The 1,153,433-nt window shown below is 47.4% G+C and overlaps 2 protein-coding genes and 2 pseudogenes across 2 annotated transcripts in view; 3 read left to right on the top strand and 1 right to left on the bottom strand.

Moving 5' to 3' along the window:
- The first annotated feature begins 60,741 nt into the window (after positions 1 to 60,741).
- On the top strand, positions 60,742 to 683,713 carry CEP95 (centrosomal protein 95). Its single transcript, XM_086930924.1, has 21 exons — positions 60,742 to 60,955; positions 138,206 to 138,334; positions 138,930 to 139,037; positions 194,163 to 194,276; positions 248,394 to 248,502; positions 250,316 to 250,434; positions 328,818 to 329,002; positions 334,219 to 334,327; positions 376,904 to 376,998; positions 385,228 to 385,451; positions 418,324 to 418,465; positions 465,725 to 465,836; positions 505,221 to 505,414; positions 524,789 to 524,881; positions 541,647 to 541,797; positions 543,404 to 543,573; positions 562,054 to 562,128; positions 588,541 to 588,693; positions 646,633 to 646,779; positions 682,565 to 682,636; positions 682,723 to 683,713. The coding sequence occupies exons 1-21, from the start codon at positions 60,925 to 60,927 to the stop codon at positions 682,897 to 682,899; spliced, it is 2,709 nt and encodes a 902-aa protein (XP_086787050.1). The 5' UTR covers positions 60,742 to 60,924; the 3' UTR covers positions 682,900 to 683,713.
- Positions 683,714 to 877,718: 194,005 nt separating this feature from the next.
- Positions 877,719 to 879,070, top strand: LOC147702270 (polymerase delta-interacting protein 3 pseudogene; annotated as a pseudogene).
- Positions 879,071 to 980,469: 101,399 nt separating this feature from the next.
- Positions 980,470 to 981,820, top strand: LOC147702271 (polymerase delta-interacting protein 3 pseudogene; annotated as a pseudogene).
- A 91,889-nt stretch (positions 981,821 to 1,073,709) lies between these two features.
- Positions 1,073,710 to 1,153,433, bottom strand: part of SMURF2 (SMAD specific E3 ubiquitin protein ligase 2) — a 1,116,208-nt gene continuing 1,036,484 nt past the window's right edge. Inside the window, exons 17-19 of the mRNA XM_086930925.1 lie at positions 1,137,488 to 1,137,689; positions 1,109,090 to 1,109,165; positions 1,073,710 to 1,076,534 (exon numbers count right to left, since the gene is read on the bottom strand). Coding sequence (XP_086787051.1) covers positions 1,076,435 to 1,076,534; positions 1,109,090 to 1,109,165; positions 1,137,488 to 1,137,689 — 378 coding nt within the window. The 3' untranslated portion in view covers positions 1,073,710 to 1,076,434. The remainder of the gene's footprint in view (positions 1,076,535 to 1,109,089; positions 1,109,166 to 1,137,487; positions 1,137,690 to 1,153,433) is intronic.

Consider the following 1,153,433-nt stretch of genomic DNA (forward strand, 5'->3'; position numbering starts at 1 on the left):
GGTCCAAAAACTCTCATCCTCATTAACCCTTTGTTTCTTTTGAATACCCTTTTCAATGGTATTCTCTATTTTCTTATCAATGGATGCTGTCATTTCTCCAAACATTTTGTCCATATAGGACTTCATTCTCTCTTCAAAATTACCCTCAGCACCCTCCATTTCAATTCCTTTCTCACTCATATAATACTCCAATATAATACAAACAATCAAAAACTAATAAAACCAACTATCTAGTCAAAAATTTATAATTTCCCTCTCTACACAACCAAAAGCGACCTCTCTCTGAACCTCCGACTTGTTTCTGACAGAAAAAAATGCAACTGTCCGAATTACGTCGTTATTTGACAGCCCAAAACAGCCCAAAACATGGCAGCCAACTCTTCCTCAATCCTTCACTAACATTTCCCAACTTCCCAAAATGGCCGCCGCACGTTGCGTGAGTATGGCGGCCCTTGAGGAACACAAATGCATGCGCAAAACAACGACACACAAAGGACTTCTGGAAGGCAAGACGCGCGCTAGCAACACGCGCGCCTCCTCGCACAGAGGACTTCTGGAAGGCAAGACGCGCGTTAGTAACACGCGCGCCTCCTTCCTCGCGCTACAAATCAAAACACCAACTGCCACCAGAGATAAAATCTTATTCCTCATATTTTAAAAGACCCACAATACGATTCGAAAAACAACCCCAGCCTAACAGCAACAATCAATATACGATCGATAATCGTCCCCCGCCTGACTAAAATATTCTTTACTCTCGTTTCAAAATCAATAATAAAAAAACATTCGATCCTACTCTTGATTAAAATAACACATTTTTCTTTTTTTAAATATTTAAGAACTTTACAAATCCATATCTAAAATCGCTTTAAACACAAAACATTTCTATTTCTAATTAAACATCTCTATAAGTAAACTATTTCACACATTAAAAACTACAGTTTTAAAAGTGACTTATCTCAAGCCTGAGCAGCAACAAAAGAGGAAGATGGCTGCAGGTTCTGAGAAGATATGCATGTTCTGTATTCTAGAAGGTTTTGTGTGTTCTGATTCTTTTTTGTTGCTACTGCCTGAGTAGTAATAAAGGGAAGTGCATAATATTAGCCTCCATGCCTTTATTAAAATCATGATTTTCTACTCATTTCTAAATGTTGAAAATCTGCATTTTACCATACGGTGTACTCCCCTTTTCTGATACACTAAAAGCTACAATACACAGTTACAGCTCGTAATAGCATGTGCCGTTTAACCATTATGCTTATGCAACTCAAGCCAGCAGCCTAAAGCATTACATAAAACTGCTCTGCCTGTTCATCCGACCCCTCCCTTCCCTGCACCACAGCTCTTTGCCATTGGCATTGAAAGCGAGACATTCGGACTATTTTCCGACGCGCAGGGGCACTAGTAAAAAAAAAAAAGGAGTGAAGCGTCTTTTTCCATGACGACGAGTCTGATAATTGACTGCAAAATTGTTTAAAATCATAGCACTGTAATTAATATTCTTTATTTAGATTAAACACGTTGTTCTTATCCCCAAAAAGTTTTAAATTGAATAATCCATAAAAACAAAATGTATAATAAAAAACTGCAATTACACGGGGGAGGGGGAGGGGGGACCTATAGATCCGCTGAATAAGGACGCCATCTTGTAGAAACCGCAGACCCTTTATTACCTATAAAGTATATCCGCAAATACCACTTTTCTTTTTCTCTCACCTTGAGAAACGTATTTAAATGTGTTTATTTTATACATTTATCAGATTAATAGACATCATGATTTTTTCTCAAGAGTTAATAGTTTGTGCTCGGGGAAATTACTTTTAACAGAGGCCTTAGCTTGATAACGGTTCCCGTGAAGTACTAAGGATGCGCCTACGTGAAGAAAAATATACAGTTCCGTCACAATATATAATACCGTTCAGTCACAAGGATTTCTGAGAGTTAAATTATAAACTCAAAATCGGCATAAAGTAAATGTATCCCAAAATATATAGCGACTCGTCGGTTAGCTCTCAATTAATAAGAATACAAAATGTTTTTCTTTACGCGTTAACACCTAATTTGAGATAACCGAACATGAAAGTACTCACAATTTTTCACAAATCCTTGACTAATTAAGTACTACATAAATATTACTATACGGTACATTTTGTACGAGCGGAGATGGTCAAAATGGCACCGTGAAACTTTTAAAGATGGTCGCGACATTTCTCTCTTAAAATAGCACCTCCCTACGCTTGCACCTAGGATGATGTCACGACGTTAAAATCCGGAAGCAAAGTTTCTTTCAGTTGGTAACCAATGAAACTAGGCTTGTGTTTAAATGCCAGGACTGACTAGTTTGGGTATATTGGGTAGATCCTTGCACATTTTTTTTCCCTGGTGGTAAGTGATAGAGTAATCGGTGAATGGTCAGAAATGCCTCTGGGCAGGATGTCTATTTTATCTACAGTCCCCAGTTCTAACCCCAGGGATAGACATTAATCTATACGAGATAAGCTATTATGGACGGCTGAGTAAAAAGTGTACTGAGTATCCTCGGGGTGCAGATGTCGCCAGATGTCTATAATACCCAGGGCTTCTAAAAAATCTGGGAGCGATGTAGTTCCTCTTGATCGGGCTCTAGAGGGAAAGGTGTCCACTATTGGATCTATGATTGCATTTAGGTCCCCCCCTACAATCGTATCCCCTTCAGGGAGGTCAAGGAGGAATTTGCCTAGTGCAGGCAGGGCCACGGAGTGTAGTGCCGGGGGGATATATACAGATACTATATTGAGAGGTCTGCCCTCCCACTGGCCATGCACTGCAGCGAAGCGACCTTGGTCATCCGCCACGCGGTGTGTTATGAGAAAGGGAGATGATTTTTTCATTAGTATCCCTGTCCCCCTGGAGCCGGAAGTGAATTCCGCATGTATTGCCATTGCATAGCCGCGCCTATCAAGTGCTTTGCAGGTTGTCCCCTTAAGGTGGGTTTCTTGTAGTAGGACCAGATCCGGGCTTTGCCGCTTTATGGCCTGCAGGACCAAGCCTCTTTTTATTTTGTCCCCCAGGCCTCTGACATTCCAGGTTAGGATGCGCAGTGGGGGCACTCCCATAGTCACAGGGGAGCCCTCAGCGGGCGTGGTATGAAGTGGCCTGGCCATTGATTCGGTGTGAGAGTGTCGCACATAGTGTGTCCATAGGGTCAGTGCATGTATTGCGTTGTGCTATACTGTGTAGGAGTATGCCGATATTCGGGGTGGCAGTATATTGTGAGGGCTGAATGATGACTATTAACAAAAACACGAACAAGAAAACTTTATCCCCGTCCCCCCTCCCTGCTACCCTGCTCCACGGACAAACCCCCGCCCGTTTCCCCAACTTTGCAGAGTGCTTTAGTCCTTCCCCAACTATCTTACTTGCTCGTGGGGTTGGCGAGTCCCTTACGGGCACTGACTGTGCCCACCTTACTCAGCTATGCCAGGTCCAAGGCCCCTCGTGCCACACTCAGTCCTGTACAGATACAGTCTGCCTTCAGACCGGAACCGGTTGTCCAGAGTCAAGCGGGTCCCTTTCAAGGTCAGATTCCGTTTCTTCCGCGCCTCCTTGACGGGGTGAGTGGGAGGTCTGACTGTTCATTGGCTTATCGTTATGATGAGTAGGTCGATCCCGATGTGAGCGATGTCGCTGTCCCACCTGCCTCCAGCCATCCAGCCAGTCTTGTGCCATTTCCGGCGTGTCGAAGAACCATGTCTTCCCATCGGCCACAATTCGCAATTTAGCAGGAAACAGCATGGAGTACGGCAATTCTCTGTCCCGTAGTGCTTTTTTCACCTCCGTGAAAGATTTGCGGCGTCTGGCCACCTCTGCCGTGTAGTCCGGGAAGAAAGCCAAGGTTGTATTTTGGATCCTAACAGGTGGTGAGATTCTTGCTGCTTGTAGGATCGCATCCCTGTCCCTAAAATTGAAAAGCCTGGCCAGCACAGGCCTTGGTGCTGCTCCTGTCTTGGGCGGCCCACCCGGAACCCTGTGCGCCCTTTCCACTGAAAAGAAGTGGGACAGTCCTTTGGGCTGCAGTTTGTTCTTAATGAGATCCTCTATGTAGAGGTCCATGGCCCCCTTCCCCTCCGTCTCCGGAAGTCCAAGGATGCGCATGTTATTTCGTCGCAAGCGCCCTTCTTGGTCGTCCAGCTTGTCTTGCAGGAGCTTGGTGACTTTCTGCATGCGTTCCATGGCCACCTGTAGGTCTGATGTATCTTCTACAAGAGATTTCGTGACCACCTCCACCTGGGATACTCTTTCAGCCATTTTGTGGAAGTCCGCTCGCAGCAGCGTGACTTCAGAGGAGATGGCGCCCACTGTAGTTTTCACCTCTGAGAGGGTTTTCATAATGTCCTCCAGCGTTACTTTTTTGGTCCCTTCCGCGTCTTGGGTATTACCCGTGGAGTTGCGCCCTGTATTGTGCGACTGACCTTGCTGGCCGTAGGCAAATTTATCTAACTTGGCCTGCGTGGATCCACTCCTAGTGCCTTTGCCCGCCATGGTCCCGGGGCTCGTGGAAGCCGGAGTCGTCCCCTGCTGTGTCGTGATCAGCGCTTCGTCGTTTTCCGCGGCTCGTGGCTACTATTCAGGGAGCAGTAGGCCGGCGCGTGACCGGCTGAGCTCTATCTCTCGCCTTCTGTACAGGCCGTACAGGCCTTTTTCTTGGCGCGTGGTATCGCCGCTGATTGCGGCGTTTGCTGCGGTTCGTCTCGCTGCAGACCGCGCCTCGTGTTCTGCGTTCTCGCCTTTCAGTGATTCCTCCCTGAGCAGGGACGGTTCTGGCGGCCTCTATTTTGGGTCATCTGGGCCGGTCCACGTCATTCGTGTACATCGGATGGCGGAGGGTCTTTTCTAGGCGTCTGCAACACCACCTATGGGCCAGGCAGGCTGGTAAGAGCTCCCGCTTCGTGTATACGTCCTGCGTCCCCACTGTGCCAGGGTTGCTGACGCTTCTGAGTTAGTACGTGAGCCCCGAGCCCCTTCTGTGAGTCTCGGCGTGGAGCCACTGTCCCCCGGGGGTACCTGTGCTCCTCACCTCTGGTCGGGGCTTGTATCTGCGCCCACTCCGTCTTCGCGGGCAATTGAGGTGTGAAGATCACCGCGGCTGTCCCGTGCAGTTCGTTAGGCCCCCGGAGGGGGGGGGGGGTATTACCGCTGCGCAGTGCGCTCTCGGCCGCAACGGTTCTCACTCGTGTCTGTTCTCTACGCCAGTCCTCCGCGAGCGGTGTGCAGACGCCTGTATGTGTCCCATGGAGTGACGCCACTATGCGGAGTCCCAGGTGGCTATTTTTCTCTGCAGGGCGGGTGCCGGGACGTGTCCGCTCATCTAGGCCGGTCCGGTCTCACTTCCGCCGGGGTCGGCGAGTTACGCAAGTCCGGTGCTTTCTTCCTGCGTGTGGCCCAGATGCGTTTGTGTGGAATCAGGCGGGTCTTCAGTTTTAGCCGAAAGTTGGTCCGGTGACACCGCTCCGTGCCCGGACCCGATCGCCGCCGCTTCAGGTGAGCAGTGTATCGGATTTGTGTGTCGGATTGATGATAAGGCCGCAGTGCCCTCAGGAGCTCTCACGCTATGCTGCCGCCATGCTTGGCTGCTAGCCACGCCCCTTTATTGGTATCTTTACCAGAATTGGATTTCCAAAGGAGGTGTTGTCAGACAGAGGTACAAATGTGTCTGGTTACCTAAAACACATGTGGGCAGAATGTGTTGTAACCTATAAGTTCACTACCCCATATCACCCATAAACAAATTGTCTTGTTGAGAGATCAACAAGACCATAAAAGGTAGGACTGGTGGACTCCCTGAAAAACTCAGAAGGAAATGGGATGTCCGACTACCATGTCTGATTTTTGCCTACATGGAAGTACCACAGAAGGAAGTAGAGTTTTCCCCCTTTGATCTTCTGTTTGGTTATCTTGTAAGGATACCATTGTGTCTTTTGAAAGAAGGGTGGGAACGACCTCTCAAAGAACCTAAGCACAACATAGTAGACTATGTGCTTGGCCTTCATTTCAGAATGGCAGAGTACATGGAAAAAGTATCCAAAAACCTTGAGGCCAGCCAAAAGTTCCAGAAGCTCAGGTATGACCAAAATACTGCACTGGTGGAGTTTCAACCAGGGTAGAAAGTGTGGGTTTTGGAGTATAAGGCTCCTAGGGCCCTACAGGACAAATTGAGGGGACCCTAGCCTATCATGGAAAGAAAAGGGGAAGTCACCTTTCTGGTGGACCTTGGCAGTTGCAGGAACCCCAAAAGGGTCACCCATGTAAACCGCCTTAACCCCTTCGGTGCGGATGACGGCCCCCAGCCATCATGCGTCACGGTGGGTGTGTGCAGAGGACGGCCGGGGGACGTCCGAATCCCGCCCACTATTTAAATACCTCGGGCAAAAATGTGCGCAGCGCGGAAGGGGTTAAACCCTGTCATGACAGGGCTGAGATTACCATGATGATGGTCACAGATGAGGATCAGGAAGAAGAGAGTACCTGCTCTCTGGCCTCCTCTTTAACAACCATAAAGATTGGTCAGTGGAAGGAGTTGTCTATTCAGACACCCTCTCTGCCCAACAGCAGACTAACTACAGGCAAGTCCGGCATCAGTATTCTGAGTTAATTTCTTTGACCCCTGGTCAGACAAACTGGTGTACACATGATCTGGATGCTGGTGACAGCCTACCTGTCAGAAATAAAATCTACAGGCAGTGTGATAATGTCAAAGAGAGCATCAAAGCTGAAGTAAGCAAGATGTTGCCATTGGGAGTCATTGAACCCTCTGAGAGGCCCGGTCCCAGTTGTCCCAGTCCCCAAACCTCACACCCAGGATGGTAAAAAGGAGCTGAGGTTTTTTTGTGTGGCTATAGGGGCCTCAGTGCTGTAACCAAAACTGATGCACATCCAATTCCTGGAGCTGACAAAGTAATTAACAGGTACGGGGCAGCCATATATCTCAGTACTCTTGATTTGGCATCAGGGTACTGGCAGATAGGTTTGAACCCTGGAGCAAAAGATAAATCAGCATTCTCGACCCCAGATGAGCATTATCAATTTACTGTTATGCCCAGTGGACTAAAGAATGGCCCTGCCACCGTACAAAGGTTGGTGAACAAAGTCCTTTCTGGGCTGGAGTCATTTAGTGTAGCTTATCTGGATATTGCGGTCTATAATTCTAGCTGGCAGGATCACTTGGCAAGGCCATTGAGGCTCTGAGAAGTGCATGCCTCACTATCAAGGCAAGCAAGTGCCCGATAGGGCAGGGCTCAATTTTCACCCTGAGTGGGCTGGGTATGCTCAGACGTGAGTCTCAGGCTCTCCACATCACTGGAGTCAAGCTATCCAGGCTGAAGAAGGCTGATAGCCAGAAACCGGTCCTTGGATGCTTGATTCCGGTCTAGGAAAGACATGGCTTGGTAGTTCGGGCTGGACTGTTCCCATGAGGCACAGGGTCAAGGCTGATTTGCATATAGTAATTGTCTGACCTAGGGTGGCGTGGAGTGCAAAAAAACAATGGATTTAGGCCCAGATCTTTGTACTTGGGGTGAATGTAAGACATTGTTCTGCATTCTGTCCATCAACTGTGTTTTTTGCAGGGCTCAGTTGAAATACATCAGCCACCTTGTGACCTTGTAGGTGGAGACCAAGGTAAACCCCAAGAGACTAAGATCCAGACAATTCTGGACTGGGTAGCTCCAACCACCCAAACTGATTTCAGGGCATAAGTTGACTTGATTGGGTACTAAAGCAGGTGTTTGAGGGGATGTAGGTCCACTGTGCCCCCCTCACAGAATTGACATCTAAAGTGAACTGGACAGTGAGCTGGCAAAAGGCTGTTGACACTGAAGGAAACAATCTGCTCAGCAGCCATTCGAAAAGCTCCAGATTATACAAAGCAGTTCAGGGTGCAAACAGATGCCTCTGAACATAGGATAGGAGCAGTCCTATCCATAATCAATGACGATGGGCATGTCTTCTTACCTGTTGCTTTAATTAGCAGGAGGTTACTCCCCAGAGAGAGGCATTGGAGTGCCATTGAGAGGGAAGCCTTTGCTGTGGTTTGGTCCCTGAAGAAGTGAGGCCATAATTGCGGCTCTTACTTCCTTGTCAAACCGACCACAGACCTTTCAGATGGCTAATGCAAATGAAAGGTGAAAACCCCAAACTGTTGAGATGGTTCATTTCCCTAGAGGGTATGGACTTTACAGTGGAACAAAGACCTGGGACTGCCAATGCAGGTGACCTTTCCATGTGTTTTCACTTAGAAGATGAAGACTCTCTTGGAAAAGGTTAGTTTCATCCTCTTTCATTTGGGAATGGGGTTATGTGGGAAAGTAGCCCTATTTGACATAGTCATTCCCACTTGTTTCCCTCAATTGGCAAAACCTTTAGCAACATCTGTAAGTCCCTAGTAAATGGTACCTATGGAACCTAGGGCCTGAGGTACTAAGAAGGTCCCTAAGGGCAGTGGCATGAAGTGTGCCACCCTAAGGGACCCCTCACCAGGCATGTGCAAGGATGCAATTGCAAGCTGCATGTTATGGTGCAGACAAGAGTGAAAACACGACATGTCACACATCCCTGTGTGCCAAGTCCACTAACACTGCATATAATATTTGTAAGTCACACCTACAGCGGGTCTGACAGCCCTAAGGCAGTGAGCTGAATATTACATGTTAGGACATACCTGCATGAGCAGATATGCCCCTGTGCTTGTCAGTCCTATTACTGCCAGTACAAGTGAACAGGGAAGCCATTTTAAAACATGTGCTGGACACTGGTGAAAATGAGTTTCTCACCTACATAATGGCTTCACTGAAGACAAGGATGTTTGGTATCAAACATCTGGTATTAGTAAACCCACACCGATTCAAGTGATGGATTTAACAATGCATGCACCCAGAGAAAACCTTAGAGGTGCCCTCTGAAAATCCACCAGCCTCTGGTGTGCTCCTTGACTGGTTTCTGCCAGCCTGCCACCAGAGACACTGGTCTGACCTCTTAGGGTGACAGCCTTTTGCTCTCAGGAGACCCTGAAAAAAGTCTCTCCGGGAAGAGCATGTACACCCTATAACACAGTATAACATGATGATTAGCCTTTCTAGGCCGGCAAGATTCAAAGAACCTTAGCGACCTCAGCGAAGCACTTTCACCCCTTCAATGCCCATATCTAGTCCAACCTCACTCAGCCCACGTCCAGTGGCCAGGGATTACTACCCCACCTTCTCTGCTACTAGGCCCATTCCAGAGCTCTCTTCTCCAACAGTGCCTGAGAATCATTCCTTGACTGGCCGAACCATAGCTCCGCTCGCCCCTACTAGGGCAAGCATTCCCCCACCAGACACCTTCCCTTTCATGAGCTTTCTCTTTCTTCCCCCACGCCCTCCAGCAAGGCACCCCCAGGTACTCCCCTCTATACCTGGACGCCCCATTTATCCAAACCTATATCACCTAACCTATCTAACCGGAGGTCCCCCAGGTCCCCTGCCCCATCCCTCAGCACCCATTAATACTCAGCCAGGCCTTCAATAAAACCGCCCTGACTCACAAGTACCCCAGGCTCCCATCAATAGCCTCCCCCATCAACTGGGCCTCTAATATGGTCTCGCCCCTCACCTGGATCCCTTTTATGGACCCCCCCTCACTTGGATCACACATTTCAACCTATAAATACCTGTAAATATGCCTACTGGGAGAAGCACTTTAATCAGATCTCTCATTTCTTGCTCCATCTCAAGGAAGCTCTACACAGACTCACATCCATCACTTCAGGCAATGGCTCACCGATAGACCCAATAGTGCCTTCATGACTTGGACCAACCCCCAAACAGATACGCTACTATTCTATGTCCCCCACACTCCAATCTTGATTCAACAAGCATTGGAAATGCAATAGGTCTCGCATTAGTAAAGTTTGAGCTATTGGTCTTATAAATGACATTTTTTTCTTTTATGAGTTGTTTTTTAAAATAGCTAAATGAATAGCTTTGTCATTTACAATGCCAATAGTTTTCACTTTCGCAAATGTGACACCTATAGCATTTGTAATGCAACATGTTTTGTGTTTTCCTGACTTAGATGTATTGATATTTTAAATAACAATGGATTTAACCTTTTTAAATAATTAATACTTAAAAGTGATTGTAATTTATAATGGCAATAGCTTAAATTTTTGTAAATAACTTTAGTGAAGATTATGTTCAGTGTATTTTATTGTGACGAAAATCCAAGAACAGAAGTGAAATATTAAGATCTTTTTTAACATTTGTAATAAAGCTTGAAACATTGAGAGAACATATTTGAAACAGTGACGCTGTGGTGATGCTGAGTGATGCTGTAGTTGCACTGAGTGATGCTGTGGTTGCGCTGAGTGATGCTGTATTTGCGCTGAGTGATGCTGTGGTTACGCCGAGTGATGCTGTTGTTGCGCTGAGTGATGCTGTGGTTGCGCTGAGTGATGCTGTGGTTGCGCTGAGTGATGCTGTTGTTGCGCTGAGTGATGCTGTAGTGGTGCTTAGTGGTGCTGTGGTGCTGCTGTTTGATGCTGTGGTGGTGCTGAGTGATGCTGTGGTGGTGCTGAGTGATGCTCTGGTGGTGCTGAGTGATGCTGTGGTGGTGCAGAGTGATGCTGTGGTGGTGCTGAGTGATGCTGTGCCATTGAGTGATGCAGTGGCATTGAGTGATGCTGTTGTGTGGAGTAATGCTGTGGCGTTGAGTGATGCTGTGGCTTTGGTTGGTTCTGTGTCGTTGAGTGATGCTGTGGCATTGTTTTTTTGGGGGGTTGATGGATGCTGTGCACTGAGTGGTGCTGGGTTGATGAGTGGTGCAGTGGCGTTGTGGGGTGCTGTGGCATTTTGTGGTGCTGAGTGATTTTGTGGCGCTGAGTGATGCTGTGGCATTGAGTGGTTCTGTTGCATTGAGTGTTGCTGTGGTGTTGAGTGGTGCTGTGGTGTTGAATGATGCTGTGGCATTGAGTGATGCTGTGGCCTTGAGTGATGCTGTGGCCTTGAGTGATGCTGTGGCATTGAGTGATGCTGTGGCATTGAGTGATGCTGTGGCATTGAGTGATGCTGTGGCATTGAGTGATGCTGTGGCCTTCAGTGATGCTGTGGCCTTCAGTGATGTTGTGGCCTTCAGTGATGCTGTGTCTTTGAGTGTTATTGTGGCATTGAGTGGTGTTGTGGCGGTGAGGGGTGTTGATTGATTCTTTGACGTTGACTGATGCTGTGGCACTGACTGATGCTGTGGGGCTGAGTGATGCTGTGGCGCTGAGTGATGCTGTGGCGCTGAGTGATGCTGTGGCGCTGATTGATGCTGTGACGCTGAGTAATGCTGTGACGCAGAGTGATGCAGGGGCATTGTGTGTTGCTGTGTTATTGAGTGGTGTTGTGGTATTGAATTATGTTGTGGCGTTGACTGTTGCTGTGGTGTTGAGTGTTGCTGAGTGATGCTGTGGCGTTGACTGTTTGTGTGGCATTGAGTGATGCTGTGCTATTGAGTGTTGCTGTGGCATTGAGTGATGCTGTTGCATTTAGTGATGCTGTGGCATTGAGTGATATTGTAGCATTGAGTAATGCTGTTGCATTGAGTGGTGCAATGGCATTTAGTGCAGCTGTGGCATTTAGAGGTACTGTGGCATTGAGTGGTGATGTGGCGTTGAGGTGTTGTGTTGGAGGGTGGAGTTGGAGGGTGGAGTTGGAGGGATGATGTGGAGGGTGGATTTTGATTTTGAGGGTGGAATTGGAGGATGTATTTGGAGGGTGGAGTTGGTGGGTGGCGTTGGATGGTGGAGGGTGGATTTGGTGGGGGGATTTTGAGGGTGGATTCTGATGGTGAATTTGGAGGGTGGATTTGGATGTAGTTTTTGATTTGGATGTTGTAGTTTGATGGTGTAGTTGGATGGTGTAAATGTAAATGTAAATGTAAATGTATTGGCATTTATATAGCGCACTACTTACCCGTAGGGTCCCAAGGCGCTTCGACCGCTGCGAAACCCTTCCTGGCTTCCCTGAGAGATGATCCCTTAATGGGTATCTCCAAGGTGAGACCAGGCATCCCCGGCGGTCTGGTGGGGCCGTTAGTGAAGATGAGGCAAGCTAATGCCCAGAGTTGCCGAGTGTGATCGCTGATCAGAGTGGGCACCGAGGCGAGAGAATTATCGAGTCTGCTGACCCTGGTCCAGAAACCTGCCACGCCGGGAATCGAACCCTGGTCCCGGGCCGTCCTCTGCTCTCGGGTCTGCCGCCTCTAACCAGTGAGCCACACTACTTCACTCATGGTGTATTTGGAGGGTGGAGTTGGAGGATAGGGTGATTGGGTGTCAGGGTGTGAGGGTAAGGGGATGTGAGGGTGTGTGATGATGTGTGAGGGTGAGTGAGGGTGAGGGTGTTAGGGTGAGTGAGGGTTTGAGTGTTGTGAGGGCGAGGGGTGTGCGGGTGTGAAGGTGAGTGAGGTTGTGTGCGGATGAGGGTGTGAGGGTGAGGGTCTGATGGTGAGTGATGGTGTGGGAGGGTGAGTGGGTGGGTGTTAGTGAGGGTGTGTGTGTGTGAGGGTGTGTGAGGGTGTTAGGGAGGGAGAGGGTGTGAGGGTGATTGTGTATGTGTGAGCGTTATTGGGTGTGACTGGGTGTGAGTGTTTGTGATGGTGATTGAGGGTGAGGGTGTTAGGGTGAGTGAGGGTGTGAGTGTTGTGAGGGGGAGGGGGATGAGGGTGTGAGTGTGAGTGATGGTGTGTGAGGATGAGGGGTTGAGGGAGTAAGGGTGTAAGGGTGTGAAGGTGTGAGGGTGTGAATGTAAGTGAGGGTGTGTGAGGGTGTTTGAGGGTGTGAGGGTAGGTGAGGGTGAGGGTCTGAGTGAGGATTTGAGGATGTTAGGGTTTGTGTTGTTGAGGATGTGTGAGGGTGAGTGTGCTAGAGGGTGTTTAGCGTGTGAGGGTAAGTGAGGGTGTGTGAGGGTGAGTGATAATGGGTGAGGGTGTAAGGCTGAGTGGTTGTGAGGGTGAGAGGGTGAGGGGGTGTGAGTGATTGATGGTGTGTGAGGGTGAGTGGTGTGTGAGGGTGATGGGGTGTGAGGGTGATGGGGTGATGGTGAGTGATGGTGTGTGAGGGTAAGTGAGTGTGTGTGAGGGTTATTGTGTGAGGGTATGAGGCTAAGTGAGTGTGTGTGTAAGTCTGTTGTAAGTGTGTGTGTTGTTGTGTTGTTGTGAGCTTGTGTGTGTGTGGCTGTGTGAGTTTGTATGTGTGTGCGTTTTGAGTACGGATTTTGGCATAGTCTTTTGAATTAGTCCCTTTACCCTTTTTTTTTGTGCGTAAAAATGGTGGACGCTACCCTGTGCCTTAACGCTACCTATGTTTTTTAGGTTAGCGTTCTAGTTTATTTTCCTGATTTACCTTGCATTTTGATTGACGTCTATTCTGTCCAATCATATTGCAACATTTTCCTACGTAGCATTGCAATTGCGTCACGTTAATTGGGAAACTTCCAGATCTTCACGAACCGGCGTATGTGCTTCCCGCGTTGTAGCTGCGTCGTTTGACAGGTAAGTTGTCAATGTTATTTTTTTTGTGTGTTGTTTACCTAGTGTTTCTCTACTATATATATATTTAATAAGTTTGGGAATGTTTAGTAATGTTTTTTAAAGAATTTTGTTTCCGATCGTACTTGGCTTGTGTATGTACCTATTGCACTTTTATGGAATGTTTCTAATTTTCCTTATTTAATGTTTTGCTTACTTTTATGTAATGTATGTCATAAAGAAAAAGTTTTGGATGTACTCTTTACACATGTTTCTATATTTGTTTAGTTGACAATGTGTTATTTAGACGGTACTTTCTTTTATTCTTCCTTGTGTTTTTGTGTTGCTTAAATCGTATTTATGTTTTTATTTTTTTTGTTATCCGTATACTTTGTGATTTTTGACCAGCTTTAAATATTAGTACTTATTGTAATGGTACGTAGAAGCTATATTTGCTGTATAGTTTTAAACCTACATGTTTTGATGCGTATGAGCAGCAATTCCTTATCTATTTTTTTTAAGTACTACCACATTTTAAAGCAATACTTATGGAGTGTAAGCTTATACTTTTCAAAACATGTATTTTTTTATCAAAAAGAAATGTTATGTTTTCAATACCATTTGAATGACTATAAAGTAGTATGTATGTTAATTAATGGCAAAGTATTTGTATGAAGCCACCTTTATTAATTGTTTTGATTTTTTTGGTTAGTTTGAGCGGAATACTTTATTGTAGTTGTGGAAGAATTGCAATTAGGCTGTGAAGTCTTGTGCTCTTGTGATTACGCACTTCCTTTGTTTTGTGGATTATTCCCACCATTGTTTAATGGTTTATTTATTTTTCCTTACTTTAGTAACTGCTTTATGTTGTGAATTTGTGTCCTTTAGATGGCTTTGTCCCCTTTTAAATAGTTCTATTACTCGCTGTGTATTCAGATGTTTCCCTATTTTGTTTGCATTTATTGTTTTTTTTAAAAAAAGTTTTATTTTACAATCCCTTTCTGCATTTTGATGTATTAATTGCTGCACTGTCCTCGCGATGCATTAAGTTTTCATTTTTGAATACCTACAAGTATGTAATCTGATGTTTAGTTATTGAAATAAATGTTGCCTAACGCTATTTACGTGTCGAGTTGGAGGGTGGATTAGTAGTTGGAGGGTGGAGTTGTAGTTGGAGGGTGGAGTTGTAGGGTGGTATTGTAGTTGTAGAGTGGAGTTGGAGGGTGGACTTGGACGGTGTGAGTGTGAGTGGATGAGTGGATGTGAGGGTCAGGGGTGTGAGGGTGTGGGATGGTGTGTGAGGGTGTGTGATGGTGTGTGAGGGTGAGTGAGGGTGACGGTGTGAGTATGAGTGAGGGTGTGAGGGTTGTGAAGCTGAGAGGGTGAGGGTGTGTGAGGATGAGGGGATGAGGGTAAGGGGGTGTGAGAGTGTGTGATGATAGGTGTGGGTGAGTGAGGGTGAGAGTTTGAGGGTGAGTGTTGTGAGGGTGTGAGGGTGTGAAGGTGAGTGAGGGTGTGCGAGTTTTAAGGTGTGTGACTGTGGGTGAGGGTGTGTGAGGGTGAGGGTGTGTGAAGGGGTGTGAGGGTGAGGGGGTGATGTAAATGTAGATAGAGGTTGTGGCGAAATGGTATGAGCTGAGTGTGCATCCGAAGTTACCCAAAGCAGTAGGGTGGTCCCTTATGGCCTTGTGACGTTGCCTGTCATCACTTCTAGCACTGATTGACTCCAATGCCCTCTAATGTAGACCTTATTGCTATGAAGATCTCTGGATCCAGTCATATGACTGGGGATTGTTCTACAAGTGAGGAATCTGCAGCATGGTGTGGTGGGTGCATTGGTGGAGCTGTGTGGTGGGTGCATCGGTGGAGCTGTGTGTTGGGTGCATATGTGGAGCTGTGTGGTAGGTGCATATGTGGAGCTGTGTGTTGCGTGCATCTGTGGAGCTGTGTGGTGGGTGTCTCGGTGGAGCTGTGTGGTGTATGCCTCGGTGGAGCTGTGTGGTGATAGAGCCTAGAGTCAGAATGTATCAAATGTATGCTGCTGAATGGGAGAGAGGCTGGGTGATTTGTGTTTAAATTATTTTGCACGTCTTATTTTCTTTGTTTAGGCTGTATGTTTAAAAGGCATGTTGTGAATATAATTTGTGACCGAAATGTAGATAGAGGTGTGGCGAAATGGTATGAGCTGATGTATGCTGATGAATGGTAGAGAGGCTGGTTGATTTGTGTTTAAATTCGTTAGCACGTCTTATTTCCTTTGTTTAGGCTGTATGTTTAAAAGGCATGTTGTGAATATAATTTGTGACCGAAATGTAGATAGAGGTGTGGCGAAATGGTATGAGCTGATGTATGTGAGAGAGCTGAATGGGAGAGAGGCTGGGTGAATTGTGTTTAAAGTCTGAAATGTAGATAGAGGTGTGGCGAAATGGTATGAGCTGATGTATGCTGCTGAATGGGAGAGAGGATGGGTGATTTGTGTTTAAAGTCCGAGAGAGTCTGGGTGATTTGTATTTAAATTCCGACATATAGATAGAGGTGTGGCGAAATGGTATGAGCTGATGTATGCTGCTGAATGGGAGAGAGGCTGGGTGATTTGTGTTTAAATTCGTTTGCACGTCTTATTTTCTTTGTTTAGGCTGTATGTTTGAAAGGCATGTTGTGAATATAACTTGTGACCGAAATGTAGATGGAGGTGTGGCGAAATGGTATGAGCTGAGTGTGCGTCCGAAGTTATCCAAAGCCTGTGGTGAGTGTGTTTATGTGAAATGAATTGGAGAGTGAGGCGCGCATGCTGGAGAGTTTTTGCGTTTAGTATGCAGCTGAATGTTAGATTTGTGTGTGTTAATCGTGTTTTAAGTGTAAGTTGAGGCTGTGGCCACAGTGGATCCTTAGCATGCTGTAGAGGGAGGGGGTCCGTAGCACGCTGTAGAGAGAGGGGGTGAAAGAGTAGGCATGATGAATGGGAGTGAGTCTGTGTGTTTAATTTTATTTGTACAAATTTTTTTTTAAATTAAAGGTAGCCATCCCTCCTGTGACTCGAAGTTGTTACCTTATGATGCAAGCATCTTGCCTATAGTCTGAATGTATCAAATGTATGCTGCTGAATGGGAGAGAGGCTGGGTGATTTGTGTTTAAAGTTGTTTGCACGTGTTTTTGTCAGGCTGTATGAGTGTGCTGGAGAGAAAGGGGAGAGGCGGCCAGGATGGGAGAGACGGCCTGTCGCCAGCCGTGGGCATTCAATAAATTAGGGGAGGAGAAATGCCTGAGGCACAGCGCACGCTGGGGATAGCCGTGGGAGGGAGCCTTGTCGCTTTCATGTGCACACGCTTTTAATGTCAATGGGCTTGCGCATTGAGCTTAAATTTCACGGGCACTGCAAGGAATCGCCATGGAATCGCAAGTTGGTTAAAGTCTATTTAAGCCCCTATAGTCTCGCAAGCTCAATGCGCATGCGCATTGACAGGCGAGACCTAAAAATAATACCCATTTCCCAACGCCTCTTCCCGACCTAAGAGATTTAATAACGATCTATCTGACAATTATATCCACGACCTCCTACTCACTTACCCCCCCCCCCCGCCCCCCAAGAAAAATACCAATAAGACTGACCTGGATCAAATCCAAACCATCCAGGAGCACCCTTTCAAAGAACCTAGCTACAAACAGAGATCTGTAAACAAGGATAACGTCAAGCACATTAACATATCTATGGAAGCCTCCCTGCACACCAATAGCCAACTGAAATGTATGCTCCTCAATTGCGGATCGGCAAATACACATATGGCCGATATTTATGACCTCATCCTCACACACAAATTGTATATTACTATCCTCACAGAAACTTGGTTAAACAGCTCATCTCACCCTATTATAGATCTACTAGTCCCCCCTTGTCATAGGCTCATTCGACTAGAGAGACCCAAGAAATCGAGTGGGGGAATAGCCAGCATATACTGCAACACCCTCTCTATGTCTCAGGCAGAAACAATTACCTTTCTTGAATGTGAATATCTGTGCATCAACATCACTAGCAATAATAAACTCAGTTGTAAGCTACACACCTTCTACCACCCTACTGGTGGTAAATTACCATTTATCGAACAAATTATGAATGTCATCACAACCAATGATAACTCAAGTATCCCAGACGTTCCTTGTAGACTTTAACCTCCACTGGAATGACCCGAATGACCAGGCAGTGAACAGCCTGAAGTACTTTATATCAGACCATGAGTTGAACCAAATCTGTGACAGTCCGACTCAACACAATGGTAAGACTTTGGATCTTATCATCTCAAAGATGGACAACATCACTTTGGAGTCTATGAGCCCCTGTGATTGGACTGACCATTACTGCATCACCTTCCTCATCAATTTAAGGAATATCCCGAAGAGAGAGCAACTGAAGAAAACACAACAATGGAAAAGGAATCTTCGAGATATAAACTTCAATCATTTCTCCAACCACTGTAACAACACCTTGACCCCTCAAACGAACATGGATGATATCAATGACCTCACAGACTTCTACAATACTTCCATAATGGAAGTCCTTGACTTGTTGGCCCCCACCTTCAACAAAAGAATATATCCACTAAATTCTCTAAACTTTGGTTCAATGACAACTTGAACTCCGAAAGACGCATTCTAAGTTCAGCTGAAAGAGCTTGGAGATGTTCGCCCTCATTGGAACTCCTAAAATGCTTAAGATCAGTGAGGAACACATACAACAAAAAAATAAGAAATGCAAAAGCTAACTTTTTTAGAACTCACCTTGACCAAGCCAGAAATTGACCCAACAAACTATTCAAAATCATCAAGCAACAATCACGCAATGTATGAAAACCGCTTGACACGAGATCCATCACTCTCCCAAACTGTGAATACTTAGCTTCCTTCCTCCTGAAAAAACTACAAATATCGAGAACAAACTTCCATTAGCAAAGGAACTACTGCCAGATGACTCATTCATCTTTCCACACTCCCCCTAGCCTGGTTAATGGGGCGATCCACCCAGGCAGGTCCCCAAAAACAACACCTTCTGGCACACTTTCACATGTATCAGTGATAGTGATATCTACAACATCCTTTCATCCTTAAATCCATCTAATCACGTCATTGACCCTCTACATCTGACTATCTTCAAAGAGATCAAAGTCATTATTCTCCCCTTATGGTCTAGAATTGTAAATGCCTCGCTACACCAAGGCACCATCCCTGACCATCTAAAAGTAGGACAGATAACCCCATAATAAAAAAAACTAACGCAGATTGCTCAGATCCTAACAACTACCGACTTATCTCAACATCCCCACTCTGGCAAAACTCCTGGAAAAATGTGTCCAGCTCCAACTCTGTAACCACATGGACAATTTCCAACTCCTCGACCAATACCAGTCAGGTTTCCGTCATGGTCACAGCACTGAAGCAGCACTCACTCATATGGTGGATGACATATTAAAAATGTTGAATTCAAATGAATCATGCCTTCTGATACAACTTGACTTATCTTCTGCCTTTGACACTGTTAAACGAGACAGTCTGTTGATCCTACTTGAACGAAAAATGGGCTTTTCAGGGGTCTGATTGCAGTGGCTTACTTCATTCCTCAGAGCATATCCCAAAGAATCAAGATTAATCAATCCCTGTTGAAGCCTTCCGCAGTCACTCTGGGTGTTCTACAGGGATCAGCCCTCTCTTCAATCAATTTTTGGAACCGCTAGCAGATTCCTTAAAATCTGATAACATTCATTATCACATGTATGCAGATGACATGCAATTGTTTCTCAAAATCTCTTCCCCAGATGACATCATATCCCTCAACTCTATTCTACAAAACACTCATCCTTGGTTCACTGACATCTCAAGCTCAACACCACCAAAATGGAATCCAGCTCTTGTGTTGCCAAGATTGGACTACAGTAGTGCCACACTATATGGCCTAACTAGATACAAACTGGCCCCTCTAAGGCCTCCTTTAACACGGCTGCCAGACTTGACTCCAGAACAAAAAGAAACAAACACATCTCACCTCCTCTAAAATCCCTGAAGTGGCTCCCTTATGAGGTAATAATTCAACTAAAGAAGCATGCACGACACATAAAGCCCTACATTTCAATACCCCCAGATATTTGGCTAAAAATCTAGAAAGATCTTGGGGTTGCAGACCGTCGCGAAGTGTGAGCTGCCTACTACTGAAACCACAATGTTCCATAAAAAGAAAACGGGACACAGAGCTTTCTCGGGTGTCGCAACTAACATATGGAACTCTCTGCCACTGGATGTTCGCATAATTTTATCTACTGCTTCCTTCAACAAATGAGCAAAATCATTTCTGATGAAAATGTTTTTATCCTAAGTTTTGTGTTTATTGGTAGTCACCATACCTGTGGCTCCTTTTATGATGCCTGACCTTTTCTTTGCTGACTACCTTTGAGAACAAGCGTAGTAATTTGTGTATTCTCAAGGCTCTTTACTTCATTCATACATATGATTGTGTTAGTTAGTTCAATTATACCCTACCGTCTCTTCATGTGAAGCTCTCTGATACCCTCTAGGGTCATGTTTGCGCTATACAAAACTTTATAAATAAATACATTAAAAAAATAAGAAAAAGAGCTGCTGCCTTTGAAATATAAATCTGGCTCCCCTCACAGAAGAGGAAGCCGACCTTCTTTATCCAGTGCCCCCTCGGCACCCGGACAGGTGTGAAAATTAGCTAGTCAGGTAGTCGTGCCACCCCCAGGCTAGTACCACCCCTGAGGTGGGCTAAAGTGAGGTGGACACCACTTTTCAGAAGTAGCCATTTTGTGATGGCATACTTAAGAATTTTGGGATGGAGTTATGCCCACTTCCAACAAGAAGTGGTCATATGGGGGTGTAGTGACCCCAAGGGTCAGTAGCTCATTGGCTACTACCTTACGCTCTCCTAAAACCCCATAAATTGAGTGTAGGAGAGTAGGGTCTGCAATCCTATGATCACCCAGATTTTTTGCTTTTGTTTCACTGGTTTACGACTTTCTCTGGCTGTGGGCCTGCTAATCAGACCCACAGCCTGGCTGTTCTCTTTCTAAATTACGACATGTACCCTAGGTGCATTTACCAATTGGTACTGGGCCACCTTATCAGACCCTGTAACTCAGGGCATAGGTGTACCCAGGGCCGCCAGGGGCTGCAGCATGTATTATGCCACCCCTGGCTGGCCTCCTAAATTTGACACAACTGGCTGCATGACAGCTGGGGCGAAGTCGTGTAATCACACTTTGCTTTAGATATAGTAGCCCTATATCTAACCATACAATGGACACCCGAGTTCCTATCAGTCACTCCTATGGCAGGCCTTGACAATCCTGAAGGCAGAGTGCGTGGGCTCGTGTGAACTAGGTTCTGGCCCGAGCCGAGCCCGGTTGCAGCTTGCGGAATCAAGACCCAATGGCTGTTCCATGATAACGCGTACCACGTCGGTAACTTCGGTGTCGCGTTATCAAGACATGTCGAGTAAGGTGTCATACGAATCGGGATGCTGCCCCCTCCCCAGTTCTGGCGACGAGGTTAGCATTCCGCCCTTCTAGAGGGACACGACATGTACGTAACTGTGAACCCCGGTTAAAGTTAACTAAGGCCTCAGCTCCACAAAATGGATGCTGCCACCACAGACACGAGTCTGACCTCCTGCTGCTGGGAGTCCTTCCAGCGAGGAGAGCTTGGACAAAGGGTTTCCTGTCGAGGGCGGTGTTCGCACCGTCCCAGACAGGGTTTGTGTATTCTGGGTAGGTAGGGCTTTTGCGAGAAGGTGACTGCGGAGTGGCACCCCGGTGCTCACTACGCATCTGCCGGTTAGAACCAGTTCCAGGGGCACCAGCCCTGGCCTGGGGAAAGTCCGGCAGGGGAGAGGGGTGTAACTACCCCCCTTCCTGGTCCCACCCTTAGGGCAGGACCTAGTCATGTACCCGCCCCTTTCTTTAGGATAAAGACCGGAGCGGGGACCCTTCCAAACTAGATCATCTTTGAATCAAGAATACTTTCTACGAAAGGACTTCGAGACTCTTCTCAAGATTTCTCCCTTGTGGCTAAGTAGTCACCCTGCATCAGCGGGCACCATCTAAGAACTCTGCGGTTTGCTGTAAGTCCTTCCTCAAGGAATCCGACGGCCCAGCACGACGAGAACCGGCTTCCCTGGCACCTCTGACCTCTACCCACGTCATCAGCTCAGCTGTGATCTGTGGGTGCGACGAGACCTCGAGGGACCGGCCATCATCAAAACCTGCACGCTTTCTTAACCAGCACGACCATCGAAGTAATTCTCTGGTGAGTGCTCTGGGGTCCGAGAAGCCCCGACCCTGAGCCGCTCCAGCACCGAAGTGCAGTCCCCCAGCATCTCCACGATCTGCGTGGGGCCCTTCTGCTCGCTGCTCAGCACGTTGTCAGGTCACTAGCCGCTGGCTTGTGCCCTTCTGTGACGACATCCGACAATCAACTCTGCTGGTCTGGTTGCTCCAGACTGGCCCTTGCTTCCCTCTTTGCGAGAAGCACCCCGGGCCCTCCTGGTCCACTCAAGACGCCATCTTAGGCCCACCACGTGGCCCTGAGATCTGCCAAGGCTTGTTGCCCCATCCTGGGCCCAGCGACGCCGACAGCATCATCCTTCGTGGGACAGCTCGCACCTCCACCGTGGTCGCCGACAACGCCTCCTGGTCCGTGAGACTGCAGAGCCTAGCGTCGCCCACTCACCTGGTCGAGGTGACGGCCAACCGGTGCCTTCCTGGTACCCTCTGACTACTGGCTAGTAGTACGAACTTGGTCCCCTCTGCTTTCAGGTATCATCAAACTCTGATCCAGGCTTGGATCTCTACGAACTATTCAGCACTGGTCGCCGGCCAGCAACTCCTTTCTTCCGGCTCCTGGCTCGTCAGCGAAGACCCCGCCGCCTGTAAGACTTGTGCAGCCGCAGCCCTCGTGGCTAGGTAACTCGGCATTTCGGTGCCTGCATAGCCTCTTTACTCTAGGGTCCCGAGTCCCTCGCTTCCGACTTGCCTTATCGGGTCCGCCCGAGACCTTAAACTTCCCGTGTCCTCGGACACTTGTTTTAATTGTGCACTTGAAGTATTTGCCTAAGAGATTTGGTTTGTGCTTAGTACCCTGTCCTCATAAAGAGTCCAGGGCTGTTGTGAATCTTAATAAATATCCTGTTTATTTTCATAACACTTGTGTGGTGTCCTTTCACTGGGTGTTCAAGGGGTACATGTGTGGTAAACAGCTGGCTTAACGCGCCCTCTCGAGTCTTTAGCCTTAGACTGCTCGTATCCACGCTACTAGGATAGCTGGTCTATAGGTTGACTTACAACCAAACACCATAAGGGTCGTTGGAACGATACATAGCGGTCGCTAGAATAGCGAACGTTGCATATCGGGCCAACTTCTCACATTGAGTACTTAGGGAAATCCCCGGGCACCAGAGAAGCAGATCCTGGGGACCTGAAGGAAGAAGATGGATGAGAAGAGTCGCGCAGCAAGAACGGAAGACCCAGCAATTGACTTGGCACCAACCCTGCTGGCCTACCTGCTGACTCCTCCTATTGCACCAGAAGCCTACTTGTCCTGCAGCTGCTGAGTCCCCAAAACCTGGAAGGCCTGCCAACCTTCCCCCAGGAACCAGGATCTCCTGAGGGACAGCCAAAACCTGACGCCGCGAAGCCCCACTGTAGCCGATTTGGGTTTGGCACTATCCGTGCACTGCACATCAGACACCCGAATGCTCGTAGGCATATTGTGGCATTTGAAAGTAGGAGTTTGTCCCAAATAGAACGTGCTTATTCACAAACTGGAAAAGAAAGTTTAGTCATGGTATGGGCTCGTGAACATTTCCATGTATTCCTGTATGGAAAGCCTTTTACACTGATAACTGTTGATCAACCTTTATTAACTATATTTGGCAATTCGAAGGCCAAGATGCCTCCTCGCATTGAAGGATGGGACTAAGTTTACAAGAGTACAATTATAACATTATGCTTCGTCTAGGGAAGGATCAGAACTCTGCTGACTACTTTTACAGAGTGCCTGTGAGGAAGTGGTCCCCGACCCCAACCCCCCCATACTTACTATATATTTAACCGATGGCTCCTGCAGTTGGCTCCCAATTCCATTGCTGACCTGTAAAAACAAAGAAAGGATCATTAGAGTAAACAAAACCCGAACACTAACAAAGGACTATTGCTGCTTTGGGCAGAGGGGAAGAGTACCTGTGGGCAGCAACCAATCTCTGGATCCTGGAGACTGAGGCAGGAAGGCAGACAAGTACAGAAATGATGGAAGTCGTGACGAAAAGAGGTAACGATCCGGATAGCAGGACGCCAGTCGAGTTCGCCGAGGAGAGGAAGATGCCCATTCTGATGAGGGTCCTGACTCATGGAGTGAAGAGTGGTGGGCCCCCACAGAGGGAGTAGATGAGCGGCCACAACTCAGGAGAGTTGCGGTGTAGCGGGTACGTTGAAGGGGAAGGGTAGGGATTGTATTGAGGGAGGTAACGGGAACACGGTGAAGGGGAGCACAACATTGTTTATTTTCTATGCATTGTATCACAGGAGAAAATACCCCTGGCAATTATAAATATTTTGGAAGCTCTGATACTTTGTGTGATAAGAACAATAAAACGTCATCATTAAGAATTGCACACAGCCTCCTTGTCTATTTATCCGACCAGCCCTTCCACAGAGGGTGTCAGAAGTGGAAGCCACGGAAATGGAGGCTGTCCAAAATTGCAGAGAGCCAAGAGAAATTGGAAAAGGGGATGCAGAAGTTTCTAGCCGCTGCAGTAGAAGACCGGGAGAAGCTCCATAAATCCTTAACCGGCCAAAACCACCAGGAGACAGCCATAGGAAAAGTAGCAGAAGCATTCGAACAGCAAAAGGGCCATACTGTCCTGCCTTCGTTAGTTATGCAAAAATATGTTCACCGGGACTACTCAGGCTGTTTTTTTTGCAACTTTGAACGGATGGCCATGGCTGCAGCCAATATCTAAGACTTCTGTTATCAGGTGACCTACAAGCCACTCATCAGGGTGCAAATCTTCATGGGACCACCCCATATGGTGCTATTAAGAGGAGCATCTTAGAGCTCCTGGGAATTGATGATGAGATGTATAGAATAGGGCTCCAACAGGTCACAGAGGGACATTAACAAGAAAATATATCTGGAACAATATCTAGCTTCCCTTCATCTATCTATAACAAACATGGGTCTGTCAATACACCTAGCTAATTTTGGAAAAAGCTGTAGAAATAGCAAGCGCTTTCAGTCGGGCCCAGTGGCTACAGAGGGTGCGAGAAGAGACCAGTTGGTAACATTCCTTCAGACGGGAGTAGAAAAGAACACCCTGCATGGTCTTGCCCACTTATTCTGAGGATGCTGTATGGGGACAGACAGAAATTTCCAAGCAGCACAATAGGAAGATCCAACTCCCTGTGAAGCCTGGAATAAGGCCATAGAACTAGACGATCCTGACGAAGTAGGTCCTTAATTTCACCTAAAAAATGGATTACTATACCAAAAGGGTGGGAAAACCCAGCCCTCTCAGCTCATAATTCCCAAACCCTTTAGTGAAAATGTCCTGTTTTTAGCCCACATGTATTTGCTGCGGGGGTCATTTTAGTGTAGATAAAACAGAAAAGGCCATTCTAGAAAATTTCTATTGGCCAGGGATATATCAGCAGGTAAAACTGTACTGCAGGGAATGACCTCTCTGTCATAAGAACAGCCGTACTCACCAAAGTAAATTAACTATAATAGAGGAGCCCTTATCCAGAGTAGGTATGGCTATATTAGGCCCTCTTCTATGCTCTAGGAGTTGTTGTCATTATGTGTTGGTCCTGGTTGACTATGCCACCCATTCTCCAGAAGCTTTGGCTCTTAGACACCCTAACACCACACAGGTATCAAAGGCAATGATCAATGTCTTTTCGAGGGTAGGATTCCCACGAGAAATTCTAACTGATCAGGGGACCCCTTTTGTCTCTAATATTGTGAGAAAGGTTTGTCAACAACTAGGGATCAAACAAATACGGACTGCTGCCTATCATACCCAAACAGACGGTCTAGTTGTGCTTTTTAATGATACCCTAAGAATACTCGGGAAAAAAACCTGTCAGAATTGGGGACCAGGAAATTGGAGGATATGCTACCCCTTGCCTTATTTGCCATCAGAAGCAAAGAGCAAAAGATTACAGGCTTTTCCCCGTTAGAGCTTCTCTATGACCGACATCCATGAACCATGTTAGATATGGTGGAAGAGGAGTGGGAGAAAGAGAAGGATGGATCTAAACCGTTGTTGGAATATGTGACCAACCTTAAAAAAACATTTAAGCCAGATACGGAGCATCATAAAATGTAACCCAGAACAAGCACAAGAAGCACAGAAAGGACAATATGATAAAAAAGCTAAAGAGAAGTCTTTTAATGTAGGTGACCCCGTCCTCTTAGTGATGGCATCTTCTGAATGTAAATTATTGGGTCAGTGGCAAGGCCCATACTTGGTTATTGAAAAAGTAACTCCTGTGACCTATTCAATTGAATTATACCCTGTGAAAAACATCCAAAATATATCACATGAATATATTAAAGAAATGGAAAGGGGCTATGCCTGTATTTATGGGAGTCCCTAAAAAGGGCCCCCCTATATAGGAGCACAAAATAGATCCCAAACTACCACCCAATGTCAAACAGTAGTTGGTCCAATGTTTAAACCCTCTTTAGGATGTCTTTTCCTTATCACCAACAAAGACTACCTTGTTTGAACATGCCATATACACTATTCCAGGAATAAAGAACAGGTTGTGATGCTATCACATACCTGAAGCTAGAAGGGGCGTCATTGAACAAGATGTTCAGCAGAGGCTCCAAATGGATGTTACTGAACCTTTTAATAGCAAATCGAATTTCCCTATAGTGCTGGTTCCAAAACCTGATGGGTCAGTCAGGTTCTGTATTGTCTTCAGAGAAGTAAACAAAATCTCCTAATTTGACCCCTACCCTCTCCCGAGGTTTATTGGAATGGTGGAGCGATTAGGGGAAGCCAAATACATCAGTACCTTTGACCTATGTAAAGGCTATTGGCAAGTGCCCCAGAGAAAATAAGATAAAGACAAAACAACCTTTTCTACCCCTGGGGGTTTAATCATTTTACTGTTTTGCCTTTTGGCCAGTAGTGAGCTCCATCCACTTTCCAATGAATGATGAACAATATACTCAAACTCTGTGAACAGTATGCAGCAGCATGCAGAGACGACATAATCATTTAGCTGCTCCTAGGTACAACATTTGGAGGAATGTATGACAAAGCCATTAGGCTGAAAACTCTTGTCACGAATGCGTTAGTGCAAATTTGTTTTTAGTACGCCTATTTTTTTTACGATCTACTTCGTTACGACACACGTAATGGGCAACCTACCGAGCAAAAACAACAAATGCCCCGATCTCACTGGTGTGTTTTTTTTTTTTTTGGGCAGGTCTTGTTGTGGGGCGGACTCCAGGACAGTGCGTTGTCCACGCCTCACCCGTCGCCCGAGTCAGGAAAGCTGCGTGTTTTCTGTTTATCCCTCATGATTGCCACTGCGTCTCAGGAGCCGATTTTTTTCAATTAAACTTCTTTAAACCCCTTTTTATTCTTTCCCATAAAACCCTCCACTCCCTTAGCCCTAAAAACCGCACCTTATATCCTTATCCTTATAAACGCCATTTGCCTTAGCCCTAAACACACCCCTCCCCTTAATCTAATACCGCCCCTTCTCTTTACTTAAAAACGCCCCTTACTTTAACCTACACCCGCCCCTTCCCTTAACCTAAAACCACCCCTCCCCTTAACTTTAAACTGCCTCTTGTCTTAACCTAAACCTGCCCCTTCCCTTCACCTAAACCCACCCATTCCCACCTAAGGGGGCACGCAGATTAGTTGACATGGGCTTGCTGCTTGCCAAGCGCAGGGTAGCGATATGTTGGTCACGAGGACAAACCCCAACGATCGCTCAGTGGTCGAATGACATGCTGTACTGCAGCACCCCTACGGAGTATTTCCGTGACCTCCTCCCACCACGTAGTAGACCTAAGAACTTTTGGGGACTGTACAAAACAGTAAAACACAAACAATTGAAGAAGGGTCTGAGGGAAATTTAAAGACCTGCCCAGTTCGTATCCCCCTAACTGTAATCCTAACAACAAAAGAACCGGGGGTCTATAACGGAGCTTCAAGTACTCCGAGCTGCTGCAAAACTCCTACATAAGTGAGTTAGGCGCTAATAGAGCTATATAAGTCTCTATATCAGAATGTGTGCCAGGACAAACCTGTCGAAGGACCTACTGATATTGTTGGTAAGACCCGTACAGAGATGTGTTGGATTCCCATCAAATAGGTATGTAGATCAAGTGTTCTCATTTGGTCATCCAAAAATGGGGTGGTATGTCTCTTGATCAATGAGACCCATCTATTGCCCTTACTCAATTGGGTCGCACCATCAATCGCTAAGGTACCCATGAACAAATGATAAAGATGGGATCGAGTGCAGTGCAAAAATCAAAAGATGTGTGAGTTAAAAACAAGGGATAAAAGGATCAATAGGCGAAAAACTCTAATGTAATTTGTCCTTTCCCTCAAACAAACAAGAACAATGCAGAGGAAGCAGTCTAAACATATAACTGCATTTACAAGGCCAACATGTTTCAGCCGGTAGGGACAAGATCCCATGGCTTTCTTCAGGGCCAGAGTTCTAAGCATTAGCTACTGCATACATAAAGTGAACGTAACGACAATCTGTAAAGGATATACATAAATAGTCCAAAATCGTGTTCCTCTGTACCTCCCACAAAGCTCGGGTCCTGCAATGAGACAACGCCGGACAGAGCGGCGCCTCCTTTTTCCTGAGCTGGGTTCCAGGAGAGGTGAGGTACACTCCCTGTACTATTCAGATGTAAGAGACACCGTTTGGTACAGAGGAACACGATTTTGGACTATTTATGTATATCCTTTACAGATTGTCGTTACGTTCACTTTATGTATGCAGTAGCTAATGCTTAGAACTCTGGCCCTGAAGAAAGCCATGGGATCTTGTCCCTACCGGCTGAAACATGTTGGCCTTGTAAATGCAGTTATATGTTTAGACTGCTTCCTCTGCATTGTTCTTGTTTGTTTGAGGGAAAGGACAAATTACATTAGAGTTTTTCGCCTATTGATCCTTTTATCCCTTGTTTTTAACTCACACATCTTTTGATTTTTGCACTGCACTCGATCCCATCTTTATCATTTGTTCATGGGTACCTTAGCGATTGATGGTGCGACCCAATTGAGTAAGGGCGATAGATGGGTCTCATTGATCAAGAGACATACCACCCCATTTTTGGATGACCAAATGAGAACACTTGATCTACATACCTATTTGATGGGAATCCAACACATCTCTGTACGGGTCTTACCAACAATATCAGTAGGTCCTTCGACAGGTTTGTCCTGGCACACATTCTGATATAGAGACTTATATAGCTCTATTAGCGCCTAACTCACTTATGTAGAAGACTGTACAAAACATACATGGCAACCAAGGAAAGGGGCATCACACCACCTGAAGTTCTACACCAAGAGCTGAGAGGGAATAATCTTGATGAAGAAGCTGCCCAGCGTCGGGCCCAGTCGTTTTAAACCAACATGGGTGCTGTGGACTGAGGTTTTGAGGGGTGCACTGGTATGGTATCTCTACGATTTCATTGCAAGGGAGGTCACGCCTGGGGTAGGGGGCTGGGGGCGTGACTGGATATTGTGATGCCAATGGGTATTATCTGTCTGATGCCATTTGAAAGTCTGCTGTATGCTATTTGATCACCATGTGTTGTTTTATTTGTCATATGGATGGCATTGGGTCTCATGATCGTTTGGAACAAAAACAAATAAAAACTTTACAAAAAAAAACCCCAAAAAACACCCATCCCCTTAACCTTAAACTGCCCCTTCCCTTAATCTAAAGCCCACCCTTCCCCTTCCCCTTAAACCACCCCTTCCCTTAGGCTTAGCCCTAAACCTGGCCCTTCCCTCACCCGAAATCCATGTATGTTTCAGCATATAGACGTGCGTTCTAATGACGCTGTTGTGATTCTGCTTTCGGTCTAAAGGCTTTCGTAATAAAGCCTTCATTAAAAAGCTTGTTTCCCCATTTGAAGCACTTGAAAAAATGCCATCCAAACCTTAGATGCCAACGGATTGAAAGTCAACCCTTTCAAAAGCCACTTGACAGCTAGATCTGTCAAATATTTGGGGTTCCCTTTGGGGGAAGGATTTATCTGACCCCAAGAAGAGAAAGTCACTGCCTTCACCAAGGTATCTTTACCCTGGGCAAAAGAGAACTTCGAGCCTTCCTAGAGATCTTAGAATATTACAGACACTTCATTCCAGGGTTTTCACAGGTTGCAGCCCCACCGACAGATCTCTTAAATAAAACTGTTAAGGCAGAGATAGTTACAACATCCCTCTCCAGACGTCATTCAGGCCTTTCAGCCATTGAAACAAATACTCACATCAGAACCAGTCCTGATCAGCCCTGACTAGTCCAACCCTTTTATCCTTCAAACTGATGCCTCTGACTTGGAGCTGTCCTCTCCCAACAAGAAGACAAGAAGTAAAAGTGCCCATTGTTTTTCATTAGCAGCAAATTATTTCAGAGAGAAAGAAATTATCGGTAGTGGAAAAAGGGGCCATTGATTCGTTACGATATTATCTTGAAGGTCATGAGTTCACATTGTTTATGGACCATGATCCTTTAGAGTAGGTGGCTCACAATAAAGGAAAAAATAATGAATGGACCTTGAGATGGGTTCTCCTCTTACAGCTGTTTTGTTTTCAGACATATCACAGGAAAGGAACGGCTCAGGCCAATGCTGATTATCTGTCCAGATACCCACAGGACTTGTTTCTTACTAGTGAGAAAGTTAGGGAAGAGGGATGTGAGGACGGCTCCCAGAGGCTGCTCCCGATTCTGTCGCAGGACCTGTGAAAACAAAGAAAGCACCATTAGTATAAAGTAAACTCCAACACCAACGAAGGAAGACACCGATTTTGACGAGGGCCCGACTCGTGGAGTGAAGAGGAGTGGACCCCAAGGAGGGAGCAGATGAGCGGCAGCAACTCGGGAGAGTTGCCGCGTAGCAGGTACGTTGAAGCGGGAAGGGTTGGAATTGTATTAAGGGAGGCAGGGGAGGTAACGGGACACGTCGAAGGGGAGCACAACATTGTTTATTTTCTATACGTCGTTTCACAGGGGAAAATACCCCGGGCACTTTGTGATTCTAAATATTTCGGAAGCTCTGATACTGGGTGAAAGTGCTGTTGTGAGTAAAACACTATCCTTTCCTTTAAGTAGCTACCGCAAAGCAGAATGGAACTAACGCATTGGGGAAAGATTATACCAAAGTCCTCCCAAACTCTGAAAGGAAGAGTTGGGAATAAAAGTTGCCTAAAAAACGTAATAGAATGCATGTTTAATTCCCTCAGGCACCCTACTTCCTTAGTTAGTGCTGGCACATCCCCCTTTCCTTTTTCTCCCTCTCCCTCACCAAACTATAGGGCGTGATAACAGTTCTGGAAGAAGGTTTTTGCAGAACTCTTACTTACCGCTGCTCTTTCTTTCCCTTGAGCCTCTAGGTGGCACCCTCTTGACGGACAGAGAATCTAAAGGAAGAAAAGGAAGCCCTTCCAAGAGAGGAGCACCCTGGACCCTCCTGGTCCACTCCAGATGCCATCTTGTCTCCACCGCGTGGGCTTGGCTTTGCCAAAGTTTGTTGCCCCAATCCTGGGTCCAGCATCGCCGACAGCAGACACCTTCGTGGGACAGCTCGCACCTCCAGCCTGGTCGCCGACAACGCCTCCTGGTCCGAGGGACAGCAGAGTCCAGCGTCGCCCACTCACCTGGTCGAGGTGACTTCATCCGGTGCCATCCTGGTGCCCACCTAATCACTGGCTAGTGATTAAGAACTGAATCCCCTCTGGTTTCAGGTCGTCTCCATCTTCGATCCAGGCTTGGATCACTCCGGACATCATCTTTGGTCGCCTGCCAGCAACTTCTTCTTTCAGGCTCCATAGACTGTAACTAGGATTCCCGACGTCTTTTGAACCCTATGCAGCCGCAGCCCCTGGGCTAGATAACTTGAGCATTTCGGTGCTCCAACGTAGGTTCACTATCTAAGTGTCCAGATCCTTTTTCGTTTTCAGCCTATCTAGTCGGATTCGTCCGATAACACTAACTTTACGAATACTAGTATCCATAGACTTTGTCCCGCATCCCGCGTGAGAGTGCACACTCTGCACCCGATCTCCCTAGGCCTCCTGCTCCCAACCTGAAGGTTCAGTAGTGCAGTCCTAGTGATCCTAAAGCCTCTGGATCTTGTTACTTACCTGCTAGTATTTCGCATTCCACTTTTAGAGTATATGGTTTTTCGTGCCCCTCGGGCATTTGTGTAAATTGTGCAACTTAAAGTATTTTCTTAAGAGTTTTGTTGTGTGCTTAGCTCCCTGACTCATAAAGAGATCAGGGTAGACTTGTTATAAATAAATATCCTTTTATTTTCATACCAACTTGTGTGGTGTCCTTTCACTTGGTGTTCAAGGGGTTTATGTGATGGTATAACAGATGGCTTAACACGCCCTCTAGAGTTTAGCCTAAAGACTGCTCTTGTCCATGCTACTATGATGGCTGGTCTATAAGGTTGACTTACAACCAATCATCAATAAGGGTCGTTTGGAATGATACAAAGTGATCACTAGATTAGTGAGCACTATATATCAGGCCAACTTCTCATAAGCGGGTTGAAAAAGAATTAAAGGCCTGTCATCTATGCAATCACATTTCTACGAAAGTTACTCAACACACTTTAAAAATGTCAGAACTCCAGAAGCATGCATGGGAGAGAGTAGCCATTGACTTTTTGGTCCAGTTGACAATGGACATTACCTGGTGGTGATTGTGGACAAATACGAATTCCATTAATTGAGGATCTCTCATCTACCACTAAAGACCAAGTCGTTGAGGTGCCAGATGGCATATTTGCAGCATGGGGTGTTCCAGTCATAATGAAATCTGACAATGGCCTGCCTTTTTGCAGTCAAGAGTTTAAAGATTTTAGAGCATCTAAATATAATGCATCAGGAGAGCACAGAACTGTGGCTGCAGGTTCAGACTTGTTGAGCGTTTTATGAGTACACTAAAGAAAGCAGTGCAGCATGCTACTCTTGAGAAGCTTGTTTTAAAAACTGTGTTGGGGGAGGAGCCTAACCAGCAACCGAGATGGCGGCTTAGAGAGTCGGCTCCGCCGAACTCCCTCGCCTCATCAATCTCCTGCGGCGCATCCTGATCCCCAGCCCCTCTCCCGTGTGTGGGAGAAGAGGCGACCCAAGCGGAGAATCGTCCGAGCCGCCTCCGAGGTCTGGCGGTGAAGATACGTCACCGGGCAGTCTGGGGCCTGGTTCGGCAGCCCGACCTGGGCCTCAGGTGATTTGCTGGCCGACCGGGAGTGCAATAACATCGGGCGCGGAGAGCCGGGTAGTCCCGGTTCGCCCCGATAATCCCCGAAAGTTGGCTGGAATACAATGAACCGGCATTGAGGTATACTGCAGGGGCATTGAGGCAGGCGGGTCATAGCCAATGAAACACACCCTACCAGGCTGCACGAAGGTTTATGGGCCGATGAAAGCAAGCATAAGCCCCACAGCGTCGCCACAAGCCAGTTCGACCCCCTGGCACAATCCTGACGGGAGAGCGGAGTGGAGTGCCTCAGTACCGGCGGCAGGGTCACTCGGTGGGGGTCCAGCCCCGGGGGTCAGCTCGAGACACAGGAGCCTGGGGTGCCGCTTCGCCCACCCTGATACCCGTGAGAGAGGAGCATCCGGAGTGGGTGTCGGTGAGTGCCTCTCCTTGTGGAAGTTTCCTGGACCTGTGAGCTGCGTTGGTGAACCACACGAGGGGGGTGAATAACTGGCCACTGTTGAGGGGGCCCGGTTACCTGGCGAATGGAGACAGTGCTGCGGCTTGTGGTTGGAGGTATCTGACCGGTGCCCACCACACATGGGAACCAGGTGAGAGACAGGCAGTTACTGGGGATGAGGACACAAAACAGCGGAGAGGTGGCGATCGGGAGCTGGAGAGGGGGCGCCGGGCGGTCTCCTCTCGCGGTAACCCCGTAGCTGTTGCCATTGTTCCCCATGGCTGTTTCAGATGGTGTAGCTGACCGAGAGGTGAGGTGAGGCCCCGTGGGGATCTGTGGGGCGAGTGTGGAGAAGACCGCCATTGAGAGGTATAGTGGTGTGACAAGGGAGTGTGCGCCACGATGGCGACGAAAACTGATCAAGACAAGGGCCAACCTCGCACCTCCAGAGGAGCCAGAAATGTACAATCCAACACATTGGAGCGCTACACCGTGCAAACAGGGTCACCGGCGGATTCGAAACGGGTGCAAGTGAGGGTGGAGTCAGATACTCCTTCCTCGGTGGAGCCAACATTATCAGACCTCATGGTGGCCATTACAGGTGTCCAAACATCACTGGGACAAAAGATGGAAGCCCTGGACAATAAGATAGACACAGTTGCCATTGAAGTGGGGCTGATACGAGCGGATCTCACTAAGGCGAGTGAGAAGGTGAAATCACTGAAGGTCAAGACAGCTAGCCTCATAGATGACGTGAATCTGTTGCAGCAGAAGGTGCAGGACCTTAAGGCCTCAAGGGCCCACACAGATCTGAAGTTGGATGAATTTGAAGGTAGAGCGCAACGCAAAAATGTTCGCATTTTAGGTGTGCCCGAGAGGTCGGAGGGTCAAACACCGGACTTGTGGTCGAAAATATTGTGCTTAACCACCTCCAACCTAAAGATCTTAGCAACTTTTTTACAATTTACACTTTTTTACAGTTGAGCGTGCCCATAGCGTTTCGGGGGGGCAGGCCCAGGGGTGCCTCCCCGCCCCATGATCGCAAGGGCCCTTAATTTTCGCGACAGGGGTGTGATATTGCAGGCGGTCCGATCAGGGCCCCCGTTAAAATTTGAAAATGTGACACTTTCATTTTTTCCGGACTTCACTCAAACGGTGCAAAAACTGCAACAGGGGTTCTTGTCGGTGAAGAGGAGCCTGCTTGACAAAGGTATGAAATATGCCATGATGTTTTCAGCCCGGCTTCGAGTGGAGCATAATGGAAAGGCCTTGTTTTTTGACAATCCTGAAGTAGCGGCGGACTGGTTGGACGGCACACATGCAGCGGGAACTGAGAGCCAAAATAGAGATGCGGCGGAGGAGCAATAGATAACTGAACATGGGAATGAGCGTGCCTGAACAGTGGAGTGCATTGAGCAGGGGGTGGGGTGGGGGTGTAAAACTCCACAGACCCCGCTAAGTTGGCAGAGATGCTTCAGGGGATTGATCTTCACAGAGGCGGTTAGTTAGTTGTAGAGTAGGTTGGGGTGACAGGCACACTGCTAGTTGGGGATGAGCTTAAGCTACAGGCAGGGGTGCAGGGTGAGGGGGTTTGAGAATCCGAAGTTTTGTTAAATCGACTGTGATGACAATTTCCGTAACATGGTTTGAAGTTTGTTTTTTTTTTTTTTTTTTTTTTTTTATTTTTAAAACCATTATTAACAAATGCACAATACACAGCGTCTGCCTACAACCCCGCAGGGCCGGCCGCTATGACAAAAACTGGCTGAGCAAAAAGTGCAATACGAGGCAGTACGTTGCTGAAGCAATCTTTCACATCAACATTATCGGCAAGAGCGTAATATCATACAAATAGGATAAGAAAGGTTTAATTTTATGTTTTTGTCGAAATGAACACAAACAAACAAACACATGGTATCATAGTGGCAAGGGTTGCTGGAGGTGGGAGGGGGGGAATGGATGTAGGAGAAAAAACGAGGGTGAGGGGGGGGTGGCGCGCATAAGAGAGCAAAGCATGTGGTAAGTAGAGGAGAGGAACGTAAATCACAGAGAGGAGGGGAGAGGGACTTCGTAGTCAAGTGGAGGAGAACAGATGTCTCCACGGTAAGTATTCCAGGGAGCCCAAACTCTGGACCACTTCCCTGGGCGCCCCCGGGCTTCATATACCGTCTTCTCTCGAAACATGGACCAGTCCATGTTCTCTTTCCAGGCACTGAGCACTGGCGGTCTCGGGGAGCCCCAGAGCTGTGCGATATCCCTCTTCGCAATCATATTGCCTAGGGTGACCCAAAGTGTCTGGGCAGCAGTGCAGTCAGTCGGTTCCCACACATTCAACAGACAACGACGCGCCTCAGGAAGCAATGGGACCCCCGTGACACGACTCATAACATCATGCACCCTCGACCAATACGCTACAATCACTGGACATTCCCACAAAACATGAAGAAAAGTACCATCCATCCCACACCCACGCTTACAGCGTCCGTCAGCAACCAGACCCATTCGCACCAGACGCGTTCCAGTAAGATACACGCGATGAAGGATTTTCAATTGGACAAAGCGAAGTCGTGCCGGAATAGCCACCTCCTTAGGGGAGGACACAGCGGACTGCCAGTCCTCGTCGTCCAATTCAAGTCCGTCAGCAGTCCAGGCAGCCCGGAGCTTCTCGAGCTGGTCAGCTCTGTTATGAATGAGCTTCTTATAAATTAAGGAGATGGTACTGTCTGGGACATGGCCATCTAGAACTCGATCCTCCAGAGGGGAGGACTGCGGAACGTCCGTACCGGAGGGGAAGACCGAAGACAAGGCATGTCTCACCTGCATATACCGGAAGTGCTCCCTATCATCGAGCCGGTATTCCAGCTTTAGTGATTCAAAGGACTTAACCGCGCCACGTGTCCAAAGGTCTCCCACAGTACTAATCCCGATCATGTCCCATTTCTCAAACCCTTTCGTCTTCCACAGGTTGCCCAGTCGCTCCGAGTCATACAGTGGCGTCATACGTGTCAGTCTACCACCCCAGCCCGTGGCCACCGTAGCATCTCGCCATGCCCGCACTGCACATTTCGTTGGGCCCGTAAGGAGTCGAAAGGGTGCCTTAGAGTATAGCGCCCTATTAAAGTTGCCGCCGGGCAACAACAGTTTATCTAAAGCAAAGGCAGGGGCTGGCTCCGGAGAATATGTCGCATGGTTGATGGCGCTCAGGTGTGAGGCCCAGTAGTACCGTCTAATATCCGGCAGCGCAATACCTCCGTCGTACCAGGAGAGCGTGAGCTTAGATAAGGCAATGCGGGCACGGCCATCCCAGATAAGTTGCCGCTGTAAACTTTCGACTTCATGGAAATAGCGGGCAGGAACGGGGTCAAAGAAATTTTGCAGGGCATAGAGGAAGCGGGGAAGCGACATCATCTTAAAGAGCGCCGCCCGGCCCAATGGAGATAAGGGCAGATCGCGCCATCGCCGAACATCCTGCTTCAGTCTGCGGAGCGGAGCATACAAGTTCCGCTCATAGCGGACCGAGGAGATCATGGATACATGGACCCCCAGATACTTAAAACCGTCAGTCGCTACCAGAATGGGAAACCTACGGGGGAGAGGCGGTAGAGTACCAGCTATGGCGTAGACACAGGACTTGGTCCAGTTAATGACCAGTCCCGAGTTCTTACCGAAGGACGTGAGGACGTCGAAGAGGACATTGAGTGACTTCTGAGGGGAAGTAAGATAAAGGAGGATGTCATCCGCATACAAGGAGACACGATCCTCGAGGTCAGGGGACCATCGGATCCCTTTGATCGAGGGTTCCCACCGGAGCCACGCGGCAAGAGGTTCGAGTGCCAAAGCGAACAAAAGCGGAGAAAGGGGACATCCTTGTCGTGTGCCGCGGCCCAAAGGAAAGGGGTCTGAGCACCTCCCATTCACAGCAACCTGAGCTAGCGGCTGTTCATAAAGAAGCTTGACCCATGCGATGAAGTTGGGGCCAAAGCCAAATTTGGCGAGGGCTGCCCATAGGTAGGGCCATTCAATGGTGTCAAATGCCATCGTGGCGTCAAGGGAGGCGATCACTGCTGGCTCGGCGAGAATAGAAGCTCTCGCGAGGACACTGTGGAGCCTACGCAAATTAAGAGCAGTGTTCCTGTGAGGGATGAAACCGGATTGATCCGGATGGATCAAATCACAAATGACCGCAAGCATCCGATTGGCCAGCACCTTAGCAAGGATTTTGGGTTCCGCATTAAGGAGGGAGATGGGGCGGTACGAGGCACAACGGTCACGAGGTTTGCCATCCTTATAAATGACCACTATGGTAGCAAGGCGCTGCTCAAGGGGGAGGCATCCTGCCTCAACCGCCTCGAGAAACATGTGACGCAGGTGGGCGGCCATCTTGTCGGGACAAAGTTTGTAGAGTTCAATGGGGAGTCCGTTAGGGCCCATTGCCTTACCCGAGCGAAGGGAACGGATTGCGAGGGCAATCTCGTCGACAGTAAAGGGGGCTTCCAGAGCGAGGCAGTCCGCCTCAGACACAGTAGGCAGAGCAATGTCACGCAGGAGGAACCTGGAGTCGGCCTCATCTCGATCACTAACAGGCGTATAAACCATACGAAAGTGGTCAACAAAGCACTCAACAACCTCACCCGGATCCGAGACAGTCACACCAGAATCACGAACAATGGAGGGAACAACACGACTCGCACGCTCAGTCTTGTCCAGCCACGCAAGAAGCTTGCTAGCCTTGTCACCCACATCATACAGTCGACCAAGTTGATTTGACCGCATCAATTTAGCAGCATCCGTGACACAGGCCTTATAATCTGCTTGTTTCAATTCCAATTCATGCAACAGTGCAGGCGTGTCATTCCCACCCAACTCACTTTCAAGCGCAGTGATTTCAGTTTCAAGAGCCACAACAGCCTCCCTCTTGACCCTACGCTCAGTGGCAATGAGTGACAGGGCGGAACCCCGAATAACCGTCTTGAAGGCCTCCCAGAGAACAGTGGGGGAAGTGACAGAGCCCAGATTCTCAGAAAAATAGTAATCTATTGCCTTAATCAGGTCTGAACGGAGCCGGGGGTTTTTAAGATGCCAGGGAGGGAGCGGGGGAACTCTGTTACCATGCAAAACACCCACAGAAATCGTGATCAGCAGGGGGGAGTGGTCCGAGATACCCCGGGGGAGATGTCGAATCTCACGAACAGTGGACAAAGTGGAGGCTAACATAAGAAAGTAATCAATACGGGAGAGGCTGCCGTGCGCGCCAGAGTGAAAAGTGTATTGTTGGAGCGCGGGATGTAGTGAGCGCCAGACATCTACTAAGCCAAAGGTGTCAGCCATTTCACTGAGCCACATCTGGGACTGTGGCAATACTCTAGGGGGTAGTCGGTCGCAGTCGCCGGACATGACAGAATTGAAGTCCCCGCCCAAGACCAACAAGCCGTCTGGCAGCCCAAGAAGAGTCCTGCCTAAATCAGCATAAGTGGTAGCCTGCAGTCCCGGGGGGATATAGACAACAACAAACACGACCTGTTTACCCTCCCACCTCCCCGAAACAGCAGCATACCGCCCACGCCCATCAAGGATAACATCATCAATAGCAAGAGCAAGGGAAGACTTTACCATAATACCCACACCCCGGGAACCCGAGGTGAAACCCGCATGTGCAACCAGTCGATAACCCCGGCGGTCTAGGGCCTTGCAAGCATTACCAATCAAGTGGGTCTCCTGAAGGAACACAACATCAGGGGCGTGGCGCCTCAAAAATTGCAGTACAATGCCCCGCTTAATCCTGTCACCCAAACCATTTACGTTCCAAGAAAGAATCCGCATTTCACCCCCCCCATTACGGCAAAAACATTCCACACCCACCCCCCAGCAGAACCCACTATAAACAATCATTGCAAGATATGAAATACCATGAAACAACGAACAGAACAAATTGAACGAGACACAAACCAGTCCCCAAACACCGACCCCAGAACCCAAACCCGTTACAACACCCCCCTCCCTGCACCCCTGCTGACTAAAAAGCCACCCCCAACTGCAGTGTGCCTGTCGCCCCATACTTCTACACAAAGAACCCCCCGAGGAGGAAGGGAGAAATCACCCGTTACCACACCGCCACGGGCAGAGTCATTAGGGAATAAGTCAATATGTACAGTACGTTGCATAGTCTCAATCGGAACCTCCAGGGCATCTGTTACTCCTGGGTCGCTGCACCACCTTCCGCACCACCAGGGCCTCCGCTCCCAAAGTCATCTGCCGGCAACGAGTCCAACCAGTCGGCTGCACGTTCAGGTTGATCAAAGAAATAGGCACGTTCCCGATATTCAATCCGGAGCCGGGCCGGAAACAGCATGGCATATTTCAGTCCCCGGTCCCTTAGGCGACGCTTCACTCCGAGGAAACCTGATCTTTGCCGCTGCACTTGAGGAGTGAAGTCGGGATATATGGAGACAGAGTTATTGTCATACTTCAGGGGACCATGTTTACGGGCGGCCTGGAGGATAGCATCCCTGTCCCGGTAATGAAAAAGCTTGGCGATGATAGGCCTCGGCGGGTTCCCCGGCTTCACTTGACCTCCGGGGAAACGATAGGCGCGCTCCACGGCAAAGAACTTACTAAGTCCTGCCGGAGCCAGTTGGGCGACTATTAGTTCCTCGACCAGAAGATCGGTCGCTACCGAACCATCGCCTTCCGGAACTCCGACAAGGCGTATGTTGTTCCGCCTGGCCCTGTTATCATAGTCCTCCATCCGCTTGAGCAGTAAGTCGTGCGATGCGCGCAGATTGCCAATTTCAGATTGCGCCTCAGCCATGTCGTTCACCAGGCTCGACGTTTTAAGATCCAGTGCCTTCACCCGCTCATTTGTTTTGGCCAGGTCGGCTCGAATTAGAGTTACATCCACCGCCACCGTGTCTATTTTGGTCACTACGGCCTCAAATTGTTGGCCCATGTCGGCCTTGAGTCCAGTGATGGCAGCCATTAGGTCTTGGAGCGACACTTCCGACGTAGACGATGTGTCCGTTTGAAGTCCTTCAGCACCCATGCATACGGCCCCGGGGGAGCCTCTCGGCTGGGTATAGCGTTCGATCATGTTCGTCTGGATCGATCCCCCCCGGGTCGCAGCCTTCCGGCGTCTTTCGGCCTCCACTTTCGTCGCCATCTCGCATTCAGAGTTGACCGGTTAGCCAGAGAAGGTGATGAGCAGGTAGAAAAGTCTCGAAACTCCGATGCGCCAGTGAGACAGAGGTGTAGCGGCCTCCTTGCCAGTCCAACGGAGGATCATGCAGATCAAGAGGGCAGCAGGCGAGGCAGAGTAGGAGGAGACAGGAACAAAGGGAAAGAAACCGAAAGTGAAAGCAATACACCTCCGGCGGGCCAGATGCCAGGCAGCCGTTGTTGTTCAATTACAGGTCGGCCACAGTGGGCAGCCAAGTCCCCGGTCGCGCCCGCGGGCAGGCCAGAAAGTTCCAAGTTGCAGAGAAATGGTCCCCAAGGTCCGAATTCGACCGGAAAAGGATCAGCAGCATCAGCGATGATAGCGCTGCAAAAGCCCGTCAAAATGACCAGGATAGGTAAAGGATAGATAAAGGAGGACGGCGCGGGTCTCGGGAGCTCTCTGCTCACGCGACCATCTTGGATGCCCGCGTAGCTCCTCCTTGAAGTTTGTTTTTAATGTTTTTTTCACGCATCAGGTGACTTAGATATGATGTACCATCTTAATGTCTTCTGGTAGACAGGGGTTGGGGATAGCCACGCTCAGCTGGAATGTGAATGGGCTGGGAGATAAGATAAAACAAGGAATGGTTAATCAGCTGATCAGGAGACATGCCCCGGATGTAGTGTTGTTGCAGGAGACGCATCTAATGGGAAATCGTTGTATGGCACTGCACAGGGTGGGTATAGACTGGTGGCACATGCCGGATTTACCTCGGGCTCCAGGGGGGTGGGGATCCTATTTAGAAATTCCTTCCCGCTGACAATTCAAGCCACATGGGCGGACAATCGAGGCAGATACATTGGGATTTCTGGGTTGTGGGAGGGGAGGACGGTTACCTTTTTATCTGTGTATGTTCCACCGGCCCTGCAGGCTGATACCTTTCATGATTGGTGTAGAATTTTCCTAACTTTGCCCATTGGAATGTTGATTGTGGGGGTTTGATTTCAATGCTGTAATGAATGGTGAAATAGATAGGCTCCCACCCCAAACTCTGCCACCGTCTCACTGATGGCTGTCAGACTTTGTAGAAACCACCGGGCTGGTGGACGGATGGAGGCTGAGGAATCCGGTAGAAACATATTATACACACTCCTCCGCCGCCCACCATTCCCTCTCAAGGATAGACTATGTCTTGGTGCCGACGTCACAGGTGGTGGGGGTTCGAGAGGTGCAACATCTGGACAGGACCAGTGGGCTTTAGATATTTGGGGATTTTTATTACCATGGACCCGAAGCTACGGTATGATAATAATCTGGAGCCCCCGTTGGATCGGTTTCGGCGAGATGTCGCGAGGTGGAAGGAATTGCCACTCTCCCTGGGTTGCGCGGTCTTGTTTAAAATGATGGGGTACACAAAAGTGAGCAACCCAATATACCCTTGAGGGTTTGGGAAATAGATATGTTATGGTAATTGAACCTTCAAGGGTTTTAATTGTCTTAATGTTTCGAATATTATTTTAAATATCTTCAATTGTACGACCTGATATATTTGATGTTGTTAATGCACAACAACTGTGACAAATGTCTTTTTAAGTTAATTTCTGTTTGTCACTGAACAGTGATCTTTTTGAGACAGAAGAGAGCAAGAGAAAGGGTGTGTATGAAAGAGTATTCGGATTTAATATTTGTTACAAGGGTACATGATAGATATACAACGTTGTAAGAGAACATACAAATAAATTGATCTATAAAAATCCTCTATACAACAATTGCAAAAGCTTTTCTACCTATTTACAATCTAATTTATTATCCGGTAGAAAAAGCAATCGTCGACGTTTCGGTCTCTATTCTTGCGTTTCCGAGACCATCCTCAGGACATAAAAAATCATATCTTGGGAGACCCTAAAAATAACAAAGATGCCATTAAAAAAACATCTAAGTATCCTATACTTAGGAAATAAGCAGTTATCAAAATATAACACCCTAAGCTCTCAATATTTTATAAAACAAAATACATTGTATATCTATTTACATATCATTCTAGAATTTGATTCAGAATTATCCAAGTTATACATCCCAAATGGTTGCTTCCATCAAATGCAATAATTGTATAGATATCTATTTCACAATTGAATTGTTTTCTGATTCAACACAAAATGATATAGTGCCTTAAATGATTTAAAAATGACCTTTTGAAACAAAGTGGTTTGCAGGATTGTCAAAGCAGAGGGATAAAGAGTCACTCATGCTTAAACTGTGGTTACATTTATAAGAAAACATTGATTTGTAATAATACCTCAATTTCAGTTATTAAATAATGTCTATATCTTTTGGAACAATGTAATCCATTATTTATTGCATTTACTTGAAACTTGAGCTTCAAAAATTATGTCTTAGCCTTAAAGAGTGTCATGTATATATATAAAATCATTACCTCAATCACGAAAATTCGGAATATAGTGGTAATGTGCGACACAGCATAAATCAAAATGATTGTATCTCTCTTAGAAGAATAACCTGCATCACAACCAAAAGAAATGTCTGTTTGAGAACACTGGCCTTAGAGACAATATTTTGACTGACATCGACATCCGCAAGTTAAATATGTCTTCCATGAAATCGGTCTATGAAACTGCTCTGTGTCCTTTGCTAGTTTTTCAGATAACTTAAAAACAACCGGGACTGAACATTAGTCTCTAAAGGATTGAAGGCATAGCACTCAGTGTAATTACTAAATGCTGGTTTATACTAATTTTTCTAACAAACCGGAGACAATGGGGGGGGGGACACCTCTATTTCTTTATATCGAGCAACTAAATTTAAGAATAGAAATGTATTTATAAGAAATATCACTACATGGATCGCATTATCGTACAAGCGACAAAGAACAAACTGTCTCAGCATGGTCAATAAATACCTGTTTGAAGTCCTTATTCGCCTGACTTCATAGATGTTTAGAAAAGGAATTGGGCAGATAAGATATCTGTGGACAGGTGGAGAGAAGCGATTAATTCCTATGCTTGTGTTACGCTTAAACAAATATAGTCTATCTCACTATCATCTTATTTTGTACCTCAATCAGGCCAATCCAATATTAACCGTTAGGATTTAGTTAATCAAAACACATAAGTTAATGTTATGGAAGGGGGCCTACAAAACGGTGAAATTTAAATTACTAGTGTGGGACCTCCGATACTATGAGGTTTTCAATAGCTTAATTCAGAGAGTAACATACCTAAAAAAATTGGTGAAAATCTCCTATCGTATTATTCTGGCGTTTGTAGTTACAACGTTGAGTCTATCACAGTCAGCTCTCAACAACTAAAAAACACCAAAAATGTGTATTAGTTAAGGGTTCAGTATGGAATTTTAGCCAAGCAAGTAGGGGGGAATTATCTAAATTGCCTACTCTATCAAATACCTGAAATTAATTTGCTGCAGCCCGTCACTTCCAAGTCAGTTCAGGAGCAAGAATGAATGCATGTAACCCGAAGCTTTTTGAAGGGCTTCGTTTGGAGATCAAAAGAGGACTTTCATTTAGAGATCAAAAGAGGACTATCGTTTGTCAATGGGCCCCATGTGTCTGATAGCAAACTGGCGGCCATCTTGGAAGGTGATATTTTACATATAATTCATATAATTCACATGCAATTCGAGCTTGCTAATCAAAGTATAGCTTCATCTTATAACATAAAGAACACAGTATAGCAAAATTACTGTTCATCAAAGCAAAATGTTAGATTTTTGTAATTTTTCGTTGCATAATTACACAGGCTCTAATTAAAAATAAAGTTCACCAAAGGTTGCCAAACATTCGCAAACCTTACTAATAACTGCAAAGAAAACTTTATCTGGCATCAGTGCATAAATCGTTAGGATGTCCTTAAACCGGCAAATAGTATCCGTAGAGGTTTTCTGGCTACAAAGACTGCTAACTGCTAGCAGTCTTTGTAGCCAGAAAACCTCTACGGATACTATTTGCCGGTTTTAGGACATCCTAACGATTTATGCACTGATGCCAGATAAAGTTTTCTTTGCAGTTATTAGTAAGGTTTGCGAATGTTTGGCAACCTTTGGTGAACTTTATTTTTGCTGTTAGCAGTCTTTGTAGCCAGAAAACCTCTACGGATACTATTTGCCGGTTTAAGGACATCCTAACGATTTATGCACTGATGCCAGATAAAGTTTTCTTTGCAGTTATTAGTAAGGTTTGCGAATGTTTGGCAACCTTTGGTGAACTTTATTTTTAATTAGAGCCTGTGTAATTATGCAACGAAAAATTACAAAAATCTAACATTTTGCTTTGATGAACAGTAATTTTGCTATACTGTGTTCTTTATGTTATAAGATGAAGCTATACTTTGATTAGCAAGCTCGAATTGCATGTGAATTATATGAATTATATGTAAAATATCACCTTCCAAGATGGCCGCCAGTTTGCTATCAGACACATGGGGCCCATTGACAAACGATAGTCCTCTTTTGATCTCTAAATGAAAGTCCTCTTTTGATCTCCAAACGAAGCCCTTCAAAAAGTTTCGGGTTACATGCATTCATTCTTGCTCCTGAACTGACTTGGAAGTGACGGGCTGCAGCAAATTAATTTCAGGTATTTGACAGAGTAGGCAATTTAGATAATTCCCCCCTACTTGCTTGGCTAAAATTCTATACTGAACCCTTAACTAATACACATTTTTGGTGTTTTTTAGTTGTTGAGAGCTGACTGCGATAGACTCAACGTTGTAACTACAAACGCCAGAATAATACGATAGGAGATTTTCACCAATTTTTTTAGGTATGTTACTCTCTGAATTAAGCTATTGAAAACCTCATAGTATCGGAGGTCCCACACTAGTAATTTAAATTTCACAGTTTTGTAGGCCCCCTACCATAACATTAACTTATGTGTTTTGATTAACTAAATCCTAACGGTTAATATTGGATTGGCCTGATTGAGGTACAAAATAAGATGAAAGTGAGATAGACTATATTTGTTAAGCGTAACACAAGCATAGGAATTAATCGCTTCTCTCCACCTGTCCACAGATATCTTATCTGCCCAATTCCTTTTCTATACATCTATGAAGTCAGGCGAATAAGGACTTCAAACAGGTATTTATTGACCATGCTGAGACAGTTTGTTCTTTGTCGCTTGTACGATAATGCGATCCATGTAGTGATATTTCTTATAAATACATTTCTATTCTTAAATTTAGTTGCTCGATATAAAGAAATAGAGGTTCCCTCCCGCCCCCATTGTCTCCGGTTTTTTAGAAAAATTAGTATAAACCAGCATTTAGTAATTACAGTGAGTGCTATGCCTTCAATCCTTTAGAGACTAATGTTCAGTCCCGGTTGTTTTTAAGTTATCTGAAAAACTAGCAAAGGACATAGAGCAGTTTCATAGACAGATTTCATGGAAGACATATTTAACTTGCGGATGTCGATGTCAGTCAAAATATTGTCTCTAAGGCCAGTGTTCTCAAATAGACATTTCTTTTGGTTGTGATGCAGGTTATTCTACTAAGAGAGATACAATCATTTTGATTTATGCTGTGTCGCACATTACCACTATATTCAGAATTTTCGTGATTGAGGTAATGATTTTATATATATACATGACACTCTTTAAGGCTAAGACATCATTTTTGAAGCTCTAGTTTCAAGTAAATGCAATAAATAATGGATTACATTGTTCCAAAAGATATAGGGCCAGATGTAGGTCGGTCGGTAACGGCCGAAAATCAGTATTTTCGGCCGTTACCGACCGGTTTACGCGATTTGGCATGTAGGGGGCAATATTTTACCGAATCGGTAAAATTACCGATTCGGTAATTTTACCGATTCTGTAAAATAAAACATCGGTAAATTTACCGATTTGAAGCCACCCATATGTAGGTGGGACTCTTCAGAGTCCCAGGAGCCTTAACGAATCGGTATTTTACCATCAAAACCAATTTGATGGTAAAATACCGATTCCGGTGTGCATGCACATGTGTGCATGCACACTTATGTCATGTGACAGGCAGACCTGCCCTTAGGGCAGGAATGCCTGCCACATGGCACCTGTGCCTGTTTTGGGGGTGCCAGAGGGTGTCAAAGTGACACCCCCAGCACCCTTGTGAATTCTTTAATTACCGATTCGGTAAATACCGAATCGGTAATGCCTAATCATTCCTATGGGCTTCAAAGCCCATAGGAATGAATGGGCATTACCGATTCGGTATTTACTGAATCGGTAATTAAAGAATTGTTAAGGATTCGGTAACGAATCCAGATGTTGGGACCTACATACCATTTACCGATTTTGAAATACCGAATCGGTACAATTCGGTATTTTAAAATCGGTAAATGTTTTTTACCTACATCTGGCCCCAAGACATTATTTAATAACTGAAATTGAGGTATTATTACAAATCAATGTTTTCTTGTAAATGTAACCACAGTTTAAGCATGAGTGACTCTTTATCCTTCTGCTTTGACAATCATGCAAACCACTTTGTTTCAAAAGGTCATTTTTAAATCATTTAAGGCACTATATCATTTTGTGTTGAATCAGAAAACAATTCAATTGTGAAATAGACATCTATACAATGATTGCATTTGATGGAAGCAACCATTTGGGATGTATAACTTGGATAATTCTGAATCAAATTCTAGAATGATATGTAAATAGATATACAATGTATTTTGTTTTATAAAATATTGAGAGCTTAGGGTGTTATATTTTGATAACTGCTTATTTCCTAAGTATAGGATACTTAGATGTTTTTTTAATGGCATCTTTGTTATTTTTAGGGTCTCCCAAGATATGATTTTTTATGTCCTGAGGATGGTCTCGGAAACGCAAGAATAGAGACCGAAACGTCGACGATTGCTTTTTCTACTGGATAATAAATTAGATTGTAAATAGGTAGAAAAGCTTTTGCAATTGTTGTATAGAGAATTTTTATAGATCAATTTATTTGTATGTTCTCTTACAACGTTGTATATCTATCATGTACCCTTGTAACAAATATTACATCCGAATACTCTTTCATACACACCCTTTCTCTTGCTCTCTTCTGTCTCAAAAAGATCACTGTTCAGTGACAAACAGAAATTAACTTAAAAAGACATTTGTCACAGTTGTTGTGCATTAAGGGCATCAAATATATCAGGTCGTACAATTGCAGATATTTAAAATAATATTCGAAACATTAAGACAATTAAAACCCTTGAAGGTTCAATTACCATAACTTGTTTAAAATGATGGCACTGCCCCGGTTCTTATATGCGCTTTAGAATACCATGGATCCGGTACCTCCCTCCTATTTCAAGGAAATAGAGTCTCTTCAGCTGCAGCTCCTCTGGAAGGGCAGACCGCGCATTGCATTCTCCAAACTTACGTTGCCCTGGTATGACTGAGGTATCGGTTTGCCCGACCTCCGTAAGTACTATTGGGCCTCCCAATTGGCGGCGATTAATCATGCAATCTATGATCGCCCCTGGACCCCGGGTATGCGATGGATCGAGGCCAGATGCCAGGGCGTGACTACATGAGAGCCCTCTATGCTAGACTAGGCAAGGTCTCCCTTATTGGTCGGACAACACATGCCGTTCGTGTGTGGCATGTGGCTAAACGGCATCTCAAGTGGGATGGGAGGATTACCTTGGCTACTCCGCTATGGAGTTCGGAGGTGTTGGGTAGTTTGTGGAAAACTAAGGGATTTGACCGATGGGACCTCATTGGGATCTCACGGATTAAAGATGTGTGGGGGAAGGATGGGATCTTAACGTTTGAAGCTCTGATGGAAAGCCACCAGCTACATGAGAGCGAGAGATATAGGTACCTCCAGATGAGGCATGCCCTGCTGGCAAATATTCCCCGGGGCACTGTGCCCTTAGAGGCTTCCCCATTAGAGGATCGGGTGCTGGACGGGCATCTCCCCACTAAAAATATTTCAGTGATCTACAGAAAACTGATTAACCACATCGAGGATCCGTTGGTAGCACTCAAAGAGCAGTGGAGTGAAGACGGCCTAGTCCTAGATGATGAAGATTGGAGAGAGTCGGTGTCTTCCCCTAAAACGGTAGCTATCCAAATGAAACTGCGGCTGGTGCAATGGAAAATACTACACTGATCTTACATAACAGGACCTCGATTGGTGCGGATGGGCCTGGTGGAGGACGGGATGTGTCGGAGAGGATGTGGTGAGACCGGAACGTTCATGCATGTTTTATGGCACTGTATTGAAATACAACGCTATTGGGTTAAGATCCATGAAAAGTTTAGAGAGGTGCTGGGAGTGGAGGTACTGATGGAGACTCAACGCTGTATCTTGAATGTTTGGAAGCCTTCTGACCTTACAGCACATGGAAAGAAATGGGTGACCCTGGTATGTATGATTGCTAAGCGTAACATCGCACAGTTGTGGGGTGCCAGTCAAGTGCCTCAAATTGGGAAATGGATGGAAGATCTAGACTGGTGTATGTTTAGACAGAGGTCAGTATATGTGGCTAGGGGTCGACCCGGGAAGTGGGGAAACATTTGGGGCGCTTGGAATAGCTACAGAGGAGATATCTGTACTCCTCCGACCATACACGAAGAAGCTGTAGCGTTGGAGTCTCCATGATCCCTAAGAAAATCTTAATTGTATATTGTGATGTTTCGTAACGTATACATGTGATTATTGCAATAATATTGGTGGTCATCTGATGCTTTTATTTTGGTTTGTTAATAAAAAGATTTTTTAAAAAACAAAACTGTGTTGAATTCTACCATAAGAGCTTATCATTCAACACCTCACTCCACCACAAGTGAAAGTCCTTGGACATTGGTGTTCAGGAGAGAAGTGACAACCATGATACCTCAGTGGAGCAATCAGAGAGAGAAAGATGAGAACGTAACTTGTGAGAAGGACTTGGTTCATAAAATAAAAAATCTCTCCTCCAGGTCTCGGACCCGACCTGCTGCATCTTCTATATCCTGTCTGCGTGTCCTACGGAATGCCGCACACCAGGCAATATCCACTCCGCGGAGTGTGGGTTTTAGAGCCTCCCAGAGGGTCATGTCATCAGTCTCCGACCTATCATTGTCCTCCAAATAGTGGGCTATAGCCTCCCTCACGCGCGTCTGGTAACTGTCTTGTGGTAGGTGCCATGTGGAGAGCTGCCACCTAAATGGCTGCCGCCTCCTATCTAGATGTAAATCCACTGTAGTCGGGGAATGATCCGACAGGTCGCGCGGCAATATGGACGTGGAGTCTACCCTCCCAATCCAGGCGTGGGGAACAAACAAGTAATCTATCCTGGAAAAGGACTTATGTACTGCAGAGACGTAGGTATATTCTGGGCTGTCGGTATGTTGATAATGCCATGTATCTATCCAGCCCATCCCTCTCACCATATCATTTAATTTAGTGGGTGTGTCCACTAGCTGACAACCCCCCGGCCTATGACGGTCCATCCGCCCATTCATCACATCATTCCAGTCACCGCCCACTGCAGCCATCACGTCTGGGATCTCAGCCCATATACCAAACAGCTTTTCTATAAGGGATCCCTGTAATGGGGGCGGGGCATACACACTACCAAAGACTACTGGTTCATCACCGATCTTCCCTTTGACAAAAACAAATCTGCCCTGCGCATCAACCCAATGCGTCTCGTGGACATAGTACAGCCTGCAATGTATCAAGACTGCTACCCCCGGGACCCCCTCACAAATCCAGCATGAAATACCTGCTGGTATCCATAACGTTGCAAGCTAAGGGTTTTGGTGCCCAGGAGATGCGTCTCCTGCAAAAGTAGGATATCCGCCTTTTCTTTCTTCCCTAGCTGCAAAACTGCGCCCCGCTTTATTTTATCAAGCACCCCACTAACATTCCAGCTCACAATGCATAACGACGCCTTCGGGAGGCCTGTCCTGGGGGTGTTAACCGCCATCTATGGGCAGAAAGGTCAATGGCCTAGGTGTCAGGGACCGTACACACATACAGAGTGATAATAGGACTTGTATGGACACTGTGCTGTTGAAAGCTACCCCCACTCCTCCAATCCCCCCCAACTCCCAACCCCCCACCAAGCTTCTCCTCAACCAGCCCCCAACCCCTCTGCCCCCAATTACCCCTGCAACTCCCCTGCCACCCCCCCCATACCTCAGCAACTTTGAAGTACCTGTCGCAGCATAGATTATCTCCAACCCCCAACGGGAGGGCAGAGACCCACTATCCCAATGGATCCCCATGAACTACCCATCCAGTCCCAACTTACCCCCCTACGACATGAACTCCGCTAAACTCGGGGGATATGTCCGCCCTCCCTTTAGCATCCCCCAACCCTATCACACATCCTATCACTATAGATCCACTGTCAGTCAATATTCCTGATGGTGAATCCCAAAAGTTTTCTTTACCCGCAGTGTGAACACAGCCCCCTAGCCACCCATTTGAGCTTTACACCAGGGACCAGTAGGACATCACAGGTTCTCATGCCTCCGGATTCTGAGTGTCAGTGACATTGGTCGCCTCCGTCGTCTCATCACTGAGGGGAGGGCGCTTCTTAGGTCGCGATCTCCAGTTGCTTCTGCTCCGCGATTGCCGGGGAGTCATCGGGGGTCCCGCCGTGGAGGATGAGTCAGAGTCACGGCCCGGAGGGGTATGCACCCTAACCCTGACTGTCTCATCAGTCCAAGTGAAGACCTCTTCTGGAGTGTTAAAGAATAAGGTCCGGGACTGAAAGACCACTCGCAGGCGGGCCGGGTAGCGCAAGGCGTATTGGATATTAAGGTTTCTCAAGCGTGCCTTAGCCGCGGTAAAGGACTGCCGTTGTTGCTGCACCAGCTTAATGTAGTCCGGGAATATCAGGATTTTGTGATTCTCGCACAGCAGGGGCTCCTTTGCTCGCGCTTGCCGCAGGATGGTGTCCAGATCGTGGTAATTGAGCAGTTTGGCTATCACTGGTCGAGGGCAAGCGCCCACCGGCGGCTTTTGAACAAGTGCTCGATGCGCCCGCTAAATTACAAAGTCGCGAGAGGGATTCCGGCGGGAGCCATCCCTCCAACCACTGGGTCAGGAAGGCCTCCATGTTGCCCTTCTCGCAGCCCTCCGGAAGTCCCACAAACCTCAAGTTGTTTCGCAGAGCCCGCCCTTCCGCATCCTCAGCACGGAGCGCAAGACCCTTTTGAATCCCTTCCATGTTGGCCACTTTCTTCTTTAGGGTCGCCACGTCATCCTCCACACTCGAGATTCTGGTCTTAGTCTCAGTAATGCGGGCAACTGCATTCCGCAAGTCCTGGCGCAGCAAAGTGACATCCGCCGCCACTGCCCCAATTTTAGCATCTAGCATGTCTCTGGATTGTGTTATTGCCGCCATTAGGGCCACGTTGTCCGGTCCCGGCGCCTGATGACTCCCCAAAGCACCTGCTCCTCCATTTGGTCCCGTAAACTTGTCAATAGGTCCTTGTTTCGTGGCTCCTCCACTGTTCCCACCCCTCGTCATGATGGTTTGCGGCTATGGGTTCAAGGCCTGATCCTGCAGCGAGGGGTGCTGGATGGTCGTACTCGCTGCACCAGATTGGGGCCGCTGTCAAGGCCTCTCCCGCTTTCCCGGGCCCAAGGGGGGTTCTTTCACTGCTCCTCAAGAGGTGTGTTCGTCCACATGTATTGCATCGCCACCCCACTATGATATGTGGTTGCCTCCTATCCACTGCTGCCGTGTCCGTCAGCTCTTCTCTTGGCGCAGGTTGTAGGCCCTGCCTCAGTCTGAGGACCACCCTCGGGAGGCGTGTTTTCCTCTTTTCAAATGTTCCTTCCTTCGATCTTTATACAGCCCCGTTTGCTGGATCAACCCCAGGTCTAGTGAGAGACAGTCTGCCTCCGTCTCGGCCTTCTACGACGTTGTTGCTAGGCTGCTGCAGCTTGGGGCTCAGGCGTCGACCCTCTACCACTCCCGTAGGCCTACCCCGCGGTCCGATCTAACTGCCGATTGAGGGGTGTCTTGTGGCTTACTGCACCATGTGCGTAGGGCAGCACGGAATCCACTGGGGCTCTGCAGCGAGCCGTCAGCCTCAGCAATAATGTGCGCTGCCCAGGCACTCAGTCGCCCAACGGAGGGGGGGGGGGGGCCGAAGGGGAAGATAGAGACCCCCGGCACGCGTGACCCACCGCACCGCCGCGGTCCGATACAACTGCCGAGTGGGATTAGCACGTCTTGCAGTGGCACTGCTCCTGAGGGATCACCCCCCCTCCCTCTCAGGGCCGCTCACCTCTTGTTGCGAACTCGCCCTGCGTCAGCCGGAGCCCCCGGCTCCACAGCGATGATCAGGCCTCGCTGCTGTCTCAGCCATGCACTGTCGGCCCGCTGAAGCCCGTAGTTGTGGCTCCCTTCCAGCTGGGAATGAATTTGGGCCCATCGCACCTCGCCGGCTACTGCGTGGCTGCACTGTCGCCTGGGCCCACCAAACTTGAGGTCCCGGCTTCTGTGCGCGGCATAGGCCTCACTGTCTCGGGGCCCGGGCCGCCGTTGTCCGAGCACCGATTTCGCCCAAATTGCTGTTGGGGCTCGCCTGTCACCTCTGGTAGCGGTTCACCCAGTCAGGACGACTCCGGGTCGGGGTAATGCAGGATAGTTAGACGGATATCTTGCCGGCGGGACGGAGCTCTCTCAGACTACGTCCGCCATGCTCGCCGTCTTGGCCACGCCCCCCCCCGCCCCCAAAAAATTATTTTTTATTTCACAGAGGGGAAGATGTAGTGTCTTGCGAGTTAGCAATGACAAAACCCTTTTGTCTCCTGATGGACTCAATAGACATAAGTGTTACAGCAGAATGCAATGAAGGCTGGTTTGGAATTTTGAGTTTGCAGTTACACGCAGATGAATAAAGACGTATAATACGAAGCTCTGTATGTGGCGTAGGCATTGGTGGGTACTCAGACTGGGTACTACACTATAGCTGGGCCCCATAATTCTCTAGTGCTCTGTCTGTGCTGCCTCCTACATGGAAAAACTGCACAGTGGAGGCAGAGGTAAACAGCTCTTAGCTTTTCCTGGGCCTCCTGACCTGCAAGTGCCACTGACTGCCACTTTTTTTTATGACTGAGCCATAAACATACAAATAAAAGGTGACTTTTATATTGTTTCACTTTAGGACCTTAGTTTATTTCACTACACTAAGTTGCCTTTGCTGTGAAAATGTTATTGGTCTTGAGTCACTTGTCTTGTATCCCCTTTGTAAACCTTTATTTTTGTAGCTGGAGCAACGTTTAACCAGACACAATCGAGATTGTTGTACAGTATGCATCATGAACTGAATTATTTCAAGGTGTCAAATACGATGATCACGGAGAAGGAGGCAGAGGGGAAAAAAGTAACTGGCCAGGGTAACCAAGTCTGGTCAAGCTGGGAAGCTGTGATTGAAAACAGTCTCTCCGGATCAGAGTTCCGCCACTATTTTCTCTTTTAGATCCAACACAAACTTCTGACTGGGCTAGGTATGTTATGCAACATTATTCAAAATATCCTCTGTTTTTATAAGATGGATCAAAAGCAGTGAAAACACCCCTCTTCATGCAACAGCTACACATAGGGCTGAAATATTGCAAGCTTCCCAAGGACAGTTATAGCTAGGGTACCATTAACACAAGCTTTTTACATCATAAGGCAGGTACAATTGGTGCAGCAGAAGATCAAGCTTTACTTTCTCACAGAACAGGAGCAAAATGACAATAGCAGAGCAAGCTTCCTTATCTCCCAGGAGGCAACACGTGCAATCTTCCTTTTCTCACAGAACAAGTCCAACAGGGCTAACTAGTAGAAGCTTTTGTCTATCCCATAACTTGCACATTTAAGGCATGAGTGATATGTAGGTTGTAGACCAAACTCTGGAGCCAGTGCTTCACTCGATGAGACACATTTATTGGCAGATGAATAAGTGGTCTGGCGCCATTCTCACTTAAGTGATATTCTAGTTAGCATCCTAAAAGTCCTGCTGATGGCATTCGGAGATGTATGATTTGTATTGTCCTTTAGTTTTCCACATACTAAGATGTAGCCATTACCTACTAGCCTAGGTCCAAACACAAACTATGTAGCTATGCTCAAGACAGGCACACAGGTGCCAAACTCTTTGAAAAGGTTTTGAATGTCCAAGCACCATGTGCTGTAGAATCCCAACCTCGTTGCTACACCTGTTCAAAATTTTAAGGGCCATCATTGGTCTACACTTAAGAACTCCTGTCCCCAGACACGTTACCCTATGAGCACCAATTTAAAAGTCAGCCTTTGCCTTTTATAGTTTGGAAGGCAGATATTATATTTCACTTAGACTTGCAGCCCCTTTAATCTCTTGGTGGCATATGTAGGTAATTTCCATTTTGCGATTCTCAAATAGCGATTTTTAAGAAATCGCTATTTGATTATTGCAAAATGGAATGTAGGTAATAATTCGCAAATTTTTCGCGAATCTCTAAAATTCCTTAATTGCGATTAGCAAATTGCGAATCGCAATTAAGGAATGAGTGTCCCATTCATTCCTATGGGCCAAGAGGCCCATAGGAATGAATGGGGATACATTCTCAAATTCTATGAGAAAATTGCAATTTGAGAATTGCAATTCCAAAAGGTGCCAGGGTGTCCAAAGGACACCTGTTGCACCCCTGGAATGTGCCTGTAATTACACGTGGCGCACATGCATGCCCTAAAGGATGTCTGTGCGCCACATGGCACTTTGACTTTAAAAAAAAAGCATTTTGACAGGAAATCGCAAAATACCATCTTCTTGGAGTAGGTAGTATTTTGCGATTCCTTAAGCCAAAATCGCAATTTAAAAAGCACCCCTACATAGCATTTAAGGAATCGCAAAATTGCGATTCCTTAAATGCTTGAGCAAAATAAGGAATCACAATTTTTGCGATTCCTAATTTTGCTATGTGGCACCTACATACCAAAACGCTGTTTGCGATTCGCAAACGCCGGAATTCTGTGAATTCCGGCGTTTGCGAATCGCAAACTGCTTCCTACATATGCCCCTTGATCACATGCATGCAAAGGATCCACTGCATTAGACACCCTAACAGGATTGTCTACTGTCCAGAGGAAAGTGGCTCTAAAGCAAGGCACAGCACTGTTAGTAACTGTTTATTAACTCTACCATTATATAAATAATACATGCCACGTTTCCCAGGTTCTTAGGCGATGTGCTGCTCCAATTGGGGTTCTTTCGAGTTCTGTGACTTGTGCTCCTGTTTCAATTCAATTCAAATAAGCTTTATTCGGTTTTTGAATTTAAAACCATAAAAGCAACAGAAAGAAATACATACATGCAAAAATAACTCAACAATTCATTACAAGATTAAAAGAAAACCGACTATTTAAAACAAACTAAAACAGTTTAGCAAATCGACTATTCAAAATAATAACCCAAGATACACAGAGTCCCCTTTTTCACCAGGTATTATGATTCGGTGTTCGGGGGCCAGGGTAAAAGTCATACAGGTCCCAGATACAGATGGGACCATCTCCAACTTTGGGCTGGGTAGATCGTAAATAAGGGGCAATGTTCCTGTGTTTAAATTTAATTAATATCAAGTCCCCCGGAATATCTTTGGGCAGCAAACCTAGCCACCCCACCCTCCTGACGCTCAGGATCCCGCCATCTAGAGCAGGTGGTAACGGTCTATTGTTTTTGAGCCAAAAGATGGCTTTATTCAGCAGGTCCTGGTGTAATTCACGTTTGCCCGGACTGAGTGCAGGGACCCCAGAGAGAACGGTGACGTATGGGGCGGCTTCGGGGGGTAGATCAATTCGATGCCTTCTTTCTTGAGAAATCCTAGGAACTCTGTGAGGGGCATGTGCGGGATTAAAAGTAGCATTGCGGCCACTTGGAATGGGTGTTGTAAGAGGGGAGTCAAAAGTTTGAACTTTCCTGGGAGCAATGGTCATAGGCTTTTCATGGTTGTTAGTGAAAGTAGAGCATATGGGTATAGCAGTATTTTCAGTTAGTGGATAGGTCCTTGTTACAGTTTTTTCAATCCTGGTCAACCTGTCCCCCAAATCATTGATTTTTGCAACCAGCGGTGATAAAGCAGAGTTTAACAATCGCTCGATTTGAGCCAGTAGGGTCGATTGGAGGGGGGATACAGAGTCATTTGTTCGAGTCCCAGCCTTATCCGACGTTAATAAGGTTGGGTTGGGGGGGATAATGAGGGGCTACAGCACATTTGATCGGTATTTGATAGATTCTGATTGGTATTGTCTATTTCCTCGTCATGATTACTTTTACCGGTTAAGCCCCGGGGCAGTATATTGATTTGAGAGAGGATTGTTTGTGCCACACAGGGCATTCAGCTCTTCCCAGATGGACATAGTAATTGGGAAACAGAACCCCGGAAGCAACAGTAAGCAGTTCAAAACGGTAAAGATTAGAAGGATTAAACGTCTCTGTACCTCCTCCTTTGATGGAGCCAAGTGGGGTGGCCCGTCCCGTCCTCCTCGGGTCCTCTGAGGGCCACAGAGGGCCCGCCCTTTGCCCGGGCTTCGCCCGGCGTCCCGCGAAGCGGAGCAGAGCGCAGCTTTGAAGCGCCTCCTGGCGCACTGGTGACGTGTCAATGCAGCGCCGCCGCTGAGGCGTAGTCCCGGGGCGGCGGCGCTGTAGTCAGCAAGAAATGACTCCTGGCGGTGGTGGCTGCAGTGGGGGCCTCCTCGCCTCCCCCCTTCCTCAGGTAAGTGTGTCCCCCTGTTTTATAATGAAATAGGTAAGACTACAAGTCTCAATATTAAAAGAAACATCCGGGGGTAGAACAGCACATCACGCAAGGAGCCGGTACACTTGGCAGAGCTGAAATAAAACATCTGAAATGCTGATACAATTTAAATATATTTTACTTATATCTGTCACTAGTTCAGCGTAGCACTAAGGTCTCGCGTTCGTATAGAATATAATTATATATCACACGTAAAGCAGGGAAAGGGCCTTTCATGTGTGTGTATTGACATACCGGGACATGTCCTTCACAAAGTCATCCCCAAATAACAAACCCTCTGAACGCTCTCCTGGTTCTTTGCCAGCCAGATCCACTAACTTAGGATCAATCTTGAACAAGATAGATTTCCTTCTCTCAATACACAAAGCTGTATTTGCATTTCCAAGAAGGCAAATTGACCTCTGCACCCACTGGCGCATATCTGCCACATCTATTCCAACATTGTTAGAATGTGCTTCCTCGCACATATCAAAGATCTTGGTTAGAGGACCCAGAATATCTAAGAGCCTGTCCTGACACCCTTTAAGACCTTTCTCCAGGCCCCTCCTTTGATCCTTCCCAGTTTTATTTATAAAAGTTAACATCCTTAGATCTAACTCTGGAGTATATGCTACTTTGCTATCAAGGCTGGGCCTCAGGCACTCCCTCCTCATTCTTGTTCTAACTTCCTTGGGTATCTCTCTCCTTATCCAAAAACGAACATACTTTGCAACGTGCTCCACCGAAGCCCACTGTGGTGACAGAGGGTGCTGTATTAAAAGAAGATCAAACATTTCCTCACCTTGAGGGTCATAAATTTCGTTCTCCTCTAATTTAACTTCCTTCTCCATTAATTTTGACTTTTTAAAAGGAATCTCCTCCAAGTCTGAATCTTCGAGACTTGAACTACATGTAATTTCCACATCACCACTAGAACTCGAATCACATGCCACAGTGGTATGTTTGCTCTTACGCGCCTTTTTTGCGCCTCCTTTCGCCTTTATAGCGACCTCTTTGAGATCCTTACGTTCCCTCTCTTTCCTCTTTGCATCCAAATGCTTCCTTTTAAGACTTTTCTTCGCACCACGGCTGGTGGAACCAGCAAGATTATCCACCTCTTCAGTGGTCCAAAAACTCTCATCCTCATTAACCCTTTGTTTCTTTTGAATACCCTTTTCAATGGTATTCTCTATTTTCTTATCAATGGATGCTGTCATTTCTCCAAACATTTTGTCCATATAGGACTTCATTCTCTCTTCAAAATTACCCTCAGCACCCTCCATTTCAATTCCTTTCTCACTCATATAATACTCCAATATAATACAAACAATCAAAAACTAATAAAACCAACTATCTAGTCAAAAATTTATAATTTCCCTCTCTACACAACCAAAAGCGACCTCTCTCTGAACCTCCGACTTGTTTCTGACAGAAAAAAATGCAACTGTCCGAATTACGTCGTTATTTGACAGCCCAAAACAGCCCAAAACATGGCAGCCAACTCTTCCTCAATCCTTCACTAACATTTCCCAACTTCCCAAAATGGCCGCCGCACGTTGCGTGAGTATGGCGGCCCTTGAGGAACACAAATGCATGCGCAAAACAACGACACACAAAGGACTTCTGGAAGGCAAGACGCGCGCTAGCAACACGCGCGCCTCCTCGCACAGAGGACTTCTGGAAGGCAAGACGCGCGTTAGTAACACGCGCGCCTCCTTCCTCGCGCTACAAATCAAAACACCAACTGCCACCAGAGATAAAATCTTATTCCTCATATTTTAAAAGACCCACAATACGATTCGAAAAACAACCCCAGCCTAACAGCAACAATCAATATACGATCGATAATCGTCCCCCGCCTGACTAAAATATTCTTTACTCTCGTTTCAAAATCAATAATAAAAAAACATTCGATCCTACTCTTGATTAAAATAACACATTTTTCTTTTTTTAAATATTTAAGAACTTTACAAATCCATATCTAAAATCGCTTTAAACACAAAACATTTCTATTTCTAATTAAACATCTCTATAAGTAAACTATTTCACACATTAAAAACTACAGTTTTAAAAGTGACTTATCTCAAGCCTGAGCAGCAACAAAAGAGGAAGATGGCTGCAGGTTCTGAGAAGATATGCATGTTCTGTATTCTAGAAGGTTTTGTGTGTTCTGATTCTTTTTTGTTGCTACTGCCTGAGTAGTAATAAAGGGAAGTGCATAATATTAGCCTCCATGCCTTTATTAAAATCATGATTTTCTACTCATTTCTAAATGTTGAAAATCTGCATTTTACCATACGGTGTACTCCCCTTTTCTGATACACTAAAAGCTACAATACACAGTTACAGCTCGTAATAGCATGTGCCGTTTAACCATTATGCTTATGCAACTCAAGCCAGCAGCCTAAAGCATTACATAAAACTGCTCTGCCTGTTCATCCGACCCCTCCCTTCCCTGCACCACAGCTCTTTGCCATTGGCATTGAAAGCGAGACATTCGGACTATTTTCCGACGCGCAGGGGCACTAGTAAAAAAAAAAAAAGGAGTGAAGCGTCTTTTTCCATGACGACGAGTCTGATAATTGACTGCAAAATTGTTTAAAATCATAGCACTGTAATTAATATTCTTTATTTAGATTAAACACGTTGTTCTTATCCCCAAAAAGTTTTAAATTGAATAATCCATAAAAACAAAATGTATAATAAAAAACTGCAATTACACGGGGGAGGGGGGACCTATAGATCCGCTGAATAAGGACGCCATCTTGTAGAAACCGCAGACCCTTTATTACCTATAAAGTATATCCGCAAATACCACTTTTCTTTTTCTCTCACCTTGAGAAACGTATTTAAATGTGTTTATTTTATACATTTATCAGATTAATAGACATCATGATTTTTTCTCAAGAGTTAATAGTTTGTGCTCGGGGAAATTACTTTTAACAGAGGCCTTAGCTTGATAACGGTTCCCGTGAAGTACTAAGGATGCGCCTACGTGAAGAAAAATATACAGTTCCGTCACAATATATAATACCGTTCAGTCACAAGGATTTCTGAGAGTTAAATTATAAACTCAAAATCGGCATAAAGTAAATGTATCCCAAAATATATAGCGACTCGTCGGTTAGCTCTCAATTAATAAGAATACAAAATGTTTTTCTTTACGCGTTAACACCTAATTTGAGATAACCGAACATGAAAGTACTCACAATTTTTCACAAATCCTTGACTAATTAAGTACTACATAAATATTACTATACGGTACATTTTGTACGAGCGGAGATGGTCAAAATGGCACCGTGAAACTTTTAAAGATGGTCGCGACATTTCTCTCTTAAAATAGCACCTCCCTACGCTTGCACCTAGGATGATGTCACGACGTTAAAATCCGGAAGCAAAGTTTCTTTCAGTTGGTAACCAATGAAACTAGGCTTGTGTTTAAATGCCAGGACTGACTTCTTGGAAGGGCGGAAGCTTCCCTGTATTCTGTCTGATTCATTGCACAATTGCAGAATGTTCTCTGTATTCTCCTGAAATATTTGTATTTTAGTTGTCTGTCTTCTGAGCGTAGCAGCTGTATTTATGAAGTCCGACATGGGAACGGAAGAGAAAGGTGGGTAGTGCCAAGCATTTTTTTTCATTCATGTTAACCCATCTTTCTGATGGTGTACTAAATAAAATTGTCTAACATAACGCAGTTCTGTGCTTACTCGCATGTGTCTTCTTTATATGTTGCAGTGTCGTATGTTGAGATGAGCCTTGGACACATTTAGAAAGTCGAGTAGTTTTGCATAGCAAGCTTTCTTGGTATTTGTAATACACCAGTCGATCAACAAAGTGCAAATGTAGAACTGAAGGAAGGCATGATCAAATGTGGTAACGCATTAGTTTTAAAGTGTAATAACATTGTCATATGTTAAGTATTTCGCTCTAGGAGTTTATCGCTCGGTCCGATCACAAGTAAACTTTCAGAAAACGAATTAACGATGAGTTAGCGTTGTTAGTCCGGCAGTATTCGTGTTCTTAATTGCGATTTTTTTTTATGTTTGGGGACTGATAACAGTGTTGTATAAAGTGTATTTTTATTATAAAATTAACATGACTCATACGAGGGAAGTCGATGGAAGGTTCAAGAGGAACTGCGCTATTCGTTGAAGTGACAGTTGCCCGCTTTTAGTCTGCCTTGGCTGTGTGAGTCACTGCTTATGTCGTGCTAATGATGAGACTGGGAGATTACAAAAGTGGAAGTTCCTCGCGGGTGAGTCACCTCTCTGTGATGTTTGAAGGTGCTGTCAGTATATTGTGCGTGTTGCGGATTGTCAGTAGAATCAGAAAGTTTTATTAGCATAATTAATTAAAATGATTACAAAATTTACATGACAAAATTACAATACAAAGTTTAAAAACTGCATTTATGTCTCTCTGCCTCTATCTTGTTAGGGCCTGTGTGCATTGTCAGGTCTTTGGATTAAAAGGGTCCCTGATGGCCCGCCAATTGGCTGATCCTCCTGTTCAATTGATTCTAAGGCTTTTTTTGCTTTTGCCAGAAATTTGACCCCCCCGCAAGCCAGGATTATAGAGGATCCTCCAATCCTCCGAGTAACTGCATGTGTACAGGAGCGAATTTTTAGGTCGTTGAAGTTAGGTTTCAATAAAAGTTGTTTCTGACTTATCAGGGCCGGGCATGTGCAAAAAAGATGTACAAGTTATTCCTTTTTATACCCACAGAGGCGACATTTTTCCGTCTGGTCGGACGGTAGCAGGTCCTTTGCCAAGTGCATCCCCATCCGATAGGCTAGAAAGTCTTTATTTAGGTGGCTGCTGAAGTGTGTTACTAAATATGCAAGTGGTTTTAAGGTTTTGAAAGAGTTCATGATGGTCCAGCTGTGCCGACGTTTTGCCAATAAATCTTTATCCTCCAAAAAGGATTTCCTTTTTGCTGCCGCATAAGCTTGTTTGCTTAGGCTAGTTTGGTCTGTCCCAGATTTCCAGGCAGGTTCCAGCTCCAACTTTTCCACACAGAATTTCAGGTACTTTCCCCAGGTTTTCGGATTGTCGGTAGGTCTAATTAGCGCCTTCGGAGTCGTTACAGGCGGGAGTATTTACCTACACCTGTATGTAGAATTGGTGACACCTGCACAGGTATTAAGTCTTATGACCACTTGTACTTGCCTCCTTTTCCCAGTGTTTCACTGTTAACTTTCCCTCTGTATCTAATTCTTGCATTCTAGAGAAATGTACTTGGTTAATAACTTGCTATTAGGTGTAGACATTACTAGTATGATCCCACTAGGTTTTAAAGCTTTCAAACGCGACAAACTAATAATCAGCTATCTTTTTTTTTTTATAGAACTTTCTGCTGCTCTCAGAACTGTGAATAACCAACAGATGTTTCCTTGCCTCAGCACAATGTTTTTTTTTATAGATTTTTATCAAAACTGAGTTAATTTGAATGGGTGATCTGCTGCTTTTGTTCTTATTTTTGTATTAAATGTTGTACCACTTTAGTTCTGATCTTTCCTTTTTGTATCCAAACAATAAAATAGGCTTTTATGGTTTCAGACTCCTCTTTTGCTTTAGGCGAAGTTGTTTAACTTTAGAGCTGTTCGTTGATTACTTGGATGTGGTCTTTTGCTCCTCAATATTCATAAATTTATTTAGCAGTAGTCCTCATTTCGCATGTCTACGCTGAAAGCAAAAGGCTGATGGGGATACTGAATATTTAAGGGTTATTGTGCAGTTTTACTGTTAAACTTCCCAGTAATTTCTGCAAAGATAATGGTGCAGAGTAGAAAAGATGCCCATCATTTTGGTGTGAATATACCCAAAAGAGTAGCCAGAAAATCTAAATACCTCCACTTTGAACCAAAGCTCTGATGGCATTAGGCAAGTGAGCCTGACCCTTCATAGAAGAGCTCCCTTGTCTCTTCCTTCCAAGCATCTATCCATTCACCCTACAGTCAACCTGCTGTCTGCCCATTCACCTTTACATTCTGTCATCCATTCGTTCTTTCATCCATCATTCAATCTTTTATCATTCGATCTGTCCATTAACGCATCCATCAATAATGCATGCCTCCATCCATCCATTTATCCTTTGACTTACTCAGCCATCAATAAAGCTTTTTATCCATCAATTGATCCTTTTTGCCATCTATTCACTCAGTTTCCATTTACTCTGGCAATCTTTCACCTGTTAATCCATTACCCTCCCAAATTTCCGTTTACTCTGGCACCAACCATCCACTTATATATTCACCCAAGCATCCATCCTATCACATTTTTTACATTTCTTTAACCCTTTCTTACTTTCACCTTTCCTCCCTCTGAATCTTCCATCCTTCTTTCCCTTTTCTCTCAACTCCTGTTTATTTCTTTCTTCCTTAATTTTTAGCTTTCGTTTGCTGAGTTGCAGAAAGAAGCTCATTAAACCCCCCACTCGCTGTGGTTGCTAAACAGGGGGTTCGCGATGCTCCTGCATGTACCCATACTGACTCGTTTAAAAAATAGCCCACACAATTTTCAGCTAATTTTCAAGTTTTGAGAATTAAACCATTGTGACCTTTCTTTTTAAAGTCCTGTTGGTCTGTTTACTCTCATGTAGGCACCAAATGGAACTTGATTCTCTTCTGCACTGGGGATACCCTACTTTTCAGGCCTTACTTTTATTGCTTGGTCTGGGCATATATCAAATCATCTTTGCTGGCATGACCACATTTGCTTCTCTTGGCAATTTTCACTAAGTTTTTTGAGTAGTGGCTCTCAACTTTCTGTGTGTTTTCTGGAATTGTTCCCAAGTTCACTGACTGTAAGGTGCTTTAGTTTGAGTGGTTGGGTCCTGCAGTTCGATGGTAATACTTTGTAATGTTATTTATTATAAGTCTAATTCATGATATCTTAGTCCATGTGTTCTTCCTGTGTGTTGTGTCTTCAGCCATTATGGTATTTCTGACACAGTACAAACAGGACATCTGGGTGAGCGGTCTAGTGGTTATGTCCCTGGGTCAAGGACAACACCAGAAACGTTGCACTTAAAAGCTAGGTAGGCAGCAGCCAAGCTTCTTCCCACTCACAGCACAAGTATAGCATAGTAGCCGCAGGACAAGTTTCCCCTATGGACAATGGGTGCACAACTTGGGCTGCAGTCTCTCTCGCATTTAATCAGATTGTGGGTCCTGTAGAGGGTGTAGCGCAAGGTTTTCTATTAACAAGCAGAGCCTCTATCTTAGGAAGGAAAGATGAGTTGGATAATAATGCTGTTTAGTTTTTCTAAGACTGAAAATGTATAAATTACCTCATTCATGATACCTGATTTTTTTAATAAAATGCTTGAATGTGCTAATTTCACTGTCTTGAAGCATACTTTGTATGCTGTGCTTTTATGCCCTTGAGATAGTAAATGGCAAACTGATTCGTTTTTTTTTTCTATTAAATTACCATATAATTATCCAAATCAGTTTCTGGCCTCTGACTAATGTTCTTAGGAGTAAACCAATTTGCTTGTTGTGTTGCAAGATCTGTGGACGATATGGGATAGGATATGTAAACCCCCAGTGATTTTTGGAAACTAACACTAAATAAGGAAAAGTTGATGAACATTTCTTTTGGCTAATCCTTACGAAAAAAATTAGATACATTGTAGATTAGAAAACTTAACATTTTATATTCCTTCCTGAGGAGGCTGTTGTTATTGAAGTATGTGAGAAAACTGGGGGTATAGGAAGCTGGCTCTGTATATACTATACCAAAGTAATGTATAATTTGCACGGAGTCCAGTGGATCCCCAGAGGTATAGCAGAGGCTAAAGTAGCTAATACCTTACTCTCTTTTGTGGTAGTGTGGCTGAGCAGTTTGGCTTATCAGAGGGTAGTCTTAAGCATTTGTTGTACACACTCAGGAAAGAAATGATGTCACACACTCAAAGACTGAATCCAGAGCAATTGTTTTTACACAAAGTTGTTAGTTTATTTTCATCACTAGAACCAAGAATCACTTAGTGCAGGCAAGTTATAGAGTTTGCAAGACTGGCAATACTTCTCAAGAATGCAATGTGGTTTTGTAAATGCAGTAAATACTTTACAGTATTAAGAAAGCTTTCTGTAAATGTCAGTCAGTTACAATTTTTAGAATTTTGCAATGTTAAAGATAGGCAATGTAATGTTTCAGTTCAATGTATTTCTGTGGAGTAAAACAAGGTGAGTGACTTACTGGTGAGTACTCGGTTTTGTAGTTAAGTCTGGGGCTGGTAGCACTTACATAGGGCAGGGGGCAGGTTGGTGAAGAGTGCACCCTCAGGGGCACAGGGCAGGCCGGGTACAGAGCTCGAAGGAGAAGTTTGGCTCAATGAAGTGCTATGGAGACGAGGGATACTTGGAAGAGCACCGGTCACAGGTGGGTCTTTGGTTTCTAGGTAAGGGCCTGGGATCAAAGGTAAGTACAAAGGGGCCACAAGTAGGCACTAAAGTCGGACCTCCAGTGGCACTCTGGCAGCAGGGTGCAAAGTTGGCGTGGGGCTCCCAGTATAAACCAATGGAGGAGGTCTGTCGGGAAGAAATGCTGCAGGCTTGGACCAGGAGGCTGGGCGAGGACTCCCATCAGCTGGACAGGTAAGTTGGATAGCTTGGGGACACCAGGGCACCGGCAGCTGGGCTCCCCAAAGTTTGGGGACGGAGGATGCAGAGGTGTCTTTTGGGGTCTGGTTTCCTTAGCTGGGTCTAGTTGCTATGGGGGGACAGAACCACTCGAACAGAGGCTTCAGGTGTTGAGGAGGAGTCTGGGATAGGTCAGCCAATGGTGTAGATGAGGTTAGGATTGCCAGAGAGACGTTTCAGAGTGCATGTTTTTTTCAAATTGGGGCCGTGGGTATTGGGTGGAGAGTGGTGCAGTGTTGTGGATGTGCCTGGATCTGGAGGCTGGAGTTGGTTTCTTTGCTGGACAAATCTGGTGTCCACAGCAGAATGGAGTCCTTGTCGAAGACAACACATGTCCTCTGGGTTTCTAGAGGTTGCTGGCTGTGGGCCCTGCAAATTTGTGGAAGCAGGGTCCCTAGAGGAGGAGACGGGCCGCTAGGGCCAAGTCAGTCGTTTTCTTACTCTCCACTCCTGCACGGCTCTTTGGTCCTTCTTCTTCCTAAGTCGTCTAACCTATATTCTGGTATGAGGGCTGTCCCCTAAATACTGTATTTAGAGTGTGTTCCAGGGGTCTCGAGGCAGTAGCCAATAGGCTACTGACCTTAGGTTGACAACACCCTTGGTGTGCTCACCCCAGGTGGTGTAGTAAACACTTCCCTAACCCTGATTTGGGCATGCCACCTATCAGCAAGATATGTGTATAACATAACAAGGGTACCCCAATCTTTGAACCTGGGGATTACAATTGTTTTGAGAGAGACAACTGTTCATACAAGGCCAATAGGTACAAGGCTAATAAGTACTAGAGAAAGCTTTTTATCATAAGTGGTTGTCTATCATATAAGGCCTAGCAGAAAAAAAGGCTCTATTGAATAACTGTCAGAAGGGACACTGATTTTTTTTATTTTTGAAAATAATTCTTTTTTTATATCAAACATTTTTTTTTTAATTCAAATCATTTTTATTGAGAAAAGAAAAATAAAGAAGAAAAGAAAGCAAAAAGCAAAGCATACAGGTACATTGATTCATAAAATGAGTGACATACATAATATCAGCAAAATCATAACAAATAAAGGCAGGGTAATACATAATTACATAATCTACATAGTGACGCAAATCAAAAGTCCGAATGTGACAGCCAAATCAACAAATGTTACACAGACATGTACTGTTGCATATACTATGACCCTGTCCAGAGCCCTGGGTCTACATTTATTTACTTATTTATGCTCTTGTATAGCGCTGGAAGTCAACCCTCGGAAGGGTATCTCCGCGCTTTCGTATAACCAAAAGAACCAGAAACTAAGAATTATACAGTAAGGTAAGGGAGAACTAGTAATTGTACAGTGAGATAAGGGGGAACAGACCTAACAGGTGACAAATAAAAAAGTTTTCAGGGACTTCTTGAAAGATTGAAAGTTGGTTGTATTTTTGAGAACAGAGGGCAATGAGTTCCAAAGGATGGGGCCTTTATGAATGGGCTTACCCTCCCTGCCTGGCTTTTCTTATCCTAGGAACCTGGAGTTGATGCTGGATCGCAGAGTTCGACTGGGTATGTAGGGTTTGAATATTTCTTTTAGATATTTGGGTCCATTGCCATACAGACATCTGTGAATTGTGCAGCAGATTTTAAATTTTACACGCTGTCTGATTGGCAACCAATGGAGTTTTGTCAGCAGGGGGAGTGAGGCAGATCTTGGGTGGGCATTGAGGACAAATCTAGCGGCAATGTTCTGGACCACCTGTAGTCTCTGTAGTTGTTCCTCATTTGCCGAGACCAACAGGCCATTGCAGTAGTCCATCCTACTTTACTTACATTCTCTATATGTGTCCCACAGTTCGAGTGTCAGTTGAGAGTTGCATTGTTAACGGTGATGATTTTGCCCTCGTACCCCAACAGAATCTATGGTAAGTTAACACGAAGTATACAATGACGAGTGGACTATACCTCACAATCAAGTGTTTACATTTACCTACAATGCCTCACGGAGGATCAAATGAGAATGATGAAGCATCAAGAGATTTCCAAAGCTTCTTATGGGAAGCGCGCCATGGGGAGGAATGCAGAGCGGGATTATCTGCTCCTCTTAGAAAGGATAGCCGTTCTTGCCACATCTTGAAGGATACCTCGGAAGCGTTCTTCCACTTACATAACACTACTTTACAGGCCAGGTGAGCAGTAGATCAAGCAGTTGGCGGTCATTATCATTGACTAGATTCGGGTCTAGTACTCCCAGTAGGACATAGACAAATTCTTGCAGGCTTGATGTTGAAAATATGTTCTATGCGAAAATATGTTCTATGCAATAAAAAATTCTCCCCCAGTATTTTCCCAAGGATGGGCAGTTAAAAAGCATGTGGGCCAGATCCCCTACATCTGAGTCACAATTCCAACACTTAGGGCTATCTCTTAGGTGAAGTATAAAAAGCCTATCTGGCGTCCAGTATGTCCTGTTAAGTTACATATATTTGGTTTGTGATAATATTGGAGAGACTTTGTTCAAGAAAGCAGTAGTATGAATCCTGTCCCAATCGAATGTTAGTCCCGTAGAATTGGGTTCCGCCTCCCATCGTATCTCATTACGCCTGTGAGTTTTCCCGGGTAGAGTGAGGAGAAGTTGATATATTCTCTAGACAAAATGTCCCCCTGCCCTGATTCGTGTTATATGGGTCCTAAGCCATGGCTCGGAGGGTTTCATAGAGCGAGTGGACCGGAGTGCTTTTAGCTTCAGAAAGTCATGAAAGTCTATCGGTGCGAGATGGTGTATGGCCTGAAACGAGAACGGTAGAGGGTATATCCCATCATAGAGGCCACTCACCAAATTAACACCTTTTTTAGACCAATATTCCCAATGGAGGGATTCCCCATCGATTTCAAGCGCAGGGTTAAGCCACAAGGCTACTGAGGTGGTGTTTTTAAATCCGTTTTGTGGGATTGATCAAGTCTTAAAAGGGCACGTCTTGTGTTCAATAAGATGTATTTCGAATGGGGAAGGTGTGTGAGGTCTACGGTGAGTAGAGCAGGGAGGGGAACATTGTCAGTGAGATCTCTCAACATCTAACCACAGCGGGGTGTATACCGAATCTTCAATCAGCCATTGTGCACCTTGCTTACATAGGAACGCAGTTTGGTAATTTCTGAAGTTGGGGAGATCCAGGCCGCCTTTTTCTTTAGCTATTTGTAGCTTCTTCATTGATATCCTGGGCTTCTTCCCCTGCCACAAGAATGTACCAAAGAGCTTATCGACCTTGTGTAAGAAGTCATCAGAAAAGGTCATCTGTAGCCTACTTGCCAGATAGTTTACCAGTGGAGTCTCCATCATTTTCAGGTTTTCAGCCCTACGCCACCAAGATAGGTACTTAGGAGACCAGCCATCGAGTAATTTTGACATTTTCTTTAGGAGTATGTTTTCGTTAATTCGTAATGTAGAAATTCGGTCCTTGTCAAAGTCCAACCCCAGGTATTTGAAGCAACCCTGTTGCCAAGTTAGACCAGAATCCCCCAGCACCTCCTTATTCCCTTGATTATTCAACAGTTTAACCTCCGTTTTGTCCTTATTTAATTTATAACCGAACACCTTCGAGAACTCCTCAATAGTAGTCATGAGGGCCGGTATAGCCTCCTCCGCTTTTTCCGAAACGAACAAAACGTCGTCCGCATAGGCCGTTAGTTTTATCGTAAAATCTTTAAAGGGGATTCCCAAGATGTCCTTATTGCTCCGTATGTGGTGAATGAATGGTTCGATAGCTAATAAGAATAATGAAGGGGAGAGGGGACACCCCTGCCTGGTTCCCTGCTGTAGTCGGAATGATGAGGAGAACGACCCTCCCGCTCTGACTCTAGCTGAAGGGCAGAAATAAAGGGACATTCCTAGATTAAATTAATTTAGTACAGCCTCCAAGTATGTCCAATCCACTTTGTCAAACGCCTTTTCGGCATCGAGTGTGATTGCAGCAGCAGGGGTGGTAATAAGCTTCGCTTTCTCAAGTACGTGTGCTAATGTCCTAGTATTGTCACTGGACAGCCTGTATTTCAAAAAGCCTGCCTGGGAGGGGTGGATAAGTTTGGGCAGAACTTTCTGGAGACGGTTGACTAAAATCGAGGCTAAGAGCTTACAATCCAGATTAATAAGCAAGATAGGTCTATAGTTTTTGGGGAGTGTTGGGTCTTTCCCATCCTTGGGCAGGACAGCGATGATGGCCTCCGATAGTGTGCCCCTCGTCTCCCCTGTTTCATTGATTTCCTGGAACAGGTGGAGGAGTGGATGTGATAGCAGAGAGGAGAAGCATTTATAGAACCTAGCACTATACCCGTCGGGTCCGGGGGCCTTCCCACATTTTAGTGATTTTATGGCCTTCTCAACCTCTAGGATCATGATTGGGCTATTAAGATCACTTGTTGATCGAGGGATAGAGACGGTAGAACACATTCCCCTAAGTAGTCCTTAATCTTGGCTCCTTCCACTTCCGCGTTTTTGGCATAGAGACGCTCATAAAAGTCTTTAAATATGTCTGCGAACTTGATAGGGTCTGAATAAGCCACTCCAGACTGATCTTTAATGGAGTTTATCGTGTTTTTCTGTACTTTAAATTTGAGAGAGCATACCCCTGCTCTCTCACTTACTAGTTTGTTATACTCATACTTTTTATTGGCCAGCCTATTCAGTGTTTCTTCTTTTCTGTCAAGCAGGTGCCTAGTCTCCAGAGTAGATATTTCCCATTCTAGGTTTTCTAGGGCCTCTTTGTGGTCCTGGTTCATGGCAGATTTAAGTTTAATAATAACCCCCCTCGCAGCCCTTGGGTCACCTAAAGAAATAGGCATCTCGGCACGCATGCGGCTGGTGCAATTTAAGATCCTGCACAGGGTTTACTATACAAGGACAATGCTGCATCGCATACATAGAGCGTCCCATCCCTATTGTCTGCGCGGGTGTGGGGAGGAAGGCACGTTCTTCCACACTATATGGGACTGCCCCAAGATCCAGGAATACTGGAAACAAATACTCCGCACGCTTTCACAGGCACTGGATCACTCCATATTACCTGACCCAAGGAGGTGCTTGCTAAACATTTGGGAGCCTACTGACTTGTCCCGGTATGAGCAACTCTGGGTCACGGCGGGGCTAATGGTAGCGAAACGCGACATAGCACAGCGCTGGGGGGCAGCGGAACTCCCAACCAAGTCCCAATGGTGCTTAAACATGGATCGAGTAATGTTAACCGAGCGAGCAGTGTATGTCAACCGAGCCTGCCCCGGGAAATGGAATAAGATATGGCTGAAGTGGAATGAGTACAGAGGGGACATCTGTGAACCCTTGCGTGAGGATGAGTGGGATGATTCCGACGATGAGGGCGAGGAGGGCTGAAACTGGGCGGGAGGGAGAAGTGTGGGGGGGGCGTGGGCTGCTGCAGAGGGTCGCCTCTTAGCACATGACCGAATGAGTCCGAGGGGGTAGGGGCGGGTGGGGGAAGTAGTGATATGTACGCAATGGGTGGGCTGTCAGGATCCCGAACTCCCGAGGTGACACTAGAGACTTGAAACGCACTGATTTGTGTCAGACCTCACTACCTTTCCTAACTGTTGTTGTTCTCTGTTTATTGTTTTTCGAAAAAAGAAAAAACTCCGTCAAAACCTCAAACTATTGCTTTGAATATTTGCTCAACTGGCACTTTTATTGTTTCAGCTCTCTACACCAAGACTTTTATTAACACTGTGATATGACTACCCTTTTTTTAGCTGAATATCTCTGTTTAAAATGCTCCTCAGATAGCGGCCGGCCCTCGGGGTTGTAGGCATTCCGCTGTGTACTATGCAAAGTGCAATAAAGGTTTTGGAAAAAAAAAAAAAAAAAAAAAAAAAAAAATAATAACCCCCCTGATAGTACTTTTCAATGCTTACCAGCGTGTCAGATCAGTGTTGGCCCCCCTATTGTGTTCCAAATATTCTATAATAGCAGTTTCAATGGTGGACCGATTGCGCTCCTTTTCAAGTACCTCCTCATTGAGGCGCCAAAGTGATTGGTGGGTAGATGGTTTCACATTGGAGACGGACAGTGATATACAAGAGTGGTCTGATATAACCCTCGGCTCTATTGTCGTCTCTTCTAGGGATGGCATTTTTTGTGATAAATAGGTAGTCAATTCGGGAGAACGAGTTGTGTGGGGAAGAGTAAAATGTGTATTCCGTCCCATCAGGGTTTTGCAACCGCCATGAATCTACTAGGTGAAACCGATTACAGAGGTTAGAGAGGGCTTTGTGTGACCTGTTACTACGGAAGGTGCATCGGGAGTCTCTGTCAAGAGTCGGATCAAAGGGCAGGGTAAAATCCCCTGCGAGGATATGTACAGCTGAGTCGGGGATAGTGTCAATTTGCTTCGTGAGGTCTGACCAAAATTTTAAATCACATGTGTGACGTTGCCTTCCTCACGGAGACCTGGATGAACGCCTCTTCAGCTCCCAACATCGCCATCGCTATCCCAGAGGGCTACAAGATCGTCCGGAGGGACCGCAACGCCAACCAGATGGGAGGAGGCATCGCCATCATCCACAGGAACACCATCCGTCTCACGACCAGCACCGACAACACCCTGACCACCGCCGAACACCTGCATTTCCAGATCCACACCAGCCCGAACACCACCCTCAGAGGCACCCTGATCTACCGACCCCCTGGACCACGCACACAATTCAGCGAGGACATCGCCGACTTTGTCAGCCCGCATGCCCTCCCCTCCGCTGACTACATCCTCCTGGGGGACCTCAACTTCCATCTGGAGAACAACAACGACCGCAACACCAGCACCCTGCTCGACAACCTCGCCAATCTTGGACTCAAGCAACTGGTGTCCACCCCCACCCACCTCGCCGGACACACACTGGACGCAGTCTTCTCCTCCAGCCCAGACATCAACTTCAGCCACGCCACAGAGCTTCAATGGACGGACCACAGCTGCGTCCACTTCACCTTCAAGAGAACAACGACCCACCACCACCAGCAACAGGCCGCCCGCAGAAGCTGGAACAAGATCACAGCAGACCAGCTCGCCACCTCCCTGAGCCAGCAACCTCCTGCCAGCTCAGCGAACCCCAGCCAGGCCGCCGACAACCTCACGAAGTGGATCAGCAACTGCGCGGACGAGCTCGCCCCGCTGAGGTCCCCGCCCAGCAGACTCGGCAGCAAGAAAGCCCCGTGGTTCACCGACGAACTCAAGAGCTCCAAGAAGAACTGCCGAGCCCTCGAAAGTCTGGAGAAGGGAACCTACACCGGACAACAGGACCTCCCTCAAGCTTGCCACCCGGAAGCACCACCAGCTGATCCGCGCCGCCAAGAAAACCGCATTCAAGGTCCGGTTGGACAACAACGCACACAACTGCAAGGAGCTCTTCAACATCGTGAAAGAGCTCTCCAACCCCAGCGCAGAAAACAACGACATCACCCCATCGCAAGACCTCTGCAACTCCCTCGCTTCATACTTCCACAACAAGATCGCGGACATACACAACAGCTTCAACAACCAACCAACGCACACCATGACCGAACAACCACCCCCCACCACCACCCTCCACGCCTGGACCCCGATCAGCACCGAAGACACCATCCGCACAATGAACTCCATCCACTCCGGATCACCGACCGACCCCTGCCCTCACCACGTCTTCAACCAGGCCGACGCTGTCATCGCACCCCACCTGCGGGACATCATCAACACCTCCTTCGACACCGCCACCTTCCCTGAGAGCTGGAAACACGCCGAACTCCGCGCTCTCCTCAAGAAACCAACAGCGGACCCCACCGAACTCAAGAACTACCGCCCCATCTCGCTCCTCCCGTTTCCAGCCAAAGTCATCGAGAAGACCGTCAACAAGCAGATGGCCGCCTTCCTCGAGACGAACGGATCCCTCGACCCCTCACAGTCCGTCTTCCGAGCCAATCACAGCACCGAGACCGCCCTCATCGCCGCCACCGATGACATCCGAGCCCTGATGGACAATGGAGAAACAGCGGCCCTCATCCTCCTAGACCTCTCCGCGGCATTCGACACTGTCTGCCACCGCACCCTAGTACAGCGCCTCAGCAACGTCGGAATCCAGGAAAAGGCGCTGGAATGGATCATCTCCTTCCTCGACGGAAGAACACAGAGAGTCCGCCTACCACCGTACAAGTCAGAGGCCTCCGAAGTCATCTGTGGCGTCCCTCAAGGGTCATCTCTGAGCCCCACCCTCTTCAACGTCTACATGAGCCCCCTCGCGGCCATCGTACGCAAACACAACCTCAGCATAATCTCCTACGCCGACGACACCCAGCTGATCCTCTCCCTGACCAACGACCCCGCCTCCGCCAGAGCCAACCTGCACGAAGGGATGAAAGAGGTAGCCGAGTGGATGACGACCAGCCGCCTGAAACTGAACTCTGACAAGACGGAGGTCCTCATCCTGGGCTCTTCACCCTCCGCCTGGAACGACTCCTGGTGGCCTCCCGCCCTGGGCACCGCACCCAAACCGACAGACCATGCACGCAACCTGGGCTTCATCCTGGACTCCTCCCTCTCCATGACCAGGCAAGTCAACAACGTCTCCTCGGCGTGCTTCAACATCCTACGCATGCTACGGAAGATCTTCTGGTGGATCCCCACCGAGACCAGGAAGACCGTCACCCAGGCCCTCGTCACCAGCCGACTGGACTACGGCAACGCCCTCTACGCCGGCACCACCGCCAAGCTCCAGAAGAGACTCCAGCGGATCCAGAACGCCTCAGCCAGACTCATCCTCGACATCCCACGAACCAGCCACATCACCGGACATCTGAGAGACCTTCACTGGCTCCCCGTCAACAAAAGAATCACCTTCCGCCTCCTCACCCACGCACACAAAGCCCTACACGACCAGGGCCCGAGCTACCTCAACAGCCGAATCAACTTCTACGCTCCCAAACGCCACCTCCGATCAGCCAACCACGCCCTCGCCGCCGTCCCCCGCATCCGAAGAGCGACTACGGGAGGAAGGTCCTTCTCCTACCTGGCCGCCAAGACCTGGAACTCCCTCCCGACCGACCTGCGCCTGACCCAAGACCACCTCTCCTTCAGGAAGAAGCTGAAGACCTGGCTGTTCGAGCAGTAGCGGCACCCCCCCCCCCAGCGCCTTGAGACCCTACGGGTAGGTAGCGTGCTATATAAGTGTCACTGATTGATTGATGTGTTTGTGTTCGGAGCATAAACGTTTGTAACATAGAATTCTGTGTCTTTGAGCAACTTAGTTGTGACCCACCTCCCCTTAGTGTCAGCCGTGGAGGAAAGTAAGTCAATATTGGACTTTTTGGCTATCAATGTTAAAACGCCATTTTTCTTTCCAACTGCTTCCGATCCTGTCACTTCAGTGTAGAATTAGTTCCTAAGTGTATTAAATTGTTTAGCGTCTAGTTTGGATTCCTGCAATAGAACAATATCTCCTTTTTTGCCTGCGTAAATAGTCTTAAGATTTTCTGACGTTTGACAGGCTGATTAAGTCCTTTAACATTAAGGGAGAGTATTTTCAGGTTACCTACTCTTGTGACCCCAAGGGGTGTATCAATTGGGGATGTTGGCATGTGCATTTAGTGAGATATCAAATCCAATCAGGTAAACCGAGTACCCGTAGAGTCTGCAGCCCTTCCAGACTAAATTGCGACAGTGTTTACATAGTGTAAGTGTGGAAAGCAACACCTGTACCAGCAAGATTGGAATATCAATCGGGATGAGGACAGCACTTATTGCAGAGCATTGACAGTGTGAACAACCTGGCATTGATATGCAGCAAATAATAAATACGTAGACAAAAAACAAAAGAAATTCCAAACTCTTACCTCCCTCCCTTCCCAACCCACCCAACCCTCCCCAAGTGTAGGTGATAGGCATGGTGACTAGGAAAAATAACAACGTTATCCCTCCCATGGCCTTGCACACAAACCATATTGAGAATTGGAAACAATCAACAATTGAACATCTTAGAACAGTAGCAATTAGATGCACTACATTTCGAAACCATTATGCTTCATAGTTCTATGTGACATAGGTATTACAAAACATGACTCTCCTGGGTAATCTGTTAGCTTACTACAAACCTCTCTGCTTCAAAACTCTACTTTATGCCCCCTTTTACAATCCTGAATAGTCCAACTTCCAAGAGTAGCACCATATATACAGGGTGCGGCGTGGACCCCATTATCTATGGAGGTTGTGTCTTACTTTGTAGAACAATTTTATAACAAGCGCAATGTATTAACATCAGTCTGAAACCGGCTGAGTCACTAAGACCGAGCTGCTTTTTTGTCTTCAACAACGACAATGGTAATGGACCATCTGTGCCATAGAACAGCATGGCATCAATATGACAGCATGGCGTCAATATGAATGGAATGGCAACAGAACAACATGGCGTCAAAGCTGCTTACCTAACAATTGTGCGGGAAGCAATGCAAACATTAACATTTGGAGCATAGAGCGCTTACTAAAGATACATGAAAACAGACTCTACACAGGTAAAGGATACTCATTTATAGCCAGAAGCAGAAGCAGCTGCAGAGTCCATCGTTGTATCCATATTTAGCTCCTCTGGGCCATCTAGAAGCCTTTTGAGTCTTTGCAGGTCCGTGAAAATCTGAGGAGATCCTTGAATAGGCACCCGAAACTTTGCTGGGCCTATGAATCCGAATTGGTGTCCCAGTGATCGTAGCTCGCGGGCGAAGAGCAAGAAAGGCCTTCCTCACATCAACAGTCTCCTTACTATAATCCTGCGAGATGAAGACTTTGCTCGATTTCCATAGTATGTGGTTATTTTTCCGCACAAAGGATAATATTTGCTCCACATGTTAGTATCTCAGGGGTTTGCAGATGATGGGTCTGGGGCCTTTTTGTTTTTTTGTGATCCTGCTGGAACTCTGTGTGCCCTGTCGAACTCAAGCAGTTGATGGAAGGTGAGGTTGGTTGCTTGCGAGAATCATGACTCCAAAAAGGAAACGCATGAACTGTGAGCTTATTCTGAGCCTTCCGGTATGCCCAATATGCGGAAATTTCCCCTTCGATTCCTATCTTCCAACTTGGACAGTCTCCTTGTCATCTGATCTGAGGTTATAGTAAGGCGTTTAAGAGCTCCACAGGTCTTGATCTCTGTGTCTTCTAGTCGACTGAGCCTAGATTCCGTTTCAGTGAGTCTAGAGTTGGTGTCTCGTATATCCTGCCTGATGGCCACGAACTCTTCCTTTGTGGACTTCGCTAGTTCACGTACTTCCTCAAGTTTGTTTAATATAATATCCATAGTGTCGCTAACATCTTTCTCGCCCTTGATGGGCGATACTGGGTTCAGTGGCTCAGCCTTGAGTCTCTTAAGATTTTTTGTTGTTTCTTTGTCCCCCATGGTGACACTCGTCGAGGATGTGTGACAGACGAAGACTTGGTTTTGGGAAGTGATTGCGTCACTAGATGCCGGCCGATTGCGCCGTTCACTTGCACCAGTAGGTGCCATCCGGAACTTTGAAGAAGTAGATGCAAGAATCGCCGCAACAGTATTACCAAGTTCTTATTTAGTGATAAGCGTCGCCATGTATCAGGAATCGGGTGTCGCTAGTGGCGTTAATCCAGCGATCCTGCTGCCCCAGGATGAGGTACGTTACAGGAAGTTCGTTGCACCACGATGAGCTGCGCTGTGGATTATTTTAACCTGATTGTATTGCTCACTCCGCTTTATCTTGCCGTGCTGTGCTTGTGTCGGTTAACGTGTTCCTTTTTGTAGGATTGTATATTTTGTATCGTGCTCACTGTTGTGCCCAGTCGCTATTTAGTTGGTACCCGTACATACATGCCGTCTGCGCTTGATCTGTTTGCCTTCCTGTGGTACTAGCCGTGCTGGCACACGGACCTATTCGTTCCTTTGCAGACTCATTCTGTTCGTTATTCCCTTCTTGGCTCAGTAACTACGCTTCTTGTTTGCCTTCTTGTTTGCCTGCTAGCCTGCTGCCCAATAATCTACTGCTTACCCTGCAGTACACTGCCTTATACTGTGTTACGCTGCCTTAAGCTCAAGTTGCCCTTCTGCAGCCATTTCAGTGTTGTCCTACTCCTATCGACTCAGGCGCCCAATGTCGCCTCCTCACATTCTCATGTATGCATTGATTTGAAGTCTGTTCATTTGGTGCACATGCTTCAGTAAGCGCCACTTTATCGAACCGGGAAGTCGCCAGAGATTCGTCAGAAGATGGCTGGTCTCTTGCTGCGTCCCTTTCGCACGCTTAATACAGGTAGGAGTTGATGACAGTGGGACTTGGAGACCCTGTTGTATCTTAGCACACCCACTTATGCAGACACATTAGGCTGGTGAATCGTTTTTATTCTGGTGTTCTAGCCGTTCCTTCTGCAATGATAGGGTCTTTAATACTTAAAGACGAGTTAGGATGTGAAACAGAGCGATAATGCGCCCGCCATTTTGAGGAAGAAACTTCCTCACATTTGACGATAATGAGGCACCAGGGGTATTGAAATTACTTCGCATTAGTGCAGCGGCAGCGCTAGATCTGATCGCTTCAGCAAAGTCATTACCCGCTTGGAGACAATGTGGGGGGGACCAGTGTTTAGTACTCGTCACACATTGTTCGATTCTCGTTTAAGTTTGGTCGCGCCCGCCATTTTGTAGGCGCTGTATGCTTGTCCAGGACTCCAGAAGTCGACACTAAAAAGGCGGTGGGCAGCGCGTACCACTGTGTACTTACTCAGGTGCCTCGGAAGCCCAGTTGTATGGTAAAGCTTCGGGTGTGATATGCCGACAGCCGCCTCGGTTTCAGCCACTGCGGGAGCCACTGGAGCTCCGCGCTTCCTCTATTATCGGCTGCGGTCGGAGATCGGAGCTCTCACATAATATCCCGCGTTGAAACCTCGCATCTGTCCAGGAGTCAGCCACGAGTAGGACCCCCACTTCCGATCCTCAAATCTGTCCTCAGGGCCGTTTCGAAGCGGTGTAAGGGTTTCCAAAAGCGTATATAACTGGTCGCCACAGGAGGAGAGAAGCTCTATGCTGCCATTTCTCCCGGCGTCCAAACCACGCCCCCCCCCCCCCCCCCCCATATCAAACAATGTAATTTATTGAACAATGTAGGTTTGTTTGGATTTCTAGATCTTGTGCACACACAGAAGTGGAAAAGGGCGTGATCTGGTGGGAAAAAAAACATACATTGCATTGGCAACATAAGTTAAAACTCCTTGTTACAAATCATTAGGAATAAAAGGAGTTTTTTAGGTCTCGCCTAGACGAAAGCAAAAGCGAAGCTTTTGCTGTCTATGCGAGACAACTTATGTTGCCGCTTTTCTGGGAATATTGTGGACATCAGACTGTGACGAGCCTGTCCTCCTGGAGATTGCAGCTCGTGAGCGCGCACGTCGCGTCGCCCTGCCTGCTATTCGCATTCACACAAAGGCTCCCGCACGCATGCGCACATACACACACTGCATACACACACACGCACCCCCTTTAACAGACACACGCGCACACCCCACCCCCACTCACCCCTCCTCCTCCGCAACACACTCACCTGTTCGGGCGGACCGGGACTCGATCAGGAGCCCGAGGGCTCCTCGGACAGTGGCTTCTCTCTCGTCTCGCGCCGCGATGGGGGCGGGACTCCCGGTTGGGGCCGCGCTGCGATTGGCCGGCTGCCCAACCGCTTCCGGGTCGCCGCAGGCAGCGCGGCGGCCCGGCGGGAACTTGATGAAACTCCCTGGGCTGCAGTGGTGAATAGAAATTCAGCTGCGTGGCAGTGTCTATGGTGGTTTTGCGACTCCGCAAAGAATAGACTGCTGTAGAGCGATCTGGAGGACCTGGGCGTCAGAGAGCCCACAGACTCTCCTTTTGGTACCAGGAAGGAACCGAGACTCTGCAACAGTGCAAATGCCGAAGTCTGGTCGGGCTGTAATTGCAGGTACGGGGCTACAACTGCTTTAGCAGTGATCACTCGGTGCAGGACTGCAGCTACGAAAGTTGTGGCTGCTTGCAGGCTGATCACAACTGCCTAAGTTGCGACCGGCCTCTGTAGTAATACAACTGCTGAAGATGTGACGGGCACGTGTAGGGGTGCATCAGCGGAATTTCTGGTTAGGCACGAGGGGTTGCACCAGCCAAGTATCTCCAGGTCCTGTTGACGGCTTAGTCGTGAGCCTATTGTCAGACCAGCGCTTTGGGACAATACTGTTAACTAGCTGGGACAGCGTTGAATCAAGAAGCGCCACAAATGAGCAGCACCGGCTCACTCAGCTGCAAAGTCCTGTTCTTCAGTGGGGCACACAAACCCACAGCGCCTTTCGCCGCTTTCTGCGTGGTATATTACGTTCAAATGTTACCCTTACATTGGGAACGCAAAGCTCGTAAAATTTCCAAGTCCAAGCGTAAGTAGCATAATTAGTCCAGTTTTCTACACTTGCATTCTGGACCTGAAGTTCGGAGTTTATCATGTGATTAATGACTACATATCAAGGAATGCAGAGAGAAACCTGGACTGACTGAGCTTCTCAAGCACGAACATAGGAAACATGGGAATAGGCGGGCACTCTCACTAGAATGAGCTTTCTATCTTTACTGTTCTATGCTGGGAATAGGAGGGCACTCTCACTAGAATGAGCTTTCTATCTTTACCGTTCTATGCTGGGACAGGCAATGCCCTCTTCAGACCTCTCAAGTTGACCCATGTTCACCTGCTCCAGTTTATTTTTTTGTTGTCTGGGGATTGTAGTCATGCATTTGTTCAAATTGAGATTTTATACTGCAAGCATTAGAAATATAATGGCAAGGGAAGAATGGAAGATTACATAATAGGTTATGATGGGTTACGGTAGTAGCAAACTTGGTATAACAAGCATTTGCAACGCAATAGGTCTCGCATTTGCGAGAGTTTGAGCTGTGTTAGCATTGTAAATGACAGTGCCTTTTATTTAGGTTTTAAAAAACAAAACTTAAATAAAAGGCATTGTCATTTACAATGCTAATAGCTCAAACTTGTATAAATGCGAGACCTATTGCATTGCAAATGCTTGTTGTTGTAAGGAGGTCAACAGCGTTTCGATCTCAAGAAATTGAGATCTTCATCAGGACATAAGATGTGAGATTTTGGTATCTATAAAGTGAAAAAATTCAGATAAGGGGTTTAATTGTATACAAAGGTCCTTTAGTAATACACTTATTACATAAGTCAGGTAAATCATGGAGCTAGAGTCAAGGATTAGAGGTATATTAGACTTAGACATGCAAGAAGGACAGTATAGCTGATAGTTGCGTAAAAGAGCAATTTATGTTCCTGGGGAGTGAAGCACTGGATCACTAGGGAAGCGCAAGAGAAATCTACAGCGTGCTATGCCTTCTAGAGAGGGGTATAGCAACAACGTGAGCACCTAAGGGTAGGCGTGGGTGAATTGTGCCTGGGCTGACGGTGTGCTTGAAGATGAAACCGGCCCAGCGAGGGTGCAAAATTTACTGGTGGTGTGCCCACCGAGGGTTGAGTCAATCCATGCGGTCAAGGCATGCATGGAAAAAAGGGCCACATGCGTGAGTCAAGGCTTTCCAAATGAACCACATGAGCGTCAGGGTACTTACGGAGGAAGCGAGAAGCCACCTAGCAATTGGGGGCACTAAGTCGTAAAGGGGAATTAACCTGATGGATCTACAAGGCCAACGAAGTATTGACAATCTAGAGAAAGTGGAAGGGTCAATAGGGTTTTTTTCTGCCGGGCCTTATATGATTGACAATCACTTATGATAACCAGCATTGGCATAGCCAATATGTCTCACCTTTGGGACCTTATAAGTGTTTAGCTATGAAACAGTTGTTGTTGCACCAAAGATATTGTGCTGCATGACTAAATACTTATAAGGTCTCAAAAGCTAGACCTATTGGCTATGCCAATGCTTGTTTATTTCAGTACTTTATCCATTTACAAAAAGTACTGCAAGCAGGAAATAAAATAGTGGCAGAAAATGCACGGGGCAGGAAACGGATAGAAAAAAGCACTTTCAATGCAATAGGTCTTGCATTTTCAGAACTTTGACCTATTGGAATTGTAAAGGACCATGCCTTTTAATATTGCACATAAATTAAAGGCATTGTCATTTACAATGCCAATAGCTCATCATTTCGCAAATTCCAGACCTATTGCATTGCAAATGCTTGATTTTTTAGTAGTAACTTAGACTTGTAAGTTAGGCTCCACACCTTTTTCATGCAGAGTAGACATGCAAGTCTACACTTTTGAGTACATTTTGTGAATAACTCAAAGTTGTAAAGTTACTAAAAAGTGTTAAAATAAATGTACATATGTAAATTACTCACAAGTGTAACATATCTTTGTAAATAACCCCATTGAAAGATACAATTGAGAGACAGGAGAGTGTGAATAAAAAACCAGTATTGTTTAAACATTGTTAAATATGTTTAAAATGCACTTTAAAAAAGAATATATATTAACCTTAAAATATCCTAAACAAAATGGGTCGTCCAGGCTTGGGGAGAAGACCTGTCTTAAGAAAGGCTAGAGCTGCCGACTTGGAACTAGGGAACCAAGTTCGAATCCCGGGCACGGCTGATCTGACTGTGATTCTGGGCAAATCACTTAATCGCACGTGACAATTTTATTTTACCTATAAAATAATGTCTTTTTTTTTTTAATTCATTTTTATTGCAGATACACAAGGAGCCATTGCACGGTCTTTCCGTGGACCACTGTATACATCAGCTGTTAATGCGTTACATCCATAAGATACACAGCCGTTTAGCTCACACCCCATGAGATCGGGCGGCGATCGTTTCTGGTGTAATATGTTCATCCACTATTACCAATTACAATTAGACTCTGGCCATCCCAGTTTCTGCTGTATTGTTTTGTTATTTAACATACCTCCCTCCTCCCCCTCCCTCCCCCTAGGTGTTCGAACATGAAAAGAAACTCTAGTTAGGATTCTATGGTACACAAGTGTATTGCAAGACAACATCTATGACACATTCCCGCCCCTCCTCCTCCACCCCATCATCATCACGGTATACACATTCGTTCAAATCCTGCTTTGCCCAGTGGCTCTCCGATCCACCAGCATCCGATAGTCCGTCCGTACAGACCCTCCCGTACCCCCTCTAAGCGCTGTGGCACCTCCACTCCTCTTTCTCACATCCCCCTATAGCCCCCCATACAAACTATGATAGTGCCTCCATTTAGACCAGACTTTCCTGAATTTTTTGGGACAACCTCTAGCTTTATACGTGACCCTTTCCGCTGCCATATACAGGTCTAAGCCCCTTCTCCACTCCTCCAAGTCCAGGGGTGTGTGTGCTCTCCAGTGATTTGCAATATCTCGTTTGGCCACTACCAATGCTAGGACTAAGAAGGTGAGTAGAGGGTGGGTTAGGTCTACCTCTGTCGTCATCCCAAGTAGTGCCAATTTGGGATCTAGGGGGATGGGGGCCCCGAGAATCTCCTCCAGTTCCCGGAATATCTGCGTCCAGTACCTCTGTATAACAGTACAGGTCCATACCGTGTGGAAGAAATCGCCCTCTGCCTGTAGGCACCTAAGGCACCCTGGTTCCTCTATTTTCCCCATTTTGCATAAGCGAGCCCTGTCAAAATACGTTCTGTGGAGAAAGTTAAATTGGATCAGCTGTAGTCTGGACTTGATGGCCACTTCCCGGGGGTGCATCAAGACTATCTCCCAGTCCAAGTCCTCCATCTCCCCCACCTCCGTCTCCCATGTGTGTCTAAGTTTTGTTAAGTCACCCAGCATATGGTTTGTCAGTGTTTTATAGGTAAGGGACACCTCCTGCCCCACCATGTGTTCCTGGAGCAGCCTACCCTCCAGTGGTGCATATTCGGGAATATCGAGGAGCGTGATACTCTGGGCCCTCCAGGCATGGCGTAACTGGACATATTTGAAATGTTGCGTTTTGTGCAACCCGAACTCCGTTTGAAGAGCCCCGAACGATTTCAGCTCCCCCTTGGCTATGACATCCCCTATAGTGGAGATACCGATGGCGTCCCATCTCTTGAATTCGCGCAATTTGTGTAGCTCGCCGAGCCACTGGCTATGCCACAGTGGTGTCTGCAGCGTAGGTTTCCGCTCCCAGCCCTTTCGTTTTGTAGCTTTCGTCCAGGCCTTTAACGTAATGCACGTAGCAGGGAGAAGGTGGGCTCCTCTGACCTTCCCATATAGGTACCGTAGTACTGTCCTGGGCGCCAGCTTAGCTCTTTCTAATGCATTCGTCGGGTGGTCTGCCGCCGCATGAAGCCAATCATTGATGGGGGTCAGGTGTTCCGCCCAGTAGTAGGCTTCCAAATTGGGGAGCGAGATACCCCCGCTGTATTGGTGCCTTTGTAGGGTGGTCAGGGCCACCCTCGCCTGTTTACCGAGCCAAAGGAAAGATCTCAGATCACCATGGATCCTATTGAAGACCGCCGTATGTAGTGGATAGTATTCATTTTGGAGGGCGTATAAAAATGTCGGTAGAATGATCATTTTATACATGGCCGCCCTTCCCAGGAGTGTTAATCGGAGCTGTCTCCAGCAGTCCATATCCGCCACCGCGTTCACAATGATTCGCTCCAGGTTCTTTTGGAACGAAAGAGTGGCGTTTGTCGTGATATATACCCCTAGGTATTGGAACCCTTCCACCGTAGTCTTCAGGTCCCCGGGCAGTCTCCCCCATTGATTGCACCCCCTCGGATCGTAAAGTACTGATTTGTGCCAGTTTATTTTGTAACCCGCTAGTTCACCATAGTGTTCCAATTCTCCGAAGAGGCCCGGTACTGTCGTCTCGGGCTTCGTTATATATAGCAGGACGTCGTCTGCGTAGAGCGAGATGTTTTCCTGGGACAGTGCCGTCTCTCCTGCGGTAAAGCCGTGGATATTCGCGTTGTGCCGGATTCTGGCCGCAAGGACCTCAATCACGAGCGTAAAGAGAAGTGGTGACAGGGGGCAGCCCTGTCTGGTACCTCTCTGGATGGGAAACTCACGCGATAGCGTACCATTAACCCTCACCCTCGCCCTTGGGCCCATGTAAAGCAGCTTGATCCATGCCGTGAACTTCGGCCCGAATCCAAACCTCTGCAGCACAGCAAACAGAAAGGGCCAGTGCACTGCATCGAACGCTTTTTCAGCGTTTAGGGAGAGGAACCAGTGTGGGTCCTCTCTCACCTTTACCTCTTGGAGCCAATTATGGGTTCTTCTAAGATTCAGCTTCGTTGCCCTATCAGGTAGAAAACCCGACTGGTCCATATGTACCAGTCCCGTTATTACCACCCTCAAGCGCACCGCCAAGATGGTCGCCAGCACTTTCACCTCCGTGTTAAGCAACGATATCGGCCGATAAGAGGCGCAGTCACTCCGCGGCTTGCCCTCCTTATACAGTGGTAATATGGTGGCCATAGTGAGATCTGGTGGGAGTATTCCTTTCTCAAGAGCACTAACGAGTAGGCCCCGGATATGGTGGGTCAAGAGGTCTGACGTGCGTTTATAGAGTTCTGCAGAGAACCCCTTGCGGGCCTGGAGATTTACCTGGTCGTAGCCCAGCTATAGCATTTGTGACGTCATCTAGTGTTATGTCTGTTTCTAGCGTCTCCATGTCTTCCCTGTAGAAGAACCGGTAGGGTGGTACCTTCCAGATAGTGGAGGGCCTCCTCGTACGTTGCCAGGTCTCGGGCGGCATAAAGGGTTTTGTAGTGGGTAGCGAAGGCTTCTGCTATTTCTGCGTCCGTGTGGACCGTGGTTCCTCTTGTAGTGTCAATGCTGTCTATCCATCTTTCAGCCCTCTCTTTCCTACTGAGCCACGCCTGCAGTTTCCCTGACTTGTCCCCCACATCGTATAGTCTGTGTAGGGTAGCTAATGACTGGGTCTTGGCTTCGTTTGTCACTAGTTCCCGATACTGTTTCTGGACGTCGAGTAAACGCCGCAAAGTGCTTTCGGACTTATGGGTTAAGTATCTACCCTCCCAGTCTAGTATAGATTGTTCCAGGGCTGCCTCCTCCGTCTGTCGTCTCCGTCTGTCCTCCCCTAATCGAAGTCTAATCCTGTCTCGTAGGACTGGTTTCAGGGCCTCTCACAGAGTGATTTTCGATGCAACCGAGCCCTCATTGTCTGCAAAATATAACTTTATGTCTGTCCTCGCGTCTCTTAGTAGTTTCGGATTTTGGAGATCCCAGGCCGCGAGGCGCCAGGATCCAGCGTCCCTAGCCCTTTCTCGTCCTATCCTTACATACATAGGTGAATGGTCAGATATACCCCTGGCCCTGTAATCTGCGATGTCTCCTGTTGTCAGACATTGTCTAGGTAGAAAAACATAACCAAGGCGCGAGAACGTTTGATGCGCCCCCGAGTAGTAGGAGTATGCGCGCTGTGTTGGGTGTAACCACCTCCATACATCTGTCAGCCCCATGTTGGACATCAGGTCAAATAATGCAGTCCTGCGTCCGTCGTCTAGTGTTTTGCCAGATCTGTCAAGGTCGACACTCATCACGTCATTAAAGTCCCCCCCTACCACCTGCATGCAGCGTGTCTGCCGTGTCAAGGAGGATGTTCGCGATCGAGGCGTTCGTGCGTGATTGCAGTTTGGGTGGTGCATATGCAGATATCAGTGTGTAAGTGTGTCTATTCCAGGTGCCCTGCACTCCCGCATATGTGCCCTGCGGGTCGATCCACGTACGGGTGATGGAGAAGGGCTGGGATTTCCTAACTATTACCGCCACTCCCCTGGAGTCTGATGTATAACCCGCATGAACCAATACCCTGTACCTGCCCCTAGCAATGAAGGCACATTGAGTACCTCTCAGGTGGGTCTCTTGCAGGAAAATGTCGGGTTTCGCTTGTTTAATGTACGTATTCACAAGTCCTCTCTTTATCTTAGATCCCAACCCATTAACATTCCATGTCAGGGTGCTTAGCCCTTTGCCCGTTTCTTGCGACGCGCCTACGGTACCTGCCATTGGAGAGTGCTGTAACTATAATTGGCCCAACTCTGGCAGTTGGAGGTGTTTGGAAGGCATAACGTGTGTGAGTGCTTCTCTACCTGAATCCTTTGTGTCCCCCACCTAGTCCCTCCCAACGCCCCATCCCAACAAACTTGAAAACCCTCCTCCCCCACCCCACCTCCCTCCCCTTCCAGTTGTGTCCGTATACCAGACATAGCTTTCCGAAGGAGTAGGCCTGTCGCCCACCCACCAAACCCTCCCTAATGAAAACCAGACAACCCTATAAACGAGTCAAACAAACACAATGAAGGGGGTGTGTCAACTTGCGTGCTTCTCTGCAGCGGGCTGCCATTTCAGTCCTGCAGGTCCATTCAGTTATCAAGTCGCCAACTGTTTCTCCATGGCACTGTAGGCTCAGTGTACTGCACGTTTTGGCCTTGCAACTTTTAGGATTTGGAGTCTTGAGATTCCGACTCGGGTGCACTGTGCTGCCCCGACAGGTCTTGTTCCAGGCCCCTGATCTCTTTAACCAACGGATGGTCTGATTGTCCTTCTTCCCCGGCCGATGTGTGGCTATCCAGTATCTCCTCCTCATCTGCTTCCGATCGTGCTGTGTTTTGCAGTACTGCAAATCTCGACCCTTGCGCGGTTGCACCTCTCGGAGAGGCGGAGCGCCCCTTCCGCGTCCTCCCCGTATCGCGACCTCTATACGGCGTTGCTGGAGTTTGCCTCTTAGATCTTCTGGATTTCAGTCTTTGGGGTTTCGGAAGTTCCCATTGTGTCGCATTCCTCAGAGACCTATCTAGCGCATCACGCCTCGCCGTCTCCCTACTATTCAGGATCGGGCGCTCCTCCAACCACTGCCACGCGTCCTCTGGGTGTGTGAAGAAAAGGGTCTTTTCATTGAAGATCACTTTAAGTTTCGCCGGGAACAGCAGCATGTATGATATTTTTAGGTCTCTCAGTTTAGCCTTCACGGAGTCGAAGGACCGCCTCTGCTTTTGCACCTCCTGGCTGTAATCTGGGAAGATCATGACGAGCGCGTTTTCTAGCCGAATCTCACCCTTCTTCCTTGCCTCTTTTAGTATCAAGTCTCTGTCCGCAAAGTTCAAAAAACGTGCGATCACCGGTCGCAGTCGTGCCCCTTCTGGAGGTTTCGCAAGGAGAGCCCTGTGCGCCCTTGCTATTATGAAACACGGCGAGAATTGTGCTTGCGGAAATGTGTCCCGTAGCCACGTGTGCAGGAAGGATACCATATCATTCTGTTCAATTCCTTCTCGAAATCCAACAAAGCACAGGTTATTACGCCTCGCCCCTATAAAATAATGTCTGAGGTCTAGCTCTCATGTAAAGTGCTCGACTGCAACTGGGCCCAGTTCGCACTATATAAAACTACAAAAATAAATGGCATGTTATACTTGCGTATCGTTATTCCCTGTGCATTTCCAAGCTGCCGAAATACACAGCAGGTAAAAAAGGATGTGGCACAATTCATAACTGGGCCCAGTTCGCACTATATAAAACTACAAAAATAAATGGCATGTTATACTGGCGTATCGTTATTCCCTGTGCATTTCCAAGCTGCCGAAATACACAGCAGGTAAAAAAGGATGTGGCACAATTCATAACTGGCCAAGCGTTGACTGATTATTTCTGGGCAAAGCACAAACAGAAAATATAAGTGGCGTCACTGCACATCTATGTATCTGCCCAGACCCGATAGCTGTTTATTCGTACTCCTGTCAACAGCATTTTCTCCTCTCACACAAAGAAGCTCCTTCAAGGGAAAAAAATGGAAACATAAACAGCGGTAACTAAGGAAACTGGCACGGAGAGCTCGCGGTTCACTTTCAATAGTTTTGGTAGGCGCACTTCAGTTAGCCTGTTTTGCCGTATCCACTGATAATTTTGCATATTTAACTAATAAGGAGCTGGAAGTGCCTCGTTAATTGTGTTTAAGTCGTATCTTGCTTCTGCAAAGCTATCCGGAATCCAACAATGGCGGATGCTGGTTCTGATGTGAGGGGAAAAAGCCTGGTTCTGCCTTTGTTCAGTGCAGCCTGCATGAAGTTCTTTAATGCACGCGAACACTGCTGCCATTGTCCCGCGAGCCTGAACAAATGTCAAGAGATAAAGAGATAAGAAAGGCAGAAGGCGGCTGCGCGCGTGAGGCCAGGAAAAGCTTGTGGGTAGCATTTTAAAAATCCCCTTACTAAAAGTCGAGCAAGCAGCGCATGCGCTGCTCTAGGCTCGACCTAAAAAGCTTTCTCTAGTTCCCTATCAGCAAAATGGCGGGCACTGAGAAGTGGACTTCACCTCTCCTCCCTCACCTTAGCGGTGGATTTGGCAGAAGTGGGCACACATCCTGGGCTTGCTAAAGTTTCCCGACTGTCTTCTGCTGAAAAGGGGATTAGACCGGAAGGGGGACTGCTCCTAATTAGCAAGAGAGGCTGTGGGGCGCTTGCAAAGACTGCAAGGCTTTTGAAGCTCTCCGGCCACAGATCGCTCTTCTTGACTTGGGGGAAGTAGAAACGCCTGCCCAGGAAAGGCTTTGATTTTAGTCCCTGGGAGAGAAGTCTCCCACCCCAGGGTCCAGAAACGGGTCTTGTGGTGGCAGGCTGGTGTTCACCAGTCAGGAACCCACCAGTGGTTGGTTTGGTTCATGGGATTCCTCTAGTAGAAGGGACTCCTGAGTACAAGGAATAATATATCTGATGCTGAGATTGGTGCAGGTTTATTATTCCGAGATTTTTATATACCAAACATCCCATGATTCAGAAAAGCGATTTTGGTGCAAGGAAACTCGTAATGACTAATTTCTAAACCATATACTAGGGATGGCTTTATAGGGCACTTATAATATCTAAGAATGCCCTTAGATGTTATAGGGACCTGTCTGCTCATGCAGATAGGTCTTCACATGAGGTATATGGCACCCTGCATCAGGGCCGGACTGGGAACCAAAACCGGCCCTGGAAAAGTGCTCGGCCAACCCCCTCCCCACCCCCCTGGGGGGGTTGTGGGTGCCGCCGAGCTCTTTGCCAGAGCCGGTTTTCGTCCGATTTTGTTACAGGGCCGATTTTGCAGCTATGCTGCAAAAACGGCCCCTAGGGCCCCAAACTGGTCCCACCCATGCGGCGCACCGGGGGATTGCCCTGTGCCCGCTACGGCCAGTCCTGCCCTGCCCTGCCCTGCATAAGGGTGACTTACCTAAGCCTTGTGCAGTGCTGGGCAGACATGGCACACAGGGATGTGTGCCATGTTGACCCTTCACTTTTAGCTGCACCACAGCACGCAGGCTCCGATGGCAGTGGTGCATGTTTGTGGTGAGAGGTAGCTGAGGGTTGCATAAAATATGCTGCAGCCCTCAGAGGCCTTTTCCTGGCTACCATACCCTTGGTACCATAGGTATCTCTTACAAGGGACTTACAGGTAGGCCAGAGTTGTGCCAATTGTGAAAACATTTCAGAAAAGGGGGTGGTGATGGACAGAGTATCTGAATTAAACAGAACACTCGTACCCAGTCAAGAGATCAGGGCTTGATCCATCACCGTTTTTTAGCTCACTGCACCATCCCAGCTCAAACCTGGCTAACCTCCAATTGTGAAAACATTGGTACAAGTTTAGGGAAAGAATACAGGCCATGGGTACCTGATTGGCAAGGGCCAGGACATACTCCGTCAAAGTGCATCAGAAATCTGGCAAAAAAGTGTTTGGGTTACTGCAACAGAAACCTACTTTCATACAGCGGATCAATATAAACCTAGTGTTTTCAACAGAGTTTTAATTGTGTTAACAGATGTCTAAATTGATTGGCTTGCATGTTTCACTACACCCCACCAATCTCTTTTGGGTTTGGTTTTTTGAAGTGATGTGTTTTTCGAGCTATATGTGCACTATTATTGTTTTATTTATGTAAACATAATCTGTCTAAATTGCGTATAAAAACAGCAACTGCCATCTGCAAACCTCAAATCCCTTGATTTATTATTTCATTAAGAAGTACTTTATTGTGCATGGTGCAGGTATATAATCAGCTGGGTGTTCATTTACTTGGATGCATTTTGTCCCCCTCCTAACCTTCGCCGTCCCTTATGGAGGTGCATCTACACCTAGTTTTAAGTAGGTAATACAATTGCCCTTTTATCCAACTCTGTCAGACTTTGAGGCTATATTGGCAGCTTGAAAAACATCCTAGAAGAACACTGAGCTTAACTCCTAGGGTCTCCAAACCGGTCCCGGAGGGCCGGATCCATGCCAGATTTTTGGGATATCCCCATTGAGATACATGTAGATATTTTAAAAATCTGGCATGGATCCGACCCTCCAGGACCGGTTTCGAGACCCTAGGAGTTAAGCTCAGTGTTCTTCTATGATGTTTTTCAAGCTGCGGCAGGCATGTTCAGTGGTGGTCGGTCTGTGGTATTGTTGGAAGGGTATGCCGAAACTGACAAGGGCGTGGCCTGTCCAGGTGATCTGTGATTGCTTGTTGACTTATGTTGAGGGAGGTGAAGATTGGGTCCAGGAGATGTCTGGTGTCCGTTTATTTCTTTTTTTCTTCTTCTCCCATTTATTAATTTTTCATGGCTTCTATATGTGAATAAAAGCTTAGCGGTTAGGTGAATCCCAGTAGACCTTGATTATTTGTTCCTTTGGTTACTGTTAAATGTAATAGGTGGTGTGGTAGTGAGAAATTGAATTCACATATTTTTAGGATAGGTGATAAACTCTCATATTTGGGCATTTTATTCTAATCTCCTCTTCCTCACAAATATAGTTTTTATGGGTAATGTCTGCAGATATAGAGTTTGCCTCTAGCAGCAATGACTACCATAATTAAAAGAATATTGTTGTGTAGAGAGGGAAATTTTAATATTATTCGATACAGAAATATACAGTTTTGAGTCCACGTCTTTCAATAGTTGACAGTAGGAAGAGTAATATCTAAGAATAAGAAAAGTGCGTGTCTGTCTCCCAGACAAACAATCCTCCAGTCACATGGCATCTCCCCTAATAAAGGCACCTGACTCAAGTGCTTACTCTCCCATGTCATGAGGGAGACAGAAGCAATTTGAGTGCTGGATATAAGGATTTTATCCATAAAAATAAAATTACATATTTCATCTACATTACATTTGGTAGTAGGTTAGATCTGAAAGGTTTCTGTGCTCTTGCTAGATTCATTATAGTACCCTCTTTATTTTTTCATGAGATTGTTGCCAGCTCTGTGAACTCCAGTAAGGGTTACAGAATGTGTTGTGTTGCAGTCCCTGGAACCACAGAGGGACAGATATAGAGAGGACAAAGACCTTTCGGAAACCTGAGAGCCTTTTCCTTTGCCATCTCTGTTTTACCCCGAACTTTGGGCCGAGGAAACCACTGTATAATTGCTTTGTCTAAAACATAGGCCCACATTACTTGTCTTGTTGGCATTAAAGGACAGTCTACTATAGTCATTTCAGATTTTTCTCCTGAAACAAATTGGATTAGTTGGGTGATGTTCATGCATTAGCCACATAGGTGGGGACAGATACATTTGTCAAGAATTATTGGCTGTTCAGCAAGCCGGGAGATGCTTATCAGTTTGGAAGAGGGATTCTGTATGCTGGTGTTTGTTGATACCTTTTTTAGGAACGGTCCCGGGTGTGGTGCTTCATGGTTATGATCTTGACCGAGGGCTTAAGGTTTAATTTCCGATTGGCTGCGAGAACTAGGGTTATGATTGGTTGTAAGGGCCTGGTGGTCTATTGGTCTTAGGGCTTAGGGTTAGTGGTGTGATTGGTTAGGGCAGGGTTCTAATTGGCCGAAGGGGTCACTTGACCACTATGTCTATTTAAGGTCAAGGTTCAGGGTGTCTCAGCCCGAGCATCAAGGCATTAGGGCCAGAAATGTTGCTGATTTTTCCATTCACCAGCACCCAACTTAACCCAACAACAACCTGAGTAACACACTCACAGAAAATATTCTCTACTCATGTTCTACAAACTCCACACGCATTTCAGTGTTTTAGCATCCATTGCTAAACACTACAAACCACACCTTTCCACCCTTCTACCACAACAACCACATTAGCACCTTCACTTATACACCAAAAACCATTATATCCTATACCACTAACCAATCCACATACCACGAATGCAACCCAAATCCACACCATACCTAACAATACCCCATCCAGACACACACTTCCTGCTCTGATTACTCCTAACAGACCCCGTTTTGTCACAATCAAACCTATACTCATCCTTCCATCTTCTCATCCACACAAATAATACACACCATGAACAAACACCAATGCCACACTTTCTCACTTGCCCACACATAAAAAAATATACAGCATTTCTCTTTTAACCGCTGTAGGAAAGTAGTATCCGCTTCTTATGGTTACCCCCACTTTTTTACTGATGTCACACTGTATTTGGACTAGACTGACTCTGATCCTGCTACCCAGTCTATCTGCTTTCTCCCTTAAATTGATATGCATGTACTTTAGGTACACTCCAGATTGAATTCTGGGGTACCCTTATCAGTTCCTAGTATATGGTACACCATATACCCAGGGCAAAGGTACCCCAGAGGCCTCCCATGGGCTGCGGCATGTATTCTGCCACCCCTGAGCGGCCGTCCAAATTGAAGTGACCAGCCTGCTACAGCAGACTGTGTAAGCTGGTGCTTGCACCACTTACTTAAGATATAGGTTCACTATATCTATTTAAATCACTACACTTAAATACCTATCAGTCAGCCCTATGGCAAGCCTTAACAATCCTGAAGGCATGGTGCTGGGTTTTACGTGAGAGGGTGCCCTTGCATGAGCAGCGCCCCTCTGCAGTCTTTGGAGACCATTCTCCGGGGTTTGTCTGTGATGCAGCCAGTCATATACGTTTAAGTGCATTATAATTTTGCGGTAAATGCTAACTTTAAAATGGCTGCTTAGAAGCATGTCGTGTTTGGTGCCAAATACCTTCTAATCATACCTCCGGAGGTATGATTCCAGCCTTCCCAAGGGACATGTGTGTGTCAACGGTCTACCTGGTATCAGCTTTCTCGAGCTGGGCAGCACAAAATGGATGCTGCCAGCCACAGACACGATTCTGCTCTCCTGCGCGAGCTTGGCTCAGCAGCAGAGGAAGGCATGACAATAGGCATCCTGTTACAGGGAGGTGTGACCACCTCCCAGACAGGATTTAGTGTATTGGGGATGGGTGGGTGCACTCTGAGAGTGCCAGAAAGTCTGCACTGGGGCACATTTGGTGTCCCTGTGCGTAGTCCTTCTCAAACCAGTTCTTAGACCCATTGGCTCCTGCTCTGGCTCAAAACAGGACAAAGAACATGGGTGTAGTCACCCCTTTGTCCTGCCCATCCCATAGGAGGGTCCACAGAATCTTTCCAACACCTTCCCATGGGTATAAAGTGGGTTACCTGACTACAGGACTTTAGATTTTTCCTGGACAAGATTCTGCTAAGAAGAAACCAAGTTCTTCGACTGCCCGCACGACGCTGGATGACTGAAGAATTTCCCTTGGAGTAAAGGAGTTACTCCCCTGCAAAAGCAGGCACCTAAACGCATCTGACCGGTTTTCTTCTCACGAGCTCCTGACGACTCTGAAGATTTCAGCCACACAGGAGGTGGGTTCCCGAAGGTCCCAGAGGTCGATCTGCCCTCTCAGCGATTCCGAGACCAGTATCCCATGTGGGGACCATGCAACCCGAACCCCTGTGCACCGTGTACAATTACAGTTGTATATGCTTGGTGACGATTCCAGAGCCTGTGAATTGCACCACATGTAGTCCCGAGCAGTATTTGCACTGAAGATTTCCGGCCTCCACTCCTAGAGTGTCCTGTGGGCTGGTGCTTTACAAACTTGCTTGAGGTCTCCTTGCGATCCCTGGTCCGTCTGCCTGTGGGTCCTTGCAAGGGACAGCTTGTTAATTCTTGGGCTTACCTGGTTGCTCCAGACGTGCCCTGACTCTCCATTGCTTGGCGAGTTCCCTCAACCTTGCTGGTCCACACCGTAACCTGTTTCCTCTGACGCGTCGGTTGCACTTACCAAGGCTTGTTGGTGCTCCAGCCGGACATCGACCCCTCAGCACTCTGTATCCTTCGTGGGACAGCTCCCTTCCTGAGCCTGGTCGTCCCCGACGTCTCCTGGTCCCTGTGGCTGCAGAGTCAAGCAGCCCTTCTCCACACCTGAAGCACCCGACATCGGTGGGCATTCGACTACCAAGCCCCTTGTCACCTGATGTGACCCAGACTCTGTCCCCCTCTGCTTTCAGGTTCTTCTCACCTCGAATTCAAGCTTGGATTCCACTGGACATTCTTCGCCCCTTGGCAGCAGGACTTCTTTGCAGCTCTCCATTGAAAACAACAAAAGTTTCCGACACCACTTGACCCCTATGTACCCGGCTCCTCTGGGATAGTTAACACGTGTACTTCGGTACTAACCGGTGGGTTGGCCTTGGAACCTCCTAAGATCCAACGGGTTTGCTCGAAGTCCTCTTAGATGTATCCTTAACTTGTAAATTTGCTACGGCGACTTTCCCATAGAGTTGTAAGGAGCACTGGTCTGTGTTTCCTCACTGCACCCGTCCTGCGTGGACTCCCAGTGTCACTTCTCTGGGTGGTTCTTTGGGGTCCCACCGATTCAACGTGCTCTAGGCACTGTGTCTAGTGAAGTCATTGTTCTACCATTTTTAGGTCTCGACTATTCTATCCCGTTAGGTATTGAATAGACAAGATTATAGTAAGCAGTCCGAAAAGTCGACCTAGCCTGCGGATTGCGTACAGTTCATGTGAGGCAGACGTATGCACATCAAACACAATCGTCCTCGGCATCAGACTTCAAAGGAATCCGCTCCCCCGCCCCCCCATCAGACTTCAAAGGAATGCGCTCTCACCCCCACACACCCTCTCACCCCCACACACCCTCTCACCCCCACACACCCTCTCACCCCCACACACCCTCTCACCCCCACACACCCTCTCACCCCCACACACCCTCTCACCCCCACACACCCTCTCACCCTCACACCCCCTCACCCTCACACCCCCTCACCCTCACACCCCCTCACCCTCACACCCCCTCACCCTCACACCCCCTAACCCTCACACCCCCTAACCCTCACACCCCCTAACCCTCACACCCCCTAACCCTCACACCCCCACCCCCTCACCCACCCTCTCACCCTCACCCACCCTCTCACCCTCACCCACCCTCTCACCCTCACCCACCCTCTCACCCTCACCCACCCTCTCACCCTCACCCACCCTCTCACCCTCACCCACCCTCTCACCCTCACACACCCTCTCACCCTCACACACCCTCTCCCCCTCACACACCCTCTCCCCCTCACACCCCCTCACCCCCCTTGCCCTCATACCCCCTCTCTCTCACACACCCCCTGTCACCCCCTGTCACCCCCTGTCACCCCCTGTCACCCCCTGTCACCCCCTGTCACCCTCTGTCACCCTCTGTCACCCTCTGTCACTCACTCACTCACTCCAGCATAACAAAACAGCATAAAATAACAAAACACAACAACACAGCTTAACAAAACATAGCAAAAGACAACAAAACAGCATAACATAACAAAACATAGAGTAACAAAACAAAGCATGGCATAATAAAATACAACAGAGCATAGCATAGCATAGCATAACAAAACATAGCATAGCATAACAAAGTGTAGGATACCAAAACATAGCATAGTAAAACAAAACATAGGATAGCAAAACATAGCATAGCATACAGCATCACTCTGCACCACCACAGTATCACTCATGGGCACCACAACATCACTATGCGCTACCACAGCATCACTGAATGCCACAGCATCACTCGTTTGCCATCACAACATCACTCCGCGCCACCACAGCATCAATCTGTGCAACCATTCAACAACACCTGGTTCAAATATGTTCTCTCAATGTTTCAGCTTTATTACAAATGTAACAAAAAGATGTTAATATTTCACTTCTGTTCTTGGATTTTCGTCACAATAAAATACACTGAACATAATCTTCACAAAAGTTATTTACAAAACTTTAAGCTATTGCCATTATTAATTACAATAACTTTTAAGTATTAATTATTGGAAAAAAATTAAAAGCCATTATTATTTCTAATATCAAAACATGTAAGTCACATAAATACAACACATATTGCATTACAAATGCTATAGGTGTGACATTTGCAAAAGTTATAACTATTGGCATTGTGAATGACAAAGCTATTAATTTCACTATTTTCAAAAACAAAACAGAAGTACAAAATTTGTCATTTACAATACCAATAGCTCAAACTTTCCTAATGCGAGACCTATTGCATTGCAAAAGCTAATTTAGTATATGGTTCGGTCTCCCCCTGGAGCCCGCTGTGTATTTTGCTATTTATGAATGTTCTATTGATTCAGTATTGTGTGATTTGTGCCCTTGTCTCGTATAGGGATGTATGACAGTACAACGCGAACATTTTGATCGCAGTACTTTACATTGTGGTTTTTACAATGCAAGTTGTTACGACGACTTGCGTTGGAGGGCGCTGGATTGAGGATTAATATGATTTTCTATTCCAACTCCTGCCCACGTAACAGTAGGGAAGGTGTTGGAATAGAAAATCACACTATTCCTTAACCTAGAGTGCCATCTAGCGCAAGTCATTGTAATGACTTGCGTTGTAGTGGCTGCATGGTAAAGGTCGTGCGGTGTAAACACCGCGTTGTAAACTATGTTTCCCCTCGTATAAAGATTAGTAGAGAGTGTTCTATTAATAAATACATATTTTTATATCAACCCTGTGTGGTTCTCCTTTTATTTAGGAGGTGATATTCTGGTAAAACAAGCTGCTTTACATGCCTTCAAGATTAAGCCTAAAGGCTGCTCTCCATAGCTACCACTAAGATAGCATTCAATAAGGTTATCTTTGACCTCCTACATCATAAGGGTCCTGTGGACTGGTACAGGGTGCCAACTTTAATTAGTGTACAGCATATACCAGGCCATCTTCTCACAACCGCTTCTCATCCATTGGACAATTTAGAACCATACAACATGACCCACATGATGCACCACCACCCCTAACTCAAACAGCTTCCACCATAAACAGACTCAACAAAATAAACAACATGCCACTCTTCACAACTTTGCATCTCCAGGTCTACTGCACAACAAGGCTACTTTACAAAAACAACACAGCTCATCAAATCACCCTCAACCACCCTCACCATCTCCACCACCTGCACATGCAGACCCATCAAAATGCCTCCTTAGCCTGCTGTACGAGGAATATGATCCTGAACTGCTACACTGTTGCTATCCTCATACAGTTAATACCAGCACTAAGGACATACCTGCTACAATATCACACAACATCTGATAGGCAAAAGAGAAGGTGGCCTAGCGGTGGTGTTTAAGCAAACATTAAATATTACCAAAGCTGACGACATCTTCGTACAAGGTTGTGAGACGCTCTTCACCAGATGCAACCCTACACCATCTTCCTCCTATAACTTCCTACTGCTTTACAGACCTCCAGCTAGCATTGCAACATTCCCAGACACACTGGGAATGTTGCAATGAGGCGGAAGCCGGGAGATCGTAGCTCGTGACTTTTAAAATAAAATGGCTGTTTTAATCTTTTCTTTTGCATTCCTACCTGCACGCAATGCCCTGAATCGAACCCGGCCGACTTCCCAGCCGAGTTAGGTGCTGGGGGGGGGATCGGAGGGACACGCACGCACCACTGTTACACGCAGGCAGCCAGCTTTGGGGGACAGCGCGGTTAGCGGTCTAGTCTTCGCCCAAAAGAAGGGATATAAGGGTCCTGATTGGTGGGCGCTGTAAGAAGGTTCGTTTTTGCCAGCTCCTGAGGCGGAAGCCGGGAGATCGTAGCTCGTGACTTTTAAAATAAAATTGCTGTTGTTTTAATCTTTTCTTTTGCACCCCTACCTGCACGCATTGCCGTGGATCAAACCTGGCCTACTCCCCGGCCGAGTTAGGTGCTGAGGGGGATTGGAGGGACACGCACGCTCCACTGTTACACGCAGGCGGCCAGCTTTGGGGGTTAGCGCTCTAGTCTTCGCCCAAAAGATGGGATATAAGATGAAACCATTTAGGACGTGCAGTAGGTGCGCCGACGATGCGCCGAAGGCAAGCCCCCGGCTCCTGTATGGCGCAGAAGATCTACGAAGTCTGGCCCATAACTCCATGCCTCTCAATGCTTCTACTATTGATATTCTCAGATCACACAAGTTATTTGAAGCCCAAGGGGGAACTACTGCATTCAGGCCTAATATCCCCCCTACTAAGTCACCCCGAAGCCCTGCATTATGGGGAATTAAGGTAGCTTCTCTCAACACCCGCTCCTTACAAAAACACAATCTCGAGGTTTTCTCCCTCCTGCAGGATAACACCTTGGACCTCTTTGGCATTACGGAAACCTGGCTTGAGGAGTCCTCTACTCCTGATATTGTTGCTTCCCTGCCTCCCAATTATGCGGCCGTCAACCACAACAGACCGGGCAGCACAAGGGGGGGGGGGCGGAGTAGCAATTTTATATGAAAAGGAGTTGAAGGCCGAAATAATCTGTGCAGAAAGCATTGAGGGGGCGGATGTGCTGGGGGCGAAATTTTGTTCTCCAACTTCCTGCCTAGCCATCGTGATAACATATTGACCCCCACATACATCCCTCAAGTTCGTGGAGTCTTTTATTGAACTGGTCTGTGATATTCGTACATGCTACCAATGCCTATTAATACTGGGAGACTTTACCTTCCATTGGGATCAGATTCCCATGGATAATCAGGCCGTCCAACTCAACGAAGCACTGACCTCTTTGGAACTTAAGCAGGTGGTAAATGTCCCCACACATGAAAAGGGTCACACCTTGGACCTGGTTTGGACATCACACCCATTTGTTCATCCAATAGACGTCAGTCCTTGTGCTTGGTCAGACCACTATTTAATTAGTGGCCAGCTACCGTCTACTAAGCGCGCATCTAACACTGCCCCGAGTGGAAAGAACTACGAAACTGGAAGAAAATCCAAACAGTCGACTTGGTCAACACCTTAAATAATTCAGCTCCCTCAAAGTTTATTGGGGTAATCCGGATGCTGCTAGTACTGCCCTGTCAACTAGGCTGAAGCAGGCCCTAGACTTAGTTGCCCTATGCAGAGAGTCATAATTAGAGACAAAGGTAAAGGGGCTTCATGGTTCAACGACCACCTAAGAGCCCTGAAGCAACGTCTCCGTCAACAGGAGAGAGCTTGGCAGAAATACTATTTTTTTTTAAAATATGTTTTTATTGCAGATTCATAAACAAAGCATCGAAGTAGGTCAACCTTCTCACGTTGACATCTTAAAGCACATTCTTGTCATGAAATTGCACACAGCCAATCAGCCCACATCCCGGAGGCTGGGCGGCGCACCAGTACGTTCCATCAAAGATGTCATGGAGGCCACCTCATAGAGATGTCCGGTCAATAACACAATTTAGTACCTGCATTTTATACCACCCAAACTCCCCCCACAAATTCACCGCCAAGTATAGCCAACCACCCATTGTGAGTGACGCCAATATTATCAGAGCCCACACTTTCAGCCGTATTCTTGAGCCCTCCCGTGGTGGTATTCTCCGGGATTTATTGTGAGCCTATCTATGTGTGTACAAACTGTCATGGCCCGAATGTTCTTTCCTTCATTTATAACCACGAGTCCCCTCTGGGGGCATCCCTCCAGTTGCTAGAGTGGTTCCTTAGCAATCCCCCCTCCCCCCTCCGCCCCTCCCTCCCCCAACTGCTGCTGATGTGGGTTGTAACTGTAGGTTTTGACTCGAGAGTTCGCCACCTGATGATTCTATGCATTCACTCTTACATGCCCCATGGAACCCCCACTCTGGATGCCCTCTAATCCTCATCCTCTGTCAGATAGTCCTTCAAGGACAGTACTATTGTTTCCCAAGCCCTCGCCATCTCTAAGCCCTTAACGTTTGCAGTCCTAGCAGCCTGCCGCAATCTAACCACACCTTCACATCTGGACCATTTCAGCAGCTCATTCATCCATCTCCTAACTGATGGGCCTTCCTTGGATTTCCAGTGCCAGGTGATCTCTCTCTGGGCTAATATAAGTCCTAGGTCAATGAATTTAATTGTGATTTTCGTCCTGGCCGTGTGAGGGAACCAAAGCAGTAGACATGTCGCCATGTCAAACTCCACTTCGCGATCAGTGACTGTGTTCAGAAGCTCACCCACCTCTGGCCAATACGTCCCCAGCTTCGGGCAGCCCCATAATAAATGGTCAAACTCTACCTCAGGCGCTAAGCATCTCGGGCACACTGCGTCTTGTACCCGGAAGTACCTTCTGATCTTCCCCGGGGTCAGATAAGCCCTATGTAGTACAAAAAAATGCACTTGCTGGAAGCGGGCATTTCTGCATCCCTTCCATGTCCTCTTCAGAATATGTCCCCAGACCGTGTCTGGTATGGGTTTGCCTATACTCTCCTCCCATTTCTCTTTCTGTGCCGTAAGCGGCTCTAGTCCCTCATGCAGCATTCTAGAGTGGAGGCAGGTAACCGCTTTGATCGTTCCCGCAGCCATCACTACATATTGACAGCCCATGGTCGTGTCAGGTTCCGCCAACCCCCCTTTCCAGTGTTTCTGCATCGCCGCGACCACCGCCGCATGCAGGAGGTAACTCCCATCCCAGCTGGTCCTGTAGCACCCTGAAGGGGACCAGCATCCCATCAACATATAAGTCTCCCACCATCTGTAGGCCCAGATCTTCCCATTCCAATAGATGAGACCAATCACGCCATGCGGCAGCACCGTCCACATCCCCAGAGGAATCTCCGGCGCGCATGGTTGTGCCGTCTTCGCTCTTTTCAAGCTCCTATACCAGCACAACCGTAGGGTTTTCTCTTCCATGGACAGGCCTCTTGATTCAAATTTCTGTTGCATGATTATATACGATAGGATGTGTCTCTGGATACCTGTCCCCCGTTCCTGGTCTGGGCCTCTAAATTCTTTAGCAATGCTTTGGGTTAATATCTGTAATTGTGCCGCTAGGTAGTACAATTCAAAATCGGGAACTGCCATCCCTCCTTCGAGTTTGGGTCGTATCAGTGTATTCAATGCTACCCTGCGTCCCCCATGTCCCCAAAGAAAGTCAATAACCATCGTTCTCAATTCTTTGAAGATCCGCTGAGGGACCCATACCGGTAAGGTGCGGAAATAATAAAGCATCCTGGGCAAAGCCACCATCTTTAGCAGTGCCACCCGGCCCTGCACTGACAAAGGCAGGTAGGCCCAAAAGGTCATGCACCCCATCAGAGCCCTTATACAGCGCCCTATGTTCCCTTCCAGCAGATTCATAGCATCGTGGTATATGCGGACCCCTAGATAGGTAAAACAAGTTCCTTCCCAGACCACATCTACTGTAAGAGGGGGATACAACGTATCCGCCGCAATGGAAAACACAGGTTTTATTCCAATTCACCTTGAGGCCCTACAGCCTTCTAAAACTTGACAGCATCTCTACCGCCCCCTCTAGTGCCCTCTCTGTGTCCTCTAGGTACAGCAACAGATCGTCTGCGTACAGTGATATGTGATGAAACTCCCCACCATTTCCAATACCATTATACAACGCCCCTGTCCGTGCCTGTGCTGCCAGTGGCTCCATCGCTAACGCAAATAACAGGGGAGACAGCGAGCATCCCTGCCTCGTTCCTCTACACACCGGATAGTCGGAGGATATAATGGACCCCAGTCGTACCCTGGCTGTCGCCGAAGAGTAGAGAACTCTTGTCCAGTGTCCAAATCCACCCCCTAGGCCGAACTTCTCCAGTACCTTATCAAGGTACCCCCATTCTAGGCTATCGAACGCATTCTCGATATCACCCGACAATACTGCTGGTTTTTGATCCGCCTCCAAGGTACTGTCCAGTAGTCGGATTAAACGGCGGATGTTTATTGAGGTGTTCCTAGTAGGAATAAACCCGGCTTGGTCCCTGTGGATTAGCATGGTCATGTGCGGCAGCAATCTAGTGGCCAAAATGCGACTCAGAATCTTGTAATCCACCGTCGGCATAGACAGGGGCCTATACGATGTCACGTTGGTGGCCTCGTTACCAGGTTTCAGCAGCGGGACCACCAGTGCTTCCCTCATCGATTGGGGTAGATGCCCCAGTTCCATGGCCTCAGAGTATACCGCTAGAAGCCTGGGTGCCAGAACATCAATATATTTCACATAACATTCAATCGGTAGGCCATCCACCCCTGGTGTCTTGTTCCTAGCCATCTGCTTGATGGCCACTCTAATCTCCGACACCGTTATAGCACCGCCCAAGTCCTTCGTAGTAGCTTCGTCCAGTACCGGGAGTTAAACATTCTCTAGGTAGTTTTCAATGTCAGGGGTGTCAACCTCCAGCCGACTTTCATACAAAGTCGTATAATATGTCAAGAAGCGCATCAAAACTGCAGCTTGCGAATAGACTACCTCTCCCGTCTCTGTCTTTATGCTCATGACTGAGCAACCTCTAGGTTCCGGATTAGCAAGTTTAGCTAGTAAAGTACCCACCTTATCTCTTTCCGCATGCACCTTTGTGATATACAACTTATAGTCATAACACCGCAGTCGCTCCGTTTCCATCGCGACCAGTTCCTTTCCTTCCTGCAGCCGGTGCTGTAAGTCTGGTCGCTCAGGCCTACGCTGTTCTAGATCTCTCAGCACACATTCCGCTTTCCCCAAATCAGCCAAAACCGTCGTCCTCTCATTCGAAAACCTACCCATGCAGATGCCCCTCACTACCACCTTCATGGCATCCCATTCTACCGACCTTGTGGCGGCTGAGCCCTCGTTCTTGTCAAAATAGCGCTCAATACCCTGGTGGACCGTATCACTGAACACCAGGTCCTCCAAAGTATCAGGCCGCAACCTCCATGTGGGAACCGCCGATCTCGTTCGCTGCCACTGAACAGTCATCAGTAAGGGATTATGGTCTGAAATGGTTCTAGCCAGGTATTCTGTGTTTGCTATCATGGCGGCCAGGGGGCCACTACACAAGATGGAGTCTATCCTAACATGTAACGCATGCAGTGCTGAGAAGAAGGAATAGTCTCTAAAATCAGGATGTTGCTCCCTCCATGCATCAACAAGGCCCCACCTCTCTTGCCAGTCTTTCCTGTGTGTAGCTAACCTGCGTACTGGGGAGTCGGCCAGTGGTGGGTGTGATCTATCCAGCAATACATCGGTGATCGAATTGAAGTCTCCTCCCAATATTATGGGACCCGCTAGAAAGTGTGCCAGCGAACCTGTTAGTTTATCAGAAAAACGGGCCTGATCTGTATTGGGGGTGTATACACTGCATAAAACCACGTCACGGCCATACACCCTTCCTTCCACCGCTACAAATCGACCTTCAGGGTACACTAGATGGTTCGTGGCCTGGAAAGGGACCCCCGCTCTCACCCATATCAACACCCGCCAGACGTGCCAAACACCTGGCCATGCCACCTCCTCCGCAGTGCAGTGCATTCCTGCTTGGTTAAGTGAGTGTCTTGCAGCAGCGCTATTTGAATACCACGCCTCACCAGATAGGCGTGCACCTTGTATCGCCTTGACATGGTTCGAAGTCCACGGACATTCCATGTAAGACATTTCAACTTGGGTAACGTCCCCATTGCAGCCATCCCCCAACCACCTCAACAGTATCAATCGACCATCCACATCATTGCAGCAAAACCCCCCGCTCAAAACACCCCTGAAAACTCCCCCAACCCCTCTCCCCAGAACAGGACCTAATAACACAACATCAGCCCCCATCCAAACCTGTAACACAACATACATTCAACTACTCTGTAGTCGCCACTACAGAAGGCCTTAAGGGCAACGAGAGGGTGATTCAGAGCCAACCGGGGGCAGGTAGGGCCCTCACCCCGAGCCCAAGATCCCATGTGGTGTTCCAACACAGTACCTGCTACTCTGCAGATCACCAGGTTAAGCAGCCCCAGCAGAACTAGCAATCATGGTCCTTACTCAAAGTGTCACTCATTAAAGAGTCCATCTGCCGTTTAAGGGGTGATCGTCGGCCCCCTAGAGCTGTCAACGTCTGAGATGTCTCCTCCAGACTTTCCTCCTTCCTCTTCAGATTCTGAACCTACCGACTGTCCCTCCGGTTGCGAGCCCGTTATGACCGCCGTTGCCGTCAAAGCTCCTTACTTGTCCGCTGCCATTTGGTCGTCCCGCATCGCTCTCTTTAGTCTGTTTCGCTTGCGGATGCGTTGTGACTTTCGCACCTGGAGAGGTTTTTTTTTTCCCCAATTTTTGGAAAACCTTTATTTATAAAAAGGTGCACATAGCCAGTCAGCCAAACATCCCGGAGGCATGGCAGCAGAATCGAGAACCAGACAGGTACGGCACACACAGGAGAGCAGTACAGGATAAGAGAGGTTAATTTTTAAAATAAAACAGGATATACACGGTAAAGACGTGACACAGTTCAGTACGTGAACAAGAAGAGTAGACCGAAAAGGAAACGGGAGGGGACCAGCTACGGGATCTGAAGTAGATTCAATCATCGGGCAGGCAGAGAAGCAAGTCCAAAGTCAACAATTGTAAGCGATCATTATAAGCAGGCAGACCAACCCTGGAGACTCCCGCCCCCGATGAATCCAATGACAGGAGAGACTAAGCGGCAACAGTCCCAGCCCCGTCCAAAGAGTCCTAACAATAACCCGACACACTGGTCCCAGACCCAGAAAGAGAAAAAGAAAAGATAACCCAGTTCAACTAAAAGAATAGAAAAAAAGGCCATAGAAACAGAAAACGGACTGGACATTGTGCAAACATATGTACAATATTGGCACTACTTGAATTACATCTTGGACATGTTATGCCCGTAGTGCCCTCCCATTCCAAGAAATTCAAATTAAGTCTAATATCCCAGGATGTAATTTCTTTAAATATTTACAACTCAGGAGTTACTTTTATAAGAAACAGGGCGGGACAGTAGGGATGTCTTACTGTAGGATAATGGACTACTTGGAGCGTAGTACACGGGCAACGATTAGACAACCGTATGCTGAATTTTATGCATTAAAAACAGACGATAGAGAGAAATTCTCCAAGAAATGGGTGGAACAAGTAGGGGCGCACCCTGATGGTCTACAAAACTCATTAGATCTGGGACGGTCGGTTTTGTGCTCGGCTACGCTACAGACCCAGCACTATAAGACGATTTATGCTCTCTATCACAGGTCTTTGGGGGGTAGGATCTGGTTACCCATAGAGAAATGGAAGAATAGGAGCAAGTAGAGGCTTAAAATATAAGAAGACTGATTTTGATTGTACTTGAATTTTGTATTTGTATTTGAATCTTGTGAAATATCTCTATAATTTTTCTCTTTTTTTTTTGATCTGTACTGCTAAAATGTATATTGGTATTATTGGAAAAATGAGGGGGGGAAAAATTCAATAAAAATATATAAAAAAAAAAAAAAAAAAAGAAACAGAAAACGGAAAAACAAACAAAAATACCCCACCCCCACCCTGCACCCCTGCAGATGGCTACGGCCTACCCCCCTAGCAGCGTGCCTATCGCCCAGCGACCAAAAACCCGAAATATAGGAAAAAAGATCTATAAAAAGGGGGAGAAAGTAGAAAGTAAGAAAGGAAAAGTTAAGGGAGGAGGAGAATCTCACTTTCCCCCGGCCACACCACCCCCTCCTGCGACGTAAAACCCTAGTCATTGACCAATCCGCAACAAAGCAAGTCATATGCGGCAGTAACCAGGGAAGACGGCTGACCCCGCCCCACCCCCCAATGCAAAAAAATGGCGGATCCCGGGTCCTTCACAAACCCCTAGCATCCGAGACGATCACCAGTCTCACCCTTGACCTCTACGAATGTTAACTCCGAGTTCCTCACACCGCACCAGCACAGTCACAGGACAACTCAAAGGTCCAGCCAGTCCACGAATCTGTGCGGCGAGTCCAACAGAGAACCTCAGTCCACCACAATCCACAGCCGCCATGACACTCGCCCCGGCACGACCAGATCCCGACCACCTCAGGCTCCACCACGCCACACAGCTCACTCGGTCGAGAAATGTTTGTAGCCTCCGTCGGTTCACAATTTCAACAAAATCAATAAGGGACGGGCACGTGAACACATTCACAGGCGAACTCGTCAACGTTAGCGGGCGACACGCCACGGCGGCGTGTTCAGCCGCACACTGCGATCCAGACATTGTTATCCAGGCTCCGACACTTGATGGACCTCGGTCCGTAAATTCCCGGGTCAAAGCGGGGGAAACGGCCAGCTTAGGGGGCCCAAACAAAACTGAGTCCTTGCGCGATCGGGCAGTTTCGGTGTCATCCGCGATCGTCTCGTGGGACAGAGCAACCATGTAGGAGCGCAGACCCTTAATGGCGGCCATCACGGTTCGCAATGATAGCTCTTCATACCGCACCTCCGCAGACTGGTCGACTGCAGACATCGGTGCGCCCTTCAGGTCACCCGATTCTCCCAGGGACCGAAGCGCAAATAGGGCAGGCGGGGGCTGGAGGCACACTGACCGGCAACACTGGGGCCTTCCGGACGGGGGCCTCACCCCGGCGGGCGGGCTGCACCGAGAAGGGGACCCCCGACCCCTCAGCCACTCACAGGACCATTATGCCTCCATGATGCAGTTAGAACCGCTGGCACTTCACCAATCCAGGAGCAGGTCGCTCTGCACGTCAATCGACCGGACCGTGTCGGGGTCCCCCAGCTGCTGTTGTTGTACTGTAACCCGGCTAGGTCAGTACTCGAGGTCCCGGCTCTCGGACAGCGTGAGGCCAAGAACTTCCACTCGATGTAACTCCGTCAATGCGGGCTGCAAATTTCCCGGGATCACACCGCCAGTATCGGCAACGGGTCACACACACGGGGGTGAGGCGAAAAAGCAGGATTTATAGCAGGATATTTAAGCCGCAGGAGAAAGGTCGACGGAGCCGAGAGCTTATGCGGCCATCTTCGTTCGTCGCTAGACTCCTCCCTGGACAGGTTTTTGTCTCTTTCTCTCCTCTACCCCTTCGGTCCGTTCCAGCCCGATATAACTCGAGCCATGACCACACCTCGTCGGGGGTCTGAAAGAAATGGGTCGACCCGTCCAGGATCACTCGCAACTTAGCAGGGAAGAGCAAGGAATATTGTATGCCCTCTTCTCTCAGTTCTTTTTTTCCCTGCCAGATATGAGGCCCTGCGTTTTTGGACCTCCTGCGAGTAGTACAGACAGAATTCAAAATGCTAAATGTGCAAATAAAGAATTCTGTAGAATTCTTACTGTATTTCTTAAACCAAATTGCCTAGAAGAAGCTTAGCCCATTAATCAAGATTTCACAGACAAACTGGCAAATCATTCCTATTTAAAACAAAGAAAAACCACCAACACCGACCCTCTTCCAAAACAAAATCCATGAGTATGTTAACCCAGCCTCTCCATTCCATCCAACAAATTTCACACAATGAATCTATGGACTTGTTCAAAGCAAGCAGGCCTGCCGGTAGCCCTTCTGACCCGTGTCTACCACAAACCGTCAAGAAAATTCTTCTAAGTACCTATGTTGCCACACCAGTAAGATTCATTAACAATTCCTTAACTTCTAGACTAATTCCAGAAGAACTAAAAAGGTCATACATATGCCCATTACTAAAGAAACCTAACCTTGGCCCTCCTAATCCAACATCTACAGACCGATTACCTTTCCTGGGCAAACTGATGGAGAGAGCAACATTCGCCCAGATGTCACCGTTCATTGAAGATAATTCCATACTTTCAGAGTTCCAAACAGGATTTTGTCCAAGAAGAGGCACAGAATCTGCCCTCATTGCCATCTGGGATGACCTTAAAAAAACAGACCAGAACAGGTTTGCTGCTCTACTTCTCTTGGACCTCTCAGCTGCCTTTTATACAGTTGACCATGGCACTAATACAAAGACTCTACGAAGCCGGCATATAGGGGACTGCTCTGGACTGGACTGGACTCCTCTTACCTTCACAATAGAACTAATGTCATCCACACCCCCTTTCTCTTCCAAACCATACTTCACAAAAGCAGGGGTCCCTCAAGGCTCTGTCAACTCACCTATGCTTTTCAACAATTACAGGAAGTACTTACTGGCACGAGGCGCTAGGGGGCGCACAGCGGAATGGCTGTATGATGTGACTGCTCCGCCGGGCAGCCACCAGCAATACGGGATATTAGGTGTCAAATGGACTAACTTTAATGTGCCACACACAAAAAGCGAAATGGGAAGATGTCGGGAGTAGGGCGAAATAGCTCGGATCATTGACGGACCGCAATCCCCGGAGAAAACAGAGGCTGCAGCCGGCGGCGCCCGGAGGGTAAGATGTTGGTCTCCAGCAATGAAATGACCCGAAATGTACACTGCATGTGGTTGATGACGTAGACTCAGTGATATAGAGAGCACAGCACCTGCTGCATCCAACCAATAACGCAGAAGGTGACCCAGAGGGACTTATCTGTAGAGGTGGACGCCATTTTCCCTGAGATCTGCCTCAGAGATCCCGACTACTGAATGCATGACGAAGAGAAACGGCAGTAGGTGGGGGATACTTGACGCCGTTGGATGAGCAAGCCAGACTACAACTATCACAACCTGATACATTTAGTCCCATTTACTACGAAGGCGACACATATCGGGTCATTGCAACGTGATAACCCACCTTCCCAAATGTGCGCAGGGTGCTGTAAGAGACTGTAAGTGGATGCAACATTGGCTTAAAATAGCGAACATAAAACACCGTAACTGAACATCCAGATAGATAAAGCCACATAACATTCCAAGATGGTGCGTCCGGACAGGCAACAACCCAAGATCACTTTTGAAGCTAAAAAGGCGCCAAAGGGATCTGCAGAACAGGCGGAGGGCGAACCACCCTCAGATATGCCGGCAGAAAGCAGTATGGAATCCATCCTAAAAGCTATACAATCAAATCTGCATGACATCAACGGAAAACTAGATCGAATGGACAGCATGGCGGCAAAAATGGACAAACAAGGGGAGTGGCTGGAGACGGCTCTAACACTCATTTCGGCGGTTGAAGACGAGGCACAAGCAACGACGAGCAAATGTAATGGCATGGAGAAAGTGCTCGACGTGATTAAGGCTAAGGCCGAGGAGTTGGAGGCTCGTTCCCGACGTAACAACATAAGAATAGCAGGACTGCCGAAATCGACAAATACAGGCCGCATGGAAGCATACATCGAGCAGCTATGTACAGACCTCTTTGGAGCGGATGCATGATCATCGATCTTTATCATCGAAAGGGCGCACCGATCACTTGCACCGAAACCGCCACCGGGTGCTGCACCGCGGCCAATTGTGGCTCGTGTGTTGAACTATAGGGATCGGGATAATATTCTACGATTTGCACGTGAGCAAGGACGATAAATCACCAAGGCAACAAGTTAGAGTTCTATCCAGACCACACTATCGCAGTTCAACAAGCGCGAAGAGAGTTCACAGCGGCAAAAGCAAAATTGCGAACAATGCAGATAAACTACGCCATGATCTATCCTGCTCGGCTGAAGGTAACATGGGAGGGAAAATCGACAATTCTCTCCAATCCTAATGCAGCTCGTGACTTTATAAAGAAAGTGTCGAAGCGGAGCAAAACCCCGGAAAGAAGGGAGCAGCAGCAAGACTCTGACTAACGGGATGGTGCTAAACTGGAGACTGGAAGTAGGGACGGCCGTAACGACAGAATTAGCGGTGGGAGACTCTGATATACTTAACCTGGGTAAGACTATGCAGATGACAATGGCGAAGACATTGGTGAGTGTATGACCGAAACCAATGCTTAAGTAATATACTAGACTGAGCAACCTGATCTGCGAGTATGCCTGTGACACTGTGTAGAGAGCTCAGATGTACAGACTAATCGATGAATGAGCAACGCAGCGATAGCGTAATGGAACGGAGCAGCATCCTTTCCAAGGTTTGTTGATTACGCCTGGCATGGGCTAAGAGTGGCACACATAATGGCTCATGATGAAGGACCGGTTAGCTGTAGTACAGATGAAGGGACACGCACTGACGTCGATCTAATAATAATGCTAGATGTTATGTGATGATGCTGGACATATTTCTGATCTACTTTCAAGCGCTCATGTTTATGATAATGAAGTCAATGATGTTTCTTCCTAACTGTTGCATAGAGAAATAGAGAAGTGGGGAGCGCAAGATGGCGGCCGTGACTCACGGCTGAGTTGCAGCGTCAAGCAGTGAAGGCTCTACCGGGATCATCTTAGGAAACACCCCGTGAAATTAAGGTGCTCAAGTCCGCTCAAGTCCGCAATGCGGTGTTGACCGAGCGGAGGCTCTCTTCAGGACTACGAGCGTGAGCTGACATCTAAAAAGGCGTACGGAGTCAAGGAGGGGGAAAGTGAAGTGAGCGAGATTCCACACCGCTTCCTACTGCTCCACGCCGCTACACAAAGAGCCAACACAGCGGGGCAACTAGATGCCCCTGATCTTAACTTACCGCAAGGCGCTGTCTCCCGGAACTTTGAGGGCTGCCGCTGCACTGCTTCTGAGGATTGGGCTGGCTGGTAGAGACGCCCGCAGAGCCCGCAGAGCTCACGGACTCAGGGGGCGTGCCAATACCGATCAGGTGAGCAGCGCTGGTCGTGGCAGTAGCAGCAGTGTGGAAAGCAACACGGAAACCGCGCGGGATGGAGACAGCCAACAGAGCCATCAGCTGGAACGAGCGGAGCAGCAGTTTCTAATGTGTATGGCTGCAAAGACTAATACGGGAGGTAAGCCGGCGTCTAAGAGGAAAAACGCTAATGTTAGGATAACCACAAGCATCACAGAGATTACAAGTGCCACAACAGCTGCTGCTTCAGAAGGAACTATAGATATTGATAAAAACGCAGCGGAGTTATCTTCGAGGGTCCCGGAAAAACAACTGGCATCAGTGGTGAGCACTCCCAAGGGGATGAGGCCCCCAGCAGTCAGAACGAGACAAGCTGCTGCTACAGCCGCCGCTACGGCCACAGTGAGCGTAGTTGAGCTCATGAATCGTAAAGAGAAAGTCAAAAAATTGAAAAATAAAAATATGGAGATGGCTTCCGCAGCAGGGTCAACACCTCTACCTATCGATGAGAGCTTGGAAGTTGAGCAAGAATCTCGTCAGGATCTTGCTGTCTTGGCTGCAGTGGATGTTGATAGTAGGGCTCAAGGGGGAGAGAGTCCCTCGATTTGTGCTGCTGTAGGAAAGGTGATTAATACGTCTATGGCAGTTACCGAGGCAGCAGAAATGGCTTCAGCAGGGGCAATGGAGCAGTTATTTGAGCTTGAGCCTGAAGTCCCTTCTCAAGCTGCAGATATCAGCATGAGTGTGCATCAAGCGGGCTCAGATGAGCACCCCCCTCTGGCCACAGGTGATGCATTGGCGGAGAATGCAGCGGCTAATCCCCCGGAGGGTCAAATCTCCGGTCAAGGTCAAGTTCAGAGAGGGGAAATCAATATGCAGAATGGCCTAACTGAGGGGGATAAGGAGAAGGAGAAAGAGAAAACCCCCAGTGAGTGTTTTTTCTCAGTGACTGAGGAGGCAGATTGGTCAGCTGATGATATGGAGGATGAGATCCATAGTTCTGATATTGATGGCAGTAACGTTGAATCAGAAAGTGACCCAGAAGGGGAACCACCCCTAACTGTTAAAACAGTGCATTCTCAAAAAGGTCAAAAGAGTCAAGATGATTTAACATGGGATCACTCTCCTACTATCTCGCTACAGGGTAATCTAAACCAGACGGCACACCTCGCGCAGGATCAGGCTATCCTACCAGTAACACAGGATACTACACAATTCTCAATGATCTCAATGATGTCAATGATGGAGTCAATTCATCAAGGCATTACAGCACATCGTGAGGAAACCAGATCTGATAGCCTTAAGGCCCAGGCTACTATGAGGAAAATGAAAGGGGTGGTCAGGAAGCTCTCAAAAGCCTGTGCGAACGTGGGAGATAGGGTTCTAAATCTGGAAGAGAGGATTGTCACTACCGAAGCTGAGGTGGCAACTGCAGCAAGGAAAGTGGAATCCCTAGACACACAAGCACAGGATGTCCAGTGGAAACTGGAGGACTTGGAAAACCGACTAAGAAGGAATAATCTTAGAGTCCTAGGGATTCCGGAAGGATGTGAGGGGCAAGATGTCAAGGCCTTTATTGTGAAAATCTTCGAGAAGGCCTTTCCAGATGTTGCAGGGTGGAATTGGACTACCGAAATCCAGAGAGCACATAGAACACCAGTCAGGCTGAGGCAGAACGCTAGAGCAGATGATAAGCCCAGAGCAATCTTGATATACATAGGGAACTTCCTGCTGCGTCAATCCATTGCAGAAAAAGCAAGACCAGATTCTAAGAGGGCTTTCGAGGGAGGATTTTTCTTCGTAAGGCCAGATTTCTGCCACACCACTGTGGAACGGCGATGGAGATTAAGACCGTTAATTAAGCCTTTCCAGGACAAAAAGATACAGGTGTATCTTATCAATCCTGCTCAACTCAAAGTTATTCATCAGGGAAAGACTATATATTTCTCCTCAGAAATTAAAGCTCGGGATTATCTAAATTCAGTATAGTTTGGTTAATGCTTAAGGAGTATTCTTTAATTAGATTAGTCCTGGGGAGGTAGCATAGCGTTGGTAGGGGTCGCTAAGGGCAATGTGTGATTCTCAAAGGTTTGAGTTTTTGTTTGTTTTCACGGGCTAAATAATGCAATCAATTGGCTTCTATTTTTTCGTTTGTTTTTTGGAAAATTTCAGGGGAAAGGGGTTTCCAAATTAACATCTATGTTTGGATAAGAGCCCACTGCTACGCTGCATCCATCACATGCACAGACTCAGTCTGCGCGCTCCTTCAGGGTGGGGGTCAGGGGTGGGTTCAGGGGGGGTCGTGTCACGGGGTGGGAGGGTGGGACATGGGGGGGGTGAAAGCAAAAAAAAAGAAGAAAGTTCACGTAGCTAAGGTGTATATTGAGGAAGATGAAAGAATGTTAATGTTACTCCATTTATGTGAAGTTTTTAGGAGAATAATTGATTGGATAGACCAATGGTTACGTCTCTTGCAGGGCTATGTCTAAGTTAAATGTTGTAAGTCTTAATATAGGTGGTCCGAATAATTGGAAAAAAAGAGGCAGGTTGGAGGAGTACATTAAAATAATAGGGGCCGATATTATCTGCCTACAAGAAACTCATCTACCGTGGAAAAAAAAACACTGGTTGAATCTAAGGGGGTACGAAATTTTTTCCTGCTCTTCACAAACATCTATGATAAAAGGGGTAGCAATTATCGGAAGGACAGGGCTGGGGGGGGTTAAAAGATGTAAAGCTGATACTTCTGGTAGGTGGGCAATATGTGAAATGAACATAGGTATCACTATATGTTCAATATACGGGTCTAACCTCGATGATCCGGCAGTGATGGACTACTTAGAGCAGGAATTAACTAACTGGTCGGCACCAATAATAATCTGTGGAGATCTAAATATCTCAGCAGATTTTACAAACGGGAATGTATACACAGGTCGGAAGCCACGGGTATATAAAGCGATATCCTCTGTTATACAATCCCACGGTTTAATAGATGTCTGGGGAAGTTTAAAGAGGGACAATCCAGGGTTTACGTATTTTTCACATCCTTTTAATAAATATACTAAACTGGACTATTTCATGATAACAGCTAATTATCTTTCTAATGTGGAAATAGCAAGGTTACCTAAGATAATATCGGATCATAATCCCCTTGTTCTAACAATTGCTATCAGTAAACAAGGGAAAAAAGTTAGACCCTGGACTTTCGACAGGAAGCTCTTAGTGGATAATAACTACATTTCACATTTGAAAGCATGGTGTCAGTCATTTTTTGATGCAAATAGATATAGTGCTCCCCGCAACGTTGTCTGGGATAGTTTTAAAGCGGGTCTGAGAGGTGAGACAATTAGTTACACTGGTCGTATGTGGAAGAGTACTAAGATAGAGAGGGAACGTCTATTGGGTAAATTGGCTGATGCAGAGGAACAGCATAGAAAAGATGTATGTCAGGGGATTCAGGGTAACTTAAGCTTAGAACGGCTGAATAGTATCAAGGCCGAACTTCAGATGCAATTGGCAAAAAAAGCTGCAGCTGTATATCAAACCCACAGGGCTTTAATGTATGAAACAGGGGAAAGTGCTGGTAAAGTTTTAGCTCTGCGGATAAGGCAGGCTGCATCAAGGAATATCATAACTGAAATAAAGGAAGAAGATCAAATTTATAAGAAGTCAGATGAAATTCTTGATGTCTTTAGAAGATTTTACCAAGATTTATATAAGGAAGAGTCGGAAAGTGATGATCCGGGTTTAAATTGGCCGGAAATGGGAACTAAACTTACCTCTAATGAGAGAGAAATATTGGAACGTAGTATAACTACAGATGAACTATCCGAGCGTTACAGGATCTAGCAACTGGTAAGGCAGGCCCGATGCCATACCCTTGGAGGTATATAAATGTCTAAGGGAAGTAATAATACCCCTACTATTAGACTTATTCAACGGGGTTATGAACACCGGGGTTATCCCGGAATCTTGGACCGAAACAAATATTGTGGTCTTCCATAAGAAGGGGAACCCGAAAGAGAGCCCCGGTTCATACAGACCAATATCGCTAATAAATAGCGATAATAAATTGTATGCGAAAATCATGGCGACACTCCTGGGTAGGATCATCGGGACCCTGGTCTCCCCCTGGCAGCACGGTTTTGTTCCAGGTAGAGGTACGACCGACCACATAAGGAGAGCCATCACACTATTCGATATACATGCTGCCGATGGGGGGAGGGCCGCGATGACCCTCCTTGACGTGGAAAAAGCTTTCGACCGCGTCAGGTGGAGTTTTCTGTGGAGGGTGATGGGAGACAGAGGTTTTGGCCCTAGATTCCTACAGGCAATTCAGGCTATGTACCTGAACCCAACAGCTAGTATTCATCTTATGGGGGAGCACTCGGGGAAGATCCATATATCAAGGGGCACGCGACAAGGGTGCCCGTGCTCACCCATTCTTTTTGCATTGTATATAGATCCCTTAATAACTTTTAATGAACAGTAAAATTAAGCCAGTTGTTACCAATGGATTCCATACTAAGGTTCTCGCCTATGCGGATGATGTTGCTATTTTAACTACGGATCCTGATGGTGCATTGAATGAAATAGTTAGAATCACTTCAGAATTTGGGAGATTATCTGGATATCGTCTTAATGTAGCCAAAACGCAGGTATTGTGTACCAGCAATATAATTAAAACCGATACTAGATATACGGACTCAGTAGTCTACCTAGGTATCGTAATCAATGCCCAGCCAAGGGACATTATTAAAGATAATTTCGAGCCACTTCTGGTCCAGATTAAACAGGATCTAAGGAGAATAGACAAACTTCATTTATCAGTTATAGGAAGGGTTAATGTCATAAAAATGTCTATCTTCCCTAAGATTTTATATAAATTTAGGTCCATCCCTTTCAGAATAGAAGAGGTAATGATAAAGGAAATGAAGTCTATCTTCATGAACTTTGTATGGCAGTATGGTAAGGTCAGGCGTTCTAATAAGCTTATGTCCCTTCCCCAAGAAAAGGGGGGGTTGGGAATACCCAATCTCAGGTTTTATAACTGGGCTTGCCTCCTTACAGAGATGTCCGTGCTCTTCTTCCCAGAGGATGCTAGATACAGTCAGGGAGACATTCCCACTATTTATCATCTGGCACTGGGGGGGGGGGAGGGGGGAAGTACACGGGATACTGTTGAGGAAACATGACAAGCGCTTCTTTAAAGCATTTGGTTACAAGATACTCGAAGATATTTGGGGGATATGGTCTTCTATATGTAAAAATCAGAATATTCCAAGATATAATCAGCATACCCTATTATGGAACTCAGATCTATTCCCGCATTTAAGTGATGATGGTCCATGGAAATATTGGGAAAGACAAGGGATTACTACATTAGGCCAAGTAATGACAAAATATGTTTGCAGGCCTCTTGAATTGTTGAGGACAAGGTGTTCAAGAATTTAAGTATATGCAGCTGGTTAACGTTATTAAATCAAAAAGACCGTGTCTGAATATATCTAAAGGATGTGCTCTATTAGATTATTTGAAAGGGGGAGGTCACAGAATCAAGGAATTGTACAGGATATTTTTGGAGAGTCTCCCCGATGACTTGATCAAGACGGAGGAGAGCTGGGCCTCTAAATTGCAGGATCCAGACATTGATCTTGACAGAGCGTTGGTAATGGACAAAAGGTTTTTGAGATCATCAAATTTAAGAGCACAGCATTTTAAGACCCTTTTTAACTTATACTATACACCAGCTAAATTGTTTAAATGGGGCAAGAGATTAGACCATAATTGTCCTAGGTGTGGTAATGGGCCAGCAGATGTATTGCATATGTTTTGTAGCTGTATAAACTTGGGACCTATTAAAAAAGAAATTGAAAAGTTTTTAGAGGGGCTGCTAGCTGTCAGAATAGACCTATCCCCTACTCTTTTAATATTTGGTTGTGATGCAAAGCTGTGTCTGAGCATAGAGATAGAGGCGCTGGTTTTTATATCGACAGCTGTTCTCAGGATATTAATTGCTGCTGCATGGAAGGATGTGGAGCCTCCAACTTTTCAAATGTGGATGTGTAGGGTGTTAGGGATCCAGAATATTGAATCAGAACTGTATGCCCTCAAAGGAATTAAATCTAGAGAAATGGGGCTACGGGTATGGGCACCAGTGGCTAGGTGGAGGAAGTCAAGGTGTGGGATCCTATAGATCATATCGTGGGATGTCGTGGTTCATGTTCCGAATGGTTGGTTTTATCTCGCTTTAATTTTTGTCTTTCCTGTCAAATATTGCTTCTGGTCAATGTTGTATCTATTGTATCTATAGTATCGTATCTACTGTATTATCAAGGGTATTTATATATGTCTATATATATATCTGGATCTATTTATATATACTGTTGATTTTAATGTACACCTTGCTGCTATGAACTTTCAATAAAAAAAAAAAAAGAGAAATAGAGAAGTGGTATTGCAAGATATTCCTATATTGATCAGACACGGGTACTATTGTTGCAATGTAACGCACTGAACTAATTCCCAAAGAATAGTTTGTATAGTACAGTGAAGATCTGCCCCCATCCATTAAGTTGGGTGGTGTAGTGTACCCTCGGTGGACCTCCACATGGGTGATCCCCATACAAGTTATGTTATGAAGGGATGTTCAATGGGGGCTGTGGCTTCGGCAGGATTGGGTCGCTGAAGTGGGTGGGGAAGGGGTTTTGTTCTAGTTCAGAGACCAAAGCATTTAAGATGCATTGCTGAAATTCATGTTGTATGGCAGATGCATGTACAGGGTACTATGCTACCGTGGCGTTATGAAAGAAATGTGAATAGACACTCTTGCACTATCATTGTTATGGTAATGGTACAAAACCTTGAATGGCACAAAGTAAAAACTGCTGGTAACACGAGTTTGGACCTCATCACATGGAACGTGCGGGGCTTCACGAACCCGAAGAAAATTAGACCGATATTTACCTGTTTAAATCGGTGGGGAGTAGATATAGCATTCCTACAGTAGACCCATATTGCTCCTAACACGCATAAAACAATTGGTGTGAAATGGGAGGAATCAACTCGTGCATCTAACTATTCATCCTATTCAAGAGGGGTAATAACACTGGTAAGGAAGGGAACGAATTTCAAAATAAGTGGGGTGATACTGGATCCAAATGGGAGTTACGTCATAATCACAGGGATGTTAAGGGGACAGGATCACACTGGCTAACATATATGGGCCCAACGTGGACAAACCAGAATTCTTCCAAGAACTATGGAATCACATGCACACACTCCGTGATACGCAAATATTGTGGTGAGGGGACTTTAATATAGCGCTGGTAGATCAAATAGATTGTTCTGCAAATTCTACAGAACCACACAAGAAGGCTAGAGCGAAAGTATTAGATATTATGACGGATATACCTCTGAGAGATATATGGAGGCAGAGATACCCAGATGCATCAGGAGCAACACATATTAATGTGGTTCATAACAGCTGGCCCTGAATAGATTATTGGCTAGGGTCAGATAACACCTTACTATGGACAAGGGAATTACGTACTCTACCTAAAGTCCTCTGGAGGACCTGGGTATTTTATGGGTGGCGTTTAAAGCAACTATACGTGGAGTATGTATAGGTACATCGGTGGGGATATTACAGGACAAAAGATTAACCGGTGTGAAACCCTCATGAAAGAGCTAGAGACATGCTATGAAAGCACACACGATCCAGCACTACTGGGGGACTTGCGACGAATACACACTGAACCCCAAACTTATCTCGAGGATGAGCTCAAATATATTACTAAAAGACACACAGCTAAGAACTTTGGTGAAGGGGGCAGACCAGGCAGAATACTGGCAGCTAAGATCTGTGAAGGAACAGGCCCTCGGGCAATACTACAGGTAAAAGCGGAGGATGGCACATTAACGACGCACACGGAGGGCATATTACAATGCTTTGTGAATAATTATAGCGCATTGTGCAAGTCAAAATCCACGGGGCCCCCCTCAGAAGTCCTGAACTATCTGGAAGATGTGGCCATTGCATGGCTGTCGGATAATCAAAGTGAATATCTGTCGCTGCCAATAACTGTAGAGGAAGTGACAGAGGTGATAGTCATTACCGAATGAGCCCCCGACCCGGATGGGTTTACCTGCGAATTTTACAAAAAATATGTGGATATACTGGCCCCCCACCTGGTGGCTATGTATGGCAATGCCTTTGATCAATCAGAACTACCCCCAGCACTTAGAGAAGCGGTAATAATAACCCTCCTGAAACCAACTAAGGACCCGGAGGTATGCGAATCATATAGGCCTTTATCGTTGATAAATGTAGACTCTAAGATATTGGCGAAGATCCTTGCGGTCCGGTTACAGCCATTGATGACGAATCTAGTTCCTCCGGATCAAGCAGGTTTTATACCCACTAGAGCCACTTCCCATAACACTAGAACACTATTCGCCCTTTCCTCACTATTTAATACCCTCTACCAAAGCAGTGGCGGTTATGTTGGATGCCGCCAAGGCCTTTGATTCAATAGAATGGCGATATATATTGACAATACTGCAGAGAATGGGTTTCCCCCCCGATGTTCATACAATGGGTGACATTATTATACACGAAACCGGTGGCCAGGGTAACGATCAATGGGTATATATCAGACACGTTTATCATTGAGAGAGGGACACAGCAAGAGTGCCCTCTTTCGCCTTAATTATTCGCGTTGGCTTTAGAGCCGCTGGCCTGCCTGGTCCGACAGAAACACAAACTTTCAGCATTGCAATTCCCTTTCAGACCTCTGCACATATCATTATACGCAGATGATATGCTCTTGTACGTCCGTGATCCCGCACAAAATTTGGCACCTCTGTTGAGGGAATACAGGACCAAGTCATCAATTATCCCCCTAACTAACACAACTACACCACATGACACTGAATTTCCCTTGGACTGGCAGACAGATTCTATCAGGTATCTAGGTATCAGGTATCCGGTATCTAGGGGTATGGTACCATAGAAATCCCGAAGTGGTCATCCGCACAAATTATGGAAGAGTTATCTCTACTTTAGAGGACAAAATTAAACGTTGGATACAACTACCGCTCTCACTCGTAGACTGTATTGCGATTGTGAAAATGAATATCCTACCTAAATTCCTCTATCTTTTCAATAACATCCACATCCCTCCACTGAGTGCAGTTTTTAAGAGCATAACCTCATTGGTGCTAAAACTGAGTTGGGCGGGCAAGCAGGCACGCATAGAGCTTAGACCATTTACAGTACCTTTGAGGGAGGAGGATTCTGTGTGCCAGACTTCTTAATTTATTACTTGTGCGCCCAAGCGCAATATGCTGCTTACTGGTACCATAAAATACCGTATCTCACACATGCTGCGGTGGAGGAGGGGGATGCAATGCCGGTGCCACTGACAGCCATAATAACGCATAACGTCCACACTTGCATGCAGAAGACATAAACACTATTGATACTACGGCGAAGGCATGGCAAAGGCTAGAACAACTAGCACATAAAGTACCGTTATATGCACCGGCCTTGCCTCTACACTTTCATCCGGAGATCTCGGTAACTGGGGAGACTGTGGGTATGGATCACCTGCGGCAGGTAGGATTTGACACGATGGGGGACCTATTTCATGAGGGACAATTTCAGCTGGCACGGGATTTGACATGCATTCAAAACCAAACCTTAATGTTCCGATTCACTTACTATAGGCTGCAAAGAGCAATACAAAAGTTATATCCAGATTACCCAGCTGAACCAGCCACCTTAAATACACTCCAACTCATCTTGTCATCCAACACCGCACACCTGGTATCAAGGCTCTACTCAGTCGCGCAGGAAGAAATCCCGTATACTACTGATAAAGCCAGGTCGAGATGGGATAAATGGCTTGATGACCCACTAATCGAGAAGGAATGGCAAACGGCATGTGCGCTAGTAAAACTGCTCACGCCTAATGGCAACGTGCGCATCATACACTTCAAATATATCCACCAAACATATTACACGCCGGTTAAACTAGAAAGATATGGGTTACAAGAAGAGGCAACATGCAAAAGGTGTGGGGTAGGTGGGGCTGATTTTATTCATCTGGCATGAAACTGTGTAAAGGTGCAGGCGTTTTGGGAGGGGGTGACCACTAAAATCACTAACATGGTAGGAAGTGAAATCGCTTGCACGGTAAAAATCTGTTTGCTGGGTCTACTGATGAATGTAAAAGCAGAAAAGCATAAGTTCTGTGCCATATCATTATTGTTAGCAAAACGCCAAATTGCTCAGTGTTGGGGTAGCACAAAAGCCCCGACGGTGATCCAATGGTTCAGAGATATGTCTTATTGTAGAGATCGTTTATTGACATATGAAGAAGAACTGCCAGCCCAATCTAGACCGAAAGATTACTAGCGTTTCTTTACAGACTATGTACGTACCATTGACCTGGATGAGATACTGTAAGTCAAAGACTATCGATCACTTAATGCATGGGAGTGGGTAAGCACAAGCTACCCTCCAGATATTGTCTAAGGATACTGTTCATGTAATGTTTACACATGGATAATGAATGCAGAAATGTAATGGTCCGAGTTATTGTTTACAATATGACTTTATTTTGTACTCTTTAATGAAAACCCAAAAACAAATTAAAAAAGAAAAAAAAGTACTTACTGGCACTGATTAATCAATTTCACCTCACATGCAACTGATGCACAAATACTCCTTCAACTGAAAAGCTTTAAAGACATTGCAAACTCACCAATTTTAAGTTGCCTCAAAGCTGTGGATCAATGGGTGACATGGAACCATCTCAAATTGAATGCTTTCAAAACGGAAATACTTACATGTATGACCCACTTGTCTCCTGATGATCTAGGAACACCACCTAAAGTCTCAAAGGAAGTAAGACACCTCTGAATTACCAGGGACTCAAAGCTATCAATGAATGCCCAGGTGGACAAACCAGCAATATCCAGTTTTGTTACTATAAAAACTCTGACTCCTCTTCTCCCTCCTGAGTTTTCCACACAAGGTCCAGGCTACTATCTATCTATCTTGTTCTGTCTAAACTCAATTATGCCAATAGCCTCTATCACGGATCACCTTTTACAACTATGGAAAGACTACAACAAATTCAGAACTCAGCTGCCAGACTACTCTGGCATATAAAGCCACAAGAAAACACACAAGATGATGGACGGAAAGTTGCACAATGGCAAAACATTCACCCACTTCTTGTGTGTTTTGATATAAAGCCACTAGGCCACATTTCTCCTGCTTTGAAAGCCCTACTTTGGTTACTGTTTATCAGAAGATCCACATTCAAGCTGCTCTGTATCACCCCCAAAGTGATACATGGAACAGGACCCGCTCTTCATCATGAATACAATCACCAAATACATTCAACAAAGAAACCTTTCCTCTAGATTGGCACCTTGCCCCAAAATCCCACCATACAAGAGCAAACATTTGCAATGCACAATAGATCTTGCATTTGTGAGAGTTAGAGCCATTGGCATTGTAAATGATAATGTGTTTTGTTTGGAGTGGATGTATGTGGTCTGGAGTGGAATTTTGTGTGTTTGATTGGAATCTTTTAGTTGTGGAAGTTTGTGGAGTAGAATTGTGTTGTGTATTTGTGTAGTGGAATTATGTGGCATGGTGATTAGATAGAGGTGAGAGCTGCACAGAACAGTTAGTAAGGAAGATAGCGAGGGATAGGTAGTTTGTACATGAAGAGGCGAATGAACCCATGATAGACAGAAATAGTGTGTTAGAAAGAAGGGGAGAGCAGACCACAGACTCATAAAGAGGGGGTGCCTCTGTACACACCAGACACCCCAATAAGAGGATGAGATGGTGGGTTTTAGGGATGGAAACCTTGAAAAGGCACAGGAAAGAAACCGTGCTCGAAGACATGAAGTGTAAAAATGAGAGAGACAGGAAGAGTGTGTGAGAGATCGAGAGAGAGGGACAAGTGGGAAGGGCACCCAGGGGGGAGGGGAGAGATGGACCAGTGCATACAGACAGGAGGTACAAGAAGGTAACACTTCTCCTTAGTGCATCCACTGTTGCTGCTTTCAACAGATCAGGCTAGGCTGTAGGCAGTAAATAAAGTGGGGTTCAAAAGGAGTGTTTAGCCCCTACACAACCCATTGGTGAATGTGCTGTGAAAGTATCCCACACATAAAATAACGTGCACATCAGCCATTTTGTTGCTGATCATCCCCAAGTCTGAGTCAGAAGCCTCTACAATCTTCTTCTTTTTAAGAATTTTTGTATTTTTCACATAAGTGCTTCACGGGAGGGTGTACCTTAGAGCGTGCATACCCCCGGAGTGCCATTTAGTGTGGTCCTGACGAATGCTGCGCGATCCCACTTTTTTGTCAGCAGAAACATGTTGACCAGTTGTTGTAATTAAGGACACAGGTCACCTAATACAGTACCATTGGTTGTCCGATATTCACGTTTTTAACCCTAATACGGGTTGGCCTGCATTAAATATTTTGTTTGGGCTTCAACCCTGTATTTTTTAATTTTGCACTCACTCTTTGCACACACATTTGAGTTGAATCACTAGTACACTCACCACCAAACCCGCTCCGCTGTAACTCAGGCGTTATAGCACGCTGGGGCGACATTCGGTCACCCCAGCGGGGACCTGATGATGAAGCATGTCACCAACTAGTAGTGAGTGAGGGTCCTTCTAAACAAAAGGCTGTTTGACTTACCCTGTTGGACATAGTCATCCCTGGCCTCAGGGTGGACGCCTCCTGACTATTAGGATCACACACGCTAAATAAACAGAATTACCTGAGCAAGGTTGGGGTCCAGGAATAAACTGTCACTGACACTGTCACTTTTTCATTTTGTTTTTGGGTTTATGGTTTTCCTTATAAATGAACCATGGTTTCCCCTTTTGGTATGTTATATAGGTTGGTTCAGTTGACACTGTGGATCTGTAAATGATGTCCATTTACACAAAATAAATGGATTGGTAAAGTAAAAAAAAAAAAATCACAAATGAATTTAAGAGCACAATTTGGGTGCTCCAATGGTGACGTTCTTCACACCGGAGGCTAATCAGTCCTTTGTCTAGTTTAAAAAGATTTCCATTTTCCCTCCGTCATCGAATTATTCTCCTGGAATTTTCCACGGGATTCTTGTGGGAAATGAATCCTCAGTGTAAAAACATTCTGTACCACTCCGCAATAGGAAGACAAAAAGACCATCTCTCGCTGGTTCATTCTTTGCATTAAGATCTGCTATGCCCTGCCTAAGAAGCAGCCCCCTGAGGAATTAAGGGCCTATTCCACCAGGGAAAAGATTGCGACTACGGCCTTGGCTCTAGGTGTCCCAGTCCTTGACATCTGCCAGGCAACAATGTGGGCATCCTTGCACACGTTTACCAAGCACTACTGCCTAGACAGTCTGGTCCACAGGAAGGGGCATTTTGTCCTTTCGGTCCTGCAGGACTTTCTAGTATAGGATATTGGCCCGCAACCCCCGCCAGGATAGTATCGCTTGGGTATCTAATTCAGAGGTAAGGAATCTGCAGCTAGAAGTCTATCAGATGAACTAATGACTTACCATCTGTAACACATTTTCTGGTAGAGACTAGATCTAGCTGCAGATTCCTTACAGCCCCATCCATGCCTCCCTACTTTGCAGACTTATGTTGTAGAGCTATTGTTTCTACCCCTTTTCAGTGCCCTAGTTTTGCACATGACTATGTCATTTATTTTGTGGCTCCGTGCTTTTGGCATGGCAAGAACAAAAAGTACTGACGTCCTTGTACCTGAGTGATGCCTATATAGGTACCTCAGCGTTATAACCGACGCTGCCTCCGACATCACGCGGAGCCGAATGGAGCCACCTGAAGGAGCGCGCAAGAGGCATTTCTCAGCAAAAGTTTCCTGATCTATCCTGACGCCTTGGAAATTCAAAGGTAAGGAATCTGCAGCTGAATAGTCTCTACCAGATAATGTGTTAACGAAGGGAAGTAACTTGTTCTTTCAGGCCACAGCTGAAAGTGATACAATAATTTTTGGGGTCAAGTTGAAGCACGTCCGGGTTATTTAGCACATAGTGTACTCTGTATCACAAATGTGCACCTTTAATTAGATCTTTCAGGAAGTTGAGCGCACAAACACCAATGTCTGTTTCGGCAACGAGAATTTACTCGTTTCGGCAACGAGAATTTGCCAAACAAAAGCAGGCATTTAATAAAGGCACTAACAGAGCCAATAGAGAAGAGTGGCGTTTCTTCCATCCCATATATCGGATACAGCATGCCTTGCAGTGCAGCACACGTGTGCTGCGTTGCGCTAGGCTTGATCCCAAAAAAAAATCATACGTGGCACATGCTTCCTGTTAAGCCAGCAAAACTATGGAACTCTTTACTCACCCCCAATCATAAGATCCATGGAAAACTACCTATCTTCAGACGACTACTCAAGAGTTGGCTCTTCCTCAAATAACCACCATACTCAGACATAAGCATTTACTTGGACTATAGATGTGTCTCTATATGTGTATTGCTTTGTATAAACGTGTATAATAATTGTTTATTTAAATATATAGATATTTGTTATGCTTAACAAATGTACATATTATAGTTATATTATTCCATGCTTAACATGTACATGGGTGACTGCATAAATAAGGAAATATTTTATCAAAGCTATTTATCTACATTTGCTTCACTATTGAATTACCATAAAAAATAGCTTTACAGCAACACTTGAAAGTGAATTTGTTGAATACTGCTTGAATCTACATATATAGCCACCCTAGTGCATGTATACCTTCCATGTACTTATGTATCTTTGTATTTGTTCTTTGCGTCGTGTTCAGCGTCTTCAATGTGCTACCCTATATCTCACCATATACTTCTTGCAGTGTGTCGTCTACCTTTACTCTGGCTCATCTCAAACGTCATTCTACTACTCTTTCCAATGCACTACCCTATTCCTCTCTCAATATATCCTCCACCTCCACTCTTTCATCCAGAACACCGTTCCACTACTATGATCACCAAAATAACTCTTTCTAAACTCTTTCCTCCTTTACATTTTGTTGCTTCATCTCATACCTCTTTTACTATTCAGGTCTCCCAAACATGCCTCACCTAACCCTTCCATCTAACTCTTCCCTCTCCCCTTTACTTACCCCAAACCACCTCCTACTGCTGTAAACTCCCCCCCCCCCCCAAAAAAAGTTTCTAGACCCATTCCTCCTTCTATCCTTCCACTAATTTTTTTCAATCCAAATAACAGACTAACCTGTCCACTGCTGAAATTAATTTCATATTTCCCTATACTAATTCACCACTAATCCTTTTTGGGTTGTGGAGTGGCGTTCTACTTGCCGTAAAGCGTTTCAACCCTTCAAAGCGCTATATAAATGCAACCCCTTCCCTCATTTATATATTCACTTTCCTTTTCACTCTAAATAAGAGACTAACATGTCCACCACTCAAATTAATTTAATATTTTGCTATACTAATTCGCCATTAATCCTTTTGGGGTTTTGGAGTTGCGGGCTACTCGCTGAAAAAGCACTTTTGACGCCTTGTAAGGGGTAGTAAGTGCAATATAAATGCAATTACAATAATAAGGACTGGGATGACGAAGAAGAGCATGGGGAAGTGATTTGATTACTTACACCTAACATGCTCATCGCTGTCACAAGTCTGTCATAATTTATGCTCCTGTTTGGAGCCAGCCAGTTTAAGGTTTGAGTATTGTTTGCTTTCAGAAAGTTGATGAGGGCGTGGAACACTGCTCCACCTTAGGGAAAGTGTGCAGGACTTAGAAGTAACAAAGATTCTGGCTAAGTAACTAAAACATCTGCAAACACCATGGCTTATGTGCTTCTGCCGCACAGTATGTGGAACAAAGGAATAGGAGCACTGGGCTGTTTGAGCTTTCACTCCAGGGTTGGTACAAAACCAGGCTTGTGTTGGAAAGCTCAAGGGCTAAGGCAAAGTAACATATGAGGTATTCTAATATACAGTACTCATTTATAATCTCAAAGCAATCGTGTTAAAATGCTTTTACTCCTACTTCGAAACATAGTTTTGTTAACTTCTTGATTCCTGTGGAGGTTTTTTGGTCGAGCCTGGGCAGCACATGCGCTCTCTGTCCATTTTCCACCCTTCTTTTCAATTTGCTCCTGTTTCTGTCCTTTCAAAATGGTTGCTTTTGATTCATTAATAGACTTAGTAGTCCCTCCTTAGTACTGCCTTTTCTGCATTTGTAACCTCCCATGACGACTGGACTTTTTACTTTTGTTACATGGTTTGTTTTATCTACACTCTGAGCACACTCAGCCAGATTCATCAAGCAAAATGCGCTCAAAAGGGCCAGATTCTGAGAATCTGGCCCTTTGCGAGTGCAATTTTTGCATTTGGAATTCATCATCCCAAATGCAAAAATCGCTAATAAAGAATTCGCAAATTTGCGAGGATTAGCATTTAAGGAATCTCTATTAGAGATTCCTTAAATGCTATTCATGAAACATTTTAAAATTGCGAATTCACAATTTAGGAGCACTATTTACCACGAAGTCAAACCTCGTGGTAAATAGCGAAAACTTAGAAAAATGCATTTAAATGCATTTTTCTAAGTTGCATGTTACACACACACATGTCCTTTGGACATGTGTGTGCACAACATCAGTGTAAATTCACATTTCAGGGGTGCTACAGGGTGTCCTTTGGACACCCCTGGCACCCTTGAAATCGCATCCTTATTTGCGATTAGCAAATTGCTAATCACAAATAAGGAATAACTCTCCATTCATTCCTATGGGCCTTTGGAGAGTTATTCCTTATTTGCGATTAGCAATTTGCTAATCGCAAATAAGGAGGATGTAGGAATCTCAATTTATTTTGCGACTTATACATGAATCCTGATTTGCAAGTCCTTAATAGCGATTTCTTAATAATCCCTATTAAGGACTCGCAAATCGGGACTTTGATGAATCTAGCTGTATTTTCTTTAATGATTTTCCCCATTGCAGGCACACCGTGCTTTCCTGCAAGGGTGCCCGCTTGATCACATGATGAATTTAGTTTAATATACACTTGCTTGTTCACTGCGCCTGCTTAATTTAATATGCACGGGCGACGCACATGATGTTGTAGCACAGCGCCCATTTGATCATTATTAGTTTTTTTTTTAAGTAAATCGTCAAACACGGCCCTGTCAGTGCCCTGTCTGAGGGCGGGTCCACCGCCAATGTTTTAATAAATAAAAACGAAGGTCTTTTTTTTGGTCGAACCTAAAGCAGCTTGCATGTGCTGCTCTAGGGGGAGGGCTCTTGGAATCACTCCAGACTTCCCCAAAACTTTTCCATGAGGGTTTTCAACTTCCACACATTTTATTGGCCTTTGCGTGTGGCTTTCAAAAATGAAAGCACCCAATTGACCAAAGGCGGGTGCATGTCCCACCTTTTCTCTAAATGTTCACTCCCACAGCCTCCAGCTGTCTGGAGCGAGCAGTGGCACGCACGCTGCCAGCTGCATTTCTCCCTTATTGTGGATCATGTTACAAATTAAACATAGCGCGGTCGCTTTCACTTTCGCATCTGCATGTGCTTGTCTTCCACTTTTGTCTGTGGTTCTTTTTCATGGTCAACCCTTTATTTGTTCCTCGCACTTTTTAATTTGTCGTGCTATCTCCCATTGGTTTATTTTATTGCAAGAACATTATGTAATTAAGTCGTCTAAAAAGGCAGGACATGCCTGCAAGGCAGGCATAGCCATGTCTGCTTAGCAGACCGCCGCACTTCAGGAGCATTTCCATGGTGTGTATACCATGGACACTATGCTTCCACTTCCTGAGCATTACCAGCACGTATACCATGGCACACTAGGCTTTTACTGCCAGTTCATCACCCATGTGTATACCATGGACACAACGCTTCCACTTCCGGAGCATTGCCGGTGTGTATACCTTGGCACACTATGCTTCCACTTCCGGAGCATTACCAGTGGGTAGATCATGGCACACTACGCTTCTACTTTTGGAGCATTACTGGTGTGTTTACCATGAAACGCTATGCTTCCACTTCAGGAGCATTACCCGTGTGTATACCATGGCATACTAGGTTTCCACTTCCGGAGCATTACTCATGTGTATACCATGGGACACTACACTTCCACTTCCGGAGCATTACCGGTGTGTATACCATGGCACACTAGGCATTTTTCTTCCGAAGCATTACCCATGTGTATACCATGGCTCATTATGCTTCCACGTCCAGAGCATTACCGGTGTGTATACCATGGCATACTACGCTTCCACTTCTAGAGCATTACCGGTGTGTATACCATGGACACTACGCTTCCACTTTCGGAACAATACCGATGTGTTTACTATGGGACACTACATTTCCATTTTTAGAGCATTACCCTTGTGTTTATCATGGCACATTACGTTTCCACATCTGAAGCATTACCAGTGTGTTTACAATGGCACACTATGCTTATGAAGCATTACAGGTGTGCATACCATACGCTTCCACATCCGATTACTGGAAATGCTCCACTTCCAGAGCATTACCGGTATGTATACCTCTGCTCACTACGCTTCCAATTCCGGAGCCTTACCGGTGTACACCATGGTGCACTAGGCTTTTAATTCCGGAGTATTACCAGTGTGTATAAAATGGCACACAATGCTTCCACTTTTGGAGCATTACTGGTGTGTATACCATGGACACTGTGCTTCCAATTCTGGATCATTAGTGGTGTGAATACCATGACACGCTACGCCTCCACTTCCGGAGCATTACCGGTGCATATACCGTGGCACATTAGGCTTTTACTGCCGGAGCATTACTCGTGTGTATACCATGGACACGCCGCTTCTACTTCCGGAGCATTACCGGTGTGTATACCATGGCACACTAGACTTCCACTTCCGGAGCATTACCGATGTGTATATCATGGCACTCTTTGCTTCTACTTTTGGAGCATTACCAGTGTGTATACCATGGCCATTACACTTCCACTTCTGGAACATTACCGGTGTGTTTACCATGGCACATACATTTCCATTTCTGGAGCATTACTGGTGTGTTTACCATGCACACTATGCTTCTGAAGCATTACCGGTGTGCATATCATAGCACACTACGCTTCCACTTCCGATGACTGGAAATGCTCCTCTTCCAGAGCATTACCGGTGTGTTTACTATGGCACACTATGCTTTTACTTCCGGACCATTACCGTGTGTGTATACCATGGCACACTAGGCTTTTACTTCCGGAGCATTACCGGTGTGTATACCATGGACACTATTCTTTCAATTCCGGAGCATTACTGGTGTGTATACCATGGCACACTACTCTTCCACTTCCGGATCATTATCGGTGTGTATACCGTGAACACTATGCTTCACTCAAAAAACTGAACTCCTTCTAATCGCCCCACCCAACCAGGCACTGATCATTGAAGAATAGCTGAAACAGCTAACAGCCCTTAACTGCACCCCACACATCATTGACTTCGCTAAGTCACTTGGTGTTAAGTCTTGACAAGAATCTCAACATTCAGAAACACATAAGTGCCTCCACAAAAGCAGCAAATCACCCAAAAAGTATTTTAAGGAAACTAAAACCTCCCACCAACGATTTCAAACATGCTGTATAAGCTTTAGTGATCCCCAGATTGGATTGTGGAAGCACAACCCTATCTGGATTGCCCAGATCCAAACTTGCTCACTGGGTCAAAAAGATATTACTGCATCACCCCGGATCGCAAATCCCTCAACTAGCTGCCCTGTGAAGCAAGAATTCAACAAAAAATTGCCTGCATGACAAACAAAGCCCTCCACCTCAATACCCATAACTATCTCGCCCAGAGAGACAAACTCTCAAGCAGCTCTAGAGCATCCAATAGCTCCACCACCTTTCTTCTGAAACCTCAGAGATTCCACAAGAAGAAAACTTATAACTGTGCCATCTCTGGTATTGCCCCAAGAATCTGGAACTCATTAACTACTAAATTCAGATCCAGAGGTCATTTCATTTAAGAAAGAAGACCAAGAATTCGTTATGAGCAAATGTATTCCCTAGATCACATGTCTCCTATCTCCCCGGTCACTCACGTGATTGATTATTCTGGCTACCTGAGGCGCTCTACGGGGCAGTACCGACTTCACCACTCAGCAGTGCATCATTGCGTGGTACTCTTACTAGCATGAACTATGACAATATGTTGTTATTAAGACTCCATTTTATTAGTCTGTTAGTGAATTTGCATTGAATGTGATATTACTGTTCTACTGCTCCTGATGTTGTTGTTCTGTAAAGTGCTCTGATACCCGCAAGGGTCATGTTTGCGCTATAAAAAACTATTAAAATAAATAAACGCCAACAGCTCTACCTTTAACAAATGCGAGACCTATTGCATTGCAAATGCTTGTTTGAGTTCTGCTTCTAAGGAGGAAAATGCATGTGTTTTCTGGCTGTTGTTCGCACATGCACTCTGGAATGAGTTCAAAGGTAATTAATGCCCAGTTCCCTGACGAGAAGGAATTGTTTTCTTGATGATGTGATGCAATTATCCTACGAAGATTTCACGTGTCAGAAATCCATGCAGACATACCTTTACAGTAATGTTTGTTACTATTCGAGTTAATGACTTGGAAGAGAAGGAACGCACTACTCTCATATTATGGAAATTTAAGCTTAGTATAATGGGACTGTCTTTCCTTTGGCAACGTTGTCATATAATTGAACATGCTTTCCGACAATAAAAAAAATATAAAAACCTTTCATTTGCTGAGGTGACGGAGAAGTGACGTCTTAGGAGTGCGATCCCAAAAACAACAAGCATTTACAATGCAACGGTCTCGCCTTTGTAAAAGTTAGAGCTAATGGCATTGTAAATGACAAACTTTTTATTGATGGGTTGGTTTTGAAAACAGCTAAATAAATGGCATTGTCATTTACAATGCAAATAGCTTTAGCTCTCGCAAATGCAAGACCTATTGCATTTACACACACACACACACACACACACACACACACACACACACACACACACACACACACACACACACACACACACACACACACACACACACACACACACACACACACACACACACACACACACACACACACACACACACACACACACACACACACACACACACACACACACACACACACACACACACACACACACACACACACACACACACACACACACACACACACACACACACACACACACACACACACACACACACACACACACACACACACACACACACACACACACACACACACACACACACACACACACACACACACACACACACACACACACACACACGTCCCTGCTTGCCAGCATCCTTCACCGCACCTTAATATTCAAAGAGGAGCTAAGCGGGGCTGCTCTCTTGGATTAACCTGAGTATTACGTCTGGCAGATATTAAGAGCGATTTGCTTCCAAAACAGAGCTGTCAAGACAACAGCTAAATAAATGGCATTGTCATTTACAATGCAAATAGCTTTAGCTCTCGCAAATGCAAGACCTATTGCATTTACACACACACACACACACACACACACACACACACACACACGTCCCTGCTTGCCAGCATCCTTCACCGCACCTTAATATTCAAAGAGGAGCTAAGCGGGGCTGCTCTCTTGGATTAACCTGAGTATTACGTCTGGCAGATATTAAGAGCGATTTGCTTCCAAAACAGAGCTGTCAAGACAACAGCTAAATAAATGGCATTGTCATTTACAATGCAAATAGCTTTAGCTCTCGCAAATGCAAGACCTATTGCATTTACACACACACGTCCCTGCTTGCCAGCATCCTTCACCGCACCTTAATATTCAAAGAGGAGCTAAGCGGGGCTGCTCTCTTGGATTAACCTGAGTATTACGTCTGGCAGATATTAAGAGCGATTTGCTTCCAAAACAGAGCTGTCAAGACACTAAATGAGCACGAAGCACTGGTGCGGGTGAAGGGGGGATAGACTGGGTGGGGGTGAGACAAAGGTCTGAACACTGCGGCACACAGAGAAGCATCCTAAATCTCTCTGCGCCACTTACCTTCCACAAAACTCCCTGTATAAAACCCAGACTCGCTTCTGACATTTCTCAACATATTTAAAATTCTGCTCTCAAATACAGTCAAATCTTGGTGTAAATTCCAATTCACCTGTTACAAAAGGTCTCTAGATGACCCAGTGGAATGGCAGCATGTGTGTCTTGGGGACGTTGTGCTCTAGATGTACCAATGGAAAAAAGCCAGTAAGAATTCATTCTACTGATAGAAAATTTCAAACACATTTGGTGAAACGTATTTGCAGCATTACACACCAAAAACAAGTTCCGAGACAGCTGTTTTTTTCAGTAGAAGTTCAGTGAATGTGGAAACCCGATAATATAACCCGATAATATAACAAATGAATTAAGTAAAAACATTTGCAATTGGGCTATTGAACTTTCCACCAGGTACCCCTGGAGAAGTGTGGCTCAATGGTTGGAGCGGCAGACCCTGATTCAGGGGTCTAGCCCGGGACTAGGGTTCGATTCCCCGCCTCTGTGGCTAAAAAATTCCACGGACCTGATCATTCTCGCCTCGTGCCTATTCCAATCATGGAGTCCCACTCTGCAACTCTGGGCAATAGCTTGCTTAATCTCCACAACGGCCCCCACAACGCTAAGGATGCCTGGCCTCCACCTTGGGGGTGCCCAGGAGTGGACGCCTCACAGGGAAAGCCAGGATGGGTTCCACTGCGGTATTCGTACAAGCGCCTTGAGACCCTTGCGGGTGAGTAGTGCGCTATACAAGTATCAATTTACATTTGCCCCGATTAAAGTAAAAAAAAAAAATGCACGCCTCCCCATTTCTGCAGTGTCTTGGCATGTTGCTGTTTGTGTCTTTTTACATCTCCAATGCCATCATGGCACTAAGAACGTATCAGAACATGCACCCCTGTTCCAAAGTTCTATGACCTGTATTCAATGCCTCCCTTACTTGGTGCACGTGTGCGCAGCATTCCGCAGCCCCTGAGGCTAGGCTGGTGCTGTGTAGCTGCCTGCATGTTGTATTCATAATTACACTTGTAATTTACACATCCTATCCATCACATACCCCATCACACTGCCAAGCGCTGAGTACTGTAACACCGCCAAGCACTCAGTCCCGTAACTCGATAACTGCACTTTGGTGGTCATATTGCACAATATGAAAGCACTTCCAAACTAGGCTCAAAACAAAAACTACAAGCTTTTAACCATGCAGCCTGTGGAGTGTAACCAGCTATCCGTGTTGGTGTGTCTTGCCCCACACAGGGGTAGTAAGCGTATACAAATGCAACCATACGCTAAACAGTGGAGACCAGTGCTTGAAAAGGAAATATATTCGTGTAAGTGCTCCTTATCCTAGAGCACGTTTGCTCCTGAGAAGTGATGTTACTCCACAATTAATAGCATGGGAGCAGTGCTGAGAAGTGCCGGTGCAATCCCTTCCAAATGAAAGAAGTGCAGGTGCTGAGTGCTGGCGGCGGCAGACAACCCACTGAGACACAGGCACGCGCCTCTATGTAGGAGGGATCTCAACTAATTGACTTCAAGCAGAGGCATCTGACATTAGGACGCATGACACTTTTGAAGACGGGGTAGGCCACACCCTCAGGATGTACAACTTGCCGGACACTTTGGCTTGGAGCACGTCATTGTCATTAAGATGAAACCTCCCAGCATACGCAACAGATGTCAAACCACTTTGCTTTATATGCCAATATCGGCCAAATCCGGGAGTGGGAGATGATTAAAGGAGCGATTGTTTGATTTACAAAAAATGCACGGTTTCTTGGCAAGTGGGCACATAATCTTCCCTGCGGCGTTTCACATCCCTCGAACTCAGAGCAATCGCTCGCTCTGCCAACCAATGTCACCCTCTTGGATATGGTACATTCTACACACTTCCGAGCGTTCAAACACATAGCAAGATCGCGCTTTCTCCGCATGTGTATGTGCTGAAATGCAGTCGCAGCTCCGCGGGACATGCTATGCACAAAAGCAGACCAAGTAAACACAATGAGTCTTGGAGGGCGCATTTAGGGGTAAAGGTGCTAGTGCTGGGTGTGCGAATCGTGGTAACCTCAACTGGCTTTAATGGAACCAGCCTCTTCAGAACAGTTCACCCTGTTCACTTCAATGGGATCACCCTTCCATCATATCGTCACCAATTAGCGTCCACTGGCTTCAAAGCCATCACTAAGCGCTTTGGAGTATCATTGGAGGTATGAAGCGCTATGTGAATGCAACAGCACATTGCAAATCTCCAAGGTAGCAGACCTTCATCCTTCAGGAATGGCTCACCTCGACTGACTGCAATGTGGTAACATGCCACCCACCTTAAGACTGACGGGCACTGAATTCAATGGAACCTCTCTTTAAATCGCTTTGCTCTGACAAGAGTATGCGTGCTTTATTGTGGCACGAAAATAAATCTGACTGTTGCTCTAGCAAATTTAGGTGGTGACGGAGAAAAACACACCGAGCTCAAAACGTGCTCCAAAGCAGACCTGGATGGGCCCACGATGTTTTCCAAATCTTTAAATAGAAAGTCAACTGTGCGCCAAAAACACAAGCTGCGGGACTTGAAACACGAGAGCCAAGACAACACATCAGAGGAAGGGGGGACGGCGAAAGTGAGAACCGGCAGCTGTAACGACTACCGAATCAACGACCTGCAAAAACAAGCCCATCCCGCGAGTGGTGGGAGGAGGGGCCATCTTACGCTGTGCGAGGAGCTCCTACCCCACGGGGAAAAACATAGCATGACACGGTCTTCAGGCAGTTACAGGCTAACTTAAACAAGCCCATCCTGCGAATGGTGGGAGGAGCGCGCGGTAGAGAGCGCGAGCGCTTGCTCCTGTTAACTCACTAGCTTCGCCTGATGTGATTCACTGCTACAGGAGGCAACAAAGCGTAACAAGCAACGCCAGGCACAGCTATGGCACGAGGGGGACAGGCTCCCAATCGAACTCGCGACCGGACTGCAATCATCCCACCTGCCCGCCCCAGCTCCATGAAAAAATGGCGGCCGCAAACATCCTGGGGAAAAAAAAAAAGGAAACACCCACTATGGCCCACCTCTGCATGACGAAACAAAGGGGGCGGGGTTAAAAAAAACACAAACGCCCACGAATCTGCTCCGAGAATGATTGACATTATTCTCTTCCAATGGCTAGCCTCCATTTATGGAGCTAGCCAATGGAAGAGAGAGGCGGGTTCAACCCCAGTAACTGAAAAACAAAATTTCTCGAGCTGTGCGACACTGCTGCGCAGTGTACCCCAGTCGAGACCTAAAAAGGATGACACGGGGCTAATAAAGGTCCAGCACAGGCCCCTGGTTAAGACTGAAAAACAGAATGGTGTGCCGTTCCTGATAATGGTAGGTCAGTTGGGTCCTGAAGGGGTCAAGTCCAGGGGATCTGATCCTTCAGGAGCAAGAGCCCTCACTCACCCCAAGGGGTGTCATGCTTCATCATCGGGCAGCTGCTCGTTGGGCCGGCACTGCAATACCTAATAGGCCCCGCAGGGGTGCTCTTTGCCGTAGGTCTTTTGATCTGCCGTCTGTGAAGTGTGGGTGTTATGATGAGGGTCTGGTGCCTGAGTAGTGTGGTGAAAAGTGCTTAAAACTAACTCCTAAGGTACGTCAAGGGAAATTTATTAATACTGTACACTAAGTTATATTAAAAACAAGTGTGAGCTAATGTATTGTAATAATAAATTCCCCTTGACGTACCTTTAGAGTTAGTTTTAAGCACTTTTCACCACACTACTCACGCACCAGGCCCTCCCCATAACACCCACACTTCACAGACGGCAGATCAAAGTTCTACGGCAAAGAGTCCCCCTGCCGGGCCCATTGGGCTTTAAAGCGCCAGCCCAACGAGAAGCTGCCCAATGATGAATGAAGCATGACACCCAGTGGGGTGTGTGAGGGCTCTTGCGCCTTAGGAATGCGCCCATGACTACAAACATGGTCTCCTTCTAATAACATTGTTTTCTGAGAGTTATGATAGTGAGTCACTCCCCTCTCCCTAACTCTGCCTCGGTGTTTTTGTTTACCCATCAGAAAAATACCACACTCGGATGAGGATATTTGAGTAGCGCATTTAAAGAATTAATTACAATTCCCAATACGTGTCCTGTGAACCGTTGATTGAAGTGGGCAGTGCGGAAATAAACTAGTTTATTATTAGTCTAAAATACTAAAAACGTACGATTTTTACCTCTTCGCATTCAAGTAACTCTTCTCAGTCCGTCCATGCAGAAATCCCTCCTAAATAGCGTTTAAGAAACATTCAGTCTCCCTATGCCATCTTTGTTCCCCCAAAATCTTGATCATGCATATGTTTTTTTTAACACAGTTGAAGCAATCACGAGGTAAAATGACAGACTTATAACTTTATTGTATGACTGATCCGGAGTATAATGCTGCTTAATTAGTTTAGTTTAAAGCAGTTATTATGAACCACGCTAGGGGACAACAAATCGTGCAAAACCAAAGTGGCTGATAACAAGTTAAAGTATCTTCTTGTGTATTTTTCAGAGTGGACAGACGTTGCCAATGATCTTCTTGCAAAATGTCACATCCATGTAAAGGTGAAGGATCTCACAGAATGTGATGCCAACGTGTTTGTTTCACTCTATGAAACTATTTTAGGAGAAAAAGTACCAGGTAAGTCAGTTCAAATGATGTGCATCTGATAATGCCTATGTAAAAAAGCACAAATATAAACTGTAAAAATAAAGCACTAATTTAAAGATCTCGAGAAGTGCTCTCTTAAGTCCAGGAAGGTCAGATTTGTCATACCAGATTTTTAGGACGTCCACATCGTACACATGTACATATAAAGAGTCTAAATGGGACATATGTACGTATTCACTGCCAAGCCTGAAAAGCTCTGGCTATCACAGGCCAACGTTGGAAAGCAGATCTACACAGAGCCGGTCTCAAGAATAGTACAGGGATGTTTAATTGGCTCAGTTTCTGAGAAGGGGGGGGAGGGGGAGGGGGTGGCAGCAGTCTCCAGGCTGGTTTGCCTCAGGTCCCACAGAAGGGTGAAGACCGGACTACACTGGGTATTTGTGACTTTACTCTACCCTGGCTCAATAATAGAGAAAAGGGTATCCATTCCGGGGGGAGGGGAGGGTCTTGCAAAACCACACTCATATTTACTGTGCCTGTCATGAAAGCTTTTTGGACATCTGAAAAGCCACTGTGTTTATTTGTGCGGATAGTTCTGATGAAAAGGTTATTTTTTTGTGTGCAGATTTCATTGTTGAGTCTAAAAGTCAAGAGGAGCAGGCTCACAACGTACAAGCGATCATCGATTCTCTTGCATTAGACTATTTGCAGGTCAGCTTGTCTCACATAACTGGTATGTATATTAATGTTACCTCTCTCTTGTGTTAGCAGATGACAGATTTTGATGTGGTGTTTTGGCTGCGTAAATGGCAACAGTGAGCCTACGTGGTACATTATTTTAGTGTTGAGCATGTTCGTTTTTTAGGTCTCGGCCTGATCCAGCGCATGTGCTGATCTGGCCGAGCATTTAGTGGGGCTTTGAAATGTGCTACTTTCCCTGGCGATCAGCTTGCTAGAACGCGCACAAGAGTGCGTACGCATTCGCGTAATCGCAAGCTGGTCGCCGGCAAGGTAGCACTTGCGCAGACGCGCGCGCGTCATTGGCAGGAATGAAGCGCGCTGCTGCACGCGCATCCCTTGTTTGTACTCCTGACCTTACACCACTGCTTCCCCCAAACCACCCTGCTCCTTCGTTTGCTGTAAAACCACCTGGCAGCGAAAATAGCCAATTAATCTGGATTCAGGTTTACTGGACTGCCCGTTTTATGAGAAAGGCCCTCACTGCAGCCACATAGACACGGCATCTGCACTTTTAAAATGAACCCACTGCTCTGCGAAGATGGGTCGAGTTATAATCCGAGCGCATATGGTACACATGGGCTCAAGAAGTACGCTTCGACGCCTCGTCAGAGGTCGTAAGCACTATATAAATGCAATTACAATTACTTCTTCCTTGGATATTAATGCGACAAAGCGTATCACATACGCCTCCACGAGCCCGACCAAAATGGAGGAGAGAAGATTACAGGGAGCCTGCTAGCAACAGAAAGTTCAATATTTGCCAGTGCCCTGTTTAAGATTCATTTTATGCAAGGTTCTAGGCAAGACCTCAAGAGTTGAAAGAAAATAACATGATTGTTCTCCATGCAGTTAAGCTGTTTGTACTAAATTAGCCCCAGTGCCTTTAAACACTGCCCTTTAAAAATCCAGGAACACACAGCAAGCATTGGCAAAGCCAACAGCCATGCATTCAAGGCCTATTAAGTATGCCAATGCACTGGGTTTATGCTGTACAGAATCGGGAAAAATGCTCATGCTGTACACAATGAACGAAAGGAGGGGGAAAATGCACGCTCATAATTTTGTAGGTGTATGCATGTATCATGTATGTGCGTTTTAATTCATGTGCTTCACTTCTCTTATTCTTCACAACTCCCTCTTCTGGCCACTTTCCTCTCTCTATCTCAGAAACACACCCTTCCCATCTGGCGCCCGCTTAACTTCTATCCTACGTCATTCTTTAACGCTCATACATCTCTTTAAACACCCACCTATCACATCTACACCAACACGCCCCCTAAACCGCACTCTCTCTCGCTCTCTCTTGAAACACATGTACAGATCTCCCTTACAAGTGCATGTCAAGTCATGCCCTAAGAAACACATCCCCTAAAATGCACTTATGGGTCACTCTTCTGTAGGCACCTCTCCCTCACTCGCACACTTCATTTACAAACAGCTTACCCGGCCACATATCTTCTTAATACATTTCTACCATACATTGTATACCCAATACAACATGCACACATATATATATATATATATATATATATATATATATATATATATATATATATATATATATATATGCTTTCGACACAACTTTCTCTTACATACTCTCCATGAAGACGTGTAGCCCTTAGAGGCTCATGTTACACTTAAAAACATATCTCACTTGCATAAATCCCCGTTGCACTCAGATCGCTTGTAAACACGCATCTCCTTACAACACAACATCCTTACACAACAGACACACACAAACACACACATGCACGCACATCTCGCTCACAAGCACACATTGCTTCAACAGCAAACATTTCCCTTACATGTGCACATCCCTTAGGTATACACCGCTCTTAAACATAAACACAGTTCTGCCTATCTCTTTATCCCTTTTAAATACACTCACCACCCTTACACACACATACACAACTGCACACATGATCCTTACACATAATTTCTCTTAAACACTCACGCATACACACATCTCCCTTTCACACAATCCGTTTGCCTTTTGTAAACCATGTTTTTCTCCAACTTACTTATTTCCATCTGACCTCTCGCACTCTAACATCCCTCCTCTTCTACCCCACGGTGGAATTCATCAACACTTTTCTCTTTCTCGTTTCAGCTGTCTGTTCTCTTGCTCACACACAGCTTTTTCTAATTTTATTGTTCCTGTGTCACCTCTGAGTTCTTTCTTGAGAATATGTAGGCCATTATATCCAGTCCTCTCTTTACCCTCTCCTTACACTCTTTCTTTCTATTCCCCCATTTCACATTTCCACCTCCTCGTTTCAATCTTGTGTTTTCCGATTCTCTCTCTCCCTTCCACTCCTCCCTCACTCTTGTGTACATCTCATCCTTTTCTCCCATCCCCCTCTCGTGGTCCCCACCTCTTTCTTGTGCTCTTTTTCCTTCTCTCTCTCTCTCTCTCTCTCTCTCTGTCTCCTCCTCCTCTCCTCATGCACAGCAAGTCAGAGATACAGCACAGAGAGATGCTGCCTCCTAACTTCCTCACCCCAATCTCCACCACACTCCTACATCACCCACCCAGCGTCTGAGCTGTGGGAGAAACCCCCTCCTCGCTGCCAAGATGCCAGCCGTTTGCCCTTATACTGTACTGAGGACCTGTGGGGGGCCGGATATACAGGTAAGAAGGTGGCTCCCCAACCTGGGCATGGCTGTGAGTAGAGGGAACAGGTGTCCGACATCCCGTCCAGCCTGGAAAGGGAGCTTGGTGCATTAGTGTAGCAGCGCGGCAGTAACTGTACTTGATCGGTATATGCCCATTTCTTCATACATGTTAGGTGTTTTGTCACACTAGGTTGTGAGACAGCCCCTCGGAGCGTGGACAGCGCTACGGGGGAGGCTTAAAACGCGGTCCTCCAAAGTTTGTAGCCTCTCAGTTCGAGGCTTTTGTTTGTTATTGTGCTTGTGCATGTTTTTTGAGGACATGATATTGTCATTCAAGGCATGTCTTTGAAAATGATTGCATGTTCACACTCAGTGTTTAATTTAATATCTACCGTCCTGCAGAGTTAATGTATATTAAAAAGATTTTTTTAAATGTTATTTTCGATTCCCAACCCTACCATAAAAACATCTACAGTTGGCAAAGCCAATCGGTCTTAGCTGTAAAAGGATGAGCTATTGGCTTTACCAATGGTTGTTTGTACATGCACAATAGCTTCAATTGACTGCATGGCCAACTCATCCCTTCATCCTTCTGGGGTCAGAAAGATGTGTGCCGTACAGTTGTGATCTCTCTTAGACAAAATGATCTATTTAAAGGGCAGACTACTTGTTTCACTTTCCCGTCTGTGCATAACACATAACAGATAACACGTATTTTCCCGTCTGCAGAATAACATTGCGCACTTTATTTAACCCGTCTGTGCACATCTTTCCATTTTTTCACTTTCCGCCCGTTTGTGCAATAATAAAGAATGCTATCATAATAAGCAATGCTTAACATCGCATTAATGTCTGTGCAATGCTTAACATTCTGTGCGCGTCTCTTTCCATTGTTTCACTTTTATCTGTGCAATGCTGAACATTCTGTGCGCGTCTCTTTCCATTGTTTCACTTTTGTCTGTGCAATGCTTAACATTCTGTGCGAGTCTCTTTCCATTGTTTCACTTTCGTCTGTGCAATGCTTAACCTTCTGTGCGAGTCTCTTTCCATTGTTTCACTTTCGTCTGTGCAATGCTTAACATTCTGTGCGCGTCTCTTTCCATTGTTTCACTTTCGTCTGTGCAATGCTTAACATTCTGTGCGCGTCTCTTTACATTGTTTCACTTTCGTCTGTGCAATGCTTAACATTCTGTGCGAGTCTCTTTCCATTGTTTCATTTTCCCGCCCGTCTGTGCATAACACATTTTTTCCGGTCTGTGCAATGCTTAACATCGCATTAACGTTTACATCTCGCATTAACGTTTACATCGATGGCAGTAGTAGCTTCATATGTTTTATGAATATGCTATGTTAAAATTCTTTAAGAATACTGTATCACTTGGTTTCTAGGCACTAGGAAGGTCTTCAAACCATCAATTGTGAAAGAATTGGAAATCCACGATTTTCAGTTTATTTTTCTGAGCCTGCGCATTTCTGCGTTTAGGTGTAGGGTAAAAGCAAGATTGTTCCAGAAAGCAGGACCTATATAGAAAAGGTTCCTCAATTAATTGTTCCCGTCAACCACATGACACTATCAGCATGATGCAGTACTTTGATCGAATTATGTGACTTCAGCTTTTCCCACAGAAGTGGGCACACTGATAGTCTAGAACAATTTCCGAGTTGTTCCTGAGAGCCATGGAAGACCTTGTAATAGGGGAGAAATGTATTTGAATTTTCCTCTCCATGAGATCAGACTGATGGCGGTATGGTATTGTGAATGGTCTTCAATCTAGGTAGGAATACTTTAAGGCTCTTTTAGAGCATATTTTAATAATATAACCTTGGTGGGACGGAAAAGTCCCCCACATAGTGATGAATATGTATCCCTGCCAAGAGTGCCCCTACTGTAATGATGTTTGGATCCCTGATTCTGATTTTTGTTGTCTTGGATGAATACAGACCATGCGTGTGCACCACCATGCATATGCACCAGGAAATTGGCCTGTCTCACAGATGAGTCTTTTTGAACCAGGATGGGTACCCAAAGCAATATCCTCCTAGAGGTGAAAGGCTGCTGCCTTTGCCAAGAATTAAGCAGCACAAGTGCGGTAGTGGCAGCCTACCTTGTAGTGATCAGTAAGCGTGAACAAGCCTTTTTAGGTGGAAGCCTACCAGAGAACGCAGTGGTCTGGTTGCTAATGACACCTTTGGGACATTCAAAAAAGTTTCCTGGGAGTGCATTTCACCCATTACTTACTATTAGCTTTGTGGTTTGTAACTCCTATTTGCTGGTTTTATTTGTTTTAGGCTGTCCGCTTGAGTGTGTCCCTTCCCTTGCCAAAACCTTATTTACTGTATTCTTCCACCAGTACTGGATTTCTATAAATAGTCCTTCAAATCTTGTTGTTATCTTGTCACATTTGCTGCGCAATTAAAGACCAAGTTAAATGTCATGCTCGGTCTTCCAGGGAGCTTGGTGTTTAATTGTTCTTTCTCTAATTTTAAACTGAGAGGGTTTCTGTGACAATCATGCTGACTACTGGGAGTGTGTTGGATGGAAGGCTGTACGATTTTTTTTTTAACCCAACAAAAAGTAAATGCCTGTAAATGAACTGTGCAGGTATTTCAGAATATATCAGAATTAGGAAAGCACAAATGAAGCACATGTTTTGGTATTTCTAAAGTGTGGTGGAAACAAATATTTTAATGTGATCAGTATACAAGTTGTGACATTTTCACCCATTATTATTTGTGCACTGTATGCTTTCTTCTGTAAAACTGTATGGCTGTGCATATGTAATGGTCATTTCAATTGAAGATGTGTTATCTGTAATGGCAGTACCGTACCACACCATGCATACACTACTTTACCCTACTACTGCACTCTAGCCAATGCACTGTATGCCACTAAACATTAATTCACTCTATGCCAATCCACTCGAAGCCATTCTAATCTACTCTGCACCACTGCACTCTACACCACTCTATTTCCCTTTGCACCACTCCCCTCTATGCTGCTCCCCTCTGCATCACTCTCCTCTACGACAATGCACTGTACACAACTTTACTCAAAACCAATGCACTCTGTCACTGCACTCTATGCCAGTCTACTCTGCACTACTGCACTGTACACCACTATACTCTGCAACACTCTACACCAATGCTCTCTACACATCTGCACTTTGCCAGTGCGCTGTACGCAACTACAATCTACATCGCTCCACTCTACGCCACTGCTGTCTACGCCAATTCACTCTAAGACATTATAATCTACTCCGCGGCACTGCACTCTACAACACTGCCACTGCACTATATGCCACTCTAGTCCCTTCTGTACCACTCTAGTCCCTTCTGTACCACTCTAGTCCCTTCTGTGCCACTCTAGTACCTTCTGTGCCACTCCCTTCTGTGCCACTCCCTTCTGTGCCACTCCCTTCTGTGCCACTCCCTTCTGTGCCACTCCCTTCTGTGCCACTCCCTTCTGTGCCACTCCCTTCTGTGCCACTCCCTTCTGTGCCACTCCCTTCTGTGCCACTCCCTTCTGTGCCACTCTCTTCTGTGCCACTCTCTTCTGTGCCACTCTCTTCTGTGCCACTCTCTTCTGTGCCACTCTTCTGTGCCACTCTCTTCTGTGCCACTCTCTTCTGTGCCACTCTCTTCTGTGCCACTCTCTTCTGTGCCACTCTTCTGTGCCACTCTCCTCTATGCCATGCACTCTACACCACTTTACTCCACTTTACTCAAAGACAAATGCATTCAACACCAGTCTACTCTGCACCACTGCACTGTATGCCACTATACTCTACTCTGCAACACTCTACTCTACTGCACTCTACACCAATGTACTCTGTGCCACGCTACTCTCCACTACTGCCCTCTAAGACACACTGCAACACTGTACTCTCTGCCACTGTAATCTTGCCACTCTTCTCTGCGCACTGGGAATAAGCAACAAAGGAACCTTACTCATGTGGAGCCTGGGTACTAAAGCTGTCGAGGAAACAATGGCTCCTGTGGAATAGTAAGAAACACTTCTAATAGTGTAAGGCACAATGGCAATGCAAAGCTTATGGTGATGTCAGAAAGGAAGCTGGCACTGTACAATAAATGTTCAGTAAATTAGTGAAATTCTTTATACAGAGAAATAAACAATTGACAAAATATACATATATAGGTGTATCGAATAGAGAAATGTGCTATACAATGGCTAAACGCTACGTAAAAGTGTCTGGTGTCCCAGTGAAAGAAACAATTGAACCTAAGCTAAACAGTGACATTTAAGGTGACATATGTACAAGGTTTCAATTTTGGAACATTTAAGCGACCAAAGGAAATGAAACAATGTGATGCACAGCACTTAATAGATTCATAAATGCTGTGTTTTGTGAACTGGGGTTGCAGAGTGGGCTTAAGAACGGTGATGGATTAAACCCAGATCTGTTGTCTGGGTGTGAGTGTTTGATTAGTTTATTTATTTGTTGGTTTGTATAGCGCTCAAATCGACTCCAGTTGGAGTATCTCTGCGCTTATGAATCCGGTGACAACGGAAGTTATGTTTGAGTGGGAATGAATAGAATCTAGATCTCATTTCTGAACAAAGCAGTTTTCAAGAGTTTTCTGAATGTAAGATGTTCCTTACATTGACAGAGAAAGTTTGTTCCATAGGGTGGGTCCAGTGATAGGTAACGCTTTACTCCCATGTCTAGCTTTCTTAGTACGGGTGCCCACTAAAAGAAGAAGGTTGCTAGACCTAAGAGATCGGGTGGGAATGTTGGGAGCAAATTTCTTTTCAAGATGGGCGGGTCCTTGTCCATTTAGACACTTATGGATCAGACAACATATTTTACATTTAGTTCTCTGTCGGATTGAGAGCCAATGTAGCTGCTCAAGGAGGGGCTTAGATGCTGTTCTCGGGGGGGCATTGAGGACAAGGCGAGCTGCCGTGTTCTGAATGACCTGAAGCTTGGCCAACACGCCTTCGTTGGCGGAAAGCAACAGGCCATTACAATAGTCAATCCGACTTAAAACCAAAGCCTGAACAAGAGTTTTCTTGACAGTCAGGTAGCAAAGGGAAGACTTTGCGTAACAGGCTAATGGTATGGAAACAAATTCCCGAGATATAGGTGATATGTTGTTTTAATGACAGATCTTGGTCAAATCGAATCCCCAGATTCTTCACGACCTGTTTGGGTTCTGGCACTGCTCCTAGGTCTTGCGGCCACCAATCTGGAGTCCAAAGAATTTTAGCTTCCCCAAACAACATTACCTCAGTTTTGTTGACTTTACACTGAAGGCAATTGACGGACATCCAGTTTGCCACTGCTTTCATACCTGATGAGAAAGAGTTTCTTACAACAGCGGATAGTCTTTAAGGGGAAGAGGAGCTGAGTATCATCCGCGTATGATACTGGGATGAAACCATATCTACGCATCACGCTTGCCAGGGGTGCCACATAGATGTTAAAAAGGGTTGGGCTTAAACAGGAGCCCTGTGGCACCCCTTTTGAGATCTATACTTCAGCTGAACGATACGTGCCCATGGTGACTCTCTGGGTGCGATCGGATAAGAAGCTCTTCAACCAGTCAAGGGCTTTGTCCTTGATGCCAGCGTTCCACAACCGATCAGTCAGGATGGTATGAGACACGGTGTCGAACGCTGCCGATAGATCTAATAGAACCAGGATCACTGAAAAGCCCTTGTCCTGGTACATGTGTAGATCATCAGTGACAGACAAAAGAGTGGATTCTGTGCTATATTTTGGCCTGAACCCTGACTGAGAGTAGTCCAGGGTGCCAGCAAGTTCGATGTATCTGGACAGGTGATGGTTTACAAACTTTTCAATCAGTTTCCCTAAGAATGGTAGTAAAGATATGGGTCTAAGGTTGGTTAAGTCAGTCCGTGGGATGGCAGTATTTTTCCTTATGGGTCTGACAAGGGCCCGTTTCCATTTACTGGGGACGGTACCTGAACTGAGTGAGAGATTCACCAGTTTTTCAATCGTGGGGCAGAGTTGTTCTGCTAGGGCAGGCATTATCTTAGCAGGAATGGTATCATCTGGACTACCACTTTTAATCTGTAGTATTAATGAGGAAGTTTCTTGTAAAGAAATAGGAGGGAAGGTATCTAGAGAGTATATATCCTGCTTCAGTTCCATATCTACCTGAGGGAGTTCCGAGTCTGTGATAATTGCCTTGTTAGCACTGACTATTTTATCGTAGATCGCAGTAATTTTGTTCAGATGCTCCGTCCATCACCACCCCCTTTTGTACCGCTTTGTTCTCCATAAGTTGGCAGGGTATGCTCAGACGTGAGTCCCTTGCTCACTTTTCCACTGGATTCAAGCAAGCCTGGCTGAAGACGGCTGAAATGCAAGAAACCGGTCCTAGGAAGCTTGTTTCCGGTCCAGGGAAGGCATGGTTTGGCAGTTCGGGCTGGACTGTTCCCATGAGGCACAGGATCAGACTGATTTGCATATGGCCAAGTCTGAACTGGGGTGGCAGAGTGGGCTTAAAAACGGTGATGGATTAAACCCAGATCTGTTGACTGGGTGTGAGTGTTTGATTAGTTCAGATGCTCCGTCCATCACCACCCCCTTTTGTACCAGTTAGGACCTAGCAGTGTTGGGACACCTTAAAGAAAGAGTAGGATCATAACATCAGTGTAGGGCCCTAATGGGAGAAACTATATTTGTATATGAACGTGAGCCATGCACTTTTGAATACCTGAAGGAGGGCTTATCCTGCCTGGTGTGCGATGCAGTGGCGCATTGCAAGTAGTGAAGATAAAAACTGATAGGGATCCCGGCCGGGTACTGTGAAGATAACCAAGAGAAAAACAAGGATTTCAGTAAGGTTATACTGATACACACTCTGTATCATACACATTGGAGAGCAGTCTCTGTGGCGTAACTTACCCCTGTGAGGGAAGTGGGCGTGAGGCAGGCGGATGGAATGATGGAGTGGGCTTAGAGATTCAACGCTGTAACATCTTGGTAGGGTTTGGAGGCACTGCGTGGGAGGAAAAGCAAATGATATGGCTCCATGCGAAAACAGTGCGATGACATCAGGCTGTGGGACCAGACACTGAAGTAATTCCTTACCGTGAACCGCGTGATGGCGCTCTGTGTTCGGGGGAGCGAAAACAGTGCGATGACATCAGGCTGTGGGACCAGACACTGAAGTAATTCCTTACCGTGAACCGCGTGATGGCGCTCTGTGTTCAGGGGAGCGGAGTTTTTCGTCTTAGTAACGATGAAACAGCCAGTGGCTCAATGCAAAAGGTTACTGCGGTGTGCACTGTAACGGGGGAAAAAGGGAAAGTGGGCCTATAATTAGGGGAGTGTGCCTGTAAGGACTGCAAGAACTCAAATGAGCCCAGCGTGGAGGGTTCCATACCTGGATAGGTGCTAAATAAGCTGCAATTGCTCCCCGGTACTGTGTCGACAGAGGAGCGGCCCTCTCTCTGTCGGGTTCGATGACAAAGAGCAAAGGGCTCCCTCGCTGTAAATAAGGGAAAGTTCCTGCCAGTTTGACAGTGACCAGACCGAGCTGTATCATCTGGGCAACTGCACTCTCCCACTGCGTTCTTTGCCACTTCACTCTACTCTACGCCCCTCTATTGCATTCTACACCAATGTACTGTACTGCCAAACCACTCTGTCGCTACACTCTACGCCACTACGTTCATTGCCAATCCACTCTACGCCACTGTAATCTACTGTGCACCACTGCACTCTGACACTGTTCTCTACGCGTTCTACTTTAAACCACTCTACGCCAGTGCACTCTACCCCACTCTAGTATGCAGCACAACACCGTTCGCCACTGCACTCTACGCCAATCGAGTCAAGACCACTTAATTCTAATCTGTTTGAATCCACTCTATGCCACTTCACTATGCCATTCTACTCTGCAACACTGCACTCTATGCCGCTGCACTCTATGCCATCCCACTCTCTTACATCACAGCACTTTATGGCATAGAACGGAGTTGATTGTCGTAGAGTGGCATGGCGTTCTACTCAACAAAACTCTACTCCAAGCCACACTCTCTATCCCACTCTACTCAGTTCAAAACCACTCCACGGCACTCTACTTCACTCTGACACTACTCTACTCTAGCCACTCCACTCTACGCCCTTCCACTCTAGGACATTCTACTCACTCCACAACACTCTACACCACTCCACTGTGTGCCACTCCACGACACTCCATTCCACTTCATTCTACGTTACTCCACAACTCTCTACCTCACTCCATAACACTCAACTCTACTCCACTTTACGCCACTCCACGCCATTCTCCTTTACCCCAGTTACTTGTAGCATGCTGAACAGCAGCCACGCTAGTGTACAACATGGCTAAAACATATTGGCAAAGCCAATAGCTCTTACATAGGTGAGACCTGTTGGCTTGCTCAATGCTTATTTTACCTGTGTCAACTGAGTGAGGCCTACAGACTCACTTATTTAAAGTTCCGCTGCTGTGTTCTTAACTCACCTATGGCCTACATTGGGTTAGTGTGTAGGGCTGTGGAGCGCATTTGTGTTACACATGTGCTGGATGTATGTGTGATTATGAATTGTGTAGCACAGGGATGGTGCAGTGCCTGTATGTTATATGCATGTGCTAGGTGTATTTGGGTCTTTGAAGGGTGCATTTACTGAAAGATGTAAAGCTGTGCAGTGTGTGTAGGTTATATGCAGGTGCTAGGTATTTGTGAGCCTGTGAATGGTACAATACATGGAAGATTCTGGGTTCCATTTTGGGAGACCCAGGGCTAACTTGAGGAACATGAGGAGGTAGAGGAATCCCACGAGACAGATTTGTGGGTTGCTGCATTCCTGTGAGTTGGATGGAACACACTGTAGGAAGAGAGAGCCAAACTCTTCTGTAGTCTTCAAAGGGTGCTCTTTGATTCTGAGCGAGGTCACAAAGAAGGGGCTGTTCAAATCTCAGGAAGGAGATGGGGCTGATGAGAGAAACCTAAAGAGTAGGGTTGAGGCCGTGGGGTAAACCTTTGATACACATCACTGTGGACAACACCCAGGTGTGATCGTGTAGCCACTTACATGGTCTGTGTTGTGGTGCTATTAGATTAGGAATTGCTTCTGCTGTGACAGACTGCTTTCTGGAGGAAGGGCAGTGCAGAAGCAGACCCCCAACATAAATTTCAAAGATTCTAAATTGCATTTGGTGTCTTGAAACTGAAAATATAGAAGGGGAGCTTAAGGCCGCAAAATTGTCAGCTGTGAAGAAGCCAATCTGGCTGTGCGAGGCAAAGAAGCCTTGCAAGACTTTTTCCTGCAACTAGGACTTGGGGCCAAGGTCTGCTAGTCTCCCAGTTGGGTGAGTGGACATCACCCAGGAACTCCAAGACCACCTGACTCAAAAGACTGGTGTACCAGTGCCTGTCTTCTTTCGAAGACCAGTGTGCCCTGTGAGGAAGAGGAGAGCATTGAAAGGAGTTCGGTTCAGTGGGGTATCCTTGCAATTGGATCCCTGTAGCGAAGTGTGGGGAGATTGTTTCTGCACTGAACGGGTCATTGCCCATGTGCAGGGTAAGCTCGTCAAAACCTGTATGCGAAGGAGGGCCGCCATGAACTTTGCTATACCTATTGGGTCATTGCTCATGTGCAGCATTGAAGTTGGCAACTCCGTATGGCAGGTGGGGGAACCGTGACCGTGGGAAAAGATTGGCATTGATATAATGGGTCTTATTGAAACTTAATTCTTTGAGAAAAAATTCATCAGTGTAGGTATGGATCATTTTTCAAAATGGCCAGAAATTAGAATTGTGAGTAAGGCAGACAGTGTAAGGGTATTCCAGTTTTTGAACAGTGTAGTAAAGAATTGCTGTTGTGTATCATTTCTGACAATGGCTTCAATTTTTTGGGAAATGTTTGAATAATTTTTAAAGAAGAATGGCATTATTCACAAAAACTCCTCGAGGTACACCTGAAGGGAATGGTGGGATTGGAATGCTTTAACCTTGTATATGAAAGGGTCTTTACAGCTGGCTATAATAAGTGGACTACAATGGGAAATTGAGATTAAGAACATTATTTGGGCTTATAAAATTACGCCCAGCAATCTAAGCAAATACCTTGCTTAGATAGAGCTGCTCTCAGAAGGAGAAGCTCCAACCTGAATAATATCAAAGCTATTTGGTGACTCAAGACTTGAGATTTATATAAGACGCAGAGATACTCTTACCTAATGACCTGAAGGGCAATGGGATAACATATCTTTATCACACAGCCGAAACCTTACCCTCTCCTACCTCACTCTTGACTGGGTATATGGCATATGATATAAGCTTAGCCTTACCCCTCATCTTCATACAAATTGCATGGTATCTGTGCTTCGCAAATATACTGTCTCTCACAATCATATCCACACTATTATCTACCTCATAACGGCTTTGTTCTTAGAAAGGTTAACACTTGTTAAGCCAAAACCTTACCATCGCCTACCTCACCTTGGCTAGGAATATGGGCATATGATATAAGCTTAGCCTTATCACACCTATTAATGCGAATTGCACATGTGTTTTGTTTGCATATATATTGTTCACATAATTGTATTCATTCTATTATATACCTCCATATCTGTTTGTTTCTTATAATGTCAACACTTGTGTTAGTTATCTATTCTGATGTTAAGCGCTCTGATACCCACGGGTCTTGTTCGCGCTATATAAAACTCTACAATAAATAAATAAATAAATACTGATCAAAGTCAATTTATTCTCATGAGGGGACGTGAACCTGTTGGCAACGATTTGGCATGGATGCCTGTTGTCAAACTAGTTCAGTGGTCACCTGAGAATGTGAGAAAGAAATTATCTTTAGCCAAACAAGTTTACAAAGATTGGCATGACAAAAAACCAGGGTCGGTTTCTGGGGGTGGGCAGCGGTGCTCCGCCCTTCCAATTACATGTGAAATTGGTGGTAATTGCAAAGGGCAATTGGCATCCTATTTCCATTATAATAAAGGCACCCACTGCCGTAGCCTGCCTAGTGCGCTCTCCCAAACGGGAGTTAGACAGACCAGGCCATTTTTCATAGGCTAGTGCACATGTGCAGTTACAGCACTGAAATATAAGCAGCCTATGGGCTGACATGCTACGAGCCCGGGTCTGCAATGCTTGGGGTCCTCTGGGATTTCCCAGAAATTACACTATGCAGTGTCACATTTTTAAGCAGCCTTGGTCATGTACAGTATTAGCCCTGTACTACCGGTACTCCTTATCAGTCAGTTACCGCTGCATCCCACCAACTATCCCTTTCCCAAGTCGTCACCGGGTGAAGAGTTGGGAAAGGGAGGGGTTGCAGCCTTTGGAAGAGGGCCTGACGTCAGAGTATTGAGACGTAACTCATGGCTTTGTGAGACTGGATCCCGTGCTGCATGCTCTAAACAGAATACACTGCTCCTGCTTCTGCTCCTTGTACATCCCTTTAGAAGCATTCCAGCCAACAAGAGTATTTTAGGAGCTGCCAGCTTGTAAAGCTGAAACTCCTGAGGCTGTTAGTGTTGCAGGCAGAGTTACTACACACCAACTGGACAGCAAGACTGTTTGAGTGAGTAGTTTTGTGTGTCCTTCATTCTTCACATCTCACTATATCTTTAATCTTGCCTTCCCTTCCTCTCTCCCTTGTTACTTTTCTTTCTCTCACTGTCCGGTTTTTCTTTTCTCCTTTCCTTCTCTTTCTCGCTAGTAGCAGAAGCAGTGCTGCTACGAGAGAGAGAGTGAGAGCAAAGACCACAGCAGGAAATAAATTAGGCACTTGTCGGCCCTTTGACAGCTTAAGTATTTGTAATTGTGCCAGGCTGAGAAGCAAAATATTAACAATGCTTCTGAAAGTCATATATCCCAGACTTTTGTGTTCTGTGTCTAGAATGCAAGTTACCTAATTAAATTAAATTATGCAACTTGCTTTCTAAACACAAAATGTAGATGCTGGATAAATGACCACATTTCAGAAACCTTGTCTTGGTTGCTTCACAGTCTGGTAGTACTTAGAAAGCTGCCTCCTAGTGTGACAAAGGACCCCGACACCACCAGAGTCCGCTTCCAGGAAGGAATGAAAGAAGTTGCATCCTAGATGAACAGCAGCTGCCTGAAGCTCAACCCGGAGAAGACAGAAGTCCTCGTCCTCGGACCCAACCCCTCCGCATGGGACAACACATGGTGACCTACCACCCCGGCAACCCCCCCCCCTCACACTCACGAACCACACCTGCAACCTCAGCATCATACTCTACTCCTCCCTCACCATGACCCGACAGTCAACACCGTCTAGTCCACATGCTTCAACACCCTCCGCAAGACCTGCAAATGGATCCTCCCTGAAGCCAGAAAGACCGCCATCCATGCACTCCTAACTAACAGACTGGACTACGGAAACTCCCTCCACGCCGGGATCAACAAATCCCTGCTCCAAAAAGTCCAGACCATACAGAACACCGCCGCCAGACTGGTCCTCTGCACCCCACCACATGACCACATCACCCAGCGAGGCCTCCACTGGCCCCTGTCGAGAAGAGAGTAACCTTCAAGCTACTAACTCACGCCTACAAATTGCTCCACAAGACCGGACCTCAATACCTCAATGAAAGAGTCTTCCTTCCACATACCCAAGAGAAACCTCCACTCCGCTGACCTTGCTGAATCCCCGCTCATCCGCAGAGCAAGAGCAGGTGGAAGAGCCTACTCCTATATCACGGCAAAGACCTGGAACGAGCTCCCGCTCAACATCCGATGTTCCCCCACTCTGCACACCTTCAGGAAGATCCTCAAGACCTGGCTCTTTGGCTTAATCAGAGCTGCACGCCCACCCCGCGTGCTTCACAAATCCCTGATTGATTGACCACTGCTCCAATTAAATGAAATCCTCCTGAAGTACTTCAGTTGGGGAAATAAAGCAATATTCACGCGTCACTGTATCGCCAGTGCAGTGGCATGCAGTTGCCTGAAACTACTTGGGCATAGCTATGGGAATGAAGTTCCATGTAAACGAACTTGGGAATTGAAGAGTTAATCTTAATAGCATTGATGTGTCTAGAACCTGATGATCATATAAATAAATATTTGATAATGTTCCAAGATCGGAAGAAGGACCTCAAATATAAGTGACTAGGTAAAAAGCATCTACTTCTTTTATCTGATTAAAACTCTTTTTAAGGTGGTAGTAGTAGGTTGTTTTCAAATCCTGTGGGAAACGTTCCTGTGGTAGTAGTAACATATATGCGCTGTGCGCTATACTAAGAGGCCAAGAATTGGATGATAATGTAATCTTTAACACCATCGATGCTAGTGTTATTTTCCTCCTGTGCTGATCTTTGATAATTCCCATTGTTCATGACGAGCTCAGCTCGTCATGAGTGTATGGAGGTGTACATCATGACGAGCTGAGCTCGTCATGAGCGTCGAAGGAGTTAATAGATTTTGAAACCACAGACTGGCACTGTAAAAAATGTGCCCTCCCTGCAGCCTGTACGCCTGAGCTCTCGATCGTGACCCGCTATATACTCTTGAAAAAGACTCATTTGAAAGCAGAGGTGGACGACCCAACGAATTAACAGGGAGAGCCGAGCCAAGGTTTTGGCTCGGCTTTTTAAGCCAGTGTTAAAGCAAATCCCTTAATGTGTTTGCTGAGTAAATCATTAAACAAATGTCATAATGATCTCCTTCAAACTTCAAAAAAGTGTATTTCTTTAACATATGGAAGCTTTGAGGTCAATATGTCACATAGCACTGCACTAAAAAGTACTTTTTGAAAGTGATAGTTTTTTTGTTGTTGCTCAAAATCTGTTTTATTGAAATTTCAGTAAATCTTACAATAACAAAAGAAGGGCATTTCAAGGGGTCACATAGCAATCAAAGCAAATGGTTCAGAAAACCCAGAGCATATACAGTTATGCAAGAATATATATGGCATAAAAACCTATGACGGTGATGGCGTCTCTGAGGCCTACTCAAGCTTCTGAGGAGAACAAGTGTACTCCATGGGAAGGAGGAAGCTAGGGAGGAGGATGGTGCGGGGACAAGGGAGGAGGAAAGGAAGGGAACAAGTTTCTATCTCTAGGGTGGAAAGAGAGGATTAAGGGGGAAGGAGAGGAAAAAATGGGGGGGAACGAGTCCAATATTTTCTCTATTTTTTCTTTATTTTTTTACAGAGTTTTATATAGCGCGAAGATTACCCGGTGTCGGGTATAAGAGAGATTTACATAGCACCAGTTGCATTACATGACGACACATTCATTTTTGTTAGGCACAGGGAGATTAAGTGATTTGCCCAGAATCCCAGGATGTTCAGGTGTCATTGCCGAGACTCGAACCCTGTTCCCTAGATTCGAGCCGTTAGGCCAACTCCTCTCCCCTAACTTTAAAATCTATGGGAGGGGCGCAGATCGGGAACTTAGGAGAGCAAGGCATGGAATGAGAGTCGGAAGGAGGCAATACCATAGAGGGGGGGGGGGGGGGGTGAGTGAGAGCACCAAGATGAGGGGACCATCCCAGAGGCAGGTGTGTCCCTCATCATCCAAACTGACATGGGAGGTCAGAGTATGGCCTTAATCCACCTAGTCAAATAAGTGAAGGGAGTGAAGACAGTGCGATTGAAAGTATACGTTTTCAAGCCTAGACATATAATCAATGAAAGGCTGCCAGAGGTGCGTGGATTTCTTGTTGAAGTAAGAGTGTTTGTAAGTGAGCTGTTTCAGTGCTTAGGTGTGCCAAAGCTTTGTGTATCGAAATGGTTATGGGAGGGGTGTTGGGGGATTTCCAGGCCAGTGCAATCAATTGTTTGACTGTACCTGTCATATGTTGAGTTAGGTAAACACAAGGAGATGATGGACGGAGCGCTGAAACTTTTCAGACTCTCACCCCAGTCACAGATTTGGCTTGAATCCACCATCATTCTTTAGCTCACTTAGCCACCTCTGTTCAGACCAAGCCTTATGCAAATCAGTATTTACCCTGTGCCTCATGGGAACAGTCCAGCTCGGACTTCCAAGCCAGGTCTTCCCTGAACCGGAAACAAGCATCCTGGGACTAGTTTCTTGGTAACACCCTTCATCAGCCAGGCTAGCTTGAATCCAGTGTTAAAGTGAGCAAGGGACCCACGCTTGGGCATACCCTGCCAACATAGGGCGAACAAAGCAAACACAAGGAGATGAAGGACAGGACGGAGCGCTGCAACTAGATAGTAAGGCCTAGGTACTGGATGCAGTGTGCGGTCTAATGGAATAGGGCAACGGTCTGGAGGTGTGGGAGGCGTCTCTCGGCAGAGTAAGGTTGAGCGCTTGAGATTTGGAAATGTTGATTTAATACCCCAATACTGATTCAAAGGCCTGTAAAGCTTGTACTACTGCAGGGAGAATACCTCTGCCCTTTAAGATTTGGGGGCCACTGCCACGAAGATAACGTCACACCCGCAAGGGGAGGCCATGTTGCAGCATCAGTGTAACTGCTTGTCTGCAGTTTACTGTTCTGTTAATTGAAGCATCATTGTTAGCCATATGAACATGTGCAATTCAGAAAGGGTATCTCTGTGGAATGATCCTTTTGAAAGGTTCAAGCTTGAACAACCTACAGCCCATACATAGGGGCTGCCTACTCAGTTGAGGAGGATTTTCCCCCAGCACCACATACGTAAGAGACTTAGTAAGACTAGACATCAATGTGCTGTTAGAGAATATGATCCGACACTGCTGTCCAGAATAGTTTTTCCTGTTTCTCTTTTATGCCACCCCCTGCACTATTAGCACTTCTTGAACTGTCACATTTGCAGTATATATATCGGTTTTATGAAGCGATCATTGTGAGATATAATGCCTACTGTAGATCTTACCAGATGTGGGGGTTCGAGTAAATGTTGTTTAGCTTGAAGTCTTCTCACAATTTTAACATAATGTTATCTTGTTATTTCAACACTTTATATCTGGAATTACGTAAGAGGCAGTGTAAGATAATAAGCAACCATGTGGAAGAAAAGGAGGCGGGGTGTCGCTGCTGCCTAAAAATGGATTTCCCTGCCTCCCTTTCTCATTTCTACTACTCTTGCACTGCTGGTGTTCCCTGTGTTGCCATAAGTGTACTTTATACCAGGTTTTGTGGTAGAGGTATTGTATAACCGGTTGGGAATGCAAATTGACTAGAAAATGCGTGCCGATTCGGTTTCCCTTAACGAGGCTATGGTTTGAATTGTCTGTGAACCTTTTAAAACATTTGTGCTTTGTAATGTATGGTTTAATTAACTGAAATAAATAAGAATTGAGGTCATACAGTTTATACTTTCTCAGTTAAAACTGTGCATATGTTGGACAACATAAATGTCAAAACTGTGCAAGACTGAGTTTACGCACGCCATCAGGATACGTTTGCCTCAGACCTACTAGCTCTCAGTGCACCATCTATACCCCAAATCTGACAGTTCAAAGACTCAAAAAAGCCTTCTGAGGTAGCTGCAACGCGTTGTTCTTATATGAATAAATAAACTTTCGTTTGGATTGCGGTGTGCTGCGATCTTCTGGTGTTTGGAGGATTGAAGCTAATAAATTGTGTGTGTGTGTGTGTGTGTGTGTATATATATATATATATCTATCCAACGTAGTTTCCCCGTTAAAGAGCCTCAACCTCACAGGGCGGGTGGCGCAGGGGCACGGAGCATCCCCAAAACATCCAACGTAATTTCCTTCACACTCTGGAAAGGAATGCACCACACACTGAACTGTCGGAAAAAAGCACTGGTTTATTTCTCTTCCACGCAGAGTGCCAGCAAGTAGAAAGTCTCTTTGTAAAAAGTGTTAAACCTGACGCGTTTCAGCTGACTCGGCAGCCTTGTTCACAGGTAACTTTCACGGGATTTTGGCATTTCCTGCATGATTGCGCCTGCCATTTTAAAGACTACCGGTCTCCAATGTAGTCTTCAAATACTTCAGTTCCCAAAATGCAATGTAACCCATTTCGCATGCTTAGGCCTTTCTCTTTGTATTATGGGGACATTGCAGTCTTCTTTTAAAGTTCACAAAGTGCGGTTACATGCATCAGTCTAATTCCGATATTCTTCACTTTTGCTGCCATCAGTTGCACTCAATTAAATACCAATGTTAATCTTTCAGTCCTTCGTGAATGAAACAAGTTTCTTTTCACTCCCTTGCCATGCAGATGCCTTTCTTACTCGGTCGAAATTATTCATACCTTCATTTCCAATGGCATATATATTTTCTCGCACCTACCATTACATCACACCCTATGTTTAATCAATTATAGTTTTCCACTACACTCTTTTCTGGACATAAGAACGGTTAATGGTTTACCATATTCACATTACCTTTGATCAATAATGCTAAGAAAATTTTTGCCGCAAATCGGCTTGCGTTGGATTTGGCATACAGAAATGGGTACACTTTTTCACCTTAATGTCATTTTTCAGTTATTTGGACTGAATCTCAAATACGAAGGCTACCTAGAGAGTAGCAACAAAGGATAAAAACGACTACTATACAAAATGCTACTAGGTTCCTAAGTGCACCACCAATTCTTCCCCGCTATTTAACCCTCCTGGTGATTTTGTCTGCAGGTCCACTATGTATCTGGACTCTAGCCTTCTCAGTTTCAACACTCTATCACCTTCTGTGGGGCTGTTAGGTACGCAATCCAGACAGAAATATTCTAACCGATCCCTGTTACTTTTGTGTCTGATTGAGAAATGGCGAGCCACAGGATACGAGAAATCTTTTTTCGATAAGGCTCTCATGTGTTCTAAAATTCGAAGTTTGACGCAGTTGATACTGCTGCAAATATATCTCAGTCCACAAGGACATTTCAAACAGTACACTGCAAAGGTTGTCTCACAAGTGAGGAATTTATTAATCCTTCTACACTCTCTTAAACCTTCCACTTCATATGAGTGTCCTTTTGCTAAAGACACAGGCCTTGCATTTTCCACATGGAAAAAACCCTCTCATTTCTCGTAATGTGTTTTGTTTAACTTGAACACTGTTAAATAGCGGGGAAGAATTGGCGATGCACTTAGGAACCCAGTAGCATATTGTACAGTAGTCGTTTTTATCCTTTGTTGCTACTCTCTAGGTAGCCTCTGTATCTGAGATTAAGTCCAAAAAACTGAAAAATGACATTGAGGTGAAAAAGTGTACCCATTTCTGTATGCCAAATCCAACACAAGCCGATTTGCGGCAAAAATGTTCTTAGCATTATTGATCAAAGGTAATGTGAATATGGTAAACCATTAACCGTTCTTATGTCCAAAGAGTGTAGTGGAAAACTATCATTGATCAAATATAGGGTGTGATGTAACGGTAGATATAGGTGATATGTTGTTTTAATGACAGATCTTGGTCAAATCGAATCCCCAGATTCTTCACGACCTGTTTGGGTTCTGGCACTGCTCCTAGGTCTTGCGGCCACCAATCTGGAGTCCAAAGAATTTTAGCTTCCCCAAACAACATTACCTCAGTTTTGTTGACTTTACACTGAAGGCAATTGACGGACATCCAGTTTGCCACTGCTTTCATACCTGATGAGAAAGAGTTTCTTACAACAGCGGATAGTCTTTAAGGGGAAGAGGAGCTGAGTATCATCCGCGTATGATACTGGGATGAAACCATATCTACGCATCACTCTTGCCAGGGGTGCCACATAGATGTTAAAAAGAGTTGGGCTTAAACAGGAGCCCTGTGGCACCCCTTTTGAGATCTATACTTCAGCTGAACGATACGCGCCCATGGTGACTCTCTGGGTGCGATCGGATAAGAAGCTCTTCAACCAGTCAAGGGCTTTGTCCTTGATGCCAGCGTTCCACAACCGATCAGTCAGGATGGTATGAGACACGGTGTCGAACGCTGCCGATAGATCTAATAGAACCAGGATCACTGAAAAGCCCTTGTCCTGGTACATGTGTAGATCATCAGTGACAGACAAAAGAGTGGATTCTGTGCTATATTTTGGCCTGAACCCTGACTGAGAGTAGTCCAGGGTGCCAGCAAGTTCGATGTATCTGGACAGGTGATGGTTTACAAACTTTTCAATCAGTTTCCCTAAGAATGGTAGTAAAGATATGGGTCTAAGGTTGGTTAAGTCAGTCCGTGGGATGGCAGTATTTTTCCTTATGGGTCTGACAAGGGCCCGTTTCCATTTACTGGGGACGGTACCTGAACTGAGTGAGAGATTCACCAGTTTTTCAATCGTGGGGCAGAGTTGTTCTGCTAGGGCAGGCATTATCTTAGCAGGAATGGTATCATCTGGACTACCACTTTTAATCTGTAGTATTAATGAGGAAGTTTCTTGTAAAGAAATAGGAGGGAAGGTATCTAGAGAGTATATATCCTGCTTCAGTTCCATATCTACCTGAGGGAGTTCCGAGTCTGTGATAATTGCCTTGTTAGCACTGACTATTTTATCGTAGATCGCAGTAATTTTGTTCAGATGCTCCGTCCATCACCACCCCCTTTTGTACCGCTTTGTTCTCCATAAGTTGGCAGGGTATGCTCAGACGTGAGTCCCTTGCTCACTTTTCCACTGGATTCAAGCAAGCCTGGCTGAAGACGGCTGAAATGCAAGAAACCGGTCCTAGGAAGCTTGTTTCCGGTCCAGGGAAGGCATGGCTTGGCAGTTCGGGCTGGACTGTTCCCATGAGGCACAGGATCAGACTGATTTGCATATGGCCAAGTCTGAACTGGGGTGGCAGAGTGGGCTTAAAAACGGTGATGGATTAAACCCAGATCTGTTGACTGGGTGTGAGTGTTTGATTAGTTCAGATGCTCCGTCCATCACCACCCCCTTTTGTACCAGTTAGGACCTAGCAGTGTTGGGACACCTTAAAGAAAGAGTAGGATCATAACATCAGTGTAGGGCCCTAATGGGAGAAACTATATTTGTATATGAACGTGAGCCATGCACTTTTGAATACCTGAAGGAGGGCTTATCCTGCCTGGTGTGCGATGCAGTGGCACATTGCAAGTAGTGAAGATAAAAACTGACAGGGATCCCGGCCGGGTACTGTGAAGATAACCAAGAGAAAAACAAGGATTTCAGTAAGGTTATACTGATACACACTCTGTATCATACACATTGGAGAGCAGTCTCTGTGGCGTAACTTACCCCTGTGAGGGAAGTGGGCGTGAGGCAGGCGGATGGAATGATGGAGTGGGCTGAGAGATTCAACGCTGTAACATCTTGGTAGGGTTTGGAGGCACTGCGTGGGACGAAAAGCAAATGATATGGCTCCATGCGAAAACAGTGCGATGACATCAGGCTGTGGGACCAGACACTGAAGTAATTCCTTACCGTGAACCGCGTGATGGCGCTCTGTGTTCGGGGGAGCGAAAACAGTGCGATGACATCAGGCTGTGGGACCAGACACTGAAGTAATTCCTTACCGTGAACCGGGTGATGGCGCTCTGTGTTCAGGGGAGCGGAGTTTTTCGTCTTAGTAACGATGAAACAGCCAGTGGCTCAATGCAAAAGGTTACTGCGGTGTGCACTGTAGCGGGGGAAAAAGGGAAAGTGGGCCTATAATTAGGGGAGTGTGCCTGTAAGGACTGCAAGAACTCAAATGAGCCCAGCGTGGAGGGTTCCATACCTGGATAGGTGCTAAATAAGCTGCAATTGCTCCCCGGTACTGTGTCGACAGAGGAGCGGCCCTCTCTCTGTCGGGTTCGATGACAAAGAGCAAAGGGCTCCCTCGCTGTAAATAAGGGAAAGTTCCTGCCAGTTTGACAGTGACCAGACCGAGCTGTATCATCTGGGCAACTGCACTCTCCCACTGCGTTCTTTGCCACTTCACTCTACTCTACGCCCCTCTATTGCATTCTACACCAATGTACTGTACTGCCAAACCACTCTGTCGCTACACTCTACGCCACTACGTTCATTGCCAATCCACTCTACGCCACTGTAATCTACTGTGCACCACTGCACTCTGACACTGTTCTCTACGCGTTCTACTTTAAACCACTCTACGCCAGTGCACTCTACCCCACTATAGTATGCAGCACAACACCGTTCGCCACTGCACTCTACGCCAATCGAGTCAAGACCACTTAATTCTAATCTGTTTGAATCCACTCTATGCCACTTCACTATGCCATTCTACTCTGCAACACTGCACTCTATGCCGCTGCACTCTATGCCATCCCACTCTCTTACATCACAGCACTTTATGGCATAGAACGGAGTTGATTGTCGTAGAGTGGCATGGCGTTCTACTCAACAAAACTCTACTCCAAGCCACACTCTCTATCCCACTCTACTCAGTTCAAAACCACTCCACGGCACTCTACTTCACTCTGACACTACTCTACTCTAGCCACTCCACTCTACGCCCTTCCACTCTAGGACATTCTACTCACTCCACAACACTCTACACCACTCCACTGTGTGCCACTCCACGACACTCCATTCCACTTCATTCTACGTTACTCCACAACTCTCTACCTCACTCCATAACACTCAACTCTACTCCACTTTACGCCACTCCACGCCATTCTCCTTTACCCCACTTACTTGTAGCCATGCTGAACAGCAGCCACGCTAGTGTACAACATGGCTAAAACATATTGGCAAAGCCAATAGCTCTTACATAGGTGAGACCTGTTGGCTTGCTCAATGCTTATTTTACCTGTGTCAACTGAGTGAGGCCTACAGACTCACTTATTTAAAGTTCCGCTGCTGTGTTCTTAACTCACCTATGGCCTACATTGGGTTAGTGTGTAGGGCTGTGGAGCGCATTTGTGTTACACATGTGCTGGATGTATGTGTGATTATGAATTGTGTAGCACAGGGATGGTGCAGTGCCTGTATGTTATATGCATGTGCTAGGTGTATTTGGGTCTTAGAAGGGTGCATTTACTGAAAGATGTAAAGCTGTGCAGTGTGTGTAGGTTATATGCAGGTGCTAGGTATTTGTGAGCCTGTGAATGGTACAATACATGGAAGATTCTGGGTTCCATTTTGGGAGACCCAGGGCTAACTTGAGGAACATGAGGAGGTAGAGGAATCCCACGAGACAGATTTGTGGGTTGCTGCATTCCTGTGAGTTGGATGGAACACACTGTAGGAAGAGAGAGCCAAACTCTTCTGTAGTCTTCAAAGGGTGCTCTTTGATTCTGAGCGAGGTCACAAAGAAGGGGCTGTTCAAATCTCAGGAAGGAGATGGGGCTGATGAGAGAAACCTAAAGAGTAGGGTTGAGGCCGTGGGGTAAACCTTTGATACACATATCACTGTGGACAACACCCAGGTGTGATCGTGTAGCCACTTGGTCTGTGTTGTGGTGCTATTAGATTAGGAATTGCTTCTGCTGTGACAGACTGCTTTCTGGAGGAAGGGCAGTGCAGAAGCAGACCCCCAACATAAATTTCAAAGATTCTAAATTGCATTTGGTGTCTTGAAACTGAAAATATAGAAGGGGAGCTTAAGGCCGCAAAATTGTCAGCTGTGAAGAAGCCAATCTGGCTGTGCGAGGCAAAGAAGCCTTGCAAGACTTTTTCCTGCAACTAGGACTTGGGGCCAAGGTCTGCTAGTCTCCCAGTTGGGTGAGTGGACATCACCCAGGAACTCCAAGACCACCTGACTCAGAAGACTGGTGTACCAGTGCCTGTCTTCTTTCGAAGACCAGTGTGCCCTGTGAGGAAGAGGTGAGCATTGAAAGGAGTTCGGTTCAGTGGGGTATCCTTGCAATTGGATCCCTGTAGCGAAGTGTGGGGAGATTGTTTCTGCACTGAACGGGTCATTGCCCATGTGCAGGGTAAGCTCGTCAAAACCTGTATGCGAAGGAGGGCCGCCATGAACTTTGCTATACCTATTGGGTCATTGCTCATGTGCAGCATTGAAGTTGGCAACTCCGTATGGCAGGTGGGGGAACCGTGACCGTGGGAAAAGATTGGCATTGATATAATGGGTCTTATTGAAACTTAATTCTTTGAGAAAAAATTCATCAGTGTAGGTATGGATCATTTTTCAAAATTGCCAGAAATTAGAATTGTGAGTAAGGCAGACAGTGTAAGGGTATTCCAGTTTTTGAACAGTGTAAAGAATTGCTGTTGTGTATCATTTCTGACAATGGCTTCAATTTTTTGGGAAATGTTTGAATAATTTTTAAAGAAGAATGGCATTATTCACAAAAACTCCTCGAGGTACACCTGAAGGGAATGGTGGGATTGGAATGCTTTAACCTTGTATATGAAAGGGTCTTTACAGCTGGCTATAATAAGTGGATTACAATGGGAAATTGAGATTAAGAACATTATTTGGGCTTATAAAATTACGCCCAGCAATCTAAGCAAATACCTTGCTTAGATAGAGCTGCTCTCAGAAGGAGAAGCTCCAACCTGAATAATATCAAAGCTATTTGGTGACTCAAGACTTGAGATTTATATAAGACGCAGAGATACTCTTACCTAATGACCTGAAGGGCAATGGGATAACATATCTTTATCACACAGCCGAAACCTTACCCTCTCCTACCTCACTCTTGACTGGGTATATGGCATATGATATAAGCTTAGCCTTACCCCTCATCTTCATACAAATTGCATGGTATCTGTGCTTCGCAAATATAATGTCTCTCACAATCATATCCACACTATTATCTACCTCATAACGGCTTTGTTCTTAGAAAGGTTAACACTTGTTAAGCCAAAACCTTACCATCGCCTACCTCACCTTGGCTAGGAATATGGGCATATGATATAAGCTTAGCCTTATCACACCTATTCATGCGAATTGCACATGTGTTTTGTTTGCATATATATTGTTCACATAATTGTATTCATTCTATTATATACCTCATATCTGTTTGTTTCTTATAATGTCAACACTTGTGTTAGTTATCTATTCTGATGTTAAGCGCTCTGATACCCACGGGTCTTGTTCGCGCTATATAAAACTCTACAATAAATAAATAAATAAATCCTGATCAAAGTCAATTTATTCTCATGAGGGGACGTGAACCTGTTGGCAACGATTTGGCATGGATGCCTGTTGTCAAACTAGTTCAGTGGTCACCTGAGAATGTGAGAAAGAAATTATCTTTAGCCAAACAAGTTTACAAAGATTGGCATGACAAAAAACCAGGGTCGGTTTCTGGGGGTGGGCAGCGGTGCTCCGCCCTTCCAATTACATGTGAAATTGGTGGTAATTGCAAAGGGCAATTGGCATCCTATTTCCATTATAATAAAGGCACCCACTGCCGTAGCCTGCCTAGTGCGCTCTCCCAAACGGGAGTTAGACAGACCAGGCCATTTTTCATAGGCTAGTGCACATGTGCAGTTACAGCACTGAAATATAAGCAGCCTATGGGCTGACATGCTACGAGCCCGGGTCTGCAATGCTTGGGGTCCTCTGGGATTTCCCAGAAATTACACTATGCAGTGTCACATTTTTAAGCAGCCTTGGTCATGTACAGTATTAGCCCTGTACTACCGGTACTCCTTATCAGTCAGTTACCGCTGCCTCCCACCAACTATCCCTTTCCCAAGTCGTCACCGGGTGAAGAGTTGGGAAAGGGAGGGGTTGCAGCCTTTGGAAGAGGGCCTGACGTCAGAGTATTGAGACGTAACTCATGGCTTTGTGAGACTGGATCCCGTGCTGCATGCTCTAAACAGAATACACTGCTCCTGCTTCTGCTCCTTGTACATCCCTTTAGAAGCATTCCAGCCAACAAGAGTATTTTAGGAGCTGCCAGCTTGTAAAGCTGAAACTCCTGAGGCTGTTAGTGTTGCAGGCAGAGTTACTACACACCAACTGGACAGCAAGACTGTTTGAGTGAGTAGTTTTGTGTGTCCTTCATTCTTCACATCTCACTATATCTTTAATCTTGCCTTCCCTTCCTCTCTCCCTTGTTACTTTTCTTTCTCTCACTGTCCGGTTTTTCTTTTCTCCTTTCCTTCTCTTTCTCGCTAGTAGCAGAAGCAGTGCTGCTACGAGAGAGAGAGTGAGAGCAAAGACCACAGCAGGAAATAAATTAGGCACTTGTCGGCCCTTTGACAGCTTAAGTATTTGTAATTGTGCCAGGCTGAGAAGCAAAATATTAACAATGCTTCTGAAAGTCATATATCCCAGACTTTTGTGTTCTGTGTCTAGAATGCAAGTTACCTAATTAAATTAAATTATGCAACTTGCTTTCTAAACACAAAATGTAGATGCTGGATAAATGACCACATTTCAGAAACATTGTCTTGGTTGCTTCACAGTCTGGTAGTACTTAGAAAGCTGCCTCCTAGTGTGACAAAGGACCCCGACACCACCAGAGTCCGCTTCCAGGAAGGAATGAAAGAAGTTGCATCCTAGATGAACAGCAGCTGCCTGAAGCTCAACCCGGAGAAGACAGAAGTCCTAGTCCTCGGACCCAACCCCTCCGCATGGGACAACCCATGGTGACCTACCACCCCGGCAACCCCCCCCCCCCTCACACTCACGAACCACACCTGCAACCTCAGCATCATACTCTACTCCTCCCTCACCATGACCCGACAGTCAACACCGTCTAGTCCACATGCTTCAACACCCTCCGCAAGACCTGCAAATGGATCCTCCCTGAAGCCAGAAAGACCGCCATCCATGCACTCCTAACTAACAGACTGGACTACGGAAACGCCCTCCACGCCGGGATCAACAAATCCCTGCTCCAAAAAGTCCAGACCATACAGAACACCGCCGCCAGACTTGTCCTCTGCACCCCACCACATGACCACATCACCCAGCGAGGCCTCCACTGGCCCCTGTCGAGAAGAGAGTAACCTTCAAGCTACTAACTCACGCCTACAAATTGCTCCACAAGACCGGACCTCAATACCTCAATGAAAGAGTCTTCCTTCCACATACCCAAGAGAAACCTCCACTCCGCTGACCTTGCTGAATCCCCGCTCATCCGCAGAGCAAGAGCAGGTGGAAGAGCCTACTCCTATATCACGGCAAAGACCTGGAACGAGCTCCCGCTCAACATCCGATGTTCCCCCACTCTGCACACCTTCAGGAAGATCCTCAAGACCTGGCTCTTTGGCTTAATCAGAGCTGCACGCCCACCCCGCGTGCTTCACAAATCCCTGATTGATTGACCACTGCTCCAATTAAATGAAATCCTCCTGAAGTACTTCAGTTGGGGAAATAAAGCAATATTCACGCGTCACTGTATCGCCAGTGCAGTGGCATGCAGTTGCCTGAAACTACTTGGGCATAGCTATGGGAATGAAGTTCCATGTAAACGAACTTGGGAATTGAAGAGTTAATCTTAATAGCATTGATGTGTCTAGAACCTGATGATCATATAAATAAATATTTGATAATGTTCCAAGATCGGAAGAAGGACCTCAAATATAAGTGACTAGGTAAAAAGCATCTACTTCTTTTATCTGATTAAAACTCTTTTTAAGGTGGTAGTAGTAGGTTGTTTTCAAATCCTGTGGGAAACGTTCCTGTGGTAGTAGTAACATATATGCGCTGTGCGCTATACTAAGAGGCCAAGAATTGGATGATAATGTAATCTTTAACACCATCGATGCTAGTGTTATTTTCCTCCTGTGCTGATCTTTGATAATTCCCATTGTTCATGACGAGCTCAGCTCGTCATGAGTGTATGGAGGTGTACATCATGACGAGCTGAGCTCGTCATGAGCGTCGAAGGAGTTAATAGATTTTGAAACCACAGACTGGCACTGTAAAAAATGTGCCCTCCCTGCAGCCTGTACGCCTGAGCTCTCGATCGTGACCCGCTATATACTCTTGAAAAAGACTCATTTGAAAGCAGAGGTGGACGACCCAACGAATTAACAGGGAGAGCCGAGCCAAGGTTTTGGCTCGGCTTTTTAAGCCAGTGTTAAAGCAAATCCCTTAATGTGTTTGCTGAGTAAATCATTAAACAAATGTCATAATGATCTCCTTCAAACTTCAAAAAAGTGTATTTCTTTAACATATGGAAGCTTTGAGGTCAATATGTCACATAGCACTGCACTAAAAAGTACTTTTTGAAAGTGATAGTTTTTTTGTTGTTGCTCAAAATCTGTTTTATTGAAATTTCAGTAAATCTTACAATAACAAAAGAAGGGCATTTCAAGGGGTCACATAGCAATCAAAGCAAATGGTTCAGAAAACCCAGAGCATATACAGTTATGCAAGAATATACATGGCATAAAAACCTATGACGGTGATGGCGTCTCTGAGGCCTACTCAAGCTTCTGAGGAGAACAAGTGTACTCCATGGGAAGGAGGAAGCTAGGGAGGAGGATGGTGCGGGGACAAGGGAGGAGGAAAGGAAGGGAACAAGTTTCTATCTCTAGGGTGGAAAGAGAGGATTAAGGGGGAAGGAGAGGAAAAAATGGGGGGGAACGAGTCCAATATTTTCTCTATTTTTTCTTTATTTTTTTACAGAGTTTTATATAGCGCGAAGATTACCCGGTGTCGGGTATAAGAGAGATTTACATAGCACCAGTTGCATTACATGACGACACATTCATTTTTGTTAGGCACAGGGAGATTAAGTGATTTGCCCAGAATCCCAGGATGTTCAGGTGTCATTGCCGAGACTCGAACCCTGTTCCCTAGATTCGAGCCGTTAGGCCAACTCCTCTCCCCTAACTTTAAAATCTATGGGAGGGGCGCAGATCGGGAACTTAGGAGAGCAAGGCATGGAATGAGAGTCGGAAGGAGGCAATACCATAGAGGGGGAAGGTGGGGGGGGGGGGTGAGTGAGAGCACCAAGATGAGGGGACCATCCCAGAGGCAGGTGTGTCCCTCATCATCCAAACTGACATGGGAGGTCAGAGTATGGCCTTAATCCACCTAGTCAAATAAGTGAAGGGAGTGAAGACAGTGCGATTGAAAGTATACGTTTTCAAGCCTAGACATATAATCAATGAAAGGCTGCCAGAGGTGCGTGGATTTCTTGTTGAAGTAAGAGTGTTTGTAAGTGAGCTGTTCCAGTGCTTAGGTGTGCCAAAGCTTTGTGTATCGAAATGGTTATGGGAGGGGTGTTGGGGGATTTCCAGGACAGTGCAATCAATTGTTTGACTGTACCTGTCATATGTTGAGTTAGGTAAACACAAGGAGATGATGGACGGAGCGCTGAAACTTTTCAGACTCTCACCCCAGTCACAGATTTGGCTTGAATCCACCATCATTCTTTAGCTCACTTAGCCACCTCTGTTCAGACCAAGCCTTATGCAAATCAGTCTTTACCCTGTGCCTCATGGGAACAGTCCAGCTCGGACTTCCAAGCCAGGTCTTCCCTGAACCGGAAACAAGCATCCTGGGACTAGTTTCTTGGTAACACCCTTCATCAGCCAGGCTAGCTTGAATCCAGTGTTAAAGTGAGCAAGGGACCCACGCTTGGGCATACCCTGCCAACATAGGGCGAACAAAGCAAACACAAGGAGATGAAGGACAGGACGGAGCGCTGCAACTAGATAGTAAGGCCTAGGTACTGGATGCAGTGTGCGGTCTAATGGAATAGGGCAACGGTCTGGAGGTGTGGGAGGCGTCTCTCGGCAGAGTAAGGTTGAGCGCTTGAGATTTGGAAATGTTGATTTAATACCCCAATACTGATTCAAAGGCCTGTAAAGCTTGTACTACTGCAGGGAGAATACCTCTGCCCTTTAAGATTTGGGGGCCACTGCCACGAAGATAACGTCACACCCGCAAGGGGAGGCCATGTTGCAGCATCAGTGTAACTGCTTGTCTGCAGTTTACTGTTCTGTTAATTGAAGCATCATTGTTAGCCATATGAACATGTGGAATTCAGAAAGGGTATCTCTGTGGGATGATCCTTTTGAAAGGTTCAAGCTTGAACAACCTACAGCCCATACATAGGGGCTGCCTACTCAGTTGAGGAGGATTTTCCCCCAGCACCACATACGTAAGAGACTTAGTAAGACTAGACATCAATGTGCTGTTAGAGAATATGATCCGACACTGCTGTCCAGAATAGTTTTTCCTGTTTCTCTTTTATGCCACCCCCTGCACTATTAGCACTTCTTGAACTGTCACATTTGCAGTATATATATCGGTTTTATGAAGCGATCATTGTGAGATATAATGCCTACTGTAGATCTTACCAGATGTGGGGGTTCGAGTAAATGTTGTTTAGCTTGAAGTCTTCTCACAATTTTAACATAATGTTATCTTGTTATTTCAACACTTTATATCTGGAATTACGTAAGAGGCAGTGTAAGATAATAAGCAACCATGTGGAAGAAAAGGAGGCGGGGTGTCGCTGCTGCCTAAAAATGGATTTCCCTGCCTCCCTTTCTCATTTCTACTACTCTTGCACTGCTGGTGTTCCCTGTGTTGCCATAAGTGTACTTTATACCAGGTTTTGTGGTAGAGGTATTGTATAACCGGTTGGGAATGCAAATTGACTAGAAAATGCGTGCCGATTCGGTTTCCCTTAACGAGGCTATGGTTTGAATTGTCTGTGAACCTTTTAAAACATTTGTGCTTTGTAATGTATGGTTTAATTAACTGAAATAAATAAGAATTGAGGTCATACAGTTTATACTTTCTCAGTTAAAACTGTGCATATGTTGGACAACATAAATGTCAAAACTGTGCAAGACTGAGTTTACGCACGCCATCAGGATACGTTTGCCTCAGACCTACTAGCTCTCAGTGCACCATCTATACCCCAAATCTGACAGTTCAAAGACTCAAAAAAGCCTTCTGAGGTAGCTGCAATGCGTTGTTCTTATATGAATAAATAAACTTTCGTTTGGATTGCGGTGTGCTGCGATCTTCTGGTGTTTGGAGGATTGAAGCTAATAAATTGTGTGTGTGTGTGTGTATATATATATATATATATATATCTATCCAACGTAGTTTCCCCGTTAAAGAGCCTCAACCTCACAGGGCGGGTGGCGCAGGGGCACGGAGCATCCCCAAAACATCCAACGTAATTTCCTTCACACTCTGGAAAGGAATGCACCACACACTGAACTGTCGGAAAAAAGCACTGGTTTATTTCTCTTCCACGCAGAGTGCCAGCAAGTAGAAAGTCTCTTTGTAAAAAGTGTTAAACCTGACGCGTTTCAGCTGACTCGGCAGCCTTGTTCACAGGTAACTTTCACAGGATTTTGGCATTTCCTGCATGATTGCGCCTGCCATTTTAAAGACTACCGGTCTCCAATGTAGTCTTCAAATACTTCAGTTCCCAAAATGCAATGTAACCCATTTCGCATGCTTAGGTCTTTTTAAAACTTGCAATTCGTTTTCCCTTTCTCTTTGTATTATGGGGACATTGCAGTCTTCTTTTAAAGTTCACAAAGTGCGGTTACATGCATCAGTCTAATTCCGATATTCTTCACTTTTGCTGCCATCAGTTGCACTCAATTAAATACCAATGTTAATCTTTCAGTCCTTCGTGAATGAAACAAGTTTCTTTTCACTTCCTTCCCATGCAGATGCCTTTCTTACTCGGTCGAAATTATTCATACCTTCATTTCCAATAGGAAATATATATTTTCTCGCACCTACCGTTACATCACACCCTATGTTTAATCAATTATAGTTTTCCACTACACTCTTTTCTGGACATAAGAACGGTTAATGGTTTACCATATTCACATTACCTTTGATCAATAATGCTAAGAAAATTTTTGCCGCAAATCGGCTTGCGTTGGATTTGGCATACAGAAATGGGTACACTTTTTCACCTTAATGTCATTTTTCAGTTATTTGGACTGAATCTCAAATACGAAGGCTACCTAGAGAGTAGCAACAAAGGATAAAAACGACTACTATACAAAATGCTACTAGGTTCCTAAGTGCACCACCAATTCTTCCCCGCTATTTAACCCTCCTGGTGATTTTGTCTGCAGGTCCACTATGTATCTGGACTCTAGCCTTCTCAGTTTCAACACTCTATCACCTTCTGTGGGGCTGTTAGGTACGCAATCCAGACAGAAATATTCTAACCGATCCCTGTTACTTTTGTGTCTGATTGAGAAATGGCGAGCCACAGGATACGAGAAATCTTTTTTCGATAAGGCTCTCATGTGTTCTAAAATTCGAAGTTTGACGCAGTTGATAGTGCTGCAAATATATCTCAGTCCACAAGGACATTTCAAACAGTACACTGCAAAGGTTGTCTCACAAGTGAGGAATTTATTAATCCTTCTACACTCTCTTAAACCTTCCACTTCATATGAGAGTGTCCTTTTGCTAAAGACACAGGCCTTGCATTTTCCACATGGAAAAAACCCTCTCATTTCTCGTAATGTGTTTTGTTTAACTTGAACTGGGGCCAATAAACTATGTACCAGGTAGTTTCTTAAGGATCTAGCCTTTTTCAAAAGTGATTAAGGGGGTCGCTGGTACGTCTCTTCTGATTATGATATCAGTTTTTAACACATGCCAGTGTTTTCCCATAATCTTTCTTAGAGTTCCCGCATCCTGCGAGTAGGTGGCTATCATTCGAAATCCACCCTCTCTAGTATTCTTTCTCGTCTGTCTAGGTCTTAAGAGGACTTCTCTGGACATACATTCAACCTTCTTAAGAGTATCATTTTGGAGGCCCATTCCATACCCTCTTGCTGCAAATCTATCAATGCTGTGGGCTGCTGCTAGGTCAAAATCTTTTTTGTTGGTGCGGTTACGTTTTATCCGTAGCAGTTCCCCATAGGGGATGCTGTTCTTAAGTTTTGCTGGATGGCTGCTGGATGCATATAGAGTACTCTTGCCAGCTGTTGGTTTTCTAAACAGTGCTGTGGTAATTTTGCCATCCTGTATTTCAATTTGGAGGTCCAGGTAGTTCGCTGCCACCGAACTTATCTGGCCAGTAAACTTCATATTCACTTGGTTATCATTAAGTACTAAAACAAATGGAGGAGTATCACCACCGTTACCTCAAGGAGAGGTTCTGAATGGGATGTCCATTTAAAAAAGGAAAAATGCTCATGGTCATAATCACCTACTAGTATCTTTTCACCCCTTTTTTAAATATTTTCCAGTAGCCCTTGAATAAAAAATTATTTGGGTCATACCAGGACAATTTTTAACCTCACTTTTTTCACTTTACACTAAAAAAAAACCCAGCTCCACTGTAGTCGCAGCTGATGGCACTCGGCCATCAGGGTGGACCCCAATGACGAAGCGTGTCACCAACCAGGTTGGTGAGTGAGGGGTTTTTATAAAAGGAAAAAAAATCCCTTTTTCAATTGACATCCCATTCAGAACCTCTCCTTGAGGTAACAATGGTGATAGGGGACTGGGAGTATTTTTGCCTTCCACTCTTGTGTGGAAAAATCCCTTGCTCTCTCCTTTTGTTTACTTATATCATTAAGTACTGCCACATACTGCTCTACCTCAACCAATGATCCGTCCCAAACTAAGAAAAGATTGTCGATGTATCTATACCAGGATATGATTTTTTTAGACCATTCCTCTTTGTCCGGTGCCCAGGCCACTTGCTCCTCCCACCTGCCCACGAACGCTTGTTCAAGAAATACTCTACTGCCTCTAACCCTTGCGCATGATCAATGCACTTTGTCGATGGGGTTGATACTACTGATTTTATCAACCGCATCGACAAAGTGAATTGGCAACCAACATACTGTTTAATTGTCTTGGACATTACTAGTCTCTATACATGCATTGATCATACGCAAGGGTTAGAGGCAGTAGAGTATTTCTTGAACAAGCGTCAATTGGAACTAGCCCTACATAATCAGATGCTGCTAGAATTAGTCAAACACTGCCTTTTCAACAACATCCTTATTTTCCAGGGAAACCTGTTTCGACAGACATCCAGGACAGCGATGGGCACCTGCTTCGCCCCCAGCTACGCAAATTTATTCGTGGGCTGGTGGGAGGAGCAGGTGGCCTGGGCACCGGACAAAGAGGAATGGTATATTGGCAGCACTATCAACTGCGTCAAACTTAGAATCTTAGAACACTTGAGAGCCATAGCGAAAAAAGATTTCTTGTATCCTGTGGCTCGCCATTTCGCAATTGGACACAAAAGTAACAGGGATCTGTTAGAATATTTCTGTCTGGATTTTGTACCTAACAGCCCCAGAGGGGGCGGTAGAGTGTTGAAACTGAGAAGGCTAGAGTCCAGATACATAGTGGACTTTCAGACAAAATCACCAGGAGGGTTAAATAGCGGGGAAGAATTGGCGATGCACTTAGGAACCCAGTAGCATATTGTACAGTAGTCGTTTTTATCCTTTGTTGCTACTCTCTAGGTAGCCTCTGCATCTGAGATTAAGTCCAAAAAACAGAAAAATGACATTGAGGTGAAAAAGTGTACCCATTTCTGTATGCCAAATCCAACACAAGCCGATTTGCGGCAAAAATGTTCTTAGCATTATTGATCAACGGTAATGTGAATATGGTAAACCATTAACCGTTCTTATGTCCAAAGAGTGTAGTGGAAAACTATCATTGATCAAATATAGGGTGTGATGTAACGGTAGGTCTTTTCGCTAAGGAGAATGGCCGGTATATTTGAAGGTGATTTAGAAGTGAACCACCACAGACTCATTTTGTTTTCAATTTGCTGGGTCTGAATTATGGATACACTACCTCACATTTTAATGTATTGCTGGTTTTAATCAGTAAAGCATTAACCAACGGCATGTAAAATCGTGTACATGTGAAAATGATATTACTGGGAGCTGTGAGCAACCCTTGAACGATTGCTGTATGCCGATCCACGGTTCTATTTTAAGTTATGTTAATGCCAAGATATTTGTGCAACAATGCCCCTATAAAGGGTAAAGTGTGAAATAGGGCTTAACTGACGGTATATACTGAATTAAATGTGTTTACATCCAGTACGAAATACTTCCAAAATGGCGGGTGGTATGACTTTAGCACGCCAGTCCCCTTTCTATCTCAATGAAATGTACAATGATTGTTTTTTTTTTAAATGGTGCCGCGCGTATTTGCCGCTTTGACACTGACGGAGTATTCTCCGAAACGCGTTTGTCTTATCTCTGATTAAAATACAGTTTTGAATCACCCCGCAAGTGCTGCCTTACTTCCTGACAAAGTGGGAGGTTTTTTGGAGCTGAAGTATGTGTGCGGATATATATATATATATATATATATATATATATATATATATATATATATATATATATATATATATTCACCAACCGTTTGGAAGTGCTAAATCTTTATTGTGCTTTTCCCCGCACCTCTGCCATAACGCGTTTCAAGCCTAACGGCCCTTGATCACATGACAACGTCTGGGGAAGTATCCGGCTATTTAAAGTGGCAGTGCAGTTTAAGTTACAAACACGTCATCATGGAAATAGAAAAAGTATCTACTGGAGTTCGTAATATTTCCAAAACAATGTCGTTTTAAAATACATAAAAATCTTTCAAAATTATCAATTCATTATATAAAATTGAGATCATCTTAAAATACGAAATAAAAATCAATTCTAAAATAGAATGTTGTTGCAAGGCAAACAATGGTCTGTTCTGTCAAGCCTTAAATACCACCATTGTAAGAATTGGTGCATAGTTGTAAAATACAAAAACACATATTAATACAAAATGCATTAATCTATTTAATACGTATAGCTTATGTACATTCGAATTCCATAATATCATTCCTTCTATTCATACAATCTCATGATAACCTAGTAACATACTGAAAATACCGCCATGTGCAAATATAATGAAATGGTGCTACCTAAAAGAATAGTGACAAATAATGAATAAAGTGCAAAAAATGCTACGACTTAATAAAGAAAACATTTCATTTTCACAAATAATCTAACGACTAACTATAATATTCACCACTTGATGGTACATCGTCCCAAAAAGCTAAAAAAATATTATTTACTTCAATTCATTTACGTGTGAGACCTATATAAAAATACTTGAAAGTGAGTATGCATTGCTGATTAGAATAAAGACTTCTGTATCATTTAAAGCTAGGGCTATAGACATGTATAGAAATCCTCACTTTCATTTAAACCCGTAGGTTGCCTGCTATCCAGGTTTAAAATGTAGTGTGTCTCCAATCGGCGAAGGATACCTTCTCTATTACCCCCCCCCCCCCCCTTCTGAGAGGCATGACTGCATCTATTGCATAGTATTTTAAAAGTTTTACATCTTTACTATGGCAGTCATTAAAATGTCTAGCGACTGGGTATGTTTCGTCGCAATTTGTGATTGCCCTCATATGTTGGAGTACCCTTTTGTGTACCGGGAGCTTGGTGCTCCCCACATATCTGAGGGGGCAAGGGCACCCCAAAACATAAACAACGTACTCCGTTTTACAGGTCAAGTATTTTGAGATTGGGATTTAGTGATCTAAAAAGGGTGTCGAGTACGATGTCATATTTACACTGTTTTTACAAGCTTTACAGGAAGCGCATCTAAAGAACCCTGTGCGGGAGCTGAGCCAGTTTGCCTTGGCCAAGACCTCCGGGCTACTGCTCACCAAACAGTTTTCCATAGATAACGCTTTCCTGTAAGTGATTGTGGGGGCAGAGTGGGCCTGCATTTTTAAGCTTGGGTAATTTCTAATCAAGGCCCAATGTTTATTCATGATTTTTCGAATTGTGCGATGTTGTTTGCTGTAAGTTGTGATTAGCCGAACTGGTTCAGACTTCGGAGCGGAGCTACGGTTTCCTTCATCATCTTGGTTGTAAGCGCTTCCTCTCTAGTCAAGGCCCCTGTTCTGCTTATAGCTGCTTTAATAACTTTATCAGAGTACCCTCTAGCCAAAAATAAGCGACAAGCCTCTTGTGCCTCCTTTACATCTTCTTGCTTGCTGCATATACGTTTGATGCTTAGCATCTCCCCGTAGGTTAGCTATGAATAAGATGTTTGGGATGATGACTGGAAGCATGCAGTAATGTATTACCTGCACTGGCTTTGCGATGTAATTTGGTTTGGATGGTACTGTTTTCTATGTATACTTCCACATCCAAAAAATTCACAGAGGACGTGCTGAGGTGAGAGGTAAACCATAGATTTAATGCATTGTCATTTAGGTTATCTATAAAAGCCACAGCTTCCTTTTCTTCCCCCTTCCAGATAATGAATAAATCATCAATATATCTAAGAAGGCATACTACCTGTTCACAAAGTGTTTTTGAGTGTGTGACCCCCAGGACCTGCTTCTCCCAAAGCCCGATGTGTAAACAAGCGTAGCTAGGGGAGAAGCAGGAACCCATCGCCACACCTCTGGTTTGTTGGAAGCACATCTGCTGGAACATGAAGAAATTATTCTGTAAGCAAATCTCTATCATGCTTAACAGCATTTTGTTGTGTGTGAAACAATGTATAGGTCTCGTATCTAGGAAGTATTGGATGGCTTTGAGCCCATCTAGATGATTAATGCTCGTGTAGAGCGAGGTCACGTCAAGCGTGATCAGAATAAAATCATCTTGCCATTTTATACCTTGCAGCTTTCGCAGAAAATCTCCGGTGTCTTGGACATATGATGGCAGACTTGTGACATGCTCCTGTAAGAAATAATCTATGTATTTGGAGGTGTTTTCTAAAAGACTAACTATTGCAGGCTGAGATAATCGGTCTACCCTGTGGACATACCAATGAATTGTGTATTTTAGGTATGAAATAAATGCAGGGAATCACTGGGTTCTCATTTTTTAGAAACTTAAATTCATCAGCACTCAAAAGTCCTAAGCTCTTCCATGCCACCAGTTTAGAATAAAAGATGTTCCATGTTAATTTAACCAAAGGCAAATCTACCCTCTTATAACATGATTTATCATTCAGGTGACCCCAGGCTTCCTCAAGATACATATCTCTAGGCCAAATGACAATGTTACCGCCCTTGTCTGATTGGCGGATGATCACAGATTTTTCATTTTTTTAATCAACTCCTGATATTGTTTGTTTTGCTGGGAAAAAGATAATTTACTACGTGAAACACTGTGGTGCAGCTTTTTTATATCCATAGCGACCAGTTCATGATAGAAGTCAATATTATCCTTGATCATAACAGGGCAGAACGTTGACTTGGGTTTGAAATGAGTCACTGCATTTCGAGTCCCTGAGCCCAAGAAGTTATTCTCTTCCTGTGACATTTGCGTATTTCCACTTTGTAGGCCGATTAAGTCCATTTGCAATTGCATGTCACCTGCAGTTAAGTTTTCTGTACTGCTTGTTGGGATTATGCTACTTCCAGAGACTGGGTCCTTTGCCTGCCTCGTTGAAAAGAACTTCTTTAGTTTTAATTTGCAAATGTATTGGAAAACGTCTACCTTTGTTTGTGCGTAGCGAAAATTACTTTCTGGACTAAACGATAGTCCGAGGGACAAAATTTGTGTTTCCGCCGCGTTAAGTTGACAAATTGATTACTGACTTGTTGCCTGTAGCTGTATTTATTGTGGCACTGGTTTGCGCTTCCAAGTGAAGTTTCTGTTGTTTCTCTTGGTCCTTCCTCGTCCTGGTACGCTTTCTTCGCTGGTGGCGCTTGTAGTTTTTGTGGCGTCTGGTTTCTTCTGCCTGGGCCGTAATGTATCTAGGCGATCCCACCTCATACATTCCATTTCTTCAGCCAGGGAGTACCGTTGAAACCCCAAGTCTCCACTGGGGCCAGCCTGCTCATTTTCCGATCCACTGTCCGGTACCGAACTGTAGTCGGACAAAGACGTCATTGAGCTTGCCGCTAGGGGAGGATTGCCAGGCACTGCATTGTGGGATCGTGATGTCGTTAATTTCGTTATGTTCTTCTTTAGGGCATCATAGCGCTTGGCAAAAGTGAAGACTTGCCCTCTTTCGTAGTCTTGTTTGTCGCACTGAAATTTGAACGCTTTACGTTGCCTGATAGACTCTCCCTCTTTAATAATGACCTCCCTCATTTTTTTGTTTGCAGCATTTTGTTCGCATTTAGCCAGCTCCAGTTCTAATACGATAATTTGCTGTTCATATGCTGCACGGTCTATCTCCGCATATTTGACTAAAATAAACATCAAATTCATCGAAGATTGTAAATTACACTGTGCCCATTCCGTTAGTAAATTGGGGTTTGGTGCTTCATACGTTGGGGCTAACATTATTCGGAGCCCCCGGGGTACTCTCCCCACCTCCAGGTAGCGGGACAAAGACCTTTGCTCCCACCACTTCGCTTGTTCACCCTTTTTGAGTTTCTCAAGTTTTTTAATGTTCTCTCTATAGGTCACGCTTGCCACATCCATAGTTTGGGGATATATATATCTATATATATCTATCTCATCTGGTCGTCGAAATATCTTTCTGCTGCCCTTAACGCTGCCAAGGCTTGTTGGTCACCAGTCCGGCAACCACCACTTTTACTCAATGCTGTACCACAAGGTAACTCTGCAGAACCTTCATCAAATGTCAGAAGTGGCTTCATTGCTGACTTTTTTGCTCTCTATTCCTCATGTGAACTGTGTAAGCTGTAAAACCAGCTCACCATCAGCACCAAAGACAGCCAGGACAACTCTGCACCCAGACTACTCGAGACCGGTAAAATGCAACTGACTGTCGTGGCTTGTTCCTGAGACCCGCAACACCTTTACCCTCCTTGGGTTCCACACAACTCGAACTGCAAGTGACCGATTATCACTAGTGCTTTTTCCATTGAATGCAAAGTTTTGCACTACTGTTTTGCACTGATTTAATGTTTCTTCTGAAAGAAATAACTCTGGTTATACTTATCCAATTTACCTTGTTTTGGTGTCTAAATGAATATACAAATCTGCTTTATATTTTATAAATTGGTGTCCGATTTCCTTCGAGTTGTGTCAATTACTTATTATCCAGTTTGGTACTCTGAAACGCTTAACACATTTTCTCTAGTAAAGCCTGACTGCTCTTTGACACTCTACCAAGACTGAGTTAAGGATTTATTAGTGTGAATCCAAGGACCATCTTTGGGGTATTTTGTGAGTATTACATGGAGAGGCTTAACCAGCATCCCCACGTAACACTCCACCTTCCTACAGAAACCATATGATGTTTCTATCCTCTGTGGCGTGGTATGCAATTGAAGCTGTTCACCTAATGGTGAGCATATGCATTTAAACAACAAACTCTTTGTCAAAGAAAAAGTCCTGAAAGAGACCCATGTGCCCCAAACTATTCAAAACTTAACAAGTTGTGATTTTGGATCATCTTGTGCAAATAGCACCTCCGATATTAATTCAGTCTTCCAACAAAAAGAAACTTATGTAAATGCATTTAAAAGTTTTCTTGAGAGCAAAGGTTTAATGCAATTGACCAATTATAACCCGTAAACTATGATCAACCACTAACATTGGATTCCAGGAGCATCGTGCTGCCTGGCGTAAAGAGCTTTAATGTCTCATCAGGGGTAGTGAGAACAACATAAATGCAATTACAATAAAGGTTCACAGAATTGCACATTTTACATCCTAGCAGTGAGCAATATTTCACGTACGACTGCCTCCATTCAACCAGCATTCTTAGGAAGGGCTTTTCAATGTAAACGTAGTTAAATAGAATATCATTTGCTGCTTTTTATTGTTCAAGAAAAGCTTGCTCATCAGCACCTTAACAATTTTACTCTCAACTGTTCGGTTCTTGTATCTTAAAGCTTGCTTTACATACATGATATGCAATTGGTTGTTTCTATTGTAACATTACCTGCTCTTTTCATATATTTTTACTTGATCCATCATAACCTTCAAATGTGCTGTATACATAGCAAGATAGACAGTCAATGTGATGGGTTTATCTGTTCATCTCCTTGGTGTGACATCCCACTTTATTTGCAACGTTTTGTAATCGACTTGACATAAAACCTTATCTGCTTACCATTTGTAGATCCCAGTATAGTGGTAATGATCCAAGTATCTCGTTCTTGACTAGCGTCCTTCCACTGCTCGCACTTTAGAAGCTACTTTTTAGGTCGAGTTTACTCGAACCTATTGTTGTCAACCCAAAAGCTGACTTTTTACGATCCGGAATCTCAACAGTTCACGTGAAATCACGTGACCACAAGCTCCTTCGTGCACGAGCTTGCATTTCCCCACAGGCTTCCCCCTGACTTCAAAGGGTTCCGCTGCCCCGCCCCCTGCTTCACGGCCATCTGTTCCCCAGCACCTTCCCTCTCTCTCCCCTAATTATTCACTGCTGGCCGGCCGGCACATCTAGTTTTCCACGGCTTTCGACTTGAAAGGAAACCTCGCACACCAAGCCTCGCACACCAACATTTGTCTTTATCTACTCCCGATATGCTTGTTCCCTCCCCCGCCCCCCTCCCCCCCTGGCTCTTTTATCTACTTGTTTGTCTTCCTGTCTCATTGTCCCTCGGTCTGTTTGTGTTTCCCTCTATCTCACTGATTCATTTGTTTGTCTTTTTGTATATTCTTAGTATCCGGTTCCCTCTGTCCCAGGGTCATCTCGTCTCCTGCGTTCTTGCTTGCCTATCACTTTTGCCTTCATCTCAAAGCCCCGTATCCGTGCCCTGCCCTGTGTACCAGTCAGGATCCATGTCTCCCTGTCCTAGTGAAAGGGCCCAAATGCTTCCTAGTAAAGCTTCATTGTTGAGATGTGCAGTCTGTGCAGCAGCAAGGAGCAAGTACATCGGAGCTGAAGGGAAAGGTGTTCACTCCAGTGTGCGCCTCGAAGGCCAGCTTGGCCTCTCCCACGAGCACGCGGAGTGTCTTATGTAGGTTACGTCAAGGTGAGTGAACACGGGATCCGGCATGTACACGCAGGTGTCACGGTGATGTTTACACGTGTCACAGCTGCTTGGCAGTTCCATATGACGTGGGAGGTGACTTGTCAAAAGCAGTTTCAAGACCACGTTATTTGAAAGTGCGGCTGTCAACAAGATATGCTGTCGAGCAACACAACCATTTATTATTCAACAGCATCCTTCAGTGGCCCTCATGCGCGAGAATGGCAGCGGGTGCACGGAAAACATTGCTAATCACAGAGGAGCCGCAAGGTGGCCAAGAAAAACTGCACTATAACTTTTTGAAGGGATCTCTTGGGGGAAAGCAAACGCGTCGAATTACACATAAAAACAGAGGAGAGGGTGTTTGTGCAATGCCAACAATGAGAAGAGGGTTGAAATTGGAAACTATTTTTTTAAAGCAGCCGCTCTTAATCCTAAACAAAGGCGGCCACAGGACCCACCCAGCTCTATTTTTACATTATTCACATTTTTTAAGCAGTGCGGCAGCTGCCCCTAATCACCAACAAGAGAGGCCGGGCCATTATTTCAGTGTTTACATTTGCTTTGCATTGTCTCCCTATACATAGTGGGCATCATCACATGAAATGTTTCATTTCTGTGGTGCAAACATATGGGCAGCCATCTCCCTCGAAACAAGCGCTAAACACCTGCCGCTTTATATATATTTTACATTGGCAGCCCACCTTCAAGCTTTAAAGTCGGCTACTCTCTTGCTGTGCTCTCCCAGTTCGCTTTTAGCCCTCCCAGTGCAAATCTTGCATTCCTCCCCTCTGTCCCCCCCCCCCCCCCCACCCTTTCTCTGAGCATCGAGTGAGGCACCATCCACGTCCTTATTTGGAGGGGGAATGTTTAGAGCCTTTTCTACAGGTCAATGGCCTGCAGTTGAAGAACACCATGGTATCCCAGAGGTAATACTGGAGGAGAGAAGGAAATACGAATGGGAGAGGAGCAGTTATTTGAGGACTTTTGAAAGGTAGAATTCCAATCTTGCTTTGCTATTCGTTGCTCTTTATGGTTTTGTCACAACAAAATCCTTGCATGCAATATTTAAAAAAAATATATTGATGAATGTTTTCATTAGCTCAGGGGTCTCCAAACCGGTCCTGGAGGGCCGGACCCATGCCAGATTTTTAAAATTACTATATGTATCTCAATGGGGATATCCAAAAAAATCTAGCGTGGATCCGGCCCTCCAGGACCGGTTTGGAGACCCCTGCATTAGCTATTACCACTTTGCACTTATATCTTATGAATAATTGCCTAGTTTGTGTCCTTCTGCCATCTGTTTCAATCGTTTTTTGTGTCCTTCTGCCCTTTGTATCCCTCGTTTTGTGTCCTTCTGCCCTCTGTTTAAATCGTTTTTTGTGTCCTTCTGCCCTTTGTATCCCTCGTTTTTTGTGTCCTTCTGCCCTCTGTTTCAATCGTTTTTTGTGTCCTTCTGCCCTTTCTATCCCTTGTTTTTGTGTCCTTCTGCCCTCTGTTTCAATAGTTTTCCCCTTGTTTTTCGTGCCCTTCTGCCCTCTGTATCCCTCGTTTTTTGTGTCCTTCTGCCCTCTGTATCCCTCGTTTTTTGTGTCCTTCTGCCCTCTGTTTCAATCGTTTTTTGTGTCCTTCTGCCCTTTGTATCCCTCGTTTTTTGTGCTTTGGCCCGCTGTTTCAATCGGGTTTTGTGTCCTTCTGCCCTTTGTATCCCTCGTTTTTGTGTCCTTCTGACCTCTGTTTCAATCGCTTTTTGTGTCCTTCTGCCCTTTGTATCCCTCGTTTTTTTGGTCCTTCTGCCCTCTGTATCCCTCGTTTTTGCTGTCCTTCTGCCCTCTGGCCTGCAAACTATCCCTTCCCCCCCCTGCCATGCCCACAAAACTACCCCGACCCCAGGCCCCCTACCCTGAGCCCTGAACTCCATTCCCTACATCCCTAAACTACCCCGCCCTGCCTCGACTTCGTAAACTGTCCCTTCTCTGTCTGCTTTGAGCCCTACAACTTAAGCCTAGGCCCAAATGGATGGATGGGTGGATTTCATCCATACACTCATCCATCCAGCACCTATCCACTCCACACCACCACATTATCACTCAGCACCACCACAGCACCACCACAGCATCACTCAGCACCACCACAGCATCACTCAGCACCACCACAGCATCACTCAGCACCACCACAGCATCACTCAGCACCACCACAGCATCACTCAGCACCACCACAGCATCACTCAGCACCACCACAGCATCACTCAGCACCACCACAGCATCACTCAGCACCACCCAGCACCACCACAGCATCACTCAGCACCACCACAGCATCACTCAGCACAGCTCAGCACCACTACAGCGCCACCCCACCATCACTCAGCGCCACTCCAGCATCACTCAGCGCCACTCCAGCATCACTCAGCGCCACTCCAGCATCACTCAGCGCCACTCCAGCATCACTCAGCGCCACTCCAGCATCACTCAGCGCCACCCCAGCATCACTCAGCGCCACCCCAGCATCACTCAGCGCCACCCCAGCATCACTCAGCGCCACTCCAGCATCACTCAGCGCCACTCCAGCATCACTCAGCGCCACTCCAGCATCACTCAGCGCCACCCCAGCATCACTCAGCGCAACTCCAGCATCACTCAGCACCACCACAGCATCACTCAGCGCTACCCCAGCATCAATCTGCGCAACCATTCAACAACAACTGGTTCAAATATGTTCTCTCAATGTATCAAGCTTTATTACAGATGTCACAAAAAGATGTTAATATTTCACTTCTGTTCTTGGATTTTCATCACAATAAAATACACTGAACATAATCTTCACAAACGTTATTTACAAAAGTTTAAGCTATTGCCATTATAAATTACAATCACTTTTATTTAAGTATTAATTATTTAAAAAAAATTAAAAGCCATTGTTATTTGTAATATCAATACATCTAAGTCACGTAAATACAACATATGTTTCATTACAAATGCTATAGGTGTCACATTTGCAAAAGTTAACACTATTGGCATTGTAAATGACAAAGTTATTAATTTCGCTATTTTCAAAACAAAAACATAAATAAAAAAATTGCCATTTACAATACTAATTCCTCTAACTTTACTAATGCGAGACCTATTGCATTGCAAATGCTTGTTTTAGTCGAGCTTGGGCAGTGCATGCTCTGCGAGCCATGCTGTATAGGAGTATGTATTTGAAGCCCCGCCCACTCTTCCCCCCCATATTTGTCATTTGCTTGTGTCCTTGTCCTTCGTAAATGCTGGCTTCTACTTCGTTAGTAGGCTTGTTAGTCTCTCCTTAGTACCGCCTCGTCTTCATTTGTAACCTCCCATGAGGACTGGCCCTTTTACTTCGGCTGTTGCACGGTATGTCGTCCTTCGTCTGTAAGCACTATTTTCTTTAATAAGTTTCTTACTGAATTAGGGTCTCTCTAACGCATTTGTGACCACTGTCTTGTTTATTTAACTCGTAACAAGCGGGGAGCTCTAAAGGGGCCATGGAAGACAGAAGGGGGCAACTCAACAATGCCTTCAAGCATTCAGAATGCAATAGGCCTCGGATTTGCAAGTGTTTAAGCTATTGGTATTGTGAATGACTGCCTTTTATTTAGGTTTGAAAAACCAAAACATAAAAATAAAAGGCAATGTCCTTTACTATGCCAATAGCTCAAACTCGCGTAAATGTGAGACCTATTGCATTGCAGATGCGTGTTTCTTCATTTTCAGCACTCCTTCAAGAGTAAGTGCTTGAGTTTGCAGGCAGTCGCTCCTCCACTGCCCCCTGCCCCACGGTGTTGCTCTTGCCCAGATGTCCTTTTCCCCCTCCCTTCCAACCTCCTCCTACATTGTGTTACTTACCCCATCGTGTCCATTCCCTGTGTTGTGTTGCTTGGCACGTATTCCTGTTAGACACAAACAAAAACTGTGACGTGGCGGCACTGGCCGCTTCATGTGACCTTTACCTCTGCCTTTCAGCCATGCTGCAATGCACCCTGGCTAAAACACATTGATACTGACTGACTAAGCTAATACTTCTCGCATTGGCTCTGTGTTTTTTCCACACGGTTGTGTACACAGTGACTGACACTACAGCAAAGCCACCTAGTGGCGCTAGAGAAGAAGTGTTAGACAAATATGTCATAACCCTCGCATGTGCCTATCCAGTGAGTCACCCATACATACTTACTTGCCGGTCTGCATTCTGCATACATTCTCTGTCACTACTAGGAAATAATGTCAGCCAACAATAGGAGTTCTTAGTGGTGGTCATTGTTGGCCGCAGATTTATTAATATCAATAAAATTATTAATAACAATATTAAAAACATACTGGTTGTGCAATCTTCATTTGCGAACTCTAGTCATCAATCATGCACATCACATTACAGATTATGACACCGTCATCTGGTACAGGTGTCTGTCTTTTGTGCACTCCTCAGTTCGTAAATGGCACTTGTGCACAACCAGTTCTTAGTCAGTTTATTGGTGTTCCAGTGGTTGGTTGGCCACACCCTTTTGGGTGTCATGGAGGGGAGCTTCTCTGCCTGGAGTTAGGTCCCCAGCTCGCTACCATTTGCGCCCTGCCGTCCGGCCGGGTCTGGGCCGCGAGTGCCGTCTCCATCTGTTCCTCCCCTCCTTTGTGCTGCCACGTCACCCTGCCGTGCGGCATTCAAAAGTGAGTGGCCCTCCTCCTACACACCCCCCACCGGTGTGTTTGGTTAGCCAAACATTGTAGGATTTCCGCCAAACGCCTTCCCCACTGTCCAGCACTGCGACTCTGCTGTTCCTCAGGTGTGGGTGGGTGGGCTTCAAACGATGTCGTAGTCGCGCCGCTCTCCCAGCTCCTTGAAGACGTTGTGCTTCTGCTGGGGAGCGGCGGTGCTTAAATCCTCTTGAGCCCCCTTGAGGGTCTCCGGTGAACCCCCTTTGATTGGGGGGTTCAAAGGTAGCAAGGTTGACCATTGGTCGCCCCCTGTGGGCGCCCGGGTCACGAGGTCACTTCCTGTCGGGGTGGCTGGTGCGCACCCCACTTCCGCTGGTTCTCGGCCGCTTCGGGCGCCCAGAACCAGTTCACCCCCACTGTTGGAACCGCGTGGGTTATGGCGCCGGCCCTCGAGCCTCCCCCCCCCCTACGGGAGGGTGCTGCGGCCTCTGCAATAACCCTCGCATGTGCCTATCCAGTGGGTCACCCATACATACTTACTTGCCGGTCTGCATTCTGCATACATTCTCTGTCACTACTAGGAAATAATGTCAGCCAACAATAGGAGTTCTTAGTGGTGGTCATTGTTGGCCGCAGATTTATTAATATCAATAAAATTATTAATAACAATATTAATAACATACTGGTTGTGCAATCTTCATTTGCAAACTCTAGTCATCAATCATGCACATCACATTACAGATTATGACACCTTCATCTGGTACAGGTGTCTGTCTTTTGTGCACTCCTCAGTTCGTAAATGGCACTTGTGCACAACCAGTTCTTAGTCAGTTTATTGGTGTTCCAGTGGTTGGTTGGCCACACCCTTTTGGGTGTCATGGAGGGGAGCTTCTCTGCCTGGAGTTAGGTCCCCAGCTCGCTACCATTTGCGCCCTGCTGTCCGGCCGGGTCTGGGCCGCGAGTGCCATCTCCATCTGTTCCTCCCCTCCTTTGTGCGGCCACGTCACCCTGCCGTGCGGCATTCAAAAGTGAGTGGCCCTCCTCCTACACACCGCCCACCGGTGTGTTTGGTTAGCCAACCATTGTAGGATTTCCGCCACGCCGCAGGGAGGGTCACGTCTTTCTGCGGCTCCCCCCCTTTGCCCTTGGTTCGTGGCTACCCACCTCTTCTTTTTTTTTTTTTCTTTTTTTTTTTTTTTAAAGACAACCAGCGAGCGCCATTGCGCCCCACAAGTTATCCCAGAACACCTCCATTCCCTTGTCGGACAGATGCACCCCATCTTGTCCATAGAGCTCTGGGCGGCCTGGGTGGATGAGGCCGTGCCGGATTGATTCCAGGCCATTGGTCGAGCAAAACTTGTGCATGGCGATATTTAACTTGCGCCTTGCATTATCTACCGCCTTGTTGGAGTCAGCACCCCTCCAGTGCCTCCTGCTGATCATCTCTGACCAGACCACTGTCGTGGGACCCAGCCATGCCGCCGCTTTGGTGAGGTCCCTTTGAATGGCCTGACCCACCGCCTTGTGGCCCAAACGTGTTAGGTCGTTCCCCCCGAGATGTACGATCAGTACATCTGGCAGCCACGCTGAGTCTGCCATAAGGCCGTCCAGGGTCGGTAGTAACTGCTCCCATCTCATGCCGGGCCGTCCTATCCAGCGGATGTATGTCGCCTTGGGTCTGCTTTCCTTGTGCCCCACTCGCCGCCACCAGGACTCCATTCTGGACACGAATGAATGTCCCACCACCCAGACAAGCCGCGGACGTCCCCCTGTCGAGAGAAAATGTTCCATTAAGGTGGCTTGCTGCGCACCGGGTGTGGTCGAGGGAGGGCAAGAACCCTGCCGTGCGGCATCCCAAGGCGGCTGCTCCCCCCCCTCCCCCCCTCCCCCCTTCCCCTCGTTCTCCTTTCTCACCCCCTTTTCCCTTTTTCTTTTTTTTTTTTTCTTTTTTTTTATATGAGATGTGGGCGTATGTAGGACTTGTAGGCCCTGGAACGCCATCTGCCCACGGCCTGGATCCTGTCCTCTGGCATGCCATGCTGCGATGCCGAGGTCGCCGCACCGATCCTGAAGGAATGCGGAGCAAATGATGCTGCCTGGAAACCGGCCTTACCAAGGCCCTGACGCATTACCGCTGTGAACTGGAACCTGCTCAAGTTCCTTCCATCCTGATGTATGAAGAGGGGACCCTCGCCCGCCGGGCGGGCCGCCATGTACTTAAACAGCCAGCACACTGCGCAGAGCCCAGCTTCTGGGATGCAGTGTAGGCGTATCGCCGTCCCCTTTCGTGCCCTGTCCGTTTTGGACTGCCTAAGCGTGAGCTCAACGGCCCTTACCATTGGCTTGATGTCCCTCGCTTGCAGGCAACGCTGTGCCGGGCCTGATTTGTTGGGAGCCACTATCTCGCTTACCCGAAATGCCCCAAAGAATGCCGTGGTGAAGGCCGCCCTGAAGAGTAGCAGCTCATATTTGTCTGAAATGATGCTGGTTAGGGCACTCAGTAGCTGCCCCAGCTTGTCGAAATCAATGGGGCGCCTGCCGTCCTTCTTGGTCCCCTCAACCCTTCGCCAGCCTTTCAAAGCTGCCTTTAGATAGGCAGATGCCGTGGGATCCTAACCTGTGTAGAGCCTGGCAAAGTGCGCAATGGCGGCCAAGTGTGCCTGGGCCCAAGATCTCGTTTTCTTGGCGTCGAATGCCCATTGCACAAATTTCTCCACTGCTGTGCGCGCCTTGGCCTTGTCCTCCAGTGACTTTATGCCCCCAATTCTCATTACTGTGCCTGCGTATTTCTTGTATCTCCTGTGCGCCTCCGAGGTGAGCGAGTGCCCTATTAATCTGGACAGGTCAACCCCCACAGGTATGGTGGAAAGGGGATCATCTCCTTGTCCGCCCCGGGTACAAGTTGTCTGAACCGCTTCATTTGGGACCGGGATAGCGCGTCTGCAACTGTGTTCTCTGTCCCTGGCACGTGTCGAGCCTTCAGCTCCAGGTTCCCCTCCAGCTGCAATTTAACCAACTGCCGCATTAGCCTCAACATGTCAGGGCATCTTGCTACGCCTCTGTTAATGGCCTGCACCACCCCCTTGTTATCCGACCATAAGGTGAGTTTCAGGTTTCTTATCTCCTCTTTCCAGACGGTCAGAGCCACTATTATTGGGAATAGCTCGAGGAAAGTGATGTTTTTTGTGAGCCCCTGCGCATGCCACCTGTCTGGCCACTGGCTGGCACACCATCTGTTCCCCAGGACCGCCCCAAAACCTAGGCTCTCAGCCGCGTCGGTGTAGAGGGATAGCTGCTCAGCGGTCACCCAACCTTTTCTCCAGATCAGAACACCATTAAACTCCCGCAGGAAGTCGTCCCATACTTGCAGATCCTGCCTTACACCCGCACTCAGCCGGATGTGATGGTGTTTGTGGGTAACTCCAGCCGTCAGCGCGGTTAGGCACCTGGAAAAGACCCTCACGGGCGGGATGACCCTAGCCGCAAAATTCAGTCTACCTATCACCCCTTGGATATCCCTGAGGGTGGCCTTGCTCCGGCCCCGTAGTTTGGCAATTTCTTCCCTGAATTCCTGCACTTTGTCTGGGGGGAGCCTGGCGGTCCCTGCCATGGAGTCCAGTTCTATGCCCAGGAACGTAAGTCTTGTGGTTGGGCCTGTCGTTTTCTCTTTTGCTAGGGGGACCCCAAGTGCTTCTGTCAGGGCTTCAAATGCTGCCAGTGTACTAGCACACATCGTGGATCCTGCCGGGCCTGTGAACAGGAAATCATCCAGGTAGTGCAGCTTTCCGCCTCCGTGGTGCATGTCATGGAGGGCCCATTCCAAGAAGGTAGCAAATTGCTCAAAATAGGCGCACGATATGGCACAGCCCATGGGCATGGCCTTGTCGACATACATGTCTCCCTCCCATTGGAAACCCAGGAGGTGGAAGCTGGCCGGGTGAACCGGCAGTAAGCGAAAAGCGGATTCAATGTCCGCCTCGGCCATGAGGGATCCCTTTCCTGACGCTTTGACTAGTGCGATCGCATCATCCACTGACGCATAACCAACCGAGCATGCTTCCGGGTCAATTCCATCGTTTACGGACGCCCCTTCGGGATATGACAAGTGGTGTATTAGCCTAAATTGACCCTTCTCTTTCTTGGGAACCACTCCCAGTGGAGAGACGACTATACCTGCGTGTAGCTCTTTAGGAAGGGGGCCCTCGATTCTACCCAAGCTCTTCTCCTTCTTTATTTTTGCGCCTACCACCCGGGGGTGTTGCCTCGCTGATTGCAAGTTATTCGCTCCCTCCAGTGGTAACGGGCCTTGAAATGGGATAATGAAACCTTCCTCAAAGCCTTCCACTAGTACTCTGGCGTCCGCCTTGTTTGGGTATTTGTTTGCTAGTCTGCACAGCTGTTGCGTATTAATGGGGGACCTAGCCAGCTGGCAATGTTGAATGTCTACTAGAGCCCCGCCCCCACTAGCCTCTGGGCTAGTGCTTCTTGTGTTTCTCTTTCTTGTCACCTTTTGATTCACGTTTGGAGCCTTTGCATGCCACCGCGGCGTGCCTCCCCCCGCAGCTTGAGCATGCGTGTTGGAATTTGCACGAGGAGCTCCATGAGCAGTCCCCCGCATCATATCTCCAGCATATTGCCTTGGTTGCGGGGGGGGGAGTTGGATCTCCCCGAGGAATGCTTTTGGTAAGTTTTGTTCTTCCCCTTATGGGAAGAGCTCCGAAAGGACTGGTCATATTTGCCTGTCCAAGCTCTCACTTCTTTGGCCGCGAGCATCTTATGAATGAAACCTGATACGTCCTCCTCATTCCACTCCATCTCTGGGTGCCTCAGCATCTTTAATCTAAACCCTTTATCGTATTCCAACCAGGCGTCCCTAGGGAATTGCCTCTGCGCTAAGTGTATGTTAGCCTCGTATAGCCATAGGTCAGCTGCGCAAAGGGGGAACCTCTCCACTATGATACATGCCATGATTCTGAATGCATCTAGCCAATTCTCGAAATTCCGCTCCTTTCTGGCCCCGCGCCTTTCTCTTTTGTCATCCTCCTTCCTGTCACATGTGGTCAGGTCGAGGCCCTCTAGCTGTATTTCCAGCAGTGAGAATATATCTATGAACTCCTTGCGCCATATCCTCTCCTTCACTGCGAGAGGAATAAGGCACGCGAGCCCAGTGGCTTTCGTCGTCAAGGAGGCCGGACCGGGAGATGGCCTAGCGTACAGGTCAGTGCCTAGCCCGCCCAACCCTGGGCTCCCGGACGCAGTAGTGTACCCCCAACCGGGTAGCGGGGAAACCTGCTCACCTTGCGCGGACAGGCCCACCTGCTCCTGTACCCTTGTCTGCCGTGCCCACCCTGGATCGACCATATGCCATGTCATACCCCCTGCTTCCTCCGCGCGCTGTTCCCTAGGCCCTGCAACCCCCTGCCCTGAGCCATTAAGAAAGGCCGGCGCCAGTGATTTCAAGCATTCTTTTACAATGGTACTAATATGCTCACCATTAACTGCTCTGCTGGTCATCTCGCCCTGCTTGGCGTCGTCTAGCCTCGGCGGTGGGTGCTTCTGGCGCACTTTTTTCGGGGGGTTTCTCTTGGAAGTCTTCTTCCCTGGCGTGGTCTTGGGCTTCTTGGGTGCTGAAGGGCCCGCTTCCTCCTCTGACTGGCCGTCCGGCCTATTCTCCTTCCCTTTGGCCAAATGAGGTTGGAGCCAGTCGTCGCCGTGTACTGCCGATATTTCGCGGATCCTCTTCAACACCTCAGCCATTTCTTCTGGCTGATCCTCCGCCATGCTGCCCTCCTCCCCCTGCGTCTGCGTCAGGCCGTATGTAATGGCCCCGCATGATGCGTGTGCCTTCAGCAGGCTCTGAGCACGCTGTGCCCTTTTTCGGGTCCGCTCCACCTGATGCGTGAGGTTTCGAGGGGGGAGGCCGAGCGGGCGCGTCCGCACTGTGCGGCGCGCTCTCCCACGTGGTCGGCGGGGAGGTGTGGCTCACCCCGACTGCGAGATGTTTCCTTTAGCGGGCTGCCTTCTGCGCCGCTGGGACGTGTCGCTGGGCCCTGGCCTGTTCTCTGCGGGCTGATCTCTGCGCCGCTGGGTCGGGAAGAAATCACGGTCTCGCCTTCAAGCTTCCTGCTCGTGGGTCCCGTTCGTGCGGTGTAGCGGCTCAATGCGCGCTTTGTACGGGGAGGGCAGGAAAGCGAGAGAACGTCGAGTCGCTTACCGCGGTGGAGCTTGGCTAGGACGCCGAGCTCGTCCTCCGTCTCTGTCGCCTCGAAACCCCAGCGTTGGAATCTCCAGGAGCTGGGCGGGAAGCCGGAGCGGCGCGCTGCTCTGCGGAGCCGTCCAGGGTGACTCCCGCCGACCGGGATGGGGGGGGAGTAGGTTCCCTTCCTTCTGCTTCGGCTGTCCCTCGTCGGCCCTTGCAGCAGTCGGTCCTCTTCAAACGATGTCGTAGTCGCGCCGCTCTCCCAGCTCCTTAAAGACGCTGTGCTTCTGCTGGGGAGCGGCGGTGCTTAAATCCTCTTGAGCCCCCTAGAGGGTCTCAGGTGAACCCCCTTTGATTGGGGGGTTCAAAGGTAGCAAGGTTGACCATTGGTCGCCCCCTGTGGGCGCCCGGGTCACGAGGTCACTTCCTGTCGGGGTGGCTGGTGCGCACCCCACTTCCGCTGGTTCTCGGCCGCTTCGGGGCGCCCAGAACCAGTTCACCCCCACTGTTGGCACCGCGTGGGTTATGGCGCCGGCCCTCGAGCCTCCCCCCCCCTACGGGAGGGTGCGGCGGCCTCTGCAAATTCAACCAAAAGGCTGAGAAAGATCACATTGAGGAAAATACTGGAAGATCCATATCTATTGTTACAAAAGATGAGTTAGGCGCGCAAAGCGCTTACTGAATCAGGGCATATCCGGAAGCTACAATTACTGTGGGGATTGAGTTGTTCGTAATTTTATCTGCGGTTTATTTTTGTATTATAAAACAAGCTCATATAACATTTAGTTATATATATACTTTGTTTGCCGTAAACAAATTGTGCTATTGTCAATGCGAGTTTCATTCGACTTAAGAATTCAGCAGCCGTTCAGGATTTAACATCAACTCGCCCCCACATACGGTAGAAACCATGTGGGCTCTCCTAAAATTATCTTTACTGTTAGAGCGTTCCGTCGATATGACTCATTCGATTTGTGCGAACGCCAACATGATTCTGGGTTGTTTATGCACCATTTTTCCATTTGCTTTTTAGGAGAAAACATTGTTAAACGGGATAAAGAATCCATCAAGAATCTTTTGGAAATATTTGATGGTTTGCTTGAATATCTCACCGAACAAATCAGTGAAGCTTCTTCTCAGACGGGGGGTGAGTAACTGAATATTTCCTTTTTAGTGTGTGCCATCAAAAACCATTACTTAACGTGCTCTTTTTGCAGGGTTTCTTCCTCCGTTATATTTGATATTTTTGTTTGTTCAAATTCACTGCTTGAATTTCAGTTATTTCGGTCTGTCCCCTTAATATATCTCATGTACAAGTTTAAATTGTATGTATTTGGTAGTTGTACATTGGGATACTGGTCAAGTGGCAATCGAACGCTTTATGGAGTTAAAGGTGAGGATACGGGTAAAATGTGATTGGACTAAAAGTTGGATTCTGAGAGTGGTGGTCGACTGTTAAATATTTAATGGTTTTCCCTAAAGAGGTGTTTCTTCAGCTCTTTCCCTAAACAGGGTTGGGGCGGTACTAAGGATGTAGGGCTGTCATTTCGTATCCCAGGTGCATAAGTTGAGAAGACCTGTTGTCTTACTTTTTTTCTTTTTTGTGCTTCACCTCCAGTTTGATGGTATCCTTGTTGTTGGTGTGACGACAGACCTGTCAGAAAGGCGAGGGTAGCGGTTATATTGGCTTTGTAGATGATACAGCTGTTATTAAAGATGATGTGGACTGGCAAGGGGAGACAGTCAAGGTCCAAAATGTGGGTGATGTGGTCACATTTCCTCAGGCCTTTCAGGCATGCTACTGTGTGGAGACTGCCTTTGAGGGTAGGAGCAGATGTTGGCTATGGGAGGGCGTTGCAATCATCCAGAAGCAAGGGTGCAAGCGCTTGGATAGCCATTGCTTGCATTGTTTGCATGAACCTGGCTGTTCATGTGATCTTAAAGTGAATGGGTCACCAGACTACTTGGAGGTGACACTTATGGCCTGACACATAAAGATCTTTCCGTGGGTAAATGCTCCTTAGTTGCTCCTGAATTTCCAAGAGGTTAGTCAGATCTTTAGTCGAACGACTTTATGAATCTGGCTTTATCATCAACCACATTTTAATGGACAGTGGCTGTCACTTCTGTGTGCTGGGAAAGAATTAAATATATTTCTGCAGCATTTAATCTTTCATAGATTCACATCCTTGGATCATTTGCTGTTGTTGAGGCAGGAATTCCATAGTAACTTTACAAGAGCAATATGAAAGCATAAGTGGGCCTAATACAGTGTCACATCAATAGCCAATTAACCTCAATACTAAATATCCAAATCCCAACTAATGCGGAGCGTGCGCTCTGCCCCCACCCCCAAACCATGTGTATGTGTATAATATGTATGTATGTTCTATCTGTTGAGATATACACCCCTACCTTCTGATTAGGTGAGAAACGTAATATTTTTCTGAAAATAGGAACCTCCTCATTAAGAAGCCTCTTAAAAGATGGGGCTTGGAGGCTTGTGGGAAGGTTTTATACTGATGATCCACTCATGAGGTCCATTTACTGCCTGCACCCAGATCACAAGCCTAAAGACTGAAAGATATGCAGAACATTGTTGGCAAAGACTATGTTATGAAGTCTTTTTGAGGTTGTTGAAAAAATATCTAAAGCTGTGGATATCCCATAATCTGGGGTGAGTCCGTTCAGAGCACTCCTCCTGATAAGAGGAAAACATGCATACATGCCACTTGGACACTAATACTTGATATAAAGTTATTTTTCTGTGGAAAGAAACGGTTTTCATATCTTATAAGCTTCAGGCAAAGGAAACTTGAAATAGGACCTTGTAAAATCTAGCTGGTCTGTCTCCTTCCCTTGAATTGTAGTGAAGAAAAGATCTCCAGTCATTTCAGTGCCACCAGCTGCTTCACTGTAATGTAAGAAGTCCAAATCGATGACTGCTCTGTCAACAGACCATCAGCCAAGAACTCAGTTACACCTACCTGCTTCAGCGCTGTTCTGTTGACTAAAAAGAAACACCCAGTGAAGAGCCTCACATTGGCAACCAAGCTGCCAATGTTGGTCCGTTTGATAATTGCCTTCAGCTGAGTCTGATAAGGACATTCCCATCAATGGCAGAGCCATCTATTACTGCCCTTTCATCAGTGGAATCCAAAGCAGTAAAAAGGCCAGCAATACTGCTGAAACGCAAAATTACACTACATCCACATGCAAAGCTGTTTCAACCCAAACTGGAAGAAATATCCACCTCCGATGACCCATTCAAAATGGCGTATAGTCCAGGGCAACTGAATTGCCAAATGTCAGGACACGGAGCAAGACCTGGTTACTCCATCTTATGACTTAGTCAGTATCTTCATTTCATAGAAAGGAGAATGACTCGGAAATCAAGTCCATTAAGACTATCTTTATGACTCTCAAAGGGGCTATGAAAAATACTATGATCTTCCAACTGTACCAGTGACAGTTGAGGTGCTTACAAACCTACAAAATGTGATGACTGATAAATATACCCACTTCCTAAACGGTACCTCTGGTCCACTGATCACCACAACAGTACACTGAAACGTTTCTCCTCCTCCGCCAGCCAAATCTCTACCTCAACCAGAGCCTCTGCAAACACCTCAAATATTTTTGCCTGCCACCCCAAGGTCTGGAGTTCAATCTTGATGGCACATGCAACACCAAGTACTATTAAAGTGGATACATTGACTCAATAAGATCTTGACATGGAGGAACTGAAACGTTCGGACCTTAAGGAAGTGAGTCAGATGACGTTTAGTATTAGTGGCAGAACCAACCAGGCCTCCACCAGTGGATTCGCCAGCAGAAGACCTCTGCAATTTTCTTATCCTAATTGAAAGGCTGTCAAAACAATTTAAACTTCCGATTATAAGAAACTGTTTTCTTTGACTTTCGAGAGCCAACCAGAAATTCAAAGCCATACCAAAAATCACTTCAAGGAAGGAGGATTAAAGCTGATGTGAAAACCAGTGACATTAGCTGCAGTGGTCCAGAAATTTAAATAAAAAAATATATTGAGGTCATCGATGCCCTGTACATCTGGTAGGTCTCCCCAGAGCTGACCATGTAGCCCGGTAACCTGGCAAAGGAAGATCCAGAAACCCAGGTACCCTTCATCTTACAGAGGAAGCAGGAGAATGGATGTTTTTGGCAAGAAGTTTCCTCTATGCCACCTCTATTAGAGCAGAGAGCGCCATGGCCATGCTAGGCAGACATCATTGCCAGATGTGGTCCAACACAGCTCTCTACATTGTGCTTTTGTCTGAGGAGAACATGAAGGCTAAGGCGATTATTTGGTGAAGGAAAGAAAGCTTCAGAGGCTTTCATAGTTGCAGCAGAGTACTTGGCGAACATTGGATTCAGGAAGCTAGCAGGAGTAGCTGTTATTGGACAAGGCTACCTCCTAGCAACTTCCTCCAGAACAAAAGCTGAAAACAGAATTACGTCTATGGTATAAAATGGAGTCTCTCCATTGGGAAACCTATTGATGATGCTCTTCAGAATATAAAATCTGACATGAACGTAGTTAAATCTGTTGAGATTTAGCTACAACAATGTTCCCAGCCCTTTTGAGGGGTGAAAGGTAGAGCTTTATCATGCGATTAAGGGTAACAAAATTATAGTTTTCAGTCACAAGACTTGCAACCTACACAATACCATGTATACTATTATAGTTCACAGCAACAACAGCCCTTCAAGGCACCACTGTGGCATCCTACAACAAAGTGCAGTGGAGGTTCTCAGACAGTCTCAAGACACAGGGCGTTGTCATCTGTGCCTGTTGCTGTTTTAACTTTTACCTAAAAATTGGCACCATAGATAGGACATTAGCCTTCATCCCAGAATGGGCACATGTAACCTCCTACAAATGGTTGCTTGATCGCATCCAGTTTGGACTCCTGCAGGAATTCACCAAGTGACCCAATACCCTACCCTTCCCAAAGCTGCCGCTCTAGCAGAAACATCTGCACAAACTCCAGTGTCATTTTTTGTCAAGGATCGAGGTCCACAAGAGAGGTGCTTGGGTCATCTTTTATTATTTTACAAATGGGACGTTTAACACGAGCCAGCATTCATCTATCGAATAGTGCTTATCCGCTTTAGACAACCCTGGTCTCGTCCTCCGGGGTTCTTCTTCTCTTGTCCGGGTTTCTTCCCTGGGACGCTCTCATATAAACAAAAGAGGAGGAGGAGTGTAATGGTCAGTAGGGTGCTCTGTACGGTCTCGTAGGGAAAAGGGAGAGAAGGAAATCCCAGTGCTTTATACCGGTTCTACTGATGTGAGATTGTGCGGTAAGCGAGGGGTTAATTGAACGAGCAGGAGATGCGAGAATTTGCCCACTACTTGCTGGCTTTCTTCCTCCCAGTCCACCCAGTGAGCCACTCACGTACCTTGATGAGCCATGCTCCTCCAGAAGGGTGGCTGGACGCAGCACGGAAACGTTGGCTTCCTGGCTCTCCCTGTTTTCCAGTCTCCACCGGTGTCGCCATCAGAAACGCAGCTTCCTCTTTGGGATTCGGTCCCTCGTCTCTTCACGATGCTTCAGCGAACACACCGCATCTTCCTGGGTCTGACGTTTCATGTCCGGAGCCTGGTTCGTCCTCTTCACCCATTGGCTCCAGAGGGGTGACATAGGTTCCCGGGGTGGGGTCTTCGGAAGAGGACTCTGAGTAAAAGGCGTATCGTTGTAAAAAAGGAGTATGGAGGGAAGGAGTGCAATATTGAATTCCAGTCCAATCCAAAGGCTTCTCCTGTTATGAAAAAAGGAGAGGACCTTTCTTCGTAAAGTACATGCCACCACTCAGTCATACTGTCAGTAACCTCCTCGGGCCAGGGTTATCATGAAACCAAGCTAAAATGCTGTTCAAGATACGGAAAAGACTAATGGTTAATCCCAAAACAGTAAATTGATATAAGCGTATCCTCAAAGTTGTTTCTAATCAAACAGAAGAAATCAGGTGAATGGAGAACCATTCTAGATGGATCAGCTCGAAGTCCTCCTCAGAAGACTAACATTTGGAATGGTCACCCTACAGTAAGTCTTGCAACTATTACTGGGGGGAAAATGCATGGCATCCCTTGACCTGCAAGGCGCCTACTTCAATCAATCAATCAAGGTTCTTATAAAGCACAACTACTCACCCCTAGGGGTCTCCAGGCGCATTTGAATTCTCTGCAACCATCGGAAATTCTTAGGGTTTGATGTGACGAGCCACATTTAACAATTCAGAGGCCTCCAATTTGGCCTCCAATCAGCTACATTTATGGCATGACGTGCCCAGACCATGATGAATGGTTGGTAGAGTGTACCCACTTAGAAGCCATGAACAACTCAATAACAGACTGTACTCTGCTTCTCAGAAGATTAGGGCTCCGGCTCAACAAAGAGAAATTGGCTCCATGGCATTCTCACCCAATCTATTTTATGGGGTCACTCTGGAACACAAATCAAATAAATGTATCCCTTGCAAGAGGGACAAATATGCCCAACAACCCTAGCAGGTCAGATCCAAAAGCAAAGAAGCATCAAGGTCTGCCTGTTGAAAAGGCTGTTGAGCATGATCTCGTCTTCTATACCCCCTCCTCGCATTCTGCTGACTAAGAATGTGACCCACACTGCAAGAACTGGGCAAGCCCTGGGCTTAAATACAGGGACGCCTCCTTCACCAGGGCAGAGGAGCGTCGCACCACAGTTTTTTCGCAGTTTCCTTAGCGCATTGCGGGCGGGCGGGGCTGTTCTGCTCTTTGAGCAGGACAGAGAAGGAGTGGTTTGCCCACTCCTGAGTGCACAAAGAGTGTTTGGTCGGCCCTCTCGGGCCGCCCAAAGCACTTATGCTCACTGTGCCCTTCTCCACATGGCCACCCCGTTAGCCACTGGCTGGACGGCGTCCTGACCAATCACATAGATTTCACGCTTATTCCACATTTAAGTACCTTGCTCCCAATTTTATTAAAACGCCTTAGCCACCTCAGGACAACAAGAAGATGGATATAAATCCTTTCTAAATTTTTAAAATAGCTCATCTCATTTTAGGATTTGGTAATGCAGCGATATAAAGTAAACCCATATCACTTTTTCAAAAAACCGCAAGGATATTATAGACTTCTTAAGTAATAAATAGCCAAAACCCTTTCCTTTGGAAGTCCTGTATGTCCTTAATTGTATTTGATATAGAAATTTTTTTCGGGTCACTTTAAAAATGGAGGCAGTTATATCTTTCCTGAAATTTAATAATCCTTTCCAAAATCATAGGTTTTTCCTCCTAGGTATTAAAAGCTACGTTTGTCTCTATCCTTATTTCCTGTACCATTGATGATTTAGACAAATTCAACACAGATTTTATGCCTCAAATCTTTTTTCCCCACTTCTGTGCCATTCAGGAATTTGGTTTGTGAAATTTGCTTTAAATGCTGTCAATACTGGGACTTGGTCAGGGCCACCATAATCTTTCCTGAATTAGCGTAGCCCTGCAGTGGTGGGTAATGCATAAGATGTTGTACAGGGAAAGTAGGCTCTATGTAGTATTTTTAGCTTTTATTAGCCGGAATCCCACCTTAATTGCTACCTTTCGTGTGAGGCGAGCACCTCTGGCCATTTGTCATCTTCTATGCCTCCCAAATCCCAGGCCCGTTTTTGGCAAAGATTGAGAAGCATGTTGGGTTTGTTGTTAATACTTTTTCGATATGTGAGGGAGGTCGCTTGACATGGTATGTGTTCAGCAAGCAAACTATCTTCCAGGGGAGAGGATGCAAGAAGCTCCTCCCCTGCTGCTACCTGTAGTGCATGTCTAACCTGGAGGTAGCGAAAAAGGTTCAGTGTCCACCAGGTGAAATTCACTTTACAGGTCAGCAAACGTGAGTATTATGCCCCCCCTCCACAGGTCTCCTACTTTGGATAGGCCTATTGGGTCCCATTTGTTGGACCCTTGGAGTATCCCCAGTGTGTCCAGAGTTGCCGAGTCCCACAACTGTCCAAACCGGGTCAGTCTACCCTTCCACCCCAGCGCCTTGTTGGCTGCATGCTAGAGACTGATGGTCACAGCTGTTGGGACCTGCTCACACGGCCGCAAAGGTGTAGATTATAGGGCCCACAGGTGCCCACCGGGGCGCATAACCAGTCGACCCATCCGGATTGATGGTTCCTCGCTCAGAAGATGTACCCATTAGTTTTTCATGGACCGCTGTGGCGCACAGAAATTGCTGTATATCAAGCAGGGCAATGCCACCATCGTACCACTCCTGTGTGAGCTTATACAGTACGATTCTTGAGGAGCTCCCATTCCACAGGAGTGTCCGCAGTGTGGAATTTATTGTTCTGAAATAGTGCGAGGAAATGGGGAATTATGTGTTGCGTAGGACATATTGAAAGCGGGTTAATTTCATCATCTTAAAGAGTGCAGCTCTTCCAAGGAGTGACCACAGCAGTGATCTCCAGTTTTGAACATCAGTCTTTAACCTTTTTAGATGAAGTGACAGTGTGATCAAAATTCTACTCTTAGCCAGTTCTCCCAATTTAGTTCAGGATGCTTCACTAATCTTCTTGTCCTGTAAATAAATCCACTTGCCCCTTTGGTGCCAAGCAGTGCTGTGACAAATTATGGCAGCAATCTCATTATATAGGAGCTGTGATAAAAAAAACCTCTCTGATTATGCCAGGACTTGTGCAATACCGAAGTTTGATTGCTAGCAATTCTCTTATTTTACCACCTTTCTTCAAATCTACATGCTTCGGCTGTAGGTAGCGGGAAGCAATAGTTTGAGGGAAGGAATGGTTTTGATTGTGCAAATCTACAAACTTGAATGTTTTAGGGGTTTTTACCTACTCTTCTTTATTATTTTCCCATACTGAGAAAGGTTGTAAATTTACTCCGGACAAGGTCAGAAATAAAGCTTATTCCAAGGTTGGGGACAAATGGGGTTGGAGTGAAATAATGCTCAGCAGATGTTCACATGAGCTAATAGCCAAGTGCGCTGAAGTCCGCTTCAGGACTCTGGAATAAGAGTAGTCCAACCCCCCCCCCCCCCCTCACCCCCCCCCCCCCCCCCCCCCCCCACTACATATGCTCTATGACCTGCCTCTTGGAGGGCCCAGTATGCGAGGGGAACTGGAGAATTGAGCCCCCAGTGACCCTTGGAGGAGCATGATCTTCCCACATGGTGACTAGCATGGGCCGCCTTAGAACGGACACAGCTCCCATCTTGGGGCTCTGGGCATTAGGTTAGGGTCTTCTGAGGAATGGCCACAAGTGAAGAGTGGACATAACCTGCTGGGACAATGCAGTGACACCTACAAGACCTTGCAGCATTGTGATGAGTGCCCTGACCACGTGTTCCACTGTACTATATTGCCCTGCTTATTAGCAGAACATCTGGGGGATCCGCCCATGCACCGTTCATCCCGAATCTAGTCGTACTGCTTGATCTGAGCAGGTGGGGTATGCACAAGTGGGCTTCTACCACAGTAAAGAAAAAGGAATGATCAACATTGCTGGGTGCTGCCTTGGCCCTTGAAAGACTGAGCAATAGAGGTTGGGTCCTGCGGCTTCCTGGGGCGTGGGGGGGCTGGTGCTGGCAGGCTGAGAGGGAGATAACCTTAAAACCCATTGTGCCACCAGCCACTCCCGCACAATCATGGGCAATGTTTCCAGAAAAAAGGATCTGGATGCTGGAGGACAGGCTCTGCCCAAGTCTACCTCCGATGTGCTGGTGGGCTTACTGCTGCTGTCCAAGGCATGTCCCCTGAAGGGGCCTACTCTCCAGGACATACTGCAGGACATAACTGCTTCTAGAGAAGCATTGGAAACTGAGATGGTTACCATGGAGGCGGATCTGAGCCTACTAAAAGATAACCTCAGACTCCTTGCTGAGAGTGTCACAACAGCTGAGTGGGCAGTGGCAGAGGTCCCTTCGGATTTGGCAGCAATGCATGAAAGGCTCACAGTCATGGAGGACTAGGTTCGGTCTCTGGAAGTCAGGGCAGAAGAAAGTGAAAATAGATCATTAAGGAATAACATTCGTATCCTAGGTCTTCCTGCTTGTCCTGGGGTGTGGTAGTTGGGAAGTTTGTTGTAAGTCAGTTGATGGAAGATGCTTGCCGTGTGTCCTGCGTGCTCATTATTATATGGTTGTGGAGTGGTTTCCAGTGTGTGGGTTATGTCTCGTATGTCTTTGCCTCACCCAATGGCAACACCCTATATGGCCCGTGCCTTCTCTGCCTGGCAGGTGGAATGGGGCTTGATTGATTTCTATCAAGCATACTACCCAGGGGAGCAGGACTGTTACTTCTTTTCCAGTTTACACAACCTCCATGTGTGTCTGGATGCTCTCCTATGTACGCCTGATGTGCAGTGATTGGTCTGAATCACTGAATACCTCTCCGGAACCATTTTTGATCATAACCCCTTGTTGCTAGGTCTCGGTTGGGAGAGTGCTCGGCCCTGCATGCCATTGTGGAGGCTAAGACCGGAGCTGTTGGAAGACCCGGTCTTCCGCTAGTCTGTTTGGCACATGCAGAAAGCGACCACACTTGCTTGCTGTTAGCATATCTTGCAAACCCAGCAAAAAGGGGCTTGGTTATTGTAGAGCTGGACACTGGCCAGGGGGCCAAACTCAACCGACAGGAAAACATCAATTATGAATTCAATAACTATTATTCTACACATGATTGCAGTGCTACTGATTGTTTCGATGAAGACATTGAGGCCTTTTTAGAGCCTATGCCTTTTTCTGCCATTACATCTGAAGAGCTGAGTAATTGGGGTGGGGGGGAACATCATGGTTCCAGAGGTTCATGCGGTCATAAAGTCTATGGCCTGGAACAAAATACCCTGCACAGATGGGCTGCAATCAAGTTCTCTTCCACTTATGTGGAAGAGCTGGTCCCTAAATTAGTGGACCTCTATAACACAGCTAGAGACATGGGATTGCTGCCATCCTCCACACTGGAGGCCCAGATCGTGCTCTTGCTGAACCCCTGGAAACAAGCTGATGACAGAAAAGCCTATCGGCCATAGTCTATTCTGAACTCCAATTAGATTTTAAGTAGGATCCTAGCCAACCGACTCGTTCAACACTTGCTAGCCCTGATAAACTGCAACTAGGCGGGATTCATACTCGGCTGCAATACAGCCCATAACATTCGTAGATTGCTCACGCTGTTAGAGGCCGATACATTTAGATGAAGCGAAGGCAGTGTTTTTTGCAGTGAACATCAAGAGGGCTTTTGATAGCCTGGAATGTGCCTTCCTATATCTGGCATTGATGCTTTTTGGCCCAGGTTAAGGGCTTGTCGCCTGGACCAGATTACTGTACACAGACCCTTCGGCAACAGTTTGAACTAGTTATATCATTTAGGAAGGATATGGTGTGGTGGGAGGTACCAGGCAGGACTGCTGTCTGTTGCCCCTTCTTTTTGCCCTGGCAAGGGAGCCATTGGCGTGTCATGCCAGGGCTGGGAATTCTTATCCAGGTAGAACGGTGGGCGCCCAGACCCACCATATTGCATTATATGCAGATGACCTCTTGCTTTTTTTGCATGACGCGGTGAGAGCTCTGGCAGGTGTTTGTGTTTTGTTAGAGCAATTCAGCTTCCTGTCTGGCCTGCGAGTTAACTGGCAGAAACCTTGCTTATTCCTTATGCTGATTTCCGGTGCCCCCGCTGGAGGGACTGAGGGCATTGCAATGAGAGCCTTGTTGTTTGCCCTAACTTGGGCTGCAGATTTATCTGGTCCGGCAGATCTGATGGAGCGGAACATGGGTAAGGCCATTCTAGGACTCGGATTCAGCATGCAGTTTTGGAAAACACTTCCCCTATCAGTCACGGACCGAGGAGCATTATTAAAAATGATTGCCCTTCCCCACCTGCAATACTTCTTTGTGGTTTTGCATGGACTGAGTAGCATTACTAAGAATGATAGCTCTCCAACGCCTGTTGTATTTCTTTGTGGTTTTTCCAGTCTGGATTCCTCTGGAGTTTTTCCGAGACATAGATATGCTTGTTACGGGCTTCTTATGGGGTCGGGCTGCAGGAGAGTGGCCCTGACCTCACTCCTGAGACCAGCGAGTGAAGGAGGGTTGGCTATTCCTGACTTTGAGACCTACTATTTGGGAGAATAGCTGCAATGATCATGCAGTCGATAGCTGATTAGGGTGCTCCTTAAGCTCCACAGTCCAAGTGTCAGTAACACTATGCCATTTCATGTGCTAAGTCACTGCTGGACTAGAAGTATACAGAAGATGCGGGTGAAGCTCCTGTATTCCCCCAATATGCCATTTGGATTCCTTGCGGATCTCCCACATGGGGGGATTGGTGGGAGCTGACAGAGCGGGTGGCTGTGAGTGACAACGGTTGGGCCTTTTTTGAAGTTGAAGTGCTCCTTCCATTTGCGGAGTTCTACTTGTGGCATGATCTGCCTCAGAGCTATTTCCTACTGCACGGGTTGGTAACCGCAGCTGTTCACAGACACTGGAGGATGGAGTTGACAAAACACTGCATGCTAATGGATGCCAATACATAGTCAATTCCTCTGGGACCTTTAAAGCGGTTACCTGCTTATATAGACCGATAAGGGGAGACATGATGGTACACTTGGGCATCCTTCGAGCCCGCTGAAAGGAGTACTTTGGGATTCCCATTGCAGAGGAGGTCTGGGAGACAATCCTAAAGTAAACTCCCAAAGTGTCCAGGAATGCCAGTTTTAAACTTATCAACTTCTATGTGCTGCATACAGCCTATCTCACTAATTGAAGAGTTAACAGGTACTTTGCAGCAGTGGGAGCAAGGTTCCTAAAATGCGGGGAACTGGGAACAAAGCTCCTGCACATGTTCTGGGAGTGCCCGGGGTTAGCGGACTATTGGGAGAGCATTACTGGAATTTTGGCCGAGATCACTGAGAGAAGTCCCGTACACCCATGGACATTGCCTTTTGAGCTGGTTTCTGCATACTGACAAACCCAAGGTTACTTACAAGCAAGTTCCAGGACCTGGCTTTTCTCCTTGCCAAGAGAGGGATCACCAGAAACTGAAAGGCTGAGGGGGTCCTGGGTGGTGGTCTGGAAAAGGGAATTGATCAGGTGGGTAGGCTACGAGAGTGTCCTGAAACCTCATGAGGCCAAACAAGGTCATGGCTAGCTTGATTCGGCCAGGGCCTGGGAGACATTGGTTGATGCGCTGCAGAACCCTGACTCTTCTTCACCTGAGGAGATGCCACATACCCCCTAGAAATAGATTTCCCCACATGGATTGCACATGAGGGAGATGAAGGGACCTGTGAAAGATTGATTGTCTCAGACAAGAAAATGAATTCTTCAAAAGATCAGGTTTATTACAAGTAAGTACTTCAGACGCAGCCAGGAGGTTCAGACCCTCAGAGGCTCGGTCAGCAACTGCTGGTAACCGGTCGAACCCCGAGTATGCACACTCCATGCACGGGCAAGAACACAGAATGTTAATACATCAATAATTACATCAGGGTAATACGGTAATACAACAGTGAAAACAAATACTTAAACCACTACATCACCTCCCCGCTATATGAACAAACATTTAAAATATAACAAAATCCTTGAATCTCGAAGGTAGCTTTCTAACAAGACATCCCCGTGAACTACCTTCATTACTTTCAAATTCATTACCTATAGGTGGATTACTTGGCGGAAGTATTTGTTCCTTTGAAGGTTCTTGTCTTTCTTGATTATGCAACCAATAGGACCAATTAAGCTCATCCTCTGCCACTGGAGCTTTCTTGCTCCGAATTAAATCAGATTGATCCTTACTTACTCTAATCAATTGTCTTTTGTTCCACCAGCCTTTACCTTGGAGAAACGCGGCACCTTTACTGACTTTACAAACTAGAACAGGATTCGAAAAGATGGACTCTCCTTTTCTAACTTTAAAATGTTTTCTAAATAAAACCCAATCACCCACCACAATTTCAACATTGGGGGAACACCCTCCGTCAAATTTACTTTTCAATTTCTCTTGACTTACCCTCACTTTATTTGTCAATTCCTTACAATTAGTCAACTTGTGTCCGCTTACCACTATCCAACCAAGACGGTACTAAAGCTGTCTTAGCCTTTCTGCCTCTCAGGAGCTCAAAAGGGTGACACCTCTGGTACAGTGTGGAGAAGTGTTGTAATTCCATACTTTTTTTCCAAAAATGATTTGACATCATGACCAGCGGCCAGCGCTGTCTGGATCCCCTCTTTAAGAACTTGGTTGCCCCTTTCCACCAGCCCGTTGTAAGCCGGCGAATACCTGGCTACCCTCAAGTGCTTTATATTGTGATTCATCAAGAATGTGCACATTTTATCGGAAACAAATTGAGTCCTGTTATCAGTAACCAGAGATCTAGGAGCTCCCTCTAAGGAAAATACTTTGTTCAGGAAAGAAATAGTGTTATCAGTGGTGGGGGCATTGACAAATTTATAATACATCCATTTAGATCGGTAATCCACTGATAGAATCAAAAATCCTGATGACTCATTAAGGACATTGTATGGCCCAGAAAAATCCCGTCCCACTTTTTCACAAGGTTTCTCAGGAAAGTCTGTGGGTGTAGAGGTACCTTAGGAAGTTTCCTGTGCTTATCTGAAAGCAAACACTTTTAGCATCCATCCACCATACTACCCACTTGAGGATCTAAGGCAGGCCACCAATAATGCAACTTGATTTTCATGCAAGTTTTAGACACCCCGAGGTGCCCCTCATGAGCGATCTTGATTAAAGCATTTCTTAAACAACTTGGGGGTATACATTTATCTCCTCGTAATACCAAACCATCGTTGACAGAAATTTCATCTGCTACTAATGAGAGATTCCTTAGTTCACCTGGCAAACTCCTTGCATCAGGCCATTTAGACGAAGAATATTCTATAACTTTTGACAAAATAGCATCATTGATACATACAATTTTCCATTCGGACTCTGAAATAACTGCATTACAGTTTTCAATTGCATCAAGCACAGCAACACATTCTACATCATCCTATTCCACATCATCCTCATTGTCTTTCTCCATTAGCATCCTAGACAAACAGTCCGCTTTGAAATTTTTACCCCCCTTGGATATGCTCTTAATTTAGAGATTAAGCGAATCAATCTTGCTGACATGTTATTACTAGGGAACTTACAAAAAATGAACGTAAGTGGCTTGTGATCAGTAAGAATTTTGAATTTTCGGCTCCAAATATACATCTTACATTTTTGAGCCGCCCAAACACAAGCCAAAGCTTCCCGTTCAGTTATACTATAATGTTTGAATTGAATTAAGTTCTTGTATAGCGCAACTGCCACCCTACGGGTATCCTGGCTCTCAGACTTAAATAAACCAACCTAAACATAGACCTGAATGACTGCGGGGACAGGGCTAGGGCTCGGTCCTAGGGAAGAGCCAAGTTTTCAGGCTCTTTCTGAACTCAGCCAAAAATTGGCTTGTCTGATGTTCTGGCGCAGCTCGTTCCATAAGTGAGCAATTGCCACACTGAAAGCCCCCCCCCCCCCATCCTGGAACGCCTAACTCTGGTAGTAGTCAGCAAATTAGCGCTGGCGGAGCAGAGCTGCCTCTTGGGATTGTACCAGGTGAACTTCTCTTGCAGTGGAACAGGACCCGAGTCGTGTACTGCTCTATAAGTAGTACAGAGTGATTTAAAATGAACCCTTTCTTTAATAGGGAACCAGTGAAGGTCTCTCAAAGCCAAAGTTGTGGAGGACCCGCGTTGCCTATTTAACATCATCTTTGCCGCCATAGACTGGACTCTCTGCAACCCCTGAAAGATGTATTGTGGTGCTCCCAGATACAGGGAGTTGCAGTAGTCCAGCCTACTCGGCACTATATTCCTCACTACAAGGGAGCGCGAGTCTTTAGGGAGAAGCAGAAGGATCTGTTGTAGCATGCGCATTAAAAAAAGGCACACGCTGACGTTTTGTTGGCGTGCGACTCCATTTGGAGGTTGTCGTCCACCAGAACTCCCAGATTGCGCACCGTTTTGACTGGGACCAGAGACTCCTCCTCAGGAGTGAGCCTGAACTCCAGAGGTAAATGTTGGGACATTCTGGCCGTGGGGCAGTATACCACCTCCATTTTTCCCCCATTGAATTGTAAAGAGTTTCTCTTAAGCCATCCAACAGTCTGACGCATGCACTCCTGGAACGTATCCATGGATACTGCTAGCTTCCCCTCCAGGGAAAACACCAGTTGAGTGTCGTCAACGTAGTTGACCAGGTCAATGCCAAAAGATTTAATAATGGGGAACAGGGGCTGTAAATAGATATTAAAAAGAATGGGACTGATCGCAGAGCCCTGCGGTACCCCATGATGTACTGGAGACTTACTGGAGGTAAAAGGTGTCCTAGTCACCATCTGTTGTCTTCCTGATAGGTAGGACTGTAGCCATTGTAAGGCCCGTCCGGACACCCCTATCCTCTCCAGTCTTTCCACCAGTACTGCGTGGCTCACCGTATCGAATGCGGCTGACATATCTAGTAGTACTAGGATGAGATCATTCCCATTGTCCGCACGCATTCGTAGGTTGTCTAATACGGTAGCCAAAGCGGTCTCTGTACCATGACCTGGGCGAAACCCAAATTGGTCCCTATCCAACAGATGGTTATCTTCCAGATAGCATGAGAAACTTTTGCTAACTGCTTTTTCCAAGATTTTGATTGGATATGGCAGAAGGGAGATGGGTCTGAAATTCGCTGGTGTATTAGGGTCTAGCGAGATTTTTTTTTAACAGGGGTGTCACTTCTGTCAGCTTCCACGCCTCTGGGACTATTCCTGCTTCCAAGGATTGGCTGCAGATCTGTCGCAGCCAAGGAAAGGTTTCTTGACCGATAGTTTTCCAAATTTTGTGTGGGAGAGGGTCAAGTGGAGAGTCAGAGGACAAACTGTTGGACAGATTGTTAAAGGAGTCATCCGTGAGGACTGAAGTTGTCCAGAGAGATGTTCACCCGGGCCACTTCATCCGGCCTCTGAATAAAATTGTACTGGTCACTAATATCATTAGGATGAAGATCTCTGACAATTTTAGTAATTTTGTTTCTCAAAAGATTTCATAGACCTAGAAGCAAACACCACAGTTTGTTATTTGCCATTAACTCTCTGGCTAAGAACTACCCCCAGACCACTCACGCTAGCATCCACTGTGATGACCGATGGGGAATCATCACGGAAAGCATGTAATGCTTGGGCAGATATGATTAGATCTTTCACCTTGGCAAACACCTCCTCATTATCTTTGGACCAAACACATTTTTGACCTTTCTTGAGTAACAAGGGGCTCCACAATATGTGCGTAGTTGCATACGAACCTCTCGTAGTATTCAGCAAGGCCCAAAAATGAGGGAAATGTATCTTTGTCTGAAGGAGGTTTTGCCTCCTTGAGGGCCCTGACCACAGAAAACTTTGGGGTAATACCTTTAAAAGACTCTGTGTGGGCTAGGTAATCCAGCTTTTTCACGCCAAACTTGTTATGTTATTTGTATTTATTAAGCGCTAACTAATACCCGAAGGGGTCCTGGCGCTATAAGGAGACCTACTGATAGGCATGAACCGAGACATAACCAATTACATTGTGAAGAGCTAGGTTTTCAGTGCCTTTCTGAAAACGCCAGGAGATTAGTAGTGTTTCTTAGGGTTAGTGGTAGTGAATTCCACAATTTCGCCGCATTGATCGTGAAACTCCTTCCACCCCAGCTTGCTTTTTTGACTCGGGAGGTAGTGACAAGCTTTTGTTTTGGTCTGCTGACCGTAGTGCCCTATTAGGTGTATACCAAGTAAAGCGTTGCTGAAGAAACTTTGGTCCTATGCCATGAAGGGCTTTAAATACTAGGCGTAGTGCCTTGAATTTAGTTAGTTTGCTGACCGAGAGCCAGTGAAGTTGTTTAACCTTGTTTGATATGGATTTACATTTTGGTGTGGCTGTTATGAGTCTAGCAGCTGTGTTTTGTAACATCTAAAGCTTGTTCATTAATCCTTTGTGAACAGTAAGGTAAAGACTGTTACAGTAGTCCAATCTTGACATTATCAGGGCTGATACCACTGTTTGTTGTGCATTCTTAGGTAGTAGGGGCATGTTTTTTTTGCAGGATTTAAGGATAAGATGTGGTGGAGGTGACCTGGTTTATTTGGTCCTTGAAGTTCATTTTATCGTCGATCAAGAATCCAAGGTTCTTGACCTTTTTTTTTCGGGGCAGGCAGCGGTCCCATCTCCTCTGGTCAGCAGTTAGGATTCCAAAAGGTGGGGTCATTCCCAAATAGGACCACCTCCATCTTGCCGGCGTTCAGCTTTAAACAATTCTGTGACATCCAGGCGCCTACAGCTGTCGTGCATTCCCTTAGTTTAGTAGCTGTTTCAAGTAGGTTATCCGGTAGAAGAGAAGACGATTTGAGTATCGTTGGCATAGGACGTTCAGGAAAATCCAAAGCTTTGTATTAAAGGGGCTAATGAAGACACATAGACATTAAACAATGTCGGTCTTATTGATGATCCTTGTGGCACACCACACGGCAAGGAAAATGATTTGGCTTTGAATTCATTTAGAGTTACCATTTGGACTCTTATCTGTGAGGAATTCTTTGAGAAGCTTCCAGGCCTTGTTCTTAATCCCCAGTTTGTCCAAACGGTCCATCAACAAAGTGTAATGGACCGTATCGAACGCCGCAGATAAATCCAACATGATCAATACGGCCTTGCCCCCCTGATCAAGTATGGTTCTTATCTCTTCTGTGGATTTCAGGAGTGCTGTCTCCGTACTATGGGACTCTCTAAAACTGTATTGAGTTGGATCTAGCGCCTGTGAGTCCTGTAGAAACTTATAAAGCTGGTCGTTCATATTACTTTCAATGAGTTTTGCAGGGAGGAGTAACCTGGAAATGGGTCTGTAGTTGTTTGGCTCATTTGCATCCAGATTCGCCTTTTTTAAGAGGGGTAAAATGGATGCTTGTTTCCATTCCTTAGCGAAATATCCCTCGAGGTACATATTATTAAATATTTTGGTCAGTTGTGTTGCAACAGGTCCAGCTGCCCTCTTAACTGTGGAGCATGGACATGAATCAGTTGGGGAGCCTGATTTGGCTTTATACAGAATTTTGACAGTATCTTCTACCTCTAGAGTGAAAAAATCCTTGAAAGTTAGCATATCTGGGTTTGTGGTCTGCCCATCCTTGTTTTGCCTGTTATTGTCATCAGACGGTGAGAATGTTAGGAAAATGCTGTTGACTTTATCAAACAGGCCTTGAGCAATTTTATTGCATAGTTCTTGACTAGCCACTATTGGAGGTGTCTGGGGGTGAGCTAGGGATTTAACAATTTTAAAAAGTTCTTTAGGGGAATTCTTCGTTGAGGCAATTTTGTTTCTAAAGAATTCTTGCTTTATAAGAATTTTCTTAAGATTTCAGAGTAGTAACCCTGCTTTATATTCTTTTTTTATCGTGTTCCTTATAGTCTCTTCTCCAAGTCCTCTCCAAGCGCTTGCAGGCCGTTCCTGCGAGTACCAAGGAGCGGAAGGATGCTGTCTGGTATGGCTAAAAGTTTTTAGAGGGACTAATTTGTTCCCTGCTAAATCTAGCCATTTTGAGTAAGCTCTAGTGGCTTTGTCTAGATTGCTAGGGATGGGAGTAGAAGATTCGATTAGGGTTTGGACAAGATCTTTCTCATTTATTTTGTTCCAAGCTCTATTTCTAGTGTATTTAACAGCTAAGTTCCTCATCTTTCTGTCCGGTATCCTGAAATCAAATAGAATTGCCGAATGGTCGGACCAAACTAGAGGCAAAATTTGTAATTCCAGAAATTTGTGAGTTGTTAGTGAATATGGCATCTAGAGTATGACCAGCTTGATGAGTAGCCCCCTGCACACGTTGTTCTAGGTTACCACATCTCATGGTATCCAATAAGTTCATAGTGTCAGGGTACCCCGTTAGTTCCAGATGGTAATTTAAATCTCCTAAAATGGTATAGGACTCTGAACATAATCCCCTTTCTATTATGTTACTAAGCAGTGTGGGGAAAAAGGCCTCTTGGGCCCGGCGCCCTATAGAGGAGACTTCCTCTCAAAGTGTAATGCTGGGAGAGTTTGAGGCAGAATTCCAAAGCTTCGCAGTACTCTATAATTAACGGATTGAAGGATGTCACAATCGATAGATGATAAATGTAAATGTAAATGTAATTTATATTTATATAGCGCATTATCACCAACGGTCTCAAAGCGCTTGCTTTGGGAACCCGTCCTGGTTTTTCCCTGTGAGATAACCCGTACTGGGCACCCCAAGGTAAAAGCCAGGCATCCCGCCGCAGGGGGCCATAGTGGAGATTAAGCAAGCTATTGCCCGGAGTTGCAGAGTGTGAACCTGTGATTCGAGCAGGCACCGAAGCGAGAATTATCGAGTCCGTGGACATTTTTGGGCTCTAGACCCTGCTGCGTCGGGATAAATGATTGCAAGACCACCTCCACGTTTCTGTTGTCTATTGAGGGTGTAACTAAAGTAATCGGGAGGGGTAGCTGTAACTAAGTCAGGCCCAGGGGACGCGTCTGTCCATGTATCTGTAATGAAGGCAATGTGTATGCATTCCTCCATAACGAGGGAGGCGATTTCTACACTATGCTTTACAAGTGACCTAGCATTAAACAAAGCAAACTTCCAGTGACTTTTAAACGCATCTTGCGTAGTTGGCGGTTTATTGGGACATCTTTTGCGGACCAGTTGGATAATTTAATTAGGTATTGCAACTTTACAACCTTTGCAGTGAACAGCACTCATGGGACGCATGATTTCTGGGTGGAAAATAGAGCACATATGGTTAAAGGGGGTGCGATTGAGTTTTAATATTTCTTCTCCTGTATATTTTATAAAGGGAGTTGTTTCTACCATGATTTGTCCAGAGGGGGTGGCGCTGAGCGAGACCCGGGCGCAGACGGGCTTGCCTTTGGTGCACCCGCTGTGCGGATCCGCTGCACGCTCGCGGCAGAGCGTTTTTTTGCAGGTTCAGGGGAATGAGGCGTGGCCCACTGACCTAAATTACCCCCAAGATGGCTGCCTCGGTGTCGGAAGTCCCGCTGTCAACTCACGGTAAGACTTCTAACCTAGTGCGGTCCAATGTACAAATAAGCAAGTATGGCAGTGCAAAATTAGTTAAAAGCAAAAGCACAATTTCTAAAAATGAGCAATAGTTTTCTTTTTAAAATTAGCACTTGCACTTATCAGCTCTTACGGTCATACCATGTTTGCCTAGAGTAGATAATACCTTTCTCAACAGCTCAACATGTTCTACTGAATCCTTAGAAAAAAATCAGTATATCGTCCAGGTATGCCTGAACGCCTTTTATCCCTTTGACGACGGTATCCATCAACCTTTGAAAAACACTGGCTGTGGATGCTAGGCCAAAGGGAAGTCTCAGGAACTTGTAGGCACCGAAAGGTGTAACAAATGTTGTTAGTTCCTGAGACTCCTCAGCTAGAGGGATCTGATGGTAGGTGGACTTTAGGTCGATTTAATGAAAACCACCTAGCGCCCCCTAAATTTGCCAGTAGATCGTGAATCTTGGGGAGAGAGTGGCAGTCTACTACAATGTTTTTATTGAGTCTCCTCAAATCCGTACAGAGTCTAATTTTCCCTGTCTTTTTGCGTGTGACCACAATGGGGGCCACCCACTGTGAAGACTCCGTGGATTGGATTATACCCTGTGAACATAATCCCTCCAACATGGTTTTTAATTCTTCTCTAACACTCAAGGGGACTGGTCTGACCTTATGAACAATGGGTATTGCGTTAGGTACCAACCTGACCTCGTGTTTGAACTCTTTTACACAACCGATTTGATCACTGAACACTGACTTAAATTCAGACATTAAACTTTTTAAATCTATAGTTAGTTCATCCAGACTACAAACAGGCATTTCGTGAACTCTAATCAGGTTTACATCCCCTGGGACTAAATACAAGCCCAAACGTGCCAGATAATTCCAGCCCACAATGTTTTTTCACTCAACTGCTGCATAAACTTTCGTATTTATTTTTCTTTAAAAAATTACAACATCAGACATAAAAAATCCCAACATGTCTATGTCTTTCTCACCAAAGCCCTTCGGATTGATGTTGGATTTTGACAGAGAAACTCTTCCTCCCCAGTTCTCCAAAAAATAAGAGTTGCGAATAATTGTAATTTGGGATCCTGAGTCTGCCATGACACTGGTTTCTTTACCATCAATTAATGCAAAACATAGGGGCCTTTAATCTCTATGGGGTCCTTCGTGTAATCCACTGTCAAGGGTATATTATCCAAAAGATACAATGGTCTGTTTCAATGTCTACACTTCGAACTGTGACCGATTTCCTAGGACTGCTGCAGAGTTTTTGGAAATGTCCCATTTTTTTACAGATAGAACAACGTTTGCCTAAAGCAAGACACCCTTCAAAATTTCTAATGTGCGTTTTTGACCCGCATCTGTAGCAATATGGTTGGCTACTATTTTGTGAAGACTTTGATACTGTCTCTTGAGCCAACAGCCAACAAATCATCCTCATAAGCTTCCGCGGACTCAGAAATTGAATTAACTTTCGAGATAGGGTTAGATTGAATGACTTTAGTAGAGATTGTAGAACGTTCTATACTTATAGCCATATCTAGTACTTCGGAGAGTGAGGGATTTTGGCAACTTAAAATCCTTTCCTTAATTTTGTGCGATGCACAATTAAACACGAACTGATCGCGAATGATGTCATCTGATAAAGGACCAAACCCACAAGTGGTAGCTAGGACCCTCAGCGCTGAAATATACTCCTCCGCCTTTTCTTCTTCACTCTGCTTACATTTGTAGAACTTATGTCTTTTCAACATTATATTAGGAGGTTCTGAGATTTTTTATGAAGTCTAGCCATTGCCTCCAAAAAAGTGTTCCATTGCCTGTCTCCTGACTGACAGGTAGGATGAGGGATAGGAGGTAGGCTTTGAAAAATGCTCTGTGCTGCCAAACCTAAACTGCCAAAAAGGAGGGTGAACTTACGAGCAGGTGATTACTCCGCAGCATCAATAGCCACTAAGTTGTTTTCAAATAAACTCATCCCAAGGTAAACTATGTTTGCCTGGTTTAGCTAGAAAAGGTCGCGGTTGTGTAATTTGATTGGGAGTAGCCATCCTTAATAAAAAGAAGATAAAATTTGAAAAGCAGAAGGTAACTAAATTGGTGAAAAGCTACCAACTTAATTAAACAATAAGTGTGAAAAAGTTAACTTTTTAATATTTTGAAAAATAAGGTGTGCGCATCACCGTGATGCGCAAATGAAGGGTCAGTAATGAAGTTCTGTAACAAGATAATCCAATTAAAGTGTGCGCATCACCATGGCTTGAAATCAGCTGATCGGTTAAGCCGTAGATAGTGCTGAGTTGCCCAAAACAAAATGGGTCTTGCACGTATACGTGTCGAGAATGCAGCTTTATGATGCGTTCTTCTGTGTGTGTAACCTACGTTCTTTGCCTCTTCGTAGTGACGCGCTGAGTCTGCGCATGGAACTGGAGCTCGCACGTGCACTGTGTTCAAACTAAGTGACTGTGCGTGGTCCTGCGAATGGAGGTAACGCCTGCCCTGGCCAAATCTCAAGCTTGCCAAATACAATTAAAATCAGTCCTACCAGCTGTCGATCGTACGCCCCCTCGAATCCATAGTTCTCAGATAATTTGAGAAGACTCTGGGGTTGTGAGCCGATACTGAACAGGACACAGCGTGGGCTTCATCGATTCACCAGATGCATGTGGCTGAAGACTGGGTTCTCGGTCGTCGCCAATATGTGAAAGCTTGATTGTCTCAGACAAGAAGATGAATTGTTTAGAAGATCAGGTTTATTACAAGTAAGTACTTCAGCCACGGCCAGGAGCGTCGTACCCTCAGAGGCTTGGTCAGCAACTGACGGTAACTGATCGAACCCCGGAGGATGCACACTCCACGCACGGGCTAGAACACAGAATATTATTACATCAATAATGACATCAGGGTAATACAGTAATACAACAGTGAAAACAAATACTTAAACCACTACAGGACCGGTCATCAGGGGAGCCCGAAATGACACAGCATAACATAAAAGTACTTCCACACAGATGCTGACACATAAATGACCTATGAACATTTGAGCTGACTGGGACATGACCAGGGAAGGGGGGAGTTGGGAAGTTTGGGGGGGGGGGCAAGAAGTTGAGGGGGGAGTTTAGGGGAGGGAGGGGAAAGTTGAGGGGAGGGGGGCTGGAAGTTGAGGGGAGAGGGGCATGAAGTTGAGACGGGGAGAAATTCTTACTACTATGCTATGGAAGGATGTCTATCTTGGTAAAACTGGCTGCACTGATTTCCCATTATGCATATTTTATTGGAAATACTACCGTGGATCAAACACATTTTACTAAATGATGGTTCAAAGAAATGGTACCTAAAATTTGACAGTTTATCAAAACAATTTTTTTTCTAGTTGCATATTTTTTGTGAACACTTTTTTTTTAAAGCAAAGAATGACAATTCTTATGGGTTGACTGAATAAAGAATCGTGAGGCCTTCTAATCTCTGGTTTAATGATTCGTTAGCTCTAGCAAAGAAGGGCTGCAAGCTGCTTGATCGCGCCTGGAGGCGCTCTTATGACATGACAGCAAAATTAGAATTCCGGGCGGCTGTTAAGCAGTATCATAAGTGCATTCGGAGAGCACGAGCGGAGTTTGTGGCCAATAAAATCCTGGCCAGCTCTAATCCCGCCAAGACAATCTTCTCTCTGCTGAAAGGCATGAAGAGTGCGGGTGTAACTAGGGTTTCTCCCATTTCTTCTAACCATCAGTGCAACAAATTGGCGCTGTACTTCGTCAATAGAGCAGATCTACTTGGACCTACCAAAGTCGGCCTTGCCTATGGAGGGGGTAGCACCAGGGGTGGGCGATCCCAGAGGGGGTAGTTGTCATCTTTTCCTCCCTTGACACCCATGGATTTCGAGGCCCTTTGTTTAAAAATAAAATCTGGCTCTCCGGCCGACCCTTTGTTACCCACCCACTTTCGCCAGTTTCACTTCCTGATTTCTCCTGTTAGTATTGATCTGGTCAATTTGTCTCTGATGTCAGCATACGTACCTGGGACGTGGAAACATGCTAAAGTCATCCCACTGCTAAAAAAAATCATCTTTGGACCCTCCTGAATCCGCAACTATCGGCCTATTTCCCAGCTGCCTTTTTTGGCAAAGCTGGTGGAATCATATGTGAATTCTATTCTGGCCGAATTAATTTAGCAGAATGCCATCCAGGACCCTTCGCAGCACAGCTTCCGTGTCTGCGCTGCTGGTAGTGGCGGAAGCCATCCGGGGTAGCCTGTGTGTTGGGGACTCTGCAGGCTTGGTTCTTTTGGACTAAAGTGCTGCGTTTGATACCATCTCCCACGCAATACTGCTTAAACGCCTTCAGGAAATTGGGATCAGGAATGCAGCCTTGGACTGGATCGGGTCATTCTTGGAGGGGAGATCCTTCCAAGTTTCAGTACCACCTTTTCACTCGCAGGAGTTTTCTTTGCAACAGGGGGTGCCGCAGGGCTCAGTTTTGAGACCACTTCTGTTTAACATTTATGTTAGACCTCTGGCAGAGGTGGCTAAGGGCAGGGGGCTGTCCCCTTGGTGTCGTATGCCGACGACACCCAATTGGTGATTGCTTTCTCGAAGAAATGCGATACCACTTTGGTCAAGTTCAAAGACTACCTCCTTGCGGTTTTGGACTGGATGGCGGCCAACTGTTTACAGCTGAACGCCAGTAAATCTGAAATCCTGCTGTTTGGGATGGACCGGGAGCTATGGTCTGGAACGTCCCAAACCCGCCCCACTCCCTAAGAATGTTGTGAAGAACTTTGGTGTGTGGTTGGGGGGGCGGAGCTAGCTCTTAACCAAGATGGCTGCTTGAGTCGAGAGCTCAACCTTCTCGAAATCTTTCCTTCACAAATCCTGCGTATATTCCTGCTTCTAGAGACCCGCATCTGCAGACTTTCGCCCCTGATCAGTCGTAGATCTCGGACGATGCGAGTCCGAGTTCTGTACTCCCCTGCTCCTGCCAGATCGGGATGTGCGACCCGTGACAGGGGCCTGCGCTACTACCGGGAGACGGGACCGCTGCCTGTGTTGCGGCCCCGGCGGCTGGGCTCGACTGGAGGGCACCCCTGAGCCTGGAGGGGTGCGAGAGGACCGCTTTTCCCCCGCCGCCTGTAGCGACGCTCCTGTGCGGGAGGAGACTGCCCTGATGCGGCTCCTGTGGTCCCGGTGCTTTGGGCGGGCTGCCGCACCGGCGCTGAAGTGAGTGTTGTGGCGGCCTGCGGCATCGCCTGCACCCGGGAGCCGAAGGTGGCCTGTTGCACCTGAGGGGAGGCTTCGGGTGTCGTGGAGGAGGCCGCGCTTGCGAGCGGAACAAGGAAGCTTTGCGGTTCCCTCCGCCTGCCTGCAGTATTTGGAAGCCTGGCGCCGGAGTGTAAGGAGAGCGGCCTGAAGAGACACTGAGAGAACGGCAGGCCCCAGAGCAGGGGCTCGAGTTTACAGTGGCCTGGGGAGCCCCCCGGCACAAATTAAGAACTATTTAAGGGCAACCACACTGGCGCAACAGGAGGAGGCACGGAGATCTGAGGGCCCCCTTGGAGGTGAGACGCGCTGCGGGGGCTGGTACAAGCTGCAGGCATCTTGAAGTCTTACCCTGTGAGAAGGCATAGAAGCGTGGTGGAAGACATTGGTGTAGAGGCGGGGAGCCGGTGGTGCCCTCTTGGTGTATAGGATCAACGGTAGTGGGCTCACTCACGGAGGGTTTAGTCAGCAGGAGAGTGGAGAATTCCCCGTGAGTCCAAGTGGTTTGCCTTTACAGCTCTGGTAACGAGTAGGATCAGCGGTGGGTGCCCCTCGTGGGGCTGGTGGACTGGCGGTCTGGCCTTGTGGAGGAGGGGCTCCCTGACATCACGGTGGGCCTGATATCTATCTGGACGGCAGAGCTGGATTGCATCGCTGGATAGAGGGCCCACATTGCGGTAATACCGGTTCTGATCACCCCTTGGATGTGCAGCTGGTTGTGAGACCACAGAAGAACCGAGGCGCGAAGGGATTGTGCCGGATGCAGCAGGTCGCTCCTGAGCTGGCACCCCTGCTGTGGGAGAGGAGACATAGCGTTCCGGGTGGCTGCCACGCAAGAGTTTTCCCCCACTCTAAGTGGCACTAGGCCATATAGTGTCGCCAGGATGGGACGCACGGACAAGACTCAACCCAAACTTTCATTCGACCCTAAGAGAACCAAAAACGACAAGTCTACAGCAGAGGGCGGTCCGGGGGATCGGGAGTCTGTGGAGGAGCCGCCTCAACAAGATATCCGCTGCCTTTTAGTAGCTATGGAGTAGAGCCTGCAGGGGGGGATTGCCTCATTGGGAACCAAGATGGATGCACTCACCTATCGGATGGACCTCATGGCGGAGAGGCTCGACGAACAGGCGGAGCGGATAGATATGTCGGAACGCTGCCTCACTGAGGTGGGAGAGGCACAGACATCTCTGAACTCAGACCGTAAGCAACTAAGTAGAGCGATGCATATACTGCAAGACAAGACTGAGGACTTAGAGGCTTGTTCTCGGAGGTGCAATCTTCGTATTATGGGCCTGCCAGAAAACACACAGACCTGGAATATGGAGATGTTCGTTGAAAATTTATTGAAGAAGCTCCTTGGTGAGACTACCTTCTCTGGAATGTTTGTGGTTGAGAGGGCGCACCGCTCCCTAGGTCCGAGACCGAAACCGGGGGCACCGCCGAGGCCTATAATTGCTAAGTTGCTCAACTATCGGGACCGCGATGTGGCACTGAAGCTCGCAAGAGAGAAACAGCCGTTGCAATACGAAGGTTCGGTCCTCTCATTGTTTCCGGATTTCACTGCTATAGTACAAGACGCACGGAGGCAGTTTGTACCAATGAAACGCCAACTACGAGAGATGGGCGCTGATTACTCGATGCTGTACCCCGCGAAGCTTTGGGTTAACAGACTGGAGAAGTCTATGATCTTCACGGACCCTAAGGCTCTGCAGAAAGCCATCAGAGACTGGCGAAGGGAAGGGCGGCCCTCCCTAAACAGAGAGGTAGAGGGAATGGAAAGTCCTCTGGATGAACAGGACTAACGGAGAGACTTGCAGATGGATTGATTGGTTTGCCCTACCGCAGGCCAGGAGGCACAGACTAGGGATACGTAGTTCTGTGCGGAATGATAGACTATGTGCTTTTCATTCTTTTTTGTAGGTTTGTATTGTGGGGGCTGAGGGCTGCGGAGGAGGGCGCGATTTGCGGAGCAAACAACGACAGGATATAATGCTGAGATAACAGTTTGGTCGTGGAGTTAAAGTGCTTATAGCTCGAATCAGGATGAGGTGATCAACGAAGTGCAGTGCTTTTGTACGGTGCTGCACTTGAGGGCTATTGTGGGCGGGGGAGCTCGGTGGCCGCTCAGGTTGCTGCCGCTGCTGATTTTAGGTTTCCTCGAGGGCACGCTTGACACTACCAGGACTTGTGGACATACATTGGAATATCGCGCATGATACCCTTACATTGAGGAGGGGGAGGGGCGGGCGGTGGCATGATTCTGTAGTAGGGGATCTCTGTGTATAGTCATAATCTAGTGAATAGTCCCTCCCATGTGCCTGGACCCCGGAGCAATCAAAAATAATCTCTTAAGCTGTCTTCATTGCAGTCCTGCATAGACAAATAAGAAAAAATTAAAGACAATAATGCAGCCTGTACCTACAAGGCTACACTGTCCAGTACTTCAACTAGAAATGCCAAGGATATTCCTAACACATTTAACACAATCTGTCAAGTTTCCCCCTTTTAGAGAAAATTTCCTCCCCTCACCAAATCCCTGAAATGATAGAGAGGAAGGAATGGACAGGCAAGCCTCCATAGGCTGCCATTATGTGTCTGGAAAAGGGATACAGTGCCTTTAAGGAACTCTTAAGAGACCCTCTGTATCCCAGTATGCACAGCCCACTCCTTTTACTTTCATTTCTTTTTTCCGGCTCCTGCTAGCAGGACCCTGAAGCATTGAGCTCTCCCTTGTTGGGTATTTTGTGTAATTTTTGGCACTTTTAAAGTTTTAGAGTGTGTTCACTTGACACATTTCTGCTTCTACTTCACTTTGCTGGAGTTTTCTGGTGCTTTTGAACCTTTTTTTGTCAAATATGCCTGCCTTATTTGATAAATGCCCAGAATGTGCCAGGGTGAAGGCAAAATCAGATCCACACATGGTGTGTATCCTGTGTCTCCCTCCTTCTCATGTCCCTGGGACTTGTGAGATCTGCCAGCAATTCTCCAGCAGGACCCTGAAAGACAGACAGAAGATCAGGCTCCAAGGATTGGAGCAAAGAAAGCAGTAGGGTCCAGGTGGACTGGGCAGGACGGGACCTCTTCCTCTGCCCGTGCTTCGGCCTCTGGGGGGCTCCCCAGTAAGGAAAAGGCCAGAAAACTCCACCGGTCTCCGTCAGCGTCGATAGCCTCGACGTCGGCGTGGTGTGGAGAAGTGTGGCTCACTGGTTAGAGCGGCAGACTCTGAAGCAGAGATCAGGCCCGGGACCAGGGTTCAAGTCCCGACGCGGCAGGGTCTTGGGCTGAATGTCTGCGGAGTCGATAATTCTCGCCTCAGCGCCTACTCTAATCATGGGTCCCATGCTGCAACTCTGGGCAATAGCTTGCTTAATCTCCACAACGGCCCCAACAACACTGGGATGCCTGGCTTCACCTTGGGGGTGCCCAGGAGGGGCATCTCACAGGGAGAGCCAGGAAGGGTTCCACAGCGTTCTACAGCGCCGGGACGCCCCGTTGCTGGGGCAGCTGTGCGCTTTACAAGTATACTACATTTACATTTACAGGAATGACCACGGTCTGCTCCCCGTCTCCGCAGGGATCTGGGTCGAAGCGACGTCTATGTTCGACGTCGAGGGGATTGACATCAAGGCCTCCGACGAGGTCGACGTCGAGGACTGATTCGTCGTCGAGGCATCATAGACGTCGAGAGGGTTCAAGCAGGTGCTCGCCGTCGAGGCGTCACCGCCGTTCACCATCGACGTCGACTCGACGTTCGGCGTCGAAGGCGATCATCGACATCGAGGAGGCGATCATCGACATCGAGGAGGCGATCATCGACATCGAGGAGGCGATCATCGACGTCTAGGAGGCGATCATCGACGTCTAGGAGGCGATCATCGACGTTGAGGAGGCGATCATCGACGTTGAGGAGGCGATCGACGTCGAAGGAGAAGGGAAAGGTCTCGGGCTCGGAGTACTTGCACGTCTTTTCGCCCTCCAAGCCGAGGTCACCTACAACTCCTCCGTTACCCAAGGACCCTCCTCCACGTAACCGGACGCCTCCTCCACCGCCTGTTCCTCCACATCGTCCTCTTCCTCCTACACCACCACCACCACCTCCGCCGAGGTCGGTCTTGTTGCCACATCTCTCGACGCCACCTACGGGGCCGCCACAACCTAGGCTCCCGTTTCGGCCTCCACAGCTCCCTCCGCTACGGCCCGTGGACCGTCCGATGCCGCGGAGGTCGAGATCTCGTTCTAGACAGAGCGATAGATCAAGGAGTCACCGTCGCTCTTCTACGAGGTCCAGACGGCGCCACAGGAGGGACCGGTCGAGGTCCCGCCACACGGATTCATCCAGTGCCAGGGACTATTCACCTACCCTGTCGGACTCCCCTCGGACGAGGCTGTCTCTAGTAGACGACATAGTCTCCTTCCAGGACGTGTTGCTGCGAGGGGCGACTAAGCTGGGCATCACGCTCACTGTGCCCGCGCCATTGACTTCCGTCATCTTCGAGACTCTGCACAAGAATCAGTTATCGCGCCCGTTGCTGCCCTTGGTGCCTGGGCTGGTGGAACCTGCCATGGAACTGTTCCTCACCCCTGCGGCTACGAGATCGGCACCTTCAAGGCTACAGAAGACATATAAGGCTCCTGACTTGGACCCAGCTTTTCTTCGTTTGGATCCCGCGCCTGACTCAGTAATTGTGACGGCAGCAAGAAAACAGCACGCCCACACCCCGTCATCGACGGTGCCTCCGGACAAGGAGAGCCGCTGGATGGATTCGGCAGGCAGGAAGGTTTGCGGGACGGCCTCCGCCTCAATGAAGGCCGCAAGTGCCTCAGCACTGTTGGGGCGTTACGATCAGGCTCTGTGGGAGTCCCTCCAACAGTTCTCCGAACACCTTCCCCGGGAAAAACGGGAAGATTTCTAAGAGCTCCTCGCTGAAGGAATGCTGGTCTCCAACCAGGTGATAAGCGCGGCTGCGGATTCCTCCCTCTTGGCAGCCCACGGGTACTGCCATGGGGTTAACCTGAGGTGCCACGCCTGTTACGTCTTACATCCTTGAAGCCTGAGGCGCAGCAGAGAGTGCCAACCTACCCTTTTCGGGCGAGACCCTCTTCGGGAAACATGCGGACGACGAGATGGCCCGCATGAAGGTCGAGGCGGAAACCCTGACGGCTGTCGGGTTGGAAAAGCCTAAGGAACAGAAAAAGACTTTTCGCCCGTTCCAGAGGCGGTATGGGGCGCAAGGCAGAGGGCAAGGTCTGCAGGCTGGACAGCAACAATAGCAGCAGTTCCAGCGGAAACCGTTCCAAAAGCGCCAGAGGGGCCGAAGTGGTCAACAGTCTTCCTCCACGACCAAAGGCCCGGCTGGGTCTAGGCCCTGAGCTGCTACTTCCCATTCATCCTTTCCCGCTCCTTTGGGGGGAAGCATTCAACATTACCTGGCAGAGTGGAGAAACATTACTCAGGACCAGTGGGTGCTGAATATTTTTTGCAATGGCTACAGTCTTCGTTTCACCAGCCCGGCTCCAGCGATTCCACCGGTTGGCTCGCAGTTCCAACTACGCGAGCTCCAGGCGGAGGCCGATACCCTGTTAAGAAAAAGGGCGATAGAAGACGTCCCTCTGTCTCAAAGGGGAAAGGGTCTTTATTCACGCTTCTTTCTAGTACAGAAGAAGTAAAAGAACGAGTTCAGACCCATTCTGGATTTGCGACCGGCAAACAAGTGGATTCGCAGGGAAAAGTTTTGTATGCTGTCTTTGCACCAGATTTATCCTCAGCTGCAGAGGAGACTGGCTGTGCGCGATAGACCTGCAAGATGCATACTTCCATGTGCCTATTGCACAGAAACCACGGAAGTTCCTGCATTTCCTCGTCTGCACCAATCACTATCAGTACACAGTACTACCGTTTGGACTGAAGTCTGCACCCAGGACTTTTTCGAAATGCATGGCTGTGGTGGCAGCGCACCTGAGAAAGAACAAGGTGTTTGTCTTCCCGTACCTGGACGATTGGTTGATCAAAGCCTCCACCTTCCAGGAATGGCAATTGCACTTCAACAGGATGGCCGTCCTGCTGAACCTACTGGGGTTGCACATAAATCTGTCCAAGTCTGTCCCGATCCCTGTACATTGCCTGCAGTACTTGGGAGCCTCCATCAATACGCTGTCGGCAAGCGTGTCTCCGGAGGAGAGACGCTTATCCATCCTTCGGAAGGCTCAGGCTCTCATGACGCTTATCCATCCTTCGGAAGGCTCAGGCTCTTATAGCTGCTCTATCTACAACAGTGAGGACGGTGTCTTCTCTACTGGGATCGATGGCCTCTTGTATCTTCCTCAATCCGCACATGCGCCTACACATGAGGCCGCTACAGGAATGTTTGGAGGACCAGTGGGACCAGAGGAAAGGGTGTTGGGACGATTGGATCCAGTTGTCTCTTCACGCCCAACAGTCCCTGAGATGGTGGTGCTTGGCAGAGAATCTCCTCAGAGGGGTTCCTTTCCACAAGGACATCCCGACTCAGACTATTGTGACGGATGCATCTCTCCTGGGCTGGGGGGGTGCATTCAGACCATCTACAGATCCAGGGAACGTGGTCTCCGGCAGAGTCCACGTATCACATCAATTTCCTGGAACTCAGAGCTGTTCACTTGGCACTGAAAGCCTTTCATCCGTCCATCCAGGCCAACTCCTTGGTTGTACAGACGGACAATACGACCACGATGTATTACCTCCTCAAGCAGGGGGGTTCGAGATCGCCCGCACTGTCACAGGAAGCGCAGGCGATCTGGCACTGGCTGTTAGCCAGAGGACTGACGATAACAGCGACATCTGCCTGGTGTGCAGAATGTTCAGGCGGACGCCCTCAGGAGGTTGCTTCACGAAAACCACGAGTGGGTCATAAACAACGAGGTGCTCAACAACATCTTCGCCATGTGGAGCACTCCAGAAGTGGATCTGTTCGCCACCGCCGAAAACAGCAAATGCCGCGACTTCGCCTCGAGGTATTACAAGCCGGGGACTCTGGGGAACGCGTTATGGATCAGCTGGTCAAACAGCTTTCTGTACGCTTTCCCACCCATTCCCCTGATTCCGGCGGTGCTCATCAAGCTGGCCCGGTCCCGGGGGCGGATGATCCTCATTGCTCCAGAACGGCCCAGACAGTGGTTGTTCAGACCTGCTTCACTTGTCGATCCTGCCTCATTGGCGGCTGCCGTGTCGGCAGGACCTTCTCACTAAGTTCGGGGGCAGATGGTGCACCCAAACCTCTCATCGTTGAGTTTGGCGGCATGGCTCCTGAGATAGTGCAATATGGCCACTTGAATCTTCCTGAGGATTGCATAGACATATTGAAAGAGGCTAAGAGGCCGTCTACTAGGACTTCTTATGCTTACAAGTGGAAGAGATTCGGCATCTGGTGCATGTCTAAGAACTATGATCCGACGACCTGCAAGGAGGATGTTCCTTCCATACCTTCTGCATCTAGCTTAGTCTGGACTTAATTTCCATGCCATTAAGGTTCACCTGGCTGCATTGACTGCTTACAGGAAATGCCCTGCGCAGGCATCCTTCTTCCAGATTCCTGTGATTAAGGTTTTTTTGGAAGGGTTGAAGAAGGTGTTGCCTCCTGTTCGGCTTCCTTCGCCTTCGTGGGAACTGAATGTGGGAACTGAATGTGGTGCTGTCCAGGCTGATGAAGGAACCTTTCGAGCCTATTCATAAGGCTTCACTGCAGCACCTGTCTTGGAAGGTGGCGTTCCTCGTGGCCATTACATCGGCCCGCAGGGTGAATGAAATTCAGGCATTGTGTTGCCAGGAACCTTATACTGCATTTTATGCTGCTAAGGTTGTAATGCGTACTCACCCTAAGTTCCTTCCCAAGGTGATTTCTGATTTTCATGTGAATCAGACTATAACTATAACAAAATTTTTCCAGAATCCTTCCACTCCAGCGGAACGGTCTCTTCATTGCCTGGATGTCCGAAGGGTGTTGAAATTCTATCTGCATAAGACCAAGGGTATTCGTAGGTCCGACCAATTGTTTGTCAACTATGGGTCGGTCAGGACTGGTCTAGCTACTTCAAAACAGTCCATCTCTAGGTGGATTGTGTCGTGTATCTAGCTCTGTTATCAGAAAGCGAATAAGACCTTAGGGGGTAAGCCTAAGGCTCATTCTACCAGGGGCAAAGCAGCTACAACAGCTTTGCTTTGAAATGTTCCCATTGCAGAGATCTGCAGAGCAGCCACTTGGAAGTCGGTCCACACCTTTGCTAAGCATTACTGTTTGGATTCTAATGCCAGAGCAAATGCTCAGGTTGGGCAGGCTTCGTTGCGGAATCTATTCGCACAATAGTGGTGTTGTCTATTTTTCTCCACCGCCGTTTTTTTTTTTTGGTTGGGCTTGCAATTCTATTCACTAGATTATGACTATACACAGAGATCCCCTACTACAGAAGGAGTAGTTTCTTACCTGTAACTCCAGTTCTGTAGTAGGGGTATCTCTGTTATAGTCATAAGTGCCCGCCCTCCTCCCCGGTGGAGAAAATGGTACTGTTATGTATGCTGCAGGCCTTGCTTTATGCACCTTCAAAAAGAACTGAAAGTAAAAGTAGTGGGCTGTGCATGCTGGGATTCCGAGGGTCTCTAGAGAGTTCCTTAAAGGCACAGTATCCCTTTTCCAGACACATAATGGCAGCCTATGGAGGCTTGTTTGTCTATTCCTTTCCTGCTATCATTTCAAGGATTTGGTGAGGGGAGGCAAGTTTCTCTAAAGGGGGGAAACTTGACAGATTGTGTTAAATGTGTTAGGAATATCCTTGGCATTTCTAGTTGAAGTACTGGACAGTGTAGCCTTGTAGGTACAGGCTTCATTATTGTCTTTAATTTTCTCTTAAGTGTCTATGCAGGACTGCAATGAAGACAGCTTAATTTTTTTTGATTGTTCCGGGGTCCATGCACATGGGCGGGACTATTCACTAGATTATGACTGTAACAGAGATACCCCTACTACAGAACTGGAGTTACAGGTAAGAAACTACTCCTTTTGTTCTGTATAGAGTTGGTTTTTATTTGTTGGTTACCTACGCCCCTGCGTGAATTCCACTGTACTTGGAAGGAGGGTTTGTTTTCCACCTTTTGTCTGTAGGGTTTTAGGGATGGGATGGGGGGGGAGGCTCTGTCGGGGTGAGGGGATGATTGCGGCCTAGTTGGGGTTGGGCAGGCGTGGGTGGGTGTGGGGAAGGGGGAGGGGTGGCCCACTGCTGTGACGTTTGGGATGGGGGGATTGTTTGCAGTTTGAGGAAGGGTTTCATGTGTTGTCAGGCACTGAAGCGATTAGACACGGCATGAGGACATATGTTCAGACTACACTGTGGAGACACATACAGCAACAGTTGCGGGCGGGAGGACTTTACCAGGGGACTCGTTGGACACATTGACGTTGGTGATATGGAATGTCCGGGGTCTTAATGACCATAGGAAGGTCCTACAATACCTTTCGAGACATGGTGTTGATATTGCACTCCTACAGGAGACTCACCTGCGTCCAGATAGTCACATCCTGTGATATCGGGGCTTCATGGGCAACATACATGCTGCGGGATTTACATCGCATGCCAAGGGGGTCCTTACGTGGGTGAACCCGAAGTCACTGCTGAAGATGATTCCACTGGAGACTGACGGGGATGGTCAGTACACGATCACTAAATGCTGCGGGAAGGGTATGGAGATATGCATAGTAAACACCTACGGTCCTAAATATGATTACCCTGCCTTTTATACAGATTTAGTAGCCAAGATCCTAGCACACTCTGGGGGAGGTGTTGTGAGAAGTTGGCCTGATATGCAGTGCTCACTATTCTAGTGATCACTATGTATCATTCCAAACGACCCTTATTGATGATTGGTTGTAAGTCAACCTTATAGACCAGCTATCCTAGTAGCATGGACAAGAGCAGTCTTTAGGCTAAACTCTAGAGGGCGTGTTAAGCCAGCTGTTATACCATCACATATACCCCTTGAACACCAAGTGAAAGGACACCACACAAGTTGTTATGAAAATAAAAGGATATTTATTTATAACAAGTCTACCCTGATCTCTTTGAGTCAGGGAGCTAAGCACATTACAAAACTCTTAAGAAAATACTTCAAGTTGCACAATTTACACAAATGCCCGAGGGGCACGAAAAACCATATACTACAAAAGTGGAATGTGAAATACTAGCAGGTAAGTAACTCGATCAAGAGGCTTTAGGATCGCTAGGACTACACTACAGAACCTTCAGGTTAGGAGCAGGAGGCCTAGGGAGATCGGGTGCAGAGTGTGCACTCTCACGCGGGATGGCGTCTGGAGTGGACCAGGAGGGTCCGGGGTGCACCTCTGTTGGAGGGGAGCAAGGGACAGTCTGGAGCAACCAGACCAGCGATGGAAGTGTTGTGGTTCGTCGTCAGGAGGGCCACAAGCCAGCAGGCAAGTAGCCGGACAACGCGGTGAGCAGCAAAGAGCAGAAGGGCCCCACGCAGATCTCGTGGATGCTGGGGGGCTGGACTTCGGTGCTGGAGCTGCTCAGGGTTAGGGCTTCTCAAACCCCAAAGCACTCACTCGAGGATCCCTCGGCGGTCGTGCTGGATAAGCGTCGTGCAGGTTCTGAAGATGGCCGGTCCCTCGGGTCTCGTCACACCCACGAATCTCAGCTGGGCTGATGATGCAGGTAGAGGTCAGAGATGGCGGAATCCGGGTCTTGTTGAGCTGGACAGTCTTGATCCGGAGGATGGACTTACAGCAAACCGCATGCGCTTAGATGGTGCCCGCTGGTGCAGGGTGGCTACTCCTTAGCCACAAGGGAGAGTCTTCAGAAAGGTTCAAGAATTCTTTCGTGGAAAGTCAGGAGATTCAGAATTATCTAATTTGGGAAGGGGGCCCGCTCCTACCTTTTTATACTAAAGAAAGGGGCTGGCACGCGACTAGATCCTGCCCATGGATGGGACCAGGAAGGGGGTGGTTACACCCCTCTCCCTTGTCCGTACTTTCCCCAGCTCAGGGGCTGGTGTGCCCCTGGAACTGGTTCAAACCGGCAGATGCATAGTGAGCACCGGGGTGCCACTTGCAGTCACCTTCCTCTCAGCCCTGCCTACCTGGGATACACAAAACCCTGTCTGGGATGGTGCTAGCACCGCCCCTGACAGGAAACCCTTTGTCCAAGCTCTCCTCGCTGGAAGGACTCCCAGCAGCAGGAGGTCAGACTTGTGTCTGTGGTGGCAGCATCCATTTTGTGATGCTGAGGCTCGAGTTAACTTTAACCGGGATTCACAGTTACATACATGTCGTGTCCCTCTAGAAGGGTGGAATGCTAACCCCGTCGCCAGAATTGGCGAGGGGTTAGTATTCCAATTCGTATGACACCTTACTCGACATGTTTTGATAAAGCGATACCAAAGATAGCAAATAACCGCGAGGATTATAATGCACTTAAGAGTATATGGTAGGCGTTATCATGGAACAGCTATTAGGACTTGGTTCGGCAAGCTGCAAACGGGCTCAGCTCATGCCAGAGCACCATCTCACATAATTCCAAGCACTCTGCCTCCAGGATTGTTAAGGCCTGCCATAGGAGTGACTGATAGGAATACATGTGTCCATTTTAGAGTTAGATATAGGTATACTATATTTAAAGCAAGGGGTGATTACAGCTGTCGGCAGCCAGTTGTGTCAGATTTGGATGGCCAGCCAGGGGTGGCATAATACATGCTGCAGCCCCTGGTAGGCCCTGGGTACACCTATGCCCTGGGTACCTAAGGTACACTGTACAGGGACTGATAAGGAGACTCAGTATCCAATTAGATATGTACCTAAGGTACATGGAATCCATTTTACAGAGAGAGCAGTAGGCCTGGGGCCCTGAATAGCAGGGTCCCAGGTCAACTAAGTCGAAAAACCAGCAAAACACCAGGCAAAAAAAGTTGGGGGTAACCATAGTCCGATATCCACCTTCCTACAGGTGTTCTCTGGGGGGGTGATTTTAAGTTGACAAGACAACCCAACACAGACAGATCTGACGGCCCCGAGCGTCGCCCCTCTGCTTCTGCTATGGTGCTAGAGTGGTCAATGACACGACTGGACTTGTGGGACGTGTGAAGACATCAACACCCCACTCTGGGGGGATATACGCACTATTCAGCTCCACATAACATACATACTAGGATAGACTACTGGCTAGACTCAGCACATTTAACTCATAAAGTTAAGGCTTGCACTATTTTGCCACGTACATACTCTGATCATTCACCCTTGTTGCTGACGGTTCTGCCCCGGCGAACGCATTCCGCCATTTGCTTGGCGTTTTCCCACTTACTCCTTGCTAGACGGCCCCTTTAGGGAGGAGTTAGCTGCAGCCATTGAGATGTTTTTTTACACTAACGTGGGCACTGTGGACTCATTCCAGACCATCTGGGAGGCCTTTAAGGTGTATATCAGAGGGTCACCATATCTAAACATTCGGGGGTTCTTAAATCAATCCGAGGCCGGTTACAGACTTTAGAGAATAAATTAAAAGAGCTGGAAGACAGGCGTTTGCAGGATTGTAGCGAAACCCTTGCACAGGAGCTCGCACAGACAATGAGGGAATACCATGAGGAGGCCGACTCGGAAGTTAAACACTTAGGAAAGTTTGCCACAGCTAGATGCTACGGTGAAGGGGAGCGCCCTGGAACGGTGCTCGCGCATTCGGCTAAACAGCGCAGAGGCAGAGAATCTATCCCGGATACGAGGTCCTCCCCGACGGACGAGCCGCTTTCGGATGGCTGGTCGTGGAAAGATTTCGCGAGTACTATGCGGCCCTGTATGCCTCCCGAGGCCCTGTCCCGGAGGAACGCATTCTTGATCATCTTTCCCACATTGAGCTGCCCTGGCTTTCTAACTTGCATCGTGAATTCCAGGTATGCCCGATTGAGCGTGAGGAGATCGTATGGGCATTATCCGCTATGCGGGCGGGGAGTGCGCCGGGGAGCGACGGCCTTACTGTTGCCTTTTACAAGGCGTTTGCAGAACTCCTGATTCCTCGATTACTCACACTATTTAAAGATATGGCAGAATCGGGCACTATGCCGCCCACTATGCGAGAGGCGATCTTGGTGGCTATTCTTAAGCCAGGAAAGACTCCGCGGGACTGCTACTCATTCCGCCCTCTGTCGTTATTGAACATGGATGCGAAGACATTCACCAAATTGTTTTCAAACCGTCTCAGCCCCATGGTGACTTTGATGGTTGCTCCAGAACAGGCGGGATTTGTTCCCATTCGCAATCTCACGTATAATCTCAGGACAGTATTTGCTGCGTTTCAGCACACACGCCCAGAGGTTCCAGCTGTTGTGGTCTTTCTGGACATGGGAAAGGCCTTCGACTCTGTCGAGTGGCCTTTTCTGAGACATGTCCTAAGCCAGGTGGGTGTGGGAAGAGCTGTTTCTTCAGCTCTTAGCCACGTTGAACACTTCTCCTACGGCCCGAATACGGATTGGATCGCTAACCACAGATCACATACAGATTGGCAGGGGCATGAGGCAAGGATGTCCTCTTTCCCCTATTCTCTCTGTGCACTGGTGTCCGAACCTCTTGCTTGCGCTCTACGTGAATACCATGGGCACAGGGGTATACGTTTCACCACATACAATTTGATTGTATCCACGTAGGCGGACGATACCCTCTTATATGTTAGAGATCCGGAGGTGCACTTAGCGGTGGTGCTGCGCGAAGTGGTCCTATTTAGCTCTTTCGGGCATCCATGTAAATTGGAGCAAATCCCTTATGTTCCCTCTCACGCCGGCTACGAAGAGATTTGACCCGGAATACCCTTTTCAGTGGACTACTGACGTGGTACGATATCTAGGGATCCGTCTGCATATGGACTCGGAGATAGTTCTACGTGAGAACTATGGGGTGGCCGTCTCCAAACTGGAGGAGGACATTGAAAAGTGGGTCACTATGCCGCTGTCGATGCTGGGACGAATCTCCCTTATAAAAATGATTGTGTTGCCGTGCTTCCTATTCTTGTTTAGCAATATCCCCATGGTACTGTCGACTCTCTTCTTCCAACAGCTTCACTCGTTAATGATCCGATTAGCTTGGGCTTGGAAGCAGCATAGGGTGGCGTGGAGAATTCGGATACGTCCTTATGCAGCGGGCGGATTGAACGCCCCAGATCTAGAACTTTATTACCGTGCTGCGCAAAGTGCACATGCCTACCACTGGCCCAGTGGACACTCCACATTTACGCATTGAGTCAATAGTTGCCGATCTGGTTCCTTTGCCCCCGTTGTTTGCTCGGCCTCCGGATCGACGTACGGGTATCTTGGATTTACTGAATGTAATTACTCGCACATGGAATCATATGATGGATGCTCAGGCGTGCAGCCTACTGTATGCCCCGAAGGCCTCAATCGCCTGGTGTTTATGGTTGCCTCCATGTATGGACAAGGAGGTGCTGGCGTCGATGGGCACACTGAATATACGCCCCATAGGTGACTTGTTTTCGGAGGGCGTCGCGCGTACTTGGGGAGAGATAGAGACTGAGGATGTCTCCTACCCGTTAATATCGCGCATCCAGTTCCACAGAGTGAGGCATGAGCTTAGGGATCTATTAGGGGAGGACATGGAAAAGCCCCCGGTGGTTGTGGCTTTTGACTATGTCATTAATGCTAAGACCCGGCTAAATTGAGAACCAATTTATACCACATAGCCCTCTTAGAGAGGACAACTGACTACGCTAAGCCCCGACCTGGCATGGCAAAAAGACCTGAATACTGATCTATCAGAAGAGAAATGGCAATATCGCTGCTCCAGGTGGAGGAGAATTTCTCTTAATGGCTGACATAGGCTAATACATTTTAAATACCTGAACAGGATTTATTATACTCTGGCCAGGCTTCATAGATATGGATTACGGGCAAGCCCTAATTGTGAGAGATGCAGAGCGCAGGTGGCGGACTTTTTACATGTTGCCTGGTCGTGCCCGGATGTCTACCCGTTCTGGTGCAAAGTATACGAGTAGGTGAATGGGATAATGCAATTAACGTTGAACCCGTATTGGGTTATTCTAAGCCTTTGAGTCAGGTACACAGGAGATTGGTTGATATGGCCTGTCTCCTAGCTAAGAGGTGTGTAGCGCTTGCATGGATGCGTGGCCAGGTCCCTACATATCCCAATGGACCAAGAAGATGATTTACTGTAGCACACAAACTGAACTATATAGCGACTAATTGCCCCCTCGTAATAGACCGAAGAACTTCTGGTCACTGTTTAACGAAAAAAGGTACTCACAAGACACTATGGAGGAGGAGGATGCAGACATACATACACAAGGGGAGGATCTGACTGAGGACCTTTATGACATTTTGCAGAACACCCACTCCTAATACATTGTAATTTAGACGGATAGATTGCTCTGGAAGGGCTGGGCTGTAATAACCCCGGACAGGGACGAATATGTAAGACTGTTTGACTCTGGTGGGTCTCCTGACTCCATGAAATGTGGATCCGAACAGTTACTGTGTACTAGGGGCGCTCTATGTCACCCGTTTCCTTACAATGATTTTTGTATGATGTCTATATTTCCCATGTCGCCAATTGCTGCCAATGTCTTTTGTGCTGGTTTCCTTTTTTTTTGTCTCTGAAATACCGATAAAAATGTTATATATATATATATATATATATATATATATATAAAAAAAAAACGTTGGTGTGTGGTTCGACAATAGTTTGACCCTCGATACTCCATCAAAAGCCGTCGTAGGGTTCTATTTTTGGGCTCCTGTGAGGCCTTAAACCTGTGCTTGTTTTTTCCCTCCTGAGGTGTGTCAGACCATTGTCCAGGCGTCAATCTTGTCCTGATTGGACTATGGTAACTCCCTCTATCAGGGCGCCAATAAGGCCAGCATCAAGTGCCTGCAGAGGGTCCAGAATGCGGCGGCCCGCATTTTGGTTGCACTACCCAGATCCTGCTCCTTCGCGCATGTGCTTCCCAAACTTCATTGGTTGCCTGTCGAAAAGCGCATTCAGTTCAAGGCGCTGTACATATCGCACAAGATCTTGACTCGCCAGGCACCATCAGGGCTATCTAATCTGTTGGAGCCCTATGTGTCGGGGCGTTTGTTGAGATCTGCCGACCTAGCGCTGGTCTGCACCCCCCCCGAATCTGGAGAGCCTGTGGTGTTCATTCCGCTGCTTGGCGGCAAAACTGTGGAACTCACTTCCAGCTCCCATCAGAGCTATTCCAAATCATTTGGCGTTTCGAAAAGCCATAAAAACCTGGCTTTTCCCAGTTGTTGCTGTCTAACACTCTGTTTCACGCCTATGCTCCCTGCTTTTGGTCTCTGGTCACGCTGGGACGCCCCATTGCTGGGGAAGCCATGCGCAATACAAATTCGAAATAAATAAATACATTTTATTAAAGATTAAGGAGGCTAGCATTATGCATTTACTTTTATTTACTCCTTCAAAGTAGAACCACATTAAAAGATTCTAAATAGAACTTTAAAAACATCACACTGAATAATAGGCTTCATCCTAGACTCCACCCTCTCGATGACCAGACAAGTCAACGCCGTCTCGTCATCATGCTTTAACACCCTGCGCATGCTCCGTAAGATCTTCCGATGGATCCCCCAGGGAACCAGAAAGACCGTCACCCAGGCACTCGTCACCAGCTGACTGGACTACGGAAACACCCTCTACGCTGGAACCAAACTACAGAAAAGACTCCAGAACGCCTCTGCACGACTCGTCCTGGACATCCCCCGACACTGCCACATCTCCTGCCACCTGAGAGACCTGCACTGGCTCCCCGTCAGCAAGAGTATCACGTTCAGGCTCCTCACCCACGCACATAAGGCTCTCCACGACCTGGGCCCCAAGTACCTCAACAACCGCCTGACTTTCTACACACCCACCCGCCAGCTACGATCGACCAGCTTCGCCCTCGCCGCCATACCACGCAACCGCAGAGCCACCGCCGGAGAAAGATCCTTCTCCTACCTGGCAGCCAAGACATGGAACTCCCTCCCCATCCACCTCCGACTGACCCAGGACCACTTCTCCTTCAGGAAGCCACTCAAGACCTGGCTTTTCGAGCAGTAACTGACCCCCCGCCCCTCCCCAGCGCCTTAAGACCCACCGGGTGAGTAGCGCGCTATACAAATTATGTGATTGATTGACTAATTGATAAATGCTATATAGCCTCCATCTTCCTCTATTGTTTGCTGATTTTGAGCAGATAAGTATATTGGTAAAAGTATATTGCATCTAATCGGAGGATGTTCTGGAAGCATTATAAGTAGCCTCATATTGTTTAAGTTTGCAAATGGTTGTACACATTTCAATACCGGAACCACTGCCCGTAGCGCAATGCAAGCTAAAAGTATTTCCTCCGAACGCTCAGCCTAATAAAAATGTTTTGCATTAATGAACCACAAATACGAGTTTGAGCAGCATTAACATATGGATACAAATATTACCATAACTGCTGGCAATACCCTTCACTGATCCATAATGTGGCGCTGTAAGCTGGCTGCCGAGGGTTTGTTCTGCAGGGTGTTGGGCCTAGTTGTCCTAAGGACAAAATAAACATGAAAACATGTTGTCCTTAAAACAAAACAATATGTCCTGGGCATCAGGCTATAGGAATTCCACACCCCTGTATCCCACAGTATCTCCCTATTAGCCTAGTGTAATGATGCTTGGAAGTCGACATAACAATAAAATAAGTTGCCCTTTATCTTGTCCACTTACGGGCTATTGACCATAGACTTAAGCAGTGGTTCACTGTTGAGTGGGCTTTCTTAAAACCACTGTGTTCTATTGCAGGTAAATCCTTTTCTTAATCTTAATTTCTTTAACCTATGGAGTGTAAGCTGTGCATACATCCTTGCCCATGCATCCATAAGGCTTATTAGTGTATAATTCTTTGAAATAGAGGACTTTTGCTTATTATGTATCGGTTTTATGATAGCCTCTTTCCAGCTTCCTGAAACCACCACAATTAATGTTTTTGACTTAAATACAACAAGAACGAACTGAGCCCACCAATCACAATTGGTTTTTATTATTATTGCTGTAAGGTTGTCTGATCCATCTGCTCTTGAGAATGCAAGGTCCGTAAAAAAAATCAACGTTTTGTTAGAAAACCTACTTAATATTTCTCCATTATAATCCTACCTTTGTCAGACAGTCTAATTATTCCCTTTGCTATAGATATCTGCCAAGTAGTATATCCATGCCTCTTCTGAAGCCATCAGAACCACAGGCGGGCTATCTCCCAAAGTAAGGGAGTAGCATTGATGAATGTTTGACCAAAGACATCCCTTACCCCCGTTTTGGGCTCCTATGGCCCCATTTTTGGCTTCTTCAATATCTTAGACATTTTACCAAGTGGGTACTGTATATTTGTTATCGACTAATTCAATTCAGAGTGCACCCAGAATTTAGTTTTTTTGACAGGAGTGGTATCAGGAAGTAGTCCTTGGTCCTGAAGAAAAGCCTTGGGGTAGGGCTTGAAACATGTAGACCATAGAAATTCATGAACATAATTCCATGACTTTCAAATGTTTCCCCAATTTTTATTCATACCGGATAGAGGCAAGAATACAATTTATGTTCGAGGCATATGAGCTGCAGATTGCACAATATGCATAGATTGCCACCTAGTGTTGAGCCCGGATGTTTGCAGTTTGTTTTGTAGAAAAGTCTTTGGAAGTCACGGGATAGGTGACTCCTCCTTTGGATGATACTGCGCATGGTCATCGGCTCCATCCCTAGATTGTTTTTTTCCACCACCGGGCTCGGATGTGTTTCCAGTGCTCCGTGTTGAAACCGAATTCCTTCGGCGCGCAATCCTCACCAACTTTCAGAAAATAAGTTTCGAACACTTATCCACTCGACGCTATTCTTCAACGTCGACTACTTCGATTCCGGTCGTCGTCGACGGCCTTCGGGCCTAACTAGACCTCAACTCCAGCTCATGGCAAGGATGCCCTTCAAAAAGTGTCCTCAATGTGGGTCGAAGTTTCCCCACACCGACCTTCACGAGGTGTGTAACCTCTGCCTTCCTCCGGAGCACGAGGTAAAGGACTGCTCAGCTTGTGCCTCTTTCCGCTCCAAAAAGACTGTCCGGGACCGAAGAGCGAGAAGAACAATGGCTCGATCTTCAACCTCCATTCCGGCCGACCTCTTTGAGGAAGGCGTCAACGTCCCAGAACATCAAGACGTAGACAGCTTTTCCGAACATGAAGAAGATTCAGATGTCGAGGACATCACTCCAGCGCAACGGGTCGTAAGTATGACCGTCGACCCCGACCCTTCCTCAACACACCCAAAGAAGGCCCAGGTTACACCCTAGCTCTTGGGCTAGGTTGCACACTGACACTCCGCTTCTACTGCCCCCCTTCGTGCCCGGCAAAGAAGCCAATTAAGCCTTCAGGCGACTCTGGCTCGAGTCAGCCTTCGCATGGTGCCGGCGCCAACTTAACCCGCTCCGAAAAAGACATCGACCCCGGCTACGCCGACGTCCAACCATCGGCGCCGAAACCCAGGTCTGAACCAAAAAAAGCTTCGGATTCCAGAAAACCACTGGAACCGAAAAAAGCATTGGATACAAAGAAACAACTGGATCCGAAAACAACACCGACCAGAAAAAACCTTCGGAACCTTAAAAAACATTTGGAGCCAAATAAAACATTCTGAGCTGAGAAAGACTCCTGCTTCCCTGACAAAGGACATTGTCAAAAAACCAAAGCAAGCCGCTTCGGTGCCGAAACCTTCCACAGCACCAAAAGCTCGGCCTCCGGCAGAGGACTTATATTATCCAGACCCTGCCCAAAAGACTCTAGCTAGGGACACAATAACTGGACAGTTGATTTTGGCCTCAAAGAAGCGACCACTGGACAAACCAGCTCCAGCTCTGCACGCAAAGAAGGACATGGCTACCTTGCCTTTAAGACCGCCTTCCCCTTCACCTATGTCATCACCACACTCTCCCATACCTCCGCATTCCCAAGCATCCTCCCATCAGGGATGATAGTTCCGATGATATGGGGGGTAACAAGACTGATCCAGACACACCTGCAGGATCACCTGACCCATGGGATGATTACACCACTCCAGACGTCCCAAATGTCCCTCAGGATGACTTATACCCCTCACGGCCTTCCCCACCTGAAGACACTATAGAGTTTAACGAATTAATACACAGGGCTGCACAATATCATGGGGTAGACATACATACAGACCCTGTAGACGACTTCCTGATGGATACGTTTGATAACGCACAAAGGTCCGCATCCATCTTACCAATGCTCAAAGGAGTAATTAAACACGCTGCTGAAGTCTTTAAAGATCCAGTCAGAACTAGAATCATTAATCCTCGTATAAAGAAGAAATATAAAACCGCCCCTTCAGACCCAGCATACATTAAGGGGCCAGTACCAGTAGACTCACTTGTAGTTTCCAACGCATGCAAGAGAGCTAACTCGCAAACAGGTGATGCTGCCCCACCAGATAAAGAGTCTAAGTTACTGGACGCATCAGGGAAGAGAACTGCGTCTCAAGCAGCAAACACCTGGCGTAAGGCCAACACACAAGCATTGCTAGCCAGATATGATAGAGCACGCTATGACGAATTAGAGTCAATAATGAGACACCTCCCTGATGAGTACAGGGATAGGGCACATGAACTCATCCAAGAGGGTAAAAACATTACAAATACCTCCATCAGATGTGCCATTGACGCAGCTGATACTGCGTCTAGAGCAGTTAACACCAGCGTCTTACTACGCAGACACGCTTGGCTACGCATATCTGGATTCAAACCTGAGGTACAAAGTGCCATTCTGAATCAACCTTTCGATGAGCAACACCTATTTGGACCCAATGTGGATGTATATCTTGAAAAAATGAAAAAAGATACAGACACCGCCAAATCTATGGGAGCCCTGCAGTCCCAGGCTCCCAGACGTTCATTTCGTCGCTCATCCTATAGAGGTGCCACCGGAGGGTATTCCTCAGACACAGACTCTGCCTCATACAACGACCCCACACAATCCACTTACAGCAAGGGCTACCAAAGGGGTGGGTACAGGGGTAACAATAACAAGGGCAGAGGTAAAAATAACAATTCCCTCTCTACCTCCACCCTTGCCCAATGACTTCTTCCCCCGCCCCACTCCACTCCTGTTGGGGGAAGACTCCAACAGTACCTGCCAGCCTGGGAAAACATCACATCAGACAGGTGGGTGTTACAAATTATTCAATCGGGTTACTGTCTGGAACTACAATCTACCCCCCAAACATACCACTCAAGCAGCGTCCAATGTCACAGGAACATTTAACATTGCTCAGACAAGAGGTAAGATCCCTCCTGCAGAAAAATGCAATAGAAATAGTTCCAAAGCACCAGGAAAACAAAGAAGTATACTCACTGTATTTCCTAATACCAAAAAAGGACGGATGTCTAAGACCCATCCTAGACCTCAGACCTCTAAACATTTACATTCAGTCGGACCATTTCCATATGGTCACACTTCAACAGATCCTTCCACTACTGGTACTAAAAGACTTCCTTGCCACTCTAGATCTCAAGGACGCATACTTCCATATTCCCATCCACGCAGCGCACAGACAATATCTCAGATTTGTGCTAGACGGGCAGCACTACCAGTTCAAAGTGCTCCCATTCGGAGTCACAACAGCGCCAAGGGTGTTTACCAAATGCCTAGCAGTGGTAGCAGCACACTTAAGAAGACAGCACATTCATGTCTTCCCATATCTGGACGACTGGCTCATAAAAGCCAGCTCATACAGCCAGTGTGTACAACACACTTCACACTACCATTCAACTGCTTCACGACTTGGGATTCACAGTAAATCACACCAAGTCGCATCTACAACCCTCACATATACAACAGTATCTCAGCGCTACAATAAACACCCAGTTAACACTAGCCTATCCCTCTCCAGCAAGGATAACAAGCGTACAAACTCTTCTAACAAAATTCAAGCCGCAACACTCACTACCAGCTCGAATGTTCATGCAGCTCATAGGAATGATGGCATCTTGCATATTCGTAGTTCCTCACGCAAGATTGCAAATGCGTCCACTTCAAGAGTGCCTAGCACGCCAATGGAACCAGGCTCAAGGTCAACTAACAGACCAAGTGTTGGTAGACGGTCGGACTCGTCGTTCTCTTCAATGGTGGAACACCAAAAGTCTTTCCAAAGGGCGACCGTTTCTAGAGCCAGTTCCTCAATTAGTCTTTACAGCGGACGCATCGCTCTCCGGCTGGGGAGCTCACCTTCTGCATCACACCACGCAAGGCAGGTGGACACCGCAACAAAAGCTACTCCACAACCACCACCTAGAGTTACTAGCTGTGTTTCTAGCCCTAAAAGCTTTTCAAACACAAGTGTCAGGCAAAGCTGTCCTAGTCCTCACAGACAATATGACAGCTATGTACTACATAAACAAACAAGGAGGGACACACTCTCTGCAGCTCTCTGTTAGCACAGCAGATATGGAGATGGGCTATACCACTAAAGATCTTCTTATTAGCCCAACACGCCCCAGGAGTACAAAACCCCATGGCAGATTTGCTAAGTCGACAAACTCAGCAAATCCACGAATGGGAACTTTATCCACAAGTTATTCATCCGTTCTTTCAAATGTGGGGACAACCTCAAATAGACCTCTTTGCCACCCACGAAAATGCAAAATTCCCAAATTTGCCGCCAGATACCCACACCCATTGTCCAAAGGCAATGCAATATGGATGAACTGGTCAAAACCATTTGCGTACGCTTTTCCTTCTCTCCCACTACTTCCATTAGTGGTACGCACACTACAGCAACATTCCCTAACGGTCTCATCCTGATCGCTCCAACTTGGGCCAGACAATCGTGGTACACCACGCTGCTGCAAATGTCTGTAGTACCACACCAAAAACTAAACCTATCTCCGCGTCTATTAACGCAGAACCATGTAGAGATCAGACACCCAGACCCAGCTCAGCTCAACCTAGCGATCTGGCTCCTGAGATCATAGAGTTTGGTTACCTCAACCTTCCCCCCTGAATGTATGAACGTTATCAAAGAAGCTAGACGCCCCACCACTAGAGCATGTTACGCTGCTAAGAGGAAAAGGTTTGTCATATACTGACAAAACAACCAAATTAATCCTTTAGATGTGTCTATTCAACACATCATTGGATATTTATTGCACCTTCAAAAGTGTAACTTAGCCTACACGTCTATCAGGTTACACCTTGCAGCTATTGCAGCATACTTGCAAAATAGACCGCATCTATCTCTTTATAGAGTGCCAGCTATTAAAGCTTTCATGGAAGGACTCAAAAGAAAAATTCCTCCCAGAACTCCACCCGCACCAGTGTGGAATCTAAATGTGGTTCTCACAAGGTTAATGGGACCTCCCTTCGAACCATTACATAAATGTGAATTACAATTTCTAACCTGGAAAGTAGCTTTCCTAGTAGCCATTACGTCTCTCAGAAGGGTTAGTGAACTACAAGCATTTACCATTCAGGAACCCTTTCTGCAAATGCATCATAACAAAGTGGCTCTTCGTAATAATCCGAAATTCCTTCCAAAAGTCATTACCCCTTTTCATCTAAATCAATCTGTTGAGCTGCCCGTATTTTTCTCGCAGCCTCAAAAAGTCGCAGAAAGAGCTCTACACACTTCAGATGTCAAGAGAGCATTACTGTACTACATTGAAAGAACACAAACCTTTCGTAAGACAAATCAACTTTTTGTATCTTTCTCACCGCCATATAAAGGCAATCCCATTTCAAAGTCAGGGATCGCTAGGTGGATTGCTAAATGTATACAAATATGTTATCAAAAAGCTAAACGCACATTAACAATCCCACCAAAAGACCATTCTACCAGGAAAATAGGGGCTTCAATGGCATTCTTAGGGAACATTCCCCTAGATGACATATGCAAAGCAGCCACAGGTCTACACCGCACACATTCACAAAGCATTACTGTGTAGATGTGAAAACTAAACAACAAGCCACTGTGGGCCAGGCTGTACTAAAAAATCTGTTTCAAACCACTGCAACAGATACGGGTGGTCGCCGCTAGGTGTGGGAACTGCTATGTAATCTATGCATCGTGTGCAATCTGCAGCTCATATTCCTCGAACGGAAAATGCTACTTACCAGTATGCATCTGTTCTTGGCATATAGAGCTGCAGAGTTGCACACGCCCACCCGCCTCCCAGGCAACCTTTATCTGTTCCAGTATTATCTTAATTAGTTACATATCACATGGACATCACTATCTCTTATACAGCTCCATCACTTCCCTAATGGTGAAAAACAATCTGGGGATGGAGCTGATGACCATGGGCAGTATCATCCAAAGGAGGAGTCACCTATCCCGTGACTTCCAAAGACTTTTCTACAAAACAAACTGCAAACATCCGGGCCCAACACTAGGTGGCAATCTATGCATAGTGTGCAACTCTGCAGCTCTACATGCCAAGTACAGATGCATACTGGTAAGTAGCATTTTCCTTCCTACTAAGCCAGGTATTTTTAGTTTTTTCCACTAGTTAACCCCCCCCCCCCCCACACTCCTATTTGTATCTTCAACCTTTTTAGTATACAATCAAAAGTACTCCCACGTAACCAGTCGGTTTCAGCATGCCCCGTTTCGCAGCAGAACAGGAAGAACCCAATGATGAAGCATGCCGCCAAGGGGAACCCCTGTGGGTGAGGGTTATTTAAAGAACACAGTCTGTTTTCTACCTAACACCAGAAGTGGAAAGATGGTCCCATATAACGGATGGGCTCTTTTTAGTTACTATATTACAACTAGGAGGCGGAGTCATGTTTTTTACCTCTTCCTCCACCTTTTCTTTCGAGTCTTCTGAAACCATGCAATTTATAGTATTTTACCTCCTACCCATCTTGAATTGCACTGTTTTCCAGACTTTTACTGGGTCTCTCGAGTATATTATTGATATCATTTGTTGTCAAGTTGTTTTTATAAAAGACCCTCGTTTTCACTGCTCACTTGTATTCTGATCTTAAACTCAGAATCTTCTCCAACATCCCTTCGCTTCTTGTTTTCTTACTCTGTAAATTCCTCAGTTGGCACTTCAGAGATTGATAATGTGAATCAAAGCAACCCTTGTTTGTTCCTTTCATTTTTAATTTCCCACCTATGGATCTTTCAATTTTCTTAAGTTCTTTTGTCAAGCATTTCACTGTCTCAGTCACCACTTCCACATACCAACTATTTATACTGATGTACTCCAGGCCAAGATTGTCAACCTTCACATTCACTAGTTTGTGACATTTGACCTGCATTAAATGTACATTTTTGTTTCTTCCTGATTTATATCCAGTTTTAGTAACATTCACAACAGGTAGTAGTCTCAGCCATTTATGTAAATGTCTTGGAATTATAAAATAATCTAAAATACCAAGCAGATTGGAATTATAAAATTAGTCTAAAATATCAAGCAGATATACAACATAATCAATAGGACTTCCCATGGTCAAAGTTTAAGAAGCTGGAGAATTGGTTCAAAAGCAGCCTTTGAAGCATACCAGCCCACAGTTTCTCAGAGTATTTTGCATGTTTCTATTGTACTTTGATGCTGGTCAATCTAGAAGAACAGCAGGGGGATGAGGGAGTCGGGTGTCAGATAAACTGATAATATATCATTCTCCATTTGAAATTTAATTTGTGGATTCATTCTTGACTTAACATTCCTCATTCATACAATAAAACTATTCAGAAAGATATCCATAATATCATTCTTGAACACATTGAATTGTCTCTGATTGTACAGCTTCTCCGACAAAATATCATATACATTCACTTATATTAGTACATCACTATGGGTGGGCTTATGATGTAACTTAACCTGCATCCAGTCCCATTTATTTTGTTTAAATGACTTGCATCGTTTAAGATCTGAGTAGAGACAAGGCTTTGTAAACCTCCCGAGGACTGTTCCGTTCCATTTGCTTTGGGCACGTTTATAAAAGATCCATAAAATGTGTCTTGAAAAATGGTCTCAATTTTTGCTTGTTTTTACCTAATCTAAGCATAACAACATACATCCACAAATGCTTGTCCCTTTTTAATTCTTTCTGAGATCTTATCTTCGAATTTCTATCTACTCCTTTATTCATTTGGGATGCTTTTGTGGATTTATCATCCCTTACACTCTGGCATCTTTCCCTTAGCTAAATTAATTAAAATATTTATTTTTCAGTGTGTTTACTAACTTTTCTCCATCCTCTATTATTCCCTTCCTTTTCCAGACTTTGACTCTTTGAGTTAGTTGTTGAGGTCTCCTTTTTTTCGAATTGGCTTTCTGCTCGATCTAAGACTTCAGTTGCTACTACTAATGGTTGTGCTCTAACCGGTTCCCTCTCCTTCAATCTTTGTTTTTCTTTATTCTTTTGGAATTGGTGACAGATTTTCTTGTTTTATGCTCTGTTAAGCTATTGCCATGCATACAGATTGGCCCTCTCTAATAGATGATAAAATCTCCTCGACATTGGCCTATAAGGAAACACAGAACTGAGTTTTCCTGAATACCTTTTACATCGCTCTTGTGTGCTTCTACGGGCATGCATGAAGTTTTCTCTCTTTAACGCTGAAGCTATTGCTTTAAATGGACATGTTCGTGTCTCTGTTGCATTTTTATTGAACACTAAAGTCTCAAATACATCCTGTAAGGTTTTCCCATTAATAATCAAACATCCGACATCGAAGAAGATGCCCAAGTATCGAATAAAGGATGACCTTATTTTACTTTTGTTTCTCAGCTTTTCTTGTTCCTGAATGTTTCCCTTCTTCAAAATTTCCTATGCTCTTCTCCAGTATCGAATTCATTAAATGCAGATCCTAACTTTAACTGCTAATACTCTGCACCGTAAACATCATATTGGGGGATTGGGGTAGATGCAGCTCTAAAATATCAATACCTGGATCCAAAAGTGAATTAGATTGCTGATTGTTTTTCTGTACTCTTGTCCAAATCTTCCCTGGATAATAAGTTGATCATCCATGCTTTTGGGCTCAAAGTGTTCTTATGCAAACTTTCTTATAGAGTAGACCAATGAAACAGAGGGTGAACAATCTAACTCACTTTCTACCTTTTCTTTAAGAAGATCTAGGTTATCCTTCAAAAATCAAAGTTAAAGTAGAGGCTTCCCTTGAACCTATTGGTTTCTCCATAACCTTCCTCCTGGTGTTGATTACCTCTTTATTACTTGACTGCATATTCCTTGTCGATTTCATCTTAGTTACTGGCATTATCACAAAGTCAAAAACTTCCTGAAGCTTTAAAAATCAAACAATGAACAAAAGCACTATTCTATAAAATACTCCACTCGCCATACTCGGTGGCGCCCTTTGAACACCGCCACTTTTCCGCTCTGGTTTCCATTATTTGCTTGTACATATTAAATGCTCCTACTTGTTCTTTTTAAGTCACTCTCTATTATCCTTTAACCATCCACTATGCCGTTACTGCTAGTTGGGTCTGTCTCACCACCTGTTTAACAGGTTAGCTGGTTCATATTATCCTTGGGACTTCCAGTAGCTAGATTTGACTACCTCCTAATATTGTGAGTTTGGGACCTCCTCTCTACTGTCCTGCACCCAGCTCCCTAAGTGCCGGAGGATGGAGGTACTGGAATTCTCCTTTCTGCATTCTTCTTCCCAGTACCTCTTATGAGGCTTAAGGGAAACGGGAAGTGAAGCTGGAGACTAGAGGGGGGAGGCAAAAGCACACACAACAACAAAGCGGGAGGAGCTGGAAATGAGGTATAGTGAGGCTACTAATGCAACTCCGTTGTAAGGCCTTCCAGGCATGTTATGCTCCGAGAGAACTTTTGTAACGTTAAAGTGGGACTCCCACCTCAGTGATTGTTTTTGTTTTGGAGTGTGTGTCTTTGAATTTCATATAGAGTGGATATATATATATATATACATATATATTTATAATTTTCCACTAGGCACAGTTGTTTTGATAAATGATTATACTGTTTCAAACCTTTTAGCACCTTTTGTTGGTAAATCAGCTTGAACATGAGGTTATGATACCTTTGTGATCGTAATTTAGGAATTAAGTATTAAAATATTGAGATTTAGGGGCACTTGCCCACTATTTCGTATGTATATTTATACATTAATTCGATCACAAGGACCAGAGAAAATTGTATTTTTAGACCAGGATTGAATAACTTTAAAAAATATTTTTATAATATGTTTTTGAATGATATATGGTCTAAATTTACGCTATACTAACTAAAAGAAGTTTATCAAGTCTGTTTTCCACATCCATTATTTTGATGGGAGGAGCATTCAATGAATGTAACAATATTTATTCACATGTGTGGTCACATGTTATGTGATCACGACCGGGCTTCCCGGTCAAAACGCGTCATGTCTGCTGTTTACGGAGTAAAGCACTTAAATTTGCAAAACTTGCCGTGTGGTTGGTCCGTTCCTGATTTTGCGTCTCCAAGGGAGGAGGAAAGGCGTACTGGCATCAGGCCTGTGTTTGTGTGTGTGTGTGTATATATGTATGTATATGTGTATGTGTATGTGTATATATACATATATATCACAGATTATTGTTCACTTAATTAACCAAAACAGGAAATGTAATATCAAGTGCTGTGTACAACCATTGAAGCTCATCATGGCATTGTTTGTGGTCTATGGCAGAGGAATTAAAAATCTGAAATCTATGGAGTGATTGCTAGTGTCTAGAAGAATTTATTTTCTCAAAGGTGGTTATTTCGTAATAAATTAATATGTCACTTGAGCACATTCTTTTAAATCCCATATCTGCACTTCTGTACAATGTTTCAAACAGATGATGTTGATCAGGCTTCCAAAGATGTTCAGGAAAGAGTGCTGCAGATGGAGTCAGATAGAAGACAGAAAGAATGTGCAACAGTACGGAAAGTGCCATCAACTACAGGGTAGGTGTTATATATTGTGTGGTGCCTGTGCCATGATCTGGCATATCGGAGAAGTATACAGTTTAAAGGTTTGCAAAGAGAAACGCCTACACAGTACATTACAGAAAACCTCATAGAACTTTGCATGGGTTACTCATTACTGCTGCTGTCTTTGAAGTATTGTAGGGTTACACACGTCATTAATGTCTTGTCTAGAACGTATTTGAACATGCTTTTGCTTGCTTGTGTTTAGCCTGAGATTTCGTCTGTGCCCTAAATTAACCTTCCTTGATCAAATGTCAATATTTAATGACCCTTCAGCACCAATGTTTAAGTTGCTTCAACATACAATACAAATCTTCTCAAATTAGGCCTAGGCTCACATAAACTGCCTTCGCAATGAAGCTGTGCTCCAGTTTAATCTGTGCCTTACCCCTCACTATACCCTTGCTTAATGGATATTTCAGCTAGTTCAACCATGGTCTCACACTTCTATGCTATCTCAGCACCTGTACTCTTCAGAAACGTATCTTTCCCTGTTGAGTGCTGGTCAGGACTCATTCCTTTCCCCTCCACAGTACAACTGAAGAGTCATTCTGCACTACTGATTTTTCCGTCTTTGAATTAACCTGTTCTTTATAGACTCCACCACAGCAGTAGAAAAGAAACCCACTATCTAACCAAGACAAAATGCTTTAGGTCTTAGTCTCATCATCAACCTCGAAACAGTATAATCTTTTCCTTTCCTGTGCTGCTGTACACCCAATCAAAAACATACTCAAGACTCGCCTGCCCTTCTTTCATTCCTGCCACACTTTAAACAATATAACATTTTTAAAAGGTAGTGTCTTCATTCACTCAGGTTATCCCTAACCCCTATAAATAATAGAAAATAAATAACTGTACCACATATCAGTGTGCACTATGTTTTTTGCTTGTCAAGGAGATACAGTGCAGAACTGATTGTGGAAATTGTACTGGTGAGGAGGCCTTTGAGAGCACAAAGTCCCCCCCGCCCTCCATCACGTCCCTGATCAGCACTAAGATCAATGTTTGTGTGCTAATGCCACCTAACAGTTCCTTTAATTATTTTCTCACAGCTCCAAACTTGAACCTTATGGTGCATCTGTTCCCATGCCTCTCTCATAAATCCTATCTTTACTCTTTCACAATTGTAATCCAAGCATGCTCTCGCAGTACCCACTCTGCCATTGCCTGTTGGTCTTCTCATGGGTGTACCTTCCTCATAATTCCCTTAGCCTTATATCTTGGCCATTATCTGTGCTCCTAACCTTACTCCATTTAAATTTCTCCCCTTCACTGCACTCCGTATCTTTCCTTGTCTTAAGGATCTGTCCCTCCTTCACTCATTGTCCTTCTGGCACCACTCCCTACTCGCATAAGGTTGTTCTCCTGGTGCAGCCTTTTAGCTCTTCCGTTCCTGCACCCTCTCTCAGCTTCCCCCTTTCTTAAAACCCCATGCAGCTTTTCCCTACCCATTGATGCCCTTTTGCATCTCACCCTTCCCCCTTGAGTACTCTTTGAATCTCCCCTCGCCCCTGTTGCCCATATACGTTTCCACTCCTCTTGAGGTCTCTTTCAGATAACACACCCAGTCAACTTTTTATGTAGCTCTCCCTGTAATGTTCCAAGGTATCCCTTGCAGTTTTTCCTCTCCCCTGCTGTCCCCTTGCTGCTTCTCCATCCAGTATTTCCACAGGTGTCCCTATGCTGCACCCCTTTACCTCTGCCATCGAAGTCTGAAGGAGGCTGATACTCATTGATAACCATGTTGTTTGTGTTACAGTACTGTTTTTTTATTTTTTTGTTTTAGTTCTTCAATACAGTCCTCCACTATTCTAATTCCATCATGGGATGTGGAAGGATCAGAATCTACAGGCGAGTTAATAAAGCTTGGAGACACAGCACATTCATTTACCTTAAGGAAGAATGGTGAGTGTTTCTAAATGATATACATCTTAATGGGTGTCACTGCCTGTTCTGGACCTGATCACATATGCCAACAACATTGGATGTGAGCAGTAATGCAGCTACTTTCAGCGGTGCTGCTTGTCGAGGCTGCTTGCCTTACTACTGATAACATTGGTAGAAAAAACAAAACAGTTTGTCCAACCAGTAGATTGTCCGGCAGGTGTTTGGACCATAGGGATGTGATGATAGGCATTCCGCTGCAGCTTGTCAGTGGCTGTGAGTTGATGTGGAGTGCTTTGTCTCTGTTGAGATATGTCCTTGAAACCTGCAAGCTAAACATAAAGCTACTGATACTGCCATGTCAAGGGATCACAGAGCTACTGTGGTACTATGCATAATAAAGAGTCCTGTCATAGCGTAGCAGGTCAGCTTTCAGGTCCTAAATTAAGGTGTTATAGCTTTTGTCTACATCAGTAGAGGGGCAAATGTAAAGGAGGTGTGGGTGGAGGCCATCAATTCTTTTTTCCGAGACGGTTGTCACATGATTACATTAGAGCAGTTACTAATTAGTAACATATTTGATGTACTGGACAGAAGTCATACAATAGAGCATGAGCTAATGATGTTTTTCATATTAGTGTAGTAGAAAAAAATTAAGTCTAATATTCTTCTGAGATGTGGCCAAGTAATAATTAGTGACCTATTCTAATCTGTATTAGAACATTGGAATCTTGAGTGCTCGATTGAAAACAGTGGAGTGCTCCAGTCTTCTATTGGTCAGTAGAAGCCCGTAGAGCAACATTCCTATGTTTTTTTCATTTCACAACTATTGCTGTGTACAAAGCCCTATCGAAGCCTCGGGGTATTAAAATTCCCTCTGGCTCCGTAAGGCTTATGTTTTGACTAATTAGAACACTCTGCCCTCTAGGGACGGAATGTTATATTGGCCTTAGAGGCCTCCGTAGCGGGCTCTACCGGCCATTAAAAACCCACTCCCTTGTTAATGGCCCTCGCTGAGCCCACTACAGTGGGCTCTAAGCAGACCCTCCAGGATTTCGCGATTTAGCGGTTTGCCGCAAAATCGGCACTTTTGTAAAAATGCCGCAATTTTTACAAAAGTGCCCGCGAAATCGGCACTTTTGTAGAAATTGCATCATTTTTACAAAAGCGAATCCATGCCGCTATATCCTGGGGGGTCTGACAGACCCCCCAGGATATTGCGGCATGGATTAGCAAATTTAGTGGCACAAAAATGGAAATGTAGCGGCACAAATATGGAAATTTAGCTGCAATTTTGCGGCACTTTATTTGGCCATTTTTCCTACAACAAACACAGATATCTTCATTTTTTTAGGTATTTAACAACGTGAAGCTCTCTATATTTGGTTTATTTATAATGAAGACATTTTGTTTCCCTCAAAAGGCAAAAGACTGCCCGTCAGCAGCCCAGGGCAGCAAAACAGCGTTACAAGCGGCCCGCGTTGCGTGGGGCAAGGCGGTGCTTTATAGCGCGGTGTCTGCGCCTCCCAAATGCAGCAGCTGTGCCCAATTCAGTGGTGGTGCACCCTGGGACCACGAGTCCCACCAGGGCGATGCGGCGAGCGCAGCAGGTTCCCTCGAAAAGCAAAAGACTGCCCGTCAGCAGCCTAAGGCAGCAAAACAGCGTTACAGGCGTATTTATTATGCCATTGTAAATCTACGCATCTACACGTATTTAATTACCTTGTCAATATAGTGATAGTATTCTTTAGTCAATATTGATGCAGCTTGATAGTAAAAAAACAAACTATACTGAGGTACCACACTTAGTCATATATACGCACCTTGATATAGTGGTAGTAGATATTCTTCATTCAATACTGCTGCAGTTCGATTCTAAGAAACCCGACATTATTCTACAACACCAAGACAGGCATGCACTCTGACTAGGCTAGTCAGTGAGTACATGTCTGTCTTGGTGCCAGTCTAGGTTACGTCTCTGAGAAGACTCCAATGCTCGGCACCAACCCCCACCTCCCACCTGCTCGTCGGTCACCTAGCAGTCCGAGCTCTGAAGTGTCAAGGATGGCTCATTAGCTAAAAAAACACACACAAACTGATAAATAAACTTTATGATAAAATAACCCGGGATGTTCACATTTATGCATGGTACAACTCAGCAGATTTAAAAAACGAGTTGAAAAACACAAACTTATTCTGCAGAAAGCAGCTGCATCAAGCATACACGTCGAAAGAGCATGTCAACAAAAACACATGGAAATTGTTGTAAATTGATATATTCCCTTAAGAGTTCCCTTTCCATAGATTTTTCCATTTTGTAACCTGGATTTTGCTTCCAAGAAAAAGTGCTGATGCACTTATTTGTTTTAGAAACATCATTTTCTACAAAGTACAATGTCCCATTCCAGGACTTGTTCACTACCCTGTATAATCAGCAGTGATCGGCAATGCTATTTTCAGCCCATAAGTAAGCAAAATACATAAACGGCAGTGAATTACCATCTTTAGGGTGTTTCATCCAACTTAATATGCAGAATAGATCTTTGCAAGGTTATTGCTCAAAATCGTTGGAAATGTAAGAATCTCAATGTGGGGCTTCCTGTGGATTTTGCAACTTCAGCATTTTTAAGAAACATCTTAACGTTTTTGCATTAAAGGCTATAGTGTTGCCTGGATAAATAATTTTCTACCCCTCCTCCCTGCCCTACAGTCTCCTCTCTTTCTTCCCATGATTGATCTATTTTTGGAAACTTACTGAAGTATTCACCTTTATAAGTACCTATTCCAAGTTAGTGAGACCTTTGCTTTATGGTATCCATTTTTTTCACCCTGAAGACTTGACTGTATCTGAAGGATACTTACTCTATATGAATGTGAACCTGTAATAAAATTATCAAGCTAAAAAAAACTAATTAAGAATAGAGTTGCCTTGCTTGTGGGCCAAGTGCCATCTAGTTTATTTAAGCGGAGTAGAAAACCTTGGATACTATAAAGCTAAGACTCTAAGGATGGTTATAAACTTTCATTAGAGTCCTAGAATTCACAGCAATTCTAGCAGCATTTGTGCATAACTCCCGTCAAGCTAAGTACAAATCATGTATTCACTGTGCCCCGCACAATTTTAAAGTTCAGGAGGGGCACAAATTATTTCCCATCTTACAAGAAGACAAACCTTGAATTGGGAGTACATTTGCTGACAGTTGAAGCTCATTCCGAATTTACCTATGTCAGTTAATTTCCTAAAAAATGGGATTCTGTCAGAGTAAAATGGAGTTCAGCCCTGTGACACAATTAAACTGTTATTAAACTACAACCTAGATGGGGAAAATTCTGTTCACATTACAGCAAGTAATGGTGATTTGCACAGACCTAATAAAATGCAGTATTAAAGTAATTGTGAGTGGATCAAATTGATTAAAGCTTTTCTATCTGTCCCCTCACTTGTATGCTAAGTGAATTACCCTGGAGCTTGCTATCACAGAGAAACCTAAGCTGCAACTCATAAACGAGACCCATCAAAACTAAAGCATGTCTGGGGTAGCTTGTGCTCTCATTTAGAAGATAAATAACCTAACAATTTGGGTTAGACTACCTTGTACATGAAGAGCCAAAATTGATTTGTGCACGGTTGGCCCCATCTGTAATGGCTTAGATAAAAGAATAAACTAATATGGTTGGATGGATTGTGCTCAAATGATTTATCAGAGGGTAGTTTGATTTAATAGTCTTAAACCATCACTTTAATGCCATACATTCTAGCCACTAATAATCCTGAAGACTGCACTGTACAGGAAATGCCTAAGGAGTCACACCAAGCAAGGAAGGTTGCACAAATTGATATTAATTGCACAGATAATGCTACTAAAACTATTTAGTACCAGTCACTTATGGAACACCAAGAATACTGATTTTGTAAAGGAGCTGATGAAAAATAGGGCATCTCAAGAGTCCTCCACTAATGACCATAAAAGAAAATGATTATCCAGCCACCACTTCTATCTTTTATTGAGGTAAAAGAAAGACACTGTAGGAAAGTAGGATCTGCTTTCATGGTTACCCCCACTTTTCGCTTGATGTAATACTGTTTCTGACTGGGAGCATGCTAATCAGGACCCCAGCTTTCACCCCTAAATTGGTTTAGTAAGTACTTGGGTACATCACAGATTGGACACTGGTGCAAACTTATCAGTCCCTAGTATATGGTACTAAGGTACTCAGGGCATAAGTACACCAGGAGTCCCCCATGGGATGAAGCATGCATTATGCCACCCATGGGAAGCCACACAGTTTGCAACTACAGGCCTGCCATTGCAGCCCATGTAAGCTGGTGCTAGCACCACTTACAAATGATAAATTTCCCTATATCTAAGGTCATTGCACTTTAAAACCTATAAGTCACCCCTATAGGAGGCCTTTGCAATCCTGAGGGCAGGGTGCTTGGTTCTAAGTGTGAAGGTGCCCCTGCATGAGCAGGATACCCCTATGACCTACGGAATCCATTCTCCCGGGTTGTAAGTGAGGCAGCCATATAACATATAGAGGGGCACTGCGTCATTATGCGGTGACCATCTCTAAACTGGCTGCAACGAATCCTATCATGTTTGGTATCAAACTTGTTGGAATCATACCCCACAAAGTAAACGGTGTGGGAGGTATGATGAGGCCCTCCATTAGGCCCTCAGTACTACTGGTACCAGTCTTCCAGACCCAGACAGCAAGCCAGGGCTGCTGCCGGCCAGAGACACGTTTCTGCCCTCCGGCTGGGGAAGGCAGAGGAAGGCAGAGCAATGGGTATCCAGTCACAGGGAGCTGTGACCACCTCCCAGACAGGATTTAGTGTATTGGGGCAGGGTGGGAACATTTGCCAGTGCCACATAGTCTGCGTGCAGGGCACACTTAGTGCCCTTCATGCATAGTCCAGTTCAAACCAGTTCAGGGAGCCGTTAGCTCCCGCCCTGGCATGAAACTGAACAAAGGACAGGGGAATATGCTCCCCCTTGTCCAGTCTCTGGTTTGGGAGGGACCCCTGAATCATCCCAACCTTTTCCTTAGGGTATTTAAGGGCTTACCTGTGGTTGGGTCCCTAGATTCGTCGTGGGACAAGACACCACTAATTCTTCGACTGTCTGGGCACTCTAGACTTCACTGGACTTTGCTCTTGGCATCAAGGCTGCAACCGGGAAGATTCTTGCTGCTCCTGATCTCCTCGCCCAGATAGTCTGGTGCAACGACCGGGCCTGTGCACCATACAGGAACCTTCTAAGGCCTGTGGGCAGCATCCAAGACACCTGAAGGAATCTCCCTTTAAGTGAAGGAGTCACTTCCCTGCATCTGCAGGCACCACCACAGTCTGCTGATCCTGAGCTCCCACGGACTCTGAAAGGCTCAGAAACACAGGTGGTGATTCTCCACATCCCTCGAGGGCTGACCTGTCCTCTCACCAAGTTTGAGGCCAGTATGTATCCCTCGTTGGAGCCGCAGGAACCGAACCCCTGTGCACTGTCAACTTGCAGTTCCAAAGGCTTGTTGGCTTCCTTCCATCAAAATCATTGGGCTCCCAGTAGCCCCAGCCTCAAGCACCTCCAGGGATCAAGATCTTCGTCCTCCAGGGAAAACTTGTCAAGTCAAGGACATTTGTATCGCGCACATATCGCACCTGAAGAGTCTCATGGCGCTTGCAGACGGCTCTGACAAGATGATTAATGGTGGTTTAATTTCCAAAAAGCCAGGTTTCTTATGAAAGCAGCTGTGTTCAGGGATGATACGAAGAGGCATATGAGCTGCAGATCGTACACTATGCATTAGATCGCCACCTGGTGTTGATCTCGGATGATTGCAGGTTGTTGTTTTCTTGTAGAAGTCTTTGTAGTCACGATATAGGTGACTCCTCCCTTGGACAATACTGCGCATGGGCACCGGCTCCATCCTTAGATGTTTTTTTTCCGCCACTGGGTTCGGATGAAAGTTTCTCCGCTCCGGCTAGAAAAACTTTTTCTGCAACTTTGAAGCGCAAAAACTTCCTATAACTAATATCGACATCAAATACAATTTTCGACGCCATCGACTTGATTCCGGTTCATCGACGCGGGCCGCTGGGCCTATCGACGCCGTGCGGCCTACACCACATGGAAAGAACTCCGTTCAAGAAATGCCCGGTATGCGAGCAAAATTTCCACATAGCGATCACCACGAGGTTTGCAACCTCTGTCTATCGCCAGATCACGACGAGTCGACCTGCACAGCTTGTGCATCCTTCAGATCGAAAAAGACCATCCGGGATCGGAGGGCCCGTCGACACGAAATGAGGAGATCAGCCCCAGCACCGGAGGATATCTTCGACGACTAGGTTCCGCTCGTTCCGGAAGAGGATTCGGCTGATCTCCAGATCATATCAGAGGCAGAGGATTCGGACCACTCGATTCCATCACGTCAACCTGTGAGTACTACTGCCCCTGCACCACATGCACAGCCCAAGCCAAAGGCGAATGTCAGCACTCCGCCCAAGGGGCCCAGTCGAGACCAAGTACTTCCTCCTAAATCCCAGCCTTCGAGCTCGTCTTTGAGGAAAACAACTACGCCTTCAGGTGCTTCGGCACCGAGCAAGCCACACGTGCCGATTCCACCACCTCCATCAGCACCGAAACACAAAGACCCTTCGACACCGTGGTCAAAAGACCCTTCGGCACTGAAAGCGAAAGACCCTTCAGCCCCGAAAATAAAAGATCCTTCGACGCTGAAACCTAAAGAGGTACAGGCACCGAAAGAAGCTCCGGCTCCGAAGCCGTCCGCTTCCAAACCTAAAGAGGGAAAGCCAGCGCCCGACGCCACAAAGCCAACCAGGCCAGCTTCCACTCCGAAGACTCCTGCTCCGGTGCCAGCACCCACAAAGCCTGATTCCGAGGTTCCCAAGTCCTCAGACACGCCTACCAAGCCGAAAACAACACCTTCAGCACCAAAGACTTTGCCACAGGACGCTGCAGCACCTCCCAAGGCAAAACGCCAAAAGCAATCTCTGTCGGAGCCGAAAAAGTCGACGCCGAAGAAGGTTGTAGAGGAACTGTTTAGACCAGATCCTAAACAAAAGAAGATCTACATAAACCCAAAGACTGGACATGTAGGTGCTATACCTCATAAAAAAGAGACCAGCAGCAACACCACCTCCATATGTGGGTCCTGCCAAGAAGGACTGTGCAACTTCTCCTATGCACTCTCCTTCTCCTGTATCTCCTTCCTCTCCTGTCCCTCCTTACATATCACCTCAAATCTCTCCTGTCCCCTCTCCTGCATCATCACATTCACCACAGACTGATGAGGAGTATGACTAAGGTGGTGGAGAGGATCCACATGTAGACCCAAATACATATCCTTTAGATGAGGATGTCTACACTTTTCCACCACATAATGTGCCTGATATCCCTGATCCACAGTTATACCCGTCAAAGCCTTCTCCACCAGAAGACAGCATTGGGTTTAACCACCTCTTACACAGAGCTGCTCTTTACCACAATGTCACAATGCATTCTGATGACATTGAAGAAGATTGTCTGTTAGACACATTTGAGCCATCACACAGATCTACTCCAATTCTTCCCATGATCAAGGGAGTCATTAAGCATGCTCCAGAAATATTCAAAGATCCTGTACGCACTAGGGTACTAAATCCAAGAATAGAAAAGAAATATTGGCCTGCACCCGCTGATCCAGCCTATATTAAAGGACACCCTCAATTAGACTCCTTAGTAGTGTCCAATGCAAGAAAACAAGCGAATTCACAGATTTCTGGTGAAACGCCACCACCTGACAAGGAATCCAAAGTTATTGATGCGTCAGGTAAAAGAAAAGCGGCACAAGGTACAAATATATGGCGCATTGCCAATACGCAAGCCCTTCGATCACGTTATGACAGGGCTCATTACGACCAATAAGAGACACTACTACAACACCTTCCAGATCAATATAAAGATCAGGCAACAGAGCTCATACAAGAAGGCAAATTAATCTCAAATGCCTCTATAAAGTGTGCTCTAGATGTCGCAGACACAGCTGCTAGAACCGTAAATACTAGTGTCATACTCAGAAGACATGCATTATTGCGCATTTCAGGGTTCAAACAAGAGGTGCAAACCACAATCTTGAACCAGCCTTTCAACCAAAACCAATTGTTTGGCCCAGAAGTAGACACTACACTGGAGAAAATGAAGAAAGACACAGACACTGCAATGTCAATGGAAGCTCTACAGTCCACACAGACTAGAGGTTCTTTTCGTCGCTCCTTTTATAGAGGAGGCTCCAAACAAACTGGAGCAGATACAACAACACCTTTCAAAACTCAGACTTGTACATCCTCTAACAAAGGGTATTTTAGAGGAGGATACAGGGGCAATAATAACAAGAGAAGAGGACGCGGTAACGGCAATCGCTCCTCCTCCACAACTAAACAGTGACTTCCCACTGCTCCTCCAACAGCATTCCACTCCTGTGGGGGGCAGATTAACACTGTTCCTGCCTGTCTGGAACTCCATCACAACGGACAGGTGGGTGAGACAGATTATCCAACATGGCTACTGCCTAGAACTTGCAGCAACCCCCCCAAATATACCACCCAGGCAGCGTCCTATGTCCACAGATCACCTGCTTCAACAAGATGTTCTAGCACTTCTACAAAAAGATGCTATTCAACTAGTCCCATTAGAGGAACAAGGAACAGGGGTTTACTCGCTCTATTTTCTAATTCCCAAAAAGGACGGGACACTGAGACCAATTCTCGACCTCAGGCCCCTCAACCATTACGTACAATCAGATCATTTTCATATCACTCTGCAACAAGTGCTCCCACTACTGCAACAAGGCGATTTTCCTTTCAACACTAGACCTGAAGGACGCCTATTTTCACATCCCAATACATCCTGCTCACAGGAAGTACCTACGGTTTGTAATACAAGGACAACACTATCAGTTCAAAGTCCTTCCGTTTGGTGTCACAACAGCACCACAGGTGTTCACAAAGTGCTTAGCATTAGTAGCAGCACATCTCAGAAGACAACAAATACATGTCTTCCCTTATCTGGACGATTGGCTCATAAAAGCCAAGTGTTAGACCTGTCAGCCCTTTGGGTGGTCCCTCCCTTTTATTATTAATTTTTGTTCCCTTTATGCCCTTCAAAACCTTTTTATCTTTTTACGTCCACTGAATTTTTGAGGTATTGACCTAGGGGTTAGATGCTCTTTGCCCTCATAGTCCTTTTTCCCTGAGGCCTAGGTGCCTTTCTGACTGGATTTTCAAGTCACACAAAATGGTGGCTAATAACTGCCATAACGGACTTCAGGAAATAGGGGGGCCCATAGGAAGACATAGGGAGGCTCTAGAACCTTCCAGCTGGTTCTAGTGATTTGAGGCTAGCCTATATAAGGCCAGGGACAGGGCAGCCATTTTGAGTAGTGACCAGAGGGTGTTGTGGAACCTGGTCACAGGAGGAGTGAGGCTAAGTTGTCAGGAGAGAGGCGCATTAAGCAAAGGGAGGTCGTTCCTTGGATCGGCTGCCTACTTGTATGACGTTTTCCCCCTGCTATTTGACCCAGCCCTTCTACACAGAGTTACTCCAGACTAACTGCGGATGCCCAGTGCACCTAAAGACAACCTGAGTTTACTGTGGGGAGCGAGGCGCAGGAGTCCCTGAGATCGTGGGTTCACTCACGGTGTGCTGTGGCCCCCGACCGCGCCGAGGTGTGCCGTTTTGGGGGTGCTCCCTCCAAAGTGGCTGAGGAGACAGCTAAGCGAGCTCTGTGGACGAGCATCGGAGGCAGGAGAGCCCCGTAAAAGCTGCCGAGGAGACGAAAGAATCGGCTCAGGCGGACTCGGCCAGCTGTGTTGCCGGAATCAAGGAAACGCCGTGAGCAGCGTGACGTCGTGACAGGAGGCAGGGCTGAGGCGTAGCTAAGGAGGAAGAAGTCAGCCGCGACCCTGGAGGAGGCCGTCCGACAGTGAGGTAGGCGGAGAGAAGGCGGGGTCTGCGACGGAAGGAGCCGGTGAAAGAAGGATTCCCGAAGTTCAGTCAAGAGCGGTGAGGAACGCCGGATTTCCTTCTTCCCCCCCCTTTTCCTCGAACCGCAGTGGGAAGAACGCAAGTCCCCCGGCCTGCAGCGAAGACAGCCGCTGGACGAGTACTGGGGACAGGACTCTGAGACAGCCATAGAACTCTTCAAGTAAGCGGGGAGAGTGGGCGGAGGCCGCAGGAGCTGCCGTGACAGGCCCTTCAACCGCCGGCAGTCCCGAGGGAGAGGCAAGGGTGAAAGTGTTGTCAGTAAAAGAATCCCTCAGAGGGCTGAACGAGTAATCTCTTGACAGTCCAGCTAGGGTGACTTCTGTGGGAAGGATTCTTACAGACCATAGAAGTGTGGCAACTCTAGGAGAGGCAGTGGGGCTAAGGTGAAGAGGCTAAACAGGGCAGTTCGGTAGGAATAGCTCCGTGGACAGGACAAGATGTTGGATTAACTTGTCTGGTTCCTTAAATCATACAGCTGTCTAGATAAGTCTCCTTGTATGCTAGTGGGGAAAGGCCTGCTGTTTTATTGTATTAACGAGCAAATTGATGGTCCTGATTTATTTGGGTAAAGTACTGTCTGCTTAAACCTTCTCAATTGTCAATGAAAAATGCACAACTAATTGTACTGTGAAATTTGTGGCAAGAAAAAGTAATAACTTAAATCTGAGTACTGAATAGTTTTCTACTGTATAAGGCAATTTTAAGAATGTAAATTTTGGAACCTTATGGATGTAAGAAGGGAATGGATGGAGTGAAATTGATACTCTGAATTTTGAATATTGCAAGAGAACTTTTATAAAACAACCCGTATTTTCCTAAGAAGGTGTGGTGTCTTTCTTTTCTAGTGGAGGGACGGTATGTTACTGAAGGGTGTGACGCAAACTTAACGCATGTGCCTTTGAATTAAGCCTTCCCATTTAGTGCCAAGCTACCCTATGTGACTTAGAGATCCCAGGTCCAACACCAAGTCATTCCACCAATGTGTACAACACACTCAGCAGACAATTCAACTGTTGCACAACTTGGGGTTTACGATCAACTACACAATGTCGCACCTAGAGCCTTCACACGTGCATCAGTATCTAGGAGCTACCATAAACACGTCTACAGCTCTAGCGTATCCCAGTCCAGCCAGGATACAGAGCATTCAAGCCTTAGTCTCCACTTTCCAGCACCAGCAGTCTCTCCAGGCAAAAGTGTTCATGAGGTGAATAGGCATGATGTCATCTTGCATCTTCATAGTACCACATGCAAGACTGCAAATGCGTCCATTACAGGAATGTCTAGCATAACAGTGGAATCAGGCTCAAGGTCAGCTCACAGACCGGGTGTTGGTAGATAGCTGTACGCATCGCTCTCTGCAATGGTGGAACACCAAAGACTTGACAAGAGGATGGCCGTTCCTCGTGCCTGTTCCACAGATAGTGCTCACAACAGAAGCATCCCTCACAGGATGGGGAGCCCATCTGTTACACCATGCTACTCAAGGTTGATGGAACAACCAACAAAAGCTGTTCCATATTAACCATCCAGAGTTGCTAGCGATATTCTTGGCACTCAAATCTTTTCAACTTCAAGTACAGAACAAAGTTGTCTTAATCCGGATGGACAATATGACAGCGATGTACTATATACAAAAACAGGGGGGACACACTCTGCAACTGTCCCAGCTCGCACAGAACATTTGGAGATAGGCCATTCCTAAAAACATATCTGTTAGCGGAACACCTTCCTGGGGTTCACAATCAGATAGCGGATCTGTTAAGTCGGCAGTCGCAACAGATTCATGAATGGGAGCTACATCCACAAGTTCTTCAGCCATTCTTCTGGCAGTGGGGGCACCCACACATAGACCTGTTTGCCACCCACGAAAATGCAAAATGCCCAACCTTCGCCGCCAGGTTCCTACACCGACGGTCCAAGGGCAATGCAATATGGATGAACTGGTAAGGCAGATTTGAGTACGCTTTTCCGCCTCTCCCCCTCTTTCCACTAGTGGTGCGCATGCTCAATTAACAGTCTCTCAAGCTCATACTAGTAGCTCCCGCTCATACTAGTAGCTCCCACGTGGGCACGCCAGCCGTGGTTCACCACACTACTAGACCTCTCCCTGATTCCACATCAAAAGTTACAGCTCACACCCTCGCTGTTAACACAGAACCATGGAGAAATCAGACATCCAGACCCAAACCAACTGAATTTGGCGATCTGGCTCCTGAAGTCTTAGAGTTTGGTTATCTCAACCTACCACCAGACTGCATGAACATCATTAAAGAGGCCAGGAGACCTACTACCAGAGCGTGTTATGCCGCTAAATGGAAAAGATTTGCAATTTATATATAACATAATCACATTGATCCACTGGATGCCTCCATCCAAAATATCATTTGTTACCTTTTACATCTACAAAGGTCTAATTTGGCATACTCTTCCATACGCCTACATCTTGCAGCAATTGCAGTCTATTTACAAAACAGGCAACACCTGTCTCTTTTTAGGGTACCTGCAATCAAAGCATTCATGGAAGGATTAAAAAGAATAATCCCTCCCAGACTGCCACCTTCTGCAGTATGGAACCTAAATCTTGTCCTTACGAGACTCTTGGGACCCCCTTTTGAGCCTCTGCATAAATGTGAACTGCAATTTCTCACATGGAAAACTGCTTTGCTTGTTGCCATCACCTCGCTCAGAAGAGTAAGTGAAATACAAGCGTTGACTATACAAGAACCATTTTTTCAAATACATCCCAATAAAGTGGTTCTCAGATCTAATCCAAAATTACTACCAGGTTTTCTCACCTTTTCACCTAAACCAATCTGTAGAGTTACCTGTGTTTTCCAAAACCCAGACTCCGTAGCAGAATGGGCCTTACACACTTTAGATGTTAAAAGAGCTCTACTATACTACATAGAACTAAATCCTTTAGAAAGACAAAACAATTGTTTGTATCTTTCTCTCCTCCACACAAAGGCAACCCTATCTCTAAAGGTGGGATTGCCAGGTGGATTGCAAAGTGTATACAAATATGCTATCAAAAAACTAAACGCACACTAACAGTTCCTCCTAGAGCACACTCCACTCGCAAAGTAGGAGCCTCTATGGCTTTCTTAGGAAATATACCACTGGAGGACATATGTAAGGTAACAACATGGTCTACACCACACACCTTCACTAAACACTATTGTGTTGACTTGCAAGCCAAGCTGCAGTATGCCAGGCTGTCCTTAGAACACTATTTCAGACTACTGCAATGGATACAATCGACCACCGCTAGGGGTGACATTGCTGCACAATCAATGCATAGTGTACGATCTGCAGCTCATATGCCTCGAACGGAAAATGCTACTTACCAGTATGCATCTGTTCTTGGCATGTAGAGCTGCAGAGTCGTACACGCCCTCCCGCCTCCCCGTACTTGTATCCATTCCAGTTCTCATCTTACTTAGATGCACACGCATGGACATCTTTTTTTCTTACTGTATGTCTACTAACTCCATCATTTCCCATCATGGTGAAAAACAATCTAAGGATGGAGCCGATGCCCATGCGCAGTATTGTCCAAGGGAGGAGTCACCTATATTGTGACTACAAAGACTTCTCCAAGAAGACAACAACCTGCAATCATCCGAGCCCAACACCAGGTGGCGATCTAATGCATAGTGTACGACTCTGCAGCTCTACATGCCAAGAACAGATGCATACTGGTAAGTAGCATTTTCCTTTCTACAAGGCTGTTACCAGCTTAGCTTTTGAGACCAGTACTTGAGACCATTTCCATACATATGCTTGTGAACCAGGCATAGAGTTTTAAAGAGAATTCGCTTTTTCACTGGGAGCCAGTGAAGGATTTTTTGACCAGGAGCAATAGAGGATCTTCGCGGAAGGTTGAGAACTAACTGGGCTGCAGTGTTCTGAAGAACCTGGAGCCTATTCAGGTGGTTTTCATTTATTGAGAATAGCAATGCATTCCCATAGTCCATTCTATTATATTAGTCCCTGCACTAGTGGGTTCCATGCCTCTTTAGGTATCCACTTAAAAACCTTCTTCAGACTGCGCATTACTCCAAAACATGTGCCAACGATTGATTTGGTTTTTCATGGATAGTTGATTGTCCATGTAAAAACAAAGATTCCGGACTGTTTCCTTAGGGGTCGGGCAAAGACCAAAATTGAGTTATCACCAGTCATGTGTCCTGTGTTCCGCAGCTTTGCCAAAGAGCATAATCTCTGACTTGCTGCCATTTAACTGGAGGTGGTTTACACTCATCCACTTCAACATGGGTCATGCAATTTTTAAAACGTTGTTTGGTTTCATTGGGGTCCGGACCCAGTGTGATCAGAATCTGGGTATCGTCCGCATAGGATAGAATATCAAAGCTGTAGGCTCTGATCACCCTAGCCAACGGCATCATATATACATTAAAAAGCATTGGGCTCAAGATAGAGCCCTGCGGCACACCCATCTTGACAGGTCTCTCACATGCAATTTTTTTGCCAATCTGAACAGCAGTTACATGGTCGGATGGGTAACTGGTGAACCATTTTAGGGCGTTTCCTCCTACCCCAATCTCCCAAAGCCGTTGTATTATAATGCTGTGGGAGATGGTGTCAAAGTGACAAGTCGGTAGACTTGCAACGTGGCCCTGCTTCTTTGGTGAGCTGCTTGAGTTCCTCTCACGACTCCAGTTGCTCCGGCCTGTGGGTCCTCTTGAGGGTCAATTTTGTATTCTTTGGGCTCCCCTGATTGCTCAGTGCTTGCCCTGGCTCCCCTCCTTGTGGAGTCTCCTGGACCTTGCTGGTCCCGACATTGCACCTTTCTCCACTTCCACGTTGGTTACTGTTACCAAGGCTTGTTGGTGCTCCCGCCGGACACCAACCCCCTCAACTCTTGACATTCAACATGGGACAGCTCGTGTATGGCTCCTGGTCTTCCACAGCATCTCCTGGTCCACACAGCTGCAGTACTAAGTCACCCTTGGCTCCCTTGCAGCACCCGTCATCGATGGGCATTTGTCTTCCGTGCCTCCTGGTCACTCCTGAGTGGCATAGACTCTGTCCCCTCTGCTTGTATGTTCTTCACAGCTTGAAGCCACCTTTGGGTTCCACCGGACACTTTCACCTTCTCCAGCAACATCTTTCTGAAGTCCTCGATGGGACTCCACGGCGGTTTCCGATGCCACTTCACACCTGTGCATCCGGCTTCCCTGGGTTCCGGTATCCTGGTTCCTTAGGTATCCAAGCGTAGGGTGGCTCTCCAGTCTTCTGTCTTCCACAGGGTTTCTTCAGGGTCCACTGAAGGGTCCTTCTTCTTTAAAATTGCAACCGCGGCTTACCCATTGACTTTCTATTGACCATCCAGTTGCGTTCCCACTCTGCACTCTGGCAATTCTACATATTCTGGGCACAGTCTTGACTCGAGTCTTGGTTCGCATTCCACTAATTTATTAAATGGTTTGGTCCTCCCCTTGTGACCACTGTGTATTACGTGCTACTTACTTGTTTCTATTGAAAAGTATTGGGTCTGTCTCCGGCTAGGAGTTACCTGTATGTGTTAGTGAGTGTTATATAATAAATACATATTTTTATAAATAAACTGTGTGGTTCTTTTTCACTCAATCTATATCAATAAGAGTATGTAAAACAAGCTGATTTACACTCCTTGTGGACGAAGCCTGAAGGCTGCGCTCCACAGCTACCACTTAGATAGCTTTCTAAGGTTGTCTAAGACCACTAAAATAACCATAAGGGTTGACTGGATTGGTGCAGAGTGCCCACTTGCATAAGTGTGCATCATATACCAAGCCAGCTTCTCACCGACACCCTGCCCTATTTTGTGGTAAAGCAGAAAATGCCAAAAAATAATTAATTGTTGGAAGTTTAAGGAGTGTCAGTGGCCATCTTTTCTCTGATCACTCACTTCATTCATTTATGAGAACACTTAGTCAAAGGGCTTCATTGATTATGTTCTCAATAGAGTACTGCCTGCTCCTCAAAGATTTTGTTTTTGTTTCCGTTTGGAGAGAGCGACTTCGATCAATTTTCCCTTCAAACTGTTGATTTTAAATTGCAAATTCTAGATTTAACAACATGGCATATCCTATTTCTCGTAAAAATAACGAAATCTCTTGTTTATATAACTTTACCTGTAAATGCAGATAAAGTGAATGCATTCACTAGGGTGCTGCAAAGCCCATAAAATGGGCATATGCTTCTAAGACTCTTTGCAGAATCAGGCATGGTTATTTACCAGACCCAGTAAGTGCCTTTACTGTCGGTGAGTTTTTACTGGGTGTGGTAAGTACCTCCTATTCTGAATTTCCAACTTCGAAACTTGGCATAACATGTAGAATTTTTATTTAACACACTGAATTCTGCATGTTTTTACTGGACTGTTTCCCCAAATAAATTGTGCCCGGTTTGAACTGACAAAAATAAGGGTGTTATAATTATTACTCATTTCGTAATTCTGATTGGCAAAACATTATTGGATGTGATGGCATGTTCTATGTGCTGGGATGCCCTCACTCTCTAGAAAAGTGAAACATTGCTCTTGTTCTGAATTGCAGTCTCTCTAACACGCTTGTGTGTCCGAAGAATACACTTTTTGCTCATCATAAGATCTGCACACGCTTTCTTAATCCTGGATTAGTCCTTTTGTAAATGCCCCCCATATCTAGTTTCTATTTTGCCCTTTATCTTTTCATAGGAGCATAAACTTATGCGATTGTCCCAGAGGAAACACCATTTTAGTGGTCCTAAATGCATTGGAGCATTGTGAACTACCAACAATGTGATAAAGATGAAGAAAATAGAAACACTTTGATGAATTAATAAGATATTTAATGTATACTAGCAGCCCGCCCCATCGTTGCCTGGGGCAGAAAGGGGCTGGGGGCAGCATTTTAAGCCTCTGTGCCCCCCCCCCCCGACATTGCCCAGTCTGCATCCCTCCCGCCCCGACATTGGCTATACCGCCTCCCGCCTTGAGCCCGCCGCCCCCCGCCCCGACATTGGGCATAGCGCCTCCCGCCTCGCGCCTCGAGCCTCCCGCCCGCCTCGGCCGCGCTGCCACTGCTCCTCCGCTTCTCAACGCTCCGCAGCTCCTCCCGGCGCTCATGTTCTCCCCTCACGCAGACGCTCCTCATGTCTCGCTCTTCCTGTTGCTCGTGAACTACGCTACTCCCCTCACGCATACGTCTCCGCCGGCGCTACTTGCAAGGGACTACTTTATTTTTATTTGTAAATATTTTAAACAATGTTTATTTTTTATTTTTATGTAGCCTATGTCATTCTGCTCGCCCTGAGGTTTTCTAAGATGTCTTGGGTGTTCAGATTGGTGGTGTAGTTTTCGAGTTTACCTGGCTCAAAGGTGCAAGTTCTCTCTTTATAATAGTAGTATAGATTAATAAAGACACTAATCTATACAAAAATACAGTTGATAAACAAATGTATTTTAATAAAGCAGAAACCATGATACATTTCCACGTCTGCTGAAGCGGAAAAGGTGCAATAACCTAGTATTGGGCGTACATGATGGAACTCCCCTTTTTAACAAAGGCTATCTTTGATCCTGAATTGACCAGTAAGCTATGTCAGAGGATACTACTTCTTTTTGGCATGCTGAAAGAGTAACAATATTAGAAGAATTGCATAAAAAGATACCTTGTCTGGTTACTACATCGTTACTGAAAACTGTGATGTGCAACCTTGACTTCAGCCACAATCCCTTTTAACAATTGTACTGGTGAGATCAAAACGCACTTTATTAAGCGCATCCTGGTGTGTTCCTCTTCAAAAGCTTTTAAAGCTGTTTCGATCCAGGTCGCTGTGAGTTTTCGTACTCTTGAGGATAATCAGCCAGTTTTTGCATTGTAAAGTGTATTGCACAAGTTTAGATGAGACAAATAGGATCTTTTCGATCTTGAAGCTCACAACACCACTAATGATTAGGATCCAGATTGACCTATGTGCTTTTATCAGTGTAAATAAGAAAGACTCATTGGTCACATTCATTTGAATTCCCCCCTTTGTTTTTTAATATTCTAATGTGTTTTCCTTTTTGCTCAGACATTATTTGATAATCTGAAGTTCAGCTATCTTTTGTTTTGTATGAAAAGTATGTATATGTTTTTACATATGTCTTCAAGTTTTACTTCTGATTGGAAATAACTGACACAAATAGATGTAAACCTTGGAGGCAGAGCACATAAATGCAGTCCCACTCAAGGAATTTCAGTTACTAGTTTGACCTGCACAAATCCTTCCCCCAAAGAGCAAACAAAATAACATGCAGATTCACTGAAAACGGGCGAAAGGCTATTAGCGGTGTTCAGCTTGCAACCCGAGAATTGCATATAAAACACTACCCGGTTTCCAAGAGAAACTACAATCTGATATGTCTTGACAGAAAGGCATGGTTGAATGCAAAAGGTAGCTTGGGTAGGGTCTTCTCCATTATTAGAATTTCCTGAAATGAGTCTTGGTTTGTAAATGGCATGCCCTAGCCAAAAGAACCATTGAAATGCATTAGAACAGTGTTATTCAGAAAGGCCAATTCCATGCCTTCTCTTGGGTAAAACTGACTATCATTTGTGTACATTAAGATTCAGGGGCTTATTAAAAGCGGCACAAGGGGCTTGTAAATATTTGAAAAAGTGACATACTGGTGGCGCAAAGGGTTTGTGGATAAGCCTCTCAGTCTATGTAAACTTCGAATGTAGGTATCCTGAAAATCTTGTGTGGATCTGGCCCTCCTTGATGCAGGTGGGAGATCCCTGCATTGGATGTTCCTGATCTATTGTGGCATTGAATCTGCAAAAACAATATGCAGCAACTCTTTGGTAGCGTTGTTTTAAACTATTCTGGCATCTGTTTTCATCTCCTTGTATTTGGGAGGTGCCTGATTCCCAGTACCATCTTGTTGCTTTTAATTTCATTTATGATTTGGAACTGTTGCACCATTTAATGTAATTACTGTTTCATTTACCAGTAGTTCCCTAACAGCAGCAACAAGGGGTTGCCGGACTCAGTTTGTATTTTGATTTTAACCTCACAGTTTGTAGTATGTGATAGACATCTAGCCGCAGATTCTTTACCTTTTAACTTCCAGGCGTCAGTCTGGATCTGGAAGATTTTTCCTAGCAGTACCCCTGTGCGCGGGTAGGTGGCGTCGGTTGAGACTACCTGACGTTGTCGGTGCCGCGTAAGTCGTCGTCATGACGTCCGCGTCTTCAATATAATTGTCACTCCGGTGCGCTGACTTCAGTTATTTTCTTTCCACGCCAGCCAGCCCCGATTCGTGAAGAGAGCTACCCCCTGTCAATTTTTGACAGACTTTTCGACTTCTTGTCGACTTCTTTTAAGGCCTTTTGCATTGCCTATAAGGCTGTGCATAATTTTGGGCCAGCATTTTTTATCCAGAATTTTAAATGATCTAGGTTTTCTAGATCACTTTTCTACTAGGATGCAAAATATGTGATAGTCCCAATTTTCAAGAAAGCCCTTTGGAGTCGAAAAAGCTTTGTGACCAACATTGCAAATATCTGGAATTCCCTTCCTCTTAACCTCAAAGAAGCACAAAACCTCCTTCAATTTAGAAAGATCTTGAATACCAGGCTCTTCAATCACTAGGCTTCCCCCTCTTCCTTAGACCCTCTTGATTCTGGCTTCATGCAAGGCAGCACCAAGACACCTCCGGGTATTCCAGCACTATACAAAACACATTAACATAACATAACACAGCACAGTCTGCAGAGGTCCTACAGGCTCCATTTTTTCTAATCTTGTAACTTTTCATTCGGAGTAATTTGTCTTAAGGTGAGACAGAAACGAGATGGCTTAATCAATAAACTTTCAGCCTTATTTTAAAATCTATCCCATATATGTCCTATTATGGCTTCTACTAATCTAGTACCCTTTTGTGCAAAGTCTGCATCATTTTATCTTATTTTGTACAATTTTGGTTACTGTTCTGTTTCATCTATTTTTATTTTCCAGTTTTTGTATCCATTTTGTTTGTTTTTCTGTACGCAAGCTGCTTTATTGTACTTCTAACAGTATTGAATTACTGTGAAGCGTTACTTGTTTTTTTGTCAACTCTGTTTATTGGCATTTCATTTTTTTGTTTTCCACATTTTAGAAAAACTATTGCATCATTACAATAGGTGCGCCATTGCAAGAAATACAGCACTTCTGTCATGTTCGGCCGTCTAGTACATAATCAGTGCGTCATCAGCATTGGGCATTATAACAGTGAGTACAAGTAGCAGGCGCAATGACCTCGGATGTCTTTACATACTCATGGCTTGAAGAGACAATGCGTCCTGGTCCTACATAGAGAGACAAGTCATATATGCATTCAACAATTGCAAAAAGCCATTTACAACAATGCAGGAACAAGAACAACAAACTGCGGCACTGTCGCAAAGGTATATCACAATCGAACCCCGTACCTAACCCCAAGTCCGCTCCCCTCCTCCCCCCCTACCCCTACCCCCGCAGCTCACGTGCTTCTGCTCGTGTTTCTTTCCCCTTGTATGTTCATGTCATGCACCAGTCTGTGTGTCAAGTGTGCCGTCCGCTTCGCACCCCACCCGTCCGTAGCTGTGTCCGCCTAGTCCTCCAATCCCCCATCACCGTGGCATTGTCTGCTGTCTGCAGGGCGCCAAGCATGCACTTCCAGTGTTCTGCCATTGGTTCCTTGCGGAGACCCACTGTTTCCTCTCTCCGTATGGCGGTCCATTCTGCTCGGGCCCACGACTGGAGGGACATAGCCCATGCCCGCACTCTAGGCGCGGTATCCGCCTTCCAACTCCTGGTGAGGAGGCGCGTTGCGGTTACCATCCCCAGATCCAGGAATCGAGATGCCTTGTCCTTGGGTGGGCGCCTAAAGTGATGCAAGAGGTACTCAGGCCAGTCGCATGGAATGGTGCGGCCAGTGCACCGTGCCAGCAGGGCACCAACATCCCTCCAGTAAGTGCCCAGACCGGGGCAGTGCCACAGAACATGTAGGAGGCCTGCGTTCACCGCACCACATCTAAGGCAGGACGCGTCCGCCCTGTGAAAATATTTATTTATTAGGTCGGGTGAGGTAGGCCCTGTGAACTATATATAGCTAGATTTGGCGGAAGCGCATGTTTCTGGGGATGCGTGTCGGGCTTTTGAGGATCTTCTGCCATTCCTTGTCTGCAAGCGCTCGCCCCAAGTCTCGTTCCCATTTTCCGTGGAGTGGGGTCAGGTCTAACTCTGTGTGCGTCCTTAGAGACGCAGCGAACCACTTAATGAGGTGCCTGCCTCTGCCCATGACATGCAGTTTTTGCATGGACAGGTGTTGCAGTGGCTCCTTCGCAATGTCACCCCACCTAGCCGCCATGCGGGCCGTGAGTGAGCGATGTAAGAGGAACCCCCCAGGGGGAAGCCCGGCGTCTGCGACCAGCGTTTCGTAGGGCACCAATGCTACATCTTGGTGTAAGTCACCCAGCGTTTGAACGTCCGCTTCCCGCCACTGCTCCAGCATGCAGTGCGTGTTGATGCCCTCGCCTCCCGGTGAGCCCTTCAGTGGCATCGCTGGCGCATACGGCAGTGTTTGAGGCATGTGCGCTGCTGAATTCATATCTGTGCATAGATCGCCGCCTAGTGTTGGGTCCGAATGATTGCACATTGTTGTCCTGGAAGAGTCTTCGAAGTATCACGAGATAGGTGACTCCTCCCCTGGACTACAGTGCGCATGGGCATCCCCTCCATCCTCAGATTGTTTTTTTCCGCCATTGGGTTCGGATGTTACTATCTTAGCTCAAGTTAGGAAAACTTTCTACAAAGCCAAAAGGCTTTCGACAGCGTCTGTATCATTTCGATCGGTGCCGATAACTTTGCTTCAAAAGGACATAGAGGAATCAGACGTTTTTTTTTCCACACTCGACCCGATCTTCGATCTATGATGGAAAGAAGCCCATTCAAGAGGTGTCCACTTTGCAATGCAAAATACCCGCACATCGATGACCACCCGGTGTGCAACAAGTGCCTGTCCCCGGATCACAACAAAGCCGACTGTATGGCCTGTGCCCGGTTCAGGTCGAAGAAAACTCTTCGGATTCGACGTGCGGCTCGATTAGAGTCGCAGAGATCCTCGCCTAATCCAGAAAACATCTTCGGGACTGAAGACGAAGAGGTCATTGATCTGGAGGATCGGGAAGAACACTCTGATCCTGTTTCGGAGCATCACTCCGAGTATGACGCCGAAGATGAAGAGATATTGGAAGAAGAAGAAAACGTTGTCGATGAGGTAGGAGACGACGCAGAGGCCCTTGGGGCCGTAGAGGATAGCTCAGGCGAGGAGCTAGGCCCAACCGTCGATACGGGGGCCGACGATGAAGCACTCTATAAGACTCAGGTCGAGGGATCGCCACAAGGCCTTACCCAAGATCTATCGAATCATTCTGCAGCCCCGCATAAAGGCCCGGCTACGAACATATATAAAGAACCATCGGTATCGAAAATGCCATCGGTCGATCCAAAGAAATCGAAACCGAAAGCATCACTACCAAAAACGAAACCAAAAGTGCAGCTGACTCTGGTCGGTTCCAAGGCCTCAAACCCCTCAGAGCCGAGGAAACAGAAGAAGGCCATTGATACCGAGAAGTTCAATAAGGTCATCGAGCCGAAGGTTGGGGCACCGAAGACCAAGGTCAAGGCTTTCGAACCGACGAAGTCGGCGCCGAAGAGAGTCGACACAGACAAGAGGCTCGAACCAAGAGAGGTGGTCGATCCTCGGACAAGGCCTGAGACCAAGACAAAGACTGGCTCCAAGGACCCTGTTGAGTCGACACAGCCGACCCCATTCGTATCCAAACAGGAGTCGGAGTCACTCCAACGCATCAAAGAAAAGGCTACAAAGGTCGGACCGAAGAAGGCCCCAACCCCGAAGTTGGTCGGAAACATTCAGATCGCATCGACACCAATCAAATTCGGGTTGCCACCGATGGTGCGACCGAAGATGTTCGAACCGAAAAAGGGTATCGGGGCCATTAAAGGAGTGTCGATGGGAGTGGGGGCTACAGAGGAGCCTGAAGAACAGGAGTCGAGGCAGTTCATCGACTCGGACACTGGTAGACTATCCATGTATAAGAGGAAAATAATACCAGAAACACCCATGGAGTCATATAAGATTCCATTAAAGAAGAAGAGGGATTCAACCACATCACCAGTTCTTGTGGAACCTCTGCAATCCTATGGACAGGAACCTGTCTTTTTCACCCACATACTCAGATGTGGATGCAGGGGATGACGATAATGAGGATGACACTTATCATGTGGACACTGATCCCGACGATCAGAACCAACCATGGGCAGACCCAGCTGACCCAAGGAATCCACAGAATGCCCCTGACACACATACATACAATGTAAAAACATCTCCTACTGAGGACACTACTGCCTTTAACGCCCTTATTGAGAGAGCGGCGGGTAACCATGATGTGCAACTACATGCTGACCCTGTTGAGGAAGATTTTCTGGTCGACACCTTCTCCACTTCGGAAAGAACCGTCAAGACTCTGCCCATGCTAAAAGGGGTCCTTAAGCATGCTGGTGACATTTTTAAGGAGACCACCAGAGCAAGGGTATTAAACCCTAAAATTGAAAATTAATCTAGAACGGCACCTGTGGACCCTACTTATATAAGAGGACAGTTGACATTGGACTCATTAGTTGTTTCTAATGCACGTAAGAGAGCAAATTCCCAGACTACAGGTGATGCTCCCCCTCCTGGCAAACCACCTACAATAAACACAACATGGGTGGATATCGTGGAAACAACATCAAGGGCAGAGGAAAAGTAAACAACAATTCCAGATCCTCTGCCAATAACAAACAGTGACGCCCTGTCACTGCCCCCGACCATATAACACCTGTCGGGGGAGAGACTGCAACAGTTCCTGCCGGTCTGGAAATCCATCACCACAGACAGGTGGGTGAGAGACATTGTCCAGTACGGGTACTGTCTAGAGCTGACATCCACTCCACCCAACATACCACCAAGACACCGTCCTATGTCCGCAGAGCACTTACACTTATTGCAGCAGTAGGTCGTCAGCATGCTGCAAAAAGGAGCCATAGAGCTCATGCCTGTAGAAGACCAAGGCTCAGGGGTGTACTCTCTGTATTTCTTAATACCCAAAAAGGACGGGTCTCTCGGACCCATACTGGACCTAAGGCCTCTAAACAGATACATTTTGTCAGAGCATTTTCATATGCTCACCTTACAGCAGGTTCTACCGTTACTCAGTCAGGGAGACTTCCTCGCAACGCTAGATCTGAAAGATGCGTATTTCCATATACCCATACACCCATCACACAAAAAGTATCTCAGGTTCACCATTCAAGATGAACATTATCAGTTCAAAGTCCTCCCTTTCGGAGTAACGACGGCACCCAGGGTGTTCGCAAAGTGCCTGGCGACAGTAGCAGCACACCTAAGGAGACAGCACATACATGTCTACCCTTATCTGGACGACTGGCTTATTCAAGCAAAGACGGCCCAGCAGTGTGCCAGCCACATGTCCCACACCATTCATCTTCACAATCTGGGATTCTCGCTGAATTATCCAAAGTCACATCTTCAGCCCGCCCACGTGCGACAGTACCTGGGCACGACAATAGACGCTCTGGCAGCCAAAGCTCAGCCAAATTCAGTGAGGATAAACAGCATGCAATTGCTGATACAAAAATTCAGACCCCAACACTCGCTCCCAGCAAGAGTGTTCATGCAGTTGATAGACATGATGGCCTCCTGCATCTTCATAGTCCCGCACGCGAGACTACATATGCGCCCGCTTCAGGAGTGCTTGGCACGTCAGTGGAATCAGGCTCAAGGACAATGGAAAGACCTAGTGTTGGTGGAACCCACAAAACCTTTGCAAGGGCCGACCGTTCCAGGAGCCTGTGCCACAGAATATACTGACGACGGACGCATCTCTCCAGGGATGGGGAGCTCATGTACTCCACTACACAGTGCAGGGACTATGGACAACACAGCAGAAGAAGATGCATATCAACCTTCTGCAATTGATGGCAATCTTCATGGCAATGAAAGCTTTCAAAGTACACCTGTACAACAAGGTCGTGTTGATCTGGATGGACAACATGACTGCCATGTACTACATACAGAAGCAGGAAGGAACACACTCTCCACAGTTGTCTCATCTGGCTCAGAGCATGTGGAAGTGGGCCATTCAGAGGAACATCTTCCTCATGGCGGAACACCTCCCGGGCAAGGACAACCAGATGGCGGATCTGCTCAGCAGACACAGCCAACAGATGCACGAGTGGGAGATACATCCATCAGTACTCCAACCGTACTTCCAGCAGTGGGGTCATCCAGAAATAGACCTATTCGCCACAAGGGAAAACGCAAAATGCCAAAGCTTCGCTGCCAGGTTCCCACATCCGCAGTCACAGGGCAATGCGATATGGATGAACTGGTCAGGCAGATTTGCGTACGCTTTTCCCCCAGCACCTTCAATACCGCTGGTGGCACGCAAGCTGAAGCAACACTCGATGACACTCATCCTGGTTGCTCCGACGTGGGCACGCCAGCCATGGTACACCACGCTAGTAGAACTTACCGTGGTACCGCATCAAAGACTGCGGCTAACACCCAGACTTATTACCGCAGAGCCATGGCGAAATTCAGCACCCAGATCCGCAACAGCTCAACCTGGCGATCTGGCTCCTGAAGTCTTAGAATTTGGCTACCTCAACTTGCCGCCAGCATGTATGAATATCATCAAGGAGGCAAGAAGACCCACAACCAGAGCATGTTATGCGGCTAAATGGAAAAGGTTTGTCATACATTGTAACAATAATGACATTATCCCACTGGATACATCAATTCAAAACATTATCTGTTATTTGTTGCACTTATACAGATGTAATCTAGCGTACAGTTCCATTCGTATACATTTATCCGCAATAGCAGCTTATCTTCAGAACAGGCAGCACCTCTCACTATTCAGAGTGCCTGCCATTAAAGCTTTTCTGGAGGGACTTAAAAGAGTGATCCTTCCCAGACACCCACCTTCATCAGTCTAGAACCTGAATGTGGTCCTCACCAGACTGATGGGACCACCTTTTGAACCTCTACACTCTTGTGAGATTCAATTTCTGACCTGGAAAGTTGCTTTCCTAGTAGCCATTACCTCACTGAAAAGAGTTAGTGAACTCCAGGCACTAACCATTCAAGAGCCATTCATACAGGTCCACGCAAATAGAGTTGTGCTACGCACCAACCCTACATTCATGCCTAAGGTGATTTCGCAGTTCCACCTGAACCAAACCATAGAACTGCCAGTTTTCTATCCTAATCCGCAAAATGTCGCAGAGAGATCCCTACACACATTAGATGTCAAGAGGGCTCTTATGTACTATATAGACAGAACACAGGATTTCAGGAAAACAAAACAACTGTTTGTTGCCTTTTCCCCACAGCACAAAGGCAACCCCATTTCCAAAGCAGGAATAGCCAGATGGATCGTTAAGTGTATACAGATTTGCTATGCAAAGGCTAAACGCACACTAACTATTCCTTCAAGAGCACACTCCACACGTAAGTTAGGTGCATCCATGGCTTTCCTGGGGAATATTCCTTTAGAAGAGATATGTAGAGCAGCCACATGGTCCACTATACATACATTTACTAAACACTACTGCCTAGATGTTACATTCAAGACAGCAGGCAGCTGTAGGACAGGCTGTTCTCAAAACTCTTTTTCAGACTGCTGCAGCTGGCATGGGCAGCCGCCGCTAACCGGAGGGACTGCTATGTAATCTATGCACAGATATGAATTCAGCAGCCGACATGCCTCGAACCGAATATGCTACTTACCATTATGCATCTGTTCTTGGCATGTAGGGCTGCTGACATTCATATTGCCCACCCTCCTCCCCGGCGCCTGTAGCAGCTGTAGCATTCAGAATTACTATGTAGCATGGACATCACTCACTGTATTACACTCCATCTCTGCCACAATGGCGAAAAACAATCTGAGGATGAAGGGGATGCCCATGTGCACTGTAGTCCAGGGGAGGAGTCACCTATCTCGTGATACTTCGAAGACTCTTCCAGGACAACAATGTGCAATCACCCGGACCCAAAACTAGGCGGCGATCTATGCACAGATATGAATGTCAGCAGCCCTACATTCCAAGAACAGATGCATACTGGTAAGTAGCATATTCGACCGTTCTCGTGAGCCGCAACGCCCTGCAGAAGCATCGGAACGCCACCGCCAGCAATAGCGGGGTGGAACACGCTGGCACCGCCAGCGGGTGAAACTGTGCAGTGATCCGCTCCAGGGTGTAGGGCGGCTCATTCGTGGCAGTGTCGTCTTGTCCCCTGTCCGCTAACCATCGGGCGATACACTGTAGCTGCGTCGCCAATCTGAAAGAGACATGTTAGTGATAGATTCCTTACCTTAGAATATCCCCAGGCGTCAGACTGGATCCGGAAATTTTTGCGTACCAATACCCCTGCGCGTAGGTAGGCGTCGTCTGCGGCTCCGCGTCCATCGTCGGCGTCGTTAGCGCCGGAATGAGTTTGTCGGAGTACTTAGACGCCGCCCATGCTCGCTGACGTCAGTTCTTCTTTTTTCCGTGCCAGTTAGCGCAGATCCGGAGAAGCTCTACCCCTAGTCACTTTTTGACTAAACTTTTGATCTTTTTGATCATTCTTTTTCTTCGAGTCTTCGACTCTATCGGTTCCGGTAGGGATGCCCGGGTTCAAACCCTGCTCGAAGTGAGACCGACTGATGTCTGTCACGGATCCCCATCGCCGGTGCCTGAAGTGCCTAGGCCTCGATCACAACGACCGCACCTGCTCCGACTGCAAGCCCTGACGTCGAAGGCTAGGCGGGTGCGGTCCCGCAAGTGGCTCGAGCTCCGCACTCGGCCCCGCGCCACTCCAGGTCCCAGTCCCGGTCCCACGGGAGGGCGAGGGACAGGTCGCAAGGTCAGAGTCCTCACAGCTCCGGGAGTGGACACCGGTCGTCAGGTTCCAAGTCCTCCGGTAAGAGGCATGAGAGGTCGGAGAGACGTCATCGTTCCTCCGACCCACCCCGACGCTCGCACGATGCTGCCGGGGGCTCGGGCGACACCACCCACGCGGCTCCGGGAGTCTCAAGCGTCGCCGCCTGCCCCACACCTTCGGGTCCCTGGGCACGGCGCGACGCCGGAGGAGATCGAGCGGTACCTCATGGCCATGAGGTCCCTCCCTCCTCAGTCGTGTTCCGTGTCGCCTTCGGGCCCAACGGTCCCGTCTGGAGGCCCTAGCGGGTCGGGTGCTGCCCCGACGCCACCGGCGACTTAGGTCCCGGCGCCGCAGGACCTCACTGGATCCGCTTCCGAATCCGGGTCGTCACCGGTCGACCTCACGACCTCGCCGGCGCCGGCCCCACGGGTGTCGCCCCCGGCGCCCGCTGTGGACGCCAACCCCAATGTTCCCTATGGTCCGACTCTGACGCCGGAACGGCGCCGCTGGGCGCCGCTTCCGACAGCCTATGGAGATTTTTATTTCCACGAGGAGGCCCAGTCTATTAATCCTGTTTTACAGGTAACGGGTGACGAGGAGGATTGGGAGGGGTCTGAGGACCTCTGGCACTGGAGTGCCAGTCTCAACAGGACTGGACATATGAGCTTGGGGAGGCCAGTGGTCTTGACACATCGCCAGACACTGGATTTACCTCGACTCCGACTGTGGCTTCGGAGGAGGGGTCTACATATAGTGTAGTGTTGACGAAGGCAGCCAAGGCCTTACACCTTGAGCTCCCCGTCGCGGCCGTGAGGACTAACCTCCTCACTGAGGTCCTCAAACCGCAGTCAAGCTCCAACGAGCCTCTGCTGCCGTTCAATGAGGCCTTATGTGACGTTCTTGTGGGCACTTGGTCCAAGCCCGCCACAGGCCTGCCTGTGGATAGGAACGTGGCCAGACGCTACCGCCCGGCCCCGGGCGACCCATGCTTTTTGTCCACCCATCCCACCCCGAGAGCCTGGTCATCCAGGCCTCCAATTCCCAGACCGCATTCCTGTCGGCCCCGCCTGACCGGGAATCCAAGAGATATGAACAGTTCGGGAAGAAGGTGTTCTCGTCTGTAAGCTTAGGGCTGCGGTCTGTGAATACCGCCTGTCTCTTGGGCCGCTACACCCACACTCTGTGGGACACGGTTGCGGAGGTGCTGCCACAATGCCCGGAGGAGGTCCGGGCTAAACTCGCCCAAACCCTTGCGGAGGGCCGAGATGCAGCGCGTTATTCCATCCGGTGTGGGCTGGATACAACGGACTCACTGGGCAGGGCAATGGCAACGACGATGGCGGTTCGATGCCACGCCTGGTTGAGGTCCACCAACTTCTCGGCCGATGTCCAGGCCACACTTCTGGACATGCCGTTTGATGGCCGTCGCCTCTTCGGTGACAAGGCTGACCATGCGCTGGAACGTTTTAAGTACTCCAGGGCTACGGCCAAGTCCTTGGGCCTCGCGGCCCCACGCCAGCAAACTGGTGCCGTTCGCTCCTTTCGTGGCCACGGAAGGGGCGTCGCCACACGTGCTGCCAGCCACGTGCCGCAAAATGTTCAACAGCGCGGTGGCGGCCGTGGAAACCGCCGTGGCGGAGGTCTGGGACAACGGCAAGGCCAGTCCACACCTCCCTCCACAGCACCCGCCTCAAAACCTTCCTAGTCCGAGTTTTCAGGCCCATGTGACGCCTGTGGGAGGCAGGGTTCGCCATCACCTCTCCCACTGGCGCACTATCACGTCGGACAGGTGGGTGCTGCAGATAGTCCGAAGGGGCTACTCCCTCCCCTTCGAGGCGACCCCTCCATCCATGCCACCGCAATGCCACGGCGTGTCGGGGGATCACTTGCAACTTCTGCAAGAGGAAGTCACGGCCCTCTTGGCCAAGGGGGCCATCAAGCGCGTTCCTGGGCCAGAAGTAGGGTGTGGATGTTACTCCCACTACTTTCTGGTACCCAAGAAGGGCAAAGGGGGCCTACGCCCTATCTTGGACCTAGCGAACGTCAACGGCTTCCTCCGGAAGGAGAAGTTCAAGATGCTGACTTTGGCTCAGGTCCTAGCTGCCCTGCACCCGGAAGACTGGCTGGTAGCGTTGGACTTGCAGGACGCTTATTTCCACATCCCCGTCCTGCCGGCCCACCGGCGTTACCTGCGGTTCACGGTAGGCCAAGAGCACTATCAGTTTACCGTGCTCCCCTTCAGCCTTACCAGCGCCCCACGGGTGTTCACGAAGGTGATGGCGGTGGTCGCAGCTCATCTGCGCAGGTTAGGGGTGTCAGTCTTCCCCTACCTAGACGACTGGTTGTTGAAGGCAGGCTCGCCCCAGACAGTAGTCAGCCACCTCCAGACTACGGCCGACCTCCTGCATTTGCTGGGGTTCTCCATCAATGTGCCGAAGTTGCACCTGTGTCCCTCTCAGAAGCTCCTCTTCATCGGAGCGGTTCTCGACTCGGCGCAGTTTCGGGTTTACCCCCCGAACAGCGGGTTTCCGTCAAAGAGGTCTGCTGGCTGACGGTAGATCTGGATCCCCAGATGCTTGATCGTGTCCGCTCGCCACTGGACTCGAGTGCCAAGAAGGCCATACTCCGGATCGGCCACATCGCTCCTAAACGCGAAGAGGCACGACTTGCCTGCGTTTACACAGAGTCTCGAAAGACCGGCAAAGCGGGGCAGTAGGGGGGGCCAGTCGCTCTGGTATACTGGTGACATCGCGGACAAAGACTAGGTCATCGGCGTACAAGGACACCTGATGGACCCCGTCATCCAGTGGGATGCCGTCGGCCAGGGTTTGCCTCATGGCTGCAGCTAAGGGTTCCATGGCCAGCGCGAATATCAGCGGGAACAGAGGACACCCCTGACGAGTGCCCCTGCCCACCGCTACCGTCTCCGAGATATAGGGTCCCAGTCTGACGCGGACCACAGGGTTCCTATACAAGAGCCCCGCGATCTGCAGGAAACTCGCTTCCAGCCCGAACTTCTCCAGTACCGGTGACTGGTATCCCCACTCCAGGCAATTAAAGGCCTTTTCCAAGTCCAGCATCAGGCACCCCGCCCTGTGCCAGGCCCTCGTTGCTTCCCTGGGCCACATCCCTGAGGTTCAGGGATGTGGCCCTTGCCGGAACAAACCTGTTATGATCCGGGTTGATTTTGGTGAGCACCTTGTAATCAGCATTAAGCATTGCCAACGGGCGGTTGGATCCTAGAGACACGGGTCTCTATCAGGTTTAGGAAGTGACACAAAAAGCGCCTCCCGCATGGACGGAGGCAGGCAGCCCGCATCGATCGACACCCTGTACACCTGAAGTAAGCGAGGCGCCAGGATGTCCTTATTTGCCTTGTAGTACTCAGCTGGCAGACCGTCAGGTCCCGGCATTTTCCCGGCTGCCAGTGCTTGGATTGCATCCCCCACCTCCTCTACTGTGAGTGGGGCACCGAGGTCTGTATCCTGACTGTCTGTGGCCCTGGGCAGTTCAACCGACTCCAGGAAGTCAGCCAGCGCGTGCGCGTGGCCAATGCCTCTGTCTATATAGAGGTCTCGGTAGTGGGCTGTCATCGCGTGATGAATCTCGCGTTGCGTGTATACCACCATCCTTCCCCCAGTACGGATGGCACCAATCTGGGCATTGCGCTCCGCTGTCCGCGTCAGCCAGGCCAGTAGGCGACCAGCTCTATCTGCTTTGGCGTGTGTCTTGGCGGTATGCACTGCATAGTTGTGGCATCGCAGACGCTCGATAAGAGCCGTGTGTTCTCAGCGGAGGTCCTCTAGTTTGATCGCATGCCTGCCAGTCCCCTCCCCTTCCCCCTCGTAGCCTAGTAGCTCAGACTCTATGCAGGCCAAAGAGGTAGATAGCTGCGCGCGAATGCTCCACGTGGCACCTGTGCAGTGCCCGCGGATAGTCGCCTTGTAGGCATCCCACTCCACCAGGGGTCGCTTGCCGAGTCTTCGTTTTCCGCAAAGTAGGCCAGTATAGCCGAGCCCAACGAGGACCTAAACTCTGCATCCTCCAGTGCCGCCGGCTGCAACCGCCACGTGGGTACCGGAGGTCGGTCCGCTCCTCCACTGAGCCGGACCCACAGGGGGTTGTAATCAGAGTGTGTTCTGCCTAGGTATTCCGACTCAGTCAGAAGCAGAAGTAGAGACTGGGAGCCCACTATTCGGTCCAGGCGGACATGGAGGTTGTGTACTGACGAGTAGTATGAGTATATTTTGTCAGTGGGGTGCTGCGCGCACAAAAGAGGTCGTGTATGTCCCAGTGCGTTAACCAGTCCCGCAGAGCCTGCGCTATTGATGTCACTGTCGCTGTGCGGAGGGGCGGGAATGATCGGTCTAAATGTGTGTCATGGACCATGTTAAAGTTTCCGCCCAGCAGCCAAGGAAGGCCCATATAGTGCTGGAGGACATGATTTAAGGATGCCAAAAAGGCGGGCTGATCCGTGTGGGGGGCATATATGGAACCTAGCAGCACCTTCTGCCCGTTAAGCTTTCCTCGTACTAGAGAGTACCTCCCCCTGGGTCTATCCGAGTGTCGGTGCATATAAATGGGACACCTGCCCTTACCCAAACCAGGGTACCCCGCACGTGCTCTAAATAAGTCTTACCGTGTACCTGCCCTCTCCAACGTCTATGGAGGCGATCCAGCTCCACTCGGGACATGTGGGTCTCCTGCAGGAGCGCTATCCCCACCGCATGCCTTTGCATGTAGGCAGAGACAGAGTACCGGCGTGACGGAGTGTGCATGCCGCGGACGTTCCACGTCATGATATTGGTGCATGCCATAGTCTGAGTCGTAGTGTAGCTACCCGGGGGATCAGGGGGGGTTGCTATGTCAGGCCAGGGGGCGGACTCACGAGTGGGGGGACCTAAGTGCCGTGCCTGGAACATGTGAACAAGAACTAACAGTGTAACGCTATGGGCGAGTTCCCAACAGGGCATACGTCCAAACTAGATGGTGTGTCTACCACTTAGTGTAACGTGTCCGCAACTCGAGCGTGTGCGGTGGAGAGCGCAGCCAGCAGTCACTTCGGTGTACTCCCTTACCCAGGGCCCTTAAGGTGTTTGTGAGGTGCATGAGATAACTGAGGAAAGAAGCGCGCCGAGTCAGCCCGGGTCGCCCATGAGAGCCACTCCATGCGCCAGGCGCCCAATCTCCTCTAGACTAAGGCGCGGTGGCGCACATGCGTCGTGCCAATGGTGCCCAACACCTGGCCTGCGCAAGGTGCCAGGACCAGCGACAAACCCCCAACGCCGCGCCGCAGCAGCCACACAAAGATTACGGCTAACAGTTCGCTGCATACAGCCTGTTCCATTAAGTGATCTCTGGTCCATCATTGTTCACATTAAAAAGTCAGCTGTTTGAGGCGTCACCACAGGCAGGATGGTGTCATCGACATCTTGGTGGATGGTGAGGACAGTCTGCTTGCGTCAGTATCACTTCGCAGGCCGGGCCTCGAGTCGCCGCCAGTGTTCTCTGTTCCCATCGTTGCGACCGCCTCAATCGCCTCCTGCCGACTGCATCTTTTCCGAGTTGGGCGCCGGGTTCCCCCCTCCACCGTCGTCTTCTAGAGCGCTGCTCATGCCATCAGCCCTCCTCCGGGCCCACTGGCCGCGAACCCGACCACTGCCCCGTCTCCTCCAGCCAATCCCAGGCCTCCGATGGATCCTCGAAAAACCGGGTGCCCTCCTTGGCGACCACCTGCAGACGGGAGGGGAACAACAGCGAGTATGACAGCTCCAATTCTCGCAACCGCTTCTTCACTGCCAAGTAGGAGCCGCGTTTCTTCTGGACTGTTGCTGTGTAGTCCTGGAAAAACATCACGTGACTATTACCGACTTTGAGGTCACTCATCTCCTGAGTCTCGCGGAGCACCGCATCCCGATCCCGGTAATGGAGGAGTTTGAAGAGGAACTGGCTAGGTCGGGTGCCGGGCTTGTGCCGGCACTTTGTGCGCCCTCTCCACCACGAAGTGCGGGGATAGTATTCCGGTCGGCAGGAGTGTCCGCAGCCAGGCCTCCGTGTACAGCTCGGGGTTCTTTCACCTCTTCCCCCGCCGGCAGGCCAACCACTCGGATATTGTTGTGGCAAGAACGCCCTTCCGCGTCCTCTGCCCGGTCCTCCAACACGTGGACTTTATCGATCAGATCCTCTAGGGCTGAGGCATGACTGTGCACCACAGGCTGCAGTTCTTGGACCGTTTGGCGCTACGCCGTGACTGACTCCAACAGTTTACGATGGTCCGCATGCAGCAGAGTGAAGTCAGATGTGACCTTATCGATCCTTGCTTCCAGAGAGGTCTTGGTCTGCATTAGGGTGGCTCCGATGCGTTCCACCGCCGCCAGAACCGTGTCCATTTTGGCCGCCAGGGAGGCCGCAGTTTCCATGGTCACTTGCCTCTGCTCCTGCGCGGTGTCATGGCCGCCGGCCTCCTGCCGTTTCGCCTGGGGTTTGTCTCGGAGCCTGTCCATTGTTATCTGCTGCGCCGTGGGCATCGGTGCGCCTGTCTATGCAGTCGGTAGTGGCTGTGCAGGGGGGGGGGGCCTTCTGCCCTCATGGACGATGGTGCGTGCTGGGCACAGGGGGCAACAGCCGGGTCTGGTCCTCGCCTCCAACCAGCTCTATCCAGAGGGCGTCGCGTCACACCCGCCTGCACAAACGTATGAAGAAGGACGGTCTCCCTATCTGATGTCCACCCCGGTTCCAGTAGCACAGGGGACCCCTTCTTGTGACTCTTCTCTACCTGTGCAGCACAGGCGCCGTGTTATCTGCGAAGAAGGGAGCGGTCAGCGCGTCCCAGGGGTGATGGCCGCGTCCTGCAGAGACAGGCAAGGTGGCGCCGCAGGCGAAATGGCGTCCTCGCGCCCGATGTCGTGTCTAGTTGCAGTCTCTCCACCCCGCAAACCAGAGCCTCCGTTGTCCACCTGTCCCACTCAGATCCAGTTTTAGCATCTGGCGCCCGCAGCCCCAAGCAGCCCGGCAGATGACGAACGTGCACAGGTCTCCTGTCCAATGACTCACGCAGTGGCAGCGGGCAGCACCGACCGCATTTGTATTTGTATTTGTATATTAGATTTCTATAGCGCCTTATCACCCAGGGGTCTCTAAGCGCTTTGCAGAGAGTAAGCACCATGCTAGAGGGAAGAGAGCTAGGCAGTACCCCAAGCCTCCTGAAACAACACTGTTTTTAGCTTTTTTCTGAAAGATAAAAGTTTTGTTTCTTTGCGCAGGCTCTCTGGCAGTTTGTTCCATGCACTGGGGATTGTATGGGAGAAAGTTCGCCCTCCATAGGAGGAAAGTTTGAAGCGCGGACAAATCAGTAAAGCAGCGTCTGCTGATCGTAAATTCCTGCTTGGGGCGTATGGAACTAGACGTTTCTTGATATATTTTGGGGCTTGTCCGTACAGTGCTTTATGCGTAATGCATAGGCCCTTGAATTTGGCCCGTTGTTTCACCGGCAGCCAATGGAGTTTATGGAGGAGTGGAGTAGCCTGAGTCCTCCTAGGTTTATTGAAGATCAGTCTGGCGGCATCGTTCATGACTATCTGAAGTCTACTCGACAATTTTTGAGAGATATTGTCATACAGAACGTTGCCATAATCCAGACGTGCCAGGATCAGTGCTGATACTGCTCTTCTAAGCGTGTCTACCGTCAGGATCGGGGATAGTTTGCGCAATTGCCTCATTAGCCCCACACAAGTACCCACTACGGCTGAGACTTGGGCAGACATGGTGAGGTTTGCATCAATGATCAGGCCCAAGCTTTTCACTGCTTCAGCTGGTATTGGGGATGGCCCTAATTCGGTAGGCCAGAGGAGATTGTTCCAGGGGCTGGATGCCGTTGTGATCGCCAACACCTCGGTCTTATCGGGATTTATTTTGAATGAGTTGGTTGTCATCCAGTTAACAGTGAATTTTAGGATGTTCTGCATTCTCTGGTATGCCATTGGACAGTTGTCAATTTGAATAATAATCTGCGTATCGTCGGCATAGTTGTATATACTGCAGTCCATCTGATTTAATGTTGAGATGAGAGGTTGCAGGTAGGCATTGAACAATAAAGGTGATAATGCCGAGCCCTGAGGGACTCCGCATGTGATACCTACTGCCTCCGATACCAGGTTAGCCAATTGCACTCTCTGGACCCGTGACTCCAGGAAGGATGTCAGCCAGGCATGGGTGGTGCCCTGAATACCGAGATCCCACATACGCGACAACAATAGGTCATGCCTGACCGTATCGAATGCCGCGGAGAGGTCTAACAGCACCAGGGCACATGGGTCCTTTCTGTCCGCTTTAAGTCTCAGGTCGTCCAGCACGGAAAGCATGACCAATTCCGTGCTTTGGTGGGCCCTGAAACCAGCCTGGTTGGGCTTTAGTAGAGAGTTATTTTCTAGATGTTGAGAGAGAGAGTGGGCAATACGTGTTGTTCCAAGATTTTTGCTAGGAACGGTAGCTGTGAAATGGGCCTGTAGTTTTTCAGGATCTTAATATCAGCCCCTGCCTTTTTCAGGAGGGGGATCAGGCGAGCCTCCTTGAGGTTGGATGGAACCTGTCCAGTTATGAGTGAGCTATTCAGGAGTGATAGTATGTCGTCCTCTAGCCCTAACCATGCTTGTTTAAAGACCCTTGGGGGACACTGGTCCGCCGGTGAACCTGATTTAACTCGGCCCATCACTGTTCTGATAGTTTCCTTAGTGAGTAAGGGTATTGAGGTAAGGGGCTGAGTGGCTGTTGGGGTCGTTTTTGGTCGGAGTATCGGGACAGTCCAGTCTGGGGGTCATCTTAATTTCGGACAGAAGATCAACAATCTTAGTGGTAAAAAAAGACTGAAATTTTTGGCAGTCTTCTTGTGAGAAGGAGGGGGGCTGTTCCTTCTTTTTCCTCAATTCAGACAGAACTTTAAAAATGTCTTTCTGGGGATTAGGAGAGGTTGCAATTCTATCTTCATAAAACTCAGCCTTCCTAGCCCTAATAGCTTGTTTGTATATGGTTAGCTCTTTGGCATATAAGGTTCGACTGTCAGAGTCATACCCCTTGCGCCAGGCTCTCTCTGTCCGACGCAGGGAGCGTTTCAATAGCCTTAGTGCCTCATTGAACCATGGTGCACTTTTCTCCTTATCTCCAATTTTAACCCTTCGTGCAGGTGCCGCCACCTCAATGACGCTTTCTAGTTTTTGAGATAGTTTGAAACTGGCTGTCTCAGTGTCATCCTCTGGTTGTCTATTAAGGTGAGGTGGTAGTCTCTCTAGAGTGGAGACAAGTGTGTCGGTGTTGATTGTGTTCCACCTTCTCACGACCTGCCACTCAGCGATGTGCGGTGCGCTTTGTCCTGGAAATACTATTCTACCCTGTAACAGGTGATGATCCGACCATATGCAGGGAGATATAGTAATAGGGCCTAGCGTCGGGACTGACGTCCAGATCAGGTCCAGTGTATGACCTTTCTCATGAGTCGGACCATTCACCCTCTGGATTAGGTCTAACGAAGTCAATGCTTCATCTAGCTGTTTTGACATAGCGTCTTTGGGGGATTCCTCCCAATGGAGGTTGAAGTCTCCCATAATCATGAGACCCTCATACCTAGTTCGTAGGTCATGAACCAGACCCAGGAAAGGTTCCATGAAAGCTGGGGAAGTCCTTGGGGGGCGGTAAACGAGGAGTATCACCAAGCAGTTGGTGGTGGAGCAGAGCTTAACTCCCAGAATATCCGCACCTTCCAGACTATCTGCACAGATGATCTCGGATTTAAAAGATTTTTTATATAGAAGAGCGACCCCCCCCCCTTTCTACCATCTTTCCTGTTATGAATAGTGGCACTGAAATTGGGGGGTAGTGCTGCTACCAAGTCGGGCATGGACGAGTCTTCTAACCAGGTTTCCGTAACTCCCAAGACATCTAGGTTGTCTTCTTGGAGCAGGGAGAACACTTCCAGATTGTGTTTTTGGAGGGAACGTGTATTAAGAAGAGCAATGCTCTGTGAGGTTATTTTACCAATTTCCCTCTTCAAATTAGTCTTGTAAGTAGGTGGCTTAGCTGTATATTTCAGCAATCTTTCCTGCTTCAATGTATCCAATATGCGCTGGCATAAGAGACTGGTGTTAGCATTTAGTGCAAGTAAGGTTTCCCTGGCATACTGAGGACCTGGGCCAGGGCTTATGGCCCCTGGACCCGGCCGGACGTGGGCGGGCGTAGACGGGCCTGACTCTGGCTCGACTCCGGCCCGAGTCAGGCGTGTCCGCTGTGCGCGTTCGCTGCGCGAAGGCATGGCCATCCCCTTTTATGCGCGACTAGAGCGCACTCGATCCTACCCCACACACAAGATGGCCGCCGCTATTTTTATGCTCGAGGACCGGCTCCACAGCGTCAATGCTCGGCTGGGAGTGGTCCTAGGCTGCTGAAAAGAGGGGGAGCAAGGTAGTCAGCTAACGCTTATTAAAATCAAGCTATTTAGCTAACATTTCAGTGCAATAAGTAAAACGCCGATTTTGGCTGCAAATACAATTAAAAAAATGGGATTAAGAAGTAATAGAGCGCAAAATGTACAATATCATGCTACAGCCTCCCGGCTTCCGCCTCAGGAGGTGCTCAACAATCAGGCAATCAAGTGCTAGGTGTTCTGGGACCCCTTTTATGCGCAACTAGAGAGCACTCGATCCTACCCGGACAGCACCAGCACCACAACACAGCTGTGCGAACCGGCCAGCGGGTATTCACCCGGGTCGTGGTGCGCCCCTACGACTCATCTTCAAGGTGTCGCAGTGCTCCGCAGGGACAGCCAGGCCACCTCTGCGCGCCAAGCCGCGCCTCCGACTCCAGGAAGTGGAGCCACCAAGATGGACGAGCCGCGGCCAGCGTTCCAGCCTCCCTCTTGCTGCCGTCAGGGACAGGGTCAGCCGGTCCCCAGGTCGTCGCTGCAACCTCCCTCGCCACCTCTGACACAGTCCCGTGGGTGCCCTGTGCGTGGGGATACCCTCCTCCGCCTCACTGCAGCGAGGGGCTATCGCAGCTCACCTTCAACAGTTCCCCCATCCCGGGCCGCACCACCATGATGTCAGCCGCCGCGGGCACCTGTTGCAGGCCCCTCTTCTCCGCAGCCTCCCCAGGTGCCGCTGAGTACCGTCCTGCGGTCTACGGGATCTCCGCTGCTTATCCCCCGAGGTGCCACAGCCGTTGCAGGCTCAACTCTGGGATCAGCACTTCCTGGCCTCTCCTCCCGTTTGACGCCGTGACGTTTCCTTCGCGCCGCGGCCTGGGCGGGTTTCGCTCCCTTTCAGCCCCTCTGTGTCTCTCCGGGCCGATGGCCGCTTCAGTGCCCCTGCCGCCTCAAACTCGCTGCGGCGCGCATCAGCAGACTCCCCCGTCGTTTCCGCACCAGTTCCGCCCGATGCAGGGGAAAATTGAAGATGCACCCAGGAAAAATGTCAACTGCTTCAGGGCCCTACGGACGAAGCTCTAAGAAGTTGCGTACGCCATTGTGCCCCGCTGGCCGTGAAGCGTTACTTGTTGTTTGTCCCAACCACATCAGGCCTACGCTTTTTGTAGGGCTCTCAGAGAGCTTCAGTCTTTACCCATCAATTTCTGAACACTTCGAGAATTCTGCTCTTGTTTTAGTAAGTTATGCAATTTGAATGGATTTTGGCAGTCTCCTTCTAACTATGCTTAATCGTTACCGTTTTCTCCAAATAATTATGGAAATTGGGTCTCCAGCTTTGAAAACTAGCAACTTATTTGGGATTCCAGTTTAAAATCTGTTTTTTTTTGTTACCATTTAGTTTGGGATGAATAAAAGCTTCGCGCAAATAAGGACTCCCACACAACTCTGCTTTGTTAGCATAAAAGGTCACTTTTATTACTAGGACAGCCAAAGACAGACCCGCAACATTAACTTTACCAACAAACTTTGTACTATTTTCCCCAACCTTTTTCCCATTGTATACATTTCCTTTCCCCAATGCTTTTATTGTTTGCAACAATCCATAACTTGTTATTCCATAACCAGCAGTATTATTTCAATTTTTCCTTTTCTTTCCCCACCTACCCTCCCAACCCCTCCCCCTAGAGAAAGGATGAATCCGCTCTAGATTATCCTATCCCTTAAAACACGCCACCCAGGAAAACCTTCAGAGTTTTCCTGCCCCACCCAAACCTTATCAACACCCAAGTGGCATCAATGCGTTTCATGGCATATCATTTGAGCAAAGCTCACCTTTTTTTTTTTTTTAATTTCTTTCTGTGAGCACTATAAATCCACGCACCACAAGTTAGCCAATGCATCCCGCAGGTCCATGAGATAGTATGATTGGCCCATCTGTGAAAGGTGTACACCATCACTTCGCAATAAATGCAGCATTTCGTTGTTAAAATGCTCATGAGCCAGTACCGTGATACCCATAGCTGTGCAGAATTTTTTTTGCGCTCTGTTCACCTTGCGGCGAGCTCTCTCAACAGCCGCATGCACACGTGCACCTCTCCATAGATTTCTGTACAAAAATTCAGTCCAAACCACCCGCGTACCCACCCAATTGTCTTTAATGACTGCTAAATCCAGCTTCATTTGCTTAATGAGCGTTAATCCAGACAAGTCCACTAGGTCGTTCTCACCCAGGTGTATTATTAACAAATCCGGAATCCCCAAAGACACTGCTAGCTTGGATAGCGAAGGAAATAAATCCTTCCATTTCATGCCCCCCACACCTTTCCATAACACCTCATGGTCTTTGCTATACAAACCTAAACCTCGTCCACAAATCTGCTGTTCAGCAAAAATTGCTGCCCATTTAACTATGGAATGTCCAATAATCCACGTTCTCTTTTTGCGAGGGAAATCCAGAACTCGACCTATGATACAAAAACTAATATTACTACGATAAACAGTGACACTTGACATTACAATCTCACATATCTGTAGCAACAATTAGATTTCCATCTCCCTATGTGTTGCAACTCTTCCTTCCCCCAACCCAACCTAGCAGCTTCTGTAGCTGCGCCTATTCTAAAAGAGTGCGTACCAAAACTTCTTGGATTCACCCCCACCAAGGACAAAGTTTTTCTCAGGACTGCCAAAAATTGAAAACAAGTCAACTGATCTCCTTTCTCATGACAAAATATTGATCCCTCCCGAAACCTTGCTGACTTTAGAAAAGATTGCCACTCTTCTACCGGGCAACAACCCCCACCCCACTCCTTCCCAACCTCACCCACATCCCACTCCCCATTTGGTCTGTCTTTGACTGTCTCAAATGGATCTGCAAAATCTCTCCCCCCATAATGTGAATATCTGATGTCTGAATCCCAACTTGGTTCCGCAACCCCAGTAATTCCGAGATGCGGAACGCTCCGAAAAACAGCCACACCATACATAACCTAAATCGAAACAATTCCCATTCATTGTAACAACAAACGGGCAGGACACCTAAAATTTGTTGTAACAAATCAAAAGTAATAGGCTCCCTCAACTGTTTTGCCTGCCGTTTGGTTTTTCCAAACCTTTTCAACATTTTCCTCAAAAGGAAACCTATCCGAACCTCACTCCCCAACAACAGCTGGCTGTAAAAAGAAATACCTGCCAACTTGCCTGTAATCGTTGTATGGGACAAACCCATGTCCATCAACTCTAACACAAACTCTAACATAAACTGTTCACTTTGCACCGCTGTACCGTCCATCCCGTGCTGCAAAGCATAGCCTAGAAAGCCAGACCACGCCTGCTGGTAACTTCGTCTCGTGGATTCCGCTAATGACTGCTCAACCAGCTCTGCAATCCTCAGTCCCCCAGGTCCCAAATGCTCGAAGGGATCGCTGTCTTGTGTCTGTCTGCTCTGGGTGCCAACTCCCGGAACCTCTGCCACTGGCAACGAGATAAAGCGTCAGCAATTGAGTTGTTCACTCCAGGAATGTGCTTTGCCTTAAAAACAATATTCAACTGAAGGATTCGCAACATGAAAGCCCTCAACAATTGTAGAACCCTCACATCTTTTGCCCGTTGGCCATTGACCAGACTCACTACTGCCATGTTATCTATATGAAACAAAACGCAGCGGTCCTTAAATTCATTACCCCAGACATGCAGTGCAACCAAAAGTGGAAAGAACTCTAAAAAGGCGATGCTACGACCTTGTTCCAACCATTGTGCCGGCCAAAGCTCCGCACACCACCTTCCTTCCCAAAACCTAAGGCTCCGGAGGCGTCTGAGAAAATTTTCACTTGCCACACTGTGTCTTTGTAAGCGTGGGGTGGGAGCGGACCGGAATAACAGGCGTGGAGGCCGTATGTAGTGGGCTATCTCTTAGCCGGTTTTTATTAAGGTACAGTGTTCAAGGATGAGGTACAAGGGAGAAGAGAGTCCTGGATCGCTGCTGGCTCCGACGATGAGGTGACGGTTCTAAAATTAGGGATGATCACGGGTCGTAAGCTGGGTTGGCTGTTCTTGTAAGGTGATGGTCGGTTCAGCCGTGGGACGGTGGCTCCTCGGAGGTATGCAAAGGAGAGAGAGAAAAGTGGCCGTTAGTTCTTCTTGTCAGAACTAATATTTTGTCATTCACCTTCACCGGGCGTGTGGGAAGTAAAGCGAACGTGAGGTCGGGAGGGGAGGAGTAAAAGATGGAAGAGGCAGCACGGGTAGGGAGGAGGGTGACTCTGTGCCGGTAGGTGAGGGGTAGTATACACAATCGTGACAGTGATACACACAGCTATATACACTATTTCACAGTGCGAGGTGTATGGTGAGGGAGAAGCTACTATACATGTACTATATTTACACGCTGCACTATTTACACTAAGGGGGAGCTGGTACTCACTTGGCCCGCCGCAACTCTGTCTGCGAGTTGCGGCCGCTCTCCAGCCTCCTCCACTGGACTCCACCAGTCCTCCGTCCAGACGTCGTCTCTTCCTTCTGGCTCCTCGCTCTGCTCCCGGGGTTCGTCGCACGCCGTCTCCTGCCACGAGTCTTCCTGCTTGAACGCCCTGTTGTCAGTTGTTCCGGCTTTTCTGTGGTCCGCGTCTGGACTGGGGGAGGGACTTCCGGGGTCACGGGAAAGCACTTCCGGTTTCTCCCTCGTCAGGACTGGTTCCTGTAATGAAGAAGAAAGGGGTGGAGTCCAGGTTGCTATGGACGCCCGTGTATCGGAGGACTGCCGCCAGGACCGGGAGGGGAGGCGTGGCATCGGCGAGGTAGGGATCGTGGCCCCATCACAGTCTTCATCCACGAAGTTGACAGACACTCCATTGAAGTCCTCCAAAAATCTCAACCATATACGCAAATCCTCCTTGATTTTATTAGTCAAGCGTATGTGATGATGAGGCAATACTGCCCCCGCCACTGCAAAACCCAGGCGCCTGCAAAAGGTCCTACCTGCTCTAACTACTCTGCAAGCAAAAGTCAGGTAACCCAGAAGCCTCTGGACCTGCCGCAGCTGTACTTTCTTAGCACCAATTGTTTCCTGTAGAAAATGCTTGATCTCGTGCACTTTAGCCAAAGGCAAGCGAGCCACCATTGCTATGGTGTCGATCTCTATACCCAAATATACCAAGGTTGATGTCGGACCTTCCGTCTTATCCTCCGCCAACGGCACCCCAAATTCAGCTGCCATATCCTGGAAACAAGCCATGACCTTAGAACATTGTTCAGTACCAGCTTCCCCAACAAACAAAAAATCATCTAAATAATGGCAGACTGCTGAATGCCCGGAGCGACGAATGACACACCACTCCAGAAATGTGCTAAACGTTTCAAATAGTGAACAGGAAATAGCACAGCCCATTGGTAACACACGGTCCACATAATATGCTTCCTCAAAATACATACCCAGTATCTCAAAATCCATGGGATGTATGGGTAAAAGACGAAAAGCTGCTTGAATATCGCATTTTGCTAGTTCTGCTCCTGTCCCAGCCTTGCGAACCATCTGCAGAGCATCTTCAACTGACGAATATGACACAGCCGAGTCATTTGTCGAGATAAAATCATTGACTGACTGCCCTTCCGGCCAAGACAGATGATGAATAAGCCTAAACTCACCTTGGGCCTTCTTTGGAATAACTCCAAGGGGTGACACCATCAAATTTGGCAAGGGGCAATGCGAAAAAGGTCCAACTATTCTACCTAATTCCAACTCTTTTTGCAACTTGCACTGTACCACCTTCGGCAATTCTTTCACTGATTTGAGGTTATCAGCCCAGCGCAACACTCTAGGACCCTGATACCCAATCCGAAAGCCCAGCCTGAAACCCCAAATCAATTTAACTGCTGCCTCCACATCCGTGTACCTCTCCAGGTATCTCATCATCGCTTGCAACTTAATTGGGGTAGGAGCCTTTTGGTATAAGAGGCGGCAGTGCCCCACGTCCCCTCTGTCCCCTTCCATGGTCACTGTATTGTTGGTTAGGAAAGCACTGGAAAATGACATGTCTACCCCCACACTGTGCACATTCATGTTTGAACTTACAATACTGGCGCACACAGGAGCCTCTGTTGAAACCCCAACAAGCTCCCGTGGTAGGCAACTGACCTCTCCCCAATCCCCCCGCCCCCATCGTGGCGGGACGCTGCAGAAAGGGCCGATAAGTTATTGGCAAACCACTGGCCGTATGAATTGTGTTAGAAGCAGCGTGTCCTGACAACCATTGTAACCACAACTCCTGGTCCACTTCTCCCCATGGTTTATCATTAAAGAGACTCACCCTAGCCCGAAACTCCTAGTCATAATTTAACCAAGCATAGCCTCCCACCTGCAAATGTGCCCTTCTGATGATATCTATATATTTAAAAAGTGAAACTGCCCTTTCAGGGTAACGCTCACAATAAACACTGGCATAAATAATGAAGGCAGCCGTCCAATTTTCAATTGTTTTCGGCACTTTGGGGCGGCGAAACAATTCCAACTCCTCCTCCTGAGACCCTTCCTTGGCTTGTAAATCTCTATGCAAAAGGCGAAAAATATCCACATAATCGTGGCTCCAAATCCTCTGCCTAGTTCTCCGAGACAAATGGGTGCCCAAGGGCATAGCTACCCCCATATATGGCAATTTTGTACGGCTAATTCTAGGCTTCTCACTGCACTGAGCTAGATACCGATGACACCGGGCTTGCCCTACCTTCCTTATCCCTCTGCTCCTCCCGCCCAGAAGTGGACTGCGGATTCTCCAATACCTGTGCACCCAACTCTTGACCTTTTGCCAACACCCCATTTCCCCCTCCCACAGGCGCAACACCTGGTCCGCTTGCCAACGGCCGAGTCCACGCAGCCCACCAGTCTGCCTTACCTGCTGGTAGCTGTGAAGCACGTTGACGAAACTCTTCCAGACCATCACGCTGATGATGTCCGCCATGTTGTCTGTGTTCCGATGAGAGAACCGCTCCAGATCTCTGCAATACACTAGCAGAGGTGAATTGGCCTTCCCCCCTCCCTCCCGACATCTGGTCGCCCAAACCAGCCGCCACCTCTGAAGACACCCCACCAAATCTTGGGTACATGTCATTTTCTTTATCCCAGTCATCATAATTATCATCTTGCACATTTCTGAATTCCGTAATTTCAAAACTCGTACCTGGCCTAGCGCCAGACGCCATGTCTACATCCTGACATATTTCATCAGACTCAGGCCCCTGTGTAAGACGCCTAGTTGCTAGCCTAAAATCCGCACCAGATCCGTTGTGAGAACTGCACCTCCCCCCCAAAGCCGCACTCTGCTTCGCTGTGTTAGTAAAAGAACTCTGAACTTCAGGAATACGCCCAGAGTTCGCCATATAGTTCCCGCCGCTCCAGCGTGAAACCGTTCCATACCTACCTTTTACCTGTTTTGCTGGGGTACCAGACAATTGTTTGTGTATGTCCGTATGGTTTACCCACACCCATTGCCCTTGCTGTGGACCCAAACCAGACTCAAAATCCATTGGGGGATGCTGAGGCGGGGGCCTAGATTCCCAAAATACCACACACTGTCCCATGACATGACCTTTAGCACCTTTCCCGACCCGTTCCCCCCCCCCCCCCCCCCCCCCCCCCCCAAAGCTTGATTCTCCCCAACCTGCTGACCCCACCAGGTTCCTTGCACCGCTTGGCAGTCATATATATCACCAGAAGCATAGGGTTCTTCAAAGCCAAAGTCTGAGTCATTGAAAACTTTTGGGGGGCCTCTAGGCTGAGGCATTACAACCTCTTGGCAATCCGCAAATTCTCTCTGCTGCATTGTCAGCCGACGCTCGCTCTTCCCCCATGAGGTCATCACATTCCACCACCTCCAATTGCTCATAATCATCTTCCTCACTGTCGCTCGAATAGTCCACTAAATTAGTTTTCTGCCCAATAGAGCAAACCTGAGGTGCAATGTCTACACTATTGCTCACTTGGGAACTGCATAGGACCTTTGAGGCATTACTCTGGACAGCTCCTTATCACCATGCAATACCGCCACATCTGATGTCTGAGACGTGTTTCCGAAACCAGCACTGATTCCACTGCCAGAAACTGCCTACATCAACTGTATGTGGCTCACTCGTGTATCAAAATAACAGCTGGCTCTACCTCCTCGCCTCCCAGCCCGCTTCCTGACTTGCTGCGCACATGCCATCTGATTTCCACTCACCACACAAGGAGCGGAAGCAGAACGAAGAGGTGGGGCTTCTTCGCTCTACTGCCCCTAATTGAAGATCTTGCTCTTCGCGCTCGAACAGCCGGCGCTTTCAAAACACCCACAACCTCCGTGGAAGTACTTGCTGCGGACCTGCAGGCGGCTAAGGCACAACCCACACCTTCCGCCGCTAGGCGACGAGGACGCTTCACTTCAACAGAAGTGTCAATTATAGCGCCTGGCCGTAGTAAGTAACTACGTCCAACAGCCACCAACGCTCTAATTGCCTCTCTGGTTATCTCCTCAGCTGCCATGATTCGTCTACTGACGAGAATGTCGTCAAAAAACCACTCGCAAACACAGTTTTGCAGCACTGACAGGAATACCTCACAGCTGTTCCTGTCAAACACGACACCACCGCTCCTTCACTCGCTAAGAGTGACGTCGCCCTCCCTCTCCGCGCCTGGAACAACCCCTCCCACCCTCCCAATACCCCAAGCAGGTCGCATGAGGACATCCCTTGCGCGAAATACCCCAGGGGGACATCGGCTCTCGCCAGTCCCCCTGGGGCCCATTGTTCAGTTGATCATTTGTCACAATGATTGACATTAACACGTTTTAACTGTTTGTTTGTAGTAGTTCCGGATTCTTTTAGAGATGTATCCTTAACAAATAAACTGCATAAGGATACTTCTAAAGCTTCCAGTCCCATCTTTAGCATAAGAAGGAAACTGACAGAAGAACTTACAAGCGAGTGAGCTACAATCTGGTTATTTTTGGTTATAGTTTTCTTTAATTTTCCTTGTTTTTTTTGGGGGGGGGGGGTCTTTTTATTGTTACTATTTGCAACAGGGTACAACAATTTGCCTACCTACTACCAGAGGGCGATGGGAGTGGTGAAGAGTCAATATGAATTAAACAAAACAGAAAGCAAGAGCAAACTGGCAGGGAGGGTGGAAAAAGGGCAGGGGTTTGGGGGAGAGATTTTGACAACCTGCTGAGAACAGCTGCATGGGTAAGAGAATAAAAGGGGGATTATAAGGCTGAAGGGCAATGCCCCAGACAGTTGCTCAGATATGTGTTCATTATGGATGAGTTAGGCAAAGGACCTGCAGTTATTATGAGAAGGTCAGTTCTCTAAATCGTCCGATAGGTATCGGATGCATGGCCCCCCCATCATGTCGAATATAGGAAGCGTATGGGAAGCCACCACCATCCGTTTCTCCATTCCCAATAGTTCCCATAGTTTGTGCTTTCAGTCCAGTCGCGCCAGGATCGCCTCCAAGTTCCAGCAAGCTAGCAGGAGCTGTTTGGCCACTCTCACCGCCAATGTAAAGCTCAGCCTTTTGCAGATTTTGATGGGCGATTTTAAAAACCATCTCTTCGTTGGGGGTATGTGGGTAGAGGCTCGGGAACGATGGAAGGCTGTCACACCATTCCTTTTCAGTGAATGCTCGTTTACATTCCACTTCCTATTGTTTTTTTGTTTAAGTCGATTAGCATACTTGTGTAGTGTATCTTTTTGCTTTCCCTCTTTTCCAACTAGTTGGACCGCAGACTGGATAGAAAATGCTTCTTACAAAATAACTGTAGCTTAAAAATTCTCTGGGAGTTTATTGTGAACTTTCCCTGATCCAACTAAACACCTGCCCAGTACTCGTCCATTCATAATGTTTGTTTTTTCCCCTAGTAAGTAGAACATTGAGAACTTCTCTCTGAACTTGTAAATCATATTTGTTCCCCAGTGTTTTAAATGATTTCAATATAAATGATATGTAGACATCACTAAGCACAGTGCATGATTATTATTTATTGAGTCTCAGAGGCAACATTTGTAAAGCTTTTTAGGTAACTGCATGACTTTGTGCACAAAGCTGCAGTTGGTATTTTGTGTTTCCATGTGTAATCTTTGTGCTGCATCCATAAACAGGCGGACGCCACATGACCAGTGTGTTCTGCTTCAGAAATTAACTCTCTCAAACTTTCTGGTGAGTTCCTTTTAATTCCATGCAGGAATTGAGTCAGTTTTGCTGGGGACAAAACTTACATTGATTCAAAAGTAGAACCGGTCCTGAAAGAGGTCATCAGCATCATGACAGCCTTGAACAAACAACACCACTCTGAGAGAGGATAAGGATTCCTCCCCTGTAGTTCAAGACACCACACCAGGCCCTTCATTTGATACTCTTCCTTCTCTGTATCTGAAAACCAAAAGAACATGGAGAGTAAAAGGAAAAAAGCATCACCAGTCAGTGACTCACACAATTCTTGTTGCTGATAATAGTGCCAACCTCTTGTGTGATATTTGAGTGCCAATGTATATAATATATATGAAACTCAACCTTTTGAAGGAGTCAAGCACATGTATCCTTCTTTACAGTAGATGTTTTCAGAGGCGCTCTGGACTGTTTTCCTTCACACCCTTCATTAACTCTGCTTCTCCTGTATTCTTGGACAATGTGCAGATCCCCAGACCTTTTGTATTACTTTTTCATAACTATGTAAAGGCTGATTCATCCTAAATGTCTTTAACAAATGTTCCGATCTCGAAGAGTAGATTATGCAAATGACAGTTTAAAGATAACCAGTTGACAGACTAAGTAATGAAATCTATTTTGAATGATTCTTTTTTGTATGTCTTAACTAAACACATTAAGATAAGTTAAGAGACACCTCAGCCATATACTGGCTAATATCCTAATTCAGTTGTTCAGAAGCTAGAACAAGTGTCCTTACCACAAAGCAGGTGGCGAATACAAACTCAGATACCCCATCAGAGGATCATCAAGATAACCTCACTCAGTGTGACAATTCCATGGTTATGCAAAAAGCAGTGCAAACTTTGGATGAAATTCCTACTAATACACCCACTGCTCCAGGCCTCTTTTCTAAGCTTGCTTCATCACCTCTGACTAGGCATCTTCAAGCAGTAGAGGAGCCTGACGTGCTGCAATCAGTTGTCACTTGTACCCAGTCCTATTCTGAAATGCTTGTCTCGTCATGGAGAGGAAACCCCAACCTCTGCTGGAGGAGTCCTCCCTGATACAAGATTGCCCTGCTCTCGGAGGTTGTGAGTTCAGTACTAGCCAAAAAGCAAGCTTCTTTCCCTTTTCTGCAGTGCTATATAAATAGGTTAAAGTTTGAGTGCACCAGGAGAAAATTTCCAGTCTGTCATTCATTCCCTTTGCTATCTCAATCCTCCTACGGTGATGCAATGCCAAGCCCTTCAGAATTGAGCCAATACTGAATTTTGCATGATTCCATCCACTGGAAACTTTGGGGCAGATTTGTCTATATTGGAGACCATGGAACCTGCTATCCAGCAGCTCTGAACTGATCAATAGTTTGTGGACAGTCCAGCCAGAACATTCAAGAACTCAATATTAAATGTTCAGACATGGCTCACTCAGAACATCATGACTTCATTCCAACATATAGCACAGACATACATATGCACTAATGCTAAGACCTTATTTTCTCCACCCATAAATAATGTTGTACAGGCGTGAAATGCAGAGGTGATAAGCTGGTCCTTGGGTTTGGTCATTACTGGCTAGCAGAAAGGAGTATGTGACTGCATTTAAAATGTTCAGTGCATGACAAGCTGAATAAAGAAGCAACCTCCTTTGTATTAATTTTCAAGGAAGCACATACTTGAAAAAGAGTTCTTGCAGGTGATTTTGGTTTCTATTCTTTGGTGCTCTTGGATTGGTTCCCCAACTTGAGAAGTACCTGGGGAATATTTGGACGCTTTATAGTTCCCCAAATGACCTGAATTTATTTCTCTTCTAGACACCTTTCATATAGTCAATCTGGCACCCGTTTTGAAGTTATTACATTAAGTGGCTTTGTAAACATTCTTAAGCCTCCAAAATTATTACTTTCATGTATTAATAAGGCGAGGGAATCAATAATGTGTGATTGCCAGATGAGATGCTCTTAGCCAGTACAAGTACATTCCATTTGGCTTCAACGTAGCTAAAACATTGTTAATGCTCATCTATGCCTTCTTGGGAATACACGGACACCCTTGTGTAGACTACCAATTGATAAGAGTGCAGTTGCTGGAGGAGACAACCAAAATTCTGCAGTTGGTGTGTACCATGTCACACAAAATAGATTCCTCCAACAAAGTGAAAAGTTCTGTTACTTTGTCTTACGATTCAGTTTATTGGAGTTCTTCTACTCTGCACTTGGAATGACTTCTTTACTTACAGAGCAAGTTGGAGCAGATTAATTTCTGGTTGTATTTGATTCTGGAGAAAAAACTATTGTAAGACTATTGTTCTGGGGAATATTGTCTACAAACATGTTTTCTCTAATTTTCTAAGTCAGTGGCTTTCTCGGGCTATGAAAACCATTCTGAGGAATTCATCTTTGCTGTTAACATTTCCTGCACTCTTTTTCCCCTAAATTCTAATAACGTTACTCATGCTCATTCGTTAGTACCTCTACCTGTCCCTTAGTATCTCTTCTTCCTATTCCTAAGCAATCTCTACTCCTTCACATTGCAATGCACCCTATGCCTGCATATACTTTGGTACCATTACTGATAATCGTGCACTTTACTTATTCCTATACCAGAGTACTTTTGCACCTCCATAGCCTAGTACTTCTGCTCTTCCTATACTGTAGTGCTGCTACCCTTTTCCTTTTACACATGCATAGATCCTACTGCTTGCACCTATGCTCTAGTTGCTCTACTCCTATCTGTACATTAGTTGCCCCCTAACTCATGCTCCTTTCCCCTCTGCCTGTTTCCCTATGATATTAATTTTCTTATCCTATATGTCCCTATTATTTTTTTTTCATTCTTCAAATTTCAAGGGTAGGGGGTTTTCCTCATTTTAGAAACTCACTTAAATTGAGTTTCACCAGCCCTTTTTTTAATCAAACACAAGGCTGCAGTCACTCAAAAGTAAAATGTCTGTCTTTGTTACGGGGGTTTTGAAAATCACCTGAATCTTGTACAATTTTCTGTAGATGGTAATTTATATTCTGACACAACTAGAAAATCCAGCCATCCTCCTAGACGCCTGGCTATTTTCATGAAGTCAGGTTGTCTTGTAATCTTCTGTGGTGGTCTTATTCTGGCAACAAAGTGGTAAATACTGCAATAGGAGTAGCTCTACTAATGGCGTTGTAAAGATATGCTTCCATTGAAGAGATTATAGGGACCTTGCATGGATTACCCCACAGGGGTTTTATTTTAAAGAATTACTCTTTAGGTTTTGTCTTAAGTCAGCATGCCTGTGCATCACATTTCCCTGAAGCCTGTACTGAAATGTGATGTCTTTCCATTTCTAGTGTTTAAGTGCCTTAAGGTTTTCAATCAGTTATAGGAGGGAGAGGGAGGAGGATGTTAGACTAATGAAAAACATTCTTGTTGATTCCAATAATTTTAGGCCTTGTTGCCCCAGTATTGGAACTTTCATAGATTCCCATGCTTTGTATCATTCCGCGTTGTCAGCCTGGGAGCTTCGGTAAATAGAAAATACCACAGCAGTATGTATAAAAGAGAAAGTAAGGCCTAGGCCTCATCTAATTTTTTTAGCCTATCTACCTCTTTTTTTTGTAAAAGAGACCAAATTTTGCAACAACCAATCAGATTAGCCTTACCCCATAGAACCCTCCTGAGAGAGCCTCCACTGAGCTCTGCTCAGTTTTCTCTTCAACTTTGGATTTCTAAACCTTTTTCTCTTCAGGATGTCTGAAAATAAAGCTTCATTTAAAGCCTGTGCTACTTGCTCAAAGAAGAGGCTATATGTCGAAGATAAGCATAAAGATTGCATTTATTGCTTATACCCAGATCACAAAGCCACTGAGTGCAAGATCTGCAGGACCTTCTCAACCAAGACTGAGAGACCGGGAAGGAAGACTTCTGACTTGGCTACAGAAGATGAAGACTAGAAAGGACGTTCTTTCTAGTGATAGTGAAGATTCCTCTTCAGCAACATCTTTGAGTAGTTCTACAAAAAGGGGTAGGTCTTCCCCTTCTACATCTGCCGAACCTCCTGCTAAGGCCTCTCAAAAGACCTCGGAACGGTCTAAAAGGCTTAGTCCCAAAAAATCTCCTCACCATTCAAAGGAGAAAGAGGGACTTCTTCCTGAGGTGTCATCTGGATAAAAGGCAAGCCAAGGCCTTTCTGTTGCCTCTTCACCATGGGAAGAACAAAAGATCTTTAAGAAACCTTCAAGTACACCTCAGGAGGTGAAAGGAGAGAAGAAAATCCGTCCGTCGACGACAATCTCCTCCGGTACGTCGACGTCAAAAACCCAATTGATTTCAATTTCTGCTCCGTCGACGGGCCCATCGTCGAGAGCTTCACAGACATCATCGTCGACGATACATCCTAACTATGTTTCGTCGACGAGACTTACAACCTCGACGGTGATGACGCCGATGATGGTGTCGACGAGGACGACATCTAGGACTACGGCGACGATGATCCTGATGTCTACTTTGGCAACGGTACCGTCGACGATCAGCCCACCGTCAACGGCTACTCCGTCGACGGCAGTTCTTTCTCCAGCGACGACGATCCAAAAAGTGAAAATTTCTATCAGAAAAAGACTAATTACTCTGGAGAAGACCTCACCTCGTAGGGTAACACCATTGCCTCCACCTCTTCTGGAGGAGGATTATTCTGACGAGGATGAAACTCCATATGGAGATGCTTATAGTCCTTCACAACTTCAGATGAAGTACCAGGACTCGGATTCAGATGATTATTACCTGGGTCAACATCATCCAGAAATTCAATTCACTCCTTGTGATACACATCAGGAACCATCAGGACAAGGTATGGTTGCCATGCCATCTTCACTAATAGAGGACCTACAGCTGATGTTGTTGGATTACAAGAAGAGGTTCCCATCTCAAACCTCCGAAGCCATGCAACCTCCCCTGCCACCACCTCAGCAACCTCCTTCCACTTCTGTGGCAGCAACCTCTCAAAGGCAGGAAGAACAGCCTTTGATAGAAGGGTATGATGTGGTTACAGTGCCTGATGATGATGATTCATCAAATGAGGACCAGAATGTGGAACATATCCAAAATCCTGACGCAGAATGGGTCGATTATGTTATCCCAGATCCGGCTTCACCATCTCCGGACCCGGTGGATTCGCCTCCAGCGGACATAGGGGGTTTCCATAATCTTATGGAAAGGGCATCTAAAAGATTTGGCCTTCCTGTTCCTGTGTTACAATCAGACTGTTTCCTCTATGATTTTAAAGAGCCCACAAGAAATCTATCCGTTCCATACCCATAGTAGAGCATGTTTGGAATTTTATTTATTTATGTTCTTGTATAGCGCAGGACTCGACCCCCGTAGGGGTATTTCCGCGCTTGTGCTTCTACCAGATAGAGCCCAGTCAAGATGTTTACGCTGTGATATAGCTGATGGAATGAGGGCAAGAAGGTGATGCAGTCTCCAGCTACTGTAACTCCAGTTCTACAGCGGCTGGAGAAAAAATATAAGGCTCCGGAGGCCAGTCCTGCATGTCTTATTGTTCAACCTGAACCGGACTCGGTTATTTCTCAGGCGGCCCAAAGAAAATCAAGAAACCCGACGGCACCCCTGACTGCACCGCCAGACAGAGAGGGCAAGCACCTGGACAATGTAGGCAAGAGGTTCCTCTATGTCTAGCCTCCTTGTTAGGGCCTCAAACGCACTAGCGATTTTGGGACGATATGATCGCCAAATGTGGTGCGATCTTTCTCCTTTCATTGTTTAGCTTCCAGAGAGTGCCAAAGCGGAAGCGCTAAAAATCCTGGAAGAAGGTGAACAATCTTCATCTGAAATTATAGATTGTGCAATGGACATTGCTATAACGGCTTTTCGCACCTTAGCAGGTTCAGCGGTCCTGAGGTGTCAAGGTTGGCTGATATGTACTTGGTTTAGCCAGGAGGGTGCAGAATAAGATTCTGCATCTGCCCTTCGACGGAGATATGCTGTTTGGCAAGCATGTAGATGATGCTTTTTAGGACATCAATAAAGATACCGAAACTGCAAGATCTTTGGGCACACTTTAGTATCGAAAAGTACCTTTCCGGGGTGCAAGAGGTAAAGGATTCTCTACATATAGGGGAGGTTGTCAGCAACGCTACTCCTCCTATTCACAATCCTCTCAATCGGCGTCTTTCTCTCGCCAATCTTCCAGAGGTAGACAGGAACGTCAGGGGAGAGATACCTCTAAACGCCAATAGCAGCTTCCTTTCTCTGCCTACTGGTTCTACACCCCTTGTAACATCGATAGAGGGCAGGATTACACATTTTCTCGATTGCTGGGAGATCATAACAGATCGGTGGGTCCTGAATATCGTTCAGTTTGGCCATACACTAGAATTCCAAAAGCTCCCACCTCCCGGAGCCCCTCACGCCACAGAATCAAAACATCTGCATCTTCTCTGTCTCAAAGTTTGTCAACTGCTCACCAAGGGAGCGATAGAACCAGTGCTACTCTCTCAAAGATTTTTCCTCATTCACAAGACGGAGGAAAAGTGGCACCCAATCTTAGATCGGAGGGAGCTCAACACCTATTTCATAAAACTCTCTTTTCAAATGGTCTCTCTTCAAGACGTCTTACATCTTCTAAATCGAGGAGATTACATGGCGACTCTGTATCTCCAGGACGCATATTTCCACGTTCCAATCCACCCAGCTCACAGAAAATGTTTACGCTTCACAGTATCAAAACCACCATGGGGACACTGTTCCTTGACGTCGGGTGCAAATAGTCACCCATATATTGAAAAAGGAAAGAAAGAAAAAAAGAAGAAAAAGTACCCTAGGTGCACCGGAAAGTACCCTAGGTGCACCGGACCCACCCAAAAAGTAACAAAACATATTTTGTCCTCTGTTGCCCTCACACACCCCTGAGGGTGTCATGCTTCATTATCGGGCATTTGCTCCTCGTAGGGCCGGCGCTGCAATTCCCTACGGGTCCCCCGAAGGGTCTCTTTATCGGAGATCTTTTTAGTCAGCCGGATGGTGCATGTGGGTGTGCACTTGAATTGGATTAAAATACCCTCTAAATTTAACAGGGCTAGCGGTAGGATTGTATACCTATAGTCTGGCTACAGCTTCATTGTGTATACCACTCCTGTTCAATACCTAGGGAAAGAGAACATAGTGAGACAAATGTGTAATCGATGTGCACACAGCGGTGGCACATTTTATGACATCAAGTTGTTACTGATGTACATATATTTTTGTCTCACAATGTTCTCTTTCCCTAGGTATTGAACAGGAGCGGTGTAGCCAGACTATAGGTATACAATCTTGCCGCTAGCCCTGTTAAATTTAGAGGGTATTTTAATCCAATTCACGAGCACTTCAATTTTATAGTATTGGTCCTGATGAAACGCAAACGACCCTTAAGGCGACGTAGGCGCGAAACATGTTGACCCGACCCATGACCTTCTTGATTCCGGGGGTTAGTATGCCTACAGGAACAAGATTTTTTTAGCAGCTAAATCTGCTATGGGTATACAAATGAGACATTTGCTGCATATTTACTCTCCGTTTGTTAACCCAACTTTCACTTTGCACGCACTTTGTTCACCCTCCTTGGACCCCCACCCCGCACACCCACATGCACCATCCGGCTGTCCTAAAAAGATCTCCAATAAAGAGACCCTTCGGGGGACCCGTAGGGAATTGCAGCGCTGGCCCTACGAGGAGCAAACGCCCGATGATGAAGCATGACACCCTCAGGGGTGTGTGAGGGCAACAGAGGACAAAATATGTTTTGTCAATTTTTGGGTGGGTCCGGTGCACCTAGGGTACTTTTTCTTCTTTTTTTCTTTCTTTCCTTTTTTTAATATACGGGTGACTATTTGCACCCTCACGTTTCGGGTGACTATTTGCACCCGACGTCAAGGAACAGTGTCCCCATTGTGGTTTTGATATTGATATAGGAGCATGGACACTGGACCTTAACAGCTCCATGGTCCCCATTCTTTTTGTTGATAAAATACGCTTCACAGTAGCCAAGAGCCACTTTCAGTTCAAAGTACTGCTGTTCGGGCTCAGATCCGCTAAGCAGATATTCACAAAGGTGTTGGCCCCGGTAGCAGCGTTCCTAAGGAAATATTCGCTGGAAGTTTTCCCTTACCTAGACGATTGGTTGATAAAAGCTCCGTCTTCTCAAGCTACGACAAAAGCAGTTGAAAGTTGCATCCAACTTTTCAATCACCTGGGTCTGCATCTCAACAAAGAAAAATGAGTCTTTGTTCCATCCAGGAAGGTCAAGTTCCTGGGCTCCATTCTGGATACAAGAAGCTGCAAGGCTTTTCCTTCGGAGGAAAGACAGAAAAAGCTAATCTTCTCGATCAACCATTTACAAAAGAGACGTTCCCTGTCAGTTCATCTATACAAGTCTTTCCTAGGATCGATTTCAGCTTGCATACCATTTAGTTCCGCATTTCAGACTGCCAATGCGTCCTTTGCAAGAACAGCTGGACATTCAATGGCGCCAGGTGGAAGGTTCTTTCGAAGACAAGATAAAGGTCACTCCTCTCATGAGAAAAGCAGAAGGTTGGTGGGCTATCAAGGAAAACATCTTGAGAGGTCTCTCTTTCAGGATAGCTCCATCCCCTCTGAATCTAACCAGACACCTCAATGGAAGGGTAGGGCGCTGTCTTACAGAACCTCCAAGTGAGCAGTCACTGGAACGCAGAAGAGCGTTTTCTTCATATCAATCTCTTGGAACTCGGAGCGATTCGCCTAGCCTTGCAGGCTTTCAGGCCGAAGGTTGAAGATGCAACCGTACTGGTCAGGACGGACAACACAACTGCCATGCATTACATAAACAAGCAGAGAGGTACGAAGTCTCATCTGCTCTCGAAAGAGGCCCAGGAGATATGGGAATGGGCGATTCTCCACAATGTTGTTCTTTTAGCGGAGCATCTACCAGGCACTCTCAACACAACAGCAGACACCTTAAGCCGTCTGAAATCAGGCCTGTCACGAGTGGGAATTGGATCAAGTCATTCTGGAGGAAGTGTTTCAACGCTGGGGAACTCCAACAATAGACCTGTTTGCGACTCCAGTAAACAGGAAATGCCGACTCTATGCAAGTAGGGATCACCATCGAGGGTCACTGGGGAATGCTCTTTCGATGTCTTGGTTAGGCGCATTTGTTTACGCCTTTCCTCCAATTCCCGTAATCCCTTTGCTTCTCAGGAAAATAAAGATGGAACCTTGCAGGATGATCTTAATAACACCAGTGTGGCCTTGCCAATTCTGGTTCACAGAGCTTCTCCTACTTTCTCAGGACCATCCATTTCACTTCTGTCCCATTCCATCTCTATTAACAATGTCCCAGGGACAGGTGGTACATCCAGATCCGAGCTCTCTCCATTTGAAGGCCTGGCTCCTGAGCACAGAGAATTCCACAGCCTAGAAATCCCTCAGGAATGTAGGGAGATAATAACTCAAGCGCGCGCACCAAGTACAAATAAAACTTATCGTGCTAAATGGAAGGGCTTCTGCCTGTGGTGTCATCTGGAACACATCCATCCATTCTCTTGAGCTCCTCATCCATTACTGCCTTACATTCTATTGCTGGCTAAATCAGGCCTTTCTCATTCTTCCATCAAAGTACATCTGGCGGCTATTTCAAGATTCAGAAGATCAGAGCCGGGTCCTTCTCTCTGGTCGGCAGAATTATCAAACAATTCCTCAAAGGTCTTTTCAGGGTTTTTCTTCCAGTGCGGCCACCACCTCCGGCTTGGAATCTGTCTGGTACTGGCTCATCTCATGAGACCTCCGTTCGAGCCAATCAACAGGGTTGACTTAAAATTTTTGTCTTGGAAATTAGCTCTCCTTTTAGCCCTCACTTCAGCTAGGAGAGTAGGAGCGTTGCAAGCTCTATCCATTCTAGAACCCTTTCTACAGTTCATAAAGGACACTGTTTTTAAGGACCAATCCAAAATTTATTCCGAAGGTCCTTTCGGATTTCCATTTGAACGAACCAGTGGTTCTAAAGTCATTCTTCCCTCTGCCTACATTCCCTGCAGAACGATCTCTATATTCCTTGGATATCCAGAGATGTCTCAAATTTTACCTTGAACGCACAAAGGATTTTAGAAAATCATCTCAACTTTTTGTGGCTTTTAGTGCACCTCGAAAAGGACTTCCTCTCTCAAAACAAGGAATCTCACGCTGGATTTCAAGTGCAATTCATTATTGCCACAAGGTGGCAGGAAAGCAGCTGGAGTGACATGTACGAGCTCACTCCACAAGATCAGTTTCATCTTCAGCAGCTCTCTTCGCTGGAGTCCCTATAAGACATTTGTAGGGCGGCCACATGGAGCAGTGCCCCTACATTCATGAGGAGCGAAGCGGCAGTAGGACAAGCAGTCCTGAGGAATCTTTTCCAATGAGAGGTGAGCTTTCCCTTCTATCCCTCCTTCCTATGATTGCACATTTTGTATAACATCATTTTTCTGATGTATTGTTACAAAGTGTATATATATGGTCATATGAAGACAGTTATGCTGAGATCTTGTAATACACTTGTAGCAAAATGTTATGTTAGGTTATATTGGAATTTGTAGCGCGCACAACTACTCTTGAGTATCCTGGCGCGATGCAGTAGTAAACAGATGGCAAGAGAAAAATGAATTAGTAGACCTGCTTAAAAAGGTGAGTTTTGAGGAGCTCCTTGAAGCATCTTAAGTCCTGAATGTGGCGCAGCGCTATAGGGAGGGCATTCCAGAGAGTGGCTGCTTTAACCGAAAGAGACTGGCTGCCCATCCTGGCGCGACGAAAATGAGGAATTACCATCAGTCACTGGGCAGCCGACCTTAGGGATCGTCGAGGAATGTAGAAGGCCACTCTTTTCCTGATATAGGAGGGACCAGAGTCGTATAAGGCTCTGTGTGCTAAGACAAGAGCCTTAAACTGTACCCTCTGGATCACCGGCAGCCAGTGAAGAGTACACATTTGTGATCTTATGCCGGTTTTCTTAGAGATGCCAAGGAGGAGTCTTGCCGCAGCATTCTGAATAAGTTGAAGTTTGTTGACCAGGTATGCCGGGATGCCAAGAAAGAGCGCATTGGCATAGTCCAGGCGGGATAAGATAAGTGCCCGAGCGACCATCTCCTTGGCCGGCTGAGGGAGTAAGGGAAAGAATCTGCCTAAGGACTTGAGAGTCCCAAAGCAGACGCCCGTGAGTCTTTGTGCTCTGTGAACCTAAGGTCTGCTCCAAACCAAATACCTAGATTCTTGGCTGGTCCACCCTCAGATAGAGGACGGGGAAAATCAGGGGGCCACAAAGCCTCTGTAAAATGAGAGGGAAATTGCCCATATAATAGGATTTCTGATTTCCCCTCATTGCATTTTAGTTTAGCCTGAGCAAGCCATGTGAACACGGCGGCTAGGCATCTTTGCGGCGCCTCTGTGCAGACATCCGAGTCGTCCCAGGTAAACAAAAGCTGGGTGTCGTCGGTGTAGGCCATAATCTTGGTGCTCAATTCTTCAGCCAGGAAGATCAGTGGCGTCATGTAAATGTTAAAAAGAAGCGGGCTCAGCCTCGAGCCCTGAGGGACACCCGTCTGAACCTCTCTGGCCGAAGATGAATAAGGGGGCATCCAGACTTGCTGGGAACGGGAATTCAGAAAAGATTCCAGCCACGACCATACAGAACCGGAGAGGCCAATGGATGATAGGCGCGCCACGAGAAGCTGGTGAGGTACTGTGTCGAAGGCGGCAGAGAGGTCCAATAAAATCAGAGCCGCTCTGCTGCCCTTGTCCAGACATTCCCTAATGGCCTCCGTCACCTCTACCAGAGCCGTCTCCGTACTGTAAGATGATCTGAAGCCTGACTGAGCTGGGTGAAGAGCCCCAGAGGCTTCTACAAATGCATTTAGTTGGCGAAAAGCCACCTTCTCACAGACTTTGGCTAGTGCTGGTAGCAGGGAAATAGGCCGGTAGTTTGCCGTTATAAGAGGATCTGCCGATGTTTTCTTTAACAGTGGAAGGAGCTTGGCCTATTTCCATTGTCTCCGCATTGTTGCTGACTGCAGCGACCTGTTAACAATGTTTGTGACTTCCATGCCTACAATATCAGCCACTCCGGCCAGAACTCTGGCTGGACAGGGATCTGAGGGAGATCCTGATTTTAGTGATTTGAGGATGGTAAGAATATCTGGCAGCTCTACCAGGTCGAACTGAGAGAGACACCTACTGGGGAGGAGCAGATCGCATGATCTCGGAAGGGGTATGAGGAGGTGGCAGACAAGGCTAAGGCTTCTTCAATAAGTTTGATCTTGTTAATGAAGAAAGACGAAAGCTCCTCACACCATCCTGCGGAGACGGGGATGGACTTGAGCTCTGCTCGAGGTGACATAAAGCTTTGTACAGTGGCAAAGATCTCATTGCTGTTGTTATCTGCCTTCAGGATTCTAGACGCATAGTACTCGCTTTTAGCATTCCTCACCGCTGTGTAATATATTCTCTGAGATGAGCGTAGTTTAGATTTGGCTAAAGGGCAGTAAGCCACCCTCCAGAGCAGGTTCTAACTTCTTACAGTTCAGCTTCAGATCTTTTAGCATAGGCGAGTACCAGGGTTGAGAGGGCAACTCACGCTGGTGTGCTCTAGACAGGGGTTTACAAGTGGATTCGACTCCTTGGCTGACCCAAGCGTTAAATTGGTCAACTTGCTTTTACAGATCAGCAGCAGGTGCTCCACCACCCCTGGAATATTGATCTTGCGGGCTAGAGACCCCGAGGGAAGAGTTGGGTGACAAGACGGCTTGCCCATGGCCCATGAAAAGGTGATCAGGTCATGGTCGGACCAAGTCACCGGCAGAGGATCTTTAACATCTAGTGCAAAGTTGGAGCACACCAGATCTAACAAGTGACCCTGAGAATGAGTGGGTTTGGAGACCCACTGGGTCAGCTGAGTTAAACACAAGAGGTCCAGAAGGGCCGATGTGTCTTGGGCCTCCGGGGAGTCTAAGTGAATATTGAAGTCTCCTAGGAGGAGAAATTTGGGAAAGCGAAGAGCTCTCTCCGCCAGAGCCTCGCCTAAGGACTTTAGAAATGACCCCAACTGCCCGGTGGGGCGGTAAATCAAAGTGCCCCCTAGCGTAAAATGGGGCGTTATGATGAAGGAGAAATAAAAAGCTTCCCCCTCCAACACGTTCGTAGATTTTTCACATACAAATGCCCATGATTCCTTAAATACCACAGCAGTACCTCCCCCTCTCCCTGTACTGCGGTCGGCGCGAGCTAGGCGATATCCTTGAGGGACAGCCAGCGCAACCACCGGTGTGCAGGATTCCCTGAGCCACGTTTCTGTGATAAACAGAATATCCAAATTGTTGTCAATTATAAGCTTGTAAATGTTTGCTGCATGTTTCACCATGGAACGTGCGTTAATCAGGGCTGCCAGCGCGGTCCGCACTTGCTGATCCGTCAAGTGAGTTCTAGGCTGGAGAGAGGAGAAATGAAAGCTGCAGTCAGGGCACTCCCAATCGCTATCAGTTGCCAAGTCGCAACGTTTCTGACCTGCATGAGTGCCAGGGTTCCAGGATAGTAGAGCAGCCCGACTGTAAGGGCGCCGGCTGGCATCCCTTTGCTCGAAACCAACAGCATGACTGGCCCTAGGCCTGGCGCAGACGGGCTTGCCTTAGGCGCACCTTTGGCGAGCCCACTGCGCGTCCGGGCCAGCGTGGCTCTGAATAGTCGTTCCTGGCGACTGGAACGCTGACCTCGCCGGAAGAAGGCGCCCGAAAGTGAGGAGAACTGAGGTCTTCCCTCCGCAACAATCAGCAAAGCCGTGGCGGACCGGGGAAGCCTCAGACAAAGTAAATGTGCCAAACACTAATGCAACAATGAATTAAAATAGATTCCCTCCTGTTTAAAAACCAGATTCGTTTTTAAAACCCCTCCGTCCCTCCTGTTTAAAAACCAGATTCGATTTTAAAACCCCTCCGAGCAGCAAATGAGCATTGTGCAAAATAGCAAAGGCAACTTCGTATTAAAATAGTTTTTAAAATCAACTGTGGGCCGAATTCAGTTTACTTGCCAGCAGTGTAGAACCGCAGAGCACCCAGCCCAGCACGCCTCTAAATAGTCGCGCCTGGCAACTGGAACGCTGACCTCGCTGGAAGAAGGCGCCCGGAAGTGAGGCGAACTGAGGTCTTCCCTCCGCAACAATCGGCAAAGCCGTGGCGGACCGGGGAAGCCTAAGACAAAGTAAATGTGCCAAACACTAATGCAACAATGAATTAAAATGTGCACTTGTGACTTACTGCTAGCTACTCTGATACAAAGCATGGGAATCTATGAAAGTTCCAAAACTGGGGCAAGAAAACAAGTTACTTACCTGTAACTTTGGTTCCCCAGTATTCGTAACTTTTATAGATTCCCATGCATACACCCTCCTCCCCTGGGAAAGCTCAGCCTTCAGCAAAAGTTGTTACTGTTACACAACGGCTGCGAAAATCTGAGGCTCTGAGGCTCTCTCAGGAGGGTTCCATGGGGTGAGGCTAATATGATTGGTTGTTGCAAAATTTGGTCTCTTTGTTCTCTTTTACAAAAAGAGGTTGATAGGCTACAAAATAAGATGAGGCCTAGGCCTTACTTTCTCTTTTGTACATACCGCTATGGTATTTTCTATTTACGGAGGCTCCCAGGCTGACAACGGGGAATGATACAAAGCATGGGAATCTATGAAAGTTACCAATACTGGGGAACCAAAGTTACAGGTAAGTAACTTGTTTTCTTCTCCTTCTCCACATTTGCCCACCACCCTGGTAAAGCAAATACCATGCACCAACTATACATGGCAAAATAAACTATCTTTGTATGAAATCCACTGGTGTACTACATTAGGCAGTGGCTATACACACACTGTGAGGGAGCACCCGCTGTCCATCCCTGTACTATAAGACAGTGACATTCTTTATGGATAGTTATATATGCCAGCTTTGATATTTTCTATCTTTTATAGTCTAAACTGCTGTCTATTGATATACTAGTATCTTATAGAGGCATCTAGCCGCAGATTCCATAACTTAGAATATCTCCCCTTAGACATCCTCCTCGGAACGTGGGCACTGCCCTCCTCGGGGGACCATGTGTATCGTGCTGTGGCACATCGGCTGGCTCGCACTGACCCCGCCTGTTTGACCCTCTTTCCTGGAGCTGGAGGACTTGTGCTTCAGGCAGCTCTCTCTGTGACTCCTGTTTCCTTTGCATCCTCCCACTCTGGAGTGTCGGTGGTTGGAGCCATATGGCCACGATGTGTTTGCATCCGCCAGCTTGGGACTCCGGTCCCTCAACACGTTGTGTGTGTATTTTAGCACTACACCCGAGCACACCCAATCATTATTTCTTTACTCCAATCAATCTTTTCAAAGTATGGTCCAAATTTCCCAAATTTCAACTTCAATGAGATGTTCCAATCACCCTCTTCAATCAAATCTTGTGTGCCTTATTCGAGTGAAGTATAAGTTGGCCCAGCAGCAGCCGATGCGCGTTTCGCCCACAGGGCTTTTTTAAGGCTGCAGAAAAATGTATATATATATATATGGCCTTTTAGACAATAATCCCCCATTGTCCATTGCTCAAGTATATACACACTTATCTTGATTAAAAACATATATCCTATAAGTATGATGCTAATAAAGCATTGAACACAACATAAATTAATTTATATATTTAAATTTTCACATCAAAGATGCACCTTGTTCTTTACTTGACAGTTCCCCCAAAGTACAGTCTTATTTATGTTGGTGGAAAACGTATATTATACTCATAGCATGAATTGAATCTCATGCGTTGTCACCACATGTGATACACTTGATTATCCAGATATGGCCATAAGGACCAATGAGTGTTCAATATTTGCTAGATTATAATACCGACTAGTGTGCATAGAAACCCATCACCTCATGCACAATTGACTATAAAGTCAGCTATTTAATCTCACCTCCGAAACTGTACATTCATTCAGGATAACGCTTTTTTGGATAATAATTGCCATGGTGTAATTCAGTGATCCATTTCAAACTTTTTATTTATTATTTTATCAATGGTTTTCTTTCTATAAAAAAATCATTGAAATGAGTTGATTATAATCATGTTAATTAAATGGTGTATCTTCGGCAAACTGGTTTGAACCAGAAGATCTATTTATGCGGTTGATTCTTAAGTTTGTATCCTAAAATCAGGTGTATAGTCTAATACATAACCCCACTACCCGATTGCGATTCAGCTTGATAGCGTGGCTAAAGGTTTCTAAAATAGAGCAAGTAAACGTAAAAATGTGAACATCCATGTTTATAATTGAATTATACCGCCTTAACTCATGGATAAGCTAGCGTTATTTATACAGCTCAATATGTATTCAAATGAACGGTATTCCAAACGACGATATTCTTTACAGTAATTGCGTGACCGTGTTCTAAATCGTACACCATGGTTCAAAACTATTTGTTTATAAAATGTTTTTGCGTGTTACATTTTTTTTTGAAGAACCTTACCCCACAGAATAAAAGTATCTTTTTAATGAAACACAAACTTATCCATGTATATATGTGCCCCAAAAAATACATAAACAAGGCGAATTTCCCCCGGAAGACCAATTAATTTGGGGATTAACTCGCCGACTGAAAAAATATCAGAGTACATTGACATGTATCTTCAACCGCATGTAATCAACTTGCCCTCCTATATCAAGGATACTCGTGATATTCTCAGCAAGGTATCCGATGTGGAATGGGTACCAGGACATCTATTAGTGACAATGGATGTATGTTCAATATATACAAGTATACCATGTGACCCAGGCATCAAAGCCATCGAACACTTTTTAGACAGTCGTCCTATCAATTATTACGAACATACCATCCTGTTACTTGACTTATTTAAACCGGTCTTAGATAATAACATCTTTATACATAATGGTCACTGGTATCGTCAAATTAAGGGAGTGGTGAGGGGGGCTAAATTTTCCCCCACGTTTGCAAACCTTTATATTGCTCTATTTTCCTTTTCATTTCTATTTTCTATTTTTTAAGACTTTTTCTTACATTTTCATTGAACTTGTATATTGATTGGAGTAAAGAAATAATGATTGGGGGTGCTCGGGTGTAGTGCTAAAATATTGGGTCAGGATCTTTTAGATCCATTGACTGATCGACACCCTAGTGGGTGGGTGTCATAAGACCTTAAAGAGCACCTCCTACTGAGTAAACTGTGTACACAAAGGTTTTTCTCATAGACTTAGGAAGCCAATATGATGTGCAGGTCAAAATAAGCAAACCCACCTCTTGTATGAAACGTTGTGTGTATATGCTCGGGCTACATTTCCCCTTTGGGACGCTGTTGACCGGCTCCTCCCCTCCTTGCCGGGTATCTATCGTGCGGACCTGGCCCGCCTAATCAGTGATGGCCATGGTATGGCACACTTTCCAATTCGGTCTGCCATAGACACCATGAACGCAGAGGGTCGTACTATGGACCGGTCGGTTGCCATATGCCGCCACGCGTGGTTGCTTGATGGCATTTTCCCAGAGCATGTATCTCTTTTCTGTTACCCGTCGTTGACCGCAGATGTTCTGGGTTGTGCGGCTGTTCAGCCGTGTTGTTTATTTATTCTGGTACAGCCGGTTAAGCTGTGTTTACCTTTCTTTTGATCCTCTGCCTACGAGCTTGTTTCAAGAGGAACCCTTCTATTGTAGGGTTATGCCTTACCCTATGTGGGGTATTTGTTGGCAATCATGTTGCTGCTCTTCTTTGCCCAGGAACTTTGGTGCAAGCGGACTCTTCCTACTGTTGTAGGATGTCTCCTCTGGTAAGTTCCATAGGATTGGTCTCTCTCCAAGGGTTACCATTGGTTGTCTACGGTTGGTTCATAATACATCCCGCCTCTGTAGGGGGTTTTGTAACCCTGGCGTGTTTCTACAGCCTCCCTGTACACGTCTTGCCTGTCTATCGGTGGACATGCGCCCCTGGAGGGGGGCAGGTCTTCCCTTGAACTAGCTCGGGTTCCTTGCTTCTTGCAGGACACGGGGCCGGTTTGTCCTTCCTGTCCTGTGCATATTCCTAGTTCTCAAGGAGTGGCTCTGGTCCATGCCTTTCTGCCTCTGCATCTGTGCTCCACCCCTGATGTTTTTTCTGGGTGTGGATTATTACTCCCATTATGGCACGGGTGATTCTTTGGGTGGCATTACTGTGTGTGTATTCTTCTTAGCGTTCTCCATTTTGGCGCCAGGCTTCTGTCTGTGCCTTCTTCTGTCCTTATGGGCAGTTTTGTGGTCTAGGTTTCCGCTGTCTCACGGGAGACAAGGATTCTTCCCCCTCGGGGACCTGTTCTTTTTTCTGCTTTCTTACGTGTTATACAGCACACCGGTGCCGTGGTGCCGCTTGCATTACTCCTATTTAGATGTAGTCACTTTTGCGTGTCGACATTCCTGTTGCTCAAATGGTGGCTCCTCTGTCTTTGTTGGCACTAGGCTCTGGTCTTGGGCCTGCCACTGTTGTCACATGTCCTAGGCAGTACACATTGAGGTGTTTTTTCTTCCACCCACAGGCCTCATTCTGTAGCTCCGGTTTTTGAGCGGACAGTCTTCGGACTGTCCCATTTCTTGAGGCTTCCACTGTGGTGTGTGTTCAGGCGGTATGCTCTACCGTTGTCATGTTGTTTTTACCCTTGGTACTTCTGTATTCTTGGGTTATAGACACCGATGCCTGTATCCTTCTCTGAAGGTCTCGCTGCATTGTTTCGTACGTTGGCGCTGAACTTTCTAGTTCTGTTTTCCTTTCGTCTATGTCTGGACGAGAGAGGTCTCACACCGCCCTCGTCAGATTTGGTATCTTTACCGTCCTTTGTTGATGCTCCTTAACGTGGGTCATGGGTCTGATGCCTGTTGTCCTGGCATTACAGTTTCCACCAGTTTTTCGTCAGCCTCTTGACGAATATGTTCTCCTGGAACTTGGTGGTTGTTTCTCAGACCCTCCTCCTATGAGGTATTGGTTTGGTATCTATTCTAAGTTAAGGAATCTGCAGCTAGATGTCTCTATCGGATGGAAGAGTTACTTACCTTCGGTAACTATATATCTGGTAGAGACACAGTCTAGCCGCAGATTCCTTAACGCCCGCCCATCCTCCCCACTCTGCAAAGATTTTTTCATATGGTGTCTTCCACCTAGCCTCCCTCTTTCTGGTGGCCTTGGTCTTCGGGGGGTGTGCTCTCGCACCTCACTCTGGTGTAGAGTGTGTTGTTCTCTGTGGGGCCCTTCGGACACCCCTACGTCTTAGTGTTCGGTTGGTGGTGTGCTCTAAGCACCTTCCTTTGGCAGCTTTCGAGCCCTTTGGCTCTCTACTCCGTCCACGCTTTAATGTGGTCCAGGTCTATACTTTTTACTACCTTCTCATGTTTTTAGCCCTGTGCTACTCAAGTGTGGAGTTATTCTGTATTTAATTCACTCCCACCGCCCACAACAATGCCTCCTTCTTTCTCTGGCGGTCGGTTGGGTTGGGTTCTCTTGATGTTGTTTTTCAATCTCTGGAGTGTGTGTGTGTGTGTGGTGGACTTTCTAGTGGTCGTTCACTTCTAGTCCCTTGTCTTGCTATATGTTGCTTCAATATTGTGGTTCTTTTAATTTCCCTTCTGTGGTGACAAGCTGTGCCTCGCTTGTCATATCTTATGTGCCGCTGTCGTTGCCCCCTCGAGGTGGGGCACCGCTTGGCAATCTGTTGGGCCCTTGCTCGCAGCAAGTACTGTGTGAGCTCCCTTCAGCCCCTCCGGGGACTGGGTGCTTTTTCAGTGATTTTATTCTTTTTTTTTAACACCTACTGTTCCTGTGCTATCGCAGTTTTTTGCATGGCTCCGCGTTGTGGCGCAGAAAAGTTTCCTCTAGAAAACTGACGTCAGCATGCCGGGAGGGGCTTATATGGCTATATTGCTGTCACTTCCATGGAAGAAGTCAGGACAGAGCCGGGCCGCACCGCCTCCCGGCGTGCAGAGGTATTGCTGGGGAAAAAAGATTTTCCGGATCCAGTCTGACGCCTGGGGAGATATTCTAAGTTAAGGAATCTGTAGCTAGACTGTGTCTCTAGCAGATATAACGTTACCGAAGGTAAGGAACTCTTCCATATATGCGGAATAAAGTACAGCAGGGTAAAGGATACAGGATGGAGGTAAAACAGCGGGGTTAAGGTTTCATGCCATTTGTTGCAGCTGCATCAAACCTTCAATATAATTGCGGACTACCCTTTCTTTTCCCAACATTTGGGATGTTCCCTACGTTTGATATCTCCAGAGGGTAATAAGATGAGACCCAGGAACATCTTGTCTGGAACCTAACAGAGCAGCCCTGTGCAATAGGTGGCAGGGGTGGATCACCTTCTACGAGGAAGCCCTCTGTATGGTCCACTGTTGCTCTACAGTTTTCTCTCCGGGTGGCCCAGACTTCGAATCCCAAGGCACAGTGATCTCCGCCTTTTGCCCAGAGCTCGCAGGTAATTTCCAGGAGGACTTGAATATACATACCCTCATGGTGCTCGGAGGGTTTGTTTCCTCTCCTGGCTGGAGTAGGACATAGCTGGAAATGCTCTCCTGTCGCTGGAGCATACTAGTCCAATACCAGTCAGCCATAGCCCCATGTGCTACTGGGGCAGTTCCTACATCCACACTTCTCCAGGTTCAGTTCAGTTGCTGATGACCTGAAACCCTGGTCTTCACAGGTCTACATCCATTAATAGTTTTACAATCTGCCTATTATCTTAATACACAGATGCCAAAGATTAGGGGTAGGCGAATCACCTCACTGTGCTTCCTGCACCACAATACATCATTCATGCAATGGTTCTGCTTTTCGCCCACCCATGCAGCACTACTCCCTCTACTTGCCTCCACTAGGAGTTACCCGATCCAATGAATCATTATGGATAAGTGTCAATGGTGGAGGAAACTGGAATTTGCCACGGCTTCGTGACAATTTTGCCGGCCACAGTTCTGACGTACCATCTACTTTATAAAGTAATATGATTGTGCTTAATCAATACAATTCTCTTACTTTGAGTGTGTGTTCCCTGTGAGGCAATACTGGTGTGTCCTTTTTATTTCCACATAACACACATGATATTCCGGTACTTGTAACATCATTCATTTTTAAAACTCGGCTCCAAGACGTATTTCACTTTTATTGAAACTCATCAGAAGAACATTAACACACAGGCATAAACGGTCACTTTCAATGACAATTGTTTCTAGTGGTTTACTACATTAACATTTTCATTGGCAAATGTGTACGTCAGCAAAAGTCTTCCCCAATGGTTAATCAGCTGGTCTCAGAACTTGTCAAATTTAACAGCTAAATATAGTGCCTGCTGGGGGGGCGTGGTTTGGACGCCGAGAGAGATGGCGGCTCTGTGAGTCTCTCTGCCCGTGCCGAGGTAGTCATCTAGATCTGGAGCGTGCAAAACCTCTCCAGCGCCGACAACAACAGAAGAATCGGGCGCCGGAATGTGAGAGGTTCACATAGAGGGCTCGACCGACGAGTTTCACGAAGGAGAAGTCGGGTTTTGACCGCTTCGTAGTTCCGCTCCGGTTGCTGCCGGGCTCTGGTGAATTACGGCGGGTGAAAGACTGCGTGACCGCCCAGGAAACCGCCCATGATGCCGGCGGACGAGAATCGAGGATCCAGCTCGATATGAGGGCGGACAACTGAGGAATCCGGCGGCGAACCGGACTGTGACATGAGCAAAAGGGTAGCGGGAGAAAGACAACCGTGAGTAATATTAGCGCTTGGGGGCACAACAAAAGCAGCTCGAGAGACCGTCACCGCTCGCACCCTCACAAAATGGCGGCATAACGCATTTGTAAGGATCTGCAGGTCTACAGATCGGATCTGGCCAAATGTTACCAGCGTTACCACGGGGCAAAAGGAGCTAAAAACACTTGCACATTAAATCAGTAATAAGCGGAAATGTGTTTTTTTGTGACGATTTTCGATCTCTGAGGTTCTATTACGAACTTGTCTGAGAAGGCTGGCCATGATCCCAAATCAACCAAGTTATTTTCGATATTGCTAAGGCTTTAGTGTTACCACAATTTCACATACTGTGATGGCTGGGTGCTGGTTCAATGCGAAGAAAATGATACCTGATGTCTTATAATGGGCAAAAAGTTATGTGCAAACCAGGGTCTGGTAAAAACTGGTAAAGACTGGTAAAAGAATCTAAATGTATGCTTGGATGTGAGTTTTTGGAGATTGCGCCCACCACACGCTGTGTTTAATCATTGCAATGCTAATGAGTGTGAGTTCCACTCCTCGCATATTACAAACTCTGTGGGCTGGACAAATGCGAAGAATGCAATGCGTGGGGATTCGGAACCACGACTGATCCATGTACTACACCAGTGAATGAGGAGAAAAGGGAATAAGAATTTCATTAAATGCTTGGATGCAGGTTTTTGGGACTGACTCCTATCTAACGCTTCTTGTGTGGTTGTAGCGAAGCTGGGCTGACACGGTGGTCCTACTGAGGAGGTAGTCACGTAAGAATGGCGCACGTGGTGGATTTCAAAATGGCGACGCAGGCTTCCACCCTGAGGTGAAGAATTGCGCTTTTCAACACAGTGCCCGATCTAGTCAAGAAACGGACAGATAGATTGTCAGTCCGGCTCCTAGGTGGCTCTGCTTTATCAGTGGTCATTTGTAGGAACAAATAGGAACATAGTACCGGAGGCTGGAAAAGAAAGTGCGCCATAGCGGTCAGGCACAAAACAGGGGAACCATTACCAACGATCAGTCAGTCTACACCACGAGCGACCATGTCAGACAAAGAGCTAGCAAAAAGCCTAAAGAGACTTAAGTCTGATCTGCCCTCACCTGGCAAAGGGAGGAAGGATAACCCGGATCCGATAGATTTAATACTTAGCAGACTTGATGAAGTCAGAGATCTGGCGAAAGCGACCAAGGAAGAGGTGGCAGCGATCAGACAAGATAACCGCGACACCAATGCAAAACTTTTAGAGGCGGAAACGAGGATTAGCAAACTCGAGGATATGGAAGTAAAGACCTGCAACGCAGTAAAACACTTGTGCATAGCGGCGGATCAAACAACACGGAAACTCGCTGAATTGGAAGACCGGAATCGAAGGGGGAATCTACGCATTTTTGGTATTCCGGAAGGTTCAGAGGATCAACTAGGGAGCTGCGTGGCCTTCCTTGAGTCCTGGTTTACCCAAGCTACTAACATGACTTTTTTACACCCACTAGAATTTGATAGAGCCCATAGAGTCCCGGCCAGGATATCTAAGGATCAAAAAGGTCCCAGAGCTATTGTTTGTAAACCGCTCCGGTACCAGCATGTAGAACAGATTCTTACCTTCATGCGTAAAAACAATCCCATTTTGTGGAAATCTGCTAAGGTCTATATATCTCAGGACTATAGTAAAGAGACGGTGGACGTCAGGAAGGCATTCTTGGCGCTTCGACCGCAGCTGAAGAAAAGGGGCTTCCAATATGGATTCGCTGGTCCGGCAAGGTATCGAGTGATTATTCAGGCCTCTCCGCACATTTTTTCCGATCCACTGAAATTGAAACGTATGCTGGATGGCCCTGAGGACTTGGACATGGAGACGAACAATCCTGAAAGCTCCGCTGATCAGGCTTCAGCCTCAGGCTATAAATGAAGGTCATCATACTGCACGCATCTTCCAATGGTTTTCTATTCCTGGTTGTTAAGCAAAACAAAAGAATATGTTCAGACTATTATGTCACACAAAATGTGGTACTTTTGAGGGCCCGGGTTAAGGCCCAGGTTTAAGGCTTTTGATTACGGAGTATATGTCTCCACATTTGTATACTTTTTTTTTTTTTATATACTTTGAGGGTCCAGGTTAAGGCCCAGGTTTAAGGCTTTTGACTACGGAATCCATGTCTCCATATTTGTGTACTTGTGTCTTGAGCTAATACGTTTAATGCGTTTTCGCATGCCTCATATACCTTTATCAGTTGGTAATGCTGTTGGTTCTGTTACTCACTCAAACTAAAGTAATGCCATGTTTCGCTTGTCTTTTCTCTTGCAGTCTTTGAATTCCAGCATATGTGCTAGGTTATTAGATGTATGGTTTATCATAGTTACAATAGTTAGCAACAATTCACGAGATTGCAGCGAATGTCCATGGGTTCGTATGCTCCAAACTAATATGGATATGTTTAGGCACGGGGAGGCTGCACCGTACTCTCTCTCCAATCACCATGCCTACTGAATACAGGTGGGGTGGGGAGGGTGGAGGGTTGAGGGGATTGGGGGTTCGGGTATGTGTTACATGTCTTTTATGTTTGATTCTTCTTCTTCTTGCTTGCATTTCCACTATTGCACTGACACTTGATGGTGATGAGGGTTATAGACTTTATGTTCACTCATATGTCCTTTCTGTGTCTCGGGGAGGTGAAAGATTAACATATTGCAGTTGGTCAGGTGTGATGAATGTCTTTCTCCGGATGAAGCATCCTTTAACTGTTCACACATAACACTGTGAATACTCCAATGGGAGTATGTAATATGGACAAAATGAAGATATTATCACTCAATGTTAAAGGTTTGAACCAACCGATCAAAAGACAACAAATCTTAGATTATGTGCGTAGGTTAAAAGGTGATATTGTATTGCTACAGGAGACAAAGCTGGAAGCTAAGCTGTTTTACCACCTGAGGAATAAGTTTTACAGTGAGGTTGTGGGTGCAGAATCTGTACACAAAAAGAATGGTGTGTTGATTCTTGTTGCGAAGAAATCAAAGGTGGAGGTTTTGTCTTCCGAGGCCAGTGTAGACGGGAGGTGGGTTACGGCCAAACTAAGTAAGGATAATACAGAGTTTTATGTTACGAACATATATGCCCCTAACACCAGTGACCTCAAGTTTTGGGAAGATCTAAATAAACATATGGAAAATGTCCCAGATAGCGCTATTCATATAGTGGGTGGTGACTTCAATCTTCCAAAGGACGCAACGCTAGATAGGGACTCCCACTGCCCCTTCAAACCAAGCTAATCTCATAGAGCCTTCATTAATCTGTGTGAACGCTTTCATTTAGTGGATGCATGGAGGCTCCAGAACCCTACAGGGAGGGATTATACTTTTTATTCTACACCACATGACTCGTACTCCAGGATCGACTACATCCTCATAACACAGAACGGGGTACCCAGAATAGAATCTACCACCATAGAGCTTCGTGTGATGTCGGATCACTCTTGTATTTCCCTGTCCATCGCAAATGCCAAGTCCTCACCTCGTCAGACGTCTTGGCGCCTGAATGACGAGATATTAAGCGATGCTCAACACAGATCCACAATACAAGCTGCGATTGTCTCTTACCTGCAAATTAATAAAGAAGGGGACACATCTGATCTTATTAGATGGGATGCCATGAAAAGCGCAATATGGGGAGTATGTATCAAGATTAGGTCTGCCATGAACAAAAATTATAACGCAAAGTTGGAATCCCTGGAAAGTGAAATTGGAGATCTTGAAAGTAAGCATCTAAGGCTAAGAGACGATATGACTCTCTATGCTTTGGCAAATAAAAAATATGAACACAATAAATTAATAAGTGAAAGGGCGGGAGTTTGGCTTGACAAAGGTAGGAGATTTAAAATTTGTGAATCCAATAAAGCGGGGAAGAGTCTTGCTTCATATTTGAAATTTAAAGTACAAAAGAATTGTATTAACATCCTTAAGGACGCCTCAGGGAACTCACACTCTGAACCAGACAAGATAGCTGAGGTATTTAGGGTGTTCTATGAGGACCTTTATGCAAAAAATGCAAAGGTGGAAGAAGATAAAATTAAGAATTATTTGGATGAGTGTGATCTTCCACGGTTGTCTGATGAGGATCAGGTTGGTCTAAATAGCCCGATTAGTGCTCAAGAAGTGGACAGTGCGATTAAAAAATTGAAATCAGGTAAGGCACCAGGCCCGGATGGCTTTACAGCAAAATTCTATAAAACATTCCCCACTATATTAACAGGGCCCTTGCTAAACCTATTCCAAGAAATAAATAGCTCTGGTGACGTAAAAGGTACTCTGGCAGAGGCAACAATTGCAGTACTTCCTAAAGAAGGGAAAGACCCATCGCTCCCAAAAAATTACAGGCCAATTTCGCTAATTAATATTGACTGTAAGATCCTAGCTATGATACTTTCCGCACGTCTTCAAACGGTGCTCCCACAACTAGTCCATCCATCTCAAGCGGGCTTTCTTAAGCATAGGTTGTCCAGTGATAACACACGGATTTTGGCGCATGTGTTGGAGAAAGCTAAACTTCTAGATACCCCTACAGTGGCAATAATGTTAGATGCCGAAAAAGCCTTCGATAAGGTTGATTGGGCCTTTCTCGAAGCGGTCCTCAATAAATTTAACTTGGGGGAAACATTTACACGGCTAGTAATGTCCCTTTATTGCTGCCCCTCAGCAAGAGTCAGGGCGGGTGGATCGTTTTCATCCTTCTTTTGCTTAAAGCAAGGTACGAGGCAGGGGTGCCCTCTATCACCCTCGTTATTTTTATTGGCAATCGAACCGTTCTTACACCATATAAGGAAAGATCCTAAAATTGCAGGTATACCGTTTGGAGACTGCACGGTCAAATTGACAGCGTATGCAGATGATGTGCTTGTCCTATCTGAAAGGGCGGATGAGGCAGTGTCTGCACTCATGTCGGACATTGAAGATTTTTCTAAGGTATCGGGCTACAAGCTCAATAAAGACAAGACGGAGGTCAAACTGCTGAACAATATAGGTGACAAGGGGATCTTGGGGGACTCTGGTCTTACATGGCAGCCCAAATGCTTTAAGTACCTGGGGTTGGACTTCGATAAGGATTTAGTCTCCACTCTAAAAATAAATGAAGAATTGACTTTGAAAAAAATATCTACTCTTCTAGAAAGTTGGTCCCCAAAATTTCTCTCTTGGTGGGGCAGGGCTGAAACTCTCAAAATGATGTCGACTCCCTTAGTTAACTACCTGGCCAGTATGCTCCCTATGACGTTCTCTAATAATTTTGTCTCGAAAATAGACCAGCTGTTTGGTAACTTCCTGTGGCGGGGCAAGAAAGCCAGGATATCTCTAAAGAAACTACAATTGGCGAAAGATAAAGGCGGCCTGGGTCTGCCTTCGTTCAGGAACTACCAGACAGCCTTTCTTTGTAAGCAAGGTGCTCAATGGTTAATAAAATCACCAAATTACACTCCTGTGTGGATTGACATTGAAAGATCAATAGTGGGCAACGCTCTTCTTGAGTCCTTAATCACCATGGATCTGTCACACCTGCCTCACTCCAGATATATAATGTTAAATACCAGAAGGGCCCTACTTAGACTTGACCAAACGCACAAAACCAAATTGACATTTTCTAAATCATCATGTATGTCATTATGGAGAAACCCCTACCTTAAACACGCGGGTGTGGAACTCTTCTGGGAGTCATGGTCCAGAAAGGGTATTAATCTGGCCGGAGATCTGTATGACAATAGCGAACCAATCCCGTTCTCAAGCTTACAGATGAAGTTGGACCTACCCCCGATAGACTTCTATAATTTCCTAAAAGTCAAGGCGACACTAACTAGCCGTAACTTCTCACCCTACACTCCATGGCTGATGACACATCTCCCACGCATTATGCACACAGGTCACTTCGTTTCCAAGGTGTATAAACTGTTGCTACCGTTGCCCAGTAAATCTCACAAAACTGTGGAAGCGAAATGGGAAGCGGAACCGAACTCCACAGGAATAGAGTTGGACTGGGAATTGATTCATAAGTCAGCACTTGCCCACAAAGTATCACCCATCCTATTCCAGACGAAGTATATGCTCCTAAATAGGTCGTTCTGGACTCCGGAAAAGCTATTTAAATGTAAATTGCGTGACTCTCCGGAGGGCTGGAATTGCCAATCAGGGACTGGTGATCTTCCTCACATGCTATTCAACTGTCCCTTTCTGAGAGCATATTGGGAGAAAATATTTGTATGCATTCATCACGTATTTAAGATAAAACCTATGAAGGAATTTGTATATGTCATTCTAGGGGGGCTGGAACCACGATTGGCAAATGAGCAAGATCGCCAGCTTTTGGACTTAATGTTGACATTGGCTTGTAAGGTTGTTTTATGCAAGTGGAAATGTGCTAAGGAAGTAAATTTCAAGATTTGGCAGGAATGGCTGTCGTTCCTAAGAGGTGCTACTAATCAGGCATTACAGTCTTCTACGTGGTGTCCATCCAATAAGAAGTTATGGAAATCATCAGACAAATCTTCCCTTCATTTTGAGCCGCCTTGAAGCAATACGACCTTGTTATAGTACCTTTGATATGAGTGTGAACCCTCGTCCGTATGTTAGAGCTATACCCACTGCATCCACACGTCGAGTGTTTGACAAATTAATCTATAAGTTTGTGACAAGCAAGAGTGATTTTTCTCTTTATTTTTTATCATTTGTAGTTTCTGTACTGGTCTGACAACATCTGTATCAACTCACTTTTGATGGAAGATTTATTGTAATGTCTTTTACTTTTGTTTTCTTACTTCAATAAAAACGATTTGAAATAAAAAAAAAAATATATATATATATAGTGCCTGCTGTACAAGAAATCTCTTCTCTGATTTTGCATTTGGGATGACATGCTTGAAGCTTGTACATAGGAGGCTGGTCATCCGATAAACGTTGATGAATTTTTAGATATAACGGAAATTAAATGGGGTATGCATTCCTCTTCACAGTGCCCTATGAGCCTCTTGAGCAGGGTTGCCAACCTAGGCACTTCATTGTAATCTAAACTGTGCATCACTGTTTTCTTATAAATCCTGGCAGCTCGTAGATCAGATGAATAGAAGAGATTTGTCCTCCAGTTAGTTTCACAAGTTTTGTTAGGATCCAGATTGAGATGTTTGTTTGAGAAAGCCTACAGATAAGGAATTTAGTTAGTCTTGAACTGTTGTCACAGTTTGCTTCTAATAATGGCAATTTATATATCAGGCTAAGCTAACACCGTGCGTGCAACTGACCTACTTAACCACATAGTAAGGTTTCATAGTGTCTTTGCTCACTGCTGACATTTGGTGACCTGCTGACATTTGGTGACCTGCAGGTCATAAGAATAATTCCGACACGACCAACTCACTTTTCATCCTTCCATCCTAGACGTGTTGAGTGTTATCACTTTGTGTCATAGTAACCTAGTTGTGGCCAAAACCCTGTAATGCAATTATTAGACCATAATAGATGTTATTCTCATGACATGCGTTTTATAATACCTTATTATACATATAAGACATATATGTTTTATAATGCATATAATACTTATCCATTTATAATACATTATAAATTATAATCCATATATGAAATGTGTTCTGTTTTCAGTTTGATAAAAACAGTTCAATGCAGATGTATAATTCTCATTCTGAAAGCTACAGCATTGGGGTGGGGGTGTGCTGTGTGCACATGATTAATCTGTACATTTGGAGCGATACCCTGATCTAATTGTGTAAGGGGATCATGTCATGTGAGTCAGACATTGTTGTAAGATGTTCAGCAAGCACAAATTCGTTTTAGCCCGATCTTAGGCTAGACCGTGTAAGTTTGTTATGGAAAAGTATAGATGTGTTCATCTAAGGTTTTTTGTTCACAGCCTTTAGAATGTACTTTCAGTATGATCTGATTTTTAATTCTAAAGCATCCATTGAAATGTTTTTCTTTGTGAATTAGATGGTCCAGTTCACTGCAATGGACTTGGTGAGCATGATTTGAGAAGTAGTGCTCAAATGTTTGGGGAGCCTATCCGGTCTGCTATTCCCCTCCAGCCTCCTTACCAGCCCATCGAGCCTCGATCGGACACTCTAGTAAGAAGAACGGTATCCCGCCAGAGCGCCGAGGCTACTGTAACGGAAAATGTAAGTATGGAAAGCATTTTAACCTCAAACAAGATCATAATAATAGCGCACACTTTCCTCCCTCCCCCGTAGATTTTCATTTTCATATTTAAGCTACTATTCTGTAGTCCCCATTAATATTTTGAGGAACATTTGTCTACTCTTTTTATGCTTTAAGAAAGGGGTACCATAGACTTTCAGTTTATTGAGAACACCTGATCTGTAAACACCCTGAAGTGGAGTCTTTGAATGAATGCTGTACATCATTTTCTGTGCTAGGGAATTAAACAATGTATTTTTTAAAAATGCCCTCTTTGGGAAACCTAAGGAGAAAGGAGAAGTTGTTTCTCACACATTTCCTCTCCTTTGTGCCCTTTCATCAGCTGCAAATGGCATAAAGAAAAACAAAACGTTCTAACAGTTTTGTGAGAAAATGGGGTTCAGTTGCAGTACCCCACAATTTTTGCCTGGCTTTTGATGCAACTGTGAGTGTAAAGTACTGGGTCCCTGCTGTCCCAGTTCCAGTGTTCTTTCCCTAAAACCATTCAACGATTGGCAACTCCAGCCCCTCTGTAAGTCCTTAGTATATGGTATCCTTGGTACCAAGGGCAAGGGAATTGAAGAGGACCCTGGACCCCTCACCACGGCCATGCCACTGCAGCTTGCATGCCTTGGTGCAGTGAAAAACGACAGTCAACATGGCACACTGCCTGGTTGCCATGCCATCCAGCACTGCCTAAGGTATAGGTAAGTCACCCCTTACAGCCCTATGGCAGTGTGCACTATGTCACAGATGTGGGCATATCTGCGTGAGCAGATATGCTCCTACAATATTTATTTCTGTTCTTAGATATTTTAAGTGCCAGGGCCGCCATAGAAAGTACATGGGCTGGATACTCGATAGTTTGAGTTCCCAAGCACCATGATGTCTTCTCTGAACCCAGAAGTGTTTGGTACCAAACCACTCCTCCTAATAAACCCATACTGAAGGCAATGTTGGATTTATTAAACCATGTACTCAGAGGGTACCTCAGAGGTGCCCCTTGAAAACCTACCACCCCGGTGTGATCTTTGACTGGCTTTAGGCAGCCTGCCACCACCAGACTTGTTTCTGAACCCCTGAGTGGAGAGCCTCTGCTCTATGTGGCCAGAAATAAAGCACATCCTGGGTAGAGGTGTCACACCTCCTCTCCTGGGACGGGCACAGTGCTCAGAAGAGAAGCTTCAAAGGCCTGCTGCCTTTGTAATGATACCACAGTATTTGGTGCTAGCAGGAGATGGCAGCCCTGATTCTAAACCCCACTTTTGGGTTGGAGAACTGGCAGTAAAACTTAGACAGAATAGATGCCTGCACAAGCTAAGTCACCCCTACCCCAACATAAACCTTAAGTCTGGAAATGCAACCCTGTTCACCCAAATCTTTTCTCGCATCTTTCTTTTGACAGAATAGGTCATGGTTTTTTGCCCTCAACTTTAAATTGAAGAACCAATGCTTGAGAATCCAGTTCAGCCTACTGGCCTTTAGGCAAGATTTGAAAATTAGCCTCATGAGACTTCCCGAGGGAGGCGCTCGAGTAGCTCCGCCATCGGTGAAAGTGTTCATCATGTATCTGGCACAGTAAATCAAGCATCTGAAAGGGCAAATTGCTCTTCGAAAATCAAATCTGGAACATGCACTCCTTGAAGGAGATGTTTTTTTAAATCTGTAACCATGCTAATGGTTTGACCATGGTTAGAAGGACTGGTACTCACTGCCTAGCTTGCACTTTCCCATAATTCTTTCTCATAACTCCCGACACCACCAACTTAGACAGCCATCTGATTTAACAGACAACTCTCGCAGGAAACAGCACAGCATAAATCATATGTACTATCCACTCTGTGCCCCCAGCGGACCCATGCCCCATCATATCTACAACCTTGGAAAATCTCAAATCCGCACTACCCTCACCCACATCATTAACACCTCCATCGTGTCCCTGGATTAATGGAAACTTGCAGAAATCTGCTAGCTCCTCAAGACGCCAACAGCTGACCCTAATCAACTGAGCAACTTCCGACCAATCTCCCTGCACCCATATTCAGACAAAGTGATTGATAAGGCCATCAACAACCCACCTCGAACTTCACCATCTTCTAGACAACACACACTTAGGGTTCAGAAAGAACCACAACACCAAACAGCACTCATCGTGGCCACCAACAACATTCAAATCTTCCTGGACTGTGGAGAAACAGTGGCCCTGATCCTGCTCGACCTCTCTGCAGCCTTAGACACTGTCTTCCACAACACCCTCATCAGAAGACTCCACGAGATTGGTATACAAGGATCAACTCTCAGATGGATCTGTTCCTTCCTCATGGAAAGAACCCAAAGGGTCAGGCTGCCACCCTTATAAAAGACAAAGAAACTGATATGTAGTGTCCCACAGGTATTGTCCCTCAGTCCAAATCTTTTCTACAATAAATGACACGCTCAACATCATCCGATCACCAGACGTCAGTCATTTCCTACGCCGATGACACCCAACTCATCTTCACCTTGATGGACAAGACCAACACTATCAGCATGACCATGGTAGCAGACAAGATGCAAACCTACTGCCTGAAGCTGAACTCCAACAAGACTGTTCTTCGGCAACAAGACCTCCCCATGGTATTCCACTTGGTGGTCGTCTGAGCTAGGACCAACACGTATGGACCACGCAAGAAATGTAGGCATCATCCTAGATGACAAGCCCAACATGATGGCTCAAGTCTACGCAGTGCGCATCCCCTGCTTCCACATCCAACGCATGTTGCAAAACCTCTCCAAATAGTTGCCTCAGAACAACAGACGAACCGTCCCGAAAGCACTCCTCACCAGCAGAATGAACTACAGCAACACTGTTTATACCAGAATCTTCTAACCACTCCTACACAGACTCCAGACCATCAAGAACGCAGCCGCAAGCCTCGTACTCTACTTCCCATGCCACACTCGACCCTGCATAGCAAGATGCTTTATTGGATCCCCATGCACGAGCACAGCCAATTCAAACTCTTCACACACAAACATCTAAGCCCTACACAGCACAGGACCAGAATTCCTGCATGCATTTTCACCAACCCACCCGACACCTAGGCTCTTCCTCCCTCTCACTCGTACATACTTGGCGCATCCACAAAAGCAAAACTGGAGGTTGCTCATTCTCCTACATTGCACCCAAGACATGGAACAACCTCTCTTAACACATCAGAGCCTCCTCCTAACTTTTTGAAATCTGCAAGAGGCTGAAGACGTGCCTCCTCGTATGAGCACCTTGGGAACACACATCTACACACCTTGCTTAAGCGCATGGATACCCTCTTGGGTTTTTAGTGCTCCATAAAATAACAGTCTACTTACTACATAATGCCTTGAATGGTATTTACATCGTACTTCACCTGCCTTACCGGTAAAGGAGGGCTGACCAGGGTAATTCGGTAACTAATGCAGAGGGTGTGGAGACAGAGACTCATGGATGAGGCAACAGTGGTGGTGACAGTAGCTATGTAAGGAGTGCAAGATGTCATCGTACAGCTTGACACTATATATCCCTTCGGCCTAAAGAAATCTTCCTCTGCTCCTTTATCATTTCAATTCTCCTGCTTCTACATGTTGATTTGCCTTTTGTAGAGGTGTTTTCAAGTGCATCTTTCTTGGTGAGATTGACTCCTTCAGTTCCCTTTTCCTGCAAAGTTATGGTTTCATCTGCAGACCTGAAGCTTCTGTCTCCTTCATGGAAACAAGCAACTTCTTGTGCCATCTTCCCTCCTAAACAAATATTTTTTGCTGTCTATTGTTACGGAGAATTTCACTTCAAAGCTATCTCCCCCTGAGCTCCAGTTGCCACAAATAATTTGTTGAGCTGTTCTAAGCTTCCTACCCTTCTGTGGCCTATAAGCATTGGGTAAAGTGGATTTGGGTTAATTTTCTCTAGACCTTTTTGGGCTTTCTAGAATGTACCTGGATAGTGTCATTGGATACAGAGAAAAAGGTTTTTAACCATGACATTCTACATGTTCACAAAGTGGACAAATAGGCATTAATGTGTCCTGATTTAATGAGCCAGTTGTGTCATGAAACTCTCCTTTCCTAAGGAGGTCACATTGTGCCCCCTACAGTCCACGTTGATGGAATTTGATCATGGCTAAGAACCAACTTGGCTGCACAGGAACATTGCTCAGATTTTTGGAAATAGCTTATAGGAACAACATTCTCAAATATTAGCTTTTATTAGCATCACAAGGAAAGTTCTTGTATGTTTATTGCTCATACATGTATTTATTTTTTGTTGACCAGTCTGGATGTATTGGTTCTAAATTCTGACTCTAACACAGACCTTTCCAGCAATGTTTGTCCTACCGCTCACACATTTACCATCTACTGCGAATACTGCACATGCTCATGAACAGGGATCAACATTCAGGTCTTGCAGACAAACATCCATTTGAATGTTTGAAAATATATGCTTGGAGGGTCGGAGGGTGGTGCACAGTTGTATGATACATTTTTGTTCAGCAACTATTTTCAATACATCTGTACTAAATCTGTGAGCTTTAGGAGAGGAATCACTATTCTACTACACAAGTAGGTGTCATTGTCAAGCAGACAGCCTTCTCTGGTATGAAAATGATGCTGGTGTAAACTTTTCGAATACCCCAGACCACCAAAGCTTAGGATTCAATCTGGTCCTGTATGCAGGCGTGTCTAGTGGTAGCCCAAATAAGTAGAGCACACACATTTCTTAGTTCCTCACAAGTTATGAATATTTAGCAAATTTTCTGGTGATTTGAGGTATTTTTTCTCATTAGCTGAAGATTTCCTGAAAAAGAGGAAGTGTCTAAAATATTATAAAGGTAGCTGGAAAGGTCAGTCCAAGAAGTTGGAGTCAAGGGGGCAGTTACTAACTTATTAGCAACATTACAGGCTTTGATTGAGGTATTCGTTGGTTTTTAATAACCACTAGGCTATTGTCTGATGTTTGATATTTTTTCCCACTAATTGTTTAAGAGATGTCTGCTTCCATCTAATACCACTTGGTGCACATGGACTGATAGAGAGTGGCTTATATTCATGTTTACAGATTGGTACAGCAAAGCTGTGTCTTGCTTGCCACCCTTGACACTTTGAATGCTAGTCAAAAGAATCACTTCTCAGCTCCTCCCCTAACATCTATGGACGTCTGCTTTGTATTAACTCTACCTTTTTGCAGTTCGAAAAGCCATGCAGGTCTTCATCAAGGGCGGGTGTCGTGAGTTTACCTCATTCCAAGCCTGATGCACCTCATTCTGCTGCTGATGTTCCTCAGACACACCTGAAAGGTGAGAACTGGGTGCTTAGTATATCAACAGCTTGGTTTGTTATCTGCTGCTTAGCATATCTCTACTGTCTCCAAGTAGAAATACACATACAGTTACTGTTCTGCCCTGTGTCAAAAATGTTTTAAGATTTTTGTTTACATTTTTAATAGCATATTGAATGATGATGTTGACATTTTTTTCTGTGTGGTGTTTACCAGCAGGCGATTTGTGCATTGACATTTAAATGAGTTTGTGTTATGACCCAAGTCATTAGTTTTCATTTTATCAACAGTCCATTGTGTTTGACGTGTTACCCGCAAAACTTTACAACAGTCGCTCAACACACTGGGATATAACACTGCTCATTTTTATGACATTCTCTTGGTATTCAGGCAATGCGCAGTGACCTTTGTGGATAGGTGCTTCTCCCATGATGAAGGTTTTGAAATAGCTTAACACTCCTGTCCCTCCACTGCTAACATAGCACCTGATTATCACAGTGAAATTGTTTAATGCATGCACATAACCTTCTCACTCCATTAGTTCTCAAAGGAGAAATTTTCACTTTTCCTTTGGTGGAACCCATAACTCTTTTGCTTTGCCCTTTCCATATTTGTTCATATTCCTGTCCTTGTACATTTTTTACTTTGTCACTTTAACATTCTTCGTTAATATTCTTTTGCCCCATTATTTTTCTACCAAACAGCTAATCTCGTCTCTGTCTGCTTGCTGTAGCCCTTTTGATTTGCACTTTTCTCAGTTTGCTTCTTTCTTAATTGCTCTATTTGATCTCTGTTTTGGCACTTGTTTGTATATTTCTCTGGTTAACATAAAGTCTCTGCATCTTGCCCTTCACAGGTATATGGTCATATTTTTACTTCTTTGTGAATCTTTCTCTGTTTTGCTCGAAGGTTTTTTTAATAATAATTTGTGCTTCTGGTTTTTATTTTTTATTTCATTCGTTGTTACACATTTAATTGGCTTTTAACTCGCACGCAAATGTAGTAGGCTTTTTTCCTCTAAAAGTAAGGCTTCTGACAGTCTTGGACTTTTTGAGGATACTCTGTTTGATTGCTCTGATTATTTTGTGGATTCCGGTAACACGTTTAAGGTTGCAGCAGAATCACTAATATGCTCAAAAGAAACATATATGTGTGTGGCATGTGTAGCTATAGATATGTATGTTGTGCATACGTCTGCTATGTAGTGTTGAGCTCTGACATATAGAACTTGTTTTTCTTCTAAGGAAGTCTTTTCGAATCACATGGTCTAGTGACTCTCCCTATTAATGGTATTGCCATGCGCAACAACTCCAATGTTAGATTGTTTTTTCTTCCATCAGTTTCAAACATGTCGTTCACAGCTCCAGTTTGATGCCTCATGGTGTTCTCCAGAGCACTCGGATCCTCCTCTTGTCAGTACCTACAAGCATTCCTGTATTACTATTGGTTTTCACCACCGCGTATCTTTGACTCCTTGTTGATCTAGCACACAGGGGCATAGCTTGGTCAATATGATCGGGGGAGTGTGATCTTCAGATTTCTCAACAGTCATGCTGGGCTATCTTGCGGGCAGTGGACAGAGGGAGGAGTACGGATTGTTAGGGGGATTTAAAAACACAATTTTTAAGGCCTTCAAAACAGAGACGATACAAGTGTGTGTAGTTAGATTTGGGGGTCTCTAGTTGGCACAGGTAGGTACTTGTGACAAATAGGGACCCTTGCCTCTAGTCAGGATAAGGGGATTACACACCTAAAATAACCCCTGCTCACCCCCTTGGTAGCTTGGCACGAGCAGACCGGCTTATCTCAGAGGCAGTATGTTAAGTATTTGTGACCACCAACAGTAACCCAGTGAAAACACTACAGACGGACACCACACAAGGTTTTATATCAAAAATATGTATACTTTATATATAGTTACCACAAGACCATAAACAACAAAAATACGCAATACTGTTACTTTAAGATGGTAGATTTAGCTTAGTTAAGTTCAGTTCTTGAGATGCGACACTTTGCGTCAATGTACCTTAGGTTGTGTTGTGCTTCCACGACAAGCAATGTCGCAGCGAGGGAAATGCGGCAAAGTTCAAGTACAAAGAAATAAAGACGTGAAGTTCTTCCAGATGCGGCACGCTTCTCCGGGGATGCGAGAAGTTCTTGGTTCGATGCGTGGACTGCAGCGTTGACACCCTTGTTCCGTGATGCGACGGCAGAAGCTCCATTTGCGACACTCTTATCTCACGATGCGTGAAGCTTCCGCACAATGTGACAACTACAGCGGCGACATCCACGATGTGATGGCAGCAGGTCCGACTGTGGCGCACTTCTCAGGGATGCGAGGCTCTTTTCTTCGATGCGGTGCAATGTAACAGTTCCAGCGGCGACACCCTCCCTTGTAGTTGTGATGGCAGGCACAGCAACGGCGATACGTTCCGACCTCGTTGCGAAACTCTCCTCGATGCTGTGCAGTGTGACAACAGTGGCGACACCCTCCTTCGGAGTTTCGACGGCTGCAGCAGCGACGGCGACACATTTCCTCTTCATTGCGGCACACTTCTCTCCGATGCGGTGCAGTGTGACAGTTCCAGCGGCGACACCCTCCTTCGGAGTTTCGACGGCAGCAGCAGCGACGGCGACACGCTTCCTCTTCGTTGCGGCACACTTCTCTCCAGTGCAGTGCGACAGTTCCAGCGGCAACACCCTCCTTCGGAGTTACGACTGCAGGCACAGCGACGGCGACACACTTCTTCCCGATGAGTCGCGCTTCCAGCTCCTTGCGACACGCAGTTCCTCAGAAGGCCCAAAGCAGCATCAGGCACTACCTAAAGAACTCTGGGGAGCTGGGGGTGAAGTCTGTTGTCCCTGAGACTTCAGCAGGAGGCAAGCTCTTTTCCAAGCCGTTGGAGATCCTCCACAAGTTGAAAGCAAAGTACACAAAGTTCCTGTCTCCTTCCTTTGGCAGTAAGGCAACCACTGCAGGCCAATCCCCCAAGCAGCACTTCAGCTTGGGAATAGTCTCTCCTCAATTTCTTCAGGTTCCTCTCCTCAGTAAAGGTTTCTTCTTGCAGTCCAAAGTGATTTAATTTCTTGGGTTCAGGGTCCCAATATTTATACCCCAAAATCCTTTGTTCTCTGTGGGGAGAGGGGCCTTTGACCAGTCCAAACCAGTTCTGAAGCACTCTTTTTACCAGACTTCTCCTTTCCTTTCACAGTGCAGGGCAGGCACACCAGACACCCCACAGGAGGTGGAGCCAGCATTGTGGAAGGCAAGTACAGTCCTGGAGCTCTTTGTTTACAGGACTTCTTTTCTTTCAGTGTGTAGGGCAGAGGCATCAGCCGCTCCCCAGGAGGTGAAGCCAGCATTGTGGAAGGCAGGCACAGCCCTATTCAAGGTTCAGGTGCAACTCCTCCATCCCATCTAGATGTAGATCTCTCTCTTCACCACTGGGCTGACTCATCCTGTCTCTTGGAATCCCCCAGCCCTGTCACTCACAGAAATAGACAAATGAATACACAACCTTGCAGAGGCAGGCTTGAAATGTTAGGCAATCAAATACCTACTTTCTAAAATTGGGATTTGCAAACCCAGAATGTTAAAATCAACTTCACTAAAAGATGTATTTTATCATTCTGAGTTCAGGCATACTAAACTCAAATTCGTACCATGTTCTCTGAGTCAGTTAGGATTATAAACATGTAATAATCTAACAGCCCATTCTGGCCTATGGAGAACAGGTAGCCTTGCAATAGTGAAAAACGAAAATGGCTGTAATTCACTATTAGGACATGTCACCACATCAGGGCTTGTCCTACCTTATACTTACAATGCACCCTGCCCTTGGGCTACCATAGGGGTGACTGATATGAAGAAAAGGGAATCTTTAGGGACTGGCAAGTGGGTGCACTTGCCCAGTCAGCATGACAGTACCAGACTGCACACAGGCTCTGCAATGACAGATCTTTGACACATTTTACCAGGCTGCTTCTGTGGGTGGCACAACCAGTGCTGCAAGCCCACCAGCAGCATTTAGATTTACACGCCCTGGGCACTAGACTAGGGTCTGACAAGTAAACCATATAGCCAAACATGGAAACACTGATTAATACATCAATTTACAATAGGGAGCACTTGCACTGTGGCACTGGATAGCAGTGGCACAGTGCGCAAAGCATCTAACACCAGCAACAATACATGAGGCAACAGCAAAAATGGAAGGGAGACCCACGCCAATAGTGCCAGGTCTAACGTGTGTATGTGTTTTTGTCAGTGTGAAAATGTAAAAATCCCAGGTAAAATCGGATAGAAACAAAATCGTAACAGACCTTGTACTCCACTATTCTGTACAGAATAACTTTTTTCAGAGGGGGTGTACTAGCCCAAACACCCCCCTCCAGGGTTATGCCCCTGCTAACACCTTTGACTCACTGCTGCTCCGGTCGAGAATGTTCTTGTGATGGAAAGGACTTCATTCCTATTCTGACCCAGTTGTTGGGCCCAGTATCTGAAATCCATCCTCCACAAGTCTCCAACCTGTTTGTCTCTTGACCACGGTGATGACTCCTGTTCGACCTGCCTTGCATTTCATAACAAGAACACTCTTCAGAACAGACACAACTGTTCTATCGCCTTCGTCCCCATTACGCATGGATGGGAGGTGGAGGAGACGCCAGATATCTTTGGAGAACAGTAGAAGTCGTATGTCAATGAGTTGGGTACTCCAGTCATCCCAATGGAGGTGGCCTATTCATCTTTAACTTGGTTCTGAGGCAGATGCCGAGTCCGAAGAGCCTCTGCCAGCCCTCAAAAGATCGCAGTGAGTATGTATGTTCCTATAACTCGCCACACAGAGGCGCAGTCCTCTAGCTCCCAGGTTGCTTAGGAGGCATTATTGGCAACACTGCCTTCCAGCCATGATCGACACCCACATTTGCATATGGACCTAACGCCCAAGCCACATTTGGTGCCAAAGTCCTACTCTAAGACTCAAGCCTGGTCTGCCAATTCGGCTCCGGACCTGAAGGCACATCCTCAGCCCCGCTTAGACTTGAAAGGGATGGAGCCAAAATCTTCCAAGCTAAGACAGACTCCACTGAAACATTGGGAGCCAAGATCAAGCTCAGCACTCTCTGGTCGGGGAACTTCTACAGCCCCATCAAGGCTGTCTTCCACTGCGTCACCCTCTGCTGCTTCTGAGGAATTTCATCAACCATTCTCAAGCGACTGCAGGAGCACTTGGATCCTCGACAGCAGCAAATTCTTACACATCCAGGCACAGGGTGAATTCTTGCCAAACTTTCATACTTTACAAAGGACTCTGCACCTCATGAGAGGAAGCTGATTTTTGTGGAGGACATAAACCCACCTGATTTTCCTGACCCCAAAAAGGCCTAAAGACATGCCAGGGCAACCTCCCCCTTGTCTCCTGCTCACCCCCTCCTTCTCTGCCTCCTCCTCCACCAGCTGTGTCTCCTGCCTTGCATCTGGAGTCACTACAGCATTATCTTAGAGGTTCTTCACATTTGGTTGTGGGAACAGTCCTAGGCTGGATTATGACCCATAGGACCACCCTCATTACGCACAAGTTCCCATGGGATTACAATGAGGCTGAACTCCCCTTCCTCCCCCCCCCCCCCCCCCCCCTGCATACATAGACTCAGATCTGTACCATACTAAGCTATCACCTCTTGACTATGTCACTTCGTACCATGACATGTGGCACAGAGCTGCAACTTTCCACAATGTAGAATTTCATGTGCAGAAAGAGAATGATTTCCTTGCGGAAACCCCTTTCTCCACTCAGCAGTCCCTTCAATATCTCCTGATTCTTAATGGTGTTCTCAAGCCTGCCACTGAGATTTTCAAATATCCTGTCAAGGTGAGAGTTATCATGCCTCGGGTGGATAGGAAGTATAAAGCCTCCCCTAGTGACCATCCAAAGGCCAACTACCACCTGACTCCTTCGTTATTCATACAGCCAGAAAGCGTGCCAACACTCGGGGCACATGTAATGCAGAGTTGTGGTGCAGTCTGCGTTCCATTGGTGAATTGTTAATTCAATTGACTTGCTTTCCCGGAATGACCGCGCACACTGGCATCAAATGACTGATTTGGTATAGCATCTTCTAGAGCAGTACCTCAAGAAGAGGTAACAATCTATGGCAGAGGGGAAGATCATCTCTAACACTAACACTAACATCGTCTGTGCTCTGTATGCCATGGATACAGCCACTCGCTCCATTAATACTAGTAATCTGCTGGGATCTGATTGGTAGCCACCACCTCAGCCAGGAAGTGGTGGGAGCCATCTTCAACAGTAAAATATAAATTAAAAAAAACTGTCAGGAGGTTAATGATACCCTTACCCCCGGCCTGGTAGTGCGGTACTATTTTTGAGGGATGAGGCATTGAGGCATTGAGGCCTCCCTCCCTGGGCCACTTTCAGCCCCTCACTCACCTTACCCTGGGGCCTGATGTACTTTTTTAGGGGGAAGAGCCCGCATGGCTCCTTTCCTGAACCGCTTAAGCCCTCTCGGGTACTAAACTTTTTTAAAGTGCGGGAGGGGGGGGGGGGCACAAGGCACACCACCCTGAGTCAATAATGGCCCCTGGCACCCCATCCCCTGGTGCCAGCTCACCAGCTATGTCCTTGGGGCCTCAGCCCAGGACATAGTGTTTTCCCTGCCTGCACTAACCAAGGCAGGGAAAACTTTGATTTCTCCTGCTTGATGGGAGCATTTTCAAAACAGGGAAATGGATCTAAATTTTCTCCCTCCTAGAAGAAGCAGCATTCGTAGCGGAGCAATGCCGGCTTCCACTGCATCTGGAGAGCCAGCTGGGGCCTTGGTGTTTTCCTCGCGGCCCCCCAACAAGTATATGGTGGTTTCCTTGGGTGGACACAGGACACCCAGGTTTTAATTAAAGAGGGCATGCACAAAGTAGCCCTGCACCCTTCAAATAGTACCAGCACATGTATTCATCTCAATGTTAAGTTTTGTACAAAGCTTTTAACAAAATTCTCATTGTAAATAATTCACAAATATCCATTTGTTTTCCCAAGAGAAGTCAATCTAGGCTCTTCAAATTTAAAATGTGTTCTTTATTCAAATTCTTTATGAAAGGAATAGCCAACGCGTTTCGTCCGCTACCGGACTTCTTCAGGGCTTTAATTTCTTTTTGGTGATCCTAATTCAAGAATCTGAACACAATTAATTAAAAGCCAGTCCATTTCCAAAATCGCTTATGTGCTCCAACGGCAGACTAGATTCAAAAGTAGTTTTCCAACAGCCAGGGAAAGTATATCCGCAAAAGTGCACGGTCCGTCTTACATGGAGTCATCTGAACCTTCATTGTGTTGAGCATCACTTTTGGGAAGTTAGGACTGGTGCAGGCACTAAAGCTTTGATCCTCATTCTTGTTGCCGCTTTAAGTAAAGAGGGCCCTGGGGTAGGGGTTCCTGGGGCCTAAAGGCTCAGGATGGGAGCCTGGCCAAGGCCAGTGGCCAACCCACTGCAGCGCACTACCGAACCGCTGTCCAGTGTGGGGTTAGCTGCCTTTGTGGGTGGGGGTGGCCACAGGGCCTCTGGCCGTACGCCAATCCTTGTGGCCAACACTCCGCCATGAATGTCCATGAGCAGTCCGTGTCAAAAAATCGGCAACATCATTGATCTCCATCGCCATCTACACAGACACACATGGTTTGAATGTTGAAAAGACACTGCATTCCGTCAACCACACCACCATTGACACTGGAGAGAATTCTGTTTGGCGTTTACCACATCACCATTGCTGTTGAAGGGACAAAAAATGACTGCCACTTTCACAAGTGTCCATAGCTCTGATTTATTGGCCTTCAGGCTACGCCAGGAATTGGTGTGCCACTATTCCAGACCAATTGGCTCTGTATATTTTGAAATGTGCCAATTCTTTTGTTCCTTTGGGATTTGAGTATTCATTTGTAAGACCCCAAGTGTTTTATGGGATCTTCTCTTACTGAGGATCTTGGTGTCCTAAATTTGGCACTTTATAACTCTGCTCCAACTCATGAGGCTGGTCACCTCATGAAACCAATTTTTCCTAATATTAAGGACCTGTCTACAGAGTCTCACATACCATTACTTTGGTCAGACCAATTATCAGTACCATTTACTGTTAGGATTTCTGCTACCCCTCTGATAGGACCATACAAACCCACAATTAATTACTGGAATTGGTCTAAACTTGATGTTCCACTGGCCTTTAATTTACATCTACTAAGCACCAAACCTGTTCTAGAGGAAAGTGTTGTTGTGGATCAGAGGTTAATAGATAACTGGAGGAGGCTATCTTCCGGTCTCTTCTGTCCACTGAGCCAGATTCCTCCCACTGGCCCCCTTGTTTAAATGAGTCACTGTGACTGGAGAAAAAACGTTGTATGGTCTTGGAAAGACTATGGCGGAAATCTTATGATGTGGATTTTAAAAATAAGTATAGAATAGCGATAAAGAACTATCATGGGCTCTGCAGAACAACATGAGCCCTGTTCTACAAAATCACTAATGCTCAAGTTGTCCCAATACTCTTTTCAATGTTGCAAAAGAGCTCTCCGACCTTTGCAGAACCTTTCCAGCACCCTTGCTCTCTGTTACAGTGCAAGGAGCTTGTTAATTTTTTTTATTTAAAAAAAGTTGGTGGATATTCATCTTCATTCACAAGGGTGAAACATAATCTGCTGTCAATAGCTGCACTTTGAATTACCCCCAACAAGATCATAAAGACAGCATGAATAATATGAAATCCTTGCCCCTTTTGCATATTGTGACCTATGCAGTAGCTATGTTAGTCAATTAACTCTGGCTTTCTGCTGGACCCCACTATCACCTTCTAAGGCTGCCTTTTGGATCTAGAGTTACTACAGTTGGTGATGAATTTCCTCAACTCCTCTCTACAGGAGGGTTATTTATATTCCTCTGATTTGGAATGCTATGGCTCTTCCACTCTAAAAAAAAAAAAAACACCAAAAAAACAATCTTGACACGACTAATTGGTTGAATTTTCGACCAATTTCTCTGCTGCCTCGTCTTTTAGAAGCATGTGAATGCACAGCTCACAACATACGTGGAGGCCTCAAATGTTCTTCACCCCTAGCAGTCGGCTTTCAGGGCCAGGCTCAGTACTGAATCCACCCTCCTGGGAGTCACTGAACTCATTAAATGACTCCTGTGTTGGGGTGGAACTTATTTTATTAGATCCAAGTGCAGCCGTTGATACTGTATCCCCTCTCATTCTGCTTAAACGATTGTGAATATTGGGTCTTGGAGGAACTGCCTTGGCTTGGCTAACATAATGCCTCAAGGATCAGACATTTCAAGTCTTTTCAGGCAGTGGCTGATCAGAGACTCTGGCTTTTACCTCTGGAGTCCCTCTGGGCTCAGTCCAATACTATTTAATATTTACATCCACTGTTTGGCAGATGTAGTGGAGGGTTGTGGTATAACCTTATTCTCTTGCAGATGACACCCAAATTATATTTTCTTTGTCATCTGCACAGGATCAGGGACCGTCCAATCTTAACCTGGGCTTAGGTCGAATTGCCACTTGGGTGAACAGTAACTTAGGGACTTGCCCTGCCCTTTCCGCCAAGGTTAAGATCTTGGGCTTTGTTGTGGATGAGCATCTCTCTATGAAGCCTCAGGTGGTCAAGGTTACCTCCACCTGCTTGGCGTTGTTTAAATGGGTAAAAGAAGATCATTTGGATGATTCCCCGTTCAGCCCAAAGGATAGTAATTCCAGCCCAAATTTTATCTAGACTGGAGTATGGCAATATCTTGTATTTGGAAATAGAACAGGTGTCAATTCGACAAAGTCTTCAGTTGGTCCTGCTGTTCTGGCTCCCAAATTAGGCTTCAGTCTCACACCTTTTTCAGGAACTTCACTGGGTCACAATTACTAAGCGCATTCAAGGCCCTGTGCTACATGTTCAAGGCCAGAGCCAGGATAGGCCCGCACTACATTCAGGAGCTGGTGGTGCCTTATACGCTTTCACGTACGCTGATTTCTTTGAACCAGGCCTTATATAGTGTGCCTAGATTTCGCTTGGCTCATATGGGAGGGAGTTCTTTCGCAGTCTTGGGCCCGAAACTGTGTAACTCTAGTCCCATGCCCCTGAGAAATTGAAACCTTCTGCCTGCATTTCAAAGTTTTAAGGATTTCTGTTCTTTTGCACCGCTTCAGGAAAATCTTTTTGGGTATCTGTGCGCTTTAAAAGATTTTAAAATACATAAATAAAGCTGGGTCCGTTTACCTTCCACTGTATATTCAAACTTTTAGACATATTATCAGGGCATAATATCCTCTTCTGTAGAAGGATGTTCCTCTCTTATGAAGAGGCACACAGAAAATACAACTTCCACTCCTGGCTGTTTCAAGCAGCATTCTCTGGCCACTGCACACGTGCCATACTGTTCTCACTCTTATAATCGCTTTTCAGGACCCAATCTAGACTACTGTAAGATCGTTAGACCTCTCACCACCAAGAATACCCTCAAATGCACTCTCAATTGTCCATTGTGAATGTGGAAACCTTCTTCCTTTGTACCTCTCCTTTATCTACCATTAGGAGGTTTTACACAGGGTCTCACTATATTTACTATCCTTACACTGATAATCGCCATCAAGAGTCATTAGTGATTGACATCCCTTTTCAAGAAGTACTGGCAAGAGAGGCAGTGAAGCTAAACAGCCATTTAGAGACACTCCAGTCATTGATGTCTGTAATTCCGGAGACACTTCAACCTAGAGCAGCTCCTAAACCCCAGTTGCCTTTAGTCCTAGGACTTTGAGAAATAGCACAGTGAACTTTTTTGACTCCTGTCATGACCCTGAATTCCTCGAGGCAGATCCTAAACCAGGCTGAGCCCTTGTTACAGCTGTGAGGCGGAACCGCATCCTGAGTCAGTTCTCACTCCTGTAAGGGAAAGTAAAAGGCTTATCCCAACTAGCATAGAGATGTGTAGTACAGTGCCAACTCAGTTTAAGAAGCTACTCGGGAGATGTCATGAGGAGATTTGGAATGAAATGAAAGCTTTTATGGGTGACCTACTGTTCGAAGTGGGGGGCTCTAGTTGGCAGGTTGTTACCCTGTCCAAGTAGGGACCTTTCTTCCTAGTAGGAATAAGGGAGTTACACTTCTACATTTTAACCCCTGCTCCCCCCTTGGTAGCTTGGTACAGTCAGGCTTATCTCCGAGGCAGTGTGTAAAGCATTTGCACATAACCAACAGTAATACAGTGAAAACACTACGAAAGCACGCAACACCAGTTTTAGGAAAATAGCCAATATTTATCTGTGTAAGACCAGACCAAAACATTAAAATCCAACGTACAGTGATTCAAAATACTCATAAAGCAAAAATAGACTTTTAAAGCACTTCTTTGAAGTCTATAGCTCTGTCCAGAGCTGTTATGGCATCACGAACAAATAAACCCAACCATTCTAGCTGAACACGGCGTCGCGGTCCAGCTACGGTGTTGGGTTGATCTGCAAAATAGTACCTTTAGAAATGCAGGGCGTCTGGGAACCTAGCGATGAGGAGGTTGTGCAGGAGTTGTCAATCAAACAATCAATCAGGGAATTTTAAAGTACGCTACTCACCTAAGAGGTGCTGGGGAGGGCAGCTCCTAGTCAGCTGAAGAGCCATGTCTAGAGGATCTTCCTGAAGGTGTGCAGAGTAGGGGCGCGTCTGATGTTGACTGGGAGCTGGGTCAAGGCCCTGGCCACGATGTAGGAGAAGGCTCTTCCATCCGCTCTGGTTCTGCAGATTCGCAGGGTTTCCGCTAGGGCGACGTCGGCGGAAGTGGAAGGAGACTCTTGTTGTGGTATTTGGGTCCGGTGTTGTGGAGGGATTTGTGGGTGTGAGTTGCTTGAAGGTTACTCTCTTCTCAACAGTTAGCCAGTGGAGGTCTTGCAGGTGTTGGATGATGTGGGTCAGTCTCCTGAAGTCACGCGTTGCAGGTCGAACTCTGTACAATTTAATTCGAGAGCCCGGGCGTCGTGAAGGCAGTGGCTTATTGACTGCGTCTAGCGGCTTCGGTGAGACCAGGGTTGCGGTGCGAAGTGGGGCGATGCTCATTGTGTTGCTAGCAGGTCACATTGCAGGCAGCAGTGTCGACGGCTGATGAACTGGAGTCGATGACTCCGATGTCGATGAGCCATGGCTGCATTGTGGAGCGGGGTGGGGAGTCGTGTAACTAATGAGTAGTGCCCACAAACCACTGTGTAGGTAGAGGTTGCTGCCAGCTTGTAGCGGTGGCAATGAGACCAGGGCTGTGGTGCAAAGCCTGATGGTGCTCTGTGTTCTCCACAGATCACGGTGCAGGCAGCGGCGTCAGTGACTGTGTTGCGTCGTTGGGGATACCAGGATGACGGTGTGAAGTGAGGCAGTGCAGAGTTCAGTGCCCTCAGGTCACAGTGCAAGCAGCAACGCCAAACGCGTAGTCTGTGAGACCAGGGTTGCGGTGCAAAGTGTGGCGTACCCTCTGTGGTGCCTTCAGGTCACAGAGCCGGCAACGGCATCGGGGAGAGCGTTGTGTTACTGTTTTCCTCTGTGACAACTGAAACACCCAGTTCCAGAAGCTGGTACCCAAAGGATCTTGACGTCTTTGTTGTTCCTGAGACTTCTTGAACAGGGGACAAGCTCAACCTCAAGGCTGTGGAGACATTCAGAATGAAGTTGCAGAAAGTTCAGTCCAGTCCTTTCTCTGCCCAAGACCGAAGCAGCTACTGCAGGCCAATACAGCAAAGCACACAGCAAAGTGGTAGTCTCTACTCACAGCTTCTCCAACTCTTGGCAGGTTCTTTGATCCAAAAGAGTTCTAAAGTTTTGGGGTCATCTTTGAAGTTTGTACAAACAAAGTTCCACTGACATACATAAACCAGTTCTGCCTGGCCCAGGCCAGGTTTACTCCAGGCTTTGTGAGAGGCAGCCACAGTCCTTTCAGGTGCAAGCAACAACTCCTCCCACCACTCTTAATGGAGCCAAGTTTATTTAGCCTGACTAGGAGTCACCCAGGAAAGGCGGGACACCTCAACCCCCCTTGTGTCTGTCTAGTGTGAATGCACAAACCAGCCCATCTGAGTCTAAAGCCCAGACTGCTAATACACAAACTGGCACAGGTACATAGATGGTTAGAGAAGAAAAGACCCTATTTCTAAAAGGGATATTTCCAAACACACAATATAACAAGCATTTGCAATGTAATAGATCTTGTATTATTAATTCTTAGCTATTAGGGGTGCATTATTTAGCAATGCCAATAGCTCAAACTTTAGTAATGCGAGACCTATTGCATTGCCATTGGAGAAAGAAAAGAGAAGTGAGGAGTAGAGGAACTGTGAGCTGGGAGAGAGGGAACAGGAAAATGAGGGACTGGGGAACTAAATGAAATAAGAGAGGAAAAGAGATTGGTGAGAGACTAAAGAGGATAGTGGAGAGGTGAGAAACGTGGAGTGATAAGAGGGAATCGAGGAGAAGGAAAAGACAGGAGAAGAGAGAAAGGAAATGCTCTGAGAAGCAAGGGGTAGTAAGAGGTGGGTGGGTGGGTGGGTGTATGGGGCGAAATGGAGAGAGCTCAGACACGGAGAGCCAGAACATGATTAATTCCAAATAAGGCTGTGATTAGAGAACTGGCGCGGAGCCAGGTGTTGTGATTAACTGAAGGTGTCCTGAAGCATTCAGATGAGCAGAACTACGCTGCGGGTATGCCCCCTGTCTCTAGTAACATTGTCAAATAGGAATCCTCTTGGACACTTTGGAGCAGAGGGGGCATGAACATTTGGGGCTTCATGAATCTTTTAGATGGCCCTTTGACGGATAATCCATTCCCACGAGAGAGTTAATTTACAGTAAGCAAGAAAGAGACCCTTAAAGAAACTACCCACCTGGTACACCTCAATAGAATGATTACAACCCAAGCAGGCGATCAGGAACGGGAAAATCCTGACTTCCCATGTATCCCACTGGAGATGTTTTCAACCAGAGGTTGTCTAACGTAGGAACCAGTGCTTAATTTGTAAAAAGGTAAGTACCAAGTCCCAAGATATTGCACTGCAGCCAGGACCACTCACAGCTCCTGTTACTGCTGCCAAAAGTGAGTGCTAGCATTACCTGCTAACCATCAAATGTAAACAATGTAATATTTGGAATGATTGTAGGTCACCCCAAGCTGTAAGGATGGTCCAGATATGCAAGTATAATCACTTTAATAGATTTATTTGCTAAACACCCGTCTTGTACTAAAACAAAATAGGCCAAATGCCCATCATGTTGTGTTCTCTCATAAACAAGTGTTGATGTTTAAAAATTAGTCCCGGTGTTGAGCACCGGCATGCACTGGCACACGTTAAGCACCGGTAGGACACCTGTCCAAGGAAGCCTGTCCTGTCCTAGTTTATCCCGGAGTGCTGTAAGTCTCCATTCATAATCCCCCCCTGTGGCAGGGCGAAATAGATGAAGCAGAAAAGATCATCCTCAGTGTAAGGTCTCCTCGGAAGCCATTCAAGATCAGTCCAGCAAAACCAATCACAAACCTTAAAACCACATTTGTACCCAGGACGGAAGGACACAGGTCTGTGAAATGGGGGCAGCGGGTGCCACAGAGTCCCAATTGACACACATCATGCTAAAATTCCTCCCTCATCCTGGCTTTCAATCACACCAACACAGATCCAAATCAGAGATAGCATTTAGGAAAAAAGGTTGCTTTTACCTGACTTCATTCAGCCTAAATATTCAAATCGTCGAGTTTACTTGTAGATCATCGGTACATCTGATCAACTTTTATAATAATGACTTTCACTCGACCCCCAATAAAAACTATATAGAGCTATTCGAGGACATAACAAGGATAACTGAATCAACCAGGAACTGTGCAAGCAACGGGATCATCCTAGCTGGAGACTTTAATGCTAAATTATCAAGAACTAAAGCAGGTACAAACCAACTAGATAGGGCCACCAAACGCGGGAATGAATTGAAAAATTTCATAAATACCCACACCCTATCAAATATAATGGACACATTTATACATAGTGATACTGCTTATATTCCAACCTTCAGAGGGAGAGATTTTTCCAGCACAGTAGACTACATCTTCACTTCTGTGGAACTACTAGACAAAGTCATCCAAGCTGGAGTAGTAGAAACAGCCTTTGGCGACCATAATGCACTTGAACTCAGCCTAAGAATGGGCCCGACCCAAATACCTGCCCGCACTTTGGGAGCAAGAGATATCACGACATCAACAGACAACCTTAGGTTAAAGTGGAAAGGGGTGAACTGTGAATCCATTATGGATATAATTACAAACAATCACCAACCAACAGTTGCTTCCTGCCTACTTACGGATGGGAATTACCATAGGATAATTGAAGACTTTGAAAATTTGTGCCATGTCATTAAAACTCTTCTGACAGTTCCCCACAGGAAAAATAACGACGAACCCAGATGGTTCGACAGTTGTTGCTCAGCGGCAAACAAGGCACTTCGCAAGGCACTAAATTCTAAACCGAGAGTCCTTGCTGATGTACGGACCGCCAGGCATGCCTACAAAACAGCCATAGGGATAAGGAAGGCTGCCATGGTAGAGGATCAGTGGAAAGATCTATCAGTCTCTGCTACTATGGGAAATAGTGCAACTTTCTGGCCCGCTCTAAGGAAGATGCGGGACATGGGTAAACAGCTGTCACCAATCAGCTGCACCATTTCAAGTCAGAACTGGGAGCAACATTTCTCCAATATATATGCTAACCCCGCTGCTCCTGTAGAAAACCAAAATTTTGATAAGCTGAGCCCACTTGACATAACCCTGGGGGAGGTCCTTTTGGCCATTAATCAAAGCCTGGGGAACAAGGCACCTGGGCCGGACGGCTTCCCAATTGATTTAATCAAACATAGACCAGAATTTTGGGGGCCTATTCTGGCTAATGTTTTCAACAGCGTACCGCTGGGCACCATCCCTGCTACCTGGTCCACAAGCACAATAGTGCCTATTTACAAAAAAGGTGAAAGATCTGACCCTGCAAATTATAGGCCCATCTCACTCTTAGACAACACCCTGAAAATCTTGGGCCGGGTGTTGTACAACAGAGTGAATGATTGGGCCGAAGAAACAGGGGTGCTAGACAGATGTCAGATGGGCTTTAGAAGTAGGGTCGGGACAACAGAACAATGCCTGAATCTCAATCTTATAATAGGCAAATACACCATAGCCAAGGCTGCTCCTATTTACCTAGCCTTTATGGACTTGTCGTCCGCATTCGACCTTGTGAATAGGTCGAAATTGTGGGCGACACTTCTCTCCTATGGCCTTGATGAACCCTTGGTATACTTCCTAGCCTATCTACATGCGGACACTAAAGCTCGGGTACGAATCGGAATGGAGGGCGAAACCTCGGGGGCAATTAAGGTAGAAAGAGGCGTCCGACAGGGGTGCGTTTTAGCACCCCTGTTATTCATCATCTACATAAACGGTCTGAGTGACTCCCTGAAAGAGACGACAACGGATGTCCCGAAAATCCAAGGGAACCCGCTACCCGCACTCCTCTATGCAGATGATGCGGTGATCATGGGCTTAACACCGAATGCTCTCCGTGCCCTGGTCAAGAGCTTTTCCCTTTTTATGGGGAAACTGGACCTGAAGGTGAACTTTAAAAAATCATTTGTTATGACATGCGGGCCAGGGGCTAAACAACTGAACTCCATCTCAATTGGATCAGAGAAGCTATACTCCACCAAATCATTCCCATATTTAGGTATGGTCTTTGCTGCGAACGGCCTGTGGAGTGGGCATCTCGCCCACGCCACAGGCAAGTTCTCAAAGGCCATAAATTCCATCCTTGCCTTGCCACGACCAAAAAGGTCAGAAACAACCGGGGCAATTATGAAAATCTACAAATTGCAATGTGTTCCGGTTGCAACCTATGGAGCAGAAATTTGGGGGATAGTGAGCCCATCTAGCCTGCAGACAGAAGAAAACCGGTTGTGTAGAAAAGTTTTAGGAGCTCCGATTTCCTCTTCTGGGTACATCTGTCACGCCGAGCTCAATCTGCCCTACATAACCGACTTCATTGCCACGCGACCCGCAATATTTTGGCTGTCGATCTGGGCTAATGAACGTGCCACCTTAACACAGGACATTGTGACTGAATGCCTAAACTGTGACAAGGGTATGAGCATCCCGTGGCTCCGGGCAACAAAGGAAAGCCTGGACAGTATTGGGAAAATCAATCTTTTTAACGACCCTGCCCAGATTAAGAACTCGGATAAGAAGGACATACAAACCGAACTTTATGCCCTCTTTAGGGAAAAGAGGTTGGAGATAGAACTACAAAAACAAACTGTTAAATCTTATGTGACTAATATAAACAATGATCTATCCCCACAACGAATACCTTTATACCTCAGACTCCCTCTGACCAACTGGGAGAGGTCGCTGTTATTTCGCCTAAGAGCTGGATCTACAAAATACTCACTCTGCTTTCCCATGGGCTACAGCACTTCGAACTTTGGGCACGAGCTAAGCCCCTGCCCCTGTGATGGTCACAGTAGACAAAATGAACTGCATTTCTTTTTTCATTGTAAATTTTTTATGAAATATATCAAGTGGTTTTTAGCTCCATATTTTAAAAAACAAAGGCCAGTTTCCCTAATTCAATCATATCTTATGTTTTTAAACTTAGACAATGTAGATCTGATTTTTCGTGCAACCTCATTTCTGAAAGTTATATTCCATGCACGGAAATCTATGGAACCTCCCTGAAATGCTCACGCACCTAAAAAGAATGTCTCCTATGCAACAGCACTTTGGTCACCTGTAATGTACATTGGAATGCACTTTAATAACCTGATCTTGACTGTTTACATCATCATTGCTGCTTTCTTTCCGTTTAACTATTTTATGGTAACTGTGTAAAACTATTTTTAAAGATGTATTTTTATGTTTATGTGACTTTTATGGATTTTTTGCAATCCGAATAAAGTTTTCTTTGAATTGAATTGAATTGACTTCATTCTTACGCTGACAGTGGTTCACTACTTATAAGGTTCAAAGACAGACACATTCACAGGAATTCTGAGAATTGACACCCAATCCTAGTCCTCAGAAAGCAGTCCATAACTATCAGTGCAGACCCTTGGCTAGAGTGCTCACAATAGACAACCACCTTCTTAGAGGGAGAAGAAAATGGGGATGGTGACAGACCGGACACATTTATGTGACTATCGATGCTGCATAGCAGACAGTGAAGGTTGTTTTGCTAGTGCCCTATACAATTCATATGTGCCCATGCCGATTCTAGGGCATGTGAGTTAGATGAAGGCCGAAAACTAGTGTTATTTACTGGGTCTGCAAAGAGTGATATTACTTGCATTAAGATCTCCTGGCACCACCACCAAATGCAAAAAGTCCCCCTTTTGACTGGACTGATGTCCAGTAGTACAGTGTCTCTCACAATCTTAACTGGGCCGCTGGGGGACGTAGTGACTTTCACATGGTCGCTAGGACGATAGGGGACTGACTTACCTCTTCATTTGTGGAAGACGTGCGGGAGGGTGGCACTGCTCTAACACCCATGATCAAAGACACACACACACACACCAACACTGCTGGCTATGGACTGGGGGATATCAGAAGGGAAGGCAAATGAATCCGGTAACAGAAGGCATAAGTCACTCAGACTCTGGGGAGAGTACAGGTGGAATAGATAATGGGAGAAGATTCTGCAAGAAGTCAGTAGCTGAGAGAATTTGAAGACGTGGAAAAAACATTGGGAATTTAAAAGAATACTGGGTTATAATGAGGAAGGCGGCAATTAAGACATGAAACTAGCTGGAGCCAGAAGAAATGTGTCTTCGGATTGAAGTGTTAGTGCCTTCTTGAAGGGTGCCAGTGTGGTGGTAGTGTGAAGGCTTGCGGCGGTGAGTTACGGGATCTCGTCACCCTGACAGAAAAGTTCTGTGCCATCGTATTTTTTTTTTTTAAGCCAGCTGTTTTACAAGAAGTGTTTCTACACCACGTCAAGAACATGAACCCACCGATACTTTCAACCTCAAAGCTAAGGCGGAGAGGGGTGAAATGCATGTGGGGAACTTGTTGTGTGCAGTTCTGCTGTGTGCTCTGCCTTTTTTAGGGGAGGGGGTACTGCTCCTTTAAAATCATACAATAAACCTGGTGCTATTTTTTAGTTTAAGGGACATAGTGACCTGTTATACATATCACTGCCTTCAACTGAGTTCGCCCCCCCCCCCCCCTCCCCCAACACTCCAAATTATAAATCCCACCTTCGGAGGCGAGCCCTGGAAACCTTCATTCCACTGAGGTCTGGGCCGCCAGGGCGAACACAGGCAGTACAATGTGTGAACACAAAACGATTATAAATATGTCGACATGGCTCTTCGACAGGGACTTATTTAACGAGTCCTTCCAGAAAGAGCGTCTACTCCCGCAGAGCCTAGTGCCAAGATAATACAAGGGACTCCGGGTCTGGTGATAGGGGCTGCATGGCTGATAAGAGTCCAGACCAGGAGCGTGGGGGCTGCTACAGAGATTCGAGGCTCCTGGTCTCTTGAAACAGCACCAACACTGTACCTCGCACATACCTGAGGACTCCGCGGGCTCTGAAACCCCTGCACCGGGGACACAGGGGATGTAAGATGGATTTAAAAAAAAGTAATAGTCTGCGAGTGGTGCGCGCACGCCACAGCGAGCCCTGGTTTTGGTTTCGATTATCGCGCCCGTGTTTGGGCATGATAATTATAACCACGTGACGGCCTATTGGTATCTATTACACGCACCAAGCGTGTAATAGACACCAATAGGCCGTGGGCAGAGCAACGCGCTCGCCTTTGGCCTATTGCGTGGCATTTTACTGACAAACACGCACGCAAAGGCCAATAGCGAGACACAACAGGAAAAGCACGGGCCTGTGCTTTTCGTAGGTCACTCTCCTAAACCCCTTTTTTCATCCACTAAATGTCTTGCGCTGCGTGTGCACTGCTGCGCAGTGCAACTCTAGGCACAAGACCTAAAAATCATCTTTACTGAAATACTTTACAAATCCTGAGTTCAGGCATACTCCACTCTCCTATCGACTCCTCTTGGCAGAATGCACAGTATTTCAATATTAGGACATGTACAATACACCAGTACATGTCCCAGGTTTCACATACACTGCACCCTGCCCATAGGGTTACCTTGGGCCTATGTGAGGGGTATCTTATATGTAATATGGAAGGTAAGGGCCTGGCAAGTGAGTACACATGCCAGGTCGACATGGCAGTAAAAACTGCACACACACACACTGCAGTGGCAGGTCTTAGAACCCTTTGAGAGTCTGCTTGTGTGGGGGGCACAATGAGTGCTGCAGGCCCGCTAGCAACATTTTATTTACAGGCCCTGGGCACACACAATGCACTGTACTATGGCCTTAGTAGTAAATCAAATAAGCCAATCATGGAAACACTAATCAGGACATCATTTACAGTAGAAGCACTTGCACTTTAACACTGAACTGCAGTGACAAAATGCACAGAGACACTAAACCAGAAAAACAAAGTCCAGCATACCACCAAACCCAGGAGGTCAGGAAAGAAAAAGACAGGGAAAACACACCGGGTCCAACACCTACCAAAGAACGACAAAAGATTTCGTGGAGATTGGAATGAAGGTTCCTTAGTCTCTGAGCAAGTGGTTAGCACTGCTGTGCACTTGGCAGAACTCAGTGCCACATAATGTCATAGCTTCTCCTAAGAAACGCTATGTGGCTGTCGATATCTGCTTTAAGACCTAAGGCACAACTCTAGTCAACTTCCTTTTGTCGGATACTGGTTTCTTTGGACAACCTACATAGAAAAAATGCTCCATATGAAAAATGATGCAGAGACTTTGAAAGCAGTGGGCATGGAAGAACAAAATAAGTTCTTTAAACAATACAGACCCAAACAATGTCCTTTTTTTCTATCAGAGTGCGCAGAATCCAAAATGTCAACAAAAACGAGCAAGGCCAAAAACACCACCACCAAAGCAGGTACCAAAAAAGAAAGACACCACCTCTGGAGTCCTCACATTCTGTGGGGAAGAAATTTCTCAGGTAAGTCAGTGATGCTCCAACACCTACTCCACTCCAGCACCTGCTCCTATAGGGGAAGGACTCAAGTATCACTTGGAGGAGTGGCAGTCGATTGCAGGCAGATGGCTATTGAACTTTATAAAAAATGGCTTCTTCGTCTGCTTCAAGGCAGCTTCACCACTGTTCCACCAAAAGCAACATAGAATTAGCAGCTCTAAATATTACAAGAGGAATCTCCCCTCCTATTGGTAAAAAAGCAACACAAGGTTTTATTGCAACAAGAAAACAAAAGGGTGAACCCAAGATAATTCCTAGTACCCCAAAAATGACCAAACAATCCAATAACATCCTATATGAGATATGCGATTCTTCAGCAAAACCATTCTCAAGAGATGTTCGGAATGTTGACACATCACCAAATAAAACAAATGATTGGCTTTGTTCCATAGTTTTGCAAAATGCTTATTTTCACATTCCCATTGCAGAACAACAGAAAATGCTTGGGATTTCTAGTCCAAGAAATCTGGTAGGAGAGATGCTCACTATCCATATGCCAAGCTTCCATTCAGTCTAAAATCTGCCCAACAGTGTCATCAAAATGCATGGGGGTTGTTGCAGCTCTTCTGAGAAAGAAAAAAATTGTGTTTACCCATATCTGGATGATAGGCTAATAAAATCAAACTCTCAACTAAAAGCAGCGTAAGAGTTTCCTGATGAAAGCCTGCTGATCCTGAGTGGCACTTGTAACAGGCTGAAACATGTCGACCTTACTGAGCTATAGATGTTAAGGGTCATTGCTCTCATAGAACATCACACTGTTTTATCCTAGCTAAAGGACCTTATTAATAAACAACAATTATGATCCTGATGGCTTTTTTAACATGCATTTAGATTTTAGTAAGACTTCTGCTTACAAACTGCGTTGAGCCCATCCACTCACACTAGGTGCAGTGGGTGAGGATGCCATGATGAAGCATGTAGCTGATAGTACTAGTGATCTTACTAATATATCCATGCAATGCGAGGGTCGCACCAATTCACAAGGGTGCAGATCTCTTTCCACTTTGATATACATCGAAACCAGTTAATTTGACCTCTTAAAATGTCAGTAGTTCATCAGTTGAGGCTTTCCCACTTTTGTGTAATGCCTATCAAATATCCAACATAGCTGCTAGCTCATACAAAACATGAAATGGTTTTTCTAACTCTTTTCCCAAAAAGCCAAGTTTTCAAGTAGAAAAAGCTACAGTGCATGTGTTATGACCAAGAAACACACCAACTAAACTCTAATTAATGTTGCAATCCTATTCCACTTACCTCTTCTGTGACTATATTTCTGGCAAGTTTTTTTTCTCTTCAAAAGATTTAAAAAAAATTAATTATAAATTCATTTTTCATAATAAGTATCTCTCATGTTCTTTCGCATAGTTAAAAATCTAGTAGTATTTGCAGCTTTCTGAGCAGAAATTGACGATGTGGTCCTCTTCAGAGCATTATATTTCACCTTGCCATGTTTGGAACTCCTCGGGGCATTCTGTTCTTTGGAATTGCACCGATGGAGCCTTGAAGGGTTATTTATGGGTAGTATATGGTGGGGACTGAGAGTGGTGTGGCTTTCAGATTACCACCTGGTGCATGGAATGTTGGACTTTGAATTCTTCTCCGTGAGTTCAGACACCATGTGTTTCCTGTAGAAAGCGGAGCCTGGCCATAAGAAGTAACGAATCCTAGATCGTTGTCTTTCCAACGGGAAAGAACTTCCCAGTCTAAAATGTAAAATAATCTCTTCCTCCAAGGCCAGTTCCTGTTTTTAAAATATAAAAGGCAGCACTTAGAAATGGTGGATGCACCGCAGCACATTTTCTTCCCTGATATTTATGAAGCACTCCTTGCAATGCATTTTGATTTTAATTCCAGAAAATGTGGATTATTTGTTGTCAATTTCTCCTTTTCTTTTTTGGGTCAGCTACTGTTGTATTTCTATCTAGGACCCTAATTCGATATTCCCGATTCATGCCCTTGTGCGGTTATAATCAATAATATCCTTATAAAGGCATAAGAATCATATCCATATTCAGTAATAGCCCATGCAGTCCAAAGCACAGCACGGCTACTCCCATCGACTCCTAGAAAGCACAACGAACCAAACCAAGCCTCCAGCAGCCCAGGAAATTCCCCCCAGCTTCTGTTTTGATTTGAACAAGAACTCCTGGAGTCCAGAAAGAACTGTTAGTTCTTAGTGACGTCTTATGTCCAACCTTACGTCAAACCCGGCACCTTTCGGGTATAAAAAACCAACCGTTGCCTTAAGCAAACACACAGTGGTTTGGAGCAGAGCGGCTATCTACTTGCCCGAGAGCCCAGCTGATGCGAGAGCCCACGGAAGCCGCCCCTCCCCTTTGACGGGCTGGAGAAGCTACTTTTTCTCACGCCGAGAAAATCCAGCTCCAGTGTTCCCGAGTCACCCTTGCGGGTTGCTGGGAGATAGAATCCTGAGGAAAGAGATACCAGACCTCCCACATTCTATTACCAAGGTACAGAGCTGACTAAACCCTTAAAGAGAATTCTTGATTCAGATCCTTGGCAAAAAACAATCTTAAACAACTTAACTTAAACTGCTACTTACTTACTCCTTCCCAAGTGTTAGGCTTAGGTCAGGTACATCGGGGTAGGCGTAGTTAGAAGCACCAGTTGAGTACGTTAGTCAATGGTTTTATGTATGTATATATATTTTATCTATTTTAAAGTATCATATGGCTCAGAAACCATATCTATGCTTTTACAGTATTATTTCATAATACTACTTTTACTGTACGCACTTTACTTCATAATAAGTATTGCAATTGTGGCAATTCATTTCTCTTGCATGAGAAAGAAGACTGCTCAATAAAATAACACCTTTTATTGAAAAACGCCAGTCTCTCTATTTCTCTGCACTCTGGTGAAACTAAGTATGCACGATTGACTGAGTGAAATAGCTGCCTAATGTTTTCACACGACTCTAAAGATACACTTTATTCTACGGGAGCAAAGTTGTCATGTATGTATGGTTGTCAGAAGCTAATCCGTTCTTGCCTAATCCGGAGAGTTAACTCTTTCCTGAACATTCAAGAAAGTTTCTAGTGACCTCTGAGCTAGCTAGCGAAACTAATTAAGTCTAATATAGTCAGTAGAGACCTAGTCGACCTCAGTCCTACGTCTACACTGCTGTTTATATTATTCCAATGCGCAGAGCCTATTGGGAATATAGGAACTACACTACATGGCGCCCAACGTTTGGTAAGGCGATAATCTAACGCAAGACACTAGAGTAACTCAGTCATGCTTTTTCACACAGAACCCTTTTTCCGTAAAAACTCCAAAAGACTGGAGTGGGTGAAAGGTTAATATCCGTGAGTTCAGACACCACTTAGTAGGAAGAGATTCCTATGTATTAGTTTTTGGTTTAGTCAACGTTGAAGGATACAGTGTTCCAAATTATTGTGCACCTAATCTTTGTTTCCTTGAAACTTGATCTGCAACAAAGAGCTTTCTGTCAGTAAAAATGGGAGAAAGTGAAGATGAAGCAGAGAGAGCTAGAATAGCAGCTCAACTCATAGAGGATGGCACAACCATCCAAGAAAATGACCCGAGTGCTATACTCATTCCGGTCAACGTAAGAATTATAACTCTTAAACTTATAAAAAATGGACTGACATCAGGTGGTGGTACAGCATATTCGTGGTAGAGGCCCATGAATATCGGCAGACATAGGTATTCTATTCATGGATACACTTTCCAGCAGCAAACGCTATAACAAAAGAATTCCACTATTACAAAATAGAGGAACCTCCGGATGAATACACTCCTTTCGAGGACGTTGAAATCCCACTAAATTACCAAGAGCATCTGCTCTGGTTTAATGGCGCCCTAAAACATCAAAATCACATCACCAGGCACGGTCCACTAGGTAGACCAGGAGCAACGTGGCCGGTTCTAGCCAGCTACACACCACATCCAGACATTGATCAAATGCCAGCCAGGGAACTTTTAGCTCAGCTAAAACTATTAATTAAAATACATAGACAATTGGTCCAATATGTCATGTGGACTTCAACAGTCCAACCCACAATTAAGATTTCACAGCCGACCCCTCATCAGGGGAATATAAACAAAATCACACCACAGAACATACAATCATGTCTTGGTAGTGTACCCCCAAAACGGGAACAAATTCCATTCTGGTTGGCACAGAAAATTACTCAAATCGAAGCAGTTTTTCCAGCTACTACTCCTACTGAGAAACACAGAATTCTGACTATCTGTCTTCCAATGGGGATCGCACCACATGTGGAAGACTGTGACACTTGGGGCACAGTCTTTGCTTCAATATACACAAAAACACATGGTGTTCCGTCTATGGCGGTTATACCAGATGTACTAAAATGAATACGGTCCAGAACCTGCGTTAACTCTGGGAATGAAATTACTGAAAGACTTCAAGCAGGTCTCGGCTATATTATTAGCCAACATAAAAGGAGAAGCAGCATCTGTGGCGATCCGCCAGAAATTGAAGGAGACAGATATAGCAGACCAACCATTTGAACTTGCCAGAATCATAGAAAAATCCTATGAAGAACTAGGAAGAGATAGTTTGGGTGGGAAACCGGTAAAACCCCAACTAACTGAAAATCCTGAAATAACCTTTATTAAAAATAATCTGAATACTCCAAAAAGGAGCTGGGAGGGTAATAAACAGTCCACTCCCAGGGAAAAACGATTCCAGTCCAGAGGAAGGTCTCCTCAACGGAGAGAAAAATCTCCAGACCGAGGAAACAAGTCTCCCCAAAGGGAGCCCTCTGAAAAAAGATACAACCTTAGAGACCGGGATAAATTGAGACAACCTGATAGATATCAAGATATTAATACACGTCCCTCTCGATCCCTCTCACTCAATCTTTCTCGATCTTCCTCACAGAAATCAGAAAGAAGAGGACGGTCGAAACACAGAGAAGAGCACGTCAAGTCCAAAGAGAAAGAACCTGCTCATCAAAGTAATAAATCACAATATCCCAGAAAGAAGGTAGCAAGTATTAAGATTAAACATGCCGAGGATTCTGAGGACACAACTGAAAAACGGAGAGTGGGCCCAGACAATGCTAGACAGCGCAGCAGATGTGACCATAGCTCGCAAGATCCTGAAGAATCATCTGGAGACAGTGGACACGAATGAATACATTCAGGTGGAAACTGCAGATACCAGGGTTAGCAAACCCCATAAAATATACAAAATAACATTACGTATAGAGGGGGACAAGACGAGGAAAGTAAGGGGTCTCTTTTGGGATAACCTTTCGAAAGGCTATGACATCCTGTTAGCTGAAAAAGACTGGCCAACAGAGTTTGTCAGGGAGTGCCCTCATGGCGAAGAAATAATTATGTCTGCCTTCTCTAATTATATACCAATTCATAAAAAATATACACTTGCAAGAAAATGGACAGTAGCCCAAGCTCCTGCATTATATAAAAATCATGTAGGATGGGATGAGGATTCGCTTCACCACAAAATCCAGTTAAAAAATCAACCCACTGCACAAAGGCAGTACCCAGTTAAACAATAATCTAAAAAGCAAGTCAAGGAGATTTTAGATCAACTTGAATATCAAGGGGTGATTGAAACATGCACCTCACAAATGAACAATCCTTTGTTTCCTGTCTCCAAGCCAGACGATTCATATAGTCTAGTTTTGGACTACAGACACCTTAACTCCTGTTGTAAAACATTTGCAGTACAAAACTCACACAGTGCAGCACTAATGAATAACAATGTGCGCAAAAAATATAAAACGACATTAGATATCTCTAATGGATTCTTTTGTCAAAACATTGCACCTGAAAGCAGGTGTTTGACCGCTTTCTCAATAATGGGGTCACAAAAACACTTCTGTCGGCTCCCACAGGGATTCAAGAATAGCCCAGGATTATTCTCAGCAAGGGTTACTACAAATATACGACGATGAGGCATTATCCTATGTCAATGACCTCTATCTGACAGATGACGACCTGGAGACTCACTTAAAAAGAGTAAACACCATAATACTTGGGTTCGCTTCAGAGGGTTACAAATTCAACTTTAAAAAGTCACGAATTGCCCATCTAACTGTCCTGTTTTTAGGATATGAATTATCAAGTGAAGGCAAGAGCCTAGCTGACAATTTCTTAGAGAAATGTGCTGTACTCCAAGCACCAAAAACGCTGAAGAATTTACAATCAATACTAGATTTCCTGAATTTCGGAAGAACATACATACTAAATTATGCAGAGAGAGTTAAACCTCTCTATGAATTAATAAGACCTGATTTTAAACCAATAAATTGGACTCGGAAACACACGGAAATTTTAAGATCACTACAATCAGACATGTTAACCAAAACAAAATTGCAAACACGTGAAAACACACGCAATCTTGTAATCCGAGTAATCCCAGGAAGATGCGGATTCACATACCTAACCTCTAATGAGGGAGAAACGTTACCTATAGCTTACAAATCACATATGTACACTAAAGCTGAAATGAAATTCAGTTCTACAGAAAAAATTCTGATTGCGGTTCAAACTGCTGTAGCAAAAGAAAGAGCCCTGGCCCAAGGCAAGAGAATAACTGTTTATACTGCAGAATCAGCCCTTGAGGCATTAACAAGTCCACGCAATCTGAATACAGTGGCATTAGATCCAAAATGGGTACAATGGGAAACTTCCCTTGCTACAGAAGAAGTGAAATACTATTTTGACCCGAAACTGAAAAAACTAGATGATCTAGAATACGAACAAGAATATCCTCTGCCAATCGAAATTCTGCCTCTCGAACAGTACACATGTTTAATCTACATGGACAGATTTGCACAACACTACGATGTAGAGGAAAAATCCTACAATGCAGCGTGCGCGATTGTTAAAGGTCGCTGGCGCTCTGGTAAATTCAAACCGATGATTACCAAAACTGAATCACTCAGAAACCGTTCAGCTCAGCGAGCTGAAATAAGATCTTTAAAGATGGCGCTTGAAAATGCTGATCGTGAATTCCCGACACTAATAGTGAGCGATTCACATTTCTGCGTCAAGTCTTACAACAGTGAAATGCAGACATGGAGTAAAAACGGTTACAAAGATGACACAGGTGCCACAAAGTATAAAACGCTGTGGGAACAAGTAGTTCTTTTAAAGAAAGAACTACAGAAGACTCACGTGATACACGCACTGAGTCATCAACGTGATGGCGTTCACGTTGCAGGGAATTCATTGGCTAACAGAGCCACAGCGGAAGCGGTTCAACCGGCTTCCGTAGCCACTGAAAAGCGTTCAGAAAAACGCATAGATGGGGAAACCATGCTGGCGGTAAAAGCCTCATTATAAGGCAATTATGCAGCATTACCTCTCGACTATCCACTCAGTAATACATACGTAATTGATGCAAACTCCGTTCCTTTTGCTCAAATCCCTGGAGTGGGGGATAGAGTAATTCCAAACACGATTGATTGAAAGCGCCACATGGGACTGGGTCCGAGGCACCAACAGATCTTGAAATATTTAATAGAATTACAATCAGAGTACTGGTGGCCGGGAATGAGCGTGCAAATTTACAAATTTGCAATGGATTGTCCAGACTGCAACAGAGATTGCAGCTGTGAACCGGACCAGACTATTGCCCGGACATCTTTGTTAGAAAGCTTCAGGCTATCTATAATACAGAAATCCAACCAGAGAAATGCGTCCCAATAATTATTAAGACAAATTAACTTAAAAATTTAGACCAACAGCACTCGGCTGACGCCAGAACTGTTATAAAAATATTTGCGAGTCTTTATCGGCATATACGCAATTGGCATGCTACATTCTGTTCAGGGTCCTGCGTTTAGCTCTCGAGCTTACAAAGAGGCCATGAAAAGCATGGGCATTGCGTTGCGGTACTCTTCTCCCTTCCATCCTGAGGGAAATGCGGTAGTGGAAAGAAAACAACGGAACATAAAGCAATCTATAACAGCGAGGGTATTAGGTTCGGGTGATGGGTGGGTCAAACATTTAACAAGTGTCCAACGTAGTCTTAATAATCTGCCAAGAAATTCTCTCAATGGTCTCACTCCATACGAACTATTGTTCGGTACTAGAATGCACATTCAGGATCTTGATTGTCACACTTCAGAGGTAGAAGAAAAATCCTTTGATATCAAAGACCGTTTGGCTGTTTTACAGGATTTAAATGAAACAAGAAAAAGCCTGAGTAACATAAAGTTGAAACAACAGCCGACAACCACTGAAGAAAAACTACCTGTCCCAGCAAGACCTGTCTGGGTTCCAAAGATTGGGGATCTGGTCAGAGAGGAGATCGTGGTGAAAAAGGAATTTGGGCTTTTTCACTGAAAAGCTGTACCTGTCTTAGCTGTCAGCGGAACGAGATCAGTTGTACTACCGCCCCTTGCTGGTAAAAAGGAGATCTGAGTTGTATCCATCGACCTGGTAAAACCACAATCATGTGGCCAATAATAAGTAGTAGGCCCAGTGGACTTCCAAGAAATAGCAGAATACCGAAATTTGCTACAATCCAAGAGGCTCATACTGAGAGACTAATCACATTTGATAAACCTGCAGTGAATAAAAAAGGACTAAGCAATAATGCCATGGAACTTGTGCCTCTTGAAACCCAAATGGCAACAGTTCGTCAAGAAACACCAATCTACAATGATGTAGCCTCTGACTATTCTAATGAAATAAAGAAAAATGAAAATCTGGAAATGATTCCAACAATTGACAGAACTGCATCTGGCTACTTCATCAACTTCGACGACTTTTCAGAAGATCCAAGTGAGCATGAAGAAACGCCTGCAATGAAAACTTTCAAAGACAAAGTAATTGAACTTTCTCTCCAACTAAGACATATCAGGTTTCACCATGGATTGAATTTTGGATTGTGTTAGGTGTACTTACTCTCCTGCTTTGGCTCATCATGGTTCTATGTTTGGGAAAATTCATTGATGGAAAATATAGTACAATGGACACAGCAAGTCAGAACATCAACTTGGTCCTAAAGCCTCACACATCCTCCCACATCGAGAAAAGAGAACTGTCATCAGTGAACATCTCAGCCAATCCAATACCCGGTGGGGTAGCATGGGACAGAACTGATTATGACATTTTTGGCCCGGTTGAACTCTTGAAATATCCAAATCAGTTCAAGATTTCATTAAGTGACTTTGTGACACCAAGTACTTTCTCTGATGATTGGGACTTTGAAAATATTAATAATAGGATGTCAGATTTAGTAATGTCAGCCAAATTTACTGAACATGATTACTTACAGGGTTCATCGAATTATGAAGAGTTATACGGTTATAACCACTTTGGTGATCACTATTTGCATTAAACTGCACAGCCTAGAAATGTTTTATCTTATAACCAATGGTAACACTGTCCAACACCGCCAACAGGCAGCTCGAAAACATTTTATGAGAAATTCCAGTACTTCTCAGGGTTTAACAACAGTGATCCAAAAACGTTTTATTTTAAAATGTTAACTAGGACAGGAATGAAAACAATGTTGACAAATACTAAATTGATTTATTCTGAAAAATTGTATGACAAAATGTCTACATTTGGTTTCGAATTTTGGAAAAATATAATTGAAACAAAAAGGATCTGGGGTACCAAAGAATGGCAAGTACAAGGCCTAGAAGCATTATTTAGGGCCTGCATGATCGCAGAACAAATGATATTTTTGAATGACACAATTCAACAAACTTCTTGTCTTGGCTTAGCTAAGATAAAAGACTTAAATACACCGTCTATTCCGAAACCCATAACTGATAGTGATAGCACTATAGATGTGGAGATAGACATATCCCATATTTTTCACCAAAACGGAACACATCCTGATTGGAAAAAGTGGTTGATCTGGCCAACAGACACAAATAACTGTCATGATAGATTCCTGAACTAAACACAGGGTTCCAAATGACCAGGCCAGACCCAAGATACTCCCAGAGACAACATCCAGAGATAGTTACAACATACAGTGTAGGGAAACTATGCCTTGAGTGGCTACAGAAATCCACACAGGCTGAAATTAAGCAACACTTGACTTTACTTAAAGACGGTGCTGACTTGCGTGATTTAAGTCCAAGTTCAAGTTCAAAAATTTGTATAGCGCACTAACCCAGAGGGTCTCCAGGCGCTTGAGGGAGGGGGGGTATTTTACTTATCGAATATCCAAGTTTTTAGTTGCTTTCTGAAGGAGAGGTGGTTCTGTCTAAGGTGGAGGTGGGTGGGGAGAGAATTCCAAGTTTTGGCCGCTAAGAAGGAGAAGGATCTACCTCCCATGGTGGATCTATGGATGCGCGGAATTGCGGCGAGGGCTTGATTGGACGATCGCAGATGTCGGATGGGGGTGCAAAAGGACAGGCGCGTGTTGAGGCATTCGGGTCCTAGGTCGTAGGGGGCTTTGTGTGCGTGGGTGAGGAGACGGAACATTATTCTCTTGTTGACGGTGAGCCAGTAGAGGTCTTTCAGGTGACCGGAAATGTGATCTTGGCGGGGGATGTCTAGTATGAGTCTGGCTGAGGCGTTTTAGATGCGTTGGAGTTTTTTCTGTAGTTTAGCTGTGGTTCCGGCGTAAAGGGTGTTACCGTAATCCAGTCGGCTAGTGACCAGTGCGTGGGTGACCGTTTTTCTTGTTTCTGTGGGAATCCAACTAAAGATTTTTTTGAGCATTCGTAGGATGTTGAAGCATGATGATGAGACGGCGTTGACTTGTCTGGTCATCGAGAGGGAGGAGTCCAGGATGAAGCCCAAGTTACGTGCGTGGTCCGTTGGTATGGGTGCGGTTCCCAGGGCCGGTGGCCACCATGAGTCGTCCCAAGCAGAGGGGGATGAGCCAAAGATGAGGACTTCCGTTTTGTCCGAGTTCAGTTTTAAACGGCTGTTCTTCATCCACTCGTCTACATCTTTCATTCCTTCGTGTAAGTTGGTTTTGGCGGTGTTTGGGTCTTTGGTGAGGGAGAGGATCAGCTGGGTGTCGTCAGTGTAGGAGATGATGTTGAGGTTGTGTTGGCGCGCGATGGATGCGAGTCGACTCATGTATACATTGAAGAGGGTGGGACTGAGTGATGATCCTTGTGGTACGCCGCAGATGACTTTGGTGGCCTCTGATCTAAAAGGGGGGCGGCGGATTCTCTGGATTCTTCTGGCGAGGAACGAGATGATCCAGTCCAATGCTTTTCCTTGTATTCCGACGTTGCTGAGGCGTTGTATGAGGGTGCTATGACAGACTGTGTCGAAGGCTGCGGAGAGGTCAAGTAGGATGAGGGTAACTGTTTCTCCGTTGTCCAGTAGTGTTCGAATGTCGTCTGTTGCTGCGATGAGGGCGGTTTCGGTGCTGTTTGGCTCGGAAGCCGGACTGTGAGGGGTCGAGGGATTTGTTGGATTTGAGGAAGGCGGCGATCTGACTGTTGACGGCTTTCTTAATGACTTTGGCAGGGAATGGGAGGAGCGAGATGGGGCGGTAGTTCTTAAGTTCAGTGGGGTCTGCTGTGGGTTTCTTCAGAAGGGCGCGGAGTTCGGCATGTTTCCAGCTTTCCGGGAAGGTGGTGGAGTTGAGGGAGCAGTTGATGACGTCTCGGAGATGGGGTGCGATGATGGAGCCTGCTTTGTTGAAGATGTGGTGGGGACATGGGTCGGTTGGCGATCCTGAGTGGATGGAGTTCATCAGGTGGATGGTGTCTTCAATGGGGATTGAGTTTCAAGCGCAAAGGTTGTTAGAGGGGGGTTTTGGTTCGGAGGTGGGTGGAGCGGACTGGTCTCCGGGCTGGTTTTCAAAGCGGTTATGTATGTCGGCGATTTTGTTGTGGAAGAATGAGGCTAGGGAGTCGCAGAGGTCTTGGGAGGGAGTGATGTCGTTGGTGCCAGCGGTGGGGTTGGTAAATTCTTTGACGATGTTGAATAGTTCCTTGCTGTTGTGGGCGTTGTTGTCAAGTCGATCCTTGAATGCTGATTTCTTGGTGGATCGGATCAGTTGGTGGTATTTGCGGGTGGCGTTCTTGAAGGTGGTCAGGTTGTCAGTGGTTGGGTTTTTTCTCCAGGCTTTCTCGAGGGTGCGACAGAACTTCTTGGATTTCTTAAGGTCATCGTTGAACCAGGGGGCTTTTTTGCTACCTTGCTTGAATTGATGGTTTTTCAAGGGTGCTAGTTCGTCGGCGCTGAGGGTGATCCATTGTGTGAGGTTGGTGGCAGCTTAGTTTGGGTCCAATGATTTGGCAGGAGGGTTTTGGTGGAGCGATGTGAAGAGCTGGTCGGTGGTAATTTTGTTCCAGTTTCTTCGGGGAACTGGTTGTGGGAGGTTGTGGGTTGTGGACTTTTTGGAGTTGAAGTGAACGCAGCTGTGGTCTGTCCAATGAAGAGCTGTGGTGTGGTTGAAGGAGATGTGCTTGCTGGAGGTGAAGATTGGGTCGAGTGTGTGTCCGGCATAGGGGGGCGGGGGGTATCAACAAGTTGTTCGAGTCCGAGGTTGTCCAGGTTGTCCAGGAGGGTGGTGGTGTTGCTGTCGTTTTTCTTTTCAAGGTGGAAGATGAGGTCTCCCAGTAGAATGTAGTCCTTGGAGGGGAGGGCGTGTGGGCTGATGAAGTCAGTGATTTCTTCGCTGAATTGTGTGCGGGGTCCTGGTGGCCTGTAGAAGAGGGTGCCTCTGAGTGTGGTCTTGGGGTCGGTGTGGATCTGGAAGTGAAGGTGTTCGGCAGTTGTGAGGTTGTCGTCGGAACTGGTCGTGATGCGGATGGTGTTCTTATGGACGATGGCAATGCCTCCTCCTGTTTGGTTGGTGCGGTCCTTTCGAATGATCTTGTAGCCGTCCGGGATGGCTATGGCGATGTCTGGAGCTGAGGAGGCGTTCATCCAGGTTTCTGTAAGGAAGGCGACGTCCGGCGATGTAGTGTCGAGTAGGTTCCAAAGGTCAATGGTGTGTCTGTGGACCGAACGGGTGTTGAGTAGGATGCACTTCAGGTGGTTAGTGTTGGAGCTCTGTTTGGAGTTAGTGGATTTGGAATGGGTCCTGATGCTGTCGAACTTGCAGGAGCGGCAGGTGAAGGGTCCATGGGTGTGTCCTGGGGCGGCTTGGTAGCAATTTGGGATTCGGCCGGGGTTAAGTGCTGAGAGGGTAGCGGCGTCGTACGTTATGCGGGCGGAGTGGAATTTGCGGGGAACAGGGGTCTGGCGCTGGGCGCGGTCCAGGCGCGGACGGACGTAGACGGGCTTACCTTTGGCGCACCTTCGGCGCGCATGGGGCGCGATCGCTGCGCGCAAAATAGTCGGTCATAAGTGGATAGTGGAGGGGGGTGGGGCGAGGGAGGAGCAGCTGGGAGGCCGGAGCAGGGTGGAGGGATCATATTGGGACCACGCAAACAGCGTCAAAAACGTTTCATAGCGGCCGGTATATACGCTGCGTACAACGATGCTTGGAAAGTAATGCAACTTGAAACAGCAGAAAAAATATGAGAAATAGATCGTATTATTTGAAAAAATCACTTTCTGTGGTGGACAATGGGTTAACGACTCTGTCCTCCAGAATATATTCATTGGACAGCATTGTATCATCTGGTATTGATATAATAGAGCAGGGCTTACTAATATTACATCATGGTCAGTCTCAATTACGTTCTATTGTACAGCTTGGTTGGACGTTGCAAAATCTGCGTTCAGGCTACGTACCATGGCGTTTAATCAACACAACGTCATTATTCGGTATCTTTAACCTTACTGATAAACAAATCAGTTTGGCTCAAAAAGGAGTAGATTATACGATTCTGAGCATTGAAAAACTTGAGAGATTACCATTGACAATGTCAGAGAGACCTGTCATTGAATGGATAATACACGGAACAATTTCAAATCCGATAACAACTTTCCAGTTTAAATACTGCCAAGAGTATATACCTGCAGGCCAGTATGAAAGGTTGGGTAAAGAATACATCAAATCAAAATGGGGTTTACCCTATGCACACAGATGTTATAGTGAAGGGAAAAAGGATGTATTCCTTAGTGGTAACAAATGTAAAAAAATCACTAAGCGGTACACTTCTGTGTCAAGGTATTAACTTGCATGGAGCCTGCGAAGGGTCTTCAAATAACCTTTCATGTCACCTGCATGGCACGCCTGAAAAACAGATAGAGCCATTTTTTAGACAACTTAGTAACGGGAGTTACGTTTTAACACCTTGAATGCTATGGGAATTCCCCTGGGATGCTGAACATCTCAGATTCCCATTATACATGACGAGCTGGGCTCGTCATCAGCGTGCGAGCAGTGCACTGCATGACGAGCCCAGCTCGTCATGAGCGTCTAAGGAGTTAATAAGTGACCACAGCTGTTGTGGGATGGTGCCAGGGAAAGCTTATCTCGTGACCGTAACTTCCAGGGTCGTTTGCTGTGTGCAAGTATTGTATCCACACAGCAATCCAGATATGGTGCTGCGTTATGGCCTTCATTGATTATCTCTTCCATTCGAATTGATACTTTAAGCAGAATGAAGTCTATTCTTTTACAGACAACAGTGCCTCTAACGTCATCCAAAGAAACGTATGATCTGCAACTGGCAAGGATATCGGCAGAGATATATTCTCTTTTATCGACAAATTGCCCGTGCATTTCGTAGAAATGTTAAGCCAAATCTTAAACATGTCTGATACCAGTGGCATCGCACATGTATTTAGGACAGTTTTTTCGGGACTATTAGCACCCTTTGAAACAGTTCTGGGCATCTTCCCGAATTTTGTCCATTCTGTCTTTGACGGCCTACTGGACTCGTGGCAGGAATTTTATTTTTGTTCCTTTTGCTCCGATATGGCAAGCCAATCCACAGACCAGACTCTAGCAACGATGGAAGAAACGATCCTAGCAATACGATACCGAGACCGTATCACTAAGGTCCTCGGATTGGCCTGGCTAAGAGATCTAAGTACAACTTGGTTTCTTTCATTCAGACCAATCTGGCAGGATTGCATCTTACCTGTGCTTCGATGTCTGCTATGCAAAGAAGAATGCTTGTTGGACGTCTCTCTTACACTACCATCAGCAGTACCAAACGGTACTTTGCTAGGTCCTATAACGACTCATGCATTGTGTTGTCCCCAGCGGCTACCTATTCTGATGACGGCATTTGTTGAGACTTCACCACTACGAGTAGGTGGCGGTGAGGTACGAGAGGATAGCAGCACCAAACAGGTACAACCTTCTGTGAGCCTTGCTGATCCAAACATCGATGATAGCAATCACGCTCCAGCCTGCACTGTTGCAGCATTTTCGAACTTGGTTGAACTTTCACCTGATGTTGTAGACCACGAGTCTGTCTGATATGATGTTCTCTCCAGTCAACGAGAATAACTCTTAAAAAACAATGATTACACAGCGTTCCCTGAACTCTGAATTCGGCCTTCAGTTTTGATAAACAAAGCTACTGAAAACATTTGGAACTATTTTTTCCCCTGAAAGCGAAATTATTTTTTTCCATTTCCAAAATATTTACCTTTTTTTGGCAGATGATACTCTGCTTAAAGTAGAACTATTCTTAGAGAACAGAGCTATTTTTATGATACTAGAGACAATATTTTACCTCAGCCTCTAGCACATATACAGCATTTTGTATAAATATGTGATGGAATGGTCTCGACCTTCTTTTCTGTATTCAGAGCCATTTCATGTGTAATTTCCGCAAATCATTCAGCTGATATATATATATACATTTAAATGAATGATGACACTGCTTGAAAAGAGTACAGTTCCAATACTCATTTTCGTGTATTTACCATATACCATTTCAAATGCGAAATATGTATTTTGGGGTGGGTTGGAAAACACACCTGCATTGTTATATGTTTATTATTGCTTAGTTTTTTAGTAATGATGGACATTAATCCATGGAGTGGGTGTTGTATTTCTATCTAGGACCCTAATTCGATATTCCCGATTCATGCCCTTTTGCGGTTATAATCAATAATATCCTTATAAAGGCATAAGAATCATATCCATATTCAGTAATAGCTCAAGCAGTCCAAAGCACAGCATGGCTACTCCCATCGACTCCTAGAAAGCACAACGCGTTCTTTAAACAAACCAAGCCTCCAGCAGCCCGGGAAATTCCCCCCTGCTTTTGTTTTGATTTGAACAAGAACTCCTTGAGTCCAGAAAGAACTGTTAGTTCTTAGTGACGTCTTATGTCCAAACTTACCGGCACCTTTCAGGTATAAAATACCAACAGTTGCCTTAAGCAAACACACGGTGGTTTGGAGCAGAGCATCTATCTACTTGCCCGAGAGCCCAGCTGATGCGAGAGCCCACGGAAGCCACCCCTCCCCTTTGACGCGCTGGAGAAGCTACTTTTTCTCACGCCGAGAAAATCCAGCTCTGGTGTTCCCGAGTCACCCTTACGGGTTGGTTGCTGGGAGATCGAGTCCTGAGGAAAGAGATACCAGACCTCCCGCATTCTATTACCAAGGTACGGAGCTGACTAAACCCTTAAAGAGAAATCTTGATTCAGATCCTTGGCAAAAAACAATCTTAACCAACTTAACTTAAACTGCTACTTACTTACTCCTTCCCAAGTGTTAGGCTTAGGTCAGGTACATCAGGGTGGGTGTAGTTAGAAGCACCAGTTGAGTACGTTAGTCAATGGTTTTATGTATGTATATATATTTTATCTATTTTAAAGTATTTTATGGCTAAGAAACCATATCTATGCTTTTACAGTATTATTTCATAATACTACTTTTACTGTACGCACTTTATTTCATAATAAGTATTGCAATTGTGGCAATTCATTTCTCTTGCATGAGAAAGAAGACTGCTCAATAAAATAACACCTTTTATTGAAAAACGCCCGTCTCTCTATTTCTCTGCACTCTGGTGAAACTAAGTATGCACGATTGACTGAGTGAAATAGCTGCGTATTGTTTTCACACGACTCTAGAGATACACTCTATTCTGAGGGAGCAAAGTTGTCATGTTTGTATGGTTGTCAGAAACTAATCCCTTCTTGTCTAATCCGGAGAGTTAACTCTTTCCTGAACATTCGAGAAAGATTCTAGTGACCTCTGAGCTAGCTGGCGAAACTAATTAAGTCTAATATAGTCAGTAGAGACCTAGTCGACCTCAGTCCTACGTCTACACTGCTGTTTATATTATTCCAATGCGCAGAGCCTATTGGGAATATAGGAACTACACTACACTACCTTGTGGATCATTGACTCTGGACTAGTTGTCTTTTGTTTTTTTCCTTCTGATGTCTTGGAGGGTTTGTTGCCTTGCTGATTATCACCAGCACAACCTACATTATCAGTAGAGATCTACCCATATCTCCCAAGGAGTTCTTTTTTACCTTGTGAGGTTTACCTTTCAGCTGTGACTCTCCAAAGGAGATACCTGCCTGTATATTATTTGGTGCAGTGTGGCACTATTGTTACAGGGAGGAAGTCATCAAGCAATCCCTAAGAGCTCTGAACAGACCGACATCAAAAGCAGTCCTTGCCAGTATCCTTCCGGTTCATCTGGCTATCAGGTACAAGGTGTCAAAAAGATGGTGTTATAAGACTGTGGAAGGAATTTTTCACATTCTGTGTTATTCTAAACTGGTTAACAATCAGGATTAGGGAGGTAGAATCAGTCTGGGTTCAACCCTGCTTCCATGTGTAATACAGAATAGGTAAAAAGACAGTGAAACTTCACCGTTCTAATTCCAGAGACTCTTGAATTATAATAGTGCGGTTTAACTCTTCAAGGTATTTTGTATTCTAAACTGGGCCTCTGCCATGTTAGGATGGACCCTGAGTGTTCCTTTATGAAATATAGGTTCTTGCGGGGTGTGTGCTCATTGTCAATTGAGGCTGGACACCCTTTGTGTATGCAGCTGCTTCACAATAAACCTTGAAGAAAAGCATCGTTGGTGGAGCATCTTCTTTGCTGAGCAACACCTCACCATCTCGCGTATGTGCCACATTCAGTACATTTCTCATAAGGATATTTACCTTTCTAAGTTATGGAAGTAATTAGCTGACATGCTTTCCATTGTATGCCCTTTTTCATGTTGCACTCTTCAGTGTTTCATGTTATCAGTGGGAATACCACTAGAGAAGAAGCCATTGTTGAATCCATCCCATTTGTTTAGTTTCCACTCTGTGCCAAATCTATTGCAACCTATTTTGTCATAAAAGGTGGCACTCAATCTGACATAAACATCTGTTGAAAATAAATCATAATAAATCATTTACAATTAGGATTGTGCCCATCAGATTGGCAGTCTGTATTGGTCAGGCCTCCCATTTTGTTAGACTTGTTGGATGCTTTTGACACACTACTCCATTTTATTCTCTCCGGGACAGTCTTGCTTCAGATTGGCATTACATTAATGGTTGACATTTTCTTCAGAGTGCTCTTAGATTTTAGCTCTGCCTTCCATTATGATCTCCTCCTGTTTTTTCAATTCGGTGTAATAATACCTAGGTGTTCTTTTCTGCCCCTGTTCAATTAGTGTGAAGCCACACGGAAAACTAAAAGCATAATTTTGATGTTAAAATATCATTTATGTGATAGACATCCCAAAACTATTTGGGGGACTAATGATCATACTAATATCTTAATTTTAACACCACTGGATGGTAATGTTCTTTGTAGTTTCTCCAAATAAATATATTCAATGCAAACAAATGACTGGGATGAGGCAATACCTTCCAAAACAGACATTTCATTGCTACCTTTAATTGCCTCACTATATCATACATAAAATGTTCAAACATTGCAGTGATTACCAGTTTGACCATTTTCAAAACCTGTGTTACAGTGCCCGAGGTATTCTCAATCATCCTACTTTCCAGTGCCGTTTGCACTCATTTGATCTCCTCCATTTCCCTCTAGATAAGGGAAGGGCGCCCCACAGTTTGAAGACCACTGGTCTGAATCACTGGCAATTATCTGTCTCAGGCGCAATTGTCACACTTATAATCACTTTACATGACTTGTTTTTAATATGTGCATGTCCTCTATTGCAATCCGTGTGTGTCAGTTGCTGGGGATTAATACATATCTGAACCGATCTGCCTATTCTCTGATGGGGATCGGGGATATCCTGTTTGACATTGTTTTGCATAACAGCTACACAATGATCTTTGCTCCGTTATGCTAGATTCCATCTAACCCTTTTCCACACACCCTTCAGGTTTCCTGTAAGCTTATTGTTATACATGTATCCAAAATGCTATAAGTTCATTTGTTAAAGATGTTGTTGAATAGATTCTTTGTTTACGAGCAGCATAATCAAAAGAAACACTATGAAAAAATATTAATATGTTTAAAAGAATGATTGCTACTGTTTGCACTTTCAGCCATTATGGAACTTCAGATTAATTTAGCTAATGTTTTTCTGAACATCTGGAAAGCATGGATCAAGTCAATTATTGTTAATGAGCCAGTGCAAAGATAAATGGCATTATGTGGTGCATTACCTATGGAGCAAAATTAGCATAGGCCCTGGATTGATCTGCTCCTGTCGCGGAGCCAAGCCATCTTCATCAGGAGAAGTGAATTAGTGCTAGGTGGCAGGCATTTTGTTTATGTCCACAGAATCCAGAACATTCTCTTAAAGAAATGTTGGTACAATGTATGATTTTGGTCAAAGTTTAACCCCTTGCATGCGGCCGCGATTTTGCGCCTGTGTGGCAAAATCGCAAGTGGGCGGGTTCATGACGGCCCCCAGCCGTCATCAGCACACGAGCACCGCCATGCATGACGGACGGGGGCCGTCATCAGCATGCAAGAGGTTAAGATTTTGGGTCTGAAAACGTTATGGGAAGCACGCTCGTCGCACCACATGGACTCCCCTGCGTGCCTACATTCCAGAATTGTCTGGGTTTCATAGGGTTCCCTGATTGTCAATTGACCCAGAGGCTGAAGAGTGCAGCCATCCAGCATGGCAAATGAGAAGATATTAGGATTTTCCATCACTTTGCAGGCCCATATTTGAAAACGATGCCCAAAAAATCTAGATTCCCTCGCGCTTGACATGGGTGTGGGTATGCTGTAGGCCCAAGGCAGGCTGTTGTGGTGGGGGATAGCCTGGTGCCTTGTCAGCTGGGTCCCAGCTCATGTTTCTTTCCCTAAAAATAAATGTATCCCTGATATCTAGTGGGTTTTCTGCACCCTGTGAGGGCAGATTGGTGGTGATAACCCCAATATATCCCCCTTGGAGGGCAGAAAGAGTTTGGGGCTAGTTCTGGGGTGGGTACACAGCCAGATGCCGGGGTGGGATGCCACCCCACTATTTTGGGGGCTGTTTTTTCCCCAGGGGTCTTGTGAGCTTTTCTGCTACTGGGGGTATATTGGGGCCCCAAGTTCACCCCCAGGGGAGTTAGAAAGATTGTTGCTCTTTTCTTTTGCCTTTTTTCTCTCTAGTGTCTAGGGCTTTGTGCCACTATGGACGGGAGCTGATTGGCAGTAGAGACCCCTTATACACCACCTTGGGCATTGGGAAGGGCAAATAAACTGTTGTGCCCAGTGAGGTGAGCTGCTCCCTTACAACCTACCAACAAACATGTCCCTAGTGTCTGGTGGGGTGGATCCCTGTTTGGGGATCGCCCTCTGAGGGGTAACTCTAGTAAGGGAAAGGGCTTCGCTGGAAAGGGACATTGTCCTCTTTCAAGCGCTGCCTCTCCCATCTTGATCGTTGCTCACAGGATAGAGTTATGCCCCCTATCTTGATCAAAAGTGTAACAGGCAGTGCAATTTGCACAGTCTGCTTTCACTTTGTTTTACTGTGACATAAGGTTGCTCTGAACCTGGCGTATCACAGCAAACAATACAATTCCAAAGACTTTGGGCGCAAGGGTCCCCTCACATCCTGACTTTGATTTTTGAAAAGAATATGTTTTTCACCAGGAGCATTTTGTCCATGTGTGGCAATAATTGCATTCTTATTAGCTGCACTGTGCATGTCTGTGGCTGTCAGGAGGACTCTGCCAACGGCTTCCCTTAAGTGGTTAAGCATACATCCATCCAATCGTAGTTTGTAATCATCTCAGTGCAAAATTGTTACATTTCAACTCTTTCAGAATATGTTTCGTGTACACCAGCGTTTTACCAACAAGAACTATTCCACTATTGAAAACTGATGTTTCACAACTCCTGCACTTGCCCAGTAGGCCCCTTCGAATAGCCGAGAACCAATGCTGAAATCACCCACATCAAAATATTTTATCCATACAAGCCACTAAACTCTGGAATAAAAGCACTAAACTTGGGTGCCTAACCATCAGATCTTTTTGGAAGACTGACTTCTGTCAGAAAGAACAATATATGCATAAAGATGTGTTTGGTAGGTGACTAAGTTTGTTGTGTTTGAAGCTGATGACTTGCATGTAGTAAAAGAAAAGTGTTCTTATGTGAATCCTATCAAAACTTGAAATCTTGAGTTGTGTTTTTTAATGTGTTGTCAGGTCCCTCTGTAGATACTGAGACTTTGGTATCCAGAAGTAGCAAAAATAACCAGCACCATGTGAACCAAGAAAATGAAGAAGCTGTAAAAACAGAGGTAAGACATTTTTCACAAAATCCATAGTTGCTCAAGTATAACTTCGGCATCCTTAGGGAATGGTCATGTTCCGAAAAGTATTTCAGAATTAACAGTTGCCACGCATTGCTTGAGGTCGACTTGGCAGGTAAACCGGTTTGACAGCTCTGCAAGTTCCAGGCGTTTTCCCGTTCTTTGGCCCATGATATCCTTCTGGTTAATGCCATTACTCCCTCGCTGCCTTCTACGTGCCCCAAATGGTGTCAGATTTCTTCAGGCATCCCTGTTTTTGATATGCTTTCCATTCCGCTAGCATATACCAGTCCATGTTTTGAGCCCATTGGTTCGTGCTGGGAGGCCTCTCGCTGCCCCATGCCTTTATAATGTTCCTCCTGGCAACCATTAATGCTATGTTACAGGACAAGAGAGATTGCCTCGGTAACGTCTGCTCCCCCTTGATGCTCAGGCACACTGTCCGCGCTGATATTTTGACCGGGTTTTGACCGGGTCTCCCACTGCCTTTTCTAGGTGCTCCTGTGTGGCCTACTAAAAGGCCGCCAGTCTTGAGCATATATATCTGGGGCCCTCTTTGGTTGCATCCTCTTAAACATCTCTGGGAGTCTGCTAGCTCATATTTTGCTTGGAGGTTCTCAAACAACAACATGCCTTTTCCATCCCACTGGTCCCCTACCTTGGAGATTCTGATGAAATCGCACTGTCTGAAGGCCTCCAGCTTTTTCAGACCCACAAGTATGCCCAAGTCCCATAATAGTGTTTCTAGGGTCATTTTCTCCTCCCATCCAGCCACTTTGATCGCCTTTTTCCATGTCTGGATCCCTGTGGCCATGTGGGCCTGACCCTTTTGTAGATTAGTACGGCTGTGGAGTGGCTTCAATTATCCTCTTAGGGACAGAGCTCTCCTATCCGACATAAAGGCGGGATCCTAATGCGCCTCAAATGCCTAGTCATTAATTACCTTAAACTGTGCCGCCTAGTAGTATAATTTAAGATTGGGCAGTCCAGTGCCTCCCTCATACGGGCCTCTTGTCACAGTATCCTGAACTATACTAGGAATGCCACAGTCACTCAATAGCATCCTGGTGGTCGCCTACGCTGCCTGGTAGAAATATTCAGGGATTTTGTGTGGTGTATTTTGTAAAACATAGAGGAATTTTGGTAAGATCATTTCGTAGAGCGCTGCCCTACCCATCAGGAATATCAGTAGTTTCCTTCATCTGCCCACGTCTGCTTTATATTAACCGATCCAATATTCCAGGCTCTGAGGATAGAAGTCTCGGAAGATTTTTTGTGATAAATATTTGTAAATATTGGAAGCCAGACGGTGACCACTGCAGTGAGCAGACCCGGTTCTCCAGTGGGTGCCAGCCCATAAGTGAGCATGCTGCCGACTTATGCCAGTTTATTTGAATTCCAGAGTTTGTCGCAAAAATATGAAGTATTTTCACTACCCGGGGATAGACCACAGTGGGTCTGCTAAATACAGTAACCGATCATTCGCATTTAGTGAAATCATACCCTCCCAATCCAGTGTCCCAGTGCAAGCCCCCGTGCCTGGTTCCCCTTCCCCGTTAGAATTTTCATGATAGTGTCATATCTGTTTATTGGCATTTATGTTATTTAGACATTACAGCATGTGCGGCATTTCAAACATTACATCTCTTCGGCTATGTCAATGTTTCGGTGCATGGGCAGAATAACATGTCCGTGAGGCGCTGCAACGTTTCACATAGATATTACAGAGTTCAGAGTAGGCGCCTGGGCACATCCAAAACATAGGGGAGCCTATTCACCCCAGCCCTGTTTACAGAAGTGATTTTTATATAACAACTGCAGAATTTTTTTTTAGCAAATCGGAACTAACAAACTGCGGCATAGACTCAAATATACATTACATTCTGACCCCCTCCCTGTCTCGGCCCCCCGTCTACTCTACCCCCCCCCCCCCCGAGGAGCGCGCCCTTGCGCAGCTGCATTGTGTAGTATACCAATTGAGATGTCAGGTGTGCTGCCCGCTGTGTACCCCCCCATCGCCCAGTGTGCCCTTCTAATCTCCTGCCAGCCCCTCACCCACAGAGCTTCCTGCTGATTGTAGGGCGTTAAGCATGTCTTCCCAGTGCTCTGCAATTGGCTCCCTATGGAGCCCCACTGTTTTCTCCTGTTGTATGGCAGTCCATTCCGCCCGAGCCCACGCCTGGAGGGACAGAATCCATGCCTGCACACTAGGCGGGTCGCTCGCCTTCCACCTCCTGGTGAGGAGGCGTGTTGCCACTACCATCCCCAGATCCAGGAAGTGGGACGATACCTTGTCTTTGGGTGATCTCTTAAAATGATGCAAGAGATATTCAGGCCAGTTACAGGGAATGGTGCGTCCGGTGCACTGCTTAAGTAGCTCGCTAATGTCCCTCCAGTAAGTGCCCAACACTGGACAATTCCACAGAAGATGGAGAAGGTCTGCATTTACCTCTCCGCATCTGGGACAGAACGCTTCGGTCCTGTGAAAGTAATTTATTTATTAAGTCAGGAGTGAGATAGGCCCTGTGAACAATGTAGACTTGGATTTGGTGAAAGCACATATTTCTGGGGACACGCACTGGACTTTTAAGGATTTTCTCCCACTCCTTATCGGCGAGTGCTCGCCCTAGGTCCCGCTCCTGCCTGCCGCGCAGTGGGGCTAAATCCAGTTCCGTATGCGCCCTCAGGGATGCAACGAACTACTTAATTAGATGCCTACCCCTACCCATGACGTGAAGATATCGCACGGTCAGGTGCTGCTTAGTCTCCGCTGTAATATCTCCCCACCAAGCCGTCATGCGTGCCGTAAGGGAGCGGTGCATTAGGAACCTCTCGGGGGGGAAGCCCATCGTTAGTGACCAGTGTCTCGTTTGGTAGCAGTGTTCCATCTCTGTACAAGTCGCCCAATGTCTGGACGTCCGCTTCATGCCATTGGTCCAACATGTGACGCTTGAGAACCCCCTCACCTCCCGGAGAGCCTTCCAGCGGCACCACAGGTGCGTAGGGGTGCACTGGTCTCGTGATTAGCAGTGCCCTATGGAAGCATTTGAATGCCACCGCCAACAGTAATGGGGTGGGATGCGCCAATGCCGCTAGTGGATGGAAGATCGCGGTGACTCGCTCCAAGGTGTAGGGTGGCTCGCTCGTGGCAGTGTCCTCTCTCCCCCTGTCCGCTAACCAGTGGGCGATCCATTGGAGCTGCGCCACCAGATAATAATGCTCAAAGCAGGGAGCAGCCAATCCCTCTCGGTCTGTGGGTAGGAACAGTTTCCCAAGCGCCAGCCGGTGTCGGGACGCGCCCCAAATGAAGTCACGCAGGACCTTGTTAAGCATGGAAAAAAAAGGAGGCAGGTATAAATAAGGGAAGATTAGCAAAATGATACAGAAGGCGGGGAAGCATGACCATTTTGGTTAGGGCCACTCTACCTGTGGGCGTCAGAGGGAGCGTGGACCGGTAGCCAATTTGGGACTTGAGCGCTGCCACCACTCGACCCAAGTTCCCGTCAAATAGGTCGGCCGGCTGACGGTAGATCTGGATCCCCAAGTACTTAAATGTGTCTGCTTTCCATTGGACTCGCGTGCATGGAGGTGGTATTCTGGATCTTCTACCTCGCTGCTGAATGCATTAGAGGCAGGACTTGTCTGCATTTACCCGGAGCCCCGAGAGACCAGCGAAGCGGCTCAACAGTTGGACCAGCAGCTCCGGTATGTGACCCACATCCCTAACGAATACCAACAGGTCGTCGGCATATAGTGACACCTGATGAGTGCCGTTGCCCAGGGGGATGCCATCATCCAGGGTCTGTCTCATGGCCGCAGCTAGGGGCTCCATGGCCAGCGCGAAGAGCAATGGGCAGAGGGCACCCCTGTTGGGTGCTCCTGCCCACCGCCACCGAGACATATGGCCCCAGTCACACATGAACTACTGGGTTCCGGTACAGGAGGTCCACCATCTGCAGGAAGTTTACATCCAGCCCATATCTCTCTAGCACCGACGACAGGTAACCCCACTCTAGACAGTCAAAGGCCTTTTCCAGGTCTAACACCAGGCACCCTGCTCTAGGCCAGCCCCTCGTCGCCTCCGCTGCTTCCCTGAAATATCTCCTGAGGTTCAGGGATGTGGACCACGCTCACACAAACCCATTTTGATCCGAGTGAACTAAGTGGGGTACCGCCGGCGCCAGGGGCTCTGCAAGGATTTTGGCAAAGATTTTGGCAAAGATTTTGGCAAAGATTTTGTAGTCCATATTAAACATTGCCAGCGGGCGGTAGGAGCCCAAGGCCGTGGGATCTCGGTCTGGCTTGGGTAGTGACACTAGAAATGCCTCGCGCAAAGACGGTGGGAACAGACCTGCATCTATCGCTGCATTGTACAGCTGAAGGAGTCGGGCACCAGGATTTCCCTGTTCGCTTTGTAGTATTCGGCTGGCAGGCCGTCGGGCGCCGGGGATCTCCCGGTCACTAGTGCCTGAATCACATCTCCCACTTCCTCTAGAGCAAGCGGGTCATTGAGCGCGGCTTTCTGGCCCTCAGTGGCTGTGGGCAGCGCAACCGAGTCCAGGAACTCAGCTAGCGTTTGTCCAGGGCCAGTTCCATTTGGCCATATAAAGTTGCAGGTAGTGGTCAGTCAGCGCGCTGTGTGTATACCACCACCCCTCCCCCGTATGAATGGCGCCTATCGGGTCGCCGCAGCCCGTCTTTTGCACCAGCCAGGTCAATAGGCGGCCAGCTCTATCTGCCTTGGCGTGAGTCCTGGCTGCATAATTGTGACATCTCAGCTTTTCAATAGGAACCGCATGTTCACCGCGTAGGTCATTTAGCTTAGTGCCCACCAGTTCCCTCACCCTCCCTCTCGTAGCGCAGGAGCTAAGACTCTAGTCGAGTCAGAGAAGCTGACACTGTTTTACGGATGTTCCATGTGGCACCTATGCAATGCCCGCGGATAGTCTCTTTGTGTGCATCCCATTCCAACATGGGGTCACTCGCCTTCTCCGCATTCTCCTCAAAATAGGCTAGGATGGCTGTGCCCAGTGAGGATCGGAACTCTGCATCTTCCAGCGCAGCTGGCTGTAGCCGCCATGTGGGCACCGGGGGCCGATCCGCTTCCCAGTTCAGTTGGAACCATAAGGGGTTGTGATCTGAGTGTGTCCTACCCAGGTATTCTGACCTAGCCAGGAGTGGGAGCAGGGACTGGGAGCCACCTATATGGTCCAAACGGACATGGAGGTCATGGACTGGTGAGTAGTATGAGTATATTTTGTCTACAGGGTGCTGTACGCGCCATAGATCGTGTATTCCCCAGTGCGATAGCCAGTCCCGTAGTGCCTGTGCCGTCGATGTTGCTGCCGCAGCACGAAGGGGTGGGAAGGAGCGATCCAAGTGCGTGTCAAGGACCATGTTGGAGTCCCCGCCGAGCAGCCAAGGGAGGCCCATATACGGGTGAAGAATGTGATTTAAATTTGCCAGGAAAGAGGGGTGATCCGTATTAGGGGCATATAAGGACCCCAGCAGGACCTCCTGTACGTTTAGCCTCCCCGTGTAAGGGAGTATCTCCCCTCCGGGCCCACCTGAGTGTCTTCACGTGTAAAAGGGACACCGGCCCTCACCCAAATCAACGTGCCGCGCGCATGCGCTGAGTATGTTGTACCATATATCTGCCCTATCCAGCGCCTGCAGAGCCTATCTAGTTCTGTCTGGGACATGTGTGTCTCCTGCAAGAGTGTGATCCCCACCTTGTGGCGCTGCAAATAAGAAAAGACAGAGTAACGGCGCGATGGGGTGTGCATGCCGCGGATGTTCCAGGTCATGATGTAAGTACATTCCATATGCGGGGTCGTAATGCAGCCACCCGGGGACCAGGAGGGAGCCCCAAGTGGGGCCAAGGGGCAGCCTCTCGGAGGGGAAAATCTGTGTGCCGCTTCTGAAACGCATAAACAAGAACTAACAGTGTAACAAGGTGGGCGAGTTCCCAATGGGGCATACGTCCAAACCAGAAAATGGATCTACCTCTTAATGATATGTTTTCTCAACGCAAAGTGTATGCGGTGAAGCGCGCAGCCAGCAGTCAAACCAAGATGCTCCCTTACCTAGGGCCTTTGGACTTCTGAGATAACTAATCTGGGTATCGCGCAGAGCTAGTGTGAGCCAGCCATGGAGGCCAATGTGCGCGCCGGACACTGAATGTCACCTAATCTTAAGCCTGGAAGCGCACCTGCATGTTGCGTGCGATGCATAGTCTCAAGACTGCGCCAGCTGAGGGAGCTAGTAACATATTTTGGCAGCGCGTTTCAGCAGGTATGTAAAGGATACAGCAAACCTGGTACTGAACACCGAGTCTGCAATCTGACCATCATATTCCTGCATCCAGTCACATAATCCCCCATTGTCGCAACCGCCTCAAGCGCTTCTTGCCGCTCCTGCCGCATCTTCTCCGGGCTGGGTGTGACCTTGCCCAGGCTTGCTCCTCGACGAGTCCCCCCCTCTTCCTCCTCCGTCTCCTGGAGCGCTGCTCTTGCCATCCGCCCTCTTCCTGGCCCCTGGATTTCGTTCCCGACCATTGCCCCGTCTCTTCCAGCCAGTCCTAGACTTCCGATGGGGTCTCAAAGAAGCGTGTGCCCACCCTAAGGCGGGAGGGGGAACAGCAGGGAATAAGGCAACTCCAGTTCACGCAACTGCCTCTTTACTGCCATGTACATGCCCCTCCTCCTCTGCACTGTTGCCGTGTAGTCTGGGAAGAACAACCCGCGGCTGTTACCCACTTTGAGGTCACTCATTTTCCTGGTTTCACGGAGCACCGCATCCCAGTCACGGTAGTTGAGGAGTTTGAAAAGGAACGGGCGAGGCCGAGCCCCAGGTCGCTGATATTACAAGTCACTGAGGAGTTCCATGGGCATGTGGAGGCATGAGACTGCATGTCATGTGCCTTCATAAAGGCACAGAACTCTTAGATGACCTAATAAACTGTCGTAATGTGCTCAGTTCAGGATATGTTGTGCCATGTTATTTGTGGACCCTGCCTTCTCTTCTATACCGGGCTGCTGTGTAGTCCCTGCCTCATCATCTGCCATATGCTAGCCCCACCTTGCATTCTCTTCAGGACGATCATTTATGGCCCTTGCCTTCCTCACCTTGACTTCTACCACAGGACTGCTGTGAGAGGTTGCTTCAGGTGGTTTAATTGGTACCTCAGTGTGAATCTTCTCCTTCCTGAGAGGCTGCTGTACTAGTCTTTATTGCATGAGATTTAGATTCCTCCCCACATCGGCTGTCTCCTCCCATGGGCACGTAATGATGAGAAGAGGCACCGTCGCACGTCTTTACTCGGTTGTAAGAAGTTATGAAAGGCAAGTGGTGAATTTATTTTCTTAAATTCTCGTGTCAATGTAATTATCGTCATCAAATTTACATAACTCCTGCGAGACTACACTGCTTCAAGCCAAAATTGCCTGCCACAGGCAAAATATAGGCAAACTTGCATCACATTGTGTGGTCCTGCTATAAACTATGGGATTATTGGAATACTGTTAAAAGCATATTGACCGAGACAACTGGCTGATCTGGCCTGCACCACCCCAAGGTCCGGCACAGTGGGGGGTGCTATGGCGTGGAATGAATTACTAATACTTGCCTAGCGGGGACCAGTACCCACCTTAAATCACAAGGCATTAAATAATACAGAAGTTGGTGTATGGATATGAGAAATGATCAAAGATTAGAGGGATATACACAAAGAAAAATAGGTTGTCTATGACGATAAAAGTTTACTAACCTTAGCCACCCACCCATCACTGCTCTGCCTGCTGAAAGTATGGCATACCTAAATCAGAGATAATGATTTATACAAGGGGTAAACATTGGCACTGAGAATGGGCGATGTGTTGCAGAGTGGAGGATTGGCAGTGGCATGGTGAACAGGAGAACTAGTAAAGAAAAGACTCTGGAGTGCTGGACATGTTATGTTGGCATGTGTAACTTTAGTTTACTAACAATAGTCTGAGTAAGCCACAATGTTATAGAGACGTGTTCTGCTTGCTGGATAAAAATGTCAGTAGAGAAATTATAATAGTGTTATGATTCCAGAAATGCTTGTAATAAAATTATACTCCACTTTACATAATTCGGAGATCAGCATGCAACAAAATATTTTTTGTATTCAGAAAAGTGTCATACCGTAAGTTCCTACTCCTCATCACTTTTTTCTTGGTGTTTCGGTCTTAGGGTCCAGTTTTAAATATCCAGAAAAAAGTTGCTTTTCGAACCTTGCCAGATATAAGGTTTATGACGTTGCAGAGTGACCTGGAAGGAAGAGAAGAGTGGTCCTCAGTTGGTGATGAGGAAGAGGCAACTCACAAAGACGGTCAGGTGCAGCCTTCCACTAATGAGCCACCACAGGAAGCAGGGCATGAGAGGTCATTTACGGGTCAAGATTCACAGTCCGTCAGGTGAGTGTAATTGTATGCAATCCACTCTTTTCTGTTGGGCGCCAGTTAAGGTTTTGAGATGCGTATCTTACTTCCGGTGTTGGTGTGAAATATTTCTACGGGTGGAAAATAATTAAATTCCTGAAGGAAGTATGCTATGCTTTGAAAACATTCTAAAATTATATTTTAGTTCTTAAACCATCGGCCTTATTTTTATATAACACACACTGTCTTGTGGCTGAAAATTTGCATGAGTGAATTTAATTATTTTTCGCATTTAATGTCCCTCTTCAAGCCAGTCGTGTTTTTTGTGCTCTTCCCTGCTGATGCCACTAATCTGAACAGATTAGGTCAGCGCATCTGGAAGCTTTGGTAGGATTCAGTGTGTCCTTTACTCCCTGTTTTTTTTTATTGAAGGATTATTTGCCTGACTAAAGTTATAGAAATTATCTGATCAGCTGCTTTTCCCTAAACATCTCATACCCTCTATAAACGTATGCAAACAGTCTGTTGAACAGTTGTAATAGTATTAACTGAAGTCATAGTTGACTAATAAACAAATCTCGGACTCTTCCAGAAAATGGTACATGGCCTGTCTGGGTCCTGTCACTTGAAATACAATTTTCCTTTGTACAGTTTCCCACTGTTTTTTTTATCTTAAACTTCTATTGAAGACTTAAAAGATTGTAAAATACTTATGCGGTCATTGCTAGCAGACGAAGGACTAGAAAGCATGATATAAGCACACTTGTGCTGTATCTAATGGTGCAGGTGATCAGAAGGTTTTGTTTGAGAAAACACCCCGGACTGAGGGCCAGATGTAGGTAGGCCGTTACCGATCGGTAACGGCCGAAAATACCGATTTTGGGCCCTTACCGATCGGTATACAGCCATCGAGATGTAGGGCAAAAAAAAAAGTCAAAATCGGAGCGAAAACCGATTCGGAATGAGTACCGAATGGAAAAGAATCAGATACGTACATACCGAAAATCGGATATGTAACGAATCGGTAACACACCGAATCGGAAAATAACCGAATCGGTCCATGTACCGAATTGGTAGTGACACCGATTCGGAAATTATCCGAATCGGTCCATGTACCGATTCGATACTGACACCGAATCGGAAATTATCCGAATCGGTCCATGTACCGAATCGGTAGACACACCGAATCGGAATATAGCCGATTCGGTCCATGTACCGAATCGGTAGATACACCGATTCGGACATGAGCCGAATCGGAGAACCTACCGATTCGTATGAATCACCGATCGGGAAATTCCCCGATTCGGACAGATGGGGAGATGTAGGGAGGCACAGAAACACCGATTTCGGCTCAAAATCGGTAGAATTCACTCGGTATTTACCATGGATTACAATCAGGTGGTAACCAACTCCAACCCATAAAAACAGCCCCAAAATGCATTGCAACTTGCAGGATGCCAGCTTTTTATGTCATTGCGAGGCGGCTACGGCTACAGCAGGAAGGACAGAGGGAATGGCAAAGAAATGAACAGATCTACAGACAGAGGATAACCCTGTTCATGCTCACAGAGGCAGAGATCCTACAGAGATACAGGCTGGACTCTGACACCATTCTTGAGCTCATCAGGGACCTCAAACCATTGTTGGACCACCACACCCCAAGGGCACACGCCATCCCAGCACACGTCCAGGTGCTATGCAGCCTACACCTGCTTGCGTCTGGCAGCTATCAAAGTGGAGTTGCAGCGGCAGGAGGGGTGACCCAGAGCAGCCTGTCAAGGTTCTTCCACACATTCCTTGACGCCATCATACACAGGATGGACCAATACATCTCTTTCCCTGCAACCCACGCAGAACTGCTACAAACTAAAGCTGACTTCTACCAGATGGCACAATTTCCCCAAATCATTGGCTGCATAGATGGCACGCACATTCCGATTTGCCCACCAGCGGACACAGAATACATATACCGCAATCGGAAGTCTACACACACCATCAACGTGCAGGTGATCTGCAATGCGAAGTGCACCATCACAGACCTGGTAGCAAAATTCCCAGGGAGTACCCACGACTCCTATATTTTCCAACAGAGCGGCATCTATGCACGGCTGATGGCTGGCGAATTTGGTGAAGGATACCTCCTAGGTGAGACACATCATCAGACCCCCATAACACAAAGTAGCTAGGTGGAATACATGTATGCATGTGTGTAATGTTACCCCTTTCCCTTCCAGGCGACAGTGCATATGCCCTCCGCTCATTCATACTCACCCCCTACCTCAACCCCTCCACACCCAGCCAAAGGAGGTATAACCGGGCCCACATACGCACAAGGAATGTCGTCGAACGGACCTTTGGCATCTGGAAAAGTAGATTCAGATGCCTGCACAAGAGTGGAGGTGCAAGGCAGTATACCCCCATCACCTGCTGCAAGATGATAGCTGTATGTGCAATGTTACACAACCTTGCGGTGAAGAAGGGCACTGAGGTGGAGTTGTCTGACTACGAGGACCATGACGACGACGAAGCTGTGCCACTGACACAGCCAGCTGGGGTGTGTACGCCAAGTGATGGCAGATACAGACGTGAGGAGATTACAGAAAACTATTTCTGAGTGAGTACAGATGCACAGACAGGTAAATGGTTGTGGTGAAAAAGCAAATTTTAATACTGTTGCAACACAGTTACTGCACTGATGTGCAACAAAAAAAAGGTGTAATAGCAAAGAAAACAAAAGTCTAAGGTCCAGGTTGCCTCACCCGCCCTTGCAAGGCTATTTCTTTGAGCGCTTGGCAGCCCCACTGGGGTGTCCCTCACCCCCTTCAGAATGACCAGCGGCTTCTGCGGAGCGCCTGGTGCTCCTGCGTGGCTCTGACGCAGCGCTGGCCGGGCTGCTGCGGCTGCTGCTGTCCCCAGCATCCCCCAGGTCCAGGGCAGGATTTGCGGCAGTGTTAGAGATAATCATGGCCTCCATTGCTGTCGTGATGCGGGCCATTCCCCTTGTTATCTCGGCGGTATTTTGGGTGAGACTTGACTCCATGTTGGCACCGCGCTGACAGAGTTGTGCCGTTGCAGCAGCAAGGCGGCTTATGGAGCGGTTTTGCACCCGGGCATCCCGCCTGCGCGACAGCTCATGCTCCTCTGGTCTGCCACATAACTGGGTAATGGCAGTGGTTAGCCTGCCTAAACCTGCTCTGCTACCTCCTTGTTGGTATCCACAAAGGCCTGAAAACCTTTCACCATTTCCCCCATCTGCAGGTTGTGCTGCAGGAGCTGGCGTTGGCAGGCCATGATGGACTTCGCCTGCTGCCTTTGGATTTTCACCATATTCCCTTCAAGGCCCAGGAAGACACTGCCCTCCGGTGCTGGCGCTGCAGTGGTGGGAATGGCACGGCGCCGGGTACTGCTGCTGCCGGCCTGCTGAGTGGGCTGTGGTGCCACTGGTGGGGGTGTGGTGCTGGCCGGGGCCTGAGCCCCTGCTCCCAGGACAGGGTGTACTGGAGCCACAGCCATGATCGTGGCAGGAGCTGGTGTAGGTGGATGGAGGTCCCTTGTCGGGGAGTTCTCTGGGGAGAACAGCAAGGGTGGTGTGCTCGGCATTTGTGGGGAGTGAAGTGAATCATAGTCTATTGCCAGGTCTCCCTCACTACCCAGCCCTATGGTGTTTTCCTCCTCCTCCTCGGCAGCCTGACTCGTGCTCGGCCCTGCGAGTGCACTGGTAGATGGTGCTGCTGCCTCTGTTGTCAGTGGTTCTCCGCCTGATGGTGCCCCTAGGTACAAAGATGCATTTGTAAATTGAGTGCGATGTATTACAGTCAGTACAATTAAAGCATTCCACATGTCCTTGCATCTCCTTAGAATGTGTTCCACTGTTTCATGTCTTGTGATTCTGCACTGCCATATTTTGCTAACTTCTGCTGACTACATGTACCATGATGCTTGTCTCTTGTATGTTGGTTACAGTACTGTGCTGGGGTTTGGCTGTGCATTGTGTCTAATGGGGAGGTGTCTGGTAGGGTGTGTCATGATGCGCATGCTTCTTACCTGTAGCTGTAGCTCTGGCTGAGCTGTCCAGGGTCCCAATTCCGGTCACGCTCTCCCTCTCAATGGTGCTGGAGACCAGTTCCTCCAGCTCGGTGAGGGGTGGCGCCGGGTTCCTGCCTCCACCTGTGACTCCAGCCTGCCTCTGGATCTCAGCCATCTTCCGTTTGGTCAGGCTGCGGATGTCATAGAAGCGCTTCTTCAGCTCATCAAGGGACCTGGGGGTGACACCTACAGCATTGACCTTTTGGACGATTTCACTCCAGAGCCTCCTCTTGGTGCTGTCAGGCACATTGAGGGACAGCTTCCCGAATAGCTGCCGGTGCACCCTCACCACCTCCTCAACCAACACCTGCAGCTCGATGCTGCTGAACTTTGGCTTCCTTTTCTGGCTGGTCTTCTGGCTCTCACTAGGGTTTGCCATCTTGATCTGAACAGTTCACTACCTCCTACTCCCACTGCTGCTAACTGTGAGTGTTCAGCTCAGGCTGGCTCTCCAGAAAGTTCTTAATTAGCTGCACCTGCCAGGGTTGCCACTCCCTGTTTGGGTGGGGGAGGGGGATCCACCTCATTGGCTGAATCGGCTTTTACCGAATCGGCTTTTACCGATTCGGATTCTAACGAATCGGTAAAATCCGATTCGGATTTTACCGATTCGGTTTCTTCAATGCTTTCCTATGGGCTTTTTGCCCATGGGTGTGTTTTCATACCTCCGATTCGGTAATTGCCGAATCGGATTTTACCGATTCGGCTATTTCCGATTCGGTGGTAGCCGATTCGGTACTTTCCGATTCGGTCCGTGCCGAATCGGTACGTAGCGATTCACATTACCGATGCCGACCGATTCGGTATTATTTCGCTGTTTGTTTGCTACATCTCGTTTTCCGATTTCAGAATACCGATTCGGCCAGCCTCGGTATTTTGAATTCGGAAAATCCCTTTTACCTACATCGGGCCCCGAGTCCTTAGAGAGCAAGAAGTATGGTTGCAGTGACAGTGCAACCACATACTAAGCAAGTGTTGAAGGTACATGCAGTTGCTTCAGCGATTTTCTGAGCATCGATGTTCAGGATTGGCTGATCTGAAGAAATACATTATTTTGAATCTTTATTTTCCCGATTGCTAGTAACAATTTTGAGGAAGAAGGAGTGGTACTGCAGCCCTTCTTCCGTTACCCTGAACACAAATACAGTTGCACAGGAAGACCCATTAGTTGATTATGAGTGATGGTAAATGATCAGAGGGACTGCTTTATAAAGGAAAGGTAGTTTATGATGTCCGTTTATAAGCATTTTTAACTGGCAGCTTTGGGTCATTTCACTTTTGGTTATGTGAGGGATGTAACCCAAATATAGATATTATTTCTTCCCTAGCATATCAAATGGCCACTGTATTTCTTAAAAACTTCAAATATTGGTCTCAATTGGGAACAGGGTGCAGAAGGGAGTTCCAGGTCATCTCTTCATGCGCTCTTGCTTTTTACATTGTTTTTAAGTCCCCACTTTCCTTTTGACAAGATGAGGGCGAATGCCTCATTCTTCCACTACCCTTGGACAAGGACAGGGCACAGGAATCAATGAACAAAACCCCCTGTGGCCTTGAACAAGCTGTGGGGGCAGAATCCCTCTCGAATGCCTCCCCACTACACAGGGGAGAGGGAGAAGCACACACAAGGGCTCTATCGGACCAAGTACAAATTAAGGGGAAGCAAGGGGACACAAGTGCAGTGGATTGGCGGTCAGAGTGGCTGCGCAGGGACTGGAGGTTGTGGAAGAGTAAATAGGGGCTGCAGAGCAGGCAATGAGCATGAAAGTGCTTGAGGGGTGCAAGGGCGCAGGGGACTAGCAAGGGTAAAGCAGCATGAGGCTGCAGTGGAGTGGGGGCACAACCAGGGGGGGGGGGCAGGAGAAGTGGTACATTTGTAGAAGGGATGCAGGGTCCAAGAGGCTCAAGGATAGTGGACTTGAAAGGAACTTTAAGGACACATAAGGGGAAGCACTGGTGTACCAAGGTGCTGCAGGAGCAGGGTGCGGACGGAGGGGTTTGGGGAGGTGGCACACTGGGTCAACAGGGGTGGAGTAGGGCAGCACATAGGGGCTGTAGGGGGAATGGGACACTGATGGGGCTGGCAATGGCACACCGAGGGCTGCAGTGGGACTGCTGTTCACCAGGAGCAGGCAAGCTGGCAGAGATACTTCAGGGTGAACACTTTTATATATAGAGGCACATATAAGAGACTGCAGTGTTACAAAGTAGTGCTTCAAATGGGGGGGGGTGATACACAGGGGAAGCAGTGATCAGGCACATAGAGGTGTTCCAGATAGCCTACAGAGTGCCAGAAGAGACCAGGAAAGGTAGCACACAGGGGCAGCAGGGGCTTGGGGACATAAAGGAGCAGTGGGGGCACAAAGAAAGGATAGAGTGGTTGGGAGCACACCCTCAAACAACATACATGCCAATACACCCACTATCAAATGGCCACCAGCCAACATCCTACAGCACCACATCCACCATTATTCTTCAACACAAGTAAAAATCCTACATCTACCCACGCTACTTATGTTCACACAACTCGCATAAAAAATAGAAATGCTTGAAAGAAGTGAAATTGAAAGCAAGTTAAAGTTGACTAATATGTTCAGTGTCTTTGCCATAAAATCTATAATGTCACAAAAAACAAGTTAGTTAATTGCTACCTTCACCTCGTTTTACAATCCCACTTTACTATGTCACCCTTAACTCTTAATCCCAGCTAAAGTATTCGCAATGTCACCTTGTCAAACAAAAAATAACACTCCACAAAATATGAAAAATTAACTATATAATACGCCTTCACACTCTTCCTTGTATATATGGCCATACAGTTTTTATTTCTCAAGAAACCCATGACAACATACCAGCACATCCACCTTCATACAAGCATCCACCCACCATTATGACAAAGCTTCCATCATCATATGGCATCCACCCTACATCCTATATGACCGCATATCAATCATTATATATCCGCACAACCAGCAAAATGTCCCCATATGCACGATATACCTATCACCATAGCCACGTTCATATGCCCACAGCAATCATGAAGCTCACACACAGCCACCATCAAACACACCTACCTTCATACATCGAAGCATCAACCATAGTACACGCTCACATCCACCATGATTCACCCAACATCATATACCATATCATTGACCTTCAGACACCCACACTGAGCAATCATTTGCAAGAACTCTAGTGCCACTCCAAGAACTTAGCTGCACCAATGGGACATGGGCTTGATGGCCAAAATGGCGGAACCTCAGCGCTCCAGTTCGAAGCCCTCCAAATCCATATATCTTTGCCCCTGTCCTTACTCATTGGGGGTCTGACATGATGGTATTTGTGCAATAAACTGGCTCTATATATATACTGCACCAAAGTGAGGTACAGTGTGTATAGAGTCCAAGGGTCCCCAGAGGTGTGGCAGAGGTTAAAGGTAGATAGAACCTTACTCTCTAAAGTGGTAGCTTGGTCGAGCAGTAAGGCAGTATCAGAGGACATTGTTAAGCATTTGATGTACACACTTAGTCAGCAAATGCATTCACACGCTCTAGAACTGAATTCCAGACCAATTGTTTTTGTATAAAACATATACTGTTTATTTTCTAGAACCAAGCAAGTCTGGTACAGGTAAGCTCAGTTCAAAATTGCTGTATAACTTGCACTGATTTTGGTTACAGTTTAAGTAAGCAGTTTGCAACACTTTAGCAGGTATAGTACATTCGAATGAATTGGCTTTTTAAGTAATATGCAGTTAATTACTTTTCGGATTACTTTTACTAACACAGTGCTGGATCCTAGATTCAGCACCGGGGCATTTCCTGAAAACAGTTGAGTAAATGTGTTTTAGTTAGATGTACCATTTTTAAAGAATATTATTGTATTTCAAACTTTTTCACATAGAATCACCAATGTTATCCTATGGAAGGAAATACACTTTGCAGCTAAATTACTTTAACATTACTTTTCTTACTCAGTTCTGGATACCTAGATTCAGCACTGAGACATTTCCTGAAAACAGTTGAGAAAATGCGTTTTGGTTATTCAAGTGATTTTTAAGGTATACACCTGTTACAACGCAACTTTTACAACTACCTACTATTACAACGCAACTTTTACAACGCATACCATTACAACGCATTGCGCTGGGGGGCGCTCTAGGATAGGGAATAAGTATAATTTACTATCCAACACCTTCCCTAGTGTCCACGGGGACTGGAGTTAGAATAGTAAATTAAACTTACCACTATCCAGCACCTCAAAGCGCTATGCGTTGTAATGGTATGCGTTGTAATGGTCGCGTTGTAATAGTAGGTAGTTGTAATGGTATGCGTTGTAACATGGTACATCCGATTTTTAAGGAATAATCTTAGTTTTCAAATGTCGACACTTCAAAACTTTTTGGGAGAAAAAGTGTCAGTGTTATTCTATGAGGAAAAAGAGGTTATCGGTTTTCAGGTAGGTAATTGGTCTTGGAGTTAGGGTTCTGGGGTCAGTGTCGGGGGTCTCCCAGGGTCAGTGATGCATTGTTGTTGCACCCCCAGCGGCAGTCGGGCGGCCGGGTGCAGAGTGCTGAGGCGAATTGTTATACTATGGAGGATAGGGGCACTCCTGTTGGTGGCTGCTAACAAGCAGACCACGGGGATGTGGAAGCCAATCTCCTAGGGTTAAGCTCAGGGCAAGTTGGAGACCAAGTTAACACAAAAAACGGGGACCCTCAGCGGCACTAGGGCGGCCGGGTGCAGGGTGCTGTTTTGAGGTCGGGTGCCCTGTTGATTTCAACGGAGATTCTCCAGGACATAGAAACACTGCAGGCTCGGGGAAGAGGATCTTCCAGGAGTGACCACCACTTCGAGGGGTAAGAGGAATGTTGAGGATTGGTTAGGCACCACTGGGTTGGGCACAGAAGGCGGTGGGGTGTCTGGTGCAGGGGTGCCTTGGGACGTCGGATTTTCTTACCCGCTCTGGTCACGGTAGCAGGGGTCATCTGGATTGAGGCTGCAGGCGTCGTCTGGAGGCTTGAGGCAGGTGTGGGGTCACCGTATCTCGGGTCAGGATCGCCGGGGGACCTCCTTGTGGTATTTTTTCCGCTCTGGCTGGGTTCGGCGGGTGCAGAGTGGGCTGGGCACCAGAAGCTGCAGTTCAAACACGTCCGGTGTTCACAGGAGAAACAGCTTGGAAAGTGAAGGCAGGCAGGTCCTCTGGGGTTTTTGAGGTTGCTGGTCGCTCGACTCTCCAGGGTTTTGCAGGAGAAGGTTCGAGGGGAGACGAGCCTGTAGGGCTGGGGCCAAGTCAGTGGGTGGGGCCCTCTTGTTAGCTCTGCACAGCTTCTCTTCCTTTCCTTGTGGTTGCTGGATCTGAGGAAGGAAGGTTCAGGGTGCCCCTAAATACTAGATTTAGGGGTGTTACAAGTAGGTAAAGGGCAGGGACCAATGGATCCCTTCCCTGGGGTGGGTACACCCCCTATTCTGCCACCCTCCAGTGGGAGGGGGGCGGGAGCCTGTCCCTTGTTGGCTGGGTTTCCCCAATCATCAAGATGGCGGGACTCGAGGTTGTGCTTCACTTCGCCTCCCCCACCTTAGGGGTGGAGTTGGCAGAGGTGGGCACACCTCTCTTCCTCACTTGTTTTTCCCGCCGGTTCTCCTGCCCAAAGTGGGGGGCAGAACCAGTGGGGACCAGTTGCTGAAAGCAGCAAGTGGTCTGGAGAGGCTCAGAAAAGGCGGCAGGTCTTTGAAGCTTCTCCTTCGTGAACCCTGCCCATCCTGGGGGAGGAGGCTTGGCACCTCGTCCCAGGATGTGCATTGTTTCAGGCCCCGGAGAGCAGCAAGCTCTCGACCCAGGGGTCCAGAAACATGTCTGGTGGTGGCAGCCTAGGCAGCCACTCAGTCAAGTCACTGGAGGTTGGTCTAGTTTCAGGGGGCATCTCTAAGATGCCCTCTGTGGTGCATTTTACATTAAATCCCATACTGGCATCAGTGTGGGTTTAATGTGCTGAGAGGTTTGATACCAAACTTCCCAGTCTTCAGTGAAGCAATTATGGTGCTGTGGAGTTCATAATGACAACCTCCCAACACCAAATACTCTTAATGGTAGCACTGCGCTTACAGTGTCCAGGAATGGACCTGGGTACTGTAGGGGTACAGGGCTTATGCACCTGTACCCTCACCACTGGCATAGGGCACCCAGCTAGAGGGGTGACTGAGGTATCCCAGGGCAGTGGTTTGTGGACATGGCACACAGGGATGTGTGCCATGTCGACTCTTCACTTTGTTCTGCACCAAGACACGCAGCCTGCAAAGGCAGTGTCAGGGTACAGGACCTCGAAGGGTGGCACAATAAGAGCTGCAGCCCTTGGATGCCTTCTCTGGTCACAGTGCCCTGGGTACCTATGGTACCATTTACCTGGGGCTGACAGGTGGCCAGAGATGCCAATTAGGTTTAGGCTTCAATGCAGTTTTAGGGAAGGAACGTAGGCCCTGGGTACCTGATTAGCAGGAGCCCAGGGCACACTCAGTCAAATAAATCAGCTAATCAGCAAAAAGTGAGGCATACCATGCAAGAAAGAGGGCACTTTCTTTCAATCTGGGAAGAAACACAGCTGGAAATGCCGCAGACCCTCCCTTTCCTGAACTAGGACACAACAAACTGGGTGGTGCAGCAAAACGAAGGTGAGGCGGTGTTCTGACCAACTTTTTCGGCCCTCCTTTGAGGGAGAATGATTGGAGGTGACTCCAGCCTATTACCCTTCTAGTACAGGGATTAGAACTATAAACAGGGCCTATTCATAAGGCACAGTAGTGCACTTTCGTACCCTTTTCCTTAGATCAGGGCTTATAAACTTAAGCTAGGGGATAGATTCATTAGTATTAGTGATAATCCGTCCTTTTGCAAGAGTGTTAGTATACCTTCTATGGAGTTATGCTTATTTCGGGCCTTGTAGGCCTCAAACGGGAGAGGCTCCATCTTGCTTTCTGCCCCGGCAGCTTGAGATGCTTCTAGGCCAAGTGTAATGTTTTAGTTTCGAAGTGTTGTTCGCTTGGAGAGAACCGGCTCAGGCTGGCCCTTATCGAAAGACTGTATTTTTCTCCACTCCGAAGACACAACATCAGGCTGGCCAGCTGGGAACGTGTCCTTGGTACGGGGAGGTAAAAGAATTTGGTGGGCGGCAGGTTACGGGCCGTAACTTTCCATGAAAGGACAAGCTTCCATATTAGCGAAAGTGTTAGGCAGTGAGTCAGTCAGTCTGTAGGCGGCAGCTAGCTGTTTTTTTTTTTTTTTTTTTTTTTGGTGTAAGACATTTATTGTGCAAAAGAAAGGTTACACTGCGTCATGCCAACAACCCGGAGGCAGGCCGCGATAGCAACAGATGTTTCCCAAGAAGGAGTACCATATGAGGAGTCATAACAAGGTCAATGTCTGTCCACTCAGGGAGATGTAGGTCCTTGACCTGGGCAAGGAGTACAAAAGTATAACCAATGCAAAATGGATAGTCTTACATTTTTGGGTGCCGTGGACTGGCAAACGAATCCCAGGCTCTCGGTCTCGCCCCGCCATTCCAGGCGAGTGTCAGGGCCGCAGCTCATGAAAAAAGGTGATGCATAGTTAAAACATCCACGGGCACCTTTTCGCCCAACCCCCCGCAACAATCGGAGGGAAACAACAAACTTCGGTGCAGAGCTATTCCCAAAAACATATATCACATCTCACATACGCAGGGACACGCGCACAAGGACCAGTCAGCCATAGAGGGACGACAACAGGTGGCTCTGGTAGCTGTTGGAGGACTACAAGGCAGCAGCCGTGGGGGCGGGGGCATAGGGGGGGGGGGAGGGGTCGCAGCGGGGCAACGCAGTGGGGCGCCCGGCCGGGAAGGGGGACATCATGTCAAATCTGTCTGACACGGGGCAGGCAAGGAACCTGACAGTAGCAAAACATTCCACAGCCCTCAGGCACATCTACAAGGCATGTATCCATCCATCCTAGGAATTGCACACAGGGGCCAAGGTTTTCAGCCCATGTCATCCGAAACACCCGCCCCAGGGGAGTCCACAGAGGCGTCTGAACCCGCCCGCCCTCTAGTCCACTGAAGGAAGGGTTCCCAGATGTCATTAGGCCTAGATGCGGTGGGCATCGTTTCCCAGTAAGTCGTAAGTTGTGTCTGACCATATGTAACGTCACGGACCCATGCGGTGAAAGTAGGTAAGGCACCACGGCCCCAGTGTATCGCCACCTGGCGTTTGGCGTAAAGTAGCAGCATCGCATGTAGTTTCCTGTCACAGGGTTCGGTGTCCTTAACGTATCCCAGGAGCCCTAGAAGCGGAGTGGGTTCATCTGACCTGTGTAATATGTGGTTTATAGCCTCAAAGATGCTCGACCAGTACTCAGCTAGCTTAGGGCAGCTCCACGCCACATGGAGGAAGGACGCGTCAGCCCCACCACACCTCCAGCATGAAGCATCAGTGCGGAGGCCCATGCGATGTAGCAGTACCGGTGTGCGATAGTACCGGTGCAGGAACTTAAAATGGACCAGTCGTAGCCTATAGTTCGGGGAGAGCGCCGTGAGCTGCTTGCAGCAGTATTCCCACATGTCATCCGTCAGGGTCTCTGCCAGGTCAGCGGTCCAAGCTTGTTTGGCCATTGGCACGGTGAGCGGGGCCTGCTCCTGCATGCAATTGTACAGTCTAGAGACCAGTTTCGCGGGGGAGGGTCGTGATAGCAAGTTTTGAAGGGCATCTAGTTGCGGAGGTTCCTCGGGGAATTGAGGCCACATCTTCTTGCAGGACTCTCGGAGAGAGTGATACAGAAGCGTGTCCGAGAACGAGGTAGGCTGGCCGTCCTCACGGACACCCAACTCTCCAAACATCCCATCGGGGTAGATGTCCGCGAAAGTGGACACTCGCCTCCCCAGGAGCGTGATGGTATCTCCCCTAGCACACAGGCAGGGTAGCATCGGATTGCTCTGCAGCGGAATAGCCGGCGCATATAGCAGGGGGAGGCCCGCCCTGTGTCGCAGCTCTTTCCAGGACCAGCGGATCATCTCCACAGTGTCGACCTCCTTCGATGGGCGGGAAACCTTACCATATAACGCCACCCGAAGTGGCAACGGGGCAACCGCGGCCAATTCTACCGCCACATGCGGCTGGTAGGGGGTGGGGAAGACCCAAAAATGCAAAAATTGAGCCTGGGCGCACAGCGAGTATAGCTTTAGGTCAGGTGCTCCGAGGCCCCCCTGTCGCAACGGGAGTGTAAGCAGGGCCCAAGAGGTCCTCGCCTGCCCCCCAGCCCACACCAGAGACAAAAGTAAGGAGCGGACGCGTGCATGGAAGTGTGCAGTCATGGGCAGCGGAAGATTGACGAACAGATACAAGAATTTCGGGAGGACCACCATTTTCGCCAGGGCAATCCTCGCAACCAGGGACAGGGGAAGCTTGTTCCAGACTTCCACCCTCCGCTCCAGCCAGTCAACTGCTCTGCCGAAGTTAAGGGACCACAATTCCTGCGTGTTACGACTGATCCAGACCCCTAAGTATTTGACCGCGTCAGTCTCCCAACGCAGGGGGTAGTCCGAGGGAGGTTGAACTGTCTCGTCAGTTAGAGGGAATGCAACCGACTTGGACCAATTGATAGACACGCCCGCCAGACCCTCGAAACGTACAAATTCCCGGAGCAGTGGATTCAGATTTTCTGTAGGGTTGTTGACATACAAAGTGACGTCGTCTGCATAGAGAGAGATCAGCAGACTGCGGGAGCTGAAGCCAATCCCTCTCGCCGTGTGGTGTTGGCGTATCCTGGCCGCCAGTGGCTCCATTACAATAGCAAAGAGGAGGGGCGACAATGGGCACCCCTGCCTAGTCCCTCTGGAGATGGAAAAGGGCTCGGACACCAAACCATTCACTCGTACCCGAGCTCTGGGCTTGTCATACAGCAGTTTGATGAGAGTGAGGAAGTTACGACTGAAGCCCATCCTGCCCAAGACACGAAACAGGTACGGCCACTCTAAAGAATCAAACGCCTTGGTCGCGTCCAAGAACACAACCGCGGCCTGAACGGAAGGGTGGAGATAGTGTAGGATGGAGAAAAGTGTTCTGAGGTTGTGCGAGGTGGCACGGCCAGGAATGAACCCTGATTGGTCCGGGAGAGCGATGATGGGCAGCATCGGTTGTAGTTTGTCTGCAATGATTTTGGCAAAGATTTTAGCGCCCACATTAATGAGAGAGAGGGGACGATAGGAGTCAAGGTATAATTCGTCTTTGTCGGGTTTTAATAGGGTGACAATTAACGCCTCGTGCATGGAATCTGGGAGGGAATTCAGCTCCAGTGCCTCAACGAATACTGAGTGCAGTTTCGGGGCTAGTTCTTCAGCATATGTCTTGTAAAACATTGTGGTCAGGCCATCAGGGCCAGGAGCTTTGTTAGCTGGCATGCTCTTGATAACCTGAGCTATATCTTGGACCGAGACTTGCAGGTCCATGTACTGCCTATGGTTGTCATTGAACCAGACAAGGGCGATAGAGTCAAGAAAACCGTCCAAGGAAGCCGGAGCAGCAGAGTGTTTGGACGTGTAAAGGGAAGCGTAAAAGTCGGTGAAGGCCTGCAGTACAGCCTCTTGGCCCGTGACCAGGGACCCCTCACTAGTATGGATAGTGTGTATATAGTGTGTCTGTGCCTGGGGAGCAATCAATCTGGCTAGTGTCCTGCTCGGTCTATCACCTTCCCCATATCTGCGGGCCTCAGCTCGTTTCCCCAGGAACTTCACCTCCCTCCGCGCCTCCTCGTTGAAGTCCAGCAGTTTGGTCTTAAGGCTGCCTGCTAGTGCCAGCGTAGGGTCACGGCAGAATGCCAGGTCCAGGTCTTTAAGTTCACGTTCTAGCCGGGCTAGAGTCCGACGTATGGTGTGTAGTACCCCTGCCTGCCGAGCAATACATTGGCCCCGTATTACCGCTTTAAAGGCGTCCCACACTAAAGCCTCAGAGGAGGCCGAACCCTCGTTTTCGGCGAAGTATTTGACAATGTCTTCTCTGATCTCTTCAGTGAACACCTGATCTGTAAGGGCGTGAGTTGGCAGTCGCCATGAAAATGCCCTAGGGGCAACATTGGGTGTCCGCAGCTCTAGCATGCAGGGGGCGTGGTCCGAAAGTGACCTAGCTTGAATATCTACCTCTCCCACCCATGTAGCTACCTCAGGAGATAGCAGCCAAAAGTCCAGGCGGGACCAGGCATCATGGTGACATGTGATACAGGTCCCCATTTTCTCCCCAGGGTGACGAAGTCTCCACACATCAGTCAGTCTTCCCTCCTCAAGCACATCAAGCAGCGCCTGTCTCGCTTTAGCATGTGTAGGTCTACTCGCGCCCCTCCTGTCCAAATCATCGTCCAGCACCACATTAAAATCCCCCCCCATCACAATCAGGTTACAATCTAGCAATACAATTTGCGCCCAGACATTGCGAAAGAAATCAGGATCGTCCACATTTGGGCCGTATATAGCAGCCAGAACCAGCGGCCTACCCTGCAATGACCCATGCACAAGTACATAACGACCCTCTTTATCCAGTACACAATTGTGTTCCCTCCAGTCCAACCCCTTTCGTATTAGGACGGCAACCCCCCGTGCATAGTTAGAGTATATAGCAGAATATATATGCGACCACCTGTGATGTTTTAACCTGGGCGATGGGGTCGAGTTTATGTGCGTTTCCTGCAAAAAACAAATGTCCACATTGTGTCTGGTCAACACATTATGCATCAACTTGGCTTTTTTATAGTCCCCAAGGCCTCGAATGTTCCAAGTCCACAATTTAACCCCCCCCATTCCTGTTGCGTATCCAGGTTGACCAGGCCTCCGCCCCGTCCCCCCTCATCATACAATCAAGACCAGTACGTCGCCCGCCCCCGCACAGCATAGAAGTGAGAAAACATATCGCATTGCACCTTTCCAGCACCGTTAACAAAACTCTCAACAGCCCCCCCGATCCCCCACCCACGCCAACCCCCCAATCAGGTTGCGCTAAAATCCCATTCGTGCTACAAATCGCACTTAAGTGAACTGAGAACAAAAACCACAGGAGATACCCCATGGGGGCGAGGTGCTCCTCGCTGACACCCCTGAGTGCACAGGGTGGCTGCACACTAAGGATATCTGCAACACCCGAGGGGTGCCCGGCCATGCGGACCAAACAGTAATGGCGTAATGGTCTTACAAAGTCGCCACAGACCTGGGACACAGACAACAACCAAAGCTTTCCCAGCGTGAGCAGGCCAGCCCCGACAGTACCAGCAGTGATCTCCATTTTGCGTCACATGAGAGTCGACCAATGCAGCAAGCGCAAGCTGAATCGGAAAGGGGCAGCACAGACCCCATGATCCCAAAACCCTCAATCGTTGTCGCTCATTCGGGCGGCGTCTTCCTCCAACCTCGGCGATTTGCGTCTGGCGTCGGGGGTACAGATGTGTTTGGCAAACTTCAATGCCGATTTGGCGTCAGTGAAGAAGTGAGCAGAATGTTCATGAAAGATTTTCAATTTGGCCGGGTACAACAAGGAGTATTGGACTCCGGCTTGCATCAGGAGTTTCTTCGCAGGCATGAACTCTTTCCTGGCCGCTTGGACGAGGGGAGTGAAATCAGGGTAGAACGAGATATGATTCCCTTTGTGGATAATTTTGCCTTTTTCACGGGCCATCTGCAGGATGCGATCTCTGTCCTGAAAATTGAGTAGCTTGGCCAGTATAGGGCGAGGAGTGGTGCCTGGTGGTGGTTTCTTGCCCAGTGTTCTGTGCGCCCTCTCCACTGTGAATACCTGGGACAGGTCCGGGTCAAACAGCTCGTGTAAAAGGTCAGTGACAAAGACCTCCATTTTCCCGGTGTTATCCGTCTCCGGAATGCCAGTGATTCTGATGTTGGATCTCCTGGAGCGCGCTTCTAAGTCATCCGCCTTGGCACGCATGGATTCCAGTTCGCGCTCAATGTTAGTGATGTGTTGTTTAGCTTGCTGCTGGAACTCGGTACATTCGGTATGTCTGTTCTCCAGACAGTCTAGCCTCGTCTCATGGACATCCACTTTGGACTTGACCGCCTCTAGCTGCGTGGCCATTGCGTCCAGCTTAGCGTCGATACTTTTCAAGCTAGATCTGACCTCCAGCATTAAGGCGCCAAAATCTATCTCAGCTGCAGGGCTTTTGGGAGGGGGTGACGCGGCTCCCGTGTCCACTGTTTGTTGCTTGGCCTTCTGCTTCTGGTCAAACGTTAGTTTGGGCTGCCTCGCATCCTTCGTGCCCCCCATCTCGGACACGCGTGGGACGGGGTGTTCAGGGCGTGGTGTGGCGCACTTACCAGTGCGCCGTATCGGCTACCCAGCAGGTCCGGCAGGCACTGCCCGCGCCGCCGCAAGAGGGAACGGGGGGGCCAATAGCCCCGTTTCGCGGCAGGCCGACCAGCGCCCCACGGCAGTCCTTTCAAGTCCTCACGCGATCCTCAAGGAAGGGGCAGAGTGTGGGACTGGCCCTGGCAGGATCGGGCTGAGTCTTCCAGCTGTTTGCGGCGCCCGGGACCGGAGCGCCCACCAATAGGATTCAATCGCCTCTCTCCCTCCAAACGGCGATCTGCAGGGGCTCTGGGGTATGCCAAGGGACGCGCACAAGGTAGACTTTTGTTGCGCCTCGGGTCAGCAGCCTCTCACCCAGCGACCCGGCCGCACCACAATATGGCGGCGACGCGCGTTCACCCCAGCCCCGGCCGTCCCCAGAGCCGTTACCTCAGTCCGATGGTCTCTCCGCCCCCGGCCGCCGTCCACAAATGTCTCACTGCAGCGGCCACCGGCGGCACCCGGCCCCGCGCCGAGGGTGTCAGAGTAGGCGTCCCTCCGCCGATCGGCGATGGCCCAGAAATCCCCAGGGTCCGGTGAGAGGACACCGCCGCCTCGGGCTCCACAGCAGCAGGCGGGCTCCAGCGCACGGGCCGGCGCAACCCGCGGCCGCCAGATCTCGTCGCTCAGCACACTTCGAGCGTTGAGGATTCAGTCGATTGCGCTCCCGGTCTGCAGCACTTCTTTCATCCGCCAACCGGTTCCCTCAGGTGCGTGGGGAAGGATAATGAAGGATTTATTGGCGTGCAGCCGGCGGAGCTCGCTCACAGAGCGGCCATCTCGCTGCTCGGTTAGCCACGCCCCGGCAGCTAGCTGTTAGCATCAATGCCATTAATTATTTCCAGGCAGACAGTCGCCATTTTGAAGTCCGAGAAAGATCATGTAGCTGATACTCTCTGAGAAAGATTGAAGGAGAAGGAGAAGTAGCGCAGAGCAATTGGAGACAGAGAGAGAGACAGCAGCTAATAAAGAGGAAGGTTCCAGTAACTTGGAGGAAAGTAGAGACGACAGAGCATAGCGGTGCAGACGTGTACTCGTGACTGCTGAGGTGTGATTCCGAGACGAGCCAAGGCACAGACGAGAAGGGAACCTAGATGACTGCCGAACCCCGACTTCGTGTCCATAAGGTGACGTCTGTCCATAACTTATAGTGTGCACATTCTAACCTTTCACTTTTCTTTGCAGGATATATGTTATAGTATAGTGCTGTGTTTATAATTATTGTAATAAAATACCCCAGTTCTTAGTGAACCAACATGTGCCTTGTATTCTTGTTCAATCAGGGTAACCTGGTCTTCTAGTCAGACATCGTTTTCATGAACGGATGTAAATCCCGGTCAGGTAAGAGGTGACTGAATAATGAGGGAGAGAGGGACCATTTGATGCTGAGAGCAGAAGGTACATGATTCAATTTGGCAAGCTGCTAATTCCTGTTATTGTAGTATCATCCCGAGTAGCCAATGAGAGATTCCTTCCAAAGGTATTCATAGGAGAGTAATCGTCGTTGGTAAGCGGCGTTAATGAGAACACCAGGTGGGAGACTGGTGCTTAGATCCGCCGGATTGCGGATCGGGTTGTAAGTAAGCGAGCACTGGGAGGGAAACCAGTGTGTAGGTCCGCCGGATTGTGAACCGGATAAAAAGAGAGCACTGGGGCTGCAGCTCAGTGTGTAAGGCACGCCGGATTGTGTGTCGAGTGAGCACTGATGGTTATCAGTGTGTAATGGTACATAATCAGAACTGCCCCAGGGTAGATTAGTCTGGGCCTAAGTGGCCGTGAGACTAGCTGGTATGAATGAGATATTGTAGAAAACCTATGCATGTGTATTGCTATTTTCCCCATCCTTAGGTACGAGATGTACATACATATATATATATATATATATACCTATTGTAAATACGTTCTAAGGAGGGAGGTGATTACGTTCCGACTGGGTTGGAGGGGCTCTCAGGAGCTGATCCCATCTGGTTCGAGAATCCGGTTGTTACAGGCGGGCAGTGGATACTGAGGAGACCAGCAACCCCCTTCCGGTTCCACCGAACATCCTGGTACACCCTACCAAGACTGCCTTCTGGGTGCAGTGGGCAGAAGCCGGATTTTATGACTCAAGGACTCGCAATACCTTGGCCCAGTCCTGCGGCTTACAGAGTGTCCGTGAGGGCCCCAACAACGTACTGCAATTGGAGTGGGCGGTACTCCGGGTCAGTGATGGCCCCCGTCTTTGACTGGAGAGAGGCAGAATTGCGGTGGGCCATTGATCCCCACATATGTGAAGATGGACTGCTGGTGAGTGCAAGAGACAGTGATCTTCAAAGGGCGGGCTGCGAGCAGAGTGATGGTCATGCAGCCCTTTTTCAGACTGATGACCCCTACCTTAGAACAGGTGGCTGCAGGCTGACAGTTTGAGCTTCTGCACCTGGTGGCATCCGGTGCCCGACGCCCTCCTTCTAAGCAGCCATACAGGCCCTATTTTGGTCCAAAGACCTGATGCCGCCACTGGACCTCAGCCCTTTCTTTTCCATTGTAAGGGCCCCCAGAGCACTGGCTCCAAAAGAAGCTTGGGACTGGGTGAAAAGCTAAGGTACATTATCTCAGTCAGACTTTCCCAGCAAATAGCTGTGGTGCATGCCCCAGCGACAGTAAAGACTACCTCAGAAGCAGGCTGAGAATGAGCCTTTGTGTTCCGCAGTTCCATCCCAGGAGCAGACCCTTGACAGTAGGCGGTGGGCTCTCGCAATGGCGGCCACCTTTTGAGACCTACAGCCTCTTTCTTTGGACTATTTCACTGTGGAATCAGATAGAGAGGACCCCTCCTTGCTCCTCTTATATCGACTAGACTCCCCACCAAGAATAACCCCACAATTGTGGATGAGCTCTTATGAGAACTACTAATAACTTGGGTCCCTTCTGGGAACTGGGTTCACGGGTCTTTCAGGAACCCTTTCAGTTCCTGATGGCCAGGATGGGAGGAAGATCGTTCAGAGTAGCTGCAGCCAAGCTATGGAACAGTCTACCTGTCGACATTCGCCATATCCCTCATCTCCTCCCATTCAGGAAACGTATCAAAACATGGCTCTTTCCCCCACCCCTATAAAAATTGACCAGCCTCAGTTCAGTCCGTCAATAAACCACAAGAGTAGCTACCAGCGCCAGGATACCTGCCAGGTGACAGTCGCGCTTTATAAATATTTTAAATAATAATAATTCCTTTGACGCTCCCCTAACATGGGTCCCAACTGACATGGTCATAACTACTACATCTCGTCCCAACGTGGGGCCACTACCACAAAAACACTCTGATCAACGAGAGAGCTCTGGTCACTGCTACTCCAGCCGCCACTGGTCTGTAACATGCATCCCACATTTCTGCTGGAGGCCTTTGGATACTTTTTGGACAGCTGGTACTTTGTCTCCTGTCCCTTTTATTGCCTTTGGTTTACCTTAAAGTTTACCCTATTTGTATATTGTTTTTATGGAGCTGGCTATAGGATAGACATTTGGGCCCAACGTTCTTTTTTACCCTCCCTGACAATGAGTGGGAAAATCCTGACAGGAACGCATACCATATACATGCATTTAGCCTCCCCATGGCTTAGTTACAGAAATCTCATTCTGTCCTGAAATATTTGAGGAAGGCAGACATTGACTAAGAGTTACAATATCTTCTCCTTACATAAGCACAAACTGATCTAAATAGTACTCCTTCAGGAATACTTGTTTCACTTGGGTGGAAGGAGAGAGACTTCAAAAGCTCTGGAGGGGTCATACATTCACCACTAACTATTGAACATATGCCATGAGAGCCCTTGTCTAGGTAAAACTGGGGATCCCCTTCGATGTTTAATCCACCGACATACATATTGATTTCAGGTTTGCTCAACTAGAGGCCAAGCTACACTGCACTCCTATCATAATAGGCAGGATCTACGGCCCCAAAACTGATTAACACACCTTTGTTTAGTGACTCAACAGGACTGGCTAAATGGTTATTTAGGAGGATGGGGTGACTTCCATGGCAGCCTGGTAACTACGATGGTCCAAAATGGAGTGTGGAAGCCGCATTCAAAGGTTCCTCTGTGTATATGTTCCTTTAATAAGGGGGGGTGGTGCCCTACAGGTAAAACCTCCTGAGCTGAGGGTGCGTAAATATGAATGCGCGTTGTTTCCCGTAGGAGTAACGTCTCCTGGAGGCACTCAAGATGAGCTTCAGTTACTTTGTTTTAAGAAAACATTCAATGCAAGTTCGTATGAGGTTTTCAATTCATAGTTTTATTTTTATATTATTGTTTTCATAATGTTACATCATTTTGTGATGTTTTGCCCAATGCATTTCGGGCGAGAGCTCTTCGTCAGGGGACTTGTTCTATGAAAGCAATCAAGTAAAGCACACTTTAGCAGTAAACTTATGAACATACATCAAGTCAACTGTTTCATACTTGTCATACTTAAGTGATGGTGGTGTACATGCTTGTTTGTACACAGAAATGTGAACGAGCAAGGCAGTTTGGATTAAGAAAGGGTAATAGTGATCTGTTTATAGTGCGTACTTTCTCATGCGGAAACAATCAAATGAGTCGACTGGTGAACGAATGGTGAACCGACGCTCAGTGCAGTTGCGCACTGATTAAATGATGACTAAAAACTGCAAATGATGAGAAGGGGTGATAAAAATAGGAACATTCGTGATGATAAAAAGTGCACGTGCAGTGAAATTAGGCGATAGCGAGAACATTCTAGTGGTGTACACCAGTTTCGTGAAAAGAACGTAGAAAAAATGGGTTTGCGATTGTGACTCAACTATGACAAGGCTGTGAGTGATGGTTAAAATGCATGCATATAAACATGGTCTGACCTGTGGTTAAGGTAAATGGGTACGCTAATGGTACAGTTCTCAGAGACTTGTCTGAAAGGTAAAGTAAAAGAGGTAAAAAGTGAGTGCCTAAGACTCTTCGTCAAGGTTTTGGAAAAACGGTTATCGTGGTGAAAACTTACCGGAATCTAACGCGGTCTATTCCCCGTGCCCGGAATCTACACTGCACTCCTATCATAAAAGGCAGGATCTGCACCCCCAAAACTGATTAACACACCTTCCTTAAGTGGCTCAACAGGACTGGCTAAATGGTTATTTAGGAGGATGGGGTGACTTCCATGGCAGCCTGGTAACTACCTCAGATTGGTCACACACCCCAGCAACCCCCCCACTCCTAGGCTCTCCTATAGTTCACAATGCACAAGCAATAGACTCATGGCGTGATCAATGGTCCCTGACAGATGTCTGGGGAGACACAAATCCTGGAGTTAAACCTTTATCATTCTGTTTGTCAGCTCACGATCTATACGCGTGATTGGTTAGAGTAGTTTCTACTTCTACATCAGTTTAAGCCATAGCTCACTGGGCAGGCAGCTTTCAGATTCAATTCCTGTTGCTGATTTACCTTACATGATTGGGTAGACCCTCCTCACCCTTTCCCACATGGCGATGGCAACCGAAGACCTTGGAAGACCCTACCTTTTGAGGTATACTTGCAGAGAAAATACTAGAGTATTTTGAGAATAATAGGGGGACAGCATTCTCCTCAATAGTAGAATGGGAGGCATTCATGGTTGTGATTCACAACCTCTGTATTCAGGCCGTGGTGTGTGGACATAAGATAATGGTGTAGGATCTAGCTAGGGTAGAGAAATGGTAGAAGAACCATTACTAAAAGAATTTCTGACTCAAGTACGTGAAGAGGAGGCGCCTCTGGTGGAGCGCCTGCGCTGCTTAGATTATTCTGCTTTTATATCTTAGGTGAATTCTGATGGGGACAAATCTGGCAGTCTTCTTGCACGAATAGTTAATAATGACACGAGGCAAGCAATAATTACGACCTTGCGAGTTGCGAATGGATAGGTACAATACTCAAAGCAGACAATTCCCTGTTCATTGTCTAAATGTTATCAATCCCTGTATAGTCAGCCACTCCCGCCTACCCTAAACGATGATTGATGCTTCCTTGATGACCTCTCCTTGCCCAGGTTACCCCAAGAACTACAAGAAAAAATATACACTCCTATAATGGCCCAGATATTAAGGGAGCAATTATTGCTTTAGCCTTTGGAAAACTCTGGGTACCAGTTGCCTCCAAGTCGAGTTTTACAAGACTTAAGCTAACTTGTGTGCATGAGGCAGCACTAGCTGACAGGCCGCTCCCCTCATTCTTCCGAAGGTCACTCTGGTCTCAATTTTAAAAACAGGACTAGACTCCCCAGATCCAACATCTAACCGGCTCATAGCCATTTTAATTGCAGACTATAAATTTCTTAGTAAAATTCTGGCTGTCCCAATACAGCGAGCACTTTCACAGTTAATTTGTGCTTATCAGAATGGCTTTGTCCCAAGAAGGATTACCTTTAATATTAGGTGTCTATACAGAATTATGGAGGCAGTCCTACTGCACTGGCTGCAAGCTCCTTGCCTGTTTCTTGACTTGGAGAAAGCGTTCAACACCTTACACTGGAACTAGTCCAGGTCTTGACCAGATTAGTCTTTGGGCCTCGCTCACTCTGGTTTATTGTTATTACAACATACAGCCCAGATGGACTGTTTTCAGCCAAAGGAGCTTCTATTGCAGTGCACAGGTGTGCTAGGCAAGGGTGCCTACTTTCCGCCTTCCTAGTCGTTCTAGCCTTGGAGTCCCTTGCTATCCAAGCCTAAGCGCTTGAAGGGGTATGAGGAATCCTGCGCCTGATTGTATCAATACTATTTCGCTGTAGGCAGCTGACCCACTCTTTTATTTAAAGGACAGGGGACCACTCCACTGTGGCTTGATTACTTGCAGAATTCAGAGTGAACTCTGGCCTTCGAGTTAATTGGCAAAAATCCTGCTTATTTCACTTGTGCCCTGCCATCGCTTCACAGCAAATTGAGAGAGGGCCCTATCCAGTGAGAAGATACATGGGCATCTGCATATTTCATGCTGAACAAGATGTTTTGGAAGACCGTAACCTTACGAAGGTGGGGACTGCCCTCAGAACCCAAGTGGGCTTCAGGCGAACCCTCCCATTGTCGGTTATGAGCTGCATAGCAGCTTAAGAAATGATGATACAGCCCAACTGTTATATTGTTTTGCTAACCACCCATTGTTACTTCCCTATAGATTTATTTTCCGAGATCTGGATTATCTATTATGTGAACTTATTTGGCACTCTGCTTAATGTTAACTGTCAGTCCAAGTCAAAAGTCAAAAGTTCCTTTATTCGGTTTCCATATTTTTTAGAAAAACCATAAAAGTACAAGTAAAACAATATATTACATAGGTTAAAATCATCAATTTTTAAAAAAATTCATGTGCAAAAATAAGTATACATATGTACATATATCAGCGTCTAACTAAGATTGAGGCGGTGGTTAATACAAAATTAAAAAAAACAAGCTACAGATTTGGCATATATCGGATTGTCCAAATATTGAAGCGCTAAAAAAGCTGGGCGGCAAGCTCGCAGCCACATTAATCTCAATACAGGAATTATCCAACGTCTACGTGGAATTTCATAAAATTTGCAAAACAGAATTACATGCATTGAGGATTGGGGAGAAAGTGCATCGCATGGACATAGAGGTAAATTCCTTGACCAGTCATTCCGTTGTGGAAAGGATATTAACCGAAAAAAAAATTCTAATCTAAAGCGAATTAACAGACATTTTTCATATGGGTTTAGGTTGAATGTTAGGTACGGTTGAATGGAGAAAAAAGTTTGAATGGCCAATGAATGCTGAACTGTGATTTTCCCTATCTCAGTTGTTAATCGTAGCTGCCCTAAGTGCGAGAGACATCGTTTTTTAAACTCTTTTTTGGGGATATCAGATATGGTGAATGGATAATCAAAGTATCTCTGAAGACCCACATCTTTAAAAAAGGACTTCACGTAGACTAGCCACTTGATCTTGTGTATGTTGTCAATACCTATACATTCCTGCAAAAGGCGTGTGTTAAATCGCATTGGACTGTAGTCCAAATGCGGCGCCATAGCATAATCGGTTGTATTTTTAAAATATCATAAATGTAATCCAACCCTAATTCAATGTGACAACAGTATGTTGAAGAGCTTTGCGGGACCGCTAATAAATATCGCAAGAAGGCGTTTTCAACCCTCTGTAGCGCTTCCGTATTCAGGTGTCCCCATAGCCCTGAGCCATAAGTGGCAACACTTACGCATTTGGCCTGAAAGATCTTTAGCATATTTCATGCTGAACAAGATCTTTTGAAAGACCGTAACCTTACGAAGGTGGTGACTGCCCTCAGTACCCAAGTGGGCTTCAGGCAAACCCTCCCATTGTCGGTTATGAGCTGCATAGCAGCTTAAGAAATGATGATACAGCCCCAACTGTTATATTGTTTTGCTAACCACCCAGTGTTCCTTCCCTATAGATTTATTTTCCGAGACCTGGATTTTCTATTATGTGAACTTATTTGGCACTCTGCTTAATGTTAACTGTTGCAGCTGTGGCTCCCAATCAACTGAGGGGGGGGTTGGGTGTACTCAATTTTGAACACTGTTATTTAGTCGCGCAGCTCCAATGACTGGCCCGTTCGATAGCAGGTATGTCCCTTGCGGAAATGAGCAGCACAGGACTACCCCTGGACAGGCTTATATTCTAATTCTATCAAATCTGTGAAACAAATATCCAGGAGTCTGTTCATTGTTCTGCCAGGGGAGTGTTTTTGATGAAACATGTCCCCCTTTATGTTCCAGTAATACGAATCCTGGGCCTCTCTAAACCAACTACAAACCTATATGAGCGTGAACTGCCCCATTAGGATCACGCAGTATAGTCACATTAGATTACCTCTTCCAAGTTGGGCAGATCATATTTCCTGCACTTAGGAAAAAATGTGATCTCCAAGACTGTTTTTGATATATGGGTCACTTCGACATGTCCTACAAAATAAATGGGTAGTTGTCATTAAAGCCCTCCTGTGCCTTACGCAGTCCATTTGAGATGATAGGGAGACAATCTGGCAGGCTCTTCATGATAGGGAATGGGAATGTGCTGAAGGAATTCCAGATTTGAAATAATGCAAGTTTATATGTTGCACTAGGTTTACCTTTCCCTAGAATGTAACCACAGAATTTTCCCTATTACAACAACCTCCTGCACCCGATGTGTAGCTGAGGCTGTAGACTTGCAACATGTTCTCTGGGATTATCCCTGGTTAAGGTTGTACTTTAAAGACGTGATGCAATAACTGGTATAGGTCACTCACCTCCAGAGAATAGGGAAGCAGCCAAGGCAGCCCCTAGGTTCGTCTACCTAGCGCTGGCTCTTGCAAAAACGGCCTTTACAATGAGATGAAAAAAATGTGTGCTTCACTCCCATTCCCCATGATGTGGCATCTAACCCTGGTAATATGGGCAAAATCAGAAAGCAATCCCCCCTCACAGGTAAGAGGCCAGATGTCCACACATACGACCAATATCTAGGGACTGGAATACACAACTCTGAGCTACCCAGTAATGATGATTTTTCCCCCTAAACCTCCCTATTTGCTCTTCTTTACTAACACATAGATCGTCAAGTGCCCCCCCAAGCCATATTTGACACTCACCAGAGACACAAAATGTTGTTGTGTAAACCCTGGCCTAACTGGCACGCTTTCTCCTGTTTTTTCTAACCTGTTAATGCTTTACCTCCCATGTTCCCTGTTTGCATCTTCGGAGGCTGCTTCCCCACTACACTTTGCCTTTCTTCCACGATCTTCTGCACAACTTTTTGTAAAGGGTATTTTTCTTAGGTTCTGTGTCATTTGCTCATTATCTACTCTAGCTAGGTGAAAAGCTGGCTTCCAACTCTATTAAAACATTGGAATGTTGGAAGCCTCATTGAAAACAGTTGAGTGCTCCGGGCTTCAAATGGCCGGTAGAAGCTCGGAGCACCAACATTCCAATGTTTGTTCACAGCTGTTGTTGCGAACAAAAGGCCTCACGGTGCCTGTGGGGGATTTAAATCCTTTTTTTGAAAAACTTTATTGTGCAATACCAATGTCATTACAAGTATGGGCCTACAACCACAGGGGCCGGCTGCTAGAACATAAAAAGCAATCGTAAAACATCACAGAGCAGCGACTGATCCCCTGGAGGTCCCGCAAAATACAGGATACAGTTCTCTGCAACACAGGATGGAATCAGGATATAGTTGTTTTTGATTTTTTAGAAAAGAACAAAAAGAAAAAACAGACAAACAAATCTCAAGGTGGACCAGGTCGAGCTCAGACGGGGGGGGACCTTCAATACAGGATAGATAATCAGGAAGGCATAGAGATTACCTGGGGGGGGGGAGGGGTAGGAGGGGGGGAGGAGTCAGTTAATCAGGAAAAAGAGTAAATTCTTCCAGGAATGTCAGAATTAGGGAGACCGAGAAATGTCCGGATTGTCCTCAAACGGGGGTGTACAGATGTTCCCTCTGTAGGCGTTCCATTGACCCTAGATTTTATTCCACGCCCTAGGCTTGCCCCTAGCCAAATATACAGTCTTCTCTCTAAACATACACCAGTCCATATTCTCCCTCCATACTGACACGGTGGGGGGCCATTGGGAACCCCACAGCTGCGAAATATCCCTCTTTGCGATCATGTTCCCAAGGGCCGCCCACCGGGCCTGAGCGACGTTGTAATCATTAGGCTCCCACACATTCAACAAGCATCTCCGAGCCTCAGGCAGCAGAGCGACCCCAGTGACACACTCCATTACCCCATGCACACAATTCCAATATGCCGCCACCTCACGGCATTCCCAAATGATATGGTAAGGTAGCACTCAATCCACACCCGCGCTTGCATAACCCATCCGAGGAAAAGCCCATCGCAACCAAACGAGAACCAGTAACATATACCCGATGAAGAATTTTGAGTTGGACGAGGCAGAGACGGGTGGGAATGGCGACCTCTTTTGGGGAAGACAGTTCTGACTGCCAGTCTTCGTCATCCAACTCCAACCCGTCTCTGGTCCAGGCCCCCCTGCGACGCACAAGGAGATCTGCCGGATTGTTGATTAATTTCTTATAAATCAATGAGATCGTACTATCGGGCAGATGACCATCAAGCATACGGTCCTTGAGTGGGGAGGACTCGGGAACATTAGCATCGGTAGCGAAGACCGACGTCAAAGCACGGCGGACCTGCGCATACCTGAAAAACTCTATCACTCAACTCCTACTCACTCTGAAGCACCTCAAAGGTCTTGACCGCGCCTTTCACCCAAAGGTCACCCACTCTGCTTATACGGATCATATCCCATTTCTCAGAACCTTTCGTTGTCCAGAGGCATCCCAGTCCTTCAGAAGCATACAGAGGGGTCGCTCGTGTCAATCGATCGTTCCATCCCATGGCCGTGTTTGCATCCTTCCACACATGCACCGCAATCTTGGTGGGTCCTGTTAGGTTCCTTCCCGCTGTCCGAGAGTAGAGCGCTCTATTGAAGTTACCGCTGGGTAACTGGTGTTTATCCATCTCGAAAGCCAGATTTGGTGCATACATTGCGACGTCTTCTGTTTCTCGACGTCGCCCCTGGCTGCCATGCTGGAAGATGCGCTCCGGAGGGGCCCGCGAGACCTAGTGAAAATGGCCACCTGCGGGCAAGGCACCAAAAATCCACTAAAACTGGCTCGTGTGGCCAAGACAAAGTCACGGCTTGACCCAAGCGGCTGTGATGGTGAAGTAGCACTCGCACTGAATAGAGGCTGGACAGGTCCCCGACCAAGCGAAACCGTCTCGTAATCAGACCATGCCAGGACCCAGAAACGAAACCGAAAGTTGGAGTAGGGCTACTGAGGAGACCCCACTGCCCTTGTTGTTCAACTTCGTCCCGGCTTCACCAGTCGCCAAGTCCCCGGCTCGCCTCAAGGTGTGCCTCAAAAGTTAAAATCGCTGTAATTTCGGTTCCCCGAGTCCGAATTAAAATCTGAAAAGAGTTATGGACTCAGTCGAAGTTCATCCTCGAGAATCCGTCCAAGAATTCAGGATGTTATCAGGATAAGTTGCGAAGAGTGGCGAGGGTCCGGGGAGCCCTGTGCTCACGCGACCATCTTGGATGCGCGCTAAGCTCCTCCTCCTCCTCCGTGAGGCCTTTGTTTTACAAATTAGAACATTCTGCCTTCTAAGGTTGGAATGTTCTAATAGCCTTAGAGCCCTCCTTAGCGGGCTCTACCGGCCATCAAAGGCCTGCTTCCTTGTAAAAGGCCCTCGCTGAATGCTGTAGCGGGTCTTTAATGACCAGTACAGCTCAGCTACGGCGGGCTCTAAGGCTATATTGGTAGCTCACTCGTCCATCCAATCATAGGTCTGCTGTACGTCTAATGAAAAAGCTATGCACCATAATGTTAATTCATCCCATGCTGAATGCAGTGTACAAGACTATTTATGAGCATGATGTGGATTTTCAATTAAAATGGCAATGAAAATGAGTTTTGAAAAATGAGTTAACAACCATTTGCACACTTCTAAACACAATTAGTCTATAAAATACAACCCATATTAAGGTTTCCTAAGTAAAAGAACCATGTGAATTCATGTTGCCTTAGGGTTGGATTCAGATATGAGCTAAAGGTTACACCATATCTCATGAATTTCATGTCTTTTATATAGATCTCACTCTCTCTCTCTCTTCCCCCAGGGTCCTTTAACCCTCTATATGTCATGTGGTATATGATTGTAAAATCCCAACTAGCAAAAAAACCTACATGATGTTGATCAAAATCTTCCAGGTGTGTTGGTAACTCGGAAGGGCAAGAGCTGAGTTGCCAATGACGTGGTTATCCCAGTTTTCTGTGGAGGTTTTGGACCTCTTTAGTTTTTTCAGCACTAATCAGGTACTTTGTTTCCTCCTACACAGTGAAAACTGTATATAGTCTTCTAGGAGTAATGTGTTTGAGGAAAGCCAGGAACAGGACTGCTCGGCAGTCAACTGGACCTACAAATCTATTTTTCTGTCACTTAGAGAGTGAAGTGTTGGAAGGCAAAGACGTTACACTTGTTTGAGACGAACCGGTAGGGTATGCCGTGCCTGTTTCCTCCTGTGCTTTGTTTTGGTTAAAAGTCCCTTGCTGTTCTTGGTTTTGGCCTCCCGCAGTAACGCTAAGATGGGGAAAGTTGTGGCTGTTGGCCAGACTTTTTTCTGCTGTGCTCCTGACCTGTACGTGTTTGACTTTCGCTTGGGTCCGGAGTACCAAGCTTAACCGTATATCCAGAAGGAGTGAGTTTAAAGTGTTTGGCAGGGATGCAAATGTGTCTGTTATGTGGGATCATGAACAGACAGGGTATTGGAGAAAGTGGCTGTTTGCGCTTTAATGATTTAGTTCTTTAGTGTAGACAGTTTAGAGTCCATGCCTGTGATGTATATCGCTAGGATATTAAGTAGGTCCACTTTTAAGTCCAGTTCATCTGAATGGTAGTAGTCCACAGAAGATTGAAAAGTTTTTAGCAGGATGGACCAAACGTTCGGCTTGACGTTTTAGTTCTTATTCAAGACTTTTCCTGTTGACGGGGGTTCTGTTGGTGGCAGTGTACCCAGAGATGAATTATCCATGACTACAGTGAGCTCAAGGTTTGTGATGTCCAATACTGTGGTTAGCACACCTTTAATTGTTTTTGCCATATGTGCCAATGTAGACCTCATGCAGTTTAAGTCTGACTGCATCGGGACAGGGTCCTGGGTCACTTTTGTGTCTGATTCAGGTTATGATTTAAAGGGTGTGCTGGAGAGGTTATCACGGGCCAGGTTGCTGATGAACAGAATAGGTTTGAGTAAAGTGACCTGGTGACTGATAACCTGTATAACAAGTTTTTGTGTGAGAGTTTGAGGCTGCGTGAACTCGTCTGACCATGATGTGTGCTGACCTGGTGGTATATGGGCCCCTTCAAGACCGCCTTTTGCTGGGACGTTGTACCCGATTGTTGGCACCTCGTCCTTCAAGGTTTCACTGTCTTTGTTGGCGATGCAGCGGTTGTCCCTGGTTGTCCTTTAGAGATCACAGATTTTGTCATAGATTTTATACTTGCTAAACCTGATTTTTCCGTGTCCTTTTTCGAGTTTGGGTCACGACCCTCGGTAATTATTAGTGGGGTAAAAGGCTCCGGGAGACAAGGTAGGCTGTCGGTTTTGGAACAGATTTCCGTGCTCAGTCTTCCGGAGCCTGCCTGATCAGGCTGTGCAACCATCTAAGTGTCTGCGGTCGGGCTGTGGGTTTGAAAGTGGGAGGGGGAGAATCCCATCTCAAGAACCAGTTATAGGGGTTTTGAGGTTTGGGGGTGTTATTCCTGAGGAGTCCAGAAGCCCTACCGAGCCCAACCCGGGCAGCTAGCAAGAGAATGGCGCCGATGTGGGGTCCAGCATGGGAGCTCATAAAGAGTGTCTGCCTTCTCGGGTGGTCCGCACTAGAGTTGCTTTTTATGGCTATTGGGCTGTTACATGGATTAGGGGGTCTTTAAAAACAGCCATAAAGTGAAAATGCAAGAGGAACATCTTGGGACTAGAGAATACCTTGTGTGAAGGGAGAGTCAGTTGGGGGACTTTAATGTTTACATTCACACTATATTGAGAGCCCTTAAAGAGAATCCTGACTGGTTTTCCTGCCCTCGTGTCATCCAATCATTTTTGACAGCCAAGTTCAGTTCTGTTTGTACTTTACCAGCTGCCTATAAGGCCACTCTCGTTTGTAAATAAAATGTTACCATGTCATGACCTGAACTTTGCTTCCCTCCTTCTGTAACATGAAACGTTACCATGTGTTCCCTTGTCTGGCGTGTTTATAAGGACAGAAAGGGTATGTTTATATCATATTGAATGGTTATTTTTTGGTACAATGTTTTTGTGCGTTGCCCAACTCCAGTGAATCTCTTCTGGTAGATATGACTTTCCTTCATCGTTTAATAGATGCAAGTTGCATTTCCTCTTGTTGGGGGTTCAGCTAGGTTCAGTCCACATATTTTCGAAATTTAACTTGTATTGGTAGACATGTTTCAGCGGTGCCTGAGAGGTTGAAGTAGAAAACAAAAATGTAAATATAAAGACACAAAATAGTAGCAAGGTATAGGATAGAACATCAGTCAGCTTCGAGGCATGGGTGTAGTAGCCCGACTTCACCCCTAAATGAAGGCCCCAGTTTGTAAAGTTCACACATAGATTCATTGCAATTTTTAGCTCCAATTAGGTATATTGCAATGTAAAAGCCCACAGTTAGAACCAAGAGCTATAATGCAGCCCACAGAAATCGCAATATTTCCCATCCGAGTAGGATAGAAGACCGGATACCTCAGTGGCATTTGTTGTTTCCTTCGAAGTTCCAAAGCAAGCAGTTGTACTTATATAAAGCATATTTTGGTAAAGATATTACAAACTCTGTTTACATGTCACAGTGAAAGGTTCATAAACTGTGTCCTATGGAGAATCTGCTGACCAACCATATTTACATTGTTTAATTCTAGTTCACGTGTGCCAAGAAAGGACAATTCAGCTTCATTCACAGAGGAACCGCTTTCCCGCAGAAGGGCAGACAACAGATTATCTGAGCAAGAGTTACATGAGATGTCAGAAAACCTGTCTCGCAAGTTAACTGAACTGGATTTGGTACGCAGAGTTTTACAGTGACGTGTGAGATGCTTTCGTTCTTTTGTTCTTATTTTTGTTTCTTACTGTACTTGACATCATACTTAAATATTTGACTGGTAAATACAGATCTTCTGCAGAGTCCATGACTCTATAAAACATACAGTGGTGTACATTCTGCTTTAAACTTGCTTTCCTACAGCAAATATCAACAAAAAGATTTCAATTGCATAAAACCAGAGCTGAAGTATAGAACACATAATCACTGTAGGAAATTGCGTTACGGTGAAACCCTACTAAAGCAGCCACCACAATCCTTGTCAGGGTGAAACAAAAGTAAGCCCCAAATTAACCTGTGCTCAACTCTCTCGTAGCTTTGGTAGAAAAGCAGTCTGGCTTACTTTGGAGGCATTGTATAAAATATTTATGCAGCACTTCAAACAGTAATAAAGTGAAAGCACAACACAAGAAAAATTCCCCACCAATTTAAAAAATAGAGTATAATGTGATCAATTATTTGACACTAAAATGACAATAATCCAATTAGTAGAACCGGAGATGTGCAGTTTTCAAGATTTTGAAAAAGAAATTGTGCTTAACCAAAGTTGGCGCTTTGTGCTTTTATCTGGTTGCGCTGGGGCAGGACAAAGTCACAAGTTCAGGCTGACCACAATGGATCACGGTCTGGGTTCAGGGTTGGCCTTGCTCAAATCCTAGAGCTGTTATGCGGGCTTGCTTCGGAGCTGCGTCTGTTCCAATGAGAAACTGCTAGGTATGCTTCGAGGATGCGTTGTGCAGCGGTCGTTCCGATGAGCTGTGCTGGCTGCGATGCAGGCTTGCATCGAGGCTGCGTCAGTTCTGATAAGGCGTTGTGAAGAGCTACATCAGGTTTGGGTCACGCTGCATCAGTTCTGATGAAACCACAGCTGGGCTGGCAGGGGCACCTTTAGCTCCACTTCCAAGGGTCCAGGACTGAAGGGTCACCACTTGGGGGGAGCGGCGGTTAGCACTCACTGCAGGCAGAGACCAGGTTCAGGATGGTTAGATCCTTTTCTGTAGCTGATGTGATCAGGAGGCCAGACACCTAGGCCATAGAGTCACTCTATTGGTCCTGGGTTCACAATGCAGGTCCAATCTTTCTCACTCAGGCAGCAGAGTTGCACGGACAGTTCATCTTGCAGCAGAGAAGCCGCTCGGCCCTACAGAGTCTTCCACAGGTCCACAAGTGTATTGAATGGTTGGGTCTGAGGGTCCACTCTGAGGTGGGAGAAGCTTCTAGAGCTCTTCCCACCTACAGAGGTGTTTTGAATTTCTTGCCTAACTGCCTTGGCCCCAGCTGGTCTGGTGGCACAAAAGACTTGTGCGAAACCCTTTATGACTGTTCTGAGTCAGAGCCTTTGTAATGAGAAAGTGTGGTAGGTGACAGCTCCTTCCCCTCATCGTGACCGAGAGGGCTGATCCGGTCAGTATCTGTTCCCCTTTGTCCCCCTGTCTAGGAGCAGTACACAATGACCTACTGCCAGCCTCACCTAGTCATGTAATTCAGGATACAGACTGCAGACACCAAATTGTTAGGACAAGAAAATGCCAACTTTCTAAAAGTGGCATTTTCATAATTGTGACTTGAAATCCAACCTTACCATTAAATTGAAGTTTTCCAGAGTGGGAGCATCAGCCCTGGGTGTTAGCCACCCTTCTTCCACGCTCCTTCCCCCCCCAGTCCACAGATGGTAGCTGGACTGGCCATTCAGCTCAGGGTCTGTATCCCAAGGCTGAACAGGTGTCAAAGGTGAGGCCTTCTTTCACCTACCCATCCATCTGGGCCTCTGTACTCTTCGTTTGAAAGTAATCCTCTAAAATATCTGAGTTTTCAGAACACCGTGGCCGACCTCCCCTTCCAGCTCTTCCAACACCGGGGCCAACTCATCCCCTATAATACAGTCAATGGGCATCTATGGACTATCTATGATCCTCCTCTGGGTCATCCCCCACCCTATTTCAGGGATACCATATCCATGGAGCAGAAAATGTCCTGACCCGGGGCCGAAGTTACTCTACATGCCTGTCCGGTGTGCAGCTTCAGGGGAAAACAGCCTTTCCACTGCCATTTTCTGGCTCACCCGTTGTCCCTCAAAGCAGTGACCCTATTTACTTTGACCTGGTAGAAGGGATGGCTTCCACCCTCGGGGTTCTCAAGTCTACCCTCTGAGTTCACCTCCCAACTAATGGAGATAAAGGCATGGTCTACCTCCTGTCCTCTGGGACTACTTACCTCTAAGGCCACATTGGCCATTCCTGTGGAGGTCCCACATGTGGGTGGTTTCCTAGGACGAAGAGAGCACCCCTGCTTGTGTCCTAGCTGGGATCGCTCAAAGAAGTGGGGTTGGGAATGAGGCGCCCTGGACCACTGCCCACCAGAACCTCCTCCCTGTTTCTCAGAAGGGATTTGGGAAGCTTTTCCTCCCATCTTATTTGGGGACTTGTTAGTGTCTTCCTTGACCTCCCCCTCACTCTGCTGGGGGAAACCTGAACAACCCTTCTTGGGGTCACTCCCAGGGTCCTTCTTAGACACGTTGGTACTAATCCAGAGGTCTACCTCCTTCTCAAGCTTTCTGAGGTCAGTGATCTTGCTGTGAAGCAGGTCCTGGTACAGCTTCACAAAGCATGTACTGAACATGTACACTCTCAAGTAAAAGTATTCACTTTGCTGCCCCACAGCCAACCGCTCCATGCCTTACTGGAATAATCCAGGAAATCCAACCATGACTAGTTTGGCAGATTGCCTGTCCCTAAATCTTGTGCAGTATTTCTCTGGGCTGATTCCAAACTTGGCGAGAAGGATGGCTTTCATAGGGGCATACTTTATCTGGTATCCTATCTCTAGTGTGAGTAGGCGGTCTCTCCTCACTGTAGGCATATGCTTCCAAAGACTTGCCCCCCAATATTTCTCTGAAACCCTTTGCATCCTTGGGGCTACTGCTTGTCAATATCATCCCCCACCACATAGCTAGCCACCAGGTCTTTAGGAATGTGGACCTTTTTATCTCCATTGGACACTGCAGTATCGCTGCCACCATTACTGTTGGAATCCATTTGCTTTGCCTCGAGTTCCAGCTCTCTTGAGGCTTCGTTCATGAACCAGTTGATACAAAGCAAGTTTCTACTGCACTTTGTCAACAGTTCAATTGCATATGCACTTTGATTTGATTACAGTTAAGTTACTGGTAATGCAATGCTTTTGATATACTGTATGTATACTTTGTATAGGCTTTTTTAGTAGAATCTTAAGTAGATTACTTTACAGATTACTTTTGTTACACAGTGCTGTATGCCTGGATACTGCACTGGGACATTTCCTGTAAAGAGGTAAGTAAAAGCGTTTTTTGTTATTTAGTTACAATTTTAAAGGTTTTCATAGATTTTCCTACTTAGAAACTTTTCACAGAAAAACAGGCAGTATTATCCTATGGAGGAAAATAGTGCTATCGGTTAACAGGTAAGTACTTTGTGTGGAAGTTGGTATTCTGAGGTAAGACTCAGGGGTCCCCCAGGGTCAAGGATGCACTCTTGTTACACCCTCAGCGGCACTCTGGCGGCTTGGTGCAGAGTGCTGAGGCTCAATGTTATCAAATGGGCTATAGGGGGCCTCCAGTTTGTGGCTGCCGACACGCAGGCCACTGGGTTGTGGGAGCAAAGCTCCTGGACTTAATCTCAGGGCAAATGGGCTTTTGAGCCAGCACAAAAGGTGCACCCTCAGCGGCACTGGGACTGCTGGGAGCAGAGTGCTGTTTTGGCGTCGGGAGCCCTGTAGCTTTCAATTAGGAATCTCAGGTTTGCTAACAACCTGCTGGCTCGGGACAAAGGTCTTCCAGGTGTGACCAACACTTGGAGAGCTAAATTGGGATGCTGGGGGTTGGTTAGGCACTGTCTGTTGGGCCACCCAAGGCCGTGGGGCGTAGGGTGCAGAGGTGCCATTTAAGGTCTGATCTTCTTACCTGCTCCTGGTCGCGGTTGGGGAGGACCTTCCGGTTTGAGGCTGCAGGTGTCGGCTGGAGGCTTGAGGCAGGTCGGGGGTCACCGGATCTCGGGTCAGGATCGCCAGGGAGACCTCCTCGTGGTGTTGGGCCTCTCGAACTCGGGCCGTGGGCATCAGGTACAAAGTGGTGCAGACTTGCAGATCCTGCCAGAGCTGGAGTTTGTTGGTGTGTGTGTGTGTGTGTGTGTGTGTGTGTGTGTGTGTGTGTGTGTCTCCTCCTCCTCCTCCTCCTCCTCCTCCTCCTCCTCCGGTGGCACAATAAGTGCTATAGCCACAGTGCTATAGGTAGCCATGGTACCTTTTACAAGAGACTGAAATCTGGTCAGAGAGGTCCCAATTGCGGGTACAAGGTATATTTTTGGGGAAAGAACACAGGTCCTGGGAACCTGATTGGCAGGGACCCAGGTCGCATCAAGTCAAAGTGCATCAGTAGTCTGGCAAAAAGTTGGGGGGGGGGGGTTACTGCAACAGAATCCAAGCTTCCTACACAGTCGTCACGGCAAAACACAAGCAAACCCCAAATTAACCTGTGCTTAACCTTCTGGTTGCTTGACCCTAAGAAAAAGTCAGGCTCAACTTAGAGAGGCAATGTGTAAAGTATTTATGCAGCACTTCAAACAGTAATGAAGTGAAAACACAACACAACAAAAAAATCTCAAACCAATTTAGAAAAATAGAGAAACATGTAATAAATTATTTGACACCAAAATGACAAATCTCCCAAGTAAAACCAGAATTTGCAGTTTTAAAGCTGTAGATAAAACTGTGCTTCAAAGCACCAACTGGTTATCTGGTCTTGCCGGACTGGGCCAACACTGATGGAGCACAGACCAGATACAGAGACCAAGTTAGTCCCACTGATAATGTTACCTTAAATCCTGGTTGCGGAGTGTTGCGCAGCGGCGGTCCCAAGAAGCGATGTGAGGTCCGCGTAGAAGATGCGCCGTACATTGGTTCCAATGAGCTTCGTAGGCTAGCGTTGAAGCTGCTCCGTTTCGATGAGAAGCTGCGTGATCCATGTCGAGGATGGGTCATGCAGCTGCTGTTCCGATGCAGGCTGCGATGCAGGCTTGCGTCAAAGCTGCATCGTGCTATGCTGGTTTCAATGAGGTGCTGCACAGAGCTGTGCCAGGTTTGCATTGTGCTGCAACAGGTGTGACCACTGCTAGACTGACAGAATACATTTAGCCTACTTCCAAGTGTCACGACTGGAGGGGGGGCGCTCGAGGGGTAAGGACTCACAGCAGATTGCAGGTGCAGGATTAAAGATGTTTGGAGCCTTGCAACTCTGATCTGGAGGCCAGCCAACTAGCCCTTGGAGTCACACTGGTGGACCTGGGAAGAGAAGCTTTGTGACCTCTCCACCTACAGAGGTGTCTGGAATTTCCTGCCTACTTGCCCTTGCCCCAGCTTGTCTGGGGGCACAAAAGGCAAGGTTTCACTCTAGCTTTGAGTATGCTGAGGAAAAATCTTTGTGATGTGCAAGTGTGGTAGGTGACAGCTCCTCCCCTCATCTTGACATAGATGGCCCATCCTCCCAACACCTGTTCCCCTTTGTTTCACTGTCTGGGAGCAGTACACAAAGACCAACTACCAGCTATACCTAGTCATTTGACCCAGGATACAGGCTGCAGGCACCAAATGGTTATGACTAGAAAATGGCAACTTTCTAATGGTTTCAATTTCAGAACTGTGGGTTAAAATCTGGCTATACCATTAAAGAGCAGTTTAAAGTGCAATTCTTTAGAGGCCAAACTCTACATTCCTACTTGCTCTCAATTGAAAGTTATCACTTACTAATTGTAATTCCTTGCATACTTAAGCCATCTAGTGTTGGGCTCGGACGTGTTCTTGTTTTTCTTTAAAAGAAGTCTTTTCGAGTCATGGGACCTAGTAGCTCTTTCAGTGCTAATGCGTATGGGCATCGCTCAATTGTTAGATTGTCTTTTTCTCTGCTATCAGGTTCAGGTGTGTGTATCTGAGCTCCGGTTCTATGCCGCATGGGATTCTCACCAGATTTCGGAATTGTTCCTCATCAGTTGTGGAAGAAATCACACTTTCTTGTAGGTCTCCACCATCGCATAATCTTTGATTCAGTTCCAGTAGACAACTTCTTGAAATACCAACACTGTGGTCGAGGATGTCCCCTTGATGGAAAGAACTCCATGTCAGTCCTGCCCTACTTGCCACGCCAAGCATCTGAGGACAGATCTCCACGAAGTCCGCAAGCTGTGTTCGTCCCCGAACACCGTGAGACAGGCGTCTCTTGTGTCTCAGAATTAATAGACCCTTCAGGGTCAAAGAACTTGCCGCACCGCTTCAGCTTCCACAACGCACAGAAGGGAGGTGGAAGACACTTCGGACTGCTTCGGAAAGAGAGAGAGGAGTCTGATGTCAAACAGTTGGACGTTCCAACTATTGAAACTGACAAAGCTTTCTCACCAAAAAAGCTTAGACTGTGATGCTGACACGTCGAGGCAGCAGAGCCTCCGCCAGCCCCTTAACCGCTTAACACCACAGTGAGTATTACCACCTCCCCTTTTTTCCAAAATGAGGCACAAGCCTCGACCACCCGGGCTAACTCTGAGGCCTACAGTGCACCACTGCCTTCCAGCCATGATCAACACAGCTGTTCAAAGCTGTATCACATTCTGCGCCGAAGTCCTTTTGAAACCTCAAGCATCGACTGTCGCTTTGGCCACAGATCCAAAAATACAGGTTTGCCGCGCATCGGATTAGAAATGGTTGGACCCGAAGCATTTCGAGCCAAGACACCCCACCTCGAAGCCTAGGGACAATAACCCAAAGCATGGACTGATTTAAAACAAATCATAAAAGGGTGGACTTACCACCATGCAAGAGATATTTACATCATAAAAACAACACAGAATAAACTTTGAGTCGAGTTAAAAATTAATAACATGCTCTGCAAAAGTGGCGGAAAAAAAAGATCTAAGAAGAGAAGAAAAAGTATAAAAGAATAATGGTTATTCAAACAAGAGGCTCATTGTTATTAACTTGTGCTGTGTAAAAACAAGCATTGGAAAGAAGGGAGGAAGAGTCTGTGGTCTGCCAAAGCCTGGCCTATTGTCCAGGAACCTCTTTGGATGGTGCTCTTTTTTCCAGCTCTATGGAGGCAAGTTTCAAAAATTTTATGGTTTTGCATGATAGTTCAATCCAAGACCCGCTTAGGCATCTTATCACCGCCGCCCTGCAAGTTCTCACCTGGGCTTCTCTTAAGGGAGATCGAAGGAGCGCTTTTCTTAGATTTTGGAGAGCCAGGCATATACATATGAGGTACAGTAAAGACTCTGCACCGTTGCCGCATAGGCGGCAATCGGGAGTTGCCCACTGCCGTAGCCATTTGGGAGTGAGGTCTTTGGACGAGAAGCAGCCCAACCTTAGAAGGCTTAGTTTCCTTTTATAGTGGTCCCTGAAGCATTCTTTCAAATAATCCTGTGGTTTTAGGTGGGTATATGACGGCAAGACGATCCAGGCATGGCTTTTGCCAGCCACTGCTGCTTTGTCCATTAATAGTGATGATTGTTTGACTGCTTTCTTGGTTAGCAGTTTGAAGGCAGAATATGTCATGGGCAGACGCCAAGATTCATCTAGTTTTAATGCCTCCAGCGCTTGCCTCAAGATCTTGTATATTGAGTCTGGCTGCCCGGCCTGTTTTTCGACTTCTAACCAGCAAAGGTGGGCCAGGGATTCCTCTTCTGCCTCCCTCATGCGCCAGTAATATTTGACGAGTGCTCCTTGTCTTGCTGGGAGCTGGTTAGTGAGACCGTACTCCAAACGGATTTGGGCTTGCGAAATGTGTCTCGGAATTGAGAAAAGAGTTTTGAGCCCAAAGCATTCTCAGCTGAGAAAGACCTTGTCACCGTCTGGGCATCGTCCCTCTTCGGCTCCATCCAGACCACCATCTGCGGCTGCGTCCTCACCCCTTCTGAGGATTTTGAACAACCAATCCTTGAGCAACTGTAAGAACTCCTCAACGCAAAGCAGTAAGGTTTTTTTTTTTTTTTTTTTTTTTGGAAGACCTTTATTTATAATAAATCGTACATATAGCCCAACAAAACGCCCGAAGGCTCACAAATTCAGCACATAGCAAAATGGCAGTGCGCGAAGGATCTATTACAGAGGTACTGAGGTCTAATTTTCAAATTTTAGTTCTGAAGGATAAACGGTATCAGGATGTCGTAGGACAGCACATTGGTTCCGGCGTTATAGAATCAGGAGAGACAAGTATACATTGCACTAAAATTACCAGAACCCCGACTTTCCACAATGAAGCAAAACGTCTAAACCCAGAAGAAAAGGGAAAAAGAATAGAAGGCCCATAGAACAAAAAAGAAATAAACAAACCCCCCCCCCCCCCCACACCCCACCCTGCACCTCTGCAGCTGGCTACGGCCTACCCCCCCCCCCCTATCCCCCCCCACCAGTGATGTGCCTGTCGCCCCACAAAAAGGAGACCCGAAATATAGAAAGTAAGAAAAGGGTCTTAATCTATAACTACTATGAAAGTAGTGAGAAGCGGGGAGGAGCCCACCACCAGTCCCCCGGCATCACCCTCCCGTAATGCCGATATTAGCACAAAGTATAAAGTCCGGTGACAAAAAAACATTACTAGCAAACAATTTACAAAGCACGAAATCGGCACATTGCGCAATCAAAGAAATCAGCGCGCCACACATCTGTCTCGGTCAGCAACGACGAAACTGCCAGTTTGTGATAGCGTTTTCTCTTTTCCGCCATTGCTTACCAAGGTAACCCAGGAGGGCGTGAACGGTAGTCCAAAAGAGTCAATTTGATTCAAGCACTCAACCGTATCATGTACACGCAGATCCATTGATCCCAGGCTGGGCCAAAAGTACACCATCCTCATATTATAGAGCGAAACCGAGCCAGGGAGGAAAGTCTCAGTGTCGAAACCCTTCTGGAGCGGTCCCCGGGTAACTAGGAGCATGGTTTGGGGAGAACACTCCCGTCGCGTTTGCAATCCGTGGTTTTCACGTCGTCCCGGGCAAACACCATCTGCAGCAATAGTCGTCTCGGGGCTTGGAGTCTCAAAGCCGTCACTGTCGCATGAGGCAGCCATCTTGTCGCAGACAGACGTGGAGCAAGGAATGTCGCTGTGGACCTGCGAGTCAGCCATTTTCAAGCGTCCCAGTGCACACATTATATCGTCCACCTTGCCAGTCAGGGTTCGAACAGAGTACACCATATCGTGATGAAGGGAGAAAACAGCCGCCAATAGATCGCCATAGCCCTGATCACTTCCACGCTCCCCTCCGAACATGTCCCCTTGCTCCACACGCCCACGACCACACTGTGAACCAGACTCCTCAAGGCAGCACTCCATTATGCCCTCCGCGGTCTTCGGTAGAGACACTCCGAGTCGGGCCAAGCTGCGCACAATGGGGCATCAGATCTCCGTATAGTAAAGGAGCGGCAGACAGGACCGAGGTGTGGCCATAAGCATTGTCCCTTAAAGAAGCCGCCCTGTTAGATGTCGAAGGGGTGGAGAATTCGGGAACCTCCCGCCATTAGCTGGACGGTGGGCAGGCAGTCTCTTGGCAGCCAACAGTCCGGGCTCCTGCAGTCGTACGATTCCCCCAGTCAAATCGCCAGGCACGCTTGGCTCTGTACCTGCAGTCCACTGGGGCGCATGTTTCAAGTTCGGCCGTTTCTCGGTAAAAATGCTCCGACCGGTTCCCCACAGTCGCTGACGCCCGATGTTATTCGCTTGGCAGCCGGCCTCGATATCCACTCGAGGCCCCGGACCCAGGGCTGTTGCGGGCCGCAAACTGCAGTCGGACGTTTCACCCGCTTGCAAGTAATCGCAAGCCTCAGGATTTCACCGCGGGTCGTCGGAACACATCAGCATCCGCAATGTGCCGTCTCGGTGCAGGATCACCGGCAGGATAGTCACAAAGGAGGAGATGGTCCTCGGAGCCGAAGGACTACGAGTCCGATCCGGGCGCCATCTTGGCTCCTCCTCCCGAAGCAGTAAGGTTTTATATCCAGCTGGGCACTGGTTGGATCCTGGCAAAACCTCTGCAGGTGCTGAAAGACTCAATTGCTAACAAGAGAAAGTTGACTTTTGAGGAAGCACTCAATCCTCCTGTGACACCCACTCCCTGGATGCCTAAGAGATTTGACAGTGCTTTCTCTCCAATGCCTCCTGTTCATCCTTCTCCTCCACTTCCTCCTCCCCCTTTCTCGCCTTTCTCCTCCTCCCCTTTGCTGCCTTTGGATTCTCTTCAACATTCACCACAGGGTTCCTTACACCCAGAGGTGGGGACAGTCCACACCTACCCTGTGACCCTACATTTCACCCATAGGGACCAGACCTCTGGGATGTCCGACACCGAGCCTTCAGCAGACACAGGCCTGTATCCCACAAAGCCCTCACCTCCAGGCGACACCACCTCGTACCATGAGGTCCTTTGTAGAGCAGCTACCGTTCAAAAGGTAGAGATGCACATGCAACATGAGGATGATGATTTGCTCATTGAGATCTCCTCTACCCAACGCTCCTTACAGTATGTCCCTATGCTCAAGGGAGTCCTTAGCCTGGCCATTGAAATATTTAAAGAGCCATTTAAAGTGAGAGTTATTGCACTGAGGATCAACCAGAAATTTAAGGCTTCTCCCTCAGAACCACAGTATGTTTGGGGCCAGTTTCTCCCTGACTCCCAAGTCATTGATACAGCTCGAAAGCGAGCTAACACACAGGGGCTTGGAGATGCATCCCCTCTGGACCGGGAGAGTGAGAAAATAAATGCCGGGGGCAAAAAGGCAACGGTGCAATCTGCTACTCAATGACACATGACTAACTCTATAGGCCTACTCTCATGGTATGACCCTGCCCATTGGGATCAAACTGTGTACTTTTTCCAGCATCTCCCAGAACAGTATCGCCAAAAGGGACTAGAGTTAGTAGAGTAGGGCAAGATCATTGCCAGCACCAACATCCTCTGCTCCCTGCATAAAAACTAGCATCCTTTAGCGCCACCATGTGTGGTAGCTCGTCTCTGGCTTTAAGTCACAGGGCCAGCAACACCTTTTTAAATGTACTCTTTGATGGTCAGCATTCTCTTCTGCCCTCCGTTCGAGGAGATGTTAGAAAATATCCAAGAAGATACTGGCACTGCTAAAGATATGAGGTTCCTGCAAAACCTGTTCCTCGTGGCTCTTTCACCACTCTCAATACCGTGGTGCAACCAAAACCCCCGCCCTGTAAACCTTTTCTCCCCCCCCCTTTTAAGGACCATACAGCAGTCTCCTTCACGAGGTTACTATAGGGGTGGATACAAGGGTAACAATGGCAAGGACAGAGGAAAGCGCACACCTCCCAAAGGGGCTTCTCCTTAATAACACGGACTCTCTTCCACCTGACCTCCCGTCGTCCTCACCCCCGATCACACATCATCTTTCGAGGGAAGGCTGCAAGTATTTCTACCCGCTGGAAAGAAATCACCTGCGACTGTTGGGTGCTGGACATAAAGGAGTGGCGCTGTCTAGAACTCATACATAAATACACCACCAAACGACTTGCCACCTGAAAATGTGCGCCTCCTTTAATAGGACCTAAGGTCCAGAGAAACGATTCCACCACAACACCGGGGAAAGAGGGTGTATTACCTGTGCTTCCTTATCCCCAAAAAAGACAGTTCCCTCAGACCCATCATCGCTCTCGCACCTCTCAACAGATACGTTTTGTCCGATCACTTTCATATGGCGACTCTCCTTGAAGTCATACCACTACTGCAGCAAGATGACTTCATGGCTGCCCTTGATGTGAAGGACACCTACTTTCATATACCCATCTACCTAGAGCATCGAAAATACCTGCGGTTTGTGGTCAGTGTACAACATTACCAGTTCAAAGAACTTTGGTTTAGGGTTACCACATCCCCAATGGTCTTTACCACATTTTTGGCCGTGATGGCAGCAGCTTATCTTGGAAGGAGCAGCATTCACGTGTGTTAGACGGACCGGGAGGGTCGGCCGAGGATAAGGGGAGAGGTCTCCGGGGAGAGCCGTCTCCAGCGATCGTACAGACAAGTAACTTCCCCCCCACAGACGGACACCACACAAGGGTAAAGTTCAACGAGACTTTATAGGCAATTCTTTAAGGTTACGATGGAATGGTACAAGGAGGTCTGGACTCAGGGGTCCCCTCGGTTCTGGTCTCTGGCTTGGGAAAAGGGTAGCGGGACAGTCTTGTTACCAAAAGATGAAAGTAGCTCTCAATCCTCGAGCTCGGCGTTCTAGATGATCGGGCCGCGGCGGAGCCAGCAGGTCCCGAGATGGACGAAGGAAACGACGGTCCGCGGCGGAGCCAGCAGGTCCCGGTGAAGATGGTGAATGCAAACGGTCCGCGGCCACGCCAGCAGGTCCCGACGACGATGAAGGATATGAAGGTTACGAAGGTTGCGGCAGCGCCAACAGGCAAGACGATGGTGCACGAGACAGAGCTATGGCAGCGCCAGTAGTCCGTCAAGGATGAGTTCTTCTCTGCGTCTCTCGACTCCAAGATACAACTGCCTTCCTGCTCTGGAGCTGCCCCAGTTATAGGGCTGGTGCCCTTTGATGTCCGGACCCTCGCACTTGGAGGTCGGGAGGTCCGGGATGAGGGAGTCCAGACACCCAGCAGGGGGGTGGAGCCAGCGCCCGGGGAGGCGATGGGCGAGCGGCACCTGGCGGGGGAGAGCCATCGACACCTCTTTCCCCCAGTGACTTGCCAAGTAGCCCGCTCACCTCCTGGGTGGATGGTGGTGCCGGGATGTCTGAGACCTGGCCAGGCCCAGGGTTGGGGTCGATCGGGGGCCAGGCGGCCTTGTGGTGGAGTGTCCAAGATGGCGCCCAGGATGGGCGCGCAGGCCGGCAGTGGATCAGGCCCACGAGGTCGACATGTTCGAGGGTAGGGGTCCCGGAGGGGACGGAGGACGTGTAATGGTGGTGGGTGGTACCTGCGTGACCGGGCTCGGGCCTGGTCGGGCCGGGGGAGAGTGGCCCTTCATGTGGCCTGTCCAACATGCGTCCCCCCCCAGCTGAAGGCGGGGAGAGTTACCCATCCTCTTGGGGACTCTCCTCGTCGAGGCGGAAGAACCGGGACAGGCCATCCGCGTTGGCGTGATCTGGCCCAGGCCGATGTTCAACTGTGAAGTCCATCCCTTGGAGGGAGATGGACCAACGTAGTAACTTCGGGTTTTCTCCCCGCATCTGCATCAGCCACTGCAGGGGTCGGTGGTCGGTCTGCACCCGAAAGTGTGTGCCAAAGAGGTAGGGCCGGAGTTTCTTGAGGGCCCATACCACGGCGAAGGCCTCCCTCTCAATGGTGCTCCAGCGTTGTTCTCGTGGTAGGAGTCGCCTGCTGATGAAGGCCACTGGCTGATCAAGGCCTTCGGTGTTCACTTGAGACAGGACTGCCCCGATGCCATGGTCGGAGGCATCCGTCTGGACGACGAACTCCCGGCTGTAGTCGGGGGCCTGGAGCACGGGGGCGGAACACATGGCGGCTTTCAATTGTTCGAATGCTGTTTGACACTCTGGGGTCCAGTTGACTGCCTTGGGTTGATTTTTTGACGTGAGTTCCGTGAGGGGACCCACTATAGTACCATAGTCTTTCACGAACCTTCGGTAGTAGCCCGTGAGGCCCAGGAAGGCTCGTACCTCGGTCTGGGTGATGGGGGGCTGCCAGGACTGGATGGCGGCAATTTTGAGCTGCAGAGGGGCCACCAGGCCGCTTCCCACCTGGTGTCCGAGGTAGGTTACAGACCCTTGACCAATTTGACATTTGCTGGCCTTGATCGTGAGGCCAGCTCGCTGAAGGGCTTGCAGCACGGCTCGGAGGTGGCGGAGGTGCTCGGTCCAATGGTGGCTGTATACAGCGATGTCATCTAGGTAGGCGGCGCTGAACCCTTCGAGCCCCGCCAGGACTTGATTGACGAGCCGCTGAAAGGTTGCTGGGGCATTCTTCATGCCAAAGGGCATGACCTTGAAATGGTAATGGCCATCGGGGGTGGAAAAGGCAGAACGTTCTTGGGCCCGGGGTGTGAGGCCGATTTGCCAGTAGCCCGCCGTCAGGTCGAAAATACTGAGGTAGCGAGCAGCTCCCATGCGGTCGATTAGTTCATCTGCCCGGGGGATAGGATGTGCGTCTGTTCGGGTGACCGCATTCAAGCCCCGGTAGTCGACGCAGAACCGGAGTTCTGGTGTGGTGCCGGGAGCGGCTGCTTTGGGGACCAGTACTACAGGGCTGGCCCAGGGGCTGTCTGAGGGCTCGATGACCCCGAGCGTGAGCATTCTTGCCACCTCTTCCTGGATGCAGGCCCGTACCCGATCTGGCACGCGGTAGGCCCGGTGGCGGATAGGGGGGCTGTCCCCTGTGTCCACATCGTGCACACACCAGGAAGTGACACCTGGGGCGAGGGAGAACAGGCTGGCGAACTGTGACAGGAGGACTCGACACTCCTGGTGTTGCTCTCGGGTGAGGGCCTCCGAGAGTCGGACCCCATCCACGGAGCCGTCTTTCTCCTGAGTCCGTAGGAGGTCAGGGAGGGGCTCGGAGTCCTCTTCAGCCCCATTGTCTGTGGCCATCAGGAGGCTGAGTTCTGAACGCACAAAGTGGGGTTTCAGTCTGTTAGCGTGGAGGACCCGGAGGGGGTTCCGGGGAGATTCCATGTCGATGAGATAGGTGGCAGGACCCTTGCGCTCGACTACCTTGAAGGGCCCTGTCCACTTGTCTTGCAGGGCGCAGGGTTCGGTGGGGGACATCACCCATACTTGTTGCCCAGGTTCAAATTCGATGGAGGAGGCATTCCGGTCATACCACTTTTTCATGTCCTCTTGACTGGCCTCTAGGTTGGCTTTTGCCAGCTCTCTGAACCGCCGGGTCTGGTTGCGGAGGGTTAGGAGGTATCGGAAAACATCTGGTGGGTTCTTTAGAGGGGGCATCTCCCAGCCTTCCTTGACTAGGCTGAGCGGCCCCCGCACTGGGTGTCCATATAGTAGTTCAAACGGGCTGAAGCCCAGGGACTTCTGGGGAACCTCTCGATAGGCGAAGAGGAGGCACGGCAGCAGCACGTCCCACTGGCGACGGAGGGGCTCTTCCAACCCCCCGATCATCCCTTTGAGTGTGCGGTTGAACCGCTCAACGAGTCCGTTTCCTTGAGGGTGATAGGGGGTCGTGAATCGGTAGGTAACCCCGCACTGTTGCCAGAGGGACTTCATATATTTAGAAATAAAGTTCGTGCCTCTGTCGCTGACGACTTCTCGGGGGAAGCCCACACGGGAGAAGATCCCCAACAGAGCCCGGCCGACTACCGGGGCTGTCACAGTTCGCAGGGGAACAGCCTCGGGGTAGCGGGTGGCGTGGTCCACTAGCACCAGGATGAATCGATGGCCTTGTTTGGTGCGCGGGTCCAGGGGTCCCACGATGTCTATCCCGACCCTCTCGAACGGGGTGGTGACCACGGGAAAAGGTTGCAGGGGGGCTTTTAGTTTGCGGCCGCTCTTTCCACTGGCTTGGCACGTGGGGCAAGATCGGCAATGCTGGTGTACATCGTTCCTCATTTTGGGCCAGAAGAAGTGGGTCACCAGACGACTATAGGTTTTATCTTGACCCAGGTGTCCCGCCAGGGGGACATCGTGGGCTAGGTTTAGCAGAAAGTCTCTAAAACGGAGGGGCACCACCAGTACTCGGCTAGCCCCCAGCTCCGCGATTCTTTGCTCACTGTACAGCAGTTCATTGTCCCAGTAGACCCAGTGCGTTCCGGAGGTATCCCCTGCACTTTGGGCGAGCGCTTGTTGGCGGAGTCCCTCGAGGGAGGGACAGGTCTTCTGTTCTTGGCGAAATTGTTCTTGCGTGGCCCCCCCTCTTGAGGCCACTGGTCGATGTTAGCGAGGTCTGGAGGTTGAGCTGGTTCTGGGGGGACGTCACGGTCGGTGGCTTCGGCTGGGGCGACCGGAGGCGGTGGCGCCGGCCATTCGGGTTCCTCTGGGCGGGGGTTGGCACGGGCGGCCATGGACCGGGTGGTGACGCACGCCCAGTCCGGGACGCCTAACATCCCCAGGTGTTCTCTTCGTTCTACGGCTGCCCACGGAGAGCTTTCAAGGTCATTCCCCAGGAGGCAGTCTACGGGGGCATCGTCTCGGACCGTTACCTTTAACATGCCGGAGACCCCTCCCCATTCGAAGGGGACGCAGGCCATCCGACACAGACTTTCCGAGTTATCGGCTGAACGGACAGGGCAGAGAATGTTCGGTAGATATTGTTCTGGGGTCACCAGGTGACAGCGGACGGCTGTTACACTGGCCCCAGTGTCACGAAGGGCTTCGGCCCGGCGTCCATTGATGCTCACCCATTGGCTGTACTTCTGGGTGTTAGCGGGTAGGGGGACCCGCGGAACCATGTCTCTCCCCCCTAAGCAGGCTAGAGCCATGGCGGCTGGCTCCCATTCTTGGTGTTCCTGTTCATATTCCTCCTGTTCTTCTGAGATCTGTTCCTCCCCCAGAGCAGCAGCGGCTACTTGGCGGGGTCTTGGGCTCTGGTACTGGGGGCAGTTTGGGTCGTTTGCATAGTGTCCGATTCGTTGGCATCGATGGCACGTAACATTGGCTCGATATCCCGGTCGCGCCGGGGTGCTGCCCCGGTTGGCCGGGGGGGTGGTGCTGACCGCGGGGGCGACCGGAGCGTTGTCTCTTCCGCGTCCTTGGCCTCCTCCTCCTCCTCGGGGACGGTGCTGACCATTGTTGTTCCGGTTCTGTTCGTAGGACCCATTCCGGCCCACTCTGGTGATTTCCCACCGGTCAGCTTCGGCTGCGAGCTGCCGGGGATCCGTTAACTTGCTGTCGAGGAGGTGCTGGCGGAGTTCAATGAAGCAATTGTTCGACAGATGCTCCCAGACCATAAGATTGAACAGTTGTTCGTAGGTTGTGACCTTGCTTCCTTTGATCCAGCCTTCGAAGGCTCGGCTAAAGTAGTTTACATAGTCCACCCAAGTTGTACCCGGGATGCGGGTGCAGTCTCGGAACCTCTGACGGTACATCTCGGGTGTGAGGCCATAGCGGGTGAGGAGTGCAGCTTTCATATGGTCATAGGAGGTCATCTGGTGGTCCGGGAGTTGCAGCAGGGCGTCGCGGCCCTCATTGAGGAATCTCCCCCATAGACCGGCTCCCCAATCGCTTCTATCGATCCGGTGTGCAGTCATAGCGATTTCATAGGCCTTAAACCATTGCTGGATGTCGTCCTCTCGGAAGTACTCTCGGACGACATCCTTGGGGATGTGTACCTTTTTCTCTGTTGCCCCTGGGGTGTGGGGTTGCTCGGACACCCCTACTTCTTTATTCTGCTTGCGTAGGTCGATCTCTGCTAATTTTCGCTCATGCTCATATGCCAGTTTCTTTTCCTCGAGCTCCCTTTGTCTCTGTTTCTCCTCTCTTTCTTCTCGGAGACGCAGGTGCTCTAAGTTGATTTTTTGTTCGGCCAATTTAAGTTCAATGTCCATTTTGAGCCGGGCCATTTCCAGCTCGTGTAGTCGGGTTTTCTCTCGTTCCTGGATCTCGTCTTGCGAGAGACCCTTTCTTTGCTCCTCGGGGGCCGTGGTGGTTTTTGCTGCGATGCTTTGATCCGAGGTTCCGGCGGCCCCGGTTTCTGCCCAAGATTCTAGGGCCTGCTTAAAATCGTCTTTGGTACTTAGTCCGGTGGTAGCGATACCTAGTTCGATGCAGAACTGTTTTAGTTCACGATGGTTGTACTCGTCCAATTTCTCCATCTGGAATTTCTCCGTTGATCCGCTTTCTTTAGTTGACATCGTGATTCGCCGTGGGGTGAGCTACTCTCTGTACGGTTATGCGGTGATTCGGATCGCGCCGCTGGCCACCAATGTTAGACGGACCGGGAGGGTCGGCCGAGGATAAGGGGAGAGGTCTCCGGGGAGAGCCGTCTCCAGCGATCGTACAGACAAGTAACTTCCCCCCCACAGACGGACACCACACAAGGGTAAAGTTCAACGAGACTTTATAGGCAATTCTTTAAGGTTACGATGGAATGGTACAAGGAGGTCTGGACTCAGGGGTCCCCTCGGTTCTGGTCTCTGGCTTGGGAAAAGGGTAGCGGGACAGTCTTGTTACCAAAAGATGAAAGTAGCTCTCAATCCTCGAGCTCGGCGTTCTAGATGATCGGGCCGCGGCGGAGCCAGCAGGTCCCGAGATGGACGAAGGAAACGACGGTCCGCGGCGGAGCCAGCAGGTCCCGGTGAAGATGGTGAATGCAAACGGTCCGCGGCCACGCCAGCAGGTCCCGACGACGATGAAGGATATGAAGGTTACGAAGGTTGCGGCAGCGCCAACAGGCAAGACGATGGTGCACGAGACAGAGCTATGGCAGCGCCAGTAGTCCGTCAAGGATGAGTTCTTCTCTGCGTCTCTCGACTCCAAGATACAACTGCCTTCCTGCTCTGGAGCTGCCCCAGTTATAGGGCTGGTGCCCTTTGATGTCCGGACCCTCGCACTTGGAGGTCGGGAGGTCCGGGATGAGGGAGTCCAGACACCCAGCAGGGGGGTGGAGCCAGCGCCCGGGGAGGCGATGGGCGAGCGGCACCTGGCGGGGGAGAGCCATCGACACCTCTTTCCCCCAGTGACTTGCCAAGTAGCCCGCTCACCTCCTGGGTGGATGGTGGTGCCGGGATGTCTGAGACCTGGCCAGGCCCAGGGTTGGGGTCGATCGGGGGCCAGGCGGCCTTGTGGTGGAGTGTCCAAGATGGCGCCCAGGATGGGCGCGTAGGCCGGCAGTGGATCAGGCCCACGAGGTCGACATGTTCGAGGGTAGGGGTCCCGGAGGGGACGGAGGACGTGTAATGGTGGTGGGTGGTACCTGCGTGACCGGGCTCGGGCCTGGTCGGGCCGGGGGAGAGTGGCCCTTCATGTGGCCTGTCCAACAACGTGTTTCCTTACCTGGACGACTGGCTTATCGAGCATGCCTAGCACACACCCAGAGCACCATTAAGACCTTGCACAGTCTAGGATTTACAATCATTCTGACCACATATCTCCTCTTTTTCTAGGGACCATCCTAGGCTCAGGGGTGAGGAACGATTAGCCCAGTCCAGCAAAAGCTCAAGCTTTCCAAAACTTGATACTTCTTTTTCAGCAGGTCTCCAGGTAACAGTCAAAACTGTGATGTGCTTGCTAGGAATGACATTTAACAAAAGTCAGACTACAGTGTTACTCATATCAGTTGGTCTGATCCAATTTTTTTTTAAACTTTATTTATAATTTTTGCAAAACAAGAAAAAACAGATGTTAGCAGTGTGGAGCGTTGCAGCAATGTCTAAATCACATCATTCAGATTAGTCCCGGCAGCACATTAGTAGGACCCAATTAGGGACAGGCACCTGATTAGACACTATGCATGTTCGACAGGGGTGAGTTCCAGAGGACATTTACAACGCATAAGTATCGTAGTTCGGTTCAAGCCAAAAAATTATGGTATTCAGTAATCAAGATTTCGTGCAAATTAACAATGATTGTTAACATATGTTACAAGATATACAGCTATGCAGTCGCATATACAGAAAATGTACAACAGTAAACCCCATCCATAGATAGCATCATGACATAGGTAGGGCTTCAGCTACACTTGTTTCATCTTCAGTCCGTATATCCCCCCCGGATACATCCTCATCCCCATGTGTCTGGGTAATTAAGTATGTGGTCAAAGGGCCCCAAACATCCCTAGGCTTACTAGAGATCGGAAGTGTCTCAGCAAAAATAGTGAACTATTCCTGGCAGTAGGTTAGATCAGCTAGCCAGTCCTTGAACTTAGGTGCCCTGCCACGGCCCCATTGACACGCCACGCGGCGCTTAGCAAGGAGGAGAGCAATGTCTAAGAATTTTCTACAGGACCTAGGGATGTGCGGTGTGTACCCCAGTAACATTAATAGAGGATCAGGGTCTATTGGTGTTTTAGTCAAAGATTCAAGGGCAACATGCACCTGCTGCCAATAAACTTGGATTAAGGGCATTCCCAGGACAAATGTAGGAATCCAGCATGCTCTGCGCGACCGCGTTCACACCTGTCATCATTGGATAGTCGGAACTTATGTTTCTTGACCGGTGTGTAATATAGGCGCTGAAGGAACTTAAAATGTATCATCCTGAGCCTACAGCTAGCAGAAATACGAGCCGTGAGGCCGCTGCAGTAGGACCACTGGTCATCCGTGATCTCCATCGCTAGGTCGGCAGCCCAGTGTGACCGGGCTGAACTCCCCTGTTCTATTCTAGATATTCGAACATGTCGGTACATGCCCGACACGAAGTGCGAACCGTCTTGTGAGCACAACATGAAATGTAAGGGGGGCAGGACCGCCGGCTCAGCAGGAAAGTCAGGCAAAATCTTTCTCATCCCTTGACGCAACCACAGGTAATAGAATGACTCAAGAGGAGTGGGGTTATGGATCTTAAAAAACAAGTCCACTGCATTAAACTGGCCGTCAGTAAAAAGATCTTCCCAGCAGGCGATCTGCAAGCGTTGGCAGAGTGCCTGGAAGCCGCGCTCTTGGAGGAGTTCCAACGTAGGGTGGTATGTTAATGGCAGGCGAGGAGAGTATGGCATAGTGCAGCCCAACATCTTAGTCAGTCTACGCCAAGCATCAACAGTGCATGTGACCGTAGTAAATGACGTTTCTATGGCCGCCGCTGAGCAGTGATTGAGCCCACTCAGAGGTAGGGGGTCCGCAATCCAGTCCTCGACTGCTAGTTGAGGCATAAAAGGTGTGGGGTGCATCCAATGATACGCATAATGTGCCTGCGCACAGACGTAGTAAGCCTCGAAATCAGGTATATCGAAGCCTCCCTTATCATATGGCTGGATCAGTATCGACCAGCGAAGCCGTGGGTGCTTGCCGCCCCAGAACAGCCTGCTCAGCTCCATCCGAAATGTTTTGAAGAAGAAGAAAGCGCTCGGGTAGTAGGGAATATTAAGAAAAAGGTATAGAAAGCGGGGCAGCACCACCATTTTAATAAGTGACGCCATCCCCGCCATAGACAAGGGAAGAGAAATCCAGCGATCAACCGATGCAGTGAGTTTTGTGATCGCAACTCCATAGTTGAGCCGCAGTGTTTCATCCTTATCGCGTGTGACTTGAATTCCCAGGTAGCGTAAATCTGTTCGGCTCCACTCCAAAGGAAAGTCCAATGGAAACTGCATCCGTGAGGGGTAGAATTGCGATTTGGCCCAATTGATGCATACCCCAGATGGCCTGCCAAAGACGACAAATTCCCTCAGCAAGGGGTTAAGATTCTGCGCCCGGTCTTTGACGTAAAGTGTCATGTCATCAGCATACAATGACACATCAATCTGACGTTGAAGGCAGCGAAATGCACCCTCCCGGTACAACTGTCGCAGCCTACAAGCCAGGGGCTCTACAGCAATCGCAAAGAGGAGAGGGGACAGCGGGCACCCCTGTCTGGTGCCTCTGGTGATCTCAACTGAGGGAGAAAGGTAGCCATTGATCAGTACTCTCGCCGTGGGTTGCGTATATAGTAGCCGAATCCAAGAAATAAATAAAGTAGGGAATCCCATACGTGTCAGGACAATAAATAGATAAGGCCATTCGACCGAATCGAAGGCCTTAGTGACGTCCAAAAAGACCGCTGCGACTGGGAGATCTGTTCTAGTTAGGGAAAACAACGTGCGCAAATTATGGGAGGTGGAGCGACCAGGGACAAAGCCCGATTGGTCAGGTAGTATGATATGAGTCAAAAGGAGGGAAAGTCTGGTGGCCAGTACCTTAGCCAATATTTTAACATTGCAGTTCAATAGAGACAGTGGGCTGTAAGAATCACAAGTGTTAAGGGTTCTTACCCGGCTTCTTAAGGAGCAACGTGATAACAACTTCTCGCATTGAGCGGGGGAGGATTCCGTCAACCAAAGACTCTTCAAAGACCTCTCGAAGGACAGGAGCCATTATAGCGATGTATGCCGTGTAAAATTCCACTGGTAGCCCTTCTAGGCCAGGGGCTTTACCATTTTGGAGTGACATGATAGCTTCCTTAATTTCGTCCAGCTCAAAGGGAGCAGCAAGAAAGGACCTGTCAGCGTCACCCAGCCAACAAAGGGCCACCTCTCCAAGGAAATTGTCGTATGGCACGTCCTCGGTTGTGGCAGTGGTGTATAGCGTGTGATAATGCGACAAGAACACAGATCGTATACCATCCTCGTCTCGAATATTTTGGCCCTGGTCATCTATAATTTCGAGTATTACATTGGGTGTATTGGAAGGACAGGTCAGTACTGCCAGTGCCCTGGCAGGTCTATCTCCCTCACAATATTTCCTCGCTTGCCAATGTTTCCCTTAAAATGTTGCTTCCCTAGCCGCTTCCTCCTCGTATTTCGTTAATTTGGCCCTGAATTCTGCATGTATGTCAGCTGTGTTATCCAGTACCATCCTAGCTTCTAGGCTTTTCAGGTCTCTATCCAGGGTACGGATTGTGCGTGGTATATCACGCAACACTCCAAAGCTTTTCGATATACAGTATCCCCTAACCGTGACCTTGAACGCTTCCCAGATGGTGTCAACCGAGTCTAGTGACCCCTTGTTGTGCGGGAAAAATGCAGCGATCTCATCGCCCAGTTCCTCACGAAACACCATGTCCAGCAACGCCGCAGGTTGCAACCGCCAATGCGGCCGGGGGTTGTCCCAGCCGGGTACCTGCAGCGTATCAGGACCGGACTATGATCTGAGTACGTCCTAGGTAAATGTTCCGCCCTGGTCAAACCAACACTCAAAGTCTTAGACAGTAATAGATAGTCCAGTCGTGCCCATGTACCAGTCAGTGATGTGAAATGTGTACCCTCTTTTTGGGTTGGGTGTAGATGTCTCCAGCTATCCAACAAGTCTCCCTCATCAATCACACCCTTAAGTGCTTCCCTGGACCTGGGCTTGTGGAGCGCCACACCATCAGCTCTATCCAATCTGGGTATTAGCGCCACATTAAAGTCACCCCCCAGATGATATGTTGAGAACTTACATCGAGGATCTTGCCCCAAAGTACGGTGAAGAATTTGGGCTGATCCACGTTCGGGGCATAGCAGTTCACCAGTGTAAAAGTGCCGCGACCAAGGCGCCCCCATACAATAGCAAAGCGCCCTTTGGTATCCGAGGCCTCACCCAACACCTGAAAGGGGAAGTTGTGTTTAATCAGGAAAGTCACCCCTCTTGCGTATGAGGAGTAAGACGAGAAAAAACATGTAGTGGCTCACTTACTTGCAAAAGTAGTGCGAGTCTGTGGTGATATGTGCGTCTCTTGTAACATAGCAACTTGAACCTGGTGACGATCCAAATATGCAATAACATTACGGCATTTCCTGGCATTATTAAGCCCCCTGACATTCCACGACATACAACTCATTTGCGCATCAAGTCCCGATCCTGCCATAGCCTACATAACATTCTGTAATATTGCAATATGCCATGTAATATTCTAAGAAATACATCTCTATTCAGATGAGATATGCAACATCCGGCTCCACACATCAGGCCCTCCCCCCCCGTAAGGAAAAAACCTCTGTAAACCTAATTCCTCCCCCCTCCCACTACTGCATCCCAGTCATGCCAGCAGCCATTCATACCCTCCCCATCCCTCCCCCCGGGTCTCCTCAGCTGCCCCAACTCACCGGGCGGGTTCTCTGTGCCCACACCCTTTTTCCCTCCTTCCCAAACTAAACAAGCCTCAAAAAGTCTAAACAGAAGTATGGGGTATACCCTCAGGGGGAACAGCATCAGAGGGCCCACAACCACAACTCCCCTCACTAACCTCTTAGTTTGTCGCGCCCTCGAGTGAGGCCAAGGGGGGGGTAGTGGACCCTGGAGTACATTACCACTGGTAGTAGGTCCCTGTCCCTTGTCTTAGTTCCAGCATTTGCCCATAGAACATAGGACGTAGTTCCACAGCAGTGCAAGGTCGCCACCCGAAGATTGGTGGCCGTCACGACCATACTGGCTCAGACGTCTTCATCCGATTCTGGCACTCCGTCTCCCTCCGCCGCATCCTGTTCTCGTGGCCCTCTCTGCGCCCTTCTAAGTGCCTTCAAGTAGTCCCCCACCTTTTGCGGGTTTGTGAAGAAGCGCTACTTCCCTCGGTGCGTAATTCGGAGCCTCGCCGGATAGAGTAAGGCATAGTCTATCTGTGCATCCCGTTGCTTTTTCTTTACTGCAAGAAACATACGTCTTTCCTCTTGGACCATGGGAATGAAGTCGGGGTAAATGGAGAAGTTCACGTCGTTGTAAGATAGAGTCTGTTTCGCACGCACCGCTCTCTGGGCTATGTCGCGGTCTCGATAGTTCAGTAAGCGGGCTATTATGGGTCTCGGCGGCGCTCCTGATTTAGGCACCGGTCCTAGGGATCTGTGTGCTCGCTCAATGATGAACTGTGGGGAGAACGCTTCTTCTCCAATTGACGTTAGGAGCATCTTTTCAACGTAGAGTTCCATTCTGCCCGTATTTGTGGACTCCAGCACGCCCGTGACGCAAATGTTATTGCGTCTACTGCGGGCCTCCAAATCCTCATTCTTGGCCGCAATGACCCGCAGTAGGTTGTCCATCCTGGTCAATTGAGTGGTGTGGGAGGCTGTGGTATCATCGCCATCAGAGATACGCTGTTCAGCAGCCACGTTTCTCTCTTCGTGCTGGTCAACTTTGTGGACAAGGGCATCCATCCTGGAGGTCATCCTATCCACCTTGTCCACTACCGTGGCAAATCCTTGTTGCATCTCTTGCAGGATCTGTTGTAGATCTTGGCTGTCTGGGGGGGGGGCACCGCCAGCCGCACCTGTCCCGCTCGCGCTGGGCTTCTCAACAGTCGCCCTCTGCCCTCTCTTCGCGGCCTTAAAGGATAGCTTCGGTTGGCGGTTGTCTTGCCTAACCATCGCGGCTCCGCGGTCAGCGCTAGGTTCCACAAGGGGTAGTAGGGAAGGCCAATCCTCGGCAACACGCCTCACCCCAGACTCACCATCTCAAGTCAGGAGCTATCACAGCAGACGTGGTCCACCAGCGCCTCAGGATCAGGTGATGTTGTTGTCAGGCGCGCCTGGCCCCCAGCCCCACAAACCTCCAGTAAAACAAGGAATGTCTCCAGCGTACTCCCGCAGTTAGCGAGGGACGATCTCGCCCAGTGCTTCCCGTCTTGTGCCGGTAGTGCAATTAGCTCAGAGTGCACAACAGCACGGTCCGACTCCTCAGCAGTGCTCGGGCCGGTGAGAGCGAGATCCAAAGCAGCATAGAGTGGCACAATGGCTGCGCGGTGCGAGGCCAATCCTCGGACCCACCACCTCTTCAAATGCGCTAAACTCACCCAGCAGCAATGTCCGTCGGGCTCTCCACGAAGATCGCGGCAGGAGTATGGACCTCCAATGGTGGTTCAGAGACCGTGCAAGCAATCCCGGTCCACGCCGTCCGTAGCGCCGCAGCGCGGCTCTCGGGGGTGTTTATCAGGCAGGGTGAGTGGCAGGAATCCCCAGGCAGGTTTCGCCAGTGCCACCCGTTGATGTCGCCGACCAGCCCCTCGGCAGCGGGGGAGCACCGATCGCGGCAGCGCCGGACAGATCACAGGCACGGAAGCCCCTGCTCCCGTCTCTTCAGGCAGTAGGCTGGTGTCCGCTCCAGTTCTCATCACAGAGCGGGGGTTCATGTAGTAACCTCTTATGCAGGGGGATAAAGGCTCGGATGCTCCAGAACGGTGTCCGGTGGTGAGGCCCACCGCCTCTTGGTCATCCCCGGTCTCGCCTAATTCCTTCAACCCGGGTCACCTTCCCTCGTGGCTCCAGCGCCGGCGCCGGGGGAACTGTCGCAGCCCAGTGCGAAGGCACCGCCCGTCAGATTTACCTCAAACTCGGACCGAGCCTGGGGAATAGCACCCGCGACCAGTCAAGCAGGGTTTGGGACCGTAAGGCTTCCAGTAAGGTAGGATAAGTGACTGATTTATGTTCCAGGGTACAGGAGCCTCCTGGTTAGGTGGCCATTCTGTGTGTGTGCCCTCTAGCGCCCCCTGGTCTGATCCAGTTTAATTGATATCTGCTCACAACTATTTTATTTGTCTAGCTCTAAAACAAAAAAGGAGCAATAAAGCAAAACAGCAAAAAAACAGCAAACAGGAAATCTTTTTTATCAAAAGATATTACTTTTATATATGTTTTAGTTCATAGATTCAAAGGGTACATATTAACCATTGAAATAAATCAAAATGCATTCAAATGAAAAAGGAATTAACAGATTTATTCAGATGTATTGTATGAACAAAGTTCAATCTAAGAAATAAATAACGAATCACTCCTGTTTTTCTTAAAGTGAAGGTCACTTGCAAAATTAATAACAAAAGAAGAAATGACTCAATAGTCGACGTAGAGTTGAAAATTACGTCAGGATCATTTAAAAAAGTGGTCACCGCTATATGCTAATATCTGTTGTCCTGAGGAAGGTCTTAAGGAGTTAACGACAAAAGACCGAAACGCAGACTATTGAGTCCATTTCTTCGTTTGTTATTAATTTTGCAAGTGACCTTCTCTTTAAGAAAAACATGAGTCAGGCACTCCCCACCACTCCCCGAGCTTGTGGGCGTCCGCTGGGTCCCGGGCAGGCCAGGAATCCGCAGCCCGTCCCTTGGTTCGGGTTGTGGCGAGTGTCTCCCTCCAGGTGCAGGTTAGGCTCCTTCGGGACAAAACTAGTGTCAGCGCAGCCTTGTTACATGGTCCTGTTACTCAAAATCAGCATATGTGGAAGTCATCTCGTCCGGTGTCAACTAATAGATTGTGTTTTTCTATTTCCACCTTCTGGAGTCACATGTATAATCCTTTTTATTAGGTCTCGGCTAAATGACGCGCGTAAGCGCGTCTCCGCCGAGATCTTATGTTAGCGAGTAGCAGTCCCAGGAGACACTCCTGGCCGCGCGCAGGCGATTCTAAACTGGCACGCGCATTAGCACGAGCGCTGCGCGAGGCTCCCACACAACACACGCATACATAGAAACAGAAGCGCTCACGCACGCACATACATACAGAACCCCCCCACTCATATACACACACACACACACACACACACACACACACACACGCGCGCGCACCGGCCCCCCCTCTCCCCTTTAACTTACTGCTCCGCACCGGCAGGGAGAGTTGACGCTGCGGCTCCTATCCCGGGACTCCCTCTTGGTCAAGGGAGCCCCGCAACACGCGTGCAACGTCCTGTTGTCGGCCCCGGGGGCTCTCCACGCTCGCAGGAGCCCCGGGCCGCTCCATGCATTTCCTCCGCCTGCCTCCTCTTCCGGTCCGGACGCGGCTCCGCCCCCGTCACAGGCGACCTTGCCTGACTTCCGGTGCGGCCGCGGCGGAATTCCGGGGGCAGTAAGTTATTGTATATTTGGCTGCTAAATGAAAGCGTGTCCATCTGCCACTGACATTTAAATTTACTAAAAATATGTGAATATGCCCTAAATCCAAATGTAAATTTAATTTAGCTAAAAACTATTATTATTTTAAGTGAAATTAATGTTTTCATGTAAATCAAAACCCATGCTGAACAGTTTGTTTCGGCATTACTGTTTGCATGTCATATTTTTATCTTTTTGAAGGAAATGTACTACTTTTGAGTAGAGAAGTAGTCTAAAGCGTGATTTAACACATGCTGCTCGAAATGTGAACTTGGCGTGGTACAGACAGCTTCAGTGTGTTTCCTTGTTTTCTCTGTTTTGACATTATGCACTAGTTCTAGCTGTGGAAGGAAGCTGTAGTGAGTGCAGAGTAGTGAGTGTGAGTAGTGAGTGCAGAGTAGTGAGTGCAGAGTAGTGAGTGCAGAGTAGTGAGTGCAGAGTAGTGAGTGCAGAGTAGTGAGTGCAGAGTAGTGAGTGCAGAGTAGTGAGTGCAGAGTAGTGAGTGCAGAGTAGTGAGTAGTGAGTGCAGAGTAGTGAGTAGTGAGTGCAGAGTAGTGAGTAGTGAGTGCAGAGTAGTGAGTAGTGAGTGCAGAGTAGTGAGTAGTGAGTGCAGAGTGCAGAGTAGTGAGTGCAGAGTGCAGAGTAGTGAGTGCAGAGTGCAGAGTAGTGAGTGCAGAGTACAGAGTAGTGAGTGCAGAGTACAGAGTAGTGAGTGCAGAGTACAGAGTAGTGAGTGCAGAGTACAGAGTAGTGAGTGCAGAGTACAGAGTAGTGAGTGCAGAGTACAGAGTAGTGAGTGCAGAGTAGTGAGTGCAGAGTGCAGAGTAGTGAGTGCAGAGTGCAGAGTAGTGAGTGCAGAGTGCAGAGTAGTGAGTGCAGAGTGCAGAGTAGTGAGTGCAGAGTACAGAGTAGTGAGTGCAGAGTACAGAGTAGTGAGTGCAGAGTAGTGAGTGCAGAGTAGTGAGTGCAGAGTAGTGAGTGCAGAGTAGTGAGTGCAGAGTGCAGAGTAGTGAGTGCAGAGTGCAGAGTAGTGAGTGCAGAGTGCAGAGTAGTGAGTGCAGAGTGCAGAGTAGTGAGTGCAGAGTGCAGAGTAGTGAGTGCAGAGTGCAGAGTGCAGAGTAGTGAGTGCAGAGTGCAGAGTAGTGAGTGCAGAGTGCAGAGTGCAGAGTAGTGAGTGCAGAGTGCAGAGTGCAGAGTAGTGAGTGCAGAGTGCAGAGTGCAGAGTAGTGAGTGCAGAGTGCAGAGTAGTGAGTGCAGAGTGCAGAGTAGTGAGTGCAGAGTGCAGAGTAGTGAGTGCAGAGTGCAGAGTAGTGAGTGCAGAGTGCAGAGTAGTGAGTGCAGAGTAGTGAGTGCAGAGTAGTGAGTGCAGAGTAGTGAGTGCAGAGTAGTGAGTGCAGAGTAGTGAGTGCAGAGTGCAGAGTGCAGAGTGCAGAGTGCAGAGTGCAGAGTGCAGAGTAGTGAGTGCAGAGTGCAGAGTAGTGAGTGCAGAGTGCAGAGTAGTGAGTGCAGAGTGCAGAGTAGTGAGTGCAGAGTGCAGAGTAGTGAGTGCAGAGTGCAGAGTAGTGAGTGCAGAGTGCAGAGTAGTGAGTGCAGAGTGCAGAGTAGTGAGTGCAGAGTGCAGAGTAGTGAGTGCAGAGTGCAGAGTAGTGAGTGCAGAGTGCAGAGTAGTGAGTGCAGAGTGCAGAGTAGTGAGTGCAGAGTGCAGAGTAGTGAGTGCAGAGTAGTGAGTGCAGAGTAGTGAGTGCAGAGTAGTGAGTGCAGAGTAGTGAGTGCAGAGTAGTGAGTGCAGAGTAGTGAGTGCAGAGTAGTGAGTGCAGAGTAGTGAGTGCAGAGTAGTGAGTGCAGAGTAGTGAGTGCAGAGTAGTGAGTGCAGAGTAGTGAGTGCAGAGTAGTGAGTGCAGAGTAGTGAGTGCAGAGTAGTGAGTGCAGAGTAGTGAGTGCAGAGTAGTGAGTGCAGAGTAGTGAGTGCAGAGTAGTGAGTGCAGAGTAGTGAGTGCAGAGTAGTGAGTGCAGAGTAGTGAGTGCAGAGTAGTGAGTGCAGAGTAGTGAGTGCAGAGTAGTGAGTGCAGAGTAGTGAGTGCAGAGTAGTGAGTGCAGAGTAGTGAGTGCAGAGTAGTGAGTGCAGAGCAGTGAGTGCAGAGCAGTGAGTGCAGAGCAGTGAGTGCAGAGCGCAGAGCAGTGAGTGCAGAGCGCAGAGCAGTGAGTGCAGAGCGCAGAGCAGTGAGTGCAGAGCGCAGAGCAGTGAGTGCAGAGCGCAGAGCAGTGAGTGCAGAGCGCAGAGCAGTGAGTGCAGAGCGCAGAGCAGTGAGTGCAGAGCGCAGAGCAGTGAGTGCAGAGCGCAGAGCAGTGAGTGCAGAGCGCAGAGCAGTGAGTGCAGAGTGCAGAGCAGTGAGTGCAGAGTGCAGAGCAGTGAGTGCAGAGTGCAGAGCAGTGAGTGCAGAGCAGTGAGTGCAGAGCAGTGAGTGCAGAGCAGTGAGTGCAGAGCAGTGAGTGCAGAGCAGTGAGTGCAGAGCAGTGAGTGCAGAGCAGTGAGTGCAGAGCAGTGAGTGCAGAGCAGTGAGTGCAGAGCAGTGAGTGCAGAGCAGTGAGTGCAGAGCAGTGAGTGCAGAGTGCAGAGCAGTGAGTGCAGAGTGCAGAGCAGTGAGTGTGCAGAGTGCAGAGCAGTGAGTGTGCAGAGTGCAGAGCAGTGAGTGTGCAGAGTGCAGAGCAGTGAGTGTGCAGAGTGCAGAGCAGTGAGTGTGCAGAGTGCAGAGCAGTGAGTGTGCAGAGTGCAGAGCAGTGAGTGTGCAGAGTGCAGAGCAGTGAGTGTGCAGAGTGCAGAGCAGTGAGTGTGCAGAGTGGTGTGTATTGGCAATGTAAATGACAATGCCATTTATTTATGATTTAAAGAAAAAAAAGAAATGTCATGAGCAATGCCAATTGCTCTACCTTTAATGATGCCGAGACCATTGCATTGCAAATGCTTGTTTGTTTTTTAAGTCACTCATTAGTTTCGTTGGCTGATGTTACTGAGTCTGAAAAGGCCCTCAGGGGCCAAATATGCGGTCCCTGCAACCCCACTGACATGCGGCCCAGCTTAGCTCCACGGCGACCACCATTCTTTATACAAATTCAAAAGGGCGCCTATGTTTTCTTGAATGTATTCATCCTGTCCCTAACGATAGATTTTTAGTTTTTCCGTTGAATAAATGGACGATAATTTAAAACTCCTCGTCTTTAAAAGTGGAGAGTAGGAGAGATTCCAGGATGTGCTGTAGTGATTCTCGCATCCACGACCATGTGTGAGGAGTTAGCGGGAACTCAGAATAGTCACCAGCATCTCCTGAATAGTAGTATTAAAGGATCTAGCTGAAAGTGATTGCTGTTAAAGTTTTCATTTGATTCGCTATGTTTTTGCAGCATGCTTTGCTTGTGTTGCGTGACCAGCACCTATGTGCCATATTTCCCTATCCCCCCCACATCCGCTCTAACATGACTCTTCCGAGCCATCATAGCATGTAGGTGGGATGCGCTTAAGTGTAGCCCCATAGCAGGATTTTATGACGGTTCTCTTTATGTTGAATGCATATTGACAAGTTGGCAGCTCTGGTCCAAATGTTCAGCCAAGGTTCTTTGCTAATGTATATGCCTAGTTCTGCTTCTTAGGCAGCTACATATTTGGACTTGGTAGGTTACTCAGCAATGTGCGTAGTGTTGTAATGTCACTCGCGGTAGCTTTACACCTCTGGTGACCTAGTTGGTCTACATCTCTTCATCTCTTATGCTGCTCCAAAGGGACTCCTTTCCTTTAGTGCTTCCGACCTTGCTTTGCTGTCCGCCATTGGCCTTCTCCACTCTTATGTCTCTGTTCTCTGTGGGTCACCCCAGCCACCCACAGAGACTCACAAAGGGTGGGCTGTTAAGTGCCCTACAGCCCACCATTCTTTTTCTTGCTTGCTCCCAGAAAATGGACGCAATTCCTCCTAAAACCAGATCTAATCCTTTGACCACATCCTTAAAACAAGCATTTGCAATGCAATGGGTCTCGCATTTATGTGAGTTTAAGCTATTGCCATTGTTAATGAAAATGCCTTTTATTTGTTTTAAAAACGAAAACAAATAAAAGGCATTGTCATTTACAATGCCAATAGCTCAAATTCCTGTAAATGCGAGACCTATTGCATTGCAAATGCTTGTCTATTACACAGATCTCACAATCTTAGGACATAGACTACATGGTTAGACAGGTCCTACTGCCTCGGACAATGATGGTACTATCCCTAAGATGTGTGACCTTTATAGTTTAATGATGCATGCTGAATACACCATTCTTACAAACGCTGGTCTCAGACAGCTGTATCTAATAGATCAAATAGTTGATTCTGGGTCATATGATTAAATAGCACATTCGAAGAAAAAATATAGTTGAATCAGCCTGTTATAAAAAGATTGCAAAATGTTGTCATATAAATAAGATAGAGGGAACACAAAATATAACAATTCATGTGTCATCAACGATGTCTTTTAACATGCTGTAATATTTTAGGTCACAAGCCAGTGCATGGTGGCAGTGCAAGTTATAGATAGCTCAGTTGACCATAACTGGTGAATTTCTTGTATTTCTTTTTTTAAACATTCTTTTTTGTGGTATCTCAACACCTAACTATAACGTCACTTGGTTTTTTTCAGTGAATTTCTGAGATTTTTTAAATATAAGGTAAGATCTTACTACCATACTTAACTATAAGAAAACGTTAACCTTTAGTTTTCCCAGTGAATTTTGATCATATTTTTCAGTACTGTGGTACTTCTTTGTTACTGCCACCAAAGCACCCCCTCCATGGTACTGTGGGACTGTGCAAATTTCAGAGGGAAGCTTGCACGGTCCCGTTGGTACAGCTCCTGAAGGACTACCACGGAGCCATCCACCCCCCGTTATTGCCAGAGATCAGTTCAGGGTGTCCATACCCTTCCCCCTTATAAGCTTTTCTTTTTGTTATTATCAAGTTCAGGCCATGGAGTACCCTACAACACCACCAACACTCTGCTAGAAAAACAGACATTTGAGATAAGCAGATTCAGAGATGTTAAGCATAGGATTAGCACAGTGCCATCCATTCTTAGTTAGAAAGTGGCAAAGCCTTTTAGCATTTTTACAGTAATTTCTTTAAGCATAGGATTAGTTAGTGCCATCCATTCCAAGCTGAAAAATGACAAGAGCCTTTTACGTGAAAGGAAATACATTGTGAAGAATTAGAAATCATTTTATATTAGGTACCAGTCAGGATTCGAAGTTGCAGCTACTACAGGGGCAACTCCTGGCTCTTCAGTTATAGCGGAAAAGCCCCAGAGATGGAAAAAGAGTGTTGGGCCGGGGGCAGACTGTTGCTGAATGGTAACCACAGCCTGGAGGGATTGTGGGCAGAGGGCTGTTTTTTTGTACTGGTTTAAAGTGTACTTGTCTCTTTCGCCGGCCGTCTTGGAATGGCAAGCCACACATGGGCACTTCAAAACTTCAAAACTCTCTAACCCAGCTGTCTTATGACAGCTGGGTTAGAGAAAGCAAAAGCCTCCAGTTCTCTTGTGAGCATTGATAGAGGCTGCTCCCACCATTTCTGGCCCTACTCTGACCGCAACGCCAGGATTGGTTAAGAGAGTTAGCTGGGGCCCTGGAGTTAGGAGGGAAGTAGACAGAGCAAGGACTACGCAGCAACAACCACAGTAAGTACATTTTTATATTATTTACTTAATTGTTTTCATTTTTTAAAACACCCATCCACCACCCATTTGCCAGCCACTCCACTCGCCGAAGTTGGCAGCCGCCACTGATCTACTATTGTTATAAACCATAGATATCCTACATTCCAAAATCCTTAAACAGGTTTGCTCTTAGTCTTTTAAGCACCTTGACCAGACCGATTGCCGTTAGATTTATTGCATTCACTGTTGCTTAGAACAAACTCTTTACACACATTCTCAGACATTGAGTCCGGAATGACAGATACAAAGGACTTATTCCATACTTATGCATTCTCTAGCATAACTACTATCATGGTCCTTGACTTTTTTGACTTCTAATTGGGCAGAGAAATGTGAAAAGCCTCTTTTGAACTTTCCCTGTTTTTCAATTCTTACCCAACCGCCCACTTCATTGGAAAGTGCTCGACACTTTATTCCTTTTGCACAATACTCGTCCTTAACTGCCTGTCTGACATCAATCACACATTTCACTTTATCACCACTAAAACATTTTCTGCCCGTCTATTCTTTGTTTAATTTGGAACCAACTGTTCCCCCTCACAACTGGGTGTAAAGTGATTCCTGTACTGATGTGCGCTGTTGCCCTTATACCCCATAACATATCCTTAACTGTGTTTCCAACGGAACACTAATTAATGCCAATTTCACTGGTATATGAGAGAATGGTTCAATCTCTCCACCAACCCAGTACTACGCAGATGATAGAGAGGTATTGATGTGTTTAACTCCAACTGAACTTAATAATTCCTACATTTCATTTGACACCAATTGAGTGCCATTGTCTGTGAATAATTCCTCAGGATAACATTCTCTTAGGAACACTTCTTGAAGAAATTCAGTTACAATACGTGAATTATTATGGTCCACAAATTTTATTTCAGGCCACTTAGAAGAACAATCCATAATATGAATGCCATATTTGAAAGCACTACCCAAAACATTAAATGGCCCAGAAATGTTCAGGGCCAACTTGTAGCACGTCAGAATATACAGGAATGACAAGATTAGGCATTGGCACCTGTGACTTATTACTAAAAACACATGCACCACATTTTTTTTATTACATTTTCTTTTGACCAATAATCAACTACTTGTATTATAACTTTTATTAGAAATTTTCCAGTGGTCATTGGTATTATATTAGGGAGCTTGCGGACTGGATGAAATACAGCTGCCGCCAGCTAAATGGGGGGAAGACAGAGGTGATGGTTGTTGCTAAACAGCCCTCCCTTTGGTCACAGCCATTGGGACCTATGCCGGCATCGAAACTATTGTGAAGAATCTGGGAGTTTGGTTCAATGAAAAATCTGTCTTTCTCTGAGCAGATAACGGCTGTGGCCGAAGCCTGTTTCGGCATTCTCAAGATGCCACGCAAAATTATGGACCTACTCCCCCCTGACGCCAAAAGAACTATTGTTCAGGCTCTTGTCACTTCACGCCTTGATTACTGCAATGTACTGTACCTAGGTGTGACCGCCAGAAATTTGAACCTCTTGCAGAAGGTTCAAAATGCTGCAGCCCGGCTGATCCTGAATATCCTGAGGCGGGCCTTGGTAGAGGAAGCTCTCAAACTTCACTGGCTCCCAATACAGGCCAGAGTTACCTTTAAAGCCCTATGCTTTGGTCACATGATTCTCAATCAGAAGGGGCTGCGGTTTTTGCTCCCCCCCCCCCTTTCTTATGGCTTACCAACCAGCACAGCATTTGAGATCGCTGGGCTCTGCCAAGGTGATTGTGCCCAGGATGCGGACGGTTCGAGCTGGAGGGAGATCCTTTGGCTTCCTGGCAGCTAAGGCATGGAATGACCTGCCTACGGATCTTAGGACCTGCCTGTTGTAGCCCCTGTTCCATAGAAATGTAAAAACCTGGCTCTTCCGACACCCTTTTGATAGTCTGTAGTATTATTCCCTGACCTCTATGAATTTGATAGTCTTACGCACAGGATGGATGGTAGTTCAGGACAGTCGCTGGGGGTTGATGATGTTCTAGTGCCGGGACACTCCGTTGGAGTAACCAGGCACTTTACAAGCTAAATAATAATAATTATTATTATTGTTTTTCTTGGGTGCTTATATGTTTCTTTGGGGTGTGTTTGAATGTTAGGCTTACTTTCTTAATGAACTTTTTAAAATTAAATTGCAAAACGCTTGGTCTCTTCCTGGCTCAGCGTGTCTGGCACTGTGCTAATTCTATGCTTCAAAACTCTGCTAGGAAAACAGACATTTGAGGTGAGCAGATTCAGGGTGTCGAGGTGTTGTAGGTTGCTCCTTGTAAAAAAGCCCCTCTCCATCTATACTTTGAAGCAGGGAACTCTAGGTAGTTACCTTTTTTGAATAATTTGTGGCCACACACACTCACTCACTCCACTTATGATTATGCTAAATATCTAGGCAGTGCCAAAAGCTTTGAAGTGTTAGTGATTAGTTTGCATTCCAGAAATCCACTTGATATCTGCTAATACCTGTATTTCTGAACATAGGGTCAGCCCAAAACTTGTATTGTCTGCAATAAGTTAGTCCGAGAAAAAGAGAGTTTCTGTTTCCTTAAGTCCTGAACCCCATCAGCAACATTTCAAGGTAGCATTCAGTTTTCCACTTAAGGGCGAAGACATCCATTAGTAGGGTGCCTAGCCTAAATGTAATATAGCATGCCCTGGCAATGGCTGGACCAGGTACATCAAAGTACCTCATAGTTTTTAATGCCTTTGTTCATTGAGTAGGGCATATTCAATTGGCCATTCTTGAGGTCTGTAATTTTTCACCCTTACAGAGAGCCAATACACTTTTCTCAGTGGTGCAACTGCACTGCTCATGATTATTGTTGGACCAAACCATTATGCGAAAAATTATCCCATCAGAATATGACAAATATTCCTCTTCTTTCATAATCAAAACGTCTGTTAGATCCATTCTGCAGGGTTCGAGTACCCCCACTAGGCCATATTTGGTTTGATACTGTCAAAACAAAATAGGCAATATTGTCTTATGGCCTAGGAGTGAATACATAAAAGAAGCTATGAGACAATTGGGGGACACACGGTGTTATTCTAAATCAAATGGATTGGAATACAAAAAAGCAAAGGATGAAATAAAGAAACTACTACATGAATACTAGAGAAATGGCTTGTTGTCTCTAACTGAATTTAAATATGTTCGAGGCATGTGGGCTGCTGAATTCATATCTGTGCATAGATCGCCGCCTAGTGTTGGGTCCGGATGATTGCACATTGTTGTCCTGGAAGAGTCTTCGAAGTATCACGAGATAGGTGGCTCCTCCCCTGGACTACAGTGCGCATGGGCATCGCCTCCATCCCCAGATTGTTTTTTTCCGCCATTGGGTTCGGATGTGTTTCGGTTCCCTCTGTCGGAACCGATAGTTGTTCAACTTCTACTCGAGACCAGAAGGTCTTTAGGCTGAGCGTCGGTATAGTTGCGTTCGGGTTTCTTGTCTGACTCTCAGCTCCGAACTCTTGCTACCCTTCCGCGTGCTTTCGGCGCGGACGGGCCTACACTACACTTCTGCTATGGAGCGGACACCGTTTAAGAAGTGCCCGGTGTGTAACTCCAAATATTCACACCTCGACGTGCACCCCGTGTGCAATACCTGCTTGTCACCGGACCATAACGAAGACAGCTGCATGGCGTGTTCGAAATTCCGGTGCAAGAAAACTCTCAAGATTCGTCGGGCCAATAGGCTCCAGGCCAAGTTCTCGGCTACCGCGGCGCCCCCACCAGACGACATATTCCAAGAATCTGTTGGAGACGAAGACGACGTACAAGGTTCGGAATCTAGTCCCGCGTCCGAAGGTGATGCCTACGACGCGGGTGATGAGGACTTTGACGAAGTCGCCGACGAGGTAGGGGACGACGATCGGGCTATTGCCACCGTAGGGGATAGCTCGGAGGAGGAGCATCCCCAACCAGACTCAGGGGTCAATCCCCTTCATACGGCCCGGGTCGAGGGATCGCCTTCGGGCCTTACCCAAGATCTACTTATAAGTCCTACGTCCCCGCCTCCGGGCCCGGTCACGGACATTTCTGAGGCGCCACTCCCGTTGAAGAAAATGAAAGTGAAGCCATCTGGTCACGCTCCCTCGGTTTCGAAACCGAAAGTGAAAGTTGCGCTGGGGCAGAAGGTTCTGGAGGCGTCCACTTCCAAAAAATTCAAGATGGCCGACTTGAAGAGCCACGCCAAGATGGCCGACCCGAAGCCCTCTGGGTCGGCGCCGAAGGCGAAGTCGACCGACGCGGCTGCGTCGGCGCCGAAAGGGGTCGAGGACCCGAAGACGGCTCAGAAGAAGCGTCAGGGCGACGACGCGACCCGGGCTCGGCCGGCGCCGGCCCTTGGGGACAAGGCGCGTGAGGTGTCGGCCCCGAAGAAGGTGCCTGCCATCGATCCGACTCCCGACTCGGGGAGATCGCTCGAGCCGGTCAAGCCCTCTCCTGTCTTAACAAAGAAGGTGGCGGAATCCCTCCAGCGGATAGGGAAGGACAATGTGGTTCCTGATCAGGACTCTGTGGCGCCTAAGCACACGCCGAAGCCTGCGAAGGCGCAAACGCCTATCCGTTTTACCCTGCCGCCAAAGTCGACGCCGAAGGCTTTCGCGCCGAAACATAGCGGGCCCTCGAAGGAGGTATTGACACCGAAAGCAGCCTTAGTGGTGTCGAAGCTTCGGCTCCAGCCGCTTGCTGAGGAGGAGCGTCGAGAGGTCATCATCGACGCCAATACTGGGAAACTGTCTCTCCTCAAGAGAAAAATCACCACTGAGCCGGTGTTGGAACATTTTCGGATCCCTCTCAAAAATAAGAGGGACTCTGCGGAAACTTCGGCCCCGATAGAACCTATGTCTCCACAAGCCCTAGGACACTCGCCGACGCATTCCGCCGCAGGCGATGCTGACGAGGAAGATGCCGAGTACAACTATCCGGCGTACTAGGATCCGGAGGAGGAGCACGAACCTTGGTCGGCCGGAGGCGTCACGGAGGACCCGCAGTCGGGCCAGGACACACAACTTTTTGCGGCCAAAACGTCACCGACGGAGGACTCAGCGGCCTTCAACGCTCTGATCGAGAGAGCTGCGGCTAACCACGATGTCGAGCTGCACTCGGACCCTGTGGATGTGGACTTTTTATTTGACACTTTTTCGGTGGCTGAAAAGTCAGTCAAAACACTGCCAATGCTTAAGGGGGTGCTTAAACACGCAACGGAGGTCTTCAAGGAGCCCACCCGGGCGCGTGTCGTCAACCCTCGCATTGACAAAAATATAAGGCAGCGCCCTCGGATCCTACATACATCAAGGGACACCTGCCACTGGACTCGTTGGTTGTATCCAACGCTCGGAAGAGGGCGAACTCGCAGACCACTGGTGACGCTCCTCCCCCAGACAAAGAGTCCAAAATCTTCGAGGCCTCAGGGAAACGAATTGCTGCACAGGCAGCTAATATTTGGAGAATCTCAAACACACAGGCCCTACTTGCACGCTATGATAGGGCTCATTACGACACCTTAGAATCACTACTGCAACACTTGCCTGACCAGTACAAGGAGGCAGGAGAAATGCTGATTCAGGAAGGAAAGCTCATCACAAACGCATCCATAAAATGTGCGCTGGATGTGGCCGATACAGCCTCCAGGGCAATCAACACCAGTGTGTTGCTTAGACGGCATGCTTGGCTTAGAATTTCAGGGTTCAAGCCCGATATTCAAACGACAATACTGAACCAAACAGTTAATCCTGACCACCTGTTTGGCCCTGAGGTGGATGCGACGCTGGAAAAAATGAAAAAAGATACAGACACTGCCAAGTCTATGGGGGCCCTCCAGTCTCAGCAGTTTCGGAGTGGTTCCTTTCGCCGCTCCAATTCCAGAGGCACCTCAAGGGGTCAGGCATCTCAGTCCACACAGTATTACAAAAGTAACACCCAGACCTCGTACAACAACAAGGGTAGAGGTGGCTACAGAGGCAATAACGTCAAGGGCAGGGGACGTGGAAACAACAGCTCCAGGTCCACCACCGCCAACAAGCAGTGACGTCTTGTCACTGCCCCCCGACCATACAACACCGGTCGGGGGGAGACTCCAGCAGTTCCTGCCCGCGTGGAGATCCATCACCACGGACAGGTGGGTCAAGTCTCTTATCCAGTACGGTTACTGTCTGGAACTTACTTCCATTCCACCAAACATACCCCCAAGGAGCCGTCCTATGTCCGGCGAGCACTTGACCTTGTTGCAGCAGGAAGTTCTAGTCATGCTGCAAAAAGGGCCAATAGAGCTTGTTCCATTGCAGGAAAGGGGAACAGGGGTTTACTCCCTGTATTTTCTAATTCCCAAAAAGGACGGATCCCTCAGGCCCATCCTGGACCTCAGGCCCCTCAACTGGTACATTCTCTCGGAGCACTTCCATATGCTCACGTTGCAGCAAGTACTCCCTCTGCTTCAGCAGGGGGACTTCCTGGCTACGCTGGATCTGAAAGATGCATATTTTCATATCCCCCTGCATCCTTCCCACAGGAAGTATCTCAGATTCACGATTCAAGACCAGCATTACCAGTTCAGGGTTCTGCCGTTCGGGGTCACCACGGCGCCAAGGGTATTTACAAAGTGCCTAGCGACTGTGGCGGCGCATCTCCGTCGCCAGAACGTCCACGTCTACCCCTACTTGGACGACTGGCTCATTCAGGCAAAGACAGAACAGCAGTGCGTCGACCACGTGTCATGCACCATTCATCTCCTGCACGATCTGGGATTCTCTCTGAACTACCCAAAGTCCCATCTCCAGCCCGCCCACGTGCGACAGTATCTGGGCGCGACAATCAATACTCTAACTGCCACTGCGCAGCCAAATTCAGTGAGAATCGCCAGTATCCAGACGCTGATCCAACGATTCAGACCTCAGCACTCGCTTCCAGCGAAGGTGTTCATGCAGTTGATAGGCATGATGGCCTCCTGCATCTCCATTGTCCCGCACGCGAGACTACATATGCGTCCGCTTCAGGAGTGCCTTGCACGTCAGTGGACTCAGGCTCATGGGCAACTGACAGACCTAGTGTTGGTGAGCGGTCGGGCATACAACTCTCTGCATTGGTGGAATCCACAAAACCTTTGCAAGGGCCGACCATTCCAAGAGCCTGTGCCACAGATTATCCTGACAACGGACGCCTCTCTCCAGGGATGGGGAGCGCATGTACTCCAGTACACAGTGCAGGGACTCTGGACACTACAGCAAAGGAAGATGCACATCAATGTGTTGGAACTGATGGCAATCTTCATGGCCTTAAAGGCGTTCAAAGTACATCTGTGCAACAAAGTCGTGTGGATCCGGACGGACAACATGACGGCCATGTACTACATTCAGAAGCAGTGAGGCACACACTCTCCGCAGCTGTCTCATCTGGCTCAGAGCATGTGGAAGTGGGCCATTCAGAGGAACATCTTCCTCATGGCAGAGCATCTCCCGGGAAAGGACAATCAGATGGCGGATCTGCTCAGCAGGCACAGCCATCAAATGCACGAGTGGGAGTTACATCCATCAGTACTCCAACCGTACTTCCAAAAGTGGGGTCATCCAGAGATAGACCTGTTCGCCACAAGGGAGAACGCAAAATGCCAAAGCTTCGCCGCCAGATTCCCACACCCGCAATCACAGGGCAATGCGATGTGGATGAACTGGTCAGGCAGCTTTGCGTACGCTTTTCCCCCAGCACCTCTGATACCGCTGGTGGCACGCAAGCTCAGGCAGCACTCGATGACTCTCATCCTGGTTGCTCCAACGTGGGCTCGCCAACCATGGTACACCACGTTTCTGGAACTCTCCGTGGTACCGCATCAAAGGCTTCATCTCACCCCCAGCCTTCTGACGCAGAACCATGGCGACATTCAGCACCCAGACCCGCAGCAGCTCAACCTGGCGATCTGGCTCCTGAAGTCCTAGAGTTTGGCTACCTCAATCTTCCCCCCGATTGCATGGACATCATTCGGGAGGCAAGAAAGCCCACTACTAGAGCCTGCTATGCGGCCAAATGGAAGAGGTTTGTCATCTACTGTGTTAACCACAATATTGACCCGCTAGATGCTTCCATTCAAAACATGATTTGTTACCTGTTTCACCTGTATCAATGCAATTTAGCGTACTCTTCCATCCGCATTCACCTGTCTGCTATGGCGGCATACCTCCAGAATAGGCAACACCTGTCACTCTTTAAGGTCCCTGCTATCAAGGCCTTTCTGGAAGGACTCAAAAGGGTCATTCCACCACGGACACCACCAGCTCCGGAATGGAACCTCAATGTGGTTCTTACAAGGCTGATGGGTCCTCCCTTCGAGCCACTGCACTCTTGTGAGCTTCAGTTTCTAACTTGGAAGGTTGCGTTCTTAGTAGCAATTACATCGCTACGGAGGGTTAGCGAGCTGCAGGCGCTCACCATTCAAGAACCTTTCTTCCAGGTGCATGCTAACAGGGTTGTGCTCCGCACTAACCCTAAATTCTTACCCAAGGTTGTATCTCAATTCCATATAAACAAGACAATTGAGTTGCCGGTGTTTTTCCAAAACCCAGAGACGCTGGCGGAGCGGATGCTCCACACCCTTGACGTTAAGAGAGCCTTGATGTACTATGTATACAGGACAAAAGATTTTCGCAAAACCAAGCAGCTTTTTGTTGCTTTTGCCACACACCACAAGGGAAACGCTATCTCCAAAGCGGGGATCGCTAGGTGGATCGTGAAATGCATTCAGATCTGTTACGCTAAAGCTAAGCGCACTCTCACTATCCCACCGAGGGCCCATTCCACCAGGAAGTTGGGGGCCTCTATGGCTTTCCTAGGTAACATTCCCTTAGAAGATATCTGTAGAGCAGCCACATGGTCTACCACACATACTTTCACTAAACACTACTGTGTAGACGTGCATTCCAAACAGCAGGCAGCTGTTGGTCAGGCTGTTCTCAAAACACTTTTTCAGACTGCTGCAGCTGGCACGGGCGGCCGCCGCTAATGGAGGGACTGCTATGTATTCTATGCACAGATATGAATTCAGCAGCCCACATGCCTCGAACTGCAAATGCTACTTACCAGTATACATCTGTTCTTGGCATGTAGGGCTGCTGACATTCATATCGCCCACCCTCCTCCCCGGCGCCTGTAGCAGCTGCAGTATTCATTCATATGTATATATATATGCTCATAGCATGGTCATCACTCACATACTTCACTCCACCTCTGCCAATGGCTAAAAACAATCTGGGGATGGAGGCGATGCCCATGCGCACTGTAGTCCAGGGGAGGAGCCACCTATCTCGTGATACTTCGAAGACTCTTCCAGGACAACAATGTGCAATCATCCGGACCCAACACTAGGCGGCGATCTATGCACAGATATGAATGTCAGCAGCCCTACATGCCAAGAACAGATGCATACTGGTAAGTAGCATTTGCATTACATGTAGAACATCCTGTTGTTCCAATCCTATATTTAATACCCAAAGTGCACAAGATGGTCCATCCTACGCCAGGCAGGCCGATAATCTCCGCAATTAATAGTGTGGCGGAACCTGTGTCCCAATATATAGATTTTTACCTCCAGGACCATGTGAAAGGTCTCGAAAGCTATGTGAGAGACACAGGTGATTTATTAAACAAACTTGGCAAAATCAAGTGGAACAGCGATTGGTGTCTAATTACATTAGACATTGAATCGCTGTACACGAGCATTGAACATGAGGCAGGCCTACGTGCAGTCAATTACTTTCTAGGTACTAGACCGTGTGAGTATTACAGTCACAACAAAATGATTAGTGAATTGACTGCGTAGTGTTTGAATAACAACTACTTCTTGTTCAATAAAGAATATTGGAAACAGAAGCGAGGAGTAGCCATGGGTTCCTGTTTCTCCCCCAGCTACACGTGCTTGCACATAGGCTGGTTGGAGAAACAGGTCCTAGAGGGCACACACAACAGACACAAAGTGAAATATTGGCTTCGTTTTATCGATGATGTTTTTGCAATTTGGGAGGATGATGTAAAGAGCGCAGAAGTTTGTTAAAATTTTAAATGTGAATTCCTGTAATTTACATTTCACATCAAACATTAGTGTATCCACTGTTGAGTTCCTTGATGTACGCGTGACAGTCACTGACAATATTTTAGAAACAACTTTATTCAGAAAGAAGACTGCGGGCAATAGTGTGTTGCATGCCAGTAGCAGTCATCCCCGTCATCTAATTGGAAGTATTCCTGTAGGTGAGTTATTAAGATTGAAACTCATTTGTAGCTGCAGAGAAAATTATGAGAGTTGCGCAAAAGAAATGATGGATAGACTCAGTGATAGAGGATATTCTAAAACTACTCTCTCCATAGCATGGGCCAAAACTGAGGAACGCTCACAGGACTCATTATTGACCCCAAAAGCAAGTAAGAACGATAAATCAAAGCCATCTTCAAAAAGAATTGGCCAATTGTCCTAACTGACGGTGTACTTGCTAGTAGATTACCTGAGTCACCATCAATTACTTTTAGACGAGCAAAATCTATGAGTAATCAACTAGTTAGATCAAGTCCAGAAATTAAAAGAGACGGGGTTAAGTTCATGCAAAGAAAGGGGTTCTACAAATGTTCATCATGCAGAGCGTGCAGATTTGGTGTAAATACGACCCATTATACTACCCCATTCTATGACAGGAGTGTAGCCATCAAAGGTAGTTACGGATGCCGCACTGAGTATGCTGTATATGTTCTGGCATGCACCTGTGGGCTTCGCTACGTGGGTTGTACGAAGCTGCAGGTGCACGTCAGGATATTGCAGCTTCTCAGGGCAATCGTCAATAATGACACTGCTTACCCGGTGGCAAGACATTTTAGAACAGTGCACAATAATGATTTAAACTGTCTGTCTTATTTAGTGATTAATGCAGAGCACCGCTGCGAAGAGTGGGAGACAGGGAAACACTGTTAAGAAAATTGTAAACTCAAACGATCATAGAGTTAGACAGTCAGAACCCGAATGGGTTAAATAACACAGAAGATCTGCACCACTGCTTATAGAACTCCAGTTTAAGATTAAATTAGCGCCAGGATTGAGCACGATAAATCTAGATATTTCCAGTGCATTAAGATCTATGACAGGGCAAAAACAGTAACAAAATCGAAAGATTGAACAGAACATAGAATATTTATGCACCTATACCGCTAAAGGAATTTTAATTGAAATTTTAAATGTAAATGTTTGGGGATATTTTTTAAGGAATTAGCACTGTATCTCACTTCAAGCACTTTATAAATCACAAGCACTTTAAGCAGCCTTTAGTATGTTTTTCAAAGGAAAGTGCAGAAATAAAAGACTCACGATTTATATATTATGTAGCAACTCCGAGGGATCAGATATGTTAGATATGTTGCACTTTTAAAATATGTACAGACTCATACGAAGAGTCGGGTATTTATGAAGAATTGCTTAAATAATTTTATAGAACTTTATATATTTATGGTTTTACAACATAAATTATATGTATATAGAAATTAATTTTAGGATTTAGCAATTATGTACATATTTTAAAGAAGAAAGTGTTTATTCAATTTGGAAATTTGTGTATATGTCTATTTATAGCAGAATTTTGCACTATGTTTTTTAAATTTTGGGGTTGCAGCAATAAGGCATTTAAGCCGATTACGAGAGTCTGTTTACAAATTTTAAATTAATGTATGACAGTTGAAGAATTACATTGTTTCGCTGCACTGAGAAAACAAGAGGCAAACGGCACTAGTATGTTTTCTATGTTTATGCTTAAAAACACATCACATGATCACGTGCACTGTCAGTGGGCAGTCTGTATGAATTTAAAATACCACACTTGCTGCTAAAACTTTGTGTGAGCAAGAGCACGGCTGTGCTCGAAACGCGTCGCAACAGAGCGGGTAAACAATAAAATACCTTCCTGCCTGGTTCCTGGTGGTCCGTCTCCTTCATTTCCAGAATTGGTTGTTTGGCGGATTGTTGCTGTGATGTATATATAGATATAGATATATATATATGTGTGTGTGTGTGTGTATATATATATATATATATATATATATATATATACATATATATATATATATATATATATATATACATACATATATATATGTGTCTTCAACATGCCTGTTTCTGAATAAAAACAGGCTCCAGCACACACTGGCTCACTCAAAATTGACTTTATTGTGGCTGATAAAAACATAGGTAACGTGTTTCAACCGCAGCGGCAGTCTTTGTCAAACCTAATGTCGCCATTACAAAGTTCATTTATACATCCTCTCAGAGCTGGAGATAGTTTCCTATGCGGACGATACCCAGATCCTGGTCTCTCTCTCCCACGCTAGCGTCCCGACTGCCTCCAATTTTAGATCTTGCATGGAGGCTGTCGGTAAATGGATGATCCTAAACTCGCTTAAATTAAATGGAGAGAAGACGGAGGTGATGGTGTTCGGAGGGAAAGAGGAAGTATGGTCATCCTGCTGGTGGCCAGACTCATTAGGAGCCTGTCACAGCCCCACCTCCTCCGCAAAAAATCTGGGGGTTATGATGGACCATGCCCTTGACATGGGTAAGCAGGTCAGTCGAACCATCTCCACCTGCTGGGGCATTATCCATATCCTGAGGAGGATTAGGCACTACCTATCCTTACAGGCAAGGAAACAGCTGGCTGTTGCCCTTATCGGCTCCAGAATGGACTACTGTAATGCGCTGTAGGCGGGCTTGAAAAAGAGCATACTGCAGCGCTTACAGGTAGTCCAGAATGCTGCTGCAAGGTTTGTTTTGGATTTTCCCAGGCGCACCTCAGCCACAGCGGCTAGAAAGCTGCTACATTGGCTTCCTGTTGAGGCGCGGATCCACTTTAAGACCGTATGCTTGACATACAGGGCTTTGGCCAGAAATAGCCCCACTGGTCTAGGATCTATCCTGTCCCGCTATTCTCCCGCTAGGAATCTACGGTCTTCCGGCAGACTCTTGCTATCGGCCCCCTGTTTCAGGAGAGTGAAATGGGGTGGCAGGGCCTTCTCCACCTTCGCGCCCAAGTGGTGGAATGCTCTTCCTCTGGAAATAAGATCGTTACCCACCTTTCAGGCATTCAAAAGGGCTTTAAAAACATACCTTTTTGCGCAAGCGTACCTGTAGTGATGTAGCGATTTCACTTTTGATCTGTTTTGTTAGGCGCCTTGATGCCTTCGGGTTATTGTTTGCGCGTTATAAATTTTATTCATTCATTCATTCAGAGCTTGAAACCTTAAAGTGACAGTGCAACATTTTGATATTTAATGTGACATGTTAAAAAAAAAAAAAAAATTCTACTTTGTTTCTATTTTGTTTTTAGCCATTTAAATAAAGTGACAAGTGTCTGGTTTGTTAATCAATCTTAAACATGCAATTTGACCTTAAATCAGTGTAGAATTTAAAAATAACAGCAATTAATGTATATACACATGATTTGCCCACAAATGGCTGTACTTCTAATTCATGAAACAGCAATTTGTTATACAGCCTCGTGTATATGTATGCATGTATGTATGTGTATGTGTATGTATGTGTATATATGTGTATGTGTATATATAAAGCATTGCCTGTTAAACCATAACAACCTACATAGGAGTGTTGTGGTCTGAATGTAGTCAGGACATGCCCTGGTTACATACATTTGCACATTAGAATATGGCCCTTTTGATATTTACTATTTTCTTCGATGCTTAATCCTTAATCTGTTAATTGCGCTTACATTATTTAAATGAGCATTCATTCCAAAAATATGAAATATATAAAGAAGAGGTGCTTGTTTATTTGGTTTGGATTTTTAAAGTATAACATTTAAGCCTGGTTCATTGCAGGTTGACAGGCAGCTAGTGGCTTGATGGATATTTTGACCGGTTCTAAAATACATAATAGTCCCTACGTGTACATAACAAATGGTATGGAAAAAGGATTTGTACTAGCTGAAATATGTTACTCTTTAATAACTTCATTACCTATCTTGGGGGTACATTATGCTTTACAACTCTTTTTTTGTATTTTGGACCATTTTCTAAGAATGTCATTTATATCGACAGATGTTGAAGCAAGCTTTGGGAGATAGAACTTTAGATGAACTCAGAGAGGAAGATAAGTTGTCTCAGCACAGTGACAGCTTCATGGAATATCGAAGAAAGAAGCACCAGCATGGTAAGTGGCTCCAAAATCAGAATTGTATGATGTGCATTCTTGGCAGAGTGATCATTCTGCTACATTTTTTAAAAAACATTTTATTTTATTTTGTCACTATATATTTCAATAAAAACCAACGCTAAAATCTAAATATATGTATTCCCTTATCCAACCCCTCCCACACTTGGGAATTTCATTAGATGATGAAGGGTCCCATGATGTGTCCTGTGGCAGCCAAATAACAAGGGAAATGCAAGCCAGTCGCTGGCACGTGGTTTAGTCAACTAGTGGGGCAGCTTAACAAACAACCAGAAGCTGTGAAACCATCAACTGACCCCATCCCTTTCCACAATACAAACTCGCCCCAACATTCCACATCAATAGTTCTACATAGCATACCACATGTTCCTTGATAGAGGTCGACCATGAGGTTCTCTTTTCCCTCAACCTGCCACATCAGCTTCCACAAGGGCCTTCTCATGAACCTTCCTTCTCAGTCCAGTTCAATCTCTGGGCCCTCAGAGTTCTAAGGCATCTTAGGGTTACCAAGGGTTCTTGAAAATAATCCATAACTGGTTTCAAGATCCCCTCAAACTTTGCTTTCTCATCCCTCAGGTCATGATACAGCAATTCAAGGACTAGATCCTGCAGGACCACATGGTTGTGCCTGAGATTTTGGGCTTTTTCCAAGGTGCTGCCACCTCCTGTTTGGCTGCCAAAAGCTTGTGCCATATTACAGCTTATTTCCCTTTCCCGAGTTTCACCATTTCCTTGGCCGGACCCCCAAGACAGTTGTAGTGGCATCCTATGGCACCGGAAGACCTGTTACTACCTTTGTGTGGCTGAGTATCTCTTTCAAAAAGACCTTCAGTATGGGATACGCCCACCATATAGGTAGCGCTGGTCTTGCCCTCCCATCCCCCTAACACTTTAAATCTGTAGCAGGGAACATACACTTCAATTTGTGCAAGGTTCTATACCTATCCGACATGATTTTCCAGCATGCCTACCTACCCTGTATGCTTCTCATCATCTTTGCTATGTCTCGCTCTAATATTTGCCACTCATTATGGGTATTATAACAACAAGGGAACCCTCTAGGTCGTTAAGGACCTTCGGTGACAATTTGTAAGGCAACAGTGGTCCTTAACGTATCATATGAAAAAGTAGAAAATAATTATAGACCGCAATGTGTGCTATAAGCAAGGAAGTGTCCAGTCGGGCACTAATTTAATCAATCTTAAGAAATATGCAAAAGGATTTTAAGTGCACAAATATACAGTGGGATACAGTCCTGTATCCAGTACATATAAAACATGAACATATAAGACATGAACAGGAAGAAGTGAAGAGGGAAGGGGTATTTATCAGGCAAAATATGAGGGGACGCTGGTATTCAAAATAAAAGTAAACCAGACTGTCTTCATATAGTCAACACAAGATTGGTAACACAATGGAAAACAGGTGTGTAACTAGATCAACTGTCGACGGCGTTTCGATCCTTTACACTACATTACAAGGATCATCATCAGGACTTAAAATTACATTGCCTGAATTAAAGCATACAAGCCTTAATGTAAGGGTTGAATGGCACTAGGGGGTGAGGCGCACAGCAGACACTGTGTGCTGCTGCGCGGTGGTGGTGCCAAGAGCGAGGATCACTTTGTGGTGTGAAACCTCATGGGAGTTCTGGGGCCCCGGGGATGGGGTATAACCGCAGGAACGTTGGTCCTGGGCGGCAGTTTGACAATGCCTTGGCTCCCCATTTTGAGCACGGAAAATAGTCACGGAAGAAACGGACGTCAGCGTGTCATGGGGGTTATATGAACTCTGCCGATGTCACATCATGTGATGATGTCGATATGAAGTTGCCCAGCTCCCTCTTCCGATGCGCGGACGTACTGAGGCTAAACGTTTCCGATCCAGCCTCGCGACAGGGGGATGATTCTAAAGTAAGGAATATGAGGCTAAATCATGTTTCTACCAAATAATGCGTTACGGAAGGTGTAAGTAACTTGTTTGTCAGAGCAAAACCCATACACCAATATTTTATGACACCCCCACAAATCCAAAACGCCAAAACTTTCCTCATGCAGTTCTTCCACTAGAAATAATTGCGTAAAAAGTCACCCTCCCCGACATCAGTTAGCGTAGTTTCAAAATATCAATTTTGTTCTAGGTCCGAGGAAAAGTTAAAGGGTTCAAATGGTGCAGAATAAATGCTCAACTGCGAAATTTACAGTCCAAAATGAGCAGCAAAATTAGAGATGAATTTAACAGCATCCCTTGTAGAACAGGAAACTCTTCTTTAAAATCTCAAAGAAATTAAACATTATCACTAGTAGAATGGGAGCCTTCTGGCTCATCCCCAAAATCTAGGGCTTCTTATATGCAATTCTTGCATGACATATTAGTTAAAACTGCAGATTCATAGCATGATTACATGTAACAATCAGTTTAACAAATCAGAAGGTAAAACGTCATTACCTAAAACGTAAGCACTATTCATTTTTTGAGGAAACATTCAGCATCTTCCACGCTACTGCTATCTGGAGATGTTTAAACAAAATATTAAACATCTCAACAGTTTCATTTCACTTAATATCTTTTCACACAAATGAATAAGACCCCGTTTGCACAGCAAAACTACATCAGAATGGCCTTGGATATTGCAGCATATTAGGAATACTAGAAAGTTAAGTCTAAGCTTTGTATTTGTAACAGAAGGAAAACCCTTTGTATCAGCAGTCTTTGCTCTGCAAAGCTTGTAAGGTGACAAGGTGCAGAGGGGGTCATGATTGGAGGGGGTGACTACAGAAGTGAATGACAAAAACAGCATCCATTTTGTTCAAGATGGTGTTTTCAAATAAAATGTGGCATAACTAAATCATGTTAATAAATGCACTTGTATACATCACATTTAACTCGTTTCAACTGTAATCATGTTAGCTCTTCATTTGCATATTAGTTCCAACATGAAAATCATTATTATTCCTTATTATTTATTATTATTTATTGCAAAAAAACATAGATTTGAAAAACGCTCTCAAGATATTATCAAAGCACAGTAGGGGAACCAGTTCAATATCCCAGCAGTTCAGGCCAGCAGATGTGTGTCAGGATTGTGTAGGATTATTGTGGGGCATCCCAGAGCTCCCACTTAATGTGACTTGTCAGCCAACTTAGTGTGCCATGACCTCCCTGAAATACTAAAATCTAAAAGAAACGCGTAGTGATAGATTCCTTACCTTTGGATTACCCCCAGGTGTCAGACTGGATCCCGAAAGCTTTTCGTCAGCAGTACCCCTGTGCGTTGGTAGGTGGCGTCATGCGGCGCCACGTCTATCATTGGCGTAGTGGTCGCCGAGAAGAAGTCGTGGGCGCTACTTAGACTCCGCCCTCAGGCACTGGAGTCCGTTCTTTCTTTTTCCGCACTAGCAAGCGCAGATCCGGGAAGAGAAGGTACCCCCCTAGTCAATCAATCAAAGTACTTTATTCGGTTAAAATTAATAACCATAAAAGCATACAGCGTACAAATTTCATTTACAATAAAATATGGTTAGAAAAACATAAATCAAATTTCCCTGTGGACAGACAATAAAAGGTCAACCCAACAAAATGGATTTTGAAAGTTAAAAAAGAAACCATTACAATCGAGGAAGTGAAATGTATATGGAACTGTATCTGGGCTATGTAGAAGAAAGCACATAGGTGACATCAATTAAGATTTATTACATTTAACAACGCAAAAAGGTAGCTGTGCTTATTGGATGCTTTCAGATCACCATATCTAAGCCATGAAGAAGGTCATAACGATTGTAGGTGGGTATCTTGTAACTACTCGTTACGGGACCCCTCCTGCCCATCCAGTGGTTTTCCTCTACGCTCCATCTTGTGGGGGCAGATGCGCGGTTCTAGGGTAAAAATCGGACAATTCTCTTGTTGCTATGGGCCCGTCTCCTATTTGTGAGTCCCAACTACGTAGATCTGGTATGACCTGATTATCCCTGAAGTTAACAATTACCAGGTCTCCCGCCATGTCCCTAGGACGGGAACCTAACCATCCTACCCTTTTGACATTTAAAATTCTTCCATCAATATTAGATGGAAGGGGTCTATTCTTGGTTAACCAAAATTGGACTTTATTTTTGAGGTCCTGATGCCCTTCAGTTTTCCCGTTTGTGAGCACCGGTACTCCCAAGAGGACGCACACGTAAGGTGCTGCCTCTGGTGGTAGATTTATACAATTGATTTTTCTACGCATATTGCCTTGGTTAGCAACTAACCCCTCAGAGCTCGTGGCTACTTTAGACGGCCCTGCCTAAGTGGCAGATCACGGTTCCTTTGTCAATTTTTGGGTACTTCCTTGCTTTTTGAGTCTAGTAATGTGGATTCTAGTGACCGTTTTTGGGCAATTATACTATGTGCAGTGGTTTCGAGCATATAGGAAGCGACTAGGCTCTGCGGTTGTTTACTTAGCTTAATAGTTTCTTCTATCGACGAGAGCTTTTCCCCAATTCTCTCTATCCTTTCTATGAGCGGGGATAATAAGGTTTTAACCAGTTTTTCAAGCTGGGCCAACAAATTGGATGGTAAAGTGGATACAGAAGTTTCCAGTATTGGACATGCTTTGAGTGGCTCAGGTGTGATGGTGACATTGGCCAAGGGGGGACTTAAAATCATTTTTGGATGTTTCGCTAGACTCCCCCTATGTTCCGCACCTTTACGCTTTCTGTTCTGGGGATGGACCTGGGAATGCATGATCGCTTGAGTGTTAGTTTTATCTGTTAATGGAAAAGGGGATTCCAGGGGGCTATTATTCGGGTGGGGAGATTTACTAAACTGGGGGCTTCTATTTCCCATAGGTCATGTTGGGGGACTGAATTGCTCAGTGCCCTGTGCTACTGGGAAATACCTAGTGTTACAAATTTCATTTATTTCCCTCAGTATTAAAGAATTTGGTGAGACAGTTGAAATCAAAGGGGATCGTTTGCAGGACATAGAATCTGTAGACAAACTAAGTTCTGCTTTCTCAATTGCCGATCTTACCCTAATTAATTCATAGTCCAATGTCCCCTTGAGTGACCCCCCCAGAGAGAGTGTTTGTTTGGAGGCCCCTTTAAAAGCCATGGTACAACTAAGTTATAACCAATAATAACATACATGAACCTATATCGGTCCAGTAGGTAGCTTAATAACAAATAGGTAGACCATATGGAGGAAGCAGAAGTATTCGTGAAAATTCTCTAGATGCGCATACCTTAGTTCATGTGCATTGTCCCCAAAACCAAGGTGGGTTGCCCGGCTCGACCTCCTCTGGCCTCTAAGGGCAACAGAGGGCCCGCCCTTTGCCCGGGCTTGTCCCGCGCTGCGGGGGCCCGCCGAGATTCTTATGGGCCGGAGCGTCTCCTCCTCCCCTCCCGAGACCGCGCTGCCTCCTGGGTAGTGTAGTCCTGGCAGCAGCGGTCCGCTCAGGGAGCCGGTCACGGATGCGGGAGTCCAAAAATGGCCAAGAGCTTCACCGGGCAGCAAGGAGTCAGCAAGCCTAACAGCAACAAAATCCCCCCGGGTAAGGGCGTCCCGCGCTGCGGCAGCCCGCCGAGATTCTTATGTGCCGGAGCGTCTCCTCCCCTCGCGAGACCGCGCTGCCTCCTGGGTAATGTAGTCCTGGCAGCAGCGGTCCGCTCAGGGAGCCGTTCACGGATGCAGGAGTCCAAAAATGGCCTAGAGCTTCACAGGGCAGCAAGGAGTCAGCAAGCCTTAAAAAGATTTCCTGCTGCTGGAGGTTGCATAAGTCCCTCTCATATATAGGGCTCGCCTCCAATTCCTATTAGGATGTTTTCTGCTAAAATTGTTTCATTTCACAATATGGTGCTACAGCTTGTCGCAGGAGCTGTAATAAGAGCTTGAACCCAAGTGAAGTTTTATTCCCTCCCAAAGGTCTGTGAATGTGGGAAGCACCCACGTTAGTAGGCAATGGTTTGATTGGAGCTGGGTGTTGCTGGTCAAAAGTTTGTAGGAGTTTCGTGCTCACTCACTCTGTGAGCCAAACGGACAAAAACGGCTCAATTCCCTCTTTTCTCTCCCCCTAACAAACGTGGCAGCAGCAGTGATAGCGTCTCTCACACGCCTCGGGCAAACCAGGATTCATAAGACCCCTCCAAACACCTCCAAGCTCGAGATATCCCCACTGTGCAGGAGCCGTCAGATCACAGCAGCTGCAGTATGCATATACGGTGGCAGTTTTTCAAATTGTAGTACTCAAGCTCACCTTGCCTCAGCCTCGGCCTCGGTACACGAACGCTGCATGCACCCCCCAGCAGATGCCGGTGCCAAGCAAAGTGAATGTAGATGTCCCAGCAAGCCGACCGCTGACCGCCGGCAGCCGCGTCCTCACCTGTGCACCGTGCACCGAAAACACACAGAAACCTGCAGCATCAACCATGCCCAAAACGAAAAGACTCACGCTTGCCGTTTTTGCGCTTTAAGGGCCACAAAGGAAGCTTTTTTCTGCCCGGAGATTAGAGGATTAGAAGTCCAGGAGGCCAGGGTTCACCAAAGCCACAGCAGCGGGGTCAGTAGAACGCCATCCGACCGCCATAATCATCCTCGCGGGGGGAGGGGCTTACACATGCCCCCCTAGTCATTTTTTTAACTGATTTTTTTTTTAGGCTTTTTGTCTGTTTTTTGACTCCTGGTGCAGTTAGGATGCCCGGTCAAAAAAAAGCCTGTCAAAAAGCAACAGAAGGGTAGCTCTTCCTGGATTGGCGCTTAACTGGCGAAGAAAGAAAATAATTGAACTGAATTCCACAAGACTGTGTGGTGCCTATATAGGGGATGTGACGTCATAACCGATGCTATCAATGCCGATGAAGTCATGCAGAGCTGAATGGAGCCACCCGACTGCGTGCGTGAGGGGCATTGGGCGAGCAAATGTTTCCGCATCCAGCCAGATGGAAGAGGCGCCCACAGCATTCGCAACAGAGCCACAAGCCTGCGCAGCAACTATCTCAGCACGGACGCGGGTTCCGCCGTGTGGGACCAAGGGGCCAACGGGCGGGTCAGTCCACCTCCACCTCTGCCTCCAAACCTTTCTAGTCCAAACTTTCAGGCCCATCATACGCCAGTGGGCGGCAGGCTTCGCCATCACCTCCCCCACTGATGTACCATCACATCGTACAGGTGGTTTTAGAGACAGTCCGGAGGGGCAACTCCCTCCTCTTCGAGACTACCCCTCCAGCCATGCCACTTCAGCACCACTGCATGTTGGGGATCACTTTGTGCTTCTTCAGCAAGAAATTGTGGCCCTCTTGGTCAAGGGGGCCATCAAGCACGTTTCAACGCCAGAAGTAGGTCGTGGTTGCTATTCCCACTACTTTCTGGTGCCCAAGAAGGACAAGGGCCTGCGTCCTATCTTAGACCTCCGGAACGTCAATCGCTTCCTCCGCAAAGAGAAGTTCAAGATGCTCCCTCTGACTCGTCTTGTCTGCTCTTAATCCACAACACTGGATGGTTGCACTGGACTTGCAGGATGTTTATGTTCGAGGCGTATGAGCTGCAGGTTGCACACTATGCATAGATTGCCACCTAGTGTTGGGCCTGGATGTTTGCAGTTTGTTTTGTAGAAAAGTCTTTGGAAGTCACGGGATAGGTGACTCCCTCTTTGGATGATACTGCGCTTGGTCATTGGCTCCATCCCCAGATTGTTTTTACCGCCACCGGGCTCGGATGTGTTTCCAGCGCTCCGTCTTGAAACCGAATTCCTTCGGTGCGCAATCCTGACCAACTTTCAGAAAATAAGTTTAGAACGCATCTCTACTCGACGCTATTCTTCAACGTCGAATACTTCGATTCCGGTTGTCGTCGACGGCCTTCAGGCCTAACTAAGCCTCAAATCCAACTCATGGAAAGGACGCCATACAAAAAGTGTCCTCGATGGGGGTCGAAGTTTCCCCACTCTTTCTGCTCCAAAAAGACTATCCGGGACCGAAGAGCGAGATGAACAATGGCTCGATCTTCATCCTCCATTCCGGACGACATCTTTGAGGAAGGCGTCAACGTCCCAGAACAAGATGTCAACAACATGAAGAAAATTCGGATGGGGAGGCCGTCACTCCAGCGCAACGGGTCGTAAGTAAGACCGTCGACCCTGACCCTTCCTCGATACATCCAAAGAAGGCCCAGGTTACACCCTCGCCCTCGGGCTCTGGTGCACACCGACACTCCGCTTCAACTGCCCCACCTTTGGGCCCGCAAAGAAGCCAATTAAGCCTTCGGACGACTCAGGCTCGAGTCAGCCTACCCGTGGTGCCGGTGCTAACTTACCGGCACCGGAAAAGACATCCACACCGGCTACGCCGACGTCCACACCATCCGCGCCGAAACCCACAACTCCTTCGGCACCGAAACCCAGGTCGGAACCAAGCAAAGCTTCGGATTCCAAAAAATCGCCGCAACCGAAAAAAAAGCATTGGATCCAAAGAAACAATCGGATCCGAACACAGCAACCGACCCGTAAAAGCCTTCGGAGCCGTAAAAGCCTTTGGAGCCGAAAAAGCCTTCGGAGCCGAAAAAGCCTTCGGAGCCGAAAAAGCCTTCGGAGCCGAAAAAGCCTTCGGAGCCGAAAAAGCCTTCGGAGCCGAAAAAGCCTTCGGAGCCGAAAAAGCCTTCGGAGCCGAAAAAGCCTTTGGAGCCAGAAAAACCTTTGGAGCCGAAAAAACCTTTGGAACCGAAAAAAAAAACTCCTACATCCCCGACAAAGGACATTGTCAAAAAACCAAAGCAAGCCGCTTCGGTGCTGAAACCTTCCACAGCACCAAAAGATCGGCCTCCGGCAGAGGACTTATATATTCCGGACCCTGCCCAAAAGACTCTGGCTAAGGACCCAATAACAGGACAGTTGATTTTGGCCTCAAAGAACCGACCACTGGACAAGCCAGCTCCAGCTCCGCTTGCAAAGAAGGACATGGCTACCTCGCCTTTAAGACCACCTTCCCCTTCTCCTCCACCTATGCATTCACCACACTCTCCCATACCACAGCATTCTCCTACATCCTCTCATACAGATGATAGTTCTGATGATATGGGGAGTAACATTCCTGATCCAGACACACCTACAGGATCACCTGACCCATGGGTTGATTACACTACTCTCGATGTCCCAAATGTCCCTCAGGATGACTTATAACCATCACGGCCTTCCCCACCTGAAGACACTATATGGTTTAACGAACTAATACACAGGGCTGCACAATATCACGGGGTAGACATGCATACAGTCCCTGCAGACGAAGACTTCCTGATGGATACCTTTGATAACGCACAAAAGTCAGCATCCATCTTACCAATGCTCAAAGGAGTAAATAAACACACTGCTGAAGTCTTCAAAGACCCAGTCAGAACTAGAATCATTAATCCTCGTATAGAGAAGAAATATAAAGCCGCCCCTTCAGACCCAGAATACATTAGGGGCCAGTGCCACTAAACTCACTTGTAGTTTCCAACGCATGCAAGAGAGCTAACTCGCAAACATCAGGTGATGCTGCCCCACAGATAAGGAGTCTAAGTTACTAGACGCATCAGAGAAAAAAAGTGCGTCTCAAGCAGCAAACATCTAGCGTATCGCCAACACACAAGCATTGCTAGCCAGATATGATAGAGCACATTATGACGAATTAGAGTCAATAATGAGACACCTCCCTGATAAATACAGAGATAGGGCACATGAACTCATCCAAGAGGGTGAAAACATTACAAATACCTCCAGCTGATACTGCGTCTAGAGCAGTTAACACCAGTGTCTTGCTACGCAGACATGCCTGGCTGCGTATATCAGGATTCAAAGCTGAGGTACAATATGCCATTCTAAATCAACCTTTCGATGAGCAACAACTAATTGGATCATTGTGGATGTATCTCTTGAAAAAATGAAAAAAGATACAGACACCGCCAAATCTATGGGAGCCCTGCAGTCGCAGGCTCCCAGACGTTCGTTTCGTCGCTCATCCTATAGAGGTGCCACCAGAGGATATTCCTCAGACACAGCCTCCGCCTCATACAAAGCCCCCACACAATCCACTTACGGCAAGGGCTACCAAAGGGGCGGGTACAGGGGTAACAATAACGAAGACAGAGGTAAAAATAACAATTCCCGCTCTGCCTCCAGCCCTGCCCAATGACTCCCTTCCCCCGCCCCTCCGGTCGGGGGAAGACTCCAACAGTACCTGCCACCTGGGAAAACATCACATCAGACATGTGGGTGTTACAAATTATTCAATCAGGTTACTGTCTGGAACTACAATCTACCCCCCAAACATACCACCCAGGCAGCGTCCAATGTCACATGAACATTTAACATTGCTCAGACAAGAGGTAACATCCCTCCTGCAGAAAAATGCAATAGAGATAGTTCCAGAGCACCAGAAAAACAAAGGAGTATACTCACTGTATTTCCTAATACCAAAAAAGTACGGATCTCCAAGACTCATCCTAGACCTCAGTCCTCTAAACATTTACATTCAGTCGGACCATTTTCATATGGTCACACTTCAACAGGTCCTTCCACTACTGGTACTGAACGACTTCCTTGCCACTCTAGATCTCAAGGACGCCTACTTCCATATTCCCATCCAAGCCGCGCACAGAAAATATCTCAGTTTTGTGCTAGACGGGCAGCACTACCAGTTCAAAGTGCTCCCATTCGGAGTCACAACAGCGCCAAGGGTGTTTACCAAATGCCTGTCAGTGGTAGCAGCACACTTAAGAAGACAACACATTCATGCCTTCCCATATCCGGACGACTGGCTCATAAAAGCCAGCTCATACAGCCAGTGTGTACAGCACACTCACTCTACCATTCAACTGCTTCATGACTTGGGATTCACAGTAAATCACACCAAGTGTGCCGCCAGACTCTGGAACTCCCTCCCTCGTTAAGAAGTCAGGGTGATTTTCCAGCCTTCAAAAAAGGGCTGAAAACTCATCTGTTTCCTAGAGTAGCCTAAGCTCCGCATCGATGGTTCGGCCTACTGAGTCAAAGCGCCAGGATGCCCTTATGGTGACAGGTTTTAGAGCTATATAAGTATGCTAAATAAATAAATAAATAATAAATAAGTCGCATCTACAACCCTCACATATACAACAGTATCTCGGGGCTACACTAAACACCCAGTTAACACTAGCGAATCCCTCTCCAGCAAGGATAACAAGTGTACAGACTCTTTTAACAAAATTCAAGCCGCAACACTCACTACCAGCTCGAGTTTTCATGCAGCTCATAGGAATGATGGCATCTTGAATATTCATAGTTCCTCATGCAAGATTGCAAATGCGTCAACTTCAAGAGTGCCTAGCACGCCAATGGAACCAGGCTCAAGGTCAACTAACAGACCTAGTGTTGGACGGTCGGACTCATCGTTCTCTGCAATGGTGGAACACCAAAAATCTTTCCAAAGGGCGACCGTTTCTAGAGCCTGTTCCTCAAGTAGTCTTAACAGCGGACACATCGCTCTCCGGCTGGGGAGCTGACCTCCTGCATCACACCATGCAAGGCAGGTGGACACCGCTACAAAAGCTACTCCACATCAACCACCTAGAGTTACTAGCTGTGTTTCTAGCCCTAAAAGCTTTTCAAACTCAAGTGTCAGGCAAAGCTGTCCTAGTCCGCACAGACAATATCACACTATGTACTACATTAACAAACAGGGAGGGACACACTCTCTGCAGCTCTCTGTTAGCACAGCAGATATGGAGATGGGCTATACCACTAAACATCTTCCTATTAGCCCAACACGTCCCAGGAGTACAAAACATCATGGCAGATCTGCTAAGTCGACAAACTCGGCAAATCCACGAGTGGGAACTTCATCCGCAAGTTCTTCAGCCGTTCTTTCAAATGTGGGGACAACCTCAGATAGACCTCTTTGCCACCCACGAAAACGCGAAATGCCCAAGCTTTGCCGCCAGATAACCACACCCATTGTCCAAAGGCAATGCGATATGGATGAACTGGTCAAAACTATTTGCGTACGCTTTTCCTCCTCTCCCACTAATTCCATTAGTGGTGCACAAACTACAGCAACATTCCCTAATGCTCATTCTGATTGGTCCAACTTGGGCCAGACAACCGTGGTACACCACGCTGTTGCAAATGTCTGTAGTACCACACCAAAAACTAAACCTATCTCCACGCCTATTAACGCAGAACCGTGGAGAGATCAGGCACCCGGACCCAGCTCAGCTCATTCTAGCGATCTGGCTCCTGAGGTCCTAGAGTTTGGTTACCTCAACCTTCCCCCAGACTTTATGAACGTTATCAAGGAAGCTAGACGCCCCACCACTAGACCATGTTACGCTGCTAAGTGGAAAAGATTTGTCATATACTGCCAAAACAACCAAATTGATCCTCTAGATGTGTCTATTCAACACATCATTGGATATTTACTGCACCTTCAAAAGTGTAACTTAGCCAACACGTCTATCAGGTTACACCTTGCAGCTATTGCAGCATACTTGCAAAATAGACAACATATATCTCTTTTTAGAGTGCCATCTATTAAAGCTTTCATGGAAGAACTCAAAAAATTAATTCCTCCCAGAACACCTCCCGCACCAGTGTGAAATCTAAATGTAGTTCTCACAAGGCTAATGGGACCTCCCTTCGAACCATTACATAAATGCGAATTGCAATTTCTAATCTGGGAAGTAGCTTTCCTAGTATCCATTACCTCTCTCAGAAGGGTTAGTGAACTACAAGCATTTACCATTCAGGAACCCCTTTTGCAAATGCATCATAACAAGGTGGTTCTTCGTACAAATCCAAAATTTCTTCCAAAAGTAATTTCCCCGTTTCATCTAAATCAATCTGTTGAGCTGCCCGTGTTTTTCTCCCAGCCTCAAACAGTCGCAGAAAGAGCTCTACACACTTTAGATGTCAAGAGAGCATTACTGTACTACATTGAAAGAACACAAACCTTTCGTAAGACAAAACAACTTTTTGTGTCTTTCTCACCACCACATAAAGCCAATCCCATTTCAAAGTCAGGGAAACTAGGTGGATTCTTAAATGCATACAAATATGTTATCAAAAAGCAAAACGCACATTAACAATCCCACCAAAAGCCCATTCTACCAGGAAAATAGGGGCTTCAATGACATTCTTAGGGAACATTCCCCTAGATGACATATGCAAAGCAGCCACATGGGCTACACCGCAAACATTCACAAAGCATTACTGTGTAGATGTGCAAACTAAGCAACAAGCTACTGTGGGCCAGGCTGTACTAAACACTCTGTTTCAAACCACTGCAACAGATACGGGTGGTCGCCGCTAGGTGTGGGAACTGCTAGGTAATCAGTCAGTCAGTCAGTCAAATTAACTTTATTCGATTTGTTAAAATCATACAAAGTACATAAAAACAGTATTATTTACAATTTAAAAAGGAATTAAACAATTTCATTTATGAGCAAGTTAATGAGACGAAAATCGGTACGTTAAAATATTTAAGAAACACATTATGTACATCAGATTTCCAAATTCATGCCCCTTCTGGCTCTGGTAGCTGCCACAAGGAAGTTGGCCATGGCGAAAGTGATACAGATGTTACCCAGTGATTTTAAATATAACATGGCTGGTCTCACCTGGGAGAAACCCGCTTCTCTTAAGACTGGTAGCAGGTATTTTTTCCTTTGGTCGGAGAAGAAATCGCAAAACATAACAAAATGTAAACTGTCCTGAACAGAAAAATTGTCACAAGTGCAGGGGGGAGCTAACTCAGGTTTCATCCAGGTATTAAAATGGCCCAAATAAAAATGAATAGTGTTAAATCTGAATTTTGTTAGCAAAAATCTATGGAACGGATTAGTGACAAAACATAAATAGGGTTCAATTGCAGGTGACTGGAGTGACAAATAATGCATTCGAACAGATGGTTTTGATAATTCGACTTCTTCTCGCAACATGTATGCCCTAGACATAAACTGTTTTTTTATAAGACTCACATCCTGCTTTGTGATACACGAGGGGGAGGTGAATAAATCTGGACGTCCTAGTTCATTAAAAGATTTGTGCAAATACGCCATCCATGGTATCTTGTGACTATACTCTAAACTCATCACATCCCTCATGATCGTGTGATTTAACAGTAGTTCAGGGTTTAACCAGGTCTTAAGCCAGTATATTAATGGGGCCAGTCTCAGTTTGTCCTGGATGTAATCCAAACCAAGTTCTGTATGAATGGAGAAAACCGGGGAGGATTGGGGGAGGGACAGGACTGAACGTAAAAAACTATTTTCGGCTACCTGGATTTCTTCTAGTCGTGCATAACCCCATAGGGAGGCACCATACAAAGCCACGGGAAGGGATTTGCTGTTATAAACCTGGATGATGGCCTTCATGGGTCTATGTCCCAGCCTTTTAGCAAAACTTAAGATGGCCCTAGATGTTCTTGTAACCGCTAGGCTTTTTGCACGTATCTGTGGGCCCCAGGTACCCCTGCTATCAAAAAGCACTCCCAGGTATGGAAACACGGGAACTCCCGACACAATCTCCCCTTTACAAAAGAAGGTTTTAGTTCCTCTCTTTCCACTTTTCCCTTGTGTCCCTACAACCATGGTGTGCGATTTGGAGGCATTAACCTTCAAGTCCAACCGGTCCATAAAAGTCCCAAAAGCATCCAACAATTTTTGGAGACATACCCCTGTGCGTGCAATGAGTACAGCATCGTCCGCGTATAGGAGAGCAGGGATCTTAACTTCTCCTACACGCGGTACGTCACATGCTGCCTCGAATAAATGCTTGCCTAGGTCATTTATATAGATAGTAAACAACAGGGGGGCCAATATGCATCCCTGCCTAACGCCCCGTAGAGATCTAAAACTTGACGTGCATCTTCCCTCTTTGGTTACTCTTACAGCAGCGAATAAATCCTGATGCATAGAAGCTATAAAAGCCACCAAGTCGGCGTCGATTCCCATATTAGTTAGGATTTCCCAAAGTTTCGATCTGTTGACCAAGTCGAAGGCCGAGGAGAGGTCCATAAATGCTAAATACAAGGTCCCCTCCTTGGCCACCGTATACTTAGAAATCAGAAGGTGCAGGTTTGAGCACTGTTCTAGCGTGCCCCTTTTTTCCCTAAAGCCATACTGTATATCAGCCAGGCCACCGCAATCCTCCAGGCTATCTCTTAATCTCACTAAAAGGACTCTGCCCAGGATCTTAATAGCAGAGTCCAGGAGAGAAATGGGCCGGTAGCACCCTGGGTCATCCCTTCTGCCCTTTTTAAATATAGGCACTATGGTGGACGTAGCCCATGTATTTGGGGGGGGCGAGGTGTTTGCGGCTGTGAACACATTAGCCAGGATACCAGCCCAGAATTTGGGGGAGTGTAAATAAAAGTCAGCTGGTACCCCGTCTGGGCCGGGGGCTTTATTCTTTGTTGTGGCACAGATTGCTTTTTCCACTTCCATAAACAGAGCTGAAGTGGGCCAGCCACTTCTCGTCGGGTATTACACATTCGGTATCTAGATTCGGAGAATCTGAAAAATAAGGGTGATTTACTACAGCCCAGAATTGCCTGCTGTCTCTCAAGATGTTAATGTCGTTTAGTTGGTCCCATGCCTCCTGCTTGATGCTATCCCTTCTGGACTTTGTGGCGGCCCTATACTCTTTTCTCAATACTGAAACCAAAGCCCTGTCCCTAGGTTGTGCTTTAAGGGCCATTTTTAAGGCTCTAAGGGCCCTGGTGCAAGCGGAATCAAACCATTTATGCAGCTTTTGTTCACCCCTACCCATTGATACCGTAAGATTCTCAGCCACTATATGACATATTGATTGAAAGGCGGCCATGGTGTCATTACCTGGCACAGTCGGATCTTGGCAGATTTTGATGTGCTCTTCAATCTTTTGACCGATATTAGTGTAAAACTCATCTGCCACCACATTCCCCCATTTCAAACGCCTGCCTTGGTCTGTTGTGCGAAGGGTGAAGCCCTGTTTAGAATGCCCTGGCATGGGTCCCAAAGCACCCCCCCAGCGGATGGACAGGAAAACAGGATTATGATCACTAAAAGGCGAAAACACAGTACAATAGGAAATAATACATTTAAAAATGGCAGAGGTCACGAAAATATAGTCAATAACAGAACCCATGGGGGAGCCCTTGAACGTTGATGCTCTAGGTACCCCCTCTCCTGCCGTAAATTCAAGGAGGTTAAATTTGGCCAGAAAATCCTCCAGATCCTCTCCACGCCTGGTATGTTCGAAGTGTGGACCCTCCTGTTCCCAAGCCTCCGTAACTCCTAGGATGGTGCAACCCAGGTTACAGGGGTGAATATTAAAATCTCCCATTAACACCAGTTCATGGCTGGAGGGGGAATTTTGGATAAAAACGGTTAAAAATGCGTCCAGATGGGTGATGTTATTGCCCCCAAATTCCTTGTTGACAGAGTTGTAGAAATTGATGAACAGAATGCTTTTTAATGGGCAGATTTGCCTTTCCACAATTAGACAATTTGGAGAATCATAATCAATTTTTTTCAGCGTTCCAGAGAGGTCTAAAGAAAAAAAGGTCGAGAGACCTCCCCTCGCTCTACCTGCAGCACTGGGGCGGGCCGCGACTGAAAAGCCTACAAAACCGTCCAACCATTGATTGGAAGACAAGTCCCAAGTTTCTTTTAAGGCGATGACGTCGTGACTTGCGACGAAGGTGACCCACTCGTTGTCGCTCCTTTTTGTACTAATTCCGGCGATGTTCCAGCTAATAATTTTACAGCCTGTTTCTTCCTTCGAGATAAGTGTCATAGGAGAACAGGGATGTGTAGTGGGCTTATGTGACGCCCTGCCCCCATTGGCCTGGTTAGTGGTAATTGCATTTGATGGACCTGGAGGGTCATTGAGCGGATACCCCTGGGTACAGCCTGTTGTTAAATTACTGATTGCGTCAGGAGTTCTTTTGTCAGCGCAGGGCAAGGGGATGGAGTTACCGATAGGTGGTTGTCAGTCGCAGTCATCTAAATTAGAGAATGCAGAAAAACGATTTTCCAGCCCCAATCCACAGACGCGACATCCTTCCTCCCTCTTTTAGTCACAATGTTCCATTTGGTTCTCAGGATGCTTGAGTTTGGGCCACTACCCTTTCTGGGATAGAAGAAATCCAGAGTCAATGGAACTATAGAGGTTGATCTCCTTTGTGGTGGTAGGATGTTAGGTAGGATGTTAGGCAGAACCCCCGGGTCAGAGAAGTGTAGAACGACGCACTCCCCCTGAAACTTTTTCACCCTGTCCCCAATCCACTGGACCCTTCTAGCTTTGACGAGCTCTTGGGAGAGTTGCTGTTTTCCCCATGGAGTGATTACCATGTTGTTGGTTAGCCATGATAAAGATTTATTAATTAGAGAAGATGTTGTTTCCCGCTCACCTTGAGCCAAAGGAGGAACATTGGCAAGGACAAGTACCAGTGGGGAAGCTTCAACCACAAGCTCGAAAGTCCCTTTTTCTGTAGATGGGTCATCAGCAACAGCAGCAGAGATCGGTGCAAACAGGGGGGCGCCAGGAGGAGTGCTATTAGTAGTGTTATTTGTTGGTGGTGGGTTTGAAACGGGGGTAGGGATGAGTCCGCTGATAGCTGTGGATACCGATTTATTTAAAGATTCCTCTATCTTAGCAGAAACGTTATCAGGGAGTTTTCCTATCTCACCCATGGTTTGTTGTAATAGACCTTCCAGTCTGTTGACCTCCGATGTTAGCTTGTCTATTTTACTGACCAGAGGCTTAACCACACCTTTGATTTTAGAGTCCATCAGGGCCAGTAATTTATTAAATTGGGCGTTTGTGAGTGTGAAATAAGCTTCACTGGACAAGTCTAGCTAGTCTTCCTCAGAATGCTTCCTCGGGAGGTTAGCCACTTTATTTTTAGCTGATCTTAGACATTCCCGTTTTCCCGGAGCAGGTACTAGTGGGGAAATATGACGCTCAAGACTAGTAGTTGACTCTAGCGCTGCCTCCTGCGCGCTACGCTCGTCAAGCCCAGCGACAGTGCCACTAGGCTGAATAATAATGGTATCCGGAAATGGATTAGATGTATCATTGTTTGTACTAAAAGTGCTCAAAAGACCAAATGGATCCTCTGACTCAATGTCTATAAAAGGGGATTGAGTGGATGAGTCTATGCCCAGCGAAGCTCTCCTGTCGCAGTTGATTTTTTCAACGACTTGTACCAGGTAGTTCTCTATAGAGTTGCTGGGTGTAGGTAACTTTTTAGAAGGCATTATGCTGTTGACACACGACCAAAGTTAAGCAAACACTTACGTGAAAGTACACAGAGACCTCGATCTCGGGGCAGGAAACCAAGGGACCAGGCCCAACCCAACCGTGGCCAACCTCGGACGGCCTCAGACGGCCCGCCCTTTGCCCGGGCTTAGCCCGGCGCCTGCCCGCGCGCGTCCCGCGACGCGGGAAGGGATGCCCCTTTTTGTGCGCCTCCTGGCGCGCTCAGCCTCGACGCGACTTCCGTCCAGGTCGCGGAGGCTTCTGGGACTTGTGGTCTCAACTCCCCCGCTCGGCGGCAGCACTGGTGGTCAGAGGCTGCAGCGGGGGGAGGAGACCGGCGATGTCAGGGCAGCGTGCTGGGCGCTACAGGCAGGTCCCACGGCGGTGAAGGAAAGCCCAGCAGACAACAGCAGCGGACAACTAGGGAGCTCCAAACGGCGGCAACAGCAGGTGACCGGCAAAGACACACCCACTCCCCAGCAAGGGATGCCCCTTTTTGTGCGCCTCCTGGCGCGCTCAGCCTCGACGCGACTTCCGTCCAGGTCGCGGAGGCTTCTGGGACTTGTGGTCTCAACTCCCCCGCTCGGCGGCAGCACTGGTGGTCAGAGGCTGCAGCGGGGGGAGGAGACCGGCGATGTCAGGGCAGCGTGCTGGGCGCTACAGGCAGGTCCCACGGCGGTGAAGGAAAGCCCAGCAGACAACAGCAGCGGACAACTAGGGAGCTCCAAACGGCGGCAACAGCAGGTGACCGGCAAAGACACAGGTAATCTATGCATAGTGTGCAATCTGCAGCTCATATGCCTCGAAGGAAAATGCTACTTACCAGTATGCATCTGTTCTTGGCATGTATAGCTGCTGAGTTGCACACACCCACCCGCCTCCCCGGCTACCTTTAACTGTTCCAGTATTCTCTTACTTGGATACATATCACATGGACATCACTATCTCTTATACAGCTCCATCACTTCCCTAATGGCGAAAAACAATCTGGGGATGGAGCCGATGACCATGCGCAGTATCATCCAAAGGAGGAGTCACCTATCCCGTGGCTTCCAAAGACTTTTCTACAAAACAAACTGCAAACATCCGGGCCCAACACTAGGTGGCAATCTATGCATAGTGTGCAACTCTGCAGCTCTACATGCCAAGAACAGATGCATACTGGTAATTAGCATTTTCCTTCCACATCCCAGTACTGCAGGCCTGCCAGCCTTGCCTGCGGTTCACAGTAGGCCACAAGCATTTTTAGTTCACCGTGCTCCCTTTTGGCCTTACCAGCGCCCCTCTGTGTTCACGAAAGTGATGGCGGGGGTCGCAAATCATCTGCGCAGATCAGGGATTTCAGTCTATCTCGATGACTGGTTGTTGAAGGCGGGCTCGCCCCAGGCAGTAGTTTCCCACCTCCAGACAACAGCCGACTTCCTGCATTCGCTGCGGTTCTCCATCAACGTGCCGAAGTCGCACCTGGTTCCCTCTCAGAAGCTCCTCTTTATCGGAGCGGTTTTAGACACAGTGCAGTGTCTGGTTTATCCTCCCGGACAGCAATTCTGGGATATTCGGTCTGATTCCGATCTTTCAGCCCTTGTCCCGGGTTTCGGTCAGAGTGACTCTGAGGCTGCTGGGCCTCATGGCCTCTTGTATCCTGCTGATCGATCATGCTAGATGGCATATGCAGGCTCTGCAGTGGGACCTGAAGTACCAGTGGGTGCAGCATCAGGGGAATCTCTTCGAACACGTCCAGACCTCGGAGGGCACTGCACGACAGTTGCTGTGGTGGCTCACTAACCGGCATTGGGTCGACGGTAGATCCCTCTCCCTTCCCAAACTGGAGCTTACAGTGGTGACGGATGCATCCCTCCTGGGATGGGGCGGCCACATGGGAGAGGCAGAGATCAGAGGCCCCTGGTCTCAGGTGGAGTCCAAGCTCCATATCAACCTTCTGGAGCTTTGGACGATCCGGCTTGCACTGAAAGCATTCCTTCCCTCTGTCAAGGTGAGAGTAGTTCAGGTGTTCATGGACAACACCCCCGCTTGTGGTACTGCAACAAACAGGGCGGGGTGGGGTCGTGGACCCTACGTCAGGAGACTCTACGTCTCTGGACATGGCTGGAACATCAGGGCGTTTTCCTGGTGGTTCAACACCTGGCAGGTTCTCTGATTGCCAGGGCGGACAAACTCAGCCGCAGGTGCATGGTGGATCACGAATGGCGTCTTCACTCTGAGGTGGTGCATGGTTTTTTAAGCAGTGGGAGAGCCTTGGCTAGATCTATTCGCCACCGAAGAGAACGTGCAATGTCATTAGTTCTGCACGTTGGAATTTCCAAGGCGGCACTCGCTCAGCGACGCTTTTCGTCGCAAGTGGAGTTGCGGTCTGTTGTAGGCCTATACCACTTCTGCCCAGAGTGCTGAAGAAGATCAGGCACGACCTGGCACAACTCATCCTTGTGGCCCTGGACTGGGCTTGAATGGTATGGTATCCCGAGCTACTCAGTATGAGCATCGATCCTCCGATCAGACTGCCTCTTCGGGAGAATCTTCTGTTTCAGCAGCAGGGGACGGTCCTCCACCCGAACCTGTCCAGCCTCCACCTCTTTGCATAGAGATTGAGCTGCGGCAGTTGATTCTTTTCGACTTGCCTCCTGGAGTTTGTGATGTCAACCTGGCAGCCAGGCGTGCCTCCACTAAAGTGGTATACGCCTGTAGGTGGAACAAATTTGTGGCCTGGTGTGAGAAAGTGCCATCTTTGTTGCATTGGTATGCCCCCACTATTTGCTGAACTGCTGATGTGCTTTGACTGAGTGTGCCCTGGGCTCCTGCCAACCAGGTGCCTGTGCTCCTTCCCTAAAGCTGTGTTGAAACAAAACCCAATTGGCCTCTCTGGCCACCTCCCAGCCTCTAGTAAATGGTACCCTAGGTACCCAGAGGCTGAGTGTCTAAGTACAGAACTAAACAGAGTCGACATGGCACACATCACTGTGTGCCATGCCCACAATTCCTCTGCCTTGGCATACACCAGTCACCCCTCTAGCTGGGTGCCCTATGGCAGTGGTGTGGGCACAGGTGCATGAGCCCTGTGCCCCTACAGTACCCAGGGCCATTCCTGGGCACTGTAAGTGCAGTGCTGCCATTTAAGAGTATATGGTGCTGGGAGGTCATTACGAACTCCACAGCACCATGATGGCTTCACTGAAGGCTGAGAAGTTTGGTATCAAACTGCTCAGCACATTAAACCCACACGGATGCCAGTGTGAGGTTTAATGTAAGATGCACCAGAGGGCATCTTTAGAGATGCCCCCTGGAACCTAACCTACAATCCACGTCTGGACTGAGAGGCAGCCTAGGCTGCCACACAGCAGACATGTTGCTGGACCCCTGGGTGGAGATCCCCCCGCTCTCCTGGGCCTGCAACAATGCACATCCTGGGCGAGGTGCTAGGTCTCCTCCCCCAGGATGGGCAGGGGGAAGCTTCAAAGGCCTGCCGCCTCTGTGAGCTTCTCCAGACCATTTGCTGTACCCAGTAACTGGCCCCCACCAGTTCTGATCCCCACCCTGGCGGGAAACCTGACGTCAGGAAGAGGGGGGGAGCCAGCCTGTGCCAACCCCACCCCTCAGGTGGGAGAGGCGAGGTGAAGCACAACTCCAGGCTCCGGCCATCTGGAAGACGGGGAGCCCTGCTAAATCACAGCTAGGATCCTGCCCCACTCCCACAGGAGAGGAAGCAGACTAGGGGGTTTTCCAACCCCAGGACAGGGACCTATTGGTCCCTGCCCTTACCCTACCTGTAACGCCCCTAAATTCAGTACTTCCTTCCTGAGATTACGTTTTGAAAAACAAGAAGGACGACCTGCCGTGCAGCTGCTAACAAAAGGACGACGACAACTGACTTGGCCCCTGCCCTACTGGCATGTTGATCCTTGAAGCTGCTCCTGCTTAACCCCGGTGTCTCCTGCGGGCAGCAACCTCGGAGGACCTGCCTGCCTTGACCCTCTTAGAGACTGGGACTCCCATGAGCAGAGGCTCTGCTCCAACAGCAACACCCCTGGTGCCAGCCAGGAACCGCAAATTCAGCCCACTCTGCATCCGCCGAGCCCCCAGCCCGTGCCCGAGTGAACCTAGACCACGAGGACGTCCCCCCGGCGACTGGGACCCGAAGTCCAGTGCCCAAAGACCCTCCTCGACAAACCAGACGACGCCTGCAGCTTCAAAACCAGGGACCCCCCCCAACCGCGACCAGCCATGGGTAAGAGTTACCAACACCCCTGCACCCGGCAGCCCCCTGTGCCTTCCTTTGCTGTACCTACCTCGTCTCCAAGATCCCAACTTACCTCTCAAAGTGGTGGTCGCACCTAAAGAATCACCGTCCCCGAGTCTGCAGCCTTTGTTCCCTTTTTACCTTTTCCATTAAATAACATTGAGCACCCGACTGAATAAAAGCACCCAGCATCCAGCCACCCGAGTGCCGCTGGAAGTGCAACTACTACCCTACTCTACTTCCCCACTTGCCCTGAGTAAGTGACCAGGAACTCAGCTCCCACAGCTGCGTGGCCTGCTTGCTTGCAGCCACCAACCGAAGGCCCCCTCCCCTCCTTTGGATAACATTGGGCCTAACTACCTCTGCACCCGGCTGCCCCTGTGCCGCTGAGGGTGTACCAACTGTACCTATCTGACCCTGGGGGACCCCTGAGTCTATGCCCAGAACCTTATCTTCACCAGTCGAGTACTCACCTGGAAACCGATAACTCACTTTTCTGCCATAGTATAATATTGACTGGTTTGACTCGAAAAATCTTCAAAGTGTGAAGTTTTGAAACTCTAAAATATTCCTATAAAATCAGCTGAATACCGAATTCCGAAGTACTCACCTGTGATCAGGAGTTAAGCCAGAACTGTACCTGGTAGCCCAGTACTGAACCGCAAAAGTAATCCTAACCGGGTTTACTAGTAGCCTGTATTTTCTCCATAGGAATCCATTGTCTGCTTTTCTGTGAAATTTCTTCTGTCTACTTTTGAAAACTTTAAATATTCCTTAAAAATCGTACAAACTACTGAAACGTAATTACTTACCTGTCTTAAGCAGAGATCCCAGTGCTGGACCTAGGAGCCCAGTACTGGATTACAAAAGTAACGAGAACGTACTTTACCTATAACTTGAATTTTCTCCCATTGAATAACATTGCTAGATTTTCACTGAAAAGTTTCTAAGTGTGCATTTTTAAAATACCTTTATATTCCTTAAAAATCATTGCAATAACTAAAACGTTTTTACTAAACTAGTCTCAGCTCAGACCCCAGGACTGAATCTAGGATACAGTCCTGGAATTACAAAAGTAATTTACAAAGTAATCAACTGCATTTTTTTGTAGAAAACCCCATTGAGCTCAATGTTTGATTGTGTTTAGAATTGTGTTGCCTACTGCAACCCCTGTACCTGTTGTGTTTAGAAAGTTATTTCCGTACTGCAAAGTAATTGCCTGAGATCACTTCTTATTGAGAAAAGTATATTTTTGATACCTGTTGGTTCTAAAAATAAAGCAACTATATCTTTTGATATAAAAACAATTGGACTGGAGTTCAGTCCTTGTGTGTGAAACCTTTTGCTGACTGAGTGTGTACACCAAATGCTTTACACTGTCCTCTGGGACTGCCTTACTGCTCGACCAAGCAACCACTTTTGAGAGTAAGGTCAGCCCTGACTTTTACCTCTGTTATACCTCTGGGGTTGGAGGTCTCTATACACACTGTACCTTATTTTGCTCCAGTATATAAAGAGCCACTTTCTCACACATGGTGCACAGCAAAGGTTGTGGATCTTCTTTCTGCCCCTCTTTCTGAAGTACTACTGTTCCATCTTTCTTTGGCCCAGCAGGACTCGGCTCTGGGCACTATTAAGGGCTATCTTTCTGCTAATTTGGCCTTTCCCAGCCTCCCTTATCAGCCCTCTTTTCAAGTCCCCTGTAATAAATAGATTTCTCAAAGGCATTACACTCCTTTTCCTCCTATTCCTTTCGTGATCTCTCAATGGGTCTTGAACCTGGGTCTTACATACTTGATGTGCGCTCCCTTTGAGCCTCTTTACAACTGTCCTCTTCGTCTCTTAACCTTGAAAACTGCCTTCCTGGTGGCCATCACCTCTGCTAGGCGAGTGAGTGGGACCCAGGCTTTTTCTTGTAAGCCTCCTTTCCTATCGGTCCATCCGGACAAGGTTGTGCTCCTTTTTGCCAAAATTTGTTACGGCCTTTCACATTGGGCAGACTATTACCCTGCCCACCCACTTTCCACCTCCGCATCTTTCCAGGGAGGAAGAGAGGTTCCAGTGCCTGGACCCAAAGCGTGCGCTTTCATTTTATCTCAACCGCACACAACAGTTGCGCGTGGATGACCAACACTTTGTTGGCTATGTTGGCACCAAGAAAGGTTGGGCGGTACACAAGAGGACTATCTCCCGCTGGGTTGCCTTGTGCATCAAGGCCTGTTACACGTTAGCTAGAAGGGAACCTCATGTTGGACTGCGGGCTCATTTCACCATAGCTACTGTAACAACTACTGCATTGGGACGTGGTGGCCCCCTGTAAGACATCTGTCAGAGCCACGTGGGCCTCGCTGCACATGTTTACTAAGAATTATTGCCTGAACAGCCAAGTCTGGAGAGACGGCTTCTTTGGCTGTTCTGCTCTCCGTGACTTTCTGGTGTGATCATGGTTCGCAGACCCACCGCCGGGGTTGGTATTGCTGGGGTATCTATTCTAAGATAAGGAATCTATTCTACGTGTTTCTTTCAGATGAACAAGTTGCTTACCTTCGGTAACGATATATCTGTAAGAAACATTAGTAGTGATCAATTCCTTACTGCCCCACCTATCCTCCCCGTTCTGCGAACTGATTTCTAGGGTTAAGGTCATACCTTTCAGGGTCCTAGTTTTAATGCACCAGTGGTCAGTTTCTTGCATTACACTGCATGACTGGAGCGAAAAGTCGTGTACAGAACTGACGTCAGCACACGTGGGCGGTGTCTAAGTAGCGCCGGCGACATCATCTCAGGGACCACGACGCCAACAACGTACTCGAAGCCGCACGAAGCCACCTAGCGATGCTCAGGGGTACTGCTGACGAAAAACTTTCCGGATCCAGTCCGACGCCTGGGGGTAATTCTAAGGTAAGGAATCTATCACTACTAATGTTTCTTACAGATCTATCGTTACCTAAGGTAAGTAACTTGTTCGTCTATACCATTGTTAGATTGCATCTAAGAAGGTCAACAGATGATTCAGAACTTGGCAACAGCCTTCGTTAATTTATCATGGATTGAAAATAAATATAAGACTTGCATCCTGATCCAAGTAAACACTGAATAAGTGGTCTCAGTTAGCAGCAGTGAACAGAGATCCCGAAATAATTATACGCCTTACACTGCTCTGCTGGACAAAGAAGGGAGAAAATGTGACCTTGTGGAAACGCATACACATTTTTGCATTAGACACAGTGCAAATCACATATCGTCAATGGTGGCAAGGATTGATCAACAGTTGTAGATTGATTTGGGACCTCTAATTGCAAAATTAACTGAGGAGGACAGAGTTTTAAAAAATGCTATTGTCCACGATGGATAACAACCCTTATATTCATTTAGCAAAGGATGTATCTCGTATCGAATATAGACAGATCAGCAGTGCAACTGTTATGCGTTGTCAAGGATGGATAAATAGCACCTCCTTCCGACCTGAGGGCAATATTTATTTTATTTTATTTTTTATTTATTGAGTTTTAAATAGCGCAAAAATGACCCATGGGTATCAGAAAGCTTAACAATTACATGTCGTAAATCGTTTATAATAGAGCAGGTGTAGCAGTAGTAATATACTTCTGTAGTAGGGGATCTCTGTGTATAGTCATAATCTTGTGAATAGTCCCGCCCATGTGCGTAGACCCCGGAGCAGTCAAAAATAATCTCTTAAAGTGTCGAAGAAAAATGCAGAACTGCACAGATACTTAAGAGAGAATTAAAGACAGATAATGCAGCCTATAAAACCAGGCTACACTGTTATGTTATGTTATGTTACGTGGATTTGTACTGCGCACAGCTGCCCCAGCCAAGGGGCGTCCCTGCGCATGTCAAGGTAACACGCAACAACCACTGTCCAGTAAAATCCACAAACAGCAAAGCCTGTCCAGATTTCCCTTGCTTCAACAGCAAAACCCCTCTGGAATGATAGAGAGGAGGACCTGGACAGACAAGCCCCATAGGCTGCCATTATGTGGCTCAGAACAGGATACTGTGCCTTTAAGAGAACTTTCCAGAACTTCACAGTATCCCAGAATGCACTGCAGGTCCCTTTTTACTTTCAGTTCTTTTTTCCGGCTCCTGCAAGCAGGACCCCCGAAGCATTGAGCTCTCCCTTTACAAGGGTTTATTGGTGTTTTTTCACTATTTTTTCAACGTGAGTGCTTTCTAAAGTACTTTAGTGCTTTCTTCTTGGTTTTTGCACCCTTTTTGATGTCAAATATGCCTGCATTATTTGACAAATGTCCGGAGTGCTCCAGGAAGAAAGCCAAATCAGATCCCCATGAGGTGTGTATCCTCTGCCTTCCCTCTTCCCATGTCCCAGAGGAGTGTGTGATTTGTCTAGGCTTCTCTGGCAGGACCCTGAAGGACAGAAAGAAGATCAGGCTTCAGTGCCTTGAGGAAAGAAGGCTGAAGGCGCAAGATGGGTCTGAAGGGGCTTCATCTGCCCGTGCTGAGGCCCCTGGGGGGCTCCCCAGGGGCAGGAAGACCAGCAAGCATCCCCATTCTCCATCTGGGTCGATTGCACCGACTACGACGTCGAGAGGGATTACTACAGTCTGTTCCCCGTCTCCCCAGGGCTCTGGGTCGAAGTGACGTCGACGCTCGACGTCGAAGGAATTGAACAGACCGCTGTCGAAGTCTCCGGTGACTATTTCGTCGTCGTCCTCGTCGAAAGGCCCGGCGTTGGCGCTCGCCGTCGAGGAGACACCGCCGTTCGCCGTCGGCAAAAAGGAGAAGAGCGTCGTCGAGATGCAGGAGGTCGCCGTTGAGGTGCAGGAGGTCGCCGTCGAGGCGCAAGAGGTTGCCATCGAGGCGCAAGAGGTCGTCGTCGAGGCAGATGAGGTCGCCGTCGAGGCGAAGACACTCGCCGTCGAGGGGGAGACGGTCGACGCCGAGGAAAGGACGCTCGACGTAGAGGGTCCGACGCTCGCCGTCCGGTCACCGTTCTTCGACGCCGAAGAGACGTGGAAGGAGGCCTGATGCCAGGGGAGGTTCGCCAACGTCCCAGGCTGGAAAGGAAGGCGGTTCACCGGGCTCGGTGTACTCCGAGGTGTATACCCCGTCATAGAGACCGGTTGCACCTCCGCCTCCATTGCCGAGGGGTCTCCCTCCGAGGGCCCCTACTCCTCCTCCTTTACCACCACTGCCGCAACCCGGACCTCGACCTCACTTGCCAGAAAAGCCGCCTCCGAGGTCGGTCTCGCTGCCCAGACTTCCAACCCCTCCCAAGGGGACTCCTAAGCCGAAGGCCCCGGCCAAACTAAAGACGCCCGCTCCGGTGGAACCGGTGGATCGACCGAGGCCTAGGAAGTCACGATCACGCTCCGGACGGAGAGGAAGATCGAGGAGTCTACGTAGATCCTCCACTAGATCAAGACGTCGCCATAGGAGATGGGGATCCAGGTCCCGAACGGACTCCTCTAGGACAAGATCCTATTCACCGACCTTGTCGGACTCCCCAGAGACAAGGGTGTCGCCGGTGGACGACATCAGCACGTTCCATGAGGTTCTCCTGAGGGGGGCTACAAAATTGGGAATCACGGTGACGGCTCCAACACCCACGACGTCCGTGATCTTTGAGACGCTTTACAAGAAGCATTTGTCTCGCCCTCTTCTACCACTAGTGCCAGGCTTGGTAGAACCTGCGGAGGAGCTGTTCCTCACGCCAACGGTGGTGAAGGCCGCTCCCTCTCGACTTCTGAAGAAGTACAGGGCCCAGGATTCGTACCCGGCCTTTCTGCGGACAGATCCGGTACCGGACTCTATTATAGTAACGGCGGCCAGGAAGTGACACTCTACCTCCCCGTCCTCAACTGTGCCGCCCGATCAGGAAAGTCGATGGATCGACTCGGCTGGAAGGAAGGCTTGTGGGACTGCTTCCACGGCCATGAAGGCCTCCAGCGATGCGGCGGCGTTGCTGGGGCGGTACGACCGTGCCCTGTGGGACTCCCTGCAACAGTTCATGGACCTTCTGCCACAAGACAAGAGGGAGGACTTCCAAGAGATCCTCAAAGAGGGGATGCTGGTGTCAAACCAGGTCATCAGCGCGGCTGCGGATATCTCTCTTTTGGCTGCCCATGGGTACTGTCATGGGATCAACCAGCGGTGCCATGCTTGGCTCAGGCTCACATCACTCAAGCCGGAGGCCCAGCAGCGGGTGGCCAATCTGCCCTTTTCCAGGGAAGCCCTGTTCAGAAAGCATGCCGATGATGAGATAGCCCGCGTGAAGGCGGAGGCAGAGACTCTGACGGCTGTGGGCTGTGGGCTTGGAGAAGCCCAAAGAAAAGAAGACCTACCGCCCGCTCCAGAGACGGTTTGGGGCACAAGGAAGAGGATGAGGGCAGTCTTCGGGACAGCAGCAGCAACAACAGCAGCGGTTCCAGAGACCCTTCCAAAAGCGTCAGAAGGGTAGAGGGGGACAGCCGTCCTCTACAGCGAACAAGGGCCCGGCTGGGTCGTGTCCCTGAGCTGTTACTTCCCCTTCATCCGTTACCCGCTCCGGTGGGGGAAAGCGTTCAATTTTTTCTGGCAGAGTGGAGAAAAATTACTAAGGACAAGTGGGTGCTGAATATTGTTTGCAATAAATACAGTCTTCGGTTCTCCAGCCCGCCTCCATCGATTCCTCCGGTCAGTTCGCAGCATCAACTGCGCGAGCTCCAGGCGGAGGCCGATATCCTGTTAAGGAAAAGGGCGATAGAAGACGTACCTCTGGCTCAAAGAGGAAGAGGTCTGTACTCCCGGTTCTTCCTGGTTCGCAAGAAGGACAAGAACGAGTTCAGGCCCATTCTGGACTTTCGTCAGGCAAACAAGTGGATTCGCAGAGAAAAGTTTCGCATGCGGTCGTTGCATCAGATTTTTCCTCAGTTGCAACAGGGAGACTGGCTATGTGCAATAGACCTACAGGATGCGTACTTCCATGTGCCCATTGCACACAAACACAGGAAGTTCCTGCGATTTCAAGTCGGCACCATCCATTATCAATACACAGTACTGCCATTTGGGCTGAAGTCTGCGCCCAGAACATTCTCGAAGTGCATGGCAGTGGTAGCAGCGCACCTAAGGAAGAACAAGGTGTTTGTCTACCCGTACCTGGACGACTGGTTGATCAAGGCCTCCTCCTTCTCGGAAGCTCGGGCACACTTCCAGAAGACGTGCGTTCTCTTGAACAAGCTGGGGTTGCACATAAACATGTCCAAGTCTGTCCCGACTCAGGTCCAGTGCATTCAGTACTTGGGAGCCACCATCAATACGCTGTCAGCAAGCGTGTCTCCTTCGGAAGAGCGACGATTATCACTCCTTCGGAAGGCTCAGGCTCTTATGACCACTCCATCTACAACAGTGAGGACGGTGTCTTCTCTACTGGGATTGATGACCTCTTGTATCTTCCTAACGCCACATGCACGGCTGCACATGAGACCGCTGAAGAGTGCTTGGAGGAATAGTGGGATCAGAAGAGAGGGTCTTGGGACGACAAGATACGACTGTCTCTGCATGCTCTTCAGTCTCTGAAGTGGTGGTGTTCAGCGAAGAATCTCCTCAGAGGGGTTCCCTTCCACAAGGACATCCCCACTCAGACTATTGTGACGGATACTTCTCTCCACGGTTGGGGGGCGCACTCCAGAGACTTACAAATTCAAGGAACGTGGTCCCCGATGGAGTCCACGTATCACATCAATTTCCTGGAACTCAGAGCTGTTCACTTGGCACTGAAGGCCTTTCATCCGTCCTTTCGGACCAACTCTCTGCTTGTACAGATGGACAATACTACCACAATGTATTACCTCAACAAGCAGGGTGGGCTCGAGATCACGCACTCTGTCGCAGGAGGCACAGGCGATCTGGCACTGGCTTCTGGCCATAGGACTTGACGATAACGGCTACCCATCTGCCAAGTGTGCTGAATGTTCAGGAGGACGCACTGAGCAGACTGATTCAGGAAAACCACGAATGGGTCATAAACGACGAAGTACTAGGAGAAGTCTTCGCAAGGTGGGGGACTCCAGACGTAGATCTGTTCGCCACCGCCGAAAACAGCAAATGCCGAGACTTCGCCTCCAGGTACTACCAGCAGGGGACGCTGGGTAATGCGCTATGGATCAACTGGTCGAACAGCTTTCTGTACGCTTTTCCACCCATTCCCCTGATTCCGGCGGTGCTCATCAAGCTGTCCCAGTCCAGGGCGCGGATGATCCTAATTGCCCTGGAGTGGCCCAGGCAGTGGTGGTTCACGGACCTGCTTCACCGGTCTCTCCTTCCGCACATACGGCTGCCGTGCAGGCCGGACCTTCTCACGAAGTTCGGGGGGCAAATGTTACACCCAAATCTCTCATCTTTGAGTTTGGCGGCATGGCTCCTGAGATTGTGCAATATGGCAATTTGAATCTACCAGATGATTGCATGGACATACTGAAGGAGGCTAAGCGACCTTCCACTCGGACTTCCTATGCTTACAAGTGGAAGAGGTTCTGTATGTGGTGCAAGTCCAAGAACTATGACCCGACGACGTGCAAGGAAGACGTCATCCTTCCTTACCTTCTGCATTTGGCGCAGTCTGGCCTTAATGTTCATTCCATTAAGGTTCTACTCGCCGCATTGACTGCCTACAGGAAATGCCCTTCACAGACTTCCTTCTTCCAGATCCCTGTGATCAAAGATTTTTTGGAAGGCTTGAAGAAAGTGTTACCTCCGGTCAGGCTTCCTTCGCCTTCATGGGAATTGAATGTGGTGCTGGCCAGATTGATGAAGGAGCCTTTTGAACCTATTCATAAGGCTTCATTGCAGCACCTGTCCTGGAAGGTGGCGTTCCTCGTGGCCATTACATCGGCCCGCAGGGTGAGTGAAATTCAGGCGTTGTGTTGCCAAGAACCTTATACTATACTGTATTTCATGCTGCTAAGGTTGTTATGCGTACTCACCCGAAATTTCTTCCCAAGGTTATTTCTGATTTTCATGTCAACCAGACCATAACTTTGCCTACGTTTTTTCAGAATCCTTCATCTCCTGCTGAAAGGTCTCTTCATTCCCTGGATGTTAGGAGGGTGTTGAAATTTTATCTGGATAAGACCAAAGATATTCGTAGGTCAAAAGGCTAATAAGACCTTAGGGGGTAAACCGAAGGCTCATTCCACCAAGGGCAAAGCTGCCACGACGGCTTTGCTCCGTAATGTTCCAATTGCAGAAATCTGCAAGGCGGCTACTTGGAAGTCGGTCCATACCTTTGCTAAGCATTACTGTCTGGACACTGATGCCAGGGCAGACGCTCAGGTTGGGCAGACTTCGCTGCGAAATCTGTTCGCACAATAGTGGTGTTATTTCTCGTTTCTCCACCGCCGCTTTGGTGTGGGGATGGGCTTGCCATTCTATTCACTAGATTATGACTATACACAGAGATCCCCTACTACAGAAGGAGTAGTTTCTGTCCTGTAACTCCAGTTCTGTAGTAGGGGTATCTCTGTTATAGTCATAAGCGCCCGCCCTCCTCCCCAGTGGAGAGAGATATTCATGTACGGAATGCTACAGGTCTGGCGTGTTATGCCTTCAAAAAGAACTGAAAGTAAAAGGGACCTGCAGTGCATTCTGGAATACTGTGAAGTTCTGGAAAGTTCTCTTAAAGGCACAGTATCCTGTTCTGAGCCACATAATGGCAGCCTATGGGGCTTGTCTGTCCAGGTCCTCCTCTCTATCATTCCAGAGGGGTTTTGCTGTTGAAGCAAGGGAAATCTGGACAGGCTTTGCTGTTTGTGTATTTTTGGTGGAATTTCTGGTTGAAGTACTGGACAGTGTAGCCTGGTTTTATAGGCTGCATTATCTGTCTTTAATTCTCTCTTAAGTGTCTGTGAAGTTCTGCATTTTTTTCGACACTTTAAGAGATTATTTTTGATTGCTCCGGGGTCCTCGCACATGGGCGGAACTATTCACTAGATTATGACTATAACAGAGATACCCCTACTACAGAACTGGAGTTACAGGACAGAAACTACTCCATATGTTTCCAGTGCGTACCTTTCGTATCAATTTCAACAATAACAAGAATAGGATTCGTTTGGGGTACAATAGGTATAACAGTAGTGTTATACATATGGTTCAGGTGTGTACCTTTCGTATCTGTTACAAAATTAAGACGAGTAGGATCCATCAATTTTAGTAGTGTACAGCCTAAGGTGCTATCGTAGCTAACTGTTGAGTTTATCCTTACATACGTCATTGTCCTGTTAAGGTAAACACCTACATCAGATCTAATTGGCATAACTCTTCGATCATTGGTGCCGGCTCTTATGGTGTCTATGTGATCTTTCTTGCGTAGGATGCATCCATATCTGACAGGACTATGCAGTGCCTAGCAGTTAACCACATTGCAGATGATGATCAATCGTTGTTTGGGGTAGGAATTTGCTCATTAGTAGGATCTTTGCTTCACTCTTGAAGGTTGACGTATTTGGATTTTTTCTAATGTTTGGAGGGAGGGAGTGAGTTCCAGATTCTGGGGTCGGCTCCGGAGAATGCTCTCTCATACCTTTTCTTCTTCTGAAAGATGGGAGGTTTCAGCAAAAGGTATCTGTCTTTCCGGGATGGTCTGCCTCCACCGGATAATTCAATTACCATTTCTATGGCTGCTATAGGAATTCAGTTTTTTGCACATTTAATTTCAGATGATTGGTAGTTAACCAATGTAATGTCACTTTTACGGCCTCATTGATTGTCTTGATCTCTTCCAGTGACGAAATCTTGATGTAGATCTGAGTGTCATCTGCGTACATGTGATAAGAGATACTTGCGTGCCAGAGAATCTCTGTAAGGGGTTCAACATATAGATTGAATAGTGATGGAGATAATGATCCTTGTGGCACTCCAATCCAATTTGGGCATGGCAGGAATGTAGGAAGGATTTAAACCATTACAGAACAATTCCAGATTATCCCATCCTGTCTTATAGCCGGGCTAGTGATTTTTCATGATTTACTGTGTCAAATGCAGAAGACAGTTCAAGGAGAACTAGTAGACATGTTTCATTGTGATCTAGAGCCTGCAGCGCATTATCCACTATATGTAAGATTGCTGTTTCCGTACTGTGGCCAGGTCTGAATACAGATTGGCAGCCGTTCAAAAGACTGAAATTAGTGATGTGGTGGCCAGCTGATTTTGCACACATTTGTCAATTAGTTTAGTTAGTAATGCAATACTGGTCACTGGGATGTTGTTTGGGTCTGCCGGGTCGACTGTAGGTATTTCGATGATGATGAGGGCTTGACCTATTTTTAGGCACTCTGGTAAGGTCCCTTGAGATAGTGAGGCATTGATTATTTTTGTCCATATGGTGATGACGATGTGGTTGTTTCTTTTCAGGCATTTTGAGGGGAGGGTGTCATTGTAGTGATTATTTGGTTTGATATGTGAGAGAGTTTTGGCAATGGTATTCTGGTCCTATAACTTGAAGGTCGACAATTGTGCTTTATTCTTCATCATATCTTGAGTGGTGTGCATGGTAGCATCATTCTGTGACAATAATGGGCTAGAGAGGTTGTCAGCTGCCATCCTGAGTTCTCTTGCTAACGAGTTGGCCTTGTCTGTGAAGAATGTTGAGAATTCCTCCCAGCTCAGTTGAGTTTTTGTTGATTCCTGAGCAGATTTGGCCAATTAATTGGACAGTTGTTTTAACATCTCGAAGAGTTTCCGTGGTCTGTTTTTCGCATTATCCAATACAGATCTAAAAAATTCCTTTTTGGATTTGAGAATGCTTTTGTTGTAGTCGCTTCTAGTTTTCCTGAGAGTTGTTAGCTGGGGGATGATGGGTGCTGCCTCCCTTTTCTTTCTGCTAGTCTCAGCCTCTGCCTTTCTTCATTTAGTGACCCATTAAACCATGGATTTTTATCTCTCTCTGAAATTCTTTTCAGTTTTAGCGGCATGGTGGAGTTGATTATATTCGTCATTAATGCGTTGTAGTGATCTGTGAGTTCGCTAACGTTCAACAAGTTGTTAGGAGGATTTAGATGCTTCTCACATCGTGCTACTAATTGCTCCATATTTGCAAAAGTAGATCATTGACATGTCATCTGATGACAGTAACATATTTGGGAAAAAAAGATTGAAGATGCACTCCAAACAATCAAAACGGACAGTGACTCAGCCAGGTCTCTAGAGGTTCACCAAATTTGCAATCCTTTCCAAAACTACAGACCTCAGAATTAAAGACCGTTTTAACAAAATTCTTACCGTGGATACAAGCAGTAAGGCTCTTATGGTCAAGATGACTGACCACAAAAACAGTGGAATTAACCAGCAAAACCAATGCAATGAAAATGAGGAAATCAATTGTACACCTACAAAGGGAGAAGAGCCTGAAGGGTAAAGAGTAGAGATTTCGTCCCTTCTATTTTGTGATATAGAACAGTGCCTAGCACCCATTGCAGCATATTTAAGAAGTAACAACTGCACAGTATAACCTTTTTTGGACAACTGGTTAGCAAGAGTTCAAAACTTTCACAGTTGTCAACAAATGATCAAAAAGACAATATCAGTGCTAAAAGGCTTAGAACTAGAACTCAACAAACTAAAAATTAGCCCTCACTCCAATGACAAAAATACTTTTCCTAGGCTCAAGAATCCCGGCACGTGAGGTGACTGGTGTGGATTTGCCGGCGGAGGCACGGCGTTGTCTGCTGAATGTGTGGGGCCCCACGGATTACAATAATGCTCAAACCCAATGGGTCACCCTGGGGAACATGGTGGCGAAACGTGACATCGCCCAGAAGTGGGGGGCCTCGTCGCCCCCCTCTGTGGAACTGTGGAAGACCAATATGGATTGGTGTATGGTTCGCGAGAAGACGGTGTATGTGGCCAGGGGTAAGCCCAAGAGGTGGAGTACGGTCTGGGGAGCCTGGAATGAATATAGGGGTGATATCTGTTTACCTCCCGACACTGCCCCATTGGATGTACGACTCTCCCCCTAGCCCCTATTTCCAACTTAATCATTACTTCGTTGCTATCCTGGTTCTTCTCCCCCCGTTGTCGTCCAATTTGTACTGCTTAGTTGCACCTTGTGGGCGCACTGCCCTGCCATCCCCTGACTTGGGTATTGTCACATTTACGTATTTTCCTTGCCTATTCACACCGGTTTTGGTGTTTCTTTAGTTTATCTTATAGGTTCGATGTTATTATATCATAAAATTAAACCTGATACGATTTATAATATGTACTGTGAACATATCCTTTTTCCAAGAATGCTGCCTAGCCTCCAGGATGTAAGGCTAAATAGCTGTGTGCCTTGATTTTTCAAATAAAGGTTTTCCAAAAAAAACAAAAAAAAAGAATCCCGGCACACTCAGAAAAGCTTTACGCGTTTCAGGTAGTAGAAAGAAACTCATGCAGCAAGCATCTTTGCTGGCAGCCACGCAAAATGCAACGGTGTGAAACTTCAAATTTGATGGAGACATCTAGCCGCAGATTCCTTAACTTAGAATATCCCCAGGCATGAGACTGGATCCAGAAATGTTTTGCAGCAGCACCTCTGTGCGACAGCGGACCCAACGACACCACATCTCTGACTTTCCTGGGAGGCAAAGGCTCAATTGGTGCCGGGGACGAACCCGCTGGCAAGTCCGTCGGAGACCCCACAAGAAGCGGAGGGCCTGAGGAAGCCCCAGGAACGGGAGATGACCCAAGGGAGGCCTGCAAAGCCCTAGCATAGGCCTCCATTTAAGCCTGAGTCGCCCCCACACCTGGAAAGGGCGGATAGAGGGGGGATGACCGGAATGTTCCGGGAACCAGTGCCCCTGACAACAGAAGAAGGGGAGGTCGAGATTCTAAGCGACAAGCGTCTCGACCTACCAAGTGGAGAACGACGTCCCCGGACTCCAGAGGGCGATCGACGGAGGAACGAACAGTACAGGAACTTGCCATCAACGAAGAGGCCGGGGGTGAGACGACTCCGACCGGGACAGCCCCGCCGAGAGAAGCTTCATACAGCGCGCCTGCCAAAACTTCGGTTTCTAACGTTGGCTGGCTTCTCAGTCCGTGGAGTCATGGTGCTCGCCCAGACACCACATACAAGTAAGATGCGGGCCCATTGCGGACATCTGCCGCAAACAGGAATTACAATATTTAAAGCCCGAAGGCATCGCACACTGTTCCTGACGCAAAGCGTCGAAAAGGAGGCCTGAAAACAGGCTAGAAGATCCGCTCACTCTGGATCCGCGTTGCACGCGGCGAAGAAGGAAACTGACGTCAGAGCGCCAGGAGGGACTTAAATTACCTCGCTGACATCACGTACGTGGACGACATCAGGGCGGTGTCGTGTGGCGCCGTCCCCCGGCGCACAGAGGTGCTGCTGCAAAATAATTGCGGATCCGGTCTCACGCCTGGGGATATTCTAAGTTATGGAATCTGCGGCTAGACAACATCTCTACCAGATACATCGTTACCGAAGGTAAGTAACTCATACATCAGGTCTAGGGACCATGTCCTCATGTGTGTCCACTATTACTCCAATATCTTTTGAGGATAGGTATAATTCAAGAGCAGCTTTGTGTTCTGTGGCTTCATATAGCAGGGGAGTGTACCGATTTAATACAAATCACTCCATCAATGAAAGCTTTTGTCTCAGCCATACAGGATAGACATGCTGATTCATATGTACAGCACAACTGTAATGTCCCATATAAGAAAACCGGGATGGACAAGGCTCAGAAGTTATGGAACTTGGCGATCGACAACAATGTTGAATTGAAAGCGGAATAAGTCCCAGTAATAGTCAACCACATAGCAGACAAACTTAGCAGGCAGTACACAATTTTGCACGGATGGGAAATAGACAGGAAACAGTTAGCCTTGGTATTGTGTAGAGAGTTGTACTCTAACTTTTTCTGATTTTGTTTGAAATGAAGGTCCAAGTTTCAAAAGCCAACTATATCGATGGTGAGGGGGAATTAGAGTGCCCCTGTTAGTGACCACGCAGATTGTGGATTTAGCTCTGATTTCCCCCGATGTATCTGGAAACCTGAATACCTGCAAAGAGTGCAAATATCTGAAGGACACACTCAATGTTCAGCTCTGGTTCTGCCAGATATAGCAGTATATCATCTGCATATAGGGAGGTATGCTGTTCCCAATCATTATCCCATGGTACCCATCCATCGCTTTATTGAATCTCCTCCAAGCTCTTTACTCTTTCTAGGCCAAGAGCCAGGAAATGAAAATGAGCAGGGTGTCATCACGGTCTATGTGGAAAAGCACCAGTGCTTAATCACTAGTTCTAAAGTCTATTATACGAAGTCTTAGCACAGAAGTGTGAGCTGGTGCTAGGCTATTGTTCGATTATCTTCAGGATGACAACTCTCTCAATTCAGAAACATAAATATTTATCTTGGTTTGTAAGCTCAGGCCTGAATTCATGCAGATTCATCACCTGGAACCATTTGTGAACCTGTGCCAGTCTTGGATGCTCAGACCAAAATCTGTTTTCAGATGGTTCAGCGACTTATTTTCTTTGTTTTTCAAGACTTGAATAGTAGATAGATAGTCTTTCGGGCAGTCAATGTTGCTGTCAGTTGAGATCCTGAAACATAGTTGTATGTAGTCTCTGTATTGAAGATGTTCTCGTTAGCCAGGAGTTCACTCTGTGGCCCTATATAGAGGTTACTACAGAGATACGGTATGATCAGGTGGTGCTTATGTGGAAAAACTGCTGTTTATTGGTCACATGGGAGACACACCATTTCAAAACTATGCCATTGAATAGTATTTGAATACCCAGAGTTTTAGTAGGACTTGATGGTCAACTGTTACTTAAGCTTTGGAGAATTTGAGGAGGCTGGGGTGTTACCAGCTCTGGACTTCATTGCTGACCAAGTCCTTGCTGTTTGATTGCTTGTGTTGTTTGGCAACCACAAACTTTTCATTGATCTTCCAAGCAGTGGAAGGTGGTGTGGTTAGTTCATGTGTTGAGGTTGGCCTTCCCTAGCAGAGGCCACAAGACAGATTGGGGTAAGAGATCTCAAGAGATGGAAGCATTGACTAGGGTGCTCAACAGAGGCATGAGTGCTTCACTATAGGTTGGCTTCACTATTAAGGAAGGAATGAGGTCTACATGGGAGTTGCCTTTGAGTGAGGTAGAGGTTTGCCATGTGGTCCATGGTGAGAGGTGTGTTCACTTGGAAGCATTTTGTGAGATAGCGGTTGACATCCTGCCATAATAAATGTGCTTCCTGGTCTTGTATAGTTTCGTGTTGAAAAATGTATCCATGTACTGAATGTATTGTATTGAAAACGGTATTTGCTGGCCAGTGGGGCTGATGCAATATTTGATAGTTTGGAAAAGCACTTTACTTCGGTAGAGTTAATCGTTGATAATGGTAAAGGTCGTTACTTGATAATGACTTGTAAGTAGTTTGATGCTGTATATTCTCGAGCTAGTAGTTTGTTATGGATTTGTGTCCTGAGCAAGAGTGGGTGGCTTGAAATATCATAGGTGATAGAGACATTGACCTTCCAGCCAAATGCAAAGGCTCTTGAAATGCTAATCATCATGCTACTTTTCATAAAAGCTCATATTTAGTCTTGGCCAACTCCATAACCGCGTTTATAATGGAACCTTCATTCTAACCTGAATTGTCTACCCTACCTGTCCATCATTCTTGAACCACCACCTACTGAGTAAAGAAATATATATGAGATCACATCCTTTTGTAAAACTTTTTCCTTAAATGAGATCCAAAGTATATGGAATGAAAAATATGGGCCTTTATATGAAGGGAATGCAGTTGTATGAATAGCACATCTAATAATTTACATATGGATATTTTATATAAAGGTTTCTGAATCATCAGATTGTAAGATAAGATCTTTATTCTGAATTTGCTAGGATCCGCACATTGCAGAAAATCCTACAGAAGACCACGTTCACTATCCTCTTCACCACCACTGGCTCCACCAACTTCCAGATACACCCTTCATACGCAGTTTGAAGATGCACTGAATAAAGACGCAAAGGACCAAATGAAAAGCTTACGCAGAGAAATACAGAACGAACTGGATCAGCAGAGAATAAAAGCGAAGGTAGGTCTCCTGGCTACACCTATGGATGGTTTGGAAAAGTGTTTTGCTTGTTCTTTTAAAATTAAGGAACATGAATCTTCTCACTTTCAGTTTTCAAGTATATTCTCACTTTCAACCCCTTCCATAATTTTCTTTTCTTTAATTGATGCTGGTTCTTTCAGCAATCTCTTTTGTATGTTGGAAATCATCCAATCCTGCGCAAGTCTGTCTGTGCACAATAATACTGCACCAACTATGAAACGCAATTGCGTAATTGCTAGTTAAATTAAAAAAAATATATAAAATTAACAACCCTTATAATAGAATCTACAAAAAGATGGTAGTTCAGTAACATCATATGTTAAAACCTCCAAGAAGTTGTTCTCCAATGTCATAGACTCCAAATTGAATTTTACTGATGTGCAACATGTATTTACTGCAACCAAAGGATGGCAGACTCACATAATTTACCTTTGTGTAGAGTTCTAGTATGTACCACAGAAGTGTGGCACAGTTGTTGTCGAAACAGGGCTTTTGTGGGAAATTGAAAAGGGATATAATTGATGGGTTCGAGAGCATAGTAAGTGTATCTAAGTAATTTAGCCTTGATCAAGTAATTAACGATAAGAGAATACAAAGTAGTCACACATTCTCAAATAATGCAAGGCAATATGTTAGCAGTATAGTATTACGGCGTTTAAGGCCCATAAGGAACTCATGAAATGATGAGATGCATAAATCCTGAATTATTTGTCTGTAAACAATCATTAGGCATTAAAAAATAAGTACCTTATTGAAATAACAATTTGGCTTGTACATGTATTAATGTCCGTCCCTCTTTAGAATCTCTTGTGCCTAAGAAATGTCACTGAAGGGCTGTAACGTACCTCTGTCTAACCCAAACAATGAGTGAGAGATCTAAACAGGTCACTTCAATATCAGACGAACATTTTTTTAACGGGGTTAATGTACCCAAGTAAAACTTCTGTATTATAACCAGCAGTGTATTTACTATAGGACTGATCCACAATGGTTTTGAGAATTTTTAATCCCTTATTTCACTTGTTATTTAAATCACTGATTTTTACTCCACCTTTAACTTACTCGTATGTAATTTGCAGGTTTTTGCTATTTCACATACATTTCAATGAGTAACTTAAATGTGATTTAAGTCCAATGCTTCTGATTTACAAAAAAAAGCTTTTTTTAGATCAAAGGCCCTGTGCAGAAACATTCACACGACAAAGTAAATGAAAGCGGATAAGGATTGTATTTTTTCTAGGGAATCTTGGAGCTCTCCAAGACCAAGGGCCTGATTACGATATTGGTAGAAGGGTTACTCTGTGACAAACGTGACTGATATCCCATCCGCCAGATTACAATTCCATTATATCCACTGGAACATGTAATACGAAGGACAGATAATTGTCACATTTGTGACAGAGTATCCCATCCTCCAATATCGTAATCCGGACCAAAGTCTGGAGCAGAGTAGTTGGAGGCCTGTACCCAGTGGTAGAAGTGGGCGGGAACGGAAGGGCACGGTGTGCCCCTACTTCTAAAAATTATTTCAGTCCGTTCCCCTACTTCTTACTTTTAAAAAAGCATCCCAGGACGGCAAGAATAGTCCGACTTAAAAACGATAACTTTTTTCATTAGATTCTAGGGGCTGCTCACACTTCTCTGTGAATTCCAGAGGCTGCAGCAGCCCCCGCCCCCCTGAGCTCGAACAGACCGACGTCAGACCCATTGTCATTCTGATTGAGGCTGATTACCCCCTTTGGAATGACAATGCGCCCGCCCTCTGCCTTTAGCATATCAAGTGCCAGTGAGATCTGAGTTGGTGATTACAGAGGAGATTTCCATGTGAAATTTGTTAATGTTGTACACCGAGTGAATTGGGCAGGAGCAGTGACCGAAACAGAAGAGGTGACCGGAGCGACAGGAAAGGAAAGGTACTAGGGCAGGACAGGAGACTGGGCAGGACAGGAGACTGGGCAGGACAGGAGACTGGGCAGGACAGGAGACTGGGCAGGACAGGAGACTGGGCAGGACAGGAGACTGGGCAGGACAGGAGACTGGGCAGGACAGGAGACTGGGCAGGACAGGAGACTGGGCAGGACAGGAGACTGGGCAGGACAGGAGACTGGGCAGGACAGGAGACTGGGCAGGACAGGAGACTGGGCAGGACGGGCAGGAGCGGTGAGCAGGGCAGGAGCGGTGAGCATGGCGGGAGCGGTAAGCAGGGCGGGAGCGGTGAGCAGGGCGGGAGCAGTGACGGGGCAGGGGAATTGATGAAGAAGTAGTGTTGATCAAGCATGAGCAGGAGTACTGACTGGGCAGGACCAGTGAAAGGGCAGGAGAAGGCGTTTCCCAGGGCGACTTGAAGGGTAGGTGGCCAGTTTAGTTTGGGGGGACGGGTTTTGTACAAGTGCAGGAGTTTTATAAACACTGCTAAGTTATTTGTATATTCAGCAGGTTTCGGTCAACAATACAAGTGCCAAGATAACTTTGGTGAACAATGTACCGGCTGGAGAGAGATGGGAGCATGTTTTGTCTAGTGGCTGTTTTACTCATCTAAGGTAGTGCAGAGGGGTAATATGCCTGCTGCAAAGAACATGTACCATGCATATCAAAAAGCAATATGTTATGTGCATAGTGTAGTGGGTACTGCTTTGTGTTCACTCCCTGAATGAAAGGACACTTGAATACATGTGGCCTGGCAGTTCGGGCTGGACTGTTCCCATTGGGCGCAGAATCTAGACTGATTTGCATATGGCTGGGTCCAAACTGGAATGGCATGGTGAGCAAAAAACGATGGATTTAAGCCCAGATCTCTGAACTGGGGTGAATGTATGACATTGTTCTGCGTTCTGTCCATCAATTGTTCTTTTTGCATTTGTCACCCGAGTGGGACAGGTGTGCTCAGACATGAGTCCCGTGCTGTCCATGCCACTGGAATCAAGCTATCCTTGCAGATGAGGGCTGAAAGCCTGAAACCGGTCCTAGGATGCTTGTTTCCAGTCCAGGGAGGACCTGGCCTGGCAGTTCGGGCTGGACTGGGCCCATTGGGTGCAGGATCAAGACTGATTTGCATATGGCTGGGTCCAAACTGGAATGGCATGGTGAGCAAAGAAACCATGGATTTAGGCCCAGATCTCTGTACTGGGGTTAATGTATGATATTGTTCTGCATTCTGTCCACCAGTTGTTCTTTTTGCTATATTATGATTGAGCAGCTTGCTGGCTGACATGAATATGAAGGAACCTTTGTGGGTTTCCGTGAGTCTAGATTCACCTGAAGAGTCCCTTCCTCTTCTGAGCCCTGCTTAACACATGTGTACAGGAGGAGCCCCGTATTCATGACATCAATGTTTGAGACAAAAAATAATCATGGATTTCTGAAAAACGAGAGTAAAAGCATTAAGGTAACATGTTGTTCCTGCTTATATTTCACACGCTTTACATAAACCTGTATTCCCTATGAGTGTTTGCTTTTTCCTGAATTAAACCTCAAATAAACATGTTCATCCATTGTTTTAATTAAATAACGTTATGAGCTGTAACTGGTCAGTGAAATGCTAAACGTACAAAAAAATTGGTATGTTTTGCTATTTCTAGCCACACCCCTGACTCCGCCCACTGATTCAATCTTCGGTTATTCCCGCCCCCTGATTCTCCACCCACAGTTCCCCTACTTTTTTTCCCCACTTCGACCACTGCCTGTACCACTAAAAAGACCCATGGCGCCCTTTTTTATTCCTCTAACCCCTGTTTGGTCATAAGCGGAGGGGCGTGGTCCGCACAGCACACAAGCCCTATAGGGCCTATGTGTATCACGCACCTGCCACTTCTCGTGACAGGATCTAGGTTTGGCACAGGAGAAACTGTGATTTATGGAGACCAGAGGTGGACTTGGGAAAGAGACTATTACTTAGCAGTCGCTGTGCTTAATTTGACCCTCTGGTTTCCGGTGCTCGGCACCAGCACTTTGTCAACACTGACACTTATGATCGTGCTCCACATGGTGGTGCTGTGCGTCTGCTTTATAGATGAGCACAACAACAGTTGTTCATTAATTCAATGCATATTAAAAATAAGCATTTGCAATGCAATAGGTCTCGCATTTGTGAAAGTTTAAGCTATTGGCATTGCAAATGATAATGCGTTTTATTTATCTGTTTTGATAATTAACACCTAAATAAAAGGCACTGTCATTTACAATTCCAATAGCTCAAGCTCTTGTAAATACGGATATTTATTATACTTCATTTCTTCTTTATAGCGCCTCAAACGCTTCTGGCCACTTTGATGCTAGTGACAGGCATTCACACGCAGCATTTGCGTTTATGGTTTAATTACGGTGCACATACCTTTGGAGAAACTGGCGGCTGAAGTGGCCAATGAGCAGGAAACGTAAGCTGAGCCCTAGACACTCTAAAAGCATCATAAACTCATCCCGACTGAAATACACCCAGCCTTATGCGAATGACTGCATGTTTTGTTTACAATGTGTACTGGAGTTCACTTAGCATATCACAAATACAAGGAACACGTTATATATTCAAGGGTGACTGAGGCCAGAGCTGCTGACTTTGGAGTTGGGAACTAGGTTCAAGTTTCGGCGTCGGCTCAACATCCTGTGATTCTGGTCAAATCACTTCATCTCCCCGTGTCTACCAAAAATGATTGTGTTTAACGTAACTGGAGCTCATGTAAAGCGCTCTGATTCCTTCCGGCCGGGGTCGCACTATATAAAACTAAAGTGAAGGGGGGGGGAAGCATGTAATTGTCATACCTTATTTTGAGCATATACTCCAATATACGTATGTAGGGATGGTGATGTGCCCAATATCTTTTGAATGGTGAGTGAAGTGGAGTGGTGTGGCTCACTGGTTAGAGGTGGCAGACCCGGAAGCAGAGGACGGCCCGGGACCAGGGTTCAATTCCCGACGCGGCAGGGTCATGGACCAGGGTCAGCGGACTCGATAATCCTCCCCTCAGTGCCTACTCTAACCAGGGATCACACTCGGCAACTCTGGGCATTAGCTTGCCTCATCTCCACACAGGCCCCCCACATATGCCAGGGATGCCTGGTTTCACCTTGGAGATACCCAGTAGGGACCATCTCACAGGGAAAGCCAGGACGGGTTCCCCAGCGGTCTACAGCGCGGAGATACCCCATGTGGGGTGATTCATGCGCTTTACAAGACATCATTTCTGTGAAGGAATAGATCTATAGCGTGCCAAACCGACTCCACGTGGGGAATATGGCGTAGTTGTGCCAGGAACTACTCACTCCGTGCCAGGGAGTGCCCAGAATTCCACACTTCTTGCCAGAGATGCCCTGGTGCTGTATACGCGCTGCCTGGGTGAACCCTCTCTGCACCCTGCCACCCTGTGAATGATTACCACAGACTTCACTCTGCACTCTGAGAGCTAAGCAACGGTCACTCCACACTCCCCCTCAGGCACTGCACACTGCAGGGGTAACACTGTACAGGTGCTGCATTCGGCTTGCAGAGAGCAACTTTTCCCTGAGAGCAATCGCCATGTGGTGCGCACGCCCTTTCAGAGACCACCAGGTCCTGTACACACACTCCCTGCCAGGGCACGCCACACTCTCCCCAGAGAGTAGCGGTTACTGTAGCCTCCTCTCCAGAGAGCACCAGACCTGCACACTGCTCCCAGACTGCACCAGTCACTCACTATACATTCCCTTCCAGGGAATACCAGACTAAGGCAGTGTTTCTGGACTGCTTGTGTTTTCATTAAAGGCGCTTTTCAGGAAAGCTACTGCTTTTACTCGCTCCTGCTCCTGCTACTATTAGTTTACACAAACAAGTCCCTTAACACAAGTTTCTATGCGGCCTGACTGCGTTTCACAGAAGTAGCCGTGTGTGCGGTTGGCTTGTTGTTTTAGAAATGTACCGTCTTTTCATACCGCCTCTTCTGTTCCTCGCTTCTTTGCTCAAGCGCGAGGGACTTTACTAGATTTTGGTACTCTGCTCTATTTTTCCTCCGAGCCGTGCCTCTTAAAGGACTTTGTAGGCATGAAGGTGTTTGTGGGCTCGGATTGGTTTGTTATTTCGGTCTTTAAGTTCACGTCTCAAACTGCTCCCTCGTGTCAACTTCTCACGACTGCCACTGGTGCGAGCTTCTCACACATGTATGCCTGCCCCTGCCTGTCATCTTCTGACACAACTCATTAGTGACTCTTCTCACGTTGGTCTCCTGTGCTTCATAGTACCCGCTTCAAACGCTATACACCTGTTCCAGGTCTTTACATTGCACACACAGACCAACTCTTCCCGCGGCACACCTCAGTGTCAATTTCTTGCTTTAAACACCTGAGAAAGCTTCTCGGACTGGACACCTGTGCCAGGCTCACACACGTCACACCAGCACCACTCCTCGTCAGTGCACGCTCCTGACACTATACTTCACCGCCAGCTTCTCCGTAGTGTCATTTTCTCACACTCTCCTCATACTGCACACCTGTTAGTTTCGCACCCTGCACTAGAGTTCTCATTCTTTACACTGGTGTACTGTGCAGGGGTTAGTAGTGCAATCACCTCTCACTGCTCACCATTCAAAATAGGGTCTGCACAGCACAACAGTGCAAACTTCTCACACCACACCAGACTCTTCACAAGGTCCATTAGTAATCCATTCAATGAGTTTGAGTGGAAGTTTTCACACTGTTCACTAGTGCACGCTCTTCACATCCTCACCATTGCCCACCACCCACTATCGCTATAGTCCTTTCACTAATAATCTCTGCCAGTTTTGTATACCGCCCTCCAGTGTATGCACATTATACGGGAAACCAGTGAAAAAGTACTCACTCTTCGTAGCACGCTCATCCGCGCAGTCTCCACACAGCAGATAAGTGTGCATCAAACTCCCTGATGCAGTGAGTATTCTCAAGCCAATGCACTACACGGTTAACCACTCATTCATGTAACTATTCAATCATTCACTATGCGCTACATCACTGCCAAAAAAAGCGAGTGGAAGATACATCTCCGCTCATTTGAATGCTGTTCATTTTGCAGGGCACAAAAAGATGCTCACTTTATTTATCACTGAGAACATTCCCCACTTCGTAGAATATTCTAATTAAAAAAGGTATGTGGCTTAGAGGGGCCCGATGTCCCTTTTTTGGGGGGACCTTGCCTTTAATAAATGGAACCTTGCGTTTCAATTAAAAGAAACTTCTTGATTAAATAGTGCACGTGTTAGCCTCCCTTCTGGCTCACTTGTGTTGCTTCCTCTAAATGGCGCTCCTTTCTACTGACAGTGCAGCAGTTACATCGAGGCTTAGGGGGTCTAAGGGCCGCATTGCTCCCCAATTATGCTGTCTGGGAGATTTGGAGTGAGGACGCATTTTCTTTCCTTGCTTTTGGGCCCATGACCATGTTCTGTGCAGTAGCATAGCAAGGATGCCATTGGCCCTGGTCCAAGCAAGAACGTTTGCCGCTTTAACTGTCGAGGTAGTAAACAAGCATTTACAATGCAATGGTCTCGGCAATATTATAGGTAGAGCTATTGGTATTGCTCATTATTTTTTTTATCTTTTTTGTATCCCTAAATAAATGGCATTGTCATTTCTATCGGCATTAGCTTTTTTTGCATATGTGATACCTATTGCATTAGCAGAGAGAGAGTGAGGTAGTGAGAGGGAGAGAGTGAGGTATTGAAATAGAGAGAGAGTGAGGTAGTGAGAGAGAGTGAGGTAGATAGAGAGTGAGGTAGTGAAAGAGTGAGGGAGGGAGAGGGATGTTGTGAGGTAGTGAGATATAAGCATAGAGTGATGTAGTGAGAGAGAGAGAGAGGTAGTGAAAGAGAGTGAAAATGAGTTATGTTATTCTAAACTTTTTAAGCGCACGGACACCCAGGGGTTTCATGCGAGTTAGTGAGATAGAAAGAGTGAGGTAGTGAGATAGAGAGTGATTGAGGTAGTGAGTTAGAGAGAGAGAGAGAGTGAAGTTGTGAGCTAGAGGGTGAGGTAGTGAGAGAGTGAGGTAGTGATGTTTTGAGAGAGAAGTTGTGAGATAGTGAGGTAGTGAGATAGAAAGAGTGAGGTAGTGAGATAGAGAGTGATTGAGGTAGTGAGTTAGAGAGAGAGAGTGAAGTTGTGAGCTAGAGGGTGAGGTAGTGAGAGAGTGAGGTAGTGATGTTTTGATAGAGAGAAGTTGTGAGATAGTGAGGTAGTGAGATAGATATAGTGGTGTAGTGAGGTAGAGAGAGTTATGTATTGAGAGAGAGGTAGATAGAGTGAGGTAGTGAGAGACAGAGACTGAGGTAGTGAAAGAGTGAGGTAGAGGGATGTTCTGAGGTAGTGAGATAAAAACAGGGAGTGAGTTTGTGAGGTAGTGAGATAGAGAGTGAAGTTGTGAGGTAGTGAGATAGAGTGAGTTAGTGAGGGAGTGATGTAGTGAATTTTTGAGGGAGTGAGTCGTGATATACTGAGGTAGTGAGAGTGAGATTGAGATAGAAATAGAGTGAGCTAGTGAGATAGAGAGAGAGTGAGATAGAGAGTAAAGTTGTGAGGTAGTTGTGAGCCAAAAAGAGGGAGGGATAAAGCAGCCCTGGTTGTAATGCAGTGGTTGTAATGCATTCCTATATGAGCCACAGTATTGCCGCCTGATTGTCTGACTTTATATAAACTCTGCAGAAATAATCTGAAAACAAAAGGGAACTTATAGTAACGCATTCGTGGCTCAGTTTGTTTGTCACCAACAGACTGCTTTGTAGATAGATGACCGGGTTAAGGCACCTGTTGCACAGATCTAGTTTAGCTGCAGTAAGCTTCAGGGCACTGTACTGGGGAGGTAAGTCCGGCGTTAATGGACTTGCTCTGGTACCACGTTTGAAACAACGTGAAGCAGCTCAGAGTGTTGATGTGCCTGTTGCGGGGGTCGTCTTGTGACCTGCAGGTGACACGTGCCAGGTGTGGTGAAGAAGCTCAGTGGGTGAAGCGCTCACTGCAGACAGCGGCACGTCACCTGTATGACATCATCCGAATTGCTGCTGGGTTTAAGTGCACCCGCGGTTTTGCAAATTCCGCTGCCAGTTGTCTTCCTGCACAACTCCGCAACAGACCTGCAGGAAATAAAAGGAAACTAATTACGGGCCGCCGGTGGCCCCGGATCTGTGCCTGCGGGAACCTTCCTCACTGCTCAAATTGTTGATGCCACGGACATAGTCCACGGAGCAACTTAAAACAGAAAAATAAAATTATTTGGCCCCCAGCAGAGGGGCATGGAGGGAGCCTGGGTGTCCTGTCTGTGAGCTGAGTGGCACAAGTGACGAGTTTTTGAAAAGAGCAGGGGAGTGGATCATCACTGGGAGGGGGGGGGGAGTTGGGGAGACCCTCGGAGGAGGCTGCTGGGCACAGGGAGGGTGGCAGGCAGGTGGAGAGCGCGGAGCAGGCATTGGGCGGGGGTGAGTGAAGGAGGACGGGCAGGCATGCGAGAGAGAGAGAGAAAATATGAATGAATAAATCAGTAGTACTATAAGTGCTTAGAATTTACTCTGGGAATCTGAAAACTGAGGGAGAAGAGGGGTGGGGGGGGGGGGCTGCAGGGCGGAGCCAGGAAGGACAGTCATGAATGCAGGCTGGCGGTACAAATGCAGGATTTATATAAACTGCAGAAAGAATCTGAAAACAAAGGGGAACTTATAATAACGCATTTGTTCGTCACCAACAGACTGCTTTGTAGATAGATGACAGGGTTAAGGCGCCTGTTGCACAGATCTAGTCTAGCTGCAGTAAGCTTCAGGGCACTGTACTGGGGAGGTATGTCCAGCGTTAATGGAAGCGGATTTGGCACTCTTGTGTTGTTATCCTCTGAGGCGGAAGCCGGAGGACTGTATTCGCAACCGTGTTTTAAAATTGCACTTTCTGTCACATTATTCTGATTTTAATCACCGCCGAGCTCACTTGCTTAAAAGCGCCGATCTGAACGCGCTCTGACAGCCCTTCGCGACCACCCCTGAGACAGCGACCCCAGCGCTGAACAGGGAAACGCCCAAAGGCGGCAGCCACGCCCACTGCAAGGCCACGCCCCCTCTAACGAGTACAAAACGCTGATTGGAAGCGGATTTGGCACTCTTGTGTTGTTATCCTCTGAGGCGGAAGCAGGAGGACTGTATTCGCAACCGTGTTTTAAAATTGCACTTTCTGTCACATTATTCTGATTTTAATCACCGCCGAGCTCACCTGCTTAAAAGCGCCGATCTGAACGCGCTCTGACAGCCCTTCGCGACCACCCCTGAGACAGCGACCCCAGCGCTGAACAGGGAAACGCCCAAAGGCGGCAGCCACGCCCACTGCGAGGCCACGCCCCCTCTAACGAGTACAAAACGCTGATTGGAAGCGGATTTGGCACTCTTGTGTTATCCTCTGAGGCGGAAGCCGGAGGACTGTATTCGCAACCGTGTTTTAAAATTGCACTTTCTGTCACATTATTCTGATTTTAATCACCGCCGAGCTCACCTGCTTAAAAGCGCCGATCTGAACGCGCTCTGACAGCCCTTCGCGACCACCCCTGAGACAGCAACCCCAGCGCTGAACAGGGAAACGCCCAAAGGCGGCAGCCACGCCCACTGTGAGGCCACGCCCCCTCTAACGAGTACAAATGTGCCGGCCATACCAGCGCAGCGGACGAGCGCAGCGGGAGCGCCTAAGGCAAGCCCGTCTGCGCCCGTCCGCGCACGGCCGGGCCCAGGGCCAGAACCCCTGTCTAAAGCAGCCAACCCAATGGTAAGCTACTCACGCAGAGAGCTACTAAGTCTTAGACCCCCAACCTCTTCCTGCGATTACATCCATGATCTAAATGGACCTTTCACTCGCTGCTCTCTATGTAAGCCAGCCCAGCTCACGCTCCCCACAGAACCTCACAAACCCGCCTCCCTCAAACTTGCCTCACTAAACTGTCGCTCACTTCCCAAACACGCGACACAGATTAACCATCTCATAGAAGACCTGGAGATGGATCTCCTTTTTCTCACGGAAACATGGCTCGCCCCACATTCACAATCAGACATGGCACTAGCAACCCCACCGGGCTACTGCATTCAGTCCCTACCCCGCCCCTTAGGCAGAGGTGGTGGTGTTGCCATTATCCACCGAGACTATCTCCACTGTAAAACCAGCGATGCGCAGATTACCGACTCAGAAAGTCTCCACTTCACTATCAAACTAAACCCAACCAACTCATTAACAGGAATACTTGTGTACCGTCCCCCCGGCCTCCCAGGTCCCTTCGCTAGTTCCCTCCTGGACTCAGTCACAACCCAGGCCCACTCCCTATCAAACTTTATGATAGTAGGTGACCTGAACATTCATCTGGAAGACCCGGTAGACTCGGTGGCTAACGACCTTATCTTAGATCTGGCGGCACTTGACATCCGCCTACTCAACTCCGGAGCCACCCACATCAAGGGTCATCTATTGGACCCGGTGTTCACTAGCTCTCCCTCGATGCAAGCGAAGGAGGCCCTTCCCCTCCCCTGGACAGACCACTTCCTAGTCCCCTTCCAACTACCTGGAACTTTCAGGAAACCCCAAAAACCTCCCACCTACAGCAAGGACAGGACCTGGTCCAGACTCCCCACGGAAGAATGGGCTAAGACCCTTGAAAGGACCACCCCTGCACATGCAGAAGACCCGGCTATTGCAGACAAAAAATTGGACTGGATCACCTCCTCCCTGGACTTAGTACTCCCACTTAGAACTAGGGAAGACAAAAACGGCAAACCTGGTTCGGCCCCGTGGTATACCGCGGACCTCCGAATACTTCGCAAAAATTGCAAAAAAGCCGAACGGCTTTGGAGGAGAAACTGGCAGCATGCCAACAAAGAAGCTTACCAGATCACAGTCAGACTCTATAAAGAGGCCATCAGACAAGCTAAAGCCTCCCATTACGACACGCGGATACAAGAATCATCCAACTCAGCCAGAGAATCCTTCTTAATCGTAAAGGAGCTGCTTAAAGTCCCCAACACTCCCCCCTCCACCACCCCCAAAGTTGACAGAAGTAATGAGCTAGCGAATGACAAAATCACCCGTATCCTAATCTCCCTCCCACCCCCCGGTCCCACTAGCCACACGGAAAGCCGTTTATCCCTAGACCAGGCTGAAAGCAACCCACGCCCCATACTGCCGACATTCCGGCCAGTAACTTGCCTAGAGGTAGAACGAACCTTAACGAAAATGAAAAGCGGATCACCTCTGGATCCAGCACCAATCAGGTTCCTCAAAACCGTAGCCTCAGTCATCGTACCCACTGTCACGGAACTTATCAACAGCTCGCTCGCCCACGGATCTGTCCCTGACAGCTGGAAGAGTGCTGTGGTGAAAGCACTTAAAAAAAAACCTCAGCTAGACCCAGCAGACATGTCTAATTACTGACCAATATCTCTACTCCCTGGTATCAGCAAAGTAACTGAGAAATTGGTAAACACACAATTATCCCAGTTCCTTGAGACCAACAACTTGCTTAGACAATCCCAAACCGGATTCCGCCCGGGCCATGGCACAGACACCGCACTTCTTGCCGTCATTGAAGAAGCAAGGCGCATACTGGATTCAGGAGGATCAGTGGCAGTGATCCTCCTGGATCTAAGCGCAGCCTTCGACACAGTCAACCACCGTGTCCTTCTGCATAGACTGGCTGATGCAGGACTTACCGGGACGGCACTCAGTTGGATTGAATCCTTCCTTACAGGGCGCACGTTTCCAAGTGTGGGACGACAATCATCACTCATCCACCCTCCCACTCACAAGCGGTGTCCCTCAGGGCTCCTCCCTGAGCCCGACGCTTTTTAATGTATACATGGCCCCTCTTGAGGTCGTGGTAACACCATTTAACATAAAAATTGTAAGCTATGCTGACGACACTCAGCTGGTCGTCTCCCTGTCCCAACTGATCGACCACCCAGAAAACCTGACCCAATTGTCTTACAGGAATCCACAACTGGATGAATAATTCATCATTAAAACTAAATGGGTCAAAGACGGAGGTGATGCTCCTAGGAAAACAATGGACGACCATCCCTCCAGCACTCTGGCCCGACGTGTTCGGGGAAATCCCCCCCCTTCCCGAAACGTGAAATTAAGACACTCGGTGTGTGGCTCGAACCAGAGCTTACTATGAAAACACAAGCAACCAAAACTTCGGGCACCTGCTTCGGGCTCATGCGCACATCCCGCAAGATTCTCCCCTTACTGCCACCTACTTCCAGGAAACTACTCATCCAGGGACTAGTACTGTCCCGCCTGGACTACAGCAATTTGGTCTACCTGGGAGCCCCTGAGGCCACCCTAACGAAGCTCCAGTGGACACAGAATGCGGCGGCGCGCCTGCTCACCAACATCCCCTCCAGAATGTCCGCCAAGCCGGCCCTCAAAGCTCTGCACTGGCTCCCTGTGCGCCAAAGGGTGCAATTCAAAGCGATGTGCACAACACATAAGCTGATCAACGGATCTGGTCCGGCGATCCTCAGCAAAATGATCACCCCCTACACAGCAACCAGATCCCTACGATCCCAGAATGAGAACCTGGCCAGCATTCCTAGATTCAAAAGAACTCGCACAGGAGGACGACAATTTTCCGTCCAAGCATCTGCCGGATGGAACGCTCTTCCCCGCTCCCTCAGACTTGAACCCAACTACCTGGCATTTCGCAAGAAATTAAAGACACATCTATTTCCTAAATAGAGTCCCCTATAAGTGTCTCTCCCCTCTCCCTACCCCTCAACAGGATCACAACTCTTATAGTGCGGGGATGCCCTTGGGTCACCAGCGCTTTAGAAATCGTTATTAAATTAAATTAAATTACTTGCTCTGGTACCACGTTTGAAACAACGTGAAGCAGCTCAGAGTGTTGATGTGCCTGCTGCAGGGGTCGTCTTGTGACCTGCAGGTGACACGTGCCAGGTGTGGTGAAGTAGCTCAGTGGGTGAAACGCTCACTGCAGACAACGGCACGTCACCTGTATGACGTCATCAGAATTGCTGCTGGGTTTAAGCGCATTATTCGTTCTTTTAATGCTCGTGAAGTGGTGCCTTTTATGAAGGACCGCCCCCAAAAACAAGTGTATCTAGTATGTGATGTGAACAATGTTTTACTGCACATACTCCCGCAGGCCCAGTGTGTGGTGTGATCACAGCGCACCTCTTCCCCCTGATGGACTTCTGCCGCAGGGGGCGCCATCACCCTGGGCTTCTTGGCTCTCAGCGTGAAAAGAAGGGGTTGCTGACTGTCCTTTAGATGAGGCATTACTGTGTTGTCGTTCGGTGGGTAAAGACCTTCCGTTTCCTTCTCCTCATCCTGCTTTTGAAGTGAGTCTGTGTGTGGGGGTGGGTCTGTGTGCACACACCGCACAGTGACAGGATATTCAAGGGCAAGGAGGCAGCAGGAGGGAAGCAAGGCAGGGGGTCTGGGAGGACTGCAGACGGTTCACGGACGGAAAGCGGAGAGGGACAGAGTTTGGAAAGGGAGGCTGAGTATATCCCTTGCAGGCCGGCCCGGGGTCCGAGCCGGCTCACTTCCGGTGTCCTTCAGCCCTTCAGACAGGCCTGCTGTCCAGCCTGCTCTTGCTACTCACAGCTGGATTCTCTCCACTGGGTGCACTGTAGACAGTGCTGACTGTTCTGCGGTGCGCAGGCTGCGCCGCAATAATACCCCCCCCCCCCCCCCCGTGAACGCGTTGCCAGCCTCCCAGACGGGTGGACCGGGACACGCTGAGTTATTCACATTGCCGCCTGCCGCGCAGAGGCATGGGTGAAGGCGGGCGGGGCAAGTGTCATGATTTTAGGACAACAGGACACACCTATACGCAAGCCCTTGCATGGCACAGTTTACATTTGCCAGCCAGCTCGGCCAGGAGAGTGCCTCTGGAGCTCGCAACCACGTTGTGCTATGAGGCCCGGCCAGAGCCCAGCGCGGACTCGTGAATGACTTAGACCACGGGAGCTGCGGTCTCACCCTACTGCAGTCCAGCGCAGCCTGGAGCTAAATTGAATGTCACTGCTGCACGAGTCATACTCATGTTGAGTCTTCTTCCGGACCGCAGCCGTGCTGCCCGGGTGACGTAGCGGCTGGCTCGTACCATCTAGAAGGCCGGGAGCTCGCTGACTGACACAGTAAGTCTCACTCAACTAAGTTCTTCTTCCAAATTGAGCACATCATTCAGCCTGCAAAGTGAGTTAGTACAGCCGTTGAACTCTGCACAATTGCACTGCTGTCACTAGTCTGTCTGCAGTTTGCACTGACACTGATTCTGTGTCAAGAGAGGCCGTGTCCAATGGCTATATCCAGTGTGCAGGCACTTGATACTAAATTGAATTACCGCGAGCGCAGCTGGAGCTAGGGCACATGCTACAGTGCTGCTGCTGCTTAGCCTTGAATGCAGCCGGGTCGAGTGACTACAGTTGTTTATTGTGGCTTGGAGGACCCACTAGGGAGGCGAGCGACCCGGCCCGGCAATAACCCGCATTTCACAGCCGCTGCTCACCTCCCTTTTTTTAAGTTTATTCAATATTTACTGTCACAATGCACATCTGGAGCGTGGTCATGCAGGTAAAATGTGCTTTATGTTTTAGCGCGGCTTGCTGCAACGCACTTTAATTCATACAGCGAGCGCCCTGGCTCACTCAGCTGCCACACACACTGTGTGTGTGTGTGTACCTGCCTCTCGGCCTCTCCCACCCCCAATGAATGCCCAGACCGGTGCTCTTTGCCACGGCAGCGGTTAGGCGGCGACTTTCAAGTGTGATGGCTCATTAAGACAACTATCTGGGCCATTAGCTACGACGATGATGGGCACGGAGACCGGTTTACGGAACACTTGCTACGAGGTAAAGAGTTTGTTGGGGCCTCACAGAACCTGTTACGGCGGCCCAGTTGTGAGGGCACTACGTTATTGCCCTTTCATTTCAGCTGCTAACTTTAACAGTTTTTCATTGATCAAATGGTTGTTATTTCTGCAATGTATTTTTCCCTCCTCTTCATTCCTTTATTTTGCTTTTGAAAAAGTGTCACTCATATTTATGGAAATGTCACTCATAATTACATTGAAAATCTGAAAATGTCACACATAGCAATCTGAAACCTTGGCAGCTATGCCAGAGGCGAGAGCCGAGTGCGGAAGAGGCACGGACGGCGGGGTGCTTCCTTCCACCGACCCCTGCAGCACTTTGTATTCCTGGGAGCGCAGCAGCAACGCCAAGAAAACAGTCCGGCCTGCGGCGGTGGAGACGTGGTGCTGAGCTGCAGGGCTCGGGCGGAGCTGGGCGCTGCCGAGGGTTGAGCCCGGGACGGTGATGCTGGAGGCGGCTGTGCGGTGTCTCGGAGCGGCGGCGGTGACGGTGGCAGTGCGGACGGGCTGCGCTGCGTTGTACCTCCGGAGTTTCTTCTTTCGCAGCTAAACTGGTGCTATGGCGTCCCCGGGCTCGCCTGCTGCTCCCGGTTCCTTCTCTCACCCTCAGCCCTTCAGGCATGGCCGTGCCCTGCTCGCGAATCCGCACGCTGTGGCCGCATATTCCTCGGGGCCAGTGCTGTAGGGGTGCAAAGCATCCAACCTGATCCCACCAGCACAGATCACCCTCCCGCTGACTCCACGGATGTTGCGGCAGCGTTGAGCCGGAGGTGCCATTGCGAAGCCTCATCTCCTCCGCCCGGAAGCGGAGGCTGCTTGGGGGGGGTCCTTCGGGGGAACTAGCTTGTCGGGTGCTTTCTGTGACACCCACTGTTTGGGGGTCTGCCATGAGCAAGTGGTCTACAGGGCAACTTCTGCACCGTTCCGGGCAACAGCAAAAACAACAAAAAAAAAATGGCGGCTGAAAATTTTCGGATTCGGGGGCGTGTATATGTTGTTCTGAGTGACAGATGACGTCACTGGCGAAAGAACAGCAAAATGTACGCCCCCGAATCCGAAAAAGACGGAGCCTATTCAGAGGGACAGCTCTCTCTTCCAATGGCTGGCCTCTGTTTAGGAAGCCAGCCAATGGGAGAGAGGTAAAAACTGAGGCGGGACTAATAGTCCCACTAAGTAACATTAATTCTCGGACATCCGGTCTGCCTTCGGCAGACCGGATATTACCTCGACCTAAAAACGGCCACCATCAGGGTTTCATTTGCCCCTGTGCCACCGCACCTGCTGTAGCACTGCTCATTTCAAGGGCAGTGATTCCTTGGTGTGTCTGCAGATCGCGCGCAGTTCTTGGGCCCCGACTTCGCAGCTGCTCCCCCAGGGTGGGTCTGCGCTGCTCAATGCGGAACCGTCGCACATAGGGTCGCGCTGGGGGTAGGTGTGCAGCTGGGGGTGCTCCAGCACCCTCAAATTAATCATACTGCAGTTCAGAAGGTGGCAAGAGCAGTTAAGATTCATCTACATCGTGTTCTTATCTTGTCACAATTCCTGTGCCTTCAAAGACAAGAGGTCAAATGTCAGGTTAGGTCTTCTGATAAATTGTCACTTATTCTTTTAACATGGAGATTGGAGTTTACTTTTATTTCTCTGGCTATTAAGAGCATTTTGTAAGGTGAACTATTTGACAATTGTGGCTAGGTACAGGGAGTGTGAATGGATAGCATGTAGGATGTCATTTTATTTCTAACAAATGGCATTTAAATAACTGTAAATGAAATTTACAAATATTTCAAATTATATCAGCTGTTAAAGCATAAATGAAGCACTATTGTTTGTGATTAGAAAATGTGATGCAAAGATCGTAATAGTATCATTTAACTTGCTGATGTGCAAATGATAAATATTTGCTGAAACCCTATTTCCACACTGTTGTTTGTGCGCCACAAAGTTTTATAAATAAAACTATTTCATTGTGAATTTTGTGGAAGTTTCAAAAGAAAATTAGCTGCCTATACATGGCACTGCATTTCCTCACCAGTGTTCTCCAAAATGCATCACCAACTACACACCACAGACCTACCACTCTCCTACTGAATGGGCGTGCCTGATTTACTTTATTTGTTCCTTTTTCAACTTGGATTTTTCACAATTCGTATGACTTCAGTGATGTAACATTGAGGGCCGTACTCCCACTCTGAAAATTGTTCCAGCTCCACTGCTGTCACATGTTGCATTTTTGTTCAGAAAATAAATAGCAGGCTTCATAAGACTCCAATTCGTTTGAGCCAATATTCCAGATCCATCCGTTCATCAAACTTAGCAGGAAAAAACGTGGTTTTCCTGAACATTGCAACACAATATTTTTCACTTAATTCGATTAAAAAAACAGATGTGCCAATGCTACAAAATCAATAAATAAATAAAAAAAACAAAGGCCGGCGGACACCGCACTTTTTTTATTTACTTTTATAGCAATCTCGGTACACCGCACTTTACTTTAACACATAAATCACAGCATGCCTCAATTGCTACAATAGTATATAAATAGAAAAAAAATACGGCAGCCACAAACTGGTTTACCCTTTATTGACGTTTGTAACAGTGGCCGCATGCCACACTTTAGATTTCAACATCTAAATCTAAAGCACAGCGTGCCACCATTGCTACAAAAGTCAATAAATAACAAAACGAAGGCAGGCAGACGCCACATTTCTTTTCCATTTGCAAAACCAATAGCTCTCCATTTAACTAATGCAAGACCTATTTCATTGCAAATGCTTGTTTATATTTGCGTAGGTGTAAGGTCCATGATGTAAGAATCAAATGTAATTTGCTTCTGTGTCAGCTCTTAATGGCCTGCGTCTCTGTTAATCAATTGTCAGATTTAAATCTAAATTTCCTGGTCTTTATTTTTGGAAGCCAGTCTAACGTGACGTAGATGTGGCCACTTTTTATTAGCCGATAAACCACTTAGCCCAGCCTGCTATGTTTATTTTTACCTGCACAATAGTACCCATCTTAGTTGCAATGTGATAAACAAATTACATTTGATTAAGTTAATGCATTTTACTTATTAATTAATTGCAGAAATAACTATTCTAGTAAAGTGTGTTACCGGCATCATAACATTGTGGGAAAAAATTAGAAAAGCGTTTAAGTGATGGTTAAAAAAGATCCCAAAAAACGTAGCATTTCTAGGAGCTGAAAATGCTTGTAAGAATACAATTCTCAAGAACACATTTTTAAAATTACGAAATTGTCTTGGTCTTTCAAAATGAAAACTTTTGCACTGCTCTCTGGTGATAGATCTAAGTTACCTATTGTTAAATATATATTCACTCTTTGTGTGCTTTTTACTGAAATATATCTGGGTGAAGCTAACTCACAATTTTTACCTATAAGGAAATGTCATTACCTTATTCACCCTCCCCGGCAATTGATTAATTTTGCCACTGTTTAGAAAACTGCTTAGAAAACAAAAATTGGTACAATCTTTTTTTGTTTGTGTGTAGCTTGTGACGAACGCATATGAAGAGGAAATAAAATCTTATGAAGAGAAGGAGAAGATCCAAATCTCAAAGTTAAAAGCAAAATTGAAAGAAAAGGTATGTTTAACATCCGGTGAAATTAACTTGGGTTTGCATTTTGCACTGCTCAGTGGCAATGTTCATCAATGAAATAGATTAACGTAATCTGGTCATTAAGAATGTTTCACACTACCATGGGTAAGGAGAGTGCATTTAGGGTTTGATGCTTTCTTTGTTTTAGTGGGTTCATTGAACAGCTTATCTCCACAAACAAAATGATGGATGGTAGCAGCATGAACAAAGTAAAAAATCATCTGATAGAGACTTCTGGCTGCGGATTCCTTACCTTTGAATTTCCCAGGGATCAGGCTGGATCCGGAAACTTTTGCTGAGCAATTCCTTTTGCGCGTGACATATGTTGACTCCATTCGTCTCCGCATGACGTAGTCGGTAGCGTCGGTTATGATGTTGCAGTGCCTATATAGGCGCCACCCAGGCGTTCGGACGTCAGTTCTTTTCTTTCCGTGCCTGTTAAGCACCGATATGAAAAGAGCTACCCCTCTGCTGCTTTTTGGCAATCTTTTTCTTGATTATTGGCGATATTTTTGAATTCGACTTTGTGTGCGAGCGATGTCTTCGAGAAAGACAGGTTTCAAACCATGTTGTCTTTCATCGATCCCCACCACGTTTGTCTGTGGTGTCTTGAAGTGACCACGAATCGAAGTCGTGTTCAGACTGTCAGGCGTTGACCCCGAAGACCTTGAGGGAGCAAGCAATGAAGTTGCTTGTGGCCCGGCAGTCGACACCATCAAGCGAGACTCCGAGGAGGTCACGGTCCCGTTCGAAGAAGAGGAGGTGGCTGGACCGCTCACGGAGCCCTAATTCCTTTTCCTCCCATTCGAGCTCTTCTGGACACTCTGGGAATAGGCAGAAGAAGAAGAAGAAGGCCAAGCAGACTTCGACTTCACCCTAAACTGGCATCCGTCGTCGAGAGAGGTAAGAAGCACCGACTAAGTCGGTGCCTACGACGTCGCCGATGCCAGTTGGTGGCGCAAGGCCCATCCTCATCCCGACGACACAGAGCCGGAACTTCATTGAGCGACGCCGAATCCGACGTGGACAGTACCCAGGAGTTCTATGTTGTCGCGTGAGCACTTTGTGGCCATGCTAGGCTCAGGAGAGGAATGGGAGGAGTCTGGAGACCCTCTTGAGAATCAGGATGTCTCAGAGGAGACAATGGACTGGTATGGGGAACTTGGGGAAGACAGTGGTCTGGATACTTCCCCAGACACTGGCATGCTCGCTCCGCCTACAGTGGCTACAAAGGTGGGGGCGTCGTATGTCATGGTGGTTAAGAGGGCAGCTGAGGTCCTAGGACTGTACCTGCTCTCCGTGCAGGTCAGGATTGATCTGACCGAAGTGCTTTAGCCTGGGGCTTCCACTTCTGAACCCTATTGCCCTTTAATGAGGCACTTACGGATGTCCTTCTAGGAACTTGGTCCAAACCTAGCACTGCGGTTCCTGTGAATAGGACGATTGCACGCCGCCATCACCTAGCTCCAGGCGACTCAAAGTTCCTCAGCCAACACCCCACCCCAGAAAGTTTGGTGTTGCAGGCTTCTATGTCCCAAGGCGCATTCCCTTCGCCCCTCCGATTAGGGAATCCAAGAAACTGGACTCATTTGGGAAGATGTTTTCTTCCACCGGTCTGGCATTGTGGTCAGTGAATACCACTTGCTTATTGGTCTGTTTCTTCCACTCTCTTTGTGAAACGGTTGTGCAGGTGCTACCACAAGTCCCAGAGGATGCCCGGCCTGTGCTCTCCCAATCTGCCAAGATCGGGAGAGATGCAGCAAAATTCACCATGCGGTGTAGATTAGATACGACCTATTCGCTAGGCAGGTCGATTTCAACGATGGTGGCCTTGAGACGCCACGTCTGGCTGCATACAACTGGCTTCTCCGGGATGTCCACGCCAATTTGATGAACATGCCTTTGATGGAACCCGTCTTTGTGGTGAAAAGGCAGACTCTGCCCTGGTCAGGTTCAACGACTCCCAAGCTACGGCCAGATCCTTGGACCTCTCTTCCACTCGTCCTGGCCAGTCTTCCTTTCGCTCCTATTGTGGCAACGGAAGGTGTTTCCAGCAACATCAGCCCTATCCTAGCCACCGTCCCGCTCAGACTACCCAAACAGTGCGTGAACGCGGTACATTCCGTCCTCGGTATGGAGGCCAGAAGATGTCTACCACACTGCTCCCAGCAGCCGCAGCCTCCAAGCACTCCTAGGATGATTATGCAAGGCTACACTACTCCAGTGGGTGGGAGAATTCATCATCCTCTCCCCCTTTTAACAGACAAGTGGGCCTTGCAGATCGTCCAGGAGGGCTATTCTCTTCCTTTCCTCCTCCTATACCGCCAAGTCAGTAACGGCTTGCTTAGGATCATTTGAAGTTGCTCCAAAAGGAAATTATAGCTCTTTTGGCCAAAGGAGCTATAGAAACGGTCCCAGCTGTCAAGTAGGCAGTGGCTGTTATTCCCTCTACTTTCTGATTCCGAACAAGAACAAGGGGCTTTGGCCCATTTTGGATCTTTGGACTGTCAATCTCTTCCTCAAAAAGGAGATATTCAAAATGCTCAATTTGGCTCAGGTCTTGTCTGCCCTAGACCACGTAGACAGGATGTGTATTTCCATATCCCCCTTCTGCCAGGCCGCTGGCGTTACCTGTGGCTCAAGGTAGGCTGCAAGCATTTTCAGTTTACCGTGCTCCCCTTCAGTCTTACCAGTGCCCCTCCGGTGTTCACCAAGGTGATGGTGGTGGTTGTAGCTTATCTCCGCAGGTCAGGGGTGTCAGTCTTCCCCCACCTCGAGGACTGCCTGTTGAAGGCGTCTTCGCCCCAGGCAGTTTTCTCCCACCTTCAGACTACGGCAAACCTCCTGAATTCGCTGGGGTTCTCTATAAACCTGCTGAAGTCACACCTGACTCTTTCTCAGATGCTCCCTTTCACCAGAGCTGTTCTGAACACAGTGCAGTTACAGGCTTATCCTCCCGAGCAGTGAGTCCAAGATATTGCGGTTAAAATTCTGATATTTGAATTAATCATGGTACATACGGTAACCTGGACGACCCTGGATTTCATATGGATAGGTGGCTCCTCCCAGGGGGCAATTATAATAGGGCACTATCCTGGATTTCGGTGAGGTTGACACTGTGGCTGTTGGGTCTCATGCCTCCTCCATCCTGTTGGTAAGACACAGCAGGTGGCGTATGCAGGTTCTGCAGTGGGACTTGGAAGTTCCAATGGGCACAGCATCGGGGAAATCTCGCCAGTGTGGTACAGATCTCAGAGGGAACTGCAAAGGATCTGCAGTTGTGGTTAACGAACTGTGATTGTGTCTGCGGCAGACCTCTCTCCCTTCTCAACCAGATTTCACAGTTGTGACGGATGCGTCACTTCTGGGATGGGGCGGCCACATGGGAGAGGTGGAGATCAAGGGCCACTGGTCTCCGGCGGGGGCGGGACTCCACATACATGTGTTGGTGCTCCGAGCAATTCGGTTGGCATTGAAAAGCATTTCTTCCCTCTGTCAACGGGAAGCTAGTGCAGGTGTTCACGGACAACACCACCGCCATGTGGTACTGCAACAAGCAGGGCAGGGTGGGGTCGTGGATCCTTTGTCGAGAGTCCCTGCATCTCTGGACATGGCTGGAACAGCAGGGCATATCTCTGGTGGTTCAACACCTGGCAGATTCTCTCAACGCCAGTGCAGACGATCTTAGCCGTTGATGCCTTCAGGATCACTAATGGCGTCTCCAGTCGGAAGTGGCGCAAAGTCTCCTTCAGCAGTGGGGAGAACCTTGGTTAAATTTGTTCATCTCCGAAGCGAACATGCACTGTCAGCGGTACTGCGAGCTATAGTTTCCAAGGTGGCTATCGCTCAGCGATGCGTTTCGTCGTGAGAGGAACTCAGGGCTGTTGTACGCCTTTCCGCCCATATCACTCCTGCCCAGGGTTCCAAAGAAGACCAGGAGCGACAGGGCCCAAGTAATTCTTGTGTCTTCGAACTGGGCGAGGAGAGTCTGGTATCCAGAGCTTTTGAGCATGAGTGTCGATCCTTCGATCAGGCTGCCCCTTCGGGGGGGATGTTCTGACGCTGTAGCAGGGGAGGGTTCTCCACCCGAACCGGTCAACTGTGCGCCCAATGCTTGGAGATTGAGCGGCGACAGTTGATAGCTTTTGACCTTCCTCCCGAAGACTGTAATGTTATTCTGGTGGCCAGGCGGCCCTCCACTAAGACGGTTTACGCCTGCTGTTGGCAGACATTTGTTTTATACTGTAAAGAAAGGTCTATTGACCCTCTTTCTGCTTCTCCTTCTACTGTCCTTTTATTAATTTGAACCCTTGCCCAGCAGGGCTCTGCCTTGGGAACTCTCAATGGTAACCTTTCTGCTCGGTCTGCTTTTTTGCGGGTGCCAGACCAGCTCGCTCTCTTCGTCTCCTATTGTAAATAGATTTCTAAAAGGACTGGCTCGCTTGTTTCCGCCCCCCCCTTTGTTATGCCACAGTGTGACCTTAATTTGCCCCTCACTAACCTGATGTGTTCTCCCTTTGTACAATTGTCCCCTCTGGCTGTTGACCATCAAAACAGCCTTCTCGGAGGCAATTACATCGCCCAGTGGGTGAGTGAGTACTTTGCACCAGGGCATCTTTTTGCCAAAGATTGTGACCCCTTTCCATCTGGATCAGTTCATAACTTTGTCCACCTTCTTCGCTCTCTTACATCCCTCTAAGGAAGAGGAGTGTCGCCACCGACTTGACCCAAAAAGAGCGATTTCGTTCTACCTTGACCGCACAAAAGATTTCCGGGTGGATGACCAACTCTTTGTGGGGTATATAGAAGTGAAGAAGGGAAGGGCAGTGCAGAAAAGGACCATCTCTCGCTGGGTCATTCTCTGTATTAAAATCTGTCACGCCTAGGCGGAGAAACAGCCCCCTGAGGGATTAATGGCCCACTCCACCAGGATAAAGGCTGTGACTACAGCCTTGGCTCAGGTTGACCCAGTCGAAGACATCTGTCAGGCGGCAACGTCGGCATCATTGCACACGTTCGCAAAACATTATTGTCTTGATGGTCAAGTGCGTAGGGACTGTCGCTTTGCCCGATCAGTCCTGCAAGACTTTAATCTAGTTCATGAGTCCTCAACCCACCGCCGGGATGGTATGGCTCTGGTATCTGATTCAAAGGTAAGGAATCTGCAGCTAGAAGTCACTATCAGATGAACAAGCTGCGTACCTTCCTGCCGCACTCAAGCCCTCGGGCCATTACCTAATTATTAGTACACCACTGATAGTGCTTGCTTTTACTGTGCACTGTCTTTCGGCTACACTGTCACCCCTGCATGGCTTCCCCTCCGTAGCTGACGTAACGACTTATGCAGTTTTTAAACTCTCTATTTCTGGCACTTTTGTGCTTCCACCTTGCTTGACGCTCTGTTACCTTTAAGGTAGTGGCTTCCTCTTGCTGCTTCCTGGCAGGTATGATTCAGCCCTTACCCTGATACTCCGGGCCAGCTAGCTCTGTGCTCTCATGCCGGCACTCCTTGATGTAACATTTTTGTTTTCCTACCCCTGGCTCCTCGATTTTGTAAAAAATTGGTTTTGTATACAATGTAAATGTTAACCACTTGGGACAGATCGTTGATATCCTGTTTTCTCGCCCTGATAGATTCCTCTTCCTTACACTTGCTTTCGTCCTGATGATGATATCACATTTATGAAATCGAAACAACGTCAACCTTTTACAACCAAAAGTTCTTCTTTGTATTAATTTAATTTGGAGTTTTTCAATGTTGTCAATGCAATGTCATTTTAAATGTCACTAGTACTAAAACTATCAGTTAAATAGCAGAATTTTGACACTCCATTTATGCTATTAATAAATGTGATGTAATTCCAACCTTGTGTCCCTGCATACATTGCGTAACCAGTCCTCAAAACTTTTTTCTGCTCTTGCTGACTAAACGCTCTTTTGAATAATAGTAGCACAGGCTACCTGACGACCTTATTGGCCTCTTATGTACCATTGTCTTTAATATACCCCTCCTTGGCATTTAGTGCCATATTTTAGCCCACCAGTGTCGGCCTGAGGGGAGGCAGAAGTTTTTCCATTTTGTGCTATAATTCTTGCCGATAAGTGGCAAGTTTATATTACATATCCTTTCCACATCTTTCTACCTTCCAACAAGGTCAGATCAGTACTGTTGCTTACGGGCAACACAACAGCCATGTCCTACTTCAACACTTAGGGCGGCGCAGTGTCACATGCTCTCTAGAGGCGTTGATGCTGTGTCACTGACTGTCATTACATGGATCTCAACACCAGAGCAGACAAACTCAGGAGGGATGATCTACCCAACCACGAGTGACATCTGTTCCCAGAGGTGTCACAGGGTATCTTTGCCTAGTGGGGCAAATACTTGGTAGATCTTTTTGCTACATCCAAAAACCCTCAGTGTTGGGTGTTCTGTACTCCTGTTTTCCATTTTATATCTTAAGTGGTACTTTGGCCTCCTGAACATACACATTTCCGCTACTGCTCGTGATCCCGAACATCCTGAAGAAAGTTGGTACAGAGCACAACTCTTGCTGATATCACCATGGATGGGCTTGGAGTCTGGTGTTCTTTTTTGATACTCAAATTTTATTGGGTTTAAAACGTACAAATAAATCAGCAAAATCACGGATGGCAAATGTTCATTTATAGCGTCAATATCAAAACAACCCTTAATTCCACACCCCAAGGAGTACATGTCAGCAAGAAGGTTTAACATCTCATTCAATGTCCCTGACAGCCCCCAGCCATTTACCCCACACCCTCCAATATTTCTTGGGGCATCCGCGTGCCATGTATAGAACTTTTTCTTGTGTCGCGCACCAGTCCACTCCCTTGCGCCACTTTCCCAGGGTTGGTGGATCGGACATAGTCATGCCCCTTCTATGTTGCGCTTAGCTACAATCATGGCTTTGTTGAAAAAGGACTTGTCGTTCCGGGACCCATCTAGCCCGTCTGTTATCCCTAATAGTGAGTGACGAGGAGCGCGAGGAAACGCCCACCCTAGGTCCTCCGTAAGCGCCTCTTCAATGGCCTCCCAAAAGCTCGTAAGCCGGGTACAGGACCGACTACATGAAGAAAATCTGCAGGATCTTGGCCGCACCTTGCACATGACGCATCAGAGCGCAAGCCCGCTCGGTGAAGGCGCAATGGAGTGAGCTAAGCGGCGTGTAAATAATAAAATTGGATTAGCCTAAGTTTGGCAGAAGCGGTGATTGTCTTAGGCGCCATGAGCTCATCACGCCAGTCCACCTCGTCCAGAGGGCCCACCCATTCTACCTATTGATCTATCAATTTATCCAGTGAAGTGGGAGATGCCCCCCGTCCAAATCCCCCAACAGAGTCTGGGCCTCAGTGGGGCTATATCCCGGGAGCCGAGTATCATCACTGATGTGTGCGTGGAGGGCATGTCACAACTGCAAGTATTTATAAAATTGGGAGGGGTGTAGGGAGTAACAGGTTTGCATGTCCTGGAAGGAGAGCATATGACCTCCAACCCAAATGTTCCGAAGTTGTGTAATACCGATGAGGTCCCAGTTTTTGAACCCCTGAATGAATCAGGACCTAGGGAAACAAAGCGGGGTGTTCTGGAGTTAATTAGAAACCTCGGAAGGATCAACATTTTAAACCAAGCAACCCGACCCAGAGGGTTCAAGGGTAGTGTCTTCCATTTTTGAAGGTCCTCTTTGGCCTTTTTGACCAGTGGGGCCACGTTGAGGGACCAACCCAACTCTGGGAGCAGGGTCCTAATCCATATTCCCAAGTACTTAAAGGAGTTGCGCCGAAGCGGAATATTAGACTGCTAGTCATAGCAGTCCATTGACAGATGAAGTGGGACCAAAACTGATTTTCCGGGGTTGTTGCAGACTTGATGCCTGCCCAAACGCCTGCAGCAACTGGAGACAAAGTGGCCCGAGGAGGCGGGCTCGGCCAGAAGAAGCAGGACATCATCTACGTATATCGCGATTTTGCCTGCTTCGGTCCTTGGCCACACCATCCCCTAATGCAGTCGTCCACCCGCGCCAAGGACCCCAGGTGTTCCATCGCCTGAGCGAACAGTAAGGGAGAGAGGGGGCAGCCCTGACACGTGCCCCTAGAAATGGGAAAGGCATCGGATAGACTCAGTCTACCAACAAACACGCTCGCGGCTGCGCATAGTGTACCCGGACCAGTGCCAGGAGTTTTGGCTGGAATACCATCTCGAGCAACACGTTTTGGCGATACGCCCAATCCATCGAGTCGAAAGCTTTTTCAAAATCTATCTGGAGGAGAGCTAAATAAGGAGTGAGTAAGTGCCGATGGGCCAGAGCCAGTTGTAACCCCCGGAGGCAATGACGAGTTGCGCGTTTGGGCAAAAAGCTGCATTGGTCCGATGGACTAGTGAGGGCAAGTACAGCTTCAGTCGCTGAGCCAGGATGGTGGCGAACAGTTTGATCTCTGTATTAAGGAGGGATAGTGGACGGTAGTCCGCGCATTCACAAGAGGGAGGCTGGGATTTTGGGGAGACAACATTAGTGGCAATGTTTGTTTCGGGCGGAAAGGAGCCCTTTTTAAGGGCTTCCTGAAAAAGGCCGGCCAAATGGGGCACCAAGGTGTCACGCTATTACGCATAGTATTCTTGGGAAAGGCCGTCCGGTCCAGGAGTTTTACCAGATGATGTGAGGGAAATTAATTCCTCAATTTCTTTCTTGGAGATGGGGCGGTCCAGGTCCTTCTGGGCGACTGCTTCCAGCCGGCGGAGACCGACGCTGCCCCTATCGAGGAGAGCGCGAAGTGGTAGATCGGGGGTTTGTGCTGCATACAATCGCCTGTAGTAACTGGCAAATGTGCGTGCCATCGCTAAAGGGGCATTGTGCACCCGGAGACTGGTATTCTTAACTCCGAGCATCTACCCTTTACTTCTACTGCCTCTTTGGGAGGATTTGCGGTCCCAGCAGCTGCATGCTACACCCAACCTCCACAATCTACACTTTTATGCAGGCTGCTGAGAAGTGTCAATCTTTCTTTTTAAATGGTGAATGTCATTCTGGCTGCCTGCCGCATTTCCATCAAGTCTATATATTCAAGCCATTCTGCTAGATATGGTGCCTGGTGCTTGGTGCGGAAGAAAGTAAGTTAGCCCCACAAGCCTCTGCATGGCAGTACTCTTAAGAATTTTGACATTGAAAACTTTGTTTCTTATTTGCAATTGCTTCTGCGCATTGCTTCATTGAGCTGTTAACCTTGCCAGTTCAACTATTTTATACTAACTGTATGCCTGACAGATTGGTGCATAGGACCTGTGCATCCTTTCTCCCAAAAGTGGTTGCCTCTATCCACATAGGGCAACCCATTACGCTTCCCATGTTCTTGTCTCTTCCACAATTAACAAAAGAGAAGTGTCTACACTGGTTGGACCCGCAACAAGCCATTATCTGCTATATTGATAGGACTAACTAGTACTGTCCATCAGTTTTTTCCTGGAGTTCAATGTTGTGAAGGCAGGAGAAGCAATTCAGAAGCAGACTTTATCCCAGTGGATTGTTCTATGCATCAATTGGTGGTATGCTGTGGCTAAAAAGGACCCTCCTGACTGCATTAGTGCATATTTTCAGTAAGGCAAAAGCTGCAACCACAGCATCTTTATGTTCTCTTTTTCTGGACATTTGCAGGGCTACCACATGAGCTTCTGTCTATACTTTCACCCAGTATCACTGTATTGATTTGAAGGTCCACGGGGAAGGCCATTTTGCCCATTCTGTCCACAAGTACTTACTGGCGCAAGGGGCAGCCTCATTGCTTTGGTACTGATTCACAAGGTGAAGAGTCTGTAGTTCAGAATATACATCATTCTGGACACAGATTGGACATTGTCAAAGAAGATACCAATCAAAAATGGGTTAGGACAAGGGTATGCCTTGCCTCCCTTGCTCTTCTCTTTGTTTACAGTCGACTTACCAGACACTTTAAATAAGGTACGGGGTGCTAGTCCTAAATTAGGTGTGAAACGCATTGCTTGCTTATTCTACGCAGATGATCTGGTAATCTGAGATAGAACAGAGATAGGTCTGCAGAGGAAGCTGGATGTTTTTAATGAATATTGCAGTCAGAAAAAATGTGTTGTAAATCTGGAAAAAACTAAGGGTTTGAGCTTTGGCACAAAAAGAAAGAAATTTAGTTGGTTCCTGGGCTCCACAAAGCTGGCAATAGTAAATAAGTATAAATATTTAGGAGTATGATTCGAAAGATCGCTAAAATGGGATTCTCATTTGAATGCACTAAGTTGACCTCGGTTTGTGGGCTGAAAAAATGTAATAGAAATTATGGAGAAAGGTCAGACAGACCTGTCTTGAAATCATATATGGCAGTGATACTGCCTTTGCTCCAATGTGGAGCCAAAATATTGTATATGAGTGGCAAAAGAGGGTGGGATATTGAAGAGGGAAAATGTATAAAAAACCCAAATGCAGAATTGTGCAAAAGGGAAATCTTGCAGAGTGAGATACAGCATGTAGGGAATTTGGAGTTTAACTGCACCCTCATGATTTACAAAATGTTGTTTTAAGACGAGAACTGAAGATACTAGGGAAGGAAACCTCTCAAGAACAGGATCGCCAGTCCCTTGAGGGGAAAAAAACCTGTAGATTTTATGACTAAATCATGGCAATCTGAACAACAGTTCCTGTACATAGATATATTTCCCAATCGCTGTCTTAGAAATTAAGTATTAAGATTACGAATAGAACCGTGCACAGGCAGCAGACTTGCTAACGGAAATGTCCTATTTGTACATAGCATGTGCACTGGGGAGATTTATGTTCGAAACTAGAAAAGATTTTAAGAGTTTATAAAATTGGGAATTTTAGGAATTATATTTTAGGATATAATGAATTAGATTTGGGAAAATAAATAATTATTTATCATGGAATTGTAATTTTATTGTGTATAAACTATTTAATGATATTGTATTATGAAAAGATTGAAATGCTCTTTTATGTTTAAGGACTAAGGGTCTAAATAAACATTCCTTTTGATTGAAAAAAATTGATTGATTGATTGGAATATACATCAAAAGAATACATTGCTTACCTTTTGGCAGGACTTTAAGAACCTTGTCATCTCCCCTTTCTTTAGAGTGGACTTTCAGAATTGAACAAGGTTCCACACTAGTTTTGCATACAGCCAGTGCAACTTCAATTTTGTCTTTACATCTGAGGGTGTGGAATAAAATAGGGGATAAACTGACCGCACATGTGGTGGTGCCTATAAGTGGCTTTGTGTTACCATGTTTGGAGGTGTGATGAACTTGCGATAAAAGCAGGTGGTTCCTCAGTTCTGAATGAGTTGTTGTGAGTGTTTGGATCCAGGCTGGTGTAGGGTAGGAGTCACACAGTGAGGAATCTGTGGTTCATTAAAATATCCACTTGAAAGAGTTATCAAAGGTAAATAACTTATCCTTCCTGTTTTCTCCCCATGGGATTTTCTTTTGATTTTCATAAACTGAAAATTGCAGCACCTATGTGAAGAATGCTGAAATTCATTTTAAATATAAACATGTATTTCCTAAAACATTTTTTTAGAAACAATAGATGTATAAAGGGGCATAATTTCTGTCTTTATTTTGAAATGTACCTTTTAACTGCATTTAATTACAACAGTTTTTATTTAATAATCAGCACTATAAAATACATTTGACTAAAATAATCTCCTTCAGTATGTTGGCCCCCTAAAGATGAACAGTTCTCATGAGGGTAGAAACATTTACCATAAGGTGGTCTATACAATAGGAACTTGTCTCAGCGTACTGTGGAGCCGTGTTTGAAAAGCATCAGGACCCTCTGCCTTAGGGTCCCACACCAGCAAAAGCACCAGAGAAGAGGCATGTAAACATTGACGCAGCCCCACGAACAGCGCATACAAGTCTTTTTGAGAACTAACATGATCTCTGCCCTTCACAAGGTTGTACAACAGTACATCGCATGCCTTTTACACGCATTTTTAGCGCACATATTTTTATAGCAAAAATGCCTTTAAAACACGTCAATACCACACATTGTTTTTAAATTAGTAAACAATGTATTTGTGGAGCGAGACCCCCTCCCGCTCAACTTAGCTTAAATTCGTTGTATTGGCATGCGTTTTAAATGCATATTCGCTGCAAAAATATCTGTGCTAAAAGATGAGTTGTAAAGGCTTAACAAGGTAAAAACTTCCTTGTAAAGGCTGTTTCCTCCTTCAAAAGGGTGTTTGACATTCAATCAATCAACCATTTGTAAAGCGCACTACATACCCACGAGGGTCTCGGGGTGGGGGGGTGGGGGGGGGGGGGGGGGGATGCTGATCGTACAACCAGGTCTTGAGTATCCTCCTGAAGGTCAGCAGGTCTTGTGTCTGCCGTAGGCTCAGTGGGAGGGTGTTCCATGTCTTGGCGGTGAGGTGGGAGAAGGATCTCCCTCCGGTGGTTGTTCTTCAGATGCGCGGGACGGTGGCGAGTGAGAGGTCGGCAGAGCGTAGCTGGCGGTTGGGGATGTAGAAGGAGAGCCGTCTGTTGAGGTAGACTGGGCCAGTCTTGTGAAGTGCCTTGTGTGCTTGGATGAGGAGCTTGAAGGATATCCTTGTTGACGGGGAGCCAGTGCAGGTTTCTCAGGTGGGGGTGATGTGGCCGTGGCATTGTACGTCGAGGATCAGTCGTGCCGAAGCGTTTTGGATACGTTTTAGTTGGTTGATGAGCTTGGTCGGGGCTCCCGCGTAGAGGGCGTTTCCGTAGTCTAGTCTGCTGCTGACGAGGGCCTGGGTGACTGTCTTTCTTGTAACTGTCGGGATCCATCTGTAGATCTTGCGGAGCATGTGGAGGGTGTTGAAGCAGTAGGAGGAGACGTCGTTGACTTGATTGCTCATTGAGAGCGTTGAGTAGAGGATGATTCCCTGGTTGCATGCATGGTCGGTGGGTGTCGGGCTGCCCCCAGTGCAGTCGGCCACCAGGAGTCGTCCCAGGCTGAAGTGTTGGAGCTGAGGATGAGGACCTCCGTCTTGTCCGAGTTCAGCTTAAGACGGCTGGTCTTCATCCAGTCGGCGACAGCCTTCATTCCTTCAAGGAGGTTGGCTTTGGCTGTGATGGGGTCCTTGGTGAGGGAGAGGATCAGCTGAGTGTTGTCGGCGCAGGAGATTATGTTGAGGTTGTGCTGTCGGGCTACGTGTTCGAGCGGGGCCAGGTAAACGTTGAACAGCGTTGGGCTGAGGGAGGATCCCTGGGGTGTACGCCGCAGATGATCTCTGAGGCTTTGGAACAGAATGGGGGGAGGCAGACGCTCTGGGTTCTGCCAGAGAGGAAGGAGGTGGTCCAATCCAGAGCCTTGTCTCGGATCCCTGCGGTGTGGAAGCGTGTGCGGTGGCAGACTGTGTCGAAGGCGACAGAGAGGTCTTAGATGGATGAGTGTTGGGGTCTTGCCATTGTCCAGCAGGGTCCTGATGTTGGTGGCGGCGATGAGGGGAGTCTCGGTTCTGTGGTTGCTGCGGAACCCTGACTGGGAAGGGTCCAGGATTTTGTTTTCTTCGAGGTATCGGGTTAGCTGTCTGTTGACGGTTTTCTCAATGACCTTGGCTGGGAAGGGGGGCAGAGAGATGGGCTGGATGTTCTTGAGGTCTCTTGGGTCTGCCTTAGGTTTTTTGAGTAGGGCGTTGATCTTGGCGTGTTTCCAGATCTCTGGGAAAGTCGCAGTCTCGACGGAGAGATTGATGACGTTGCGCAGGTGGGGTGCGATGGTGCTGCTTGCTCTGTTGAAGACGTGGTGCGGGAATGGGTCCGACGGAGAGCCGGAGTGGATTGAGTGCATGGTCTAGATGTCTGATGCTCACGCTGGCCCAGGCTAGCAGGGGGTCGTGGTCGATGGTGTACGGATGGTCTGTTGTGTTGCTGTCTGTTGGGGCTGTCTGGGTGTTGAAGCTGTAGTCGATGTCTGCTATTTTGCGGTGGAAGAAGGTGGCGAGAGAGTCGCACAGGGCTGCGACGGCAGGATTTCATTGGTGTTGGAGCTGGGGTTGGAGAGTTCCTTCATGATGTTGAGGAGCTCCTTACTATTGTGTGCATTGTTGTCGAGGCGGTCTTTGAAGGAGGTCCTCTTGGCCGCCCTGATGAGGTGCTGGTGGTTGCTGATGGCGTCCTTGTGTGCTGCGTGGCTGTCCGGAGTTTGTTCACTGTGCCATTTCTTCTCTAGTTTCCGGCAGGCCTGCTTGGAGGCTGGTAGTTCTGGGGTGAACCCTCTTGCTGGTGTCTCTGAGGGGGGGTTTCTTCAGCGGGGCGAGGGTGTTGGCGCAGTCCTCGTTCCAGCATCTGAGGCTGTGGGCAGCGTTGTGGGTGTTGGAGGGTTCGGTGGGTGGGCTGAGAGCGAGGTTTGCGTGTAGTTGGTTTTCGGCGATTTTGCTCCAGCAACGGCAGGGGATCTGTTGACATTGAGCCACACCATATTAATGAATGGTTTAAAAATGATATGTTTGACAATAACTTGCTTGATGTTGAGGTTTTCACCCTCGTCTATAGCTACACCATTGAGAACCTTGACATAGAAGCATTATATCCCCTCAACATTGAGCTATGCAGTTGCATCTGCAATAAGTCTACGAGCACTAAAAGAGGCAGATGATTTAATTTGCACATCATTTAAACTTTATAGCTTATGAACAACAAATTCCTCGCTCTCAATGGAAAAAGGTAAACTGCTGCCAGAAAACATAGTATTGAATGTAAAAGTCAGAGTCCTGTTAGAGACAGCACATTTTTAGCAACCTTACCCGCCCAATCCAGTGTCATAATCCTAAATGCCAGGCTGGGGAGCATACGTGAACATCCTGATAGTCCAAATGAAGTTGTCTGTAAAGATGCAATTTTCCAATATAAATCTATTGTCATGTAGAGCAGTCCACGTGAGTGTTAAGTCTTATTCGCCTATGCAACCAATCGACTGTTGGTTCAGGGGGGCAGTTGTACAACAATGTATTATCAGAACAAGAATGAGGGGAGAAAGTTAAGGGTTCAATCTAGTAAGGTTCAAACCTTATGGAATTGGCTTGAACCACCCCGCAGTCCACTTATGTGACGGTGTAGAAACACTCTTCAGGTATTTCTGGAAGAGCAGGAATTGAATGAGTCCAGAGGCATCTTTTCTCCAAAGGGAAGATGAAACACTTTTTTCCTTGGCAGCACAAAAAAAATACACACTTCTCTTCCAGATATTCTGTCACTCTTCAGGACAGTAATTCATCTCAAAAAGCAGATGCAAAGGTGAACCTGTTTCTCCACATTCGCTCCACCAGTGGTGCTGGCTGTAGCACCTTTTATCCTGAGGACCTTGCAATACTAACCTATTTTCCACTCTCCATGCATTTCCATCCACATTAATCCTAAATTCACAGACACAAAAATTGTGCAGAATTCTTCCTCTTTCCATCATCAATGTCAGACATGTCTCACAATAAAAATGTTATAAAGTCCTTCAGCCAGTGCAAATTGGAATTCTGACTATAAGAAATGGATTAGTTGAGGTACGCACAAGTACAGCATTGGATAAGGCATCCTACAGTCGAGGAGGCAGCTACCAGGATAAGATACAACACCCTTTAAAAAAACAATATGCCGACTCCTTCCCACTAAGGGTGTGATCCCAGGCATTTAAAAACTATTGATAGAACCAATTTGAGCAGAGCAAGGGGCATAACAAGACTGGGGGGATAGTACGCTCTATTAGCCTGTGTAACAAAGAGACTCCTTATAAGTTAATTTATAACTGCTATTTTCCTCAGAATAGATTAATCATTTTACCCAGTGGCTTCAGATCATCGATGAGGTAGATGTGTTACGGTAGGCACCACCCTTCACATGTGGTGGGACTGCCCCAAAATTGCCCCCTTTTGAAAAAGCACGTCTAATGTACTGAAATTCATTTTGCGTTTCCCACCACCATTCTAGGTGAAAACACTTTTGTTGTGCCTCAGACCTAAAGGGAATGTACTCAAGATAAAGGCAGACTTGTATGTTACACCTCAATGATTGGGGCAGCCAAACTAACAAGAGTTCAACAGTGGAAAAAGTAAATCCACCCTCTGTAGAGCAGCAGTATCTATTGTTCCGATATATTAGCCATGAAAAAACTCATTCGTAATTTAGAACACCCTCACTTACAACTTGATGCTCAGTGGGGCTCAACGTAACTGCAAAATTCAATTAAAAGTAAAAAGAAAAAACAAGCAAAGTGCCTGTATTAAGACAAAGAATTCATGCCCTATAAAAAAGGCTCAGTCGATAAACAGAGACTAATCTGCAGACTAAGCTGGGTGCTATCGTCCTTCTTGACATTAATACCCATCATCGTTGTGACAAAAGTCTGCTGATCCTTCGACAGTTCTTCACAGGAAACAGCTGCTGCCGTGCTCATGGGCTTGTTTGAACCTAGAATGAAATTAGACTAGATTAATAAGCTTTTCTATATGCATTTCTTAAAATCTCCTAAATAAAATAGGTATTCACTTTTTGCTTAATGCATGGTTTAAATGATCAGAAAAGCAAATGAATGGTCTGCAGTGTCCATTTAATAGTTAATGCAGTGTCTCACGTCAAATTCTACCCTGATTGGATTAGAAACATACCTAAATTTACAAAAACTGAAATGGCATATAGTTATCCTCTTGTGACACTCAAGACTTTGAAATTCAGCACCTTTTATACCTGATTTCCATATGCTTGCTATTTTCTCCAAAGGAACAAGAATATAAGGAAAACATCTTTCAAGATCTTCCAAAAACTCCTCACCCGGCCAAAGTTTATTCTAGAAAAACCACACCTCAGAAGTCCCGACCGAGCCAGTGGATTTCAGGGGGCGGATTAGTGAAGCCAAGGAAAGCAACTCCAAGTAAGAACTGCAGTTCTGTACGCATTGAAAACTGCCTTGCAGTGAACTCCAAGAATAAGTGTTCAAACGAGTAGCCAGAATGTACTTGGCCACAACATTCCTCCTGCTTTTTTTATGACCCTCTGTGTCTGATTCTTATAACAGATGTTACCGTATTTCTGTACAGACCTATGTGTTCAATACTTGCAAATGCCTTTCTTTGTTTGCAAGGTATTTTTTATGTCACTGATTATATTTAGATTGATTACCCAGTTGTAAAAAGTAGGTGGGTGCAGAAAATATTTTTCTCAGGATTTACATATGTGGTAAAAGCCATCTATTAACCACTATAACTATAAAACAAGCAAATGTGTGTTAGATTTGCAGCATTATGAAGTATGCAGATTTGTAAGTAGCTATACTGAAAGAACATATTAGTACTTTTCTTAGTATCTACCCTACTAATAATGTTACTAATCATCAACCCCATTTAGAACACAGACACAACGTTAATAAATAGTAAAATCTAACTTTCGATCAACTAACATTTAGAAGATTGGTAGTAAAGTACATTTTTAGCTTTTAAATTATTCAACTGCATTATCAATAATCATACATATACCCTCAATGTTATAATCTGTTACCATCTTTAGAGTCGCACCTTCACGTCACTGTGGTTGGTGCTTTGAGGCAGTTCATCTTACACTATGACAACTGCAATTAATCTGATAGTTCTGAAAAAGTTTAACGGGCCAAAATTCTGCAGTTAACCTATGTTTGACACACTTCGTTTATCTATCCCAGTGAGAATTTGTGCATTCCAGGCCCTTATCCTGGTATATGAGGTATTACCTGGGAACACCCTCACTTGCTCTGCCAGCAATCTTAGACACTGTGTCTCTACTAGAATGCTAAAACCAGCAAATTGGAATTTTCTGACCATCCCGAGTTACATTAGTTAACATTGATGGCAGGGCTTCTCAGTAGCTGCAGCCAAGTACTGAAAGTTTCTACAGGCCTATTTCTGGATGAACCTCACCATTTTCAGTTGGGGTTGAGGAGTAAAAGCACAACTTTCAATATACAAAACGTTACTTTGAGATATGTCTGTGCTCCGCATTAAGCAGTCCCAGAGTGTGTGATTTTTAGAATAAAAACAACATAACTAGGTTTGCTCACTTTATCAGGTCAGGTAATGTTTTTGTTATTTTCATTATTTCGCTGATACATCCTTAATGTGTAATATTGAGATTCTTGAGCAGAAGCATAGCATTTTTAACTGTAAAATACCAACATAATATTCAGCTGGCCCTAATTTTATTTTATAGTTATAAAATATATATTTATGATGGGGACTGATAAAGTTGTTAACTACCAACATTAGTTTATTAATTATCTTCACTACTCTTCAAATTTGTGCACTTCCTTGAATAAATACATTACAGAGTGGCATCTAGAGTAAATTTTAAGTGCATACTCTTGTTATTTTAGAGCTTAACAACTGGAAACACACTTCGGTTTAATAGGACAAACGTTTGACATAACGTAAATGCAATATCTAATGGTGAATTTTCATGCTGACCTTTTTCTTGTAAACACTTATCTATTTTATTTGTTCACCCTGCAGTGAAAATAAAAGACAACGATTTGCTACCGCTGTTGATGGAGGAGTTCCCATACTTGCACATATCACCTCACACTCTCAACAAAATGTGGAAGCAGCAGTTTTCTCAGATTGAACAACTGAGCAGGTCTGCATCTGAAGAAGAGCGGAGCAGGGCAAGGCTTCAAAATGAAGTACGTTGGGCATATTAGAGAATCAAGTCCTTTGTTGTCACAGGTTTTCAACAGAGGAACCATATTAGGTGAACCCTTTGATAAAGAAGCGTCCGCATATTATATAAATGCAGGATTTTCTGACTGCCAGTAGACTTCTTTGATGTCCAGGTAGTATGAGACCCCCTGCCCTCTCAAAGTCAGGGAATAATTGTACAGGTGTGACTGTGAAAAGGATTGCCTTGATATACATCTATGCCATTGGAAACAGTAGGAGAAGATACCAGTTTTCCCTGAAGCTGGATAACATTTTTCAAGATGTGAATTTGAGGATAGCTATATTGTAGAACAACTTTTTTTTCACAACTACTTTCTTAACAAAAGGAAAATGCAGGGAGCACATGCTTTTGCGAATGCCACTTGTTCGAGGCATGTGGGCTGCTGAATTCATATCTGTGCATAGATCGCCTCCTGGAAGAGTCTTCAAAGTATCACGAGATAGGTGACTCTTCCCCTAGACTAGAGTGCGCATGGGCATCTTCTCCATCCTCAGATTGTTTTTTTCCGCCTTTGGGTTCGGATGTTATTCCTCTACTCCAACTTCGGAACCGAAACTAAACTTCATTAAAAGGCCAAAAGGCCTTCGACTTTGACAGTATTGTTCTCACTCGGTATTTCTTAACTCGACCAAACTTTCCATCTTGATCCGGTTGTCGACGCGGGCCGTTGGGCCTTTCGACGTCACGTGGGCCTGCTGTCGATGGAAAGGAGTCCGTTCAAAAGGTGCCCATAATGCCACTCCAAGTTCCCGCATACCAACAAACATACAGTATGCAACAAGTGCTTGTCACCAGAGCGCAACGAAGAAAATTGCCCAGCTTGTGCCCAATTCCGTTCGAAGAAAACCATCCGGATTCGACAGGCCGCTAAACAAGAGATGCAGCGACCGGAACCGGAGAACATCTTCGATGATGAACACTGCCTACCAGAAGCGGCGGACTCAGATCTAGAGATCGTCACCGTCGAGGACCAGTCGGACTCCGACGACGACATCCCACCGGGGCATATCGTGAGTACACAACCCCCAACGCCGCTTGTCCCAAAACCGAAGGCTCCGGTCGAAGCATCAACTAAAGGCCTTAGCCGAGATCGACAAGCTCCTTCAGAAGCCCTGCCTTCCGGCTCGGCTCCGAAGCCAAAAAACAAAGCCTTCAGATACCCCATGTCCAAGTAACGTTCTCCCCAAGAGGGTCGTCGACCCCAAGAGGGTCGTTGAACCGAAAGTCGCCGAACCGAAGAGGGCCGTAGAGCCAAAAGTCGTTGACCCAAAGAAGGTCGCCCACCCCAAAAAGGTTATCGAGCCGAAGGCCGTCGAGCCGATGAAAAGCCTCGAACCAAAGCGGGTCGTCGATCCAAAAGGAACACACGACCCAAAGAAGGCCGTCGATCCTAAAAAGAGTGGAGATAAACAAAAACACGATCACAAAATCTGTCGAACCGAAAAAAGTAATCCAGTCGACAAAAGACATTGAGCCTAGGAAAGCTGTCTAACATAAAAAGCATATCGATCCAAAAGCTCCAGTCGATCCGAAACAAGACGTCAACCCAAAGACAGACAGCGAGCCGAAAAAGACGGTTAAACCATCAAAAAACATTGAATTAAAAAGGTTACCGACCCCAAAGAAACGGTCGAGCCGAAAAAGACTCCACAACCGAAGGCCTTTGAGCCAAATGGTCAAAAACACGTCAGTAAGCCAAAAACATCGGCGCCAAAGACACAGACAGTGGAAGAAGAACTCTTCCATCCAGATCCGGAATCAGAGGAACAATGTAAACTGTATATAAACCCTGAGACTGACAAAGTTACAGTTTATTACCGAAAAAGAGACCACTGGACACAGACACTCCTTCCCCTGTTCCTCCGAAGAAAAAAGAACTTCGAGACTTCTCCCTCTAGGCACTTTACTCCTCCTTTCTATCCCAATATGCCTTTTGTGCCCTACTCCCCTACACATTCTGACTATAATGATGAGGATAACATGGGGGAAGATCCTCAAGATGACTTTAATCAACCAGAGGATCCACATCCACAAGATGACACATGGGAGGATCAGAATGATCCATACGACACACAACCCATCCCCAATGCCTCCCCATACCCTACAAAGCCGACAACACTATTGTCTTTAACCAACTGCTAGATAGGGCAGCAAAATACCACAAGGTCGACATGCACACTGACCCAGTAGAAGAAGATTTTCTATTCGACACTTTTCCTACCTCTGAGAAAAATGTCAGAACACTTCCTATGCTAAAAGGGGTACTAAAACATGCGCCAGATATATTTAAAGATCCAGCCAGAGCACGTGTACTCAATCCCAGGATTGAAAAAAATCAATAAAGCGGCCCATACAGACCCTGCCTATATTAAAGGCCAGTTGCCTCTAGACTAACTTGTCGTAGCAAACGCTCGGAAAAGAGCAAACTACAGGAGATGCTCCACCTCCTGACTAGTAGTCTAAAATATTGGAAGCCTCACAGGCTTCTAATTCATGGAGAATCGCAAACACACAGGCTCTACTAGCTCGCTACGATAGAGCACACTATGATCAGCTTGAGAATTTAATGCAACACCTGCCAGAACCTTACAAAGCTCAGGCTAATGACCTCATTCAAGAAGGCAAATTTATTACCAATGCCTCCATTAAATGTGCGCTTGACGCAGCCGACACAGCAGCCAGATCTATTAATACCAGCGTATTACTATGCAGACACACGTGGCTATGCATCTCTGGTTTTAAGAATGAGGTGCAATCCACCATCCTGAACCAACCAGTTAAACAAGACTTCCTGTTTGGCCCTGCAGTAGACACCATTTTAGATAAAATGAAAAAAGATACTGAAACTGCTAAATCTATGGGCGCACTGCAGTTTCAACAACACAGAGGTTCCTTTTGTCGCTCCTCCTACAGAGGCACCACACGAGGCAACACTTAAGACTTCCTCTACATATAAAAGCAACACCCAAAGTTCCTTTAACAAAGGCTCTAACAGGGGAGGTTATAGGGGCAATAATAACAAGGGCAGAGGACGTGGAGGCAATAACACCAGAGCCTCCACTGCCACCTAACAGTGACTTCATCATACTCTCTCCAGACCATCTAACACCAGTCGGAGGCAGAGTCAAACAATTCCTACCAGTCTGGAACGCAGTTACCACAGACAGGTGGGTGAGTCAAATTATCCAGTATGGTTATTGCCTGGAACTCACTTCTACTCCACCCAACATACCACCCAAACACTGTCCTATGTCCAAGGAACACATCACCCTGTACACCAAGAGGTGAAATCCATGCTAGAAAAGGGGGCCATAGAGCCAGTCCTTATTCAATACCAAGGGACAGGAGTATACTCGCTATACTTCCTTATCCCCAAATAGGACGGGTCCCTCAGACCAATATTGGACCTCAGACCGCTAAACCAATACATACTCTCGGAGCACTTCTACATGATCACTCTACAACAAGTACTCCTTTACTCCAGCAAGGCGACTACCTAGCAACGTTAGACCTTAAGGACGCATATTTTCACATACCTATACATCCAGCTCACAGGAAATACCTCAGGTTCACAATAGACGGTCAACATTTTCAGTTCAAGGTTCTCCCCTTCGAGGTAACCACAGCCCCAAGAGTATTCACAAAATGTCTAGCGGTAGTAGCTGCACACCTCAGAAGGCAACACATCCATGTGTTTCCATACCTGGACGATTGGCTCATAAAAGCAAACTCGTACAGGCAGTGTGCAAGCCATACATCTCAGACATAACTAGCCAAAATTGCATCTACAACCCTCCCACATACAGCAATATCTGAGAGCTGCAATAGACACCTCAGTAGCAAAGGCATACCCAAATTCAGCCAGGATAGCCAACATGCAAACTCTCATTCAAAAATTTCAGCACAACACTCTTTGCCAGCCCGAGTGTTCATGCAGCTCATAGGCATGATGGCTTCCTGCATAGTCATTGTCCCTCATGCCAGGCTTCAAATGCGTCGACTACAAGAATGCCTAGCACGGGTGTGGAGCCAAGCTCAAGGACCTAGTGTTGGTAGACAGTCGTGCTTACAACTCTTTGCAGGGGTGGAACCCACAAAACCTTTCCAAGGGGTGACTGTTCCAAGAGCCAGGTCCACAACTAGTACTAACAGTGGACGCATCACTGACAGGCTGGGGAGCCCACTTACTTCAATACACAGTACAAGGGCTCTGGACAATAAAACAAAAGAAACTACATATCTACCACTTGGAGTTGCTAGCAATATTTCTGGAACTAAAAGCATTCCAAAAATACTTGTACAACAAGGCCGTGTTGATCCGGACGGACAACATGACAGCCATGTACTACATCCAGAAACAAGGAGGGACACACTCTCCACAGCTGTCCCACTTAGCACAGAGCGTATGGAGGTGGACAATTCCAAGAAACATTTTTCTCCTAGCAGAACACCTGCCAGGGAAAGACAATCAAGTAGCGGATCTGCTAAGCAGATACAGCCAACAGCTACACGAATGGGAGATTCACCCCCAAGTTCTCCAACCATTCTTCCAGAAATGGGGGCGCCCAGAAATAGATCTGTTTGCCACAAACGAAAACTCAAAATGCCAGTACTTTGCCGCCAGGTTCCCACATCCGTTGTCACAGGGCAATGCGATATGGGTGAACTGGTCAGGCAGATTTACGTACGCTTTTCCGCCAACTCCACTGATTCCGCTGGTTGCACGCAAACTACGTCAGCAGTCACTCACAATAATCCTGGTTGCTCCCACATGGGCAAGACAGCCATGGTACACAACGCTCCTGGAACTCTCAGTAGTTCCCATCAAAAACTGCGCCTCTCGCCCCACCTTTTAACTCAGAACCATGGAGAAATCCAATATCCAGATCCCAATCAGATGAACCTAGCGATCTGGCTACTGAGGTCTTAGAGTTCTGATACCTTAACTTACTTCCTGATTGCCTGAACATTATCAAGGAGGCAAAAAGGCCAACTACTAGAGCATGCTATGCAGCTAAATGGAAAAGATTTGTAATCTATTAACAATAACCAAATCAATCCATTGGATGCTTCCATCCAAAACATTATCTGTTACCTCTTGCATCTTCAAAGATACAATCTAGCTATAGCAGCATATCTCCAAAACAGGCAACACCTTTCCCTGTTTAGGGTACCACCAATCAAGGCTTTTATGGAGGGTCTTAAAAGGATAATCCCTCCAAAACACCCACCTTCACCAGTCTAGAACTTACATTTGGCACTTTCCAGACATATGGGTCCTCCTTTGGAACCACTCCACTCATGTGAATTGTAATTTCTAACATGGAAAGTGGCATTCTTGATTGCCATTACCTGCCTCATGTGAGTAAGTGAGCTTCAAGCACTAACAATTCAAGAACCCTTCATGCAAGTACATGCAAATAGGGTAATACTTAGGACAAACCCTAAGTTTATGCCAAAAGTCATATCCACTTTCCATATCAATCAATCAATAGAACTGCCTGTTTTCTTCCAAAACCCACAGTTAGTAGCCGAAAGAGCCCTACACACACTAGATGTAAGGAGAGCTCTGCTATATTATGTTGACCGGACTAAATCATTTCGAAAAACAAAGCAACTGTTTGTTGCTTTTGCACCGCAACATAAAGTTAATCCCATCTCAACATCAGGAATAGCCAGATAGATAGTTAAATGCATTCAAATATGCTATCAAAAAGCTAAACGCACTCAAACAGTTCCCCCAAGAGCACACTCTAAGCGCAAAATGGGGGCATCCATGGCTTTCTTGGGGATTATTCCCCTTGAAGACATATGTAGGGCAGCAACATGGTCTACCATACACACTTTCACTAAACCGTATTGTGTAGACGTGCAATCAAAGCAGCAAGCTGCTGTAGGCCAGGCTGTCCTTAAAACCCTTTTTCAGACTGCTGCAGCTGGTACAGGTGACCACCGCTAGAGGAGACACTGCTATACAGTCTATGCACAGATATGAATTCAGCAGCCCACATGCCTTGAACGGAATATGCTACTTTCCAGTATGAATCTGTTCTTGGCATGTAGGGCTGCTGACATTCATATCGCTCAACCTCCTCCCCGGTGCCTGTTGCAGCTGCAGTATTCTCTCTTGAGATATCTTTTGCATGGCCATCTCTTACTTGGCTATACTCCATCTCTGCCACAATGGCGAAAAACAATCTGAGGATGGAGAAGATGCCCATGCGCACTGTAGTCCAGGGGAGGAGTCACATATCTTGTGATACTTCGAAGACTCTTCCAGGAGGCGATCTATGCACAGATAGGAATGTCAGCAGCCCTACATGCAAAGAACAGATGTATACTGGTAAGTAGCCTATTCCTTTCTTTACATACACAAAGAACAAAGAGGGGAGTGAAGAGGTTGAGCGAAAATTAAGAGGTGGATACGTTGTCCTCCTATTAACATGAAATAAACATAAGGATCCACCCTTAGTTAGAAGAAATGTCATTCCAGTGACCTATGCGTGTATCACTCCTATTAAACTGGAAGAGCACACAGCTTTGTTAAAATAACCCTCACCCACCAAAACCCTTGGTGGCATGCTTCATCATCTGGTTCTTCCCGCCCCTCTACAGGACGGGCGTGCTGCAACCAACGCCGTGGGAGCACTGAATATGAAATACTATGAGTGATGTAGGAGTGGGAGTCGAAGGGGTAAGTAGTGAAGTAAGTAGAAAAAGATAAAAATACCTGGCTATGTGGAAAAATAAAGAGCGGCGGTACTGTGCTACAATGGGCTATTACCTCCGCAGTCAACATGTTTCAAAGCCATCCCCCTGGCTTTACATCAGGACCTAGAGAGATCCCTAATCCACTCTTGGATGTCAAATTTTATGTAATTAAATCACACAAAACATTACATAAGGGTGCATATGCATTAAACATGCACGCAATACTGTACCCTACTCAGTATGATTCTTGTATAGTATCTTTTGTATCCTTCTTGTGCCCGTTGAGCGGGGTCACGGTGAGGCAGTATCCTGGGTGAGGCAGCTACCTTTATGAATGTTTGACTACAGGTGCTCCTCCCCTCCTGTGAACAGGCCCATACAAGAATCAGAGATGGGTGTACAGGCTGGATACTGCAAACACTGGGCTCAACGATGATATCCTGTGGCTGGCACTCTCCTTAGAAACACCACAAATTGCTGCCATGACGCTCAGCGTCACACACTGCTGCCGAGCACCATCAGTTTTGGTGATCTCCAAACTCCCTCCCACTCTCCCTGCTATAAGGCGCAACATTACGCACTCAGCGCGCCCCACCCGGCCAACCGGGGTCACCTACCAGGCCCTTGCTTCTTGCACTTCCCAGATTTATCGACTCATAGGCCCCACTGGCACTTTTTTTCATGCCCCCCACCACCTGCATGTCCACACGGACACGCTCTGTCCTGCCCAGGTCACCCGGTCCCAGACACTGTCCGGCGCCACATCTCCCATTAAGTGTGCTCAGAGTGAATACAACCCGGCTTCCCCGGGGTCCCCACTGGTCCCTCGTCTGTCACTGCACCTCGCACCTCCCAGTACGCCTCCTTAACCAGAGTGGGGTCCCATTGGGTTTCACGCATATGCCCTTCGTCATTTACAGGGCTATACGGGCACACACAGTCTTGCCCAAATCGCCTGGTCCCCGACATTTGGTGCTCTCACAATTGCGCCCCTGCCCCAGTTGAGGCACCCCGTCCCTGGCGGCGAGTAGTTCTACGACGGACTCCAGAACTACAACCCCCATTGCCTCTTCACTTCCGGTAGCGACTCATCCAGGTGCGCCTCATTTCCAACTCGGATACCAATGAGCATCCGTATTAAAGCCGTAGGATCAGATTCTCTTCTATCCTGCTCCAAGATGTGTGCCTTGAGGCTCTGGACCCCACCAACCGTAGTAAGTGACTACCCTATTCTTTCACCTTGACTCTGCGCGTTTCGAACTTGCATCTTTCCGCCACCCTTCCTCCACGGTATGTTTGCTCCCACGCAATTACCGAATATGAGACACACCACTGCCTTTACGTTCACAGTGTTGTGTGCCTCCGCTAACCAACACTGGTTTCACCTTTTTGCCATCAACCCCCCCGGGCAGTGCTCATTTTCGGCCCGTAGACTCCAGGTGGCTTTTTTCTTACTTGCCCTGGTTCCGTACACCCAGCACTCACCCTGAGGCCGGCGCAATCCCCAGCACACCCTTCTCTAGCGGCTGTATCCATACAGGCACCCGCACAGGTGCACCAGCTCACAGCACAAGTTTGTTGCCCTGTCAACCCTGAGCGCATTACGCCTTCCTTGTGCTCCGCAATTTATGCTGGCACCCTCAGGGGTTTACCAGCACATCACACGCCTGGCCCACAGCCTCCCACCATCTGCTTCTCCGGCTCCTCCAGCCACCGGCAGTAGGTTTGACCCTCCCTGACGCACCGCGCCTGCTCCATGTGGCTGCATCTCCACTAAGAACTCTGACAGGATTATGCGCACATACCTAGCAGGTTTTCTACCCACCCATGCCTGCTATCCCGGCTCTTCTAGCTGTCGGTAGCCTCCAGCCACTGAGAAACACCGCTGCTACATCTTTGTTGTGTCCCTTGCCCTGTGCATCCAACTCTGCTCTTACTGTTGCTGACATAGGGGACTTTCTAACTTGAATGCCAAGTGATACCCGGTGAGCTGCATCCCCAGCCCTTGCCTCATCAGACCACATCCTCCTAGGGGACCTGAACTTCCACCTGGAGAACAACAATGACAACACCACCACCCTACTCGACAACCTCACCAACCTCGGACTCAAGCAGCTGGTGAACACCCCTACCCACTACGCTGGCCACACGCTCAACCCCATATTCTCTGCCAGCAGCCACGTGTCCTTCAGCCACTCCACTGGACTACACTGGACCGACCACAGCTGCATCCACTTCACCTTTAAGAAGACCACATCCCACCACCGCCCGCAACAGATCCCCTGTAGATGCTGGAGCAAAGTCACCGCAGACCAGCTAACTACATCACTGAGCCAGAACCCACCAATCAATACTACTGACACCAACGACGCAGCCCGCAACCTCACACAGTGGATCGTCAACTGCGCCGACGCCCTTGCACCACTTAAGAACCCTCCAGGCAAGCCCGGCAACAGGAAAACAACATGGTTCACCGACGACCTTAAAGAATTGAAGAAATCCTACCGAAACCTTGAGAACCTGGCGCTGCGAACAGACAGAAAACATGATAGTCCTCAAGAACGCCACCCGCAAACACCGCCAGCTGATCCGCACCACCAGAAAGACATCGTTCAAAGAACGGTTGGACAACACACACAACAGCAAGGAACTCTTCAGCATTGTAAAAGAGCTCTCCAATCCCAGCGCCAACAGCAATGACATCACACCGTCGCAAGACCTCTGCAACTCCCTCGCCACTTTCTTTCACCGCAAGATCGCCGAAATCCACGACCGCTTCGGCACCCAGACTCTGCCCCCAGCCACCGAACCAACGCCCCCTACAACCACCCTCAGCGCTTTGACTCCCATCAGCACCGAAGACACCGCCCACGCTATGAACACCATCAACTCCGGCTCTCCTTCCGACCCATGCCCTCACCACTTCTTCAACAAAGTGGACACCATCATTGCTCCCCACCTACGGAACGTCCTAAACAACTCCCCCGCGTCCGCCACCTTCCCAGAGAGCTGGAAGCACGTAGAGATCAACACCCTACTGAAGAAACCCTCAGCGGACCCTAAAGACCTAAAAAACATCCGCCCTATCTCTCTTCTTCCCTTCCCTGCAAAAGTTATCGAGAAGATCGTCAATAAACAGCTGACCGCATTCCTTGAGGCCAATGGATCCCTCCACCCATCCCAGTCTGGATTTCGAGCCAACCACAGCACCAAGACCGCCCTCATCGCAGCCACCGACGACATCGGGACCCTACAAGACAACGGGGAAACAACCGCCCTCATCCTCCTAGACCTCTCAGCCGTCTTTGATACAGTCTGCAATCATACCCTAATAACCTGTCTCCACAACGTCGGGATCCAAAGTAAAGTCCTCGACTGGATCACCTCGTTCCTCTCCAACAGAACCCAGAGAGTCCGCCTCCCTCCCTTCCGCGGCCACCGAGATCATCTGCAGCGTAACCCAAGGCTCATCGCTCAGCCCAACCCTCTTCAATATCTACATGAGCTCCCTCGCCACCATCGCACGCAAACACAACCTCAACATCATCTCATACGCCGACGACACCCTGCTGATACTCTTCCTCACCAAAGACCCAGCCACTGCCAAACTCAACCTCCAGGAAGGAATTAAAAATGTAATTGAATGGATGAAACTCAGCCGTCTGAGACTGAACTCAGACAAGACGGAGGTCCTCATCCTCGGACCATCCCCATCCGCTTGGGACGACTCCTGGTGGCCCACAGAACTGGGCACCGCACCGAAACCCACTGACCACGCACGCAACCTGGGATTCATCCTTGACCCCTCTCTCACGATGACCAAGCAAGTCAACGCCATCTCATCATCATTCTTCAACACCCTGCGCATGCTCCGTAAGATCTTCCGGTGGATCCCTACCGCAACTAGAAAGACGGTCACCCAGGCCCTCGTCACCAACCGACTAGACTACGGGAACGCCCTATACGCAGGAACCACAGTCAAACTTCAGAAAAGACTCCAACACATACAGAACGCATCCGCACGACTCATCCTCGACATCCCAAGCCACATATCAGCCCACCTGAGAGACCTGCACTGGCTCCCCGTCAACAAAAGGATCACGTTCAGGCTCCTCACCCACGCACACAAAGCGCTCCACCACATAGGTCTCGAATACCTCAACAACCACCTCACGTCTGAACAAGCTAAAATCACTGGTTCAGTATCATACTGTCATTTATTGCACTTTTTTTTCTATTTTTTTTTTCACGTAGTTCACATTTATTGCAGTTAGCTAGATCATTGACCATGAAGAAGGCCGTGACACTATGGTAGGTCTGCTGGCCGAAACATGTTGGTCTTAACATAACACAGAAGCCTCTAATGATGGCATCTGGGTTACCAGCGAGATTCTGTTTTTAATCCTGACACCGGGTAGCTCAATAAAGTTGCAGCATAGCTAACACTGTAGTTAGTTTTAAACCACTCACATTTACAGCACTGCACTATTTTGAACACACCAGGCTCACATAAGGTTTAGTATACCAGCCGGCCTCATACAAAAAAAATCCCTGAGCTCCTCCCTCGTAGCGCGGGGGTTGAAGCCCACATAAAGAGTTGGTCTCTCACGTGAGGAGGCACCCCTATGATGAAGCATGTCACCTCTGATGTGTGAGGTGAACCATCCTAAAAAGGGAATCCCCTCTTGCGTGTAAGAGTACACTCAGCCCTTGGCTGAAACCCCCCCCAACATTACGGACCCGGGTCGTTTCTTGTGATTGAGTCAAACTGAAATATGCAAGGCAGGAACCATATGTGCCCTTCAAAGCAAGTCTGGTGGTGCTGCCCAATACACTAAATCCTGTCGGGGAGGTTGTCACACCTCCCTGTGACAGGAGACCTATTGTTCTACCTTCCCCTGCTACAGCTCCGCAGCAAGAGGCCAGAATCTTCTCTGGGGTCGGCAGCACCACTAGATTGCTGGCAGACCCTGAAAGGCTGTTACTGGGAATACTGAAGGGCTCCATGGAGCAGCCCCCCAGTGCATGAAATCATACCTCCAACAGCAGTAACGGTGTTGGGGTATGATTCTAAGATGTTTGATATCAAACATGCCCAGGTTAGGAACAGCCACTACATAGTTAGCCATCACGTTATGGCGGATGGCTACTATATGTATCAAAATGTCTAGCCGCACTTACAAAGCATTGAGAATAGCCTCTGGGGTTTGGAGGGGCGTCCTGCTCGTGCAGGGGCACTCTCACACTTATATCCAAGCACCCTGCCTTCAGGTCTGAAAGGCCTGCCATAGAGGTGACTTATAGGTCTTAAGTGTAGTGACCTCAGGTATAAGAAAACTTGTGTCTGCTGAGACCGGTGTAAGCACTAACGTACACAGGCTGCAGTGGCAGGCCTGTAGTCGGTTCGAGTGGGCTCCCATGGGTGGCATAATACATGCTGCAGTCCGTGGGAGTCCTCCGGTGTACCTATGCCCTGGGTACCTTAGTATCATATACCAGGGACTTACAAGTGTACATCAGTAGCCAATTGTGGAGGTACAACAGTACTTACCATGGTCAATTTAGGGAGGAAGCACAGTGACTGGGGTCATTATTAGCTGGATCCCAGTCAGACTAGTCAAATAAACATACTGACAGCGGCAAAAAGTGGGGGTATTCCTGATCGAAGGATCCCACCTTACTACAGGTAGATAGCCAACATTACACCATTCTTGGGAAATATGATCAAATTTCGTAAGCACTTTTTTTAACTAATTTTCAGTTCATCATGACCTTCATCCAGGACTGGATGAATTTCAACCACCTGAAACTCAATCCCGATAAAACGTAATTGGTGTTGACGGGTGGTTGCTCCAGTCCTTGGTCCCCCTCTTTTTGGCCCCTTTCCCTAGGCTCCCCACCTATTCCTGTATCTTCCGTTAAAACTCTTGGGTTCAAAATTAACAACCAACTTTCCCTACACTCTCAAGTCTCCGCTGTGGTATCTTCAGCCTTCCTCTCCCTCAGGACTATACGCAGAGTCTCACGATTCTTCTCCCCCGAGGCGCTCAAGCTAATACTCCTGGCCATGGTAACATCTCGCCTAGATTACGGCAATGCCCTCTATCATGGCATGCCCGACTACCTCATGAGGCGTCTGCAATTGGTCCAAAACCAAGCCGCTCGGCTGGTTTTCAACTTACCAAAATCACATCATGTAACACCTCTCCTCCTTTCCCTGCATTGGCTTCCTGTCCGGCAGCGTGCCTTATTTAAGCTGGGCTGTGCCATCTTTAAAGCCCGGACAGGCTCTGCCCCTTCCTTCATCAATTCAGCCATTCAAAACTACACTCCATCGAGAGATCTCCGATCTTCTTCACACCACCTCCTTGTGGTCCCCTGTTTCAAACGGAAGAAGTGGGGGGGCTCCAAGTTCTCGACCACTGGCCCAGCTTTTTGGAATTCCCTTCCAACCTCCCTAAGAACGTGCACCCAGTACCCTTTGTTCCGTAAAGGCCTCAAGACCTTTCGATTCACCCAATCCTTCCCATCTTAAATGGTCAGACTCCCCATCCTTCCTGCCCCCCTGAGTAGCAGTAGCCAGGTAGCGCCAAGAAACCGCTAGGTGTACGAGCGCTCTACAAAACTTTTAAACTCAAACTCAAACTTTGCTAATCTAAGGGCCATATTCTGGAGCAATTGGAGCTTGGAAATAGCTTAATCCAGATGGCCCAGATAAACAGTTACAATGACTTAAGTGAGAAAGAGCAAACAGCACCACCTGATTGAAGTTCTCCCCAGAAATAATAGGATGAGCGTTCATGAAGCTCTTAATTTGTGTAGATCCTGTTATACACATTTTTGGGAATTCAGGGAGAAAGTCCCTGATCAAAAAGGACTCCCATGTGCTTAACGTCACTTGCCAGAATGGATATGAAGCAAGGTGTGTAGGCCATGGATGAGCACACCAGAATGCAAAGTACCCACGCATTTAAAGCAATCGATCAATCAATCAAGAATTTGTAGAGCGTACTACTTACCCGTGAGGGTCTCAAGGCGCTGGGGTGAAAAGTGGGGGGACGCTACTGGTCGAACAGCCAGGTCTGAGTAGCCTCCTGAAGGTCAGGAGGTCTTCGGTCTGTCGTAGGCTCAGTGGGAGGGTGTTCCACGTCTTGGTGGTGAGGTGGGAGAAGGAGCTGCCACCGGTGATTGTTCTTCGGTTGTGAGGGACGGTGGCGAGGGCGAGGTCGGCGGAACGGAGCTGGCGGTTGGGGATGTAGAAGAAGAGTTGTCTGTTGAGGTAGGTTGGGCCGGTCTTGTGGCGTCCCTTGTATGCGTGGATGAGGAGCTTGAAGGAAATACTCTTTTTAACGGGGAGACAGTGCAGGTTTCTCAGGTGGTGTGATGTGGCTGTGGTGTGGTACGTCGAGGATCAGGCGTGCAGAGGCGTTTTGAATGCGTTGCAGTCGTTGGAGCTTGGCGGGCTCCCGTGTAGAGGGTGTTATTCCATAGTCGAGGCTGTTACTGAGGAGGGGCCTGGGTGACTGTTATTCTTGTATCTGTCGGGATCGACCTGTAGATCTTGCGGAGCATGCGGAGGGTGTTGAAGCAGGAGGAGGAGACTGCGTTGACTTGCTTGGTCATGGAGAGTGTTGAGTCGAGGATGACTCCCAGGTTGCGTGCGTGGTCGGTGGGTGTCGGGGCTGCTCTCAGTGCCGTAGGCCACCAGGAGTCATCCCAGGCTGAAGGGTTGGAGCCAAGGATGAGGACCTTCATCTTGTCCGTGTTCAGCTTCAGTCGGCTGATCTTCATCCATTCAGCGACAGCCTTCCTTCCTTCGTGGAGGTTGGATTTGGCGGTGAGGGGTCCTTGGTGAGGTAGAGAATCAGTTGAGTGTCGTCGGTGTAGGAGATTATGTTGAGGTCGTGCTGTCGGGCGACTTGTGCGAGCGGGGTCATGTAGATGTTGAACAGTGTCGGGCTGAGAGATGATCCCTGGGGTACGCCGCAGATCTAGGAGGCTTCGGATTGGAATGAGGGGAGGCGGACGCTCTGGATTCTGCCGTAGAGGAAGGAGGTGGTCCATTCCAGGGCCTTGTCTCTGATCGCTGCGTTTGTGGAGGCGTGTGCGTAGTGTGTGGTAGCAGACAGTGTCGAATGCAGCAGAGAGGTCCAGGAGCACGAGGGCTGCGGTCTCACCGTTGTCCAGCAGGGTCCTGATGTCATCAGTGGCGGCGACGAGGGCAGTCTCAGTGCTATGGTTGCTGTGGAACCCTGACTGGGATGGGTCCAGGATGCTGTTTTCTTTGAGCTGTCAGGTTAGCTGTCTGTTGACTATCTTCTCAATGGCCTTGGCTGGGAACGGAAGCAGGGAGATGGGCCGGAAGTTCTTTAGGTCTCTCGAGTCCTCCTTGGGTTGTTTGAGTAGAGTGTTGATCTTGGCGTGTTTCCAGTTCTCTGGGAAGGTCACAGTCTCGAAGGAGAGATTGATAACGTTGCGCAGATGGGGTGCGATGGAGCTGCTGGCTTTGTTGAAGATGTGGTGCAGGAGTGGGTCTGACGGGGAGCTGGAGTGGACTGTGCTCATGGTCTTGATGGTGTCATCGATGTTCACGTTGGCCCAGGCTGGCAGGGAGTCGTGGTGGATGGTGTGCGGGGAGTCTGGAGTGTCGATGTCTGTGTGGCTGTCTGGGCTTTGAAGCTGTTGTGGTTTTCCGTGATCTTGCGGTGGAGGAAGGTGGCGAGGGAGTCGCACAGGGCTTGCAACGGTGGGATGTCATTGATGTTGGAGAGTTCCCTTACGATATTGAAGAGCTCCTTGCTGTTGTGTGCGTTGTTGTCGAGGCGGTCTTTGAAGGCGTCCTCTTGGCAGACCTGATGAGGTGATGGTGTTTGCGGATGGCGTCTTTGTAGGCTGCGAGGCTTTCCGGTGTCTTTTCATTGTGCCGTTTCTTCTCTAGCAACAGAGTCTATCTTCATTTAGTTTAAGAAAATTATAAGTCATCCATCCCTGAATTCCAAGCATGCAGCCTTTCAGCCTAATAATAGAATTAGATGACGGCTCATCAAATATAAGCTGCAGCTGATTATTATCTGCAGAAAAGTGCATTAAGAATCCAAAGGACCTAATGAAACCGATGCTGCAAGATATCATGGTTGACCATGTAAAAGGATGGATCACTCCTCTCTCACCATCCTTCTGCCAAGCCCCTAGTTGATCATGGATTGCCACAAGTACAGATTCCATACCGAAGCCTGATCAGAAACATCTTGGGTAGTTTAAAGTGGATTATTTTTATATTGCTATAAAGCTACCTCGGCTGAAGTACTAATACAGTACCGCATGTCTGTTTTTCAGAGACTGCGGCTGTTTGAAAGTGGGTGCTTTGTGTAAAGTCAAGTCTGCTCTAGTACATCTGGGGGGAGAGCTGAATAACTTAAGTTCAGTTGAGACAATTCTTCTGAGAAAGTCCATCCACTGTCTTTCAATGCTGTATTACTAGTACCACAATATCTCTTGTGTCTCCCATCCTGTTCATGGGATCACCTCGCTTTGTTAATATACCATCCATGCATCTAACCACAACCTCACACAGACTTTTCACACGCTAGTGGAATTAATGAGACCTGGTCATGATAAAACACATAGATTTAACCACAAAAAGTTGAGAAGCAATAGTCTTATTCTGGGGTTCAGATAAAAATGCCTGTACCCGCTATTATTTTTATTCAATAGTTTGAGTGGTATTAGTGCTCTTTACATGGAACAAAAGTGATTACATAGAACACCCCTTTCTGATGGATACATCTAACTGCAGATTCCTCCTCCTTTGTGTATAACCCCAGGCATTATACTGGTTATGGAACCTTTTAAAGTTCTTCAGCATGTCAATTGGCAGTCTCTTGTGGCTTTGGGCCAATGTTTTTCTGCTCCAGAAGTGACAGGCGGAGCTGCACATAATCACCACCCATGGACACAGAAAGGTCCTTTCTTTCTGCTACTTTAGATGTAGATCTAGAGCTTCTCACTAATCCTTGACCAGACTTTTTTTAACAACATTTTTCTAGTTTGCAAGGGAAATGTTATCCCTTAATCCGCAGGATTTAAACTGTGCAGGCACTGTCACAAACAGGTGTCTGTGATGGACTCTCACCAAGTCTGTTTGTGGTCGAATTAGAACTCCAAGGTCTTTGGCAACTGTGCTTAGGTGAACCCAAAATGGCCATTCGGGACTAGAAAGCCAAACCCTGTTGCCTATGAAAAGAAGAATCCATGATGCGACTGGTCAAAGTGAAAAGGAAGGTCCCGTTCATGCACCCGAAGTAGTCACTGCAACAGATCTTTGCTGTGGTCGAAGACTTCAAGTAAGTTGAAGTTCAAACACTAGAAATCCAAGTTAGAAATTGACCCTTCCTGCCACTCTGTAACTCCAGAGAGGATGCGAGACTTTAAGGTGTCTCCTTGTCTCGCTCACGTTCTCCATTGGTCCAATTTCAGAGTTTGGCCAAGATGCACCCTGAGTTTTCATCTCGTTGCCGACGTTGAGGCAAGTTGAAACCTTCAGAGAGGCTTTGCTGTATATATTTGCCATTTTACCAACACCCTCTGGTTTCCACAAGCGGGGTCTACCCTCTGGGCATCTATGCCACTTGTACCCATTTTGGGTCAACACCAGCTCCGATGCCTGCTCCTGACTGTCACTGTCCGCTGTGCCAATTCCACTTGCATCGATCGCCGATGCAGGTGCCATCTATAACTCATGAGAATGTACAGACAATAATGCTATCTGACCCCAAACTGAATTCACCATGACCGCAACCAAAGTTGCACCCACAGTTACTTGGCTGTTCTGGGATCTATTTATTTTTGTCCGCAGCATGGGGTTGTGCCTGAGATAGTTAGAAATGGGTACGTTTATTTTGAGTTTTGATGTCTCAAGTATAGAGTCCTTGCTCTTTGAACTAATTGGCAGCAAAAATCTGAAAATAAATTGACAGTGTGATATTGCTTCTAAAATGCCAATGAAAGAAAGAAGTACATCTCTGTAGGCATATCTAAGTGAACCATTAGCCTAGTTTTTTGCCCAAGTCGACAGAGATAGCCTCTGTAACCTAAGAATGTTCAAGAGACTAAATACCAGTATAGGAAGCAATGAAGTGCTATCTCACAAAAGGGTGCCAAGCTGACCGTTTACTATAATTTCATTGGAGAACTACAAATCCCCATAACTGAGTGCAAATGGACTGTATCCTATTCATTGTTGTGTACCCCAATTTCTACAGAATAATGCCAGATTTCTCTCAACCGTACTCCGTTTACTAGGCCACTGACCAACTGTACTGCCTATGCGAAATGGCAATATATTTTGTCATATTCTTGACCCTGCATCTTTTTTCCTATGTAATCGAATACTAGTGAGTATGCATCGCTTCTGCTTGATTGATTTGTTTCTTCTTTTAATCCCATTTTTAATTCTGAGACTGACTCTAATAAACTCCTTTCATACATCCCTGTGGTTTTTATTGTTTGCACACATAATCTCTTCATCATTTTTAGCAGTAGTGGAGAGGAAAATTTTCTATAGGAGCTAAAATGACATTAATTACAGAACTTTGAACAGGCATTTGGCTACTTGTAATAGGTCCACTTGTTAGTTTTGCATCCTGAATTGTATGTATTGATTTGAAAAAGATAAACATGCCGCATTTGCATTAGTTGGCTCAGCATGCTATTTGTTTCCCTTGTGCTGTAGGTGGAAGTAGCACAGAAGAAACATGACTTGCTTGTTGAAATTATCCGAAAAGAGCAGGGACACAACCAGAGACTGGTAGGTACTATATATAAATACTTTTTTAGCAGCACTGAAGATACCAACTTGTTAAACACAGCTGCTTAGATTTGTTTTATTTTACAGGGTATCCTAAACCAATTTAAGGCTTCCTTGAGCATTTACTTTTAAAACTGATTTTGAAGCCATAGTAGGTCAGAGACATCCCTGGTGGTATTGTGGGATACGATATTGCTGCTTGAGTCAGTGGTGCAGACACTGGTGGAGTGATTCACAACTTCCTTTTTGTTCAACATCATTTGCATGTTTCCTTGATTCTATTAGTTTTTCAGCGTGATTTCTTTTCTGGATTCTCATGCTGTGCTTATTCCGCCATCTATTTGTTGAGGCCTGAACTCTCCTTTTGTATAGTAGTCCTTTCTTCCTTTTCTCTTGTTTTTTTTCTTGTTAGGCTTTGACGATCCCCACCACTTGATACTTGTTCCCGCCTCTTCTGACGTCCGACGCCCTCTCCGAAAGTCCCTACATGTAGTCACCATCTTCAGATTCTTTATTTTATTCAGCCGTGGGGTCTGGAAGCATTGTGAAGGTCTCTAATAACTAAGGGAAAGAAGAGTAAGGAAAACAGGATTTTGTCGTATAAAACAGAGAGGATTAATGCCAAAATATATCAAGTGAGATTTACCCAGAGATTCCACCGAATTACACTGAAAAAAACATCAAAGTAAGTAGAACTTTTATCAAGAGAGAGTCTGAGAATGCACAGAGGGCTACCTGCTCTGTGTGAAATGGAGAACACACCATTCCATTTCTGCCCAGAGTGCCACCATAAGTTCGCCCAACCACCAGGTGTGCAATCTCTGCCTACTAATAGACTACAAGACAGAGTTGTGCGAGGCGTGTGCAGAGTTCACACCAAAAATGCTGAAGACCCAAGAGCAACAAAGGCTGGCACACTATGCCATGCAGGGGCAGAAGGAAAAAATTTCACTTGGAGATCTTGGACTATCTAGTGAAGTAGAGGAAAACGCTGCCGAAAAAGAAGGCTCTGACAGCAAAAAGGTGATTGATGTCGAAACAGAGCACAATAGACCAATAAAGGAGTACAATGCTGAAAAGATGGGAACGGCTGAGTCAAATGCTTAAGGCTCTAGACCACATAATCTGCCTTTGCGCCAAAAAACTCACTGATCGAAGGCAAGTTAAGGCAGAAAGAACCCATCGGGACCCATACAAAGGATGCTGCAGGCACAGACATTCAAAGAGGATCAGGGTCGAGAGAAAGACAAGAGGACGGCAGATCAGTCAACAGCAGCCGAAACATTGACGCTGAAAAAGAACAGTGCTTACCCTAGACGCCAAAGAACGTGCTTTCGAAATTCAGCTCAAGAAAAGATGGCTCAAAGTTGAAATAGCTGCAAACCTTCAAAATAAGAAGTAGTACACTTCCCTCTAGGGATTTCGAATACTGTCAAAACTTTGAAGGAAACTGGGTTTCTCTTGCAGTACCCCACCCCTCACATACACACTTTTTGTGCCGGGCTTTTCATGCAACTTTGACCTAGGTATACTGGGTCCCTGCTATCCAGGTTCCGAGTACCAGTTTTCTTTCCCTTAAACTAAACCACATTTGGCACCCCTCTAGCTCACATATAAGTCCCTTGTAAAAGGTAGCTTGAAGTAGCCAGAGTCCACAGCGAGCGGACCTCTCCTGAACTCTTCTACATCACCTGCAGCCACAGCACAGAACACCACATCCCCCCACTGCGACCTGCTCCAGTAGGGCATTTATGACCCAAGAAGACCCCCCCCCTGCACCTGTCAGCCCTGGGCCTTGGTGAAGACCCATGGTGTTTGTCCCTGAGCATCGCAGCTTACCTCTGCAGCTGTTGTTCCCTTCAACTGGCCTGGAGCCCTTTTTCGATTTGGCCATTCTCCATTGCCTTGCATTGGGCACCCAAGGCTGTGTTGGGCCCTGCAGGTGGTGTAGTGTAGGTGCAGTCTTGAACCCTGTCCTGTGCTTGCTTAAACTCGTGGAGACTGCCCCCGCCCAAGCTGCTGCTACTTACCTGTAATCTTCCTTTATCCGAATGCCCCCAATTGATTTGTATTGTGCGCCCAACCTCGAACTTGCATCCTGCACCTAGACCCCCTGTGCCACTGGTAGCGCCCTGTTGGTGCTGACCTGATCCTTGACCACTACTGCCCTTAACTTCCAAAAAGCCTGGGCCCGTAGGCTCAGAGAGTTCCATGCCGGGGACTCTGGCCCTGTCACTGGCACGGAACTCTCCTCCTCTGAACCTTTTCTGCACTTCAATGAGGCCTTGACAGATGTCTTTCTGGGAACCTGGTCCAAGCCCAGCACAGGGGCTCCTGTGAATAGGACAGTTGCCATCACCATCACCCTGCTCCAGGAGACCCAAATGTCCTCACTAATCTCCCTCCCCCGAGAGCTTGGGGGTCCAGCTATCTACTTCACTGAACTCATTCCCTTCTGCAACCCTGAACAGGGAATCTAAGAGACTGGACAGTTGGAGTAAGAAAACATTTTGTTCTGCTAGCCTTGCATTACAGTCAGTGAACACTGCATGCCTTTTGGGCCGTTACTCCCACTCCCTGTGGAAACAGTTGCACAAGTACTGCCACATGCCCCGGAGGAGGACCAGGCCTTTCTCACCCAGGCAGTATCTGACAGGAGAGATGCAGTTCACCATTCCTTGTGGTCTCAACACGACTGACTCACTAGGCGGATCTCATTGATTGATTGATGTTCGATGCCATGCCTGGCTGAGGACTTCTCGCATTTCTGGGCATGTCCAGGCGTCCCGCATGGACATGCCTTTTGATGGCACCCGTCTCTTCGTAGGCCAGGAAGAGATGGCCCTGGAGCGCTCTAACGACTCGTGGGCTACGACCAAGTCCTTGGGCATCTCAGTGACCACCATCCCTTATCTGCTTTCTGTCCCGTTCAGCCCTGATATCGATGTTTCACCCTTTATGCTAGATTTCAGTGAGAATGACTCTGAGGCTGGTGGGCCTCATGGCCTCCTGCATCCTGCTAGTGACACAAGGCAGATGGCATATGCAGACTTTGCATTAGGACCTGAAGTTCCAGTGGGCGCATCATCAGGAGAATCTCTCCGACATGGTCCAGATCTTGGAGGGAACTGCACAGGAACTGCACAGGATCTGCAATTGCGATTGGTTCAGAGGCAGGCCCCTCTCCCTTCCCCAACCAGATCACACAGTAGTGACAGATGCGTCACTTCTGGCATGGGGCGGCCATCTGAGAGAAATGGAGACCAGAGGACTCTGGTCTCCAGCGGAATTCGAACTCCACATCAACTTGCTGGAGCTCCAAGTGATTCACTTGGCACTGAAAGTTTTTCTTCCTTCCATCAAGGGAAAGCTGCTTCAGATGTTCACGGACAACACCACCGCCATGTGGTACTGCAACAAACAGGGCAGGTTGGGGTCCTGGACCCTTTGCCTAGAGGCCCTGCATCTCTGGATTTGGCTGGAACAGCAGGGTATATCCCTGGTGGTTCAACACCTGGCAGGTTACATGAACGCCAGGATGTTGATGCCTAGTGGATCACGGATGACGTCTCCATCCGGAGAAGGCACAAGATCTTTCAGAAGTCGGAAGAGCCTTGGTTAGATCTGTTCGCCTCCACCAAGAATGCGCAATGTCAGCAGTTATGCGCGTTGGAGTTTCCAAGGTGGCACTCACTCAGCAACACTTTTTTTCTTGAGTGGGGCTCAGGCCTCCTGTATGCCTTTCCGTCACTACCACTCCTGTCCAGAATTCTCAAAAAGATCAGGAGCGACTGGGCCAGAGTCATTCTCGTGGCTCCAGACTGGGCACGGAGAGTCTGGTAACCCGAGCTTCTCCAACCGAGCATCGCTCCTCCCATCAGGCTGCCCCTTTCAGGAGGATGTTCTGTCGCAGCTGCAGGGGAGGGTGCTCCACCCGAACCTGTCAACTCTTCGCCTACTTGACGGCATTCGATCTTCCTCCCGAAGTCTGTGGTGTGTTTTTTGGCAGCTTGGCGTCCCTCTACCAAGACTGTGTATTTAAATCCCCTATTGTAAGCAGATTTCTTATGGGGCTTCTACATATGTTCCCACCTGCCCCATTCGTCGTGCCTCAGTTGGTCCTTTATGTGATTCTCACCTTCCTGATGGTATTCCGTTTGAACCTCTGCACAACTGCCTCCTCCATCTGCTTTCCATTAAAACAGGCTTTTTAGTGGCAATGACTTCCTCCAGGAGGGAAAGTGAATTGCAGTCTCTATCATCCAAGCTTCCTTACCGTAACATCTTCCCTGATAAGGTGGTGCTTCTCGCTAGGGACACTTCCTTACCGAAAGTGTTAACACCATTCTACGAGGGGCACCTTTGCCCACTTGCTATACTGCTCCGCACCCCTCCAAAGAGGAGGAGCAACTCTACAGTCTGGACCCAAATAGTGTTCTTGCTCTACCTTGACCACACTCAAGAGTTCTGGGTGGGTGACCAACTCTTTGAGGGGTACATTGGATCAAAGAAAGGTTGTGCAGTGCAGAAGAGAACTATATCAAACTTTGCTACGCCATAGCCTAGAAACAGCCCCCTGAAGGCTTATGAGCTCATTCCACCAGGGATAAGGTTTCAACCACAGCATTGCAATGTGGTGTTCCAGTCCATGACATTTGTCAGGCAACAACGTGGCATCGTTGCACACATTCACCGAGCCCTGAAGCCTGGACAGTCAAGTCCACCAGTACAGCCTGTTTGGCTGCTCTGTCCTGCAGGACTTCCTGGTCTAAACCCGTCTGCAGTCCCATCCCAGGGGATGGTATTTCTGGGGTATCTATTCCAAGGTAAGGAATCAGCAGCTAGATGTCTCTATCAGATGGACAAGTAAGTTACCGTCGGTAACGCCTTAACTGGTAGAGACATAAACTTGCTGAAGATTCCTTACTGACCCACCCATCCTCCCCACACTGCAGACTGGCATTTTTGGGTCAAGGCTGATCCCTTTCAGGGCCCTATAAACACCACTGTCAGTGCACTTCATGGCTCTGCGCTCCACGCGTGAAAAGTCATGAAAAGTAACTGACATCTACGCCTGAGGTGGCACCGATATAGGTGACTGGATGTCACTTCCGGGTCAGCTGACTACGTCACGCGGATCCAACCAACGCTACTTACTGGCATGTAAAGGTATTGCTCAAGCAAAAGTTTCCAGACCCAGCCTGACGCCTGGGATATTCTACGGTAAGTAATATGCAGCTAGATTATGCCTATACCAGGTAAGGCATTACCGAAGGTGAGTAACTTGTCCCTCATGCCTAAAGCCACCGCTAGAGGAGTAATGCAATACAGTCTATGAATAGCATGTGCATCTGCAGCCAACACATGCTATGAATGAAGTATGTTATTTGCCCCGTAATCATCTATTCGTAGCGTGTAGTGCTGTAGAATCACATGCACCCTCGCGCCTCCCTGGCACGTATTTGCTGTTGAACATGCAGCATTTTTATGTATATTTCTCACCATCTAAGCTAACTTAGCATACTATATCCTTACTCCGTATATGGCAGGGGGAAATAATATCTAACAAAGGAGCCATTGAACATGCGCAATACCTTGAGGGGGTGGAGAGACGACGCTCCACACCAATTATAAAACTTCCTTGCCCAACACTAGATGGCAGGAGTATGCATGACATGTGAATCTGAAATTCTAAAAGCTACAAACAGATGCTTACAGGATAATGAAAATACTTATTTTCATATTTTTGCTGAATTGTTTGTTGGGTATGTGTTTCCAGAAAACAAAACAAAAATCATGCTTGCTAAGGCCAAATTGATTGGCTTTGCCAATGATTTTCATATTTGGTTTTGCCTAACAAGCATTCCACCTTTTTTAAGGAAGAGTTTTTCAATACTGATATACTGCCTTTTGATAGGTTTGCATGAAAGATCTGTAAAAGGTTTAGATACCTGTGTGGTGTTTGTGGTTAAATCTAATAAAAATGGAACTTGTGTTATTTATCATTTTTAGGTTGAGCCTGTAACAGCGCTCATGCGCTGTTCTGTCGAAAGACCCACATGTATGGGCTTCTAAAACGAACCTAAGAATCGCACACTCTCGTGCATGTGCAAGACATTTCAAGAACTACAGGCTGATAGTGTTTTCACTCTCGTTTTTTCCCACGCACTTGCTGTCATTCCGTTTCACATGACAGATACCCCTCAACTCAACTTAGCTGTAAATGTGTGAGGTGAGGCGGTTGTGGGCAGACCCACACAGGCATTCCTGCACTGCCCACACAGCAGGTCCGAAAGCGAAGCAGGTGTATCAAAGGAGGACCCGTGAGTGCCTCACCCCCGCCATGTTTAGAGTGCAGGGTGTCCCTGTCGGAGCAGCGAGAGGTTACCAAAGGAGAGCTCTGGCCTGTGAGCCAGACGGATCCCCACGACACGCCCCGCAATGCTGTGCGGGAGGCCTGGTTTGTCAAGCATTGCCTTTCTGTTAACAACGAAATATACATAATCAAATGTATTTTTATACAACCATACTGCAGGAAACGGAGGTTGCAATTGAAGCACCATAGTTCGAAACTGACCCTTCGGTTTTCATCGGCAAGCTGCAGGACAATTGGCCCACTGAGTTACTGTGCTATCTCTAATGCGTCACAGGCAGATGTGAGTTAACACATTATCTGGCACATATCGGGTGCAAAGTATGGACAGGACAGCGACATGTGGCCATTTTTGTGTTACGTCGAGGCCTGTTTGTTTCAGTATACTTAAACCTTTTCAATTTGGTTTATCCAGCACTATTTTTTTTTATACCAAGTTATACTCTTCATTTTATATGTAGAGTATCTTTTGCGTATTATTATTTTTTTTAATAAACTATCCTTATCAGTTGTCTGTATCATTACATGTGCATTGTTTCTTTCTAGTACTGTCGCTGAAGGTCTTGCAACATCTCCTTTTCAGTTTGGCTTCTGCCTCAGTGTGAGCTCCGGATCTGTGACACACAGGGCATTAAGAATTGACTGTTTTCCTTGTTAGTGGCTTGTCTTCGGGAAGAAGGAGGGGAAGGTCAATGTGCATATGTCTGTAAATTAATCCGTCCCAAAATTTGCATCGCTGGCCCATTGATGTGTCATCTTGGTGCTCTCTCGGTGTTGTAGCTATGATGTGCTTGCTTTGAACTAACTGGGCACCAGACATCCTGTTTTACCAACCTTCCTAGCCTAGGCCTCACTCAGCAGAGCCCTCCACCTGGGAACAGACTGTGCAGCCTGGGCTTCAGGCACCAGCCTCCTTCTGGATACAGAGTTCTTACAAGCACTTTTCATAGACCGTGCCACCCTCTGTTTACATATTGTGTGTGTCTTGTAAAGCGCACTGCTACCCGCACCGCAGGCCTCGTAGCGCTATAGACCGCTGGGGAACCCGTCCTGGCTTTCCCTGTGAGATAGTCCCTCCTGGGAGTCTCCAAGGTGAAACCAGGCATCCCCTGCGTTTGTGAGGGGCAGTTGCGGAGATGAGGCAAGCTAATGCCCAGAGTTGCCGAGTGTGATCTCTGGTTGGAGTAGGCACCGATGCGAGAATTATCGAGTCCGCTGATCCTGGTCCAAGACCCTGCCGCGTCGGGAATCGAACCCTGGTCCCGGGCCGTTCTCTGCTCTCGGGTCTGCCGCCTCTAACCAGTGAGCCACACCACACCACTGGAATACATAGAAGCTGGAGGTCAAAGCATCGGGTAAGCTTCCAGGCCAGATGAGTACTAGCGCTTGGAAACTCTTTCTATTAAGCTCTGGTCTCAGCTGCTGTCTCAATGGGGGCTCCAAAAGTACAAACTGAGGTCCAAGAGACGTGCTACTGCTTCAGTGAAGTGACTGATTGGACATATCGCAGATTCAGGCAAAGAGTAGCTCATTATCACACAGAGTGCAGCAAGGAGCGTGTCTAGTTGGTGAGCACTATTTGCTTAAACTACTTTCTCCTATCAGTTGTTGTAGGCAGGACACGCTCTGGCAAACGCTTTTGTTTTTTAAATATCAGTGGGCACGCCTTATTTTTTACAGCTTCCAACATGCAAAGAAGCGGCATGACACGAGAGGCCATCTTGTAGCTAAAATATTTCATTCGTTTTTACAAACCGCACACCGTGCTTTTCTTTAACACTGCGACTGGTTTATTTTTTTTAAACATTTTATTTTACCCAGAACTCATACCGCGCTTTATTTATAACACAGTCGCATACCTTCAACAGAAGCGTGGGTAAACAAACTTTTTGAGCTCCGCCGCCTTTCTTTTGTTTTGCGTGGTGCAGTACGTTCATTGAAGCTGTATCTGAAAGAGACACGTTAGTGATAGATTCCTTACCTTAGAATATCCCCAGGCGTCAGACTGGATCCGGAAATTTTTGCGTAGCAGTACTCTTGCGCGTCGGTAGGCGTCGTCTGCGGCTCCGCGTCAGTCGTCTGCACCGTGATGACGTAGTCGGAGTACTTAGACGCCGCCTCCGCGTGCTGACGTCAGTTCTTTTTTCCGCGCCAGCAAGCGCAGATCTGGAAAAAGCAGTACTTTATTCACTTTTTGGCTAGACTTTTTGATCCCTTTTGATCATTTTTCTTGAGTCTTGCGACTCCGGACAAGTACCGATAGGGATGCCAGGTTTCAAGCCTTGTGAGGATTGCGACCGACTGATGTCGGTCACCGACCCTCACCGTCTGTGTCTCCACTGTCTCAGCGTCGACCACGACGACAAGACCTGCCCCGACTGCCGGGCCCTGACTTCGAAAGCTAGGCGGAAGCGGTCCCGCAAGCGACTCGAACTCCGGCAGTCGGCCCCGCGCCGCGAGAGGTCCCGGTCCCGGTCCCACCAGAGGTCGAGGGACAGGTCGTGGGGTAGGAGCCATCACAGCTCCGAGAGTCGAAATCACTCCTCCGGGTCGAAGTAGTCGTCAGGTAAGCACAAGAAGTCGAAGAGACGTCATCGCTCTTCTGACTCTCTAGCGGGTCGGGGGCTACGGCCCCGACATCGTCGGGTGCTTCGGCCCGACGCGGCAGGGCACCACTGGATTCGCTTCGGGATCCGCGCCGTCGCCGGTTGACCGAACGACCTCACCGGCGCCGGTCCCTCAAGTGTCACCTCCGGCGCTGTCCTCGGGCGGCGCCATCCCCGATGCCTCCCTCGCTCCGGTTCCGGCATCGGAACGGCGCCGCTGGGCGACGCTTTCGACGCCGCTTGGGGAGTTTACCTTCTATGAACCGGCCCCATCGTTTGACAACCCTGATTATCAGGGGATGGGTGATGAGGAGTATTGGGAGGGGTCTGAGGACCCTCTGACCCGAGAGTGTCAGTCTCAAGAGGACTGGACAGGTGGACCTGGGGATGCCAGTGGTCTGGACACCTCAGGGTTCGCCATCACCACTCCCACTGGCGCACTGTCACATCGGACAGGTGGGTGCTGCAAATCGTCCGAAGGGGCTACTCCTTCCCCTTTAAGACGACCCCTCAAGCCATGCAACCGCAACACCACCGCGTATCTGGGGATCAGTTGCGGCTTCTACAGGAAGAAGTTTCGGCCCTCTTGGCCAAGGGGGCCATCGACCGCGTTCCTGGGCCAGAAGTAGGATGTGGTTGCTACTCCCACTGCTTTCTGGTACCCAAGAAGGGCAAAGGGGGGCCTACGCCCTATCTTGGACCTACGGAACGTCAACGGCTTCCTCCGGATGGAGATGTTCAAAATGCTGACTCTGGCTCATGTGTTAGCTGCCCTAGACCCAGGAGGCTGGATGGTAGCGTTGGACTTGCAGGACGCTTATTTCCACATCCCCGTCCCGCCGGCGCTACCTGCGGTTCACAGTAGGCCACGAGCACTTTCAGTTTACCGTGCTCCCCTTCGGCCTTACCAGCGCCCCACGGGTGTTCACGAAAGTGATGGCGGTGGTCGCAGCTCATCTGCGCAGGTTAGGGGTTTCAGTCTTCCCCTACCTCGACGACTGGTTGTTGAAGGCGGGCTCTCCCCAGACAGTCGTCAGCCACCTCCAGACGGCAGACCTCTTGCAACAGCTGGGGTTCTCCATCAATGTGCCGAAGTCACACCTGTGCCCCTCTCAGAAGCTCCTTTTCATCGAAGCGGTTCTCGACTAGGCGCAGTTTCGGGTTGACGCTGCGGCTTCTGGGGCTGATGGCTTCCTGCATCCTTCTGGTGCATTTTGCCCGTTGGCGAATGCGGGCTCTGCAGTGGGACCTTAAGTTTCAGTGGGCCCAGCATCAGGGCAACCTGTCCAACCATGTCCTGATCTCGGAGGGCACTGCGAGACAGCTGCAGTGGTGGCTCACGGACCGCGATTGGGTCAGCGGCAGATCCCGCTCTCTTCCCCAACCGGAGCACGTAGTTTTGACGGACGTGTTCCTCCAGGGCTGGGGATGCCACATGGGAGAGGCGGAGATCAGAGGCCTCTGGTCTCCGGCGGAATCCCGACTCCATATCAACCTTTTGGAGCTGCGGGCGATTCGTCTAGCACTGAAGGCATTCCTCCCCTCTGTCCGGGGGAGTGTAGTGCAGGTGTTCACAGACAACACCACCGCCATGTGGTACTGCAACAAACAGGGCGGGGTGGGGTCGTGGACCCTCTTCCAGGAGGCTCTGCGCCTTTGGCAGTGGCTGGAACATCAGGGTGTGACCCTGGTGGTTCGACACCTGGCAGGTTCTCTGAACGCCAGGGCGGACGAACTCAGCCGCCGGTGCATGATGGATCACGAATGGCGTCTGAACTCGGACGTGGTGCAAGGCCTCTTTCAGCAGTGGGGAGAGCCTTAGTTAGATCTATTTGCCACCGAAGAGAACACGCAATGTCATCAGTTCTGCGCGTTGGAATTTCCAAGTCGGCACTCGCTCGGAGAGACGCTTTTCGTCGCGAGTGGAGTTGCGGTCTGTTGTACGCCTATCCGCCTATACCACTTCTGCCCAGAGTGCTGAAGAAGATCAAGCGCGACCGGGCACAAGTCATCCTTGTGGCTCCGGACTGGGCACGAAGGTACTGGTATCCCGAGCTACTCAGTATGTCAGTCGAGCCCCCGGTTCGTCTTCCTCTTCAGGAGGACCTTTTGTCGCAGCAGCAGGGGATGGTCCTCCACCTGAGCCTGTCCAGTCTCCAGCTCCATGCTTGGAGATTGAGCGACGACAGTTGAGGCCATTTGACTTGCCTCCTGAAGTCTGTAACATCATTCTGGCAGCCAGGGGTCCCTCCACAAAGTCGGTATACGCCTGCAGATGGAACAGATTTGTGGCATGGTGCACAGCAAAGACTGTGGATCCTCTCTCTGCCCCTTTCTCTGAGGTTCTTCTCTTCCTTCTTTCTCTTGCCCAGCAGGGCTCTGCTCTGGGCACTATCAAGGGCTATCTTTCTGCCCTTTCAGCCTTCCTAAGGCTGCCTGATCAACCATCTTTGTTCAAGTCCCCTATTGTAAATCGATTCCTGAAAGGCATCACACACATGTTTCCACCTGTTCCCTTCGTGATGCCTCAGTGGGACTTGAACCTGGTTCTTACTTTCCTGATGTGCGCTCCCTTTGAGCCACTTCACTACTGTCCTATCCGCAGGCTGTAGTGTAGCCCTTTGAGGTCAATGGATATTGCGCGCCTGGAGCTGTGGGTCCCGTGACACGTCCCCGCCCCCAGCAGGGAGGCACAGAGATACCCTCCCATGATCGGGAAAGAAGGAAGAAGACACAGAGAGATACTGCCCCCCCCCCTCCCCACCCCCCACAGAAAAGGTGGGTGGATGAATGATGGGTGGATGGATGGATGGATGGATGGAAGGATGTAAGGATGAAGGATGGATGAATGTGTGAAAAGGTGGGTGGATGAATGATGGATGGATGGATGAAAGGGTGGATGGATGGATGAAAGGGTGGATGGATGGATGAAAGGGTGGATGGATGGATGAAAGGGTGGATGGATGGATGAATGGATGGATGAAAGGATGGATGGATGGATGGAAGGGTGGATGGATGGATGGAAGGATGAAAGGGTTGATGGACGAAGGATGTTTAGATGGATAAAAGGTTGCATGGATGAATGATGGATGGATGGATGGATGTGTGAAAAGATGGGTGGGTGAATGATGGGTGAATGGATGGATGGAAGGGTGGATGGGTAAAGGATGGATGGATGTATGGAAGGATGAAAGGGAGGATGGATGTATGGATGTAAGGATGAAAGGGTGGATGGGTGAAGGATAGATGGATGAAGGATAGATGTATGGGTGTAAGGATGAAAGGGTGGACGGATGAAGGATGGATGGAAGGATGAAAGGGTGGATGGATGGAAGGATGAAAGGGTGGGTGGATGGATGGAAGGATGAAAGGGTGGAGGGATGAAGGATAGATGTATGGATGGATAAAAGGTTGCATGAATGAATGATGCATGGATGGATGTATGGATGGATAAAAGGTTGCATGGATGAATGATGGATGCATGGATGTGTGAAAAGGTGGGTGGATGAATGATGGGTGGATGGATGGATGGATGGAAGGGTGGATGGGTAAAGGATGGATGTATGGATGGAAAGATGAAAGGGTGGGTGGATGGATGAAGGATGGATGGAAGGATGAAAGGATGGATGGATGTGTGAAAGTGTGGGTGGATGAATGATGGATGGATGTGATGAGGTCTAACAGGCGCATTTATGGTTGTCAAAAGATGATGATGAGGAGTACCAGTCTCTAGAAACTTTTGTCGGAAGGGGGTCCTTACCCCTAAAAAGGTTTTACAAGGAGGTCTTGGCATCAACAAGTTTGAAGACCTCTGTTCTAAGGTAAGGAATCTATCACTAACTAATGTCTCTTACAGATATATGGTTACACAAGTAGTAACTTGTGCTTTTGCGCCCCCCCCCCTTTCTTCGCATTATGAGCCCTCCCCCATCCTCTGAGCACAAACTGAGCCTTTCTCAATCAAACGGCAACGCTTCCTCATTCCTCCTACCGCAACCTTTCCCTGCTCTGCCTGACCTTCTCCCTCTCTCCCAACACCCCTATGCATAGGTCCTGCGAGTGCATACAAGTACAGGCTTCACAGCAGCATTTCTATTTTTAAAAATGTTGCATGTGTAGGCATTTCCATCCTCAGACATTCCCCTGCTCTGCCCGACCTCCTCCCTCGCTCCCAACACCCCCATGCGCAGGTCCCATGGGCGCCTACAAGGTACGGGCTTCGCAGCTGCAGCATTTGTATATTCAAAAGAATAGCGTGTGTAGGCATTTGCAGATTGTAAATGCTCAGTCACTACTGGTAAATAAATATTTGAGTGCGTAGACTTTAGCATGTGAACTGCCAGAGACGCGTAGAAATGCTTTCACATTCTTCCTGTATCCACCTGTCTGTGTCACCAGAACAGGCACAGAGTGTCGGATGCGTGACATGATAAAAAGGCAATGAGAGACTTGAGCAAAGCTGTCCTTTTAGAGTGCTATTTGACTCGTGGGAAAAAAGTGCTCAATACAGGCAGCGTGCAATCAAAGGGCGAGCAGACAAATTGACTTGCCATCCCTGCCTGCAACGAGTACTGCCACTTCAGGGCTAGTCTGCTTAAGGACGCGATGTTAACCAAGAGGGCAGGAGCTGGACATGAGGTCAATACAACCCGAATTAAGGTCTCGCATTTGCAAGTTTAAGCAATTGGCATTGTAAATGACACTGCTTTTTATTTATGTTTTAAAAATCAACACCTAAATAAAAGGCATTGTCATTTACAATGCCAATAGCTCACTCTCGTAAATGCGAGTCCTATTGTATTGTAAATGCTTGTTCTTGTTACTAAATGATTTTATATATAGCTGTATCATATATGTAACGTTCACTTGTTTTTTAAAAGCTGAAAGGTTGTGTTTTGTTTATTACCATCTTAATGTGTTTTCTACATCAGATGTTATGGTTTGGAGTAGCTAATAATCATGAAAACTAGTTACCAGAATTAATTATGCAGACTTTTTATTAGTCGACCTTAAATGCCACATTACAGAGTATCTAGTTCATGAATGTCATACTTGAGAAAATAGTGTTGTTAATTTAACTTGTATCATAAAATTTGCCAGTGGGAGAAGACGGTTATGCCTTCTTTCATTATAGGCTTTGTTTTGGCTTACAGGGGCAACACTTCTGGCATAATTTTCTATCTCCATTGGAGTCCTGCTCCTTATGTGAGGAGACTCTTCACCAGTTTCTATTCTCGATAGTCTGCAACCAAAGTCTACTCAGTTCTATTTTAGTTTTGCTGAAATGGGGGCCTTTAGTGAAGCAATGCTTCAGTTCTTTATTTATTTTTAATCTAGAAGCAAGAATCACAGGTAGATCTGCTGGTACCTTTGAATATGAACACTACTCTCCTAGAGAGAAACACATATCTTTCAAAGCTTTAGTCAGGAAGGCACCTGAAGTTTTAAACTTGCAGTGTTTTACCACAAAGGATAAGTCAGAATTTCTGATAAAGGTTATTGACACCACACCTTTGGAGCTTCTTCTTCTCCCCTTTTTTTTTTATTTTACAAAGCTTTTATGGGTGCAACCTTGGCAGCTTGGGACAAGCAGCCTTGTTCTTCAGCTGTCCCGTAGATCCACATGAGCAGGCGCTAGGTGTCTAAACGCACTTAATCCCTCCCCTCTCCCCAAGGTTTTGGTTGGTTATGTTCTATGTTGTTTGGCATTGTCTTTACTCCTTTCCCTGAGGTAAGCTCAACTACTTAGCCCTGAGAAAAACCCCTTCACTTTCTGTCAGCCTCCTACTTGACATCTTTTGAAAAATCCCTCAGTCCTTGTAGGTGAAAGTCATGAAGACAATGCAGACAGATATTGTGATCACCATTCCTAGATATTTTCTCCTCACATGCTAGACATTTATCAGAAAAGAGCTGGCTTAGGGGTCAAAAATAACTAGGGGGTGAAAAAACCTTCAAGGAAGGTCAAAGGAAAAATACACTCATTTCCTCAGAAAAAAAGTGTAAAGATGAAGATTAGAACTTGAGACGTGGAATAAAGTCATAACTTCCAAAATGTTTGTGATAGTAGCCACAAATAGCTTTGAAAAAAGCAGATTTGTATACAATATCTGCCTCAAGCGCTGAAAAAAACAAGCAGTCCTACACCCTGCGGACCATGATGGGATAGGGTGGTGTTCCAGTGTTTTTAAAGGAGCAGGTTTATTTTACTATGTGTATATTTTATATTGGGATTCCATTTCCTTTTTTATGTTGGGTAGTTTTGACTATTTTAAGTGGTGTTTCTCAGTCAAATGTGCCAATGTAACTGTTTGCCTAGTTGCATAAAAACATTACATTTTGTGTTTTTTAGCATGTTTCTTTGCATTTAATTGGTTTTTCGGAAACATGAAGATTTTGTGTTCTGGAATTTAGCACAAGTGCTGAAGTACACTTTAATGTGGTGAAACTTGAACGTTTTTGAAAATTTTGAGCAGAACAAGGCCATATTCATTGGTGAGACATGGATTATCATCTGGAGCAGTCCGTCACAGGCCTCACAAATCCAGGCGGTATAGCCTGTTTATCTATTGCTGCCTCCTCAGAAATGTCATTCCCATCAAATGATTAGGTTTGCATGAAACAAAAACAAAAAGGAAAGGACAGCATCATTGCCCTTGTTGACACCAAGACCTAAGTAAGGGTTTCAGCTCAGCAATTCATCAGAAAGAATAAATGAAGGTAAGTAACTTGGTCTTCTGCTACAGTTGAATTAAATATGTAAATAAAATGTTACATGTTCTGACAATCAAAAAAGACACATTTGAGCTAATTCAATCGGTGTGTATGGCATTTATTATAAAAAAGTTTTTTTTTGGAAACCTCACATTAGGAAGGAGAACCACTGACCTCCAACCTTGGTGCTCATGTCAAATATGATTGATAGCTCTATATAATAGCCCTGTATGATACTGATTAAATAGACCTCTTTTGGCCACAGAAACCTCTTATTTAAAGAAAATCCCATATTCAGGATGTGACTAAAGCACTGAAATGTTTGATTCAAAATTGGCATGTTGCTTGGACTGGGCTACCTCAGCCTACGGTCTGATATCTCTGCTGTTTTGTCACATGATTTTGGCAGAAGAGGGAATTTAAGAAGGTGTCCTCTCTCAGGCATTTTAAAGATGTGCTGAATAGGGATATCGGCATAGTTTAAAAATCATCAAATAGCCACACTTTCTCAGTAGACCTTGTTCTCCTAGATCTTTTGTGAATGTTGGAGATCAATTTAGTTAGGCTCCGTTAAAATCTTTCTCTGTTAATTGCCTGACCTTATGTGTGGATTCATAGAAAGAATCGCTGTTAAAGAATTATTTATTACAGAGAGTTAATAGTTCTTTGGTTGGTGGCCTCTCCTAGGATTCCACTAGGCTTTTGCCATGAGACACTGTTATTTCTAGATAGTATGTCCATGTCCTGGGGCATAATGCTGTCTCTCTTGGTCAAAGGATGTGGTTTTAAAATCCTTTATTTGATTTTGTAGGGCTTTCCGCTTGATGAATATGTAATACATTTGAATGCATGGAAAAAATGTTGAATGGCTATAACTATGGCTTTCTAGCACTGTACCTTTCATAGACATGCATGCTCTTGGGAATGTTCAGTGCAGGTGTTGCAACTTAGCGGATAGCCCCCTGCATCCAGGCATGACCTTTTCCAGAGTGATTTTATGGAATATCTTAACTTTTATAGAAATAACGCAACTATATATTATTACAAATGCTTTTCCAATCATTAGAGGCACGCGCCAGGGATGTCACCTCTCTCCAATGCTTTTTGCGCTGACCATGGACCCCTTGTGCTGCATCTTCATCCATCTGGACTGACTTGGGGTATACCTTTCAATGGCAAGACAGACGCTGTCTTGCTGTATGCCAATGATGTCCTCATATACATTAAAGATATACAAGATGGCAATAGGTGATATTGCGTACATTCTAGATGCCTTCAAAGCAACCTCAAGATTAGGGGTAAATTAGGCTAATTCCAATACACCCCGATAATCTGCCACATAAACCCCATATGCAAAAAGTGTATGTAACATGGATAATTGCAATGGTGCGGTCTAAAATTTGAGGTCTGTCGCATTGAAAAGCTAATGTACAGACATATTTTGTGCTTTTTGACACATAAACCCCATATGCAAAAAGTGTATGTAACATGGATAATTGCAATGGTGCGGTCTAAAATTTGAGGTCTGTCGCATTGAAAAGCTAATGTACAGACATATTTTGTGCTTTTTCCATTTCTGTCCCCTTTGTTGTTGTCCTGTAAATGTTGAAGGTCACGGCTGTGCCCGCTTGACACTTTTTACAATCAAAACTATTCTCCAGACTCAAAATAAAATCCTGTCCGGATGGACAGAAGACATACATTCTATTTTGTGTATGATCATTGCTCATAATAATTCTTGTTATAGGGACCACTGTTCTTTATAATACACAACATTACGGTTCACATCCACAACATCAAATGGGCGTCTCACACCTTTTGATACCTGGGCATTCAATCAATCAATAATCAATAAAAAGCTTTATTCGATTTTTATTTTATTTTTTTGCAGAAAAATCGTAAACGTATACATAATAAAACGCATGTATATTACATGATTAAAAACTAAGTATAATCACATTACTTACAAATTATTTAATAGTGCAAAATTTAGTTTAAACCATACTGCAATTCCATTCAGTTAACTTCAGGGATTTCATATAAGAATAGTTTTTCTACATTTAACTATCTTTTAAAAAAAGATTCAATTGACCTTGTGAAACATTCATTTTCTAAAAATTGCAGTATATATTTATCATATGGCCCGGGACCTGATAGAGGACAACCTCATGAAGAGGATCTCTTCTCTTGACCCCCAGATCATCTTCTAGTGGTCCGCCACACCCCCACCCTCCCCTCCTCCCGTTGCAGGGTCGTGTCGCACTTTCCAAAATGGTGATGTTACCAAGGTTCTTACACTACTTCACTAACCTGCTGGCGACTATTCCCCGTAGCACATTCCATATGGCTGAGATACCCGCCACCCCCTCTCAACACAATCCCCAAGAATGGGAAGACGGAAACAGTTCTGAACTTTTGGAAGGCGGGAGGGAGTTACCCTCCCGGCCGTATTTATTAAAATATGAAACAAAATTAAAACATTAAAATAACAGTTTCATATCATGTACAATTTCATTTACACATTACGATGTTCTTGGCTGACCTTAACACATCTCTAATACAAAGGTTCTCCTAGCCGATACTAAACATCCTGTAAATGCATTTCTCAAAATTGAAATTGTACATCCTAACATTACGGGCCAACGGCAAGGTCGTAACCGGTGTCAGATCCCTAATACCAGAACTCCCCCCTCACTTATGAGGGGCGGGCGCACAGAGGACTGTGCCAACTTCCAATTTCCCTTGTCTTAGCGGGGGCCCCTGTTAACTCGACGCCATCTTAGTGGTCGTCCGAGGACTCGTGTGAGGTGTCTAGAAGGTAGCGTAGACCCCCCTCCCACCCCACACTACTTACCACATCTGCCGTCGCAGATGTCCTGGCCCCGGGAAATTCCCAGGAGGGGCCCGTAGCCCCTCCTCCCCAGGGAGGGGCCAATGGCCGCCTCCCCCCGGGCGCTCCCATCCATAATGGGTGACGCCCCACCTCTAGGGATCTTCCAATTACTGCTCACCGATCATGACCTTACCGCCCGACCAAAATAAATACGACAATTTAGCTAAAGAGGAGAAAAGGCCTTATACTAAGCATTCAAACTATAACTTTTACTAAGCATCACTGTTCAACTCGGGTGCAACTATTTTGCTGAAATAATATGCTGAAAAAGTAACAACTTTATTACATACCAATTACACTTTTATTCACAACAACCTGTAAAAGAAACAATATCACGTCACTCGACTTTATTCAAACAAATCGCTGTCATCAGGGGCTGGTGGGTGGGTCAAAATTAGCTCTTCGTTCCGTCTCGAGCTCACGTGCAACGGGGAGGTGCAGCTTCAGAGCACAGGAACAAGAGGATGCTTCCTTGACTTGTTGCTCCTTTTATCCTTCTTCGGGCGGGCGTGGACCCTCCTCCAATCCGCCTCCGGGGCGTGGCCAGCGGTGTAGGTGTCTAGGACAACCCTCTCTTGGGCGGGAAAAGGCGCGCCCCGGCTACGCCGCTTCGGGCATACCAGCCGAGACTCGCCTCCCGCCCAAAATGGCTTCCCGGGGGGATCGGGGCACTCCACCATACGTTCGGGGGGACCGAGTGGTCGCCCCTTTCCATATGGCTGAGATACCCGCCACCCCCTCTCAACACAATCCCCAAGAATGGGAAGACGGAAACAGTTCTGAACTTTTGGAAGGCGGGAGGGAGTTACCCTCTCGGCCGTATTTATTAAAATATGAAACAAAATTAAAACATTAAAATAACAGTTTCATATCATGTACAATTTCATTTACACATTACGATGTTCTTGGCTGACCTTAACACATCTCTAATACAAAGGTTCTCCTAGCCGATACTAAACATCCTGTAAATGCATTTCTCAAAATTGAAATTGTACATCCTAACATTACGGGCCAACGGCAAGGTCGTAACCGGTGTCAGATCCCTAATACCAGAACTCCCCCCTCACTTATGAGGGGCGGGCGCACAGAGGACTGTACCTCTGTGCCAACTTCCAATTTCCCTTGTCTTAGCGGGGGCCCCTGTTAACTCGACGCCATCTTAGTGGTCGTCCGAGGACTCGTGTGAGGTGTCTAGAAGGTAGCGTAGACCCCCCTCCCACCCCACACTACTTACCACATCTGCCGTCGCAGATGTCCTGGCCCCGGGAAATTCCCAGGAGGGGCCCGTAGCCCCTCCTCCCCAGGGAGGGGCCAATGGCCGCCTCCCCCCGGGCGCTCCCATCCATAATGGGTGACGCCCCACCTCTAGGGATCTTCCAATTACTGCTCACCGATCATGACCTTACCGCCACAGGCCGGATAGTTGACCGGCTATCCGGACCCCCCACAAAACTCCTACTTAAAGGTCATGGCTGCACAAACTCTTTAACCAAGCTACAAAGTCTCCTATGAGTAAAGTATTCCCCACCCGGGACAAATGGACCCCATCCTCCAGATACATCTGGTCCCCCTTGATACATCCATGAGAAATAGAATGCAATGTACTTGTACGGAACAACCTACCAAGTTTGTTATTCACTTTCTTCACCGAATGGTTTAAGGCTGACACAGATTTTGCCCCCCGCCATACTTTCCGCGGAATCATATGGGACCATGCAATCGTGCACCCCGGAACCCTTCTCGCCAACCAACTTACTGTGGATAGTATCAATTCGAGAAGTACTCGTCGACCAGTGGTCACCAAATCATTGCCCCCAAGATGCACTATGATTACAGATGGCGGTGACCTTGTCCGCCCTAACAAACCCTCCATAAAAGTTTGAAACTGGTCAATACAGAGCCCGCCCCTTCCGTGGAAGGTCACCCTGTACCCGTATTCCCCAGCCATGTGAACCATGTCACCTGCTTTGAATACGTCTGCGGCACGCCTCACGTATGAGTGGCCCACGACCCACACCACTCTTTCCTCAGCCGGTGATCTTTGACCGCTGGTTCCCAGGTGTCGGGTCGACTGCACAGTCCGCCCCTTCTCGTAAGCTCGCGAAACTGTAAACCAAACAAAAGACAAGAAGCGTGAGTGCATGACATTAGCTTCATAACATGTGCAACCGCACATACCTTTTATAACAATTCGAGGACCAACGCCCCAACCGTTTCACTTTTTCCACACTCAGACCCCTGGCTGTAGCCTCTGTAGCAGCCCCTATCCGGAAAGAATGGGTCCCAAAATCGCACGGGTTCAAGCCCGCAGCTGCGATTGCCATTGCTAACACCCGCTGGAACTGAAACCTAGTCAGTGGGGTGGCGTCGGCGTGCCTCAGCAAGCTTCCCCCCCTTGATGCCGCCCTCTGCGCTAAATACTCCTCAACGCATGTTACCGGGCACATGGGAGATCCCGGAATCCGCTGGACTACCACACTGTCCCCGATCGCACCCTGATCGGTCTTGGACCTGGCAAATGAGACTATCATTGTCTCCCCCTTAATTTGAATGTGCTCTCGGCACAGACCTCCCCCCGTATCCTGCCTGTTCCTTGCTACCAGCTCGCTAACCCGCATAGCCCCATGGAATGCTAATGCGAAAGCGGCCCGGAACATGTCGCCGGGAGTACGGACAGTAACTGGGCCAACCTTTCCAGACCTATCGGGTGCCTCTCGTCCACTCTGCAACCCTCAAGGCGTTGCCACCCACGCAGTGCCTTTTGTACTAGAAAAGACGATGTGGGGTCCTGGATGCCATGAGCCCGTGCCATGAAAGAAATGGCGGCCCGGTGCCTATTGGCCGTAGCCACTGATTTGCCTGCCTGATGTAAAGATAACAGAAAGTTCAGGACATACTCCTCTTGGCCCCAAAGCTCCCCCCTAGCTGAACCCAAAAAGGACCAATAAGAACGGAACGCTCCTTCATATGCCTTCCTTGTCCTGGGTGCTAGACTCTCTCCCACGAGGTTTTGTAGTCCGGGGCACCGAGAGACCAGAGAGCTTCGGGAAATGGTGCCGCTACCGGGTCCGCTGAGGGCAGAAAACCCCAAAAGGCCTGCATATGGGAACGAGAAAGCGCATCAGCTGCCTGATTTAGTACCCCTGGCACGTGTCTTGCCCTAAAGTGGACGTTTAGTCTCATACACAGTAGGACAATTTCCTTCAGCAATCTCAAGATCCATTTGCAGCGAGCTGCCTGACTATTGATACACTCAACCACGGTCATATTATCAGACCAGAACACCACAGAGCGATCACGAAACCCCTCAGGCCAGGTTTCCAAGGCCACCAGAATGGGAAACAGCTCCAGAAACCCAATATTACCAGTTCGCCCATCATTGTGCCACCACTCTGGCCAGGTCCGTGCAGACCATCGATTGCCGAATATGGCGCCAAAACCTACACTCCCCGCCGAGTCAGTCCACAACCCCAGTTCTTCCGAGGAAACAGGTGGCTCGGTCCAGTCCACACGACCGTTGAAATCCGCCAGAAATGCAAGCCATATGCGCATATCCTGGCGAACTTCTGCTGACAGTCTCGTGCGGTGGTGCCCTTCCCTGAGGCCCACCATGGCTTGTGCAATAGAACGGGAAAAGGGGCGAGCCATCGGCATAACTCTCAAGGCAAAGTTCAGTTGACCCACAGCCTGCTGTAACTGATGGAGAGTTACCTTCCTTTCGTCAAGACATGTTTCTAGCGAGGCCCTGAACTTCATCACCTTTTCTCTGGGCAAGCGGAAGCACCCCTCCACAGAATCGAGCTCAATTCCCAGAAACTCGAGTGTAGTAGATGGCCCTACCGTCTTACCGGGTGCCAGCGGCACGCCAAACTCCTCCATCAGATTACAGAATTCCCTCAAAGCCTGTGCACATTCTGTGTCCCCGGCTGCCCCCAGAAACAGAAAATCATCAAGATAATGCATAACATGTGTAAAGCCCGTGGCTCTTGTTAACGCCCATTGCAAAAAACTACTGAATTTCTCAAAATACGCACAAGAGATGGAGCAACCCATTGGCATACATTTATCCATGTAATAGCGTCCCTGAAACATAAAACCTAGGAGACGCTGATCATCTGGGTGTACCGGGAGCAACCGGAACGCTGACTCGATGTCTGATTTAGCCATCAGCGCTCCGGGCCCCAGGCGATTCAAAATGGCGACGGCCTCATCGAAAGATGCGTACCGCACCGAACAGACTCCCGGGTCAATTGCATCGTTTACCGAAAGGCCCCTCGGAGCTGACAAATTATGTATCAACCTGAACTCACCCGGGTCCTTTTTGGGGACCACTCCCAGAGGTGAACAAACAAAATTGCCAACTGGCGGCATGTCATATGGTCCAGCAACCCGACCTCGGGCCACCTCCTTCCCAATCTTTGCTTGTACCACCGCCGTATTCTGTTGAACCGATGGTTGGTTCTTACATTGTGCTTCCCCCTGAAAATCCCCCGCCGGGATGCGGAAACCATACGAAAAACCGTCTCGCAACACCCCGGCGGAGATATGATCAGGGTATTCGTTCAGCCAAGGGATCAGTGCCATGATATCAACCGGGGTAGGTAAATGCGCCCCTCGGCCTACTTTAGACCTGTTTGGCGCCTCCTCTACTTCCCGTATCACCAGACTTGGATCTGCACGTACTCTCGGGGTGCGAGGACTGACCGCACCCTGCACACTCATGCCTGAACCTGCAAGACCCCTGTGGCCTAGAACACTTGCCTCTGTTAAAGCTCCAGCAGACCCCTTTCTTACCTGAGTTACCATTATTCCTCGTGTTCTGATCACTGCTTGTCCCCGCCCGAAAGGGCGCCCCCTGAGGATGGCGGGAAGGCTCAACCCCGTTTCCGCCTAAAGATGGCGAATTCGCCGTGCTCGACCTCTCAATTTTTTGCCAGGAAATGGAGTCGAAACAATCCCACGTCAGGGATGAGTCGTGCTCCTTGGACTTACGGAATATGCTATCATAACAACACCATTGACTGCCCCCGTATGTTTCATAAAATTCCATGATACGTGTCTGATAAACGGCTAATTCAACCAATAATTCAGGCCTACGTTCCCCCATAATTGCAGTGAACATTCCAAACGCTCTGGCCCAATTGGCGATCGTTTCATCTACTCTGAAACCCGCCATCTTTGCGCGCCATACACTGGGATGCAAAAACTCTTTCTGGTTTTTTACATGCTCAATCTCATAATGATCGGTCAACAGGGAAAACATGTTCACATATTTATCCGCCCAAATCCTTTCTTTCACATCAATTGGGATATGTTGCACGACTTTTTCCCTCCTTGAGGGTACCGATCCCTCCCCCGCCATTGGCAATGACTGCTTACCTGGACCGGTAGCTGTGACCGCTGTCGCTGCCGACCCAACGCCCGATACTGTTTGTTCCACGGGAGCCTGCGGGGAAACAAGAGGACAGGGTGCCTTCACGGCATCTTTCGATTGCCGCAACTGCTTCATTATCGACCTGGCTTCCTCAGCCGTGGCCCCCTCATTCCCTCTGCCCAACCATGCCGCCAACTGGGCAGCCAGCTCAGGAGGCATTTCTTCCTCGTTCACAGGAGTGACCACCACAGGGATCGGTTGTCCCGCGTTCGGGACCGGAACTGGGGCCTCAATCGGGGTGACTGGGTTCGCTGGAGGTAATTCGGGAACCGGGGCCTCCCCACCCGATGCCCCCTTCTTGGCCCTTCTACCTCTCCCGTTAGGGACCACTCCCAGCAATGCTGGCCCGACGATCCTCTTCGGTCCACCCGCACCATTCATTGCCGCCATCTGCTTCTTCATATCCACCATGTCCTTCATCAGCATACGAAACATCTGCTCGGTTCCGACCCTCTTTCCGACCTTCTTGCCAGGCATCGTCCACAGATACTCCTCGAGGTCCTAGGTCAGGAAGCTTCGAACTCACTGCAAGAAGAAACACAAAAATTAAATCCTCAAAATTGGCTCTTCGTTCCGTCTCGAGCTCACGTGCAACGGGGAGGTGCAGCTTCAGAGCACAGGAACAAGAGGATGCTTCCTTGACTTGTTGCTCCTTTTATCCTTCTTCGGGCGGGCGTGGACCCTCCTCCAATCCGCCTCCGGGGCGTGGCCAGCGGTGTAGGTGTCTAGGACAACCCTCTCTTGGGCGGGAAAAGGCGCGCCCCGGCTACGCCGCTTCGGGCATACCAGCCGAGACTCGCCTCCCGCCCAAAATGGCTTCCCGGGGGGATCGGGGCACTCCACCATACGTTCGGGGGGACCGAGTGGTCGCCCCTTTCCATTCATTCACTGACAAAATGGTTAGGCGATCTATGAGTGTCATTGGCAGTTTGGAAACTGGGACACTTGTTCCATGATGGAACCCCTTATCCCATTTGACTTAATGTCCGAACAGTTTTTCTTGCGCCAGAACAGTTCCTGACTTTTAGGTGTTTCACAGCGGCGTCGAAGCATCTGTGGGCAAAAATAGTCTTGGAGCCTACTCCTCACCTGGATACAGGTACTTTACACAACGGCCACAGGACTGAGACTCATTTCCTGGATTACCAAAGCTATATCACAAAGAACACAAGACCCACTAGCACCCCTCCGACAAACGTGGGAACATGATATTGACTACGTACCCCCTAAAGAACTGAGTATAGTGCTCACATACCCACGGAAGGTCTTGCGCAATGTGACATTCAGTACACCCAGTATAATATACTGCCTTCAGCATACCAAACACCGGCCAACCTACACAAAAAAAATCCTGCCATGTCGCCTGAGTGCCCTCAATGTTGTGCTCCCAGTGCAGACATAACACACATGTTCTGGGATTGTCTGCGCCCTGCACACTTTGGACAAAGATCTGATCGGACCTTGCACACACTACATGATAGCAGAATGTCAATTGCATGGCCAGTTGCCTCCTGGGCCTCTACGCACACCGTAGGACTGCTTTATTGACCTGGCTGTGCTGATCACTCAACGAGCAGTTGCAAAGCTTTGGAAAGCCCTGACATTACCGACTTCTGCCCAGTGGCAAACCATGAAATTTCCATGGGCCAAGGCAGAGTCCACTGTGAAGAAATGAGTGCGGAAGAGCCCCAAATGCAGCCACATGGGATGGCCTACTCTTCACATTTGAAGGGGTCGACAGCACCAGACCCTCATAGACTAGACTGCACATGCCACCTTGCCCCCGCGCCGCCTCAGCATTGACGCTGCATCTCCTGCAACACTCCCAAGCACCTAAATGTTCATAGTAGTTCTGCAGTGTTGTGCTCCCTTCTGTATGAAGGTTATTTACTTTAACAGTGTTACAACCACATGCCACCTACAGGCTGTGATCCACGCGCTCTATTGTAAATGAAACGTGATCTCATTTTAACACCATTGTAAGTGCTGACAAAATGCAATAGAGATGGTTGGAAACAAAATCATGTATTACAAATTTCGTCTTTTTTTTTTAAACTCCACTTTAGGTGAGAGTTCAGGGAGGATACCTGTTTGTAGGGCTAGTATAACAGCTACTCCTACATTGAACTTCTCATTTGTTCATGTTCCTTTATGTTCTTTTTTTAACATTCTTAAATTCCCCACTGCCAAACTGGAAGAATTCCCAGTCTTGCACTGAAGAGTGCTGAAAAACCATTTAATTGTTTCAAAGGTAAACTATTTTAACTAGTCAGCTTTTCCAAGTCTGTTTTTGTAAATGAATAGATCTTCAGTTTAATCAATTGTATGTTAGAAAAAGTGATCACTGGCTGTCTGTTCGTTGATTTGTAATTCTTTTTCCTCCCCGTGAAAGCAAGAGTTTAAGGAACGAATACGACAGCAAAAATATACACAGAACAAAATGAGAGAAAAGAGGCAGCAAATTGCTCGAGCGAAAAAATACTATGAAGACTACCATGTTCAGCTGCGGGCTAAAATGATGCGGTCAAAGACTCGGGAGGAACGGGTATGTGTTTTAATAACATGATGCACTTTTTTGCCTGTGCTGGGTTCTAATAGTCATGTAAAGAAATTCAAATCTTAAAGTGCAATTTAACGTTGCTGCACTGCCCTCCTGTTACTAATGGCATTATCGGTGGCATGTGCTGTCCCCGACTGTGCTCTGCAACTGACATTCAATTTAGAAATGAGAAGCACAGGGAAGCTCAGAGGACACATTTACCCATTTCACAAACAAGACGATGGTAGGTAGATATTTAAACGGAGCATACTTTTTAAGTATTATTTGCGCAATGCCAATGTTTTACTTTAAAAACATGTACTCATGGAAGGGTTTCTCATAGTCCTGTTTCCCAATGAAAAAGCAAGCTTCCCAACTATGCGACCACCTAGAGAAGCGCACTTTTCAAACGCTGCACATTTAATTTTAGTGCCACTCCGTATTTTTGGGGATCGTTTGAAAACTCAAAAAAATTAACAGTGAATTCTTTGGGATCTATACCTTGACTGTTTATAACCAACAGAAACTGTACTGCCATTGGGAAAACCTCTGAACACCTTTTGTGCAGAAGATTCTATTTCATGAAGCATAGTGCTCTGCAACTTGCAAGCAAAATGGTGCTTAAAGCTCATTTAGTTGAAATTCCTACAATGCAGCATTTATCTCGAACATCTAACCCTTAGTCACACAAATTTCAGGAATACTTTTCCTTGACATAGCAAGGTTTTAGTTTGACTTTGGAAGCTGTTTTCCTGTAGTTTTCAGATGGTTTTTCCATGTCCGTCATTTCTTTTCTCACTTTTATACCAGGCAAAACCTGAATTACTTTTTACTAGTGCTTATTATATTTTTTATTTGAAGCCTGTAGTTCACTTCTTTGGTATTCTGTAAATCCGTAAACATGACGAGTTTAATCAAAAAAACGACAGATTGGAGTCGGGATATACTAGCTGTACGTTTAAATTGTTGTAATTGCCCCAGTTGAATAAATGCAAGCTCATCAGTCACCCATGGATAAGTATATTACTCTAAAATAACACAGTATTTGAGATAGTGACCATTGTGTGTATGAAGTTAAATGGTGCCCGTAGGTGGAAAAATCAAACAAAAAAGCTAGCCTGAACAAATGATCACAAAGGTGACAAAGAAGGTATACAATCCCCATTATCATGATATTTCACATTTTCTTGCCACAATTTAAATTAACTTAGATTTCTAGATTTAAAACCATAAATGTGGAAGGAAAAGAGTGAAATGGTTACTACAAAGAGAAACATTTGGGATCTTTAAATTAGTCTTGCTTTGGCCAAAACAAGTAAACGATTGTCATAAATAAATAGCCAAGTTGGAAACTGCAATAGAAATGGTTTCAGGAGTTGACATCATTTAAAATGTTTAGCATCTGTCTGAAAGTCTGTGGATGCCAAGAGGATTGTTAATGGTATCTGCATGAGCAGATGTATGTCATTACATCGCATACTAATACCACGCATGCCATTACAATGCAGGTATTTCTACGCAATGTCAATGACATTGCATTCCATTACATCACATACTTTTACCACGAGTATGCCTTTACCATGCATGCCATTACAACGCAAAGGCATGCGTGGTAAAGCCATACTCGTGGTAAAAGTATGCAAGGTAAGTGACAACCCTACCCCTAAACCTACACAACACGCTACTCCCACTCCTACACTACCCCTAACCCAAAAACACTACCACACTACACTACCCACATTACTCCCACCCCTACACTACCCTAAAAACTACTACGCTACCCACACTACTCCCACCCCTACACTACCCCAACCCAAAAACGCTACCACACTACTACACTACACTCACTACTCCCACCCCTACACTACCCTAAACCCTAAAACACTACTACACTACCCACACTAGTCCCACCCCTACACTACCCCAACCCAAAAAACACTACCACACTACTCCCACCCCTACAGTACCCTACCCCTACAAAACTACTACGCTACCCACACTACTCCCACCAATACACTACCCTATACCCTATAACACTACTACGCTACCCACACTACTCCCACCCCTACACTACCCCAACCCAAAAACACTACTACACTACCCACACTACTCCCACACCTACACTACTTTAAACCCTAAAACACTACTACGCTACCCACACTACTCCCACCCCTACACTACCCTAAAACACTACTACGCTACGCACACTACTCCCACCCCATCACTACCCTAAACCCTAAAACACTACTACGCTACCCACACTACTCCCAACCCTACACTACCCTAAACCCTAAAACACTACTACACTACCCACACTACTCCCACCCCTACACTACCCCAACCCAAAGACACTACTACACTCACTACTCCCACCCCTACACTACCCTAAACCCTACAACACTACTACGCTACCCACACTACTCCCACCAATACACTACCCTATACCCTATAACACTACTACGCTACCCACACTACTCCCACCCCTACACTACCCCAACCCAAAAACACTACCACACTACTACACTACCCACACTACTCCCACACCTACACTACTTTAAACCCTAAAACACTACTACGCTACCCACACTACTCCCACCCCTACACTACCCTAAAACACTACTACGCTACGCACACTACTCCCACCCCATCACTACCCTAAACCCTAAAACACTACTACGCTACCCACACTACTCCCAACCCTACACTACCCTAAACCCTAAAACACTACTACACTACCCACACTACTCCCACCCCTACACTACCCCAACCCAAAGACACTACTACACTCACTACTCCCACCCCTACACTACCCTAAACCCTACAACACTACTTTTGCTACCCACACTACTCCCACCCATACACTACCCTAAACCCTAAAACACTACTACGCTACCCACACTACTCCCAGCCCTACACTACCCCAACCCAAAAACACTACCACACTACTACACTACCCACACTACTCCCACCCCTACACTATTTTAAACCCTAAAACACTACTACGCTACCCACACTACTCCCACCCCTACACTACCCTAAACCCTAAAACACTACTACGCTACCCACACTACACCCACCAGTTCTCTACCCTAAACCCTAAAACACTACTACGCTACCCACCCTACTCCCACCACTACACTACCCTAAACCCTAAAACACTACTACGCTACCCACACTACTCCCAACCCTACACTACCCTAAAGCCAAAAACACTACTGCACTACCCACACTACTCCCACCCCTACACTACCCCAACCCAAAAACGCTACCACACTACTACACTACACTCACTACTGCCACCCCTACACTACCCTAAACCCTAAAACACTACTACACTACCCACACTAGTCCCACCCCTACACTACCCCAACCCAAAAACACTACCACACTACTCCCACCCCTACAGTACCCTACCCCCTACAACACTACTACGCTACCCACACTACTCCCACCAATACACTACCCTATACCCTATAACACTACTACGCTACCCACACTACTCCCACCCCTACACTACCCCAACCCAAAAACACTACCACACTACTACACTACCCACACTACTCCCACCCCTACACTACTTTAAACCCTAAAACACTACTACGCTACCCACACTACTCCCACCCCTACACTACCCTAAAACACTACTACGCTACGCACACTACTCCCACCCCATCACTCCCCTAAACCCTAAAACACTACTACGCTACCCACACTACTCCCACCCCATCACTACCCTAAACCCTAAAACACTACTACGCTACCCACACTACTCCCAACCCTACACTACCCTAAACCCTAAAACACTACTACACTACCCACACTACTCCCACCCCTACACTACCCCAACCCAAAGACACTACTACACTCACTACTCCCACCCCTTCACTACCCTAAACCCTACAACACTACTACGCTACCCACACTACTCCCAGCCCTACACTACCCCAACCCAAAAACACTACCATACTACTACACTACCCACACTACTCCCACCCCTACACTACTTTAAACCCTAAAACACTACTACGCTACCCACACTACTCCCACCCCTACACTACCCTAAACCCTAAAACACTACTACGCTACCCACACTACTCCCACCCCTTCACTACCCTAAACCCTAAAACACTACTACGCTACCCACACTACTCCCACCCCTACACCCCCCTAAACCCTAAAACACTACTACGCTACCCACACTACTCCCAACCCTACACTACCCTAAACCCTAAAACACTACTACACTACCCACACTACTCCCACCCCTACACTACCCCAACCCAAAGACACTACTACACTCACTACTCCCACCCCTTCACTACCCTAAACCCTACAACACTACTTTTGCTACCCACACTACTCCCACCCATACACTACCCTAAACCCTAAAACACTACTACGCTACCCACACTACTCCCAGCCCTACACTACCCCAACCCAAAAACACTACCACACTACTACACTACCCACACTACTCCCACCCCTACACTACTTTAAACCCTAAAACACTACTACGCTACCCACACTACTCCCACCCCTACACTACCCTAAACCCTAAAACACTACTACGCTACCCACACTACTCCCACCCCTTCACTACCCTAAACCCTAAAACACTACTACGCTACCCACACTACTCCCACCCCTACACTACCCTAAACCCTAAAACACTACTACGCTACCCACACTACTCCCAACCCTACACTACCCTAAAGCCTAAAACACTACTACACTACCCACACTACTCCCACCCCTACACTACCCCAACCCAAAGACACTACTACACTCACTACTCCCACCCCTTCACTACCCTAAACCCTACAACACTACTTTTGCTACCCACACTACTCCCACCCATACACTACCCTAAACCCTAAAACACTACTACGCTACCCACACTACTCCCAGCCCTACACTACCCCAACCCAAAAACACTACCACACTACTACACTACCCACACTACTCCCACCCCTACACTACTTTAAACCCTAAAACACTACTACGCTACCCACACTACTCCCACCCCTACACTACCCTAAAACACTACTACGCTACCCACACTACTCCCACCCCTTCACTACCCTAAACCCTAAAACACTACTACGCTACCCACACTACTCCCACCCCTACACTACCCTAAACCCTAAAACACTACTACGCTACCCACACTACTCCCAACCCTACACTACCCTAAAGCCTAAAACACTACTACACTACCCACACTACTCCCACCCCTACACTACCCCAACCCAAAGACACTACCACACTACTACACTTATTCCCACCCCTACACTACCTTAAACCCTAAAACACTACTACGCTACCCACACTACTCCCACCCCTACACTACCCTATAACACTACTACACTACCCACACCCCTACACTACCCTAAACCCTAAAACACTACTACGCTTCCCACACTACTCCCACCCCTACACTACCCTAAACCGTAAAACAATACTACGCTACCCACACTACTCCCACCCCTACACTACCCCAATCCAAAAACACTACTACACCACTACACTACCCTCGCTACTCCCACCCCCCACACTACCCTAAACCCTAAAACACTACTACGCTACCCACACTACTCCCACCCCTACACTACCCTAAACCACTACTAGGCTACCCACACTACTCCCACCCCTACACTACCCTAAACCCTAAAACACTACTACGCTACCCACACTACTCTCACCCCTACACTACCCTAAACCCTAAAACACTACTACGCTACCCACACTACTCCCACCCCTACACTACCCTAATACACTACAATAAACAAACACTACAACAGTACACTACCCCAAAACCTAAATCACTACACTACATAAACATTACACTACCCTCCCTAATACACTACACTAAACAAACACGACAACACCACAACACACACTAAAACGTTTTAAAAAAAAACACTACATTTAAACTACCCTAAACCCTACGAAAGTAACCCCTTCCCCATGTACAAACCCCCTTACCTCTCTCCTCTCCAGCGTCGCCGTCGGATCCTGCTTCCTCCTTCCTGCTTGCTTCTCGTCGTTGTGAGGAAACAGCCTAAGTTTCCTCACAATGACGTGGATAGCCGCCCCGCCATTACACATTACATCACATGCGTTGTAAAAGCACATGCGATGTAATGGTATGCGTGGTTTTACCACGCGTTGTAACATCGCATGCGTTGTAGTGCATGCGATGTAAAAGCAACGCGTGGTAAAACCCACGTTGTAATGGTTGTTCCCCGCATGAGCACAAGTAGACTTAATGATGGGTGCAATCACAATGAATTTTGAAAGGAACTGTGATATTGATAAAACATTTGACTTCCTTATAGTTTTTGTATTACTAGTTTAGCAAAGGGACATTTTTAATTTACCTTATTGAGATCCATGTATTTATACTCCTGATAAAATGTTCCATGTGTAAAGTAAAATGCATTAAGCTAGGAGTAATTTATACCGAGGAGCTGTATCATCTTAAAAAAAAAAACAATTCTAAGAATGCTTAAAAGAAAGAACTTAGTTGGATCAAGACTGGTCTCAATTTATTAACAAAATAGCAAGTTAACATAAGGATACAAGTTCCCTGCAGCAGAGACTTAAAGGAGGTTCTCCATTAACTCCAGTAAAATTACAAATAAATGTATTTTATAAAAACAAAATTCCCCTGAAATTCGTAATTGGAGTGTCATTATGGTTGTGATCTAAAACCTAAGAAAATCACTGAAAATCACCAGTCATCGTAAGCTATGCAATCACCATGCCCTTTTTGACTGCTCATGACCTCGCAGATGATCTCACAACATATTACTGCATAGATGACTTCATGAATTACATTAACCACTTAACTTATATTACAAGAAAGTAGGTAGTAGTGTTTCGTTACACAAGTAAATGGAAATTAGTATAGTGTGAAACAATGAAAAATACACGTATTATTATAGGGGTGCTACTGTTTTTTTCTAGCACCTACTACCAAAAGATGCTAACACAACAAGAAACGTTGTATAGACAAACTTGTTCAAAATAGAAAAATACTAGTGAGCACACCCTTGTATTAATAAAAACTCCCAAATTGTGGGTCAATGTGATAGCCTTGTACCAGATCTATGGAGCTAGCAATCATACACTGCTGTCATACAGTAATGGCTAATCAATGTTCCAAGTATTACTGGAAAAGCAGAGTTCACATCGTTGGATTTCTTCAATAATTGTCATTTTATTTTCTTGTAGTCGTAAATCCAAAAACAAAACTGCCACTGAGCCAACACGTGTTTCGCCTTCCGTTAGACTTTGTCAAGGCAAATGGCAAGCAAACTCTTGATCTGAATGTCCTTCAGGCAGCAGGAAATATCTCGTAACACTGCCACTGAGATAACCGCAATTTCTTAGCTGGCACCACCTGCTTCTAAAAAGGTGGTAGCGCATTTCAAACAGAGTTGATATATCTCTGAGATATTAAAATCTTCAAATTGAAGCAGTTATATAAGCAGACTGTATACTATAATAGAGTAGAAATTGACGTATGGAAAGACCCGGTGATGAAAACTTGATAAGTTCGATCCATAGCGTAAAACTTTTCTCTCCTTCACTCCCGCTGGTCCCGAACTGCTTAAATTTGATGATTTTAATATCTCAGAGATATATCAACACTGTTTGAAACACGCTACCCCCTTTTTAGAAGCAGGTGGTGCCAGCTATGAAATTGCGGTTATCTCAGTGGCAGTGTTATGAGATATTTTCTGCTGCCGGAAGGACATTCAGATCAAGAGTTTGCTTGCCATTTGCCTTGACAAAGTCTAACAGAAGATGAAACACGTGTTGGCTCAGTGGTAGTTTTTTTTTTTTGATTTACGACTATAAGAAAATAAAATGACACCTATTGAAGACTACTCATGCACTTTGACTGGATGTGCTTTGGGTCCCTACCAATCAGGTTCCCAGGGCCTGTGTTCTTTCCCAAAACTATTCCTTGTACCCCCAATCTGAAAGAAACCATTAGTTATAGATTCCTTACCCTAGAATTACCCCCAGGCGTCAGACTGGATCCGGGAAGTTTTTCGGCAGCAGTACCCCTGCACGTCAAAAGGTGGCTTTAGTCGGCCCCGCGTTCGGCGTCGTGGTTGCTGGGATGACGTCACGGCAGCTACTTAGATGCGCGCTGACGTCAGTTCTTTCTTTTTCCGCGCAGATCCGGAGAGAGCGGTACCTCCAGTCATTTTTTGACTGACTTTTTTGCGACTTTTGTCAACTTTGATTTTGAGTCTTCGACTCCTGGTGCACAAAGGATGTCCGGCTTCAAGGCATGAGGTTCCTGTAACCGACTGATGTTGGTTACTGATCTGCATGCATGTGCCACTACTGCCTGGTGTGTGACCACGACCCCAAGTCGTGCTTAGACTGCCGAACCATGGCCCGAAGTCTTTGCTGAGCAGTCCTGAAAGTTCCTTGAGGCCCTGCAGTCAGCTCTGCGACTCACAGGGTCCCAGTTGCGTGGGAGGTCGAGGGACCGATTGCGGAGTCATCATCACTCCTCTTCTAAGTCTTCGCATTTGGGGTCAGGTAAGTCGAAGTACAAGAAGAAGTCAAAGAAGCATTGTCGCTCTTCAACTTCCCCTCGTTCGTCGGCCGACGTGACGAGGGGTGCGAGTGGTGCCCCTCCCGTGGCTCGGCATGCAGAGGCTTCAGGGTCGACTCCGGCCTTCCTGGGACCAGGAGAGACCCCTGCCCAGCTTTGTCAATTTTACAAAGCAATACACGCCATCTTTGGGTGCGCCTTCGGGCCCCGCGGACTCGGCTGGGGGCCCCAGGCCTTCAACGCTGGTGACTTCGGCACCGCAGGACCCCATTGGATCCAGGCCTGGATCCAGATCGGCGCTGGTCGACCTCGTTACACCTCCATAAGTGCCGATTCCACATGAACCACGCCCGGAGCCAACACCGGCTGGACCCCCACCCGGCGTCTACCCCCAGCTTCCGCCCCAATGTGGACACTGAGCCGGACAGGCATCGACCAACACCGGATCTGGCGCCAATGGGTACTTCTGAACTACGGTGGCAATTAGGACCAACCTCCTGACAGAAGTGCTTCAACCAGCAGCAAGCTCTTCAGAGCCCCTGATGCTGTTCAATAAAGCCCTAACGGATATCCTTTTGGGCACATGGTCCAGGCCCAACACAGGGGCTCCTGTGGATAGGATGATTGCCCAACTCCACCGCCGGGCCCTGGCGAGCCCACTTCCCTCTCCCAACACCCCACCCTGAGAGCTGGGTGGTCCAAGCCTCCACTTCCCAAGGCGCCTTCCCTAATGCTCCACCTGATAGGGAATCCAAAAATCTGGACCAACTTGGGACGATGTTTTCTTCCTCCAGCTTGTGACTGCAGTTGGTAAACACCGCATGTCAGTTGGGCCATAATTCCGAGACTGTGTGGGATACGGTGGCACAAGTGCTGCCTCAGTACCCAGAGGAGCCCAGGGCAGTGCTCTCCCTTGCAGTTGCAGAGGGGAGAGACGCAGAGAAGTTTACTATCTGCTGTGGACTGAACTCGCTAGGTAGGACGATTTCCATGTCGGTAGCCCTTTGACGCTATGCCTGGCTGAGATCGACTGGCTTTTCTGGTGATGTCCAGAGAACTCTGATGGACATGCCCTTTGATGGCCGGTTTCAGTTTGGCGACAAAGCAGACCAGTGCGCTTGAGCGCTTCAAGGACTCTGGCTATGGCCAAGTCCTTGGGCCTCTCCACCACGCCCTGCACAGTCTGCTTTGCGCCCCTTTCGTGGCTATGGAATGCGTGCCCCCTAAGTTCCCTCCAGGGCCACAGGCCGGCGCAAGCTGTTTAGCCCCAGCGCGGCCGTGAAACATTGACGTGGTTCTGGGGACCAGCAAGCGGGCCAGTCCAGCACCGCGCCCTCTGCAGCAGCCTCCAATCTCTCCTAGTCCGACCTTTCAGGCCCATCACAGACCAGTGGGTGGCAGAATTCGCCATCATCTCCCCCACTGGCGTACCATCACGTCGGACAGGTGGCTTTTGCAGATAGTCCGAAGGGGCTACTCCCTCCCCTTCGAGACTACCCCCTCCCCCCCGCCCAAAGCCATGCCACCTCAGTACCATCAAATGTCAGGGGATCATCTGGCCCTTCTCCAACAGAAGTTACGGCTTACTTGTCCAAGGGCGCCATCGAACGAGTTCCTGCCCAAGAAGTAGGTTGTGGTTGCTATTCCCACTACTTTCTGGTGCCCAAGAAGGACAAAGGTTTGCGTTCTATCTTGGATCTCAGGAACGTCAACCGCTTCCTCTGGAAGGAGAAGTTCAAAATGTTGACCCTGGCTCAGGTCCTGTCTGCCCTCGACCCTGGATGGTAGCGTTGGACTTGCAGAATGCTTATTTTCACATCCCCGTCCTGCCGGCGTTACCAGCTGTTCACAGTAGTCCACGAACACTTTCAGTTTACCGTTGGCCTTACCAGTGCCCCTCGAGTGTTCACGAAAGAGATGGTGATAGTCGCAGCTCATCTGCACAGATCAGTGGTTCCAATCTTCCCCTATCTCAACGACTGGTTGTTGAAGGCGAGCTCGCCTCAGGCAGTAGTCTCCCACCTCCAGACTACGGCCGACCTCCTACATTCGCTGGGGTTCTCCATCAATGATCCGATGTCACACCTGACTCCCTCTCAGAAGCTCCTCTTCATCGGAGCGGTTCTGGACACAACGTAGTTTCGGGTCTATCCTCCCAAACAGCGAGTCCGGGATATTCGGGCTATGATTCAGATCTTTCAGCCTCTATCCCGGGTTTCGGTCAGGATGACCCTCAGGCTACTGGGCCTGATGGCCTCCTGCAGCCTGCTGGTGGATCATGCCAGATGGCATATGCGGGCTCTGCAGTGGGACCTGAAGTTCCAGTGGGCACAGCATCAGGGGAACCTGTCTGATTGCGTCCAGATCTCGGGGGGCGGTGCACGCCAACTGCAGTGGTGGCTCATGAACCAGTATTGAGTTGACGGCAGATCCTTTTCCCTTCTTCAACCAGAATTGACGGTGGTGACCGATGCATCACTTCTGGGATGGGGCAGCCACATGGGGGATGTAGAGAACAGAGACCTCTGGTCTCCGGCGGAGTCTGGGCTCCATATCAACCTTTCTGGAGCTTTGGGCGATTTGTCTTGCACTCAAGGCATTCCTTCCCTCTGTCCGGGAAAGAGTAGTGCAGGTGTTCATGGACAACACCCCCGCCATGTGGTACAGCAACAAACAGGGCGGGTGGGGTCGTGGACCCTATGTCAAGAGGCTCTCTGTCTCTGGACATGTCTGGAACATCAGGGCATTTCCCTGGTGGTTCAACACCTGGCAGGTTCTCTGAATGCCAGGGCGGACAAACTCAGCCGCAGCTGCATGATGGATCACGAATGGCGTCTTCACTCGGAAGTGGTGCAAGGTCTCTTTCAACAGTGGGGAGAGCCTTGTTTAGATCTATTCGCAACCGTAGAGAACGCGCAATGTCCGCATTTCTGCGCGTTGGAATTTCCAAGGCGGCACTCGCTAGGCGACGCTTTTCGTCGCGAGTGGAGTTGCGGTTTAGTATACGCTTTTCCACCTATACCACTTCTGCCCATAACTCCCGCACAGGCCCACTCCCGGATGGCCTGCCAACTTCCTTACAGACGTATTACCAAAGTCACATCCAACACGAGTTGTAGTTTTTGTTGTGGTCGTTGTTGGCTGCAGTTTTATTACCATTATATACCAACTAATTTTCTGTCCCTTGGGCATAACTTTTTATGGCCAGGGGCATAAATCATTATCGTGGCTTATCATGAATCATGTGTCATACCTCATCCGTATGTCATAAATCATTTGCGTCATGATAAACTGGACTTCATACATGATTTGCGTTGCATGTCTCAAATCATTTGTCATAAATCATTTTGTCGGTCATAAATCATTTGTATGTCATCACTCATTTGCATATCAGAGGATCATACATCATGTGTCCTTAATCATTTGTGTACCACAAATCATTTGTGTCCTGGGCCGCCATAACTTGGACTTTATAAATCATTTGCGTTACATTGTCGTGAATCATTTGTCATCCATCATCCCTGGTCAAAAATCATTTGCTGGTCATACCTCCTTTGCATATCATAGAATCGTGAATCACCATGACAGTTCGTTATTCCGCTCTCTTATAGGCGTATCTCCTTTCTTGGCACTTTTGTGGTCTAACTTGTTCTGTTGGTTTCCACGCCCCTTTGCGTGTGGGGGGTAACCTCTCCCCAGAGTTAGGCCCCAACTCACTACCTTGCTAGTCTCTTTTTGTGCCCTGTCGGTTGGCTGGGTCTGGGCTGCTAACGCCGTCTCCGTGTGCTACCCCCTCATGTCAGGCCTACTCATCCTGCTGTTCGGCATCCCATAGCGAGTGGCCCTCCTTCTACACACCGCCCTGTCGGTGTGCCTCCATAACTATCCGCTGTACCTCTTACTGCCACGCCGCTAGGGAGGCTTGTGTCTTCCTGCGGCTCCCCCACTTCTGCTGCTCTTTTTATGCAGCCTGCTGTCAATAACGTGCTCTGCTCCCTCCTTGCCGTTATATATTGGTAAACTTGTTCACCATTCAGCTTAATCAGCATCGTCTCAGCTCACCATGGGCCACACATGAAAATAAAATTGGGTGACAGTCAGCTGCAGCTTATGGTGCCTGATACAGCACCCAACGCCAAATAACCTCATCCATTTCACCACTGCCCCTACGGGCTCCCCGTACTGACTCGCTGGATATCAACTGGCAGCAGGAAGCTGGCCTGCTCCCCGCATCCTGCCATATGTGCCACTTACTCCTGCACACTTATTTGAAGCGCATGTGATGTGCTATTGATCACAAAATTTAAAACATGGGCTTCCGCGAGATGCTTGTGGTCTCTGGTATCTCCCCGGCTGCTTGTTCATTTGTGCTTCTCCATCACCACAGCTGACTACCCATGACTCAAGGTGATATGGACCACCAGTCCCTGTTGCTCCACCACAATTGGTGTCCCTAAATTGATGACATAGAAAGTGCGCGTACCCCCTGAGATCGGGGGCACAGTTACAGTCACCCCCCTGAAAAGGACGCTGTAACCTGATAAGTTATGCAAGCATTGGTAATGCTTGCCAACTTTGAGCCCCAATTCGGCACAGTTACTGTCACCTCAGTTCAAAGAGGATGTTGTCATTTGTAAGATTCTTGCAAGCAACGTTACTGCTTGATTGATGTTGTGGTCCCCACCTTGAGGAATATATACCTGTTTGTATGTCAGTCATTTCTCATGGTAGAGTTGGCCACTCACTCGGGTCCACTTTTTCGGCCATGGCCTACAGGCCGGGTTGCATGTGTCTTGTTAGTTGTAGGAAAATAAACAAGGACGTGTTGCTAATCTGCTTTCCTAAGGCTACTTGGCCTGGCTTAGAGGCTCAAGCGGAGCAGACTATATGACTGCATTTCTTGGAAGGAATTGGACATAACAAGTTGTTAGACCTTCACCGACTGGGCCCTCGATGTAGACCCCGGGCTGTGTGGTTCTGCCTAAAGAACCCCGAGGCCTGGTGCTTATTCCCTCTGTCCCTCACGCGCATGTGCCAACAGCACCCTAATTTATTTATTTATTATTTTCACACTTCAGAATTTGGAAGGAACTTACTGGCTATATTCCTAACTGCTGCTATGCACCTTGCATTAGCGGGAGCCCAGCTATCGTTCTGCGTTACAAAGAGATACTGCCACCTTTCCTCTCAGGCCCCCTGAACACCCAAAAGGCTGTGATGCCACTCGCTCTATATTACTATCCTGGCCTACAAGGAGCGATTTCTTATTTATTTATTTGGCCAGACCCCCGCTTGCATACTGACGCAAATGCAATCTACCGGCACCTAGTTTCTGTGCCATTGTGTAATCAGTGGTAACCATGGGGGGTAAGCTGGTCTTGAGGTACACTATTAACGGTGTTAACTGTGCAGTGCGTGCCTTGTCCGGGTGACGAGGTTAACCGTGAGCTATACTGGCCGGTCAGGCCTGGCAGTGGTTGAGCGTCTCAATAATAATGGTCTGCGACATGCTGGGGGTTCGTCACTTCCCATCTCAATTAAACTTGCATCAATAAAGCTGTGCTACTACTTCTGGCCTTAGACACCTTGGGCTCCAATGAAATGCGCATTGACAACTAATGTTTTCTCTCTGGACAGAAAGGCGTTTTCCAAAGTACTGAGGTGATAACACTTCCAGTCTCAGTGTAAAGTACTATAAAGGAGACAAGCAGTGCAATCACATCCTCTCCTCTCTCAATATATTGGACTCGAAAAAAGCAGTGCTTCCAGTCCCGTTACCCCCTGTGTCAACAAAACGCACTCGAAGAAGTGATGCACTTACAGTCTCAATTAAATGCCGCAACTCCGACATATGAGCACAAGGTGAAACCATTTCCTGTCTCAACAAAAATCCACTATTTTACCTGACCCGTGCTTTTGCAGGTGGATTTTTCTCTTTTTGTCAAAAAGGTGCAAGAGCAGGCCCCCACCCTACAGGATGCCACTCCTGTATCCCTCCTGCAAACGTCCTCTACCAGATCGCATCTCAGAGCTCGCCATCATTCTAGGCCACAACTTTCCAAACTGTGTGGGGCGACATGTTACTGGGTCGCGCCCCAACCATAGGTGTGTCGCGTGATGCGACGAAGTCTGCGGGCCGATCTTAGGGGAATGCGACTCGAGCCTCAATCAGTGATTGCGACGCGGAAGTCGGAGCAGCAGCGGAGCGGAGCCTCACCGTCCGAAGCTCGATTCTGCTATACTGAGTCTCAGTGGGGGCTTTATCTGAGTCTCAGCGGCGGAGTGAGAGGCCAGTGGAAGTATTGACCCCCTCTGGGAGTGCTACGGGCTGAGCACGCGGCCTGGTGACAGTGGCATCGGATCCCCAGGCACTCACTCGGTACATAAGTAGTTGGATTTAGACATTTTTGGGACATTTTAAAACGCTGATGGCATTAATATGGCTCCAATCATAGAGGCGTAGTTTGTATCCCTTCCCTGGTGCTAGGTAACCTAACTAGTATGGTGCCAATCTCTGAGGTGTAGTTACTACACCTCCGAGGTTGGCACCATACTAGTTAAGTTACTTTGGTTCAGCACTTTCCCATTTGAGCAACGTGCTGAAAAAACGAAGGTCCCCTCATGTCTCCTACTTAGAGCAGTCCGTAATGGCCTCCGTAAATATGATCCTAGGTGTTGTGTGTAGTCAGCTGTGTCCACTCTAGGACACCGTATATTTGCATACGCGTCTATGAAAATAAAGAACTCACTTTCACCTGCTTGCCCGATGGAGTTCTAACACTAGGCAAGAATAATAGCAACAAAAAGACCCCCCTCCCGAGGTATGTGGCACTGTACTTGTGAGGATCGAGGGTCTTACTCTAGTGCTGGCTGCTATTGCCACTGCTGAGCCACTCTGTCCTTTTTCTCGGCCATGATGCCTTACTTGACTTGAGGGTCAATAAGGACTGTGAGTGTGGAGAGTGCCGGGGAGGGGAAGCAGAGCGGGAGCCAGGTGTCCCACAGTTTCAAAATAACTCCTGGGCCTCGCAAGCGGGGATCTTTGGGAGACAGACAGGAAGACGTGATGCAATGCGTCAAGCGCCAGCCACACTGGGACACCCTTTGATCTCCCAGAAGCAGTCTCAGTCAAGGAGCGTGGGCACCACAAATATCGTGAGAAAGATTGGGGAAGAAGCAGTACAGTCTGCACATCATACACAAGCTGAAAGTTTTGAAGCATTCCTGTTACGGTGAACAAGGTCAGTGTGCATGCGAGTTGCTCATAGGAGAACGTGGCAGGAGAGGCCTGACGCTCGCCATTCAATGCTTTGCCCACAACTTTTTCAAATTTTTCTCGGGTGACAAGAAATTGAGGTGGTTCGGGCTCACTTGCTGCGCTTGCTCGCGTTACTGTGTCCCTAAAATATGATTGACAAAAAGGTGTGTCACCAACATGAAAAGTTTTGAAAGCTGTGTTCAAGGCCTTCGAGTTAACTGTTCTGAAAGGGGGGGTTGCCTAATATGCGATATGTAAAAAGGGTGTCTTTTCACAGAGCATCCAATACACATCAACTCCATGGCCAAGAGCGCACGTTATCAACTGCGCCTTTTATGGGGGATTCGTCGGTTCTTCCCGGAGAATGACCTAAAAACCTTGGTCCAATCGCTAGTTCTCTCTAGACTGGATTATTGTCATTCTCTTCTGACTGGCCTTCCCAAATCTCACCTCTCCCCCTTCAAATCCGTCCTCCATTCAGCAGCTCGCTTCATTACAGGGTCCAAACGTAGTGACCACATCACTCCTATCCTGTCTTCTCTCCGATGGCTTCCCATCGAGGCTAGAGCTATCTACAAAACAGCGTGCATCACCCACAAAGCTTTGTACTCTTCCTCCCCTCGCTATCTGGCAAATAAACTCAAACTGTCTTGAGGCTCATGACCTTGTCGGAATGCGGAAAAGTTCCTTCTTCAACCCCCCTTCTTCAAAAGGGAAAAATTGTTGGCACAATCGTTCTCAGGTAATGCGGTGAGAATCTGGAACTCGCTTCCTCCTTCGCTCCGTGCCATCACCTCCATCCAGATCTTCAAAGCGGACCTCAAATCTCTTTTATTCCAAAGACACTTTCAGAACTAACTCCCTCCTTCTCAGACCCCACCAGGAAGCTCTTAAGTCATTGTAAATTTGTCACAAATATTTTTATTTTTGTTTGTACATCCTGTGCTTGCTGCGTTTGATATTGTGTTCTTTTTGCCTGCGTTGTTTTGATTCTATGGCCTGCTATTGTTCGCCAGAAAGTTCTTTAGTCATTGTATAATTTGTCATATTTATTCTTAGTTTTGCTTGTACAGTCTGTTCATGCTGTGCTTGAGATTGTGTGCTTTTTGCCTGCGTCGCTCCGATTCTATGGCATGCTATTTTTGTTTGTTCTATTCCTGCAACAGTTCTCTCATGTAACGTAACTGGTTCTATTGTACAGTGCTCTGACACCTTCGGGTAAAGTCCGCGCTTTATAAAAATGCATTAAATAAATAAAATAAAAAACCATGAGGGCATCTTCCCGCAATGGAGGTATTCTTACTGCACACCACCGGCTCCATCTGCTGGAAGCTTTGGAGTACTGCAACGCTACATACTCGTAAAATAATTTTCTCTACGCCATTGCCACTCCAGTTCCTTCGATTCTAGTAAATGCGCATGTTTAAACCTAAGCATAGTGTGCCCAGGTAGGAGGGTAGTAGATTTGAGGTGGTGCGGAGACCATCTCACAACAGACCCCGGCATGATGATAGTTCTGGAGTTGCCTCACACATTAACTTAATATCACCGCTTAGGCCCTGATTGCAACGTGTGTGCAGGCTTGGCCAATCCCAAGCATGCTAATTACTGTTGGCGCCGGCTACAACAATGGTGTGGTGTGCAACTTGCACCTGAAACCGGTACTCATTTTATCAGCCTCATACAGATGAAAAGCTGGGGAGACCTGCTGGGAATTAAACCTGTGCCCTTGGGGGTCAAGCACAGACCCCTACAGTGGGCGCAATAGCCCCCTAAGCCACCGGACCCGGCGTCTGGTATACCCATTTTTACTGGAGGAGTACCGTCTGTACGTGTCTGTGCTATGCCTCTGCAAATTAGCTCCGAAGGCGCAGTCCAGTTCACCAGCTCAATGTTTAAATGGTGTGACGTAACGGCCAGAGTGTCCGACTTTGGAGCTTGGGAACCCGGCATGAGCTCAGCCTGCGATTCAGGTCTCGCACGTTAGCTGTCTCATAATCTACACCTTCTGTGAGGTGCCATTTCGATTTTATTTACCCTGGGATCCCGGGCGGTAAACGGGGGACGGCAGGAATCGACATACATAACTTTTCTTTTCCTTTTTCTCACCTTGCGCGCGCTCCTCGTTGAGCAGAAGAACACGGTTATCAGAAACCGTGATTCCACAAACTCTCTGATATAACTTATCCATCTACTGGCATTTGCCTTTCACTCCGAGCATGCGAATTGCCCGGAATCACCCGACCTCGCGGTGACTACCAAATACCAGCAAAATCGCTATAGGATGGTGCCCTACACTTTGTTCAATGCTTTAAACCATATTCTTAACCATTTTGCACCATTGCAGGGGGGAATGATGAGCCCTTCCCCCCCCCCCCCTCCCCATGGACTCTCCATCCCTTCTTTTAGGAATTACTTATGGGAATGACCCAGCTATCACTGAATGTTGGGCCAACGTGATGCTCACACTGGATATCTGTTCGCCAGCGATGGTGCGCTGACCATGCTATGGCCCCTATTCTGCCAGAACCAGTGTTATGCCTTGCAAACTATTTACCCCGGGTGGAACGCCAAAAGCTCTTTATGGAGCGACATTCCACTAGCACCCTACGCTCCCCCATTACCTTCTATTCATGACCCAGGCCAGTGCTCACCTCAACCTCGCCTCCCTGTCGCCGCCTGCCTTTTTATGGGTGTTCTCCGTGGGCAGCTGGGCACTGCCTCCTTTTCGGCGACGCCATAATCACTGGCTCCTCGTGGTCGGCCATGCAGAGTTACGTCACTGCCACCGCTGCTGTCCTCGGAAATTCGGATTCCCTCTGCCCCTGGGTGGCGAGGGGAGTCGTGCTCTTTGCCTCAGGCCTTAAACCGACGTCGCTCAGTTGCCTTAGCGGTTCCACTGGCCTGGGGAGTGATTCTTCCTTGATCGGGCACCAATTCTCCCACAGGCTGCAGCAGTGATCTCGGATCTCTTGCCTCGCCCGGTGGGTGCCCCATCCTACCTCACAATGCTCATCTGGGGTGGGAGGCGGCAGTGGGACGCTACCCAGACTCTGCATGCTTCGCCAATTCCTCCCTCGGCTGGGCCTCACTGCGGCACTCCTCTCCTGCCGCTTGATCCCCTCGTGGAGCTTGGGGAGAGATCTTACCCCCTCCCATTCGGCGCAATGGGTCCTATGGCTGAAAGCAGAAAAACTACAAGCTGCTCCATATATCTTCCTTCTAAGGCCATGTTTTAATCAAAAATCCTTCCGCGCCGCTCCCTAGCTCCACGATGTGACAAGCTGCAGTATGGGGAGCTGCGTCTTATCATTCCCCCCCCACAATTTTCCCGCCATGAAGCGGGCAGTTGCTGCCATTTGGGGTAGGGTCAAACCTCACCTGGCCCCCCCATTGGCCAGGCGACTAGGTGCCATCCTGGCGTGAGTTCTGCCGCAACGAAAGTGCCCCTTCTGCTTCGGAGCGCCTTCCGGCAGCTAGAACCGGCTCCTTTCCGGGCTCTGGCGTCCGTTATGGTGCTGGCCCTCGAGGCCCCCTTCGGGGGCAGCCTCTGCAAGAGTGCTGAAGAAGATCAAGCACGTCGGGGCCCAAGTCATTCTTGTGGCTCTGGATTGGGCACGAAGAGTCTGGCATCCTGAGCTGCTCAACATGGCCATCGATCGCCCGATCCTACTGCCTCTTCGGAAGGATCTTCTGTTGCAGCAGCAGCAAGAGACGATCCTCCACCCGAACCTGTCCAGCCTCCACCTCCTTGCATGGAGATTGAGCGTCAGCAGTTGACGTCGTTCGACCTGCCTCCCAAAGTCTGCGATGTTATCTTGGCAGCCAGGCGTCCCTCCTCTAAGACGGTATACGCCTGCAGATGGAACAAATGCTGCACAACAAAGGCTGTGGATCCCCTTTCTGCCCCTCTTTCTGAGGTTCTCTTGTTCCTCCCTTCTTTGGCCCAGCAGGGCTCTGTTCTGGGCACTCTTAAGGGCTACCTCTCGGCCATTTCAGACTTCCTTAGGCTTCCTGATCAGCCTTCTCTTTTCAAGTCCCTGTTGTAAATAGATTCCTTACGGGCATTACTCATCGTTTTCCTACTGTTCCCTTTGTAATGCATTAGTGGGACTTGAACTTGGTTCTTACCTTTCTTATGTGCGATCCCTCTGAGCCGCTTCATAACTGTCCTCTCAGACTTCTCACTCTGAAAACTGCCTTTCTGGTGGTCATCACCTCTGCACGCATGGTGAGTGAGCTACAAGCTCTTTCTTCTAAGCCTCCTTTTTTGGTTGTCCATCCGTACAAGGTCATCCTTAGAACTAGACCTTCTTTTCTTCCCAAGATGGTTACTTCTTCCCACATTGGCCAAACCATCACTTTGCCCACCTTCTTTCCTCCTCCGCATCCTTCGAAAGAGGAAGAGAGGCTCCACCATCTGGATCCAAAATGTGCACTTTCCTTCTACTTGGATTGCACCAAACAATTCCGGTTGGACAAGCAGCTGTTTTAGTTGGTTACGTGGGTGCTAAGAAAGGTCGGGCCGTGCACAAACGGACCATCTCCAGGTGGGAGGTTCTGTGCATCAAAGCCTGCTATTCTTTGGCACAGAAGGACCCACCAATGAGGCTGTGCGCCGATTTCACCACGGAGAGCAGCTACTACTGCTTTGGGATGAGGCGTTCCCCTAAATTACATGTCAGGCGGCTACGTGAGCATCGGTGCACACGTTCACCAAACACTACTGCCTAGACAGTCCAGTCCCGAGAGACTTCTTCTTTGGCCATTCTGTTCTCCAGTATTTCCTGGTGTGAACTTGGTTCGCAGACCCACCTCTGGTGTTGTTATTGCTGGGGTATGCATTCCTTAGATTAGGAATCTATAGCTAACTGTTTCTTTCAGATAAACAAGTTACTTACCTTCGGTAACAATATATCTGTAAGAAACATAGGTTAGTTATAGATGCCTTACTGTCCCACCCATCCTCCCCGTTCTGCGAACTGATTTCTAGGGTTAAGACCTTCCTTCCTAGTTCTGTGCACCAGTGGTCAGTGTCTTGCATGGCTCTGCGCTAGTGGCGTGGAAAGTCGTGTACAGAGCTGATGTCAGAGTGCGAGGGTGGCGTCAAAGTAGCTGCCACAACGTTATCCTTGTAAAATTTACAGGAGTGTAACCCATATACCAGTTCAGGACTGGGTAGGTAAGGTGCAACAAAGAAACAATGTACTGAGAGGTAAGGATATATAGACAATTAAACATGCATGCATAGCATTACTTATAAGGAAAGAAGGAGACTACTCGTTGGTTTGAAAAAAGATAGTTAATCATCTTTATGTTATGACATTAATTTCATGGTCTTTATTTATACAGTTAGAAGCAGCACTGCATAGATTGAATTAGTGACAACCATATAATACTTGGTGCATAGAAGTGTACAAAGTGAGGGTGGCGACACAAGTGAAGGAGTGAACAGCGTGGACGGCGCACTGTGAACAAAGTGCAGATATTTTACAGTGAGTGGCTCAAAAACATGTGAAAACGTGATATCACAGTAAACAGAGGTTCTTTCAATTGGATTTTGAGCCACAGAGGAGGGGTGCGCCTATTATTGGGCTGTTAGGTCGACGGCGTTTCGATCCCCAGTAGTTTGGATCGTCATCAGGACTTGGTTGTCTGAGTTGGGGCGTGCTGCAAGGAAAGGAGAGAGGTTAAGGGAGGGGTGGGAATAGGGGAGTTGGGGAGGAAGGGCATGTAAAGGAGGCTGTCAAGTTACCTTGGGTGGATTCCGGTAGCGTGAATGGTTGGTTGTTAGCAAGCCTTCACGAATATGAGGGGCAGCCTACAGTACATTTGGCTGGTCAAGTCAATAATCATCTGGGGCCTGCATGAGGGCACTGGGGAAAAAAGGAAGGGATCAATTAACCACTGTTTGGTACGAGTGGCGGAGGAGAAGTAGACTAGCACGCTATGGTTGAAAAATGCAGCCGTCTATAATCAGCATAAAACCCAATGAGGGCTATACTGTTTGGCGATAAATAAGCTTTCTATTGTCGAATTGGGAGGTATGCGCGGTGTCCGGTGGACATAGTGTCGACATACCTTGTAAAAATCTGTGCTTGAGCCGGCCGTCTTAGATTAGCCGTGTTCCAGCACGTAACCTGCGGAAACAGCAATGGGGCATTTAATGTCGGATCGTGACTCCGGTAGAGGAGCATTAGGATAAGTGGTGCGGTCAGGGAAGTTGGCCGGTGGAGAGGGCACGTACCTGAGTCAATCGGCGTGCTGCTGCTTGAGTCAATCCAAGCGTGGAAAAGCTGGTAACGGCAAGGTGTGGATGTTTGACTTCTGCATCTGGGCGGAGTCAGACCAAGGGAGGGGGGCGGGATCTGGGCGTGCCCGAAGGACGTCGTCGGCAGTAGGCCTGCAGGGAGCGGAGTGTGGGGGGCGTGTCGCTAGTAGCATGTCCGGGTACAGGGAGGGGAGGGAGCGTCGAGAGTCTCCATAGTGACGCGTCCTAGTGGTAGGGGGAAGGAAACTAAACACGGAATTTAAATAACCAAACACATACATTTCGTACCTCGCATTTTCAAACATGTCTGGAAATCCTATTGTTTCAACATAAGTCATTTTCATGGGCAACCAGTTGTCAGCGTTTTGTAATAATGTAGTAAAGTGCAAATTGACTATTTCCGGGAATTGCGTGTGTCACACAATGACATATTATACAGTTGTTATAAATATTGGGGAAAAGACAGTTTCTGTGGGCAATCTATTATCAGCGATTCGTTGCAAAGTGTAATTCACTATTCTCAGCAGATCCTTGGAATTGTATGTACCACATTATGACATATTATACAGTTGTTATAAATGTATATAGCCATTAGGAAAGGTACAGATTGTAGGAAGTGTTATTTAGATATGAATAGCCTTTCAGATGGAAACCTAAATTGAGATAGTGTATCGGGCCGTACAGTGTTTGTAGGGTTGCTGGCATGTAAGTTCTGGGTATAAATAAACTTGGGGCAGTTCAGTGTTGGTAGGGTTGCTGACGTATAAGTTGTGGATACAGAATATCTCTGGACAGTCAGATGTATCAAGTGGTGACCGTACTGTTCCATTCGTCAATTGTATTAAGCCCCTCATTGATCGAGTCACAGATGGTCATCCACTTACATTCGGCCTTGTTTAGGAGAATTTTGATGTCACCTAATCGAATGGGCAATGTGGGTTTCTCTATCACTTGCCAATGGATGTCGGTGTCTAGATGTCCGTGTTGTAGGTAGTGTGCTACCAAGGGTGCTGTCAATGTTTTACAATTGATCCGGCTCTTGTGCTGAATGATACGCTGTTTGCTCATTTGTGTTGTTTGTCCAATGTAGATTAGACCACATGGACACTGGATCGCGTAAATCACGTTTTGTGATCTGCAATTTGTATGTTTAGTCAGTTTATGCGAGCGAGCGACCATTGACTGTAAATTCTTTCGTGTTTGTGGTCAGGATGCATACACTACAATTTTGGCATCTGTAGTGCCCCATAATCGGGTCAAGACCCCATTCAGCTGTGATGGTGTTTCCTTCCTGGTTGGTTTGAGGCCATGTACCAGATGATTGGCCAAATTGTTGCCACGTTGGTAGGAGAACAGAGGGTCTTCTTTGAATTGCTCATGCGAGCGCAGTAAGGGCCAATTCTTTCTGATGATTTTGTTGATTTTATTACTGTGAGGACTGAATTTTGAAACGAACGGGATCCTGTTCATCGATTTCTTGGGTTGGGTGGTGAGGAGGAGTTCTCAATGACAGTACCATGCTCTCTTCTTGGCTTTGGTGACCAGTCGTTTGGGATATCCACGATGTATTAACTTTTTGGTGAGGGTGTCTGCCTCCCTGAAATAGTCTTTTTTCCATTTGCAATTCCGGCGGATCCAGAGGAATTGGCAATATGGTAGACCATCGCGTAGTCCACGCGGATGGTAACTGGAGTATAGATGCAGGGTCTTCTTTTCCGTCGGTTTACGGTATAGGGTAGCGCCCAGAAGCCCTTCTTCTGCATGGATGGTGACATCCAAAAAAGGCAGATCATTCTGTTTGCACTCGCTGGTAAATTTCAGGTGTTCTTCCGAGTGGTTGAGCCAATGGATGAAGGGGTTCAGTGTCGCTATGACGACGAACGCGGAGCCGACTGATGCCCCTTTTCGACGTGCAGGGGTACTGCTGACTAAAAACTTTCCGGATTCAGTCTGATGCCTGGGGGTAATTCTAAGGTAAGGAATCTATAGCAACGTATGTTTCTTACAGATATATCGTCACCGAAGGGAAGTAACTTGTTCATTGGCACCTCTCTGGTCACATGCCAGTCCCTTATAAAAGGTACCATGGGTACCAAGGGCACTGTGGCCACGGAAGGCCTCTAAGGGCTGCAGCAGTTATTGTGCCACCTTAGATGTACTGTACCTTTATATAGCACCTTGTGTGCCAACGCTGATCCCCCTTTGCCCTGAGCCTAACACAGGAGCTTTGCTCCGACAACCTGTGGCCTGCTCGTGAGCAATCCCCACCTGGAATCCCCCTAGCCCCCATTGGATAACATTGAGCCTCACCACTCCGCACCAGAGCTGCAGAGGGTGCTTTGAGAGTTCTAACCCCAGAATACCAACTCCCACAAACTTGTACTTACCTGCAAACTGATAACTTTATTTCCTCCCATAGGATTGCATTGACTGTTTAGCTTGAAAGTGTGGAGTTGGTTTGTATGAAACACTGAAAAACTGCAAATGTACACTAACTTATTTGCTTGCCTTTTCTCTCGGAAAGTCCCAGTGTGATATCTAGGCATATTGCACAGAGTACAAAAAGTAACTTAAAAAGCAATCTAAAAAGTAACGTACAAAGTGATCTGTAATTACCTAAAAAGTAATTTTGAAACAGTGACTTACGTGTAATTCAACTAACTGCATTTGAACCTGCATTCAACTGTAAAATAGTGCATTTGATTTTGCAAAGTATTATCTCACTTACCTGCACCAGGCTTGGCATGGTTCTAGAAATATATTTATCAAAAAGAGGACAAAGTTCCTAGATCAGGGTGCAAAAGTCACCCATAGTTCAAGGTGCAAAAAGTCTCCAACAAGGGTGCAAAAGTCACCCATGTATCAAGGTGCAAAAAGTCACTAACAAGGGTGCAAAAGTCACCCATGAATCGGGGTGCTAACAGTCACCCATATTTAAAAACACAGAGAGATTAAGAAAAAAGGTAGACTAAAGTAATCCTAGGTTTGGAAATGTCCTAATGTGAGAGGGAAAATAATTCTACATCCTCTGCTGCCCTCACACACCCCGGGGGGTGTTATGCTTCATCATCGGGCATTTGCTCCTCGTAGGGCCGGCGCTGCAATTCCCTATCGGTCCCCCGAAGGGTCACTTTATCGGAGATCTTTTTTGAGGATTGCCGGATGTTGCATGCGGGTGTGTGGGGACTGGGTAAAAGGAGGGTAAACCAATTTATGTGCATGTGATAGTGTAAAGAAATGACTGACCCCAAAAGGGCCCATTAGGCCTAGGTGTCAAAAGTCAAGGCCAACATGTTTCGCGCCTCAGTTGCCCGTAGGTCATTGGCGCTTCTTCAGGACCACAATAATAAGCAGTGCAGTGCACGTGCTATAATAAGTAAAGATTAAAATGAGAACCCTCTTAACTCGGCCAGGGCGGGTCTGTATACCCTCAAAGTGGTTTCAGCTGCTACATGGAAGCCGCTCCTGGGTAACACCTGAAGCCCAGCTGATGCGAGAGCCGAAGGAAGCCGTTCCTCCCCTTTGACACACCGGGAAAGAAGCTGCCTTTTCTCACGCCGAGAAATCCAGCTCCGGTGTTTCCAGTCACCCTTGCGGGTGACTGGGAGATCGAGTCCGCAATAAATGACCGACTCTCAAACCGCAAGAACATGGTTCTAGAAATAACATAAGTTAATAATATTTTTGATACAAACAAATTGGTCTGAGTTCAGTGTGGGACATCATTTGCTGCCTGAGTGTGTAAAACAAATGCTTAACACTACCCTCTAATAAAGCCTTACTGCTCGCCTACACTACCACAAATAGAGAGTAAGGTGCTATCTAATTTTACCTCTGCCTACCTTTGGGGTCCACTGGATTCTGTACACGCTATACCTCATTTTGGTATTGTATAGTGGAGAAGTGTGGCTCAGGGGTTAGAGGCGGTGGGCCCGGAAGCTGAGATCGGCCCTGGACCAGGGTTCAATTCCCCGCCTCGGCGGGTCTTGGGCTAAAAAATTCCAGGGACTCGATAATTCTCGCTCCGGTGCCTTCTCGACTCACGGGTTCACACTCTGCGACTCTGGGCAATAGCTTGCTTAATCTCCACAACGGCCCCTCGCGGCGGGATGCCTGGCTTTCACCTTGTGGATACCCTGCCGGGGTTATCTCACAGGGGAATACCAGGACGGGTTCCCCAAGCAAGCGCTTAGATACCGACCTCGGTCAGTGATTTGCGCTATATAAATACATGTACATTTACATATACAGAGCCAGCTTCCTACGAATGGAAATTGTATATACTTAATTTTACTTTTTGACTTTTGGCAAACTACCCAACTTAGTTAATGAACTTCATTCCAACTCACAAAAAAAAAAGAAATCAAATAATCAGATTTTCTTTTAACTTCTTTGTTGGTCACAAAGATGGATAGATTGATAGCTGGATGAATATCTATGGGTTATTCAGTCAACAGTCTATGGCATAAAATCTTTGCTATTTCATGAGGTAGTTTGCCACTGGTATACTGGGATCACTCCTACTGTGTCTCTGAAAACAGGGCTAGTGCTTTACTATCAGTGTGGCGAGGGCAAGTATTCAAAGCCATCTCAGTGATGTAGTGTGGGCCAGAGCTGAGCAGTCAGTCAACAGTCACAATAATGTATTGTTCAATCCACAGCAAAACGTTGCACTACACAGCTCAATAGGATTCTTGGGTACAGGGTTGTTATTTTATTTGCGATATTCACTAAGGTGTTCCACTCCATTCGGTACCCTTTCCCTGCTATCTGAGTTTACTATTGTCTACAGCTGCTTGTGTATTGCATGGGTATAGGCAATTATTAGGCACCGCTCAAGTTCACTCTGATACCTCAGTGTCTAGATCAGTGGTTCTTAACCTTTTGATTTTTGTGGCTCCCTATTTAATCATTATTGGAATCTGGGGACGCCCTCACTGAATCCGGGGACCCACCCCCACTGAGGGAATATTAGAATCTGGTGCCCCCCAGCCTAAGAAATTTCGTTGATTAGAACCGTAAAAGAATACCCACAAATATCGAAACAAGCATTCATCAAACAAATACACAAATTATAAAATATTTTATTGTATTCACAAACAAATATAAAATAAAATCTAAATTGTATTTTAATGGGAAGATGGGAGTTTTTCAAAATTCAATTCAGACCACCCATCGTCCATAGTATATTGTTTGAGGCACTTGCATTGATCCCATGAATCTAGCTAAGGATTCCTGTTACACATCGCGACCCGGAGGGTCGGCCGAGCAAGGGGGAGAGGCCTCCTGGCGAAGGCCCTCTCCTTAGATCGTACGGATACGTAACTACCCCCCCCCCCCCACAGATGGATGCCACACCAAGATAGGTTCGGTACACGTTTTATAGGTATTCTTAGGCAGAGTAAACTTGGCGATACAGCAAGACAAGGACACGATGATCTCGTCAATTCTAGTCTCTGGGGGAAGGGGGTAGCGGGACAGTCTCAGTACCGGTCCGGTACAGGGGGTAGCTGGTGTATAGCTCTCAATCCTCGAGCTGGAGAGTTTTGCAAGTAGGGGCCGCGGCAGCGCCAGCAGGCCTTTGAAGATGGTTCACGAAGAGGATGTGCCGCGGCAGCGCCAGCAGGCTTTCAGAGATGGTTCACGAAGAGGATGAGCCGCGGCAGCGCCAGCAGGCTTTCGAAGATGGTTCACGAAGAGGAGCCGCGGCAGCGCCAGCAGGCCTTCAAGGATAGTTCACAAAGAGGGGCCGCGGCAGCGCCAGCAGGCCTCCAGGGATGAGTTCGTCTAGGTGTCTCTCGACTCCAGGATACAACTAGCTTCCTGCTCTGGAGCGGCCCCAGTTATAGGTCTGGCGCCCTTTGATGTCCGGACCCTCGCACTTGGAGGTCGGGGGGTCCGGGATGAGGGAGTCCAGACACCCAGCAGGGGGGTGGAGCCATCGCCCAGGGAGGCTGGGGGGTGATCGAAACCTGGCTGAGGGGAGCCATCGACACTTCTTCTTCCATTGACTCGCCAAGTGGTCTCTTTACCCCCTGGGTGGATGGTGGTGCCTCGATGTCTGGGCTTGGCTGGGTCTGAGGTTGAGGTCGACCCGATGCCACGAGGCCTGGTCGTGGCGGTGTCCACGATGGCGGCTGGGCCGGGAATGGTGGTTCGGGAAGGAACCCGGGCCAGCCGAGAATGTTGTTGTTAGGGGCCGGGGCCCTGTCGGGGACGAGCTGGGGGTTGACCCGGCGGCTGCAGGGGTGGTTCTTGTCCGGGGAACTGGGGTAGCAGTGATCCGCGACCCGCCATGCGGGGAGGGGTCGGGCCTACCACGAGGCCTGTCCAACATGTGTCCCCCCCTGCTGAAGGCAGGGAGAGTCACCCATCCTCTTGGGTAATCTCCTCGCCGAGGCGGAAGAAGCGGGACAGGCCGTCTGCGTTGGCGTGGTCGTTGCCGGGGCGATGCTCCACAGTGAAGTCCGTCCCCTGCAGGGAGATGGACCACCGCAACAGCTTCGGGTTCTCTCCCCGCATCTGCATCAGCCATTGCAGAGGACGGTGGTCTGTTTGTACCCGAAAATGGGTACCGAAGAGATAGGGCCGGAGCTTCTTGAGGGCCCACAGCACGGCGAAGGCCTCTCGCTCTATGGTGCTCCAGCGCTGTTCTCGGGCCAGCAGGCGTCGGCTGATGAAGGCCACTGGCTGGTCAACTCCCTCGGTGTTGATTTGGGAGAGGACGGCCCCAACGCCGTGATCGGAGGCATCTGTTTGTACTATAAATTCCCGGCTGTAGTCGGGGGCTTGGAGCACTGGGGCGGTGCACATTGCGGATTTGAGGTTCTCGAAGGCGGCCTGACACTCAGGAGTCCAGTGTACTTTCGGGGGGTTCTTCTTGGACGTGAGTTCTGTGAGGGGCCCCACAATGCTGCCATAGTCTTTTATGAAGCGCCGGTAGTAGCCGGTGAGCCCCAGGAAGGCTCGGACCTCTGTTTGGGTGACCGGGGGCTCCCAAGCCTGGATGGCAGCGATCTTGAGTTGGAGGGGGGCCCCTGGCCACTTCCCACCTGGTGCCCCAGGTAGGTCACGGATCCTTGGCCGATTTGGCACTTGCTGGCCTTGATTGTTAGTCCTGCTTGCCGGAGGGCGGTCAGGACCTCCCGGAGGTGTTCTGCCCAGTGGTGACTGTACACGGCAATATCGTCCAGATAGGCGGCGATGAACTCCTCCAGCCCGCCAACACCTTGTTTACGAGCCTCTGGAAGGTGGCGGGGCGTTTTTCATTCCGAAGGGCATCACTTTGAAGTGGTATTGGCCATCCGGGGTGGAGAAGGCGGATCGCTCTTGAGCACCCGGGGTGATGCCGATCTGCCAGTAGCCCGCGGTCAAGTCAAAGATGCTCAGGTAGCGGGCGGCCCCCATGCGGTCGATCAGTTCATCCGCTCGTGGGATGGGGTGAGCGTCTGTTCGGGTTACGGCGTTCAAGCCCCGGTAGTCTATGCAAAACCTGAGTTCCTGGGCGACGCCAGGGGCGGCGGCCTTGGGGACCAGCACAACTGGGGCTGGCCCAGGGACAGTCGGAGGGCTCGATTACTCCCAGGGCCAGCATCTTGGATACTTCTGACTGGATGCAGGCGCGTACCGAATCAGGTACTCTGTAGGCTCTGTGCCGGATAGGGGGGCTATCCCCGGTGTCGACATCGTGGAGGCACCAGGGGGTAACCCCAGGGATGAGGGAGAACAGGTCGGCAAATTGCTGCAGCAAGTCTCGGCAGTCTTGGCGTTGAGCTGGAGACAGGTCAGCGGAGAGGTGGACTCCTTCCACGGAGCCGTCTTTCTCGCGGGTCCTCAGGAGGTCAGGAAGGGACTCTGAATCCTCTTCAGCCCCACTGTCTGTAGCCATCAGAAGGCTAAGTTCCGAGAGCACAAAGTGAGGCTTAAGTCTGTTGGCATGGAGGACCCGGAGAGGGTTCCGGGGGGACTCCAGGTCTACCAGATGGGTGACGGGGCCCTTTCGCTCCACCACCTTGAAGGGTCCTGTCCATTTGTCCTGGAGGGCGCAAGGTTCGACCGGGGACATGACCCAGACCTGTTGTCCCGGCTCGAACTCGATGGATGAGGCATTTTGATCGTACCATCGTTTCATGTCTTCTTGGCTGGCTTCGAGGTTGGCTTTGGCGAGTTCCCTGAACCGCCGAGTTTGGTTCCGGAGGGTCAGGAGGTACTTGTACACATCAGGGGGAGTCTTCTGGGGGGTCACCTCCCACCCTTGACCAGGCTGAGGGGACCCCGGACTGGTTGCCCATACAGGAGCTCGAAGGGGCTGAATCCCAGGGACTTCTGTGGGACCTCTCGGTAGGCAAACAGGAGGCATGGGAGCAGCACCTCCCATTGGCGGCGAAGGGGCTCTTCCAGGCCCATGATCATACCCTTGAGGGTGCGATTGAATTGTTCCACTAGTCCGTTTCCTTGCGGGTGGTAAGGGGTCGTAAATTTGTAGGTGACCCCACACTGTTGCCATAGGGACCTCATGTATCTGGAGATAAAGTTCGTGCCTCGATCACTGACGACCTCTCGTGGGAAGCCCACCCGCGAGAAGATCCCCATCAGGGCTCGGCCCACCACGGGCGCTGTCACGGTTCGGAGGGGGATGGCCTCGGGATAGCGGGTGGCATGGTCCACCAGGACGAGTATGAACCGGTGACCTTGCGCTGTCCGGGGCTCCAGGGGCAATACAATGTCGATCCCCACCCTCTCAAAGGGAGTGGTGACGATGGGAAAGGGTTGTAGGGGGACTTTTGTTTTCCGGCCGCTCTTCCCGTTGGCCTGGCAGGTGGGGCAGGCCCGGCAGTGGTTTACTACATCGCTCCGCATTTTAGGCCAGTAGAAATGGGTCACCAGGCGGCTGTACGTCTTGTCCTGCCCCAGGTGCCCGGCGAGCGGCACATCGTGTGCCAGGTTCAAGAGGAAGTCTCGGAATTGGAGGGGGACTACCAGCACCCGGCTGGCCCCCAGTTCAGCAATCTTTTGATCACTGTAGAGGAGCCCGTTGTCCCAATAGATCCAGTGGGCCCCCGAGGCATCCCCGGCGCTCTGGGCTATGGCTTGCTGTCGGAGCCCCTCGAGGGAGGGACACGCTCTTTGTTCCCGGCGGAATTGTTCCTTAGTGGGGCCACCTTCTTGGCGCCACTGGGCCAGCTCCGGGAGGTCTTGGAGTGGGTCCGGGTCTTCGTTGTTGGACCCCAGTGGACCCGGTTCAGGGGTGGTCTCTTCGGTGACGACCGGCGGTGGAGGTTCGGGCCACTCGGGTTCCTCGGTGGATGGGATGGCGCGGGCGGCCATGGATCGGGTCGTTGCGCAGACCCATTCAGGGAGACCAAGCATTCCCAGATGCTCTCTTCGCTCCACGGCTGCCCTGGGGGAGCTCTCGAGATCGTTCCCCAGGAGGCAGTCCACGGGGGCGTCATCTCGGACGGTCACCTTCAGCATGCCCGATACTCCCCCCCCCCCCCCCCCCACTCGAAGGGGACGCGGGCCATCTGGCACAGGCTCTCGGAATTGTCCGCTGATTGTACTGGACAAAGTACGTTGGGCAGGATTTGATCGGGGGTCACCAGATGGCAACGGACTGCGGTCACGCTGGCCCCTGTGTCGCGGAGGGCTTCGGCCCGGTGTCCATTAATGGTGACCCACTGGCTGTACTTCTGCGTGTTGGCTGGGAGGGGGGCCCGCGGGACCATGTCCCTGTCTCCTAGACATACCAGGGACATGGCTGCGGGTTCCCACACGGTCTGGTAGTGCTCACACTCTTCGGTTTCTTCTTCGCCTTGCTCCTCTCCGAGGGCGACGGCGGTGATCTGGCGGCTCACTGGACCCGGGGTCAGGACGGACTGGTTTCTCGGACAGTTTGGATCATTGGCGTAATGGCCGGGCCGCTGGCATTTGTGGCAGACAATGTTGGAGCGGAACCCCGGTCGCGTCGGAGGTCTACCTCTTCCGGCCGGCGACGGGGGGTTGTTAGTGGGGGGCACCGTGGCGGTGTCCCTGCCCCGACCCTGGCCGCCTCCTCCTCCTCGTGGACGGTGGGACCCCTGGGAGGCTCTGTTTTGTTCGCCCGGCCAACTCCGTGGGACCCGGGTGCTCTCCCATCGATCCGCTTCGATGGCGAGTTTCCGGGGTTCGGTCAGCTTGCTATCGAGAAGATGCTGCCTTAGTTCAATGAAACAATTATTGGAGAGGTGCTCCCACACGATGAGGTCGAATAATTGTTCGTAGGTGGTGACCTGGCTGCCTTTGACCCATCCCTCTAAGGCTCGGCTAAAAAAGTTCACGTATTCTACCCAGGTGGTACCGGGGATTCTTTTGCAGTCTCGAAATCGCTGCCGGTACATCTCGGGGGTAAGCCCATAGCGAGTGAGCAGGGCGGCTTTCATGTGGTCGTAGGAGGTCATCTCTGCGTCGGGGAGTTGTAGCAGGGCATCTCTTCCTTCGTTGATGAATCTCCCCCACAACCCGGCTCCCCAATCTTTCCGTGGAATTCGGTGGGAGATCATGGCTACTTCGTAGGCCTTGAACCATTGCTGGATATCGTCGTTCCGGTAGTACTCCCGGACGACGTCTTTGGGAATGTGGACCTTGGTGTCCGTAGGGGGAGTGGAGTTCTGGTTCTCGGGGACGCCGAGGTCCCTGTTTTGTCGTCGAATTTCTAGCTCTTTTAAATTGCGCTAGTGTTCTTACGCTAGTTTCTTCTCTTCCAGCTCCCTCTGGCTTTTTTTTTCTTCCCGTTCTTCCCGTAGCCGTAAGTGTTCGAGGGCTGTCTTTTTCTCTGCTAGTTTTAGTTCTCCATCTAAGCGGAGTCGGGCCAGTTCCAACTCGTGGAGCCGGCTCCTCTCCCATTCTTGGGCCTCCTCGGAAGAGAGGCCCGTTCTTCTTTCTTCTTCGGGGGTTGCCGTTGTTTCGGTGGTCTCAATGCTTTCGTTCTGGGGTGGGGGCGCTCCCGTCTCCACCCAAGACTTGAAGGCGTGCTTGAGGTCATCTTTGGTGCTCAGTCCCGTGGTAACGATGCCCAAGTCTATGCAGAATTGTTTCAATTCCTTGTGGCTGTATTCTTCCAGCCGTTCCACTGGAATTTTGCTGTTGTTCCGGTCTCTTTTGTCGTCATCGTTGCTGTGCGACTCTCCGTACGATTATGCGTCGGCTCGGATCGCGCCGCTGGCCACCAATGTTAGACGGCGACCCGGAGTGTCGGCCGAGCAAGGGGGAGAGGCCTCCTGGCGAGGGCCCTCTCCTTAGATCGTACGGATACGTAACTACCCACCCCCCCACAGATGGATGCCACACCAAGATAGGTTCGGTACACGTTTTATAGGTATTCTTAGGCAGAGTAAACTTGGCGATACAGCAAGACAAGGACACGATGATCTCGTCAATTCTAGTCTCTGGGGGAAGGGGGTAGCGGGACAGTCTCAGTACCGGTCCGGTACCGGGGGTAGCTGGTGTATAGCTCTCAATCCTCGAGCTGGAGGGTTTCGCAAGTAGGGGCCGCGGCAGCGCCAGCAGGCCTTCGAAGATTGTTCACGAAGAGGATGTGCCGCGGCAGCGCCAGCAGGCTTTCAGAGATGGTTCACGAAGAGGATGAGCCGCGGCAGCGCCAGCAGGCTTTCGAAGATGGTTCACGAAGAGGAGCCGCGGCAGCGCCAGCAGGACTTCAAGGATAGTTCACAAAGAGGGGCCGCGGCAGCGCCAGCAGGCCTCCAGGGATGAGTTCGTCTAGGTGTCTCTCGACTCCAGGATACAACTAGCTTCCTGCTCTGGAGCTGCCCCAGTTATAGGTCTGGCGCCCTTTGACCCTCGCACTTGGAGGTCGGGGGGTCCGGGATGAGGGAGTCCAGACACCCAGCAGGGGGGTGAAGCCATCGCCCAGGGAGGCTGGGGGGTGATCGAAACCTGGCGGAGGGGAGCCATCGACACTTCTTCTTCCATTGACTCGCCAAGTGGTCTCTTTACCCCCTGGGTGGACGGTGGTGCCTCGATGTCGGGGCTTGGCTGGGCCTGAGGTTGAGGTCGACCCGAGGCCACAAGGCCTGGTCGTGGCGGTGTCCAAGATGGCGGCTGGGCCGGGAATGGTGGTTCGGGAAGGAACCCGGGCCAGCTGAGAATGTTGTTGTTAGGGGCCGGAGCCCCGTCGGGGACGAGCTGGGGGTTGACCCGGCGGCTGCAGGGGTGGTTCTTGTCCGGGGAACTGGGGTAGCAGTGATCCGCGACCCGCCATGCGGGGAGGGGTCGGACCTACCACGAGGCCTGTCCAACAATTCCAAATTCCTTAAAAAAATGTACAGAACATTTGAAATGTAAAATTTAACATTTTGCTTCTCTGTTAATATGTATTTATTTCATTTGTTAATATTACTTAATTCTCAAAGCAGTTGCTGACACTCTGGCTAGCTGTCGCGGACTCCCACCAGTTCCTGAGCACCGATTAGGAACCACTGGTCTATATGGAGAAATCTGGTCTAATAGCTTACACTAAATGTGAGTTTACCGGACACAAGTCTTCAGTTAATATGGCAGAGGTCTTCTGTGCTTTTAGCCTTTAACTGACATACAGTACAGACTTGATTTTACCTGCTCATTGTGAGTGCAGTTTTTGTGGTGTGGCAAAATCAGCATTCCCATTGTTGCAGCCGTATCAGTGACCTCACTCAAGCTGTTGCTGGATGTAATCAGTGTGGTATGTAGACACAATAGTACTGCTCTTCAGCAGTAGCAGCCTCCCAGGCTAGGTGCAGATGGGCACTTCAAACGGATCACCAGCATGTGTCCATCTTCAGAAGTTGTAGCATTTGGGCTGATCATGGGTACCACAATGCTGGCATTGAGGGATCTCCAACTCTGACATCAGGAGCACCAGTCACATGGCAGTCTTGGCACAGGGGTTTGCTATGTTTTGGTAGTATGCTTCTTCTGCTTGTTCTTCATGACAGGGATACACAGTTTTTCTCCTCCTGGACATTCTCTGCTCCTGCAGGGCCAGGCTACTCCTTCCCTCCCTCAGCAAGCAGGAAGCTTTCTGGGCAGATCCTCAGGTCCTCCTGCAGAAGTAGCCGACTTCAGCGATGTTCCCTCACCTCTGGGAGACTGGCTGTCATGCAGATACGAGGCCTGATCACACAGTAGTCCACAAAGCACTACTTTTCTTTTTTTTTTTTAAAATTTTTGAAAACCTTTATTGGTGCATCCACTGAAATACAAATACGGGCCCACAACCCTGAGGCCGGCCACGAAAACTGGTTAAGCACAGGCGCAAGCAATACGAAGACGCAATAGCACGGCAACATCAATAAACAGTTAGTCATCAGTTACACTGGAGAGTACTGGCTATCACGCCTAAGGAGCAATGAAGGTTAATTTTAAAGTTTTTAAGTCTGTATTCCGAGTCCTAGCAACCATTAAAGTCCAAACAGTTCCATTAGAATAGAGCGAAAATCATAAACTAAAAAACAGGGTTCACGTAGGCACGACATATCGATAGCAACCAAGGCACACATCGCCCAGCATCCAATCAGCAGGGCACTCCAGGCGGCATGACGGCCCAGTAAGCATGCAACAGGAATATCGAAACAGGATCATATCAAAGTCTACCGCCACCCGCCCAACAACAAACCTACGCAAACCCAAGACAGAAAGAAGAGGAAATAAAATAGAGAAGAAAAACAAGGCACCATAGAAACAGAAAAGAAATAAAATCCCCCCCCCCCACCCCCCACCCTACACGCATGCAAAGGCTACGGCCTACCCCCCCCTAGCAGTGTGTCTGTCGCCCAATAAACCCGAAATATAGAATAAGAGTAAGAGAAAGAAAAAAGAAAAAGGTTATCGCATCACATAAGTCATAGGGAGCAAGAAAAGAGTAATCTAAGAAGAGCAATCTAATCTAAAACTCCCAAGAAACCCCACCCCAGAGGAGGGCCAATCCCATACCACCCGGACTACCCCGACCCTAAAGAACTCTCTCCCCCAGACATAGTAGCAAAATCAAGGATCTCAAAGTACAATGAAAACCGGGAAAGAGACATTGTAGCACAACATCCCGCGCCGATGAGGCACCCCATCCCGAGTCTCCACCCGCCCACACAAAACAGACCGTGCGAGTGAGGGCCCGTCTAACCCTGGCCAGATCTCAAGCGTCCATCCAAAAATGGCGCCGGAGAAGGATCCGCAGCAGAAAGAACAAAGAGGCAAGATGGCCGCTCACAGTGGAGAAGGAGCATCCCAAGACAGTCCAAGTACATCCAAGCACACGCAGATTCAGCAATCCAAAGGGGCGCCAGTCCCAAGGTCTTCAAGTTGTTCAGTCCACAAGAAAAGGGAGTCTCAGCGCGTGTGGGATAGGCAGCAATGTGAAGCAGCAGCCGCGTCAGCGGATCCATGCCGAAAAGTAGCAAGTCTGTAGCCATGGTGGAAAGCTTCGACGTAACAGGAAACAATGTAGCCCCGCCGGGAGAAGCAGACAGCAGACCGCTGCAGTCACCCGCGCCAAAGGTTTGCCCCAGTTCACCATCGCGTGGTAACAATGTTGCGCGCCCAGTGCTGAGAGGGGCCAGGTCAGTGCGGTGATGAGAACATGCCGACGAGGTATGACCCGGCCCCAGTAGGACGGTGTCCAGCTGCCTGATCAGCGCTCGGGAGTATTCTCGCCATTCCGCCTTTAAGTCGGCAATCGCCGCCAGAACAGAAGCAAGGGAGTAATCAGGCGGGTCATCCAACGTGTCCACAGTTTTAAGCACAGCACCGCATCCCCGACCACGCTGAAGTCCGGTCGGTGCTTCCCAATCTTGATCCGAGGTGAAGCTCGCAATTGCCGCGGTGGGGACAGCCGCCATGTTGTTGCAGCCAGGGAAGTCGCGGAAAGCGTAGGCAAATCAGACAGCCTTAAAGTGGGATGCAATCTCTTGAATCCAGCCGAGCCAGTCGCTCCCAAACGGCAGGTAACAAGAGTTCCCTGCTTGCAAGACCGGGCAGGAGCGAGCAATGAGGCGATGCACAGCAGCCAGCCCCACACACACACAGTAAGGAGCAGCGTGGCTCACCTCGGCGTCTCAGATAGACGGAGCTGCAAAATCTCACCGCAATCGGTCGGTGCGTCCCTTGTACACAAGGGTCAGTGCAGGTGCCGCCACAGTAGGGAATCCGACAGTGGACACCCGTCACACCACTGATCAAGCACCAATCTGGGCAGCAGCCCTCTCCGGCGGTGCGCAGGGACGGGAGTTTCGGTTCCAGGGCTCGGCGCAGGTCGGAAGATCAATGTGCCCGTAGCATCTTGAAACAGGCAGGTGGAGACACCGGAGAAGCACTCCCGGTATCGGCGCGTTATCGTCTTCCTCCCGCAGTGGGGTTACACCAGGATAGTGAACAGGATAGTGCTGCAGAGGAGACAGGATCGGGGAGCCGGGCGACTACACGTCCGTCTCCGCCGCCATCTTGGCTCCTCCCAGCACTACTTTTCTTGATCAAGAAGAAAGTGCATCTGAAATAAATTGGGGTTGTATGGATCCCACTTTTATACTCCATTTCCACACAATGCATGAGGATCCCTTCCTTAAGGTTTCAGGACTGTTAGGGTTGGTTCTCTTTCAAATGCCATTTTCTGTCTGCTTCTCAGATACAGCCTTTGTGCATGGTGATGCAGCTCTTAGCAGGTAGCAATGATGCTGGCCGTAAGCCAGAGTATCCTAAACAAGGGCCCAGTTAAGTGTCTGTTTTTTTTTTTTAGTTTTTTAACATGCCTTTAGTAGCAGTTGATACAAAAGTAGGGCACATGGGAATAGCATGGGCATCGTACAACTACACAGGTCAACAATGTGCTGGCACAGCATCCACTGCAACCCCAGAATGATTAAGCCATCAAATGCATATCATAAACGGTAGTAAAAAGGTACAACATGTACTTGTATATTGTACAGTAAAATAAACAGCATAAATGAAAAAGAGACCCTCACCTGTATCCCACCAAGACACTGTGGGTAGAGGTGGAGAGGGATACATTTCAAAAAGACAATGGGGACATTGGGGGGTGGGGAGCAGGGGGAGCAGACATGGGGAGGTGGAGGGGGCGGAAAAGGCCACAGCACCCCGATGCACCATCACATTCACTCAGGAGCATACTAAAAGTTAACCGCTCGTGACATGGTCACTCCTCTACCATGTCACGTTCCCTCATGTCTGCCAGCCATCTACCGCCTGTCGGGCCGTAAGTTGTGTCCAGTGTATGGCTACCCTCCATTTTACCAGCACCAATCCCAGGAGTGCGAACCTATGTCGTATTCTGGCCCCAGCATAGGTGTCAGGAGCACTCCGAGCAAGCAGTTTTCAACTTTGGCCTCCACTGATACCAGTGTGACTCCGCACAATGTCCTCAAGACCTCCTTCCAGTTCCCTTTTAGTTTGTTACAGTCCCAGGTCATATGAAAGAAGGACATTGGGGCCGCCCACAGCAAAGGCAGGCCCATTCGGAACGAACATTGTTAATCATGTGCAAACATAGTGGGGTCAGGTAGGCTTTTATGTGAGTAGTAAAACTAAGTCTGATGAAGATTCCCTTTGGGATACCTCAAGAGCATACCACAATATTCACTCACCACATTCAAAGCCAGCCAGTCTCCAAGATAGTATAGCAGTAGCCAGAAGACCAATGTTGAAATGTTTATTTGATAGATCTATACAGTAGTTAAAAACAATTTGCAATTTAGCAAAAGAGCGCTGTTTGCGATGTTAACAATACAAGTTCCTTGCAAGATTTTCTCAATTTAAAAAAAACACAATATAAAACATATATAAAGAAAGTGTACATCAATATATACAACTCCAAAGACCACAATCATGAATAATTCAACATTTGATCATACTGCTGGTTTAAACAATATTTTTTGAAGACCAAGAAGCGATGCGTTTCGATGGTATAAACCGGTCCAACCACCTTCTTCAGGCTTAAAAAAACATGTCTCCCAGCACCTTTGTCACTGTCTGGGCGTGTTGACTATCCAATGAGGACGATGTTCCTCCACAACAAAGAGATAGAGGGGAAACTTTTCACCGCTCTTCTGCAGTCATAAGGTGTGACGATGAATGCGTGTCACAATGTATTCTAGATCTTCCATCAATTTGTGGATCCTAACAGTTAAATAATCCGGAAATAAAATCAGCTATTTGAAGGAGCCCACCAATCAGTGATGTCCTTAATATGTGCTCACTGGCACATTGTTCAGTTTAAATGATGTGCTTAACCTCAAAATTGGTTGTTTCCTATATTCAAATGCTGCATCAGTTTTCACCGCTATAATCAATTATGAGAAGGAGAGCCAGGACTAAAAAAATCTCTGTGCGTGCTCCGTCTCCGTAAAAAGTAGTAAAACTGCATACGCTTGAACCTCTCATTGCTTGCCACTTCCTTACCCTGAGCAGACGCTCTCTTCCAAGCACCGTCAAATTGTCAGTGCCTCCGCCCACTTGTCCTGAACGGCTGTCATGTCAGGCAATCCTCTTTAATGGCTCTGTAAATGTGCAAGACTAGGCCCCGGTTGACCCAGGGTCCAGTATTATCTGCCGAGTCTGAAAATACGCAAATTCAGTGGGGAAGGTTGGCCAAATCTCACGAGTCGTACAGGATACTTGGCATATTGCAGGAACTGGCCTTGGTGGAGGTTCAAACACATCTTGAGCTTCTACCATCATAAGGAACATACTGTAAAAGTATAGGTCACCAACGGTATTACAGCCTCCCTCTAAACATTACGTCAGGTCCATTACCGGTTGGATTAAACGTATGGCTATCAACCAATGAAGGGGCAAAAATGTAGCATAGGGGGCCAGACGTAATGCAGTATCCACGCTACCACACGCGCCCAGGCCACAGCCACCTGTCAGACAACAAAGGGGTGGTCATCTGGGATACCCGCCCCCAGCATAATGCACTGCAGGAGGTCTGTCAAAGCACCCCATACACCCAGTAGTTTTTTTCTCCATGTTTGGGACATTGGAACACCACTGAGTAGCATATTGCAAAAGGCTTGCAAATTAGCACAGTCTTAGGTCTAGTAGTCCAAGGCCTCCCAGGTTGGTGTTTACCTTCAGAAAATCCAGCCTAAATCTGCTGCGCTTACACACCCACACTAGGGACACTAGGAGACTAAGGAGTTTGGTGGAATTTCATACGTAGCATTTTGCAGAGCAAGAAGACAGCAAGGTAAGAGAACCATTTTGCTCAGCGCAACCCTGCCCATTACCGACAGCGGCAAGTGAACTCCGAAACAAATGGAGTCCTCCAGGCCGCTGAAAACTCTACCCATATTGAAAATGATATCTGGCTACGTGGTATCTGAATCACCAGATCCAGAAAATTATCTCATTGAAGCTCAGTTACTGGGAGCATGGCTGTCCGTGACCTTGCCAGTGCGAACAGCACCGTTTTCTGCTCATTGATCTGAAGATCGGACACCACTCAGAGTTCAGACATGATCCGCAACAGTCTCCTCACTGACTGATCAGGGTGGGTGACATACACTAGTCGGTCTTCTGGGTAGAGCGAGACAACATAGGTGACACCCCCACTTCAACCTCCCTCCCCCACTTGATAATTTCAAGGCAAAGGCGTATCCCCAGCAGCTCTATCTGCAAAGCGAAGATAAGTGGCGACAGGGGACATCCTTGTCTAGTACCTCTCTCAATAGGCAAATGCTCTGACACCACAAAGCCTGTACAACCGGACCATCATAGAGTAGTTTCAGCCAGGACAAAAATACTGATCCAAGCCCTGTTCTCCAGGGAGGGTGTTGAACGCTTTCTCGACATCTAAAGCAACAAACGCCGGCTCTATATCACTATCCACAACTGAGTGCAATACATGGGACAACCTCTGTAGATTCATTTGGGTCTCCCATCTCGGCATAAAGCGACACTGGTCATCATGTATCAGATTGGTGACTATGCCACGCAGTCTAGTGGCAAGAGTCTTTGCAAGAATGTTTGCATCAACTTCCAGCATAGACAGGGGTCTTACCCGGTGTGGAGAGCATAACAATCTGTGCTTCATGCATGGTCTGTGGCAAAATCCAGTGTTCTCTCACCTCTAGGAATGTTTCTAGTAAGTGGGGTAGGAGTATCTCCGAATATGTTTGGTAGTACTCCACTGGCAGCCCATCAGGGCCCGTTGCCCTAACGCGTGCCATCTCCCAGGCTACCTCCTTCAACTCCTCCATCCAGTGCTCCAGTGCTCCTCCATTGAGTGCTCCCTCTCGAAACTTTAGTCTGCTCAGCCATGAGGCGAGGGAGTGACAACGGATCTAGGAAGTCGCATGTCCCCTTCAGTCGTCTAACTCCCGTTACACCATTAACTGGCAAAAGGTGATCCCGTGGAAGGAGATTAATCGCAGCCTGGGAACCTTCCAAGGTGCCATCTTGGCATCTCAGAGAAAGAATTACTGTTGGTGGGCATTCTCTCTGAAGTAACCACGCCAGTATTTATCCCAAGTTGTCACCCTCACGGTGTAGCAACTAGCGATATTCACGCTGAACTAACCGGTCCAGCCTATCCCAGGTCTCCTCCTCTGCCCTCTGAACTGTCAACAGTGACTCTCACTGGGACCTGGGCGCTGGAGGGTCACCAGCCGTTTCTTTCCTCAAGCAGTTGTGCCTCCAAGCGACACCTGGTGCCATTGATATGGGACTAGCACTCCTCTGGTGACACCGTTTTCAGTGCGTCCCACTCTATACCTCTTTTCTCTGTGTGTCATTGTTGACCAATTGGAGTCAAAATATTTGGCTGTCACTGTCCTGAGCTCCTCGCGAAACAGCAAATTAGTAAGTGCCTCCAGGTGAAGTCGCCACTGGGGCAATACAGGTCTTTCACCCACTCCAAAAGCAGCAGTCCATGGTACGAAAGGAATCTACTGTGTATCTGCATCTGTTTTATTTCAGCTGCAACATCCAAGGTGGCTAAGAATCTGTCCAGGCGACCAAGTGTGTTGTTTGTGGGGGACATGGAATGTGTATTCCCTGATATCTAGGTGTGTTGAGCAACAGACATCCAGACAGTACGCCCGGACCATCACCCCAGTGAGCTACCATATTAGGCTTCTGGGAGGGTGACAACCCAACCACCATCCAGCACACAGTTAAAATCCCCAGCCCAGAGTAGGGGGGCTCCAAGGTAGGGGAGGAACTCTCATTCCAGGTCTAGATAGAAAGCCCCATTATCTGTGATGGGCGCATATACATTCAGCAAGCATACTTTGCGTCCATCCAACAAGCCGACCCTCAAGATATGCCTTAAGATTTCACATCCCGAAGGGGAACTTGGGTGCGACCCATATGAACCACCACAAGTATAGTCAGAATTTGTAGCGGAAACAAAACTGCCCCCTTCACTTCCTCTGCACGTCTAAGCTTTGCTCTTCAAGAGGTGAGTTGCTTGCAGTAGAGTGATCTGTATACCCTGCCTTTTAAGGTACATGTGAACCCTATACCGCTTAACATAGGAGTTAAGTCCCCACATATTCCATGTCACCACTTTAATACGCTTGGCTGTAAAGACTTGTTAGCCACAGTGTCCCACCCAGCACACTCCATCTCAACACCCATCATTGTGCCGCTGCTACATAGAAACATGTCAAACAAGAACAACCCTTCCCTCCCACTGAATAAACACTCAAACCACACGTCTTCACAATCATCTCAATCCTGCTACACCCTCCCCAGCAAAAGCTCACTCCACACAAAAAGTCACCAAAGCACTGCACAATCCTCCGGTAACTCAACAAAAAATAGTATAGATCGGTAGGAGGAGCCCAATACCAAAGTTGGCTGCCGTCACCATACCCAATCTAGCCCCGTACACACACCAGCACCACACAAAGCTCAGGTACTCGCAAACACCACATCCAGACTCTTACACCTGTGACTCTTGTATACAGTCCAAAAGAAAGCCAATTCAAAAAGAAAGGAAGAGAAAAGAGCAAGCAAGAGCGGAGTGTGAGTTTTGGCCCCGCCTGTCCCGTTCAACTCAGCACAGTCCACTCACAGGCCACCTCTAACCATCTACATTGCAAGTATATCAGCTGTGCCGGGAATCTCCAGTAGCCCACTTGCTCCACTCAGCCACTCAATGTACTCTCCCCTGACTGAGGGAGGTAATCCCCACTCAGTGTGGCAATTTACGTGAGTAGTTATAGCCTGGTTGGCCATCAAAATCAAACCTCTCTCTGGCTCCAACATATCTGTAGCACTGGTGTCTGAGCCGAAGGCTGTCATCGCCTCCACCAATGTCATTGCCACCTCTCTTTCTGATTTCTGCTGCTCCAAATCTAGTGTGCCATCTTGCCTGACTACCACCTGAGAGGTGGATCTGGACGCTGCCCTGTCTCCTTTGTCTCCCGGATTGTTGTGAGCTGCAGGAGTTCCACGTCCAGTTGTCGGATCTGCGTGGGATTCTGTCATCTTCATAGATTTCCAGCCAGTCCCACACCGCCTCAGCACTGGTGAAGTGCGAACGATGATTGTGTAGCATCTTTATTTTTGGTGAATCAAGTAGCATGTAACAGAGTACATCTGAAAGAAACAGGTTAGTATTAGATTCCTTACCTTAGAATATCCCCAGGCGTCAGACTGGATCCGGAAACATTTGCGTAGCAGTACCCCTGCGCGTCGGTAGGCGTCGTCTGCGGCTGCTCATCCATCGTCTGCGTCGGAATGACGTCGCCGGAGTACTTAGACGCCGCCCTCGCGCGCTGACGTCCGTTCTTCTTTTTTCCGTGCCAGCAAGTGCAGGTCCGGAGAAAGTGGTACCCTTTAGTCACTTTTTCACTAAGCTTTTAGATCCTTTTTGGATCCGTTTCGAGTCGTGCGACTCCATCGGTGCCGGTAGGGATGCCCGGGTTCAAGCCCTGTGCCGACTGCAAACGACTGATGTCAGTTACCGACCCCCACCGCCGGTGCCTACATTGCCTGGAGCCCAACCACGATGCCAAGTCGTGCCCCGACTGCAGGTCCTTGACGTCGAAGGCTAGGCAGGAGTGGTCCCGTAAGCGCCTCGAGCTCAAACTGTCGCCCCCGCGCGCTCGAGGTCCCGGTCCGGAAGGAGGTCGAGGGACCGGTTGCGGGGCCGGAGTCATCACAGCTCGGCGAGTCGACGCCACTCGTCGGGCTCCAAGTCCTCAGGTAAGGTGCACAAGAAGTCGAAGAGGCGACATTGCTCTTCTGACTCCCCCCCCTAAACCCCCGAGTGACGTGGCTGGGGGTTCGGGCGACACCGCCCACGTGGCTCCGTCGGAACCGCAGGCATTGCGGCCTGCTCCATACCCGCCGGTCCCTGGGCAGAGCGCGAATCCGGAGGAGATCAACGCCATGAGGTCGCTCTCTCCTCCATTTGGTTCCGCGGCTCCTTCGGGCCCAGCGGACCCGACTGGGAGCCCAAGCGGGCCGGGTGCTACGGCCCCGGCACCATCGGTGACTTCGGTCCCGGCTCCGCAAGGCCCCTCTGGATCCGGTTCCAGATCCAGGTCGCCGCTGGTCGACCTTACGACCCTGCCGGCGTTGACCCCTAGGTGTCACCCCCGGCAATTTCTTGGTAAGGGGCTGCTGCAGGCTGACGATGGGCGAGTTTCAGACCGTGGAAGAGACCGCCTTTGTGGTTGACGAAGTGAGCAATATTATTAAAGAGGAGAGATTGTACCTGTGAAGGGAGAAAAGGCAAAATAAAAAGAATAGACATACATCTATGGATTCAAGACAACGAACGTTTCCTAGAGAATAAAACGTCTAAGTAGAAATAAAGTCTATGGTGCCTAAAATGGAAGTATGAGTGATTTCACAACACATCGATCCTAGGAGTCATTGAGCTGAAGGAGATTCCTGTGGGATACATAACCATTACACCACAGAAGGTCGTCTATGGGGAAAATAGGATAAGTCACAGCATTGGTTCTACTGGAGAAAGTACCAGGGTGTAGAGAACACTGTGTGATAATCTGTTGAGTCCTGAGGAAGGTGGCTTCTACTGTTATCTACTACCGCCGAAACGCGTCGACCATGTCTTTATAACATCCTACATTTTGACCCTAGTTTTGGGCCTTTAGACTAGAACCAACGAAACGCGACAACTTGCACAGATAACTTGTGGTGTGAATGTGTGTGAAGTATGTATGTATGGTTTGTGTGTTAGTTGTTCTCTTCCTGGTCATATTGTGTTGAGTATATAAACTTATGTATACATTTTCATGTTGTCAAAATTGTGTATATAGGTAATGTCCTTTTGTATTTTATAATAATTATAATGTGTTATATATATATAACAAAAGAAAAAAATTCAACAAAGTAAAAAGCTATTTAAATGATGAATAAAGAGAATAGAAATGAGTAACGGTCATATTTGTTTTTTGTTATGCCCATGATTATATGTAAGAGGCTAAACCCCTTAAATAAATAGATAGGTCACGAGGGAGTGTATGCTTGGAGTAGTTGTTACATGTTATTTTTTTCCTCTCTTCTCCTTGACCTGTGAATTAGCACCTTAGAGGGGGGTTCCATTATTTTCATTGAGTACACCTCCGGCGCCGTCCTCGGACGACGCGGTCCCTGGTCCAACCCTCGGTCCGGATCCGGCGTCGGCCGAAGAGGACTTCTTCGATGATCTGGGTCCATCCTTTATCTCTGAATTTCAGGACCTGGACGACGAGGGAGACTGGGGGCGTCTGAGGACCCCCTGGCACGTGAGTGCCAGTCTTATGAGGACTGGACACAGGAACTAGGGGAAGCCAATGGCCTGGATACCTCCACAGACACTGGTTTTGTCTCCCCTCCTACCGTGGCTACGGAGGATGGGGGCAGCTTATAGTGTGGTGCTGATGAGAGCAGCCAAGGCCTTGGCTCTTGAGATCCCCGTCGCAACAGTGAGGTCCAACATCCTCACAGTGGTCCTTAAACCACTGGTAAGCTCCTGAGAGCCTCTACTACCGTTTAATGAGGCTTTCACAGACGTCCTGTTGGACTTGGTTCAGGCCAACTACAGGTCCTCCTGTAGATAGGAACGTCGCTAGGCGCCACCGCCCAGCCCCGGGCGACCCTAGTTTCTTGTCCACCCACCCCACCCCCGTGAGTCTGGTTATCCAGGCTTCTACCTCCCAATCCGCATTCCCGACGGCACCACCAGATCGGGAATCCAAGAGGTATGAACAGTTAGGAAAGATGATGTTCTCCTCCCTTAGTTTGGGGTTGCGGTCAGTCCACACCGCGTGCCTCGTGGGCCGTTACACCCACTCTATATGGGATATCTGAGTGCCCGGAGGGAACCCGGGTGAAACTCGCTCAAGCCCTTGCGGAGGGAAGGGACGCAGCGCGGTACTCTATCAGATGTGGACTGGATACCACAGACTCGCTAGAAAGAGCGATTTCCACGTCTGTGGTGGTTCGTCGCCACGCCTGGCGGAGGTCCGCCAACTTTTCGGCCAATGTCCAAAACACACTTATGGACATGTCGTTCGATGGCAGCCACCTCTTCGCTTTAAGAACTCCAGGGCTACGGCCAAGTCCTTGGGCCTGTCGGCCCCGCACCAGCAATCTTCTGCCCATCGCTCCTTTCGTGGCCACGGAAGGGGTGCTCCCACACGTCCTGCCAGCCACGGGCCGCAGTCTAACATTCAGCGCGGTGGCGAACGTGGTTACCGTTGCGGCGGTAACAGGGGACAACGGCGCAGCCAGTCCACATCCACCCCCCGCAGGATCCACCTCAAAGCCTTCCTAGTCTGAGCTTTCAGGCCCATTTGACGCCAGTGGGGGGCAGGGTTCGCCATCACCTCATCCACTGGCGCTCCATAACATCGGACAGGCGGGTGCTGCAAATCGTCCGAAGGGGCTACTCCCTTCCCTTCGAGGCGACTCCTCCAGCCATGCCACCGCAGTACCACCGCGTGTCGGGGGATCACTTGCAACTTCTGCAAGAGGAAGTTACGGCCCTCTTGGCCAAGGGCACCTTCGAGCGCGTTCCTGGGCCAGAAGTAGGGTGTGGTTGTTACTCCCACTACTTTCTGGTTCCCAACAAGGGTAAAGGGGGCCTACGCCCTATCTTGGACCTCCGGAACGTCAACCGCTTTTTCCGGAAGGAGAAGTTCAAGATGCTGACTTTGGCTCAGGTCTTAGCTGCCCTAGACCCGGGAGACTGGATGGTAGCGTTGGACTTGCAGGACGCCTATTTCCACATCCCCGTCCTGCCGACCCACCGGCGCTACCTGCCGTACACGGTAGGCCACGAGCACTTTCAATTTACCGTGCTCCCCTTAGTCTTTACCAGCGCTCCACGGGTGTTCACGAAAGTGATGGCGGTGGTAGCAGCTCATCTGCGCAGGTTAGGGGTTTCAGTCTTCCCCTACCTCGACGACTGGTTGTTGAAGACGGGCTCGCCCCAGACAGTCGTCAGCCACCTCCAGACTATGGCCGACCTCCTGCACCTGCTGAGGTTCTCCAACAATGTTCCGAAGTCGCACCTGTGTCACTCTCAGAAGCTCCTCTCCATCGGAGCGGTTCTAGACTCAGCATAGTTTCGGGTTTATCCTCACGAACAGCGGGTTCAGGATATTCAGGCTCTGATTCAGATCTTTCAGCCTTTATCCCGAGTCTCGGTCAGGTTGACGCTGCGGCTTCTGGGGCTGATGGCCTCCTGCATCCTTCTGATGCATCACGCCAGGTGGCGGATGCGGGCTCTGCAGTGGGACCTCAAGTTTCAGTGGGCCCAGCATCAGGGCAACTTGTCCGACCATGTCTTGTTCTCACAGGGCACTGCAAGACAGTTGCACTGGTGGCTCACGGACCGCGATTGGGTCAGTGGCAGATCCCTCTCCCTACCCCACCCGGAGCACGAGGTTGTGACTGACGCGTCCCTCCATAGCTGGGGGGGGGCCACATGAGAGAGGCGGAGATCAGAGGCCTCTGTTCTCCGGCGGAGTCCCGGCTCCACATCAACCTTCTGGAGCTGCGGGCGATCCAGCTTGCACTGAAGGCATTCCTCCCCTCTGTCCGGGGGAGTGTAGTGCAGGTGTTCACGGACAACACCACCGCCATGTGGTACTCCAACAAACAGGGCGGGGTGGGGTTGTGGACCCTTTGCCAGGAGGCTCTGCGCCTCTGGCAGTGGCTGGAACATCAGGGCGTGACCCTGGTGGTTCAACACCTGGCAGGTTCTCTGAACGCCAGGGCGGACTACTCAGCCGCTGGTGCATGTTGGATCACGAATGGCGTCTGAACTCGGACGAGGCGCAAGGCCTCTTTCAGCAGTGGGGAGAGCCTTGGTTAGATCTATTCGCAGCAGAAGAGAAGGCGCAATGTCATCAGTTCTACACGTTGGAATTTCCAAGGCGGCACTCGCTCGGAGACGCTTTTCGTCGCGAGTGGAGTTGCGGTTTGTTGTATGCCTTTCTGCCTATACCACTTCTGCCCAGAGTGCTGACCGGGCCCAAGTCATCCTTGTGGCTCCGGACTGGGCATGAAGATACTGGTATCCCGAGCTACACTCAGCATGTCAGTCGATCCTCCGATTCGTCTGCCTCTTCAGGAGGAACTTCTGTCGCAGCAGCAGGGGACGGTACTCCACCCGAACCTCTCCAGTCTCCGCTTACATGCGTGGAGATTGAGCGGCGGCAGTTGAGGCCATTTGACTTGCCTCCTGAAGTCTGTAATGTGATTCTGGCAGCCAGGCGTCCCTCCACAAAATCGGTATACGCCTGCAGGTGGATCAAATTTGTGGCATGGTGCACTGCAAAGGCTGTGGATCCTCTTTCTGCCCCTCTTTCAGAGGTTCTCCTCTTTCTTCTTTCTCTTTCCCAGCAGGGCTCTGCTCTGGGCACTCTAAAGGGCAACCTCTCTGCCATTTCCGCCTTCTTAAGGCTCCCTGATCAGCCCTCTTTGTTCAAGTCCCCGGTTGTAAATAGGATTTTGAAGGGCATCACTCATATGTTTCCTCTGTTCCTTTCGTGATGCCTCAGAGGAACTTGAACCTTGTTCTATCTTATCCGAAGTGCGCTCCCTTCGAGCAACTTCATAACTGTCTTCTTCGTCTCCTTACTCTTAAGACTGCATTCCTGGTTGCCATCACCTCTGCCAGGAGAGTGAGTGAGCTCCAGGCTCTTTCTTCTCAACCTCCATTCCTTTCTGTCCATCCGGACAAAGTTGTGTTGCAGACGCGACTCTCTTTCCTGCACAATGTAGTCACAGCCTTCCACATCGGGCAGTCCATCACCTTGCCCGCCTTCTTTCCACCTCCGCATCCCTTGAAAGAGGAAGAAAGGCTCCACCGTTTGGACCCAAAACGTGCGCTATCCTATTATCTGGATAGCACGTGCCAGTTCCGGGTGGATGACCAACTCTTTGTTGGTTACGTGGGCGCTAAGAAGGGACGGATGGTGAACAAACGGACCATTTCTTGATGGGTCGTCTTGTGCATCAAGGCTTGTTACTCTCTGGCTAAAAAGGAGCCTCCTGTGGGGCTACATGCCCATTCAACTCGGGCCACGGCGGCTACTACTGCCCTGGGTCGGGGAGTCCCCTTGCAGGACATCGGTCAGGCAGCTACGTAGGCCTCGCTGCACACGTTCGCAAACACTACTGCCTTGTCGGCCGTTCCGTTCTCCAGGACTTTCTGGTGTGATCATTGGTTCGCAGACCCACCACCGGGGTTGGTATTGCTGGGGTATCTATTCTAAGGTAAGGAATTTAATACTAACCTGTTTCTTTCAGATGCACAAGTTACTTACCTTCGGTAACGATATATCTGTAAGAAACAGTAGTTAGTATTATATTCCTTACCACCCCGCCCATCCTCCCCGTTCTGCGAACCGATATCTAGGGTTAAGGTCATCCCCTTTCAGGGCCCTAGTTTTCATGGCACCACTGTTGGTTTTTATCATGGCTCTGCGTTTCTGACGCGGAAAAGCTGCGTATAAGAACTGACGTCAGCGCGCGAGAGCGGCGTCTAAGTACTCTGGCGACATCATCCTGGTGCAAACGACACGGACGAATGACGCGGAGCCGCAGACAACGCCTACCGACGCGCAGGGGTACTGCTACTCAAAATTTTCCCGATCCAGTCTGACGCCTGGGGATATTCTAAGGTAAGGAATCTAATACTAACTACTGTTTCTTACAGATATATCGTTACAGAAGGTAAGTAACTTGTGCCATAGCTCTCAGCTTTTGTTTGACATCCCCCCAAAATGTCTGGCGCAGCTATTGCACCTGCTTCGTATAGTCGGGGAAGATGCAGATTATATTATTCTTGAATTTGGGTTCTCCTTCGTGCCGGACCACTCGTAGGATAGCATCCCTGGCCCTATAATTAAGGACTTTTGCAATTACTGTGCGTGGGGGAGGGCACCAACAGGGGGCTTTAGCGACAATATACGGTGAGCTATCTTGACCACTAAACAGGTGGACAACTGAGACCAGGGGATCATTGTTGTTATCCAGTGTTCAAAAAAGAGTTCCAGACTCTGACATTCCACACCCTCTGGAAAACCAAGGAAATGGAGGTTGCAGTGGTGGGAGCAACCCTCGACAAACTTGGCTCTAGCCTCCAGTGTGATCGTTCTGGCCTATAGGGACTCCAGCTCAGCTTGTAAAAAGGCCATTTTCCACTGTAATTTAGAGACGTCCTGCTCAGTGGACAGCGATTGTTCCGCCACTCAACAAAGATCCACATCCTGGGAGACCACCTCAGTTTTTGCCTGAACAGTTGCTCTTGAGGCTTCAATTGCGCCCAAGAGCTGGGCACTGGTCAGACCCTGTGGCTCTGGTATGAGTTCTAAGCTCTCCTGTGGTGATGGGTTCATCTCTGTGCTTGACACCGAACCTGTAAATTGGTCTATTTTGGTCTACTGAGGCCCTCTCTGTGGTCTCTTACTCTATTGCTGGCATCTGCCAGTCGGGCCAGTTAGGCTGGTTCCCTCCACAGGGCAGTGGGCAGGAGCAACCGCCAGCAGTGCCCACTTGCATTCCTGGATCCACTGGGGGTGTGCAGCATGAACACAGCCCTGCAGTGGGAAGCAGCGGGTTCCTCAGGAGTCTGCCACGCCCACAAACAGCCGGTAGTCGACACCAACAGGTGCAAAGCCAGCTGACACCCTGGCTCGGTGTCTTTCTGCACCACTCCGGTCACTCCCCAGAGCACTACCGGCTAGGTCTGCTGGGCAGAATTTTCCTCGCATCAAGGGGGAGGAGGCCGGGCACAGAGATCAAAGATCGAAGGCCAACTGATGAGATACAGCCTGTTCGGGCCCACCACAGGAGCAGGGCAGCCTAGTCCGTTGGCCAGTCAGGCCCACCACCACCAAAGGCCCCGCACCAGATGGCTCACTGATACACGATGTTCAGGCCCCTGAGGAGGCTGCCGAATGCACAGAGAGCAGTGGGTAATGGAGGGAACAAAACCGCTTACCTTACAGCGCAAGAGTCCAGCTGCGCCCAGGGTATGGGCTGTGTATATGCCCTTACGGCAGGCAAACCACGTTCCAACTGAATCTGGACTCAGGGCGCGGGTCCTGCTCACAGGCTGCATCTCTCCAGGTTGGTGCAGGACTGGTAAAATTCGCCAAAACCAGCTTGCCGTAATCCTCTCCGCCTGGGCCGTGCACACGCTGAGTCGCCTCCAGTGGATGACTGTGGGAGTAGGATGTATGCGGATACCGAGGCAGTCTGTTGCAGAGCCTACAAAATTGCCGGCCGCCATCTTTGCCGTGTATACCGTGCCAACCTGAAGTGTCAGATGTTTCCATCTGGGCGAAGACTTTTGCCATCTTGCAAATTTCCAAAGTGGGTTGGGTTGGCCCGAGAACTTTTACCCCGTTTGTTAGGACATGCCCAGACGCCATTCCAACCCACTAGCTCATGCCAGGCTACAATGTGGCACCTCCAGGCATCCACATCTGAACATTCTTGGCCATGAGGCAGAACAGAAGAGGACTAGACCTGATGTGTGTGGCCTAGGATGGTGCCCTGAAGGACTGAACTTCCTTCCTCTTGTACCCAGGTCAAAGACGTGGACTCGAAGGGTCATAAGACTGCCCTGTTATGGGCTATTGGTATACAGCCAGCTACAAGTGGCCTTTTCCTGCTGTCAAGTGGTAACTGTACCTGAACTAGACCCTGCTATTGGCTCTTAGAACTGCCCTGAGGTCCTGAGGCCCTTCGAAGTGTATTCCTGTGGTGGTTTGGGACTTAAAGGACTAAAGTTAGAATGTAAAATCTTTGACCAGGATGAACCTGGTTGGTGTTTCTGATCTGCGCTTCATTATGTTCAGCATCAAATTGTGCCTAAGTCCCGGTCTACTGTGACCATTGACTATCATTGGCACTTTATGCTTCTTGCCCCTATTCTTACTCACAACTTTAACGATTAATTCAGATATCTGGTTCCGCTTATTAGATGAAACTTTGAATATTCATATCTCCAGTGCCTCTTATTGGATACAACTTTGAAAATCCATATCTCTGGTTCCCCTTATTGGATTGTTTTCATTATATTTGTTACAGTTTACTCTATTTTCCCGAATTTCATTTGGGAATTTTATTGTTTTGCATTTGGACTTTAGAATTGTTTTTATACTACATAAATACCTTACACATTGCGCTAAGTTAAGCCGGTCTGCTGTGTGCCATAGCTACAAGGGGTTTTAGCTCAATGTATTATAGTGACTTTAAGGGTTCACCCTAACAAGGGGTGTGATTATTCCTTGAGGTGGGTAGTAACCCACCCGAAATAATTATATAATTTCCTACAAGAAGGATGCAAATTCTTGCACGATCAACATTAGAGTTGGGGGGGGTGAGTAATCAACCTTCTGTATTGAAATTGACGGCATGGTTGACTGTTTCCCTTTGTTTGAGCTGGCATCCTACCTTCTCCCAGCAGGCATCCTCCCTGCTCCCCTTGTTCACATACCTTACTTTTAATACAGGTCAGCGCTTTCTCTGCAGTGTGGTGATGTCATATGACATGCTATGATAGGGCATAGTTTTGTGCTTGCCATTTGTTTCATTACTCTCAATGTATGAGCAATGTAGATTTCTGTTGGGGGAGAAAATTCCATCTCAAGAAGTATAGGTATGAATGTTGTGAGGATGTTTAACATGGCTGACCCTCTGCTAACTCCGGAAGTTCAAAAATTCTAATATTGTCCCTTCTACTGCGATCCTCCAGATTTAGAACACCTCTGCAAGTTCCAAAGTTAATTTTCGAAGTCTGGTGGCTCCAGTTGTTTTATTTCCAAGGGTTCAATTTTTTTGTTGGATTTGTCTATCTGCACACTGAGCATAATGTGTTCTCTGCAGAGTTTCTTGAGTTCCTTGTAGTTTCTGTCATGGATATTTCTACATTAGTTATCGAGACCTTAAAGCTTTTCAGTTCTGCTATCATACTGATGTTAGCTACCTTTGAATCGTCATCAAGTGTGATTGTTGTGGTATTTTTTTACTGACAACCTCAGAAAAGAGGCTTGTCGAGAGGTCCTGTCCATTGACATCTATAAACTCGGCCTTGCTCAATTATTAATTTGCTTCATGGGGGGAATGGTTTAACTACAATGCTGTGCACTTCTTACTAAAATGAGTCGGGTGGTTCTCTTCGCTGCCTTCCCTCTCCATAATGGTATTGAAAGAAACACCTGCATAGTTTTTATGACCAGGTGTTTCCATCAGTATTTGCTTTTGTCACCTCTGAGAAATTGTAGTTACTTTCCTCTCAGTGTTCAGCTTATGTGCTCTCCACACATTAGCAGTACTCCTTATTCATTAAGAGATGGCACCTATGCGTATTGGTGATTCTGTGTTGTTTAATGGCTGCCTCTAGAGGTTTGATGATTAGAATGTGACTATCCCAGTTCAAACTGTAGTTGCCTTTTTGACTAATGACTCCACCCCATCGCTGATGCCCTCGGCAGGCCTCTATCATCTTTACTGTAGTCCACTCAACATTTCTCACTTCGTTCTTCCATTTACCTACAACCTTGTTGTCTTGTGTGTGTGGACAGTTGATGTCTCCTTGTCGGGAGTGGTTTACCGGTTTAAAGATCTACAGCAGCACAGGCATTAGTACTGCCTGGTATTTGAAAGCCATGCTACTATCCTTTGTGCGAATCTGTTGGTGCACTTGGTATGGCAGTTTTATAGGCAGGGGCAGTGGTATCATTGCTGTACCTCAGCAGAGACGTACCACCATACATATCTACACAGTCGTTGGATTCACATTAAAGCAGAACTTGACACAAGTGGGGTCAGAAGACTGTGCCAGACACAGAAAAATATCTATTTACACAAAAGATTCACAAAAGCATTGTACACTGCTGTCACCCCTTTATGTGACAGACTCGGGGCATGGACAGTAGCTTGGTGCTCTTTTTGAGGGTACGTTTGTGTGTCCCTCCAGAACAAGTTCTAGACCTTGCATTGTTGGGGACAGGCTTCGGCTTCTGCACACACGCCAGATTAGCGTCTTTGTTGGGCCAAACAAAAAAATTCAGGATAACAGTTCTATATGCAGTTGACCGAGATTAATGCGAGTTCAGCCTGCATGGGACATTTTCATCCCAACACCAACAATTAGTAGTTTTGCTTTCTTACGAACCAAGTGGTGAATATATAGATATTCACCACATCATAAGTTTTTGCTATTGTAGTTGTTGGAAAGTTGCCCTTTCTGAAGGGTATCCTGGATTTTTTGCCGTTCATCTGAACCCTATTTTGCTCGCTATAGAACACTGTGCACTTGACCCATGCTAACTATTGATAAAGTGCCTGTGCTACTCTTTTCAACATAATAAAATTGGTATGTGCCTGGTTTATTTAATTTGCCTAGAAGTTCTTCGTATATGGTACCAAGGTATAGCCAGGGCCTGTAAGTTAAATGCCACAAGTAGACTGCAGCACTTTTTGTGCCGTCTACTACAGAGACCTTGTAAACATGACTGAAAGCATTGGGGTGCAGTATTTAGTTTAATAAATGTTATCTCTGGCTAGGAAACACAAACAAATTACATTTTCTGACTTTTTGAAAGTCTGATCTGTAATAAATATTTTGGGAAGGGAACTTTTTAGAACAGTTACCTTTGCCCTGCCTGAAGTCCCTTGAAACTAAATCTGCATTTTTCTTTCCCTCTTCTGCCACCCAGTATTTAGCACTTGAATAGGCGTGAATAAGGTGTGATAGGGGACAAATGGTCTTGGGTAATTGGAGGTGTTATCTTTGACAGGATGACCTGTGGGCTGGGCACAAGAACTTGATTAACTTGGGAGTAGCCTACTCTATCATAGACAAATGGTGCCCGACACATGGGAAGTGCCCTTCATTTGTCCCCGCTCCCAGCCTGACTGGCCCCAATCACAGTGGGCATCCTTTTGACATGACAGTTTTGGATCCTGCTGGAGTGTCAAAACCTGCTTTACAGGTCTACTGAGGTTTTACATATAATACTTTGGGTGCACTTCAAATGGCAAAGACAGAATGCCGATGCAATTTGTGTGTATCACCTCTCTGGTTGCTGAAAACTCAACTTTGGTCTTCCACACGTTTGTCTCTGAGGTTGTTGTAGGCACATGGACTGCTCCAAACTAGAGTTTGGTGTTAGATGTGGACCGACTCTAGGATTATCATTGTACACTTCCCACTCAATATCCCAGGTTTAGTGTGGCCGAAATCTTTGGCCATCTTTAAAATTCCTAATGTAGATTGGGTTAGTCCAGGAAACCTTTACCCCAGTTTTTTAGTGCGTTCCAGGTATCATTCCTACCCACTAGTTCATGCCAGGCTTTAATGTGGCATCTCCAGGCAGCCCATTCAGAACATGCCTGGACCTCTGGAAGATCAAAAGTAGATTGATCCTTCTGTCTGAGACCTGGACCTGCTCACTCATGTATCAAGGACAAAGAAGTGGACCCAAGGGTCCTAAGGCTGACTTCCTGTTAAACAGTGACACAACAAGCTACAAGAGGTCTTTTCCTGCACCTGCACTGACCAGTGGCAACTGACCCTGAACTGGAGCCTGCTGTGCTTGCCACCCGGTGACTGTTAGGTGCCTCCCCTATGGTTCTCCGGTGCTTTAAAAGGGTAATGTACAGTGGAGGATTGGGACTTGAAGGACTAAAGTCAGATGGTAAAATCTTTTACCAGGACGAACCAGGATGCTGTATTCACCCTCGCTCCTTCATGGTCAGCGTCAAATTGCACCTATGTCCTGTTCTACTGCGACGATTGACGATCACTAGCACAGTATGCTTCTTGGCACTATTTCTACTTAACACCATGCGCGCTAGCGGAATTCCGCTCGCACGCTGGGATTTTCGCACTTTACGTGACGAGCTGGGCTCGTCATCAGCGTGCGAGGAGGCTACGCCATGACGAGCCCAGCTCGTCATCAGCGTGGAAGGGGCTATAACCTTAAATATTCATATCCCTGGTTCCCCTTATTGGATTTTTGTCATGTTGGTGTCATTTTGTTTGTGAAATTGTACTCTATTTCTCTAATTCATTTTGAGATTTTTACGGTTTAGTATTTCGACCTTATTACTGTCTAATTCTGCATATATACTTTACACATTTCCTCTACATTAACCGCATCCGCGCTGAGAGAATTCTGCTCCTGCGCTGAGATATTCAAAAACGCACTTTACGTGACGAGCTGGGCTCGTCATCAGCGTGCGAGGAGGCTACGCCATGACGAGCCCAGCTCGTCATGAGCGTGGAAGGGGTTAAGCCTGTCTGCTATGTGCCAAGGCTACCAGAGGGGGAGCTCAGGTTTATTTAGTACGTTAGTGGTTCACCCTGAGAAGGACTTTGATTAGAACTTTAGGTGGGTGCCTAACCCCTCAAAAAATAATCAATTTCTTACAATGGTTATGTTCCATATTGGACTGCCCAATCCAAACGTATCTCATTCTACTTTCCTCTTGCATCGGCTTTCAATGCTTGAAATGGGAATCTGTGCTACAAAGAGGAATTTGTGTGCTTTACCCATTCTTCATCAGCTTTCTCCACCTCTACCCTTTTCTTCTAAACCTCTTCACTTTCTCCTTTATGGTCAGACCTCCTACTTGAGAAAAGTGTCTGCACTTGTTGGTCTGGTCCATTGATCCTGCAAACCTCTGTACTCCTTGGTTCCCTCTCACATCTTTCCCTTTTTTCACTGCTTACTCCTGTTACAGCCTCACCCTGATATTTCATGTTTTCTGGTTTAGGTACCGCTACAGTCACAATGTCTGTAGTGAATTTGTGGAATTCAGTTCACCATGGGTAACTTAAACACATTGGTTCAATCAGATGCCTTCTGCTTTGGGCTGTTTTATTGCATACACTCCAAAATCCCCTTCCTACTTGTTATGTTTTGCACAAATACTTTTTTTTTTCTTCAAATGAACGACTTTTAAGGGGCAGACGGAGATGTGGATGTGTTCATAGTGATCATGGTCAGTCTATGTTTAAAATGGAGAATTTGTGTATCTTGAACCTTCTGATAATATTATACAAACACTAACACCATTCAAGAAAACTAGTTCTAAAAAAGGACTCACTTTGCACTTTGGTGTTGATGAAAGATTAGGTTCACGATGTCTGATGACTACGTTCTGATGGTGTCTGCGAGTTTGTGAGATTGTGTTCTAAGATAGCATTTAAACAAACACGTACTATGTGCGAGATAAGTGTGTATTAATTGGGTGTGCTGATTAAAATTAATTTATGATGCAGAGGTTGCCTTGCTGGGCAGTTACTTTGTACCTAACTGTGCATACATTTGAATTCAAGCTTATATATTTTTTCATAAATAGATATTTACAGGCCTATTTGAAGAAGGTTTGGAAATACAAAAAGAGAGACTGCATGACATAAGATCATATGCCAAAGAAAAACGCGAAGAGCAAAAGAAGCGTCACAAAGATGAGCTAGAGTCGATGGAAAACTTCTACAAAGATCAGGTACGCTTCTGCATTTAACTGGCTCTCTTCTCACCTGCAGCAAAGACCCACTTACTTTTTCAGCAGTAGAGAAACTAAATATATGTGTTAGTGTAGATCTTATCCCTCTTGCAGCAGCATATATTTCGATCTGTTCAAATTGTGGTAGAGTTCTTTTTCTTCAAGGCTGTGCTGCGGGATAACTTAACAGAAACTCTGACCGACCTCACTCCAGATACTTAATTTCATTTCATGCAATTATCTCACAAAAAGGTTATTTTGTAAATTAATTTTGTTGCCACCTTCACTAACAGTTGAGGATTTTTTACACGAAAGGTCTGTATGGTCATGGAGATTACAGTTTTGAGCAACAACCTCTTTTTTTTCCCCCCGGAGTCAGATACAGTGTAATTTAACAGTATAGTGTGGGCTGACGGTCGCCTAGGCGGTTATTTCGCTGGACGTGGTGCTGCTATCAGAGGAAGAGAGGGATGCACTCCTAACAGAGATTCTGCCACAGCTGATTGCCGGCACGGTGTTCAAGGCGGGCGGGGGGTGGGGGGATGTCTTTGGCTGGTGAGCCCACTGGAGGGGGCCATTCAAGTCTGGAACAGGGTATCTTAGAGCGCCCACCACAGTGTCCCATGCCCTTGCTACTTCCAGGGGCCAAATTCCTTTTCTCGCTTCCCTGAGTAATATCGCACCTTCATAACCTACCCACTTCTCCAGGTCCTTCCTCCATTTTGTTTTAAAAAAAACATTTTATTCGGTTTTCCATTCAGTAGTTACATTCAACTTCAGTATCATATTACAGTTGCACACGTTATGTTGCTTTATATCTCAAAAGATTTTTAAGAAGGGATAACATGTATGTTAGGGTAAACCATCTTTTGTATAGTAAGAGTTGAGGTGTTCTGGAGAGAAGCATGTTTTCCCAGCTAAGGAGGTGGAACAACCTGTGGTATCGTTGATGGGAGGAAAGTTGGGGGTAACAGTCTAACCTGGGATTGAACTAAGGGACGAGTGGTTGGGAATGGGCATGGGCATATGTGAGGTTATCTGTGATAATTAACAATCAAGGGGATTCGGAAGGGCAATTTTTTAATGGGGTCCTGCGTAGGGGCCCTGGAACTATAATAACAAAAGATTTACGCTGTTCCCCGGGGAGTATGAATAAGGGCGTAACCAAGCCCAACAAGAAGAGGGGGGCACGAATGCGGGGGAATGCCCCTTCCGGAACTAAAACCCTCATACACCCAGCAAGCTAGGTGTCATTCTTCATCACTTGAGTTTTGCTCCTCGTCAAACTGGTGCTGCAATCTTTGATGGGCTCCCATAAAGGGGCTCTTTACCGGAGATCTGTTGTTCCTGCCAGTTGGTGCGTGTGGGTATGAGGGTTTTAGGGAAAGTGTAGACGTGTAAGTGAAAGTGGGAATTTTAAAAAAAAGTTAGTAAATCCACGGAAATTTTTAATGCTGTGGTTCACTACTTTATTAAAAACAGTGATCAGAATGTGACACGCTAGTACTATGATCCAGCAGTGTCTTAATCTACTTGAAGGTTAACATGTTTCATGCTCGGAAGAGCAATTAGTCAGGACCTAAAAATCAAGAGTTTGGTGCTACACAGCAAGATAAGGGGTAGATATTACCTTCCACTCGGTTAAATCAAGGCAGGCCAGGTGGTCCTGCAGTCTCTAAGTGGGTGGCAGGCATCCCTGGCGGGTGCCGCGTACCACCTGAAAGACGGTCGAAATGTGGCAGCCGATGCTGATCCGAGATGTGACTTTCATATACAATGGTCTTGTGTATACCATAAGTGTGGGGCCTATGCCCCCGCGTTAGAGCACCCAAACAGGTAAGGCCATGTCAGGGTATTGAATGCCTTCTCCAGGATCAGAAAGTACGCTTTGGAAAATCGGTCCTATATCCCATCCTGGATTTATAACAGCCTGCGGATATTTTGGGAGGTCTTTCTGCCGGGAACAAACCCATATTGATCAGGGTGTGTCAGTGCCGAGAGGATCCCTGTGTGTAGATCCGCTAGGATCTTTCAGAGGATCTTGCAATCAGCCGATAACAGTGTGATTGGCCAATATGAGGTCAGTAGTAAGGGGTCACATTCTGGCTTTAAGAACAATGCTAGAAGAGATTTGGGCATTGAGTTTGGAATCTCTCCTACCTTTAGTGTACTACCTTGTATACTGTTTCCAGTCTGGGGGCCAATTGTACGGAAAATGTATTGTAATATTTTAGGGACTTTATTTCATGCTAGGGTTTGCATGGCGTTTTTCGCATCTTTGGACTTGATTTGCACATCAAAAATGGTTCTATTGGAAGGGGTGATTTGTTGTAAGGTTAGAGGATTTAAGAATTAATTTGCAGATTCCAAACTGTCTTGTCCTGGGGTACCGTATACTTTGTCGTAAAATCGTAAAAAATGTGTAGGATCTGTGTGTGTGGACTATGGTCCCTGTAGGGTCGGCTATTTTAATGATTGGTTGTGCATGTGTGTTTTGGGGCATTATCCAGGCTATAGACACTCCGGCTCTGTCCCCTCCCTGGTGTGTCTTAGCTGTATATGCTTCAAAATTGTATCTGCGTAGCTCTGTCAAGGCCTCTGCATACGAAGTCTTTGCTCCCGCTGTCTGTGTTGGGGACGCCGTACCTGCATCCTCAGCCTTGGTCGGAGTTGCCATTTAGTTTTCTGTCACCGGTATGGTACGATCTAATGTCACGCAAACCCCTGCTATTTGCCAAATGCACGCCCCCCTAATGACTACTTTGAAGGCATCCCGTTCTAGCATCCTGGAGGATGCTGTATGTGTGTTTTCTGCAAAATGCTATTTCCTTGTTTGTGGCGAAATACTGAGTCCTCAAGGCTGTCTCTGGGTAAACGCCAGGTGGGAATCGAAGGTAGAGGTGAGCGCCATTTGGGAGTCATGTCTTGTGCATCGTGATCGGAAAGAACTCAGCCTAGATAGTCTGTACTATAGATCATAGAAATAATTACTGATGTGCATAAAAATCAATCAAGCCCTTACCTGCAGGTTGTGGGAGAGAGTGGAAGGAGTAGAACTTCGTCGTCTGGTGTTGATGTCTCCAGGCATCCAGGAGTGACCAGTGGTTCTCCCATGTGCGATAGCCTATAGTCTGTGTACTTGTCAGGGAGGTTGGGAGGATAAGATCTGTCCATGGAAAGGTCCTGTGCGTAATTGTAGTCTCCTCCTAGGACCCATGGAGAGGTTGTGATTTGGGCTAGTATGCACAACAGGGAGTCCCAGAATTTCCCTTGCTCTGTGTTTGGTGTGTATTTGCTGCCCATTCGTGTATTGCTGTGCTCCGATACGAAACTGTTCATCGAGTTTCCCTCAGTGCGCAATCCACTGTACCCGCGTTGGTATTGTCTTGTACGCATATCCCACTTCTCCGCGTATTGTAGCAGTCAAAAAAAAAATCAATTTCGATCGGAAAACTCGTGCAAGGCCGTCGGGCCTAACCTCGCCGGTCCACCTTTCAGTCGATGGAACGGACTCCATTCAAATTCTTCCCTCTATGCCACACAAATATCCTCGCACTGACACGCACAAAGTGTGCAACTTGTGCTTATCTCCAGAGCACAACGAACAAAGCTGTGACGCGTGCCGATCCTTCTGATCCAAGAAAACTCTCCGCAATCGTCGGGCTCGACGTCATGAAATGCAAAGCCACAACATCGAATACATGTTTGACATCTTCAGTGAAGGATCTGAGCAAGAAGAATTTGATGCACAGGGGGCCGAAGAGGAACAAGAAGAGCAGCTCTTATCAATTCCTGAATCAAACTCCGCACCAAACACCCCGCGCCCCGAAATCCAACTCAAACAGAGCAAAAGGCTTCGGTTCCACCTCCGCCTCCGGCCCATGATCGGCACCGAGCCGATATTTCTGATGAGCCGTCTCGGCACCAGAAACCCATTGTCAAGTGTTCCGGCTCAGGATCAAGTCTGCCAAAGTCTGGCACCGAGCCGTAAACTTCGAGGCCGAAGACTGCTTCGGAGTCGAAATCCTCGATGCCGAAATTGAAAACAACTTTGGAGCCCAAACCTTCCCCAAAGGCCCCCGCCCCCCTGCCCCCTCCCAAATCACATCCTAAACAAAAGGAACTTTACAACAACCCTGAAACAGGACATCTTCTTTTCAAACTGCCTCATAAACGCAAACCTGAGTCAGAGGACATACCATATAAGATTTCTTCAAAGAGGAAAAATGTCGGTACTAACCCTTCTCCTCCTCCACCGCCATGTTCCCCTACACCTTCACCACCTTCTCCAGTGTTGGAACATTTACTTATCATACCACACAATTCCCGACCCTCACAACATGATGATGATGATGATGATGATGACGGTATTCAATTACATGTTGATCCATGGAAAGACTACACTATTGACCCACCTATAGATAATGACCAAGACCTTTACCCTGTAAAGCCTTCCCCTCATGATGACAATGTAGGATATTTAGAGTTGCTTGCTAGAGCTGCACAATATTAATGGGTACAACTACACAAAGAATCACTATAAAGATTTCTTGTTCAAAACTTTAAGGAGTACATACAGATCTAGTCAGACTCTTCCTATGCTCAAAGGCATGATGAGACATACTGAGGACATCAAAGACCCTTTTCGTGCTCACATTCTGACTCCCAGAATAGATCAAAAGTATAAGCCTGCTCCCTCTGATCCAGTCATTATTTAGGGACAGTTACCCCTTGACTCACTTGTCTATAATGCCCGTAAACGGGCTAATTCACAAACCTATGGGGATGCCCCCCCCTCCGGACAAGGAATCAAAATTAATAGACCCCTCTGGAAAACGAATAGCTGCCCAAGCGGCTAATCATTAGCGCATCACCAACACCCAGGGCCTCTTAGCCAGGTATGATAGAGAGCACTGGGACGAAAAGGAGCAATTGCTCCAATATCTCCCAGACGAGCACAAAGCTAAAGCACACAATTTAGTACAAAAAGGAAAGCTCATCTCCAATTCCTCTATTAGATGTACCTTTAATGCTGCTGACACTGCAGCTCGAGAGATTAACACTAGTGCCTTACTCAGGAGACAAGCCTGGTTAAGGATTCCCGATTTCAAACCTGAAGTCTAGCATTTCATTTTAAACACCCGGTTTGATAAAGAGCATCTTTTCAGGCCTGAAGTTGAATAAAAAAATTAAAAAAAGACACTGAAGTAGCTAAGTCTATGGAAGTTCTATAGTCTCCTTCTAACCGGGGCTCCTTTCATCGCTCCTTTTATCGGGTGGTGTGGGGGGGAGGGGGTCTAAGACCACATTTTCAGACACCAATGTTTCCTCCTACAAAGGCAACAATCACCCTTCCTCCACAAGAGGTTTCTTTAGAGGAGGATAAAGAGGAAACGGCGGCAAGGGTAGTGGAAGGGGTTCCATGCCTCATAACTCCCCCTCCTCTAAAAAGCAGTGACTTACCTACCCTTCCCCCGATCATTTAACACCTGTCGGGGATGTCTTTACAATTCCTCCCCATTTGGCAATCTAAACAGACAAATGGTTGTTAGGAATTATCCAACAGGATACTTGCTTGGGGCTCCCCACCAATCCTCCAAACATTCCACCCCATTCTCACAAACTGTCACTAGAACATGTGCACCTCCTCAAACAGGAAGCCCAATCTCTCCTGGTAAAAGGAGCCTTAGAGCCGGCACCATTTCAATATCAAGAATCGGGCCTTTACTCCTTGTATTTTCTAATTCCCAAAAAGGATGGCTCGTTAAGACCTATTATGGACCTCAGAGAACTGAGCGTCTACCTGCTGTCAGAACATTTCCACATGGTGACACTTCAACAAGTTCTCCCACTTTTAAAACAGGATGACTTTGTCTACTCTAAACTTAGAGGACGCATATTTCCACATTCCAATTGACCCCGCTCATCGCAAACATCTCAGATTTGCGATAGTGGGTCAACATTACTACCGTTTGGAGTCACCAATGCTCCCGGAGAATTTACCAAATGCCTGGCAGTAGTTGCAGCTCATTTGAGAAGATAACATGTCCATGTCTTCCCCTATCTGGACGACTGGCTCAATAAAGCCAGCACTTACCAGAAGTGTTTCCAACAGACTCAAGCCACAATACGCTTACTGCACCAACTAGGGTTTATAATGAACGCGCTGAAGTCCCATCTGCAGCCTCCAAACACATAGACGTATTTGGGAGCCACCGTCGACACTCAGAAAGCTCTAACCTCTCCCAGTGCAGCCAGAATTCACAGTATTCAGTCTCTTCTCATTCAGTTTCAGCCCAACCACTCATTACCAGCCTGAGTCTTCATGCAACTGCTGGGAATGATGGCATCTTGCATCATAATTGTACCCCATGCAAGACTTCACATGCGTCCCCTTTAAGAATGCTCAGTAAGTCAGTGGAACCAATCAATCAATTAACTGATCTAGTGTTGGTAGACTGCCGCACCCATCGATCTCTGCAGTGGTGGTACCCACAAAATGTATCCAAAGGGCGGCCCTTTATCGAACCTGTTCCACATACAGTGCTAACAGCAGATGCATCGCTCACTGGTTGGGTTGCCCACTTACAGGATCACACAATCCAAGGATTATGGAGTCTAAAGCACAAATGTCTCCATATAAATCACCTAGAGCTACTAGCAGTGTTTCTAGCGCTCAAAGCCTTCCAAACTCACCTCGTAGGCAAAGCTGTCCTAGTCTGCACGGACAACATGACAGCTATATACTATATACAAAAACAGGGGAGGGGACCCACTCTCTCCAACTGTCACACCTAGCACATGCCATTTGGAAATGGGCAATACACCATGAGATTTATCTTCTGGCAGAACACCTTCCAGGAGTAAACAATCAGATTGCAGACCCTCTCAGCAGACAAAAGCTTCAAATCCACAAGTGGGAACTTCATCCTCAGGTTCTCCTTCCCTACTTTCAGGAATGGGGATATGCTCTGATAGACCTGTCACCGCAGCAGAAAACCGAAAATACCCAAGCTTTACCTTCAGGTTCCCACAACAGCTCTCCAAGGGCAATGCCCTATGGATGACCTGTTCAGGGACATTTCCTACGGTTTTCCCGCTTTTCCGCCTCTCCCACTCATTCCAATGGTAGTTTGGAAGCTCAGCCAAACATCCCTCACACAAATTCTCATTGCTGCAACATGGGCACGTCAACCCTGGTTCACCACCCTGTTGGAGCTGTAAATAGTTCCACACCAAGAGCTGCGTCTCACCTCCAGTCTCCTTACTCAGCCATGGAGAAATCAGGCATCCACATCCCAAAGAACTCAACCTGGCGCTCTGGCTGTTCATAGTTTGGTTATTTACACTTACCACCAGACTGTATGAACATCCTAAAAGAAGGCCTACTACTAGAGCATGTTATGCAGCAAAATGGAAGCAATTTGTTATATATCGTAACAATAGCAATATCAATCCTCTTGATGCTTCTGTTACATTTACTACCTGTTACATTTACTACAATCTAGACTAGCCTACACATCCATTCGCTTACATCTAGCAACAGTCTCTGTATACGTACAAAACAGGCATCATTTATCTCTATTCAGAGTACCAGTGATTAAAGCCTTTATGGAAGGGTTAAAAAGTGATACCACCAAGAGTCCCATCTGCACCAGTGTAGACCTAAACCTAGTCCTTGCAAGGCTAATGGGTCCACCATTTGAACCAATGCATAGGTGACAATTACAATTCCTCTTATGAAAACTTTTCTTTACTCATCGCAATAACTTCACTGAGGAGAGTTGGTGAACTCCAGCAATTAACTATACAAGAGCCTTTCTTTCAGCTGCATAGACAAAGTGGTTCTTCGCACAATCCTAAATTTCTCCCTAAAGTCGTTTCGGCCGTTCATATCAATCAATTGGTTGAGTTACCTGTGTTCTTTCATCACCCTGATTCTGTAGCAGAACGAGCTCTACACACCCTTGATGTTAGAAGAGCTCTATTATATTAAATTGAAAGAACAAAAGGATTTCACTAAACAAAGCAACTTTTTGTTGCTTTTTCTCTACCACACAAAGGCATTCCTATATCTAAAGAAAGCATTGCAAGGTGGATTGTAAAATGTATCTAGACATGTTATCAGAAAGCAAAAATAACTTTATTAATAACCCCTAGAGTGCATTCCACTGACAACATAGGGGCTACTATGGCCTTCTTGGGGAATATTCCCCTAGTGGACATCTGTAAGGAGGCAACATGGTCTACACCACACACATTCACCAAACAGTATTGTGTAGATATGTTAGCGAGGCAACAAGCCAATGTAGGCCAAGCAGTTCTTAAGACACTGTTTCAGACAACTACAATAACTACAGGTTAGCCACCGCTTTGGGAGTATACTGCTGTATAGTCTATGCAAAGTATGTGATCTACAGCTCACATGCCTCGAACGGATAATGTTACTTACCCATTAAGCATCTGTTCTTGGCATGTAGACCTGTAGATTGACATGCGCACACCCCGCTCCCCGGTCTCCTGTAGTTGTTGCAGTTTTTCAGTTTACATACATGTGCATGGACATCTCTATTCTACACTTACTAACTCCATTCTCACCCTCTGCTGGAAAACAATTAACAATGAAGTTCATGCCCATGCGCACTATCACCGAAAGTCACCTTACCTCGTAACCGGAAAGACTTCTTCGAAGAAAAATAACTTGCAAACATCCAGACTCAAAACTAAATGGCAGGAGTATGCAAAGCATGTGAATCTACAGCTCTGCATGCCAAGAACAGATGCTTACTGGGTAAGTTGTGAGGCTCATTGGGGGCTGTTGATGGCATTGGGGGGGGCATGGTTAGGGGTGCCATGTGGGCGTTGAACCTGCTCCTTGAAAATCCGATAGGATTTATTGCTATTGTTGTCCATTGCTTGAGACTAGGTATGGAATTGGGATAGGGCTAGGGGAAAGGTAAAAACTGTAATGGGACAAAATCCCTGGGGATCCAAACATCGCATGGTGCAAACTCTCTAGTGTATTAATGGGTGGGTCATACATATGAGACTGGGGCTTCTATTGTGTGCGGACTGTAAGAACAACCTGGGTGGCCGGTGAGGGTCATGATTGTCAGATTGAGATATGTGTTTGTGTGCAGTTTGAACCTCACCCATTGGACTGTTGTAGTATGTGGAGGCGTGGTGAAAGAGATAATTGTCCATGCAAATGTCTTTCAGATTAGTGTGTCCACTGTTTGTAGGGTGACAAGAGGTTGGGTCACTGAGTCTGCACAGGAGGTGCTCGAGTTGTTGGGGTCTTACTCGGGTGTGAAGATGTGAGGACCCCCTTCCAGGGTTCTCGTGTCTGTGTTTTCCGGTCATTCTCCGAGTTTGTGGCGGATCTGTAAGTGTGGCTCCATCCAGTCAAGTGCCTCTTTGTAGTCCGTGAAAAAGGTTGTGGTCTCTTCGTGTAATATTTTGAGGCGGGCCGGAAACAGCAGGGAGTATTGTATTCCCTTTTGGTGGAGGTGCCGTTTTATCTCCAGAAAGGACGACTGTTGGCGCTGCACTCCCCGAGTGTAGTCAGGGAAGAGCATGACACTTTTTTCTTCAACTATGACGGGACCAGTCAATCTTGCTGCTCTTAGTATGGCATCCATGTCCCGAAAGTAGAGGAGTTTTAAAAAATATATATTTTATTTGGTTTTTCGATAAAGGATCGGGCAACAGCCCTACAGTGTCCTGTAGAAGAAAAAGGATTATCATCATGAAAATTCCAGCATTTTTACCAATTTTCAATACCAGCCAAACATGCTGTACAAATGTAACAAACTGCAGACCGTTTTTTTATCTCAATAAATGACTACAGATCATATTTTTATAGTGATCCGGTGACCGAAAATACGGGCCAGGCTGATTAGAGTGCATGCGGGGGCATGGAGCGCAATTTAGTGGTCCGTGGATGGCAGAGGGGGAAGCTCGATTACTCTATATGACGCCCAACGGGTCCATATTTTCCGATGTTTTGCAGGGCATCCACATGCTAGGAATACTGCAATCTCGGCCTCCATACATCTATCAAGCTCTGTGTTCAATTTGCCCAGGGTCGGGGGAGATGTCTCCTTTCATAATTGTGCAATGTCCCTCTTGACGATAGTGAGAGCTAAAAACATTAAATGCTGCTTATACTTATTACCCCCAATGTCGTCAGTGCTGTGCAGGAGGCAGAGGCGAGGGTCAAGCAGAATCTCCCATGAAAGCACCTCGCTAAGACAGGACCGAATTCTATACAAAAGGGGTTGCAACGCCGTACAACTCCAGACTGTGTGCAAGAATGTCCCCTCTTCTCGGTTACACTGCAAACATGTGGGGGACTGGATAACACCCTTCCACCAGAGTCTGGTCTGTGTGTAATAGTCCCAGTGTAGGTATTTAAACTGTATCAGGCGGTATCGTGTGGAGACCGCTATGCCCCGCGGACTGGCCTTAGCTTCAGCCCAGTCATCGTCCGTCAGGTCTGGGCTATTAGCCTACCACGCCATATGCGTCTTATCGAGTGTCGTCGGTGTGTGAGTCGTCAGGGTCTGGTATATTTGCCTAATCTTATGGAGACCAAGGTCACCCATGAGTAGCCGGACTTCCAGAGGTTGTAATTCTGGGAGGGTCTCAAGTGTGCGGATCAGAGGAGTGAGTGCATGACAAATTTGGAGAAATTTGTAAAATTGTGACTGTCCGACCCCTCTGCAATATGTGGATTGTGCACGTGGGGAGAGCAACCTTCACTGCGCCACCATTCAGCAAAATGTTTTCAGTATGGCATCCACCTGTGCGAACCAAGAGTATGAAATAGGTTAAGGGACGTTTTGTAGGAGATACAAAATCCGGGGCAGCGACACCATCTTAAAGATGGCCAATGGCGCATATAAGGACAAGGGGAGGGAGGACCATATTGCTGTTTCACTATTGAGACCAGCCAATAATGGAGTAATATTATGTGCCCAGGAGACTGTGGGGCATGGGGATACGGACACACCAAGATATTAAAAGCCTTCCGTCTCCCAGGACCGCTGCGAAACCCAAGCATCACGATCCGGATGACCGCACATGGGGAACAGCAGCAAGTTTGCAGTGTTTGTGTGTAACCCTGTAGTTCCCCCAAACACAATGAGAATTTCCTATATACGGGGCCCAGAATACATGGGGTCTCATGAAAAAGAGGGCGTCGTCCGAATTTAACGCGATACGGTCCAATCGCGACTGAGACCAGTCAAAGCCACGGAGCACTGGGATCCCCTCTAACCCACACCGCTAGGGGCTCAACCGCAAGAGCGAACAATAGTGGGGACTATGGACAGCCCCATCTAGTGCCTCTGTGGATAGGGAAGGGGTGGGTGCGGTTCCCCGCAATACGTACTGACGCAGTGAGGTCGATGTAAAGCAGGCACACATAGGCAATATAGCACGGCCCAAAATTGACCGCTTCTAGCAATTGGAAAAGGTACACCCAACTCAAGGAATCAAAGGCCTTGTCGATATCGGCCAATAGCATGACGGTCGGCCGTCCCAGTGCTGGGGTAGCTGCCATAGTTATTCACTCTCCTGATATTGTCGCAGATGGCTCTGTGGGGCATTAAACCTAACTGGTCGGGATGTATTAAATCCGAGACGCAAGCTCGTAGGCGATCCTCCAGGACCTTCCCCAATAGTTTAGGCTCGAAATTGATGAGGGAAATGGGGACAGTATGAGGAAGGGTCATCAGGAGGACGACCAGGCTTGAGGAACAGCACTATCTCTGCATGGCGCCTGTCTTGGGGCAATATGGTTTGTTCCTCTGTCTCTTGGATTGTCTCCAGTAAATGGGGCACTAAGAGATGTATATTCGGCTGCAGAAATTCCATAGGGAATCCATTAGGACTCGGGGCATGCCCCGGATGTATAGCATTGATGGCGCCCATCAGTACGTCTACTTTAATTGGGGCCTCTAATTGCTCGCGAAGGTGGACCAAAAGTTTATGTAGCAAAATATCCGTGAGGAACTCTGCTATGAGATCGGCCAAGATCAGCTTTTGTCGGGTATACAGAGCCATGAAGTGTTGAGCAAATGCCTCGGCAACGCCCACCAGTGACATGCGTAATGATCCATATGCGGCGCGAATAGCAGGGACAATCGCAGGGGAGTTATCAGCCTGACGTAGCCGATGGAGCATTCTGCTTGATTTGTCGCCCCATTGATATACCCGGTGTTGAGATGCCTCTCAAATATGCTTAACCTCCCCATTAGATATTGCTGCAGGTCTTGTTGCGCCTGCAGCACGGTGCGCCATATACTAGGGCTAGGGTCTAGTTTGAGCTGTGCAGCCAGGGCTGACTGGCGCTACTCCAAAGCCTCCAAAGCCATGAGTTGCCCCTGTCGTGCCCTGTTTTAGGTCTCACCTAGCGGCGCACGTCATGCACTGCTCGCGTAGGCGAGATCTATTGTTGCCGACTTGCTTAGCGATGCGAGACAGGATAGGTGCACGCGCGTGAAAGACATCAGCTGTGCACGCGTACGGCTCGGCTTGCAGCATTATCACAACGCCTGCTCGCACCATATGCGTGCGCATCTCACGGCACCCAGACATGCCATGTGCACTCTCACGCCCTCTTTTAGACAGCCGATGTGCACGCTCATGGCATGTCCAGAGTGCGCCTAACTTACATTGGTCCTCTAAAAGAATGGGCGGGCACCGGCAGAATCACAGGGTGTTTAGCGTCCCTGCTGAGATTTGAACCCAGTTCCCCAGCTCAGAGTTTTACGCTCTAGCCCTTAGGCAACATCCTCTCCCCAGGATGGAATCACAAAGTGACATATGCACTTCAGTAAGATTGGTCTGTCTATGATTTTTAGGGGTGCGCTAAGTTTTAAAAAATGTCTAATTTTAGAGGAAGTAAAAGATGTCGCTGTAATCCAATTTACAAAGCAGTGCAGAATGTTCATTTGTGTTGTGGAACGGACATATAGCTTCACACACCTGGCAAGCCACAGAACATGTAAAGCATTGATCAACCATTTACTGCTTTAGTGCCCATCTAGAGCTACTCTAAAATAGGGCCTATCTACAGCATTGACTGATGGCTCTGTGGGAAAATATGTGAGCCTTGCATTGCACTTTGGTTCTGAAATCAAACCTGGTTTTGTTACTGACATGTCTTTGGCCAACTATATGGCAGCAGGAACCACATTAGGAACTATATTCTACAGGAATAAAATGCTTTCTATGTATATATCCTGTTGGATATATAGCCTCAACTAAACTATGGTTTTACATTGAACCTGAGATGGCAGGTGCTCCTAAAAAAAAGCATTTTGCAATGCAATTGGTCTTGCATTTACGCGAGCTAAAGCTATTGCCATTGTAAATGACAATGTCTTTTATTTATGTTTTAAAAACCAATACCAAAATAAAAGGCATAGCCATTTACAATGCCAATAGCTCAAACTTGTGTAACTGCGAGACCTATTGCATTGCAAATGCTTGTTCTTTGGTGCGATAACTGATTTAAACACCCCAAATGGTAGGCTTTAGGACCTCCCACAGGGTACTGTGGGATTGAGCGGAGGTGCCATTATCATCTAGGTACGTGACGATCGCCCCGCGAAGCATATCCTGATAGTCTGGACACTGGAGATGCCTTGGAGACATGCACCAGCGAAAGGGGGGCTTGCAAGAGCACATGTGGAATTGTAGGGTGACTGGGGAATGATCTGAGAGCCAGCGGGGCTGGTGAGTTACCTGTGAGAATCTGTGGAGGAATATACGAGAGGTGAAGAAATAATCCGCGACTGTGAGCCGTGGATGGCAGATAAATATGTGTAACCCTGCTCGTCGGGTTGGTATTCACTCCAAACGTCAGCCCAGCTCAGGGTGGAAACCAATGTACTCAGTTTAGTGTGATCTGGTAATGGTGGGCAGTCTGCACTGCGTTGTTGGTCTAAAGGCCCCATTGTGTCATTCCAGTCGCCCCCCCCCAGAAGGGTTAGCCCCTCCGGCAAGTCTCCCAAGACTCCAGATATCTTGTCAATGAAGGCCGTCCCTTTTTCACTTGGGCCAGTCCAGGGCAAGTCTGTCGAGCGCCCCCAGGCCCCCGTGCAGAGATCTGCTGGGAGCCATACACATTGGCGCATGTTTTTGTGTAAACTTCTCCTGTTGCACAGGGGGAGAGGGGGAGGCCTGTTGGTCCTCTTTTGATGGTTTCCTTCTGCTTTGGGGGTCACCGTCCTCCCTTTGTGTGGTCTGGGGGCTCTACAGGAGCACACGGTCCGTCCAGGTAGCCTCGCTCCGGTCCCCCTTTCGCCTGTGCTGTTTTGCCAGGCGTCCCCTTAACTTCAGGGGCCCCCCTTGGCCTGATGGTGGTGGTAGTCCAGGTTACAGCTGTGTTTCGGGTTGAGGAAATAGAAAATCTTCATTCTCAGGGGTCTTACTAATATCAATAAAGAACTTGGCACAGAAGCTGAAATATGAAAAATACATCTTTATTAAACTTAATTAAGTGAGGCTATGTCACCCAGCTGCCTTAGCAATTGAATGAGGCAGTCTGAGGAATACAGATAACAGAGGCCTTATATATGTTTTGGGTTACATGACTCAGCACAAAAGTAAGGGGCAGTCCTAGCTTTTGCAAGCATGCAAAAAAAACAACATTCCTTCTTACACAATGCTGGACAAACCCATAATAGAACACCGCAACCCATATCGTACACAGGTCATAAAAAGAGGGAACAGAAACAGATGAGAGGTAGGATAAGGGGTGTGTATGTGCATACCAAACTTTACAATCTCCTGTGCTCTGATCCTTAATCTCGATCAGCTACTGGGCAAGAAACTGGTCTAACAAGGTCAGCTTCAGGCAACAGGGTCAGTTCACTCAGGTCATCCAGCAGTCAGCTAAAGTCATCCGCCTATGTGAGGGCAACTACAAAATGGCTGCCATGCACAAAATGGAAACTATGGTTCAGAACGAAATCTTCAAATACTCAGTGAATCCATCAGTGTAACATGATGAAAACACTCATACTTGCTGAACTCACTGTTTACGGTTCGCTGTTACCAAAATCGTAACAGAACCACGATCTTTATGACCCAGGTTCAGAATTCACAGAACCTCAGACCCTCCTTTTGCCCTTACATTTGCAATAACCTAAACTCGCGTCAATCTGAATCCAGGTCTATATTCATCAGATCATCAAGATGTTGCTGGAGCATAATCCTATTACTTAGCAACTCTCTCGGGACAGGTCTCCTTACACACGTAGTAGCACAAAGGCCACATATGGCAGGACCAAATAGGGAATACCTCTATCTGTAGTATGTGGCATAAGACCACACACCCAACAATTAGTGATGTTCACTACTAACTGGTGTTGGTGCAGAAGCTGTACAAAGGAATTATTAGTGAACTCTGACCTCCTAACCAGTTCATGTTCAGGTAAAGTATGGAAAGAATGCAAAGGAGTAATAGTAGGAAGAGACACCGGTTGGGAGGTGGGTACAGAAGTCAATTGAGTAGAAAAAAACAATCCCACCCATAAAAGACAACGTCGTGTTTAAAAAACACTAGAAAACACGTTATTAAGAACATATAGACAACAGGGGAAAGTAGTGACCACTATTACAAACGAAACTATACTCTTTAACAACCCCAAGCAGAAAGCAAATCCCAAAACTATCTAGCAACATTTCTAGGGCTCCTATGCATTTCAGTAATTTTTGTATGTTCAGGTGAAACAGTGGTGACCCTCATTAATGCTCTGAGGTGAAAAGGGGATACTCTTCCACAGAGAATGGACTTTATTCTTCTTTTACTTAACCAAATACTACTTTAAAACAATGCCAGCCAAACAATAAGTATCAGTCTCCTAACACCTAATCTATATAATCACACGGAAACCTCTTGTGAAATCAACTATGCCCAGAGTCCGTTCAAAAGCCTCTCTGGCAGGCTTCTATTGTCCATCAAATCTTCTTTTGTTGTTTTCTTCCGCATGGGCCTCTCCATTCAGGCCTTTCATGATCCGTTGGAGTGCCCTCCTGGCAAACACTCATAGCTCATTCAAAAGTCTCAATGTCTCAAGGCAGTGCACCAGTATCTCTCCTTTGCGGCAGGCACTACAGGTAGTGTGCTCTCCATTGATCAAGGGCACAGATCATCTCGTGCAGACCCGGGACCATTCTCAGGCTCCAACACTCATCATTCAGTGTCAGAGGACGCTCAGGCTGCTCTTTCGTGGGCACCAGAATGTAGTGCCTTTTGCCAATCTTGGATCCGCCGGTGCACTGCACTTCCATTGGAGCAAAGGAAAAAGGGGGGTGTGGCCAAAACTCAGGCCAAGGGGCTCAAGGGACTGCACACTGTCAGAGTTTACCAGCACATGACAGGTGCTCTTTTGCACTGAAATTAAGGTTCTGTGATGTCCGATGCCGTCTGATGGAGCAAGTGCGATGCTTTAAACAGTTCATTGTATAACAAGGGGACTGCAAACAGGTGGTCTGCGATCTTCAAAGGAATGGCCACACGCCATGGGACAATTTTGGTCTAGAATACACTGTCATTTCCAAAAAGCAATACAAATAAAAAGGCAGTAGGCAAAACAGTGCCTCTAGGCTTTTCAATTGGGTTTCCGTGTGAGAGTATATCCTCCATCATCTAAAGGTAGATAGCGACATGATTAAGTCTAAAGAAAATTCTTAAAAAACAGTCTGGTCATACAAAAAGGAATTATACATAATATGGGGGTCTCTGGTACATTACTACAATCTGGAAGTGTGAACCTGAACAATACATCAATAATAATAAAAAGCTGACTAGTGAAATGAATATGGAAAAGAGAAATGGGACTAGGTCAAAATTTATAGGAAGAACAAGAAATTACTTGGGTGATAGTCAAGCATGTGACACAATACCAAGAGTGTGAGTGATACACAAAAAAATCACAATAGGTTACAAATTTAACTCTACCGCTGGCCGCTACACCATATACGGTAACCTCAGCTAATGTTCCAGTTCCTTCTTCAGGGAAAAAAATGAAACCTGGTTTCCTTTATGGTACAAAGCCATACACTACTTAGGAAGCAGAACAAAACTGAGTAATGTAATATAGAAATTAGGTCACCATGTACAAGAGTCTCAGATCTATAATTTTATCCTTACGTCCAATCAGGATACATAAATTTAGGGCTGCCTGTTCCTTTAAGGGAAGAGGGAGCAAGTGACACATTTTGATCCTGTATGTCTTTTATTTTTCTTTAATACTATTTATAGACAAAATTGACATTCACTGGTGAAGTGTTGTCTGTGTCGTGTTCACAAAAATGAAAATATCATATTTGTGAAATTTAGCAAATCAACCCAACTGTAGTGTAGCGATACACATCGTCATGTATATCCCTTCACAACACAGGTAAACTTGTAATAGTATCAAAAAGCAGCAACATAAAACAAAAACATGCATAACACACATGTCAAGCCATCAGATATACTTGCTGTATATCAAGCATCAAGCACAAAAAGCATAGACAAAACAATAACATATGTAAATGAGCGGTGACGCCCAATACCATGTCCCAAAACCCAATATTCGGGCCATTCGGGCCTTCTTAATTTGTCAGGTTTAAAATCCTCACCCTCCTTTTTGACAGCAGATCAACAGGTAGTGGAGATTTGGCTGTCAAATGCAACTTACTGTGTGTCACTTCTGACACACAGGACCAGCAGGAACAATTCATAAAAGGATAAAATGCAAGAATATGTAAAATGCACAAACATTTCTTTTCAAAGAAATTACTCAAAAACACATCTCTTTTCAACCAACCAAACTCACGTGTCTTGTCAGCCTTAAAATCACCCAGAACAATCCATGAATGATCTGTGAGTAGAAGCAAAAGGAAAAAGAAATACACAGCACACAAAAGAGACATTTCTCATAACAAACAAATATCCTTTATAACTTGTAATCAGAAGACAAAACATGATACACATTAACAGACACAAAAATAAATTTCCATTACTTAACTGTTACCATCTTGTCAGTCAGCTTGCAACATTAAGCCATTTTAACTTTCCAAAAGTGAAATTCTTTCACTGACACTCCATGTTATCTTTGCGCCACAATTCGTTCTCACTTAGGCATGTAGCCTTCAAAATTTCAATAAAAGGTTTTGTCTTATTTTCTGTCTAAGACTTAATGCAGTCCTTCATTTGTTTTGTCAAATAAAAGCAACTAGCAGACATTATTTTTTTAGAGCAGAGATACAAATGTATCAGTTCTGCAGAGCATTTAACATGATGTTGTGACTTTCAAAGAAACCTTGTTTTATATTTTCCCTTTGGAATTAAGTTCTTTAATTGTATTGACGTTCTTGTGGAGAAACCAGAAATCCCACCTTTCAGAGGCCTGTTTAGCAAGGTCATTCTGCATTCCACAGAGACAAGGCCCTAATTTAAAAGGTCACAAATGTCAACATGACAGCCTCTTCCATTGTTTACAGGGAAACTAAAGATAGCATCTCAGCGTGACTTCACAGAACCTTAATAACACACATACCAGTTTTTATAACAAATGCTTGTTGCAGTGGTACTCATTTCATCTACCTTAAATGGATCTCACTGGGTCAAGCGCCAAGAAACTGTATAGTGTATGCTGCGCTTTATAAATGCCTTTCACATCACATCACATCACATCACATTTAAAAGGAAAACCCCAAAATGGGGACAACCTGCAAATTTGTATTATACCTACATGTATGCATTTACTGAAACCTAAAGCACTTTAAAGCTATTATAAATGGCAAGAATGCTGTTTTAAATGGTCTATTTTACCCAAATTTGACTTTGATGTTAGGGGCACTTAAAAATAAATATCCTATAATTGTTTTACATATTAATCATCCTCAGAATGTTCTCTACAAATTGAAGATATTGGACATTAGACATATCCCATGTAAATCCTTAATAAAATTAGTTTTGTACGCCTGCGCTAAGTGAAATTCCATATGCTAATGTTCTCATTATGCAGTGTAACACAACTTAAATTAAATTATAATGCTAGGAGGTCACAGTATGAGCATTAAGCTTCATGAATAGTAAAAAACAAATTTTGTAGCACTTATTTTTAATAATCATTTTTTTCAAAATGTATGAATTATTTTTAATAAACCCAATAATTTTTGATAATTCCACATATAAAAGCGAGCTGCATCCCTTTCCTATCATTTTAGATGCATTCATTTATATGCCTAAGCACAGAAGCCTAACTTATAACATGACAAAATGTTTGCGCCACTTTAAAAGGACAATTTTTAATTAGCAACAGACCCAAGAATATGCTTACATAAATGCTTAAAGTAGAGGAACCCCTCAATTGAAATACCTTCCTGTAATACAAAATAATGAACCTTAGTTTTGGAACCTTTTTAAAACATCATTCTGAAATGCAAAGATTCACCCGTGCAACTAAGGGCAAAGTCCTGGTTGAATAAATATTCCTGTTTATTTAGCTTGTCTCTCAATGTTTTGTAACATAAGCACGGTGGCTGTCTATTTAAAACTAAAACTAAAACATTTCAAGTTTCAAAATGTGTGTGCAATACAGCAAGGTCCAATGTATTCAGATGATGTATTTGCCTGTTAATATCCAATACAATGTATCTAAGAAAAATGCTGTAGTTTATTTATTTTTCGCAAAACACCCAATTTCGTTTTTGGGGGCTTTTTTATTCCTAGTGAATGTGGATTTACATTTTAGTTTTTAAGCATTTAGACATTTTGCTTAATAGACTGAAAACATCAAAAAGAAACACAAACACACATTTGAGCTCATTTCAGACATAAACAGAAAGGGGTCAAACACTCAGGACACACAATACGGCGCGCCATGCATTTCGTGAATAGCGCCATCGCTATTCACTTACAGAAGTTGCACTAATGGGTAAACCACATAGACATTTAAACACATATTTGACCCACAAATCAATAACCATTTGCAAATACTAGTTGTAAGTCATATTTACAAGAAACGTTTCTCAATAGTGTTCCAAAAGACTGCAAAAACAGCCCAACAGACTGATGTATGTCCAAGAAGTGAAAATGCACTCAATTCACTAGCTTTGGCTAGCAGAACACCAAACAAAATCGTTCTGCATATCTTCGTTCATAAAACTGCGCAGAACAAAGGATCCTTGTTTTGTATTAAGTCATATTTTAATTCCCTGGGGATACAAAATAACCAAGGAAGAAATATGTTTTTAAATCTAACCTATTTAGATATTCCCTTTAGGGGAAGCCGGCTGATCCAAATGTATACAAAGTTGGCCAACACAAAGCTTCAAATTTGCTAAGATCAGGCATCTTATAGCTCACTAATCTAGCTTCAAACTTCAAGGGGCTATCTCTATCGATACACTCGTGAATATACAAGACCCTCGGTTTTTGAAAATTGCAACCTTCAAATAAAACTAAGGACCAAACAAACTAAGCAAAGAACCACAGAACCAAAGAACAAAGGACTAGGAGCGACCCACTTATACTTAACTCTTACTTTTACTAATCAAAACGTTATCCAAATTCTAACTGTCAAGTTCTACATGACCTAACGGTCTTTTAGAATACTCACGCCAAAAAGGTTGTCAGTCAGGAGTGACATCATGTGGAGGATCAAAATCAGGAAGATCAGAAATATACTGGGCTGCAGAAACAAAGAATCTCCAGAATCCCTGTGCACAGAGTACCTTCTTAGTAGAATCCCCCTCTGTCCTCCTCAGTAGATTTCAGTCTCCTGACAAGATCACTCCCACAGAAAGTCACTTCTCTGATGAGCCCCGCGTTGGCTGCGCCATTTGAGGAAATGGAAAATCTTCAATCTCAGGGGTCTTACTAATATCAATAAAGAACTTGGCACAGAAGCTGAAATATGAAAAATACATCTTTATTAAACTTAATTAAGTGAGGCTACGTCACCCAGCTGCCTTAGCAATTGAATGAGGCATTCTGAGGAATACAGATAACAGAGGCCTTATATATGTTTTGAGTTACATGACTCGGCACAAAAGTAAGGGGCAGTCCTAGCTTTTGCAAGCATGCAAAAAACCCAACATTCCTTCTTACACAATGCTGGACAAACCCATAATAGAACACCACAACCCATATCGTACACAGGTCATAATAAGAGGGAACAGAAACAGATGAGAGGTAGGATAAGGGGTGTGTATGTGCATACCAAACTTTACAATCTCCTGTGCTCTGATCCTTAATCTTGATCAGCTACTGGGCAAGAAACTGGTCTAACAAGGTCAGCTTCAGGCAACAGGGTCAGTTCACTCAGGTCATCCAGCAGTCAGCTAAAGTCATCCGCCTATGTGAGGGCAACAACAAAATGGCTGCCATGCACAAAATGGAACCCATGGTTCAGAACGAAATCTTCAAATACACAGTGAATCCATCGGTGTAACATGATGAAAACACCCATACTTGCTGAACTCACTGTTTACGGTTCGCTGTTACCAAAATCGTAACAGAACCATGACCTTTATGACCCAGGTTCAGAATTCACGGAACCTCAGGGTGCACACTTGCCAGAGGCTGCTTTCCGTTGTGATATGGCATTTGTATCTCGCTCCGACGCTTCTGATGTGGCGTTAGGTGTATTGATAATCTATGGCCTTCCTGTCAGTTTTGTGGAGCCTCATCGGAACAGATGAATGGTGGTGGTCAGGCTGACACACGGAGCCTCAGGCAAATGTGTCTGCCATTGTGGCTGGCTTAGCCACGCCCCCCTGGGACCTCTAGGCACTTTCCAGTTCCTTGTAATCTTTCGTTTTGCAAGTATAAATGTGAAGTCCTGGAACCTGCTTGTGACCTTACGCATAGCTGTGTGGGGAAACCAGTTAAGTAGACAATGTACCATTGTGCAGGGGATATCCCTAGATCTCCCCACATCGCATACAGGCCGCATCCTCCATATGGAAGTATCCGTTTGTGTTCTGGGGTCAAATATGCCCTGTGGAATGAGAAGTACTTAATCAGTTTGAATCTCGCGTTCCTGGAGAGCTCTGTAACTCTGAGATCGTCCATCCTGTGCACACCTTGGCCACCGGGTCTCTGTATAGAGTTTAGCCAGTGGTGGCTGGTGACATTTGAAAGTGGTAAGCGTAAAATGTGCAGTGGAGAGCACTGTGGTGAGCCAAATAGACATAAGGAGGGTTGGGGGTGCAAACCCCCGGAGAAAATTTTGAAAAAGAATCCGCACATGGTGCATTTTCAAGCAAATTTGAGAAAGCAAGAAGGTTAAACCAATTGTGAAAGTACAGTTATTACATTAATAAAGATATGTCGATGTCCTATAATAACATAGGTAGTTGCTTATTCAGTATAACCACAGAACTTCATAAGACTTCGAGATAACAATGCTGAGTATCATTCATACATAGCACATTTTCCATCAAAATGCTCTTTTTGTTGAAGCATTCACCTTATCTGTTTGAGCTCGTAAAATAAGTAAAGCAGTGGCAGCTGGTGATTTTTTTAAATGTAGGGGCCTAAAAGTTAGCCCCAAGTGAGCCCAACGGATATACGTCAAGATCAGGGGGACGAGGTTCTTCCTCTGAGAAATTTTTGATAGAAAAAAAAGGGTTAATAGTGCACTTTAAGCTAATTTAGACCAAAACAATTGAAAAGGCAATAAGAATCTAGACCACATATAGGGTGCATGAGAACTGAGTTGCCTCTTTGTTAATTAATGGCATTATTGTAAGGCGGGAGGCTGAACACTTCTAGTAAAGTACACCTGCACCCCAGTAAGCAGTCTAGGGACATAGTGTTGGACTAAACCGGACTTGTATTTTTTTTCATAATCAACTTTATTGGTTTTATTGGTAACGGATAAATTCATTGGTAGCAGATCAAGCACCTTAATGAGGTGAAGTACAATCAGGAAAAGCCGACAAAAAATATTGGAGGCCAAAATGGTGTGAGTGTGACATTCACATATTACTATGCATGTATAAGATTTAGTCGGACCCCTCACACAGGTAACAAATTGAACCATTTACCCCACACTTTGCCGAAGAGTTCAGGACAACTCCGGGCTTCAAAGAGGGGTTCCTCCTGTGCTCCGCACCAATCCACCCCTCTCCTCCATTTCCGCACAGTCGGCGACTTGGCCTGAGACCAGAGCGCTGCTATAGCTCTCTTCGCCACCCCCACTGCCCATAAGAAATGCTTATCCGCCCCTGGATCCGTCACGGCCATCAAACACCCCCAAAAAAGCAAGCGCATCAGGTCATGGGGAACCTCCCAACCAAGGAACTGTGTAAGTTCGAGCTCCACCCCTCTCCAGAACGGCGCCAGAGCAGGACACTACAATACCATATGGTAGAAATCTGCTGGAGCATGGTCACACCGCGCGCAGGCCGGGGAGGATCGCATGCGGGCACTTAAGAGGCGTGCCGGAGTGAGCTATGCCGCATGGAGGTAATAGAGTTGGACTATGCGTAGCTTGGAGGATGTTGTCAAAGTTTTGGGAGCCATAAGGGCTTCCCTCCAATCCGCCTCTTCCAGGGGACCCAGTCACCCCTCCCAGCGGGCCCAGAGCCGATCTAAGGATGCGGGGCCGTTGTTCACCAGTGATCGGTAAATTCGAGACCCCAAGCCCTCCACACCGCCCCCCCCCGCCCCTCCTTCCCCAGGTTCCCCATCATCACTTGGGCCTCTAGGGGACTGAATTCCGGGAAAGAGGTTGGTGATGGAATGTGGGTGTGGAGGGTAAGTCTGAGTTGTAAATATTTATAAAATTGGGAGGGGAGGAGGGTGTGCCATTGTTGTAAGTCTCCCACACACACATCTCTGAGTAGCGAGATCCCGATGAGATCCAAGAGACGGAAATCCCGTAAGGACGAGACCTCCCGCAGCCATGCTCCACTCCACAGCGGGGTATGCCTGGTGAGCCCTGACTTGTATTTTTATTTGTCACAAATCTAACCTAAAATAAAAACATAAGTGGGCAGTGTAAGGCCCAATACCCACAATGAAAGCTTTAATGTGAAAACACACTTCCTTCTGTAACAACTAAGCCATACAAAGCGACAGTCCTTTCCTGCCTCGGCATTGTGGCTTTTATTGAAAAAAGGACACTAGTCAGAATACATCATCTCCCAAATACATTCCATAACTATTTCTCACAACGAAACCTCGATCACATGCATCAGTTTACAATGGTGTTGCTCTATAAAATATAAAAGCCAACAGTTGAAAAACTGCTGAAAAAAATATTTTAAAATCATAACAAAGCACAACAGTGCATCACTGCTGCATAATCGGTAGAATTGCCTGTAAATTGGACAGTCACCCGAGGTCAGCTCTGTACCCACAGAAACATCCAAGTCCAACATATAGGTGTATTGCAAGGTATGGGAGATTGCATGCACTTTACCTGCTGCAGACTGTTGGTGGTAGTATCAGAGAAATAAACAGTAAAAGCAGCTTCCAGACAAAAATAATTTAAAGTGGACCCTGCTTTAATTTTAAGAACCCTGATACTAGAGCAAAACAAAGAGGAAGTGTATGGTCATGAAAGAAAGACATGAGGTGGAATCCAGACTAGGCATCCTTGTGTACAACAACCCTTCCCCCTAACCCCCTCCTTTCCATTAACGGAGGCGGTCGGCTGAGAAAACTTTGGGCTCCCTCACCTAGGTTTCTTTCGACAACAAAGTCAAGAAGTGCAGTTGTAGCTATGCCAAACATTACTAGATATCTGATAGAGACTACTAGCCGCAGATCCCTTTACGTAGAATTATCCCCAGGCGTGAGACTGGACCCGGAGACTTTTTTGCCACAGCATCCCTGCGCGCCGGGGGGACGGCACCACGTGACTCCGCCCTGATGTCCTCCGCATCTGTAACGTCAGCGAGGATACATAAGTCCCACCCGACGCGCCTACGTCAGTTTTTTGTCTTTCCTTGTGCACCACGGATCCGGTTGAGCTCTGGCCTGTTTTCAGGCCTTCTTTCCCTTTTTTCACGTTTGGAACAGTGTGCGACTACCTTCGGGCTTAGACGTTTCCCTCTTGTGCACATCCCATGTCGACGACGGGCCCTCACCCAGTTTGCGTGTGATGCGTGGGTGGGCACCACGACTCGGAGAGCTGCGACGCATGCCAGCACCTTAAGCCTAAGTCGCGGCGGGAGCGCCGGATGAAGTTGCTGTCGGCGCTCTTATCCAGGTCGGTGTCCTCTCAGCGTCCATCTCCCACCTCGGAAGCAAGGAAGCGCCGGTTTCGTCTGCGACATCATCTTCCGCCGCAGCCCCTCGGGCGTGGCTCACCGACCGGTAGGTCCTTCAGTTTATTTCCGAGGCCTTGTCCTCCTTCCACGACAGGTGCCGTCTCCCCCGGGACGTGCGGCCCCGCCTGTCGCCTCCCTATCCACCGTTTCCCGGTGGGAAGGCGACTAGGACCAAATGACAGCCTACGTTGCAGCTCTGCAGGCTTCCTTGACCCTTTCTCCACCTCCTGAGATGTCCTCAGATCCCTTGCCTCTCGCGTACACTTCTGCGGAGTCGCCGGCGGCTCCGGCCCCGGCGCTGAAGGTTTCGGCTCCAGGTCGTAGGAGAGTGGCGCCGTCGGGGTGTGGTCTTTCAGGGCTCCCCTCTTAGGCGCCTAGCGCCCTGTTGTGCTGCAAATCCCTACGGTTCTCCCTGTGGCATCACAGGTGATCGCCGGCACCCCGGGCTTGCCCCAGGGTCCCCCTCGGCCTTCAGAGCAGGCCTCACCAGAGGTAGAGCTGGCGCAGCTTTGGCGCCAGGGGCTTTCCTCCTAGGCTCCGGTGGAGAAACGGGTAGAGGCGGGGTCTTGGAGTGCTTTCCCGGGTCCCCCTCGATCCTCACTGCGGGTGGCTGCCACGTCTGGGTCAGAGCTGGCGCCACAAGTGGCCACTCCGGCGCCGCCTAACGCTGATCAGGCGCTGCTGACAACATCCACGGAGCCGTGCCGGCCCCGGATTCTGGATTCATCTCCTGAAGTCCCTTAGTCTCCGGAGGTCTGTCATCTGTCTGTGTTCCTCCCCGGAGACAGGGCGCTGTTTAGTTCCCTTTTCTCTGGCATCTTCTAGGGGCGGCTCTTCGCCGTCCCCGCAGCCAAAATCCTCGAACCCTTCTTTCCCGGTCTCGCGGCTGGCTTCTCCACTGGCATTTTCTCCTCCTGAGGCCTTTCGGGTCCCTCATTCCTCGGTGGATCCTCCTCTATACAGGGGCTGGCTGCTTCCCCCTGGAATTGGGGAAGGGCGGCTCAGTCTGCTACCGTCACCCAGGGAGGAATTGCTTTCACCTCCGCAGCTCCTTACTGAGGCCTGTGTTGCCTTTGTTTGGGCTATTTCCATGACTGCTGGTATTCTGAGGATGGGTGAACCTGTCACTCCATTTTCTACAGACCACCTCTTGAGGATTCTCCACCAGGGCTCTGGTGGACGGGAGTTGTTCCTTCCTTATGAGGCGTCACTCCATGATTCTCTTATGGGGGCCTGAAGGCGCCCTACCACGGGCGATCCAGTGCCTCAGGCACTACTGCCCCGCCATCGGCCTGCTCCGCATGACCCGGTCTGTCTTTCTTTCCACCCTTCTACTCAAGGCGCTCTACTGCATACTACCTTTCCGTGTTTGCCTGTGGTGTTGTTTCCTCCATCTCAGGAGGCCCGGTGGTTAGATTCATGGGGACGTAATGTCTTCGCTTCTTCCAGTGCTGCCTTCCGAGCGCTTAACACTTTGTGTGTGTTGACCAGGTCTACTTATAGCCTGTGGGGTTCAGTGGAGTCCCTTCTTTCTCGTGTCTCTCATGAGGGTGCCCGTGCTGATCTGCGGGCCCATGTGCTGAATGGTAAAGAGTTGACGTGTTTATTCTTTGTGTGGCTTTGGACGTCGCCGATGCTATTGGCCGTTCTATGGCCACTTCTGTGGCTCTCCGTCACCATGCTTGGCTAGACGATGCTATTTTTCCTGAAAGTTTTAGGGAGCGTCTGGTCGACCTCCCTTTTGACTGGGTCCTGCTGTTTTAATACTCTTGCAGACTCAGCCATCCAGTGTCTTCTTGTGGGGCTTTGTCCTCCTCCTCCTCCTCCTCCTCCTCCTCCTCCTCCTCCTCCTCCTCCTCCTCCTCCTCCTCCTCCTCCTCCTCCTCCTCCTCCTCCTCCTCCTCCTCCTCCTCCTCCTCAGTGGGTGGTTTGTTGACTCTCCGGGTCTTAGTGGGAGGTGTTATCCCACTGCTCCCAGAATCTTGTGTGGGGTGAACATTACACTTTCTTTTTTTTTTACTTTTTTTTTTTTATTAAACAAGCCGTAGGAAAAACATTGGTACATTAATTTCTACATAATTAGACAAAAATTTACAATATGCAAGAGACAACCCTAGACAATAGAATACCACCGCGAAAATACAAAAACTGCAATAGCGTACAACTGACCATATCGGTATTAAAATGCTAGTAGAAAAGAAACGACTGATATTATACATCGAAATTTCTACCATAATTTATATAAACCTACCGATATAATGCAATGAGAATATACAAAGATATTATTACCATTCTTAAAATATTAGTACAAAAACGTACTAAATTGGCTAATATATAAACAACTGATAAAAAGCAGCATCAAGATTACTATACGGTTCATAAAGTGCTAGTGCAATAAGGTGTGAGAACCGGCGATTTAAAGCAGCAAAAATATTATTGTAATTCGAAAAGTGCTAGTGTGGTTGCCTGCAAAATTGGCTTATATAAAGTGACTAGTGCAATAAAGTGCAGAAACCGCCGATGTATAGCAGCACAAATATTAATACATTTCTTAAAGTGCAAATGCAATATCGTGCAAAATTTGGCTAATATATATGATAAAGTGCACAAACGGCCGATATAACACAGCAAATATATACTTGCAGTTCTTAAAATGCAAATGCAATAACATCTAAAAATTGACTAAAATACAACAATCACCTTCCTTTTATCAATTCAAGCTTCTCAAAATGTTTCCAATTCCTTTCAAATCTTGCAATCGCACCCACTCTACCTGCGTAAGCTCTCTTAAAATTATATGTTCTTCTCATTTTATTAACCCATTTTACTTGACATGGAATCACCGTAGATTTCCAATTTTGTAGAATCAGGGACCGCGCTACGACAGTGGAGATAAAAATAAACACTTCTTCTGATTTATTGAACCTGTTCCTTTCTTTACAGATACCAAAAAGGGCCACCTCCGCCTCTGGTAGTAGAATTTTCCCAGTTGCCATCTCCAAGTCTGCGAAAATCCCCATCCAGAAGGATTCTAACTTAGCTTTTTATACCAAAATCCAATACCCTTATGTTTCTCCCCATATAGAGCTGTTAACAAGACATTGGGTGTTTTATCTAAACCTACTACTTCTTTTCTTATAAAATAAATCAATTGCAGGTATTCAAAAAACATGAGCCGCCTAGGATGCGTTCTATCTATAACCATTTGCCAGCTAATTAGCGTATTTTGAATAAGTAGGTGCCTTATTTCGCAAAATCCGGCAGATTCCCATTCTATCAGGTGATTCGAAGATATCTTGAGACCCATTTTAGCACATTTTGACAATTTCAAATAAATGGATCCATCTGAACCGTGTTTTTTAAATAAAAGCCGTAATCTTGATGAGTACCCTATCAGTGTCTTGTATCTTGTTTTCTTAGGAAGCTTTGCAGTTTTTGAAAAGAAAACAATTTGAGAGCCTGATTCCTGAAGCATTCTGTCCAAAAAAAAGTTGTCTCTTGTCTGTCTGGCCTTTAGTAATCCTGCCATTATATCGAAAAAAGCGTCTTCGTAATATGTATTTAAATGGGGAAGAGCGAGCCCACCTTGGTTTACAGGAAGTTGTATCACCGCGAGTTTGACTCTGTTGGCCTTTTTATTCCAAATAAATCTTCTCATCATGGATTCGAGTTCGTTAAAAAAGGCCATATTGATTTTAATTGGAATATTGCTAAACAAAAATAAAAGCAGAGGCAGTACGTTCATCTTAATCAATGCCACTCTGCCAATCAATGACAAGGGCAATAGGTCCCATTGTTCAAAAAGGCTCTTGATTTTATTCTTCGTTTTTATATAATTCAGTCGAAAAAGTTCTTGATACTCTCTGGTCACATAAATCCCTAGATATCTTATTGGGTCCCTTTTTTCTGCTTGAGGCTGAAGATCTAACGGAAGAAAGTCTAAATTTGAATTTAAAATGAGAACTTCCGTTTTTTTCTCGTTGATCTTATAACCCCGGATCTTCTCATATTCCTGGAGCTCTTTCATAAGATGTAAAATATTTTCTTTATCTGGAGCCAAATACAAGATAATGTCGTCGGCAAACAATTTTAATTTCGACATTCCACGAATTGGGGGAAATATTGCATCATTATTCCTTATTTTTATTACCAGAGGTTCGATAAAAAAGGTGAAAAGCAGGGGAGATAAAGGGCAACCTTGCCTAGTGCCGCGGTTTATTTTAATCTTCCCTGCTTGCCTGGCATTGATTATCACCTGGGCTGATGCCCCTTCATAAATATTCTGTAACATACTAATAATTGGGGCAGGGAATCCAAAATAACCCAAGGAAAAAAATAACGCTGACCAGTTGACTAAATCAAATGCTTTTTCTGCATCAATCATAAAAATGCATGCAGAAATTGAATTATCATTAAAATAATCGAACGCCTGTATTAAATATTCTGTGTTCGCTGCCATATATCGACCGGCTATAAAACCCGTTTGGTCGTGATGTATTACCTCCTGGGCTGCAAACACAAATCTTTGAGCCCAAATTTTCATGAGAACCTTATAGTCAGAGTTCAATAGACTAATTGGTCTATAGGAAATTACATCCTCTGGATTCTTACCTTTCTTAACAAAACTAATAATTCTGGACTTTTTAAACTCGGAGGGAACCTTACCGCCTACTCTAATGTAATTAAATACATTTTTCAAGGGATCTTCTAATTCCTTCAAGAAAACCTTATAAAATTCGATCGGGAACCCATCCATCCCTGAAGCTTTTGCTCCCGCTGTAGCTTTTATACTATTTTGAATTTCCAGGGAACTTATTTCGCAGCCTATTTGATTATATCTGGAATTGGAAATTTTAGGAATATCCAAATTATCAAAATATTCCCTGATCAATTTTCCCTCCACTTGAATATCTGTAGAGTAAATTCTCTCGTAATGATCAAGGAATATTTTCGCAATTCCCTCACTTTGAGTATCTATTCCACCTAAAGGGTTTTGAATTTTCAAAATGGTTGAAGACTCTTGTTTTTTTTCTAATCGAATTAGCCAGAAGCTTCCCCATGAGTTGAAACATTACACTTTCTGTGAGAGATACTGTGTACTCCAGGCCCGGAGTTGGCCTACCTCTTTAGTTGGGGTTAAGCCCCCGTTGGCAAGAGTGTTCTTTTAGGCTGATTACTAAGCCATCTGTTGTTTTTGCCTCAGGGTTTCTAATTTGTTCTCTGATGCAGGATTTCTTCCCTAAGAGTGGTTTCCATACTTCTTGGGCCGTGTCCTAACCTACGTGGGGTATTTGTAGCTATTGTATAGCCTGTCTTATACTGGGAAGGGTGGACTTTGCCTTGTGGGTTCCTTGCCCTTCTTGATGTTGCTGTATGCCGCTGGTGCGTTTCTTGGACGGCTGCGGCATGGGGCGGGGTTCGGCCTCTGGTTTGCTGTTGGCCTGGTCCTCTGTCTGGCGGCGTTCTGCCTCTGGTTTGCTGTTGGCCTGGTCCTCTGTCTGGTGTCTAGAAGGGTTATTTCCTTTGTTGGCGACTTTGTTTGTCCTACTTGTTCTCCTCTTGTTTCCCGACGGGTTGCTGGTTAACACCCGGCGGCGCTTGCCAGTTCTTCTGGTCCGTCCAAGGGCCTTGGAGTGAGGCCTGGTGCCCCTGCTTCTGGCTTTCGGGAGCTTATGAGACTGTTTTCCTCTTTCACCTGCCTTATTACTGAGGCACTGTTCGGTGTGGCCTGTGGACATCCAGTTGTGATGAGTCCGGCCGCCCTCTTCACCGGGTGTGTTCCCGGTGAGGGGCTCTTGCCTTTTTCAGCTCTTCTCCTGGAGTCTCCGGGTTGCTCTTCTTCCTTGGCCTCCTTTTTGCGTTGTCTGTACCTGGAGCTTCCGGTGGAGGTCCCTGGTACATTGACTGCTGTTCTCTTTTCCTATTGCCTGTCCCTGTGGCTTCCTTTGGAGGTCCCTGGTACATTGGCTAATGGTCTCCTTTCGTGATGCCTGTTCCTGGGGTTTCCGGTGGAGGGCCCAGTTGCATGGGCTGCTGACCTCCTCTCCCTTCGTTTTGTCTGTACCGGGGGCTTCCGCTGGAGGTCCCTGGTACATCGGCTGTTGGCCTCTTTTTGTAGTGCCTGTACCTGGAGCTTCCGATGGAGGTCCCTGGTACAAAGGCTACTAGTCTCTTCTCGTCTTGCCTGCACCTGGGGCTTCCGGTGGAGGTCCAAGGTATATTGGCTGATGGTCTCTTTTCGTATGGCCCTTCCTTCCCCTGCTTGGTGTCAGCGGGGCCGCCGATTGTCGTGGGGACACACTCCCTGTGGAGTAGTGTTCGGCGCGGAGGTTCTAGTGTGCTTGGTGGGGGACTGGGGATTTTCCCCTGTGGCTCATCCCCTGTTGGGGAGGACTGGGTTGTTTCCCTGTCCTGGCGATTTTTTTTTCCTCTATCGGGGTCTGGATTCGCCTGGGCTGGGGAGGTCCTCTAGCAGACCCTCCTTCCCCTTGGGTATGGCTAAGGTATCTATTTTATGTGAAGGAATCTGTGGCTAGTAGTCTCTATCAGATGTACAAGTTACTTACCTTTGGTAACGATGTATCTGGTAGAGACGATTCTAGCCTCAGATTCCTTCACGGCCTGCCCTTCCTCCCCGTTCTGCGAGGGCCCTCTTGGTCTTCTGCACTCGCCTGCCACCGGGTGGTTGTCTTTTGCGAGTGCCTTTTCATACTCCCTCCGTCGGGGGATGCTCGCCTTGTTGTTGTTCCATTCTTGAGTTTTATAGGCACTTCTGTGTCCCTGCCCCCTCGGTCTTCAGCATTCGCCTACCTCCGGGTGGTTGGCTTTTCTGAGTGTCTTTCGTACCACCTCCTTCGGGGGATGCTCGCCTTGTTGTTGTTGTTGTTCCATTCTGGACTTTATAGACGCTTCTGCACCCCTGCACTCTGGTCTCCAGTGTGGGGCTCGCTTGTGCTGCTTCTTCTTTTGTTGATGACAATTCTGCCTTTGGCAGTCTTTAGGGTTAAGGTGCCTTCGTTGGTCTCGACTTAGGTGTTCGGGTGCCTTTCTCCCTACTCGTCATTGTTCTACGTTCTGACATTAGTGTCCCTTTATGTTCCGGGCAGTGGCTGCAGCCTTCTTGGTCTGTGTATTATTACATGCTTCTGCCCCAGGGAGGCTGTTGTATTTGTTTGCAGGATTGCTTTCCAGTAGCTGTGCCCTGTCCTTTCATTCCAGATCTTGGTGCCTCAGTGCTGGGCTCTATTCTGGATGGTTCTGTTCCTCACCTTTGTTTCTTTCCCTTCTGTTTAGTGGGGCTTTTTCGCACACTGTTCCAGTATTCTCACAGTTTTTGCTGGTGATGGCTCCGCGTTGTGGCGCGGAAAAATTCTCCCAAGAAAACTGACGTCGTCGCGCCTGGGTGGGACTTATGTATCCTCACTGACGACACGGACGCGGAGGACGTCAGGAGGGAGTCACGTGGTGCTGTCACCCCAGCGCACAGGGATGCTGTGGCAAAAATGTTTCCGGGTCCAGTCTCATGCCTGGGGATAATTCTACGTGAAGGAATCTGCGGCTAGAATAGTCTCAACCAGATACATTGTTACCAAAGGTAAGTAACTCGTACATTATGCAGCTAAAAGTAACAAACAGAAAGCACACACGCACAATATGGCAGAGAAACAAGCCTTTTACATTGACGTATACAATATATATTAGACGTATTTGTTTTGTAAAATATATCTCTCTACAATCTGTTTCTACCACTCGCTGGCTCCTCCCTAGAATCCTCCGTTTAAAAATTTGCACCAGCAAGATATTTCTCCTCAGCGCACCTGAAAACGTGCGACTGTTATGCATTCCTCATTTGTACCACCTATGTCAACTCGCAGCAACTATTGACTTCTTCGTCTGATTATTTTGTACATTAATCATCAGCGGTGACTAAAGACAGAACAAACATAGTGAATATATGTGCCCTATGCACGGCCGCACACGTACTCTTTAACCCTTACTGTTTTTCAAGAAGCACAACAAATTCCAGGTCCGTGCTTCACTGCATCTAGGTGTATGCACCATAAATGGAAGGAATAACAGAGGACAGAACTGACTCTTTGGCCACCATTTGCAGTGTGAAAGCCTATTTTCCTTTGCTGTGTTTGGCAGCTTTTTAGCCTCTGCTCCTGGGCTGAGTCTTTCGTCGCCTCTGCTGTTCAAACAGGTTCAGGCATGCTCAGTCCCCTCCTGTAAGCCAATCACAACGCTGCAATGGCAGCGTTGTGATTGGTGCGGAGTCGCGGGCAGCGCCCCGCCAGGCACCTGTTGGGAAGCCATTTTCTCTATGTAGGCTGCATGCAAGCCACTCCTCCCCGACCCCCTCCCCCCCACCAGGCATACCCCAGCCTTCTGCTTTCTTGCAGCGCAAGAAGCAGAAAATAAAATGGTATTTAAAATGCCATTTTATTTTCTGCTTCTTGCACTGCGAGAAAGCAGTGGGGCGGCACTCCGTTGCTAATGGAGCGGCTGCCACTGAGTTTAGCCTATGGCAGAAAACCCCACCCTAGGTTCATTCTTTTCAGGACTCCGTAAAGGAACTTTTATTCTAGACTGTAAAAGGCCTTCTCAATGTCAATCAAGGAGACCACCGCCCTGCTATGATCATAAGCCCTCGGAGTCCATAATGGCCACTAACCGTCTGATATTCAGTGTGGTGTTTCTGGCCGGTATGAGCCCTGCTTGGCCAGGATGGACTAATTTGGGCATGAGAGAGAGAAGTTGTGCTCCTTGGATTTTGCTAAGTATTTTTTAGTTGTGGTTGAGCATAGACCGCAATCTGTACGACTTAGTCATGCCCAGGTTTTCCCGGTTTCTATACTGAAACCACTAATGCATCCCTTGTTATGAGCAACAACCTCTTGGTGCAAATTCAGATTGGTTGATCAGGGAAAAAACCTTCCTGCTTTTTTTTTTTCAACATTTATTTATTGAGTTTTACAAATGCTATAACATCTGAAATGTTCACATTGTGGACATGGTGTAGGCAGAATGCCATAAATGTGTACACATCTGTCCAGAAAACCTCCTAAATACCAATAAAACATCAGGAAGAGATGCCATAAGAGGCACAATTCTGTAACGGTAATAACTTTGACGGTGTTCAGGGCTGTCATGATGCAGTGATAAAAGGCACGACGAGCAGATAAATAAGTCTATACAAGATTACATCACAGCAGGTGAGCTGTCACGCTACCATATACAGCTCCAACTATAGATGCATGCCACAGTGCAGGTTCAAACTTGGTAAGCGATTCAGCGATGCAGGATCAACTTGAGTAGACAAAGCACGCCATATTACCCCCATGAGTTTTGGTGTCACTAAATAGTATGACCATTTGAAAACCTCACTCAAGCTTTATTTTTGTATACTTGGGGACATTTTTGCTTAAGTAATTAACATTTTCATTCTCTTCATCAAAGTGCCTATTTCCAAAAGGAGTGGAAGCTGCATTAGCAAATGTTCTAGAAAAAGCCCACAATCGGCCATGATCCTCCTACTGTATCTACAGTATATTGTACAATAGATCTGAAAATCTTTATAACAACTGGGAAATTGTATGAAAATCTTCAGTATGGGCCTGGAATAGAACAATTGACTCCATAGTAGTTGAAGTGAGTGGATAGATAAAGGGTTCTTTGAATTGTTTGAATGATTAAACACGTGTGGTATACCAGACGGGAATGAGCCTACCACCGCTTCCAGATTTGGCTCCCAAGTGCCACTCTCTCTTATGTTCGAAAATGGGAATTAACCCAACATCAAACATTGCTTTAACCCAAAGTATCAAATTGCTTTACATAGATCGTCCTTTCAAAATCCATTTAATGTTAAAATCACACCACTGCTACAGAAAACACTCCAAGAAACCTAACAGTAACTTTAACAGTAGATTTGCTCCTAAGGTAGTTGCTTACAGTTTTTAGGGGAATTTGATGTTGTAAAAATGGCTGGTGTGGTGATAGTGGGGCTGACCGATGATATATGCTTAGTATAGAGTGTTCATGGAAAACTGAAGAAAATTAACTGAATTGTACTCTTCCTGCTTTCAGACAAGGAAGTAGCCAATACCCATAGCCATTTAAGTGAGATATGATGTGGGTTAGCAGCTAGCACTGCAGGCTTTTAGTCACCCTATTCTCAGGTCACAGTTTGGTTTTGCAGCTCGAAGGGAAAAAGTATATTTCTAACCCAAATGAAAAATATGTTATGATCTAAGTATGAGAAAGCTGGAGTTGCAGTGAGAAGTTTTGTGATCTTAGTGGGGCGATGTCCTGTTTTAGGCCATATAATTTAAATTTTGTAAATGGGTAGGGATGGATCATTGGCTGTCCGCCTCTGGAATAGGGTGGGTGGTCTGGGTACAAAAATTACAAATCTCTACCATTGACCCATGAAACCAGAGACTGTTTGTTTTGGTCTATGTATTTATTTTTATCTTTTTATTTTTAGTTTGCAATGCTAGCGGAGGCTGTCTCTCTGGAACGTCATGAAATAAAAGCCAGAGAAAAAGCTCAAGAAAATGTAAGTACAAATTCCCAATTGTAAATTTTACTTTAGTTAATGTCAGTTTTCATACTGATGAGTTTAATGACTTTGTTTCTTTTCAGTCACTCAACAAAATGAAGAGAGGCCTGCGGGCCAAGATGGAAAAAGAAATTCGGGAACTACAGGAAATTATTACAAAAAATGATGATGATGCTTTCTTCCGGGAGCTGGAGGCAGAACGGCTAAAGAGAAGGCTTCAGATGGCATCATTCCAGTACAGCAAAAGCCATCTCCTGTAATAGGAAACTTACATCAACACACTTGATATTGGTGCATACATTGGAGGGCACGGAAAAATCCCCTGCCATCATGGAGGAATTTCAGTGATTGTGATCTGGTGCCATCAGGAGTGCCATTACAGTGATCTTTATAGCTCCCATTAGATTCAGACTTCTCCTTACTCATCCCTTGGAAAAGCAAATTTGCACACATTTAAACTCGTGCAGTGGAGATGTGCATGGTCAGAAGTATGATTGAAAAATAGAATTCTTCAAGGACTATTTTGAGTTCTCAAATCTGGATTCCTTTTAACACTTGTAAGAGGAAAGTTCGACACGATGTCAAAAAGTACTTGATGGGCCACACACATTTCATCGACAAAGCGCTCTTAGGTGCTGGTACTGGTGTGATGTTAGCATAGTAGAGGTTAAAATCCAGGCTGCTGTTGGGTTGGGCAGCAGAAAAATACTTCCTGCTTTCAATGCCACACTGCTGCTAGGTGCCTTTTTAAAACATTGTCAAACATGAAGCACTGGAGACTAACAATGGCTTTGTGTTTGTAAAGCAAAACACTATAAACCTCACTCGATTGTGCAGGGTAATATTCCACTGACTACTCCACGCACTAGAATGCATCTAAAAGATATAAGCATGAGTCCCAGATATCTGCATGTGACAGGACAGTATGACCATACCATTTGCTTTTGTAGTGCATGCTAGGGCGGCTGAAATGCAGTTTGGTTCTTCAGCATAGTCTGAGGGTCTACAATAGGCAGATCGTGTCCTATTTAAATGAAGTAAAAATTGGTGCTCCTATAGCCAATTATAAATCGAACTTATCTCATCTTGGGTAGCAGTTGGTAAAAGGGGTCCAGAACCATCTGATGGTGGTGTGATTGGAACAGAATGTTGCATGCCTGAGCCAATTGTTTATGTTGTTATTCTGTACTATAGTTGCATGTATAGTGTATTTCAGCAAGTGGGATTGTGACGTGCAACATACCCTGATGAATGTGAAGAGCAGAACTAGGATTGTTTTAACTCGATAAGTGCTTTGCCAACGACGTCCAATGCTTGTCTCATCAAATTACAGGCCTGTGAACAAAGTGCACTCGTGGTTCTAGGTACAGGGAGATCAAAACTACATATCTGTTCATTGGCTTATGCACCTGCAATAAGATAGGAGCCCTGGCACTGGCTCTCGTGCTCCATATTGTCACTCCCATGCTGTAAGTTTGAGAATCGCTTTACAGTTGAGAACGTCTGGCGATATAGAGTGAGGACATAGAAACATCACTTACCTGTAGTTGTATATCGTCTAAACTGAGCGTCTTTGTTGAATTTGTTCGGTATGAGATTGGATTTGTTAAAACATCTAGCAAAACTGTGATATGACTAACTTCTTCCCAGTATGATTGCACAATGTTGTAGGACTTGTATCGGGTGGAGCAAAGAAAATGTTGATCTTAAAAACTGAATATGTTGTATTCATGAAATGGAGCATGCTAAGATCTTAAAGCACACAGCTTTAAGTATGCAAGCAACGCTTCTGATCTCATAGTAGAAGACGGTCATTCTCTTCTCTAAATTGAACACAGTGATAAAATGTTTACATGTTTGTGTTTTGACAAGTGCTGTAGATATCAACTTCTCAAACCTACTGTGTGCTGTTTAAAATAGTAGACATTTTTGTTACCTAATGTGCCAAATGATCTAAGGCATTAGTGAGTGAGTCATGAAAGTTACCTGTGAAATGGCCAATCAAAAAATGAAATGACAAGGACAGTTTGTTCGCTGTTTGTTGAGTGGTGACGCAATAGGTACAGAGATGACTGACGTCACGGTGAACACAGCATGTGAAAGATACTCTTGATTTCAGCTTTTATTTTGTAAAATTCAAACATCGACGCACAAGATTGGTATGCAATAATTGGTTGAATTTGTGAGCTTGTTTTAAGGGGTCTACTAACGTGCATTTTTACTTGAAAGAACTTGAAATGTTCATTTTAATAATTTTAAACATGACAATTCTCAAAACGGAAGTGATAGTGGCAAACTAAACAGATTTAAATATACTAATATCTCAATAACCAGACCGATTTTAGCATAGATTAGTGTCAACCAATCGATCATTTTTTGCATTTAGCATTTAAGGTCTATTGTCCAGATGTGGTCTATATGGGAATTGGCTTTCAGTATGTGCTATATTTGATAGTTATGCTCGCCTTTCGAAGTCAAATATTTTATTTGGTTTGCTTTTCTGATTGTTTACCCTTCATTTTACAAAATCATAAAATTCAAAGTACTGTTAAACTAACAAAACACTTGGAACTAAAAAATACCTATCCTGGAATATGTAGAACCCCCTTCTACAAAAAGCTGTTAAGAGTGAAAGAAAACCCCTTGAAGTGCCGTTAGTCACCCTGAAAGAAAGACCTACTTTTCGGAAATATAATTTTGTAGGTTAAGACCTAAGTAGGCTTTCATAAAATACAATTGTTTACTTTGCCATTATTAAATCTGACATGCTTTTTACTATCTAATTTATGTTTTTTGATTCACAATATATTCTTTTATACTTACATTAAGTACTTGGTGGTGAATCCGTACACAGAATAGAAATGTCTTATTTCCTAAATTATTTCAGATTTCAGTTTTTTGCTGTGTCTGACCAATTTGAATGTGAAGAGTCAGGAACACTTATTCTTCATAAAGTTCCTCTCTTTGAAGACTATTACTATCGCACTTGGTGACTGCATGTTTTCCCGTGGTTTACCGTCTTTTGAATGTAACCCACAATAAATATTAAACTCAATTTCCATAGCACTTCAACAGGCCCCTCTTTCTTTCCCTGGTGTTGGAACTCTGAAACTTTTGGGCAATCATGACGACTGCTTTGAGGTTTTAATAACATGGGGCCAGGTAACACGCACATCCGTCCTGTTTCCCTCTGGCCGCCCTGCGCATCTCCTCCTCCTCTATCCTTTATTCATTTCCTCAGTTTCCAGTTACTCTTTCCACATACTGAAGAGAATTGGAACCTCTGTCACAACCATTTTTCGCTGGATTGCATTGGTATAGTGGCTTCAATTTAGAAACGATTGTCACACATTGGTTTATTTTTCTCCTCCAGGAACTTTAACAACACAACCAAGTAATTTCATTGATATTATAGAATGCTGTTAAGAAGGGGAAATGGCAGTCTTTCTACACACTTCCCTCTCTCCAGTGAGAAGGAGAATAAGGCATCTTTTATTCTATTATTGACTTGGCACGTTAGAAGACCTTTGTGGGCATCTGCTGCCCTCTTTGGCTGATTTAGACTTACATCATATTTATTGAAATGTTACTAAACAAAAAAACTTCGACCGGGCAAAGCTGCTAAAACCTAATAGTATGGAGAAAATCAACACATGCTTTCATAGCAGTCGCTCCCCCAACCTGTGCTGTAAACGTGTCCCTCTACCCATTGAGATCATGTAAGAACCCAAAGAGTGACCTTCCACTACATAAACACCATTCAAAGTAGAAAAGGATTTAAAGGAGCAGTACAAAATGCAAAGAGATAAACAACAACTCGGGGAGAAGGTCAAGATGCCACCTCAACCCAACCGCCAACATAGCAAAAAAACACCATGTTGGAACATTTCCCAAGAGTTTGCCACTTTTACTCCTGACTGCCACTGAAAATCAAGAAATACAAACAATGCAGGCATCTTTTCAAAATACTAGGCACGTAAATAGTCAAAGTATCTTCATCTAACACTGCCATCTGTCACAAGGGTCTTGGTACAGGTTCAGGCTGCTTCCACCTGGGAGAAGACATACGTTTGATTAGCTTCCATGTTTTGAGTCTGGCAGCGTTCCCCCACCACCGCTGAGATTCCAGGCCCCTGGAGTTCCCTGCACATTGGTTGAAACTTTTCTTCCTCCATTACATTGGGTCACCATACTCTGAAAAGAGAAGCAACTTCATGGCTCCTATCAGAGTGGCAGATTCAGAGAGAATGGTTTCCCAGACATTTAAATCATGCAATACCACCACAATTGAGCCACCTACAGAAGTCACAGTCATCCCCTTTGATTTAGATGGACGTCTTCATGCCTTTCCCATGTCTTCCCCAACTTCACTTCCTGGGGGAGCCAAATGCTCACTAAAATATACACATCACTTTCAGACTCTTTGTTTCAGGGATAATAAGCTGAAAACCCCACTAAATATATTACACACCCTCCAGTCATTCTCCAAAGCCTCCATTTTATTATCCAATAGCTTCAAGGCACCCACTCGTGTATCCTTGCATTTCCGGTCTTTTCCTTGCTCCTCCATGCCTTCGGTTTTATGCTTCAAAAAACATACCTTCGTACCAATAGACTTTGTTGGTTTCGTTTCTGCTACCCTGAATTCTATCTTCAATAAACGTGTCTATACTGAAGATGTAGATTTTTCCTCATTGTCTAATTTCTAACAATCGAGCTCAAGCCCCCACTCCTTCTTCCAGGAACCTGGCCCATTCACTCACTGGTTAACTGTCTCCCTCATCCTCTGCATCACTGCCCCATCTGAGTGGGGAAAATAAGCCCTACTTGGCCTTCCTCAGTGTCCCAGCAACCATTTCGATCATGCACCATCCTTCATCAAACTTCTAGATCTATTGAAAGGCCTGTTGGTGATATCAGTGTGTGCCATGGGTCTCTCTCCCCCTGGGCTGAGCCCCAGTATGCAGGTCATCTAGGACAACATCAGTCTATCTCAGCGCGGGTTAATCGGACATCTCTTGTTCACCGGGACGTCCCTTGTCTGTATTGAATGAGTGCTGGCCTTTATCCTCTTACCTTTCAAACAAAATTGCTCTGTCACTATTTCTTATTTTTCTACAAAGTGTCCTAGCACCCAGCTGTTATTATTTGAAGAATGCCTTAGGGACTGCTTTTGCTATTTGGATAACATTTCCTATTTTTTGACTAAGGGATATTTAATCTCGGGATGTTTGCACAATTCACACTGGGCTCCCTTACCTATCAGGCATACAATGTGCTGAGTGTCACAGCTTCTAGGGAACCCCTTGGAGACTGCGATATCAGAAGAACATTTCCAGGCAAGCAATATTTTTAGAACTAAAACTTCAAAGCCAAATCAACAGGTCGACCGTTGGGGCGAGTTTATTTTCTCAAATGCATATGCACATTGGAGAGGAGGAAAACGGTGAGAGTATGCTCATTTTACTTATCCTTTTTGCGGTGCTTCAGTAATTGTGTGAAGGGTAGGAGACCATGAGATCTAAGTCCGAAACCCCCGAAAGAGCTGACAAGTCTTGTACGTTTGAAAGAATGAGTATTTCTATTTTTTGCCTTTCTGGCTTAATAGTAGTAAAGTTAAGTGTTTAATTTAATGTCTCATGGTCATGTCCAACAAATCTAGAGTTAGCCCATGATCTTCAAAATTAGTCAGATATCTACGTATTTATTTCTAATGAATTAATGCTTGATTGGTACGTGTTGTCATAAATTGACGTTAATCGTGCCATGAAACAACAATGATTTCATTAAATGCTTCCAACACTTTCTTTGATTGAGTGCTTGATAAATCTATTCAATCATATCCGCAAAAACGTTTTTCTACATAAATTATTTAACGTTGCAATAACACTATGTGCTATTTCAACTAATACATTACTATGAAATAACGGTTTAGGCTGCTAGTTTGTAGATATTTTGTGGTTCTGTTTTAAAGATGTACATAACTTGTTTGAACTTTTCATATAAATGAACATGTTTGTGCTAAAAGACAGTTATGAGATTGTAAAAACGTTAAGAGGATATTGCCATAAAATAAAAGATTTTATCAAGTAAACTAGTAAAAGTAGGTGTCTGATTTATTTTGCTCAATCCGCGTTTTCACACAAATAATTTGTGGAAATGCTTCAGCCTTGACAAACGAAGGAAAACTGTTCTGCATATCATTGCTCATGTCCTCCTCCTTCTCCATGGGCTCCAACCGCTTCCTTTTTAAGTGTGGCCTAGAGATGGTTTTAGATCTTTTGCCTGCCTCATGTATTATCATCCTAAATTAAAAAACATATTATTTATTGGTGACATTGGTCTTTTCATCAGTCAGTCACAATTTGCTTCCACCCACCAATGCATACAACATGAGACAATGACTCAGCCCTATCTGATTTTCCGGAACCTGCGCAAGGAGACTTTCCTAACTGAAGAGTATCTAAGTGACCTGCTTGGGGTGTACCAGCTGAAGAGGGAGAAGACTAAGGAAGTAGCCTTAAAAACAATGTGCTTCTTCACAGGAAGCTAATGCAGCACTCAAATGCCATTTCTGACAGACACTCGTTTGAGAATGTTAAGAATAAGGCAGCACGTAGCCGCATTTTGCACCACTTGTAGCTTAAGTGCGGATGCATTAATATTCAGATAGAGGGTATTGCAGTAATCCAGTCTGGAGGAGACTAGAGCAATGGCCACCGAGTGACGCAATTCAACTGGAATAAAAGGAAAGGTCTTCCCAAGAGTCCTGATTATGTGAAAGCAGGTACTCGTGATATGATTGACCTGTGAGTCAAAGTTCAGGGAAGTGTTGAAGGCTACTCCAAGATTTCTGGCCACTTTAACAGGCATAGGTAAAGGGCCACATTCCTCAGGCCACCAACAGCATGACCAGAGGGATTCTTGTGCACCAAACTCCAGCAGCTCAGTTTTTCTGTGTTCAATTTAAGAATTCTTTTTCCATCCAGATGTTAATCTTGGTCATGCAGAGATTAAAGTTTTTAGCTACTCCAGGGCAAGTTGTAAGAGATGGATACAATAATCTGTGAGTCGTTGGCATATGAGAGTGCTTTAAAACTGCATGAACACATTAGTTCAGTGAGAGGAGCGACGTACAGATTAAAAAGAGTGGGTCTCAATGAAGACCCCTGAGGGACCCCGCAGGGAAGGCTAAAGACCTTAGCTTTAAAGCCCCCACAGCTGCCAACCTACACCTGTTGGTAAGAAAGGATTGGCAGAGATTGTGGTATTTCCCTCTGACACCTGCCTGATGAAGGCATTGAGCCAGGCGCACAGGTGAGACTGTGTCAAAGGCTGCAAACAAATCTAGCAGTCCCAAGACAACCGCCCCACCCTGATCCTCTTGGCGCCTGATTCTCTCCATAGTGGCCACCAGTACAGTTTCTCTGCTGTGACCACTTCTAAAGCCATTTTGCGAAGAGTCCAGAATGTCACATCTCTGAATGAGCTTCGCTAATTCCTTATTACAGGATTTTGGCAGGTGAGATAGGACGAAACTTCTTCATATCATCAGTATCAATGTTAGGCTTTTTTTGAAGAGGAATTACAGTAGCCTCCAAGGTTGAGGGAAAGTCCCAGAATCAAGGGCATGATTGAGTAAATGCTGTAAAGTTTTTGCAAAGCAATCAGGTGGGCAGGGGTAGTGAGTCAGCCATTTCCATTCTTGTCTTCTAAAACAAACTGCAGCAAATTTGTTGATCATCCGTAAACCAGGGAGCGGAAGGTTTGGATCTAGTGCACACCTACTTGTAAGGGGAGCAACAATTTCAATGGCAGCCACTACCCAGTTTCAAAGTCCCTCAGCCGAGAGCCCAGGAAAGGTACCTGCAGGGCTATGAACCAAATGGAGTTCCTGTTCAAGGACGTCTGATGTAATTCCACTCTAGTTCCTGCCAAGAACTTTCTTCGATTTAGACAGTCCCAGTCCCACCCCCATAGTTGACAGTGCAGGCATCTTGCATTGCGGCATGGTTTAATTAAATGTCAGGGTAGAAGAATTAGAGAAGAAACCATGTAAAGTGTGCCCCGCTAAATGAGTGGGCTCTTTCACCACCTGACGAAAAAACTTAATTCTGCGTAGATTCTGTGTACCGTACACATGCTAAAAATGTGCTTTGCAAATGTTGACGACAAAACATCTTTGACACTGTTACTAGGAAGAAAATTCAGTGTGGACCTTGTATATTCCTTTTTTATATTATTTCTTCAGTTAATTTTTCTTGTGCAATTGTAACCCTACCCATAGATGTATGTATATTTTAGTCTTTCTTGTGTAATTACAAATATATCTATCTATATATATATATATATATTGCTTTCTCTTCGTTCGACACCACTCACGCAGCATCACAGTCAATTCCAGACTGTTCACCAAACGAATAAGTCAGACCCAGTGTAAGGTGCAGTGATTTTAATCCAGTTTACAAAATAAAACCCAGCAAGCCCGCATGACGCGTTTCGCCTCTAGCCAGAGGCTTGATCACATGATACATTGCTTGACATAGATGAGGGTATTTATGGAGCACAAAAAGGGGGCGGCACTGTATAATCCTGGCCTGTCTACAATTAACCCCTTGCTATTCATTTTCTTAATATAGCAGATGACGCTCAGTTGTAAAATAAAGGGCATAGTGCCCTAGTTTAGATAACATTTCTTGGTCGTGAAATTGTGCAAAATATATACGTTGTGCAAAATCATGCAATTTATAAATTATCTCCATATATACAAAACTGTACATCATAAAAGACGTGGACAAATATATTATATATATAAACATGCATAAAAAACAATTAATCACCAAAGTGCCTGAAGCATTCGGGAGGGACATGAGTCCTCCACCCTCCGGGCTTCTCACACAGCACACCTCCCCACGTAGCAATTCTTCACTGTGCCCCACGCGTTTCAGGGAATCTCTCCCTTCGTCAGGGGCTGCCATCAAAAAGCACTTGTCATGCATCCCTGTTTTCGGATCATTTATTTATGCAAATCCCTTGGTAGGCGTATGCTAAGTGCGTCGTCATACCTTGATTGCTGGGACTTGTAGTCCGATTTGATGCATGTTAAAAAATCGACTTAAGTAAAGTCGAGCATTTTCTGAAAATTAATGTACATTGTCCTGCCTATAGTAGGCTGCATTTGTAGTTTGGCACGCTGTATTTTTTTACACGGAAGTACTGTGCTCAGCCTCCAAACAATTTGGAAGCGCCAGCCTCATGTTGTTGTGAAGAGTCCTGATTCCAGCAGTTGATGGTGCTCTACCACGGCCAGGCGGCCATTTCAAAATATTAATCACCAAAGTGCCTGAAGCATTCGGGAGGCACACAACAGTCCTCCACCCTCCGGGCTTCTCACGCAGCACACCTCCCCACGTAGCAATTCTTCACTGTGCCCGAAGCGTTTCAGGGAATCACTCCCTTCCTCAGGGGCTGCCATCAAAAAACACTTGTTCATGCATCCCTGTTTTCTGATCATTTATTTATGCAAATCCCTTGGTATATATGCCCTGCGCCAAAGTGCAAGTCAATGCGCCTCAAGGCTATCTGCGAACAGATGATGAAGATCCTGGTGGCGGTTGTTCCAGAAGGAGATCTTGGGGGTGCTTTCGCATGGGAGATCTTGGGGCTCCTCTCTGAGCCATTCCTACAGATGGTAGTCTTCTCACTCTAAAACATCTTCCTTGAAGTCCGGTAGGTCCAAGAAGTCATTGAAGGGCTCTTTGAGCTTCCTCGTCCAAATGCTGTGCTTCGAAGCCCCCTCTCTCACTCCACCTGCGGAGTTGGTGGATAGTTCTGCTCTGTACTTCCCAGAGTTTCCAAGAGCCACCCCTGCCCAACTGAAAGACTTCTATGATGCAATGCATGCCATCTTTGGGCCACAGACTTCCTCTGGCATGCTTTTGGGCCGCACAGAGCCCAGAAGAACCTCTGCTGGGTTACTGCTGGTGGGTTCGCCATCGATTCCAGTCGTGCCCTCTGGAACCACCTCTGGATCTGGTCTGACACCAACACGTGTTCCACTATTCATCCCGAATCCGCTAGAGACAGTCCCTGATGCCGCCTGTACCACTAGACGACGAGCACATCTCGATGTATAACTGAGATGTAAATGCCGCTTGACATAGACTCTGGCGCTGTACGGGTACCGACTTGCCACCCTTGAACAGACCCTTACTAACTGAAGGAGGGGGGGGGGGAGAAAGAGTATAGACCCTTTGGGGGGGAACCCCTGAACAGGCCTTTTCTCCCTGAAGTGGGGAGGGGGATGCAGAGGACCTGGACCTACAACTGCCAGTTGTTGAGGTCAAGACCAAAATCTTGATGGAGGTGCTTATCTAGGGGGTAAGCTCTGCCGAGCCTCTGCTCCCCTTTAATGAAGCCTTCACAGACATTGTTCCAGGGGCCTAGGCTAAACCTTGCACAGGGTCTCCTGTGTACTGAATGCATGCCCGCCACCATCCTGCCCCAGGAGTTCCAGCCTTTCTCACCCGCATCCCTGCCCTGAGAGCCTGATTGTGCAGGCCTCAACAGCAGCAGTCAACCCAAGCACATTCCGTTTCACGCCACCTGATAGGGAATCCAAAAGGCTATATACTTTTTGGAATATTCTCTTCCACCAGCTTGGCCTTGTGTTGGTGATTACCGCGTGTCTCCTGGGCCGATATTCCCCCACTCTAAGGGACTCGGTCGCACAGCTGCTGCTCATGCTTCCTGAAGAGGGCTGAGCCATCCTGACCGAAACATTGTTGGACGGTCAGGACATAGCTAAGTTCTCCAACAGGTGGGGACTGCACACCATGGGCTCTTTAGGCAGAGCCGTAGCCTCTACGGTGGCAGTTCACCACCACGGCTGTTTGCGGTCCACTGGGTTTTCGGAGGATGTCCAGTCATCCTTGATTGACGTGCCTTTCGATGGCTTCTACCTATTTGGCGACAAAACTGGCACAGCACATGAGTGTTTTTGTGAAAGCCATGTTACCACCAGATCCTAGGGACTCACTCTGGCTTCCTGGCCAGAGCAACAGTCCTTTCCATCCTTGCCACCATCCCCAGAAAGGCATCCAGAGGACCATCTCTATTTGCTCAGTCAGTAAGTGTAGGCTCTGTTGGCCAAAGCAGCCATCAAGCGGGCACTAGAAGTAGAACATAGTTGTTTTTCCAGATACTTTCTGTTGCCAAAAAAGGATTGTGGCCTCTGCCCCATACTCGATCTGTGCCCTCTCAACGTCTTTCTGAAAAAAGAGAAATTTGAGATGCTCACCTTGGCTCAGGTTGTGTTTGTCTGTCCTGGAGACTGGATGGTAGCGTTTGACTTGCAGCACGCATATTTCCACATCTGTGTCCTGTAAGCTCACTGGTGTTACTTGTGGTTTACAGCAGGCCACAAACATTTACAGTTAGCTGTGCACTCCTTCGTCCTCACCAATGCACACTGGGTGTTCATGAAAGTGATGACAGTGGTTGCCGCACACCTTCAGAGGTCAGGGCTTCCAGTCTTCCTCGACTACTGGCTGCTGATGGATGGGCATGCCCCAAGCAGTCTAGCACACCTCCAGACTATGGTGAACCTCCTGCATTTGTTGGGGTTCACTATTAACATGCCTAAGTCACACCTGACTCCTTTTCAGATGCTCCCTTTCTGCAGAGCTATTCTAGACACACTGCAATTGCACACCTACCCTCCAGAGTGGCGAGCCCAGATCATTCAAGCTATGATCCCGATGTCTCAACCTCTGTTCTGGGTTTCTGTGAGACGAACTCTGAGGCTGCTGTGCCTGATGTTCTCCTGCAGCCTGCTGGTGAAGAATGGCCTATGGTACATGCAGGCTCTACATTGGAACCTGAAGTCTCAGTGGGAGCATCATGGGAATCTTTAATACCTGGCCCAGATTTTGAAGGAGATGCAAAATATCTGCATTGGTTGGTGATGAACAGCGATTGGTTCAGTGGCAAACCCCTCTCCCTTCACCCCCAGGAGCTGTAATGGTGAGTGATGTATCACTTTTTGTTTGGGCGGCCATCTCGGAGAGGTGCAGATCAGAGGACTTTGATGTGGAGATGTGAATCTGCCAGAGACCAATCTTCTGGACCTGAAGGCTATCTGTTTGGGATTGAAAGCGTTCCTCCCATCCATCAAGGGAAGGCTGGTGCAGGTGTTCAGAAACCGCACCATCGCCATGTGGTATTGTAGCAAACAGGGTGGGGTGGGGTCATCGACCCTGTGACTTTAGGCTCTACGCTTCTGGACTTGTCTGGAGTGCCAGGACATCTTCCCGGTTGTGCAGCACCTGGCGGGATCTGTGAGGACCTGAGCGGACAAATTCAGCCGTTGAGGCCTTGGGGATCACAAATGGCACCCCAGACTAGAACCCAGGACTCCTGTATGCCTTTCTGTCTATACCACTCCTGCACCAAGTTCTCAAGAAGATCAGAACAGATTGGGCCCAAGCCATCCTTGTAGATCCAGATTGGGCACATAGAGTTTAGTACCCCGAACTCATGAGCATCAATCCTCTGATCAGGTTACCCCTTTGGGGGGATCTTCTGTTGAAACAGCGGGGCTGGGGTCCTGCATCTGAACCTGTGCTCTCTCCACCTTCATGCCTGGAGTTTGAGTGACAACCGTTGAGACTTTTTGATCTCCCCCTGAGGTCTGTGATGTTACCCTGACAGCTCTCATCAAAAACTGTATTGTTATATGGCCCTTAGGGACATTTTCGACATTGCTAAGTTAGCATGAGCTTGGCTGCTATGATGCTGCTTTTGCGCACGTTACTAGATTACTTTGTTTTTGCAAGAATCTGTTAGTGCCTTTTCACATTAGAATGGGCTGCTTTCGTGTTCTCTTCCTTTCCTGGAGTTTATTCTGAATGTACGAGTTACTTACCTTCGGTAACGATGTATCTGGTAGAGACGATTCTAGCCGCAGATTCCTTAACGTAGAATTTACCGCCAGGCGTGAGACTGGATCCGAAAAACTTTTCTGCCACCGCATCCCTGCGCGCCGTGGGGACGGCACCATGTGACTCCACCCTAACGTCGTCCACGTTCGTGACGTCAGCAAGGATACAGAAGTCCCACCCCGGCACGGCTACGTTGGTTTTCTTCTGAGAACTTTCAGCGCCACAACGCAGAGCCATCACAAACAAAACTGGGAGAATATTAGAACAGTGTTTGAAAACCCAGCTATACAGAAGGGAAATACATAAATGGTGAGGAACAGCACCATCCAGAACAGAGCCAGGTACTGAGGCACCAAGATCTGGAATGAAAGACCAGGGCACCGCTATTGGAAAGCAATCCTGCAACAAAAACAGCCCCCCCCCTCCCCCCCCCCCCCCCGGGAGCAGAAGCATATGAAAAATAAACAGCAGACCAAGAAGTCCGCAGCCACCGCCCGGAACAGAAAGGGACACCAAGGTCCGAACAGAGAGCAATGACCATGCAACCTCGGACAATACCAGCAGGGAGAAAGTCTCCCGAAAGCCAAGGTCGAGACCAGCCAAGGCACCTCAACCCCAAGGACTGTTAGACAGAAGCACAAATAACAAAGGGAAGAAGAAGAAGCACGAGCAACCCCCACACTGGAGACCAGGGTGCAGGGATACAGAAGTGCCTATAAAACTCAAGAATGGAGCAACAACAAGGCGAGCATCCCCCGAAGGAGGGAGTACGAAAAGGCACTCGCAAAAGACAACCACCCAGTGGCAGGCGAGTGCAGAAGGCCAAGAGGGCCCTCGCAGAACTGGGAGGAAGGACGGGTTGTGAAGGAATCTGCGTCTAGAATCGTCTTTACCAGATACATCTTTACCTAAGGTAAGTAACTCGTACATCTGGTAGAGACTACTAGCAGCAGATTCCTTAATGTAGAATAGATACCCTAGCCATACCCAAAGGGAAGGAGGGTCTGCGAGAAGACCTCTACAGCTCAGACGAGCGCAATACCCCCAACAGGGGACTAGTCACAGGGACAGGGAAAATGTGTCCGACCACCTCTACAGGAGATGAGTCACTTGCCCTGAGCTGATGAGAACCCCAGCAGTGTGGAGGAACACCAGCCCCACAGGGGATGTGTCATAACGACAGAGGCAACCCAGCCTTCACCAACAGGAGAAGAAAGGGTAATACGAAGGAGGCCAGACCACCTCAAGCACAGAAAACGTACCAGGGACCTCCACCAGAAGCCCTAAGGTACAGACAACACAGAGAAAGAAGAGCCACTTACAAGGAGAAGGGGCAGAAGCACAGCCAAACCCTCCACCAGAAAACAACCCAGTGAACAGGGCCGCCAAGTCTCTCACAGCTTGAAGGCAAGACAGAACTGCACCTCAGCAAGAAGGCAGGCAGAAGAAAAAGAACGAGATCTCACAATGGCCTCGGACAAAATGTAGGAGCGCCAGGGCCCAGGCCAAGGCCGCCGGCCAAGAACAGAAGAGCAGGCGGGGGCAGTCAGCTGCTGACAATGCCACAAAATTAAATGCCCGGACCAGTCGGGCGAGGGCAAGGCTAGTAAACCGTCCTGACAGACCCCTAAAGGGGACCACCCCGGAGAGAACTGATCCACTAAGTAGTGAGACCAGCTAAAGGTGAGAGGAGTAACAGTCGGACGGGCCAGACCGTCGACACAGGAAACTATGCCCTCAGAAACATGAGACAAAGGCCAGACCAAACAGCAGGCGAGGGGCAAAAAACTGTGGCACAATGCCGTGGATGGCCAAGCCACGCCCCAGTAAGGACCAAGGGCAGCACCATCGTAGCACAGCAACACCAGGAAGGGTGACAAACCCGCCAGGGGAAGTCCACACCCTCCCCGCATAAGACAGAGCTATACGATAGCTACATATACCCCACATAGGGTAGGACACGTCCCAAGAAGCATGGGAACCACTCTTAGGGAAAAAACAATCCTGCATCAGAGGACAAAATCATAGACCTGCGGTAGAAACCACAGAAGGCTTAGTAGTCAGCCAGAAAACACATTCTTACCAAAAAAAAGGGGGCTGAACCAGCAGCCAACTGAAGAGCAGGGCCAACCAAGGACCACGAGGGCACAGTATACCTCACAGAAAGTGCAACAGCCCATCAAAACCAAAGTCAGGAGCAAGTGGGATAATGTCTCCCACCAAGTCCCGGAGGATCAGTAAAACAACCTACTGAGGAGGAGAAGGTAGAGGAGGAGGAGGACGGAGCCCCGCAAGAAGAAGCTGAATGGCGGAGTCTGCATGAGTATTAAACAACAGGACTCCATCAAAAGGGAGGTCGACCAGACGCTCTCTAATGTTCTCACGGAACACAGCATTGCGTAGCCAAGCTTGGCGATGGAGAGCCACAGAAGTGGCCATAGCACGGCCAACAGCATTGTTAACATCCAAAGCCGCACAAAGAATAAAGGCGACCAACTCTCTACCATCCAACACATGACCCCGCAGATCAGCACGGGCCCCCTCATGAGAGACATGAGAAAGAAGGGACACCACAGAATCCCACAGGCTAGACATAGCCCTGGTCAGCACACACAAAGTGTTAAGCGCCCTCAAGTCAGCACTGGAAGAGACGAAGACATTACGTCCCCATGAGTCTAACCACCGGGTCTCCAGAGATGGAGGGAACAACACCACAGGCAGAATAGAATGGTGGAAAGAAAGACAAACCGGGTAGTGCGAAGCAGGACAGTGCAGTAGTGCCTGAGGCACCGGATAGCCTGTGGTAGGGCGCCCGCAAGCCTTCATAAGAGAATTAGGGAGTGACGCTTCAAAGGGAAGGAACAACTCCCTGGTGGAGAATCTCCAAGAGGTTTTCTTTAGAAAATGAGTGACGGACTTAACCCATCCTCAGAATACCAGCAGCCTTGGAAATAGCCCGAACAAAGGCAACACCGGCCTCAGTAAAGTAATTCCCCCGTGTGTGATGGTTGCAGACTGAGCCGTCCGTCCCGATGTCCCGGGGGAAGAGACCAGCCCCAGAATAGCGGGGGATCCACAGTTGAATGGGGAACCTGAGGGGCCCCAGGGGAGGGTGGAGATGCCAGTGGAGAAGCCAGCCGCAAGCCACAGAAGGAAGGGTTCGAGGATTTCGGCAGTGGGGACGGCGAACAACCTTCCCTGGAAGATGCTGGGGAAAAAGCAACTACAAAGTGCCATGACTCCGGGGAGGAACACACCATCAGGTGACAGACCTCCGGAGAAGAAGGGACCTCAGGAGATGAAACCAGAACCCAGCTCGGCTCTGTGGAGTCCACCATTGGCACCTGATCAGCGGCGAACGACGCCGGAGTAGGCCCACGGAGTCCTGCCACCATGTGATCTCTAGGAGAATGGGGCGAGGCCGGTGCTGAACCGGCAAAGACACGACCTCAGACGGGGCAGCCGCCTGCGCCAAAGACCGAGAGGGATCCACGGAGGCCCCCAGGGCCCAGCCTCCACCCGTGACTCCACTGGAGCTGGGGAGGAATGCTCCCGGTGCTGAAACTGCATCGGCTTGACCTCTGAGGCAGCTGCCTGCTCAGAGGATCAAGAGGGACTCTGGGACAAGCCCTGAGTCCCAGCGATCACCTGCGACACCCCAGGGAGCTCCATAGGACTCAAGTGTGGCTCAGGGGTTAGAGGCGGCAGACCCGGAATCTGAGATCGGTCCTGGACCAGGGTTCAATTCCCCGCCCCGGCGGGTCTTGGGCTAAAAATTCCACGGACTCGATAATTCTCGTCCCGGTGCCTCCTCGACTCATGGGTTCACACTCTGCGACTCTGGGCAATAGCTTGCTTAATCTCCACAACGGCCCCTCGCGGCGGGATGCCTGACTTTCACCCTGTGGACACCCTGTCGGGGCTTCTCACAGGGGAATACCAGGACGGGTTCCCTAGGCAAGCGCCAGGATGCCCTTTGTGGTGACAGGTTGCGCTATATAAGTATACCTACATTTACATTTACATTTACATAGGGATTTGCATTGCGGCAGGGACGCTAGGCACTGACAAGGGAAGCCCCGAAGGACTACACCTCGACGATGCCACCCTCCTACGACCTGAAGCCGTTACCCTCTGCGCCGGCGATGCCGCTGAAGTCCTCGCGCGAGGCAAGGGATCCGCAGACGTCAGGAAGGGCAAAAAAAGCCTGAAGCGCTGCAGCGTAGGCTGTCATTTGGGCCCTAGTCCCCTCTGTGCCGGGAAACGGCTGGTAGGAAGGCGACAGGCGGGGGAGAAGGTCCCGGGGGGAGCCGGCGTCCACCGCGGAAGGAGGACAAGGCCTCGGAGACATACTGAAAGACCTATCAGCCTGTGAGCCATGCCGAAAGGGCTGTGGCGAAAGGCGATTCCGCAGACAAAACCGGTGGTTCCTTGCCTCCGAGGAAGAGGAACGGACGCTGGGACGACACCAACCTTGACAAGCGCGCCAACAGCAACTTAATCCAGCACGCCCGCTGTGATTTAGTTTCAAGGTGTTGGCAGGCGTCGCAGCTCTCTTTGTCGTTGTGCTCACCCAGGCACCACATGCAAATCCGGTGAGGGTCCGTCGCTGACATAGGACGTGCACAGGAGGCACACGTCTTGAAGCCCGAAGGCATTCGCACACTGTTCCACTAAACACCAAAGTGTAAAAAGAGAATGGGATGCCTGAAAACAGGCCAGGACAGTAATCCCGATCTGCGTTGCACGCGGAAAGAGAAAAAACTGACGTAGGCACGCCCGGTTGGGACTTATGTATCCTCGCTTACGTCACATATGCGGACGACGTCCAGGCGGAGTCACGTGGTGTTGTCCCCCTGGCGCACAGGGATGCTGTGGCAGAAAAGTTTTCCGGATCCAGTCTCACGTCTGGGGGTAATTCTGTGTTAAGGAATCTGCAGCTAGTAGTCTCTATCAGATAAGATGTGCAAGGTCGATAAACAATGCCCCTCGTTATTCTGTTCTGGTCAGCACCTAGACATAATATGCTACACACAGCTGCAGGACTGAAAACTCGTGCTTTGAAATTACATTGTGCAAAAACCACAGGTGATGGGCAGAATGCATAACAATGTCATACATTCACCCCAGTACAGAGATCTGGGCCTAAATCCATCATTTTTTTTCACTCCACACCACCCCAGTTCAGACATGGCCATATGCAAATCAGTCTGACCCTGTGCCTCATGGGAACAGTCCAGCCCGAACTGCCAAGCCATGCCTTCCCTGTACTGGAAACAAGATTCCGAGGACCGGTTTCTGGCATTCCAGCCGTCTTCATCCCGGCTTGCTTGAATCCAGTGGTGTGGAGTGCATGAGACTGACATCTGAGCATACCCATCCCACTCGGGGTGACAAATGCAAAAACCACAGGTGATGGACAGAATGCAGAACAATGTCATACATTCACCCCAGTACAGAGATCTGGGCCTAAATCCATCGTTTTTTTGCACTCCACACCACCCCAGTTCAGACATGGCCATAGGCAAATCAGTCTGACCCTGTGCCTCATGGGAACAGTCCAGCCTGAACTGCCCAGCCATGCCTTCCCTGGACCGGAAACAAGCTTCCGAGGACCGGTTTCTGGCATTCCAGCCGTCTTCAGCCCGGCTTGCTTGAATCCAATGGGGTCGAGTGAATGGGACTCACGTCTGAGCATACCCATCCCACTTGGGGTGACAACTGCAAAAACCACAGGTGATGGACATTGTTGCATGTTATTTTAACACACTTGGAGAAAGCCGTTCCATGGAGAAGAACTCTGCTATTCCTATGATGTAAACCTTACATATAGGCTTTAAGGTATGGGATCTGCTGTCAACGCCCAGAGATCTTCCTTTATATAAATGTCTTCCAGTCAAAGGGAGGGTGGTTAGGCTTAAAAGCTCTTTTTTCCACAGTCTTTATAATAATGACTTCTTCCTTTGTATTCTATGGTATTGTAATAATGCTAACTGTGCTGAGTTTATGCATGTTACTGCTAGTAGTGGCACGTATACTGTATTGTAGAGCATTATAGTTAAAATAAACATTTTGAACATTTCAGCGACTGCCTATTCTCATTGTGGACAAGTACGAGTGAGTGATCGAAAGAGTATGTCTTGAACCCCGATTTCAAGCAGATTCTGGAGTGTTGTGTTCTGGGTTGTCTAATCATTTGTAGCTCTGTGATTTTTGGAAGAGAACAAATCAGACACTGTAGCTAGTCGGTTTGGGATTTTGGGTACTAATGTGGTAGGATGGTACACCCCTATTCACTGAGGTCCTGTCTTTCTGTGCATAGTTCTGTGTATGTGCAGAATCTCTGCAACAGTATACGTCTGCCACTGGGACAAAGCTATCGCTTGGTGCCCCTCATGACAAGTGGGCCAACTTTGTACATCTCATTTGGAGGTGCTGCTTCTTGTGTTATCATTAACCCAGCATTGCCTTGCCCTGGGTACTATTGAGGGTTACCTGCAAGCTAGTTCAGCTTTTCTGTGGTTACCGGATCAATCCTCCCTATTCTAGTCACCAGCTGGGATGGATTTTATCAAAGATCTGCCACATTTGTCTTCTCCTACACCTTTTGTTTTCTTCTACTACTTTTGTTATGCTCCAATGGGATTTCAATTTAGTTTTGGCATACCTCCTATGTTCCCCTTTGATCTCATTGCCCATGCACAGATGCCCTCTGCAATACAGTTTTCCCAGCCACAGCATCATGACTCTACCATCTGGATGCAAAGAAAGCTCTCTTTCTAAATTGATAGTACCAAGGAGCATTGTTGGACAACTAGCTCTTCATTGGGATGATTGGAGCAAAAAAGGTCCGGGTGGTGTAGAAACAGACAATCTCTTGATGGATTGTCCTCTGTATCAAGATCGGCTGCACATTAGCTAAAAAACAACTACTGAGGGCTTGCATGCTTATTCCACCAGCGCCTCCGCCTCTACTACTGCTTTAGTGCCCCTGGTAATTGTCCTGGATATTTACCAAGCTGCCACTTGGGCTTCACTCCACATGTTCATGAGGCACTACTGCCTTTATAGTCATGTGTGTTTTGCCCTTTTGGTCCAGTAGTTTTTGATTTGAGCTAGTTCTCAGACCCAAATCTGGGGAGGTATTGCTTTGTATCTTTTCTAAGGTGAGCAATCCCCTGCAGTTGGTCTCGATCAGAAAAACAAGTTGCTTACCTTCGGTAACACTTTTTTCACAGAGACTCTATGTAATGGCAGATTTCTCACCGTCGCTCCCATCCTCACCCTTACTATGAATTGGGCTATTCAACTAAAAGGTCCCAATAGATGCTGCATGTAGGAAGGTGGATATCTGACTATATGGTTACCCCAACTTTTTGCCTAGTGTTTTGCTGGTTTTCGACTTAGTTGGCCTGGGATCCTGCTATTCAGGGCCCCAGGCTATCTGCTCTCTCTATAAAATGGACACCGGGGGCGTGGCCAAGATGGCGAGGTGAGCGGACGCACTCTCCGCGAGCTCCTCTGACCACAGAGTCCTAGACCGTAGAAATCTGCCGATCTCCCTCCGACCTGCACCGGAGCAGTGGCGACACTGAGAGCGGCGGACGTCCTCACATTAGCCCTCTATTCTGCACGGAAATCGACCTTTGGGGTCTTTTAGGAGCAGCGGAGATGGAAGGCGGCCATGTCGCAGCTTTGCTTGGAGGCCGACCGGAGTGCAGCGGCGCACTAACACCGGTGAGGAGTTGCAGCGGAGGCCCTGCGCCACCCAACAACAAGAGACGGTTGCCGGCGAAGCCCCGAGCCGGGCCCGAGTGTTGGACAACGCCCGGAGAGAAACGAAGCACTGACGCCGTTGGAGGAGTGGGGCGGAAATCCGGCGCCCGGATCTGCGCACGCGAGGCCGGGGACGCGGCCTGCTGCTGAGGATTCCCTAACTACCTCTGCGGGCCAGATTATCAAGCGGCGGCCGGTGCTGTCGCGGGACGGGCGCCGGTGAGATCCGGAGCCCCGAGACAGGAGCAGAGGGCGGCCCGGAAGTGTCCGACGGAGGTACCGACACGCGGGCTGCCGGGGAGCCGCCACGCAAGTCCGGGGGCGCGGCCTGCTGGCCGGGCGTGCAGAGCCTCTGCTGCAGACCGGACTACTGAGGGGTACCCGGCACCAAAGAGGCCCGGACAGACGCCGGTAGCGCCTGCGGCCGCACCTAGCCGCAGAACAGGACCGGCAACGCTACGGTCGCGGCCCACGGCCCTTGGCACGAACCGGACGGCAGTGGAGTGGCCAACAAAGAGGTGCAGGCACAGGTAGAGGGCGGCGAGGGGCTCCCCCCCCCGCTGCGGACCCCAGCGCCGGGGAGAGAGGAGCAGACACTCAGCGACCGGAAGAGGCGGCCTCAAACGTGAGCGCTGGCACGGGCCACTACGCGAGGCCGGGGTCGCGGCCTAGTGGCGAAAACCATCCGCATCTCTCCAGCGGGCCGGTGCCCGAGATCACGCGCCCGCCCCAGCTAGGAATCTGAGACCGGCGATAGCGGAGCCCCAAGAAGGTAGCGGAGCGAGGGGACGTCATTACAGTGGAGTCAGGCTTTGGACCGGACCCCGGCTAAGGGGTGGGCCCAGTAGAAGAGTGGAACACTGTCGCAACGTTAGGAGGCACGGGTGAACAACCGTCGGTGTGGGATTGGCCACTGCCCCTACGCGGATCAATGTGCAGGCGGGACCCAAGAGATGAGGAGCAGCCCCAGTCACGGAACTGGACCTACCCGAGAGGGAACCTGCAAGGCATTGCTTGCCCCGGGTGCTATCCCGGCGCACCGTGGACTTATTCCGCCGGGCACGATCTACCTGCACAGAACAGAACGGACCTAACCGGACCCGACATCCACATTCCAGACCGCTGGACGAGGGCAGAGAAAGAGACGGAGATCGGAATTGGGGTGAGCGGACCGCTGGGACGAACGAGAGGGTTGCTGCCGATCTGTGCGCCTTGCGTGGTCGGGGTTGGGTCAGCCCGGAGTGATTGTTTACCTCAGCAGCGCACTACTCGGTGTGCAACCCCGTTGGCGATATGGCTAGCAACAGAGGGAGCAGGAAGGGAGACCGGACTTTGCCAGAAATGCTTAATAGAGGCCCGGCGAGGCAAGATAGGGGACAGCAATCGTAGAGCTCCGCGAGCAGTTCCCAGGGGGCTGTGGGGGGAGAGCCCCCGGTGACCAGATCCTTCCTAGAGACTCTCTTCAGCTCGCTCAGGGAGGATTTCCACGCACTGAAACAGGAGGTGGCAGGAGAGGTACGGGAAGTGCGTAGAGAGGTCGACGGCTTGGGCGAGAGGGTGGCCACAGTGGAGGAAGCGGGTCATACCCGAGACGAGGAGATTGTGCAGCTGCAACAGGAGGTGCTGCGCTTGAGGGAGCAACACCTTGATCTCCAGGCGCACAATGAAGATCTTGAAAACCGATCTCGCCGCAACAATATCAGGGTCCGGGGCGTTCCATCCGGAGAGGAGGGTGAGGACGTGGCCGGGTATCTGCAAGACCTCTTCCGGGAGATTCTGGGGGAGCCGGCTGATCTCTCTATCAGGATAGACAGAGCGCACAGGGTGGGCCCACCATGCCGAGCCTCGGCCCCTCCCCCTGATATTCTAGCCTTCCTGCCAGACTACCCTTTGAAGGAGCGGATCCTCCGTGAAGCGCGACGGCAGCAGTCCCTGAGATTCCGGGGGCATCAGGTCGCCCTCTTTCAAGACTTGTCGGTGATCACGCTTCAAAAGCGCAAAATCTTCAAAATAGCAACGGATTTTTTGAGAGATCACAGTACGCAATACTCCTGGGGCCACCCTTTCTGCCTCATCTTTAGGTGGAATGGAACTCTGCACCAACTCTGCTCTCTTCAGGACACCTGTGGCGTGCCTGAGATCACTGCGACTGATGACACTGCACCTACCCCTCGCCGACGCCGTACTAGCAGAGACGGTTGGCAAACGGTCCCAGCGAGGCGATCCTCTGTGTCCTCGGCACAACCGGACTCACCCACCATCAGAGCAGACATGGCCAATGCAGTCCAGGAAGTGGACAGATCCACTGCGTCTGGTGATGTAGCTTTGACAGCTTGAATGGCCTCTGGGGGGAGATCGACACAGCTTCACTGATGATGCAGGTTTGGAGGTCTGGGGGGAGGGGGGGGCGGCGGGTGAGTGGGTAGTGGCTGGACGTCCACTTGAGTAACTCTCCACAGACTTGTCCGTTGAGAACCGGACTGGGACAATGGGACCTTGGGTCCAACACGGGGGGGGGGGGGGGGGGGGGGGGAGGGAGAAGGAGAAGGGAGTTGTTGGGGTCAGTTTGAGTGTGGTTTGGGGGAGAAGGGAGGGTGGGATGGCATTGGGGAGTTTCTAGCAGAGGTTGGGGAGTTGGCGGGGAAGGGGAGAGGGGACTGTTGGGGGGTGTCCGTGGGGACTTGGGGGGGCAGGGGGAGGGACTGTACAGTACTCTTGATGCACCCGTTCTGCTCGTATACCACTCATATACACTGATTGCACTGGGGCCTCCCCTCCTGGGACATGACCCACTGACGGAGCTAATCCTTTACCTCGATGACAGCCCTTACGGTTGTAACGCTTAATGTGAAAGGGCTGAATAACCCTGTGAAGAGGAGGGCAGTGCTGTCCTTGCTTGAAAACACGCATGCAGATATTTGTCTTTTGCAGGAGACCCACCTCCTGGCTCGAGATTGTCATAGAATGCGATCCCGAAAGTTCCCAACGCAGTTTTTCTCATCCAACACCACCAAAACGGCAGGAGTTGCCATCCTAGTGGCCAGAACATTTAAGGGGGAGGTCCTACACAAACTGACAGAACAGAAAGGGAGACTCCTAGCATATAGAGTAAAGGCGGGAGGTCAGGTGTTTACCATCGGATCGATATACAGACCCAACGAACACCAGGAACGATTCTTGCGATCGGCCTTGGTGGGCATCACGGCAACCCCGGATGGGCACATAATCATAGGAGGGGACCTGAATATGGTATTCGACTCGTCCTTGGACAGGTCGGCACAGAGGCACCCACAAGCGGGGGAGATCTCACAGACAGGCAAGACCCAAATAGACGACCTAGATCTCCACGATCTCTGGCGCCGCCTTCATCCTACCACCCGCGATTGCTCCTATTGCTCACACGCGCATAAAACCTATGCGAGATTGGACCACCTTTTGGTCAAGGGCCCGGTCCGGGATCTGGCCGTGGCCTCTGAAATAGGAGTCCTCTCGCTGTCGGACCACGCTCCCGTCACGGGCACATTCCGCCTACCGCCGGTGTCTCCCTCACGGGGGGTGTGGCGCCTTAGGGACACTCTGCTACATAGGAAGGCGGTGGTGCAGCACATACAGGACTCGATTCGAGAGTATCGGACACATAATGATAATACCGATACCACCCAGGCGACACAGTGGGCAGCGCTGAAGGCCGTGCTCCGAGGAGAATTCATTGCAATCTCTTCAGCGGAGAATAAGGAGCGCCAGCGGAATTGGGACGAACTCACCAGTAAGGTGCGTGAGCTCGAACAGGTGCATCAGAGGACGGGAGCCCCCAGAGTCTGAAAGCAACTAAAGGCAGCGAGGAAACTCCTGTCAGCGTTAGATATGGATAGAGCGGAATACGCTGCGTTACGCTTGAAACACGCGTACTACACGGGCGGCGATAAATGCGGCCGGCTCCTAGCGAACAAGCTCCGCGTGGCGCACCAAAGACACTTAGTGAAAGAACTATCGATTTCCGCTGGGGTAACCGCCACGGAGGATGGCCAGATTGCGGAGGGTTTCCGACTGTTCAATGCCGACCTGTACGCAGGCGAGCCCCCATCGGTGCAGGCGGAGGCAGAATATCTTTACTCGGTTGACCTTCCCTCCCTTACCGCGGAACATCTGGAAAGGGACATTCATGTTGAGGAGGTTATTTCAGCCATCTCCAAGCTTAAGCACGGGAAGGCCCTGGGCCCGGACGGTTACACGTCCCTTTTTTTTACAAAACGTTTTGCCCCGCGCTGGCGCCTATCCTTACCCGCCTCTATAACTCATTCTCGGCTCCTGGGGCTATCCCTCCGGAGTTACTCCAAGCAACGGTGTCGGTCATCCCCAAGCCGGGGAAGGACCGGGCACAATGCAGCTCATACAGGCCGATTTCTCTTTTGAACATCGACCTCAAATTGTATACTGGGATTCTAGTGGCACGCCTGGCACTTCATCTGCCGGGGTTGGTGGACCCGGATCAGGCGGGGTTTGTCCCCGGGAGGCAAACGGTGGACAATACCAAGAGAGTGGTTCATATTCTAGAGAAGGCCTCCCGGATCCCCGGGGAGAGAATGCAGCTGGCGGTCGATGCAGAGAAGGCCTTCGACCGGGTACATTGGCCTTATTTAGAGAAGGTTCTATCAAAGGTGGGCATAGGTAAGAAATTCTGCACCCTAGTATTCAACTGCTATCGATTTCCATCCGCAGTGGTACGGGTGAATGGCTGTAGCTCTCAGAGCTTTGCGATAGAGCGGGGCACCAGACACGGGTGCCCACTGTCTCCGCTGCTCTTCGCCCTCTATATGGAGCCCTTTGCCCAAAGGATACGCCAAAACCCAAATGCGATCGGCATACAGATGGGAAGTTGTACACATACCATTAGCCTCTATGCAGACGATATTATACTAACGCTGTCAGATCCGAGGAGGGCACTCCCAGCATGTATTGCTGAGATAGAGGATTTCGCTGCCGTCGCAGGCTTCAAGATGAATATAGGAAAGTCGGCAGCTCTTGATATTTCACTGACTGCAGCCACAAGAACCGAGTTGCAGGGCCTCTTCCCTATGCACTGGTCTAAGGACTTAGTGCCATACCTGGGCATCCTACTGGCGCCCACCCTACCTGCTATGGTGACCGCCAATTACGCAGTTCTGGGTAAGAAAATTAAGGAGGAACTGGGTTGCTGGAGCAAAGGCACCCTGTCTTGGCTAGGCAGAATTGCTGCGGTGAAGATGACTCTCCTGCCGCAGGTGCTATACCTGTTTCGGGCTCTGCCGCTTCAGCCCCCGAAAGGATGGATCCAGCAGACTCAGGCGGACCTTGCACGCTTCATCTGGCAGGGCCGCAAACCCAGACTCAGGAGAGCCTTATCCACACTGGCCCCTGAGGCTGGGGGATTGGGCATACCGGATTTACGCAAGTATTTCCAGGTGGCGCAACTGCGAGATTTGGTGGAGTGGAGCAAGTGGGAGTCAGACAAACACTGGCTCTTTCAGGATCAGGCAGTTGCAGGCCGGACTCTGCAGGAGGTGCCCTTCTTGCGTAGGGCTCACGGCCCCCCTAACCTGTATGCTTTTTTGTCACACGAGTCCCGATGAGAGTGTGGGACGCCACCAACGCGGCACATGATCTCACTACTTTCCCCTCGCCGTTCACGCCGTTGGTTGGGAACCCAGATTTTCAAACTGGGGTTGAACCCGGGGCCTTTTTTGCCCTGGCGAACTGCAGGATGCAGAGCGCTGTTTCATATGTATAACCCGGACGGCGTCATCCCGTTCCAAAATTTCAAGCGAGAATATCATATGCTGGAGACGGAAAGGATGCAGTATATGCAGGTGCGCCACTTGGCACTCCAGCCACAAGTGCGCGAGTCGGCGGACAGGAAGCTCCGACCTTACGAGAGGTGGCTTGTGACGCGCACCTCAGACTCAAAACTTATTTCAGATTTATATAAATTCTTGCAGACTACCTCCTCTCATATTTATAACCCAGGTAGGGAACGTTGGGAAAGGGAGCTGGGGAGGACCCTGAGTCATACAGAGTGGGACCACATTTCTTACCGGGCACGACACTCCGCGTACCACACGGGACTCTCAGAGACGTTCACTAAGATATCCACGTATTGGTATTACACTCCGGAGAGATTGCATGAAATGAACCACAACATCGAGGACACCTGTTGGCGAGCTTGTGGGCAGAAGGGCACACTTACACATGTTTTATGGGACTGCCCCCTGCTGGGCCCCTATTGGAAGGAGGTCTTGGATGAGATTGACCACTGTTTCGACATTGAGCTGCCCCGCTTCCCCGCGTATGTCCTTTTGGGCTTGCCCAACGGGTTGATGTACCCTCTGAAATCTCGTAGGGGTAGACAGATAGCGATTGCACTGGGTTCAGCTGTTCAAAACATACTCATCTACTGGCGTACCACCACACTCCCCTCCACTACGGGTTGGTTGCATAGATTGTGGCATGTCCTGGGGATGGAAAAATTGTCGCTCATGGTGGCGGGAGAGGTGGAGCAGTTCTGTGACTTGTGGCAGCCATTTCACTCGTTACTTGTGATGGAATTCAAAGAACTCACATGCCCCCGATACCTCCGATTATTGAGATTAACACCACCAATAGCCCGACTAACTAACGAGCTTAGAGTTACAGTCAGTGGGGAAGGGAGGGTGGCCTGAGGGAGATGTCATAGGAGGACGAATTTAGTACTGTACAGGGGGGGTGCGGAAAGGGGGTTGAGGGGACAGGGAGGGAGGGGGGAGTTCGGGAAGGGGTTGTTTATTTTTGACGTTGTTGCTACTGCATGGGCACCAAGTACAAAGCTCGGATGGACATTATGATTGCAGAACTTCTACGAGCTGGTGGCGCTCCTATATGGTTATTTTATTGCACTAAATCCTGGCGACAGCTGTCTTTATTTCCTTTTGTAAGTGTATCAATAAAGTGCTTTAAACCTAAAATGGACTCCATGTACTGTAGGTACATACCTGAATGGGTATTGGGTCACCTCTGTGAGCCCCTGTGTAGTGTACCTTAGGTACACAGGGTATAGGTGCATCCAAGGCCTACCAGGGGCTGAAGCATGTATTATGCCACCCCTGGCTGGCCATCCAAACTGACACCACAGGCTGATCACTCAGCTTGGGTAAGGTGGTGTAATCACCCCTTACTTAGATATAGTATATCTAGTAACCTATAAGTCACTCCTATGGCAGGCCTTAACAATCCTGGAGGCAGAGTGCTTGATTTTATGTGAGAGGGTGCTCTAGCATGAGCTGAACCCCTCTGCAGCTTTCGGAACCATCTCCTTATAGCGGTTCTATGATATAGCCATACCATATACTCTTAAGTGCATTATAATTCTCGCAGTTAATGCTAACTTTGGTATGGATTTACCAAAACATGTCGTGTAAGGTGTCAAACACTTTGGAATACTTCCACCCTTCTAGAGGGAACAGACATGTATGTACCTGCTTTACCCGGTTAAAATTAAACAGAGCCCCAGCATCACAAATTGGATGCTGCTGCCAGAGACACGAGTCTGACCTCCTGCTGCTGGATGAAACTCCAGCAAGGGAGGCCTGAACAATAGGTTTCCGGTTGAGGGAGGTGCTAGCACCTCCTCAGACAGCCTGTAGTGTATTGGGGCAGGGTGGGTTGAATGGGAAGATGCTTTTCCAGACACTGCCTGGGGCACACAAGGTGCTCCATGCATAGCCCGGTTCAAACCAGGTGCTGGGGCACTCCAGCCCCGCTCTGTCGCGAAACTGGACAAAGGGAAAGGGGTGTAACCACCCCCTACCCAGGTCCACCCATAGAAGAGACCTAATAGGTAATCCAGCCCATTTTCTTAATATAAAGATAGGTGCTGTGTCCCCAGGACTTTAGATTATCCTGGAACGAAACTCTTGGACCTTTGACAATCTATTTCGACTAGAAGACTGAAGACATATCCCTTGTGTTCAAGGAGTGACCACCCTGTGCAAACAGGCACAACCAGTAACTTGCCGGTTTGCTTTGTCGACGCTCCTGCCGGAACCCGAAGTCTCAGCGACACAGAAACTGGACTTCCAGACTTCTCTGACTACGATCCACATCCACAGCAAAGCTGAGACCCGTGGCGGACACGAAAGACGTGGGACCTGCCACCCTGGACTTCCTGCATTTTGCTAACTGCATTGACTCCTGAGGTAACTCGCAGTTTTGCATTGGGGTACAAGAAGCCCTAGACCAGAGTGCCATTTACACCCAAGCTCAGCCCTCCACACTTCACGAGTGCCGCGTCGGGCCTGCTCCTGCATTTCAGCTCGAAGTGTCTTCCCGGTTGCTAGCCTGTTGGCTAGTTAGCCCTGTGAAGACTTCTTTTTGAATTTACACCACTGGCCTGGTTGCTCCAGGCTTGCTCCAGCTTCCCTGCAACGGAGAAGCTCCCCAGACCTTGCTGGTCTGACTCGAAGCCAATCTTCACTTCCTGCGTGGAATGCGGTTGCCAAGGCTTGCTGGGTCCAATCTGGATACCGACGCCGCAGTCAACTAGATCCTTCGTGATACAGCTCCAATCCACCTCCTGGTCGTCGTCGACGCCTCCTGGTCCTCGTGGCTGCAGAGACAAGCTTCACCTCTTCACCTGAAAATCACCTTGACATCGCCTTGTTCCTTCCTGGTCACTGGCTAGTGACCCAGACTCTGTCCCCTCTGCCTTCAGGTTCTTCACTTCTTCGATCCACCCATGGATCCACCCGGACACTTTTCATCTGATCGCCTGCAGTACTTCTTTGCAGATCTCCATTGAAACGATCGACGAAACCCGACATCAAAAGGCACCTATGCACCCGGCTTCCCTGGGTGAGGTAACACGAGTACTCCAGTGGGTTTTGACTCTCAAAGTGTCCTAGTCTAAAGTGGTTTTGTTGCAGTCCATCCGGAGGTGCCCTAAATCTATAACTTTGTAACTTTTACGTTCTCCATTGTAACTCAATGGTAATTCGCAACTGTGTTTACACACTGCACGCGTCTCCCGTGGGCCTCCTACATCCTAACCTTTGGTTGTCTCATGTAGCTCCAGCGATTCTTCAGGCCCTAGGCCTACTCACGGTGTTTGAAGTGGTCCATATACCACTTATTTAGTATATGGTTTGTGAGGCCCCTAGGGTATAACTCTATTTGTGCAACTTATAGTATGCTAATTGAGTAACTTGTGCTGTACTTCGATCTCTGACCTCATAAAGAGTGCAGGGGGGTTGTGTTAGAAATAAATACATCTATATTTGATATATACCTTGTGTGGTGTCCTTTCATTTGGTATTCAAGGGATTATAATTGGTAAAACAAACAGCTTCACATGCTCTTTGGAGTTTAGCCTAAGACTGCTGGTCCATGCTACCACTAGGATAGCTTGTCTATAAGGTTGACTTTACAACCACCATCAATAAGGGTCATTTAGACTGGTGCAAGGTGCCCACTAGAATAGTGGACATCATATGCCAGGATAACTTCTCACATTGCACACCGGTCAAAGTTTATTGTGATGTGGCTCTTTGTTTCTGGCAGGTAAATAGTCCTGAAAGAAACTGTTGTAATTGTGCCAGGGTGGCGTACATATTTGTAACTGCAATGTGCCTTCTGATGCAGAAGACATAGATGTGGAGCTGATTGACAAAACCTACTGGCTTACACAGGCACTACTCAAGGTTTTCTGGATATAGTCTAATGCCTGGTGAATATTCCTAGGTGAGGAATCTGCAGTTAGTCTCTGCCAAAAAAAGCATTACCAAAGGTAAGTAACTTGTTATTTAGACATTATCTGGGGCATGTAATTAAGTCAGTCAGCATCTTGATTTGTTTACAATTTTTCATTATAAGTGCACATGTAATTCTTCCTCTATATTCAACCCATTCGGAACTCTGGTTTCCAATTCTAATATGTATCCGAACTCTAGCAGTGTCAAGCTTTTTTTCTTTTCCCTGTCTCCTCCTCCCTTATGTACCACAAAGTCAATGACAGGGAATGCCTGGAAGTGTTGTGCAAGTGGGGTAGTTAGTATCTCTATTCCGAATTCCCTTTACATGTTGTACAATTCTTCTGTGTGATGCTAAAAGTGTACTTCTCACATAGCTCTTCAGGCTTAACAAGCCAACATGTATAATACATATTCACTCTTGAAGTCCTAAATCCCGAGAACGCCAGTGACTCTGTATTTATTTGTAGCGAGAGCGTTATGAGATATACAGACATTTTTATTTAGGTTTTATTTGAAAGGGTGATTTTGGCTTTCAGGTGAAAACAGCCAACCAACATCAGTTGGGGCGCTATTACATTCTTGAACCTTGTGATGGAAAATGAAGCAGAAATGCAAGGATTACCCTTTGGAGACTTTCATTGCCAAGCAACATCTTCCTGCTTTTTTCTGTCTACAAAAGAGGAGATTACTAAGTTTGCGGTCATAGCCACTATGACAAACTAAAGGCCAACAAAACAGTGCCATTCATTTACACTGTACTATATTTTTAAATCATCAATATAGATTACAGTTGCCACTTATGAGTTTTATCAGATTATTATTTTTTAAGCTAAACTAAGACTTAAGTTCCAAAGCCTGGCTCCCTAAATTCCCCCAAAATGTACAACCAGCTTGTTTCTTTTTGAACAAGTAAGCGCTCACACCTGCAATGTTGGCGCTTAAATGTGTTACAAACATTGGACAAGCCAGTATGTTTCACCTATTGGGATTTTATTTGTTCTAATAAAGATGGACGATGTATGTGTGTATGCAGGTGCAGTGGCCCTTTTGGAATTCTTTTTCTTCTGCATCAACGTGCGGGGGTCACTAATAAGGAAAGCAGGGGTCCTCAAAGGTAGAGGGGAAAGTAAGGAGAAACAGAATTGGAAAATAATTCCTTGTGCACTGCAATGTCCTGACCTCAGCAGTTGAAGGCACTAACTTGCCCAAATTAAACATGACGACGCCGAAGGGATATTAGCATGTAGCAAAAACACAAATAGGGAGGAAAACTGTCATAGAGGGGGGCAGAGATAGACATGAATGTGATTGAATCATAAGCAAAGGACCACCCTATCTGTATTTAATACAGCTAAAATTGTCTATATATGAGACCTATAAAGGCTGGCTATAGACTTAGCAAGGTATAGGGCCCGTAAACAGTGTGTTGTCACTAATATCAAAATATCAAGGACACCCCAAAGCATCCTGCTAGGGTGGATGCAGGAATGCTTGAAGCATAGAGCCTCTCTGATTAATGTCCTTCAACTATGTGCCACGCAAGCAGTAATGGGTAGATAGGGGGGGGCAAGGGTGAACACTGGTTGACATTAATATGAGTGATATAGAAGTATTTGGTTTATACTGGGAATAGGAAAAACAACGTATGGCCAGATTTACCATTTATGAGACGCAGCACAACACAGAAAGGTATCTTGCTGTGCTACTTCAAGTGAAGAGGGCATGAATGCACTTTATTTACTAACATATGGCATATTTCTGATCCGCTCACGGAGCTGGTGCACTCCGTACCACCTAGCACTAATGTAGACACCCTTGGGCCTTGATGCAAGGGTACCTGCTTTGCAGGCAGGATTATTTATGTGCAGGAAGGGACACCTTCTTGGACAAATTAATCCCTAGAGGCTTTTTCCTCTTACTAAGTGTGCTGCAGAATGTGACAAAAAGCATAGATGGATGCATGGGAACCACCTCTCCACTCCTGTAAATCCTTCCCGCGACAGAGTAACACAAGGCAGTGACTTGCACTGCCCTGCAATACTCCAGAATAACCAAGCCACGCAGTGCCCCCCAAGGTGGATTTACGTGGCTTGAAAAATCTGATTTAAGGATTGCCTTGACAGAAAGGCAACATAGTCCTTTGATAAACGTGGGCCTTAATCTCTTTGAGGTACTGAGCGGTCATAAGCATCCTCATGGTGTCCACTGTGTAGAATACGCCTCTGCGTGTAACTTCAGGGTTTTATGATGAGCAGAATCAGAACCATCAGTTAAGATTCAGGGAGACGATCCTTGATGCGTGTCAGAGCAGACATGAACCAAACTGTGAACCACATTGTTACTTTTTGATTTAGGATCTAAAACCAATAAAAACATATTGAAACATAAAATCTCTTCTCTTACAAGCTGCGATAGGGCGAGCACCCAGGACGGAGGAAGCAGAGTTGCTACCTAAGATACTTACTTTTTGACCTGATGTGTGGTGATTTGCATCGAATTCTTGACCTATGAATCTAAATTAGTTTTTTAAATGAGTAATTTAAATGTTAACCACTGCAATATATTACACAAGCTGCTCCTCGCTGTGTTCTAGCCATCCACCTTCTATTTTCTGACTATTCTGGATCTTTCGCTAACCCTGGTTTTCGTTCTGTGTTGGGGTATGGCAAGTGACTTATTCTTAGGCTTTGTGGTGGCCTTTTGTCTGACTCTTATTTCTGATAGTTGTTACTACCCCTTGGTTGGTCATGCTGCGGATTTCACCAGTTGTTTTTAACCCATGGTTGGTCATGAGGCAGCTGTTAGTTTTTCATTTTATTTCCCAGTGTTGTTATGTGGCTGAGTAGTCTCTCAGGTTTGTCTTTGGCTCTTTCTGGGGTTACGTGGTCCTGCTTGCCTTTTTTTCTGGACCTGTTTAGCTGGTCAATGATCAATGTACTGCAGGTCAGTGTGGCTGCACTTGTTATACTTTGTGTGTTGAGGGATTGCAAACTGGTAATGTTTGGTTTGGACCAGTTACTGTCCCCTGTGTGCACTCTTCTGGGCATTTGTGCCTTGTCTACTGTTAGACAGCTGTTCTCTGCTGTGCACTTGCAGTGGTTTGTATTCTAGGGCATTCTTATGAGCTCAGGGTGAGCCCTATTAGTATGCATGTTGGGGTACATTTGAACCTATGTCTCCTTGAGGGGGCATGGCCTCTGATTTGCTATTTGCCTTACTTCTGCTACACTTGCTGTCAGTGCCTCTTATATTACTTCATCTGTCCCCTGAATCCCACTGGAGCTTTGTTTTGCACTCTGTGGTATGGTTGGAAAGGTTTTGTTTGCTCCTTAGTATTGGGGAGAAGGTAATTTTCGAGGCATATGAGCTGCAGATTACACACTGTGCATAGATCGCCACCTAGTGTTGGACCCGGATTTTTGCAGTTTGTTGTTGTCCTGAAAAGTTCTTTGGAAGTCACGAGATAGGTGACTCCTCCTTTGGACCACATTGCGCATGGGCATCGGCTCCATCCTCAGATTGTTTTTTTCCGCCATCGGGCTCGGATGTGTTTCCAACGCTCCAGTTTGGAACCGAATTTCCTTCGGCGCGCAATCCTCACCCAGTTCGACAGTATTGTTTTGATTGTGCTCCTTGAGCGATTCTTCACCACTTCGAAGTCTTCGATTCCGGTTGTCGACGAAGGCTTTCGGGCCTACCTAGGCCTTAGTCTCTGGCTCATGGAAAGGATGCCATTCAAGAAGTGTCCTCGATGTGGGTCGAAGTTTCCCCCCACAGATCTACATGAGGTGTGCAACCTTTGCAGCTCACCGGAGCACGAGGCCAAAGACTGTTCCGTTTGTGCCTCTTTCCGCTCCAAAAAGACGATTCGGGACCGACCAGCTCGAAGAACAATGGCGCGCTCGTTTATTCGATCCCCGATGACCTCTTTGAAGAGGGTGTTGACGTGCCAGAACAGCAGCACGCCAAAGAAAGTGCCAGCTCCTCTGATGCCGAAGACTCCGACGTCAAGGACATCACTCCAGCTCAACGGGTCGTAAGTAAGACCGTCGACCCCAACCCTTCCTCGACACCCTCAAAAAAGGCTTCGGTCACACCCTCACCTTCAAGCCCCGGTGCACACCGAGAGACTGCTTCCCACGCCCCGCCTTCGGGCCCAGCAAAGAAGCCCCTAAACCTTCAGGCGGCTCAGGCTCGAGTCAGCCTATTCCCTGTGCCGATCCCATAAAAACACCGAAGAAGTAGCCATCTTCCTCAACCATGCCGACCGGTGCTCCGACACCTAAGCACTCGGCGCCGAAGACTGGCAGCGGCTCATCAATGCCAAAACCGCACTCGGAGCCGAGTAAAAAATGCCTGAAGGTGCTGACTCCCATGCTTCGGAGCCGAAAAAACACTCTGAACCGAAACAACACATTCTCGTAAAAGACATTTCCAAAGGACACACTTCTAAGCCAAAGGACCCTAGACCAGCTACCGACTCGGTGCTGAAAAAACTTCCGGAACCGAAAACTTCGACGCCGAAGGATCTGCCCTACACAGAACTTTTTACACCAGATCCTACTAAAAAAACTCTTATAAAGGATCCTAAGACTGGCCAACTAGCTCTTAGCTCCAAGAAGAGACCACTAGAGGCACCTGCACCTCCTCCTCCTCCTCCTCCTCCAAAGAAGAGAGACATTACAACCTCTCCATTAAGGGTCCCTTCTCCATCACCTCCCCATACTATTCCTCCTCCTACACCTCCACCACCACACCAGAGATTTCCAAACTCTGTGTCGCGACACATTAATGTGTCGCCTGCCATGTGTGGGTGTGTCGCATGACGACACATAGACAAGGTCTACTCATCATGCAGGACTGTACTGTTACTGTTCATGTCAGTGACGCAGTACCTGTTCCTGCAGAAGGTGGAAAGGAAGAGCATCGCACTGCCATTCTACTGCGGGCCAGGCGGCGAGTATAATATTGCGGCGTGAATGTCCGGGAATGGAGCTGCTGGATAGAAGAATTTGAAAATGTTTTCAGCGACGCTCATTACACTGTTGTGTATGCCAGGGAAATGCTGGCCCTGAAAATGACTCCCAGAAGACAGGATATATGCAAGTCCAGGGAATTTTGTTAGACACTCTTGTAACATGCACACAGATACACAAATGCGTTCCCACAAGCGTTGCTGCTGCGCACGAGTGGCATTCATGCTGAATATATAAAAATCCTGAGTTCAGAGCAGTGAATCTTACAAATATTTAAAGATGCAACAGCTAAGTTTTACAAGAGTTACTCTTTATTGTGCACCACAGTAATGAATTGAATATTATGTAATTATTTGCCCAGTTCATTCACAAATGCTCTGGTAGAGTCACATCATGTAGGTTCCTTAGAGTAGTTTCAAACGTATTAACAGAAAGCTATTAAGTGCATCTTCAGACCTTTCTGATTGTTTGGGGAGTTGCGAGAAAAGGGATTCTTCGCAGCTGTCTTTAGTGCTGAAACTGACTTTTAGTTGCTGCGTTCTTGTAAAAAACACACAATTTTTAAAAAACGCAGTCACACACACATACTGACACGTGCTGGCATTCACAACTGAACACAAAGTCACACAATTGGAGATGCGTTCACATATCACACAATGACACAGACACACAAAAGCACAAATTTCACTTGCACATACAAAACGTTCATATTTACTAAAGCACACATCAGAAGGCACACTCATTTGCATACACACAATCAGATACACACTCCGATATACAAAGACACCAACAGACACCAGCAGCTGAGAGTGCACAGTCAACCATGTTCGAGACATCCAGTGTTATTATGAACATGCCATCTGCTCTCCTCCAGTGCTTAATTTGGAAAAAAAAATACGTGCCAGGCCCTCGTCAGGAGGCTATTGCAGCCTGATCCACCCATTGCCCATGCCAAGCCGGGTCTGGTGGCTCAGTGGACTAATGCATCTACTGCAGGGGCCTGTGTTTGACCTCATGATCACAAGTTCAAATACCTGGCTGGTCCACTCAGCCATTTATCCATCTGAGGTCGATAAAATGAGTACCATTGGGTTGGGTAACATTAAACATCTGTTATTCAGCGCCTTGAGACACACGGGTGATAAGTGCGCTTTACAAATACATGTGTTATGTTTTATGTTATGTCAGTGTTGTCAATGATACCTTCATAACTAAATACCACCACAAGCCTATAGGTGTGGCAATTCAAACTATTCAAGGCCCCAAAGCTATAAGAATTGCTTGTATGGGAGGAATTAGTAATTTTTTCGTGAGATATGTTGTGTCCCTATACATTTCGTTATTTACAATTTCTATGGCATGAATTTGTCCTCATCTCTTATATGCAGCTAATTTAACCTCTGGTTTGCTAGTAAAACTGAATAACTGTGTCACAAACTGATGCATTTCTAAAAAGTGTGTCACCAACATGAAAAGTTTGGAAAGCATTGCCCTACACCATCCACTAATCCAGATGATGTAGATACAGACTCTGATGACACAGGCGGGGTGCACATGACCCAGCAGGGACCAATAGTCCCCTACAGTCACCTAATCCATGGGATGATTATAACACCCCTGATGTGCCTTACGACCCACAAGACGATGTATATCCTTCCAGACCTTCCCACCAGAGGACACTTTAGGTTTTAACCTACTAGTCCAAAGAGTTGCCCAGTACCGTGGGGTTGACTTGCACCCCGATGCTATGGAGGAAGATTTCCCATTAGACACTTTTGATAATACACAAAGGTCTACTGACATTTTGCCAATGCTTAAAGGTGTCATCAAGCACGCAACAGAGGTTTTTAAAGATCCTGTCAGGGCTCGGGTCCTCAACCCTCGCATTGAGAAAAAATAAAAAGCTGCCCCTACAGATCCAGTTTACATTAGAGGTCCAGCACCACTAGATTATTTGTTATGTTACTGTTTGTTTTATAGAGCGCTCAGCTGCTCCAGAGAGCGTCCCGGCGCTAAAGATCATCACACCAAATACCAGCAACTAACACACAGCCATAATGGCACCAGAATTCACCATAACAGCATTACAGGGCAAAAAGAGAAGTTTTAAGTCCCTTTCGAAAGACAGAAAGACTGGAGCATGTCCGCAACGTTAGGGGCAGCGTGTTCCAGAGACAGGGTGCGAGGTAACTAAAGGAACGACCTCCACATTGAGCACGTTTCACTGTTGGGACGATGGCATTGGCCTGGGCAGCGGACCTCAAAGGTCTAGATGGAAGATAGAAGTTGACCCTTCTCTGCAAATATCCAGCGCCGAAATTATGAAGCGCCTTAAAAGCTGTAGTTAAGGTCTTGAAGGAGATGCGCTTACGAATCTGCAGCCAATGCAGAGAGACAAGGAGATTGCTGGCCCTGGCTCTTCTGGTTAGACCAAAGATTGCCCTGGCTGCTGAATTTTGAACTATCTGCAGACGGGTAAGAAGATATTCAGGAAGACCTAAGTAAAGGATGTTGGCGTAGTCAAGGCGAGAGCCTATCAGAGCTTGCACCGTGATCTTCTTGTGCTCCAAAGATTGGTTTGGCAAAAACTTACGCAACATCCTTAAGATGGCAAAGGACTTCCCAGTCAGGCCAGCAACTTGGGCTTTGAAGGAAAGAGTGTTATCAACCATCATGCCCAGATTCTTTGCTGTAGCTGAATCGCTAGCAGGGGGAAACATAGCCGAAGGCCACCATTGCTTCCATCTCAGGTCTGTAGGACAACCAAAGAACAATATCTCGGATTTGTCGGAGTTGCATTTTAGGCCACTTTTCCCGAACCAATCAAACACAAACTCCAGACACTTCTGGATAGCTGCTCCGTCGAAGTCACAGCCCCTGTCACAAGTGAACAGGAGCTGTGTATCATCCGCATAGGATATGATCTGGGCCCCTAGCTCCTCCACCCGTGCCGCCAGAGGTGTAAGGAAGATGTTAAAAAGGGAGGGACTGAGAATGGAGCCCTGCGGGACCCCCACCTCAAGCTGCGGCATCAGGGCGAGAAAGGGGGGGCCCAGATCGTTTGTCTCCTGTCGGCCAAAAAAGATTGAAACCATGCGAACACCGTTCCCCTCAGGCCAATCTCCCAGAGTCTTGTTAGGAGGAGGTCGTGGGGAACGGTGTCGAAGGCCGCCGACAGATCGAGCATGATAAGCAGGGCCTTTCCACCCCTATCGAGAGTCTCCTTCACAGCCTTGGTTACCTCAAGTAGAGCGGTTTCAGTGCTCAGGTTAGATCTAAACCCGGACTGTGACTGATGTAATAAGGAGTTACTCTCTAAAAAGTTGGTAAGGGTAGCATGAACATGCTTTTCCGTAATTTTGGCCAGGGCAGGGAGCAACGAGATTGGCCTGTAGTTGGAATGCAGTTTAGCGTCTGCATTCGGTTTTTTAATGAGGGGAAGAACTAGGGCCTGTTTCCAAGATGAGGGGACTTTGCCCGAATTCAAAGATGCATTGATGATAGGGTTGATGATCGGGTTAAGGGCAGGTGCCAGGGTCGCAAGACATTTGGCGGAACAAGGGTCCAGTGGAGAGCCAGATTTCAGGCTAGACAAAAGGTCGAGCGAGGCCTGCGGCTCTATGGAGGGGAAACAGTGCAGGGTAGGACCCAGGGACTCCATATGCGCAGCCAGTGGATGTAACCAGGGGTGGGGAGAGCCGTCGACCACAGAGCCCGAAATCGGGATGTTATAGGTTCCTTGCAAAGCTGACTGGATGGTGCGTATTTTATTAGTAAAAAAAAGCTGCAAGCTCCTTGATCCATGGTTCAGAGAAAGCAGACGTAGGAGTACAGCAGGAAGGAGAGGTGAATTCTTTAACAATCTTAAAGATCTCTTTGCAGGAGCTATCTGCTTCCTCGATCCTTTTAGCTAAAAAGGATTTTTTCTCTGCAGTAATCTCCCTATGATATTCTTTCACTGCTTCTCTGTAAGACTGCTTAGCAGATGTATCATACTGCCTCATCCAAATTCTCTCCAGCCTCCTACAATGCCTTCTCTTAGCGGCCAGGGCAGCAGAAAACCATGGGGCTGATGCTCGTGCCAGTTCTGATCTGATGGCGGGGTGGTGCCAAGGCTTCCAAACGTGTAGTGAGCCAGTTCTGAAAACACATAACATCGTCCTCCAGTCTACCCGTGAGAACACAAGGATAGGTTTCTGAAGCCTGGGTGAGCATGGCCGGGGTGACTTTGTGGAAGGCTCTAGAGCTACGAGGTATTTGCCGCTGTGAAGTGCGAGCGGCTACTGGCTGATGTACTATCGTAAAATCCGCTAAGAAATGGTCCGACCAGAGGACTGGGGCAAGGGAGGAGAGGGCCACCGGAACGGTCGAGAAAATTTGATCTAAAAAATGCCCTTTCTCGTGTGTAGGAGACTGCAGGTACATATGAAATCCCACCGAAGATGTCATATCCAAGAATTTTTGCACTTCAGGATCCTCACCCTTATCCATATGGATGTTAAAGTCCCCGAGGATTAGGCATCCTAAACGTGCTAATTCACAAACATCAGGTGAGGCCTCGCCACCAGATAAAGAATCTAAGCTCCTTGACACCTCCGGTAAAGAAACAGCGTCACAGGCAGCTAACATTTAGCGCATTGCCAATACCCAAGCGTTGTTGGCAAGATATGACAGGGCACCTTATGATGAACTGGAGTCCATAATGCAGCATCTACCAGACCAGTATAAAAATAGGGCCAATTAACTCATATAAGGTAAAAATATTACTAATACTTCCATTTGTTGTGCCCTAGATGCTATCTCAAGGGCAATCAATACCAGTATCCTTTTGCGTAGACATGCCTGGCTCCGTATTTCAGGTTTTAAACCCGAGGTTCAAAATTCCATCCTTAATCAGCCATTTGATGAGACACATTTGTAGGATGTGGATACCTGACTATGGTTACCCCAGATTTTTGCCTAGTGTTTAGCTGGTTTTCGACTTAGTTAGCCTGGGATCCTGCTAATCAGGGCCCCAGGCTATCTGCTCTCACTGTAAAATGGACTCCATGTACTTTAGGTACATCTCCAATTGGGTATTGGGTCACCTTATGAGCCCCTGTACAGTGTACTATAGGTACCCAGGGCATAGGTGCATCCAAGGCCTACCAGGGGCTGCAGCATGTATTATGCCACCCCTGGCTGGCCACTCACATTGACACAACTGGCTGATCACTCAGCTGGGGCAAGGTCGTGTAATCACCCCTTGCTTAGATATAGCACTCCTATATCTAACCTTATATCTAGACACATATACACCTATAAGTCACTCCTATGGCAGGCCCTAACAATCCTGGAGGCAGAGTGCTTGGTTTTATGTGAGATGGTGCTCTAACATGAGATGAGCCTGTCTACAGCTTTCGGAACCATGTCCTTATAGCTGTTCTTGGATATTGCCATACCATATACTCTTAAGTGCATTATGAACCTCGCGGTTAAATGCTAACTCTGGTTTGGCTTTATCAAAACATGTCGAGTAAGGTGTCATACGTTTTGGAATACTACCCCCTCACCAGTTCTGGCGGCGGGGGTATTATTCCACCCTTCTAGAGGGAGAAGACATGTTGTTCCTACTATTCCCGGTTAAAGTTAACCAGAGCCTCAGCTTCACAAAATGGATGCTGCTGCCACAGACACAAGTCTGACCTCCTGCTGCTGGGAGTCCTAGCGAGGGAGGCTTGGACAATAGGTTTCCTGCCTTGGGAGGTGCTAGCACCACCCCAGACAGGCTTTTGTGTATTGGGGCAGGGAAGGCTGAAAGAACTGAGACACTGCCTGGGGCACACAAGGTGTCCCATGCATAGTCCAGTTCAAACTGGTGCTGGGGCACTCCAGCCCCAGCTCTGGCGTGAAACTGGACAAAGGGAATGGAGTGTAACCACCCCTTCCCTGATCCCACCCATAGGAGGGACCTAGCAGGTAATCCAGCCCCTAGATCTGGTATATAGGTAGGAGCGGAGTCCCAAGACTTTAGATTTTATCCTGACTGAAACTCTGAAACGAAACTCTGGACCTTCGACGATCTACTTTGCAAGAAGACGACTGAAGAATCTCCCTTGTGGTCAAGGAGTGACCACCCTGCACAAGCAGGCACCATCCAGCGATCAACGGCTTGCTTTGTCGACGCTCCCGCTGGAGACCAAGCACAGAGCCTGACAAGAACCGGACTTCCAGACTTCTGCCCGGTCACTTGCGCGCTGGCTAGTGGCCATCTTGGCGACGAACCTTTGAATTTCCACCGCTGGTCTGTTTGCTCCAGACTGGCCCTTGCTTCACTCAAAAGAAGCAGCCCATCAGACCTTGCTGGTCTGATTAAGAAGCCAACTTCGTTTCCTGTGTGTGTTGCCTTTGCCAAGGCTTGTTGACTCCAATCCGGAAGCTGACCACGCCGACAGCGAGAGCCTTCATGGGACAGTTTGTGCCTGACTCCTGGTCATGGACGTCTCCTGATCCACGTGGCTGGAGAGACAAGCTTCACGACATCACGTGATTGCTTCGCGACATCTCCTGGTTCCTTCCTGGTCACTGGCTAGTGAAACAGACTCTGTCCCTTCTGCTTTCAGGTACTCTTCATCCTCGATCCGCCCTGGGATCCAACCAGACACTTCTCTCCTGATCGCCTGCAGCATCTTTCTTCAAGGCTCCATAGGATTCAGCGACGAAACCCGACCCACTTTGACACCTATGCACCCGCTTCCTGTGGGTGAGGTAACGCGAGTACTCCGGTGCTCCTGTGGGTATTGACTATCCAACTGTCTAGGTTTCAAGTAACTTTCATCGAGTCCAGTCAGAAGTGCACTAAAAGAACTAGTTTCTAACTTTTGCATTCCCATTCATTCTCTATGGAAACCCACATGTGTGTTTAGACACTGCATATGCATCCCATGGGCCTCCTGCTTCCTAACACTTGGTAGTTCAGCGTAGCCCCAGCGATTCCCTAGGCCTATTCACTTTTCGTGTGGTGGTCCTTATACCACTATTTTAGTATATGGTTTAGCGTGCCCCTAGGGCCCTACTGTATTTTGTGCAACTTATTGTATTTTAATTAAATATCTTGTATTATGCTTGTGCCTCTGACCTCATAAAGAGTTCAGAGGGATTGTCTACAAAAATATAACATATATATTTTATATATATCCTGTGTGGTGTCCTTTTATTTGGTATTAAAGGGGTTACATATGGTAAAACAGCTGGCTTCACATGCCCTCTTGAGTTTAGCCTAAGACTGCTTTGTCCATGCTACCACTAGGATAGCTGGTCTATAAGGTTGACTTTACAACCATCACCATAAGGGTTGTTTGGACTGGTGCAAGGTGCTCACTAGGATAGTGAACATCGTATACCAGGCCAACTTCTCACAACATTTATTTGGCCCTAATGTTGATGTGTCTTTAGAAAAAATGAAAAAAGACACCGACACAGCAAAATCTATGGGAGCCTTGCAGCAGCAAGCTCCCAGACGTTCTTTTCGTTGCTCATCATATAGAGGCAACAGAAGAGGCTACTCCTCCGAAAGCCCCTGTACTTCCTACAAGACCCCTAGCCAATCTACATTCACTAGGGGCTACTAGAGAGGGGGTTACAGGGGTAACAACAAAAAAAGGCAGAGTCAAAAGCAACAACTCCTGCTCAGCCTCCACCCCTACCCAATGTCTTTCCTCCCCCCCCTCCCCAACATTCCACTCCTGTGGGGGAAGCCTGCAACAATTCCTTCCTGCCTGGAACAACATCACATCAGACAGGTGGGTGCGACAAATTATTCAGTCAGCTTACTGTCTAGAACTAACATCTACCCCCCCCCCAAATATACCACCCAACAGCGTTCAATGTCACAAGAACATCTATCACTGTTAAAGCAAGAAGTAATGTCTTTGCTAGAACAAAGTGCAATAGAACCAGTTCCTATGCACTAACAAAACAAGGGGGTTTACTCCCTATACTTTCTTATCCCAAAGAAGATCGACTCTCTAATGCCTATTCTAGACCTCAGACCGCTAAACATATACATATAGTCAGAGCACTTTCACATGGTCACACTTCAACAAGTCCTTCCTCTCCTGTTACAAGATGACTTCCTTACTACTCTAGATCTCAAAGACGCATACTTCCACATTCCCATTCACAAAGCTCACAGGAAGTATCTCAGATTTGTAATAGACAGGCAGCACTATCAATTCAAAGTACTCCCATTCGGAGCCACAACAGCACCAAGAGTATTCACCAAGTGCCTAGCAGTAGTGGCAGCACATTTACGAAGACAGCACATCCACGTATTCCCATACTTCGACGACTGGCTCATAAAAGCCAGCTCATACAACCAGTGTGTGGAACACACTCATACCATGATCCAACTGCTCCACAACTTGGGATTCACAATAAACTACACCAAGTCTCATCTGCAACCATCCAAAGTACAACAATACCTCAGTGCCACAATAAACACCTCAACAGCGCTAGCTTATCCCACTCCAGCAAGGATAGCCAGCATACAAACTCTTCTCACAAAGTTTCAGCCACAACACTCCCTTCCAGTACAAGTGTTCATGCAGCTTATGATGATGGCCTCTTGCATTTTCATAGTCCACCATGCAAGGCTTCAAATGCGTCCTCTACAAGAGTGCTTAGCATGTCAATAAAACCAAGCTGAAGGTCAATTAACAGACCTAGTGTTGGTAGACAGTCGGACTCATTGCTCTCTGCAGTGGTGGAACACCAAAAACCTTTCCAAAGAGTGGCCGTTCCTAGAGCCAGTTCCCCAAATAGTCTTGACAGCGGACGCATCACTCTCCGGCTGGGTAGCCCACCTACTGCAACACACCATGCAAGGCAGGTGGACACCACAACAAAAGTTACTCCATATCATTCACCTGGAGTTACTAGCTATATTCCTAGCACTGAAAGCTTTCCACAAGCAAGTATCAAACAAAGCTGTGTTAGTCCGCACGGACAACATGATGGCCATGTATTACATACAAAAACAGGGCGGAACACACTCCCTGCAACTCTCTCAACTAGCGCAGGACATATGGCGGTGGGCTATACCTCAAAACATATTCCTTCTAGCCCAGCATGTTCCAGGAGTACTAAATACCATTACAGATCTGTTAAGTCGTCAGACACAACCCACCCACGAATGGGAACTTCATAAGCAAGTTCTCCAACCATTCTTTCAGATGTGGGGACAAACTCAGATAGACCTCTTTGCCACCCACGAAAACGCCAAGTGCCCAAGCTTTGCCGCCAGATATCCACACCCACTGTCCAAAGGCAATGTGATATGGATGAACTGGTCGAACAGATTTGCGTACGCTTTGCCACCTATGCCACTAGTAGTACTCAAACTACAGCAGCATTCTCTGACCCTCATCCTAGTTTCTCCAACGTGGGCCAGACAGCCATGGTACACCGCACTGCTACAACTGTCTGTAGTACCGCACCAAAAATTATACCGGTCTCCACACCTTTTAACACAGAACCATGGAGAGATCAGGCACCCGTACCCAGCTCAGCTCAACCTAGCGATTTGGCTCCTGAGGTCTTAGAATTTGGATATCTTAACCTTCCTCCAGACTGTATGAATGCCATAAAAGAAGCTAGACGCCCAACCACTAGAGCATGTTGTGCAGCTAAGTGGAAACGCTTTGTAATATACTGTCACAACAATAATATTAATCCCTTGGACGCGTCTACACAACACATCATAGGATACTTACTGCACCTAAAAAGATGTAACTTAGCATACACGTCTATTAGACTGCATCTTGCTGCAATGGCAGCATATCTGCAAAACAGACAGCATCTATCTCACCTGTGTTGAATTTAAACATTGTTCTCACACGGCTAATGGGACCTCCCTTCAAACCCTTACATAAATGTGAACTACAATTTTTAACATGGAAGGTTGCGTTCCTAGTAGCTATTACTTCTCTGCGAAGAGTTAGTGAACTACAAGTACTAATCATTCAAGAACCCTTCTTGCAAATGCATCATAATAAGGTTGTTCTACGTACTAATCCAAAACTCCTGCCCATGTCATTTCTCCCTTCCACCTCAATCAATCTGTGGAACTGCCCGTTTTCTTCTCGCAGCCGCAGACAGTAGCAGAAAGAGCTCTTCATACCCTAGATGTCAAAAGAGCATTGCTATACTACATAGACCGAACACAACCCTTTTGTAAGACCAAACAACTTTTTGTGTCTTTCTCACCACCACACAAGGGTAATCCCATTTCAAAATCTGGGATAGCTAGATGGATTGTCAAATGCATACAGATTTGTTACCACAAAGCTAAACATACGTTATCTGTTCCCCTTAAAGCCCACTCCACAAGGAAAATAGGGGCTTCAATGGCATTTTTAGGGAACATTAACCTAGTTGTCCTCTGCAGAGCAGCTTCATGGTCTACAACGCACACATTCACAAAACACTATTGTGTAGATGTGCAAACCAAACAACAAGCTAATGTGGGCCGGGCTGTTCTCAAAACATTATTTCAAACTACTGCAACAGATAGGGGTGGTTGCCGCTAAGAGTGGGTGCTGCTATACAATCTATTCACAGTGTGTAATCTGCAGCTCATATGCCTCAAACGGAAAATGCTACTTACGAGTATGCATCTGTTCTTGGCATGTAGAGCTGCAGAGTTACACAAGCCCACCCGCCTCCCCGGCTACCCTTGTCTGTTCCAGTATTATCTTAATTAGATATAGCTTACATGCCCATCCTTCCTTTTCTTGCAAAGCTCCATCATTTCCCTAATGGCGAAAAACAATCTGAGGATGGAGCCGATGCCCATGCACAATGTGGTCCAAAGGAGGAGTCCCCTATCTTGTGACTTCCAAAGAACTTTTCAGGACAACAACAAACTGCAAACATCCGGGCCCAACACTAGGTGGTGATCCATGCACAGTGTGTAACTCTGCAACTATACATGCCAAGAACCGATGCATACTGGTAAGTAGCATTTTCCTTCCCCTAGCTTTAGTTGGTTTTTTGCTGTCTTATAGTTCACTGCCTCTTAGTTCTGCTTTCTTGTGACTCGTCCTACTCTGTGGACTGCTTTGGGCATATTTGGCTAGTGCTGTACCCTGATAAGTGACCCGGTTCTGCTGACTGTTATTGTCAATATAATGTGTATAGTCGAGTAATTTGATGCTTGGTACATCAGTGAGGAAGTAACAGCCAAATTTATTGCCAATAATCTTTATTGCTTCAAGTTCAGGCCTAATTCATTAATGTCCTGAACCACTCTATTCCCCCCTGTGGTGTCCTTTTACTTTGCAATACCTCCCTTAATATTGTATAGGAAAGAGAACAGTTTCATGTTAAATAAAAAAAACATTTTTTAAAACTACTTGCAATTTTAACTGCCTGTGGGTCTTGTTCGGCGAGGCCTTTTGGCATTCTCTAAGTCTTCCAGGGTTTAGTGCGTGGAGGGTGGTGGTGTTCTAGTGGGAGGTCCAGGGTCCCTGGCGCTGGCCGCAGTCGGGTCGCGGACGGGCGCAGACAGGCTTGCCTTTGGCGCGCCAGCAGCGAACCTGCTGTGCGCGTCCGCTGCGCAAACGCGCAGCAGTTGCCATTAAAAAGGGGATGTGGGAGGGAGGAGAGAGCGTTGGAATTCCATGGAGGGAGGGGCCACAGGGGCAGCAGCGACAAAAGGGGAAAGGAACAGGCATGCACGAGAAAATAATATCAATGATGGAATTAGAGCAAGACACAGATGGGCACAATAACAGTGGCACAACAGGGAAAAATTAAGAAAAAAACAACTGAGAAAGGTTATGGTGGTTGTAGGCAGTCTGGTCCCAGTTGGAGCGGGCAGCAGCCTTGAACCTCCTGAGGAGGAGGTCGGGGTCTGGAGGCAAGAGACGGCACAACATAGCTGCGGGGAGACAGTGGACCTAGACCGAGGGTCTTACTATCAGTTTCCAGACCTCACAAGCCCGCACTGGGGTGTGGTTATCTCAGGGCTACATGCCCCTGGGGAAACTGGTTTGGCAACTGGTTTTCCTTCTCTGCCTCCCATGCCAGCCAGTCTACCACAAAAAAGAGCAGCCCTCCCCCCTGGTGTCACACACCGGCCATGCAAAGGTGGCTTCACATTTGAAGCCTGCATTTTGTGACTAACACCCAAGTGGCTTCTGCAGGAGGCTGGCGAAACCTCTCTGGCCTGCAATCCCTCTTTTTTCTCCTTGCTGAGAGTCATTGGCACATCTCTCCAGGAGGGCAGAAAGCTGTCTCGTGGAGCAGGCTCCATGTGTGCCCAGCAAGGCTCGGGAGTTTTAAGGGTAACAAAGTGGCAGCTTTGCTGAAGCTGCACACTGCAACAAGTTACATTATTGTGGACCTGAGATATGTCAGGCTTAATGTAAAGAGTAGTGTGATATCTTAGAGTGCCCACTTTGGTCGTACCGTTCAGGATTTAGCACAGCTGAGGTGCCAGCATGTAACCCTGTACTTGCCAATTGGGCGACCATGCCTTTCCACAGGAAAACAGAAGTTTTGCATGTTTTACTGCCATGACATGTAAAGTACATGTCCTGCCTGTGTCATATGTTGCATCCTGCCTTTAGCACTCGGCAGGCCTACTAGAGGAGTGGCTTACACATATGTCCAGGGGGAAGTAGTGGCTTTACAATTGCTTTCAATGGCAAAGTCAGGCTAGCAGTGCACAAGTAATCTACCAGTCTGCAGTGGTGAACTGGGGGACTTGTTTTACTTGGGGGACCACCAGGGTGGCAAAATCATTGCTATAAGCCCTGGGGTACCCCTCTAACCTACTTGCCGTGGGTACCAGGGTATCATTTACTAGGGACTTACAGGTAAGTTAGCCATTTCCAATTGGGTACAACCAGTTCCACATGCACTTTAGGGGTCAGGGCACTGGCCCTGAGGTCTGGTTAGCGGGCCTCGGCGCACTCCGAGTCGAAAGACCAGCAGAAACAGTCGTAGAACTTGGAGGTGACCATACAAAAAAAGGCCTTTCCTTACATGGCCCCCTCCCATCTAGCCTTTTTCTGGGCGATTCTCATGATCTAAGTGAAAGAACCTGGAAAGGTAATCTGCATTGGCATGGTCAGTCTCTAGTCTGTTGCACTGTGAATTCCATCTTCTGTAGGGAACTGGCCACCTTAACAACTTGGAGTGCATTCCTTTTATCTTCATTATCTATTTGAGGGGGTCTGTGGTTGGTTTCAATTTTGAAGTGAATCCCAAACAGGTAGGGTCTTGACTTCAATTGGGCAACCAAGTCTTTCCACATTAAAACTGTAGTTTTGCATGATTTACTGTCAGGACGTGTAAAGTACATGTCCTGCTTGTGTCATATGTTGCACCCTGTAGCCCGCCAAAGGGGAGAACCACACACATATGCACAGAATAAGTGGTGGCTTTACCTTTGCTTACAATGGCATAGTCAGGCTAGCAGGGCATGGCTCCTCTACCAGTCTGCAGTGGTGGACTGGGGGGGGGGGCTTATTTTACTTGGGGGACCTCCTGCGTGACACAATCAGTGCTGCATGCCCAGGGGTATCCCTGAAACTCACATGCCCTGGATACCAGGGTACCCTTTACTGAGTACTTAGAGGTAAATCAAACATTTCCCATTGGGTACAATCAATTTGACATATACTTTTGGGTCCGAGCGCTGGCACTGATGTCTGGTTAGCAGACCTCAGTGCACTCTAGGTCGAAAAACCAGCAGAACCAGTCAAAAACCCTGGGAGTTACCATACAAAGAGAGGCATTTCCTCACACTCCTATTGCACTGCCTCCACTGTTTCTAACCCGCCTAAACAAAACAATGTCATCGGCACACATCTAGTTGAGCAGCACCATTGCCAACATGTTTAACCGGCAGTACTACAACATCACTAATCTTATGAATCCTATCCGTGATTACAGTGTGTTCTAGGGCTGAATGTATGTGCAGCTCGTTTAAGGCTCACTAGTACCACCACCCTTAAACTCAATGCAATCTGATCACATGTTTAGATTGGACCTGTTTAAGACTTATTTGCATAATAGGGATATGCATTCTCTTGTTTAAACTGCTGGAGTGTTGTAAAATGTAATTGGCGAACTACTGTTATTGCACTACCTACCGAATCTGCCTACACTGCAGGGTTACTGAAATGTATTTGGTCTTCATATGTTTCCATATGCAGCGTCACCAGAATGAAGTGTATTTTGTGCTGCTGGTTTTACATCAGTTTCTTTGAACCTCCCATGGATTGGAACGAGTGAAAAGCACCCATGGCAGACCTAACGCTAATATTAGATGTTGACATTGGCACCTAGGGGCTACCTTGAGCAGCAGCGCTCTCAGCCACCTAGCACTCCGGGCTCACCCATTACATAACCAGTTGTATAATGACATTACTATAGGTTGTTCTCTGTCACACCAGGGTGGACGCGCCAAGAACCACTTTAGATTACACGGTTTCTTGATCTGCCCATGATTGATGGTTCAAAACTGCAGGGGGGTTTAAAACTGCTGGCACTACTACTATTCCTAAAGTTGAGCTGTCAAGACTTGCCTGAGTTGAACTACACCTCTAAATTAGCTGTGCATGGGCAAACCCAACGTAGGTCGAAATGCAAGTGGTAATCTGCGGTCTGGCTGCGAGTGTCACATACTCATCGGCGCCTCCAGGCCACATACCCCTCTCTGCTCCCGCACCAGCCCTGATTGCGGAATCATTCATACTATGGTTGAAGGAGTAATGCCCAGTGTCTAGCAGGAAATCCACCCCGACTCTCAGCTTTCGGATTATTCACCACCGCTATGCTGGAATTCAGAAAAATACGTATTTTTTCTACCTATTCTTAGCACAATTGCATAAAAACGAGCTGTACAGAAAACAAGCATTTGCAATGCAATAGGTCTCGCATTAGGAAAGTTTGAGCTATTGGTATTGTAAATGACACATTTTTTATTTATGTGTTGGTTTTGAAAATAGTGAAATTAATAGCTTTGTCATTTACAATGCCAATAGTTATAACTTTTGCAAATGTGACACCTATAGCATTTGTAATGCAATATGTGTTGTATTTACGTGACTTACATGCATTGATATTACAAATAACAATGACTTTTAATATTTTAAATAATTAATACTTAAATAAAAGTTATTGTAATTTATAATGGCAATAGCTTAAACTTTTGAAAATAACGTTTGTGAAGATTATGTTCAGTGTATTTTATTGTGAAGAAAATCCAAGAACAGAAGTGAAATATTAACATCTTTTTGTGACATTTGTAATAAAGCTTGAAACATTGAGAGAATATATTTGAACCAGTTGTTGTTGAATGGCTGCGCTGAGTGATGTTGTGGTGGCGCTGAGTGATGTTGTGGTGGCGAATGAGTGATGCTGTGGTGGCGAATGAGTGATGCTGTGGTGTTCAGTGATGCTGTGGTAGCGCATAGTAATGTTGTGGTGCCCCTGAGTGATGCTGTGGTGGTGCTGAGTGATGCTGTATGCTATGCTATATTTTGTTTTGCTATCCTATGTTTTGTTTTGTTATGCTATGCTATTTTTTGCTATCCTATGCTTTGATTTTGTATGCTATGCTGTGTTGTGTTATGCTATGCTATGCTGTGTTTTGTTTTGTTATGCTATGTTTTGCTATGCTATGCTTTGTTATGCTGTGCTATGTTATGCATACTATGCTTTGCTATGCTATGTTTCGTAATGCCAAGCTTTGTTTTGTTGTGTTTTGTTATGCTATGTTTTGTTGTGTTTGGCTATGTTTTGTTATGCTATGTTTAGTTATGCTCTGCTTTGTTTTGTTATGTTATGCTATGTTTTGTTATGTTCTGCTATGTTTTGTTCTGCTATGTTTTGTTCTGCTATGTTTTGTTGTGTTTGGTTATGTTATGCTATGTTTTGTTATACTATGCTATGTTTTGTTTTGCTATGCTTTGTTATGTTATGCTATGCTTTGTTTTGTTTTGTTATGCTATGTTTTGTTATGCTATGCTATGTTTTGTTATATTATGCTATGTTTTGTTGTGTTTTGTTATGCTATGCAATGTTTTGTTATGCTATGCTATGTTTTGTTTTGCTAGATTTTGTTTTGTTATGCTGTGTTTTGTTATGCCATGCTATGTTTTGTTGTGTTTTGTTATGCTATGCTTTGTTGTGTTTAGCTATCCTATGCTTTGTTTTGTTATGCTATGCTGTGTTTTGTTATGTTTTTTTATGCTATGCTATGTTATGCTATGCTATGTTATGCTATGCTTTGTTATGCTATGCTTTGTTATGCTATGTTTTGTTATGCTATGTTTTGTTGTTTTTTATTATGCTATGCTTTGTTTTGCTATGCTATGCTTTGTTTTGCTATGCTATGCTTTGTTATGCTATGCTTTGTTATGCTATGCTATGTTGTGTGTTATTATGCTATGCTTTGTTTCGCTATGCTTTGTTTCGCTATGCTTTGTTATGCTTTGCTTTGTTTTGCTATGCTTTGTTATGCTTTGCTTTGTTTTGTTATGCTATGCTATGTTTTGTGATGCTATGTTTTGTTGTGTTTTGTTATGCTTTGTTATGCTATGTTGTGCTATGCTATGTTTTGTTGTGCTATGCTATGTTTTGTTGTGTTATGCTATGTTTTTTGTGTTTTGTTATGCTATACTATGTTTTGTTTTGCTATGCTATGTTTTACTATTCTGGTGTGTGTGGTTGTGTGTGTGTGGTTGTGTGTGTGTGGTTGTGTGTGAGGGGGTGTGGGGGGGTTGTGTGTGGGGTTGTGTGTGTGGGTTGTGTGTGTGTGTGGGGTTGTGTGTGGGGTTGTGTGTGTGGGATTTTGTGTGTGTGCGGTTTTGCATGTGTGTGGTTTTGCTTGTGTGTTTGTGTGTGGGGGGGGTTGTGTGTTTGTGTGTGTGGGGTGGTTTTGTGTGGGTGTGTCTTTGTGTGTGGGGGGATGTGTGTGAGGGGGCAGTGTGTGAGGGGGCAGTGTGTGAAGGGGCAGTGTGCGAAGGGGCAGTGTGTGAGTGGGCTGTGAGTGAGGGGGCAGTGTATGGGGAGCAGTGTGTGAGGGGGCAGTGTGTAAGGGGGCAGTGTGTGAGGGGGCAGTGTGTAAGTGGGCTGTGAGTAAGGGGGCAGTGTGGGAGTGGGCTGTGAGTGAGGGGGCAGTGTATGGGGGAGCAGTGTGTGAGTGTGCAGTGTGTGAGTGCACAGTGTGTGAGGAGGCAGTGTGTGAGGGGGCAGTGTGTGAGGGGGCAGTGTGTGAGTGGGCTGTGAGTGAAGGGGCAGTGTGTGGGGGATCCGTGTGTGAGTGTGCAGTGTGTGAGTGCGCAGTGTGTGAGGGGGCAGTAGTTGCAAGCAAGCTGGATGGAAGGGTGAAAAGTTTGCCAGTTGAATAGATGGAATGACAGAAGAATAGATAGATGGGAAACACTGAATGAGAGGATATATATATATATATATATATGAAAGGATGAATGGACGGAGGAATGAAAAAGGTTGGATGGGGCAGCGGGTGGGTTGATAGAAATGTGAAGCAATGGCAAATAGATTAATAGATCAAAGGGTGAAAGCATTGATGGATGAAAGGAGTGACAGCCTTGCTCGCATTCTGCACTCGGTAATATTAGACGAGTGTTTCAAGTGGGCTGGGATTTTTATTTTCTGACTAGTGCCCTTTGTAGCTTTAATTTACAGACACGAGCATGCACAAATGTTGCATTGAAACATGCACTTACCAGAATGATATGCTGTCTGAAAAACGTATCGTGGCACAACAGCTTGTAAATAGCTAACACTGTTAGGAAATGCAATATTAAGGAAAGAATGTGAAATATAAATACGAATGACATAGATTACCTTAACCTTTTTTTCACGCACCTTAAACAAAAGTCTAAACCAGACAAAGTCGATAGACTGAATCACCTTTATTCCTCCACTAATTAGCTTGAATGAAAACCAAAAAAAGCAAGCAATGTGTTGTCTTGGGCTAATCAGTTTGTCAACTCCCTCCTATCTCAGTGACTTTGGTAGAGCCAATATGGGGCTGCAAACTATATATGTACAGTTGTACATTACCTTAACAGTGAATCTATATTCGGGTATACTCTGGTGGGTATACAAAAAGTTCCTAGTTTTATAAAAGAGGCCCTTGGTAATAAAATGGATCCCATCGCCTGCGGGTTTATTTCCAGCAGAAAGGTGTCAGGGGGGTGGTGTGCTCCCTGAGTGGAAGGACCTCTGCTGGGGAGGGGGGAGCAGCGCGTGCTTGTCATAAGGCAGAAACAAGCGGATGACATGAAGCAAGACATTCAAGAGCGGTGTCTGCAGCGTCAGGGACTGGGGGTGAGCATCACGGCTCGGAACCCTGAGGGAGGCGGGGGTAGGGGCTTCACGGAGAACAGCCGGTGGAGAGAATTCAGGATTGGGTGGAAGCAACAGTATCAGGAAAAGAGAGGAAGAGAAGGGGCAGAGTAAGCCTGATGTGACGAGGAGCAGGGGGGGCACACGAGCCAGGTGGGGGAAGGGGAAGAGAGGGGAGCAGAAGGAGGTGGGACCGGAGCAGAGACATTGTTGGGTGAAGGAGAGACGGGACTGGTTGCAAAACGGTCTGAGGCGGACAGTGCTTAATGTGTAAACAAGTGAACCATGCAGCTACGGGTCACCCACATATAATTAAGAGGCAGAGGGTTCAGATGTCAGTGTTGAGTTGCAGAAAAAAGGAGGATGCAGAAAACTCACAAGTTGCACTTTAACTAGTCGTTTCCTGTAACTCATGAAGTGAATGAATGAGTTCAGTGCTGATTCGCTGAGGTGCTTTGAAGAAGGAATTCCGTTTTACAATGAACAAATTGTATCACAGACATAACTATGTACTGTCAGGACTTAAAACAACACGTTGTTTTTTGTATGAGTGAATGCAATTTCAACAAGCATTGGCGCAGCGCGGCTGTAAATGTGACGCCGCGCTGCAATAACAAGTCGGGTGGGGGGCGGGGGAGAAGGGGAGTGAGCGAGTGGGAGGGAAGCGCTGGCTCTCGGCATTGCGTGGGCGGGGGCGCATTCCTTTGAAGTGTGAAGCAGGCAGGCGGCTCTGGGAGCAAATGGCAAGCGCGTGCATGAGCACATGCACTTGACGAAATCCGCAATGGTTTCAAAGCTTATTTGGCCTCCTATACTCTCGTCCTATTATCGCTTGCGCGATTAATAGGACCAGACCTAAAAAACAGTAACGCGATGTACCAAATAGTGCACATCTCTTAAATGCTTTTGCCGCATTGCGTTGGGCTTGCTTCACGACAGAAAGAACAGCCCTCAGTCAACAATTTTATTGTAGGTCTCTTTTCTGACTGACTGAGTAGAACCTTGGAATTCCTTTGTGTTTTTGACCTAGATGTTTTTTTGCCTTTTAAAGTTATAAAGTTTGCCTTTTTTGACTTGTATCTGACTACTATTTTTTTTGCTTTTTCCTAATTATTTCTTCTGTAACTTTTTTTGTAAATCCATGAAATGGCTAATTTTTAGTACTGTAGCCAGCGGGATGGAAAGATTTTATTTATTTAATGCATTTTTATATAGCGCAGACTTTATCCAAAGGTGTCAGTGCGCTGTACAATAGAACCAGTTACGTTACATGAGAGAAATGTTACAAAATAGAACGTTGCTAAAAAACAGGAGACTAGAAGAGGTAGGATAAAACCATAGAAGATCAAGATGTGAGATGGGGCACCCCAGGCACCTCTACTGTTTGCCTTTCAGTTTACCACTTGACCAGGTAATTCAGGCTTTCAGCGCTTCCTTAAATTTAAACCTTAGAGCATTAGTGAAAGACAGTTGAAGCTTTTCTCTCACTCAAAAATTCAAAATGCCCTGCGTCTTCCAAGCCTGCAACTGCCAGTAGGCGCTCAAGTACCGACAGGCGGCGGGGCTAGTAGGGACTTTCCTCCTAAGAAAGTAGCTTGGAGGGAACATGTTCCTTCAGGACACTTCAGATACAGCCTCCGCACCTTTTACTGAGGGGGCGTGGAGATGTGGATAAAAGAGGTTCTTGCCCCACTCGGTTATACAGAAGAAGGTGTGTATGATAAGCAGGAAGACCCAAAAAAATGTGTATGAAGAAGACCATTATGCGAATGATTGGCAGGACTTTGAGGGTGCTGCAAAGGACGTCCCATTCCTTCTAAAGAATGTTCTGTTTTCTATTGGAGACATGAGAATTCTAGTGACAAGGGAGATTTTGAAACCCTGGAGGTTCCTTCTAAACTGAAGAACTTACGTGCCTACGGTCCACAGGTTTTCAGCCCAATCAACACGTTTGTCAAGGCCGGCTTCTATTAAGTCACTTTTCTTTTTAATGCAGGGAAAATATAAGCCTCCAGAATCAGACTTTATTTTTCTGCCAACCTGTTCACCAGGAGATTCTTTGGCTGTCTCCGAGGTTACAAGATGTTTTTATGGAACTTGCCAACAGCACGACTCTATAGTTAGATTAGACCCTTGGATGTCTTGGTCAGGATAGCATGCACAGCAGCAGTGTTTTTTCTTCAAGCGACCAATGCAATGTGCATTTTGGGTAGGTTGAACAGGAGCAGATTAAACAAATTGGAGTCCTTTCTACACTACCTCCCTGAAGACAAGAGGGTGGAGGATAAAGCTATCCTGTTTGAAGGTCAGACTGCTGATTTGCTCATTGCTGGACACAGCAGCAATACGGCATTGTCTACTTACATATTGAGACCTTCCCTTTCTGGTTTGTTGCATTTGGCTCTTACACTGATGAAGAAATCCAGTGAATGAAAACTAAATAAGAAACAATGAGATCTGTAGGATTGGAGCGGAGGACGACAATTACAACCTTGAAGAAAAGTGTTGGTTCTCTTTCTAGACACTCCGTCCATTGGGTTCAAGCCGTCGATAAGTAGCAGTTCCATCATCCATCCTGACGTCAGAAAGGTATATGGAAGCCCCCTTAGTCCCTCCCATTTCCAAGGGAGACCTTCACTCAAAATAATGATGAGGTGTCTGAAATGGAGTATTAATTTGGGACGATGGAACCTGCAGCAATTCAATAAACCCGATAGATCAAAGTTCGGCTCTGAGAGAATGTTTGCTGAGCCCCTGGTGCTATGGCACAAGCAGCAGGAAATCCCTAGAGAAGCCTATACTCAGTTCAAGCAGTACCAACAATTTTCAAAAAAAGCACACAGCACAATAACATTCTGAAATTTTCAAACCAACTTATCAAAATAAAGAACAATTTCATGAGCAAAAGACACCAATATCATCAAAATAGATTATGGGGAACAAAATATATTAATGTTTTAAGGGAAAACGGTGCCTGGAAAGAGTCAAGCACAATGGAAATACAACATTTCACAGTGGACTGGGTCTAGGCGCAATTTTGGGACATCCACGGTGGAGCAGAGGTCATATACACAAAGCGGGTTGTCAAAGGTAAACCTTCAGACTGCAACTGCTTGGAAAGTTTCTTCTGGTCAGTCCTGCAAGCCTTAGCTCCTTATGGCTGGCTTCTGGGCACCAGGCATCTCTCTCGCCAGGTCGCCTTCAGGGTCTAGTCATCTTTAGTAAGCTGGGCCCTCTTGTAGTCAGGAGTCCTTCTGCTTATTGTGTCCCAGAAGCAGTTAAACCGGAGGACAACCATTTGACTTCTGGAGAACTGTTCCCCTGTGTGTGTGCCAGAAGGTTCAGAAGTCATGGAGTGAGTCCTCTTCTTTCTGCGGGAGTCAGAAGTAAGGGCTTTTCTTGTTGCGGGTCCTTCTTCTTCAGCTGGAGTCTTCACATGTCCAGAAATAATATTCTGACAGGGGGGTGGTGGTGGAGGTGCCAGATTTATCCTGTGCACTAGCCAGAATTCTACTATCCATTCCTAACACTTTTCTCACTGCCCACTACTTCCTTTTGCAGTACTTCCTCTTTGCCTTACTTTAAAATTACCCAGGAGCCCCTGTTTCAAGATAGCAAGCCTGTCTTCAACTTCTTGGCCACAAGAACTGGTTCAGAACTGTTTTTTCCTCTCCCTTTGTGGCTGGAGCCTGACTGTCTAGGCGGTTCTTGGGTATGAATAGCAGAAGTCCCCCTTGGTAGCTTCAAGCCAAAAGAGATAGTGCTAAAGCTTCCCTTTGCTCTGCTGCTGTCCACTCTGAGACATCTAAATCCTGCTAAATGGTCAGCAGTTAACACATGTTGCCCTTTCCTGGGCCCTGATGCAAGCCACTGTCTCACCCAGCTAAGGATGGATATTCTAGCTCTGGAGGTGTGATGAGTGCCAGAACTGGTTTTAGGTGAGTTATGGCTGAGGCATCGTAAATTATTTTATTTACAAAGCTAACTTTCTGCTCAAGTGAGCAAAGATCAAATGTAACCATAAAGTCAAATTTTAAAAAGAAGGCAGGAAATAATTTTGAAGCATTTTTCTAGCAGTTTCCTAAGAGGAATCGCTAAATAAATATTTTAATCTTGCCTAGGCCTATTAGCGAAAAGCCTAGCCTAGCCCAGCCCACATCTTGAAAAAGCTTTTGGGTTTTATTTCACTGTGCAAACTAACCCCAATATTTAATGTGACCTATTTTTATATTCTAAAGTATACAAAAATGTATATATTAGCATACTCCCCTTTGAATTTGCAAGCCACACTTTGGTGGTGACTTATAAATAAATACAGGCTTTTCCTCCATGGCAAAGGCATTTTCCCTGTCATGTGACGCTGTGCATTTAAACTGCAGCTTAGCCAAAGGACAGTGGTGCTCCTGCCAAAAATGTATTTCTGTTATTTATATATGTATGTGGTGTAAATACAAGCCTGCATCCCACATTTGACATTTAGCTTCCCATGTCATAGGTGCGCTTAAGGTACAATTTATGGTTGGGTTATCAGGGAGTTAAGTAGGGAGTCCCAGGCACACACACTTTACTACTGTTTAGCATTGTTGAAGCTTACAGAGTTCTAATGCTAGCAGATCAGGACATGCAAAAATTGGGGGCACCACAACCAAAATGAGATTGTTTCTTAGAAGGAGCATTTGTTCGGCAAGCATTAGCCTCCTTGCTTCTGACAAACCTGGAAGAAAAGGTTCCTCTTTCCCAGTGGGGAAGAGGGGTGTATTGCAGGTATTTCGTGGCATACAAAAAAGCAGAGAGGAAAAGAAGAGACACATTCTGGTTTTACAGTAACTCAACAAATTTCTATCTTGGGGAAAATAAAAACTGGAGACTCTACAGTCCTCCGTTACTGATGTCATGGTGGTGCAGTTGTATTTCCTGTTGAGGTCTGCCACGAGAATTTCCCTTTCTGGATGACTGACTAATGTTGAAGCCATCATGCTCCTCTGACAATGATTTGGCTTTTGTACTCTGTGGGGTTTTTCCATCAACCAGGAGAAGTCCTCCTTGTTCCTCATTGATGAGTCTTCATTTTCAAACAGCGACTTTTACCGCGGAAAATATGATGGTCTTCCCTTCAGTGATGGGGGACCCAAGGGATTAAAAAACTGGCTTCTCCGATGGGCTGATAGTAACATGTTTTTTCTGATCCCTCATGCCTGTTTGCACATGTGCCTCTCCTGTAGTCTGTTCGGGTGCAATGGATCATTGAAAGGGCAGAATCTACCTTTCCCTACATGCACTGCAATTCCAGCCTCTGTGGATAGATTTGGGAGATATCAGGAAAGAGTTCCCTTTGGAGCAGTTGCCTCATCAGATGATGGTGGTCACTGTTGCCTCTCTAGCTGCTTGGGGACCTTATTTGGGACATCTTTTTGGCAAAGAACCTTTGTTCTTTTCAGGAGCCCATTGTTGTCAAGTTGGCTCTGAAAAGCAAACTGAGAGCATTTTTTTTTTTTTTTTTACTAATTCCATTTTTGGTGATGTTGGGTCTCGAAGATCACATCTATTCAGAGAATATTTTTTTTTGTTAATTTTCTTTTGTATAGTGCATAATGTGGATCACAGCTTTTTATGGTCCTACATTACTATGTTGCTGATTAGGAACTTTGGGCCCGACTCACAGAAATAACTTAAGACAAAATCCTAAACTTAATACCATTTTGGTATTCACAGAAGGCACTTACTCATTTCGGTATTCACAGAAGTTAGGAGTCTTAACTTTAGGACTCCTAAATGCCTTCTGTGAATACCGAAAGTCTTAAAGTTAGGATTTTTCTCAGTTTAGGAGTAGTAAAGTTAGGATTCCTAACTTTAGGACTCCTAAATGCCTTCTGTGAATACCAAAAGTCTTAAAGTTAGGATTTTTCTCAGTTTAGGAGTAGTAAAGTTAGGACTCCTAACTTTAGGACTCCTAAATGCCTTCTGTGAATACCGAAAGTCTTAAAGTTAGGATTTTTCTTAGTTTAGGAGTCCTAAAGTTAGGAGTCCTGACTTTACTACTCCTAAATTGAGAACAATCCTATCTTTAAGACTTTTGGTATTCACAGAAGGCATTTAGGAGTCCTAAAGTTAGGACTCCGACTTCTGTGAATACCGAAATGAGTAAGTGCCTTCTGTGAATACCAAAATGAGTAAGTGCCTTCTGTGAATACCAAAATGGTAGTAAGTTTAGGATTTTGTCTTAAATTAGTTCTGTGAATCGGGCCCACTAACTTTACTAAAACCTTTATTGGGGTTATGGAAGGGTGGCAGATGGATGCAGTGTCAAAGAGCATTAATCCTCAAAGATTAATACTAATCTGTATTGTACTATTACCACACACTGTTAATGGAATTATCACTGGTTATCAACTTCCAACTGCCAGCATACACATCACAGGCTCAAATTAGACTGAAGCTTGGTTTAGCGAAACAAATCCTGGCACGAAAAGAGGCAAATGAACTGCTGTCATGGGCTGAAAACTTGCACCGGAGGGACCCTTGGGCCGTCATCTTTGGCCTGAAATACAAGAGAGGAGCCGCTTTTTTTTAATTATTATTTATTTGTATTCATTTTTTACCTCTGGCCCTAAACAGCCTTGGTTTTTCTGCCATTTGGGCTTTACCTCTAAGTCGATAAGAACTAAAAGAAACTGACAAAATCTAGCACACATGTATTGTCATTCTTATAGGAACAAGCCTCTCTGGCAAAATGCAGCCATGGTTAGATGGCACTCCACGGTTACATCAAGCTTAAACCGCAAAGCTAATTGGGAGAACTTTATAGCAAGGAAAAGTTCCTGAAATACAGGCTTGGGGGTATTTCCTGCCTTAAAACACTACCCAGCATGGCAACGAACTGTAGATCAAGGAAGTTGCTGGCTTTGTGGCCAAGGGTTTGAAGACATTCTCCATGTTCTGTGCCTGTGCACATCTGTTCTGGACGATCCCCGTGCACTTTTGCACAGGAATCCGAAGGAGAGAGTAGCCTGATTTGATCCATCGGATTCCAGATTGTATTGTGAAATGGTGACATTTCCCCATGGGTTTGAAAAAAGGGTTTAAGCAAGGAATTTAAAGAAGCAGCAAAAGAAACAAAATGCCCTAACAGTTAACCTTTGCCTATTTGGGGGAATGTACATGTAGCATTGTATTAAAATAGGGGAATGTTAGAGATAACTCGCACTGCAATTTGAAATTCAGAGTGTGAAGAACTGCCAGGCTGTAAGAGCCCCAGTACTTTATTAGTCATTTATTATAAGCCTTTAATATCCAGATGACGGGTAGATTGAAGCAAGTACGACTGCCATCAAGAGTTGGGTGGCAAACCAGACGTTGCTGCTAGAGCATAAGCACTTTATTAATATCAGCATAAGCACTTTATTGGCAGCAATCCCCCAGAAATCGGATGGGAAGTAATCAAGTGATAAGTTAAACTGGGCGGCTTGAGTGCCAGCACTTTATTAGCAAGATATGAGCATCTTACTGACAGACAATCGATAGCAGGGTCCATATGATCCATTGCTGGGAGCAGCAACAGATTGTGCCTTGAGAGTCAGATGGAAAGGGTGGTAAGAGCACTGAAAGCACTTTATGAGCAGAGCACGAGCACTTTGTCAGTCGTTCGGTCACAGGGCATTCCCTATACCCCACTGGTCGAGGAGAATCAGGTTTGCCTTCCAGAAATATGATCTTCCTACTTTTGAGGGTTAGATGGTAGGAGCTGGAAGAACACACGTGCTTTAGTTACTCACTGCATACGTAGTTTAATTGCTAGTTGCGATGTGTAAACCGGTGATGATAGGCAGTGGAAGTACCAGCATGTTATTAATGACTTCTTATGTATCCGTAACCAGCTTCACTCCCAAGCACACGTTACGTGTTCAAAAGGTTTCCCCGTTAACGTAAAGACACAATAATTTCAAAACAAAGTATAGACAGTTTCTTTTGGTCCTTTCTTTTCAGGCTTTTATTCTTTTGGTTTCAGCCACAGCCAACACGTGTTTCATCGCAATTGGGGCGTGTTCCCGCAACTTCATCAAGGCTATATCTTCCATAGTGTTGAGATATTGAATGTGGTGATATTTCCAACCCACACTGGGGTTCCAAGTTATGTCGCGTTATTCCAAATACAACTTCTAGATCCAATTGTCATTTGCCATTCACGCAGGCCCGGACTGGCCGTTGCAGGCAATCCCCAGGTGCGCCGCAAGGGTGGGGGCCGGTTTTGGGCCCTGGGGGCCGCTTTTGTTACAGGGCCCTGTAACAAAACCGGCCCCGGCAGAGAGCTCGGTCGCTCCGACAGGGGGCCGGCCGAGCACTTTGCCAGGGCCGGTTTTGGTTCTCAGTCCGGCCCTGCATTCACGTAGTGTTCTTTAGAATTAAAGAGTACAGCATCCCATACTGCGTCCAGGCCACCACCAGCTTTCTATCGTACTCGGTGGTGGCCTGGACGCAGTATGGGATGCCGTACTCTTTAATTCTAAAGAAGTAGACTTGTGATTGGCTCTGGATACATTTAACATCTGAACTTGACGCTGGTATGCTCCTGTTAGAAAGTGGTGTGAACTTTTGACTTGCTGGTACAGGAGACTGTTTGAAAGGAGGGTGCTATGGGAACTAAAAAAATGCAGTTTGGTGAGAGGTTCTGAATACACTGTCATTTGAAACTACAAAGCAGAGTAATTTAGAGATGGTATATGTTGTGAAATAAAAAAACTTCTTATTCAGTACTATCTTAGAATCTCAAATATAGATTGAAAATGATTGCACTATTATTGTAAATGCTTTAACAGACTCCCGTATGGATTCATGACTCTGTCGCGAAGTTATGAGGGGGTGGACTGGGCTTTGTGACAGAGTCGCAAATCCACCCACAGACAATGCCAGATTGGACTTCTTTTCAGGAGACTAATAAAGGGTTAAAATAAGAACAGAAAAAATGAAAGGAACTTTTTGATTTGCTAACTACATCAGTATCACCGGAAAAAGAGAGGGGAAAAATAGGCCATTAGTGGTTCTTTCTTACAGAGAGTGGTAATTATCAATTAGCTTGATAAGGAATTTGAAGTAAAGGTGTGTTAAAATCTGAGGATCAACAAAGCAAATTCCCAGATATTTATTTCATTAAGTCTTTATTGCGATATTTCATCATAAAAGACAGACAATTCCAAGAATAAAACCAGTTTCATTCATTTATAAAATACACCATCGTACTCAAAATCTAAAACTTATACCACAACAACATGATTAATAAGTTATAAATATATAAATACATGTTAAAAGAGTTTTTAAAAAAGGATTGAACGGTTTATCTAGCAAAAAGGCTTAATCTTCATCAGTTAATTTATAAAAATGTTCAAGTATGAGCAACAAAATACATTAATATTCATACTACATCCGCTACTAATGGGTCTCATATTTCATCATTGACCAACTACTTCCCCCCATTTTATTGCGTAAGGCCCATGCCAAGCTCAAGTACTTTGATACACCAACTACGACAAAGTTTGTAAAGTCTGATTTCAATATTCTCTTAGCAACCATTGCCGATCTTGTATTCAAAGTTAAACATACTGGTTTCAACCAAATACTCCTCGGCTGGTGATAAGCAGGACATACAAATAAAAAATGGTCAACACTTTCACTAAGATCGTGGCAAAATAAGCACTTATCGCTGCTTGTAGAATTCCATTTGAGGCTTCGTAATTAGATCCCAGTATCCTTCCATAAAAGTTTCATCCTTTAATTCGAGAAAATCCCTTGACAGTGAATGGGAGATGTGAGACGAAAATCTCTTGATGTTAACCACCTCCCAGAATGCTGCTCTAAGGGACCCTTTCGAAGGAAATACTGCAACATCTGGATGATCCCATAGATTCTTCATCCCCATATCAACCAACAGGATCCTTATTGTAGACGACCATGGGATCTTATGTGATCGACTCAAGCCCCTCACTTCCAATAAAGCCTTGGCATACAATGAAAGTTCCAGGGTAGTCCATAAACGCCTCCAAAAAGCAAGTGGTCTATAACGTGCTACATCTGCAAGTGCATGACAGCCAAGATCGAGAAGCAGTGGTAGGATGGGGGACGATTGTGGCAGACCTAATAACAATCTCATAAACTTATTTTGGGCTAAAGAAAGTGGAGATAAGCTACTAAAGCCCCAAATTTCAGCACCATATAATATTGCTGGGCTAATTTTGGTAGTATATATCTTAACAATAGGGGCTATAGGTTTTGTTAAGGACAATCTATGCTCCTTAACCAGGGCGCCGGCCAACTGGGCATGCTTTAAAGCTAGCATTTCAACTTGGGGCTTCCAGCTTAGTTTCTCATTGAATGTAACGCCCAAGTAGGTAAAGACATCTGTCTGCTCCAGTGAGGCGCCTTCCATATAAACATTCGCCTTAACTGCAACGAACCTGCCCAGAAGTGTGTTCGTCTAATTTAACCAAGATAGCAACCACACAGTGAGGCATCCCCATTTTCAATAGTGCCCTCCATAATTTCTACCTTGGAACGAGATCGAATGCGGATTTTAAATCCACAAACGCCGCAAAGAGCAAACCCCCCACCCCCCCTAGAACCACTTCCTTCCAGTAGATTAACACAAATCTGAAAGCCTGATCAAGAGTCCCTATGTGGGACCGAAACTCCCAATGTAAAGGTGTTAAGATGTCTCCTTCAGTTATCCATCCCTGGATCCTCCCCAACACTAGTCTCGCCACTATCTTTTGGGCAGCATCGATTAGACTAATGGGTCTATATTTTGCAGATGCGGAGCGATCCCCCTTCTTATAGATCGGTATGATCTCTGCACCTGACCAGGATGATGGAAGCGGAGCCTCACTAGCTATGGCATTTGCTAGTAGATTTGAATAAGGAACCCATATGTCTTGATTTTGTTTAAACAAATCTCCGGGGATGCAGTCTGGCCCAGGGGCCTTACCACTTGGGACTAGTTTCAACACAGACTCCACCTCTCTGCATGAAAACTTCAAAGGTTCTTCAGATAATGCAAGAGGAGTGATCTCTTCACAACTAATTGATGCCCTAACTGAGCTTTAAAAAACATTACCCATTGCTCTGGTTCAACATGGTTACATGGGGTCGGATGCTGCTGATTAATCCCCCATTTAAGAAGGTGCCTGAACTGAGTCATGTTGTCCCATTGCATGCCTGCAACAGGTCCTTCCATCTATCTTCATCCCACTCTCTCTTGGCTTGTCTCTGAGAGGCTTTGTAGTTGGCTCTACACTGTTTAGTGTCTCCCTGTGACCTTGACTTGATAGCTGCCACAAGGGCTTTGTACGCCAATCTGCAAGTATTGTTGTTCCATGAGCTTGACTTAAGCGGTCGAGTCTTGTTACAAGGGCTATTTTTAATGAAGAACGTTTTCAGGCCCGAAAAGAGATCATTGTGTATACCAAGTAAAATCAAATTTAACTCCCCCTGAGTCTTGTAATCCGAGAGTGACGTCATGGAACCCAAAACCAAGTCCCTGATCTGTTTAATGTTGCTCTCATTATTGGCTACCCTTCCCCACTGACCCCTTATCTGATCATTTGCAACAGTTACAATTTCTTGGATTGTTTCACCTTCCCTCTGTAAAAGACTACAAAAACGTCTATCATTAATTTTTAAAATCAGAGGGTTGTGATCGCTCTCTGGCCTCATCTGAACCTCCATATCTAGGACTGATGGCCATAATTCCACATTGACAAGAATGTAGTCTATACGACTACTTGTTCAACCGTTGTCAAATGTATTTGCTCCTTGCCTATCAGACTGAGTCCGCCCATTAACCGCCCTCAAGCCCCTTTCCAAGAAAAGCCCCTTCAACTGAAGGGCAGCCTCAGACCATTTCCTTATTGGTTTGAAGTGCAGCTGTGGTATGCCCCATGTTGCATCCACCTCTTCGCTCTGCCGGCCATCTTCGCGGTCTAAAGGTTCGAAGCACGTATTAAAATCCCCAGCTATGATCAGACTACTAGTGCTTATTTCAGAAAGCAGGTGTCTTTCCAAGGTTGTTATAACATTTGAACTCCTACCACCTGGTAGACCCCGCAAATAAACATTGTATATTGTTAGATGTAGCCCATTTAATGAACTAACCCTTAAAGCCATTATGTCCGGGCAATCTATAGCCAGCTCCTTCACACTTACCCCCTCAGTTTGTCTTAGCCAGCAGGTCAACCCACCAACTGACTGTCCTCTCGGACCCCTGGTCGCTGCCTTAAAAAAATGTAGGTAGCCTGGGTGGAAAACTCCCTCCACTGCCCAAGTCTCCTGAAAGACCCACACATCAATCAACTCAATATACAGTGACCGGTCTGTGGACATTATTTTTTATTCTAATCCTGCCATATTCCAGGAGGATAGGGCCATGCAAGACTTCATAGGGCTTGGATCATTGATCCTGTAACTTGTCTGACCCTCTACAACATTTCCAATTCCTGGTAGAGACTGATCTATGCTAGATGTTCCTAGGGCGGGCTGGTCAGAAAAATTAATAGGAGTGACCCACACATCGCTGGCCATGCGATCGCTCCTTCGGACTGCCGAAGGTGTAACACATGGGGGTGCATTGACACTCCCAAGAAAATCACTATAGTATTTTGCCTGGTTCCCTCCTACCATTATTTTAGCCCTTCTGCCTACAAACTGTGGTATGTTATCCATCCCTCTCAGTCAGTCATTATCTTCCAGAGTTGATAATGGCGCAAACCGATTGTTAATTTGTAACGGATAATTAACCGGATTAAAGCCACCGTTATGAGCTCTCAATTCTCTATATCGGGGGATGTTTCGTGGATTATAAAAGTACCCTAAGGGCAGGATCCTTTTTTCCTCGGCTACAGGGGTGTAGTGACTAGACATTTCAAGAATGTGTTGGACCAGGAAGGGGGACCTGAAACTCAGGACCACACAGTCTCCGATCATAGATTTGTGTGAATGACCTACCCAGTGGATTCGACGCACCATTTTAAACTCGCCAAACAATTGGTGCCTAATACCTGTCTTTTTACTCACTACTTTATTTTTAAGTGTCGACCAGTGCTCATGGGTACCCAAGGGAAGAGGTGGCACATTGGCTAAAACAACCGTATATGGGGTGGCTTCGGGAGGTAGATGGAGACTAGGTAGCATAACAGTGTCCCCTTCTATTCCTTGGGTAACCTGACCCCTTCTATTTCCTTCCTCCCCTATTGGCTGTACCACCTGTGCCTAAGTACCACTATTTGAGCTAGGAGTGGGATGGCTAGGTGGATTAATCCCAGGTTGTACCGTACCAAGACTTCTTTGTACATTTACCAAGTTTCCCTGCTGCATACTTGGTACAGACCCTGAAGTGTTGTGTCTGACTATCCCATTGACATGGATAGTAGCTTGGGCGGTATTCCTTGTGTTACTATTGTGTAGGCTTTGCTCTATCTTTTCTAGCCTTTCAACCACTAAATCCAATCTCTTTGTTATAGGGTCAATAACAGCTGCTAGTTGTTTGCATATTAGTGAGCATAGTTCCTCTACATTAGGCACAGTGTTGGAACAAGTTAGCTGGTCAGGTTGGGAAGTTAACAGAATTGGTTCTGAATTAGTGGCAGAATTAACATCCACAGTGGTAACGCCCAACTTCCCAAAACATGTACCCTATTGGGTTCCTTAGTAGTAGCTAGTGAAGTGTGTTTGGCTAATGTTCGACCTTTCATTTTTTTGGTTGGTGGTTCAGCCATTTGACCCCCGTGGCTTTCTTCCTCCTAGTTGTTACCATAACAGGGCTTTGTGTACCAGCATGGGCTAGCTGGTTACCCACAGTAGGAGACGTAGACACTTCATGTGATTGATTAAGAGCAGTAGATTGGCAAAGAGAAGTTATATCACAGGCTGGTTCTACGACATTACTTGGCACATTTAAGGGTATCTAGGCACATGGCAGGTAGCTCCCCCAGGTGGGAAGGGGTTCCAATGAGAGCCTACGCTCTGTAGCCTGAATCTTATGCTCCTGCATTAAAACAGATTCTGCACGATTTAAAAAAGCATCAAGAGTGCCCACCACCCTGTCCCCGACCTTCCTTTTGCTCATATTTAGAGGGGCCTCAGAGCCAACAGTTAACTACCACCAATCGTGTTTTCAAAAAAGAGAAACCCTAGATGGGGATTAAATGCTTACAGTACAGGAAAAAAAGTGTCATTAACTTGGACATATGTATATATATGTATATATATATATATATATATATATATATATATATATATATATATATATATATATATATATATATATATATGTATATATGTATATGTATATGTATATATATATGTATGTATTGCAGCTCGTTAATCTTCCTTGCAGCTCGAAAAGAAGACTTTAAGCACTCCGGGTATGGCAGAAGATTTTATTCACAGCCTACGGCAATGATGACAAACGCGTTTCGGACAAAAAAGTCCTTCCTCAGTGTCAATCACATGCAGTTTGCGGCATATTTTTGTACCCGCCCCCATAGAAACTGAGAGCGGACTATTTACAAAATGTATGATGTCAAACGTTTGATGTTAAACGTAGGTTGAACGTGGCAACCATATTGTGCATTTTTCTTGAAAGTAAATCGTTGATAACAAATCATATATGAAGTCATTTAAAATTTCTATACACATGATTCTTAGTCTTAGCCAGGGCTATTTACCACCGCCAGAAAACTATCCAATATAGCCGTGTATCAGCATTAAACTGGCTAAATCAACCAAAGGAAGTATTCCTATTACATCCAACAAATGACTTTCTGCACCAGAAAAGGCCAGAGACAAAATACAAGAAACAATCTAGCCGTGTATCGGCACAGCTTCGGTAGCACATAAAAATGTGTGTTCCGGAGAATAACATACTAAGGAATACACATCGTCATATACACAGTAAATATGAACCGTATGTACAAAATTACATTTCACATGAGAAATTCATATAAGACAGAGAATAGGTTCTCATATTCCATATACATAATATTGCTGTCACTGCAATGATGTATGTGTGTATATCCTATAGTAGCACAAAGAAAAGACAATGGCAGAACTAGTCTATAACGTGGCAGGAACTCAGGGGGAGAAGGAAGAGTATTCAAAACATAAACTTAAACATAAATGGAAAGTGGGCCAAATAGACAGAAACATTTTCTATTGAGAGGAAATTTCATAAATTGCAAAGAGGACAGGAACTTCTACTATCCTCATACTGAGGTCAGATGGTTATCTACCCAGGTGTACTGTTAGTTCTTCTCCTGTGTTCAATCCAGAGGGATTCTTAGTTTGCAAATCTATTATGAATCTGGACTCTAGTCTACGTAGACTAAGCAGTCTATCTCCACCTCTGGGGTGTAAGGGCACATGATCAATGCCAAAGTAGCGCAGCAGTTCTCTGTTGCTGCCATGTACTTCGGCAAAGTGTCAGGCAACTGGATATGTTGCCTCCTTATTCATAATTGCCCTTTGGTGTTCCAATATACAGAGTTTTAAGTTGTTAATAGTACTCCCGATATATTGGAACCCACAGGGGCAGACTAAACAGTACACTACAAATGGAGTCGTACAGGTGATAAATTTGTTGATCATTCTGGGTTTGCTGAGACCAGGTACATTGTACCACAGAGTTCTTTTACTGTTCTCGCAAGCTCGGCATTTTCCACATGGAAAGAACCCCCTCATGTCTTTCAAAGTGCCACCAGGTTTTGGAAGTGGTGGCATAAGGTGACTCTGTACAAGGGTATCCCTGATTGACTTGGATTTTCTAAAAGTCAACAAGGGTTTGGCTGGGACATCACATCCTATTATGGGATCTGTTCGAAGGATGTGCCAGTTCCTTGTCAGGATATGTCTGAGTTGGTTCGCTTCGTCTGAGTAGGTGGTAATCATACGGAATTTTGTGTTGGAATCTGATTTATCATCAGTAGATGTTGTCTGAGATAGTAGATGTCTCCTAGGGATTTTCAAGACTCTTCTGAATGTAGTGTCTAAGAGAGATTGATCATACCCTCTAACTAGAAATCTAGCTATACATTCATTAGCTGCCCTGATGAAGTCAGAATCCAACGAACAATTCCTTCGAAATCTCAGTAGTTCCCCGTACGGGATGCTACGGATCAGGCTTGGGGGGTGGTTACTTGCAGCATGTAATATATATATATATGTATGTATATATATACGTATGTATATGTATATATATATATGTATATATATAAATATACGTATATGTATATGTATATATATATATATATATATATATATATATATATATATATATATATATTACCTACTGGCGGTCGCCAGTAGGTATATATAGTTAGGATTTTTTCTCTATGGGATTTTTGAAAATTCTATGTCTAATAACTTTGACGTTTGTGGACGGAATTGGCTGAAATTTTCAGGAAAATGGAACATTTTGTTTCTGAGCAGCCCCTGACAATTTGGGGGGGGTTCATCAAGGGGGGGCCGAGAAAAAAGGGGGGTCCCAAAACGTGTTTTTCCCATGTTAATTTCCATAGGGCGGTTGGCCTCACTTTTAGCTCGAACGGCAGAATGGATTTGCACGAAACTTGGCAAAATTGTAGGGACTGTTAGCCCGATGTGCCTTTGCTAGGTCTCAATATATGTGCTCCAGTGGATTTTGAGTAATTTAGGTTCAAAAAAAGATATATATCTGGGCGGAGCCTAACCACACATCTGATCTGATTGGCTGTCAGCACTTCATCCAAGAAGTGTTGGCAGCCATCTTGGGACCAATATACATGATAGCACCTCATTAAAAAGCATTGTAGTTAATAGAGGGTTTTAGGACTTTAGTTACATTATAAATCATTTGTTGATTGTACCATACTCGTTTTAGGAATTGTGGTGGGTTCTAAGGTGATTTTACCATGTGAAAAAACCTTCTGCTGTGATATCATGAATATTGTTTGAAAGAAAACTAATATCTCATGATTTTCCCACAGTGGTTTGGAAGGGGATCTATAAGCTAAACTGAAAGCATATTTTCTGTAAATTCACATTATCTTTCTCAGTCATGTGAAAATGAAGTCTGACATTCTCAGTAAAACATGTACATCCAACAAGGACAGAGACTGTCAGTTGATTCCTTTGTGCTCTACTGCAGCCTCCTAAAGTGTTCTAAAGAACAACTAGAGCGCTAACAGTCCTACGTATTACAAAGGTATAGCACACCTGGAGCCATCGTGATGGGAATAAAGTGGTAACTCTTAAAACATTTAATTTAAAAAGGAACAAAATGAGGGGGTATATTATGCAATAGAAGGTATTATTAGTGCTGCAGAAAGAAAAATTAGGGCACATTTTGAGTGACTTTTCAAATCCTCTTCTATTTCATTAAAAAATTCTGACATGCAGTCTCCCAAAATGGCCACCAGAGACAAAAGAGCCCAAATGTAGCCCAAATATCACCCAGATGTAGCCCAAGTATAGCCCAATGACAGAATGTCCCAGAGTGTTCTAAAGAACAACTAGAGCGCTAACAGTCCTACTTATTACAAAGGTATGGCACACCTGAAGCCATCTTGATTGGAATAAAGTGGTAACTCTTAAAACATTTAATTTAAAAAGGAACAAAATGAGGGGGTATATTTTGCCATATGAATTATGATTAGTGCTGCAGAAAGAAAAATTAGGGCACATTTTGAGTGACTTCTCAAACCCTCTTCAATTTCATTAAAAAATTCTGACATACAGTCTCCCAAGATGGCCACCAGAGACAAAAGAGCCTAAATGTAGCCCAAATATCACCCAGATGTACCCCAAGTATAGCCCAATGACAGAATGTCCCAGAGTGTTCTAAAGAACAACTAGAGCGCTAACAGTCTTACTTATGACAAAAGTATGGCACACCAGAAGCCATCTTGATTGGAATGAAGTGGTAAGTCTGAAAACACTCAATTTAAAAAGGAACAACATGAGGGGGTTAATTTTGCCATAGAAAGTATGATTAGTGCTTAAGAAAGAAAAATTAGGGATCATTTTGAGTGACTTCTCAAATCCTCTTCTATTTCATTAAAAAAATTCTGACATGCAGACTGAAACATGCACTTTGAATACCAGCAGCAGACGTCCCTGGTGAGCAGTAGCTTTACTACAGTGATCTAATGTGCAACTAGAGTGCTAACATTCAGAATTCATGGCAAATGTGTGACACATCTGAATGCCTTCTTGATGGAACCAAAGTAAACAAGCATTGAAAATGCAATAGATCTCGCCCTCGTTTAAGTTAAAGCCATTCTGTTTGTAATGAGGTGGCTTTTTAGCTTTGCTTTTATTAGTGTTTTTTCAACTTTCATGTAAATAACATGCATCTGTATGCATATAAGTATATGTATGCATGCATTTATGTTTGTATTTATATAGATATACAGATGATATATGTTTATATATGTATGTATATATATATATTCACTGAAAAAACCATAGGTTATAGACCATATATAGTTAGGAATTAGCATTTACAAAACCTTGAAAATTCACTGAAAAAACCATAGGTTATAGACCATATATAGTTAGGAATTAGCATTTACAAAACCTTGAAAATTCACTGAAAAAACCATAGGTTATAGACCATATATAGTTAGGAATTCCCATTTACAAAACCTTATTTTACTCACACAAAACCATTGAAATTCCATATATAGTTAGTTGCACTAACTATATATCGCGCACCCGCAATCCACTGCTGATGATGTCACATATTACATCATTCATGACATGGTCAGTGACATCACTGATGACATCACTGATGTCATCTCAAATGACATCACTGATGACATCACTGATGACAACATCCAGTGACTGTATGTTTCTGTAAAGTTAAAATATGTCTTACATATTGAAGAATGAGTGGATGTATAAGTGTCTGGATGAAGGATTTAGTAGGTGCATGACTGACTGTATGAGTGAGTGATTAAATGTGTCTCACTGAGTGCATGGGTTAGTGACTAAACTGTCTTAATTTGTGCATCATTATGTCTGTTGTTCTGTAAACTGTTGCATGTGTTGATAAGTAGCTATATGAGTAACTATATGGGTTATTGATTGGTTGCCCAAGTATTTGTATGGGAGACTGAGTGTGTGTGTGGGTGGCTGGGAGGTGTATGACTCTGTGCATAGATGTGTGAGCAGTTGATTCACTAGATGTATGGTTTCAAAAGTGCATGTGGAAACAGCTGTATGGGCGGTTGACTGTGTGCATGAGTGTATTGGTGAGTGAATGGATATCTCAGTGCTACATGTCAAAGTAAGTACATATGTAAAATACAGTACATGTGAGAGTTGACATATATAAATAACTGTGCATAAGAGCCAGTGAATGTGTGAGTGGCTGTATGGATCATTGTGAACTTTTATCAGGGATTGTATAAGAGAGTAAATATGTGTTAGTATATGTTTGAATAAGTAAAGTTTGTATAACTGTATAGTTGAGGAAATGGAGGTGTGATTGATTCTTTGCATGACTGACTAGGTGTGTGAGTAACTCCATGGATGAGTGACAGTCTGTGAATGTCTGTTTACACTGATTGTATCTAAGGTTATATTAGAGTCTGAAGAGGTTCATCGTATTATCACATGAATGATATCATCAGTGATGTGATCAGTAATGTCAAATGAGATGTCATCAGTGATGTCATCAGTGATGTCATTTGAGATGTCATCAGTGCTGTCATTTGAGATGTCATCAGTGATGTCATCAGTGATGTCACTGACCATGTCATGAATGATGTAATATGTGACATCATCAGCAGTGGATTGCGGGTGCGCGATATATAGTTAGTGCAACTACCTATATATGGAATTTCAATGGTTTTGTGTGAGTAAAATAAAGTTTTGTAAATGGGAATTCCTAACTATATATGGTCTATAACCTATGGTTTTTTCAGTGAATATATATATATATATATATATATATATATATATATATATATATATATATATATATATATATATATATATTGATCTTAATCGGGAACCCAAGTACAGTTATATAGCTTATAGTGCTTGGGTGATGATTGTGGAATTATTACTGATAAATCTAACAAATGTCTTTTTGGGTTGTAAATGAGAATGATAATTTTAACTGGGCTCAGTTAAAATCAGTGTAAGGATCTGTCTGCAATATCATCAGCAGGAATGAACAACCAAAAAAAAAAAAGAAGAAATCGAAAGAAATGTAATCTTTGCACCAAACACATGTTTTACTAGGTGTGGGCACAAACAGAATGTATTATGAGAAGTCAGTATTCTGTTAGGTTATCAGTGGCAAGGTTGTATAGCACATTTGGATAAATGTAAAAAAACATCAGGGTGAACAAACTGGGGAAGGACTGTTATTTATATCATGAATTAAAGTATAGGAAGTCCTATTTAAATGTGATACAAGGGACAATGTGAAACGGAATGAATTAACAAAGTCATAGGGGTTATTTGACTCTTTCTAATTGTAAATATATAAATTATTTATAATACTGTGTTTTTAACAAAGGTATTTAACAATGATAATTTTTGATGTATAATCATGTTGAAATGTTGCATAATATCAATTATATATATATTCAACAATGATCATAAATATAGACATCGCCAATGGGAGTTACTAAATGGTGATTAGTCCAATGACTTATCATGCGAATAATTACTCCTATTTGTACTTAATAATTTTGCGATATTTTGCACAAAATGTCCAACTATATATTTGATAAGTATTTTTTTCTGGTATATCAGCACATTAGTATAGTTGAATATTATGTTGTTAGATATGCCCTTGTATTATACAACCAATGTCCCCCTTACAAGCCTGTTCTCCATCTCTATTTGAATTTGTCCAATCAAAATTGAGCACTTTCACTTAAAATATTTTACCCTCTCTCACTATCGCTGTCATGTGAGCAAGGCACAGGGGTGCTGAAACGTTATGAAACTGACAAGCGATTAAAGAAATTGTACACTGTGAAGTTTGGTCCGTGCTTTGTGTTTCTGCGCCAGCTGGGAGTGTGTGGCGACGCGCAGGAAAACTTTGGTCGGTAATATAAATATATATATACTAGCAACCCGCCCCAGCGTTGCCCGGGGCAGAAGGGGGCTGGGGGCAGCATTTCCAGCTTGCATGCACTCCCGCCCCGGCCCCCGCCCGCCACAACATTGTCTGTGTCCCGGACAATGTCGTGGCCGGCGGGGGCCGGGGCGGGAGTGCACGCAAGCCTGAAATGCTGCCCCCAGACCCTGAGCCTTACCGCAGTTGTTCCGGGCCAACCTCCCGCACCGGCTCCCTCCGGTCCCGTGTCCCAGAGCCTTACCTGAGCCGCCGCTCCTCACTTTATCGCCGCTCCTCCTCGTCATCACGTACGTTGCGGCCAGCGCTACGTCGTGGCCGGCGCTACTTTCAGGGCACTACTTTTTTTTTAAGTTATATTTTTAAATTTACGTTTTTTTTTTTTCTATAGCCTATGTCCATCTGCACACCCTGAGGATTACAACAATGTATTGGGTGTGTGGATTGGCGCTGTGGTTCCCGAGTTTACCTTGCCAAAAGGTTTGTGTTCTCTCTTTATAATAGTAGTATAGATATATATGACCTGCTCTAACCACAAAATCTCTGGTGTCCGTTTCCCGGCATATCCGGCTAGAGTGCAGGAGAGTGACTGGGAGAATACGAGTGAGTGTGTATATATATATATATATTAACCACAGCGCCAATCTACACACCCGATGCATCTATGAAAATGTTAGGGTGTGTAGATGGACATAGGCTATATAAATAAAAAATAAAAAAGTAAATAAAAAAAATTACGTTTCTAAACAAAGTAGTCCCCTGAAAGTAGCACCGGCCGGGACCTAGCGCTGGCCGTGACGCGACGTGCGTGATGACGACGTGTTGGAGCGGCAGACATGGAGCTGCGGTGAAGTGAGGAGCGCGGGTGCGTCATGGCGAAGAGGAGCGGAGCGGCAGCTGAGGTAAGTAAACCTTAAAATCAGGGCGGGAGGGAGTCGGGCGGGAGGGGAGCGGGTGTGTACAGAGGGGCAGGCGGGAGGAGTGGGGGCAGGCGGGAGGAGTGGGGGCAGGCGGGAGGAGTGGGGGCGGGAGGGAGTCGGGACTGGAGGGGATCTGAGCGGGTGCATATGTTTTATTCACATGGTGCGCACAGGCTTCAAAAAGGTAGCCGTCATCCAGAAGGCTGGGGTGTGAAGTTGTCGGAGCGCTAGCAAATGGTTGCCTTGCATGTGTAGAGGAGGGGAGCGGCAGCTGGCGTAAGTAAACCTTCAAATCAGGGCGGGAGGGAGTCGGAGCGGGAGGGAGTCGGGGCGGGAGGGGAGCGGGTGTGTACAGAGGGGCAGGCGGGAGGGAGTCGGGAGGGGGTCGGGAGTGGGTGTACTGCCCCCAGCCCCTTTCTGCCCCAGGCAACGCTGGGGCGGGCTGCTAGTATATATATATATGTATATGTATATATATATATGTATATGTATATATATATATATATATATATATATATATATATATTAATTATATGTGAGAAGTTGGCCTGGTATATAGTGCTCACTAATTCTAGTGATCACTTTGTACCATGCCAAGCAACCCTTATGATGATCGGTTGTAAGTCAACCTTATAGACCAGTTATCCTAGTGGTAACGTGGACAAAGCAGTCTTAGGCTAAACTCTGAAAGGCATGTGAAGCCAGCTGTATTACCATACACTACCCCCTTGAATACCAAATGAAAGGACACCACACAGATATATATTGAAAATATATATATATTTATTAACTACAAATATCCCCTGAACTCTTTATGAGCACAGAAGCACAAGCATTAAACAAAACACAGTTTAAAATACACAAAAGTTGCACAATATGGATGAGCCCTAGGGGCCACCTAAACCATATACTAAGAAAGTGGTATAAGAGATACCAATCGATAGGGAAACAGGCCTAGGGCCTTGGGAATCGCTGGAGCTGTTCGGGACTAGCAGTGACTAAGTCGGGAAAGGCCCGCGGGACTCGGGTGCAGTGTTTAAAGTGCACGCACTCACCAATGCAAAGTCTATGGTGCGTAAAAGTTAGAAAGTTAGTTAGTTCGGAACCTTCTGAGTGACCTAGAAAGCTGAAACTTGAGACAGAGGTGTGTACCAGTGTAGGAACATTGGCATTGTTGATTTACCTTACCTACAGGAAGTAGGTGCATAGGGTCGAAGTAGTGTCGGGTTTCGTCACGCTGGTCGATGGTGCTTGGAGCTGAAGATGCTGCAGGCGGCTCGATGTGAAGAGTTCCGGTGGATCCAAGGGTGGATCTGAAGATGTGAAGATCTGAAAGCAGAGGGGACAATGTTCAAAGTCACTAGCCAGTGACTATCGTGGAACCAGATTGGAACCAGGCGATGTCGGGTGCAAACAGGCGTTGAGGTGTAGCTTCTCTCTGCAGCCACGTGGACACCGGGGGTCGAGGACGTCCAGGAGTCAGTCACGAGCTGTCCCATGCAGGCTTCTCGCTGTTGGCGGTGTCGGCAACTTGATTGAAGCAAACAGGCCTTAGCTAATGCAAGCCATGCAGGAATCAAGAAAGGCTTGTTACTTGGACCAGCAAGGTCAGAGCGGGTTCTCCTTTTTACAGGAGCTTGGGCAAGTTGGGAGCAACCAGACCCACAGTGTAGTTCTTCGGTTTCGTTGCCAAGATGGCCGCTGACCACGTGGCTAGTGGCCGGGATGGCGCGTCAAGTGGCACAATGCAAAAGGGCCCCACACAGATCGTGGAGATGCTGGGGGGCTGATCTTCGGTGCAAGGGCTGCTCGGTGTTGGGGGTTCTCAGTCCCCAAAGCACAACGTCGAGGATGCCTCTGATGCTGCGCAGTCATCTCCTCGGGTATCTTCCAAGATGTCCGGTCCCACGTCTCTCGGTGCCTCCACGGGTCCCTTCTTTGCAGGGACTCTGGATCGGGCGGTGAGAAGTCTGGGAGTCTGGGTTTTGTCAGGCTCTGGGCTCGGGCTCCGGCGGGAGGCGGCGGCAAAGCAGACGGTGATTCGCTGGTTGGTGCCTGTGTTCACAGGGTGGCCACTCCTAGGCCACAAGGGAGATTTTCTTCAGTCTTCTGTGCAGCAGAATGTCGAAGTCCAGTCGTCTTCTTCGTTTAAAGTTGATTCAGGATGATCTGCTGTGCAATGGCACTGCTCCCACTCTTATTCCCAATCTGAGGGGTGGATCACCTGCTAGGTCCCTCCTCTGGGTGGGACCAGGAAGGGGGGCGGTTACACCCCCTTTCCTTTGTCCAGCTCCTCGCCAGGCCTGGGTCTGGAAAGTCCCAGGACCGGTTTGGACTGGCTTATGCACGAGGACACCTTGTGTGCCCCGGGCATGTCTCAATCTATTCAGCCCTGTCCTACCCAATACACAAAATCCTGTCTGGGGTGGTGCTCGCACCTTCCAAGGCAGGAAACCCTTTGTCCAAGCCTCCCTCGCTGGAAGGACTCCCAGCAGCAGGAGGTCAGACTTGTGTCTGTGGTGGCAGCATCCATTTTGTGATGCTGAGGCTCTGGTTAACTTTAACCGGGGTTAAGGCTACACACATGTCGTGTCCCTCTAGAAGGGTGGAATGCTATCCCCGTCGACAGAACTGTCGAGGGGATAGTATTCCAAATCGTATGACACCTTACTCGACATGTTTTGATAAAGCCAAACCAAAGTTAGCATATAACCGCGAGGATTATAATGCACTTAAGAGTATATGGTATGGCAATATCTCGGAACAGCTAAGGGAGTGGTTCCCGACACCTGCAGACAGGCTCAGCTCATGCTAGAGCACCATCTCACATATTTCCAAGCACTCTGCCTCCAGGATTGAAGAGGCCTTCCATAGGAGTGGCTGATAGGAACATATGTGTCCAGATTAAGGTTAGATATAGGGATACTATATCTAAGTAAGAGGTGATTACACCAACTTACCCCAGCTGAGTGATGAGCCAGTTGTGTCAAATATGGAGGCCAGGCCAGGGGTGGCACAATACATGCTGCAGCCCCTGGTAGGCCTTGGAAACACCTATGCCCTGGGTACCTAGGGTACACTGTTACAGGGGCCAATAATGTGAACCAGTTCCAATTGTGTATGCACCTAAGGTACATGGAGTCCATTTTAAGGAGAGAGCAATCAGCCTGGGGCCCTGAATAGCAGGATCCCAGGCCAACTATTTCAAAAACCAGCTAAACACCAGGCAAAAAGTTTGGGGGTAACCATAGTCAGATATCCACCTTCCTACAGTATATATTGGTTGATTTATTTTAGCCACAGTCAGATGCATTTCGAATACAAAGTATCCTTGTTCACTAGCAGAAACGCAGTCCGCTTTCAGTTTTTATGCTGCGTTTTTTTCGGTAATGCTTTCACCCCCATCACATTTTACAAAGACATAAAAGAAACACTTCACATTGGGCCTGTTATCGTAGCTAATGTGCCCGAGTAAACACATTAAAGGACATTGCTGACAATCAATTTGCAGACATCTAGTAAATTAATAATTATAAGGTGCTTGAATGCAAGACATTTGATCAAGGACGAGTCAATAATTTTATACATGACTCCAACTGTAATACTTGACTGAATAAGCATTAAAAACAGTAGTATATTAATAAATATATAAATATATATAAATACATAATTGTAATGGTGTCTAAATAAATAGCAATTCCATATGTACAATAACAGTCATATCAAAATCATTATTTAATCAGTTCACTTGTATACCATTGGCAACCAGTATCTTGGAATGAATTCTCCTTTTCCTTATTGATCCCTATTGGGTTTCAATATGGAATATGCAAAAGTAGCATAATGTGCAAAAGTTGATGCCAAATTCAAGAATGCTACGATAAATATTGGCTTGTAAAGTGCTAGAATACAGTACCGTGAATTGTGCAAAAATGTGCAAATAATATAATTATATGTAAAGAGGATTAAAAAATATGCATATTAAAAAGTCAATATGTATATTAAAATGTGATATTAAAATAACAAGTTTATGGAAGGTCGGAAAAATATGATTTGCAGCAAATGAATGTTTGATTGTTGATTTACAAAAATACTAGGCTTGTATGACATTTGATTTTGCAGGGTCTAGTTTTACAAGGAATTATGAAGATCCTCCGTATTGTTGAGGCCTCTGGGGTGCTTACTGTCTAGTTCAAGAATGAACTTAGACTCCAGTTTTCTTAGTGCCTTTTCTGTATTGCCACCCCTAGGATTCTCCGGGATGGCAGCAATTACAAAATATTGTAGGCACTTTAGGTCATTGCCATGCACTGCTTTAAAATGCCTGGCCACTGGGTACGCCGTATCGTTGTTAACAATTGCTCTCAGATGTTGGAGAATTCTGACATGTACCTGTAGTTTTGTACTGCCCACATAGTGGAGGCCACAGGTACATGTCGGAACATATACGGCGTACTCTGTCTTGCAATTGTATGAACCAAGAATTTTGGTTTCATAGGGGCTAAACGGAGTTTTATATTTGGTTGTAGAGATACAAAATTTACAGGCCCTGCATGATGTGCATTTAAGAAATCCTTCTTTGGGCTTCTGCCACATGGTTTTGGTGTTCTTGGCAGTTTCTGGATTGCTACGCACTATCTGGGATCTCATAGAGATTCCTCTGCGGTATGTGATAGTTGGAATGTCAGGTATTTCTGGAGCTATGACAGTATCCGTTAACACTATGGGCCAATTTCAGTTGATGATGGAGCGGATTTGGCGGTGTTGTTTGTTAAACGTGAGAATGAGCCTGGGTGTGTTATTAGCATTCATAGGCTCTACAATATCAGTAGGGGGCTCTAGAAGAGATTCCCTGGATCCTGCGTTAACTTTACTCATTGCCTGTTTGAGAGTAGATGTCTTGTATCCTCTTTTTCGAAATCTCTCTAGTGCTTCCCTTGAGCATATCTCTTGTTGTTCTACGGTACTACATATACGTTTAATCCTAAGTAGTTCGCCGTAGGGTATGCTTTCAATAAGATGTTGGGGATGGGCACTAGTTGCATGCAGCATTGAGTTGCCGGCTGTCTTTTTGCTGTGAAGTGTAGTGTTAATTTTTCCCACCTCTACATAAACTTTAACATCTAGAAACTCCACTTCATAGCTGCTCAAGTGTGAGATGAATTTCATATTCACCTGATTTACATTGAGATTGTCATAACATTTTTGCACTTTCATCATTTCCACACCACAAAATAAAAACATCATCAATAAAACGTAGCCAACATTTGACATGTTTGCTACACTCCTCCTGATGTGCCACTTTAAGGACCTGCTCCTCCCACCAACCTACCATCAATCAGGCATAGCTGGGGGAGAAGCAGGATCCCATTGCCACTCCTCTTTCTTGTTTATACACTTGTGTTCCGAACATGAAATAGTTGTTGTTTAGGCACCAGTCAATACTTTTCATTAAAATTGTGTTGTGTTCATAGCACTCCACTGGTTTGTTGTTTAGGAAGTGCCTGATTGCTTGGAGCCCCACCTCATGTTCTATACATGTGTAAAGAGATTCAACGTCCAAAGTTATTAATCTCATACTCACATTCCACTCGGTGTTTCTTATTTTGTTCAGGAAATCACCTGTGTCCTTAGCATAGCTTGGAAGATCTTTAACCAAGTCTTGTAGGTAGTAGTCGACCTATTGAGATAGATGTTATCCAATACTGTCAATGGCTGCTATAATAGGTCGACCTGGGATGGTACTGACATCTTTGTGGGTCTTGGGAACAAAATAAATGGAGGGAATAATTGGATTGGCATTCCATAGGAAATCAAATTCTTCCTTAGAAATCATACCATCTCTTTTGAATTGTTGTAAATGTTTTCTTAGTGCTTCCGTGGCCTTAGTATACTCTTTGTTGTTGGTCTTTTTGTAGCACGCTTCATCTGATAATTGTCTATGAGCCTCTTTCAGGTAGTCATTTTTAGGCCAAAGGACTATATTGCCGCCCTTGTCAGATGGTTTTACAATAACTTCAGTATTTTTTCCAAGTTTGTCCATCAAGTTTTTGTATTCCATCTCGTTGTTGCCCTTCTTTTGTTGTTTGTGGTTGATGCGATAGTATAATCGTTTGATATCGTCCGTTACCCTCTCATGGTAAATGTCTATCGCATCTTCGGGCATTTGCTGTACAAAGGTGGATTTTATTTTGAATGGACGACTGCCGGCTCCTTGTTGTGTTATTGCAGCCTGTTGCACTTGTACTTGAGTCGACATTTCTGGATCATTGTCTTCATTGTTTGACATTATTGATTGGGCTACTACTAATAGCGGTACAATAGCCACTGTTAATGTGTATGTACTGGTTTGGTCCACAGTGGTTGAAATTTGTCTGTTCGCCAAGCCATTCTTCACAATAAAGAATTTGATCAATTTAAGTTTGGGGATGTAGTTAAAGATGTCGATTCTCGTTTGAGTGTATTTGAAGTTGTTGGGCTATCAATATGACAGGCCTAATTTGAGAATTCGTAGGCCTTTTGCGCTGAGTTTCATATTGGTCAAGTTTATGATTGTTTTATCATCCTCATCGTTCATTGTTTCTTGCGCCAATATCCTCTTTTTGGCTTTGGATTTGGGTTTTTTCTTCTTTTGACTGAGGCTGTGATGTTATCCGAGGCCTTAGGGTGATGCGCCGATCCTCCACTAAAAAATCAGTTTCTTCACTTCTGATTTCCATGTTTTCTTCCAACTCACTTCTATTGCTAACTGTTGAGCTTATCTCACTGTAAGTTGAATCCGTGTAAGAGCTGGCCTCTCTTGAGCATCCTGCGGACATAGGTTTTTGCTGTATTTTCTCTTGTATAGTTTTCTTTGTAGGATTGGATTTAAGCTTTTTGGCAGTATTGTATTTTCGCGCAAAGGTGTAGATTCTACCCTGCTCGTAGTCCGCCAAGTCTCTAGCAAATTTATAAACCTTAGGTTGTTTAATTTTCTCCTCCTGCTTCGACAGACGTTCTTAAATATCCTTGCGTGTCTTGGTTATTAAATCATTTGGTTCCAATTTGCTTAAAGCCATATAGATGCTGTCGATTTCCGCCAAATGTTTTGTTCTGTCTGACTCAGCATACTTAATTAGTATGCGCACTAGATTCATAGAGGCTTCCAGATTACTTGTGCCCTATTCCCTCAACATATTAGGGTCCGGGTCCTCGTAGCTGGGGGCTAAAAGAATGCGGAGACCGCAAGGCACTCTGCCGGCTTCTTCATATTTACTTAGGGATTTTTTCTCCCACCATTTGATGACTTCTGCCCTCATGCATTTCTCCAGTCATTTAAGCAGAGTTTTCACTGAATCGTCAACTTGTACGTTCATGTTGTTAGTATTGCTGTTTTCCTGCGTTGTGATTTTAGGCAGGTTGCTGAATAAGTCATCTGCCGCTGCTTCCCGTGCGCAGACCGCGTGCGCTGACATAGTGGCTGCATTGACTGCCCGGACCCAAATAATTAGTCCTTGGTACACTGGTAGCAGAGGTTAAAAGGGGACACAGGACAGCGGCCGTCGACTTTCCTGTTTCTTAAGGCATTCAACCATTCATTGCCTACCTGTTACCAGCGAGACCCACAGTCTGCCTCATTCCCCCACGCCATCTACCCAGTCGGGCCGGCACAGTGCCTTCTGGGAGTTGAAGTCCTGCATTACAACATGACACCAACAGGATGTGTCGACCACATTAGGGGGAGGAGCGTTATGAGCTGGAGCAATACATTCAACAGGAAGGAACATTGGTGAATTGGACATGCTGCAATGCTGGGCGCTGAGGAAGGCTAGAGTTGCCGAAATGCATTCGCCGCCATTGCTGTAGCAGGGAATAAACGAGCTACCTGACCTGTACTCCCCTTGGCTCTCCGCGTTCTTCTTGGAGGGATGTTTGCGTGATATATATATATATATACACATTATCAATGTGCCCCATTATATACATATATATATATATATATCCACTGACTTATAAGTGTCTGTTAAATGTAATAAAGTTTGAATATTAGTTACATATCCTATGACATACATAAAAAGAGTCTGATATAATCGATTACATATGAAGTGCTTTTAGAACTAGTTAACCATTTGAACAGTAACTGATATATGCATGTAAACTGTCTGACATATAGGCTTTTGGAGAATAAAACAGTCACTAACAAATATGGTTATGTACTGAGTCACGTAGTTGGAATTAGGTGACTGAAAACTTTTAGTGGTCAATTGAATATTTTTCTGTCCTACATAAGGTTTCATTACCTTATCCACAATTGGTATATTGAATTTATTTGTAAGGCTAGTTAAGTGCTGGAGCTGTGCTAAGATCTGTAAATTATATACTAGAAGACGTATTTAATGTCCGATTGTGCAACACAGAGAAGAAGGAATTCAAATATGTGTAAGGCATGCTTCTCCAGACCCAGTGTCTGCAGTTTACACTGCTATGTTGAATTGACTTTTACAGCACCTTGCAAAGTCTTAAACTTTCCTTTAATTAAATATAAATCACCCCGAAGGTAAGATGTAGGTAGCAAATAGGTCAGGAAGGTATGTGTTCAAAAGGCATTTTAGTGACTTAGAAAAATACTTACAGACCAATTTACCCAGTTATACATTCACTCATCTATATGTGCACTCACTGAGATACATATTTGAAAAAACGACAGAGCCAAGAATTCACCCTCTTAAACACACACACACACACACACACACAGCTCCTATGTATGCAGTAGTGAGGGAGGGAGTTGCACACATAGTTAAATACCCTAAAACTCACTAATTTTATTGAGTTTTCAAAACATTGAGTTTTCAAAACAAAATACAGCAGTGCACTCAGATTTGCTGGTTATAGCAATTGTCCACATTTTTGTAGCTCGCACACAAGCGTAATGTCTATAATTCCGGATTATGCCCCATAAAAAGTTGGGTTGTGAAAGTGAATCCCCCGTCTCTCAATCCCTTATTCCTGAAGCATAATCGCAGCATATGATGAGTACCTCTCAGCCCAAAAGGAGATGCGCTGCACAGGGCTTGTCAATGAGATAGACACTCCTCAGCATAAGAAAGATGCTCAACTCACCTATACAACTGGTGTGTCAATATGGAAGCTTTTCATTGGTTCAGGTATTAGGGGACAAAAAAGGTAATGTCTGTCATGTAGTATTGCGGTCTGAGCTCTCCCTCAAGTAAATCAGTAGTGGGCCCTAGATGTCACGCGGTTGTGAAGTCAAGGGTAGTAGCTCGGCATAGTGTTTAATTGATCTTTGCAATATGTGAAACCATCCAGCCACTCCCTAAATTTGGGAGCTCGTCCTTGGCCCCACCTTCATGCCACCCTCCACTTCACCAGGAGTAACCCCAATGATATGAATTTCCTGTAGGAGGCCTCCAGTTCGTCTGTGTATCTCTACAATCCCATGACCGGGGTGAGGTGAATGTGGGTGCTCACCATATGTGACAGGGTGGCCGATACCTCCAACCAGAATTTCTGTATCGCCGCACAGTCAAATGCAAGATGCAGGAATCAGCTCCATCTCAGCCACATCTTGCGCAGCAATCAGGTCCCAATTTGTATCTGTGGAGTCCCACTGGTTTATAATAAACGTGATGCAAGAATTCGAAGTGTATGATACGCAGGCGACTGCTAGCAGTTATCATGCCTGTTTGCTTACAACAATAGAGCCATTGCCTATCTGTAAGTGGTGTGTCCAGCTCCGAATCCCTGTCGGACCATGAGTTGGTCTGGACCTCGGGGCGTTCTGCCTGGGCAGCACGGTAGAGCAGAGAGAGTGCATGCTCTTATCCCGCAGCCTGCAATAAGCCATGTAGTGTATGTATTGTGGGGGGCTCCTGAGGGTAAGGTCGGAGTGCAGCCTCAGGTCATGCCTAAGCCTAATATATAAAAATATCTCCAACGACGTGATCGCCTCCCCGCTCCGCATTGTCTAACGGTCTTTGAAAACTCTGTCATGATAAAGATCGCCCCAGGTGGCTTTACCTAGTTTTCGTAATATGTTACAACAGAATGTCATGAGTGACCGGGGTCAAATAGAGGTAAGGGAGGGGTGCTAACAGGGAGTACAGTAAGAGTTTATTCAGTTTCATGGCCTTCTGTAGCCACGCAAGAGTAGTGCATGCCACAGTGGAAAAAGAGTTGCCCTCGCCAGGGACCTGCGTCCCTAGAAAAGTAGAAGTAGGAAGGTGGGCCATGTAGCCTTGTTCGCTAAGTGAGGCATAAAGGGCGGCTGTCGAAACCAATAGGCTGCAAAATGGACTTGAGCACACAAATAATATAGCTCCATATCTGGAGCTTCAAAGCCAACCCTCGAGAAGGGGTTGGGTAAGTGTAGTCCAGCACACTCTGGGCTGTTTGCCTCCCCAGGTCAGCTGGATTAGCTGTGTCTATAGTGCATGGGGAAAAAAGATGTCCTGAGGGTACGGTATGTTGAGGAATAAGTACAATGGTTTTGGAAAATACAACCATTTTGATTAAAGAGATCCGACCTGCCAGCGATAGAGGCTCGAGATCCAGATGCCATGAGCGAGGCAATGGCAGTACCATCATTTGCACGCAGCGTTTCCTCCCTGTCCCTAGAGACCACAGCTCCCAGATATTTTATTTCTGAATCGCACCACGTCAGTGGATAATCAAGTGAAAACCTTAGGGTGTTAGTAGTAAGAGGAAAGATCTGGGATTTGCCCCAGTTTATTTTCACTCCAGATATCGCCCTAAAGCAGATAAACTCCTTGAGGATTGGATTCAGACTGGTTTGTGGGTTTCGAATATAGAGGGTGAAGTCGTCGGAATAGAGCGAGACTAGCAGATGTTGAGTAGGGTATTGCAGTGTATACTCCCTATGGTGTTGCTGGAGTTTGGCAGCCAGTGGCTCGATTGCCAGTGCAAATAGTAGAGGTAACAGAGGGAACCCTGCCTGGTGTCCCGTGAAATGGGGAATGGTCGGGAATAGCTGCCGTTAATCTGTATGGTAGCCGGCAGCTGACAGTATAATAGGGCCACCCAGGATAGAAAAGAGGGGGTGTATCCCATCCTCCACAACACTGCAAATAGGTAGTCCCACTTAAGCGAATCAAAGGCCTTGGTGGCATCCAAAAAGACCACCGCCACGCCAATTCGGAGTCAACATTCTGCAGCAGCAGAAATAGAGTGCGCAAGTTATGGTAAGTGCCTAGTCCTGGTATGAACTCCAACTGGTCCGGCTGTGGAATTTTAGTTTGCGATCTGAACATCATCTGCGCCAGCTTGTCACCTATGTACTACGTGCACGGCAGCCATTTTAGATATCATGGTCTCCCTGTCCACGATCGATCGCCAGCGCGCCCCTCTGACCCAGCAAGCATCCTCCGCGCACCCTGGCTCCCCCTCCCTCCCCCTCATGAGCATAACCCTTCTGCATGACCCTGTCCTTGGGAGTCACGCCTGCGCCTGACCAGCATCTCCTCTCCTCCCATGAATGCCCCTCTGTTGATAAACCTTCCCTCCACGCTCGATTGTCCACGCGGCATGAATACCACTCCTTTGATGACCCCTTCCCCCGTGTCCAGCTGTCCACACAGGTCTGAGGCCATCGCCTAAGCCGGCAGATATCATTTACTGCCCCTTATTGTACGAGGTCGCTCTCCTTCAAAGGACCCTCTATTGATCCAGGCCTCCCCACCCCCTGTGATATGATCAGGCGCACACATCCTAAGACTCGACGGAACACTCAGCTGCGTGATGACCCCCCTCCTCTTATCAGCAGGTTGAGGACCTCTATTGTGGAGGTGTATGGGGGTGGGATGGACACGAGGATTACGGGGATGTCTTTTCCTTTATGTCAATGTTCTGATTGTAATAAAGAAAGGTCACATGCCATAAACCAGTGTATAAGAGGCCAGGCCTCCGAGAGGCTGTTAGAGCACCTCGAGACGATACCTTGTTGTCTGATCTGATGTGTTCTGCTCCGTCGGAATAAAACTTCTGTTTCCTGCCTTCTGGCCTCCGGCGCCTGCCTCATTGCTTGGTAAACTTGAATGGTACAAGGGCGGTTAGCGCCGGGCAAATCTTGAGAAAGGTCCTAGCCCTACCTTTTTCCACAATTGGCGTCCCAAAGCGTGGGGCCCATCAGCGACACGTGGATCCAGTGGGAGAGGTCCCGATGACAGAGTGAACGACTGCAACGATCGGGAAGAGCTCGTGTCCGATAGACCCTCGTCTGACAGCCGATCATCCGACCTTCACTAGTTCTGAACAGACCTCTCTCGAGTGATCTACGGTCCTGACTGGGAACCATCAGGAGTGCCACGGGCATCACGAAGGAGAGAGGACGATCGGGCGCTGGATCCAGAGGACGGGAAACCGTCCATGCGGTCCGGGTAAGGTCGTGTAAACACGACGAACTGAGAAAAAAAAAAATTGTTTTGTTTGGATAATACTAGTATTACGCTTTGTTGAAACCTCTGGAGATTCGCTGTCTGCAAACGGAGAAAACAACAGGCTCTCTCTTTGCAAACAGTGAAGGATAGGTAACGCAGACTTTTGTCCCCGTTGTAATCCGTCGTGCCTATCTTCCTCCCCCACTGTTTCCCGAACTGTCGTTCGTGGATTATTGTCTGGAGATTCTTTGTCCGCAAACAGGGAAGAACAAGGTCTCTCTTTGCAGGTAGAGAAAGAGTGGGTAACGATAACTTTTCGTGCCCACTTATTCTCCCCACTGAATTGTTTTGATTGACCGATTATTCGGTATTGGTTCGTTTGAGGTATTCACCGCCGGCAAACAACGGAGAATAGAAATATTCTGTCTAGTCTTTGCCCGCCGTGATAAGATAGGTAGTGCAGACTTTTGTCCCCGTTGTAATCCGTCATGCCTATCTTCTCCCCACTGGTTGGTAGCCTGTTTAGCCCGGACCGCTTATTAGAGATGAACCATCCAGCTCCACTGGAGGGCACCCCTAATAAGGACATGTTCACTAAGTATGGACTAGTCGCTATAGCTTACACTAAACTATGGCATAAATATACAAAAAAGAACCCTGAAAGTCAGTGGCCACTGATAGGTTCCTTTAATGAAAATAAAATAAAAACATTAGAAATAGCGCTCCAGAAGAATAAGACCACGCCCACTATGCTCGACAGTATCGGCATGTGGCGCAAAGAAACGGAACAACGAAAGAAAAGAGAAGAAGCAAAAATAGGGAAAGAATTACGAAAGGCAGCTCACCTGGCCGCAAAGCAACTAGAAGAGGAAATAAAAGAAAGAAAGGAAGCTACACAAAACCAAGAATCAGGGTCGACAGGCCAATGTCCTGTTAGGACCCCCTCTGCGCTCTACCCTGAATTGCCCTCCAAACAACGGGCAAACGATGAGTTACTGTTAGGTCCCCCAATCATCTACATGCCCCCTCCATATGCTCCCAGCCAACAAAACCTGCAAACCCCGAGTGTGAGTGAAAGTGACCCTAGCGCTAGTGCACCAGCCCCCACGGCCTCTGCGCCAGCCACATTAACAACTTCGTCAGGCGATCCCGAGGCTAGCAAACAATCATCAGCCAGGCTAAATAGGTTGAGCAAAGATGAGCGGGATGGGATCGACAAAATAGCAAAGACTTTAGTAGAACGAAGGGAGAGCGAAGATTATACAATGAGTGTATATAATTCACATGCCGACAGCCACAGACGGCATTTCATCTTGCGATTCAGCTACTACACCCTGAACGCATATGAAGATAGGTATCAAAGTAAGGGTCCCGCCAAACTAACAACGCTGTATAGGAAGATTGATGTTGGAGATGGGACTGAACGTGAGGCGACGGAGCTCTTCATGCAGATGCTTGAGGTCTTCCGCCACCTCACGGAACAAAAACCAGAAGCCAAGGTTACAGTCCCTGAAACAACCTCGGTAGAAGTAGCCAATACTATGATGCCTATCAGAGAAGCGGCCCCTTACTGGATCCCGCCACGGGGCCAGGGAACGAGCGATGATATTAATAATGAAAATGCAAAAGGGAGGGTTGTGTACAATTGGGTTTACCAACCATGGGACCGACAGGATATCCTAACCTTCAAACAAACCCTGCCCGATTTACGAAAGAACCCGACAGCATTTTATACCGAATTAGGCACAGCCTTGGGTTCGACAATAATGACTTTAGCGGACATTGACTTGTTCTTTGGGTTATGCCTGCCAGCTGACGTGTGGAAGCAAATCCGGAAGGCTGACCACACGGACCTGTTTGGACTTACCTGGGACCAACTCGGTAAACTAGATAGACAGCGAGAGCCAGGAAGGAAACCAGTGAAGGACATACTGGAACTCCCAGACAAACTAGTTCAGAAGTTAAAAACACTGATCCCGGAAAGAAAGGTAGACTGGTCGATAGTCACGGCCTGTCGACAGAAACCCCAGGAAGATGTGTCAGAATACTTCTCCCGATTCGAGACAGTATTCTCCGACTACAGTGGCCAAGACATGACCACCGTAACCGGACAGCACCTGTTTGTACAAAATTATGTAAAGGGCCTAACACAAGAAGTCTCCCAAAAACTGCAGACGAGTGAGAGTAGTTGGGGGGCCTCCAAACCCGCAGCTATCCTTCAGATGGCTCAGTATTACGAGCACCAAAAGAATGAGAATGATAGGGCGTCCGAGAAAAAGAAGAAAGATTTAAAGGAAAGGGTAATGATAGCCCAGATACAGGGTATAACGGTAGGACGGGAACACCAAAGGGGGAACTACCAATCAACCACCCCCAGAGATCTACCTCCTAAAGATCACACCCCAGCACCCCACACTGGACGTAGAGACATTAGCAATGACCAATGCGCCTTCTGCAAAGGGTTCGGCCATTGGAAATCCCAGTGTCCGGTTCTGCTAGAGATGAATAGAAATAGGGATTCCAGGGATGTGACAGGTGGTCCGAGGAATAGAGTACCGGGACGAGGGCACCCCAACGACACCAACAATGACAGATCAGGGAGACTGAACACATTTGACCGTCCCCGACAGAACCAATATCAGCTATCCGAAGGTGAAAATGCCCCCGATTTTGCATAGGACTGCCAGGGGCAAGGGAGGGATCCAGTCGAGCTCTGTATTGACCAGCAAGGTCCTTATGTCACCGCTAAGGTCCTGGGTACAGAGTCTCCATTCTTGGTAGACACTGGGGCGACACGTAGTGTGTTATCAAAACGACTGATTCCAAGGGCACCCTTGTCTGGCTCACACATAACGTCGATAGGTTTCGATGGAACGCCCTCCACTAACCCCCTGTCCGTACCTATTACCTTTGACCTAGAAAACAACACCACTGACGCGACATTTCTGCTCTCCTCTAACTCCCCTGACGCCATTATGGGCATTGACTTACTGAAACATTTTCGAGCTACCATTAGGTGTTCCCCAGATGGAATACGAGTCATCCTGTACGACAACCCAGACATGCCCAGATCCCGCCCCCCACGACACATGTGCTCCATAACTAACGCTGACATGTCCTTGCTTGACACCCTGCCTCCGTACCTATGGGCCAAAAATGACTCTGATGTGGGGCGAATGATGATTGATCCTATTCACATAACTGTACGACAGGACGCTATGCTCCCGAAACTCCCACAATATCGGATATCGCCAGAGGGTGAGAAGGCACTGGCAGCGATCATTCAGTCTCTGGTAGATGCAGGAGTGGTTGAAGAGGTGGTTAGCAACGTCTGCAACAGCCCAATCCTACCTATTGTTAAAAAGCAAGGCGAAGGAGATGAGAAAGCGTACCGCTTCATCATCGACTTACGAGAGATTAACAAAGTGGTTGTACCCCAATATCCTGTAGTCTCTGATATCACCACCATTCTGACCCTCATCCCGTCCACTACCACCGCCTTCACTGTTATCGACCTTAAGAACGCGTTTTTCTCTATCCCCATCCATCCAGACAGCCGTTATCTCTTCGGCTTCACTTTAAAATCCCGCTCGTACCGATTTTGTAGAGCTCCCCAGGGGTACACTGAAAGTCCCAGCATTTACAGCCAGGCCCTCAAAAGACAGCTGGATGCCTTCCAGCTACCAGAGGGAGTGGTGTTGATCCAATATGTCGATGATATCCTTTTGGCGGCCGACACCACCCCGCTTGCAACGACAGCCACCGTCCAGCTCCTACACTTTCTTGCAGAAAATGGCCATAAAGTCTCCAAAAAGAAGTTGCAGTTCTGTCAGCCACAAGTGACTTACCTAGGCCATCTTCTGTCCAAAGAAGGGAGGAAACTTACACCCGACCGAATCCAAACCATCCTAGACACCCCCATCCCAAAAACACAAAAGCAGGTCCGCTCTTTGGTTGGCCTAACCTCTTTTTGCAGACAGTGGTTGCCTAATTACAGCCTCATTGTGAAACCATTACTTGCCCTGTTGACCAAAGATGTCCCCTCCCCGCTTCCTTGGACCACTGAGTGTCAAGCCTCCTTTAAGGAATTACGGGATGCACTCTGCTCGGCACCCGTCCTCGGAACCCCGGATTACTCCAAACCCTTCTCCCTTTTCACCCACGAAAGGGAGGGGTGTGCATTGTCTGTCCTAACTCAATCAATTGGTCCTAAGCAGCACCCTTGTGCCTACTTCTCCGCCACTCTTGATCCTGTAGCCAGAGCCTTACCTGCCTGCCTTCGAGCGGTAGCTGCCGCTGCCGTCTCTATCCGCCAGAGCGAAGGAATCGTACTTTCAAACTCCCTCACTGTGCTAGTACCCCATGCAGTCGACACCCTTTTGAACCAGACAAAGACCCAACACCTGACTAGCGCACGACTGACAGGGTACGAGTTGACTCTGCTTGCACCCCACATCACACTAAAGAGATGCACGACTTTGAATCCTGCCACATTGTTACCCCTGCCTGAAAATGACCCCGACATTCCCCCCGTCCACGACTGTGTGACCCTCACGGACGAACAAACTAGGAGTAGGGTTGACCTCCGAGACACTGCTTTTACTGACCCCGATGGAGAGCTATGGGTAGACGGCTCATGCATCAAACTCCCAGATGGCACCACTTCAGCCGCCTATGCAGTAACGACAGCCCGAACAGTAGTTGAGACAGCCTGCATCACACAACGATCTGCCCAGGCAGCAGAGCTGATAGCCCTCACCCGAGCATGCATCATAGCCGCAGGGACCACCACGAACGTATATACGGACAGCCAGTATGCCTTCGGAGTGGTCCATCATTTTGGACTCCTGTGGAGGGAGAGGGGATTCCTGACGTCCCACGGCACCCCGATCCTCCACGGAGATCTAGTCTCCGCTCTGATTGAAGCAGTTCTCCTCCCCAAACGATTAGCGGTGATCAAATGTCAGGCACACAAAAGGGTGACAGACTTAGTCGGACAAGGGAATGCATTGGCCGACATCACTGCACGAACCACAGCTGAGAATAGGACGGTGACACGCATGTACGTGACCAGGTCACAAGCAGAAAAATGGAGTAACACAAGGATAATGATCAAAGACATACAGTCGGCCAGCACCCCTCACGAGCTGACTAAGTGGGCAAGGGTGGGTTTGAAGGATGAGTAGGGCTGCTGGCGAACGCGAACTGTTGGATCTGCGGGTTGCTCCCGCATGCCACTGGACACTCCATCCCCTTCATCCCTTCACCTTTCTCAGTTCACGGCTCCTGCCTCGCCTGGTTGATCCTCATGCAAGAGAGTCACAAGGACAACGCCACCTCCAGCCGGACAGTGTCACACTTCTACTCTGGGTTCTGGCTGAACAAAACCGGAAAGACCCCTGCTGCCCTGTGTCCTGCGCTCGCAGGCGCCACCTTCCTCAAAGACATTCCAGCCAAAGAACGAGTCGAAGTACAGGTGCTCCACAATCCAGCCAGAACCACCTTCTCTCATCTGCAAAAACAAACTACCGCCACCCTGACTGTGGCTCTGTCCGTAATAAATGTCACAGGCCTTGTGTGCCTCGAAGGCCAGGGAACGCAGCTGGTGGGTCACAGTTCCTGCCGAATCACCAGAACACTGGACTCAGTTGACCCCCCTTCTTTTGTCGCCTCTCCAAACATGTACTTTGTGTGTGGCACCAAAGCTTACACCTGGCTCCCGAAAGGTTGGAAGGGTACCTGCTACATTGCCTTCATCCTCCCCCCCACGTATGTAGCCCCTGCTAACCATCACCGGCAGAGGCGTGCAGATGACATTGGACAAGCCGACTCCACCGGAGCACAGTTCCTTGATGCAGCAAAGGGACTTGTTCCCCTGTGGGGCCCAATGGCAAACAGCCGTGCTATCCGACACCTGACCCAGGCAGTGGAAACAACGATCAACATCACGGCTGGCATCCTCGCCAACAACACTGCGGAGCTTCAGGTGGTCCGCCTTGTGACCCTTCAAAATCGTCTTGTCCTAGACGTGGTCCTAGCCGACCGAGGAGGAGCATGCCGCATCATCGGATCCAGCTGCTGCACCTACGTGCCAGACAACTCGCCTTCAGTCTACAAGGCCATTGAGCACCTCCACAGACTTTCTTCGGAGGTTCACCAAGAACAAGAAGGATGGTCGCTCGGGAACTGGTTTTGGGACACTTTGAAGAATTGGGGTTGGAAGTTGTTCTCCTTCGTGCTGATACCTGTTGTGATATTATGTGGGTGTTGCTTAGGTATCCAATGTCTGCCACCTTTGTGCGGCCTTGTTTCTAACTGTATGTGCCCAAAGACTTTGGACTTCCGAAATGAGCACATGAGCCCCCTCTATGAAGTAGAAATACGTGGCCTTATGGGGATAAATCCAAACTGACAAGTTGGCGAGACATGTTAAAAGGGAGGACTGTGGAATTTTAGTTTGCGATCTGAACATCATCTGCGCCAGCTTGTCACCTATGTACTACGTGCACGGCAGCCATTTTAGATATCATGGTCTCCCTGTCCACGATCGATCGCCAGCGCGCCCCTCTGACCCAGCAAGCATCCTCCGCGCACCCTGGCTCCCCCTCCCTCCCCCTCATGAGCATAACCCTTCTGCATGACCCTGTCCTTGGGAGTCACGCCTGCGCCTGACCAGCATCTCCTCTCCTCCCATGAATGCCCCTCTGTTGATAAACCTTCCCTCCACGCTCGATTGTCCACGCGGCATGAATACCACTCCTTTGATGACCCCTTCCCCCGTGTCCAGCTGTCCACACAGGTCTGAGGCCATCGCCTAAGCCGGCAGATATCATTTACTGCCCCTTATTGTACGAGGTCGCTCTCCTTCAAAGGACCCTCTATTGATCCAGGCCTCCCCACCCCCTGTGATATGATCAGGCGCACACATCCTAAGACTCGACGGAACACTCAGCTGCGTGATGACCCCCCTCCTCTTATCAGCAGGTTGAGGACCTCTATTGTGGAGGTGTATGGGGGTGGGATGGACACGAGGATTACGGGGATGTCTTTTCCTTTATGTCAATGTTCTGATTGTAATAAAGAAAGGTCACATGCCATAAACCAGTGTATAAGAGGCCAGGCCTCCGAGAGGCTGTTAGAGCACCTCAAGACGATACCTTGTTGTCTGATCTGATGTGTTCTGCTCCGTCGGAATAAAACTTCTGTTTCCTGCCTTCTGGCCTCCGGCGCCTGCCTCATTGCTTGGTAAACTTGAATGGTACAAGGGCGGTTAGCGCCGGGCAAATCTTGAGAAAGGTCCTAGCCCTACCTTTTTCCACACGGCAGGACTAATCCTTTCACCAGAAAACTCAGCCGATTGGCCAGCACTTCAGCTAGTATTTTCACATCGCAGTTGATTAAGGATAGAGGCCTATAGGCTTCACGTTTGGTGGCACTCTTTCCTGGTTTGAGAAGGACAATAAAAGTAGCCTCCCGCATTGAGAGTAGGAGAATTCCCATATTGTTTGCTTCCGCGTATATTTTTTTTAGGCTAGGAACTAGTGTTCCCGCAAAGCATTTATAAAAAGGCACCGGTAGGCCGTCAGGCCCCGGTGCACATCATTATAGCCTTTCGTATTTCCTTTTCCTCTATATCCGCGGCCAGGAACTCCCTACTCCCTATGTGCACGCTGAGCCAACCCAAGGCCTTGTCCTCATGGCAGGGGGTCACATCTGTCGGTCAAGTCCTGCGCATGGAGTAGAGAGTGCAGTAAAAAGTGGAGAAAGTGAGAGGGATGTCTGCAGTGTCCCTTTGTTGAGACCCGTCAGTGCTCTCCACTTCCAAAACATAATTGGAGAATCTGTAAATGTGTACTGCCTCAGCCAAAGCCCTCCCTGTTCTTTCGCCCTCGCCATATTGGCAGACACGATAATATTTAGATCGAAATAAGCATTCTCGCTCCCCCATAGATTGAAACTCAGTGACTAAATCCCCAAGCTCAGCTTGTGAATGCCCATCAGGGGCATCTGCGATATGGGCCTCGATTACTATAATGTCTGCCTCCAGCTACCAAAGCTATATGTCACGCAGAATGCTATCTCCTTTTGCAAAGCATTTGCCATATATCGTCACTTCAAAGGCTTCCCAGACAACAGTCAGGGGCGGGACTGAGCTTAAGTTCGTAGTAAAGAAGTCGCATATTTCTTGCCTGAATTCCTTATGAAAGCATGCATCCTGAAGCCGTGGAGGGAAGCCTGCATGACTGGTAGGGGGAACCAGTCCTCTGTGGTTGCAGCTGTACCAGCACTGGAGAATGGTCAGAGTATGTGCGCGCAAGGTGCTTCGCTTTAAGCAGCCAGGTTCCGAGACCCCTTGAGAGTATCCAATAATCAATGCATGACCAGCTAGAGTGATCATTGGAGTGGAAAGTGCCCTGTTTTGTGCAGGGTGAAGAGTTCTCCAGGGATCTAAAATCTGGTGGTCAGTCATGATATCTCCTAAGTGCCTCTCTGCCCTAGCATGCGGCCTGGTATGTTTGCGATCGATTCATACAGGGGTCCAATACAACATTAAAATCCCCCCGTATTAAGTGTGTGGAGCCAATGTCCAGAATGAATCTCCATACTTTGTCAAAGTAAGACGCGTCATCTATGTTGGGGCCATAGCTTAGTGATGGAATGTGAAGAAATGCTTCCCTCATCACACAGTAGCATCCCTGCAGATCTTGGAAGGAGTTGGAGGGGAAATAAGGCATATTATTTTTGATCAGAATGGTTGTTCCCCAGGCATAGGTAGAGTATGAGGCAAAATATCTATGGGCAGCTCATTTTGCAGCAAAGGTGGATCAAGATCTGTCTCCTGCAGCAGTGCAATTTGGATGTTGTGTCTATCAAGGTAAACAGGCTGATGTCTGCGTTTGCGGGTGTTGCGCAGTCCGCGCACATTCCAAGTCGGTAGGTTATAAATAGGGCTATCAGAAGTTTTTGACATACCCATGTGTTAGAACTAACAGTGGCTGCAACAGGGTGTGTGTGTGTGTTTAGCATGGGGAATTCGAAATGGTGCAAGCATAGCAAAAAATATTTACATAACAGTGGACAGCAGCACAGTGCACTAATTCACCCTATTCCGATCCCTTCCCTCACCAACACTAGTGGCCCAATCTCACTGGCGAATCAGATACCTCCACAATACACAACAGAAGATCAATGGGGGTAGTTGTCTACCAATTGTAGGTTGTCGAGGGTACGATGCCAATGAGAGAACGCCAGCATTGCAGTAAAGCTAAGGAGCGTGAGAAAGGACCATTCCGAGTAGAAAGTAAAGTGAAAAAAGGGAGTGGAAGGCCAATTAGGCAGATAAATAGTGGAGAACACAGAATGAAAGAGTAAAGAGTATGCAAATAGAGTCTTAATCTATATTATAAAACAATTCCCGCTGGGGGTATCACCAGGGATCCTGGCAGCTTTCCTCCAGTTAACAAGGGTGCCCGGGAGAGGGTGTGTGTCTTGCTCTGACTCAAACTGTTTCAGGGACCTGGAGGAACTCGTCCAATCTGGTGGGTGCATTTTGCTTCCAAGGATTAGTAAATGGGAACTCCATTCTGTGGGGTAAAAAAGCAGAAAGGAGGGTGGCGGCAGTCCTAGGTTCAGTGCAGCCTGGCATCCTCCAGTTTGAAGCGCGGACATAAGGAGAGGGAGGTCATTCGAAATATATCATTTGGGGGAGTCCCAGGATCGCATCTCAGCCAAGTTCCGAAAGTGGGGATACAGATCCAGGGTTGTGTGCGGTTTCCTTGGCTGAGGCTGTGCAGCGGGTCTCTCTCCTCAGGAATTCATTGGCCTGCTGCGAGGTGTTGAACGGGTGCTGCTTCTTCTGGAATGTGATTCGGATTCCAGCTGGGTACAGCACGGCATAGGGGATGCTGGCCTGTTGCAGCTTTCGCTTCACCTGGAGGAAAAGGAATTTCTTGCGGACCTCCTGCACCGCCATCGTGAAATCAGGAGATATAGAGGTGAAATTACCGTCATAGGTTAGGTTGTGCTTTTCCCTGGCTAATCGCAGGACGGTGTCGACGTCACGATAGTTTCGAAGCTAGGCAATGATAGGCCTAGGAGTGGAGCCAGGAGGGGGTCTGGCAGTTAGGGAGCAGTGTGCTCTGCCCACCATCAACTGCCTAGAAAGGGACGAGGCATCAAATAGCTCCACCAACATGCTCTCCCACGTATTCCTCCATCAGCCCAGTAGTTGTGGCCTCGGGACACCAAGGATTGCAGATGTTGTTCCTGCGCGGCTCACCTTTAGATCTTCATTTTTAGAGGAGATGGAGATGATTTTTAGAAGGCGTTCGATGCTTTGCATTTGCTCTCCCCTCCTCAAGGTCTCGTGCTCCAGATTTGAGATTCTGTGTTCAGTTTTGCTAATGCGCATTCATGCCTCTCTATCCGTTGTGTACTAAAGTCCATGCGCATACTCATTGAGTCCATCTTGGCTTCGATGGATGTAAAATTTTGTCTCATGGTGAGCAATAGGGACCGCACATCATTATCTTCATGCTGTGATTGCGGTTGATACCTTTCGGCCATACCTGTGTCAGTGTCTCCTGCTGAGGCACGTGCCAATTTTCAGGGTTCAAAGGACAGTTTGGCCTGCTTTGCCTCCTCTATGCCCATAGCCACAAATCAGTCCCGTCAACGGGGAACAGCGCAGACTCAGGCCAATGTGAGGAAACCAGGGGGAGAGGCAGAGCGCCTGGATGGAGCCCGTTTTTCTGGTAGCAAATGATAGTTTGATTCGCAGTTTGCTACTGTAATGGCGCCTGACATGTTCTATGCAGGACCGGAGGGGGGGAGCTCCCCCCAACAAGCATGTGCAGCTGCCTCCGATGAACACCCCTTGCTGCATGCAGCAATATCGCATAGGCCCCTGCAACCCTCGCTTCCAACTCACCCACGCAGCTGCAAGAGGATGGCCTCCAGTCCGCACGACCCCGGACAGGCCCCTGGTAGATGACCGCTAAGGAGCGGTAGCCGCCACGGTCCAGTATCGGGCTAACCCTTCAGGCGCAGTCTCCAGTAGTGCAGCACTCCCCCGCCTCTGCACGATCACCGCCTGATGTAAATGGGGAAGGCCCGGTCAGTGCCACCAGTCCTCCACTGCACTGTCACAGCCCAGCCCTGACCAGAGTCAGGCCTCACTCCGCCTCTGGGTGCAATATGCAGCCTCTGACTCACAATTCGGTCCCGGAGAGATGAGGCGCAGCTGTCCCCAGGCCAGCCGTGGTGAGCACTTGCCGCATCGTGCCCCAGGGTGTTACTGCTCTATATCTCCCCTTCCACTTCATCCAGGCCACCATCTTGTAGGGCCGGTCATGTCTCAGCAGCGCATGCAGGCTCCAGTGAGTATCTCTTCACCTGCAACATGAGTGCTCTCTCGCCGTTACGTTTCAGCAGCAGAGCACTTTAGGCATCGTATAGGAGCAAATTCGACTTGCAGTAGTCCCATCCAGGGCAGGATTTTGCAGGATTTTTTTTCCGGGCGAAAGGAGCCTCACTCAGGTGCGGCCATTTTGGAAGCTCGCTCTTGAGCGCCCCGCAATATACCCATCCGTCGCGCTCAACCCATTGATCCCCAGTGACACAGAGGACATGCACTCCCACTCGCCTGGGTGAACGCACTTGGGTGACTAGGAGATTCATAGCAGTAATAGGCAGCTATACAACCAGTGGGGGTGAAGACAGGGGCCACTGTCCCCTGGGATCACACGATGAATGGGTAACCGCAGGGTATGATCAGGCAGCCGAAGGGACAACAGAAAGTGAGTTTGAGGGTAAATTCCTACTTAGAAAAACAACACCTAGCTCAGAGCGAAGGAGACAACCCAGGTGGGAGTTAGAGGAGAGGTGTGAGTTAAGGATGGAGGGAGAGAGAGCACTCACCCTGGGAACCCAACGAGAGAACAGAGTAGTGCACTTTCCACCTCAGGAGGGTTGGGGTAGGGATAGAGCAACACTCAGAAAAGAATCCAAGGCAGAAGGAAGGCATCTGTTAGGGACCCTAGCCTCACCAGATCATCAGCATGGGAGAGGAGTTGACCAAGTGATAAGGGATCAAGGCAGCCTGCCAAAGATGCGTTTCATCCAAGGCACAGGCTTCATTACAACTATGCGATTCTACTTGCTACAGTTGTGCGTTTGAAGCGGGGTCGCATCAACATTCGGGAAATGTGTTCCACGCTATTCGCAAACCCTTGGGGTCACAAAATATCACCAACATATAAGTGTCCAAAAATCTCAATGTCTTCACAAAGTGCCTTGTCCCATATTATTAGTGTATTTTTTAAATCGATATTCTGTGTTCGACAATCGAACCAAAACAGCTGCATCTGCATACCCGTGTCAGGACACAGCCATTCTTCAAATGCACAACTGTAGCCAGTAGAATCACATTGCCCTGAAGAAGCCCATGTCTCAGGCCAAACGCATTGGCTGCATGTGTTTGTCTATTGTTCAGAAAAAAGAAAAAGAAGGAAAATAAATTGCAAGAACAAACCGACTTATTGCATATTAGAGCCCAAAAAAGTGTTGTGGATACAACTCTGTATCTTACAATTACAATCTTTTGTAGTTTAAAATATCTAGTATATGACTATCTGGTAGCTGGTCACTTGAGGTGGGCCATTTTCATCCAATTCTGTACAGGTGATTACTTTAGGTGGTGCAGAGACCGAGTTCCCTAGCTGCCAATGCTTTTTCACCCTGATTGGGCCACCTTCCGATGCCCACCAAAAATAAGACGTATGAATGTAAAATCACACCCCTAAAAAAGAAAGGTACGGAAATCCACAAGAATTGACTGATGATGGTACATAAGGATGCAATTGCTTTCTCAAACTTAACCACCAAACAACAGCTCTTATCCAACAAGTCTGCAATCAAGAGACGAAACTACACTACCCTTACAGTGGACCACCATCTAACCGGCAACCACTTCCATAATCCTAACAAAGACCCAAATGTGCAAGTTCAAGACTTCATACTTTTATCAAACAGTGGATACCTAACTTTTTCTCTCTTTCAAAATTTTCCAAAGTAAAGAAATCTCCCAATCACTGGAAAATCACAGACTTATTTCCTGGATCCATCCCCAGGAGCTGCAATGTTCCACAAGTTATGTATATACCCACTGCCTAGTCAAATAAAGTCCACCCCGACATTTGCACAGCGCTTGCATAGGGATACCTCCCATGTCACCTATAACTACACTGAACACAGCACTAGTATTTCACACACACTACACAGCACACTCTTACACAACACATGGTATCAGCACATGACCGCGGAGTGCGCACAGACATCGGCCGGGTCATGCTTCGTTTGTTTGCTGATACCACATGCAGAAAGCATAGACAGGCTCTACTTGTCCCAAAAGATAACCTTCAACAAGTGAAATAACTTCCCCACCAGGATCTATTTAGGGTTAGGGCCAAGACACAACCCACCAGGGCAGAACCCTATAGAATAGTAGTGAACATGACCCTTTATGAGACCAATCCCACAGCTCTATACCTCTTCACGGATCCTAGCGAGATTTAAACCGAGCTAGATATAATGCGCAGGTGGGGCACCGTAGGGGAGGATGCTGTTTGACTTTCTAGAACAAAGATTCTTGACGGTAACAATTTAGATTGAGTTACATGCACACTTACATAACCATATGTCCAGTTATACATCAACTCTTCCACCCATGGGGCGTGGTCTCGCCAGCGGCAAGATGGCTGCGCAATGAGCGAGCTCTGCCGGCTGAGCCCATATCATCCGTGAGCCCATATCATCCGTCATCATCTGCCTCAGTGGGAAGCTACTGTCCCCTAAACTGCAGAAATTTGCCCGTGACAACTTCTGCGTGGCTCCGTTGGACCCAAATCCCTGAGGTGAGGTTGACACAGAGGGGGTGCGTGCCAGCCTTACAAGCACTCTCTGGAGCCTCGGCGGCCGTGGAAGCCCATGTCGGGTTTGCTGGTTCTCGCTTGTGGCTAACTACGTGCGGCAATTGGCAACGGTTCTCCTACACCTGACCGGGTGGCTTCGTGGGTGCCACAACCGCCAGGTGGAGCGTAGGGCCTTGCTCCTCGGTGGTGCGGCCTGGCTGTGAGCCACAGCCTCCCAGATTCTTCAACCCCAACGAGGTTCCCCCGACGGCTGCCTGTCTGACTCTGGAGTGGCAGCGGGATCTCAGAGACTTTTTGCCTCACAAGTAAGAGCTGTGGTGGGTGGCTTTTGCGGCGCTCCTCCTGCAGACTGCTGGGGCTCTGGCTTCCTTTCCACTTCGTACGTGGACCAGTGCAGAAGCAGTGCCCCTGCCTACAGAGCCTCGCCCCGCACCTTAGGCTGGCGCTGCGTGCTGCTGGGCCCAGCAGCCGCGCTCCCACCACACTGATCTGCCGCGATCAGGGGCTGGACGCCCCTGGCCTGATCCCGTCTGCCTGCGCCTGCCCCCGCATGCCCACCTGAAGACTGCCTGGGCCCGTCCTGGGGCCCTGCCCTCCCTTCAGCTTTCATCACTGGGGGCAGGCGGCCATCACCGCTCCACCTGGACTCCTGCTTGTGCCTGCATGCTGGATCGCTGGATCACTTTCTCCTTGGCTCCAATAATCACTACCTGGTTCGCTCTGGCATGGGACTACGCATCTCTGTATAGGCCGGCGTGATCTTCGGTGATCCCCTGGTGGTGCCTGTGGCTCCCCTTTGCTGCTTTGGCTGGCCTGAGGGCCCCTCGCCTCCTGAGCTTTCGTCGCGGGCCCGCTTCTACTGCCCTTCTGCGGCCCACCCGTGCTCCTCCAAGGCCCACTTGGGGAGACCGGGCTGGCCCTACAGTTGCTCACAGGGTCTGGCATGACATCCTGGATCCCCTAGGGCGCTGCCAGCATACTGACTGCTCACTTGACCACCATACCGGAATGCGCTGGGGAAAACGGACACCAGGCAGCTCAAGCTTATATTCATCGGTCAGGGCGGGCAAGGGTGGTAATATGCCCGTAGATGCCAGCGAGCAATCCACTCAGATGGATCTCCCAGGTGAGCAAGACGACAGCCTCCACGCCACACTACTTGATGTCAAATCTAGCCAGAAATTCATTGATGCCAAAATTAACCATCTCACATCACGCCTCGATCAGGTCAAGCAGCAGGTCGATGCCCACATCGTCCAGCTCGAAGCCAGGGTCTCTGTTTTCAGCATCTACATTGTCAGCCTCAAACAGAGACTCCTCAAAATGGTCAAAGTCCTTGAAATTATATGTGCCAAGAACGAAGACCTCGAGGTGCGCTCCTGGAGAAACAACATACGTGTCCTTGGCCTAGCGGAATCTACCGCAACCAGAAGAATGGAAGACTACCTTGAATCCCTTTTCCGTGAATTATTTGGCCCGGTCCTGTCCGAACACTTCATCATTAAATGGGCAAACAGGTCTCTTGGTCCCCGCCCTCCTCCTGGGGCCCCAGCGAGACCCATAATCGCACCCTTATTAAACTACTGGGACTGGGACTCCATCCTACGAAGGGCCAGGGAGCTGAGGGAGGTCAGCCAACAGGGCAATGCTCTGTCCTTTTACCCTGATTTCACTCTATCTGTCCAGACAGCTCGCAGGGACTTTCCTCCAGTCAAACGCATTTTACAGTAACTCCACATCACATATGCCCTGTTGTACCCTGCTAAGCTCCACATTGACTCTGGTGACAAACCCAAATTTTTCACAGATCCGAAGGCCGCCCTCACTTTTGCCAAACAGCTGCAGAAATCCCTCCCACTGAGTCGCCGCACTGTATCCGAAGACAGCCGGACAAGTGATAATGACTGATATCTTCTCACCCAGACTCATTTCATAGTGACATTTGGTTCATAACTTAAACCCTGCCTAACTGCCTCGCAAACTCTTGTTAATAAATACTGCTATTATTGTACCTTTGCCATCTTCTGTGATATAGAACGCACTGCCACCCTGCCGTTACGGCATGGGGGTAATTGGCTGAGCCCTCGCACCCCGAAGGGATAATTCCCACACAAGTTCTACTCCCTCCAAGTTTGGGGTCCTTGGATGTTGGGAGGGGTGTGGGGGGGGGGGTTCCATAGCTCAACCTAATTGGGGAGTTGGAGTGGGAAGAGGTGGGACAAGGGATTTTGTCTCTCGGGTCCGTAACTGGTACCCTGCCTCAGAGGATAGATTCTATTGTTACCTTTTTATTGTTAAAGGCATGACACTAATCATCTCTAGTGAACACCATTTTGCCCCTTGCAATATAGGACTTCCCAACTTGACTACAGAGCCCAGACACCACATCATTATCTCCTATTTGTCCCCTACGTGACTGATACCACCTTCCTGACTTGGAATGTTAGAGCCATGAATGACTTGTGCAAGGCATGTCTCAAGCACACATAAAAACAAAGTAGACGTGTGTTTTCTCCAAGAGACACACCTTCTCCCCGCTACTGCTTCCAGACTGCGCTCCCGGTACTGGGGGGCAACTTACTCTGCATTCTATTCTACCTATGTGTGCAGTGTTACTATTTTATTCAGGAAGGACCTCCCTGGCATGGTACACAGTCATTCATTGATACCGAGGGCCCGTAAGTGATTCTTGTTGGTACACTTTACAACCAGCCAGTGATTATTGCAGCGGTTTACCGCCCAAATACTGATGATCCTAGTTTCTTGACTCAGGTATGGAACATTATTTCCATCATTGGACCCCTTCCTTTGATATGGGGAGGTGATTTTAATATTGCACTCTTGAAGACACTGGATCGCTCGGGGTGTGTTTGCATCATTCACAGGCCACAGCCACCCTACGAACCATATCTGATAACAACTCCCCGTTTGATGCCTGGTGTCACTCTCACCCAGACTCACACAAGTGTTCTTGTGTGTCCAATATGCACTGCTCCTTGTTGCGCATTGACCTATGGCTAATAACCCACGACGTTGCATCCTGGACCTCTCCCGTGGACCATCTGGCCCACACCTTGTCAGATCATGCCTCAGTGCGCTTGCGCCTGCATTTCCCACTTACCCTCCAGCGCATGTTTACATGGTGCCTGCTTCCTAATGAGCTGCGAGATGCAGCTTTTCGCGAAGAAATCCGGGGCGCCATCACTGAATATTCCAAACATAATACCGGCTCTGTAGAGTCCCTCTCAACGGTTTGGTCATCCTTTAAGATCATAATTCGAGGGGAATGTATTTCCAGACAATTGGGGGTGCTCAAATCCATTAGAGGAACTCTCTAACGCTTGGAGAAAGACATATAAGCACTAGATCAGCATCGAGCCCTGGACCCCAGCCCACCACCCTTGCCACCATCAGAACTAAACTTTCTGAATATCACGCAGAGGCCGACAGGGAGGTTGCATTCTTGGGTAGGGAGTCCCCTGCCTGGCGATATGGGGAGTGCGACCACCCTGGTAAAACCTTTGCAAACTTATTAAGGAAACCTCATGCTTCCTCATACATTATGGTGCGCAGCAATAAGACTGACGGAAGAACCACTTCCCCCGGCGACATTATTGCTAGGGTCTCCGCTTTCTATGGCCAACACTGCCGGCGAGGTGGCTTCCTCGGAAATTCTAGACCAATACTTTGACTCGATCTGGCTTTTCTGGCTTGGCAACGGGCATCGTGAGTACCTGGATGAGCTATTCACCTCCTAAGAGATACTCAAAGTAATTGCAGGGTTCTCGGGCGATAAAGCTACTGGCTCTGATGGGCTTACACCCGCATTCTATAAAGAATATGCAACCCCTTCTTGTTCCGCATCTTGCTGAGATGTATAATGAGTCCCTCCCCTCAGCAGATTTCCCTCTTCACTTCGCGAGGCAATGATCACATTCCTCCTCAAACCTGGCAAATCACCAGAGAGGTGGGACTCCTATCGCCCACTATCTCTGATTTTTTTTTTTTTTTTAAAGATGTTTTTATTGCAGAATTATTGACAAAAAATCGGGGTAAATCGACCATCATCACCACCTCAGCACAAGGCATTATACATTCTGAAGGTTGTGTACACGGCCCTTCAGCCCAAATCCCGGAGGCCGGGCGGCGCAACAAGTTCCAGTATAAGATCGCCATGCGCGCTACAGAGGGGTTTCTGGCCAACAGCACAACGAAGTATATGCTTTTTTCCCCATCAACTCCCCCCCCCCCACACCTCCCCCAATCACCCCCTGGCGGAATCGTTCTCTCCCTGCGGGCAACGTACGGACCCACAGGATCTATGGAGCAGGTCTCATCGCCCACTATCTCTGATCAATACAGATAATAAGATATATACGTGATGCATTAAATTAACCCTGCGGTGGCTGCCCTGCTGAACGCCACCAAGGCTGTTGATACGCTGGAGTGGCCCTTTCTTTTCTATCATTTGAATCAGTTGGGCTTCAGCCAGGGCTACATTCAGAAGATCCAACTCCTATACTCACTCCCGTCTGCGCGCATCAGAATTTACAGACCTGTCACTGACCCCATTGCTATCACCAGGGGTACTAGGCAGGGCTGCCCTCTATCTCCCATGCTCTTTACCATACCTATGGAGCCCCTTGCAGCAGGCCTACGTCAACATCACACTCCCTTTGTATAGCCATTTTGTTAAATGTCGCCCATTCCCATTCAAATATTGCATTGTAAGTAGTGCGGTTGCGTTGCCTGGTCTATCCCCCCTGGGGCCAAAGTGGTGCATATGTAGCAAGAGATACTGGCGTGTAGAAGAAACAGCGTGTTGGGCACTCTGTGTTCTTGAACAAATACATCGTGGGGCATTAGGGTACCGTCTGTGAAGAATGCGCCCACCGTGTGCACTACCGCATCCTCCCATGCCAACATTCTCCTATTTGTAACCCTGCCTGGTTGTGTGGGGATCCCCAGAAGAGGGATAGTAGGGATGTATGGAGTCATTGATTTGGTGTACCTCATGGCATGCCTCCAGTACAATAACGCAACTCTCAGCAAATGAGGCGCTGTTGTGGGAATCTTGTTGTTGGGCAACAGTAGTGTATGTACATCACCCCTTTGCCAAGCTAATTGGGACATGCTTATCTCCTGCAGGTTCCACCTGCCAACCGCCACTGTAACTGACTCGCGTAGCAGTAAGCTTTCAGGTCAGGGACCCACAACCCACCCTGTATAGCATCTAATTGTAGTTTTGCAATCCCTATACGTCTCCGACCTTTGCCCCATATTAATTCCTCTCGTCTGGAGGACAGTAATTTAAATATCTGTGCCGGTACCATCATGGACATATTAGTGAAACAATACAGTAATCTAAGTAGCATCACCATTTTGGCGATTGCCACCTTGCCTGCCACCGATAGAGGAAAGGAGGTCAAGAACTTTATTTGGGACCTAAGGGTAGTTATAGCGCGATGTAAGTTGCCATCTAGAAGATCCGTTGTGTCCCTATATATATTTATTCCTAGATATTTGAAAGTAATAGGTTCTATATGGAATGACCAGTTCCCAAAGTCCAGTGTCCCAGTGCGTGTCGCATCAGTAAGAAAATAAACATAGGACTTGTTCTCATTGATCAAGAGCCTGGAAAGTGTCTGGAACATAGCAAACTTGGAAGGGATGGGTTCATAGTCACCATCTAGGTTCCTGAAATACAGTATTAAGTCCTCGGCATACGTGGAGACAACATGTGTGCTGGGTCCCATTACAATCCACTTACATCCTGCTACAGAGCGTAGTTTATGTAAGAGAGGTTCTAAAGCTAAAATGGACAGCAGGGGTGATAGTGGGCAGCCTTGTCTGGTACCTGTGCAACCCTATATTGCTGTGAGATATGCTTTCCCGTGCATGCCTGTGCCGTGGGATTTAAATATAATAACCGCACCCATTTTAAGTAATCCTCCGGTATGTCAAATTTGGAAAGGGCATAGAACATATACTTCCATTCAAGGGAATCAAAGGCCTGACGCAAATCCAGCGAAATGCATCCAACCGCGTCGGCTGTTGGTAGTGTTTGTGTGTCATTATTTGATGTAAGCGCCTAATTTAAAGGGCTGTACTCCTGCCTGGGACAAAACCGCATTGATCAATGTGTATCAGCTGTGGTAGGAACTGACAGTCTAATAGCCAACAACTTACTCAATATCTTATAGTCCACATTTCATAATGAAAGAGGCCTATATCCTGCCATGTCTGCACTATCTTGGCCCGGCTTTAGCAACGAGACCAAGGTCGCCTGAAGTGTGGTATGGGGAAGGGTGCCAGTTTCTAAAGATGTAGGTAGGGTAGCAACAAGTCAGAAAAAGTTGCATAAAATTCAATGGGCAGACCATCTCCCCCCGGTGACTTATTACGGGGCAAACTATTGATCGCCCGTTTAATTTCCATACCAGTCACTGGGTGTCCCAATGCCTCTTTGTGGTTTTGCAATAATTGTGGGAGCTGTAGGCAGTCGAAAAATGTGTCAAGTTCTGTCAGCAGTGGCAGCTGGTTGTATATATAAATTCTCATAATAATCTTTAAAGGCCTTATTTATGTCAAGTTGCACCATATCTCCCTCCATAGTCCTGATTTCTAAAATAGGAGAGACCGGCGGGGTGTCCTTGAGAATTCTGGCAAGGAGTGGGCCTGCCCGGTCCGCCGCAGCATGTTGTTTCTGTGCGTAAAGTCGGTAATCTAGAAGGCGCAGGTCTTCCAATACTTCTGTGTGTTTAATGTGTGCTTCTTGCAGTTGCATATGATGTGTATCGTCCAGTGAAGCTACTTGTTCCAGACGACCCAGACTATTTTCTATGTCAGTAAGCTGGGCAATAAGAGTGAGTCTTTTCCCTGCTCTCATACTGTTTACCACCCCTCGCATTACAGTCTTAAAGACATCCCACTCTATCTGGCGCGTGGATGCTGTATTCGCATTTTCAGCGAAGTAATTTTCTTTGGTTGTGGACAGCGCCGCTCGAAAGACCGGGTCTTCCAGTAACTGTGATTGCAGTTTCCAGGTCGGTACTAGGGTAAGTATTTTGCCCCATTGAAGTGTAAATTCTACCGGATTATGATCTGATAATGTTTTTCCCAAATGTGTTGAGTCACTGTTTGTGCTCAGCAGAGATAAGGAACAGAATATTCTGTCAATTCGAGTATGCAACTTGTGTGTCGCACGCCAAGCATCCATAATCCCCCACCCAACTGTCCACCTTGTTAGTGCATCGGCTAATTTCCTACAACTTGTGTTGTGTAATGGAGGGTGAGACCTAATTAGTTCGATATCAAGCACCGCATTTAAGTCTCCACCTAATATCCGGGGGTAGTCCTCCCAACCTATCAATATTGTACTTAGAACCGCTAGGAATTTGTCCTGGTCAGTGTCTGGAGTATATATGCTTTCCATCACTATGTGTTCTCCATCAAGTAACCCGTGTATGAGGACATATCTGCCATTCGTATCTATCTTTTGTTCCAGTAACTTAAAAGGAGTACCATTCCTGAGCCATATCGCGGCTCCACGAGCAAAGGCCAAATATGTCGTAAAGAACAATTATCCTCGCCATTTCTTGTGCCGCTTAACTGCTTCACCATGGCTTAGATGGGTTTCTTGGACGCGCTCCAAGGGACACTTTACTGCCGTGAGGGGAACGGCCAGCGATACTCCTGCTTTACCCCCAAAATCCCGTGGAAGCAAGGGACCACATCTCCCAGAGGCACCTTAGCCGCCGCGGCGCCCGTGACGACATCACCAGCGCCTGGAGGCGAGTTCAGAGAGCTGTGGCGCTCCCGTCCTACGGACGCGCTCCAAGGGACACTTTAATGCTGTGAGGCGAACGGCCAGTGATACTACTGCTTTACCCCCAAAATCCCGTGGAAGCATGGGACCACAACTCCCAGAGGCACCTTAGCCACGGCGCCTCCCGTGACGCCATCACCAGCGCCTGGAGGCGTGTTAAGAGGGCTGTGGCGTTCCCGCCCCACGGGACGCGCGCGGGCGTGCGGCGGGTGAAGCCCGAGCCAAGGGCAGGCCCGTCCTAGCTTGTCATCGCCAGGAGGAGGCAGGGCAGGGCAGGGCCCACCCTCTAACAACCAGGACTTCGATCGGAACCCGGAACCAGGGGAAAGGTATCGCGTCTGACAATCTTGTGTTCATCCAGAACTGTGAGTGACTTGCGAAGCAGAATATTGTATTCAACCCACCTCAGACTTTGGTGACTCTTATCCTTAACTGCAACTTGCACGTTAATATCACATTCTGCTGAAAATATTCCCGGACCCGCTACCCCTTTTAGATGCTAATCTTACTGGTTTTAATTACTTAATTATTTTTTTACTTTTAATACTGTATGTTTGATACTGTGGAATTTTGAATAACTTTGCGATATATTTGTATTGTCTAGAACATGCCACTTTATTTAAGGCCTATCTACCTAGCACTTTACCTTTAGTGGGCTGCTTAAAAAAACGAAGCTTTAGCCTAGCGAGCCCGTTCCGTGGCAGATTAATGTGTACCTCGCAGCACGTGTCACTTTAAAGCCAACCTTTATTGCACTTTATTCTTAGTGGTGACGCTCTACAGCAGGAGACCTGTTTAGGGGGCTAATTTTTGGTAAGCAAGGACCCATGGTCCCAGGACTCTACGAGACCCACACCAGCTGTTTTGTATTGCCCCCCCCCCCCATTAGAAGTCGCTACTTTACATCTGGGTAGCTGCCATTTATGCCTTTGTTGGCTCTCTTTTAGGGCCAATTACTTACCTTTCTATTTGTACAATTTTTACTTGTTTTTAATATCATGGCAATGAGGAAGACCGTCAAGCCATTCATTGATAAATCCTGCACTACGATTGACTCATATTTGGTTAAAGCGGTTAATGTTCTCTCAGAAGAAATAGCCCACACTGAGAGGCGTCTGTCCATGGGTTCTAGCTATATGGGGGGGAGAACAGGGGAATGAGCTTAGGGCCCCTACTAGTCCATCGAGCGAGACCAGACTCGATGAACTGATCAATAACTCACTGCTAGTCAAGGAGACAGGCATGGACGCCAGTAATGCTGGAGGGACCAATGGGGACTGTACTCGAATATCTTTGACGCCTACTTTGACCATCCCTGAAAGACCCCGCCTCTTAACAGTACCAGGGGACGCAGGAAAAAAATGCCTTAGAACAGGGGAATTCTAATCCTAATCACAAAACAAAAAAGATAAAAAGAATTCCTATACTGGGAAACCAGGTCCGCCTGCTGATCTTTTAAATAGAATAGACCCCCCACAGCATGATTTAACATTAGCTGCCATTTCTGATAAAGTAATAGAGCTCCTAAGGCCGCTCAATGATAAACTTGACAATTTAGCCAGAGGAGTCCATAAGATCAGTGGATCACTGGATAAAGTAAATGGTAAACTCCAATATGAGTCGATTAGGATCCAACAGAAAGATGTTATTGCAGGCTCCATTAACTTGCTCACTACCCCGGATAGTGACCCAGTAATAACCCCAAGGAAGGGATCCCTATAGTTGAGGCGGCAAACGGGGGGAAAAAGCAAATATAGCAACAGGAAAGTTAACTAATAATTATAGACCTGCCCCCCTCCCACCCCCCCAGAAGGAAAGAGTAAAGACCAAGTCAGGTAAATTTATTAGATCTGATCCCATAAAGCTTGATGGTTTAAGAACCCCAGCTCATGGGGATAGAGAAATCGCAACAGCTATAAACTTGCCCCCGAATGTAGTGCCTATGACGCAATTTTGGTTAATGTACCCAAACTCCAACTTGACCAGGTAGAAGAACATGGTTCGCTTATGAACAAAGTAGTGTTTTGGCTGACCAATAACAGTGGCTACCCAATGGAGGGGGCAAATCAGATTTTGACAACACGTAGAGTGGGCTGGATTGGGCCTCTTAAAAAATGCTTTGAAGGCGATTGTGTTATTATTAATTTCCGGTTCCCAAGGTGGGCAAACAATACTCTTAAAAACGTACCACTGCCTTCCCCCCGGGAATTTAATACCACCCTTCTTCCTTTAGGGTACTTCTATAGACATCTAATGGTGATGCATGGAAATGGTAGTCGGCCCGGAAATGGTTCTCCGTTAGCCCACCCCCTGCTCCCTACCTAACCCAATGTTGCTATTTCAGTAGCCAATAGATACCAGGCCTTGAGTAATCTTGATACTAATGATTGACGTAAGAGGCCCATACAGTCCAGTCAGGTAGAACGGGTAAGATACATACCCAAAAGCTCTATAACGGGAAATAAGAACGATGACAATTCATTTAGAAAGGTCGACCTATATATGATAGAGCAGGGTGGAATGCTACCTACAAATGTAACATGGACACCAACCAACCCTAGTGATCCAGAATGTATTCTAGCAGAATCAATTCCCGCTAGTGAAGTGGCGGGTAATGAAGCACCACTCTGGGAAGCTTATGAGGCCAATACGGGTAATGGGTATCAAGTTACCACCTGGAATATCTCTGGTTTTAAAAGTAAATTAGGTACACCATCATGGTCTGCCTTTATTTTGGCCCATCATGACATTATATGCCTACAGAAGACGTGAAGTATTGAACCTATGTATGTAGAGGGTTTTACCTCCCATTGGCTCCCAGCTCAGGCTTCCCACTCGGGTAAAGCAAAGGTTGGTCTTTTGATTTTGATCTCGACCAACTTGAATAAATGTAAGATTAAATGCTGTACTACTGTTGGTACCCATAACCAGATTATGTGGCTGGCATCCCTCGTGGTTAAAGATGTCATTTTGATAAATGTTTATAATAATGTGTTTAACTCTCCCCGTGGGTCAGTCGTCTATTCCCTGGAAAGGGAACTTGAGAAGCTGACCAGTACCATTAGGAAATCGATTATTATTCTTTGGGTTGGCGATTTTAATGTTCAAGTATGCCCACTATCTCTGACTAAAGTCTGTGGGCATAGGAGGGGGGAATCTGCCGATGATTGTTATATGCACTTCCCCCACTGTGAATATGGTATGGCTCTAAATAGTGTTATTGCTAAGCTGGATTTAGAATTATTGCACTGTGCCACTGATAAACATAATGTGAAATGTCCTACATTCACAGGCAGAAATGAAATGTCCAATATTGATCATGATTTCATGTAATAGTGTACATTTGTTTTCACTACCTTAGATAACGGATCAACCAATCAGTGATTATAATAGTATTTCTCTTTATTTATTATGTTGGGGTTTTAAAAATGTAACTGGTGTCTCCTATAGCCCGTGTATTGCCCCCACCAAACCGAATGGTGTCTGGATAAAATGGGCTGGCTTGGACCCATCTAAAATCCAGTATGATGTTATTATGCAAAGCCAGGACGAAATCCAAGTTTGCTTAGGGGATGAGGTTGATTCACAATTGATGCTCGCCAATTTCATTAAGATCAATAATACTATTGAGAGCCTATTGACGAAACCAGTCCACGGAAATAAAAAATATAAGGTGGGCTGGTTTAATAAGAATTGTATAGCGACCTTACATCGCCTCAAACAAGCCCTGGGGTGTAACCCAAGAGACTTGGATTTAATTAAGGTTCTACATGCAGAATATGCTTCAGCCCTAAAAGCCAGCAAGGTGGAGCTTTAAGAAATAGCCTGGGAGGATTTAAGCCAGGCAGCAGACACTAAAAATAGTAAATTGTTCTGGGATATTGTTAATAGTACCTTTTTGAAGGATGATCATATACCAGAACTTAATTCCTATATTAACTGCAACTCCTGGGTAGGACATTTTTCAAATTTCTTTAATCCAATCGATAGAGATGCACCTTCCACTTTGCCTACCCAATTCCCCACGGACTGGCCAATAATACCCCTGTCTATTAGTATAGAGGAGGTTACTGAGGGTATAGTAGTAAGGGGTGTAAGGCACCGTGACCCGATGGGGTCCCGCTAGACCATTATAAAAATGAAATGGTCCGATGGCCCCCGCTTTTAACTAGAGTTTTTAATGCTGCAGTCGAGACCCAATTTCCATCATCATGGGGCTAGTCAATCATAATACCAATTCACAAGAAAGGAGTAAAAACCGACATCGGTAATTACCGCCCAATCTCCTTACTGGATTCCTCTATTAGGATCATGAGTAGGGTCAAGATTATAAGCCTGAGTTACAGAGAGGTCGGTCCTCACACAAGTACAATATGGATTCAGAAAAGGAGTAGGCACACTAGAGCAGTGTGTCAACTTGGATCTTTTGATCGGCAAGTATACCCTAGCAAAGGAGGGTAATTTGTATTTATGTTTTGCTGACCTCAGAGGTGCTTTTGATTTGGTAGACCATTCTATTTTATGGCCCTTATTGTTAGAAATGAGTGCACCTAAAGAGATAGTTCATTTTCTGGCAAGAATATTTGGGGAACTGCGGTACAGTTACTTAGGCGAATATACACCCCTTTTTAAAGTTAAAAGAGGCATCCGACAGGGCTCCGTCCTAGTACCACTACTTTTTTTCATTGTTCATCAATGATGTAGACGTGGCCCTGAAATTGTTTGAGCCGGATTCGCCGAGGAAGGATGGGAATCCTATCCCAATTCTCTTGTACGTTGATGATGCGGTTTTACTCTCTCGCACCCCCATTGCAATACAGCGTCTTATCGATAATTTTACTGCTTTTATTGCTAAAAGAAAGCTTTTAATTAATAAATCAAAAACTTTTGTTATGGCTTGCGGCAGGAACCCAATAACATCCAGATCTTACCATATAGAAGGCTCTATGGTCCAGATAGTCAAAACATTTTGTTATTTGGGTATTACATTTGCAGGGAACAGGTCATGGGCTCAGGAACAGGAAAATGCTTGTTCTAAGATGGTATTTTTAGATTTGCTGCTAAACTGGGCCATCGACATATCAAAGATATGTTGACAATCTATGAGATACAATGTGTTACTGCAGCACTTTACAGGGCAGGTGTATGGGGACATTGCCACGGTAATCTATTACAACAAACTGAAAACTCATTTTTAAAACGCTTGTTTTGTGTCCCTTTATCGGCCTCTTCGGAACTTATTCATCATGAGGTGGGCATTAAATATATTTCAGATTTGGCTTCATTGCACCCTCTTCTACTATGGAAATCTATGTGGTCAAAGGAGGAGAGAATGTTCACCCAATCTATCATACAGGACTGTCTCAAAATGGAGAATTGTCTAAGAATACCTTGGCTTAATTATATCTCTTACTGGTTTAAATTCTTATTTAATTGTGATATTCGGCTGGACCCTGAGTGTGTAGATCTTGTTGCCAGAGCGGAGATAATATTGATTCTATTAGCCCATAAAACAGAGGCCCGTTCCCGTGTTATTAAGAACCAATCAACCTTTATTTTTTATCTGCAACTGGATCTTAAACAGGGTTTCCAATCTTACCTGTCAGTCGTGACAAGAGCATCACATTAATTTGTGTTGACACGCTTAAGGTTGGGTACCATACATCTTGTTAATTTTCCATTTAAACAGTGCTCTGCTACACCATGCCCATGGGATGGAGTTTCCCGAAAAAGCTGCTGCCATATGTTATTATTTTGCAAATTTTACTCTCATTTTAGAAAATGTTATTTAAAACCATTCTTTTTATGTCATAATATAAGATCTACTGAAGACGCCATGAAGTTGCTTCTTAGACTAAAGGACCCAGGATTGTGTTTTTATTGAGCTACATTTCTTCTGAAATCTATCAGTATTAGGAAATCGATGATCATTGACACTTGACTGTACGATTATTAGGGCATCATGTAACTTTCTGCATTTGCACTTTTTGTACTAGGACCATATATATTTATGTAAATCGCTAGGGTCCATACATGAATCAGGCACTCACACTTTGTATCTGGATTATTATGTCTACGAACCCTTATGTACCTATATTTTATTAACTTTGTAGTCTATATTTTATAATTATCATTGTATTGATTTATGATTGTACTGCTTATATGGTTGATTTATTTAACCGAATAAAAGCTTTCAAATTGGAATTGGGTTTTTGGAGGAACGCAACATTTACTTTCCGTCTATTTAATTGGGCTAATAGTTTATGCCTTTAATGGACAGAGTCAAGCCCTCGAACATTCCAAGAGCTGTACTTGTAGCTACAAGGGTGTGCCATCAGGTCCAATGTAGGGTGATCCACTGGGACAGAGCAATTATTTGTTTTTAAATTCAATTTATTGAATATTGATACACAGACAGATTTGCAATTCAATATTGGATAAGCAGTGGCATACATTAATAATAAACCAGGTACATTTAGACAAGGCTTAGTTTAATATTCTAGAACCCCAACTCTGTCATCCCAAACATGCCCCATGGGTGTGGTGCAATGCGGCAGGGCTTGCCTCTTCCATCTGTGTAGGTTAGTCGCTATTGTCCGATACCTGCTCCGGTGAGGGAGTTTCACAAATGTCGTCCAGATAGTGATTCCACTTGCCCCAAATAAGTGTCCACTTCTTAGGGCAGGCTCTGTGGATGTAGACAGATTTCTCTGCCACCATTGTGCGGTCCATGTCTTAACACCATTGCTGAGGCGCTGGGGACTGATCCGAACCCCACTGCTGTGTTATGTTGCGTTTAGCTAATGTCATCCCTAGTGTTACCCAGTCCTGGTCTGTGTGATTCAGGTCTGTAGGCTCCCAGATGTTGAGAAGGTAGCATTTTGGTGCAAGCGGGATAACCACATTAGTGACTTGGGACATGGTGTGTTAAACAGAGGTCCAGTAGGAAGCAACCTGCAGACAGTCCCGGAGTGTATGCCAAAAAGTACCCTCAGCACTGCATTGTCCAAAGCAGAGTGGAGTGTTCGCTTTACCTATATTTTGCAGCAGGGTCCTAGTGTAATAGATGCAGTGTAGGATTTTTAGTTGGAGTAATCTGACGGTGGAGGGAATTGCCACCTCTCTCGGGAACATCAGGGCTGTCTGTCAGTCCTCCTCATCTAGATCACCAAGCTCTGCCTCCCTTTTCCTTTTTAGGTCTACTGTAGGATCTTGCTGGTTGTCTATTATTTTGTGATAAGTCACTGAGATGGCCTTTGTTTGGAGGTGGTCCGTGAGTCCTCTAATGGGGAGGACTCGGGTAACTGTGTGCCCGCGGGGATCACTGCTCGTAAGGCATGAGTTACTTGGGCATATATATATATGTTTCGGTGTGCGCCAGCTTATATGTGTCTTACATCTGAATGAATGGTACAACCCCCCCTTCTGCCACAGGTCCCCCACCTTGGAGATTCCAATGAGATCCCACTGTTGGAATCCCTTGGTGTTCTTCAATCTCCCTAATTGCTGAATGTCACACAGCGGTGTCGCCTGTGTGATCTTTCCTTCCTACCCCATCGCCCTCTGTGCCTCGTGCCAGATTTGTAATGTGTGGGCCGTAGGGCCCGTGCAGTGTGATTTCTTTGTCTTACTGTACAACGCTCCCATTATCCCTTCTGCGCCTAAGAGATGGCGATCAATAGTGAGGTGTGTGCAGCCACTGGTTTATTGCAGTGAGTTGGGATGCCCAATAATAGGTCTGCATGTGCGGGAGAGCAATTCCGCCATCAGACCACCCCTTGACTAGTTTTGTCATACCGATGCGGGCAGTTCCGCCGTCCCAAAGGAGTTTGGTTACTTCAGCATTTATCTGACCAAAAAAGGAGTTGGAAATGTGGAAGGGGGTATTTTGTAGGACATACAAGAATCTGAAACGACTAAACCCTTTCCCACGGAATACCCGTTCATCTGGGCTATGGGTCCTACGAGATACCTGGGCATCTGGCTAAGCAGAGACCTACACGAGCAGTGGAAATCAAATTTCTGAAAAGCTTCTGAATTGCTCAAAACTAAAAGATTGTTGCAATCAAACTAATCAACTCTCCCCTAATTACCGGCTGCGGCTCATTCACTTTAAATTCCTGCATCAGTTCTACCGTACTCCAACTGCACTACACAAGATGGGTTTGACTGACAACAACAGATGTGTGCACTGCGCGGCCCCAAATGCGACTTTCACGCATTTGGCTTGGTTGTGCCCCAAGGTTTCATCATTTTGGCAGGAGGTTGCGCAATAATCAGCGATGTCACTTTGGAGCGCATCACGCCGATCCACTCCTCTGCCTACTAGGCACGTCAAAGATGTTACTGATGCTAACCGAAAACTGACCGTGATGCTATTAGTCTTGGCCAAGTGACGTGTGGCCATACACTGGGGCCGCAGGCCGTCGCCGCAATCCAGGTACTGCCTGGCAGATGCTGCCCACTGTGAGACAAATTTAAGTAAATATTGGAATTTGATGCCTGCGGCTAAAAAATTACTCAACATATGGGCCCCCCTGTTAGACCGGGCATCATTAGCGTAGTTCTCCCTTCCCCTGCGACTCTTCCTGTCTTGTTTGTTGGCTGGATATAGATGTTCTGGGTGCCGTGCCGCTACTCAGCGCCACAGCGCGATTGCTCCATGTATATAAATGACTGTGTGAATTAGGATAACCCTGACGCTTACATTAGTATAGCCTGTGTTGCTAAGGATCATCTTATCTGGGCCTAGGACCCCGAAAGGAACTACGAGTTTGATATGTTTATAATCAGGCCGACGAGGGCCACCTTTTAGTGAGGACCGATTAGGTATTGTATGTTGTGAAATGCCTTTCTTGAAAACGCGGTAGTTTCTTGTTTAAAGCTTTACTGCGGGCTGTTGCGAGTAGGCGTACTGGTTGTCTGGGTTTGGAGCAGCAGGGCCAGCTGGATCAGACCTGGCTGGAGAGAGGGATCGGTATTACAAGCGTGGGGAGGGGTGACTCTTTGATCCAAGCAGGGTTGTGCCTGTCAAGGTGAATGATGGCTCCACTCCAGCTGGGTGTCTGATAGCAGACCCCCTCATTCTGAAAGGGCAGGATGTTGCCTCATAAACCAAGTGCTTCCCAACCCCACCGATCTGTTTCTGACTGGAGTCAGTGATTTGCAATCTTAGAGAACAAAGACTTTTAAGGTATAAAATGCTGCGCTGGAACTTTGGTCAGGTGTGTTCCTTCAGGATGTCAAGACGAGACTCTGTCCAAGTGAACAGAGAAAAGGACTTCGCAACTTTAACCCATCTTGCCGAAGAAACTTCCCTAGGGCCCAAATCGAGGGAGCCTCCTGCCGAAGTCTCAGGGACATTAGACTTCACCCAGTGAGGCATTGGAATTACAGTGCTAGGAGTTCTGCTTGCAGGTGAGGCCCCCTTCGAGTAATCCGGAGCCTCTAGTTCTACTGTAAGGGCCGCGGACTGGGCATCGTCTGGAACTGTTGCTGAACCTGTGCGGGTAGCTGCAGCTCAGAGAGAACTCCACCGCTGAGCGCCTGCCTAATTCTGAACCTTTCTTTGCTAAACCTGTGCAGGACGCATCAGCTAAGACTAGAGCCGCCGTTCTGAGAGCCTGCCTAAATCTGTACCCTTCCGTCGGATCCTTGTGGGCTGCTGCAGCTGAGGGAGAGCTGCCCCCGCTGAGATGCGCCAGACCAGCATCATCGTGATTTGTCCTGTGGGCCGCCGCAGCCGAGAGAGAGCTGTAGCTGCTGAGTGCCCACACCCTTTGCTACTGTGCACTAGTATGATTTTTCCCGTGGGCCGCTGTAGCCGGAGAGAGCCGTAGCCATTGAGTACCCACACCCTATGCTACTGTGCACCATCGTGATTCGTCCTGTGGGCCACCGCAGCCGAGAGAGAGTTGTAGCGGCTGAGTGCCCACACCCTGTGCTACTGTGCACCAAAGTGATTTGTCCCGAGGGCCGCCACAGCCGAGAGAGAGCTGCAGCCGCTGAGTTCTTACACCCTATGCAACTGTGCACCATCGTGATTCATCCTGTGGGCCTCCGCAGCAAAGAGAGAGCTGTAGCCGCGGATTGCCCACACCCTGTGCTACTGTGAACCATCATGAGCTGTCCCGTGGGCCACCGCAGCCAGAGGAGAGATGTAGCCGCTGGGCGCCCACCACCCTATATTACCGTGCATCATCGTGCTTTGTTGTGTGGGCCGCCACAGCTAAGAAAGAGCCGTAGCCGCTGAGCGCCCACACCCTGGACTACTTTGCATCCCCATCTTTTGGAATTGTCCCGCAGGCCGCCGCAGCTGAGAGAGAGCTGTAGCCACTGAGTGCCCGCACCCTTGGCAACTTTGCATCCCCCTTTTGGAATTGTCCCGTGGGCCGCCGCAGCTGAGAGAGAGCTGTAGCCGCTGAGTGCCCGCACCCTTGACAACTTTGCTTCCCCCTTTTGGAATTGTCCCGCGGGCCTCCGCAGCTGAGAGAGAGCTGTAGCCGCTGAACGCCCGCACCCTTGACAACTTTGCATCCCCTCCGGAATTGTCCTGTGTGCCGCCGCAGCTAAGAGAGAGCTGCTGCCGCTGCGCGCCCACCACAGAGCGAAACAACGAGAGTCCTTGCCTCCCCCAACCTGAGAGCCCGCCTGTCCTCGAGTGCCCGAGTCAGTGTGGGTGTACGCTGCGGACCTCTGCCGCCCCGTATTGTGGTTGCTGGGCGTCCGCTTGTCACCATCTCTGCTTCTTTGAGAAGCTGCGTGCTGTCCCCCCTTTAAACGGCAGGTACCTGGTGTGCAACAGGTTGCGTAGGCCCCGTGTATCATGCCTTAATGTTCAATAAAGGTTTTTGAAAAATGTTAAAAAAAATATATATATACATCCAGATTGGAACTTGCAAATCTATATATAAATGGATAGAGCCATACACGACGAGCTCATGCTGCATTACACATCCTTATATCAGTCAATCACTGCTGCTGACCCTGATGAACTTAATACATTATTTTCCATGATCTTGCTGCCTCGTATCATGCCTGAGCAGCGAACAGAAGTTAATGACCCTATCATACAGTTCAAGATACAGGAAAGCATTTGTGTGCTCGCCACTGTCGGACCCCAGTTCCTGATGGCTTACCTGCTGAATTTTATAAACGCCTATGCCCCGCTGGTTTCCCCCTGGCTGAAACTCTTGTATGAGAAGGCCCTCTCTGCTTCTACCTTATCTGCCTCCCAGCAAGAGGCACTGCTTGTTTCCCTCCTCAAACCCTTCAAGGATCTCACGGAGCTTGGATCGTAGCGGCCTCTGGCAAAGCTTAATACAGACTGTAAGGTCCTGGCTAAAATCCTCACAAATTGATTAGCGCCTCTGGTCCCAACGCTGGTCCACCTGGCCCAAAACGGGTTGGTACCAGCACATAACACATCCTTGAACCTAAGGTGTTTCTTCTTTGCCATGAAATATTCATCACAACATTGGCCTCAAGCAGGATGCCTTGTATTGGACCTCGAAAAGGCCTTTGACTCTTTGGGTTGGCCCTTTTTGTTTGCAGCACTGTGACCATATGGCATTGGATCCCACTTTTTGCGCATAGTGCAATTATTGTATACAAACCTTCTGATTTGGGTCAAGACTGGCTCCATCTTCTAACCAATATTGAACAGCAGGGGCACCTGGCAGGGTTGCCTGCTCTCCCCTTACTCTTTTCACTGGTGATAGAGCTGCTAGTTGCGGAGCTCCAGCTGCGGGGGAGACCTGGGGCATACCACTGGGTGATGGCCTATACGTCATATCGATTTATACAGATGATGTTACTGTACCTCAGAGACATCCATGATGTCCCTGACATGATCGCTGCAGCGCTGCAATGCTTTAAGGCGCTCTTTGGTCTCTGAGTCAACTGGGCAAAATCATGCCTATTCCCCTTTACACCAGCTCATTGGACCCATGCCTTGCCTTTGCCGGAGCACCAGTACCGTGGCAGCCCAGAGCGTTCTGGTACTTGGATACTCACATTTATCACTCTCCAGTGGACCTATTTGATGGCAACCTCGTGTGTGCAACCACATCTATGAGATCCCAGGTGGCTTTTTGGCAGACATTGCCATTATCAGTGATGCGCAGGGTTGCCCTACTGAAGATGGTGGTCCGCTCTTGCTTTTTGTATTACTCTTCCAATCTACCTTTATATATCCCAAACAAATGTTCTCGAGACTTTGAGTCTGATTAGGGAAATAATCTGTAATACCGGGTGCTGCAGAGTGGTGTTGGTGAAATGATACCTGCACCGGATCCAGGCGGCCTTGCGGTACCGAGACCAAACCCAGAACGATATATCACCTCACTTCCCACTACAGTGGGGGGCTAAAAGGTCATCTAACCTTCAGTTATCTGACACAGCCTCTATGCTGCCGCCCTGGACACTGCTCCCTGTTCTTCACTCTTCACTTGTTTCGCCCAATCACTCGAACAAAGGTGCCAGACCCTCTGGTACTGGGTGTGGCTCACCACTGCTTCTGACCGAGCCCCTCCCTTACACATTCAGTGGCCCCCTATGCACCAACAGTAGCCCTCCCTGGCACACTTAGAAACCCTACCCTTACCTCGGCAGTGGAACTCGACACTTGCATACTCTGGGAGATTTCTGTTTTTAAAACGTGTCTTTATTAACAAAGTTGCACAGAGAAGGTTTACAGAGAAATACTTCCCGCAGAGTGTCATGTATATCAATTATGAGCCGTCCATATGTGGACACAAGAAATCTTGTTTTAACATGCATGTGCCATACGCTTTACCGTCACTTTCACTTGGACGCTCGGAGAACATGTGACAGTGTTCGGGGGTCTATCCATCCCAGATACTCTAGGAGATGTCTACAGTAATGGTGCCCATATCTTCTCCTATGTGACAATAATGGGCTGTCCATGTCTACCAACCGGACAGTTCCTTTTCTACAACTCCCTACTGGTGACTACTTTGACTCGGGAATGGGAGACTTGTCTAACAAACCAACTCACTTAATAGTGCAATATCTGCACCGGGCAGGCATTTAATACACTGGCTGGCGGGCTCGCTGCAAAGCCACACTGCACCTTCACATGCAGGCCTGCGTGCAAACCTCACCCGCCGCTCCACAGACAGGGAGTGGGCTGCAATCCTGCTGAGCCCCACTGACATACTTGCCCCTCTCTTCGTACTTAATGGCAGGGGCTCATGACCCGACTATCATCTTGCTCGGAGCGTCCCGCATTCCATAAATTGGAAACATGCGTGCTGGGGCCAATAAGACCAGGGCAACCTCCAGGTTTCTCAATTTGGGCTTCCTGACGGCAAAACGCCTAATCACCTGAAGGTGGAAGTCATCCGAGCCCCATCACTCGAGGCATGGGTGCAGTCCTTCCTTGCGTGGCTTCGGGCGGACAGTGTGGCATTGCACAGGGAGGATGCCCTGGGGTTGTGCAGCCTCCAACTGGGACACCAGACTGGCAGATCTCCAGACTCTCGCACAGCAGACTGATGGAAGCGATCCCAGCCCGCGAGAAAACGGAGGCGACACAATGGCTGGCTTTAACACACACTAACTAGTGGTTCCCTACGCTGAACCACCGTTCCTCCTGCCCGGCCCACTTAGGTTGTATTGAATCTTCTACATTTACTGGCGTAGTTAGATACTTCATTGGTAAGTGTGGGTTGTGGGTGGGGGGAGGTGATGAGATTTGGAGTTACGGGCTCCACTTGTTTCGACTGTTTTGTTCTCATATAATGGAATCTTTTCTCCTCTACTGCAAAGGTATGGGTAGCTGAAGCTCATGGGATTCACGTGAACAGCTTGATGCTTTAACTTGCTCATTATTATGCTGAATTTGGTAAATAAATGTAATTTGTTGTTCAATCTGATCATTTGACTGCTTTACCCTCTGTACTTGTTAAAAGTTGTATTCTTCAACTTTGTGATGCCACTTAAAAGCTCTACCTTGGCTGTGAATGGAATTATAATCCCGCTTTTCTTTGTTGAAAACATACACCAAATGCAGAAAAATTAAAAAAGATTCAAACAAAAAATAAAAGAATATAGCCACTAATAACAGCTCGTGAGACAGTGACGGAGGCACTTAACATTCACTGCTCCTATGCATCAAGTAGTAATGGATGGAGCTGCGCACACACAGTTAAATACCCCAAAACTCACTAACACAGCCTGTAAGCAATCCATGCAGACCCTTACATACACATTAACAGACCAATAGAGTATCTAAGACAACCAGACATATACCAGCATACTTATTTACATATCAAATGGCACACCCACATAGGGACTGAGACACTCATTTAGATTTGTTCTGAAGAACTAAAACTAACAAGTCACTCATCCAAACAAGTAGGTCTTTAAACATGTATTAGGTCTGCTACTGTAGAGCTTGTGTTTGAAGTTTTACTGCTAGGCCGACTTCACACTCAAAACATGATGCTAAACCTTAAACTCCTCTTCTACTACATATAATTCACCCCGAAAATAGGCCATAGGTAGGCCCTGGGGTAGGGAGCTGTGATCTTAAAAGATAAGGCATGTTCTTTGAAGTTTCCTTGAGTTACATGTTTAGTTACAGACCCATATGTCCAGTTATACATCTAGTTTCCCACCCATACTGGAACTCCCATCTCTATGTACAAAACTATACAGCCACTAATACACCCAATCAGACAGTGACAGAAAAAAACAAAAAAGGGACAGTCTTTCTGCCCGCCCTGGGGGCCAGAAGGGGTTTATTATCCCCGATCTGACACAGGGTGGGGGGGGCAGAAAGTCCACTAGATACCAGGGATTTTTTTTTCAAAAGAGGGGTGGGGGTCCCTGTAATGGGCAAGACGATGCCTCCACCCACCAAAAGAAATATCCGCAGTCTTTCTGCCTCAAGAAGTAGTCCCCAATCTGCCCCCTCAGAAAGCCCACTATGAACCAGCATTTTTTAAAATTAAATTAGCTGTGAGGTACCCCTAAATGGGCAATGTAATACCCGCAACAAGAAATAGTCGCATTCTTTCAGCCTCCCTGGGTGCAGATGATCAGAAAGCCCACTAGGAAGCCAGGGACTTTTTTTTGTTGTTGGTATTTTAGAGGTGGGGGCTGCCCAGAATGTGGATGCCAATACCCACACCACTCAAAAAGAAATTGCCACGGGAAAGCCCACTAGGCACCAGAGATATGTTTATGGGTGTAGTAAGATGGATTTCTGTTGCATGAACCCCCCTTTTTTTTCCAGATTTCTCATGCACTTTGACTTGATCACAGTACCAAGGGCACTGTGACTAGGAAAGGCCTCTAAGGGCTGCAGCAGATATTGTGCCACCATTCGAGGCCCTGTATATATACATATATATATATATATATATATATATATATATATATATATATATATATATATATATATATATATATATATATATATATTACCTACTGGCGGTTGCCAGTAGGTAGTTATAGTTAGGATTTTTTTCAATGTTAAATCTCAAAATTCTATTTGGAATAACTTTGGCTTTGGTTGACACATCTGCCTGAAAATTTCCTCAAAATGGCCTTGCGGTGCCCCGGTCCTTCCCTGAAAGTTTGGGGGGGGATTCGTCAAGCGGGGTCCGAGATAAAAGGGGGGTCCCAAAACGCGTTTTCCCCATGTTAATTTCCATAGGGCGGTCGATTTCACTTTTAGCTCGAACGGCTGAATGGATTTACACCAAACTTGGCAAAATTATAGGGACTAGTAGCCCGATGTGCCTTTGCTATGTCTCAAGATATGTGCTGCAGTGGATTTTGAGTAATTTAGGTTCAAAAAAATATATATATCTATAGGCGCGTCCCGGTACGCGCACCGGGGAGCGCACCGGGCGCGCCACGCGACTTGCGCGCAGAAAGCTGATTGGCTCTTGGGTGTCTGTAAACATTCTAAACAGTCTGGAGCGGCCGCCATCTTGTGTCTCGGTAAAATCGAGACACAAGAGGTGGCAAAAACAAAGGGGGGAATTGACCATAAGGGGGCAGGGTAGACCCCCCTCCTGACCCCCTAGGTTTAATGTGGGGGCTAAAATAGGGTCCCGCGGGGCTAATATATGTATTCACTAAGATACACTTAATAAGGCAGTTAACCAATCAATTATTTTAAAAACAAACATCCATTTACACACTTATTTAACCATTTATTCTTGCATCGTACTTTACAAATACATATTAAAAAAATATATTTTTCAGAAAGACAAAAATTCACTGGATGGTGTCATCAGTGATGTCATGAGTGATGTCACTGACCATGTCATGAGTGATGTAATATGTGACGTCATCAGCAGTGCATTGCAGGCGCGCAAGTTATGTTGAGTCCAACTAACTATAACGTGGGAATTTCAATGGTTTTATGTCAGTAAAATTTCCAGCTAACTATAACTGGTGTGAAACCTATGGTTTTTTAAGTGAATTTAATAGGTTTTTTAAATGCTAATTCCTAACTATAACTGGTGTGAAACCTATGGTTTTTTCAGTGAATTTCATAGGTTTTTTAAATGCTAATTCCTTTCTATATCGAGCCTATGTTTTTTTTTTACAATTTGCTGTTTTGTGTAAGTATTCATTTTTGAGTTTTTTTTTATATCATTTTTTCCTTTTGCGCTCTGGGTGCGCGCTCCGGTAAGCTCTCTGGTAAGCTCTCCGGTAAGCTTTCCGGTAAGCTCACCGGTAAGCTCACCGGAAAGCGCACCCAGAGCGCTACCTTTGTTTGTAAAAAAAAATATGAATGAAAAGTTAATAATAATGCAAAACATTTCGTACCATACCAATAAAATCAGTTTTTTTTTATAAGGAAAATGATTATGCATTTCCGTAAAAGTATGATGACGTCACTTCGGCGCGCAACGTAAGCGCCCTCGGAAGCTTCTACGTTCGCGCTGCGTATACGCCCCCGGAAGCGCCACGTATGCGCCCCGGAAGCGCCTACGTTCGCGCCGCGTGTGCGCACCCGGAAGCGCTCCGGTGCGCGCAGCGTAAGCGCGTCGGGTCATGTGACCTTAAAATAACACTTTTCATTGGTTGCTAACAGTTTTTTTTACAAAGAATGAAATCCCCACCCATTTCCTTCACTTCTTCTTTCACTTTTGTGACTGCAAGACCTGCCTTTTTGCTCCTGGATATTTCTTGGTTTTACAATGGCTGCCAGACAATCCAGCAGTGAGGATGAACCAGAATTCATCAATGAAGAGCCTCCTCAACGAAAAGTTAAGGAACATTTCATTTGGAAATTTTTTTAAATCCCACCTGGCCAAAAAAAGGTGAATGCTCCAAAAGTGGAGTGCAGGATCTGCAAAGAAGAGCTGTCACGGGGTAACCCCTTAAAAAAGTACTCATTTGGGTACTTCACAATGCATGTGGAGAGGAAGCACCCCCAGAATTTTGCCCGGGAAAGTGTCAGGGCTCTGGCACAAGAGGTTCCCAGTGATGGGGCCTCTACATCCACCGGAGGAGCAACTTCTTCTGGGAGGGGGCAATCGCAGGAGCAGGTGCCAAACATTCAACCTGCCTTTAACCATGGTGTCCTCAGATGCAGATACTGCAATCAACTCCTCACCTATGGGGAGCAAAGTGTCCAGCTCATGGTTCGAGCATTGGAGAACCATCGCTGCCCTTCCCACCCCTAATTTTTTTTGTTTTTTTTGCTCCTGTTGAGCAGTTTCCATTCTCTGTTTTTGTTCCTGTTTAGAAAAAAGAAGAAAACCAAAAGTTCTTTTCAGAACTACCTCCAATTCTCATCAAAGAGCTATATTCTTAAAAAAATGAAAAAAGAGTAAGTGAAATAGAGTGCATTGATAATGGAAAGGAGAATGAGTAAGAAAGAACAGAAAGGTATGAGAGGAGAAAGGAAGTGAAGTAGGAGGACTGAAAGAAGGTGAGTGTTAGGAAAGAAAGTAAGGAGAAGAAGAGTGAATATGGGGAATGTTGATATTCAAAGAAAATGTTGAAAAGGAACAGGGGTGTGGAAGGATAAGAAAAGATGCATTGCTGGAGTTGAAGGCAGAAGGCCTCATTTATGAAGCCATGCGTCACTTTAACGCCACCAAAGCATCACTTTTTGTGACGCAACAGTCCAATAAAAAATGCACCTTATTTATTCATATTTACAAAGTGGCGTTTCTAGGTAAATGCGTCACTTTGTAAACCCCTGTGCCACATTATTCCTACGTCAGGTGTAATGTATGCAAAAGGGACGTATTGACGCAAGAAAGGGTCGTAGAGGTGACACAGTGAATAAACTGGAGGCCTCATTTCTGAAAAGTGACGCATCGCTACGTGAAAACAGCGATGCGTCACTTTTCTGTGCGCACTCCTTATGACATTCCAGATGTGTCATATTTAATGTATGACGAATCAACTCGCAAGGAGTTACAGATACCTCAGTATTTCTGACGTACCTGTAAACACAAAATTGACGCATTACTGGAGTGCGTCACAAAAGTGATGCAACTCCAGTAATGCGTCCTTTCACATGGGGAAAGCAACATGTGAAAGGTCTTGCGTCAGTCTTACACCTGCTGTGAGGCAGGCGCAAGATTTTGACGCAACAGCATCCTAAAAGTGACGCAGTGAAATCTCATAGATTTCACTGCGTCGCTATTACGAAGCTTTTTGCGGGGGAACGCCCCCTCTGCATACATTATACCTGACGCAGGTATAATGTGGCGCAGGGTTTAAAAAAGTGACCCATCTACCTAGATGCGTCACTTCTTAAATATAGCGTAACGATGCACATTTTTTTACACCGCTGGTGCATCACAAAAAGTGACGCATAGGAAGGCGCAAAACTGGCGGCGCAAGGCCTTCATAAATATGGTCTTGGATTTTCCCCGTGCTTCGCTCCCCGGTGCGCTTTCCGGTGCGCTTTCTGAAAAGTGACGCATCGCTACGTGAAAACAGCGATGCGTCACTTTTCTGTGCGCACTCCTTATGACATTCCAGATGTGTCATATTTAATGTATGACGAATCAATTCGCAAGGAGTTACAGATACGTCAGTATTTCTGACGTACCTGTAAACACAAAATTGACGCATTACTGGAGTGCGTCACAAAAGTGACGCAACTCCAGTAATGCGTCCTTTCACATGGGGAAAGCAACATGTGAAAGGTCTTGCGTCAGTCTTACACCTGCTGTGAGGCAGGCGCAAGATTTTGACACAACAGCATTCTAAAAGTGACGCAGTGAAATCTCATAGATTTCACTGCGTCGCTATTGCGAAGCTTTTTGCGGGGGAACGCCCCCTCTGCATACATTATACCTGACGCAGGTATAATGTGGCGCAGGGTTTAAAAAAGTGACCCATCTACCTAGATGCATCACTTTTTAAATATAGCGTAACGATGCACATTTTTTTACACCGCTGGTGCGTCACAAAAAGTGACGCACAGGCGGCGCAAAACTGGCGGCGCAAGGCCTTCATAAATATGGTCCTGGATTTTCCCCGTGCTTCGCTCCCCGGTGCGCTTTCCGGTGCGCTTCCCTTATGACATTCCAGATGTGTCATATTTAATGTATGACGAATCAATTCGCAAGGAGTTACAGATACGTCAGTATTTCTGACGTACCTGTAAACACAAAATTGACGCATTACTGGAGTGCGTCACAAAAGTGACGCAACTCCAGTAATGCGTCCTTTCACATGGGGAAAGCAACATGTGAAAGGTCTTGCGTCAGTCTTACACCTGCTGTGAGGCAGGCGCAAGATTTTGACACAACAGCATTCTAAAAGTGACGCAGTGAAATCTCATAGATTTCACTGCGTCGCTATTGCGAAGCTTTTTGCGGGGGAACGCCCCCTCTGCATACATTATACCTGACGCAGGTATAATGTGGCGCAGGGTTTAAAAAAGTGACCCATCTACCTAGATGCATCACTTTTTAAATATAGCGTAACGATGCACATTTTTTTACACCGCTGGTGCGTCACAAAAAGTGACGCACAGGCGGCGCAAAACTGGCGGCGCAAGGCCTTCATAAATATGGTCCTGGATTTTCCCCGTGCTTCGCTCCCCGGTGCGCTTTCCGGTGCGCTTCCCGGTGCGCTTCCCGGTGCGCTTTCGGGTGCGCTTCCCGGTGCGCGTACCGGGCGCTCCCCCCGTGCAAATGGATTTTTTTTTTATTTAAATGCCCCGCGGGACCCTATTTTAGCCCCCACATTAAACCTAGGGGGTCTACCCTGCCCCCTTATGGTCAATTCCCCCCTTTGTTTTTGCCATCTCTTGTGTCTCGATTTTACCGTGGCACATATCCCTGCGTGCTGTGTCTACAACCCACAGCCATCCCTCTAGCTTGGTGGACTGTGCCACTGGTGAGGGTAGAGGTGCATGAGCCCTGTACCCCTACAGTGTCTAAGTCTATTCCTAGACATTGTAAGTGCAGCAAAGTCATATAGAGTATATGGTCCACCACAAGACATGTTTCTGGACTCCTGGGGTAGGAGCCTTCACTCCCTGAGCCCAGAAACAAAGCCTTTACTGGGCGGAGAATGTTCACAGCTCCTCCAGGCCAGTAAGAGCATTTGTAGCAGGGTAGCTTCAAAGGCCTTGCCGCCTTTGTAATGTGACCCCCAGCCTCTCCTGCTATCAGGAGCAGGCCGCCTTCCTGTCTCCCTTCCTTTTTGGGGGAAAGACAGGCAGGAAAAATTAGAGCAGCCCAGAAGGTGTGCCCACCTCTGCCAACCCCACCCATGAGGTGGGGAGGGCGAGGTGTAGCCCACTCTTCAGTGCCCACCATCTTTAAGATGGCAGGTACTCTCCAATCAGGAGTATGGATTGTGCCTATTCCCCCCACGTGGGGTGAGCACACCAAGGGTGCAGTCACCCTTAGGTCAGTAGCCCATTGGCTTCTGACCTCGAGACCCATAAACACCACAGTATTTAGGGGGCAGTCCTGAACTAAGAAGACAGATTCCTGCAACCTATGAAGAAGAAGGACGAAAGAAGATGTCCAGCAGAGGAGACTGCAGAGAAGAACTGACTTGGCTCCAGCCCTACCGGCCAGTCTGCAGCTTCCAGAGACCCTGTGCCAAAAGTCACCTTGTCCCACAGCCAGCGACCTCCAGAACCCCTGGGAGGACTGACTACCTTCAACAAAGACCAGATCTCCTGTGAACAGCAGCTCTGTTCAAAAGAAACTCCCAAGACAGTCTCTGAGCCTGCTGAGGACCAAGAAATCTGACGCCTGGCCTGAGTCTGAGTGGTCCTCCGGTCCCAGCGAGGTCCCCAGCACTCCAGAGACAGAGTCCGCCGTGGATTGACCCCTCCAGGACTCCCCAACATGACCTGCAGCCTCGACACGGAGACCTCCCCAACCGTGAGTGGCCAGGTAAGGTGAAATCTGACCTCAAAAGATACCCTTGCATCCATCCGCCCTGCGTCCTGGAGAAGAGGACCTGAGGTGCACCTACGTCCCTGAGCCCTTCAACTTACCTGCCCAGCTGTTGGTTCCTCCCAGAAGACTTCCTGGACCGAGCCTGCAACCAAAATCCAAAACAGCCAACTCCCATTGAAAACAACAGGGCACCCGACGACAAAACACCCTGCACCTGGCGGCCCCTGTGCCACTGTGGGTGCACTTTGTGTGCTAACTCAGATCCCCCTTTGCCCTGAACTTTGCTACAACAACCTTGTGGCCTGCTCGTGAGCAGCCACCAACCTGAGGCTCCCTATCCCCCATTGGATAACATTGGGCCTCAGCACTCTGCACCCGGCCGCCCTAGTGCCGCTGAGGGTGCTTTGAGAATGCATCCTTGACCATGGGGGTACCCTGATTCTAATCAAGAAAACCAGCTCCCAAACCTAAGTACGTACCATTAAGTCATTATCATTTTTTTTGGGGTAAAATTGTTTTAAGTGTGGAGTTGGTTTGTATAAAACCTTATGAAACTGCAAATGTACTATAACTGATTTACCTACCTTTCTTCTAGGAAATGTCGCAGTGTGACATCTAGGCATATCACACCGAGTAGAGAAAGAAACTTAAAAAAGTAATCTGAAAAGTAACTGAAAAGTAATTCAGACTGCTTTTCAAACAAATTACTTACCTGTAACCAATCCAGTTGCATTTAAACTGTATTTAAACTGCATAATTCTTGCAAAGTGTTTTTCGACTTACCTGTATCAGGCCTGGTTGGCGCTAGAAAATAAACAATAACTCAAAAATATTTTTAAACAAACAAATTGATCTTAGTGCAGTCTTTGAGTGTGTGACATAATTTCTTGCCTGGGTGTGCACAATAAATGCTTAACACTACCCTCTGATAAAGCCTTAATGCTCGCACACACTACCACAAATAAATAGTAAGGTTTTATCTACTTTTACCTCTGCCTACCTATGGGGTTCCACTGGACTCTGTGCACACAATACCGTTCTCTGGTATAGTATATACAGAGCCAGTTCCCTACAATGGGCATGTGAGGGAGTGGCCCCTTAGGCAAGGGTTACTCCCCCTTTTTTTTAACACATTTTGGATGCAATCAGCGATATGTTTATGCTCTTCTGTCTCCAAGAGGTCAGAAAACCACTAGCAAAAGTTGGTGTGTGAGTGTGAACTGGAGTTCGGCTGACGGTCTGTGTGTACAGGCGTTTGGCTGTGTGTGAACCTGAATTTTGCTGGTGGTGTGTGTACCAGTGCCTGGCTGGCAGTGTGCAAAAACTGTCGCTTGGCTGGCGGTCTGCGTGAAGGGCACATGTCTGGCAGAGTGAGCGGACTGTTGCTTGGCTGGCGATGTGCGTGGATGGCGCATGGCTGGTGGTGTGCATGGGGAGCGCTTGTCTGGCAGTGTGGCCTGCGTGCATCCGCCAGCATAATATTACCCAGAATCTCCTGCAAACCTCAAATTTAGCTAAGCAGTCACACTTTACTCACAATTCTGTGATGAAAAGTTGTGGGATCACTACGCCGGCACAAATTTACAACCAGCCAGCGTTCCCCTCGGACTCCTGATGAACAAGTTACTTACCTTCAGTAACGATGTATCGGTAAGAGACATTAGTAGTTATAGATTTCTTACCTTACAATTACCCCCAGGCGTCAGACTGGATTCGGAGACATGTTTTCATAGCAGTACCCCTGCGCGTCGGTAGGTGGCGTTGGCCGAGTTCGTCGTCGGCTTCGTGGTCACCGGGTTGACGTTGTGGTGTCTTTTTAGACGCTGCCCTGCACGTTGACGTCCGTTCTGACACGACTTTCCACGACAGAAGAGCAGGTGCACATAACTAGGGCCCTGGAAGGGAGTAAATAACAAAACTTGGAGAACACTGGTCAACAAAATGGTGAGACTGTTACGCTAGAAAAACCCCAATGGACTCAGTTCCACTATACTGAGACACGTCCCATTAGCCCACCTCACTGGAGGAGCATCGTCATTTGGGACTGAGATATATAGATACAGTGAAATGCACCCCTCAATGAGGGGGACTTTGCTCACACTGTATCTAGAGGAAACTAAACTGTCCAAGTTCTCAGTAGAGTGGTGCTGAAAAATGTTGAAAAGTGCAGTGCATGAAAAATTGCGGGTTAAAAATAGCTACCGGAAAACACCACCATCTTTTATTTAGTGTTTGCCAAGTGCCAAGATTAAAAAGAAGTGAAAAAAACATATAGTTTGAAATAATAACTATCTCAAGGCAATAGAATCAGGGTCGACATGTTTCAGCCATAGTGGTTAATGTTAACTTGGCTTTTTTTCAGGACCTAGTTTGAAAAATGAAACTGAAATAAAGAAGAATTTCAGTGTAAATGTAATTAATAAGAACTGGTACGATACCCCTGCCAAAGACCTGGAGTACAAGTGACTGTTTCAGTATCCAGAAGATGTAGGGTGTTCATCCAGTCCTGTAACCAAAATAGTGATAACCATAAAAACATTGAAGGTTAGAAAACTACCTAACAGTCTCAAAAAAAGCTATACTGTATTAAAGTTATACAGAAGCAAAAACCTTGAAAGATAGATGCATATAGGGTGCTCAATGCATAGTTCTATTGACCAAATGTAAGTATTCACCCCGCTTTATGAGGGAGTAGACCTCACCTCGCCCGGCAACTGCTCGGTGTGGGAGGCCCCGCTCTATATAAAATAAAAAGAATAGGAAAACACACTTCTTACTTCTGAGTGTGTTCTCTGTAAAAACAGAAACCCTATTGTTGAAAATGTCTGCAGACCATAAACCAACCGCACAGGGGCAAGAGATTGATGACATACCTATGGAATTCTGACATATTTAGAGATTTCCTAGGGGACAGAGTCCCATGGTTAACTGAAATCATTACATACAATGTGGATCACATGCTAGGAGTTTACAGAATTGAACAGGTTGATAACTAAACCATAAAGATACTAGATTAAACAGGGGTATGGTATAAAAAGTATGGTAATGCTATCTGACCAGTGGAGGACTTACCTGTCCGTCGGTACCTCAGTCTTTGACCAAGCCGAAGGGGAGGTAAAGACTAAAGGGGGGGGGGCAGTGTCTTTATATAGGACTCCTTATTGGTTAATCCCTAACACCTGACACCAGGGAAACACCATTGAGTATGTGTAGAAGATCAGTGTCTCTCCTATACACATGCGGATAGTGTACCTCTCTGTAGGTGTGTCAAGGCTTAATCAATGATGCCCCCAAATTGGGGGTTTTCTAGCTTAACAGTCTCACCATTTTGTTGACCAGTGTTCTCCTAGTTTTGTTATTTGTTCATGTTATGGGGGTTTGGAGTTCATTTGGTCTCTCGGGCCCTCTTTTCATATTGTGGTTTTCGTCCCTGGAAGGGAGTCCCTACCCCTAGAAGTCAGTTCGCAGAACAGGGAAGATGGGTGGGGCGGTAAGGAACCTATAACTATTAATGTCTCTTATAGATAGATTGTTACTGAAGGTAAGTAACTTGTTCATTTGAGAGAGACCGTAGTTATAGATTCGTTACCTTTTAATAGATACCCCCACCAATGCCAACCCTAGAGGTGGGTCTGCAAACCATGTTCACACCAGGAAGTCTTGGCGAACAGAACAGCCGAAAAAGCCGTCTCTATGGACTTCGCTGTCCAGGCAGTAATGTTTCGTGAACGTGTGCAGGGATGCCTACATGGCTGCCTGGCATATGTCAACTAACGGAACTCCACATCTCAAAGCAGAAGTGGCTGCCTTCACCCAGGTAGAAGGACTCGCAGCCCTACTGGAGGTTTCTTTTTCAACCAAAAATAATAGATCTTGATGCAAAGGACGACCCATGAACAGATGGTATGTTTGTGCACTGCCCGACCTTTCTTGGCACCCAAATAACCCACGAAAAGTTGATCATCCACCCGGAAGACTTTAGTGCGGTCAAGGTTGAAGGACAACGCAAGTTTTGGGTCCAGGCGGTGGTGTCTCTCCTCCTCTTTGGAAGGAAGAAGGTGGGCAATGTGATAGTCTGGCCTATGTGGAAAGAGGTAACCACTTTGGGCAGAAAAGAAGGCTTAGTGCGAAGGACCATTTTGTCCGGATGAACAGCAAGAAAGGGAGGTTTGGAAGAGAGAGCCTGAAGCTCACTCACCCTGCGTGCAGATGTGATGGCAAGCAGGAAAGCAGTCTTTAAAGTAAGAAGATGAAGAGGACGATTATGTAATGGCTCAAAGGGAGCATACATTAGACAAGATTCAAGTTCCACTGAGGCATTACGAAAGGAGAAGGAGGAAAGAGATGAGTAATGCCCTTCAGAAATCTTTTAGTCAAAGTCAAAGTCAAAAACAGCTTTATTCGATTTGATAAAAACCAATCATAAAAGCACAGAAGATTAAAAAAAATACATTAAAATATATCATAAAAAAGGGGGAGTCTGGATGACGATTACATGTTAAAATCAGTTAATTCATTGATTTCCTGAATACAATTACAGACTTTAGAAATGATAAAACAAGATGCATAATTAATTCATCTTCCAACATTTGGAGTTTCATAAGAGCAGTCTTACAATGCCTTAGGCCCCAGTATTTTAACAGGGGAACCAAAAATCTCCTTCTTGGAACAGTAAAAAATTTACAAAATAATGTACAATGCAAAATGGACTGTTTTGATGCATTATCACAGTGACATACATCCATATCTCTAGACCAGCAATTTTCCACCGGGAATGTTATCAATCTAAAGAAGGTGCCCCCCCTGAATCTAGTCAATAACATGCGCCCATAGGGGCTTTGCACCCTGGTCAGCTATTTCTGTAGGCCCTGGCCTTGATGGATCAAATAGTAATCCATCACTGATTTTTTGCTTGTCTCAGCTATCCAGTGCTTGTTCTCAAGGAACTGCAGGCATATATGTTTTAGTTTCTTCCTAGGGGCAGAGGCTAGACACTCCGGGGTATCAAAATAATCTGAAAGGTCAATATCCGTCAGGAATTCCTTCACATAGCTAAGCCAGGGAATCCTTTTGACCCCCTGTAGGTTTAAACAATCCATTATCACGTCCCTATTCAGAACTGTCTCCTCTGTTGACTACACTTTGTGCCACAGCAAAATGGAGTCAATTTTGATTAGGTCAGAGACATAATCAATGCCAAGTTCTTGGTGACAAACAAACATTGAGGTACTGGGAGGGACAGCTAATAGATAACGAAGAAATTTATTTTCTCCTTGCTGGATTAATTTAGGATCTATTATACCCCAAAGGCCTGCACCCTAAGTAGCAGTGGACAGGCATTTTGCTCTAAATATGTCCAGGAGTACTGAGACTGGTCATCCTCCTAGTTTATTGGCAAAAGATCGCACTGCCCCAACCGATCTTGTAAGTGCCATGTTCCTTGACTCTATTGCCGAGGTCCAAGTTCCCTTTTTATCAAAATTAATTCCCAGGTATGAGAACGTCTCCGCCGTGGCTAATTTTGAACCTGAGAGAAAAATCTTGCATTTTGGTGGCCTCCTGTTTGCGCAGGACATGGTGAAGGTTTTACTTATATTTATTTTAAGACCTCTCTCACACATGTACCTAGAGAATTTGTTTACTGCTCTCTGTAGGCCCAAGTTGGTCCTGGCCATGATAACTGCATCATCTGCATAAAGAAGTATTGGTACTGGGGACTTTTTAATCCTGGGGTAGTCAAACTGTTCTTCCATGAGGTGGGATGCTACGCTATTTATATAAAGATTAAAAAGAAAGGGCGCTAATATGTATCCCTGTCTCACGCCCTTTTGGATATCAAATATGGCGGTACATTCGCCATTTGAACCATACCTCACTCTAGCCCCGGCCCCCCCTGTATAATTCTCTTATGAAGACCAGCAGGTCGGCTTCTATACCTAGTTGCGCTAATGTGGACCATAGTTTGTCGTGATTCAGACAATCGAAGGCCGAACTTAGATCAACAAAACATAAAAATAGGTGTTCCTTTTTGGCCATAGTATATTTAGAAATAATTAATGCTAAATTCAGGCCTTGTTCAGTAGTACCTAGTCCAGCCCTAAAACTGTAATGGAATCGTGAGAGCGCATCTTGTTCTTCCATCCATGACTGCAGTCTGTTAAGTATGACTCTCTCTGCAACCTTCATTAGTGAATCCAACAAAGATATAGGTCTATAAAATTTTGTATCACTACGGTCGCCCTTTTTAAAAATTGGAATGACATGGCCTCCTGCCTTGTAATAAAAAACCCATTCTTATTAGAGCTGTTTAAGACGTTTGTTAAAAGTGGGGCTCATAATTCTAGGTTAGATTTATATACAACTATTGGTACCCCGTCAGGTCCCTGGGCTTTCCTGGCGGCGCTGTTGATAATGCCCTGTTGCACCTCTGCTAGAGAATTTAACATTTAAAGGAAAAGTTATTTGAGCCTCATCCTCGGATCTAGATAACTCTTCGCTACTCTCAGTTGCATCTAAGGTGTCTTTCTTATACTGCTCAGTAAAATGTGTTACCCATGCATTCTCTGTAATAGCTATTTCTACAGTGTTTGAAGCTTTATCTGTAAAGAACGGAGCATTCACAGCCTTCCAGAAACCTACGTTATCTTTTGTCAGACTGGCTTCATGTAATGCATGCCAGGCTTCTTCCTTTATCTCTCTCTTACGTTTTTTTACTGCCAGATGGTATGCTGTTCGGGCAGACCTTATGGCTATATGGTCTCGTGGAGAAATTTTTAAAGATGATATTAAATGCGCGTGCGTTTTACCGCACTCGCTGTTGAACCATCTTTTCTCCAAGCTTTTGTCCGTTATTTGTGGCCTAGTAATGAGATTTTGAATTTCTTTAGTTATTTTAAGAAAAGCCCCACATAATTGAGGATCTTCCTTATCCTCAGAGAGACAAGTATCAAACTCACTGTACCTGTTGTTAACAAGGCTTGCGAGAAAGGCTACTGGTTCTATTTTGTTCCACTTCAGGGAATAGCCATTTTTATTTGCCAAAGTTAATTTATAACTATATAGATTTTCAACCGGAGTATTTGGTTTGTCCCCTGCCTCTACAAGGAGTAAGGATAAAGTGCATGGGTAATAGTCGCTCAAAGCTACCTCACTTAAGCTGTAATTTTGAATACGGCCAGAATGCCGCTTGGAAATTAGGGCGTAATCTATAATGGTTTGATAGCTCCTACTAATAAAGGTTGGCTTAAATGGGACTGGTGTGGGGCACATTTCATTTATGAACCCCAAATCTAGTTCAGAAACTAAACTGTTAAAAATGTTTCCCAAAGAAGTATGGGGAAAGTGTGTGCGGCCATCCTCTCTATTTTGCCCAATGCCGCAGATATTCATGTGGCTTTGTGGGCATAAAGGAGAATTAAAGTCGCCCACCACTATTACACATATGTCACTTGACTGATCTGATTCTGCAATGTTGATAAAGATCCGGGACAAGTTCTCTAGAACCCTTGAAGTGTCCGGCTTTGGGATGTTATTGTAAAAATTTACCAGGACGGTTTGTTGTTTTTTACCATCTATCAGTAATAATATTTGAAAATATTCTGATGTAGGTTCAAAGTTTACGATTAAGCCGTCCAGGAGGTTTGATATATAGGTGCATAAGCCCCCCTTATTTCTTCCCCTTGACGTGTGGATTGCAGGTGTATAAAATGTGCGGAAACCATTTATATGTATTGGGGCCAAGGCCCAGGTTTCCTGCAAACATATGATAGTTTTTCAAAGAGGCTTATGCAATCCATATTATCAACTTTTCCTGATAGATCCGCTATGTTCCATGACAAGAGGCCTAAACTCTTTGTGGTTTTTATATTTTTGTTTGGCGGTTTAAATATGCCCCTGGTAACAGTATCAGCAAGGATACTTTCATTATTTTTGTCCGCTATTGGTAGTTCTACATCTGACATACCCAGCCCGTCTCCTATACTGGTGTTTTGAATGCTATTTTCAGGGAGTTGACCCTCCGGGGATTTATCATTTGTCTCTATGCCTGTTACACCTTGTTCATTGGGGGGAACATTAACTATTGGCAGTCAGTCTACCATTTCGAGTGCGCTGAATCTGTTACTGATTGGAAAGCCCAAAGCCTGGGCCCGATCTACATAAATGTTTCCTTTTGTGGGATATCTAGTGTCCGAATTTCCGGCCCAGTATTTTTTGTGAGCATCGGCATTGGGGGCACCTGTTAGTTGACTATAGAAATATGTTAAGTTATGTGTGTGAATCCTGGTGTCCGGCACATGGTGCCACTAGTCACATATATATCTGGGGGCTTCCCTGTCTTCAAAGTTTATCATAATGCAGTCCCCCATGATGTTTTTTCTGCTTTTCCCCACCCAGTTTACTCTCCGCACGAACAAGATCTTACTTCTGATATGTGGGGGTAATGGCCTGTTGGTATTAAGCCAGTACATTGTCTTATGTTTTAGTTCAATGAAGGACTCTGTCTTTCCCATCCCCAATTCCGGGACTCCTGTTAAAACGACAACATAAGGTATAGATTCTGGCGGCAGGTCGATAGTTGGTAATGGAATGTGTTCTACATTGTCTGTACTAATGCCAGATCCCGGTTTAACAGCAATTTTAGATTTGTCTCCTCCCATCGTGTTCTTTTGGTTTTTTGACACAGGTGCAATGTCATTATTCGATCTGCTTTGGGCGGGTGCCGTCATGGATTGAAATGACTTTACTGTCAGATCGCAACATGGCGAGTTGACAGTTGGTAGAATGTCTTGTAGTTTTCTATGATCTTTTGGAGCGACCCGGATGTCCTTGAACACTGGTAAACTTATTTGATTAGCTTTTTTAATTTGCTTGCTGTTCCTTAGGGATATCTGTTCAAGTTTTTTCAGTCGCTCCTCCATGAGCTTCAGTCTTTCGTTAATTGGACTTATGGATAGTAACAAGATCTCGTTCAGTTTTACCCAGAAGCTATCCTCTACGGACGCAAAAGAACACGCTGTTGTAAGTGCAGGGTTTAAATCAGGTCCGGCCCGGTGTACAGTGGCAGTAGTTGTAATAACTGATGTAAGGTTACTACTATCTACTGGTGAAGGTTTGACTTGTCTACCCCTTTTTGTTGACCCTGACTTCTTCTGCTTTGGTATTGCTCCAAGTCTGATGGGCTCTTGGTCAGTCTGACCTCCTTTTTCGGCTTGTAATTGTGCTCTAGTAGATACTCCTTCAGGGAGGGTAATTACTGCACTTTGGGCATTAGATGTTTGTGTGCATATGACTTCATTTGTACTAATGCTAGACAGGTCGTCCGCTATGTCACTAATCAAATCCAATACGACAGAGTCATTAGTTGTATTTATGGCTGCTTGTCTTTCCGGGCTAGGTTGCAAGGCGATTTTACCCAGTGACGAACATTTGGTAAAGGAGGGGTCCGTTGAAAGCCGGCGTTCAGTAAGTTCGATTTCGCGAGCAAGCACTGTCACAGCTCTTGTAAAGAAATTGTTTAATGGACCGGTAACTACACCTCCCTGTGCATTTGGTCTTGTGGAACGTTCAGCCATGATAATCAATGGGTAGACTCCAGATAGAGTAAGAAAAGAAATCTTTTAACGATAAGGGACTTGAAAAGAGAAGGCTGATCAGGAAGGCGAAGAAAGGCTGAAATGGCCGAAAGATAGCCTTTAAGAGTGCCCAGGGCAGAGCCCTGCTGGGCCAAATAAAGAATTAAGAGGAGAACCTCTGAAAGAAGGGCAGAAAGGGGATCCACTTCCTTTGCTGTGGATCATGCCACAAATTTGTTCCATCTACAGGTGTATACTGTTTTAGTGGAGGGATGCCTGGCTGCCAAGATGACATTACAGACTACGGGAGGAAGGTTGCAAGCTGTCAACTCACACTTGATCTTCTTCAGCACTCTGGGTAGAAGTGATACAGGTGGAAAGGCACCCAGGATGCCGCAATTCCACCCATGACGAAATGCATCGCCGAGCAAGTGCCAATTTGTACACTCCAGCGTGCAGAACTGCGGACATTGCATGTTCTCTTCGGTGGCAAATAGATCTAACCAAGGCTCTCCCCACTGTTGAAAGAGACCTTGCACTACCTCCGAGTGAAGACGCCACTCGTGATCCATCATGGACTGGCGGCTGAGTTTGTCCGCCCTGGCATTCAGAGAAACCGCCAGGTGTTGAACCACCTGGGATTTGCCCTGATGTTCAAGCCATTTCCAAAGTTGAAGAGCCTCTTGACATAGGGTCCACAACCCCACCCCGCCCTGTTTGTTGCAGTACCACATGGCAGTCGTGTTGTCCGTGAGCACCTGCACTTCTCTTCTTTTAACAGAAGAAGGAATGCCTTCAGTGCAAGACGGATCGCCCGAAGCTCCAGAAGTTTGATGTGGAGCCCGGACTCCGCGGAAGACCAGAGGCCTCTGATCTCCACCTCTCCCATTTGGCTGCCCAATCCCAGGAGTGGATCATCCGTCACCACTGTGAACTCTGGTTTGGGAAGGGAGAGGGATCTGCCACTGACCCAATCCTGGTTTGTGAGCCACCACTGCAACTGACTCACAGCCCCCTCCAAGATCTGGACGACATAGGAGATTGCCCTGATGCTGCACCCACTGGAACTTCAGGTCCCACTGCACAGCCCGCATGTGTCATCTGGCGTGATCTACAGCAGGATGCAGGATGCAATGAGGCCCAGCTGCCTCAGTCATTCTCACCGAAATCCGGGATACAGGCTGGAACATTGGTATTATAGCCCGAATATCCAAGGCTCACTTTTCGGGAGGACAGGCCCGAAACTGCGCTGTATCCAGAACTGCTCTGATGAAAAGGAGCTTCAGAGAGGGAATCAGGTGTGACTTTGGCACATCAATTGTGAACCCCAGTGAATGCAGGAGGTCCGCCATAGCCTGAAGGTGGGAGACGACAGCCTGGGGCGAGCCCGCCTTGAACTGCCAGTTGTCGAGATAGGAGAAGACTGGAACCCCTGATCTGCGCAGATAAGCTGCAACCACCTCCATCACTTTTGCGCACACTCGAGGGGAACTGGTAAGGTCAAAGGAGAGCACGGTAAACTGAAAATGCCATTGGCTTACCGTGAACCATAGATAACGCCGGTGGGCAGGTGAGAAAGGGATGTGAAAATAAGCATCCTGCTAGTCCAATACTACCATCCAGTCTTGTGGGTTGAGGGAAGACAGGGCCTGAGCCATGGTTAACATTTTGAACCTCTCCTTCCAGAGGAAGCGGTTGACTTCCCTGAGGTCTTAGATAAGATGCAGGCCTTTGTCCTTCCTGGGTACCAGGAAGTAGTGGGAGTAACAACCACAACCTACTTCTGGCACACTGCAATAGCTCCCTTGGCCAAGAGAGCCGTAACTTCCTGGCAGAGTAGAGCCAAGTTATCCTCCGACATGCGATGGAGCTATAGTGGCATTTATGGAGGAGTAGTCTCGAAGGGAAGGGAGTAGCCACTTTGGACTATCTGCAAAACCCACCTGCCTGACGTGTTGTTGTGCCAGTGGCGGAGGTGATGGCGGATCCTGCCACCCACTGGCAAATGGTGGCCCTAAAAAGTCAGACGAGGAAAGTTTGGAGGATGCTGCAGAGGGAGCATTAGTGGACTGGCTGGCCCTCTAGCCCCCAGACCCACTACACTGGGTCCCATGTCCCAGGTCATGCATAGGATGGGTAGCGTGCATAGCCCTGTGGCTCTGGGTGGAACGTGGAGGGGCACCCCTTACACAGCCACAAAAGGCAGAGTGCACGAGGTGAAAAGTTGCTGCGAGGCCCAAGGATCTGGCCGTGGCCCTAGAGTCCTTAAAGCGCTCAAGCTGGTTGTCTACCTTGTCACCAAACAGGTGCCGGCCATCAAAGGGCATGTCCAAAAGTGTGGATTGGACATCCCCAAGAAGCCAGATGTTCTCAGACCGGCGTAGAGCCTCAGGGCTACCGATGTGGAAACCGTTATACCCAGTGAGTCAGCAGTATTCAGCCCACACCTGATGGTGAACTTAGCTGCATCTCAATCCTGAGCAACATCGCGGGTGAGCACAGCCCAGGCCTTCTCCAGGCACTGTGGCAGCACTTGCACAACCGTATCCCACACGTGTGTGTATAACTGCCCAAGAGACATGCGGTGTTCACCGACCGCAGTCCTAGGCTGGCAGAAGAAAACATCTTCTTCCCAAGATGGTCCAGCTTCTTGGATTCCCTATATGGTGGAGCAGTAGGAAATGCACCTTTTGAGGATGAGGCTTGGACCACCAAGATCTCGGGGATACGGTGTTGGGAGAGGAAAAATGAGTCGCCTGGGCCGGGAGATGACGTCGAGCAATCCGCCAGGCCACAGGAGCCCCTGTGCTGGGCTTGGACCAAGTGCCCAGAAGGATGTCAGTGAGAGCCTCGTTAAAAGGGAGCAGGCGCTCCGAAGAGGCTGCTGCCGGCTGAAGCACCTCAGTCAGGAGGTTAGTCCTGACAGCCACTATAGGAAGCTCAATGCCCAAGGCCTCAGCAGCCCTACACAACACCAAAGCGTAGGAAGCTCCCTCCTCTGTAGCCAAGGTAGGGGGAGAAAGCATACCAAGGTCTGGAGAAGTATCCAGACCACTGGCATCACCCAACTCCTCACGGCAGTCCGGCTCCTCCCAGTCATCATCACATCCTCTGGCTGCCACTCAGGGCGATAGGGAATGCCACAGATGAGCAGTGGTTCAAAAGTACCCTCTGTTGCTGGTACCAACGTCGGATGACAGCCGTCCGGCACCGTGCCATGTCGGGGGTGAGGCTGGGGTCGACGCTGGTTAGGGGCACAACCAGCATCGAGTGTGTCGTCACTGGAATCCTCGCCGGGAAGGTACCGTGAGGTCGACCTGCGCCGATCCGGAACCAGGCATGGCTGGCATCGAAGGCCCAGGGCCCCCAGCTGGGTCCGTGGGGCCAGTAGGTGCACCAGCGGAGTCGGGCTGCACAAAAATGCTATGGAGCGCTTCGTAAAAGGCACGAAGTTGGGCTGGGGGCGGTCCGGCTCTGGGAAAGGGAGGGAAGATCGGAACCATCCCAGCAGGCTACGAAGATGGAGCCGGTGAGTGGCGGCGCTCTGGGTCCCACCGGCTGATGGACGGGGAGAAGGCAAAGAGCGACAATGCTTCTTCACCTTCTTTTTCTGCTTCGACTTACTGGCGGAGTGCGAAGACTCCAAGGAGGACTGGTGATGACTCCACGACCAGTCCCGCAAACTTCCTCTTGACAGGGACTTCGAGCGGCACGGAGCGGACTGCCGGGCCTCCAAAAGTTTTCAGGAACGCTTCCGCAAAGCCTTCTGGTACATGGCCGGGCAGTTGGAGCACGACTTTGTGTCGTGGTCGTGCTCCAGGCACCAAAGGCACACGAAGTGCTGATCGGTGACCAACATCAACTTGTGACAGGAGTCACAGGGCTTGAAGCCAGTCCTACGATGGCACATTCCATGTGCTACCAGGAGTCGAAGACTCAAAGAAAACATCGACAAGAGATTAAAAAAAGGTTTAGTCAAAAAGTGACTCAGAATCCGCGCTGGCTGGTGTGGAAAAAGAAAGAACTGACGTCAGCAGGCACAGGAGGTATATAAATAGACACCACAACGTCATCCCGGCGACCAAGAATACGAACGCAGTCGACTGACACCACCAACCGACGCACAAGGGGACTGCTATAAAAACATTTCTCCGGATCCAGTCTGACGCCTGGGAGTAATTCTAAGGTAAGAAATCTAGAACTATGGTCTCTTTCAGATAACAATGATACCTCACTTGTGTTGGTGCTGGCGTGGTGATTAAAGCAAAACCAAAAGGGATGATGGCTAATCAGCTGTCATCAGCCAGGCTAGCTTGAATCCATTGGCAAAGTGAGCAAGGGACCCATGTCTGGGCATACCCTGTCAACTTAGGGCGAACAAAGCAAAACCAAAGGGGATGATGGAAGGAGTGTTGAACATTCCAAGCATTCACCCCAGTCAACTGATCTGGGTTTAATCCATCATCATTCTTTAGCTCACTCCGCCACCCCAGTTCAGACATGGCCATATGCAAATCAGTCTGACCCTGTGCCTCATCGGAACAGTCAGTGGTGATCCCAGGCAGAATCGTAAGGAAAATGTGTTTTGTTTTAGCTTAAACTGAGGTTTGCAGGGGATTTTCTAAGAAAAATTTGCTGGATCCACGCAAGCCATACATACCTGGACTCCCTCAGGTGTATAGTTGTCAGACCTAACTGGGTGTGGTAGGTTTTTGGTCCCATGTGCCTGGGACCAAAAAAATAGATACCCCCATCTATTACAAAACAACCTAGTTTTGCAATGGGGGCACCTGCATTTTTTGTCCCAGGTTCGGCGGCCATCTAGGGAAATCTACCAAACCCAGACATTTCGGAAAACTCGACATCTAGGGGAGTTCAATGATGTGTGGCTTGTGTGGACCGCCCAATATTGGTTTTCTTACCCCAGAATCCCCTGTAAACATCAAATTTAGCTAAAGAAATCCCAATTTTCTCACATTTCTGTCTAGGATCTCCGTGCCAGCACACAATAACTACCACACAACGTTTCCCTTAGTCTCCCAAGTAAAATGATACCTCACTTGTCTGGTTGGGTCAAGGACCTGCGACTAGGAAAAGCCAAAAACATTGAAATTGAGGGGATAGTACAGCCAACTCTAAGCGCTATATTTTTTTTAATGTACCTTTTTAGGGTGAATCTGCATTGGACCCCCACACAAGTGAGGTATTATTTTTATCAGGAGACCAAGGGGAACGTTGGATGATGGGAAATTTGTGCTGGCACAGTGATCCCAAACAGAAATGTAAGGAAAACGTGATTTTTTCTTTAGCTAAAATTGAGGTTGGCAGGGGATTTTAGGTAGGAAAACATTGGGGGTTCCAAGCAAGCCACACATCCTTAGATTCTCCTGGGTTTCAGAAATGTCTAGATTTGGTAGGTTTACCAAGAGGGACGCTGAGGGCGGGTCCAAAAACGCAAGTGCTCCCCTTGGAAAGCCAGGTCGTTTTGTTATGGATAATTTGATGTCTCCAAAATACGTTTTGAGCCCTTCCCTGTAGCAAGCACTTGGCCTACCTACACAAGTGAGGTACCATTTTTATCAAAAGACCTGGGGAACAATGTGTGGTATGAAATCTGGGTTGGTCCAGTGATACCACGCCTTTCCTACTTAGAAATGTGAGGAAAATGTGATTTGTTTAGCAAAATTTGAGGTTTGCAGGGGGGTCTTGGTAAGAAAACGTTGCGAGATCAACACAAGGCACAACTCCCTGGACTCCCCCGGGTGTCTAGTTTTCAGAAATGTCTGGGTTTGGTAGATTTTCCTACATGGCCACCAAGCCTGGGACCAAAAACACTGGTGACTCTCTCGCAAAACCAGGTCTTTTTGTGATCGATCATTTTCAAGTCTCTACAGTACCTTTGGGCCATTTCCTGTGGTGGACACTAGTCCCACCAACACAAGTGAGGTACCATTTTTAGGTCTCGCCTAGGCAGCACGCATGGGCTGCTCTAGGAGATGACCTTTTGAAATTGGCCTGCTCCTTTTCAAGCACACTCGTGCTTGTGCTGGCATCCACTTTGCGGGAGCAAGCAGCAGCGCGCATGCTAATTGAAAACATATGGCTCCCGCGCCGCCACTGCTCGCTCACACAAGGTGGATGCCAGCACAAGCACGAGTGCTTTAAAACAGCTGCTGCTTGTGCTCTTTCGAAAGATGGGAAATTACAGGTTTTCAGAACATGCGGATTCAAGTCTGCACTATAATTGTTTTTTTTATTTGTTCTGCATTTATTTGCATATAATAATGTAGTATCCTCAGAGAATTACGAATAGCCACAAATCATTAAACTCTGCAAAGATGTAGGAGTTATATATTCGAACCATTGTCATAACGAAAGTTGAGCTTTAGAGTACTTACCCTAACTGCAAATGCCTTGCATTAATGGCTGACTCACTCTCACTGACTATCACACTCTCACAGACTCTCACTATCACTGACCTTCTCACTGACACTGACACTTTCCCTCACACTCACACTCACTCTCACTGACAGACTCTCACTGACATACTCTCCCACTCTCTCTGTGAGGGAGAGGCAGGGGCACGACCATCGGCAGGCGCCATCTTGGGAAGCGCTCTAGTCGGTGCTGCTCGGTGGAGTACACGGCCCAGCAGATAAAAAGGGGGAAAAGCGAGCGTGCAGTCCTAGACACTAACTGCAGCACGATCTCGCAGGGCACATCATTTTAAAAGAAGTAGTTTGCACTTTCCGAAAATCGCCGTTTTTTAAACATTACGTGATATTGCCAATTTTAATTGTGGATTGATTGTGGTGTTGTATCCGCTTACTTGCACATTAAAAGAAACCTACCATTCACACGCTATATTTGCGTGAATTGAAACCTTTAGGTAGATTCCGCGCCATTTTGAGTGAGGGAGAGGCAGGGGCACGACCATCGGCAGGCGCCATCTTGGGAAGCGCTCTAGTCGGTGCTGCTCGGCGGAGTACACGGCCCAGCAGATAAAAAGGGGGAAAAGCGAGCGCGCAGTCCTAGACACTAACTGCAGCACGATCTTGCAGGGCATATCATTTTAAAAGAAGTAGTTTGCACTTTCCGAAAATCGCCGTTTTTTAAACATTACGTGATGTTGCCAATTTTAATTGTGGATTGATTGTGGTGTTGTATCCGCTTACTTGCACATTAAAAGAAACCTACCATTCACACGCTATATTTGCGTGAATTGAGACCTTTAGGTAGATACCGCGCCATTTTGAGTGAGGGAGAGGCAGGGGCACGACCATCGGCAGGCGCCATCTTGGGAAGCGCTCTAGTCGGTGCTGCTCGGCGGAGTACACGGCCCTGCAGATAAAAAGGGGGAAATGCAAGCGCGCAGTGCGCGTGCGCAGCGGGCGCGCCGATGGCGCGCCGGAGGCAAGCCCGTCTGCGCCCGTCCGCGCTCGGCGTAGGACTCTCTGCCCGACTGGGAGTCGATCAAAGGCGGATACAATATGATAGAGACCGACTTTTGGAGTTAGGTAGGACTGGGACCGTGGTGAAAGAGGAGGAGAAGACTCTCAGGGGAGGGCTGATTAACAGTCGATCAATTGTAAAACATGCCGCAGAGGTCTCTGATCTGATTGAGGACCTGCGCCTCGACATACTGTTCTTAACAGAAACATGGCTGCATTCACAGTCCACTGCTGTTTTAGGATTTGCCTGCCCTAGTGGCTATAAAATTTTACATAAGCCTAGGACCAAGGGCAGAGGGGGAGGAGTGGGAGTAATCTTTAAGGAAGAGCTGGATTTTAGACTCCTACCAACTAATGAAGTGGAGGGCATAGAAATTATGGGGTTTGCACTACACTCCTCTTGCGGGAATTTATTTACCGGACTCCTATGCTATAGGCCCCCGGGGGGCTCTACAGACTATCAGAATTTCTTTGATTTTATTACTAATTTTGCGCTGGCTCACTCCAGAATGATTATTCTTGGAGATTTTAATCTCTGGGAGGATGGGAAGGCTAATAATTACTTACGGGATTTAAGACATACCTGTACCAATCTGGATCTCATCCAGATGGTGGAAGTACCGACGCACGAGGGGGGGCACGTCCTTGATTTACTATTCTCTAATCAAGATATAACAAGGATATTAGATATAATGCCTCAGAGCTGGTCAGACCACCACCTAGTCCTGTTTAGCATCAGGACGATGCATACTAAGGACAGGGAAAATCAGCACAGATCCTATAGAATAGGCAGGGAATGGGCGAAGTTGGACCATTGCAGATCCCCAGTGTTTGACCCAGAGGACATGCATTTCGATCCCATGATATCGGTAGAAGAGAACTATTCAACCTATACAAACCACATTTCTGCCATCTTAGACCAGGTAATTGCTTTGAAGAGGATCAAAAATAAGAGGAAGGCTTCGGCGCCCTGGTTCAATGAGGAGCTGAAACAGCTCCGGCTACTTCGCAAGAAGGCGGAAAGGAAGTGGAAGAATGGGTATGGGGAGGAAGATAAAACGGAACTAAGACGGAGACAGCTGCACAATAAGGAAAGTATCTTTAAGGCTAAGGCTGACTTTTACGCTAGCTCAATTACCCATGCATCTAACGGGACAAAAGTCCTCTTCGAAATTACTAAAGCGCTGTCCGCCCCTAAATGTCTGGACAATAAAGTGACAGCATCACAAGAACTTTGTGATGCGATTGCTTCACATTTCCAAGACAAAATCATTAAGATCGTGGACAGTCTCACTGTTAACAACATGGTGGACGAACTTACCTCGGTACAGATGGGAGCGGAAGCTCAATTGCAACCAGCCTCCCTGAATAAATTCCAAACCCTGCCAAAAGAGGCTTTTGATAGACTGGTAGAGAGTGTATCCTCAGGCTCTCCAAATGACCCGTTCCCCTCCAGAATATGGAAGTTATCTGGCCGGGATACGCTCCCCTGGCTGAGACAGATTTGTAACCAATCCCTGGAGAAAGGAGAGGTTCCAGCGGAATGGAAACTGGCAACAGTGACTCCACTGATTAAAAAGCCTTCCCTGGATCCTTCAGTACCGGCCAATTTTAGACCTATCTCTCTCCTACCTTACCCAGTGAAGATTCTGGAGAAAACAGTTAGTAGGGAACTGTCGCACTTCCTGGAGGAGAACTCCCTTCTTGATAAAGACCAGTTCGGCTTCCCTCCCGGTCACGGAACGGAGACGGCTCTGGTCACCATGCTGGACAACCTGCGAATGCGTGCCGACAACGGGAATGCGACTGTGTTAGTGCTTCTCGATATGTCAGCCACATTCGACACAGTGAACCATCTAATTCTGTTGGAGAGACTACAGAATTTGGGAGTGGAGGGGCAGGCACTGCAATGGTTAAAATCCTACCTGGCAGGACGTCATCAGGTGGTAACACTGGCCCCTTTCACTGCTAGGAAAACATCGGTCACCCATGGGGTACCGCAGGGGTCTGCAATTAGTCCCATCTTATTTAATATTTACTTGCAGCCCCTGCTCCCCATTATAAAGTCTGCCGGAGTTTGCACAGTTAATTACGCGGACGACACTCAATTGGCATTCTCCTTGGAGGGTGACAACGCTGTATCCCTTGATTGGTTCCAGGAATGCATGCGGAAGACAGCCAATTGGCTTAGTAGGAATTCCCTACAGTTTAACGCAGGAAAGACCGAAGTGGTTTACTGCTCCTCGGGTAGGCCACCTAGACAATTTCCATCTGAATTTAGGCTGACCCCAGAGGAGGAACCACTGATTCCGGTGAGCAAAGTACGTAACCTGGGGGTGCTGATTGACAAGGACCTCCAGTTGGAATCACAGGCCAATAAGACCGCCAATGTCTGTTTTGCGTTGCTATGCATGCTGCGTAAAATTCTACCTTTGCTGCCTAAAGAGACTCGCCCACTGGTAGTTAGTAGCATAGTGGGTAGCAGACTGGATTACTGCAATTCGTTGTATCTAGGGGCCCCGTTATATATTCTACAAGGGCTCCAAAGAATCCAGTCGGGGGCAGCTAAACTTGCTCTTGGTTGGCAACGCCGCTCCTCGACAACAATGGCATTGAGGTAGCTGCACTGGCTACCGGTGACGGAACGTATTCTCTTCAAGTCCCTGTGCCTGGTTTTTAAAGCGATACATGAGTTAGGGCCAGTCCCTATGCAGGAAAGGTTCTCTAGGTATCAACCTTCCAGGCAGCTGCGATCATCTAGTGCCTCACTACTCACGGTGCCCAGGTTCAAACGGGCCAGGTTAGGAGGTAGAGCATTTAGCGTAGTTGGCGCTCGGCTGTGGAACGGACTTCCCCAGAGCCTTAGACAGATTACCGCCCTGCTAGAATTTAGCAGGAACCTGAAAACCTGGCTTTTCCCCAAAGCCTAGCAGGAATACTCTATACAGGTAAGGGCTGATGTAACCTATTTAATCGTGACTCCGTTTTTAGTCGAAAGCGCCAGGATACCCGTGGGGTGACAGTAAGCGCTATATAAGTTTTAAAATCAATCAATCAATCAATCTCTCACTGACTGACTCACTCTCTCTCACTGACAGACTCTCTCACTCATTGACTGACTCTCCCACTCTCTCTCACTCACTGAATGACTCACTCTCACTCACTGACTGACTCACTCACTCACACTGACAGACTCTCACTGACTCTCCCACTCTCTCTCACTGACAGACTGACACACTCTCTTTCACTGACTGACTGACTGACTCACTCTCACTGACAGACTCTCCCACTCCCTCTCACTCACTGACTCTCCCACTCACTCTCACTCACCGACTGACTCTCCCACTCACTCTGACTGACTGACTGACTGACTCACTCTCACTGACTGACTCTCCCACTCACTCACTCTCACTAACAGACTGTCTCTCACTGACTGACAGACTCTTTCTCTCACTGACTCACTCTCACTGACACTCTCCCACTCTCTCTCACTAACTGACTCACTCTCACTGACTGACAGACTCCCACAGACTGACAGACTCTCTCTCACTGACTGACATACTCTCTCTCACTGACTGACAGACTCACTCTCACTGACAGACTCTCCCACTCTCTCACTGACTGGCAAATTCACTCCCACTGACAGACTCTCACTGACTGATTGACTCACTCTCACTGACTGACTGATTGACTCACTCTCACTGACTGACTGACTCCCTCTCACTGACTGACAGACTCACTCTCACTGACTGACAGACTCACTCTCACTGACTGACAGACTCACTCTCACTGACTGACAGACTCACTCTCACTGACTGACAGACTCACTCTCACTGACAGACTCCCACTGTCTCTCACTGACAGACTCATTCTGACTCTCTCTCACTGACTGACTGACTCTTCCACTCACTCACTCTCACTGAGTGACTCTCCCACTATGTCTCACTGACTGACGGACTCACTCACTCTCACTGACTGACAGACTCACTCTCACTGACTGACAGACTCACTCTCTCTGACTGACTCTCACTGACAGGCTGACTCACTCTCACTGACGAGCTCACTCTCACTGGCAGACTCACTCTCACTGACAGACTCTCACTGACAGACTCACTCTCACTGACAGACTCTCACTGACAGACTCATTCTCACTGACAGACTCTCACTGACTCTCCCACTCTCTCTCACTGACAGACTGATCCACTCTCTCTCACTAACTGACTAACTCACTCTCACAGACTATCACTGACAGACTCTCCCACTCTCTCTCACTCACTGACCGACTGACTGACTCTCCCATTCACTCTCACTCACCGACTGACTCTCCCACTCACTCTCACTGACTGACTCACTCTCACTCACTGACAGACTCACTTTCCCACTGACTGACTGACTGACTCACTGTAATGGCTGACCTTTTTTGGCCCCTTTAAGAGGGAGAATGATGGAGAGTGACTCCAGTCTATCACCCTTATAGCATAGGGATTAGGACTATAGATAGGATCCCTGTCTTTTATATAGCAGAGTATTTTCGTGTCCCTTTTCTTTAGAGTAGGGCTTATGAATTCAAGCTAGGGGATAGATATATAAGTATTAATCATGATTTGCCCTTTTGCTAACGTGTTAGGATATTTTCCATGGAGTTATGCGTATTGTGGGCCCTGTAGGCCTTAAACGAGACAGACTCCATCTTGCCCTCTGCCTGGTAGCTCGAGAGGCCTTCTAGGTCAAGTGTAATGTTTTAGTTTTAAGCTGTTGTTCGCTTGGAGAGAACCGGCTCAGGCTGGCGCTTATCGAAGGAATGTATTTTTCTCCACTCCGAAGACACAACTTCAGGCCGGCCGGCTGGGAACGTGTCCTTGGTACGGGGAGGTACAAGAATTTGGTGGGCGGCAGGTTACTGGCCGTAGCTTTCCATGAAGGAACAGGCTTTGATATTAGCGAAGGTGTTAGTCAGTCGAGAGTCAGTTCGTAGGCGGCATCTAGCCGTTAGCATCTCTGCCATTAATTATTTCATGGCGGACAGTCGCCATCTTTGAAGTCCGAGAAGGATTTAAGACCGAGACTCTCTGAGAAAGACTGAAGGAGAATTAGCGCGGAGCGCACTGAAACAGAGAGAGAGAGAGATACGGTAGCTAATAACCAGCAAGGTTCCAGTGGCCTGGAGGGAAGCAGACGAGACTGAGCCTAGCGGTGCAGACGTGTACTTGTGACGGCTGGGGTGTGACTGCGAGACGAGCCAGGACACAGAGACGAGAAGGGAACCTAGATGACTGCCGAGTCCCGACTTCACATTAATAAGGTGACATCCGCCCTTTCCATAATAAGCGCGCATTCTAATCTTTGCCTTTTCTTTGCATAATCTGTGTTGCATAGTACTGTGTTATATGTTTATTGACAATAAATATCCTAGTTCTTAGTGAACTGATATGTGCCGTGTATTCTTGTTCAATCTTGGTAAACGTGGCTTCTAGTTGGTTGTTGTTTATATGAATGGATGAGTAACCCCAATCAAGTAAGTGGTGATCAAATAAATAGGGAGCGAGTGGACCTTTGATGCCAAGAATAAGAGGTACATTATACTATTCGGAAACCGTACCAAATTCTATTATTATAGTTTCATCCCAAGTAGACAAAGGAGAAATCGTTCCGATAGGTGTTCATAGGAATGTGGTCGTCGTTGATATACGGCGTTAGTGAGAGCGTTGGGGTGGATTACCAACGTGTATACCCACAGGATTGTGGCTTGTGTAAGTGAGAGCGTTGGGGGGGATTACCAACGTGTAGGTTTGCCGGATTGTAAACCGTTTGGAAAAGAGAGCATTGGGTTCTGCAGGCCCATGTGTAGACACGCCGGATTGTGTGTCATATCTGCCCTGGGGTAGATCAGTCTGGGTCGGAGTGGCCGCGAGACTAACTGATGTGAATAAGATATGGTAGAAAACCTATGCATGTTTATTGCTATTCCCCATCCTTAGGTACGACTTGTACATATATATATATATATCTATATCCATTGTGAATACGTTCTAAGGAGGGAGGTGAGTATGTTCTGGCTGGGTTAGAGGGGCCCCTAGGGGCTGATCCCATCTAAACGGAAAATCCGGCCATTACATCTGGCGTCACGAACTGTTTACGAAGCCTGTGTGCGCTGTATTGTTTTGATCTTGTTAGTTTGCGCTCGGCTCGTACGTATAATATTTTGTGTATAATTGTGTATATAATTTTTGTATGTCAATATGTTTGCGAAAAAATCACCGTCGGTTTTCAAGTTGCCTATTCAGATTCCTGGCTGGGAGTCTACGCCTTACGAGGCTTTGGCCCGTGAGTGGGCCGATTCTACTGGTTTGAGTGAAAATTGGTCTTCTTGTTTGGAGCAGGCGGAGCCTGCCGATGTGGTGTCATGCTTACAGAAAGCGCCAATAGTGAAGGGTGATGAGCTTCCTATTTTAGGACGCAGAGGTTGGATTGTTCTTAATGCATACAGAATTCTTCATGAGAAGTTTGTTCAGCTGCAGAAGCAGTTTAAGGACGTGGAAGGACAGTGTGTTGAGTTGCAAAATGCGCATACTCTTTTGCGCTGTCAAAATAAATTGCTTGCCCACAAACTTGAAACATATCAGACCATAGCCGAAAGAGCTGCGGTCCGCATTGCACGATATAAGTACAAACATCGTCGTGGTCGTGTGTCTACACGGAAAGTGCGTCTGGTCGTAGCAAAGGCCGGAATGGATTGGAACCCTGATGAGTGGGATGGTAATATCTGGGATTCAAATGCTTCAGACTCCTCGGCTGAGGAGGGTGATAAGCGCGAATCTTCTCGCTCCGGACGTGATTGTAAATCTGCTTCTTATACTGATACTGTTGCTCACAGCGACCGTGCTCGCTCTTCCCATTCAGATGACGTATCTTGCCCCGATTGTTCTACTAAATCTAAGATGCGGGCTTCCTCGGAGGCCCTTCCTGAGGTTTCTGCTCATCCCGTGTTTCGTCGCAAATTACAACAAGCCCCTGGTAATCCAGCTGGTATTGCTTTGGATTGTATTGAAGATTTTACTCAACAGGAGGTTAGTGACATTTTACAACGATTTCGTCAACGGCCTGGTGAAGCCTTGCTTACATGGATGGTGCGCCTTTATGAACTCGGCGCTGCCGGTATTATGCTTGATGCTGTTGATTGCTTACGGTTTTGCTCTTTGAGTTCTGATTCCACTATTCAAGATCATTTTTGGAACTATAATGGTGCTGGTCAAATTACTTTGCTCCAGCTTGCGTCTGACGGCTGTAACCATAAATATCCTACTGAATCTGATTGGCCTGTTAATGACAAGCCATGGTACACTTTGCGCGATGCGTTGCAACGTTTGAAGGAGGAAGTCATGAAAACTGCTATCTTTCTCAGTACTTCTGACAGATTGCTGGATGGCCTTTTAACATCTTCTGTGCGTAATCGCATTATCCGTTCTTCGCCTGTTGCTTACAAGCAGGTTATGATGACTTTGTTGATTAATCCAACTGGCAATCCTTTGTCTGCTGTGCTTGAATCTGTTCGTCAGCTTGGTGAGCTGGGTGAGTGGTTTAAACCTGAAAGACAATCTCGACCTGAGGGTCGTACTGCTGGGGACTATAAGTTCTCTAGACGTGACATGTTTCTTGCTCTTATTGCTGATGGTGTCAAAAGGGAGGACATTGATGGTGAGCCTAATAATCGCTTATGGGATATGTTTCGTAAGCGTGGTTTAGATCGGAAGGAGGGTGCCCGTCGTGTGCGGAAGAATGAGTATGACCGTGGTTCTGATGACAGTGGTGATGAGAGACGACGTGTGGATTCTGATCGCCGTGATGATCGGCGTTATGAACGTGATGTGTCCCCTCATCGTGATTACGAGAGAGGGAGAGAGGGGGATGAAAAAAGGGGGAGAGATGATCGTGTTTCCAACCGACATAGAGAGGAGAGGAGTTATTCCCCTGAAATGAAAAGAAGGGAGGATCGTAACAGACTTTCTGACCGTAATTCACAGTATTTTGAAAATGACAAAAATCTGTTTCGTAATGGAGATGGATATGAACAAGACATTTTGATACCAAAGAAAACAGAGAGCATTTACCCTGATTTGTCCTGGTTGACAGAACGCAGGAAAAATGACTAGGAAATAGGTCAAGCTCCAGTACACAAGTGGGCTCACAGAGACAACAGACCCTATGTAGATATTGAGATTTTTTGGAAACATCGTAATATCCAAAGGGCCCGAGCATTAGTTGATACAGGAGCGGAGGCCACTTTAATTCACGGAAAATCAAAGAAATTTAAAGGACAGTTTTTCACAATTACTGGTTTAGGTGGAAAGGAAACCCCCGCAGTACAAACTACACTTGAAATTAAAATTGGTAGGATTCCTCGTAGGGAATATTCTGTGTTAGTTGTGCCACTTTTGGAGTATATAATTGGAATTGATATTCTAAAAGGAATGACTTTGCATCTGGACGATGGTTGTTATCAATTTGGAACTAGACATTACATTTCAAGCAGACCCGTACGGGTTGGCCGTTTACGGATGCCTCCTATTAAAATTCCTCTAGCTACGAAAGTGGTTTCTCAGAAACAATATCGTATCCCAGGTGGTCATGAGGAAATTAATGCTACAATTCAGGATTTGGTTGACGCGGGAGTTGTAACTCCGGTCACGTCTGCTTGGAATAACCCCGTCTGGCCCGTGCGCAAAAGTGATAATTCTTGGCGCATGACTGTTGATTATCGAGAATTGAATAAACATACACCTAAATTGGCTGTTGCAGTACCAGACATTGTCACTTTGATTCAGAGAATTCAAAAGCATCCAGGTACATGGTATGCGTCTATTGATATTGCTAATGCTTTCTTTTCAATTCCGATTGCCCCCGAGTGTCAGGAACAATTCAGTTTTACATGGAATGGACGTCAAATGACGTTCCGGAGTCTTCCTCAAGGTTATGTACACAGTCCCACGATCTGTCACCGGCTGGTGGCAGAGCATTTGTCTGAAGTGCCCGCTAATCCACAGATACAGGTGTGTCATTATATTGATGACATCTTGATTCAAGGTGAGACGCAAGATCAGGTACAGTCCCATTTAGATCGGATCCTTGATTGTTTGCGAGCAAAAGGTTGGGAAATTAATCCTGATAAATTACAAGGTCCATCCCAAAATGTAAAATTTTTAGGAATTAATTGGCATGAAGGTCACAGAGAAGTGATCCCACAGGTGAAGCGAAAAATCCTAGATTTTGCAGTTCCAAAGAATAGGAAAGAGGCTCAGTGTTTTATTGGTTTGTTTGGCTTTTGGCGTCAGCATATTCCCCATTTGAGTCAGATTTTAGCTCCGTTATATCGAGTCACTCGTAAGAAGAATGCGTTTGAATGGGGTGAATCACAACAGAATGCTTTTAATTTGGCGAAAGAAGCAATTCAGTATGCTTTGGATTTGTGGCCGGTGGGTGAAGGTGATGTGGACTTGAATGTGTCCGTGGAAGGTCTGTATGCCAATTGGAGTCTGTGGCAAAAGCAGGGCAGACAAAAAGTGCCATTAGGTTTTTGGACTAAAAAGCTACCTGAGGCTGGTGAGCGTTATTCACCTTTTGAAAAACAATTACTTGCATGTTACTGGGCTCTGGTGGATACCGAGCAATTGACCCTAGGCCATGCTGTGGTTTTGAGACCTGAAATTCCTATTATGCAGTGGGTTTTGAGTTCGCCGAAATCTCATCGAATTGGACATGCTCAAGAGGCGAGCGTGATTAAATGGAAATGGTACATTCAGGACAGGGCACGTGTGGGTCCGAAAGGTGTGGCAGTTTTACATGAGCGAGTGGCGCAGGCGCCCTCCAATGAGACTGGAAGTGATTGTTCCGTACCCGTAGTGCAGGAATCTCCCGTTAAATGGGGTAAATCATTTGATGATCTGTCCGCGGAGGATAGAAAACATGTGTGGTTTACGGATGGTTCAGCGAAGTTCATTGGTGAGAAACGACATTGGAAAGCCTATAATCCAATCAAGCAGAAATTATTGAGTACAACTGGTGATGGTAAGAGTAGTCAATATGCTGAACTCTATGCAGTTTACCAAGTTTTGAAACAGGAATTGCCTGGCACATGTCATATTTTCACTGATTCCTGGCCCACTGCTAATGGACTGGCGGTGTGGTTGCCAACATGGCATTCTCATAATTGGGAATTGCATTCAAAAGAACTGTGGGGAAAAGAATTATGGCAAGAAATTTGGGAGTTGCTCCCACAGAGTACTGTAACAATCTTTCATGTGGATGCTCATACTCCGATAGACTCCCTTGATAAATTATTTCATAACATTGCAGATGAGAAATCTAAAATTGCTGAGGCAGTGGTGGACATGCAAGATTCTGATTTGGCGGGACTGGCGAAATGGGCCCACCAGAAGGCGGGACATTTTGGAGAGAAAGCCACTAGCAGGTGGGCTGCCGATCGAGGAATTCATATTCCTTTTTCTTTGATTAAAGATGTCATTCTGCATTGTCCCATTTGCCAGCATTCTAGAAAGAAGCAGGTGCCTCAAATTATTCGAGGCCAGTTACATCGAGGAAAATTGCCCGCTCAAATTTGGCAGATTGACTATATTGGCCCGCTCCCTATGAGCAAAAATTGTCAGTATGTCTGTACAGTTGTTGATACTTATAGTGGCCTTTTGGTCGCTTTCCCTTGCAAGAACGCTACCCAAGTGAATACCATTAAGACCCTGGAGTTGCTTATTTTGTACTATGGTGTTCCATTCCAAATTCAATCTGATAATGCATCCCACTTTCGTGGAAGATTGGTACAGGAATTCTGTGTGGAAAATAACATCGATTGGGTGTTTCACATTCCATATTATCCACAGGCTTCGGGACTGATTGAGAGAATGAATGGTTTGCTAAAAGAACAATTGCGTAAATTGACAGATGACCATTATAAAAATTGGAGAGACTTTTTGTTTCAGGCATTGTTAATTTTAAATAATCGCCCTTTGTTACATGCTGAATCCCCTTTGATGCGTTTGTTTCCTCCAAATGTGGATGTAAAGCCTAATTCCCTGTCCAACACTGTCATGTATTGGGAAATTACCCCCGGTGCTTTGGCTCCATGTAGAGCGACCCCAGGTTCCGCAGGCCTAGACCTGCATGCTTTAAATGATGCAAATTTACCAGGAAAAGACCGAATCATTGTTGAAACTGGCATTGGTGTCTGTATACCTGCCGGTAGTTTTGGATTAATTGCCCCCAGATCAGGCCTTGCCCTGAAAGGTATTCAGGTACTCGGAGGAGTAATTGACAGTGACTATCAGGGAGAGATTAAGGTTCTCTTGCTTAATAGCAGTGAGACTGACTTATTGATCAAAAAGTCTGACCGTGTTGCTCAGTTACTGATTATGCCTGTCTTCAGTGGTGAGATCAAGAAAGGCTCTGCCCCAACGTTGCTAACTGTGCGAGGACAAAAAGGCTTCGGATCGTCTGATCTTCCTGGAGCTAAAATATGGGTGCAATCGCCTAAAAATCCCCCTGAACAGGCTGATATTATTGCGACCGGTCATGACAACACCGTTTTGGTGATGAAGCCAGGGAAAGATAGCTGGGAAGCTGTCCCAGCTGATAAATGTTACCTACGAGAATGATTAAGGCCTGTGTTTGTATTTTTCCAGATCATTCTCTGGACTGCTGTTGCAGGATGTGTCGCCTTTGGACTCCTTTTGGCCTGCTACGCCGGGAGAGGAGAGCATCCACCGACTTCGGTTGATTGGAAAACCCGAGTTCCGCGTTCCTTTGCTGCATGGGACTCCTCTGCCAATTTTTGGATCACTCTGGCTAAGAGAGTGACGAACTCTCCACATTTCTGTCTTACCCCCATGAGGTCTGTGACTGACATTTTGGCGACCTGTTTGGTTGCCGTCCCAGCATCCACTGAGACTTTACGGCATATCTTTAATATTTCAAATGCTCGACCAAATATTATTCTGGGCGATTTCGCGGCCCATGAATTTTGCCCCTTATGTACTGTCCTTCCTGACCTCGATACCCCTATTCATTCCCAAATCACAACTTTTAATATCACCCCAGGTGATTTATGTTTTATTATGACATGTGAGCCCAAAGCTATCACCGAATGTCTTAAGATAAAGATTCAGGCTGCTACTTCTTTTTCAGCTCATCAACGATTGCTGTGTTTAAAGAGACTTCCAAATTCATGTGTTTCCGTCAAAAACAATATGACATGTAAACGTTTATTGGTTGCCCCTAGTTATTATCGTTCCATGTTATTACCTTCTGGCTGGCTCTTTTCCTGCGGGAACTCGTCTTGGCCCTATATTCCCGCAAATATTTCCGGTGGTCCATGTGCTATCACTAGATTGAGTTTATTGATGTTTTCTTCACATCCTAGTTCACATTCCCGTATGGTACGAGATTCGATGTCATTACATGAAGACTGTGATTCCTCTGTTCATCTCTACTCTAAATCGGAATATCTTGGTTTAGCTTTTTCCATTATTGGTGTCCCTGCATTGGCCGTGTATAATGCCAAAACTATTGGCAAGATGGCCTACTGGATGGTTAAATCAATCAATCAAACCTCTACTGTATTATCTGATCTGTTATTAGATGCCCAGGGTGAACGTAGAGCTATTTTACAGAATCGCGCAGCAATTGATTACCTTTTGTTAAAACATGGACATGAATGTTCTGATTTTGAGGGCCTATGTTGTTTTAATTTGTCCGATCATTCTAAATCAATCCAAGCCCATATTGACAAACTCCACGACTTGACTGCAGAAATTAGACGACATATTGATCAGGGCTTATTTGACTGGCTCTTTAATTGGTTACCTGACTTGCATTCTTTACGACAGATTTTAGGGGGAATTATTGTTGCCATTTGTATCTTAATAGCTGTCTGTTGCTTTATTCAGTGCATTCCTTCCCTGCTCCAGTTTTGTAGACTTAGCAAAAGACATAGGTCAGTTAATTTTGTTTCCTATTATTCCTCTACTGATGTGAGTTCTATATAGATTGTAGTTAATAGACTGGAGTCAAGGGGTGTAATGTAATGGCTGACCTTTTTTGGCCCCTTTAAGAGGGAGAATGATGGAGAGTGACTCCAGTCTATCACCCTTATAGCATAGGGATTAGGACTATAGATAGGATCCCTGTCTTTTATATAGCAGAGTATTTTCGTGTCCCTTTTCTTTAGAGTAGGGCTTATGAATTCAAGCTAGGGGATAGATATATAAGTATTAATCATGATTTGCCCTTTTGCTAACGTGTTAGGATATTTTCCATGGAGTTATGCGTATTGTGGGCCCTGTAGGCCTTAAACGAGACAGACTCCATCTTGCCCTCTGCCTGGTAGCTCGAGAGGCCTTCTAGGTCAAGTGTAATGTTTTAGTTTTAAGCTGTTGTTCGCTTGGAGAGAACCGGCTCAGGCTGGCGCTTATCGAAGGAATGTATTTTTCTCCACTCCGAAGGCACAACTTCAGGCCGGCCGGCTGGGAACGTGTCCTTGGTACGGGGAGGTACAAGAATTTGGTGGGCGGCAGGTTACTGGCCGTAGCTTTCCATGAAGGAACAGGCTTTGATATTAGCGAAGGTGTTAGTCAGTCGAGAGTCAGTTCGTAGGCGGCATCTAGCCGTTAGCATCTCTGCCATTAATTATTTCATGGCGGACAGTCGCCATCTTTGAAGTCCGAGAAGGATTTAAGACCGAGACTCTCTGAGAAAGACTGAAGGAGAATTAGCGCGGAGCGCACTGAAACAGAGAGAGAGAGAGAGATACGGTAGCTAATAACCAGCAAGGTTCCAGTGGCCTGGAGGGAAGCAGACGAGACTGAGCCTAGCGGTGCAGACGTGTACTTGTGACGGCTGGGGTGTGACTGCGAGACGAGCCAGGACACAGAGACGAGAAGGGAACCTAGATGACTGCCGAGTCCCGACTTCACATTAATAAGGTGACATCCGCCCTTTCCATAATAAGCGCGCATTCTAATCTTTGCCTTTTCTTTGCATAATCTGTGTTGCATAGTACTGTGTTATATGTTTATTGACAATAAATATCCTAGTTCTTAGTGAACTGATATGTGCCATGTATTCTTGTTCAATCTTGGTAAACGTGGCTTCTAGTTGGTTGTTGTTTATATGAATGGATGAGTAACCCCAATCAGGTAAGTGGTGATCAAATAAATAGGGAGCGAGTGGACCTTTGATGCCAAGAATAAGAGGTACATTATACTATTCGGAAACCGTACCAAATTCTATTATTATAGTTTCATCCCAAGTAGACAAAGGAGAAATCGTTCCGATAGGTGTTCATAGGAATGTGGTCGTCGTTGATATACGGCGTTAGTGAGAGCGTTGGGGTGGATTACCAACGTGTATACCCACAGGATTGTGGCTTGTGTAAGTGAGAGCGTTGGGGGGGATTACCAACGTGTAGGTTTGCCGGATTGTAAACCGTTTGGAAAAGAGAGCATTGGGTTCTGCAGGCCCATGTGTAGACACGCCGGATTGTGTGTCATATCTGCCCTGGGGTAGATCAGTCTGGGTCGGAGTGGCCGCGAGACTAACTGATGTGAATAAGACATGGTAGAAAACCTATGCATGTTTATTGCTATTCCCCATCCTTAGGTACGACTTGTACATATATATATCTATATCCATTGAGAATACGTTCTAAGGAGGGAAGTGAGTACGTTCTGGCTGGGTTAGAGGGGCCCCTAGGGGCTGATCCCATCTAAACGGAAAATCCGGCCATTACACTCACTCTCACTGACTGACTCTCCCACTCACTCACTGTCACTAACAGACAGACTCTTTCTCTCACTGACTCACTCACTCTCACTGACTGACAGACTCACTCTCACTGACAGACTCTCACTGACACTCTCCCACTCTCTCTCACTAACTGACAGACTCACTCTCACTGACAGACTCTCCCACTCTCTGTTACTGACTGACTCTCCCACTCACTCACTGTCACTAGCAGACTGTCTCTCACTGACTGACAGACTCTTTCTCTCACTGACTCACTCTCACTGACAGACTCTCACTGACACTCTCCCACTCTCTCTCACTGACTGACTCACTCTCCCACTCTCTCTCACTGACAGATTCACTCTCACTGACAGACTCTCACTGACTGATTCACTCACTCACTGACTGACAGACTCACTCTCACTGACTGACAGACTCACTCTCACTGACCGATAGACTCACTCTCACTGACCGATAGACTCACTCTCACTGACCGACTCTCTCACACTGACTGACTGACTCTTCCACTCACTCACTCTCACTGACTGACTCACTCTCACTGACTGATGGATTCACTCACTCTCACTGACTGACAGACTCACTCTCACTGACAGACTCTCACTGACACTCTTCCACTCTCTCTCACTAACTGACAGACTCACTCTCACTGACAGACTCTCACTGACAGACTCACTCTCACTGACAGACTCTCACTGACTGATTGACTCTCACTGACTGATTGACTCTCACTGACTGATTGACTCTCACTGACTGATTGACTATCACTGACAGACTGACTCACTCTCACTGACTGACTCACTCTCACTGACTGACTCACTCTCACTGACTGACTCACTCTCACTGACAAGCTCACTCTCACTGACGAGCTCACTCTCACTGACAGACTCACTCTCACTGACAGTGACAGACTCTCACTGACTGACTCACTCTCACTGACCCACTCTCACTGACACTGACACACTCTCACAGACTCACTCTCTCTCACTGACTCACTCTCTCTCACTGACTAACTCTCTGTCACTGACTCACTCTCTCTCACTGACAGACTCTTGCTGACTCTCTCTCACTGACTCTCTCTCACTACTGACTCTCTTACCACTGACTCTCTCTCACTACTGACTCTCTCTCATTGACAGATTCTCACTGACAGACTCTCACTCTCTCACTGACTGACTCTCCCACTCACTCTCACTGACGAGCTCACTCTCACTGACTGACTCACTCTCACTGACGAGCTCACTCTCACTGACGAGCTCACTCTCACTGACGAGCTCACTCTCACTCTCACTGACAGACTCACTCTCACTGACAGTGACAGACTCTCACTGACTGACTCACTCTCACTGACTCACTCACTCTCACTGACTCACTCTCACTGACTCACTCTCACTGACTCACTCTCACTGACTCACTCTCTCACTGACTCACTCTCTCACTGACTCACTCTCTCACTGACTCACTCTCTCACTGACTCACTGACTAATTCTCTCTCACTGACTCACTCTCTCTCATAGACAGACTCTTGCTGACTCTCTCTCACTGACTCTCTCCCACTGACTCTCTCTCACTACTGACTCTCTCTCACTGACAGATTCTCACTGACAGACTCTCACTCTCTCACTGACTGACTCTCCCACTCACTCTCACTGATTGGCTGATTCACTCGCTCTCACTGAGAGACTCCATCACTGACTGACTCACTCTCTCTGGCAGGCTCTCTCACTGACTGACTGACTCTCACTGACTGACTCTCACTGACAGACTCTCTCTGACTCACTCTCCCACTCTCTCTCACTGACAGACTCACTCTCACTGACTCACTATCTCGGACTCACTATCTCGGACTCACTATCTCGGACTCACTATCTCGGACTCACTATCTCGGACTCACTATCTCGGACTCACTATTTCGGACTCACTATTTCGGACTCACTATTTCGGACTCACTCTCTCTGACAGACTCTCACTGACTGACTCTCACTGACTGACTCTCCCACTCTTTCTCACTGACTGACTCACTCTCACGGACAGACTCACTGACTCACTCTCACTGATAGACTCTCATTGACTGACTGACTCTCACTGACTGACTAACTCTTCCAATCTCTCACTGACTGACTCACTCACTCTCACTGCCAGACTCTCACTGACTGCCAGACTCTCTCTGACTCACTCTCTCTGACTCACTATCTCGGACTCACTATCTCGGACTCACTATCTCGGACTCTCCCACTCTCTCTCACTGACTGACTCACTCTCATGGACAGACTCACTGACTCACTCTCACTGATAGACTCACTGACTGACTGACTCACACTCTCTCACTGACTGACTCTCCCACTCTGTCTCACTGACTGACGGACTCACTCACTCTCAGTCTCTCACTGACAGACTCACTCTCACTGACTGACTAACTCACTCTCACTAACTGACTAACTCTCACTTACAGACTGATTACCTCTCACTGACAGACTGATTGACTCTCTCTGACAGACTGATTGACTCTCACTGACAGACTGATTGACTCTCACTGACAGACTTTCACTGACAGACTGACTCACTCTCCCTGACTGACTCACTCTCCCTGACTGACTCACTCTCACTGACTGACTCACTCTCACTGACAAGCTCACTCTCACTGACAAGCTCACTCTCACTGACAGACTCACTCTCACTGACAGACTCACTCTCACTGACAGACTCACTCTCACTGACTCACTCTCTCACTGACACTCTCTCTCACTGACTCACTCTCTCTCAATGACTCACTCTCTCTCACTGACACTCTTGCTGACTCTCTCCCACTGACTCTCTCTCACTACTGACTCTCTTACCACTGACTCTCTCTCACTACTGACTCTCTCTCACTGACTGACTCTCTCTCACTGACTGACTGACTCACTGACTGACTCTCACTGGCAGACTGATTGACTCTCACTGACAGACTGACTCACTATCACTGACAGACTGACTCACTCTCACTGACTGACTCACTCTCACTGACTGACTCACTCTCACTGACTGACTCACTCTCACTGACGAGCTCACTCTCACTGACGAGCTCACTCTCACTGACAAGCTCACTCTCACTGACAAGCTCACTCTCACTGACAGACTCACTCTCACTCTCACTGACAGACTCACTCTCACTGACAGTGACAGACTCTCACTGACCGACTCACTCTCACTGACTGACTCACTCTCACTGACTCACTCTCACTGACTCACTCTCACTGACTCACTCTCACTGACTCACTCTCACTGACTCACTCTCACTGACTCTCTCTCACTGACTCACTCTCTCACTGACTCACTCTCTCACTGACTCACTCTCTCACTGACTCACTCTCTCACTGACTCACTCTCTCACTGACTCACTCTCTCACTGACTCACTGACTAATTCTCTCTCACTGACTCACTCTCTCTCATCGACAGACTCTTGCTGACTCTCTCTCACTACTGACTCTCTCTCACTGACAGATTCTCACTGACAGACTCTCACTCTCTCACTGACTGACTCTCCCACTCACTCTCACTGATTGGCTGATTCACTCGCTCTCACTGAGAGACTCTATCACTGACTGACTCACTCTCTCTGGCAGGCTCTCTCACTGACTGACTGACTCTCACTGACTGACTCTCACTGACAGACTCTCTCTGACTCACTCTCCCACTCTCTCTCACTGACAGACTCACTCTCACTGACTCACTCTCACAGACAGACTCTCACTGACTGACAGACTCTCGCTGACTCACTATCTCGGACTCACTATCTCGGACTCACTATCTCGGACTCACTATCTCGGACTCACTATCTCGGACTCACTATTTCGGACTCACTATTTTGGACTCACTCTCTCTGACAGACTCTCACTGACTGACTATCACTGACTGACTCTCCCACTCTCTCTCACTGACTGACTCACTCTCACGGACAGACTCACTGACTCACTCTCACTGATAGACTCTCATTGACTGACTGACTCTCACTGACTGACTAACTCTTCCAATCTCTCACTGACTGACTCACTCACTCTCACTGCCAGACTCTCACTGACTGCCAGACTCTCTCTGACTCACTCTCTCTGACTCACTATCTCGGACTCACTCTCTCTCTGACAGACTCCCACTGACTGACTCTCCCACTCTCTCTCACTGACTGACTCACTCTCATGGACAGACTCACTGACTCACTCTCACTGATAGACTCACTGACTGACTGACTCACACTCTCTCACTGACTGACTCTCCCACTCTGTCTCACTGACTGACGGACTCACTCTCACTAATTGACTAACTCTCACTTACAGACTGATTACCTCTCACTGACAGACTGATTGACTCTCTCTAACAGACTGATTGACTCTCACTGACAGACTGATTGACTCTCACTGACAGACTTTCACTGACAGACTGACTCACTATCACTGACAGACTGACTCACTCTCCCTGACTGACTCACTCTCACTGACTGACTCACTCTCACTGACTGACTCACTCTCACTGACTGACTCACTCTCACTGACTGACTCACTCTCACTGACAAGCTCACTCTCACTGACAGACTCACTCTCACTGACAGACTCACTCTCACTGACAGACTCACTCTCACTGACAGACTCACACTGACAGACTCATTCTCACTGACTGACTCACTCTCACTGACCCACTCTCACTGACCCACTCTCACTGACTCACTCTCTCACTGACTCACTCTCTCTCACTGACTCACTCTCTCTCACTGTCAGACTCTTGCTGACTCTCTCACTGACTCTCTCCAACTGACTCTCTCTCGCTACTGACTCTCTTACCACTGACTCTCTCTGACTACTGACTCTCTCTCACTGACAGATTCTCACTGACAGACTCTCACTCTCACTGACTGACTCTCCCACTCACTCTCACTGACTCACTCTCCCATTCTCACTGACTGGCTGCTTCACTCACTCTCACTGAGAGACTCTCACTGAGAGACTCTCACTCCCTCTCACTAATAGACTCTCACTGACAGACTCCATCACTGACTGACTCACTCTCTCTGACAGGCTCTCTCACTGACTGACTGACTCTGAGTGACTGACTCCCACTGATAGACTCTCACTGACAGACTCTCTCTGACTCACTCTCCCACTTTCTCTCACTGACAGACTCACTCTCACTGACAGACTCACTCTCACTGACAGACTCCTTCTCACTGACTCTCTCTCACTGACTGACAGACTCTCACTGACTGACAGACTCTCTCTGACTGACAGACTCTCTCTGACTGACAGACTCTCTCTGACTCACTCTCTCTGACAGACTCTCTGACTCACTCTCTCTGACAGACTCTCACTGACTGACTCTCTCTCACTGACTGACTCACTCTCACGGACAGACTCACTGACTCACTCTCACTAACTGACTCACTCTCTCTCACTGACTGACTCACTCTTCCAATCTCTCACTGACTGACTCACTCTCTCTCACTGACTGACTCTTCCACTCTCTCTCACTGACTGACTCACTCTCCCACTCTGTCTCAATGACTGACTCTCCCACTCGGTCTCACTGACTGGCGGACTCACTCATTCTCACTGACAGACTCTCTTGGACGGACTCACTCTCTCTCACTGACTGACTCTACCACTTTGTCTCACTGACTGACTCTCCCACTCTGTCTCACTGACTGATGGATTCACTCACTCTCACTGACAGACTCTGACTGACTGACTCACTCTCACTGACTGACTCGCTCACTTACTCTCACTGACTGACTCTCCCACTCTCTCTCCCACTGACTGACTCTTTCTCACTGACTGACTCGCTCACTTACTCTCACTAACTAACTAACTGACTGACTGACCTTCACCCTTCCTGTTATTTATGCCCCCCATAACAAAAAAATCACAGCAAGCAACCTTTGGGCCAGGCAGATACAAGTTGCCAGCATTATTTATACTTTTTTAATATAGTCGTTCAGTTGTACATAATGCTTTTTGGTCAGTATCTAAGGTAACAAAAATGCTTCTGACGCTTCTTGATTATACACTTATAAGTTCCCAAAGGCGAGACCTATTGGCTATGCCAATGCTTGTTATCAGGAGACTTGGGGGGATGCTGGTTGGGTGGAAGTTTGTTACTCCCCGCAGATTCCAGAAATTTCAATCACAGAAATTTCAGGGAAATGTGTTTTTTTGGACAAAGTTTGAGGTTTGCGAGGGATTCTGGGTAACCTGGTGAGAGCCACACAAGTCACCCCATCCTGGATTCCTCTGGGTGGCTAGTTTTGAAAAATGTACAGGTCTGCTACGTTTCCCTAGGTGCCAGCTGAGTTAGGGCCCAAAATCCACACCTAGGCAAAAAAAAGGTCAGTTTTCTGTGGGAAAATGTGATGTGTCCATGTTGCGTTTTGGGCCTTTTCCTGTAGTGGGCACTAGGCCTACTCATAGATTGAGTTTGAGTTTGAGTTTAAAAATATTTCTAGAGCGCACGTACACCCAGCGGTTTCATGGCGCTATGCAATACTACAAACACAAGTAAAGAAAGACTGACTGGGGGGTCAGGGAAAAGTTAAGAGGGGAAGGCCTGAGTAAAAAGAAAGGTTTTAAGGGCTTTGCGAAAAAGGGAGTACTGGGGGCAGGATCGCAAGTGGATCGGAAGAGAGTTCCAGAAGGCAGGAGCCAAGGTAGAGAACTTGGATCCACCCCATTTTTTTCGTTTAAAACGGGGGACTACGAGGAGTTGTTGGGTAGACGAGCGCAGTTCTCTAGACGGGGTGTAGGCGTGAATTGCAGAGCCGATGAATGCAGGGGCAGAACCGGACCGAACATTAAAAATGATACAGCCCAGTTTAAACAGGGCACGTTGCTGTACAGGGAGCCAGTGTAAGGATTTAAGAAGGGGCGTGACGTGATGAAATTTGGGTAAATTAAAAACGAGGCGGGCCGCCTGGTTCTGAACCAACTGGAGACGCCTCACGAGGTACGCCGGCATGCCACAATAAAGGACATTACCGTAGTCCAAGCGGAACGTCACCATCGCCAAGAGTATGAGTTTGCGAATTGTCCGGAGGGAGAGAAAAGCTGAGGATACGGCGGCACTGACTTGGGAATGAAGGGAAAGTTGATCATTGAGTTTGAAACCAAGAGTTTTAACAGATGAGGAGGGGGTGGGTGGGGGACCTAAGGAAGGGGGCCAAAAGAGAGAAGACCATGGACTGGAGCAACCACCTGTCAACACCAATTCCGTTTTATCGGGATTGAGTTTCAGGTGGTTGTGGTTCATCCAGTCCTGAATGAAGGTCATAACAGAATGGAAGTTAGAAATTGAAGCAGGGGAGGAGGATAAAGAAAAAATAAGCTGGAGGTCATCCGCATAGTTATACACAGAGACCTCCAGCTGCTGTAAAGCAAAAATAAGAGGGGCGATGTACAAATTAAATAGCAATGGGGAGAGGGAGGATCCTTGGGGAACCCCGCACTGTACAGGCCGGAAGTCGGCAGAGTAATCCCCCAAGCGAACTGCTTGAGAGCGGCCGCTCAGGAAGGAGGACAACCAGACCAAAGCCACACCCCCGATACCCGCCGTTTCGACACGGGAAAGTAAGATGGCATGATCCACCGTGTCGAACGCGGCGGAGAGATCGAGGAGGACCAGGGCCTGGGGCTGATTCGTGTCCATACCCTCCCTGAGGTTGTCCAAGACCGATAGAACCACGGACTCCGTAGAGTGAGCAGGGCGGAAACCAGCCTGCCTGGAGGCCAAGACACTGTTCCTTTCCACAAAGAAGCTCATAGTTCTTACTACATGGCGTTCCAGTATCTTGGCCAGAAAAGGGAGGAGTGAAATAGGGCGGTAGTTGGCTGAAACCGAGGGATCAGCATCAGGTTTTTTTAGAATGGGTAAAATTACCGCCGATTTAAGTGAAGGAGTGACAATACCCTGGGAAAGTGAACTGTTAAGAAACGTGAGAGGTGGTGAGGGGCAGAAAGAGTAAATCTGTTTCAGGATATGAGCAGGGCAGGGATCCAAGGGGGAGCCAGACTTGACCAATGGAAGGAGGGAAAGGAAAGAGTCAGTTGTGAGAGTCGGGATAGAATCCAGGCGCGATGTGGCTGGGGGACAGTGAGGATTGATAAAAGAGGGGGACGGTAGGGGAATGTTGGCTCTGATCATGGTGATTTTTTCAGGAAAAAATGAGTTGAGGGAGTCGCAGAGAAGCTGTGAAGGAGAGGGTTTGAGTGTGGCCCTGTCAGAATATGCTAGATCTTGAACGATGGCAAAAATTTCTCTGGGCCGATTTTCGGCTAACTGAATTTTGGAGGAGAAGTAGGCCTTCTTAGTTTCCAGAATGGATTTCTTATATAGGGTCGAAAGGGTGATATAATGATTTCTTGAAATGGGACAGTAGTCCCGCCGCCAGAGACGCTCCGCTCGGCGAAGATTTAGTTTTTGCATCTTCAATTCATCATTAAACCAGCGGTTTGCATCTTTAGAGGCACAGCCGGCCCGCAACCAAGCATTGATGGATTCCGCTTGTTCTAGAGATGACAGCCCTGAAAGATCCGGGCTGGACGCGGAGAGTGCGGCAGACAAGGACCCTACGTCCACGCGGTTCCAAGAACGCGCCCAAGTGTTTTTGACTGGGGGGGGTTTGGAAACTGAACAGAGGGACAGAGAAAAGGAGATAAGAAAATGATCGGACCAGGTGCAAGGGGCTATGGATAGTGAGGTGACCGGGCAATCTCGGTACCAGATTTGGTCGAGGGTATGACCCAGACTGTGAGTAGGGACGTGAACAACGGAAGTGAAATTAAGAGAGCGGAGCGACTCTGAGAATTCCCTGGAAGCTGTGCACTCAGCGGGGTCGGAGGGCCAGAAATTGAAGTCCCCAAGAAAAACAATGGACGAGTGGTTGACTGCCAGGGTAGCCACCAAGTCTTGGAAACATGGAAGGAATAAATGCGGGGAGGATGGGGGTCGGTAAATAAGAACACAAGTGAGTGGGGGGGTAAGGGAAAGTGAGCGGGCCACTAAACATTCTGACGCACCAAGAGGGGACCAAACTAAAGGTTGAAAAATAATTTCTTTACGGGCAATCAAAGCAACTCCACCTCCTGGCTTGCCGGGAGGGCGATCGGCTCGGAGAGCATAGTAAGATGAGGGAAGCACTGCCAGAAGGGAGGGAAGGGAGCTATCAGAAAACCAGGTCTCGGTAAGGAATAGGAGGTCAGGTTTGTGTGAATCCAATAGCGTAAAGAGATCGTACTGATGCTTGACTGCCGATCTAGTATTAAGGTACATCGCAGAGACAGGCGTACAAGAGGGACCCGTAGACAAGGTGATAGGGGGGCCACTAGTCGGAGACAAGGGTGGGGGACACGAGTGGGAGAGGGCATACGATGTAGAAAGTCCAAGCCTGGTAATTCGGGTAGATGCAGTGTCATCTAGTGGCCACGGGCCTTGAAGAGCGGTCAGTTGCGCAGATGAATATTGAATAAGAGAGGCAGAGTGAGCAGAGGCAGAGTGAGCAGCCCCCAGCCCCGGTCGGGCGCGGACGGGCGCAGACTGGCTTTCCTTAGGCGCGCCTTCGTCGCGCCAACGTCGCGCCCGCTGCGCTCGTCCGCTGCGCTTCCGAGGGAGACACATAATTTATAGCAAGAGGGACAGTTGGGCGGTGGGCGTGGCCTCCGAAGGGGGCGTGGCCTACTGGCTGGGCGAGGCGCTTGAGAGCAGCGTTCCATGCCTGATATATATATATATATATTATATATTGTGGGTTTTATATAGCGCTAGGAATCGACTCCCGGAGGAGTATCTCCGCGCTTCGACCGCTGGGGAACCCGTCCTGGCTCACCCTGAGAGATGGTCCCTAATGGGTATCCCTAAGGTGTGACCAAGCATCCCCGGCAGTCTGGGGGGGCCGTTGTGAAGATGAGGCAAGCTAATGCCCAGAGTTGCCAAGTGTGGTCCCTGACTGGAGTAGGCACGAGGCGAGAATTATCGAGCCCGCTGACCATGGTCCATGACAAGATGAGGCACTATTTTTATCAAGAGACTTGGGGGAATACTGGGTGGGTGGAAGTTTGTGGTTCCCTGCAGATTCCAGAACTTGTCATCACAGAAATCTTCTTTTTTACAAATTTTGAGGGTGCAAGGGATTCTGGGTAACAGCCTGGTGAGAGCCGCATAAGTCACCCCATCCTGGATTTTCCTGGGCGTCTAGTTTTAAAAAATGTACAGGTTTGCACTTTGCAAAAAAAGGGTCAATTTCAGTGGAAAAATGTTGTGTCCATTTCGCATTTTGACCCATTTCCTGTCGCGGGCACTAGGCCTACCCACACAAGTGAGCTGCCAGTTTTATCGGGAGCCTTAGGGGAACACAGAATAGCAGAACAAATGTTACTACTAGTTGTCTTTTTATGCATTTCTGCCTTCCAAATGTAAGACAGTGTAAAAAAGAAGACATTTTGAAAATGTCCCCCTATTTCACATGCTAGTTTGGCTTCCCACAAATTCAGAGATGGGCAAATTACCACTTATTCTTAACTCCATATCTGGCTCCCATTTTGGAAATACATAGATTTCCTTGATACTTATTTTTCACTCTTTATATTTTTTCAAATAAATTGCTGTATACCCAGTACACAAAGAAAAAACATTGCAAGGTGAAGCTCAGTTATTGGCTCTGGGTACCTTGGGTTCTAGTTGAACCTACAAGCCCGATATAGCCCTGCAACCAGAATGGTTCCTCGGATGTAACAGTATATTGCTGTAAAAAATCTAGCAAAGTCAGAAGAAGTTACAGATGAAAATGTAGGCACAAATGGCAGTTTTTTTTAACTCAATGTCAATCTTTTTTTATTTAAACTATTACTTTCTATAGGAAAACCTTGAAGGACCTACATAAATGACACCTTGCTGAATTCAGAATTCTGTCTTCTTTTCAAAAATGTATACTTGTCCAGGATCCATTATTGGTTTCACACCCATTTCTACCACTAACTGGAAGGAGGTTGAAAGGACACACAAATTGTAAAAATAGGCTGTGTCCCAGTAAAATGCCAAAACTGTGTATAAAATTGTGGTTTTCTGAAAAAAGTCTGCCTGTTCCTGAAAGCTGGGAAGATGGTGATTTTAGCACCACAAATCATTCATTGATACCATTTGCAGGGAAACAATAGACGCTGTCTTCTGCAGCAATTTGTTCCCATTTAAAAAAACATCAACATGTATCTGTATTTTGCTTAATCTCTTGGGGCCAGATGTAGGTAGCCCTTTACCGATCGGAATCGGCCGAAAATACCGATTTTAGGCCGTTTCCGATCGGTAAAGGGCTATTGAGATGTAGGGGCACATTTTCGGTAATTTTACCGAATCGGTATCATTATCGAATCGGTAAATTTACAGATTCGGTAATATATACAGATTCGGTAAAATTACCGAAAATGCTATGTAGGTAGGCAATGTACCTTCTGCACATGGCTTACAGAATCGGTATTTTACCATGGAATACAAATCCATGGTAAAATACCGATTCCGGTGTGCATGCACATGTGTGCATGCACACCTATGTCATGTGACAGGCAGACCTGCCCTTAGGGCAGGTATGCCTGCCACATGGCACCCAAGCCTGTTTTGGGGGTGCCAGGGGGTGTCAAAGTGACACCCCCTGCACCCTTGTGAATTCGGTATTTACCGATTCGGTAAATACCGAATCGGTAATGCCCATTCATTCCTATGGGCTTCAAAGCCCATAGGAATGAATGGGCATTACCGATTCGGTATTTACCGAATCGGTAAATACCGAATTCATCCGATTCGGTATTCCAGCACATCTGGAATACCTACATATCGGACCCATAGATTTACCGAATTTAAATTACTGAATCGGTAAAATTCGGTAATTTAAATTCGGTAAATCTTTTCTACCTACATCTAGCCCTTGGTTCCCTCCAGGGGAATCAACAAACCCTTGGTACCTTTAGAATCCTCAGGATGTTGGAAGAAAAGTTTGCAAATTTGGCATGGATTCCTTATGTGGACAAAAGGGTATGGGGGCTTGAGCGTGAACTACCCCAAATAGCCAAAAAAGAGTGTGGCGCAGGGGAGGCCTGGCAGCGAAGGGATTAAGGTGAGATGTGGGGGAGAGGAAGCTTTAGATCCTAGGTGGGTTGGACAGTGGTAGTGTGCTTCCTGTAACTAGACCACCGAGAGCCCTAAGGATCGGGAAGTGCTGATTTCAGCATTGGTTCCCTCCAGGAACTCTTGTGAAGTGTACGTTGATGGTGGCTCAAGGACCAAGGAGGCTCTTTGCTGTGCAATGGAGAATGTCCGCTCAGTGGTTAAACACAGCCTTAAAATCAGTGAGATAACCGAGACAGCCCAGTTGGACTGTCAGTTTGTCACGGAGACCTGGACCAAGGAGGACTCGGCCCTGATTTTGCTATTGCCACACCACCAGATTATGGGGTGGTGAGACTGGACAGAACTACTCGAAGAGGGATGGTCTAGCCATTTCTTTTGGAGAACAGCTGAGTTGCACACCAGGAGCTCATTAACACCTCCATTGAAGGTTGTGAGGTGGGGCACTTCAAAATTAAAAATAGGAATTCGGTGAGGGTGGTGGGTTTGTTGATCTATCATCCGCCTGGCCTCAAATGCAATTGATCTCTAATTGGCACCAAGTGCTTGAGCCCTTCATTTCTTGTAACAACCTTACTATTCTGAGGGATTTTAATCCCCACTTAGATGAAGAGCATGACCAGGACACCAGGCCTTTTCTGGATTTCATGCTCAGTTTTTGCCTGGCTCAACAGGTCAAGTTCCTCACTCATAAAGCCGGACATATCCTAAGTGGGATTTTTACTGATCAAGAGACCTTGATCATAAGCGAGTGCTCGCAGTTTGAGTGGACTGACAACAGTATAGTTTCATTTAAGGCCTATAAGGCACGTGAGGTGGATTGCAGGTGGAGCACCGCTAAAAGCATTAGAAACTGGGGAAAAACTGAAGTGGGGGAGTTCAATTATGCGCCGGAAAAATTCAAGATGGACCTTTTGGGTCTGGGCTCACCTGTAGAGAATTTTAATAATTGGGTCGGCTCACCAGGGAGGAAGAAACCATCTGCCCGTGGTTCTGAGAGGAGCCCGAGGAGCTCAAAGGCAGTGCAAGAGGCAGGAGCGGAGCTGGAAATTGGCTCCTGGGCTGAAAAAAAAAATAAACTGAGGGAGGGAGCTCACTCTCAAATACAAAAACGCAATTGAAGAAGCAAAATCAGCATACTTCTCCCAGAGGAAAAGGTCAGTCATCAATGTCCCCAAAGAACTATTCAATAAATGATATACCCTTATGTCACCGCTGACGTATCAGGACATTAGGAACTCGCAAACATTTTGCAATAAAGTGGCAGAGTTCTTTAACACCTTGTCTGCGGCGCCGATTCTCCCCGATGCTGAACATTCCAATCGTGGGTGTGGTCATGACGGAACGGTTCCGTCATGAGCACAGCGCGATTGATGCTCATTACAGAACCGTTCCGTCATGAGCATCGAAGGGGCTAAAGAGAATGTCATCAAGATCTACCCAGACTTCCCGGCTCCTGCCAGCGGTCTAGCTGATTCTGGGATTCAGGCACTTTACGGTGAGGAAGGGGCGGTTTCAGAACAACTCAACCCCAGTTGTTTAGCCAGATTATCTCCGCTGTGTCTAAGATCAAGACCCTTTTAGTTGGTACCACCTCAAGCTCTCCAGGTGATCCATGTCGGCCTAGGGTCCTGCAGTTGGGCCTTATGGCTGAAGCTATGGATAAGATCTACTCTGAGGTCCTGGAGAGCGGGGTGTACCCATTGTGACAGGATTGAGCCCAATCCTTTATTACTTGCCTCCGTGGTCACAATAACGTGGCACTTAGGATCAAAACCTGTAAGAAATAGTGCATTACAAATTTCATCTTTCAAATGTACAAATTAATCTTTACATTCCTCAGTCCGAACAAATTTCATTCAGCTTTTCGGTTTAAATAATTTTTATAGATTTTGTAAGATATTAACAATGCAACGTAAACACCTACGTCCATTGGCCGGCGGTTATACATTTGGATGCATATTCGGTAGGTGATAAGTAAATAAATAGAACTAAAATATGATTACACTATTAAGGATAAACTAAAGAAGCGGAGGAGCAATACAGGCGGGGGGAATGGGGCTCCAATTTCCTGGTGTGCTGGCATCTCTAGAAGGCAGTTGCAGCCTAGGTGTGTGCGGTGGGTTCAGTCGCTGTTAGGCGTGGAATCCGCAGGTATTGGGGGCATGTCAGCTTGTGAAACTCATCTGCCAAGTACACTATACATGGTTGCCACATCTTATCAAACCAGGGTAGTTGCAGTGCAGCCACTGCTGTTAATTTCTCCATTCCCAAGCTTTCCCACACTTTGTGCAACCAGTCCTGATGCAAGGGTATCTTGTCTGTCCCCACCTGGCTAAAAGAAGCTGTTTCGCCGCCGCCAAGGTAAGAGTATTAGCTTTGCCTCTGGGCGATTTCAGTGGGTAGGTGAGTAGATTAAGAAAACCGAGCAATATGTAACTGGGAAATTTGGGTATATATCTGTTAAACATTGTGTTGTTAGCATCTAAGACTCCTGTCCAATATGCTTTTATCTTGGGGGGCTGCCATAAGAGATGCATGAGTGTGCCCTGTTGTCCGCACTGTCACCAGCACAACCCGTCCTCCCTGGGGTCCCACTTAGCTACTCTTGATGGTGTAAGATACCAATAGTGAGCTATTTTGAGGAGCATATCTTTACTAGTAGTGTTGAGGGCGGATGTTTGTGCTCTGTGCAAAATGTCACTTCACCCTTTATCAGAAAAGGGGCGTTTACACTCTTCCCATCTAGCCCTGGCAGGTTAAGGCAAGGGGTGTCCAGGCTGCATCAAGAACGCATATATTTCAGACAACAGTTTCTTGTCTGAGCTCCCCGTAATGAGCCACTTCTCAAAAGGCAGTAGTGGTCTGCCAGTGTGTGATTGGATCCATTGTCAGTGACCCAATGTACAACTGCTAGGTATTGCAATCTCGCAGAGTTCGGAAGTGGGTAGCATGTCTGTAATTTGGCAAAGCCCATGAGTCCATCGGAATCAAATAAATCCTCTACCCACTTGCAATTGGCATCCTGCCATGCTCTAAAACCCGAGCCCTTCAACGCCAGGGGAAAGTCCGGGTTGCCTATCAACGGAGTCTGTGGGGATATCGAAGTAGAGAGGATGTGTCTCCACTGTACCTTGTCCCAAACTCCCAATGTCAATCTTGTAACCGGTGAAATGTATACACCCATTGCTCTATACGGTTTAGGTAACCACAGCACTTTCCAGATGTGCATCCCTGCTATGGCTTGGTCTATAGAGCACCAGTGTTTTTTGGTGAATGTGCGGGACCATTCTACCATATATCGCAGTTGGGGTGCCTGATAATATTTGCAAATATTCGGGACCCCCAGTCCACCCTCCCCCACCGAAAGGAAAGTTCTTGATCTAGGCATTCTTGCCCTTTTACCCTCCCAGATGAAGTCCCAGATTAGGGCTCGTAGCTTTTCTACTACTCGTGCTGGGGGTTGAAGCGGCTGGGTTTGCATCCATAAAGCAATTTGGGGAGTAACGTATTTTGATGGCCGCCAGCCGCCCCAGCCATGAAAGATTCTGCGACTTCCATTTAGTGAGGTCTGACCGAGTCATGGTGATTAAGTTCCCATAGTTATATTTCGCATAGCCTTGAGTGTGGGAAATATTTGTAAGCCTAGATATGGGACCCCACCATCTGCCCACTGAAACGGGAACTGCTCATGGAGATGCGTTTGCTCAGGCTCCTGCATCGTCAGGTCTAGGATCAGGGACTTCTGTAGGTTGATTTTAAAGCCCGATGCTCACCCAAACTCTGAAAGCTCCGTTATAACGCCTGTCAGAGAGTCAGAAGGGTTGCTGAGGGTCAGGTGTACATCGCCGGCGTATGGCATAATCTTATGTTCCCTCCCACACATCTAAATCCCGGTCACCTTTACATTGTCCTTTATTCGTTCGGCCAAGGGCTCCATGTAGAGCGCAAACAGGAGAGGGGACTGGGCACAACCCTGCCTGGTTTCTCGCCCTATTGGGAAAGTGGGGGATCGTACGCCGTTCACACAAATGTTAGCCTGGGGAGCTGCATATCAAGCTTCCACTCAACCTCGAAATCGGGGATTGAGGCCCACCCGCTCAAGCAACCGGTATAAGTATGGCCAGCACACTCAGTCAAACCTTTCTCAACGTCTATCGTTAACGCAAGATTTGGCATCTGGGAGCGCTGCGTTTTGTCCAGGAGATAGCATAGCCTTTTTGTGTTATCGCTATACCCATGCTCCGGGATGAACCCTGCCTGATCTGGGTCGACTAATCCTTGCACATATGGTGCCAGTTTAAGCGGCAACACACTAGTAAAAATCTTGGCGTCTACGTTCAGCAAGGAGATTGGACGGTAGGATGCGCAGTCTTGGGGATCCTTGCCAGGCTTGGGGGATTACAGTGATAGTGGCATTGCGCTTTGATTCTGGTAGCATTCCCAGTGGGTCAATGGAACTGAATAGGCGTGAGAGTATCGGGGCCAAGTGGGCAGCAAAGGTTTTGTCAAATTTGCCACCATAGCTGTCGGGGGCAACCTATGGATAGTAGGGAGGACCTCTTGCACCGCAATGTCCTTCTCTAGAGTAGTGTACACAGGCACTTCCACTTCAGGTGGATAGACCCGAGACAAATTTGACTCAACATCTGCTTCCTGTCAAGGATCAGCAGTGTAGAGGGTCCTATAGAATGCTCCAAAGGAGTTCAAAATCCCTTCATCTGTGTTAAAAGCAAAACCATCAGCTCCACATATTTCGGGTATCCGCCGTTCTAACACCTGTCCCCTGCACAGTATTTCTGGCGCAGTTGTAGGAAAGCGTACTCAGCCCTTCCCATATCTATAGCCCATAACTGTTTACGTGCGGCAGTCATTCCCGATCGCATGTGCGCTGTCTCCAGCTCTTTAATCTGGCGGTCTACCTGGTACTGCTTGTCTCTGTAGAATCATCTTTTGTGTTTCCCAAAATGTAGCAACAGCCATTACGGCAGTATTATTGAGCTCTGGAAAGGTGGTCAATGCTGCTTAGGTGGCCGTGCGCACCTTCTCATATGTGAGTTTTGTGTTGAAACACCAGCGGTGGGAGGTTTTTGGTTGCGATGTGTGGCAAAAACGTAGGCTAGTGGGGGAATGATCAGAAAGGGTGGCTTCCTCAATATCTGCGGTTATATTGGCCCTCGTCATCCCTGGTGTAGTAAGGAAGTAGTCGATCCGTGTATATGTTTGGTGCACTACTGAATAGAATGTATAGTCTTCTTCTGTGGGATGGTGGCCACCCAAATGTCAATTAGGCCCGCTTCAGTCAGCCACCCTTTGGTGCCTGGAGTGAGACCTCTGTCCTGGCCTGCTCAGGGTTGTGATATATCTCACTGTCTGTCCATTGCGACATTAAATTCGCCCCCCACCACCATCTCCCTATCCGGGGTAGAGATCTGACGTCCCAGGAATAGTTCCGGTTTGTCGTTAGGAACATAGATTGTTGCCACCATGTACCTGGTACCCTGAATCTGTATGTGAAGTGCCAGCAAGCGACCTGGGACGTCCATGAAGACGCCCTCCACCCTCCCTGTAAAATGTGTAGCAATCAGGATGGCAACCTCCGCCTTTTTTGGCAGGGCCGGAGGAGAAATATTGGCGGTCGAACCAGTGGGAGCGCATCCGCCGCCAGTCTTGTTGGACCAGGTGTGATTCTTGCAACATGTAAATGTCACATTTGGTGTCTTTGAGATATGAAAGTACTGCCAGCCGCTTCCTTGGGGGAGTTAAGGCCTCCAACATTAAGACCAAGTATAGACACCATGATTAGTGCCATCGCACCCCTCCTCCCGCCCACCTAAACCTGCCACCACCCAGGAGAGGAACTAATGTTGACAACGTGGAGAAGGAGGGCAAGAAAAGAATATAAAGTAAGATGCAAAGAATAACACAACATGAACAATACATCTATCAACTTCTCCCACCTAGGAGTCATCACAGTCACGAGAGTGCGAATTGGAATTGAGGAGGTTCTTTCGAGAAGCACGGTGGGTACGTCCCTGTGGTTATGGTGTTGGGAATCGGTTTTGGCTAGGTCCGACGGCTCTCGTTCAAGAGGTCAATGGTAAGCGCATAGGAATAGTAGCGACCAGCTATCCTGAAACTTCAATGATCGCCGGAGGAAGAGCCGAGGGCACCATCATGCTGTAGGTGTTGGAGAAGTTTGTGAGCGTTCCTCTCGGCTGTAGGCTTATGCAACGTTTTCGGCCCCCGTCTGGAAGAGGCCCTAATCTCCATCCCTCGTCGGAGGGCTTGCGGGTCTGTGACCTAGGGAGGGGGGGGGGCTTGCCACGAATCTGGGCATCTACGGTATTACACATGCATCAGCTAAGGTGCGGACCATCCGGACCTCCTTCTTCCATGTAAACTGTAGGCAGAAAGGGTGTCCCCACTTGTATCGGATCTCCTGGGCTCAGAGAAAATAAGTTAGTGGCTTCAAGGTCCTACGGCGCTGCAGCGTGGTGGGGATAAGTTTCAATAAAGCCAAATATTGAAGCCTTCAAATTCAATGATTCTTAGGTTACTTTTACTTGTAGTAATACAGGCATGTAAGAATGTCCTGTGGTTAGCCTGGAGCAGTCGCTGTTCTCCTGGCCCGATGTGTGCGATCCAAGATTATTTCCTGGTCTTGTATTAAGGGTAAACACAAGGAGATGATGGACGGAGCACTGAAACTTTTCAGACACTCACCCCTAGTCACAGATCTGGGTTGAATCCATCTTCGTTCTTTAGCTCACTTCGCCACCCCAGTTCAGACACAGCTGTATGCAAATCGGTATTGACCCTGTGCCTCATGGGAACAGTCCAACCCGAACTGCCAAGCCAGTTCTTCCCTGGACCGAAAACAAGCATCCTGGGACCGGTTTCGGGCTGGACTGTTCTCATGAGGCACAGGGTCTAGAATAATTTGTACAATCTCTGTGTCTCCCTGGGGAGGCGAAGGGAGCAAAAGAACGATGATGGATTCAACCCAGATCTGTGACTGGGGGTGAGTGTCTGAAAAGTTTCAGCGCTCCGTCCATCATCTCCTTGTGTTTGCTTTGTTCGCCCTAAGTTGGCAGGGTATGCCCAGACGTGTGTCCCTTGCTCACTTTGCCACTGGATTCAAGCTAACCTGACTGAGGGCAGTTAGCCCGAAACCGGTCCCAGGATGCTTGTTTCCGGTCCAGGGAAGACATGGCTTGGCAGTTTCAGTGCTCCATCCATCATCTCCTTGTGTTTGCCTTGTAATAAGGGTGCCACATGCTTGAATAGCCGAATCACAAATCCTTCCAAATCGTTCAGCATGGCCCGGGCCGGCACTCCCTTAATACGTATGTTGGAGCTTCGGGATCGGTTCTCTAAATCTTCGATCTGGTAGCGCAACTCTGAGTTCTGGTCTCATAATTCCAAGAGTTCCCGGCGTGGCCCTCTAACTCTTCCTCTCGAGCATCGTGGTTGTGCTCCACCGAGTCCAATCTTTGATTGAGGGCTGAGACGTCCTGTCAGATTCCCTTAATGTCTGAGGCGATGTCCCGTTTGAACTCAGCAAAATCCTTTCGGAGAGTGCCGAACAGGCGCTCCATAAATGCCTGCGTGAGTGGGGACTTCTTTTCGCCGCCATCCTCACCACCCACCTTGTCTGAGTGCCCCCCTTGATCCTCGGCTTCCCACACCGCATTCATCTTTTTTGTGTTCGAGCGGGCAAACGTCCTTTACTGGGGAGGTCTTTTTTAGATTGTGTATGGACATTCCTGCAGAGGTGTAACTCCCCCACTGTGTATCAGCTGTCCCACTCTCCCTGAGGGTCTCCTCTCGTGGACACCACAGGGGAATTTTTGTGGGTCGAAACGGTCACAGATACCACAGACTTTAGTAGCAAGGAGGAGCAGCTTCCATTATTAAAACGCGAACAGAGTGAGGCAGGCCGGTTTACCACCAGTGGGCCGCAGAAGGCAGCAATCCAGGGCCCTTGCCTCCAATTCCAATGATGTAGTCCTGGGGGGGGTGGTGGGACGGACCAATGCAAGCCCTGGCGCGCTCCATCAGATGTGCGAGGAGGAGCGCGGGGCCCAATGAATCGCTGGGGCCTCACCTCCACCCACCCCGATGCAGCAGACCGACCCACACTGAACAGACCTCAACTAGCCTTGTTGGCCTCCTCTGCAGAAATTGGGGACCCAAACCCCGGCGAGTTAGCAGCACTCCTGCCACGCAGGCACCACCAGGAGGCTACGCTGGAAATACAGTTTCTCACGCCACACACGCCCCGGCGGTAAAGCAAGGCCGGCCACGGCACCGCTATGATATGCAATGAGGCAGGCCAGCCCGCAACTACGGGCCGCAGAAGGCCGCCAGTTAGAGCCCTCGCCTCTAATTCCGACCCCTAGGCCTAGCAATTGCTGGTGTGGGTCCTCGCGATCGCAAGCTGTCTGGGAAAACGGCGCACTCAATCGGCAGGGCGATAATGACCCCGGACCCCTACGCGCCTCTGATTTGAGTTCAGGCAGTGGGCTGGGGTGGTCGGTGTTAGGTACACTCTCTTGCACTGCTCCAGCTGATGGCTCGCTCCCCCACACCCATACCCCGGTGTCTCGACTCACTGTGGATAGTGTCCTCCTGAGGGGTCCACAAGCAATTATGAAAGTGCAGTTATTACATTAATAGATGGCATAACATAGGTAGCTGCTTATTCAGTATAACCACAGAGCTTCATACATTCCGTCCTATTACGCTCAGGTGCTGAATTCAGACTGTAAGATTTTCATGGAAATCTCAGCTCTAAGAGTAGAAGAAGTTGCACAGCAGTTGGGAAACAGCCTTGACAAAGCATTGGGAACCTCGCCTTACCTTTACCATTAGAACGCATGCGACTATCACGCATGTCTTTCCACACAGACAAATGATAGTGTTAAGGTGAAACAAAATGTACTTAATATGCCATTTGATCAGTAAAATCTGTGTAGTCTCCAAATAGAACAAACACTACAAAACTTTTAAAAACAGAGATAACAATGCATTTCTGAGCACCTCAATCAGTATTTTTTTAGGTCTCGCGACCTATCGATGCGCGCAAGTGCATCGAGCGGAGCGAGAATTCATGTCGGCAAAACACAAGTCAAACCAAAGGGCTTTCAGCCCCGCGGTTTTCTTGCAGTTCACGTGTATCACGTGAGCAAACATGCACGCGCATCAGACCCATTTGCTTCCCAATCTCCTCCCACGGCCGTCCTTTCTCCCAATCTCCTTCAGTTCCGTCCCTCCTCACATTACATCAGACCCATTTGCTCCTCCTCCCACGGCCGTCCTTTCTCCCAATCTCCTCCCACGGCCGTCCTTTCTGCCCGCCAGCACTTCAGTTCCGTCCCTCCTCACATTACATCAGACCCATTTGCTCCTCCTCCCACGGCCGTCCTTTCTCCCAATCTCCTCCCACGGCCGTCCTTTCTCCCAATCTCCTCCCACGGCCGTCCTTTCTGCCCGCCAGCACTTCAGTTCCGTCCCTCCTCACATTACATCAGACCCATTTGCTCCTCCTCCCACGGCCGTCCTTTCTCCCAATCTCCTCCCACGGCCGTCCTTTCTGCCCGCCAGCACTTCAGTTCCGTCCCTCCTCCCCCCTAATTACATCACTGTTCACGGCCCTCGTCTTTGCCTCCGCATCATCCTTTCTGCCCGCCAGCACTTCAGTTCCGTCCCTCCTCCCCCCTAATTACATCACTGTTCACGCCTTACATCAGACCCATTTGCTCCTCCTCCCCCGGCCGTCCTTTCTCCCAATCTCCTCCCACGGCCGTCCTTTCTGCCCGCCAGCACTTCAGTTCCGTCCCTCCTCACATTACATCAGACCCATTTGCTCCTCAATCTCCTCCCACCTCCCACGGCCGTCCTTTCTGCCCGCCAGCACTTCAGTTCCGTCCCCCCTAATTACATCACTGTTCACGGCCCTCGTCTTTGCCTCCGCATCATCCTTTCTGCCCGCCAGCACTTCAGTTCCGTCCCTCCTCCCCCCTAATTACATCACTGTTCACGGCCCCGGCTAGCCCTGGCTCTCTACTTCCCTGGCTCTGCCTTTTCCCACTGTGTTTGAGGATGGTGACAGCATACAACAATTTCATTAAGCTAGGACATGCCCGTCAAAATGTGTCTAAACCATGCCTCCTTTCTCGTTGTTGCCTCCGCATCAGTCAATCAGATGCTCGTTCTTGGTAAAGCCAAGATTTTCTCAGAGTTCTGCTCTTAATAACAACTGGAGACACTCAGAACTGTGCTAGAAGGTGTACACTGCTGCCCCCTTTAGGCAGATATCAAAGTGCTGTTTCGCGCTCCCTAATATTACCACATGGGGAGACATCTTTCTTCGCTCGGTCAAGGGCCCTTAAAGACAAAACAAAAGCCTTTGCCTGCGGATGCCAAAGTCTGCTCATAGACCAATATAATGCCACCTACTCTGTGACAAAACACTTAACTTAAACTGGATACACTCAGAACTGTGCTAGAAGGTGTACACTGCTGCCCCCTGTAGGCAGCAATCAAAAGTGCTGTTTCGCGCTCCCTAATATTACCACACGGGGAGACATCTTTCTTCGCTCAGTCAAATGCCCTTAAAGACAAAACAAAAGCCTTTGCCTGCGGATGCCAAAGTCTGCTCATAGACCAATATAATGCCACCTACTCTGTGACAAAACACCTAACCCAGCCTGCCACTTACTAGTGTCCTCTTCCGCCATTCTCCTTATCAAAATTACATCTAAATACATGTGATTTAAAGCTAACTCGTTTTTCAATTATTGTTCGATGCAAACAGTCTTATTAGCTAATCGGATATATATTGTTTATTTATGAGATAAGTGTCTTCTTTCCTTAAACTAATGCCCAGATTCACAAAGTGTAACAGGACCATACAAATTGCATTAAAGCACTATACAAATGCAGCTACCATGACATATTATTGGATCAGGATGAGAAAGACTTTTTTGTTGTTGCCACAGTGTGCCTGAGACTGAGACACAGTAGCTGGGCACAGCGGAAAACAACCTTTACAACGCATCATTTACAACGCATGTGTTTACAACGCAAATTGATACAACGATGCGTTGTTACATCGCAAGCCATTACAACGCAAGTCGTTACAACGACTTGCGGAAGGTGTTGGACTTTCAATCCAACACCTCCCCTACTGTTGCACACGCTAGAGTTGGAACAGTAAATTATACTATTCCAAACTCAAGCGCCCCACACCGCAAGTCACTGTAACAACTTGTTTTGTAATACCATGCGATGTAACAACGCATCGTTATAAAGATTTGCGCTGTAAACGCATGCATTGCAAAGAGTGCTATTCACCCAATGTTTGAGGTTGTGTGAAGTCAGAACATCAGCTGGTTTTTAACACGAGAGCCGTCCCATGGCTTTTACAGGCGAAGCAAGAATGGACCCCAGTTGGTGCAAACGTTGTCCAAATTTGGATACTAGAAAATAACCTACATCAGAGCACCAAATGACCTATCCAGTTGTTCCAAAAGGGTCCAGCTTCAATCAACTAATTAATAGCAGAACTTTGGCTGGTCAGGTCATATTCTCTAGAAAATCACAGAGATCACACAGCCGCACCTACACTCACACTCACACACACTCACCCTCACACACCCTCAGCCTCATAACACCTCACACACACACACCGTCACCATAACACCCTCTACATCATACAAAGGCACACGCACACACCTTCATCCTCACAACACCACACACCATCGGAATACACACACCCTCCCCCTCACACCACCTCACACACACTCACCCTCACACACAATTACACTCAAAGACCCTTACACACCCTCAATAACAGTCTCAAAAATCACACACACTAACACACTCACACACCCTATCAGCATCACACATCATATCATATCACAATCAATCACCCTTTTCAAAGTCACTCACACTCACACTCTCTCACATTACACAAATGTCACAAAAAGACGTTAATATTTCACTTCTGTTCTTTTATTTTCCTCACAATAAAATACACTGAACATAATCTTCACAAAAGGAATTTACAACAGTTTAAGCTATTGCCATTAAAAATTGCAATAACTTTTATTTAAGTATTCATTATTTAAAACATTTCATAACCATTGTTATTTGTAATATCAATACATCTAAGTCACGTAAATACAAAACATTTGCATTAGAACTACTATGAGTGTCACATTTGCAAAAGTTAAAAGTATTGGCATTGTAAATAACAAAACTATTAATTTCGCGATTTTCAAAACCAACACATAAATATAAAATGTGTCATTTACAAAACCAATAGCTCCAACTTTCCTACTGCGAGACCTATTGACAACGCCAGGGCTTGTTTATTCAACAAACAAGTAGCAGCATTCACTTTTTGTAAATGAAATCAGCACGTCTCTCTTTCAGTGTAGCAAACTCACCACTGACCTATTTACATCATATGCATTTAGTGATCTGCATCAGGTAAATGTTCTTTGCAGCAGGCACATTAACCTCCTGCGCTGCCACCTGCTGCTATTTCACTACTGGGACCACAAACATAGGCTAGCTCTGCCACACTTCCAACACACCTCCATATATAGGTGAACAACTGATTTTTATATTTTTTGTACTATAGCACGCATTGACTAGACCCGAGAATCAATGGGCAACTTTTCATCAGGGGAAGTCAGTGCTGCTATATAAATGCATTTGCAATTACAATATGAATTATACAATCTGAAACTAAAGCAATGTAAGAGGTATTGTCTCTGTAAAAACCAATGCGATGTCACCCCTCTTTCTGAGCTCATCCTTGGCCTAAAAGTTGGGGTGCATTAGGTAGAGAGCCTGAAATGGGTCCTGCATTGAACAAGTGCAGCACATGCTGTGGGTCCTGCCCCATGAGGCCGCCAGTGACACACAGCCACATATTATACTGCACACATGGATTGAAAATGAATAATGGGACGGGAGGGATAGAAGAGAGAACTACATTCCATGGGCCCAATTATGTTGCACTGCCAATTTGCAAACGTGTGAAATGCAATAATAAAATTAAGTTCATGTTTTTTTAACTTGTAAGCAATCAAAGGTTAAACAGCCCGGTAGGTGACAGGAAAAGATTTAGCCTGATTGCTCTATATAAAACTCTGAGGAAAAAATAAAGCTAACCAGGCCTCTTACTATGAAGAGTATTGTAAAGGGTGGGAATAGGCCCAGATTTCAAACCTAAGCACTAGTGGGCTATCAAACCCTGGTATCTAGAATAATGTTAGAAGTGGTGCCCTTCTCCGTCATTACACACGCAATGGGGCACCAGCCAGAGATGTCCCTTCTCCCCCTCCTCCTTTGTGTCCTAATGATACACCTTACAGATGACAGAGAGCTGACAGGCCTCCACTTTGCGAGAGAGCACAAAGTAATGCTGTTTGCTGAAGACGTACGGCTAGCCCTTACCAACCCGGAGGTCTCACTTCCACAACTACAGCACCAACTAGGTAAATTCGTAAAGGTGGCAAGCTTTAACGTTAACAAAGCAAAATCTAAAATTCTTAACCTAACTCTCTCAACAGTGGAAGTAGCGAATGAAAATACTAATCCAAGATCAGCAACCAAACATATTGCATACTTGGTGACAATCACAACATCTACATTACCCCTCTACGCAAGTAACATACTACCAATGCTGAGGGAAATACAAATTGGCACTTTTTCAGAATTAAGATAAATAATGCCATTAGATATATAATTGTGTAAATGGGGTTCGTGAGGAGCACTCCGTGTTGTACTCAAGTTTATTAAGTATTCTAATGGTGCTGCGATTATTCAGGATAGTCACTCCTAGAGTACATGATAGGTTATGATGGGTTTTAGTACCCACCTAATCGCGCACTGTTCACCTGGTGCTCCGCACCTTATTTATATACGTTTATATCACCACGCTATAAACCTTATGTTTTCCTTATTAACACATTTATTTTTGATTATTCAATTCTCTTTAGCATTTTTTCTTGTTATTCTCAATATTCATAACAGTATGCATTTATATTCTCTGTTTTGCACATAACATGTTTTTTTCTGTACATTTAAACATTTAACATAACATGTATTATCATTCGTTCACTGATGAGCCCAATGCATTTCGGCACCTATATGGCGCCTTCATCAGGGGCGACTCTGTAGAATAAAAAATAAAAATACTTTGTATGAGTGTCTTGAATTTAATTAAACATAGGGGTTCAATAGGGTGTTTTATGTATTGTTCGTACCTGAAAACAACAACTGCTCTGTGTTGTTACGTACGGTCACTAGTGTTCTGTTTAAACGAAATAAGAGCCCGTTTTTAGCTGTCTGCATAATGGGTAGTATTGACTGAATTAGCCTCTTCTAATCTGTAAACATACCTTATTCTTTTCATCAGTAGACTCTGTAACAACAAATATAGGTCACCTTAAAAAAACACTTCTACCTTGAAAATACAAAAGACATGGCTTAAGAGAATCCGCACCCTACCTTATCTTTGTTATTTTATATAAAAAACAGTGGCATATCAGGATATTATGTTTGGTTATAACTTGTACATATACTGAATATTGTATATATGTAATTTTGATTGATTTAACATGGAGTACAGTGGTGAACTAAGATGTTATGATCGGTTATAATGGCACACGAGTTGACACTATGATCAATGATAATTTATCTGCACGACAATATCAAAACACCACTTAACACACAACACCTACCACGAGATATCACATGTACACACAGTAGGTCTTTCTACAATATAGGTGAATTTTTAGATGGGGATTACCACTAGCATCATATATTCAACAAGAGATACTTTATGTGGAGTTCAGATAAATCGGTAGTTACCCACGCATTAGGAATAGAAATGGACAACATAATCAGAGGTTTTCAGATTGTGAGAGCACAGTGAGCATTAATATTTTTCAAAGACACATAGGACTTGATGGAGATTTATGAACTACAATCTATGACTAGTTAATAACGTTGTATTTAGAATTAGATTGCCGGTGAAATTCACCACACTAAGATGGCGCTAACTGTGATTAGTTTATGGAGCGACATCCACATAGAGTCCGTCTTTCGTTTCTAGAGCTAAGCAACCACGCGGAGTTCGCGGAATTTAAGTAACATTTGGACCGTGAGCGGAGGCAACATAGTAGCAAGCACAGGGCTGCGGTTTTCTTTGACGGGCAAGACATTCTCGATAAAACAGGTACGGGCAGCATTTCATTGAGTGCGAGTTTTGGGGAAGTCTTTTTGGACATGGTAGTAACCACGTGGTATTTTCTTTGACTCTTTTAGACGAATATAAAATAACGAAGATAAGGTAGGGTGCGGATTCTCTTAAGCCATGTCTTTTGTATTTTCAAGGTAGAAGTGTTTTTTTAAGGTGACCTATATTTGTTGTCACAGAGTCTACTGATGAAAAGAATAAGGTATGTTTACAGATTAGACGAGGCTAATTCAGTCAATACTACCCATTATGCAGACAGCTAAAAACGGGCTCTTATTTCGTTTAAACAGAACACTAGTGATCGAGGTGAATACTTGCACAGACATAACAACACAGAGCAGTTGTTGTTTTCAGGTACGAACAATACATAAAACACTCTATTGAACCCCTATGTTTAATTAAATTCAAGACACTCATACAAAGTATTTTTATTTTTTATTCTACAGAGTTTCCCCTGATGAAGGCGCCATATAGGTGCCGAAATGCATTGGGCTCATCAGTGAACGAATGATAATACATGTTATGTTAAATGTTTAAATGTACAGAAAAAAACATGTTATGTGCAAAACAGAGAATATAAATGCATACTGTTATGAATATTGAGAATAACAAGAAAAAATGCTAAAGAGAATTGAATAATCAAAAATAAATGTGTTAATAAGGAAAACAGAAGGTTTATATCGTGGTGATATAAACGTATATAAATAAGGTGCGGAGCACCAGGTGAACAGTGCGCGATTAGGTGGGTACTAAAACCCATCATAACCTATCATTAGATAAATAATGACATTAAAAGCATGTATCTTTCTCTTTTCCTTTCTTAATCTTCTGCCCGCATAGGATAGCACAGTAAAATTAACCGATTTTTAAGAAACTCTTTGTGGCATGATGCAATTCTATGACGCTTTATGAATATGTATCATATATACTTTAGCTGTTTTTGGTGCAATTTGCCTTCAATTACCGAGACGTACCTGTCGCAGGAGCAAGACACGCACATTCACATGGAGCCTAATGACAGGGCCAGGTTATCTATGGGGAGACGCCGATTCATGAAGCGGGAACCGGTGCTTACTAAGGTAAGACCCGCTACTAGACGAGTCCCTTTGTTGCATTGCTGGTAAATTCGGCCGGCCGGTCTGCCAGACGGGTCCGCTGTTATTAGCCGATGTAGGATTTTTTATAAATGAATTATATAGTGCTAGGCTGTGTGCACACTGCGGGCTCTGTGTGCATTGCACTAACTTCCAAACAAACTCCCAAACCGCCGGTGACTTCTGCCAATCAGGTCCGGTCACCTCTGTGCGACGAGGTCACTTCCCCTGTGGTTGCAGAAACACCTTTTGTTCTTCTTCCTGGTAACCAGCTAAGGACGCTAAATACCTTCCCCCTCCCCTCCCATTTACAGTAATTGACTTTAGGAGTCAGGCTCTAAGCTTATTATTGTAATACCAAACTGCTGGATACGTGCCACGAAGTTCAACTCACGCCTTTCTCCAGAAGCCAGTCCCTTCATCTTGGCGGGAAAACTCTCGTAGTTTCTCTGCAGTACTAGTCACACACGGTCGTCTCTTAGTCTGCTGCCTGCGCACTAGGTGTGGCGTCGTCACGAGCTGAGCTCCACGTCACAGCAGCGCGTAAACGCACGCATCCCAGTGAAATGGCCAATCACTGCATGGCTTCACTGTGTGAAGCCATGCAGTGATTGGCCATTAAGTTGTGGCTGAGGCAGTGTGTGCCACCCCCACACGCGGCATCCAATGATGGATGCTGCGCGGTGGGCCAGCCGCGCCAGGATTGGCTAAGGGGGCACATTTGCTGCTCACCCTGTCGCCCCTTGTAAACCCAGGCTACGGCAGGCTAAGAAGTACCCCTGGGTCCCGCTGGGGAACTTACACTGCGCATGCTTGGGCAAGTTGGAACCCAAATTGCACTTGCGCACTACGGTCTGTCTGCTGCAGCCTGAGTGTACTGTCACTCAAGCTGCAGCAGGCCACCCCCGTGCGCACTCCGAAATGGCCGGGTGAGTCCCGGCGGCTGACTTGTAATGTACACACTTGTACATAGTAATTTTATTGTTAAAGGATTGCAGCCGCGATGCGGGTCCATGTGGCTGGTGGGGCTACGCACCTACGCCCCAAAGGACGCACCGCGGCTGGGCCTAGGCCCGTCTCGCCTCTTGAGTCGGGACAGTGTCCGTCCCCGCTCCTTTGCCGCTGCCAGCCCCCTGGTGCTCTCTCTTGCCTACTGTCCACCGACGGACAGCCTCTCCCATCGCGTCTGGGCACCAACGTCACTCACTGTGTCGCCGCTGGGCATGAAAACTGGCAGAGCTCTGAAATGTGTGTCCTACACCTCTGCCATCTTGGACACCCCCCTTCACTCAGCTTTTGAGTAACAGTCATATGTGGTATGTCTTCTCAGAAAAAATTCGAATGAATTTTGAATCAAATTCAGTTAGCCCTAAACAGGCTCTAACTTTATCCTTCCCAGTAGGACTTGGTGCTTTCCTTATATCTTCAACCAATCCTTGTTTTGGTTTGATACCATCTTTACTAATACTGTGACCAAGATATACAACCTCTTTCTGTGCAAATTTACATTTGCTGAATTCCACTATCAACCCTTTAACTCTTAGAGTCTCAAGGACATGTATATGTTGAGCATCATGTTTAATTCTGTCTTTGCCTATGATAAGGATATCTTCCTGAAAAGACTTTACACCCACCACTCCCTTGTTCTTTGGAATAAAGCTGCACTGGAGGCCCCACTGAAGGGTAGCCTTGTACATTTGAAGCAGCCAAAAGGTGTAATAAATGTTGTAAGTTTCTTACTGTCTGAAAGTAAAGGCACCTGGTGATAGGCAGATTTCAGATCCAAGGTTGAAAACCAACACACATCCTTCATAGCAGCAAACAACTCATTTATTCGTGGCAATGGAAACGTATCAACTAAGATGTTTTCATTAAGCTCTTAAAGATCTACACATGATATAACTTTTTTATCAGTCGGCCTCACTACCACCAATGGAGAAACCCATCCGCAGATTCACGTGTTCAATTATACCATATTTCAACTAATTTTTGTAACTCTATGTTCACTTCTTCCTTTAAGGATATGGGTATTGCCTAACCTTGTGAACACATGGAACACCAGAAGACTTCAAAACAATCCTGTGCTCAAAACCATTCAAATGACCCAACTTACCAGTGAAAACATTGGGGTAATCTTTTAAAACATCAGCACTATCTTCTCCACCATCACATCGATAAGAAAGGATTCATACATTTGGTATTTAATATGATTCCTAACTCACACTGATCAGCCAAGCCTAAAACAGAAGATCCTTTCTTTGCCACATACAACTTGCAATTCGCTTTCCTACTTTTTTAACGGACATTCTAGATGCACACAACCAACAAAATCTATTCTGTTGCCAGTGTAACTCTTAGAAATTACTTAAAATTTGTCCAGATGTGAGCCAAGATTTGCTTATGAATTGTTTTTTCCAAATAGTTTCACGCACAATAATAAAATATGAGCCTGAATCAGCTACTAGGTTCAACATCACCCCACCCATTCTCACCTCACACAGGGCTTATTCACCTAAGCTTGATTCACGCCTAAAATATCAATATCAAAATCAATACAGAAAATATGATTAATATTTGTCATGTCAGAATCATCTGAATTCGCATCACTTTCTTCATTCACACAGTTCACATTTATCTTGTATTGCTCAATTTTCTTCTGCAAACTTTAGTATAGTGACTAATAATACCACAAATTAAGCATTTTTGATTCCTGTCAGGACACTTCTTATAATACGATAGATGATCCGCCGAATCACTGCGATAACACTTCCTAGGACTAGAATTTGCCCCTGTATTCATGCTTGAACTTTTCTTCTCACAAGAAGCTTTCAACTTCCCCTCTTTAGCATTTAACCATCCCCCTTTACATTTCTCTTCTGTCTTGTTTTCAGAGGGTACCATTTTATTCACCACTTTAACATCCAGCGCTTCATTTAAAACTGCTTTAGCATATTTACCCGTTAGTTCTGCTTTTTAGGTCGAGCCTAGTGCAGCGAGCATGAGCTGCACTAGGAGATGGCCTTTTGGAATCGATCTGCAGTTTCCAGAAACTTGTGCATGCCATGAGTAGTGGCGCGTAGGGGCCATCTGTTGGTAATTAGCGTGGCCGTGCTTGTTGTTTACAGTGCTTTGGGTAGCTTGTTAACTCTAACTTCCGCCACAGCCGCCTTGGGAAATACTCGTTGGCCGTTGGTGAGGTGATGCACAGAAAGCTCCCCGGTTTAGGAGATGCGACCCTCTAATGCCTTGTTAACTCTAACTTTCCGCCACAACCGCCTTGGGAAATACTCATTGGCCGTTGGTGAGGAGACGCACAGAAAGCTCACCAGTTTCGGAGCTGCGATTTTCTAGTGCCGACATGGCCAAACTGTCCCTGGATGACCTGATCAGGAAGCGGGGGCTAGCAGCTCCAGGCAGACAAAATTCAAGATCTGTAGCAAGTGGTATCCACCCACGCACTGGAGTTGCACTGAGCTTTGGAGTGCCGCTACGTGCAGGAGTCCCAGCACGCACTGGAAACTCCCAGCCCACCTTCAACAGAGTTGTTGTTCCCGCTGCTGGTTTGCAACGAACGTTTGACGCCTGTCAAAAGATAGGCATCACAGATGCTCGCCAGCGACTAGGGTTGAAAGATGCCTGGGAGAAGTTGGCACAGAAGGATGCCAGTTTCCGCATTCGGGGCAAAGTGCAGGACATTCAGGAGATGCTCAACTCGCGGAAATTGCACGGTGACATCAGTGAGTCAGCTGGCAAAATGTTGGATGCTTGTGAGAAAATTGGCTTCAAGCGTAACCCTCCTGCAGCCATCATCAGCCGAGCCGTGGCCTCAGGCCCCTCAAACATGAAGATTACAAAGACCATCCAGGTCCCGCAGCACAAACCTGTAAGTGTGAGCCTGCCACACAGTCTGGCAGGCATGAGGATAAATGTGGTGAACCACCAGCCGCTCAACCAGAGCCTAGAAGACTTGGCGGAATATTAAGATGGGGCTGAAGAGCTGACCACCCCTATTCCCAGGAAGCAGATGAAGGTGGGCCCATCAAACAGCTTCCTTCAAAACCGGCCTGGCCTAAGTGGTCCTAAATCCACATTGTCCAAGACTGTTCCTCTGACAAAGGTTGTTCAGAATGACGCATACACAGCCCCCATCCCTCAATCCCCTACGCGGGCTCCCGTGCACGCAAAACCTCTAACCAACATGTCCTGTACGCTGGTGACTAAAGAAGAGATCCCAGCACCTCTGCCACTCCCAGCTGAGCCTGTATACAGCCCCTTGGAAGGCACCAAGATGACTGAATAACCTGCACCCGCGAGTGACGGAAAAGGATATTGTAGAGCTGTTCTGTGTGTGTGGAGCCTTAAAACATGCCAGACTGGTAATCCTGGGTGTGGCAGAAATTGTATTTGTGAAGAAGGATGATGCTGTCAGTGCATACAAGAAGTACAACAAACGCTGCTTGGATGGTCAGCCCATGAAATGTAACCTTTACATGAATGGCAATATCACATCAGATCAGCCCATTCTCCTGCGATTAAGTGACACTCCCTCTGCTGCTAAGAAAGTGACTGATACCCGCCAGGCCTTGCCCTGCACACTCTAAGCCTGCACCGGAGGTGTACCCAGATACTATCTTGAAGGCGCTCTTTAAATCATCAGCAGCAGCTGCCACCACCTCTGCTTCAGCCACAACATTCAAGATCAAGATCTAAGGCGTAGGCTTGCAGCCTTTTGGTGTGGTGGAGGGAAGAGTTATCACAGGGCAGGAGTGTGCGATGCAGCCCCCTTGATGAAACATAAATTGAACCCTGGACTTTAACGGCCAAGCAGATTATGGACTGCAGACAAATGTCGAGAAGGGTGGGGGAGCAGCCGCTATATAGAAGAGATCTGAGGCGGGCATGGTAACAACAGGACAAGAAAAAGACATGGATTTTGTTTTTCTTCGACCAATTTTACGATCACTTTTTTTTGTAAAAAAAAAATTGTTTGACTATTCTCACTTTCAACTAAAATGAACTGACATTGCATCCCAGGGCTTCAGAGGCTCCCACTGTAGTGTTCTCCGATGCGGGGTAGCGGTGCAGTCTACCCGCATCAGAGATGTTAAGTTAGCGCTGGCGCGTGATGACACGCCCCAGCTATAAATAAAGGAGGCGTGGCCCAGGGAGGCAGAGGGGACTACGCATAAAACACACCAAGGTATCTCGAGTGGTTATTGCAGTCGCAGCGCTAGCGGCACGTGCGCAAGCGCCCCCTCCACCACGACACTGGCGACGAGGGGCAGAAACGACCCCATGAAGTGCAGAGCAATCACCCTAATTGGCTGGTGATTAGTGCCATCAGTGAGCCTTTGATCTAGGCCCTGGGCCCACGGAGTGCAACCTGGCCTTTTCAAGCCTGCTGTGTGCCCCCAGGCGAGTCTGCTGTGTCCGCGGCAGGCCCTGCAGCCCTGAATGTGCCTGTTTGACAGGAAGGCCCTCACTGCACACCCCACTGGTGAGTGTGCCCCAGCATCCGGAGAAGGGAAGAAAGTACGGTGAGGCCTAGGACATACAGGCCACGGAAGAGGACCCTGACAGCATCATCATCGCCCTCAGTCAGGCGGCTGCTAGTGTGCCCTGGAGGTAAGCAGTGCACGTGCCGCGAGGTTTGACTGCATCTGCGTTAAGATGGCGTAGATCCCCGTCATTGAGCCCTTCGTGGTGGACGGGGCGCCCTCATGCCTTGACCCGCGATGGAAAGACTGGACCGATTGCCTCCAGATCTACTTTGAAGGGGCGGGCATAGCCCAGGAAAGGCGCAGAGCCCTACTCCTCCACCTCGGAGGCAAGGATATCCACCGCATCTACAAAACCCTGGTAAAAGCCACACCCAAAACATATGTCACGCTTCTCAACACCCTAAACGCGCACTTCAAGCCGATGGCGAACAGGGACTATGAAAGATTCATTTTTCGCCAGGCCAAGCAAGAAGCGGAGGAATTGTTAGACGCGTTCCACAGGCGCTTAAAAGAAATGGCCAGCACGTGCTGATTCCGCGACAAGCAAGAAGAAATCCGAGGTCAGATAATACAAGGGTGCTACTCGTCCAAACTCAGAGTCAGTCCTGCCAAGTGTCACGCATCAGGCGTGACACTATCTAATTTCAGTGTGGTGGTCCGCATCACCGCACTAAAATGGAAAGTCACGCATTACGCAGGCGCTTTACAAATTAACGTAATTTGAGCAACCTGCAGAACTCAAGAGCCATAGAATTTGCTGGGAACTGTATACTAGGGTGTTTGGACCGTTCGTTCCGAGCTTCGCCCCCCTCCCCCACAATAACTTTACTTGATTGATCCTGTTCCAAAAGGAAAAAAAATAACATTTTTACAGAAACAGAACCCTTCAGAGAGAGCAGTGCAACATCAGTTTCTGTTAAAGACACCTTGCAAAACGTAGGTACAGAGGCATTCGCAAGCGGCCTCGAAGATAATTAACACTTCCTTATTTCGGTAGTTAGTAATCACACAGCGTTTCAGTTGATGAATTGGGAACACACACTGCAATCAGCACTTACTTCATAACACCTTCTGGTATCCGGTGCCCACAACTCGGACTCTCCCAGGCGGCTCCGCCCACGACAACACAGCTTCAGTGCATGTTTTAAAGCTACAGGCTGATGGTGTGCACTGTAGAGGCTGAGGCTGCAGCTTAGGAACCACTCCAGCGGCCATATTCACTCTGCATGTGGGTTCCACTCCGTCATTAATTATTTCCCACAACGGTGCGAGCCAAAGATTTTCTCGGGAACTGTGCTGACTGCACCTCGGGCAGCAGGAGGGAGGACCCGGCCCGCCTTAAATAAAGTTGTATGCGAAATCCCGGGGTGCGTGCAGTGCGCTGTCCCCGTGTGTTGTTACATTGTAACAGAAGCTGAGGCAGGCGCCAAGCCGGCCAGAGCACTCCTCGGCTGCGCGCACAGTTACCGCGCGCATCCACACTAGTTTAAGGTGCATTAGAAGCACTCCCGCTTTGACAACTGAGGAGAGGCTATAATGCGTGACTTCCCATTTTAGTGCGGTGATGCAGACCACCACACTGAAATGAGATAGTGTCACGCCTGATGCGTGACACTTGGAAGGACTGCAGGTAAGTTTATTCCATACAGCCCTAGACATGTCGTACTCCTACAGCATGTCATGACAACTGACTCTTTACAATAGTTTAACAGTCATCTTTGGAACCTATGTAGGACAGGTGATACTCTGGACCAATGGATTTAAGGAACCTTATATTCCTCACAATTACATGCTAAATGACTAGCTGAAACTTATAACATTACAACATGTAACAAGCAGCGATTCCACTATTTTACAACTTTCATACTATATGTACACCTTGCAGTGTGTGACTGTATGTTGTTCCCCATGGGTATTTCTCCATAGGATAGCAATCCCCAGTAACATTTGATAAGTGTTTTGCTTCAAGTGCTGTGGTTGACACAGTGAACACCTTCAGTCTTGCTACACTTGTTTGCTGTGTACCCCTCACATGTTTTGTAGTGGCACCAAAACACAGGCAGGTTGTGATGTGTTCTTGGCATTTTGCTCTATATAATGAAGATCCAAGTATATAATTTGAACTCAATGAATGAAAAAAAGTGTGATTGCAGTGTATGGTAAGAATGGTTACTAACTGACTTAACCCCTTCAGTGCTGATGACGAGCCCAGGCTCGTCATGCAGCACGGTGCTCGTGACGAGCCTGGGCTCGTCATGAGCCGTGGAACGCTCACATGCGGGGCTAATTCCCCCGCTGTGCTGAGCGTTCCATTGCGCGGGCGGGTTCATGACGTGCCCAGGCTCGTCATGAGCACAAGAGCACCGTGCTGCATGACGAGCCTGGGCTCGTCATCAGCACAGCGGCGCCGTGCGCGGCCCCCCTCCCCCCCGCACCGCGGGGAAATTAGCCCCGCAGTGAAGGGGTTAAGGGATCCAGGCCCTGATGAAAGCTGGGGGCCGCCACACAAACAGCTGAAACGTGTCGGCCTGAATGATGCTGGAGAACTAACTCTCCTCCCATCCTCAATCCATTTTAATTATCTCCTGAGCACACAGTATAAAATCATTATGTTCGGGAATAGATCACAAGATTTGTAAGCTGAAACTTAGGAGGAAAAACTGCGAAGCGTGGCTAGGTTACACCTTGCGCAAACCAAAACTAAATAGTAATATAACTAAATCTCAACGATAAATGCTCCAGGGAACAAAAAGGCAGCGGCCACCCACGTGCCAAAAACCTCTTCTGTGATAAAACACAGAAGATACACTGAAAACCGAGTATTGCCCCCGAGCAACCAGAACCTAATAATTGGATCTAATCATATCAATTTCATCAGTCCAAATGAACGTCCAGGTTTGATGATTCACAGTGATAATTCCTTTATTTTCTTGTTTTTCTTTATCACAAGTGCAGGAATTTGAAGCAATGTCTCTCAATGATGGTCCTGTATAATTGACATCAGATGTAGCCAAAATAGCCGACACGTGTTTCATCTCTGGGAAAATCACCCGACGACTTCATCAGGGCATAAGCTATTCTTTTGGTAGTATCATCACCACGTTCCAGGTAAAACCTGTATGTGGTCCCATACAGTATGGGTCTAAAGGATGGAGAAAGTTCCTTCCATTTACAGCCATCTGTATTTTACAAGTTGTAGACTCAAATTTCTTAACAGGGACTAAAGATCTGTGGTCCAGCAGTATAAAATCATGAGTTCAGGGCCCGGAGAGTACTCCCGCCATCGTCATCGCCATCAATGTGAGAAGTTAGCCTGGTATATGATGTTCACTATTCTAGTGAGCACCTTGCACCAGTTCAAACAACCCTTATGGTGATGGTTGTAAAGTCAACCTTATAGACCAGCTATCCTAGTGGTAGCATGGACAAAGCAGTCTTAGGCTAAACTCAAGAGGGCATGTGAAGCCAGCTGTTTTACCATATGTAACCCCTTTAATACCAAATGAAAGGACACCACACAGGTTATATATATAAAATATATATGTATTTATTACTAAATTTTCCTCTGAGCTCTTTATGAGATCAGAGGCACAAGCACATAACAAGAGACTTAATCAACATACAATAAGTTGCACAAAATACAGTAATGTCCTAGGGGCACTTCGAACCATACACTAAAATAGTGGTATAAGAACCACGTCACGAACAAAGGATAGGCCTAGGGCCTGGAGAATCGCTAGGGCTACGCTGTACTACCAAAGGATAGGGATCATGAGGCCCACGGGATGCGTGTGCAGTGTCTTTACACACACGCGAGTTACCATAGAGTTAGAATGGGAACGAAATAATTGGAAACTAGTTCTTTTAGGTCACTTCCGGATGGACTAGGAGAAAGCTACTTGAAAGTTAGACACTGGGATAGTAAATACCCACAGGAGCACCGAAGTACTCGCGTTACCTCACCCACAGGAAGTGGGTGCATAGGTGTCAAAGTGTGTCGGGTTTCGTCGCTGATTCCTATGGAGCCTTGGAGAAAGATGCTGCAGGCGACCAGGAGGGAAGTGTCCGGTTGGATCCAAGGGTGGATCGAGGATGAAGAGTACCTGAAAGCAGAGGGGACAGAGTCTGGGTCACTAGCCAGTGACCAGGATGGAACCAGGAAGGAACCAGGCGATGTCGGGATGCGATCAGGTGATGTCGTGAAGCTTGTCTCTGCAGCCACATGGACCAGGAGGCGTGAACGACAACCAGGAGCTGGATACGGACTGTCCCACAAAGGCTCTTGCTGTCGGCGGTGTCAGCTTCCGGACAAGCATTGGCACAGGCAACCCGCGCAAGAATCGAAGATGGCTTCTTAATCAGACCAGCTAGGACTGATGGGCTTCTCCTTTTCAGGGAAGCAGGAGCCAGTCTGGAGCAACATGACCAGCGGTATAAATCAAAGGGTTTGTCATCACCGAGGCCACTAGCCAACGGGCAAGTGACCGGACAGATGCATCGAGCAGGAAAATGCAGAAGGGCCCCACGCAGAACTTGTGGAGTGTGGAGGGCTGATCTTCGGTGCAGTTGATGCTCGGGGCTTGGGCTTCTCAATCCCCAATGCACAACTTCGAGGGTGCCTCAAAAGTTGCACGGAAAGCAATTTGCTGGCTTTCCAAGATGGCCGGTCCCACGTCTCTCGTCGCCTCCACGGGTCTCAGCTCTGCTGTGACTGTGGATCGAGCTGTTGGAAGTCTGGAAGTCCGGGTCTTGTCAGGCTCTGTGCTCGAGCTCCAGCGGGAGCGTTGACAAAGCAAACCGTTGATCGCTTGATGGTGCCTGCTTGGACAGGGTGGTCACTCCTTGACCACAAGGGAGATTCTTCAGTCTTCTATCTTCAAGTAGAACGTCGAAGGTCCAGAGTTTCGTTTCAAGTTTCAGTCAGGATAAATCTAAAGTCTTGGGCCTCAATCCTACCTATATACCAAATTTAGGGGCTGGATTACCTGCTAGGCCCCTCCTACGGGTGGGACCCAGGAAGGGGGTGGTTACAGCCCTTTCCCTTTGTCCAGTTTCGCGCCAGAGCTGGGGCTGGAGTGCCCCTGCACCAATTTGAACTGGACTATGCATGGGACACCTTGTATTCCCCAGGCAGTGTCTCATTTCATTCAGCCCTCCCTGCTCCAATACACTATGGCCGGTCTGGGGTGGTGCTAGCACCTCCCAAGATAGGAAACCTATTGTCCAAGACTCCCTCGCTGGAAGGACTCCCAGCAGCAGGAGATCAGACTTGTGCCTGTGGCAGCAGCATCCATTTTGTGATGCTGAGGCTCTGGTTAACTTTAACCGGGATTAGTAGGAACAACATGTCTTCTCCCTCTAGAAGGGTGGAATGCTACCCCCGTCGCCAGAACTGGCGAGGGGGTAGTATTCCAAAGCATATGACACCTTACACGACATGTTTTGATAAAGCCAAACCAAAGTTAGCCTTTAACCGCGAGGTTCATAATGCACTTAAGTGTATATGGTATGACTATATCCTAGAACAGCTATAAGGACATGGTTCCGAAAGCTGCAGAAAGGCTGAGTTCATGCTAGAGCCTCATCTCACATAAAACCAAGCACTCTGCCTCCAGGATTGTTAAGGCCTGCCATAGGAGTGACTTATAGGTGTATATGTGCCTAGATATAAGGATAGATATAGGAATACTATATCTAAGCAAGGGGTGATTACTCGACCTTGCCCCATCTGAGTGATCAGCCAGTTGTGTCAGTTTGGATTGCCAGCCAGGGGTGGCAAAAAGATATGCTGCAGCCTCCGGTAGGCCTTGGGTGCACCTATGCCCTGGGTACCTATGGTACACTGTACAGGGACTCACAAGAGTGACCCAATTCCCAATTGGTGATGTACCTAAAGTACATGGTGTGAATTCAGAGAGAGAACAGCAGGGCTGTGGGTCTGATTAGCAGACCCACAGCCACATCTAAGTCGAAAACCAGTGAAGCAAAAAGCAAAAAGTGGGGTGACCATAGGAAAGCAGACCCTACTCTCCTACAATTAATATTAAGTAAAACTTTGGAGCCTGCACCAATCCTACACAAGGTACAACCTGTAAGCAAGGAGCCCATTAGTCACCATAATTATTTCTGACGAAAGAATCAGCCCGATGATGAAGCAGTACATTTAGGTCGGTGTTCGAAGGCTTGCTTTAAAAATGTTTGTAATTCCTGGGTTCTCTTGGATCCATATACACAGGCTTCTACATCTCCTACAATAAGGTTATTTTCTTTCTGGGACTCCACCAGTTCTGTCACAATTCCTCTATTGTTACTTAAAATTAAGGACATGAACATAGAGCCCAATAGGGATCAGTTCCAATGGCAGTTTGTAATTACTGCAGGGCATGAGACCAAGAGGGACCTGGTCCACTTAAGGCCCTGGGAGCAATCCTTCCTCATTCACCCGAGTACTTCCATTAAACTGTACTCGAAACTACTTTACAACTATAGCCATCTTTATTTGAAAAAGAAACAGAAAACAAGACTGTGTCAAAGCCTTTAATAAAGTCCACCTTACATTTCTTAACTGACTTTAATGTACTTTCACTGACTGCATTTAGCACAATAAAATCCAGATCTACTGGCGTTGCCAATGGCTGTTTTTTGGTTGTGGGGATTGATCAATCAATCAATCAACGACATTTATAGAGCGCACTACCTACCCGTAGGGTCTCAAGGCGCTTGGGGGGGGGGGGGGGGGGGGCCGTTACTGCTCGAACAGCCAGGTCTTGAGCTTCTTCCTGAAGGAGAGGTGGTCTTGGGTAAGGCGCAGGTCGGCCGGGAGGGAGTTCCAGGTCTTGGCGGCCAGGTAGGAGAAGGACCTTCCTCCTGTAGTGGCTCTACGGATGCGTGGGACGGCGGCGAGGGCGTGGCTGGCAGATCGGAGGTGGCGTTTGGGAGCGTAGAAGTTGATTCGGTTGTTGAGGTAACTCGGGCCTTGATCGTGTAGGGCTTTGTGTGCGTGGGTGAGGAGCCGAAAGGTGATTCTTTTGTTGACGGGGAGCCAGTGCAGGTCTCTCAGTTGTCCGGAGATGTGGCTGTTCCGTGGGATGTCGAGGATGAGTCTGGCTGAGGCGTTCTGGATCCGCTGGAGTCTCTTCTGGATCTTGGCGGTGGTTCCGGCGTAGAGTGCGTTGCCGTAGTCCAGTCGGCTGGTGACGAGGGCCTGGGTGACTGTCTTCCTGGTCTCCGTGGGTATCCACCAGAAGATCTTCCGAAGCATGCGCAGGATGTTGAAGCACGACGAGGAGACGGCGTTGACTTGCCTGGTCATGGAGAGGGAGGAGTCCAGGATGAAGCCCAGGTTGCGTGCGTGGTTCGTCGGTTTGGGTGCGGTGCCCAGGGCGGGGGGCCACCAGGAGTCGTCCCAGGCGGAGGGCGAGGAGCCCAGGATGATGACCTCCGTCTTGTCTGAGTTCAGTTTCAGGCGGCTCGTCGTCATCCATTCGGCTACCTCTTTCATCCCTTCGTGCAGGTTGGCTCTGGCGGCGGCTGGGTCGTTGGTCAGGGAGAGGATCAGCTGGGTGTCGTCGGCGTAGGAGATTATGTTGAGGTTGTGTTGGCGTGCGATGGCCGCGAGGGGGCTCATGTAGACGTTGAAGAGTGTAGGGCTCAGCGAGGATCCTTGAGGGACGCCGCAGATGACTTCGGTGGCCTCTGACTTGTACGGTGGTAGGCGGACTCTCTGTGTTCTTCCGTCGAGGAAGGAGACGATCCATTCCAGTGCCTTCTCCTGGATTCCGACGTTGCTGAGGCGCTGCACTAGGGTGCGGTGGCAGACCGTGTCGAAAGCCGCGGAGAGGTCTAGGAGGATGAGGGCCGCTGTTTCTCCGTTGTCCATCAGAGCTCGGATGTCGTCGGTGATAAGTTGGTTACCCTCTCTCCCATTTGATATATCTTTGATTTGGTGCTATTCATCCCTAATATGGTCAAGTGCTCCAAGAGGGAGATACTGAGTTCATTTTCCATCTTCTCTTCTGCTGCTAAGCTAAAGACTCAGCTAAAGTGAGATTCCGGATTGCGTTTTTTTGCACATGCACTGCTGCTATTGTATTGTTTTTTGCCCAGAACAGGATATGTTTTGAAAATTCCTTTTTGCTGCTAAAACTAAATTCTCTGCTGGGAATACATTCTGGATTTTATTTTTGTATTTTAACTTGTTGACAGTTACTGTTTTGCACTTCTCTGGATACGTCTTGTCACTTTATTCTGTTTGCTGTTTGGAGAATGTGTATTGCTATATTTAATTGTTCCTTGTATCAATTTGTATGCATTTTATGTGGACTTCATATGAGTTCCAAATCTTAATAAATATTTGAATTGAATTGTCAAGTGCTCCAACTGTCGCAAACTTCTTGGACACACTATGAGTCTGTCTTTTTTCATCTTGATTCGCCTCCTTCTAACTTAGTGCATGCCCTTTAACCATGCAATGCCTGGGCAAATGCTAAAGAAACCAACTTAGTCACAACTTTAAATTAGAGAAAACATTCACAAGTTGGCGAAATCTCTGCTGACGTTGAGAGTTTTAATAACTTGATTAAGGTAACGCTTAATTTGAATGCCCAGATTAAAGAGATCAAACATATGCACTCTTGGGCAGATCCAGTTTTGATCAACAAACCACTTCAGTAGCGAAGTCTTGTGAGTGTGCTGAAGGTGCATAGCGCTCAATCTTCAATGGCTTCCTGTGACAAAAACTATGCTTCAAAATGTTGGTTCAATGTTCTTGGAACCTCCCCTCAATGATATGCTTCATCAATAAACCGTTCTGGCTTTTTTTGCATGCTTGTGCCCACTAACTGCAGAATGTGATACAGTGGCAAACTCCTCCACCTAGGTCACTGAGGTGGGCTAGAATATACACTCTTTCCACTTTCAACCCACCCTCACCTGTTGCGGCTTCGGAAAAGCTTTAGTAACTTTTTTTTCGTTTAATTCTCCATCATCAGTTTTTAGCATATAATTGGGAAATACAAAAGGATAGCTGTCGCTCTTTATAAATTCTGGATCATCATCTATGTGGCAGGGCTCACAGACGTGCTGTTAAACTGGATCCCTCTGAGATCATCCATAAGACAAATGTGTGGATGGAGAACTTAATTTGAACCTTCTGACCATGACTGTCATCTTTTGCCCGTTTCTCCAAGTGGCACTATGAAGATGCTAAAAGGCTGCCTGTTTCACAGTTTATGAAACTCCCAAAAAATACTGACATTTATGCAAGCGAAATAGTGGCACAACAGCAGAGGAAAGCAAAAATCAATGTTTAGTGAACACTTCATTTAAACGAAGATAAATCCTAAGTAAACTAGAGAGGCCATTTGCATTTTCTTAAGAGGTTTGGAAGCAAGATAGGCATGTGGAAAGTACAGCTATGACAAAATTAAATAAAAAAGTAGATACATCTGTATACAAAGGATTTTCTGGTAGGGACAATCAGTGCTGAAGCCTTTTGATCTAGGAGTTGGGCAGTTTGGGAGGTTCACAGGATACAAGGTTTCATGAAAGAAAGATTACGCATTGGAATTAGAGACCTGTCTAAGCAGGTCTAATAACTTCTAACACTAAATGCCTTGGGATTGTTTTCCCAGCTGGTCAGGGTAACATTTATCAAGTTACTACCTGGAGGCTTCTTCAAGGATCAAGATCCTCAATTTCTTTCATTGTCTATAAATGGATATGCAAACTTCATCAAATGACTTTATTCCCTAAGTAAATCTTTGTGTTCCAAGGATGCGTCTGCTAAAATCTTTTACAAAATTAGATGCATGCTTAGTTATTTTTCTGGTACCATAAAAGTATTTGCATTTCACATGAGAAAGTTTCCTTTATGCCAAGTCTTTTGGCGATACTTTGGTACTCAAGCCTAATAGGCATCTGTTTTTTAGGTGCTTGCAAAATCTAGATAGCCCAAACTAACTCCAGCAGTTTGTTTTTCCAATCCACCCAATGGAGTTCTCTATATATGTGCTCCCTGAAGTTTATTAAATTAAGCGATAGAAGATTTTACACAGTTTGTATGAGATTTTTAAAGTTCTGCAGTTCTCTAGAAACACTCTTTGGCACAACACTATTGGTTGCCAAATGTTCAGATAACAGGGGATATATTTGGGCTTATGGCTTATTATGCCGTTTACTCAAATGCTTCAGGTGAGCAGTCTGCAGTTTCCCTTTTGTAGTATATGCACAGCTTGACTTTCTTTCATGAGCAAGAGAAATTGATAGAGATAGCCTTATTATTTATAGAATACAAGATGCACCATGTATGCCAGATCTATAAAGTTGGCTAATCTTGATGTTGAATGGTTAGCCCTGATATTATGAAAGCAAAAGGAACAAATGATGGACGGACTACTGAACAATGCAAACATGTGCCCCAGTATCAATGATCTGGGTTTAATCCATCGTTCTTTTGCTCACCATGCTACTCCAGTTTGGATCCAGCCATATGCAAATCAGTCTTGACACTGTGCCTCCTGGGGACAGTCCAGCCCGAACATCCAAGCCGGGTCCTCCCTGGACTGGAAACAAGAATACTGGGACCTGTTTTGGGGCATCACCCCTAACCAGCCAGGCTAGCTTGAATCCAGTGGTACAGTGAGCACAGGACCCACGTCTGGGCATACTCTTCCCACTTAGTGCGACAAAAGGAACAGATGATGGACAGGATGTTGAACAATACAAACATTCGCCTCCAGTCACAAAGATCTGGGTTAAATCCATTGTTTTTTTTCTCAACATGCCAACCCAGTTTGGACCCAGCCATATGCAGATCTGATAGAGACATCTAGCCGTAGATTGCTTAACTTTTGAATTTTCCCCAAGTGCCAGTCTGGATCTTTCAGCAGTACCTCTGCACACTGGGGGACAGCATTGTAAGGCTCCGTGATGATGTTGTCTCCGGATATGACATCAGCAGAGCCATATAAGTCCCCTCCATATGGTCTCTGGGCCCTCATCTCCCTCTGGAACACCTGCAGGCCCAACGGAGGTCGTAGGTGCCGTAACTGGGTCATCGCCTACAGGTGCTCCCTCAGCAGCAGTTCCAGCCTTGGATTGAGGCGCCAGTGCACAGTCCTTCGGGCCACCAATGGAGCCAGTCGGCTCCGGCGTGACGTCGGTCGGCTCCGGCATAAAGTCGGTCGCCATTACGGTGCCTGCCGCTGCAGTGCCAGTAGACTCTGAGCTGGAGTCGGCTTCACCATGACCTCTGACATCTGCGAGGATACCGGCTGACGTCTCTCCTGCTTTCCAGGTGGAGCTCGGCAGGGCATTTCTTCGATAAAGGTTATGGAGTGATTTCAGTGGAGGAGCCACAAGACCTGTTGGGAAAGGTTGACAGGAGATGACCCCCTTGGAGCAGCCAGTGGCCCCTTCTGGGTTGGACAGCTGGATTGCAGAGTTGGGTGAAGCAAGCAGGCTCGATTTGTCCCCTGCTTCTTCCCCTTTGTCACCTCCTGGCCTTGCCTCGGAAGCCATTTCCTCTTTGGCAGAGGTTTTGAGGAGAGTGGCTAATGTCTTGCATCTCTCTCTAACTACTGTGAAAAAAGGCTACAAAACCCTCTTATTGAGGTCCTTCATCCTGGCCAGTCGGGGTTTGAGCCGATACTCGCTTTTTTGTGAGGCCCTTACTTATATTTTATTGGCGGCATGGGCAAAGCCTGAGTCAGGTGCAGGGCATGCCTGTTGCGAGAAGAATTAGAATTATCAAAGCCGTCTGTTCGTTTGCATTATTTGTCACTCCAGTCAATCGCAATTGAGCCCTATTTATGTTTTGTCACAAATCCCTTTCATAGATTTTTGTTAACAAGATTTAGATTTAACCTTATTCATTATTATTTGGGCAATTTTAACACCTGGATGAAACCTGAGTTAGCACCCCCTTGCACTTGTGACAATTTTTCAGTTCAGGACACTTTACACTTTGTTATGTTTTGTGATTTCTTCTCTGCACAAAGAAAAAAATACCTGCTACCAGTCTTAAGAGAAGCTGGCTTCTCCCAGGTGAGACCAGCCATGCTATACTTAAAATCATTAGGTAATATTTGTATTACTTTCGCCATGGCCAATTTCCTTGTGGCAGCAACCAGAGCCAGAAGGAGTATGAACTTGCAAAACCGGTGTACATAACTTGTTTTTAAATATTTTAATGTATACATCATGCCAAATTAAATTAAAGAAACTGTTTAATTATTTTTTAACTGTAAATAGTATTGTTTTAATGTACTTTGTCTGATTTTATCAAATCGAATAAAGTTAATTTGACTGACTGACTGAGTCAGGTGTGCCAGTTGACCACATTATTGCCCACACATACTGCCCTGTCCCTGATGACCCCGCTTGCCTTGTTCAGCAGCCGACCCACCACAGCATCGTGGTCCAGGCCATTACGGAGTGCCCCGAGTTTGAGAACCTCCGTCATTCCACCCTTGATAAAGAGTCCAGGGAGCTGGATTCTTACGGGAAGCTGATTTTTTCCTGAACTAGGGCAGCTTTACGCTCCACTAAAACAGTTTGCATCCTCTGACGTTTTCTCCATACCTTGTGGGCGTCTTTGGGCCAACTTTTATCTTTGATCCCCGAGGCTAGCAGCTGATTTTAGATGGCCGTCAGGCAGCCAGGCTGCTCATCAAGTGTGGAATGGATTCCACTGACTCCATTGGGCGGGCCATGGCATTACGCTGGCGTGCGTGGCTCTAGGCGTCTGGATTTTTGGAAGCTGTCCAGTCTGTCTTGATCGAAATGCCATTTGATGGGGTTCATATTTTTGGAGCCCAAGCAGATGCTGCCATACGCAGACTGTGGGCTAGTCAGGGAGGGTCAGACCCTTAGTCTATCTACTTCTCTCCTTTTTCAATTTGCGTGGATGGGAGTACCCTCTTCTGTGGGCTTCCCTTCTTTTTTTTGCTGAGTTGGCTCAGTCTGTCTGATTTGTACACCACAGATTCTTTGGTGAGCCATGGCTCGTTCTGCTGCTCTTTGCAGAGACGTTTTGTTGCGGTAGTCAAGGTTTCTCGAGTCTGTTTGGGTCAGTATGGCCTATGGTGGTGTTTGACAGCTGTGTGGTTTCAGTGTTACAATGCCTCCCAGCTGGTCGCTTATCAGATGGCCTTTTCAGCTTTTTTGCTTCCCTTTTATACAGCCATGGTCGTGGATTTTTAAGTTGGGTTATGGTTTATTTCCTGCCTCAGCTGTTGTGCGTTGTGGTGTTGAAGTATTAAGCGCTACTACTTTTTAATGAGAGACTAGTTAGCCTCCGAATTTGACAATGTTTGATCTCCGTAAGGTCCGGGCAGCTGCATAGCTGTTTCATTCTTTTATTTTTCCCTGATGAGGAGCTTAGTCTAAAGAGTACATACCTTTAATGGTATACGTCTTAGTCTAGGTGGAGTATTAGTTCGCCAATGTATAGCTTGCATATGTACTACTTACGAAGTGTATTTGTTTGCTTTTAGATTGGTCCACCTTAGACTATATTATATGCCCTTTAATGGCCAGTACGGTGGAGCTCATAGCCCTCATTTTTCTTCAGTGCTTCCTTTCACTCTCGTCTGGTTTTTCTAACCAAGATATTTAGTGCAGTTAGTTTTCTCTTCTTGAGAGGACTGCATATGTATTACGAGTGTTTCAATTTTGAACACCATGATTGCATTCTTTGGAATACAAGGGTTCTTGGCTCTCTCCTTTTTTGGGGGCATTGGAAATTACTTTGTCCAATCTTGGAACAAGGTAGTGTAAGCTCAATGCCTTAGACTTTCTGAGAGGAAGGGCCTGAAACGGTTAAGACTGTTTTCAGTCATGCACTACAGAGTAGATTTTTAGGATAAAAGTCGATTATTCAAGAACAATGTTCTTGCATATGCTGTTCTAAGGTTAGATATTACCAGTCTCTTTGAGGTATGTATCTAATTTTCTTTTCGGTAGTTAACAGTCCTGGAGAAATCATGGCTGTTGCTTCCCGAAATGTTAATAATATATAAATATCTATACAGTCATTTACAAATACAAGTACCGGTTGACTAACAAACAAATTTGGTTTTAGATCACGTGTGACTGCATGTGCATACAGCTGGCAAGGGTTCAGTATTACTGGAGGCATTTTCATAATTTCAGGTTAACTGTGGGTGTGATACGTTTGGTATGTATCACCTAAGATGGTTTGGGGTTAGGTGCAGTACCTTTTTCAATATTATAAAATGGTTTGAACTGGTTTTTCAGTTCTGTTTCGCCATGATGTTTACATAGCTGTGTGCATGTGTAAACAAAAAAAAAAAGAAGGGAAGAAAACAGAGGTTTTCAGTGTGCGATGGGGTTGCTTCTCTTTACTCGTTTCCCTTTGGTGCATTGAGGTGTCCATGGCTTGAGGTTATGTTCAGACTGCCGGGCCATGGCTCTGAAGGTCATGAGGGGGACAAGCTTTGTAGATCTTTGCGGTCCGGCAGGGGACACAGGCCAGCGAAATTAAGTGAGCTGTCGGGCCATTCTGAGTCTCTGGTGGCAATGACACCCGATAGAGAGAGATAGAGATAGATATATATATATATATATATATATATATATATATATATATATATATATATCTTGCTCCGAGTACCCACAGGTAAGGTCGCACCCAGCAGCATGTGGCCAAAGGCATTTATTCGGGTAAAGGATAGCGCCATAGTCCAGCTCCTTTACAGTTCACATGTCGGAAGTAGTAGCCTGACGCGTTTCTGAGCTTTCGCTCTCATCAGAGGCACGACAAGGTGTTCGTGCTACTTAAGACACGCCCCAGCAGTCGATTGATTAACACCATCCAATTGGCTTCTCGAGTGCACGCACTGAGTGCTGGGTCTTGTAGTCCAATGTCTCAAGTACAGGTTCATGCACATTAATTCAACTGTTGCATTTGAAGCCCTCCAATGGGCCTCGGACTATGTGCCATCCATTGATCCCTCACACGCTGTTCCACCATGAGAGCTCGGCAGGATTCCGAGCCCTGTGGCCCCCTGTGTTCGCGGGGTAGTGCGGTCCTTCGCGGATGGGCTGCCGCGAGTAACATCTTGCTCCGAGTACCCACAGGTAAGGTCGCACCCAGCAGCATGTGGCCAAAGGCATTTATTCGGGTAAAGGATAGCACCATAGTCCAGCTCCTTTACAGTTTACATGTCGGAAGTAGTAGCCTGACGCGTTTCTGAGCTTTCGGTCTCATCAGAGGCACAACAAGGTGTTTGTGCTACTTAAGACACGCCCCAGCAGTCGATTGATTAACACCATCCAATTGGCTTCTCGAGTGCACGCACTGAGTGCTGGGTCTTGTAGTCCAATGTCTCAAGTACAGGTTCATGCACATTAATTCAACTGTTGCATTTGAAGCCCTCCAATGGGCCTCGGACTATTTGCCATCCATTGATCCCTCACACGCTGTTCCGCCATGAGAGCTCGGCAGGATTCCGAGCCCTGTGGCCCCCTGTGTTCGCGGGGTAGTGCGGTCCTTCGCGGCTGGGCTGCCGCGTGTAACATCTTGCTCCGAGTACCCACAGGTAAGGTCGCACCCAGCAGCATGTGGCCAAAGGCATTTATTCGGGTAAAGGATAGCGCCATAGTCCAGCTCCTTTACAGTTCACATGTCGGAAGTAGTAGCCTGACGCGTTTCTGAGCTTTCGCTCTCATCAGAGGCACGACAAGGTGTTTGTGCTACTTAAGACACGCCCCAGCAGTCGATTGATTAACACCATCCAATTGGCTTCTCGAGTGCACGCACTGAGTGCTGGGTCTTGTAGTCCAATGTCTCAAGTACAGGTTCATGCACATTAATTCAACTGTTGCATTTGAAGCCCTCCAATGGGCCTCGGACTATGTGCCATCCATTGATCCCTCACACGCTGTTCCACCATGAGAGCTCGGCAGGATTCCGAGCCCTGTGGCCCCCTGTGTTCGCGGGGTAGTGCGGTCCTTCGCGGCTGGGCTGCCGCGTGTAACATCTTGCTCCGAGGAACCCACAGGTAAGGTCGCACCCAGCAGCATGTGGCCAAAGGCATTTATTCGGGTAAAGGATAGCACCATAGTCCAGCTCCTTTACAGTTCACATGTCGGAAGTAGTAGCCTGACGCGTTTCTGAGCTTTCGCTCTCATCAGAGGCACGACAAGGTGTTTGTGCTACTTAAGACATGCCCCAGCAGTCGATTGATTAACACCATCCAATTGGCTTCTCGAGTGCACGCACTGAGTGCTGGGTCTTGTAGTCCAATGTCTCAAGTACAGGTTCATGCACATTAATTCAACTGTTGCATTTGAAGCCCTCCAATGGGCCTCGGACTATGTGCCATCCATTGATCCCTCACACGCTGTTCCACCATGAGAGCTCGGCAGGATTCCGAGCCCTGTGGCCCCCTGTGTTCGCGGGGTAGTGCGGTCCTTTGCGGCTGGGCTGCCGCGTGCAACATCTTGCTCCGAGTACCCACAGGTAAGGTCGCACCCAGCAGCATGTGGCCAAAGGCATTTATTCGGGTAAAGGATAGCGCCATAGTCCAGCTCCTTTACAGTTCACATGTCGGAAGTAGTAGCCTGACGCGTTTCTGAGCTTTCGCTCTCATCAGAGGCACGACAAGGTGTTTGTGCTACTTAAGACACGCCCCAGCAGTCGATTGATTAACACCATCCAATTGGCTTCTCGAGTGCACGCACTGAGTGCTGGGTCTTGTAGTCCAATGCCTCAAGTACAGGTTCATGCACATTAATTCAACTGTTGCATTTGAAGCCCTCCAATGGGCCTCGGACTATGTGCCATCCATTGATCCCTCACACGCTGTTCCACCATGAGAGCTCGGCAGGATTCCGAGCCCTGTGGCCCCCTGTGTTCGCGGGGTAGTGCGGTCCTTCGCGGCTGGGCTGCCGCGTGTAACATCTTGCTCCGAGTACCCACAGGTAAGGTCGCACCCAGCAGCATGTGGCCAAAGGCATTTATTCGGGTAAAGGATAGCGCCATAGTCCAGCTCCTTTACAGTTCACATGTCGGAAGTAGTAGCCTGACGCGTTTCTGAGCTTTCGCTCTCATCAGAGGCACGACAAGGTGTTTGTGCTACTTAAGACACGCCCCAGCATTCGATCGATTAACACCATCCAATTGGCTTCTCGAGTGCACGCACTGAGTGCTGGGTCTTGTAGTCCAATGTCTCAAGTACAGGTTCATGCACATTAATTCAACTGTTGCATTTGAAGCCCTCCAATGGGCCTCGGACTATGTGCCATCCATTGATCCCTCACACGCTGTTCCACCATGAGAGCTCGGCAGGATTCCGAGCCCTGTGGCCCCCTGTGTTCGCAGGGTAGTGCGGTCCTTCGTGGCTGGGCTGCCGCGTGTAACATCTTGCTCCGAGTACCCACAGGTAAGGTCGCACCCAGCAGAATGTGGCCAAAGGCATTTATTCGGGTAAAGGATAGCGCCATAGTCCAGCTCCTTTACAGTTCACATGTCGGAAGTAGTAGCCTGACGCGTTTCTGAGCTTTCGCTCTCATCAGAGGCATGACAAGGTGTTTGTGCTACTTAAGACACGCCCCAGCAGTCGATTGATTAACACCATCCAATAGGCTTCTCGAGTGCACGCACTGAGTGCTGGGTCTTGTAGTCCAATGTCTCAAGTACAGGTTCATGCACATTAATTCAACTGTTGCATTTGAAGCCCTCCAATGGGCCTCGGACTATGTGCCATCCATTGAACCCTCACACGCTGTTCCACCATGAGAGCTCGGCAGGATTCCGAGCCCTGTGGCCCCCTGTGTTCGCGGGATAGTGCGGTCCTTCGCAGCTGGGCTGCCGCGTGTAACATCTTGCTCCGAGTACCCACAGGTAAGGTCGCACCCAGCAGCATGTGGTGAAAGGCATTTATTCGGGTAAAGGATAGCGCCATAGTCCAGCTCCTTTACAGTTCACATGTCGGAAGTAGTAGCCTGACGCGTTTCTGAGCTTTCGCTCTCATCAGAGGCACGACAAGGTGTTTGTGCTACTTAAGACACGCCCCAGCAGTCGATTGATTAACACCATCCAATTGGCTTCTCGAGTGCACGCACTGAGTGCTGGGTCTTGTAGTCCAATGTCTCAAGTACAGGTTCATGCACATTAATTCAACTGTTGCATTTGAAGCCCTCCAATGGGCCTCGGACTATGTGCCATCCATTGATCCCTCACACGCTGTTCCACCATGAGAGCTCGGCAGGATTCCGAGCCCTGTGGCCCCCTGTGTTCGCGGGGTAGTGCGGTCCTTCGCGGCTGGGCTGCCGCGTGTAACATCTTGCTCCGAGTACCCACAGGTAAGGTCGCACCCAGCAGCATGTGGCCAAAGGCATTTATTCGGGTAAAGGATAGCGCCATAGTCCATCTTCTTTACAGTTCACATGTCGGAAGTAGTAGCCTGACGCGTTTCTGAGCTTTCGCTCTCATCAGAGGCACGACAAGGTGTTTGTGCTACTTAAGACACGCCCCAGCAGTCGATTGATTAACACCATCCAATTGGCTTCTCGAGTGCACGCACTGAGTGCTGGGTCTTGTAGTCCAATGTCTCAAGTACAGGTTCATGCACATTAATTCAACTGTTGCATTTGAAGCCCTCCAATGGGCCTCGGACTATGTGCCATCCATTGATCCCTCACACGATGTTCCACCATGAGAGCTCGGCAGGATTCCGAGCCCTGTGGCCCCCTGTGTTCGCGGGGTAGTGCGGTCCTTCGCGGCTGGGCTGCCGCGTGTAACATCTTGCTCTGAGTACCCACAGGTAAGGTCGCACCCAGCAGCATGTGGCCAAAGGCATTTATTCGGGTAAAGGATAGCGCCATAGTCCAGCTCCTTTACAGTTCACATGTCGGAAGTAGTAGCCTGACGCGTTTCTGAGCTTTCGCTCTCATCAGAGGCACGACAAGGTGTTTGTGCTACTTAAGACACGCCCCAGCAGTCGATTGATTAACACCATCCAATTGGCTTCTCGAGTGCACGCACTGAGTGCTGGGTCTTGTAGTCCAATGTCTCAAGTACAGGTTCATGCACATTAATTCAACTGTTGCATTTGAAGCCCTCCAATGGGCCTCGGACTATGTGCCATCCATTGATCCCTCACACGCTGTTCCACCATGAGAGCTCGGCAGGATTCCGAGCCCTGTGGCCCCCTGTATTCGCGGGGTAGTGCGGTCCTTCGCGGCTGGGCTGCCGCGTGTAACATCTTGCTCCGAGTACCCACAGGTAAGGTCGCACCCAGCAGCATGTGGCCAAAGGCATTTATTCGGGTAAAGGATAGCGCCATAGTCCAGCTCCTTTACAGTTCACATGTCGGAAGTAGTAGCCTGACGCGTTTCTGAGCTTTCGCTCTCATCAGAGGCACGACAAGGTGTTTGTGCTACTTAAGACACGCCCCAGCAGTCGATTGATTAACACCATCCAATTGGCTTCTCGAGTGCACGCACTGAGTGCTGGGTCTTGTAGTCCAATGTCTCAAGTACAGGTTCATGCACATTAATTCAACTGTTGCATTTGAAGCCCTCCAATGGGCCTCGGACTATGTGCCATCCATTGATCCCTCACACGCTGTTCCACCATGAGAGCTCGGCAGGATTCCGAGCCCTGTGGCCCCCTGTGTTCGCGGGGTAGTGCGGTCCTTCGCGGCTGGGCTGCCGCGTGTAACATCTTGCTCCGAGTACCCACAGGTAAGGTCGCACCCAGCAGCATGTGGCCAAAGGCATTTATTCGGGTAAAGGATAGCGCCATAGTCCATCTTCTTTACAGTTCACATGTCGGAAGTAGTAGCCTGACGCGTTTCTGAGCTTTCGCTCTCATCAGAGTCACGACAAGGTGTTTGTGCTACTTAAGACACGCCCCAGCAGTCGATTGATTAACACCATCCAATTGGCTTCTCGAGTGCACGCACTGAGTGCTGGGTCTTGTAGTCCAATGTCTCAAGTACAGGTTCATGCACATTAATTCAACTGTTGCATTTGAAGCCCTCCAATGGGCCTCGGACTATGTGCCATCCATTGATCCCTCACACGATGTTCCACCATGAGAGCTCGGCAGGATTCCGAGCCCTGTGGCCCCCTGTGTTCGCGGGGTAGTGCGGTCCTTCGCGGCTGGGCTGCCGCGTGTAACATCTTGCTCCGAGTACCCACAGGTAAGGTTGCACCCAGCAGCATGTGGCCAAAGGCATTTATTCGGGTAAAGGATAGCACCATAGTCCAGCTCCTTTACAGTTCACATGTCGGAAGTAGTAGCCTGACGCGTTTCTGAGCTTTCGGTCTCATCAGAGGCACGACAAGGTGTTTGTGCTACTTAAGACACGCCCCAGCAGTCGATTGATTAACACCATCCAATTGGCTTCTCGAGTGCACGCACTGAGTGCTGGGTCTTGTAGTCCAATGTCTCAAGTACAGGTTCATGCACATTAATTCAACTGTTGCATTTGAAGCCCTCCAATGGGCCTCGGACTATGTGCCATCCATTGATCCCTCACACGCTGTTCCGCCATGAGAGCTCGGCAGGATTCCAAGCCCTGTGGCCCCCTGTGTTCGCGGGGTAGTGCGGTCCTTCGCGGCAGGGCTGCCACGTGTAACATCTTGCTCCGAGTACCCACAGGTAAGGTCGCACCCAGCAGCATGTGGCCAAAGGCATTTATTCGGTAAAGGATAGCGCCATAGTCCAGCTCCTTTACAGTTCACATGTCGGAAGTAGTAGCCTGACGCGTTTCTGAGCTTTCGCTCTCATCAGAGGCACGACAAGGTGTTTGTGCTACTTAAGACACGCCCCAGCAGTCGATTGATTAACACCATCCAATTGGCTTCTCGAGTGCACGCACTGAGTGCTGGGTCTTGTAGTCCAATGTCTCAAGTACAGGTTCATGCACATTAATTCAACTGTTGCATTTGAAGCCCTCCAATGGGCCTCGGACTATGTGCCATCCATTGATCCCTCACACGCTGTTCCACCATGAGAGCTCGGCAGGATTCCGAGCCCTGTGGCCCCCTGTGTTCGCGGGGTAGTGCGGTCCTTCGCGGCTGGGCTGCCGCGTGTAACATCTTGCTCCGAGTACCCACAGGTAAGGTCGCACCCAGCAGCATGTGGCCAAAGGCATTTATTCGGGTAAAGGATAGCACCATAGTCCAGCTCCTTTACAGTTCACATGTCGGAAGTAGTAGCCTGACGCGTTTCTGAGCTTTCGCTCTCATCAGAGGCACGACAAGGTGTTTGTGCTACTTAAGACACGCCCCAGCAGTCGATTGATTAACACCATCCAATTGGCTTCTCGAGTGCACGCACTGAGTGCTGGGTCTTGTAGTCCAATGTCTCAAGTACAGGTTCATGCACATTAATTCAACTGTTGCATTTGAAGCCCTCCAATGGGCCTCGGACTATGTGCCATCCATTGATCCCTCACACGATGTTCCACCATGAGAGCTCGGCAGGATTCCGAGCCCTGTGGCCCCCTGTGTTCGCGGGGTAGTGCGGTCCTTCGCGGCTGGGCTGCTGCGTGTAACATCTTGCTCGGAGTACCCACAGGTAAGGTCGCACCCAGCAGCATGTGGCCAAAGGCATTTATTCGGGTAAAGGATAGCGCCATAGTCCAGCTCCTTTACAGTTCACATGTCGGAAGTAGTAGCCTGACGCGTTTCTGAGCTTTCGCTCTCATCAGAGGCACGACAAGGTGTTTGTGCTACTTAAGACACGCCCCAGCAGTCGATTGATTAACACCATCCAATTGGCTTCTCGAGTGCACGCACTGAGTGCTGGGTCTTGTAGTCCAATGTCTCAAGTACAGGTTCATGCACATTAATTCAACTGTTGCATTTGAAGCCCTCCAATGGGCCTCGGACTATGTGCCATCCATTGATCCCTCACACGCTGTTCCACCATGAGAGCTCGGCAGGATTCCGAGCCCTGTGGCCCCCTGTATTCGCGGGGTAGTGCGGTCCTTCGCGGCTGGGCTGCCGCGTGTAACATCTTGCTCCGAGTACCCACAGGTAAGGTCGCACCCAGCAGCATGTGGCCAAAGGCATTTATTCGGGTAAAGGATAGCGCCATAGTCCAGCTCCTTTACAGTTCACATGTCGGAAGTAGTAGCCTGACGCGTTTCTGAGCTTTCGCTCTCATCAGAGGCACGACAAGGTGTTTGTGCTACTTAAGACACGCCCCAGCAGTCGATTGATTAACACCATCCAATTGGCTTCTCGAGTGCACGCACTGAGTGCTGGGTCTTGTAGTCCAATGTCTCAAGTACAGGTTCATGCACATTAATTCAACTGTTGCATTTGAAGCCCTCCAATGGGCCTCGGACTATGTGCCATCCATTGATCCCTCACACGCTGTTCCACCATGAGAGCTCGGCAGGATTCCGAGCCCTGTGGCCCCCTGTGTTCGCGGGGTAGTGCGGTCCTTCGCGGCTGGGCTGCCGCGTGTAACATCTTGCTCCGAGTACCCACAGGTAAGGTCGCACCCAGCAGCATGTGGCCAAAGGCATTTATTCGGGTAAAGGATAGCGCCATAGTCCATCTTCTTTACAGTTCACATGTCGGAAGTAGTAGCCTGACGCGTTTCTGAGCTTTCGCTCTCATCAGAGTCACGACAAGGTGTTTGTGCTACTTAAGACACGCCCCAGCAGTCGATTGATTAACACCATCCAATTGGCTTCTCGAGTGCACGCACTGAGTGCTGGGTCTTGTAGTCCAATGTCTCAAGTACAGGTTCATGCACATTAATTCAACTGTTGCATTTGAAGCCCTCCAATGGGCCTCGGACTATGTGCCATCCATTGATCCCTCACACGATGTTCCACCATGAGAGCTCGGCAGGATTCCGAGCCCTGTGGCCCCCTGTGTTCGCGGGGTAGTGCGGTCCTTCGCGGCTGGGCTGCCGCGTGTAACATCTTGCTCCGAGTACCCACAGGTAAGGTTGCACCCAGCAGCATGTGGCCAAAGGCATTTATTCGGGTAAAGGATAGCACCATAGTCCAGCTCCTTTACAGTTCACATGTCGGAAGTAGTAGCCTGACGCGTTTCTGAGCTTTCGGTCTCATCAGAGGCACGACAAGGTGTTTGTGCTACTTAAGACACGCCCCAGCAGTCGATTGATTAACACCATCCAATTGGCTTCTCGAGTGCACGCACTGAGTGCTGGGTCTTGTAGTCCAATGTCTCAAGTACAGGTTCATGCACATTAATTCAACTGTTGCATTTGAAGCCCTCCAATGGGCCTCGGACTATGTGCCATCCATTGATCCCTCACACGCTGTTCCGCCATGAGAGCTCGGCAGGATTCCAAGCCCTGTGGCCCCCTGTGTTCGCGGGGTAGTGCGGTCCTTCGCGGCTGGGCTGCCACGTGTAACATCTTGCTCCGAGTACCCACAGGTAAGGTCGCACCCAGCAGCATGTGGCCAAAGGCATTTATTCGGTAAAGGATAGCGCCATAGTCCAGCTCCTTTACAGTTCACATGTCGGAAGTAGTAGCCTGACGCGTTTCTGAGCTTTCGCTCTCATCAGAGGCACGACAAGGTGTTTGTGCTACTTAAGACACGCCCCAGCAGTCGATTGATTAACACCATCCAATTGGCTTCTCGAGTGCACGCACTGAGTGCTGGGTCTTGTAGTCCAATGTCTCAAGTACAGGTTCATGCACATTAATTCAACTGTTGCATTTGAAGCCCTCCAATGGGCCTCGGACTATGTGCCATCCATTGATCCCTCACACGCTGTTCCACCATGAGAGCTCGGCAGGATTCCGAGCCCTGTGGCCCCCTGTGTTCGCGGGGTAGTGCGGTCCTTCGCGGCTGGGCTGCCGTGTGTAACATCTTGCTCCGAGTACCCACAGGTAAGGTCGCACCCAGCAGCATGTGGCCAAAGGCATTTATTCGGGTAAAGGATAGCACCATAGTCCAGCTCCTTTACAGTTCACATGTCGGAAGTAGTAGCCTGACGCGTTTCTGAGCTTTCGCTCTCATCAGAGGCACGACAAGGTGTTTGTGCTACTTAAGACACGCCCCAGCAGTCGATTGATTAACACCATCCAATTGGCTTCTCCAGTGCACGCACTGAGTGCTGGGTCTTGTAGTCCAATGTCTCAAGTACAGGTTCATGCACATTAATTCAACTGTTGCATTTGAAGCCCTCCAATGGGCCTCGGACTATGTGCCATCCATTGATCCCTCACACGCTGTTCCACCATGAGAGCTCGGCAGGATTCCGAGCCCTGTGGCCCCCTGTCTTCGCGGGGTAGTGCGGTCCTTTGCGGCTGGGCTGCCGCGTGTAACATCTTGCTCCGAGTACCCACAGGTAAGGTCGCACCCAGCAGCATGTGGCCAAAGGCATTTATTCAGGTAAAGGATAGCGCCATAGTCCAGCTCCTTTACAGTTCACATGTCGGAAGTAGTAGCCTGACGCGTTTCTGAGCTTTCGCTCTCATCAGAGGCACGACAAGGTGTTTGTGCTACTTAAGACACGCCCCAGCAGTCGATTGATTAACACCATCCAATTGGCTTCTCGAGTGCACGCACTGAGTGCTGGGTCTTGTAGTCCAATGTCTCAAGTACAGGTTCATCACATTAATTCAACTGTTGCATTTGAAGCCCTCCAATGGGCCTCGGACTATGTGCCATCCATTGATCCCTCACACGCTGTTCCACCATGAGAGCTCGGCAGGATTCCGAGCCCTGTGGCCCCCTGTGTTCGCGGGGTAGTGCGGTCCTTCGCGGCTGGGCTGCCGCGTGTAACATCTTGCTCCGAGTACCCACAGGTAAGGTCGCACCCAGCAGCATGTGGCCAAAGGCATTTATTCGGTAAAGGATAGCGCCATAGTCCAGCTCCTTTACAGTTCACATGTCGGAAGTAATAGCCTGACGCGTTTCTGAGCTTTCGCTCTCATCAGAGGCACGACAAGGTGTTTGTGCTACTTAAGACACGCCCCAGCAGTCGATTGATTAACACCATCCAATTGGCTTCTCGAGTGCACGCACTGAGTGCTGGGTCTTGTAGTCCAATGTCTCAAGTACAGGTTCATGCACATTAATTCGACTGTTGCATTTGAAGCCCTCCAATGGGCCTCGGACTATGTGCCATCCATTGATCCCTCACACGCTGTTCCACCATGAGAGCTCGGCAGGATTCCGAGCCCTGTGGCCCCCTGTGTTCACGGGGTAGTGCGGTCCTTCGTGGCTGGGCTGCCGCGTGTAACATCTTGCTCCGAGTACCCACAGGTAAGGTCGCACCCAGCAGCATGTGGCCAAAGGCATTTATTCGGGTAAAGGATACCGCCATAGTCCAGCTCCTTTACAGTTCACATGTCGGAAGTAGTAGCCTGACGCGTTTCTGAGCTTTCGCTCTCATCAGAGGCACGACAAGGTGTTTGTGCTACTTAAGACACGCCCCAGCAGTCGATTGATTAACACCATCCAATTGGCTTCTCGAGTGCACGCACTGAGTGCTGGGTCTTGTAGTCCAATGTCTCAAGTACAGGTTCATGCACATTAATTCAACTGTTGCATTTGAAGCCCTCCAATGGGCCTCGGACTATGTGCCATCCATTGATCCCTCACACGCTGTTCCACCATGAGAGCTCGGCAGGATTCCGAGCCCTGTGGCCCCCTGTGTTCACGGGGTAGTGCGGTCCTTCGCGGCTGGGCTGCCGCGTGTTACATCTTGCTCCGAGTACCCACAGGTAAGGTCGCACCCAGCAGCATGTGGCCAAAGGCATTTATTCGGGTAAAGGATAGCGCCATAGTCCAGCTCCTTTACAGTTCACATGTCGGAAGTAGTAGCCTGACGCGTTTCTGAGCTTTCGCTCTCATCAGAAGCACGACAAGGTGTTTGTGCTACTTAAGACACGCCCCAGCAGTCGATTGATTAACACCATCCAATTGGCTTCTCGAGTGCACGCACTGAGTGCTGGGTCTTGTAGTCCAATGTCTCAAGTACAGGTTCATGCACATTAATTCAACTGTTGCATTTGAAGCCCACCAATGCGCCTCGGACTATGTGCCATCCATTGATCCCTCACACGCTGTTCCACCATGAGAGCTCGGCAGGATTCCGAGCCCTGTGGCCCCCTGTGTTCGCGGGGTAGTGCGGTCCTTCGCGGCTGGGCTGCCGCATGTAACATCTTGCTCCGAGTACCCACAGGTAAGGTCGCACCCAGCAGCATGTGGCCAAAGGCATTTATTCAGGTAAAGGATAGCGCCATAGTCCAGCTCCTTTACAGTTCACATGTCGGAAGTAGTAGCCTGACGTGTTTCTGAGCTTTCGCTCTCATCAGAGGCACGACAAGGTGTTTGTGCTACTTAAGACACGCCCCAGCAGTCGATTGATTAACACCATCCAATTGGCTTCTCGAGTGCACGCACTGGGTGCTGGGTCTTGTAGTCCAATGTCTCAAGTACAGGTTCATGCACATTAATTCAACTGTTGCATTTGAAGCCCTCCAATGGGCCTCGGACTATGTGCCATCCATTGATCCCTCACACGCTGTTCCACCATGAGAGCTCGGCAGGATTCCGAGCCCTGTGGCCCCCTGTGTTCGCGGGGTAGTGCGGTCCTTTGCGGCTGGGCTGGCGCGTGTAACATCTTGCTCCGAGTACCCACAGGTAAGACCGCACCCAGCAGCATGTGGCCAAAGGCATTTATTCGGGTAAAGGATAGCGCCATAGTCCAGCTCCTTTACAGTTCACATGTCGGAAGTAGTAGCCTGACGCGTTTCTGAGCTTTCGCTCTCATCAGAGGCACGACAAGGTGTTTGTGCTACTTAAGACACGCCCCAGCAGTCGATTGATTAACACCATCCAATTGGCTTCTCGAGTGCACGCACTGAGTGCTGGGTCTTGTAGTCCAATGTCTCAAGTACAGGTTCATGCACATTAATTCAACTGTTGCATTTGAAGCCCTCCAATGGGCCTCGGACTATGTGCCATCCATTGATCCCTCACACGCTGTTCCATCATGAGAGCTCGGCAGGATTCTGAGCCCTGTGGCCCCCTGTGTTCGCGGGGTAGTGCGGTCCTTCGCGGCTGGGCTGCCGCGTGTAACATCTTGCTCCGAGTACCCACAGGTAAGGTCGCACCCAGCAGCATGTGGCCAAAGGCATTTATTCGGGTAAAGGATAGCACCATAGTCCAGCTCCTTTACAGTTCACATGTCGGAAGTAGTAGCCTGACGCGTTTCTGAGCTTTCGGTCTCATCAGAGGCACGACAAGGTGTTTGTGCTACTTAAGACACGCCCCAGCAGTCGATTGATTAACACCATCCAATTGGCTTCTCGAGTGCACGCACTGAGTGCTGGGTCTTGTAGTCCAATGTCTGAAGTACAGGTTCATGCACATTAATTCAACTGTTGCATTTGAAGCCCTCCAATGGGCCTCGGACTATGTGCCATCCATTGATCCCTCACACGCTGTTCCGCCATGAGAGCTTGGCAGGATTCCGAGCCCTGTGGCCCCCTGTGTTCGCGGGGTAGTGCGGTCCTTCGCGGCTGGGCTGCCGCGTGTAACATCTTGCTCCGAGTACCCACAGGTAAGGTCGCACCCAGCAGCATGTGGCCAAAGGCATTTATTCGGGTAAAGGATAGCTCCATAGTCCAGCTCCTTTACAGTTCACATGTCGGAAGTAGTAGCCTGACGCGTTTCTGAGCTTTCGCTCTCATCAGAGGCACGACAAGGTGTTTGTGCTACTTAAGACACGCCCCAGTGTTGCGTGTTTATCTAGGTTCCTGATCGATACTGTGACCTTATGCCCCTATTCGGCTATAAATCCATTTATTCCCTATATTGGCATAACCGTTCAAGTGCGATTTTCTGAAAAGTCATCTCTGGCCTCACACGAACAGAGCCACATTCCAGCATAGTTCCCTCTGCCACTTCCTTTGCGACCAATTAGTGCAATGACAGAGCAGTAGTCACTATCTGATATTCCTAGATAACACTCCGAGTTCTTCAACAAGATAAAAACTCAGCAAACCTGGAAATCCCCGCTTGCTATGTTTTGATTAGTAATGGAACTCTAATGAGCAACTGATAACTATCACTTCCTAGTGACATCTTTAATTGACGTCTTATGTCCAGCAAACTTGCGTCAAACCCGGCACCTGTCAGGTATAAATATTACCAACGTTGCCTTAAGCAATGCCTGTTGTACGAGCTACTGAAGCCAGCTGCCTGCACGACCCCGTGTTGGTAAATCTAGCACTCTGTCGCTGCAGCCTGCTATCCTGTGGTGGTGAAGCTGCTGATACCATTATCGCCGCTAAAGCGCGACCTATGGTGCAGTACGCTTAAGGAGCTGAACAGCCGTCCCTCTGCGAAGACATCCAGCAGATTCCAGCTGCCCGCGGACGCTGTCCCCCCTCCTTCCTCGACGCGCTGAAGAGACCCGCTGCCTTTCTCGTGCAGAGAAATCCAGCCACGGCGTTTCCGGTTTACCCTCGCGGGTGACTGGGATATCGAGAGAGACCCCTGAAGGAGATACCAATCCTCCATCATTCTATTCAGAGGTATGGTGTTGACTAAACCCTTAGACGAGAATTCTTGAAACAAACCTTGGCAAAACCAACTTAACTTAAAGCTACTTACTTACTCCCCTTTCACGTGTTAGGCTTAGGTCAGGCACACTGGGGTAGGCTTAGTTAGAAGCACCAGTTGAGTATGTTAGCCTAATGTATATATGACTGTATATATGTTTTATTACTTTTAAACCATTGTATGGCTAAGAAACCATATCAATGCTTTTACAGTTCTATTTCGCAATACTTATCTTACTGTACGTACTTTTTATAATAACAATTATTGCAATTGTGGCAATACATTTCTCTTGTACGAGAAGAAAGACTGTTCAATAAATGTTAACCCTTTATTGACAAACGCCTGTCTCTCTATTCTCTACATCTCGTGAAAGTAAACTGCACTAGACTGACTGAGTGAAATACATGTCTATTGTTTCACACGACCCTAGAGATTGACTCTTGATCTGAGGAGCAAAGTTGTCATGTTGCACGGTTGTTGGAAAGCTGAATCCCTTCTTGTCTGTACCAAGGAAGCTGATCACTTCCTATGCAGAGAAGAAAGTTTCCAGTGACCTCTGAGCTAGTTGGTAACACAACCCAATTAAGTTTAGCATAGTCAGTGGAGGCCTGGAATATCCGCAGTTCCACGTCGATACTACTGTTTATGTTATTCCAATGCGCAGGGCCTAGTGGGAAACTAGGAACTACACTACATGGCGCCCTAACGTTTGGTAAGGCGATAAACTAACGCAAGACTTTTAGAGTAACTCAGTCGTGCATATTTCACACCCCTTTCTCCCGTAAATACTCCAATAGACGTCTGGAGTGGGTGAAAGGTTAAAATCCGCCCGAACTCAGTAGGAAGAGATTCCTATGTAAAGCTCTGGTTTATTCAACGTTGAAGGATACAGTGTTCCAAAATATTGTGCACCTAATCTTTGTCTCCTTGGAGACCTACTCTGCAAACCTCGCATTTTTACAATGCCAGAAAACGGAACCTCTGGGGCCGCAGCAGATGCGACTCAGCAAGGTCCTGAATACACAGACCCGGATGCTATTATCATCCCGGTCCACTTAAGAAGATCTATAACGTTAAAACTTATAGAAAACGGACTGACACCTCAAGGTGGTACAGTAATTTTCGTGATAGAGGCTCACGAATATCGGCAGACAGAGGTATTCTATTCATGGATAAACTTTCCAGCGGTAAACGCTAGAACAAAAGAGTTTCACTATTACAAAATAGAGAACCCCCCGGAAGAGTACGCTCCTTTTGAGGAGATTGAAATTCCACTTAAATTTCAAGAGCACCTGCTCTGGTTTAATGGCGCCCTAAAACATAATGATCACATTACCAGGCTCGGTCCACTAGGTAGACCAGGAGCCACGTGGCCGGTTCTAGCCAGCTACACACCACATCCTGACATTGCAAAAATGTCAAAAGAAGATCTCTTAGTTAACATAGGAGAATTAACTAAAGCTTATAGAGAGTTAGTAAAATTATTTATTAAAAATAATTTAAACACTCCTAAAAAGAGCTGGGATGGAAATAAACAATCCACTCCCAAGGAAAAAGTTTTCCAGTCCAGAGGAAGGTCTCCTCGACGGAGGGAAAGAACTCCGACTCGAGAACGCCAGTCTCCCCAGCAGGAGCCCTCTGAGAAAAGATATAACCTTAGAAATAGGGATAATCTGAAAAAACCTGATAGATATCAAAGTATTGATACACGTCCCTCTCGATCTCTTCCACAGAATTCGGAAAGAAGAGGACGGTCAGACCCAGGAGAGCACACCAAGTCCAAAGACAAGGAACCTGCTCAGAATAAGAAATCTCAATTTCAGAAAAAGAAGGTAGCCAGTATTAGAGTAATCAACCATGCCGAGAATACTGAGGACACAGTTGAAAAACGGGGAGTGGGCATTGACAATGTTGGACAGTGCAGCAGAAATCAGTATAGCGCGCACGATCTTGATGAGTCATCTGGAGACAGTGGACACGAATGAATACATTCAGGTTGAAACTGCCGACGCCAGACTTAGCGAGCCCCATAAAATATACGAAATAACATTGCGTATAGAGGGTGATAAGACTAGGAAAATTAAGGGTCTATTTTGGGATAAGCTCTCAAAAGGCTATGATATTCTGTTAGCTGAAAAAGATTGGCCCCCAGAGTTTGTCAGGGAGTGCCCTCGTGGCGAAGAAGTGATTACGCCTGCCTTCTCGAATCACATTCCGATTCACAAAAAATACACATATGCAAGGAAATGGGCAGTGGCCCAGGCACCTGCATTGTATAAAAATAATGTAGGATGGGATGAGGATTCACCTCCTCACAAAATCCAACAAAAAAGTGAACCAACTGCCCAACGGCAGTATCCCATAAAGCAAGAAGCTAAAAAACAGGTCAGGGAGATCTTAGATCAACTTGAATACCAGGGGGTGATTGAAACATGCACCTCTCAAATGAACAATCCTTTGTTTCCTGTCTCCAAGCCAGACAATTCATATCGTCTAGTTTTGGACTACAGACATCTTAATACATGTTGCAAAACTTTTGCAGTACAAAACTCGCATAGTGCAGCTCTAATGAATAATATAGTTAGGAAAAAATATAAAACGACATTAGACATTTCTAATGGTTTCTTTTGTCAAAACATTGCACCAGAAAGCAGATATTTGACCGCTTTCTCCGCATTTAGGTCACAGAAAAAATTCTGTCGACTCCCACAGGGGTTCAAGAACAGCCCAGGACTATTCTCAGTTAGGGTAACAGAGTTACTACAAATCTATGATGATGAAGCATTATCTTACGTAGATGATATTTATCTCACAGACGACGACTTGGATACTCACTTGAAAAGAGTGAACACCATTATACTTGGGTTCGCAGCAGAGGGTTACAAATTCAACTTTAAAAAGTCTCGAATTGCCCATCTGACAGTACTGTTTTTAGGGTACGAATTATCAAGTGAAGGGAAAAGCCTAGCGGACAACTTCTTAGAGAAGTGCGCTGTACTCCAAGCTCCAAAAACGCTGAAGAATTTACAATCATTCTAGGTTTTCTGAATTTCGGAAGAAATTACATTCTAAATTACGCAGAGAGGGTTAAACCTCTCTACGAACTAATTAAACCTGATTTTAAACAAATCAATTGGACTCAAAAACACACAGAAATGTTGAGATCACTGCAAACAGACATGTTAGCAAAAACAAAATTAGATACACGTGACAACACACGTGATCTTGTAATCCGAGTCATCCCAGGAAGATGCGGATTCACGTACCTGACCTCTAATGAGGGAGAAAAGGTACCAATAGCTTACAAATCACATTTGTACACAAAGGCTGAAATAAAATTCAGTTCAACGGAAAAAATTCTAACTGCGGTTCAGACTGCTGTAGCGAAAGAAAGGCCCCTAGCACAAGGTAAACGAATAATAATCGTAACACCAATACCGGCTTTAGAAGTGGTAACTAAAGCAAGCATTCCTAATGCTAAAGCTTTGCATCCGAGATGGATTCAGTGGGTTAATTCTCTTGCTGCAACAGACGTAGTTTACGAATTTGATCCTAACTTAAAAACACAGGAATTTTTACAATATGAATATGAATGTCCTCTGCCAATTGAAATCCTGCCTCTCGAAGAATACGGAAGTATTATATATACTGACGGATCAGCACAACCCGCAGTTGGGGGTAAGCAAGCTTACAGTGCTGCGTGCGCGATTGTTAAAGGTCGCTGGCACAAAGGAAAATTTAGACCAGTGGTCACTAAAACACAATCTCTAGGAGATTGCTCGGCTCAACGAGCTGAATTAGTAGCATTTAAGATGGCGCTAGAAAATACCGATCGCGAATTCCCCACACTAATAGTGTGCGATTCTTTTTATTGCGTACAATCTTATAATGAATACTTGCAGAATTGGGTGGAAAATGGTTTCAAAGATGCAAAAGGTGGCACAATAAAGCATAAAATGCTTTGGGAACAGGTAGTTCTTTTACAGAAAGAACTACAAAAGACTCACGTGATACATACACTGAGTCATCAACGTGATGGCGTTCACGTTGCAGGGAATTCATTGGCTGATGAAGCCGCGAAGGCAGCTGTGCAAACGGCTTCCGTAGCTGCGATAACTCGGTCACAAACAAAAATAGACAGCGATATTCTACAAGCTGTCAGTGCGTCAGTAAAAAATGATAAGAAAACACTCCCAAAAGGCTTTCCTGAAAAGTACTTGTACTTAACGGATACAAATAATGTTCCTTTTGCTCGAATCCCTGGAGTGGGGGATAGAGTAATTCCAAACAGGGAACACAGACTAGGACTAATCAAAGCGGCACACGAAGGGATTGCTTCTGCACACGCTGGCGTTTCCGCAACAATATCGCTATTAAAACAGAGATATTGGTGGCCTCGCTTGAGAATACAAACTAAAAAGTATGTATTAGAATGCGACATATGCCAAAGGATAAAAGTATCAACAGTAAAACGACCAGCGCAGACACCCCTTCTCATCTCGGACAAACCATTTGCATGCGTTTACCTGGACCACTGTGGTCCCCTACAAAGGGACGGCAACTATAGATATATCATGGTAGCAGTGGATTCCTGTACGAGGTTCATATGGATGTGGCCCCAGCGCTCGGCTGACGCTAGAACGGTTATAAAAGATTTGCGAGTCTTTATCGGCACATACGCAATTACCACGTTCCATTCTGATCAGGGTCCTGCTTTCAGCTCTCGAGCCTATAAGGAGGCCATGGCCAGCATGGGAATTGGGTTGCGGTATTCTTGTCCGTCATGCCCCGTAAGGGAATAGTGTGGTAGAAAGAAAAAACCGTGACATAAAGCAATCTATAACAGCGAAGGTATTAGGTTCAGGCGCTGGGTGGGTCAAACATTTAATAAGTGTCCAGACTAGTCTTAACAACATGCCAAGAAATTCTCTAAAAGGTTTCAGCCCATACGAACTATTGTTCGGAATTAGAATGCGAGTTCAGGACCTCGATAGTCAGATGTCAGTGGTACAAGAAGAAACAACGCACTTTGATGTAAAAGATCGTTTGGCTGTTTTACAGGAACTGAATGAAACAAGAAAATCATTAAGCAACATAAAGTTAAAGCAACAGCCAAGTACCACTGACGAGGCACCACCCGCAACAGCCCCAGCAAGGCCTGTCTGGATTCCAAAGATTGGGGATCTAGTCAGAGAAAAGATCGCGGTTAAGAAGGAATTTGGGCCTTCTTACAGAAAAGCAGTACCTGTCTTAGCAGTCACCGGAACAAGATCAGTTGTGCTACCGCCCCTTGCTGGTAAAAAGGAGAACAGAGTCGTGTCTATCGATCTGGTAAAACCACAAGCATGTGGCCTATAATCAACAGTAGGCCCAGTGGACTCCCAAGAAACAACAGAATACCCAAACTTGCAACAATCCAAGAGGTTCAAACTGAAAGACTAATCACATTCGATCAGCCTGCAGTGCACAATGAAGGACTATGCAATAATGCCATGGAACTCGTGCCTCTTGAAACACAGATTGAAACAGTTCGTCAAGAAACAACACCAGTCTACAATGATGTGGCATCAGAAAGTGCTACCGAGAGACAGATTGAAAGAACAATCCCATCAATTGACAGAACTGCCTCTGGTTATTTCATCAACTTCGACAACTTCTCTGAAGATTTAAACGATCCCGAAGTGATGCCAGAAACAAAACTTTTAAAGAAAAAGCAACAGAACTCTTTCATCAACTGAAGGAAATCTACCTAATTTCCCCTTGGCTAGAGTTCTGGTTCGGTCTAGGTGTATTTTTCCTCCTGCTTTGGCTCATCATGGTACTGTGTTTGGGAAAATTCATTGAAGGAAAATATATTACAATGGACACAGCAAGTCAGAACATCAACCTAGTCCTGAAACCACACAGATCATCCCATGTGAAGAAAAGAGAACAGTCAACAGTAAATGTCACAGCAATTCCAATACCTGGTGGGGTAGTATGGGAGAAAACAGACTATGAGATCTATGGTCCGGTCGAAATCCTGAAGTATCCTCATCAACTAAAGGTTTCCTTAAGTGACTTTGTGACACCTAGTACATTCTCTGATGATTGGGACTTTAACAGTATTAATGACATGATGTCTGATTTAGTAATGTCAGCTAGATTCACAGATCATGATTATTTACAAGGTTCATCTAGTTATGAGCAGTTATTCTGTTACACCCACTATGGGGATCATTACTTGCATAAATCTGCACAGCCTAGAAATGTTTTTATGTATAATCAATGGGAACATTGTTCTACACCACCTAAAAGCAGTTCTAAAGCATTTTTTGAGAAATTCAAATACTTCTCAGGTTTTAACACCAGTGATGCAGAAACGTTTTATTATAAACTGTTAGATAAAACAGGAATGAAAACAATGCTGACAAATTCTAAATTGATATATTCAGAAGCATTTTATGACAAAATGATGACATTTGGTTTTGATTATTGGAAAAATAATATTGAAACGAAAACAATTTGGGGTACAAAAGATTGGCAGGTGCAAGGCATAGAAGCACTATTTAGAACCTGCATGATACCAGAACAAATGTTATTTTTAAATGACACAATACACCAAACATCTTGTCTTGGCCTAGCTAAGATCAAAGACCTTAAAACACCGTCTATACCAAAGCCAATACCTGAGAATACAACCACAGATATTGAGTTAGACGTGTCACAAATTTTACATTTCAACAGAACAAATCCTGATTGGAAAAAGTGGTTAATCTGGCCTACAGACACAAATAGCTGTCAAGATAGATTCCTGAATAAAACACAGGGGTTAAAAATGACCAGATTAGACTCAAGATATTCCCAAAGACAACATCCAGGGATTATAACAACATACAGTGTAGGGAAACTCTGCCTTGAATGGCTAACTTCGTCCACACTGGCTGAAATTAAGCAACACTTGTCTTTATTAAAAGATGGTGCTGATTTGCGCGATTTCATTCTTGGACCACGCAAACAGCGTCAAAAGCGTTTCATAGCGACCAGTATCTATGCTGCTTACAACGAGGCTTGGAAAGTAAAGCAAATTGAAACTGCTGAAAAAATACGAGAAATTGATCGTATTAATTTGGAGAAATCACTTTCTGTGGTAGACAATGGGTTAACGACTCTGTCTTCCAGAATATATTCTTTGGACAATATTGTATCCTCTGCCTTTGATGTGATAGACAGAGATTTGCTAATGTTACAACATGGCCAATCTCAATTACGCTCTATTATAGAATTAGGCTGGACGCTGCAAAATCTTCGTTCAGGCTATGTGCCTTGGCGTTTAATCAACACAACGTCATTATTTTCCAGTTTTAACCTTACTGATAAACAGATCAGTTTGGCACAGAAAGGAGCAGACTATACAATCCTGAGCATCGAAAAACTCGAGAGATTACCATTGACAATGTCAGAGAGTCCGGTCATTGAATGGATAATACACGGAATTATCACAATTCCGATAACAACTTTCCGATTTAAAAAGTGCCTTGAGTACATACCTGCTGGCCAGTATGAACAATTGGGTAAAGGATATGTAAAATCTTAATGGAAATTACCATACACTCATTCTTGCTATAGTGACAGCGACAAAAATGTATTTCTTAGTGGTGAAAATTGTAAGCATTCACTAAGCGGTATACTTTTGTGTCAGGGTATTAATTTACACGGCGCATGTGATGGAAATACAAACAACCTTTCATGCCACCAGCTAGTCACACCTGCAACTCAGATAGAGCCCTTCTTTATGCAACTCGCGAACGGGAGTTACATTCTTAGAACGGATCACAGATGTTGTGGCCTCACGCCAGGGAAAAGTTATCTAATAGAAGTAACGTCCATGGTCAAATGTTGTATGCAAGCATTGTTTCCGAGTGGGCCTCCAGACATAGTGACTCCCATCTGGCCTCGTCTGAATCTCTATTCTATACGAATTGATACATTAAGCAAAATGAAATCTGTACTTTTACAGACAACAGTGCCTATAACGTCATCTAAAGAGACGTATGATCTTCTAGTTGCAAGGACAGCTACTGAAATTCATGACCTTTTATCAACAAATTGCCCCGTGCATTTTGTAGAAATGTTCAGCCAACTCCTTAACATGTCTAGTGCAACAAGCATCCCAGGCATATTTAAGACAGTCTTTACGGGACTGCTAACACCCTTCCAGGCAATTTTGGGAATCTTTCCTAATTTTGTGCACTCCATTTTTGGCGGCATACCATTATTTTTGGGACTCGTCGCAGGGATTCTATTTTTGACCCTCCTGCTTCGTTATGGCAAGCCTCGGCTCAGACATAGCTCCCATGGGAATGGAAGAGACAATCCTAGCAATGCGCTACCGGGACAGGATAACTAACGTCCTTGGATTGGCCAGGCTGAGAGATCTAAACATGACCTGGTTCCTTTCATTCAGACCGATATGGCAAAATTGCATTTTACCTGTGCTACGGTGTATGCTTTGCGGCGATGAATGCGTGTTGGACATCTGTCTTTCACTTCCATCAGCAGTACCAATGGACGTCGATACTTTGCTCAGTCCAATAACGGCTCACGCATTGTGTTGTCCCCAGCGGCTACCAATCCTGATGACGGCATTCGTGGAGACTCCTGTACTACAGCCAAGTGGTAACAGTGGAGCGAGTGACAAAAGCAACATCATCCAGGTACAACGTTCTGTGAGCATTGCTGGTCCTGCCTTCGATGACAGCAATCATTCTCACACCTGCCAAGTTACAGCGCTATCTAATTTGGTTGAACTATCACCTGAATTTGTAGACCAATTCTTTGAGAGCCTGTCTGATACGATGTTCTCACCCACAGAGAAACAATAACTTTTAGAAGCTTTTCCGACACACAGTGTTCCCATGAACTCTGAATTCGGCCTTCAGTTTTGATCAACAAAAACTGCAAACAGCTTTGGAACTCTATGGTTCCCCGTTCAAGCATTAGATTTTTTTTTAAATTTGGACAATTTTTTTAATATTGACCCTTTTTTTTTGGCACGAACAATTCTTTGCTTAACGTAAAAACTATTCTTAGAGAACAGAAGCTTCACACTTCTATTTCTAAACACATCTAGAGACATAACAACATTACACCAGCCTCTAGCACACATGTTATTACAATGCATTTTTATGTGATGATTTATCTCGCCTTTCTTCTGTCAGAGATACTTCATGTGTAATTCCTTTTGCATAATCGTTCATTGATTTCATATGCAATAATTTTTTGAATGATTACTATGCTTTAAAAAACGTACAGTACCTAAATTCCATGTATTACAAGTACGCCTATTTCGAATGCATTTATGTATTTTGGGGTGGGCAATGTTACACATGCATCTAATTGCTTTAGTTTTAGTAATTTTGATGGACATTAACCCGTGGAGTGGGTGTTGCGTGTTTATCTAGGTTCCTGATCGATACTGTGACCTTATGCCCCTATTCGGCTATAAATCCATTTATTCCCTATATTGGCATAACCGTTCAAGTGCGATTTTCTGAAAAGTCATCTCTGGCCTCACACGAACAGAGCCACATTCCAGCATAGTTCCCTCTGCCACTTCCTTTGCGACCAATTAGTGCAATGACAGAGCAGTAGTCACTATCTGATATTCCTAGATAACACTCCGAGTTCTTCAACAAGATAAAAACTCAGCAAACCTGGAAATCCCCGCTTGCTATGTTTTGATTAGTAATGGAACTCTAATGAGCAACTGATAACTATCACTTCCTAGTGACATCTTTAATTGACGTCTTATGTCCAGCAAACTTGCGTCAAACCCGGCACCTGTCAGGTATAAATATTACCAACGTTGCCTTAAGCAATGCCTGTTGTACGAGCTACTGAAGCCAGCTGCCTGCACGACCCCGTGTTGGTAAATCTAGCACTCTGTCGCTGCAGCCTGCTATCCTGTGGTGGTGAAGCTGCTGATACCATTATCGCCGCTAAAGCGCGACCTATGGTGCAGTACGCTTAAGGAGCTGAACAGCCGTCCCTCTGCGAAGACATCCAGCAGATTCCAGCTGCCCGCGGACGCTGTCCCCCCTCCTTCCTCGACGCGCTGAAGAGACCCGCTGCCTTTCTCGTGCAGAGAAATCCAGCCACGGCGTTTCCGGTTTACCCTCGCGGGTGACTGGGATATCGAGAGAGACCCCTGAAGGAGATACCAATCCTCCATCATTCTATTCAGAGGTATGGTGTTGACTAAACCCTTAGACGAGAATTCTTGAAACAAACCTTGGCAAAACCAACTTAACTTAAAGCTACTTACTTACTCCCCTTTCACGTGTTAGGCTTAGGTCAGGCACACTGGGGTAGGCTTAGTTAGAAGCACCAGTTGAGTATGTTAGCCTAATGTATATATGACTGTATATATGTTTTATTACTTTTAAACCATTGTATGGCTAAGAAACCATATCAATGCTTTTACAGTTCTATTTCGCAATACTTATCTTACTGTACGTACTTTTTATAATAACAATTATTGCAATTGTGGCAATACATTTCTCTTGTACGAGAAGAAAGACTGTTCAATAAATGTTAACCCTTTATTGACAAACGCCCGTCTCTCTATTCTCTACATCTCGTGAAAGTAAACTGCACTAGACTGACTGAGTGAAATACATGTCTATTGTTTCACACGACCCTAGAGATTGACTCTTGATCTGAGGAGCAAAGTTGTCATGTTGCACGGTTGTTGGAAAGCTGAATCCCTTCTTGTCTGTGCCAAGGAAGCTGATCACTTCCTATGCAGAGAAGAAAGTTTCCAGTGACCTCTGAGCTAGTTGGTAACACAACCCAATTAAGTTCAGCATAGTCAGTGGAGGCCTGGAATATCCGCAGTTCCACGTCGATACTACTGTTTATGTTATTCCAATGCGCAGGGCCTAGTGGGAAACTAGGAACTACACTACACCAGCAGTCGATTGATTAACACCATCCAATTGGCTTCTCGAGTGCACGCACTGAGTGCTGGGTCTTGTAGTCCAATGTCTCAAGTACAGGTTCATGCACATTAATTCAACTGTTGCATTTGAAGCCCTCCAATGGGCCTCGGACTATGTGCCATCCATTGATCCCTCGCACGCTGTTCCACCATGAGAGCTCGGCAGGATTCCGAGCCCTGTGGCCCCCTGTGTTCGCGGGGTAGTGCGGTCCTTCGCGGCTGGGCTGCCGCGTGTAACATCTTGCTCCGAGTACCCACAGGTAAGGTCGCACCCAGCAGCATGTGGCCAAAGGCATTTATTCGGGTAAAGGATAGCGCCATAGTCCAGCTCCTTTACAGTTCACATGTCGGAAGTAGTAGCCTGACGCGTTTCTGAGCTTTCGCTCTCATCAGAGGCACGACAAGGTGTTTGTGCTACTTAAGACACGCCCCAGCAGTCGATTGATTAACACCATCCAATTGGCTTCTCGAGTGCACGCACTGAGTGCTGGGTCTTGTAGTCCAATGTCTCAAGTACAGGTTCATGCACATTAATTCAACTGTTGCATTTGAAGCCCTCCAATGGGCCTCGGACTATGTGCCATCCATTGATCCCTCACACGCTGTTCCACCATGAGAGCTCGGCAGGATTCCGAGCCCTGTGGCCCCCTGTGTTCGCGGGGTAGTGCGGTCCTTCGCGGCTGGGCTGCCGCATGTAACATCTTGCTCCGAGTACCCACAGGTAAGGTCGCACCCAGCAGCATGTGGCCAAAGGCATTTATTCAGGTAAAGGATAGCGCCATAGTCCAGCTCCTTTACAGTTCACATGTCGGAAGTAGTAGCCTGACGCGTTTCTGAGCTTTCGCTCTCATCAGAGGCACGACAAGGTGTTTGTGCTACTTAAGACACGCCCCAGCAGTCGATTGATTAACACCATCCAATTGGCTTCTCGAGTGCACGCACTGAGTGCTGGGTCTTGTAGTCCAATGTCTCAAGTACAGGTTCATGCACATTAATTCAACTGTTGCATTTGAAGCCCTCCAATGGGCCTCGGACTATGTGCCATCCATTGATCCCTCACACGCTGTTCCACCATGAGAGCTCGGCAGGATTCCGAGTCCTGTGGCCCCCTGTGTTCGCGGGGTAGTGCGGTCCTTTGCGGCTGGGCTGGCGCGTGTAACATCTTGCTCCGAGTACCCACAGGTAAGACCGCACCCAGCAGCATGTGGCCAAAGGCATTTATTCGGGTAAAGGATAGCGCCATAGTCCAGCTCCTTTACAGTTCACATGTCGGAAGTAGTAGCCTGACGCGTTTCTGAGCTTTCGCTCTCATCAGAGGCACGACAAGGTGTTTGTGCTACTTAAGACACGCCCCAGCAGTCGATTGATTAACACCATCCAATTGGCTTCTCGAGTGCACGCACTGAGTGCTGGGTCTTGTAGTCCAATGTCTCAAGTACAGGTTCATGCACATTAATTCAACTGTTGCATTTGAAGCCCTCCAATGGGCCTCGGACTATGTGCCATCCATTGATCCCTCACACGCTGTTCCATCATGAGAGCTCGGCAGGATTCCGAGCCCTGTGGCCCCCTGTGTTCGCGGGGTAGTGCGGTCCTTCGCGGCTGGGCTGCCGCGTGTAACATCTTGCTCCGAGTACCCACAGGTAAGGTCGCACCCAGCAGCATGTGGCCAAAGGCATTTATTCGGGTAAAGGATAGCACCATAGTCCAGCTCCTTTACAGTTCACATATCGGAAGTAGTAGCCTGACGCGTTTCTGAGCTTTCGGTCTCATCAGAGGCACGACAAGGTGTTTGTGCTACTTAAGACACGCCCCAGCAGTCGATTGATTAACACCATCCAATTGGCTTCTCGAGTGCACGCACTGAGTGCTGGGTCTTGTAGTCCAATGTCTCAAGTACAGGTTCATGCACATTAATTCAACTGTTGCATTTGAAGCCCTCCAATGGGCCTCGGACTATGTGCCATCCATTGATCCCTCACACGCTGTTCCGCCATGAGAGCTTGGCAGGATTCCGAGCCCTGTGGCCCCCTGTGTTCGCGGGGTAGAGCGGTCCTTCGCGGCTGGGCTGCCGCGTGTAACATCTTGCTCCGAGTACCCACAGGTAAGGTCGCACCCAGCAGCATGTGGCCAAAGGCATTTATTCGGGTAAAGGATAGCGCCATAGTCCAGCTCCTTTACAGTTCACATGTCGGAAGTAGTAGCCTGACGCGTTTCTGAGCTTTCGCTCCCATCAGAGGCACGACAAGGTGTTTGTGCTACTTAAGACACGCCCCAGCAGTCGATTGATTAACACCATCCAATTGGCTTCTCGAGTGCACGCACTGAGTGCTGGGTCTTGTAGTCCAATGTCTCAAGTACAGGTTCATGCACATTAATTCAACTGTTGCATTTGAAGCCCTCCAATGGGCCTCGGACTATGTGCCATCCATTGATCCCTCACACGCTGTTCCACCATGAGAGCTCGGCAGGATTCCGAGCCCTGTGGCCCCCTGTGTTCGCGGGGTAGTGCGGTCCTTCGCGGCTGGGCTGCCGCGTGTAACATCTTGCTCCGAGTACCCACAGGTAAGGTTGCACCCAGCAGCATGTGGCCAAAGGCATTTATTCCGGTAAAGGATAGCACCATAGTCCAGCTCCTTTACAGTTCACATGTCGGAAGTAGTAGCCTGACGCGTTTCTGAGCTTTCGGTCTCATCAGAGGCACGACAAGGTGTTTGTGCTACTTAAGACACGCCCCAGCAGTCGATTGATTAACACCATCCAATTGGCTTCTCGAGTGCACACACTGAGTGCTGGGTCTTGTAGTCCAATGTCTCAAGTACAGGTTCATGCACATTAATTCAACTGTTGCATTTGAAGCCCTCCAATGGGCCTCGGACTATGTGCCATCCATTGATCCCTCACACGCTGTTCCGCCATGAGAGCTCGGCAGGATTCCAAGCCCTGTGGCCCCCTGTGTTCGCGGGGTAGTGCGGTCCTTCGCGGCTGGGCTGCCACGTGTAACATCTTGCTCCGAGTACCCACAGGTAAGGTCGCACCCAGCAGCATGTGGCCAAAGGCATTTATTCGGTAAAGGATAGCGCCATAGTCCAGCTCCTTTACAGTTCACATGTCGGAAGTAGTAGCCTGACGCGTTTCTGAGCTTTCGCTCTCATCAGAGGCACGACAAGGTGTTTGTGCTACTTAAGACACGCCCCAGCAGTCGATTGATTAACACCATCCAATTGGCTTCTCGAGTGCACGCACTGAGTGCTGGGTCTTGTAGTCCAATGTCTCAAGTACAGGTTCATGCACATTAATTCAACTGTTGCATTTGAAGCCCTCCAATGGGCCTCGGACTATGTGCCATCCATTGATCCCTCACACGCTGTTCCACCATGAGAGCTCGGCAGGATTCCGAGCCCTGTGGCCCCCTGTGTTCGCGGGGTAGTGCGGTCCTTCGCGGCTGGGCTGCCGCGTGTAACATCTTGCTCCGAGTACCCACAGGTAAGGTCGCACCCAGCAGCATGTGGCCAAAGGCATTTATTCGGGTAAAGGATAGCACCATAGTCCAGCTCCTTTACAGTTCACATGTCGGAAGTAGTAGCCTGACGCGTTTCTGAGCTTTCGCTCTCATCAGAGGCACGACAAGGTGTTTGTGCTACTTAAGACACGCCCCAGCAGTCGATTGATTAACACCATCCAATTGGCTTCTCGAGTGCACGCACTGAGTGCTGGGTCTTGTAGTCCAATGTCTCAAGTACAGGTTCATGCACATTAATTCAACTGTTGCATTTGAAGCCCTCCAATGGGCCTCGGACTATGTGCCATCCATTGATCCCTCACACGCTGTTCCACCATGAGAGCTCGGCAGGATTCCGAGCCCTGTGGCCCCCTGTGTTCGCGGGGTAGTGCGGTCCTTTGCGGCTGGGCTGCCGCGTGTAACATCTTGCTCCGAGTACCCACAGGTAAGGTCGCACCCAGCAGCATGTGGCCAAAGGCATTTATTCGGGTAAAGGATAGCGCCATAGTCCAGCTCCTTTACAGTTCACATGTCGGAAGTAGTAGCCTGACGCGTTTCTGAGCTTTCGCTCTCATCAGAGGCACGACAAGGTGTTTGTGCTACTTAAGACACGCCCCAGCAGTCGATTGATTAACACCATCCAATTGGCTTCTCGAGTGCACGCACTGAGTGCTGGGTCTTGTAGTCCAATGTCTCAAGTACAGGTTCATCACATTAATTCAACTGTTGCATTTGAAGCCCTCCAATGGGCCTCGGACTATGTGCCATCCATTGATCCCTCACACGCTGTTCCACCATGAGAGCTCGGCAGGATTCCGAGCCCTGTGGCCCCCTGTGTTCGCGGGGTAGTGCGGTCCTTCGCGGCTGGGCTGCCGCGTGTAACATCTTGCTCCGAGTACCCACAGGTAAGGTCGCACCCAGCAGCATGTGGCCAAAGGCATTTATTCGGTAAAGGATAGCGTCATAGTCCAGCTCCTTTACAGTTCACATGTCGGGAGTAGTAGCCTGACGCGTTTCTGAGCTTTCGCTCTCATCAGAGGCACGACAAGGTGTTTGTGCTACTTAAGACACGCCCCAGCAGTCGATTGATTAACACCATCCAATTGGCTTCTCGAGTGCACGCACTGAGTGCTGGGTCTTGTAGTCCAATGTCTCAAGTACAGGTTCATGCACATTAATTCAACTGTTGCATTTGAAGCCCTCCAATGGGCCTCGGACTATGTGCCATCCATTGATCCCTCACACGCTGTTCCACCATGAGAGCTCGGCAGGATTCCGAGCCCTGTGGCCCCCTGTGTTCGCGGGGTAGTGCGGTCCTTCGCGGCTGGGCTGCCGCGTGTAACATCTTGCTCCGAGTACCCACAGGTAAGGTCGCACCCAGCAGCATGTGGCCAAAGGCATTTATTCGGGTAAAGGATAGCGCCATAGTCCAGCTCCTTTACAGTTCACATGTCGGAAGTAGTAGCCTGACGCGTTTCTGAGCTTTCGCTCTCATCAGAGGCACGACAAGGTGTTTGTGCTACTTAAGACACGCCCCAGCAGTCGATTGATTAACACCATCCAATTGGCTTCTCGAGTGCACGCACTGAGTGCTGGGTCTTGTAGTCCAATGTCTCAAGTACAGGTTCATGCACATTAATTCAACTGTTGCATTTGAAGCCCTCCAATGGGCCTCGGACTATGTGCCATCCATTGATCCCTCACACGCTGTTCCACCATGAGAGCTCGGCAGGATTCCGAGCCCTGTGGCCCCCTGTGTTCGCGGGGTAGTGCGGTCCTTCGCGGCTGGGCTGCCGCGTGTAACATCTTGCTCCGAGTACCCACAGGTAAGGTCGCACCCAGCAGCATGTGGCCAAAGGCATTTATTCGGGTAAAGGATAGCGCCATAGTCCAGCTCCTTTACAGTTCACATGTCGGAAGTAGTAGCCTGACGCGTTTCTGAGCTTTCGCTCTCATCAGAGGCACGACAAGGTGTTTGTGCTACTTAAGACACGCCCCAGCAGTCGATTGATTAACACCATCCAATTGGCTTCTCGAGTGCACGCACTGAGTGCTGGGTCTTGTAATCCAATGTCTCAAGTACAGGTTCATGCACATTAATTCAACTGTTGCATTTGAAGCCCTCCAATGGGCCTCGGACTATGTGCCATCCATTGATCCCTCACACGCTGTTCCACCATGAGAGCTCGGCAGGATTCCGAGCCCTGTGGCCCCCTGTGTTCGCGGGGTAGTGCGGTCCTTTGCGGCTGGGCTGGCGCGTGTAACATCTTGCTCCGAGTACCCACAGGTAAGACCGCACCCAGCAGCATGTGGCCAAAGGCATTTTTTCGGGTAAAGGATAGCGCCATAGTCCAGCTCCTTTACAGTTCACATGTCGGAAGTAGTAGCCTGACGCGTTTCTGAGCTTTCGCTCTCATCAGAGGCACGACAAGGTGTTTGTGCTACTTAAGACACGCCCCAGCAGTCGATTGATTAACACCATCCAATTGGCTTCTCGAGTGCACGCACTGAGTGCTGGGTCTTGTAGTCCAATGTCTCAAGTACAGGTTCATGCACATTAATTCAACTGTTGCATTTGAAGCCCTCCAATGGGCCTCGGACTATGTGCCATCCATTGATCCCTCACACGCTGTTCCATCATCAGAGCTCGGCAGGATTCCGAGCCCTGTGGCCCCCTGTGTTCGCGGGGTAGTGCGGTCCTTCGCGGCTGGGCTGCCGCGTGTAACATCTTGCTCCGAGTACCCACAGGTAAGGTCGCACCCAGCAGCATGTGGCCAAAGGCATTTATTCGGGTAAAGGATAGCGCCATAGTCCAGCTCCTTTACAGTTCACATGTCGGAAGTAGTAGCCTGACGCGTTTCTGAGCTTTCGCTCTCATCAGAGGCACGACAAGGTGTTTGTGCTACTTAAGACACGCCCCAGCAGTCGATTGATTAACACCATCCAATTGGCTTCTCGAGTGCACGCACTGAGTGCTGGGTCTTGTAGTCCAATGTCTCAAGTACAGGTTCATGCACATTAATTCAACTGTTGCATTTGAAGCCCTCCAATGGGCCTCGGACTATGTGCCATCCATTGATCCCTCACACGCTGTTCCACCATGAGAGCTCGGCAGGATTCCGAGCCCTGTGGCCCCCTGTGTTCGCGGGGTAGTGCGGTCCTTCGCGGCTGGGCTGCCGCGTGTAACATCTTGCTCCGAGTACCCACAGGTAAGGTTGCACCCAGCAGCATGTGGCCAAAGGCATTTATTCGGGTAAAGGATAGCACCATAGTCCAGCTCCTTTACAGTTCACATGTCGGAAGTAGTAGCCTGACGCGTTTCTGAGCTTTCGGTCTCATCAGAGGCACGACAAGGTGTTTGTGCTACTTAAGACACGCCCCAGCAGTCGATTGATTAACACCATCCAATTGGCTTCTCGAGTGCACGCACTGAGTGCTGGTTCTTGTAGTCCAATGTCTCAAGTACAGGTTCATGCACATTAATTCAACTGTTGCATTTGAAGCCCTCCAATGGGCCTCGGACTATGTGCCATCCATTGATCCCTCACACGCTGTTACACCATGAGAGCTCGGCAGGATTCCGAGCCCTGTGGCCCCCTGTGTTCGCGGGGTAGTGCGGTCCTTCGCGGCTGGGCTGCCGCGTGTAACATCTTGCTCCGAGTACCCACAGGTAAGGTCGCACCCAGCAGCATGTGGCCAAAGGCATTTATTCGGGTAAAGGATAGCACCATAGTCCAGCTCCTTTACAGTTCACACGTCGGAAGTAGTAGCCTGACGCGTTTCTGAGCTTTCGCTCTCATCAGAGGCCCGACAAGGTGTTTGTGCTACTTAAGACACGCCCCAGCATTCGATCGATTAACACCATCCAATTGGCTTCTCGAGTGCACGCACTGAGTGCTGGGTCTTGTAGTCCAATGTCTCAAGTACAGGTTCATGCACATTAATTCAACTGTTGCATTTGAAGCCCTCCAATGGGCCTCGGACTATGTGCCATCCATTGATCCCTCACACGCTGTTCCACCATGAGAGCTCGGCAGGATTCCGAGCCCTGTGGCCCCCTGTGTTCGCGGGGTAGTGCGGTCCTTTGCGGCTGGGCTGCCGCGTGTAACATCTTGCTCCGAGTACCCACAGGTAAGGTCGCACCCAGCAGCATGTGGCCAAAGGCATTTATTCGGGTAAAGGATAGCGCCATAGTCCAGCTCCTTTACAGTTCACATGTCGGAAGTAGTAGCCTGACGCGTTTCTGAGCTTTCGCTCTCATCAGAGGCACGACAAGGTGTTTGTGCTACTTAAGACACGCCCCAGCAGTCGATTGATTAACACCATCCAATTGGCTTCTCGAGTGCACGCACTGAGTGCTGGGTCTTGTAGTCCAATGTCTCAAGTACAGGTTCATGCACATTAATTCAACTGTTGCATTTGAAGCCCTCCAATGGGCCTCGGACTATGTGCCATCCATTGATCCCTCACACGCTGTTCCACCATGAGAGCTCGGCAGGATTCCGAGCCCTGTGGCCCCCTGTGTTCGCGGGGTAGTGCGGTCCTTCGCGGCTGGGCTGCCGCGTGTAACATCTTGCTCCGAGTACCCACAGGTAAGGTCGCACCCAGCAGCATGTGGCCAAAGGCATTTATTCGGGTAAAGGATAGCGCCATAGTCCAGCTCCTTTACAGTTCACATGTCGGAAGTAGTAGCCTGACGCGTTTCTGAGCTTTCGCTCTCATCAGAGGCACGACAAGGTGTTTGTGCTACTTAAGACACGCCCCAGCAGTCGATTGATTAACACCATCCAATTGGCTTCTCGAGTGCACGCACTGAGTGCTGGGTCTTGTAGTCCAATGTCTCAAGTACAGGTTCATGCACATTAATTCAACTGTTGCATTTGAAGCCCTCCAATGGGCCTCGGACTATGTGCCATCCATTGATCCCTCACACGCTGTTCCACCATGAGAGCTCGGCAGGATTCCGAGCCCTGTGGCCCCCTGTGTTCGCGGGGTAGTGCGGTCCTTCGCGGCTGGGCTGCCGCGTGTAACATCTTGCTCCGAGTACCCACAGGTAAGGTCGCACCCAGCAGCATGTGGCCAAAGGCATTTATTCGGGTAAAGGATAGCGCCATAGTCCAGCTCCTTTACAGTTCACATGTCGGAAGTAGTAGCCTGACGCGTTTCTGAGCTTTCGCTCTCATCAGAGGCACGACAAGGTGTTTGTGCTACTTAAGACACGCCCCAGCAGTCGATTGATTAACACCATCCAATTGGCTTCTCGAGTGCACGCACTGAGTGCTGGGTCTTGTAGTCCAATGTCTCAAGTACAGGTTCATGCACATTAATTCAACTGTTGCATTTGAAGCCCTCCAATGGGCCTCGGACTATGTGCCATCCATTGATCCCTCACACGCTGTTCCACCATGAGAGCTCGGCAGTATTCCGAGCCCTGTGGCCCCCTGTGTTCGCGGGGTAGTGCGGTCCTTCGCGGCTGGGCTGCCGCATGTAACATCTTGCTCCGAGTACCCACAGGTAAGGTCGCACCCAGCAGCATGTGGCCAAAGACATTTATTCAGGTAAAGGATAGCGCCATAGTCCAGCTCCTTTACAGTTCACATGTCGGAAGTAGTAGCCTGACGCGTTTCTGAGCTTTCGCTCTCATCAGAGGCACGACAAGGTGTTTGTGCTACTTAAGACACGCCCCAGCAGTCGATTGATTAACACCATCCAATTGGCTTCTCGAGTGCACGCACTGGGTGCTGGGTCTTGTAGTCCAATGTCTCAAGTACAGGTTTATGCACATTAATTCAACTGTTGCATTTGAAGCCCTCCAATGGGCCTCGGACTATGTGCCATCCATTGATCCCTCACACGCTGTTCCACCATGAGAGCTCGGCAGGATTCCGAGCCCTGTGGCCCCCTGTGTTCGCGGGGTAGTGCGGTCCTTTGCGGCTGGGCTGGCGCGTGTAACATCTTGCTCCGAGTACCCACAGGTAAGACCGCACCCAGCAGCATGTGGCCAAAGGCATTTATTCGGGTAAAGGATAGCGCCATAGTCCAGCTCCTTTACAGTTCACATGTCGGAAGTAGTAGCCTGACGCGTTTCTGAGCTTTCGCTCTCATCAGAGGCACGACAAGGTGTTTGTGCTACTTAAGACACGCCCCAGCAGTCGATTGATTAACACCATCCAATTGGCTTCTCGAGTGCACGCACTGAGTGCTGGGTCTTGTAGTCCAATGTCTCAAGTACAGGTTCATGCACATTAATTCAACTGTTGCATTTGAAGCCCTCCAATGGGCCTCGGACTATGTGCCATCCATTGATCCCTCACACGCTGTTCCATCATCAGAGCTCGGCAGGATTCCGAGCCCTGTGGCCCCCTGTGTTCGCGGGGTAGTGCGGTCCTTCGCGGCTGGGCTGCCGCGTGTAACATCTTGCTCCGAGTACCCACAGGTAAGGTCGCACCCAGCAGCATGTGGCCAAAGGCATTTATTCGGGTAAAGGATAGCGCCATAGTCCAGCTCCTTTACAGTTCACATGTCGGAAGTAGTAGCCTGACGCGTTTCTGAGCTTTCGCTCTCATCAGAGGCACGACAAGGTGTTTGTGCTACTTAAGACACGCCCCAGCAGTCGATTGATTAACACCATCCAATTGGCTTCTCGAGTGCACGCACTGAGTGCTGGGTCTTGTAGTCCAATGTCTCAAGTACAGGTTCATGCACATTAATTCAACTGTTGCATTTGAAGCCCTCCAATGGGCCTCGGACTATGTGCCATCCATTGATCCCTCACACGCTGTTCCACCATGAGAGCTCGGCAGGATTCCGAGCCCTGTGGCCCCCTGTGTTCGCGGGGTAGTGCGGTCCTTCGCGGCTGGGCTGCCGCGTGTAACATCTTGCTCCGAGTACCCACAGGTAAGGTTGCACCCAGCAGCATGTGGCCAAAGGCATTTATTCGGGTAAAGGATAGCACCATAGTCCAGCTCCTTTACAGTTCACATGTCGGAAGTAGTAGCCTGACGCGTTTCTGAGCTTTCGGTCTCATCAGAGGCACGACAAGGTGTTTGTGCTACTTAAGACACGCCCCAGCAGTCGATTGATTAACACCATCCAATTGGCTTCTCGAGTGCACGCACTGAGTGCTGGTTCTTGTAGTCCAATGTCTCAAGTACAGGTTCATGCACATTAATTCAACTGTTGCATTTGAAGCCCTCCAATGGGCCTCGGACTATGTGCCATCCATTGATCCCTCACACGCTGTTCCACCATGAGAGCTCGGCAGGATTCCGAGCCCTGTGGCCCCCTGTGTTCGCGGGGTAGTGCGGTCCTTCGCGGCTGGGCTGCCGCGTGTAACATCTTGCTCCGAGTACCCACAGGTAAGGTCGCACCCAGCAGCATGTGGCCAAAGGCATTTATTCGGGTAAAGGATAGCACCATAGTCCAGCTCCTTTACAGTTCACATGTCGGAAGTAGTAGCCTGACGCGTTTCTGAGCTTTCGCTCTCATCAGAGGCACGACAAGGTGTTTGTGCTACTTAAGACACGCCCCAGCAGTCGATTGATTAACACCATCCAATTGGCTTCTCGAGTGCACGCACTGAGTGCTGGGTCTTGTAGTCCAATGTCTCAAGTACAGGTTCATGCACATTAATTCAACTGTTGCATTTGAAGCCCTCCAATGGGCCTCGGACTATGTGCCATCCATTGATCCCTCACACGCTGTTCCACCATGAGAGCTCGGCAGGATTCCGAGCCCTGTGGCCCCCTGTGTTCGCGGGGTAGTGCGGTCCTTTGCGGCTGGGCTGCCGCGTGTAACATCTTGCTCCGAGTACCCACAGGTAAGGTCGCACCCAGCAGCATGTGGCCAAAGGCATTTATTCGGGTAAAGGATAGCGCCATAGTCCAGCTCCTTTACAGTTCACATGTCGGAAGTAGTAGCCTGACGCGTTTCTGAGCTTTCGCTCTCATCAGAGGCCCGACAAGGTGTTTGTGCTACTTAAGACACGCCCCAGCAGTCGATTGATTAACACCATCCAATTGGCTTCTCGAGTGCACGCACTGAGTGCTGGGTCTTGTAGTCCAATGTCTCAAGTACAGGTTCATCACATTAATTCAACTGTTGCATTTGAAGCCCTCCAATGGGCCTCGGACTATGTGCCATCCATTGATCCCTCACACGCTGTTCCACCATGAGAGCTCGGCAGGATTCCGAGCCCTGTGGCCCCCTGTGTTCGCGGGGTAGTGCGGTCCTTCGCGGCTGGGCTGCCGCGTGTAACATCTTGCTCCGAGTACCCACAGGTAAGGTCGCACCCAGCAGCATGTGGCCAAAGGCATTTATTCGGGTAAAGGATAGCGCCATAGTCCAGCTCCTTTACAGTTCACATGTCGGAAGTAGTAGCCTGACGCGTTTCTGAGCTTTCGCTCTCATCAGAGGCACGACAAGGTGTTTGTGCTACTTAAGACACGCCCCAGCAGTCGATTGATTAACACCATCCAATTGGCTTCTCGAGTGCACGCACTAAGTGCTGGGTCTTGTAGTCCAATGTCTCAAGTACAGGTTCATGCACATTAATTCAACTGTTGCATTTGAAGCCCTCCAATGGGCCTCGGACTATGTGCCATCCATTGATCCCTCACACGCTGTTCCACCATGAGAGCTCGGCAGGATTCCGAGCCCTGTGGCCCCCTGTGTTCGCGGGGTAGTGCGGTCCTTCGCGGCTGGGCTGCCGCGTGTAACATCTTGCTCCGAGTACCCACAGGTAAGGTCGCACCCAGCAGCATGTGGCCAAAGGCATTTATTCGGGTAAAGGATAGCGCCATAGTCCAGCTCCTTTACAGTTCACATGTCGGAAGTAGTAGCCTGACGCGTTTCTGAGCTTTCGCTCTCATCAGAGGCACGACAAGGTGTTTGTGCTACTTAAGACACGCCCCAGCATTCGATCGATTAACACCATCCAATTGGCTTCTCGAGTGCACGCACTGAGTGCTGGGTCTTGTAGTCCAATGTCTCAAGTACAGGTTCATGCACATTAATTCAACTGTTGCATTTGAAGCCCTCCAATGGGCCTCGGACTATGTGCCATCCATTGATCCCTCACACGCTGTTCCACCATGAGAGCTCGGCAGGATTCCGAGCCCTGTGGCCCCCTGTGTTCGCGGGGTAGTGCGGTCCTTCGCGGCTGGGCTGCCGCGTGTAACATCTTGCTCCGAGTACCCACAGGTAAGGTCGCACCCAGCAGCATGTGGCCAAAGGAATTTTTTCGGGTAAAGGATAGCGCCATAGTCCAGCTCCTTTACAGTTCACATGTCGGAAGTAGTAGGCTGACGCGTTTCTGAGCTTTCGCTCTCATCAGAGGCATGACAAGGTGTTTGTGCTACTTAAGACACGCCCCAGCAGTCGATTGATTAACACCATCCAATTGGCTTCTCGAGTGCACGCACTGAGTGCTGGGTCTTGTAGTCCAATGTCTCAAGTACAGGTTCATGCACATTAATTCAACTGTTGCATTTGAAGCCCTCCAATGGGCCTCGGACTATGTGCCATCCATTGATCCCTCACACGCTGTTCCACCATGAGAGCTCGGCAGGATTCCGAGCCCTGTGGCCCCCTGTGTTCGCGGGGTAGTGCGGTCCTTTGCGGCTGGGCTGGCGCGTGTAACATCTTGCTCCGAGTACCCACAGGTAAGACCGCACCCAGCAGCATGTGGCCAAAGGCATTTATTCGGGTAAAGGATAGCGCCATAGTCCAGCTCCTTTACAGTTCACATGTCGGAAGTAGTAGCCTGACGCGTTTCTGAGCTTTCGCTCTCATCAGAGGCACGACAAGGTGTTTGTGCTACTTAAGACACGCCCCAGCAGTCGATTGATTAACACCATCCAATTGCCTTCTCGAGTGCACGCACTGAGTGCTGGGTCTTGTAGTCCAATGTCTCAAGTACAGGTTCATGCACATTAATTCAACTGTTGCATTTGAAGCCCTCCAATGGGCCTTGGACTATGTGCCATCCATTGATCCCTCACACGCTGTTCCACCATGAGAGCTCGGCAGGATTCCGAGCCCTGTGGGCCCCTGTGTTCGCGGGGTAGTGCGGTCCTTCGCGGCTGGGCTGCCGCGTGTAACATCTTGCTCCGAGTACCCACAGGTAAGGTCGCACCCAGCAGCATGTGGCCAAAGGCATTTATTCGGGTAAAGGATAGCACCATAGTCCAGCTCCTTTACAGTTCACATGTCGGAAGTAGTAGCCTGACGCGTTTCTGAGCTTTCGGTCTCATCAGAGGCACGACAAGGTGTTTGTGCTACTTAAGACACGCCCCAGCAGTCGATTGATTAACACCATCCAATTGGCTTCTCGAGTGCACGCACTGAGTGCTGGGTCTTGTAGTCCAATGTCTCAAGTACAGGTTCATGCACATTAATTCAACTGTTGCATTTGAAGCCCTCCAATGGGCCTCGGACTATGTGCCATCCATTGATCCCTCACACGCTGTTCCACCATGAGAGCTCGGCAGGATTCCGAGCCCTGTGGCCCCCTGTGTTCGCGGGGTAGTGCGGTCCTTTGCGGCTGGGCTGCCGCGTGTAACATCTTGCTCCGAGTACCCACAGGTAAGGTCGCACCCAGCAGCATGTGGCCAAAGGCATTTATTCGGGTAAAGGATAGCGCCATAGTCCAGCTCCTTTACAGTTCACATGTCGGAAGTAGTAGCCTGACGCGTTTCTGAGCTTTCGCTCTCATCAGAGGCACGACAAGGTGTTTGTGCTACTTAAGACACGCCCCAGCAGTCGATTGATTAACACCATCCAATTGGCTTCTCGAGTGCACGCACTGGGTGCTGGGTCTTGTAGTCCAATGTCTCAAGTACAGGTTCATACACATTAATTCAACTGTTGCATTTGAAGCCTTCCAATGGGCCTCGGACTATGTGCCATCCATTGATCCCTCACACGCTGTTCCACCATGAGAGCTCGGCAGGATTCCGAGCCCTGTGGCCCCCTGTGTTCGCGGGGTAGTGCGGTCCTTTGCGGCTGGGCTGGCGCGTGTAACATCTTGCTCCGAGTACCCACAGGTAAGACCGCACCCAGCAGCATGTGGCCAAAGGCATTTATTCGGGTAAAGGATAGCGCCATAGTCCAGCTCCTTTACAGTTCACATGTCGGAAGTAGTAGCCTGACGCGTTTCTGAGCTTTCGCTCTCATCAGAGGCACGACAAGGTGTTTGTGCTACTTAAGACACGCCCCAGCAGTCGATTGATTAACACCATCCAATTGGCTTCTCGAGTGCACGCACTGAGTGCTGGGTCTTGTAGTCCAATGTCTCAAGTACAGGTTCATGCACATTAATTCAACTGTTGCATTTGAAGCCCTCCAATGGGCCTCGGACTATGTGCCATCCATTGATCCCTCACACGCTGTTCCACCATGAGAGCTCGGCAGGATTCCGAGCCCAGTGGCCCCCTGTGTTCGCGGGGTAGTGCGGTCCTTCGCGGCTGGGCTGCCGCGTGTAACATCTTGCTCCGAGTACCCACAGGTAAGGTCGCACCCAGCAGCATGTGGCCAAAGGCATTTATTCGGGTAAAGGATAGCACCATAGTCCAGCTCCTTTACAGTTCACATGTCGGAAGTAGTAGCCTGACGCGTTTCTGAGCTTTCGGTCTCATCAGAGGCACGACAAGGTGTTTGTGCTACTTAAGACACGCCCCAGCAGTCGATTGATTAACACCATCCAATTGGCTTCTCGAGTGCACGCACTGAGTGCTGGGTCTTGTAGTCCAATGTCTCAAGTACAGGTTCATGCACATTAATTCAACTGTTGCATTTGAAGCCCTCCAATGGGCCTCGGACTACGTGCCATCCATTGATCCCTCACACGCTGTTCCGCCATGAGAGCTTGGCAGGATTCCGAGCCCTGTGGCCCTCTGTGTTCGCGGGGTAGTGCGGTCCTTCGCGGCTGGGCTGCCGCGTGTAACATCTTGCTCCGAGTACCCACAGGTAAGGTCGCACCCAGCAGCATGTGGCCAAAGGCATTTATTCGGGTAAAGGATAGCGCCATAGTCCTGCTCCTTTACAGTTCACATGTCGGAAGTAGTAGCCTGACGCGTTTCTGAGCTTTCGCTCTCATCAGAGGCACGACAAGAGGTTTGTGCTACTTAAGACACGCCCCAGCAGTCGATTGATTAACACCATCCAATTGGCTTCTCGAGTGCACGCACTGAGTGCTGGGTCTTGTAGTCCAATGTCTCAAGTACAGGTTCATGCACATTAATTCAACTGTTGCATTTGAAGCCCTCCAATGGGCCTCGGACTATGTGCCATCCATTGATCCCTCACACGCTGTTCCACCATGAGAGCTCGGCAGGATTCCGAGCCCTGTGGCCCCCTGTGTTCGCGGGGTAGTGCGGTCCTTCGCGGCTGGGCTGCCGCGTGTAACATCTTGCTCCGAGTACCCACAGGTAAGGTTGCACCCAGCAGCATGTGGCCAAAGGCATTTATTCGGGTAAAGGATAGCACCATAGTCCAGCTCCTTTACAGTTCACTTGTCGGAAGTAGTAGCCTGACGCGTTTCTGAGCTTTCGGTCTCATCAGAGGCACGACAAGGTGTTTGTGCTACTTAAGCCACGCCCCAGCAGTCGATTGATTAACACCATCCAATTGGCTTCTCGAGTGCACGCACTGAGTGCTGGGTCTTGTAGTCCAATGTCTCAAGTACAGGTTCATGCACATTAATTCAACTGTTGCATTTGAAGCCCTCCAATGGGCCTCGGACTATGTGCCATCCATTGATCCCTCACACGCTGTTCCGCCATGAGAGCTCGGCAGGATTCCAAGCCCTGTGGCCCCCTGTGTTCGCGGGGTAGTGCGGTCCTTCGCGGCTGGGCTGCCGCGTGTAACATCTTGCTCCGAGTACCCACAGGTAAGGTCGCACCCAGCAGCATGTGGCCAAAGGCATTTATTCGGTAAAGGATAGCGCCATAGTCCAGCTCCTTTACAGTTCACATGTCGGAAGTAGTAGCCTGACGCGTTTCTGAGCTTTCGCTCTCATCAGAGGCACGACAAGGTGTTTGTGCTACTTAAGACACGCCCCAGCAGTCGATTGATTAACACCATCCAATTGGCTTCTCGAGTGCAGGCACTGAGTGCTGGGTCTTGTAGTCCAATGTCTAAAGTACAGGTTCATGCACATTAATTCAACTGTTGCATTTGAAGCCCTCCAATGGGCCTCGGACTATGTGCCATCCATTGATCCCTCACACGCTGTTCCACCATGAGAGCTCGGCAGGATTCCGAGCCCTGTGGCCCCCTGTGTTCGCGGGGTAGTGCGGTCCTTCGCGGCTGGGCTGCCGCGTGTAACATCTTGCTCTGAGTACCCACAGGTAAGGTCGCACCCAGCAGCATGTGGCCAAAGGCATTTATTCGGGTAAAGGATAGCGCCATAGTCCAGCTCCTTTACAGTTCACATGTCGGAAGTAGTAGCCTGACGCGTTTCTGAGCTTTCGCTCTCATCAGAGGCACGACAAGGTGTTTGTGCTACTTAAGACACGCCCCAGCAGTCGATTGATTAACACCATCCAATTGGCTTCTCGAGTGCACGCACTGAGTGCTGGGTCTTGTAGTCCAATGTCTCAAGTACAGGTTCATGCACATTAATTCAACTGTTGCATTTGAAGCCCTCCAATGGGCCTCGGACTATGTGCCATCCATTGATCCCTCACACGCTGTTCCACCATGAGAGCTCGGCAGGATTCCGAGCCCTGTGGCCCCCTGTGTTCGCGGGGTAGTGCGGTCCTTTGCGGCTGGGCTGCCGCGTGTAACATCTTGCTCCGAGTACCCACAGGTAAGGTCGCACCCAGCAGCATGTGGCCAAAGGCATTTATTCGGGTAAAGGATAGCGCCATAGTCCAGCTCCTTTACAGTTCACATGTCGGAAGTAGTAGCCTGACGCGTTTCTGAGCTTTCGCTCTCATCAGAGGCACGACAAGGTGTTTGTGCTACTTAAGACACGCCCCAGCAGTCGATTGATTAACACCATCCAATTGGCTTCTCGAGTGCACGCACTGAGTGCTGGGTCTTGTAGTCCAATGTCTCAAGTACAGGTTCATGCACATTAATTCAACTGTTGCATTTGAAGCCCTCCAATGGGCCTCGAACTATGTGCCATCCATTGATCCCTCACACGATGTTCCACCATGAGAGCTCGGCAGGAATCCGAGCCCTGTGGCCCCCTGTGTTCGCGGGGTAGTGCGGTCCTTCGCGGCTGGGCTGCCGCGTGTAACATCTTGCTCCGAGTACCCACAGGTAAGGTCGCACCCAGCAGCATGTGGCCAAAGGCATTTATTCGGGTAAAGGATAGCGCCATAGTCCAGCTCCTTTACAGTTCACATGTCGGAAGTAGTAGCCTGACGCGTTTCTGAGCTTTCGCTCTCATCAGAGGCACGACAAGGTGTTTGTGCTACTTAAGACACGCCCCAGCAGTCGATTGATTAACACCATCCAATTGGCTTCTCGAGTGCACGCACTGAGTGCTGGGTCTTGTAGTCCAATGTCTCAAGTACAGGTTCATGCACATTAATTCAACTGTTGCATTTGAAGCCCTCCAATGGGCCTCGGACTATGTGCCATCCATTGATCCCTCACACGCTGTTCCACCATGAGAGCTCGGCAGGATTCCGAGCCCTGTGGCCCCCTGTGTTCGCGGGGTAGTGCGGTCCTTCGCGGCTGGGCTGCCGCGTGTAACATCTTGCTCCGAGTACCCACAGGTAAGGTTGCACCCAGCAGCATGTGGCCAAAGGCATTTATTCGGGTAAAGGATAGCACCATAGTCCAGCTCCTTTACAGTTCACTTGTCGGAAGTAGTAGCCTGACGCGTTTCTGAGCTTTCGGTCTCATCAGAGGCACGACAAGGTGTTTGTGCTACTTAAGACACGCCCCAGCAGTCGATTGATTAACACCATCCAATTGGCTTCTCGAGTGCACGCACTGAGTGCTGGGTCTTGTAGTCCAATGTCTCAAGTACAGGTTCATGCACATTAATTCAACTGTTGCATTTGAAGCCCTCCAATGGGCCTCGGACTATGTGCCATCCATTGATCCCTCACACGCTGTTCCGCCATGAGAGCTCGGCAGGATTCCAAGCCCTGTGGCCCCCTGTGTTCGCGGGGTAGTGCGGTCCTTCGCGGCTGGGCTGCCGCGTGTAACATCTTGCTCCGAGTACCCACAGGTAAGGTCGCACCCAGCAGCATGTGGCCAAAGGCATTTATTCGGTAAAGGATAGCGCCATAGTCCAGCTCCTTTACAGTTCACATGTCGGAAGTAGTAGCCTGACGCGTTTCTGAGCTTTCGCTCTCATCAGAGGCACGACAAGGTGTTTGTGCTACTTAAGACACGCCCCAGCAGTCGATTGATTAACACCATCCAATTGGCTTCTCGAGTGCAGGCACTGAGTGCTGGGTCTTGTAGTCCAATGTCTAAAGTACAGGTTCATGCACATTAATTCAACTGTTGCATTTGAAGCCCTCCAATGGGCCTCGGACTATGTGCCATCCATTGATCCCTCACACGCTGTTCCACCATGAGAGCTCGGCAGGATTCCGAGCCCTGTGGCCCCCTGTGTTCGCGGGGTAGTGCGGTCCTTCGCGGCTGGGCTGCCGCGTGTAACATCTTGCTCTGAGTACCCACAGGTAAGGTCGCACCCAGCAGCATGTGGCCAAAGGCATTTATTCGGGTAAAGGATAGCGCCATAGTCCAGCTCCTTTACAGTTCACATGTCGGAAGTAGTAGCCTGACGCGTTTCTGAGCTTTCGCTCTCATCAGAGGCACGACAAGGTGTTTGTGCTACTTAAGACACGCCCCAGCAGTCGATTGATTAACACCATCCAATTGGCTTCTCGAGTGCACGCACTGAGTGCTGGGTCTTGTAGTCCAATGTCTCAAGTACAGGTTCATGCACATTAATTCAACTGTTGCATTTGAAGCCCTCCAATGGGCCTCGGACTATGTGCCATCCATTGATCCCTCACACGCTGTTCCACCATGAGAGCTCGGCAGGATTCCGAGCCCTGTGGCCCCCTGTGTTCGCGGGGTAGTGCGGTCCTTTGCGGCTGGGCTGCCGCGTGTAACATCTTGCTCCGAGTACCCACAGGTAAGGTCGCACCCAGCAGCATGTGGCCAAAGGCATTTATTCGGGTAAAGGATAGCGCCATAGTCCAGCTCCTTTACAGTTCACATGTCGGAAGTAGTAGCCTGACGCGTTTCTGAGCTTTCGCTCTCATCAGAGGCACGACAAGGTGTTTGTGCTACTTAAGACACGCCCCAGCAGTCGATTGATTAACACCATCCAATTGGCTTCTCGAGTGCACGCACTGAGTGCTGGGTCTTGTAGTCCAATGTCTCAAGTACAGGTTCATGCACATTAATTCAACTGTTGCATTTGAAGCCCTCCAATGGGCCTCGAACTATGTGCCATCCATTGATCCCTCACACGATGTTCCACCATGAGAGCTCGGCAGGAATCCGAGCCCTGTGGCCCCCTGTGTTCGCGGGGTAGTGCGGTCCTTCGCGGCTGGGCTGCCGCATGTAACATCTTGCTCCGAGTACCCACAGGTAAGGTCGCACCCAGCAGCATGTGGCCAAAGGCATTTATTCGGGTAAAGGATAGCGCCATAGTCCAGCTCCTTTACAGTTCACATGTCGGAAGTAGTAGCCTGACGCGTTTCTGAGCTTTCGCTCTCATCAGAGGCACGACAAGGTGTTTGTGCTACTTAAGACACGCCCCAGCAGTCGATTGATTAACACCATCCAATTGGCTTCTCGAGTGCACGCACTGAGTGCTGGGTCTTGTAGTCCAATGTCTCAAGTACAGGTTCATGCACATTAATTCAACTGTTGCATTTGAAGCCCTCCAATGGGCCTCGGACTATGTGCCATCCATTGATCCCTCACACGCTGTTCCACCATGAGAGCTCGGCAGGATTCCGAGCCTTGTGGCCCCCTGTGTTCGCGGGGTAGTGCGGTCCTTTGCGGCTGGGCTGCCGCGTGTAACATCTTGCTCCGAGTACCCACAGGTAAGGTCGCACCCAGCAGCATGTGGCCAAAGGCATTTATTCGGGTAAAGGATAGCGCCATAGTCCAGCTCCTTTACAGTTCACATGTCGGAAGTAGTAGCCTGACGCGTTTCTGAGCTTTCGCTCTCATCAGAGGCACGACAAGGTGTTTGTGCTACTTAAGACACGCCCCAGCAGTCGATTGATTAACACCATCCAATTGGCTTCTCGAGTGCACGCACTGAGTGCTGGGTCTTGTAGTCCAATGTCTCAAGTACAGGTTCATGCACATTAATTCAACTGTTGCATTTGAAGCCCTCCAATGGGCCTCGAACTATGTGCCATCCATTGATCCCTCACACGATGTTCCACCATGAGAGCTCGGCAGGAATCCGAGCCCTGTGGCCCCCTGTGTTCGCGGGGTAGTGCGGTCCTTCGCGGCTGGGCTGCCGCGTGTAACATCTTGCTCCGAGTACCCACAGGTAAGGTCGCACCCAGCAGCATGTGGCCAAAGGCATTTATTCGGGTAAAGGATAGCGCCATAGTCCAGCTCCTTTACAGTTCACATGTCGGAAGTAGTAGCCTGACGCGTTTCTGAGCTTTCGCTCTCATCAGAGGCACGACAAGGTGTTTGTGCTACTTAAGACACGCCCCAGCAGTCGATTGATTAACACCATCCAATTGGCTTCTCGAGTGCACGCACTGAGTGCTGGGTCTTGTAGTCCAATGTCTCAAGTACAGGTTCATGCACATTAATTCAACTGTTGCATTTGAAGCCCTCCAATGGGCCTCGGACTATGTGCCATCCATTGATCCCTCACACGCTGTTCCACCATGAGAGCTCGGCAGGATTCCGAGCCCTGTGGCCCCCTGTGTTCGCGGGGTAGTGCGGTCCTTCGCGGCTGGGCTGCCGCGTGTAACATCTTGCTCCGAGTGCCCACAGGTAAGGTCGCACCCAGCAGCATGTGGCCAAAGGCATTTATTCGGGTAAAGGATAGCACCATAGTCCAGCTCCTTTACAGTTCACATGTCGGAAGTAGTAGCCTGACGCGTTTCTGAGCTTTCGGTCTCATCAGAGGCACGACAAGGTGTTTGTGCTACTTAAGACACGCCCCAGCAGTCGATTGATTAACACCATCCAATTGGCTTCTCGAGTGCACGCACTGAGTGCTGGGTCTTGTAGTCCAATGTCTCAAGTACAGGTTCATGCACATTAATTCAACTGTTGCATTTGAAGCCCTCCAATGGGCCTCGGACTATGTGCCATCCATTGATCCCTCACACGCTGTTCCGCCATGAGAGCTCGGCAGGATTCCGAGCCCTGTGGCCCCCTGTGTTCGCGGGGTAGTGCGGTCCTTCGCGGCTGGGCTGCCGCGTGTAACATCTTGCTCCGAGTACCCACAGGTAAGGTCGCACCTAGCAGCATGTGGCCAAAGGCATTTATTCGGGTAAAGGATAGCGCCATAGTCCAGCTCCTTTACAGTTCACATGTCGGAAGTAGTAGCCTGACGCGTTTCTGAGCTTTTGCTCTCATCAGAGGCACGACAAGGTGTTTGTGCTACTTAAGATAAACACGCCCCAGCAGTCGATTGATTAACACCATCCAATTGGCTTCTCGAGTGCACGCACTGAGTGCTGGGTCTTGTAGTCCAATGTCTCAAGTACAGGTTCATGCACATTAAATCAACTGTTGCATTTGAAGCCCTCCAATGGGCCTCGGACTATGTGCCATCCATTGATCCCTCACACGCTGTTCCACCATGAGAGCTCGGCAGGATTCCGAGCCCTGTGGCCCCCTGTGTTCGCGGGGTAGTGCGGTCCTTTGCGGCTGGGCTGCCACGTGTAACATCTTGCTCCGAGTACCCACAGGTAAGGTCGCATCCAGCAGCATGTGGCCAAAGGCATTTATTCGGGTAAAGGATAGCGCCATAGTCCAGCTCCTTTACAGTTCACATGTCGGAAGTAGTAGCCTGACGCGTTTCTGAGCTTTCGCTCTCATCAGAGGCACGACAAGGTGTTTGTGCCACATAAGACACGCCCCAGCAGTCGATTGATTAACACCATCCAATTGGCTTCTCGAGTGCACGCACTGAGTGCTGGGTCTTGTAGTCCAATGTCTCAAGTACAGGTTCATGCACATTAATTCAACTGTTGCATTTGAAGCCCTCCAATGGGCCTCGGACTATGTGCCATCCATTGATCCCTCACACGCTGTTCCACCATGAGAGCTCGGCAGGATTCCGAGCCCTGTGGCCCCCTGTGTTCGCGGGGTAGTGCGGTCCTTCGCGGCTGGGCTGCCGCGTGTAACATCTTGCTCCGAGTACCCACAGGTAAGGTCGCACCCAGCAGCATGTGGCCAAAGGCATTTATTCGGGTAAAGGATAGCGCCATAGTCCATCTCCTTTACAGTTCACATGTCGGAAGTAGTAGCCTGACGCGTTTCTGAGCTTTCGCTCTCATCAGAGGCACGACAAGGTGTTTGTGCTACTTAAAACACGCCCCAGCAGTCGATTGATTAACACCATCCAATTGGCTTCTCGAGTGCACGCACTGAGTGCTGGGTCTTGTAGTCCAATGTCTCAAGTACAGGTTCATGCACATTAATTCAACTGTTGCATTTGAAGCCCTCCAATGGGCCTCGGAGTATGTGCCATCCATTGATCCCTCACACGATGTTCCACCATGAGAGCTCGGCAGGATTCCGAGCCCTGTGGCCCCCTGTGTTCGCGGGGTAGTGCGGTCCTTCGCGGCTGGGCTGCCGCGTGTAACATCTTGCTCTGAGTACCCACAGGTAAGGTCGCACCCAGCAGCATGTGGCCAAAGGCATTTATTCGGGTAAAGGATAGCGCCATAGTCCAGCTCCTTTACAGTTCACATGTCGGAAGTAGTAGCCTGACGCGTTTCTGAGCTTTCGGTCTCATCAGAGGCACGACAAGGTGTTTGTGCTACTTAAGACACGCCCCAGCAGTCGATTGATTAACACCATCCAATTGGCTTCTCGAGTGCACGCACTGAGTGCTGGGTCTTGTAGTCCAATGTCTCAAGTACAGGTTCATGCACATTAATTCAACTGTTGCATTTGAAGCCCTCCAATGGGCCTCGGACTATGTGCCATCCATTGATCCCTCACACGCTGTTCCACCATGAGAGCTCGGCAGGATTCCGAGCCCTGTGGCCCCCTGTGTTCGCGGGGTAGTGCGGTCCTTCGCGGCTGGGCTGCCGCGTGTAACATCTTGCTCCGAGTACCCACAGGTAAGGTCGCACCCAGCAGCATGTGGCCAAAGGCATTTATTCGGGTAAAGGATAGCGCCATAGTCCAGCTCCTTTACAGTTCACATGTCGGAAGTAGTAGCCTGACGCGTTTCTGAGCTTTCGCTCTCATCAGAGGCACGACAAGGTGTTTGTGCTACTTAAGATAAACACGCCCCAGCAGTCGATTGATTAACACCATCCAATTGGCTTCTCGAGTGCACGCACTGAGTGCTGGGTCTTGTAGTCCAATGTCTCAAGTACAGGTTCATGCACATTAATTCAACTGTTGCATTTGAAGCCCTCCAATGGGCCTCGGACTATGTGCCATCCATTGATCCCTCACACGCTGTTCCACCATGAGAGCTCGGCAGGATTCCGAGCCCTGTGGCCCCCTGTGTTCACGGGGTAGTGCGGTCCTTTGCGGCTGGGCTGCCGCGTGTTACATCTTGCTCCGAGTACCCACAGGTAAGGTCGCACCCAGCAGCATGTGGCCAAAGGCATTTATTCGGGTAAAGGATAGCGCCATAGTCCAGCTCCTTTACAGTTCACATGTCGGAAGTAGTAGCCTGACGCGTTTCTGAGCTTTCGCTCTCATCAGAGGCACGACAAGGTGTTTGTGCTACTTAAGACACGCCCCAGCAGTCGATTGATTAACACCATCCAATTGGCTTCTCGAGTGCACGCACTGAGTGCTGGGTCTTGTAGTCCAATGTCTCAAGTACAGGTTCATGCACATTAATTCAACTGTTGCATTTGAAGCCCTTCAATGGGCCTCGGACTATGTGCCATCCATTGATCCCTCACACGCTGTTCCACCATGAGAGCTCGGCAGGATTCCGAGCCCTGTGGCCCCCTGTGTTCGCGGGGTAGTGCGGTCCTTCGCGGCTGGGCTGCCGCGTGTAACATCTTTCTCCGAGTACCCACAGGTAAGGTCGCACCCAGCAGCATGTGGCCAAAGGCATTTATTCCGGTAAAGGATAGCACCATAGTCCAGCTCCTTTACAGTTCACATGTCTGAAGTAGTAGCCTGACGCGTTTCTGAGCTTTCGGTCTCATCAGAGGCACGACAAGGTGTTTGTGCTACTTAAGACACGCCCCAGCAGTCGATTGATTAACACCATCCAATTGGCTTCTCGAGTGCACGCACTGAGTGCTGGGTCTTGTAGTCCAATGTCTCAAGTACAGGTTCATGCACATTAATTCAACTGTTGCATTTGAAGCCCTCCAATGGGCCTCGGACTATGTGCCATCCATTGATCCCTCACACGCTGTTCCGCCATGAGAGCTCGGCAGGATTCCGAGCCCTGTGGCCCCCTGTGTTCGCGGGGTAGTGCGGTCCTTCGCGGCCGGGCTGCCGCGTGTAACATCTTGCTCCGAGTACCCACAGGTAAGGTCGCACCCAGCAGCATGTGGCCAAAGGCATTTATTCGGGTAAAGGATAGCGCCATAGTCCAGCTCCTTTACAGTTCACATGTCGGAAGTAGTAGCCTGACGCGTTTCTGAGCTTTCGCTCTCATCAGAGGCACGACAAGGTGTTTGTGCTACTTAAGACACGCCCCAGCAGTCGATTGATTAACACCATCCAATTGGCTTCTCGAGTGCACGCACTGAGTGCTGGGTCTTGTAGTCCAATGTCTCAAGTACAGGTTCATGCACATTAATTCAACTGTTGCATTTGAAGCCCTCCAATGGGCCTCGGACTATGTGCCATCCATTGATCCCTCACACGCTGTTCCACCATGAGAGCTCGGCAGGATTCCGAGCCCTGTGGCCCCCTGTGTTCGCGGGGTAGTGCGGTCCTTCGCGGCTGGGCTGCCGCGTGTAACATCTTGCTCCGAGTACCCACAGGTAAGGTCGCACCCAGCAGCATGTGGCCAAAGGCATTTATTCGGGTAAAGGATAGCACCATAATCCAGCTCCTTTACAGTTCACATGTCGGAAGTAGTAGCCTGACGCGTTTCTGAGCTTTCGGTCTCATCAGAGGCACGACAAGGTGTTTGTGCTACTTAAGACACGCCCCAGCAGTCGATTGATTAACACCATCCAATTGGCTTCTCGAGTGCACGCACTGAGTGCTGGGTCTTGTAGTCCAATGTCTCAAGTACAGGTTCATGCACATTAATTCAACTGTTGCATTTGAAGCCCTCCAATGGGCCTCGGACTATGTGCCATCCATTGATCCCTCACACGCTGTTCCGCCATGAGAGCTCGGCAGGATTCCGAGCCCTGTGGCCCCCTGTGTTCGCGGGGTAGTGCGGTCCTTCGCGGCTGGGCTGCCGCGTGTAACATCTTGCTCCGAGTACCCACAGGTAAGGTCGCACCCAGCAGCATGTGGCCAAAGGCATTTATTCGGGTAAAGGATAGCGCCATAGTCCAGCTCCTTTACAGTTCACATGTCGGAAGTAGTAGCCTGACGCGTTTCTGAGCTTTCGCTCTCATCAGAGGCACGACAAGGTGTTTGTGCTACTTAAGACACGCCCCAGCAGTCGATTGATTAACACCATCCAATTGGCTTCTCGAGTGCACGCACTGAGTGCTGGGTCTTGTAGTCCAATGTCTCAAGTACAGGTTCATGCACATTAATTCAACTGTTGTATTTGAAGCCCTCCAATGGGCCTCGGACTATGTGCCATCCATTGATCCCTCACACGCTGTTCCACCATGAGAGCTCGGCAGGATTCCGAGCCCTGTGGCCCCCTGTGTTCGCGGGGTAGTGCGGTCCTTCGCGGCTGGGCTGCCGCGTGTAACATCTTGCTCCGAGTACCCACAGGTAAGGTCGCACCCAGCAGCATGTGGCCAAAGGCATTTATTCGGGTAAAGGATAGCGCCATAGTCCAGCTCCTTTACAGTTCACATGTCGGAAGTAGTAGCCTGACGCGTTTCTGAGCTTTCGCTCTCATCAGAGGCACGACAAGGTGTTTGTGCTACTTAAGACACGCCCCAGCAGTCGATTGATTAACACCATCCAATTGGCTTCTCGAGTGCACGCACTGAGTGCTGGGTCTTGTAGTCCAATGTCTCAAATACAGGTTCATGCACATTAATTCAACTGTTGCATTTGAAGCCCTCCAATGGGCCTCGGACTATGTGCCATCCATTGATCCCTCACACGCTGTTCCACCATGAGAGCTCGGCAGGATTCCGAGCCCTGTGGCCCCCTGTGTTCGCGGGGTAGTGCGGTCCTTCGCGGCTGGGCTGCCGCGTGTAACATCTTGCTCCGAGTACCCACAGGTAAGGTCGCACCCAGCAGCATGTGGCCAAAGGCATTTATTCGGGTAAAGGATAGCGCCATAGTCCATCTCCTTTACAGTTCACATGTCGGAAGTAGTAGCCTGACGCGTTTCTGAGCTTTCGCTCTCATCAGAGGCACGACAAGGTGTTTGTGCTACTTAAGACACGCCCCAGCAGTCGATTGATTAACACCATCCAATTGGCTTCTCGAGTGCACGCACTGAGTGCTGGGTCTTGTAGTCCAATGTCTCAAGTACAGGTTCATGCACATTAATTCAACTGTTGCATTTGAAGCCCTCCAATGGGCCTCGGACTATTGATCCCTCACACGCTGTTCCACCATGAGAGCTCGGCAGGATTCCGAGCCCTGTGGCCCCCTGTGTTCGCGGGGTAGTGCGGTCCTTCGCGGCTGGGCTGCCGCGTGTAACATCTTGCTCCGAGTACCCACAGGTAAGGTCGCACCCAGCAGCATGTGGCCAAAGGCATTTATTCAGGTAAAGGATAGCGCCATAGTCCAGCTCCTTTACAGTTCACATGTCGGAAGTAGTAGCCTGACGCGTTTCTGAGCTTTCGCTCTCATCAGAGGCACGACAAGGTGTTTGTGCTACTTAAGACACGCCCCAGCAGTCGATTGATTAACACCATCCAATTGGCTTCTCGAGTGCACGCACTGAGTGCTGGGTCTTGTAGTCCAATGTCTCAAGTACAGGTTCATGCACATTAATTCAACTGTTGCATTTGAAGCCCTCCAATGGGCCTCGGACTATGTGCCATCCATTGATCCCTCACACGCTGTTCCACCATGAGAGCTCGGCAGGATTCCGAGCCCTGTGGCCCCCTGTGTTCGCGGGGTAGTGCGGTCCTTCGCGGCTGGGCTGCCGCGTGTAACATCTTGCTCCGAGTACCCACAGGTAAGGTCGCACCCAGCAGCATGTGGCCAAAGGCATTTATTCGGGTAAAGGATAGCGCCATAGTCCAGCTCCTTTACAGTTCACATGTCGGAAGTAGTAGCCTGACGCGTTTCTGAGCTTTCGCTCTCATCAGAGGCACGACAAGGTGTTTGTGCTACTTAAGACACGCCCCAGCAGTCGATTGATTAACACCATCCAATTGGCTTCTCGAGTGCACGCACTGAGTGCTGGGTCTTGTAGTCCAATGTCTCAAGTACAGGTTCATGCACATTAATTCAACTGTTGCATTTGAAGCCCTCCAATGGGCCTCGGACTATGTGCCATCCATTGATCCCTCACACGCTGTTCCACCATGAGAGCTCGGCAGGATTCCGAGCCCTGTGGCCCCCTGTGTTCACGGGGTAGTGCGGTCCTTCGCGGCTGGGCTGCCGCGTGTTACATCTTGCTCCGAGTACCCACAGGTAAGGTCGCACCCAGCAGCATGTGGCCAAAGGCATTTATTCGGGTAAAGGATAGCGCCATAGTCCAGCTCCTTTACAGTTCACATGTCGGAAGTAGTAGCCTGACGCGTTTCTGAGCTTTCGCTCTCATCAGAGGCACGACAAGGTGTTTGTGCTACTTAAGACACGCCCCAGCAGTCGATTTATTAACACCATCCAATTGGCTTCTCGAGTGCACGCACTGAGTGCTGGGTCTTGTAGTCCAATGTCTCAAGTACAGGTTCATGCACATTAATTCAACTGTTGCATTTGAAGCCCTCCAATGGGCCTCGGACTATGTGCCATCCATTGATCCCTCACACGCTGTTCCACCATGAGAGCTCGGCAGGATTCCGAGCCCTGTGGCCCCCTGTGTTCGCGGGGTAGTGCGGTCCTTCGCGGCTGGGCTGCCGCATGTAACATCTTGCTCTGAGTACCCACAGGTAAGGTCGCACCCAGCAGCATGTGGCCAAAGGCATTTATTCAGGTAAAGGATAGCGCCATAGTCCAGCTCCTTTACAGTTCACATGTCGGAAGTAGTAGCCTGACGCGTTTCTGAGCTTTCGCTCTCATCAGAGGCACGACAAGGTGTTTGTGCTACTTAAGACACGCCCCAGCAGTCGATTGATTAACACCATCCAATTGGCTTCTCGAGTGCACGCACTGGGTGCTGGGTCTTGTAGTCCAATGTCTCAAGTACAGGTTCATGCACATTAATTCAACTGTTGCATTTGAAGCTCTCCAATGGGCCTCGGACTATGTGCCATCCATTGATCCCTCAGACGCTGTTCCACCATGAGAGTTCGGCAGGATTCCGAGCCCTGTGGCCCCCTGTGTTCGCGGGGTAGTGCGGTCCTTTGCGGCTGGGCTGGCGCGTGTAACATCTTGCTCCGAGTACCCACAGGTAAGGTCGCACCCAGCAGCATGTGGCCAAAGGCATTTATTCGGGTAAAGGATAGCGCCATAGTCCAGCTCCTTTACAGTTCACATGTCGGAAGTAGTAGCCTGATGCGTTTCTGAGCTTTTGCTCTCATCAGAAGCACGACAAGGTGTTTGTGCTACTTAAGACACGCCCCAGCAGTCGATTGATTAACACCATCCAATTGGCTGGGTCTTGTAGTCCAATGTCTCAAGTACAGGTTCATGCACATTAATTCAACTGTTGCATTTGAAGCCCTCCAATGGGCCTCGGACTATGTTCCATCCATTGATCCCTCACACGCTGTTCCACCATGAGAGCTCGGCAGGATTCCGAGCCCTGTGGCCCCCTGTGTTCGCGGGGTAGTGCGGGTAGGGGGCCACAGGGCTCCCTTCTCCAAGAGTGCTGTAACTTCCTGCTGGAGAAGGGCCAGGTGATCCTCCGACATGTGGTGGGATCACGGTGGCATGGCTGGAGGGGTAGTCTAGAAGGGGAGGGAGTAGCCCCTTTGGATAATTTGCAAAACCCACCTGTCCGTAGTGATGGAGCACCAGTGGGGGAGGTGATGGCAAATCCTGCCGCCCACTGGCGTTTGATGGGCCTGAAAGGATGGACTAGTAGGGTCTGGGGGCTGCTGCAGAGGGGGTTGGTGGACTGGTCTGTCCGCTGGCCCTCGGAACCTCACCAGTTGTTTCCACGTCCCCGGCTTCGCGAAGACTGGGTAACTTGCTGCCGCCTGTGGCCCTGAGTGTGATGGAGCAGGACACCCCTTCCGTAGCCACGAAAGGGGTGAAAATCAGACTGCCCCGGACTGGAGGAGAGGCCCAAGGACTTGGCCGTAGACCATGTGTCCTTGAAGCGCTCTAGGGCGTTGTCTGCTTTAGCACCAAAACGTCAACGGCCATCAAAGGGAATGTTCATCAGAGTGTTCCGGACATCCCCTGAAAAGCCAGTGGACCTCATCCAGGCATAGCGGTAAAGCAATACAGACATTGAAATGGTCCTGCCCAGAGAGTCCGCGATGTCCAGCCCACAACGGATTGTAAACTTTTCTGCATCTCTCCCGGCGCCGACAGCCTGGGATAACACTGCCCAGGCCTCCTCCGTACACTGAGGCAGCACGTGTGCCACCGTATCTCAGGAGAGCATCACCCAGTGGCTCATGGTAAAGAAAAAAGAAGGAAGCGGTAAGAATAAAGAGTTTTGCTCAGGATAGATAACTTCACCAAACCCTGAGATAGTGAATTCTGTGCAGGCGGGTCCCTATGGTGAACTTATAAGGTCCTTATCATGGAAAGAAAGAACTTAAAAGTCCCAATTTACCCCTTTGGTAATTCACTAACAGACAGACTCTTTCTCTCACTGACTCACTCTCACTGACTCACTCAGTCTCACTGACTGACAGACTCACTCTCACTGACAGACTCTCACTGACACTCTCCCACTCTCTCTCACTAACTGACAGACTCACTCTCACTGACAGACTCTCCCACTCTATGTTACTGACTGACTCTCCCACTCACTCACTGTCACTAACAGACTGTCTCTCACTGACTGACAGACTCTTTCTCTCACTGACTCACTCTCACTGACTGACAGACTCCCTCTCACTGACAGACTCTCACTGACACTCTCCCTCACTGACTGACAGACTCTCTCACTGACTGACAGACTCACTCTCTCTGACTCACTCTCCCACTCTCTCTCACTGACAGATTCACTCTCACTGACAGACTCTCACTGACTGATTCACTCACTCACTGACTGACAGACTCACTCTCACTGACAGATTGACTCACTCTCACTGACAGACTGACTCACTCTCACTGACTGACTCTCTCACACTGACTGACTGACTCTTCCACTCACTCACTCTCACTGACTGACTCACTCTCACTGACTGATGGATTCACTCACTCTCACTGACTGACAGACTCACTCTCACTGACAGACTCTCACTGACACTCTTCCACTCTCTCTCACTAACTGACATACTCACTCTCACTGACAGACTCTCACTGACAGACTCACTCTCACTGACAGACTCTCACTGACTGATTGACTCTCACTTACAGACTGACTCACTATCACTGACAGACTGACTCACTCTCACTGACTGACTCACTCTCACTGACTGACTCACTCTCACTGACTGACTCACTCTCACTGACAAGCTCACTCTCACTGACAAGCTCACTCTCACTGACAAGCTCACTCTCACTGACAAGCTCACTCTCACTGACAAGCTCACTCTCACTGACGAGCTCACTCTCACTGACAGACTCACTCTCACTGACAGACTCACTCTCACTGACTCACTCTCTGTCACTGACTCACTCTCTCTCACTGACAGACTCTTGCTGACTCTCTCTCACTGACTCTCTCTCACTACTGACTCTCTTACCACTGACTCTCTCTCACTACTGACTCTCTCTCACTGACAGATTCTCACTGACAGACTCTCACTCTCTCACTGACTGACTCTCCCACTCTCTCTCACTGACTGACTCCCACTGATAGACTCTCACTGACAGACTCTCTCTGACTCACTCTCCCACTCTCTCTCACTGACAGACTCACTCTCACTGACAGACTCACTCTCACTGACTCTCTCTCACTGACAGACTCTCACTGACTGACTCTCCCACTCTCTCTCACTGACTGACTGACTCTTCCACTCACTGACTCTGACTGACTCACTCTCACTGACTGACTCTCCCACTCTCTCTCACTGACTGACTGACTGACTCTTCCACTCACTGACTGACTCACTCTCACTGACTGACTCTCCCACTCTGTCTCACTGACTGACGGACTCACTCTCACTGACAGCCTCACTCACTCTCACTGACTGACTCACTCTCACTGACTCACTCTCTCACTGACTCACTCTCTCTCCCTGACTCACTCTCTCTCACTCACTCACTCTCTCTCACTGACACTCTTGCTGACTCTCTCTCACTGACTCTCTCCCACTGACTCTCTCTCACTACTGACTCTCTTACCACTGACTCTCTCTCACTGACTGACTGACTCACTGACTGACTCTCACTGACAGACTGATTGACACTCACTGACAGATTGACTCACTCTCACTGACAGACTGACTCACTCTCACTGACTGACTCACTCTCACTGACTGACTCACTCTCACTGACGAGCTCACTCTCACTCTCACTGACAAGCTCACTCTCACTGACGAGCTCACTCTCACTGACAGACTCACTCTCACTGACAGTGACAGACTCTCACTGACTGACTCACTCTCACTGACTCACTCACTCTCACTGACTCACTCTCACTGACTCACTCTCACTGACTCACTGTCTCACTGACTCACTCTCTCACTCTCTCACTGACTAATTCTCTCTCACTGACTCACTCTCTCTCACCGACAGACTCTTGCTGACTCTCTCTCACTGACTCTCTCCCACTGACTCTCTCTCACTACTGACTCTCTCTCACTGACAGATTCTCACTGACAGACTCTCACTCTCTCACTGACTGACTCTCCCACTCACTCTCACTGATTGGCTGATTCACTCGCTCTCACTGAGAGACTCCATCACTGACTGACTCACTCTCTCTGACAGGCTCTCTCACTGACTGACTGACTCTCACTGACTGACTCCCACTGATAGACTCTCACTGACAGACTCTCTCTGACTCACTCTCCCACTCTCTCTCACTGACAGACTCACTCTCACTGACAGACTCACTCTCACTGACTCACTCTCACAGACAGACTCTCACTGACTGACAGACTCTCTCTGACTCACTCTCTCTGACTCACTATCTCGGACTCACTATCTCGGACTCACTATCTCGGACTCACTATCTCGGACTCACTATCTCGGACTCACTATCTCCGACTCACTATCTCCGACTCACTATCTCGGACTCACTCTCTCTGACAGACTCTCACTGACAGACTCTCACTGACAGACTCTCACTGACAGACTCTCCCACTCTCTCTCACTGACTGACTCACTCTCACGGACAGACTCACTGACTCACTCTCACTGATAGACTCTCATTGACTGACTGACTCTCACTGACTGACTAACTCTTCCAATCTCTCACTGACTGACTCACTCACTCTCACTGCCAGACTCTCACTGACTGCCAGACTCTCTCTGACTCACTCTCTCTGACTCACTATCTCGGACTCACTCTCTCTGACAGACTCCCATTGACTGACTCTCCCACTGACTGACTCACTCTCATGTACAGACTCACTGACTCACTCTCACTGATAGACTCTCACTGACTGACTAACTCTTCCAATCTCTCACTGACTGACTCACTCTCTCTCACTGACTGACTCTCTCTCACTGACTGACTAACTCACTCTCACTAACTGACTGACTCTCACTGACAGACTGATTACCTCTCACTGACAGACTGATTGGCTCTCTCTGACAGACTGATTGACTCTCACTGACAGACTGATTGACTTTCACTGACAGACTGATTGACTTTCACTGACAGACTGACTCACTATCACTGACAGACTGACTCACTCTCACTGACTGACTCACTCTCACTGACTGACTCACTCTCACTGACTGACCCACTCTCACTGACAAGCTCACTCTCACTGACGAGCTCACTCTCACTGACGAGCTCACTCTCACTGACGAGCTCACTCTCACTGACAGACTCACTCTCACTGACAGACTCACTCTCACTGACAGACTCACACTGACAGACTCATTCTCACTGACAGACTCTCACTGACTGACTCACTCTCACTGACTGACCCACTCTCACTGACCCACTCTCACTGACCCACTCTCACTGACCCACTCTCTCTCACTGACTCACTCTCTCTCACTGACTCACTCTCTCTTACTGACAGACTCTTGCTGACTCTCTCTCACTGACTCTCTCCAACTGACTCTCTCTCGCTACTGACTCTCTTACCACTGACTCTCTCTCACTACTGACTCTCTCTCACTGACAGATTCTCACTGACAGACTCTCACTCTCTCACTGACTGACTCTCCCACTCACTCTCACTGACTCACTCTCCCACTCTCACTGACTGGCTGCTTCACTCACTCTCACTGAGAGACTCTCACTCCCTCTCACTAATAGACTCTCACTGACAGACTCCATCACTGACTGACTCACTCTCTCTGACAGGCTCTCTCACTGACTGACTGACTCTCAGTGACTGACTCCCACTGATAGACTCTCACTGACAGACTCTCTCTGACTCACTCTCCCACTCTCTCTCACTGACAGACTCACTCTCACTGACAGACTCACTCTCACTGACTCTCTCTCACTGACAGACTCTCACTGACTGACAGACTCTCACTGACTGACAGACTCTCTCTGACTGACAGACTCTCTCTGACTGACAGACTCTCTCTCTGACTCACTCTCTCTGACAGACTCTCTGACTCACTCTCTCTGACAGACTCTCACTGACTGACTCACTCTCACTGACTCACTCTCTCACTGACTCTCTCTCTCCCTGACTCACTCTCTCTCACTCACTCACTCTCTCTCACTGACACTCTTGCTGACTCTCTCTCACTGACTCTCTCCCACTGACTCTCTCTCACTACTGACTCTCTTACCACTGACTCTCTCTCACTGACTGACTGACTGACTCACTGACTGACTGACTCTCACTGACAGACTGATTGACACTCACTGACAGATTGACTCACTCTCACTGACAGACTGACTCACTCTCATTGACTGACTCACTCTCACTGACTGACTCACTCTCACTGACGAGCTCACTCTCACTCTCACTGACAAGCTCACTCTCACTGACGAGCTCACTCTCACTGACAGACTCACTCTCACTGACAGTGACAGACTCTCACTGACTGACTCACTCTCACTGACTCACTCACTCTCACTGACTCACTCTCACTGACTCACTGTCTCACTGACTAATTCTCTCTCACTGACTCACTCTCTCTCACCGACAGACTCTTGCTGACTCTCTCTCACTGACTCTCTCCCACTGACTCTCTCTCACTACTGACTCTCTCTCACTGACAGATTCTCACTGACAGACTCTCACTCTCTCACTGACTGACTCTCCCACTCACTCTCACTGATTGGCTGATTCACTCGCTCTGACTGAGAGACTCCATCACTGACTGACTCACTCTCTCTGACAGGCTCTCTCACTGACTGACTGACTCTCACTGACTGACTCCCACTGATAGACTCTCACTGACAGACTCTCTCTGACTCACTCTCCCACTCTCTCTCACTGACAGACTCACTCTCACTGACAGACTCACTCTCACTGACGAGCTCACTCTCACTGACGGACTCCCATTGACTGACTCTCCCACTGACTGACTCACTCTCATGTACAGACTCACTGACTCACTCTCACTGATAGACTCTCACTGACTGACTAACTCTTCCAATCTCTCACTGACTGACTCACTCTCTCTCACTGACTGACTCTAACTCACTGACTGACTAACTCACTCTCACTAACTGACTGACTCTCACTGACAGACTGATTACCTCTCACTGACAGACTGATTGGCTCTCTCTGACAGACTGATTGACTCTCACTGACAGACTGATTGACTTTCACTGACAGACTGATTGACTTTCACTGACAGACTGACTCACTATCACTGACAGACTGACTCACTCTCACTGACTGACTCACTCTCACTGACTGACTCACTCTCACTGACTGACCCACTCTCACTGACAAGCTCACTCTCACTGACGAGCTCACTCTCACTGACGAGCTCACTCTCACTGACGAGCTCACTCTCACTGACAGACTCACTCTCACTGACAGACTCACTCTCACTGACAGACTCACTCTCACTGACAGACTCACACTGACAGACTCATTCTCACTGACAGACTCTCACTGACTGACTCACTCTCACTGACTGACCCACTCTCACTGACCCACTCTCACTGACCCACTCTCACTGACCCACTCTCTCTCACTGACTCACTCTCTCTCACTGACTCACTCTCTCTTACTGACAGACTCTTGCTGACTCTCTCTCACTGACTCTCTCCAACTGACTCTCTCTCGCTACTGACTCTCTTACCACTGACTCTCTCTCACTACTGACTCTCTCTCACTGACAGATTCTCACTGACAGACTCTCACTCTCTCACTGACTGACTCTCCCACTCACTCTCACTGACTCACTCTCCCACTCTCACTGACTGGCTGCTTCACTCACTCTCACTGAGAGACTCTCACTCCCTCTCACTAATAGACTCTCACTGACAGACTCCATCACTGACTGACTCACTCTCTCTGACAGGCTCTCTCACTGACTGACTGACTCTCAGTGACTGACTCCCACTGATAGACTCTCACTGACAGACTCTCTCTGACTCACTCTCCCACTCTCTCTCACTGACAGACTCACTCTCACTGACAGACTCACTCTCACTGACTCTCTCTCACTGACAGACTCTCACTGACTGACAGACTCTCACTGACTGACAGACTCTCTCTGACTGACAGACTCTCTCTGACTGACAGACTCTCTCTCTGACTCACTCTCTCTGACAGACTCTCTGACTCACTCTCTCTGACAGACTCTCACTGACTGACTCACTCTCACTGACTCACTCTCTCACTGACTCTCTCTCTCCCTGACTCACTCTCTCTCACTCACTCACTCTCTCTCACTGACACTCTTGCTGACTCTCTCTCACTGACTCTCTCCCACTGACTCTCTCTCACTACTGACTCTCTTACCACTGACTCTCTCTCACTGACTGACTGACTGACTCACTGACTGACTGACTCTCACTGACAGACTGATTGACACTCACTGACAGATTGACTCACTCTCACTGACAGACTGACTCACTCTCATTGACTGACTCACTCTCACTGACTGACTCACTCTCACTGACGAGCTCACTCTCACTCTCACTGACAAGCTCACTCTCACTGACGAGCTCACTCTCACTGACAGACTCACTCTCACTGACAGTGACAGACTCTCACTGACTGACTCACTCTCACTGACTCACTCACTCTCACTGACTCACTCTCACTGACTCACTCTCACTGACTCACTGTCTCACTGACTAATTCTCTCTCACTGACTCACTCTCTCTCACCGACAGACTCTTGCTGACTCTCTCTCACTGACTCTCTCCCACTGACTCTCTCTCACTACTGACTCTCTCTCACTGACAGATTCTCACTGACAGACTCTCACTCTCTCACTGACTGACTCTCCCACTCACTCTCACTGATTGGCTGATTCACTCGCTCTCACTGAGAGACTCCATCACTGACTGACTCACTCTCTCTGACAGGCTCTCTCACTGACTGACTGACTCTCACTGACTGACTCCCACTGATAGACTCTCACTGACAGACTCTCTCTGACTCACTCTCCCACTCTCTCTCACTGACAGACTCACTCTCACTGACAGACTCACTCTCACTGACTCACTCTCACAGACAGACTCTCACTGACTGACAGACTCTCTCTGACTCACTATCTCGGACTCACTATCTCGGACTCACTATCTCGGACTCACTATCTCGGACTCACTATCTCGGACTCACTATCTCCGACTCACTATCTCGGACTCACTATCTCGGACTCACTATCTCGGACTCACTATCTCGGACTCACTATCTCGGACTCACTCTTACTGACAGACTCTCACTGACAGACTCTCCCACTCTCTCTCACTGACTGACTCACTCTCACGGACAGACTCACTGACTCACTCTCACTGATAGACTCTCATTGACTGACTGACTCTCACTGACTGACTAACTCTTCCAATCTCTCACTGACTGACTCACTCACTCTCACTGCCAGACTCTCACTGACTGCCAGACTCTCTCTGACTCACTCTCTCTGACTCACTATCTCGGACTCACTCTCTCTGACAGACTCCCATTGACTGACTCTCCCACTGACTGACTCACTCTCATGTACAGACTCACTGACTCACTCTCACTGATAGACTCTCACTGACTGACTAACTCTTCCAATCTCTCACTGACTGACTCACTCTCTCTCACTGACTGACTCTCTCTCACTGACTGACTAACTCACTCTCACTAACTGACTGACTCTCACTGACAGACTGATTACCTCTCACTGACAGACTGATTGGCTCTCTCTGACAGACTGATTGACTCTCACTGACAGACTGATTGACTTTCACTGACAGACTGATTGACTTTCACTGACAGACTGACTCACTATCACTGACAGACTGACTCACTCACACTGACTGACTCACTCTCACTGACTGACTCACTCTCACTGACTGACTCACTCTCACTGACAAGCTCACTCTCACTGACGAGCTCACTCTCACTGACGAGCTCACTCTCACTGACGAGCTCACTCTCACTGACAGACTCACTCTCACTGACAGACTCACTCTCACTGACAGACTCACACTGACAGACTCATTCTCACTGACAGACTCATTCTCACTGACAGACTCTCACTGACTGACTCACTCTCACTGACTGACCCACTCTCACTGACCCACTCTCACTGACCCACTCTCACTGACCCACTCTCTCTCACTGACTCACTCTCTCTCACTGACTCACTCTCTCTTACTGACAGACTCTTGCTGACTCTCTCTCACTGACTCTCTCCAACTGACTCTCTCTCGCTACTGACTCTCTTACCACTGACTCTCTCTCACTACTGACTCTCTCTCACTGACAGATTCTCACTGACAGACTCTCACTCTCTCACTGACTGACTCTCCCACTCACTCTCACTGACTCACTCTCCCACTCTCACTGACTGGCTGCTTCACTCACTCTCACTGAGAGACTCTCACTCCCTCTCACTAATAGACTCTCACTGACAGACTCCATCACTGACTGACTCACTCTCTCTGACAGGCTCTCTCACTGACTGACTGACTCTCAGTGACTGACTCCCACTGATAGACTCTCACTGACAGACTCTCTCTGACTCACTCTCCCACTCTCTCTCACTGACAGACTCACTCTCACTGACAGACTCACTCTCACTGACTCTCTCTCACTGACAGACTCTCACTGACTGACAGACTCTCACTGACTGACAGACTCTCTCTGACTGACAGACTCTCTCTCTGACTCACTCTCTCTGACAGACTCTCTGACTCACTCTCTCTGACAGACTCTCACTGACTGACTCTCCCACTCTCTCTCACTGACTGACTCACTCTCACGGACAGACTCACTGACTCACTCTCACTAACTGACTCACTCTCTCTCACTGACTGACTCACTCTTCCAATCTCTCACTGACAGACTCACTCTCTCTCACTGACTGACTCTTCCGCTCTCTCTCACTGACTGACTCCCTCTCCCACTCTGTCTCAATGACTGACTCTCCCACTCGGTCTCACTGACTGGCGGACTCACTCATTCTCACTGACAGACTCTCATGGACGGACTCACTCTCTCTCACTGACTGACTCTACCACTTTGTCTCACTGACTGACTCTCCCACTCTCTCTCCCACTGACTGACTCTTTCTCACTGACTGACTCGCTCACTTACTCTCACTAACTAACTAACTGACTGACTGACCTTCACCCTTCCTGTTATTTATGCCCCCCATAACAAAAAAATCACAGCAAGCAACCTTTGGGCCAGGCAGATACAAGTTGCCAGCATTATTTATACTTTTTTAATATAGTCGTTCAGTTGTACATAATGCTTTTTGGTCATATCTAAGGTAACAAAAATGCTTCTGACGCTTCTTGATTATACACTTATAAGTTCCCAAAGGCGAGACCTATTGGCTATGCCAATGCTTGTTATCAGGAGACTTGGGGGGATGCTGGTTGGGTGGAAGTTTGTGACTCCCCGCAGATTCCAGAAATTTCAATCACAGAAATTTCAGGGAAATGTGTTTTTTTGGACAAAGTTTGAGGTTTGCGAGGGATTCTGGGTAACCTGGTGAGAGCCACACAAGTCACCCCATCCTGGATTCCTCTGGGTGGCTAGTTTTGAAAAATTTACAGGTCTGCTAGGTTTCCCTAGGTGCCAGCTGAGTTAGGGCCCAAAATCCACACCTAGGCAAAAAAAGGTCAGTTTTCTGTGGAAAAATGTGATGTGTCCATTTTGCGTTTTGGGCCTTTTCCTGTCGCGGGCACTAGGCCTACTCATAGATGAGGCATTTTTTTTAACAAGAGACTTGGGGGAATACTGGGTGGGTGGAAGTTTGTGGTTTTCTGCAGATTCCAGAACTTGTCATCACAGAAATCTTCTTTTTTACAAATTTTGAGGGTGCAAGGGATTCTGGGTAACAGCCTGGTGAGAGCCGCACAAGTCACCCCATCCTGGATTTTCCTGGGCGTCTAGTTTTTAAAAATGTACAGGTTTGCACTTTGCAAAAAAAGGGTCAATTTCAGTGGAAAAATGTTGTGTCCATTTCGCATTTTGACCCATTTCCTGTCGCGGGCACTAGGCCTACCCACACAAGTGAGCTGCCAGTTTTATCGGGAGCCTTAGGGGAACACAGAATAGCAGAACAAATGTTACTACTAGTTGTCTTTTTATGTATTTCTGCCTTCCAAATGTAAGACAGTGTAAAAAAGAAGACATTTTGAAACTGTCCCCCTATTTCACATGCTAGTATGGCTTCCCACAAATTCAGAGATGGGCAAATAACCACTGATTCTTAACTCCATATCTGGCTCCCATTTTGGAAATACATAGATTTCCTTGATACTTATTTTTCACTCTTTATATTTTTTCAAATAAATTGCTGTATACCCAGTACACAAAGAAAAAACATTGAAAGGTGAAGCTCAGTTATTGGCTCTGGGTACCTCGGGTTCTAGTTGAACCTACAAGCCCGATATAGCCCTGCAACCAGAATGGTTCCGCGGATGTAACAGTATATTGCTTTAAAAAATCTAGCAAAGTCAGAAGAAGTTACAGATGAAAATGTAGGCACAAATGGCTGTTTTTTTAACTCAATGTCAATCTTTTTTTATTTAAACTATTACTTTCTATAGGAAAACCTTGAAGGACCTACATAAATGACACCTTGCTGAATTCAGAATTCTGTCTTCTTTTAAAAAATGTATACTTGTCCAGGATCCATTATTGGTTTCACACCCATTTCTACCACTAACTGGAAGGAGGTTGAAAGGACACACACATTGTAAAAATAGGCTGTGTCCCAGTAAAATGCCAAAACTGTGTATAAAATTGTGGTTTTCTGAAAAAAGTCTGCCTGTTCCTGAAAGCTGGGAAGATGGTGATTTTAGCACCACAAATCACTCATTAATACCATTTGCAGGGAAACAACAGACGCTGTGTTCTGCAGCAATTTGTTCCCATTTTAAAAAAAAACAACAACATGTATCTGTATTTTGCTTAATTTCTTGGTTCCCTCCAGGGGAATCCACAAACCCTTGGTACCTTTAGAATCCTCAGGATGTTGGAAGAAAAGTTTGCAAATTTGGCATGGATACCTTATGTGGACAAAAGGGTATAGGGGCTTGAGCGTGAACTACCCCAAATAGCCCAAAAAGAGTGTGGCGTGGGGGAGGCCTGGCAGCGAAGGGATTAAGGTGAGATGTGGGGGAGAGGAAGCTTTAGACCCTAGGTGGGTGGGACAGTGGTAGTGTGCTTCCTGTAACTAGACCACCGAGAGCCCTAAGGATGGGGAAAGTGCTGATTTCAGAATTGGTTCCCTCCAGGAACTCTTGTGAAGTGTACGTTGAGGGGGGCTCAAGGACCAAGGGGGCTCTTTGCTGTGCAATGGAGAATGTCTGCTCACTGGTTAAACACAGCCTTAAAATCAGTGAGATAACCGAGACAGCCCAGTTGGACTGTCAGTTTGTCATGGAGACCTGGGCCAAGGAGGGCTCAGCCTTGATTTTGCTATTGCCACACCACCAGATTATGGGGTGGTGAGACTGGACAGAACTACTCGAAGAGGGATGGTCCAGCCATTTCTTTTGGAGAACAGCTGAGTTGCACACCAGGAGCTCATTAACACCTCCATTGAAGGTTGTGAGGTGGGGCACTTCAAAATCAAAAAAAGGAATTTGGTGAGGGTGGTGGGTTTGTTGATCTATCATCCGCCTGGCCTCAAATGCAATTGATCTCTAATTGGCACCAAGTGCTTGAGCCCTTCATTTCTTGTAACAACCTTACTATTCTGGGGGATTTTAATCCCCACTTAGATGAAGAGCATGACCAGGACTCCAGGCCTTTTCTGGATTTCATGCTCAGTTTTTGCCTGGCTCAACAGGTCAAGTTCCTCACTCATAAAGCCGGACATATACTAAGTGGGATTTTTACTGATCAAGAGACCTTGATCTTAAGCGAGTGCTCACAGTTTGAGTGGACTGACAACAGTATGGTTTCATTTAAGGTCTATAAGGCACGTGAGGTGGATTGCAGGTGGAGCACCGCTAAAAGCATTAGAAACTGGGGAAAAACTTAAGTGGGAGAGTTCACTTATACCCTGAAAAAATTCAAGAAGGACCTTTCGGGTCTGGGCTCGCCTGTAGAGAATTTTAATAATTGGGTCGGCTCACCAGGGAGGAAGAAACCATCTGCCCGTGGTTCTGAGAGGAGCCCAAGGAGCTCAAGGCAGTGCAAGAGGCAGGAGCGGAGCTGGAAATTGGCTCCTGGGCTGAAAAAAAAAATAAACTTAGGGAGGGAGCTCACTCTCAAATACAAAAACGCAATTGAAGAAGCAAAATCAGCATACTTCTCCCAGAGGAAAAGGTCAGTCATCAATGTCCCCAAAGAACTATTCAATAAATTATGCACCCTTATGTCACCGCTGACGTATCAGGACATTGAGAACTCGCAAACATTTTGCAATAAAGTGGCAGAGTTCTCTAAAGAGAATGTCATCAAGATCTACCCAGACTTCCCGGCTCCTGCCAGCGGTCTAGCTGATTCTGGGATTCAGGCACTTTACGATGAGGAAGGGGCGGTTTCAGAACAACTCAACCCCAGTTGTTTAGCCAGATTATCTCCGCTGTGTCTAAGATCAAGACCCTTTTAGTTGGTACCACCTCAAGCTCTCCAGGTGATCCATGTCGGCCTAGGGTCCTGCAGTTGGGCCTTATGGCTGAAGCTATGGATAAGATCTACTCTGAGGTCCTGGAGAGCGGGGTGTACCCATTGTGACAGTATTGAGCCCAATCCTTTATTACTTGCCTCCGTGGTCACAATAACGTGGCACTTAGGATCAAAACCTGTAAGAAATAGTGCATTACAAATTTCATCTTTCAAATGTACAAATGAATCTTTACATTCCTCAGTCCGAACAAATTTCATTCAGCTTTTCGGTTTAAATAATTTTTTTAGATTTTGTAAGTGATTAACAATGCAACGTAAACACCTACGTCCATTGGCCGGCGGTTATACATTTGGATGCATATTCGGTAGGTGATAAGTAAATAAATAGAACTAAAATATGATTACACTATTAAGGATAAACTAAAGAAGCGGGGGAGCAATAAAGGCGGGGGGAATGGGGCTCCAATTTCCTGGTGTGCTGGCATCTCTAGAAGGCAGTTGCAGCCTAGGTGTGTGCGGTGGGTTCAGTCGCCGTTAGGCGTGGAATCCGCAGGTATTGGGGGCATGTCAGCTTGTGAAACTCATCTGCCAAGTACACTATACATGGTTGCCACATCTTATCAAACCAGGGTAGTTGCAGTGCAGCCACTGCTGTTAATTTCTCCATTCCCAAGCTTTCCCACACTTTGTGCAACCAGTCCTGATGCAAGGGTATCTTGTCTGTCCCCACCTGGCTAAAAGAAGCTATTTCGCCGCCGCCAAGGTAAGAGTATTAGCTTTGCCTCTGGGCGATTTCAGTGGGTAGGTGAGTAGATTAAGAAAACCGAGCAATATGTAACTGGGAAATTTGGGTATATATCTGTTAAACATTGTGTTGCTAGCATCTAAGACTCCTGTCCAATATGCTTTTATCTTGGGGGACTGCCATAAGAGATGCATGAGTGTGCCCTGTTGTCCGCACTGTCTCCAGCACAACCCGTCCTCCCTGGGGTCCCACTTAGCTACTCTTGATGGTGTAAGATACCAATACTGAGCTATTTTGAGGAGCATATCTTTACTAGTAGTGTTGAGGGCGGATGTTTGTGCTCTGTGCAAAATGTCACTTCACCCTTTATCAGAAAAGGGGCGTTTACACTCTTCCCATCTAGCCCTGGCGGGTTAAGGCAAGGGGTGTCCAGGCTGCATCAAGAACGCATATATTTCAGACAACAGTTTCTTGTCTGAGCTCCCCGTAATGAGCCACTTCTCAAAAGGTAGTAGGGGTCTGCTAGTGTGTGATTGGATCCATTGTCAGTGACCCAATGTACAACTGCTAGGTATTGCAATCTCGCAGAGTTCGGAAGTGGGTAGCATGTCTGTAATTTGGCAAAGCCCATGAGTCCATCAGAATCAAATAAGTCCTCTACCCACTTGCAATTGGCATCCTGCCATGCTCTAAAACCCGAGCTCTTCAACGCTAGGGGAAAGTCCGGGTTGCCTATCAACGGAGTCTGTGGGGATATCGAAGTAGAGAGGATGTGTCTTCACTGTACCTTGTCCCAAACTCCCAATGTAAATCTTGTAACCGGTGAAATGTATACACCCATTGCTCTATACGGTTTAGGTAACCACAGCACTTTCCAGATGTGCATCCCTGCTATGGCTTGGTCTATAGAGCACCAGTGTTTTTCGGTGAATGTGCGGGGCCATTCTACCATATATCGCAGTTGGGGTGCCTGATAATATTTGCAAATATTCGGGACCCCCAGTCCACCCTCCCCCACCGAAAGGAAAGTTCTTGATCTAGGCATTCTTGCCCTTTTACCCTCCCAGATGAAGTCCCAGATTAGGGCTCGTAGCTTTTCTACTACTCGTGCTGGGGGTTGAAGCGGCTGGGTTTGCATCCATAAAGCAATTTGGGGAGTAACGTATTTTGATGGCCGCCTGCCGCCCCAGCCATGAAAGATTCTGCGGCTTCCATTTAGTGAGGTCTGACCGAGTCATGGTGAGTAAGTTCCCATAGTTATAATCCGCATAGCCTTGAGTGTGGGAAATATTTGTAAGCCTAGATATGGGACCCCACCATCTGCCCACTGAAATGGGAACTGCTCATGGAGATGCGTTTGCTCAGGCTCCTGCATCGTCAGGTCTAGGATCAGGGACTTCTGTAGGTTGATTTGAAAGCCCGATGCTCACCCAAACTCTGAAAGCTCCATTATGACGCCCGTCAGAGAGTCAGAAGGGTTGCTGAGGGTCAGGTGTACATCGCCGGCGTATGGCATAATCTTATGTTCCCTCCCACACATCTAAATCCCGGTCACCTTTACATTATCCTTTATTCGTTCGGCCAAGGGCTCCATGTAGAGCGCAAACAGGAGAGGGGACTGGGCACAACCCTGCCTGGTTTCTCGCCCTATTGGGAAAGTGGGGGATTGTACGCCGTTCACACAAATGTTAGCCTGGGGAGCTGCATATCAAGCTTGCACTCAACCTCGAAATCGGGCATCGAGGCCCACCCGCTCAAGCAACCGGTATAAGTACGGCCAGCACACTCAGTCAAACCTTTCTCAGCGTCTATCGTTCATCTGTGTCAAAATCTTCTTATTCCTTATTATCCTGCAATAATGATGCTGTTCAACAATCAACACCTCCTCGCAGTTCCAAGGATAAACAGGACCAGCAGTGGCAGGAGGTCCTTTTCCTTCCTGATATCTAAACTGTGGAATGCTCTCCCTTTGAATCGACGACTAAAGAAATCTGAATTAGCTTTTTGGAAATTGATGTAAACCTTTGTTTTAGTCTACTCTTCCAGCTGTAGCATATCTGGTTGTTATAGCGCTGGGATGGCCTATCGGGTAGTTATGTGCTTTAGAAATCACTGTGAATAGAATAGGTGGAAAGGTTATGCGCCGGACAGTTAACACCTCCCAGTCCCTCACATTTTGTATATTCAGGCCCATTTCTGGTGTTACCAAGTTTGGAAGACTGTGTCTACCGTCCCTTGGTGTAGCTCCCACTCAGGCAAGATTCCTTTTTTTGAGTAGTCTGCCAGCTTCTAAGTTTTGTTGTTCTGGTAATTGTATCACTACTACAAAGATCTTCTGTTGAATTGCCCATTTCCAGATATCCTTGACAGGCGTGGGAAGGGCATATGACGCTGCGCACCCTGCAAGTTCAGACGGAACATCAAAGTTGTGCCGTTCAAATTTTGTACTACTTTCTCTGAAATCGGTTTCTGAAAAGCTTTCAGTGCTAGAAAAACTGTCCTCACCTCACTTCTGACACATATATGTGTTTTACTGCCTCTTGGGGTGTCCAGTGACCACAGATGCTTAGGTTTCCCATCTGTTCACCCCAATATGTACGGGATGCATCTGTGGAGATTCCACCATGGTGACTGATTGTTTGAATGGCCTGCCTTTTGTAATGTTTTGTAATATCCACCACTATATTTCCTTGTGCAACTTCCCCCAAGAACGATGATGGATTCAACCCAGATCTGTGACTGGGGGTGAGTGTCTGAAAAGTTTCAGCGCTCCGTCCATCTCCTTGTGTTTGCTTTGTTCGCCCTAAGTTGGCAGGGTATGCCCAGACGTGGGTCCCTTGCTCACTTTGCCACTGGATTCAAGCTAGCCTGGCTGATGAGGGCAGTTAGCCCGAAACCGGTCCCAGGATGCTTGTTTCCGGTCCAGGGAAGACATGGCTTGGCAGTTTCAGTGCTCCATCCATCATCTCCTTGTGTTTGCCTTGTAATAAGGGTGCCACATGCTTGAATAGCCGAATCACAAATCCTTCCAAATCGTTCAGCATGGCCCGGGCCGGCACTCCCTTAATACGTATGTTGGAGCTTTGGGATCGGTTCTCTAAATCTTCGATCTGGTAGCGCAACTCTGAGTTCGGGTCTCATAATTCCAACAGTTCCCGGCGTGGCCCTCTAACTCTTCCTCTCGAGCATCGTGGTTGTGCTCCACCGAGTCCAATCTTTGATTGAGGGCTGAGACGCCCTGTCAGATTCCCTTAATGTCTGAGGCGATGTCCCGTTTGAACTCAGCAAAATCCTTTCAGAGAGTGCCGAACAGGCGCTCCATAAATGCCTGCGTGAGTGGGGACTTCTCTTTGCCGCCATCCTCACCACTGACCTTGTCTGAGTGCCCCCCTTGATCCTCGGCTTCCCACACCGCATCCACCTTTTTTGTGTTCGAGCGGGCAAACGTCCTTTACTGTGGGGGTCTTTTTTAGATTGTGTGTGGACATTCCTGCAGAGGTGTAACTCCCCCACTGTGTATCAGCTGTCCCAATCTCCCTGAGGGTCTCCTCCCGTGGACACCACTGGGGAATTTTTGTGGGTCGAAACGGTCACAGATACCACAGACCTTAGCAGCAAGGAGGAGCAGCTCCCAATATTAAAACGCAAACAGAGTGAGGCGGGCCGGCTTACCACCAGTGGGCCACAGAAGGCAGCAATCCAGGGCCCTTGCCTCCAATTCCAATGATGTAGTCCTGGGGGGGTGGTGGGACGGACCAATGCAAGCCCTGGCGCGCTCCACCAGATGTGCGAGGAGGAGCGCGGGGCCCAATGAATCGCTGGGGCCTCACCTCCACCCACCCAGATGCAGCAGACCGACCCACACTGAACAGACCTCAACTAGCCTTGTTGGCCTCCTCTGCAGAAATTGGGGACCCAAACCCCAGCGAGTCAGCAGCACTCCTGCCACGCGGGCACCACCAGGAGGCTACGCTGGAAATACAGTTCCTCACGCCACACACGCCCCGGCGGGAAAGGAAGGCCGGCCATGGCACCGCTATGATAGGCAATGAGGCAGGCCAGCCCGCAACTACGGGTCGCAGAAGGCCGCCAGTTAGAGCCCTCGCCTCTAATTCCGACCCCTAGGCCTAGCAATTGCTGGTGTGGGTCCTCACGATCGCAAGCTGTCTGGTCAAACGGCGCACTCAATCGGCAGGGCGATAATGTTCCCGGACCCCTACGCACCTCTGATTTGAGTTCAGGCCGTGGTCTGGGGGGGGGGTTCGGTGTTAGGTACACTCTCCTGCACTGCTCCAGCTGATGGCTCGCGCCCCCACACCCATACCCCGGTGTCTCGACTCACTGTGGATAGTGTCCTCCTGAGGGGTCCACAAGCAATTATGAAAGTGCAGTTATCACATTAATAGATGGCATAACATAGGTAGCTGCTTATTCCGTATAACCACAGAGCTTCATACATTCCGTCCTATTACGCTCAGGTGCTGAATTCAGACTAAGACTTTCATGGAAATCTCAGCTCTAAGAGTAGAAGAAGTTGCACAGCAGTTGGGAAACAGCCTTCACAAAGCATTGGGAACCTCGCCTTACCTTTACCATTAGAACGCATGCGACTATCACGCAGGTCTTTCCACACAGACAAATGATAGTGTTAAGGTGAAACAAAATGTACTTAATATGCCATTTGATCAGTAAAATCTGTGTAGTCTCCTAATAGAACAAACACTACAAAACTTTTAAAAACAGAGATAACAATGCATTTCTGAGCACCTCAATCAGTATTTTTTTTATTCAACAAACAAGTAGCAGCATTCACTTTTTCAGCACGTCTCTCTTTCAGTGTAGCAAACTCACCACTGACCAGGCGCGCAACACCCATTGGGCTCACCGGGCTTCAGCCCCCCCCGTCGTGTGTGTCAGCCTGGGCTGACACAGCTTCGCGGCTGGCGACGCTTTAATTGCAGCCGCGCCCGAGTACTTCACAGGTCTGTAAAAGACCATTTAAATGTAAATGAGGCCTTTGTTATGTTTTTAGCCCTTCTTGCATCCACTCTGGTTACGGCTGGTAGAATTAGCCCCCCCCACCCCCCCCGCCTGCCTCCTGTAGTCGCCTCCACCCACACACCTCTGCTGATTGTTTACAGTGGGATTGGCTGGGATTCGGTATTCTCTGGTGCATTGTGAACCCAGCCTGATGGCGTGAAGCGAGACTTTATTTGCTGGGAGGTGTGAAGGTTTTAACGTGACAGTGGAAAGAAAAAAAAATTGACTACCCAGAATCGTGAATGTCCTGAAAGCTGTCTCGTAGTAAATAGGCAATAGGCATTACGTGAATAAGGAAATTATGCAGTATTCTCACGTTTCCCCATTCCTTGCGCTAGAAATGTCCAGTTAACGTTTTCTCTGCATTCTGGTTCTTGTAGTCCTAAATTTGTAACGGGATGAACATTTCTATAAGTGCCTGAATTTACAGAAAAACCTTAACTGGAAAAGCTACTCGCGCACAGAAACAGGAGGCCTGAAACCTGCTTGAACGTTGTGTAAATTGCTGAGGTTCAAAGAAGGGAATACATGAAGCGTACTCTTTTATCTGCAGAACTTCTGCTGTTTGTAGACAATCCACGTTCTTCAGCAGTTGTGAAAAAGTGGGTGTTCTCAAAGCTGCACTATAAAAAGAATGTACGTCTTCTGCTGAATGGGAATAGTGAAGCTGTTGGTGGAATGGCCAGGGGACGGCAGTACAAAATGAAGGTACACAGCTACAGATGACTGTACATGTCTGCCAGGCTAAGATATCATGACCGCATTACACTTTACTGACACGCATTAAAATAATTAAAGCATGGAAACCTTTCTTCCCCAGTTAAATTTCTTTTTAGGCTGTGTGTAGCATAGGATGCTTTAGCATCCGAGAATGTGATTTTAATTACCCTTTCGGAGAGGCCCAGAACCAAGCCCTGCCAGCCCGCCTCTGAAAGGTTTCAACAGCCCTCCCTGCCCCACACCTCTTGTTTTGTTTGAGACGGGCTGCCACCGAGGTGATATCCTTGCCTGAATGCAGGGATTTCACCTAAGCACTTTTGGTGTGTTTAATTTGTATTCAGTTGTTTTAACAAGGCAAGGCAGCAGCTGCTTTGGGGGAAACATTGGCCCCAGACGGAGAACTATGCTTGAAGATAGGTGGCGCATGTTGTTTTGGGCACAGGGGCCTCACATGTCAACGGTTGTTTTAAGAGAAATGGTACATGAGCATCTTGGCACCTGGGACATCATGGGCATGGTGTTAGGATCGAGATTCAGTATGGACGAGACTGCATAATTGCTGTCAAATTCACTCAGTCTCCTATGATGGTGAATATCAACAGCGGTTGAGGTGAGGTCTGTCACTGACCCTTGGGAGGAAAAAGGGATAAGGGAGAGAGAAAAGGGAGACCCCCCAAAAGATCACCACAAGGACGCGCCAATCAATGCGTTGCCATGGTCCATCTATCCGAGGGAAAGTCTGGAGTAGGTTAGAGAAAATATGATCAAATACAAGGTAAGAAATGTGAACCAAAAGATCTCCACATTAGCACAGAGAATTTTACTGCTAACATTCAGAACAATAGTGTGACCAGTCTCCCAACTGCCTGAATCCAGCCAGAGAACCTAAGAGAAGAAAGGCAGGATACTTTGCTGAGGTGGAAGACACTGTCATCCTCCATGGAAAGAAGTGAAGTAGCTGCAAGCTCCAGATTCAGGTCCACAGAGCCAACCCCATACGGAACAAAATAAAACTGTAGTGACACAAACATGTGATAGAGCATCGTGGAGTGAAGGTAACTCACCAACTGCTGTCGCAGGTGAGAATACTCAGGGGACTGCGGCTCCTATTCTATCTCTGTTCCTCCCTTCCTGGGTCTGCTCCCATAACCAGTGCTCTCCCAAAGCTGTGCCATGAGTGTTTCCATCTTTGTGAACCCAATCTATACTGTCAACCAGTGCATCCTTCAGACATAGCCTGTTTGGAATTCTCCTTCGACGGGACAGATCAGTCCTACCAATTCTGACACTTTTCATCAATAGTTGAGATACGTTAATGCAGAGGGCAGGCACAGTCCTCACATAGTCATTGTGTTCCAAGAGAGAGAGACAATGCAGGGCGTATTATATTGTATTTGTAGAGCACTTACTACCCCTATGTGCGATGCTGAAGCACTTGTCCATGTGAGTAGCAGGTTACACCTTATGCGCGTGTGGTTGGAAGAGTGTTTTCTTTGTTTTGAGCCTCTGTGGAAAGCGTCTCCATGCGGTGTATGATGAATACCAAGGTGCAGTTTTGTAATGCAGAATCGCCACTTCTTTTTCTCAGCTTGGCCTGAGCATTACCTGATCCTGCTTGTCTGCCAGTTTAGCTCCGCCCCCTTGATTAACTTAAGCCACGCCCCTTATTTGCTATGTTAGCCACCCCCGAAGTTAAGACCTAGTTGCGCCCCTGCCACTGACCTATTTACATCATATGCATTTAGTGATCTGCATCAGGTAAATGTTCTTTGCAGCAGGCACATTACCTCCTGCGCTGCCACCTGCTGCTATTTCACTACAGGGACCACAAACATAGGCTAGCTCTGCCACACTTCCAACGCACCTCCATATATAGGTGAACAACTGATTTTTCTATTTTTTGAACTATAGCACGCATTGACTAGACCCGAGAATCAATGGGCCACTTTTCATCAGGGGAAGTCTGTGCTGCTATATAAATGCATTTGCAATTACAATATGAATTATACAATCTGAAACTAAAGCAATGTAAGAGGTATTGTCTCTGTAAAAACCAATGCGATGTCACCCCTCTTTCTGAGCTCATCCTTGGCCTAAAAGTTGGGGTGCATTAGGTAGAGAGCCTGAAATGGGTCCTGCATTGAACAAGTGCAGCACATGCTGTGGGTCCTGCCCCATGAGGCCGCCAGTGACACACAGCCACATATTATACTGCACACATGGATTGAAAATGAATAATGGGACGGGAGGGATAGAAGAGAGAACTACATTTTATGGGCCCAATTATGTCGCACTGCCAATTTACAAAAGTGTGAAATGCAATAATAAAATTAAGTTCATGTTTTTTTAACTTGTAAGCAGTCAAAGGTTAAACAGCCCGGTAGGTGACAGGAAAAGATTTAGCCTGATTGCTCTATATAAAACTCTGAGGGAAAAATAAAGCTAACCAGGCCTCTTACTATGAAGAGTATTGTAAAGGGTGGGAATAGGCCCAGATTTCAAACCTAAGCACTAGTGGGCTATCAAACCCTGGTATCCAGAATAATGTTAGAAGTGGTGCCCTTCTCCGTCATTACACACGCAATGGGGCACCAGCCAGAGATGTCCCTTCCTCCCCTCCTCCTTGGTGTCCTAATGATACACCTTACAGATGACAGAGAGCTGACATGCCTCCACTTTGCGAGAGATCACAAAGTAATGCTGTTTGCTGAAGACGTACGGCTAACCCTTACCAACCCGGAGGTCTCACTTCCACAACTACAGCACCAACTAGGTAAATTCGAAAAGGTGGCAAGCTTTAACGTTAACAAAGCAAAATCTAAAATTCTTAACCTAACTCTACCAACAGTGGAAGTAGCGAATGAAAATACTAATCCAAGATGGGCAACCAAACATATTGCATACTTGGTGACAATCACAACATCTACATTACCCCTCTACGCAAGTAACATACTCCCAATGCTGAGGGAAATACAAATTGGCACTTTTTCAGAATTAAGATAAATAATGCCATTAGATAAATAATGACATTAAAAGCATGTATCTTTCTCTTTTCCTTTCTTAATCTTCTGCCCGCATAGCATAGCACAGTAAAATTAACCGATTTTTAAGAAACTCTTTGTGCCATGATGCAATTCTATGACGCTTTATGAATATGTATCATATATACTTTAGCTGTTTTTGGTGCAATTTGCCTTCAATTACCGAGACGTACCTGACGCAGGAGCAAGACACGCACATTCACATGGAGCCCAATGGACAGGGCCAGGTTATCTATGGGGAGACGCCGATTCATGAAGCGGAAACCGGTGCTTACTAAGGTAAGACCCGCTACTAGACGAGTCCCTTTGTTGCATTGCTGGTAAATTCGGCCGGCCGGTCTGCCAGACGGGTCCGCTGTTATTAGCCGATGTAGGATTTTTTATAAATGAATTATATAGTGCTAGGCTGTGTGCACACTGCGGGCTCTGTGTGCATTGCACTAACTTCCAAACAAACTCCCAAACCGCCGGTGACTTCTGCCAATCAGGTCCGGTCACCTCTGTGCGGCGAGGTCACTTCCCCTGTGGTTGCAGAAACACCTTTTGTTCTTCTTCCTGGTAACCAGCTAAGGACGCTAAATACCTCCCCCCCCCCCCCTCCCATTTACAGTAATTAACTTTGGGAGTCAGGCTCTAAGCTTATTACTGTAATACCAAACTGCTGGATACGTGCCACGAAGTTCAACTCACGCCTTTCTCCAGAAGCCAGTCCCTTCATCTTGGCGGGAAAACTCTCGTAGTTTCTCTGCAGTACTAGTCACACACGGTCGACTCTTAGTCTGCTGCCTGCGCACTAGGTGTGGCGTCGTCACGAGCTGAGCTCCACGTCACAGCAGCGCGTAAACGCACGCATCCCAGTGAAATGGCCAATCACTGCATGGCTTCACTGTGTGAAGCCATGTAGTGATTGGCCATTAAGTTGTGGCTGAGGCAGTGTGTGCCACCCCCACGCGCGGCATCCAATGATGGATGCTGCGCGGTGGACCAGCCGCGCCAGGATTGGCTAGGGGGGCACATTTGCTGCTCGCCCTGTCGCCCCTTGTAAACCCAGGCTACGGCAGGCTAAGAAGTACCCCTGGGTCCCGCTGGGGAACTTACAGTGCGCATGCTTGGGCAAGTTGGAACCCAAATTGCACTTGCGCACTACGGTCTGTCTGCTGCAGCCTGAGTGTACTGTCACTCAAGCTGCAGCAGGCCACCCCCCGTGCGCACTCCGAAATGGCCGGGTGTATCCCGGCGGCTGACTTGTAATGTACACACTTGTACAGAGTAATTTTATTGTTAAAGGATTGCAGCCGCGATGCGGGTCCATGTGGCTGGTGGGGCTACGCCCCTACTCCCCAATGGACGCACCGCGGCTAGGCCCAGGCCCGTCTCGCCTCTTGAGTCGGGACAGTGTCCGTCCCTGCTCCTTTGCCGCTGCCTGCCCCCTGGTGCTCTCTCTTGCCTACTGTCTACCGACCGACAGCCTCTCCCATCGCGTCTGGGCACCAACGTCACTCACTGTGTCGCCGCTGGGCATGAAAACTGGCAGAGCTTTGAAATGTGTGTCCTACACCTCTGCCATCTTGGACACCCCCCTTCACTCAGCTTTTGAGTAACAGTCATATGTGGTATGTCTTCTCAGAAAAAATTCGAATGAATTTTGAATCAAATTCAGTTAGCCCTAAACAGGCTCTAACTTTATCCTTCCCAGTAGGACTTGGTGCTTTCCTTATATCTTCAACCAATCCTTGTTTTGGTTTGATACCATCTTTACTAATACTGTGACCAAGATATACAACCTCTTTCTGTGCAAATTTACATTTGCTGAATTCCACTATCAACCCTTTAACTCTTAGAGTCTCAAGGACATGTATATGTTGAGCATCATGTTTAATTCTGTCTTTGCCTATGATTAGGATATCTTCCTGAAAAGACTTTACACCCACCACTCCCTTGTTCTTTGGAATAAAGCTGCACTGGATGCCCCACTCTTCGCTTCCGAGCTGAGTGGTCGCTCCCCTGTGGCCTCGGTATCGTTGTGCAGCGCATATGATCTGATCTGGAATCGGATTAATAACTATTGCCTGCTGTGTGCTTTGATTGCCGCTGCGTGCTTTGATTGCCGCTTTGCCCATTTGCATTGTTTAATTGCCAGCGTGACTTTGCTGCAGAATTTGTGCTCAGTTCGCCGCTTTGCCCATTTGCATTGTTAAATTGCCAGCGTGACTTTGTTGCAGAATTTGTGCTCAGTTCGCCGCTTTGCTCATTTGCATTTTAATTTGCTAGCGTGACTCTGTTGCTGAATTTGCGTTTTCCCCAAGCGCTCTTGCCGTTCTGACCCCTCCGCCTCCATTTTGTTGTTATTGTCCTCCTCCTTAGCCCGCCCCGCCTCCCAGCTGAGCCGCCCTCCCACAGACAACAAACAGCGCTCCCTTACCTGGAAGCGCCGTGACTCGCTCTTCGCTTCCGAGCTGAGTGGTCGCTCCCCTGTGGCCTCGGTATCGTTGTGCAGCGCATATGATCTGATCTGGAATCGGATTATTAACTATTGCCTGCTGTGTGCTTTGATTGCCGCTGCGTGCTTTGATTGCCGCTTTGCCCATTTGCATTGTTTAATTGCCAGCGTGACTTTGCTGCAGAATTTGTGCTCAGTTCGCCGCTTTGCCCATTTGCATTGTTAAATTGCCAGCGTGACTTTGTTGCAGAATTTGTGCTCAGTTCGCCGCTTTGCTCATTTGCATTTTAATTTGCTAGCGTGACTCTGTTGCTGAATTTGCGTTTTTCCCCAAGCGCTCTTGCCGTTCTGACCCCTCCGCCTCCATTTTGTTGTTATTGTCCTCCTCCTTAGCCCGCCCCGCCTCCCAGCTGAGCCGCCCTCCCACAGACAACAAACAGCGCTCCCTTACCTGGAAGCGCCGTGACTCGCTCTTCGCTTCCGAGCTGAGTGGTCGCTCCCCTGTGGCCTCGGTATCGTTGTGCAGCGCATATGATCTGATCTGGAATCGGATTAATAACTATTGCCTGCTGTGTGCTTTGATTGCCGCTGCGTGCTTTGATTGCCGCTTTGCCCATTTGCATTGTTTAATTGCCAGCGTGACTTTGCTGCAGAATTTGTGCTCAGTTCGCCGCTTTGCCCATTTGCATTGTTAAATTGCCAGCGTGACTTTGTGGCAGAATTTGTGCTCAGTTCGCCGCTTTGCTCATTTGCATTTTAATTTGCTAGCGTGACTCTGTTGCTGAATTTGCGTTTTCCCCCAAGCGCTCTTGCCGTTCTGACCCCTCCGCCTCCATTTTGTTGTTATTGTCCTCCTCCTTAGCCCGCCCCGCCTCCCAGCTGAGCCGCCCTCGCCCCTCCCCCTCCACTATCCATATATGACAGTTGCTCCCGCGCGCAGCGTTCACGCGCAGCGTTCGCGCCCAATCCGCGCCGAAGGTGCCTGGACCGCGCCCAGCGCCAGACCCCCTGCCCCTCGCGCTGCCCAGCCCTCCCGCATTACCTACGATGCCGCCACCCTCCTAGCCCTTAACCCCGGTCGAGCCCCCAACTGCGTCCAAGCCGCTCCTGGACACACCCATGGACCTTTCTCTTGCTACTCCTGCAAATTTATCGGCACCGACAACATCTCCGCTACGACCACACCACAGATTCCCGACCCCAATCACCTACAATGCATCCTTCTCAACACCCGTTCGGTCCACAGACACGCCATTGACCTATGGAATCTACTAGACAACATCTCTCCAGACGTCGCCTTCCTAACAGAAACATGGATGAACGCTTCCTCCGCCCCAGACATCACCATTGCCATCCCTGAAGATTATAAGATCACACGCAAGGACCGTACCGGCCACACAGGAGGAGGAATCGCTATCGTCCATAAAAAATCAATCCACATCTCAACCAGCTCTGACGCCAACCTCGCCAACTCTGAACACCTTCACTTCCAGATCCACATCGACCCCAAGACCACACTCAGAGGCACCCTCCTCTACAGACCACCAGGACCCCGCGCAAAATTCAGTGAAGACATCACGGACTTCATCACTCCACACGCGCTCCCCTCCAAAGATTACATCCTTCTGGGAGACCTCAACTTTCACCTTGAAAAGAACAACGACCGCAACACCACCACCCTCTTGGACAACCTCGCCAACCTCGGACTTAAACAACTGGTCACTTCCCCCACCCACATCGCAGGTCACACACTCGACCCCATCTTCACCTCCAGCAATCATGTCTCCTTCAGCCACACTACAGATCTCCTCTGGACTGACCACAGCTGCGTTCACTTCACCTACAACAAGCCGAAACCCATCAACCACCTCCAACCAACTCTGCAAAGAAACTGGAACAAAATCACCATCGACCAGATCTCCTCATCGCTCCTTCTAAACACCCCAGCCCACTCTTCTAACCCAGACCAAGCCGCCGCCAACTTCACCCTATGGTTATCCAACACCGCCGACACCTTAGCACCACTGAAAAAACGTCAAAGCAAACCTGGCAGCAAGAAGGCCTCATGGTTCAACGATGATCTTAAGAAGTCCAAGAAACTCTGCCGCTCCCTTGAAAAGGCCTGGAAAAAAGACCCAACCACTAGCACCAAGGACGCCTTCAAAAACGCCACCCGCACACACCACCAACTAATCCGAAAGGCCAAGAAAACAGCATTCAAGGATCGACTTGACAACAACGCCCACAACAGCAAAGAACTTTTCAACATCGTCAAGGAATTTACCAATCCCTCAGCCAACTCCAACGACATCACCCCCTCTCAAGCCCTCTGCGACTCCCTAGCCTCATTCTTCCACAACAAAATTGCAGACATCCACAACAGCTTCGACAACCAACCCGGAGACCAACCCACCCAACCATATGCTGAACATTCTCCCCCCTTGAACACCCTTAATGACTGGAACCCAATCTCCACTGAGGACACCATCCGCCTGATGAACTCCATCCACTCAGGATCCCCCACAGACCCATGTCCTCACCACATCTTCAACAAAGCAGACTCCGTCATAGCACCGCACCTCCGAGACGTCATCAACTGCTCCTTCAACTCCGCCACCTTCCCGGAAATCTGGAAACACGCTGAACTCACCGCCCTTCTGAAAAAACCCACAGCGGACCCCACCGAATTCAAAAATTACCGCCCCATTTCGCTCCTTCCTTTCCCGGCCAAAGTCATCGAGAAAGCTGTCAACAACCAGCTCGCCGCTTTCCTCGAAGCCAACAAATGCCTCGACTCCTCACAATCTGGCTTCCGAGCAAAACACAGCACTGAGACCGCCCTCATCGCAGCAACAGACGACATTCGAACTCTACTGGACAATGGAGACACAGTCGCCCTCATCCTCCTCGACCTCTCTGCAGCCTTCCACAAGTCTGCCACAACACCCTTTTACAACGCCTCAGAAACATCGGAATACAAGGAAAAGCACTTGAATGGATCACCTTGTTCCTCACCGGAAGAACCCAGAGAGTCCGCCTTCCACCATTCAAGTCCGAGGCCACTGAAGTCATCTGTGGCGTACCACAAGGATCCTCACTCAGTCCCACCCTCTTCAACGTATACATGAGCCCCCTCGCGGCCATCGCCCGCCAACACAACCTCAACATCATCTCTTACGCGGATGACACTCAACTGATCCTTTCTCTCACCAATGACCCCAGCACCGCCAAAACTAACCTACACGAAGGAATGAAAGAAGTTGCCGAATGGATGAAACACAGCCGTCTGAAACTGAACTCAGATAAAACAGAAGTCTTCATCTTAGGTACATCCCCCTCTGCATGGGACGACTCTTGGTGGCCGGAAGCCCTTGGAAAAGCACCCATCCCGACAGACCACGCACAGAACCTAGGCGTTATCCTGGATTCTTCACTTTCAATGAACAGACAAGTCAGCGCCGTATCCTCATCCTGCTTCAACATTCTTCGCATGCTCAAAAAAACATTTCGCTGGATCCCCACCGAAACCAGAAAAACAGTCACCCATGCTCTGGTCACGAGCCGACTGGACTACGGAAACACCCTCTACGCAGGTACTACCGCTAAACTCCAGAAGAAACTCCAACGAATCCAAAACGCCTCAGCCAGGATCATATTAGACATCCCGCGCAACAAACACATCTCTGGTCACCTGAAAGACCTCCACTGGCTACCCGTCAATAAGAGGATCACTTTCCGACTGCTAACCCACGCACACAAATCACTCTACGACATCGGACCAGAATGCCTCAACTCACGACTGTCCTTCTACACCCCCCCCGCCAACTACGTTCTTCCAGCCAAGCCCTCGCCACTGTACCTCGCATCAACAAGACCACCATGGGAGGCAGATCCTTCTCATACCTGGCTGCTAAAACATGGAACTCACTCCCCACTTACCTTCGCCTTACCCAGAACCACCTAGCATTCAGAAAGCAACTTAAAACGTTGATATTTGACAAGTAATCCTCCTCCCCTCCCTAAGCGCCTTGAGACCCTCTGGGTATGTAGTGCGCTATATAAATTCTTTGACTTGACTTGACTTGACTTGTACATTTGAAGCAGCCAAAAGGTGTAATAAATGTTGTAAGTTTCTTACTGTCTGAAAGTAAAGGCACCTGGTGATAGGCAGATTTCAGATCCAAGGTTGAAAACCAACACACATCCTTCATAGCAGCAAACAACTCATTTATTTGTGGCAATGGAAACGTATCAACTAAGATGTTTTCATTAAGCTCTTTAAGATCTACACATAATATAACTTTTTTATCAGTACGCCTCACTACGCCTCACTACCACCAATGGAGAAACCCATCCGCAGATTCTCGTGTTCAATTATACCATATTTCAACTAATATTTGTAACTCTATGTTCACTTCTTCCTTTAAGGATATGGGTATTGCCTAACCTTGTGAACACATGGAACAGCAGAAGACTTCAAAACAATCCTGTGCTCAAAACCATTCAAATGACCCAACTTACCAGTGAAAAGTTTGGGGTAATCTTTTAAAACATCAGCACTATCTTCTCCACCATCACTGACCGATAAAAAAGGATTCATACATTTGGTATTTAATATGATTCCTAACTCACACTGATCAGCCCAGCCTAAAACAGAAGGTCCTTTCTTTGCCACATACAACTTCGCTTTCCTACTTTTTTAACGGACATTCTAGATGCACACAACCAACAAAATCTATTCTGTTGCCAGTGTAACTCTTAGAAATTACTTCAAATTTGTCCAGATGTGAGCCAAGATTTGCTTATGAATTGTTTTTTCCAAATAGTTTCACGCACAATAATAAAATATGAGCCTGAATCAGCTACTAGGTTAAACATCACCCCACCCATTCTCACCTCACACAGGGCTTATTCACCTAAGCTTGATTCACGCCTAAAATATCAATATCATAATCAATACAGAATATATGATTAATATTTGTCATGTCAGAATCATCTGAATTCGCATCACTTTCTTCATTCACACAGTTCACATTTATCTTGTATTGCTCAATTTTCGCCTGCAAACTTTAGTATAGTGACTAATAATACCACAAATTAAGCATTTTTGATTCCTGGCAGGACACTTCTTATAATACGATAGATGATCCGCCGAATCACTGCGATAACACTTCCTAGGACTAGAATTGGCCCCTGTATTCATGCTTGAACTTTTCTTCTCACAAGAAGCTTTCAACTTCCCCTCTTTAGCATTTAACCATCCCCCTTTACTTTTCTCTTCTGTCTTGTTTTCAGAGGGTACCATTTTATTCACCACTTTAACATCCAGCGCTTCATTTAAAACTGCTTTAGCATATTTACCAGTTAGTTCTGCTTTTTAGGTCGAGCCTAGTGCAGCGCGCATGAGCTGCACTAGGAGATGACATTTTGGAATCGATCTGCAGTTTTCAGAAACTCGTGCATGCCATGAGTAGCGGCGCGTAGGGGCCATCTGTTGGTAATTAGCATGGCCGTGCTTGTTGTTTACAGTGCTTTGGGTAGCTTGTTAACTCTAACTTCCGCCACAGCCGCCTTGGGAAATACTCGTTGGCCGTTGGTGAGGTGATGCACAGAAAGCTCCCCGGTTTAGGAGATGCGACCCTCTAATGCCTTGTTAACTCTAACATTCCGCCACAACCGCCTTGGAAAATACTCATTGGCCGTTGGTGAGGAGACGCACAGAAAGCTCACCAGTTTCGGAGCTGCGATTTTCTAGTGCCGACATGGCCGACCTGTCCCTGGATGACCTGATCAGGAAGCGGGGGCTAGCAGCTCCGGGCAGACAAAATTCAAGATCTGTAGCAAGTGTTATCCACTCACGCACTGGAGTTGCACTGAGCTTTGGAGTGCCGATACGTGCAGGAGTCCCAGGACACACTGGAAACTCCCAGCCCACCTTCAACAGAGTTGTTGTTCCCGCTGCTGGTTTGCAACGAACGTTTGACGCCTGTCAAAAGATAGGCATCACAGATGCTCGCCAGCGACTAGGGTTGAAAGATGCCCAGGAGAAGTTGGCACAGAAGGATGCCAGTTTCCGCATTTGGGGCAAAGTGCAGGACACTCAGGAGATGCTCAACTCGCGGAAATTGCACGGTGACATCAGTGAGTCAGCTGGCAAAATGTTGGATGCTTGTGAGAAAATTGGCTTCAAGCGTAACCCTCCTGCAGCCATCATCAGCCCAGCCGTGGCCTCAGGCCCCTCTAACATGAAGATTACAAAGACCATCCAGGTCCCGCAGCACAAACCTGTAAGTGTGAGCCTGCCACACAGTCTGGCAGGCATGAGGATAAATGTGGTGAACCACCAGCCGCTCAACCAGAGCCTAGAAGACTTGGCGGAATATGAAGATGGGGCTGAAGAGCTGACCACCCCTATTCCCAGGAAGCAGATGAAGGTGGGCCCATCAAACAGCTTCCTTCAAAACCGGCCTGGCCTAAGTGGTCCTAAATCCACATTGTCCAAGACTGTTCCTCTGACAAAGGTTGTTCAGAATGACGCATACACAGCCCCCATCCCTCAATCCCCTACGCCGGCTCCCGTGCACGCAAAACCTCTAACCAACATGTCCTGTACGCTGGTGACTAGAGAAGAGATCCCAGCACCTCTGCCACTCCCAGCTGAGCCTGTATACAGCCCCTTGGAAGGCACCAAGATGACTGAATAACCTGCACCCGCGAGTGACGGAAAAGGATATTGTAGAGCTGTTCTGTGTGTGTGGAGCCTTAAAACGTGCCAGACTGGTAAACCTGGGTGTGGAAGAAATTGTATTTGTAAAGAAGGATGATGCTGTCAGTGCATACAAGAAGTACAACAACCGCTGCTTGGATGGCCAGCCCATGAAATGTAACCTTTACATGAATGGCAATATCACATCAGATCAGCCCATTCTCCTGCGATTAAGTAACACTCCCTCTGCTGCTAAGAAAGTGACTGATACCCGCCGGCCTTGCCCTGCACCCTCTAAGCCTGCACCGGAGGTGTACCCAGATACTATCTTGAAGGCGCTCTTTAAATCATCATCAGCAGCTGCCACCACCTCTGCTTCAGCCACAACATTCAAGATCAAGCTCTAAGGCGTAGCCTTGCAGCCTTTTGGTGTGGTGGAGGGAAGAGTTATCACAGGGCAGGAGTGTGCGATGCAGCCCCCTTGATGAAACATAGATTGAACCCTGCACTTTAACGGCCAAGCAGATTATGCACTGCAGACAAATGTCGAGAAGGGTGGGGGAGCAGCAGCTATATAGAAGAGATCCGAGGCGGGCATGGTAACATCAGGACGAGAAAAAGACATGGATTTTGTTTTTCTTCGACCAATTTTACGATCACTTTTTTTTGTAAAAAAAAAATTGTTTGACTATTCTCACTTTCAACTAAATGAACTGACATTGCATCCCAGGGCCTCAGAGGCTCCCACTGTAGTGTTCTCCGACGCGGGGTAGCGGTGCAGTCTACCCGCATCAGAGATGTTAAGTTAGCGCTGGCGCGTGATGACACGCCCCAGCTATAAATAAAGGAGGCGTGGCCCAGGGAGGCAGAGGGGACTACGCATAAACCACACCAAGGTATCCCGAGTGGTTATTGCAGTCGCAGCGCTAGCAGCACGTGCGCGAGCGGCCCCTCCACCACTACACTGGCGACGAGGGGCAGAAACGACCCCATGAAGTGCAGAGCAATCACCCTAATTGGCTGGTGATTAGTGCCATCAGTGAGCCTTTGATCTAGGCCCTGGGCCCACGGAGTGCGACCTGGCCTTTTCAAGCCTGCTGTGTGCCCCCAGGCGAGTCTGCTGTGTCCGCGGCAGGCCCTGCAGCCCTGAATGTGCCTGTTTGACAGGAAGGCCCTCACTGCACACCCCACTGGTGAGTGTGTCCCAGCATCCGGAGAAGGGAAGAAAGTACAGTGAGGCCTAGGACATACAGGCCACGGAAGAGGACCCTGACAGCATCATCATCGCCCTCAGTCAGGCGGCTGCTAGTGTGCCCTGGAGGTAAGCAGTGCACATGCCGCGAGGTTTGACTGCATCTGCGGCAAGATGGCGTAGATCCCCGTCATTGAGCCCTTCGTGGTGGACGGGGCGCCCTCATCCCTTGACCCGCGATGGAAAGACTGGACCGATCGCCTCCAGATCTACTTTGAAGGGGCGGGCATAGCCCAGGAAAGGCGCAGAGCCCTACTCCTCCACCTCGGAGGCAAGGATATCCACCACATCTACAAAACCCTGGTAAAAGCCACACCCAAAACATATATCACGCTTCTCAACACCCTAAATGCGCACTTCAAGCCGATGGTGAACAGGGACTATGAAAGATTCATTTTTCGCCAGGCCAAGCAAGAAGCGGAGGAATCGTTAGACGCGTTCCACGGGCGCTTAAAAGAAATGGCCAGCACGTGCTGATTCCGCGACAAGCAAGAAGAAATCCGAGGTCAGATAATACAAGGGTGCTACTCGTCCAAACTCAGAGTCAGTCCTGCCAAGTGTCACGCATCAGGCGTGACACTATCTCATTTCAGTGTGGTGGTCCACATCACCGCACTAAAATGGAAAGTCACGCATTACGAAGGCGCTTTACAAATTAATGTAATTTGAGCAACCTGCAGAACTCAAGAGCCATAGAATTTGCTGGGAACTGTATACTAGGGTGTTTGGACCGTTCGTTCCGAGCTTTGCTCCCCTCCCCCACAATAACTTTACTTGATTGATCCTGTTCCAAAAGGAAAAAAAATAACATTTTTACAGAAACAGAACCCTTCACAGAGAGCAGTGCAACATCAGTTTCTGTTAAAGACACCTTGCAAAACGTAGGTACAGAGACATTCGCAAGCGGCCTCGAAGATACTTAACACTTCCTTATTTCGGTAGTTAGTAATCACACAGCGTTTCAGTTGATGAATTGGGAACACACACTGCAATCAGCACTTACTTCATAACACCTTCTGGTGTCCGGTGCCCACAACCCGGACTCTCCCAGGCGGCTCCGCCCACGACAACACAGCTTCAGTGCATGTTTTAAAGCTACAGGCTGATGGTGTGCACTGTAGAGGCTAAGGCTGCAGCTTAGGAACCACTCCAGCGGCCATATTTACTCTGCCTCTGTGGGTTCCACTCCGTCATTAATTATTTCCCACAACGGTGCGAGCCAAAGATTTTCTCGGGAACTGTGCTGACTGCACCTCGGGCAGCAGGAGGGAGGACCCGACCCTCCTTAAATAAAGTTGTATGCGAAATCCCGGGGTGCGTGCAGTGCGCCGTGCCCGTGTGTTGTTACATTGTAACAGCAGCTGAGGCAGGCGCCAAGGCGGCCAGAGCACTCCTCGGCTGCGCGCACAGTTACAGCGAGCCTCCACACTAGTTTAAGGTGCATTAGAAGCACTCCCGCTTTGACAACTGAGGAGAGGCTTTTTTTATTTCCGTAATTTTTTATTGAGTAGAAAAAATATATATTTACATGGAGCACGGGATATACACAATGCGTGACTTCCCATTTTAGTGCGGTGATGCAGACCACCACACTGAAATGAGATAGTGTCACGCCTGATGCGTGACACTTGGTAGTACTGCAGGTAAGTTTATTCCATACAGCCCTAGACACGTCGTACTCCTACAGCATGTCATGACAACTGACTCTTTACAATAGTTTAACAGTCATCTTTGGAACCTATGTAGGACAGGTGATACTCTGGACCAATGGATTTAAGGAACCTTATATTCCTCACAATACCATGCTAAATGACTAGCTGAAACTTATAACATTACAACATGAAACAAGCAGCGATTCCACTATTTTACAACTTTCATACTATATGTACACCTTGCAGTGTGTGACTGTATGTTGTTCCCCATGGGTATTTCTCCATAGGATAGCAATCCCCAGTAACATTTGATTAGTGTTTTGCTTCAAGTGCTGTGGTTGACACAGTGAACACCTTCAGTCTTGCTACACGTGTTTGCTGTGTACCCCTCACATGTTTTGTAGTGGCACCAAAACACAGGCAGGTTGTGATGAGTTCTTGGCATTTTGCTCTATATAATGAAGATCCAAGTATATAATTTGAACTAACTCAATGAATGAAAAAAAGTGTGATTGAAGTGTATGGTAAGAATGGTTACTAACTGACTTAAGGGATCCAGGCCCTGATGAAAGCTGGGGGCCGCCACACAAACAGCTGAAACGTGTCGGCCTGAATGATGCTGGAGAACTAACTCTCCTCCCATCCTCAATCCATTTTAATTATCTCCTGAGCACACAGTATAAAATCATTATGTTCGGGAATAGATCACAAGATTTGTAAGCTGAAACTTAGGAGGAAAAACTGCGAAGCGTGGCTAGGTTACACTTTGCGCAAACCAAAACTAAATAGTAATATAACTAAATTTCAACGATAAATGCTCCAGGGAACAAAAAGGCAGCGGCCACCCACGTGCCAAAAACCTCTTCTTTGATAAAACACAGAAGATACACTAAAAACCGAGTATTGCCCCCGAGCAACCAGAACCTAATAATTGGATCTAATCATATCAATTTCATCAGTCCAAATGAACGTCCAGGTTTGATGATTCACAGTGATAATTCCTTTATTTTCTTGTTTTTCTTTATCACATGTGCAGGAATTTGAAGCAATGTCTCTCAATGATGGTCCTGTATAATTGACATCAGATGTAGCCAAAATAGCCGACACGTGTTTCATCTCGGGGAAAATCACCCGACGACTTCATCAGGGCATAAGCTATTCTTTTGGTAGTATCATCACCAAGTTCCAGTTAAAACCTGTATGTGGTCCCATACAGTATGGGTCTAAAGGATGGAGAAAGTTCCTTCCATTTACAGCCATCTGTATTTTACAAGTTGTAGACTCAAATTTCTTAACAGGGACTAAAGATCTGTGGTCCAGCAGTATACAATCATGAGTTCAGGGCCCGGAGAGTACTCCCGCCATCGTCATCAATGTGAGAAGTTGGCCTGGTATATGATGTTCACTATTCTAGTGAGCACCTTGCACCAGTCCAAACAACCCTTATGGTGATGGTTGTAAAGTCAACCTTATAGACCAGCTATCCTAGTGGTAGCATGGACAAAGCAGTCTTAGGCTAAACTCAAGAGGGCATGTGAAGCCAGCTATTTTACCATATGTAACCCCTTTAATACCAAATGAAGGGACACCACACAGGTTATATATAGAAAATATATATGTATTTATTACTAAATTAATCCTCTGAGCTCTTTATGAGATCAGAGGCACAAGCACATAACAAGAGACTTAATCAACATACAATAAGTTGCACAAAATACAGTAATGTCCTATGGGGCACTTCGAACCACATACTAAAATAGTGGTATAAGAGCCACGTCACGAACAAAGGATAGGCCTAGGGCCTGGAGAATCGCTAGGGCTACGCTGTACTACCAAAGGATAGGGAGCATGAGGCCCACAGGATGTGTGTGCAGTGTCTTTACACACACGCGAGTTACCATAGAGTTAGAATGGGAATTGGAAACTAGTTCTTTTAGGTCACTTCCGGATGGACTAGGAGAAAGCTACTTGAAAGTTAGACACTAGGATAGTAAATACCCACAGGAGCACCGGAGTACTCGCGTTACCTCACCCACAGGAAGCGGGTGCATAGGTGTCAAAGTGTGTCGGGTTTCGTCGCTGATTCCTATGGAGCCTTGGAGAAAGATGCTGCAGGCGACCAGGAGGGAAGTGTCCGGTTGGATCCAAGGGTGGATCGAGGATGAGGAGTACCTGAAAGCAGAGGGGACAGAGTCTCGGTCACTAGCCAGTGACCAGGATGGAACCAGGAAGGAACCAGGCGATGTCGGGATGCGATCAGGTGATGTCGTGAAGCTTGTATCTGCAGCCACATGGACCAGGAGGTGTCAACAACAACCAGGAGCTGGATACGGACTGTCCCACAAAGGCTCTCGCTGTCGACGGTGTCGGCTTCTGGATTGGAGTCAACAAGCATTGGCACAGACAACCCGCGCAAGAATTGAAGATGGCTTCTTGATCAGACCAGCTAGGACTGATGGGCTTCTCCTTTTCAGGGAAGCAGGGGCCAGTCTGGAGCAACATGACCATCGGTATAAATCAAAGGGTTCGTCGTCACCGAGGCCACTAGCCAACGGGCAAGTGACCGGACAGATGCATCAAGCAGGAAAATGCAGAAGGGCCCCAGGCAGAACTCGTGGAGTGTGGAGGGCTGATCTTCGGTGCAGTTGGTGCTCTGGGGTGGGGCTTCTAAATCCCCAATGCACAACTTCGAGGGTGCCTCAGAAGTTGCACGGAAAGCAATTTGCTGGCTTCCCAAGATGGCCGGTCCCATGTCTCTCATCGCCTCCACGGGTCTCAGCTCTGCTGTGACTGTGGATCGAGCTGTTGGAAGTCTGGAAGTCTGGGTCTTGTCAGGCTCTGTGCTCGAGCTCCAGCGGGAGCGTTGACAAAGCAAACCGTTGATCGCTTGATGGTGCCTGCTTGGACAGGGTGGTAACTCCTTGACCACAAGGGAGATTCTTCAGTCTTCTATCTTCAAGTAGAACGTCGAAGGTCCAGAGTTTTGTTTCAAGTTTCAGTCAGGATAAATCTAAAGTCTTGGGCCTCAATCCTACCTATATACCAAATTTAGGGGCTGGATTACCTGCTAGGTCCCTCCTACGGGTGGGACCCAGGAAGGGGGTGGTTACACCCCTTTCCCTTTGTCCAGTTTCGCGCCAGAGCTGGGGCTGGAGTGCCCCAGCACCAATTTGAACTGGACTATGCATGGGACACCTTGTATTCCCCAGGCAGTGTCTCATTTCATTCAGCCCTCCCTGCTCCAATACACTATGGCCGGTCTGGGGTGGTGCTAGCACCTCCCAAGACAGGAAACCTATTGTCCAAGACTCCCTCGCTGGAAGGACTCCCAGCAGCAGGAGGTCAGACTTGTGCCTGTGGCAGCAGCATCCATTTTGTGATGCTGAGGCTCTGGTTAACTTTAACCGGGATTAGTAGGAACAACATGTCTTCTCCCTCTAGAAGGGTGGAATGCTACCCCCGTTGCCAGAACTGGCGAGGGGGTAGTATTCCAAAGCGTATGACACCTTACACGACATGTTTTGATAAAGCCAAACCAAAGTTAGCATTTAACCGCGAGGTTCATAATGCACTTAAGAGTATATGGTATGACTATATCCTAGAACAGCTATAAGGACATGGTTCCGAAAGCTGCAGAAAGGCTGAGTTCATGCTAGAGCCTCATCTCACATAAAACCAAGCACTCTGCCTCCAGGATTGTTAAGGCCTGCCATAGGAGTGACTTATAGGTGTATATGTGCCTAGATATAAGGATAGATATAGGAATACTATATCTAAGCAAGGGGTGATTACACGACCTTGCCCCATCTGAGTGATCAGCCAATTGTGTCAGTTTAGATTGCCAGCCAGGGGTGGCAAAAAGATATGCTGCAGCCTCCGGTAGGCCTTGGGTGCACCTATGCCCTCGGTACCTATGGTACACTGTACAGGGACTCACAAGAGTGACCCAATTCCCAATTGGTGATGTACCTAAAGTACATGGTGTGAATTCAGAGAGAGAACAGCAGGGCTGTGTGTCTGATTAGCAGGCCCACAGCCACATCTAAGTCGAAAACCAGTGAAGCAAAAAGTGGGGTGACCATAGGAAAGCAGACCCTACTCTCCTACAATCAATATTAAGTAAAACTTTGGAGCCTGCACCAATCCTACACAAGGTACAACCTGTAAGCAAGGAGCCCATTAGTCACCATAGTTATTTCTGACGAAAGAATCAGCCCCATGATGAAACATTACATTTAGGTCGGTGTTCGAAGGCTTGCTTTAAAAATGTTTGTAATTCCTGGGTTCCCTTGGATCCATGTACACAGGCTTCTACATCTCCTACAATAAGGTTATTTTCTTTCTTGGGACTCCACCAGTTCTGTCACAATTCCTCTATTGTTACTTAAAATTAAGGACATGAACATAGAGCCCAATAGGGATCAGTTCCAATGGCAGTTTGTAATTACTGCAGGGCATGAGACCAAGAGGGACCTGGTCCACTTAAGGCCCTGGGAGCAATCCTTCCTCATTCACCCGAGTACTTCCATTAAACTGTACTCGAAACAACTATAGCCATCTTTATTTGAAAAAGAAACAGAAAACAAGACTGTGTCAAAGCCTTTAATAAAGTCCACCTTACATTTCTTGACTGACTTTAATGTACTTTCACTGACTGCATTTAGCACATTAAAACCCAGATCTACTGGCGTTGCCAATGGCTGTTTTTTGGTTGTGGGGATTGATAAGTTGGTTACCCTCTCTCCCATTTGATATATCTTTGATTTGCTGCTATTCATCCCTAATATGGTCAAGTGCTCCAAGAGGGAGATGCTGTGTTCATTTTCCATCTTCTGTTCTGCTCCTAAGCTAAAGACTCAGCTAAAGTGAGATTCCGGATTGCGTTTTTTTGCACATTCACTGCTGCTATTGTATTTTTTTTTGCACAGAATAGGATATGTTTTGAAAATTCATGCTGAGAATACATTCTGGATTTTATTTTCGTATTTTAACTTGTTGACAGTTACTGTTTTGCACTTCTCTGGATACGTCTTGTCACTTTATTCTGTTTGCTGTTTGGAGAATGTGTATTGCTATATTGAATGTTTCCTTGTATCAATTTGTATGCATTTTATGTGGACTTCATATGAGTTCCAAATCTTAATAAATATTTGAATTGAATTGTCAAGTGCTCCAACTGTCGCAAACTTCTTGGACACACTATGAGTCTGTCTTTTTTCATCTTGGTTCGCCTCCTTCTAACTTAGTGCATGCCCTTTAACCATGCAATGCCTGGGCAAATGCTAAAGAAACCAACTTAGTCACAACTTTAAATTAGAGAAAACATTCACAAGTTGGCGAAATCTCTGCTGACGTTGAGAGTTTTAATAACTTGATTAAGGTAACGCTTAATGTGAATGCCCAGATTAAAGAGATCAAACATATGCACTCTTGGGCAGATCCAGTTTTGATCAACAAACCACTTCAGTAGCGAAGTCTTGTGAGTGTGCTGAAGGTGCATAGCGCTCAATCTTCAATGGCTTCCTGTGACAAAAACTATGCTTCATAATGTTGGTCCAATGTTCTTGGAACATCCCCTCAATGGTATGCTTCATCAATAAACCGTTCTGGCTTTTTTGCATGCTTGTGCCCACTAACTGCAGAATGTGATACAGTGGCAAACTCCTCCACCTAGGTCACTGAGGTGGGCTAGAATATACACCCTTTCCACTTTCAACCCACCCTCACCTGTTGCGGCTTCGGAAAAGCTTTAGTAACTTTTTTTTCGTTTAATTCTCCATCATCAGTTTTTAGCATATAATTGGGAAATACAAAAGGATAGCTGTCGCTCTTTATAAATTCTGGATCATCATCTATGTGGCAGGGCTCACAGACGTGCTGTTAAACTGGATCCCTCTGAGATCATCCATAAGACAAATGTGTGGATGGAGAACTTAATTTGAACCTTCTGACCATGACTGTCATCTTTTGCCCGTTTCTCCAAGTGGCACTATGAAGATGCTAAAAGGCTGCCTGTTTCACAGTTTATGAAACTCCCAAAAAATACTGACATTTATGCAAGCGAAATAGTGGCACAACAGCAGAGGAAAGCAAAAATCAATGTTTAGTGAACACTTCATTTAAACGAAGATAAATCCTAAGTAAACTAGAGAGGCCATTTGCATTTTCTTAAGAGGTTTGGAAGCAAGATAGGCATGTGGAAAGTACAGCTATAACAAAATTAAATAAAAAAGTAGATACATCTGTATACAAAGGATTTTCTGGTAGGGACAATCAGTGCTGAAGCCTTTTAATCTAGGAGTTGGGCAGTTTGGGAGGTTCACAGGATACAAGGTTTCATGAAAGAAAGATTACGCATTGGAATTAGAGACCTGTCTAAGCAGGTCTAATAACTTCTAACACTAAATGCCTTGGGATTGTTTTCCCAGCTGGTCAGGGTAACATTTATCAAGTTACTACCTGGAGGCTTCTTCAAGGATCAAGATCCTCATTTTCTTTCATTCTCTATAAAAGGATATGCAAACTTCATCAAATTACTTTATTCCCTAAGTAAATCTTTGTGTTCCAAGGATGCGTCTGCTAAAATCTTTTACAAAATTAGATGCATGCTTAGTTATTTTTCTGGCACCATAAAAGTATTTGCATTTCACATGAGAAAGTTTCCTTTATGCCAAGTCTTTTGGCGATACTTTGGTACTCAAGCCTAATAGGCATCTGTTTTTTAGGTGCTTGCAAAATCTAGATAGCCCAAACTAACTCCAGCAGTTTGTTTTTCCAATCCACCCAATGGATTTCTCTATATATTTGCTCCCTGAAGTTTATCAAATTAAGCGATAGAAGATTTTACCCAGTTTGTATGAGATTTTTAAAGCTCTGCAGTTCTCTAGAAACACTCTTTGGCACAACACTATTGGTTGCCAAATGTTCAGATAACAGGGGATCTATTTGGGCTTATGGCTTATTAGGCCGTTTACTCAAATGCTTCAGGTGAGCAGTCTGCAGTTTCCCTTTCTAGTATATGCACAGCTTGACTTTCTTTCATGAAGTTCAAAGAGGAAGAGAAATTGATAGAGATAGCCTTATCATTTATAGAATACAAGATGCACCATGTATGCCAGATCTATAAAGTTGGCTAATCTTGATGTTGAATGGTTAGCCCTGATATTATGAAAGCAAAAAGAACAAATGATGGACGGACTACTGAACAATGCAAAAATGTGCCCCAGTAACAATGATCTGGGTTTAATCCATCGTTCTTTTGCTCACCATGCTACTCCAGTTTGGATCCAGCCATATGCAAATCAGTCTTGACACTGTGCCTCCTGGGGACAGTCCAGCCCGAACGTCCAAGCCGGGTCCTCCCTGGACTGGAAACAAGAATCCTGGGACCTGTTTTGGGGCATCACCCCTAACCAGCCAGGCTAGCTTAAATCCAGTGGTACAGTGAGCACAGGACCCACGTCTGGGCATACTCTTCCCACTTAGTGCGACAAAAGGAACAGATGATGGACAGGATGTTGAACAATACAAACATTCGTCTCCAGTCACAAAGATCTGGGTTAAATCCATTGTTTTTTTTCTCAACATGCCAACCCAGTTTGGACCCAGCCATATGCAGATCTGATAGAGACATCTAGCCGTAGATTGCTTAACTTTTGAATTTTCCCCAAGTGCCAGTCTGGATCTTTCAGCAGTACCTCTGCACACTGGGGGACAGCATTGTAAGGCTCCGTGATGATGTTGTCTCCGGATATGACATCAGCAGAGCCATATAAGTCCCCTCCATATGGTCTCTGGGCCCTCATCTCCCTCTGGAACACCTGCAGGCCCAACGGAGGTCGTAGGTGCCGTAACTGGGTCATCGCCTACAGGTGCTCCCTCAGCAGCAGTTCCAGCCTTGGATTGAGGCGCCAGTGCACAGTCCTTCGGGCCACCAATGGAGCCAGTCGGCTCCGGCGTGACGTCGGTCGGCTCCGGCATAAAGTCGGTCGCCATTACGGTGCCTGCCGCTGCAGTGCCAGTAGACTCTGAGCTGGAGTCGGCTTCACCATGACCTCTGACATCTGCGAGGATACCGGCTGACGTCTCTCCTGCTTTCCAGGTGGAGCTCGGCAGGGCATTTCTTCGATAAAGGTTATGGAGTGATTTCAGTGGAGGAGCCACAAGACCTGTTGGGAAAGGTTGACAGGAGATGACCCCCTTGGAGCAGCCAGTGGCCCCTTCTGGGTTGGACAGCTGGATTGCAGAGTTGGGTGAAGCAAGCAGGCTCGATTTGTCCCCTGCTTCTTCCCCTTTGTCACCTCCTGGCCTTGCCTCGGAAGCCATTTCCTCTTTGGCAGAGGTTTTGAGGAGAGTGGCTAATGTCTTGCATCTCTCTCTAACTACTGTGAAAAAAGGCTACAAAACCCTCTTATTGAGGTCCTTCATCCTGGCCAGTCGGGGTTTGAGCCGATACTCGCTTTTTTGTGAGGCCCTTACTTATATTTTATTGGCGGCATGGGCAAAGCCTGAGTCAGGTGCAGGGCATGCCTGTTGCGAGAAGAATTAGAATTATCAAAGCCGTCTGTTCGTTTGCATTATTTGTCACTCCAGTCAATCGCAATTGAGCCCTATTTATGTTTTGTCACAAATCCCTTTCATAGATTTTTGTTAACAAGATTTAGATTTAACCTTATTCATTATTATTTGGGCAATTTTAACACCTGGATGAAACCTGAGTTAGCACCCCCTTGCACTTGTGACAATTTTTCAGTTCAGGACACTTTACACTTTGTTATGTTTTGTGATTTCTTCTCTGCACAAAGAAAAAAATACCTGCTACCAGTCTTAAGAGAAGCTGGCTTCTCCCAGGTGAGACCAGCCATGCTATACTTAAAATCATTAGGTAATATTTGTATTACTTTCGCCATGGCCAATTTCCTTGTGGCAGCAACCAGAGCCAGAAGGAGTATGAACTTGCAAAACCGGTGTACATAACTTGTTTTTAAATATTTTAATGTATACATCATGCCAAATTAAATTAAAGAAACTGTTTAATTATTTTTTAACTGTAAATAGTATTGTTTTAATGTACTTTGTCTGATTTTATCAAATCGAATAAAGTTAATTTGACTGACTGACTGAGTCAGGTGTGCCAGTTGACCACATTATTGCCCACACATACTGCCCTGTCCCTGATGACCCCGCTTGCCTTGTTCAGCAGCCGACCCACCACAGCATCGTGGTCCAGGCCATTACGGAGTGCCCTGAGTTTGAGAACCTCCGTCATTCCACCCTTGATAAAGAGTCCAGGGAGCTGGATTCTTACGGGAAGCTGATTTTTTCCTGAACTAGGGCAGCTTTACGCTCCACTAAAACAGTTTGCATCCTCTGACGTTTTCTCCATACCTTGTGGGCGTCTTTGGGCCAACTTTTATCTTTGATCCCCGAGGCTAGCAGCTGATTTTAGATGGCCGTCAGGCAGCCAGGCTGCTCATCAAGTGTGGAATGGATTCCACTGACTCCATTGGGCGGGCCATGGCATTACGCTGGCGTGCGTGGCTCTAGGCGTCTGGATTTTTGGAAGCTGTCCAGTCTGTCTTGATCGAAATGCCATTTGATGGGGTTCATATTTTTGGAGCCCAAGCAGATGCTGCCATACGCAGACTGTGGGCTAGTCAGGGAGGGTCAGACCCTTAGTCTATCTACTTCTCTCCTTTTTCAATTTGCGTGGATGGGAGTACCCTCTTCTGTGGGCTTCCCTTCTTTTTTTTGCTGAGTTGGCTCAGTCTGTCTGATTTGTACACCACAGATTCTTTTGGTGAGCCATGGCTCGTTCTGCTGCTCTTTGCAGAGACGTTTTGTTGCGGTAGTCAAGGTTTCTCGAGTCTGTTTGGGTCAGTATGGCCTATGGTGGTGTTTGACAGCTGTGTGGTTTCAGTGTTACAATGCCTCCCAGCTGGTCGCTTATCAGATGGCCTTTTCAGCTTTTTTGCTTCCCTTTTATACAGCCATGGTCGTGGATTTTTAAGTTGGGTTATGGTTTATTTCCTGCCTCAGCTGTTGTGCGTTGTGGTGTTGAAGTATTAAGCGCTACTACTTTTTAATGAGAGACTAGTTAGCCTCCGAATTTGACAATGTTTGATCTCCGTAAGGTCCGGGCAGCTGCATAGCTGTTTCATTCTTTTATTTTTCCCTGATGAGGAGCTTAGTCTAAAGAGTACATACCTTTAATGGTATACGTCTTAGTCTAGGTGGAGTATTAGTTCGCCAATGTATAGCTTGCATATGTACTACTTACGAAGTGTATTTGTTTGCTTTTAGATTGGTCCACCTTAGACTATATTATATGCCCTTTAATGGCCAGTACGGTGGAGCTCATAGCCCTCATTTTTCTTCAGTGCTTCCTTTCACTCTCGTCTGGTTTTTCTTTTTTTTATGTTCACAAAAATTTTTATTGAGAGAGATGAGCAAGCATTACAGACATGAGCATATATCATGCATGGTTCCGGCATCAACAAGAGCAAGTTCACAAGTATACGAGCATAACAAGAACAAAGGAGGGGTAAATTAAATTAAGATAATCTGAGACAAATCAATAAGCAATTCAAAACAAATCGTAAGGAAAAGAAAGATAACACAGGCAGTGCATCAGTACATTTTCAAGGTTACAGTCATAGGTGGAGCAAGACGACCACGTAAGTCAACGAGGTCAGTCGTTTGGACAGGTAGGCAACCCGGACTATGGGCAGGGTGTTTATGTGCATGGCGCATCAGGTAATCATGGTGGTTTAAATAGGTCGAAGGGAGCGTCAAGCGAGGACCACAGGTTCCTATAGGGGGGGCGCCAAGGTGTAGCAGCCAGCGCAATATTGTCGGCTCCTCTGAGGTTCGAAACCCAATTGAGCCAGTGTGGGAAAGAAGCTTTGCCAGTGTCCTTCCAGTTATTCAGTATGAGTTTGACCGCTGCTGTCAAAAGTAAGTCAAGTAGGGCTTTATCATTTTCATTGAGGTTGACAGCTTTGGCAAAACCCATGACTAAGGTTGCAAATTCCCTCGGGAGCGAAATATGTAATACTTTGCTAATAAATGCGAAGACTCTATCCCAGTAGTCGGATACACAGGGGCATTTGAATATTAGGTGTTCTAGGTCCCCACCCTCTGCCGTGCAGTTCCAGCAGGAGTCATCTTCCTTGATGTTGTGCAGGAAGAGTCTCCTAGGAGTCCAAAAAGCTTTGTGGAAAAGCCAGAATTTAGATTGGGATAATGTAGGGCTGATTTTGTGTCGCGATGTAGATTCCCATATTCTGGCCCATTCTGCTTCCGATGTCGGTGTGGAGGAGTAAGAATCCCAGAAGGACTGTGTGGAAGTTGTCAGCTTCGTGGCCTGAGGGCGGATCAGTTTGTATATTCTGGACACCTGATGACCCTGTCCGTTAATCGTGTGTAGGTATCCAGGAAGGGAGGGGGTGACGTTGGATAAATCTGTTTTGGAGAGGGCCACTTTGATGTGTAAGAAGTAATAGAAGTCTATGTTCTGGAGTTGAAACTTTTTTTGTAGGTCATTGAAAGTGAGTGGTAATGGACCATCATACAGTTGATGAGGGAAGTGTATACCCTTCTCAATCCAAGCATGATTATTCATTGGTTTCCCTTTGTATAGCAGTTTGGTATTGTTCCACAACGATTCCCATCGTGATTTACAAAATTGGTGTGGTAAGAATTTGCTTACATGAAGGAGGGCAGCCTTCGTGTTTCTGAGGATGGTGCCTGAGGATACAGTGGGTTGTGGTTTGGTAGTGAGGAGGGTGGAGGGGGGAAGGCCATGGAGGATGGATTTTTCCACCGACAGCCACACTGGGGTGTAGTCTGAGTGTGGAGTGAGCCAAAAGGCCCCTTGTCTAGCTAAGAACGCGGTTTGATAGAGCTTAAAGTCAGCTAGGTTGACACCTCCTAAGGTTTTATCCAGCCTTAGTTTTTTCATGCTAATTCTGGCTTTTTTCCCTTGCCAAAGGAAAGACGAAATTAATTTATCCAGTTTGGAGAGGAAATCTTTGGAGAAGGTGAGGGGCAGCATAGTGCTTAGGTAGTTGATTAGCGGTGATATCATCATTTTTATAGCTTCAATTCTTCCCCACCAAGTAATAAATCGTGGGGACCAGCCGTCAAGGATTCTTTTAACTTTTGTCATTGTCAACGTTTCGTTGTGTGTGATGGTGCTCATTAATTTATCGGTGAACTCTATTCCTAAATATTTTATAACCCCTGTTTGCCAAGCTAGACCTGATTTACCAAGAACTTCTTTGGTGGTGAAGATGTTTAGTGGTTTAACCTCGGACTTGTCTTTGTTTAGCTTGTATCCCGATAGGTACGAGTACTTGCTGATTGAGGACATGAGTCCCTCGATCGATTTGGCTGGGTTTTCTGTCGCAATCAGTATATCGTCAGCATACGCTGCTAATTTTACCTGAGTATCTCCAAAGGAGACTCCCTGAATATCCTCATTCTTTTTGATGTCAGTTAGAAGGGGTTCAAGGGCCAAAAGGAAAAGTGCCGGTGAAAGTGGGCAGCCCTGTCTGGTGCCTTGGTATAGGCGAAAAGGGTCAGAGAGGGTGCCATTAATTGCTATCCGAGCCGAAGGGGAGGCGTACAGGGCCATCACCATTGTGATGAACGACTGTCCGAGATTGAATGAAAGCATACAGTATTGAAGAAAAGACCATGAAACCTTATCGAAGGCCTTTTCAGCGTCCAGGGTAATTGCAACCATCGGGGATTGGGAGTTGTTAGCTTTCTCTAAGATATGGCATAGAAGTCTGGTGTTGTCATTTGACATCCTGTGTTTCAGAAAACCAACTTGGGACAGGCTTATTAGTTTTGGGAGAACAGCATTTAGTCGATTCGCTAGGATTTTGGCATAAATCTTGCAATCAAGATTTATCAACGAGATGGGGCGGTAGTTTTTGGTGAGGAGCGGGTCTTTTCCCTCTTTAGGGATCCCACATCTTTTTGAACAGCATGATTGCATTCTTTGGAATACAAGGGTTCTTGTCTCTCTCCTTTTTTGGGGGCATTGGAAATTACTTTGTCCAATCTTGGAACAAGGTAGTGTAAGCTCAATGCCTTAGACTGTCTGAGAGGAAGTGCCTGAAACGGTTAAGACTGTTTTCAGTCATGCACTACAGAGTAGATTTTTAGGATAAAAGTCGATTATTCAAGAACAATGTTCTTGCATATGCTGTTCTAAGGTTAGATATTACCAGTCTTTTTGAGTTATGTATCTAATTTTCTTTTCGGTAGTTAACAGTCCTGGAGAAATCATGGCTGTTGCTTCCCGAAATGTTAATAATATATAAATATCTATATAGTCATTTACAAATACAAGTACCGGTTGACTAACAAACAAATTTGGTTTTAGATCACGTGTGACTGCATGTGCATACAGCTGGCAAGGGTTCAGTATTACAGGAGGCATTTTCATAATTTCAGGTTAACTGTGGGTGTGATACGTTTGGTATGTATCACCTAAGATGGTTTGGGGTTAGGTGCAGTACCTTTTTCAATATTATAAAATGTTTTGAACTGGTTTTTCAGTTCTGTTTCGCCATGATGTTTACATAGCTGTGTGCATGTGTAAACAAAAAAAAAAAGAAGGGAAGAAAACAGAGGTTTTCAGTGTGCGATGGGGTTGCTTCTCTTTACTCGTTTCCCTTTGGTGCATTGAGGTGTCCATGGCTTGAGGTTATGTTCAGACTGCCGGGCCATGGCTCTGAAGGTCATGCGGGGGACAAGCTTTGTAGATCTTTGCGGTCCGGCAGGGGACACTGGCCAGCGAAATTCAGTGAGCTGTCGGGCCATTCGGAGTCTCTGGTGGCAATGACACCCGAGAGAGATATATATATTACCTACTGGTGGTCGCCAGTAGGTATATATAGTTAGGATTTTTTCTCTATGGAACTTTGGAAAATTCTATGTCTAATAACTTTTGCGTTTGTGGACGGAATCGGCTGAAATTCTCAGGAAAATGGCACATTTTGTTTCTGAGCAGCCCCTGAAAATTTGGGGGGGTTTCGTCAAGGGGGGGCCGAGAAAAAAGGGGGGTCCCAAAACGCGTTTTTCCCATTCATTTTTCCATAGGGCGTTTGGCCTCACTTTTAGCTCGAACGGCTGAATGGATTTACACGAAACTTGGCAAAATTGTAGGGACTGTTAGCCCGATGTGCCTTTGCTGGGTCTCAATATATGTGCTCCAGTGGATTTTGAGAAATTAACGTTTAAAAAAACAGATATATCTGTGACAGCGTCCCGGATAGCGCTCCAGATCGCGTACTTTTCGCGTAACGGAACTTTGCGTAGCGAAGCTGATTGGCTCTCCGGTGTCTGTCAACATTCTAAACAGTCCGGAGCGGCCGCCATCTTGTCTCTCGGTAGGATCGAGAGACAAGAGGAGGAGAAAAACAAAGGGGGAATTTAATGAAAGGGGGCAAGGTAGACTTCTCTTGACCCCCTAGGAATGATGTTGGGGTTATTAAAGGGTCCCGTAGGACAAAAATAAATAAATTGATTTTTCGCGGTAGAAGCGCTTCTCGGTTCGCGAACCGGGTCGCAAACTGGTAGCGAAACGGGAATTTTGTCATTTTGTGTTTCGATTTAATTAAATTACAAGATGGAGGAAAAGCAATGTGAGTATTGGGTATAAGGGGGTATGGGAGACGTATCCTGACCCCCTATGTTTTCTGAGGGTGGTTGAGGAGGCTCATATATGTTGATACTTGTCTTCCGGCGGTTGCGCGTGAGCGTTTTTTTTTTTTTTTGCCGCTTGACTTCTGTTAACGTTCGATTCGAAGGAAATCAGGAAGTGTTGACCGCCATTTTGACACTGCGAGTAAATATATTGTTAAAAATAATTGTTATAAATTAATCCGTATTGATAAACATTGTCTGCGCCAGCTTGCCTTTTTTCCAATGCCACACTTTTGTCGTGCACGGCAGCCATTTTAGATGCCTTGACCAGACCCACTCTCTGCACGCCGCCGATCCTCAGCATGGCTTCCCACCCTCGCAAGCATCTCCCCCACGCACTGGTCACCCCCGCTCTCTGTCTCATGCATGGGCCATAAACCTCCCCCCATCTGCGCTGCTCTTCCCTGAGAATCACACCCTGTGCCCGCCCGATACCACCCTTTCACCCTATTCACTACCGCACCCTCTGACACTCCTCTTCCTCTGTGTCCGATTGTCCAGGCCGGTCCCAGGCTATCACCTAGCCCTGTGGATGTAGTTTATGGCCCCAACTGTAAAGAATCACCCCTGTTCAAAGGAGTTACAGTAGATCAAGGCCCCCACCTCATGAGATCCGTCACACCACACGCGTTCCTACTATCTGATAACGATCCTGTATTGTGATTGGGGAGGGGATGCTCACTGTAAGGGTGTGTGGGACCGAGCCTGAAGCGGAAGATTCCAGGGATGCCTTTTTGTACATCAAAGTCTTCACAATTATGTGTCACATTAAACATATATAGCACTCCAACAAAGTAGTAGTATTATAACACTTTAATAACTTATAAATATATACAACGCTCCAACAAAGTAAACACGTTAAAAAAAAACTTTTTAAAGAACTATTTACATGACATTGCTTTAACCAGGATAGACAAAGAAATGACACAGTGATGTAAAGGTTTCTGAAAGAAATGCCAAGAACGTCCCATGTGAAAGTGAATTTTATCTGGCAATTTTTTTCTTTTCCTTCTCATGAAAAGAAAGTTAATGCCAGGTTTGTTACCTGCCTCATCTGCAAAAAAAAAACTCTCGAGAGGGACCGAAAAAAAATATAGCTATGGTAATCATACCATGCATCGGCACATGGAGAGGTGGCACCCTCTTAATTATTCTAAAGCACAACTTCGAGATTTGGTGGATAATCCCCGACCGGCAAAAACATCCACCAATGACTTAGCAATAAGTGAGTCAGAGGCAAGGGAAACGGTCCCAAATCTGTAAAAGAACTTTAGGCAGATGAGATTGACTTGTGTAGCATGTGGAAAATTAATTTCATGCGGAGAGATGAGTATTACTTTAATAAATAGATCATATGAAAATCATCAATGTCCAAAACGTCCTAGAAAGTAATTTTTGAGGAAGAGAGATAACCTACAGTGGTACAGGGTCGTTTTCGTTCGTACTAGGGGGGCCAGGTGACATTCGTTCGGGGTGGCTTAGGGGCATTTAAAACAACTTCCCTGATACAGGTAGCATATAAAGTAGAGGCTAAATACCAGGATCTTTATCGATTGCTTTATGCTGTACAAAAATGAAAAAACACACAACAAACCTGGACCATTCATATTTTCAATGTTTCTGCGTACTATACTTTTTAACCCTTAACTAATTGAGCTGCTTCATTTCACCTGCTTTTTAAAAAAAAAAAAAAATCCGAAACAGTGGCCATTTATTCGAAACTTACCAATCTACGCGTTACAACTACGTTTGCTTTTTCAAAAACCTTTAATAAAAATGTTGGTGCCCAAATACGGCCTACAACCCCGTGGGCCGGCCACGGAGCAGGCTGGAACTGTAAATGGGGGTGGGGGGGTATTTATTTGTGGAAAACATAACAGAGAGTCAGTGGTCGTTGATTTCATAGTAAAAAGTGCGACAAGTGCAACAAAATCATATCGATAATTCATTGTGAGCAAGTACCAAAAGTGTCGACAATTCGAACCTTCAATAAATACAGTAATCAATGATGCATTAGAACTTAATATCAATTCATTGTTCGAACGTGTAATCAGTACCCGTCCCATGTCAATTCATTGTTCGAACGTATAATTAATACCCATCCTAGATCAATTCATTGTCCGAACATATAATCAGTCTTATCCCATATCAATTCATGTGCTAAAAACTGCATACATATCTCATGATATCAAGGCTGAGCAATCGGGGCACAACAAGGAGTTGAGAGTTTCATTTGTACCGGCGCCATTTTGGGTGAGGTCAGGAAGGTCCAAGTATAGTCAAAATGTCTCCACCAACTCGTGGTTGGACCGGGACCTCTTTCGGCAGTCCAAAAGTTTTCGTTGAAGGGTAGCAGAGGGGACTGCCGACATGAGCCATCAGTCAAAGTGGGGTGGGAGGCAACAATCTCTCCTACCGGGTCATACTGGTGTCCCACCGGAACTGATCAAGTTGGTAGTCTTGCAGGATTTTGGTGATTTCAAGACTGAGGCCGGCGCCGGCATGAGCGCGCCGACGTCCCGCGGCTACGTCGTGGTCGTTCCGTGGGTGATCATGGCAGTCATTCCCCATCGGGGGTCGGGGGCCCCCGTGGCTCTTATAGAATCTTCAAAGTTGAGGAGAACGTTTCTGGACGCAGGAAACTAGAAGCGTCGTTGCACCGCAACAGTGGACGAGACCCCCGCTGGGCGAGCGGAGCATCATTGCCTCGCAATAGTGGACAAGACCTTTTGTCGGGTGAGTGCAGCGCTGCTGCATCGCAAGAGTGGAGGAACCCTTTTGTTGGGTGAGTGGAGCGTTGGGGGTGCAGCTGAGGGGCCCCCACCTGTGGGGGTGGGAGAGGCTCGTTTGCGCCGCCTCTCCCTCCCAGCGCACCCCACGCCGACACCTGGCGTTGATATCCGTGATGTCCGGACCAGGCGATAAGAGGGGGGGGGGGAGTCGGAGGCAGAGGCAAGACATCCCCCCCCGTGGCCTGCAGGGCGCCGCTTCAGGCCCGAACGGGGAGGTCATATTAAGCCGGGGCCAGACCAGGAGATACGAGGGGAGGGGGGGGGGGTCGGTGGCATGTGCAAGACATCCCCCCCCAGTGTTATCACAGCCATTATTGAGGAAAGAAGATCCCGTCGGCCTCGGCTCCTCTCCTGGTGCACCCCACGCCGACACATGGCCCCACGCCGACACCTGGCGTTGATATCCGTGATGTCCGGACCAGGCGATAAGAGGGGGGGGGGGGTCGGAGGCAGAGGCAAGACATCCCCCCCGTGGCCTGCAGGGCGCCAGAGGAGAAAGGGAGGACCAGCACATTCCGGGCCGACCATCCCACGACTTCTCCGGCTGATGGCGGCTAGTCGGGCCCCGCCTTGCACGTGTCGAGGCCTCATCTTCTGGATGGGCGTAACCGTGGACCTGTTGCACTTCGGGAGTTTCCGGAATGGGGGTAGGTATCTGCTGATTTGTATCTATTTCATGTTACCGTTATTGGCCGTGGCGGGTGGTGGGACAGACATGCTTGGAGCAGTGGGGGGGTGGCGGAGGTTATCTACCTCGTGGCTGTCGTAACGTCAAGCTTGGCTTCTTTCACCACTTTCATGTTTCTTATTTCTAGCGAAGTCAAAAACTCATCAGTGGCCTACTGATTTTGTTCGATTTATTTCCCTTCCTTTTCAAGTGTGTTTCTTGCTAAAGTTTCTGTTTAACAGGATGAGTCTGATAGAGGGCGGATCTCTGTATAACTACTGATAATTAGATATTAGGATGGCATACAAAGCTCCCAACCTTCTTACTTTTTCTCTTAAAGGGTTTCAAATTGGGGACAAATATTAGGCTGTGCTCTAGAGGTTGACGGTGTTGCTCCACTGGTACTCGGGCCTTCTCATGAAGCAGAAGGAGCCGCTCTCAATCTCCTTAACTCTTCCCTTGCAAAGTTGACCGGATTCTTAGTCTGCAGCTGCTTCAGCATACTTGCAGTTCCACACAAGTCCTTTTTATTGGGGTCTCCTCTTAAAAGCAGTCTTGCATATGCGGCAAGTAACTTTTCTTGCATTCACCTTTTTTAAGACTTGTGAAAATTAATTTCAAAACATTCAATAAATACGGTCATTGTGTCAAATGCTTTATTAAAAATATGCAGAAAATGTTCCCTTTATTTGTTGTTAAGGTCTTTACAAGAGAATTTGAAAGGAGAAAGTAGGAGATGAATAACACATGTAGGACGTTATATCTCAAACTGCAAAAATTGATTAAGAGGGTGGACCAAAGTCTGCATGATGAATGCCAGTGGAAGCGTTTCAGGCACACTGCGAAGATTTAAAAAAATATAAATATTGTCAAGTTTTACTTTGACTTGTGATGTTTGATCTCATTTAGTCACTTCAATCTAATTTTAAACACTAATTTTCTTTTTGTTTTGCAGATTAACTACAATACTTATTTTGGACTCCATATTATATGTTGTTTATTATATTGTTTTGTTACTTATAGTTCTAGTTATTTATTGTAGTGTTATCTTTTAGTTATAGTTCCAGTTATTGTTTTAATAAAAGTTAATTAAAAAAGTACATACGTCTATTTTTTTGTGGGGGTAGCAGTCATCAATAGAAATGATATTTATAATTTGAAGTATAATGCTGAAGCTCACTCATTAGCAACATATTGTGGTGAACTTTTAACCTATGTGCTGACGTAAGTGTTCCATAAACTACTACTATGGTAACTGGCAAAATACTGTTTGGGGGTAGGGTATAATACGCAGGAATGCTGTAAAAATAAATGGGCAAGGGCTGTTTTGTTTTCCACTGTTGCAACATAAAGTGATCGATAAAAATCTGATAATCAGGCCTATCAGCGACTAAGACAGCAGGCCGAGTCTCTTTTGCTCAACGGCTCCCTCATGGGACGAAGAAACGCCCTTTTTCACGAAATAGGAATATTTTACTTGCAGGACAGTTGTTAATTTCCCGTGAAAATACATTAGCCTGGAACATTGTTAGTGATAAACTGTAAATGCATCTGGGTCTTTGCTTAAAAAATAAAATATGAAATATATTTTTGAATTAGAATAGGAATACATTTTACAGCTTTTGATATTTGCTATTAAAAAACTATTGAAATTCACTGAAAAAACCATAGGTTATAGACCATATATAGTTAGGGATTAGCATTTACAAAACCTTAATTTACTCGCACAAAACCATAGAAATTCGCATATATAGTTAGATGCAATAACTATATATCGCGCACCCGCAATCCACTGCTGATGATGTCACATATTACATCATTCATGACATGCTCAGTGACATCACTGATGACATCTCAAATGACATCACTGATGACATCACTGATGACATCACTGATGATATCACTGATGACATCTCATTTGACATTACTGATCACATCACTGATGATATCATTCATGTGATAATACGATGAACCTCTTCAGACTCTAATATAACCTTATATACACTCAGTGTAAACAGACACTCACAGATTGTCACTCATCCATGGAGTTACTCATACATCTAGTCAGTCATGAAAAGAATCAATCACTCCTCCATTTCCTCAACTATACAGTTATACACACCTTACTTAATCAAACATATAGTAACACATATTTACTCTCTTATACAATCACTGATACAAGTTCACAATTATCCATACAGCCACTCACACATTCACTGGCTCTTATGCACAGTTATTTATATATGTCAACTCTTACATGTACTGTGTTTTACATATGTACTTACTTTGACATGTAGCACTGAGAAATCCAATCACTCACCAATACACTCATGCAGACAGTCAACCGCCCATACAGCTGTTTCCACATGCACTTTTGAACCCATACATCTACTAAATCAACTGCTCACACATCTATGCACAGAGTCACATACCTCCCAGCCACCCGCACACACACACTCACTCTCCCATACAAATATTTGGGCAACCAATCAATAACCCATATAGTTACTCATATAACTACTGATCAACACATGCAGCAGTTTACAGAACTACAGAAATAATGATGCCAAATTAAGACTGTTTAGTCACTAACCCATGCACTCAGTGAGACACATTTAATCATTCTCTCATACAGTCAGTCATGCACCTACTAAATCCTTCATCCAAACACTTATACATCCACTCATTCTTCAATATGTAAGACATATTTTGACTTTACTGAAACATACAGTCACTGGATGTTGTCATCAGTGATGTCATCAGTGATGTCACTGACCATGTCATGAATGATGTAATATGTGACATCATCAGCAGTGGATTGCGGGTGCGCGATATATAGTTATTGCATCTAACTATATATGCAAATTTCTATGGTTTTGTGCGAGTAAATTAAGGTTTTGTAAATGCTAATCCCTAACTATATATGGTCTATAACCTATGGTTTTTTCAGTGAATATATATATATATATTTTTTTTTTTGTGGCAAGATTTTCTATATCTGGCATACTTGATGAAAACCTATACCAGATTCAAAGCGGTTTAGTGTCATTTTTAACATCTTTACAATGTATGATGTAACCTCCAGGTGGTCATTTTGTTCAAGAGAATGTTCTTTGTACCAGGGAGGTATTATTAGTCTCTTTTCATTGTGTACAGGTTATGTCTTCAGTTTTGTTTTGAGACTCATTCTGCTTAGTATAATGGATATGAGTCATGTGAGTTCTTTACGGATTTTATCAGGACAATTCTTCACAGCTATTTCTTTATTGATGTTAAGAATACGGATTCCAATGGCTTTTGTCTTGTTATTGGTTCCACAACCAGTTTCTAGTGTGGATCCATGTTCTGGCGCGTAGGTTTTCACAGAAGAAGCGGACATCTGTGCACCAGAGGGGACTTATATGGCTCCGCTGACGTCATACCTGGAGACTATGTCATCACGGAGCCGTACAACGCTGTCCCCCGGCACAAAGAGGTACTGCTGAAAAATGTCCGGATCCAGACTGGCACCTGGGGAGAATTCAAAATTTAAGGAATCTGTGGCTAGACTGTCTCTACCCGATATTACATTACCAAATGTAAGTAACTGATACACCAGACCCTGTTCCTCATAGGAACAGTCCAGCCCAAACAGCCAAGCCAGGCCCTCCCAGGATCGGAAACAAGCAACCTGGGACTGGTTTTGGGGCATCATTCCTCGTCGGCCAGGCTAGCTTGAATCCAGTGGCACAGTGAGCATGGGACCCACATATGGGCATACCCTTCCAACTTGGGGCAGCAAAAGCAACAACTGATGGACGGAATGCAGAACAATGCAAACCTTCGCCCCCCCCCCCGTCACAAAGATCTGAGTTTAAGCCATTGTTCTTTTGCACACCATGCTACCCCAGTTTGAACCCAGCCATATGCAAATCAGTCTGCCAAGACAGGTCCTCTGACTTCTGTTTGCATTTGTCACCCCGAGTGGCACGGGTATACCCAGACGCGAGTCCCATGCTTTCCATGCCACTGGGGTCAAGCTAGCCTGGCTGATGAGGGGTTATGCCCCGAAACCAGTGCCAGGATGCTTGTTTCCTGTCTAGGGAGGACCTACCCTGGCAGTTCGGGCTGGACTGTTCCCATGGGGAACAGGTTCAAGACTAATTTGCATATGGCTGGGTTTAACTTCTTGCGTGCTCATGACAAGGTCAGCTCGTCATGAGCCACGGCGCTCCGGTGCTCATGACGAGCTGAGCTCGTCATGACCGCGCCCATACTTGGAACACTCGCACGCTGGGCTGATTCCCCTGCTGTGCTGAACGTTCCATTGGAACGGGCGCAGTCATGACGAGCTCAGCTCGTCATTAGCACCGGAGCGCTGTGGCTCATGACGAGCTGACCTTGTCATGAGCATGGGGGGCGCTGTACGCACCCCCCCAAACCCCTAGGACACAGGGGAATCCCGCCAGCGGCAAAGGGATTAAACTGAAATGGAATGGGGAGCAAAAAAACAATGGATTTAGGCCCAGATCTCTGTACTAGGGTGAATGTTTGAAATTGATCAGCATTCTGTCCATTAATTGTTCTTTTTGCTGATACTGTGAAATGGCATAGAGTTTGATTTTCAGACAATTTGCCCTTAGTATATCTTTCAAATTCTAGGGCATGGCAATAGAAGCCTGCGATTTTGAAATTTAGAAACCTCGGGCTGAATTACACCACAGAAATTCAACAAATTTCAAAGTTATAGAGAGCTGGTAGTGGTAGAAAGTAAATAGTCCATATATAGAGATTATATAATTTTGTTTGTTTGCCTAGTGTCGAAGGCTGTACTATGTTTGCATTGAGAATATTAGATTTCTTAATTCACTAGCTAATACTAATGTCGACTCAGCTTATTACAGCTATGGTTACCAAAGGTAAGTAACTTGTGCATCTGAAAGAAACATGTTAGTTATAGATTCCTTACCCCAGCAATACCAACCCTGGTGGTAGGTCTGCGAACCAAGATCACACCGTAAAATCCTGGAGAACAGAACGGCCAAAGAAGTCGTCTCTCCAGACTTGGCTATCCAGGCAGTAGTGTTTGGTGAACGTGTGCAGGGATGCCCATGTGGCTGCCTGACAGATGTCATTCAGTGGCACTCCCCTTTGCAGTAGTGGGTGTTGTTGCCCTGGTGGAATGAGCACGTAGCCCGACTGGAGGCTCCTTTTTAGCTAGAGAGTAACAAGCCTTAATACACAACACGACCCATCAGGAAATGGTGCGTTTGTGTACGGCCCGACCCTTCTTTACACCCACGTAACTAACAAAAAGTTGATCCACCCGGAACTGCTTTGTGCGATCCAGATAGCAGGAGAGCGCACGTTTTGGGTCCAGATGGTGGAGCCTCTCTTCCTCCTTTGAAGGATGCGGAAAGAAGTTGAGCTAAGTAATGGTCTGCCTGATGTGGAAGGCAAGGATCACCTTAGGAAGAAAGGGTGGTTGGGTCCTGAGAACCACCTTATCCGGATGAACAGACAAGAAAAGAGGTTTTGAAGAAAGAGCCTGGAGCTCACTCACCCCTCTTGCAGAAGTGATGGCTACCAGGAAAGCAGTCTTAAGAGTCAAAGAACGTAAAGGACAGTTGTGAAGCAGCTCAAAGGGAGTGCACATTAAATAAGTTAGCACAAGACTCAAGTCCCACTGAGGCATAGCGAAAGGGATTGGAGGAAAAAGATTTGTTAAGCCTTTTACGAAGCTGTTAACTACCGGAGACCTGAAAAGAGAAGGCTGATCTGGCAGCCAAAGGAAGGCAGATACGGCTGAAAGGTAGCCTTTGATAGTGCCCAGAGCAGAGCCCTGCTGGGCTAAAGAAAGAAGGAATAAGAGTACTTCAGAAAGGGGATCCACAGCCTTTGTTGTGCCACATGCCACAAATGTGTTCCACCTGCAGGCGTATACCGTCTTTGTGGAGGGACGCCTGGCTGCCACGATTACGTCACAGACTTCGGGAGGCAGGTTGAAAGAGGTCAACTGCCGCTGCTCAATCTCCACGCAAGTAGGTGGAGATTGGACAGCTTCAGGTGGAAGACCGTCCCCTACTGCTGCGACAGAAGATCCTCCCAAAGAGGCAGTCTGATCCGAGGATTGATGGCCATGTTGAGCAGCTCGGGATACCAGACTCTTTGTGCCCAATCCGGAGCCACAAGAATGACTTGGGCCTGTTCGCGCCTGATCTTCAGCACTCGGGGCAGAAGTGGTATAGGCGGAAAGGCGTACAACAGACCACAAATCCACCCGCGGCAAAAAGCGTCGCAGAGCGAGGGTCACCTTGGAAATTTCAACGCACAAAATTGCTAACATTGCACAATTGTTTTGGTGGCGAATAGATCTAACCAAGGCTCCCCCACTGGTGAAAGAGGCCTTGCACCACCTCCGAGTGAAGACGCCATTCATGATTCATGATCCATCATGCACCTGCTGCTGAGTTTGTCCACCCTAACCTTCAGAGAACCTGCCAGGTGTTGAACCACCAAGGAAATGCCTTGATTTTCCAGCCATGTCCAGAGGCGGAGGGCCACACTTGCTTCAAACAAGGGTTCCCTGTCTACACAAATGAACCAAACCCCTAGGTCAGGGAAATTGCACAATGGAAAAAACAACCTAGGCGGAAGTCTTAAAATGCCTACACAATGGTTACAGGACAAACACAAGAAGGTTGGGGGGGGGGGGGGGGGGGGAAGGGAGTGGGGCCGCAGTTTCCAATAAAAATTATACTACTTGTATATATACTAAATAGATTTTATTTTTAAACAAACAGTATAAAAACGCATATATTTCAATACAAAGTAAAAATGCAATTCATGAACAAAACAACGTAATAAAAAACACATATAGATTTCTTTTGCAAATTCCAAAAGGTGGTGTGTCAAGTTGAGTGTCAACGCGTTTCGGCGTCCAGCGCCTTTATCAAGACAGAGAAACACTCCCTGGAAATAAAAACACATTTTAGTACATAAATTTAAACCAGGCTCTAACTACTTCCTATTACATGTATCAAGTCATTACATCAGATATAGTACAGTTAAAAACTGTGGAAACTGCGCAGGAATTGGGAAGGTTTTTGTCCTGTTATTTTAGGCAACAATAACGCCCTGAGGATGAGAGCAAGGGTTGATAATAGCCTCTACTGTAGCATCACGAACCCACTAGTCCGCAAGAAGGTGATAAACAGAGGTATGCAGGGTACATGCTTTACATCAAATATATTGAGGGTTCATATTGAGATGCATCTAAATTGATAAAATAGTAGACAGAAGTATGAGAGGCACATAATTTACTTCAAACATACTACTGTAACATGTTAGGGCGGATCAAAGTGATGGAAAAATGATACTATATAAACGAGGATACACATATCAATGAACATCCACTACTTTTTATCCTTTGTTCATGGCTTCTAAGCATATACTGATAACGGAAACAAGGTTCACATTTCAATAGACATCTACTGCTTTCTATCTTTTGGTTGTAACCTATAAGGGTATACTAATCGCAGAAATACATGATTACAGTTTGACTAACCAGCCAAACTTGTTCCAGAACAGCCAAAGAGATTAGTAGATTATAAAGTAGATATGAAAGTTGATAGAAGGATAGATATAGACCTAGTAGAGCTGCCTGAAACATTCTATCCCTGAATTTAATTTTATATTCATTTTTTTAAAAATTTGCAAAAAAGGGTATAGTATCGGGTTTGATATCATCGTTTGTTCTGCTTACCTATAGCTGAAAGCAGCTCAAAAATGACTTGCGAAGCTGGTAGTTTCTATTAGATTCTTTTAAAATGATGAAAGGAATCTGTTTTTATAAATGAAAGAAATATATATGCAAGAGACTTTTAACTATCAGATTAAATTTACAGAAAAGGGAACAATTATTCCAAACCAAGGATTCTACATACCTACTCTCTATACAGTATTCATCTGTTATGCGTCATTGATCTATTTATTCTTTGTTTTGATCCAACACCTTAACTCAGTGGGCCTCCTGACATATAGTCCACGACCCCACCCGCCTCGTTTGTTGCAATACCACATGGCGGTGGTGTTGTCAGTGAACACCTGCACCACTCTTCCCCAGACAGAAGGAAGGAATGCCTTCAGTGCAAGACGAATCGCCCAAACTCTGACGGAGACCAGAGGCCTCTGATCTACGCCTCTCCCATGTGGCTGCCCAATCACATAAGGGAAGCCTTCGTCACCACAGTGTGGTCTGGTTGGGGAAGGGAGAGGGATCTGCCATTGACCCAATCCTGGTTCATAAGCCACTACTGCAGTTGTCGAGCAGTGCCCTAAGAGATCTGGAAGCAATCTGACAGATTCCCCTGATACTGCGCCCACCGGAACTTCAGGTCCCACTGCAGAGCGTGCGCATGCCACCTGGCATATGAGGCCCAGCAGCCTCAGGGTCATCCTGACCGAAACCCGGGACAGAGGCTGAAAGATCGGAATCATAGCCCGGATATTCGGGACTCGCTGTTCGGGAGGATAGACTTGAAATCGCGTCGTGTCCAGAACCACTCCGATGAACGACTTTTCGGCACATTGATGGAGAACCCTTCACATGCAGGAGGTCGACCTTAGTCTGGAGGTGGGAGACGACTGCCTGTGGCGAGCCCGCCTTTAACAGCCAGTTGTCGAGATAGGGGAAGACTGAAACCCCTGATCTGCGCAGATGAGCTGCGACCACCGCCATCACTTTCGTGAACACCACAGGGGCGCTGGTAAGGCCAAAGGGGAGCATGGTAAACTGAAAGTGCTCGTGGCCTACCATGAACCACAGGTAACGCCGGTGGGCCTGCAGGAGGGGGTGTGAAAATAAGCGTCCTGCAAGTTCAACACTACCATCCAGTCTTGCGGGTCGAGGGCAGACAAGACCTGAGCAAGCGTCAGTATTTTGAAATTCTCCATCCGGAGGAAGCAATTGACATCCCTGAGGTCCAAGATAGGATGCAGGCCCTTATCCTTCTTGGGAACCAGAAAGTAGTGGGAGTAACAACCACAATCTACTTCTGGGACAGGAACGCACTCAATGGCTCCCTTCTCCAAGAGTGCTGTAACTTCCTGCTGGAGAAGGGCCAGGTGATCCTCCGACATGTGGTGGGATGACGGTGGCATGGATGGAGGGGTAGTCTAGAAGGAGAGGGAGTAGCCCCTTCGGATAATTTGCAAAACCCACCTGTCCGTAGTGATGGAGCACCAGTGGGGGAGGTGATGGCGAATCCTGCTGCCCACTGGCGTTTCTTTGGCCTGAAAGGATGGACTAGTAGGGTCTGGGGGCTTCTGCAGAGGGGGTTGGTGGACTGGTCTGCCCGCTGGCCCTCGGAACCTCACCAGTTGTTTCCACGTCCCCGGCTGCGCGAAGGCTGGGTAACTTGCTGCCGCCTGTGGCCCTGGGTGTGAGGTAGCAGGACACCCCTTCCGTAGCCACGAAAGGGGTGAAAATCAGACTACCCCGGACTGGAGGAGAGGCCCATGGACTTGGCCGTAGACCATGTGTCCTTGAAGAGCTCTAGGGCGTTGTCTGCTTTAGCGCCACAAAGTCAACGGCCATCAAAGGGCATGTTCATCAGAGTGTTCCGGACATCCCCTGAAAAGCCAGTGAACCTCATCCAGGCATAGCGGTAAAGCAATACAGACATTGAAATGGTCCTGCCCAGAGAGTCCGCGATGTCCAGCCCACAACGGATTGTAAACTTTTCTGCATCTCTCCCGGCGGCGACAGCCTGGGATAACATGCCCAGGCCTCCTCCGTACACTGAGGCAGCACGTGTGCCACCGTATCTCAGGAGAGCATCACCCAGTGGCTCATGGTAAAGAAACAAGAAGGAAGCGGTAAGTATAAAGAGTTTTGCTCAGGATAGAGAACTTCACCAAACCCTGAGATAGTGAATTCTGTGCAGGCGGGTCCCTATGGTGAACTTATAAGGTCCTTATCATGGAAAGAAAGAACTTAAATGTCCCAATTTACCCCTTTGGTAATTCCTAGTAAATACCGGGGTACTGTTCGGGTCAAAAAACAAGTGCAGTTATTATGGGCTAAGGATTTAAATCCCCCTCTAGGGCTTCATTGGGTTGGATAAACTGTTTCTTCTTCTTTCCAGGGGCCGCCATATTAAAAAAGAAAGTTAAACAGAAAGAAAGAAATAAAAGAGGAAAAAACACTCCACCCGTTTACTTCTGTTGTATAGCATTTTACGACCCTAGTGTAATTTTCCCGATTTATGACCCTATATAGGTATAGAAAACCTTGTCCTTATATAGGCATAGAAATCATAACCATATTTATACATAGCCCATGCAGTCAAATACGGCATGGCTACTTCTACTAGTTCCGAAAATCCACAACGATTTCTTGGAAAACTCGGCTCCAGCAGTTAGGGACTTCCCCCTTGCCTAAATATTGATTTGTCCAAGAACTCATGGAGTTTTCAAAGAACTGAGACGCTTTGATGACGTTATTATCTACAGACTCGGCGCCTTCAATGTATAAATATGCCCACACTTGCCCAAGCAAACACACAGTGGTTTGGAGCAGTTCGACTATCTACTTGCCCGATGGATCTCGCTACAGCAAGTGCCGAAGGAAGCCGACCCTCCAGCAGATGCACTGAGAGAGACGCTGTCTTTTCTCTTGCCGAGAAATCCAGCTCCAGTGTTTCCAAGCTCCCCTTGCGGGGTGTTGGGAAATCGAGTCCCGAGACAGACATCCTTCATTCTAAACCAAGGTACGGAGCTGATTAGACCCGAAGAGAAATCTTGGATAGATTCTTGGCAAAAAGAATACTAAACGTATGTTACACCACACTTACTTCTTCCCTCGTACTAGACTTAAGTTAGGTACATCGGGGTAGGCGTATTTTAGAAACACCAGTTGAGTACTTTTAGTCTCTATTTATGTATGTATTTTATGGCTTAGAAACCATACCTTGCTTTTATAGTATTATTTTATAATGCTCTTCCTGCTGTACACATTATACTTTACAGCAAGTATTACGATTGTAGAAGTTCATTTCTTCTGCATGAGAAAGAAGACTGTTCAATAAATACTTTTATTGAAGACACCCGTCTCTCTATTTCTCTGCACCTCTGGTGAAACGAAGCATGCACAAATGACTGAGTAAAATATCTATCTATTGTTTCCACGACTCTGAAGATATGTTTTATCTTGGGGTAACAAATATGTCATGTTTATGCGGTTGTCAGAAACGAATCCCTTCTTGTTTATTCGAGAAAGTTTCTAGTGACCTCTGAGCTAGCTGGCACTCACATTTAAGTTTAATATATTCAATAGGACCTAGTAGACATAAGTCCTACGTCACATCTATAGAATATATTATTCCAATGCGCAGAGCCTATTGGGAATATAGGAACTACACTACATGGCGCCCAGCGTTTGGTAAGGCACTCATTTAACGCGAGATACTAGAGTAACTCAGGTGTGCTTTTCACAGAGACCCCTTTTTCCCGTAAAATACTCCAATAGACATCTGGAGTGGGTTAAAGGATACAATCAGCCACAACTGAGAAGGACGAAAAATCATAGGTATTAGTTTTTGGTTTTGTTCAACGTTGAAGGATACAGTGTTCCAAAAATATTGTGCACCTTATCTTTGTTTCCTTGAAACTTGCTCTTCAAGACTTTCAACAAAATGTAGAATAACGACAACAACGCAACCAGTGGAGCGGCAGTAAATGCAGCCCAACCGGGTTTAGACATTACAGGTTTCCAACAAGACGATGCGGATGCTATAATCATCCAGGAAAATGTACTGAAAACAATAGCTAAAAAGCTTATGGAAAATGACCTATCACCGAGCCGTGGTAGGGTAATTTTTGTCATAGAGGCACACGAATATCGGCAGACAGAGGTATTCTAATCATGGATTATCTTCCCTGAAGCAATCCAAGAACACATGTGTTCCACTTCTATAAGATAGAGGAACATCCAGCGGAATACGTTCCTTTCGATGACATTGAAATTCCACCAACTGACCAAGAGCATCAGCTCTGGTTTAAAGGCGCCCTACAACATCAAAATCACATTACCAGGCTCGGTCCACTAGGTAGACCAAGAGCAAGATGGCCGGTACTAGCCAGCTATACACCACATCCTGACATTGAAAGAATGACAGATGTAGAATTATTAGCTCAGCTAAAACAATTAATTAAAATCCATAGACAATTGGTACAATATGTCATGCGGACTGTAACAGTCCAACCTGCTATAAGAATTCAACAGCACATCCCTCATCAGGGGAACACAAACAAATTAAGACCATACAATCGGTCATTGGTAAAATACCAACAAAAAGGGAACACATTCCTTTCTGGTTAGCTGAAATAATTACTCAAATCGAGGCAGTATTTCCTGATAGTACACCTCATGAGAAACACAGGATTCTAACAATCGGTTTACCAATGGGGATTGCACCAAACCTGGAGGACTGTGACACTTGGGGTACGGTCTTTGCTGCGATCTACACAAAAACACATAGTGTTCCGTCTATGGCGGTAATACCAGACGTCCTGAAACAGATTCAAAATAAATACGGGGCAGAGCCTGCTTTAATTCTCGGTATGAAGTTACTGAAGGATTTCAAACAGGTCTCAGCTATACTATTAGCTAATATTAAAGGTGAAGCAGCATCCGTGTCAATCTGCCAAAAACTAATGATGTAACCGAGCAACCATATGAACTGGCCAGAATAATAGAAAAATCATATGAAGAACTAGGTAGAGATAGTTTGGGAAGGAAACCAGAAAAGCCCGAACTAACAAAAAATCCTGAAAAAGTTTTTATTAAAAACAATCTTACCACTCCTAAAAAGAAGTGGGAAAATACTAGACAGACACTTTCTAAAGAGAAGCGTTCTCAATCCAGAGGTAGGTCTCCTCAAAAGGAGCCAACTGAAAAGAGGTATAACCTCAGCAACAGGTATAATTTGAGAAAACCTGATAGATATCAAGATACTGATACACGTTCCTCTCATACCTTTCAGACTTCCTCGCAGAAATCCGAAAGAAGAGGACGATCAGAACACAAGAAAGAACGTGTGAAGCCCAAAGACGATCAACACGTTCAGAAATATAAGAAAACTCAATTCACCAAAAAGAAGGTAGCAAGTCTTAAAATCAGACATGCCGAGGATCTTGAGGACACAACTCAAGAATGGAGAGTGGGTCCAGACAATGCTGTACAGCGCAGCAGAAGTTACAATAGCTCGCAAGATCGTAAAGGATCATCCGGAGACAGTGGACGTGAATGAATACATTCAAGTTGAAACTGCAGATACCAGGGTTAGTGTACCCCATAATTATATGAAGTAACACTCCGGATAGAGGGGGACGTAACTAGAAAAATAAAAGCACTCTTTTGGGAAAAACTATCTAAGGGTTATGACATCCTTCTGGCTGAAAAAGACTGGCCACCTGAATTTGTCAGGGAGTGCCCACGTGGCGAAGAGATTATGCCAGCCTTCTCAAATCATATTCCTATTCATAAAAAATACACCTATGCTAGAAAATGGACTGTAGCCCAGGCTCTAGCATTATATAAAAATCACCACCATAAGATCCAGTTAAAAAATAAACCTACTGCTCAGAGGTAGTATCCAGTTAAGCAAGAAGCTAAAAAAACAGGTCAGGGAGATCCTACATCAACTTGAATACCAAGGGGTGATTGAAACGTGCACCTCGTCAATGAACAATCCTTTGTTTCCTGTCTCCAAACAGACAATACATATTGTCTAGTTTTGGACTACAGACATTTAAACTCTTGTTGCAAAACCTTTGCAGTACAAAATGAACACAGTGCAGCACTGATTAATAATATCGTGAGCAAAAAATATAAACTCGTAACAAGAGAGGAAGGGAACAGAATTGGCACTCCTATCCCACTCAAGGTAATTCAAAGAAAACAACAAAGGAGCGTCAAAAGACTTTGAGAAAAGAGCAAGCATGTAACAACACTCACAATCACAATCGGCTGTGAGGGAGACCTCTTAAGGTTATTCAGAAGGCCCTCACTCACCAACTTCGTTGGTGACATGCTTCATCATCGGGCCCCACCAGGAGTGGCCGAATGCCACCCTAGTGTGCTCCAACGCCAGTTTACTGAGGAGCTGTTTTTTTTGTGAAGGGTGATTTTTTGAGTGATTTAAAAATGTACTAATTGTGTAAAAAATAAAGCAATTTTAATAGTTTTGCCAATTCGCCATGAGTAAAAACAATGGTGTAGGATAAACGACCAAAATTATAGGTCCAGATTTATCCTGTGTTGTTGGTCAACATGTTTCTGCCTCAGTGATGGTGGTATATCAGGCGTTCGTCAGGACCAGTGGAAAAAGTGAAGTGAAAATGTTATGATAATAAACCCCGGTGGTATGGGCGAACTAAAGCTCACCCTAGCCTGGGGTACAAGTATTAAAAGAAAGATATAAAAAAACACTGTTTCTGGCAATCGGCATGCTACATTCTGACCAGGGTCCTGCTTTTAGCTCTCGAGCTTACAAGGAGGCCATGGCCAGTTTGGGCATTGCATTGCGGTTTTCAAGCCCATTCCATCCTTAGGGAAATTATGTAGTGGAAAGAAAAAACCGGGACATAAAGCAATCTGTAACAGCTAGGGTATTAGGCTCGGGTGACGGTGGGTCAAACATCTAATAAGTGTCCAACGTAGTCTTAAGAATCTGCCAAGAAATTCTCTGGGTGGAATCACTCCATATGAAATGCTTTTTGGTACTAGAATGATTGTCGAAGACCTCAATCGTCATACTTCAGTGGTAGAACAAAAACCCTTTGATATCAAAGACCGTTTGGCTGTTTTGCAGGACTTAAATGAAACAAGAAGAAGTTTAAGCAACACCTTACAGAAGCCAACGACCACTGAAGAGAAACCACCTGTCCCAGCAAGACCTGTCTGGATTCCAAAGATTGGGAATCTTGTCAGAGAGAAAATAGCGGACAAGAAGGAATTTGGGCCTTCTTACAGAAAACCAGTACCGGTACTAGCAATCAACGGAGCAAGAACAGTGTTACTGCCGACCTGGTAAACCCACATCATGTGGCCGATAAGTAGTAGGCCCAGTGGACTCCAAAGGTGTAGCAGACGGACAAATCTTGCTACTATCCAAGAGGTTCAAACTGATAGACTCATCACCTTTGAAGAATCTGCAGTGAAAAAAGAAGGACTATGCAACCAAGCCATGGAACATGTGCCTCTTGAAACCCAAATAACAGTTCATCAAGAAACTCCGCTCTACAATGATTTAGCATCTGACTATACTAATAGGTCAAGGCAACAAGCAGCTCCAGCGATTTCAAATAATCCGGATACAATACCAACAATTGACAGAACTGCCTCTGGCTATCTCATCAACTTTGATACCTTTTCTGAGGATCCCAGTGAGCACGAAACAACCCCAGCTAATAAAACTTTCAAGGAACAAGTAACAGAACTTTTTCACCAGCTTGCAAATACATATCTGGTATCACCATGGGTTGAATTTTGGATTGTGTTAGGTGTACTTTTTCTCCTACTTTGGCTCATCCTTGTTTTAAGTTTGGGAAAGCTGATAGATGTAAAATGGACACAGCAAGTAAGAACATCAATTTGCTCCTGAAGCCATAGAAATCATCTCATTGTGAGCAGAGAGACCTGTTGTCAGTAAACATCACAGTTGTTCCCCTACCAGGTGGTATAGCTCCTCTTTTCCTGTGATAAGAACTCAGACTTTGATGGGGAGAGGATCAGAAGTTGCTTGGGGGCTGTCTTTGACTGGTTCCAACTCAATAGCCTCAAGTGCAACTCTGATAAATCCGAGGTGCTTTTCTTTGGCTGCCCCTCTGACCCGTGCTGGAAGCCCTGGTGGCCTGTGGCCATGTTTCCGCCCTTAGCCTCCTCCTCTGTTGCCAAGAATCTAGGACTGAAGGTAGACAAGGGTCTCACCTTAAAGCCACAGATCCTGGGTCTAGTGGGCAAATATTTCGGTCTTCTGAAAATGCTTAGAAAGTTCCTGCCTTTACTTTCTTTTGCCCACAGAAGAATCATTGTTCAGGCACTGATAGGTTCACGCCTGGATTATGCCAATGTTTTATACCTTGGCCTTCCTGAATTCCTTTTAGCGCGGTTGCAAACTGTGCAAAACTCCGCTGCACGAGCTGTTTTTGGCCTTTATCGGAGATCCAGTGCAAGAGACCTTTTAGGTTTAAAGTATTTTATTCGACATAACATGTTGGGACAAAACATATCTTCAAAGAGCAATACGACAGGGCGGAAATAACCCACAAAGCTCAAGCGCACCCTCAGCCAAGATCATCTTGACGGGTTACGCCCCCATTGAAATATACATCATGTTCCGTCACAGCATGAGATGACTTTCCCCGCACAACCCCACCCCGAACCCCAACTACCCAATTCCCTTCCCCCAACTCCCCCTCCCCTTCCCTCCCCACCCCTCGTCCAGTGCACAGTCCCCAACCAGAAGGAAAATACATCAAGCTATGCCTCACTTGGAGAAAAAATTCAATAACAAATCACTGGGCAGGCCCCATCGGGCTCGGAAGCCGCAGAAGGCGGAGGTACCTAGGGCAGGTGAGTTCTCTAAATTCCGTGAGCAATAAGGAATGAAATGGCTGCCAGAGCTCTCTGAATTGTTCCACATCACCCGCCACCGTGAGGGACATTCTCTCCATCCCCAACACATGCCACAGCCTGTGGAGCCAACCTGTGGTGGACGGTATAGTAGCAGTGTGCCAGTGTATTAAAATGTTTTGGACTGCAGAGCCTAGAGCTATCGCTATCTGTCTGCCCCTACGGGATCTGAGGGGGTACATCAAGCCGTCCGGAAGCCCCAACAAGGTGTAAGCAGGGAAGCGTGGTAATTCGATGTTGAAGTGTGTGTCAATATTATCCAACACTTCCTTCCAGTAAGGCTCCAGCAAACGGGCATTCCCATAAAATGTGCGTGAGTGTCCCCCGGTGCCCGCACCCCCTCCAACATGTGTCCTCCTTGTTATGATCAAATTCGTGGACTCGTTCAGGTGTGTAATACCAGTAGGTGGAGACCTTGGTTAGAGTATCAGTGAGCCCCATGTGGTATGCCGAGTGCCGTGCCCTATAAGATATGTGCTCCCATTCCTTAGGGCTTAGTGTCCTCCCCAGTTCCCTTTCCCAGCACTCCCTCCCAGGGTTATAACTGTGTGTTGCAGGTGGTTGCAGAAGCTTGTAGAGATCTGTGATCAATTTGGCATCCGATGTGCGCGATAAGAGCCACTTTTCGTAAGGAAAAAAAGCCTATTGGCTGACTCTCTCACTTGCGGCTGGAGGGCCCAGTGGCGAGCCTGCATATAGCGGTGTCGGTCGCTCTCCGGTAGTGAAAACTCCTGACGGAGTTGGGAGAAGGGGACAACCCCTTCAGGGCTATACAAATGGCAAAGGGCTCGACACCCCGCCTGCCTCCAATGCGTGAACGCCCCTCTCTCTAGTCCTGGTGTGAAATCTGGGTTGTCTACTAGCGGTGTGAGCGGGGACGGGAACGTGGTGAGACCGTATGGAAGGTTAGTAGCGTCCCACACCCGTAGGGGGACCCTCGTAATAAAGGAAGCGTAGAGGTTTTTAGGCCTATGGGGACGACGCAAGAAAGGAATCTCCTGTAAAGGTCTCCCCGCCACTGCCTGGTCCTGGAAGAGCCAATGTTTATCGGACTCCCATCTACTCCATTCTACTAGATAACGGAGCTGCGCAGCCTGGAAGTATTTGCGGAAATCTGGTATCCCCAAACAGCCCGCCTCGGGGGCCAGCAGCGAGAGGGCTCTGCGCATTTTAGGCTTCTTACCGTGCCAAACAAAGCGTGAAACATCCTCCTGTAGTTGCGGTATCCACCCAACCGGCGGTTGGAGCGGCAGGGCCCGGAAAAGATAAAGTACTTGTGGCAAAATCGTCATTTTGACAGCAGCTATCCTGCCCAGCCAAGAGAGTGTCCCGCGATTCCATCGCCCTAATTCTTCCCTAATTTTTGCTCCTAGGGCTTAGTAATTGGCCGAAACCATGGCCGGCAGAGTGGGCGCAATCTGGATCCCCAGATAAGGTACCGCACCCGAAGACCAAAGCATAGGAAACCTGTGTTGTAAATCGGCTCTGGTAGCTGGCTTGAGGGAGATGTCTAAAGCCACCGACTTCCCCATATTAATTTTAAACCCCGCTACCATGCCGAAGGAGTCCAATTCCTCTATACACGCCGGAAGAGCCGTCCGGGGTCTGTCAATGGACAGGATGACATCATCTGCGTAGAGGCTGATAGCGTGCGTGAAGCCCCCCATCCGGATTCCGGCCACCGCAGGATTGTCACGCACCCGTTGAGCGAACGGCTCCATATAAAGAGCAAAGAGTAAGGGCGAGAGCGGGCAGCCCTGCCGGGTACCGCGTTCAATGTCAAAGGTCGCAGATGTAAACCCGTTGATCCGGACTACAGCAGACGGTTGCTTGTAACAGTTAAGAATCATGGATCTGAACTTATCCCCTATCCCCGCTTTCATTAAAACGCCCTCCAGAAAGGGCCAGTGGACTCGATCAAAAGCCTTCTCGGCGTCCACCGCCAGCATCATTCGTTCTCCCGGAATCCGGGAAGCTTTCTCTAAGAGGTGGGCAATCTGTTTCGTATTGTCCACTGTCTGTCTCCCAGGGACAAACCCTGCTTGGTCAGGGTCGATGAGACCGGGTAAGTGAAGAGCGAGGCGCGCGGCCAAAATCCCAGTGTAGAGCTTCAAATCAATGTTTAAAATAGAAATCGGTCGGTAGGACCCACAGTATTTCGGATCCTTCCCAGGCTTAGGGATAACCGTAACAGAGGCCCGGAGTAAATCAGGTGTAATAGCCCCGGGGTCAACAAAGGAATGGAAGAGATGTGTGAGTACAGGGGCTAAAGATGTGCAGAAGGTTTTATAATAGAGGGCCGTGAAGCCATCTGGACCAGGTGCCTTGCCATGTTTAAGTCTGGCAATAGCAGAGATCACCTCCTCTAGCCGGATGTCTCTATCCAAATACTCCGCCTGCAAAGGATCCAGGGATGGCAACGTAACCGAATCCAAATAGGCAGTCATAGCTATCTCATCCGGGGGCTCTCCAGTGTAGAGGTCCTTATAAAACTCGCGGAAAACGGCCGCAATCTGAGCGTCCTCCGTCTCCACGTTCCCTGCCGGATCAGAAATTTCCTTAACTAGCTGATTCTGACGTGTCACTCGAAGCTTGTGGGCCAGTAATTTGCCACAGCGGTCTCCTCCAGTATAGAAGGTGTGACGCAGCCGAAGTGCCGCATACTCCGCCCGATCGAGATCCAAGGCCGCCAGGAGCTTCCTCGCTTCCTTAAGCTGCCTCCAAATCCGGGGAGCCCCAGTCCTACGATGTATCTGCTCCAACTCTCTAACCCGACCTGTGAGTTCATCTCTCTTGGCCTGCCGTTCTTTGTTGTCAACCGCAGAAATTGCCAAGAATTCTCCACGAATCACCGCCTTTAGCCCCGCCCATTGCGTGGCCCGGCTAGTGTCGGCGTTATCATTACGGGATTTATAGACCCGGATCGCCTCCTCAATAAGGACCACCACCTCCTTCCTGTGTAACAGCGTGTCACGTAGACGCCACGTTCTGGGCCGAGAGACGGCTGGCGGCAAACACAACGTAGCCTCAAATGGGGCGTGGTCTGAAAGGGAGATCACACCTATCTCTGACCCCGAGGTTAGCGCCTGCACCGGGGAGGTAACCAAAAGATGGTCCAATCTCACGTACGTCTTGTGCGCATGGGAATAGTATGAGTAGTCCCTTTCCATAGGGTGCATGTGTCGCCACAAGTCAAGGAGGTCAACCTCCTCCAGATGAGCCTTACGGTCCGCAGAGAGTTCCCCTACCAGCGGGGAGCGTTGTGCCGATCTATCCATTGCAGAGTTAAAGACCATGTTGAAATCACCGCCGAGTATAATATGACGGTCCTGGGAGGAAGTGATATCCTCGATAGCGGTCTGCAGGAAGCGGTCCTGCCTTTCATTAGGGCTATATAGGGACCCGATCGTAAACAGGAGGCCCCCTATCTTGAACCGATATGCAAGGAGCCTGCCCTTTTGTTCGGCAAACTTGTGTAGGACCTCTCCCCTAAAGTGTCTGGCTACTAGTATCGCCACCCCAGCCGTTTTAGTAGTACAAGAGGAGAAGAACTGTGAAGGGAACTTATGAGAACGGAGTCTGTGCGTGTCTTGCGATAGGAGGTGCGTCTCCTGGAGAAGACAAATGTCCGCCTGAGTATTCTCCAGAAGTGAGAGCACAGCCCGTCTCTTGACTGGATTATTCAGCCCCCGGACATTCAGAGTCACTACCTTGCAAGTGTCAGGAGGCATGTAAAGGGGTGTAGCAGGAAGCAATGGGGCCCCACAGTACCAGGGCAGCAGGAGCACAAACGCTGCCGTGTGATAGAGGTGACATAATAGGGAATAGAGCACTATCACGTGTGAGGCAGAAGTGATCGATCAAAACCAGGGGCCCAGCCAATGTCCGGATATCCATAGGCAACAACAAGCACCGGACAGCCCACCCCGTCCCCCTCCCTCTCTTCAGCAAATCAAATAGAAAGTCAAAACTGTAAGTGGGGCATTCAAGTCTGAGCAAACCAAGAAGCATATACAGTGTCTGAATGACAAGGAACCCCAGTGTGCACTGGACGACCCCCCCCCCACCCCCGCCAACACCCCGATCCCTCCCCCTTGCCTGTCCCCCCCTCCCAATCCCCCCAAGAACTGTTTCCCCCCCTCCAACTCCCAAACGGACCCCAGTTCCCACCTGCAACTGGAACTGTCTCAACAACCCCGACCCCACCCCCGGATCCCCCAACATCCCACCAGAAACCATTGTCCAAGTCCGGTCCATGACGGACAGGCCTGTGGAAAGTCAAAAAAGTGGACGTCCAGCCACTATGCACTCCCCCGCCCCCCCGAACCCCTAAACCTGCGTTACATACATGGCGATGTCAATCTCCCCCCGGAGTTCATTCAAGCTGTCAGCGCAACTTCATTTGTCGCAGCGTCGGTGACTATAGCTCGTGGTGCGTCATCCAGGTCCGCAGCTGCAGTAGGCGAACCCGGTCGCGTTGAAGAGGCCGACTACCGCCGGCCGGGGATCGTCTGCCAGCCATCCCTCGTGATACGGCGCTGGCGAGGTGTGAAAGTTCCATCGTCCGTAGCAGTGATACCCAGCACCCCACATGTATCCTGAAGGGACCGCAGCTGGTGTAGAGTCCCGTTCCACCGGAAAATAAGGCGGAAAGGGTGCCCCCAGGAGTATTGAGTGCCATGCTCCCGTAGAAAATCCGTCGCAATTTTAAAAGCCTTGCGTTTCTGCAGGGTGGACGCCGCAAGATCCTGATAGAGTGCCACACGGTGACCCCTAAAGTCCACGGACGATCTCTTCCGTGCTTCGCGAAGTATTCGTTCTTTCAGGGGATAGTCCGGCAGGAAGGCCAAGATGTCCGGGGGGGGCGCCGAGGCCCTGCGCTGTAGGCCTACTCTGTGCGCCCTATCGATACGAATAGGGAAATCATCCGATTCACCCAGCACCTCTCTGAATAGGTCCCGCAGGTATGCAGCCACATCCTCCCCTTCTTCTCGGGACGGAACACCCCGGACTCGGATGTTGTTCCTCCGGGAACGGTTTTCAAGGTCCTCGGTATGTGACTGAAGATTCTGGTCCCGGAGCCTTATAACCTCTTGCTGCAACTGCGTGATCTCCTCGTCCCTGGCATGGCCAGCGCCCTCCACCGTAGCCACTCTCTCTCCCAGGCCATCCACCTCCCGTCGTATCTCCCGGACCTCACCCGCCACTTCCTGCTTGAGGGTTTGGAAGTCATCCCGCAAGGTGCCGAAGAGGGACTCAAGGAAGGATCTCGTGACCGGGGGCTCCCCTCCACTCGCTCCGTGGGAGCCGCCCGGAAGACTCGGAGACGGCTGCCCCCTATCCTGTCTCGCGGCATTTCTGCCCAACATGTCCGGCAGGGTGCGATCCCCCTTCTTGGACCCTTTGTTGTTTGCCATTGAGTCTACCAGGGCGCCTTCCGGAATGTTCGGCGGGCCTCGACAAGGCCGCTAGTCGATTCTCCGGCCAGCCGCTACTGCCACGTGCCCCACTACCAACAGCCGTGGGGGTCTCTGTCCACACCTCCGGCGGGTCTCGCCCAGCAATGGAGCGGCCCACGATCCGTCCGGTCCACCACCGCCGACACCACCGGCGAACTCCCCGACTCCTCTTCAGACGGCCCCGCACGAATCGGTCTGGCAAAGTCCTCTCAGGCGCCACAGCATGGGGCTGATTCCAAATGTACCACCGCCGTACCTCCAAGTCTGTACCGGACCTTTCACACCCAACGCTTTCTTCCCCAGTCTCTCAAAGGCGATGAATCAGCGTCGGCCGAGGGGTCTTTCCGGGGGGGATACAGGTATCCAATCTCCGCTAAATCCCTCCACAAGTGCGCCTCCGGGGCTCCCGGAGAAGTAGGCCGCAGTTTCGGCGCCACGTGCGAGATCCTCCTTCTCAGCACTTGCGGTTCCGGGGACGCTGTTCCATACCCAGAGGGTACCTCCGCTGGGTTATCAGGCGGGTGCAGCGCCTCGCGATTCCTGGTACCTCCGCCGTCTGGAGGAATAGGCCAAAGCCACGGCCTCGCGGCTCCCCCCTTCCGATGCCCCGCCTCCAGGCACCAAGCCGCTCAACTCCTCGGGGTTCGCCGCAGGGTAGGGTGCTGTGGTGAAGGTCGGCGTCCGACGAGAAGCAACGGCGGCTCCTCCGCAGTCACCAAGGCGGGCGGTCTCCCAAACCAAGCCTCGGCTCCACTTCCGCTCCGGACCAAAGGCCCTCGTCGCCCCCGGCCAGGACTCTGGGACCGTTCAGCTTCTAATGCCGGCGATTTCCGCCCTCACAGCCTCCACTCCGACATCCAGCGCCTTTATCTCGCCAAATGCACGGTTCCGGGGGGGGAGACCAGTGCTAAATTAGTAGGTTAAGGGCTCAGGTCAGGCGGAGCTCACAGCGAGTGCGACAGCTCAGCCCGCCATCTTGGCCACGCCCCCGCAAGAGACCTTTTAAAATCCCTTCATGGTCTTCCAATTCGGAAGCGTGTCACTTTCAAGGCTCTTACTCTGGCCTTCAAAGCACTCCATGGCTCGGGTGCCATATACGTTAGGAAACGTCTGGAGTTTTATCAGCCATCTAGGTCACTCAGGTCATCTTCTCTGGCCTTGGCCTCGGTCCCGGCAATCAGATGAGCTCGCATCGGAGGACGCTCCTTCAAACGCCTGGCGCCACAAGTGTGGAATGCCTTGCCTTTGTCGTTGAGGATGAATGCCAATCTTTTAGCCTTCAGGAAAGATCTCAAGTTGTGGCTCTTTGTTCAGTAAGTGTGTCACCATCCCCGCCCGCTCCTTTTTGGGTTTTTGTTAGCACCGGGACACTCTTCGGAGTAGCTGAGCGCTATATAAAACATTTCAATAACATAACATAACATGGGACAGAACTGACTATGACATTTATGGTCCGGTCGAGCTGTTGAAGATTCCACACCAATTTAAGGTTTCCTTGAGTGATTTTGTTTCACCCAGTACATTTTCTGATGATTGAGACTGTTAATAAAATAATGGCATACTTAGAAATGTCAACAAAATTCACAAAACATGAATACTTAGAAGGTTCATCAGATTATGAACAAATGTATTGTTTTAATCATTACGGTCATAATTATTTGCACAAATCTGCAAACCCTAGAAATGTTTTAACCTATAATCAATGGGAACATTGTCCAACGCCACCAACGGGTAGCTCTAGAACATTTGATGAAAAATGTCCATACTTCTCAGGCTTTAATGTCACAAATCCAGAAACATTTTACTCTAAAAATGTTAATAAGACAGGAATGAAAAGTATGTTGACTAATACTAAGCAAATTTATTCTGCGGCCTTTTATGTTCAATTGTCCACAGTAGGTTTTGACTTTTGGAAAGACAACATTGAAACAAAACCTGTCTGGAACACAAAAGACTGGCAGGTGCAAGGTTTAGAAGCCTTATTCAGAGCCTGCATCATCCCAGAACAAATAATGTTCTTAAATTAAACTGTTCAACAGACGGGGCGTGGCCTAGGAGCCAAGCATGGCGGACGCAGCTTAAAAGAGCTCCGTCCCGCCGTACCGATATCCGACATCTAATCCTGCCTACTCCCACCCAGCAACGACACAGAGGGGGGAATCCGTTGTCGGACTCTGATATGCAGCCCCACCCGTAGTTTTGGCAGCAACGGGGGCCTGAATATCAGCGAGGGTGGCCCGGGCTCTTGCGGCCTATGTTGAGGAGTGAAGCCGGGGACCTCGAGTTTCGAGAGTTCCCGCGGCAGAGGAATCAGAGGCGGCGGGGAGGAGCGGTGCCGCCCCCGGACGAGGAGCAGTGGCAGCGGGGGTCGGGAGAAACAGTCTGGTCCCGTGGAGGCGCTGGACATCAGAAGAAGTGCTGGTGAGCAGCTGGACTGCCGGACTGGTGCCCGGTGGTGGCGGAGAGGCCTAGCCCAGGAGGAGAAGACGGGGCCTCAATTTTGGTGGGTGCCCCAGAGTGTGCTGACTGGTCCAGGGCGCTGCACAGCGGATCGACAGAGGTGGCGGTGGGCCCGGTGGCAGTAGACAGTGAGGTGGGGCAAGGCGCCCCTCAGGCAGTAAGTGGGGGGGTCCCACGGAGTGACACCAGACGCCTACCATCATACGCCCCCCCCCCCCCTGGCCGACAGTGGCAGAACATCACGCTCACGCCCTGGGCATAAATAGTAGGCCTGGTCAGCGGTCCCTGAAGTGCTTGGGGGTCTGAGGGCCCAGGATGGTGACCGGAAGAGGTGGAGCCTGCACAATCGGGTGAGGCTGAGACCCAGTGTGCACGGGGGCCCCAGTGGCGGCTGCAAAAGGTGATACTGGTGGTGAGGGGTGCATGGTACTGGCCCCTGGTGCAGTGACACGGAGGTGGCGGCCTGACCGGACTTGGCTGGACCAGCTACGGATCTGGGCTGACAGGAAGTGCGACGAGTGTGGCCCAACGACCAGGCGCAGGCCACGTGGACGGAGTGGTGGCGCGGACCAGACACTGCAGCTGGGGACTGCCTTAGAGGGGCTGGCCTGAGCATGGATTTGGCGGCTAGGCTTTGCTGAGAACTGGCATCAACAGTAGCGGGCCCGGCCGGGGCGAACCGTAAGGAGGTGTGTGGGGTTCGTATGGGAGTGATCTGGGGGAGCCCTGCCTGGGAGCTGTGGTGGTCTGCCCGCCGCGGACTGTAAGTAGAGTGTGCGGGGGCCACTGCTGGGCGTCCGAGATAGCGGAGGTGACCCTCGAGGGATGATTCGGTGGCCAGGCCGGGCCGCGGCATGCTTCTGGGGGGCGCTGTTGGTCACGCTCTGGAGGCTGGTGTTCACGGGTCTTCGGGAGGGGACACTCAGTGAACCATGACGCGGGGTGCAGGAGGGGGTGGTCCCCCTAAGCAAGGCCCGATTGACAAATATACAGGGTCCAGTCGAGGAGCGGGGGCCAAGGGTGAACATCATGATGCGGGGCCTGACAATGCGGCCCTCATGGCGGCCATCATACAGTCAAGGGACATGTTAGAGGCGAAGATCGGGGCGGTGGGATCCGACGTCATGTTATTGCGTCAAGACCTGAGGAATGCCGTCTCTCGCATTACGGAGGCTGAGATGCGTATCTTCGGGACGGAGGATGATATTGCGGCTCTCAAGCGCAAGGTGGCCAGTATGGAGGCGGCTCAGAAAGGCCTGGCGCTCCGCATGGAGGATGCGGAGGGTCGCGTCAGGCGCAACAACCTCCATTTTGTTGGACTGCCGGAGGGCTGCGAAAGGGGCAACATGGAGAGCTTTCTAGCACAATGGATTGAGAGCTAACTCCCCCCGACTCTCTTTCACAAAGCTTTGTAATTGAAAGAGCGCATCGGGCATTGATACAAAAACCACCGGTGGGGGCACGGGCGCGGCCAGTGATTGCCAAATTACTGCACTATCACAATAGGGATATCATTTTACAGCACGCCAGAGCGAAAGAGTCATTGTTATATGATAATCGCGTCATGATTTTTCCAGACTATACCTGCATGGTACAACAACAACGGCAGTCTTTCACGGCGGCGAAGGCCCAGCTGCGTGATTTGAAAATACCATATGCCCTGCTGTACCCGGCTCGCCTTACGGTAGTGTACCAATCCCGCATTCAATTCTTCGAGTCCCCTGAAGAGGTGTTCAAATGGACGGATGAAACTGTCCCTGTGAGAGTACATACGCCACCGGGACTGAACTCTGACTCCTCTGGCAGTGGGCCGCAGGCGCAGTCTTCCCAGGGAGCGCGGTCAAAAGACAACTGGAGGTCCAGGTCCAGACAGCGGTCTGCATCGGGCGATGTTCTATATAAGGAGAAGGCGGATGCTGGCACCAAGGAAAAAGGCACATGAGGATTTTGTGGGACATGTTACTAGAGTCTTTTAGCTGCTGTTTGAGCTGGGGTGTCTCGCCCCTGGCCTTCATAGGCCTCTGAATGAGTGGGAGTGGAACACACCTGAAGTGTCTTAAGAGGATGGTTGGTGAATTAGTAAATTGGTGGGGGGAGGGTAGTACAATGGGCGGGGGGGTCCCCCTGGTTGTGGGTTGGTGGTTGAAGACTGATTAAGGGTAGGGAAGTTTTCTGGGGATCCATTGGGGTGGAGGGTTCTCGACCTCATGTTGGGGGTGGAGGCCTTGCTACACCGCGACAGGTACTTCATTATTTCTTGAGGTATGGGGTGGGACGGGGAGGGGGATGGGGGCAGGGGAGGGAGTTTGTGGCTTGGTTGGGGAAGGGGACGCATAGTTGGGTTAGCGCAACAATGGAAGTGGAGTGGGCAACCTCAGGGCGCGCACGTTGGCTCTTTGATCCAGGTGAACTCTGATGCTGCGTCCAGATGGTAAGGCCATCGAGCCCGAGGGCACTGTTAAGATCCTCAGCTGGAATGTGAGAGGAGTGCTCGATAAGATAAAGCGAGGGGCAGTATTTAGACAGGCAAAGTGGGCGGGCATAGTACTACTGCAAGAGACACATCTTCTGGGCAATAAAATACTATGCCTTCAGCACTTTGGATACCAGCAGGTGTTTCACGCAGGGTTTGCCAAGGGTTCCAGATGGGTGGCTATCCTCATTCACCGTAGGATCCCATATGTTCACTCCACCCAATGGATAGATCCACAGGGCCATTATTTATTTATTCATGGCAAGTTGGGGGAGGTGCCCATCATGCTGGGATGTGTGTATGCCCCGCCGCCGCTGCAATGGTCCCTCATTAAACAGGAGAATTCTGAGTCTCCCATAAACTGTAACACCTTCCAGGGGTACTTCTTAGAAAAAGTAAAGACTATCATCTTGGAAATTAAGAATAGTATGGTGAACCGTGATACTATACATTCTGAGGCCCACAATCCTGCTCACTGCTCTATAGTACAGTTCCCTGAGTTGGATGAGCTGAGCCTAGAGCAGCTAATGGGTAAAACCAAATCTGGCTCCGCAGCGGACCCATGTCCCCCGAGTATCTTCCGTGTGGCACGGCCGCTATTGGAAGCTCGGATCATCTCCCTCCTTAATAGGTCCCTAGAAACAGGGTACTTATCTGGTGACCTCAAGGAGGCGCGGGTTAGACCCCTATTAAAGAAACCAGGCGCAGATCCGGCTGTCCTGAATAACTATAGGTCGATTTCCCAGTTGCCTTTCCTTGCAAAGGTCCTAGAGCAACACGTGCTGAAATCCCTGTCCCTGTACCTCGAATCCCATGGCTTACTGCATGAGCGACAGGCAGGGTTTCGAGCACATCATAGCACCGAGCTAGTAATGCTCTCGGTGTTAGACGAACTGAGAGGCATGGCTGACGGCAAAAAACCGAGCGCCCTGATTTTACTAGACCTGTCAGCGGCGTTCGATACCGTCAGCCATGACCTGCTCCTGGGAAGACTGGAGGCCTTTGGGATCAAAGGCCTGACCTTCAAGTGGCTGCAATCCTTCCTTTCGGGAAGGACTCAGAGGATACAACTAGGGGAGTCAACATCTGAAGTGGGGCTCTTAGAGTGCGGAGTACCACAGGGCTCCGCACTGTCCCCACTTCTGTTCAATCTTTACCTGCAGCCTCTGATTGCATCCCTGGCCGAGATGGGCTGTAGAGTCTTCAATTATGCGGACGATACTCAGCTAGTACAGAGTATCGATAACACAGGGACAGCACAAATCCAAGCTCAAAACATCTTGAGGTACACCGTAGGATGGATGACGGAAAACCTACTAAAGATCAACCCGGACAAGACCGAGGTATTGGTAATTCCTTCTACCACCTCACCGTGGAGTGATCTGTACTGGCCGGCAGAGCTTGGATTAGCCCCAAAACCTAGTGCCAACGTAAAGAGCCTGGGGATTAAATTAGATTGTGATCTGTCAATGTGCAGCCAAATTTCCACCGTTGTTGGTACCTGCACAAACATCATCAGACAACTGAGAAAGCTAGCTCCCTTCCTCTCTCATTCCATGATGCGCTCAATTATAGCAGCAACCGTCATTTCACGGATCGATTACGGGAATGCCCTGTATCTTGGCCTCCCAAAAATATTGACAAATAGACTCCAGGTCGTAATGAATGACGCCGCACGACTAATCTTTGGTTTGCCCAGACGAACAAAGGCCTCTCCTCTACTCCAAAACCTTCATTGGCTCCCTGTTAAAGAGAGGGTTGAGTTTAAGAGCCTCTGTATAGCGCACAAGGTGATCTACGGCCATGCTCCGGTCTACATCAAAGCTCGCCTGGAAGTATACAACCCAAAGAGAATTCTTAGATCATCGGATTCTCAGTTATTGGTCTGCCCCCGCTACAAATTAGTGACTAAGGGAGGGAGAGCCTTCTCTGTTCTGGCCCCCCAGCTATGGAACAAGCTACCTGAGGGGCTACGCACGGAGGTGAATCTCCTACGGTTCAGGAAATCACTGAAAACACTGCTGTTTGGAAGAGCCCTGATTGCAATGTAGTCCTTTGCTGCATCTCTCTGAGGTGTGAGCCAAGTTATTGTAATGACATCGATTTCCAAGCGCTTAGAGACCTGCAGGTGATTGGGCGCGCTATAAATCTAAAATAACAATAAAAATTACAATTACACTTTGGGCGGACATCCCAGATGGACTCGCAGTGGTGGGTGGAGACTGGAATGACGTTATGGACCATGCCCGAGATAGATACCGACATGGGTGAGGGGGCGCGGTGGCCAGTTCTTCCAAATTGAGTGACATGGCTCGGACCCTGAACTGGATAGATGCCTGGAGACACATGCAAGGCGCTCAGCGTGATTACACCTTCCTTTCTGCAGTGCACGGGTCCTTTTCCAGGCTGGATTATACTTTTGTCCCCGGGGCGGCCATTGCTAGGGTGGTTGCGGCGGCCATTCTGTCGCGCGGATTGTCAGATCACTCCCCGACGACGGTGGATATTAGTCTAGATCCCAGGAGGCAGCCATTCTGTTGGCGTCTATCGGTGTGGCATTTGCAACTTGCAGACTATCAAAAGCACATGACTGAGGCGATAGCGCACTATTTCTCTGAAAATGTAGGGACCGTGGCGGACAGGACGACGCTCTGGGAGGCCATGAAGCCCACACTGCGGGGAATAGATATAGCTTTGTGCGCAGCAGCTAGGAAGAGGCGCAGGGCGGATATAGATCAGGCTGAGGCGGAGCTCAGGAAGCTAGAGCATCGTGGCAGTGCAGAAGGTGAGGGTCCGCTAGTTGGGCAGATATTACTGGCACAGCAGTCCTGGGCCTCGCTGTTACTGGACGAGGCGAGGCAGCTGTGGTTGGTGACTGGAGTAGGGTTTACCAGTGGGGAGATAAATCGGGGACAATGTTGCATAGGCTGTGTCAGAGGATCTATCAACCCCAGGTTCTCCCGAGGATTCAGGATGCTGCGTGCACCCCAGTCACGGACCCTAGGGTGCTTGCGGAAGGTTTTGCAGTTTATTATGCTGATCTTTACGCTCCAAAAGAATGCATATCTGCGGAGCTGGTAGATAAGTTTATAGCAGATCTGCCGCCGCGGGCGGTTTCGGATGACATTCGGGACCGTCTTGAAATCCCATTGACGGAGGAGGAGCTTGGCACTGCTCTGGGGGAATTTAATACAGGCAAGGCCCCTAGCCCAAATGGCTTTCTTAGCGAATTTTTCAAAAAAATTCATCTGCAATTCGGGGCTCATTATAAAGCGGTGGTAGAAGAGGCTAGGGAGCGGGGATGCTTGCCCCCGGACTGGAGGCATGCTGAGGTGGTGGTGTTCCATAAACCGGGACGGCCACCGGAGCACATGCGTCGTACCGCCCAATATCTTTATTAAATGTGGAGGCCAAGGTGTTGGCTAAGGCATTGGCAAATAGACTGTTACCCCATATCGCAGAGCTCATACACCCTGACCAGGCCGGTTTCATGCCCCACAGGGCGACGCGTCAGAATATCCGGAGAGCCCATGTAGCGCTAGCAGCGGTAAGATCGACGGGTATGCAGGCAGCCTTCTTTTTAGCTGACATGGATAGGGCGTTTGATTCAGTGAGCTGGACGTATTTGTTCTCGCTCCTGCCCCGGTTGAATTTCGGCCCCCGTTATACACTGAGTTGACAGCTTCGGTCAGGATAGCAGGTGTCTTGTCGGCCAATTTTGCCATCGGAAGGGGTACCAGGCAGGTCTGCCCCCTCTCGCCATATTTATTTGCTCTAGCAATGGAGCCATTGGCAGCGTGGGTACGTGTGGAGCGCAGGTAAAAGGGGATTGAATGGGAACATGGCCCGTCAGATAGAATAGCGTTATACGCAGATGATGTCTTATTTTATTTAACGAACATTGATAGGTCGGGCCCCGCATCCTATGCATCCTGCAGATATTTGGCGAGACTACAGGACTATACATGAATCCCCGTAAATCAACGCTCTGGGTGCTGGGAGACGGCCCGGTAATTTGGGACGGGGCCTCGACGTTACAAGTGGCGGCTGGGGGCCTTAAATATCTGGGAGTGTTCATATCAGAGATCCCCACAGTGGCATGGGAGCGAAATGTGGCGACAGTCTGGGAGCGGACACCTGAGGATGTTAAAACATGGTCCCGCATGCCCCTGACCATCTTCGGGAGGTCGGCTATATTTAAAGTGGTGGCTTTACCTCGGCTGCTTTACCAACTACAAAATCACCCATACCCGGTCCCTCCTCGGTGGTTCAAACAGGTGGATTCCGTGTTGACCCACTTCTTGTGGGCGGGCGGCGCGGTCAGGGTGGCGCTGCGTACGTGCTGCCGGTCTACATATAGAGGTGGTCTGGCAACCTCGGATGTCCTCTCTTATTACCAAGCCTCGCATCTCCTAGTCCTGAATGACTGGTGGTATGGGGATCGGGGAGACCCGGCCTATGCCCTGAAGCGGTTTCTGATGGAGCCACACTCATTGCACACTATTCTCTATAAGGCGCGTAGGGCTTTACCACCGGCTTAGCAGGTGGTATTTGACATTTGGAGACAGGCTTTGCGGCAAATGGGGTGGTGGCAGACTCTGACTGAGGAGACTCCCCTCTGGCGTAATGGTCGTCTGCCGGGCCTGGCCACTTTGCAGGGATTCACGGGGTGGGATGACATTGGAATATCCAAATTAGGTGACGTCATGTCAGGGACGTCCCTTAAGTCATTTCAGGAACTAAGCGTAGAATACAATATGCCCCGCACACAATTCTTCAAATACCTACAGTTTCGCCATGCCCTGACCCCGTATCTGGAGGGGTTGACCTCGCTTTCTGAGTATAGCCCCCTTGAAGCCCGGGTGTTAATGGGTGACAGAGACCAAGAAAATATCACGCATATACCAGGCCCTGATTATACACTGCTCTTCCACACTACAGAAACTGAGGGAGACTTGGGAGGAGGACATAGGGACGCTGGAGGAGGAAGACTGGAATGAAGCGCTTGCGGGCCCCAGAGGTGCTGCCATATCCATCCGCCTCAGGCTCATCCAATTTTCTATCTTCATAGGGTGTACTATACCCGGCGTAGACTCTGGCAGGCGGGTCTCATTGCATCTCCGAATTGTACTAGGTGTGGACAGGAAATAGGAACATTCCTGCACACAGTGTGGCGTTGTGGCTACTTGAGCAGGTTTTGGAATGGGGTATGGAGTGGTCTAGATGAGGCCCTGGGATGGGTGCTCCCACGGACACCGCAATTAGGCCTGCTACATGTGATGGAGGGAGTGGGGGGCAACACCTATAAGAGACATTTATTGCTGCTGGGGCTCACGGTGGCCAAGAGAGACATAGCCAGGGCATGGAAAGATCCGAGGGCCCCGTCGGTGGTGGCATGGAAGAGGGGTCTGGACTTTTGTATGGGGATGGAAAAGCCCATATTTCTGGCCTGGGGATGTCCGCGTAAGTACTACAAAATTTGGAACCGCTGGGCTGACTACAGGGGCCTATGGCTCGAGCCTCCGCCGGAACAAGACCCGATACTAGATGTTTGAGTGCGCTGGGGTAAAACTTGTGTGCACACTGTTTACGGGGTAAATTCCTAACTGTGCGTGGGGGGGAGGGATCCGGGGGAAGGGATCCGGGGGGATGCGGGTGTTGGGTGGGGGGGGGGGGGGGCGGGGAGATTGGGGAGGTTAGGTGGGGTGTTTCCATGGTTCTAGTTGTTACTGGTTACACATGAATACTATTCCAAAATGGATATGGTGATGTATATGTATGCAAATGGAGTGCAGATCCCTCTGGGATACAGAGCTCTGCGACTGTTATATGATCTGTCAATAAAATCTGTTTTAAAAAACAAAAACAAATGTTCAACAGACATCTTGTCTTGGCCTGGCTAAGATAAAAGACTTAAACAAACTGTCCATACCTAAGCCCTCACCTGAAAGTAATGGAACTACAGATGAGGAAGTAGACGTGAAATATATTTTACAACAGAACAGAACTAATCCTGATTGGAAGAAATGGTTAATCTGGCCCACAGACACGAATAACTGTCAAGATAGATTCCTGAATAAGACACAAGGGTTTAAAGTAACTAGGCCAGATCCAAGATATATCTAGAGACAACATCCAGGGATAATAACAACTTACAGTGTAGGAAAACTGTGCCTTGAGTGGCTACAAAAATCCGCACTCCCAGATATAAAAACACACTTATCTTTACTTAAAGATGGCATTGATTTGAGACAATTCTTACTAGGACCTCGCAAATCACATCATAAACGTTTCATATACGCCGGTATTTACACTGCTTCTAATGAAGCATAGAAAGTCACGCAAATGGAAACTGCAGAACGAATACGAGAAATTGATTGTATTAATTTAGAGAAAGCTCTCTGTAGTTGACAATGGGTTAACGACTCGGTCTTCCAGAATGTATTCTTTGAACAGCATTGTATCCTCTGCCATAGACATAATGGAACAGGACTTGCTCATGTTACAACATGGACAGTCTCAACTGCGTTCTATAATGCTGCTAGGATGGACGTTACAAAACCTTGGTTCAGGCTATTTGCCTTGGCGTCTAATCAACACCACGTCATTGTTTACTGGATTTACCCTTATAGATAAACAAATCTCTTTGGCACAGAGGGGAGCAGACTATACGATGCTGAGCATAGAAAAACAGGAAAGATTACCATTAACCATTTCTGAGAAACTAGCCGTTGAATGGATAATTCATGGCACCATCACAATACCAGTGACGATTTTCCAGTTTCAGTATTGCTTAAAACACATACCAGCAGGCCTGTATGAAAGGTTGGGTAAAGAATACATAAAGTCGACCTGGGATTTACCATACACACACAAATGTTGGAGGGGGGAAAAGGAGGTATTCCTTAGTGGTAAAAATTCCAAAACCACACTGAGCGGTACACTTCTATGTCAGGGTATTAATTTACATGGAGCCTGCGATGGTTCTTCGACCAACTTATCGTGCCACCTGCAGGGTTCCCCGGCAACAGTGATAGATCCAATTTTTAGGCAGCTTTCCAATTGGAGCTACATAATGTTGAATGATCACAGCTGTTGTGGAATGATGCCAGGAATAGCCTATCTTGTTAGTGTGTCAGCCAGGGTCATTTGCTGTATGCAAGTATTGTTTCCAAAAACTAAGACAGACGGGGAGTCGCCGCTATGTCCTTCACTGAACATCTCTTCTATACGAATTGATACTTTAAGTAGAATGAAAGTCCTTCTTTTACAAAAAACTGTGCCACTGATCTCGTTCAGAGAGACGTATGATCTGCAAATTGCAAGGTCCTCTGCAGAAATTCATGCCCTATTATCAACAAACTGCCCCATACATTTCTCAGAAATGTTAGGTCGTATCTTAAACATGTCTGATACCAGTGGTATTGTACATGTATTTAAGACGATTTGTTTGGGACTGTTAGCACCCTTTGAAGCAGTCCTAGGCATTTTTCCTATCTTCGTGCACTCTGTGTTCGGCGGCCTGCCTCACATCTTGGGACTCGTAGCAGGGATACTATTTTTGTTCCTTCTGCTCCGTTATGGCAAGTCCAGTCACCAGCGATACCCAGATTACCATGGAGAACACTCTTCTGGCAATGCGGTATCGTGAGCGCATAACACAGATTCTTGGCTTGGTTCGTTTAAGAGATCTGAATACCACATGGTTCCTTTCGTTCAGACCAATCTGGCAAGATTGCATCTTACCTGTTCTACGATGCCTGCCTTGTGGAGAGGAATGCGTGTTGCATATCTGTCTAACACTTCCATCAGCACTGCCAACAGATGTTGACGCTTTGCTTGGTTCATTAACAGCTCATGCATTGTGTTGTCCCCAGCGGCTATCAATACTGATGGCGGCATTCATTGAGATCTCACCAGCAATTCCAGCTGACAGTGAGATACGTGGACTAACAGGCACACAGGTACCATCTACTGCGAACATTGCTAATGCGACTGACGGCGATGCTTCTCATCTGTGTACGATCTACTTAATTAAGTGGTTCAACTTTCACCTACTGTGGTAGACTATTTCTTTGCCAGCTTAGAAGATGTAATGTTTTCTCCGGACACCGAGAATAACTTTTGAAATTAGCACACAGCGTTCTATCAACTTTGAATTCATCCTTCGTTTTTCAAAACAAAAAACGTCTAACTTTGGAACTCTATTTTTCTAAGATTTGATTTTTTCCAAAAATGAACTTTGGCACAAAGTATTCTGCTTAAAGTAGAACTATTCTTAGATAACAAGAATTCTTTGAATACTACCTAGAAACAATATTGACCTTATCCACAAACCTAAAACAGTTAACATATATCCTGTTATGGGATGGTCTCGATTTTTTTTCTGTAATTAAGAGCCATTACATGAATGTAATTTTCGTGATTCATTCAGTTAGCATTGCCAATGTCATATTATATGCTTACACTGAAATCATTGCTTTTAAATGTGTACAGTACAAATGCTCATTTTATGTGTACAACCACTTTCCAAACCATTGTCTTTTTGTGTGTGATTGTAAACACATGCTTTAGATATGTTTTAGTGCTTACATTTAGTAATGTTGAACATAATAAAGTTGAGTGGGTGTTGTATAGCATTTTAGGACCCTAGTGCAATTTTCTCAATTCATGCCCAATAGGTATAGAGAACCTTGTCCTTTTAGAGGCATAGAAATCATAACCATATTTAGACATAGCCCATGCAGTCCAAATACGGCATTGCTACTTCCACTAGTTTTGAAAATCTACAACGATTGCTTGGAAAACTCTACTTCAGCAGTTAGGGACTTCCCCTTGCTTGAATATTGATTTGTCCAAGAACTCATGGAGTTTTCAAAGAACTGAGACTCTTTGATGACGTTATTATGTCCACCTTTACGTCAAACTAGTCATCTTCAAGGTATAAATATGCCCACACTTGCCCAAGCAAACACACGGTGGTATGGAGCAGTTCGACTATCTACTTGCCCGACGCATCTCGCTACAGTAAGTGCCGAAGGAAGCCGACCTTCCAGCAGACCCACTGAGAGAGACGCTGTCTTTTCTCTTGCCGAGAAATCCAGCTCCAGTGTTTCCAAGATCGACTTGCGGGGTGTTGGGAAATCGAGTCCCGAGACAGAGAGATACCAGACCTCCTTCATTCTAAATCAAGGTACGGAGCTGATTAGACCCTAAGAGAAATCTTGGATAGATTCTTGGCAAAAAGAATACTAAACTTATGCTACACCACACTTACTTCTTCTCTCGTACTAGACTTAGGTTATGTACATCGGGGTAGGCGTATTTTAGAAGCACCAGTTGAGTACTTTTAGTCTCTATTTATTTATGTATGTATTTTATGGCTTACAAACCATACCATGCTTTTACAGTATTATTTTATAATACTCATCCTGCTGTACACATCATACTTTACAGCCAGTATTACGATTGTTGCAGTTCATTTCTTCTGCATGAGAAAGAAGACTGTTCAATAAATACTTTTATTGAAAACGCTCGTCTCTCTATTTCTCTGCGCCTCTGGTGAAACGAAGCATGCACGAATGACTGAGTAAAATATCTATCTATTGTTTCCACGACTCTGAAGATACGTTTTAACTTGGGGTAACAAAGTTGTCATGTTTATGCGGTTGTCAGAAACGAATCCCTTCTTGTTTATTAGAGAAAGTTTCTAGTGACCTCTGAGTTAGCTGGCACTCACAATTAAGTTTAATATATTCGATAGAGACCTAGTAGACATAAGTCCTACGTCACATCTATAGGATATATTATTCCAATGCGCAGAGCCTTTTGGGAATATAGGAACTACACTACACTTCCCTATTCTCCTCCCGACTTCCCTGTGAGTCCTAAAAACCCACCAACCTGCCCCTTTTATCTCTCCTTCTCTCGCGCATGTACCACCTCTACAGAAACTCTCCTGAGTTGTGGCGCTAGTGCGTCTCCTCAGAGGATGAGCACCACTCCTCGCACCAATCTTCTGGTCTCTCTTCGGGTCCCGCGTCCACAGTTAACCTTTCCTTGGCGTTCTCCAGCACACCAACACCAGTTCCTCGATCTCTGTGTTTTCCGGATTGTTCTGACCACGCCCCCAATCCTGGTCTTCCGGTTCTCCTCTCCTGTGATTGGCGGTCCGCTATTCTTTCTCCTCTGTGCTTTCTAATCGGCCTTTTGTTTCAGTCGCACCTCCTTTTTCTGCCTACGCGGGACAATGACAGTCCTTTCTTAGTTTTCAGTCTTTCGCCTAGTCTTTTCCGGTTAGGGATTGATATGATGGGAGAGGTGGTAAGAAAATTGGAATCTCCTCACCGTTCTCCTGAGTTTTCCTTGAGCGAGACTGCAGTATTTTTTTCAAGGTGAGGATTTTTTCTTAACACCAGCTCTTTTGCCTTTCTTGGATTACTGCTTCTGGAAGGCTGATTATAGCCAGTTGGAGAGATCTTTATGCCATGTTCTTGATACTCCCGTTTGGTGACAGTCCCATTGCTGTAAGAATACATTTTTTTTTACAAATGTTGTGTCCGGTGAGCAGTCCGTGAATTAAATTAAAAAAAAAAAAGAAGCACCTGAAACCACCTCTGAAACCTTAGACACTATATTCATGTGCCTCATTTGGAAAATATGTACAAAAGTGGGATTCAGACCACCTTTGTATATTTGTTCCTGTTCCAGGTTCTTCTTAACCAAGGAAGGTTGTGCTCTGCAGAGTACTCGCACAGTTGCTGCATAGCCAGGGCTGTTGTCTGCCTGACAGTGAGTCTCCCAGACATAAGGGGATATCACTTTAACTCTTCACTTTCTGATGGAGAAACTGAGGGTCTGCCTGAAGTGCCTAGAAATTTGCTCTCCCGCTGAGAAAGGAAAGGAGCGTGTTTGATCCTGTCCTGGAGGAGAAGGCAAGCAGGTGCCAAGTGTGAGGAGCACCCAGAGAAAGTGGACATGCCCGTGTCTTGCAGGGTTTGCCCTGGTCGCTCTGCTTAGCTTCCTTGTGAGCTGAATAAGACTGTACCGGAACCAGTATAGAATATTCTACCGGCACTATGCCACAGTCTTAAGAGACTGGTGCTGCTGCGAGTGAAAGCCATGCCTCTGCTGAAGTGGAAAGCCCTGATCTACCTGGAGGTTACAACTGCCAGAAACACACTTCAGTGAGGGATTTGGCACAGGGACCTCAACAGCAACACCAGAACATACATCTGTAGCCGGGACTAGTTTTTGTGGTGCAGTTCTTCTCACTGATAGCACTTATCAACTTTGTCCTGAAGGAGGCTGCTGGTGTGGCCCTTGCAAGAGAAGAGTCTATGATGTGAGGGCAGGTTCAGGACCATATCTACCACCAGCCCAAAATGCTACTATTAGCAACATGTAAATGACAGGGCTTAGCCTGCACCAGGAATAAGAGACCTAACAAATGCAGGTTGAGTATCTCATGTACGCTAGGACTTTTCGCCGAAGTCGACTGTAGATGAGGGATCTTGGCCCTAGTGGAAGGGAGAAATGTTCACAGGATACAGTGCTTGTAGCGGATTGTTGAGTTCTGAGATCTGACCTCCCACACTGCTTCCCTGAGAAGTCTGTTCCTGCGCAACCTCACTACACACAGTCAAGCACTGAAAAGGTGTACTTGGCACAGTTTACAGAGCCATAGTAGGATGGACCAATGGGCACCAGTGGTAAATTACCTTCACCACCACGATTTGGACCTAATAACCTGTCTACCCTGTGTCCCCCCTGAACAAGGCCTTATAAATAATATTACCTAGCACATCCTTACATGACATGCATGAAGAGCGGTTGAGGATACTTAGAACTTTGTTTACTTAAGTGATCTTTCATGGGGCCATCAGGTGAAGAAAAAAATACAGTTCTCTTGACTCAGGCATGCATGACTATGAATCACCATCAATAAGTACTCCAGAATGTTCCTTTGTTTGGTGATGTGTGCTTATGTACAGAAACATATTGTGATTCCATTAATGGAATGGCCTGTTTAATGGGTGCCTCTGAACTTTTGGGATCAATGCCCATTTCATAGAATGGGGCCTTTTTAGATCGTAAGCCTCTTTCCTCTCTTTGAGCATACACAGTGAGCGAAGTATATTTTTGTGTCCAAGGATTTGAGCTGGGCAGGTGATGGAGCAAGGTTTCATACGCAACAAAACTTGCTTGGACTCAATCCTCTCGAAATAATATGTACTAAGTTAACCAACATGTTTTGTGAGTACTAATAATGCACCACACAACATTTTCTGTATCTAGGGGAAGCTTACCTATGTGCTTTACTAATGAATAATTTGTGTGTATTAAAATGGCAGCCGAAAACGAGGGCACTCTTCTGCACATGCGTTAACTGCATCTACATAGTATGATGTCTTTTGCTTTTGGTGGGAATTCTTTGCAGCTGCGCAGTAGTGTCAAAATCCTCACATGCTAATGCATATGGCTCTGCTGAAACTAATATAAATGTAAAAGAGAAGCACTCCTACTCTAGTTCTAACTAATTGCAATTATAACTGTGATTTATAATACTCTGTATTTTTATATGCGTGCTACAGTGGTAGCACGTTTGTCCTCACGTGCCTACTTACTGAACCTTCCTACCTCGAGTGAAATCACACCCGACCACTGTGCAGTGTTGCACGAATTGGTTTTCCAATTTTATTGATTCAAACCAAATTTTAGCTCATCTTTATAGTATTTCAAAAACAGTGTTTCGTTTCAAAAGAAAACAATGCAGCTAATTCAAATGCTTAGTAATACATCTTATTTTTAAACACACATTGTTTCACATGAATAACATTCGTTTTCCAATCATGAGCGATTATCAGACAGCAATTGAAATGTACAAAGCAGGAAAGCTATTTTTCAAACAAACATTATGTCTGGTTTCCATGAATGCCCAATGCATTTCGAGTCTAGAGGTGACTCTTCTTCGGGGGCCTGAAATCTAAACGAATAAAAATCTCTTTATAATCTGGTTGTTGAACATGCGTGGGGCCACATAATTTACTAATGGAAAATCCATGTTTATGACGTTATGCACCAGAACACTAAGATAGTGATAAAAAAGAAAGAGAAAGGCCCTCCACCTTGTACCAAGTGTTCCCAAGTGTAAATCACAGCTGGACTATGAATGAGGCTTACCCTCCTGTTCAGGCGATTGCAACTTTATCTGAAATCTGAAAGTATACATTAACACGTTTAAAGTCACCCTCTCCTAGAGGCTCCCTCATGCGCTATGATATACGAACAATGCCGAAACTCACCCCAGATTAATGTGCCTTCATCTGCTCATACAGCCGCTTTAACTCAATTCACTGCTGAAGAGCAAAAAACAAAGTTACCTTAGTATGACAAATCCAGCACCATTTCCATCCAAAAAACCGTAACGTTGCTTTTTCGCTGCACATACCTTGACAAAAACTCAGCGACTTCCTCCAAAGATTACAAGGCTTCGCTCGCTCAAAAACGACTACTTTCTAGTCACAAACAAATCCGCCATTTTTACGTGGTCTCCGTGAACCCAATCAACCAATCCGGACCACGCGGGTCCTAGCTACGCCATCAAAGAACTAAAACGCTGACCCTGCTATGTCGTGTATCGCTGACAAACACAAACCTTCCGTACCACGTGGTCGGCCTCCAAAAAGCAACCAATCACAACCCATCTCAAAGCAACCTGAATTAGAACTTAATCCCTCTGCTGGAAAAAAGCACGCTGAAACGATAACCCGTGAAATTTAAACGGCGCTGTGAACAGTCCCTAGGTGGTTGTGTAACCAATGTGAAAGAGAATATTCTGTGCCCAAACAAAAGACTGGTTAAAATAAAGTGTATCAAAAATAGGTGCAAAAAACGTCTTAATAAACATTATAACACTTCTTGATATCAAAACCAGAGCTTCACACATTTTTGCATGGTGCAAAATCAATTTATACATTCCTTCATCATAAAAAGCATGACAAATCTACTTTTTCATTCAAACCTTTTGGATCCTGAGTTTCTAAGCTTTTTATCCAATAGATTTCTCGCTGTAGGAGGGATCTGGTGAGATCCATCCCTTCGTGCTGTTGTATTTTTTCTAGTACTGAAAACTGTAGTTGGGCTATGCTGTGTTTTGCCTCCATCCAATGAACCGCTAAGGAGCTTTTCGTGTTCTGGTTTCTTATTGTACTTTTGTGTTCAGAAATTCTCAATTTTAGTTTTCGTTCTGTCTTACCAACATATAGTTTCCCGCATGGGCACTTTATGTAGTAAATCAGAACGCTGGAATTGCAATCTGAACTGTGAAATAATGGAATTGTTTTCCCTGTTTGTAGATGATTTAACGAAACCCCCACTATAACATTATTCATCATCATCATTTGATCTTTATTTCAACGTTTTTCAGCCATAAAAGATTCGAAATTAAAACCTATTTCAACACAGTTGTAAAATAATAATTTCATCATGAACATTAAAAATTCCATATAACAGAGAATACACAATCACCCCTGACTACTATTCACAATTAAAAAACATCTCTTGGACCATATGGCTAACAAAAACTTCGATAGTGCAAAAACAATATGCCCTGAGGTATCAGTCTTTAGGATTCTCAGTGCAACCGAGTATTTGTCAAAGCCCATGTTCTTACACAAGGGGACTAACCAATACTTCCTAGCTTTGCTATAAGCCGGGCAGAAAAAAGTATGTGAAATTCATCCTCATAACTGGCACTGCACCCTGGGCAGGCTTTGTTCGTGAGGGAAGGCCATTTGCTAGTGAAGGCCCTTAGTGGTAATGTTCCATACCTCCATCGGGTGTAGAGATTCCTGGCTCCTACTGGGTAAATGTCATTCAGGAATTCCTCAAAAACATATGAAGTCTTAATTGTTAAAAACAGTTTTGTCAGTGAACCAGCTCGAGAGTCCTGTAGCCATATGTTGCGTTTATGATCCATAAAGGACTTCGTAAGGAATTTACCCGAGACCTCCCTACATGCCTGTTGCGGTTCATGCCACATTGCAAGCATTCCCATATTCAGCAATTCCTGCTTCACAAATACAAGCCAAGCGATTTGTGCTGCTTTGCTGTGGTTCATTACATCCTTCAGTTCAAGCCTGTAGTTTGCAAGCTCTGGAGTTATCCAGAGCCTGCGCCAGAACTTAAGAGGTTTCAAGGCTAGCTCATCCTGAATAAAACTCAGTCCTGAATCTAACCTTAATGGTAGAAGTGGTGTACCCTGGGGAAGCGCCAATAACTGCTGCATAAATTTGTTCTCCAATTTGGGGATTTCTGGGCTGCAGGAGTGCCCCCAAAGTTCCCCACCGTAAAGAGCTGATGCCCTTGCCATGAATTTGTAAATCTCCAGTGCGGGGCTCACCGGCTTAAATGTCGATGTATTTGACATCTTAAGGATGCCCCCCACTAATGGAGACAGTTTGAGTTGGGACTTGACCTGTTGGGGAACCCAAGAAAGATTTTCTTCTAACGTAACCCCTAGATACTGAAAAGTCTGTACCCTCTCCAGTCTGGCTGCACCCAAAGTGGGTGTTGATCGGGTGGATGCCGGGGGATTAGAAATCATGAATTTTGTCTTATCCGCATTAATTTCCAGACCACGGCATCGGCAAAAATCTGCAAAGCCGTCTAGTACGCGTTGGATCCCCGTTGGGGACTTGGAAAGCAGGAGGGTGTCATCGGCAAACATTAGCGCCTGCCAAGAAATGCGTTACTTACCTGTAACTGCAGTTATCCAGTATTGGTATCTTTCATAGATTCACATGCCTGAATCCTTCTCCGTCGTCGGGGTGGGAGTCCCCGGTATATAAAATAGTAATGTCCAAAAGACATATATATATACAAATAGGCCAGAGGCCTCACATTAGTAACCTATCTGAGTCCTTTTGTAAAAAGGACCAAACTTTGGCCAGGAGTCAATCAGCTACTACCACCCCCTAGAACCTTCCTGGAAGGAGCCCTAGTCCCTCAGATTTTCGTAAGCACCGTGCTAAGTAGTACCTACTAAGAGAACCAAGGTGAGCCCTTCCAGGGGAGGCGGGTGGGTTGCATGTGAATCTATGAAAGATACCAATACTGGATAACTGCAGTTACAGGTAAGTAACGCATTTCTTATCCAGTATTATGGGTATCTTTCATAGATTCACATGCCTGAATCAGAGTAGCGAGTAGTAGGCAGCACATTTCGCATAATGTAGTATGTAAGCCACCTGATAATAACTTATCAATACTGCAACAAAAGAAACTGCAAACAGTAGCAAGATAAGAAATGTGCAATCAGTAAAATTGGAAAGGTGGGATGAAAGGAAGAAGGCTCACCTCTAATGGAATAGATGACGGAGCACCGCCTGTCCCACTGCTGCATCCTTCATAAGTTCAGAATCCAAGCAGTAGTGCTTGGTGAACGTATGTGGAGTTTTCCATGTCGCCGCTCTGCAAATGTCGACAACGGGCACCCCAGAAAAGAGCGCCAAGGAGGTGGAAACCGCTCTAGTGGAATGAGCCCGAACCTTGGCTGGCAGAGGATGACCCGCCTGTTGATGGCAGAAGGAGATAGCTGCAGAGATCCATCTTGAAAGGCTCTGCTTTGTCAATGGTTGGCCCTTCCTGGGCCTGCTGAAGGCAATTAAACAATTGGTTGGATTTGCGAAATTGTTCTGTTCTATGAAGGTAGAATTTCAGACATCTATTCAGATCTAAGGAATGTAGAGATCTTTCTGCTGTAGAGGATGGATTAGGGAAGAAAGATCTCAGGACAATAGGTTAATTCAGATGAAAAGGAGACAGAACCTTAGGTATGAATTTGGGGTTAGTCCGTAGAATGACTCTGTCCTGTTTAAACTGAAGGAACGGGTCCTGAATACAGAAAGCCTGTAGCTCACTCACCCTCCTTACTGACGTGAGAGCCAGCAAGAGAGCTGTTTTCCATGACAAGTATTTGAGATCCGCTTTATGTATCGGCTCGAAGGGGTGCTTCATCAACTGTGCCAGGACAAGATTGAGCTGCCATGTAGGTGGTAAAGGCCTCACTGGAGGATAAGTCCTGAATAATCCTTTTAGAAACTGCTTGATCAGTCTATTGGACCATAGAGAAGCACCAGACGAAGAGCGTCTGAATCGAGATATGGCTCCCAGATGGACTTTGATTGAGGCATGGGCCAGTCCCGAGTTGGCTAGGTGAAGCAGGTAGGGCAGCAGTTGTTCCGGAGATGACGAGAACGGGTGCAGTTTGTTAGCTTTACACCATAAACAGAATCTCTTCCACTTAAGGGAATATGTCTTATTGGTACTGTCAGCCCGGGCCCGGGCTAGGACAACCCTGCAGTCCTGAGGGATATCTAGGTCCTGGAACTCTCTGAACTCAGGAGCCAAGCCGATAATCCTTGTCCGGAGGCGCAGTCAGTGCGGCAGCCGGATTGTTGGATTTCCGCTGCGCGGCCTGTGTGATCACAGAGTCTGGTTTAGTATGGCCTGTAAGACATGCCGGTGCCTTGTCCGGGGCCTTGTATTTATTATCAAGTCTGGCCAGCACTGGAAGTAGAGATGAGGGGTTTTGCATTATCTTTAATCCCTGGTCCCAGATGTGTTCAATAACTGGGATTGACCGGACTGTCTTTTTGAATGGCTCCTTAAAGTCGTATAAGAAGCAGCCCTGAGGTTGTGTGGTCATTTCTATTTTGAACCTCGCTGCTGCACGTTCTATAATATTGTGAAACCCCCCCGATGTCCTCCGGAGGGGAGTCCCCCTGTGCCTGGTCTGGGGAAGCTGGATGGGAGAGGACGTATTCGTCCCACTCGTCCTCTTGTATCTCTCCCTCTTCTTGTTGACCCTCCTCTTCCTCTTTCACTGCTTCCTCTTCGTCCGAAGATTGCTGCGGAGGCAGAGACACAGGATCTAGGGTAATAACCAGTGGAGGTGGTTTATGGCGAGGAGGAGGGGCAGCTGATACCGCTTGAGGTGGCACCACTGGAAGTGGCGGAGCAGGTGGGAACCGCTGTTTGTAGTCCGCTATAAGAAATTGGAGGTCTGTGACAATTGAAGCCGGGAGGCTCACCATAGGCTGTGAAGGAGGAAGCGAATGATATTCCTCTTGATAAGGAATGTCTTCCTGATCCATGTCTTCGTTGTCCGAACTCTCATGTACCTTAACAAGTAGTTGTGATGGGCTTGTTGCCACTGGGAACATGGCTCCATCATCATAGTCCTCAGTCTCCAGTAGATTGGCCGGCAGCAGTGGTTGGACTCTGCTAGGAGACGTCGCTTCTGGCATCAGGGTATGCGTTGACATTTTGAAGTGTGTATAAATACACTTTATCTTGGGAGAGCCTGCCGTCGACGGGCCAGTCGACGGGGTGGGCGTCGACAGTGAGAAATTGAAGGCCACTGCAGACTTCTCTGTTGTCTTCTCCGACGACGATGTCGTAGACGGTATCGGCGTCAACAGTGTTTTCTTCGGCGACGGCAGTGTTGGCGTCTTCGTCGATGGTCTTGTCGTCGATGGTCTTGTCGTCGACGTCGATGGCTTCGTCGTCGATGGCCTCGTCGACGAGGTGGTCATCGACGAAGGGACTTTCGTCGACGACGAAGGCTTCGGCGACGATGGAGCTGTCGACGACGGAAGCGTCGTCAACGGTCTTTTGACAGGAATAACAGATGGTATAGACCTACCAGACGACGACGAAGATGAAGTAGATGTCGTCAAGGCGGTGAAGGCAGACGCTGTCGACGTAGAGATGGTGACTGTCGACGCTGTCACAGGCATGGCAGAAGACACTAGTACAGGCTTTTTGAATGTAGTTTCCTGAAGAGAAGTCTTCACTGCCATGGTCTTCGGACGGCCCTCTGAAGACTTAGGCGTCTTCTTTTGAGGAGGCATATTAGACGGACCTGGAGAAGTCTATCTCGGCCCTTTGGAAGAGGAGTGTGAGCTCCTAAAGGAACACTCGCTCTCACCTGAGGAGACTGCTTGATCCTTGTCCTTCAGTCTCTGAAGCCACAGAAGCAAGCGTCCCTCTCTGTCTTTAAGAGTCTTGACAGAGAAAGTTCGACAGACCTTACAGTCCTTGGCAGAATGGTCAGGGTAGAGACAGTAGAGGCAGTCTTCATGTTTGTCATCTACATGCAGTCTCAGCTTCTTACACGAGGCGCAAGGTCTAAAAAGCCCTTTTTTAGGAGTGGTAGACATAGTAGACTCTAGCCCTCCTTCACAAGAGTAAACAGCAAGAGAAAAATATGGATAAAATCCAGAAAAAAAACGAAACCTGAGCAGAGCTCAGTGGAGACTCCCTTAGCACGACGTGCGGTAGAAAATCTGAGGGACTAGGGCTCCTTCCAGGAAGGTTCTAGAGGGTGATAGTAGCTGGTTGGCTCCTGGCCAAAGTTTGGTCCTTTTTACAAAAGGTCTCAGATAGGTTACTAATGGGAGGCCTCTGGCCTATTAGTATATATATATGTCTTTAGGACATTACTATTTTATATACCGGGGACTCCCACCCCGACGACGGGGAATGATTCAGGCATGTGAATCTATGAAAGATAACCATAATACTGGATAATCTGGGTGCGTCGTTGTTGGGGACCGCATCCAGGTGCGATATTACGCCATTCACATAGAGGCAGAAGAGGGTCGGTGCCAAAACACACCCCTGCCTGACCCCCCCTGCACACTGGAAACCTGGAAGACAACACCCCATTCCTCCCGCATCTAACCTGTGCGAAGTTCCGCGCATGCAACCTCATCAAGACCCCCAATATTGCATGTGGTACTCCCATATCCAGGAGCACAGCCCACAGTTTCCCCCTGGGTACCAAATCAAACGCGGACCGGAGGTCCACAAACACCATGTAGAGGCTGCCACCCTCTACTGTTACCATCTTCCAGTATAGTAAAATAAGACGGAAAATCTGGTCCATGGTGGATGTTTTCCTCCTAAATCCGGCCTGATAGGGACTGTGGATGTCATGATCCTCCATCCACTCCTGCAGTCGATCTAAAATCAGTCATGAGAAGATTTTGTGGGGGACGTCGATGAGGCTGATGGGCCTGTAGTTGACTGGGAGCAGAGGAGAGCCCTTCGTAAAAATTGGGACAATCTCTGTTCCCAGCCAAGTACCCGGCACCTCCATGCCTCCCAAGACTGCATTAAAGAGGGTATACAGGTTAAGGGGCCCGAATCCTCGGTTGATCCTTAAACAGGTCACCGGGTAATTTGTCTAAACCGGGTGCTTTTCCCGTGGCCAACTTCCCTATGGCAATATAAACCTCCTCCAGTGTAAATTCCAGCTCATCTAGCTCAATAACTGATGGTGTATATACATGTGAGCTTTTTACACTTGGAACTGCTGCATATAGGGTCTTAAAGTGGAGTTCCCAGACCCCGCCTCAATATTGGGTTCAATCGCAGAACTAGGCTCACCACACCCTGTGCTGACTATTGCCCAGAATCTGCGCGCATCTTTTGAGTCTAGGGATCAAGGGAGGTCATGCCATCTTTCCATGTCCCACTCTTTCTTGGCCTGATTCATTGTTTCTTTGTATATCATTCTTAATGAGCGGATTTTTGGTTAATTTCTACCATCCTTTATAGCCCCAATAAGCTCAGTTTTTGCCTTCCTGCATAGGGCATTGTACCAAGAAGATACAGGCACCCTACTCTTCCTGCTAGAGCTAAGCGGATTAAAATGCTCTGCTAAACAGTCTACTAAATCCTGGTGCACACTCTGAATATTACCATTAAAGTCTGGTGCGGGGGGGAGGCTATTAGATCACTGACCTTCGTAAGAAGGGGTAGAATTGCACTGTATAATTTAGGTAGTGCATCTCGAGTTGCCACCAATTTCCCCCACTTGACCCTAGGTCTATTACTCCCAAACATTCATAAGGATTTAAATAATCCTCCAATGAGACCGATAGTGACAGGGTGTGGTACCATCTTTGAACGCCTTGGGCACTATATAGATCAGTTTCTTCAACCTTTCGTTCAACAGTGGCCTTCATATGTAAAAGACACCACTGATATTTTACTAAAACTTCAGACTACTTCAACAGACAGCAAGATGCTGCTATGCACCATAGATGTTAAATCTATGTATACTTCTATACCTCACCAGGCAGGTCTGGAAGCTGTAGAATGGGCCTTGTTGTGCCAACTAACCATAAGAGCAGATAAAGTTTTTATTTTAGAGATTCTTCATTTTTGTTTATATCATAGCTACTTCCAATGGGAAGAAAGGTTTTTCTTGCAAAAAAACGGATCATCAATGGGTTTTGCAGGGGCTCCTGCATATGCTAACACCTTCATGGTCAAGTATGAGTCAGACCATATATACACAGACAAAAATTGGAGGAATCATGCAGTTTTATACTGCAGGTTTATTGATGACATTTTTGTGATTTGGGACTCAGACAGACAACTGCTGGAAGATAAACAAGCCATACTTAACCAACATTGACACCTGGATTTCATTTTTGGATGTGGCTATACGGCTCGAAGAAACTGGTTTACAGACAGAATGTTTTCCGCAAAGATACTGATGTAAACAATGCTTTGCGGTTTCAAAGTTTTCACCCCCAAAATCTCAAAAATAATTTACCTTTCTCACAATTTATGCGGATTTAAAGAATTTGTTCCAACACTAAAGATCTTGAAAAACATCTGGATATTCAGAGAAAATATATTGAAAGAGGGTATCCCAATGAAACACTGACCAAAACAAGGGAATGCATAAGGCTTGTGAAGCAAAATTTGTTGAAGCAGAAAAAAAAATCAATTGAGAGACATGTTTTTGTTTCAAAATTTTCAACAAGTTGGCAAAAAATAAAAAACAGTCAATCGACATTGGGAACTTCTTCAAAACGAGGGTGATTTTCATGGTATTTTTGATAAAAAACCAATTTTCGCATACACCAGATCGAAAAATTTGAAAGAGATTGTAAAAACCCAATTGAAGCAAAAACAAACATCAACTTACAAAGAGATGTCATGCAAACTATGTACATTGTAATAATGTTATAGTGGGGGCTTCTTTAAATCATCCACAAACAGGGAAAACAGTTCCATTATTTTACAGTTCAGATTGCAATTCCAGCGTTCTGATTTACTACATAAAGTGCCCATACGGGAAACTATGTTGGTAAGTCAGAACAAAAACTATTTTGAGAATTTCTGAACACAAAAGTACAATAAGAAACCAGAACACGAAAAGCTCCTTAGTGGTTCATTGGATGGAGGCAAAACACAGCATAGTCCAACTACAGTTTTCAGTACTAGAAAAAATACAACAGCACGAAGGGATGGATCTCACCAGATCCCTCCTACAGAGAGAAATCTATTGGATAAAAAGCTTAGAAACTCAGGATTCAAAGGGTTTGAATGAAAAAGTAGATTTTTCATGCTTTTTATGATGAAGGAATGTATAAATTGATTTTGCACCATGCAAAAATGTGTGAAGCTCTGGTTTTGATAGCAAGAAGTGTTATAATGTTTATTAAGACGTTTTTTGCACCTATTTTTGATGCACTTTATTTTAACCAGTCTTTTGTTTGGGCATAGAATATTCTCTTTCGCATTGGTTACACAACCACCTAGGGACTGTTCACAGCGCCGTTTAAATTTCACGGGTTATCGTTTCAGCGTGCTTTTCTCCAGCAGAGGGATTGAGATGGGTTGTGATTGGTTGCTTTTTGGAGGTCGACCACGTGGTACGGAAGGTTTGTGTTTGTCAGCAATACACGACATAGCAGGGTCAGCGTTTTAGTTCTTTGATGACGTGGCTAGGACACACGTGGTCCGGATTGGTTGATTGGGTTCCCGGAGACCACGTAAAAATGGCGGATGTTTGTGACTAGAAAGTAGTCGTTTTTGAGCGAGCGGAGCCTTGTAATCTTTGCAGGAAGTCGCTGAGTTTTTGTCAAGGTATGTGCAGCGAAAAAGCAACGTTACGGTTTTTTGGATGGAAATGGTGTTGGATTTGTCATACTAAGGTCACTTTGTTTTTTGCTCTTCAGCAGTGAATTGAGTTAAAGCGGCTGTATGAGCAGATGAAGGCACATTAATCTGGGGTGAGTTTCGGCATTGTTCGTATATCATAGCGCATGAGGGAGCCTCGAGGAGAGGGTGACTTTAAACGTGTTAATGTATACTTTCAGATTTCAGATAAAGTTGCAATCACCTGAACAGGAGGGTAAGCCTCATTCATAGTCCAGCTGTGATTTACACTTGGGAACACTTGGTACAAGGTGGAGGGTCTTTCTCTTTCTTTTTTATAACTATTTTAGTGTTCTGGTGCATAACGTCAAACATGGATTTTCCATTAGTAAATTATGTGGCCCCACGCATGTTCGACAACCAGATTATAAAGAGATTTTTATTTGTTTAGATTTCAGGCCCCCGAAGAAGAGTCACCTCTAGACTCGAAATGAATTGGGTATTCATGGAAACCGGACATAATGTTTATGTTTGAAAAATAGCTTTCCTGCTTTGTAAATTTCAATTGCTGTCTGATAATCGCTCATGATTGGAAAACGAATATGTTATTCATGTGAAACAATGTGTGTTTAAAATAAGATGTATTACAAAGTATTTGAATTAGCTGCATTAAGTTTTCTTTTGAAGCACTGTTTTTGAAATACTATAAAGAGGAGATAAAATTTGGTTTGAATCAATAAAATTGGAAAACCAATTCCTGCAACAGTGCACAGTGGTCGGGTGTGATTTCACTCGAGGTAGGAAGGTTCTGCTGAAACTAAACCTTGTGTGTTTTGCTTAACTGCTAATGCAATAGATAATATAAATAAATGGGAATAGAGTAGAAATAAGTGGTATACAGTGCATTCATTTATTTTCATATTCGAATATGTTTTTCTTTAATTTTACTATTAGCTCGTATTTGGGCTTGAAGAGTGACTGGTATCGCCATCTTGAAGTTTTGAATGCGCATGTGCTGGAATACTGCAAGACCTCAACCAATCAAAAACATACAGGGAGAATGGGGTCAAAGGGAAGCAGTTTAAAGACCTACTACTGGTTCACTTCCCCAGTAACAGCAATTGAATAACACACAAGAACCTAGGAGGTCTATAAGCCAAGCAAATCGCTGGCAAAAAACTGGCAGGATTGTCTCTATGTCAGTTGGTGCCCAAGTCACCATGTAACAATGTATAAAGAAGTAGAGAAGAAAAAATGGGGAGCAGTGATATCTAATTATCAATTAGAGAACTGATCAAACCAAATCCAATACATGTGTATGTTGTGGATGACCATCAAACAAACCAAATGATCAGTCCTATCACTTGGTCGTCCACACTGTGACCTGGCGGGTCCATAGATCATCTAGACCATATGCCACACAGTCATAATAAGTACTGGATACGGTCCACAGTGTACCTCCAATCGGTGGTCAGATTGTGACGGTCAGTAGGAAGTGGTGAAAAACAGTGCAACATACAAAAGAGTGGTGAGTATTAAAATAGGGTGATATGTCTGAAACAGATACTTTAATAGAAACCAGGCACATCCCCTAGTTAAGAGATAGGAACAGCGCAAACAACAGTATGGAACAAATGACTGTCGCAATTAGGGCCAACATGTTTCCGCCTACCGGGCAACACGTCCCTTGGCATTCGTCAGGGCCACTGCTCTAAAGGGTTGCTACTGTTATCTGTGTTAGAAAACAAAAATGTATATGACAAATCAGTGAACAAGAGTATAAGAGTAGGGACGATACAACCTGTACCTACAGTTAATTACTCATCCTCCTTGTCAGTAGGTGCTCAACGCGATCTAAAAAACATATATGTTACACTCATATTAGTAACAGAGCTTATCCCACTCGAGCTCTTTTCTTCTCTTACATTCATGAAAAACTATTTAAAAAACAATATGTAATGAAGTTATAAATTTGCTCACCCAACATGACAGGGGACTGGACCTCACCTCACCTGGACCGTGCTCAGGTATACGAGGCCCCGCACTGTGGAACAGATAGATTCGGACAGGGAAAGGCATCAAAACTCAATGTTTCATATAGAGTCTAAAATGTCTAATTACATACCCTGTGGCAAAGCATCACATCTGTCCACCTATAGACTTAAAGATGGAGTAACATCCTAGGCATACGGCAGGTACCCATTGGACAAATGTAAAGTAATGACAATGTCATGTTTATCATAAATACCTTCTCATAGGAATAATATGTATTCCGCTATAAGGCAGTACGCAATGAACTAAATAATGGCTGCTGAGTGGAAAGAGTCATAAAGTCTCACAGAGGTGTAGAATAAATGACTGGCATGCTATAAAATCTACCATTAGGACCTCCAAACGATCTAAATAGAAGCCCCTGAATTATCAAAAATGGCAGGAAGAAATGTATGGTCCTGCATAGTAATCCCTATTTGTGCAAGATTACCCAGCTCATAGACAAACCACAGACAACAGGTACTGAACTTACCTCTCCGTCAGTGCCACCAAACTCGCCTGAGGCTTGGGGGAGGCACCGAAGTGGAGAAGGTGTGGTGTTACATATTGAGGAACTACTTTTCCTTCGTTTCGAAATTAGTTGTGCAAGTCTTTAATAAGCATCGAAACTCTGTTCAAAGTTAGTGGTAAAGGGTATTTCTTGCCATATAACCCAGCGCTATCAAAATTGCGGCAGAAACTTACACGAGGATGCCTACTCGAGTTGTAGACTCTGCGTGACCCTCTGCCCTACCCTGTGAGCGTCGAGCGCCCATATCCATCTGCGGAACTACAAAATGACGTCAGAGCGTCCATTTTTGTAGTTCCAGCGGCGCGAGTGTTCGTAATGTCTAAACTGATGTTGTTAGAGCATCAGCAGCAAAAGGAAAGGCTGTTACAAATCAAATGACAGCAAATGATGTTCACTATGAAGCATAAATGCTAATACAATTACCAGAAGGGTTGGTAGTAGAAAGATGGGAGACCAGGACAGCACAAGAACTACAGAATGACCTCAAAACGGCCATTATAGTAGTTCTCAACAGGTCTGTAATAGTTTAATAGCTCCCATAGGATTGAATGTGCAAAAAATCTATACTTGGTCAAAATCAAGGCCGTTAAGCAGGCAAATCAATACCAGGGCACTTGAATGGCCACGAGTAAGACTAACATAGTGTAAATCGGGTTGGAACAAATGCACAAAAATTTTGCGAGAGCCACAATAGTGACCCATATGCTGAGTTAATGTGTTCATACATAGAGGAGCCTACAGGGAATGCCAGGGTATCTGGTCATTAAGTCCCATGGTATCTGCGGAGAGTTTGAAGACCCATCTTTTTTCTCTCTGGAACAAGTATTTGGCAACATTCTTCACATGTGAGGGTACAAAGGGTTTTTCCAAAACCGTCCATGTAAAATCAGACTCCCCATGTTGTTTCTCGAGGAAGTGTCTTGTCAATTGTGTCATTGATTTTTTGCAGCGGAACGAGCTCTTATGCTCAAGCATACGCACTCGCACCTTGCGGGTAGTCATTCCTACATATTTACAGGAGCAAGGGCAGGTCAATAGATAAATGAGGTTCTCGCTGTTGCAATTAGTGAAGTGGTTTTGTCTCCAGGGCCTGTCAGTACCTATATCTATCTCAGTAGAGTGTGTTGTTTGTGGGCAGACAGAGCAGTTCCCACATGGATGGTGGCCAACTGCTGGAGGTAAATCCCACAAAGTGCCCAAGATTCTTTTAGGCCTTTCTTTGGGGCGCGTGTGTATTAGGCGATCCCTAATGCTGTTTGATCTTTTAAAAGCAAAAAGAGGTAATGCTATCTTATCATTGCCATGGTTAAGAATGCGCCAGTGTTTCTTGATAATTTTCTGTAGGCAATTGCTTTTAGTGTTGAATGTGCTCACAAGTGTAAGTCTTTCACTGGGAGGTTTGGGCATAGGTAGTTCTAAAAGCGCCTCTCGATTATTATTACGTGCTCGCTTCAGAGACCGTTTAATTAGTGGCCTGGGATAATGCCTCTCCAAAAGTTGCGAGGACAGGTTATTGGCATGAGTCTTAAAATCCTCAGGTCTGGAGCAGTTCCTCCGAACCCGAAGGAACGGACCATATTTTTTTTTCTTCTCTACTTCTTTATACATTGTTACATGGTGACTTGGGCACCAACTGACAGAGACAATCCTGCCAGTTTTTTGCCAGCGATTTGCTTGGCTTATAGACCTCAACCAAAGTCATTGAAAGGGTGCCAAAGTTTCATCTCACCAGCGATGCGCCTGAGAACATTACCTTTTAACCCAAAGAAATGTATACATTGTATATGAAATGATGTGAATGTTGCTGGGTGGAAATAAAATGATGGGTGGAAACATAGAACAAATGAACTTAAGAAAAGTGACTTCATACTAGTATGGTGCGATGACCTTTACCCGTCCCACTGTCCAATCAAATGAAGGAAATACACAAATATTGAAACATTGGGGGGTGGTACATGCCCTGGAAATTGTTATAACTAACGTAGGCTCAATCAGTTGGATTGTCCGACTTGTCACAGACCTATCACTGCCCGAACGTATGCTGAAGGAGATCGTGGAAGAATCGAGAGCAGAGGACTGGTCGAGCACTCTGACAGAAGAATCAGGAAATTGCTGAAGGAGAATAATCAATCCAATCAATCGGGTCCGAGAGTAGCATCAGAAAGGGGTGTAACGCTGGCGTTGCACTTAGAAGAGGTTACCTGTCCTGACCTGTTGGCTCCTGTCTAGTCTGGAGCCCTTTCTTTCCAGCCCAAGGCCAGGGTTGGTCCTCGCACCATTCCAGGTAAATATAAATCTGTGTGGTATGTCCTTGTACTGTCTGCCCTTTTTTACCCTTCCCAGGTACCAATGTCTAGAAATGTAACTACGTCTCTAAAGATTTTTGCTTTGATCATTATTTTTATTCTTGAGAAACTTTTATTAGTTTGTATCGGCATTTGACTCACAAAATATTGCATAGATAAAGGTTTTGAAACTTTCCCGAGTCTGTGGTCATTTAATGAAATAAGGTAAATTGTTTAGTCATACCTATTATTCTAACTACTTGATCCATTAACCTGAATAACAAATCCGCAGCAACAATGAATTGGTAAGTTATGGGGTGCAGGTAGAAGTCATTATACGGTAAATAATTCCTGATCGGCGCCAAATAGATTACCGGTGTATTTTATGGGCCCAGGTGAGTATGTTGTGATATGAGTAAACCAAGCTGATAATCTCGCGCCATCAGTAAGTTCTTGGTAGCAGAATGATGGTTAGGGTTTAGTTAAGATAGGTAGTTAGCAGTAATTTGTATATATTATTGATTTATGTAATTAACCAAACCCATTTGTATTGTTATTCGTTGTCCAGAATTCCCCGGGGATATTGAATAGCAGGTGGTAAATGGAAGCCACACTGCAGTGAGGTTACTTACCTTGATGAAATAAGTGTGGAAAGTGAGGTTAAACTTGAAGCACTAGTTAGGGATTATTTCCTTGTGTAAAAGTGAGAGTGATTGATAGCAAAAAAAAAATGTTGGTCTTTGGCTGGTAAAATTTTGGTCTTGTATCACCTAGAAAGGGTAAGTCTAAAAGAGAAGCAGGTCCTTCGATGCTCGAGTGAAGGGTAAGCAGAAGAGGTTTTACTCGTAGTGTGTGAAGGGTAGACGGAAACGTTTTACTCGCCGTGAAAGGAATTGATTATTCTTTCATTTTAGTCAATCGGGCACAGATGCAAATGTTTTTATGTTGTTAATTAATGAAATGCGTAAGTAAAATTAAAAGAAATTGAGTTGTCCTGTTACCTTGCAAAGGAGAGGTCAGTTGCGGGTGCTGCACAGACGTCACTGAGAACCGCACCGGGATTGGTAGAACCAGCAGGCGTGTAGCAGAGGTAAAATTGTAAAGGAGGGGTGAGTGCACAGAGCAAAAACACACGTCACAGAAAAGCCATGCAAGCATTGTTTAAAGTGTTTCTGTAAATCAAATGTTGATTGGTCATTAGAATAAGAGACGCGCTGGAACTGGAGAAGCATTTAAAAGTAAAATAAAACAATCGATTATTTGCCAAAATAGGATTTGCAGTGTTAATAGATAGTAGAGATTATATGTGGAACCCTGATCCAACCATAATAAGACTCCGTCCAGATAGAAGATTTATAGGTTTTGCTCACGAGCCGTATATTAGAGGAAAACTAAAAATCATGTACGGAGCGAAGCGAAAAATGTCATTTATGCAGAAAATTAAGAATTATTTTAAGAAGGATAAGCCCATAAAAACTAAAGAAGGAATTATTATTGCTCCTCCGAATACACCTGCATCATATATGATGATAGAAAGAGGCTACCACAATTGTATAGTTAGAAAATTGGATAGAATACACAAAATATGATGGAATATTAGCATTCCTAGAGTACGGAACATTTAATGGTAGAATATTGCACAATTTACGAACTCGCATGAATGAATTAGAACTAAGGCCTAGATTAACTAGGTACGAAGCTTTAGAAGAATGGGAGACTAAGACTTTTGAACAAGACAAACATCCATGTGACAGTAATTTGAGTACATTTTATCCTAAATTCCCCTGAGAAACTAGAGAAAAACAGATGAAGCAATGGAGACAGGCCGTGGTAGTAGAAGGGTTATATCCTGTACTGACCACAGAAGAAATGACAGAAAGTAAATGTACAAAGAAGACAAAGCACTTAATGACTGGTAGTGGAGATTCTGAGGATGATTATCTTGAAGACTTTTTAATGAAAAATCCTCCACCTTACCAGGAAGAAACAAATAGAATTACCCCCAGTGCCCCGTTTCTAAAAACTCCCTTGGTTCCTCAGATTGTACATGAAGAACAAGTTACTTACCTTCGGTAACGATATATCTGTAAGAAACATTAGTTAGTGTTAGATTCCTTACCTTAGAATATCCCCAGGCGTCAGTCTGGATCCGGAAACTTTTGCGTAGCAGTACCCCTGCGCGTCGGTAGGCGTCGTCTGCAGGCGTCGTCTGCAGGCGTCCCCTGCGGCTCCGCGTTCGTCGTCGGCGTCGTGATGACGTCGCTGGAGTATATAGACGCCGCCTCCGCGCGCTGACGTCAGTTCTTTGTACACAGCTTTTCCGCGCCAGAAAACGCAGAGCCATGAGAAAACCAACACTGGTGCCATTTGAAACTAGGGCCCTGAAAGGGATGTCCTTAACCCTAGGTATCAGTTCGCAGAACGGGGAGGATGGGTGGTTCGGTAAGGAATCTAACACTAACTAATGTTTCTTACAGATATATCGTTACCGAAGGTAAGTAACTTGTTCATCTGAAAGAAACACGTTAGTGTTAGATTCCTTACCTTAGAATAGATACCCCAGCAATACCAACCCCGGTGGTGGGTCTGCGAACTAATACATTCCTACACCAGAAAGTCCTGGAGGACAGAACGGCCAAAGAAGCCATCCCTCCGGACTTGACTGTCCAGGCAGTAGTGCCTCGCAAAGGTGTGCAGCGAGGCCCACGTAGCCGCCTGGCAAATGTCCTGCAAAGGGACTCCCCGGCCCAGGGCAGTAGTAGCCGCCGTGGCCCGAGTGGAATGGGCCCTCAGCCCAACAGGAGGCTCCTTCCGAGCCAAAGAGTAGCACGCTTTGATGCACAGAACGACCCACCGAGAGATGGTTCGCTTACACACCGCCCGTCCCTTCTTCGCACCCACGTAGCCAACAAACAGTTGGTCATCCACCCGGAACTGGCGTGTGCGATCCATATAAAATGAAAGCGCACGTTTTGGGTCCAGACGATGGAGCCGCTCTTCATCCTTTGAAGGATGCGGAGGCAGGAAGAAGGAGGGGAGAGTGATGGACTGCCCGATGTGAAAAGCAGAAACTACTTTGGGCAGGAAAGAATGCCTAGTCCTTAGAACCACCTTGTCAGGATGAATGGACATGAAAGGGGGTTGGACAGAAAGAGCCTGGAGCTCACTCACTCTCCTGGCAGAGGTGATGGCAACCAGGAAAGCCGTCTTTAAAGTCAGGAGACGGAGAGGACAAGAATGAAGGGGCTCAAAGGGAGCACACATCAAAAAGGTTAGAACCAGGTTCAAGTTCCACTGAGGCATCACAAACGGAACAGGTGGATACATGTGTGTGATGCCCTTCAAGAATCTCGTTACAATTGGGGACTTGAACAAAGAAGGCTGATCAGGAAGCCGTAGAAAGGCCGAAAGGGCCGAAAGGTAGCCCTTGATAGTGCCCAGAGCAGAGCCCTGCGGGGCAAGAGAGAGAAGAAAAAGAAGAACCTCGGAAAGAGGGGCAGAAAGAGGATCCACAGCCTTTGCTGTGCACCATGCCACAAATCTGTTCCACCGACAGGCGTATACCGACTTTGTGGAGGGACGCCTGGCTGCCAGAATGACATCACAGACTTCAGGAGGCAAGTCAAATGGCCTCAACTGCCGCCGCTCAATCTCCAAGCATGGAGGTGGAGACTGGACAGGTTCGGGTGGAGGACCGTCCCCTGCTGCTGCGACAGAAGGTCCTCCTGAAGGGGCAGGCGGATCAGGGGACCGACTGACATGCTGAGTAGCTCGGGATACCAGTACCTTCGAGCCCAGTCCGGAGCCACAAGGATAACTTGGGCCCGGTCGCGCCTGATCTTCTTCAGCACTCTGGGCAGAAGTGGTATAGGCGGAAAGGCGTATAACAGACCGCAACTCCACTTGCGCCGAAAGGCGCCGCCGTGCGAGTGCCGTCTTGGAAACTCCAACGCGCAGAACTGATGACATTGCGCGTTCTCTTCTGTGGCGAATAGATCTAACCAAGGCTCTCCCCATTGCAGAAAGAGGCCTTGCGCCACGTCCGAGTTCCGACGCCATTCGTGATCCATCGAGCACCGACGGCTGAGTTCGTCCGCCCTGGCGTTCAGAGAACCTGCCAGGTGTTGAACCGTCAAAGTCACGCCCTGACGTTCCAGCCACTGCCAGAGGCGCAGAGCCTCCTGGCAAAGGGTCCACGACCCCACTCCGCCCTGTTTGTTGCAGTACCACATGGCGGTGGTGTTGTCGGTGAACACTTGCACTACACTCACGTTGACAAAGGGGAGGAATGCCTTCAGTGCTAGACGAATCGCCCGTAGCTCCAACAGGTTGATATGGAGCAGGGACTCCGCCGGAGACCAGATGCCTCTGATCTCTGCCTCTCCCAAGTGGCCACCCCAGCCCTGGAGGGACGCGTCCGTCACGACAATGTGCTCCGGTTGGGGAAGGGAGAGGGATCTGCCACTGACCCAATCGCGGTCCGTAAGCCCTCCGAGATCAAGACGTGGTTGGACAAGTTGCCCTGATGTTGGGCCCACTGAAACTTCAGGTCCCACTGCAGAGCCCGCATCCGCCACCGGGCGTGATGCACCAGAAGGATGCAGGAAGCCATCAGTCCCAGCAGCCGCAGCGTCAACCTGACCGAAACCCGGGATAGCGGCTGAAAGATGGGAATCAAAGCCTGAATATCCCGGACCCGCCGTTCCGGAGGATAAACCCGAAACTGCGCCGAGTCCAGAACCGCTCCGATGAAAAGGAGCTTTTGAGAGGGACACATGTGTGATTTCGGCACATTGATGGAGAACCCCAGGTCGTGCAAGAGGTCTGCCGTCATCTGAAGGTGGTGGACGACTGTCTGGGGCGAGCCCGCCTTCAACAACCAGTCGTCTAGGTAGGGGAAGACTGAAACCCCTAACCTGCGCAGATGGGCTGCGACCACCGCCATCACCTTTGTGAATACCCGTGGGGCGCTGGTAAGGCCGAAGGGGAGCACGATAAACTGAAAGTGCTCCTGGCCTACCGTGAACCGCAGGTAACGCCGGTGGGCCGGCAGGACGGGGATGTGAAAATACGCATCCTGCAAGTCCAACGCTACCATCCAGTCTTGCGGGTCTAGAGCAGCCAAGACCTGAGCTAACGTCAACATCTTGAACTTCTCCTTCCGGAGGAAGCCGTTGTTGTTCCTTAGATCCAAGATAGGACGTAGGTCCCCTTTGTCCTTCTTGGGTACCAGAAAGTAGTGGGAATAGCAACCACGTCCTACTTCTGGCCCAGGAACGCGCTCGATGGCCCCCTTGGCCAAGAGGGCCGTAACTTCCTCCTGCAGAGGCGTCAAGTGGTCCCCCGACACACAGTGGTTCTGCGGTGGCATGGCTGGAGGAGTGGTCTCGAAGGGGAGGGAGTAGCCCCTTCGGACGAGTTGCAGCACCAACCTGTCCGACTTAATTGTGCGCCAGTGAGCGTGGTGATGGCGAACCCTGCCACCCACTGGCGTCACATGGGGTCGAAAGCACGGACTAGGAGGATTTGGAGGCAGATGCTGCGGGGGGAGGTGTGGCCTGACCCCGCCGTTGACCCCGACCGCCGCCACGGCGGTTTCCACGGCCGCCACCGCGTTGAAAGGATTGTTGCGGCGCGTGGCTGGCAGCACGTGTGGGGACGCCCCTTCCTTGGCCACGAAAGGAGCGAAACGAACCAGTTTGCTGGCGCTGGGTCGAGAGACCCAAGGACTTGGCCGTGACCCTAGAGTCCTTGAAGCGTTCCAGCGCGTGGTCCGCCTTGTCACCAAACAGGCGACAGCCATCGAACGGCATGTCCATCAAGGCATTCTGGACATCTGCTGAAAAGTTGGCGGATCTCAGCCAGGCGTGGCGACGAATCGCCACCGTCGTGGACATCGCTCTGCCTAGCGAGTCGGTCGTACCAAGACCACACCGTATAGAATACTTAGCTGCGTCTCGGCCCTCAGCCACAGCCTTGCCGAGTTTTGCCCTCACCTCCAAGGGGCATTCTGGCAGCAGTTCCGCGACCGTATCCCACACAGAATGGGTGTAGCGGCCCAAGAGGCAAGCGGTGTTGCAAGACCGCAGTCCCAAACTCAGGGACGAGAAGACCTTCTTGCCATACTGGTCATAACTCTTGGATTCCCGATCGGGCGGGGCCGACGGGAATGCGGTCTGGGAGGTAGAGGCCTGGATCACCAGACTCTCGGGGGTGGGATGGGTGGACAGGAATTTGGGGTCGTCCGGACAAGGACGGTGGCGTCTGGCCACGTTCCGATCAACAGGCGAACCTGAAGCGGGCCTGGACCACGTGCCCAAATGAACATCTGACAAGGCTTCGTTAAACGGCAGCAGTGGCTCCTGTGGGCATGACTGCGGTTTGAAGACCTCAGTGAGGATGTTAGGCCTCACGGCCGCGACGGGGAGCTCAAGGTGTAAGGCCTTGGCAGCCCTCATCAGCACCACTGAATATGCAGCTCCCTCCTCCGACGCCACGGAAGGAGGAGAGACAAAACCAGGGTTAGGAGAGTCGTCCAGACCACTGGCATCCCCCAAATCACCGGTCCAGTCCGGGTCATACTGGCACTCTCATGACAGAGGGTCCTCGGACCCCTCCCAACCTTCCCCATACTCTTCATCATCTCCATACTCGGAGTCAACGATGTAGACCGGCTCCTCGGGGTTCACAGGCCCCATCGGCGTCGAGCCCGGCGTCGAGCGACGTCGGTCCGACTCCGCGTTCGGATTCGGGGAGGGTATGGGGACGGCGCCGCCCGAAGCCGGCACAGGAGAACCGGCCCCGCGCGGGGACGGCGTTGGGGGTAACCCCGATGGAATCGGCGCCGGCCCGGCCGGATGGCCAGCCGGCGTCGACCCCGAAGGCCCCTGCGGCGCCGGGGTCGGAGACGTCGGCGGCAACGGGGCCGGAGCACCCGATGGCGTTGAGTCCGGGACACCCGACCCCCAGACGCTAGCACTGGGCCCGAAGGCGCCGTAGGCCCCGTCGGAGAACTGAGCGCCCTCATGGCCATGAGGAACGCTTCAATCTCCTCAGGCGTCGCACCTTGCCCAGGGACCGGAGGGTATGGGGCAGGCCGCGCCGGCGACTCTCGCGGAGCCGCGGGGTTGGGGTCACCCGAACCCCCGGCCGCGTCGCGCGAGCGTCAGGGGGAGTCGGGGGTACGATGACGACGCCCCGACTTCTTGTGTTTCTTACCTGAAGAGCCCGACGAATGGTGACGACTTCCGGAGCGCTCGGCGCGGCTCCGCGACCGCTCCCTCGAACGCTCCCTGGACCTCCGGCCGGACCGGGACCGCTCCCGACGCGGGGCCGACACCCGGAGGTCAAGCAGCTTGCGGGACCGCTCCCGTCTAGCCTTGTTAGTGAGAGCCCGGCAGTCGACGCAGGCGTCCACGTCGTGGTCGGGGCACAGACACCGCAGACAGAGTCGGTGATGGTCCGTGACCGACATCATGCGGTCACAACCGTCACAATTCTTGAAACCGGGCATCCTACCAGGCACCAAAAAGAGATTAGAAGTTTTAACAAAGTTGGCCAAAAGACCCGAGTACTGCTCTTCGGATCTGCGCTTACTGGCGCGGAAAAAAGAAGAACTGACGTCAGCGCGCGGAGGCGGCGTCTATATACTCCAGCGACGTCATCACGGCGCACGACGCCGAACGCGGAGCCGCAGGGGACGCCTGCAGACGACGCCTACCGACGCGCAGGGGTACTGCTACGCAAAAGTTTCCGGATCCAGACTGACGCCTGGGGATATTCTAAGGTAAGGAATCTAACACTAACGTGTTTCTTTCAGATACTAATATAGAGAAGGTGTTGCAAGAGAAAGAAAGTCGCAATAAATAAAAACAGAAGTGAGCTAATTCAGAAAATAACTCAATTGAATACAAGCCCTGAAGCATTAACGATCCCAGTGACTATAGGTCCTGTAGTTCCTATATATGTGGATAAGCAAATTGGTCCTAAAACTCCTGTTCTGACTACTCCCATCACGCAAACCAGAAAAGAAAATATAATAATTGATGACCAGGCAAGTGAGTGTGAGTCAGTGATTTCTTTAATGGATTTGCCTATAAGAGAGCCAATAAATGATTCATTCAGAAAAGTTACCCCTGGATGCTTAAAAAGAGGTTCAGATTGAAACATCCACAGGAACGAGGAGTGCCACTGTAGTAGCCCATGAAGAAAAAAAGAGATGGACACGAGACACAGAAAAGCCAAAATCACAGCCAAAGGTATCAGATATCTTTAAATTAAGGGTACAATTGGAAGAAATGATAGCAGGGAATGTGGGGCTAGAGAGATTAAATTATTTCAGTGGAGAAGAATTGTTATTCATATGCAGAAGTATCACTCGCAAGCACTTCGAACGACATCGTAGTACGTATGAAAGAAACAGAAAAGGTTGAGAGGTTTGCCCAATGAGAGAAGTTCCTGGAGGAGGTTATGTACATGCCCCATGGTCCAGACAGGATATTTTGTCATTTACAAATGATTTCCCAAAGCTTAGAGAAAAACCATTGGAATGGTACAGGCAAGTTGAAAGGTTTGTGAAGGTTTCAAAAGTGTTACTAAAAGATTTGGATGGTTTGTTTGACATAGTTATTCCTGCTGACTTATGGACAGAATGTACAATTTCAGTAGATTGGCCTAATGATGAATACCCACGAGAAGCAAAAACAGGAGCCCCATCAGATGATGTAATGAAAAAATATCACCAAGTAATAACTTATTTGAAGGGAAAGGTCCCCCCAAAGGAAACCGATTGGATTAAAATAGATAGAACAAGCCAAGAGAAAGATGAGTCTATACATGCATATTATCAATGCCTTTTACAGGTATTCAAACAGTACAGTGGGTTGGAAAACATTGATAACAAAGACATGACATTTTATATATCGTTTTGTGTCTGGGTTAAGGTCAGACATATCCCAAATGATTAAAGAGCATACGTTATGTTGGCAGGCAAAGCCTATTGATGAAATCCTCAAGTATGCAAAATACTGTGGGGGTGAAATGGATAACAGATGAAAGAAATTGGAAGAAAAGGTAATGTGGGCCCAAGTAAAATTAGCAGAACAACAAGAACTCCAACTCAGTGATCAGGAAAAAAATCAAGGAAAATGAGAAGGACGAGGAGAAGGTAGTGGGGGCAAACCAAGAGGGCGAATGAGCAAAGAAGAGTCAAAGAAAAAGTTTCCCTGTCATGGGTGCGGAACATTGGGGGATTGGAAAAACGAGTGTAAACTTGTACAGAATAATAATGTCCAAAATCCAAACTTAAATCCACAGACGCAGAATGAGGTGCTAATGAAGCCACCGCAACAGGTAATACAGAATCTAAATCAATTGCCACCTTCCACTATGCCAGATTTTGAGAGTCAAGCCAAATACAGTGTGGACACCGGATACCTGGAGGGAAGTGGTAAGAAAAATTCTGTATACCAACAGTTTCTTTTACAGGACACATTTTTTGAAGATGAGACTTTATGACGGTGCCTGAGAGGGAGGGAAGAGGAATGCGTACTTGGTGCAGCCTTGCTGGTAGACCAGTCTGGCCCATACATAGAGGGTAAAGTTGAGGGAAATTATATTACCTTTTTATTGGACACTGGCGCTACCCATTCTACTGTGAGAACAGCAGACATCCCAAACCTACACCTCTCGGGAGAAGCGATCCAAGTAGTGGGCGTTTCTAATAAACCGATTAGGGCTCCAATTACAGAACCAATAGAGGTATGTATTGGAAATTTCAAGGAAATGCATATGCTTGTAGCCTGTGACTTGAGTCCTGTAAACTTGCTAGGAATGGACTTGTTGTGCAAAATGAATTGCACAATATTTTGCACACTGGATGGTGTTGCAATTCAAACTCCTGATGAAGACGGGAGTATATAAAATCATGTTAGCCAGACAGGGAACTGCAGTAGATGAGACAGTTAAAAAGATGACCCCGATGAATTACAAGAAGAGATCCAAAATACCGTAATGATGTATGGGATTTTTCCGGAAAAGAAGTAGGATTAATGGCAAATGTAGACTCAGTAAAAGTAGCTGTAAAAGAAGGTGCAGTCTACACAAATACTCAACTATACAAGATGAGCCCAGAAATAAAAGCAGGTGTTGCAGCAGAAATTGAACGACTGGTCGAACAGGGAATATTAAAAGAAATCATGAGTAGCCCCTTTAATTCATCTACAATTGGCATAAAGAAACCGAACAGAAAATATAGGGTGGTCCAAGATTTGCGCAAAATAAAATTGTTGTACCATGTTGCCCAATAGTACCACATTCAGCAGTAATCCTATATCAGATACCATGGAGTGCAGGATGGTTTACTGTAATCTATTTTTGTCATGCCTTTTTCTCAATGCCATCGCATCCAGTCAGTTTTTATTTTCATTCAAATTTGACGAGCATGTTTATGTTTGGAATCGTGTTCCACAAGGGTACACGGAAAGTCCATCGATCTTTAATCAGATGTTAAAAAAGTGTCTTGAATCTTTGGTGTTGCCCAGACAATCTGTCTTGGTGCAGTACATTGACGACTTATTAGTCGCCTCCAAGACCCGAGATGATTGTGTCATTGATTCAATTGCATTGTTGAACGACCTGGCTGAAGGTGGACATAAAGTGTCACCTGAGAAATTACAATTCTGTACCACTTCAGTCTAATATTTGGGACACCAAATAGAAAGGGGGGTCAGAAGAGTGACTTCTGAAAGAATCAAAATAATAAGTAATTTGAAATTACCTCAGACTCAGAAAGAGATCAGGATGTTTCTCTGAGCTGTAGGATAATGCAGGCAGTGGATTGTGGGATTTGCAGTACTTGCTAAACCATTGATACAAATGACAAAGAAAAGAACAAGAGATCCAGTAGAATGGGATGATGAAAGCATGACAGCTTGTGAAATTATGCAACTGTCTCTGCAAAGCACCTGCATAAGGCATGCCAGATTATTCTAAAGAATTTGCATTATTCTGTGATACAAGAGACAATTGTGCTCTCTCAGTCCTAATGCAGAGACATGGCCTGATGCGATGTCCTGTGACATACTTTTCTGCCTATGTGGACACAGTAGCATCTGCATTACAGTGGTTGATCGCGTATCGACTGACACTGCTGGATGATTTGTATTGATCAATACCGGACTAGTTGCGGACAGATCTATGGTTTTGCAAAATCGACTTGCTCTTGACATATTGGGAAAAGAGGGCGGAGTCTGTAAAATATTGAAAGTGCAACATTGTTGCCCTTATATTCCTGACAAAAGTATTGAAATATGTCAGGAATATTACAAATTTGGAAGAAGAATTGAAACCACTGGAGGTTGATAGTGCCTGGAAGAGGCTAACTGATGGTCTCTCTTCTGTAGTAGTAGGTTTGATAATGTAGGAAGAAACATTTTAGGTCGAATACTGATGCCAATAATGGGAATAACACTATTAGTATTAATGATAGTGATTTGGTGCAAGTGCTGCAGACACAGAAAATGGTACGCAGTGAATGAAAAGGGAAGGAAAAGACAATTTGACGAAATATGACTTGAAGAACTGAAAGGAGATATTTACAAGAGAATGAAAGTTTTTCAAAACAAAAGAGAAAAAGGAAATACTGAAGTGATAGAAGAAATTGAAATGGGAAACTGCTAAAGTTGGCATCTGGTTCAGTAATTAGTGATGGCATAAATGCCATCTATTCCAGTATCCAGCGCCCCCAACACAAGTCGTTGTAACAACTTGCGTTGTAAAACCTGCGTTGTAACGGTATGCGTGGTAATACCACGTGTTGTACCGTCATACATCCATCGAGAGCAGAGGGCTGGTTGAGCACTCTGACAGAAAAATCGGGAAATTACTGAACGAGAAGAATAAATCCATCCAGTGGGGTCCGAGAGTAGCATCAGAGAGGGCTGTAACACTGGTGTTGCACTTAGAAGAGGTTACCTCTCCTGTCCTGTACCTTTGGTTACCTGTTGGCTCCTATCTAGTCGGGAGCCCTTTCTTTCCAGCCCTTGGCCGAGGTTGGTCGTTGCACCATTCTAGGTAAATATAAATTCGTGTGGTATGTCCGTGTACTGTATGCCCTTTTTCACCCTTCCCAGGGACCAATGTCTAGAAATGTAACTAAGTCTCTAAAGATTTTTGCTTTGATCATTATTTTTATTCTTGCGAAACTGTTGATTAGTTTGTATTGGCATTTGACTCACAAAATATTGCACTTTCCCGAGTCTGTGGTCATTTAATGAAATAAGGTAAATTGTTTAGTCATACCTATTATTCTAACTACTCGATCCTTGAATAACTTAAATCCGCATTGACAATGAATTGGTAAGTTATGGTGTAAGGTATAAGTCATTATAAGGTAAATAATTCCTGATTGTCTGCAAATAGATTACCGGTTTATTGATTGTATGTTTATGGGCCCAGGTGAGTATGTTGTGATATGAGTAAACCAAGCTGGTAATCTCGCGCCTTCACAGGTACAAAAGGCAAGACAGCAAAATCCCAGCTTGGTTTCTTTGTTTTGTGTGTATGATGCAATGCCATATGTGGCCAAGGGTGTGCCCAGACATTAGTCCTGTGCTATATGTTCCACTGGAAACAAGCAGCACACGACTGGGCTGAATCCATTCTTGGATTGCTTGTGTTCTGGTTCAGAGAAGACCTGACTTGGCAGTTCAGGCTGGACTGTTCTTATTGGAGCAGGATAAAAGGATGATGTATGTATGGCTGGGTCTAATCTCAGGTGGCATAGTGGCTTGACTATTTGTAAGCATTCCTCCCATCACTTGTGTGTTTGAAATAGCCAGATGCTGTCAACTCTGCCACATCGGTACCCGATTCGAGACCAGCGAATCGTCATGGACCATCTCCCCAGTCTTGTGATGTTTTGGCAGGTCATAAGTAAAAGGCCTAAGACCTTCGAACCATAACAACCGTAGCACTACTTCTCTTCAATGCAGTGGCTGATGTTCCACATATGTTCCTCCTTGTCACTTCCATCATTTTGCTTTCCCTATCAGGTGGAGTAGATGTTTCAGGTGCAGATGCAGGGTTTCTCACTACCGAGACAATGATAGTCTGGTCTATAGTAAAACTTCAAGAAATCTAGGTCTTACGGAGAAGATTTACATTTTTTGCACATATGTAAAGTTGCTGCTTTTACATGGGCTGGCATTAGCAATTTATCCCCTGCAAACTCCAGCCAGCCTTGAACCAAAAGTAGTAAAGGTCTTGGACGTACTTAAGGCTGGAGAGCATCCATGGAAACATCACTTTTGGTGCCCCATCGGGATATTTATTTTAGTCGCACCTCTTACTAAAACATTATGAAATAGGGGGATATCATCCACAAGGGACCCTTGAAGAAGAACTCGCATCTGATGTGGGTGTATAGGATGATCAAGTCAGAGGAGTGGGAATATGAGTGAATGGAGCAGAAGACCTGGTAACTCTACGTTTTCATGGCGTGCATGCATACTCTGAATACTTTAACTGCGATAGAGGTGTTTTGGGTTGAGAAATGACACCATGAAACAGCCTGTCTTGTTACAGGCAACTTTCTTACTGGAGACAAAGATGTCTGCCTTGATTTCATCCTTAAGGGGGGATGATGAGGAGGAGAAAGAGGTAGATTTAATGGATGGAGAGGAGTTTGTAGAGATCTTCTTGTGGTATCATGAACCTCAAGGGTTGTGGTGTTAGTTCAGCAGACTATGTTGATCTTATCCTTTTCTTCTGAGTGAATTCAATAGCATGAAAGACAGCATCAAGTTTTTAACGTTAATTTGGTTGAAATCAAATAGTATCTTGACAGCAAAGTCTCTCAGAATAATTTGTCTTGGCTCTGAGCTTGTGGACAAAACCATCAGGAGACGCTTTTGTGCACTTGGAACGTTTTCACATCGAAGACCTACTGCTTCAATGAAGGTAGCAATATCTTGACATCTAATATGTTGGTACCAAAGTTCTTGCTGCCGTCAAGGTCCTCAATGGCTAGCAGGAATGACATTGATAGAACTATCAATGACTATGTCACCTATTTTAATTTTCTGACCTCCTCTCCCTGGATCGCCCTCTGAGAGGATCCTTGGAAGTTTCTAATATCAAAACAGTGGAGCTGAATATTCCCTGGCAGACCTATCTGCCCTTTTCTTTTAGGTATTACAGTTTCACCTGAAACCATAGGTCTCCTTGTCCTGGAGGGCCCTTTTTGACATTTCTTGAGTGAATATATTTTATTTTAAGGTTTTATAGAGCACAACTTGACCCGTGAGGGTATCAGAGCGCTTTACAGATTCATAGAGTAATACAAAAGGCAGGTCAATACAAAGTGCAGGAGATCTGTACATCAGAGAGCTGACACAGTCAAGGGGTCCTAGGTGAGCAGGATATCATACGAGTACTGTACATTGGGGGATAGGATAAACTATACTACAGGACAATTTACAGAGACAAGAGTTATACAATAGGCAGGAATCGCATGAGTAATGTACAAGGTCGCAGGATAAGGCAATAGACTCTCAGGTGGCTGTGGGACGGGTTAGCCAAGGAATTTGCTCATGAGGAAGGATTTGGCCTCTTTTTTGAAGCGTGCCAGGGGGGGGGGGGGGGGGGGGGGGGGGATTCTTCTGATGTCGGGAGGGAGGGAGTTCCATATTCTTGGTGCAGTCCAGGCGAAAGCTCGATTGTAGGTTTTTATTTTCCTAAAGCGTGCAGGCCGGAGTAGGAGGGCATTGGCCGATCGTGAGTTTCTGTTTGCTCCGGATATCACAAGCTTCTGTGCAAGATATGCAGGGGAGTTAGAGTGTAAGGCCTTGTGCGTGATGCATGCCAGCTTGAGGTGAATCCTAGCCTCGAAGGGAAGCCAGTTCAACGCTTTCAAGTGAGGGGAGATGTGATCAAATTTTCTAGAGCCTGTAAGTAGTCTGGCAGCTGCTTGAGGCAGGCTTTTAAGGGTGCCAGCGAGATATTGGGTAAGCCAGAGAGGGTGGAGCAACCATATTCCAGCCAAGAGATAACTAATGATTGTACTGCGAGTTTTAGGTCGGGAGCGTCCAGAAAGGGTTTCAATTTCCATAGATAGCTCAGGTGGAATCTGGCAGATTTGGCCATTGCGTTGATGTGGTCTTGCATGTTTAGGTTATAATCCAGGGTAATTCTCAGAGATTTGGCCGAATTCACAATGGTCGGGGGAACAATTTAAAGGCTGTGATAGCTTTAATCCATGTCTGGATCTCAGGGTTGCTCTTGGGCGGGGAGATTAGAAGGAACTCAGTTTTCTTAGCATTGAGTTTGAGTTGATTTGAGGAGAGCCATCTGACGGTCAGCTTCAATATGGTAAACAAACCACACAAACCTGGTGTGGATCAGTAGCTGCCTTTTTTCTACCACAAGAAGGGCATGTCACAAAAAAGGGATCGCAACTGGAAATTTCAGTAGCCAGTGACTAGATGTTAAAATATTGAATGAGGTCAGAGTGAAAAATATTTGAAAGAATGCTTTTTGAAAAATCGCGCGTGAACACACCCGGAGTGTTTATGATTCTTCTCTAGAAGCTAGAAAAAAGCAGCTGACTGTTAGAAGCCAGTAAAAGTCATCAAGAGCAGTGGAACATCATAGAGCCCTATCAGGCTATACTTGTTCAAATTGTTTGGACATGTTCATAGGTACTTCATTGCAATTTTAAGAGGAAGTTTTGTCGGAGGCATCTGTCAGTATGAATTTGAAAATCCTTACTTTTTTCCAGATTTTGGAGTGTACTCCTCAACATTTGCCTCTGGCGTGTCCTGGGATCCCGCACACATTGGGGAAATATTCTAAGGTAAATGATCATCAATAAAAGTAGTATGATGCGGAATTAGTGTTTGCCTCTTTGCCTCAAACCCTCTGCGTATCACACATTTGTGACTTGGTTCTGGGGGTTTGCTTAGAGAATAACAGAGAAGAACTTTGAGGGACTGAATATTATAGTGCTTTTCTAAAGTTCCACACCCATTTGTTCTACTCCCAATCCCCTTATTTTTGGTAGACACTCCCACAGGGCTTAGGAGTGGATATTTCAAGAAATAAAGATTGAGCACTTGGAAAGTTCCTTTGATTGTGCATTGATCGGATTTTGGGAGGTACTTGTCCTTCATTTATTTTATTTTTATTGGTGACTGGTTTCAAATGTGTGAGCCCATTTGAGTCAGAAATATAAGCCTTTTTAATTGAAAAAAGATCTACACAAAAAAAAGACAAATCTGTAAATACAGTGACATTAGTCTAGCATTTAAGAATGAAGGAAAACAAGCATTACTTTAAAACATTGATGCTGTGACAGTGCAAACAGCATACAATTTATTGCTCAACATTTGCATGGGTACAATATACAGTTATGTTTTATACATGTATTATTTTTTAAAGCTCTTAACAGCTGGATGATAATACAATGGGCATCAACACTAGAAACACTCTGCAATAAATACAAATATTCTGAAAATGAAAAACAAAATGTTTTGCCAAATTAGTAAACTGGAGAAGGTCAGTAATATGAAAAGTAAACGAATTACATCTAAGGGAAAATTAAAGAACTCTAGACAGTTAATAGATCCATTCCAAGCAATGATTGAAAGAATAAAGGAAATGGAATTACATCTGTTGGCAAGGTGGTTATGTTAGAAGCCAGAGGTTTGATCCGACAGTAGTACGAGGAAGCACACTTATGGTGATGAAACAAAGCCTGCAAATATATCTGATGCTTTCACTTCCATCAATGCAACCAGTTTTGATCCTTCCAGACAACCAACAATTAAGTATTGTTATGGAAAAAAAGAGGGAAATTTGTGTGCCCTGGACGAGAGTACAATAGAAAAACCATGTCTGTATTAACAATAAAACGGAACAATTGATTTGGTAAAAATCAATTGTCGATTATGACAACTGACCCAATGTGCAAAAAACGTTGAGAACATATTTTACATCCTGTACACAGCACCATAACCAAACTCTTTTTAGAGGGATACATTAAACCCTCTAGAAAACACACAAATTTGAAGCCCGCAAAATAGTCTCTTTTTCATAATTAAAACATTCAGAAAAGAACTGCATAATTACAAAATATTTCTTACAAAAACTATGCAACTAAAGAATGGCAAGAGGGAAACCCAGCAAAGGAGGCAAGAATGCAATAAATATTCACATTGATCAAAAAATGCAAGTTCAATATTTCATGGCATAGGGTGCTCTTACGCTAGCACCTCTGGGTTACAATTTCCGTGATTTTGAAATGAATATTTAACAGGTCATAAAAGACAGCAAAAAATATATCAAAGGACTTCTCAGTTTAAAAAGTGGAACTTGTAACCTTATCTGAAGTGGCATTTTAGATGTTCCCAAAGGTAAAGGCACTCAAAATATCTGGTGTACTGCTTTCTTTTGTAACATGCATCATTGCACAACAACACTCTTCTAAAGAACTTCCTCAGAAGGAAGCTCATGCTTAAAAGTGGAGATGCCAGACTCGATGTCCTACAAAAGGTCACTGGTAGGAATTGGAACACACTTCCTCAAGGGACAAATAGACCATATGTGTGACTCTGAATATTTGACAGCATAGAAACTATGTCGCAATATAAAAAAATATATTTATGCATTTTCTCATGTAACACAGCATCACGGGGCATGTGACTGCATAGATCATGCAGAAGCAAAACAACATTTAGACCGGAAATAACTTCAATAAACAATGGAGAAACATTTGTCCTTTACGAATCAGATTCCCGGGAGATGTACATTGCTCTGTCACATTTTATTTTAGTGCTTTTAAGGGGTCAATACATTTTTAGATTAAAACATCAGTAAATGTACATAACTGTCTGAATATGTACATCAGTTCAAATGCATACATTGCTGTGGGTTTGAAAATATAAAGTTTTAGAAACCGTTGTCTGCAATTCATTGTTTTTGTTAAATCGAAATGAGTTCTGCACCATACACATTTTCAAAAATCAACTACTCACAATTAAACACAATCTCCATTGTCAAGTATTTCAGACCGTCTTTCGCCTCACTGAGCGGAACTATCATTTGATGGCAGCCCACATAAACTAGCAAGACTAAGTACTTCTGTCCGGTATTAAAAAGATGTTTACCATTATTTTAGGTACTGTCTGAAAAACTGTTTTAATACATTCAACGTCTGAGTGAGAGCAATGGCATTTTCTAAGAACACAGAATTCGACCGCTGACAAACATCACATTCTAAATGTTTGGTCATCAGTATGCATTTAGCAACGTGCAATAGTTTTCAGATGATAATTATGAAAATGCTGGCTTAAAAATCGATATAAATATTCCTTGTAGAAAAAGGGGCTTGTGTGGTTTTTTCGTGGTACTGTAATAAATCAAGATAATCAAAATGAAATATCTGATTTAGGCAAACCATGCTTTGTTCCCAAAATACAAAAAACCTTTTCTTTACACTTGAAATTAACTTAATACCTAAAATAACCCTTTCCCTATGTTGAAATATAAAAAGCAAATTTTGGTAATGAAAAGACTAACAGTTTTATGTATAATTGAAGTCATTCAAACATTTTCTAAAAAAAGAGCTAGTAAGGGTGCTGTTCAGTTTCATATGCTCAGATGAAAATGGGCTGGTACCGACGGTTGAAGTTGAGGCTTGGTTATGTGGCAAAAGGAACCAGTTAGGACAATGGAATAGATAACCTTTCTTAAAAAAAAAATAGTAGTCTTTAAGTGTAGAATACTGCTTCGCTGTTGAAATTTAGGGTAAGTCAGCATTTCTTAAGTTCAAGATATTAGTTTTAAATAGCAGCTCAGAGTAGTCGCATGGCAAAGGCCAGGGGAACCATTTTTCCTTGGAAAATAATCCCCAAAATTGTCCTTTCCCTGTACAGTGTCCTACGGTTCAAAGGGAACGTTTTCCTGTATTTCAAGCAACTCTTGAATCACGTCTGTGTGGAGATTTTTTTGACGAAGAAGCATATAAATAAAGTCCAGGGTAAGCCTGAGGAGGTCACTCCACAGCAAACCCACAAGTCTCTTCAATGGCCGTTAGCAGCTTCTCGTACAGCTTCTCATAATTTTCATAGGGAGGAATGTCGATCCGATTGAAGCTGTGAATCAAAAACAAGCACAGAGATACGATTAATTTACAGGGTAAAATTCGTCCCAGGGTTTACATTCTTGATGCTTCAGTCTCTACTGCCATCTTACACTACTGCAAGCACCATTTTCAAGCAATCTTTCATAACAACTGCAAACGTCTAGGCTTTCCAGTTCAACTAATTTCCATTCTACTTTTAGCACAATAGTATTTGTAGCACATGCTATTGCACAAAGAAGAAAACAAGTTACTTACCTGTAACTTCAGTTATCCAGTATCGGTATCTTTCATAGATTCACATGCCTGAATCATTTCCCGTCGTCGAGGCGGGAGTCCCACGGTAAATAAAAAAGCAGTGCCAAAAGCACTTTGTAGTAGTAGGCCCTAGAAAAAGGCCTGAGGCCTATATTATAGTAGCCTATCTACATCATTATGCTAAAAGACCCAAAGTCTTTGCTCCAACCAATCAGCTCACAGCACCCTCTAGAACCTTCCCTGCAGAGCCAGCTCTCCTCAGATTTTCGTAGCACAAGTGGGAACAAGTATCCCAAACTTAGAGAACTGACTCGCCGGGGAGGAGGGTGGGTGCATGTGAATCTATGAAAGATACCAATACTGGATAACTGAAGTTACAGGTAAGTAACTTGTTTTCTTATCCAGTATTGGGGTATCTTTCATAGATTCACATGCCTGAATCAGAATAGCAAGCAGTAAGCCAGGCCAAGCCGGTTGCGGATGGTGGGAGACTTATTACAGTGCACCCCCATGAATGTATCGTCAACAACCAACAACGCCTAGAGATTGATCTATTAATAAATCATGTTCAAGTTCAACATTGAAATTATGCATTTTCTTTCTGGAAAGAAATCTTAAGCATCATACAAAAATACACAACATGTTAGCATATGTCTGCATATTTAAAAACAATCTATTGAATTGCATGTACTTTATACGAAATAAGTGAACATCAGTACCTGAACATACTCCTTATGGAAACAGGTGACGTAAAACAGCTTGGCCCACTGCCGCATCATCCTGATTTGCTGATTGCAGGCAGTAATGTCTTGTAAACGTGTGGACATTTTTCCATGTCGCAGCACGGCAAATGTTCTCAAGCGTCACTCCTGCAAACAAAGCCGCAGACGCTGCTACAGCTCTTGTGGAGTGAGATCGAACAGATCTTGTCAATGGTCGATTAGCCTTGACGTGGCAGAATTGAATAGCGGATGCGATCCATCTTGAAATCGTGGCTTTAGTAACCGCTTTCCCCAATGTAGTCTGGCCATAAGCTACAAACAGTTGATCTGATTTTCTCAAAGTCTTGGTTCTCTGAAGATAGAATTTTAAGCATTGTTTGATGTCCAAAGAATGCAATGTCTTTTCAGCCGGGGTTGACGGGTTTGGAAAGAAAACTTTCAGCTTGACAGGTTCATTTAGATGAAACTGGGAAGGCACTTTCGGTATGAACGTTGGATTGGTTCGCAAAGTGACATAGTCCTGGGAGAAATGTAAAAAGGGCTCCTTTATAGTGAAAGCTTGAATTTCTCCCACTCTTCTTGCGGAAGTTAGCGCCAGTAATAAAGCAATCTTCCATGTCAAGAACTTTAGGTCGGCTCTATGGATAGGCTCGAACGGATGCTTCATCAGCTGTGATAGAACCGTGTTGAGCTCCCATTCCGGTGGTGAGGGCTTCACTGGGGGATAAGCCCGGAACAGACCCTCATAAATTGCTTGATTAGCGATGAAGAGTTAGTCATCTTTCTGTACCTGGATAAGGCCGCTAAGTGGACCTTTATTGATGAAAAAGAAAGACCAGATTGCGCTAAATGCAATAAATAGGGTAATATCTTTTCTGCCGGCGCCTCTATAGGGTGTAAAGCACTAGAGATGCACCATGCGCAAAAACGCTTCCACTTGAGACAATAAGTTTTTAATGTACTCTGGGCTATTGCCTTCTCTAAAATGTCTCGGCAGTCCTGAGGAATTTGAAGATGTTCGAATTCTAGGAAGTTAGGAGCCATGCGTGCAATTTCAGCGATTGAGGATCTGGGTGAAGTACCTGACCCTCGTTGCGTGACAGTAACTTCGGAGTTACACGCAGTTTGATCGGTGGTTCCTGTGAAAGTAGCATGAGTTCCTGAAACCAATACTGGCGAGGCCACTTGGGAGCAATGAGGAGAAGGCGACAACTCTCCATTTTCATTTTGCGCACCACTCGTGGAATCAGAGGGATCGGAGGAAAAGCGTATGCATAGGTCCCTGACCATCGCATCGAAAGGGCATTCCCCCTTGACCCCTGTTGAGGATATCTGCTGGCGTAGTACCGGCATTTCTTGTTCGGTTGGGTCGCAAATAGGTCCAACCTGGGTTTGCCCCATCTCTGGTCGTTGTCCAGTTCCCACTTGTGGCAATCTGACAATGTTCTGCTCAGTTTGTCAGCCAAGGTGTTGTAGAGGCCTCTGACGTGCTCCACTTTGAGAGTTATGTTGTGAACTGTTAACCATTTCCATAACTCTTGGGCTTGTTTGGATAACGTTGCTGATCTCGTTCCTCCCTGCTTGTTGATATAAAACATGCTTGTGGTGTTGTCCGTTCTGACTAGAACCGAGGATCCTACTATCCTGGGCAGGAACGCTTGAAGAGACAGACAAATGGCTTTCAACTCTAGACTGTTGATGTGGCATTTCTTGTGTTGCTGAGACCATTTTCCTTGCACTTGCAGGTCCTGGAGATGACCACCCCAGCCCTCCATGGACGCATCCGTCGTCAGAATAAAATCCGGAGGATTCTGCAAGAATGAGAGCCCCTGTTCCAGATTGCTGATCTGAGACCACCATTGGAGTGCATGCACCATCCTGTTGGTGATTGTGATGGTGTCCTCGAATGAACCTGTCGCTTGATGCCATTGACAGTTTAGCTCCTCTTGCAGTGTCCGCATCTTTAGACGCGCCAATGGAATGAGGTTGATGGCTGAAGAACACATCCCCAGAAGTGATGCAAATAGGCGAACTGAAAGTGACCTTCTTCTTGCCAGTTTTTTGGCCAACGCCTGCAGTCGGAGCTGTCTCTCTCGAGATAAGGATGCCTTGCATTCCACTGTGTCCAAGCAAGCTCCTAGGAACAACAGGTTTTGTTTTGGATCCATTTGAGATTTGGTTTTGTTGATTGGGAGGCCTAGCGATGCGAAGAGATTGCGGCATGCTGTAATGTCGGATCTTACTTTGGCTTCTGATGGTCCTTTGACTAGCCAGTCGTCCAAATACAGGAAGACCTGCACTTTTGCTGCCCGAAGAACTGCTGCCACAGGGGCCAGGCACTTCGTGAAAATCCTTGGGGCCGACTTTAGGCCAAATGGGAGAACTTTGAATTGATAATGGGCGCCGGCCACAGTGAAACTGAGGTACTTCCGATGGTTTGGGTGGATTGGGATGTGGAAGTATGCGTCTTCCATGTCCAAGGAAGCCATGTAATCTCCCTCGTTGAGGCAACTGAGAATGTCCAAGAGGGTGACCATTCGAAATCCCTGCTTCTTGAGATATTTGTTCAGATTGCGTAGGTCTAGGATCGGTCGCCATTCCCCCGTTTTCTTTTTTATGAGGAAAAAACGGAATAAAAACCTGCCCCTCTCTGATGATTTGGAACTTTCTCTATTGCCTTTTTGAGAAGCATAGCTTGCACTTCCTTGAACAATAAGTGAAGACGAGGGGGAGGGGGACCCCTGGGCGGAGTTGGTGGAGGTTTGGTGATGAACTCTAGGGTGTGACCATGTTGGATCAAGTCTAACACCCACCGATCCGTTGTTATATTCTGCCATTGCTGTTGGAAAGCAGATATCTTCGCGCCCACGGGAAGGAAAGGGATTGGAGGTGGCGCCCAATTGCTCTCACTGTTTCTTGTGACTGTCTCGTCCTTGGTTGTTTGCGCACCTTCTTCCTCCTTGGCGAGAGAAACCAGCCGATCCAGATTGTCTGTAAGAGGACTGATAGTTTTGGCGGTATTGTTGTTGATATTGCCTGCCTTGCTGGTAATAACTTCCTCTGGACGAATAACCTCGTCCTCTAGCTCCTCTGAACGATCCTCTTTTATATTGCAATGATCCTAGTGACTTTGCAGTATCTGTGTCAGTTTTAATCGTTTGGAGAGCCTCATCGACATGCTTCCCAAAGAGGGACTCTCCGTCATATGCCATGTCCAGTATTTTCAATTGAACCTCCGGACGAAATGTAGTGGCTTTTAACCACCCTTGACGTCTCAGGACATCTGCCCCAGCCAACTGCCTGAAATTCGTATTTGCCATATCTAGAGCGCAGTCGATGGATTCTTCCGCTGCCCGCTCTCCTTCCATTAGAACTTTCCTGGCTTCTTGTCTTTTGTCCTCTGGCAACAGCTCTATGAAGCTAGCCATCTCTGACCACATTTGGCGATCGTAGCGCCCAATAATCGCCATTGAATTTGCTATCCTGATGGATGCTGCAGCCATAGTGGAAAACTTCTTCCCAATAAGGTCTAATCGTCGCCCCTCTTTATCTGGTGGAGTAGAAATAGGGGTAGCTGGGTTCTTTGACCTTTGTTGCGCCGCCTGAGAGATTACCGAATCCGGGCGTGGAAGACCAATAAGGCACGCCGGACTAGAGAGCGGAGCACGATATTTGTTTTCTATTCTGGGTAACACAGCAGGCACAGATGCAGGGTTTTTCATTATTTTTATGCCTTCCTTCCAAATATACTCAATCATGGGAATGGCTCTAGATATCTTTCTTGTTTCCTCTTTAAAGTCATGGAGAAAACACTCCGTTTGCTCCACTGTAACCGGGAGCTTAAACCTGGTTGATGCCCTCTGCATCAGGTTGTGAAAACCACCTACATCTTCAGGCGGTGAATCTGAAGGTTGTGGAGTTGGAGGGGACGGCATGGGTATAACATATTCATCCGATGGGTCTGATGAAGGTATGTTAGGCAACTCTCCATCTTCTACCTCCTCTTCTGATGACGTATCCGGAGTTTGTGGAGGCAAGACCGGTTGCGGAGTTTCCACAATTGGAGAAACCGGTGGATGTTGCTGAGGAGGAACTACTGTATCAGATTGAGGTACTTGCGGTGGAAAACGCTGCTTGTAATCCGCCAGCATAGCCTGTAAGTCTTGTATCAAATTAGGCGGCAACTGAGTGACTTCCGGACTCTAGGCCGTCTCTGATGTTCCAATGAATGAGGCACTATGATATCCTCCTGGTAGTAGTGTTCAGCGTAGGAATCGTCTTCATCATCATCTTGGCACTTGATGACAAGCTCGGATGGGTGACGTGCCACACCAAAAGCACCCTCATCATCATCATCTTCAAAGTCATCTTCTTCATCATCAGCATAAGTTTCTAGAAGATGAGAAGGCATAAGTGGTGATATATATGAACCCTGTTGTCTCTTATAAGACACAAGTTGAAAGTTCTTTGTCGCTATTGGCGTACAAAAGGCCTGATTCCCAGTGGTAGGTCTTAGTAAAGCTGATCCCATCGATCTTGATGGCCCCGGTGACCAAAGTGCATCCACTTGCTGAAAGGATGCCGTCGTCGACGGGATCGACGACGAGGGCATCGTCGACGATAGACTTGCCGTCGACGGGACCGTCGTCGATGGGCTCGACGTCGACGGGACAGTCGTCGATGGACTCGACGTCGATGGAGCCACCGTCGACGGGACGGTCGTCGACAGGGTAACCGAAGACGGGCTCGTCGTCGACGGGATAGACGTCGATGCTTTCTTCGTCGACGAGGCAGTCGTCGACGGGCTCTTCTTGGATGACGAATTTTTCGATGATGATGGCGTCTTCGTCGACGAGTCGTCCACGAGACTTCTTTTTGTCACAATACAAATTTTTGTAGACACAATCGGAGTAGTAACAGATGTAGTGGATATCATATCCATAGAAGAAGAGGTTGAAGTAGAGACAGTGGTCACTGGAGAAGAGACAGTAGAAGTCTTACTCACAGTTTTCTTTGCCGGATCGTTGGTGGCTGAGGCTCCAGAGACAGAATGTTTGGATCTCTGTGAAGAGCCTAAAGTAGAGTGGGAGGTCTTAACATGCTTTCTCCCCTCACTTGTCTTATCCTCTTGAGACCTCGCCCTCTTGCTAGAGGTAGAGGCTCTGTCGTCATCATCCGTGGAAGAGGATTTAAGCCACAAAAGGACTCTGGCCTCCCTATCCCTTAAGGTCTTGGAAGGGAAGGTAAGGCAGATTTTACAGCTTTTTGCCTCATGCTTGCGATACAGGCAATAAATGCAGTCCTTGTGTTGGTCATCCACATGGACCCTCTTCTTCTCGCATGTTCTGCAGGGTCTAAACAAGGCCTTCTTGTCAGACATCTTGAAGCTCTTGAAGAAAAAACTGAGTCAAGACTCAGGGAGACTCCCTTCCACACGACGTGCGGTGAAAATCTGAGGAGAGCTGGCTCTGCAGGGAAGGTTCTAGAGGGTGCTGTGAGCTGATTGGTTGGAGCAAAGACTTTGGGTCTTTTAGCATAATGATGTAGATAGGCTACTATAATATAGGCCTCAGGCCTTTTTCTAGGGCCTACTACTACAAAGTGCTTTTGGCACTGCTTTTTTATTTACCGTGGGACTCCCGCCTCGACGACGGGGAATGATTCAGGCATGTGAATCTATGAAAGATACCCCAATACTGGATAAACAGCAGAAATCCCGAACAAACAAGGCATGGACACAGAGTTAATCTTTTAAATTGCATAATTAACTATATGTTAACTTCACTCCCATGAGGAATACACAAGTTACCTTTTGCTGCCCAGCATTGGAAATTTTATATGGGCACTGCTAAAAATGAAGCAAAAGAAGCAGAAGTAGTTGAGTGGTAGTAGTACAACACCTAATGGTATGATAATTATGTATTACTAGCAGTAGTTAACATCTAAACAATTCAGCATTCAAATGATACCCTAAGAGGGAATTACCCTTAACGAGTAGATCTACTGCGCCACCAAAAGGCTCACTATTTTAGTTCTTTGCGGCTGTCCACTCAACATATGTTAGAACAGATCAATAAGAGGACATTTACTGGAATAAGGTAGCAGTACAGTCACAACAAGTGGCTCAAAACAAATGTGTTGCAAAGGAAAAGCTGTTGAAATTCAGCAACATTAACTATGGATGCAACTGTGGAATAATTACCAAAGGGATTTGGTGCTTCCCTAGTGGTCAACTCTCAAATTCAAAATAGTTACACTTGAAAGCTATGGAAGGTGCTGTATCATTGATGTAATGAACATATAGATCCTGTGAGATAGAGGGCCCTTTTTAGGGCTCGGGCCTGCCTACACTGCGTCAGCAGTGTGGGCGTAGCCCTGAGTCCTTTTCTGAGGGCTTCTCAAAATTTGCCTAGGAATTCCACGCTGCTCGTGTGTGTTTTTTCCTAGGTGCATTGCTATTGGCCTTTGCGTGCGTGTGCTTTAGAAACAGAACACGCAATAGGACATAGGCGGCCGCGTAGCTCCGCCTATGGACTATTTGGTGTCTGTTACGCGCTCCAGAAGGCCATATATCTTCAATTATCTTGGCCGTCACAGCAGAGATAATTGAAGACATATGCTGGCAGTGGCGCGCGCGCTCGCACCACTCGCCGGTGTTTTTTTTTATTTTAACAATCGCGAAAGCGATCGCTTTCAGTGCTGCTTGTTCCTGTCTGGGTGTGATCGTAACGCTCGTCTCTAGAGCGCAAAGCGCACCTGCTCCGGGTTTAAACTGTCAGTTTAATCGAAAGAAAAACCAAACAAACTCAATTAAGAATGGACCCGGAAAACATAATAGCTCTGGATCAAAAGACGGCATTCAGGTACACATAATGCAACAGTCACTTTAGGAGGAAAACTACACACTAATTTTGAGTTAAAAATATGCAATTTGCTTTCTTTTCCAATGTGTGTTAGTTGCTCCGTCCTAAATGAGCTGCACTCCTACGCACATCAAATACCTCTTCTGTATCAAAATTTAACTTTAGGCTCACCCTAGACCTAGACCCACAGGCCGTCTCAGCACTGCCTACTGGGCTGGTGTACTAAGCGCGGGGGTCACAACCTCCTTGGCGGGCTTGGCAGAGATATGAGCTCTCTGGAGAAACGGGTGGCTGGGTGCACTCCTCAGGAGCCCCAGGGTGCGGACGAAGGGCAGCATGGTAGCAGGCACGGTGTCCGACAGCCGCTCTCGGGGCTATGGGGGGACGTTGGTTCACGTGAACTTCGTGGAGCGCGTGCACCAGCGACCAGCGTGACCGGGTGAAGTCTAATTCTAGAAGAGTGAAGAGTGCGAGGCTCCGCACTGCGACTACCCTCGAGCCTTGATTGTCTGGTTGGAGAGGGCGGGGCTGCTGTGACAGGCAGAGTGTGAGTGCAGAGTGAGTGCAGAGTGAGAGTCAGTGCAGAGTAAGTGCAGAGTGAGTGCAGAGTGACTGCATAGTAAGTGCAGAGTGAGTGCGTTCAGAGTGAGTGCAGAGTGAGTGTGAGTGCAGAGGGAGTGCAGAGGGAGTGCAGAGTGAGAGTGAGTGTGAGAGTGCATGTTAGACGGACCGGGAGGGTCGGCCGAGACTACGGGGAGAGGTCTCCGGGGAGAGCCGTCTCCAACGACTGTACAGACAAGTAACTTCCCCCCCACAGACGGACACCACACAAGGTTGAAGTTTAACGAGGCTTTATATGCAATTCTTAGGTTACGATGATATGATACAAGGAGGTCTGGACTCAGGGGTCCCCTCGGTTCTGGTCTCTGGATTAGGAAAAGGGGTAGCGGGACAGTCTTGTTACCGATGAGTGGAAAATAGCTCTCAATCCTCGAGCTCGGCGTTCTAGATGATCGGGCCGCGGCGGAGCCAGCAGGTCCCGAGATGGACGAAGGAAAAACGACGGTCCGCGGCGGAGCCTGCAGGTCCCGGTGAAGATGACGGTTACAACGGTCCGCGGCCACGCCAGCAGGTCCCGACGACGATGAAGGAGATGAAGGTTGCGAAGTCTTGTGGCAGCGCCAACAGGCAGGACGATGGTGCACAAGACAGAGCTACGGCAGCGCCAGTAGTCCGTCTAGGATGAGTTCCTCTTTACGTCTCTCGACTCCAAGATACAACTGCCTTCCTGCTCTGGAGCTGCCCCAGTTATAGGGCTGGTGTGCTTTGATGTCCGGACCCTCGCACTTGGAGGTCGGGAGGTCCGGGATGAGGGAGTCCAGACACCCAGCAGGGGGGTGGAGCCAGCGCTCGGGGAGGCGATGGGCGAGCGGCACTTGGTGGGGGAGAGCCATCGACACCTCCTTCTCCCATTGACTTGCCAAGTAGCCCGCTCACCTCCTGGGTGGATGGTGGTGCCGGGATGTCTGAGGCCTGGCCAGGCCCAGGGTTGAGGTCGGCCGGGGGCCAGGTGGCCACGTGGTGGAGTGTCCAAGATGGCGCCCCGGGATGGGCGCGTGGGCTGGCAGTGGATCGGACCCACGAGGTTGACATGCTCGGGGGCAGGGGTCCCTGAGGGGACGGAGGACGTGCAAGGGTGGTGTGTAGTACCTGCGTGACCGGGCTCAGGCCTGGTCGGGCCGGGGGAGAGCGGCCTTTCATGTGGCCTGTCCAACATGCGTCCCCCCCAGCTGAAGGCGGGGAGAGTTACCCATCCTCTTGGGGACTCTCCTCGTCGAGGCGGAAGAACCGGGACAGGCCATCCGCGTTGGCGTGATCTGGCCCAGGTCGGTGTTCGACTGTGAAGTCCATACCTTGTAGGGAGATGGACCAGCGTAGTAACTTTGGGTTTTCCCCCCGCATCTGCATCAGCCACTGCAGGGGTCGGTGGTCGGTCTGTACCCGAAAGTGTGTGCCAAAAAGGTAGGGCCGGAGCTTTTTGAGGGCCCATACCACAGCGAAGGCCTCCCTCTCTATGGTGCTCCAGCGCTGTTCCCGTGGTAGGAGTCGCCGGCTAATGAAGGCCACCGGTTGATCAAGGCCGTCGGTGTTCACTTGAGACAGGACTGCCCCAATGCCATGGTCGGAGGCATCCGTCTGAACGACGAACTCCCGGCTGTAGTCGGGGGCCTGGAGCACAGGGGCGGAACACATGGCGGCTTTCAATTGTTCAAAGGCAGCTTGACACTCTGGGGTCCAGTTGACTTTCTTGGGCTGGTTTTTCGACGTGAGTTCTGTGAGGGGCCCCACTATAGTCCCATAGTCTTTCACGAACCTTCGGTAGTAGCCTGTGAGGCCCAGGAAGGCTCGCACCTCGGTCTGGGTGATGGGGGACTGCCAGGACTGGATGGCGGCAATTTTTAGCTGCAGAGGGGCCACCAGGCCGCTTCCCACCTGGTGCCCGAGGTAGGTTACAGACCCTTGCCCAATTTGACATTTGCTGGCCTTGATCGTGAGGCCAGCCCGCTGTAGGGCTTGCAGCACTGCTCGGAGGTGGTGGAGGTGCTCGGACCAATGGTGGCTGTACACAGCGATGTCGTCTAGGTAGGCGGCGCTGAATCCTTCGAGCCCCGCCAGGACCTGATTGACGAGCCGTTGGAACGTCGCTGGGGCGTTCTTCATGCCGAAGGGCATGACTGTGAAATGGTAATGGCCATCGGGTGTGGAAAAGGCAGAACGTTCTTGCGCCCGGGGTGTGAGGCCGATCTGCCAGTAGCCCGCCGTCAGGTCGAAGATACTGAGGTAGCGGGCAGCTCCCATGCGGTCGATCAGTTCATCTGCCCGGGGGATGGGATGTGCGTCCGTTCGGGTGACCGCATTCAAGCCCCGGTAGTCGACGCAGAACCGGAGTTCTGGTGTGGTGCCGGGGGCAGCTGCTTTGGGGACCAGTACTACAGGGCTGGCCCAGGGGCTGTCTGAGGCCTCGATGACCCCGAGTGTGAGCATCTTGGCTACTTCTTCCTGGATGCAGGCCCGTACCCGATCTGGCACGCGGTAGGCCCGGTGGCGGATAGGGGGGCTGTCCCCCGTGTCCACATCGTGCACACACCAGGAAGTGACACCTGGGGTGAGGGAGAACAGGCTGGCGAACTGTGATAGGAGGACTTGACATTCCTGGCGTTGCTCTCTGGTGAGGGCCTCCGAGAGTCGGACCCCATCCACGGAGCCATCTTGCTCCCGAGTCCGTAGGAGGTCAGGGAGGGGCTCGGAGTCTTCTTCAGCCCCAGTGTCTGTGGCCATCAGGAGGCTGAGTTCTGTACGCACAAAGTGGGGCTTTAGTCTGTTAGCGTGGAGGACCCGGAGTGGGTTCCGGGAGGATTCCATGTCGATGAGATAGGTGGCAGGACCCTTGCGCTCGATTACTTTGAAGGGCCCCGTCCATTTGTCTTGTAGGGCGCATGGTTCGGTGGGGGACATCACCCATACCTGTTGGCCAGGTTCAAATTCAATGGATGAGGCATTCCGGTCATACCACTTTTTCATGTCCTCTTGACTGGCCTCTAGGTTGGCTTTTGCCAGTTCCCGGAACCGCCGGGTCTGGTTGCGGAGGGTTACGAGATACCGGAAGACATCTGGAGGGTTCTTTAACGGAGGCAGCTCCCAGCCTTCTTTGACTAGGCTGAGCGGCCCCCGCACTGGGTGTCCATATAGCAGTTCAAATGGGCTGAAGCCCAGGGATTTCTGGGGGACCTCTCGATAAGCGAAGAGGAGGCACGGCAGCAGCACATCCCACTGGCGACGGAGGGGCTCTTCCAACCCCCCGATCATCCCCTTTAGCGTGCGGTTGAACCGCTCAACGAGTCCGTTCCCTTGAGGGTGATAGGGGGTCGTGAATCGGTAGGTGACCCCGCACTGTTGCCAGAGGGATTTCATGTATTTAGAAATAAAGTTCGTGCCTCTGTCGCTGACGACTTCTCGGGGGAAGCCCACACGGGAGAAGATCCCCATCAGAGCCCGGCCGACTACCGGGGCTGTCACAGTCCGCAGAGGGACAGCCTCAGGGTAGCGGGTGGCGTGGTCCACTAGCACCAAGATGAATCGATGGCCTTGTTTTGTGCGCGGGTCCAGGGGCCCCACAATGTCTATTCCGACCCTCTCAAACGGGGTAGTGACCACAGGAAAAGGTTGCAGGGGAGCCTTTAGTTTGCGGCCGCTCTTTCCACTGGCTTGGCACGTGGGGCAAGACCGGCAATGCTGGTGCACATCGTTCCTCATTTTGGGCCAGAAGAAGTGGGTCACTAGGCGACTGTAGGTTTTATCTTGTCCCAGGTGTCCTGCCAGGGGGACATCGTGGGCCAGGTTTAGCAGAAAGTCTCTAAAACGGAGGGGCACCACTAATACTCGGTTGGCCCCCAGCTCGGCGATTCTTTGCTCGCTGTACAGCAGATCATTGTCCCAGTAGACCCAATGAGTTCCGGAGGTATCCCCTGCGCTTTGGGCGAGCGCTTGCTGGCGGAGTCCCTCGAGGGAGGGACAGGTCTTCTGTTCTTGGCGAAATTGTTCTTGCGTGGGCCCCCCCTCTTGAGGCCACTGGTCGAGGTTAGCGAGGTCGGAAGGTTGAGCTGGTTCGGGGGGGATGTCACGGTCGGTGGTTTCGGCTGGGGCGACTGGGGGCGGTGGTGCCGGCCATTCGGGTTCTTCGGGGCGGTGGTTGGCACGGGCGGCCATGGACCGGGTGGTGACGCACGCCCAGTCCGGGACGCCTAACATCCCCAGGTGTTCTCTTCGCTCCACGGCTGCCCACGGAGAGCTTTCAAGGTCATTTCCCAGGAGGCAGTCTACGGGGGCATCGTCTCGGACCGTTACTTTCAACATGCCGGAGACCCCTCCCCATTCGAAAGGGACGCAGGCCATCCGACACAGACTTTCCGAGTTATCGGCTGATCGTACAGGGCAGAGAATGTTCGGTAGATACTGTTCTGGGGTCACCAGGTGACAGCGGACTGCTGTTACACTGGCCCCGGTGTCACGAAGGGCTTCGGCCCGGCGTCCATTGATGCTCACCCATTGGCTGTACTTCTGGGTGTTAGCGGGTAGGGGGACCCGCGGGACCATGTCTTTCCCCCCTAAGCATGCTAGAGCCATGGCGGCTGGCTCCCACTCTTGATGCTCTTGTTCGTATTCTTCCTGCTCCTCGGAGATCTGTTCTTCCCCTAGGGCCGCAGCGGCCACTTGGCGGGGTCTTGGGCTCTGGTACTGCGGGCAATTTGGGTTGTTTGCATAGTGGCCGACCCGCTGGCATCGGTGACACGTGACATTGGCTCTGTACCCCGGTCGCGCCGGGGTGCTGCCCCGGTTGGCCGGGGGGGTGGTGCTGGTAGCGGGGGCGACCGGAGCGTTGTCTCTTCCTCGTCCTTGGCCCCCTCCTCCTCCTCTGGGTCGGTGCTGACCATTGTTGTTCCGGTTCTGTTCGTAGGACCCATTCCGGCCCACTCTGGTGATCTCCCACCGGTCAGCTTCGGCTGCGAGCTGCCGGGGATCCGTTAACTTGCTGTCGAGGAGGTGTTGGCGGAGTTCAATGAAGCAATTGTTCGACAGATGCTCCCATACCATCAGATTGAACAGTTGTTCATAGGTCGTGACATTGCTTCCTCTGATCCAGCCCTCGAAGGCTCGGCTAAAGTAGGTTACAGATGCGGGTGCAGTCTCGGAACCTCTGACGGTACATCTCGGGCGTGAGGCCATAGCGGGTGAGGAGTGCCGCTTTCATATGGTCATAGGAGGTCATCTGGTGGTCCGGGAGCTGTAGCAGGGTATCGCGGCCCTCATTGAGGAATCTCCCCCATAGACCGGCTCCCCAGTCGCTTCTATCGATCCGGTGTGCAGTCATAGCGATTTCATAGGCCTTAAACCATTGTTGGATGTCGTCCTCTCGGAAATATTCTCGGACAACATCCTTGGGGATGTGTACCTTTTTCTCTGTGGCCCCTGAGGTGTGGGGTCGCTCGGGCACCCCTACTTCTTTATTCTGTTTGCGTAGGTTAATCTCGGCTAGGTTCCGTTCGTGTTCGTACGCCAGTTTCTTTTCCTCGAGCTCCCTTTGTCTCTGTTTCTCCTCTCTTTCTTCTCGGAGACGCAGGTGCTCTAAGTTGATTTTTTGTTCGGCCAACTTAAGTTCAACGTCCATTTTGAGCCGGGCCATTTCTAGCTCGTGTAGTCGGGTTCTTTCTCTTTCCTGGATCTCGTCTTGCGAGAGACCCGTTCTTTGCCCTTCAGGGGCCGTGGTGGTTTTTTCTGCGGTGCTTTGATCGGGGGTTCCGGCAGCCCCGGTCTCTGCCCAAGATTCTAGGGCATGCTTAAAATCATCTTTGGTGCTTAGTCCGGTGGTAGCGATACCCAGTTCGATGCAGAATTGTTTTAGTTCACGATGGCTGTACTCCTCTAATTTCTCCATTTGGAACTTCTCGGTTGATCCGCTTTCTTTAGTTGTCATTGTGATTTCGTCGTGGGGTGAGCTACTCTCTGTACGTTATGCGGTGATTCGGATCGCGCCGCTGGCCACCAATGTTAGACGGACCGGGAGGGTCGGCCGAGACTACGGGGAGAGGTCTCCGGGGAGAGCCGTCTCCAACGACTGTACAGACAAGTAACTTCCCCCCCACAGACGGACACCACACAAGGTTGAAGTTTAACGAGGCTTTATATGCAATTCTTAGGTTACGATGATATGATACAAGGAGGTCTGGACTCAGGGGTCCCCTCGGTTCTGGTCTCTGGATTAGGAAAAGGGGTAGCGGGACAGTCTTGTTACCGATGAGTGGAAAATAGCTCTCAATCCTCGAGCTCGGCGTTCTAGATGATCGGGCCGCGGCGGAGCCAGCAGGTCCCGAGATGGACGAAGGAAAAACGACGGTCCGCGGCGGAGCCTGCAGGTCCCGGTGAAGATGACGGTTACAACGGTCCGCGGCCACGCCAGCAGGTCCCGACGACGATGAAGGAGATGAAGGTTGCGAAGTCTTGTGGCAGCGCCAACAGGCAGGACGATGGTGCACAAGACAGAGCTACGGCAGCGCCAGTAGTCCGTCTAGGATGAGTTCCTCTTTACGTCTCTCGACTCCAAGATACAACTGCCTTCCTGCTCTGGAGCTGCCCCAGTTATAGGGCTGGTGTGCTTTGATGTCCGGACCCTCGCACTTGGAGGTCGGGAGGTCCGGGATGAGGGAGTCCAGACACCCAGCAGGGGGGTGGAGCCAGCGCTCGGGGAGGCGATGGGCGAGCGGCACTTGGTGGGGGAGAGCCATCGACACCTCCTTCTCCCATTGACTTGCCAAGTAGCCCGCTCACCTCCTGGGTGGATGGTGGTGCCGGGATGTCTGAGGCCTGGCCAGGCCCAGGGTTGAGGTCGGCCGGGGGCCAGGTGGCCACGTGGTGGAGTGTCCAAGATGGCGCCCCGGGATGGGCGCGTGGGCTGGCAGTGGATCGGACCCACGAGGTTGACATGCTCGGGGGCAGGGGTCCCTGAGGGGACGGAGGACGTGCAAGGGTGGTGTGTAGTACCTGCGTGACCGGGCTCAGGCCTGGTCGGGCCGGGGGAGAGCGGCCTTTCATGTGGCCTGTCCAACAGTGCAGAGTGAGAGTGCAGAGTGAGAGTGCAGTGTGAGAGTGCAGAGTGAGAGTGCAGAGTGAGAGTGAGTGTGCAGAGTGAGAGTGAGTGTGAGAGTGCAGAGTGAGAGTGCAGAGTGAGTGCGACTGCAGTGAGTGTGACTGCAGAGTGAGTGTGACTGCAGAGTGAGTGTGACTGCAGAGTGAGTGTGACTGCAGAGTGAGTGTGACTGCAGAGTGAGTGTGACTGCGGAGTGAGTGTGTTAGACGGACCGGGAGGGTCGGCCGAGGTTACGGGGAGAGGTCTCCAGGGAGAGCCGTCTCCAACGACTGTACAGACAAGTAACTTCCCCCCCACAGACGGACACCACACAAGGTTGAAGGTTAACGAGACTTTATATGCAATTCTTAGGTTACGAGGATGGATACAAGGAGGTCTGGACTCAGGGGTCCCCTCGGTTCTAGTCTCTGGCTTAGGAAAGGGGTAGCGGGACAGTCTTAGTTACCAATGAGTACAAAATAGCTCTCAATCCTCGAGCTCGGCGTTCTAGATGATCGGGCCGTGGAGGAGCCAAGCAGGTCCCGAGATGGATGAAGGAAGGACGACGGTCCGCGGCGGAGCCTGCAGGTCCCGGTGGAAGATGACGGTTACAACGGTCCGCGGCCACGCCAGCAGATCCCGACGACGATGAAGGATGAAGGTTACGACGGCTGTGGCAGCGCCAACAGGCAGGACGATGGTGCACAGGACAGAGCTATGGCAGCGCCAGTAGTCCGTCCAGGATGAGTTCCTCTTTACGTCTCTCGACTCCAAGATACAACTGCCTTCCTGCTCTGGAGCTGCCCCAGTTATAGGGCTGGCGTGCTTTGATGTCCGGACCCTCGCACTTGGAGGTCGGGAGGTCCGGGATGGGGGAGTCCAGACACCCAGCAGGGGGGTGGAGCCAGCGCCCGGGGAGGCGATGGGCGAGCGGCACTTGGCGGGGGAGAGCCATCGGCACCTCTTTCTCCCATTGACTTGCCAAGTAGCCCGCTCACCTCCTGGGTGGAGGGTGGTGCCGGAATGTCTGAGGCCGGGCCAGGCCCAGGGTTGAGGTCGATCGGGGGCCAGGCGGCCTCGTGGTGGAGTGTCCAAGATGGCGCCCCAGGCTGGGCGCGTGGGCCGGCAGTGGATTGGACCCTCGAGGTCGGCAGGCTCGAGGGCAGGGGTCCCTGAGGGGACGGAGGACGTGCAATGGTGGTGTGTGGTACTTGCGGGACTGGGCTCAGGCCTGGTTGGGCCGGGGGAGAGCGGCCCTTCATGTGGCCTGTCCAACAGAGTGTGACTGCGGAGTGAGTGTGACTGCGGAGTGAGTGTGACTGCGGAGTGAGTGTGACTGCGGAGTGAGTGTGACTGCGGAGTGAGTGTGACTGCAGAGTGAGTGTGACTGCAGAGTGAGTGTGACTGCAGAGTGAGTGTGACTGCGGAGTGAGTGTGACTGCGGAGTGAGTGTGAGTGCAGAGTGAGTGTGAGTGCAGAGTGAGTGTGAGTGCAGAGTGAGTGTGAGTGCAGAGTGAGTGTGAGTGCAGAGTGAGTGTGAGTGCAGAGTGAGTGTGAGTGCAGAGTGAGTGTGAGTGCAGAGTGAGTGTGAGTGCAGTGTGAGTGCAGAGTGAGTGCAGAGGGAGTGTGACTGCAGAGTGAGTGTGACTGCAGAGTGAGTGTGACTGCAGCGTGAGTGTGACTGCAGCGTGAGTGTTGGACAGGCCTCGTGAAGGGCTCGCTCCCTCCCCGCATGACAGAGCCCGGACACCGGCTCTCCCGGTGCCACCAGAAGAACAACCCCGACGACCCACAGAAGCAACTCGCAACCCGTCCCCTACGGGACGCCTGCTCCCGGACATCTCTGTATCACTGGCCCGGGCCACCGTCAGCACCATTGCCTGGCCCAGCCGCCATCTTGGACACTGCACCACGAGGCCGCGTGGCCTCAGCTCGACCCCAACCCTGGGCCTGGCCAGGCCCCGACATCCCGGCACCACCATCCACCCAGGAGGTGAACGGACCACTTGGCAGGTCAATGGGAGAGAGGAGTGTCGATGGCTCTCCCCCGCCAGGTGCCGATCGCCCCTAGCCTCCCCAGGCGCTGGCTCCACCCCCCTGCTGGGTGTCTGGACTCCCTCATCCCGGACCTCCAAGAGCGAGGGTCCGGACATCAAAGGAGGCCAGACCTATAACTGGGGCAGCTCCAGAGCAGGAAGGCAGTTGTATCTTGGAGTCGAGAGACACCTAGAAGAACTCATCCTTGACGGACTGCTGGCGCTGCCGCGGCATTCTGCAACCTTCCTCCTCGTCGGGACCTGCTGGCGCTGCCGCGGCCCTCTGCAACCTACATCGTCCTCGGGACCTGCTGGCGCTGCCGCAGCCCTCTGCCACCTACATCGTCATCGGGACCTGCTGGCGCTGCCGCGGCCCTCTGCCACCTACATCATCGTCGGGACCTGCTGGCGCTGCCGCGGCCCTCCTCAAGTGAGACTTGTCATCCGAGCCTGCTGGCGCTGCCGCGGCCCGACCTTCCAGAACTCCGAGCTCGAGGATTGTGAGCTATCCATCATACCACCTCAATACCAGATCGGTACCAAGACTGTCCCGCTACCCCCTTTCCCTGCCAGAGACTAGAATTGAGAGGACCCTTGTGTCCCGATCTCACTGTACCGTGATACTTTGCTTCAAGAACTGCATATACAAAGCGTTAACCTTATCCTTGTGTGGTGTCCATCTGTGGGGGGGGGGGGGGGGGGGAGTTACTTGTCTGTACGATCGCTGGAGACGGCCCTCCCCGGAGGCCTCTCCCCTTGTCCTCGGCCGACCCTCCAGGTCCCCGTCTAACAGTGAGTGTGACTGCAGAGTGAGTGCAGAGTGAGTGTGAGTGCAGAGTGACTGCAGAGTGAGTGTGACTGCAGAGTGAGTGTGACTGCAGAGTGAGTGCAGAGTGAGTGTGAGTGCAGAGTGAGTGTGAGTGCAGAGTGAGTGCAGAGTGAGTGCAGAGTGAGTGCAGAGTGAGTGCAGAGTGAGTGCAGAGTGTGACTGCAGAGTGAGTGCAGAGTGGGACTGCAGAGTGAGTGGGACTGCAGAGTGAGTGGGACTGCAGAGTGAGTGGGACTGCAGAGTCAGTGCAGAGTGAGTAACTGCGGAGTGAGTGCAGTGAGTGCAGAGTGAGAGTGCAGAGTGAGAGGCAGAGTGAGAGTGAGTGTGAGATTGCAGAGTGAGAGTGCAGAGTGAGAGAGTGCAGAGGGAGAGTGAGTGCAGAGTGAGAGTGCAGAGTTAGAGTGAGTGAGAGTGCAGAGTGCGAGTAAGAGTGCAGAGTGCAGAGTGAGAGTGAGTGTGAGAGTGCAGAGTGAGAGTGCAGAGTGAGTGTGACTGCAGAGTGAGTGCAACTGCAGTGAGTGTGACTGCAGAGTGAGTGCAACTGCAGAGTGAGTGCAACTGCAGTGAGTGTGTCTGGAGAGTGAGTGTGACTGCAGAGTGAGTGTGACTGCAGAGTGAGTGTGAGTGCAGAGTGAGTGTGAGTGCAGTGTGAGTGCAGAGTGCAGTGTGAGTGCAGAGTGAGAGTGACTGTAGAGTGAGTGTGACTGCAGAGTGAGTGTGACTGCAGAGTGAGTGTGACTGCAGTGTGAGTGCAGAGTGACTGCAGAGTGAGTGTGACTGCAGAGTGAGTGCAGAGTGAGTGTGAGTGCAGAGTGAGTGTGAGTGCAGAGTGAGTGTGAGTGCAGTGTGAGTGCAGAGTGAGTGTGAGTGCAGAGTGAGTGTGAGTGCAGAGTGAGTGTGAGTGCAGAGTGAGTGTGAGTGCAGAGTGAGTGTGAGTGCAGAGTGAGTGTGACTGCAGAGGGAGTGTGACTGCAGAGGGAGTGTGACTGCAGAGGGAGTGTGACTGCAGAGGGAGTGTGACTGCAGAGGGAGTGTGACTGCAGAGGGAGTGTGACTGCAGAGTGAGTGTGACTGCAGAGTGAGTGCAGAGTGAGTGTGAGTGCAGAGTGACTGCAGAGTGAGTGTGACTGCAGAGTGAGTGTGACTGCAGAGTGAGTGCAGAGTGAGTGGGACTGCAGAGTGAGTGTGACTGCAGAGTGAGTGGGACTACAGAGTGAGAGTGAGTGCAGAGTGAGTGGGACTGCAGAGTCAGTGCAGAGTGAGTGTAACTGCGGAGTGAGTGCAGTGAGCGCAGAGTGAGAGTGAGTGCAGAGTGAGTGCAGAGTGAGTGTGACTGCAGAGTGAGTGGGACTGCAGAGTGAGTGCAGTGAGTGCAGAGTGAGAGTGAGTGCAGTGAGTGCAGAGTGAGAGCAGAGTGAGTGCAGTGAGTGCAGTGTGAGTGCAGAGTGAGTGTGAGTGCAGAGTGAGTGTGAGTGCAGAGTGAGTGAGAGTGCAGAGTGAGTGTGAGTGCAGAGTGAGTGAGAGTGAGTGTGAGTGCAGAGTGAGTGCAGAGTGAGTGTAGAGTGAGTGCAGAGTGAGTGCAGAGTGAGTGCAGAGTGAGTGTGACTGCAGAGTGAGTGCAGAGTGAGTGTGACTGCAGAGTGAGTGTGACTGCAGAGTGAGTGAGTGTGAGTGCAGAGTGAGCGCAGAGTGAGTGTAGAGTGAGTGACTGCAGAGTGAGAGTGACTAAAGGGTGAGAGTGACTGCAGAGTGAGTGCAGAGTGAGAGTGACTGCAGAGTGAGTGCAGAGTGAGAGTGACTGCAGAGTGAGTGCAGAGTGAGTCACTGCAGAGAGAGTGCAGAGTGAGAGTGACTGCAGAGTGAGTGCAGAGTGAGAGTGACTGCAGAGTGAGTGCAGAGTGAGTCACTGCAGAGAGAGTGCAGAGTGAGTGCAGAGTGAGTGTGAGTGCAGAGTGAGTGAGTGCAGAGTGAGAGTTCAGAGTGAGTGAGTTCAGAGTGGGTGAGTTCAGAGTGGGTGAGTTCAGAGTGGGTGAGTTCAGAGTGGGTGAGTTCAGAGTGGGTGAGTTCAGAGTGGGTGAGTTCAGAGTGGGTGAGTTCAGAGTGGGTGAGTTCAGAGTGGGTGAGTTCAGAGTGGGTGAGTTCAGAGTGGGTGAGTGCGCATAGTGAGTGCGCAGAGTGTGAGCGCAGAGTGTGTGTGAGTGCAGAGTGTGTGTGAGTGCAGAGTGTGTGTGAGTGCAGAGTGTGTGTGAGTGCAGAGTGTGTGTGAGTGCAGAGTGTGTGTGAGTGCAGAGTGTGAGTGCAGAGTTTGTGAGTGTGAGCGCAGACAGAGTGCAGAGTAAGTGCAGAGCGAGTGCAGAGTGAGTGCGACTGCAGAGTGAGTGCGACTGCAGAGTGAGTGCGACTGCAGAGTGAGTGCAACTGCAGAGTGAGTGCGACTGCAGAGTGAGTGCGACTGCAGAGTGAGTGCGACTGCAGAGTGAGTGCGACTGCAGAGTGAGTGCGACTGCAGTGAGTGCGACTGCAGTGAGTGCAGAGTGAGTGCAGAGTGAGAGTGAGTGCAGAGTGAGTGTGACTGCAGAGTGAGAGTGAGTGCAGAGTGAGTGTGACTGCAGTGCAGTGAGTGCAGAGTGAGTGCAGAGTGAGTGCGACTGCAGACTGAGTGCAGAGTGAGTGTGAGTGCAGAGTGAGTGAGTGCAGAGTGAGTGATGCAGAGTGAGAGTGAGTGCGACTGCAGAGTGAGCGCGACTGCAGAGTGAGCGCGACTGCAGAGTGAGCGCGACTGCAGAGTGAGCGCGACTGCAGAGTGAGCAGAGTGAGCGCGACTGCAGAGTGAGCAGAGTGAGCGCGACTGCAGAGTGAGCGCGACTGCAGAGTGAGCGCGACTGCAGAGTGAGCGCGACTGCAGAGTGAGCGCGACTGCAGAGTGAGCGCGACTGCAGAGTGAGCGCGACTGCAGAGTGAGCGCGACTGCAGAGTGAGTGTGACTGTAATGAGTGCAGAGTGAGTAGGACTGCAGAGTGAGTGCAGAGTGAGTGGGACTGCAGAGTGAGTGCAGAGTGAGTGGGACTGCAGAGTGAGTGCAGAGTGAGTGTGAGTGCAGAGTGAGTGTGACTGAAGAGTGAGTGTGAGTGCAGAGTGAGAGCAGAGTGAGAGTGAGTGCAGAGTGAGAGTGAGTGCGACTGCAGACTGAGTGCAGAGTGAGTGTGAGTGCATAGTGATAATGAGTGCATAGTGAGAGTGAGTGCAGAGAGAGAGTGCAGTGAGTGCGACTGCAGAGTGAGTGCGACTGCAGAGTGAGTGCGACTGCAGAGTGAGTGCGACTGCAGAGTGAGTGTGACTGCAGAGTGAGCGTGACTGCAGAGTGAGCGTGACTGCAGAGTGAGCGTGACTGCAGAGTGAGCGTGACTGCAGAGTGAGCGTGACTGCAGAGTGATCGTGACTGCAGAGTGATCGTGACTGCAGAGTGAGGGTGACTGCAGAGTGAGCGTGACTGCAGAGTGAGTGTGACTGCAGTGAGTGCAGAGTGAGTGGGACTGCAGAGTGAGTGTGACTGCAGAGTGAGTGCAGAGTGAGTGTGACTGCAGAGTGAGTGTGAGTGCAGAGTGAATGCAGAGTGAGTGTGACTGCAGAGTGAGTGCAGAGTGAGTGTGACTGCAGAGTGAGTGCAGAGTGAGTGTGACTGCAGAGTGCAGTGAGTGCAGAGTGAGAGTGAGTGCAGAGTGAGTGCAGAGTGAGAGTGAGTGTGAGTGCAGAGTGAGAGTGAGTGCGACTGCAGAGTGACTGCAGACTGAGTGCAGAGTGAGTGCATAGTGATAGTGAGTGCAGAGAGAGTGAGTGCGACTGCAGAGTGAGTGCGACTGCAGAGTGAGTGCGACTGCAGAGTGAGTGCGACTGCAGAGTGAGTGTGACTGCAGAGTGAGTGTGACTGCAGAGTGAGTGCAGAGTGAGTGTGACTGCAGAGTGCAGTGAGTGCAGAGTGACTGCAGACTGAGTGCAGAGTGAGTGTGAGTGCAGAGTGAGTTTGAGTGCAGAGTGAGTGTGAGTGCAGAGTGAGTTTGAGTGCAGAGTGAGAGTGAGTGCAGAGTGAGAGTGAGTGCAGAGTGAGTGCAGAGTGAGAGTGAGTGCAGAGTGAGAGTGAGTGCAGAGTGAGTGCAGAGTGAGTGCAGAGTGAGTGCAGAGTGGGTGCGACTGCAGAGTGACTGCAGACTGAGTGCAGAGTGAGTGTGAGTGCAGAGTGAGTGTGAGTGCAGAGTGAGTGTGAGTGCAGAGTGAGTGTGAGTGCAGAGTGAGTGCATAGTGAGAGCATAGTGAGAGTGAGTGCATAGTGAGAGTGAGTGCATAGTGAGAGTGAGTGCATAGTGAGAGTGAGTGCAGAGAGTGCGACTGCAGAGTGAGTGCGACTGCAGAGTGAGTGCGACTGCAGAGTGAGTGTGACTGCAGAGTGAGTGTGACTGCAGAGTGAGTGTGACTGCAGAGTGAGTGTGACTGCAGAGTGAGTGTGACTGCAGTGAGTGCAGAGTGAGTGGGACTGCAGAGTGAGTGTGACTGCAGTGAGTGCAGAGTGAGTGTGACTGCAGAGTGAGTGCAGAGTGAGTGTGACTGCAGAGTGAGTGCAGAGTGAGTGTGACTGCAGTGAGTGCAGAGTGAGTGTGACTGCAGAGAGAGTGCAGAGTGAGTGCGACTGCAGAGTGAGTGCGACTGCAGAGTGAGTGCGACTGCAGAGTGAGTGCAACTGCAGAGTGAGTGTGACTGCAAAGTGAGTGCAGAGTAAGTGTGAGTGCAGAGTGACTGCAGAGTGACTGCAGAGGGAGTGCAGAGTGAGTGTGACTGCAGAGTGAGTGTGAGTGCAGAGTGAGTGTAAAGTGAGAGTGAGTGCAGAGTGAGAGTGAGTGCAGAGTGAGTGTGACTGCAGAGTGAGAGTGAGTGCAGAGTGAGTGCAGAGTGAGTGCGACTGCAGAGTGAGTGCGACTGCAGAGTGAGTGCAGAGTGAGTGCGACTGCAGAGTGAGTGCGACTGCAGAGTGAGTGCGACTGCAGAGTGAGTGCAGTGAGTATGACTGCAAAGTGAGTGCAGAGTGAGTGCAGAGTGAGAGTGAGTGCAGAGTGAGTGCGACATGCAGAGTGAGTGCAGAGTGAGTGCAGAGTGAGTGCAGTGTGAGTGCAGCGTGAGAGTGAGTGCGACATGCAGAGTGAGTGCAAAGTGAGTGCAGCGTGAGAGTGAGTGCGACATGCAGAGTGAGTGCAGAGTGTAGTGTGAGTGCAGAGTGAGTGTGAGTGCAGAGTGAGTGCATAGTGAGAGAGTGCAGAGTGAGTGCAGAGTTAGAGAGAGTGCAGAGTGAGTGTGAGTGCAGAGTGAGTGTGAGTGCAGAGTGAGTGTGAGTGCAGAGTGAGTGTGAGTGCAGAGTGAGTGTGAGTGCAGAGTGAGTGTGAGTGCAGAGTGAGTGTGAGTGCAGAGTGAGTGTGAGTGCAGAGTGAGTGCGAGTGCAGAGTGAGTGCGAGTGCAGAGTGAGTGCGAGTGCAGAGTGAGTGCGAGTGCAGAGCGAGTGCGAGTGCAGAGCGAGTGCAGAGTGAGTGCGAGTGCAGAGTGAGTGCGAGTGCAGAGTGAGTGCGAGTGCAGAGTGAGTGCGAGTGCGACTGCAGAGTGAGTGTGACTGCAGAGTGAGTGTGACTGCAGAGTGAGTGTGACTGCAGAGTGAGTGTGACTGCAGAGTGAGTGTGACTGCAGTGAGTGCAGAGTGAGTGGGACTGCAGAGTGAGTGCAGAGTGAGTGTGACTGCAGAGTGAGTGCAGAGTGAGTGTGACTGCAGTGAGTGCAGAGTGAGTGTGAGTGCGAGTGCAGAGTGACTGCAGAGTGACTGCAGAGTGAGTGTGAGTGCAGAGTGAGTGCAGAGTGAGTGTGAGTGCAGAGTGAGAGTGAGTGCAGAGTGAGTGTGAGTGCAGAGTGAGTGTGAGTGCAGAGTGAGTGTGAGTGCAGAGTGAGTGTGAGTGCAGAGTGAGTGCGAGTGCAGAGTGAGTGCGAGTGCAGAGTGAGTGCGAGTGCAGAGCGAGTGCAGAGTGAGTGCGAGTGCAGAGTGAGTGCGAGTGCAGAGTGAGTGCGAGTGCAGAGTGAGTGCGAGTGCGACTGCAGAGTGAGTGTGACTGCAGAGTGAGTGTGACTGCAGAGTGAGTGTGACTGCAGAGTGAGTGTGACTGCAGAGTGAGTGTGACTGCAGAGTGAGTGTGACTGCAGTGAGTGCAGAGTGAGTGGGACTGCAGAGTGAGTGCAGAGTGAGTGTGAGTGCAGAGTGAGTGCGAGTGCAGAGTGAGTGCGAGTGCAGAGTGAGTGCGAGTGCGAGTGCAGAGTGAGTGCGACTGCAGAGTGAGTGTGACTGCAGAGTGAGTGTGACTGCAGAGTGAGTGTGACTGCAGAGTGAGTGTGACTGCAGAGTGAGTGTGACTGCAGAGTGAGTGTGACTGCAGTGAGTGCAGAGTGAGTGGGACTGCAGAGTGAGTGCAGAGTGAGTGTGACTGCAGAGTGAGTGCAGAGTGAGTGTGACTGCAGTGAGTGCAGAGTGAGTGCGAGTGCGAGTGCAGAGTGACTGCAGAGTGACTGCAGAGTGAGTGTGAGTGCAGAGTGAGTGCAGAGTGAGTGTGAGTGCAGAGTGAGAGTGAGTGCAGAGTGAGAGTGAGTGCAGAGTGAGAGTGAGTGCAGAGTGAGAGTGAGTGCAGAGTGAGAGTGAGTGCAGAGTGAGTGCAGAGTGAGTGCGACATGCAGAGTGAGTGCAGAGTGAGTGCGAGTGCAGAGTGAGTGAGAGTGCAGAGTGAGTGAGAGTGCAGAGTGAGTGCAACTGCAGAGTGAGTGCAGAGTGAGTATGACTGCAAAGTGAGTGCAGAGTGAGTGTGAGTGCAGAGTGAGTGCAGAGTGAGAGTGAGTGCAGAGTGAATGTGAGTGCAGGGTGAGTGCGTCATGCAGAGTGAGTGCAGTGTGAGTGCAGCGTGAGAGTGAGTGCGACATGCAGAGTGAGTGCAGAGTGAGAGTAGTGTGAGTGCAGAGTGAGTGCAGAGTGAGAGTGAGTGCATAGTGAGAGAGTGCAGAGTGAGTGCAGAGTTAGAGAGAGTGCAGAGTGAGTGTGAGTGCGAAGTGAGTGCGAGTGCAGAGTGAGTGCGAGTGCAGAGTGAGTGCGAGTGCAGAGTGAGTGCGAGTGCAGAGTGAGTGCGAGTGCAGAGTGAGTGCGAGTGCAGAGTGAGTGCGAGTGCAGAGTGAGTGCGAGTGCAGAGTGAGTGCGAGTGCAGAGTGAGTGCGAGTGCAGAGTGAGTGCGAGTGCAGAGTGAGTGCGAGTGCAGAGTGAGTGCGAGTGCAGTGAGTGCGAGTGCAGAGTGACTGCAGAGTGAGTGCGAGTGCAGAGTGAGTGTGAATGCAGAGTGCAGAGTGAGTGCGACATGCAGAGTGAGTGCAGAGTGAGTGCAGAGTGAGTGCAGCGTGAGAGTGAGTGCAGAGTGAGTGCAGCGTGCAGAGTGCAGAGTGAGAGCAGAGTGAGTGCAGAGTGAGTGCGAGTGCAGAGAGAGTGCGAGTGCAGAGTGACTGCAGAGTGACTGCAGAGTGAGAGTGAGTGCAGAGTGAGTGCGACTGCAGAGTGACTGAGTGCAGAGTGCAGTGTGAGTGCAGAGTGCAGTGTGAGTGCAGAGTGCAGTGTGAGTGCAGAGTGCAGTGTGAGTGCAGAGTGCAGTGTGAGTGCAGAGTGCAGTGTGAGTGCAGTGTGAGTGCAGAGTGCAGTGTGAGTGCAGTGTGAGTGCAGAGTGCAGTGTGAGTGCAGAGTGAGTGCAGAGTGAGTGCAGAGTGAGTGCAGAGAAAGTGTTTGAAAAAGCCTATACAAGAGCTTGGAACAATTGCGGAAAGAGTCTCTTAGAACCGCCACCACAAAAAGAAGAGTAAAATCGTCCAGTCTGTATCACAACATTCAATACGAACTCCAACCAGATCACAAAGATTGTGATTAAACATTGGAGGATCTTGAAAAGTGGAGGAATGAATATCCCGAAACGAATCTCCTCGCAGACGAGGAAGGAGCATCAGAGACCTGGCGGTGCACACAAGACCACGAGAGAAAGAATCTACAATACAAACCACACTGCTACCTCGAATCACAGGCCATAATCCATGTGGAATGTGCAATGTTTGCAGATTAACTAAAAAAAGCAAAGAAATAACTTTCCGGGACAGCAAAAGATGGAAACAAAGGCATTTTACAACATGCAATACAAACAATGTGGTATATCTAATCACGTGCCCATGCCAAAAAGAATACGTGGGAATGACCACACGCCCCGTAAAAATCAGGATTGGAGAACACAAAAACAACATCAAATGTAAAAAGAAAACTACAAAGATGCTGCGCATTTCCTGGAAACGGGGCACAAATGGGAAGACATTGCTTGGACAGTGATAGAACAGGTCCAAAATGAGGGATACCTATTTGACAAAGAACAAAGATGGGTGTTTCGCCTGAGAACTTATGACACAGGTATGAATGATGAAATTCCCCGGAACCAACTAGAACTACCCTGTGCAAACACCTAGAGACCATAACTGCGGAGAGGCACCGTGAAGAGCTTATAAAGCGCCCTCAAGGACTGACTAGGGGCCCACGTCACCTCTTCACTTGACAGGGCTATCTGCACCAAGTCAAGTGATGCCACAAAATATACTAAAAGGAAGTGACTATTTTTGATCTATTAGGGTATCCCTACATATCGAGAAGAAAATTGGGACTCTCCAGAGGAACCCTATTCCGTCTCAGCAAAAGGTCCATTAATCATACTATACAAAGTCATTTTTCAGGTACACTAGACTCCTGTTTTTTTCACGGACATGTCTTCATATTTATGAACATAAGAAAAGCGCAAGCGCTCAGAATTGTTTTCTTCCTTTTTACATTAATATTATGTTTCACCTTTTTGAAATAATAAAAGTCAGATATCGACTATCGTCAACTATGTCTGACCAGTACCACGTTAGAAGAAAGACTAACAAAACGCTGGAACCTGGAAATGAAGTGTGGACTTCCTCACACCAGCGAACGACACACTAATGGCGGCCATTTCGTGAAAAGTCACGTTCTAGTGTTTGCTCACTCTCACATGTTTAGCGCCTTTCCACACAGCTGGGAAGTTAAATACAGGCTCCGGACGCTCAGAAACCGTTGATCAGAGCCACAAGAAGGTAATACCCGGGAGAGTGTGCAGCCCTGACAATGTAAGACAATGGCGAAGTCTTTAAAATAGCCGCCCCTAAACCTAATCGCGAATGCAAAGCTCTAATCTCCACTATTCTTCATGCAGTGTCTGACTACAACGATTCAGAAAAGGGGGTGGTGATGAACAGAGTGTCTGAATTAAGCAGACCACTCTTACCCAGTCCAAAGATCAGGGCTTGATCCATCACCGTTATTTATCTCACTGCACCATCCCAGCTCAGAACCTGGCTATATGCAAATCAGTCTGTCCCTGGCCCAGTGCATCATGGGAACAGGGCAGACTAAACTACCAAGCCAATTCTTCACCAGAAAGGAGACAAGCTACCGGAGACCGGTTTCTGGCATTTCAGCCGTCTTCCGCCCGGCTTGCTTGAATCCTGATGGTGCAGTGAGAAAGGGACTCATGTCTGAGTATACCCTGCCACACCTATAGTGGCCAAAACCAAAACGGAACCAAAACGGAAGCTTGTATTCTTCCCAGTGAAAAAATTGGCTTGGTAGTTTGGTTTGCCTGTTCCCATGATGCACTGGGACAGGGACAGACTAATTTGCATGTAGCCAGGTTCTGAGCTGGGATGGTGCAGTGAGCTAAAAAACGGTGATGGATCAAGCCCTGATCTGTTGACTGGGTAGGAGTATTCTGCTTAATTCAGAAACTCTGTCCATCACCACCCCCTTTTCTGAATCGTGTCTGACTACAGGCGCCCTCCCCTTCCGTGATGTATGTATAAGATATCATCGCTTTGAGAACTAGCGTGTATGTTTCATAATGTAAATTCTGAGCGATGCCGTAGACCAAATCACGGGCTGATTTAAAAAATAATGTGTGTGTGTGTGGATGAGATCAAGTGTGTTTTAACTGTTTCTAAGAATCGTGAGATGTTTTTATACCTTGTGAGTAACCCTTGATAAATGCAGCATTGGGCAGCACAGCACCGACTATAGAGAATGAGTATGGCGCCAATAAACATTTGTGAAAAATATATCACGGTGATATTTACCACATAATTGCGTTGTCCACATAATGGTGATGTGCGTTTACAGTATAGCTTTTTACTGTTTTCATTACCATTTTTCTGTTTTTTCCTTTACAGATCACTGACAAAAAACAATTATTTTTTTGCATGCAAATCTTAAGCATGCAGAACGTGTACTGAACATTGAAAGGCACATGTACATGGTTTAATATAGAGTAGGGATTGCGCACAGTCCTGAAGAAGTAAGCCAAGGGGATGACTTTTGAAACATGTTGACCCAGTAGAGGGCCACTCATAGTAGTCTCTCGAAGTCTCCCCATTTTTTGTGTTGCCAGCTAGGAAAGGCAATAAAATTATTTTTCTTCCACTAGCCAGGCACCTTTAAAAAAGAATTTGCACGGCTACTTTCCTGACCATACCACCTTATGAACTACACATAACCCATTTCAGAAATTAAGTGCTTCCACGTCTACGTAGATCATAGCACGCCCGCCCCGTAGAGGGACGGGAAGACTCCAATAATGAAGCATGACACTGAATTAATTTTCAGTGTGTGAGGGGTATTTAAAAACACTGGTTTTTTTCCCCCCTTTCCCTGAAACTGCAGGGGGCTAAACACTCTTTTTACGTCACCATTAGAACTATAATCTTTCAGATAATGAAATAATTTTGTATAATGCAGTGGTTGGATCTTTTTGTTGACTAATAGTAATAAGAGGATGATTCTACCTTCAAGCCTCTTCACTCCCCTTTATTTTTTGTTCAGTGAACCAGCCAGGTGTAGAACCACCAGGAAAATGCCCTGATGTTCCAGCGATGTCCAGAGGCGAAGAGCCTCCTGACATAGGGTCCACAACCCCACTCCGCCCTGTTTGATGCAATACCACATGGCGGTGGTGTTGTTTGTGAACACCTGCACTACTCTCCCCTTGACAGAGGGAAGGAATGCCGTAAGTGCAAGTCAGATCACCCGGAGCTCCAGAAGGTTGATATGGAGCCTGGACCCCGCCGGAGACTAGAGGTCTCTGATCTCTGCCTCTCCCATATGGCCGCCCCATCCCAGGAGGGACGCATCCGTCACCACTGTGTGCTCCGGTTGGGTAAGGGAGAGGAATCTGGCATTGACAAAATGCCGGTTCGTGAGCCACCACCGCAAGGGTTGTGCAGTGCCATCCGAGATCTGGACGTAATCGGACAGATTCTCCTGATGCTGCGCCCACTGGAACTTCAGGTCCCACTGCAGAGCCCGCATATGCCATCTGGCATGATTGACCAGCAGGATGCAGGAGGCCAAGAGGCTCAGCAGCGTCAGGGTCATTCTGACCGAAACCCGGGACATGAGCTGAAAGATCGGAATCATAGCCCGAATGTCCTGGACTCTCTGTACGGGAGGTTAGACCCGAAACTGCGCTGTGTCCAGAACCGCTCCGATGAAAAGGAGCTTCTGAGAGGGAATCGGGTGTGACTTCGGCAATTTGATGGAGAACACAGCGAATGCAGGTCAGCCTTAGTCTGGAGGTGGAAGACGACTGTCCGGGCGAGACCGCCCTCAACAGCCAGTCGTCGAGATGAGCTGCGAACACTGCCACCCTAGGGGCGCTGGTAAGGCCAAAGGGGAGCACGGTAAACAGAAAGTGCTTGTGGCCTACCATAAACCGTTGGTAACTCCGGTGGGGCGGCAGGACGAGAATGTGGAAATATGCGTCCTGCAGGTCCAACGCTACCATCCAGTCTCCAGGGCAGACAAGACCTGAGCCAGAGTTAACATCTTGAACTTCTCCTTCTGGAGGAAGCGATTGACGTCCTTGAGGTCCAAGATAGGACACAGGCCCTTGTCCTTCTTGGGCATCAGAAAGTAGTGGGAATAACAACCACGTCCTACTTCTGGCGCAGGAATGAGCTTGATGGTCCCCTTGGCCAAGATGGCCACAACTTCCTATTGAAGAAGTGCCAAGTGATCTCCCGACATGCAGTGGTACTGGGGTGGCATGGCTGAAGGGGTAGTCTCTAAGGGGAGGGAGTAGCCCCTTCGGACTTTTTGTAAAACCCACTTGTCCGAAGTGATGGTGCGCCAGTGGGGGAGGTGATGGTGAATCCTGCCGCCCACTGGCATGTGATGTGCCTGAAACAATAGACTAGGAAGATTTGGAGGCAGTGGTGGCTGGAGTGGAGGTGGACTGACCCGCTCGCTGGACCACTGACCCGGCGGGTCCCACGTCCACACTGAGACTGTTGCTGTGCAGGCCTGTGGCTCTGAAGCAAAAGTGTTGGGCACTCTTTCCGTGGCCACGAAAGGAGCAAAAAGCAGAAGGAAGAGGAGGGCGCTTGGCTGAAAGACCCAAGGAATTGGCCGTAGCCCGCAAATCCTTAAAGCACTCCATCTGCTTTGTTGTCAAAAAGGTGAATGCCATCAAAGGGCATGTCCATCAGTGTGTTCTGGACATCACCAGAAAAAACAGTTGTCCTCAGCCAGGCGTGGCGCCGAATCACCACCGTTGTGGAAATCTCCCTGCCCAGCGAGTCGTCGGTGTCAAGGCCACAACGGATAGTGAACTTGGCTGCATCCCTCCCTTCAGCAATAGCTTGAGAGAGCACTGTCCGGGCCTCCTCCGGACATTGAGGCAGCACATGCGCTACCACATCCCACACAGAGTGGGAATAATGGCCCAAGAGGCATGCGGTGTTCACTAACCGCAGCCCTGAACTGGCGGAAGAAGAAAATCTTACCGAACTGCTCCAGTTTCTTGGATTCCCTGCCCGGTGGTGCCTTTAGGGTGTCACTTGAGGGAGATTTTGGGCATTTCATTTTGCTCTCTTTAATGTATTAATGTGACAACGTGTTTGCATCTTTATCAACACTGGCCTATGGTTCCACTCACATGCTAATGACACTATTTGTGTGTCAGCAGGGATTTATTTAAAATGTTTAGGACTTTGAGGTTCGGGTGACTAAGATTTTACATAAAGTTCAAAGACAGAAGAACATCTTGTGTAGACCAATTGCCTCTTGTACTTTATTGCTTTACTGTCTTTCATATTTGGCCACCATTCTTTTTGGCATGTATTGTGAATGGAATCCAATGTCAGAGCAATTGTGAAGAGTGTTTTGTTATCTATCTAAATGAGGACTACCTATGGAAACATCAAGTCCCAGACAAATTCTAAACTATACTATGCAAATGCTCTTTATAGTATGGCAGGCCCCAATTCAAATTTCAGAAATTCCAGAAACCTGTGTTCCAACCTATATTCGAGCCATAAGTTAGTCTATGGTCTGCTCAGACGTTGCTGTTGGATCAGTAATGGCTTAAGTAGATTTAAAATGTAATTACCTCAATTGTAAGTGCCCAAAGGGTAATGTACATCTGTCTATAGGACTAAACTGCAACTTGTCTTCTCGACCAAGCCAAGCGATCAGCCATGCAATAACTTTCCCCTGTACTATCAAGGTTAGTGCGTTGAAGTGGTTGGCAGTTTTCTATATATATATACTGCTGAACTCTATACCACATTATTCCTTCACACCCATGTCCTTACCACTTAGTTCCCTTTCATAAAAGCCTAGAAGACATTCAACTTGACCTCTCATTAATTTTCCAGTTTTTGGTTTAGCTTGGGTACTCCAGAATTAATAGACTGCCAGCTAGAAGCTATTGCTTTTGCAATGTTTCCCAATGTTGATAGCCACAAATTTCCAGTTTTATTGGAGCCACTCATTTGAAGTCAATTTCCTGCATGGTTACAAACTATTGCGCTGTAATTAGTAAAACAATATTTCCCTTTTTTATATTGCATGTTTTTCATCATTTGCCTGCTGTAAGGAGTAAAGGCAAAAAGGTAACATACAGGAGAAAATATGTCTCAGACATCAGACAATAAAAAGAAATTCAATCATCATCTATTCAAAAAGATCCAGCAAATGTATGAGGCAAATTCAATTTCTCTTGAAAATTGTATTTCATCTCCTCACCATGTATGAGCTTTCGGCAAGTTATTAGTACTAGCATCAATCTGGTGTATGGTAAATAACCGTGGTCCTGCAGCACCTGCAAAATGCAAATAAACAGGAAGAATAAATGAAAAATTATACCAACAAAATAACAGCATGTAAACCATAGTTACTTGCAAAGATTTTCCCAGGGGCCAAAAAGTTTGGTCTGTGATGTGACTGAGGGCTGCACTGAAGCCTGCACGGTGGTGCTCCGGGGTGGGACGGGTTGGTGATAAGGTGAGTGTGGAGAAACTGAAATATATACATCTAGTGATTGAACTGCACGATGTGCAGCAAAAAAACCTGGGATTAATGCAGACTTCCCCACTTAACCAACTTGTGTGATCCTCTTCAATTGTTTTATTTCTCTTTCCCTTCTTTTTTTCCCATTATCATATACAGGAAGACCTTAAAATACATGGCTTCAAGATGTGCGCTGTGCAAAACCTTCCTGTGTTTGATTTAAGAAAACTATAATATTGTTTATGTATAAGAGGAACCTAGGCCACCCAAAAAGTGCACATAACTGACTTGCTTCTTAGTTCACTGCTGGCATTTTTGTCAGCATTTGGGGGGAATAATTGATATTTCTAAATTAATGTTAGAAAACTATATAGTTAAATACTTCTCTGTGCACATTTTGTGAATTCTGAAGAGACTATCATATTTTACATTTTTGCTACAAGATGTTTTTTTAACCCCTTCACTGCAGCGGCTATTCCGCCGCAGTGCTAAGGGGGGAGGGCGGCCGAGCGGCGGGTGCATGCTGGTGACGGAACCGCTCCGTCGCCAGCGTCGGTGGCGCTGTGCTGATGACGTAGCGGTTCCGTCATGGCCCCGCCCGCTCAATAGAACGCCCAGCGCGGAATCCGCGCCGCGCAGGCGCGTCGGGTGGGCCAGGACGGAACCGCTCCGTCATCAGCACAGCGCCACCGTGGCTGATGACGGAGCGGTTCCGTCATCAGCAGGGGAGGGGTTAAATGAAGGTATTTCTAAAGCTGCAGTGCAGCACACACTAGTTACTTCCTTTAACTTCAATTAACCTTTGAATACATACCTGCCTGTTTATCTTTTTTAGATCGAGCCTGGGTAGCACATGCGCAACTGCGAGGCATGCAGTATGGCTTATGAAGCCCCACCCACTTTACGCCCATATTGGTCATCGGCTTGTGTCATTGTCCTTCGTAAAAGCTGACTTGCGAGTAATAATTAGGCTTGTTATTCCCTCCATAATACCGCCTTGTCTGCATTTGTAACTTTCCATGGCGACTGCCCCTTTTACTTCGGTTGCGAGACATTGTATCTAACTTACTCTGTAAGCACTCTTTTCTTTAACGGGGTTCTCCTACTGCAGGCACGACTTGCTTTCCTCGCCATGCACGCTTTCACTTTCAAGCAGCCCCGGACAATGACAGTCGCTTCTTTAAAGTGAACTAGATCTTGCATTTACTAGAGTTTGAGCTATTGCCATTGTAAATGACAATAGCTTAAACTCCCGTAAATGCAAGACCCATTGTCAGTGATGAGTCCAGTAAACAGCAGCCCACACTTGCGGTTTACCAGGTAAAGGTCAAGAGGGCTGATGTAAACACTCAATTTGTAACTAACACAATCATCAAATACTTCATGTTACTTCCAGGCAATTTTACCTTTCTTTACCCAAACAATGTATGCCACTAGATTTATGCTACATTTACTAGGCAGCAAACGTCATCGCTATATCGAAGCTGGGGCTTCTAAGTAAGATGTAGTGATATTACCCGGGAAACAAAATAAGGAAGGTGGTCTCTTTAACAGACACATGAACTGGAGTGACACATCAAAATGTTTTCAGGTATACAATACAACCACACGGATGCTAAGCAAGGAATACATTACGTACCTTGTAAGCATCTGTTTGCTGCATGTAGTGCTGTAGATTCACATGCTCTGCATACTCCTGCCATCTAGTGTTGGGTTCGGATGTTGCAAGTTGTTTTTCTTTAAAGTCTTCTTTCAAGTTACAAGGTCTTGGTAGCTCCTCCTCTGGATGTAGATGCGCATGGTCACAGACTCCATTGTTAGACAGTTTTCGTCCCAACAGCTGAGAATAAGTATGGAATGGTGTGTACAGGAAGAACTGTGACCATGCAAGTAGAGATAAATACCTTAAAGAGCAAAATATCTTGAACAACTACTGGCTCCAGGGGGAGGAGGGTGGGTACTTGTGAATCCACTGGACTACATGAAACAAACCGATGGTTACAGGGCAAGTAACATATTACGTTCATAGAAAGTGTAGTTGTAAATACAGATGCTCTGCATAACTAAAAAGCAGTACTGACAAAAACTCTAGCTATTCTGTGGATGGTGCAGAGGTCTGAAACAAAGTCCAGAGGACCAGCTTGATCAGCTCTGGCCTGTGCTCATGATAGCACACCCACACAATGCTTCTTAAAGGTGTGTGGAGTGAATCAAGTGGCAGAAAAGCCATAGTAGTGCCCTTTAATGCTTCTCCTGAAGCACCAAGGTACATAGGTGGGAAGGTAGTTTTTTAGCTGAAGCATATTAGGTCTGGATACATTTAACAATCCACTTGGCAATCTCTGCCTTTGAAATGGCGTGGCCTTTAAGAGGCTGAGGGAAAATTACAAACAGCTGTTGTGTCTTGCAAAAGATTTGGTCCTGTCAATTTAATACACAGGAGTACGCCAAACAACAAGTGTGCGGAGTGCTCTTTCGGCTACTGAGTTAGGTTGTGGGAAAAAGACAAGGAGCTCAATGGATTGGTAAAGGTATAAAGGAGAGATCACCTTGGACAAAAAAAACTTAAGATTGGTTTGGAGAACCACTTTGTTCTTGTGGACTTTGTAAAAAGGTTCCTAAAGAGTAAAGGCCTGTAATTTCACTCAGGCATCTGAGTGAGGTGAGTGCGATGAGATACACATGTTCCAAGAGAGAAACTGTAAAGGGTAGAGGGGCTCGAATGGTGGCACAATTAGTCTGGTGAGGACAATGTTAGGATTCTAGACAAGGGCAGAGGGTATCCAATGTGGGATTGCTCGCTTAAAGCCCTCCATAACAGCTTTAATAAGAGATTTTGAAGAGAAGAGTGTTCACTGTCCTGCATGTATGCAGCAATGGCGGCTAGGTGTAGACTGATTGATGTATAAACCAACCTGACCTTTGAAAGTGTAGGATGTATGAAATAATGTCCAGTATTGTAGGGATGAGCACATTCATTTTGTTTCGGGTGCAGTAGTGCACTAAACGTTTCCACTTGGCAGCGTACCGAGTACGTGTGGTGGGCCTACGGGCTTCCGCGAGTATGTCCATGCACTCCTGCAGTAGCCCCAGCTAACCAAAATCTATGACTTCAGGAGCCAAATTGCTAGTTGAGCTTCCTGGAGCCTGGCTTGCCATGGTCTTGAGTGAGAAAGTCGGGCCTGTTGGCGAGCTTCTTGTGTTGGACAATTGACATCTCAAGCAGGGTGGAGACCCATCGCTGTCTGGCCCATTCTTGAAACACTAGGGTAAGGGATGTTATCCTCAGCTTCCTAACCACGTACGGAATAAGTGGAAGAGGAGGAAAAGCATAGACAAAGATCCATGAACATTTTATCCACAACATTGCCTATGAATTGGGGTTATGGAAACCTAGTGGCACAGTTTTGGCATTTTGCATTTTCTGTAATGACGAAAAGGTCTATGACAGTGGTAACCTACCTGTGGAAGTGGGGAGCAGGACTTGTGGGTGAAGTTCCCACTTGTGGACTTGTTGCTGCATCCTGCTGAGCAGGTCTGAAAAGTCATTGTTCACTCCCTGCATGTACTCTGCCAGAAGATGAACCAGGTGATGGATGGCCCAGTAACAATTCTGTTGCACTAGGGCTGACAGGGAATGCGGAGGAGTGCCTCCCTGCTTCTGCAGATAGAACATGATGGTCATGTTGTCGGTACGGACCATGACCACCTTGCCTTGAATTTGAAGGAGAAAGGCCTTGGGAGCTAGTTGAATAGCTAACAGCTTCAAGTGGTTGATGTGGAGAAACTGTAGATGTCACAGACTCTGGACTGTTGTGTTTAGGTGTGCCTCCCTAGCCGGCCAGAAAGGAGTCTTTACAGAGGAGTCTTTAGTGCAAGTCACTTTGGGGTACCAGGTATGAGAAGAGTCTACCTGCAACAGGTTGCTGTGAAAGAGGGAAGGACTGGCCTTCTCTGCTTGCACTTTTGATCAGCCCGTCGTCGAGGTAGGGGAAATCTTTGAACTGGTAGTGTTGATCACTTACCATGAAGTAGAGGTAGCGCTGATGGGCTGGATGATTCAGGATGAAGAAGTAGGCATCCTTCAGATCAAGGGAGGCCAGGAAGTCGCCAAGCTGCAGCAGCGGAATAACATCCTGTATGGTGACCATGTAGAAGTGCTCTGATAGGATTCATCTGCTGACAGGATGGAGGTCGAGGACTGTTCTGAGGAATCTGTTGTTCTTGGGGAAGAGGCAGTATAGGGAGTGGACGCCTTTGCCCTGGTATTGGTAGGACACTGGCTCTGGGGTTCCTTTTGACAGGAGCGCCTGACCCTCCTTGTTGAATGGGGGATGGTGGAATGTTTGATGGGGTGGTCACGAGCTCCATGCTGTAATCATGTTCAACGATGGACAAGACCCACAGGTCAGAGGTGATCTTCCAAAGGGGATGAATCACTGTAGTCTCCCCTTGACAGGTGTTGTGTGATCAGTAGGGGGTGATGCAGGGCAAATCCCTTTTTGGAGGTAGAGGCTTACTAAAAGATGGTGCTTCTGTCCCTGCTCTTAGAGCTGTTCCCTCTAAAAAAAAAAACAAAGGGAAACCTCTGGAACCCTACTGGTGATAGCGTTATTGCTGTCTCTGGTAGAACTAGGAAGGTTCTGGGGATTTTGCTTTAGAGCCCCCCTGGACTATTGCCTCTGAAAGAAGCCCATGTCGGAGGGTACCTACAAGGCACTCACTGCCCTGGCAGTCTCAGTGTTTTGTTTTTATTTTTTCTAGCACTGTGTCAACCTGAGGTCTGTAGAGGTAATCCTCATTGAACAGCAGGCTGATGAGGTGTCATTGCACCTTCTGCTTCAAACCATACATGTGGAGCCAGGAATGGCATCTTAAGATAACTGAGGTGTTCAATCCCCTTGCAGTGGTATCGTCCACATCGAAGGTACACCTGATGTTGGCATTAGAGATGGCACTGCTTTCCTTAACCAACCCCCCCCTACAGTACTGCTCATTAAAGTGCTGCAACAGCCTCTCCATCTCCTCCCACTAAACTCTGTCGTACCTAGAGAGGAAATCTACCAAGCTTGCGATGAGCCAATGGCTAGCCGCATCTATTGCTACTCTTTTTTTCTGCAGCTTTGTTACTTTCCTTGTCAGGAGTTAGAGCGTCCCTGGAGGCTTGGGCTGCAGCTCTTTTTCTAGTGGGGCGACCACTATTGAGTCATGTGGGATAAGACCCCTGATGTAGAGTAGGTCCAAAGAAGCTGGTTTGTACTTTTTCTCATTATATGGTATAAACGAACAAGTTACTTACCTTCGGTAACGATATATCTGTAAGAAACATTAGTTAGTGTTAGATTCCTTACCTTAGAATATCCCCAGGCGTCAGTCTGGATCCGGAAACTTTTGCGTAGCAGTACCCCTGCGCGTCGGTAGGCGTCGTCTGCAGGCGTCCCCTGCGGCTCCGCGTCCGTCGTCGGCGTCGTGCGCCGTGATGACGTCGCTGGAGTATATAGACGCCGCCTCCGCGCGCTGACGTCAGTTCTTTGTACGCAGCTTTTCCGCGCCAGGAGACGCAGAGCCATGAGAGAACCAACACTGGTGCCATGTAAAACTAGGGCCCTGAAAGGGATGTCCTTAACCCTAGGTATCAGTTCGCAGAACGGGGAGGATGGGTGGGTTCGGTAAGGAATCTAACACTAACTAATGTTTCTTACAGATATATCGCTACCGAAGGTAAGTAACTTGTTCATCTGAAAGAAACACGTTAGTGTTAGATTCCTTACCTTAGAATAGATACCCCAGCAATACCAACCCCGGTGGTGGGTCTGCGAACCAATACATTCCTACACCAGAAAGTCCTGGAGGACAGAACGGCCAAAGAAGCCATCCCTCCGGACTTGACTGTCCAGGCAGTAGTGCCTCGCGAAAGTGTGCAGCGAGGCCCACGTAGCCGCCTGGCAAATGTCCTGCAAAGGGACTCCCCGGCCCAAGGCAGTTGTAGCCGCCGTGGCCCGAGTGGAATGGGCCCTCAGCCCAACAGGAGGCTCCTTTCGAGCCAAAGAGTAGCACGCTTTGATGCAGAGAACGACCCATCGAGAGATGGTCCGTTTATGGACCGCCCGTCCCTTCTTCGCACCCACGTAGCCAACAAACAGTTGGTCATCCACCCGGAACTGGCGTGTGCGATCCATATAAAATGAAAGCGCACCTTTTGGGTCCAGACGATGGAGCCGCTCTTCATCCTTTGAAGGATGCGGAGGCGGGAAGAAGGAAGGGAGGGTGATGGACTGCCCGATGTGAAAGGCCGAAACAACCTTGGGCAGGAAAGAAGGTCTAGTCCTCAGAACCACCTTGTCAGGATGAATGGACAAGAAAGGAGGTTTGACAGAAAGAGCCTGGAGCTCACTCACCCTCCTGGCAGAGGTGATGGCAACCAGGAAAGCCGTCTTTAAAGTCAGGAGACGGAGAGGGCAAGAATGAAGGGGCTCAAAGGGAGCACACATCAGAAAGGTCAGAACCAGGTTCAAATCCCACTGAGGCATCACAAACGAAACAGGTGGAAACATGTGAGTGATGCCCTTCAAGAATCGAGTTACAATCGGGGATTTGAACAAAGAAGGCTGATCAGGAAGCCTTAAAAAGGCTGAAAGGGCAGAAAGGTAGCCCTTGATAGTGCCCAGAGCAGAGCCCTGCTGGGCAAGAGAAAGAAGAAACAGAAGAACCTCCGAAAGAGGGGCAGAAAGAGGATCCACAGCCTTTGCTGTGCACCATGCCACAAATCTGTTCGACCGACAGGCGTATACCGACTTAGTGGAGGGACGCCTGGCTGCCAGAATAACATCACAGACTTCAGGAGGCAAGTCAAATGGCCTCAACTGCCGCCGCTCAATCTCCAAGCATGGGGGTGGAGACTGGACAGGTTCGGGTGGAGGACCGTCCCCTGCTGCTGCGACAGAAGGTCCTCCTGAAGGGGCAGGCGGATCGGGGGACCGACTGACATGCTGAGTAGCTCGGGATACCAGTACCTTCGAGTCCAGTCCGGAGCCACAAGGATAACTTGGGCCCGGTCGCGCCTGATCTTCTTCAGCACTCTGGGCAGAAGTGGTATAGGCGGAAAGGCGTATAACAGACCGCAACTCCACTCGCGCCGAAAGGCGTCGCCGTGCGAGTGCCGTCTTGGAAACTCCAACGCGCAGAACTGATGACATTGCGCGTTCTCTTCTGTGGCGAATAGATCTAACCAAGGCTCTCCCCATTGCAGAAAGATGCCTCGCGCCACGTCCGAGTTCAGACGCCATTCGTGATCCATCGAGCACCGACGGCTGAGTTCGTCCACCCTGGCGTTCAGAGAACCTGCCAGGTGTTGAACCGTCAGAGTCACGCCCTGACGTTCCAGCCATTGCCAGAGGCGCAGAGCCTCCTGGCAAAGGGTCCACGACCCCACTCCGCCCTGTTTGTTGCAGTACCACATGGCGGTGGTTGTCCCGTTGACAAAGGGGAGGAATGCCTTCAGTGCCAGACGAATCGCCCGCAGCTCCAACAGGTTGATATGGAGCCGGGACTCCGCCGGAGACCAGATGCCTCTGATCTCTGCCTCTCCCAAGTGGCCACCCCAGCCCTGGAGGGACGCGTCCGTCACGACAACGTGCTCCGGTTGGGGAAGGGAGAGGGATCTGCCTCTGACCCAATCGCGGTCCGTAAGCCACCACTGCAGTTGTCTCGCAGTGCCCTCCGAGATCAAGACGTGGTCGGACAAGTTGCCCTGATGCTGGGCCCACTGAAACTTCAGGTCCCACTGCAGAGCCCGCATCCGCCACCGGGCGTGATGCACCAGAAGGATGCAGGAAGCCATCAGTCCCAGCAGCCGCAGCGTCAACCTGACCGAAACCCGGGATAGCGGCTGAAAGATGGGAATCAAAGCCTGTATATCCCGGACCCGCCGTTCCGGAGGATAAACCCGAAACTGCGCCGAGTCCAGAACCGCTCCGATGAAAAGGAGCTTTTGAGAGGGACACAGGTGTGATTTCGGCACATTGATGGAGAACCCCAGGTCGTGCAAGAGGTCTGCCGTCATCTGAAGGTGGTGGACGACTGTCTGGGGCGAGCCCGCCTTCAACAACCAGTCGTCTAGGTAGGGGAAGACTGAAACCCCCAACCTGCGCAGATGGGCTGCGACCACCGCCATCACCTTTGTGAACACCCGTGGGGCGCTGGTAAGGCCGAAGGGAAGCACGATAAACTGAAAGTGCTCCAGGCCTACCGAGAACCGCAGGTAACGCCGGTGGGCCGGCAGGACGGGGATGTGTAAATAGGCATCCTGCAAGTCCAACGCTACCATCCAGTCTTGTGGGTCTAGAGCAGCCAAGACCTGAGCTAACGTCAACATCTTGAACTTCTCCTTCCGGAGGAAGCCGTTGACGTTCCTTAGATCCAAGATAGGTCGTAGGCCCCCCTTGTCCTTCTTGGGTACCAGAAAGTAGTGGGAATAGCAACCACGCCCTACTTCTGGCCCAGGAACGCGCTCGATGGCCCCCTTGGCCAAGAGGGCCGTAACTTCCTTCTGCAGAAGTGTCAAGTGGTCCCCCGACACACGGTGGTTCTGCGGTGGCATGGCTGGAGGAGGGGTCTCGAAGGGGAGGGAGTAGCCCCTTCGGACGATTTGCAGCACCCACCTGTCCGATGTGATCGTGCGCCAGTGAGCGTGGTGATGGCGAACCCTGCCACCCACTGGCGTCACATGGGGCCGAAAGCACGGACTAGGAGGATTTTGAGGCAGATGCTGCGGGGGGAGGTGTGGTCTGACCCCGCCGTTGTCCCCGACCGCCTCCACGGCGGTTTCCACGGCCGCCACCGCGTTGGAAGGATTGTTGCGGCGCGTGGCTGGCAGCACGTGTGGGGGCGCCCCTTCCTTGGCCACGAAAGGGGCGAAACGAACCCGGTTGCTGGCGCTGGGTCGAGAGACCCAAGGACTTGGCCGTGACCCTGGAGTCCTTGAAGCGTTCCAGCGCGTGGTCCGCCTTGTCACCGAACAGGTGACAGCCATCGAACGGCATGTCCATCAATGTATTCTGGACATCTGCCGAAAAGTTGGCGGATCTCAGCCAGGCGTGGCGACGAATCGCCACCGTCGTTGACATAGCTCTGCCCAGCGAGTCGGTCGTATCAAGACCACACCGTATCGAATATTTAGCTGCATCTCGGCCCTCAGCCACAGCCTGACCGAGTTTTGCCCGCACCTCCATGGGGCATTCTGGCAGCAGTTCCGCGACCGTATCCCACACAGAGTGGGTGTAGCGGCCCAAGAGGCAAGCGGTGTTGCAAGACCGCAGGCCCAAACTAATGGACGAGAAGACCTTCTTGCCAAACTGGTCATACCTCTTGGATTCCCGGTCGGGCGGGGCCGACGGGAATGCGGACTGGGAGGTCGAGGCCTGGATCACCAGACTCTAAGGAGTGGGGTGGGTAGACAGGGACTTGGGGTCGTCCGGACAAGGACGGTGGTGCCTGGCCACGTTCCGATCAACAGGCGCACCTGAAGCGGGCCTGGACCACGTGCCCAACAGAACGTCTGACAAGGCTTCATTAAACGGCAGCAGTGGCTCCTGTGGGCATGACTGCGGTTTGAAGACCTCAGTGAGGATGTTAGGCCTCACGGCCGCGACGGGGAGCTCAAGGTGTAAGGCCTTGGCAGCCCTCATCAGCACCACTGAATATGCAGCTCCCTCCACCGATGCCACGGAAGGAGGAGAGATCAAACCAGGGTTAGGTGAGTCGTCCAGACCACTGGCATCCCCCAAGTCACCTGTCCAGTCCGGGTCATACTGGCACTCGCGTGACAGAGGGTCCTCGGACCCCTCCCAACCTTCACCGAACTCTTCATCCTCTCCGTATTCGGAGTCAACGATGTAGACCGGCTCCTCGGGGTTCATGGGCCCCACCGGCGCCGAGCCCGGCGTCGAGCGACGCCGGTCCGACTCCGCGTCCGGCGTCGGGGAAGGTAAGGGGACGGCGCCGCCCGGAGCCGGCGTCGGAGCCGGCGTCGGAGCCCCGTTGCCGGCCGGAGCCGGCACCGGAGAACCGGCGCCGCGCGGGGACGGCGTCGGGGGTAACCCCGATGGTAACGGCGCCGGAGAGGCCGGAAGACCAGCCGGCGCCGATCCCGAAGGCCCTTGCGGCGCCGGGGCCGGAGCACCCGACGGCGCCGAGGCAGGGACACCCGAACCGCTAGGGCCCCCAGACGGTAGCACTGGGCCCGAAGGCGCCGTAGGCCCCGTCGGAGAACCGAGCGCCCTCATGGCCATGAGGAAAGCCTCGATCTCCTCAGGCGTCGCGCCGTGCCCAGGGACCGGAGGGTATGAGGCAGGCCGCGCCGGCGACTCACGCGGAGCCGCGGGGTTGGGGTCACCCGAGCCCCCGGCCACATCGCGCGAGCGTCGGGGGGAGTCGGGGGTACGATGACGACGCCCCGACTTCTTGTGCTTCTTACCTGATGAGCCCGACGAGTGGTGTCGACTTCCGGAACGCTCGGCGCGGCTCCGCGACCGCTCCCTCGAACGCTCTCTCGACCTCCGGCCGGACCGGGACCGCTCCCGGTCCCGACGTGGGTCCGACACCCGGAGCTCCAGTAGCTTGCGGGACCGCTCCCGCCTAGCCTTGTCGGTGAGGGCCCGGCAGTCGACGCAGGAGTCCACGTCGTGGTCGGGGCCCAGACACCGGAGACAGAGGCGGTGATGATCCGTGACCGACATCGTGCGCTCACAGTCATCACAGTGCTTGAACCCAGGCATCCTATCAGGCACAAGAGTGAAATAACAATTCGAAAAACTTGGTCAAAGACCGGAGTACTGCTCTTCAGATCTGCGTCCACTGGCGCGGAAAAAAGAAGAACTGACGTCAGCGCGCGGAGGCGGCGTCTATATACTCCAGCGACGTCATCACGGCGCACGACGCCGACGACGGACGCGGAGCCGCAGGGGACGCCTGCAGACGACGCCTACCGACGCGCAGGGGTACTGCTACGCAAAAGTTTCCGGATCCAGACTGACGCCTGGGGATATTCTAAGGTAAGGAATCTAACACTAACGTGTTTCTTTCAGATATACAATCTTTGCCTGGCTCCTTAAAGATGTCAGTGGTGAATTTAATCATCCCCTCGAGCATTGGGAGATACTGCACCAAACGTTCTATTTTGGAGTGTCTCCAGCAGGAAAGTTGTCCTTCTTAGGGTTGGTGTACATGTCCACCTTATGGCAGGTGTCAATGCTGGATAATGCCATGTTACGCCATAGTGTCATCTGGGGGAGAGGCCCTGACATGGATATGTTCTAAATCTGGGGTCTGTGAGAGGGCCCATACTAATCTCCCTAATTGTTTCCTGAAGCACCAGGGTACACAGGTGCAAACTCCTTGCCCGTGAATAAGGGCTTGGGCTGAAGTGTCGAAATAACACTCCGGGGCTCTTGGAGAAGAGAACATAGAAGATGAGGGGGTAGGAAGAGGTGTAGGGGTGAAGGTGTATATAGTGATGTACTAGAAGGAGAAGGAGGCTTGTCCTTAAACCTCTCAGAAGACATGGGAGGCCCATGAGTAAGATGACTGGAATTCTTCGGTCCCAAGCTTGCGTTTCTGGATCAGAATCTTGGCCGATGTCGATATTTTGCCTGTTGTGGGTGGATAACAATTCTTCTTTGCCTCTTGTGCAGTTCGTGCTGGAGCCTCTTGAAGATGGGGCATTCCTCGATATCGAAGGCGACCGGCTCGGCTGCAAGGACAGCTGTTACCTGGGGGACTTCGGTTTCAAAGATAAAGTTGATTTGGATGGCTTAGTGTTGATAGCGTCTTCAGGGGTCGGAGATCAAGGGCTTTGGCAGTCGTTTCTCCACTTCAAAACATTGGCTCGATGGTGGCCAGCACTTGAGGAAGGTGGAACACCGGAAGCTGGAAGTGGTTCCAGCACTGGGCTCAATACTCGACCCACGGAGGGGCGGAGCTCTGCTCTGATGTGCAGCCGCTTAAGAGGGATGGTGGGAGCTGGAGCAGCAACAGTACTCACATGTGGCTTGGTCTTCACCCATGGACTGGGGCTGACAGAGATTGAGGGTCCTCGGAAGCCTATTCCTACTTCCCCTGGAAGAACTCACCGGACTCTGCGGCATCGGAGAACATGTATTTGTTGCTGAGCTGGTGGACAGGGAGTTTGAATAACTCACTCAATGCCTGCTCTTCTTCGGTGCCCAGGGGTATAAGCTTCACCAAAGATGTTGGGTGTTTCCGACGATGACTGAGCAATCCTGATGTGTGCCACCTGTCGATCTTGGTTCTGACGTATGGTCTCCTTGCTGCGGAACACTAGCAGAAGTCGCAGGGGCTTTTGTTGCGGTCCAGCAAGAGTTAAAGATTGTAGATGCATGGAGTCTGCTCAGGGATACTTAAGAGTGACACTGGGGCATCACTTGAAGGGCATCTGTTCCATACCTCAAGAGCATCGTTATTATCTGAAGGGATCCTGGAGTACTGTGCTGCCTGAACGGCCCGTAAGCTTGTCATCGTCATCGATAAGACCAAAAGATGGAACTGATGTCAAGATGAGGTAGAAGTCAGCAGTCCCAGGCCACAACCGGAATAGATTAACTTGTTGAGACCGGGAGCACACTGAATCACGTCCGAACCCGATGGCGAAGAAAAACAATAACAATGGAGTCTGTGACCATGCAAATCTACATCCAGAGGAGGAGTTATATGACCTTGTGACTCAAAAGATTTCTTCTAGGAAAAACAACTTGCATACTCCGAGCCCAACACCCAGAAGGCAAGACTATGCAGAGCATGTGTATCTACAGCCACACATGCTACAAACCTATATATTTTTTCAAAACCAAAAAAGACTAATTACTCCAGACAACCATACTAAAAAGACTGACCCAACAACCAGTTATTTAATTTCAATATGCCACTCTATTTCTCCATTGCCATAGACATTTATCGGAGAGTATGTCCTGATCAATTTAAAGACAGTAGATTTTACCCTAATATACCACGCTCACCACATTCATTTAGGTGTATCTGCCAAAAGAAAAAGCATGCAAGGCAATTATGACATGTAGAGTTGTGTGGGGACAAACATCAAAAAGAGTAGCTGATCTTTCTCTCTAGTGGCACTCTCCGTACAGGATAAACTATTGCCACCTGACAGGAAACTGAGGGGTTTTTAGCACTTGCTAAGCACGACTGCTTTCCAAGAACTCCACGGCAAACAAGGATCACTGAGAATGACATATGAGGCCATGTGCATTTCTGAAGGAGGAGCCACTACTGGAAGTTGACAGGAGGTAAATAGAGCCCCACAGCCAAAGGTACTTCAGTGACAGTTGTGTGTGCATTCTGACTTAAATAAGCGTTAAGAGGCACAGGCAGGGTCGTCTCTCACTGCTGGAACAATTGCAGTTCCTCCTGGCTTCTCAGACCCTCCTTAAGTTTGCATGCACCAAAAGATACTGAAAAGCGTTATTGTAAAACCCACTTGACAGCAGACATATGATCAAAGTTTTTTTTTCTTTTTCTCAATGTTGACTCAGTTGTTCATTTTCTTGCCCCCACTGACACACTGTAAATGGCGTGGTTGAAGTGAACTAAGTGTCCTTTGGTGTTTGAGTCTAGTAGATTCAGAAAATGTAGACAGCCAGCACTCAAGAAACCAGAGTTCCATTACACCTTCCCACTATGTTTTTTATCTTCTCCTCCCTTCTCAGCCCTGAATTTTGTTAAGATTCTCAAAAGCTTCCTAAGCCACAACAGGAAACAAAACTGCTAAAGTGGGAAGATGCTTGTGAGAAAGTGGCTCTGTATATACTGGACTAGAATGAAGTACAGTATGTAGAGAGTCCACCAACCCCAGAGGTATAACAGATGTTAAAGTCAGAACTGACCTTACTTTCCAAAGTGGTAGCTTGGTCGAGCAGTAAGGCAGTACCAGAGGACAGTGTAAAGCATTTGTTGTACACACTCAGTCAACAAAAGGTCTCACACACTCAAGAACTGAACTCAAGGTCAATTAGTGTTATATCCTCAGATATAGTGGTTTTATTTTTAGAACCAACAGTTATAAAAATATACTTTTCAAGTTATGAGTACTCTCATGTAAATACTTTGCAAAGGAGCAATACATTTTGTACACACAATAATTACAAGATAGATAGTAAGCAACACAGTTCTGAAACACACTCTAGCATTGAGCTCAATGGGGTTTTCACAGATAAGTACAGTTGATTAATTTATGGATTACTTTGGTAGTTTCAGGACCAGATCTTAGATTCAGTCCTGGAGTCTAAGCTGAAACCAGATTAGCAAAAACGTTTTAGTTACTGTGATGAATTTTCATGAATATAAAGTTGTTTTAAAAGTTCACACTTAGAAACTTTTCAATGTAAATCTGACAATGTTATTCAATGGGAAGAAATTCAGGTTGCAGGTAAAGTATGATCGCGTTACTTTTGTAACCCAGCATTGGTCTCCTAGGGCCAGCACTGGGGGCTTAACTCAAAACAGGTAGGTAATTGCGTTTCAGTATTTCGTACGATTTTTAAAGAATATTTGCAGCTTTCAAAAGTAGACACTTAGAAGAAATTTCATAGAAAAGCAGACAATGGGTTCCTATGGAAAAAATACAGATTACTAGTAAACAGTACTGGCTTCTCCCCTGATCACAGGTGAGTACTTTGGATTTAGGACTTCGGCTGATTTTATAGGAATATTTTCAGTTTTCAAAACTTCACACGTAAAACATTTTCGAGTCAAAATGAGTCAATGTGATCCAATCGCAGGTAAGTGAGTTACCGGTTTCCAGGTGAGTACTTGGTTGGAGAAGTTAGGGTTCTGGGTATAGACTCAGGGGTCCCCCAGTGTCAGATGAGTACAGTTAGTTCAGTCCCAGCGGCACAGGGGTGGCTGGGTGCAGAGGTAGGTAGGCCCAATGATATCCAATGAGGGAAAAGGGGACTTCGGTTGGTGGCTGCTGGCTAGCAGGCCACACAGCTCTGGGAGCTGGGCTCCTAGTCACTTGCTCAGGGCAAGGGGGGGAAGCAGGATAGGACAAAGGGGTCACAGCCAGCGGCACTCGGGCGGCTGGGTGCAGATTGCTTTTGAGCAGTCAGGCGCTCAATGTTATCCAATGAGGATCTTGAAGAGGGAACAAAGGCTGCAGGCTCGTCGACGGAGACTCTCCAGGGGCTACCAGCACTTCGAGAGGTAAGTTGGGATGCTGGAGCCCAGGTAGGTACCCCACAGGGTGGCACAGGGGGCCACGGGTCATCTTTGGGGGTCGGAATAGCTTACCCTCGGCTGGTCGCGGTTGGGGTGGCCCCTGGGTCTGAGTCTGCAGGCGTCGGCTGGTTCGTCGAGGAGGGTCTTTGGGCACTGAACTTCGGGTCCCAGTCACCGGGGGGACGTCCTCATGGTCTTGGTTCGGGTTGGGACGGCCCTGGCTCGGCTGGTGCAGAGTGGGCTGGTCCGGAGCTTCCTGGTGAGCACCAGGTGGGTTGTTGCAGCAGAGCCTCTGCTGATGGGAGTCCCAATCTTCGAGAGGGTCAAGACAGGCAGGTCCTCTGGGTGTCCCAAGGTTGCTGTCCGCAGAGGTCGCCGGGATTAGGCAGGAGCAGGTTCCAGGATTAACAGGCCAGTAGGGCTGGGGCCAAGTCAGTTGTTGTTGTCCTGTTAGCAGCTGCACGGCGGGTCGTCTTCTTCTTGATCTTCTTTCTATTTTTTTATATCGGGATCTGAGGAAGGAAGGTTCAGGGAGCCCCTAAATACTAAATGTAGGGGCGTTACAGGTAGGGCAAGGACAGGGACCAATGAGTCCCTGTCCTGGGGTGAGTACACCCCCTATCCTGCTCCTCTCCTGTGATTCCCATGCTTTGTATCATTCCCCGTCGTCGGAATGGGAGTCTCGGTAACAAAAAAACCATAGCTCTAGGTACAAAAGACAATGGAAAAAGGCCTAGGCCTCATTACCTTTTGTAGCATATCACCCTCTTTGTGCAAAAGAGACCAAACTTTTGGCCTCAGCCAATCAGAAGTGCCTCACCACTTAGAACCTTCCTGAAGGAACCTCAGAGCCTCAGATTTTCGTAGCCGTTGTGTACTGAGACACCATCTGTGCTGTAGGCTGAGCTTTCCCCGGGGAGGTGGGTGGGCGCATGGGAATCTATGAAAGTTACCAATACTGGGGAACTAAAGTTACAGGTAAGTAACTTGTTTTCTTACCCCAGTATTGGAACTTTCATAGATTCCCATGCTTTGTATCAGAGTAGTAAGCAGTAGCAAGATAATCACATTTTGCATTGTAAATAATAGCAGTAGAAAACATGACATTAGATACAAAATGCTAAAAAATGGAAGGTGGGAAGACAGGAAAGCTCACCATTAGTGGAAGAGGTTCCTCAGGACAGCCTATCCAACTGCTGCATCCTCCTGCTGCAGAGATTCCAAGCAGTAGTGCTTGGTAAAAGTGTGGACGCTGCTCCAGGTTGCAGCCCTGCAGATGTCCTTAATTTGCACCCCTGCGAAGAGTGCTGTGGAGGAAGCCACAGATCTTGTGGAATGCGCTCGTATCTTTCCAGTCAGAGGCTTACCAATAGCCCTGTGACAATGTAATATAGCGCTTGTGATCCACCTTGAAACACCCTGCTTGGACAGTGGAAGGCCCTTACTCGGACCCCCGAAAGCCACAAACAGTTGGGTAGATTTTCGAAAATCCTTAGTACGCTGTAAGTAAAACTTCAAGCATCGCTGTACATCTAACGAATGCAAGGCTTTTTCCGCCGGTGTGGAAGGCTGAGGAAAAAACGTTTTCAGAATGACCGGTTCATTCAAATGGAAATCCGAGGGGACCTTTGGCATGAACCTAGGGTTAGTCCTCATGATGACAGTGTTCCTCTTGAATTGAAGGAAAGGTTCCTGAATGGTCAAGGCCTGTAACTCCCCTACACGCCGAGCCGACGTGAGAGCGAGGAGAAGAGCCAATTTCCACGAAAGGTATTTGATGTCAGAACGATGGACTGGTTCGAATGGGCCCTTCATGAGTTGAGAAAGGACCAGATTCAAATGCCATGTTGGTGGAGGCGGTCTCACCGGTGGATAGACCCTGAACAGACCTTTAAGAAATTGTTTGATTATCCTTGAAGACCATAATGAAGGTCCAGATTCCGTCCTCCTGAATCGTGACAAAGCAGCCATATGGACTTTAATTGATGAGTGGGCCAGACCAGACTTGGCCAAGGACAGTAGGTATGGGAGGACCTGATGAGGTTTGGAAGTGAATGGATCAATGTGTTGCTGTCGACACCAACAACAGAATCTTTTCCACTTAAGGCGGTAAGTTTTGTTAGTTGAAGGGGCCCTTGCTTGGGATAAAACCTCCCTAACTTCCTTAGACAATGGCAGGTTCATAAATTCTCGCTGCTCAGGAGCCATGCAGTCAGGTGTAACGACTGAGGGTCTGGATGTAAAATCTGTCCTTCGGACATCGTGAGAAGGTCCGGCAGAATTTGGAGAGGTAAAGGAGGAGCAATCGACAGCAGATGGAGCTCCGTGAACCAGAACTGCCTCGGCCAAGCCGGGGCTATCAGGATCATCCTGCACGGTTCCATTTTGAATTTCTTGATTAGTCGTGGTATCAGAGGAATGGGAGGAAAAGCGTAGACAAATGTCTTCGACCAGGGTATCAAAAGGGCATTTCCCAGAGAATTTGGATGGGGAAGCCTGCTTGCGTAAGACCGGCATTTGTTGTTGGTCGGGGTGGCAAACAGGTCGATGTCCGGTCTTCCCCACCGGCTGAAGATTTGTTCCAAAATGTCTTGATTCAACTCCCATTCGTGGCTGACCGAGGATGACCTGCTCAGTTTGTCGGCGTTTTCGTTGAGGACGCCCGGCAAGAGTTCCGCCATCAGGGACATGTTGTGTCGGATAGCCCATTCCCAAATCTGCTGGGCCTCTTGTGACAATGGGCGCGATCTGGTCCCTCCTTCCTTGTTCACATAGTGCATGGCCGTGGTGTTGTCCGTCCTGATAAGCACTTGTGAACCTTCCAGGAGAGGAAGAAACGATTGCAGAGCCAGACGTATCGCCCTGAGTTCTAACAGGTTGATGTGGAGGCATTTCTCCTGGGGTGACCAATGACCACTGACATGAAGGTCCTGCAGTACTGCTCCCCAACCTTCCAACGACGCGTCCGTCGTTATCACTTGTGAGGACGGGTCGCTTGCGAAGGATAGGCCTTGGGACAAGTTGTCTAGGTCTGTCCACCATAGGGCCGCAGTCTTCATTTCCGGAGTGATAGCCACCTTGTCGTCGAAGGAACCGTGGACTTGCCGCCATTGATTGTCCAGTTGTTCCTGCAAGGGACGCATCCTCAGTCTGCAATGGGGAATCAGTGGAATGCACGAAGATATTACTCCCAGCAGAGACTTGTAGCGGCGAACTGAAAGAGACTTTTTTGTTTGTAAGTCTTGGGCCATCGTCTGTAACTTGTGCCTCCTTTCCAGAGTAGGAAAAGCTCGTGAAAGCTTTGAGTCCAAGATGGCTCCCAGAAACCGGGCTCTTCTGGACGGGATCTGGCAAGATTTCTCGTCGTTTAGAGTGAGACCCAGGTTTCGGAATAAATTGGTACACGCTTGAACCGCCTGTAGCGCTGCCTCTCTGGACGGAGCCTTCAGCAGCCAGTCGTCCAGATAGGGGAAGACTTGAAACTTGTGCCTCCGCAGGAAAGCCGCTACTGGAGCCAGCACTTTCGTGAATATCCTTGGGGCTGAGCGGAGTCCAAAGGGTAAAACCCTGAATTGGTAATGGCTCTTGGCTACTGTGAATCGCAGAAACCTTCTGTGTGCTGGGTGAATCGGAACATGAAAATAGGCATCTTCGAGATCGAGTGTGGCCATGAAATCTCCCGGGTTGATTAGCTTCAAGATGTCCTGGAGGGACACCATCCTGAAGGACAGAGAGATGAGATAGGTGTTTAGCCCCCTGAGGTCTAAAATGGGACGCCACTTGTCGAGCGTTTTCTTCACCAGGAAGAACCTGGAATAAAATCCCTGGTTTCTTTGGTTCGATGGAACTGGCTCTATCGCCCCTTTTCGGAGCATTTGTTGAACCTCGAGCCGAAGGAGACGCTAGTGTTTTGAAGGAGTGGCTGCCGGGGGCTTGGGTGGCGGAACTTGAGTGAACTCTAAGGTATGCCCTTTCCGAATGATGTTGAGCACCCAACGGTCCGATGTTATTAGGGACCAGTTGTGAAGGTATTTGTTGACCCTGCCTCCAACTGATGACTTCCTGGAGGAGGGTCCAGTAGGAAGAGCCAGGAGGCCGCTATTGGCGCTTGGACGAATCTCGTCCTCGCGCACCCTGCTTTCCTTTACTGTAAGGCCTGGAGTAGTTGGTAGACTGGCCCTGCCGCTGTTGGTAAGATTGGCGGTGCTGTTGGGAACCGGATCCTGTGTTGGAATAACGTTGTTGTTGGAAGGATCCTCTATACGTACCACCCCTGCCTCTGGCTCCCTTGAAGGGGGACTTCCTGTACTGAAGTGTTCCTAAAGACCTAGCGGTTTCTGTGTCTTTTTTAATATCTTGCAGGGTGTCGTCAATGAGTTTGCCGAATAGAGCCTCTCCATCAAAGGGGAGATCCAATACTTTATTCTGGACCTCTGGTCGGAACCAAGTAGCTTTAAGCCACCCTTGGCGACGGAGCACTGCCGCTCCAGCTAGTGAACGAAATGCCGTAGTCGCAATATCCATTGCACAATCGATTATTTCCATCGACGTCGCTTCTCCCTCTTTCAAAACTTTCTTTGCCTCCGACATAGATTCAGGAGGTAGCTGGTCAAGGTACGGGGAGACATCGCACCAGAGCTGACGGTCGTACCTACCCAGGATGGCTAAGGCATTAGCTGCTCGCACCAGCAAACTTGCCATCGCTGAGAATCTTTTCCCCACATTATCTAACCTCCGTCCTTCCTTGTCCGGAGGAGTTGTCAGCGGTGCTGAAGGGTTGCGCGATTTCCTCTGCGCTGCCTGCGAGATCACAGAGTCTGGTTTTGGATGACCTGTCAAGGCCGCTGGGGCATCATCGGTCGCTTTGTACTTTTTTTCCAGACGCGGTAGCACCGGCACCACCGTCGCCGGGTGTGTCATGGTCTTTATGCCCTCCTTCCATAAGTGATCCACAATTGGAATAGATCTGGCACTTTTCTGGAAAGGTTCTTTAAAGTCATATAAGAAGCAATCTGTGGTGACTTTAGGCATTGCTAATTTAAATCTCGCCGCCGCCCTCTCCATTAGCTGATGGAATCCTCCAATATCCGCTGGCGGGGAGTCCGCCGGGTCCGGATTTGGTGATGCGGGATTGTCAATAATGTACTCATCATATTCCGTGTCGGGAATAGAGACGTGATCCGAATGCTGATCCTCATCCGAGGATTCATCAACATCATGTGATCTTGGTACCCCAGAGGAATCCTGAGGGACGGCTGTTTGAGACTGTGGAGAGGTTGGAGCCGAGAGCGTAGGTGGCACCAATGACGCCTGAGTCGTGGAAGGTGTAGCAGGTGTTGATGTATTTGGCAAAGGTCTACTGGCCTTAGACTTATAGTCCTGTAGCATCCTATGTAGATCCTGTAGGAAAGATGTTGGCACTGAAACCATTCCCTGGTCAAAGTGCTGCTGTTGCTGTTGACTATGATCATGTTCCTCGTGGGTGTATTCGCCCTCTGAGTCAGTGTCCTGGCATTTGACAAATAGTTGCGAAGGACTATTGGCGTAGCTATATGCATCTTGGTCATCCTCCTCTGACTGTCCCTCTTGCAAGAGCATTGTTGGTAGCAGAGGGGACACTGCCCTTGGAGAGGTCATCTCCGGTGTGATCCGCGTCACAGAAATGGTGATACGTTTTTCTGTGGCCAAGATCGTGGGTTCCGTCGTCGACGGTTGTACATATGCCGTCGAGATAGGCGTCGTGGACGTCGTCATCGACGAAACTGTGGACACACCAGCCGTCGTCATAGTCACCGTAGTCGTCGTCGACGCCCTCGTCGACGAGACCGTAGTTGACGACACCGTCGTCATCGCCGTCGACGGGACTCTCGTCGTCGACGCAGTCGACGGGACTCTCGTCGTCGACACCGTTGTCATCGTCGTCGACGGGGCTTTCGTCGTCGACGGGGCCTTCGTCGTCGACGGGGCCTTCGTCGTCGACGGGGCCTTCGTCGTCGACGGGGCCTTCGTCGTCGACTGAGTCTTCGACGTCGACGGGGCCTTCGTTGTCGACTGGACCTTGGGCGTCGACGGGGCTCTCGTCGTCGACGGCTCCTTCGTCGACACCTGTGAAGCTGGTACCTTCGTCGTCGGCGCCTTCTCCGCCGTCGACGGTCTCAACGTCGACGAACCTCCAGTCGACGGAGCCTTAGATGTTTTAGTCGACGGGACTCCAGCTGTCGACGTCTTCGTCGTCGAGGACCTAGAAGTCCTCTCAGAAGACTGGCTCGAAGGTGTTTTGAAGGCTGTGGAAGTCTTCGCACCTGTAGACTGCGTAGAAGGTCCATCCCTCTCCTTTACACTTCCGTGAGGAGATTTGCTGGGACCTGGGCTCTCAGACTCACTGGGGGTCTTTTTTGAGGCCTTAGAAGATCGACTTACAGAAGAAGAAGGGGAACCCCTACCCCTTTTCACTGACCTTCTAGTAGAAGCCATCGATCCAGCATCTTCACTGTCACTGGAGACAGTATCCTTCCTCGATTTAAGCCTTTGCAGCCATGTCAGGAGCCTACCCTCACGGTCCCGGAGGGTCTTGGCAGAAAAAGAGCGACAGATTGCACATGTAGCCACCTGGTGGTCAGGATAGAGGCAATAGATGCAGTCCTTATGCTTATCCTCCACAAAAAGCCTTTTCTTGCCACAGGAGGAGCAAGGCTTGAAAAGCGCTTTTTTCTTCTCAATTTCCGACATTCTGTCAGGCAGCAACAATCCTGAGAAGAATCTGAAAGATCCTGAAGAAAAATCCTGTAGAAAAACCTGAAGAAATCCTGTAGAAGAGTAGAAGTTGAGCAGAGCTCAAAGGAGACTCCCTAGCACAACGTGCGGTAGAAAATCTGAGGCTCTGAGGTTCCTTCAGGAAGGTTCTAAGTGGTGAGGCACTTCTGATTGGCTGAGGCCAAAAGTTTGGTCTCTTTTGCACAACGAGGGTGATATGCTACAAAAGGTAATGAGGCCTAGGCCTTTTTCCATTGTCTTTTGTACCTACAGCTATGGTATTTTTGTTACCGAGACTCCCATTCCGACGACGGGGAATGATACAAAGCATGGGAATCTATGAAAGTTCCAATACTGGGGTAACCTATGTTCCCCAATCAAAAAAAAAAAAAAAAAGAAAACACAGAACCTAGCCACCCAAAAACGAGAATAGGTGGAGAGCCTATGTGCCCAAAACAGAATGACACACCCTGCCCCGGAGGTAGGTGAACTAGAGGACCAAGGCCACCTGTAAGGAGGCGAGGTGGTAGAACCCCACCTGGAAAGGTCCTCACAGAGCAAGGAGGATGGGCAGGCGTTAAGAAATCTGCGGCTAGACTGTGTCTCTACCAGATACATTGTTACCGAAAGTAAGTAACTCGTTCATCTGATGGAGACATCTAACCACAAATTCCTTAACTTAGAATAGATATCAAAGCTATACCCCAATTTAGGAGGGTCTGCGACTGAACCAACCATCTTCCCAAAGGAAGTAGTCCAACATGGACTTAAACAAGGTGGGAGCCGCAGTGCCAGCGTGCGGACACCAGACACATAAAGCTCAGCATTGCCAGCATAGCCGACACCAGACCATGAAGTTCAGTCGGAGCATGAGCAAGGGAAGCAAGGTACCACAATCAGGCAGAGGACGGCATGAGTCCATTGTCAGCCAGACTGGGACTAAACTAAATCACAGAACCAGAAAGGACAGTGCACAACGGTAGAATGCCACAAACTTCTGCGAAAGGAAGGAAACTGAGTATAGGACCCCAGGAACAGTTAGAGACAAAGGGACCAGCGAAGGGACCTAAAAATGATGACAAATTCACAACACACAATCAGAGAGGCACACCATCAGGTGCCAACAAATGACATGTCAGGGCAGAGGGCATCATGCTGAGACATACAAACTACGACTACCAGGAGATACATAGATTTAAATTACAAGAATTCATGAAACAGACATTGTGACCGTGAGAACCAAACCACACAATACATAGCTCAATGAAGCGCAACAACAACAGCATGTGCGCGTCGACCGAGAAGACGGGCACAGCACCAGGTAGCCAACCAGGCAACCATACCCCTAGGTTCAACTAACAAAGGCCACCGGCAAGCCGAACACGCCCAAAGGTATCTCCCATGAGAGAGAGAGAGAGAAACAGAGAGGAACCTGGTCCTCCTCACCCTCCCCTGGTTGCCAATCTGGCCTGGAGAACCAGGGTAGAACAGGCGTACAGAAGAACCCATCAGCACTGGATCCAGCCTAGGTGGACGCTGGTCTGGCTCCGTGTCCACGTCAGGGTGGAGGCCAGGGTCAACGACGGCTGGGGACACAACCGGCATCTGCTGCGTCCGTGGTGCCAGTGGAATCTGTGCCGGAGGAGGTGGTATGAGGTCGACTGGCACCGATCCGGATCCAGGCCTGGATCCAAGGGGACCCTGCGGCACCGGGGTCAGAGCCACCGGTGTCGAAGGCCCAGCGCCCCCAGCTGAGTCCACGGGCCCAAATGCACGTCACAGAGTCGGGCTGCCTAAAGATGGCATGCATCGCTTCGTAAAAGCTCCAAAGCTGGACAGGGGTCGCTTTGGGTCCTGGACAAGGAGGGAAATCCCGGAGTCGACTCTTCAGGCACCGCACGCGGATCAGTGGGAGGGGCACCACACGCAATCCTCGTCGCGTCGGCCGACGTACGGGGGGAGTGGAAGAGCGACGATGCTTCTTCGACTTCTTCTTGTATGACTTACCTGAGGAATGCGAAGACTTCGAGGACGAGTGGCGGTGGTGGCTACGCGACGGGTCCCTCGACCGCCCGCGTGACCTGGACCCTGAAAGGCGCAGAGTGGATTGCTGGGCCTCGGGACCACTCCTGCAAAGACTTCGTATTCATGGTCCGGCAGTCAGAACATGACTTGGGATCGTGGTCTTGCCCGAGACACCACAGGCACACGTGGTGCGGATCCTTCACGACAATCAATTTTCAGCATAAATCGCATGCCTTGAAACCGGGCATCCCTACGTGCACCAGGAGTCGATAGACTTAAAAACGGTGTTGAAAAAAGTCAGTCAAAAAGTGACGAGGTACCGCTCTCTCCGGATCTGCGCTGGCTGGAGAGGAAAAAGAAAACTTACATCAGCTCGCGTGGGCGGCGATTAAGTAGCTCCCGCAACGTCATGCTGACGACTAAGACGCCAACGACGAACGTGGAGCCGACCGATACCACCTTTTGATGCGCAGGGGTACTGCTGACGAAAAATTCTCCGGATCCAGTCTTTCACCTGGGGGTAATTCACAAGGTAAGGAATCTATAACTAATTGTCTCTCAGATTTTTGTTTTTTAAAACTCTCCCTCCCCCTTCCCTGCCCCATTCCTGCTTCCCTGGAGCAGCTGCCACACCATATAATGTAGAATTTCTCTCAGTTAATGTGTGAACTTTAGATTTAACAACTTGTAAACAGAGGGTGGCAATCTCTGTTTACCTCATATGAGTTGTTCAGTTTAAAGTTCATGTATTAACTCATAGAAATACTGAATTATACATTTGAAAATTTGGCGACCGTGCATGCAAAAAAACAGGCACTCAGCTTTGAGTACAGTCGTGATTTGACCCCTGAGGAGTAAAAGTGAAATGTGTGCACAAACAAATAAGACACTGTCCCAGTCTTGACACCCCTAACATTAGTTCATGATGGGAGGCTGATCTTGAGGAAACCTAGAAAGATACCAAAAGGTGAGATCCACTAAGAAAAAAATGTCACTTCTTTAAGAAATTGTTTGCTAGAGTAAATTTTTTTTCCTCATTTTACTCGGACTGCAGAGCGGCATGGACTAAGCTACTTTTTAGCTTAGTGAGTGCTTGTAAAAGTTTTCCTTGGGAAGAGGACCATGCTCCTGCCATTACTTGCCTAGTACTCCCCATCGCCGCAGTTGCTTGCCCTACTCCCACCTACCAGAAAAAAATGTGAGATGACACTGCTTTTTTTTATTTTTTACTTTTAGCCATGCTGTACTAAATGGAAAAAAAACCCATTATTAAGCCACTGGATTTCGCATAGGTGAGACCTACTGGCTTTGGCAGTGCTCATTAGAAACAGCTATGCTTTTGCACTGGGAAATACTAAGTTGAGTAAGCCCACAGTAATTTTCCTCTCCTGTATGAAGTGGCGGCTGGCAGGGAACGGAAGGCAAGGGGAGGGAGGAGGTGGGAACAAAATATATTTTTTAAAACACTTGCCTACTCCCTGCCGCTGTCTCTCCTCCGTCATTGCTTCGCTTCCAGACGAGTCCCGAAAGCAGGAAGCACAAAGGCTCCCCTAAGCCAATCACAACGCTGCAATGCAATGTTGTGATTGGTCGGAGCCTGTGCATGTTCTCCACCCAGGCTGAGTGCCCAAGACAACCTGACAAACAGTCATGTGCACTTATTGCGCACAAACCACTCCTGCCTGTGACACCAGCTCTGCTCTAACCCAGACCCGTAGCTCCGAAAAATAAAATTATAATAACGATGTTACTATCAGTTTGTTTTTATTTTATTCTGCTCTGAGAGAAGTGGGGCCAATGCTCCTCCGCATTAGCGGAGGAGACGCCCAGAGTATTCCCTTCGCCTCACAACAGAGATTAACATTACACAGTGTCGATAAAGATGTGATCTAGCGGAACGTGTATAATGTTTAACAGGCATGGTCCAATCTGTAATAATTAGCACATTTTGCACTAAAACAAAAAAGAGGAATGTCAGCAGATAGGCCATCTGAGGGAGACTGACAGCCATTTTGAAAGGGTCAAACAAGAGCTCACTGCCACCCTTAGCTTACAGTGTTGTATTTATACAGCGTTGGTGGAGTTTATAGCTAGCAATTGTCTGAATCCATGAGATTTCACAAGTAAACACAATGTAGACCTCAAGGAGTATTTCATTTCTGATACTGCTTAATAATATATTTGTTTTTCTTTGCCAGCAATTTATTAGGATACGATTTAGGTCATGGACGACAGAGTCAAAATTTGAATGAAATCAATGACTGATCCATTAAACTTCTCTTTGTAGGCTAACTGGGCCTGATCAGCATTGTGAATGACATTCCCACTAAGCAATAACTGAAAGGGGCACCCAAAGCCTCACTATATCGTTTACTCTACATGTAGTATGTTTTCTTACCATATGAGGCTGGTGAAACAGACCGCTAAAGGTGTATGCATCCCAGAACTTAACAGAAAATTCACGTGATAGAAAATGCCTAACGAGTTACTTGGCTTTACTGTTTTATAGAGAGCGGATCTGAAGACATGGAAAACAAAGAATAAGCATTGTGCTAAATGCAAGCAGAAAAAAACACTGATTTGTCTTACGCAATAACAACATGAGCTCAAGTCCATCATAAACGAAATTATTGGCAGATTGTATGCAGAATTAATTAAGAGTAGAGAGGATGATTTAGAAAAGGCAGAGCTGAGATGGATTAATAGACTGGGGATAGAGCGGGGAGTGTTTGGGAAATCTCTAAAGTATGGGTGTGAAATCCTTTGTTCGTCAACTTTGCAAGCACAGCATTAAAAAACTTTGTACACACTGTATTACACCCCGACAAAAATAGCTCAATGGGGGGAGGGGGGACGCAGGGAATTACCTGCCCCAGATGTGATAGCAACGAGGCCGATATAACACATATGTTTGCTACCTCTCCAGATCTGCAACCTTTAATAAAAGCTATGGAGGAATTTTTTGATAAGGCACTGAAACTGCAAATTAGGCTAACCCCAGAGCTAGTTATGCTAGGGGTCTCAGGTGAGACTCCACGTCGGAGCCAAGAATATTTTCTATTTGTAGCTATGGCAGTCTTCCGTCTATGTATAGCAACAGCCTGGAAAGATAGAACACCACCATGGATGCAGCAATGGGTAGCCAGGCTGCTGCATAGTTGTAATCTAGAAAACGCGATATATGCCAGGCGGGGGAAAAAAGTGAGAATAAAGGGGCTTCAGACCTGGGCCCCAATAAATGAATGGAGGGAGGGGGTGGGTTAAATTAAAAATGTTAAAAATGCTTCTTCCCCCAGTAGTTTGTCTTTTCCTTTTTTCTCTTTTTCTCCTTATTTGAAGTGTTATTTTAAGAGATTTGTACATTAATGGGATGTTTATACTGTCTGTTCCAATCCGCATTGAAACGGAAATGTCCTGTGGGGGGAGGGGGGTAAAATTGTTTAAAAAACTTTCAATAAAATTTTTAAAAAAGAAATATAAAAAAAAAAAAGAACATGCCTAACGAGTTACTTGGCTTTACTGTTTTATAGAGAGTGGATCTGAAGACATGGAAAACAAAGAATAAGCATTGTGCTAAATGCTTGGAGAAAAAAAGCACTGATTTGTCTTACGCAAGAACAACATGAGCTCAAGCCCATCATAAACTAAATTATGGAGCAGAAAGGGAGATTTTCAAAAAGAGCCCCGGAATATGTATGCTACACTAGAATCAACTAAAAGATCAAGAATCCGTTCCAAAAAAGTCTGGTAAAACACCACGAAGTTAATGACATAGGAAGCAGCTTTGCTCAACGGCTCACCTATGTTCTCAGACAGCAGTAATAAAGAGAAAGAACAGGCTTACTGAATGGCTAATCGCATTAACCAAGGATACTCCAGGTCCCGTAGTGGACGGGGAACAAACTTTCACCCTTTTAGTTTCCTCTTAGCTTTTGTCAACATCTTCTCCTTGTGTATAGCCTAAGGGTACCCCAGTTCAGTCCCAGGTCCATCTTGGAACACTTTCAAAACACAGAAGAGTGAGCTGGGATACAAACAATGTGAAGAGATCTTTTCGCCCGCAATTACAAGAAAGCACAATTGATTATTTAGTGTCCATGTGACGCTTACCTTGTAATGCTTTGAAGCCCTGTAGAGGTACTCTGGATGATCCGGTCACAAACTGCAACAAACGTGCTCGTCTTTCTTCATCGAAGAACTCCACAGCATTCCAGAACCATTTTACAATGTTGCTTTCAGGAGTGCAGTGTTTTAACCTCGTATTCGATTTCCAGTCATTGACATCAATCTTGCCGAGTCCACAAACAATAAGCTTCAACATAAAAATGTACGTTTATCAGAACAGCAATCTGTAGCCACATAGTGCTTTACCTTCTTTATTAACAAAGATCCTCACAAAACGACAAAGCTTGTTAGGCACTCTAGCCATTCCATTTCTGTTTTTGAATGAGCAACATTTTAAATCTGGTTTGTATTATTACGTAGAGTGAAATATACATTGCTGTTTGGTGACATTACACATTATTTCTCCAGTGTTGGCTATTTAACAGATGTACATGCTTGACAGAATAGTGCAGTAGGGACACAGTAACAGTACTGGTTCTAAGCAGCAAAATTGAGAGAACGTCGGAAATCCTAGCAAGCATTGCAGTATCTGGGATCCAAGTGCATTCAGAGCACTCTAGATGCTGTAATGCCCTTCTTGAGTGTTTAACAAGCAGAAAGTCCTCTGAAAAGGAGATAGGAAGACGTGGGTGATGGGCTTACCCTGTTTTTCTACTAGTTAGTTTCACAGTCTCATGATCTTTTTTTATTGATACAGAATTTCAAATGGGATTCTCAATAACAATTGAAATCATTCCCCTGTACAGACTCATTTAATTGTTTGCTCACTTTACACTATTCACAACGGTTCTAATGTTTACAATGACCCCTCATGATTAAGAGGCGTCACAAATAATGGGGAGCAGCTAGCATGTCTGCGAGGCGCACCACCAACGACCAAGATGTGGTATTGCGTGAGTCAAGGGATAGCCGTTGACATAATTATATGGGGACAGAAGGTCTACCCATACCTCATTGAACATCAAGAGTCACTGGAAAGCATTAACGCTGCTGTACACTAGTGTTTCCTTGGGTAAGAGGTTCCAGGAACGGATCCAAATAAATACATGTTAAAATGTATGTTTGGAGGACGAAAGCGATTGCTGTACACAGGACAGTTAAGTGAATAGCTGCAGACTTTCATCCTTACAGATATACAGGAATCTCCTGATGGTACAATTGACACACTTTTACGCCAAATGGCAGAAGAACAAAGTAAAAATGTAATTTAGAGAAGAAGTAAAAAATCCAGGGCCTGAAACAGCCATTCCTGAAGCATACTTGTTCATGGATATCCAAAATACATTAAGTAAACTCGTGGACAATTCCGCCCACTAGCAATTGCTCTATCGCACCCTTCTAGAGGATGGCCACCTATTTCAACAAGCGAGGTAAGTGTTACGGCTGTGACATTTGTAGGTGAGTGGCGTCAAACTCCTTGGAAGTGTGGGCATGGATTCAATCATGATATACTTCCTTGGGACCTGAAAAGAGAGAGGGATTACGTTACCGTTTCGGTGTCTTTATTTTATGGAGGACCTCCTCCATATTGGGGCCAAACAAATGGTTTACATTGCGTTGCATACCCAATAAATGTGAGTGCACTCCTGGATGAAATCTGATACATGTAGCTATCTATGGCGGTGAAAAATAATGCTTTTAAACAAGTGCCTTTATTCAATCATCTTTTTACATGTTATGCTGCAGACAAACATAACATTTCACAGCTCGTCCACAAAATGTTCAAACTAATAGATTATTCTGATAGCCCTGAACCCCTCTCTTCCACCTCAACCCACTCTACCACCCCCTTCTGTAAATGTCTCCAATACCACTACTATGCTGTAAGATACAGGACTTTTTTTAGTCTGTAGTTTTGGTGGCAGTACAGGTATTTAAGACTATTGCCTTCTGTACAATGATTTAAAAACTTTTTGCAAAGGTTTGACAAAATTATGTATGAGGTTTCTATATTATATTCCCTCTCACCATAAATGATATTAACATATTTCCTTTCCCCATAAACATTCACAACTCAACAAAAATCAGTGAATTTGAGATGTGCTAAAGTCAAACCTGCTCCTGTTACCATATTTGTTCCAGTTGCTTACAAGCATTTGTCGGTCTTTGATGAAGTGAACACTTGCAGGCATCACTGTGAAATACACATCAACATTTACTTAAGTGCAAAAGAGATCCTTGTGGTGTTGCCATGACCTTTCTTTCTATGCATAGTGTCAAATGCTTTGCCAGAATTCTTGGATTTTTTTTTAATCCTGGTTCTTAAGAACAAGTTTTACCTTCGGTAATGATGTATCTGTAAGAGACACAGGTCAGTTGTAGATTCCCTAGCTTAGAATTCCTCCTCCCCCTCCACCCCCCCCAAGCATCAGACTGGATCCGGAGATTTTTCTATAGCAATACCTCTGCGTGTCGGTAGGTGGCGTCGGTCGACACCACGTCCGTCATCAGTGTCGCGGTCGCCAGGATGATGTTGTGGTGCCTACTTAGAAACCGCCTCTGCGTGCTGACGTCTGTTCTGACACGACTTTCCATGCCAAAAGCGCAGAGCCATGAAGGACACGGACCACTGGTGCGCCACAACTACAGCCCTATAAGGGAGTCCATATCCCTAGAAGTCAGTTCGCAGAGCGGGGAGGATGGGTGGGGCGGTAAGGAATCTACAACTAACCTATGTCTCTTACAGATACATCATTAAGGTAGAATCACAGCGCACGTTTTGGGTCCAGACGGTGGAGTCTCTCCTCCTTGGAAGGGTGTGGAGGTGGGGAAAAAGGTGGGCAAGGTGATCAGATTATTCTATATGAAATGGTGTAATCACTTTAGGAAGAACCAAAGGCCTCACTCTAAGCACCACTTTGTCCGGATGCAGAGAGAAGAAAGGGGGCTTGGAAGACAAAGCTTGCAGCTCACTCAACCTACGAGCAGAGGTAATGGCCACAAGGTAGGCAGTTTTCAGAGTAAGGAGCCTAAGAGGACAGTTATGAAGAGGTTTAACAAGAACACACATAACATATACTAGAGCAATATTCAAATCCCACAGGAGCATTATTCAAAGAAGATGGAGGAATTAGATGAGTAATGCCCTTCAAGAATTTATTCACAATAGGAGACTTGAATAAGATTAGCTGGTCTGGCAGCCGAAGAAAAGCAGAGATTGCAGCAAGATAGCCTTTGAGAGTGCTAAGAGCAGAACCCTGCTTTGCCAAAGAAAGTATGTACAAGAGGACCTCTGAAAGAGGGGCAGAAAAGGGATCCACAGTTTTTGCTGTGCACCATGCAACAAACTTGTTCCATCTACAGGCGTATGCCGATTTAGTGGAGGGACGCCTTGCTGCCAAGATGGCATTACGAGTGGAAGGTCGGAAGCTGTCAACTGCCGCTCTTCAATCTCCACGTAAGGAGGTGGAGACTGAACAGGTACAGGTGGAGAACCGTCCCCTGCTGCTGTGACAGCCCATCCTCTCAGAGGGCAGTCTGATAGAAGGATCGATGGCCATGCTCAGAAGCTTGGGGTACCGACTCTTCGTGCCCAGTCCGGAGCCACAAGAATAACGTTAGCCCGGTCGTCCTAGATCTTCTTGAGCATTCAGTACAGAAGTGGTACAGGTGGAAAGGAGTACAGGAGGCCACAGTTCCACTTGCGATGAAAAGCGTCGCAGAGTGAGTACTGCCCATGAAACTCCAATGTGCATAACTGTGGAGATTACATGTTCTCCTTGGTGGCGAACAGATCTAACCAAGGCTCTCCCCACCGCTAAAAGAGACCTTGCACCACCTCCAAGTGAAGACGCCATTCGTGATTTACCAAGCACCGACAGCTAAGTTTGTCCCCCCTGACATTCAGAGAACCCGCCAGGTGTTGAACCACCAGGGTCATGTTCTGAGTTTCCAGCCATGTCCAGAGGCGAAGAGCCTCTTGATAAAGGGTCCACTACCCCACCTCGCCCAGTTTGTTGCACTACCACATGGCGATTGAGTTATCTGCAAACACCTGCACCAATTTCCCTTTGAGAGAGAGAAGGAATGCCTTCAATGCCAGTTGATCGGGCGGAGCGTCAGCAGGCTGACATGGAGCCCAGACTGCCGGAGACCAGACTCCTCTGAGCTCTGCCTCTCGCAGATGGCCGCCCCATCCCAAGAGTGACGCCTCTGTCACCACTGTTAGATCTGGTTGGGGAAGGGAGAGGGGTCTGCTTCTGACCTAAGCTTGGTTTGTTATCCACCACTGCCATTGTTGTGCATTTCCCTCTGAGATCTGAACGTAGTCTGAAAGACTCCCCTGATGCTGGGTCCACTGGAACGTCAGGTCCCACTGCAGAGGCCACATATGCTATCTGGCATAATCCACCAGCAAGATGTAGGAGGCCATGAGGCCCTGCAGCATCAGAGTCATTCTCACAGAAATCCAGGATAGAGGCACAAACATCGTTACCATAGCTGTAATAGCCTGGAAACGCTGTTCGGGATAGGCCAGAAACTGCACTGCGTCTAGAACAGCTACGATGAAAGGGAGCATCTGAAACAGAGTCAGGTGTGACTTTGGCACGTTTATATTGAACACCAGCGAGTGCAAGAGGTCCGCAGTAGTCAGGAGGTGGGAGACCACAGCCTGGGGCGAACTTGTCTTCAACAGCCAGTCATCGAGATAGGGAAAGACTAGAACCCCTGATCTGCGCAGATGAGCTGCGACCACCGCAATCACTTTCGTGAACACCCGAGGGGCACTGGTAAGGCCAAAGAGCAGCACAGTGAACCGAAAGTGCTTAAGGCCCACCGTGAACCGTAGATAGTGTCTGTGGGCTGGTAAGACAGGAATATGAAAATAGGCATGCTGCAAGTCCAACGCCACCATCCAGTTTCTTGGGTCGGGGGAGACCGGACCTGAGCCAATGTGAGCATTTTGAATTTCTCCTTCCGGAGAAAGCGGTTGAGGGCCCTGAGGTCTAGAATAGGAAGCAGTCCTTTGTCCTTCTTGGGCACAAGAAAGTAGCAAAATAGCAACCACAACCTACTTCTGGCGCAGGTACCCTCTCTCTAGCTCCCATTGGCCAAGAGAGCTGAAACTTCCTGGCGGAGAAGTGCCAAATGATCCTCCAACATGTGATTGAAATACGGTGGCATGGAGGGAGGGGTAGAATCGAAGGGGAGGGAGTAGCCCCTTTGGACTATTTGTAAAACCCACCTATCCGACGTGCTGGATTGCCAGTGGAGGAGTTGATGGCGAATCCTGCCTCCTACTGCAGTTGATGGGCCTGAAATGTCGGACTAGGAAGGTTTGGAGGCTGCGGCGGTGGCGGGCAGGAAGGGTGGACTGGCCTGCCTGCTGAGTCTCAGAACTACAAGATCGCTGAGTCCCACGTCCGCGGCCACGCAGAGGCTGGGCAGCTTGCGAGAACCGGTGCCTGGACTGAGCCGGACGTGGTTGGGTGCCCCTTCCATAGCCACGAAAGGGACGAAAAGCAGACTGGAGTGGGCTAGAAGGAGCAGCGGGGCCCAAACATCTGGCCGTAGCCCGAGAATCTTTAAAGCGCTCCAGCACAGAGTCTGCTTTGGGCATCAAAGGGCATTTCCATCAAGGTTGACTGGACATCCCCCGAAAAGCTAGATGTCCTCAACCTGGCGTAGCGCCTAAAGGGATACTGACGTGGCAATCGTTCTGCCCATTGAGTCGGTGGTATCCAGTCCACATCTCATTGTGATTTTGGCTGAGGTTCGGGCCTCCTCCAAACACTAAGGCAGCACCTGCGTAACCGTATCCCAGACGGTATGGGAGTATCGGCCCAAGAGGCACGCAGAATTCACGGAGAGCAGTGCCAAGCTGGAGGAAGAGAACATACGCTTCCCAAGGTGGTCCAGCTTCTTGAATTCCCTATCTGGAGGGGCAGAAGGGAATGCACCCTTTGAAGAAGAGGCTTGTACCACCAGGTTCTCGGGGGAAGGGTGTCGGGTAAGGAACACTTGGAGGCCCGGGACCTGGCGGCGGCCAATCGTCCTCTCCACAGGAGCCCCTGTGCTGGGCTTGGACTAGGAGCCCAGTAACAAATCAGTGAGGGCTTTGTTAAATGGCAGTAGGGGTTCGGAATAAGACGCCGCAGGCTGAAGCACCACTGTTAGGAGGTTAGCCCTTACCGCTAGCGAAGGGAGCTCAAGGCCCAAGACCATAGCTGCCCTTCTCACCACCACAGCATAGAACGCTCCCACCTCCGTAACCACAGTAGGGGGAGAAAGCAGGCCAGTGTCTGGAGAAGTATCCAGACCACTAGCATCACCCAGTTCCTCTCATCAGTCCAGTTATTCCAGTTAAAGGGTCCAGCGACCCATCCCAGTCACCACTCTCTGGTCAATAGGGACCACCAGGTATGAACAGGGGAACAAAAGTACCCTATGGCGTTGGTTCCGACATTGGTCTTGCTCCGGGTCCAACTCAAAGATAAGGATGGGGATGGTGCCGGTTGGGGACAAGACCGGCGCCATGGGCGTCGTCGTCAGGATCGGCGCCAGGGAAGGTCGCGTGAGATCGGCCGGCATCTATCCTGAGCTATGTCGGGATCTGCGGGGGTCCTCCGGCGCCAGGGCTGTCTTCAAAAAGAACAGTTGTTGGACAGAATGTAGAACAATGTCATACATTCACCCCAGTACAGAGATCTGGGACTAAATCCATTGTTGTTTTGCTCCCCATGCCATTCCAGTTTGTACCCAGCCATATGCAAATCAGTCTTGACCCTGGACCAATGGGAACAGTTCAGCCCGAACTGCCAGGCCAGGTCCTCGCTGGACTGGAAACAAGCGTCCTAGGGCCGGTTTCAGGGTTTCACCCCTTTTCAACCAGGATAGTTGTCCAGTAGCATGGAGAGCACAGGATCCCACGTCTGGGCAAACCCGTCCCACTCGGGGTGACAAATGAAAAAAGAACAATTGATGGACAGAATGCAGAACACGGTCATACATTCACCCCAGTACAGAGATCTGGGCTTAAATCCATAGTTTTTTTGCTCCTCATGCCATTCCAGTTTGAACCCAGCCATATGCAAATCATTCTTGACCCTGCGCCCAATGGGAACAGTCCATCCCAAACTGCGAGGCCACGTCCTCCCTGGACTTGAAACAAGCCTCCTAGGACCGGTTTCGGGGTTTCACCCCTTATCAGCCAGGATAGCTTGACTCCAGTGGCATGGAGAGCACAGGACCCATGTCTGGGCATACCCGTCCCACTTGTTGTGACAAATGCAAAAAGAATAGTTGATGGACAGAATGCAGCCATATGCAAATCATTCTTGACCCTGCGCCCAATGGGAACAGTTCACCCGAACTGCCAGGCCAGATTCTCCCTGGACTGGAAACAATCATTGAAGGCCTAGGACTCCCGACCCGCTCTGTGAGGACCTAAGCGCGCCAGCGGAGTCAGGATGCCCAAAGATGAGGAGTAAGGCCTTGAAAAACTGTCGAAGTTGGGCCAGGGGATGCTCCGGCTCCTGGAAATTGGGAGAGGCTCAGAGTTGTCTCTGAATCAGGTACCAGAGATGGAGCCTTTGAGTGACGGCGCTCTAAATCCCGCAACGCATCAGCCGACCAACGGGAAGAAAGTGAAGTGCGCTTGTGCTTCTTTGGACTTACTTGTTGACCTCGATGACTTGGAGTATGATGTTAAGTGGGGGCTCCGCAAACGGCCTTGAGACCTTCCTCTCGAACAAGACTGGGAGTGACGCGGAGCCAACAGCCGGGCCTCCAACAACTTTCGGGACCACTTCCTCAAAGTCTTCGGATGCATGGCCCAGCGGTCAGAGCACGACTTTGGGTTATGGTCGCGCTACAGACTCCACAAGCACACGAGGTGCGGGTCTGTCACTGACATCATCTTGTGATAGGACCCGCAAGGCTTGAAACCGGTCCAACATTGGGACGTCCCTCTTACACCAGGATTCAATAGACTCAAAAAGAAGTTGACAAAACGTTGCAAAAAAGCTAGCCAAAAAGTGGCTAAGGAGTAGCTCTCTCGGGATCTGCACTAGGCTGGAGAGGAAAAAGAAGGAACTGACATCAGCGCGCAGGGGTGGGGTCTCAGTAGGCACCGCAACATCATCCTGGCAACCACGACGCCGGACACGGAGTCGATAGACGCCATATACCGGCGTGCAGGGTTATTGCGAAAGAAAAATCTACTGGATCCAGTCTGACGCTTGGGGGAAATTCTAAGGTAAGAAATCTAAAACTAACTGTCTATTTCAGATACCATATACAGCATTGGAAGGGCATGATTTGTCAACTTCATGCTACGTAGCATTTTAATGAGGAAGTGTTAAGTCTTCCTCTTTCACCTGCATTGATACACCACGATGATGAGCTGCCGTATGCTGAACATCAAAGCCAATTGAGAGATTTAGTTCTGCTCCAAAAAGAATACTTATTTTAACCAGCATACTTATTTTAACCAGTTATGACTTTTGTTAGATGTTCCTTCAGATGAAAGAGTAACTTTTTCTAGGTGTTACCTTTTAATGAAGTGAGACAACAATCGCATTTTAATTTTAGAGAGGGAGGAACATTGTGAATGGAAGAGTGCAGCTTCGCCAGCAAAACTCCCAACTGTTCAATTTAGGAAATGTGACTGGGGGGTATTTTCAAGGAATGTGTAATTCAGAGTTTTCATGCCAGTCATAAAATACTGGTCATGACCATAGTCTTGTATTACTGTGTACACCACTAGGGATGGTTTTTGTTGAATATTTACTGAAATAAATATTACTTGATAGACTCCAAGCGTATTCTAATTGACAGACAGAAAACCTCTTAACACATTTCATTTTCTGTGGTTTAATAAAGACAGCTTAACATTGGTACACCGTTCTTTACTGGAAAAACGGTTTAGTGCCTCCCCCTTGCAACCCATCATAGAGGCAAAGGTGGACTGGAGTATCTTGCAATCTAAAGAACATGTGCAATATTTACTACCTTGCAACAAAGGTACCAAAATCAAAATGTAAATGGAACAAAACCTTTAAACCTTAAGAATGTGAACATATTAGATCTGAAACTAATTTCTGAACTTAGTGTTAAACAGTTTATTTTATTTCAGTTTTAGTTTGATGCAATGAAAGCAATATAAGCCACCTGCGGGTATTCGTGCGCTGTATAAATTCCATTAACATTAACATATTTTACAAAAACTAATTACACTTACAAATAAAACACAAGAACACCTAAATGCTACATATAGCGCCAACATTCAATGAGGGGGCCTGGCTAAGCAAGCCACGATGGCGGTTGTGTCCCGCTGAGGCTCCGCGATTGGGCCGGCATCCTACCCGGTTCCCGAGGTTGCCTAGAGCCGCACACACCGGAACCGGCAGTCGGAACTTACTCGGCACCCGGAGCTACCCTGCAGTCCCCTGCAATCCACAGTACAGCAGCGGTAAAGACAATCACACCACCGGAGGCGCGCACCGAGTCTCAGGATGGCGCCTGTGATCCCTTCACTCCGCGCCTGCAGCCCCAGTCAGATATCGGGAGCCCAGCGCCTACCGGCCGCCACACTTGCAGGATCGTGAGACCGACGGGGGCCCACTACTGGGAGAGGCAGGGATCCAGAGCACACTATATGTATTTATATGATATTTCCATGTTAAAGTATTCGTTCATTCGGGATAGATCAAACCAAACGTACATTTTCAAAAGTTTTATTCATCCGCAGTGTTCACCACTTGGGAATTACTGTACCTGTCACTCAAGCCTACACGTGTTTCATCACAGCATGTGGCTGTGACTCTTCAGGGCTAGAAGAAAATAGTAAAATCAAGGCGATGTCACAAAATAACGGAATCGCGTGTGAAGAAAGGACACCAGTGGAGTGGAAACCAACACAGACAGGTCGGGAGTAAACATATATTAGTGACTTTATGTACTTGATCTGAATTTATTTTTAGTCTCCTAATGTGAGATAGAGTAATGTGTCGTGACATACGGCGCAATTCGGGTATTCATAAGCTTCCATTAAGTAAATCGTTATCCTTATCCACATTGCAATTATCACCGGCTCCCCGGTGAGTTTATTTGCTTAAATATCTATGGACTGCCCCAAAAACGTAACTACATTGATGCTACCTTGCGTTACCATTTAAAACGCCATCATTAAAAATTTCTCCCCTGTTTTTTCCTCAGTTACAGACCACGCGCCTTAATCATTAAGATCAGGTAATTACTTCCCCTTCTATTCCCCACTACCTAATCGGGTTTTCTTTTCGCAGCTGTCATTTCACTCATGGTATTTGTCTAGAACTCACTAAGTCCAGCTTGATATACGCTACCATTACTGGTCTCACTAAGTGACACGGCATGTTGTTTTATTTTATTTTTTGCTTCTGAGACACTGTACTCTTTTATGGCTTACAAGCAAAGGGATATTTTGTGAACACGGTTATAATTTCAATGATTGGCACTAACAATTACTTGGCTCCGTAAACAATGTGGGCATTATTGTGTTTTTTAATGGCTACTTCCGAGAACACTTAACAAGGAGTTTGTGCATGCAATGGCTATTATTGGCAAGATTAATTTCAACTTCCCATGAGACAACAGGTCTCATTTTTTCATGCTCAAGTGATAGACTCTACGTAGTTGCAGTCAAAATGGCATTATAAGAGAGGATTGCTGTTTACCACATGATTGACAAATCTGTATATCATTAATTTTCAATTACGCTGAACCGTCATATTCTGAGGTTATAATTAATACATGTATAATAATTCTTTTTCTTTTTTGAATTACATTGAACCGCCATACTCTGTGGTTATAATATCTTATTGGCTAAGTTATTGCCTATACTCAAGCATTATTTAAGGATAAATTGTATTTCAAGTTAACTAACTTGATGAATGATCGTAAATAGTATTATTCACCTCACAGCACATCTGTATGTGTGGATAAGGATAACGATTTACTTAATGGAAGCTTATGAATACCCGAATTGCGCTGTATGTCACGACACATTACTCTATCTCACATTAGGAGACTAAAAATAAATTCAGATCAAGCACACAAAGTCACTAATATATGTTTACTCCCGTCCTGTCTGTGTTGGTTTCCACTCCACTGGTGTCCTTTCTTCACACGCGATTCCGTTATTTTGTGACATCGCCTTGATTTTACTATTTTCTTCTAGCCCTGAAGAGTCACAGCCACATGCTGTGATGAAACACGTGTAGGCTTGAGTGACAGGTACAGTGATTCCCAAGTGGTGAACACTGCGGATGAATAAAACTTTTGAAAATTTACGTTTGGTTTGATCTATCCCGAATGAACGAATACTTTAACATGGAAATATCATATAAATACATATAGTGTGCTCTGGATCCCTGCCCAAACAGAATAAGAGGGAGGTCTCTGTACCCCTTTTCTTTACAGAGGTTTAGGTTTTCCTCTGGCCAAGAAGCACCTACCTTGATACCAGGACAAACTAATACTTTACCGTGAGGAGTTGAGCACCAAAATTTCTGAACACTTAAAAACCGATTCGTAGACTATTCAATAATCTTGACTCAGAAAGGCAGCCACTGCGGTCTTCGATCTACCAAGTACCAAATTCAAAATGGATAGGGATAAGATCGCCTCTGAGATGTTTGAGAATCTTTCTAAAGGCACACATTCGTCTACTACCAATGCAAGTGGAAATCAACAAAAAGGAAGCAGCTTAAAAGAGAAATTCCTCAGGTTAGAGAGGCTTAAAAAAAAAGAAAACTCACACTGGTGGGATGGCGCAACACTGAAGCAGTATTTAAGAGTTCAAAGAATACAGAGAGGTCTTCGATCACAGACTTTTCCAACCTTTGATGATCTGGATGACGACCTCCTAAACAAATGGGAGGAATCAGTAACCATGAATTCCACTAACCTGATGAGAATTTTAATAGAAAATGCGGACCGGAAAGTGACAAAACTACAGGCAGAAATTGCAGAACTAGAGAAGGAGATAGAAGCCCTCAATCTTAAAGATGCAACCGAAAAAAACTACAAAATCCTGGAAGACATCCTGATCAAACATCAAAATGACAAAGGATCGCAAAGCAAGACAAATACGCAGAGATGAAGCAGACTATCGTGAAGGCAGAGTATTCACCTTTGCCAAAAAATACGACCAGCAATTTCAAAAACCAGCTAGCAACCAATAAGCAGCCAAATCCGGTGCCTCTAATATCTCCTCAAGTAATACTTCCCTAAGCAGTGTTCCTGAGACAGAGAGTGAAGCAGAAGAAATCACGAACGGCAATCAAGATCCAAGAACCACACCAACGACTTCTGGAGCCAGCAATACTTTTTCTCGGGAAATCAGGACAATGAAAAGAACAAATCGTACAAGAGCAAACCAAACTTACACAAAACCCGCAGAGGTCAGAGAGGAGGACAAAGACGATTACAAAGAGAGATTGAGGTCCGGCAACAAGAAGTGAACGATACACCTGACCAGGATGTACAGATGATTAACCTCTCATCCGCGAACCTGGACAAACATATGATTTCTTTGCTGAGCAAAGGTCTCAGTTTCAATCCTACTGAACAAGGGGACCCGTGTAGGATGAAGATTGACCTTTTCAAATACATTAGAGGACTCAAATTAAAAAAACACTTCTGGGGTACTCCCACAGATAATATCACTGGCACTGATGACTTAGTCGAGGTATCTACCAACCCTATCAGCATTCAAGAGGTCCTGGCCTCACACATACTACTATCGATCACGGATTTTGATGATCCTCCAAATTCCTTCAATGACTTATTAACTGATTTGGAATTAAAAACAAACAGAACCATAGATAGTGGCCTAAAAAGCAAATCAAAATGGACACCCACACTGCCCAGTGGCAACACTATTGATACCTTCTATAAATTGGTGTTGGAAGATATTAACAAATATGAGACTACATTTTCTAACCATAAACATATGAAAAGAGACAATCTAACCAGGGAAGAAAGAATAGCGTTAAAAACTCTAAGTGACAACCAGGACCTAGTTATCCGTGAAGCGGATAAAGGAGGGAATGTAGTGGTCATGAACAGAACAGATTACAACGCAGAAATTCTCTCTCAGCTTTCCGACAACTCCTGTTATGAAGCAATAGCCAGCAATCCAATGGGTCCTTTAACAATACGGATTAATAACCATCTGAGAGACTGGAAGGATGCGGGCCTTATAAATGATGCTGAATATTTGTACTTAAAAGTGACACGCCCATCTTATCCTTGGCTGTACACTCTCCCCAAAATCCACAAACCTGCTTCATTTCCACCAGGAAGACCAATTGTGTCCGGGATTGGGGGTCCGACAGAGAGACTCTCACAATATGTGGATAAGTTCCTGAATCCATTGGTAAAGAACATGCCATCCTACATACAGGATTCAAAACATATCTTGTGTATCCTAGCAGACATCACGTAGCAACCTGTATTGATAATGGCGACCCTTGATGTGGTATCCCTATATACCTCCATTGAGCCGGACCTAGGATTAGCAGCCGCAACCAGAGCATTAAATACCAGACCCATCACACTGCTAGAACACACAAAAATGCTGGTAACAATGATGGACATCATATTAAATCAAAATTTCTTTGTATTTGACAAAAGATGGTATAGACAGACAAGGGGAGTAGCCATGGGCTCAAGGTTCTCCCCTTCTTTTGCTAACATTTACATGGGTGCTCTTGAGGCTGATCTGATCTGGAGCATCAGAGGCACCAAATGGATCGACTATATACTATACTGGGGTCGCTACATAGACGATTGCCTTTTAATATGGTCAGGAACTGAAACTACACTTATGGAGTTCTGTGCATATCTGAATGACAATGAGATGAATATGCGATTCACCACGCAGATCAGTACATCCAATGTTTCTTTCCTAGACATAGAGCTATATGTAAAAAATGAGACTCTTCACAGCAGACTATTCCGCAAAACAACAGCATGCAATTCAATTCTTCATAGTCACAGCTCCCATCCTATCCACCAGATTAATGGTATCCCTTATGGAGAATTCATGAGAGCCAGAAGAAACTGTAGCGAAGAACAAGAATTTGAAACCTGCATAAAGGATATGCAGTCCAGGTTTTCCAAGAGGGGTTATAAACCTCAGATCATTTCCAAAGCAGACAAAAAGATTAAAAAAATAAGCAGAGAGTCAACCTTAACATCTAAAGCCCCTAGAATTGAAAAAAACCAACAACCTCTGAGACTTATTACAGATTTCAACGAATTAAGTCCTGTGGTACGGAAAAGTTTTCAAAAACATTGGGGGATCCTTAGTGCCGACAGAACCTTAACCACGGCAATAGGAAGCCACCCACAAATAACCTTTCGCAGAGGAAGGAATTTAAAGAACAGACTAAGCCCAACTGTGCCCAAAGACACAAGAACTGATTGGTTGACCCAGAAATCATAAGGTTTCTTCAAATGCGGAATGTGCTCAATGTGCAGATGGGCTAACCATGGAATCAAATCATTTTTGGATCACAGATCAAAACTATATACAATCAAAACAAACATCAACTGTGATACAAAATTTACGGTGTACATTATTGAATGTGCCTGTAAAAGCAGATATGTGGGGAGTTCAATCAGGGCTCTCAGAGAACGCATAAGAGAACACGCAAGAGCATATGCCACTAAGGATCCGAGATATCCTATGGCTATACACATGGCTTCATGTCCTTCACAAGGAAATATCAAATCCTTCACCTTCTATGGCATTGATGTTGTGCAGGCTACAGTGAGAGGAGGAAACAGGGAACTACGCCTTAGAAGACAAGAGGCGCTATGGATCATGCGTCTAGATACGACCAGGACAGGCCAGAACACTGATGATGAACTGCATTTTTTCTTAGGGTCAGACACCTAGGATCATCTCCTATCAGACAGTCCATCCCAAGTATCTGAACCATGTGTAGAAAGTGCACAACTGAATCTTCAAAAAGAATGATGTCTCCTTACCAACGTACCTACTCCAAGTTTTTTCAAAAAAATGTGTGTGATTACTAGGTTAAGATCTACGTTTAAATCAATGTTAAGGGTATGACTATGTACATTTATTTTTCTGATAGGCATCAGAACCACACTGGTTATTATAATTTTTGAGGATCCTATATCCTTTTCCTCCCATTTCTTTAGGGAGTTTGTTTTCAATTTCTGCCGATTTTCTGTAAAACTAAGTTTAATAATTTCCAAATGCATCAGTTTGGATCAATATACTCTTTATTCATCTCACATAAAACTTGAACTTACACCAAACACTATACCTATAATTATTAGGCAGCTGCGAATTAATTAAAATATTCACACGACCTGATCCCCTGATTTATAATCAAAACGCCCCCCCCCCCCCCGGGTTATAGTTATTTAACTCCTTCTTCTGACATACGTAATTATTTGAAATTTATAACCTTTTTGACTAGCTTTCCATATTAAGTGGCTGGTGAACCGCTTTCGGTTTTCCTGGAAGTAACTCTTCCTTTTGTTGCCACCCCTTATCTACCTTCAGCATTCTAGCGTTTCTTAGAACAGCTCTCTGAAAAGGGGCGGGCACAACCGCTTTCGTTGTTCCCGCACTTGGAGACCGACGCTCAACGAGGCGTAAATACAGGCTGAACACGGGTAAGAATCGGCGTATTCGCTGAGGGCACATCCCATCGGGAATGTAATCATTTCATAGGAGCCCCGTCACTAAGACTCGTATTTCAATTTTGAAATTTCAGCCTTTGCTCTACTGAATTTGTCCGTGTAAACCAATACCCCAAAGAAACAAATTGTTTCCGGCAACCGGACTGACTGACTGGTGCCGCTCTCTTGAAACTCAAAACCACCCGATCAGGACCGGGTTGGAATTATCACCGGCTCCCCGGTGAGTTTATTTGCTTAAATATCTATGGACTGCCCCAAAAACGTA

The sequence above is a fragment of the Lissotriton vulgaris genome, chromosome 7 (genome assembly GCF_964263255.1).
Source record: "Lissotriton vulgaris chromosome 7, aLisVul1.2, whole genome shotgun sequence".
Classification (NCBI taxonomy): Eukaryota; Metazoa; Chordata; class Amphibia; order Caudata; family Salamandridae; genus Lissotriton; species Lissotriton vulgaris.

What these genes read in the sequence shown, in the direction of transcription:
- CEP95 (XM_086930924.1), top strand. Translation starts at nt 60,925, where the DNA reads ATGAAGTCCGACATGGGAACGGAAGAGAAAG. An exon ending in AAGCAAAATTGAAAGAAAAG is followed by an intron (nt 524,882 to 541,646) that starts GTATGTTTAACA and finishes TTTTCTCCAAAG; the next exon opens with GAACAAGAATATAAGGAAAA. An exon ending in AAAACTTCTACAAAGATCAG is followed by an intron (nt 646,780 to 682,564) that starts GTACGCTTCTGC and finishes TTTTATTTTTAG; the next exon opens with TTTGCAATGCTAGCGGAGGC.